Raw genomic sequence first — 1,150,490 nt, forward strand, 5'->3', positions numbered from 1 at the left:
TGAAGTAGACTTCAGACAAGAATGATGGACTATGTAGTATACCTTAGTACGTTTGCACAGTTTTTGGCTCTGAGATTAGGATTACTGACCCTAATGTTTAGGATGACATTTAGCACTTTGCCTGGAAATGAAAATCACTGTTTTTTTTAAAATCCAGGGCCAGTTAAACATCTATTTACTCTGTCTAAGCCGACAGTGTCTTTTTGTATTGGGAAATTTCATTTTCTGAGCACTAGGGTTAGGGGTAGGTTTTTCAGTGAAATCTTGGTTAAATGCATCATGTCAGCAAGCAGAGGAGGTTGGCTGCTCCACATGACAAGAGGAGACAGGTGCCAGGCAGGGCGTCAAGCAGCGACCTCACAGGCTCAAGGTACCCCTGTGAGGGTAAGAGAAGTGCTCATGATGACAAACTCATTCAAGTTTGAGTCAGAACTTTTGGCACCTCCAGTGTGATGACACCAGGCCCAGGACCATCTGAGAACTCAGCCTCTGGTCTGGCTCCAATCACGCTGTGCTTCAGGCACTATATTTCTAACTCTGTGAGCCATCACAGCTGTTGATTTTCCTTTTGGAAGAGTTACACAGAGGGTGTTTACCAGGCAAACCTGAAGGAAAATGTTTACTTAGCAATGAGTCATGGAAAGCGGATACATAAACACAGAAATAAATATTTTCTGTAAAAACAGTCCATACGTTGATTTCATGTTTTAGTCCTACTCTTCCTTTCATTATTAGAAAAAAAAAATCTCTGTTTTCGGGATTCCTCAATCCCATTATAATTATTTTAGAAACTCTAAAGGCAAGACTTCCTTTTCCCTATGGGTGAAGAGGGTGCTGTCAAAGAGGATATTTCTGATGATTGTTGTTCCTACTAATTTTTAAAGCATTGTATCCAATATTCTGACAACTCTGACCTCAAGGATTCTCAAAGCATCTGAATAAATGTGATTAACTGCCTTTATTATTGTTTTAAAATCAAGTTCATACATGTGCTAACACCCTAAAGCAGCCAATCAAAAGTGATGTTCACAAGATATCATATCTAGAGCTACCTATTATATATTCTTATCTATTTTAAGACAGATCCACTTTAAAGTAAGCACCAAATACTCACCTAACACCCACTTAGCAGAAGTGGGCTCTTGCCGTGAGCATAATGTGTACTGCATAAAATTTTAGTGCACAAGATCCTAATTTGTGTTGTTGTAGAAATTCAGTCATTTTCTCAGTGTGAGTGTAGTAAATATGTAATGCATGTATCAAGTGTATAATGCTAACAAATGAAGCTAATGATCACTTTGGCTAGTCCTTAAAACTGAATAGAATACTTATTATGTACATTTTTTCCCTCCTGAATGCAGGCTATTACTGTAAACAATAATGACCACCTTTTTAGCAGTCTGTTATCAGTGTGAGCTACTTAATGAGTACAGATTTACTAATCATGATACATTAAATGGAGCCTGTGATTTCATAGCTTCTAAGAAGATCCAAATAATTCCATTGAAAATCAAAATGTACACCTGATTTTTAAACTCCTGAAATTTGAGGTTTTTAATAAAATCCCCAATAAGGACAGCATGTGAAAGGCAGAGGAAAGTGTTGGATAGGTGCCACTAAACATCCAGGGCTACTACTAACTAATTGAAGAACAATAGTTTACAACCAGAAGTTTAAACAAGGAGTAGTCTGCGTGCATTTCAGAAACTGCTTGGAGTACAGGGCACACTCTTTAACAGAGTGTGCTCCAGCTACAGAACTTAGAGGTGTGCTTATCAGTTTGAAACAGACACCTTTGTAGAGAACTGAATGCACAAATGTTTCTGGTACCTAGCTTATTAGAATCATAATAAAACTAGTCTGTCAGTATTTAATAAGGAGGTGTTTATTTAAAATTCCTATCTTCAAATGCTACAAGTACAAACCAGTGAATCTTCATGAATCTTATGATACAGCTAGTTAAGCATGACTACTATCTTTTATGCCTGAAGTAATGCTGCTGGTGAAATTCAATGGCTTAACATAGGCCACCCCAAAAGAATCAGTACTGGAGCTGATGAGATTAAAAATGGTCCCTTGGCTCTGTTCATGCTTCAGAACTATTTTATGCTTCCCTTGTTTTTTAACAATTTTTTAGCCATGTCTACCTGATAACATGACTTCCTGTACAGCTGCTGCTTGACTTGCAGTGCTCTGTATTCAAATATTCTTCTGGATGAAGAGAGAACAGCAAAATCTCTGCATGAGAGCTCTGTCAGAGAAATATTATATATTTTCTTTAATTTAATATAATTTTTTATTATATTTTTTTAATATTTTTTGTTGTGGTCTAGGACTAAGTTCCATAAACATGGCTTTTTTCTCTTTCATCAGAAACTATAAGTCTCTGAAAGATTTTTTATTCTTTAGTGGTTGAGGGGTGTAGTATGTATCATGGTCAAACTGAAGGAGTTTGCACAACCTTTTATTAAACTGGGAATGCCAAATTTTCAAAAGTACACAGAAGCAAAATATCGTTTTCTTGGGTAAATATTTATTTGGTTTTGAAGAGATATCTTTCAGCTTCTAGTAAAGAAGCACGTTCTGGAAAATACAGTGCTTTGCTCGTATTGATTTATTTCATGACGCCTGAGAACAGATTTGAGAATGACTTGATGCTGTTGACTGAAATAAGTAAGTTGCAATTGGTATTACAAATACTGGTGGAACTCAGAAAAATGAAATAACATTGAGGAATCATAAATGTGCCATTCAGCCAAGGATGGATATTTCTGGAATTGTGTTGAGTGGGGATCGCTTCATTGTAAAGCAAAATGGTTCCTTTTGGAACACTGCCCGGACTTACCTAACTGTATTAACTCCAAGTAGATATTGCTGCATAAATTTCAGGGCAAAAAGAGCAATGGTAGACTAGACAGGCCTCTGAGACAAGTGTTTTAAATAAGAAGTGTTTCACACCACCACCAAATGTGACTTAAGGGAGAAAATTAGATACTAGGATACCACAAGTAAAATTTTTCATAAATAAAAGTTTGATCAGAAGCATTATCTTGTGTGATTTATAGAAAGGAGCAAGATTGTTTTCCCAAAAATGAACATTTCAATGGGTTTTCCAAAACCTGCAAATGCAATTTAAAATATTAGAAATGTTTTGGAATTTGAATGTCTTCTTTTAAAGTAACTTATGATATATTATTGAAAGAGAGCAAAAAGAATATACAGTAAATATGGTTTTCATTTGGGATTTTTTTGTGTTAAATCTGATGGAATATATGACTCAATTGCAAGGTACTGAGGATAGAACTCCCTGCAAAAATCATTATTCTAAAACATACCTTCTAATAATGGAAATCTTTCACACCAATTCCTTCCACAGTTTTCCTCAGGTGATGTTTGAGGTAGTTTTAGTTATCATAAGAAAAACGGTGTTCTAGTTGCACATCATCTATGTCCCACTATATACCCAGGATTCATACAAATAAAAAATGTAAGTTACCCTTGCTTCAGACACTTCCACTGATGCAAAACTACACTTTTTGACTCAGATGCAGGAATAAAAGTCTATGCTTTTCAACACATTTTGGTTTAGTAAGGATTTTAACATGAGTTCTCCTATTTCCCACTTGCTGTCATGGTTCAACCCCATCCAGCCACAAAATACCATGCAGCCACTTGCTCAGTCCCCCACTAGCAGGATCAGGGAAAGAACTGGAAGAGTAAAAGCTGGAAAACTTGTGGGCTGAGATAGAGACAGCTCAGTAGGCAAAGAAATAACTGCACACACTAGCAAAGCAAAGCAAGAAATTCAGTCACCGTTTCTCATGGGCAGGCAGGTGTTCAGCCATCTCCAGGAAAGCCAGGATCCAGCACGTGTAACAGTGACTTGGGAAGACAAAACACCACCCACTCAAACTGCCCTCCCCTTTCCTCCTTCTCTCCCCCAGTTTATATACTGAGTGTGATGCCCTGTGGTCTGGAATATCCCCCTGGTCAGTGAGGTCACCTGTCCTGGCTGTGTCTCCTCCCAGTTTCCCACCAGCAGGGCAGCACAAGAATCAGGAAAGGCCCTGGCTCTGTGTAAGCACTGCTCAGCAGTAACAAAACCATCTCGAATTATCAACCCTGAGTATTGTGTGCATTAACACAAGTCCAAAACACACCCCCACACCAGCCACTGGGAAGGAAATTAACTCTACCCCAGTCAAAACCTGCACCCTTGTCATTTAGAGAAAACAGTTCTATAAAAAGACTGAATATTAAGAGTAAACAAAAAAAAAATTGTTCAGTTCATTTTAGCTATGTTTGGTTTTAACTTTTTTCCCTAATTTCAAATGAAGGCTGGAACACAAAAAAACCAAAAAACAAAACCAAATATTTCTCATTTTTTGTGTATGCATACCTTATTCTTATCTTTTTTGATACCTTATTAATATGAAAGACATAAACTTCCTTCAACCTTTATAAAGTTTAGCTAAGTACCAGATCTGTATTTTTATATCACATTCCACACCTATTGCAAATATGGAAAATTATTCATTTAAATGGTCTTATTAAATATAATATTCTGAAGTTTAGAAAGTACTAGGTGGCTATTTATAGGATTGATTTATTAAACATGTCATACATTTCTATGATACATAGACTGAATCTTTAGCACCTTAATCTAAAATACAAAGGATACATCAAATGGAGAGAACATACTGTATAACTATTCATGTGTGTGAAGACAAATTATTTGTGAAAGTATTTCTTTACGAGAGAGGAGACTGTTCTAAGAATAGAAGCAAAAGGTTTATCAGAGCAGAAGCAAAGGTCTGAATCTGGGAGTTGAAAACTACCATAAAGCTTCTGAGAATTAGAAAAAGTAAAAGATGTGGGGAATGTATTGCATGCAGGGGAAATAAATGTAAGAAGAATGGAGGGACAGGTTGATTTATGTCCTTGATGATCAACAAGCTTGCAAGGTAAGAAACAAATTTAATGAATGATGTAGGACTAACAAAGAGCAAATTCAGATATAGCAGTAACTAATGATAAAACCCTTCTGAAAGAGGAAAAGTTGATATAAGTTGATAAGTGGAAACTGAAGTTAGTGTTCTTTTCAATTGAGTCTCAAACTGAAGATATTCTCCAGCAGCAATCCCTAACTTATGCTTCAGCTTAGCTATAAACTACAGCATTTCTGGCCAATTCGTTTGGTAATCAATAAGTACAAACCACAAATAAGTAAATCCACTGAACTGCAGACATTTTTGGTACTAGCCCCTACTTGCACACTGTATTTTGCCACATACCCACAGGTCATTGACTCAAATATGAGCTTTCATCAAAACCTGGACATTCCAGTCACATTGAAGAATTTCTAAGTATTTTAACATTGCTGAAACATTTCCAAAACCCCACTTTACATTTTAAATAATCTTGTCTAAGACTTATAATACATTCTCCAAGATATAGAAAGGAGTTTTGTTGGTCTCTGGGAATGGAACTCTTCCACCAGCACAGAAAAGGAGGCTTTTCTTCCTGACTGGTAACTCTGTCTGGTTTCACCAAAAGCTTTACATGATGAATTGTCTCATCACCAGTCACACCAATGGCCAGGAGCACAAACCAATGAGAGGAACTCTGTCATATTATTTTCTATGTCAAACAATGCATGCCAGGGTACAATAATAAGATAAAGTGAGAAGTTACACTACTCAGATAACAATTAAATCATATCTCTGCAACTTAGGAAAAAATAAAATAAATTAAAATAAAATAAATTAAGTAAGCAACAAAGTGGTTTGTCAGTGCAGAACAGCTCTACCGACCTCAAAGCTGAGGAGGAGCCAGATGTGGGTTCCAGTGAGACGTCTGGGCCAAGTGACCCTGACCCATGGTACTCCACCAGCAGTAACAGATGAGGGATACTAGAGACTGACTCCCTGCTGCAAGGCACAGAGGAATCTCTCTGCCAGCCTGACCTGTTGTCTAAAGAACTTTGCTGCTTATGGAAGCCTGGATCCAAGGTGTTGCAGGGAGAACAATAAAGTGTGTCCAACACTCTGAATATTATCCCCAGAAGTTTATTCTTGTGGGCAACAATGGGAAAATCTGGAGACTATCCATAGTGACTGCAGAGCTCTAGGGGCCTAGGTGGTGTTCTGAATCCTGAGGCTAAAGGGGAAAGCTGATACTCTATGCCAACAACTCTTTGCAGAGCTGATGCCAGAAACATAGTTTAGTTATTATCCTCCCAGAAAATACTTAAGAATGAGCATCTGCTTATGTTAAAAATCATTTTGTGGCACATGAAGCACAAGAAGGTCATCAGGAGCAGTCAGCTCCCTTGGGGGAAGTCATGACTGACCAACCCGAGAAACTTCAACAATGAAATGTCTTGGTAAATATCAGGAGAGCAGTGGATTTATTTATCTTGGTTTCAGTAAGGAATTTGACACTATCTCCAAGAAGATCCTCATAGAGAGCCTCTTGATGCACAGACTGACTGAGAAAACAATGAGGTGGATTGGAAATTAAATATTAGCGCCTAGAGGGTAGTGTTCAGTGGCACTAAGTCCAGCTGGAGGCCAGAAATTAGCAAGATAGACCAGAGCTCAATCTGGTTCAATATATTCCTAAATTATTTGGGTGAGGGGTCAAAGTGCACTAAAGTGGGAGGAGTAGCTGATATGTCAGAGGATTGTGCTGCCATCCAGAGGGACCTTGACAGACTGGAGAAATGAGCTGAGCTATTGGGAACTTCTTTCTGTTCAACATGGGGAAGTGCAGAGTCCCAAACCTCGAAGAAAAGAACCCATACACCAGTACATGCTGGAGGCCAACCAGCTGAAAAGCAGTTTTGCACTCCTTTTAACTCTCCTGACTGCTACTTTTGATATATCAGAACAAGAGTACCTAGTAAATTTTAGATGTACCAAGTCTGAGACATGTATTGAGTTCTAAATATCATGTGTGGGGCTCTCAAGGACAGTAGCAGAGTCACAGTAGATCTGTAATTATTTGTAATGCAAAATGCCATTATTGTTTAGTATTTGAGAAACAAGCTTGTAGGCTTGAGAAGTGACTTGCAGAATTTCTTCAGAACTATACACACTACTTTCTTCTGTCTTTGCCCTGTCAGCACTCAGTTTTCATGCTTGGATAACCCAAATCTGAATGAGAAGGTCCTTCAATGATCTTGAAAGTATGTCCTGCCAGGCTCTCTCCTGCCTGTTCTCTCTCTGTTGGTAACAAAAGAGCATGAAGACAGTACACAGACAGGAAAAATTCCTGTATCTCTGTTTCTTTGACCTAAGAAAGAGATCTGATATCCTTTGGACCTTGTTCCCACGTCTGAGTAAGTAAATCTTTGTCACTGTGGGCTGTGTCCTCAGTACAGCCCTTGCATATGTAGCATCTGATTACCAAATTTCTCTGCATAAATCTCATTCAGAACCTTCCTTATGATTCATTTCTGCACACTCACAGCTATAAAATTGCTGCAATTATTCAGGGTGGGCTCTAGGATTTCTGGGGACAGGTGTCACCGTTCAACTACCCTCATGCACTCTAGTGGTTACATTGTGAAGAACGTGGGAAAATGTGCCAGTTATTCCAGAACTCAGCACAGACCCACAGACAAATCTTCACTGAAATGCTCTCACTGCCTCTGTGTGCAACCTCCCCCAAGTTTCCAGTTTCAAAAGCCGAATTTTTGATAACTGCTACTTCCAAGAAATTTTTTCACAATCTCCCTCTTCAGTTCAGCTTCGCACTTAACAACTTTCATGTAACTGCAATCTCAGAATTGTAACACATCTACTCTAATTCAGTTTATGGATATGTTTTTCAATGCTTGGTGTAATTTATGTCTTCTTAGAGGCAGCAATCCTCTTTTTTTTCCTTTTTGTTTTTTTTTTATCTAAACTAGGATTTTTACCACAGAACTAAATTATTTTACTATAAGAGAGAAAAAGCACTGTCTTTTTTCTCCTCTTTCCCCTCAGTCTAGCTAGGGTGTCACTTGTGTCTGCCTAGCATGACAACAAATTCATCATACAGCAGGAGTAGCTGCCTTTGTCTGTGTTGTGTCATCAGTTTCTGTTAGAGACATAGAATTATATTCAATTTCCTAACTAAAAGCACCTGGTGCCATTTTAGGTATCCTACAACCTTCAGCTACTGGTCTATAAATATGCAAATCTTTGTAGGTGTTCTGTGTCACAAACAACAGCTCCACGGACATGTCCAAGGCATTTTGTAGCTTTCAAAATATCAATTGATGTGTACATTTAAGGAACAAGATACTGCCCAATGAATCATACTCATGACATGGCAGGAGATCTCACTTATGGAATTTGCCTTTATGGGACCCCTTGAAATCCCTGATTCCTTTTAAGACGTGGTTACACACCACTTCATCTTCAGTAAGACAAAATTTAAAATTACTAGCCTTGCTTTGCTGGTATTAGCATGTAATTCTAAGAAATGTATACCTGACTCCACAGATTATTAATTTATATGTTTACAATATTTTTCATACTGTTTCCTCCTAACTCATTGAATTGAATATGACAGTGACAAGTTGGTACATGTCTTAATCTGCACTTCTTTGCAAAATGCTAGAACCTAAAATTCTAAACATTTCTATTCTTTCAGATATTATTTGCATCAGTATAGCACTTCTAGGAAAAAAAGAACCTATGCACAAAGAAGCAATAATAGAAAACCCCAAATAAACACACAATCTCCCCAATTTCGTATGTAAAGTATGATGTTTTAGTTCTAGTATCCTTCAGTAAAGTTCTTTTTGGAAGGTGAAAATTAAATTGGGAAGTAGGCATGCTTCCCTTGCGCTTAGTAAAGACAAAACCACCCTATTCTGCTACAGGCTAAATACTTTGACTTGTTGGTCATTGATTGCATGTGTACAATATCATTTCAGTACCCCTCAAAATGCCTCTACACTTCACTTGATCTTTTTAATTGCTAAAGTGACCTTCATGTTACTGGTTTATGTACATTATCCACTTGAGCTGGTCTCCTCATTTGAGTTGGTTTTAAACGTAGGGAACATGTTCTCTCTCTCATGCATCTGGCACCTTCAATTCTTAAGTGGGATAAGTTTATTCTTGAAAATAATATGAATATACACAATAATTTGTTAAAGACTTTTTCTTCACTGTATATTTTTTCACTGTTTTGTGAGGTTGTTCAAAGTCACACTGTCTCCCCTTTATTTTTATTGTATTTGTTATATGAAACCAATTTCTGGATAATCAGTAGACTAAAGAGATCTAGTTTTCTATTAACTCTTCCTTGATTTTCAGCCTGTTCTCTTTCCGTGCACAGCCATGACACTCAGCACAAGACAACATGAGCCAAGGCTAATCCAGGCTGCAATTCTGTGACTGACAAATGAACTGATTTTGCACCTGTTGGTCATCATCTTGTTTCATGGCTGAAGAGTTTTGCACTACTTCTGATTCATAGATGCCTGTCAGTCTAAAATATATATTAGCATATTTTTAATCAGATTAACAGAAATTCTAGACTGAACAAGACCTTTATCAGTCATGTCTTTGACTTGCAGATCTTCTTTCAAGGACTAAGAAATATCAAGAATTTCAGCTTTCTCCAAACACCAGCAGATTTTGATGCAAAGGCATTCTCCAGCTTCATGTCATCTAAATATTGCAAAGATCTTTTGTGACCTAGGTAGTAAAAAAAAGCCAATTCCCTTATTTCCATGATAAACCACAGTTATTTAAACAAGAATTACATCTAGATTTAAAGACTACAAAAGTTAGCTTTTGGCATTTTTAAACAAGGCTTTGTCAATCAAGAACTGGCTTAGATGAGAACTCTTCCATGTGAAACAAATCTATGTGTAATAATAATTAACATGTAAATAAATAGTAATAATTTTATAAACCAGGCAGCTGTTTAAATCTTTCCTGGATATCAGTCTTTTAACCATAACTATTCTTATCAGCACTTTCTATCTGCTGTAAGTGTCTAGTGCCTCAGGAACAAAGCATCCATAGTTCTTCCTTGATGTGGGAGCTTTTCCACAGTTATCACCAGCAGGCAATACCCACCAAAGCTCTCACATACAGGCTGAATGAGGGTCCCTGCATGTTGCTTGTAATGTCTGAGTCCATCAGCATGTGTTCTGTTCTTCCTCTCCTGTATGGTCTGGGATGTTGAAGCCCCACTGTGTCCTGTAATACACTTACAGGAGGTAATTTCCAGATTGTCTCTATGAGAGTTTGGTCAATAGCTGCAAGTTCTGACTGCAACCACATACAATGCCTGGAAACCTTTATACTTGAACAAATTCAAGTAACAGTGGATCAGGAAAGAACACTCACTGGTTTTGGAGCTCCATAAGACATCTGAGGGCAATGTATGTGGGTTTTTTACCCACCTCCCTGCACTGCAGAGTTACCTTATATCCTTTCAGCACTTACTGCTGAAGGATGACAATGATGAAATCATATCACTGAGATGCTGGGCCTGGCCAGACTTATAACTAAAATCCAGAAAATAATAGGAGCAAGAAGTACAAAGGGAAAATATTTTGTAGAATATAAGGACCAGATAATAATTTTATTGTCACTTGAGCACTAGGCTTGGCTCTCCCAGCTGTTATCTAGGCCAAAATCTGAACCTGCAGTTTGTGGAATAGACACTTTGTCTTAGTGTAAAGGGGATTGGAGAAATTTGCAGAGCCAAGTATACTTTTTCTATAAAGATCTCTGTAAAGAGCTCTATCCAAGACACAAGGAAATTTTTATCAGGACTAATGTCCCAGATACTATGGGGTGGAGGTTTCCATCAGTGTAATGGAGAGAAATTCCTCTGTCTGCAAGAAAACAGTGAGAGGTGAAGAAATGTGTTTTGAAGGGGAAAGGGGCCTTGTGGGCAGAGGTTTATGGAGAGCTGTGCTGTGGAATGAAAGGAAGACAAAAGTGTGAAAAATACAAGTGGGATGGACTTTGCAGTGTGTACATGAATGGTGTCAGAGGTGTCACTTCTTAGAAGTCACAGCAACACTCCTAGCAACTTTCTTTTGGGACTGTTCAGGGGTCCTTTCATGCACAGCTTCATGTGGTGATTCTGCTCATTATGTACATTTATGTTGATAAGAAAACAGGTACCTAGGTGCTAGGTTATGTGATAAAAGCCTGATCCCTGTACACAGCAAGGCATAAAGGACACCCCCAATCATGTGGGATTATGGATCCTCGGCAGCCTCACCTCAACCAGGCTGCCAGATCTGGCAGTTCCTAACGCTGAGAATCTGCAGCTGATTCTTATTTGTGCAATGATTAACTCAATTTCAGCAACAGGATGCACGAGATCTGCTTTTGGGGATAGTAAGGATGATAGGATAAAGCATTATCACCAATAATGCAAGTAACTAAACATCTCCTAATCTCAGATTTTGATAAAATTTTGTAGAAAAATGACCTCAAACATTAACACTGTATCTTTGAAACCACTGTCAATCTAAGACACTGGTCACTACTGACTGACAAAACAGTGAAACCCAGTAGAGTGTACCCTATAAAGCCATTTAAAATTTTAAACATTGCTGCCCTGCTCCTGTATATAATGTATTGATGGTTTCAAAGTGAATTTACTGAGGCTAAACTATTGTTTCACAAACCTGTAAATGTCTAATGAATCTGGCTTTCAAAAGGTACTGATTGCACTTTCCAAGGCTACAATAAGGTAACAGAAGGAAGCATACGGTCCTGCTTCATCTGTCTTTAAATACCCTGAAATTGTTGTAGGCTGTTGCTTATCTCACCTTGGTCAAAAATAAAGTTGAAGCTTTGAAGCATGACCTGAACTGTGGAGGTGTGCCAGTCTTAGCTAAGTGCCAGCAGCATCCAGCAACTTGGCAAAGAACCTACTAGAAAGTTGAAGAATAGAGGAGTACTGCTTTTTATTATGGCAATACTAATCACAATTGGTAGAAGAACATGATGAGAAAAGCAAAAATTGAGTTAGAAGTTACTATTTTCCAGATTTACTTTCTTCTCCTGAGTTCCCTTTTTCTATCTTTCTATTTTCTCAACCCTGTAAGGGTTTTCAAGGACAGCGGCATCTGGGGCCCGTTTTGAAGGACTGCATGTCAGAGTTAAAGGCATAAATAAAGCAACAATTCTGTCAGATAAGTCCTCAGCTCAGCTAAGGCAGTGGGAAAGCCTCTTGTGGACATCACTGAGTGCTCCAGCATGAGGAAGCAGTTTTGTGGAGCAAACAGACAAGATCATGAGATTACTTATAGTCTGTGATATTAGGCAGTGAAATTTGCTAAAAGCTGACAGTTTCACAAGCTATGAATAAGAAATTCCACTTGCCCACACTGCCACAATATCTGAACAGCCTGTTCTATATATTTCTTCAGTCCTTTGTACTACCAGATGCCATACATATATTATTTTTGAAAAAAATGCATTCTTTTTATAGAGGTGTTTCCCATATTCTGGCAGAGTTAATTGTAACACAGCATTCATCATTTATTTAGAACTTGGTTTAATATGTTTGCATAATTTTTATGCATATTGGTTGCTGATTTTTTTTAAGGTGTGATAAAGTCTGGGAATATTTTCTTTCTTTGTCATGTTAGTTTTAGTACTTTTATTTCCATATGCATGTAGTTAACACAAGATTTAACATATTTTCTTATTCAATGGTTATAACAGACAATGCATGTGTCAGCAGAACTGAAATAAGTTTCTGTGAAAATATCTCATAAAATAATAGCATGATGTGGTAAAAAATATTCAAACAAAATAGGATGAACTTACCAACCTTTTATTTAAATGCTCCACAATGGAAGATCCTGTGGCTTAAGAGATGATGTATTTTTTTAATATTTTCCCTTGACTCATTTAACCAGATTTGTTGCTCTTATAAAATGGTTTAATTTTACTCTTTCTCTGTTGACGTAAATATGCATTTTCTACTATGCTGCCTTAATTGAGTCAATAGAAATTTTATAGATATGTTTTAAGTATCACTCTTTTGCCTTTTGGTGGCTTTTCCTACAAAAGTATTTATTTTCTCATATAACACAGTTTCATAATTTCATATATGTTAATTGCAACTTATCCAATTAATTTCTTGGCAGGAATGTCATTTAGGCTAGCAGGATCCATTTTCTCTTTATATCTGTGCCATTAGTATAGAATTAGCTCAACAAAAACTGTACAGACAACACAAGCATTTGTATAAAAACAGTTACAATTTTCTAACATTTGAATTCATAAACCTATTTCAATGTAATTTTCCCAGAATACTCAAACAAGTATTTATAAATTTAATAGTATAATAAATTTCAGTTTTATAAGGAAGGGAGTTTAATATAAAATATTATACTATTTAGTATCCTATTTATTCATTTGCAGTTAATGATTTGATAAATAATGGAAAAGGAGACTTTTTTTTTATTTGTGTGATTATGTATTTTTCCATTTAAGAAACTGAAATGACAGTATTTATATAATACTGTAAGTTATTTTTAGAGTGAAGACTTTGAAAGCTTTTAATTTGACTCAGTTTAATGTCTTTTGCTTATTTTTTTCCATGATTTTGATGTGCAATCTGAATTCCTATTAAATTCCTACTAAATACAAATTTTACTGAGATCTCATGACTGAACCAACCAATATTTTTAAGAGAATGGAGCCAGGTTCAGTGGTGCCCAGTGACAGAATTAGAGGAAATAGACTGAAACTAAAATAAATAAACTGAATACAAGTACAATAAATAAACTGAAATAAAGTGAAAGACAGGAGGTTTTTGATAGTGAAGGTGATCGAGCCCTGGCACAGATTGACCAAGAAGACTGTGAAAGTTGTAAATACCCAAAGATTTTGGGGTATCAAAAGGCACCTGGACATGACTGTGACCTGCTGTTAGGTAGCCTTGCTTGAGCTGGGTGGTTGGACATGATCTCCAGGGATGCCTTTAAACCCAGCTGTTCTGTGATTCTGTGAGAATGTTCATAGAACATTTTTTCAAGTGAGATGTACCATTCGCTTGGATTTGGAAATCGGTGCCCTCAGCCCCAAATTTTCTTTCTCTAAAATCATCTCTAATGTTTTTCTAAAGAAGACAAACTGAATACAAGTAATTTGTGATGGACAAGTCTAATTTAAGAAGTCATTGTGTCTGCCATCAGTTTTGAGGACAGAAAAGGGTAATGTAAAAGTCAGGTGGTTTCTTCTACCTGCAGAGTGCTGCATCTTTGTTAAAAACTGCATACTGAAAAGATTAAACTAGCACTGATGAAAAAACACCTAATACCAATATGAAGGCAAAACTTCTTGAGTGCCTAGCTTTACTGTCTTTTATTTCTTCTTTTTTTTTTTTCTTCAATGGTAAAGCTCAATGTTTTAATATTTTTTTACATAGTCAAGGAAATTGAAGATTTTTTTGAGGGTATAGGATGCTTCATAAATTCTTGGCTTAAAAATCTATTCTGTGTTTCTTTGAGCAGCTCAGTAAGGAGGGGGCTAGGATGAATTAGTTATGGTCACTTTCTGTCTTTCTGTCCTTCAGCACTTTGCAAACTGAGTAGTTCTTAAAACCATCCATCAGCTGACATATCCCAAATGCCTCAGTGCTCCCAGGTTATCCACTTACCTTACCTTTATTATTCATCACCCTAGCTTTACTGCTTCCTCTTGCTCTATTTCCTTTCCAGAAATTTACTGCTAAAAAGGCAAACATCTTGTTGTAGTATCTTGCCTTTCTCCAAAACATTTAATGATTGCTTCTATATTTCAAAATTTTAAAGAACCATTTACTTATAAGACCTTCTGTTTAGTTGAAATAAATTTCATTTTATCTACTTTGTTTATATCAAGCTCATAGCATTTACATTTTCTGGGTAAAAGTCACTTTTTTTTTTCTTTTTTTACATATTCAAAAACCTTTGAAAGGAATTAAGTTTCCCTCAATCAAAAGTTTTCAGGAAAAAGAATATGATGTGGGGTCCACCATACCTACCCTGGAACTGGAGTCAGACTGTAGAGGTTCAATTCTAACAATTTGTGTATATCTGTTATTTCAGTTCTTGTTATACTAAGGATTGGGTGACACAGCAACCCGTTAAGTTGGCCTTTTCATCCTCATATGAGATGTAAACAAAATGCACTTGAAATAAGAGCAAGACAATTTGAGAAACTAAATAGAAGTTTCAGTGCATGACAGAGGACAGCAGGCTTTTTTTAAGCAATGGGAGGAAGCAATATTTTTAACAGAAGTCTGTATTAATAAAAGGCATTGGAAAAGATGGAATCTCCATCAGCAGGAAGAATGGGAAATATCCACAAGAGGAGAAGCTTGTCATAATCAGAATTTCCTGCTAATAACAGACTCCATAAAAAATAAAAATTTGCACAGAGTAGTATTTCACATGATGTGCTAATATGAAATATTACATCCATAGGTCTAAGGAAAAAAAAGACATATTGCATTAACATGTAGTGGTCCTGTGGAGCTGAGGGAAATGACAGTGACTGAAACCTCTGAATTTATTTTTGTCCAACAACTTGGAACTTAGTCTACCCATACAATATTCTTTCACTCCTTTGGAGCCTTTATACCTTATCAGTCAAGTACATCATTTCACATAAGAGCCATAGTAGTATTAGATCCATTTTTCCCTGGTTATAATGACAAGAATACGTGTTAATTGGTGTTAGAGTTTTGTTAAATTTTCATATAGTGTAAAATGTCAGTAGTGTTCAAACAAACCCATTATTTTAGAAAAATTATCTTCTGTGGTCTCCTATTCTAGATAAAACAGAAGAAACACAGCAGGTTATTTTGGTTTTGTAATGCTTATGTTGAACAATTAGCTGGAATTGTTGATTGCCCCCTTAGAAATAGTCAGGTACAATTATCATATGACAAATTCCTACAGTTGTTTTTATGTAGAATATACCCCCATGGTTTTACATCTTGGATAGAGAAAACCTGTTTTGCTGCCTGCTCTGGTATCACTCCTATTTCAGATTGGAATAGAACATAATCGTGTGCCAGTACTTGATATTGTGATGAGCTTTGGAGCACAGTTGGTGCATGCCTGAAGGGACTGGAAGATGTAGACATGTAGAGTCAAGAGCCAACAAGTCTCTCCATGAAAGTTCTTGTATGGCTGAGGCTTCTAGTACCGTAAAGTACCGTGTACATGAAATTAAGGAAATGTTTTCCAAACCTCTCTTTTGTTACCACTGAAGAACAGTAAATCTTCACTAAATCATCACAAAACCCTATGGCTCTGTCTAGAACCTCTTAAATGGTATAAAAAGGAAAAGTCATATATTCACTGAAATTGTGGTTGTATATTCAAATAACAAGACAGATCAGAATGTCTTGCACAGAAAATCAAGTACAGTAATTTCACGGTTATAAGGAGCACACTTTTGACTAAATTTTTGGTCCGAACCCAGAAGTGTGCCTTATACCCCGGAGCGCCTTATATAGGGACAAAGTTTGGAAATTTGCCAACTCGGAAGTGTGATCCTGCAGCAGCCCTGAACTGAGCCCGCCCAGCCCTGAGTGGCAGTGTTGAATGGGGCCAAGCCTGCCGCAGCCCTGAGCAGGGCCGAGCCCACCCAGCCCCGAGCCAAGCCAGTGAACCCCGCGATAGCGTGATTCCGTTACTCATTTGTTACTTTGTTGCACGTGGATCCTCGGTGCAAAAAAAAAAGTGCACCTTATACGCTGGTGCGCCTTATATATGGACAAAGTTCAGAAATTTGTCGACACCTGGAAGTGTGCCCTATACCCCGGAGTGCCTTATACATGGACAAAGTTCATAAATTTGCCAACACCCGGAAATGTGCCTTATACTCCGGTGCACCTTATACTCATGAAATTACTGTAATTATGTTTATTTGAGGTGGAAAAGGGAAATCTGAAATTCCTTTGAAAATTTCTGTATGCTAAAGATTTTCCTTCTTTCTGTGATAAACTTGGGCCTCCTCAGAGGACACGTTCACCACAAAATAATAGGATATATTGTCTTTACATATATAGAAACACTAATAGAATTGCAGTTACAGAATTACCAAAGAATGAAATAGACTCTTACATTCATCATCACTATCCTGCCTGTGATGTGGTCACCAGAATTGTGAACCAGAACCATTTTTTCTTTATTGTTTCCTATCTCTACATGAATTTCTGTGACAGTAACTACCATAGTGTCTGACTCACCCATGTTTAATAACGGTTATATCAATTATGAGTTTCATAGAAAACCTTGAAAATCAAGAAAATTTTCCGTTTAAAAAACTTTCATTTTTGTAAAATGTATTGTGAACAAAATAATTGTCTATCAAAAACAATTGGCAAGTATTCTTTCCTGAAAATAAATGCTGAAAATGCCAACACATATTAAAAAAAAAAAAAAAAAAAAAAAAAAAAAAGGTTTAAAATAAGTCAATTTTAAAAAGAAAAAGCAAAAAAAAAAATCCCAACCAGGTCTAAGAGGAGGGTTTAGGCTAATTCTCCTTTCCCTTTTGCACAAAGAAAAACTTCTGGTAATAGTTAAATTAATTTCCAGGTTTTTTTATCCTGAATGCTGACCTCAGTAAAAATAACAGTTACTCTTAGCAGCAGTTTCAAGTGGTATTTCCCAGAAGTGAAAGCCTGACAGCCTTAACCAATGACATATGATGCACCTTCCTGAAAGACGTTTGTTTGTTTGCTGCTTGCTTTCAACATTTCACCTCACTGCATCTCTGACAGTTTATGTTGACTTCAGTCCTGCCATGTATTGTCAGAGGAAGACAAACCATTAGAAATAGCAGATAGATTTCTTCCTCAGATAAGAAGAAAAAGAGAAAGATGAAGAAAGAAGAAATGCAGAATTTGAATTTGTATGTTTAATGTTGGACAAGTCTAAATTGCCTTTTTCATGATTTCTGTCATTTCCTTTCAGATAAGGTTGAAGTATTTCCTTTTATTCCGTGCTTCACGTCACTTGTAGACTTTTTCTTTGAAATGATTGGTAGAATCATTTAATACTGCTTAATTTATTTGCTTTGGAAAAAAGAAAATAAAAACAAAAAAACCAAAAAGGAATAAAACACATTTCTTCTACTAAAAAAAAACAAAAGAAAAAGCATTCCAATCTTATACCAATTTATTATGCTTTATTACTTTCCCAGCATTTTAATCTCTGTTATGCTTTATGAAAACTAGCACGTCTCTACATTTCTTTCTGGGTGATTGAGCCAATTACAATCTCTCCACTGACCTCACTTGAGAAACCTGTAGCATTCTTTCCTAGTGATCACTTTTATGGGACAAAGAACATCAATTAAAAATCAAGAGCAGTGGGACAAAATAACAAAATAACAAACACAAACTTTGATTACTAAAGAATTCAAGCTGAAAGGTTTAGAATTTCATGGTCATTTAGAACAGTTTTGGTTCTGTCATAGAACAATTGCTCAGTAAACTCTAAACTGTTTTTCTCTTAATATGGATCACACAATAGGTTAGTTGTGGTTTATTTCCTCTTTCTGTTTCAAAATGACATTTTAAAAAAGATTTGCATATTTTGAAAACAAATGTCATGCTCCCTCTCTGTCACTTTCTCTCTTTTTCTGTCACAATAAATATTTTATAATCACGCAAGATATTATTGTATTGCCTGGTGGATTGTTGTCACTGCTGGAGTTATTCTCATTTGTCCTTATAAACCCTGCTTGCAAAGTCAAAACAGCTGAGAAAAACTCTCATTAATACTGCATCATCTTTAGCAGTTTTAGTATGAAACTAATTTTTAAATTTGATTAAGAATCAATTAACTTATTCACTCACAGAAGGATTGTTCACTTAAAGTGGTTATTTTTGAGCCAATAAGTGAAAGTTCCATTTTCTAGCCTAGGGCTACCATATGTGTCTGGCTGAAGCCAGAAAACAGGACACTTTCTTATGCTTTTTGTTATTCCAAGATTGATAATTCATCCATTTGTGTAAAAAAAAATGGAAAGAAGAAAAATCGGTTTTTATTTTGGGTTGGTCCTACCAAGAAGTGACTTCTGAGAGATCAAAATGGCACCAAGTAATATAATGGTGTTACAGCTCACTAGTATGAATAATAGCATTTTTTAAATGATATTTCCAGAAGGCTAATATTTCAGAAGTACAGTAAATTCACGAATACAAGCCGCACTGAGTATAAGCCGCATCTCTGGGTGTTGGCAAATATTTCGGTTTTTGTACATAGATAAGCCGCACACGAATATAAGCCGCTCTGTCGTTCGCAGCGAGGACCCGCGTGCAATTAGTAACAGAACCGCGGGAGGGCGGGGTTTACTGGCTGAGCTAAGGCTGTGCAGGCTCGGCCCGCTAGGGGCCACTGACGGGGTCAGGTGGCCCAGCACGGTGCTGCCGCTCAGGGCCGGCCACTGCTGCCCCTGGGCTCGGTCACCCCGGGTCGGCGCTGCCCCGCGGTGGCAGGCAGGGACGGAGCTTCCCCCGCTCCTACGGCAGCGGTAGCGGGCGGGGACGGAGCTTTCCCGCGCCCGTGGCGCCGGCGGCGGGCGCGGACAAAGCACCCCGCCTCCTCCCCGAGCCGCGGCAATGGCGGCGCGCACTTCCCTCTCCCCCCCGGGCCGCGGCAATGGCGGCGCGGGGCTCCTGCCAGCTCCCCGAGACGCGGCAATGGCGGCGCGCACCTCCCCCCCCCCCCTCCCCGGGCCGCGGCAACGGCTGCGCAGGGCTCCCGTCGGCTCCCGGAGCCGCGGCAATGGCGGCGCCACCCCCCCCGTCGGCTCCCCGGGCCGCGGCAATGGCGGCGCACCCCCCCCCCCTCCTCCCCTGGGCTGCAGCAGAGGAGGGAAGAAGAGAGCTCTCCCGCCTCTCTCCCCGCCCCCCGTGCTGCCTGCAGGGAGCCAGGGCAACACGGTAACACTGTAACAATTGCGAAATGCCGGCTTTTACTGGCCGGCGCTTGGCTCGGCACTCTGGCTGGCACGTCTGGGGTTGTAAATGTCAGAAAATTATTAATATATTAGCCGCACCCGACTATTAGCCGCACGTCCGGGTTTCCACCAAAATTTTTGTCAAATTGCTGCGGCTTGTATTCGTGAAATTACTGTAATTTCCACAGGAGTATATGTTGTCACATAGTGAACTCTAAAATCCATTACACTAGTGGAAACATACCAGTGATTTCCAAGAGCGGAAGGTCAGCCACAACCCTTCATGATAGTCCCTTAACTAAGTAATGATTTGTGTACATATTCTTCTTGCACATAAAAACTAACAATTTACATTTCTAAATAATAACAGGACTTCTTTTTCCTAGCTTTGTTCCACATCTCCATGTCAAGAAAGTGTCTCCTTTGATCCATACTGAGATTTAATTTGGGATACTATGAAGCATTAAAATCTTCTCTGTACTGTGAAAGCATTATCATTTTTATTTTTTTTAAAACAGGCAAAAAAAGAAAAAAAAAGATAGCATTGTTGTTACTGTAGCCAATTTTCACCTCATCTGTTTCCCTAAAATTTCTCTGATTTATTGAGTAGTTCAAAGACCTCTCATTTTAAGTTACTTTACTTGATGCCTTAGAATGTCTACCTAGAACAGAGGCTAGATAGAGTGAGAGAATAAGGTATATATTTATTAAAGGCCTTCAATAGATAAATGCTGGGCAGTGCAGGAGCCTTGCAGAGGCCACACCCAAGATGGACAATGGTCAATGGACAATGGTCATGAGTTTTTCAGACAGATGTAAGTTTGGTCTATTTGCAGATCAGGGGTTAATTGTCCAATTACAGCTTCAGGTAATGAAGTCATATTTCCCCAGTTTGCTCTTCTCTCCGATTCACTTTTGTTTATACTTTTCAGGGTCTGAGGCCAAGGATGTCCTTGGTTCTCAGGCTTAGAAGGATTGTTTAGTCTGACCAAAATATGAAGAGAGTTTATTAACACTCTATATGGAGTTCAGAGTTATGCACTAATGCAGTGCAGAATATGAAAAATATACAAGCTAAAAGCTTAAGGCATCATTCTCAAATTTTAGGCTTGTAGTAAATCTTCAGAACACCTGCATCCCATGTTTGTGATCTCTTGTCCCTTTAATTCTTTTAATACCAACCACAGGAAAATTATAAAACAGAATGTATCTGTCCTACACTTTAGTAAGTGGGTTACCATGAAACCATAACTAACAAGCTCTTCTGTGATTATATTGATCTATACCAAGCTACTACAAATTAATATGGCCATCAGTTACATAGTCTCAGTCAGTATTATCCAGCAATACATAACAGCAAAACCAAGGAGGTGTAGACTTTTCTATGACAGCAAAACCCAGAAGGTATATTACAGGTTACTACAAACTTATAGTTTGTGCATCAATTTAATCACCAATATAACAACATATATCCTCAAGGGTGTGCAGCAAGGGAAGTTCCCAGAAACAGAGGCTCAACTTTGATAAAAATTTAGTCCTTTTCAAATTGTTCATATAAAATATGGCATAGGGCATCACCAGTTTGAACAATCAATATATGCTGTTAACATTTATTTTACACTTGTTATGACATTTTCTATTCTTTCCCATTTTATATTCTTAGATTATTTTCACCTTTTCAGAAAACAAGTTGTCATTACAATTGCTTGATTTTTCACTTTTTAGTGGTATCTGAAGGTATCTTTGGTTTCTAGGTAACCCAGATGTACTTCAGAGAGGGCAGCTGTACTTTCAAGTTTCTGGCTCTCAGGCCTAGTCCTGGGCTCACAGCTTCCAGCTTAGGAGATAACTTCTCTGTCACTGTTTTTCAGTTTACAGTTCCTTCTGTACACGACATTTGTCCTTCTAACAGGCCAAATGTAAGGCTATTTACATCAATCTTATTTTACATATTTAATGACACCTCCCTGTAAGTACGTCATTGACCTTCAGTTGAACATTTTAATTAGCATTTTTCACTTCCATGACCTTACATGCAACCTTAGCAAATGTTAGCAAAAAGTGCAAAAACCTATTATTTGCAAATGTAGACCCAGATTTGGTTTCTAAACACTATAATTTATGGCTTGATTTTTTCATACTGAAATCTAATTTTTAAAATGAAACATTTCAAAACATATTCTGAGAGTTTTTAATACCTTGTTGTGCAAAAGAGTAGAGTGATTCACTCAGTGTATTCGTTCCTGGTATTTGAAGGGTAGGAGGTTGATTACTTGTTTAATGGATCTTCAATCATTCTGCATAGAAAACTTGAAGACATGTTCAGTTTGTTGCTATATTAATGTCTTTCAAATGTATCTACTGCTTGTTCTGTATACACCTCCTCCTCGTTCCTTTCAACAAAATTCTGGGTAAACAGGAATTGTTGAGTATATGAAGCATGCAACATTTTAAAAATAAAATGTCTTGCACTGGATGAGAGTGAAAAGGTTCCTCAGAGTACCTGAATTATAAGTTTGCTGTATTCTATATTTTCTTATATGTGTATGACAGCTTATAACTTCAAGTTTTGCTGGAACAGTGGCTCATGCCAGTGATTGCTCTATATTCTCCTCTAACATGTGTTCTTATTAAAGAAATATGACAAGTACCAACACAAAATTCTACTCTTCTTTTTCTAATTTGATGACAGGAAAACTAGGTTGAGATTATAGCCACAGCCAGAAAAAAATTGCATTTGGGACAGGGAGAAAAAAGTGTCTGGATCAGTAGCAGGGTTAGGATGAGGGAAAGCCTCTACTTTTAAATGTCTTCACTTTTCAGCAGCTGGGGTTTATGAGGACTGTTTGTACCAGTAATGGTAGCTTGTCTCCAAAGAGGATGAATGGTTGAAATGCTTTTGTTATGAACTGAGGTTTCTCAGAGAAACAAGTTGCCAGAGTACCCATGCCTGAGGATTTTGAATTATCAAGGGAGATGCTGGAATGTCTACTGATGTCAGCTGGTACACCTGCCCCAGGCTCACCTCAAAGACCATGAAGCTGAAGTAGTGTAAATCAGACAAGGAAAGAAGGAAGAAGACACCACAATTAGTGAAGACGAATCAGTCCAGTGAATTAGAAGGAACAAGAACTTGAATTTAGCTCTCATAAGGGAATGATCTTACCATTTTAAGCTATTGCTGACTGGAATTCCTGTCCAGCTTTGACCAGAAATCCTATTCCAGTAGAGAAAACCTATTAGACGTGTCAACCAGACATGCCTGTTGTCAGTGGATTCTCTTTTGAAAAGACAACATAATCTAAATGAGAGACATTTCTGTTTTCAAATATCAATAAGCTTCCTGTACCTTTCCCCCAAACAAAAAGAAGCATGCAAAATTACAGGGAATGAATGCTCAAGATGGCAGTGTGGTTTTCTTTTCTGAAGAATTTTTCCCTTAGTAGTCACAGAGAATGATGTGGAACATATTTCTCACAAAGTCTACCTGATAATTATACTGCATCCATAACAGTACACACAAATGGTATTACATTATTCATGTAAGAAGCACATTTCTTGTCTTGCAGAGTACTAGCATTTATTTAAAAATACTATTATTTCAATTATTTACCTCCTGTTGTTATGCTTCATCCTTATTAGTCCACAGAAATAAATCCAACGACTGTCAGTGACAGTAGCAACACAGCAGCTGAAGAACCAGGAGGTTCATTTTTGATTCAAAAGTATCATGTCAAATCACTGAATCAATGATTTAAAAAAGGGCATGTTTTCATTAATGTCCCTGTTGAACAGAAGGTACCTTGGAACTGAAATTCTCTGGCTAGAATTTGACACAAAGCTGTGAGTAGACATTTCATTCAGGATTTAGGATCACTAACTAACCTTTTTCCTGCTGAGTCTGGCCCTAATCTTGTATTCTAGGGATGACGAAGAAGACTGTTACTCTGCATGTCCTCTCTGAACAAGTCTTCTTACACTCTGTAGCTGCCTAAGAAGTTAATAACATGTTGTGCTCTGTCCCAGAGCTGATGCAGAAATTTAACTCTTGGTCACTTGGATCAGAATCCTATCTGCAGTAATTCAGCATGTTTTAATTGCATTTTATGAACTATTGATCCAGCATGGTATCACTGGGTGTCAAGAAAAAGTGTTCAAACAGAATTAGCCTCTTTATGCTACACATTGGTGGGCTGAGCTAAAGGGATATGTTCTTCTTTTCTATAGTACATTACTTTTCTATAGTACATTTTCACAAGTGGACTTTGCACTGAGATACTTGAGCTAGCACACTGATGGAGAATTTTGAGAGCTTTGATTTCTGCCTGCTATGAACTAAATAATAAGGTCATAACCTGATTCTTACAAATCTCTTTCTTTTCTTAAGAGATGAAAATCCCACATGTTTCCTATCTCATTCATAAAAATATATATTGGAAATTCCCATAAGAATTATCAAAAATATTATTGCACTTGCAAGAAGAAAAAGATAAAGAAAGCAAAACCTAGAAATAGAAGAATCATGAAAGAATAACGAACATTCTCTGATCTTTTGCCTTTTAGAGGTACCTGAGCAGAGGCTAGGCAAGTTAAAATTTTATTTCTGCAGTTCATCCTTGTTTAAATAGAACATGAATTCCAAAATGGCTGAAGATGACAGTGAGACCATAAGATTTGTTATTTTATTATATAGTTAGGGATAATTACTAATTTTGTTCTCTTAAAGTGGATTCTACCCTGGAAAAAGACTAAGAATGGCATATTTGTTGCATCTGCCATGTAACTATGGCTACAACAAATTGCTTTGTTTTATGGGTATGTTTTTAAAAGCTATTTCTATCAATTTAGACAAAAATTTCTGAAAACTGGATGTTTTTAATAAGAGCAGGAAATGCTCTAAATGACAAAGGTTCATCTACATTAGTATTTTGTCTTTCATCAAATGTACTATTTGAAGCAAATCACTTGGTTTTGACACTCATTTTAGTACACATCACAGAGTAGTCACAGAATGGACTATTTGGATTTCCTCGGGATGCAAGTAAATGTCTTCACACACAGAGCAATTCCACTATTCATATCTGCCAAAAGAAGGCTAGAAACAGCAGTAGTAAAACTCTCTGTATTTCTGACAGCATGAATGCCATGTCATTAGCACTAATATTTTGTTATCCAAACAGTTTTATTGGTTGACCCTAATTTTCCTCATTGCCAGGTCAGAAGTAAAGCAGGTATGCAATTTCTTAAGGGACCAGTCTAACTTCAAGGGAGGAACAATTGTGTCTTTTAAATGAATACATGCAAGTTTTAGCTGTGGCCATTTCCCAGTAATACAATTAGAAATGCTGACCAGGTGAGTTTCAGAAATCTGTGTATTTAAATAACAGAGCACTTTGAAATTAATCCCCAGGCTCACTCCAGGGGACTAACCACCTATCATACAAAGAAGCAACACTATTTGCCCCAAAAAAACAAAACCAAACCCACAAGCATAGTGGTGGTGTTATTTTTGCTGCAAGTTATAATTCTTACTTCTGTATTCATTATTCAAATCTGTTTATGTACTGGTCAAATTCCTGAAATGTTCCATGCTGATTATGTGTATAAGAATTTTCTTTTTCTTTTTTGAGGGGTGGAAAAGGGTTGTGCTCTGGGTTTTTTGTTTGTTTTTCTCTTTTTGGTAATTTTTATTTTCCTGATTTTTATTCTGATTGCTCCATGAATATTCTGTTCTCTCTGTTGTTATGAAAATACACCTGAAGTCGCTAGTCACTGCCAAAAGCCGGCACATTATTATTATTAAAAAATACTATTGCTAAGTCCATTATACTGCTGAGTACACATGCATCCATCCTTTTGTACAAACTTTTGTCACTCACGCAGTTTCAGACTAAGCCTAGCTAATCCTATAATGTGTCTTTTAGTGCTAAACCTAACCTTCTCAAGTTGTAAAAATAATAGTGTTTACTTCTTTTGTAGAATGACACTTGAAACAGTTTGTTATCCTTAAGAAATTAGGTTTTCCAAAATACCTGTTTTATTATTACTTACAAGAACTAGAGGTCTGTTTTTCAGTAATCAAATGCTATTCACACAGAACTAACCGACTTTGAAATATTTGACAGAAAGATAACTGTAAGTGTTTGGCCCACTTGACACCTTGCAGTAATTTGGGCTTTTTTTTTCTTTTTTTGAGGTTGCACTTAATCTAACCAGAATTCCCTTTGTGTTTTTCAAAATCAAGAAAGAAACATGGAGAAATCTTTCTTAGGTTTTTTCATTGCTCAGAGAATTAGATTTCCTTCTCAGTAGAAGAGATGCAATAGCAGATTACTAGCACGAATGGAAGAATGTTTGAAGAAAGGCCTTTTCATCAAAATAAATTAGTGGGTTTTGAAAGCTCATGATACTCAACAAGGTTTAAGAAAGCGTCTGAGGCCCAAATCAAAATCCCTATGTCACTTCTAATGAAAGAACTGAGTGAAAACACTGGTGTTTGGCTGATTTTTGCTTTTTTATTATTATTCTGGAGGTGTACACTTCAAATATATTCCATTTTATGAAAATACAGCAATGTTAGTTTTTGTTGGTTTGGGGTTTTTTTTGGGGAGAGCAGGGATAAAAACTAAACAAAAAAAAAAAAAGCTTCAAAACAATACTTTCTTGATAAAGTGTAAGGAAACATAGTTTTCATTCTCTGGCTTGTTCTAAAATATCTAATTTATTTATTGTATTTTTGATCCAGGAATGAAATTTCCATATAAGGAGTAGTAGACCATTGTATCCATTTAGATTGCTATTATTTGTCATTCTGCTCCTTAATATAAGCCATCCATCACTTTAAGGAGAGGAAAAAAAATTGGAAAAAAAATAGACCCTGCAACTGTCCATAATAAGTAATTTCACGGATATAAGCCGCACCTAATTATAAGCTCCATGTCTGGGTGTTGGCAACTTTTCGTTCTTTGCTCATATATGTCTGGGGTTACAATACAGAGTGTAATAAAAGGTATCTATTCTATCACCATCTGTTGAGGGTGGGGGCAGTGATCCTTATCTCAACGGCAGATATTCTGCTAATGGGCCATCCATTGAAACCAGGCGGGGCATTGTTCTTTATCTTTTCACAACCCATCCTTCCTCCAGCCAGTCATTTTCAGCTAATGGCCCATTGAGTCCCACTGTGGGACTGATAAAATTACTACATCCCATTGGAAGTTGCTCCAGCCAGGGGGAAGAGCCCAACATTTCTTACCAAGATAAAAACAGAGGTTTGGGACACTAAGGGAGCCCCTTTCTCCACTGGACTCCAGAGGAAAACCGGATTTCTCCACATCACCACTGGACCTCCAGAGGGAAACTGCACCTTCTACAGGAGCACTGCTTCAACTGAATCACATCTGTCACTGCAGGAGGATGCAGCCAACATTTAATGGGACTGCTACCAACACCCTGCCTGACAGGGTGTCAGGTTGTACTCTGACTTTGTCAGGGTTTGGAGTTTGTTTCTTTGTAGTACTGTATTTCTATTTCAATTTCCCTAGTAAAGAACTGTTATTCCTAATTCCCATATCTTTGCCTGAAAGCCCCTTGATTTCAAAATTATAATAATTTGGAGGGAAGGGGTTTACATTCTCCATTTCAAAGAGAGGTTTCTGCCTTTCTTAGCCAAACTAGGATAATATATAAGTTGCATCTGATTATAAGCTGCACTTCTGGGTTCGGACCAAAATTTTAGTCAAAATGGTGCGGCTTATAATCGTGAAATTACTGTAGAGTATAGCACAGATGAATACCAGACTCTAAACACAAAGGATGCTTAAATTTCCTCTTTCTTTCAGACCTACAGAAATAAATAGGCATAGAATTAGAAACAATTGCACTGTGATGATTTCCTCTGTGTAGCAGGCATTTAAGGTTGATATTGCAACAGTAACTCAAAAGATTTAACTCTAATATGATATTGCTGATATGTTATTGCTTTTTTTAGAAAGAGAAAAATGGCATTGCTTGCTAATAAATATACTTAACAATCACAATAGAAATGGTCAGAGTAAATAAAAATGAGATTATCTTTCAACAGATGTAATAACAGACAAACACATAAAACACAGTTCATTGGAGAAAATTACATTTTCTTCATTGCCAAATCACCTGCAAAACCACAACACGTATTATAAAACAGTTTGTTGGATTTTTTTCCCTGGGAAAATTATGACAGCTACTTCTGCACCAGCTGTTTGATACCTTCCCTTCTTGCAAATTGATTTAAGTACTCATATGGCAAAAGCCTTCCCTTTTCCAAATTTACATATGTAAATGATGAACTTCACATCCTCAAGTGGCATCTCTACTTACTTATTGTTGTCTTTATAGCATCCAGATTGACACAAAAGTGGAGACTCTTCTGCATTTGGTTTTGTCTAAATAAAAAATAAAATATTTTTTTCTGCTTCATAGAGCACAGTAACACATGCTGGCAAAACAGAAATTAGTAGAATAACAGCGACTATGAACTGCTGAGGAATTGCATTGGCTGTGTAATCGTGCATTTGTGTTGGCTACTTAAACATATACACATACATAGATATATATATATAGCTTTATGTACATATTTCACTTTTTTTGGTAGTAACTAAAATTATATATACAGTAATTTCATGATTATAAGTCACACTATTTTGACTAAAATTTTGATCCCAATCCAGAAGTACGGTTTACACTCTGGAGCAGCTAATATATGAACATATATTGGAAATTTCCCAACCCGGAAGTGTGAGCCGCAGTGACGAGCCGAGTTCGCGAATTGAGCACCTATCAGTAAAATCCGTGATTGCACGATTGTTACAAATTGGTTACTCTGTTGCACGGTGGGGGGAGGCGGGCTCCCGCTGGCCCCGCACAGTGGGGGAAAGGCGGGGGATTGGTCTCCACCGGCACTGCAGAGGGAGCAGAAACTGCGAATTGAGCACCTGCCAGGAAAACCCGTGATCGTGTGATTGCTACAAATTGGTTACTTCACTGCAAAACAAAAGTGCGGCTTACAATCCGGTGCAGCTTGTATATGTACAAAGAACAAAATGTTGCTGACATCTGGATGTGCAGCTTACAATCAGGTGTGGCTTATAATCGTGAAATTACTGTAATTCATAAAGGTCTAGCATGAACATAATAATGAGTAGAGACCTCTCTGCAAACAGGGTTCCGTGTAAAGTTCACTTTGGACTGAGGAGGTAAGATTGAGTGATTTCAGGCTAACAACCAGAGTCAACATTCACCAGAACATCCATTGTGATAAACATATCTAGTAGACAATCTAAACTAGCATTAGAGTGATGATGGATAATGCTATGCAACAAAATAATAGAAGTCAAGTTTGGGTAAACCTGTGTCTAAGGTTAGCAAGAAAAAGGAAGATATAAGTAAAGAGTACTGTGTCCAATTTTGGGCACCTCACTAGAAGAGAGGCATTGAGGGGCTGGAGTGAGTCCAGAGAAGGGCAGTGGAGCTGGAGAAGGGTCTGGAGCACAAGTGTGATGAGGAGCAGCTGGGGGAGCTGGGGGTGCTCAGCCTGGGGAAAGGAGGCTCAGGGGTGACCTTATCATACTCTACAACTGCCTGAAAAGAGGCTGTGGAGAGATAAGCCTCTACTTCCAGACAAACAGAGACAGAACAAAGGGAAATGGCCTCATGTTAAGGCAGTGGATGTTTAGGTTGGATATATGGAAAAAATTCTACCCTGAAAGAGTAATTAAGTTTTAGAACAGGCTGCCCATGGTGGTGGTGGAGCAACCATCACTGGAAGTGTTAAAAAATTGAGTAGATGTAACATTGCATGATATGGTTTAGTGAGCATGATGGTATTCAATCAAAAGTTTGACTTGATGATCTTGGCCTTTGCCAGCCTCAATGATTCTATGTGGACAGTTGTGAATTGTTCACATGGCTGTTGTTGCTTGCTCCAAATAAAAAAAATACCAGTCTGCAAAATTACTGTCTTTGTAGTATTCAGGACTTCTGAAGAGTGTGTGTGAACCAATGGAGCAGGAGTCAAAGAGATGGATTATCAGCGAAAATTATGTGTCAATAAAGACAAAAAGAACCCCACAAAAATGCAAACTGAGAACTTTTTAAAATAAATACCATTAGTGGTTTCTTTTTCTTTATGTTAAATTTAACTTTCTGAAGAAGTCTCCAGTAGATATAAAAAGTCAGGGGATGGTTGGGAGATGAGGTTAGCAAGCTAGAGAGTTGGGAGGGTTCAAACAGCTGTAGAAACAACATTGAAAAAAATGATCACAACAATATCAGCATTCTCTTAACATCACAGAGAAAGACTGGTGGGAAGACTTAGACATGCAAATTAGATACATATATTAATTGATGAGGGTTTTCCTTTTATATATGAAAATTAAAATTTTACATACAGTTGCATTAAGGCAGAAACTACTTTTGATGCAGACTGTGAGATTCTCAGTTTTGAGGCCAAAGGTTAAGGTTACCTTGTGTATCCAAGAATGCACACAGGCATGTGTGCTTCCTTAGTGATCCCATACATTCCTTTTGACTCAAATTTAAGAGTTGGAATGCATGCATTAGCATTTACAGCTGACTGGTTGAAATTTACTGAGATAACTCTAATTTTATTTTGTTTAATAACACTTCAGACATACCCAGGTGCAAAAAAATAGTTCCATTACTTTTACATTTGGACATCCTAGTCCAAAACTAAACAAATGAAACAATTAATGAAACAATTGTAATTGGTAGTGTCCTGCAGTACTTGGCATAAAAATCCTCTGACAGTTGTACCAGTCAAAAAGGGTTTGTGGAAGTTGCCATTCATTGCCAGTTAAATATTCTATGACTTGTAAAATATTTTGGAGAGCAGCAGTAGATGTACTGCAGCGCTCACTTACTCACCAGTCCCTTTTGTTCAGGCATGCAGAGAGAAACTTCTCAAATAGAACACACCTAAGGTAAGAGCACACAGAAATACATAGAGTTAATGAGACAGGAAGCTGAGGATTAATATTGTGACCCACTGTAGTGAGAGTGCCATGGAGCTGGGAAAGAATTCCCCTTGAAATGTGCTGAGACTTGGTGATGCTAAACTGCCAACTTTAAGTTCTACCTATTTTTTCCACAATGTATTTCATGTCTATATTTTTCTGCTTGAATCTGTAAGGACCTAGATACACTCTCAGCAACTGTATGTATTTGTGTTTTTTTATTATGCCAGGCTTCAGCCTGCACACCTCACACTGCAACTATAATTTTATCACCGAAACTGAGGCATGTTCAGAGCTATGTGGCATCAAACTAAGCCTTTGATCACCAGGACCTGAATTACAGGGATAAAGATTGCATCAATGTTTTATAGACATCCAGAAAATGAGCTGAAAACAGTATTTTCTTGGAAGATAAATTTCCTTTTCTGATACTCTTTGTTGTTGTTCACTCTAATTCCAACAAAAGCTCTGTAATTTCCCACTCTTCTCTCTAAGCAGAAGCTTCTCCATCTCTCAAAAGCTTAACACATACATTTGGAGCACTTTTGTAAGAAACAAGTAAAAAGAAAAGTAAGTGTCTTTCTGTAGCTGCAAGTTCTTTCTGCCTGATATAAAACTTTTCCAATTTCCAGAATGTCTTTTCCTCCATTTTTAAATTTTGTTGCTAATGCATTTTCCTTAAATTCATCACATTCTGTGTTATGAATTGATTTATGATCTCTTCTACTTTTAATTCTGATTGGTTCAATTCTAAGCAGCACATGATGAAACACATTTAGACAAGTCTGTCCACTATCATAGTATCCTAAACAGGTCAAATGAACTTATGAAGTACTTCCTGATATTTCATCACTTGTCTAGACACTTCTGGTCTCTTCTAGCAGAGCTCTTCTGCTTCATTATTCTCTTCTTTATTTAAAATGGTCTTCCCTGGAATTTTGTGTTTTACTCTTCAAAAAAAAAACCTCAGCACCCCCTACCCCCCCCCCAAAAAAAAAAAATACCCCAAAAACGTTAAAAAAAACCCCACAAACCAACAAACCAAACCAAGAAAACATACAAATATAGACCAAAAAAAAAATCACTTCTATGTTCCATGTTCCCTAAATGAAAATATAAAGTTATGTGCACTACTGGGTAAACAAACAAACAAACAAACAAACAAGAAAACCACTTTGATAAAGTAACTTTGAGATATATAGATGGAATAATGTCAAAGTAGAAAGTATTCTTCACTAAAAAAATGAGAAAAAAAGTATAACTGGAGGAAATATTTACTGCTTCTTTATCAATAACAAGTGGTGAGATAAGAGAACCAGGGTAAGAGTTACCATGTGGGCCTGTGCCTTGTGCCTTCCAGGGGATGTGAGTAAAGGATCTGAAGGAGCAGCTTGTTCTGTTTCTGCTCCCCTCCTGCACAGAATTGCATTTCATCAACAAATGGACAGTCACAAAGACAACTCATTGAAACATCCCAGGGAAATCTGAAGAAGACTTCCACAATGACAGGAATGTGAAGCAGTACAGAAGGAAATGAGGCTCCTGAAAATTACAATAGTAAAAGTAAGGAAGAATTATGAACTGCTCTCCATCACTTTTCTAGAAAGGTTCTTTCTGAGAGTTTCATAGTCGAAGCATTTGTTCATTGCTTTAGCCATTTTTTAAAATACTAGTCGTTTGTGGTTTTTTAAACAATTGTGAGATACCATCCTATATCCCAAAAGGTGATTGAAAACAAACAGAAAATTATAAAATGCAAAGTAGAGATTTAGTAACTATGACAGTTGTAATTATACCACTTTCTCATAAGAAGCTATTATTCCCTCAATTTCTGTTTCAAAACTAATCTCCAGGATCCTTGAGCTGTGCTATTTAAATAGCAAAAATTATGTACTGTATGAAGAATACATATACTTTAGGAGTAAAAATGGAATTATACAAATGGGGCACATGCCCATCAGAATACTCAAATTATTTCCTGACTGAGACTTAGAGGGGTAATTAGGAATGCCTTCATACTGCTTTGTGACCACAAACTGGGATGGAGTGAATTAGTTTGTGCCAGTAAATCTCACAGTGCCAAATGCCCCAGTAACTTCTGGCTATCTTACAGACAGTCATGAGCATGCATGAAAAGTGTTTTGCATATACCCTGCATGTCTGCTGCCTTATTTAAATTGAATTCAGTTCCATTAAATTGAATTAAACACAAATTGCTTACTTTATAACTGCTAATTTCTAGGTTGGCTTAAGAATGGGATGAGATGGAAGAGGATCAGTAGGAGAATAGAAACAGGAGAAAAATAAGAACAATCTACAGGTTTTTACTGTTCAAAAATTTGCTGTTGGGGACTTCTTTTATTGTTCTTTTTCTTGTATCTGACCTGCAAGAAGAAAAGAACATGTTTTATTCAAAGTAATTTCGACAATGCTTTCTTAAAAAGAAATTTATCACAATTATATTTTTCAGGTTGGTGTGAGTTAGAATGCATTTCATTCATCAGAAACAAACCTCAAGGGAATAAATTTGCCCACTTTATTCTTGTTTTAAAGTTGCATTGTTTTGTGTGGTTTTTAGATGTTGCTGATGAGCTTTTTTGGTTTTTTTAAATATTATTCTGGCATGATTTGTACTGTAAAGGCACCCTTAAAAGTAATCTTATATTCTCTCAATTCTTTTTCTTGCACAAAAGGCGTAATTAGCACTCTGTAAACGGGGTGCTTCCAGCCCTGTCACTTATGTGAAGAATGCAGGTGGAGGTAAACAACTCTAACCTCACTGAGGAGTTAGTGCCTCTCTTCACCTGGTTGTTGGACTGCAGGTTGAATAATGAATGTGCTGTGTTTTATTTCTGCTCCAAAAATGGGGTTTGTTACAGGACTCCAAAGGAATTTGAGAGAAACCACATATCTCTGTTACAAGACTTACTAAGTCCATTGATTGCTTAAGTTTGATTTTGTGTATGCTGCTTAAATTTTTTAATATATTGTTGAGTAGAACAGCAATTCATATTGCATATTATACGTGCTCAGTTTGAAAATGTTTTAGTGCTTGCAGGTCTTGTAAAAGGTAACCAATGCACTTGACCTCTGCTTGGCAAAGAAGAAAACAAAAAAATACTTTAATTCAATTATGTTATATTTAGACATTAAGCCAAGAAAAGTATCTCCCAAAAGACAATCTTAATGTCTATGTCCAGGTAGCTCTTGCAGAAAAAATTGCATTAAGAGAGATGCAGTCATTTGAACATTGTCTTAAAGGTTATTCCTGCTGTTTATGGAGTTTCATGGTACCACTGAGTCTTCAAAAACATTCTATTCCCTTGTTAATGTAATTAAACAGCAAAGGGTACGTTTTACCATTTAGGCACTAAGTTTGGAGAACAGGTAAAATTGTTTGCCTGTACTAAAATGTGAGTAGGAGAAGCTCAGGCTATCATGGGTACCAGCCATTTGCAGCTGTCCAACATCTGCTCAAGCCATTCAGCCTGAAACTCCTGCACACTCACGTGGTCTCTTCTAAATGTAAATCTGCATGTAGTTGCAGGTAATTTAAAGAAGCAAGGTTCATTATGACGGATTTCTTGCCCTGGTTTGTCACTAGATCTCAAGAAACTAGGTATTTCTATGTGTCAGAATTAATATTCAGTAGAGACAGAGAGTTTGAGTGTTGCAATTTTCAAATGCTTAAAAGGATATTTGGGCCAAAAATTTTTTTTATTTTCAGCAATATTTAGCTTTTAAAAAGCAAAATTTTATTGCTTATTTCAAAGCAAGCCTCCAAGATCCAAGATAAGAACAGAATTTTCCTCTTTCTTCCTCTGCTTCATATAATTTATGTCAACAAATATTCAATAGTATAAATTGCTTAACTTAGTTCTTTTTGATATAGAAAAAATGTGATAAAAGCTCTTATCACATGGAAAAAACTAAATCAGTATTAGGCAATTGGCATGTGATCAATAATGATGACAAAGATTTTGCAACAATTTATTACTTAGAAAGAATGAGTTGTTCATAAGAAAAAATTTTCTAATGTAAATATTCATATTTACATTCCTAAAAGCAATTCTGGGTATTTTCACATGCTACTTTAAATATGCTTTTTCTATTAGATGGGAAATTTTTTGTAAGAGATAGCATAGATCATGAATACTGTCTTTGTAAACCTGGTTGAAAAGTTGAACAACATTCATGATTTGTTTCCAAAATTTCACATTTATAGAAACAAAGCAATTTGCCAAACTTACTTACTTTTAACACCTACCTTCCAAATTACTCCTGTAGTTGAATCAATCACATTTTTTCTTCTATGGGAAAGCATTATGGAAGAGAAAAAGTCATCAGGATTACAGGAATAAGAGCATTATAAGATAAAATACCATTTTCTAAACTCTGTGGAGGTTTCCAGTAGAATATTTCCTTAGATTAAATTATTTTTAGAAGACAATAATTACTTCTGGAAACCTGGTTACCTATTGTGCATAATGAGCTTTACATTTTTCTGCCCAGTGTACAATCATTAAAGCTTGGGGAGATTTGCTGTTACTTGCTACTCCTGGCACTATAAGGGACCATATAAAGCTATAAAGGACCACATAAATCAAAATATCTTTTAGAATCAGGCCAGTAAATAACAAATTTCTTTTTTGTGTGTATGTATGCTTAAGTAGCTTGTGAGAGAGATGATCAACTGTTAGAAAGTATTACTTTATTGAAGCTAGCTCTGAATTATTTGCCGTATTTATTAAATTTGAGCATGGTTAAAATAACAGCATTTAAAAATTAGGACCAAGTATACACAGTTCTAGAGCTGTCTTCTAATAAATAGAAATTGTTTGCATACAAGATTGTGTGCTCTCTAAGCAACTGAGATTCATATTCATATTCACTCAGATGAGAACAAAAACACCAGACCTTTAAATATGCCACATTAAAAACAAATGCAGTTGACAGCAATTCCTCCTGTAGCTCAGTATGTGAAATTGTGAAGAGTGACAGGGAAATTATCTCTATGGTGAAAAAAATTAAATAAAAATTAAATTACATTAAAAAAAGTAATCCAAGGAAATATTTTTATGAAAATTCTATTAAAAACCAGATCTTTATTCCTCCAATTACATAAAAGTTTTATCTATTTATGTCAGTGCAATTTTGCAATCATTGAAAACAAGTTGTTTAACTAATAAAACAATCAGCCTTTCCAGATGAGATTTATTCAGTAGTTGTCACTTAATCTGCAAATAATACTCCTAGATAGTTATGACATGCAGTGTCCAGTGATACTGAATTACCTCAATAGTGATTTTTGTCTCCAGATCCTTACAGATACTAAATATCTTCTCTTTAAACCTTCTCTCCATTATCAGGGGAATAACACTGTGACTGTGATCATGTACTTTTCAAATTGAAAGATAGCCATTCAACTATTATTTTGTTGTAATTATTAAACATTCTGGTTTAGATAAATATAGATTTGTTTAAAGTGACTCTTTCCAAAGTGTAGTGTGATGCTGAGAATCCAGTAAACTCATGGTCACACTATGACTCGGATGGAACAAGGTAGTGAAGGACAAATAATTTATTTCCAGATTACCTACTCTGACACTAGAACCAGGTGCATTTTATTGACATAAAGAGTCATTACCCATTTGGTGGGTTTAGGGGTTTTTCATTTTGTTTTGGTTTGGGCTTCTTTTGCTTTGGATTTTGTCAGGAGGAAGGTTAATAAACATTGTACAGCCGGGGTTGAAGGGAGTAAAATTCTCAATTAGTTTTACCAAGATTCTGCACCCTGAGTTTAGGTTTCTGGATGAGAGTGCCAGTTATGCTCCTGTATATCTATCCGCTCCTTACTCCTGGTGGAGATCAAATCATGGTTGTCAGTACATCCTAGAGGAAAATATTCATATATATACAGGTGGATACCTGAATAGCCACTTAACCAAATGCCTTTTGGATAAATTGAGTATCTCTTTCACAAAGGCATAAAGACCGAACCCACTTTTAGCCACACCTACATTGATGATACCTAAATTCAATTTCCACATGTGAAAGTGAAAATCACAGATGAAAGGATTCTGTAATCAGATAAACCCTTCCTTATCAGAATACTCGAACATACACAAAGCGTCCTCATCACTATTCTAATGATGGTGCCACTTAGGATGATACTTCAGATTTTAGTGGCATTTACACCATTAAACCCTGCAGAAGCCATTTTAAACAAAATTTCATTTACTACATGTATCTTGAATGTATTATTATGATATAAGTTATTACACTCAACACAAAGCATATTACTTAAAACATTTATCAGTGTGTCATTCACTGTTAAACAGACTTGTGGAAGATTAGTTACAGAACAATCTAAAAGTATTTCAACATGTAAATACTGATTAAATGATCCATGTTTCACACCTGTCATGGGCAATGATCTTTTATTTCCAGTAAGAAATAAGTATTTCTTGTTAGGTTTTAATACATCGTAGCAATTACCTTTATAGTCTAGGTACTTAATTTCCATAGGTATGTTTCATTCAAATGAATTATACTGATTTACATTTAGATAATTTCTTTACTTTGACTGCAATAAAATTTAAATTTCTGCAACCTAAATTCTGTTTTGGCAAGTGATAGTGATCTGATTTTTTTTATCAAGTAATTTTGGATTAAAAAATTACATATTTATGGATAAACAGCTAGTAATATCTCTTCTTCACAGATGTAACTTCAATGCAGGAGATATTTAGTTCTAATTTTTTTTTCAACATTTCAGAGTGAGTACTAGAGAATGTTTTTATTGTACAAATGTATCTGTCACTAATTTTTTTGATGTAAACATGTAATAAATAAATCTTTATTTTAATGTCTAGAAAGAAAATCTTCAATATGAAGTCAAAATCAGGCTCTTTTAAAATTCCCAGAGAAACTGTTTTAAGGCTTGAAAACTTCTACCTAGAAAACAAATGAATTCTGTTCATGTAAATATTGTACATCTGTATGTATAATCCTGAAATAGTAGAAGAGATTATGCAGGTAATTTATGTTAATTTGACTCTTCATTTGCTGTGTATATGAGAAAAGGAAAAAATTTCATTTTAAGAATTTCATAAAGTTATCATAAAGAGTTTTCTTGCCTGTGTTTATAAACAGTTATGAATAACCAAGGTTTTACTTAAAATATGGTTTCAATAGATTTTTAAAAAGTAGATATCCAAATTATCTACTGGCTTTACTTGTAGAAGTTACACAAATAGATTCCTTTCAATATCTAATTAATTTAAGTTTCATATATCATGATGCCCATCTCTGTAATCTTCTGAAAATCTCATTATTTTCAAATTAAGCACAAAAAAAACAAGAGGATTGTTAAGTTTGCAAATATCTGGGGAAAATCTTACTTTGAGATCTTATGTAGTCAATACATGAGTTATGTTTTTAGTAGTAATGCATGTCTATCTTTAAAAATAAAGGAAAAGGGTTCTCACATACATATGTCGATATCTATTTTTAAACATTCAAAGTATTATTCTTTACCATATTCTGAAAATGCCATTCCTGATCAACCTTCCTCAGCCATGAAGCTCTGAAAATCTTGGCAATAATCTGTAGCTGTTTTTGTCAGATATATTGTTTATTTTTCACTTGTTTTGTGCATTGAGAGAATCCATTGTTCATACAAAGGTGTTTTAGGTCTGTTTTGCTTCATTTCACTTCTGCCTTATGAAAATCATAAGCTCATGTGCATGGGCCAGAAGATTATGTAAAATGTAGTCCTGCAAATAATTTAATCTCATGCCCAGTGTTAGAAGAAGATTACCTGAAACTATTATGAATCTTGTGTGTGTGTGTGTGTGTGAGCGAGAGAGAGAGAGAGAGATTGTTTTAATATTCTATTTAAAACTACAGCTAAGTGTTAGTAGACAAAATATGTTAGGATTTTCAAATAATTTTCAGGCTAGTATATGGCAGAAAAGGCTTCTGCTAACATGTAAAATGAAAGGAGATCACCTTGGAATATCTTTTCATTAAGTATCCAATTGCAAACATTTCTAAACCAGAAAATTACAAGTAATATACATATATATTAGAAGAAATATATATTTCTATTTCTACATTTATTAAACAGAATGCATGCCAGTTTTTGCTCTTGAATAACTCATATTTATGCATAAGTCCACTGGATTTTTGAAATTTCTATATTACATATTCTTATTCTAATACAGCTTCAGATAGAGTAGGATATGATACATTTCTTTTCCCTGATGACATACTTCACCCAGATGACCAGGCTCTTCAGGCAATATTTTGTTGCCTGAGTGAAGTTAACACCTTTTCTTATTCACCACTGCAAGAGATTCAGATGCAATACAGACTATATTGGTTATACTTTGCTGACTATATTGACTTTTCCTTCACCATTTTGTGCAAAGCAGAGTTTAATTTCTAAACAGGAATGTCAAACTTTCATTGCAAAATTCTCTGTTTGATAAAAAAGTCATGTGTCGCCTTCCTAATCAACAGGTTATTAATATAAATCTTCTCTATAAATTACGTCTTAACTGTTTATATTTCTACTGGAGTTAACTGTTTTCATAAACCTGTCTGATGTTTTTCTAAAATCTAAATTCCAAAGACATGGATATACTGTCAATATTTTTAATCTGAAATGCCACTTGTATCTTGTTTTAACCACGTTTTTCTCCTTTTTCAGCAAGCTCTTGCAGATTAGCAAGCACTTTGAAAATATCCTATTGCCCTTTGTACTGATCATGGATATGAAATTAAAAAAAAACCTAAACTCCCTCAGTTAGTCATGTAAATTTGGATTCCTAGACATGTCAAGTTGATTTTAGATAATTATGAAAGTTGATCCCACTTGAGTTATTCAAATATGGTTTAACATTTCAAATTATAAAGCATATGTGAAATATAGTTTATTAAAACAAGAGTTATACTGTATCTTTCTTTCTAATTATGCTTTCTCTCAGATAAAAATATGACTGCAAGTTTAAATCACATATTTGCTCTTGGTTTTACAAAGCCATAAGCTTCTGTTTCAAACTTACATCACTTGTCTGTGCTTCCATCCAATTATACTTCTAAAATTAATGCGTAAGGCAGTAGGTTAGTTTTTCACACAGCTCTAACTGATACAGCTCTGAGAATAGGAATAGACTCGATGTTAGGAAGAAATTCTTACTGTGAGGTTGGGGAGGCACTGGAGGCTTTTCCCAGAGAAGCTGTGAACACCTGATTCCTGGAAGTGTTCAAGGCCAGGTTGGATGGGGCTCTGAGCATCCTGGCCTAGTGGAAAGTGTCTCTGTCCATGGCAGGGCAGCTGGAACTAGGTGATCTTTGATTCTATGATTCTATCCCAGGGGAATTGTTTTATAGTCTGTTCAACACTGAACTCATTTGAACAGAAAGTGACACAAGGAGTGAGGGAGCTGAGACTCTCTCAGCTGGATGCCTCCAGCTCTTGCCACATCCAGCAGGTCTGAGTTCATTTGCCTCTGTTTTAAGCATCCTACACAGATGAAAAACACTTTCATCTGTGAAATTCCCTTTCAGGGATGTTCCTAGTCTCTTTCCTCCCAATGACCTCCCTCTGGGAATGAGTCAGTACAATCATAGAATCATTAAGGTTTGAAAACACATCTTGGAACATCAAGTCCAACCATTAATGTAATACCACAGACATTTTCACCACTAAATAATGTTCCTTAGTGCCATATTCAGACATTTTTTGAGCACTTTCAGGAATGGTGACCCAACCACTTCACTGGGCATTCTGTTCCCATGCTTAACTACTCTTTTAGTGAAGAAATTCATCCGAATATCCAGCCTGAATCTCCTGTGGCACTCCTTGAAAACTGTTTGGCTTACTTAGAGTTAGGATATTTGCACATGATTTATAAGATTCACCTTAATGACAAAACCATCCTCCTATCCGCAATACGCTCCTATTGCATTGGCTTTGCTCTAGTTTCTTTGCTATCAACTTATGCAGGGGGCAGAAGGTGGTGCCTTATCACACAATATTCAGCTAGCAAAAGTCAATTATGTCACAATCAAAACAAATGTAAGTGTTGCAACTGAAGACTCAGAAGCACAGAATGGCAGTAAAATTGTTGAGCCCTGTTCTAAAAGGCTACCAACAGGAAAATCTCATTAAACCTCACTGTAGCAAATAGACCTCACTCTTCTGACTATGGCAGCTATAGGTCTCAGAAATTTACTTTCCACTGGGAACTCACAGATGGCTGCTAGCCAGAGTGCCTGTCTTTGTAAGGACAGTGGCAGGTTGTGTTCTGGACAGCTTGAGCCTGAGGTCTCTGGATTAAAAGCTGCTTCAAGACGCTCAGTGGAGAGAATCAGCCATACTTATTAAAGAAAATATTACTGGGACTATTACTATTGGATATATGAAATAATAAAATTGGGCAAGGTCCATAGTAGGAATATTCCCAAAACTAGCATTTCAGGATCTCTCTCCAGTCAAGTTTTCCATATAACTCCTCAGAATATGTTTCCTTCCTAACTTTCAGTCATAAATATGTATCAAGAAAATGAGAGTTAGTAATTTTCAAAATGGCTTTATTTGGTAAATAATATTCCCATATTGGAAAAGAAATAAAATTATTCATTTTTCATAACAAAAGTTGGTGTAAATGGAGATGAGAATGAGTAGTAAAGAATATGGGGCTTGTTTGGCTATTTCAGCTATTGAGCTTTAAGAATGAAAGGTTTCGCATTTTAATTTTCTAAAACCTACCCCCCCATATAAATGTATCAAGTTATGTATGTGCTGCAATGCTGTAATAGTCACTCAACACATCATTAGTTGTCTGACTTCTTTTGGAAACCTGAACAAAAACGGGTCTAGAGGAAAGATTGTGTTGCAGTGAAGAGGGAGGTCAACTGAAAGAGGAACGTCAGACTGGTGAACTCAAGATAACCTTGATAGCACTTGTGTGCCTACTTCATCAAGTACACCACATTGTAGCAGCCAAATTATACAAAATTTTTTAAAATAATGCCAGCTGTAAGAAAGACCTCTCAAGGCAGTGTAAGTTTCCATACACTCATCTCTCAAAACAGTGTCGTTGCTAAGCTCTTCACATATATTACAGAATTTTTGTTTTTGTTCAATCTGCTTAAGGACACAGTGAAGTGTTTTCATCCCTTGATTATATATAAGGTAGAAAAACTGTTAAGAAAGAAAAAAAGGGAGAGAGGAGAGGAGAGGAGAGGAGAGGAGAGGAGAGGAGAGGAGAGGAGAGGAGAGGAGAGGAGAGGAGAGGAGAGGAGAGGAGAGGAGAGGAGAGGAGAGGAGAGGAGAGGAGAGGAGAGGAGAGGAGAGGAGAGGAGAGGAGAGGAGAGGAGAGGAGAGGAGAGGAGAGGAGAGGAGAGGAGAGGAGAGGAGAGGAGAGGAGAGGAGAGGAGAGGAGAGGAGAGGAGAGGAGAGGAGAGGAGATGTTAAATTTAGATGTTGTAGGAAGTGGACAGAAGGTCCAAACTGTACGTCTTGAAAATGCCTTGTGGCCTATCTCCCAGTTAAGGAGATCCTGAAAGTCACATCTTTTTACCTTAATACTCAAAAAAAAAAAAAAAAAAAGTTCTTGCTTTTGAGTTAGGATAAAAGAACTTCAGATTTGATAAATTATAGTTAACACACATCCTCAAGGATGTTTCAGGGTGCGTGATTAGAAATCGGTGGATTTCAATCTTTTTATACTTTCAGTTAAATTCGAGCAATACTGACAGCCACATTCATCACCCTGCAGTGTTAGTCTGCAAATGAAGTACATGGGAATGCTTGTGTTAAAGTTCCAGTGGTAGATGGGCTTACAATTTTGGAGGCCAGAAATCATATGCTTACATTAGTGTGAACTGCCAAATAATCATGCCCTGCTGTTTCCTGCTGCAAAACTTTCAAACAAAATCCAGTTTGCATTCAGGCAGAGCAAACTCAGATATTTGCATCACTTCTACATGGAAGCAACTAGGATAGTGCTTATATACAAATGTCACTAGTAGAACACATTCCCAACATAAAAGAGCCCTTAAATTCCTTATTAAAGAAATGCAAGACTCTTAGGAGTGAACTGTGGCATCCCTGAATATTAAACTTGAAGCTGAAAGGTGTGTGCGTGAAATTTTCCTCCAGGTTTACTGTTAATCGACACTGAGGATTCTGGGCTAATATTTTAGCCATTACACTGTTTTCAAAGGCTATCTCAGATTTTTTTTCTTCCAGAAATATTTTAAATAGATTGAAATCTCAGATTGTTGGAAAGAAATAGAGCAGGTGTTTTTCAAAGGATGCACCAGCAGGAGTTAACTGAAGAAGAATCAGACTTAGGTCCAAGTTTGTCCATCTTGTCTGCTGCCAGTTATTCTGTTGCCTTTCAGTCTTGACATTCTTTTGGACCAATTTAGCATTTGGTTCTGTTATTCTGTCACCTGATTTTTGGCTTTGTCCTCTGTTTCTTTATTTTTTTTCCCTATGCAATCATCTTTGCAAAATTCTGAGCGATCCTTTCTTTTCCTTTCCTGCACTACTCCAATATTTTGACAATATTTGTTTCCTGAGGATTTCTTGATGGTTTCAATATAGCAAGGAAAAAAAGCAGCCTATGTAAACACACCAATAGTCTTGTAAACTGCACCATAAAGCTCCTGCAACAATTGTACAGTTAGAAAACTCAAATGTAGAGCCCTAAGTTTTTCTTCTAAATAATCAAAGGATACAGACACTTAGCGAAAAAATGATGACCACAGAATTTATTTTTGTTGTAGCTTTCTAATTGTGGTCAGAATTCTTAGGTAGAAAAAAAAAAAAAAAAAAAGAGGAAAAGAAAAGATATTATAAATAGAGGAATCCATTATTGATTTGAACTTTCACTTCCCATAAAAATTATCTGCAATAATTACTAGTTCATTGTTGTGAGGTTTTCTCCAAGGTCATTCAAACACTGACCAAAATAATGTACATGTGTGACTACAGAGACACTCTAGTGGAATATCTCATTGCTAACACCATTACTAGATGAATGCCATTTATCTCATATTAAAACCAAGAAAGAGAAAAATATTTTCCAACTTACTCATTTGTTTAATGTAAAGGATCTTATTGTGATTTTATGGGGAAATTTATTAACTGACCTCTACATGGTTCTTGTGGAGAGAGGGTATTACTTACCATCTATATGACTACTACTGTTAATATCTGAGGCTCTTGCAGCCTTAAAAATGCACAGTTCATTCTGCAGATGGTGATAGCTCTACTAACACTTCTATTGTTAGTTTGAAAGTCAAGTGATGATATGTGTAGGCGTATGTGTGGGAGCAGTGCAAAGAATTACAAGGATTTTCTCCCACACTAACGATCCACATGGAAAAGAGGGCCTTATGAAACAATGTTCTGTTCCCCTGGTATTTTTAATCAGTCTGATATTTTGTTAGAATAGCATTTTATTACACAGCTTGTCATTTTTCTATCTATGGACTATCTTTTTAAATTAAAAAAAAATCCTCTACGGTTTTTCTTCACACTTTCATATGTCACGATTTAAAAAAAAAATAAGCTGTGTCAAAGCAGAAAAAATAGCTGGAAAATTAATGATTTATTCTGACATACATGTAATTTACTCCTCTAGCTTTTTTTTCATAATTATTCATTTGTTGGACCTGCTAGTAATAGGAATTTCCTTAAAAGACAGTGCCTGTCAGTTTTGCCATCTCTGCAAATTCAGTGGTGGCTGCAAAAGAGGAAATATATCAGTATTTGATTGTAAACACATCCTTCGTGGTGCAGTCAGATGAGGATAAAGCAGTTGACCTGGATAAGCCAAATACATACTTAGGCTCCAAAGGGCTCCTGTTTGATTCCTACAGCTCATCTAGGACATTTTAACATCCTGTATGGATTTTTACTGTTTCTGGTTAACCATCCAAATTACCTGTTCACTCTCAGGAAAAATAATTTTCTTCCAAGTAGGGCATGAATTGCTTCTGCACCATCCTCGGCTTTTGTTTGTTTGTTTGTTTGCTTGTTTGTGGGGGGTTTTTTGGGAGGTTTTTTGGGTGGGGGGTTTGTGTGATTTTATACACATAGATAAACATGTGCATGAGTATGTACAAATGTATTTATATATGCATACACAAATATTTTTTACATAGGCAAGCATATCTATGCACATTTATATATATGTCTAAATTTTGCATCTTTTTTTGGCTCTTCTTCAGATATTATATAAACTCAGGTAACAGAAAAAATTACTCCATCCAAATCTTTCCCTGTCCTCCTCCTCTACTTCATTCTTCTACTTTTGTTCCTGTGTCCAGACATTTTTTCCTCAATGCTCAGGAAAAAAAAAAACCTTATCTGTGCACTTTGAATAATGAGGGCTCAGAAAATCAGCCTTGGCTAATCTGTAGTATTCTAATTATTTTGTTCTTTTGATGGCAACTGTGATTTTACCTACTGATAAATGTCCGGCAAAAAGTTATGCTCTATTAGAACTAAAAGAAATAATCCAACTACACACCCCCATGTAACGATATCTAGTTTATATTTGTTGAGTCTTTGACTGAAAGGTATAGCCCAAGTCTATTCAAAACAGTCTTTTCCATACCCCTTACTCTGACATGAAACGTGCTTTACTGTTTTATATGGGAATGTATTTTGGTTTTATTTTTTTCTGAAATTAACATTCTGTTATTTAAAAAAAAAAAAAAGCTAGTTTTCCTTACATTGGTATTTCTGTTGGAAAACTTTCTTAAGGAAAGAAATGTATTGTTCATTTAACCACAATCTCAAAAAATGCAGACAAGCTTCAAATTGTCTTTTACTTGAATGGCCAGAACATGAGCAAGGGAGGAATCCTCTCCTGGTGCCCACTTGTTAAGTGGTACAAAGTAACACGGTACTTAAAAATGATGACACACATCTGAATGATTCACTGTATATTGCATATCCACCTCTTTTGTGGATTTGACTGAATCAGGTTTCTGGTGGTATATAGAGATTCTTGGGAATTCTGAATGTGATCTTTCATAAGGGAATTCTTTCATTTATTCTATATACTTTTAAATTCTCCTACTTGTCATATTCAATAGAACTCAATATCTTTGCATTTTCATAATTAATTTACTAAACAATAAAATATATCTATAAGGTTCTATATCTTTTCTGACTGTAAGAATTAAACATAATTTTCGTCTGTTCCTACCAACTATAACTTTTAACTTTGCATTTAAATTTACAGTTTGAGTTTTATTTTACATCATTATTTTTAGTACTAATATTGACTTGGTGCATGGATTTAGGAACGGCTTAGGAGAAAAAAAACTGATAGGAAATAATTTTGGGTAGCAGGTTGATAATGTATACATAATAAAAGATGTGTAGAGGATATGTGGAGAAAAGTTAAAATGTGGTCCTACCTAACAGATTAGAATAATATACAGGCATAGGGTTTGTGGCTTCAAGGGGTTTTAGTTTGGTTTATTGGATTTTTAAAAAATTATAATTGGGAGGGGAGATTTTTATTTTAGGGGTTTTTTATGGGGTTCTTTGTTTGTTTGTGGTTTTTTGTTTGTTTGTGGGATTTTTCTAAATATTATATTGTAAGGAAAGAAATATAGTGGAAAAAACAGTAGAATGAAACCAAAACAAAATAATATTTATAGGTTAAATCTGTATTCAAAAGAGTTTCTAAAGGTGCCCATCCTTCAACAATAGTCATGTCAGTAATGTGAAACCAACCCAATCTGCATGCTTTGACTTTTACTTCACAGTGCTGTATTTTTACAGAGGGTGACCAGAGAATAATAACAATAGTGTTTTCTAATCACTTATGAAGTTTTGATTGACTTTCTCCATTTGCCCCTTTTGTCTGTCTGAAAGTAAAGGCCTTCAGGGAAAGAGGATCAAAGGAGAATGGTGTATGTTCTGAGACGCAGACAAAATGAGAATAATTTTATAATTGTCTTCGATCTCCCAATAGTCCACAACTAAAATGATGTAAATAAAACATTTTAATAAGATTTGAGTTATATTTCAGTGTTAAGATTTAAAGAGAAATAAAAACAAGTAATGAAAATCAAACCAAATAGTTTTAAGAAATGGAAAATGGAAGTCATCTGACAAAAAAGATCAATATTAAGGAATATGATTTCTTAATATATCAGAATCCCCTGACAATTAGCATCTTTATTTCTTATTCACTATACATGTACTTTAGAGATTCTATTGAGATCCTGTCTCCTGGCACTAAGCACTGTGTAAATGCAGAGTGGAAGTGATGAAGGTGAGAGTTTAGTGCTCCACATGTACCTGGCTAGAGAGGTGAGAGATGGAAAACATCATCCCTTTCTGCCACTGGCCAGCTCATCCCAGACTGAAGTGGGAGAGACAGTAAAAAAGACAGTAAAAAAGAAAGGGAAGACCAGGCAATAACCCAGTGGAGACCCAGACATTCTGAAGGGCAAATCTACATCAGGCAATGGTCTGAGACAGATAACATGTCTCAGTACAGAGTAGTAGAGAGGAATATGACTGATATTAGTAAAACTGTTGTTTATCCCTCTGTCTAGCCTAGTGCAAAAGCTAGAATATGAACACTGAAACATAATCCAGACAGAACAGGGGAAATACTGTTGTCTTCTCCTATTTTCCACACAGTGAAACGAGGCTTTCTGAGTGTGGGGACTTGTTAAAGAAGCGTCTGACACCTCTGAAAAAGTTCAACTACAATACATTCAATTGTTCTTATGCCTGAACCTTGAAGTATTTTACCTCTCCACTGGCTTCAGATGTTTGTCACCTTGTCAAAAATCACAGATAAGTAAAAAGTGTATCAAGTTCACCGGATAATTCTTTGTTCTATCTTAGTTTGTCTGAATTATTTCCAGCTAATATCATACCATTTCTGACAAAATTTTTATTGATATGCATTTTTCAACTTATAAGTACAAGGAAATGAGTCCAGAAAGAAATTACAGGATTCAGAAAAATGGCTCAGAAATTCTTGTCACAAGCGTCTGGGCTTTATTTTGTTTTGCCTTGGTGTGATATTCACATGTTCTGCAGACAAAGCAGAACTTATTTTCATCTCCATTCTTGTATTTTATGTTTCTTTGTATCGGCTACAACTGTTACTAGCTGTTCCTTTGTGAAATGAAAGGGAGTTCTAATACAACAACTTGCAGATGATGAAACTTTAAAGGCTTAGAACATCAGTGACAGAATACTGCCCTTGATCACAGTTCATTGAAGTTGTCTGATTTTTGCTTTTTAGAAAAAAAAAAAAATAAAAAAAAAGAAATTTCATTATTGAATTCTCAGTGACTTTTGTGATCTGAGTAAAATTGAGTACTGTTGGTGATCCCGTTGCCTTCATTTTTGCTTTGCAAATGAAAGTCTCATTACATCCTTCTACATTATTCAGTATGATAAGAAAGACAATTTTAATGCTTTCACTACCCCATGACTCTGTGTGTAACCTTTCCAAATCCTGCCCTTGGCTGCAATGCAGAGAAGTAAGCCAAGACCATTGTTTGTATGATTTAATAATTCTGCTACTGACAAATGAGTTTTCTGCTACTGACAAATGAGTTAGACAGAGACTTGGTTATTCTGTGAGAGTTGTTTTGTTTCTACAGTTTTGACAGGAGAAATTTAAAACAACTTATTTTTTTCTGTCAGTTGGGGAAAAGTTGGATCTTTTGATAATAAAAAACGTGGTGTTTACATGATTTAGTAAGGACTGCCTTTTGAGACTTAATGTAGAATGCATTTTGGACATAAAGGTGCAGATGTTCCTAATGCTTTTATTTGGAGTTTGTGTCAGTTTTAAGGATTACTTCGGTGAGAGAAGACCTTAACAAAAAAATTACAACAAATGATTAAAATGTGAGCAGGTCTAAAAGTGCAGTGAGTAGAGTGAGGGTGTGGATAATGAAGCTTAGATTCTTCCAGTATTTGATTTCCAGATGAATTCTGTTTTCATAAGAGATACAGTCAACTTTCATTTCTTTATAATATTTTAATAATTTTTATACTGTATGTCCACATTATAATGCTTTCAGGACATAACTGGTAGCTACTATGACACAATTTGATTTTATTTAAATAACTTTGACCTGTTCAAGATAATCATCAGTCAAAGCAAAGCTTTCATAAATGGTTCCATTTGGATATATTGTGAATAGACTGAAAATATTAGTGTTGCAAATCATAGTCATGCATGTGTATTTGAGTGCTTTGTGCCAATAGTTAGGTATAGAAATATTTATAGCAAGTGGTAAAAAGTAAAAAAAGATATCAAAGATTACTCTTTGATCTTTCTGTCAAATAATATTTACATAGTCTAACAAAGTTCCCAATTTTCATCCAACTTACTGAAAAAGTTAAGTAAGGGAGTTACCCTGGTAAAATACTGGAAAATTCTCCATATACTTGAATGCCCAGACTAATACTTGCTGCTGTAGATATTACATATTTTTCCAATTTATATTTTGCATTAATTCAATTTATGCTTTTAAAAAGCAAATATTTGAAAATGATACAAATTTCCTGTTTATTAATAACACTCTTGGACATCCAAAAAGTCAAGAAGTAAGGTTTGAGAATTTTAACTTGAAATCTATACAAAAATTCATCTAGTTAAGATCCAAGACTCTAAAACATATTCAGGTAATAAGCACAGATCCAACCTTATTCCTTGTGGCATATTAAATTGCAAATCTATCAAACTGCCAACTGTCTCCCAAATTCATAGTAAATTAACTCTCAATGATATGTCCAGCTGCCAGCATAAAGGGCAATTTTTGCAACTGAGATGAGACTTCCAATATATGTTTTTATTTTTTTATGATGCTTATCTTATAGATAAGATTAGCATAATATAGCAAAAACACCTTGCACTGTCAGTTCAGAAGAGAAAATAGGATACTGAGATGCTAAGTGGAAACAGCTCAACAAATTCTGCTAGGAATTAAACAGAAAAAACCTATACTTTTTACTTCCACATATTTTGCAATTTCTTGTGATTTTTTCCTATTCCCCTGAAGTATCCATCCAAGTTTTAACTGAATACGAAAAACAAAAACAAAAACCAAAACCAAACTACTACTACTACTACTACTGCTGCTACTACTACTACTACTACAAGCCCTAACCCTGAGTTTATTTTATAATGAGAAAATAAAATCTAGCTTTAAAACAGTTCTGATGCTTAAAAGAACTATACAAACTTTGACAAGATCAAAGACTTAATTTCTGTCTTCCTTACGCAAGCCAAGGATAATTCTACAAGTGGTAACCAGTACGTACACAGTGTGAGAGAAAAAACAACTCCCTAGTCTCCTAGAGGCTCCTGTGAGATTGTGAATATGATTTTCCTTAGCCATTACATTTTGTCCCACCCACTATCTGAGTTCTCTATGGAATGGAGTATGAGGTCCATTTACTCCCCAGTGTATAATTTTAGATGATTAGTTACCCAGGAAAAATATTCAGAAGTAATCTCAATTGATTTTAGGCAACTGGAGGGAAAATAAAAAGCTAGTAAGACCAGACAGAATATGAGATATTAGCAGATGATATAATCAGGTCATTTTCCACAAGCTTTGGAAATGTTTTTTTGAAGCTAATTTTGATTGTAGGCACCTTTTTTTCCCACAACTCTGGTCTTGCTGAAGTGCAACAGGCACTTTCCTTAATGGCTGACATAAACATGGGTTTTCTGTCTGAATGCAGCAAAAAGCAGACAAACACTGTCTGCCTTATGCTGTGTTCAACACATGCTTGTTCTTTCCTCCCTGAGAAGAGTATAGCTGCATGCAACATTTTCATACTGCCTTGCTTCACATATGTCTTAAAAAGACTATTAATTTTGTACTTTACTACTAATTTCATCTAGCAATGCATTTTAAAAATCTTGGTTGTTTATTTAAATTGTATGTCTACACTTCTGGTGTTGATTAAAACACACCTGTTCTCAAAACAGGCAGAGACCCTCAATTACATTTTTCATTGGTAATGCCTCAGTTAAGCCTCACCAAGCAAGCCTAGAAGGGAGATAATGCTGTATTTTACCTCCTTTTACCAAAGAGGGATAGAAGTATTTTAGCATTAGAAAAAATGGGATTTAAATCCCATTCAAGTAGTGGAATAGTCTTTTAATTACAATGGTAGGGGCAAGGCATTAAATATATTTTAAGATGTACTTTGGCAAAATCAGGGAGAACAATGCATATATTTTAAAAAAGATTGCCTGAAGGTGAGATATTTCTACTGTGTTGTTATCTTGGACTAGTCCTTAACTGGCCTCCATTGCATTCACAAACTATTCAACTTGTTCTTCAGAGTTTTTATTGGTTCCCTTCTGGACAAAGATGGAATCCTCCTATCCTCGATTCATGATGATGCTTTTTGGTTTTTCTTTTTTTTTACTCTTCCTAGGCCTTCACTGTTGACTACATTTATATAAGTTGTGAACAGCTGCTTCTAAAGGGGGTAATTGTCACTAGACTGTTTCCACTCAGCTCACAAATTTGAATTGGAAGCTAATACCAAACTTGTAGAGTTTAGGTGAACTTTTTTCCTCTTCTCATTCTTGTCATAGGTCATCCTTTGTGCATTAAAAATTACCATCCTCTTAGAACATTTACACGTTGGAACGTTTGGGTTTTTACCTTTACAATGACACTTGGGCCTTTTGTAGGTGTGGGAGTTTTGTCTTATATTGGCTATTTAACTTATCTGCTGGTTCTACAATTTAGTTGTACATACTTTAGCTATTTTTATTGCCAAGAATGTTGTATCGAAAATATAATATGAGGTATACAGTAAAAATAAACAAAACACTCAATTTTGAACCTATTGTCTTCCTTCCTTTATTTCTTCTGATTCTGTATTTAGGAACAAAAGCTTTTTTACTTTTCCAAAAAGCTAGTAATATGGCTGAGGATATAAAGGTTCACAGGATGCTGAGAACCCACCATGTTAACATCAACAGCTATTGTATAAAAGCTTTCAATTTAATTTGAAAAGGGACTGCAAAGTGGCTCATATGCTGACATATCCAAATGAATAATTTATTTCTCAGTAGGGGAAAGTATTTCTGTGGTAGGATGCCAACATACTGATATTCACCCAGGAGATCTTTAGCTTAAACAGCAGATATGTTTAGGTAGGTAAAAAATTATTAATGCAGTTGTAGGAGATAGAATCCTAAAAATTCTTCATACTTTATGCATTTACTTCCAATGGAAGAACTAGATAGATTTTTTCAGACCTAAAGACAGTGAATTAAGAGCACTGGAAATTCCATTGTATTCCTCTAGTAAAATCATCATTTTCTTCACAAAATCTTCCATGCTTTCTCCTATTTGCAGTGCCTTGAACGACATAGCCAAACAGTATGATCTCATAACATGTCCAAAATTTGGAATGGAATGGAATGGAATGGAATGGAATGGAATGGAATGGAATAGAATAGAATAGAATAGAATAGAATAGAATAGAATAGAATAGAATAGAATAGAATAGAATAGAATAGAATAGAATAGAATAGAATAGAATACTCAGCTGGAAGGGGCCTACAAGGAACATCTATTCTGTCTAACCACTTCAGGGCTGACCAAAAGTTAATGCATGTTGATAAAGGCATTGCCCAAATGTCTCTTAATCACTATGAACCATGGGGCATCAAACACCCTCACCAGGAAGCCTGTTCCACCATTTGACCACTCTCTTCTTGGTAAAGAAATGCATCCTAATGTCCAGTCTAAACATCGTCTGATGATGCAGCTTTGAACTGTTCCCACATATTCCATCTCTGGAATGCAGGGGGAAGAAATCAGTGTCTCACTCTCCACTTCCTCTCCTCAGGAAGCTTCTTAGTAGGGTGCAATAAAGTACAGTAATTTCACGACCATAAGGCACATCGGACTATAAGGTGCACTTTTTTTGCAGTGAAGCTCTGCCCCCAGCTCCCCCCATGTGGTTGCTGGCCGAGGCCCCACCTCAACCCAGCAGCCATGGGCCCACGGGCCCGCCTGTACCCAGCAGAGGCGGTGCCGCGGGGCCCCAGGCCTGCCTGTACCTGGTGGGGCTGGGGTATGGCCGCCATCCCTCCGTGCCGCCTCTCCGGGGCCGGGGTGTGCCTCTGGAGGGGCTGTCCTGCCTCCACGGGGCTGGAGCGTGCCCACCGCCGCTCCACCCAGTCTCCACCTGGCAGCCGCAGCCCTGCCGGCTCCCCTCGCGGCTCGCAGCTCTCACTTCCAGGTAGGCAAATTTCTGAACTTTGTCCATCATATAAGGCGCACCGGACTAGAAGGCGCACTTCTGGGTTCGGGGGAAAATTTTAGTCAAAAGGGTGCGCCTTATAGTCGTGAAATTACTGTAATCTCTCAGCCTCCTTTTCCCAAACTAGACAACCCAGAAGTCCTTAGCCATGTCTCCTGACACAAGACTTCTATCTTCACTCCCTCCCTTCCTGGCAGGGGAGGATTTTTACATCCATGTTAAGTGATGGGGCCTGGAACTGCACACAACACTCAAGGTGAGGCCACACCAATGCTGAATACAGCAGAATGATCCCCTCTTGTGAGCCAGCTGTCAATCAGCACCCACACATCCCTTTTGCAAACTGGAAAAAAATTAGTTCTTCTTATCTTCTTTAATAAGTTTGTGTCTTCTTAACCTGCATATGTTAAAACTAAGCAAATAAGCTAATTTCTGTTATCTAACATCACTTTTGGTTGATAATTCAAATCTGTTTGTTGTCAGGATAGAAAGTTCAGATGGGGTTTGTATTTAAAGGTTTGTTAGCTTTTTCCCTTCCTGTTGCCAAATAAGTTCCAAATTCACAAAGAAGCCTTATCCGGAATTAGCAGCCTTTGAGGTTTAAAAAAATACTCCATTGCACTGAGGGTAGTATACTGATTACCTTAAGGGAAGATGAAGTATACGTGCACTTTATACAGTACAGTCAGATCATTTTACTAAAAGACATGGTTCTTCAGGTCAGGCATACTAGACTGGGAAAGCTTGGAAAGATATGGAATTGAAACCAGGAAACCTTTCAGAAACTATAAAGCAGTCTGAAATCAAACAATACCTTCATCTTGTCAGATCTTCATATCTCAACTCAAAAATTGCCATACTAAACTGGTCAGAGGGTTCATTTAAAACCACAATGAGCTGAAGCAACACTTTAGAAAAAGAAGGTGGAAATGCTACTGTCCTTCTTGTGTACAACAGTATAATAAAACTTGACTGCATTTTCCCTGGTTTTCATGATTTTATATGCAGCTCTATCATGTGATAGTCCTTTATTTTGTAAACTGGAGAGCTCTTATCTTTTTTGTCTCTTCTCTGTCAAAACCCATTTCACACTTGTTTCTCTTTTCTGTACTGTGTCTAGGTGTACAATATCCTTTCTGATATAGAAGAATAATAAATGCCTGGAGAAGAACTGCGCCAGGAATGTGATGAATGGATTTACACAGAGAGACATATCATAGTGGCTTTTGTTTCTTCCTTTCCTATTAATTTTTGAACATCTATCTGTTATTTTGTAAATCTAAGCATAATTGTTCAAATCTTTCCTGATGTGGATAGGTAGGACCTCTGATTTCATATTACTTTGTTTTAATTACTTCAGGCATTTCATCTCTCACTCAATCACTACTATGATATCTTTCATAAACTTTCATACTGAATTATTGCTCCTACTTCCTTGAAAAACACCATGTCAATTAACTTGGTAACCATCATGCTTTTTTCTCAGATCCCTCAGCGACACGTTGAAATCATCAACTCTGAAGGATCTCTCCATAATTGTAAAAGTAACCATCTTTTCCAGCAGCTTATTTTTCTTCTTTAACTACTAATTAATGACTACAGGAAGACTTTATCCCTTTATCCCTTACCACGGAACCCTCTTTTACAGAGGTGCTTTTTCAAAATTATTTTTGAGAACCAAGTAGATATATCAATAGTTGTCTCTATCTACTTTATCACCTTCTTTATCCAAATTTGCACTATATTTGTGCAGTATAACTACAAAATCTGTGCTGACTTTCTACTACATCATATTTACTCATTTACTCTCTATTATAAGTTCAACAGTTTGTTGAGTGCAGATATAGACTTTCCATTTTACAGTCCTCCAAAGCCCTTTTAAAAAATTTGTATCACATTTGCCATTTTCAACTCCTCCAGTAAAAAGCACATTTTAAGTGATAAATTACACACTATAGTTAACAACTCAGCACTTTCATATTTCATTTTGCTTAGAACTCTATGTGAATACCATCTGGTTCTAGAAGTTTGCTGGTATTCATTTTATTAATTTATTTGAGAACTCTTTTTATTAACATTTCCTATCAGACAGTTCCTGAGCAGCGACTTCTGCTACAATAAACTTTAATGTGTAATGCTCCTAAATTTTGCACAATGAAGTGGTTAATTCATTTTGGTTTTGTCCTATGGCTTCTTTTTACTCAGACATCTTTTATATCAATCTTTGGCCATACAGAATCTTGGAAAACTTCTTGGTTTTGGTATTGGAATTGGTTTGAATACATTATTATAGGGGTTAAATATTTTCTTAGGACAGAATGCTTCTCAAAGTCTCATTTTCCTTGTTTTAGTAAAACACAATTTAGAGTTAAGTTACAGTCACAATATTTGTATCCAGTTTCTTTTGCTTAAATAAGACTTTACATTTTCAAATAGTCTTTCTCAAATTTGTTTAGGCATGACAGCTTTTTGATGTCACTTATAAAAGTTTTTTTTTAAGAAGAACTACACTTTTAGTATAAAATTCTAATACAGTATTTTGAATACAAGAATTTTATTTCACTAGAATTTCATCCTTCTGGCTACTAGTTCTACTTTCTTCAGCTTTACATGCCCACTGTTTTTAACAGGTTCTTGTATTTCATTTTTTTTCCAAATTTTTTACTTCTTTATTCATACGCATACGCTGAATGCATGATGGTAATTTTTCAGGTTAGCTTTTTGCTAATTATTAGTTTCCAAGGCATAAAAGAAAGGTAAAAATGACTATTAGTTCAATAAACACAAAACAAATAAAAGAGAAAAAAAGCTTACAGAAAGCAAAGAACAGACATGTTAGAAAAGACAAACACCCACAAGGATGAAAGCAAAGCAAAAATAGGAGGAGATGAATTGCTCACACACCGTAGTGCCAGCCCACACAGGATGCTGTGTCTCATCAATTCCTCTACTTAGCACTTGTCATGCTGCATCTGGAATGCTGTGCTCAGTTTTGGTCCCCACTATACAAAACAGATGTGGACAGGCTGCAGAGGGTTCAGAGAAGGGCCACAAAGATCCTTGTAACAACATTACACATATTTTCTAATATTCATTCATATATTGCCATTGTGATAGCTTCATTTACATGTTAATTATGTTTTAAAAAAAATATTTACACTTTTCATGTAAATATTGTAATGAATCATTCATCCAGGAAGGGTCCTAGTCTTACTTGTAATTCCATAAATCCAGTAACTGGAACATCGACCAAGAACAAACAGCCATCAATAAAGATTCTCACAAAAGTAATAAGTTAAAAGCAGTAAGCTTCTTCTTTTCCTAGACTTTTTCTGTGACTTTATTTGTCACATTGAGAAGACCATAGGCATTAATATGCATTATGCGCACAAAATTTGGAGACAATGTGAAATAATATTTTAATTTCAACCTAACATAGCTGTAAGATTATGCACTGACGTACTCAGATCCAAAGACTGCTAAACTGAGATTGAAAGTTCCATATTAGCTCTGTGCCCTAGCTCCTACTTAAATATATGTGTGTATATATATAAGAAATGCAATGTATTGTGTGAATATATATATGAAATGCAATGTATTGTGTGAATATGACATCTACAGTGTGTTATCAAATAATTTGGCATTTTCAAAATTAAAAATATTAAACATGAGTTTCACAGGATTTTAGCATTGTTTGTATTGGTACTTCATTATTTAAAAATCTTCAGCAATTTTATTACACTGTACTTTCAAGAGTTAGAAAAAACATCTTTATTTCTGTTTTCCTTATTTTTTCATTATATTATTTTCATTATATTTATTTATTTATTTACTTCAATTACATTATTTTTGCTGGGGTCCATGGTGCAGGACAAAATATTGGACCATGCTGTTTCATATATTGCATACAAAAGAATTTGGATTACTAGTAAGCAAAAGTGAAAAAGTCCAAGTCACCAGTAGTTCATACAGAAGCTGATGCTGGTCTTTATTTCCTCAGGTTTTGTGACACTTGGTTAGCTTCTTCTAACACTTTCATAGTATGATATATTTAACTAACGTAATTTAAATTTTGCACTATTTGAACCTCCTATCTCAAGCATTCAGTCTTTGGAGATTTCTTGCCATTCATGTTTCCAAGGCTGCATCTGTGTCAAAGTTTTCATCATCTAAGAGAAAAACAAGCATCTCTTTTGCAATGCTGCAAAGTGCCTTCAGAGACTGTTCATTAATATCTACAGTTTGTAGCACCTTACAACACCTTACTTTTTCCCTTTCTTTCTAAACACCTACAAAAAATCTAAATGTTCCAAAATATACATTGTCAAATATACATTTTTAAAAGACAATTGCTTTATACATTTGTTTCTGTAAGGTAGACAAATACTTACTTTTTTTTTAAAATGTCATCCCTTTAAAGTATTGCAACTGTACTTGGAGGCAAAGCAAATGTAACACTGCCCCTACAAGACTCTTGAATTTGAAAGAGGGAAGATAAGCTATTTTTAGGGCAGAGAAATTACATTGCACCATGAAATGTACTATTCTGCTTGCTACCTAGTAGGGTGCCTTTGTAAATGCTGATAAAATGTATTTATTCCAAACATTACTGTTAACAGCTCATTGCCTAACTGAAAATAGTTTTCCTCTATTGGTGTCATTCTGCCCAAATTAAATTCAAGAAATTCATCTGATAAATTCGAAGATAGCACTCCAACCACCTAATGCTAAATTGTATATCAAAGCTATAAGTAGTCTGAATCCATAATGTGCAAGCTGTGAATACTTAATAAAATTATTAGAAGTGAGGAAAGCAACTGCCTTTAACTCATCATGTGATAGCTTACTTGCTATTTTTAAAAGCATATTTATGTAATTACCAGCTAATTAGAGCATTCTTCTTAAATCTGAATGGCCATTGACACATAACATTTTTGGTGGCAGCAATAGGAATCCAAAATTGTGCACATTGTTATACTGATTATATTCTTTATTGTATGAAGGAATCTGTTCTGCAATCTAATTCTTTTCAACTAAATTTATCTACTTGTGAATGAAATAGACAAAACCAACCTCATGAATTTTTCATCAGTACGACTAGGTTTTAAAATTTTATTGTTTTCTAAAAATTTTTTTAAAGAAAAAAACTTATTTCATAAAGCCACAGAGTAGTTCCTTCCACTAAAAACTTATAGTTTCATGGCATTTAATGCAGTAATTAACTACAACTGCCTTACCAGGCTATATGATTGAAATGTATCTTATTTTCTTTTTCATAGAATTTATCTGCCAAAAAAATGCTGAACGAAATGGCACATGCTCCAAAGGATGAAGAGTGATAGATTTTCCTGGAAATACATACGGTATATACAAGATATGTTCAAGTCTTAAAAGATAAAAGTGAGTTACAGTTTTGACACTCTGTCATGTCTATGAGACTGAATACTTTGTTAGACTTCTGACAAGCAGAGGAGTCCTTTCTTGAAAATACAAACCAAGATGCTGTTGGCATATCCCATGATTCTAATTTTTATAAGTAACAAATGTCTGGGAATGTGTTCTTTGATCTTCTGTCTTTTTTCTTTTTAATTGTCATTATTACTTATTAATTTTTTCACCATTTTGAAGTGCATGAAATTGGTAAAAACTATGAGACATCATGTTAAATTCGTATGTGCCTCCACAGTTCTGAGATCTTGAAAAATCGTGCAGAGCCACTCAATGAATTTATCGTCTGTAGAATATTTCAGCTTACAATGAAGGAGACAGTGGGTTTGGTCTACAATAAAATGATCTGTTTACTGTATCAACAACACCTCCATTGAACTCTGTAGGACCTAGACCACAGGAAGAATCTCAGATTTCAAATTAGCTGCCTAAAGACAGGAATTTAATGCTGTCTGAAAGACCCTTGGGAATCCAAAAACTTAATGTGACTCTGACTGGTATGACTAAGAAATTGAATTAATTGCACCCTGCTCTGGGGGTTGCTGAACTAGGAAAGGTGTGGAAAAGGGCACCAGACACATGAAATCCACACATGCATGGAAGCACACATAAACACCTTGATTTGAGATCTGTTAAAGGTAAGCTGCGCCTCCCAGCACCACCCTAGAGGCCTTAGATTCTCATGCTCTATTTTGCACATGACACTCCAAAACCATGTGAAACACTTATTGATTTGCTAGTAACTCTGTAATCTCCATGAAAATATCCTGGAAACCGATGGACTGGGAATTTCCCTCCAGACAGAATCACATCACAGGTGTCCGTGCCTGGATGCACATACAGCATGGGTTGATTCCCACTCTGCATTGTAGCACCAAGTTCTCCAAATGTTCTTTCTAATAACTGGTTGAAGAGCTTCTGAGGAATAAATTGTTGGAGAATCTCCTTCATATTAAATATTTATATATTAAAAAAACAAACAAACAAACAAACAAAAAGCACCAAAAAACAAAACCAAAGCAATTCTGTTTTTTAATTCTTCCTGTTATCTAGGGGTTTTTTTTCCAAAACTCAGCAAAGTGACATTAAGGAATATTTTCTCAGTTTTTCAGAAGCCAATAACTACAGTGTTTAAACTCTCTTCAAGTATGTATTTATAGCATGCTAGTAGAAGTCCCTTCAAGTATGTACACCATGCTTTTTCAAGTTTTTTTCTAAACAAAATAGACTGGCTCATTCCTAAGTTGTTGATTTCTCTGTTCTGCACTGGCTGATGCAGGTTCCTGGCTGCATAATTGCAGCTGACAGCAGCTGACCTCTCTGCAGAGTCTGAGCTCTAGAGAGAGAAACCTGAACAGTTTTATGGACCTCATATTGGTTTCTATGTTAAAATGAGAAGTCCATCTTCCATCAATTTGCAGCCAAAATCAGTGCATTAACTAATAATAAACAATTTGAATGGCTAAGGCTCTCAGACAAGTTTGAGAGACTTCCATGAAAGCGTAAAAGATTAAATTTTCTATTTTGAATAATAGATTTATAGAACAAAATTTAAGGTCTGCTTTTAAAACCAGTTGTGAAAACATTTGTGTAATCCTTTCCTACAAGAAGCAGAGGAGAAATGTTTTTGAGGTAATCTGTGAATGGGACAGTCCAGTATTCAGAAAATTCTGCTGTGGAGCAGAAGGTCTCTGTACTACTCAGTAAATGGCAGACAGAATTCCACTGTTCCACTGTTTTTCAGTTATATTTTTCTATTTAGCTACTTAAGAGAGAAACAAATAAGCACAAATCCAAAAGGCAACCAAAATAAAATACTGACTTCATTTCAGTTTTCTAGCTAGGAAAAATTAAAAAAAAGTGGCTTATCCAAATCCATGAAGCTGCACTGCAGATATTTGGACATATCCTGCATGATGTGCAGAAGTGTCTCTGCAACAGTGAGAATTCCTGGAGTCTTTCCTATTTATTGTGCCAACCCTCCTCTAGGACTAATGAGGTGGGATGCAGCAGAGCATGGAATGCTAAGCAGTCTGAGGTATGCATTCATAAGAGAAATACATAGACTTTGCCGCATAAACACAGCTCTGCTTCTAAATAGTGTGTAAACTCCATAAATGAGACTGCTCTGAAGAACTCCATGCAATGCAGAACAGAAGTTACACATATATATTATTTTTGAAATAATAAGACTTCCTGTCTCATGTATTTCTCCGTTTTGGTAAAGTTAGTAGGGATGGGCAAGGGGAGTGTGAGTGTGATATATATCTGGCAGGAATTGAAGCATGAAGAATTAAAAAGGCCTGGCCAAAATCCATGACACAGACCAAATGTACTACAAAGCAGTTAAATCTCATCCTAAAATTTTATTTTCCCTCAATGATGAAAAATATTCTCCCTCACCCTTTTTCTCGTCAGGTCTTTTGATACCATTAGAATTGCTGAAAGGAGCCTTTTCATGTGGTATTTTAGGCTTCTTTGTCTTTTGGGGAAGGTTTGGGATTTGGAGGTTTTGATAGTTTTGTTGTTTTCTTTTTAAACTTACCTTGAAGCCTTTCCTGTATATGTCCATTAACTAAGTCAAAGAGTACCTGGCTTTCAGTGTGAGCTTTGATTGGGATAGCCAGAGCAACAGGGAGCACTGTGCAGCTAGAAAATAGCTTTTAGGCCCTGCTACCTTCATTCATCTCTGTATCCATTGTTAACGTAGATGATCATGCTTAATGCAAACAAGAGGTTTTTTTCAGAGTATGAACTGATCTTCTGCACAAAAAATGCCATTCTTTTGATGACCATTGCCACCAAAAAAAAAAAAGAATAAAATCTCCTATGATTTTATTTTACAGAATAAGTTTGGCAACAGCTTTGCTGTGTGGTAGCTTGCAATGACCTTGGTTCTAATCAAGCTTACAAACTTACAACAGATTTGTGAAAAACACTGAAACATTTTCTAAATGCCCCATGAGTTTGAGTGAATAGAATCATTCAAGATTCCTGCTTAGAAGCTTTCAATCTCAAATTACTCCCTAATTTAGGCTATCACAGGAAAACAATATTTTACTATTCATTGCATTGAATAATCATTAATTAACTGCTCTAAATCACTAATATTTCAGCTAATCCACAAAACAGCTTATTTTGTGTGTGTGCTTTTACTAGAGATGAACTGGGAGTGTCGGTCAAGTTTAAAAAAACCTACAAAGATGAACAAGCTGCAACAACTCCTTATTTTTCATATTTAATATCATGTAGGCAACAGCCTTTTGCAAGATGCTCTCTACTCAAAGATTGACTACAGCCTGAGTACAGCACTATAAGAAACCTGAGAAGGATTGTACCTCTGTTAAAATCCTGCTAAATCTGACACCCTAAAGTAGAATGGCTAGAATCTACATTCTAAGTATATAGTTAAATATTATAGTACTCATTGTTTCAGTATCATTTTATAATATTACCTTTAGCAACATGTGCTAGAAAAAGGAAATAAATTGTAGCATATGAATGGTTCCAAGTCACATTAATCTGGGAATTAAATGGCACACAAATATTCAGATCCAAGAGCACACATTTCTCTGGATGTTTTACTGCTTTCATCTTCCTATGCCTTGAAAGTGTGTTGCTCTTATTAGCCAAGGATCTTACCTTCATCATCTTCTTCCTGAGTATAGTTTTTCATCTCATGACTAGAGGAACTGATCTCTCCTTTTATTAAAAAAAAGAAAAAAAAAAGAAAGAAAAAAAAAGGAAAAAAAAGAGAAAAAAAAAATCATGAGAATCCATCTCTTAAAAGAGACATTTAAAGACTCAATGTACACTTGCTAGGGCAAATTACTTTGTCTCAGTCTGCAACTCTCATTTGAAACATTTTACTGTTTGTTAGAACAGCTGTTGGATAGCATAGGTCAACAGAATTGAAAGGCTCCTTCCTGAAAACACGAATTAAGTTATCAATTAACTTCACACAGAATCATGGAATCCTTGCAAAACACTTCTGAGGACATTGAGTCCAGCCTATGACCAGCCACCAGTCAACTAGACTATGGCTCTGAGGCTACACCCAACCTTTCCTTAAACCCCTCCAAGGACAGGGACCCCATCACCTCCATGGGCACTCCATTCCAGTGTCTAATCACACTTTTTGTGAAGGAATTTTTCCTAATGTCCACCCTAAACCTCTCCTGTCCGGTTGGAGATTGTTGCTGTTTGGGAGTATAAACTGACCCCCACCTGGCTGGAACCTCCTCTCAGGGAGTTGTAGAGGGTGATAAAGTTTCCCTTGAGCTATCTTTTTTCCAGGCTAAATGAATCCAGCCTCTACAGCCACTCCTCATAAGACATGTGTTCAACAATCTCCACCAGCTTCACTTGGACTTGCTCCAGCCCTTCAATATCCTTCCAGAATTCAGGAGCCCAGAACTGGACACAGGATTCCAGATGTGGCCTCATCAGTACTGAGCACAGCAGGGTGAATCACTTCCCTGGTCCTGCTGGCCACACAATTACTGATACAGCCCAGGATACCAAACTTGTTACATGCGGAAGAATAGCGTGTCTTGAAGGAGAAAAAAATAACTAGATGACTATAAGCATGATCAGATTTTTCTTTCAACATTACTTAATTTTTTTTTTAGTTAAACAACAACTACTGTGTTGCAAACAATGAAAATTTTCAACCCAAATTACCCAGGAATTAAGAACTGAATTATATTCTAAATGTGCATACAGACTAAGAATAAAATTTGGAATAGAATACAACTTTGTTCTATTTATTCTGTGATTCTCAGCTGATCCATTAATTTGGCATTTCTCCTCCAGCAGAGTTTCTCCTAACATAAATTCCCAGCTAACAAAAGGTGATTAGAGTGGGCACCATGCCACAGAATCTTCTGCAAGATATGTGCAGTAAATCAAGATGGGTGTCACGGGCTCCCCACTGCACCTATTTTCAGTTGGCAAAGCTGGTCCTGTTTCCTCTAACAAATTACAGCTATGCTAAAACATGATTGAGGACACATCGTCTCAGGCTGCACACCACAGACATTGTCTGTAGTTATGCATCTGGACAGTTGTCTCAATACTTACAGCCCCTGGGAAATGTTAATTTAAAATGCGGTCCTGAAATGGTGAAAATGTTAAATGTGTTGTGGGAAATTATGATCATTTCTACAGATATTGCAATGCATTTTGCAAGGGAGGACATGCCTGGTTAAATAAATGGGAAGGGGATTTGGTAGAATATAATCAGAAAAATACCGTGAAAGTATAATTGTCAAGATCCATGGGGTGGTTTTGTTTTGTTTTGTTTTGTTTTCATTTATCTGAACAATATGGTTGGATGTCATTTGCTAGTTTGATTGTTTCCTGCCATCCCCTAACATTTGAGATGTCATTATTTGCAAAGTATAAATTTAAAACCGTGTCTTTATGCATTACTATATATTTTGGATACATTTCATTAAAGCTACTTAGTCCTTAGTTTATTGTATTCGTGTCATTTTTTATTATATTTCACTGACTGCAAAATTGTTTCGATAGCATAACTTTATTCCAAGTATGCCACAGGTGATACAATCTTTTAAATGTTTGGCCAAATGCTCTGCGGCCATAAGTATTTGGATGTTTTTGCTCAAGCATACTAGACACAAAAACTTCCTTTTACACAGTAGAGGAAATTAGTCTAAGACACTTTCTGAGGTAAGAGATAAATTAGACTATTCAAATGTTCCAGAATTAAAGTAAGTATGGAAATTTAGTAACTCAGGGTCAACTGATCCATTGTTTTATCAGAGAGAAAGAGGGTAAATCATTTGTTAGGAAGAAAAATTAAATGTACATACAGTTGACAAAACTGATAGCGAGATGGATTGTTATTAAAGTGATCCCTTTTAGCCCAATGACATCTTCTAAGGTATTAAATAGTTTAGAACTCCTTCTGAGATCAGGCTGATATAAAATATTCAACATCCCTCCACTTCATGCCAAAAATATTTCACTAAAATTAGATTCAGACATATTTAAAATAATTGGTAATATCAGCTTTGCAGAGGAAGGCAAAAGGGCTGGGAGATTTAATAATACTTTCATTGATCTTTGCATATGAGAGTAATCCTCTTTGGAAATGAGGTTGCTAATGCAGGAATGAGCTTTCCTTTTTTCTGGCTGTACACAGATTAACGATCAAATGCTTCTTCACAAACTATTTCCTGTAAAAAAGAAACTTATGCATTGTATGAGTGAGGTAAAAAGAATCTTATATCTGGTTCAAAAAATCCCAGGTATGTCTGAATACTCAGGGGAATATTTCTATTCCATATACCTTTTTTATTTATTTTTTTTATTGGCAGAGGAAAGTTAGTTCTGACAATGTTGGAATTCAAGAACAGGTAAAAACTGTAATTTCTGAATGAACAAACTATTCTGGAAAAAAACAATTGAAATTTAATCAAAACTTCATTTAAGATAAAATGCCATTGAAAACTTGATATGCTATTTATTTTTTCATTTGATAAACATCTGGGCACTTCCTACATGAATTCATGAAGCTGTCAGAGATTGACATTGGCTTCTTTAGACAATTAAAACTCACGAGATGCTAAGTAGTGTTTGAGTCATCAAACATTCAGTATTTCTTCAAGCAGTATTTCTAAACCTTGCTAAAATGGTGCCTATTTAAAATGTTACATTTGTAAGAGTAAGTGTAATTTATGAACAAACAATACGTCTTGATCTGAGAAATGACATTTCATACACTTGCACAAAGACTTGCAGAAAAGCAATCTCAGAATCCAAATGGCACTATTCAATAATCACAGACTCATAGAACAGTTTGTGCTAAAAGGCAGGTTAAGGATCATTATTCCAACTTCCCTTCCATGGGCAGGGACACCTTCCACTAGACCAGGTTGCTCAAACCCCTGTAACCTGGCCTTGAACATTTCCAGGCATGGGGCATCGACCACTTCTCTGGGCAACCAGTGCCAGTGTCTCACCACCCTTATGAACTAAGATTTCCTTTTTAACATTTAATGTTAACTTGCCCCCTCTCCATTCAGAGCCAATCCCCCTTGTCCTTTCACTTCATGCCCTTCCAAGCAATTCTCTCCAGCGTTTTTGGAAAGTCCCTTGTAAGTGGAAGGCTGCTAAGAAGTCTTCCTGGAGCCTCTTCTTTTCCAGGCTGAAAAATTCCAGCTGTCCCAGACTCACAGGAGAGGTGTTCCCAGATTATCTTCATAGTCTTTCTCTGGATTGCTGCAGTAAGATCACATTTTATGTTGGCAATTCCAGTCATATTAGTCAAACATAGCAAGGGTTCAAAAGGACAGAGTTTGCAGGAGTCCAACTAGATATGTGAATTTCCATGTATTTACTGCACAATTTTTCCCACCTACTGGCAAACACAACATATCAACATATGTATTCTGGAATGGGGTCTAAATAATATTTTAATCTTAACTCCTTGAGAGCTGTAGTTTCCTATCTGTACTTAGACCATTAGTATTTCAGTAGCCTGAATAAAGGAAGAGTGGTAATTTTGGTGTGAAACTTTTGGCTAGGAAAGTGAGATATTGAAATTGAAAGAAAACCAACCAACCAACCAACCAACCAACCAACCAGCCAAGAGAAAAACAAAAACAAAAACAGAAACAGAAACAAAAACAAAAACAAAAAACCCCACCCAAAACTAAACAGCTAAACAAAACATGTATAGAGGTGAAAAGATAAAAATCATCCTCATTTCAGAAGACAGAGACTTCAGAAGAGATGTCGAGATGACCTGATATTTAATCAAAGAAACAAGACTTTGGACTGCGAAAAGTATGAAAGAAAATGTAAGTTCCCACAGAGATTAAGTTCTTATACTGCCTATAGTTTAGTCCTACTGACTCAGATCCTGAAGTTCATTACAGTCATTAAATATATATTTTCTGAACTTCAAACAATTTTAATAGAGTTTAAAGTAACTCTTGGAAAAAATAAAAGGCAACATGAAATTGAAAGAAACAAGCATGGGCTGAAAATATTCCAGCATTGTTCAGCAAAAGCAAAAAATCAATAAAAATAAGGTAAAAATTCCTGAGGCAGAGGAGGGAGGAAAAACAAAAGCGAAAGAAAACCAATGCCTAATGGAGTTAAAGAAAACTAGAGAGTATTTTCAGAGGGAATAAAATCAAATAAAGATTTGGTCCTGTTAGAGAACTAGAAAATTGTAGACCGTAAAACTGAAAGAAGCAAAGCAAATATCTCTCACGTATAGTTGTATGAAAATGTGAGTATACATCTATTGTGATTGACATTATGAATTGAATAAGAAGCTAAGAGTACATATGATGGAAATCACCTTCAGAAAATCTGATAATCTATCCTCTATTCAGATGAAGAAATGGGCTCTGTCCTAAATGAGGCGGTGTTGTTCCAAAATTTATTACAATTTTTATAAAGATATTTAGAATTAATATTAATTCCTTCCAATTTAAATATAGGCAAAAATATTTAATATAATTTGGAAATCTGTGGACTTTTAAAACCTTATTTCATCCTTCATAAAGAATCTGTTCTATAATTTTGGAGTGGGTTTTCTTTGTAACTTTGTGTTAGCTTTTGATATGCTCTGATCAGGTATCTCAAGGACCTTTTAAATTTTGTCATATGTAGTCTTCAGAGACACATGTTAAATAGTTATAGACTTGGGTATTGCCATTTCAAAAATATCAGTAACTCAAAAATGTAGCCAATACAATAAAGATAGTGGCATTATTACAGAAATGTTCCATAGTTTGGCGGGTTTTACCTTTATTAATTGCAGATCTGTACAACTATATGTCAGGGGTTTTTTAATACATATGAAAAATTTTATAAAACAATAAAAAATTTTCAGAAAAGTTTGAAAATAGTGGTTGAAAGACTAAGAATATAAAGCTTGATTTAAGAAAATCAACTTATCCTGACTATTCAAGAGAATATTTGAAGAGGAAAATTACGTCTAATTGTGAGAAAAAAACTCAGTCTTGCTGACAAATGCATAGAAATATCTGGATATTGAAATTAGATTAATTGATCTAGAAAATAAGACTTAATATCTTCTCAGCATGGGCAATTTTCTTTACAACCATGTTATTGGAACATCTGTTAATTATGGCAATTTAGGTTGGCTAAATTAGGTTGGTTTTTTAAACCATATTTTTCCAGTATATACATATATGATGCAGCCCAGCAGTGAAATATTTATCTCAGTTCACCATCAGCAATACGCTTGTCTTTAGCAAATGCACTCGTTTTCTTAATTTTATATTTGCTACATGTAATAAATTACTACAAATAAAGTTGCTTTGTCACTCCCCTCCTCAGCTGGACATGGATAGAAAATATATTGAAAGTGTCATATGCCGAGATAAGGACGGGGAGAGAACACTCACCAGTTACAGGCAAAACAGGCCTGACTTTGAGATATAAAATGAATTTATTACCAACCAAAATCAGAGCAAGATAATGAGAATATAATCCCTTCCCCCCACCTCTCCCTCCTCCCCAGCACTAGCTCCTTTCCCAGCAGTGCTGGGAGATGGGAATGGGGATATGGTCAGCTGTTCCTGCTGCTGCTCAAGGAGAGGAGTCCTTTCCCTGATCAGTCTAGAATCCTTTCCACAGAAGACACTTCTCCCTAAACTTCTCCAAGCATGAATCCTTCCCATGGGCTACAGTTCCTCATGAACATCTCCAGCTCAGATCCCTTCCACAGGGTCACAAGTCCTACCAGGAATCCTGCTCCAGAGTGGGCTCCTCTCTGCACAGGTTTGCAGATCCCTCGGGAGCCTGCTCCAGCCTGAGCTTCCCATGGATTCATAGCCCTCTTTCAGGCATTCAATCCCCTCCACGGGCTGCCGTGGATGTCTGCTTCCCTGTGGACTCCATGGGCTGCAGGGACACAGCTGCACCATGCCCTGCAGGGGAATCTCCCCCTGCTGCCTGGGCCCCTCCTTGGCGACTGACCTTGGTGTCTGCAGAGTTGATTCTCTCACACATTCTCACTCCACTCTTCTCTGCATGACATTACTTCTGTGCAATAGTTTTTTCACCTCCTTAAACACCTTATTGCAGAGGTGTTGCCACCACTTCTGACTGGTCCAGTGTTGGCAGCAGCAGGTTGGTCCATCCTGGATTCACCTGGAATTGGCTTTGTCCAACATAAAGGAAGCTTTTGGCAGCTGCTTACTAAACCCACCCCTGTAGTCCCCCTCCTGCTACCAAACACTTGCCACACAAACCCAATACACACTGAATTTTTGTAAGAATACAACTGATGTTTGGATTAGAAGAAGATAATAGTTTTGCCATTGGCTACCTTGGAAGGCTTTCTCTCCATGAGCAGCATAGGCATGATCTGTGCAGATCATCAACTGGAATTATCCATGCACACTTTATCTCATTTCTTCCTTCTCTGTTCTGGTACCTTTTAAGATTGCAACACTTTATTCTACCCTGTGCTTCAGAATATAATATTTTTATCTTCTCAAAGGCTTTGATTTCCCCTAAATTATCATGGATAGCACTGTTATGTGATAGAGAATTCATTGCCATACAAACAAAGCAGGGCAGAGGTTTGAGGGTAACCTGTCTCAGCTACAGAAGTGACACCCAGGGTGGGCCATGGGGCCAGAGGAAGACTGTAAGATTTAGAGTGGCTGTAAGATTTAGAGTGGCTGGAGAAGGAACAAGGGAAATACAAGGGTAAGGGGATGAAAGAGGTTAGCCGTGTGAACAGTGGCTGGTTACAGTGCTGGAGCAGTCATGCCTGATCTGTCATTTCTTCCATTAAACATTAAAAAATGTCTTCTCCTTCTGACCCTTCAGTCCATCATTTCTTCTTGTTAAACTTCATTTCTTACTGTGAAAGGAGCCAGAGCAGTGCCAGAGCTCACAGGGGCTGTGTGTGATGGGCCACCACTGCAGTGTGTGAGGGTGCAAGATCTAGCTAGTCTCATTCCAAGAGAGGAACATTTCCCAAAATAAATTGAGATAGTTTGTCATCAGTCATTCAGTTTGGTGAAAAACAGTGGATTGTTACGCATAGGTCCTGTATTTTGCTGAATTAGGGCCTGCAAGAGAAATGGCTCATGTTTAAAAAAAAAATGCCCTTGATGGAAATAAGAGACAAGTATTTGTATTGCCTGCATAAGTTATCAGGCATGGTACAGATGGTGAGGGACTTTGCACTGCAGATGGGAATGATTCAGAAGATGATAAAAGTGCTAAATCCAAACCCTTACTCCATCACTGTCTAGGGATAGACATTGTTACAGGAAAGTTTACTTATAAAGTTTACTTTCAGCAAATATGCATACTTGTGGGAGTGAAAGTTAGAGGACAAGAAAATGAAAGCTTTTCCAATGGTAATGGGAATCTTTCTGGTACTAAAATAATAAGTCATACATAGTATACATTTCTTGAGATGCTGTGAAGATGATAATATCAGCAAATGAAACTGCTTTGGGGAGCTGTAGCCTCAGCTAGGTAGTTTAAGAACATCAGGCTGAAACTCTACTCTGATCACTAACATGTAAAATCTCCACAACCTGTACTGTGCTGGACAAATCTGCAAGCTAAACACACAGGTATAATACAGGCATTTCTGTAGCAACAGCTATAGTATGTGAAAGAATCCTCAAAACAGCAAGCAAATTAATACCATCCCTTATCTGCAGTTTATCAACTGTTTGATTTCAATGACAGTTTATATGAAGGAAAACAACCACTCATATTTCATGCCAGGAATGTATCCTAAGAAGGCATACTATTGAAAAAAGCAATACAGCTATTCAGTGTGTCTTTTCTTTTTCAAAAATCATAATAGGATCCTTATATAGAGAAGGAAAATATTGTTCTTTCTCAGGTATTTTTAGGCAAGACATACAGCTGCTCTAACAGAACTAGAAATTCATAGTTACAAAAACTCCTTCCTAAATTAATTTCCTTTTCTAAACTTTTTTTCCCAGATGTATTGTAGTATTACTAAATTTTGGAAAATTAAAATGGCCACTTTGAATAGTAAAGGTGAAAAATAGGCCAAAATAGGTTTCCTTCAGGAGCCTCTAAAAGTCAAGAAGTAAATATGGCAAATTTTTAATAGCACTATACTTTGCATGGGGATAATAGGAGTACATTTTCACTATTTTTCTTGAATTTGGAAACATGATATTTCTTAGAATTTTTTTTTCTGTAATTTAAAATTTCCTTATGTTTTAGTTGATATTTTATTATGTATATAAGTCTATATTCAGAAGAGGAAGTGCATTTAATTTTCTGGAAAAAGGTCTGCAGGTTTTTCTAAATGGTATTTATGCTTAGACCAGGATTTTGCCAAGTTTCTCATGAGGTTAAAGATACAACACTGTGCTGGTTTTGGCTGAGGTAGAATTAATTTTCTTCCCAGGGGCTGGTAAGGGGCTGTGTATTGGATTAGTGCTGAGCACAGGGTTGATAATACTGAGATGTTCTTGTTATTGCTGAACAGATTTTATAGAGATCCAAGGCCTTTTCTGCTTTTTCTGCTGCCACACTGGTGGGGGGGCTGGGAGTGCCTGGGAGGTTGGGAGGAGACACAGCTGGGACAGGGGACCCAAACTGACCACAGGGATATCCCAGACTGTCTGACATCAGGCTCAGTGTACAAAGTGGGGTGAAGAAGGGGGAAGGGGTAATGTTTGGAGTGATGGTGTTTTTCTACCCAGGTAATGTCAGATGTGCTGGAGCCTCGCTCTACCAGGATGGCCAAACCCCTGCCTGCCCTGGGGAAGCAGTGAATGAATTTCTTGTTTTGCTTTGCTAGTGAGCACAGGTTTTACTTTCCCTATTGAACTGCTATTATCTCAACTCACGAGTTTTCCAGCTTTTACCCTTGTGATTCTCTTCCTGATGCTGCTGGAGGGGAGTGAGTGAGCACCTGCCTGGGACTTGGGGTTAAACTGCATTGTTGCATTATGAAGTGCTTCTTACAAAACTTCTGTGCGATTATGGAAAGAAATGTTCTGCAGTCATAGCTATCAGTTCTTCCAGTAGAATATCTCCTAGTATTTTTGGCAAGTAATATTTTCTCTGTCAAGTTGTTTAGAAGTTCTGCTGCACAAATGTCTATTTCTTTCTGGGAAAAAGGAGATATCTCTAAATTTTATTAGCTTCAGCTCATATAATTCATCTCATTTTGAATTATTGAGAAGTGAAAACTAGATATACAAGCAGACAATTAAGATAACAAGTAACATTCAACTACAGCATTCTAGGGACTAACACAAATTGGTTTTTTTCTTAGAAGCAAATTGTCTTCTATTTATGGAGATACTCAGAAATCTCTTAAGACAGGAGTTTACATAATAAAAGTGGCTACTTACAGAGGTTTAAGTGTGTTTACTACCCATATTCAAAGTGCTTTGAAATATCACGTAAAAGCATAGAAAATAGTCCCATGAAATACAGTCACCATTTACAGTACAGGACTATAAAAAAAAGTGGTATGTAAGGTCACTTGTTGGGCAGAAATCTTACAAAGTCTTTGAAACCTTTTGTTTTGGCAGCCTGCCCATGCAGACTCTGTAAAAAGCTTTGCATAGTCAAGACACAGAGAAATTCAAGAATCACATTTTTTCAGAAAGATTTCAAATACCTTTTAGTTTCATGCTTTTGAAACTTAGAGATGGGTATAGGTGAAAGCCAAAGATTAGTTTAGATTCCTACTCTCTTCTTGTGATCCCATGGAAGCCCATGACTGCATAAAGCAAAATGGAGAATGGCTGTTTTGTGTTCCTACCCATGAACACCTTAGGAGAAGGCACTCTGTGGCAGAATTAATGAGCTTGCACAGATCAGTGCCAGGCAGATCTAAGGGATTGCCTCACTGCAGACATTCGAGAACCACTGATAATTCATTGGTGGTTTAGCAGTTGCTTGGAGCCCACTCAGTCAAGGACTTTTCAATGCCTCATGTTCAGCCAGTGTGGGGTAGCATGAGCAGCTGGGGGGAAGGAGCAGGGGCAGGGCAGCCGACCAAACTGGCCAAAGGAATATTCCACACCACAGAACATGATGCCAAATCAATCAGCAGGGGGGATGTTGGCTGGGAGGGGTTGACTGCTGCTGGGGAATAGGGTGAGCATCAATCAGTGCGTGGTGAGCAATTGCGTTGTTCACCACATGCTTTTCAGGGGTTTTATTCCTTTCTCTTTTTTCTTTCCATTACAATTAGAATTTAACATAAAATAATAATAATTATTATATTTTAGTTCATTTCAACTATTAAACTGCTCTGAATTCAAGACATGAGCATTTACTTTTATTTCCATGCAGAACTGGGAATGACTGAGCGGTATCCAGTTGCTGGCTGAAGTTAAACCAACAGTGCCATTGGCCATCTTTGGTACAGGTTCACACCGCCAGGTCATTATCAGCTTTATTGTTTACCTGGTCTTTTTTGTCAAAACTAATTCTTAGCCAGTTTGCCTTGGCTTGTACTGGTAAATTAGGCTATTTGTCCTACTGAGCTTTGCATTCTCACTTCTTGTATTTTTTGTATGGCTTTTTATTTCTTTTTTTCTAATTTATTTATTGTTGAGGTCACTTCAGGTAGCAATGAACCACTTTTCCCATTTTGACATGAGCTGTGAACTAGGTGAGAATGCACACCATTCTATCACCCAGGCTGTTAACAAACAATATTTGGTACAATACTTATCCATGAAGTGGTTGCCATTTGAACACGGAACCAATGATGAAAATAAGCTTTCAACCTGAGAGTTTAGCCAGTTTTGCCCCCATTTATCAGCCTATATTTCACTGAGCTGGCTGTGTGAATGCTAGTGAAGACCATGTTGAAAGCTTATCTGAAGGCCTTTTGGTACAGACTTCTCAGGCAGGGCCTGTGGGGAAAAAGTTTTTTGAGATAATGATGACCTTGACAGCTCACTACTGGAATAGATTTTTTAAAAATTATGCATATGTATCATGAGCAGACCAGCTTCACTGTGGAAAATAAACAGAAAATTCATATAAGGATACTTACAATGAAAAAAATAAATATTTTCAGTATCACAAACTGCACAAGAACCTCCTGTTCATAGTATGCCAAATTACTACCTAAGAAAGAATATACTTGACTATAAAAAGCAAAACTAAAAGCTTTATTATGCTGCTTTTCTTCCAGTAGTGATTCAAAACTAGAATATATGCTGATAATCTGCTGTTAGAAATGTCATCAGTCAAAAACATTCTCAAAGGGTTAAAGACAGCAATTTTACAGCTGTTCTGCAATTCTACAGTCACGAAAGAGGGAGAGAGCAGAACAGAATATATTATTTAAGACATTAGGTGTTAAGTACGTAGCCCACATCTTTTCTCTGTAATCACACTGTATTTTGTGTCTGCTACATGAAAAACACAGTGGCAAATGTACCAAATGTCTTTATATTCCAAGTAGGTAAATGGTCTGCATTGCAAGTGAAAATGAGCGTTCATGCTTCACTTACTACAAAATACTATGCCAGTAGAAAATGAGAGAGGAAATGAAAAAGAAATAAATAATACAGGAAAAAAAAACCCAAAAAAAACCCAACAAAACCACACAGCTTATATTGATGAAATAGTCCTGCTAGTCCAGGTTAACACTATCTTCATGACTGGCAGCAAAATAGAAGCAATCAACTTGTTAAATAGTATTTCATAGTGTTTAACTATTATCAATGAAACTTTCAATTTTCATTTCTAAACAAATTGGGGCCCCTCTTTGGACTACTGCAAACACTACATTTTCATTTAAGGAGTCTGGATACATGGAAATAGGTCCGTTTATCTCAGTTAGGAATTTCTCTCACATACCTTCAGATTGTTTTGTTCTCCCCACCCCCAAAAAAGACATAACTGTTGGACCCAAGCCCAGAATTAATAGGAGACAAAATCTGGGTTAGGTGTTCTTTTTCACTCCCAAAAATTGAATTTTCTATTGTTTCATTAATAATAGAAAGTAGATATAAATAACAGCTACAGGCCATCTTTGCATTATTCTCATTGAAAAATAAATTAATACTTTGCAATAAAACACCTAGTAAGAGTTTTGACATAAATCACTCAAATAGCCTGATGCAAGACAAGAAAGATTACACTGGCTTGAAAAGGCTGGGTAAAGCCTGACATTTTCCCCAAAATGGGGTTTGTGACAGCCAAAGAAAGATAAACCATTAGAGCAAGTAAAAAGGCCTCCACAACATCACATGAGAGCAAATAAAGTCAGGCCATATAAATAGAGAAACTTGTCTGATAAATCTGAAAAAGAAGAAAAACAAAAAAAACAACAAACTACAACAATCAAGTTATAGTCAGACTGAAATTTGATTATGGTATATATCAAGAAAGACTCATATCATAATAGATGTATATAGAACCCAAATCAAAAGCTTGCATGAAACCAAACATAGAAAAAATATAGTATCTCTGACTCTGAAAATCTCTTAAGTTTTTTCTTTTTTTCAATATAGAGAGCAACAAATGAGCTAGGAAACCCAGCAGCTGAAACAGTAAAATGCATTTGTTTATGTTCCAGACTGTCACTGAGAAAACAGAATCTACAAAGCTTATCCTGGATCTACGTGTGTGCAATTCAAGTAGTATCAGAAAATCTTCAGAACTTTTTAGATCTTACAAGGGGATATACAGAATGCAGATAGATTAGAAACTTTGTAATGCACAAGGCATTAGACAAAAACTAATGGGAAACAGTTTTTCTGTCTTCCAAGTGAACATGAAATAAGGCAAGTTCTGAAACGTCATTTTTGCAGTGGTCTGGAAACCATTTGCATTGATTCTACATTAGACTGAGCATCTATTTAGAGTGTCTAAAAGCTTGTAGTGTTTTGATGATTGTCAGAGGCTTTTATAGAAAAATATTTTATCATGTGTTTGATCAATGGATAGGTCCCTCAAATTCACCATTGCAAATAGACATAATTGGCAAATTCAAAACAGAGTTTATAAAATACCCAAGTTGAACTGAACTAAGGAAAATCAGAGCATTTTTTGTGTTTGGGTCACTAGCCTAGGAGTGGGAAGAATTCCTTATCTGCTAGGTTTTCTTCTGTGACCTTGCCAAATTCACTCAGACCAAATCCATGTAAGGCTATAGGTAGAATTTAAGCATCAAAAGTTTAAATTCCCAAAAATTCTGCATATTTGATGGCCAAAGACAGAAGAATTTAACTTAAAACATACCTGAATATTAAAATTATTCCCTTTTATCTCTGGATACACTCCAAAGTGTCTCAGCCTGGAGAACATTTGAACTACAGTAATTTCAAGATTACAAGCCGCACTGACTACAAGCCGCATCGCTGGATATTGGTAAACATTTTGTTCTTTGTCCATAAATTAGCTGCACTCAATTATAAGCCGCTCTGTCGTTCGCAGCGAGGACCCGCGTGCAACAAAGTTGCCAAATAGTAACAGAACCGCGGGATGGCGGGGTTTACTGGCTTGGCTCGGGCCGTGCGGGCTCAGGGCTGCTGACAGGGCTGGGTGGCCGAGCTCGGCGCTGCCGCTTGGTGGGGCCGCTTGGGGGCTGGCCGCCACTACCGCTGGGCTCGCCTGCTTCAGCCCGGCGCTGCGCTGCGGTGGAAGGGGGGCACGGAGCCCACCGGCACCCACGGCGGTGATGGGAGGCAGGGATGGAGCCCCCCTGCTCCCGCGGTGGCAGCAGGCAGGGACGGGAGCCCCCTGCCTCCCCCCGAGCCGCGGGGTCAGCAGGAGGGAGCTGCCCTGCCTTTCCCTCCCGTGCTGCCTGCATGGAGCCCGGCTCCACCTGCAGCACAACAGAGTAACCAATTTGTAACAATCACATAAATGCAGGGTTTTACTGGCAGGTGCTCGACTTGGCAGTTTGCACTGACTCGGTTTGCACTTCTGGGGTTGGAAATGTCAGAAAATTATTCACATATTAGCTGCTCCTGAGGGTAAGCCGCATTTCCGGTGTGGGAGCAAAATTTTGTTCAAAACAGTGCGGCTTGTAATAGTGAAATTACTGTACTTTAGGTACTTAATTTATTTCCTGCTGGAATAAAAAAATGCTAAGGATGACAATACAATCAAAACAGGGGGCTTATGGAGTGTTAGGAACGAGCAATAATGCAATGTGGGAGTTACACAGACTAATGTTGAACAATGATTACATCACATGAACTTCATGTTTGTGCGATATAACCTTTTACTTATGTTATCCATTCAGTAGATAGACACTAGAAGTCAGTACGTGCAATAACATTAAATAGTTAATCTTTGTCTAGGAAAATAAATGAGGTACACATGCTGTACCTCACCTCTCACCTCTGAAGGCAATTAGGAAATTCACACACAGCACAGGAATATGGTCTTGTGTTAGCAGTCTTTATGTCAACACATTACCAGAAATAACATCAAAAGTTAAAGGCATTTCCAAAGAGAAATTGTAGAGAAGCAGGAAGAAAGACTAAATTATCCAATCTGCTTCTGTTCCAGGACCTTGAATCCCCCAATTTTATTTTACCTTCAAAAGGCCTCTGCTGCTTGATCTAGCAAGATCTTAGCATATCTATTAATCAGTGTCAGTTTTTACTGAGAAAACTTATCAATGTGTACCATGAATCATCGTGATCAGAAACTATTCTAACAACCCTCAGCTATTAAGCAAGATTTAAAGCTATATATATACGTGTGTGTATATATAAATATATATCTCACATATATATATCTATATATATATCTATCTCACACATATATAGAGATAGGCATGGAATGTCAAGCAGATCAATGATAATTAATTTGTACAGTCTAGGAAATTATATATATCTACCTCAGGCAATCAAAGATTTCTCTAATAATTGCACTGGAACCTGTTTTTCAAGCAATTAGAATTTAGTTGCCAGCAAACATCTTAGATTAAAAGAAATGGCATTTTAAAATTACATGAATAAAAATTAAATGGAAATTAAGACTACAGTTGTCTAATAGGCAATCAGAAACACAGGAAGATACCAATTCCCAGGACTACTAGAATAAGTTTAGTTCTGTATTTCCCAAGTTTTTTTAGTAATTTGAAGTGATATCATGGGAGTGATCTTGGATGTACTGTTTACCAGGAGTTCCAGTGCCTTCTGTAGGGATTCTGCATGTCCTGTACCTAGGGAGGTGAGTCTATGGAACAGTAAGTTTCTTGTCAATTCCTAGAAGTGTATCAACCGGAGAATGGACACAAAATCTTTTTCATTCTGATATTTTTTGCTGCTAGGGACTCACAATCATAGTAGTAAATGTTGGAAATCTATAATGTGCTGCTATGTTATCAACGGATAATTGAGCTTGAATATTATTTATTGATATTAAACTTGACATTCAAAGGATAAGCCTCAGATATTATGTTAAATACATTGTCCCATAGGATGTCTTGAATATTTTTTTTAATTTAATGTGCTGTTAGTATCAATGCAGCAGACATAAAGTTAAGAAAAAGTCCTAATGAGATTTGGGTGGGTTTAGAAAATTCTCCAGTGTATTTACTATCTTAGAAAAGTGGTCTTCTAAAGCATTTTGATGACTCAAGGGATCATCAACAAAACAGAGTTTCTCTCATATCTTGGTTTCTAAACCATTTCATGTTAGTGCCTGAAGTTAGCATACAATGACTATTTAAGACCCATAAGAATTAAGCAGTATCCTTGACCCCATTTGAAAAAATATATCCCCAGAAAATAGGAGAGATATTAGAAATTATAAGTTAGTCTGAGCTCTAAATGAACTATAGTTTTCTGATGAAAAATCTGACTGACAAAAAAACAGTCAGGTGGTAAGACAAATTGGTTTTCCGAGGCTTTAGTTCCTCTAGATGGCAATTGTTCTGGTGCAGGATTTTATCATGAATTAAATTAATTCTAACATTGGATGGATGCTCTTATAGCTTTTATATTTCTGTAATCCCCAGGTAGGGATTAAAATTTGTATGGAAAAAAGGTAAAACACTATACATATTACAGAAACAAGAAAAGTTATTTCCTGCTTTTAGAACAACTGAAGATTTTACATCATGGTGAACACATGCACATGCCTAACTGCAAGCTCAAAAAAATCAGTCACACACCTAGAAGTTAAGCTGTGAGAAAACATTTCCATTGGTGTAGTGAAGAAAATAAGTAATACACAAAGACTTAAATGTCTTTATAGATAAGATTTAGACGTTTTTATACATATAGATTTTCATTTTCCTGATAAAGATCAAGTAAGAATCCTTCAGTCCCAGCTACTGGTACTACCCCGAGAGCTGCTTATAAAGGACTTAACATAAAGTAATGGTTACACATTCATTATTGCTGTGTATGATTATTCAAAGTAAAGTCCTCAGACTCTTATAGATGTATTTCATTTGTAAACTCCAATTGTCTAATTGCATTTTTGACAAGACAGAAAGTGAAAGAAGGAAATGTAGGAGGATGCATTTGCAGGGATGTGAATAGTAATGGAAGATAAATAATAATTTTTCCATTAAAACCATATACAAAATGAAACTGTAGACCAGGTAAGCCGTTAGACCTTAGATCAGCAATATGAGAGAAACCACAGGGTTTCTTATGAAGTTAAATGAGTTTTTTTTAATGCACATTTCCAGGACATGCTACTTCACAAGAAGGTGTTACAGCTCAGGAAAAGCAATAAATTAATTCAAAAGATGATTACAGTAATTTCATGACTATAAGGCGCCCCCTTTTGACTAAAATTTTGGTCCGAACCCGGAAGTGCGCCTTATAATCTGGATGCACCTTATATATGGACAAAGTTCGGAAATTTGCCAACCCAGAAGTGCGAGTCACAAGCCGAGCCGGGACCCGCGGGAGCTGCGGCCACTGGGTGGGTGAAGCCAGGACGCGGCACGGTCGCCGGCTGGGGGAAAGATGTGTGGCTGCTGGCCGGGGAGAAGTGGCACAGCTGCCAGCCAGGGAGAAGTGGGGAGAAGCAGCACGGTTGTCAGCCAGGGGGATACCGGAACCCACCACGGCTGCTGGTCGGGGGGACACTGCGAAGCGGCGCGGCCGCGTGGTGGGAGCCGAGAGCCACGAGCCATGCCAGCCGGTGTCAGGGGCAGGCAGAAATGCTGGGGCCTGCGGCACGCGGAGGGTGCCTGAGGCTGCATTTAAAGGCTACACCGATCTGTGAAAAATGTTTGCAAATTGAGCACCTGCCAGTAATTTGTTACTTTGTTGCACGCGGCGCAGCTCCTCGCTGCAAAAAAACAAGTGTGCCTTATAATCCTGTGCGCCTTATAGTCGTGAAATTACTGTAATAAATATTTCCTTACAGCCGTAGTTCCTCTGGTCAGTCATAAATTGTTAGAAAGCAAAATTTGTTTCTTTTACTATATTAGCAGAATGACTAGTGTTGGACTCATGTCCCATCTCAGCTGATTCAGAATACCTTTCGCTATAAGTTTAAAAAATAACAGAGTCTCTTAAAATTTTAATTGTGATTTATACAAACCGTCACCAAATCTATAATTTTTCTATTAAATAGATTTCTGACTATAGGCTTTTTTTTTAATAATATGAAAAAATGCAGATATAATCTGTAGATGATCTGAGTTTTGCACCTTAGAAAAAGAAGCTTTTGTTTCTAATGGTTTAGAGGATAAATACTGACTTGTACAGAGTTAATTGCACAACATTCTTGCTGGGGAAAAAACCAGTCTCTTTCAAAATGCCAGTATGACTCTTCCCAAACATGTTCATCAATATAACTCCTCTGAAAGTCAAAAGACTTTTAGGCAGTTTTTGAGAACATAAAAACAACCCACAAGCAAACCAACCAACCAAAAACAACCCAGAAACTATAACTCACATGTTTATGAATCATCTGAAGCATTCTGTTCACCTGTTTTATTTATTTAATTTGTTAACTCTCAGTAAAAAGTATGCCTCAATAGGTGCTAAAATGATCTAGCAGGCTAACACTGACGCTACTTGAGCGCTGATGGAAGAGATTTGTGCCATGAAAAGCTTAAATACCGAATCCCATTTAAAAGTCTGCCTCAGCATAGAAGGAAATAGACCAAGGGGCTGCTGTGATTAGGCGGTTTGAGAGCAATAGTTAACTCAAAATCTGCTCAGGGATCGAAAACAAAACCTAACTACTTATGAAATTAGAATGCAGTTTGGAGAGGTAGGAGATTGTCAGTATTAGTCTCAAGCAGCAAAGTTATAAAAGCTGGTGGAATGTTTTTTTTCAAAAGGTTCATTTTTGAGGACTTTTGTCGCATAATTTAATATTTGGGAAATGGAAGGTTTTAATATTCTACTTAGCTTGATGGAGAATAGGGGCAATAACAAGGAACAGGAAGGAGTATTCTAAGATGAGCACTGCACAAATATCAAACCATCAAATTTCATGGTGCTCTTCATTTGTTTCACATGTGATAAGCAGAAGAATTGACAAGAAAAAATGAAAATTGACAAGAAAAAATGAAGACACCCACAAAACTGCTGCTCAGAGATGCATAGTGGAATTGTTAATATAACACCAAAACCAGAGAGAAATCAGAAAGAAACATTTTCTCAGGAATGTGTGTAATACAATATAAAATTTACTTACTGTGTCACCATAATACTTTTTCTAGGACTCCGTCTCTGAGTTGCCCCCTCAGAATAACTGAGTTTTGTCAAAAACTGCGACAAACAATGAGCTAAATCAAGTCTTTTAAAAACCCTCATTAATTAGGTAAAGCACAACAGCAAGTGCTGAATACTTGTATTGATAATGTTCATACTTTGCTTCTTTACAACTACCTTAGTGTGTAAAAGATATTTATAGCCATAAAAACTAAATCATTTATTGTAAGGGTTGAGGCCCAAGCGATTGCACTGAGTCCTGACAACACCCCAAGAGAGAGTTCCAGGGGGAGCCAGGAGGTGGGGATGGTGTCACTTCCCTTGATTGACTGATGTCTCAACCATTCCTGAAATTGTAACAGGACCAAGCCCCAGAAGTCTGACACCTTCATCATGAAGTGCTCATGTCTTCATGTTCTCTATTGCAACTCCAGTCAGTGCGAGCATACCTCTCTTCATATTCTGCTGACTGGGATTTATGTGCCCTGGTAACCCTTGGTTTTCTTTGGTTTTCTTTGGTTTTGTTTTCTCGGACAAATACATAAAAGCAGCTGTCTCAAGAGCAAGTTATTTTCAATATAGAAATAAGAATATATAATTTAGACTGTTGGTAACATTTTGTGATTTACTCTGTATCCAACCTGACAGTGTTCTCTTAGCTTCATTAGGGAAAGACAAGTTATGCCATTACCTTTCTGAAAACAATATCCCCCTTTGTTTCTTTCTGAGCAGCAAAATGCTTATCTGATGAGAAGGGAAAGGTTAAATGAAGATATTGGTCCTAATTGAGGGTTTAGACAGTCTGGATTCATAACTGGTAATATATCCCCACACAGATAGGGCACACTGCCAACATCTCTTTTGATAGCCTACAGGCTTTCCTCAGTCCAGGGTAGATATTTATTTCCTTCTTCTCATCTTCAAATACTGTCAGTCATATGCATTCCTGGCTATAGACTGGCAGTCTTATGAATCAGATTGACATAACTCAGTTCTGCACCTTCCTTATTAGCCATGAAATCATTGGCCCAGCTGTTTCCAGGTACCGTGTTCAATTATTAGAGGCAGAATGAAAAAATCCAGTATAAATTATTCAAGCTCTTTTTTTTTTTTTTTAAATATATAAAATACTGATTGATTAGCGACAGATCACAGACCCCCTTCACACCTGTATACTGACTCTATCTCCAAACTAAGCTGAGGTAAGCTCTGCATTTCTAAGTAGCCATTTCTTTTTATGAATTATTGACATCCTGTCATATTTAATCATGCTTCAGGGTATCATTTTCACCTCTTACTACTTTCTCTATTGTTCTATTTTTTTCATGTCATTCTCTCTCTTGTTCTTCCATTTTCCTTCCATTTAGTTTTTTTGCTACACACTTTTTCATTAGCTTGAAGAACTTTAAAATTGTATTTCTTTCCCTTTCACATATAGTCTCATTTCCATGTATTGTTTCTTGTTTGCAATAGTCTAGATGGTGACAGAAAACACTGGGATTACATTAATGGCTGAGAGGTATGCTAATATAAAATGTGCAGAGTCCAGTATCTAGATTACTTAATTCCAAAGACAACATTTAAAGAAGGTATTTATTAGAAGATTTGTCTTTATGCTTTCTCTTGTCAATAGCATGATACAGAAATTCTAGGCAAATCATCTTACTGATGCCATGAACTGCCATGTATTTTTCATTAACCAGAAATGGCCTGAATTCAATCATAGTCCTTAAACATGAAATGATCCCACTTAGAAGTCCAGATGGACAGTGCCTGCTGTCTTCATGGAAACACTGCTGCTGGCTGATGCAAATGTTCAGCAAGATTCCTGGACTGGCTTGTGAAAATCTGATATTGCACATTAGATCTTCTTTGCCCAAAGTGTCCCTACTGCAAACACAGAAAACATGGCCCTGCAGGTTATTTGTAGAAATGTCACATATCTTGTTAAAAATACTGGTTTAGACCATGAAGTGCTCTTCAAAATTGTCCTTATTTTCTCACTTCTATTTCTATTTATTCTCTTGGTTTTTGTCTTTTTCTGTTTCTCCAGCAAACCTTCTTTTTGGTTCTTTGTTGTCATATTGTTTCTTTCTCTCATCATCTCCACATTTGAATTTAAATTGTGGGTTTTTTTAAAAAATCACTTCACAGATTTTGAAAAGAATCATATTTTACCATGACATATCACTGTAAACACAGCATTATTTTCTCTCATGTCAACATCTGGCTTTGTCCTTTTTTCCTGAGTCAGCCAGAAAACACAAGCTGGTGAAAAGAGGGGATAAGAAATAAATAAATCTTTGAGCAAAAAACACAGTCATGCTTAGATAGAATTTGCCTAGGTCCTGGGATAAATACCAATGTTATTCTAAATATTTGTATTGTTCTCACAGGAAATATTTCTAAAATTACCAAAAATTTCTAAAATCACCAAATTAAACTTATTGTCATTAATTTTTGCATTACAAAAATTATCTCTCCCTCCCTTTCCCCTTCCCCCTTTTTCCTTTTCTTTTCCCCCCTTCCCCTACTTTTCCCCCTGTTTCTGTCTCTCTTCTCCCCCTTTCTCTTCTTCTCCCCATTGTTCCACATCCAGTTGACTCCATTTTTATACTTTTACCCTTATGCGAAGTTTGCAGTGTTGTTCTGTGAGTAGCAAAGCTTATATACTCACTTTTAATCTGTCATTTCCTTTATCTCTGTGCTAACCTTCCAGTGGGCTAGTTGTGCATCTGATCCAATCGGAGCTCCATACTATTGATGTCTTTCCTTTGTTGTCTTCATGCCCTGTTTGATATCACGACTTCATGGGGAGAGCAACTCCGCTTGAATCTTTGCATTTTTCTGCTGGTGATATTTTGTTAAATGTTGTTCAATGATTTTTGGAATTCCTTTGACTTTGATGATATTCTGAGTACATCCCTCTCCTTGACATAGTTGCTTTTATCAGGAAAGTTCAATTTCTTTTTCACCTAAACTTATCACAAGCTTTTCTTTTGCTGTTCATCTTTTTTCTAATTTTTTTCCTTTTTCTACTTAGTACAGTTGTCAAACATTTAGTCTAAATTGTTGAGGTTTCTGCCAGTTGATCTGTGGCCCTCATATGCTCACTAGTAGCTTGGTCTCTGTGGCCTGCAGCATTTGTCAGTGGGTATGTTTCTGATTCTTTATTCTCTACCTTTGATCGTGTGACTGTGTGCTCACTTGGCAAGCTGGGAAGCTTTTGGGCAAAGTCTGAGGAGAAGTTTTAGTCCTAGAGAATGCATCTCAGAAGTAGAAGAATGAATGAGCAGATTCTGAACTGTTCTAAACAGATTAAGTGCAGGGAAATATGGTGGTGATGATGATGATGATGATTGTGGTGGTGATAGGTAAATAGATAGTAGGAAGGGTAAACAACACCCTAGACCGAGAAACTAATTGTGATAAATATATATATCTAAGAAACAAGAAGAATATTTGATGGGGTTCAGACGGTGGAGATATGGGGAGGAATAAACATGGAATTAAAGTGTAATTCCTGCTCTTGGTATCTTCCCTGCTGCAATGACTGAATTCATTTTGTAGGTTACTGGGCAACAACTTGGCCTCTTCAGTACTAAGAAACCCCCAACCACCAATGATGAAATCTCTTTTCTCATCAGACCAGAGTCACTGGACAAAAGGTTTTTGGATAGTTCCATTCTATTTGCTGCCCAGGAACAGTTTCCACCATGAGTAGTATAAATTTCTGACACAAGAGCCTTGTATAAAACTGACAGGACTCTACCAATTTATTCAATTCCACCTGTAAATTTATACAATTGCACCATATATTAAAAGTATTTTCCCTTTTACCCCCTTTAAAAATGTGAAAATATTCTGCAGCCACCAGTTGCTGTGGAAATAGATTTTTTTTTCTATAGAATTTATACACACAAAATAATATTGTCTTAATGGTTTATCAGGAGCTGCTAGGTGACTACACAGGAGGTTGTAAGTTTTAAGTGCTGTTACACTTCACAGAACCACTGAGTTTTTTTCTCATGGGTTGTGCCTATTAGCCATTATGTATTATTCAGTCTTTCAGTGATTATCTCTCAAGATATCAGAAAAATCCATTTTATCCAGGTGCCAAACCCCCCAACTCCGACTTTTTAAAACAGAACAATCACAATACCTGAATTTTGCCTCTCCTTTTACAGCCTGTGTCATTAAATCAGCTTTCAGAAGTCCCTTCTATTTCACAGTTCTGATGAAGGTCTCATTCTCCTATCTCAGTTTTTCATGCTCTTTGTAGAAAAAAAGTTATGCTAATAATAATTATGCTATTTAGGGTTAGGCAGAGTGGAACCTAAATAATTACAAACCTGAATGACCATCTATCTCAGAACTTAGAGAACAAAATAGGAATCACAGTTTCATAAAGAGATGCTAAAAATAGTCTACAAAAGTACGTGTTTTCCAAAGTTACTGTGCTTTGATTTGAAAGAGGTGTTTAAAGCATTAGGTTACATAAATTACATAACTGCATTAGGGGAACAAATACATAGTGCTACTTTTTCTTTTTAAAACCTGTTTAGCAAAACAGAACAAAAACTATCCAATATAAATAAAACAGTTATCGATGCACCCCATCATGATGGTGTTGGCAATTAGCGCACTTAGAATAGTCTTAATGCTCACCCTGCTCTACAGATAAACACGATGCAATCATGTGCATTTGCTACAGATCAGGTGAGACAACAGAGGTTTTTAGGGGAAGAAATATTCTAGGAGTAGTATGGAAGGGAAAAATCTTCAGCATCAAAGTGCTCAGCAGTTCTCTGAAGAACACACCCCTTTTGTATTCATCGCTCTGCAAGACAAGGTAAACACTGCCTGTGCTCTGCAATCTTGACAGCTAACTGAGACTAGGCACCACAGGAAGGGTACAAACTGTTTAGATGAAGTAGGCCAAGAATTAAACTAAATATTGGTGTTTTATGATGTATATGAGCCTGAATAATTTGTACAGTGCAAGTAAACGAAACAATATGCCACATCCCTTAATCTGAATCTAAACTGTTATGCAGTTGATGGGTCAAAAAGGGAAGAACCAGACAATATTTCTTGAAAATCCAGAACTTAGAAAACAGTGGGAAATTTGCATCAAAGATGCAAGTGCAACTCCAGACATCAGAATATAACGGCACTGTTAATAAGAAGATTTAAGTGGAAAGAATATCTTTAAGAATATGATTGGAGGGTAACTTCTTTTATTTCACCTTTTTAGGTAACTGTTGATTCATTTATCTGTTTGTGTATTTCTTTATTGGTCCTGTACAGAATGTTTTTGGACTGTTTTTCTTCGGTTTTGTAGTATTAGTTTGGGCAGCTGCTTGCAGATGTTTCAACATAAAGGCTGGATGGATTTTGCTTTATGGTCTGGGAGGAAATTGATATTGGTTAGGTAAATCACACTAGTAGTTGTTGGTGTGCAACATCACTGCACAGCCATTCAATTTTAGATTTCTGGACACAAGGTTACTGTATGAATATCTAGTAAAGAGCTGTTATCACAAATGCAGCATTATAACTAAAGGCAGATACTATCATTCCTCTCATCTTTCACTGGCAATGTTCACTCTTTACTTATAGTAGAAGTACATTTAATCTTTCTCAATATGTAAAACTGACATGAGTTCAAATGTTACATCACTGCAACTGAGTAAAACTGCAGCTGTGATAACAGGGTAATCTGCCTTTATTTTTTTTTTCTTAGAATATTTTTTAAAAAGTTTTTGTTTAAATCTCTTTTAAAAGCTGATGGTACAGGTCTTCCAAAAATGAGTTCACGTAATACATACTTATTTTGAGTATAGGCCCAAGTTTGTAAAATATTTTAGCTTCTTAATAGTTATTTATTTTAAATTACAGAGAGAGTTCTCAAATTTAAAACGAAATCAAAACTTTGCATATCACATTGGAAAGATGAAATTAATTTTATTATGACAGAATGACCCAGGAGACACACAGTATGCTAGGTAGCTAGTAATCCAAAAAGAAACTGAATATTTTTACATGCTTCATTAAGCAATTATGACTGATTTATTCTAATTTTTTAAAGGAAGAAAGGAATTTTGGGGAGCAGTGATTATTTAGAATGTATATACTTATGTAAAATAGATGGTTCTATCACTGTGTAAGGTTACTGTTTATAAATCAATAACATTTATTAATTGAATAATCATATTTGCTCTGCCTTTTAGTCTGAAGTTAATTATTTAAGGTCATGGAAAATTTCAAGCCTCATACACTGTTTTTCAAGTGATAGGCGTAACAAGTAAAACAATCAATCTTCTATTTGTTTTTCTTTAACTTTTCCTTTTTCCTTTCTTTTATTTGAATGCCATTTTCTAGTACAGGTAAAAATTAAGTTGTAAGAGAAGAGATATTTTGAAACAAGACAAAAACTAACACTTCTCATATTTAATGCTTAATCATTTCTCAATGGCAATTTGACAGACAGTAGTTTGAGTCTCCAAAATTATTGTTGTCTTATTCATAGCAGATGATCAGTTTGGATTCTTTCTTTCACTGTTGTCCTGAATTTTGAAAATTTGATCTTTTTAATCTAAACTCATTTTTTACAGTTGGTGGGAGATGAGAATGAATTAATGTAGTTTCATTTTCCTTTTTTTTTAAATTGCAAACAATGTTTCTATAATATTTTTAGAGTTATCTGAACAGTTTGCTGAAAAGTGATACCCATTAGTCCTTCCTTTTCTTCCTGCCTGTTTTTTTTTAAACCAGGTTTCCACTAGCTAATAATACAGCCATGTAGTAAATGCAGAAGCCTTTTCACTGATTTTGTACATATACAATTTTTAGAAAAGGTTAGAAAACGTTCCTAATATCTGACAGAAAAGACCAAAAATTATTATCTGCCTTTGCTGGAGAAAAGTAATTTTTAGAGCTAAGTATAAATTCAAGTTTATTTTGTAATGATTTTTGTATTTGCTTCTTGACAGCCTGTTTCTAATTTTGCTGGCACCATTATCATCACTAGCTTTGATTGATGATCATGCTTTGGGAAGACATTTACAATTTATGCAATGTCCCATCAGAGAGTACCTCACTGCCAGAACAAAATTGCTGTAATTTAAGACATATCACTTTCAACAACTAGATAAGGGTTAAGTACGCATAATAAATACTTAGATACCTCCTCATTCACACTATTATAAATACTTTAAACTGTGTTAATTTGACATTTACATTCCACTTGAAAAAGCATGAATCCAGATTGGTACATGACTACAGACTATGCCTAAAAGATTATTCTTTACACTTACAAAAAGTAGTTGTGACTTCTGAATGTCACTAATGGCATCTGAAAAGACTTTACAGAGCTCTTTAAGGGGTCAGGTTAGTCCAACTTCTGTGAAAAGGTGGGAATTCAACTGAAGCCATCCACAGAGTACAAAAAAGGAAAAATAAATAGTGGGGTAAAATGGAGTCTTTTATGGAAGTAAAATAAGGTTTTGAACCAGCAGTATTTGATAAATCACTCAAGTGTGCTCAGAAAATATGACTTTTTTTTTGTTTTTACTTTGATGTAGAGCAAAATAGTATATGAAGGAAAATAAAATGCAATGAAGTATAATGCAGAGGTATAAGATGTAACTGTACCAGGCAGAAAATAAAGAAAAATAACCATTCTACCTGTGAAAAATGAAACATACGTCTTGATTCCGTAGCAGTAAAGTTGGTTGTCATTTGTGAGTAATCTGTAAAAATAAGTGACCAGTGACAGTCAATGAAACAAAAGGAAAAGTCAGACTGGATGGGTAACACTGTTTTAGCTCCTGCTGCCAACCACCACACCCGCAGGAAGAGGGACAGAGCCACAACGGGGACAGTGAGGAAACCTGTGGGGTGAGGTAAAGGCAGTTCAGGGAGAGCAAAAGCTGAGCACACAACAAAGCAAAACAGGGAATCCATTCAGTTCTCAAGTGCAGGCAGGTGTTCAGTCAGTGCCAGGAGAGACAAGCCCCACCGTGGTAATGGGGACTTGGAAGAAAAACACCACACTGTGTCCTTGAAAGGATAGTAGAGATAGTACAGAAGGCAATCTCTCCCCATGAGTTACAGCTGTACTGATTACAGAGAGTGGAAACATCTGTGCCTGCCCAATGAGTTTGGTGTTATAAAAGAGTGGGCTAGCTAGCCACAAGTGGTCTTTGTAGTTAGAATTTAAGATCCAGTCTGCAGTTTGGGATGGAATCTGCTGGCTGTGTTGTGAGCAGGTGAGGGACGTGTGGTTGTGCAAGGGACAGACAAGGTAAGAGGATGTTGTGTGAGGGACAGGGTTAAGCAGCTGGGAAAGGGACAGGTTGGGGTTAGCCAGTCACGTAGAAGGAAATTTGCAGAGGAAAGGAGTCAGAGTTATGTGTGAGAAGCCCATGGAGGAAAGACAAGTAAAGTTTTATTAAAAGACTGGTGTTGATGCCAGCTATGTTCACCTCAACATAATAATTGTAATGTTTCCCCTTCCTCCTTCTTCCCTTTGCACACCAAGCCTGCTGTCATGATCTGGGATGTTCCCTTTGTCACTTGGGGTCACTGCTCCTGTGTCCTCTCCCAGCTCCTTGTGCACCTCCAGCCTCCTCGTTGGTGGTGTGGCACAAGGAGCAGTAGAAGCCTTGCTTCTGTGCAAGCAGTGCCCAGCAAGAACAAAAATATACCTGTTATCAGCACCTTTTTCAGAAAAATCCAATCCACTGCCCCATACTGGACGCTGCAGAAAAAACTCTCCCCTAGTCATAATCAGCACAATATCCACACAAATTACATTAATATTATCATGGTGTGTAAAAGTGGCTTAGACATGCCAGCTGATTCATACTGGAAAGAATACTTTACTGTAAACTGTCAGTTAACATAAACTGGAGAAGTACAAGAGTCTTCAGCATAATTCTAGAAGTTGGTTTAAAATTACTCTGCATGTCTAGAAGAAAATATGACAGTGCTGTCATAATAGAAAAGACAGATGTGGAAGAAAATATAAACTAATAGTAATAGTACAAATTTTTCCGTCATGAGACATCTGCACCTGAAATAGGTTGCTTGGTTCTCATTCTATTTATGGAAAAGTGGTAGGTGAAATTAAAATGCTTTAGGATCATGTGCCATGAATAAAGGCACAGATGATTTCCAGAAAATGAGAAGACTGATATTTATATCACAAAGATAGAGAGGTGCTCATGCAGGTTATGTTTGTGTTAGCTGCTCACTAAAATATATTCCTCCTGATTCAACAAGAGCAGATCAATAGGTAAAATATAGGTTTCTTTGGTTCCTAATGTTTCTGTTGTATGTGATTCATGGAGTTTACATTAGGTAAAACTGGATACTTGGGCCAAATGTCCCTGCATGCATATATTTTCAAGTTACCTCATGAAAAATTACTTAGTAAATGTTTCCTTGAATACACACACTTCCACATATCTGCTTAGGAATCAGTGTCATTTCATCTATTTCATGTGGATGACTAGCACATTATTGCATTTGTGTGCTCTCACCACCTTTACTTTTATAATCCATATAAGAATAACACCTCATTTCTGTTCATTTGCCGCTGCTAACTCGTATTTCAAAATTGTTTTGTATGGTGTCTGCTGCCCCACCCAACTGCCCTTTTCGTTTCTGAATGTCCACAGAAAAGTGTCAGAGCAGAGTGTTCATCCTTTGACTGCAGCAATTATTGCAGAACACTGGATTGCCAGCTCTGTTATACTTCCAGTTTGAAAAGTAAAACTGTGTTTGCTAGTTCTTCCTTTCTAGTGATTTAATTGAAGAACTATTCCAGTTTGTGCAGAAATGTTTGGTGGTGAGGGAGCAGCTCGGGTGCCCTGCCATGAACTGGTCTTTGACATCCTCCCTTCTGATTTTCAGAGCATACATTTATCTTCAAAGTGAGAATGGGGGGAAGCTCCTCTGCCAGGTGAATTTTGCAGCCCATGGCTTATCACTAAGGGGCAAGCCAGATCAGAGCGGGCAAATCTATCTTAGTTAAGCGATGACCAAGGTCTCTGACATGGAGGAGCACTTCCAGGCTTATGAGTGGAAAGCTAGAAGATGCTGAGTGCAGTGTTTGCCCCTTTTAGGACACAAGTACCACTTCAGGTGGTCAGAGTAACTCAAGGGCCTTGTTATTGGCATGAACAGAGTCTGTGTCGTGCTACACAGTGGCTGTATGACCATGGCCCAATGCACAACTTCATGCTCCCTCTGAACAGGAAGCAATATTTGGGTCTCGTGGTGAGATTCCTGTTTAGCTTCTTCACAAGAGAATATTGCAAAAGAGAAAAGCTGCTCTGCAAACACAGTCTACAAATCAAATGCAGAGAATGGGCATGAGGGCATGGATCTCTTCAAAACCATAGTATTGCCTCATTTTAAATTGTTAATGTAGAGATGTCTGTAAAGATATAGAGATTCAGAAAGTACAGGTAAGTCTTAATCTAGTCATTTTAACCTTTTTCATTATACAGTAAAAAAAGGAAATTTAATGTAAATGGAATTTGATATATTGAAAACTCATTGTCTTGAGATATAATTGAGGCCAAGGGCTTACCAAGATTCAGTGAAGGATTAGACAAAAATGTGGATAATAAGATTCACTGTTATTTATTATTTCACATATATTGATTTCCTTTTTTTTTTTTTTTTTAGACAGGATTTACACTTTTAAAATTCTATTAATTGATAGTTATTGTGAAAATTAACCTCTCAGAAGATTATTTCATTCCTGGGCACTTCAGAGTTTGTCTTCTCATTCCTTTTATGATTGACAGACAGAATTTGTGGTTTGGTTATACGTGTAGTGTAGTAAGAGAGTCAATATTCTAATATACACTTTGCTGTGTCAAGATAACTGTGTCAAGTTTTATCAGTACTGAAAATTTTGATTGCAAGCTGAAACTAAGTTTTGAGACATACAGAATAAGATGTGAACTGTACTCTCAATATTCTGAAACAAGTCTCTTTCTTCTTCATCAGCATGCTAACATATAAATTACTCCTGTAGATGAATCAAAAAAAGGATGAAATTGCTGAAGTTTCTACTACTGCAGAGATTGCATTAGCAGGGCATAAATTTCTACCAAATGCTTTTCTGCAGCTTTAAAGAGGCTTTTTTTTTTGTCTGGTATCTCTTGATTTTGTTGCATATAGTTCTCTATCCTGAGAATCCTAGATACTTTCAAGTAAGCTCAATAAAAACTATTCTGCTGAAATAAAACTAAAAATAGTTTTATTTCCACAGATTGGTTTAATCTATGTAAAAAAATTGGGTGTTTAAAGTTGTAATGAAATGGGCTCCAAGAAAAGCAAATTAATATATTTAATGGGTTTAAGTTGGTCATAATTTGGGATTTTTTTCTTCAGATTGATTGGTCAGGCATATTCAGATATAATTCAGTGATAATAATCATAATTCAATGGTATTCTACAAGTGTGCAGTGTCTTGTATTTACCTTTTTTAGCATTTTATTTGTGAATGAAAGAGCCTAACAGTATTAGAATGATGTTCCATCATGATCTATCAAAGGAATGAAGTATAAAGGTTAGAAGGGAAAAAGGTGATACTAAAAATTAAAGAGAACAGGGAGAGAAGCTCTTTTATCTTTATTTTTGGGGATATGAAACAATCAACTAAGGTTTTTTTTTTTCTTTTTTTCCCTGAGTGGAAAAAAAAATTAAAATATCCGGTGGTGTATTTAAAGTGGCAATCTGAAGTGATTTTTTTTCTTGCAGTTGTCATCATGGATGTTCTAGTTTTTAGATTACGATTCTACTGTTTAATTTTTCCTTTAACTCAGAATGTGAGAAGTGGATTGCTCAAAATGTCACAAAACAAAACCTTATTGCGTGATGAAAAACTGGAACACACACTGAACTTACTCATATTAAACAATCATTTACAAATATATCAGCAACTTATGTTAGTTTTTGAGTGTGAATTTAGTAAGTTCCTTAATGTAAAAAATGTGTGATATCAAATGTAGGCTGAAAGATTAAAATTCCTAATTTTGGCTTAAGAAATTGGGAAAGCAGATAAGTTGTGGGGTTGGAGGTTTATTTGTTGGTGGTTTTCAAATTAAATGTTCATAAATCTGAGTAGCCATTCACAGTTATGTCAAAAGTCACATCTGCCTGTACACCCCAACATCAGACAAGATTGTTTTTGCCTGCTATATTAAAACTGTAATATTAAAGACCTCTAAATAACATTCTTTAATTTTCAGGTTAGATTAATAAAGTGTGAACATTGACTCTGGAACTCAACTCTTAATTAATCCTGAATGCAAACTCATTTAATCCAGCTTTTTAAAGGTTGTCCATCTGGTCTAGGCTTTTTAATCAGTGGAAAGAATAGTTCCCTAAAAGGCTGATTATTTCCTTTCTAAAGCAGTTTAAATGAAATACTGACTGGGTTACCTAGGTACTCTTTTAATCCTAAAGAACTTGCCTAGCATCACCCAATAAACATATGACAAAGTAAGGACTTAAATATATTCCCAAAGTTTTAGACTGTTCTTATGCATTTAATTGGATTTTCTTTTAATGCTGCTAGTTGTATATTTGCATACTTAGATACACATATATCTAACTTAAACTTAATTTAGAAAGGATTTTCACCTTTTCTTCCCTTATCCAGTGCATTTGTTTTGCCATACAGAAAAATTAATTTCAAGTTGTTAGGTTTTGCTTGGGGTTCATATTTGGGGCTTTTTTGTGTTGTTTGCTTGTTTTGATGTTGTCTTTGATATTTTTAATTATATAAATGGGAAATTTTCAAATAGGTGCAGGACTAACTATTATATTATTTTGCTTCAAGACTTCATCATTAATTTTAAAAAACTTAATTAAAACTTATGTTTCTGCTATTTGTCCAACTTGAACTAGTGGGTCACAACTTATCCATCCTTAATGAACAAAAAATAAATCAAGCTTTTTGTAATAAAATTTTATTTAGTGAGCAAAACCATATCTGCATTAGAAAATATGCATAGTCATAGGTATGTCTTCAGTAATGATTTCTCAAAAATGAATGAAATGTATGTGATGAGATTTCCTGAAATGGTTCAGTATTTTGTTACCTGTTGTTTGGACTTGTACTTCAATTGCCCTTTTGCCATAGTATTTTTCAGGTAATGCTTTTCCTTGACATAGGGAAAAATTGAATCTTTTAAACTACTCATATTGTTTATTTACATACAGAACCATCATTATATCTTATGCTTTAGGAAAGATATACAAAATCTAAATCCTTTCCCCTAATGATGTATAATCTATGGAAGATTGTCATGCTGTCTGTACTGTAAAGCTACAATTGATTTCTATGAGGGTCATTAGGTGCTTTTGAGACTGTCATACAATAGCTACAATTTCAATGTACTGGATATTTAGTTGACTAAAAGCAAAGTTTTGTATCTCATGTGCTTAATCATTAATTTTATATTATCTTATTTTCATTTATCTACTCCTCTTTCTGTAGGAACTATCATAATGATTAAATGTCCTGAGTAAAGCATGTCAGCTCTTATTATAGGAGAACAATTTGTGGTGAGGGAAATATAATTACAGTGTGTAAGAAAATAAGATAAATTATGCCAATGGACTTAATTAATCAGAAATCTTATTGAATAATTGGTGTTGCCTCTTCTTAATCAAGACACTAATCTGTAAACAGTTTCCACCATCATCACTATCAAAAGGTATCAGACTTTATTATTATTATTTCTGTGTTATGATCACCGTTTTTAAAAAATGAAACAGATGCAATTGTCCCTCTGATGTAATTTTGGTCTACAGTTGAGTAAAAAAGCACAGAATCTGCTAAACAGCATAGCAATAAATGAATCCATCAACAAAAATAACCTGTTTAACTAGAGTTTAGTTTGGCCAAAAACCAAAAAAAAAAAAAAAAAAAGGACAAAAAGAGATGTAAAAAAAGAGTTTGCTGTACCCATCTATAACTCTTTAATTGCTTGTTCCTATTTCATAGGAACGTCTCAGGATCTAACTGCAAAACTGGGGACTTAGACTACTTAAATATTTTGGGAAACTGCTTTCTATCATTCAGGGCTCCTTTATAGTTCTTTTTGTAGCATAATCCATATTTAATTGCAGCACTAAATGTGATGTAGGCTTGTTGGAAGAAGTGCACAGCACAAAGAAACAGAGAAAATTAGTGAGGCAAAATGAATCAGTGTAAAGAGGGAAAAGCTGTGAGATGTCAGAATATGACCATCATATGGCTTCTAGATGAAAACTTAAGAGGAAGGCTAATCTGTAAATGTAATCAACATTACTAATGATGATGATAATAGTAGCAAACAAAAGGATTATCACTGAATGTATAACTGCATTTTTTATATCCTATATAATACATTTTAAAGAAATAAAATACAGGTAATATGAAAGACTTTGGAAGCACATTACCGAAAAATATCATTTAGTTATAAATAAATCTGTATTTCCTGAAGAATTACATAATTATTAGCACCTCTTTTATGCTGAACCATGAAGATTGGATAGCAATCTTTTATTTCTGCAGTTGCATCTGGAAGAAAAAGTAAGGTATTGGAAAACTTCTCAAAGTACACTTGAAAACATGGCTTTGGTACATTCATGTAGGTCTGCATGTATTGAATATACAGAACTTCCTGTTTTGCTCTTTGGTACAATGTTGTGACTTACAGTTGCTAGGGAATAGAGAACTCAAAATCAAAACAAGATTGGCACAGGCTGTTTTGCAAACACATTATTCAGATCTTAGTTTCTGATTTGTCTCTCTTTAATGATTGACAAAGACTTCTTTAAAATGTGGAATGTACTAGCTGTCATATGTACAAACCATTCATTATAGGAAGCATAAAATAAAGAATGCAACTATGTATTTTAATTGTTTAGCCAATGCTATTTGATATGTTGGTTTGTTTTCTGCTGATTTAGTGGTCAAAGAAGAGGAACATATCAAATTGTGCCAGAGAGCATCACACAAAGAATAGTTGTGTCAGCTTGATGAGACTATATCATAGTGATATCAGGTCAAGATATGGATTAGAGTAAAATCAAAAACCTAGCATGTTGCAGAATATCCAGCAAGCAAAAACCACAATGTCTTGAGTTTTATAAAACATGAATTATAGTTTAAATGTACATATCTGAAGTCTAATATGGCTGTTCCTTTCTATGTGACTCTTGTCACTGGTGCAGGAAAAAAAAAGGTCATATAAATGGTAAATAGTTGCAAAGCTGGGAATCCTAATCATTCATTATGGTCTAGATCTGTGCAGGATCTAACAAAAAAATCTCTGAAGAAAGGAACTGTGGCAGTTTAGTCTGGAGAAGAGGAAATGCAACATGGATATGATGCAAACAGGTGTAAAGACAAAAGAAAGAAACCACTGTCCATGAGCCCTCCTGAAAAGGACAAGCAGTAGCAGCCATATTTAAGCCAAGAAAGATTTTGAATATAGCATAACAAAATATTTTTAAGAGTAAGTTAAGCACTTTAATATTCTGGCCAAGGCAGTCCACCAAATTTCTTTCAGAAGCTCCGAACAGAAAATTAGTCAAGTGCCAGATCTGCCCATATGTCACAATGTTTCCTTGATACAGTTCCATAACACAAATTTTGATTTCTATATAATTTTTATGTATTATAAGCTTGAGTTATTTCACCATAGATGGGTATTGATCAAACAAGTAGTTTCTAACCATCTGCAATGTTGGTGGCTGTTACTTGTGACCAGTTTTGGCAAAAGCATAAATGATTGGCTGTCAGAAGGGTAGCACAATGACACATTTTATTCTGCTCTAAATTTGTGTTAGAGTTCCGTTTATCTGACATCCTTCTGTTTACTTAGGCTCAGTAGGTACTAGCTTATTGGAATAAAATTGTACATGATTTCTATGACTAGTAGAGTGTGTGAATAAACAGTAGTACATGTTTCACTGAAGTTCTGTTCAAATTCAGCAGATTGTTGGAACTGACCTTTTTTTCTTCCCTTGCAGAAGGAAATTGTTCAACTAGATTAGAAATGGACTGGCAAATCCTCAAGGTCCAAGTATATATCTGGTATGTGTCTTTGACAGATAACATATTTCTGGCAAGAGAATTGTGAAATATATTGAGTGAGAAGGGACCCAAGTGGTCATGGAGTCCAGCTCCTGGCCCTGCACAGGACATCCCAGGAGTCACACCCTGTGCCCAAGAGCCTGTCCAAACACTTCTTGAACTCAGACTTGGTGCTGTGACCACTGCATTGGGGACCCTGTTCCAGCACCTGCTCCTCATCTGAGTTGAAAAACTTTTCCTGATATCCAGCTGTCGAGGTTTGGAGGATGGATGTTTGCTAACAAAGGCAGGAAGCCTCTGTTTGAAATTGAGCATGTAAATCCCCTCCCTCCAAATCACTATAATTTTGAAATTAAGGGGCTCTCAGGCAAAGATATGGGAATTAGGAATAACAGTTCTTTAGTAGGAAAATTAAAATAGAAATACAGTATTGCAAAGAACAAACACAAAACACTGTCAGAGTCAGAATCCAACCTGACACCCTGTCAGGCAGGGTGTTGGTAGCAGTCCCATTAAATGGTGGCTGCATCCTCCTGGAGAGACAGATGTGGTTCAGCTGAAGTAGTGTTTCTCTAGAATGGTGCAGTTTTCCTCCAAAGGTCCAGTTTTCCTCTGGAATCCAGTGGAAAGAAGGCTGCCTTGGTGTTCCAAATCTCAGATTTTATCTAGGTAGGAAAGGCTTGGCTCCTCCCTCTGGCTGGAGCATCTCCCAATGGGATGATGTAATTTTATCAGTCATGCAGAGGGGCTCAATGGCCAATTAACAGAAGATATCTTCCTGGAGGAAGGATGAGCTTGGAAAACATAAAGAATATTGCCCCATCTGGTTTTAACAGATGCCCCATTAGCAGAGAATATCTCCCACAGAGATAAGGATCACTACCCCACCTGATTTCAGCATACAGAATACATACTTTTGATCACATGTTGTATTGCAAACTAAGAGCCCAACCTCAACCTGCCCTGACACAACTTTAGGCCATTTCCTCGAGTCCTAAGACTTGCCATGAGAGTGACAAGAACAGTACCTGCCCTTCTGCTTCCCCTCGTGAAGATATTGAGGACCACAATGAAGTCTTCCCTTCTCCAGGCTGAACAAGCCAAGTAACCTCAGCCACTCCTCATAAGGAGGACACTGTGCAAAAGGATCCTGTGACAAACAGTAGCAAAAACTTTGCTGAAGTCCAAAATGATCACATCTACTGGTCTTCCTAGATCGCCTAGGTGGGTTACCCTGCTGCAGAAAGAAATCAGGTTCAACAAGCAGGTCTCCCCTCTCATGAAGTTGTGCTGGCTGCAACCAGTGACTGCTTTTTTGGCCTTTTTTGGTAATTATTTATCAGGGAAAACCAGAATGAAATGAAATAAAGACAATTAATAAAATGGGAGTTTTTTCTTAGAGAAGGAGCAAGGACTTTTGTGTTATTTTCTGTATTGAGTGAAAAACTCTCCCAATGTAACACTTGAATTCTGAATAACTCAGCTATTTTAAGTACATTTCTGTCTCCTTAAATTAATTTTAAGCCTTTTTTCAGTCAGTGTCCAGCTTTGAAAGGGGAACTAACTAGCTGCAGGTGCGTTTGGGATGCCAGCACTCATGTAAATGATCTGTCAATATTCTGAGTGAACTTTATGCAGTTGCCAGAACAACAGTGTCCTCTGTGACATCCCCTCCTGTGGTGGGGGCCTGGCAGGCAGAAGACTTTTGGGCCAGTGCAGGCTGCTTGCCTGCTTGGGCAGCCCCCATAGGAGTGCTCTCTGGGTGGTGTCACTGACTGAGTCTAAGGTCTGGTCTGCACGGGGAAAGACACTCAGAAAAATCATTCTGAATTACTTATTTAAGTCATATGACTAATTTGTGCTGAACCTCTGATTGGACTGTCTCATAGAAAACTGTAATGACCTTAATTTGATTTGGCTTGATTTACTTTGGAAGCAATTTGAACTCATTGAATTAAACCCTGGTTAATTTTCATTATAGCTTTCACACAGGGATTTTATGCAGTTTAACTAAACCACCTGTTATTTACTCAGTATGTTAACTGGAATTAACTATCTTGAATTACCTTGTGTAGGAGATATGTAAGTGAAATCAGAAAAAAAGTGGAATTAATTTATTCATTATTTTGGATTCTGATTTCACACATGATCTCCCCACCCCAGCCTAAATGCTTACTTAGAAATAAGTAAAAACTCTTGGGTTGCTTTTGGACTGGCAGCTTTATTAATGGAATTCTTGAGAATTTAAACAATTCAATAAAAAAAGATCCAATTTGGTGAAAATATTGTTTTTGTTTAAGCCTAATTCAGAAATTCCTGTTCTTGAGAAAGTTTGATCTTGTGTTTTAATATGACAGTGATTCTGATACTCTAAGTTTTAATTACTAGGCATGAAAGTAACACAAGTTAATAATAAATTCAGCATATACATGATTTTACTTAATTCTCCCCTCTCCTCCTTATACAGTCATACATCAATCTCTCATCCTTCAGCTTGTGGTTTTCTAGAAACCCTCTTGTTGTTTTTTTCTTCTCATGGTCAAATTTTGTGTGTTTTTTCTCCTTCCAGGACAAACCAGTGCCTGGAATCACACTATCTACTATTGTCTACAAATGGACAATAGGAAAGAAGCTTCCTGGCTCAAGCACCTCCAGAGACTGAAGGATCCAGAGGAGTCAAGGTCATGCATGACCAGGTTTCTGAGGCTTTGATACTTGGCTTTCCTGAAACCTGGAGCTCTGAATCAGTGAAAACTGCTGAAAATGAACTCTAACACAAAAGGCAGAGCTGGCTTTCTAAAACTAATCCTCAGAAGAAGATATGGAATCTGGTTTTAGGTCTCAGATTGCACTTGCAAGTGTGTGTGCATGCTTATGCGTTACCAAACCTATAAAATATTGGCAGGGTAGAGTTATTACACTTTCTACTGGAATATTAGACACCTCTATCATGGATAAATATTTCTCATAAATTATGCTTTCTGCCCAAGTCATTATTTGCATTACCAGCTCATGCTTACAAAGAAAGAGTTTTAAACCCATATACTTATTATAATCTGGGTTACTTTGTGAGTTTTGGGGACTTTTCTTCACTTAAATAAAGCTTTTGTTAAAATGCAAAATTATTGGTCCTGAAACCATGCACAGCAGTTTCTGAAAAGACTTCATGAAATGGAGGAGTTCTGAGGTGTTGTTAACCACAGCAAAGCACTATTATTGTACAATTTATGACTATCACTTTTATGTGAAGTTCTGAATTTAATGCAGAAGATATTAAAATCTATTATGCAGAGGATGACTTAAACACTGGTTTGTGGAAAAATGCCAGGAAGTTTGCACAAGGTATCAATACTCTCCCCTGGCTGTATTTTCACTCATAAGTGCACCCTTAATAATTACCATCTTTCACATCACTCATGGGCTGTTTATAGCAAAAGTTCAACACTGAAAAACCCAGTAATATTATAACCTGTTATAATTATCCTTGCTAGTTAAAACTACACAAGACGCACACATTTGGGCAGCTGATTTCTTTTTGGATTAAAATTTTTGCCAGGAGCTCAGGTTTAGTTTAACAGACAAGACTTCCTCATGCTTGCAGACCTACACCTACACCCTCACTGGTGGAGGGCTGATAAAGATTTTCTGTCACTTGCACTTCCACTCATGAAGGAGAGGAACTTTCACACTTGGTCAATGTAGGAAGCCTTCAACTCCCACAGTGGAAGTTTATTTATGCAGCAAGAAACATAATGTTTATGGATATCCTGGCCAGATGATCTTTTCCAGGGGTTAGAAATAGACAAAGCCATTAAGATTCCTACAGAAAATATAAAAATATATTGATATACAGGAAGTTCCATGGGATCAGGAAGAAGATCTTAAGTAGAAGATACACTATAATGGAATATTGGAGTTAAAGAACATGATGGTGTGACAGTTTTGCTCTTTCTTTTTGGTTTTTTTTTTGGTTTTGTTTGTTTGTTTTTTGGTTGTTTTTTTTTTGGTTTTTTGGGGTTTTTTTTAAGTTAGGCAATTGAAATTAACAGACAGGAAAAATTAAGCTATATTGGCCTCTGGAGTGTTAATTTGTTGAAACACATCTTCCCCATAATTCTATGTGTTTTATTTGACAGAATACAGAGCAGCCAGGCCTATCACACAGAAGAACAGTAGAACTAAGTTGAGGTTTGTGACCCTTTATGGGTCAGGAATATGTCGTATTTTTCTTGACCATTTGTGGTAGGTTGACCCTGGCCAGATGCAACCTGGCACCCACCAAAGCTGCTCTGTCACTCTCTGTCTCAGCTGGATGAGAAGAGAAAATGGAACAATAGATTTGGGGGTCAGCATAAGAACAGGGGGAGATTGCTCTCCATGTACCATCATGGGCAAAACAGACCCAGCTTGGGAAATTAATTTAATTTATCAGGAATAAAATTAGAGTAGGATAATGAGAAATAAACCCAAATCTTAAAAGCACCTTCTTCCCATTCTTTCCTCCCTCCCTCTTTCCCAGGCTTAACTTTATTCCCTATTTGTTTGGTCAGTTCATCATACATTGTTCCTGTCTCTTCTTCCTCCAGGGGAGAAGTCCTCCTGCTCTTCCCCTGCTCCTACCCACCACCAAACTCCAAAACCTTGCCACATCAAGCTAATGCATAATTTTTTATAACACATGGCTGTTTGAAAATGGAAGATACTTTGCTTCTGCATCAGCCTCTGAGCACATTATTGTTAAAGAAAGGAGAGTCCTTCTAGCCTGGGGACCTCAGAGCTGCTCATCATACACTCAGCTATTTGAGTTCCCAGGCTGGGAAATGGATTTGTAAAAAGAGGGAGTTGCATTTTGAAAATAAATCTTACCAGTGTTTCAACTTGAACTCTTTTAATGACTCTCCTTGCCTAGAAAGATGATCTCATGTTTGGTTTTTTGACTACCTCATATTGCCTATTTAAAACAAAATGTGATAGTTTATTATATTATACTGTTTTATATTACATAGGAGAGATCAACAATATAGCAGTTGAACTGGGAAAACTGATCATTACAATGAATTGTGATCTTGAACTGCATTATGATTTTATTTTTAAGAGTTGATGAACATCAAAACACCTAATTTATCTGAAATTATGTATATGTTAATGTACCAAAACATTCATGAGAACATCTGTAACAGCATATCTCTGCTAGGTATATTGTTCTTGATGACTAGCAAATGAAGATTGTAGAGAGTTGAGATGAAAAGGAAAAGTTATGTCTATGATATAACATCCCCTTTCATTAAACCATTCTAAGTGTAATGCTTCTAATTATATTTGCATATTATGACTAAAGAGCAAGATTCAGAAATATGAGTCAGAGAAAGTTCCTGAAGTGAAGAAGTTATTTTGATTTACACCAGCTAAAGTTGGGCCAGAGGTGCAATTTACAAAAATCATTGATTACTTTCATGCTACCATCTTAACTATTGCATATTTTATTGTACTAATACTTCTTACAGTAACTACAGTATTAAATTACAATTTTGACATTAAAATCTACGAAATCTTGCGTATATAAATCAGGAAACTAAAACTGAAAGTTTAACAGAAAGATTTATATACTCACATACTAAATCAGAACTCTGAAATTTAAGATTTTTATATAAGTTTTATTTGCAGCATACATAAATCAGCACAATATACCTGATTCTGAAAGTAAATGTGCATAAATCAAAATTCTGATGGCATATTAATGAATCATGGCAAACAAGTTATACTTAGAAAGTGTTTTTTAATTTGGCAATTTTGAATTTTATTTCAGAGCAGATAGGCTCGCTTGAAGCTGTCCTTTCTCTTCTTCATTTTTGATGTGACAAAGATATCAACTGTGCTCATCATTCAAGAAAAGAAAATAGAAGTCAAAAATTAAAACATCAGACATGGATCAAATGTTTAATACACCTAGGTTTTCAACTAACATAAAATCAAGGATGTGTAGCAACTGGAGGTCAAGTACCTAGTCCAGGTTAATACAGTTAATAAACAGCATACAGATTAAACACTACATAAACATTTTTTTCTTGTGTTTCCTTTTAGCTAGGTAATTTTAAAGGATTTTAAAGGATTAGAAACACCCAGTTAGAAAATGAGATGACTGAGTTTTAGTCAATATTCAGTTCTATGTTTAGTACTTGTTTACTGTTGCCACTCCCAAGCCTTTCCCACAACAAGAGTCAAGGAGCAAACTGTGATAATTTCTCTGTCCACTGAGAAATCGACTTCAGTGCAATCTGTTTTGGTGAAATAATGAACCTGCAGCTAAGTTAGAAGACTGCTTAATTTTTATTTCAGAGATAACATCCTTTAGGAAAACATATGATTGCTTTTATTATAGATTTATACTGACTTACCAGACAGAACAGAACTTGACAATGATCAGGTTGCAGCCTTGTCACTGGGTAGGCTTCTGCTTCATCATCATCTACTCCAAGGACACTTCCCTTCCATGCATTGTTTTAAATTCTTTGCTCTGATCTTCATACATGCATCCTTTGATTCTCAATTTCCCCATCTCAATCCAGTCAAACTTTGCAAGTTAGATAACGCTACAGTCCTGCTTCCTTCTACCATTTTTAAAATTACAATTCACACTTATGTATCACCCAAAATTGTTGAACCCAGTTTAGGATATGAAACAGGAGCTCTATGTTGTTCAAGAAACCTATGTGGGAAAGATCCTGCTCATTGTGATTTTTGGAAGAATTGTGTCCTCATCCATGATGTTGTGAGCATCACAAAAAAAGTTTTGCATTCACCATACCCTGTAAGCATAAGGTTATAGAAAGTGTAACAAAGCTTGTTGCAAGAAATTTCAGTCTCTATGGAAATTTTGCTCACCTTAAAACTACTCAAGACAAATATAGCACCTGAGCCCTGTTTTGAAAATCATGGATTTACTTCAACACTATTTATATACTCTGTGACCGTCAACACATTGTAGTTCTCATAACTGTCACTTCTTATCAGATGTGTTCTTCTGCCCTTTCCACTTCTCTTGCTCTGTTTTCTTCTTACATATGAAGAAATCCAAATCCTACAATATGTACACATCAGTTTCAGTAGAAATTTAAGTAGTTATCAGGTATAAACTGAAGAGGTCTGGGGCAGTTATTTGTAACTCCAAAAATCATTGTTTACAGTGTGAATTAGATACATAATTTTATAAATCTGGTCCTTGGCCCATGGTGCAAAGCAGATACCACATGGTACTTTTTGCAGAGGGATCATATCAACTGTGCATCTGTGTATAAGTGTCACAGAGGTATTTCAGCTTCCTTTTGCCAGCTGACAAATAGAAATCAAACGCAGATGTTGCAGCAGGAAGAGGGAAAGAGAGGGAGAGAAGTCAATTCTCAAGGAATACATGAAGCCAGCCTAACTCTCTGGTGTATGAGATAGAAAAGCAGGCATATGTGTAACTGGGGAATTTTTCCAGACTCATTTAAAAAGATGTGATGAGCTCAATATTGTCAGCAGGAAGTTGAATCCTTCTGTGTATAACATTGGAACTTGCAGCATTGGAGGTGAATTCACAGAACACAGTGAATATGAATAGCTTACACAAGAGATTTTTATCATACATAATTTCTTATTTTCTCTAAACCTTCAAGGTAGAAGGGTATTTCTAAAGAGTAGGGAAAATGTGCAGCATTACATTACTTGTTTTAATTTCTGTTACTCTTCTACCTTTCCACTATATGAAATCAAATTGGAAAACAGCAAAAGAAAACCATTAAAGTGCAGGTTGAGTTCATAAAAGGGTGATTCACCTGTGTTAATGACTACAGACAAACATGTCATGTTTACATGAATATTCATATATATGTAAAATCTGGGAAAAAACCACAGTAGCGTTTTAAATAAATATATTCAACAGGGAGATTCAAGAATTTTGGTGTCTTTTTAAAGTATAAACAATGGAAGATATCTTCATATATTTTTCCCTCCAGGAAGAAAAATAGCAAGTATATTCTAGGTCATATAGTCCTTTATCTTACATGTGGGGGAATCATTCTTTTTACATTGCTGCTTCATATTCAATGCAGCAATACAATTCCTTTTGAGAGTGAGCACAAAGGAAATGAGACAGAGGGGAGACAGGGAGGAAGGCCATAATTTCTTTACTGGGAGCACAGGAGACTGCTGAACTGGCTGACATTTCCTAGGACACCTTAAGTGCCTTCCTACAGCACAAAAAATTATTTCTCTCTTAGTAAGGGGAAAAGTAGTACACACTCATGAAGGAGTGGTGAAAATGTTAAAGCTATATTCTTTGATTTTCATGGTATCTGTGTGTTTGGATCTACTAAATTCCCAACCCTGTTGAACTGCCTTTCACTTCTCAGTGACTCAGAACAAGGTATGTCATGACTACTTGAACTCACCTTTCCTTTGTTAGCAGAAGTTGTGTTACCTCCATGCCACTTCTTGGGAATCCATGTGCAGCCATATATTCCTTTTCCATAGTTAGCCCTTCAACAGTAACTGTGGAATGCTGAAGGATGTTTGGGAAACCATCTCTACAGACCTATTCTGAGAAAAATGTGTCCTTGCTTAAGTTGAAGGCATTGACTGCTGAAATTGAAACACATCTGGTTAATAAGATAAATCTGGTCAAAAGAACAGCTCAACACATGTTCTCTGTAAGCCAAGTCATCATGATAGAAGTTACTATCTTGCAATGGAGAGATAAGTACACAAGAAACATGCAATGCACAGAAGGAAAAAAAAAAGAAAGATAGTTACTGTGCTGTGGGAAATTTGTACATGAGCCATAGGAAAAAAAAACAACCTATTGCTTGAGCCACTTTTTGCCTGAATTTACTGTAAAATTCTAATTGCACTACGCATATTAAATGTCACATCAGATATTAATTTCTTTTCTGAAAAATGTATGTAAACTATTTTTTCCCCAACTATTTCCAAGGTAAGACCAAGGCAAATGGAATAACGTGCATAATCACATAATTACTTGTATCATAACTTTCTTTGGCTTATTTGCTTTCTTTGATAATTCCAACAAAGTAGCTCTTACATTTTGATTAAAATAATGTGAGAATGAGAGAAGCAATGTAAGAGCAGCATGTGCAACACAGTATTATTTTACAAGAGGGTATTACGGACTAGGCTATAGACCACCAATTTAGATCTTTAATATTTCTATCCTAGTGTGATAATAAAGTTTGTTTCTTTGTATAAAATAAATTGAATGGGACTGACACAGTTGCACTTTCTTTTACATAGAAAAATAGCATTCATCATGTTTTTTATGGATATTAACCACAATGAAAATCAAAATGGATGGATGATAAAATTACAATAAGCATAAGATGCATAAGTTTTATGCATATGAATGTTCTTTTCTTGAACTCAGCTGAATTATCAAATGTTTGCTGCAGATCTTAATGCCTTTTGTTAATTTTTTTTTTTTTTTTTTTTTTTTGTGTGTGTGTGGCTTGTATTTTACCCAAGGGATTTTGTCATTTAAAGAAAAAACAAGACCCCAAAATTACCTCACTTCAGTGTGTCTGTCTCTTGCTCTAGGGAGCCCAGCACTGATCACAAATCTCCCAAATCTCCAGATGTGTCTCACCAGGGCTGAGTACAGGACAAGGATCACCTCCCTCAGCCTGCTGAGGATGCGCTGCCTCCCTGGCCACGAGGTGAGTTCCACAGCTCAGACACTCTGCAAGGCCACTGTGACACAGCTCTCAGCCCAGCCCTGCACTCTGCCTCCACTGTCCCCATTTCCTGGGTTCAGACAAGCAGAGAAATTAAAGCAGCATGTTCAGAGCAGTTTGTGTGTTTGTAGAAGTTACAGAAATACTGTAATGAATGGCAGTCTAATGCTAAACAAAGCTTGATGGAGGACAGAGTCTTTTGCAGGATCCAGGCAAGTTCAGTGAAAATCTGGGAGCACCCTGATCCCTGCTGAGAATAAAGCCTGCTACGACAGATGAAACAGCACAGATTCAACAGTGTGTATGGCAATTAGCAGGTGCAGCAAACATCAGCTGGTATTTCAACCAGTCCCCTGTGGCTTCAGATTTGGAAGCAACCAGACAAATCTTATTTGTACATTGGTGTTCTGCTCTTTGGAGCACTAAGTTTGATTTGATATTCTTGTGATGTTTGTACTGTGAAATTATTTTTCCTTTACTCTTGTGAAGAATGGTGGCTCTGATATTTTGTCAAATTTTAGTTATTCTTTTATGAGCATCAAAATATTATGAGATTTAGGCCTCAGGAAATTAAATATGTTTTGAATCTGGCTACTGTGATGAAAATGAATGAAAAATATGGTTCCAAAGAATAGTTATTTACTAAAAGAAAACCAAAGTAGCTGTGTATCTTTCACTGTAATCAGCACGTTATCTAATTAACATATTCCTTTGTTCTTTAGTTTCTGTAATTGTAAAAGCAGACTTAGATGTACAATCAAGCTCTGTAAAATGCACACCACTGTTTATGCCCTGCTTTCTCCATGTGTTTCCCTCCTTTCAACCCCAGTCTCCATACTCCAGTACCATGGCAATTAATATACAGAATAAGACTCAAACCATATTTTTCCTGTATCTCAGTCAAACTCCCTTCTTTCCGGGAAAATATGAAAAAGTGAAAATGTCAAAACAGGTGAAAGACTGTAACCTTCAGGTCAAACCTTGACAAGCTGAGGTGTGGGCCATTGAAGGCCAAACTCAAGGTCCTGCTTCTGGGTCAGCATATGATATCAACACAGACTGGGGAAAAAAGTGGATTTAGAGCAGCCCTGCAGAGAAGGACTTGGGGGATTCTGGCGGGTGAAAAAATATGAATTAGCAGTGTGTGCTGACAGCCCATCCTGCATAAAAAGAAGTGTGGCCAGTGGTCAAGAGAAGTGATTTGCCCCTCTGCTCTGAAAACCCACATCTAGAGTACTGAGTCCAGTCCAGGATCTCCCAGTAAAAGAACATCATTAATCTGTAAGGGGCAGGCCAGAGGAGGGCCACAAAAATGATTAGAGGGCTGGAACCTCTCCTTTGGAGACAAGAAGAGAGAGCTGTGGTTGTTCAGCCCAGAGGAGGCTTTGGGGAGATCTAATGGTGGCCTTTCAATACAGAAAGAGAGCTCATAAGAAAGGTGGAGAGGTTTTTACCAAGGCCTGTAGTAACAGTACAAGAATGAATGGGATTAGACTAAAAAAGGGTGGCTAGAAAGGTATAAGATATAAGGAAGAAGTTTTTTACTGTGAGGGAGGTGAGGCCCTGGCACAGGGTAGAGAAGTTTTCAATGTCCCATCCCTGGAAATGTTCAGAGCCAGGTGGGGCTTTGAGCAACCTGGTCTAGTGGAACGTGTCCATGGCCATGGCAGGGAGGTTGGAACTAAATGGTTTTTAAGGTCCTTTCCAAGCCAAACCATTCTATGATTCAGTGCCACAAGGCTCCAGCTCTTGATTTAGAGGTGGATAGTTACCCTTTACTATGAACAGTGGATTTTGTAGAATGAAAGAGAGATGACCTTGAGAAAAATGGCCTTTGTGTCAGACCAGATATAAAACATCTTAACCTGGAATAAGGCAAGCATGGTTCACAACTGGTCCTGATTCTAGTTGAATTACAAAACACTACAGGTAAATGTCTTAGTGCTCAAGTTATACCTCCTGCATCACTAAAAACCCAAAGAGGTAAAATACAATGTCAAATTTAAGCTAAACATGAAGAAAATAATCTTAACAATAAGAACTTTAAGAGAGTGGAGTGTTCTCTTGGGAAAGTGAAGGAAAGCTTCTCACTTCAGCAATGCACAGGGAAAGGGGTTTTAAATGTTGTTTGATCTGTGATAGAAAGAAATTGGTGAGTCATTACAATGTACTTTGAAGTCCGACAGAAGAAGATTTTTTTTAAATCTATGCCTCCCAGTCAAGTGTTGTAGCTGCCTCACTTCTCAGTCCTTGATGTGGAGATAACCACAAGAATTTTAAGAACTGATTTTTATGTGATGCCAGTTAGCACTAGGATCAGAAACAAAATGTTATGGACAGATGAACAGATTCATGTGGTTTTCCTACCAGCCACCTGAAGGGCCCACCAGGCAGTATAAATTGCTCCATCCCACAGCTGCATTTGACCTCCTTTCTGCAATGAAATTGCCCTGGATATGTCTGTCCTGAATGCAGGAAAAGAGCAGCAAGTCAGGTATATACCAACTACCCACACTGGTTATTTAAATAACGTGGCCCAGAACTGCTGGGGATGAGCACAAACCCGTACAGGGTCCAACCAGAGCTGAGGCATTCAGACTCCACAGCCTCTGCAGCCCCTTCAGGAGTCTCAGGGGGTGGCTCCCTATCCCCTCCCAGGGGAACCCATAATGACAGACTGCAACAAACTGCTGCTCTTCCTGCAAACTCTTGTTCTGGCTTCATGGTAAAATTGTCTCAAGAGTCAGTAAGGAAATTTTTTCCCCCACGTTTTCTTGAAAATAAAAAAAAAAAAAAAAAAAAAAAAAAAAAATTTATTCCTACCTCTTTTGCTGAAATTTGGGGTGACTTGGTGAAGAGAAATAGGCAGTGGTTAAAGAGATTCTCCTGAGAAAAAGAAAATAGATGTAAATTCTGGTTTTAAATGGAATATTTTAGCTACTTCACTTATTGCCACAAGTGTCCATGCTGGTAACGTCAGCACAGTGTGAGAAGTCACACCCTGCTCCTGTGGTGATCAATGCAAGGGTGCCTGGACAGCCCACTTTTGGCAAATTATCTGTTCTGGTGAAAACGTGGGAATGTGAGTAGTGGGGATGTGTGAGTACCTGTGTCTTTGTGTATGTATTGAATACAGAAACCTGTTTTTTAGAATATTCACCCAAAACCAATCATGCTCAAGAAGAAAATGACTGTCAGCTGGATTAAATAGTAAAGGGGGAAATTAAAAAGAGGATTTCTTACAAAGAAGCAGTCACTGGGAATAGTATAAAAGGAGAATGAAAATTCATGGCCAGAGGGAAAGACTTTGCAGCAGAAAGGACAGAAATGAAACCTGATTTGGCAGTGACAGAAGTTGCCCTGGGGCATCACAGCCCCTGCCCAGCCCAGAGGGATGTCCCTGTCCCTGTCCCTGTCCCTGTCCCTGTCCCTGTCCCTGCCATGCTGAGGTGCCCTGACTTGGCAGCAGCTGCTCCCTGCAGGGTAGGGACAGAGGGTGGGACCATTGCAGGTGTGTGCAAGCACCTCTTTGAGCTCCTTCCCATCAGTGTCAGGTTGCTGGGGCTTCCACCTCTCCACAGGAGGAGAATGCAGGCAGGGCAGCCCTCATGCCTGGGGAGGTGGGGGTTACACCCCTGTCTTGGGGTGGTTGTGAACATAATTGCATGTGTGCATATGTGGTATGAAGATCTTGGGACTAGCTACAGAAGAATGTTTAGGATGTTTATTATTATTGTTATCATTATTGGCATTATTGTCAGTATTCTTTTGTTATTTCTTTTGAAAGTGTGTAATATTGCACATTATCTACTGTATTAGATATGACTCTTGGATGTATTGTTTGTTGATTGAAAATTACTTACATGTTGTTCAGAAATCAATAAACTGCTTTGATTCTTTGATTTAATTTAGACTTTGAGAAATGAACACTTCTTCCCTTTGTCTATCAGAAAGCATTCAAAGAATTTCTACTGCCAAAGGAAGACCTGCAAAAAAAACTTGCAAAACCTGCCAGAAGGAGGGTCTGGAGAACCTGCCAGCCACTCAGCCTGACCTCAGTGCCCAGCAAGGTTATGGATCAGATCACCTTGAGTGTGACCACATGGCACATACAGGACAACATAGAGATCAGGCCCAGTCAGCATGGATTGAGGAAAGGCAGGTCCTGCCTCAACAGCCTGATCTCCATTTATGACAAGATGACCTGCCTGGTGAATGAAAGGCTGTGGGTTTTGTCTGCCACAGCATTCTCCTGAAAAATCTGGCAGCCCACAGCTTGGACACACAGCACTCACTGGGATGAGAGCTGCCTGGATGACCAGATCCAGGGTGATGGGAATTTGTGTTGCATCCAGTCAGTGGCCAGTCCCTAGTGGTGGTTCCCAGGGCTCAGTATTGGGTCCAGTGCTGATCAATAACTTTATTGATGGTCTGGATAAGGGGATCAAGTGTACCCTCAGTAAATTCACAGTTGACACACAGTTGGGTGGGAGTGTTGATTTGCTGGACGGTAGGAAGGCTCTGCAGGGGAACCTGGACAGGCTGAAGAGAGAAAACGAGACCAATGGCATGGGGCTCAAGAAGACCAAGTGCTGAGTCCTGCATTTGGTCAAAACAAACCCCTGCAGTGCTACAGGCTGGGGGAAGAGTGACTGGAAAACTGTCAAGAGGAAAAGGAGCTGGGGGTGCTGGTCAGCAGCAGCTGAACATGAGCCAGGTGTGCCCAGGGGCCAGGAAGGCCAATGGCACCTGGCCTGGATCAGCAATGGTGTGGCAGCAGGACCAGGGCAGGGATTGTCCCCCTGTGCTCGGCACTGGTGAGGCCACACCTCAAATCCTGTGTCCAGTTTTGGGCACCTCACTACAAGAGAGGCACTGAGGGGTTGGAGTGAGTCCAGAGAAGGGCAGTGGAGCTGGGGAAGGTTCTGAAGTGTGATGAGGAGCAGCTGGGGGTGCTCAGCCTGCAGAAAAGGAGGCTCAGGGGGACCTTATTGCTCTCTACAACTGCCTCAGGCTGTGCTAGGGGTGGTTCAGGTTGGACATCATGAGGAATTGCATCATGGAAAGGGTTGTTAAGGAAAGGGCTGTTAAACATTGGAATGGGCTGCCCAGGGAGGAGTCACCCTCCCTGGAGGCATTCAAGAAACAACTGGATGTGGCACTTTGTGCCATGGTCTGGTTGACAAGTCCAAAGGTTGGACTCGACGATCTCAAAGGTGTTTCCCAATCTAAATGATTCTGTGATTCTATGGAAAATTGAAGAATGAAAAAAATACTTTCCTAATGGCAGAAATATTAATTTCTATCACATTATTTCTTCTATCAGTCTCACAACATGGTGCTGGGCACATAAGATAATTTTACATTGCTTCTCTTTAAAGGCTTATGAGAAATTTTCATAGGAAATACTGACTTTTGTGAAGGTAAAAACAATTAATCAGATTTTTGCAAAGATACCTTTACCCACAGGCATGTGGTGTTAAAAAACTTCAATATTCTATTTTATGCATTAAGATCAATTCCTTCCTAACTCAAATGCCAAAACTGGAAAATTAATTTAAATTTTGTCCTCACAAAAAAATTAGTCGTTTTTTTTCAAAAAAATTTTTGTAGATTTTTGCAGAGTGAAAGTGTAAATCATAAGACATACAAGAAGATACAAGAGGATACATGAATATACAAGAAGCCTCAGGACAGCTTTCAGTAAGTCTAATTTGGCCCTTATTAAATGAAATCTAGTGTCATTTCATGTCATCCTGTGAAATTTTATGCTAAGACTTTGTATGATAAATTGCAACAATATGAAATCATACATCTAAGGAATTCCACTAGGAAATTCACTTTTCCACTTTCTCTAGCTTTTGACTGTATGTAATGATTTTGGAAGAGTCTTGCTTGCAAATGATATAGGAGAAATGTTTGGAAGACATTTTCATATGAAAGAAAAGAAGAAGGAGCTCAAATGTCCATAGAACTCTGTGTGATATCCCTGCACAAACTGGAAGCACTAGCACATCTTCAGGCAATTGTCTTAGGAGCACCACACTTCCATTGTGGAAATTAGATATTTACTTGCAAATGACTCAGTAAAGGAGGTTTCCATAAAAATCATACTCTGTTAAAAAAAAAAAATCAAACAAAACACCCCCTCCCCCAAAAAAACCCCACCAAAACACCTCAACAAATTTGAAGTATTTATAAAACTTGTGAGAAGTAATCATCAAGGTATTAGTTTGATGACACCTGTATAACTTTCCAATACCTGATGCACTCCACAGTGGATTGAGCTCAAGGTTTATCACCCAAAAATGTGAGCATTTTCTACACCCTTTGTTCAATTTGGTTTTTTTTTGTTTTCCATCTATGAAAAAGTGTATGAAATCTATGAAATAATTTTAAATATTATCAGTTTCTACTGCGCAGCTGAATGTCATCATTCAAACAAACAAGCAAAACAAAAAAGATTAAAAGAAAAGCCACCTCTCTTCATTCAAAGATTCAGTATGCTTATTTTGGAAAGCTGAGGCTTGTTCCACTTCACTAAGAATATTTAATTCACTGAGATTTTTTTTTTCACTGCTTGAAAAGAAAAGAAATAAGATTCATTATTTCATTTTGTGTAAATGTATGTGTTGCAGTACAAATTCTCAAAGAAGCCACTTATATTTTTAGGAAAATATGAACATGGTAAACAGCCAGAACATGCAGAGGCACCAAATTGTAAGGGTCTGATCCTGCCTCAGATTATTCATGATCAGCTCAGTGTGTATTAATCTAACTGCAAAACAAGAATCCAATAAGATATTTGGTGGTTTTAGTAAGCACTCAGCAACTAGAACTGAATAAAATAGTTTTTTTTTTTTCTCCAGGAATTGTTTTATTAAAAACAAACAAACAAAACAATCAAACAAACAAAAACAATGCAAAATGACATTCCATTTTTTTTTATTAGAATATGTAGCTTTATTGAAGTTTTTAAAAGATTAAAGTAGAAATTAACTTTTATTTCCTTTATGGGGTAGAGACATATGTGCACATGTTTTAAATTCACTTCTCTCCCATTTTTTTCATTTTTAGTGCGGTCTCTTTTTATTGTGTATCTTATAATTACGGAATAAATCAGATGGGAAGAGACTTCAAGAGCTTTCTGGTCCAGGCCTGTATTCACAGCATTGTTAGGCGTGAATCAGACTTCTTGGGCTTTTTCTTGAAAGACCAACAAGAATGGTGACAGCCCAAACTCCCTGCACCATGTTTCACTTCTGAACTACTTGGACCAGCCTGGACCTCCAGTGTTTGCTGGCCACTGTTCCTCCTCCTGCTGAGAGATGCTGATGTCCTTGGCCTGGATAGAGGAAGGGGTCCTGCAATGAGCCCAGCTTCCCTGGCACCTCCACAGGCACTCTCCCATCCTGACCATCCTGAGGGTCCCCCTGGGATGATCAAAGTCTGTTTTTCACTGGCAGACCCAAATGGATGCAGGACTCTGGGTGGAGGGATGGTTCCTTCCCTCGGTCTGAGGGTGGGAGTGCTGCTAGTGCAGCCCAGGGAGCTGCCAGGGCACGTCCTGGCTCATGTTCCAGCAGGAACCCCAGACTCTTTCCCACAGAGCAGCTCCCCAGTTTGTAGGTCTTTCACAGAATTCACAGAATGGCTGGGTTTGGAGAGACCTTCAAGTTCATCAAGTCCAACCCATACAACTCTGACACCTCAACTAAACCATGGCACCGAGTGCCACATTCAATCTTCTTTTAAATACATCCAGGGATGGTGACTCCACCACCTCCCTGGGCAAACCATTCCAGTACTTTATCATTCTTTCCGTAAAAACCTTTTCCTAATATCCAACCTGTATCTCCCCTGGTGCAGCTTGAGGCCGTGTCCTCTCCTTCAGTTGGTTGCATCCCTGGGCAACACCTGGAATTCCTGGCTAATTGCACAAGGCCTTTGTGCACTCCTCCCTCTGACTTGGAGTTTTCTCTGAACAGAAATCCTGCCCTTGAATGCATCCACTCTTCCTACTGCTCCCTCCTCTTTGATGCCATCTGCAAATCTGACATGTGTTCTTTATGCCACCATCAAGATTGTTGACAGAATTATTAAGCTGGACAGATCCATTCTTGTTGCACTTTTTAAAAAGTGTTTCTTTAAACAGTAAAGTGAGGGGGAAAAGATTAGATTCCACCCTTATAATGCTTATGGGTTTTTAGCATTTCTTGTTAATTGCTTTTTCTTTCCTTTTTTTTTTTTTAATTTGTAATAATAGGTGAAAAGTAGAATACATGGTAAAAGGGGAAAAAAAAACCTAAAAAGAAACCATCTTGACTTGAAAAATCAAGACTCTTTTTCAAAACATTTACAATATGAAATACAAGTTGATAGAAGAATCTTCCAAAATAAAAGAGATTTTGATTTTTTAAAATAATTTTTAAATTACTATTCTTATTTCTTCCAAAATAACATATATTTCTCCTCTGAAAATTACATTTAAACTACAGAGTTTAAAAAATTGTAGGTTTTTACTTATTCAGTTGATTAAATTGAACAAGGAATCAGCCACATCCAGAAGAACTGGATGCAATTATTCTGAATCAATGATTGTGATAAAGACAGAAAATCATAATCTGACGAATGAAACCCCCTTGATTATTTGTTGGATGGAAATTGGTTACATACTGTACAGATTGGGGGTATGGACCTGTTGTCATTGCCAAAAAAATTAGCACAGAACCAAACAATTAGACAGGCAAGAATGTTACTAAACCTTTTGCAACCAAGGAATGTGCAAGCAATTATTTTATCTCAGTGTGACAAGAGAAAATTACATTTAAACTGTGCTGCCAATAAACATAGCAACCTTCCCTTTTCCAGGATTGGTGCCTCAAGCAAGACCTGAGTGATTCAGACTGGAAAAGTTTCTGAGCATTAAAAAAATTCATTAATCCTGATTATCTGACATCATCCATGATAGATAAAAGCCCTACAAGGATTCTTTAAAACTCTTCTCTGCCAGACCTTTACTTTGAGCTCTGGAATCACAGAACAGGACAGCAGGATACCTGAAAAACACCTGGCCTGGACGTTTGGTGAAAGCAGGGCCGTAGATCAGAATATCTGTGTACCTGGCAAGACAAGTACAAGTATTTCTATGAAGGAGACCACACCAGTTCTCTGTGTAAATTATTCAAATGCTTAATTGTTCTCACCATGAAGATTTATTTTATGTACCTAGACAGAATTTTCCCATGTCCAGAGCCTCTTGTCCCAGGCACCCTTGTGCAGGAAGTAGCTTCTCCTTCTCTGTTGCTGCTTCTGAGGTATTGAAAGGCTATGATTAAATTCCCCCTCCATCTTGAGTTTTCTCTTCCCTAGGCTGGATGGTCCCAACTTTTTCGAACTTTTTCCATATGTGTGCTTCACTCACCTTTGGTGACCCTGGTTTTTATGTCTTTTGAATATAGGGTGGACCAAAACTGAGCACTCTATTTCATGTCTGGCCTAAATAATCACACCTGCTGCACACACTCTTACTGATCCATGCAGCAAACGCAGAGTTTACTGCAAGGGTTCACAGCTGACCCATGTTCAGCTTGCTCCTCACAGCCCTCTAGGTCTTTTCCAAAATATCTACATCCTAGATATCCATCCCCCAGCTGTTACTGCTGCTTGGGATTATTTAAATCCAGGTTTTCATTTCTCTTTGTTAAATATAATTAATTTTATGGTTTGCAGATATTTCAGCATGTCAATATATCCCTTTATGATAGTTCTTCCTTCTGAAATATCTGCTTCTAATCCCAGTTTGGTACCTACTTACCCAGTCACTGAACAGAAGTCAAGACAAGTCACCATTTCCACCTACCCAAAATGGATCAAATGAGAAAATCTAAAGAAAAAATACTCACGATAAAAGCTTTTCCATCAGGAAAATATGAGTAAAATGAATAAATAACAACTATACAATATGTCTGGAGAAACAGGATGAAAGTCTAAGAAGACTGTTTGGAAGGATCGGACAGAATTTTAGAGCTATGCAATCCATTCTTCAAAATTATAATAGTTGATTAATAATACAGAAAATAGAATAAAGTCAAAGTCAACACATAAAACTCGTATTTATATTCAGTTATAACACTGTTATGGCAATTAGCCTACCTCAGAAAAATGTACTTACAGAAAAGCCATTAAATTAAAGGGAATGGCAAATGAAGGTGCCTTGCTTCCTCCAGGTGGTGAAAAATGTCTGTAAAAATGCCTCTGGCCTTGGGTATCACTTAAATGTTGATGAGAGTCAGTTGCATTAAACATGCAAGGCTACCACCCATAACTTTGGTGATGGAAGATGAAGGAATTCACACCAAAGAAAAGCTCTGAGTTCCTGCCTTTGAGCTGGAGAAGTTCACAGTGCCTGGATCAAATGGATGCTGAAGCAGCTGATGCTCAACAGATGTTGTAACTTGTTCTGTTTGGAATCAGGAGCTTCAGCATTGCCCTTGGGGTGCCCCACAGTCAGCACAGCCTTTTGTGGTAATTATTTGTACCTTTATCTTTCAATAAATTGGTTTCTGTGACCTTTATATACCAAGAGTATTGTCTCACTAAAATATGGCAGCTAAGAATATAGTCCAGCATATAGGAATTAGAAGTCTAAAATTTAGATAATCTATTCATACTCAAAAAATCCTTCATCTCTGAAAGATTTTATCTTCCTGCTCAAATGGCTTTAAGAGCACTTTTTTCCCCTTCCAAAAAATAGATAATAATCTCAGAAATATATTTCTCTCTACATAAAAGCTCCAAATTAAAATAATAATAATTGCTTCTCGTGAAACATTCAGAAATAAAAGCTTTTCAGTTTCATAGACACTTGCATCTCTTCACTAAATTTCTGCAGGTGTGTCTGGAGTTTTTGTTTATTTGAACATTTTCTCAAACACCTCTAATACTGTTACTACTATGCTGAAAAATGCATTTGGAATGACAAGTATAGACACAGCCAAATTGTTTATAAATTTTGCTTCTGAAATTCTCTTCATCATACATTTCCATTCACTTACTTGGCATTTAGTTTCCAGTCAGAGAAAACTTTAATAAGATCCATTCACCTAATTTCTCAGTCTGTCGCTGCCTCTCTTATTCTGACCTCTCAGACACACTAAAAATGTTGACAAGAATTTGCTGACTACACAATATAAGTATTAGTCAATTAATTTACCACTAGTACCCATACCACCCAGAATTTACTTCTCAAAATTGCAATTTTTCATTAGGACAGAGTTACTACTTCCAGGTTCTCTCTACACAGGTAACTGAATACCTAGCAATTTTCTATGTTAATGCAAATAAATAGATTTATTTCTAAATGTTGTGTTTTTCAGACAAGTATATTACCCATTGGGACTTGTTTTGGCTGGACATACAGCTGGTCAAACATAATTTCCATTTATTAACTGTACACCAGAATTTATCATGGTAGTGTAAGACAACCCAGGAAAAGAAGAATGCATAGAATTACTTGCCTTAATATCTTTTTTTCTGTTCCCTGACAGGTATTAAGAGAAAAGGGACTCTAGAACCAAGAATACAATGTGGTAAATATCCTATACTAATTGATTTCAAGACTTCATGTTACTGCTGCTCTTCTTTGTAATCAGTAAAGAAAATAACATTTTATGGACAATTATCTCTGGGGGAAATTTTATTATATGATCCAATAAAGAAAGAAAACTACTCCACTACAGAAAATATTGTTTGTTAGTCATCAATAAACATTCTAAAAAACCTTTTCTGTATCTTTAGATTTTCTCATATCGCATCACTAAATTTTTTATCTTCAGAGCAATATATCAGACCGTTATGTTAGCACAGAATGACAGCCATCCTGGGACTTAGGAAACAAAGATTGTGCTCAGCCAAGCCAAAAATATTATTCACATGAAAAAACTCCCAAACCAATGAAGACAAATCCTTGTCTGGAGACAGTGTGTAGTACAACAGCACACTTTGTGATGAGAAAAGACATAGTGCTGTTCCTCTAAAAATTCCTGCTCAGTAGTTGTACAGTCACAAACTATGCTTAAGCTGTCTTTGGTGAAATGAAATGAAGAAACTTAAAGGTTCAAAATGTTCCACAATTTAGTAAGTAAGCCCTTCTGAAAGTATCCACTTGCAGTTAAGCACTGATGACAATTCATCCACAAAGAATGGTGTGATGCCAAGAAAAGGCTGCTCTCAGGGATGTGTCCTTGAGCCCTGAGGAGTCACATGCCAGTGCTGAGTTGCTGGTGTCACAGACAGGGAGGGACACTGAACCATGCTCACATAGTTTTGAGTAAGCAAAACAATTATTTCTATAAAAGTGAAAGAAATTGAAGCACAGGCACAGGGATGGATTTAAAAGTGCAATGTTTCGTTATTTTAACTTTACATTTTATTAGAGAAAATCAGAGTGGCCCATCCTGCCAAGATTTATGTAGAGCCTCATGGCATTTGTAGTTAGCCTAAGCACACAACGTGGAGAAACTTTAATATTTTTGATAACATATCTTTTAGCAACATACAGAGTCTTACTGATGTTATAGATAATGCTGCAACTCAGGAGATCTCTGAGGATTTTCAGATTTTGTGTGTCACAGGTGGGAATGGAAATAAATGAATAATGCAACATTGTTCAGTTGAAAGACTCTGAAGTAATGAGTCAGCTCAATCCAGGAGATGCTGTTCCCCTGGTTCCTCTACAGTGAAAGGAAATGACACTGGAAAATGCACAAGGGCAAAACAAGGAAACAAATGTGCATGACAGGACACAGACCCAAGGGCTTGACAGACTAAGACGGGAAGCTTTGGGCAATGAAGAAGTCTGCACAAGTTTACAGTGATTAACTGTGACAGTGCCTTCACTTCTGGGCTTGGATGTGTTTTTCTGTTGTTGGTTCTTGGGGCATGCCCTGTCTGTGTCTGCTCCCATGGCAGGGACAAAGTCTAGCACCTTGACTCCTCTCTTCACACTCTGTTCTGCAAAGGGAACTCCACTCTTCCTCCAGGCATGAAGTGGCCACAATGTGCTGTCAGGGGGTACTGGGAAGCTCAGGATCCCAGGCTGAGCAGACTCACATATGCCTGATGGAGCTACCTGCACCAGAGGATGGTGCAGCACTGAGACAGGTTACAGGCTCAGTGGTTACAGAAAACAAAACCAAGCTGAGTGCTGTGGGCTGATCATCCCTACAGCCTCATTTCTAACACGTCCACAAGGCACAGTTGTGGCTGAGGCAAACTAGATGTCTGCTGTGCAATTCCTGGCCGTGATCCAGACAAGAGCATGCCCCATTAGGGGCCAAGGATCTCCACAGGCATAGGGGGGAAATGTGCACCAGCTTTGTTTCTCTTTGCTGTATGAGGTCCTCTAATAGTATCTGATGTCTTGGAGAGAGCAAACTACTCACAGAAATTACTTATATATTAGAGCCACAGAGCAGCATGTGGGGCATTGACTTACAGTTGAATTCTGTGCACATGTGTTACTGTGTGTTATCATTCATGTCAGAAAAGAGAAGAACCTCTTTATTTAGGAGTACAACTCCAACCCATGATTCTGATGTAAAGTCTGTTATAGCTCTCAACAGAGCTCATGCTGGGAAGGTGATTATGACTGAGGATTCTTTTTAGGTTGTGAGCCTGTTCCTAAACCATAAATCTAGAACATCCTCATGGAATCTACATAAGCAACATTAACTACAGTGAGCTAAGGAAAGCAAGGCAGCAGGCTCCACAAAAGCCTGAGGAGTCAGCCCTGGAGTCTCATCGTCATAAAGGGATCAGAAAAATAAAGCTCACATCTAGGAATGGAGCCAGAGGAGCTGCTTACTGATCTAGGCAAACACACTGAGATTCAGTGTTTAAGGACCTGATTGTTAAAAATCCAACAGCTTTTACCAGATTGCAAATTTTCAGTTCAATTCCTGCTGCTGAATAATTTGGCACAGTCTTTGAGGACAGTGGGAAATACAAATAAATTATTAAATAAACCCATTGGGAATCTTATACATGCTTCTTTCATAGAATTCTACCCTGAGTCTGGAATCTCAACATTGGCCACTACTGTCACATGCCAAAAATCTCACAGTATTTCCCAAAAGGACAGTGAGGCAGCTCCTCAGCTTAAAAGAGCTTCTTACTCAGAAAGGCAGATGTCTAAGGGTTGTACAGCTTTCCCCAGCAGAGCTAGTGGCAGCAGAGAAAGGTGAAAAAACTTTTTCCTCTCACCATCTGATATTCAAATAGGATCTTCTTTAGTGTTTTACATGGATTGGAGGCTGAGGTATAAGGAAAACTCTGAGAGGCCATTTCCTTTAATACACAAAAAATTTTCAAGTTCCTTTTCCTCACTGACATATCTCTCCTGAAAATATAGCAATTGTGTTCATTTTCATGATAAGACAGAAGCCTGGGAAAATAAACTGATTATTTTACTTTACTCCCTCTTTCTCAATCTCTCTCTCTCTCTCTCTCTCTCTCTCTATCTATAGATACACCCAGTATACTGGCTATACTTTCAAAATATAGAAGTTATTGTACAAGCTTGACATTATACCTATGTCAGCACACTCCATCTTTCAAATCCCAATACAGGAAAAAAAAAACAAAAAACAGTTATTCATGCACTACATTCAGCATTCAGAAGCCAAGAAATTTTTCTTGAAGACAGCCATTATATGGTTCTTCTTTATTCAGTTCTCCAGAGGAAAAGAAAGGCCTATGTGGACAGCAACAATATGTGTTATGCTGTGTTGGAATTTGGAATTCCTTTGTTGTTCTGTATTAAGTGCAACCATGAGGAAAGATGAGGTCAAGAGGAAAAAAATCATGCAGGATTCCACAAGGCCACAGCTTCCACTGGAGTGCTGAAAGCTCGGATTGTCACTTTGAAAAAGCTGTTAGACAAATACACAAAGGGCATTTTAAAATCATTTTAATAATAAAATATATGTCAGAACCATACTGAAAACTAGACTTCAGCTCAGTGAACTGTGTTTTCATGCATTATACAATGCCAATTGCCATGCAAATAGCTATGAAATAGAGCTAAATATAATTTAGGAGTTCTGTGTCTCACCAAGTCAATGTCAGAAAGTACTTGGTGCATTACATTCAGAAAAATATCTTATGACAATTAAAGTGAACAGGTACAGAAAGCCTGGGGAACAGAAGAGACCACTGAAAGTCCGTTTTGAATTATGGGGCAGAGATTGCCTTCAACTCAAAGACTACCTTCAATCTCAAAAAATTCGCTGGGACTGAAGACACACCTGAATCTTTAAGAACTCCTTAGGAATCTAAGGATTGAAGCGCACTGAAGATTTGGAGACACTTTCCCGTAAAAACAAAATACTGAAGCTTATGTTTTTAGGTACAAATCACTTTCTTATCTGGTTAAATGCAATAGAGATTGCATCTTTCATGACAAAAAATAGCTATAGCCTGTTTTTATAGTATGACTTTGCTCCTCAAAGCAGCTGTATCATGATTGTCCTGTCATGCACACTGTCTGTCTGACATTGTGCTTGGACCCTCCTTTAACTTACAGCAACTTCTTGGGGTAAAAGAACCTGCACATGGTGGAGGGACTAATTCATTACCCCTTCAGGTGGCATGAATCTGATGAACCAGCCTGGCTTTGCTGTAGCCCAAGTTTTTCTAAAGATGCCTTTGCCCCTAGAGATGCCTCAATTATCAGTATTTCTACTCTGCACCACTGTCTCTGTCCCACTAAAAAGACAAAAAGAGCAGAGGAACTGTGTCCACTAAGTGTGAAGATGCTGGAAAGGAATCTCTTGTCAGATAGTTCCAGTGATATGAACCTGCCTAATGTCTTCTGCTAGCAAGGAAACCAGTTTGTCCAGGTGCCAAGACTTCTTTTTCAGTTGATTCAAAAAAGCAGAAATTTGTTGCAAGTATTTTATAAAATAGTAAAACAATGCTACCAGTGCAGTGATCACAGAATCACAGAACATGCTGAATTGGAAGGCAGCCATCAGGATCATCCAGTCCAACTCTTGGCCCTGCACAGGGCACTCGTGTTCCCAAGAGCATTCTCCAAATGCTTCCTGAACTCAGGCAGACTTGGTACTGTGACCACTTCCCTGTTCCAGTGCCCAACCACCCTTTGTGTGAAGAACCTTTTTCTAATATCCAAACTAAACCTCCCCTGACACAGCTTCAGGCCATTCCCTCTGTCCTGTCCCTGTCACCACAGAGCAGAGATCAATGCCTGCCCTTTGTCTGCCCCTCACCAGGAAGTTGTGACTGCACTGAGGTCTGCCCTCAGTCTCCTCCAGGCTGAACAAACCCAGTGCCCTCAGCCCCTCCTCACGTGGCTTCACCATCCTATTGTCCTCCAGAGCCTTCACCATCCTCATTGCCCTCCTTTGGATGTTCTCTAACAGCTGTTACAGATGCTCTCTAACATCTTTTCTATATTGTGGTAACCAAAACTGCATACAGGACTCGAGGGGAACCACACCAGTGCAGAGTAGAGTGGGACATGATGTGTTAATAAAAATGATACCTGGGTATATACACATCTTGCAGTTCTTCTCCTGCCTTGAAAGAGAATTCTACAGCACTAACTTTATCTCTAAGTGCACAGTGTTTGCTGATTGTTTTGGGGATTTGCTTTTTGGGGTTTTTTTTGTTTGTTTGGTTGGTTGGTTTTTGGGGTTTTTTTGTTTGCTTGGTTTTTTTTGGGTTTTTTTTTTTAATTATTACATTATCCTCAGAGTTTATCTAAAAGGAGAGAGGCAGAACTAAAGGTCACAACTGAATAGGAAAAAACAAAAGCAACAATACAACTCCTCTCCCTCCTTAATCTCATGGGTCCTGGCAGTCATTAATGGAAAGAACACAATCTTGTCTTTTCAGATGCCTTTAGGTGCAAATCATTAGTCAGGATTGTAGTGAGGTAAGGTGAGTGACCAGGATCTCCTGGCACTCGGCAAAGGCTGATGTGGCACATACCAGCCCTGAAGGGGATTGCAGCTTTGGGCTGGTATTTGGGATATAATGGGCACACAGTGTGTTAGGGAAAAGTGTGCAAGAAGTTCCTGCTTGCCTGTAATTCAGGCAAAATTCAGTCTCAGCTGAATACTGAGTGAAGACAGAAACATTTGCTAAAGCTGCCATGGGAACTCTGGTTTCAGTGTAATGTGTGCTGAGACGAGAGAAATGGATGTTCAACAGGTGCACATGGAGACGAGTGGCTTTTTCAACTTCATAATAAAAAAACTTCATAAGGACAAGTTAAGGACAGGAGTGTGTGTGATCCCAGAAACACTTAGTTCTGATAGAGCAAAAGATATTACATAAAGAAGAAATTTCATATGTTGGAGGTCTTAGGGGAAATGGATCAAAAATACTTAAAGATCACACAGATATGTATTTCAAAGACAAAGTTCAGGTGAAAACAGTCAATTATAGGCTAGAATGACAGAAAGGATGGTGTCAGAAACACCCAACATTTTCAGAATTCAGATGATAAAGATGATGTTAAAAATATTTTGACATACAGGAAGTCTAGACATCATCAATATGATGGTAAAATTATAGAATAGGGTCAGTCCAAATATCTCAATCAGATAACAAGTCATTGAAGAGTCATTGGAGCCCCTTGTACACAAAAAACAAAGAAACAAAGAAATTAAATGCAACAAAACAAGATCTTATGGTATTAGAGGACAGATACATACTGCTGAGTATAGCTTTATTTGTAAGAATAGAATACTGTAAAAATTCAGGGGTTTTTGCGTTTAAAAAACTCAACTAAAATAGCTTACCTGAAAATGTAATTAGATTGTTAAGTGTGGAAATTGTTACAAGAAAAATGAGGATCTGGAAAAAAAAAAACCCAAAGTGTTGAGGAGTGTTCCTGTGTAGTTGTATTTGCAGAGACTTGATCTCCAACTTCAATTGAAAATTTTGCAGTAAAGAAGTATGTATCTTGACCTAAATACAACCTGGAATTATATATGATTTTGACTTCCAACATCCTTAATACCTAATTTTAACTAAGCCATTAGCTGGTGTGACAGTTTCTATCAGACAAAATTGTTTGTTAGGTCTTCATTGCTACATCAGTAGTACATAACAATGAATATTAATGTCACAGATTAATAACTATGAAATTATTTAAATGTAACAATCTTCAAATACCAGATATTACTACTGCAAGCAAAGGGCAAGAGGTATCTCACAGAAAAGTGGGTTGGTAAGTAACAAACCCTGTGGTTTCACCCTCTGATAATACAATAGCTGCACAGCCTGTACTTAAAGAAAGCAAATTCCTTCTCACCTTCTTTTTCTGTGAAGAAAATTAAGCAAAAAAAGTTTGTGCTACTTCTTTCTCTATTCACAGTCAAGTTGAAAATAAGCAGCATTCTAAGAACACCCGGGCAGTGCATGTTTTATTTCTGCTTAGCAGATAAGCTATTCTGTGTGAAACTTTTCACTCTGGAAATTGTTATTGCATTCCGCATATGTCACTCCACAGTTTCAGAGGAAAAGATAAGCTTATCAACTTAGTTTTTATTTTATTGTTTTCACATTAGGATGTCTATATGTCTGCTTCTTCTCTGTAAACATTTTTACTGCATTGAATGAGAAAGGACAGAAGAATAAATAAACTTTTCTCTCCCCTTGAAATCACACTGCTTTTAACCTAAAAGAATCTGGGTGTTTCCACTCTGCCCTGAGCAGCTTTAAAAGTGAAAGTGGAAGGTGAGAACATAAACTGTTACAATAGTTCTCTTAGGAGCTGCCATGCCACAAGTGGATTTGATGGCAATGTGTTTGTCAGACTTCTAGCACTCCTGAAATCCAGCAGCTAAGGACAGTCCTGGGTGAGTGTCCTGAGTGCTGATCACAGCAATTGAACCAGTGAATTGTTTCTAGGCTGACCAAATGGCTGTGAATAGGTTTTATTGCTTAATGAAGAGATTATGTTATTAAATACTCTGGCAAGTTTTATTTTTCTGTTTTTTTTTTTCTTTTCTGAAACACTGTATTCATGTGAATGGCAAATATTAATTTTGTCTGAAAAAATGAGGTAATTGCAAAAGGCCAAGGCCATATCATAATGGCAAATTGAACAATTCTGTTACTACAGATTAGATGCCTGGAAATTATTTGATGTTGAGGAAGAAGCAATATCTTTTTCCTCCTGCCCTCTAGTACAAAGTATTGAATAAAAAATATTTAATTAAGGCTATTCTCCAGGCTACTGAATTGTTTCCATTAAATGTCCACCTCTCCTGACTTCTGCTCATTTTGGGAAATTAATTGAAAGCAATTATATCTTAGAACTGTTTTGTCTTTTTTGTTTAATCAGTCGACTCCTATGCAGGTCTCCTACCTCTTAATGATGATATTTTATCATGTAATCAGTGTGTGAGACGTTCTTTATATTGATATGTACTTCATGCTGTGTCTATTTGTTAGCTTTTTGCAAAGTTAAAGATCATCCTATTTCAATTTGAGCAGACTCTACATAAAGTACAGAAATGTGATGTGAGTATTTTGTAGAAGAACTAGCAGAGGTATTGTTTGTCTATATTTTAAAAGTCCAATTTTAGGTTTTTTTTTGTGTGTGTGTAAATATATACATATATACGTTTATATATACTGTGTGTGCAAGAGGAGAGGAGTTGAGCTGAGTGAGAACATTGTGGTTAACCTCTGTCATCCAGGAGAGGACACAACACACTGGTACTATTTTATGTTTGGAGGGGACTAACACCTACACTAGATCAGGGTGTTGAAAAATGACAGAGATTTTACTTCTAGTTTTAGATACCAATTTTGTCCCACAAAATTGAATAACAACCACATCAGCATTGGACTTTAATATCTTTATGTATTAACATACCATATCTCAAAACCGAGACTCCTTTCACAGAAGGGTCCTTGGAGAAAAGGAATATTTCCCTTGGGAAAGTATTAAGTGTCACATCCGTGAACACACATAGTCTCAAAGACTGCACTGGAATCTCTGACTTGCACATTTAGACTCAAAAGTGCTCTGTAGGTAAGTAATATTCTCAGGCTAATATTTGAATGCTCTAGGTGCTCTAGCAAGCCTTACCTTTACTTATATTATAGCATTTTTTAGTTGTAAGAACTGCAAAAAATCCCTTTTAAAATATAAAACCAAAATGGGTGTTAAAAAATATCAACAAGATTCTAAAGTGCAGCAAGACAAGACAATAGAGCTGGCAGCTGAGAACTGTCAGATATTTTAACTGCCGTGCATAAAAATCACTCAGGTGCAATTCACTAATCTTTACAATGAACTATATCACTAGTTTGTCAAAAATATCCCAGATTTAACACCCTAAAGGATTTAAGGATAGATAACACCAGATGAAGGTTTACTGGAGGCAAACTGAATGTCCATCCCAAGTACAGTAATTTCACAATTATAAGCCGCACCATTTTGACTACAATTTTGGTCCGAGCCAGGAAGTGCAGCTTGTACTCCAAAGCAGCTAATATTTGAACAAAGTTCAGAAATTTCCCAACCTGGAAGTGCGAGGTGCGAGCTGAGCCGAGCTCGCGAATTGAGCACCTGCCAGTAAAACACGCGACTGCGCAATTGGTACAAATTGGTTACTCTGTGCACGGCAGGGGAAGGCGGGCTTCTGCTGGCACCCCAGCACGGGGGAAGGCGGGCCTGGCTCCGTCCCACTGCCACCCCAGCCTGGGGAAAGGTGGGCTTGGACCCGGCCCAGGGGAAGGTGGGCTTGGCCCCGTCCCGCTGCCAGCCCAGCCTTGGGAAAGGCAGGCTTGGCCCCATCCCGCCGCCAGCCCAGCCCGGGGAAAGGTGGGACGGGCTCTGTCCCACCGCCACCCTGGCCCGGGGAAAGGCATGCTTGGATCTCGCCGGCACCACAGGGGGAGTGGAGCTTGTGAATTGAGCACCTGCCAGTAAAACCCGCATCTTGTGATTGTTACAAATTGGTTACTTTGTTGGGCGAGCATCCTCGCTGTGAACGAAAGTGCAGTTTATAATCCAGTGAGGCTTATATATGGACAAAGAACGGAAAATTGCCAACACCCGGTAGTGCAGCTTATAATCAGGTGTGGCTTATAATCGTGAAATTACTGTACAAATATATGCATAAACCATTATAAGATTAATGTTTCCTTTGTGATTCGATGCACATCCCAGATTAACCTTTGCTTAATTTTTGCAGTATATTTAAGTGCATTGCTGAATCAGTGCCTCAAGCAGAGTAATTACATTGATGGCATTGTATCAGCTGGAAGCCTGGAGGTTTGGTTTTTCCCAACACTACCCTTTGAAGTAATTGTACAGGCTTGTTATTGCTAGAGGTACACAGACCCAGTGGATTTCAGGACACAGGGGGTATTTCCCATCCCCATCTAACTGTCCGTATAAAATTCTCTACAGACCAGCTAAGAAAAAAAGTCCCTTCTAGCAGTTTTGATGGACGTGCAGCCTCTAAGAGTAAATTTGGCTGCTGGATCTGGTATCAAATGACTGCATTTGACTGTTACACTGAGACAAACTGAAATCTTTGAAGCTTTCTGCTTCACTTTGAGTGAAGGATGTCTAATACACACTCACACAGAGGACTCTGTGGTGTCTCACCTGCACTACAGCCAGTTGCTGTCCCTAGAGCTGCACATCTGCAGCAGCTGGCCTGGGCCCCACAGTCCCTTCAACCTCATACCTCTCCTGTAGACTGGCACTTGGCATAACCTCACAGCCCTCAGCCAAGCTGACTTGCTGCTTTTCTGTGGTCATGCACACAGATCACTAATACAGAGTGTACATGCATTTAAAACAATTGGAAATGGGATTCAGTGAGAGGATAGGAAAAACTGTGCTGCTAGTAACCTGTGAGTTAACTAACAGTAACTCATTTTAATCTCCTTTTCCTTTTATTTTCTCATATTTGTGCCTCTTGTACCTACTTAGCTCCCTCCCCCAAATAATCCTTAAAACACACCACAAAAGATTTTACAAGATCACAAAATGCTCTTCCATCCTGGATCCCATAGGCAGGAGTCCACTTTAGTTTATACATAGTGGTGAAAAGAGCTTCTTTCACTGATTCATATTTGTAGGTTATAAACCAGCTGTCCTTTTCTTACCAATAATTAGTATTAGGGACAGCTGATTCAGTGTTGTGTAATTTTCACCAATTAGATTTTCACTGATGAGGCTACTAGAAGTCCTCCACCTATCACTGTTCCCCTGGTCCTTGTGGGGTCTCTCTGGTTGATCTGCACAGTCTTTCCTTAGAAAGCCCAGTAGTCATGCTCCTTCCCTGCAGTTTCCTTCACCTTTTCTTCAATTTTAGGCCTGGTGGTGGAAGCACTCCTGTACCACAGGCAAACCTTTGCACTTTCTCTTTTCACCCATGTGTTACCGTCAGGACTATAATTTCTAAAATGTTTTTTGGGGTGATTGGAAGGAGGTGACTTCAGAAGATACCTCCATGCTACTTAAAGGTGAAGATACTACCTAGCTGGTCTTTATGCTCTGCCTTTTGTAGCTGGGGGCATGCTTTGCTCTATCCACTGTATGTATGAGGTGTTTTAGGAACCTGTGTTAGGCAAGAGAGCTAGTAATGCACATGTACACCAGTAAATTATCACCAGAGAAGAGTTCAGTAAAAGATACAATAACTTGAGAAATGCAAATAGTTGTACAATAATAGCACTTTTTGGTCACTGGCCTTGCATAATATCAGTTATTTTGCCTTCTGTCTGACATCAGTTACATTTCCTAAATACCCTAAATCTGGGCATATATATGGTGAGCACCACTTGTGAACTTTGGGAAGGATTTAGGTCAGAGATTAATGTACTTTTGGAAGAAAAGTTATGCTAATCCTTGTGGTATTGTCTATTGATAATATGTTAATCCTTGCAGTATTGTCTGTGGATAATTTAAAGCAGCCAAGAAAAATGAATAAATTTTGCTGTAGGGAGAAGAGCATATAACGACAGCTTCTTTTGTCAGCCGCCAAACTACTGGGCTGATGTTGCAACTGTACAAAACAAAAATTGTTCTCACTGACATAGAATGTGAAGTTTGCTAGTTAAGACAAAGAACCATAGGAGAAGAAAAAAGTCCAGCAAGATGTGGTTTAGTGATATGTTATTCAGTGTGCATGCATGTGTTTAATGCTCTCCAGCAGAGGAGAAAAAACATACATTCTATTTCACTTTTGAGATAGTAGCAGTGCTACCAGAAAAAAAAAAAAAAAAAAAAAAAAGAAGATGCTCTAAGGATTTTTTTCACTGGATAAGATACAACAAAGTACTATTTCTAAAGCTTCCACTTTTAATTCTATAGAGAATTAAATTATATTCTTCTAGACTGTTTTGCCAAGCAATAGAGAATGTGCTGCATAGACATATAAGGGAAAAGCACTGGGTCTGCACTGTTTTCTTTCCCACATTTCCATAAGTAAAACCTTAGAAACTGGGAGCTGTTGGACTACAGGAGAAACCAAATCTACAAAAGAAAACCATGGCTTTTAAGCACTTTTTAAAATACAACCTGAAAGTCACAGACTACAATATTAATGCTATTCCAATGCAATTCTAATGATAACTAATGCTGTGGTGGCTCTTATTGAGTACTCTTTTCCTCTGTAGTTGCTAATATAACAGGAAGATATTTGAGAAACTAAGGCAAGAGAATCACTGTAAGTTTCTGTAATGCAGAGAGCAGCTGAAAGCGACCAAAAAACCACCAGCAATAACACCATCAGATTCTAGAGATGAGGAAGGGTTGACAGTGCAGCATTAAGCTATGTGATAACTATTCTGTCTTGCAATAGTCTTTTGCAGTCGCTAGCATTACAGCACAAAGTTCACCTTCATAAACTTTAAATCTTCATCCACACAAGGGCTAGGATTTCAGCTTCAACCTGAACAGCTTCATAGAGAGACTGTGAGAATCTGACTTGGGCTTACTGAGAACTACTTTAAGTTTTGACAATCTATCCTAGAAGGTTTTTTTTGGTACCAGCTTGTTAGTAGAAAAAAAAAATGCATATTTTGAACATTAACCTGAACTGATAATTCATCCTTTTTTCAGTAGCTTGTGTGTGCACATGTACAAGTTTACCCCAAACTGAGGGGTATTTTTATTATTAATAAATGGTATTAGCACAGTTTTTCCAAGTATGTTTACCTACATTGCATTGTTTTTTAAAACTACATTTACCATTAAATGTAAATAATACTCTTTTTAAAAAACCTGAACTTTAAAAAAGTGAATGATTCCTCCACCTCATAAATCTCTTTGTAACCCAACAAGAAGCAAGGCTTAGATATTTGCTTTAAGAATAAATACAGGATATCTACAGATCCATTTTTTATGGTTGTAATCGAGTCTGATTCAATGTGAAGTAGAAATCTTCCAAGACTTGAGTTGCTCTCAGTGTAATAGTTAAATGCAATTATTTTACATTAGATGCAAGCTTCCAAGTTCTCTCTTAAGAGGCTATATATCTGCCAAATAAAAGCTGCTAAAAGGACCCTTCTCTCTCTGCTGCTGCTCTGTTCTGAGATTCCTAAACAAAGCAATACATGACAAAAGGTTGTCTTGTCAATGTTACACATGTGCACCCAAAAGACAGCAGATTAATTCTTAGAATTCTAGTCAGAAGTCAAAAACAGCTGAAGATCACTTCAGCTTTGAAAGTCATTATGTATGATCTTTCAAGCAACTGTCCGTAGTGAGGAGGTTTTCCTATTCTCAGCCACTACCCCAGCTGATAAAAACAAAAGGAACAATAGCTGGCCTGAACTGCATTCTTTCACACAGAGCCTGCAGTGGAGCTGCTGCTCTGCCACCACTTGTAAACGTAACTTTGAGCGCCATCACAAGTGATCAATGGCACGAATACAGAGTAATAGAAAGAAAGAAGTAGTACAAAACCTCCTCCATTTTACAAAATATAACATTTCTGACTTCCAACATGTATCAGCTAACTCATTTCCAGTTTTCTGCTATTAAAACTCAGTATGCTTCCTTGGAATCTATTAGTAAATCTGGCTTCAGTGGGCCAAAGAGGCTCAGCTGAAAAATTTTCCTGGAATTAGATTTTTGAAACTGTGGGGTATAAGGTATTCTCTTCCCCTTGAATTCCCAGTTTAATTACATTATACTAGGCATGCTGGCAACAGAAAAAGCATCTTTTCAATAAACACTTTTAATCCATACAAAAAAAGAGTAGCTGTGGAGAACTCTGTGGGGCCATAGCCTTTTACATAATCTTTTAAGGTTACTCCTGTTCATTACGAAAAACCACACATGAATAATTAAGGAAAAATGGAAAGATAATCTAACCTTCCTGTATCCTAGCTGAACATACCAGTGCTTTTTGTTGGCGTGTAGTAACCACTGCCTACTGCAATGGATATTTTAGAAATCTGAGTATGTACTTCTGTCATTTGTTGAGTCAGACAGCCAGAATAGATTTTTGAGTTTAGTTTTGACAAAAACTAAACTAACTTCATCAGTTTGTCAGGCAACTATACTTATTCAGTCTTATTTAGGCTGCTTTTCATCAGGAGAGCTCTCTGTGCTTTGCTAAAATGAGAAAGCAAATCGTCAAGTGCAAAAATGAATATGGAAAATCAGATTTTTTTTTTCATCTTTAAGCAGGGGCATTAGACATTAAGACTGGAGTAGGGAAGGTATAGATTATAACATCTCCTATGTACTACCCAGAGTTACTCTTGAGTGCAGGGGACAAGGACCCTTCTTCTCTAAGTGGCAAATTGCTTTAATCGAGGCTCCCCTGAGGCAGACCAGAGCAACTCAGCTTAGCAAATTTATCACTCAGAAGGTGGAATATAGTGCCCCCCCAAACTGTTTCTTTTGCTTACAAAAGGACTAAATTTACAAGACTGTGCTATGAGAAATCTGTGGTATAGAATCTGTTAGAGAAGAGTGGAAGCTGCTGATTCAGGTTAGGTTGAGGTTACAGATCCTTTACAAATGGAGAATGGAAATGTGAATCTGTGGCACCAACAGGCGTCAGCATGACCTGCAACACTTTGGTACCACAAGGGAGGAAGTGACTTTTGGCAGTCATCCTGATGCATTCAAGTTTCCTACAAAATTTCTAGACACATCAGTTTCTGCTTCTGCACCAGCCTGGAAATATGATTCAGCCTTTACAGTTGACGACATGTTCCAGTCTAGTTAATCCTCAATTCATTTTGTACTTGCTAAATTATGTTTTCCCTCTTCAGCCCCTTTGAAGCTCAGTTCAGGAAGATTCTTCCACCTGTTTCTCTTACAAAAGCAGAAAAGGTAGAAAGTGTGTCCTATTTACCTGGCTGTTAAGCTTCATTTGATCACCTCACTGTTAGAGAAAGGAAATCCTTTACATTATATATTAATGGCAGAACACCTAGTGAGGTGAGACATGGGAGTTTTTTTCTATTATTTTCTATTTTTCTTTTTTTTTTTCAGTTTGAATAACTATTTTAGGCCTATATCAAAACCTTTTTGTCCTGACAGATGGACCTGATTTTCCCCAGTTCATAGCAGATTAAATCAGGTGAAAAAATTATTTTACACTCAGTGAGAAGAGTGCTGATTAGATTGAAAGGAGACTTAATCACTTAATTTTTGAAGAGGTATTTCCCTTGATGTAGCACCTGTGGAGGGGGTCTCCTTTCCTCCTATTTTCTCTTTTTAGGCTTCTTCAGATTTTTTCCTCTTCGTTTACTATTAAAGTTTCAAAATCAAGTAATTTGAGATTTTTTTTCCTCTTTGACTGAGCTCGTATTTCATATGAAATGGAAGCTCTTATTTACCTGCACAGTAACTAAGAATTTGCATGGTTTACCCTCACTGAGTGCTACCTTAGGCTTTCTTAAAGCAGCAGGCATTGTACATTTAGTTTTGCCTTTTTTTTTGTCTGAAAGGAGAATAGAATACTTCCTTGACTTAGAGAGATGGATTAAAAATAGGTGCATCTTACTGTGATTCTGAAATAAAAGTCTGCTTTGCTGCAGGATACTAGAATACATGAGACAGCCCTTTCTTATAATAAAAGCTGGCAGCTGAGCTTTCATTACCTAGTCACAAAAAATGACATCTGGTCTGAGACAAAGTCAGACGCATAGATGAAGAGAAGTTAAAAATCACTAGATCAGAGATAAACATTGAGGTAAAACCATGACCAAGAGGTGACAAATGCCAAAGACAAGGGGAGTAAATTTCCCTGCCAAGGGATATAACCCTGAATAACAAAGAATTCAGATCTCTAAGGCCTACAGATAATCTGTTTTCTGCATGAGACTAATCATAAATTTATCTGTGTCAAAATGGATAAAAATATGTGCATCCAGGTCTCAGAGCTCCTGCAGTTACACAGTGGAGCTCTGCAGTGCCCAGGGGTAACTTTCAGGCCAATATTGCTCGAGGCTAAAATGAAATTAGCAGCATGGGCCTGATAGATCTCCTCCTAAAATAAAGTGGAAGCTTTCCATTCACATTTATGAGAGCTAGATTAGGTCTGATATTTATTTCTGAGATCCAGTGCACTGACCATCACTATTGCCCTTTTGGTACAAATCCAATTCATATCAGAGCTTTTAATTTAGTGATGATATGACTCCCAAAGCTACCACGAAAAAAGGGTTTCTACCCTTGCTGTTCTATCCAGCCTCACGGGTCCTAGGTACAAACTTCTTAAAGTAATTCAGACATTAATATTCTGTGTCTTATTTGTCTTTTTCTCTGTCAAATATTGTAGAAATTTATTTTGCAAAGAGGTGTATAATAATCAATTTAAACATTGCACCTCTTAAACTAAATCACACAGTGAGTAATGTGGTTTGAGATAAAATACCAGGGAGGCTGAGGATTAGAGGGAATGATTTTGGATTTAAAAGAAGTACACATTTTAGCATGTTACTGTAAGAATCAGACCACTCAACAATTGCATTTATTGCTGGATTTTTTATCTAATTATGAAAACAAATAAATATTAATAGTTTATGGAGGGAAAAAAGGCTCCTGTTCTTGCCAAATGTTGCAAAAATTATTAATGTTTGTCAGGGATGGTATTGTACAAAGACCCTGTGTGCATCACCTCTATTCATATGAATTAGCATTTTACATACAGTAACAGCCTCTTAACATCTATCCCAATGAATGCTGGAAAGGGAGCAGATTGCAACTCTTGATTTAATGTTTTATTTTAAGGACTAGTTAAACATTTCTAATCTATTTTTAAAACTCATTGGTATTCTCCTCCTCACAATCAGTGAAACAGTATGTTGCTAATGTGGAATGAAGTCCTGTTTTACCTGCAAAAAGATGTTATTGCTTTAAACAGTCTTGGCCAAATCAGCTTCTTAAATCTTAACTGTGCAAGGCAAAAGGCTGAAAGCTAGTTTGTCACTGTCTGCAACAGGTGTGCTACCAGCCAATTTCATTCGTGTTGAGCTGGCATTCAAGAATTATCTGCAATAATGGAAAGAGATTCTTACTTAATTTGTAGTCCAACTAATTGTTTCATGGTTTATGAGCTCAGCATTTCAACAAACAGGAGCAAAGCCAAATTCTGTTCAGAAACTACCTGCTTGAAAATAGATATTGTAAGGGCTTCAACATCCAGTTTTCTGTTTAATTAAAACCAGGACCATTATTTCTAATATCCCAATTAAACTTTTTTCTGCCTGAAAATCTTGGGGTGGAAAAAAGTTGCAAAAATAATGTTTTGAAAACATTAGCAGCTAACTGCAAACCTTAGATTGAAAATGTCTGCTTTCTACAAAGAACTAGAGACAAGGTGATGCCTTCCAGGGGATCAGAAATGAGGAGTTCTTAAAATAAAATTGGGCCAGTTTCATTGACTTATTCACCCAAAGCCTTCAGTGATTGTTTCTAATATCATGTTGAAGTGTCTTTCATCTGCCAGTGTATGCTCTGCTGCATTCAATCACAATAATTCAGGTTGATTCAAATGCAATTGCCAGGTTCAGAACCTGGAACATCCTCTTTAAAGGCATGGTTTTATTTTTCTTTTATTTTTAAATGCCATCCAAACAATGATCAGGGTAGCTATTTCTCTTAAATTCTTGTTCAGAAATGTAAGGACAAACACAGTAATGAAAGGATCAGGAGGTACATATGTGATCAGTACAGAATGATTCACTTTTATCTGCTATAGAAAGAATGAACCTGAAAGAGGTTTATAAATTCCTCTGGAAATGTTAGGCTAACAGGAGGCCAAAGCACAGAAGGAAGAGGATGTGCAGTTATGATTGCCATTTGTAAAAGTCTTTTAGCAAAGCTGATGGCACAAGGGAAAGAGAGAACCTAAAGTGCATAACTGCATTATGTGATTCAGGGTTCACCTCCTGTGGAAAGAGAACATTCCTGATTCAGAATTTCTCCAAAACCCAAGTGAATTAGACTATAAAATATATTAGTGAGGATTACAACACAGGCATGTGTCTCATACTTCCACCAAGTGGAAGCCCTTCAAAAGACAATAAACACAGGTTTATTAAGGGAAATTCTCTTGGGGAAAAAAATTAATGTGGCTTTTTGACAGCTAAACACAAAAAACCATATTTTGATGTTGCAAAGGTGCTTGGGTTAATGACATTTAGAAGGAATATAGCTAATATTATTTTTTAGCTTAGGAAATTGAAACACAAATTATTTGCTTATTTGCATATAAATTACTTTAAAAATTGTTTAACCAAGGCTTTTGGCCCCATCGAATAATGAAACTGAATTAAAGGTTTTGGGTTTTTTTGTTGGTTGGAGGGTTTTTTTAACGTACAGGAAGAAATCTCTGGGGGTTTTGCTCTTGTATTTGTTTCTAGATGACAACTTGGTCTTCATTAGAAGTCTGAAGATTCAATATCAGTAAGACACAAAATGAAGTGAATTATTAACTCAGGTCCTCTATCTCAAGTTATTCCCTTTGATGTTTGTAGCTTTCCACAAGCATGCTTTGTGCTTTAGCCACACAAAAGTGGGTGGGAGAAACTGTGAATTAAAGGCAGACTTCCCTATGAGAGGGTAAGGACCCCTGAATGTGGAGGTGGTCCTTATTAAATAAGCTCAAATTAAGCTCTAAATAACTGAATGCACAAAATTGAATAAATGGGGCTCTCAATTTGCTTTTTTTCTGAGAGTTAGTCAAGGACAATGGTAAATGCCTACATGCATCTGTCTAGGGAGGGTGTAACACCTTTGCTTTTCATTGCTGTATGCCTGTGTACCTACTCAGCAGCGACACAGCAGTCTTGGGCTCTGTGAACATATCTTGACATAGTTTGAGAGGATGTAACATTTCAATTAGATCATGGTTTTATGCTTTAAGTTATTCGCTTCAATCAAACTACTTGTAATTTTGATGTGTGGCTTTCAGAGCATTGATACATGGTGGGAATAATGCACTCAAACAGACATTAATATTAGAAACAACATCCTGTAACAGCTATTATGGCATGGATTTAAAAAGCATTTAGCATCTTTCCCAACCATTATGAAAATTCAGCAATACATTTCCAAGCATAAGACTACTTTCCCGAAATTGAGCAGTTAGTGCTTTGTAGCCTCTTAAGTGAATATTTCTCTATACAGCTCTCTTCCACTTGGTTTCACATCACTTTCTAATCTATTCCCAGTGACTGTGCTTTCTTACTCAAGTAATAGTCTGCATTATTGCATACCAGTGTGTACTAGAGATGTAGAATAGAGCCACAGAGAACCACATAAAATTTCTTCCCAATGCAGTCCTACATCCTTTATCCACAGTAGAATTCCACATTGTCGTGACAAAGACTTCCCTGGGCAGTGGAGCAGTATTGCCCAAATCTCAACTCTTTTAAAAACCAAAAATAAATTTCTAGTAACTTTAATGATCACAAAACTGGGGGAAAAGTAATTTCTCTAAAGGATTCAATAACCTGCATTTTTCATGTTAACTTCTTACTTCTTTGTATTAGTCTCTGCAGTGGAACTGCAGAGATTTTGAAATGGCTCTTTGAAATGCATTTGAAACTATTTTTTATGCTGGTACCTTGCTTGCATATTAAGTTTTAATCTAGGAAATATTTTAGTGTCCTCACCTTGATTAACTGTACCTAATGTCAAGGGAACCCATTAAACTAAACATTGTAGTAATATTTTTCATAAGTTTATCTTAGATAATTGTAAAAGAAACCCCAAAACACTCTTCTTGGACAGAAAGTTCTTTTTACAAATCTACTGTGTGCAAGGATTTTTTAGCATTAGAATTATTTGCCATTTAGTCAATTCTCACTTTTAAAATTAGAGTAGTTTTTTCTGTATGCAGTAATCAAGTCCCTCTCTAACTTAGCACTTAAGACTTTTTTGCTGATACCATCAAAACAGGTATTTCAGATTGTTCGGAATATTCACCAATAACAAGCGAATTTTCTCGATTTGCTCTTTATTTGTGTTCCCAAGGATTTTTCTGTCTTTTTATTTTTGTTTGTTTTAATATTGTTTCCCTGTCCTTGACACTTTCACAATTTTCCAATATGCTACTACCAAAGGAAATACAATGGGTATGGTCTTAATACATTGGAGTTTTTTGTTGTTTTTTTTTTTTCAAATATTAACACTGTACCCTTTCAATTATGCTAAATAGCCTACACAATAAATCCCTCCAAAACTATATCGAGCACTAGAGGGATTAATTCCATTAAACATACTCAAGTAGAACAAGTATTAGTTTTCTACTCATCTGTAATAAAAAAAAAATTGGTTTATGTAGAACTACACACAAACAAGTCAAATGGGCTTATGGAGACATTTAGGTAGAAAACCACATTATTATTATTTCTAATTTGATTTTAAAAATTGACAACACTTCAGCCTCTTCCTCCCGTTGTAATCACCTTCATATAACATGAAGAATAATACTTGAAAGAATTGTTTTAAATTTTGTATTCTCCTTCACTCTCAAGGACCTTTTTCCCCAAAGATAAAAGGATTGATATAAAAGTAAGGTTGTTTGGACTCACTGGAAATAGATTTTCGGTTCCTAATGAAGTCTTGAGACTAAGAAATGGCTAAAAAGAGGTGACTTTTTTTCATTTCTTTCACTTTTGAGATGCCCTGAAAATTTTTGCAAGAACAATGCCTATTAAAAATCAAGTAAAGCAAAATGATGCAAATTACCCTTCATTCATGTACTGGGGACTTTATTATAAGCAAAGAGAACTATTTTTTTCCCAGTTTCACATCCGTCCACCACATTTGCAGAGTCTCCTGAAAATGTGCACGTGCTACAGGCAAAATGTTAACCTTAGAAGGGTGTTGACATAACAAGAGTGAATAAAGCTAATTCTGCAGCAAGCCTAGTACGACACTGATGCACTTTTCTTTCCACCATATAGAAGAAAAAGATGTTGAGAAGATGCCATGAAAACTCTGAATTCAACAAGAAGCATTCCCTCTTCTTCTGTTTTATCAATACTCATTGTATTCACTGGTCAGCAGGAAAGAAAGGAGGTAAAAACAGAGAACAAAACAGGCATATTCTAGCATCAAAGGGAAGCATCTTCCTGATTCTGAGCACTGCTGGGACTTCAGTTCTGCTGCTTAAGATGAGGCTGCAGTGCATTTCCATAGCACTTATTTTTCTTGTCTACAATAATTAATTAAATACAGAAATCCTTCTGGGATTTAATAGAGAAGATTTTAATTTTCAAGAAAGAGATTGTTTAATATTTTGTAATCACAAAGAAGGCATATGAAGAACATTTGGAAGATTCTGTGATTCTGAAAAGAAATGGTAAGATTTTAGTTCTGAAATATTTATTTTCTTTCCCTTTTACAATCTCAGAAATGTTTTGTGTGACTTCTCACACAAACAGTGAAGGTGTATAAACCTTCAAGAGATTCCAAACTGAGGTGAAACAAGAATACTGAAGGACTATATGTTTGCAGCTTGCTGCAGATAGTCCAAATGATTTTTTTAGTGACATGTTCAAAGTCGATATTTGAAAATAAGTTTATTTCAATATGTATGATTAGAATCACAGCCTGCTAAATCTGAAAGTGAGATAGACTTCTTGGACACATATAGAAAGGTACTGTGCTAATTTTATTATTTTTTTTCCTTACTTTTTTTTTTTTAAATTATGCCATTTATTAGGACAAATATGGTTACTTTTGCACAGTGCTCTGTATGACATAAACACCCAATGAGATCCCAGAGATTACTGATCTTGAATAAATTTTAACTTATTTAATTATGTATTGGATTGGCTGTTCTGTCATTATTGTTGTTGTTGTTGTTATTATTCCATTCTATGGGTCTTAATTAATTGATTATATTCTTCACATGTTTTAATAGGTTACATCAAAATCTTCAGCATTCTAGATATGTAGTAATCTTCCTGTCACCCTGTGAGAATGACTGAGCCCTGGAACAGGTTGCTCAAGAGAGGTTGAGGAGTCTCTATCACTGGATATATTCAAAATTCTCTCTGCACTGTCCTGTGGAATCAGCTCTAAGTGTCCTTCCTTGAGCAGGTGGAGAACAAGGTGACCTCCAGGAGCCCATTCTGTACTTAGATTTGCTCAGGAGTAAACTACCAAAGTTTTTTAAACCATTTGGTTTTTTAAAGAGTTCGAGAATTTGAAGTTTATATATTTGACCTGAGGGAATTATGAACGGATAATGCACAATGAAAGAAGTTAAAGTTAGTTGATAGATTTCTCTAGCAGTGCACTTCTTGCTCCCTTACATGCAGAAACTCTGTTGTGAAAAATGGGGAAAGATGAGTAGAGTAGATACAGAATATTATAAAAGATATTATAAAAGGAAGAAGAGAAATCATGAAGGCAAAGTAAATCACAGTAAGAATCTTCACTACCACAAAGCAGCAGAGACACTGTATACCCACAGTAATGTTTTTGTAATAAATCTGGAGTTCCTCAGACTAGGCTAACAAATTTTACAGCTATTATACAATAATAAAGTCATAGAATGGTTTGGGTTGGAAGGAACTTTAAAGATCATCTACCTCCAACCTCGCTGCCATGAGCAGGAACAGCTGTCACTGGAACAGGCTCTGAGCCCCATCCAACCTGGCCTTGAATACTCAATGGTGTTACTAATTCTTGGGTGTAGTGTTGGTCTGGCAGCAATTTCCAGTGAAACAAGAAAGCAAAACACAACACACACAAAAAAAAAAAAAAAAAAAAAAAAAAAAAATTAAAAAAAGAAGGTAGAAATGAGCCTTGGTTAAAGGTTCTGAGGAACCTTTAAGGAAAAGGTTATATTTTTAAGGAAAAGGAGATATTTTAAGGAAAATAACTTAGGAGTGGTTGTTTCCTTTATCAGAAGGGACAGAATAGCCAATGAAAGAGAATACCAAAGTCTAAACTCATGAACTTAGGTTGACTTTAAAGATACAAGGAGAATGCATGTCCAGAAAATTGGCCAATAAAGTAGCATCTATGAATTTCTGTATTCACAAATAAAATTTAAGTGCCCAGTATATGAACAGATGGTCTAAAATTACAGAAATCACAGAATGTGCTGAGCTGGAATTGACCTCACAATGAGCAAATCCATCTCCTGGCCCTGCACAGGACATCCCAAGAGTCACACCCTGTGTCCAAACACTTCTTGAACTCAGGCTTGGTGCTGTGACCACTGTCCTGGGGAGCTGTTCCAGCCACCCCTTGGGAGAAGCACCTTTTCCTGATACCCAACCCAAAGCTCCCTTGACACATCTTCATACCACAAAAATCTACCAGTTAGACTAAAACATGGTCTTAAAGCAAACCTTCTTTGTCCAAGACAGACTTCAAGTTATTTTGGATTTTCAGTAAAATACTTGAGAATGAAAGGACCAGAAAAGAGCATTAATAAGCACACTTCAAAAACATGCTTATGTGCTAAGCAGAAATAATATTTTAAGTACCTGGTGTATTAAACAAATTTTAGTTATTACATTTTTCCCTTTTTTCCACAACCCCCCACATAACTCACATTGCTCCAATAAAAACACACAGAGAAGCAAGAGAAGTATCCTTGCTAGCCTGTCACAATCCACTAACTGCAAGACTTTCTGCATTTTATCTGACAACAATATGCATTCTCTTTCTTTTATTTTGAGCTTTACTAAGTCAAGAGTCTTTTTAGAATAAAAAACATGGAATGGGAAATGTTAGATTCTCAGCATTGTTGGATGTTTATACAATGTGACTTGCAAACCAATACACAACTACTATTTCACAGGGAGGTGGAATGCAGCAGCTGTTTCATTTTTCTGTTTTATCTCCTGTTATGTTTCAGTTATTTCTTTTGTTTTCCAGCAGAAATAGTTTCTAGAAACACATTGTTGATGCATTAGACCAGAATTTTTTCCAATGGAATATATCCTCATCAGATAAATATTCATATGACTCAATAGAAGCCAATTTGTGTTTCCTATATGTACAGCTCAAAAGGAGCTTTCTTAGGAAAAAAATAATATAAGAACTAACAATAGACATCTTAAAGTAAAGGATTTAGATGTAGTTTTAATATTCTCCTCTATCTGCCACAATGGCATGAAGAAAACAATACCAAATATCCCTCTTTTTCCCTTTTTTATTTTTTCATTCAAGGATAGCTGAATAAGGAAATATGAAAAGTTAACTCCAAATTTACAATTCTTTGGGCTACCATGTAAAGACTTACAGAATTTTCCATCTGTCCTAACAGCTGGAGACTTAGTCAGATTCCTGGCAGGAACTGTAATCTTTCCTTTTTAATTTTTTTTTCTTTGGTGGAAGATTGAAGAGGTCCATAATTTACCATGATTGCTTTAAGAAACGATGCTGTGTAATGAAACATTCTGGCATATTATTCTTCAAACATGGAAGGAATGGGAAGTATGGAGGGCTAACTTGGCTTAATGAGAAATAGTATATAATGACAGATCTGAAAATTGCTCCAAGAAATCTTTCAGAAAAACAAAATTATCATATTTTCATGCTAAACATAAATATATATAAGGAAATAACTATATTTCTCTTCTCTCATGCTCATTTATGCCTTGATACAAACAAAAAGCACAGGAATTTAATTAACTCTCGAGCTGGAAGCCAGGCATTTTTTAAGGGGCTGGGGTGGAAGATCAGACCACAGTCAATATTGCATTTCTGAAAAATGAAAATATATCACAACTTTTGATTTTTTATATTGCAAATGTATAATTAACTAAACAAAACTTTCTTTCTGTATTTCCATGAAATTATTTTATGTTTTGTCTCTTTCAATTTAAAGAAGAAAGATGAAAAAGGCCACTTGTGAATGCTTTGATATTTTGTACCTAAAGTTGTATTCCCCTCTTCTGCACTTTGAGTTTCTACAGCCTCTATTCCCTGCAAGAATGTTGGCCATTGTAAAATTGCACCAAATTTATAAAAATATTTTATAAATATTCAGTCCCATGAAGGCAGTCAAATCTTGCATTTTGTAGCTTCTATTCAGCACATATATTTGAGACTATTTTGAACATTAATAATATAAATGTTTTATGGAAATTTTGAGAGAATAGGGGTTCTAACCATTCTCAAAGGAATGATCTGAAGAATAAAGAACCAGAGAAGAATTTTTTTCAGAACTAGACCAACATTGTTTTCAATTTGATAAAATGTCTAAATTATCTATTGCTAGTCAGGATACTTTGTGCTATATATTTCTACTAAATATAATCAAACATACTAATTAAAAATTCAGGTCAGTGAGGGCAAAGTTTAATTGCCTTTCTGCTACAGAATATTTATCTTATATTCACTGAATAATATATTCTATTTTTCTTCCTAAAAGCTTGAGAATGTTATTGATCACATTTAAAAATATACAGCAAATACAGAAGGGATCATAGTCCTTTAGCTGGGAGAAAAGATGACATGACAGACAGGCAGTACTTCTCTATTTTTCCCCTTTTTCCTTTTCCTTTCCTTGCTTAAAAAAGGAGGGAATAAGCTTGTGTGTATACACAAACTGAAGGCATACATATACATACACATACAACCCTAAGAAGAAAATACTTTTATCTTTAGTCCTTATATGATAATATTTTTTAGCAAAGATTGTCTCTTTGTAACTTTTTCTGAAAACTTTCTATAATTTTTTTAAAAATTTTTCTTCCTAATGCATATGAGGAAAAGCCTTCGTATCCCCAGATTGAATACCAGGGATTTAATATCTCCAGTCAGATTGCAGCCTAATTTCATTTAGATTATAATTTCAAGTATCTTTATGAAAAGATGGTGCAGAAATGAAAAAATATACTATATTATAAAGAAAAAAAAAAGTGAAATATTTACTATGTATGAACAAACTTAATGGTGTTTCCCCAAACCAAAACATTTTTCCCTCAATACTCTTTCCTTCTTCTATTAGCAAAAAGAAGCTCACATTTTTTTGTAGAGTATACCAGTAAAATCACTAGGGTACACTGAATAACCAGGGTTTCATGGAACTGAATTTAAGAGGACTAGAGCCATGATTTTTAATCATGCATCAGCTCCCAACACTGAATTGTACAAGGTGTGTATTTATATGTAGTGCCAAACAGACATTTTAATTGGGCTAATTCTTGTTAATTTAAGCAGTCAGAAAAAAACTATTTCTTGTTTACTGTTTCATGTCGCTGACAGGAAGCACAACTGACACTCATTAATTCAATTCTATGTTGTTTTGAAAACCAGTTCAATGTCTAACAGTAGACACAGTAAAAAGAAAAAGCATCTAGTATTTAATTCCATGCATTCTTTTCACTCTTTTCAGACTTTTTTTCAGCCTTTTAACATTAAACCCATATAATTTCATTTCAAGAAGCATTAGAACCAATTGAATGGTTTTGCCCTTGGATATTGGGTGTCCTATAACCTCAAGGATCCAAAGTTTGATTAAAACAACCCCAACTAAATAACAAATACATATCCCCCCCCAAAAGAAAAAAAAAAAAAAAAAACCAAACAAAAACCCACAAAACCAAAACCCAAAGCAAGAAAACCTTTTAAAGAACAGCAGAACAGCTAGCTCTGTAGAGGCTTGCTTTGAAAAAATTTTTCTTGTGTACTTTCATAAAGCTGGGGGAAGATGAGTTGTTGCAGAAGAGCCCAGAGATAACGATTAGACAATCCAGCATGTCAAATTTCACTGTTGAATAAAGATTTATTTACAGTAGTTTAAAAATTGTTAAAATTTATCCATTAAAAACAAAATAAAATAATAAGGCATTACAACAGAGTAATGAATTAAAATAGAAGCAAAGGCCTTCTCTGACAATTTCATATAGATTATAGCAACATATCCACATTTCTTAACATTTACTTAATACCTTACCCCTGAAGTAAAAATTTTAACTTTTCAGTCAAGATAAGTTGTTACTTTCCCTATTTGCAGTCAGATAAATAATAACAAAGGATAAATAATTCAGCAACCAGATATTTTACTGACAATATACAGCTGATTAAAGGTATTACTTCTGTTTGTATACACCATGGACTACAGGTTCTTCTATACCTTTGGTAGCCTAAAATCTTTCGTGAGTAGTTCAGACAAAATCAAGCAAAATAATCAAATTAGCTTTTTGGTATAAACACTTAGCTGGCTGGGTTCACGTAAATGAGGTTACAAACTGCTCCTTCTCCCATCACAGCTGAGGATGATAGGCATATGGAAAGTGTTAAAGACTTTAACTGAAGCAGCTGTTTGCAAAATGAGCACCTGTTGATGGCAAAAGGGTAGGTTCTCACCTTCATTATTTTGAAATGTAGAGAGACATGGCTAAACATTTTCAGTGTGTAATGAAAGCCAGAAATCTTTAACTTCTACATTTGCCTCAAACCTGCAAACAGTGCCACATCTTTTTGACTTCTTGCACAGATTCATGGTGGAATAAAAATATTTAAAAGTAGACTGAGCTATTAATTCTATCACAGGTTTTGTGTTTCATCATGTATTTGAATAATAAGTAATAATGTAGTTTGGGGGAAGCCAAATGCAAAAATATCACCAAACTTGGGATGTCTTTCAGCTTTTTATTCACTCATTCTACAGGGCCCATCCATTTTTGCTGTCCTATCCCATTTTCCTCTGAAGCTGAACTTGCAGCTTTCTGTATTGAAAAGAGATGTTCCAGGTACCTTGTTTCAATCAGGTGACAGTTCTCAGTCCATAAACTCTCCAGTGTAATTTACAGCCCCACAAAGCTAAAAAGGCCAAAGTGAACCCAAAGGAACACTGAAGTATGATGCTGTATGCCTTCTAGATACAAACAGATTGTGCTCCACAGCACGATAACAGGTGATTACAGAAGACAACTTATTGAAAAACTTTCTTCACATAGAAACATAGCACTAGAATTTTCCAGAAGACTCAGGATCTGCTGCCTCCTGCATTCACAGGTAAAGGTCTAAGATTTAGGAGAAAAAAAAAAAAAAAAAAAAAAAAAAAAGCTTCCACTGAATTTTAAACTTAAGACAGTTGTAAATTTCAGTATTTACAGCAAGAGAGCTCTCCTTCTCAGTCTTGGTTAAAACTGCTCAGTGTATACCTAGGATCTCAAACATAGATTTAATGTTCAAGTGATATCAAATTCTATTTAAATAAAATCTTAGAGAGGGCATTATAGGCTTTCTTGTCATAAGGAATAACAGATAAGGAAAGAAGAGACCTGAGGACCTGGATCTGCTTCCATTCCTGGCCTTGCTACCTAACTATCTGATTGACCACTGGTAAAATGCTTAATCATTCTACAAAATGGGATAATCTGTTTTACTACCTGAGAACTAGGAGAAGATAGGTTCTTCCATTCTTTAGGCTTTAAAATATGCCATACTGAAAGAGAATTTTGATTCACAGTAACTGATTTTCTCTGTACAGATGTGTGTGTAGAGAAAAATGCATGCACAAGTGTGTTAAAGCGATGCCTGAAATATATAGCTTATAAAAGAAGAAATTGAACATGAATGTCACAGTAGGCATAGGTAACAATTGGCTTCAAGGCAGAGCCAGGCTTTTTTACACCCCCTATGTTATGTCTGTTACATGATGACCTGTAGCATCCACAAGGGCTGAGATCACGAAAATATATTTAAACATAGAGAACGTTTCTAATTGAATGTGGTCAAGTTATTGTGTCCAACAACATTATTTTTTCAAAGTTTTTTTGCACATTTTTAATGACTACACATCCAAATAATCTCAGTTTTGTGTTTTAGCAGTTTTAAAACAATGGCTGCTCCAAAACCAGACTTCATTTTCTGCTCTTTTGGTTTCAGTGCTAAGCCAGAGGGAAGACTGCCACCTAATGATCTGTAGGTAAGTGCAGGTTACAGCTGGTATCTTTTGGTTCCAAGTTTTTGCATCCTCCACTGCTCGCAGGCATTCAGGGGTGGCCAGTCGCTTTTATGGTTGGTTGTATTTACAAACACAACTGTGGAGCTGCTTGAATTAAAAAACTGAATGGAGAACAGTGATTTGGCTTTCTAACAATAAACAAGCCTGAAAGCATCTCAGCCTGCCTTTGGAAGGTTATTGAGTGCAGCAGTGAGGCAAAGTCATCATGGGGAAAAAACGAAAATCCTGAAGTATCATAGTTTGCTCTGCTAAATTCATGGAGTTAGGCAAGAAAAATATGACAGAAAGGAAGAGCACATAAATGAGGAAAATATTACAATCTAATGGTAGGTTTATAGGGAAAACTTCTTCTCCCATCACAAATCTGAGAATTACTTGGTAGAAAGAAAAGATAAATACTTTCATGGTACATTTGAAAAATTGCATGTAAATTGCAAAGTTGTATTCAGTAGGAGTCTTATTTCAATATATTGAGACATTGCAGGGGGTGTCAGTCACATTAATACATGCCTCGGGTGGTTGAACGTTCCAGCATCCCTTGTCTCCCATTGCACCAGAGGAATGTGTTAATGAGTCCACAGAACATAATCCTGTCATATTTTAATGCTATGTTAATTTAAATGGCTGAGGAAAAAATCCTGGGGCTAGGAAGATCCATAGCATGCTGCCAAATGAAGCCATGCATTTTGTCTTCATCCTCTGGTCACACAGACCTAGTTCTCGTGAGTGAGAAATTTCTAAAGACACCTTGAGGGAGGGGGAGCTTCTGTGTAAGTGCCTTACTCTCAGCTCCGTTGTCCTCAGGGATCAGTGATAATAAGACTGCTCTACTGAGGATTATTTGGGGGTGGATTGAGCATGAATTTTTGGCAACCCTGCTGCTTTGCTTCACAGAAAAGTTGAAGGATTTTTTATATCTCTTCTTTGTGTGTTCTTAGCTAACAATTCCAAGGGAAAAATGAGGAAAAAAGTATTAAAAGGTCTTTGCTGCTCAGCAGTTCAAATACAGCCTTTTAACAAATGTTACAACTCCTCTTTTCAAAATGTAGTTTATTTTAAATATTGCAAGAATGAGAGGACCCATTCTGGCCTCAGCCTTCCCACAGATCTAGGGCAGGCATGACTGCTTAACTGGGCCAAGAATATGCTGTGCTTGCTGAAAACTGATAAGGATTTGGCTGAACCCTTTTCTTATAAGCAGAGATTGCCTACTCAGGGCTTACTTGACATGGAGAATACTTGGTCCTACATTGGTGACATCAAACTCTTTCATTCTTTTGGGTGTACAAGTAAAGATACTGGTGTCATCCCCCAGCCCTCCTCCTATTCAGAATCTCCCAAGAGAGTTGTGAGCAAATTCAGGGAACCATAAGAGGTCTCTGAACAAATTTCAGCTCCATTTTAAATACAGAGAGCTGAACATGGGAGTTTCTGAACAGTAAACAGTATTTTTACAATATATTAAAAAATACCAGAGCAGGATGGATGCAAATCATATTATATGTCCTTAAGGATATACAAGGAAAGTTTCAGCATTCTCAGGACTCCCAAAGTCTACTGGAAATTTAGATATCATAGCAATTTGAAGCTTCAGCAGCCTGAGAAGGGAATAGGCATAAATATATCTACCCTAAATGCAATTAATGGGGAAGACCAAATTGTAAAATTATTGTCACTTTGTCTCAGTTATCATGTCACTTCTGCATTCAATAAATTGGAACAAGACCTTACAAACCATTTTCTGTAATAGACCTTGTACTTATATTTGCCATGATTCCTGTTAACTTTCTTTTTGTCCAGGTGATCTAAGAAATAATTAATAGACATTGCAAGCAGATGACCTGTACCCTCACAATACCTCTGTCTCATAGTCCTGTTTCACCTGTTGTTTCGTGTCAGCTTCTCCCACAAAAAAATCCGTGCAGTTCCTCCTAAGAGTGTCCCTTTCTACCACAAATTGGTGAAAAATCAGATTTAATTAATATGGAGAAAGAATGTGTGTGTGTGTGTGTGTGTGTGTGTGTGTGTATTTGCTTGTTCAGAGTAAGGAGGAAGTCCTAATTTACAAAAATTTCAAATGTGAACTGGGAATTTCCTTAATTTCTTTTCCTCTTTCTAGACTCCTTCTCCTGATGATAAGCACACCTCTTTTCCAAAAAGTCAATTTTTTCTTTGTTTTTTCCTGTTTAAATGAAGACCCTCTCGCCATCTTGTTCCATTTACAGTCAAATTATAATTAACCAAGCTTTTAAAAAAAATCAATTAATGACTAGATAGTTGTAACCACAAGAAAAAAAAAGAGTGTATTTGTAAGAGAAAAGGACATTGATTACAATTCAAAGATATCTTAAGCACTTTCAACCACTGCTTGACAATACAAATGAGCTACAACCTTAGCTTTGATGTCTTTTTGCTTCAGTGTCCATTAAATTGGAATTTTATTGGCAGACTATAGCTTAGTTAAGAATTTACTCATGCTATGTCATGCTGTCCTTTTGGCAAGGAGAGGAATTTAAGGAAAGATTTTTAATTAAGTTCCCCTCCCCCCCTTCTCCCCCTTTTGACTTTAATGGACAAAGGTGACATTCCCCCTAAAAAACTGAGGGGTTTTTTCTTCTATTTAGTTGTATAAACATCTGAAAATATGGCTGCAGGGAAAAATCACAGGTACAAGTGTCAAAAATATTAATTTCAAGTAATAAAACTGCTTCAAAGGTTGCTGCTTCCTTCACAATTAAACAATAGCCACAGATGCCATCAGATGTCATCTTATGGAAGTATCATTCCTTGGTTTTATGTGTAGATTCTTGTAAACCAAGAATTTGGCTTTACCCTTATTTTCTGATACAATCAAGCAGTCTTAATCTTTGAAGCTAAATAAATGTTATTGATGCAAACCAAAGTCCAGTCTGAAAAAGAGGGAAAAGAAAAAATGACTTGATAAATATTCCTATTGTTGAAACTTTGTCTTGAGCAATTGAAAACTGCAGCACCTTGCCACTTAGAAGAGAGAAAGAAATTTAAGCTGGTTATGGGTGATTTAAAAAAAACTAGCCAAAGTGGCATAATCCTGAGGAAAAGTAATAGCTGTTGATTTTTTGATTTGGGAAGTAAGTATAAGACATGCATAAGTCTTTCTTCAGTTCTGGGTCTATTTTCTATCTTCTCTGACATAATTATTTAAGTATTTAAATTACTGATAAAAGTTAAAATAAATTACAAATTTAGAAGAAATAAATTGAAGTCCCCAAGGAATAATCCCATGCAAAACCAGAAACACATAATGATGTAAACCATCAATTATGTGCTTTATCATCCTTGGTCACTGGTAACTAGAAGAAACCAGTGGAACTATATCAAACAGCTTGTTCTTGAAAAGAGAGTGACTTCAGTTGTTTCCCTCCATTTGGAGGTACAGTATTCACAGAAAAAAAAAAAAAAGTGACATTGTTTAACTGAGTTTTACTGATGATCACTGACAGAGCACATTAGATGTTGGAGCACATTTAACCAGTGAGTTTCCTTAGAAACTTTATTATAATTTTCACTTTATTTTCCTTATTAAAGAGATAAATAGGTTCCTTCTATAAGGCTTTGATCATCATGTCATATGTAAGCAGAACATGTAAGAAGGGATGTATTTATGGGTCACAGAAAAGCGCCTTCAGGTTTATTTTTAGAGCTGGTGGCTATTAGTCACAATTCCATAATTGCTTTTCAGGAGTTTAGAGATTTCAGGATATTAGTACTGAATTCCTATTGTGAAAGAATCATTGAGTGTCTGTATAAGGATGCTATTATAAAGCATCACAAAAACTCAAGAATATGTTTTTCTTTTTCCATGTTCCTAGGTATGGAAAAAGCTATTTCTGCAAGTGAGCAGGATTTTTTTAGCAACTCCTTGGAATCCTTGTATTGCATTCACGGCCACAAAGATAAGGTAATTTTTTTTTAATAATAGACGTAAATTTTATTTAAATGCAAACAATTACATGCAAATGCTATTTTAACCATTGAAAAATCACTCTCCTTTTTTTTGGTGCAATGTTGTAATTTCTAAATTTAGAAAATAATTTCTGCTTATTATTTTATATCCTCTTTACATATTAATGACTGGAACAACCTCACACAGGCTTAGGCATCTGTCATATACCTTCTATATCCAAGCTTTTAATCCACTTTCCTGTCTAGTTGAGAGGGTGAAATAGATCCTTCAAAGGTGAGAATCACTTAAGATATCTACACTAGAATGAGCTGAATCATTCTAAAACAGCTTGTTTCTCCCCCATGCCTTCAAAGGTAGTCTGGAGCTCAGGATGATGATGACACTCTGATGATGATGATGAGAGCCTAAAGTTATAGAAAATTAGTTCTGCCCTAATTATCAGAGTTAGCATCACAAATTGCAGTGGCAGAAAAATTGTTTTAATTTGTTACAATACATTGCAAAGTTGTCTCGGTATTGATTCAGACAAATCTTTGAAACCCAATGTAAGTATTCAATTTGTGATCCTCTGACAAAGATTAATGTTTTCACAGTTGCTAATGATAGTCAGATCTCTATTTAAAACCAAGAAGTCTAGCTCAAGAATGTTTTACTTTTTCTCTTAGGGGACTGCCATCAATATATATCTACATATATCTATCTATATATAGCTATATATCTATAGATATAGATGATATATAGATAGATATAAGTATAGATATAGATATAGATTAGATAGATATAGATATATAGATAGATTATATAGATATAGATATAGATGATATAGAGATAGATAGATAGATAGATAGATAGATAGATAGATAGATAGATAGATAGATAGATATAGATAGATAAAGATAAATATAGATAGATATATGCCCTTGTGGAAACACCTGAAACTGTTTCCATTACTGCTGATATCACTAAATCAGATTTTGATTTTTATAGGAGTTGAAGTTTGGTTTGGTGATTGGTTTTCAGGAGCTTTTTGACTTTTTTTCCAATCTTTGTCTGGGGATTTTACTGTAAGTATTTCCATTTTTAAAATTCATAAGTATGCATTCAAACATAAGCCACAGATCTAGAATAACCTTGCAGTTACATATTGGTCATTTATTTCAATGGAATTTTTTAAAGTTAATGTCAAGACACAAAATAAATATGTGAGAGATAGGCCATTGTGGGGAAGAAGTGCAGGGAAGTGAAACAGGAGAGAGGAAACAAATTACCTGAAAACACCCTCTCAATCTACAATCCTTCAATTAACTTTAAATCATTCACTCTTGTTATCTGTCTGTATCAGCAAGAGGATGCCCCTATTACACAGTGTGAAAATGTGTGTGATACAGTGTAAAAGTAGTGACCGGAGATAGTAAAATTATTGGAAATTTATAGAGTGTTCATTGACCCATGAATTCCAAATCCCCATCTCCTAAGGAAATGCATTGCTTATTAACTGCTTGTAAAACCAAACCCTAATCATGCAAGGAGTTATAAAAGAGATATACATACATTCTTCTCTATGTGATTTATACACTATTTTTTTTAATGGGGTATTGCTAGTAAGTGTTTTCAGCTTGGTAGGAATTTTAATTTTCCATAAAATAACTTGATGTAGAAAACATAACAGCAAATAATTCAAAGACATTTTGCTTTTGAACACTAATATTTGAATTTGTCCTTCTACCTGTCAGGTATTCTGTTCAGAACTAAAAATGTGAATTTTCAAAGAGGCTTGGTCTGATTTATGATTTTGCTCGTTTTTTCTCTGTATTTTCCCTATCTTCATAACATGGTTGGCAACAAAGACTGGAATTTCCTAATTATCCTAAAAGATTAGTGTTGAACTAACATTATCAGCTTCTTTTGCAATTTTTGCCTTTTGCTCAGCCTGGGTGTGATCACATTAGGATGTGACAGCAGTGACAGTACCATGACATGCTGGTCTTTGTGTGGAAGCAGATGAAGGTGAGGTTGGGCAGTTATTCCTTCCAGAGCAAAGTTGTGCTTCTCAGTGAAATACTTAATTTTAAATTTTATTCCTCATAAGAGGAACACAGATTCAGTGCATTTGCACAAATCCATGTTACCACATGGTCACTACCAGCAGCAAACCTGGATTTCTGAGGCTCCAAGATGGCAAAGCAGGAAGCAAAGTTACAGCCATTTTATAGTACCCACAAGTCTGATGCTCCAGGCAACTACCTGCCAGCTAACAACTTTGTTTAAGATGCCCTAGCAATTTTGCATCCTCTGCAGTCATATTTATTTTCTGTAACTGCACATGGGCAAATTTAAACAACCGGTTTTTTAGTAGTGAAATAACAGTATACACACAGATATACATCAAAGTAACAAACCTGCTTTGATTCAAGTATCTCAGTAAATCACAGTGGATTCGAGACCTACTGAATTTCAGGGAAGCCTTCCAGAAGTGCCTTTAAAAAATTCTAATGAAACTGTTCTGCATACTACGTGCTGTTAAATATTCAACAATAATAAAATGTACTTTACCTTTATGAAGAGCTATATAAGTATTAAATAACTAAACTTCATTACTATTATATATAATTCAGATAAATTTATAATTTAATTTTACCCTTCTTAGGCAAATTAAAAACAAAAGTGAACAAGCCTTATACTAAAGACTGAGGGATTTGAAAAAGGACTTTGGTTTCCTTGATTTTCTTCACTGATCCCAGTGAAATCACAATTTCCCTACAGCTGTACTATAGAGAGGGAAAAACTAAACAGCTTCTTATGCACTGGTTTTTAAAAGTCACTATACAGAAGGACAATAAAGCCAGTGCTACCTAAATACAACACAAAATTTACAATATTTTTTTAATCTCAAGGCACAATTTTGTTGTCTGTATATTGCATACTTCACAATATGATGATACATTTAGGTCCATGTTATATACATACTGATATCTGCCACTGTGGCCTGCTCTACACTCTGAAAAAGTATTTTCTGGGAGAATACACACAGTTCTGAGCACTCAACAACAGCTGACTCTTTGAAAGAAGATTTGAAGATCCTGATTCTTTGAAAGGAGCTGCCATCGAAACCAAGGGCTGGATGGCTGGAGAGTGACACTTTCCCCAATGCATGTGTTGAAGCAAGAACTTAAACTGACCTCAATATCTGTACTATTAAAAGTGGTGTTTTTTTAATTTTTAAACTTCTGTTTTCAAACATGATGTGTCTGCTTGTTTTTGTTGTTTTGTTTTGAAAAACAGGATTTCCTGTGAGTACTGACATCCAACAGAAAAATATGTTACATTTTGAATACACCTAAATTACATATAGGTAAAATATCTGAATATTTAACTGTACTGTATACCCTGGAGAGTGGGTGTGAATTGTGAGTACCTCATGGACCTCCTCTACTTTTAATCAGCCTAAATTACTCAGAAACATCCTCAAACTGATAAAGTCCAGTTACATGGATGGAAGGGTCTCAAAAAGTGGGGGAGAATGGGTGGCAGGTGCTGAGCCTTTCCCTTAGCAACTGTATTTCACAGGGACTGTCACCAGCACTGCCTGTGAACCCTGTTTGTTCCAGTTTTGTGATATAAAAAGAGCGCAGGAGTGTGTCAACAGGACAGATTTTACACACTGGAAATGAGAGAGCGAGAGCGCGACAGAGAGAGATCTTTCATCTTGTCAATGCCTCTTCATCAACATTCAGATCACATTGCCTTCATTTCAGACCTCGCCACTATCCTCTGCCTTCATTCTTTTCTCTTATTCTGATTCGTGTCTCCTCACTGCTGAAAACAAAACTTTCTCCTGTGCTTTGACAGTTGTCTCTCTTCTGTCACGAAGCGCTGCGCTGTCACTGTGGATCTCACAAGGAGCAGCTTGTTGTCCCGTTAGAAGAAAGAATCCTGGCCCTTGAAAAAAATTGGCATTTTAAGATCAAGCAAGGCAAAACTACACATTGAAATGGAAGTTATGTTTTTTCCAGGTCCCTTGGACAAAGTTATACAGGAGTGTTCTTTTAAATCTTAATAATTGTCGACCCTTCATATTTCATTTTCTGCAGCTTGCTTTCTGTGCTGTCACAGACCTTCTGTAACAATCATGCTAACCTTGTAGCATTTATTTCTGCTGTTTATTTCAAGAGAATATTTAATGTAAAAAATAAAGCCAGAGGATGATAATGTTGGACGTGGGACATTTGAATTTCACGCTATAGGTAACAAAGTTTGACAGAATTGTTCCTAGATCCACATCAGGAACACAGCTGGCACTCTTACTGAGCTCTGTGAGGTCTCAAATTTGTGCTCAAATAAAGTTTTCCTGCAGCTTCATAGCATTTCAGGAGGGTACAGTACTCTCCTACCAAGGCTCTCTTGCTCCTGAGAAGATTCAGGGAGAAACAGAACCCCCACACAGCCATAAGAAAGCCTGTTTACTTTAACCCTTTTGCTGCCAATAATACAATGGTCCTGCCATGCTGCCATCACCCAAAACCACACTTTTAGTCACTCCAGATCTGAAGGGATGTTAGGAAGGTTTCTGTCCTATGAACAGATTTTTTAACCTTCTTTAAATACCAGCAGCTCTGCTAGTAAGGTTACAGGTTGTAGGCCATGAATAAATTGATTTCAAACAAACAAACAAACAAACAAACAAAATATGTAAAAGTGAGGGGGTTTTGTACCATTTTGAAAGGTGTGGTATAATTAATATGCCTTAATATCTTTATTAAAAGCACCTCACAGACAGAAGTGAAATTGAGCCTGAATTTCCTGCTTTTTCAGGATCTCTCATCTTTCTTTCTATTGCATCCATAATGTCTGCTTCCTTATACCTGTAATATGAGCATTGAATAAATTCACTAATTCTTACCAGCAGTTTATGACGTAGATGTAAACACCAATGGAAAATGAAATTTCTCTACAGTAACCCAGGCAAGTGACATTCCTTCTCATTAGTTTCCAAATTCTGTGTTGCATTAAACCTGCACAGTATGCATTAACTCCTTCAATAATGCAAAACCTTCAAATTCCAGCTACCACAAAAGAAAACAAACAAAAAACCAAAACATATCCATGGAGATTCAGCACAAAGACCCAGCTAGCCCAATTTGTCATCTCTAAGGATGACTAGTAAAAGAAAACTAGGCAAAGGGTGAAAGAAACAAATGAAGCAGACTGTCTTTCTCTGGTTTGTCCTTCTGCCTTGGCTGCACACAATTTAGGCATTTTCTGGCTGGGAAGTTGTAGTCAGATTATTGTTTAATACAAAAGAGAGGCCTCTCCAACAAGAATGCACTTAATCTTTCATAACCAATTTATACTTTGGCCTTCACCATGTCCTGAGGCAATGAATGAATTATACAATTTGCTTATTTGTTACGCATCTGTTTTGAAAATGTCATAGCATAATTTCACTGGCTGACTCCTCATTCTTGTGTACTGAAAACATTGGTCCTTACACTAGAACTTTACAGATCTCACATATTTCTCTTTGTATTATCTTTTGAAAACCAAATAGGCCTGCTCTGTTCAGTCATCCTCCATTTCTCTGAGCAAACGTTCTATTTGACTATTCCCTTGTTAGTTACTTTGCTTAATACTAAGTACCAATTAAGATTTTTTTTTGAGGCAGGGTGACCCAATAATGTGCCATATTCCAGAAAAAAGTTCACTATTCTGTGGTATAATGTTTCTTTTCATTTTTGTTTTCATTTCTTGTCCCAATCATTCTTGATGTTTTGATTGATCGTTGGAAATTGTTTAATATTAATCTGACATTTTTGAGAAACTTTGATAGTAATATTGATAGTTTCCTTTGTGGGTACTTCAAGATTTTTGTGAAACTGAAAATACTCAAAACTACGGAAGCAATAATTATTTTAACACCCTTAAATGCAAAAATATCTCATATGTACTAGAAAAATATCTATAAATTGACTATTTTGCTCTATCGACTGGGGCTTTTTTTTCTGCTAATTCCCATCCTACTGAATCATCTGCTGTTACCAATGATGGCAAAATTCATCTTCTAATGAGTTTGAAAATATTTTTTCTCTATGTTGTATGCTGTTAGTGGGTTGATTCTCAACATTTTTGTCAGGGCTGAGTTGCTATAGCTTTACATTTAATTTACTATATTTAATTTCTAACTCTTTGGCTGTGATTTTCAAGTTGGAAAGATGGGGTTTTCAGTCTCTAAAAGACCCTTTACTATTTGTTAGGACCAAGCTAGCCCTTTTACAAGGATCTGATGGGTTCTTTCACCAAGACTGTAACATGAGGTCTTTGAATAGTATTCTGTGTACAAACTAATATTTTACCACTTGGAGTGTATTTTTTTTTAATTCATTTTAACAAACTTCCATTATATTCACATGTTGCCCCTCTTTACAGTGAAACAGTATTTCAGTAAGAGAAGGTGAGATTGTTTTGATATCTATTTGCAGGGATCTGGTGAGATTTGCTTCAGGAATTTGCTACTTCACAATGATTATTATACAGTGGCACTTAAATAATCGGCTCTTTAACTGGTCTTGTGCACTGCTAAAAAGGAAAGAGCTGCTTCTCTTCTTGTGAGTTCTTCGCTTAGTTTTTCCAAAGAGCAACTGTTTATTGTGTCCTAAACTTTAATCACCATGTTCCACCATAATACTCAAGCTGAAGTTCTGTATCACTATCTTTAATTTTTTTCTCACCTTCATAATCTTTCCAATCTCCTTTACAGTCATTGTCCGCATCTTAGATAGGGGGACCATAGTACACCTGCACTGATAAATTCTTTTCACAAGAGAAGAGTTTGGCAATCAAGACCTGTCATACACGTAATAAAGATGTTGATTTTCCCCTCCCCCTTTCCACTGCATGTGCTGTCCCTGCCTGCCCTCAGTAAATTATTCCCACATGTGCAGCCCAGGTCTATACTGTAGAGGTCTACATCTCTCCATGGCATCCAAACAGGAAAATGAAACTACAAAACACATTGACTGCAGATGACTAATCACATTAATAACTGGGACAAACCTATGCAGCTGTTGAATTGATGCATTGGTAAGAACAAAATCAAGTTCCTTGCTGTGCACACGTGCGCGTGTATAGTGGGGAGGCAGAAAATCAACAACATTGAATAATAAACATCTCTTAGGTTAATTAATTTTGACATGTATAGCTTTATATGTAATTGATTCGTGAGCTCTGTGAGGTAGATAATTCACACATCTTTGATTTTAGCAATCTCTTATTCTGCTTCATAACTTTCCAAAGGATATTTTTACCCAGGAACATTAAACCAGTTAAATTTTAGCCTGCTCCTGTCAAAGTGGTTTACGTCTATACAGGCAATTTCTGGATTTGATTTCATTTTTGTCAGTCACGCTCTATGATCAAAGTTTAGTACTTAATGTACGTCAGGATGAAAGTAGCCATAGTTCTTTGGGAACTTGCTCACATGAAACTGCATCTGAGTGAGCACCTTACTGCTCCTGGCAGTCCCATCACTGCCCTGGCCTGCCTGACTCCACATTTTGGTTGCTCGACCTGCACCAAGGCTGCAGAAGTGATTTCAGTGGTGAGGGAGCGAATGCGTCAGCAGATGACTCTGCAGCCAAAGGAACAAAATTTGTCTTTGCACCCACTAATGACACAATGACCACATTCACCCCATCCATGCAAACAGGACCAACACCACATCTCAGCGAGAATGGGCAGGTGCTGCAGACGTGCAGGAGTGCACAGGAACTGTATTTATTACATTGTGCATAATTTCCACATGAACTGATCAGAGGGGGCTGGTGGGGAAGGTCTCTGACACCTGGCCCTGCCACTGCCAGCCATGGCCTGCCCACAGGCAGGCAGGAGGCTGTAGAAATATCCCTCTGCTGCTTAGAAAAGCTTTCAGCAACAGAATGGCTCAGTGGCCAGAGTGGGCTGGGAGTGCGCAGGGCAGGGGAGCAGCACAGCAGGGAGGGAGCAGCAGCCCATGGGAGCTGCTCTCCTGGCACATTTGCCACCTTCTGGCAATTTTTAGAATGAAAAAAGAAAATAAAATCAATAGAAAGAGTATAAGTTTTTCACAAAGCAGCTGGATGACTCAACAAAGTCTTGCTTCTGGTCTTGCTTTTTCCTTTAGGGTTTGGGTGTTAGGTTGTTTGGGTTTTTTTCAGATCAATTTGTCTCTTAATTTTTAACACTTTTCACATTCGTGACTAGCATTTTCTCATGATGAAAAGTGAAAATCCCTGTACTGGCAGCTGTCAGAACTTGGGAGGGGCATTACATGAGAATTGCTTTTGGATGTCTCCAACCCTGCCTTTTTCACCTGCAGCCATCCAGCCCTGGCCACTGCTGGGACACATCACTGCTAAACGATTACTCTGATAACATGGGTCACTCATTCTTATGCAACTTTTTCCAAATAATGCTTGTATTTAAAATCTCCAATTTATGATATTTGGTTAGACAACTGTAGTGCAAGACTGCTGTAACACCTACTGAAGCAATGGGAGTCTTTCTATAGACTTTATAGGAATTGGATTAGATTTATATAACTGAATACTTTAAAACTAAACAGACCCATGAAGGAAAATAATCCCTTATTGCTGCCTTCTGTTCGTTCCTTGGGGGGAAAAAATAAAGCAACTCTGAACTGAAACATACAGAATTTTTTAAATGCATGAATGCACCCCATCATTTCAGTTTTTCTCTTCTTGTGATAGAGTACTGTTTAACTAAACAGATGAGATATATGTTCTAAGCAGCTTATGGATGGGTATTTTTTTCATTTGAGATACTCTAATGAGAGACTAGGGGAACAGCAAGTAACCATTTATTCTACGAAATTAAAAATGGGCAAGAGATTAACATCTAATTACCTTGACATTATCCTTTTCTACATTAGATCAAAGAAATTAAGTTGAAGGACAACAAAGCTAATATATACATATATATATATATACACACACATATATATATTTATGCACATATACATTTTTATGTACATATATTTATATATATGTACATTCTATTCTTTTTAATCATTAAAAACCCATGAAATGCATGTGTTAAAGTAGCAACAAGATAATTAGCTTTTATGCAATGTCACTTTTCATCCATAGGTTCTGAAATTCTTTGTTTAGGCCACCTACAATGGATGAGTACCTGACACAGAAGGTTTGCCCTGGCAGAGCTGGGTACCAGATAGCCTGAGCTGTCCAAAATGCTCTGCACAAAGCTGCAGAATTATTCCCACAAAAATGGTACCAACAAGAAAAGCACTGTAGCATTTGGGACAACACAGCTCAGCAATGAGCACAGCACACTGGTACCTATGGAAAGGTGTATGTGGTTGTGGTGGGTTGATGCTCTCTGGATGCCACCCCCCCACCAAAGCCTCTCCACTGCTCCCCTCCACTGACCTTGGCGTCTGCAGAGCTGTTCCTCTCGCATATTCTCACCCTGCTCTTCTGTGGCTGTGATTACAACTGCACAGTAATTTTTTTTTTTCCTTCTTCTCAGATATGTTATCCCAGAGGTGCTCCCACCACTCCTGATGGGCTCAGCCTTGGCCAGTAGCTGGTCCATCCTGGAGCTGGCTGGCCTTGGCTCTGCTGGGCATGGAGGAAGCTTCCAGCAGCTTCTCTCACAAGCCACCCCTGTAGTTCTTTCCCCTGCTACCAAAATCTGGCCATGCAAACCCAACAGTGACTCAGGAAAAGAAAAATGTAATTGCAATTAAAACTATAAACAAGAATTTTTGTGATTAAATCTCATTATGAGATGGGTATTATTCCCTGACTAGGTATGTACTTGTTAGAGTCAGGCTCTTCTGTAAAGGAAATTGCTTTTGAAATTTTCACATGACACAGAATTAGGGATTATTCTTTTTAAAATATTTTCTTTCTTGAATGCTCCTGCTTAGACTTATGAAAATTATGTAATATGTAAGGTAAAATAGGCAAATTACTCAAAAAATAAAATGTAATCATATATAATCTAAAATATACGAAAATTAAAAATATAAAATATACACAAGAACTCAAGAACTAGGAAGTTAATCACAAAGCAGATTTCAGGTTTTACTTTTTTCTCTCTGAAGCATTGAAGGCTAGTTAGTCTACCAGACGTGGACAAAAAGGGAACTTGTTTATAATAAGATCAATGCAATTGTGTTTAGAAAAGAAGAAAAAAAAGCTAGACAAAATGCTGACCTTTTTTCTTTACTGAAACTATTTAGTAATTAGATTGAGGATGCAGTTTACATGATCAAAGGGTTCAGATGTAGATTTTTACATGAGCAGGGGTTCTGTTTGTTGTTTTTAGTGGGGGAGTGAAGGCATACTTTGGAAATTCTGATTTCATTACTTTTTAAATCTAAAAATCTATGCTTGTTTTCCATGCTGTCAGACTCATATCATGTCATAGTTCTACTGTATATGCACACTCAGCAAGAGAATGTGCAAGTGCTGGTGTTTTGTGTTACCCTGTTTCTCCCACTGCATTTGCTAAAAAGTGGGAAATAAATACACAGATGGAAACAATATTTACTACCTAAAATCCACAGGAAGGCAGCAAGGAATCATGACCTGTCAGTCTTTGGACCCTCTGGACAGATTTGCTGGCAGGGTAAGTGTGAGGCCATGAAGTTTTGTAGAACTCTAGTAGCTCAGGGTATCAGCTCTTGGGAAGTACCCATTCAAGCAGATTGGATTTACCCACCAAGAGCTTTTTGCATGATGTTAACGTTCTCCAGACCCATATACTGTCACCCCTTTCATTTTAGATATGTATTACTTTTAGAAAAGGAAGCTTACTTTGACTGCACTGTTTCACTTTCCCTGATACACATTAAATGTGATGAGCCTTTTAAGACACACACTGAGGTATAAATGAGGATGTGATTTACTCCTCTTCCTTTTCTCAGGGGACACAAGGCATCAAGATCACAAACATGGTTCAGGTCCAAGATACACTACTCATTCACATTAAACATTTCAGCATGCACTTAATGCCATGGAATTAGAGCAATGTTTTCAAAACAGACAAGATTATGCTTTTGTCTTTGGTGAAATATCTTGAAAACACAAGTCATGATGAGGACAAGGGAGATCCCCTTCTATATTATAAAAACCATACTTACATACTTATTAAGGGGAGGATGAAGCCAATTAGAGGTTAGGTATGTGACTAAGAAAAAAAAAAATTTCTTATGCTTGTGTCCATACAACTACATTGCTATTCACAGCAATTCAGTAACTGAGAAATGAACCAAATCTAGTCCCTTTAACCCTGGGATAAATTTAACTCAAGAACACAGGTGGTTGGTATTCTGCACGTGTGAATGGTCTACAGCTTTTCTGTGTTATTCGTCTGATTTCAGCCATTTTAGCAATTCCATTGTATTTTATTCACAGCTTTTGGCTTCCACCCTTTTTCATTTTCCGTTTCTTCTGCCAGACAATTAATCAGCCTCTCTGGGAACTTATACAGGTCCCTAGACCACTGTGTAAGAACACCTAACAAACATTAATACCTTTTTATCTTCACTGCACCCTTATGAATAAGGGCAGTACTAATTCCCATTATACAGAGAGGGAACAAAAGGACAGAGACATTAAATGACTTGTGGAAGAGAACTCTGTAAAGCATCAGGAACTGAAGGCAAATGGTTAGGGTTAGCCCCAGGCACCTCCTTCCTACTCTGCCCTTTGCAGACTATGAGCTGCCTCAAGCATCTGTCGCTCTGTCAAGGCACAAGGAAGACTCTTGGAATTCCCATCATGGAAGCGCCTGTGTCTGTTGTCACATCTCCATGGTGAGAAAGCAGCTCTCCCAAAGGATAATGGTGAGAATCAAAGTTGGGAACCCCTCTGTCTTTCCCTTTCACTCTGTCAAACAGCTAGGACGCATGGGCTTCTAAATCAAGCACCCAAACCTGCTCTCTAAAGTATATGGTATGAGTCATTTAGCTAGCATAAAATGCCCTATACTGATCCACAAAGAGCATCCCAAAAAGTTTTTCATGTCTCTTTTATCTGCCCACGCATATGGATCACTCATCATAGTAGTATCTGAATGTCTGGTTTAACCAGTCACGTTATTTTTTTTGTTTTAACATTGGATTTTGACTACTGGTTGCTGCAGTCACTTCTAGTTTTATCTATCTTTTTATCTGACATGAAGAATGCCATTCTGTGATAAGGCGACATAGGGTGGGGTGGGAGCTGTTGTAGAATTTGTGGAACTTGCTTCCACCCCTCCTGCAACCCACTGCCTCTGCATGGCATGTTATCTGGCTACTGATAATCCTTTATCATGTTCCATAATAAAATCATATTCTCCCACAGGTTGCTTTTTCTTTTCTCACTTCTCTTGTAAGATATTGGGGGTTTAATAACTGTGGCAGTTTGGATTCCTCTCTGTGGCCCTACAAGAAGCCAGGATGGATTAAGAGGTAAGTGAATGTTGCCTAGTCTCTTTGTCCTGATTTTGGAGAGCGTTGTTTACAAATATATAAACATTACTGTAGATGTTTATCTCACATTACTCAGCTATTTCCTGCTCCTCCACACTTTCACCCCATACAATGGGTTGTAAGAGTTCAAAATGCCCCTGATCCAACCCTGCACCTACGTACAGGCAAGTCTGTCTCTTCCCTGTGTGTGTGCACCTGGAGGGTAAATGCAATGGAAGAAGGGGTGCCTACTCCCCTGCACCTTTGTGCAGGAATGGGAACAAATGTATTGAAGGGAGTGTCAGAATTTGAGTTATGTTTTATAGAACATTTGTTTAGTATAATAAACATCTGCAAATGACTATTTATTTCATGAAGTAATTAACATTCCTAATTAGATGCACCTTGCAGCTGCTGTTAATCTTAATTGGCAATAATGCAGTTACATTTTGATACATATCTTCAGAAGAGTTACAGAAGAGAAGGGGGGAAAAAAATAAAGACAAAAATCTGAAGGGAAGGAAATAAAACTGTTCCCACACAGTTCAGAGAGTTCGCACAAAGAAGATCCCATGGCAACAGCGAGGCCCACAGTTTGCCTTATAAAAATCCAAGAATAGATAATGTATCATCTCTCCTAAAACACTTCGCTGGGGAAACCGGAGGGGAAGAGCGGGGAGAAAAAGAAAATAAAGCACGAGAGGTGAAGCGGAGCAGGCTGACCCCCGCGCGTGTTGCGCGTCCGGCGCTCCCCGGCCGTGCCCGCCCTGTCCCGGCAGCGCGGAGCGGAGAGCGGAGCGGAGAGCGGAGCAGAACCGAGCGGAGCGGAGCGGGCCCGGCGCTGCGGAGCGAGGCGGCGCAGGCAGCGGGCGGTGCCGGGGCGGAGGGAGGCACGGAGGGAGGCCCCGCTCCCCAGGAGTTTCTCCAGGATCCCTGGCAGGCCCTGCCGGCGCTCCCCCCGCGGCGGAGCGAGTGCGGCGGTGTCCATCGGGGGGCAGTGCCGGCCCCTTCCCGCCGGCCCGGCGGAGGGCGCGTTCCGCCGAGCGAGCGAGCCCGTCTCGTAGGAACACAGGGATCGTTTATGCACTGCAGTTTCTCTCGCCTCTCTCCCTCCCTCTCTTCCTCTGCTCCCGAGGATATTTTGGGTGGATTGTGGTTATCAATCAAGACCTCCTCTTCTTTGCTGATCACTTGTCATTTTCGCCGGGGATTAGTATCGTTCGGGGCAAGCGGACAACTGATTTTTGTTTTTTCTTTCTTCTTTTCCATTTGGAGAATTTTCCCCCAAACCTCCCCCCCTCCTTTTTTTTTTTTTTTTTTATTTTTTTTTTTTATTTTTTTTTGGCTCTGCGGTGCGGGTGCTCGGACCCGTCAGGCACCCACCCCGGCCCCCCCCCGGAGCGTTTTCCCCACATTCGCCCAGCAGCAGGAGAGGAGCCCCCTCCGGACCGTCGCTCGCCGGATACTTGTGCGGGCAGCCGGGATCCGGCGGCGCGCTGGGCGCGGAGCTGCCCGCGGGCGGCGCGGGGGCCCCCAGGCCGGCCGCCCCCTTCCCCCGCCCCCCCTCGCCGCACCTGGATGGTACCTCCCGCCGGCGACGCGGGCACTTTCTGAACTAGGAAGGAAGGGGCGACTGGGGGGGCGGGGGGGCGCCGAAGTCTGTATGGAATTACCTGCGCCCGCGGCGGAGCTGGCGGCGGTGGATGGATGGGCGCCGCGTCCGCGGCACTCGCGGCCAGCTGAGCCCCAGGAGTAAACACGGGGCTTCTCCGGCCGAGTGCGCAGTGTGGTGACCGGCACTCGCCTCGCTGACTGATCGCACCGGAGGAATATTTCGGGAGACTCCTGTGGGTAAGGTCATTTTATCCAGGCAAAAGCCCGGCATTGCTAAACTTGGTGGCGGGTGACTGAAATGGGCACTTTCGGGATTGCTGCATTACCCTGATGCGAGGGGCTCCAGCCGCTATTGGCAGTTAAGTGGAATAACTGCAGTAGGTCTTCTGGTGAGTGCTTTTTGCGATAAATTAAAAAAAAAAAAAATCCTCCCTCTGTATTTATTCATTCTCTGGATTTGGGAGAGCACTGTAAGAGCAAGGAGTCTTTAATTGTCCCTCTTTATATTTTTTATTTCCCTGGCTGAAGTACATTTGACTGGCAAGGGTATGTGACAGCAAAGAAGCTCTCTGTGATGGAATCTAATTAATATGAGATCGGATCCCATCCTCTGCTTAAATAGATGTTTCCAACTCTGTGCAGCGTTCTGCTGCATTTCATAGCTGCAATGGAGGTAGAGAAAAATCTGCTTTTCAAGTTGTTAAACTTTAAGGTGGTGATCTTTATTGATCGTGGTACAGTGCACTGGTGCTAAAGGGGTTAAATGCCATTGGTAATTTGGGATTACAACTGTTCTTGTAAATCCTTCAAGGAAATTATAAACTGAGGGGCGGTGAGGACAAAATCCCCTCAGCTCCATAGTAGAGAAATAGCATAAATGTCACTAGCCTGAAAATATCTCATCCAGCTGCTCTTACAAAATATCTTTTTTACCCAATAACTTACCTACTGAAACCTCGGACCACGTGTATGGGAGTTGGAAGATGTGCAAACAGAGATGCTATCTTCGGTATTTCATACATACATGCATCTGGCTGAGGGACTGTGTGGGAATTCATTCCTGTTACTTGTGGTGTGAAGCGAGACGAGAGAAAAAGGAAAGATCATCTTCTTAAGAACAGAAGCGGGTGAGGGAAGCACTTCAGCCTTTAAAGATTTAAAGGGATCCGAGCAATGCACATTGGTAATCTCTCTCTGCAAAATCAGTTCTGATAAGAGGGAATGGGGGAAGGTTGAGGGAATCGATAGTGATGACGTTGTGCAGTGCAATGCACTGCAATGCTAAAGTTACATGGTGTGTGCGAAAATATGTACCCTTATGTACTGCTGGTGAGTTCATGCATAATGGATGGAAGAAGATATGCAGATCTGTCTGTAGGAAGATGGATGTATTTGTGCAAAGACGGTGATTATGTAACTTGATTACATCAGTGGCATCAGTCGCCGATAGTGGAATAATATGCTCCTATAGCGTATCGATCACTTGGCTTAACTTTGTAGCGCTCCCGGCAGCGAGGGATGGAGACCTGGGCAGAGGAGGGGAGATCCTTGCTGAGCTCCTGACGAGGGGTTTGCCTCTTGCAGGCTGCCTTTCGCATCAGCGTGCTGCTGGCGGAGTTTCCCCGGGACAGGGAGTTCACAGACGAGGAGGAGGAGGAGGAGGGGAGGCTGCCGAGCGCTGGCTCAGCCACACCCGGGAGAGGCTCCGGGAGCCCCGGCGGTCCCGCGGAGAGCCCCGGCTGCGCGCTCCTTCGCAAGGTCACACCAACCTGGCGCTTGGGTGCGCGGCAGCAGCTGGGCGGAGGAGGAACCAACCCGAAATTCAGATTGATGCTGCTCCTCTCCTCGCTCCCAGCCCGGCGTTGTGCTGACCCCTGTCCCTGCTCCAGGCAGAGCCGTGCCCGGCTGTGCGCGGCGCCCGGCGCTGGCAGCGCTGTGGCTCTCGGCGGGAGCAGGGACTGCTCCCAGCTTTGGCAGGCTGCTGCCTCAGTGTGCTACAGTACTGCGTGACTGACGTGGGAAAAAAGTACTGTCGGACACAACAGCTTCGTACACCTGTTACATTTACAGGGACCGAAATGAACGCATTTCGAGCATCTTACGAGTGAGTGGGTGAAGAGCAAAGGTGTAACAGGAGTCCCATTGGTTTAACTCAGACTTTTTTAGCAAATTGTCCTCAAAGATAGCAGCATCAGGATATGCCTTAATGCCCCTTTTAGAATCCTGAATCATTTTCCCTGTCTGTTCAGGGGAGGAGGGGGAAGAGCACTCCTTGAAGATAGATAAGCTCACAAAGGCACTGCTGTGGGCCCATACCTCTAACACATGCATTTTCTGAAAAATGTAAGCCTGATGAAATCTTAACTCAGCTGAAATGAGTGATCTTATCGTCACTGACCTGTGTCCTTCTCCACTTCACTCTGAATTCATTCTAGCAAAATGTCACTAAAATACTTTTCAGTTAAGAAGAGGTGAGGGCAGAGTGCGTTTTACATCTCTTGATAAACATGATCTTCACATACCTACTAGATTTAATGCACTATCAAACTCACGGTAATTTTACCCTACAGCAGCCTGAAAAATCATTTTTCCTCCTTCCCTGAAAATATCAGTATTTTAAAGTTGGTTCACCATTACTTCATGACTATATTCATATTTCTGGAGGATAGGTCTGGGCAAGCACTGAAAAATCCTGCTAATGCAGTTTAGAGTTTGACATTCATAGAGTATACTGAGTAAATTGGGAAAAAAAGGATATGAAGTTAACTCTGTTTCCATCCTTCAGGGGTCAGAATAACACTATGGCAACTGCTATGCATTGCTACAGCTCTTATAATTTTCAGAAATGTCCATTGCATACTCTCTGCCACACAAAATTGCAGGCATGCTCTTTCCATTGATTCCTTACAGGACCCCTTGTGACACACAGGCTGCATACCTGTCCCACCCATCTTAAAGGAAAGCACAGTTGTCTCCAGAAGGTGTTATAAAACTGGTGCTGTAGAGGAGTAGGCACTGACAGTGTAGGAATGTATCACATGATACATGCAAAGTGGCATGCAGCATCCAAGGATTTGCAAATTCAGGACAATAGAGAATGGTAAGCAGCTAAGTTTTATTTATAGATTAATTTCATTGTTGTAATTAGCAATGCCCACTTGTTAAAAATAGAGGGTTTCAGCTCCAATGCAATATCTCTTCAGTTTGCACTAAATGTAGCTTTTTTGAGAGGAAACTTTCCTTGCTGAAGTAAAGCTGTAAATCACTCGGACAAATGAAGAGGAAATGTGAAGAGAAATATTTACATAAAATATTCCCAGGCTCCAAATCTCAGACCACTGAAAGCAGTGAGAGTTTGGCCACCCACTCCTCACTATTGCTGGAGAGCTGGCTTTTAAAGAAAATAGCAGTGCATGAAGAATAATCTCAGTGCTTTCCTCTGAAAAAGCAGGCTTCTGACTGTCATTGTCATAGAAAACAGTAGACTTGTTTTAGTGCTGATAGGGAAATTTGAAACAGGGCAGATCTTAATGAAACTTTTTACTATTCAGTGATATTCTTGTAATGTATTCAGAATAATTTTTGTGGCCATTATATTGAACCCATGTATTAGGAAAAAAAACAAACAAAAAAGGATAATTAACTGAGGTTTTCCTTCAATGTATTTGCACTTACAGAGAAGTGTTTGGATATACTTCTGTGTTTCATAACAGCTATGATATTTAGTGGCTGGGAATCTTTTTATTTTTATAGTTCACACTGCATGATAATATATGGCAATTGAAACACTGAAGCTCTGATTAATATGATTAAAAACTAGCAACTTATCTAATGGTGCTGAAGTTGTAAAGTTTAATTATAGAAGCACCATTTGCACAGCTATAGGTAGGGCTGTGTCAGAATTTCTATTATAAAGCTCTGTCGTGTTTCCGTCCATGTTGTGTCAGGAGTCCATGAAATAAGAATTCACAGTAGAGACCATAATGCCTGTTTTAGGTCACTGTCATGGCCTGTCAGGTCAGTAACCCATGTGTTTCTCTAAGTCTTTATATCAATGTCTACAGCAGCACCAAAGCAGCCATTATGCTCTATCAATTCAAGTAGATTCTTTTATTTTAAAAAGTAATTAAATATGCAGTGATGGACCACAGTGACTTAGTGACTCATGAGGGGTCATTTAACATATAATTTTTTTTAATGCATTTTCATATAGTTTTCATACTTCTAAAACAAAAACAGATGAAATGCAGCAAATAATGCTTTTTGTGGCAGCTTAAAATTAATTTGCATTTAGGTGAAAACTCTTTTGGGGGAGGGGAGGAGGAAGGAGAAAATAATGAAGATGAAAATTTGTGGGTTTTGAATGTTAATATTCAAGCTTTGCATATTCCCCTGAGGTAGTCACATATGGAACTCCATCCTGCAGAAGGGGAAAATCCTGTGTCATTTGTCAAAGCTCTGTAAGACCAGGGCAAGGAAATCAGATAGTGCTGGTTCTCTTTTTTAACATTGAGTACTCTCTTTTTCTAGGTCTTGCTGTACCTGTGTATTATAGGCACTCCTAGGTCATTTCATGGTGCTAAATAGCACACATATTTGTGCCTCAATAACTGGGTCTGAACAAGTGAACCAAGGGTGTCAGTCAGTCCTACTGCTTTATGTGCTTTAAAGCTTCATGTTTATAGGAACAGCACACAGACATAACCATAATCCTTAAATAGTTGTAGCATCAACTGCAGCATTAACTCACAAAGATTTTTAAATTGGGAATGAAGTAGGAGAAAGGGAAAACATAAAAACATTTAGGTTTTTCCAGTGCAGTAGATATTGTTTCCATTTTATTTTTTACTGCTGGGAATAATTTAGGAAATGCTCAGTGTAGCTTATGGTAAGAAATACAGAAACCTAATTCATGTGTTGAGAAGACCAATACCATCGATACAAATCTATACAATCAGCAGGCAACAAGGAGTAGTGGTGTCAGGAAATTTTCTGTTCTCTGGTCCTTTACAGCTGTCCACAGTGAATAGACCACTGTGAAAGAGGAAGAAGATGGAGACTGCAGAACAGGTTGAAAAGTTTGTACATGTACAGACAATGCTGAAGTATCTTCTCTGTCTTCTGAGATAGAATATATTTCTGTATTCCTCTTGTCTGTTCTTTCCTAGAGATATCCAGATGTTTAAAGTTGTTGCAGTTCTCAAGTCCCACTGCTCTTTCTTTTCTTTCTTTTTTCTTTTTTTCTTTCTTTCTTTTCTTTCTTTTCTATCTTTTCTTTTCTTTCGTTTCTTTCTTTTCTTTCTTTTCTTTCTTTTCTTTTTCTTTCTTTTCTTTCTTTTTTCTTTCTTTTCTTTCTTTCTTTTCTTTTCTTTCTTTTCTTTCTTTTCTTTCTTTTCTTTCTTTTCTTTCTTTTCTTTCTTTCTTTTCTTTCTTTTCTTTTCTTTCTTTCCTTTCTTTCCTTTCTTTCCTTTCTTTCCTTTCCTTCTTTCCTTTCTTTTCTTTCTTTTCTTTCTTTTCTTTTCTTTTCCTTTTTTGGAAGATACTTAAAATCTTCAGTGCAAGGGCCATCAACTTTTTGTTTTCATGCCTGTTTCTAGTCCTGCAATGAGATCCTGATCTCTCAGTTGAGATAACTTGACATCCTTCTCCATAAAATAATAAATTAACTTGTTTTCAGAAGCATGAGAGAAATGATGTTTTCTGTTAGGTGAAAAGACTGAAAAGAAAAGGCCAATAATTTTAGAAAAGACTGATAATTTGCAGAAATCAGACTTTGCTCTAACAGACTAAAAACCTTTGAATTTCCATCAAGGATCCCACAATGCTCTTGCAAGACTGACACCAAGGTAGTGCAATTGCTGTGTAAAGCCTCAATGTCTCAGTTTCCCCTATTAAGTTCACTTAGTAATGTGTGCTTAGAGTGTCAGTAGCAATTTCTTCTCAATCCCAACCAAAAGTTCAGTCTGTTTCAGGGAAAATGAAGTTGTAGTAATGTGCATCCATTGTCATGAGCAGGGAAAGGCTTCTGCTGCTGGTTAGGAGTGGGCTTAACCAGCTCTGACCTGTCTGAGTTCCCAGACCATTTGCCTCTGACTGAGAATTGCTGTGCCTGAATGGTGTCAGGGACCTGCACGTACATTTGTGCCTGCCTGCATCCATTTGACAGTGCACCTTTGCTGGGTTGGACTCTGAGCTCAGATCATATGCCTCAGGGATAATTCCTACACCAAGATCTGTTGGTATGATGGAAGCCTTGGGATAGAGCCACAATGTCTGCACAGGAATATGTTTGGCCAGGATGCTTTTGTGTGGCACTGATCCCTGGCAGCAGTTTTAGCCCTGTGTCTGTCAGGTTGCTGCTCAGTGCACAGAATTTCAGGATGGCAGCAGAGCACAGCTGTTACCATACAGCACCTTGGCATTCTGCATCTTCAACTTTCCTTTAATGCTTTCTGTCTCTTTCCACATTAAAACTTTTTTTTTCCTCTGCCCCTCCCCAAAGTGTTTTGCTCATTATAGAATAACTGGAAATGCATGGCATTTCTTTTGCAATGCAAGTTGTGCATGTGATGGAGATACATATGTTTGTGTACCTCTTTCAATAAGATCTGGGTGTTCAGAATACACGGAGTTTGTTTTATTCGACATCTCTCACAGAACAGACAAGGCCTGTGAACTTTCTCCTAGACATTTTTTTGGTGATCCCATAGCTGGAGGTGGTATGCTTACAGCAATGTTAAATCTGGCTGGCTGATTGGCACTGTCTCTCTGCACCTACATATATTTAGTTATCATAGAATCATAGAATATGCTGAGTTGAAGGAGACCCATCAGGATCATTGAATCCAACTCCTTGACTGTGCACAGGGCACCCCAAGAGTCACACCATGTGCATGAGAACAATGTCCAAACACTTTCTAGTCTCAGACAGGCTTGGTGCTGTGACCACTTCCCTGGGGAGCTGTTCCAGTGCCTGACCACCCTCTGGGTGAAAAAAGTTTTCCTGATATCCAACCTAAAACTCTCTTGACACAAATTAAGGCCATTTCCTTATGAGAGTGAAGAGATTGTCACCTCCACTTCCCCCCACAAGGAAGTTGTGACTGCAGTGATGTCTCCCCTCAGTCTCCTCCTGGCTGAACAGACCAAGTGACCTCAGCCACTTCTCATAAGGTTTCCCCTCCTAGCCCTTGACCATCCTCATAGCCCTACTTTGGATGCTCTCTAACAACTTAATGTATACTTTCAGGGATCATTTCTGTAGCTGGTCACTAGAGGAGAATTATGTGCATGTACACATGCACAGATACAGGTACCTATGTGTATGCCTGTGCACATATGCCTTTACCTGTGCGCTTACTCATATTCCTGAAGGAAGACTGAGAGCAAGCATAAGGAGGAAATACTCTCCTTATTCTTTATGCTAAATGGAGGAAAACAAGAGTCATTCAAACATGATCTGCAAATGCAGCATATTTGAACACAACACAAATGCATTTTGGAATGTCAAACTAGAAGCATATTTTGAAAGGACTGTCAAAGGTCTATATGTTATCAAATGTAATTTTAGAAATCTGCATGGTAGAACTTTGGAAGGTGCAATCTAAATGTTTCCTGTATATCTCTCCTAACAGAAAAAGATATAAAATCTTGTCCATTGTTGTGAAGAAACTCAACCAAGGTATTTTCTCGATTCACAGAAAAAGAAAGCTTTATATGTGTTATAAAAGAAATGTAAAACTTTGTGTTTCTTGTATAACACTTTGAAACTTTTCACTCCCATACTCAGTATGAATAATCCATCTGTCTTAGGTAACTGCTTATCCAGAAACCTATTAAGCAAGAAGAAAACACCAGAAAATGGCAGTCAAAAAAAAAAAATCTTCCATATGAAAAGATTCCCATGTGAAGAAAGAGGTGAAGGTTTTGTTTTTTTCAGAAAAAAGAAGATACAATATGGAAGAACAGGAGATACTGAACAGGCTGCTGTGGAAGAACAGGAATATTGAAGGCTATGGAAAGAAACTTTGGCTTATCTTATGCATTGTTTTCCTGATGACCCATAAAAATTAATTTGGAAAATGTAAAATGAACAAAGGAAAGCACTATTTGAATAGTTCATTCAAATCCTTTGTCTCTTATGGAGAAGGATACAGTGAGGAGAATACTGTAGTAGAATAGGATGGCTTGGAAAAACCAAACTTTTGAAATGTTACATTGTAATAGATATTTGAGTAAGAAGATTACCAGGCTGTGTAACAGATAGAAGGCTCTCACCCTGTGTACCCCAGTTTGGTGTAATCAGTGGATGTATGTGTCTGTGATTTCTGAAATGCTAAAGAATGCTTCTTCCAAAGGATTTGTTACTGCTTCCCTTGAAGGTCTGATGTCTGACTAGATGGACTGTGTGTTCTTGAGACTATAGTTCTTCACTTTCTGTTCATTTTACAAACCCAGCAGTTGTAGTACTGCTGAATAAAGATGTTATTAATGTTGACTGAACAGTCTAATTTTGCTATTTAAGTTCTCATTGCTGAAGTCCTGGTCCAAAACACAGTGATGCACTCTGTAGGGATTGGATCAATCTCCAGCTTTATCATCTAATTTCCTAATTTTTGTTATTTTCTGTGGAAAAAAACCCCTCAAACTGCTATATTTAATAGGTTAACATTGATTACAAAAAGAAAATCTTGTAAACTTTAACAGAATCCAATAAAGCTTGCTATGTTATTGACAGTATAAACAGCCTTATGAATTTCCATCATTAAGAGATATGCAGCCCCCATATTTTGTTCATTTATGGAAAGGAATGTTTAGTTTCTTAAAAGGTTGGTACACCATCCCTGGTCTCTTGTACTTTCAGTTGTTGTGATGAAGAGCTCAGAAAGATCTTTAAAATCAATCACTAGAAATATATGTAGTGTTAGTGTACATCCTGAGCTAGTTCTTTCTAAAAAATGGTCAGGTTAATCAAAATACAGATAGGTTCCAGTCTTTAGTTAGTTTAAGTTATCCTCCTTCATATTGCTTCTCCAGTACTTTATATGTATAACAATGTATAATATATTTATTATATAAATTAATCTATATTCTGTCAAAAGACAGTCACATGGCTCAATGGACAGACTCTCTACTACTACTTATGGTGTTCACTTACAAGGGTCCTTCCTTAATTACTGTTTTGTCTTTATTTTGTCCTTTTTTAATGCTTAAGACTTCCATATTAGCTAATGCAATGTATGTCTTTTATTTCTTTGGTGTCCAAAATCAGGCCCTTTCACTAGTTCCAAATATTGCTTCTCTGTAAAACTTTGCTAAATTTGTCCATACTTCAATTTCTTGTCTCTAAACACTGAAAGACATAAACATGTTCTGCCTTCTTGTGTTTTTAAGTGCTTCATCTATTTATAATATAAGCTCTTTGCTTAATATTTCTGTTTTATTATCTATGAAGTAGGGTTAGAGAAAAAGTTAATGTCAATTTTTCTTCCTGCCTCAGTGGAAATTAAATTTTTTGCCAGCCTTTGGAAATCACAGAAATTATTTCCATTCTTTCAGCCTCCAGAAAAGAAGTAATTTCCATGTTGGTTGGAGGGTGGATTTTTAAATATTTTTTATTTATTTAGCACTTAGATTTTGGGAGGATTGAATCAAAAGGTGCCATTTTAGTAATAAAATTTTAATGAAAACATTTTCTGCTCAGTAGAAAATTAATCAGGGAAGATATTTTCAGAGTACTTAATGCAAGTTCTTAGCAGAACAGGACTCTCAGCTAAGGTCTTTAGATGCTAAATAATACAAATATGAAAATAGTGTTGTGAGTCATACTACTGGGGGTGGCTGGGTCAGCTGCCTGTTTCCTAAATACTAATCAGTCTTTTTAATTTGAGATTGCTTCACTATTAATCTTCTCATTTTTCCCTGTTGCCTGAATTAATTATATATAAAATATGGATGGTCATGATTCAAAGGTAGCTTGTGGTTTTCCTTTCTGCCAGGGTTCAGGTGTAACCCACCTGGTTACCAGAACAAAAACATTAATAGTGATGGAGCTCTCTGGTTTTGATGCTGAACTTCGACTCTGCTTGCTCTTACTCATCAAGTCTTAGTCCAGGGCCGGGATGTCATGGGGAAGGCTGCTGTTGGGCTCAGTGTGTAATGAATTAGATTTGGGAATCTGAAAATCCCAGCAGCGAGGCTCTCTGATGTCCTGCAGCGCATTTGCCTGCGGGCACAGAGCCATCACCTGCTGCCTGCTCGCAGGTACAGCCTGCCTTCAGCAGCTTCCCAAGGGAAAACCGGAGCAGGGCAGCTCCTGCTCCTCTGGGAGATAATCCCAGAGCAGAACGCATCTCGGGTTTCATACATGAAACCTCTGCTGTTCCTTTCAGGTGTTGTGACTGGCACTGCTGAGCCGTGCTCAGTGCCATCCTTTGGGCTGGTCCCAGCTCTGGACCAGGCTGGAGCGCGGAGCTGTGCGGGGATGCCGGCGGTATCCCCATCCCAGCAGGAATGCCCAGCCTGGCGATGTCCCCATCCCAGCAGGACTCCCCAGCCTGGTGGCACTGCCCATCCCAGCAGGGAGTCCACAGCCTGGCGGTATCCCCATCCCAGCAGGACTCCCCTGCCTGGTGGCACTGCCCATCCCAGCAGGGAGTCCACAGCCTGGCGGTATCCCCATCCCAGCAGGAATGCCCAACCTGGCGGTATCCTCATCCCAGCAGGAGTCCCCAGCCTGGTGCCATTGCCCATCCCAGCATGAATGCCCAGCCTGGTGGCATTGCCCATCCCAGCGGGAGTCCCCAGCTTGGTGGCATTGCCCATCCCAGCAGGCATCCCCAGCCTGAGTGCTCCCTGCCTGGCCCTGCCTGTCGCCTGGAGACTTGTGCTTTCCATAGCTTTGTGTAATAGAAGACATTCTTGTCTGCTCTGACGATACTCGTGTGCGCTGATTTGGAATAATATTAAGTGAAGCAAGGGTAAACCGATTTCACACAGAATCTCCTGTCAGAGCTCTGTTTTGTCAAGAATAATGTCAGTGTAACTTCAGTGGAGCTGTTTCATTCGGCTTGCCAGATTGAGTCCAATGTGAACCTTCAACATAGATATTATTGCATTAATTTTAATGAATAAAGATCACAGACTTATTTAATTAACATAGCAAAAACCATTGTCAGCAAGCAAAGAAGTTATATTGCACAGCCACTCTAATGCAATCACAAGAGTATACTTTATGGCTATGAGAATATAATTTTCTTGTTAAAAACCTTTGATGTTTCTTTAAATATATAAAACCACAGGCAATGTGTAAATAAGGCTTCCCAGCCATCTCAATTGCCTCGTGTTAAAATTAATCTTTTAGCTTTAGTTTGTATTCATTTTGATCGGTTTCAGATAACACTGATGTATATATCCAAGCATATATAAAAATATAAGAGGTATGCATATATGTATATTTGTGGATGATACAATTCCTCCAAAGCCATCTTCCCCTGGCCCCTGGAACTTGCTATAATAGATAAGGTATCCTAGATACCAAGGTTGATCCAAATTCCTTAAGAATTTGGTCACTCTCCTAACACTTCGGAAGATAATTGGTTAGAAATTGGTTTATGTAATTGGTCAGTTTACCTTTAGAACTTCTCACTTAGATTGGACGCTGTTCTTTGTATAATCTTTTACTGGTTGTAGTTTGAGTCCTCCCTGAACCTATAAATATGGCTGTCTGCCCTTTGTTCCGAGAGAATCCCTGCTTGACCACCCTTCGCATGAAATAAAGACTCTTGAGGAAATCGTCAAGTAGGCCTCCGGTCTTTCTCAGCTGATTAAATGTGAGTTTTCTGAGAGATAGCTACATGTTAGCACTCTCTGGTCCTGGCAAATACCATCAGGGACTGAAAAAGAAAACCACATATATTAACTTCTGTTATAAAACTTAGGTGTTAATATTGAAAATACAACCCTTATGTCAATTTTCATATGTTATTTTGACCATAATTTTAATTATTTTATTTTATTTTATTTATTATTATTTTATTTGTGTGGTTAAGGGCTGCTTAATCACTAGAGTTTTACTTTTCTTGTGCTTTCCTACCTGGTCCAATAGACAGAGAATGCTCCTTTAGTTTGTTCTTAGGGAATTCGAGAGCACTGTATTGGAGGTTTGCCTACTCCACCAAGACCCACTGTGCAGTCTCACCTGCACATCTGGTTCACATCTTACACATTTTTCCATCCAAGCTCCCTCATGCATTGCCAGGAGCTGGTTCAAAGTTTCTGAAAGTCAAGGAGTCAAGGAGCCACCAGTCACCTGACTGGCAGTGTCTTGTCATGTACAAGACAGGCTGCTGTCTCTGTGCTAGTCCTGAATTCATAACTCAGAGGGAGTCTGTGTTTTGTAATAGGGGAAGCTCTGGGCAATACATCTTGTAGTTTGGCAGGAGCTGCTTGCTGTGTAGATGGCTTTGGATTACTATTGAAGTCATGATTTTAACAGATACTTTGGTGTGTTCAATCCCACTCTGATATAGAGTATGAAAACCATTGCTTGAAAGCTATATACATATGTATATAAGCCAGACTCTGGTTTGTCTAATAATGAAACCTGAATGCAGGAATGCAAATATATAATGTAGCCCAAAGTGTATCAGGCTGTATCTGTGCCACCTGAAATACGTAAATAAGCAAATTTATTGTTTATTTGGCAGGGACTGTGGTTCTACAGTCCTCACTTTTACTGTTATTGTTATTGACCTCTCAGAATGCTCTCAAATAAGCCTTCAACCTTATGCTTTGTTTTGATGAATGAGGATTACTGAATTTTCAACTAGAGACAGTTTACTATAGAATTATTAGCCTGTATTTTTTCTACCAAGATTGGAACAATATTCTTAGCTTAAGAAAACAGTTTTTTTCCTTTATTTTTTCCTTTACTGGAAATTTATACTATAAAGATTATTGCAGGATAGAGGAAAAATACAATAAAAATATTATAGAGTAAGATTGTATTCATAGAATAGCAATTTTTTGCACCTATAAACTTTATATTTTGTTTTGAGTATTATCTATTAAGGCTCTAATTAGAAAGAAAAAAAACAACCCACACAACTTCCCTCTAGAAAAAAGGGAAAGGGCACACCAGAAAGAAAAATAAATTTTTGGGATTAAATTTAGATACCCATTTATTTAAGTCCATAACTTGTTTTAAAGTACAAATTGTCTTTCTGCTTATCTTAGAGGGCAGATAGACCCTCTTACTATTTAAAGTTTATTTTTAAAATAGCTTCACTATGAAGGGGCACAATTTTTGCTCAGTCCTTATCAAAGAACTAAATTATACAAAACATACTGTTGAGCAACACTCACTTTTCTTTAGATGGTCAGAAATAAAGCAGAGAACCATCACTGATCTCAGTATCAAAATAGTATACACTTCTAGGGGTTTCCAAAAAATTTAGTTTATGGGACTCAAAAGTTTCATGAAAGAGTTATGGGAGTTTTACATATGGTTTTAGCAGGAGGCTGTGTTTTGTTGATGTCAGGAATTCTAGCTCACTTTTTCTGTCACATGGTTCGTGTGGTGCATAGCTTTCATGGTGAATACATGCACGAAACAAGAACTTATTTATCAGTTCCCATAAGCAAATGGCTCTGCACACCTCTTTTTTTAGTGAAAACTAAATTTTATTTGAAAACAAGAACATAGAGAAGAAAATATCCTTAAGTAGTCCTGTATTTTATGTGCTGTGATACACAAATAAATCCATGAATTACCTTCAGCAATGTGGAATTTATTTCTCTCTATCAGATGAGATGTTCTAGCTGTCACCGGTCGCTGACAGCGATTGTGACACCCTGCTGCACACAATGCTTGCATTATACAGAAATTCTCTGTTTATGTAGCACGTTGTTCCTGAGATTTCATACCACAGGTGAACAATTAGCTGTACACCTGCCAGTTAGGAGAACTGAGCTCTGCAATTAGATTGTGTGACAGGTTGTGATGACATTCAGCCTCCTTCTAGAGGCAGGCTGAGCTGGCAGTGCCTGGCTGGCAGCGTGCTGGGTGCCCCAGGTGGGTGGGCACAGGGTGTGCAGGCAGTGCACCCAGGAAAGGTGCTTGGAAAGCCGCAGGGGTGGTCAGCAGAGCGCTGCCTTCCCATCCTGTGCACCCCTGTTGTTACCCCACGTCCTGTGCAGCAGCTGACAGGCATGGGGAAGGCTGCTTCCAAGATGGATATTAAAGAAAAGCTATGACTAGTGAAGACGTAGACAAATCCTTGGTGTCAGACCTGGCATGGCTTTGGTTCAATCAATCTTTTCTGTTGCATACATCATCCCTAAGGAGAGATTCCTGCCTCCTTGGCCAATGTCACCTGCCCTGGTGACATCAGCTCCCAAGAGAAGGAGAGCTTGGCTGGGAGGCTGTCCCCCAGCACTGCACTCTGTGGCCAGCTGGCTGTGTGGCAAGGAGGGGGACCAGCTTGTGCTGGTTTTGGCTGCAATACAGTTCATTTTCTACAAGTGGCAGTGAGCAGTTCCTAGTTCCTGATGACCATACCCTCTCAAACAGTTTGCCTGGGACTGCAGTATTTGTCATTTGGCTTTGGGTTCCTTCTCAGCCACCTGTGGTGGACTCCTACTCTTAGTTATTATTATTACAGTTGTTTTTTTTTAATTAAGTTTACAGGGTTATTTTTAGTTTTATTTGTGTGAAATACAGCTCCCCCTGCACTGTAGTTTTTTCAGACACAGAACTGGGAGATATTGTATGTCCTAGGCTATGTGCAGGGATAAGATTAGGGATAGGATGGCATTAGAGGACTGCTCAATACAGACCAAACCAAGGCTGCCACCTTGGTGTTAGAGGCAGTCTAACAATGAACTGCCTTCCCTCACCTGTTGAGTCCAGAAACAGCAGTGAGCTCTCACATGCAGTGTAGATGATCCCTGTGAGGGAGTTTGCTCAGACTGTGCTGCTGGCAGTGCAGACGTGTTGCCTGACTTGGATTCCCAGGAGCAGAATGGGGTGATAGCATTTCTCACCTCCCTGGCGCTCTAAGGGAACAGACACATTAGAGACTGTGAGATGTGAAGATATGGTAAGCTGTGGTGTTTTGTGGTGTGATGAGAGTGCAAAAGGCAGACTCCTGTCTGAGAAGATGGATGAGTTCTCTTCAGTAAAGCTTTGAAACGTGCTGTATCCTTCCTCTGAAATGTGAGCTGGTTGTCACAGGCTCTGCAGTTGTTTCTGGGGATTTTGTTATGCAGATGGTACTTTCTGATTATCACATTTTAAGACTCACGCATGCATAAAAGGGAATAGTGAAATGGAGAGGGGTAATCTAAATGAGTAAGGAAACCATATTTATAAACAGATTTTTTTTTTCCCTGAGATACATTAGCTCACTCTGAGCCTTACACATTGAAACTCTGGCTATATCCAAGTTTATGGATACCTATGCATTTTTTTTTTGTTGCCCTTTGAAAAACCCCAGGAACATGACTGCCATCACTGTCGTGCTGTGAAGAGAGGTCCATGCAGAGCTGAGTACCATTCCCCCTGCCTGTTTCTCTCCATCAGGCTGGTCAGGTGTGTGCCTGCTGCTCTCTGAGTCGGGACTGGGAAGGCAAATGATCTCCAATGCAGGTCCCATTTGGGGCATCACCCTGTAACACATACAGTCTTCATAAGTAAGCTACAAACTTCTTTGTCTTGTATGCTCCTTTCCACAAATTGCCCTGCCAGAAAAGGCCTGGTGAAACAAAGGTTTGGTGAAATAATTCCATTTGACACAACCATACTTTCCATTTGTAGGAGAACTGCACTGCATTCAGCACTCTAGCAGATCATGTTTGTTCAGCAGATTTCAATTAAACGTGTTAGTGCTTTTAGAGGCCAAGCTGGACTTCTTCCAGAGCACACTTTTTATTTTCCACTCCATACACAGCTCCATAAAATGTCTTTGTACAGACAAAATGTGCATCTGCCTATACCCTTAGAAAGCTTTTGTGATTAAATTGTGGAAGAAATTCTTTTACCTTGCCCTGTCTGAATTGGAATAGTGTCTGCTTGTGGGAGGAAGCAGACATTGTGGTTCAGGTCTGGATGTGAATAGGGATTTAAATGTTGGTGGAGGAATTACTATGATTTCTTTCTCTTAAAAGACTGCCCATAATCACCCAGTTTCCATTTCTCTCTGTGTTGTGCATGCTTAGAACCCATGCCATACAGCTTACAAGAGAGAGAAATTGGATTGGGGCAGCTGGGGAGCAGGAGGTAATAACAAAACCATATTGGCAACACTCAACAGTATCCATCAGCTACTGCTTCCTTCTCAGTCTTTCGTAGGCATCGCAATGGAGAAGGGATTTGAAGGAGCAGACAGTGGAGTTCATTGTCTTTTTAGTCTGCTCAAATGATTGAGGAAGGTTATAAAAAGTCACCTCAGGCTTAATTTCATAGTAGCCAATTCTCACAAATTGTCTGTCTGTGGGAAGAGCACAGAGCTTCAGCAATGCCAGGCCACCTGCAGATGTCACTTAAGAAGAATACTGCCCAGTTTTCATTTGACTAGCAAAGCAATTAACTTGCTCGAAATCACAGTGGTTCTGTAAGTTGTTTTTAGTTACAGAAGAATAATTTTTTGCAAAAATCTGTATGAGCCTTTCAGAATTCTGTATCATAAATCACACCCCCATCGGTGGAATCGCAGTTTAGAAAATAGAAAACTATCACTAGTGAGGAGTTAAACATAATTTTATACTACACAGTATTCAGAGTATTTAACATATTTGGGCTTTTGGTTTGATTTTGGACTTGTGACCTCATATTAATAAACAAGTTTTAATTTGAAGGGTTTTTAATTTTTAATGTAGTTTGTGTCATTTTCCTTCATTAATCATCAGAAGGTCACATGGTACCAAATGAAACACCTTATGACATTCTAAATTGAGTAGATCATAATTATTACCTTTATCAGTCAGAAATAATTAATTGAATTGTGAGTATTGCTCATAGATCATGATGTCTGCTTCTGAAAAATGCATTGACCTATAAATTGTCCTTCAGTAGCCATCCCTAGACTAGACAGGAGTTGCCAGAAAAAAAATGTAGAAAGATGTCTTCTGAATGATGTGTGTTTTCACAGTAAAGCTGAGTAAGAAGGCAGCTATTCAAAGCCTCTTTTTAAGGTTTCCTGTTAGATCTTTTTTTAAAAAAGACAGTTTTCTATTTCTAGCATTAATTATCATAAATCACATATGAGATATGTTTAATTTCTTTATTTCTGTCTTGGTATTTCCATGTAAGACAGGATACTGTAGGAAAATAATACAAACCACAATTATTTATAGTTACATTTTCCTAGTGCCACATTACGTAAGTTTTACCCAAATACAGTAAAATTGTTCAGCAGATGATTCCTGAAGCAAGTATTTATTTTTGGAGGTTTATTTTACAACAATTCGTAAAATTTAATTTTCAACTGTTTATCATTTGTTGCTCAGGATATACTCCAGTTTTTAATGTATACACCCAACCTTAGGAATAGAGGACAAGGCCTTATTGTTATGCAATCCCTACTCTTTCTTAAAACAGTTTTCTTTTAGGCTTGTCCTTCTAATCTGGTTTCTGCTTTCAAGGCCAAAATAGTTGCTGGACAGCTCAGATTCAGTGCCCTTTAATTGACATGACTTTTTCTCTGACTCATTTCTGTTTCCTGATGGTATACAGAAAGAAATCATACCTTCTCTGATATTTATTTCAATAAGCAAGCTAAAATATTCTATTCCAATTAGACTTCTGTTATGTGCTTTAACAGCTGCCTTTGCACTTGTGGTCTGAGTTCCTTAGGAGAATACAGAAACCTCTACATGATGCCAGAGGAGGTCTTGCTAGTGCCGTTTGCAGTAGCTCTCCCACACACCTGTCTTCAAATGCAGATGCTAAATGTGCAGCTTTTCAGTAATATGTCATTCTGATTTGTCACTTAAGATATTGTACTTATTGCATGCAGGTTTTCTGACAGCTGTGCTTTGCTGTCAGTCTGTGGCTGCCCCAGCTTGTGATGCTTTGCCACTCTAACTTAAATGTGTATTTAGTGCTGACAATCTACCTAGAATCTGAACAGTTGCAAAAATTACTGCCCTGTCTGCTCTTGTAAGTGTCCTTAACAGTGGGTTTTCTTGTGGCAATGTGAGGAATGGAATTAATTGTTCATAAACTGGCTTAAAAACTCATCCTGGTACCAGAAGTATAGAATGTTTCAGTGCTATTTCATAGCATGTATTATGCAGGATATCATGGTAACTACTAGCATATAGGTGTGCAAGATTGAGCAGGTCATTCTTGCTCATGGAATCTGAGTACACTCACTGGATCACCAGACATAGTGGTATGTGTGAAGCTCAGACCTCATTGAATACATCTTATCTTCCCATAACAAGATGCTATATTTCTCATTGGTTCCTATAGTTATCAGATACTATTTAAAAATCCCCTCCTCTCAACTCTAAAACCATGCCAGAAAATCTGGCATTTTAATGCAAGTCACAAATACAGCTAAGAAAAAAATTATTCTTATTTTTTAATTTCAGACCTACAGAAACTTCACATGGCATATGTTTAGAGATGCAATACTCAGATACTTCATTATTAAAAAGTCAAGAAAGGGAAGAACAATCCACTTGGCATAGGAGGAGTACTAGCCTCCAAAAAAAGGGGATTCTAGGAAAGTCGAGTGATGGTAAAGTGTAGTATCAGCATAATTTTAAGTAATAAACCCCCAGGATTTGTCTAGGTTTAGCTGGAAGTAATGTAAATGAGCCTTTGTAGAGCAATTGTGTGTTTAGAGCAATTGTGTGTTTAGAGCAATTGTAGAGCAAACCCTGTGTTTAACGTCCTAAATACTTTCTTTGTGGTTCTTCAGCCTTATGGCCTCATCACATACAAATTTTTTGTGAAAAAACATTTCAACTTACATGCAATTAAGCTTTACTGAGGACGTAAAATTACAGTATAGCCAGTGTGAAATAGGATCATCAGTGATGGTGACATCTGTCAGACACAAGAATAAAACTACATTATGAACCCCCAGCCCTGATTGTATTGTCTCATTTGCATAACCAGTGTTAAAAAATCCAGTTATGTTAGGCACTTAGCATTTCAGAATGGCCTTTAAGCACAGGGATGAGGCTAGGAGGGGGCACCAGATAATTTTAAATTGTAGGATTAGGATTCCAGAAACCATCTGGATATGCAGCCGTGCCTGCAGGGGTGAACACAGCAGATCCATGGACCACTTCAGTTCCCCCCAAACCATGGCTGTGCCAGGGACAGTGCCAGCAGGGCAGCAGTGGGAATGGCTGCAGGTCCAGCCTTTGTGCTTTCTTCCTGGCTTTATTTCCTTTTGTACTGGTGCACCCAGGGAGTCTGGCTGACTGCAAAAATGCAATATACAGATAGTTTAAAAAGGACTTCAGAGCACCAGCCCCACACCACTTACACACCAGAAGTTCCAAGCTAATAACTCGCAACATCCTATAATTAATTAGAACAAGAAAAGCCCTAGAAATTATGATGTGCCACAGAAAGAGAACAGAGAAATCAAGGGCATTTAGGGTGTCCTAGTATATATATGGTGCAATGGTGAGAGTATGGACATAAAATTCTTTATTAAAGTAAATTAAGAAGTTTAAAAGAAGAAATTGCTAAAGCTATAATATGGGAACAAGTCCCATGTTACATAAAAATGGTATAATTTTTCTTCATTAATGTGTAAGATGGGAAAGGACAGATAGGAAAAAGCAGTCCAGAAACAATATGCTATTAGCTACATCAGACAAGGAGAGCCAAGGTGGGAGCACCTTCACAGGCCCTTCTGTCTCATCACTGGACATGTAGTGAAAATTGCTTTTCTTACTAATCTCAGGTATATTTAATCAGCTAGGTAAAGGTGTATTCATCCTGGCACAAGATGTAATAATTGCCCAAGGAAGCAGCAGGAGGAGGAAGGATTGCTTTGAGGCAGTTGCAGAAGTCTGGAGCAGCTAGCCAGGGGTGAAACAGTATTTCCAGAAGAGCAAGGCTGCTGATTTTTCAGGCTTATGCCTTCTCCCCATCACCTTAGGTAAAATTGTTTGGCATTTGCTAGTAGGAATACACCCACGTCAAATGAGTCTCCTCAGGCACCACCTGAAGAAAAATGACAGGAAAGGAATAGATGCTTGTTAAATTTTATTTTACTTGATTTTACTTTGCACTGCAGAAATTAGTATTGTGCATTTAGTGACGTTAATATGTGAGGTTAATGTATTCACACATTTACACATAATTTTCAATATTTTCAAGGAAAACAGAATACACATTTCTGTATCACTGGAGGAAACAAACTACATGTAGAACACAGGAAATTAGTATGTTTCCCCAAGCAGTAATTTTACAATATTTTCTTTTCCAGTTTCTAAAAAAGAGAAGATTTATATTGGTCCATGAAGTAAAGTTTAAACCACTCTTGTATACAAAAAAAAAAAAGTGAAATGGTATATTTTTGATGAAGTATGATGTTCTTTGTACACGAGAGTCCAAAGAGAATTCATGCACTTTTCTCTCAAATAATTTCTCCAGAATTCATAAAACCAAAAAACACTCTGAAGAACAACTAAAAAAAGCCCCAACAACAACAAAAAAACCCAAACCATCTGGTTTTGTGCTGGGTTAGCCCTGGCTTGATGCCAAAGCTGTTCTGTCACTCCCCTCCTGAGTAGGACAGGGAAGAGAAAATAAAATAAAAGGCACATGGCTTGAGAGATAAGGACAGGGAGAGATCACTCACCAGTTACTGTCATGGGCAAAACAGACTCAACTTGTGAAAATCAATTGGATTTATTACCACGTCAATCAGAGTAGGATGTTGAGGAATAAAACCAAATCTTAGAAAACACCTTTCCCCCATCCCTCTCTTCCTGGGTGCAACGTCATTCCTGATTTCTCTGCCTCCTTCCCTCCAGTGGCACAAGGAGACAGGGAATGGGAGCTGCAGTCTCTTGGCCCTTACTCCTCAAACTCTTATCCTATTCCAGTGTGAGGTTCCTCCGACAAGAGGCAGTCCTCAAAAACCTTCTCCAGTGTGAGTCCTTCCCATGGGTGCAGTTCTTCACAAGCTGCTCCACTGTTCCAAGGGGCACGTTCCTTCAGGAAGAGACTGCTGCAGTGTGGGCTTTTGTCTCCACAGGTCCTGCCAGGAGCCTGCTCCAGCAGGGGCTTCCCAAGGGTCACAGTTTCCCTGGGACATCCACCTGCTCCAGCGTGGGATCCCTCTGTGGGCTGCAGGTGGATGTCTGCTCCATCATGGAGCTCCATGGGCTGCAGGTGGATGTCTGCTCCATCATGGAGCTCCATGGGCACGGCTTCCTCACCGTGTTCTTCCCCACAGGCTGCAGGGAAATCACTGCTCCAGCACCTGGAGCACCTCCTCCTCCTTCTTCACTGGTCATAGTGCCTGCAGGGATGTTACTCTCACGTATTCTCATTCCTCTCTTTGGCTGTTGTTACACAGCATATTTTTCCCTTTTCCTAAATGTGTTATCCCAGAGGTGCTGCTGCTCTCACTGACTGGCTTGGCTTGGCCAGCAGTGGGTCTGTCTGTCTTGTAGCCAGCTGGCTTTGGCTCTGTCAGCCAAGGGGGAAGCTTCTGGCAGCTTGTCAGAGAAGCCACCCCTGTAGCCCCCCCATGACCAAAACCTTGCTCCTTAAACCCATTACATCTGGGTCAGAGTGAGCGTTGCTCTGGGCTGAACGGTAATTGAGCTGAATGTCAGGGAGTGTTCTCAGTTACATGAGCTGCAGTGGGCTCTGTCTGCCTTAGCACTTTGGTTTGAAGCAGTAGCACAATCTTGAAGGAAATCCCTTGGTTGTTCCCACTTCCCACATGTCAGTTCAGTTTCCAGGGCAGCTTTTGTGTGATGTGAAACAGGTGGCCCTGTAGAGCAGAGCACTGTTGGCAGCTCCCTTCCCTCCGCAGCAGCCGAGTTCAGATCCCCGTCAGCCATGTGTGGGTCAAAGCCCCAGCCTGAGCTTCCAACGAGCCTGGAGCTGGTTCCAAGGACAAGATAAAACCTATTCTGAAGTGCAGCCTAGTGCAGAATGCAGAAATCGGGGCTTGCATGCCACATGATTTGATACAACTGTTGTTTTACTCTCTTCGCCAGGAATTAGCTGATAGTGTGGAAGAGGTTTGCTTTGTTTGTTTTTTAGGTTATTTTTAGTTACTGCTGTTAAAAAAGTGGGAAAAACCCAATGATATGAAACCAGAATAAGTGAAGAAAAGGTAATTTATGTGGATACTGATAAATGCATGAAGGGTTTCATATGTGGACCAGTAAAATAAAGTGAATTGAGTTGAAGGCAGAACCACCTTTACCTTTATGGAAGAAACAAGCTTCCTAGTAAAAAATGAAAATGAGTAAATAAGTAAATTTCAACAAGGTACTGCTGTGTGAGCTAATAATTCTTATGTCCTCAGCTGAAGTTTTTTTTTCTAGAGCTGCCATTGCTCCTGTTAAAACAGGAACATCAGCTGTGGGCATGCACATTCCAGCCACCCCATCCAGCCCTGATAGGTTAAAGGAGGTTTCCCCTTCTTCAGATGATCTGTAAATCTGACAACCAAATTTTCTTAAGCAGAATTTGGTTTAGGAATTTGACCCAGTTTTGCAAATAGTTTTAAAAGAGCTGAAATGACACTTTGGCTCAAGAAGAAAAGAAAGAAAAAAAAAAAGCCCTGAAAGTAGGAAGAGGAGATTTACACATTTCATAGCACTATTTTGTCAGGTTTTGTAAGAAATACATTATATAATACAGCCCTTTAATCCATAACAAGATTAAAAGTAATTGTTTTCCCATGTTCTGCTTTCCTCTGAGGCTGGTTCAGTACACATCCCATTGTTTGTGTAGTATTGCATTATTTAGTAAAATCCTCGGATATTGAACAGCTGTTTGTTGGATTTGACCTGCAACGTTGGAGTAATGGCACTACAAAGACAACGTATTTGGCAGCTGTAATTTCTGTACTGCTGAACGATGATATTTGCAATAATATGCTGCTTGCAAAATTGCATCTGCTTTTTTTTGTTTCTGACTGTTTTTGAAGTAGCACCATTTATTAGACCTAAGAAACTTTGGAGAGGTGTGCACCATTATTATAATGACCTTGCATTTATTGCATTATACATTTCATATCCAAATATAAATTTGGAGTTCTAAATTGGTCTGTAGAATTTAAGAACTCGCTGATAGTCAATGCTGTCTTAATTGCAAATGGTGTCTTAATAGTTAAAATACAATGCAGGTGTTAAATTTTACATTTTCTTCTGTAAATGTATATTACATTTTTTTTTCAAATGGCACTTGTCCTTGTTATTTTAATTGCAGTTATTGCAAAGCAGAGTCCAGATGCAGTTACTGTAATTTAATGCTTTATTTGTTGACATAAATTCTGTTCACTGCTTAACTCTGAACTTTTATTTGTGTTTGCATGAGCCAAAAATAAGTAAATTTACCTGTATCATAAACTCTTGATCTTTTTTATATTGTCTTGATATATTGCTTAGCAGTGTCAAGAGTCTTGACACCCAGGTACAATGTATTTCCAAAGAAGAATTTTAACCATGACAACCATTTTAATGACTTAAAGAATGCTAATTCATGGTAATCAAAAAGAAATAGTTTTGTTAAAGAATATTTTATAGAAAAGTAAGGAAAAAATTTAACTCCATGAAAGTCATGTAGAATAAGAGTGAAAGCATATTTGAGTATCATACAAAATATCTGAAATAGTTCTAATGAATAGGGTTTTTTTTGTCTTTTACACAATGACAAATGAAAAATATAGAATCTGTGCTTAACTATTTAAAGCCGTTCAGAGAAATCTGTGTTTGATCAATATTCTTCATGAAGGTTGATTACTATTCATTGTGTTTTGCAATGAGCAATCTAGAAAGAGGTGATGAATCAGTTTGCAGTCCTGGAACAAAAGATAACCCCGTGGCAGTCTGTGCTTAGCCAGCCTGTCTCAGTTATAATTCCTAGTTGACTCTTTTTGATTTTTAGCTGTAACTGAGGGTTATTGTAACTGTTGAGTAGAACAAGGGATTTTGTTGTTGTTCTTACATGTGAAAGAATGATTCAACAGGTTGCCAAGTGCTCTGGCATTCATGCAACAAAGCACATGCTCGAGTCCTTAAATGTCTTCACTCAAGCCTGCAGTTGTTCTTGTTGGTTAGAGTTAAGCAGATGAAGAACATTTTTGCTGGAGATATAAATAAATCATCCTATCATGTTTCTCTGTACATTAGTAAACTGGATTAAGCTTGTTTTATTTACTTTGCTGCCTTAGGGTGAGTTATTTGACAGAATCACTGTAGCTTCTTTGATTTTGATTAATTAAGGACAGGGACATGTTTGGTGGTTCCCTGTTACTATCACAAAACTGAGCAATTAGCTTGCAATATGGGGTCCTGGAGAACTTTATTTTGTTTCAGTTTTCAGATTGGAAAGAGTTTGTAGAAGACTTTCTCAGGCAGCTCTTACTGAAGTTGCATTTTATGTTTAAGGTGGTCTGTTTATGCTCTCAAAAATGATTCAAATATATTATTTTACTAGTTTTATTTTCATTTATATAGCTAATGGGAGATGCAATGCACCTCTCTTAATGATAGATATGAAAATTAGTGGACACTTCAGTTCTGCAAAACCACAAAGTTTATTTCAAATTTTGTTTCCAGGCTTCAAAAAGGTACAATTTTCCGGATTTAATCTGCTATGATTTTTTTCCCTCTCTGCATTGAAATAGCCCCCATTATCCTGTTACTAAAAATCTTTAATGACACCTGCAATTAGTTCTTCTTGCTAGTTTTATCATCTCCTTGCTGCAGTGGTTTGCCACACATTTAAGTCTGACAGATGTAATGTGGGTATCAATGTTTGCTATTGCTTTTTCAATGTACATCTGTCTCTTTCCAGAGATAGTGAGGCAGTGAAACAAGGTAATGGAAAGCAAAACAGGAGATGAGGAAGTGAGGACCATGCTGTGTGTGCCTCCTTCACTCCACTCGACACTGTGAGACAGGAAGGGCTAAGGGCAGACAGTGCTGTGATCTGAGCTGGAAGGAAACCAGGCTCACTCCTCCTCCCACCCATGCACGAGCATCCCAGGAATCCCCGGAGCTCGCTGGGAGCATGACAGATGATGTTGGAAAAGACAGTTTTAATTGAAACAAAAGACAGTGTCTGTTAGATGCATCTATTTATAGATTAGGTAAATATGTTCATCTTTTCATTGCTGTCTTAGAAAAACAGTCAGGATCATTGCTATGAACATACAAATATCAGCTTGGCTTTCATGTGTTGGCTTGGAGCCAGCCCTGTGAGTTTTTAATGATGCTGCCAAGTTTATAAGGTTCTCTCATGTAGCTGAGGTTATTCATGTGGATAAGTGGTTACAGGGTATCTGGTATCTCTGCAAACATCCAAGGCCTTCAAAAGAGCTTTAATGGCAGAACTCACAGACAGTGCCTCCAGTCTGAGTGCTTTAACAGTTACAGGTGTAGCTGATAATATTTGATAATTAATGGCACTTAGTAAATGAGAAATTCCCTTTTTTTCATGCAGAAAGACTATAATATTCAGGTTTTATATTCAGTGAGCTTCTGTTTACCTTTCATCAATGGTAAAAGAAAAATATAAAGACAATAAACAAAAAAAGATAGCTGTTCCCTCCTCCCAGTAATTTTAACTGGGTTGCAAGCATTAGTGCAACAGTATGGCAGAGAGTTTGTGTTTGTTTGTTTGTTTGTTTGCTTTTATTGTAGGCTACGTTCACAAAACAGCTTAATTGAAATTCAGTGCAAGTTAGGTTTCTTTTGTATAGGCCTCAATTGGTCATGCTCAGACTCTGAGGTATCTGAGGATGAGGACAAACTGTTTGTGGAGAGCCTTTCATGGTGGCGGACCTTATGCACTAACAATGCAAATAGTAATACTTGAAGAAAGAGGATGTTTTCGTGTACGTTTTTTCACTAATGTTTTATTACTGGTACTTTGGAAAATAGGAGAATATATTTTTTAAAAATCAAACTCTTAATTGAGATGCTTAAGCATTCAAATATGCTCATTTAAAATTTCAAACAAGAAGATAAAAGGGGTCTTCAAAATTGTCTCCATATTTATTCTACAGCATATATTTACAGTTTTTTAATGAAAATTTATTTCAAATAAAAGAGCAGAACAGTTCAAGATATCTATGCTGCAACAGAAAAATTCTAATAAAATGCACTAAAATATTAATGAACCGTGATGCTTCGTTGTTTCTAAATTACAAAACTACTTAGCAGTTTTTTCTCTCCAGGAATATACATTCTTATCCTCCCTTGTCTACAAGTTCATATAAAATTTGATCAATATTTAGTGACTGATTTAAAATACATACAGGATTTCATGGACAACAAGGGACTTCGACTTAACCTTTCTTTAAAAGATATGAAATTATGTAACTTCTACAAGGTACTGTACAGACAATTCTGAAGTATGCTATCTCATTATATTTTCTTTAATGGTTATTGATGTCTAGATAAACCTCTTTATTATTCCCATACTTGGATATTTATGCTGAGGTTTTCAAAGCATCCAGTGCAAGATTTATGAAAGTTAATGAAAGGCAGGTCCTTCATGACTAGCAGGTTTCCTTTTATGATGTGGTGACACTTGGTGAATGAGGAAGAGACTATGGCTGTTGCCTAACTAAACTTCAGTAAAGCATTTAAAAGTGTCTCCCACAGCATTCTTCTGGAGAAACTGGTTGTTCATGGCTTGGTTATGTTCACTGGGTAAGAAAATAGTTGGATGGCAGATCCCAGAGATTGGTGGAGAATGGAATTGCATCCAACTGGGGTCTTTCCCCAGGGCTCAGCACTGGGGCCACTCCTGTTTAATGTCTTTATCAATGGTCTGGACAAGGGGATCAGGACCACCCTCAGTCACTCTGCAGAGAACCCCACACTGGGCAGGAGTGCTGATCTGCTGGGGGCAGGAAGGCTCTAAAGAGGGATCTGCACAAGGTGGGTTGATGGGCCAAGGCCAGTTGTGTGAGGCTTGGGGAAGAGTGGCTGAAAATGACCTGGAGAGGATGGTCAGCACATGAGCTGGTCAGCATATGAGCATATGCCCGGGGCCAAGAAGGCCAGTGGCATCCTGGCCTGGAACAGTGTGGCCAGCAGCACCAGGGTAGGGACTCTCTTTGTACTCAGCATTCTTGAGACTACACATCAAATCCTAAGGTCAGTTTTTGGCCCTCCTCCACGAGGAAGGCATTGAGGGGCTGGAGTGAGTCCAGAGAATGACAGTGGAGATGGGGAAGGGTTTGGAACAAGGATCTGATGAGGACAACCTGAAGGACTTGGAGGGTGTAGCCTGGAGAAAAGGAGGCTCAGGGGGGACCTTTATCACTCAACTCCCTGAAAGCAGTGTGTAGTGAGGTAGGGGTTGTCTCTTCTCCCACATAACAAGGGAGAGGACAAGAGGAAATGGTCTCAAACTGCACCTGGTGAACTTTAGATTGGGTAATAGGAAATACTTCTTTGTAAGGTTGTCAAGTGTTGGAACAGGCTGTCCAGGGAAGTGGCTGAGACACTTCAAGAGTGTGTTCAAGAGGTGTCTGTATGTGACACTCAGGGACATGATTTAGTGATGGATTTGGCGGTGCTGAGTTAACAATTAGACTCGACTGATCTTAAGTCTTTCCCAACCTAAATGATGCTGTGAAATATTACAGGCTAGAGTTTGTTTTACTGTAAAGGAATCAGATATACCAAGCCAAAGTATCATGACATGGGTGATGCAAAGGTTTGGAAGGAGGGAGATGTGTCTCCTGATAGTGACCTATGCCCTAGAGTGGTACTTCAGCTGGAGCATATGACATGTAGTTTATCAGAATTTAGATATCTTCTGCTGTTCTTTTACCATGATGTACATTTTTGTATAGGCTGTGGGGTCAAAGAGGGTGTCCCACATCTTCCTAGAAAGTGCAGAAAATGAAGCTGGCACTCCTAGGTACTGATGGATATTATATTTATAGAAATAGTATAAGTAAAAGCAGGGATTTGTTCCCCACAGTAGCAAGATAAGACTTTCCTCCAGGTTTCAGGAATTTTAGAAAGAAAAGTGCATTCTCCAAGTACTGTAGTTACACAGATCACATAAAACACGAAATAATACAAAACACTCAGATATTTTTCCCAGTTCTGAGTATCAACAGTTACAGAATGACTTTCAAGAGATGCTTAGGTAAGGTGGGAATTAACCTCTCTCAAATGCAAACATTTCTGGACTGATTTTTTCAGGAGATAATGTAAATTTTATTATTTGCTTACACCTTGTGCATATAGGGGTCGATTTTTGTTGTTTGTTTCCATCTCTCACCATTTTTAATCAGTTTACTGTTTATTTTGGGCTTTCTAATTATTTCCCTTATGAAAAATATGTACTTTTCCATGCCAGAACATGACAATTGCAAATATTGAACTATCTTCTACCAGATAAAACTTCTATTTCAGCATATTTTAACATTTTCCTGTCTACCATACTATGGCTCATTTTGGTTTCAACATATTAAAATGCCCTGCTTGGTGTTTTACATAGGGCAAATATGATTTTTAATGTGGGGACATCAAGCTTTCAGTAAAATTTCTGTAATTTGCTTTAAAGTCTAGGGCTTCATAAAAGTATCAGACCTGACAGTTTGTGGGTGCAGAAGAGCCAGTGGACCACACACTCCTGTGGAGAACAACAGCTCTCCAAGGACAGGGTGCCCGGAGCTTGGTAAACATCTTAGAGTATCCACACAGCTGTCATCCTCACAGACATTAGGGCTTGAATTTATAAACACAAAAAAATTATTACAACTGTAGGTAAAAACTCCACTTTGAGAGCTGGCAGTTTTTTCCCCTCTGTTGATCAGAGAGCTTTTATCAGAAAGGCTTATTTTCATGCAGTTATCTAAAAGAGTTATGGCTAGGGTCCAGAAAAGTTTGTGCTTATCTTTCATTGCATTCTGAATCAAAACTAGCACATATGTGAGGGTAAATGTGGGTATAGATGGACAGTAAAACTAAAATGATATAAAAATCAATATATACACATATTGTTTGCAGAGGCAAGATTGAGGGAGAGGTAAAATCCTTATAAACTCCACTTTAGCACAGAATTGCAAAATGGTTTGTGTTGCAAGGGTACTTCTGGAATTGTCTAGGGCAACCTCTTAGGCAGAGACATCTTAACCTGACTAGGTTACTCAAAGCCCACGCCACCTCACTTCAAGTCATAGAGCATCCACAATTTCTCTGGGCAAACTGTCACTATCTCACCACTCTCACTGTAAAAAAAAAAAAATCATCCTTGCAACCTAAATGTACTCAACTTTTAGTTTAAATTTTTGCCCTTTGTATCTTTTGTTCCAAGAAGCACAGAATGGTTGGGGTTGGAAGGGAGTTCTGGAGGTCATCTAGTCCAAGCTCTTGATAAAGCAGATTCTGCTTCCTTGTGCACTACAGAAAAGTGAATCTTCTGCAAAGGTCTGACCTTTGTGTTTATGTGTGTTTCCTCTGATGACTTTTCTGAGATAATTTTGGCTACTTGTCACTTCTGCTGGCATTAAAGATTCAATACAATTCAGGCAAAGCCACATGGTTCCATTCTAGGCCCCTCAAATTAACTTCAGGGTAAGGTACTGTTACTGCAAAAGGTAATAAGTAAGGGAAGGAAAAAGTAGATTAAAGAGATGAGAAGGAGAGAAACAGGCTGACTTGCATATTCAGGAATGTATCTGCATAGCTGACAATTCAAAAAACCTTATTTCTAGTTTGAATCCAAGAGGTTTTGACCTGAAAATAATTGGTAAGAAAATTATAATCATATCACAATATTGAAATAACTTCTCAGACTAGAGATATCTTTTAAGTTGTGAATTCAAGCAGCTAGTGCCTACTTACACAAAATTAGAAAAAAAAAAATGGTAAACTACATCTCAGCTGGGGATGCTGATAGGAATAGATATTCTCTATTAGATGGCCATCTAATAGATGGCTACACCTTTCTGTACAGAGCTCCAGCATTTGGGTTAAAGGTCACTCATCTGACTCATGCCCTTCATTCTTTTACTTTTCCATTCATTAGTTGACTTATCTTTAAAATATTTAAAGCTCAGCTTCTCTGTTTTCTCTCAATAGGAATAGTAGTCATGTTATCAGTTATTCCCATTTTCAAAGTTTTTTTAAAACCTGAGTTTTAGACTAACTTGCTGGCCAGGGTTCCAGTATTTTCTCACAACATTTACCTTTTATTGAATAAAATACACATTTTGAGTGGAAAAAATTGTCATTGCATCCCCAGGTACTTCCCACAGTGATTTCCATTGACTGGAGTACATGAGCTTGTGAAAACAGAGATGATCGACTGCACTGAGTCAACAACGCACTCATTATACTACCAGATGCTTTTATTTTCACATAGCAAGAAGAGCATTATGGACCACTGCTTTCTTTTTCTCCCAGAAGGATTTTTCAGTGTACTTATAATTCCAGAAATGAATGCTCTATTGCATATTTAAAGAAATTCCTGTCAAGACCTTCAGAAATACAGGCTGTGCTACACAGACACATTCTTTATGAATGTACTGAACTTTCAGCATTTTTGAGGAGGTAATTCTGGGGAAAACCAACAACAGCAACAACGAACAACAGCAGCACCCCCTCCCCACCTTCTTCTCTCATGACAATAATATATTACCTGATTATTGCTTTTTGTAATCCATCATCCCTCATGTCTGACTGCATGAACACGAGTAACAATACCTGAACATCACCCCTGAGAAGTTATTTCTGTGCTTTCTCTGTGTTTACAAACAAAGTGTATTGTTTTCCCTCACACATATGTTATTATCTTTCTCTAAGTACTTGTTGCAAATCGACTGTAATTTATCAAGTGCCTGTAATGGATGTTGCATATTTGGATATAGTTGGATTTCTAAAGGTCATGTTTACTACATCTTTGGGAAACCTATTGTAAAAGTTTATCAAAGCCTTTCAGACCTGTCAATGGGTGTGGGAATATCACCAGATTATAAATGAATTCTCATTATGCTGGTCTAGTCAGCAAATGAGAAATGTAAAAATCCTCTGGTATTTTGTACTTCAGGTTGAAGCTGAAGCAAGAAGCAGAATGAATATGTCCTAAAAAATAGGCTGTGTTCTGCTGAATGATAAAGAGCAAACACATGGATTGAAAAACTATTGTTTAAATAAAGATATAATATTTTCCTTTTTTTCCCTATTCAATCAAAAATTTTGTCGTGTCACACATAAACTTTTAAATATTTACTCATTATTCTTACTATCCTGGATTAAATTCAGCTTTAGTACAAGAAGTGCCATCACATTAAAGTAAGAAAGATGGGGAGAAATATAGATTTCCACATCTGTTAGAGAATTTATAGAAGTCATTAGAGCTGTAATAACATATAATTATACAGTTCTGACTGCAGTCAGAATCAAGACAAGTAAATGCTGGTATGCTAATAGCATTTCAGAAAAAAAAAAAAAAGAATCCTAGTCTTTTATTCCTTTATGCTCATCAAACAGGTCAGACAATCATGGATGGATGCAACAAGAGATGAATGTGTGAAAGGTCCCTTTATGCAGAGTAGCCAAACAACTTCTCTGTGTCACTGTTCAGCTGGGAGTGTGAATGTTTCTAGAATTTGCAAGAAATGGAACCAAATTCAGAATACAAGCATGAAAAGTACTTTTTGGAATGTTTAACCAGGAAGAAGGAAGTGTCACTGCCTTCTTTACCTATAGAAGGGTCTCAGGTTTATGTACACATTCCCACCAAACTGAAGGCATTTTGGTATTACACACTGCTGCGTTGCTTGGAGTGCTTCAGAGTGAGCTTTGAGATTGGCTGCTTGTGAGAGAGGAGAAACTATTTGCAGTTTGTTCTTTCTGCTTGGATCTGAGCTTAATATTGGAGATACACTCATGAAGTTTTGTGAGAACTAAGAACACTAAGAGCAGAGCAGTGATTGCATAGCACCACAGAGAAGGCAAGTATATTTTCATTTCTTTTTCATGCTTCATTTAGTGCTCAAGGCTTTCATTTTGCATATCTCGTTAGTAATCAAGGTGTGCAGACAGGAGGGAAATTATAAATAAATGAAAGGAGGCAAAGAAAGAAAGAATGAAAAGCAAGCATGAAAGAAACTGTCAGTAAGTGAAGTACCAATTGGAACATTGTCACTCTTTGCACTCATATCAGGTATCCTCGAGTTTCAGGCATAATTTGTGTATCTTGTAATGAGAGGGGAGCAGAAAGCAGCAGGCAATTACATTCAATCCTTGGGAATTCCAGCTTCTGCCAGTTAACTGGTATGTAGTATGATTTCTAGGACTGAAAAGCCAACGGGGAAGGATCACAATCAGTCTGCAGCAGCCTTCCATGGCCCTGGGAGGCCCTTTCATTGCCTGGGGAATGACCCAAGTGATGGTGCCTTCATTACTTACAGTAGTGTTGCTAAAAAAACTCATTTTAAATTCACATTGCAATTTTAATACAGAAATATAATACTCTAGCATGACATCATTAGCACTGGATGTTGTCATCAAACACAAATCTCTTCTGGACTGAGCACATCAGACCAGAGAATAGATAAATATTACAGGGACATCATCTTACAGATCACTGCAATATGTTTAATAGTCCTTTGTCTTGTGTTATGTCTCAGAAAGGATCTTTGAAGGTAAAATCCATTTTCCATCTCCATCAAGGTCTTTTGCATTTTTTCATCTGTACTTCAGTTGTGCAGACTGACTCTGGTAAATATTTCTGATTTTTTTGTCATTGATTTTGGAATAAATACACTAAAAAGTATGTATAAAAAGCCACCATATTAAACCTCTTACTGCAATGTTGCATATTTCTAAGATTTTTCAAAACATTAACCTATTGGTGAGAAAATGAAAATAACAATACTTTGGAAGAAACCAATTATCTTGAAGCTTATGTTCCTGCCATGGAAAACTGGTGTAAAAATTCACAAGATAGACACTTCACCTCAGCTGTAGAGAAAGCAAATTTGATAGTAAGAAATCACAGAAGCACAGAACACTGAGTTTGGAGGAGACAAGTGGATGTCAACTGCTGGACCTTTTCTCCAGCAGGGTGAGTTGGAACTATGTCCAGATGGCTTTTTAGTATCTCCAAGCTTGAAGATATCCCCTGGGCAACCTGTGCCAGAGCTTAGTCACCCTCAGAGTGAAGAGTTTCCTGATGTTCAGAGAGAACCTCCTGTGTTTCAGTTTGCTCCTGTTGCATGTTCCTTAAAGAGAGGATGACTCACCCAGACACCAACATTCAGGAGATGTATATGAAGGGTTTCTTCATGCTGTGCTTCAGGCATTCATATATAACTAATGTTTAATGTCCCTTCTGGATAGATAAAAGAGCAGGTACTCTGAAGCAAGTGGCTGAACTTGATCATTCATATCCTGAATGGTTTCCTGCACTGCAGGGTATCCTGAGTAATAATTCCTTAGTGGTACCTCTCGAATTTAATCTCCACTGGATAAAACACTTATGTATTGCTTGCAGCAAGAACAGAAATTATGGGCTTACATATGTGCACCATGGGTAAAACTATTATCATCCTGCCCAGTGTGTAGTATATGGTATATTTTGAACAACATGAGACTATTGTAGGGAAAAATTATCAAGATACACCACAGTTTGATGATTAAACCAATAATCTAGCAGGACAGGGATGTAAATTCAGTCTGTTCTCCAGTTTAAGCACAGATGGGATCAAAGTCTAGTTCTTGCCAGTTTTTAACTGCAGCTTCTGTATTTCAATTTTAAAATCTTACCTTAGTTATTGTCCCTAAATCCAAGAGCAGACTAAGAATAATATCTTCCCCTTACTCCTCTTACCTTATCCTGCATGCAAGGCTTAAGATTCAGAAAGTATCTTCTTACATTCATGAGGAACCTGCTCATTTAAATCAGGCATGCAGACACTGCTAGGCTGGAGGTTGCCAAGTAGGAAACTCTATAAAACTTGGTTTGCAGTGACTATCCTTGTTGGCTGAGCTTTTTATCTTAGTTGGTTCTGCCTTTTGGTATAGCACCATCTAAAGATTATTACCTTCTCTCCAAATACACTGGGCTAAAATCCTTTACAGCTCTTAGCACCTTCCAGCCCTTATCAGCCAGTCTCCAGACAACAGCTCCAAACTCCTGAACAATGCATTTGCCATCAATACAGTGTGTACCTTGCTTAGTCCCTCCTAGATGCAGAGTTTGATAAGACTGGAACAGTGTTCATGAGCTGATCACATACATGTGTATAGAGTCTCTTGTAGGGTCTTATTTCTATTTTATGTTACCTTTATGGCCTTTTGTCAGAGATGACACTGTTATTGATGACATGTTGGTGTAGCTATGTACAAGTGTATATTGGGTCTAGCAAATAATGGAAACACATTCCTTTGTCTACAAATCATCTACAGTATTGCAATGTCAAATTTTAGTGACACCTAATTTTAAATTTAAATTTATGAGATATAATTATTGAGGTTAAGTAACATGTATTGTTATACTAATAAATATTTACTAATAGGATAACTTTTTGAAAAGGTTGAAAAAAGTCTAGTGACCGTCATGATGACTGATAGGTTGCCAGTCAGAGCCCTTCGCTTTCCCTCATTACACACCCTCACTAATATAAAACCTGTTTGAAGCCAGCTAAAAAAAAGGCAACAGGTATGGGATTGAACTCCAGACTTAGATTAGATACTGCATACAAAGCTCTTCTCCAATGAATGTCCCAGTAGAAATGCTGCTAGACCTTTACCGAATCAAGAAATTATGTGGAGCATTGTCCTCTGTGGTCTTCCATACTTATTCATGCTTACATCTTTCTTTGGGCACACTCTCTACCCTTTCCTTGACACTATTTAACATTTGGAAGAGAACATTTTCCTAATGACAAAAATGAAAATTGTCTTACCATCTATTCACAAGATGTAAATTCCATAGAAAATGATGGTATCCTTTTTCTGTATAGACATTGCTTCATGCAACCTATACTTAAGTAAAGGATCTATGCAATCATGAGAAGTAAAAGTGCAAGGTGGAATAAAAAGGTAGAGCTAGTCTTAGTTATTCCTCAGCTATGGAGCCAGCTCTGTGGTCTTCTCATTAATGTCTAGACTGCAAACTAGAGTACTAAAAAAGCTATTTAATTTGTTTTGACTGAAAACAGTTCTTAAAATTATTTAATTTCATCCAAGTTGTTTAAGCACTTTTTAAGCACAAAACATGCTAAGAAAAGCTTCATAATGTTTCAGTTCAGATTAGACAGTAAGGAAACATTTTCTTCTTCTTTAAGTATGGATGTATCAGAGATACAATACGGGGTGGAAACAAAGATCCTGCATTACAAATTTGATCAGATTAATCATGCCTTTTCTGTGAAAATGTTTTAATATAATTAAATGTGAACCAGTTTCAAGCAACTTTGTAGCTATTTGGTTTATGTTAGGTAATAAATAAATGATGGTAATTAATGGAGGACTGAACATTTCAGCACATCCACCTGGGGACTAACAGACTGAAATTAAAAACTCCCCCAGTTTTGTAGGTCAAGGTATATTCAATCAACCCAGTAACAGCCCTGGATATTTTTAAAAAACTGACTGTATAATCCTGGGAAATGATCAGTAATCTCTACGTTGGGAGCATTATCTAACACTTTACAAGCATATAATGCATTTTGTACTTTCAATTGCCTTTGATAAGCACTATTTATGTAGTGTCAAAAGCCAGTCTAGTGCCTTTTTTCCTTCTGATGATCTTGATGTTGTCTTTATTTCTAAGGAGCCATAATGCAATATTTTTTATGGAACTATGAGGATTGTTTTAAGAATGCAAAGTGAAGAATATGCCTAGCTATTATTTAAAAAATGTGCCTGGCCTAGTTTTGGAAACCTGGAAAACAAATACAGATTCTAAATGGGATTTTTTGTAAGGTAGTCTTTGAAGTTACTGTAGAAGTGCTATGGTTTTGAAAGGCTTTTTAAGCTTCAAATAACTAAAAGTACATATATTTAGCACAAAGTGTATCTACATCCTGAAGTTGTGGTTTTTTTTAAAAAAAGAAGTCATGAAAGAGAAACTGATTGGAAACCAAGGTCACATGTCCAATATTTAAATTTGAGTACTATAGAAGTTTCATTAGGATAAAAAAATCTCTTTTTCTGTTGATATTATCTTATTGGATGAATAAGTTTAGCAAAGAAAAGATGGTACTTTCTAGTGTTTATAGGATGGGTAAGGTTCTTGGGGCTTAGAGGAATAGGGACAGAAAGATTCAGTAGGTGGCACTCTTTCCTTTGAATATTTTCAGCACCAAAATTTTAAGTTGCTTTTGAAAGCTGGTGCCTTTTAAAACGACCTTACAATAAAGAGGTGCCCTCAAGTGGTTATTTTAGATTGAATGGGAGGCTTCAGAAAAAATGTGCTTGCCCTAACCAATTATTAGATCAGAAAATTATACTCTATTGACTTCCATTTCTTCAGTTGTGTCAGCTGGTTATCATTCCTTTTCCAAAATCTCGAGAATTGTTGTTCTCCTTGAAACAATGGCATTATCTCTCAACAGTTACTGCAATGAATTTAATAAAATGCAAGTCCTTGTAACCAATTATTATATCAGAAATTATACTCTACTGACTTCCATTTCCTCAGTTGTGTCAGTTGGTTATCATTCCTTTTCCAAAATCTGGAGAATCGTTGTTCTCCTTGAAACAATGGCATTATCTCTCAGTTATTGCAATGAGTTTAAGAAAATGCAGGTCCTTGTTACACTGTAGTTATGATACTATGTATTGGTTGTTTTTTAGGACGACTGAACAATGAGTGGATTACAAAAGCTCAGCATGTTTTTTGTCTGGATAGGACTTGTACAACCTAAATTCACCCCTTCTTGGGGAAAAAAAAAGAAATCGTGTTTTCTTAGGAAAACAGTGTGTTTCCCTCAAAGTAATCACAGTGGTCTGACATTTTAAGAGCTGACAGACGCTTCTCAAAACTAACACAAATTTGGGCCTTTTTCACAGACCTGAACTCTTGGTACACAGTTGTATTTTTATTTAACTAGACATGATGCAAAAGAGAGTATGAGTAGAAACAGAAGATGCTTGGGACTGATCAAAGCAAAGAAGCCTTTAGTGCTGATACATGGGTTCTCAGAAATGAACGCACATTTACACACATACAGCTTTGAAATACTGCCCATTAAGCTTAGTTTTCTCTTGTCTGTTCATCTCAGTTGGTTTTCTTTTCATGTATTTGCTGGTGCTATAAGAAGCAACACACACACAGCTTTCCTGCCCTGGTGCACACTGGGGTAAGGTGTGACCCAGTGGAGTGCTCTAGGAGGAGCCCAGAAAGAGGTCCCAAGGTACATGAAATGTCACTACAAACCGTAATCAAGTTTCCAGCATGGCTCTTGTGTATCTCCCAGTCTAGCTCTTCTGGTAGTTGGTAGCATTCAAAGACTAAATGTGACTGTTGGGTTTATTCATCCATGACAAATCTATTGCAGATTTGCCATTTCATTCCCCTTTGGTGTTCTTGTAGCTTAACTGAATTACAACCCCAATACTAATAGTGCTGAAGTGAGAATGAGGTTTATTATACAGACACTTCCCTTTTACTCCTCTAGGCATTGACATAATTTGTCTATTGAGGAGCACTTTTTCTTTAAAATTCATATTGCAAGATGTCTTCTCATTACTATGATTTTCAGTCTTATGGTTTTATTTCAAGGACAAATGCACACTTTTGTTCAGGCTAATTTTCCAGAGACAATGTGCTTCAAAGTGAGATTTATTCCTTCTCTTATACAATTAGTCTTACTTAACTAAGCTTCCATTTTAAGACCTATTTTCTTTCCTTCATATGAACGTTTAAGTGAAGTGAAGGATTATAGAATTGAATAAATGTAGGAGTTGGGCTAGTCTTTTTTTACTCCTAGCAGAAAATACCCACTATATGGTCTGTGAGGTTCTGAAGGAAAATAGTTGCTTTCATGCTGTAAGAATTCAGTTCAATGTCTTGTAGTGCCTTTTTCTTTTCTCTGTACAAAGTGATTAGATAACATCTTGGCACTGTCTGGGTTATAGAAAAAGTCAAGAATACAACTGGCCAGTTTCTAAGGTCTACTTCACACAATGCTGTGGAGCTTTCTCTGATAGATGATTACATTTTGGATAGAGGTTGGGGTGCTGACCTCGGCCTGATTGGTGGTGCAATCACAGCTGAAATTATTTCCCCTTCTTAAGAAAGGCTAAGTTGGTGTCAAGTTATCTTTATTTTTAATCATTTTTGTTTGAGGGTAAGTAAGAAAACTTAAATTGGACAAGTTGATGTGTTGATTATCACTCATCTGTTATGAGTTTTGAAATACAACAAAGGTGGGCAAAAATATAGATAGCACATTTTTGTTGTTTTGGAAATAAATATTGGCTTTACTTCTGTGCTATGGGTGTTATTGTCCAGTCACTGAATATTCACACAGATGATCTACTCATGTAGGAAAAATTGTTGAATTAAAAAATGGTCCAGTAAGAAATAAGAATCCATATAAAGTTTTGCACCACAGGACACTTTGCTTTCTGTTCTCATAATACTCCTTTTGCTGGCATTCTCAACCTTCAAATCCTTAAGCAGAAAAGCATGAGATATTAGATAAGGCTAAGCAGGTTGCAAGTAACAGCAGTCTAGAATTCTCACAGGTAGTATCACACTTTCCAAGTTAAAATACATTAATATAAAATGTTTAGATTCCAATTTTCAATGCATTAAAAACATGAGGGTGTTTCCTTTACCCCATGATTTTTTAATATATGATAAAAGTATTTTTTCTATCCAGGAGTTTAATAAATAGGACTTAACCAAGATCAGGCATCAAAACATTGTTTATGTTAGGTCTTAAAGAAGATTTCAATACATTGCCTTCAAAACATTGAGTCTTTTGAGTCTGTCTGAAGGAATAGCTGATTTATTATTAAATGCTTTTGTTTGTCACAATAAAAAGAAAGCTGTACTTACCTCAGTCTTTCTGTCTAAATCTTCCTAAGGTTTAAAATTTTAGATTGCTTGGGAATGAAGTAGTGTGTGAAGCATTTCACACTTCTTAAAACTGCCCCCAGTGATATGGAGAAGCTGATTAAAGCCCAGTCTGCTGTTCTTGCATTCACTGTGCGTTCATTTAACACTCAATATTTTACAATCTACCTGCACAGCACCAGAAATGCCAAGAATGTTGAAGAGTTATCTTATGTTAGATTTGACAGAAACTTAGCATTAGCTTCTTCTATTACTCCTGACACCTAAAATGAGCACCTGCTTGACTCTCTTTGATCTGAACAGGTATTCAAGGGTGTGTGTATTTGAACTTAGAGAAAATAGAGAAAGTATCATGAAATGAAGATGTGTTGTGTCAAACATCTGACATATCATGCCACCAGCTGGAAAAAAAAAAGTCTTGGTCCGTGTCTGAGGTATTTTGCTTCACATCAGTCAGATACCAAAGAAAGCAACCTTTCATTTGGAATCAGCAAAGCTCTGTGTCATCACTAAGATCTCCAGGCTCACCAAGGAGCTGATCAACAGTGCAGCCAAGCACTAAGAAGCCCTCTTGAATACTTGGCACCAGACCAGAAGAGACACAGAGCTTGGGGAGTTCCAAGTTGTTGGGGTTTTTTAACTAGAAAAACAAAGCAGCAAAAAGGCCAAATCTGAAAATCAGAATCCAGACTACTGCTTAAACTGCACTAATCCAGATTTTGTTCGTGCTTCAAGTTATCCAAAGAAAACAAATCTGCATGAGAGCTAGCTAAGATTTCCCTTTCTGTAGGAACTAAATATTGTTTAAAACTTAAGAATAGAACTTACTTTAAATTCAGAATTTTCAATACACCTGCATGAAACAGTGAATTATTGTGATTTATATGAATTGAGATATTATACAAGAAGTGCAAACTATTCCAGATGTGATAGGAAAGTGTGCTTAGTATTCTTTTTAATTAATCCTTATAATATCTGAGTATCCTTAGTCATTTGGTTTTGAAGTTAAATGTAGGAATTAGCACACAGAGGTTTCACTTCAGAAAACAGAAATTCAGCTTTTAATTTAGGTCACTTTATCTCTGCTTCCTTCCTGTGTACTCACTTTCAGAAGACTGGAACATAATGTGACTCAGCTTGACTCTCCTGGCAGTACCTCCTCAACAGAGGTTCAGTGTTAAGACATTTGCAGGTCAGAGCTGATGCGCACTGGTGGGGCATGGCAAGCATTAGTGTGTCTATCTGCTGAAAGTCAGAGTTGTTAGTGCTTTGCTTTTTATGAGGATAAGTTCATTCTTATTCTTATTTATCTGTTATTCCAATAATTAACTCATAGTGACACTTCTATTTGCTTAATGGCCCTTTTTTGACCTAATTCTAAGTATTTCTGCAAACATTACCCCTTAGCCTGTGTCCCAGATTAGCATGTAAAAGACCTTCTGCAGCTTTCTGCTTTAACACTTTACCAGTCAAATGATTATTTCTGCGTTTAACTGTTTTTTAGCTGTGAAGTGGGTCAGTGTCATCTGCCAACCTAAACTGGTTATATGCAATCATGCATGCACAAATGCAGATGCATTTCCATGCCTCTGCTTTACCCATGGAGCAAAGCATTTGGACAATAAAATTGATTTGGGAAACTCTGAGAGCATTCTTTTCAGTAGCAGGGATATAAGCAAATATCCAGCATGTCACTTTTCACAGGCATTCTCTTCTTCACTTTCTGACATGTGCCTAAAGGAGTGATCAAGAGACAGGCGTCTCTTTGAGGAGAATAGTAGTAAAATGACATAAGAGAGTAGAGGAGAGAGACATCAGATAATACTTCAAATAGAAGGTGAAAAGCTACACAGACTCCAGCAGAATGAACCAACGTTAGTACACGGTCGTCCTAGATTGAGAAAAAGAAATCTTCAATAGAACAGTGACAGCATGAAGTAACAAAACAGAGTTTGCCAGCTAAAGATTTTACTATTTCTTTTTGGCTTTTCTCAGGGACAGGAGAGAACACTCTCCAGCTTTTCATAACTGAGCCTTTGAATCATAAAGAACGTACCTTAAAAAAAAAAAAAAACCCAACAAAAAAACCAGTAATTTCACGACTATAAGGCGCACCGGATTATAAGGCGCACATCCAGGAGTTGGCAAATTTTGAAACTTTGTAGATTATATAAGGCGCACTGGACTATAAGGCACACTGGTTTTTTTTGCAGCGAGGAGCTGCGCCGCACGCAACAAAATAACGAATTACTGGCAGGAGCTCAATTTGCAAACATTTTTCACAGATCAGTGTAACCTTTAAACGCAGCCCCAGGTGCCCTCCCCGTGCAGCAGGCCCTGGCACTCCTGCCCATCCCCAACACCGGTTGGCACGGCTCACGGCTCCCAGCTCCCACCGTGCAGCCGCGCCACGTCCTGGTGTCCCCCTGTCCGGTGGCCACAGCGGGTCTTGGCGTCCCCCCAACCAGTGGCTGCGCCGTGTCCCCCCAACCGGCAGCCGCGCCGCATCCCAGTGTCCCCCCACCTGGCAGCCGCGGCGAGTCCCAGCTTCCCCCACCTGGTGGCCGCGGCGAGTCCCAGCTTCCCCCACCTGGTGGCCGCGGCTCCCACAGTTCCTGGCTCCCCCCACGTGGCCGCAGCTCCCGCGGGCCCTAGCTTGGCTTGCAGCTTGCACTCCTGGGTTGGCAAATTTCCGAACTTTGTCCATATATAAGGCGCATCTGGGTTATAAAGCGCACTTCCGGGTTTGGACCAAAATTTTAATCAAAAGGGTGTGCCATATAGTCATGAAATTACTGTAGTTAATTTTCTCATTCTGGAAAATAATGTCAACTACATTTGTGTCATTTTATATTTCTTTTTTTCTTGTTATTTTTATTGCCTTTTTTAAAAAAATCTGATTGTAAAGTTGAAACTCATCTTGCCTAAATGCACCAAAACTTTATCAATAAAAGTATGTTCATGCCAGTATGTGTAAAATAATTCAAATTTTTCTAAGCAAAGTTCTGAACATTACTTATCTTTTCTTAATTTTAAAATAATCGAATTATAGTACTTTGTTTTTTCCTTGGGATTTATCTGCTAGGTGATTTTTTATATTTCCTGTGTTTTTTACATATTATCACAAGATCTACTCAGTTACATATTGCATATCACATGGTTTATCTGCTTGTTCCTTTACATCTGGGCAGCAGGGACACAATGTAAAGAATAATACCTGGCCTCAAACACCCTGCTGTAACAATTCATCAAATTTCTGTACAGTACCTGCAGAGTTCTAACAGCTGAGAGTCAAAAGGTTTTATAAAGGTATCCTGGGCTTTTATAGCACTGCCTCTCTTCAGTGACAATTTACTTTCCTAGATCTCACTAGGGTCACACTATTACTCATTGTTATCACTAGTATGTCACCGTTACTCTAAAAACTACACCTCCTATATTTATAAAGCAAATTATATTTTCTACAGGTCTTATTCTTGATTTAGTTTTGCACCATAGTATTCTACATAATTAGTATCTGTGTGTTTGTAGAATGCTGTGTAAACTGTTTTCATTAAGCCTCTCATTTTGAAACCAAAATGGGCTGTGGTTGTCTCAAAATATATTTATTAGAGTGTGCTAATTAAAACACTTGAAATGCAATATTCTGAAGTTTTTTATAGAATAATAGAGTAGCTTGGGTTGGAAGATTATCTGATTCCAAAGCCTGTGCCACGTCAGGGACACTTTCACTAGGCCAGGTTGGTCCAAGCCCCATCCAGTCCGGCCTGGGCTGCAAGGGCACATTGCTGGCTCACATGGAACTTCTTGTCAAGATCAGAAGAAACACGTTAACAAAGAATCCTTATGCAATATTTTAAATTCATTTACTAAAAAAGATAAATTGAAGGTGTGTCTTGACAACCTCCCCCTGCAGAATGTGGATATATCTATGTAACCACAGTGCTGCTAAAGGGTACTTCAAAAACTGCAGTACGAAAATGAGCATCATGAAAAGCATTTAGTTTCAATGAGAAGAAAATTCTAAAACATACAGGCAGCCTTACTTCATCTACTTAAGGTTTATTGTATACTTTCTTTTGTGTTCAATCACTTTTATTCCAGCAGAGAAACTAAGACGTGAGAAAAGCACAGGGAGAAGCTTCTTCACAGTCACTCCTATAGCAATAGTAGCCTGAAATCAGGCTGGAAAAAATGATAACCCTAATTCTTGAGCTATGAACATAAATTAAAGAGGAGATAGGGAGGAAAAGGTATTTTTTGCATCCTTTCTTTTCTTTATACTTAGGACACTCATTTTCGGAAATAGGCACCCAAAGACTATCTTTGAAGAACATTAATTGTAGTTTTTAAGGATATTATAATTTTTAAATAGCCAAGGTATATCTAATTTCTTTTGAGCTCAAAGTACTGCTTGCAGAGGTCTGCAAAAAATTAGTCTCAATTTCTTCATCAACAGTTTGCAGATGGTAGTTTTCTGACAGACTTGATTTGGTGAAGGTACTTCCCTATCACTTTTTGCTGGTAAGTGCTTAAACCTTGTTGGTTTCAGAACGTTTAAAATGCTGGCATAGAAATAGCTGAACTTTTAAGTGTTTCACTGAAACTTATTCCACACCCCTTATTGCCTGGAGGATGTTGTTCAAGTTCAAATTAATTATGCTTTTATGTTAAAATAGCTTCTACTCCTACTCAACTTTCCCCCAAACTGATTTAAAGATAATTTGCATATGAAGATTTTATAGACAATATAGTAAAATTTTCATCCTGGTAAGAGGTTGTATTTATTGATGGTTGTGCTCAACATGTTTGGTATATTCTCTTTGAGTTTATTTTAATATATGTGATAGGTATGCATTGGTGTTTAGTTTTTCAGTTCTTTGTTCTTGTGCAGCTGCAATGGAAGCCCATAATTTTCACACTGAATTTTAGCTTTTCATGCAAAAGTAAAGATGAAGGGTCTAATTGCTTCAGCTCTGTAATTAAGTCTTTCTGGTAGGCATGGATACCTCTTAATTGTAATTAATTGTAAACACACTGATTTATGTTTATTTGTTTGTTTGTTTTTCCTGGTCAGTTAATATATGTAATAAAGAGGAACGGCTTAAAAATATTTAGTTTAGCCAGTATGAAAGGACAAGCAAATAAAAATGTCATTAGAAGATTGATTGAGGAAAATCCATATTTCTGTATGTCTAGCTTTAAGTCTTCACAGCCATTGACTCAGACAAACACTGAATGACAGAAACTAAGGTGTGACTCTTGCAGTCAGCAGCTTTATGGTTATATGCATGTAGCCAACAGTCATGTGTGTTATGGAATGACCATAAATGATTAATAGAGATGAAAAGCTGGGCCATGTGTCTCCTCAGGTTTGTTTCCTCTCCTCTACTTTGAGCAAAAAAGTTCACTGATCAATTTCTCAACATTTTACTCTACTGTGTCTCAGCTCATAAGTCTATCACTGGATCTCCTACTTGTGAGGACTGACCATTTTCCATTTATCTGAAATCCACTGTATACAGAGATAGACATTATGCTTGGACAACATTAATTTTTTATTTCCTTATGTTTAATTAGTTCAATTGTTCAATTCACAATTTAAAGAGTTGGTTTTGTTGGGTTTTTTTCTTAATCTTTATCTGATAGATGAAGTCCATTTGCCAAATTTACTCAGCCACAGCATTTTCCAGTGCACACTATTTTAATATTTCCAGACATATTTGCAGTCTATTTATTGAGCGTTTGGCATGTTCTGATGATGAATCTTTGTCACAAAGCACAGTACCTACCTCTCTCAACTGGATTGCTGACTAGATTAGATACCATGGTGTTGCTATCACGCGAGGGAAAGCAAGACAGCATACATGAGCAGCTTGCAGAGAAGAGGCCATTTATTGACCAAAAACACAGACATTTTATAATGTGGATCACAAAACTCAGACAGAACAGGAAGTTATTGGACAGAATAGGAAAACAACCTCTGTCATGCACTCACAGCACACTTCCGTGCAAAACAACAGGTGTTTAATCTGTGTTTTTCTCTTTCTGCCTGGGAAAGTCTGCAGCCCCAGAGCTGTGTATTCAAAACAACCTGGAAAGATATTAGCTATCTAAGAGAAACAAGAAGTACAGCACTTTTCACAGCCTGAGAAAATCCTGGCTGAAATTTTCCTAGGACACAAACAGTGTCTACACTATGGCACCAATATCAGCCATCCAGAGCAATCCAGGAACTTTCTTTTCTCTTCTACTTAATTCTGTACCAGTCAGCTCTCTGAAGTTTTCTTCCTCTCCTTGAATATCCGTGCCAATTATAGGCAGCAATGCTGATGTTGGTCCTGTCATCCCATGAAGGAGTGATCCCACCAGCCACATCACTACTTATGTTGGTTCGTTTATTTGTGTTCTGTTTTCAATTCAGTTCTTCATACCAAGGTAGCCCTCCTATTAAATGGAGAAAACATCTCTGCTTGGTGAGGGGACACTCCCAGGCACTACTGTGGCTGGTGAAGAGTTTCCTAACTCCTTCCCACCTTGCAAATCAGGTGTTTAATTTGCACCATGAAGGAGGTGGGGTGTGCAATGTGAGCCTGTTCCTGCATAAGTGCTTCTGTGCTGGCTCCTCAAAGTTGCCTTCCTCTTTCCTATTTTACTTTCTCCTCCTCCAGAATTACTCTGACTGCAGCAAGCCCAGCCCTTCTCCCAGGATGCTTACTGGAGGTCTGACATACAAACATGTTAAAAGGCAGAACTGTGTTTGACTTCTGTAGGAAGCAGAACAGAGCATCAGTGCTCCAGTCACCAAACCCCAATGCCTGACTGCAACTGCAGTCAAGTCAATGAAAGATGAGTAGTAGTCTAAAGCAGTTTTGAATCATTGCCATAATTTACTGAGGATCTATAGAAGTAAGAGATGGATGTGGACTCCCCTGCCAGAATCATTCTGGAAAACAGAGCCTTGCAACTTTGAAATGTTGGCCAATTTCCCTTCCCCTAGGTAACTCTTTCCATACTCTGTCAGTGTCCTAGTATTTTTAGCCCTTACATTGACTGCAAATCTCTAGCCATAATATGACATCTGGTCTCTTCATGCTACCCTATATAAGAATCTCTCAAAGCCTATCAGTAGAGAGAAGATTCATGTGTCTGGTTTTTTTATGGCAAATTTAAAAGAGATTTTTGTCAACACTTCTTGCAGCACATTGTTCTTTTTGTCTTTTATTCTTCTGGCTGTTTTTCTTTTCAAACCCTACGCAACTGCCATCCACCTTGACTCTCCCACATGCTTGGCTAGTCCCTTTTTTCTTCTTGGTAATTGTCATTCTGCTAACCCTCAGGGAGAGCTCTGAGATCCCTATCTGCATTTGCTCAACACCTTATTCCCCATCTGGTGTTGTGAATTTCTGTTTATTTTCTGGACTGCTAGCTGGGACAGAAAAGTGTACTTTCACACCCTGAGGAGGCATGGTTTGACTGCTTGACAAATAGCCATCCTAGTAAAGGTTTGGAAACATGGGTGAGTCAAATATGATTGGTTACACACCATGTGATTTCACCGTGCTAAATCATAATTATTGTTAACAGAAATTGCAATAACAACTTCTAAATTGCCCTTGGAAGAACACCCTTCTAGTATCCTGGTCAGCTGAATTTCAGTTACTGTGCTGACCAAGCCAGAGAGATTTGAAAGTCTTGTTCCCAAGGTCTTACAGTGTCAAATGAAACTGGTCATACTGATGGTCATGATCTCCAAATTCCTGAAGGCACTGTTGTGTCAGCTGCTTTGACAGGGCTCACCCTGACATTAACCCCAGCCAAATACTGCCACATACCAGTAGCTTGCTTATCCTCATACAATTATCACTACAGAGACTTACATCTGTAATGTCTCCTAAAGAAATAAAAGTAGCATTAGTAGCCATGCTGCAAACATATGGTGCCTCAGAGCAGCTGGGAAAACATGGTGCTCCAGCTTTCTTGATGGAAAGCACTTTTCCTCTGCCAACTGCATTTTGTAAAACAGTTCAAAGCCTTTTACCAGCTTTCAGGGAGCTGCTTGCCACAGGAAAATGCTTGTGAAAGGAGTGGGCAGCCAGGCACCCAAACAGCAGAAGTCATAAGCTATCTTGCTACCTCTCCCCATCTTCCAGTTTCTACACAGAGTGCTGGGATTATCTGCTGAGAGGAAAAATTACTAAAGGTATTTTGATACAAGTAAGCCCCTTACATCTATAGGATGGCCAATTCAGATCATCAGATTAACTGAGCATTGTCTTTTGAACATGCATTCTCTAGGAATGGTATTGCTAAATCAATGACTTCCTGCAATACACTTCTTTTGCTGTACCCCATTGAAGTTCTGTGTCTTTTTGGCCCACCTTTCTTCTCTCTGGTCAAATCCAGTACTGATCCAGTATCTTGACCAGTCTGTTTTCATACTGCTAATTTCAGATCTAACCCTTGTGCAAATGCAACCCCGTGGTTGGTCCTAAAGATCAACTGATTTACTTTAAGAACTTCCTTACCCTCTCCTCCAAGGGCATTTCTCTACTAAGTTCTATCAAATACTGCATCTGATCTTCAGGATGTGGCACTGTCCGTTCAACTTCTTATTCAGGTTACTGTACTTCTCCTTCAGACTTAGAACCTCAAACTGTAGATCAGCCCAGGTTAGAAAGGCCTCAAAAGTTCATCCAGTCCAACCTTCTGTGGGAAAGAAAGCCTACAAAGACAGGAAGGCTTAAAAAGGGAAAAATATTATCAAGTCCATGTGTAGAAGACATCCTACGGTAGATAGAGAAAATAGGAATTATTGTAAAAATATTTTCTTAGGTCTACTCAGTATAAAAATCTCTGTCATGGAACAGCCACAACACATTTTATTTTCCCAGTGCAGAACATCAGCATCATAGGAGAGCTGCACTCTCAAAGAGTAGAATAACCAGAGGAAATCTGGAATTATATATCCCATTGGAATCTATGTTCTTTGTGTGTCCTTAGTTACTATGGTCCCATTTAGGATGAGGATGCACATTACATATTCTGAGTTATTCCTGAAGAGTTTTCCTTCAAATTAAATTAATATGTCTCACAACAATAAAGTATCATTCTAAAGCATTGCAGTGAGATCAGCTTCTTTAATTAAAAAAAAAAAACTCTCTTCTCTCTCAAAATGTTAAAGAAGGAAAAGAAATAAAGGAAAAATAAATAAAGGAAATAAAATAAAGGAAATAAATAATAAATAAAGGAAATAATAAACAAATGAAAAGGTACAGATACAGGTTCTAAGTAATTCAAGAAAGAAAAGACTTCCTTATTGAAGCAACAAAGATCTGTGACATAACCTAATGGGTAATTTCCAAAAATTATATGAACCATTGAGTCTTCTGCATCTCTTCCTTCAAAATTTTAATAAATATTTAGTATATATTCCATACATCCATAGATGCAGTTTTATTTTCATAAAATGTACTTAAAGTATTTGGTGCATAGAATCTTTATAATATATGCCTTAAAGACCTCTGTAAAACAGACATCCTCCCTGGATAGAAACATTTTAAAAATTTCTTTAATTTATTATTCAAGAATAAAAAGTAAGAGTAATTGAAAGAAAACCTGTCTCAGTGTTTCAGAGCAGTAAATGTTAACAGATGAAGCACTTAAATAAATGACAGAGAGATCCCTGTTAGTACCTGTGGACTAAGGAGCCCATGCTGGAGCAGCTTTGCCGGCAGGGTTTGTGACCTGGCAAGGGACCCACACTGGAGCAGCCCCTTTCTGAAGGATTGTGTCCTGTGTTAGAGCAGTTTTTGAAGAGCTGCAGCCTGTGCGATGGACCCACCTTGGGGCAGTGCCAGAAGAGCTGCCTCCCATTAGTGGAACCCCGTGCTGGAACAGGGAAGAGTTTGAGGAGGAAGGAGCAGCAGAGGCAATGTGTAATGGACTGACCACAGCCCCCATTCCCTTTACCACTGCACTACTGCTTGGAGAAGGAGATAAAGACATGGGAAGTGAAGTTGAGCCCTAGAAGAAAGGAAGTGTTTTTAGTTTTGGCCTTGATTCTCATTATCTTACTCTTATTAATCAGCAATTCATTCTATTAATTTCTCCCAGCTGAGTTTGGCCTATGATGGTGATTGATAAGTAATACCCCAGTCCCTGTATCAACTCACAAGCTTACTGTTGAATTTTCCACTTTGTTTTGTTGGGTATGGTGTGATATTGTGGCTTGGTGGACCCCTGTCAGCCAAGGTTAACTCTCCACACCAGTGAAGAGTGACTTCACAGGAAGCAGGCAAATGTAGGGGGTTTAGATCCCTTTTGTTGCAGACTTCAAGTAATTCACCTTTCAGAGTCAGTCAAAGTGCATATAACTTTTTACAAGGTACCAAACTTTTGCACATCCAGAAAAAGATAGACCATTACTTCAATTCCCACTTTCATTCCCTGTAATGTAAGAGGCGGAACAGAAAATATTATTTGAAACTGCACTTCAAAGTAGTCAGTGTTCAACATACATTTAAGCAAGTATGCTAAGAGAAATGTGTTCATCTATAATAATTTAGAGCTATTGAAATTCTGCAGCTTATCTTACTGTAATACATCAGTGGGATTCCCAATAGAAATAATATTCAGGGTTAATACAGCATAATGAGGAAAAGGTTACTTGATCCAAACTACTAGACATCTCCAGGCAGTTTTCAAAGAAGTTCCCAGTCACACTGTTAATTGCATTCAACCTTACTAAGTTGTCTCCTGATTTCAATCATTTAGTGTTTTTTCTAACTTGAAGTTAATTTCTTTCCTATGTTCTTTAAAACACCTATCAACTAAGTATACTATTGATTCAGTTAAATTGCATTGTCACAAAAAATGAGCCCAAAAAAAGACCTCCAGAATTCTGGGGAATTTCTGATATTGTGCTTTGCAAAACCAGTAGAAAATTTGAATTCAGGTTTTCCATTTTCAAATTTTCTCTGAATTTTAAGAATGATATTTTATCTAGTTGTTATGCTTTTGAACTAAATGGTACTCATGTGGATCTTAATTCAAGGCTAAAAATTAAGCACATGTAGCAAGTATAGCAGATCTGGATGCAGCACAGAAAAGAAGAGAAAAAGCAACTGCCTTAGGTAGATTATAATAAAAATATTAGTGTATAAGAATCATGTCAGAGTAAGGGTCACGACTATGCAGTGATCTTATGTTAAAATAACTTATTTGTCAATAAAACTTGAGTCTTTGAGGAAAAGGAGAATGAACAGCAGATTAATATTTCTCTGAATATTTTGGCCACTGTGGAAAGAATTCTTGACTATTTGCAGACTTATAGTTTGTTTTATAGATTAGTTGCTTTGGGATTCTTCTCATGTAAACATAACAATCACTTATTGGAATAAAAATAGAAAGTTATTTGCTGTGGCATTTGGAAATTTTGGTGATGAATGACATACACTAAAAAGAGGTAATACCTGACTCAAGGAAAGTATGGGGAAATAATTACAGCAATCATGGTTCAGGAAGAAAAATGGCGATCAAAAAATGCCTAATGATTGACAAAGATAGATGAGGCGTACTCTGAATGCTAAATAAAGCTGCAGCAACTGCTTTGGGAATTACCCAGGTATACATAATGGAACAAAAGAGTTTACAGGGTTACCCTTAAGTGCAGCAGAGCAGTGTAGTAACTATGCCAAGACAGACTGGACTGGCACCAACACCAGTCTTTTATTAAAAATTTTACATGCCTTCTTTTGGGCAACTCTGACTCCTTTCCTCATTAGCTGCTCCACACAGTGCTGACTCCTCTCCGCAAGTTTCCTTCTGCACGACTGGCTAACCCCAACCTGTCCCTCACCCTGCCCCCTAACCCTGTCTGTCCCTCACACAGCATCTTCTTACCCTGTCTGTCCGTTGCACAACCACATGTCCCTTACCTGCTCACAGCACAGCCAGCAAACTCCATCCCAAGCTACAGCAGACTATTAACTTACTCTCGACTAGCTAACCCATTCTTTTATAACCTCCAGCCCCATTGCACAGGCAATGTCTCCATTTCTAGGCAATCAGTACAGCTGTAATTCATTGGGAAAAATTGCGTCCTGTACTATCCTTACAAACTATTCTCCTACACGTACAAACTATTCTACAGAGTGGAAGGAATAGGTATCCATGAACCCCAGTGTGACACCCCTCTCCCAAAGGTAAGATGTAATTATGGTGAAGGGGTCCAAAATTAATGGCAAGACTGATGTTTAACAAAGGTTTTGTGTGTGTGAGTGAAGAGTCTGGATCACAAGTGCTGAGAGAACTGGTGTTGTTTAACCTGGACAAAAGGAGTCTCATTGTGGGTCCCTATCACTCTCTTCAGCTACACGAAGGGAAGCAGTAGAAAGGTGGGAAGAGGTCTCGCCTCCCAAGTAACAAGCAAGAGGAAAGAGGACAAGGCCTCAAGTTGAGCCAGGGGAAGTTTGGAGTGGATATTAGGAAAAACGTCTTCATAGAAAATGTTATCAAGCATTGAAAAGAGGCTTCCCAGGGAAGTGGTTGCGTCACCGTTCCTGGAATTATTTAAAAGATGTGTAGATGGGTCACTTAGGGTCATGTTGGTGGTAGATTTGGCAGTGCTGTGTTAACAATTGCACTCTGTGATCATCTAGGCCTTTTCTAACCTAAATGATTCCATATGTATGTGAAAAGGTACCAAAGGCACAGAAGACCGCAGACAGAACAAATGTGGACTTTAAAAAGCACTGATACAATGCTGTCCAAAGGGTTTGTATGATACCTTGCCAGGTATCATATAAAGGATGTTACATACCTAGGATAATTAATGGATGCATATTTCATTCATAGTTCAGAATAAAATCTTTATTGCATTGCAAGTGAAAAGAAATACAGAGTGGCTGATGAAATGTCAGAGGAATGAACATTATGGTTATCATTCACCCTTTATAAGAAGGGCAAGGAAAGCTGCATCTTTCAGCAAGAAAACTTTGTGCTGGAGAATGGGTAAACAAGCATGGTCAGCAACTGAAACACAAGTTAGACCTGATTATATTAACAGCTTAACTCATACTTGGATATGGAGCTCATTTCTGGGTTTCAGGCTTGTCCCCAGTGGGATCACAACTAAGAAAAAAGAAAGTCAGTCTTGGTGTTATTCTTTCATAGGATTAGTATGTTCTAGGATTTGAGTGTAATTTAAGCTTCTTAACCATGCATATGTCTTCAGTAGATTATAAAAACAAAACTGAATTTCCACTGTCATTATAAGCTATTAATTATATATTGCAATTCTTCTCACACAGCAATGGGTATGAGTGAAGTCATCTCTAGAGCAGATTTGTCATAGACTATTCAGAAAAGCAATGCATGGAGAAGGAGAAGTGGGAGGGAAAGAGATAGGTATGTTACAGGGAGAGGAGGTGGTAAAAGAGGTGTAGGAATTTTATATGATCAAGAATAATTAATATAACAAATGAGTCTACATGGGGAGAGGAAGGGAGTGAACTGTTCTGAACAGCACACATTTCAACAGCAAGATGGATTGCAGCATTTCTAACCATAAGAGTTAGATTCAAATGAAAGCAACAGTGATTGGTTTATGGTGTTTTTTTTTTTTTTGTTTGGTTCACTGGGGTTTTGTTTGTTTGATTTATGTAAACAAAACATTAAAGAAATGTTTGAAGGAATAAATGAAGATTTATAGGAACATATAGCTGTAGAGATACAAAAGATAAGCCTAAATTTCATATATCTCCTCTTGGTAGAAAGTTAAGACAAGAAATTGTTGCATAGGAATAAAAATCCCATTAATATCTACATGTAGCTCAAAATTTGTTCTATGATAAAACCAAACACGTCTACTGCTACAGCTGACTGGTTGTGAATAATTCCCTCGTACTTTGGTTTCAGCTGATGGCACCCTGGCAATTCCATGTTTATGAAATCAGATACATAATCATTATTAAAAGATTTTGACATTCATATGCAATCATAAAACATCACTGACTAATATGTTGTTTATTGCAGAAACAGAATAATAGTGGGTTTGGACTGTCATAATGCTATTTGGAGAACAGTTTACTTCTCAGAAAAAAAAAAATAAAATTCCAGTTCTTAAGCTTTTGGGAGGTTCTGAGCGTTCAATGTTAACAGTAGCACTAGTCAAGAGACAGAAGAGCTCAGTACCTGTCAGGATTAAGCCTGGTTTGCATTTCAAAATTCAAGGTTGGACAAGGTTACTTTTTGTTTTTCTTTTCTTTTCCCTGCAACAATAGCGATTAACAATGTAGCACTCTGAAAGTATCTCCAAGAAATATGAATTAATCTGTTCTGCCTCTGTGAAGACTTTCTCTACATGTGTCGTATACTGATAACATTACTCAAGTAATTATCATTATCTCTGAGCAAGTGTTTTCAAACAATTTGATATCTTTTAATAAGGAAAACACAGTGCATTCTTCATAGAAGAGCTGGCAAGATTTCAGGTGATATGGTTACCTAGGAAGAGAACTAGGAGGACAGCAGATGTATTGGCGATTAACCCCCTCCCCCCCCAACAAAAACAAACAAATAAAAAAACCAAACCAAACCAACAAAAAAACCCCAAAAATACAAAAAACCCACAAAAAAACCCAAAACACAAAACAAACAGAAAAAAACCCTACCCAGAAATGGAATGCATAAAAGAATACTGCTCCTGCACAACGTTATTGGTTAATAAACATCATCATGTCTCACAGGGGTGCTGAAGGGCTTTAGCAGTGAGCTGCAGTTACCCACTGGATGTGACTGTAAAACAGTTCACAGAACTGTAAATCACAGTTCACAGAGTGGAACACATCACTGAATTAACAAAATACCTAATTCACTGTATATATGTATAGCACCTTTTTTAGTCTTGTTTACTTCACAAAAGCACTACAACTGTTTAATTACTCCATTTTCACTTTTGGCATAATTTAAGTTCAACGCTCCAGCTGTAAGAATGATTAATGAACCTGCAATTAATTAATGTAATGGTATAAATAATAATGTATAAAACAGTGTGAAACCACCACAGTGCTTTTTACCATGTTCCACAGGTGCCACATTTTCCTGGGAAATGTTTTACATCATTGAGAGTTAAATACAAATTAATTTGTCTTTCTTTGCCTTTTCCTAAGCCAACTAAAAAGTTAGAAGTGCTGTTACAGAACTGTGATTTAGAATGATATAAAGGAGTGCAGCGGTCTACTGATCTCTCTTTTTCTTCAAAACTGTTGACTGGAATAGCTGCAATTTAATTAGAAGAAGAAAATAGTTTAGCTTATTTTACCTGTTTATAATTAGGACACAGTGAAAATGTTATTGTCATTAACAAAAAAACAATGGTTTTGTTTTGTTTTTTTTTTTTTTTGGCAGTTGGAAGTCATCCTGATACATCCAAAATCAAATAACTGATTGTCTTTTTTCAGTCTCTGGGAAGAAAAATATGGTATTGTTTCTATTTCTTCAATTGTTTTCATGGTCTGAACTTTAGGGTGAATCAGAAAAGGTTTTCTTCCAGCACTGTTGCTGCCTAAATAGCAATGGGGTGGGTGGTACCCCAGCAATGCACACATTCCATTTACTTAAGCTTTAAAATTTTGGTTGAGCAAGGAGTTAATTGAAGGATCTCTTTTGTTGTGTGTAATAGCAAATTTGAAAACAAGCCTGTCCATGCCAGCTTTGTCATAGCAAGGAAAATCCATTCCTTCAGTCTGGGTGTCAGCCTGAGAAGCTGCGTGAGTTTCTGGTTTCATCAAACTCTGGTGAGATCTGTAAGGATCCTGTGGTCTTTCCATTGCCTCTGAAAATGTGCTGTGGACTTGGTCCCAGCTGCAAGCAGTACTTGTTTCCCTCAAAAGTGTCCCAGTTCAGATAGGCAGCAGCAGGGAAAGGGAAGCAGCAGTTCACACACGGTTTTACTTTAGATCCTGAAGCACTTCAGTACTGCCTAAATCTTCTGTACAGGCCAACTGCTCATTGTGCCCTCCAAGCAGGTTTCCCCAAAGGGAGGAGGAGAAGTTGCTCTCAGAGAAGAAAACTCTCCTCTCTGGTGCTGGAGCAGAGTAGAAGAAGCAAACTAGTACCCAGTCCTTGTCTGTGCTGCTGTTTACATCTTCTTGTGTCGAATTAAACGTGCAGCAGAGGTACAATGAGCTGTCAGGTTGTTACAGCAGTTGCTGTATCAATTGATCTAGATTAAATGCTCAGCTCACTAATGCCAGTTGATAAATCTCTTCTGAATTTAACCTTCCCACTGCATCTTATGAGACCTGAAATATCCATGACACTGTGCAGGTCTGACTTTGCCTTTCTAAGAGAGGCAGGTCCAGAAGCTGACAGCACTGCAGCATTTACCAGGCTCCATTATGAGCTGACCAGGTTTTCCTGCATAATTTCTTGGAGAATGTGTGGTACTTAATTTTTTATATTTCTGCTGAGGTGTATGTCTTAAATTATGAGAAGGTACTTCAAAAATTACTGTTTCAGTGGGAATTGTGTGCTCTGCTCTCAGTCTATTATGTTAAATAGTATGTTTAGAGACTTTCTGGGCTCCTGCTCTTCTTTCTAAACATCAAAAACCGAGAGGTTTTCAGACAGGTGGGAGGCACTGGGAGAGAATGTAAAGGTTTAGGAAGTGCAATGACTCAGGCTTTTCAGAGGCAGAGGAAGGAAAGAATGCATTTCTTCACCTTTATGAATATTTGCTAGATGAAGAAAATCTGACAGATAATAACAAGCCCTCTCCTTGCTTCTCTTTAGCATATCTCTGTGTAAGATCCCCCTCTCCTAACCATTTTGTATTCAATCCCAGGAATGACTTCAGTAATGAACAAAGGCTGCACCGCTCCTGTCACTGTCTAGTGATCCTTGTCATCCTCCTGCAGCGTGTGCTGAGCTGCCACAGTTTAAGATAGAGCTCTTTATTCTAAATCACTGAAATGAGAGTGATACTGTGCAGCAGGAAAATGGGCAAGAAGAAATTGTTTTAAACAAGCCTTATCTAAGAACTGAGGTTGAAAATCTATCCAGCTGTGTGTTAATATCAGTGTAAGTTAGTGAAGAGTGCAAAAGGCCTGACCTGAAGCCTTATGGTTGGCCTTATCCCCTTTTGTTGTCAATGAGGAGCATGGCAGAATGTGATAACCTTCAGGCTTAGTTTAAAAAAAACAAAACAAAACATTGAAGAATCAGTAAAAATAAGGAGACAATATGTTCTCCTTCAGGGAATAAAGCTGTCTAGAAAACCATCAGTGAATTGTGAACTGACGACTGAGAAAACTCATGATTCCTGACTGACCTGGACTAAAGGCAATTTTTCTAAATTATCTGCTTTAGTCCTTCTTCTTCTCCTCTCCCATCCAGCTCTCACACCCCCAACCAAGTACGTGGAACTGGAAAAAAAAAAAAAGATAAAACAGTCTAAATGTAATTTTAGAGTTCACTGATTTAGCTTCAGTTGCACCTCTGACTCTTGAAATGTTGTGAGGCTCTGAAAGGAGAGAAGAGTATGGAGAGAGTAGACATCATACTCAAAGGGACAGGATTTGTAAAGTCTAAAAGGAAGTCAAACAATGTGTATGAAAATGTGATAATAGCTCTTAAGCTGTAAGGAAAGAAAACTCATTTTCTTTTCAATAAACTTATCTTTAAAGTGTCACCAATAAGTATGTGGATGGTTTCTTACACAGAAAACAGATTTTATATACATAAGAAATGTGTTTTGTGTATATGTGAATTCAATTTCTTCTGTTTCCATTAACCACTGCAGGTCAATGCTTTCAGATTCTATGATCTCATATTTTGAGCTGTAACATGAAACATGCAAAAGAAAATGCTTAGAGCTCATGCACCTCTACCTCGACAAAAATTGATTTTGCTTCCAGAAACTGAGTAAAGTCATAATGCTCTGTATTGCTTTGATCTCTCTGATGCTGCTCATTCTCATATTAAAGGAAAGGAAACACTCTCTAGATTTACTATGTGTTAAAGAACTATGTTTGGAAAGGGTGGGCAATATAAAATATTAAGGAATTGCTGATATTATTTGCATGTTGCTACTGAATATGTTTTCTTAGTTAGTTGCTGTGAAACTTTTATCTCCAGTTTGTCCTAGAGAGTCATATCTGAGAGCCTGGATACAAGTAGTTATAAAATTATTTAGATTATCTTGACAATGAACATCAGCTTTAGTAAGGTTATGCAACAGTTTAAAAAAGTTTGAAAATGCCTATGTTTTTAGTTTTATAGAATCTCCATGCTTTGGAAGATTAATATGTAGTTCAGTAAGTTTGCTTTTTCTTATATACACCATAACCTATGTGAAAGTGCAGATTAGGTTTAATTAGTCTGCATATGCTGCAAAACTGCTCATGTTTATAGAGCATTTTTATTCTGACCTCACCTGGCTTATGGCTGCAGGAATTGAACAGGAATTCCTTGCAGTTGTTCCCCCCAGGAGGTCTTGCATTGCTTGAAGAGATAGGCAAAGACATTTACAATCACACAGAAATCCTGTAATTGTGTAGTGCCAGAAGGAAGGGAAGAAATATGAACAGTATGGTGTATGGAGAAGGAAATAAGGCCAGCTGCAAGTGGTTTTGGGAAGTAAAAAAATAGTAAAGAAGACTAAGAAGCAAAGATTACACAGACTAAGCAGGAACTATGGATGTCAGAAGAGGTTAGAGGAGAAAGAAACTATTCTATAAATAATAAACCACTGATGCTTGCAAGTAATGGAAATGTGGAGTTGTGAATAGTTTCATTAAAGAGCTGTCATATGTACTGGTAAAACTCATGTTGCCATTCCAGTAAATCTCTATTAGAGAAGTCAGCAGCTCTGTACTGCTACCACTGCTGCCTTTTTGACATAAAGTCCACTGACCTGATTATTCAAGGTTAGGATGTTTCTATGTTAACAAAGTCAACCTTTCTTCTTCATTTCACCTAAAACAGAGAAAAAGGAATGTAAATTTTATGTCCCTGAGTCTTTTTAAACAACATTAGGATTTTGTTTTACCATGAATAACTAAAATCTAACACTACTCTAGAATATAGCCAAATGTGCAGTCTTCATTTGTGGCTAGTACCTGTATTCATCATTAAAAAATTATTCTGTTACATGTTTCCAAATTTTTTTTTTGGATAAGAGCTGGCCTTGGTTTTGCAAGTTCCACTGACAGAGGTTTGGAGAACCTCCCCTGCTGGGGTGAGAAGGCCATGTGTTGTGTGGTGTCTAACCTGCCTTCCTGCTCAAGAGCTTTGCAGGGAATATTGCAGGGAACTGGTGGGAGCTGGAAGAGAACTGTGGGGAGGCCAGACAGCTGCAAGTGGTGCTGCTGAAGATGTGTCCTTAAAACACAGAAAAAAATTGGCTTTACTGGATTTCTCAGAGAGCCATAACTCAGCTCTGACAAATGTAGAGAGTATTAAGTTTAAACTAAATTCCACCCATCACACACACTCACCTGCAAGGTAAAGGGACATCACAACACTGTGGGTGTTTTTGTTTCTCAGCTGCTCCATGCTGTTACAGGAGGTGCCATGGAGACGGGTTTTCCAAGGGGACATGAGAGTGGAGGAGGTCTTGGAAAATGATGGATCGTACAAACATGAAGCATAGAATATTAATTTAAAACTCTTGTAGTTGTCTGGAGGAAGAATTTCTCCAGTATTTGTTAGAATTCATGCAGGAGATATTTTTTATTTGCTTTTTGTGCCTGTCAGGGAGAATTGGAGTGAGTACTTTTGTTCTTTCTGATGTTCTTGGTCACAAGAAGAACATCTGCCATGAATAGAAAAAATATTTTTCTTCCTTTGCCTTTGTAAAATTGTTTCATGAAAAATATTTACTTCTGAGGAAAGATGCAAATTGTTCATCATGAATTTAAAAAGAAGCAAAGGCAAACTTTATTTCTCAACAGACAAGGGAAAATAAGATTTTTGGGAAAACTCTGGAAAATATGCGAGTTCTATCACAACACTACATTTTAGTTCTTGTTCTTCTGTCTGATTGTATTGATTCTTATTTTTCACCTTTCTGTATACTCATCTTGTATTGCTGTTTCAAGGTGAGGGATTTACTTTCTGTTGAATGCTATATAGCTTTTCCCAGTGAAGACATTAATTTATTCCACACTAGAGAGACATTGTCTCTTTAATTTTCATTGAAATGTTTTTCTGTGTTATCTACAGTAATCTGAAAGCTGAGTAAAATCAATGTACACAGAAAGTGAAATGATTTATTCAGTGCTTGTTCAATCTTATCAGTCATGTAAAGTTTCTAACATACAAAGCAGATCTATATCTATTTCCTTCTCCTGTTTCCTTTCAAAAACTTTATTCCTATCTCCCTGATACTGTCATTTCATGCCTACAGAATGCAGAAAACACATGTTTTGTGCTGGTTTATATCTTCTGCATTATCACTGAAATATGTGGAATTCTGGAGATACTAAAATTACATAGATAACTTTTATAACAGTGAAGTGTTAGTGAATATTTATAACATGCTTGAAAATAATTCTCAGTGATACAATTTTTGATAGCATGATAATTTCGTGTAATTTCATGATAATTTCATTTTGTCTTTAGCACACCCTCAGTGTTGCAGTCTACTTCTGTATACAAGAGACATGTTCCCAGTTCTGTTCTAGAAATGTGTACACTTCAAAGAATACACATACTAGGACTGACTTACCAGTGCTTATCCACTTGTATAATCTTTACTTGCACAAACAGTCCTGTTGAAGTTAAAACTCCCAGATACAACACAATTACTCACATGCTTTATGGTTGCATGGGTCTTGACAATTGTATTCTGCCCCCAGCTAAAGGTTTGCCTTTGCTTCATCTGATAAAACCTTCTAGCTGAGTGCTTCCTGCTGTGAATATATATTTTGAAAGCTGACAAGTGTATGGCTTAAGAAGTAGAGAGCCAATTATAAACTGCCACACCATTTTTTAATGAAAAAATAAATCTATCTAGTTTTTAATATTATAACTCTCTTTTCAATGCTGTTGAGCTTTGCTGTTACCTCACTTTACAGCATTTGTTCTCAAGGAAGAAATGTCTGATTATAGATTTCTTGTTGATGGTAGGAGAAAGAAGATGTGAACATTTCTAATACCAGTCTTAACAATGACTTTCATTGTTGGGACAAGAACTGAGGTCATGTTTGGCACTTAGCCCCAGACTGTTCTGCAACACTGCTCTGTCCCAGAGTAGACCTTACCAAAGAATTCTGCTCTCAAAACTGGAGGCAACTATTTGCAAAACAGCAGTGCCAAAGCTGAATTTTCTAGTCTCTCAAGGACAATAGTAGGCTGGCTGCATTCTAGGTTGTATTGTGTCATGACTGCTGGGTACCCACTGTACATATACAAACAGTCTGTACAGACAGAATTTGTCTTCCCTATAATGCTAATAATGATAAAACTTGCAAAATGAATGGTGCACTATCTAGTACATTATCTGTCTTGGCTTTGCTATGATAGCTGTCATAAATTGATTTTACATGTCAATAGTGGCTATTAGCTAATTGCATAATTTGGCTTTTGGATGTGCTTCACATGCAGCCTTACATTTAAACAAAGCTGCCAGTTGAAGAAGGAATGACATTTCCATTTTTTGTTCCCCTCCTTTGAATTACTTAACTATATAACCGTATCCTTATCTTCCACTGAATGTAATTAAATGACTCTTAGAAAATTATTAAGTCAAGAAGTCTTTGGAAAAGTTATGCTTGTGAATGAGTGAGTGCATGTGTGTGTGAAGCAGAAAGGGAGTGATGCTGGGAGTGGGGGTGTCTTCGTTTTTATTTGAACAAACTGAGTTAATGAGTGTTTTCCTGAAAATACCCAACTCTACAAAGCATTTCCCCTCAGAGTATTATTGTAATAAGCATTGCCTTTTGCGAGCCTCAATTCTCCATGCTGAATTTCTCTCCATGGTACAGTGGGATTTTTGGCAGGAGCTACAAGGAGCATATGGGATCTCAGTATTAGACAGAGATGTACTGCTGATGGAGAAACCTTTGTGCCCTTACCTTGCAAAGATATGTTGTTATGCATGGGAATTATGTTGGGGTATCTGAACATCATTCCTGGTTTAGTCAATTCCAAAAGAAAAATACAAAAGTATGTCAGTCAAAATGTTGTGGATGCAGAACAATTAAGTAATTTACTATCTATTTATATTCTGTAAAGTCAACTTGTAAAATGTCTGTGGTATTTGCATGACTGTTTGAATCAAATGTGTATTTCTTCACTGTGAAATGAGCATGTACCTCTGCTCACACTCTGCCACAGAAATTTTTGCCGCTCCATGCAAGTGAGCAAAATAGGGCAAATTTATACCAGTAACACTATGACCCAAATACTTGCTAAGCTTGTACATGCCATCTCATTAGATGCAAACTTGCTACTGTGGATTTTTAATATCAGCTGGCTGAAGCATATTTTTAACTATTTAGCCTGTGTATCTGTTTAGCAGGCTGTATAATTACTGCTGTATGTGTCAAGACTATCCTAAGTTGGTAAGATCTTGTTCCCCTACTCCATTTCCCATACAAGAAAAAAAAGAGCAACTCGATGTTACTTCTCTCACACTGGTGCACATTTGCAACAACCTTCCTAAGGTGAAATTGCCAATTTACAAATAAGGGCAGCAGTGAAAAAATTGCACTCCTCTGCTCCGTGTCACATGTAACACTACCACCCTTCTCCTCTCTTTTGTAGTTCTGCTACCAACAAAACTAACTCAGCTTTCTTGGTGTAATAAAGCCCTTCTGAATTATTATGGTTGCAATGTACTTTCTTCTGTAATTTAGAAATGTTTTATTGCTCTAAGCACTTTTTTTTGGAAATAAATTGAGAAATAAATGAAAACCTAGCTACTTATTTTTTTCATGAAGTGTTGATTGTAACAGAAAATTGACTACAACATGGGAAGAAATACTGCATGAGGATAGTTCAACTACATCAGGTCTCATTCACTTGGATTCGTTTAGTATTTGTTAAATTTGAGTCCTTTATAAGTATTGAAAATAATTTGATACAGCTTTTTCTGTCTCATCTGCATTAGACAACTTGTAAAATGTAATTTGCAGAGCACTGTGGCCAGCAGAATTGCTTAAGCAGTCTTAGCATATTTCTTTTTTAATAAAAACCTGCCATGATCATCACCTAAATAGTATTCCTGTCTTTGTAATGGTTGTGAGATTGAACTCTCTTTGGCTTTAAAACTTCAGTAAATGCCATAGGCCTGCAAGAATAAACTGAGAAAGATTATTTACTTTTACTTCATTATTCTCTCTATTTTTTCTTCTTTTAAAGAAGATAGGTGTGGCTACTAAATAGTCCTTCTCAGTTCTTTAAGAAGGAATGGATAGAAAATAATGGAACTTTTAAAATAATGTAATTTTTCATGTTTCTACTAAGAAAAATTAGCATCACATTATAAATCTCAGAATACTAGCATAGTTGATGAGAAGTACAGTAATTTCATGACTATAAGCCGCACCATTTTGACTAAAATTTTGGTCCCAACCCGGAAGTGCGGCTTATAATCAGGTGCAGCTTATATATGGACAAAGAATGAAAAGTTGCTGATTTAGTTTGGAGGACAGGTGTCTGCTGAGAAAGGCAGGAGCTTCTCTTTGAAATGGAGAATGTAAACCCTCTCCCTTCAAATTATTATAATTTTGAAATCAAGGGGCCTTCAGGCAAAGATATGGGAATTAGGAATAACAGTTACTTTCTAGGGAAATTAAAATAGAAATACAGTACTACAAAGAAACAAACTCCAAACTCTGACAAAGTCAGAGTACAACCTGATACCCTGTCAGGCAGGGTGTTGGTAGCAGTCCCATTAAATGGTGGCTGCATCCTCCTGCAGTGACAGATGTGATTCAGTTGAAGCAGTGCTCCTGTAGAAGGTGCAGTTTCCCTCTAAAGGTGCAGTGGTGATGTGGAGAAATCCGGTTTTCCTCTGGAGTCCAGTGGAGAAAGGGGCTCCCTTAGTGTCCCAAAGCCTCTGTTTTTATCTTGGTAAGAAATGTTGGCCTCTTGCCCCTGCCTGGAGCAACTTCCAATGGAATGAAGTAATTTTATGAGTCACACAGTGGGACTCAATGGGCCATTAGCAGAAAATGACTCGCTGGAGGAAGGATGGGCTGTGAAAAGATAAAGAACAATGCCCCACCTGGTTTCAGTGGATGGCCCATTAGCAGAATATCCCCCGCAGAGATAAGGATCACTGCCCCACCCTCAACAGATGGTGACAGAATAGATACCTTTTATCACAGCCTATATTGTAACGTGCGGCTTAGATGTGTCTTATATATGGACAAAGAACGAAAAGTTGCCGACACCCAGAAATGCGGCTTATAATCAGGTGCGACTTATAATCGTGAAATTACTGTAAATGAAAGAAAGTGTTATATTTGGCAGACTGGACTTCTGTATAGGCAGGATGTTAGCTTGTGAATGTGTAGCATGTTGGACAGAGGCACGTGGCACTGGGCAAAGGACTGAAATAATTAAATGCTTGAATCTGTTCCCGATTAAGCTTTTCTCAATGAAATACCAGATAGTTAAATACAGTTGATAAGCCTGCTGCCTCTGACAAGTGTATTCCTTCTGCAGGGATTTGACACTTTTGGTCCATTTCCATTTCACCAGTATTTCATGGAGCAGCATGATTATTGTGCACTAAGTGGTAGGACACATGCTACGAGGGATGTCAATCTGGGAATTGAAAGGTCTGGGGAGTTCAGGAACAATTGTATCTCATAGAAACAAGTTCTAAGTAAGATAGCCAGAAATCGAGAAGACAACTGCTAGCCCAGGGGCTGGGAAGCAGCTCTTCATCCACAAAATTCCACTGGAAACGTGTGTGGTTTATTTCTCTAGGTTAGGAACCAACAAAGTTACTGAAGAATCTCATACTCTATTGACCTTCAAAAATACTCAATCCCCATCAAATGTTTCAGTTTTTTAAAAGTGGGCAGGAAGGTTTAAATATTTCAGCATTATTTTAATGTCTGGGGCAATAGACAGAGAGAGGAGAAAGCAAGTCTTTCTTGTTGAAGATGTGCATTTGTCCCATGTAAATGAAAAGAAAACACTCAAGGAATTTGCTGTATGGCATTCTGTAGATGAATATATTTGTATTGGTGCCTTACTTAGAAGAACATATTGTCCAGGGGTCATCAAGGAGGTGTCATTGGTGAAATGTATCTACTGCTGTACCACAGCAACCTCAGTATACTAAGGACATGGTTTTTTACTATAGTAATTTCACGATTACAAGCCGCACCGTTTTGACTAAAATTTTGCTCCCACTCTGAAAATGCGGCTTACACTCAGGAGCGGCTAATATGTGAAAAATTTTCTGACATTTCCAACCCCAGACGTGGAAACCGAGGTGCCAAGTCGAGCACCTGGCAGTAAAACTCGGCATTTCGCAATTGTTACAAATTGGTTACTCTGTTGCGCTGCAGGTGGAGCTGGCTCCCTGCAGGCAACACAGCGCTGGGAGAGGCGGGAGAGCTTCCTCCTTCAGGCAGCCCAGCCCGGGGGAGAGACGGGGGGCCCCGTGCTGCCATCCCTGGGGCCCGGGGGGAGGCAGGGGGCTCCCGTTCCCGCCTGCCGCTGCCGCGGGAGCGGGGTGGCTCCTTCTCCTCCTGCTGCCACCGCCGTGGGTTGCCGGTGGGCTCCATCTCTGCCTGCCACCGTGGCGCAGTGCTGGGCCGGGGCGAACGAGCCCAGTGGTGGCTGGCCCGAGCAGCCCCACCTAGCGGCAGCGCCAAACTGGGCCACCTGGCCCTGTCGTCAGCCCTGAGTGGGTGGAGCCCTCATGGTCCAAGCCGAGCCAGTAAACCCCTCCATGCTGCGGTTCTGTTGCTACTTGGCAACTTTGTTGCACGCGGGTCCTCGTTGCAAACGACAGAGCGGCTTATGCTCAGGTGCGGCTTATTTATGGACAAAGAACGAAATATTTGCCAACACCCACAGATGCGGCTTATAGTCAGTGCGGCTTGTAATTGTGAAATTACTGTACTTTTAATCTGATGCAGAGGTGTAAAGACATAATGAACTTCTTTGGAAAAGAATAAAAAAGAGAATTAACAAAATCAGATTGCCTAGAAACGATTTATTCTTTGAAATGAGCATCTATTGTTAGTGCAACCATAGAGATTATACTTTAAAAAGACTCGTGTTTCCTCTCTGCATTGCATTTATTTCATTTTATTTTATAATCCTGTGAAAAGAAGCATTTTGAAAAAGTCTATGGAATGCCTTGATTCCAAGTGATCTCCTTTGTTTCTGTTATTAGATTAGATTTCTCCAGTTTCATCCTTTTGCAATAGCCCTTGAAAGAGTATGCAGCTGCTAGTATAAAAGTCAGACATTTTCTATGTTAGGAGATAATTCTCTGCTTTTATGAGAAGATGTGTATCTTTTAAACATTTGAAACCTACTGCCAAGTACAGTTTGTAGTGTGAAGATAAATAATGTCATTAAACTAAAAACAAACTTTTAATGATTGGTGGCTATTCGGTGGGCTTAGCAATTTAACCTAACACTTCCTTAGAAAGATCACCACAGTTACTCAAATTTCTAACCCCAACAATCATTTCAAGACAATGTGGCAGCATTCTTTTATAAAGTGGGTCATTGGTGATTTCCTGAAAGCTTAGCCCAGTAATTTTCATATTCTTTTTATTGCTATGTCGAAGAAGAAATAAAAAATGTGATTTGGGTTGTTACAATGGCATAACATTATTTCAATTTAGCAGGGACTGTCCAGGAATAAGGCATGCTTTGGAGGTCATTCTTAATTCCCTTGAGGACAGTTGCTGTGAGCTGACAGATTTATACTTTGCCAACCCGTTATTTTGCCCTTTGTAGTGGTGAAGGAAGAGATCAAGCAAATTTTGACTACAGTTTTCCTGTTCACTCCAGTTTTTACTGTTTACTGTATTTTTTACTCCTCAGTATCAGCAAGTTAAAGAGATCAGCACTTAGCTCATGTACTTTCTTATTTTACATATACATAGTAAATATTTTCTATCTAGAAATACCCAGAATATATGTATTTTGTAATTTTTAATTGAAGAGATGTTCAATTAATCTTAAAGCACAGGAAAACAGGGAAATACTCAATGCTAAAATGAATAAGTCATAACTGTATATGAACAATTTTACCAAAATTAAAACGTAATCTTTCTGTCATCCTAAAGATGAAAAAAATTCAGCTGTTATTAATTTTCATTTTAATAAACATGAATAGGGAATAAAAAGTTAATAAGTTAATAAGTTAATAAGTTAATAAGTTAAGTTAATAAAAGGAAAAGAAACTTGCTTTTTTATTGTTGTTATTCTAAATGCAAAAATCTTTCCTAAATTCAGGTGAAAAAATGTCAATCAAACATGAATCTAAAAGTTGTGTTCCATTTGTAGCAGAGAAGGTGTACTCAGAATAATGCCTCATGTGAAAGGTAAGGTCAGAGTGCATTCCTGCTGATTCCATAGCACAGCCTGCAAGGAGAGATGCACTGCCATGGATATTCCCTGCAAGGCTCAGCACATCCTTCCCCTTGGGCCCTTCTGTAATTTGATATCTCTTCTTTCCACAAATGCTTACGCACTTCTAGAATCTTAAAACCCATTAGTGTTTAATTACAATTTTGGTGAATTAATTCTCTTGTCCACTCTGCTGTATCACTTAGAATTTATTAAGCTGGTATTAAACATCATAATTTTGTTTATTCTAGAACTTCCTAAAAATATAGATACAATTGTAAATATTCAAACTTTTGTAACTAGTTGATTTGTTCCAAACAGCATTTTAGCAGAATTATTCAGGATTTTCCAAGTTTACCTTCCTAGAAGTCATATGCCCAAACACTGAAGCTTGTGGGAACATGAAAAGATTTTATTACTGTGATCTTTTCTGGTTCAGATTCCTATGTGACTCATTGTTCTTTGCTTAAAAATACGTAATGCTGTTTGACAAATATGTTTTTCTATGAAAATGGAATCTCTAGACAGGTTCTCAGAGAGATCTGTACCTTGTTGATTTTTCCTAAAGTATAAAAATCTAAAGGCATGGTGTCATATCCCTTGTGAACATTAATTATTAAATTTCATGAACTCCTTACAGTCCTTCACAAGGGCTGTGTTTCAGAATATATTCAAATAAACTTTGCTGCTATTTTTCAACCTTTGAAAGTGCATGACACAAATATTTTTGTTCAGGGTGTTTTGTTAATGGTTTGGTTGTTTTAAAATATTTTTCACTCTTCTCCACTCTTTTTCCAAGTCTGCTTTTCATGTTCTGGATAGACTCTGCCCTTATAGAAATCAGCAATTTTTAGGTTTTTTAAAAAATATATATATTAAATAATAAATGTTATGTTATATTTATCTGGAGCAGTATTCATCAACGGACCTATGAGCTAGTGGCTTGAGAGTACATCTTTGGATGAGCTTATGAGCTGTAATGAGTGAAGGAAATATTTAGATTTCCAGAAAAATATTAATATGTACTGTTGATGTGTTCAATGCTTTGATTCTTTATCAGATTCCTGATTTTAGTGAAGGGTAGCAAACCTGGAAAAAAAATGCATTTGAGAACAATTAATTCCTAAAGGTCATCATGACAAGAAAATAAATTATGAATAAGTCCTTGAGTTTTTATATCTGTGCTCTCAGCCAAAGTGAGAGTTTATTCTGGTGGAGTTTATACAGATGATTGTCTTCAGTGACTTTGGTCAGCACTTCAGCTTCTAGGAACAAAACAGGAATTCTCATCTTCTTGGAAACAATTTGCCTTTAAAAAAAGGGCAAGGGAAAACAAGAGAGATCTATTAATCTTAAAACAGGTCTCTTGTTTTTTAGTAAGTTCTTCTGAGTAAGATCCTCAGATTTGGTTTGGGAGTGGTGAGATGATAATTCTTTTCAGTAATCTGGCTCCTTGTCTTGCCTGTTTTGGTAATCAGACTTTGCTGAGTGTAGGATTACAAACTGAAGCCCTTTTGTTTCAGACAATATCACACAAGCATCATCTGTTGTTAGGGAGATAGTCATCCAGGGAACAGTCATTCAAAGATAGCATGATGTCTCTACCAAATTCAAACCCATAAAGACTGTTCTATTGAAAGCAGAATAGTCCCTTCCCATTTTATTTTAAGCTACACTAGCAGCTGCTGTAATACATAAAACAGCTAAATGATTTCAAAACAGCATTAATGAATTTAAATGAGACCTGCAATCTGCTCTTCTTCAGTCAAACTTTCAACTACTTGGGATGAACAGGGACTACAATTTGAAGGATGTCATCCCTGCTATCTAAAAACTCTCATTGGGAATTATATATGTTCAGAAAGAATGGAGAATTAACCCTGTTTAGAAAATTGTAAACCAAATAATTCTCAACCAGCAACAGTCAGAAAAAGGACTTTATTGGTTGTAATACTGATATTTTCCACAGTGGGGAGGCAAAATTATTAGCAAATTGGTGTGGATGATGAACAGAACAGATAATGTGGACATAATTTCAAAGTTTTCATTTAATGTACAGTTTAGAGGAAGAGATGTATGAAATATTTCAGCTAAGGTAAACCCAACAAACAAAATCTTTTGTATTTAGTTTTGAGTATATATTTTTAATAATTCAGTAGGAAATGCATCATTAAAAGATTACTAAATTATTACAGTAAAGTTTTTGTAGCTCATTTTCATTGTAAGTATTGGCATGTACCAATACTTCTTATAAGAGCATCAACTTTAGGTACATGTCACAATTTGTTCCCTGTCTAAATGCATGTTTATATTGAGAGACATGGATTTGATGGATGGACCACTTGGTGAGTAAGGACTTGACTGGATGGCCACACTCAAAGGGTTGTGGTTGGCAGCTTGATGTCCAAGTGACAAGTGGTGATCCTCAGGGGGTCACTACTGGGACCAGAGCTGTTGGACAGTGGGATTGAGGGCACCTTCAGCGAGTTTGCAAAGACACCAAACTGTCTTGTGTAGCCAATGTGCTGAGGGGCAGGGATGCCATCCAGAGGGAGCTCGACACGCTTGAGGGGTGGGGCTGTGCAAACCTGCTGATGTCCAGCAAAGCCGAGTGCAAAGTCCTGCAAATGGGTCATAGCAGCACAAACACATCCCAGGCACAAATACAGGCTGAGCAAAGAATGAATTGAAAGCTTCCCTGAGAAGAAGGACTTGGGGTTGCTGCTTGTTGAGAAACTCAACAGGAGCCATTACTGTGTGCTTGCAGCCCAGAAAGCCAACTGTCCTGGGCTGCATCAAGAAAAAGTGTGACCAGCAGGTCAGATAAGGTGTTTTTATCTCTTTATTTTTACTTTTTAAAGGTAAAAAAAAAACCCAACAAAACAAAACATGACTTTGACAGCATTCTGATTTGGTCTGGTTCATACAACTACAAAATTTCTTTAGGCCACTTATATTGAAAAATACTTGGCCTCATCTACGTACAAAATGAAAATACTGTAGACTAATCAAACTACGATTTAGTTTGTTTACTAAAAGTCTTATTAAGCATGTCCTTAAATTCAACTTTGCTCTCAAATGCATCTTTTAAATTCAGAAACTGTTTCACAAACACTGGTTATTTGGGAGAGCTCTTTTTGCATGTATGGAGTCAGGACCTCTCAGCAAGCTGAAAATGTAATTCTCTTCCAGCGTGACTGTTTTATTTGAAGATAAGTACTTGTTTGTGAACTATAGAGATAGTTCATTGCTGCCTGATATCCCAGGATATTAATCCAGAATTAACAAATGCATTGCCCAGTCTCCTAACTTGCTTTGCTGACGCAAAGCTACACTCAGACATTGCAGTAGGTCGAGTTAGTCAACATGATAAAAGGATGGCATCATGAACTTTGTAAGCAAGTTTAACCAGAGGTTCAATGAGTCCTAGCAGACCTAAGTGATGATGTCTGTAGCTCTGCTACCTACTTTCATCTCTTCTTTCTCTCCCACACCATCTGATGCTTCTTTGAAGATCCCTTGCTTACAGCAAAAGTGAATAGCACACTGACACAGTTCAGGGAAATAAATACATGCTTAGTGCTGGCCCAAAGTCAGGTAGGGGCAAAAGTGGGAGTAGAATGGCTCAGTGGATGTTTTTCAACTGTAGAATCAAACCAGGAAAAAAATTAGGAGTTAAAATCAAGGGAAGATTTATGTTCCTTCAAGGTGTTTGAAAGACAAATACTTAATAAAGTAAACATAAGGGTGTACTACGCTATAATCTTCATGTTGGATCTGACTTGTTTTACTTTAACAAATCAATCTTTTAATCTACTTGTGACAATTGATGTTAAATTTCTTTTGGTGGACACCTGTCAAACTGCTGTAGAGTTTCATTATATTAAGTCAGTCTAAAACTCGAAGAGTCTGAATGGCTCTTCTACCATACCTTCTGTTTCATGCAGTGCTAATTAGCTAAGTGAGGTATTATAACCTGACTTTCCTTCCTTTCACCTTCTCTTTAGAAGTCTATGCAAAGTTTCTTAATTACCACACCACCACATTTATCCCAGTTGTCCTGCCTTGGGAAATGCACTGGAATGCTGACAAAGAAAATACAATATTTAGAATTTCTTAATAAGCACAAAATGCATATACAAGATGATGGGAACCACAGGCAGGGTGTGATGGAGCAAGACAATGTTTTAAGACTCCTGTTTGACTGTTCTGTGTCTGCAGCAGTGCCTCAAGCCTTCAGCTGCTCCTCCTCTGATTCTGCCATGTTTGTCCCTGTGCAGCTAAGAGTTTTTCCTCTCAGCCTTTACAAGTCTTATAGTTCTTTGTGAGGAGGGGGTGTCTTTTTTTCTTCAGTCAAGTGGTATTTTTTTTTAAGTCTGCTTTGGGAACTGCTGTCCTTTGGAGCAGTTCCCTGTACTTCCACATATAGGGTGGAGAAAATCCGTTTTTTTCTCAAATGTGGTTAATACTTTAATTCTTCTAGCTCCTGAGTAGTGCTTCCCATCTCCAGTATAATAGAATATACTGATGTTTCTGTCAGGCTAGTCCTTTACAGCACCCTTGGCAAGTGTTGTCTCAGCTTATGAAGCATGATGGAGGACAGAGTAAAAATAGTGTTAGAAATAAAAACCCTATTGATTCAGTAAATCAAACCTAAACATGGAAATAGATTTTCCTCAGTGCATACACTCTTCTACTGGATTTTTATCAGAAGTAATGAAAAGTTCATGTTTTTATGTAGTTTGAGAAGATTAAGCCTATAGAAGAGTGTAGTGGATTGTAAACTCCCATAATGTTTTGGTGGTGCTCTGAAGAGCCTTAATTAACTCAGGTACAGCTGCCCCATAGACAGGCCTGTGCAGTGCCATGTGTGCAGGCTTGTGGAGGAATTGAGCCACGGGTTCAGGCTGCACTACCTGGCCCTGACAGTGCCCCAAGGGAGGTGCCCAGGGCCTGGGGCTGGGACTGCCCGGTGCCCAGAGCTGCTCCTGGCTGGGGCATGGGGAGCCCTGCAATAGCCCCTGGGGACCTGCAGCCCTCAGGGTGCCCCCAGGGACACTGCTTCACACAATTTGTCTAATGCTTTTAAAGAAAAAATAAATGCAGGTCAGTAAGAGATTTAAAAATTGTTTTAAAGTTACTCAGCCCTGCACAGTCATATATGATCCCCTAGGCATTGTGTCGTAAAGCTGAGAAGGAGGCAGTGAGGATTTCTGTCATAATGCAAGCTGGGGTGGTCTGTTCATCACTGAAACCATAGTTTTGCCGTACATTAGCTACATGATTAACAAGTTCTTGTGAAAAAAAAAAAAAAAAAAAGTGAAAAAGGGTTCTGTTTAAAAAAAATGGTGAGATATTTTCATGTAGGAGGCAGCCTTTTGACTAGTTGCCTGACCTGCAATAAATAAACAATTGAGAACTCTTGATAATTCATATGTAATTAAATTGCTTTCATGAATCTGTGTGGGCATCAGAGTTAATAGCAGTGCTACGAATAAGCTGTCAGCTCTCTTGGTAAGTAGGAGTCATTAAGATCCTCATCTGCCTCTGCACTCTCTGGACAAACCAGTTAGTATTGACAAGCCCTCAAATCAGGACTATTGAAAGGAATATATACTGCCCTGGTAACACTGAACATGCATAGAACTAATAATTGCTTAAAAATTACCTTACTGTTAGGGTTTTTTGTCAGAGTAGACAGCATCTCAATTTCTCTGGGAATTGTCCCCTGCTTATGGTACTATATATTTCACCAAATGTTTTTGATATTCTGTTCTTTAAGTTTGCAAGAAAGACTAAAACTTTTACACAGAATAAAACTAAGGGAATTACCTTGCCCATCCAAATATAAATACCTTTAAAAAAAATTATCTTTGTAGGAAATGAGTGTTTACATATTGTAGACTGAAATATCTTGAAATACTGCATATGCTTATAAGATTTCATATAAAATAAAAATTTCAGAGACTGACAGCAAACACAAAACCCAGAGTATACCAGAGAATGTTAAATACTTATCATGACTTCTACCTTAAAAGCTGAAAATTAATTGATTGGCATGGGACCAAAGCACATTTTAAAAATATTTATATTACAGATTGATGTTCATAGAATCATAGAATGGTTTGGGTTAAAAATACCTTAAAGATAATTCAGTCCCACTCCCCCTACCTCAGGCAAGGACACCTCACACTGGACCAGGATGCTCCAAGCCCATCCAACCTGGCCCACAACAGTTCAGGGATGGGCACTGACAGCTTCTCTGGGTAACCTGTTCCAGTGCTTCACCACTCTTACAGTGAAAAAGTTCAAGTTAGTTGATTGAGACAATAGTCAAAACTCTGTCAGTATCTAATGGCTTGCATATAATAGAGCTAAAAGCTTCTTGGTGAACAGCTAATACTTGTTCCATTAGAGTTGTGCTAATATCCTCCATTGCTCAGGATTTTCTTACTACACTTGTTTTCATTAACTGCTCATTTGCACATAATTACTGACAATGCGTGCACATTAAAATGAAAATAGGTTTCTGTCCTGAATGGACAAACCTCAGTAAAGAATGTCCTGACTCCTTTAGCTGGGGCCCCACTTTATGCAATGACTTCAACTCTTAGGCATCACGAAACAATCAAAATATTTTCCATCATGTAAACAATTAATAAATAATGCTGAGGTAACAACAGGAAGTGTAGAAGTCCATTTGGTATCTGGCCTTCCAGAGTAGTGGCCTTTGTTCATCCGGATGAAACAGTGGGAGACTTTCATTACAGAATTGATTTTGGAAGCTCTAGTTCACAATTCTTCATCACAATAATCTCCTTTAACTAAATGTAAAAAGAAAATAAATTTAAAAAAAGAAGACAGTACTGGAACCCCATAAACTGTTCTACTTCTAGCTTACTTAATGCCTCTTATAGCTCTTATTAATCTCCTGGTGTTATAATCAATGAAGAGTTAATAAGATTTGTGTGTGTGGTACGAAATTCACTGCCTGTGAAATAAATTTACCTTGCATCTGCATCTATTTCTAATCCCTCAATTGATGTGTGGGCACAACACAACTGAGCAACTAAGAGACAGGAGCAGACAGATGACTGTCAGTTCTTGTGGGTCAGAAGTAACCCAAAAATGCTGTGTTCCCAGTGCATTTCTGGAGGCTGGGCTGGCTGCTGTTGGAGAGGGAGTGATCATGTTCTTTCTCAGTGTACATATGGGGAGTATGTACTAGAATCCAAAATCCTGTGTAAATAGTATAAACATCAACTGTTTTTGCATATATTTTAGAATGTACCAAAATTCTTTTATTTCAGACATCATTTTTCAAGGAACTAAAATGTTTTCAGCAATGTTATCCTAATATCAGTTTTGTATTTATGATGTATTGGCATAATAGTAGTCAGTCAATAGCACAGATTCATGGGCAAATACACTTATGCTAAGTTTTGAATTCTGCAGAAACTAGATGCATTTCTAGAGAGCTTTTAAAGCTTCCTGGGGGCTTTCACAATAGGAGCTGATAAAATTTTATGGAATGCTCCACTTTTATGTTTAGAGTATGATGGGAATCATTCTACCCAGTACAACAGGGCAGAAATTAACTGAATAGTTTTGAATGAGCTACCCATAAACATTTGCTGCATTTATTTTACAAGTTAACATTTTGCTCGTCACAAACTGTTCCTTTGAAAGCACACAATGTGTGTATGTGCTATAGAAGTACAGCACATGCCCAGGAAATGGAAGCATTATTTTGTAAGTCTTCTTGATTTGAAGGAGTTGAACCCACATGTCCCAAATGCCTCATCCAATTATTTTGATGACAGCAATCTCTATAATTTCTGAGGAAAACAAGGTGCTGTGCAGCTGTGCATGCTAAATCCAGGGGCCAGGAAAAAGAAGCAAAAGGAGATGAGTTCTGGCTTAATAGTTTTAACATGCTTATAGGAAAAAAGGAGTCCCAGGATTGCAGTATTTTCTCCTGTTGTTTCTGATGTGCATTTCAGCATTTCATCCATTTTAAGAAAAAAGATTTTGAATTAGGGGATTGGAATCCCAAGCCTGATCTACCACAGGTGAGACCAAGTGATTCTCAGTCCCTGAGTATTTGGAATTCCAGCTTTGAAAGATTTCATAAATACTTGTTATAGTGGGAGAAAATATTACTATTTTCCAGAGAAGTTGTTTTTGAGAAGGTTTTTTATTTTTTATCATTATTCTCAAATTAAGATTTTTGAAGTATCTCATAGCTATGAAAATTACTAGCAACATACTGAATACACTGCCATTTAGTTTTTGAGTGGACACTTGTGATACTTAACTTGTGACCTGGATACATGTAAATCTTTACTATTTTCTACTGTTATAGTCTGAAATATTAATTTTGGAACAGCTATTGTTAATTATCAGGATGTTGCAGCTTTAAATTCAGATATGTATTTCATGAGTTCTCATTAGCAATACAGAATTGGTAAACTGGAAGGTCTGCCTCTTCTGAAACCATCAGCTTCCTCTTAGTGTCAAATCATAAAGTGCAGCTATTAATAAACAGTACAATTCAGCAGCTTAAAACTGTAAGTGAATGTAAGGAAGTTAAATGCAGTCATTATTTAGGCCAGCCACATAGTACAGGCTGAGATTACAGCTGGGGCTAAGAAACAGTCATAGATCTGCTATTTTCCACTGAGGCAATCAAAGTTTCTCCTGTGTTGGGATTATTAGGTAACTGGTGCTAGGGCAGTGAAATAGCAACCAGAGTTTGGCTAGGAATTAAAGGCATTGAGATGTGCTTTTCAAAAGCTAGATAAATAAAACAACATGATCAAACTAAAAATGAAGCAGGGCTAAAGAATGCCATCCCAGATGGAATGATGGATCTGGGCAGTTTCAAAGTTCTCTCATTCAGTGCAGCTCAATGCTCTACAATTTTAACAGGAGAAGTTTTAGACCCATTTGCAATCCTTTCTTCCTTTTAAACTTCTACTCTTCTTTGTAATAATAGATCAGGACTTAGGAAACTCTGATGTGATTGTCAACATTGCAGGAAAGCTGACTTACATTGATGGCATGCAGAGCAGAGCAGAAAGAGCTGCTCTGCTATACCCACCACTGCTATAGTTGAGTATCATCAATGAGTGAATTATTTACAAACCAATTAAATGATGATAATCTTTGTAGAAATTGCTCTGCTTTAAATTATGGTGCACAAGGTGTTGTCTCAAAATGCTAAAGATGCCTTATACTTTGTATGCATATTTCTCTTCAGGTCCGTGTTCATATTCAAATGGCAAATTCATCATGTGGACTCTTTGTCAGGCAGTAACTTGCCTGTGAAATCTCATACAGATACTGAATTGCTGCTACTTGTATGTTTTTATATGTGATCTTGCTTATAGTCTTCTGACATCTTAAAAGAATTGTATCATAGATAATTGTTAAAATAGTGAACTTCTAAAGCATTTTATTATTTCTGTAAATATAAAACTGTTAGCAATCTATGCATTTTAAAGGGGAAGCAGCAACTCTTCTCAGGCTATTTATAGTATTAAAATCTGAGAAATTTTCTCCCATTGGAAATGATCAGGTGGACATTGGTGAATAGTTGTTTTGGATTTCAGACCCTTTTGAGGAACAAGGTGTGAGGGTGTGGTGAAGGACTGTCCAACCCCAAGAGTGATGCTGGTGTAGCCTGTGCCCTCACCCATGGGGTTCAGCTCCATAGTTTCTGAACCTGGGGGTTGGTTATGGGTCTGTCAGCAGCCTCTGGCACAGCGGTGGTGAGCCATGGCCAGGGACTCTGGCCAGGAGCAGAAGACACTAGAGAGGGCTGGAGGTGGCACATGTGCAAGGAATCCATGCTTAGATGGACTCCCTGGAGTATTGGCAGCATCCAGGTGGGGCCAGAGGTGGAGCTGGAGCCCAGCACTCCTGCAGAGTCACAGAGGCAGGGACTGACACCCCCAGGATGAGCTGAAAGGGGTCCCAGGCCCAGGGTGGGCTGGGCAGGGACACTCAGGCACAGTACTGATTTCAGGATCTGACAACAGGTTGTCAAAATCTGCTTTGAACAAGTGTAAAGGGCTTGTCAGTTAGTCTGTGTGAGAGAGGGGATAAATGAAACACTTGTTTCTCCCTTTTCACAACTCTAAAGTGCAGAGGGACCTCATATACTAAGAAGTGTAATGTATATTGCAGACAACTTCCCTAACATCTCAAATGGCAGGATAGGGCAAGCATTAAATTAGAAACAGGTCATGTGTAAGGGTCTAAGATTACCTTGTGCTAGCAAAATTGTGTTTCAAGTATCAGCTGTGGAAAACCATTGATGTTGGTGTGATGTAAACTGATAACTTGAGTGATGGTAAGGGGGGGTTATTATCTTGTATATGAACATTCTGTCAGAATATCCACAGTGGAGCTTCATCCTCCACATCCTTCTGTCCTTCTTCATCTTGAGGGAAAATATCTTTCTCATTAGTGACTCAGATGGAAGATACTATTCAGGGAATTTTTGGAAATAAATCATTCTTGTAATGTTTATTGTTAATCAAAATACTTAACTTCTGTCAGTGTCTGAGAAAGAACTTGCTTATTTTATCAAGTAACTATTCAGAAAGCTTTAAGAAGACTGGAGTTTTTTAAAAATGCTTTTATCCTAACATAGGTTCTAAATTAGAGCTCATTTAAGTTACATCTTACAAATTTATTTTTCAAGCATATTATGATGTTATATAACTGCTACTATTCATAAATTAGAAAAATTGAAGAAAAGTATTCATATAGGAAACTAGAGAATCCAGCTGTTCAGCTGTGGGTTTGCTGCAAATGTTTAGTGTTTGGAAACTTTCCATATGCAGAAAAGGAGCTTGAATTCCACAAACTCATAAAGTGAATATACTTAGCACTGACTGGAAAAGGGGTAATATAGCCTCAGTTTTTAAAAAGGGAAATAGAGAAGACTTGGGAAACTATAGGGTGGTCAGTCTCACCTCAGTGCCTGGCAAAATCATGGAGCAGATGCACCTGGAATCTATGCTAAGGCACATGGAAAATAAGGAGGTGATTTCTGACAGCCAACATGGCTTTATTAAGGGCAAATCATGCCTAACAAATTTGAAGGTCTTCTGTGGCAGGTTTGCAGTGGTGGTGAATGGGGAAGAGAAGCTGATGTCCTCTAGCTGGACCTGTGCAAAGCATTTGTCACTGTTCCCCATGATATCCTTGTTTCTAAAGTGGAGAGACATAAACTTGATGGGTGGACCAGTCAGTGAATAAAGAATTATCTGCATGGTCTCACTGAAAGAGTTTGGTCAATGGCTCAAAGTCTGTGGAGACCAGGGATGGGTGGTGTTCCCTGGGGGGTTGGTACTGGGAGCAGCATTTTTTAGCATCTTCGTCAGTGACATGGACATGTCAGCAGCTTTAAGTCTCTTCCAACTCAAACCATTCTGTGAAGTTATGTTTCTGTTATTCTACTGCAGTTGTAAATATTTCAGGAACTCATTTAGTTCCCTGAAAACACAAACATAATTATCCAACAAAATTCTACTTGCAATATTAAAACCTTGTCAGTTTAGGGAGAGGTGGAATTTCATCTTGATACAAGAACAAGGCTACTAACTCTCAAAAAGCAAAGATGCAGAGTGGTCAAGGAGCAACACAAGAGCAGATAAGTGGTGTTAGATATCTCACATCCCAAAATCGTGCCATGAGTTGAGTGACGGTCACCAATGCACACAAGATTTTAAAGGAAGGCCTTTTTCTTTATTTGGAAGGGCAGCATTTCAAAATCACGCTGATATTTGAATTTTTCCTCTTTATCTGACTTTACATATTTAAGACTATAAAAATGGAGAACTGCTTTATTTATCATTTTCTACATCTCCCTTTAGAACTTAAGTAACACAGCAATCATCTTCCAACTATCTTTGTTTAAAGATTGTTGTTGAACTAAACTTTTTGATCAGTGCCTGTAAGTTTGCTGCCAGGTTGCTAAAAAGCTTTTTGTTTGCTGTTCAGAAAAAGAAGTTATGGTTTCAAATTTTTCATGCTCAATTGGCATTATGAGAACACACTTCTTATGTATCCTACCAGATACGTTGGAAACATCGAGTATGTTAGTCCAGTTTGGTTACATTTTTTGTTGAAAAAATCCTTTCCTTAGTTTCAGATTCTTATTTCGTTATGATCATAGTTGTGAACTCTTAAGAGGGGAGCATCTACTTCTAACAGCAATACAAGATTGCTTTAAACTTAGGCTGATGTATTTTTTATCTCAAGTAAAGGCTTCTAGAAATGAGCAGAGGCTTGTGTCCATCCTTTATTACCTTATCCTGATAGCAAATAACTCACTGCCTCACTATCCAGGGATTTTCTTTCCTGCTCTGTTTGCATCAGCACTTCTGACTGACTGAGCCAGCTTGATGAATTATCTGGGACACCCTGCTGACCTGGATCCCAAAAGGTCCTATGAGACCATTGGAAAGAGACTATTATCTCCCTTGTGTATGTCTTTGCCCCATCTGTACTTCCTCTTCTTAGACCCTGCAGTTCCCCACAATATATGTTGGATAGTTTTCAGCTATGTGACTATTTCAGTCAGTGGTTCAGAAGGACAAGGCATTCAACTGTTTCTTCAAAAGAAGTTCCTCAAGCAAATGACATGATAAATTTCAGGTATCTGCAATCTGTTACAATTTATTTGTATCATAATAGAAAAAACACAACCCAGAAATCTTATTCATTACATAGTACAGAAAAAAGCCACTTAATGAAATATTTTAGAAACATGTTAAGCAATCTAAACAGTATGCAAGATAGGAATGTTTGCTAATCTATGTTCCATTCAAATATTATTGTTGACATTACTTCTTTACATAAGACTAAGAAAATAAATATTGAGCCCATATCAGGATTCTTTTTCATTGTAGAATCATTTAAAATTCTTTTGTGTGTTTAAGTGATGCATGTTTCTTAATGGAAACTTTTGGGAAAAGTAAATTATATTTTCATATACATGGATACATGGAATAGTCTTAAATTTCTCCAGATAGATTGCCATGTTTACTATACCTTGTATGATGATGGAGTCAGTAAAAAGTATCTTTAAAGGAAAGCAATAATGAGTATCAGGTTTAATAGGAAAAGTCTAGGAAAAGCCATAATTCAGTTGATTGGAAACCTCTCCAAAGGCTCCACTGAATTCCTATTTACAATGTGCCCTACAGGACTGGTGGCATATTGGCTTTTGGTTATCTCAGTTTAAAACACTGTGCCCATTCCTTCAACCCTTAATGCTGGTTTAGTCATCTCCTTTCCTTTTTTTTTTTTTTTTTTGTCGTGAACCACAACCTGCTTCAACTTAGGAATGCTGCTTAGCATGGATGAACAGGGGTGATTTAGAAAGCAAATGCAGTAGCTTATTGGCTTCCTGTTGCTTTTGATTGATTTCTCATGAGTTCTTCATAATTTGATTGCTGAATCTTTTTGTTTACTGGGACCCTGGAAAGGACTAATTTTATGGACTTTTGTATTTGAAATGGGTATATTTTCTTTTAGCTACCTTTTTAAGAATTGCTAGGGCTGTCTTAGTGTTCTAGGTCAGCTCATGGCAATGAATTGACACATTTATGAAATCACGTTGATTCTAGTTTTAGTTTTTCCTTGTATTTTAGGAATGTAAAGCTTTTTTTTTTTTTTTTTTTTTTTTTCCGATTGTATTCTGGACATACCAAAGTGTCCTATTACTGGACAGACATTTTTGGTTTTTTTCTTATGTATTCAGATGGTTATTCTTTGTAATCTTTTTACTCATTTGTAATTTACCATGACTTTCGTGTCATTAACACACAACAGTCATGAAATATCTTGCAGATTTCAGAGTATGTTACAATATTCTTTTGCTTTTCTCTTTTTCTTTGAAGGTAACACAATAGAGTAAGATAATGCATCAGTTTATAACATATCAAAAAATTCTTCAAACTTGGAACAGCGGTATGGGAAGAAAAATGATTTTGAAATAGTCAACACACATCAGTTAGCATTTATAGGCTAACTGAGAATCAACCCCTTAAAATTATTTTAAGGGCTTGAGTGGATGGAAAATTTCTTACTTCAGTTAAGTTTGATTCAAGTATTGAGAAAGGCCCATGATAAACATAAGTACAATAAGGAAATCAAAATGTTCTTTTCTATTTTTCTGTCTTATCAGCAACTGCCTTACTATAGTTAATTTAATGACTGCTGAACTGTTTTGGGAAGCATGTGTCTATGTGTATGCATTTTCCTCTCTGTGAGTATTTATGACAATTGAAGAAAAAAAGCATTCTTGGCATTTCCCCAAAGAATGTTAGTCTTGATCTACAACTGTATTTCTATTTCTGTCTCAGCTGGAAAATTAGATACTTTCTGATGCAAATGCTATGCTATGGTATTTTTGTGTCAAGCAGTGGCACCTTCTACAGAAAAGAATTTTTGAAAAAGTTATTAGTATGCCCAGTTAAAATTTGTGTGCAATGTATTTATGCAGAAATATTTAACATTTTTTCAGTGCTTTGGTTCACACAAACAAACAACCCACTACTGAAAATTTGAAGTTGTGAATATTGCTTAAAGGTGAAAAAACATTTCATCTTTGGTATTGTAGGAAGAAAAAGCAGCCAAAAATCCCTGGTTCTAACAGACTTTCTTAGTCTACTATTCACCGTTGGAGTGTAGCAGTCTTATACCCAAAGGGTATATAAAACATATTAAAATAGATTCAACTTAAAAAAATAACAATTAAGTTTATAACTGCCATACATTGTCTTGGCTTTTTAGTGGAAGAAACTGAAAATCAGAAAAAAGAACAACTATGAAAACTATTTTTGTAGATGTATATGTAAGCTGTCTATCTAACTATTGCTTAATGAAACACCAGACTTGTTCTACTTGTTAAAATCAGAATTTCTTAATGTTATTTTAAAAAGAAGAAATAAATTACAGTTAAGCAACTAGTAAAATAGTGTCTTCCTTAAAAAATTCATTGCTGAAAGAAGGCTATTTCCAATTCATGAGATATCACACTTGAATAAGTGTTAAGAATTTGACTTCTCAGAATTGTGCATTTTATTTTGTTTTCTAGTTTAAAAGCTACCTTGATATATTACAGTGTCTCGGCCTCAGGCATACTCATTGCACCAGTGAAGGATTTTCTGTTGACTTTGTTGACTTATCGTGAGATTCCCCTTGGGATGTTCCTTTTACACTTTCTTCTGACTTACTTCTTTTGTTTTCACAACCAATTTCACAAGGGTGACATTTTGTAGAATAGTCAATTTCCGAGGCAATCACCCAGAACAAGGGACAAGAGATGTTAAATATCTGTTTTGAATCACTCATATGAATAACCCGAGCCAGATTTTCCAACCGCCCAGACAACCAGCTCCAATACAATGATCTTCACTTCTTTGCATTTTCTTTGGTTGAGTGTTTGATTTTTAAAATGTAGAGAAGACCAGAAATATTCTCCTCCTTCACAAAAGGGAGTGCAAACAGAGGAGAAGGATTGGAAGACTCTGGGGAGAGCCTATGTAAAATCTGATTTGTTGCTTATATTGCTGTAAGGAGGCAGTGGCTGCTGTTGGTAGTCATCCCTCCCTTCTTTTTTCCCTTTAGCAGTAAGTTCTTTCTGGTATTTCCAAAGACAGCAGCAGACTTTACTTTCTAGGGATTTATCACAAGTCATGTAGGCAGCAGCCAGTTTAGCTTATGCCTTTAAGTTAGACCTGAATCTTTGAGAATAAATGCACGTCTTCCAGAGTGACATGTTTAAAATGCAATTCCTGCTATACTACTATAATAATGATTCCCCTTGTTGACTTGACAACTTAAATTAGTGATATATGCATGGACCAAAAGATTTTCATTTACTGAACAGTTTCTTATTGGTATTATTGTATTTACTGAGGCTTTCTTTGATAGAATCAATCTTTATAGCTACTCCATGGCTTCCCTACACAAATATCTATAAATACAAATAAATACATGCATACACATACATATGCAGATATGTGTATATATTTACATTTATTCACAGTGATCAGCAATATTATCTTTCAATGCATGGTCAAAAAGGATGTGTTTGGATATGCTTTCACAGTCAGAACCTATTTACAGGGTTTGTAATTGCACAGTAAGATCCCGTGGTTCTTTGGGCAGTATTTATTAGGCTCACACAGAGCAAGGAGCTGACTCTTGCAAGTATCCTGGAGGCTGAAGATATCAGCTTCAGGATTTCCTGCGGCATCAGTTAGTGGAGTGACTGAGAAATGAGATTTTGATTTCAGAAAGCTTGACTAAGGTCTGCAGTAAAATGTGGCATAACACATGGTGGTATCTACTCACTGTGCCCCTGGAAAATTAACCTTTATTGCTGGTTTCTAAATTTCTGAAGATCTGTATTATTTATAACTGCCAGTGGTCATGCTATTTTGTTAAATTTCAAACTTAACTAAAAATGCTAGCATTACACATAATTTACCTTCAAGCAATCCCATATTTCATATTTAATTTTTAAGTTGCTTAAATTTTCTGAAGTAGCACATGAATGTAGGCCAGTGACAGTCTTACACTGTGATGCAAGAATGCTGAAGCTTGTTAAAACCATGGATGAACAAACACTTGTGTATTTCTCTGTGAGTACAAATATTGTTATAAAAATAAGATATCACAAAATATTGTCAAAATATATTATCTCACTTCCTCATCTTTATTAAATTCATAGTAATGAATGTAGTAGATTTGTGCTTAGTTCTGAAATGCCATGAAAAGTAAAGCTTTAATTTGGATTATATATGAAGTCATCATTTTTTAAGCAATTCTTACCATAATGTTCTTTTTCATACCCTTGCTGTTTCTTATTTCTAACCTGTTCTCTTCCAAGATGAGGACGTTTTAAGATACTTTCAAAAAATGTCTTGGGTACTCAGAAACCTGATTACCAATGAAAGTGCAAAAGATTCATGATCTCTTTAGAAATCAAAGCTTGTACTCTGTGGTGCCTTCTGAGAATTTTTTCAGTTACTGTCCAGTGCTGTGATGAAAAGAGGTGAATATCAAAACCACATTGGTTCAGTCTGGGTCTTAGTTATAATATTAAAGATCCATTGATCCCAGCCCTTTCTCGTCCCCATTAGACGAGAATATTTTTGTGTAAGATACTCTAATGAATATAGATAACACAAATCGGCTGCTGTCTAGTTTGAATAGGCAGATTTGTCCTCCTTTCCTCTTTCTACACTCTGAAATATGAGATATTAGCCCTATCAACCTATCCTGAAGAAAGATGATAATCGTCATGAGTAGATGACACCCTCTCACTTATATGAAGAATTAACAAAATATTTAGTCCCTGCTTTCACCAGAAGCTCATACCAGTTAATACCCAGAGTAAGTAAATAGAAATGCAAGTCTTTTACTCACATGCTGGAGGTGAAGGCCAAAACACTGTCTGTGCTCTGCTTATCTCCATTCTAATTAACATTCACTTCTGATTTAGTGCAGTGAATATATTAGTTTGAACTTGCACGGGAACTCACTCACTTAAAGGAAGTTAAAAGTGTCTCTGCTGGTTACTTTGATGGGCTCTTATTTCCCCCCTTTCTCTGTTCCTAAGAAGATGATCAGATGTGTTTAAAATCAAATGTTCAATTTATTGTGAATCTTCTGCTCAATTTGTGGTATTAATAAATGAGAGCACAGCTAATGAAGATAGGCATTATTTTCTTTTTCATGTTGGTGGGGGGAAAAGGTTGTATGATAAAAAAGGAATAAAGGATGTTTCAGGAGATTTGTTACAAAGTTTTAGCAGGGACCTAGTGAAATTTCAATGTGTAGACAAAGATGTAACTTAAGCTCCGGGGTAAATGTAGCATGTGTATGTGTTTGTTTTATGGTAATTTTAGTTTGAATACTTTTTAAAAGAAAGAATAAAATATTTTTAATTGCTCACAAAAAGTATGTTTAGCTTTTCCACAATGTCAAGTATTATGATTATTTACTTCAAGGTTGTTTCAGCACCGTTCTACAGCCATTGTTTCTGTTATTTTGGTACTCCAGGAAGCAGCCACGGAAGCACAGAAGATGAAAGCTCCTATTCCCAACTTGATTCTCTTGTATGCTACTCTGACTCAGAGCTTGAAGGTTGTAACCAAAAGGGGATCAGGTAAGTAAATCTTTATCTCTCTGGTTACAGTGTGGCTTGGAAAGAAGTGCTTAATGTTTGCAAGGATGTACAAGGATGCTGTTCTGGTGGTTTGGAATACAGCTAAGAGGATGTCAAATTCTGCAGCAAGAAGGGTAGGGGGCTTCTATATATTTTTATTTTTTTATGTGGACTAGATGAAAAAAATCAGATATGTAATGTGAAATGAATATAACTTTTCACCTGCAAAAGGAAAGTTACTCCCAGAACTTTTAAACTTACTTAAAATACTATGTTCAGTCAGTGTTGTTGGGTTACTGGATTTATCTGTTTCAATATATACTTTGGGAAATTAAGATCATAGAATTTAGCTTTAAGCACCAACAAATAGATCAAACAGCTTAAATTTAATAACCATGAAAAGTGAACAGCAAAATGTGGTTTTTTAAAGGGGTACCTAATACATGGTATTAGAGCTTAATTCAGCAAAGAAAAATAATCAGTATTCAGACAGTTGGGTAGTTTTGGATTAATTTTTTTCTCCATCACCCTGAAATTCTAATTTTATTCTCTTTGGCTTTTCACTGGTAATGAAAAAAATAGGATACTACTTCTGAAACATATCTTGCTATATTGCACTAAAGAAAACTAAATCCTTAATGAAAGCCTTAATTCCATGTTGGTGGATTAATGAAAGTCTTATTCCCATGTTGATTGAATTAGTTAATTAGATTTGTTGTTAGTTGCAGGTTTCCTTTTGGCATTGGAGTGTTTTAGGTAGCTTTTGTTGTGCTGTTCCAGAAGTCTGTCTCTGATTTATTTTTGTCTTTTGGTTGTTAGTAGCTGTAGACTGGTGCTTGGGGAGAACACAGCTCTTTATACATTTTTGGCAACATTTTAAATTATACCTTGCATTTTCAATGGATTATATTTGTAACAACAGAATGAAACAGATTATGCCTCCAATATTTTAGTAGCTGGAAATGTTGATGTAGGGAAGGCAAACATGCAGTACTATTACAAAGTAAGGTATTCCTTAACAAAAACTTGAGATTAAAATATATTTGGGGTTTTTTATACTCAAGAAAACTGAAATACACAAACTGTGCAGGGCAAAGGATCTGGTGATAGGTTGATGTGTTTATGGGATGCTGTAGCCTAGATAGATAATGGATATCCTTTGAATGTGTCTGACTGAGATTGTCCTGTTTGAATAAGATTTAATGCTTTTAAGCTTTAAGTCAAGGACCCTTAATGCAAATTTAGTAAAAACCTTATTGATCATCTTAAAGTAAATTTTACAAAGACATCCATTTTTAAGGAGCTAAAAAAATTCCAGGTATCACCTCTTACTTGAAAGTGTCAATGATAACTTATGTTTTCATTTTGTTTGCTGTAATAAAAAGGAAAGACTATAATGGAAATCTTTGGACCATACCTGACTATAATGTGGGGTCTTGATGTTTTTGCATGCTCCTCCTGTGCAAAGTTTCACCAAGGGTACAGTTTGTCATACTTTGTGTGCAAAGAAAAAACATCAGATTTACTGAAATCTCAGATCCTTCTGCCTTTGGCTATGATGCTTTATCATTTTAGATTTGAAGAACTTCTCCAGTGCTAGGTGGAATGTAGTAGTGTGTGATGGTTCTTGGTTTGCTGTTGTTGTTGTTTGGTTTGATTTGGTTTGGTTTTTTTTACCTCTCTTGGCTGCTTAGGAGGGCTATTTTTACAATCTTGAGGTATTTCTACAAAGAAAACCTTATTTAACAGAAGTTTTAACAAACTAAGATTGACTCACGTGTACTGTGAAAATATAAATGGTTTCCTAATGTTAGTGCACCTCATAATTGGAAATAGGGAAAAAAATCAACTTGGGAAGTATAACTTAAGTTTTATGTGAACATGTTAGCCAGAGGCAGGGTGTGGTGAGGGCATGTGAGTTCCCTTGTGAGTGCATTTTGTCTTTGAAATGTCACCATGAAAGCAAAGAAAAAAGGAAAAAGTAGTATTTTTATACTGAAAAGTTGTTATAAATATGGAGTTGTAGTCTCCGCCTTTTTGAAATGTAATACTTTTCTTCCTTCTCTGTTATAAATTACAGGAATGTAATAAATTTAAAGAATTTTACATTAATGTGCTAAATAGTTGTTCTAATTGGGATTTATTCCTCCTAATTCACTTTTGTTGATCCTCTTTCTGATGACCAAACCTAAAACCACAGATCTTGTGTTCTTTCTTTATTAATTTTCTATATTTAATATATATTATATTTTAATATATTTGTTAAATATATACATTATGTTTTTTATGTTTATTTTATATATTCAGCATTTAATATTAAAAAGAGCTCCGTCCTTGAAAATATGTCTTTTCAATACTGTCAAAGTACTTCACCTCTTTTCTATGTTTATTTATCAGGTCTGCTGAAAACATAATGCTTAATAAAAGAATGACTTTGGTTGAGATACATTTTCAACAAGTTATCTGATTTCCAAGAACATGAAAACCTACCTTCAGAAAATAATTTTCTAAAAATCCATAGCAATTCTGACCATCTATTGACTTTCAGGACTGAAGTTATATCAAATAATTAGCTATATGTGAAAACAATTAGACCAATGTGGTAATCTTGGTTTTGTTTATTTGAAAATAAGGTTAAAAACCTTTAAAATAGGAGAAATCATAACTTCATTGGATTTGATCACTGGTCATGAGAGTGGTCCTTATACAAAGTACTTAAATTACCTAAAGGTAGTCTTTGAATCCTTCTACCACTGTCTACTTTGAATCAAATAAATACAATAATATAGGGAAGGAAGGGAACAGTGTTAATTGAATATTTATAGCATTAGCCAGAAAACATACGTTAAATTAGTTTGCTCACAGCTTTTCAACTGTCACTTTATCTTGTATGATTGTCTCTGACAGAAGATACTTTTTTCCCCTCCAGTTAATATTTTAAATAAGTTCTGAACAGTTTCAAGTTACTTTTAAATATATGTTGAATTTCTTTTACATTGAGAGCATGTGATGACTCTACTTATTACATGAGTGTGGATGGGTGAGCAGTTGTAGTTAAAATTCCATTACTAAATACAGATGATGCAAGAAACTTCCTCCTAATCCATATATGCAAAAGACTTATAAGCACACCTTAACTTTTCCTGTCAATTAGAGTTGACCATACAACACCTGCAGGTTTTAGATGTCTTCTCAAGGAATAAAGGATTCTTTGCTGTAAGCTTCCCTGTTCCAACCATTAACTTCTCAGTGGACCTCATGTTCATTAATTGGGTATTCAGGTATTCAGTGGAGTCTCACTGAACCATAGATGCTTCAGAGCCTGCAGCAGTAACTGCAAAGAGGAACTTTCTTTTGTCAAATAATAGATCTCAGATAAGATTTTCTAAATGGGAAGCTGAATCTTGCACCACTTCTCAGCTCCTTTAAATATCTTGCAACCTCTTCCTTCATGAAACAGTTCCTGTCTGATCACAGCAATCTGCTTGATGCAAAGGAAGAATAAATACTTAAAGCCTACATATTTTGATTCGTTCAGCACATGGTTTTACAGGAATTGAGTTTTACAGGAATTGAATTAAACTTCAGAATGTAGAAGATAATGCTTGTTTCTTAGCATAAAACCAAACTACATATAAATTTGTGATGTGCCTAGAAGAAAGGTGTGTAGATTTACTTTTTATTCAGTTAAGTCCTTGATAGTGTTTTGAGAACTTTATGGTAATGCATTTCTAAATGTTTTCCTTTCAGTGATTTTTCCTGAAATTATCCAGTTTCAGAGTTTGAACTAAATTGTTGATTTTTTTTTTTTTTTTTTTAGTCATGTGGTTTTACATTCATGGAAACTTTGATTTCTAAAAGTCTCTTCTTTACGTGTTGAACGGTATTTGATCACTTTCTTGTGCTGAACAGAGTTTTGGCTTATGAATTATTTAATATTTATCAAAGAGGAAATAGGTTAGGAAAGAGAGCCTCATGCTGATGCATATAGACTTTTTTCCCCTATAATATATATGTTAAATGAAATACTTGAACACTGCATTGCCATCTGGTGGTTTTTTCCAAGGATGCTGAATAGACAAAAGAAAGAAAGAAAGGTTTGGGAATCTTTTTTTTTTAACCTAACAAATGTGGTGAAAGGAAAAATGTGTAAAAAAGCATAAAAAGAGATTACATAAAAAATTATGAGCTGATCTGTATATTCAGGCAGTATTATTGTATTTACTTTTTTCATGCTCAGATTGCCTAGTAACAATCTGGCTGCCTTGTATCAGAGAGGTGAGAGTTGCTGTTACTGCCTCTAGTTTTCTGCTTTTCTACAGATTATTTTGCATTATGTGTTAATTAATATTCTGTGTTCAGTTCTGCTATTGTGAATAGAAATTTTATTTTCAAATCAAATTTATTCTATGATTGAATTACTTAACTGGGTTTTTGGGACATGTATGACATCCTTCAAATCATTATGTTGAGATTAAAGTCTACATATGTATTTTGTTGTGTCGCAGAAGATTACTTCTCTTATTTATGTCTAGTATTTTTTTGCCTTAGCTATGGGTGGTTCTTATTGTCGTACTTGGATGAAAGATCCATATTATGAAAATAAGGTAGTAAAGACTTTGACACAGAACTTATTTTTGAATTTTATGGTGTTTTATTCTTGTATGAGTAAAATATTAATTTTCACGAGGTAAAAATTATTCAAGTTTCTCTTTTTTGTCAAAAAGCAGTGGAAGTCTGAGAAACAGACTGGAAATACATAATAAAATCTCAAACAGTTACTCTTTAAGAACTATAAGGTTATATGTTTTTAAATTATGGCCATCCATTTTAGGATGAATTCATTTAGGATTTTTAGGATTCATTGCTCATGAAAGAATAATTATATTTGTTGGATCCCAGGAACCAGGAGATTTTGAGCTTTCTGTGCTTCTAGGCACTGGTTCCTGGGATCCAACATACATTTTAGATAATAACAAATGTGTAAAAGAATATCTCCTAATAAAAAGACAGTTGCTGTTTTTGACTTTTCCAGCTTACAAGGCAAAAACACTTTGTGAAATTGCACGTAATTAAGTGCTGAGGCTTAGCAGAGATCTGGTACCCAGTATTTGAGTATTTGTATTTTTAATTTATTTTTAATAACCCTTCCAGGTGAGATTTGGTGTCCTAATTCTGTAGTACTAAATAAATAGTCCTATTCTTCTTTGTATCTCCCTTTCAGTAATTCCATTCTGTTTTTAATTCTACTTGTGTTTTGGTTGCCTAAGTATTTTCCTTTTGGCTTCTTGTCAAAAGGTAATTAGTTGATGGATGTCATATCGGATCTGGAATGCACTGAATAGTAATAAGAAGGTTCAAAAATAAATTAATATACCTGTTGTTCTTTTTCTTGTATAATTTATAAGCAGAACACTCACATATACTGTACTCCAGGTACTGTGAGCTTGGAGCAAAGCAATTACAGCCTCTAAAGGATATACTCCTTGTAAACCATAGGAGTTTATGTCAATTGATATTAATGGCTCCTAGCTGCTGTTTTCACTCTGTTACAGAATGTTAGTTTCCCATTATTAATTGATGAGACTTGTGGCTTGTTGTGTGGTTATGCAGAACCTGAAATAATATTTAGAGTCTATATCTATTTGATGTACAAGATTAACTTCCATGAGCAATGACTTTTTAAACTGGAACAATCACGACTACTGTTATTATTATGAAAACTTTTTTTCCATCTCTCTGTTTGGTGACAGGAAGAGAAAGTATAGTGAATATCAGTCCTAAGCAAATATGTGTGTACCTTTCTTATTGCGCTGGGGAATGGAATTATTTTTGCATCATGACCTGATTAAGAAGTGAACCTTGCTTCTTTTGAGGATTGTTTCAAAAAACTCATTTTGAATTGGCACATAAATATGCAACCTAGTTTATGGTTGTAGCTGTGGGGCTGAATGGGGAAAATTCTGTGGAATGAGGGAGAATAGACAAAAAGATTACACTGAATATTTACAGTTAAAAACACAATAGGGATAAACAGAAATCCTTGTTTCATTCACAACAATGTGCTTATATTGTGATCTATTCATTCCATATTGATTTTATTAACACTAATATTCTTCAGGTATTTATCCTAGAAATAAAAGATGCTTTCATTTTCTTTTTGCACCTGTTATGTTTTATTTAAAGATGCTTATTCCTCTCCATTTAAATGTGTAGTAGAAATCACTGTTTAATTTTTAATGTTACAACTTCCTCTTCATAGTTGAAGAATTAATTCACTGAATGTATCCACTTTCTTGGATTTTTTCTAATTACTCTGAAAGATATATGTCAGTGGAGGAGAGAGTTTCTTGTTTTCGTACTTGGACATCTCTTTTAATGATAGAAAACCTTCAAAATCAATACAGTAATGGGGTCAGCTGAGATGAATGATTTCTTATGCCTGCTGGGAGGGAGGCCTAGATGATCTAGAGATGCAAAGACTAATGTCTAATGTGTAAAGGCTCTGCCTCCTTCTTCAACACTTACACACTGTCCTGAACTTCTGCTGTCTGTTGGACAGAATTGTGAGGCCTTCTGTGATTAATATAACTCACAGAAAAGTTTTACATCTTCCTATTACTGCATGGCACCAGGATGTCAGAAGAACAATTAGTATCCTTTAGCACCTTATTTAGACATCAAAAGTATCCATATCCCCATCCTGGAACAATTCTGATAAAGCCCTTTACACTAATTTCGGTATAATCCTCAACTTCTTTCTTAGTTTATGAAGGTAAACCTCCACCTCCATTTGATTATTGTAAGGTAGAAACGTGTGACTTGCCATTTGTGAATCAAGAGATACTAGAAGAAAGTAAGAGTGAAGAATAAACTATTAATAAATTTCTGCATATTCAGAAAGTTAGAATTCCTTTAGAATGTGTTTTTGAACCTAGTATATTGGTTTTTTTCTTCTGTTTGCTTATTTATGCCAACAGTATATGGGAAACATTAGATTTTTTAAAAAAGAATAATCTTTTACAATACTGCATATTTGTTTAACAACAGAATATTGTATGTATTGCACTACTATGAAGTAATTTTCAGTATAGAGTTTTCACTTCAAAAATGCTGAATGCTGGAAAGAACACGTTTTGCTAGCTACCTGTGCTTGGCCATGGGCATGGTTTGGCTCCAATGGTCTCTACTCTGCTTTTATAAACTGAGGATGCTATTCAGTATGTCAGATGAACAGCAAATATGAGGATTGTGTACAAGGGATGGCAGGGAGACTACACTGTAAAGAAAGAAATAAAGAAATATAGTTCTGTTCCACAGGAGGATTTGGGCAGTACGGAATGATTGCATCTCAAGCATAAATCCTTTGTGACACATTACTTATTTTGGAGACACTGTGAAAGCAGTAACTGTAACTGGTCCTGTGAGCATTTATGAACAGGATGGCTGGCATTTTAAAAATAGTTATATGACCTTCTCTTGTTTCTAGGATCCATCCTGATATTTTTCAGAGGCCTGGGAGATTGTGAATAATACCAAAGAATGTGAAAGGACTGTCTGTGTTTTGGCAAAGGGTCAATGTTTTAAAGTGTGCAATATATATTAAGAAATGACTAATGATAGGAAAGGAGACAAAACAAAATCTGAAGCCAAAAGGACAGTAATAGATATTCTTACATAGTTTGGTCATTGAGTTTTAGTAGCTGCTTAGGATGACTCTTTTCTTCCACAGTCCCTGTTTTCCCTGGGGAACCATTAGTGATTATTTAACTGATTGACATCTGTTGGCAAATGGCCTAAAAGATTTAAAAGAGCCAGTGACCTTTGATCAAAAATCACTGTTGTGGAAGATTTATTTATTTGAATATTATCCTGTTAATTTTATGTAGAATGATGACTGTGGAAAATAAGAAGGCAAAAACCCCTCAAGGACAAGTAATGGCAAATGTACTCAGTAGTTAAAATTATTAAAATATAAAAATAATAGCCATGAAAAGAAGCTCTGCCCATTAGAATATAATTTGTTATTCTTTAAAAAAAATTGAAATTGATTAAATCTGTCCTATTAAAATACTTCCTGACTTGCTCTTCCTGAAGGCTTGAGTGAAAAAGTGCTATAAGTCCTATATACACAGATATATGGTACCAACTTAACATGAAACGAAGAGGTTGTCCATTAGATTGCAATTCTGAATTCTTCAGACATTCTTGTTCAGACTTGTTTCAGCTGTTATGGCCTTTGCTTCAAAAGCAGGATGCATAACGCCTTGAAAAATTTGTATTTTTAATTTTTTCCCCAAGTATTTTTTTTCAATTATAAGGAGAATTATCAGACTGCAGCAATGGTAAATTACAGGACAGTTATATTAGTTGAGAGGTGAGCGCTCCTGTAATTCATCACCTCACTCTGAAGGCATAACTCTTTTCAAGAAACTGTTGGCTGTACAGATGCAAAGCAGACAATTGTGTTGAAATTATCTGAAAACCCATTTAATGAATTAGCTCATTTCCACAAATTACTCTTTTTCATCCTTGACAAAAAGGAGCAGTTTTTCCTCTCTTGAAAATGGCAACAACACGCATGGCTTGGTCAGATCAAAAGAGAGCAGCCAGCAGTAAAGCTGTTGTTAATGCTATTTTTTAAAAAAGTACAAGGTAGACTTGTCTTAAATTCCAAATTTTCTGCTGAATGTCATTGGTGGTATAACCCAGAGTGAACTCTGAGGCCAAAATAGAGAGACAGGGAAGAATAAAATCCGGATATATGTATATAGAGATATCTGTGCTATGAGGCTCAACTCTCTTCTACGGATCATGGAGCCCATGGAGATGCTGTTGAGCTTTCACACAGGTGATTGTTGTGGAGCAGCACAGCAAAAGAGGAGGGAAAACATGGAACAACAGTGGTAATCTCTTTCTAATCAACAATCTGAGCCAGGTACGAGGAGTCAAGTTGCCATTTCTAGAAGTTACTAATGCACAGCTCATGGGTTCACAAGGGTCAGGGCAGTGTGGAGATAGTCATGCACTGTCTTCCTTCTGATGACAGTGACAGGTTCTTCACATTCTGCAAAAAAAAAATATCCCTTTTTTGTATCACATGTTTATTTTTGCCATTTGGCAGTGTTTAAAATGCATTTTAAATTTTTATTGTTTGAGAGACAAAACAAAATTTTAAACTTTGTGTTTTCCTAGGGAATTGAAGAAGAGTCAGTAACAAGGCATTCTAGTTCAGCAATGAGCATTTTTTTGAAACAATTATTCAGCACAAATATTAGCTGGTAAAAAATTTACAAATACGCACATTTTCATTTTTTTAATGTACTACTTGCTGTGAATTTTTAGCAAAATGGGACTATTAATGGATGAAGTAGGAAGCATAAAATTAGAGAAAGTCTGAAAAAAACCTGTGGCAAACCATATTTGTCAGAAAACATTTTTTTTTATTGTGAGAAGTAGCTCTCATGTCAAGGAGAGAAGGAACAAATTGCTTCTGTTGATTAGGAATGTTAAATATGGGTGGCTTATATTTTTAAAATTGAAATATTTTTTCTCTATACATCTGAAATATATAGCATAAAACCCACGTAAACCCACTATATATTTGGAATATATAACTTGAAACCAAGTTAAAGGTAATATGTAAAATTTGAGGTTAAGGAAAACACTTCTTACTCAAATTTTCAAAGTAAACAGATTTATGACAAACATATTAATAAATTAATACATTTTATTGGTTCACTTGAAATAACCATGTTACTGTTGTCTGAACTTTTTTTCTTATAATTCATAGTTAAATTATTATAAGTCTGTGCAATGAAATAATAAGATGTAGCAAAAACCAATTTGGACAGGGTGTCAATTAACAACCTAAAAATTTATCACTAAGAGCTTGCTCAACAATACACCAAAATTCAAGGTCATTGTCCACAAATTGCACAAAAAAACCCCAAAAATACACACACAAAAAAACAAACTAGTGGACAATTTTCAGGATGTAAGTGACTGAATCCCAGTGTGATTACACTTTTACAATGCCTAGAGAAGCTGATAACCCTCCTTCACAAAAAGACTCCATGAAAAAGCAGACGTCCTTATTATCATCTGATTAGTGTGGTGCTATCTGTAATTCAGGGAAACTGAAAATAAATGAAATTTTATGCATATTTAAGTAAGTGACTGCTTTATTCATTCATGACTGTGTTTCAGTTTGTCACTGCTAAGTACTGCACATGTAATAAACCTTTTCATTTCAAAGTAGCCGATATTCATCCAAGTACAAAGCCAGCGTGTTTTGTGTGTGTTTGGTTTGAAGACAGTTGTGCTACAATGCTGCTGTCATTTCCAGCTCTGCATTTGATGCTGCATGCTCAACATTGCTGGTGAGGATTTTATGCCCAAGTTCTGAATTACTTTTCCTGATAGAGACAGTTACAAATATTAGTAAACTATAGGAAGTCTGGGAAGTGAATTTGACAAGTTGTGCCATGTGGAAAAGGAATCTGGATAGGTTGGGTTCATGGGCTTGGGGCAGTTGTATGAGGTTCAAGAAAGCAAAGTGCCAGGTCCTACACTTGAGTCACAACAACCACGTTGAATGTTACAGGTTGGGGGAAGAGTGACTGGAAACATGCTTGGGGGAAAAAGGAGCTGGGGGTGCTGGTCAGCAGCAGCTGAACATGAGCCAGGTGTGCCCAGGGGCCAGGAAGGCCAATGGCACCTGGCCTGGATCAGCAATGGTGTGGCAGCAGGACCAGGACAGGGATTGTCCCCCTGTGCTCGGCACTGGTGAGGCCACACCTCAAATCCTGTGTCCAGTTTGGGGCACCTCACTACAAGAGAGGCATTGAGGGGTTGGAGTGAGTCCAGAGAAGGGCAGTGGAGCTGGGGAAGGGTCTGGAGCACAAGTGTGATGAGGAGCAGCTGGGGGAGCTGGGGGTGCTCAGCCTGGAGAAAATGAGGCTCAGGGGTACCTTGTTGATCTCTACAACCACCTTAAAGGACGTGTTGACAGGTGGGGGTCAAGCTGCACCAAGGTTCAAGCTGGACATAGGAACAATTTCTTCACTGAAAGGATGGTGAAGCATTGAGATAGGCTGCACAGGGAAGTGGTAGAGTCACCATCTCTGGTGTTCAAGAGACGACTGGACATGGCTTAGTAAAAAGGTTTAATTGACATGATGATGATCAATCCAAGGTTGGACTCAATGTTCTTAGGGCGCTTTTCCAACTTTAATTATTCTAGGAGTTTATGCAGTTTTAAAATATCTGATTCTCTAATTCTTTATTTGCATCAAAGATGTTTTGTTATACTCTGAAAACCTCCCAATTCCTTTATTTTTCTATGTGCTGCTATTAAAAATAATTGAATTTAATTTATATTTTATCAGGTGGATTTAATTAATACGCTCAGTGAAATAGCTCTTTATTTTCTCTCCCATTTGTCTGATCTTAATTTCTATGCCAAATTTAATATGAAGGCCTTAAATCTTGTCTCTTGCTTAGGGGAAAGATCAGGCATCAAGTTCCATCACACTCTAAAGAGTAGAATAATATGTTATGTTATTCTTTGTTCACAGTCTTTCACTGCTTTTAGCAATTCTGAATAACCAGTCACATATGAGAGTAGTTTTTGTTTGCATCTACTTCTGTCAAAGCAAACTTCTTGCCTTTTTCCCCCTTCTTGAAGACCTCTCTTGCTGAGCTTTTTGTGTTTGTGGATTGGTTTTAGATTTTTTTATTTTTTACTGTAGTTAGTTACTTTTGGTATAAGTAGCACAATGCTATATATTTTTTTAAATTTTGGGGTGAAATTATAATACCTGCTGAACAAGTATCTATTTGACTTCTGGTAGCATAATGACATAATCTAAATATGAACAACTAAATTGCCTGTATATATGAAATATAAGCAAATATGGAGGTAAATTCCATTACTGGAATCTACCATTCCAGTAACTGGTGTGGATTTCCTTTGTTACAGTTGTTCATGGAACAATATTGAAGTGCTTTTTGACCACAACTGAAGATGGTTTTTGTATTTATGCGGTTTTGTTGACACAAAGATTTAGTCGTGAACTGAAGATGGCTAAGCCAAGTAATAGTTTTGAATTTTTCACCTTTCTTTTGTAGCATAATTTAAGTTGGAAGAGATCTTTGGATGTCTCAGGTTTAAAGTAGGGTCAGCTCTGACATCAGGCTGGATTGCTCAGGACTTCTTCCATTTGAGTATTTTAAAACCTCCAGGGACAAAGCTTGCACAAATTCTCCGGGCAATTGGCAGACTCTTGCCTTCTGCTAGAGGTCTCAAAATACTCCTTTATAGTTCAGAATTACTTAATCCATGAATTAAAAACAAAGTCTGGTAGACCAAATATCCTATGAAAATTCGAAAAGGAAAAAACAAGACAAAATCAGCTAGTTGATAACAGGTTTGGTTATCTGTAGCAAAATAAGGAAAAATAATTAATCTAAATAAAGTTATTTTTTCTAAAAAAAACTTCGAAAAGGCTTTATAATGAAATCAAAAGAGAAAATTTAATATTCAATTAGTTCAACTTTCTGCATAATTTATTTCCATATGTATGCTTTTCTTTAATCTTTTTTTTTTTTTTCTTTTCCTTAAGGCAATTTACTGCTTCTGTTAAAGGCTAGTGGAGATTAAGTTCCTGATGTGAATATAAACCTGATAGACCCATCCATTTTTTATTTTGTTTACATATAAAGTTATTTAAATTCATTGCAATATCTCCAAAATTTGTTACATGAAATGAAGGGTTTTAAAATAAATTGCAACTCTGATTTCTCTAATATATCAATGGTTAAAGTAAGACCTTTGAAACAAACTGTGTGATTGGTAAGAATTCTATTAAGTGTAGCTAACCCTGTCAATAAAACTACTATCAGAAATCTGTTAAATTGATACATACCAAGCATACTAGAATACATCTTTGAAACAATGAATGACACTAATTATTGAGCAAGAAGCTTAGGTTTTCATTAACTGGCTTGTGGCTTTGTGAAAGAGGGCAATAATACTTGTTATAGTTTGGTCATCAAAAAACAAACAAACAAACAAACAAAACAACTATCAAAAATAATCACAAAATCAAAACTTTTTTTGTGTAGTTTTAATTCATATTGCTCCTTTTAATTGGGATATAGGCACAAAAATTCTAAATCAAAACCCTTTAAGATTTAAGAAGTTCCAGTTTAGTTAATAGCGTTGTCTGTTTCAGATTGGATCAATGGATAATCTGTTTTCATGGTGAACACTAAAACATTTGCAGATGAATCTCCTTGACAACTAACTTTCCAATACCATTTTAGTCTGTAGTTTAAACTTTTTTTGTTTTTAAAGGTGGAAACAGCACTTTTAAAATCTTCCGAACGGGATATTACAGGATCTAATACCTTCCTCAGAACTCTGCTTGGTATCTATCATGCTCAAGGATGAACCCTTCAAACAGTGGTCAGATTATGTACGGTTTCCTTTGTTTCATTTTCTTTTCCTTCTGATGTTGGCATCCAGATGGATTAGTGTCATCTTGGAAGTTAATCACAGGTAATTAAATTGTTTCGTACGCAGCTGAACTCCGAGTCTTAAGGGTTGAACTGCTTCCACTGGAAAAGAAGAAAAAGAGATAAAGGCCTGGCTAGATGTAGGAGAGGAGGCGATTTAATAACAAACAAAATGAAAAAAAACCCCTCAAATTCTGAATTAATTTTGTTTTATGTAACATTCTATTTCTTCAGTTCACAACACAATTATATAGCTCTGTCTGAGGGGATAATAAAATAAAATACAAATATAATTCTAAAGTAGTGTGGTTCATGTTTAACACTGAGACTTCAAACTGTTTTTTAATAGTATTCAATTACTAACTTTCTCTTAGTCTTGGGTGCCTGCAGCTAACATGGGATTATAAAGAGGTGAAGCACTCTGAGATGAAGGGAGAGCTAATTTGTTTAAAACAAAATCTGGATGAGGAGCTTTAAATTTACGTTGCAATGAATTGTAAGTCCTACATAAATTATCAGTGGCATGAATCTCCTTCATGTATGTGAAACATCTACTCAATGAACTAGCTGTAACCGGAGAGAGAGATGAAAGTTCAGCATCAGTCTGTAGAGATCTCAAAACACAATAATTTGGAATCTTCCAGTCAGTTGCATATAATGGTCAAACCCTCCTTATTTGAAGCCAACTATGTTAGTTTATTTCAAATGTTGGTAGAATTGGGAAACATATTAACCCTGAATAAGTAAAATATTTAACTTAAATATTGAATTTAATATAGTTAAGCATGTCAAATATATTCCCACATGAAATATTTTATAAGAAAAATGTTAACTTGCATGAGAATGGTGTATTTATGAAAAATAAAAAAAACCAGAAAACATAAAATTCTCAGTCTTTAGTCTACCAAGATAATTTTATAGCTTTTAACTAAATGAAATCTAATATTCTTTATCTTTTTAAGTGTATTATTTCCTCCTTTCTGGATACTCGCCCTTGTTTCTACCCAACAATCCAATTTGTTGGCGAGTTTGCTCTTTACTTTTGAGCTGTTATATTGAGCTTCTTGCCTTGACAATCTTTGTCAATCTCTGTGAATAGAAATTACTTCCTCTAGAGGCATTTCAAGATCACTGCTCTTGACAATCAGACTCTTCAAAACTACTTAGAATATGTTCAGAACAGATATAAATCTTTTCAGCTTAAAGAAACTCAGTGGGTTTCTGGTGAATCGTACATCACTTTGATCTTTCACGTCAAAAGAAGAAGCAAAATGTCAAATCACTTTATTATAGTCCTTAGGAATCACAGAATCGTAGAATGGGTAAGGTTGGAAAAGACCACATCTGGCCGTCTTGTCTACCTCCCCACTCAAGCAGGGCCATTTCAGAGCAAATGGCACAGGATTGCATTCAGTTGGCTCTTGAATAGCTTCAGTGAGGGAGGCTCCACAATCTCTCTACAGTCACTGCACAGTGAAGAAATTCTTCCTCATATTCAGGTGGAACTTGCTGTGCATCAGTTTCTCCCTGTTGCCTCTTGTCCTATTGCTTGGCACTAATGAGCAGAGGCAGTGTATAAAATTGCCATGCTGCCCCTCAATACCAAGTGAGCATTGGATTAAGGTGCCCATTAAAATGACCCTTGGGGGTCTGGGATCAGGCTTCGCCTCACTGTGGGAACAGCTACAGAGATTACGAGACCTTTTGTCCCCCCCATGTGCTATTGAAGGGTGAATGCAAGCTGCCCTTTTCTTCCAGGTGCTTCATCATATGCTCTGCTAAGGAGAATAAGGAAAAATGCTGTTCTGTTTTTCATTGTGTCTTCAGAACTAAGGACTTTCTGAAAACTTTGCTGGATGACTTTTTATCAGGGAGAGGTATGTGATTAAGGGAGAGAATTTTATTTGGATAGTAAGTAGAAGTTTCAGAAGTCTTTATTTCTTTTCAGTAAGTTCTGCTTTGGTTTTGAGAGCAGCACCTTCTCAGCTTAGTGCTCTTTGTGTCCTCCTTTCTCTTCTTCCTTCCTTTGCCTGCTCTATTTCTTTCCTAGTGTCCATCTGTACCTGTGGCAGCTCAGCTAAGAGCCTCTCCACATCATTTGTCCAAGTCCATGTGCTAACACAATCCTTGATGATGTTATGAAGGCTGGTTGTGAAATACCATTTTAAGATCATGTTCCACTTGGATTTTGGCCCTTTCAGAGCTTTGCCTTAGAGAGCAGGAAAATCTTTTTCTTGCTGGAAACTGGAATTCCAGACAATTGCAGAATGTGCCATGGATCACAGAGGAGAATTACCAAGGCTCTCAAGTTGCTGTTTCTGCTTTGCCTCCCTAGAGAGCTGGTGCAGGTGCAGGTGACAAGGTCCTGAAGCTGTGTGGGCTCCCACAGCAGACAGCAAATGTTTGTCTGCTGGACATTTTCAAGCACATTCCCAACTTGAAGCAGAGGGAAGAAGAAAAGGGAAGCAAGGAGCCTGCAGAATCATGGAATGCTTGCAGCTGGAAGGGACCCTGTCCCCATTAGGGAGAGATGCCTCTGCCCAAATGAAGGTGCAAATGAGAGCACATGGCAACAGGGTATAGATTTCATTTAATATGGATTTAACAAGAAAGGGAAGGTAGAGAGATAAAAATTAATAGAAATGAGGTCTTAGAAAGAGAGAGAGAGAGAGGGAGCAGAAGATAATTGGTTAATTTCAGAAGTTCTTTAAGGTCCTTCTGTTCATTCCGTGATTCTAGAAGATGTGTGGTTGTGTATTTTAATTTGATAGTATTTTTTACAACTACTACTATTTCATCTTCTTCTTGTTCATCTTGCTCTTCTTTGCTACTACCTACTATTCTGTTTTCTTAATCGTAGTCATTCTTTGTTGCTGTATAGGCAGGTGTGACACACAAAAGGTACACTATACCTCAGGAGGCTAACGTGTTTATTACAACAACTGGCTGTCTTTTATACCCTCTACACAGTTCACACTTTCTTCATTGGCCAGAATTAGTCAACATAACAATCATTGGTGGAAAGTTCTCTGCCCCTATTCTTCCCAGGACCTTTCTAAAATACTTTCCACAGCTGTGTTTTCTTTTTCCTAGTTATCTTCTTTTTCTCCTTCTTCTCCTCTTGGTCTCCATGCCAACAGCCTTGCTAAGAGAATACTTCCCAAAACAAGCCTCATTTATTAACCCTCTCTAACCCACAGACCAGCTGTAGGTCATACTATAATTCTTATTTTTCTTATTCTTCTGATTGCTTTTCCTACTCTATTTCTTATTTATTTTTACTCTTACGTCTTCTTAATCTTCTTCTTGTTGTTCTTATAATTCTTATTCTTATTCTTATTCTATTTTTCTTATTTAACACTATTATTTCTTCCTGTTCATCATCTTCTTTTTCTTCTTCGATTACTACATTTGCTACTACTACAATTTCTTGTTATCTTCTTCTTCTTCTTCTTCTTCTACTTCTTCCTCTTCTTGTTCTTGTTCTTCTTCTTCTTCTTCTTTTTCTTCTTCTTCTTCTTCTTCTTCTTCTTCTTCTTCTTCTTCTTCTTTTTCTTCTTATTCTTCTTCTTCTTCCAATTTTTATTATCATTCTTTTTCTTCTTATTATGTACTACCATTTCTTCATCATCTTCTTATTTTTATGTGTGGTTTTTTGTGGTTTTTTTTTCTTGCTACTGCTGTTTCCTAAACACAAGCTCCATTGTAATGGAGAATGGTTTTTGTTGCACTCCTGCTGAGCCTGGAGGGCCGCATCCAGGCAGGGGCAGCCCATGTGGCTCACTCAGGATGCCAGGCAGGTTCCGGGCCAGCCGCCACCTGTGGGGCCCTGCCTGGTGTGGGCAGCAGGCACTGCTTGTCCGGCTGTGGTCACAGGGGCAGGAGGCACTGATTGTCCAGATGTGGTCTCAGGCAGGGGCAGCAGGCACTGATTGTCCGGCTGTGGTCCCAGGGGCAGCAGGCACTGATTGTCCAGCTGTGCTCTCAGGCAGGGGCAGCAGAACAGCCCCTGCAGTGCCCACAGTGCCTGCCCGAGGCAGGATGCGCATTCCTTGGGGGGAGCCGGCTGCTTCTCGAGGGCCTGGGCTCCCGGCTGGGGATCCGAGGGGCCTGCGGGCAGCAGGGGCTGTGCAGGGCAGGGCCCTGGCTCTGTGCCCCTGCTGCCTGCACCTGCTCAGCCAGGGCTGGACGAGCTGCTGCCTTGGCCGAGTCCTGGGGGGCAGCATTGGGGTCCTGCAGCAGTGTGAGTGCCTGGGGTTGACCCAGGTGGTGTGGATGGTGATGCATTCCAGGTTCTCCTGCGACTCCTCTTTGTCACTGCTGCCTCCCCTTTGGAACAGTTCCGGGTCTTCTCTGACTTCCCCTTCGGTCAGCTCCTGGTGAATGGAGTGTTCCTCTTGGGGAAGCACTTTGTCACGGTCATCTTCCTCTTGGGTCAGCTCTTGGATTCCCATATCTGACTGCTGTGACAGCTCTTGGGGTCTCTCACAAATGGACAGATTCCTCCACTTGGGCAGTTCCTGGTCCATGGAGGGTTCCTCCTCTCCCTCCTCCCTGGCCCAGCCCCACTCACCTCACTTAACTGTTCGCTCCCACTGCTCTAGGAGCTCTTCCAGCCCCCACTCAGGGGAGCTGTGGGGGCTGTGCAGGGCAGGGCCCTGGCTCTGTGCCCTGGCTGTGGGGGAAAGAGGTGACTGCCTTGGCACATCAGGGGCTACAAGGCCCTGGCCCCAGGCAGCTGTCCTCTGGCTCCATCCCAGCTCTATCCATCCCCTCTCCCTCCAGGGCTGGCTGTCACCTGGGGCCTCATGCACAGACCCATGGCAGGAGGGAAGTTGGGGTTTGCCTCCTTCATGAGCATCTCTATCATGCTCTGCTGCTGAGGCTCTTAGAGGAGCTGCTTCCTTGTGAGACAGCAGCTCTCCTGGTCTGGGCACACCAGGGCTCTGCGCCCCTTAGATATCCCTTGAGCAGGGTGGGGCTCACGTCCAAAGAGCCTCTGGGCACTACAGTGTCCCACATCAGTGTCCCACATCACCAAGGGCCCTGACACAACAGGCCGGTGTGACAAAGGGCCACACCTGACATCCCTTAAACAGCCAACCCCACTAACTGGCCTGGAGCAGTCCTCAGACTTGTAGCCCCCAGTGTGCCCAGAGCCCTGTGAGGGTTTGGATGCAATCCCACAAGACAGCCCGAGCTCTACTCTGCAGAGCCCTGGCTTTGGAGAGTGGGCTATTTGGGGCACGAGCCATGGATCAGATGGATGCAGCCAAAGGGTTGTGGTGAGTGGCTTTGTTGGACCCGATACAACTTCTAAAATTTTTAAGTCACTTTTGTGATGGGTTTGTTCACCTTTGTTTGCCAAGGTTGGGAGGAGGATTTTCTTCAAAAGACTCCTTCACCAAGGGTTTGCATTTTGATGGATGAAGCCGGATGGGCTTCAATCAACACAAAGAATATTCCTACTCTCAAAGTTTAGCATCTAGAGGCTGGGAATAGCCAGAAGATACAGAGAACATAAATGTACATTAGCAAACATTAGCCCCTGGTGCATTTGGAGACATCAGGTTGGAAACACAGATTTGTGTCACTAGCAAACTGGCTGAAAGCACACTCTGCCCTGCCATCCAGAACGGGCCGAACAGGGCAAGAAGAGCGCTGCCAAGGATGGGCAAAAAGGGGAGCTTTCCTTCAGGAGAGTGGAGCAGGAGAGGTATTCTCCTTCAACCTGTCAAAGACACTGGTGTCAAACTCAGAGATTTTGTTGGTTTTCATACAACAAAAGGTTTCCCCTTCTCTCAATGTTTGCACACTATGCTGCAACTACAAAGAGTTATGTTAATAGCCTCACATCTTTTCATGTAATAATAACCCTAATTAATGCCACCCGTGGGCACTTGGATTTGGTTACCAATGGGCCAGTCCTTCTCCCCCAAGAAAGAAAGATCATAGAATCTTTATTTCCAGGAGGCCAAAACCTATTCACCTGACTTGTGGTAGAATTACCTCCAGAAACTTACATTGATATGGTCCCCTATTTTAAAATAACCTGAACTTTTTTATAGTTTCTCCCAATAACTGATTCTAGCATTGTATTGCCTTTATTAAGCATAGGAAGTGCAGCAGTTAACTGCATTATTCCATAAGGTGCCCTAGAGCCATCAAAATTCAGACACGTTTCTGAGTCACAGTGTCATTCTTGCTCTGGGCAAGGAGGTATCAATTTGCTGTTGGCCTAATTTTACTAGCTTAAAGTTTCCAGTTTCTCCCCTACCTTCTCTTCCTATCTGTTTAGCTTCACTTCTCTGGCCAGAACAGCTCACTGATCCAAGTTTTTGACAGATGGAACAAGGAATGAAGGGAGATGTTGCGTTGCATTAGTCTTGAGGAAGTGCCTTGTTTAGGAGCAGCTGAGCCCTTCAATTTTCATCTCTTTCCTGTAGGAGCTCTGTTGTATTTTGACATTTACGAGTACATATTAGAAACCAACAAACTACAGAGCAGTGATTTTAAATGAGTTTTGCTGGTAGTTCAATTTTTCATGCACACTTTTCATATGTTTACTTAATGTTTTAAGGACATTTTTTAAGTTTTTGATGCCAGCCAGCTTTCCTTCAGTGTCTGCAAAACAAAACAAATCAGTGAAACTGTGGACTGCTTTTTAAAAAAAGAAAAAATTAAATTTCAAATGTCAGAGGTTAGAACTTGACTTCCAGAATTCTCTTTTTGACCATTAAAGTGGATTTTTCTAATTGTTTGTTTCTCTGTACATGGCTACACACCTTTTAATTTATTTTACTGTGTAGTACTGCACATTCCTGATACGCTGACTGAGAACTTTTTGTAAAATTATATAACAGTTCCTGAAATTTTATGGTTCTAGAAGAAATTCTATTATATGACATCACATTTATTTCTGTTCTGTGTAGTCAATGTTGTGCAATCTAGTCTGAAATAGGTTAATAGATCAAAAATAACACAATGGGATAACCTGTGTGATTGATGACGGAGAGGACTGGCAGGGCAGCAGTCAGGCAGACTGCATGGTATATTTGACATTTCTACAAAATCATTGTATTAAATTAATAGCCACATCATTTTCAATCCCATAAAATTTGGCTCCACTTTTAAATTTATGTTATGGTCACAGGGAGGACTAATTTTCTTTTCTGATGTTTGACTTTTATAAATGTATCATAATTCAAAGCCGTGACAGTGTAGTGTTATATTACTAAGGAATGAACTTAAGCAAAGACCTTTTAGCTGATTTCAGGTTTTACAAAATACTTTGAGACAAAATTTAGATATTAAAAGTTATGTGTCACATAGCATTTGGAATCTGGTACTTCTTGATTTAAATATCTCAGATAGAACATGTGTCTCAACTATTTTTGAAGCTTTTCTGCCATGGGAGCTCATATGGTAGAGATGCTGTCAATTACCAGCTAAAGAGTTGACTTGTAGTAATTTTTAAAAATAGATGTGGCAGTCAATTTAGATTTTGTATTCAACAGAGCAGAAAAAGAAAGTATGAAACATGGATTTTTAACTGTAATGGTAAAACTATCCTAAACCAAACAGATGTTGTTATAGTATTGACTTAATTAATGCATTGAGGAAAAAAATCTTGTTCAACTCCATTTTTAACATAATTCAGAATTCTCTTACTTCTCTGTGTGTTATTTCCAGGGTTTGGGGATGTGGACTATTTTTATTCTGGAGATAAATTTCATAGTTTCTAATTTTGAAAAGTTAAGGCAGATAGTGTTGAAACAGATTTTCCTTTATGAATTGTATTAAGCCAGCGTAACACAGTTAAGAAGTCTTCCTATTGACCTAAACACTTTATATTTTGAGAATAGAGTTAAAGATTACTTGGCATAAAGATAGTGATCCTGTCTGAGTGTAACTATTTTTAATACACGTGGCTATAACATGTGAAAATGTTCGTGCACGTTTCAAAATTTTGGTTTTATTTTGACAGAAAAAGTTAAAAATTGCAGAGAAACATGACTGAGGTCTCAGCAGGGGTGGTTTTGTGGAAATTCTTTATTTTTAGTGACGAGAGCATAGGACCAGTTTATACACTGACATTCAGTTCCACAAAAACAAAGAGAAGCTGTTGAAGAGGAGCCCTCTTTACAAGGGAACATGAGAGAACATCTCTATGGACCTTTAACCTTAGAGGCTTCTCAACATTCCCTAAGAAATCTAAGCCTCACTGATGCCAGTACCACAGACTTCCATGAATGATTTGAGGCACCTCCAATATCTAGTCAGTTGATAAAGCTGTCTGATAGTCTTTGAAGACGACATGTTTCTTCTATGATGTATGTGCAGAGCAGAAAACAATCTTTATTCATTTTGTTTTTCATTTTTTCCGGAACAGTAACCCTACTAGAATTTTCTAAAGCATCTAACATCTTTCTCATTGCACTTAACAATGCAGAGTTATCTAAGAAGGTAACATTCTGCTTAGTAATATGATGTAGTATTTAATCTCAGTGTTCCAATGAAAGAAATAGTTTTGTTCTCTTCCTCTGAGCTCCTGACTTCATTGCACTTTGCTTCACATTTCTTTTCCCCAGGCAGAAACGGACCATTAAATATATTTATGTACCTTTGTCCAGCTACAATTCTCAGAGTTTGCTTACTATATTATATTAAAATATTTTCCTTGTTTCTAATTATATAATAACTACATCCATTCCTATTTGCTTGAATTAAGTATGCAAAGTAAAGATCAAAATCGCTGAAAATATCTTATTTTTACCTATCAGTTTTTCAAGGGCTCAGAAGTTAAATTTAATTTATGAAATTCATATTCTTACCTTAAAATTCAACCTTCTTCAAAAGGTTGAGAAATTGAGTTAATATTTTAATTTCTTTGATTACTGAATTACTTTATCTTTGAAGTAAGCATACTTACAAAATTGTCTTTAAAAGCTACATCACAGAATCATAGAATGACTGGATTGGAAGAGACCTTCAAGTTCATCAAGTCCAACCCATACAACTCTAACACCTCAACTAAACCATGGCACCAAGTGCCACATCCATTCTTCTTTTGAACACATCCAGGGATGGTGACTCTACCACCTTCCCGGGCAAACCATTCCAGTACTTTATCACTCTTTCCATAAAAAACCTTTTCCAAATATCCAGCCTAATTTCCCTTGGTGCAGCTTGAGACTGTGTCCTCTCGTTCTGTCAGTGCTGCCTGGAGAAAGAGACCAACCCCACCTGACTACAAACACCTTTCAGGGAGTTGTAGAGAGTGATAAGGTCACTCCTGAGTCTCCTTTTCTCCAGGTTGAAAAACCCCAGCTCCCTCAGCCGTTCCTCACAGGGTTTGTGTTCCCAGCCCCTCCCCAGCCTCGTTGCCTCCTCTGGACGTGCCCAAGTGTCTCCACGTCCTCCCTGAACTGAGGGGCCAGAACTGGACACAGCACTCAAGGTGTGACCTCACCAGTGCTGAGTACAGGGGCAGAATGACCTCCCTGCTCCTGCTGGCCACACCATTCCTGACACAGGCCAGGGGCCATTGGCCTTCTTGGCCACCAGGGCACACTGCTGGCTCATGTCCATCCTGCAGTTGACCAGCATCCCCAGGTCCCTTTCTGCCTGGGCACTGTCCAGCCACATCGTCCCCAGCCTATAACACTGCAGGGGGTTATTGTGGCCAAAATGCAAGACTCAGCACTTGGACTTGCTAAACATCTTACTGGACTCTGCCCATCCATCCAACTGGTCCAGATCTCTCTCCAGAGCCCTCCTACCTTCCAATAGATCAACACATGCTCCCAGCTTAGTTTTGTCTGCAGATTTACTGATGAAAGACTCAATACCCTCATCCATGTCATCAATAAAAATATTGAACAGAACAGGCCCAGCACAGACCCCTGAGGGACACCACTGGTGACAGATTCCCAGCTGGATGCAACACCATTCACCACCCCTCTCTGGGCCCGGCCATCCAGCCAGTTCCTAACCCAGCACAGAGTGCTCCTGTCCAAGTCATGGGCTGCAGCTTTTCCTGGAGTGTGCTGTGGGAGACAGTGTCAAAGGCCTTGCTGGAGTCCAGGTACACAACATCCACAGCCTTTCCCTCATCCACCAGGCGGGTCACCTGGTCATAAAAGGAGATCAGGTTGGTCAAACACGACCTACCCCTCCTAAACCCATCCTGGCTGGGTCTGATACCCTGGCCATCCTATAAGTGCTGTGTGATGACACTGAGTATAAACTGTTCCACAACCTTACCAGGTACTGAGGTCAGGCTAACTGGCCTATAGTTACCAGGATCCTCCTTCCTACCCTTTTTGTGAATGGTGTCACATTTGCCAGCTTCCAGTCATCTGGAACCTCCCCAGTGAGCCAGGACTGCTGATAAATGATGGAGAGTGGCTTTGTAAGCTCATCTGCCAGCTCCCTCATCACCCTGGGGTGGATCCCATCTGGACCCATAGATTTATGAACATCCAAGAGCTCAGCAGTTCTCTGCCTGCCTCCTCCTGGATAACATCCTGCTCCCTGACACAGTTGTCTTGAGGACAAGCTGTCTTCTCCTCATCTGCAGTTACTAAGTTCCCTCCCACATCCAGTAGAGAACAAAGGTTGGTCTTATTCTTCCTTTTGCCGTTAATATATTTGTAAAATATTTTTTTATTATCCTTTACAAAAATTGCCAAATTAATTTTGAACTGAGCTTTGGCCTCACTAATTTTTTTTCCTACATGCCCTAGCAAACCCTTAAATACTTCCTGAGAGATCTAACACTCCTTCCAAAGATGATACATCCTCTCTTTATTCCTAAGTTCTGTCAAAACCTCGTTGCCCATCCAGGCTGGACATTTGCCTTGTTGACTCATCTTTCAGCACACAATAACTGTTCCTGTGCCCTCAAGATCTCTATTTTGAAGCATGCCAGAAATCCTTTGTTTTTAAAGGCAGTTTCCAAGGAACTCTCTGAATAATTCTCCTGAAAAGGCCCAAGTCTGCCCTCTGGAAGTCCAGTGTAAGATGTTCCTCTTCATTTCACCAAATATTGAGAACTCTATAATTTCATAATCACTATGCCCCAAGGGGCCTCCAACCACCACATCTCCCACCAACCCATCTCTATTTGCAGACAACAGGTCTAACATAATCCCTCCCCTGGTGGGCTCACTCGCCAGCTGTGACAAAAAATTTATCATCCACACACTCTAAAAACTTTCTGGACAGCTTTTTTTCAGCTGTGTTAAGTTCCACAACAGATGTCTGGCAAGTTGAAGTCACCTACAAGAACAAGGGCTGGTGATCCTGAAACATTCTCCATCTGTTTATAGAATAAGTTGTCCACATTTTCTTCCTGGTTGGGTGGACGATAACAGACTCCCAGTAGGATGTCAGCCTTGTTAGCCTTTCCCTTAATTCTTACCCATAGGCATTCAACTTCCTTGTCATTAGTTTCAATACCCATGGCATCAAAATCCTCCCTGATATAAAGGACCATGCCTCCAACTCTTCTCCCTTTCCTGTCTCTTCTGAAGAGCTTGTAGCCATCCAGTGCAGCACCCCAGCTGAGTCATCCCACCACATTTCCATGATGGTGACTATATCGTACTTCTGCAGTTGCACCACGGCTTCCAGCTCCTCCTATTTGTTACCCATGTTGTGTGCATTGGTGTACATGCACTTCAGCTGGGCTACTGATTTCACCCCTAACTCAGGCTTACCACCCTTGGGCCTGCTTCCAGACAGCCCAGCCACATCCTCTTCACCCTTCAAATGCTGTTTAAAGCCCTTTCAATGAGTTCCACCAGTTCATGAGCTAAAATCCTTCTGCCCTTAACAGAGAGATGAAGCCCATCCAGTTCCAGCAAGCCAAGTGCCGAAAAAGCTGCCCCATGATCAAAAACCCAAAATTCTGCTGATGATACCAACCCCTGGAGCCACTTGTTGATGTGAGCTATCCTATTCCTTTCATCATTTGTCTCTGCCACCAAAGGGATTGAGAAGAACACTACCCTGTGCTCCTACAATATCAACCACTTGATCCAGTGCCATAAAGTCCCTTGTAATTGCCCTGATGCTCCTCTTTTCAATCTCATCACTGCCAGTCTGGAGTATCAGCAGTGGGTAATAATCAGAGGGCTAGGTCAGCCAAGGGAGTCTCTCAGTACTTCTTTCTATCAATGTCAGTTTTTAAATTCCACATATGAAATAGAAAACAAAATGCCTACAAAAAGCGTATTTTCTTTTTTCAAAAGATTGGTGCTTATAGTTCTCTCTCTGCTTCCAAACACTGTAAGTTTTTTCAGTAGGTTTACAGTCCATTCATATTTCTGTCCCTTTTGCATCTTTGGTATTATATTACCTGATCATATGTATTTTGGCGTATTCTGACAGTAAATGCCCAGTCTTTTCTCACTGCTTTGTGAAGAACAAGGATACCTTTAGTTCAGTCCTGTCCTTTAGAAAGGGGAGCATGTGTTTATATTCCAACACAAATCTTAATGGCATCTCAAGGTAATCAAATTCTGGAAAAAAAAAAAAAAATTTTTGTTTAATTCTACTAAAGTAGGCATTTGCCTTGAAGTTTCCAGAAGAACATACCTATCAGTGGCTGTATACTTACCCATATATATGAATAAAAGCAACAAGATTCTTTTCAATACAAAACATGGAGCATACACTTGAACATTCACAGGCATTTTGTATCTTGCCCAAAGAATTTGGTAGAAGTTAGATCAAAGATAGAAATCAACCTCTGAGCACAGATGTAAATAAAAGAGACAAATACTTGAGGCCACGTAGGGATTAATCAGAGAATCACTTGACACATTATTTTAGTTGGAAGTAAAAAAACCCCATGGTTTATTCAATTTCAACACACTGTCACATCTTTTACAGAAATCTCCTATTCAGTTGTTGAATGCAGGACACCACCACTCTAGTTTCCATTAATTTATTGCAATCTTATTTAATTCTTTAAAATTCTCTTTAGCCAATTTAGCTGCATTGCAAGAGCAATGTTCATTTGAATCAGTCCTGTGGGGATGATTTTTTACAGTTAATTAGGCATTCATTAGCTACTAGCCCATAGAAAGCAGGATGCTTCTTGTTTTAACTGTTAATCAATGGATTAACCCTGTTCTTCCTGTTTAATTTTGTAGACACTGAAAAATTAATGGAAATATCCTTTCAGTCTTCTTGGAAAAATACTTAAGTTCTAAAATAAATGCTGAAGAGGCTATGATAAACATTTTTTTCTCACTGATGTCAAAATAAGTATACAAAAAGTCACAGAATTACAATTTTTTAGATTTTTTTCCTTGACTGTACTGACATTATGGAAATTGAGTTTTACTTTATGTGATGCCTGATTCTACAAGTTGTGGCATTTGATTCCATATTCTGGAATAAGTCAATATTAGCTTACTCTTTCACACAGGTACATTCCCATAAAATAATGGAACACTTTTTCAGCTACACAGATTACTTATATTTCTAAATATACTCAAGTGTCAATAATTTCAGCTCCTATTGCTGGCAATTTTTTTATTTCCAATGTTTTCTTTTCATTCAACACGAAGATTTTTCATATTTATTATGCTATAATGGAAACCAGACTTAGTCTTCTGATTTCTGCTTTCCTTGGAGCTTCAGAGAATTGAAAAGAAAAATAATTGGAGCTTGTTTTAAATGACCAGTCTAGTGTAGATTGATTCTCCTCATTTGCACCAATTTAACAGGGTCTTTCTGACTCTCATAGAATTATTATCTACTGATTACTTGTGAGTCAGACCCTCAGACAAAGGTCTGACATGGCAATGCTAATCGGAAACTAAATTGTCATATTATGTATTTTAATAAGTGCTAGAGACAAGTCAACGAAAATTACTCTGATACAGTGATTCAGTGAAAAAAATAGTCTCAGCTGAATTTGTAGAGTTTTTTAATGAATTAGATTGGCTTGAAATCCAATGGTGTTCAAGCAGCTGTAATTTTAGCATTCCATAGGGCATTTCAAGGGTTTGTCTGAGATTCACAGGAGCAAATGATACAAGACATCGAATATTGAAATGGAATATGCATCTTTTTAATTTAATTTGACAATTCACACCAAGTTCAGCAAGCTACTTATTTTTTCTTTTAGAGGGCTTTTGATGTGAGCATCTAGGTGTTCATAAACATTTACAAAAGCTACATTTCAGTGTCATTTCTGTCCACACATTAATAATAAAAGTAATCTGTGTATCTGTTAGAGTAGTTAGAAAAAAAAAAAAAAAAAGGAAATTCTGTAAAGGATACTGTAATATAAATACTTTCTTAAGCAAAGAAGTCTTGTACTATGACGTTCGTTGTTTCCAACAGATTTAAGTAATGTAAGCTCCCTGTGTAATTCTAGAAACAAAACAATTCTCAGCTCTTTAGTTGATCATGTTTTAGTGAAATAAGATATGCTACAGGAAAAATAAATAACTTTCTTTTTTAACAGTAGAACCAGTCCTTTTTAAAAAGGCTTCCAAAGCTAATGGAAACTGGAAAATTTAATACTGTAGCACCTCTATATGTTATTCATTAAGGCAAAGACTAACTCAAATTTGAAGGAAAAATAAAACACATTTTGCTCCAATCTTTTCATAATTTAGTTTCTTTTTCTGAAGTTGTTATGTATTAAGATTATTCATCTTATTTCAAAGTTCCTCTTCTAGAAATGTGGTTAGTCACACAACTTGTTCCGTATAAGCTGTTCACTAATGTGTGCATCAGATTGAATTTTTTTTCTGTGATAATTAATTCTGATTTTTGTCTTCACAATTGAATCTTCATAACAATTGCAATAAATCCAAGTTGCTCTATACCTGTTAATGTAAAAGATGCTGAAGTCACCTGAGAGTAGCAGAAGAGTTTGCAGAATTCAAAGAATCTGAGAATGAATCAAGACTTTTTATCTCTGGAACTGTTTTTAAGTGGTTTTAGAGATTATTAAAGTTGAACCTGTCACTTTTCTATTTGTCTAAATGAAGGATTGTTTCACAGGAGTGTTTCCTCTCAAGGATTAAAAAAAAAAAAAAAAAAAATTTAAGAGCAACAGGACAGTAAAGCAATTTCTAGGTTTTTTCAGCATAATTGTTTTCACAGGGAATTCCTAGGAACAAATAAAGCAATGTTGTACCTGTTACAAAGCATATTAATGATTTTTGTCAAAATAATACTCTCTTTTTTTAGAATTAGAATTTCTTATTTCCATGCCTACAAATATAAAGCTTTGCAAGAGTAGTAGGGCAATTCAGGACATGGCTGAATATGTTTGAAGGAATTATGTCTTTGGTTTTGTAAGCAAATAGTGTTCATGTTTCAAAGCCAATTTTGTCTTTTTGTCTCCGTGAAAATGAAAGTGTTTGAGGAAAGGAAGGAAACTGAACATTAGAGTAAATACAGTTTAATGTGAGCCTTGTACATGACCTGAAGGTGCCATTTATCCAATACAAGACTAGCAGGACTTACGGTTCCAGCTTTATCTTTTTAATGAGAAAGATCATAAGGGAAGGGAAGGGAAGGGAAGGGAAGGGAAGGGAAGGGAAGGGAAGGGAAGGGAAGGGAAGGGAAGGGAAGGGAAGGGAAGGGAAGGGAAGGGAAGGGAAGGGAAGGGAAGGGAAGGGAAGGGAAGGGAAGGGAAGGGAAGGGAAGGGAAGGGAAGGGAAGGGAAGGGAAGGGAAGGGAAGGGAAGGGAAGGGAAGGGAAGGGAAGGGAAGGGAAGGGAAGGGAAATGTGTGTTAGCAGCTGGAGGATTTCTATTAAGGTAGAGAAGATATAGTGGGCCAGAAAAAAAAATGCACACACCCATGAATACTGAAGGAAACCCCCCCCCAACAGAGTGTATATCTTGTATCAAAGTCATTGAAGAATAATCACTAAATAAGAATATATTAGTTATCAGTATTCTCTTGTCTTTCAGACTGTGAAACAAAACACTAGAATGGAAATATTAGAATTTGCACGAGTATCTATAATTCCTGTAAAGCAAAATTAGATTTTTGGGGCTATGAATGCATAATTAATTATTTGCTTCATTTAACTGATTTATTGTGTTTTTGAGATTAATTTTTGGTGGATGGCGGTGCTGTCAGGTTTAGGATAAAATTAAATATCACAAAGAAAAACTGGAATTTGGATTGTTCTGATTTCCAAATTCTATTCTAGCTGTTATAATTAAAAACATGGTAATCTTAGTTTATTACAAAATTTATAGCAGTTGTCCTTATAAAAATAGGTGATAGATGCACAAAGCATTTTTTATAATTCACATAATTCCTCTTTTACTGTTCCATTGCTTTGATCAAGGGCTCAGTGTGGTCACAATCTTGGTTCTCCTGATTATATCACAATAGTGCACCTGCACTTTCCAAGAGGCTGGTAAGATAAAACTGTGGAAAAATACCTCGAGGATCCTTTTTTTTTAATTTTTGTTTTTCATCATGCTGTATAAATTTTCATCAGGCCACAGTAAAGCACAGTGAAAATGCAATTATAGCAGACAGATATTTCACAAAGTATCCTCAAACTCCTAAGGAACTGCTGGAGGTGCTGCAATTAAAATATTTATACTCTGTGTTCTTATTGGACTCTAGTTTTCTGAGATTTATGAGCTTCAGTAATCGAGAAATAATTTCCTGTAAAAAAGCAATTCTTGGGTTTTTTTTTTTTTCAGCTTTAGAACAAGTAGAACAATGGTGTGATGTTTGGTTACCAGGGAGTCTTTCTGGATCTCAGTACTCACATGAGAGAGGAAAAAGTATAATACAAACAGCTTGTGGCACTACTGTGTTTTGTAGATTTTTGGGGGCAGGTAAAGAGTTTCTTTTTTTTAGGACCCCAGGCCACTCTGAAATCATACAGAAGATTTTCAGATGTGTAACATGATACTCTTTAGATGATTCTCAAGAAAAATGATTATTTTAACTAACAGTGTTGACTTTATGGGTGTTATTCATAGCGTCGTTGGGTAAATTACTTTGTATACACTTTTCTGAGAGTGAAAATATTTCAAATATTTCTAGTTATATTCAATGCAAATAAATACAAAAACTTGGTTTTTTATCATGTTTTAAAATATATTATACTTTTATGTTTAATGAATAGTATAGGAGTAATTTAAAGTTTTAGGTAACTTGAAGGTAGGGGGAAGTAAGAAAATATTTCTTGGAAAAACTGAAATTCACATCCTCTTTAGCATCATCTCAAGTGATGTGTAGCCAATTTGGTGTTGCTACATGGTCCTCATAACCTCTCCTGAGGTTTAGAGAATATATCTTAGGAGTATTGCTCTGCAAACCCTCACTAATGTAAAAGGCTCTCTGTTCTGCCAGGAAAAAGACAATGCATTTTAGCTGTGTTGGAAAATTAATAGCTCAGCAAGATTTGCTTTAAGAAGGTCAAGTATTGTCTAAGATTATACCTCTCATTCTATGAATACATTTTTCCATGGACTGGAAAGCATTCCTATATACGGCCTGATAGCTGAACTAGTTTATAAATAAAGTTACAGCCAATACTTGAAATTCAAAGTTTTAAATACAGTCAGTTCATTCAGGAGATAAACAAGTATGCCCAGAAATACTTCAGGACTATATCACATCTATTCATAACAAACATTATTTTTATACGTGATAACATAATGTAATTTTTAACACTTACTTTTGACTCTTTGTCAGGATCAGTATCAGAATCAGTTTTTAAACCGCTCATTGAGGCTGAATTCAGAATTTGGCAGTCTGAGTAGCTTGAATTGTGTGAGATTTGTGCAGTAGTAAATTAGCAGTTCCTGTCCTTTCAGACCTTGCCACTACAATATAAAATTGACTACCAACATGCAATTAATAAGACTGTTCACTTATATTTTAGGAGCTCTGTTTCAGAGTTCAATGTGTAGTAAGAACAGGCTCAATACAGCAAGTAGAGAGCTTGTGTTACCTAATTAGATTATTCAATCATTTGTTAAAATCAAAGGATATGAAGATATCTTCATCTTTTTTCATCATTTCCCTGAAATCTGGAAAGAAAAATCCCATCACTTTATATTTGCTGGTAAGGTCTCTGAAAACATTTTATATTATGCCCTAGTTGTACATGCATTTAATTAAATCTACCTGTCAGCAGTATGGAAAAGACCTACTTATCGATAAGCGCAGCTAGGATAAAGTTAGAAAATTGATTACAATGCAGACTCTCTCTCTTACTACAATTATTAAATCAAGTCAACATTTTAGCATATTTTCTCTCTTCGTTTTTCCTAGTTTAAATAAAAGTAGCTTGCTTAATCACTGTTTGTCAGATGCAGTAATTAACATTTCATTAAGTACTAATAAATCCAGTAATGACCATGGAGTGGTTTCTTTTTTTTCAAATGTGAAAAAAAAGATTATTGTGGTGTCACCTTTTCCTGTCTTTTCATTCTAATTAGTGTGCTGTCATATTTAATGACAATCAAAGTACATTTACTGATTTTTTTTTTTTTTTTTTTTTTTTATCTAATAGAGCAGAGGCAACAGATTCAGACAACCTTAGAAGTCCTCGAAGGATACTTTTATTTCAATAATAAATTTCTAAATGGAATAATTGAAGAATAACCTCCTCTGGATAAATGTATGAAATTCCAGTAATCACTATGAGACCAGACAAAATTTTGTAGTAAAATATTTGTTTTAATAAAATCTATTAAATTAAAGCCTGAAGGGGAATATTGCATTATCTGATCTTTTATGGTGCAGACTGTAAAACTCCATGTAGTCACTTTCTGCACTCAGTTACATACTTGCATAACAAGAACGTGTTTTTCAGAGTTGTAGTTACTGTTTTTTCATCTCCTGGTTCTGAAGTTTCAGATTTCAATATTTAAGCCTAGACAAGTAGATGTTCAAGTTGTTAGCTTGCTTTTTTGCGTTTTTGTTATTTTTTTTTTTAAGGAAAGAGAAAAGACAAAAGTTAAAATTGCTGATCTTTGAGGAAAAGAAAAAAGAATTAACTAATGAATCAAGGGATGAAGAAAGTATGGTCTTTATCTTTTAATGCTCCACTAGCAAGTTAAAAAGGAATAAAATAATTTAGAAAGTCACAGCACATGAAAACAATAAGGGGTTTAAGTTTGGTTCATTTTCATGAGAAGACACATCTGCAGATCTTGGTGCAGTCTTGTATAAATAGTAGCAGAAAGTTGAAGTAAATTATGTTACTTCTTTACAAATACTTCAGTCAGTAACTAATAAGCTGCTGCTTTTCACATTTGAAAAGCAAAAGCATTGCATTTTAAGTTGGAATAAGTCTACACATAAGTCAATATATGAGGATTTGATTTATTGTGGAGCTGTTAATGGGTCTATTTAGTCTTTTTTTCCCCTTTTTTCTTATAAGAAAAAAAACCCAAACAAAATCAGCCTTCCTGTAAATTCAATAAGGTTTTCATACTTGTCACTTAAGAAATCTAAAAAACCTCCCCTCCTTCCAGTTCTTTACTATCACTTTGTAACCAGTGTACTGTTCAACCCTCTATATCCACAACTCCAAACCACCTCTTTTCATTATGAAATCAATTAAAACTATATATTCAGCAGCTTCTCAAATCCAAATTTTTTAGCAGTAGCAGTTAATTTTTTCAAACAGAGAAAGGGTCAAAATGTTCTAAACACATGTAGGATTACCTTTTAGTCTAATTATTTTAACTTGTACAACCTCCAAATCATGTAGCTGGGTCCAAGACGCTGCTTTAGTGGTTCAAGTTTTATTATTTAAAGATAAATTTTGTCTTCCTTGGTGTTTTCTCTTGATGTGAACACAGCTTTGGGGAACAATGTATGATGCTGAGATACACTGAAATCATTATCTCAACAGAGTTTAACCAATTTAATTTAGCTAAGGAGCTGAAAATTACTGGTTTTAAATCCCCCAAATCCACTGGTGGTTCACAAACCTTTACTGCATGAGAGACAAAGAGAATTGTTTTATTTCTTTGCAATTACTCAAGGTAGTTCTGGAACATTACAGTCCAACCGATTAGGAAGTAATGTCAGTGCACGTATGTTGGGATGTGACCTCTGGAGCCAAATCACATGCATGCTTGTGCCACCAATGAAGAAGGAGGAGTTACAGAAAACAAGTTACTTGCAACGTTCCCTCAAAACTACTGAGCTTTCTGCAGCAGTCACCTGTGCATCAGTTCTCGTTCTCTTCAGCAAGACTAAATTACTTATCTCTCACTCCAATTAGACAACATTGTTTTAGCATGTTTCATGTTTCATTCCAGATTGTGCTTTCCTCCAAGACTTGTATTTTGAGAGAACTGCCGAGAATAGTTTGTGTATCCTTTATCTGAGTCTTTACTATACTACTGGCAGTGCTTGGAAACTTTGGGATATCCTCCATGCTCCCCTTCTGAGGCTCTCTAAAACTTTTAAAATCTGCCATGTGATGATATTTTGGGTTGAGTTAAATTAGATAATGTAACTGAACTTGTTTAATTTATGTACTCTTTTTCATGAAACATGCATTACTTCACTCACAGAGGTTGTAAGGAATTATTTTTATTATACTTCTTGAAGTAACAGGCTGTGAGTGTAGCTGTGGTGCCATAAGAGGACAAAGTAAATAAACAGTAGTTTTTGTGAAAGAATGCAGACTGAATTTTGTTCAGAACTCACTTCTTCAAATAATTGTTATGGTTAAGAACTGATATTTTTACCACCCTTAGCATGTGCTGTAATAGTGCTCTTGGTTAGGTACTAATTACCCTTTTTTTCTAAAATAGAACAACTCGGATTATGATGGTGTTTCAATCAACCTAGAAAGCATAAAATATGCTGCTAAACTATATTCTGGGGCTCCTTTGTTTTGTTTTTGATTTTTGGGGTCTTTTTAGTGGTTTTGGTTGTTTTTTTATTTGTTTTTGTTTTTGTATTTGTTTGTATTTTTGTTTGTTTTGTTTTTTTAACAGAAAACAAAATTATAAGCCCTATGTTCAGCAGAAGTGGTCTGACTCAAAAGTTGCACAAGGTGAAAATTTTTCTGTCAAGAAATGGTATTAAAGATAGTGTGATTCATTTTATGCCTACTATGCCTGAGATTTACCTGCTCAATAAATTGTACATTTATTGTACTCATGAAGGGATTTGAGGGTTACCTGGGCCAAATGATGGTGTTGTTCTTCAAAAACTTTTAGTTTCTTGTGGGTGTTTTGCAGCATGTTTTGTGAAAATTTTCATCTAGAAGATTGCCAGTGCCATAAGGAGGAACAAACCCTGAATGTTTCAAGAAGGTCTGGGAATTTGAGCCTAACTCAGTACCAAATGCATTCATATTATTTCTTAATATATTGTTATAAATACTTTTTTAATTTTTTTTTTTTAATTTTTACTTAAGCTCCTCAAAACTGAACTTGATTTCTTACTTTTCCTGTGATGAGGATTAGGTGGGTTAGGTCAATGAGAAGTAGCTCTCTGAGAATGCAACTCAATGACTGGAGGGATTAACAATATTATCAATAATTTTGTGGATATTTTAAATTGTCTATTAAAATTGTACATATAGTCTAGTAAATTGTAATTTTAATTGTACAAATAGTCTAGTAAAATTGTACAGCTGAATTAATCTATGTCTTCAACAGATTTACCATAGCCAAAAAGAGTTGTTTAACATATGTTATAAATATGTTATAAAGGTTTCTTTTCTAAAGCCTCAATATTTTAGCTAAGGAAGGATGTTTTATGTGTTTCTTAAAATAGAAATCAAAGATTTATTGTTTCATTTTTATTTATGGTGTACCTCAGTTAATAGAATTACACATTTATGAAGATAGTATAATTTAGTAATCAAATGACCTCATAAAAATTTCTTACCCTCCTGTAAGGTCCTATTAACAAACTCAGTGCTTAGTTCACTTACCTCTCTTTTTTTGTGTTAAATGAAGTGTCTATACTTGAAGTGCTGCTGTTTTATTTAAACTGAGGTGTAATTTATTTTTCATTTATGCTGAAGGAGCCTCAATATGGAAGGATTTTCCTAAGTAAAATTTTGTTGTGTACCAGTGTAATTCCTCATCCCACATGAAACTGCCTGTGCTTCCATGAAGCACTATTTAACAATGAATTAACCCCCCTCTAGGAAGTGTAACTGGCAAAGGCAAAGCAATGAAGCACTTCAGTGTACAAAGCCATAGGAGACATGGACACACAACTGTATTTCTTTCAACCTTCTCCTTAGTTGATGAAAAGATGCTTTGCCAAAGTCCCATGCAGCCTGATTTCCATGCTGCCTGATTTCCCTGCTGCCTCAGTCTCCTCTTTGCTCCCTAATTCACACTATTAAATGGCAGAGCCAGAGCAGGGGGGCACTGGGATGGCAGAGTCCCCCAGGCAGGAGCCAGCAGTGTTGGCCCTGGAGCTGGAGGCCAAACAGAGCAGGGACCCTGTCATCTCAGAGAGGGCACAAATAAGAGCTTTTCCTGAAACACACAAACAAAAATCAAGTAGAAGTCACTGACAAGTAAAATTAAAGGAAATAATCAAAACTTTGCAGTCTGAAGCAAATCAATTTTTCTGGCAATTACCTGTACATACTACTATCTGATTTTATAGATATAACTCTTTTTCCCCTATATTTAATTATTTGATCTTGATTCATGAAGGTGAAACTTGCTGTAGGTTGACATATTTAAAATCCTAACACTAAAGTATCTTGTACAAGAGTTTTCTAGAGAAATAAAAAGAGCTGCCATGCATATTAAATGCCTAGCAAGACTTTCAGGCTTAGGGGTTTTTTTGTCTAGGTAGGCAGCGTATAAATTTAGATATTGAGTAGCACAGGGAGCAAGAACAATCATAAATGTTAACGAAATACATGAATACGCTCCATATGGCCTATCTAGAATAAAATAAACACACTATGGGCAGGTATTTTATCACAAATATTGTCTTCACCCAGGAATAGTTTTTTTCAAAACTTATAACTTAGTGTTTGCATTGTAGTTTTACAGCAAAAAAACCACTCAGGTCACAAAAGTGGATGTTTTAGAAATGTTTTCATCTCCTATCAGTAGTCAAATCAAATATAACTGGGATAATTGAATAGAAAAGGTTGCTTATGTAGATTCTGCCTTATATAGATTTTTCTGCTTTTCAGTGTATTGTTCCTTAATAGCTCATTGCTGCCATCATCTATTGAGCTCTTTCGTGTCATAGAAGAATCCCTTGGGACTGGAGCCAGTTCAGGAGAACAATGACAAATGGTGCATTGACTGTGAAAAGCTCCTAGGTAAAATATGAGTTTCATGTCATCCAGTTTAATAACTCTTCAGTTAAACATGTCAGGTATTCTCTTGACCTTTCACAACCTAATTTTGAACATTATATGATGATGTAACATGATAAAAATTGGGACAATACTCTTAGCAGCAGAACTTTCAGATAAATGAGCCTTTTAAGAAAACCCTGAAATAAATAGCTTTCTTCTAGAAATGCTACTGTGAAGTTAACAAATACAAGCACATATGCGATTTCAGATGGATTAAAGAGAATCCAGGAATCTCAATGTAATCCTCACACGAGTATGGTGAAGGCAATTCAGAATGAGTATAAGTCATTTCTAGAGGCTGCCAGAAAGTATGCCAAAAGAATGGAATATTTTAAAACTTTCTTCTGGGTTTCTAGTTTTTATTCCCTTCTCTTGTAGTTGAGATGCTGTATCACTTGTGTATGTTTCCTATTATTCAGTATTTCTATTAACATGTGTGTACATTTGTAATTATTAGTATTAGCTGCCATTTAAGTAAATAGTCTGAATAATTTCACTGCTGTAAACACTGTGTATACAAATGCATATCTGAATTTATTAGCAGGGAAATGAATAATTTAAAATATACAATATAGAAAAATAATTTACAAAATTCTGAAGTTGTGTAACTGAAGAAGTACTAAGATAGGGAGAAGCATAAACTGAAATTTACCTAGTGTGGCATAAAAGTGACTCATACCTCTGCACATACTATTTTTATATCTCCTGATATTAAAAGTGACAAGAATGTTCTCCTGAGGAAATTCTCTTAAACAAAACAAACAACTTCATTGTCAGCCATTTACTAAAAGAGAAGGTGTTAGGGATAGGTTTCCATTTTCTGACATTCTTACTGTCACCTTTTGGTCATTGCTAGAGGAGGGAGAAGATAATTAGAGATGGAGAACTTGTCCTGTGAGGAAAGGCTGAGAGAATTGGTATTATCCAGCTTGGAGAAGAGAAGGCTTCAAGGGGGACCTAATTGTGACCTTCCAGAACCTGAAGGGAGACTGCAAGAAACATGGAGAGAGACTTTTTACAAGAGTGTGTAGTGACAGGACAAGGGGGAATGGCTACAACTGAAACTGAGTTGGTTTCAATGAGATGCTGGGAAGAAATTCTTTACTGTGGGTGTGCTGAGGCATTGGAACAGATTGCCCAGAGAAGTTGTGGGTGTCTCATCCTTGGAAGTGTCCAAGGCCAGGTTGGATGGGACTCTGAGCAGCCTTGTCTAGTGAGAGGTACCCCTGTCCACAGCACAGAGTTTGGAACTAGATGATCTTATGTGTCCCTTCCAACCCAAGCCACTCTAAGATTCTAAGATTCTGTGAACCAGCACTGCTGAGTTGAGAGTCACTATTTATTGCAATAATTGTTGGAATGGATTGAGGAAATCAGTATCTGAGAACCAGCCTGGGATATAAGGAGACTTGGAGCTGATTGCCTCCTCCTTTTGCTGGGCTGCTTGTGTGAATTATGGCATATCTGGCAATCTAAATGCCTTTTTCCAAAGCTGTTTAAACACCTCAAGCTAGTTGTAATTAGCAGTGGCAAAATATCTTTTAGAAGAATGTGTTTTTAATTTCCATTTTTCCCGTGGGTGTTGTGATGTTAGGGATAATGGTGCTGCAAGAAGAAAAGTTTCAGTGTTTAAACTGATGAACCAAAAGTTGAGACCTTTCTTATTTATATACCGTTAAGAGCTTATTTTCTTTTGGTGTCAGTGGTGGAACAGTTTTTCAGGGCTGTAGTCAGGTGCCTAAATATGAGTGTGTAGCTCTGTTTAAGATGCTGTGAGGGATCCAGCTTGGCCTCTAGCTGCTCATGCAAAGCCTTCCTTCACTCCAGCATCACATCTGCCAACCACGTGCAAGTGGGAAATTTGGAGTGTCTAAATGACACTGACCATCTGGTATGATGCATTGGAGAAAAAAAAAAACCCTTTCAAACAAGAGGATAAGTCTGATATTTTCTGAATTATATTGTATTAAAATTTTAACTAGTCTCCAAGTATAAAATAGCTGGTAGAAAAGTTTGCCACTGTATTTATGTAAGGAGCTGGAAAATGTCCAAAATGAGTTACAGGTGGGAATAGGGAAAGGAAAGATAACAGGTAGATAATATCAGGCCATTTGTAAAACTTTGTCTCAAAATAAACAGAAACAAAAATGATCTTCTTAGTACCAGCCATATTTTAGTAAAACAGCATTTTTACATGTAATTTCACAGATTTATATTGCTGTATTTTTCTGGTATCTGAAAGCTTGAATCTCTGGTTAAATGATGGGTGACACAAGGCTAGAGCAAGGCACATTTCAAAAATGTGCTTCTGCAAATTAGAATGAAGATTATTTGTTCTAATTATTTCTATATCTTACAAGTGAAACCAGAAGTTAATCTAAGTACAGATATAATGTTTGAAACTCAGGCTGTATTTCTAGTAGGACTTTTTTGTAGTTTTGTATCACAAAAATGAATACCTAGAAGATGTAACAATTCTGAAATTTTCTATTTTATAAGAGAATCTTGATGCAACTAGTAAAAGAAGGAACAATATTTAGCTTTTCATCTTTCAAGCTACTCATGAGAGAGTCCAGAGGAGGACTACCAAGATGACTAGAAAAATGGAGCCTTTCTATGAAGAAAAGCTGAGAATAGTTAGGATTGTTCAGCCTGGAAAAGAGAAGGCTTTGGGGTGTCTTTAGAGCACCTTCCAGTACCTGAAGGGTGCCTACAAAAAGGATGGAGAGAGACTTTTTAGAAGGGCAGGTAGTCACAAGACAAGGGATGATGGCTTGAAATGAAGGAGGGTGGGTTTAGATTAAATATTAGGAAGAAATTCTTTACTGTGAGGTCTGTGAGGCACTGGAAGAGGCTTTCAGAGAAGATTTGCTATAGGTGTTGTGTCCTTGGAAGTATTCAAGGCCGGGTTGGATGGGATTCCAACAGCCTGATCTAATAAAAGGTGCCCCTGTCCATGGCAGGTCCATTCTATCTATATGGTCTTTAAGGTCCCTTCCAACCCAAACTGTTCTATAATCCTGTGTGTCTATGATTCTGTGTAGCTGTGATGGACGGCAGACACCCACCAAAGCTGCTCTGTCCCTCCACACCCCAGCTGGACAGGGGAGAGAAATGTAACAGAGGGCTTGTGAGTCGACATAAAGACACAGAGATCACTCACCAGCTGCCATCACAGGCAGAACAGACTCAGAGCTTGCCCTCAGTTCATCCCACCTTGCCTCTGCCACTCCTGCCTCTGCAGGGGGAGAAGTCCTGCCACTCTTGACCTGTTCAAGGGCAGGGTATTTCTCAGAGCAGACAGTTCTCCATTTCTCCAGCAGAAACTCCATCAGAGTTTCTTCCCACAGGCTGCAGCTCTTCAAAAACTGCTCCAGTATGTGTCTCCCATGGGTCACAAGTCCTACCAGGAAACCTGGTCCAGTGTGAGCTCCCCACTCTGCAGGGACACAGGTTCTGCCTGGAGCCTGCTCCAGTGTGGACTTCCCACAAGTCCCAGTGTCCTCCAGGCACAACTGCCTGCTCCAGTGTGGGGTCATCCAGGGGCTGCAGTTCCATCTCTGCTTCACTGTGGACCTCCATGGGCTGCAGGGACACAGCTGTCTCACCTGTTCCTCACCTTGGGCTGCAGGGGCACAGCTATCTCACTGTTCCTCACCTTGGGCTGCAGGGGCACAGCTGTCTCACCTGTTCCTCACCTTGGGCTGCAGGGGAGTCTCTGCTGGGATGCCTGGAGCACCTCCTGGCTCTCCTACTCTGACCTTGGTGTCTGCAGGGCTGCTGCTCCCACATGCTCTCACTCCTCTCTTCAGGTGCTGTTGCAGCTTGGCTTTTCCCCCATTCTTTGGCACAGAGGCTCTGCCACAGTGCAGGTGGTGGCAGGTCCCTCTTGGGGCCAGCTTCTCTCTTGGACAGCTTCTGGCAGCTGCTCAGGGAAGCCTCCACTGCAGCCCCCCAGTACCAAACCTTACCATGCAAACCCAGTACAGCAGCCTCTGCAGAGCCTGAGACTAAACCATTCTGTGGTTCTTATGGTTGTACAGTACTCTTACATCAGAACATATTTCCCAATTAATTTACTTAATGATAATTTAAGTGTGTTTCTCTTAATAGTTTTCACTAAAAGTCTACAATCCTGTCATTTACTCTTATACTCATTTTTAGCCTTTTCCTAATTTTCATCAGATACTATCCAGCTACATTATTCTAAATTTGTGCATATTTTTGACTCCCTTAGTGAACTTTTGTTATAAATGAAACACAGGAAAGAAGACAATATTTTCACCTAAGAGCTATGGTCTTTGGAAGAAATTATTCAGAAAAGTATTTCTTTATTACTTTTCTCTATGGATTTAAAGTTCAAATTCAGCACCTTGAATTTAAAACAGAAATATAGAAAACAGTGACATTCTTAAAGCAATGTTATAGGAAGGATTAAAGATGTAAAGGTCTTTGAAAATATGAAGTGCTATAGAAGAGTATTATTGTGAAGGAGAGCAGGTTGACATTAAAGAATAGAGAATAATCCATTACCCTCTACTACTAGTGTCCTTTAACCCAGTTTCTTAATGTTTGGATTTAGATCTTCATAGACAGATTAGAAATAAATAAATATCTGCACAAGTCTAGATCCATGTAACTTACTGGGAAAAGGAATAGTATTAGGTACATGAGCTTCTGCATCCTCTGTTTTCTATTTGCAAATTCCATTGCAAAAAGCAGTAATTGGTTTTATATACACTAACTATGAATTTAAGACACAATAATTACTGAATCTCGGGTATCTCTGTTTAAAAATTGGTAAATAGATAACTAAATTGCATGTAATTGAACATTCATATGAGAAATAACTTTTTCAGAAAACATAATTAATAAAAATTATTTTAAAAAACCCACCTAAAATTAACACTGTACTGTTCAGTTACAATACAAAAACAATCCCACAGGGCATCCTTTATATCCTTTATTTTATATATATATATATTTATATATATGTATTTGTATAGCCTTTAGGAAGAGGCAATCAAAATAAAAAAATCCAGGTATTTAATTACTGTGAAGCTTGCATCACCCTAAATTTGATGCATATTCATGCATATTCATATATCTTGTGATTTCAGATTAAGGTCCGGAAACAGAATCATAGAATTAAAAATATAAAAATAAAAAAAAAAAAAAAAGAAAAAGAAATACTTAATCACTTTCTCTGGCTGGTGGGGTTGTTCTGAGCTTTTTTTTTCTCCTGACGCTCCTATGTTTTGTGTAAAGGGTTTAGGTAGTGGGTAGTAGGCAGTAGTCCTTCTACAGAAGGATAAATTCAAATGAAAACCTTGTTTTCTCTTACTAACAATTTATAACAAATTCTAAAGCATTGATGCCTATGTGACAGAATGTTGATTCTGAGATTTTTTTATTTGCATGCTGCTAATACAGCTTGTGAGATCTAAGTTTCGGCTGACCTGTGTATCTGTATATCTGTGTATATAGACAATTTGGTTTCAAATGTTCCTCTCCTAGAATATGACAGTCAATGCTTAAAAAATTTCCTTGTTGATGTTTTACAGTTTATAGGATCTGTGCTTCTATATTCATTATGCGCACAGTCCCTCTATTTTACTCTGAATCCAATCATCTTCTTTTTCCAAAATGTCAAACTGTGCATCTCCAGAACTCATGAAGGGATAAAATGTAGAATACCTGGGAAGCTTACTATGTAAAACAGAACATAAGAGTGGAACAGCAAATATATGGCTGTCCAAAACTCTACAGCAAGGTATTAAACCAGAAATAATTAGGAAACAAAATATCTTGAATAATTCTACCTTAACTAAATACTTTTGCCGTTAAGGGAAACAATTAGAAAACTAGTGGGAAATGGATTAGTCAATTGTCTTTTGTAATCATATATGTTTAGAAATCCCTATTCGGAGAATTTTTCACTTCCCAGGGTCAAAGAAGTAACTGGAGGATTCTGGCTGGATAGGATGCACATTATCTAAAGTAACTGCACAATATTCATCCCCTATGAAAGGAAACTGCTCTGTAACAAATGGATAAAATTTCAGTTCTACTAGAAATTGACACAAAGGCATTTAAAAATAGAAGGCATGAGTAGAATTTGTTGTTCTTCATTCCAATTAAAAAAGATGAAATTAATTTTCCTACGATAAAGAAGCCCTTCATAAATGATTTATTCATAGCCACCACTTATCCAGCAATAATACTGCCATTATTAAAAGGAATATTGATGAGTTAGATGAAACTCTGCCTACATGAGCAAACAAATGTGATTCATTCCCCTTTTTTTATTACATGTTTTTTATGCAATTTGTGTCAGAGGCTTGTGTATTTCAGGCATGTTTTCATGTTGCATATGTTGTCATATTATTGTACCAAATTATTTTCTCCTTCCATTGTGTTTATTATGTTGCTTGTGACATGAGAGAAAATTATTAGAAATATTTAGGGAAAGGGAAAATTTTCAATAATATGAAAAATAGTGTTTGGAGTCTTGTCTGAAATAAGGTGGTTTGAATATTTTTGATGCTTCAAGAATCTGAGTAAAGGACCTTTTTTATTTTCCTCTTTTTTGTTTGTTTGGTGGGTTTTATTTTTTTTTTGTTGTTGTTGTTTTTGGGCTTCTTCCCCAAAATCTCCTTTTTTCAGCATCTATTGTATCTGTTATATGTGAAACTTAATATTCCAGTATACTATGGAGCCAACACATTTACAGTTACTCCAGTTCCCTTGGGCATTTTTTGAAGTTGGTGACTGAGGAAGCTTTATAACTACTATGTTGTACTGTAGGATTTAAGCACTAAACATATTTTACCTTGAGAACAAATGCTCACTGTAGTTCCTGGTTTCAGAAGCAAATTCTGACCTTGGCTTCTACCAACCTCAGAGGAAGATCAGAGCTGCCCAGACCACAGATTAATGGGTAGATGGGGCTCCAGGCTGGGAGTTTAAGAGGAGAATAAACAAGGATGGAGTAAATGAAGTAAAACAACTACTTTCCTTCTGGATCAGTTGGGCTGGTTACGAGTGAACCATTCATCCATGCTTTGTCTTATTCTGAAGGATGTGTATAGTTAAAATCAATTTCTGGCTTCACTTCTGAGTGTGACCCAGTGGTGGTGTAGCATGTAATGCTTCCCTTAGTCCAGCACTGTCCTCTGGGATCTATCTGCTATTTCTTTTGCCAAAAATTATTGGGTTTTTTATGTCAGTGCTTTACAGTAAGATCTAAAGAGGTACAGGTATTCCATAAATATATATTTACAGAGCAGCCTCTGTAATATCCAGTTAACTTTCTTAGAAGGCAAGCTGAAAAAGTCACAGTTGGCTTGTAACAACGTTTAATGGGAGCTTGAGGAAATAATGAAAAATTTAATGTGAGCATGAATCACTCCAGAGAATACCAATCTGCAATCAGTAATTTTACTGTCAGAACATAGAGATTTCACCAACAGGTACAGTGTAGGCACTAAAATTAGAAAAAAATATTATTCCCTTTGAAAAGACACATCAGACCCATAGATTACTCATGTCTGTATAATACAAAATGTACTTGCAGTTTCTTCAGGGTAATAGAACTGCTGAGTCCATATGGGGGTAGTGCATTTATTCTTACTCAGACATTCTTAATGTTGACTAAATGTTATTTTAGTATATGAATTCCTTTTTAAATCCACAAAATAAAATAATGTAGAATGATTGAAATTCTAAGTTCAAGTAAATTATTGCTGCTGTAGATGTAGATAAGCTGCAGAGCCATAATAATGCAAGGAATGAAATTAGGAGGTCTGGAAAGTCTTCATTGGGAACAGTCTGAATCTCTTTTGTGTGACAGTTCACTATTCCTGATACTCAATACTATTACTTTTTTATTTGGATTTGTAACCTTTAAAAAAAAAAAAAAAAGATAAAAAATGAAGTATGCTTTCAACTTCTGTAATTTTTACACTTATTTGTTGCCTTTTGATGATTTAACTGCACTTAATTTGGAATATAATATAGTTATTTAATAAATTAATAAAATACATTGACATATGATGACATTCATTCTCTCTGGGTGGGTATTTTGTATGACATACCAATATTGTAACCTCTGTATGACTTATCTTAGCCCATTTATGCCAAAAAGCAAACTGGGTTTTTAAAGAAAAGATCCATCTATCCAAACCATTGGACTATTCCCTGTGGTGTCTCTGTGTTGGCTTAGGTCAGCAGAAATTAATATAAATGAAACAGTGGACATTCAAGTGATTACCAAGTGATTAAGATCATGCTAAGTGACAGTTGATATTTATGTGTATTTCTGATTTTATCATTTTTTTAGCAATTTTAGAAACAAACATTACAAGAAATCTTCCTATGTTACAAAATTCTTGTACCAATGATTTGCTGATGTCAGTAGGAGACCTGTTTGAAATTTTGGGTTGAAGACTGAGTCTATAAATTTTGTAAGTGGTGTTCTATGAAAATGTATGCCATTTGAGACAGACAACACTGGAAATTAGAAATTATTTTTTAATAAGAAAATATTTGAGCGTCCCTCCTTAATCTTGATAACTTTTACTGATCTAGGTAGTTCCAGCAAATATCATAGTCTTTGGTTCTCACACTTTTCATTGGTTTCATTCACAAGGAGCTCTAAGGCTAGTGAAAAACTACATATATGCAAAATTGTAGTCTCAGTGGTTTCTATTTTCTTTTTTCTTATTACCCATTCTTCTTGAATTAGGGGAAAGCAGGAGTTGAAAGGAAAAATAGAAAAAAAAAATCAGTTGTGTTCTGAAGTGTGTGATGAAAGAGATCTTGGGATTGACTAATTTGTGAGTGTCTAATTTACATAAAACATTCAAATCATAGGCATTTTATTCAAATAGAGAAGATTTTCAAAACTGTTGTAAATAAGGGTAAAACAGGAATTACTGCAAACTGAGCATTTTCAAGTGGTTTTTCTACTGTTGTAGAAACTAAATGATGATTTATTTGTTTCACTTTGATTCCAAGAAGACAGGAAATGCTGTGTCATATCAGACAAAGCAGTGAAATAAGGAGCCAATGATTATCAGAGAAATTCTAATAATTTAGCTGTGTGACTTGAGTATCCAGTCTTTGGTGGTGTCTGTGAATTACAAATTCCTTTTGTTTTGTCTCTGCGAAAGGTCTTGCTAGATTAAAAATTAAAAAAAAAAATAGAAAAGGAATTATGCTAAAGATATTCACACTGAAAATATGTTGTTTTTATTTCTTTTCAGTGGAATAATATCTGTGCACATATAAACTCCATGGTTCTCTCAAGAGTGGTGGAGGGTGTAATTTAAAACCACTAGGTTTTTCCTTGAACATCTTTTTCCATTCCTTTAGGTCACAGGTCTATAGAATATTCACAAAACCTTCACTATTAGGCTATCTTTTCCAGAAAATTGGTTTCAGTCCTGTTTAACATCTTCAGGACTGTCTTTCCTTAAAGTAAATAAATGTTAACCGCTGAATATTTTCCTGCATGCATTGCTAAATTCCAACCGGGAACCTGAAGTGTGTGCACACGTTTTCTTACTTTTCAGTTACATTAGTACTCCACTTAAAAGGTATGGCTGGCAAGCTCTACCAAGAAATGATGAAGAGCCCTTCAGTACAAGAATGCAAACCTTACTTCCTGAAACTGTATATTCTGAATTAACTTGAGCATATGTTTCAAATCTGTGTAGGTGGCGAGTAGTGAAATTTCCTGTTGACAATTCTATGATTTGGAAAGATGATGATGATGATGATGATGATGATGGTGGTGATGATGATGATTATAATCATTGTTATCATTTGTTACCATTTTTATAATTATTATCTAGGACACTTCAGTAGACATTGACCCAAGAGGTTAAGATCCTAAAAACAGTGTAAAAAAACTGTCTCCTCCAATTAATCTCTCCTTCTCCTTACCTGAAGTCATTATATTTTTTTTCAATATTCCATTGAATAGATGAGTAAAGCTTTTCTTTTGACTATAATGTAAGTTTCATAAGCTATAATTTGGATGTGAAGGTTTTGTAACTTTTCCAGTAGAAGTCTTTTCTTATGGCAAAAAAGGTAGCAACACCAATTTCCCATGAGAGTAGAGACTAAATTAATGAGCATATGGTGCCTTTTGTTTCCACAAAGCAGCTGTAGTTTTACTTTCAGTTTTACAATTATCTTCACATCATTCTTGATTGCTCATTTTACCTTTGCTGTGATCATGTTGGGAATAAAGAAAGCAAGGCCATTTTCATGATGTTGAAAGAGAAGAAAATACAGGTTATTCTGCATTAAAAAAAATGAAAACATTGTCAAATTCATGACTTGTGTTACAACCTTGTAGATGGGAAAAAAACCCACAAATGTTTTCACACAAAAATCTTAACTCAGCATGCCATGATATGCTTATCCATTCATTTTAGGAGGATTGCATAAAATGGTTGAAATAAAAATTGTTACTGTTGCTGGCACATATTTTTGTTTCAGTAAAATTATTAACTTTTTTATTCCTCCTTTCACCTGCTCCAGAAGGGTACAATCATTCTCAGAGACAAATATGAAGAGTTTTAACTCAGAGAAATGCTTAAAAAACCATTTAACTTGCAGTTTACTAAGACCTAAGCTATTTAAATAGATGTTTTAGAATTTACATATCATTAATTGAAAGCAAATCTGTATATATTTGGGTCAAATGAATGGCATTTTTATATTTTTAAAAAATCTGTGTTGGTAATAGGACATTATTAACTTATCAATGGCTTGGTTTTCATGTTAAAGATTGGATTGCCAGAGCATTCTATAAGTGCTCTGGGTAATATCCCTGAAAAACTCTGTAATATGCGAAGTTCTCAAAAAAACCCAAAAAAACAACTAACCGAAAAATAACTAACCAAAACAACCAACCAACCAACAACCAAGCAACCAAACAAACACATAAGGAGGGTCATCTAATTACTTGCAACAGGGATAGTGAGTCAGTATTTCTAGTCCTGAAAAAAATCACAGGTTATTCACAAGGGAAATAAATCTGGATGAGTTTGAGGTTGTTGATGAACTCTTCCAAAAGCAGAGGTTTTCTGCTAAAATCAATATACCTGATAATGTGCTTGCCAACTTTGATGAATAAAAGGTGTAAAAACTAATTTTGTTTATTCTGCAAGTGTGGCAGGACGTTAAATCTAGTGCAAGTGTCTAATTATACTTAAAAAGACAAGAAATTCAGCTTTCCTAACACTAATCTCTAATGAAATACCAAACTAAAGATTAGGAAAATGTACTGAACATAATAGTGTTATTTTAGCACATCTGATAAAGGCAAAACATTGTAAGTGTTGATAGGTCTTTCATGTCCTGTTAAACTGTTAAACTGAAACTTATACCAAATTAAACTCACTTTTAATGACTTTCTTTTAAATTCTTTATGAGGTGAGGATCCTTAGAACATCCTACTGGCTTTGTTGATCTGTTCTGTGTTGTCTCTCCACTGTTGCTATAGGTGTTGCTCCTAACAATTTAATGTCAATTTTGTCTATAAATAAAAAATAATTTTCTAAATATTTTTATTTTTTTCCTTCCTCTCGATGAAAACTGAGACTTTATAATACTATTGGGGAGGGGCTGGGAATGTGTGATTTTCCTGTCACTACAAGAATAAACAGAATCTAACCAGCAAAAAATGTGATCTTTCAGTTAGATAAAAAATGCAACATTATGGTATTTGGACTATTGAAGCAACTGGAATATCTGAGGAGGAAAATAGTGTGAAATAGCTACATATTCTGTTGGATAATTTTGAATTTTTGCATCATAGCAAAATTCTCAAATTTCTAACATATTGAAATAAAAAGAGTTCTGGCGAATTTCCATTCCTTCATGTTCTTTTGAGTAAACAGTTTTGACACTACTTCAATTCCTCTTCTGGCCCATATATCAAATGGTCAAGCTCTGCTGGAAACCTTACTGAAATAACCATCTGCTTTTATACACACTGTGCACTTTAGAAACTTTCTTATTGATATCTTTCACTTGTTTCATACTGTTTCTTCTGGTTTTGTATATTAAGATTTTTTTCCTCCATTGCCTTGATTTTTGCCTCTCCTTTATCTTGGTTCTCTTTTCTTTGGTACACTGCTTAGTATGAATCTACTAGAAAGCATTCCCCTTCCTTTCTTATAATACTACACAATATCTGAATGTTCTTGGTTTTTCACCAAAGCAAGTATTTGTGAGTACCTCTATTATGTGTAACTCCATGTAACTGGGACCCTTGATGGAAACTTTAATAGAGAAGATGAATTACTTTTGCAGTCAATATTAAAAGCTCCTGCATTGTAATTTCACTGCCTATTCTCAGCAGAAATTAAATGAACATGTCACATTATCAAGAAATGGCTGAGCATCAAGGAGTAAGATACAGTTCTGATATCAATAAAATATTTCCTGTGAGGAAGCAACACATTACATGTGGAATGCACAATTGGTAATTCAACTGCCAGGTAATGGTTTTGTTGATTAACTGGGGAAGAACTGGGGAATGTGGGCCAGGGGCAAACTCAGTGTTGTATTGTCCTAAGAGCCTAATCAAAGCAGTTAAAAAATCACTTACAGCCACTAGACTTAATCTGCTACATTCTGTTTTTCAAGATAATTGTTTTGCAGGCAGAGTTGAGCTCTTCAAACTTGCTGCACTGAGGATAAATTACTTCAATAAAAAAGATTCTCTTAAAACTTCTTTTCTATTAAACTACAGAAAGTTATCACTAAGATTCTGACACATTTGAGTGGATGGGTGAATACATGTAATCTAGTAATCCCTGCTTTAATGAACAACAGTAGAATCTGAAGAACCTTCTTTTTGGTACAGATGACTTAAATGCAAAGAATTATATTTAAAAGAACAATAAAATTGTTCACAGCGGTTAATAGTTGTTATCTTACATAATTTAGGTCACTGTATAAAACTTTTCTTTATAGCTAGTGATGGAAAGTATTTATTTTGCTTTACCTTTTGGTTTACCTTTGTCCGTAAGCATAAGTAATTTATGTCTTAAATAGAATCATGTCATGATCAAAATGTTATCTTATTAATGTAGATTAATTAACTAATATAGATGGATCACTCCCTTATGATCACTCCCATATGTTATTTCTCTCACCATACCACACAAATTCAGAATAGTTTTCCCCCACAAAGCAAGGTTACATTTAGTGCATTAGTGCCTCCCTACCTCCCTTTTCTTCCTTTCAGGAGAAAGGGGCAGCAGTGCATGGCCCTGTGGTCAGCCCATAAATAACACACTGCAGTTTAGAAGCCTCAAGGTCTCCCCTTCGACCTGAAGTTCTGGCAGCTAAATCTAAATAAGTCAATATAAGGAGGTAGACATGCCAGAGTGGTAGCATTTGGTGACTGCTGACATTTTCTTTCTGAAGAATGTCGTACTTAACTTTACTGTAGATTATAGTAGCAATATTTATATATAGGAGAAGGAAATAAAAACCAAATCAATAATAAAATATCAGCAAGAAAATGCAAGATTTATTCACTGAAACAAGTACCTGAATACTGTGATGCATTTTGCTGTGGCAGTATCCTTTAAAGATGGCTGAATATTTAACCCTTTTAGGATGCTACCTGTTGGAAGCAAGTAGAGCAATGCATTTTTAAGGGTAACTGATAATTATGAGCTATTTTTTGTGTAAGAACTATGATACAAAACATATCAGACTAGTCAAATCATATGTTTCTTCTCTGTGATTCCATATTGCCAGCTCTGAGCACATTTTACAAAAGTTAACATAATGATGAAAGCAAGGATAAAATTTATATGAAAGTTGGAGGGAAAAAATTCTTAATTGTATTTGGTCACCAAAAGATTTGGGGAGGAAGTCTGAGAAGACTACTGAGAAAAACAAAGATTACTTAATTAGATGTTAAGAAGTATAATCCCAAAATCCCTATCATTCATGGTAATTAGTTGATGATTGCTGGTTTTGACTACAGTAATTTCACGATTACAAGCCGCACCATTTTGACTAAAGTTTTGGTCCGTACCCGGAAGTGCAGCCTGTAATCCGGAGCAGCTGATATATGAACAAGATTCTAAAAGTTGAGAACCCAGGAATGTGAGCCCGCGGCAGCCCCAAGCCAAGCTGGAGCCCGGCCAGCCCCGGAAGAGGTGGGAAACCTGGCAGAGGCGGGGCCAGCGGTGTGGGAAAGCCCGGTGGCACGGGGGAGCCCAGCAGAACTGGGGCCAGCAGCGTTGGGGAGCCCAGCAGAACTGGGGCCAGCAGCATGGGGGAGCCCGGCGGCGCGGGGGCCGGCAGTGCTGGCCAGGGTGAGCAAACGCGGCGGCAGCCATGCAGGTGGTGGGGGGGCGAGCGAGCCCAGCGGCAGCAGCACCGCCTGGTTGGCCCCAAGCGGCCCCACTGAGCAGCAGCGCTGAGCTGGGCCACCCGGCAAATTTGTGAAAGTTGCACACGGATCCTCGCTATGAACGAAAGTGTGGCTAATGATCTGTTGCGGCTTATTTATGGATGAGGACCTAAACGTTGCCGACACCCCAGAAATGCGGTTTATAATCCGTGTGGCTTGTAATCATGAAATTTCTGTACTCTCAAATTGTGATCTTATTTATGTTTTTCAGAAGATTATTTAATGTTTATTAATGTATTTTAATTAGAAATTTTAGGTTTTTGTTTTTGTTTTACTTGTTTGTACCCTATTTGCATGCATGCTTTATAGATCAGTCATGATAGTGATCACAAGAAACTGTTCATAAAAGAACATTCAGAGCTGCCAGATATCTGTCCCTCCCTGGAGTGAATATGGTCACAGCAGAGATTCCCATGAAGCCATGAATTTAGGGATTTCTTTTACATTGATCATTAAGGAGGTTGCTATAAATTCCATTCTCCACTGAAAAAAACTGGTGAAGAAATGATTAGGGAAAATAAAATCTAAATAAATTATATATGAGAGCATATAATGTATATAATGAAATATCTAATATCAGATTCATAGTACTTTTATGTTTTAACACATAATAGAATATTGTAATAATAGAATATGTCACAAGAAATAGAATTTAATAATGTAACACATATTTTCACTGAAATTTAGCAATTTAATACTTCTCTTGTTCAAGCTTAATCATTAAGACTTTCCAGTTGTGTAATTTAGATTTTTTCAAATTGAATACCCTGCATGATGATTAAAGAACTTCCTGATATTTCCATGCCTTGAATTATTTAAGGCAAATATTAAAATCTATGTACTGTAAATATATTTTTTCAATATTCTTTGAGGTCAATAAAAAGATGCTCCTGGACTTTATGAGCTATCTATGGAACTGGATTACATGGTTGAACTCCATTTTTTAAAGTTTCAACAAATAACCTGATTTTTGAAAGAATTCAGTCAAGACACTTTTATATAATTTTATATCCATGTCTATGTCATGACATTCCTTCTTGTTTCAAGGATTATTCCTAGAATTTGTCTCCTAAATTAGGCTTGAGTTACCCCTCTACTACATTGTTTACTTGACAGCTAAGGTGTATTCCAGGAGGCTGTACATTTGTCACCTGCTGCTTGCTCCACATTGGCCACTGGCACCACAGGGCCACCATCTCCTGATTGCATTTGGGCAGCTCAATGTTAGTGTGAACCTGTATCTTGAGAAGTGCAGAAGCCTCTAATGTAATTTCAACCATGAACTAATTTTTCTGAGTAAAAGTCGACAATTTTCTAAAGGTTAAATTCAAGTCTCTTGAACATCAGTGTAGTACATTTCAGTGGGTGCTTGTTCAGAGCCTTCAAAATCAAATGTGGTAAATATAAGCAATAATTTTACTGGTGAAAAGATCTCAATGAAAATAAATTTTCTGTCTTTATTCTTTGTTATAGATATTTGTGAAAGAAATAACATTTTTTATTGATTTCAGTCATTGAAAACAACACCATCTAACCCATGCAAGAAACAGTCATTAAAGATCAATAATGGAAAAAAAGGAAAAAATACCAGGCACTAATGGATCTGCCAACAGTTAAAATATCCAGGCTTTTTGTCACTTCCTTTCCTTTGTCAGTAGTTTTCTGCATCCTGCTTTGATGTACACTGAAATTGAAACTAATATTGACACAGACTTGTACAAAATCTGTGTCTAACATGACTTCTTGATTGTAATTCAAGGTTTGGGATTACCTGCTAAATAAAGTCCTGTGGAGTGTGTTCATTAAACAAGTAGGGATTTCTTTTCCTACAGATTTGCCTGGGTGCTTTTTATTTGGTATGTTTGTTTTTGGTATTTTTAAAACCCAAGTACTTCAATTTCTATTTTTTTCTTAGTTTTCACCATCTGGGTATTGGCAGCTGGCAGTCACTGTTCCAAAAAGTATTTAGCTATGGATCCAAAATATAACAGAGGCCTCTTGGAAGATTTCTAGACTTTAACAAGCCTCCAAGATTTTCTAATACTTCTGAGGGCTATATTTAGGGATGTTTGTCAAAATGTTTACTCTAGTATCTTTACCAACATTGATGAAAATTTAACAAAATGATTGGATATTTCATGGAATTTCACCATCACTATTTCAATACTTAAAGGTATCCCTGGTGTATGCAGCTCCTTACTTAGTTATATTGATGAGAAAATACAACAATTTTGTATCCTTTTATTAAGATATAATGCAACTTTGCAGCCTGAAATTGGCAAGTATAGTTCCTTGTGCCAAATTTTTTTTAAGAGGAAACATGTCTTGTACTTTAGAGCATTTTGACATCTCAGGAAGATTGTGTAGCTGGGCAATGAGGTGTGTGAAAAGGTTGGAGGAAGAAAAATAATAACACTCCTATTTACCAAAGGGAACTCTGTCGGCAATAATCATGAATAAACATCTTGTGTTAGACTCTTCAGCTTGAATTCCAAAATGCAATTTAATTCTTTTTATCTCTGACAAACCATTCATTTAATATCAAGAACAGCTTTAAGTGTGGCTTGTGCAGCTTTTTATCACAAGTAAATGCTGAGAGGACACATATAAATGATATCTGTTGTATTTATTTTTTTGTATGCTGGACATGATGCAAATGTACAGTGTGCTGAGATCAAATGTCTGTGTGCGCCTGAAGAAAGAAAATAAAGCAAACTCTTTAGGTTTTCAAAAATGCATACTGCTTAGGCTGCTTATTTGGGAGATCTAAGTGTTTAAGGGAATTTTTATTCATTTTGTACTAGGAAAGGTGCAAGGACATTGTGCATCTATTGAAAAGGCAATGAGATAATAGTGCTTGAAGTCTTCTCTTAATTCTCAGCATTTATTTGATATCTTATGTTTTCTTCTTTGTTCATCCATGACTCAATTCTCAAACAATCCTGCTGTGGCAGTAATGTACACATCTTTTTTCTCACTGTCTTGGCACAAAGAATATGTGGGAGTTAGCCATGAATATTTACTTCCTAATAGGTTTTGCCCGTATCAGTGAAAAGCATGGTATAATGCTCGAAAAAAATCTCTTTTTTCCCTTTCAGGTTGTCTAAAAAATATTTTAAAGTATTGCTGATTAACCTAAATATTATAATCATATCTTACATATTTCACAGAAAAGCTGAACTTCCTACATTGCTGGATTATTGATGACTCAGAAGTGACAGTTGTTTACTGTCATGTACAGATGAGACCCCAGTTCCCAGCAAACAGGGACCCTAAAAATAGTCTTTAAGAGGTGCCAGGAATCTTCTACCCAGTACAGGGATGCACACATCCCCTTCAGATATGGCTGATATGAATCAACCCTAAGGCTTATCAGTAAGGTAGAGATGCAGTTGTTGTATTGTTGTTTTTTTTTTCTTTTTCAGAAATAGTGAGCTGAGTTTTCTCAGGAAGGTTCTTTTGCAGACATTCCAGAATAGCTTGAAATGAAAATAAAAATGTAAAGAAAATATTCCAGCTATAGAGGCATCATATTTAAAGTGTGTATTTGATATTGTGTACCTTTATTTAAAACCCTATCTTAATCAGGATGTCTCAGGACTGACTTGCTCTGTCCATGTAAGGAGGTGTTTCTGAGTGGTGATATTCAGGGTCATGGCCATCCCAGGAAAGGTTCAAATTTGAAATGGGGCTTGGAGACATGGTTTAGTGGTGAATGCCAATGGTGCTGAGTTAATGGTTGTGCTTGATGATCTTGGAGGTCTCTTCCAACCTTAGTGATTCTATGATTCTGCGATTCTTACTGATCTCTCCTGATTTTGATTTAATCTAGTCCTTCCATCTTCCTATCTGAAGTCTGGGGAGAGAGAATTCTATCCAGAGGCGGAGAATTCCCTGCTCTCAGGATGAAGTAAATCTTTTGTTAGAGCCTCTTTCCTTATGCTACTTGCAGGTCACTTTGGGTACAGATGAATACACGGAAAATACAGACTTGGAAAAAAGGAGTTCCAACAAAAGTGGAAAGATTAAAATCCTGTTAACACAGCAGTAGATCACTCCTTGTAAGGCTTGCATGTGAACTATTACTCCCATATAATAAACGGAACAGAATCTTCAGCCTGAAGATTTTCAGGTTGGATGCCAGATTGAAGAATACAACCAGTGGTGATGATTCCTGCAAATTGTTTCTCTGCTCATGTTGCTCATTTCATGATCTTCCAGTCCAAACCACAATGTTTGCTAATATATTATGTATCAGCAACAGCTTTGATATCTAAGGTCTTAGGCTTGCAAAGGTTCAAGACCTTGCCCTTGTTTGGCTTCAGTTGATGCATATTGCAGCACATTGATGCTTCATGGCCATGAACATTTTTATCAAGTGAAACACTTCTATGAAAAACTTTATGCAGAATATTATTTGGTGAGAAATTTGAAACCCATTTGAAGAAATCTGTTCCATAGATCAGTCTATTATTTTTATTGCACAGAAGGCCAGTGTGGTGGATTTCCCAGTACAAAGACTTGCTGTTCCTCCCTGTTGGATGATAGTGTCTGGCTATCTCATGGTTGCTGTGGACAAACAGATGTGATGAAATAAAAGTGTATCTGCTTCATGGGAACCTTTGATTTGTTTTCTATACAATTTTGATATTGTAGAACTCCTATGGAAAGAATTACTTTTGGGTTTAGATTACAAAAATGTCAGCATTCCATACTTACATATGCAGAAATTCTTTTATTAGGCAGTGTTTCAGGTTATTTTCATTTGGATATAGAATAGGACTTTGTTTAATAAAGTTCCAGAGATGTTTATTAAAAAGGACTATGTAATTACGAGGATGAAGAAACAATAAGAGAGAACCTTTACTGCAGTATTCATAGAGGTTGCTGCTTTCCCTAACTTCTTCTCAGTCAATTTTCTACTTTCCTTCTGTGAATTCCCAGCTTTCAAACTGATTATCCTTTGACTTTGCACTCTCGAATTTTGACACATTTTCCTTACTGTACTCAGCTTGACATCAAAGCTCTCTGCAACTCCTTCATTACCAAGCAGTGATCTTCTTGTGTAAAGTGTAAAGGCATAAACTGATGCTATTTTTCATGGAAAAAAATTAACATTTAATTTTGTTTAACTTAGGAAATAAAAGTTTGAATAATACAGGGAACATTGCTATTTTCAGAAGTATAGATTCTTCCACTTAATTTCTCACAGCCATTTTCTGGACAGGCTTCCTTTACCAGCATGAACACCTGTTAACTGTTACCAGATTTTCCAGTTCGCTAAGAAAGTTCTTGTCCTACTAGTATTAATGTGTGATGGAATAATGAATTACCAATTAAGGGGAAGAGTCCCATCCTTTCCCTTAATTATGGAGGCCAATAACAACTGTGAAAGGCGATAATGGCCAGAGGTACATCTGTGGTGGAATTCAGCTGTAGAAGGCAATTTTGTTTATCAACAAATCCTAGATATTCTGGACCTGGCAGATTAATGCAAGGTGTTTGAAAATAGATCTTCCCAATCTGCTGTGTCCTGTCAGGATAAGTCCCTATTCCAGTGGCTGCTTGGTTTGCAAAAGTTTTGTAGTCTTCTCTGGATCTCTAGGAAAATTTTGCATTCCTGATATACTTTTGAAACTGCTTGCCTTCACTGTCAGCTGCACTGGCCCTACTGATCCCATGATTATGGTCTTATTCTGAGCTATGCATTTGCACTCAGAGATTATTTCTGAGCTTACACCATTACTTTCAGGATGAGAACTATGCCCTTTTACCCCAGAAGCATCCCCATTTGAGTTACAGGGCAGCAGTCAGGATAAAGCACATGATCTTTCTGGGTGTCCTCTCTCACACCTTAAAGTAATGAAAAATCAGCTCTTATACAATGCATGTTAAACAAACAAATAAAGATCCATGTTTCAGCTCAATGAGGTGTCAGTGAGATAAGTTTCCACTTAAGGGTGCTTCACTAGTACAAAATGTGTGGGCAATTCATCCATAATGTGGAAATTTTTTATTTTGTGTTTTAGAGTTTGACATGTGTAACTTTGTAGACTTTTTAAAAAATCAAAATCATCAATGCTTGCTCTGGGTTTGACTTTATATAATTTGATGAATTGAAGAAATATTACTGTGGCTTTTCTATCCACCATTCCTTCACTGCTGATCAGAGAGGCAAGATAACTGCTGTACATATTTTATTCTCACTATTTTATACAGAAATGCTGTGAACATTTCTCAGTCACTGCAGTTCGGAAACTAAGAAGGCATCCTAGGATTTCATCATAAATATTACCTGGGGAAGATAGGGTGATTGTAGTGCTTTTCCTATCTTACTCAATATGTGCAAACGGCTTATAAAATACATTGAGAGATTGGGGGTGAGAAAAGCATTACTTTCCATTTCATTTGGTTCTGGAAAAGCAGAGGAATGTAAGCCAAGTTTTTTCTACTGCCAAGAAAATCCAGTCTACTAATAGTCTTTCTAAGTGCTTAGTGAATTTATCTTGGTGGCACAACTTATTAACTAAGGCCCAGTGCAGTATGAGCTGAAATAGAATAATTGGTAATTCATTGTAAACATGACTAGTTTTATGTCCATTTTTCTTTTCTTCTTGACTGGTGTTTAGTATTTACACTCCAAAGTATTTGGCTGCCTTTCCGTCTTCCAGCTGTGGGGCTTGAGGAATTTCTTTTCCTGAGTGAGGTGTGTGTCCTGTATTTAAAGTTTTCACTCTGAGGTTTGGGAAAAACTCCTCTTTGTTTCAAGCAAAAGCGAAAACAAACAAAAAAGCCCCACAATGGATCTAATTTCAAAATATATCAATCAAGTTTCCAACTCAGGATACCAGACACAGAATGAGACTTTTCAATGATTTCTCATAGAGGATAGCTTGCATGGTGAAAAGTGGAGATAAAGGAATGTGTGTTTAATGTGAAAAGCATTGGGATACTGTGGGGGATTAATCTTGACTGGACACTTGGTGCCCACCAAGATGCTCAATTACTTCCCCTTCTCAATTGGAAAAGGTGAGAAAATATGACAAAAAGCTCATGAATCAAGATAAAGGACTGAATCACTTACCAGTATCTGTCATGAACAGATTTGAAGTAAGAAAATTAGTGGAATTTATTGATAATTAGTAAGACAACAGGATAATAAAAAACAACCTAAAAAACACCTTCCTCCCTCTTTACCTTCTTACCAGGCTCAACTTCACTCTCAATTCCTCCACTCCTGTGCCAGGGCAGTGCAGGTGCCCAGGGAATGAGGGCTGCAGTCAGTTCATCACACAGTGCCACTCTTTCCTCCTACACTGCCCACTCCAGTGTAGTGTCCTTCCCATGGAACAGCATCCTTCACAAACTGCCCCAACAGGAACACTTTGCACAGGGTGAATTCCTTCAGGGAGAGGCTGCTTTAGTGTGGATCCCCCATGGGGTCCCAAGTCCTGTCAGCAAACCTGTTCCAGAGTGGGTTCCTCTTTGCAGGGCCACAGGTACTCCCAGGAAAACTGCTCCAGTGTGCTTCTCCAGGGTCACAGCTTCCTGCAGGGCACATCTGCCTGCTCTGCCCTGGGGCCCTCCACAGGCTCCATGTGGATAATTCCTTCCCTGGGTACTTCTGTGAGCTGCAGGTGGGCATCCTACCCCACCATGGTCTGCAGGGGAATCTCTGCTCCTGGGTGCCTGTAGCACTTCCTTCTTCACTGGGGTCTGCAGGGCTGCTTCTCTCACATATTTTCACATATTTTCTCTTTCCCAGCCACATTTGTGTATGACTTTTTCCCCTTCTTAGATATGTTATCCCATGGGCACTATCAGTGTAGCCCATCAATGTGGCCTTGGGCAGTGGTGGGTCAGTCCTGGAGCTGTGTGGAATGGCTCTGTTGGACATGGGGGAAGGTTTTGGCATCTTCTCACAGAATCCAACTCCGTGGCTCTCCCACTGCCAGAAACTTACCAAGTACACCCCATACATGTACAATGAAAGAATAACCTTCAGAGAAAACCCCCACCCAGCTAGGTTATGCATTTCCCCCTTTCCACCCTCCTGTGTGGCACCAAAGCTTTCTATATGGTGAAGCAGTCTTTCTAGAGGTCAACATTTCTGTTTCCTACATTTTTTTTCTGTTTGAAAGCTAAGAAAAGGTCAGACAAGGAGAAAGAGCTTGTATGGTTTAATGGATGGGTTAAGTATGAACATGATCAAGGTGTTTGGGTTTTAAGGTTTCTCTACGGCAAGGATCAAAGAAAACATGCTATATTTAATTAATAATGCTTACGATGTACTATTTTAATGTCACTACAACCCAGTATTAAAATATTCTTAATAAAGCAAAATGTTTCCCATAATTTAAACATTTTAATGAGGTTTTTCTATTAAACCAAGGTCTTATAGTATCCACTTTCATATGCATAATATTTTCTCTTTTCTCAAGAAATTTATCAGAGCACAACCTTTACAGAAATTTGCTTAAGAAGTACCATTTATTGCATGGTAGTAGAGGATGTCTTTGTGAAATGAATGTGTTCAAGTTGATTCTTTTTCTTGAATGGAATGGAAAATGAAAAGGCTTGCAGACAATATCTAAGATATTAGCTCATCTACAAAGGGTTTTTGAAGTAAGGAGAGTATAGGAAGCAGAAGTAAGTGGTGAAAAATATATTCCTTTGCATCTTCCTGTTTTAAAGGAAACTAAAAACTTGAATTCCCAAAGTGGTACCTGGGTTTTACTGTGTTATGGTTCAGCTGATAAAGTGCATTACTAGTTGTATTTGGGTTTTCTGTTAATTTTCACTGCTCTTTTCTCACAGAGGAACCTGATATATTTTTAAAGCATTAAAAAGAGTTTACAACTAGCTTACCTTCATTCCTTTGTGCATTCCATTATAAGTCACCCTTTAAATAAGGTAGAATGAATCTTTAGTTGGTCTAAATTCACTGTCCTTATTGACTGCAATAAACGTTTACAATTTATATCACTAAATGTCTGGACAGAGAGCTTTCCTTCAGTTGTAAATACAGGATACACACCATAATAATACAAGAGATAGACTGTAAATCCAATCAACACTTCTCTTTACTTGTTCAGAAAGAAATACAATCACGAGTTTAAGAGTACATGGTATAACTTACACTTGAAGTACTTAATGTCCAATGTGTTCTCATAGAAGGCTCAATGATTACAGTTTATTCACTGAAGTAATTGTGAACATGTAATTATTTCTTCCATTACTAATAATTACTTACCCATTTTACTTAGACATAAAAACCAAGACAAAAAAAAATTAAATTAAGGCAGCCTGAAAAAGAGAAAAAAAGTATGTTCTTTAGTTGTGAATTCTAAAATAAAATATACAGAGCCAATGGGCCAAAAAATTGCTTTCCCTAAACAGTTACATAACCCTCATTTCTTATTTTGACTTTCTGTAGAACTCCAGTCAGATGGAAATCTGCATCTTTAGCCTTTTTTTTTCCCCTGGCATTCAGTTTCTTGCCTAGTATCTCATTATGTCTTGCAACATAATGTGTAGAGTGCTGGTTTTTGTATCAGTGATTTTCTCTTGTGAATATTTATACCCTTACCCATGCATAGAATTGCAGCTGTGAAGATGGAACTTTTAAAGGTATCTATATAAACAAAAGAACAAGTCCTACTGAAAACTTTAGCCTTTGAACAGGACTATTACCATCTTGCAATGAATACTATTACAGGAAAAAATAAAGCAGTGCTATAAAAACACTGATTAGAGGGTAGGTTCTCTTGGACAGGGACTCTCTTGGACTATAAAGTTGGGAAAGAAGTTGGGATCCAGGGTCTGTAGTTTATCTAGGTGAGAACATCATTAACTCCTCTTACCTAGGACCCATTTTTCTTGCCTGAAAAGTGTTTGTTTTCAGACTTGATGCTATAGATTGTCTGGTTACTCTCAGAAATAATGGATAATTGAACACCCCAAAAGAAAACATGAGACATATTTACACTGCATTCCCTTCTCTTTTTTTAAGATGAAGGTTTGAGGAAGAGAGAAGTGTCTTTAATACACTAAAATGTTTAGCCTATAACTCTCTCTGCTTTCTGACAAAGTTGTCTTCCAAGTCCTTGTCATAAGAAAAGTGGTAGACTCTCTGGATATATTTACTGGGTCATGCCACAGAGCTGACTGCTTTAATGCAAACAGTAGTGCAACAGAGATCCCTTCTAACCCTCCAACCCCTTCACCTCCTCCCATGGCAATGGGGCATTGAACACTTAAAAAAAAAAATAAAAAATCAGCATTCTCTCTAAAGCTTTCTTCCCAGGAACACCTGAACTGAAGGCAAAGTGTATTAGTTAGTCTGATTTTTGGATAACCTTCTTCCAAGCAATAACTACATAGAGTTTATATATGTATTGACAGTTTAAAGTGAAGTATTTGTCCTGAAAAATTGGACAAATCCTAGACAAACTTTTTTTCCTCTGAAATATTCTGAAACCTGTTAAGTACAGGACTGATTCTGTAAATGTGATAGAGGTACAGCTCTTCAGAGTAAATGAAAAACGGTTATGGGAACATTTTCAAAAGGTTCACAGCAACTTTTCAGCATCATTGCTAACTTAATGAGTATTTTTCAGTATAATTCATACTTAACACCATGGGAGGAATCAATTGTGACAAGCAGGAGGACTAGTTATTGAGATGTCATCAGATTGCTCATAATCACATATTTTCCCTGTGGATTTGTGCTTCAGTTCACACTCTTAAAGTCCATTCACATTTTCATGTAATTAAACATTCGCTGTATACCTGTTTGGAAGGTTGTATTTGATTATACCAGCTATGAGTATTTTAAAATAAACTAGTGTGGTAAACCCAAAAGGTATCCAGATTTGTTGCTATCATCCATTCTTCAAAGTAAATTCTCTTAAGACAGCCTGGTTACTTTTCCCATGCCCCAAATTTTTCTTATTTATTCTTCTTACCTGTTAAAATCTCACAGCTTCAGCAGTTATTTGAATAGTGCCAGCCAAACTGATGCTTAGGTTATGCCTCCCTCTTTGACTGGATTTCTTCTCCAAAGTTAAGGAAGAAATCCTAAATGGGACTACAGCTTTCTCCCTCTTATCTTAGCTTGTTTAGGTCTGGAGGTTTTTTTGTTTTGTTTTGTTTTTTTCGGTTTTTTATTTGTTTGTTTTTTGTTTGCTTGGTTTGGTTGGCTTGTTGGCTTGTTGGTTGGTTTTTTGGTTTTTTGTTGTTTTGGGTTTTTTTCCATTTTTTGGGGGGGGAGGTTGTTGTTTTTTGTTTTTTTTTTTAGTAATTCCTTTTTTTTTTTTAAACATCAGTGAAGTGGTAAAAAGGCATTTTACAAAAAAAAAACCTGTTCAGAGACCAAACACCTTCAGCAGCAGTAAAAATTATAGAAGAAAGAATTGTATAAAACCATTTTGAGGCATCTCATCTCAATGAAGACAGCACTTCTGTGGTTCATTTATCACTAGAAGGTAATAGTTCTCTATCAAATGTTAACTTCCAATGGAGGAAAAGCAGAGAACAAAGAGCAAATGTTCTCAGATTCCAATTTTTAAACTTTTGATTCATTTTCTTTACGGATCACTGTAAGGTCTCAATTATGAAGCCAAATTATGCACTGTCTGACAAATGCATCCAAGCTTGACATCTCTTCTGGTCGGGTTTCCTTTGTGTGTGATGAAATTTCTGCACTTATTCAGACAAACTGAAAACATCACTGTTTGTTAGTGATTTTTAAGCAGAAGACTTTCATACTGAAACTGTGTGTATGTGAATTTAATTGAGGTTTTTGTCAGTTGAGAAAGATATCCTGGCTTGTAAAAATTGAATGTGTCTTGGAAATAATTTTTATCAGATGAAAAACAAAATAAAAAGATGAAGAAAAATAGAATCTAGATAGATTTGTTGAAATTATCCTGCATTCAAATAATTATTTGTAACTTTATCTGTAATAGGTTCTCCCTTTGTTAATCAGTCTTCCATTCCTAAAGAAAACTAGGCAAACATCTTTTTATTCAATACCTTCATTTGTCTCTAACACAGAATTCCTTTCAAAAAAAGAGAGTGATATCTAAATTTAAGGAGTTTTGGCTTAATTTTTCATTGAGGGAGAATAATGGATGGAATTTGATAGGTTTCTTTATAGAAATGAGAAGAGAGTGATCCAGATGAACAGTTTAGGCTATGTTTGCCATGATACAACAGAAATTAAGCTATTTAGAGTTCAACAGAAAATCTGAAATGCCTGTAAATGCCGAATATATTGTCTTCCCATAAAATGGTATTGTGACCCAACAGCATTTACTTTCATTAAAGGTAATATATTTTGTGTTCTGTATTTACTTTTCATAATGTCATACAGAGTCCTAATAAATCGAGGAGTGCCATCGATGCATTTATAATTTTTTATTGTTTAATGTCTTGCTTATTACTGCTATTAATGTGCTCTGGCTTCAATATTTTGTGCTAAGTCAGTAGTATTTTAATTTGCTATTATTTTTCATTTTACAGAAACTCTGGCATCTACCCTGCCCAAATCCTCTTTCCCCGCACATTTTACCAGTTTGGCTTTAGCTCTCATGTGCCATGAAGGAGAAAGTTCCTCTATGTCCAGGTGAACACTTATGGAAAATAAAAGCCATAAACAAACAAACAAAAACCACAACAAGCCAAACAAAAAATACCCAAAAAACAAATCCAAAAAGAAACCAAACAAAAAACCTCCCAACTCCTCCCCCCTAAGAAACAAAAAACACAAAAAACCAAACCACAAACCATTTTAATAAGATTCACCTCTAAAAATAGGTAATTAACTGAGATTCAAAGTCCTAAGCTCTTGCAACAAGCATACCATGAGTTTTAAAAAAGACCTTCCTGAGGGGTGACAGTAGTGCTCTGTGATCTCTGGGACAAAGAGTGTCTTAATATTCAGAACATCTTATTTTATCATTTGTCATGCCTTGGCAGAGAATGGAGTGCCAGGTGTGGGAATTCTCATGCTTTTCCCACTAACAGAAACCCTAAATAATCAGATTGTCTAAGACAGCAAAAACTACTTAGTCTGCTCATTCAGTTCTAGATTTCATCCTTTCAGCAGCTAACAGATTTCTTACAAAACTTCTGACTGACAATGTTCAGCTAAGACACCAGAAGAGTGGACATTTAATGCTAAAGTTATGCAGCTCAAATTTTAGACATTTAAGTTCATTGGTTATTAAAAACTTCAGGCACACAAGCAGCATTAAATCTAAATTCTGTACTTACACATAGTGTTTCTAAGTGCAAATAGATCCTCCTGAGACACAGTCAAGTTGCTTGGTTAGCAAAACCTTTAGTTAACCCTGCATATTTCCATAAATTTCAAGGGGGGAAAAATAAAAATTCCTCAAAGATGTAGATGTTCAATCAATCAAAAATCAGGAAAAACAGGAGTAAAAGTGCTCCTGGAGGCTGTTGGATAAGGCTCTGCTTCCATCCTATTGTAGTAGTGGAAGTGAGGAAACCTGGGAGGTTCCCTCATCTTTGGAAAACTCCCAGGAAAGCAGACCCACAACCTCACCGTTGTAAAAATTGACTTCCTCTTGCATTTGGAATGTGAGAATTTTTTGGTTGTTGCTCCATTCCTTCCCCTGCCCCCAAGAACTAATCTCAATGGATGTTCAAAGGTCTGAGGTGTATTATGGTTTGTCTGCTGGGCTGGTTTGTTGCATGGGCATGCAGAACTGATCTGTCCTTTTGTGAAATTACTGCCACTTCCTGTCAGTCCTAATCATGCATAATATTTGTACTTTTTTTTGTCCTAATGATTACAACTTAGCCTTCTAAATGCTGTCACCCAGGTTATACTATTAGACTCTTCAGAGAGACTAATTAACCTGAGCAATCTGGCATGAAATTCTGGTTTACTCTGTTTTTAAAAACCTTTAATCAGTGAATCACCAAAACAGCTGTTAGAGGGCAATTTTATCCTCATTTATTTTGCAAACTGATTTCTCCTTCACTTGTTGTGTGATGGTGAAAGAGTTAGTTAAAACGAGTATGACACTGACATTTAAATAATTCTGAAGAACTGACAATTAATTATGTATTAAAAAAACCAACAAAAAACATACCAACAAGCAACACTTTCTATTCTGATGGCATTTAATCAGACTTTACTTTTTTTTTTTTAAATCATAAACTTTAAAAGATATGTTGAAATACTGAGACAAATTTCAAGATTGCAAGGTCTCCAAAAATTCCTGTCAGAGATCTGTCAGCACTTTTTTGTGGTATTAAAGAAAAAAAATCCTGTAAAACAAGAGGTATAATTATCATTATTCCTTCATTTTTACTAACTTTTTTTCATAAACAAATTTTATTTTTAGTTGACTGTCTGATTGTCTTGTTGTCATTTAAACAATAAAAGCAACAACAAAACGGGGGTTTTTGTGGCAAAGGAGTACTTTATCCATTATAGTGGATATGATTGTTGTGAGAAGGTATCCTTGCTGCTCATTACATCCTCAGAGGAAAGGGCAGATGGTGACCTGCATTTTAGTATTTCAGAACTGACCAACTGTAATTCTGTATGTATATTTTGCAGAATTAGAGATTTGTTATGCAGAAGTTGAACAGTCAGAGATGAATTTTTGAGTACTGCAGTTTATTTGTTTATTACAGGATATTATTCCAGAATTTAATCAATTTAGCATTCCTGATGGTAAGTTTTGGGATGATCTACACAGCCTCTATAGAGTCATTTTTAATGAATAATCAGGTAATTATTTGTCTACATGTCTATATCACAAATCTATAATGAATCGTGTGGTGGCACCTAATTTTAATAGTAAACCAACGTAGATTAGAACAAAGGTTTTTTTGGAAATAAGTATGGCATCTGCATTACTACAAAATAAATTTATTTCAACTACTATTATTGCAGCGAATAGCAAGTGAAATTATGAAAACCAATGCTTAAAGTCATCATTCTTTCTAATGCACACTGGCATTAATGCAAATATCCATGATGTAGGAGGAAAAATCATGAATATTGGAAGTTCCAAGATGGCTGGAAGTGCGAGCTAGAAAACCAGATTAGCTGTCAGGCAAGCATTTTTATAGAGTGATTGTTTAACCTTGGGAAGAATGATTGTGGTGGGTTCTCTTTTATAACAAAGATGTCTGCGTGGGTTTCAGGCAGCCAAGGTCAACTCACCACAAGGAGTTTTTTCCTCCTAAAAACATTTTCCAGTTTGAATAAAAAACATTTAGAAATTGTCTTATAGCTAGTTTCATGTATGTGCTGTGATATTAATGGACCTTTTTTGTTTCAGGATTTTTGAACTGTTGATAAACACAACATGAAATACACTGACAGATTCAGGTTCTTAAAACTGAAGACAGTACTGCCCAGTATTATGAAACTACATTTATGCATATCTTCCCATTGAATATTTTTAACAATATTAGTTTTTTAAAGATAGAATGAAGATGACATTGTATTGTCTACTCTGCCTGAGATGCACAGAAGGGTTTCAGCTGATCTGATAAAATAGTTACTCTATTTCTGAATTTTCAGTGTGAATATTTCTAATTTTCAGAGAACATTATTTTCTCAATATAGTCTTTTAATCTTTTTTAAAAGTATACTTATATATAAGATCCATATTAAATGCTACCCTGATAGTCTCAGTACTTTTTCAAAGCTCCATGATTATCTTATGGACCTTTGGAAATTAAAGTTTTTATTAGGAGTATTAAGCTTAAAATAAATCTGCTTTTTGCTATTTATTCTGTTAAATTTTCTTATCTGGATTAATTTGATCTGTCTCTCCTTTTTTTTCATCTTAATCCCTGCATTTCTCTGTGTTTCCAAATGCAAGAGACTAAATGCATTGTTAGACTTGGGCTAAGATTTTATTGTCTTCCCTACCACTCCCTTCTTTCTCTCTATCTCAGACAGATTAGAGGTCTCTCTTCTTTTTTTCCTTTTCTTTCCAAATCATTTGACTTCAGGAATTCAGGGTCTGAGATTCAGATAAAATCCTGATGTTTCAAGCTTTTGGTATTTTTCTGTTTCAGCTTTGCTATAGTGTTGCAAAGAACATTAGCAAAAAGTTTCAGTGCTGAATATAGAACATGCAATCAATTTCTGTAAAACAAATAGATATTTTGGAGGAGAAAACTATGAGTAACTGTGGCTCAAATATAGCCCTAAATTTGGGTAACATCTGTGAGCTTGAAACGCAGCCTTTCTACTCTTCCACTCTTATTTATGATTATTTGCTTGATGATTGTGCCAATGGATATGTAATCACAAATTGTGTACCTTTTCTCTGAGCAGAGAATTTAGGTGTCTGAGGAATAGGAATTTATCTATATCATATATAAACAGCCATTTGTCTATTAAGCCTAAAGAATTTTACAAAGTGCTAATCCCAAAGGTGTCTTTCATGCCCGCAGGCAATTGTTTGTGGTTTTTATTTGATGGTTGCAAATAGAAGTCTGTCCATTCAGAGCTCCTGATTATTTCTTTGTCTTTGGGCAAGGACAAAGAAAAATAATTCACTCTTATCATTCCTTTATGATCAGAAATGCAAATTAATTTAAAAATTGAAGTATATTCAAAATTTTCATGGGTTGTAATTACATAGGAATACGGTTAAAAGATCTTTGTGTGAGTGTAAAAACTTTCTCTTAGGCAGATTTTGCACATTGAATCCCGTAGTTCTGAACAGCAAAAAAACCCCTTTAATGTAAGACTATAGAAACATACCAGCAGTGTATGTTAATTGGAAGTCTTTCAATCTCAGTCAACTTTTAGCACGTAGTTGACAAATTGTTTTTTATATATGGGCACTGTTTACATATACTAAACATTCACAGTTTTCTTTTAGTCCTCTGACATTTTGAGTTTATTGATTGGATTGACATTTCTAAAGATGCAGTGGCACTTCCTCAGATATCTAAGAAAATATATGCCTTTGTCACTGCATGCTCCCACGTAAAACCTAAAATTTAGATGGAGATAAACCATAAGTAATATCTTTGGCTGCACAGCACTGTATATAACCTCAGTTTATTTTTTATTGTGAAGTGGCAATATGGCTTATGAAGCACAGCTTGAGCATGGGAGAGAAGTGTGACTGTCTTTGTCTGATGTGCCAGCAGCCTGCTGCCTCTCTCAGGAAAAGCCACCAGACTGGTGGGATCTGTTACTATTTGTAGGATTAACACTCCATGTTAATTCCAGCTGTTGCTCATGCCATTGTGTTCCTGGTAGCCAAAGGGGTCCTTCCTGTGCCCAGCTAGGGCAACTGTGTGTCAATTTGGCATTTTAAAAGTCCTTAAATTATTCAGAAAAATTCTTTCTCTCTCTCTTTGTGTATCAGAAATCCCTTTCCTATGCATTTCTAGGAGTAGAATAGTATGAATACCTGGTACATTGTGGTTTGTATGTAGATGATATGTTGCTTACTGTGATTTAATTATTCATGTTAAAAGTACTCCTGCTTTTCATTTGCTTGTCCAGGACATTTTCTGGCTTTTCCTGCCTAGGAGCATAGTGTGTGCAGTGAGACATAAGGAGGATTCTAGTGAAAACACTTTTCATTCTTTCCCTTTTGCATCAGTCTGGAGGACTGATCTCATCTGGATGGCAAAGAGTGCTGGTATCATCAGCACTGCTGAGCCTTTCTGAGTGCCAGAGGCAGTCTGAGTGACTCAGAGCTGAGACAGTAGGGCTTTTGAGAGCTGCCTCTGGGGCAGAGCCACACGGAGTCTCACAGTCACTGTGCTATCAAACACAACAATAAAGCTTCACAATGCCTGTGTGTGAAAATACCAAACTGAGGGGGGTGCTTTCTCATACTGATAAGAGCTGTGAATGGTGCAAAAGTTCAAACTCACATAGCCGGGTTTGTTTTCCCCATGACTGAAATCATCCTAACAGATTTCAGATCTCTGATTTAATTCCCAAACCTGGCTGTTTCAATGATTCCTTCCAGATCTCCCTGTCTTTATCACAGTTGCCTCCAGCAATAGAGGCGCACCTGCCAACATGAGTCAGAAAAAGTTAGCTAATAAGAAGCGCTCTATATTAATCACCATCTTGCTGACAAGCTTGTGTGTGATGTATGTGTGTGGGCTGCTAGCAGATTAGTACCTTGTGTCAGTATATACATAACACACAAGCTGGGATTTCATTGATATCTGTAAAATTTCTGTTACAGTAAGAAGTCTTTTCAGTGCAGCTTATTGTACCAGACACAGATGTCCTAAACAAAAAACAAGCTAATGAACAAAAAATGCTCTGTTCATCCTTGTATTCTCTTGGTGTCAAGAGATTCTATGTTTTTTACAAACTGTTTTTTGTTTGCTTTTGAAAGCCCTTTTACAGAACAATTGTTAGTCCTCTAAACAGATAATTCAAATTTTCATGTTGGTGTTTAAGCTTTTTTGTTAATTGAAATGTTTAATTCTATGTATTCTGCAAAGTCTTTGGAGTAGGAAATACTTTTTCTTTATTCTCCTCCATAACATTATAATTCACTTAAAAGCAAAAATCCAGAAGTTTCTCTTCCACATTTTTTTCAGAATGGTCTCATAATGTCCTTATGTCCTGCACTTCTATTTCTTTTTATTCAGTCTTTCCTTTCTTCCTTGCCAATAGGCCTTTTGGCTTTATCTCTTCTCTAATGACAGACATTTTTTATTTCTCTGGCTATAATCCTTGCCTGAAATTAAACTCTTACTCATTTTGTAGAAGGGTAAATATGAAAAAGAAAAATCCAGGGACATAGGACAATACTAAATAGCTGCTGAAATTCACTGAGTGCAGAACTCCTACCCTAGTACATCACCAACAGGCAAAATGAATTGCCTTAATCTGGGAAAAGAAATGTGAGATTTCCAAAACTGGAATACAGTGCTGCATTCTGCTGTGTGCAAAGCACCCCAACGTGAAGAAGGTCATCATTGTTCATGCAAGCTCCTCTGTGACAAGATTGTGTTTTTTCTGGTGATCTTGAATTTTAGTTTTGTTATTCTGATTTGGGTAACTTCAGTTTCTTAAAATTCCTCTATTTAAGCTGTGAATTTTATATTTTTTAAATGAAATCCCAGGGTTCACCTTACAGTGTAGCTGAGGAAAACAACGAGGCAGATTCAACTGGTTTTTTAAATGTTATTACATTTAATATCAAAAATACAACAAAAAATTCACTTGGTTTTAAGATATTTCTTTTCGTGCATTTTGGACTATAAAGCTATATAATGGAACTATTCTTATACCTGTATCAAGCATCTACAGTTGCTGGTAAGAACCCTAGAAATATATCAGAGGTCAATATTATTAGTATTTTCCCTCAGTAATTAAAAATAACTCTAAATATATTTTTAATTCGAGGAAATAACAAGAGAGAAAAAAGTGCGACATTCAAACAGACATGAAAGGCCTTTGTTGGAACAAATAGAATACTTAAATTGTTATGGATTATACAATTTTGCTTTGATTTTACAATTTTCTGATGGGATAATATATATATGTTGGGAAAATTGTATTATTGTAGTGCTCTCAAGTGTATGAACTTCATTGTGCTAAGCTCTATATATATTAGAAGAAAAAATAATAATCCTATGTGCAGCTATGCTAGTAGAAATTATCTGCAGAGAAACTAATTCTATTTTAGGTTTATATTGGGGAAAAAGCTTTTGAGAGGACTACATTATGAAGAGAATGGGGGATGTACAGTAGTCCCTTGATGTGGGGAAATGATTTCTAAAGTCAGTTATACCTGTACAGAAGAACTAATGATTTGGCTTGTGGTACAAGAATCAGAGCTCTGGGGATCCCTCGCTGCTGTTGATATTTCATCTGAAGTGATTTCTATACGGGCAGTTATGGGCTGAGATACACTGGCAGAAGAAAATCTGATGGGAGCTCTATTTTAGGGAGCAGCCTATCAAACAAAAATTGTCTCTTACCCTGTACTAAATCGTAGCAAGAGACTCTTTCATTGTGGCCACCTTGGCTGTTTAGTGCAGGTGAGATGATGTCTGACATTGCAGTATATTAACTAACAACATTAAGAAGAAACAAATAGCTTAAGAACATGTTTAGAATGAATTTGATATTCCTCCAAGATATTGATATATGTTCATCTCTCTTCTAAGTTGTCTGTTATCAACCAGGGAAGCACATAAGCAAAATCTCTTTTCAGTGATCAGTAAACTTTAGTTGCCACTTGTCATTTTGCTTCTATTCCCCTTTTTTTTTCAAGTACAGTTAACAGAAGCCTTTCCAGGAATGTTAGTGAGGATGTTCTATGGCAATCTCCTGCAATGGCAGCAGCAGTTCAGCAAAATGTTTGGTGGGCTGCCTCTGCACAAGATGCTTCAAAGATTCATTACTTGTGATAAGCATGTTATTTTATTCCAAGAAATTCATGGCAACAAAAAATATCTCTTTGAACATTTGTGAAGATAAATTTGTCTTTCAGATTTTTATATAAGTAAATAACTCCAAGTAATGTTTGAGATGAAAATGACAAATTCAGAATTTTGATGCGCTCATATGTCAAACTCATGTCATAATGTTATTCCATAATATTTTAAAGAAAATAAAAAACAAACAAAAATCCCCCACCCCAATACTAAACAAACAAACAATAAAACCAATGAAACAAAACAAAACAAAAGGGCTGTTGGAAGGTGTCCCTCACTGTGAACATATATAAAATAAATAAAATAAATAAAACAAAATTTGTTTTTAAATAAGATAAATGTCCTTTTAAAAAGAAATATGATACATTTTCTCTCATTTGTCCATACATTTTCCATTTCAATCATATGTAGCACAGGCATATATTGATTCTGAAACTATGAAAATCAGACTATTAATCTTTTAATGTGTTGTTATTCTATATTTACACTAAATCTAGCATTTCTGCAATTTCTTTTCTCTATTATGATCCTATCCTTTCTCAAATAATCAGTTTACTGTGAAAAAATTCTTTTTCACAGAAACACTGATTACCCTTTGGCCTATGTTTTCAGCATATTCCATTTTCCAATACAGAAAGTATTTCTGAATTTTATAACTGTTCTGAAGAGAAATAGATACTAATTTACAAGAAAGTGTTTGGCTTTTAGATTTACTTTCTAAGGATTAGGAGTTTATTTGTTAGAATAATAAATTTTCTTGACTATTAGTTTGGAATTTAATTATAAATTCCTCTTAAGGTGAGTAGGTCTCCAAAAGGATGGTAAAACGCAAGAATCTATGTATCTCAAGGTATTGTATTCTGAAGAAGAGATTGTCATTAAGTCTGGTACTACAATTATTATATTCAGGGAATGGCTAGATGCCTATTACTCTGTATATAGAATCACAGAATATTTTCCGCTTCGAAGGACCTCAAAGTTCATCCTGATCTACTCCCTGCCGTGGGCAGGGACAGCTTCCACTTGGCCAGGTCTCCCAAATCCCCATCCAACCTGACCTTGAACACTTCAGGGGATGGAGCATCCAGAACTTCCCTGGGCAACTTTAAATTGTAAAATTTTGTCTCCTTTTTTCAAGTAAAGGTTTTCACCTTGTCATAAGAAACTTTGGAATTTATAAGTTATCATGGGAGAGTAAACCAATACTAAGAAAAAAAAATCTGTATGTGTTATATTCAAAATATAACACGTATTTTTGTGTAGATGCATCTGTGTTATGTATGTTTTTGTGGCTTTACATTTATGTAAATATCTCGTGTAATGCCCTATTAAAGATGATCCCATCTTGGCAAGTGAAACATCAAAAATGAAAAAAGAAAAGATCAGGTTTCTTAACCAAACCATTTTTCTTTCCTATTAGATTTTTGTGTAAGCTGCATAAGATTTATCACTTTCTACACTCTTCTTGATGCTGTCAGCTCAGCTACTCCATGGACATCAGGTGTCCTAATCCTGACGTGTGGGCTGGTGTGGTTGTCTGCCATCATGAAAGAATTAATTTGCTTGTCTTCATGATTCCCCTTGACTGTATTTTCCTTAAAGTGGGATGAAGCTCTGTTTCATACTCATGGTGCTGCTCCATAGTCAAGAATTCTTCCTCAAGTTACTGTTTGAATATATAAATTATGTAATCAAAAGAGCAGAATTATTCAGGGACTTGAGTAATTGCATTCTGAAAGACACCTTTAATATTACGTATTTTAACTCTAAATCCCATTTATTAGTCTACTATTTATTGCTTATAAAATATGGTTAGATTGAGCTTTTTTTTTGCCTCCATCTTTTACCACAGAATCCTCTTTTAATGGGCTGTGTTAATCTTCAGATGTAGTATAAAAGGACACAGGTGTAGTGGTTTGCTCTGACTTTAAAGGCTATTCAAAAAACTTTACCAGATAAAATAGGTTTTATGGCATAGTGCAGCTGTGCCTGATATCTCTTATTATTATTTAGTATCATTAACTGATTTAGAATGTTGTTTTATAGACCAACCTCTGTAGGCAAGTTTTGCTTTTCCTGATACTTCATAAAGGAATGCACACATTTTGAACAAATACTTAACAGTGGTTGGAAGCTGAAGGCTGCAGACAGAAAAGCACAGTCTGAAAGAAAAGAAAGACATAGTCCATTAAGAAGATAAGTGATTATAAGTTTCACCTTCAATGGCAGGGTTTCAGATGGAAACCCACCTTTCTCTTGCTTTATACACACCTGAAACTCAGCCTCTGGCATCCTGCTCCGAGTTATTCTTTTCCCCACAGGCCCAGCAACGTTTTGCTGACCTGAGTGTTTATGTTATTAGTCTGCAGCAGGATGCACATATATTAATGTTTGAAAGACCTGTGACTTAGGTGCAGTGTTGTGCCAGTGCTAATCTGCTCTTGGAGGTGGGTGGGAATGGAGGCAGCCCTGGAGCACACAGCTGGCACAGCTGGACCCAGCTGCGCAGAGCCAGGCAAGCATTCCCCTGGCTGTGCTCTGGGTAGGACATTCCTTCAGAGGATAAAGATCCTTCCTTTCCCTGCCTGCTTTTTCTACTGAAATTACTTTATCTTTTTACCTTGTAGGCTTCCTTTCAAAAAGAGCATCCCACAGTTTCTTCCTAGCTCCTGTGGAAGCAATTCAGTGAAGTAAAATACCTCAAAGAAAGCAGAATTTTTCCAATCTCACATGCCCAAGGCTGTTAAGTAAATCTATTATATAACTAGAAGTACAAAGTCCTCTAATTCTTTTAGGGGTGCCTTTGAAAACTACCTCTGGCTTTTACTTTCTGTCATTTAACTGCAACTCTCCAGGAGCAGAGGAAATCCTTTAATAACCTGCACAGCACTAAAGGCCTCTCTCTGTGTGAAGAGTGCTAACTAGTGTATCAAAGATATTACTTATCTTGCTTGAACTGAAATTGTGTGTCAGAGCATAGTTATTAGGAAAAAGAAAATAAAATAGTTTTCTTTCTGATTTTAAGTATTATAGAAATCCAGTTGGTCATTTCAGATGGTCCCTGAAAAAAGCACGGGCAGACAGAAAAACTTATGATTCAGGGCTCTACTTTATGTTCAGTCAACTAAAAGGTACATTATTTAAATGATTACTCACTCCTGTTTTTCCCGTTTCCATAGTCTCCAAATGCAGGTGATTATAAATTCGGGAAATCTATTTTTCATATACAATTAAACTTGCCATAAATAAAAATAAAAAGAAAAAAACCTCCTCACTTTGCATGCAAAAGTATGTTTGGTTTCTGTTATTCTATAAAGGAGTCAGCATTTCTCCTTCCTCCAGTTGTCTTAAAGGAAAATATGTGTAAATATACAGTATACAGTACTTTTTTATATATATATATATATATATATATATATATTTGGGGGTTTTTTTGTTAGTCTAATTCTAATTTTGCACTGTTTCATGTAATAACATTGTCAGAGCTTGAATGTGTAGACCGCTCTTACTGATTGATTCTTTTAAGATCCAAAGAAAAGTTATGGTTTCATGCATTCATAGTTTTATCCTCCATTTCCTGGTTTAAGCAGACATGTTCCAGACGTGGATGCTCTTCATTTTTACTGAGCACCATCCTACCAGACTTTCATTTTGTGTTTATAACGTTCATTGTCATCACATTTTCAAACATGCAAAATTTCAATTTTATTTCTGTTCACAGACCTTGAAAAGAATAATGAAGTAATTAAGGGAACATATGGAGAGATTATTTTTTCTATACTGTGATATAATTCCAACACATTTTCTTCCAGTTGAATAGTCTGTTAGTATAGAAGAAATCTTAACAGTCTTCTTCATCCAATGAAATAGAATGCATATGCAGTTCTGTATTTCTATACCAACCTCACTGAAATACCATAGTGCTTTAAAAAAGCTATTTTCTTTCTACATATGAAAGAAAGATGAGCTGCATTTTAAAGGACTGAATCCATACTGGTGCAAGAGTCATCTATTGACACCAAGTAAAATCCTGCTTAATAAGTATTTATGTATCTTAGAGGATACCTGTGAGAGAAGGAAATAACTTTAGTCCTCTTGCTAATTAAGCACACAAAGACATAAAAAATGACAAAATGCAATTCAGACTTGGGTTTCTGCTAGTGGATCTATTTTTGTATTAATCTAATACATGAAGCTCTGTGTTTTGTGGTTAGTATATCACATCTTTGTATCTATCAAGATCATTTATGATACTTCAAGCAATCTCTTTATTTTTTGGAGTAGACTTTGGAGCTGAATCAGAGTTCAGGACAAAAGACACCTTCTGAAACTACCTTATATTTGATAAAGAACCATGATATAGCAATTTATTTGACTTATTTGTACATGAAATTGCTGTGCCTTGAAGTCTGTTAAACTAAAACCTCTGTTCTATTTAGGTGTCAGTGTCTTGGAACATATGGTTTCATTGTTTTTCTTGAGAATTTCTGAGTATAAGAGGAAGCACCTGGAATAAACCACTTTTGTCACAATAAACTTAAAACTTCAGATAACACAGGGATTTTTCTTTTATAAGCCTATGAGTTTTACCTCCTTTCCTAGCTTGAATAAAACATGATTAAAACTGCAGATCCCTGTTATCCATACTGTTTAGAAAGTATAGAAAGTAACAAATCTTAGAGATTTCTTTCTGTTACAAATTGACATGAAATAGAAACCACTTTAAATTCCAGACTGGTACAGCTTTTAGAAACAAATTTAGCAGCACGTAGCTCCTTTTAGGTGACTGATAGGTGCTTCTTTTTTAATTTCCCTCTTATGGAAGTTATGTAATAAATTCTACTTCATAACTCAGAATGACTGAAAGACTAATTTTAGCTCTGAAGTGTTTTTACATCTAAATTGATAGATAAATTAGATGGATTAATTAATTTCCACCTGGCCAAGGACTATCAGTGTATATAACATATATAACCTCGCTGATGTATAATTTATTAATTTTTCAAACAGTATTCTTTTTTAACTCTTTGAATATCCCTTCAATTTTTAAGTCTTTGAAAAGGCCATTGCAAAGAACAAAAGTTCATCCTGTTAGGAAAATGCTGTTTCTTATATGTTACTGAATCTTCTATCAGTGACACAAACCAGCACAAACCTAAAAAGATGAAAAAACTCAGGATAAATGCAATTTGTTTCTGACAGCTGCATAAATTAGAAAGAAGTTTCCTGACAAATTAACATCATTACACGTTTTCTATATAGCCAAGGTTTTACCTGATTGGAATTAAATGATGTAGGTGAAAACAGAAGAATTACTGACACATGGAGAAATATACATGAATTCCCATTCACTGAATGAGAAATCTTTTATGTTTGGTGAAACATTTTGAAAACATTTAGCTTAAAAGATGTCATTCCCCTGTTCAGAATTTTCCTAAGTCAGAATTAATTCTGAATTTAAAAATAAGTAAATAAAAGACAGTACCTAAGGAAGACCTAGGCTTTTTCCACACACATCAAATCCTGGAATATGCTAAATCATCAGAACGCTTATGAGCCATGCCAAGGATTGTGCTACAAGTCCCAACAATTCTGTCTCTCAGGAATAACTCCTTTAAAGAATAAACATATGTTCTAAAATGTCATATTCTAATGACAAATATATACAAGAGAAATTAACCATAGACAGCTTGGTAAAAATATATGCAAGAGAAATTAACCATAGATGACTTGGTAAAAACCTGAAATAATTCTGGAAAAATTCTCCAGAAGTGAAGTATTGTTCTTCCAATTTCCTCTCTATACTTCCTCATCTTCAGTTATATTTCTTTTAAATTCCTCTGCATTTGAAATTAAGTAAATGAAAAAAATACAAGAGAAATACTGTAAAAATTATTTACCATATATACATTCCAGACTATATTTTGAGAAATAAAATGAATGTTCTAGCAGATAAACAGAATAGAATGCATTATACAGATTTTTTATATAAAACCAAAAACTATGGTCATGTAATTGTAAGGTCCAATGTATGTTTTCTATATAATGTGCCATTTCAGAGTAGTCTTTTATATAATATTTGTATTTTATTTATTGCTTCTTCATTTTGCCCCAATAGTTCCAGCACTTACTGCTGAATAAGACGATAACAGCATTTCTGAATAAATTACTTTTATTTGAGATTCTTACTGAAAACAGCTCAAGTTTATCTGAATCTTCAGTATTTTTTTCTGTTAAGCAAACCTATTTACCTTGGGTTGACAAACTTCATTCTGCTGATCTGTAAAATCTTTTAGGTAAGTTGATTTATAATTAGTGGTCAGTCTGTTAGATTAAAAACCCTGGTTGGTGTGTTTGCATATCTGTGTTTGCACAGCTGATACAGGGCATTTATTTCCATCAGGACAATTTGGAATATTGAAAACTGACCAGTTCTTCTATCCCCAGTCTTCTCTTCTTCATAAATAGGACATTAAAAAATGTGAGCAAACTTTATCTCTTTCAATTTACACATATAAAAGCACCAGCTTGAAATTGCTATAAGATTTATGAGGTTCTGATTATGATTCCTGTAAAGTGTAACTGGCATTATTAGAGGTAGCTGGATTTTTTTTTTTAGTGATGTGTCTTGGTCAACTAATCAAATGGACACATACAGAAGTTAAAAAAAAAAAAAAAAGAGTTGGTTGCAATTTCTTCTTTTCTTTAATCTATCTTCCATCCTCCCCTCACATATTATGCTTTATGATTACTAGTGAACTATTCTTTTGGCCTTCAATCTTGTTTACAAATCATTTGAAGAATATCAGTATAAAATTAATACACTAAATATTAGCAAAATACATCTTTTTTTTTTTTTTTTTTTTTTTTTATTTAACACTATAGGAAATAGAAAATACATGGCCAGATCTTAGTGAGCAGTTATGGATTTCTAGGAATTAGTGGATATTAGTAGGCTCCATGACACCTCATTCCAACCAATACCTTGCACCTTGAAATTTTTTTTGCCACCATATTTTGTGTTCTATTTGTTCTTTAGTTACGAAATTAGGATGTCAAGATCATTAATTTCAATGCAAATGTCTATTTACATCTCAGAGAAACTTTTACTACTTACATGTATCTATGGCCAGTTTTGTGGGATGCTAGGCTGAAAGGACACCCTCAAAAACCCAGCAAGGTGTGAGCTGCATCATGAAATATCTGAATGTCTTTAATGATCTTGGTCTTGTTACTCCATAATTTATCTAATGAAATCAGTGTTTGCAGTGAAATGACTGAAGAAAAAAGTGTCTGTAATTCATTCAAAAAATACGTGGAGATGTATGCATTCATTGTAGGGGTGCATGATCCCTCTGTTAGTTTAAAGATAAAAATGTTATGGCATGTAAGGTGAAGTTTCCAGAACTTTTTTGGAAACACTCCTGAGCTCTTTTATTAGATTACCTTCATTAGTACATTTTTATGAGCACATAACTAACTTCAGGAAATATACTTTGATGAATCTAGTTTTCATATTATGATGAGTTAATGACTTTCTCTTTTAACTGGCTAGGTTAACACCAACACTGCACAGAAGATTACAATGGCATGATAAAATAATTTAGTCTTAAGTATTTAAAATATATTTATCTGAAGTAAGAATAACTATAAAATTAAATAACATAACAAGGTGAACAGAGCATTCCAGAAGACTATTGCATATTCTTAGATTTTTGGAATCTGCATGTACTCTGTAAACATAGCCCTAAACTTCCAAGATTTCCATGCAAAAAATCTATTATGGACTTTTTTGTTCCAGTGGAAAAAAAAAAGGAATGAGAACACATCCATTTATTGGTGACCTTTTCCCCCCTTTTTTCTCTTTTCAGCTGTTAGTCACAAAGTAGAAAGAATTCAGGAAAGAAAAAATCCTTCTGTAGGTAGCTCTTAGTTTTCTCCAAGGAGTTATCTCCATATTTCTGTAATATTTAAAGTACAGATCATGTAGTTCAGCCCTATTTAGCCCCATGGTTTAGGAACACATCTGTTCCTATTGCATCCTTGCAGTTTCTGCAATTCAGGCTTTCCCAGCGTTGCACAAGGGTGTCTCACTGGATGGACTGTATAAGACATGGAACCATTTGTGTCTGCCTTTCTTCCTGGGTCATACTAAGGAAGGAGGACCTGTCTGTAGCATGGCCCTGTTGATTTTTGAAATTAATGAGAATCTGGCCAAGCTGCTTTTGATTCAGATTATACTGGGAATGAAATAAGGGAAAATTCAAGGAAATATAGGTACATTTCTTTTTTTTTAACAGCATTATTATGACATATTTTTTTCTTCCATGAATGAGCTGCAAAGCACATTGTATACCCAATATTCACATTTCTACTTAAAGAGTAGGATTCTCTTTGTGTTTGGAAGTGTTTGCTCTCACAGTAGAGATCTCTTGACAGAGCTGTAAAATTAACTAAACTGCAACTGCTTTCCTAGTTAAGTTTCAAGAAATTCCATGTGTTTCTCCTTTATAGAAAAAATCAACACAATACTCTTGCAAGGGTGTAAAGTTTATTCTCCAGTTTCAGCTGTCATGATCATCAACTTCTTTAAATGGGGGAACTCTTCATGCTTGATTTGTTGATAAGTTTGCAGTACTACTGTACTCTTCATAGCTTTGAGTTGTTCTGTAGAAAATAATCAGATATTTGGGTTGCATTATGAAAGAAAAACTGTGCCCCTCAGGTCCTGAACTCTAAAAATAAAAACTTCCCTTACTGGTTCAGAGAGAAAAGTTCCCTCTCTGCTAGCCCCCAGCCTGACCATTCTGGTTTGGGATGAGCAGTCTTACCTAGACTGGGCTGTTTGAATTCTCTGAAAATCTCCATTGGTAACTTAGAGGCATGGGGAAAAAAAATCACTGTTGCAAGATCAAATATTTTATTTAATTATAATCATTGAAATGTTTGTGTTATGCAGATTGGGAAAAATACTTTTCTGAAAGTGGAAATGTTTCATCCTTATAGCTTAAAATATTTTCCTGTCAATTAAATTTGAAATTGAAGAATTTGGGTTGTTTTATTTAGACAAAGTTGATATGCACATTCGAATTAAGAGTTTGAAATTAGAAAGTAGAGTACAGAATCCAATCCTAAACAAATAAATCCAAATTTTTAGGGTCCATCAAGTTTCCTGGAATAGTCAATGAGTATGATGTAGAATGTCTTAAGTGCTGTATACATTGTTTCATGTTTTTATTATTGATATATTTGATATATATGATGTATATGTTCATTTTAGAGGGGAATATTACTTGAAATATCTTTTCCAAGTCACAGATTATAGAACTGATGTATCAGTTCTGTTCCCTACTGTATGGAAATGCTTAAAGCAATACATTATACCAGCATGCTTTATCTCCAGTGCTTTCAGTACTACTTGCTTTGTGATTTCTTGAAGTATTCATTAATTAAGGAAGCATAATGCAAATCACTGAATTTCAGACTAAGACCCAAGTAGATGAATGTACCTTTAAAAGGAGAAAAGATGCTATTGTTAGAACACTTCTTAGTTTATTTAAATTATTTGCATAGCTGTAATTAAGATATAGTGCACTTCATTTCTGTATTAAAATTAAGTAGAATAAAATTATCACTTTTTAATAACATTCAATTTAATGTCATTAATGAGAATTTAATCACCATGTTTCATATTAGATATAATTAGTTAATGATCTGTAAATCTGTAGGAAACACACCTTAACAATATAAAACTTTACATAATAAACTAATCTATCTAAACCCAAGAAGTAATTAAGATTTCATATGTGCTGTATTTCACTCTCCATGAGAGAAGACACCTGAAGCTCTGATAAAATATACAATATTAAATTTTTCTTGCCCTGCCCAAAGCCCTCTCTAGCATTATTTATGCTTTTATTTTGTATTTCCTACTTAAATTATCTTAAGGGTCTTGTATTTCTTTGCATTTGTTTTGATAACTTGTGGCAGATGAGGAAATAGCATTAGTTGCAGGTTACTCCATTAAAGTACTGCATAGACTGTTCTGGAAGTGTTGGCTTTAGTTTTCTTGGTTTCTTTTTGCATTAAGAATTTTCACCAGAGAATTTATTCTATAAAAATAAATTTTTTCTAAGAATTTTGTGACTTCTGGGTTGAATTTTCTCAGATTCTCTGGGTACAATTTCTGTTCAAAATGAGTGAGAAAGAGCACTTCTATTTAGTTCATTGCTTCAGTACTACCAAAGGATTTCAACTTTGATGGCACTATGAGCTAAGCTACCCTGCAAGTCTGCTGAAGTCCTGTCATACTAACTCTTGGTTTTTCCAGTCTTTAGAGAAAACAAAGCCATGTAAACCCTAAGAAACCAGATGCCCACATTTTATTACTATTTCCTTTTGAAATAAAAAATATTGATTGAAACAATACTGTTTATATGTGGTTTTTAATTTGACCCCTCATGCTCTCATCTTAGTTTATTGAATTGTCATCTCTATAAAGAAGACATTTAAAAACTGTCTGGACATGGTTCTGGGCAATCATCTGTGTGGCCCTGCTTGATCTCCTGAGACACCTTCTGACCTCAGATGTTCTGAGTTTCTCTAATTGCTTTGGTACCCCCTCGTTATGAATGTCGTGCACTATCAGAATTGCAATATGAGATGATCACGTTCTGTCAGATGTCTCTGATTAGATGCTGTGAAGTACCATGTTAAAACTGAGAATCTTGTTTGCTTTTCATAAGATGCACCTGGCCTGGAAGCTGTCCCATCAAAAGGCAGAACAGCCCTTTAGTAAATATATTGCTATTCAGGGCAGACTTTGTACTGGTATTTCATTTTTAACCTCATCTTTACATTCTCATATTCATAGATTTATCTGTATTGGGAAGCTGAAACAGAAATTTAATCTTTGTGCATGTTTTAGTATGTTATAAAATTAGAGATTGTATTACTTAATAAAGATTTAGAGAAATAAAATTCATTCATTGATCTAGCCATGTTAGACAATTTTTAAAATGTGTATTATGTCAAGCCTTGCTTTGAGAGTCTTAGTAATCAAATTCAACATTAGCCTTAAAGGAGAGCATGACTTTCTTGTGCTATAAGTGATAGCTAAATATCCCTGTCATATTTTAAGTAATTCAATATTCTCTATTACAGTAATTTCACGAATACAAGCTGCACCAATTTGACTAAGATTTTGCTCCTAAACTGGAAATGTGGCTAATACTCAGGAGCGGCTAATATGTGAATAATTTTCTGACATTTACAACCTCAGAAGTGCCAACCAGAGTGCCGAGCAGAGCTGTTGCAAAGTCGGCATTTTGTGATTGTTACAAATCGCTACTCTGTTGCACCGTGGGTGGAGCCTGGTTGCCTGCAGGCAGCACGGGGGGCGAGGAGAGAGGCAGGAGAGCTCCCTACCACAGCCCGGGGGAGAGACGGGGGGGCCCCGCGCAGCCACTGCCGCGGCTCGGGGAGGAGAAGGGGGGACCCGGGCCGCCCCTGCCGCAGCTCTGGGAGGCGGCGGGGGGCTCTGTCCCTGCCTGCCACCACAGGGCAGCGCCGGGCCACGGTGACCGAGTCCAGTGGCAGCGGTGGCTGGCCCCCAGTGGCCCCGCCGAGCGGCAGCACCGGGCTGGGCTACCTGGCCCCATTGGCAGCCCCGAGCAGGCCGAGCCTGCACAGCCTTAGCTGAGCCAGTAAACCCCGCCCTGCCACGGTTCTGTTACTATTTGGCAACTTCGTTGCACTCGGGTCCTCGCTGCGAATGACAGAGCGGCTTATACTCGGGTGTGGCTTATTTATGGACAAAAGCCGAAATATTTGCCAACACCCAGAGATGTGGCTTATACTCAGTGTGGCTTGTATTCGTGAATTTAAGTCTTAAGTTTGCTTCTAAATACTGGCTGGTACAGCATGAAGCCACATTTAGGCAGAAAAGAACCATTAATTACTTTAAATTTTTGTCTCAGAATAAATCATGGAGTTTCTCCATTAATGCATTGAAAGAAAAATATTTTTGAATTCATGTAATAGTTTTCCTCTCAAATATTTTATCTGTAACTTCTACATCATAGTAAGTGCAGCTATATGAAACTGAAAATGTACTGCTAACATTTCACTACTTCATAATAATTGAATTGGATGTCTGAATCTTCTCTAGAATTCTATTTATTTTCTACTACATTCCTAAACTAACAAATTTAAATGTTATGCTTTTATAAATGTTGTCTTTGGATTCTCATTCACAAAATGTTCTTTGGTTTCTCCAAGATCCTTCATCACCACCCTCAGAAGTCTTTTATTACAGAACAAAGGTACAGGCAGCAGTTCACTAGAGATTCTTGCTAAGGTGTGTGCAAGATGATTAGCACAGGGAGTGGTCCAGTAAGGGATGCTGATACCCCTGTCCTGGGGCACCCATGGCTGGGAGGGCTGGAGATGTACTGGGATAGTTCTGTTCCTACAGTGGGGACTGCACCAGCTCAGCCCTGCCCTCGGGACCTCACCTATGGGGAGAGAAGTCCAGCTCTCAGCCCCCCCACTCCTCCTGTGCCTGGTTCTTGGGACTCTTGATTTCTAACAGCTGAGAGTTTTCATTCTGTGAGGTCAGGGAACAGCCTGTCCTCAAAGCATGGCTCTAATCAGCAATCACTCAGTGGAGCGTGTGATGATAATCATTCACTCTGATCGTGGATTTGCAACACGAGGTCAGACTTCTCCTCAAGGCTTTTGCGGAGTGCAATTGTATGCATTGATTAGGATAAAACTAGCTTGTGTACTGTAAAATGTTTGAGAAATGCATTTCTCTGGCCTGGAATACATATTCACTTTCTAAAAATTTAAATGGGGGAAATGCAGACACCATCAACTATTACAAATTATATAAATTAAGAAGACTGATTTTTATATAGTTTTTTATTCACATTTCCGGAAAATAAAATTAGAAGTGTTTAGTTCCTAGTGAAGTTTAGCTGGAGGAAGATAAGACAGACATTTATAATTATAAGTGTGAGGAAACCTAGCATAAGATGGCAAACTGGATGACTTTGGTACTTTGATTTTACATTTCATTTGTATTGATGTGATTTTGCCCTTTCAGATGACTTTTTGAGGTCTGAACTTCTCGTTCCTCATGGGAGACGGGGCAGAAGATGTGAGATGTGGTGCTGGGTTTTTCCAAGCCAGAGGAGCACCCAGAGGTTTTAGTGTGAGGTGTTTGGTTTCCAGTATGAGGAAGCATATAAGATGAAATGTGTGAGAATGCACCACAGTATTTGTTGCATATTTTCTGCATAGCAATGCATATAAATTTGTTCAGTGGAAGTTGAGATGTTTCCAGGACATCCAGAATTGCTACCTATACTCTTGGCAGTTCAATGTTCTGCATACTCCAGAGTTGCCTGTTATTTGTTGATTTTTAGCTGCACAATTAAACCTGCAACATGCCTGGGCATCATATTTCACTTCTTCACCAAATAACTTTGAGAAAATCCTAAAAATTAAAAGATGGCCAAATGTTTAAAAAACAGATATTTTAGACTAATTCAAATAGATGTTTTGGTTGCAGATACCATAACATCCCAGCTGCTGATCAGCTGAGGCATATCTCTTGACATAGTGATGAGGATATAATTTCCTACTTTAGTAACTGGTAGCTGCTGGTAAACACCTTCCTTTTGAAGTTGGAATATTTCAGGTTCTAGCTTGAATCTTGTGATTTCGACAAAATAGTCTTCAATTCTGCCTAAAGCAAAAATTTTCAAAAAGAATACATCTCTTCCTTATTCTCATTTTCCTGTTCTGGAAGTTTCAATAGAAGTTAGTCAGAGCTATAAATCACAGGGAAGAGTTCATAGGAAAATAGTGGCACTGTCTAGGTGAAATAGTCTCTCAATAACAGGGTACAGAGTCAGGTGGAGAAGCACACTTGTCTTTTCAGTATTCACAGTTTATGAATATTTCATCTGGGTTTTCTTCATTATTCTTCTGAGGGTCACAAGCCCTCAAGTTCATTAATAGCCAAGTGTCTTTACCAACCTGGTCATTGAATATAATATTTACCTGAGTTAATCAGAAGTTGGTTTAAGACTGTTTATAAGTTATGAGTTAACATAGCAGTCCAAAAAACAAACCAAAATCAAAAACCTCATGTTGAGTTATGTAGAAACAATAAAGTTCAGGTATTTTGTTGTCAGTTTAATTAGGTCCTGCAATGCATTTTTTACCTGGTAGATAATAAATCTTTACTCACTTCGAATTGCAGGCTCAGACTTCTGCCTTTTCTCAATGCCATATCTATTAGACATATTTGTTTATTGCACATTGCCAATTTGGAGTCCTGCAATGTTCATTAAGATATAGGAATCTATCTGGGAAAAAGACTGTAATTTTAGCATTCTTATGAGTTACTCTCTAGGAAGCAGTTTCTGATGTTGGAAATTAAATACTGCTATAGCATGCATTTTAAGTAATCAGATCCATTCAAAAATCTATCTGGAGGATGTTTCTGAGTCATAAAATGCTGATAGCTGACTTTCATTGAAGGTTTCAGCTTAAGTACTGTTAGTCTTTTTTGAAACATCACCTTATATTTAAAAGTATTTTAAAAATAGGAAACTTTGATTTGAAGACTAAAAACTATACTAATCCTTGAGAATCACGTGTAAAATGGAGTCTATTAACTGTGAGGCAGCTTTGTAATGAAAGATTAAGACCAGAAGTAAAAAAGGACACTAATCTTTAGCACTTTCCCTGTGTCAGCCAGGGGAAGTTCCTGTGAAGGAACAGTCTTGTGTAACCTCAACTACTGTATGCCAGGAACATGTTTCCCTTTGCTTAATGTAGATTGAATTCTGATACACAAAACAAATACTTTTCTTTAAAAACAGTACACTTTCTGAGACCATTAGGAAATGTTATCTCACTATTTTATTTCTCCCTATTCAAGTGAATTCCATGGATTTTAAACTTTTTTTTTTCTGCAGTATTCAAGTCAATAACATAGTGCCTTTAAGTAAAAATGTATCTTATATTTTGTTGTGTCTCTGTTAAATTGATGAAAGGGTTGCAAGTGTCCTGGGCATTCTTTGCTGCTACCCCTACTTATTTTCTTCAGTGTTCCATCATAACTGGTATTACAGACAATAACAGTCAAAGCAAAGAGATTTTATTGTTTCCTTTGTGTTGCAAGAGTCTGAAGCTTAGCTCTCAAACTCTGTAGTTCCAAAGAAATATTTGCCTCTAGCCTGGCAGGAAGCTTGCTACTCTGCTTCCTAGTAATAGTCCTAAGTGGTTCATAGTCACTTAAACATAACACCTGTTTAGCATAATAGAAACAGGCAGTGTTAGTATTAGAAGGAAAGTAACATTTGACTTCAGGGAGGTGGCCCTTTCAATTTCTGCATAATAGTGAAATCTCCTGGTTTTCAGAGTGATATCTGAAAATATCTCCTCCTATCTGGTGAATTTTATAACATTTTTAAAAGAAAGCTATCCTTTTAGTGAAACAATTATGACATAATGTTATCTCAGTAACCTGTACTTGCTATGTGTTATTGAAAACTCCCAGTGTATTTTTCCTAGCTGACGATTCTACAGTGTTTAGCCCAGCTACTGTTCACTAGGGGCTTTTGTTTATTTTGGATTTGGGTTGGTTGGTTGTTTTGGTTTTTGGTTTTTTTTTTTCTGTTTGGTTTGGTGTTTTTTGCTTGGTGCTTTTTTGGGTGTTTTTTCTTGGTATTAATATCACGCTCTCCACGGTAGCTGTGACCTTTTCCATAGTGGGTTATGTGTGTTTGGTTTCCATAAAGTTGGTGTCCTTACCCAAAGCCTTGTCCATTCTGTGTGGTGAGATCATTAACCCACAAACACAGTTGCTGTATTGTACTAGCAATACACAGAATTTGCTGAAGCTTGAAAACTTTTGCAAAGCTGTTTGATGCTGGGGAGCCTTAGATTGCATTTTGAGATGCCAGCATATTTGTTCACACTACTTGCCACATCACAGGTTGTTTCCATGAGCTATGCTGTTGTGGAAGCCAGCTGAAAACTTTACATATTTTAATTGCAGAAGGCTTTTCCTAGGTTTGAATCCTAACAGGTTTACAAAGATGTCAAAGCTCAAGACACATCCCGTGAACTTTGTTGTTGAAGTGGTGTCTTATTTTTCAGAAAATTTACGTGTAGAACTTTAAAGGATTATTTACAGTTCATGTGTTACTTTTTGTCTGGTATGTTTTTCCAGATTCAGCTGTGATGCTAATTCTTCTTCAAAGACTTTGTTTAAAACTGAGAAATTGTCTCTCTAACTTGTACATGTTGCAACCTTTTCCTTTTTGTTTTTTGTACATTATCTGTTTCAGAATCCCTTGCTTAATTTGTACGTGCATTAAAATTTAGAAGTTGAATTTTGCAGTCCAATTTCAATATCAAGTAATTCAGAGTTATTGTCAAAAATGCATATATTTCATTAATGTGTTTATCCTTCTACCTTTTCTGGATTGGTCTTTCTAGGATGTCTTTAAAGTGAACTATTTATAAAGTATTGGGCAGATGGGTGAGAATACTTCTGACCATAAATTTTTCTGCTCTATGTACACAGGTTATTGATTGCACATGAACGTTTTATTTTTTCTGGGGTGGAATGATTTTTCAGGCTTCATAACCTTGATATAGTTTACTTTTCAATTAGTTTAGGATAAACTTGAAGCGAAAGAAATCCCTTGAAGGAGAGTGAATTAATAAGTTAGGCAAGAGGTCAAACAAAGTAAATGTCCATGGGCACTTCAGAACCATCCTGGAGAAACAAATATGAACATGCATGGGTGCTTCCACATATTATATAGGCAAAAAAAATAAGAAATCAACCTAGAGCCAACAGTCTGAAATTAAATGGAAGAGAGGAAAGTACAAAGAAAAACATGTGCTGTATTTCTTAGGCTATTAGTGTAGTTGTTCATCATTAGGCAAATATAAGTGTATTTTAAGAAAGTTTTTCATGAAGAAACTTAGCTTTAAGCCTTTGTTCTCATTTCAAAGCCTCTAACAGAGCCTTATTTTTCTCTTCCTTTATAAGTATACTCATTGCCCAAAATATATGCAGTGGATGTTAAAATGACATTTGAAAGCCCTCAGTTTTGTTACCTCTAGTAATTTTGTGTGCTTAAATTTCAAATTATGTTAAATCAATATTGTATGGTTGTAAAGTTTTTCATGCATTATGAATTTCTGAAAATTTAATTTTAAAAAGGGAACAGGAATATGAGTCATTAAAAAAAAATCCAAAGTCCTTAAAAAATCCACCAAGCTAACTAACCAATTCAAAAAACACCAAAACAAACAAAAAACCCAGCAAAGCAAAACAATAGCCAACCAATTCCCAATGAACAAGAACAACCTTAAATATGAAAGTTAGGTGTAAGAGCACTTTGATATTGCACGCACATTAAACTGAAAAACTGATTGAAACTTAGTTACTTTTGAATCTTGGATTCAGTTTAAATCTGCAATATTTGAACCAGTTTTGGAAAAAAAACAAACAATAAAAAACCACAAGCCAGTTTGGAAAATACTGAGTTAAGGGTAGTAATTTCCTGTGAACCTGTCAAGTGGGCATGTTTTCCTTCCTCTAGGGATTTGCCTGTAATTTTTCTGCAAGTTTTACACAGATCTTCACAGATCTGGTGAAACAAAGAAGAATCAGCAATGTTTAGAATCTTCTATGTCAAGTACACTGTCAGAACTTGGTTCTGGCAACCTCTGCTCATATATTGCAGAGCCACATTTTGTGGGTGATTTCTTTATAGTGTGCAGATGTCTTGGTGCTAGTAAGGAATAATCAAATCTATAAATATAATAACAGCCTGAGAAATCCGTAGTAGAACATGTAGTGACTGCAGCTATTTGTAATCCTAGACTAAAAACAAAGAATGAACTCTCATAGTGAAAACAGAAAATTAATTTTAAATCATGTTGATGCTTTTTAATTCACTGATTTTTTTTTCTTTATGTTTTCCAAGGAAAAGTCGAATTCAGATAGACTAATATTAGGATCTCCCCCTCACACGGATTCTGCCCTGTGCCTGTTTTCTCTTCAAATTTTACTGGTTGCCATATAGGTGGCTGCAGATACTTCCATCTGGAGGTGCCAGAGACATGTTCCTTGTTTAGTTATGAACGACTGTGGCTCATTTGTTTCCATGTTGGTCTAGCTTGAAAAATAAAAGTACCAAATACCAGTAACTTTGAGGTTAATGTTTTGTTGCTGAAAACATGTACTGTAGTAAGTTTGTGTACCATCTGTGTCTTTAATTAAAAATAATAAAACCCCACACAATCTAATTTTGAAAAGTCCAGAAAACTTTAATGAAAATACAATTAGACCTGGTTTTGTGTTAGAGCATTATGTGCACTGAAAAATAAAAGAGCTATAGAAAATAGGTACAGAAATCAATCTCTTATGTTTAAAATAGCAAGAAAATGTAAAAAAAAAAAAAAAAAGCCACCTGCTTGCAGCCCAGTTTGTGTGGGGTATTACAAAGTAGATAAGTTGTACATGCTCAAAGTCAAAGAATGGATTAGTGACACAACTAAGAGTAGCTAATAAAGATTCCCTCAAAACTTATTTTTTTAGAATGTCTTTTCTGGGACTCAGAGTAGTGTATTTTTTCAACACTATATAGGTTAAAAGACCTTTTAACATATGTCTGAGAACTGAACCAGCATAAGTCAAAGCCTGATTTAAAAAAAATCAGCATGAAAATAGAAAATTATACATTTTTTTCTTCCTGGAGGTGTGTTTCCACAATGAAATTATGATCAAATATACACTTTATTTTTTTTTTCTTTAGCTTTGCATCGTTTTGAGTAAAGTATTCAAATACTGTGGTTATAATCACAGAAAATAATTTCACAGTAGGAAAATCACTGTAAATTCAGAAAGCTGAAATATTGAAATACTGGAATTATGGCAGACTGAGTACACAAATTCCTGTAATTATGAAATTATTCTGAAGACTAAGATCAAGGACTAGATTTGCAAGAAATTCAAACCTTAGAAAAAATCCCTGGCAATATTTTGTTACCTAGTGTTTAATTGTAAATTGAATTTCTCTTTCTTGTTGCTGATGGCAGGCTACTGGGCAAATTATAAGGAAGGAGCAGCACATGAAAGGATGTGTTTTACCCAGCTAAATGAGCTGCAGTGCTGGTGTTACAGAATTAGTATAGCTATCCTTGATGCAATATGTACACTCTGTTCCATAAAAAATGCCTCACAGATTAAAATATTGATATTTAGTAAATGCATCAAAATGCCAGCAATGAGTGTACAAAAACATATTTTATGTTTAAATCTATGATAAACAAAAGGTCAGTTGGCATAAATTTTGTACCAGATTTATTGCTAACATGCTGTGCTTTTTAAAAAATAAATAGAATGTTCCTATCTTTGAATACAATTTTGCTTGCAAATCCTTTAAAAAAATACTTTATTTTAATGGGCCTTGCAAATCTCAATATAGGGATTTTGACATTTCATCTACTTACTCACATGGAATTTAGAGCTCCTTTAGGATTCCTATAGAAAAAGAAAATTCAAAAGGGCGTGATCCACAATAGCTGTAAAGTTATCAAACTTCAAAAGTCAAACTCTCCCTTCTTTCATTCAGTTTAGACACTGATAATTGGAAAGCTTGTACTGAAAGTTGTGGAAAGCTGTGGAGTACCCATTGATCTGCATTTTGCTCTGTGAAGTGGAAGGACAGAATCACTGATAAATTGTGATTTTTTTTTTTTTTTAAATCAGAGTTCCTAATCTTCATTTCTTGCACGCTATTTTCTTTGTAGATTAGGTGAAAATTCATTCAACCCTCTATAGTTGTATAAAAAATCATATGCAAATCAGATGTGGTATATAAATCATTAAACTGTTGAATTTGTGAGAGAAAAACTGCCAATTTATTTAGCATTCAAACCTCATTAAGTGCTTCTGATAGTGTCATTTGATATTGGAAGCCAAATTGTGAAGTTAAGAATTAAGCAAGGAATTCAGTCAAGAATCACAGACTTCAGTTTTAGCAAAAAAATTGTTTTGCATAAATGTTTTTCTGTATATGCTAGGATCATTCCTTGGATCCAAGATGGAATTTTGTAACCTAAGAGTAAAAAAGACTAAGGAGTTAATTGAGAGTAAGTCACAATATTCCATAATGGTGGTTGCAATGTGGGATCAGGAGATGGTTCGTTGGTCCTTTTTTATTTTTGCCCCCTTCTACTGTGGTTGGTGTGTTAATGTATTTCAAACCCTCATAGCTTTCATATAATTGATATTCCACTAACCAATAGTAAGTAAAATGCAAAGGCTTTTTTGAGATGTTACTGACTTCAGGGACTTCCTTATTTTTTCATCAGAAAATATGGGGAGAACATCTACACTGAGCTGTTTTTATGCCATGTTTTGAAATACCCACCTGTAAGTTGTTTCTATTGTCAGAGGAATTCTTAAGACTAAACAGTTGACACAGGGAGAAGATTTTTTATGTTTTGTGTTATTTTCAAAATAAATGGCATGTATGAAATCATAGAAAGTTGTGTTAATCTCAAGCAAATAGATTTTCTCTTTTCCTCAATACAGTTGGTGAATATAGTAATTGCAACTTGAACAAGTAATAATTAGCAATTCATTCAAAAAACTGGGAAGAAAATCTCTTTCCTGCATAGCAAGATTTTTGAGACACAAAAGAAAAAGGCGTGCATGCTTGATCTTTTCCTTTTAATTATGCTCTTTTCTTTCTATAAATATACTTCTATTGATACTGGTTTAAATTGTGTGTCATGACACTTCTTCAGATCCAGTCCTCCACATTTGCTGTATAATTCATCACCTATGAGGCTAATTATAGAATTCACTATTTTAGCCCTTGTTCTCTTGTGAGGAGAATAAATGTTAACACTCATTGATGCTTGGTCTTACTGAGACCAAGATTCAGACAAATCAGATGGATCACCTTCACAGGTAAAATCTAATTAAAATAATTTTAAATGCTTAAGATATGAAGCAAACATACATAAATTTAAGCCTATTTAGACATGTGCAGACTATCTCATGAAGAATTAAAATTACTTTAGAAGGGCTCCAGTTCATGATTCAACAGAGAGAATTGCAACTGGGCAGTTAATTTAAATAATAAATATCTCATATTTATGAGTAGGAATTGTGGTGCTGATGTGGATGTAAGAGGGAATTTAAGGAAGCAGAGCAGAACTCTCAGGATATTTCACACTTTATTCTCCAGTGTCCTGCCTGTGAAGCTTAGCTGTGTGGTGAGGATGCAAGGAAGTTATTTCTGCCTCTTGACAGGTAACTATCTACCAACTTTAAGTTAACCTGAGAATATTTCTTAGCATTCATTAGATTTTCCCTTAAAACTGATTTTTTGTGCCTTAGTCATTTCAGATGTCTGTTCCTTTCAGATGTGGAAGATTTTCCAGGTGAAATATATAGGATAAGATTGCATATGTGTTGTGCAAGGCATGATTTAATTTAAAACTTTATTTCTTGTACAAAGTAGTACTGAGGTTCTTTTCTGCTTACTATATTATTTAAATGCCTGAAAAACTCAATATCTTTTCCATAGGTAAAATTCAGTATAAAGTTGAAGAGAAAATAGAAGATAAATCTGCACAATCAGGGATTTTTCAGAATCACTTGGTGTTTTTTAGAACTGAACTGCTTTTGAGGTATCACTTTGGGGAAGTTTAAGTCCAGAAAGGACGAGGATGCAAAATTTGAGTTGTTCTCCCCCATAACAGAAATACTGACATCATGATAAGTGAGTATGCAGTCCAGAATAGCACATCTTGTGTATCATTTTTGTTGAACCATTAGTGTTCTAAATATCTAGTGATGAAATAAGAGAGGGGTTCAGGAGTATATTTAAGTGTTCAATTTTTCAAGTATCGTTAAATAATTATTCTTCTAAAATTAATAAACTATGAAATGGAAATTAGTTTTTCTCAAGTCTCCAAAAGTTTTGTATTTTGTTCAGTCGCATCAAAGTGTTTTCAGATGATTTTCTGAGCAAGTTTATGAACTGTCATTACATTTCCTAGGAGAAGTTTTGTTCATTATCACTGGATTTACATGTAAACTACTGTGATGAGATAAGCAGAACATACTCGTACACTTCTGACTTTTTACCCTCCTAATTTAAATGTAGATGTGTTAAATCATTTGCAGTAAAAACAGACTTTAAAAAGAGCACTAGTATTTTCAGGGTATGTAAATGCTGGCTAAATATTTATCTTGCATCAATACGTTTGGTTAGTGTTTCAGTGGAATATACTTAGAGCCAAAAAATTATACGGCTTAAAAATTATTTGGGTTTTTTTTAAATCTTTTTGTACTACCTTAGGATTTAATGGAAATATAAGAACTTTATGAAAATATTTTGAAAACTAGCCAAATGTGTCACTGGATATAAACAAAATACCAGAAAATACCACAAAACGTTGGTATTTTTCCTGAACTTTAGCAATATTATATGCAATTTTCCTTTTAATAATTATGAAAGTAGCTGTAAGACTCATTTATAATTGACATATTTCCATGGAATTTCTGAGATTTTATGTAAGAAAATAGTTATTTTCATAGGTAAGGCACTAACTGATATGTTGGACCTACTTTGCTGACCTCACTGGAGATTTTAATGTTTGTTTGAGATTAAAAAGTGACAGTTGAGTTTTTGAACTTTACTGAAATAATGCTCAAATACTGAAAGAAAACTTTTTTGCTTTATTCATCTGAACAGAACAACAAAAAGCCTGAGCCAGACAAGCAGCAGAGTAAAAATTAGTTTAATGATGAAGAGAAATTCACAAAGTCCACAAGACTTCATCCAGTAAGCTCAAATACACACACACAGTGGAATCCCTGCTTTTTGCTCACTGTGTGCACTAATGGCTTGCAAAGACAGTCATAAAAAAACCCAAAAAACTGCCAAAAAGAAAACAAACCTCTGGATTCATACTGAAGATTTGGTATTTGACGCACAGATTTTTAAAGTGCTATTTTAATTTTTTTGTTATTACATGTTACTGGATTTTGAATTTCATTTTAAAGCAACAATTACTTTTTCTTTTTGACTAATCTCAACAAATTCCACTGATAGTGGAAATAACATTAAAGACCTGTAAACTGAGAAAATAGACCAACAATATCAAATTTTATGAAGTCACCAAGTGCCTTTCTTATTCTGACAGATGGGGAAGATAAGCAAAACTACAGAAAGTCTGAAATTAGAAATTTGATCATTTACATCCCCAATAGGGATTTATAAATTATGGTATCATGATGGTATAAATATGTGGCCACTTTTTCATTCCTCCTAAACCCAAAACAAGTGAGAATAAGGAGTACAGATTTTCCTTCAATTTCATAATCTGAAATGTATTCCAAGGAGAATATAGTGCTATATAATTGGAATTGTCAGTGGGATTTGCAGAATATTAATTACTGCTTTTTAAATTGTTAACTATTAGTGAGTCATAGGACATGTCTATTTAAAATTATTCAAGCTGCAAATATTAAATTAAAAAGTATAGACTGCTAAAATAATGGTGGAGATAGAGAGAAACCTAATTAATTTTCTATGGCAACATAGAATTTACTGGCAATAATGGAAATATCTGGAAATTTCTAAGTTTTTAATAAGTATTTAGGTAAAGCAAAATGCTTATGGCAGGATGATTATGGAATTTAGGTCAGTTTTTGTCACTAATGTTAATACCATGAGAATAAACAGTCTGCTAGACTTGAGGACAATATGCTTTGTGTTTCATAATTTTTACTTTAGCAAAGGAAATAAAATCCGTGGCATTTCTCTTACTCTGCTGAGTACTCCAAATACATAAATAAAGAAGAAAAAAAACTTTATTTCAGGTCTGTGTACCTCCCTGATTCTGAAATGGAGTGATTTAGGTGAAAACAAAGAAATGAAACTTAACATTTTGTCTCTGTGTAAAGCTGATGTGAAGCAAACCTCTTGAGACCATTTAGCTCAGCAGTTATTGATCCAGCGTGCAGCCACGACTGTTCAGATGGATGCACAGGTTTGACAGGTGTGCAAGGGTAATGTACAGAGCAAATACCTAAGGAAAATTAAATTTGCTCTGTAATTAAGGAGGATGTTCTCTCCTCACCTTCTTGATTCTTGGTTTCTGGCACAGGGATTAGTGCTTAACTTCTGCTTCGCCTCAAGGCAGTTTTCACTCATTTGGGACCAAACTGGTGAGCAGATTTCAAGACAAATAACAGGGAAAAGATTCAGATTTACCCCACTTAAAAGTAATCATTCCAGCAGCTGTTTGCTGGAAAAGTCTGGCACGTTACAGGCACTTGAGCCTTGGCAGGGATTTTGTACAGGGTGTCCCTTTGCCTTTCCCACGACTTCACAGCCCAGCTGAAGGTGATGAAGGTGTGAATTTTGGACAGGGCACAGCTGGTGCAGTGGGAGCCCTGGAGTGTGGCCTTGTGGGGCAGGAAGAGGCTTTCCTTGGAGCAGACTAAATCTAGATTCAAGCACCTGAACCAAAGGCAAGTGAAAGGAGGGAACAGACTCTTCTGTGCTGTAGGAGCCTCCTGCCCTAAGTAAAGGGTAGCATCGTGCAGCCAATGTGTTCATATCCTCAACCTCTGTGTACATAATGCCAGTGACAATCTGGTGCATCAACTATCAACACTATTTATAATGAAATCCCATTAATTGCAGTCATTTTGTCCTTGTGCTGTACTTTCCCAGGCCTGATTTCAGCAGTTCTGTGTTTTTGCTGCATTGTCTCCCTGTTCTCTAAAGCAAAGCCCAGCCCATCTCTGTAGGGTTACCATGGAGCTGCTCTCCCACAGGAGGGTAAGGTTGTACCAGAGCCCTGACTTCTTTCCTGTCTCCTGCATCCACTATTACATCCCTCTGAAATGTGACTGGGAGGGGAGGTCTGTGGGTCCTAGGAGAGAGACCACGGTGAGGGGTGGAGTGGTGTGAGGAAATGCATAATCTTTAAGGGAGTGAAAAGCTCAGGAAGTTTTTGACTTGGCCCTTTTCTTGGGGAGTGAATTGGAACAGGTAGATATGGGAGACATCCTTCAAATCCCACTGGAAGGCTGAGAGAGAAATTTGAGCAAAAGGAAGGAAAAGGGTGTAGATGGCTTTCAGGAGTGTGGATCTGGGGGGAGACCCAAGCACACAATGGGGATGAAAGGACTGACCCTGATGGTGGGGGTGGGCAGGGAGCAGTGCCTGGGAGGGGAATGTCAGCAGCATGGCTATTGGAGCTGGTTCTGGGAAATCAGAAATGGGGCATCTGGGCAAGTGAGCATGGATCAAGGAGTCTGAGACAAAACCAGGGGAATGACTGTAGAAGAAAAGGGGAGAAACTACAAAACAGTTTGTCTGGAAAGGTGGTGGTTGAATGAAACATGTAAAGCAAAATGCCTGTGTTCTGAGGCAAGGACTGGAGACTTGAGTGAAAAGTCAGAATAAGTAGAACAAAAACAATCTCTATTTGAAGGCAAATCCACATTTAAGGATTCCTCTGATGTTAAAAAATAGGTGTATTTTTCAAACAATGTCTCACTTTGTAGTTTGGAGGCAGTAAATTGCTACTCTTGTCAGTTTCTCTGTTTCATGTATCTGTCAATAATAATTTTTACTTTAGTCATGATTAATTTGACATATTGTCCAACTATTTGCTATTAAAATCATAGAAATTAAATGTAAAAAATGTACTACAATAACAGATTGAATGCTGATTTAATTAATATTGTAGAAATACAAGAAGTCATCAGGAAGTTCACAGCTTTGGTTCTGCTGCATTTGCATACTTTAAATCTTTAATGAAAGTACTAAATCTGTACAGATCTGAGTGGTCAGTATGGTCTAATTTGAGCTCCTGCATGCAGAAGCAAGAAATATATTAGGAGGAGGCATTTATAAAGTACCTGATTTTAATGATTATGGGAGTAGAAGCTTGCCAATAAATTCCTAAAATAAGCCCTTTATCTAGGGGAAAAAAAAAACCAAAACCCAAAAATCAAAACAAAAAAACCCAAGGAAATACTTACAGATTTTTGGTTTTATATTGGTGATTGATACTGAAAAAGTAGTACCCAAAAAAAAGTATAATAGAGAAGGTTGAATCAAATATTGCCCTGCAGAGCTAGATTTTGTCTCTTTGCCAGAGTTCAATGTGAATAGCTTCTCAGAACAACCATTTTTCTGTGTAATAATGAGTTTTTATTTTCAAGTTTTAAACTTTAGATCTTGAAGTCTGATTAGTAACCAGTGGGAACATATCACTGGAAATATCAAGTGCTTGTTGTAAATTTAGACACCTGAAATTAGCAGACACTTCTAATTTTCTTTCTGTGGTTCTATTTCTCTTCTGTAGAATGGGATAGTGATGAACTTCTCATAATGGTGCAGAAATTAATTTATTGATAGCTATGTAGAGTCAAAAAATGTGATGAGATACTGCAATTTGTTTCCAGAAAATGATTTGAAGGGTCTAACAATGAAGATGAAAGAGGATATTGAGTGATTTGTCATTAAACAAGTACCACCCATTGTAAGATTGAATGCAGCAGGTTTCTAGGGGAAAAAATGATATATTACCATGTCAATAAACATGCATGTGCAAAGGGGTAAGAATATTCGGGACTTAGTCAGATTAGCAATACTCTGGGGTTTTTTTTTAGAGCAGTTGGTTAGTATCTAATAAGTGAATCTTTACTCATACTTTGAGTTCAATGGAGAAAAAAATAATTTCTCCTTTATGCAGGTGCAACTAAGCAGATACAGGTATAAAAGGGAACTGCTCATACCTAATTTATACATCCTGAGTCCATGGGAAACTTGAAGCAAGTTGGTAGTAAAAGGATTTCACACCAAGAGATTTTTATTTATTTTACTTTACTGATTTTAGACACAAGAATTAAACATTCTGTGTTTTAAATAAATAAATAAGACTGCGCTTTGGATGCTGCTCAGGGAAAAAAAGAAATATATATATATATTATGTCTTAGGTTTTTCCATTCTTAATAATTTCTAATTCCAGTTAAGAAAAATAGCTATCTGAGATATAATGATGGAGATCAGTCTCAAATGTCACCAAATGGTAAATGCTTTCATCTTGCTACTGATATATCCAGGAACAAAATCAACTAATCAAGGAAAATACAAGGTAATTGCTCTATTGTTCAGCAGAGCACTTAGATGATCCAAATCCTTCAGCAAAGGAATCAGGTACTAAAGTAACTGGACAAATTCTTCTTCAAATCTTAATCTTGCTGTCTACTGCCCACTCTGACATAATCTTTCAGAGGAGGCTGTTGGTTGTATAGACCTCCCTGCTACAGGAAAGTCAACATTTTCCTTTAAAGTTCTGATAATATATGGAAAAATTTAAATTTTATTATTAATTAATCTAACTCCTACCTGATTAAGAAAAATGTCTCTAAATACTGAAGGTATATATATATTTTCTTTATTTTTATAAAGGCATATGAAAGTGACACTTCACTTTCTTCTTTTTAAAAAGTACAGACAGTGCATTGTTTTTTCAGTAAAATGCTTTGAATTTGTTGAAGTAGGACAAAACAGTTACCTATGTAACTGAAAACATAAAATGTTACTTAAAATAAATCAAATTAATTTATAGGGAAAGATTTTTCTGTCACTATTCATAACACATGAAATTGAGCAAGGTGTGTCAGAAGCAGTACTGATTTTGGGAATTGTTTGTATTCAGCACTGCAATGTTCTGGTTAATTATTTAAGAGAGAAAAGAGGAAGAAGAAATGGACCTAAGAGAATGCTCTTAGCATTCCAATTTCTTCACTGCCTTGAGTGCAAAATAGTAATAAGTAATCTAAGAATTCAAAATTCTATTCCCAAAGTATGCAATTGGTCTGAATCTTCTTTTTCTTGTCCTTACTTCATCCATTCATTTCCTTTTGCCTAGAAATCAAAGACCTGACATGAACTCTTCCTTTCATTTACACAGTCTGTTAGCTTTAAACAATGGCATGACAAGTTTGGGGGATGAGGGTAGAAGAGTCAGTAATATTTGTTGTGATTTTGGCAAGACTTTTGAGGCTGCCTCAACCTGATAGGCGGATGAAGTATGGTTTCAAGGAGTGGGCAGTGAGGTGGACTGAAATCCAGCTGAACATCTGTGCCCAGAGTTTTGTGAAGAGTTGTATGATATTCAAAAAGAGGAAGTTCCAACCCCAGCCACCAGTGCAGACCAGGGGGGGCTAGAAGGCAGCTCACCAAATATTTGATGGGCAGGAATCCAGCGGGAGCCAGACTCTTCTCAGTGGTGCCCGCTGACAAGGCAGATGCCAGTGGGCACAAAATAAAACTCCTGAGATTCCTTGTGGATGCAAAAAGTGGTTTATACTGTGAGGATAAACAGCGGGACAGGTTTCCTGGAGAGGCTGTGTGAGGTCTCCATCCCTGGAGATATTTAAAACCCAGCCCTGGACACGGCCTGGATGTTGCTCTGGGCAAGGGGTTGGGCAAAGCTCTCTGTGGAGTTGCCTCATTGTCTCTGTGAGTCTGTGACATGGACTTCAGATAAGGCTGGTATTGAATCTCTGTGAAAGAGTGATGAGAACTGAGTCAGGATTTTGTCTCTGCCAAAGATGTCCTTCTGCTCTCACCCAGGATGCTTAATTTTCTGTACTTAGGGAAGATTACACCTCTGTGCTTTTTGTTTCCTTGTTTTTCTTGTCATATTCTTGTTGCTTGTCAGAGAAAAGTGGTCACAGATCTTCAAATTACAGGAGGCCTGATGAAATGATCGTGTTTAGAGACCAAATGTTGCTTCAGTGCCAGTTAGTTCATCCCTCTATTGGGCCCTACATGGTGAAGACAATGGATTAAGTTTTTATTTGCCTTTGAGTTGATATATGCACCATGTATGTAAAACTTTTTGAAAAGTGAAGGAAGGTATGCTGTGAATTTTCTTTACTTTCATTATCAAATTAGAAACTTCAGGCACAGAAAAAAATGCTGAAGGGAGAAAAAACCAATATCTCTGTGCATTCACAGTCATGTGTTGAGTGTGAATTTATTTGTATAATGCATTGGGACAGAAACTGAGTGTGCAGGCAAGTGTCTGTGTACAATGTGTACCACTTCTTCATTTTTAAGCAGTTTTCCTGAGAGATTTTCTAAGAATGTTTTGTATTTAAGGAAGGAACAATCAAAAGGTTTCAGACCAGATATTAAAGAGTTAATGGGTTATATTCATTATGTCTTATTTCTAGAAAAACAAACTCAAGGAGAATTTTGCCCAATTATCTGTCATGAATAAGTTGAAAAGCAATCATTATTCTAATCTTCAGTTAAAAACTGCACTCATCTCACTTTGTATTCTTAAAAGGAAATGAGACTATTGTAGATTTAGTTTTTTTAAAGCATTGTTTGGTATGAACTTTGCTTTTTTTCCTCCTATTTTCACTGTTTTTTTCCCTTTACTTGTCAAGAATTGTAAAGAGGAAAACTATTAAAATTACTCATAAATATTAGAAATACCATTTATATTTGGGCTTCAGGAGTAGGAGGTTATCCATTCTGGCCTTGATATCACCTGTTTTTGTACCTGCTGTTGAAATGTCAACATTTACTATCAATTACCTCAAAATCATACTTGCAGTGTTTCTCAATTACTAAAGTAAGAAACAGCAATAGTATTTCAGATAATGAAGGGCTTAAATTGTTAGAAAAATCCACCATAATTGATACTTTCTGGATTCTTGAAAATCATAAGAGGCTAAGGAGCAATAATCAGAAAAGATCAAATGGAATGCATATATGGAGAAAATTCAAGTTATTAACATCTTGCTAGTTTTCTTGTTTGAAAAAGTCAGTAATAAGTTTGTGTTAGAAAAATGGAAAGATGCTAGGAGATTTAGTCTTTCTGCTGTTGCTTAACATTTTGAATTATAGGACACTGCCACTTTTGCAAGTTTGTTTTCTAACTTGCGAAGTGTAAATATTAATAGTTACCTGAAAATTATTCTTTATGAAGTCATTAAAAAAAAATCTTCAGTAATATTTTACTGAAACTTAACATTTATTCCAAGGATAAAGGGGAGACCAAAGGGATTAAAAAAGGAACCATATCTCTCTGAAGTCAATCAGCATTATTCTTATAATTTAGTCATGACCAAAATTTCTTTGTGATTTGTTCATTTTATGCTTAATTAAACTAGAAGTGAATCTGAAATAGAAATTGGAAGTCTGTTGTGATACACAACTATCCTGAGACTCCCCAAGACTCTTTTTCTCTGAGAAATTTATGCTTTCAATATTGTCAGGTGTAATATTCTAATCTGCTTTCAGTGGAAATAGAATGGAGCCCTCATTTTAAAAGATCTCAAAGACCTGCTTTTCCACTCTGTGTATAACCAGGCAGTAATTACTGGAGGGCAGATAAAAAAAGTGTTTCTGTATTGGCATTTAATATTACACTAGGTTTTGTTTGCTTGTTTTTCAAGTTAATAACAAGCATTAGTGCTTACTACAGACTTTCCAACATGATGGAATTGTTTCATACCCTCCACCTTTATTTCTGCAAAGATAACATGAACAAACTTTTGCTGTATATTGTGTGAACACTACCCATTGATGTCAGTTTGTCATCCAGTATAGAAATGCTTGCTTTGCTTGAAATGTGTTCTTCAAGGAAAGAATCTCTCTTGTCCATGACACTTTACTAAAAAACCTGGATGTGCTGTAGCTGTTCTGCATGACAAATTGGTGGTGCATGCTTTGTAAATTGTCTTTCTTATTTGGGCATTACCTTCTTTTTGCATGTTTGTCAGAGTTCCATACCCTCTGACCAGGTTCTTTTTGACATTAAACGTGTGGAGGGATATCTAATTTACCTGTATGAAGACAATTGATGTTCCATGGGATTTCTGATCTGAGGCAGTACAAAATATACTGTATAACACAATACAAATGTAAGTTACACTTAGTGAAATACAGCAATCTATACAGTCCAGTCACAAGTTGTTAATACTCTCACCATCACCATGCTGAGCACCTCCCCTCATCAAGAAGGCAAATGGATTTGTTAAGTCAGCTCAAGCCTCTGGAGCTCTTCAAAATTCCTTTGTTAATTTTTTGGGCTTTATACTCTTTGCTGGGCTAATCAACACCATCTCTTCCTCAGATATTCAATCTCAGCTGTGCTAAATTTGCCAGCTCAGGGAGACATTCCCACTCTTGTAATGAACTCGGGGAGAACCTTTTACAGTGCCTGTTGATGCACTCAGCTGTTGCCAGCTGTTTACCTAAAACAAAGGCTCCCTCTGGTCCCCTTGGGGCTGAGTCAGCTTCTACATAACAGCTTTGGTCAGTCAAACCCTGCATTATTCCCTGGACTCCATGGAATGTCTCCTTGCCCATCTCCTCTATGCCTCCTTCTATTGGAGGGCTTTATTGTTCAGTCATCATGTTTTTTAGAAAAGTGTCTTGGTTGTGAAGATGACAAAGAAGTCGCATAACATTTTTCAGTGGACCTAAATTTCATTCCAGGAACACATTCTTTGGTTTATAAAGTCCAAAACCATCCACCCTCATTAAATAGAGCTGGATTCCTCAGCTTATTTCTATAGTACTCATGTATTTGCCAGATCAACAAGACATTTGAGTTTAAGAACTGAAGTAAAAGGACGTGATATAACAAAAACTTGTGTATCTTGAAAATGAAGCTATAAGTTTTATTGCTTTGTCATGTAAACTTTCTAAATGTCAGTGTATTTTCTTGGTATTTTCAAGAAAACCCCAATAATCCAGAGAAAAGTAGACTGGGTTCTATTTATGTCAGAGCTGTGGAGACAATTTGTAGATCCAGAGCAGTTCTTATATGGCTGTTGCAATTTAAGTGATTTCCCATGTCTCCTCAGCTTTTGCTGCAATGTAACCTTTCTCTTTCTTTCTCTGTTCACAAAGACATGCACAGCCATGCAAGTACATCTATAAAAATAGATGACCCAAAAATCTCTTTACTCTAATTTCTGCTTCAGCTGGTCTTGTGTTTATTGTATGGATTTCAGCTTGATTCATGCATATTATTTGATAAGTAAAAGATTATTTTCAGTAGGTAAAAACCTTTAAAAATATTTGTGAATATTTTTTATTCTTTCCAAGTGACTTTATAGGAAGAGTGACTTAAAGGAAATGCTCATTTCATCGCTTTAAGGCTTCTCTTTTTGGATAAACAGTAAATAATGTACTGTCCATTAAACTGTGCAATAATTACTTGGGAAAACATATTCTGTTAATACGGTTTCTAACTGCAGAACATCACTGTCTGCATCTGTGTGTGCATGTGTATGTGAGCTTTTCCCTCCTCAAGGTTTCTTGCTGTTCTGAAACAATGTAAATGCTCTTTGCTTGTTTTCCAATAAGTTTGGTGATATCGAGCTGTATCAGAATGTCAGTGACTGCTTCTCTTCTCATTCATAAAATCGAAAGTAGGTTGCAACAGATACTCTCAAGAAACAAACTGGATGTGCTAAAAATGCACATGCATGTTCAGAATTCGTCTCCAGTGGTGGGAATGTAGAATATTTCTGAATTATGAGATAAAATTGTTAGCTTATTTCTACTCTGCCATTTTTCCCCCTTCCCTTTTTATTCATTTTCCGATCTTATGTGTCTGCCCAAGTTCCAGAGTTGAGCAGAGAAAAGATAAGATTAAATTATCAACCTTCATTGCTACTGCATGCTTTCTTTTCCTAGTATTTTGCTATGGATAACCAGAACTTTTAACATATGCATTATAAGTTATATATATATAAAACTTACAACATTGGATAACCAAACAAGACACAGTTTGACAAATGATGCCACAATCAAACCATTCATCTTTACCAACAAATCAGATCTAATATAGGGATGTCCCAAGTCAAAGGGTTGGCTGTTAGAATTTGTTGGTTGGACCTGTGGTATAATAATTCCTCTGAAAATAGGATAAATTCTACAATATTTCTATATCAATAGATTCTCTGTGATAAATGTAAAAGAAATGATGAGCAGAAAATCTGTCATCCATGCAGAAACTTTATGAATTTTTTTTATCAGAGTAATAAAAACATTTTCCGTGATATCATATCTTAAATCTATTTTTATGTATCAATGTGCTTAATATTCTTGAATAAAAATTAATTTTGATACCTTGTTATTCATTGGGAAGTAGATCATCCCCTCACACTTGTGAATTATTTATGCTTGTGGTAGTAGAATTTTTAATGTTAGTTTCTCTAATAGTCCCAACAATTGCTTGTGGTTTGAAACTACAACATTTATTCACCTTGTCAAAGGTGGTCTTGAAGCTTTGTCTGTAAATGGAGGATCTAAGCCTGAGTCGCTCAACCTCAGCATTACCATGTTAGAGATCTCAGCCTGGATCATGAGAGCCACAGACTTTACAACACTTTAATTAATTTCTTTTAGGGTTCAGGGAAAATTTCAGCACCTTCTTTTCTTTGGGGCTTTCCTCTAATCTTGCCACAAGGGAGAGTCTGAAAGTCTTAGCTTGAAAGTGAAGTCATGAGAGAAACAAGATTAGAGAACTGTGAAGGGAAAAAAGTGCAGAACTCGAGATGTTTTCATGCAGCACTTCCTGTCAACCTAAGTGGCTGAGAAAAAAATTATTATTAAATTGCTGGGGAGCCTGAGGGCTCATAGGTCAAGCAGACCTCAAGGTATCCTTTCTGTGAAACAGTAACAGATGGAGGGTATCTGTCCTGGAAAGCTGCCAGAATCATAATGATAGTGATGGCAGGGACCTGCTGAGAACAAATACCTTGATAACTGCTTAGGTTTCATAAAAATTGCCATTGATGATGCTCTTTTAGGATTAAAAAAAAAAAAAACCCACACCAAAAAAACCTCCTTTGATGTTGAAATAGAACCAACAAAATCATTTCACCATATCTCTTCCACAAAAGTGTTTATTTGTATTTGTAGAAAATTAATGATAAATCCTTACTATTGGTAAAATAGCTCTAATTCTATCAAATTAAAGCCTCCTAAGCCATTTCTTACTCTATTATAAATATTTTTTCATTAATACTTCCATGCCAATGATCTTCTAGACATAGAACCAAAATGCTAGTAATTTTCAGATAATTTTAAAAAAACTTCCATAAGGTTAAACAATTATTCTGTGTTTAAATGTTGTTTTTCTCTTTTATTTTTGTGACCTTGATCTATCTACTGAACAATAGAATGTAATAATGATCCTAATTCTGCAGATTTTAAAAATAAAAAATACAGTAATTTCACAACTATAAGGTGCACCCTTTTGACTAAAATTTTCCCCCCAACCCGGAAATGCGCCTTATAGTCCAGTGCGCCTTATATGATGGACAAAGTTGCAACATTTGCCACCCCAGAAGTGTGAGCCGCAATGTGGGGGGCGGGAGTGGGCGACCACGGCCGTCAGGAACCGCGCGGGGAGGGAGGGAGCCAGCGCTGGCCCCAGCAGCCGCACGGGGAGAGAGGGATGGGGCGCTGGCCCCAGACACGGCGTGGGGAGAGAAGGAGGCGGCGCCAGTCCAGCGTGAACCACGCGGGGAGAGAGAGAAGCGGCTCCGCCCCGGCCCCGTGCGTACTGGGCAGGTAGAGAGCGGCGATGCCCCGGCCCTGTACGGGCCACGCGGGGAGAGAGCAGAGTGGCACTGGCCCAGACCACCGCGCGGGGAGAGAGGGAAACGCCGCTGCTGGCCTGGCACAAGCTGTGTGGGGAAGGCTGGAGCGGGCAGCCACAGAAGCCGCAAACCGCGACCACCCCGAGCCCCGCTTCGTCAGCCAGCGCCGGGGGTGGGCGGGAGTGCCGAGGCTCACGAAATGGGGAGGGTACCTGGGGCTGCATTTAAAGGCTACGCCAATCTGTGAAAAATGATTGCAAATTGAGCACATGCAAGTAAACTCTCAATGGCGCGATTCTGTTACTAATTCGTTACTTTGTTGCGTGCCGCGCAGCTCCTCACTGCAAAAAAAAAGTGCGCCTTATAGTCCGGTGCGCCTTATATGATCTGCAAAGTTGCTAAATTCCTGGGGGCTGTGCCTTATAGTCCGGTGCACCTTATGGTTGTGAAATTACTGTACATAATATCTCTGTGGCAAAAAGATATAGAATAAAAATTTGAAATAATGAGTTGTGTTAAGCTCAATAACCCTTGTATAGCTTGATTAAAAGAACTCCACTAATAGTGGGGTTTATAAATATGGATTGAAATGGGTGGAGCTAGGCACTGAGTCAGGAAAGAATTTGCATAACAAAGATGCAGCACTCAAAGGGAAATTCCTGTAAACAGCATAGTAAAGTCAGATTTTGAAATATGTTAATTATTTTCTACACTTCATCTGTCCTTTGAAAAATAAGTACTTCATCCTAAATAAGACACCTCCTGGGGGATATGTCTGACCCTTGTAAAAGTGACAATGTGAAAATGCTGTGGATAGCAGCAGTGACCAGGGTGATAACAGTACATGTAATTGTTCTTTTCCCCTTTTATGTGTCAGTAAAACCCAAGATTAGAGGTTTAAACACTTTTACTCCAAGCAAAATTTTTTGTTACCTAATATTTCTGGAAATTTTCTGTATACAGCATATTATTTTATCAGGTAAATTCTCTTCATCGTTAGATTAGAAATCAGTAAAAGTGTTTAGTGTTAGTGTTTTTTTTTAAATTTGGAGTTTTTTTCTGATGTTCCTTTTTTATCTGATTCTGGTATGCTTATTGAAAGTAAATCCTTTCCTTAGACATACAAGTATTCCAATTAGTGAAAAAATAATAAGTATTACATACAGGGTTGTCTTCCTAACTTGATTAATAACAAAGAAGAGTAATTGCAAGAGACTGAGGGAAGGGTGTAATCAAGAACATTTTTTAAACTCTGTGCTGAATTAGTCTGTTTCTTTGTCTTTTGCCTGTAGACTGAGAAAGAGTCCTCCAAGACAATTTTTATCCCAGGTACTTCTGTATTTTTGCTACCTTTAGCCTAGAATTAGCACACCAAAACCTATGAAAATTTCTGTTATTATTTGTGAAATCAAATAATAATACCACCTTTCCCACCCTCTATTTTGTGTATTAGTTATACCGAAAAAAGTTGTTGAAATTAGTTGTACCATACTAAATCACAAATTTTCTGCCCTTCTTTTAATTGTATGTATTTCATTTTTGCATGATGTATCCTCCCCGTTTCTGTTTCCCTCACCTTTTCAGTTTGAGGGAAGACAACTCTTTGGTCTTTGCAATCCAATATTTAAGTGTTGTAGTTTACGGTAATTTATTTACCATTCTTGCTTATGCTGCAAGTCACTTTTGTACTCTGGGATTTTTTGATCACCAAAGTTTAGTCACTGTATAAGGAATTTTTGTCTTTATGGTTAAAAATTTGTTTACTTACTTGCCTGATACTAAACAACTTGAAGTGAATGCAAATTCTGTTAATTTTGTTGGACTTTTCATATCCTTTCATGACAAAAAAGTTACATTCAAAGAATATCAATGGTTTTACTTACCTTGTTTGTCTTTTTTGTCTAGTACTATTCCTTTTCTCTAAGAATAAGAGGTTGGTTGACAGGGCAGATATAATGCATTTCTTCATTATACATCACAAATTTTTTTCCCCCTAAACTTGTGTTAATAGGTAAGAGAAAACAGCAAAACCACCAGTCCTAAGCATAAGGAATGCACAGGAGTGCACTAAGGACATTGCTACTTAGTCAAAATCCACCTGACTATTAAACTTCAAAAATGATGCTGCCACTCTCACAGAGAACAGAGATAAAGAATATTTGGGTTTGCAATTCATAGTCATGCTTCACAGGAAATATTGAAGATATAGGAGATATATATACACGCACACACACATATATATAGAGGATATTCTAACTTCCTAAGCTGGAGAGAGTCTCTCTTCTATGAAAAAGTGAAAAGTCATCTGTAAGAAGGCGTCCACTTGCATACATATTTAATGTTACCCTGCAGAGACCATGGAAACTCCTCTTCACTGGACTGTGATTTTATGGGGAATACTTTAGTGGAACAAAATGCATATCTTTGTGATTTAATCTTCATGAATATGAATACTGAATTACTCTTCAGTACTTCATTATTACAATACCAAGAAATCTTTTCTAACCATGTTGAATACATTAAAAACTAGACCATCAATGAAGAGGTGATGACATTCTGTATTTTTCACATTTAACTATTTTACAGGAATTTATTAATTGTCTCTGTCAGTTGTTAAAATAAGTAAGCAAGATGCCCTCTGCATGTCTATCAGGATGACTGGCCTAATCAGGCTCAGCAAATTCAATGAGTATTTTGCTAAGCTTAATTAAAATTCAGCCCTGCATTTGAGTAAGCCGCAGTGGTTTGGCAGACCTTCAAAGGGCTACACTGCAGCACAACAATAAAAGTGATAAAGGCACACAAGAACAATAAATGTGATGCAAATGTTCCCATTATTCACAAATCAGGTATAATGTTGCTCCTTTAACTATTTTCTGTTTTCTATGGTGATAAAATTCAAATTTTTGCATTTTTCATTTTCAATCTCCGCAAGTGTCATTTTATCCACATACCATTTTATGGTTCTATGTAATTGAAATTAAATAATTCTAATAATTTAAAAACAATATGTAAGTTATTGCCAATACTGAAAGAATTGCATGGTTTTGTTTGGTAAAAATTTCAACAGGACTTTTGCTTTGCAGTGGCAAAACTTCAGACCCTTGGGGGGTAACACCTCAGCTCGACCAGTTACTCCTTCAGGTATATTCTTCATTTACGTTTCTCGACTGTATGACCTCAGGTCTAGGTTTCTCCTAGCATTATGTAAATTGCAGTTCTTCAGCATTAGACATGAAATGAAGCCTTCCCTGCAGGTACTTCAGTTTTGATTTATAAATTAGAATTGTATACCATCACAACTACTTGTTTTCTATTGTCACAAAATCTCTACCATTCCTTACATATGTTAAATATCTTTGGAATGCTTATTTGTCACCCCTCATGAAAAAATGTTAGCTAGACTATAGTATTTCTTCAGAATTAAAATTTCCATTTGAAGAAAAGATGTGTTATGGTCCCTTTGAGTGGCGAGGGCTCTGCATTACAAATAATTCACAGCATACTCCTATGTCTTGTGCATCATGATGGTTCCCTTACCCTTGTCCCATTAACTTTGTATCCTGGTATGGTCCACTGATATTTTAATATTTTGTTTGCATTCTTACCAAACACTACATTGACAGTCAATCTTGGCCATAGATTTTTTTTTTCCTTGAAAACGTCATTACTTGGAAGAGTTATGTAGTTTCCTACCTTCTGCAATAAAGTAAACTAACAACTATGGTAACAGGTTTTATAATGGCAAACAAATCCATTTTTCAAAAACCAGAGAGGCAAAAGAGGAGGAAACAGCAAAAAACTGAAGCAAATAGCGTTTACTGTTGAACAATACAGCTAAAATCTGATTTTGGTCATAGTAAATAAACATTAGGATTATTTAGAATGAAAAATAGTGTTTCAGAAATAAACAATGATGGAAATATCACACAGTGATAAGACATTCCTAGCTAATGATAGATTGTGTACTTTGATGTTCAGTATTTGCTAAAGTTCATTATCTCTGTAGTGGCTTTTACAATCAGAATCATAATTGTTTTTCAAGATAAATAAAAAGAACACTTCGATATATATAAACCATAAGAAAATACACCTAACAATAAGAAAAATTATTTGTCTGAGATTAAAAAATATTCTTTTAAAAATAATTTAACATGCTGCTAGTAATACTACTTTCTCAACTGGATAGAGAATAAAATGGAGTCCTTATTCACATGAACTCCGTAAACTTTGACGAAGCAGTACAAGTCAGCACGATGCTTCTTCCCATGTCCATGGGAGCAGATGACCTATCTGCCATTTTTTCATTTCCCTTTTCTGCAAATCTAATCTGGACTTTATGAAATGAAAACCTTTGCTTTCCTTCAACAGAATTGCAGAGAGCAGATCCTTTACTAGGTAGCCATGCAATTATCAGTCACTGGCCATTTGTCCTTCCTCCATTAAGCCTTTCTGTTGGAGGGATTAAAATGTTTCCAGAACATTTAGGATATTTACAGGTAATGTCAAGAGGAATAAAAGGAAATTGCAGAGCTTATGCTTTGTAAAAATTATTTATTTTTAATTTATTATTGAATTTATTTTAGTATTTTGTTTTGAAGTATAAGAAAGTATCTTTCATATACTAAGAAAGATTACTAAGCATGCAAGGTGCTGAAAGATTGTGAGTACTGCCTACAAACAATGACTGAACATTTAATTCATATTAAAAGTCATTCTTTACAATTCAGTATTTTTTCCACATGTTGTGACTAAGGGTACATAGTTATACAAATAAATGAGAATTCTTTCTGTTTTCCCCAAATTTCCTTGATAGCATGTACAATTAATCACCATAGGTAAAAGGATCACTTTTTTCCATAAAAGCAAAGACTCAGTCAGAGTCTCTTGTAAATGCTTACCTCAGTTCTCTTTGTGCCTTGAGAGAGAAAGTGTGACTAATACAATAAATGTTACAAATGGAACAAAATAATTTAGAATATTATTACAGATCCAATGTACTATTTTTAAACATTTATTTCAGAAAAGTTTGTTATGGCATTAACATAGGTATAAAATAACTTGTAATTTCCTGATTCTCTTAGCATTAAAATACTATTAGGTTGGATGCTCTGCTCAGTCCATAACAAAATGACTTTCAATAAACTTAAATGAAATATACTATGATAATTTTTTTAAAATAATAGGGTTCAAAGACGTTAAAAGAGTATTTAGATAGCTTTGTAGAGTCAGCTTTCACATGCCAGAATATGGAATGTAAAATTCCACAGTAAAAATTCCTTATTTATACAAATATCTCTCTTTCTAAGTGTGGAATTCTCGAGGCTGCCTCAAAGTAGGATTTCTATTAAGTAATTTTAACATCAAGACCCTGCCTTCTACAAGCCAAAAAAGAGACATTTGTGAAATTGAGCAACTGAGTTAGATCTTACCTTTAATACAGATGTAATAAAACAGTCAGGTATATAATATTTAAACTGAGAGACAGTGGCATTTAATCAGACTTTCCTTACCCAAGTCTGTAGCAACATCTACAGAGCATTGCCACTGCACAATTTTCTGGACGATCTTTCTGTATTGATCCTTTCCTTTCTAGAAGCAAGAAAGGCTGTTCAGGTGCTGGTAGCATTCATCAAAACTGCTGTACTAACCACAGAAATTACTCTTTTGTTTCCCTTTTCAGTGCTCAGAATTGCTTTCTCCTCTTTCCTTCCTTCAGTGCTTGCAACAGTTGTTTCCTTGTAAAAATTTTGGGGCTTTTTTTGCCAATCAGATGCTCAGGTTTTCCACAGTAATTATGAAATACAATACATCCAAAGCACTTTACCAGTTTGAGAAACTTTTTCATTGTCTTTATCTGCTTTCATAAAAACATTAGTAGTGATCCTCTCTAACTCTTTAGGGTGCAGTTTTGTCTGGGATTAACACACATAACTTTTTGCAAATTAGGAAGGAAAAACAGCATAGAATTTATGGTTGAATTTTGTATTATTCATAGGTATCATTTTAGCTTTAATTAATCTGAAGAGACCTTATTAGAAAAACTAAATTGGAAACTAAATAAGAAATGGGATGGAATTGAAGATTTGTTTGATAGCATGTCAAGTCTCACCTGACTCAGTGGGCTGGTGTGCAAGTACCTGTGCCAGCATGGGGGAATAAGTGAAATTTTACCTTTGTGTCAGAGCTGTAGGTGTAGGTGTAGATGAACTTTAAACAATAGGGCACCCACCATCAGATATGTCAGATATGACTTTCTGCAAGCAAAATATCACTTGCAGCTGAAATTAATATAAACCAGCATGAGATTTATAATTGCAGATATTACAATACTTGGCATTATTACTATTCACAACAGCTAACAGCTAAACATTCCAGCCTCCACTGCAGTCTGGGAGATGATCAACAGAAAACTGTAATGTAGTAGTTTAATAATAGTTTATACTAGTTGAAGGTTTAAAAAAAAGGTGATAACTGATGCACAGAAGCAGAAATTTGCTCCTACTTGTTTCACTAGCATTTACTGTTAGAACTGTAGTTTTTACTTTGTATTTTGTCATGTTTCTGAAATTGCAAGATTAGTAACAAACTAAACTCAGAACTGGACCAAAAATGATATCAGAAAAGAAAAATTGTGAAAAATTCTGTCAGTCAGGACCATGGATATCTGTTGTTTGTAAAGACTACTGCTACTGCTATTTTCATTGATGTATTTTGAAAATAAAATACGTGGTCTTTTTTGTGTTTGGTATGCAGTTTGTTGGCTTGGGTTTGGGTTTTGGAGGTGTTTTGGGGGGTTTTTTTGTTTGGTTTGGGGTTTTTTTTCTGTTTTATTTTAAGATATACATTTACGTATGGTTAAAGCAGAAAAGTATTCATGGCACTTAGAAGCACAGCAATGGAAAAAGCATCAGACAAAGATAATGAGCAAGGCAGGCTTCAAGCACTTTGAGTATTTCAAGTTCTAAAGTTTACTAAAGTCTACAGCAAGGCTTGAGAGTATCTTTATGCACTTTAGTAAAATCTACAACACCTCCTAAAATTCTGCTTTATATGCAGTACTTCATAACTGCAACAAATTCCCAGGTACAAATAAACATGTTCCCTGTGTGTGTTTGCACACAGCCCCAGTGCTCTGCCAGATTCACCTCTGTGACCCAGCTTAGCAGGACTTAGGGGCAATTTAAAACTCTAAAGGCTGCCTGAGCTGCACCTGCATATTTGTTTATCATCCACCACACAAATATCTCATGGTGTGCATGGGTACCATTCATGTGAACACCATGGTCATGTCTACCTCATGCAGGTTTAATATGGATCATATTGCATGTCCCTTTAGCTGTGCACATTCTACCTTCAGACTCATGACAACTTCCCATTTCTTACTTCTTATTAGAAAGTATTTGTCTACAAGGCGGAATTTGACTAAAGTGTATCTCAATATTTAAGTGTTCAGCAGCTGTAGGCCTAAAAATCAGAGTCATTTGAGGAAACATGTAATCTTATTTTACCCTGGTATCTATAGATTTAATGATTTGATAATGCTGAAATTTATATTAATAATTTTCATTCCAGTTCAGATGATCTCAATATTTAAGTGTTGAGAGGATTGAGTAGGGAAAGGTTTTTACATTGCTTTCTCACTCTTTATCTTGTAGTGTGGAAGGAAGCATAACAGCACTGTGATTGAAAGGGTTTTGACTGACAAAATAGATATTTTTATATATTTTCTTTTTTAAAATTAAAACTTTGGCAGTGACCTACGTATAGCTCATTTCACTTCATGTTATTTTGTTCTATTATTTTGGAAATTACATTTTTCAGAGCACTAAAGGGATGAGAAACGTTTTGCAATTAGATCAGCATGGCTTTAAACTTCACAGCTTTACTGAAACATGTGGGTATGAACAGAAACAAGTTATTTTATGATCTTTGAACTCAAAAATATGTCAAACTGACTAATTTATTTGTTCTTGTGCCTTCTATTTAATGTTATCATGTTATGTCTGTGGACATGAAAAAAATGGTTGGACTGTTAGGCTCTAATTGTATAAATTTTTCCTGGTTCACTTATTTGGGCAAAAAATGTGATCCTGGGAGTATCTGGGTGGCATGAAGTCTGTGGTCCTGTGGATAAGTAGCTAAAGAGTCATAGAAAAATGACTTTGTCTTATTTGTTGGTCATGAAATTTATGATAAATTATTGTTTTGAAAAATGAGGCTGGTTGAAGTGGATTTTGATACATGAGATTAAACTGATGCTAACAGTGATATCTGAAAACAGTATTTGAACATTTATTTTCCAATAGTCTCAAAAACTGATAAGGTGGCATGTATTCTTATATTTCTGAAGCTACTATTTTCTTCTACAGAAGTAAATAAAATTTTTTTCTGAGTGTTAGGCAAGAGGAAATCTGTGCAAGTATTGTTTTCCTGTCCCGCCCACTAAAAAAAAAAAAAAAGTGGCTATAAGATTGTATGATAAGATCCATCAATGGATTTCTTTTTCCAGAAGTGTTATTATTACTATAAAGTTCAAATCCTGAATATCTCCTCAGGTGTAATTGCATCACAAGTCCTTATCTGGCATCTGTCAAGCATAAATGTACCATGTACACATAAATGTACAAGGCACTCTGCAAGTGGATCTCCCTGGTTTAGACCACTAAGTAACCCTTGAACATAAATGTTATGAACCAATCCTTCCAGTCAGTGTTTATCTGATCCTAAATGCTTCTTGGTTGGGAAATACAAAACTCTGTCTTGTGGGAGTGTGAAAATGAGAGAAACTGACTGTTAGTGATTTGCATAAGGCTACATAGTAAATGAGACAAGGCTAGAGCTTCTGAATCTCTTACTATGAAATGATAATACATTGTATTAAATTATTATTATATTAAGTACAATTCTATTTATATATCTATAAAATACCTTCTTAAATTTTAAGTCAGACAAGTCCTTTAGTTGCAGCCTCCTGATGTAACTGGCTTGTGTGTAATTCAAAAATGCCAGGCTCATGAATGTATACTTAACTATATCAAATTAACAACCTTCAAGAAGTGATTACCAGAAATTAATTTAATATTATATCTTAGCTGTAGACTTAAAAATTCACATGAGCGAATATAGATTTATATGTAGAACTTCATATTTTGCTGAGGAAAGTTTTAGGAATAGATCTTTCATCCCCTTTTGCCTTCAAATCTTCACTTAGTATTCTGTTCATACTCAATTTTAATTGCCACGTTATAGTTTGCAAAGATGGTATGCAGCTGTAAAATGCTGCACTTTATTGCAGCAAGAGGAATATTTATCTGAACAGATACATTACTGTTACTGTAAAGAATGGGCCTATTTTACTTTATCAGCAGCTGAGGGGAAGGTTAATGGCCATGATGTATCTTTTACGTTGTCTGTGAAACATGGAGTGCTCTGCACTGTTGAGATTTACAGTGTGGAAGACAAAGCGTGTGCTATTCCAAGCACTCTCTTAACAGCAGACTGTAAACCTGGGAATTAACTTCAAAACCCCCAAATATCTTAAAAAAACATTAAGACTGGAAAAGAAAATAATTTCTTCACATAAATTCATACTTTTAAATCTAAGTGCATGGAAAGCTCTTATAAATTTTCCAGATGTCCTAAGCAAGCAAAGAATGCAGATGACCAGGATGTTTTCAGTATTCATTGTATTTCCATCTGTAGTGCAGCAGGAACAAAATCATACAAAAATTGTTTAATTTCTGTTGGAGAAAGAGTCAGTACCTTCAGAGAGGACATGATCATCCTTTAACCTGCTATTGGGATTTCCAACCTGCTCAGCAAGAAGTGCCAGGTGGCAGCTACGGTCTACATAAATACAGTGATAAGTATCAGGGATAAGGAAAATAGTCAGCTCTTGGGGTTTCCATTTTTTTTTCCTGTAGCTAAAAAACAATAGAATGGCGACACAGCATCCCACTGGGATGAAGTATCCCCATGGCTGCTAGCTGGACTGCTGTAGGATCAATGCAGTTCTGCTAGGACAGACTCTAATGCCATTCAGTATAGGAATAGTTAGGACTAAGTCCATTAAAGGTTTTGTATTCTGTACTTGTGAAAGCTAGGGATAGCACATACAGAGTCTGATCAGTTGGACACAATTGAGAGCTCTTTTTTAGGCAAATGAGATATGCATTGGCCAGGAATAGTTGATCCTGTTAGAGTAGCATCATAAACCACCAAAAAGCCAACTGAGAACAGTCCCAAATTAGGGTGTCTATTAGAACTATCCAGTAAGACAGAAATGCAATGTTTGTTTTATCATTCATTTTTTTTCTAGAGTCTAGATATAACTTCTTTATATGGCTTGAGCTTTCATTTATGTGTCTGACATAATGGGAGGGCTTTCATCCTGCACTTGTACAAAAAGGTATACTCTGCACCTCCTCTATAAAGCTCTTGGGAACTGGAGAAAAAGGGAAGTTTCATTAGGTATGGAAAAGAAGATAAGACAGTAATTTTCCAAACAGTCAATTCAAATGCTTGGAGTTGTCAGTTTTAACCCTTGTTTCCATAGATATCAATATATTTGTACAAATTTAGTAATTTAAATTGAAACTGGTCAAGATGCCAGATATCACATCTCCATCCTCTCAGATGAAGAGACATACCACTGAGAAACAATGCCAAGTTCCTGTTTCTCTGCTGTTTGTAAATTTGCAAGCTGACTCACCTTTAATTTCCAACAGAGGAGTAATACTGATTTCCTCTATAAGACAATTATAATTAATGGTTACAAACATTCCTACAGCTTTGATTTAAAATACAACTTCATTGGATACTGCAAATTGTCATAGTACCAGACTGTGTTCTCTTAGGATTAAAAATATAGATTCCTGGGTCATCTTCTAATTTTATTCTAGGGTCATAGTATTTCTGAACAAGTTCCAATGTAGAAGGAGCATCAGAACGAGAACATACATTGAAGTCCCTCAGGCAATAGTAATGATATTAATTACCAAGTATGAAGTTTCCCAGTTGGACAGAGGACAAGTCAAATATCTCAGAATCATACCTTTATGCTGTGACTTTAAAAAGACACTAGAGACTCTTCTCATGATGTAGCAATCAGAGCATGGCTTTCTTTTTCCATATGATTAGTTCCCATAAAATGGACTTTGTTCCCTGCAGGGGAGAATCTGTCCACGGACTTTCAGCTGTGTTAGCAGACAGTTCATGTGAGTTGTAGAGAGAGTTGGAACCACCACAATGTCTCAGTAAATAATTTGATACATTTTCATGTTTTGAAATGTGAGTTTGTTTGAGAGGTGGAAGGAAGGATATCACCAGGATCCTATTGATATTACTTATTAGAGTTTGTATGTGGAACTCTGACTTTCTATTTCATAGCTAAGAGAATAGAGTTCAACAGATTCACATTATTAAGTTTATTTTATTTATCCATCCATAATTTACACTGAAAGACTTGAATTAAAAACTAGGCTTATCTTGATATAATCTTCCAATGATGATCAATTTTATTTCCTGAAATATGCTGGGTTTTTTATTTTCTTTTAAGCCATTTTGCTCTGGTTAAATTTCCAAGATTCTTCTAACAGATATTACTTTTCAAAATACAGTTAATTATTATAGCTTCAGAGCTTCAGTTTGAGTATTTTTGTGGTGGAATATAGTTCCATGGAAGAAGTAAGTGTTTATCTAGTAAAAAAAAAGATTTTGTTTTTGTTTAGTACTACAGCAACCAGAGAAAATTAATTGTAGCTCTATATAGTAAAGTTATTTTTCCACAAAATGATAGAAGGAAAGATAACTTTCTTCCTTTAGTGAAGTTTTCTCAGTCCACAGGGAAGATAACAGTAATTATTTGTTTCTCTTCCTTCTCATTTATTTCAGATAACCTTCTTAGACTTTCCAAAGTTTTCAAATGAGAACATCCTTCTTTTCTCTATAGTAAAGTGTTAAGAACATTAACAACCTTCCATCTGCAATATTTCGTAGTCTGTCAGACTTAATGCAGACTAAAAAAAAAAAAAAAAAAAGGGATAATAAAATCTTTGTTAGACAGAGCTGTAATAGCCAATATTGCTATAAATGTATATATGTGCTAAAAGTAAGGGTGTAAAAGATAAGGCTTTTTCTTTAATCAAGTAACCAGACACTGGTTTGTTTATCAAATATTTATATATTTTTTTATTTTTTTTTCTCATACACACTGCTAAAAGGAGGAGGTTAGTGTGGGAAGCAGCTGGGAAATTTGGTTGTAGGTGCAAGTCTGATATCCTAACTTATCTGCTCTTCAGCTTTCAGAAAACTTCACACTTCTTGTGTCTCATTTTTGGTAACCAAGGGGATTGGGAAAAAATAATTAACTATGTGTTGGAACCCTAAAGCCTTTGAGTTTTAAAATTTTTGTGCTTTCTGACACTGACCCCCAAAAGAACACTGCTTTTGACTTGAAGCCTTGGAGAAGGCTTCCAAATTTGAGTGATAGAATTAGAATCACTGGTGTGTAGTTGGAATGGAAGTGTGTCATTTCACATGGTGCAGGGTTCTGAATTTGGAGTTTTAGAATATAGTAATAGATATGGGACAAGATGGACATTCTTGGGCGTTGTCTCTTTCTGTCTTCTTGCTGCTTCTTCTTCATAGTTTCAGGCAGTAGTTTTTGGATTGGATAGTTGGTGCTGCACTGCAGGTCACAGGAGTTTGGTTATTGGGTCAAAAGTATAAATAATACAGATGTTAGTTTTTAATGGTATAGTTAGGCTTTAAAAGACCTGTAACCAGCTAGATACACCTGCATTTTCACTCACTTTTAGTTGGTAGCTAGAAGTGTTGCAGAACCTCTGTACTTTAGATAAGATTTAATAAATAACCAAATCTGAACAAGAAATCCGTCTCTCAAGCATTCAGTCTGACCCTGAGCGAAGCAGAAGAAAAAAAGCTAATCACTTTCACTGTGTGCTATGCAGTTAATACTGTGTTCAGAGAAAAACAGAATATTTTGGATTGGAAGGGGCCTTTAAAGGTCACCTATTCCAACCTCCCTGCAATGAGCAGGGATATCTTCAACTAGACCTGTCTGCTCAGAGCCCTGCCTTGAGATGTTACCGGAGATGGGGCATCTTTCATCTACCTCTCTGGGTTGTCTGAACAATCTCTTCCATTGTTTCACTCACTTCCTTTAAAATTATTTCATTCTTATATCTAGTCTGTATCTGTCCTCTTTTAGTTTAAAACCATTACCTCCTTTAAAACAGGTCCAGTTAAATTCTACATTCCCAATTTGACTAACTGGCTCTTCCCATTGTTTTTTTTTATTTTGTGGTAGCCAGAAAATGTCCATTCTTTTTATCAGAAAGAAAATGCATTATTTAAAGGTTCTGCTGTCCATCTTTGTTATTTCTGGCGACATGAAGGTTTTCTTGTCCCCTTCCAACTCAGTATTCTGTGATTCTGTGACATATTCCAATGTATTTACTTCTTCTCTTTCAGGGATCATGTTGTCACAATACTTACTTGAGAGGAAACTTCCTGGAAACTGTTTGGGAGTTTGTTTGTTTGTTTGTTTGAATGTTTCATATTATTTGTTTGTTTTATTGCTAAATTCAGTCTCAGTTTGTTGAAATACTCTCTGATTTTGCTAGGTCTAGTATCCATATAGCTCAAATTGATGGCAGATTTGCCAAACCTTCCTTGCAGAAACTATCTTCCAAGGTATTCCAAGGAGTGCAGTGTCTATGCATTTCTCTCATTCTTGCAGCCAAACTCAGAACATGCCTTTCCAAGATGAGTGATGATACAAGTAAATAATTTAAGACCCCTGCAGCAATGCCAAAGCTGAAAAAATCCTGTTGAAGGCCATTAGCCACCATGACATCCTGGATTCATAAATCATCTGGTTCAGTTTTTAGCTGTTTGGGTTTTTTTTTACACCAACCCTTAAGGAAAGAAGCTGCCACAAAGCAGAACTGTACAAGGTTTAGGTGTGAATGCCCTAAATTCATTCCATGGCTCCCTGTTCCTTCATCTGCTCCACCTGGTAAGGCTGTCTGCAAGCCTGCAGGTGAGAAAACAAGATGTAAGTGAAGAGACACATTTGTGTACTGCTAGCATAATGAAAAGACTAGCTCTTTTTCTTTTTTTTTTTAAAAAAAAAAAAAACAAACCAAAAAACTTCTAAAAGACAATGCAGAATAGAACTTAAATAATAAAAGTTCCCTCTAGAATACCTACTCATTTAAAGAGTACATAATTCCCTTCAAATTAAAGTTCTCATAAGCAAGTAGGTCTGGAACTAAAATATTAATAATGAGACCACTTTTGGCAACAGAACTGCTCACTCTTCAGAAATTAGGTTCCGAACATGGAATTTTGCAATCAAATTAAAGGAATCATGCTACCATTTAAGTTAGATACAAACTTTGCCTCACACTTCTGTGGTATGAATATTTAGGAGCAACAAGATGTCCCTTCCTAACACTGAGAGGTTTTTCCACATCTTGGTGTCCTTCTAAAGGCCTTGTTGTATTCAGGTTCTATTTCGATTTCTCCTTTTACAAAACCTCTCTCAGTGTAATGCTATCAGAGAGAAGAAATTTCAGTCATAAACCTGGGATAAATAATGAGAATTTGCATTCCCAAGGCAGGTTAATTTTTGCTTGTTTGGTTTTTTCCTTGAGAACACATTCTGCAAAATTCACATCCACTAAGCTCTTGGTGCTGTATGTAAATGAAATATACTGATGGTTGGTTTTGGTTGGAGATATATGTGCCACTGAGGGTTTTCACAGAGCAGTATAATAGATCTGAAAGATCCCTAGTTCAAAATATATGGTTATTTATGCTGAAAAATATTCCTAAAACTTCTTACTTTACAAAGTGTATTGACCAAAACCGTAAGATTGTTTTTTCTCAACTGCTAAACTTTTTAATAATGCCAGCAGTCTCATTATTTGAACTGCAATTATGATCACTATGGAAACTCAGATTTGTGACTCAGTTTTTCAGATTCAAAGGGCTTATTTCATCTAATTCAGGTAAATAAAATGAGATTAACATCTCTCTTGAATTATAAAAATGGATTTGTGTTTTTTGTTTGCTATCACAGAAATATCTAGTATTTTTTTTTTACTTTTCTCCTTCAGCTATTTCAGTAACTTAAAATTAAAAAGAAATAACAAAACCTGCCTAATAAAATGCAGATTGTTCTATTGAATGCGAGAAAAACAAAGTCACAATATATTGGTATGCAGACCTTTTTAAAAACACTGAATAAAGGTCAAACTATTTTGAGAGAGATTACTGAGGTAAAAAGTTATTTTTCATATGTTGTGCTTTGTTTCTTCTCTTTGTCTTGTCTCTCCTTCCCTTCCCTCTTCCTAATTCCCATTTGGAAGATAAGAACAAAATAAGATTGTTACACTGTTGCTATTGTTATCACTATGGCAATCCATATCACTATTCAATTTTTCTTTTTTCACAAGTCTGAGACTTAGAATGTGGTGTAAATGCATCATACACAGACTTTTCTGTTTAAAAAAAAATGAATTGTAATATTATTTAGTTTTGTCCTGGTACAATCCCATAATATTATCCATATAGTCTTGTCAAGTGATTTCCTGAACTTCTTTTTTGAGACATTTTTATTCTAGAAGTTATTCATTATGTAATCCAAAACCACTTCCAAAATTAAACCTTCCTAACTATTGTAAGGGTGAGATACTCCTTCTACACCACTTATATCAAAATGTACTGCTTAAAAGCAGAACTTACCTCATCCTAAAAGCACATCAATAGTGCTTCTCTTAAAAAAATAAGTTGAGATACCATTTAAAACTCAATTTCTATGCTTAAGTTTGAATTAAGAAAATGAGAATACAGACCTATCAGTTTTGTGTATTGGAGACATGGGGAAACTGTTTTAAGAAGTTAACAGAAACACACATGGTATGTTCCCAGCAATGGGCAAGCAAACTAGGAAAAGAAATGACAAAGATGATTTAGCATTCACTTTTCTTCATGTCTGGTTTGCTTGGGAGCTTGGGGGAAATGTGAGTGTGCCCAAAGGGTCTCTCATTCCTCCTTTGACCTTAAGGTGCTGCCCCTTCTTTCCCTGTAATTGCATGGCTGTTGAACCAAACAGAAAATCCTGCAACCCCAATAAAACAACATTTCATTAGGTTCAGCTCAGAGAATTGGCAGATTTTAAGGATTTTCTTCTCTGACATCTCTTCATGTCACCCTGAACCTCTAGTGCATTTTTGCTATAATACTTTTAATTAACCCTTTGAAGGAGAAGTATATGAGGACAAAAATTCTGAAACTGATATCAAACTTCTCTCAAAGGTGTCCTCAAGTTCAGTGTGCTGCAACTGCATGTATTTTCTGCTAAACCTATAATACTCCTTTGAAAATTTAATTTAAATTTTGTGGCACTACTTAGAATATGTATAGTAGGCTTCCATTTATCTTGCATTTTTCCTAGGCTTAAATAATTGTGATTATGTAAGAACAAAGATATAGTGATAATGCATCTATTAAATACTGTATTTTTAATCAAACATTGTCTGATTGTTACAGATTTCAGGAATAGAAAACTAAAAGGAGAAAAAATTAATTGACTGAAATGTCCATGCATTGGTTAGTGTGGCTAGAGAATTATTTTAATGTTTTAGTTAACAGATACAATTACTTAAATTTGTTACAGAAACAAGGTCTATTGAAAGAAATGGAGAGGTGGCACAAAGTATTCCCATTGTCAGTCAAGCATCCCTTCCACAAATTTACTAAAACTGTTCCTATTTTTAAGATGCATTCAATACAGAAATGTGCAAAATAACAGGAAAGCGTGCAGGAGAAATTTTATTTTACAAGTTTAAAATCCTATAGTGCAGAAAGATGGATTTTGCTCTTGTTGCTATAGATTATATTAAAAAAAAAAACCCTTAGGTGAATTACTTGCTGAGGAAGAGGCTTGTTTAACTTACTCATAGACCTAGAGCTGCACAGTTACCTACCTTATCCTCAATCTTACATAATATGAGAAGAAATGGAAAGGTATGTTTCATAGTCTATATTCTCTGACAGGAAAAAAAAAGGCATTTTCTCATCTACCTAAAGAAGTTTATTTATTTAGTCTTTCTTTTCATACTGTTTTTAAAGCTTCTTCTTCTTCAGAGAAAGAAAGTTAGACTTTTCCTCTACTATCATGTACAAAATTTAGAATAACATTTTGCAACAGTTTTAATGTGAAGTACATTAATAATTTAACTGTATTTTCTGATTACAGTAGTTTCACGAATACAAGCCGCACGGAGTATAAGCCGCACTTCCGGTGCCTCAACAATGTTGCTGTCTTTGTCAATAGATAAGCCGCACCCCGAATATTAGCCGCACTTTCGTTCGTAGTGAGAATCCGTGCGCAGCTTTCACAAATTGGCCAATTAGCAACAGGATCGCGGCATAGCGGGCTTTACTGGCTCGGGGCGGGGCCAGGCAGGCTCGGCCCATTCATGGTTGCCGACGGGGCCGGCTGGGTGGTGCTGCAGCCACCGCCGGGCTCACTGGCCCCCCTCTCCCGTCAGCACCGCCTCGCTGCCGCGTTTGCTCGCCCTGGCCGGCACTGCAGGCCCCCGCACCGCCGGGCTCCCCCATGCTGCTGGCCCCGATTCTGCTGGGCTTCCCCCGCTGCCAGGCAGCCCCACCCGCCGGCCTTCCTGCTTCTGCCATGCTCCCCTGCACTGCTAGCCCCAGTTCTCCCGGGCTCCCCCGCCCTGCTGGCCCGGGCTCTGCCGCCCCCCTGCCCCGCCCTGCTGGCTCAGGCTCAGCCGCCCGCCCCCCACACTGCTGGCCCCGCCTCTGCCAGGCTTTCCCACCTCTGCCGGGGCCGGCCGGGCTCCAGCTTGGCTTGGGGCTGCCGCGGGCTCTCACTTCCATGTTGGCAGCTTTTAGAATATTGTTCATGTATTAGCCGCCCTTGAATATTAGCCGCACTTCCGGGTTTCCACCAAACTTTTGGTCAAATTGGTGCGGCTTGTATTCGTGAAATTACTGTACTGAAAAAAAATCATCAGAACTGTAAATAGATCCTCAATGTTCAAATGAATACACAGAGACTGTTCTTATAGTGAGCACCAAATTTTCCTGTGATCCTCATTTTTTTAGTGATAAGAGATCTGCACCTTATATGCGCTGATTTCTCCATCAGATCTTAGAGTTGGGTTTTTTTCAGAAGAAAAAAGGGGGAAGGTTTGAAGACTGTTTTGTGTGCTTGGGGCATAAAGAAAGAAATGTAATTTTAGCTAGGGCTTGTGTCCAAGATGCTGACAGCAACTTCCTGTAGCAGAAGGGGATTTGTAGCAATGTGAGTTCATAATTGTATGAGTTGAAACACACAGGCAGGAGTCAGAAAACTTTGAAGTTCAAGCCAATTCCATGCTTAACATTTGCTGAGCTTTTTATCTTCATGCAAAATGATTTTTTACTAATATCTGCTTTTAATCCAAACAGTGACATTATTTTCAAGTGTCACTGCTGCCTCATGAGCTTATTTAAACATGTACTCAGGCAAGGTGAAAATTCCAATGTGCAAAAACATTAGCTAAAATACAAAGTTTTTCAGCAGTCATAGAATTAAGAATGGATGTTAAAGATTATCTAGTTCCAACCTTCCTGCCATGGGCAGGGACAACTTCCACTAGACCAGGCTGCTCAAAGCCTGTCCAACGTGCCTTTGAACAGTGACAGGGATGGGGCTTCTCTGGACAACCTGTGCCAGTGCCTCACCACCCTCACAGCGAAGAATTTCTTCCTGATATTTGATCTATAGCTACCCTCTTTCAATTTGAAGCCATTTCCCCTTGTGCTATCACTGTGTGCCCCTGTAAAAGGCATCTCTGGCTGTCTTGTGGCCCCCTTTAAGCACTGAAAGGTGCTATAAGGTCTCCCTAAAGTCCCCAATTCTGTCAGCATTTCCTCATTGCAGAGATTCTCCATCCCTCTGATCATCTTTGTGGCCTCCTCTGGACTCACTCCAACAGGACCATGTCCCTCCTGTGCTGATAATCCAAGAACTGAATGCACGACTCTGGGTGGGGGTTCAGTACATTGTGATCAAAACCATTTCAACTGCAAACATTCTTCGTGCTCTGAGTTGGAAGAAAAATCTTTGTTTTGCAGTTCAGCCTCACATCTAGATAGCTGAATTCATTGAGATAATTTTCCAGCTTTGCAGTGTAGAGCTATGAAAGGTATTTCCAAGGATTATAGCTGATGAAAGCTTGCAGTTACTTTATCTGAGATCAGGAGACAATTGACAGTACACTATCTAGGTCTTTAATGATTTTCTCAAAATTAATTACTTCCTTTTTAATATAAAAATGTAAGCATGATCATCAATCTGCTATGAAAGAAACAATTCTGTGTCAGGTGCTTAGCTATGGGATGCAAAGTGCATTATACCTTTATTTATTTTGTTTATGATACTTTTATCATGCAAATGTTACACCAATATATTTCTATAAAATATACTCACATTTAAAGCAAGGGTTTTACTTTTCTTCCTTAGCTGTTAAAAAATTTGTTAACGTTCCTTTTCTGGTAGGTGTTCTGTAAAGACAGCATGTTTCGCTGAGCCAGCAGAGATTAGACTAAATGAGAACACACTTGCTATAAATTTAACAGGGTTCATTTTCTAAAGCGACTGCTTTATGCTTCTGCAAATGGAAAGACATAGAGCCACAAACTGAAAACTGAAATAGTGAATGTCTTGATTTAAATCTTCAAAGAAATATTGTTTTTATTAGGTATAGAACAGAGTACAATGATCAAAAAAAGGGGAGGTGATGGAGGATTTTTGTGTTTTGTGCCTTAAGTAAAAAAAATAACTGTTTGATATTTTACCTCTCCACATTTTTCTAAAAGTTGGAGTGCAAATCACTGGATTGTAATATTCTGTAAACTTCTCCATTAGTGATTGTATGAGGCTAAAACATTCTGTGAGTTTCAGTAGTGCGTGTAAAATCTGTTTCTACAGCATGTTTATTCCAGGTTCAATCCATTTCCACTTCAAGTCACTAATAATAATTCTACTGACTGGAAGGCAACAGGATCACTAGGTTGCATATCAATTGCTGTTAGCCCATGAGGTGATTGAGTTTAAAGGCAGGAATAGCTTTTCTAGCAATTGACTTTTAAAATTATCCCAGATAGGTGTGTACTTGAAAGATAAGTACCAAAAAAAAAAACAAAACCCACCTTTCTAAAATGCCAAGAGGACATGCTTGTCAGGGATTTCCAATTTCTAGTTGTGACCACTAGAAATGCATTCATATCTTTTGCTGTTTTGGTTTCAGTGTCAGCTTCCTGGGCTGGGAAGAAGATATTCCAGCTCAGAGCATTGGGTGTGGAAGCAACTGCACTACAGGGTGTGTCAAATAAAACGGCAAATTTGTCTGTGTCCAGAATTTTAATTTTAGAGATATTTCTGAACATGTCTTCATTCTCCCTAAATATCCTATGTCAAGGCTTTTAGGTCACTGAGGCCTCTATAGCTTCTAGCTCCTGAGTGTTTCCATTAGAAAATCTCCTATCTCTGTGAGTTGCACAGTTTTGTGAAATTATGGAAGTGATTATAGTCAATCACTTCTTTTTCTCTGTATCAGTTGCCCCAAATGATATACTGACCTGTATTAAATTGAAATACTCGTGGTCAAACAAAAATAACTGATCTCAGTTCTCTATCTTTGCAACTGACATTTAATCACACGCCATTCCAAGTTTCCTGGACATGGAGAAGATTCAGGTCCCTATTTCCTGTGGAAAGGCTCGTCTCTCTCAGCGCTACCCACAGATTCTGTCTACTCAGCACGGTGCTACTAAATAGAGAGTTCTGGTGTTCTCCCAAATAAACTCATACAACCTAAAACAAGTTAAATTATCATATCATGTCTGTAGAAATAGTGAAGTGGAAGTGCAAACATTTTCCTCAGTCTTTCATATGACTTTTGATGCAGATAATTATGACTCATTTCAATAAATGTTTGGACTTTCATTTGCTTCTGTCTTACTAAACCAGACATTTATGTGATTTTGTTCAGCCTAAGTAGTCCTTTTATTTAAAAGAATGCTGAGAGTTGGATCCTTATTGGCAATGTGCTCTTGGGAATGTACTCTAGGAATTGGGGTACACACTTGAATAGAAGAAGCTATTCCAGAAAATTTAGTGACCTTTACAGGGGAAGATGAACACATTTCTTATGTATAGATTTGAAAACAGGTTAATGATTTCAGTAATTGCTGTGAGAAATATAAAACTTTTCTTAACCTGTGAAAGAAGAAATAGTCTTCTAATATACTGTCTTCCTTGACTCACATTTAGCTAATAATGTTTAGATTCTAAATTGCAACTAAAATTCAACATTGTTTTTCAAAATGGTTCCAAAATTTTTCTTGTCAAATTTGTAACTATTCAAACACTGCAGATTTGTAATACCTGGATCATATACTCTTGAAGTTAATGATGCCTACTTTGTTATTGTGTCTTTGAGCCTTTACTCTGGAAATGTAGCATTCAAAGATGTGCAATAACCAAGAGCTGTTTAACCGATGCTGTATACTTTAATTGAACCGAATATTCCCCTTTCGTTAAATGGATACCAAAGCAAAGTGAAATAACTCAGTGAGTACATGTCATTTTACAGTAGTGCTAAAGCAACAATAAATGTTGCATTATTAAGTCAATGGCCTTATTTTCCCCACGTACTGTACTTTGATTTGTGTATGAAAAATCCAAATCTCCAGTCATGATTTTGTGTTCAGTCTGTGAAGCTAGAAAAAAAGAGTCTAAAGTTCTGGGAAAATGTATATCACCGAGACAAACTGCATAACAGAAGCTCTTTTGCTGTCCACATCAATCTGGGTGGTACATATGGGTGTATACCAAATCCTATATTTATTTATTATAGCATTTAGAAACCAGGAATTTGTGATTTCAAAAGGGCTTCCAAAACACTGTATTTTCTATTTTCTTGAATGAATGAAACTAGCAATTTGCTAAAATCTGTGTACTTCTGCTTTTATAATTAAATCTTTTCCAGTCCACAAGCAGGAAAGGAGTAAATACAATTATTGCATTAGTTAGATATTATTAGGCAAATCTCTGATGTATTATTGACAGTCTATGAGGTCTTCAGAACTTATGAAATCTTAAATTAGTTTTAGTTATTAGAAAAGGTGATGAAGCAAACATTCCATAATATGCTTACAGTCTTTGGGGAGTAGATTCAGCATGAAAGCTTGGATTGGAAACCCTGAAATTACTATTTCATTGAACAACTTTTTTGGGTATGTTTGAACATAAATATCACATTGATTTATATATATCTGCAGTCAAATCTTCTTACATATATATGTCAACGTAAATTTACAGCACAGAGTAGTACCTTCCATTTTAAACTACTGCAGACAGTAAATCTCTCCTTCCTATTTTTTATGGCTCTCATCTTCTGTAAACATGCATATGCACAATTGAACAAGACTGTTGGGTGTCCAGGAACTTTAATGGGCTGTAAGATGTATGAAACTTTAATGAGTCTCTTTGTCATCCTCCTGGGTGTTCGAGCAGGTTCCAAAGTGTTACGTATTCCCACTCCCCAACTCAGTAATGGAACTGTGGGTCTAATGTAATTATATATAATAGACAATGGAAAACCAGAATCACTTCCATGATTAAAACAGAAACACTTCCCAATTCAGGCACCTAATTCGGAATGATAAACTGTGTCCTCTCCCACCCCAAACGTGAAACATCCTTCTAGAGCCTGAGAGAAAGAGCAATAACTTTACAGAAGGTACCTAGAGAGACAGTAACAATTAGAGAGCTCATAAAGCTGTTTTCATTATAAATTTCACTTACTGTTGCTATACACCAATCACTGCCATTTTAAATTTTTAAACTCTGTTGTGAAGAAAATAGAGGTGCATGTCAAGGTGAATTCTTGCCCCTATGGTTTTCACTCTGAAGAAAGATACAAGGGTATATAAAGCAGCAGCTGATTTTTCTATCCAAAATACAGGTCCTAATGTGCGTAAAGGTTTGATCTCATTTTCATTGCAGCAGCAATTTTTTTAAAAAATGAGGAAAAAACTCTCAGAATTAACACCAATAGGTGAATCAATAGCTCAGGTTTTTTTTTTTTTTTATCTGAGAGAACTTTTAGTACAGTGTGACTGAAAACATGTTTGCAAAGTTGTAAACATTTGAGAAAATGGCTTTGCTCAGTGCATGATAATAAACTAATACTTAAAAATAACAGTTTTGTAGCTGAAAATATAGTATAGAATTAGCTTTACCTTCTAGAATTTACTGAATTACAAGAAGGGGGGATAATCAATGTTCTAACTATGTGACACAGTTCTCAGTGATTTGATTTTAGTGTATTCTAAACTGCATTAGCAGTACTACTGTACTACATTAAAAGTTCACCTGAATGTAAATGCAGTGCCTGGAAAGCCACAGACTTCACATTTTGTACATCCACCAGCACCAATTCTCCTCCTTTGGCTGGTGTGGCTTCTCCCCTGATTTTTTCCAGGCAAATGAAAACCTGTGCACGTGAATCTGCTTCAGCATACAAAGACTAGACACAGCTGTCTTTTTCCCAGACTGTTTTCCTTCCACTTTGCAGTAGACAATGTTGCTCTTATGACCTGTTGATGTTCAATTCCATCTCAGAATTAGTTAAAGGGGGACAGTCATTGCTTTGTGGAAATGAATACTTAAGTGGCTTAATGTAGTTATATAGAAATTTCTTCTTTTCTCATGAAACCTGAACCAAAAGTTTCCTTGCAGAACAGCAGAGCTGGAGACTGGGACAGTGCTGGCACACACCATGCTGGGATGTTGTTTTTTTATTTAGTCATCTGCTACTGGCCACTCTGGGAAGGAAACTGGGCCAAGATTGGATGAGATTCCAATCTGACAGAAGCCATTTCTGTGTTCTTTTATACTTTCAGAATATGTGTCAAATACAGTATGAGCAGCTCTTCTGGAAAATATAAGTCCAGAAATATGTCATAAAATTCTGCAACAAAAATATCAATAATTTCTTCCCCCTTTCTGTTTGTTTGTGAACCTTATGCCTATTCAAAATGCTTAACCATTCTGATGCTCAACAATATCTGCAGAACACTGACTGTTAGTAGCAGTTCCTAAATTGCATCTGCTCTTTGTTGCAAGGGTCCATTTGAATAGTATTACTGAAAAGAAGAAAGAGTTAAACCTCTATAAATTGTATTATAATCTTAATTGTAAACTTAATTAAAACAAAAAATAATTTAGCATCTTGAAATGATACCTGTTACTTCCTCTTGAGATTCACTGCAAATCTTCACATATTTTCACTGCAGATATATTAGAAGATATTAAACTGATCTTTCAAACACAAATATTTATTTTAAAATATAGATTTTAATTCCTGTAGGTCCATAGGTTTTTTGTCCTGTCTAAATGCTAGAGAATTCTAATCATTTAAGCAACATGCATTTCATAATACTTATCTCCTAAGAGAAAATCCTGAGGTTTCTCTGAGGAAAGTATTTGTCCCGATTTGTTGGTCTTTACAAATCCCACACAGAGTCCAATAGCAGCCTTGCAATGCCAAGTTGGCAGAGACTGCAGTATTAGCTACAAGAAGGCTTAAGAAAGAGACTGTCAACATTTCCTCCTACAGATCCTAAATAGCTATGGGGCATGAACGGAGCTTTGTGTAAAAATGTGCTCTTGTCCAGCAAGTAAAGAAAATCACTTCTGAATTCATGCTATGGCATATCATGGCAGTGCCTCTACTCCTCTTCACTAGGCTTTTTTCACTCTAGAATTGCAGCAGAATATAGTCTCAGCCTGTTTTAATGTTCATATTTTCAGTCGACTTAAGTGATGTCTTGTAGAAAGACAAGGATTAGCTTTTGAAAGAATAATGTCTCTCTTTCTCTCTCCTTTCCTCTGTCATAAATAAAGAGACAGATAGACTGAAAAAACCACAGGTAGTTAGGAACAGTGAAGTACATTAAGCTTAGAAAGCATTGGATCATGATTCCACTTCATCATTTGATTTTAGGAATAGCTCAAATTCAAAGTCTGTGACATGAACAAAAATGCTGCTGCTTCTGGCATGACAGGCATAAATCCGTGTATCTGTGCTGCTTTCCTTTTTCCATTTAAGCAGTCAGATCTCTTTGTGATGGATGCCTTTGTTTTCTTCCACCTGTCCAGTAGACTGGTTGTTATATATTGCTGTGGAACATCATCTCATTTTAAATAGAATTCAAGATTTTCATCTTTGAAAACAAGCCAGTGTAATTTCACGATGCAAGATTAGACATTCAGGCTTTCCTATGGCAACTCCCAGTAAAAACAGGCATTCACAAGGCATTATTTTGTTAATTTCTTGCAATCTATAAAATAAAACAGCTAGCTGAGAGCAAACAGTTTTTATGAAATGAAATCTCAAGTATTACTTTGGTAGTAACTGAACTGTTAAACAGAGTGTTGAGAACAATTAAACTAGGACTGATTTTTTTTGGCTGTATGCAAAAACATATTTTTGAACAAAAGAAGTGTCCTTCTGCCATGGTATTTCAACTACTGTATAAGCACAAATATTTAATTTCTAGTAGAAAAAAAATTTTTTTCCATTCATACTATAGAGGAAGAACTCTTACAAGTTCTAGCTCAATATAGATGTGCCTATTTTAGGTGCTGATTTGTTCTCACCAAAATATCTAAATTTTGTGTCAGAAAGACCCTTATCTAGGAATCCACCATTTGGATTTTTAACGAGCTAATTTTATGCATGGTTTATGTGCTTCTATGCATTAGAATAAATCACTTTTTTTTCTTTTATTTTCAAAGACTCTTTTGTGAAATGATAGTGATATATTACAGCAAGATGTCTTTTCTGAAATCAAGCTTCTCTTATGAACTTCTGATGTGATATTTCAAAATTAAGGTTTTCTTAGACTGAAAATAGTAAATCAAATCTTTATCTTCTTCATGGAAGGAAAAAGGCCCTGGGGAGACTACTTTTGACCTTTCAAACTCTAAATGCTTACATTTCTTAGGACTTCTGAAGGTAAATAGAAGAAAATAGCATGTCTTGCCCCTCAAAAGAGTACATTTTCCCTCCTCCACAACTCAGCTATTACATTGGCAATTTTCAGCAGGTTTTTTTTTCCATACTCTGGAAATCATTTGGTCTTGGCTCTTTTTACTTTCTGTTCATTTCACTTAGGCTTTCATACTCTTTGACACCTCTTTGTAAAGACATTTCATTAGTCCTTTTTGCATTTAAGATCCATTGGCTGGCGCTGGTATTTATTTTGGAGACTCTGACACCGAATGTCTGAGGCAGGGATACCATTCTGGAATAAGTTATCTGTTTTCAGGTGTCTACATGAATAACCACAGCTCTGCCACATGTTCAAAATTTCATTATCATAAATGGGCACCTGCTAAATTAAATATTTAAAGAGCAATTGCTGTCCTTCTGAAGTGGTCACATTGAGCAGTAAGATTAATCTCTTGCCTCAGACCAATCTCTGTACTGGCTAGGGGCAGGATTTTCACGTGGCCACCTATTGGGGTGCATTTGGGGTGTGTTGGGGTGTCCGAGACCCCCTGGTGCTGCTGTGTGCCACAGCCTGCAGAGATTTGCACCTGTCTGGGTGATGTGAGTGAGGGTTACCTTTCACCTGGCAATTTGTGTATCTGCTTGCTGCTGAACCAGGCTACCGTGCAGGGTTTGCTGGCTACCAGTGCAGTGCTTGGCACACTGCTTAATATTGCTCTCTAATAAATCTGTTTAAAGGTATTTTACTATTTTGAGGTAGAAGCTTCTTTTTTTTTAAACGAGTTTATTCTCCTCTAAGTGAAAGACGTTTGTGACTTTAGAGTTGCATGAGTACTTAAGGGAAGTACATGCTGAAGTATCTGTGAATGTTGGTATTTTACTTTTGCATGGGTTTATAGTCCCAACTTCATTTTCAAACTGAGAGACTGACTTTTTGCCTATTTAGTTTTTCTTTTAGCACAAACATTGAGGTATTTGACTAGATCTAGAATACTTTGTACTTTATTTTGCTCTTTATTTATTTCTAAAGGTAAGATGATAAATTACTAACAAAGCCAAGTAAATAAAACAGCTGTGAACTTTTCTCATGGATGCAGAAAGAAATATCTGATTTTATTTCAGTTAGAATGAAGTCTGGCTGTGTTGTTTGAGTTTATGTAAAGATAAGAACTTCTGTAAATGTTACTTCAAAAGAAATATAAAATTTATAATGTTATCAGATAAATTCACTTTACTTTCTAGGACGTGCATCATCTTGAATTGCTGGATTGCCAATTTCTCTATTGTGTTTTCAGAAATTGCAAAAACATAATTTTATCAGCAGAGATTGTTTCAGTTGCATTTGCTTTCAGTTAATAAGACCATATTATGTGTGGGTTTGTCTGTGTGGGTTTGTCCCCACATCAGATTGTAAATGAAGAATGACAGAGGATAAAAGCCATTTAGTTTTATCATTTTAAAACCAAAATAAAGCTGTCTGATGAACGACAATAAAATATCACACACTGCCAATGTTACTAATTAGTAGGATTTACAGGGTTTGATATATTCAGCAGTATGACTTGTGTTTGTGGCTAAAAATGAATGCTAATGATCTGTGTAGTGTTAAAATACAGATAGTCTATTGTCAAAAACTGTTACAAGTACAAAGACTCTTTTGTGCAAAATCTTGAAGGACGAATAAATACAGCTGTAATTCCAAAATACGTTCTTATCTTCTCACTTATGTGTGCAGAAAACTTGTTCCAAATCAAAGTGTTACTATTTTCATGTGTTCATTTTTTCACATGAGTTTATTGATCAGGTTTAGAAGCTTTTGTACTGATTTTGCATTCTGTTTCGAGAGAGGATGAATGTCAAGTGAAGTCAAGTAAATAAAATAGATGGAAACAGGTGGACATTTGACTTCAATGTTCTTTGAGAATTCTCTGTCTGATTATATCTTGTATTTACTTATTTATCAAACTCAGGTCCAGCTCTTCTACTGAAATTTATATCAATTTCTTCATTTATTTTGCTGGTTAAGAGTTTCATATTCCATTTTTCTGGTAATAACTCCTTAGAAAATTAACCAAGACATTTTATTTTCTCCAAAAGGAAATTAGTCAAGGAATAATTACTTTTGGTGGTTTTTTTGTTTTTTTTTTTTTTTTTTAAACAGTGAACACAAGCATCTTTTTAACTGCTTGTAGTAAACATGCATAAAGTCTATAAATAAAACTATGTATGATAATATAACCATCTTTCCTTTGAGAGAAATAATGCACTTCAATACTTGGTATAGTGCTTCAGCTTTCTAATTTTCTGGAACACAAGTGAGTCATGGGAGACAAGCAAGTGTTAATTCAAAGATACAATTATGTGTCTGATATTTAATCACTCCAAATAAAAACTCCACTTAAGAGGAAAATATAAAGATTTAGGAGAAAGTGATTGCATAGGAAGCTGTTCTGGTAGAAATAGAGAGGAAAATGAGACTTCAAAGGAAGCTTCAAGTTTTGCTCTCCTCAGTATTTATCTCTCAGGCCAAAGAATAAAGGAGAATCAAATGTCATCTGTATTCACCTGTTGCTCAAACAGTCATTATTGGCAAATTTTAAATACATTCACTGGTATTTTAGGACCAAAATATTCTTGAGCTTTGAGATATTCATAAATGTCCAAGAATGATACTTGTCATATGGCAGTCCTTAAGAAAGGATAGCGGTATTCTAAACTTCTCTGAGTCCAGGTTTGTTTGTCTTTAAATTTCATGTAACTTTTGAGGACAATAATTCAAAGACCACTCAAGATGGAAAGAGGAAGAACTGACCAGATCTTATTGCAATGTTGCAATGTTTTGGCGCTGTATTGATTTGGGAGAGTAAATGGTATTCGAGAGACCAGGATTGATAAAAATCGAAGACACGAAAAGTCCAACTGAAGCTGGGAACTTTACTAAAGAATATGATTAATAACTTTTAGAGGGCAATGAGGACAAAATGGCAAGCGTAAAGAAATTTGGGGAAAAATCTATATTGCAGAACTGGAAGACCTTGCATGTAGGAAATCCAATGCAAGCTACAGGAGCCTACATAAGAAACTGAAAGATAAGAGGAGGAAGAAAAGGAACTGACTTGGGAAAGGATTAGGCTTTAGATAGGGTCACAGCTGTAATTTCTACCTGTCAATGAATTTTATACAGCTCCCTAAAAGCTCATTTGTCTATGATAACTTAATGCAGACATATTTCTCTGAAAGGAATAAGGACTTATAAAGTTAGATGACTGAGAATTAGACTATTCTTCCTTCCTCTTGCAGAATTCTCTTGATTTATTGAAACCTTTCACTAAATCAGTAATACAGTAGTTTTCTTTTATTTACTAGAATGAAGCAAAATTAATTTAAAAAAATCTGAATCCTAGAAGATGAAGGAAACAACTTTCTTCAACCTAATTAAATAGCAGTAATTGCACCCTGAGTTAGGGTCTTGTAAGAGTAAAAAGAGAAGATGTTCAGTTAGTGGAAAGACAACAAAACTTAGAAATGGTGTTTAGTAGCAACTGTTACCACTATGAGAAAGACATAAAATAATTTCCTTTGGAAAGAAAGATTAAACAAGACTTGGTTACTTTATCAACTGTGAATATTAATCTTTTATGGAAAGAATACCAATCACCTACTATGCTTGCTATAAATACCAGTACTCCTTCCAGTACATTCTTGGTACTTAGGTATTGCACATGCTTCACTTAGTCCTCTAAAATATGAACTGCATAGTTTTGAAGCTGCAGTTTTTAGACTTCTAATTAAACAATATTCTTTCATCTGTTTTTCTTGGGTAAGCAAAGATTAATCTTTCATTTCAGAGTCAAGTCCACCACCTTCTTAGTTATCTGGTGACAAATTCTCATGTTGCTGGTCATGTCTAAATACAATCAGAATATAATGAAATATTTTGTGATGTGTATAATTTGAAACTAATGTCCTTTTTTAAAAGGTATATTTCTATATGGTTATGTTTTCACTGTAAAATTTATTGATGTTCTTAAGGATAATCAAGATATCTTAATCTGTGAGTGTCATACGAATCTAATAAGCACTGAATCTCATAAGTACTCGTTGGCTGTCTTTTTTAAGATCAATTTGAACCTGGACATGGAGATTATATAAAAAGCATTTTACAAAAAAAAAAAAAAAAAATCCATGTGCTATATGTTGGGAGGAAATGGACATTTTTGAGTGAAATTAAACCAAATATTTTCATTCCTCCCAACTCTTGTGACTCGTCACTTCTTTTATCCTCTCCATTCATTCTAAAGTTAGTGGTTTATATCTGAGTCTCTAGTGATCTGCAGAGGACATTGTGCTTCTGGTCCCACTTTTTAATCTTGGTAAGTACTGTATCCATTCATGGAATCTACTATTTTTTTTTCCCCTGAGGTTTTTGTGATGTTTGCTGCATTCTTTGTCCTCAGAGTTGCAGAACTGGAACACGTAGTACACGAAGAAAGTTTTAAATTACGAGTTTCCCTCACTGCACTATGGCTTCCCCTCTGGTAGGCCAATTACCTGGCTTGGGAAGTTATTGTCCATGCATCCCACAAGTCTCCTGGAATGCCCACAGTTCACTGGGCTGCTTGTCCAGCAGATATTGAGGTGGTTGAAGTCCCCCAGCAGGACGAGACCCTGTAGCTGGAGCAAGAGGGCTTTAACAACAGGCTCCCCTTGGTTGAGCAACCTGCAACAGACTCCAAACACTGATTTCCTTTTGTTGCCTTGGTCTCTGGCCCTACCCATGAGTTTTCAACCTGCTCATGACTATTCCTCAGAATGTGCTTGTGTCTTGATGCAGAGTGAAACTTCAGTATTTCAAGTGGTCTAATATATCTAAAGTCTAAAATGTATCTAGAATAAATGCATAGAAGACAAACTTTTAACACAACATTCATCTGTAAGACTCTCTTCACAGTTTTTGAAAGTGAGAAACTACACGTAGGAGAAGAGAAATCTTTGGAGAACTACGCTTGAGTGCAATAGGGCTTTTATTTTTATATATATAATATTACTTCAACCATTGAGTACAATTCCCTAGGTGCCACAGCCATGGGTCTGTTCCAGCAGCTATGTGGGTACTGACTTTGCTGTCAGTATATGAAGGGATGTAAGCTGATCTCCCTGCTGTCTGCTCAGGTGAGGATAGTGTGTGACTCTGTGAGCAAAGAGGGCACCAGCAAATGCATTTACCTAACAAAATGAATCATTCTCCTTAGAGCAATGGAGCAGAGGAAAATTGCAACATAAACCTTTTTGTAGTCTTGTCCCTAAATACAGGGTTGGACAAATACAGGATTATTGCCACTGCCATGGATATTTTTCATCAGATTTTAAATGTTATCATGATAGCAAGCTATTGACTTTCCTTTCAAATTGTAATATGTGTTAAATTATATATAATTGCTTGGAGTATACAGTAAAGTTATTGCAAGGAGGAATTTGAGCCTTTGGTGATTGCCCAAAAAACCTTTGCTGCTTTTCATTGCAAAGAAGTCTTGCTATCAAACAGATTGCTATGCAATTGAAATATTTCTGAAGGAATTAATTTCATCCATCTTAAAGCCTGCTTATCCAAGAAAGGACTTGACTGCAATAATTTTATAGTTTTGTAGTTACTGATCCTGGCTGTACTGATCCAGAGAGTTGTTGGCTTTCAATTACTTCAGTGGGAGGTAAATGCCCTCATGATTTTAAAGAGCAGGATATTTGCCAAATGTCATAAATATATAAAAGGGTTCTACTGTATCTGTAAGCACAAGTTTTTATTGCCAGCCACTTTACCACCTGAACTATTCAAACATAAAACACGTTCATCCATATAGAAAAATCTCTGATATAGTAAGTGGGAAAAATCTTCAGTGAATTGAATTATTTATAGGTTGGTTGTCCTTTCTAAGCAATTTCCCTCATTTTAGTACCCCAAAATTTTTATGTATATTTTTTTCTTCACATGTTGTTGCTAACAGAGCAACAGGTATATTGCCTAGATACCATTTTGTAGAGTCTGAGGATGCCCAGAACATTGTTAGCTTGGATCCAGACCCATCTGTCAAACACATAGAATACTTCTGTTGCCCTTGAGATTTTATTTAATAATTTACTCGAAATAATATAATTTTCTTTATTGTTAGATTAAGGTCCACTACTTAAAGTTTGGAAATAATATTGGAAATTAAAAAATGTTTTGCCTGAATACGGCTTTCCCAAATATTGTTTAAAGTATCATCCTACCCAGTTAAATGAGCATCTAATAAGAATGATTTACTATTTTCCTTGCATATGAGAATAAATAAAAGATTTAGGGAAAAAAAAAACCAGCATGAAAGGCAATCAAAACTCTTTTAGAAAACAACCCTGTGCCATTCTCACCCCCAAAATTACTATTTTCAGTTTACATGTTTGGGACAAGGGTACCCTGAGTGTACCAGCTCCTCATAAAAATAGTGAGTTAGAAATAACCTTTCTCAGCTTTTCTCTTAGACTCTAAAGAACTTCAGAAGTTGCAGCCACTATTACTCACACCACTGCCTTGTAATAAAGACGAAAATAGTATGCCTTTTGATACTTTTATATTGTTGATTCATTAGCAGGAAATTATATGTTCTGTCTTCAGAATCTTGTGCTAATTACTAAAAAAAAAAAGACAGTTCCCTCAATAGGAATGGCAAAGGTCCAGGGACTTTAAAAGAGTTACTCTTTGATGTCAATGTTCATTGCAAGCAAGTTTAACAGAAACCGGCCTTTGACAAGTTCATTGGCTATACCCTACCTTTGTATCCTATTAAAAATAAATTCCTATATCACACCTTTTTCCTATACGTAGCATAACAGTTCCAACTCCCAAAGTGAAAAAAAAAACAAAACAAAAAAGTAAAAATCAGATATGTCTTCTTAATATTTGACCTGTGATTAATTTTTACTCTTTATCTTCTATATTTTGTATTGAGGGAAATGATGCATTGCTACTACAAATCTAAGTGATTTTAACGTCTATCCTAGAGGTATTACAGGTGTTTCAGCCTGTTTCATTTATTAGAGCATCTTGTATTTATCTCTCAAACATCTTCCTTCAAAAGGGACATATACTGCATTTCTGCATCATATCCAGAATCAATCACTTTGATTAGGGTCTCACTCCACAAACCAAGCTGCTTTTCTTCCATGGCAGCTCCATATGTTTGCTGCAGCTGTTAGAGTTTCCAGGCAGAATGTGACTGTGTTCTGTTCAGAGTTTGTGTCCCTGTCAAAGAGGCAGGAAATTATTCCTCTCTGCTTTGATCTGCCTTGAAGTTGAGTGACTCAAAATCTGCCCTACAGCTAGACTAGGGCTGCCTACAAAAACACACACAAAATTGCATGTGCATTATTTTTTAACAGCCATGAGTGCCACTGTTCCCACAGTGCTGATTGAATATCAGGTCAAAGGAGTTTCATTGCTGGAGAGGTTCCTCCATGGAGTTTTTAGCCAAGTTCCAATGATAGAAGAATACTATCATAGCTATGAGCATGAAATGTATTGATTTAATGATTTTATGGTTTCTAACTCAGGAAAATATTTCTCTTTTGTTAATTATTATTTTTTGTCTTGCACTAAGAGAGTGTGTAAAGCTATGTAATACACTGTACACTGCAGTACAGTACAGTGTTAGTACTACCACAGTACAATGAACACAGTGGAAAAAATGTGCCAATTAGGAGATCCAGCTCTATTTGAAGAAATACTACATATTCCCATGAAGGACACCTTGAAGATCCCTGGCTTACTGTGATGTAATTATATTTAAGATGAAACAGAGAACTCAAGTTACTTAAATGTGTATGTATGAACATGATTAAAACTCCATACCAGTAAGGAAAGATTATTATTTTTTAAATTTTGATTCTGATCACTGGCTAGTCTGACAGCAGTCAACATTGTAAGAACTTTATTCATCCTGAAATAATATGCACTTTTTCAGCATCTAGGCATTGCTGTGTCACTTTGCTTTGCATTTCCTTAGCTGGCTGCAAAAATAAATATGCAATAGATCATTACTTTTTGGTGACAAAAACACAATTTGGCATGCCTTTAATATGCTTTTAATGAAATTTGTAATAGTGCAAGTGTTCTCATGACAAGTGTTTTTAAAAGCCCTGTGAGTTCATAAACTCAGTTTGACAATTAAGGTTTGACACAGATGAATGAATGTAATGTATTCACTTTACTAGAGGTGTGAAAAATTACTTCAATATCAGAATATTTTACTCTTCAGTGATCCTCTATCTTTGTGATTGCAAATTACTGCTTTGGTTTTAGCAACTCAGTAGTTGGAGAGGAAAGTTGTTCCTGATGATACCTAGACACTGCTTCTCTGTGTGTGACACCAGGGTGACTGTAAATAGTTGAGCTGCCACAACACAGAATTTTCCTGTTTTCCACCGAGAAAGAAAAGCAGGAAGCAAATGCAGAATATCAAACACATGCACCATGGCAGCAATGCAGCAACTCTTACTGGAGCTAAGGCTGTTTTCATAAGAAAACTAGCTCGATGAAAAAGCCTTCTCACAGTACAAACTAGTAGCTAGAATTTTTAATTGGTTGATGCAGGTCTTTGTTGGATCCCTTTGTTCCCTCCTTCCCAGAAAATGTAAATTTTGGCTGAGTAGAATAAAAAAAACCCCTTGTCTTTAAACACTTTTCTTTCTTCTGATGTACAGAAAACAGACATCTAATAACAAAAGAATCAAAAGTATCTGGGTTTTGGTTTTCAATTTCCTGACAAAATGCTTAGCCTTTTCACTGGAGGCAGAAATTTTCTGTTCTATTTCAAAGTCAAAATAACTTTTTGTTGTTATAGTAAAAAGGCTTCTTAAAAAGTTTTTCTTAGTTATTGCAAAAAGAATGTTCTTGAACTCCTGGATGGTAAAAGGAAAAGTACATTTATTATATGTATGAATGCCCTGTTCAACTAAGCACTTAACTTGAAGTGTGACTAAAGCCACAGATTTCAGAGAAACTTAAGTGCTGCTCTGAATAAGGTTGTAGAGGGAGAAATTTTAATTATTAAATTAGCAGAGGGACATATTTAACTTTAGTTTTGTTCTCTGCTCCTCACATACCCCTTTCTCTAATCATTAAGTGCTAAAGTGAGGGTTCTTGTTTACGTGTGGAATAGGAGATGAGATAATGGAAACATGCTGAGAGCACCAGGGAGGGGGCAGAAGCCCATCTGGGGAGTCCCAAAGCACTGGTGCCCAGTGGTGCCCTTGGATTTCAGGGGCTCAAGTCCAGTGTGGAGCCCTTGAGTAGTAATTGCAGTCTGGCAGTGTTATGGTATGTGACCAGCTAATACAGTTTCTGGTCCCTCAGGAAGATTAAATACTTGCAGATTTGTACTGCTATAAACCAGTTTGTGTTCCAGATCCAAATGCTGGAATTCTAGCTAAAATTATCTTCCCTCAGTAATTGTGACACAGATGACATTAGGAAAACACAACATAACCACATTAGGTTGTGGCTATTGGCTCAGACCTCAAATGGCAGCACTTTACAGAGCAGACCCCTTCCCTAATTCAGATTGCAAAGCATTTTTAAAGGACATTTTTAGTAGACAGTGTATATTACTTGTTAGCAGAGAATCAAAGTAGCTGTATGATAAATGTTTTCATAAGGTAATTAATGGCTATTTTGTGTAGGAATCATAATCAGGGAGAAACATACTGCAGTGTGTATGAATATTTCAGACACCATCAAAAAAACCTAAATGTTTTCTGGTAATTTTTTGCTAATTAAAAATAAAATTTACCTGTATTTTACTCTGTGTGCTGTTTCTTGTACTGTATGTTTTAATTGTGGTGAGTCAAAGCCTTGTCATAGAATCCAACTAAAGAGAAAAGGTTTTCTGCTAGATTTTCTAAAATGCCAGTAGTCAATGGATGTATATTGAACTCCTATATTTGCATTTCATTAAATGAAAAAGTAAAGTTAATTTAAAGGTAAAGTTATGCTCATCTTCTCTGTGCACAAAGTCAATCAAGCACTCATATCTATTGAACAAAGTGCTCTAGTTGTATTCATTTTAAGCAGTAGGATGTAATTTTGTACTCATTAAGGCTATTTTGAAGCTTTTCAGACCAAAACCAGGGCATGGTTCTGCCCCCCAAACAGTCACTGACTAAGGTGGTTCTTCATTAGGATCAAATATAAAGTGTTTTAATTTCATGTTTCATTGTACACGTCAATCTTTGTAAAAAGTATTGTCCTTTGTAAGGTAATATTTGAATGAAACCAACAAAAAACTAAATTAAGATGGGAACAATGAGGCAGACTGCTTCCAGATTAGACATCATGTGTCCTAGATTCAGGGGTGGTGGTTACCATGAAAACTCCATAGGTCTCAAGCACTTGGATCCTGTATCACTTAGTACTTGGCAGTATTTTTTTTCATGTGTTCAAATGAAATCTCAGCAGCTGTAATGAATCCTTTTCTTTCTGGCAGGGAATTATATGATTCCCTAATATTGACTCAGTTCCCTTGAATATTCAATGCAAAATCATTGGAGATTTCTTAATAGAAGAATTAACATGTACCAAAAAGGAATTGCATCGGGGAGATTATATTTGCTAATAGATTTTTTTTCCTGCTATGCTAAATTATATTCTTTCTCTATAAATCTTTATTAAATGCTGCCAATTCAGCATCTTTAACCTGATTGTTTCTTTTGCATGCCTTGCCTTTGTGATTGGATTACAGTTTGTTGTACTTTACTCTTCATTATCATCTCTCTGGATGTGTAATTATGCATTATTACTTAACATTCAATTTTCTTTGTCCAGTATTTGAGTATAAGGTATTGAGGCAGTAATTTGCAAAAATATTTTCTGCTTCTTCAAGCTCTTTTGAAACACTTCACCTCAGCCTCTGTAACTATGGAAAAAATTAACTGGCATAAATTTTTACGCCCAAATTTCAAACATCTTTTAATATATTCTCAAGGACAGCAAATTAGCACAGGGAAACAAATAGTGATAAAATACACAATATTATATCAAAGGTAAATGACAATTATTTAAATATGCTATTATAGCACATAAAAACCCCAAAAATAAAAATTCCAACTTTAAACTTATAAAACAAATATGTGTGTTTTCTTAATTACTTAGATATAAATCAATAATTTACTCAATTGCTACAGTAGAGCAGCTTAAGCTGTACCTCATAAAGTGAAGAGCTATAAGAAAGATGAGGAACCAAGAGAATGCAAAATGTTTGTGTTAAGAGTTCTCTAAATAGGGATTAGTAATGAATTTTTTCAAGGATAATTTTTCATATTCATCCTTATTGGTGTATGGATTAGTGGCATTACAGGAAGAATGAAAAGTATGCCACAGGGAGCTTTGGTGATATTGAAGAAAACTGGGGCAGTTCATAGCTAATAACAATCCAAAAGCACCTAAGTTAGAGATGGCAGTTCAGGAAACATCTCTCATTGAATCAGTCTCTTCTGGATGACCACACCAAATATTACATACCTCTGGAAAAGTCTGCACTTCTCTTAGTCATTGATAGGGTCTCACTTATAGAACTGTTTCTATTCTGGTTAATTAGAGAAGTTAAGTTAGAGAAGGACACAGTCTCTTCACAAGTAGCCACATGAACAAGGGCAACAGGTACAAGTTGCACTGGGACTGACTATCTCAACATAAGAAATAAATTTTTAGCAGAAACAATCACTGCAGCAACTTCCCAAGAGACACAGAATCATGGAACCCATTATTTGGGTTGGAAGTAGACACTAAATATCACCTAGTTCTAAACCTTCTGCCATGGGAAGGGGCACTTTCCACTAAACCAGGTTACTCAGACTCCCAACCACCCTGGCCTTGAACACTTCTGGGGATGTGTTCCACACATCCACCTTCTCTGTTGCAGTGCATACCTTCGTATATCTAATCTAAACCCAATCTCTTTCAGTTTGAAGCCATTCTGCCTGGTCCTGTCATTATGTGCCCTGGTAAATTGTCTTGCCTCAACTTTCCTGTAAGTTCCCTTCATGAGCTGGAAGACTGCAGCTAGATCACCCCAAAGCCTTTTTTTTTACAGGCATGGCAGAATGTCTATTGCTGCTTTCCACATATGCAGCCAATTACCTTCTAATTATGTACTCTCATATCAAGACAAAACCTATGGGACATGGCAGAAAAAAATTCTCTATTGCTAGACAATTCTCTAAGTCTTTCTCTTCCAGTTTCACCTGAAAGCCATTTTGGCTGAAGAACTGGGCACTGAGCAATGTTTGGACAAACTAGAAGACTGAATCTGATTATCTAGTTGAAGCTCAAATTTCTGATTCATGTGGCATTAAGATGGATGTGTAGCTTTCTCCTTTGCTTTTAATGGATCATTAGTATCTGTTTTAAGATCATTTACTCATGGCTCTGGAATAAAAAGTGTTCATTGCAAGTCAGACAGCTTTAGCAGAAGTACTTGGAACTCCTTTGCACACTTGATCTCAAAATTATGCCGAAAATCAGCTCTGGATTTAAATAACGAAGCTGTAAAGTCTGTTATCTTCAGATAGGACTACAGCAAGCTGGTAACATTTAACAGTTTGCAATTAAACCTGTGAGATTAAGCAGCATCATTATGTCTAGCCTTCTGTATGGACTCCTAATGAGTGACTGTCTGCAAGAAATAAGCAAATACAAATTTGAATATGGATGCTGACTAGGCAAAGCCATTTTGCAAAATGAGAAACAAAATAATTTAATCTTAGGATGCTAACCTTAGAGATAACATCTGTCCTGAAATATTAAAGTGTCGAGAAGATATTAAGGAAGGGTTCATCTTTAACTTTTTCTAGTACAGAGCAACAAAGAGCCTGACAGAAAAAAATTAGACAAACCTCCTCATTTTTTTACAGCCTGTCACTAAAACCATGTATTTGTACAATCACTGATTGGAAAACCCATCTGTACTATCTATGCCTTTGTAGCATTCAATATTGATAGAGCTCTTTGTGACAGACAAGCATGTGTCTTCTCGGAGGTTGTTGTGGCTTGATAAATTCCATCACCCTAGTGTTTCAGTTTGGCTTTTACTTTTCTTTCTTTGTAAACCTGCTGGGTTTCCTGTCATAGTCTACAGCATTGCTGAAGATTAATCTAATCCTAAATTATTTTTCAAAAAACTACTTTAAATCATGTCTGAACTAATATTGTTTCTTTCTTTTTCTTTTTTCTCTTAGTGTTTTCAAAAATGAGAATCATACACATTTCTTCAGGATATGTGTGTGTGTGTGTGTGTGCGTGTGTGTGTGTGTGTGTGTGTGTGTGTATATATATGTGAATGGATGCACCTGAAGAAATACCTATGAACCCCTACATACGTTTAAAGGACCAGGCACTTTTCCTTCCAAGTTACTATTGCTAAGCAACCAATTCCTCCTGCCTGCTGCTCTAATAAAAAGTGTTCCTAACAGAACTGCATGAAATTGTATTTCCCATGAAAAGCCCTTGTGGACAATGTTAGAGGGCTTCAGTCATAGACTTTTTGAGAATTATTAATGGAACATTGCTAGAATTGACACTTTAACAATACTGTGGAGGTATCCCAAACAATAGTTCAACATGTTTGCTTCAGCTGAGTCTTGGTAATTTTAACAATTTTAAAACCTCCTTGGGTGGCTCTCATTTTTATTAGCAGAATCATCTATGGCTTTTTGATACCTTGAATGGGATTGTCTTTATTGTATATAGATATGTCTCAGTTTTTAATACAAACTCAGTGTCCTATTCAAAGACTCACTGCAAAAATAAGATTGTTACAGAAACATATTTCCCTATTTGCCTTGCAATTTAAGGATTTTTCACTCTATTAATTGTTTCAGCTGTTCATGGTCCTTCTCCAAAAAAGACTAATCAATCATCACACAATGCCTGGAGATGTCTCGGAGCTTGGAAACTTCAGACTGACAAAACCAGATGTGTTTAGCAGAACCTCCTTATAAATCTTTCAAATGCTACAGGAAGAGGTAAATAAGTAGTAGAGTGACAAGAGTATGAAAAAGTCCCCCAGTTATTTTTTTAAAAACAGGATCAATACCATCCATCTCAAGAATTTAGACTCAAAATATCAGTTCTTAAACTTTGTCATATCTCTTGGCTTTTTTCTGCACTTAGACCCTACATCCGAAACAATACTTTTGTAAATTCATATTCCTTCAAGTGGTCCAATTACAAACCCTCAGTTATCCCTGCAGTATGTTCTTGGATTCCTTCTGATCTCTCATAAGAGACCTATTTAGTTGTTCAGCTCAGGGTTTGTCAGGTCCTTAGCAGACCTGATCTGCTCAAGTGCTATATTTAAAAATCTTTCTGAGCTTCTGCTGATAGAGCAGTTTCCACACTACATGTTTTCAACTGAATAATCTTTGCATACTAAACTTTTTAAATCAGATGAGTTTTCCTGGTAGCAACTCTTTGTGACAGGTAGATGATAACAACTTACACAGGAAAATGAACACTCTTGCTGTATGAACTGATGTGCCTTGTTCTACCACCACCACTGAGCCCTGCTGTGATGGAGGACAAGCCATTCAGTGACTGTGGGGGAAATATTTAATATCTCCTTTCAGCAGTTGCTCTGTATTTAAAAAGAAAATAAAGATTACTTACACATTTTTGTACATTGTGTTCAGAACTCTGGACCAGAATGTGCTGTACTAGTAGGAGCATTGCATCCCCATCACTGCATGTGAAATGGATTTGCCACCACTGCATGTAGAGAGGAAAGACATTCCTAGTAGCAATTTCAAAGGAAGGTAGTGCATTTATTATGCTTTCAGGGTTTCCATTTGCCTGCTACCCAATGGGTTTCCTAAATGCCACCAGACTGTGATGTCCATGTCATCACCTATTATGTTAAAAAAAAAAAAACTATACATGACATTTTTCATACTTTTAGCTGCAATTCAAAAACTACCTGAATGCTTCTTGGATGAAAATCAGAAAAGCTACTCTAGTGGCAGTAAGTAAATAGGAGGAAAGAAAAGAGAAAAATCACCAGACAGGTGATTTTATAGGCAACGTGCAATAGATTTTTAAGTATGAGCTCATGACAATTATAAAAAATAATTTCAAAGGATGCTTTTTTACTTGTTTTTGTGATTAAAACAAAAATATATATGATTTTTGTGTGTATTAAGTTTTATTTCAACCTAGGAACTTACAATTACAAATTTTACACTATAGTATAGGACAGTACACTACAATAGTTGCAATAGTTGTGTCTGTTTGTGGGAGGGAGGGAAGGGTATCATCCTGAGGCTCTGAGGATGTGTACAGTAATTTAGTTTTTAAGTAACACTTTCAGTACATACAGGTAATCTTCTAACAATTTTGTCCAGTCATTTGCCCCGTATACTCAGCTATATAACATAATATTACTGTTATCAGTGGAAATTATTACCTGCAAGAATAAAAATGTCTTTTGACTTATAAACAGTTTCACCTGCTACTTATTTGTAAGAGGTGCAGTGATAGTTAAGGCTTTGTCCTAAGAAAACATAAAAATCTGTTGCTACAGTGACAGAGAAATGCAGGCATGAAAGAAAAACTTTCACTTTCAATAGCTGAAGAACTTGGTTACTTTTAGGCTAATAGAATTTAAAGGAATTTATTAAGCATTTCAAGTTTATTTAAGCATTTTACAAATTTAAACATTGATACTTATGGAATTTAAATGTTAACTAAAATGTTAACTGGATTTCCAATTAATTAATATGATTCTAATTGGGACTTCCTTAACGTGACTTCCTTAATGCTTCTTTTCATTCAAGTATTTGGTATACAGTAAAGCACAGAATCTCTGTCAAGTCTCCCCATCACTGAAATACCAAATATGGTGCCCTTCAGTTCAGGGAAAATAGCAAAAGCAAACATACTACGCATAAATAATTACACATTTTTTTCTTTCTGAGGATTCTGAGGTTGCTAACTCATGCAGGTTATACATGTTGATTCACCACTGAAGTGCAAAGTGGCAGCTGCTCAGGAGCACAGAGTAGAATTCCCTTTTTTATACTGCCAAGCAGAGAATACTGCAGCCAACTTAAATTGGAAGTGGAATTAGAAAGACGGGAGGTAATAAAGACTCAGGGTGTCTTGGGAATAGCACTTTTAATCCTGTGAAAAGTGTTGTGGGATACTTAGTGACCCACATGCTTAAGGTGTCCATCACTTTCATCACAATTACCTCCATCCAGTTGTTTGAACAGGTTTGGGTTTTTTTTGTAAGCTCAAAAGAAAATCTGTGTCTTTTGTGAATTTAGGTTGCATCTTGGCCTTTCTAGCTGCATAAACCCATGAAATTCATCCAGAAGCTCATGAAATTTATTTTGACTTTGGACATAGAGTCACAATATATAAATTGGTTAGGGTAATGCTGCTTTATGTTTGGAATTACATTGGGACTTGTCTACATTAATGCAATTGTGAAAGTTAACCCAAATTGACTAAAGTCGTGAATTCAGAGCATCATTAATTAAAGTAGATTAGTGGATTCACATCCTGAATAAATTAAATTCAACCAAATGCAAGCCCTCTTTGATTCTGAATGAGAGTGTCCAGGCAGGAGTTTAATATAGTTTAACTAATCAATTTTTAAAGTTAATTCTGATTGATCTTAATGGGTATCCATGAAAATGAGGCATGTGAAGGTGGGTATTTGTATGTGTGGGTGAACTCATACAGAAACTCAAAGAAATATAATCAAATTAACAAAATACAACTTCGTTCATTTACATTTTCCATTTCAGAAAGTATGCTGATTAAAAATTCAAAATTATAGATGTGGCCAAGATAAAAGAGTTCCATGTTTCCAGCAATATTAGGTTTGTAATAATAATTAACTTTTAAGGTCAAACTGTATGTAGGAAAACTTTATGCACTTTTCATGTGGATCAATTTCGTTAAGCCTCTTGATCCCTTTAATGGATATGTCAGTCTACAGAGGCAACATAATTTAATAATTGTCCATACAGAAGACCTTAAAGAAGGTAGTATTGCAGACGATCAAATAAACCAAAAAACACTTTGAACATCCTACACACACTCTTCCCTACACAAAGCACAGCCTGTCCTCAGTTCTGCAGCGACACAAGCTGGGGAAAACCAAAGGGGATAACAACTTGAGGTTTAAGGAGAAAATTTATTGCAAGACTCTTCACAGCTTGTTTATTTTTAATTTCCTATTTAATCTGCAATATGTATTCCCCTTCCATCTTCTATTGCTGAAAAATTTTCTTCATTGTGCAAATTGTAAGTCATTTCCAGCCCAGTTGGAAGGATGCTTGCATTTCCTTGCTATAAATGGTCCTTCATACTAATGTGGTGACATACACAAAATTTGTTATTGCAGTTTCTGCTTTATGAATAATATTAATTATTATTCATGGTAATAATTATCTGTTTGTTCAGAAAACTTCTTCAGCTAAAAAAAAAATTACTGGGGAAGCAAACTTTATATGCTGCACAGTTAAACTAGTCATAATGTGTGGGGTTTAGAGTGGAATGAATGATTTTTATTTTTATAATATTTTCTGCTAATCTTCAATTCATTATTCTTCTCTGAATCAACACCTTGCAGCAATGAAACAACGCACACAATAAATTTATTCTAAATGATTGTAAATTTGAGCAAAAAATACGAGCCATTTAATGTAAAAATGGAATATTGTCATATGCAAATTAATAAACTACTGAAAATAGAGTGTGTGAAAGAAGGAGCATGGATTCTTAGTCAGAATGTTAATATTCTGAACATCTAGATGACTTAATCATTAAAAATAACAGTAATATGTGATGTGGAAAGTTTAATACTCAGTAGTGTGAACAATGGGAAAGGTCAGATATCTAATTACTGAGTTTATCATTGCCTGGAAGGATTTTTAGGAACTGTAATGGTAAAATCTGTTTTTATATTGATTTTATGACTGGTCCCAGTTTTTCTTTCTGTATTTGCCAAGTTCCTCACTGGGTATTAGATCATACTTAGACTTCTTAAGAAAACTGTGATCTCACATTTCAGGGCTAAAATGTCAGATAAAAGTGAGAAATTTTTTAATACTTTCCTTTTTAACAGCATCTGATAGCATACAAATCAATTTCTAGCTTTTAGCCTCTGCAGTACAGTTTCTTTAGAATTATGTTAAATAAACTTTATAAGAGAAATATTAAGCTAAAATTAAACTCAATTTCACCTGTTAGTTTAGAATAGTGAAATTTTAGCCATAGTAGCCTATATATAGTCAATATTATAATAATAATGCTATCTTTCTATAACATTTCTTGAAAATCCAACTCTAAGATTATGTTTCAACTCCGTATATTGTAACAATTACCATCTTCTATCTCTTGAAATAGTGTCTGGGTTGCATCCTGTCCCCATGCAGGCAAGTCTAGATAACATGCAATCTTCCCTCTTTGCCCTGATTTCTGTGGAATGGCCATGGAGACATGTAGGCCAAAATGGTCCACAGCTCTTGAAAGAGTTCAAAATTTTGGGGAAACAGATCTGTATTTTCTGTACAAGTTCAATAAACCCTTCCTGCCTTCAGAAGATAACTTTTGGGTTTTTTTGTCAGACTGTTTCCAAAGCGCTGGGAGACTGGGATCTGTATCTATGGACTGCTTAGGATGATTCAAATCCTTCTTGGAAAAGGTTTGGGGAGTGTTATTTCAGGGAGACAGCTATTATGACAGGAAGTCATAATAGCCTGCATGCTAAGTTTTCAGTCAATAGGAAATATTGAATACAGAGTACAGAGACACATCTTAGTGCCTTCTACTCTTTGAGGGTCTTCAGCAGAGAACTTGTGAATGGGGAGATATCCTGTGTTGTTGAGTTGTCTCTGTTTAGGCACCAATGGAATAGAAATTAGATCTCCATTCTAAACTTAAGTGGGAATTTAGTACTACTTTTCTTTAGACCCCTGTACATCTGAAAGCTTTTTGGTGCATTTCAGTAACCCACACTGTGGGACCCCTGAGCACTACAAGAGGCTGAAACTCATGTCTGCCCCCTCCTTGTTCTGAGCTGAGGGGTCTAATACAGCTGAGATGGGTGATTAAGTTTTCAAAAGGCAAGAATGCAAAGTATGGTGTGCCAAAGCCAAGACACACAAAGACACATGACATCCAAGTTTTAGAGTTATCACATTAGAAGTCAGGTTTGGACACTGCAAATGGATTTTATCCAAAAAGTTTAATACAACCTGGGCTTCAATGCATATTCTAAATGTTCTTATGTGTTGAACTTTTTGGCAAGTGCTTCACTTGAAGAAAAAAAGAGAAAAATAAAATATCTGCAGTATTTTTGATAGTCATTTAATGTGATGTCATTTCATATAAAATATGGGTTTGTGTACAGTGTTCTATCTCATTAAAGAACGGTTAAAACATGGACAGCAGCTATTTATTTTTTGATGCTTTAAGCATATTAGGAAAGGTTAAGCACTTAAAATTATATTGTTTAGTGTGACACAGAAGAATTAGTTTTCTCCTTTGCCCTATTTCCATTTTTGCAAAGAGAAATGAAATGAAAGTTCGTAAGAGAGATTGTATCAAATAGACCAAAATTATATCAAGTCTTGATGGCATATGGAGCCAGAAATTTTCCTAAACATGAAAAATAAGGATTTCTTAGAGGTCACAGAGTACTAGACCACAATGAATACATTGCAGCTAATATCCTATGTGCTTTGATAGGTGAGGACAATGTAATGGCCCCTGTGAGACAATTATTAGGCAAAACCATTTGAAGCAGTTTTGTGGTTGCTCTGTCTTACAAAACAAATTAGACTGCAGCTGCCAAAGGGATTTAGACAATACAAATATCATCACATTTTTGCCTGTTTTTCTCTTTCACTTCTGACAAAAAAGTCTGCAGATGTACTCAGAAATCTGTCCAGTGGTAATTAAATTAGCATGGTAATTGGACTGTAACTTCATTTATTCATGCAAATGAAGACTAATCCATTTTTTTAACCATTTTGTTTGTTTGTTTGTTTTAGCAAATAGAACAACTTATTTAGTGTCAGATTTAGTGGACTTTTTTTTTTCAGGTGCCAGATTTTTCAATAGTTGAGAAAGTTTATTGAAGCTTAAAGGTTATATCATTTTCTATGAACACAAGGTCTTGTCCCTTCAATGAAGTAGCTTATTTAATAAATATATAATAAGCAAGACCAAATATGAGGGTTAATTTGATTTAATATAATTTGGAATGGTCTTGGGGTACTATTTCCTTTTTGCATTTAATATTATTTATCAAGTGAGAAAAGGGGAAAAAGTAGAGAAGATGGTGACCTATTTAAATCTTTAATATCAAGATTAGATGTACATTTTACTAATTTTTAATGTTACATGTTTGGCCTAATTTGACAAGTCATGGGTTTCTGAAGTGACTTCCTCCTTGATATTGTTAGTATCTAATTAGTTGTTGTCTTCTATGAGGATAAATATTGGGTTTTTTTCTCAACTGACATGTATCATGCATACACGCACCTGTACACACACACACACACACACACACACACACACACACATGTATTTCAACTCCAGTTGAATAAAAACAGTTTTTAAATTATGCATTGTCACCCTCAACACCTGAAGGGCAAAAAAGAAAATCTGATCTGTAACATTTTAGGGGTTGTTTGACTGCAGCGTTGTTTTTCACTAAAGTTTGTATTTTGATACACAAATACGCTATAAAATTCAAACGTCTTCAAACTGCAAATACAGTCTTGCACATACAATGCAAACACTTGAACTTGCAAAAATATCAGAAATGGAAGGAAGAACTACAGGGTAAAATTTTTTTGACAAAGTTGAAGAGATTCATGTGTTGTGGGAGAGTAATTCATGCTAAGCATGCTCTATGGTTGGAGAAATGAAGACTGACTTCACCTCAACACCATTGATTGTCAGCTGGAAGGACAGTGTTGATAAAACTTAGGGGATATTAATGTTGAAACAGAGGTGGACATTTAGTCTGAGGTCTGTGATTATCTGTAGTATAAACAAAGATATAGCCTTGCCCTTTTGAAAAGGTCAGGTGCAACATTTCCTAAGATGCTGGGCAAACTTGCAGAGCAAGAAAGGGCAAAGAAGAAAGTATTTAGAGGGAATGTAGAATGCACAACAAGAAATGGCATGTCACCATGGTTAAAATAGGACAAATAGGCATAAACACAGTAATCTGATGATGAGCACTTTTGGTACTCCATGTCTCTAGAAGTGTGAGATGGATTTCCTCTGTCATCCAAAATAGAAGATTGGAATTCTTTTCAGGATTTAATCTTCATGATGCCCCAATCTCAGTGGTATAGGCCACCTGGCAAAGGATAAGAAATTAAGCACACAATGCCTACCTCCAACCCCTGGCTTCCTGCTCATAGGAAGTTCTTTAAGTGCAAATAGGATATGTCACTTTACTATTTGTCAGGGATTTTTGTAATTTTTTAAGTGAAATTATGACTAGACTAAAACCAGGTTAATGTTCCCCCAACATACACACACACTCTCACATCAGTAAATCCCTACTGATCATTCCCATTTTATGTATATTTAAACTGGTACTAAATGAGTGGGAACTGTGAGATTTAGAAACCCCTAAACTGCAGTTTCTGTGAGCAGCAAATGAGCCAGTGCTGTGGTTTAAACTCAGTCAGAACTAAGCCCCAGCCACTCGGGCACTTCCCCCAGTGTGGTGGGGAAGGGAATCGGAAGAGTAAAAGTGAGGAAATGTGGGTTGAGATAAAGACAGTTTAATAGGCAAAGCAAAAGCCATACATGCAAGGAAAGAAAAACGAGGGACTCATTCACCAGTTGTGATGGCCAGGCAGGTGTTCAGCCTTTCCCAGGAAAGCTGGGCTCCATCTCATGTGTGGTGACCTGGGAAGACAAACACCAACACTCTGAATGTCCCCCCATTCCTTTTTCTTCTTGTGTGTATATATAGGCACATGCCTTTTATCACCAGTGAAACGTCTTAATCTCACTGAAAGTCCTATCATATTCCCTCCAGTTCTATCAGGGATTATGGAAAACAAAACAACTGTGGAATTGTAGTACATTTTTTTCTCATTGTAAAGAACTGAGACTGTAAGGTGTGAATTTCTACTATATTTTTTTTTTGGCCTAATTTATTTATTAATGAATCTGGCTTTCTTTTTAATTTTATGAAATTAGAGGAAACCAAATAATTTGTATTCATAATGATGTAATTTCTGTATTTTAAAACTGATCAATCTTGTCTAATAAGGATAGGTACTAGGACAATTCAGTCAATGATTCAGAAAGGTACAGAGCATGCTAGCATGCTGAGTAAGAGAGGAATCCTCAAGCAGTGTCAGAAGGTGACCAGGTGACAGATTTGTTTCCCAGGTGTTGTTGCTGGCACTGCACCACTGCGTCTACCTCGCTCTTTGGAGGCTGTGGCACCACATGCACTCTGCAAGGCACGGGGCAGGAGTGATCAAAAGCTCATATGAATCAAAGTGATTGAAAGAGAGAGGAAGGTTAAATCTGAGCTTAAAGAATCCATTTTACTCCATTTCAGTGTCTGCTGAGAACACCAACTGCCTGCAGCCATACTCTGTTAGGTTAGCTGAGCCCTTTCAGCAGTGCCATGCTCCCAAAAAACTATCAGCAGTGCCTAAAAGCTATCTGTGACCATTATATTAAAATGTACTTTCAGGGGTTTTTTTTTCCCACTGGGAAGAAAAGACAATGAGGATGCTGTGTCTACTTCACTCTACCATGACCTCTAGAACCACAAGCTTTTGTAATAAAAATGTCTTTCCAACAGCCTTATATCTAAAAAACCTATTGCTACTCTAGAAAAACCCAGTGACAACATATGCAATTCAGGATTGCATTTTAAAACATTTTCAGTTTTTTTAGGCATATCAGCGACATAAGAGTTTTGTTTTAACCATATGCATTTTAAAATATGTTGGAAAAGTAAAAATATTTCACTGGATCTTGATTAATAATTGAATGAAGCCCAGAATTTTTCTGTTACCAGTGGGGTTTATTTTTCACTTTTATCCACTATCTTGTAATTCAGCCTTTTTGTTTGTTTGTTTTGTTTTGTTTTGTTTTGTTGGGATTTTTTTGTAAATGTTGTGATAAGATTTCAAATACCTTTTTATTTCTCAATATTTTTTTGAAAATGATAGGTGTCCACAGTAGTCTTTCCATATAAGTAGTTCTGAAAAAGTTTCAGAAAGACAAAAATGTTAAACCTCAGTGTTAGGTCCAGGCCTACACACAATCCTGTGACTGTCCCACATGGGCGTTAGTAATCACAAAATCAATCACTATTGCCCATCAGATTAGAGAAAAATAATGCATCCAAAGATATATTAGAGCAAAGGAAAAGATCATAAAAAACAAAACAAAACAAAATCCTTTTTGACTCACAGAAAACACAAAATGTCAAATGGAAAAGATCATACCATAACCCTTGCACTGAAATTCCCTTCAAAACCAAATCTGCTATTTACTGTATTAGCTTATCATTACTTCCATTCTGCATTCGACATGAAACACAAGTAGCATGACATTAATTTTCTTTTCAGGATGATTCGTATTTTTCTGTCAGGTACCCTAGATTAAGGAATTCACTGTTTTGCTGTGACAGACTCTGATCTGAAGACTTTAAGGTACTAACAAAACATTCTTCATTTTTCCCATCATGAGTTGAAATGAGGTATTAAAGAAAGTGTAAAAGAAAAAAAAAATCCATTTAGTCTCTGTAGTAAATAGCCTTATATGAAATTAAAGGTGGCTGGTAAGTTCATATGCTGTGATTTTTTAATTTGTGTTTCATAAAAGCTTCTACATCTAGGAGTGAAGACTAAAACTAAATACACCGAAATACAAGTGAGTGTAAGCTTTTCATGTATGTGAAAACCCTGCTATTTTTAACATACATGATTTCCTACTGGGCTGTATTTTATGCCGAAATCTTCTGAAAGAGTATGATATCTAAGGAACAAGCTGAGAGTAAAAATTAGTGCAAACCACTGCCAAGAAGGAAAAAAAATCTGATAAGAAAGTTTGGAGTTCTAAAGTGGTCTCTTGGGTCTTGCTTGAATTTTGAAAAATACCTCAGATGCACAAGGAAGATTTCTGAAAACAGTGAAGATATTAGACTCCCAGTAAGAATTCTAAAGAAACCATATTGCAGCAGTGGGAGTTCATGGGCTGGAAATAAGCTAGAAACCTCTATTTAGAGTAGAATTCTTATGAGTAGTAAGACCACAAATATATTTTGTCTCTTTCAAAGGAAATCCAATGAATTTTTAGTGGAAAATACATTCTTCTTTCATAAGTGCCTGTAATACATTTGAAATACCTCTCAGAAAGAACCTCTTGTTAAGACTGATCACATTAATGTCGTATTTAAGGTGCATCTGCAAGAAAAAAGCAAAAAGAGAAAGCAACAAGAAGTGTTGAAATTAGCAGCTTATACTTTTCTATTGCTTTATATTTCTGTTTTCCATTTATGTGAGGTTAAATATGATAATTCAGTGGAACATAGATACGTATCCTGGAGATAGATTTTTTTTAATATCAAAGTTGGAGTAAAATCTAGGAATCCATGATGGAAAGTTTCATGCTTTCTCTTTGAACCATGCTTTCTTCTCTCAACATTCTGAGTATAGTTCTGCCATTTGTCCTCCTTTGTAATCTGAAAGCCATTACCATTTCACAGAAGTTTAATATGTTGGGGAGAACAGTGTTACAAGTCAACAGGGCAATGAAGACATCATTGGTGACAGATATGTAGAAATTTTTCAAGTAAATTTTTTATTGGATGAGAGACACTAGTCATTCAAACAACCATTTTTTATTGAACTTACCCAATTAAAATCACAATTTTTAAGTCCTAAAGATATGAAAATTAGAACTTTTCATTTTCAGAATGAAAGGTTAATTTTACTCCACATCATATATTTAACTTGGCAGCATAGTTACTGCATGCTTGAATAAAGAGAAGTAAAAGGATAATTATTCATGTGAAATATTTTTGAACTCAAGTATCATACAATTATAAATTGCTATTTTGTTGTTGTTGTTGCAGTTTGCAACAGCTGATCTCTGAAAAGCTGAGAAGAGAAAATAATAGGTCAAATTGTTATGAGCAATCTCTGTGGTCAGAATATTATAAAATAACTAACATAATGAAATTTTTTGTCTGCATGAATTTCCATGAAACTTTATTGTGTTTACCAAAAAAAGTCCAAAGTGTTTACCAAAAAAACCACAAGGTTTTGTCTCATCAAGCAGCCTTTGACTTCTCATGGAATCCTCACAATACATTTGCTAGGAAATAAACCTTCCAGAAGAAAACAGAAGACACATACAGTCTGCTCACATTTGAGCAGAGTACATTCCCTACCCAGTATAGAACACACCTGCTTTTGGTGTGCTCTACTCTTGCTTTACCTGCCAAGTCTGAAATACCTGTTGACTCCCCTGCAAGACTGCAGTGGTGGTCTCAGAGAAGTGACTTCACTTAAGTGGTTTTTTGACAAGGTCATAAAAGGAGTCAAAAGTGATTACAGGTATTTGGAAAATACATATTTAAGGAAATAAAAAACAAAAAACAGAACTCTTATCTATATCTGTATCTATATAATCTATAACTGCAATATATATCACTCCCTGAAGTTATCCTCCATTAGTTGTTTGACAGTGACATTCTACAAATTTGAACCATTAGGAGATTTACAAAAAGATGGCAAGTTAAAAAGGAGAATCACATTTTCAGAAAACTTGAGTTGAACTATTCAAAATCATACCAAAACATGAAAATATTAATGTTCAAGAATCTCCTAGAAACAGAAGTGCCTAGTTTCTGTCCCTGATACATCAGTTCCCTTCTCTGCTCTCTATTGACCCCCTTCTAGCTCTTCTTCTGCAGCACAGCTGATCCTTCATTCAGCTCTACAGGTGTTTGCCAGTCCCTGAAATCATTCCCATCCACATATGTATGACAAGATCACTTTTTACCTTCCAAATAATAGCAATGCCTGCTTCTTACCATCATGTTAGAAAGGAAATGTTAGCCAGGAGCTGGGAGCTGGTTCTGTCCTTTTCCTGGATTATGAGCATTTTGAGATACTGTTATTTCCCACTTACTCTCCTTCCATATATCACAATGCAAGATTGCATTTTCTGAGGTGCATCTGAGGACTCTGTTTGGTAGTTTGCTTGATTATAAGGGCGGGTATCAAAACTACTGATTTTGATCATGTAATCATGTGTTCTGCAGCACCCTCCAAAAATATTTATCTCTTGTCATATGAAGAAATAACAATACTAGCTTCACAACATTCCTCTTTAATCACTTTTGCAGCACTTTGTGAATTAAAAACCTTATAAAAGTCTGTCATTTTAATAATTACTGTAAAATACTCTGTAAAATGCTGTTGACACAATTGAAATTGCTCAGTCGTGTCTTGCCACTTATAGCACGGGAAGTTATTGCATTTAAACTTCTGAAAACCAGAGTATGAAATATTAATTCAAGCCACAGATTTATTCTGTGAGACTTGATATATGCATTGACATCTCCTCTCACTGTTAGTATTGCTCAATTACTTATGGTCTTTTCGGCACACTATGGAAATACCCTGATAGCTTCACAATACCCAATAGCTTCACTATTTTCTCCTTCACTGGGCACTGTTGGTACCTCTGAGAGCGTGGGGGTTAGAGAAAACAGTGTTCCTGGGAGTGATACTGGGAGCAAGAAGAGCTTCAAAGGCTCACAAGCTTCCAGCTGATGGCAGCTTCTTCATCTCTTCTTGGGAGTCCAGGCTGTCAGAAAGTGGTAAATTTAACACATAAAAGCTGTAATAATTCAACAGCCTCTGCTAAGGGACAGCATGAACTAGTTGTGATTTCTGGCTTGAAAAACTTATGAAGAAATGTGGAAAATATACAAGGAAATACAAGGAAAAGGCAGTCTAGTTTAGTAACATGTATTATAGATGTTATTACTCAGAGGTGCAATCACACTGATTGATGGGCTTGCTAGAGACAGAATTCAAGAGCTTTTGATGCATTTGGAATAAACATATATTAGGGAACCACATGTGGCCTATTTTGCTTCTGGCTGCTTTAGATATAAGGGTCTTGCCTTGTGGATTGGTATTTTCCATGATTTAGTGAGCCCTGAAAAAAGTATAAATGTGTGTGTGAGTGTGTGTGTGTGTGTGTGTGTGTGTGTGTGCGTGTTTAGAAAACAAAAACCCAAAAGCAAGAGTGTTAATATTAAGCTTGACTAAGCCAAATGCACTCAGGAACAAGACTGATTTTAGAATTTTGTCCTAAAATGGTCATGGATTATGTACTGGACTTACTCATCAGTGTCAGATGAGTGTTCAGATTTAAAAAAGTAGGGATGTTCTCCACAGAGTACTGCTGAAGAAATGTTAAGCAAATTAAACAGAAAATTCATCTTGCCTTGCTATAAACTTTCCATCTCAGAAAGAGATTGTACAGAAAGAATTAGTGGATAACCTTAAGTTCATGGCAGTTTTTTGACGGAGTTGGAGTGTAATAAAAATATTTTCATTTTATTGCTATTATTGTTGCATCATTATACAATGTCTTAAAAAGAGTTTAAGTAAAATCTGGTCATTTTTGTTATGCTTCAATATCTACTATTTTTGTACTATCTTTTTGAAAATCTTCACCAAATATAAATTGATATATATGTTTTGGAAAGCAAATTATTTGAAAGGATCAGATCACTACCAGTGTATACTGTATTTTAAAATAGTTACTCAATACCTTTTTTGGAGAGTGGACCAAATATAGGTGCTGACATTTCCTCAGCACAAAATTAAGTTTGCTCATCATTAACATATAAGAACTGCCACAATATTTCATTGCTTACCTGCCAATTCTGGCAACAGGGCTGCAGAGTAATCTTTATCCAAGACCATCTTGGGGTGGAAAATTTCTCATTTGTCAAAATATATCTTCTCTCAGTTCCACTCTATCTGTCAGCTTGCAGCTGTAGACTTATACACTTATACTTTGAGTTTTGCCCCACAGTTCTGTGCACTTTCTCTCACTTTCTTTCTTTCTTATGAGTAATGTACAAAGAACTATTTTTTGGTGAAGACTGCTTTTTGCTTGTCAAAACACAAACTAGAGTGAGGTCTTTTAGAAGGATACTGATTTTTATAAACACAGTTTACAAAATTCTCCTTCATTTTCGTGACTAAAATCAGGGGCACTGACACTTCTTATCACTATTCTTAGTATATCTGAAAAAACATCCCAACTGTTCCATAAAACCCTATGATTTTTGTCCGAGAAAAAACATCAATACTCCTACATTAAGTGAACTAAGAGAAGTTGTGGAAGAATAAACCAATAATCTTTTATCTCACAAATCTAAAAATTAAAATACCAATTTGCAATAGTGACTTTTACACACAGTCTGTGTGTCTGTCAGCATCTATAAAAATTTCTCCACCAAGTTATCTAGGGACAGGAAGAAAGGGAACAGTATGAAAACCATGCTTTTAAAGAGTAGAATTTAAATAGCTATCCTTAATCTTAGAATTGATTTTTTTTTCAAATGAACACACAGCTCTCTATCTTTCATCCTGTGCTAAAAGAATACACATTCCTTAAAGTTCTTCTCTACTGTATTTGTGGGCTTTATATTTTTTTTCTTTTTTCTTTTGTTGTTGTTTTTGTTGTTGTTGAACTTAATAAAATCTTAATGAGTCTACGCGAAACCAAGATTCTTAGATGTGTGATCCAGACCTTGCAGAATGCAAAAGTCTGCCTTCATCTAAGAAATTCCTTTAACAGGGATTTTATTGAGGTTTCTTTTTTTTTTCTTCAGAGTATCTCAGCAAATGACTATTCCAGCCCCTTGTATCAAATACACGGTTTATGAGTTGGAATGCATAGAAATTCTGATATCAGGAAGAGATGTTCATTTTCCCACAAGCTTTACGGAAAGGCTTCAGTGGGTTAAATCCCCTTGGTTTTCACAGAGTAACAAAATTCATTGCCCATGGTGTAAGAGAAAGAAGCAATAGGAGCAGTTCCTGTCAAAGGAGTTTTCAGATACTCTTTTGGTCATCTGCTGTCATTTCCCTCCCTTGCATCTAGTTCTGTCCCACCAGTCTATATCAGTTGTCTCTTATTTGTCTCCATCTCCTCTCCCAGGTTTTCCAGCACTGTGGCAGAAAATGTATGCATTGCAAGGAACTCCTTCATTCCAAATTTCATCTCTGTCTCAAACCTCAGTATTCTGTGGGGAGATCTGCTTGGTTTGGGTTCACAGCCCCCCTCAGCCTCCAGTCCCCCCATATATTCTACCCAGGCACACAAAAAGAACATATAAATCCTCTGCCAAGCCCCCATAAGCTTCTGTTTGATTCTCCAGGAAGTGTGTTTTCATTATTCTGTTGTCTTTTCTTTTCTCTCCAAGTTAATTAAAGTTAATTGATTAATTGGTACTCTGCTGTAGCAACTACCCAGCTGGAGAAGCCCTAATCTGCAGAGTGATCATATGTGTAGAGCATGTCTAATTTTTCATCTTGTGTGAAAAGGCCAGAACTCTTTAAATTAGCTTTAGCAATGTGTGTTTTCCAGACGAAGCAGTTAAGATAAGAGCACAACATAAGTACTCACAGGTTCTACCCAGCTTTCTGCACCACAGGCACTTGAAATCAGAGGCACAGATGTAGTTTTGTTTCCAGCCAGGCAACTTCAGGAATCTATCTTCTGTTAAAATGTGTTTTTTTATTTCTTGCATTTCATTTTGACACCAGTACACCTGGCAGAATCTCTGGTGCATAAGCAATCTGCACATTTAGGGGGAAAAAACCCCAACTCCCTTTAATAATGTTGTGTCAATGGGAGCTGGGTAATTCGTAAGTCAATGGTGACAATTGAAATTACATGTTTAGAACTGTACTTTCAGTCCTGTTTGCACATAACAATCAAACCTGTTCCACTTAGAAGAGGAATTTGGAGAGTGAATTTGCATAAAACTGGGGCATTTGTTTCAGTTCATGGCATTTGCAAACGTATGTGGAGTCCACTGCTCCAGCGACTCATTCTGGAACATACACATTACCAGTCATCCTTATGTACTATATAAGAAAATTTTAAATTGGTCCAAATAAATCTTAAAAAATGATAAATATGCTGAAAGTGTTGACTTGATTTGAAATCTTTCCTTATCATTTAATTTTGTAATAAATTCCAAAATTTTCCACTCTTCTGATTCAAAAATTTGAAAATACAAATTCCAAGTAATTCCTAGACAAAAAGTAATTTTCTTGCTATTTGCTTTAATTGAGCAATTGAGTTAAGGAAAAATTTTCAAAATATCTTCTGGTCATTGAAGTTTCTGTAGAAAGAAGGATTTACTGTTGTTCAGAAAATGGTAGCAAGATACATATATATTCATGTCTGAATAGTTATTGCAGTATATGTCAGAGGTTTAGGGTAAACCTGAGTTCAACGATTTTCTCTGAAACTGCTCACTTATGCATTTGCTTTCTGTAGAATAACTTGGGTTTGTGCCAAGGGTGAGCTAGAAAATTAATTTCTGAAAGCGTTTTTTTTCCCCTTATTTTCCCAGAAAATGGGGTAGAGTATATGATGTGTCTCTGTAACTTACAGGAATGAGAAATTATGAAAATTGAGGTAAAATGTCAATTTATTATTTATTTTAATAAACTATAGATTCACTTATAGTCTCTAAAATAACAGATTTGTTCCTAAATATTTTTATGTGCATTCAAAGGTGTAGTGTAATACCTAAACTTATCCAATACCTATATAATATCTAATGTATTAGGTAGGTTGTGATATGAAAAGATAACTTCTCTATTAAACACAGACATTTCACTTCACCTTATGCTAATAGAATGGTTTTGTGGTTAAAATTGTTTATTAATAATTTTTCCTCATTTTATTTTAGGATTTTCTCTAAAGCTTAAAAAGAATATTCATATTCAAAGGCATATGTCACATTTGAACAAATAATTAATAGTATAGTAATTTCACGAGTATAAGCCTCACCTGATTATAAGCTGCACTTCCGGGTGTCAGCAACTTTCTGTTCTTTGTCCATGTATAAACCACACTGGATTATAAACCACACTTTCATTCACAGCGAGGATGCTCGCGCAACAAAGTAACCAATTTGTAACAATCATGCGATTGCGGGTTTTACTGGCAGGTGCTCAATTCGCTAGCTCGGCTCGGCCTGTGGCTTGCACTTCGGGATTGGGAAATTTCAGAACTTCTTCCATATATTGGCTGCTCCGGAGTATAAGCCACACTTCCGAGTTGGGACCAAAATTTTAGTCAAAAGAGTGTGGCTTACACTCATGAAATTACTGTACTTTTATCAGATAAGTCCATCAATGGAAAAAAATTGACCTTATCCTTTTCAACAGTGAACATGAATATCAAGGAATTATACTTTTCAAGGCCACTTTCTTTTTAGAAATACTTAGGAACTTACAAAACTTGTCAGGGAAATGCAGTTTTTCTAGCCCAAAGAGCTAAAGGTCAGACCTCATTGTTAACATAAATAAAGCTTCTGGCATCTAAGCAAATAAGATAGATTTGCATACAGATTAAATTTAAAATGATTACAGTTTATTTATTTAAACGAAAGTGATAGCAATTAAAATCCAATACAAAAATACATCAATGAATGAAAAATCAATATTCCTCCTATTTACAGAATCTAATGTGAAAATCATCATTTAGAAAAAAGAGCATATTATCTTAGTAGGAAAGAAATCACTATTGCTTACACATCACCAACAAAATCGGGTGAATCACGTAATTGAAATAAATTATATTTCTTTAAAAAATAACTAAAATATTTCTAAACCTCGACAGCAATAATTCAATATTTACTTAAACAATATCTTCTTCAGTTGTTTGGGTTATATAATTTCATATTCAGATGGACATAGTTGCATTATATTTATTAAGCCTGTACAATTTTATTCAGGTGTATTCTTCACTGGAGACAGAAGAAATCTAATTTCCCTAAACAGCTGTATTAATTGTTGGTGGCTCCTGGAACAAGAAACACAAAAGGGACTTTGAAAAATGTATGTTATTGTCGTTAATTGTTTTGCTAGGTTTTGTAGAGAGCTGTAGCATGTGGAATAATAAATTGAAACGTGATAGATTTGTTATAAATAAGAGCATCAAGATTAATTGATTTGGGAAGATAACGGTTGAAAAAGCACAAATAATAACTTTAGCAGACATCATTGACTTAAAATGATCCATTCTGAAATGGATCCATCATAATCTGTGAACATGAATATCTAAGAAACATACACATATGCCTCAATAATGAGTGTGTGAAGAATGTGGACCCTGCATGCAACTGGCTGGAATTTTTTTTAACATTCATTGTTTGTAATCAGTTGAATGAATGGAAAGTGAATAATCTGTAGTATATGAAGAAAATGAAGAAACAAAGGACAGCAGTGTCTGGCTGTTTTGCTCCACCTCTTTAGAAAGATCAGACCTGGATGGATTTCTTGCAGGGAACATGAACCCCACTCAGTGCTCTGTGTGCTTTATAAGAAGGAGGTAACATTTCATGTAATATTCTGTTCTGTGGGCTGGACCCAAATAATTAGGTGGCATCAAACTCATATGAGAGGCTGCCAATTTGTTGCTGTTCATATGCTAAAAAAACATAAAGCATGGAAGGAATTATTAACAAAAGAAGACTTTCCTTCACTTTCCACCTCATGTGTTATCCCCTGGATGCACCCATCATGGTTGCAATTGGTGGTTAAGTTTTTGTGGACAAAATGTTGACTTAAGAACAAAATCTGCTGGTTTGAGTGATAGAATTAAATAGAACAGCTCCTTGGAGCAATTGTGGATTTCAGTGTAATTCTGTGCAACTACATAAATTTTAAAATTAATGTCATCTCTAAGAGACCATGTCTAATCAATCCCTTAAAAACTCACCAGAGCAACAAAAGATGCCTATGAGGGAGAATAGTATTTTGAATATCTAGCATCAGTTGAAAAATCACTGAATAACTTCTTTCTAGAGTGTCATTATTTCATATTTAATATGTAAATGATGATATAAACCAATGATAAATATTTTATTAAGGCATATTACTTGTTTTGTAGTGCATGTACATAGATGGAATAAAATATTAGGGTTTTTCTACTATAATTTAAATAAAAGAGTTGTGAAGTCACAGACAAAGTCTTTCAACTAGCATTCCCCTATTTAGTGAGTTAATCTTGCATAAGGGCTACTAGGGAGCAATTCTGTAATGTAAATATTTGGCATTATTTTAGACACTCCACAGTGCTTTTTCTGGTCTCCAGTTGCCTGCCCAGAAGGTGAAATACTCCTTCTATGAGCCATGCCTACCAAATACCTCAGGAAATTGGAACAGCATCAAACATGCCTAATCTGTGTGTGAGCAGCTGAATCCCCTCCATCAGATTCAGCCTTGTGTCTGTGATAACAAGATACATACTGTGGCTGCATTATAGGACCATATTTTGCTTATTTTAGGACAATAAAATGCAGGTAAATAATGATCTTTGGTCTCTTGTGTTTCAGGTAAACCTAATTTAAAAGGTCAAAATAATTACTATTTTCTTTCAAAAGTAAGTAGCACTCATTACTACTGAGTAATCATTTTGATCATATTAAACAGTGAATGCAAGACAGAAGAAAGGTTTACAGGAGGAGATTAAATATACATATTCTGAAAAGAATCTTAGACTGAGTAATGAAAAAAATTAAGCCTTTAATTCAAAGACTAGTCAATTTAGGGCTAATTTGAAATGCATATACATTCACTAAAATTAAGATAAGTGGATAGCTGCATTTTTCAGATGAAGTGAAATAGGGTGAGCAAATAATTCTCATTAAAGCTTAGTAACTGGGCACTTTGGAAAACAGCCCAGTATCTAACTATGTTGTAGTCATCTAAGTCTATGCAAAAACATGACCTTCAGATCTCAGGCATCTTTCAACTTATTTTAAATCAATGCAAGGTCCAGCACATTAAATGGGTTCTTAATGCATTTCTATTTGCTTTTTATTTTGAAGTGTGCATTTTTAAAAATTCTTTAAAAACATGAGTATTAATTTTATAACTTAGAAAGTTGTGAGCAAATAACTATCTGGTCCAGAAGGTACACATCCTTAAAGTGTTACTGACTTTAAGGTGGAGGAAAGCTTTCTTTCATGCAATCCAAACAAAGCAGCTCACTGATGCCATGCTGAAAAATGGACTGATTTCCAAATAATGATATGAATCATGATCTGAAATATTTGCTGCACTAACAAGTCTTAGAATCACTCAGAAGAGAACACAGAAATCTCTAACATGACCTTTGCTCAGCCAGGAACTCCAGACAATACTGAATTCAAGTCAGGTCACTTGGGCCATTGTTGTGCCAGGTCTTGGAAAACCTTCAAGAATAAATATTCCACAGCCCCTCTGGATGACCTGAATCATCACTTAATTATCTTCACGGGGAAATTTTTAAACTGAAATGTGGCTGAAATGTCCTCTGTTTCAGTTTATCACTTTAAAATGTGATGTAAAAGAATAAGATTTCATTTCTTTGATGGTTTTATGAATATAGATAATATTTGAAAAGATAGTTTTGTTGTTTGGTTTGGTTTTGGTATTTTATTTATGCATTATCTCTTACATAAAATGTATCTGTTCTCCCACCTTTGACTGACAGGAAAATGAGGTTTAGGTGGAATGAATATCATTTATCGATCATTTTCATCACTGGATTTTTTCAACATCCGCTTCCTACAAAAAATACCCAATGCAAAATTGTCATAGAAACTGAACTTTCCCTGAGATATCTGGGTATGTAAAAAATAGGTGTGTTTTTGTGATATATTTTATTACAATTTTTCCATCAGAAGGACACTTTAATCAATGTATTGTTAAATCTACTGATTTTCTATTTACTTGTCAGAAGGGTAAGCTGGTATGATTTATCCTCCAAAGCACGTGGACGATATTTTGTCTACCAAAGCACAGGATGCACTTGCAAGGTTATTATAATTCAAGTTAAAAAGTGCTGAAACCCACATGATAACCATTTTAACAGAGGAATGTCATCTAGATCTGTAAGTGTTTGAAAAAACTGTATAGTGCATAAGGAAAAAAAACTGTTCCTATCTCAATTAAGAAAGTTATTAGGTTGTAGTTCTATTAAGGAGGTATTTTTATTCCCTCTGAAAAAAAAATTTATGCAGAAAGACATTATTTTAGAAATCATGCATAATATAGCAGAGGGTGACATGAGAGGAAAGTCTGGCTCATATGAAGGAAAGACTAAAGTTTAGGAGAATCTCCTAAGTGTAGAGTGACTGGACGATACTGCCTAATTTTCAGATTTCCTTCCTGTGCTCAGGGGGAGACATTGCCTTCATTATTAAACTTGATCCTGACCATATATATTGATGTAAAATACAGCGTACGTGAAATTCTGTGGCAGAGTTGTTAAGCATTGCAATTCCTGGTGTGTGAAGTAGAAAGGAATCATGATCTCACATTTTACTCTGCAATATTATTGACAGCTACTAAAATAATAATTTAAAAAATAAAAAAAATACCCCAGGCTGCATACCTTATGTTAAGATATAATGGATATAATTATGATTTCTCTAATACCTAGAGAAAGATGCAATAATTGCAATCATCAAAATTCCACAATTTTTTATAGAGCATTATGTTCTAAAATAAACCATCCAATAGACATGGAAATATACAACTAAGCAATTACTTGGCCAAGCACAGGAGAGTTTCGTTCAAAGAAATGGAAGCATGAACAAGATAATCCCTGCTTTAGTCTTGACATGTCATCTCAGATTCTCCACTCTTTGAGCTATTATATTGAGCTAACTTCTGCATGGAAATGGTTAACCTGGGGCATGATTGCGCATTTCACTACAGAAAGGGAGGAAGCAATACAGAAGTCAGTAAGTGTACAATTCAAGCAGCACAGTGAATACAAGGAAAGAGGGAAAGAATACATAAATAAGTGTTGAAAGGTAGGAAATTTGGTGGATGAAAGAAGCTCCTACTTTTTATTTATTTTGTTGGTCAGTCTTTTTTCTTTTTCTTCCTTCACTTCTGAAACTGCTGAGCTCTGACATGAATAACAGTGTGAAAGTAGGAACCCTTAATAAAATTGGACAGTTGATCATGTGTTTGTTAAAAGACAGGAATTTCTGCTGGGATATTGACGTAAAAAAATTAAAGATGAGATACTGAAATAAAATATAACGCATTTTTAGGTGATTATGATGTCAAACAATGCCAGAATTCTTAAGTACAAATCTGACTATTGGTATCCATGTTCTGACTCCTGCAGGATTGCATCAGGCAGAGATGGTGTGTCTTAGGCATACCTAGTTAGACTCTATGGAGTCTTAAAGAAAAACATGCACCAAGCAGGAAAGCAGTAATGTGTAATAATTCCAAAATCTGAAAATCCAGGCAGCAGAAAGGGAATCTTATATCTTGTTTCCTTGCTTTCTTGCCGCAGATGCAAGTTGAAGTGCCTCACAGGACTGTGACACTTCTGCATTTATAATTTGACCATTTTGGCAATAAAGTGGTGAAGATGAGGGAAGAAATTTCTGGCACCATCCTCAGCCCCAAAAGCTCTTGTGCAAAATGCGTAATGCATTAGTGGGTGCCTGCCATGGATACTTTGATTTGTGTTCCATGCAGAGCTTAGCTGGTATCTCTAGAATCATGGCAGACTTACTATGCAATGTATAAAATTTTTGTTACATTCCTAGTTTTCATACCTCTTTTCTACAAATTATATTTCTGTATTTTGACAGTAGGCAGAATATCTGTTGTGGTCCACTTAAAGATCCTCACAATCAATGTTAGAAAATGAAGGATTTTCTTCTAAACATAGCTTCTGTTTGTCTGGGAGGGGGTTTGGCTCACTGAATAGAGTCCTGAACATACCTAAACCATATACTAAGTGTAACAACAGTACATATCTCAAAAGTTCTACAAAGAAGATTTAACATTGTCTAAGGTCAATTCATTTCCTGTCTCTGCTAGAGTGATAAAAATATGAAGAGCTAATGAAGTAAAAAAGTAATTTTCAACTTTCAGAACATACAAAGTAGTTCTTGCAAAAAAAAAAAAACCAAAAAAACAAAAAACCAAAAAAACAAAACCAAAGGAATACTTAATAGCAAAAAAGTTATGACTTCCTTTTACAGTAGTAAATTTGTGGAAAATAAATGCCTGGTTATTTTACAGCAAAACTTTGTGATGTTGATTCTATCAGATTTGTCTGTAACTGCTTTATTATCACAAGTAACTAAAGCAGAATGAAGCACCTGTTCATGAAAAGGAATAACATTTCTCAAAACAAAGTTTTTAAACCCAAGAATAAATTAAAATATTTACAATCAATAGCTCTGAAATACAATGTGGTCTATTAATATGTCCTCTACAATATAAGATGCTGAAAAAGTTATCTGCAGGAATGATGGTTTGCCATGCTCCACTATTTCTAAATTGCTAGAGAAATTTTCTGTATTAAAATAAAGAAAGAAAGACATAATATTAATATATTTTAGCATCCTTAGAATTTCACTGATCTCTCCTTAAAAGTTGGATTATCTGTGTTTGCTTTAATATAGTTAAAGTTAATCGACATTAATAGATATGGCAATGCTTAGCTCAATTAAGATGAACACATCAGAATTGGGAAAAAAAGTATTTTCAGATATGGCTGTTGTTTGGGGATATTTTAACTAATTTTCTGGAATATTTAAAAATTGTTTATATTTCTCTTAAGATAGTAAATAGGATTCTAATGATTTATTAATGTATACAAATAAATGCAACATTTCTTATAATAAACCAGCCTGTTAGCAGAACAGAACTTGCTAGAACTTGCTTCTGCTTCCACAGGACCTTTTTAATACTTTTCGTCATCTCGAATGGTCTTCCAGAAGGTCAAGTAATCCACTTTTGTAATTAGTTATCATCTTATTATCATTAGCTTGTAACTAAGTGTCTGTATCCTGTGTGCAATCTGTGCTGTGCCTGGAGAGTGGAGCCCCCTTTCTCTCCTGTCCCCAGCAGGCAGACAGAGGTGAGGTGCACCACCTGAGGGACAAACCACAGATTGTTTGTTGGAGTTTTTTTGAGTGTGATGAGGAAATAGGAGTTTATTTTTTTTGTATTTGCAGATTTCTGTTTGTTGAAGGTGGGTTTTAAATTAAGCAATACTGCATAGACCAGAGTTCAAAGAACAGTGGCCATTTTCCAACGTGGAAATCCCATCCTGCTCTTTGAGAGTCTGTTTCAAATGGAAAAACTTTCCGATTGAATTATGAAAAAAAGGATTATAAATCTTTGACATGAATTGTTCGTATTCATTTCCCAGAAGTCATTTACCATAAATGCATATTTAAGTGATTGTCGCTTCTTTGTTCCGTTTTTAAGAGTTTTTTAATAAGTTTCCCAGATATTACTAAAATACACCATCACCTGCAACGTCTTCTTGGTTTCTGCTAAGGTGCCTACCTTTGTGCACATATTCTTACACCTTCAAATGAGAATAACGATAATAACAATAATTAATAACAATAAGAACAACAACAATAATAATAATAACAACAGTAATAGCAATAATAATAGTAATAATAATAATAATAATAATAATAAAAGTAGTTTAGTGACTATTGAGGTTTAAAAGGTTGAATTACAGCATGGCAGGCTGCCAATTTCTTACATACAGACAGCAGATACAAATGCATTCACCGGGATTATTCATTCTGAACCATAAGTTACATTTTAGAAAGGAACATTGTAATCTAAATGCTGAAATTATGTTAGAAGTGAGAAATCAAAGAAATGGTATCTAATCTTTTCCTTCATGACACGCTAATCAGTGACTTTTATTAGACACTTAACAGCAAATACTTACAAGTATTAAATATCAGAAATTCTTGTACTGAAAACTGCTGCACTGACAGAACTGAGATGGCTCTAACCTAACCTTCACATTTAATCAGTACATTTCTCTGCTTAATAGTGCTTTTTCTCCTACTGTTAGCTTTGTGATGATGAAAAACACATTTTGGTTTTGTGTCAGTACTGGAAATAGGACTTGCAATCATAAAATCTTTTGCCACTCTGTGCTGTGCAATTGATTGAACAAAAAATTCAGTCTGTCAAGCAACAGTCAATAGCCATTGTGGCAGCTGATTTTGTGCTGATCAAGGCTTCTGGAGTGAAAGCTTGTATTTTCCTGGGAATGCTGATGTCCTCAACTGCCCAGCAAAGTTAAGGCAAGTAGAGTTTAACGTAAGGTAACAATTTTTGTACAATGATGTTTATTATATTATATAATGACATTATGTAATTTTACATATTTATTTATGTGAATCATGAGGGGTATAGAATATAACAGATGATATTAAGGTATGTGTACTACATTCTGTATGGGTAGCAGAAGAGGAAGGGATTACATTTTCTTAGCACTTTACCTTCTCACTTGACCATCATTAAATCCCTTACATTGGATTTCTATACATGATTTCTTTAACTTAATCATTCACTATGTTAGGGTATTATTGGTTGGTTTCTGGGAATTACCTTGTGAGACAACAATGCTACAGCATTGGAAATGCTGTTGGTATAAATCATTGCAGAATAGAATAGCTGCTTTATTAACAGCTTTAAATATAAACTATTTACTTCTAAGGGATAATTCTGGTTTTCAACTGGAGAAAAAACTTGCAAAACTATGTTGGGGAAGCTGAGTTCTGGGATTATCAAACCTAGCACTGCTGAAATGTTTACTTTTTCTTCTGTATTCCATTGAAATGTAAAGCCTCTGAATTGGCAAAGCAACAAACAACCCTTTAAAAAGAAATCTTTAGAGCTAGAAAATAAGCATTGGGATTTTTTTTGTCTCTACTGTGTTGCTTTAAGCACTTTCACGTATCCTGCATAAACCAACTCAAAATCCTTGGTTGGTGTCCATAACATCTAGTCTAGGATGTGTTTTGTGAGACCATGTCCACCAGGCTGTGACTGATATTTCTTAAAGAAAAGGAGCTCAATTGGTTTGGAAAGAGTTTCTACAGACCCATTTATGATGTTCAGCTTGAGCAACCTCAGTGCTAAGCTGGAACTGGTAAATAGAACTGGAAAACTACAGCACACCTGGCAAAGAAACAATGGTCATTTCTTTTGCTGTAGCACGCACTTAGATGTCATGTTGGGTTGTCAGGGCTGAGGAAAAAACATCATTCAGTCTTTACTGAGGATAAAATGTAATACAAATTTCCGTTGAAAATGATCCTTAGCTGAATCAAAACCAGGAAGAGACAATCCAGGTAGCTAAACAGATGGACTTTTCAATTTTATTTTTGAAAGTAATCAAAACAAAGAAACAATAAAGGAGCCATTCTATAATGTAACCTCTTGAAAAAATAAACTTCTTTAGTTTCTGCGTGTCTTCTTTCTTTGCTATTTATTTTGTACTTTTGTTTGTTGTTTACTTTTGGCAGTGCTTCATGTACATATCTACAGGGAAAAAAACTCCTGCTGTGGACTCATCGTATGTTCTTGAAAATTCTCAGTGAGAACAGGGGAAGTAACTTTTTATAATTTTACCCTGTGTTATGCTTCCAGTTTCATTACGATAAAAAAAAAAAAAAAAAAAAAAAAAAAAAAAAAAACCAAAACCAGAAAACCAAACAAACCAAAACATTTCTGCTGTGCCACAGAAAATGGTTGCATGGAGGCAGTACATTGGAGGGCAAAATCAAAGCAAGGAGTGGCAGGCAGAACATGAGAGAAGTGTCACACAAACCTTTCTTCTGGGTGTGCTCACCCAAACACAGGTGGTGGGGATGCAGATTGTTGGTCTGGGGCTGAGCTGGGACTGGGGGGACATTTGGAGGGATATGGTCACTACAGGTCCACTCCTGCTCTGCTGATTAATTAAGGACAATAATTTAACAGGCTTTTGCTTGGAATTAATTGGCATACTCTGAGGATCTAAGTGGAAGAAATAGAAAGAGGAGAACAAGGGAGGAATTATTCCTCTGAAGTGTGAAACCTGCTTGGCTCAGTTTTTAGGATCATCCTGGGTTTGTTCCTGGAGTTGGGTGCTCCTGATAAGGATGGTGGGATAGAGCTGAGCTCTGACTAGTTGCCAACGAATATAATAAACATATTACATAATTGAATTATTGGAATGGAATTTTGTTTTGTTTAATGTAGAAATTCTACAATTAAGTTTAAACTACAAATGCTGAAAAAACATGGTTATGTTACTTATGTCTTGTTATATTCTAGTTTGAACAAGATGGAATTCAAGTAATTGTCTTACCTTTTATTCATTTGGTTTATCATAAGTTTCCACATTTGTGTTTGGATCAAAATTAAAGTCTCAGTTTAAAAAGTCCTTTTATGTATAATTTGCCACTTATGGATAAGTATGTGTTTCACCTAATCGAAGTTGTGCTTCAGTATGTTTGAGGATGGTGTCTTGAGAATGCCAGGTGGTTTGTTTCCATAATACTTTAAATGAATTCAGATTGCCATGATCATTATCATTTAACAGTGACTAAGACATGTATATTTCTATTTTTATGTAAATGAAACAAGCAGCATTACCCTGCATATGTGGGTCTCTCTGGAGACCCTCTGAAGACATAATTTCACTGCCTATAATGAAAAGGTTGCAATGATGGTTTTTTAAATAGGTATTGCTGCTCCTTCAAAGTGTTAAGACAGTAAGGAACAGTATGTCTTGGATTACCATAAATAGGATAAGAGCACATTGAAGTTGTACCTTCAAACACTACCTCCAGAGAAATGCGTCTGGCAACTTTCATAAGTTCCGCAGTAATTTAAAAACATAAACCAGAGAAACAGTAAGGAAAATGAGACATTCGTATCATCTGATTAAAGCTATCTGGTTTTCCTATTTAAAAAATGGGCTCTTTTTCCAAGAGAACAATGGAAAAAGCTGAGGCCTCCTACCCAAAACAGGAAAGTTCACAATAAACTTTTTGTTTGTGTTGAAGTCCAGTTATCAGAATATGCATATTACCTTTCATTCTACTTACTGATTAAATTAAAACACTTAGAGACATAAAAATACTTGTGTATATTTTTAAATATTGGCCTAAATTATCAATCACAGACATGACTATATAATAAAAAAAGAAAGTCATAAATCAGCTCTGTCACATGTCTTGTCAGAATTTAGGACAAAATCTGTTGCAGGAAGCTGGAAGACATTCATAGTTGTTATTTTGGAGCAGTAATATTTTGCCAAAAGGGAAAATGCTTTGCCTCAAATCAGTGTCAAATTTTGCAGCTGAATCCAAAACTTTCTTATGACTAAAGCTTTTTTTTTTCCTCACTTTGTCTCCTGAACTTGGAATTCAGTAGAAAATATAATTAGGATACAAATTCCTCATTAAAGTTCAGAAATTAATTCTAGAACCACACTACCTACTATCATGAAATCGCCAAAGAGTTCCTAATGTCCCATAAGCCAAGCAGAAATGTAGTAAGAATAACTATATTAAAGTTGTACATAAAGTTGTGTGTGTATATATCTCATATATATATATAAATATGTGATATATATATACACACATGTAGATATATATATATATACACACACGTATATATAAACGCAACATATGTATTTTTAAATGTACAGGAATATTTGAAAATGAGACATGCCTAAAGATGGAATTACATACAGTCCCTGAAAAAGAAGCAAACCAAGCAAGGACGATGACACAATAGTAGATGACAAGATACAGGAAGCAACTATGGAGAGATTGGGAAGACATTATAATAGTTTAAATTTGCTACTGGGTAGTATAAAATTTGCAATATCAAGTCAGGAATCACATCTATTTCAGTACCTCAGTTTTGATCCAGTCTGTGGCAACAGAGAAGAAGCAAGGGGCAACCATATTATTTTATTTTTTAGATGTACTCAAATGCTCCATTAGTCAGCCATTAGCCTCTTGATTCATTCTTTAAAGTGTTTTTTCTCCCATGAATTAGGATAAAAGTTTTGAGCCTATGCAAGCTGAGAAAATCATTTGCCTGCATGCACAGAGTTCAGCTATGAGCAAAGTGATAGCATATTCCCTGTTTTGAAATTCTAGTGTGATGATTTCAGTCCTTTGATTCCATTTTTGTTTTGTGACAAGAGCTAAACACTCATTCCTAATTCAGCTTCTTCTTGGCATCCATGATTTCACAGACTTCTGTTGCATGTCTGAGGTTTATAGGTCAGATCTCCTTCAGAAGTGTTTGTATATCTTTGAGAATTCTTTCTGCCCTTCTTCGCTTCTTTTCAAATCTTGTTATCCTTGGACCATAAGTATTTTGGACCATAAGTATTTTACACACTCTTCCTTTCCTTATCATTTTTATATGCCTTGGTTTTATTTTTCACTCTTCAACCTTTTTACTTTTCCCCCTTTAGATAATACTTTCATAGAAGTCTTCATTGTAATTGCAAACCTTTGACTAAGTAATAAGGCTAACAACTGGTATGTACTTACTACCAGTGGTAACTCCTTTTCACTGTTTCCACGGAAAAAAAAAAAATCAGAACTGCTTTCTTCAGAGCGCACAATTTCAATGTGTTCAGTATTGGTTTATCCATGGTACTACAAGTACTATCATGTTGTTATTCTTCTTCTTCACCTTTTGACACTTTCCCCAACACTCTGCTCCTTTAATAGAAAAAATATTCATTTGAGGTTGGGACATGTAAAAATATTCAGTGTTTTTGCTCTGACATTGACATATTTTTACCACAGAACATGGAATATCTTATACCTTTTCCTAGAAAATACTTGTCTACAAAATATTAATCCTCACCAATGGCTACCCTTTTAGGTTTAAATTGTATACTAAAATAGCTGAAGGTTAGTAAGAAATTCTCCTCATTGTAAAGGAAATAGAAAGCAGATATGACCAATCTGGCAGTCCATCTAATTGAGCATTTTCTTTCTGGTGCTGTTGAAGATAGTTCAGATGTTTCAGAGAGCGCTGTAGCAGACATATTTGCAACAACCCATTTGGAGAGTGTATTTCTTTTTATATTTATCAAACTTTACAGCTTGAAACAAGAAGCTTCAATCCTTCATCCTTCAGGTAATTTCCATCTCTCTTCAGGGGCACAAGGTAATCTTTAGCTGACAAGGGCACAAAGCTGCGTTTTAAGGAAGCAGGTTCCTCCATCATTTTCCACACGAGTACACTGCGTCTTTCTCTGATGTATGTGGCCCTGGCCCACGTTAGAGACAGAGTGCTGAGCTAATCACAGGTCTGCTCCAGCACAGCAGATCCTATAAGATAAGAGATGATTCACAACAAGTACAGGATTTCCTGTCAACAGTACATAATTCTATCTGAAAACACATAGTAATGCGTGTCAAAAAAGCCAATTGACTGTACTTGTACTGATTTTATGCTTTATCCCTTTGTAAATATATGTGCTGGTATGAAATTCAGTATATACAATACTGGATTTTATAACCTTGCTTGAAATTGTGCAAATATTCATGGGGTTTTTTTGGGTTTTGGGGGGTTTTTGGGGGGTTTTTTGTTTGTTTGTTTGTTTGTTTTTAATGAGATAAGCAATTTAAATTATTTTTGCAAATATTTTTCTTGTCTCTGTGGAATGGAGAAGACAACTCCAGCAGACTGGAATTTCAGATTTCTGTTACCATTTTTTAATTTTAAAGTACTGGCCTGATAACTGAAAATAGTAAGTGTTCTCTGTCTACAGAATACTTTCAACAACCAAATAAAAGTTGGGACATTTTTATTCCCTACACCATCCTGAGTTAATTTCTGTTCTGTGTTCAATAAATCATTTGGCACCTTCTTGACAACTGAGAATGGGAATGAGGATATCTTTCTAACTCACAGAGGTGGTGTGATAGACTAAAACCACTAATCACACTAAGTGATCATCTGATTAAAGATCTGAGACCAGTGATCATCCTAATCCAGCAGGTTTCTCAGTTAAAATGCTCAACTGTTACTTAGTTAAGGTGCTTCACAAAAAGAGACATTGATTCACTAGAAAAATCAAATATGTATTGAAAGCTTGCATGTTTTAGGGCTTGTATTTTGAATAAGATGCAGAGTTGTTTGAAGTGTTCTCGAGTCATCTGCTGACTTTTAAAATTGTTTTATAGTTTTCATTTTCTTACAGAGTAAAAACCATTAGGTCATTGCATGTAGCTGTCTAGAAGCCATATATCAAGATACCCCTTCAGGAAATACTTTAAATTTTGTCTCACTAGAGGATGACTTGTGGATTGACTAGCACACACTTTTCAAAAAGAATCTAGTTTGGAATTTAGGCCACATGAAAAGAATATGCTATTTTCCATGGAATGTGTGTCAATTACAGGAGTTGAGGGAAGATTTTATTTTTTTTTCACCTTTCACAATGTAGAACACTTCAAAAAGACAAACTAAAAATTTTGAAAAAGGAAAAGATGGCTCACATGGATACCATAGAATTTAATAAAATTTCCAACATGACTGATGAATAAGAGGGAATATATCATGCAGAATACAGTCTTAGCATTAAATGGCAACATGTCTGCATTCAAAACAGCATGAGAAACTTAGGACTATATTTTTAATGGTTTTATTTTTTTAAATTGATTGTCTATCAGTTCAATTTCTCTTACTCGTGAAATAAATATCTCATAACTTCCAAATCTGATACCTTCTGTTTGAATTGAAAAAAAATCAAATAACATGTACCCGAAGAAGTTATTTTGTTCCTATTAAGTTCAACTATTCAGATGTTTATTGTTCTGTATATATATTTAAAAATGTACTATTCTTTAACTCCAAAAAGTATCTTCATGCCTCTTGTAGATTAAATTTGAAGTTTTTATCATTATGAAAGTTTAGAAGACATTTAATGAAGGTTAATGAATGGAGCAGTCCAGTTCTGCACTACTGACCCCTTTTTTAATGCAGTGTGGGTTCACAGAAATGATCAACTTATTTCCACATAGATTTTTCCTCTAATTGACACATGACTTATTTAAAATTTTGAAAATTATCCTAAATATTAGATAATAGGGTACAGTAAATTCACGAATACAAGCCGCATTGAGTATAAGCCGCATCTCTGGGTGTTGGCAAACATTTCGGTTTTTGTCCATAGATAAGCCGCACCCGAATATAAGCCGCTCTGTCGTTCACAGCGAGGACCCGCGTGCAATTAGTAACAGAACCGCGGGAGGGCGGGGTTTACTGGCTGAGCTAAGGCTGTGCAGGCTCGGCCCGCTAGGGGCCGCTGACGGGGCCAGGTGGCCCAGCCCGGTGCTGCCGCTCGGGGCCGGCCGCCGCTGCCACTGAGCTCGGTCACCCCGGGTCGGCGCTGCCCCGCGGTGACAGGCAGGGACGGAGCTTCCCCCGTTCCTACGGCAGCGGCGGCGGGTGGGGACGGAGCTTTCCCACACCCGTGGCGCCGGCAGCGGGCGTGGACAAAGCACCCCGCCTCCGCCCCAAGCCGTGACAATGGCTGCGCGGGGCTCCCGTTGGCTCCCCGAGACGCGGCAATGGCGGCGCGCACTTTCCCCCCACCCCAGGCCGCGGCAATGGCTGCACAGGGCTCCCGTCGGCTGCCTGAGCTGCGGCAATGGTGGCGCCCCCCCCCCCCCCTCCTCCCCGGGCCGCGGCAGAGGAGGGAAGAAGAGAGCTCTCCCGTCTCTCTCCCCGCCCCCCGTGCTGCCTGCAGGGAGCCAGGGCAACACGGTGACACTGCAACAATTGCGAAATGCCGGCTTTTACTGGCAGGTGCTTGGCTCGGCACTCTGGCTGGCACGTCTGGGGTTGTAAATGTCAGAAAATTATTCACAGATTAGCCGCCCCCGAGTATTAGCTGCACTTCCAGGTTTCCACCAAAATTTTTGTCAAATTGCTGCGGCTTGTATTCGTGAAATTTCTGTAATTTGATACAATGCCATTTCTAGATATCATTGCCATATAGACTTAGGTACCCCTGTGAAGGGTAGGACTAGTCTCAAGTAAATAAGGTGTGTCTTTTTTGACCATGCTGTCACTTAACACATCAGTGCTCATATAATTCTGTGATTTTTTTTTTCTGTTATAAAACCCTGTACACTCACTATGTTAATTATTATTATCTTAATTGTACACTCATATAGCATCCTAGCTTTATTTCTGTTTGCTACTTTTCAGAGTTTTCTGTGGTTCCCCTGAAGATGTAAATCTCAGGACTTTGTTTTCTTACACTGAGTGCACAGAAAAAAGCATATTCAACTCGAATAAATGCTCACTGTCTTGCACCAAAAGGTATCCTAACTATCAGACTTACTCAAGTCTTTTTAACCAGCAGTATGCACAGAATATGACATATTATATAAACCCCTTTGCAGGTGAAGACATACAACCAAATTTTGCTTTCACCTGCATGTGTTTAAGGACAGAACATGTGTGTGCATATGATATTACTGTTAAAAAAAGGGTCCCTGATGTGATTTTTTCCCCTGCATAAAGCAGAATAAGCAGCACAGTTTGAGTAAGAAACACACGTCAGATAAAGAAGAAACACACTGGTAGGTAAGGAAATTAAAATTAACTTTTGTCATGTTTCTTCAATCTTAATATTTTTCAGAAGTGCTCACCAGAATGTTGGTGGCTCTTAGCAACTACTGCATCAGAATCTACAGTCAGAAGTGCAATAATGTTTTTTCATGAGAGCATGGTGTTAAAGACACAAACTGTAATTCATTATTTTCTAAAATTTCTGACCTTCTAGCAAATATAACTTCAGTTTCATCCCCAGTGAGACATTTTCAGCATTAGCAGGTCAAATCCTTGTTTGTTTTGAAGTCAGTGATCCTGTGACATATATTTATTTCTCAGTATTATCTAAATTAAAAAAAAAAACAAAACCTCAACTCATAGGCCTGTGTAGATAAATACTGAAATACTTTCCCTGTCTGATCGCCAGAAAGAAATTACTGTAAGAAATTACTGACTTTTAAATAGCTTTATTGACCTTTTATGCCCTGGATCCATTTCTCACAATATCTTCCACAGACCAATTTGTAGATGTGTTAGGATTTAGTTTTTTATTGTTTGCATGATAGTTTTGGGAAGTTATGCACAATGCACTCCTCCTCCTCCTGATTCTTCCTACTTTTATCAGAGCATACAAAATTTTTAAACATTGATGCTATTTTGCTCCTGTTATATTCATTACTGGAACTCTTAATGTGCTTGGAGACTGAAAAACTTCACATAATTGTACTCATCTGTTTTGAGGCTTCTTGTATTTTTGTACATATTTTAGTTCTTTTTCAAGGATTTTCTAGGAACTAAGAGCTCTTCTCTTGTGATTCTTCATGATCAATCATTGTGCTTTCCAGTTTGCCATCTTAGATGAATATATACTGCAATTACAGAAGTTTGTGTGTGGATATACAAATATGGGATTGTATATGCACATTTATACAGACATATGCATATGAACAAATATGTATACACGCTCATATGTGTATGCATAACAGGTATGCATATATGGATATTCATAATGGAATATTTAGGCATATAAGGAGGCACATAGGCTCTAGGTGCCAGAGTGGCTACCTCTATTAAGCTATCCCAAAAAATGATTTCCCTTTGTGCTCTCTCTAAGGACTACAGCTCTTCATGACACTTCCAGAAGTCTAGTGCAGAGTAATATCTGTGCATCACTGTGACAAAGCACATTTTGTCTTCTGCCAATTCAAGTTCATTACATTAGTGCTGATATTCTCTCAGCAGGTGGTCGATGTCAATTATTTTTTTGCTTCTGTGTAATGAAAGCTGCTACATATTCATTTCAATTCTGTTACAGAGCTCTGAAGTTCTGACAAGCTGTGAGCAGTTCTTCAACCAGGTAAACTTACGAACAGCTTCCTACTAGTTGGAATCATCTTGTCCTGACTAACCTGGATTTCTCACAACTTGTCTCTATGTTTGCCTCATACACAGTTGAGGTTGTCCTTTTCCTTTCTCAATTTTTAGAGCTTGTTTCAGAAGACAGGCATCCAAACCCCACTTACCCCCTTGCAACAGCTGTTTCCAAATGTTGGACAAGGTGATTTTATTTTAACAGGTGCATGCGCAAGATAATTTACATTGATCTGAGACTTGGACTATGTCCACAAGTGAAACTTACCTTGCCCTTGTCCAAGCCAGTAAAAAGTCTCTAGTCAGATCAAACTGAGTTCTGTTCCCCTGCAAATAGCAGCCCTTCACTCAAGATTATGCGCCAGTATCAGTCACATGGACACAAAACAACCTAGTCTCAACCCAAGTCTTCTTGAATAAAGTGCTTCTTGACTATACGCTATTCAGATAAAAACAAACAAACAAACAAACAAAAAAAGTAAAAAGCAAAAAGCCAAACCAGAATGTGGTATCACATTAAAAATCTCTCCCAAGTCTTCAGCATCCTGGATTTTGCCATAACTTTGATACATTTTACACACACACACACACACACACACACACACAAATATATATATGTAAAAACCCTAACTCTGAATTTATGGGAAATTTATTTTTAAATTTTCTAGGTATTAAAAAAAATTCTAAAACAATGGGTCTTCTTCCAAAGACTTTGTTTGTCTTATGACTCATTAGAGGGACAGTAACTCATTGAGTAACTCATATTACACTGGCAACTAAATCTATTGAGATACATCCAAGTTGTGCTCATATAAATCTCCCTAAGAACCAACTGGAGCACTCCCTCAACTATGTGCACACACACTGCCAAGCATAACGAAAAGAGGTTGAAAATTTTTATTTTGTGTCTCTCTTGACAATAAGTCATCAGAATTCATTTTTATGACTGAAGACATAAAGAGTTTAGTGGCTGTGGAGCTGCCACTGTTTACCAGACTTGGTTATCTGGACTTGCACAATGCAGTGTGCATTAGGTAGGTAGAAATTTGTTATCAGCAGTATAAAAACGTCTGTCATGCTGTCAAGTTTAATGAGAAGGAAACATGGAAGAAAAGATTGCAATCTAGAAATACAATTAGCTCTCTGAAAAAGAAGTTTGAACCATATAACTTGTTCATTAAAACACAGAATGACTGACTCACACACTGGCTGGGGAAGGAAGGCTCCTCTGGAGATCACCTGATCCAAGCCTCTACTCACAGGAGGGTCAGTAAGAGCAGGGTAGCCAAGAGTGAGTCCAGCTGGGTTTTAATATCTCTAAATATAGGGACTCCATAGATTCTCTAGATAACCTTTCTGGATGTGACCTTCCTCCTCTCAAAGAAGATTTTGCTTACGTTTGAGTCTCATTTTGTGCCCTCTGCCTGAGAAAAGTTTGTCCTCTTTACTCCCCACCAGGGAATATGATCCCTCTGAGCATTCTCTTTTCCAGAATGACGAGTCGCAGTTCTTCTTTTATGCCAGATGCTCCAGTCCTTGAGCCCCTTCATTGGACTCACTCCAATATGCTGACATCTCCTTCATACTGGAGAGCCCAGTGCTGGACCCAGCACTTCAGATTTGTCTTGCCAGAGTAGAGAAAAAGGATCACTTCCCTTGACCTGTTATCAACACTTTTACCCAATGCAGCCCAGGTTACATTCAACCTTCTTGACTGCAAAGGCAATCTGCAGACTGGTGTCCAAATTTGTGTCCACCTGGACACCCAGGACATTCCCTGCCAAACTGCTTTCCAGATGGGGCATGCGCTGGTACTTGGGTTATTCCTCCCCATGGTCAGGACATGGCTTTTACTGTTGCTGATCTCCAAAAGTTTTAATCCATTTCTCCATCCTTTTGAGGTCCTCCTGAATAACAGAACATCAATCTGGTGCATCAAGCACTCTATCAAGTTTTGTATTGTCGGTAAAATCACTGAGGGTTTGCTGTATCCCATCATCTGGATCATTAATTATATTGCCGAACAGTATTGGCACTAGTACAATTACCCGAGGGAAAGTCTGTGTGATGTCATAGAACTGACATTCATTGCTTATGAAAAAGGTTATATTCAGACATCATATTAGAAACAGCTTTCCTGCCATCTTGACTATCGTTAGTTTTCTGAGTTCTCTTTTCATTTAATCTATTTTTGAAAAATCCCTTCTTTATTGATAAAAAAGCAATGTTTAAAAACCAAAGACTAATGATTTTTAAATTGTCATGACATTCATCTTAAACTATGAAAAATTAGAATAATACTGTTAATGCACTTTGTGTTGGAATTTGTTTGGATAAACCTAATTTCAGTTTTCAATACTGAAGTTTTCAATGGATGGTCATCTAAAAGGCACATCATTGTCTAATGATAAAGAGATAAGTTATTAAAGTTTATGTTAGTTTTTTCAGTTCTTAGTGGTCACTCTATTTTTTAGTTCAGAAGATGTTTTTACTTTGCTCAGCTCTTCAAGAAGTTCAATGATGTTTCAGTAATTAAACTTCCTTATTATGCTACCTGCTAGGGCTCTTGCACTAGACTAAAATTCATCTGCTCTCTTCTTGAATGACTTTTATTACTCTTGTTTATGTTGTGCCTTTGGAAATCAAACATTAGCAAAGATTTCCCCATTAGGGGTGACAATTTGTTAGACCATAAGGTGATAAAAACAAAAGGGATGGTAGACATAAAAGGAAGTGTTTGTACATGTGTAAATGCTGCTAATAATCCATCAGAAAATATTTTGGTACCAAGCTTCAAGTAAGCCCTGCTACTTTGATGTTCACGTGAACCTTTCTTTTCCCCTCAGAAACTCTTATTTCATAAGCATGTATTATCCAAATGCACAGTATATTGCTGTTTGCAAAGATCTGCAAACATACTTGAATCAGCATGTAGATAATTAAATAAAAGAATCAGAATTGTTAAGGCCGGAAAAGATCTCAAAGGTCATTAAGTTCAACCATTAACCAGATAATATTTATGTTTCTGTTGGCATCTAAAAGAAGACACCCTCTGACAATCATGCTTCTTCAGAACAAGAGGGCATTCAGGGTAATCAAGTCTAATTCTTTTGGAGTCTGGGATATCAATATCACACCTTCAGCAACTGGCAAAAGTCCACCTTAGTTTTGTTGTCCACCTGCGCTAGAAAATGACACTTCTGTCTTCCTGGCTACTTGCATCCACTTATTTTTGTGTCAGTCTGGTCCTTTAGTTTAAAGAGAATTTTTCACTTTCTGTTCTTTCTTCTTCCCTTTCTTTGAACCCCTCTCCTGCCCACTCCCTGCTTGAAGGAAATATCACAAGCCATTTTTCCTCATTGGTTGTGCAACCTTATCAAGCCACACATTAGTCTTCCAGCCATAGTATTATCCTTCTTCCATTTGATAACTGTTTCTGTCTCATTAATCAATCTACAAGTTCTCCCCTGGAGTGCTCCAGGGGCTCTGCACATAGAAAATGTGCAGACAGAGAAGTACAGACACTCTAGTATCACTGCTAATATCAATTTTTTTTATATTTAAGTTCTTAAAAATACCTGTAGGCCGTTCTGATCTAAGAAGAAAAGGAACAAAGGGAAAGAAGGAAGGAATCAGCTCAAGCTTGTAAATGTCGCTACTATCTTTGTGCAGAATAACTACAGTTTTTAAAAATTTGTAATTAAACGAAGTACCAGATAAAAGCAGCACAGTCTGCTATAGCAACATAGCTCTATTTTCATGGACATTGTACCTACATGTCTTGCTTTTTCCTGTAAATTAAGTGGCAGTCACTCAGCACTTTTTCTGCAAAGTTTGAAAGAAGTTTTCAAAAGACAAAATATTGAAAATTACACTTTAATTCTTAGTTCAGTTCCTTTCCCTCCCTTCTGCCTAAAAACTGGTTTTTATCATCATCTGTGCAATGAGAAAAGCCTGCAGGGCCTGCATAATCATTGTATTTCCAAGTAGTTGTATAGGGTTATTCTTGGGTGATACCTCAGCAATATCATTCAGCAAAGTCAAATGAAAGATCAGTTGTGAAGGATGTATGTAAACAGTTCAGTGTACTGGCTTCATATAGGAAAATATAACGAGCTACTTCCATGACACTGTGTACAGCAATGTTTATCAGGCTCTGATTTCTGGATCAATGGAGGTTCTTAGGTATTCAGAACAAGTGCAGCAAAATGCCATTTTTTCCTGATATGGAAGAAACACAGGAACATTGAAAATGTAAACTACATTCAGTACAGCAGTAATTGAATTTTGTTTTGACATTATTTCATATTATGGATGGATTTTTTTTTTGGTGTTTGTTTGCATGTGTGTGCTTGTGCATGAATATACTATATTTCTGTGTTTGTATGTTTCTATATTTTGACAAGGTATCCTGCAAATCTGAAAAGTGTGAAAAATCAAAGCAGTTGTTCCTAATTATTCCTTCTATCTCTGTCACAGCATGCAAGTGCAGTAATGAAGAAAGTCAAGAACTGTGCATGCCACCAGCAATATCAATGCTGAGGAATTCATGCAGCTTGTCTGAGCCCTCATCATTTCTTTCCAGCAGGTCAAGAACTAGTTCAAAAGTAATGATTCTCTTGAATAGCAGCGAATGTGAGAGGATTCCCTTCCAGGCACTGTGCTCATCCTTGATTTTCCGTTTAGAAAGTTATAGGCATTCCTGCATTCCCAAATTTTTGTGCCAGACTTGAAACACATTGACAGCCATTATGACCAATAATCTTTTCTCATTCATAGGTAGGTCGCAAACAAACTTTACCCCAAAAAACTATTTTCCCCAACTTTAAGAAAGGAACCTATGTTTGCATTTTTTATTGGATTGTGAGCTTGGAAGCAGAAAAATTGAAAAAGTTTATGAGACAAGATTACATCTATAAGACTTAAGAATTCTGGCTGACCCCTTCCCTTTACCCTCAACCTTAAATGACTAAAATACTTTCTCTTGGACTTCTTCACTCTACTCGTGTATTTATATGAAGAATTATATTGAATTATATAAAGGAAATTTATTCAAGTTCTTAGGGGGAAAGGCCACATAATCATGATAGCATTCATTTTTAATTGTAAATATCTTCTTTAATGCTTTTATGTGTAATATCTATTTTCTTCTGTAGATTGAAGTTTGATCCTTCACAATAACTGTGAAGAGATAAAGGATAAGACCATGTAATTTATTCCCTACATTCCTTCACTTACATTTATTGCAGTAGTACTATAAACATTTAGATTTTTCCTTTAACACTGAATTTCTATTTAAAAATATGCAAAATGGAATATTTGAAAATACTGCTATCAAAAATTAAAGCTAACACAGATTCTGGCAAAGATCATCTGTTTCTCAAACAGAGAAGAATGGGAAGGGGAAATATTCCTGCTTCTGAGTTACCCTTTAGATCAGTTCAGCCAAGTCATGCCTCATGCAGTGCTGTCAAGATCAATAAGACTTGTTATAGAGTTACTTGCTGAAGTCACTTTGGATAAATTATTCACCAAGAACTTCACAGATTTTATGGTATTTTAAGACAATGGTTTAACAAATCTCAAAGGCATGTCAATTTAAAGTATTGATCCAAAGCTTGGACTTCCAGCTAATTATACCCAAAGATCACAGGTTGATAAAGTTTTCAAAACCAGGCTAAAAAGTTAGGTGGATTAATTCAAGTGATCTATAACATTCCCTCCTTAGGGTCAAGTTTAAAACTGCGGAAATGTCCTTTACAGCAATGGCAGCACTTTTGGCAGGGAAGTGCATAAAGCCTGAAGAGAAAAGATATGTATATTAGGAGAATTCAGCAAATTTCCTGGAACTTCAGTTCCTTCTCATGTGTTCAGAAATTTATTATCATATTTCCCTGAAGATATAATTTAATTTGAAATAATTCTGTGGTAATTTTAACCTTTTTACATTTTTAACTCTTTTTTTCTTTGGGATTGTATCCTTTTGTGAGTATCAAATACATTTAGAAAAATATACATAGAATATTTATAGTTAATGAAAGAAACACATAACTTTTCATTTCAAATGCAGGAATAAAACCTAATTTTGGCACAGTGAAGCGAAGGACAACATAGCATAGAATATTTAGAAAATGCTTCAAATAAACTGAAAACTACTTTACATCCTTCATTTTTTACTTTGATCTCAGAGAAAATAGCTTCGTTCAGCTTTATTAGTATTTCAAGAGATCTGTGTCCTTTGAAAATATATGTTTAGTGGTCAAAGGTAAAATTTATTGTATAGCAATACAACTATACTGAAATATCCTTGTTAAAGAGAGCCCTCAATAAATGCTACCTTGAAACTAAGCCTGAAAAATGGCTAATCTTAAAGTTGCATTTTTTGTCTAAAACAAGAACGGACCAGCTGTTCTGCCACTGACCACTCTTGACTGAAAACTCTTTTGGGGAAAAGTATGAAAAGTTAGCAGAGGATAAAATAGTTTCTAGATAAAATTAGCTTTTTGCTTAAAGAAAACAGAAGCAAACAGAAGGAGAGTAAACACAATTTTTGTTTCTCTTTTGTTCCATATGCACCAATTACAAACAAATTTAGCTGCTGGTGGCCAGAAACCCCAAGGATCTTGTGGTGTTTGTCTCTAATCGTATAGTAAATATTGTATTGAGGCCTGTTAAACATTGATAAGCTTTTTTTGTACTCTAAGGTCCTCCAAAGATCATTGTTCCTAAATATCATAAAGACCTGGATTAGTTTTATGCATTTTTGTGGTGGTTTAGGTACATCTTAGCTCTCAGTCTTTTTTTTCCAAGGGAGAAAGTCAGCCTAACTGTGTATTAATATTGGTATCATTGTAGTGATTAGTTGTTCAAATATTAAGAAACCAAAACTAATCAGAGTAGTTTTCTGCTGCTCATTCTTCACTATCAAAGGAATTTTGTCAGTCTTTTATGGGAAATATACAAAAATTTGCAGAATTGCATCTTCTTGTATGTGCAAACCTTTGTAAAGAACTTTAATTTTTCTCAACTTGTACAAAACATTGGCTTGGAAATGTTGTTTCTATATTTCCTTTGTTTTTTCTCAGAGCAAGAACCTTCTGTTTTGGTTAAATAGTCATTTCCTAATTGCCACCCCTTTCTGACTTTTTAATATATGGAACAGAACTTAGTATAGGTCTGGTTTTATATATAATTTTTTTTCCTAAGAGATGCTTTTAATGGTAGAAAAAACCCCAAGAATATTATCAAACTACACCCTTGCTTGAATTTTCAGTACCATTTTTTGAGGTTTTGCGCTTTGATTGAGATTGGTCCATACAACCTTTATATATACATAAATAGTATGTGTTTTTATGCCTATTGATACAAATCATCAAAGGATAGACATAGAGATTATTTTCTGGGTGCAAATGGGAGAAGAACAGAATGGCACCACATATTTCTATGTCTGGTGCTTAGAGCATTTCAGTTTCCATCTCCAAAACCAGCAGCTGTTGTTTATACTTCAGTATCTTTCTGATAAAGCTATGCTACTAAATACACAGCAAGTGTGTTCAATATGTCTTTACTCACTCTTCACTTAGATGTGCTGGTATGTAGATGATTCCTGGATTTCTAAAAACAGCTGAGTCCAGGGATATTGTTCTCTGTATCTCAGGATCACAGTTGTTCAAGGCAATTTTCCTAACAAGATAAATATATTTGCTGACATCTGTAAGTGGCTTACTACCAAGTAGGATGTTAGCCTGATTATTCTCTACTGTATAACAGAATAACACAGTTCACTTCAGAGCATAAGATTTCCTGACACAAATTTTCTGTTCTTAACCCTTAATAACACAACCCTCCCCACCCCTCATAATCAACTACCATGAATATTTAATAATACTTGTTCGATCTTTTCCATATCCTTGTCATATTAGGATCAGAGAAATAAACAATTTTTCCAAAGGACACTCATCTGTTCAATTTTCTAAACAAGGGAATGTAATGTAATTTTGGAGCTTTAGATTTTGAGCATTAGAAATATATACAGGGATCTTTTGTGTATGTGTGCTCGAGATCATGGCAATGACAGTTTATTTTATAACACCTAAATATTTTCTGTTGTGAATTTATTAATGTCAATGCTTTAAAGAATTATAATTATATTAAAAAATCACATATTAGGTTTGAAAGCATTTGCTTGAAAACCTACAGGCAGGTATGGCAGGCTGAAAAAAACAAACAAATGACAAGAAACCTGAGTTTTGTTTTTTCTATTTTTAGCTATCTCAGGAGCGTAAGAGGATAAATTAATATTAAGGAGAATTTTAGAAGCAGCCCACTGATTTTATTCTGAGTAGCAAATATCCCTTCTCTTTTCAAAAATCTCATTTCAATTTTTAGTCAAAATAATAAGTTTTTTTGATCATTATATATTTTTTAAGTTCTCTACATAGTTCAGCAAACATTCCCATCATCCTGATGAAGTAGGTCACAGAAGAGTAATGCTGCTATTTTGGCACAGTCTAGTAGAACCCAGAACAAATTAATTGCTTTCAAAATGCTGTGCCAGTAGAGAGTTGTGTAGCTTCCAAATTCTGAGGTTATATAGATAATAATTTGCTTTAAACACGGGTGATAGTAAAGCCAGAAACTCACTTGGAGTCTAATGTCTAAGTTTTTTTTTTGTTGTTGTTTGTTTTGTTTTGGGGTTTTTTGGGGTTTGTTTTTTGGGGTTTGTTTTTTTGCTGTTTTTGGGAGGGTTTTTTGGTTTGTTTTTTTTGAGGGGAGGGTGTTTTTTTGTGAGAGGGTTGTTTGTTCTTTTGTTTTATTTTGGTATTGGCTAGTGTTTTGGTTTTGGTTTTGGTTTTGTTTTGTTTTGTTTTTCTTCTGATTATTGTTTTTTCCTGTGGGTATCTGGATATACCTGACCAAGGATTTTTTTATTTCCTCCAAAATAGGGTATATCATACTTATGTCTAGCTAGGTGCCACAGAAATTAAAATATAACCACTAAATCCCCAAATCTGTGACTTAGAGAATATAATGCCTTGAAAGACTGTACCAGCTCTGGCTGATACAAACTTCTGCTGAAGGACTCGCTGAAATTGGAACATTCATTCCAAAATATTTAGGTTGTGCCTTTGTGAAAGCATGTCTGAAACAGAGGAAACAAACTAAAGCATCACTGGGTGTGCAATGGAATGACCTGTCCTTGGTTTTGCGCTGTCTCTCCTAGTGCTGCAGGTCAAGGCATTCCCATAGAAATAACATTTTCATAATAGCATGGCAAACGTGTTTTGACTGTTCTTTTTATCCCCCTTTCACTGTGACACTCCTTTAAACTCCTCTCTTTTCTTTTCTTTTCTTTTCTTTTCTTTTCTTTTCTTTTCTTTTCTTTTCTTTTCTTTTCTTTTCTTTTCTTTTCTTTTCTTTTCTTTTCTTTTCTTTTCTTTCTTTTCTTTTTTCTCTTTTCTTTTTTCTTTTTTTTTCATCATAAAGCCAATAGTTCTGGAATGAGATGTGTCACTCAGCTTGACAACTATTCACAGGTTTTTTTTATTTCCATCAAATTTCATGTCAAGGCATGTTGCTGAATAAGAACTTAGCTCCAGAAACTGAGCTGCTGCAATAACTCAGTGCTGTTATTGAAATCCTGTTGCTCCTTTTGTCTTCACTGCTATCAGCCCCAAAGTCCTGCTTCATTTCTACCAACTTGACACTGCTGTTAAAATAAATTCCCACTCAGAAAGACAGGAGGTAAAAATAACTTGAGATTACAACAAAGAGCCAGGCAAAGAGCAGAAAACAGTTCTGCATTCACTTGTCATATTCCTATGAAGTTGAAGGAAGAGGGCAGCAGCCTGCCTGTTTTCATGTGACAGTGCTGCATTTTTCTACACTGAGAATACAGAAAGGTCCTTCTCATTCTCATGACCATCTTAAAAAGAAATTAAAAATATATATCTATATTTTTTAACAATGAGCACAAAAATTATTAGACACACTTACCATCTCAATCTTACTGGAATATTTACAGTGAATTTGGGGGCCCATGCTTCCATGTCAAAAGTGCATATAAAAGAAGAGTAGGTATATTTTATAAAGGTAATGAAGCACAAACTGCGCTTCAAAAACTTAAAATATGTAGCTCATATGTGGGCAACTTCATGGTCAGTGACTGAAATAAATTGCTGGTTTGCCTAGAGCTTGTATAATCAGCAAAATTGTGATGGTATTTTCTAAAATGCTTAGATTCAAATTATTTAGGTGGTGATCCATGTGGTTTAAAATATTTTCTGTATTTTAAAAATGAGTATTTGATTGGTTTGCATTAAACTGCCTTTACTACAATGCGTTGCAGTGGTACCAACAAATAGGTCTTGTGCCACTGACATTGTGGGTTAACTTACAAAAAAACAGAGATATAGGCTGCACATTAGACTGTGTCTGTTTCTATCCAATTGTATGAGTGGTTGAACTTTTCAGGTGAAATTTGAAAAATTCAGACATTTGGAACATATTAAGGAGAAAGAAGCATATATGTGGTATTATTTATACTCCACAAATGCAAGTCACAAAAAAGTTCATGTGGATTTAAAGATCTTTTGAGTTTTTTGTGCTATTGTTTTTTCAGTCATCTGAGTTTCTGATGAATAGTTTTTCAATATAAATCTCACACGTGTGGCAATTTTTCCTAATAAGGGTGGCAAAGTGATTTTGTTTCAAGTTTTAAATTCTTTAAATTGAATGGAGTGCTACCTGAACCCAAAATAATAGAATGTGTATTTATAAAAGGAACATCATTCATGAAAAGGGTTTTAGAAATTAGTTGTCTCAAAGTATTTTACTTTTTCTGTAAAATATTTTATCTTGAACTTTAGGAAATGTTTATAGCTTCTAAGATATTTTTTCCCCTCTCTTATTCATGTTGAATACTTCTTATATAGGATTTAATTCTACTGAATCAGGAAACTTGTTGATGAGAGAGGCAAATAGGTACTACTCCACAAAGATGATAGAATCTGTTCCAATTGATTTTTAACCCTATCAATAAATTCCTTTTCTTATATATATGAAAAAACTGAGGTTCCAGAGTCATATTATTTCTTGAAAGCAAGTAAGAGTACAATTTCCATCCTTATTCATAAATAGATCTTTTACTTGGATGCACGCCACAATAACTACAATTGGCATCAGTGGCAGCTGTGCATATGTAACTAAGAACAAAGCTTGACCCTTAATTAAAATAATTTTCTGCAGAAAAAAATACTTATTTATGCTTACTCAGTTTATATTTTAGATGAGCCATTCAGTTTTCTCCCTTCAGTAGCATATCATAAACTGTAAACCTCCAGTAACTTTGTTGGGTATTACTCCATTGCATTGTCAAATTAATTAATATGTATTTATATTATTCTGCAAAGAAACATTCTGTGTTCTAGGCAAGTCTTGCTATTCTGAATGTTTATGAGACAATCCAAGCATCAAGCCCTGTAACCCAATAAATGCATTCTTGACCTTGCTAATGACACATTTCAGGCTTAACAGTAGCTCTGCAAATCCTCAGGAGTGTTTAGGCTTTGTCAGAACTTCTCTTGGCCTGCTCACAGCTATGTTTGACAATATTCTGCTATGAAAACAATATTCTAATGAACTATTTTCTAATGGCTGCTTCCTAATTTGCTTTACTTTTGCTGAGCTTTGTGTAACCAATTAGTGTAACCATAATTTTTGTATAGATAGTACCCCTAAGTAATGGTTTGTGTAGAATGAACTATTTATGTCCATACTATAATGATACAGAGTAATAGAATAAATGTCTGGGAATAATAAATGTGGGGAAAGATCATGAACCTTAGAGAGCATACAGGGATGGGATTATGACAAAGGTGACACCTGGTGATATGAGGACTGCCAGAGCTATAAAAACTCATGAATGGTCAATTCTTATTGATAGAGAAATATTGTCTTCACACCTGTGAAAAAGCAGGTTTTTAGAAGTAACAGGAAAACAGCAAGCGTGTGAGACAGGAAAAATATTTGTTTGCCATACAGGAAACTAAATATATTAGGGACAAATAGACAATGACAAAACCCCAACAAAAATAAAAAACCAAACCAAAGATGAAAAGAAAAGAAAAGAAAAGAAAAGAAAAGAAAAGAAAAGAAAAGAAAAGAAAAGAAAAGAAAAGAAAAGAAAAGAAAAGAAAAGAAAAGAAAAGAAAAGAAAAGAAAAGAAAAGAAAAGAAAAGAAAAGAAAGGGAGAAAAGAAAAGAAAAGAAAAGAAAAGAAAAGAAAAGAAAAGAAAAGAAAAGAAAAGAAAAGAAAAGAAAAGAAAAGAAAAGAAAAGAAAAGAAAAGAAAAGAAAAGAAAAGGAGAAAAGAAAAGAAAAGAAAAGAAAAGAAAAGAAAAGAAAAGAAAAGAAAAGAAAAGAAAAGAAAAGAAAAGAAAAGAAAAGAAAAGAAAAGAAAAGAAAAAAAGAAAAGAAAAGAAAAGAAAAGAAAAGAAAAGAAAAGAAAAAAAGAAAAGAAAAGAAAAGAAAAGAAAAGAAAAGAAAAGAAAAGAAAAGAAAAGAAAAGAAAAGAAAAGAAAAGAAAAGAAAAGAAAAGAAAAGGAGAAAAGAAAAACGAGCAACAACAAAAAGAAAATAAAAGAAAAGAAAAAAAACAAAACCAAAAAGGGGGAAAAACTATGTTAGAAATAGACATTTGACCTGAAGTGAGGAGCAAGAAGCATCAGCATCAGCATGATGCACCTGAGGGATCGACATGGGTTGCTCATGACATGCTACAGTGTCCCATTCCTGCTGTGATGCTGCAGACTCTGAGACCTACAGAAGCTGTGAAGGAGAAAGAATAACCCCACAGAAAGGGCACAAAATCCAAGAAGTTTCTGCATAACAATTATAACAGTATTACTTTTGAGATTTTTCCTCTGAAATAGTTTTCTTTTCTCCTTTTTTCTTCATTTTTTAATAACAGAACTAAATAAATTCATGATACTGTAGGATAGGTGGGTTTTTTCTTTTTGTTGAACTAAGTATTTTGAACGTAACAAATTCACCGTGATGTTTTTCAGCAGAGCATGAGGCCCTATGTTACAGTGTAGATTGTGCCATCTGCTCATGCACTTGGGGAATTCCTGAGTCTCAGAGGTACTCCCCATGTAGAACATTTATTCATTCTATTCACATGTGAATTCTCAACAAGGAATTTGAACAGAATGTAATTTTTCAGTGTCTCAAATAAGAACTTTTTTCTAAGGCATATAAGAAGAACATCCATTCTTTAAGTGCCTGTTCCAAAAGAGCAAATATTAGATGACCTGTAACAAGGAAAGAAAGATGGGCATGTGAAAGATTATGTTCCATGTTCTTCAAAATTAATTATTTGGAAGATCACAGAATATTTTTCCCAGTCAACATCTCTGATGTGAATAGAATTTTCCTAGAACTGTGAAATTTTACAGAGGAACAGAACAATGAGATGACTAACTAAAAAATATTTTCCTGGGGATTTACTGAAAGAAATAATACCTAAAAGACTGTCAGCATTTAACCACCCTCAGCAATGATTTTCTCTTAACTGTTATGTCCTCAAATCCCATTAGTTCCTTTTATCTAACATAACTCAGAAGGTGATCTGTGTTATTCTCCAGTAATGCTGGAAAGGGCTTTTAATAGAAGACTTGGAACATAAAGTAACAAAACAAGCACATGTTTGGATCCTAGTTCTCATTCTTAGAGAAAGATGCAGGTCCCGTGCCTCAGCGCACAATGGGAGTGCGGTAAGAGAAGGGATAACAGAAATAAAGATTTTGGAAGTGCATCCAGCACCTTCAGGAAGCAGGACTACAAGCTGCTAGCTGCAGATGTGTTTGAAAGGAAGTACAGATGTGTGCTTGTGGGAAGCTCCCTTCCCTCTGGGGGTAAAGTGTTTCAGGAGGGATGGGAATGTGTTCAGGGTGCAATGCAAGGGGCAAAGTAAGCCTCATTGTGTCTTTTACCCAAAGTCTTTACACAGGAGCAAAACCATGGTAATAATGCTTGGAAATCACATTCTGTGATTTTTCTTCCTGTATTTGTCTTCATCTTTGGAGCCATGTTTTTGAGGATTGACAGTTATTTACTGAGTTATGAATGACAGCATAACATTTGTGCTGGAGGCATAACATTTTGCTTCTCCAGCAACCTGCATATGTGAAGATCATACATCTACCTTTTCTAGACCAAGCCAATACCCGTAATCCTGCCTTTATTTTCTCCTTTATTTTTCAAAAAAATAGCTACTTGGATTTTAGTGGTTACAAAACAAAAGTTTATGAAATTTATTGTGAAAGATATTTGACTCTTCCATGCTTCCGTGGAAGCTTATTTGTTTCTTGATGCCGTAGTATCTTTAATGGAAAGCACTCTCAAGTGTCATGCAAATAATTGTTCTACATCTTCACAGTATTTCAATCATTACGAATTAAGAAACTTTTTTAACTGTCATTAAAACTTCTTCTTATAAATAAAATATTCATGTAAATTAGGGCATCGCTTTTCCATATTTTTATATATTGATAGATCCTTGTTCTGGTATAACTCTTTATTACTATTGTTGGTAGAATATGTTGGACTGAGTCCAAAACAGTGAAGATAAATAAGTAGAAATGGAAATTAAACTCATAAGGAATATTAAATATTATCATAATCTATTTCCTATTTGCATTTCTGTCCATCCTCCTTCAGTATTTCTAATGAAAGAAAACACATTGAATATCAAGAGCTGAACAAGAACTAAAATTCATTTTAAGAATAAAGAAAGTGACATGAAATTAAGTAGAACTTTTACCATCAACATTATTCATAAGGACCATTTGTTGATTAAACTATCTGTTGTACTCTCAGCATGTCATATCACATCAATCACATGTAAATTTAAATTAAAGTCATATTCCAGAAAATAATAATTGCCAAGTTTCCACGTGTGCCATCTGAGTGCTAAATTTAAGTTTTTACAGTACTTCAGCAGCTGCATGAACCTATGAATAATTCATTAACTGTATGAAATAGTAGATTAGAATCAACCAACTAGTTGCATATTTTAGCTAATGTTTGGAATTGAAGAAATATAGCTAGCCAATTCACCAGATACTTCCTAATGAAAAGCAATTATTTTGTGCAACATTTTGAAAGATCCACTTAAAACTTAATATAAGCTTTAGGCAAATGGGGAGGTATTGAGCTAAAATTCAAAATTGCAAGAAGAAAAAGAATGTAATGAATGATATGTGAAGGAAGAAAAGATCTTCAGCTAGATAATGCACAAATGGCTTGTACATGGCTCCAGGGATTCTTGTTCTTGTATTCTACAGACAACAGGTGATTTTTTAGGCTTGTTCATGTTCACAATTTTTGTGGGTTTTTAGATTGAAGGAATCATGATATACTTTCTATCCATGTCAGAATTTTTTTTTTTTGTAACCAGCTAGCATTAAAGTCCATATTCCTAATTGTCAGAGACAGGCTGGTTCTGGGCTTGCCTGCTTTATGTGGCTGGTAAGCAACAGCAAATGTCTGATGGAAGGAAAGTGAAAATTTTCTTTGTAGGCATTCGGCATTCTTGTTCTCAAACAAGTTGCTGATGCATAAACATCTAATTTTATACACATGGGCTCAAAAGTAATCTATTTTAAAGCCAGGAAAAGGGGTGTAATTTCTATCTAAGGTGTGACTGAAATCACATGATTTTGAAAAATCTTAGAATACCTCAAGTTGGAAGGAGCCCATAGTGATCATCAGTCATTGCAGGACTACTTAAAACTAAACCATGTGACAAAGTGCATTGTCTAGACATCCCTCGAACTGTACCAGGCTTGGTGCCATGACCACTTCCCTGAGGAGTCTGTTCCAGTGAAAAACCTTTTCCTAATATTCATTTTGAACTTCCCCTGACACAGCAAAAATCAAACTCTCTGGGATAAGGATTTCCCGTTTCAGGAAACTGCTGGCTTAGGAAGCTGCCAGGGAAATTTTCTTCTCATCACAGGGGCACGTGTGACTCTTGAATATTTTATTGCACTTTATGTTGACCTCAGTGTGCTGAGTTGGTCCTCTATAAACTGGGAGTTTAAAGAATTAGGTTGTGGAGCTCATGGACATATGTAATTGCAACTGGTTTGTTTTTTTACATAGTTTTCATAATGTGATTCCCTTTTTAATCTGCAAGAGCAGATACCATAACATGTTATGCAAATTTGTGACCTAGACAGCAGCATGACTCTTAAAGGGGAAATAAAAATTAATAACACCATGTCCTGTGTTTGAAAAGAGAAGCCCTATCACTGAGGAACAGTAGGAAGGCTCATTCCTAGATGAGCCCTTGCTGAATTGCTTTGATACATCCTTTCAGATGTAAAGCAGGATGGGAAAGAGTTTGTGATATTGTCTATAACTTGTGTGGGATCTAATGAGTTTTAACTTGCTTTTTTTTTTGTTAACAAAGGTGTTTATTCATTCTTAGAGAAATGTAATTTTTAAATCTAATTTTACTTTTGGAATTATTCATAACAGTCATATCCAGACCTTCACTTCTGGATTGTACTGCTGTCTGCAACTAGTAGAGGAGCACTGTCTAGTTTGGAGGACAGGTGTCTGCTAAGAAAGGCAGGAGCTTCTCTTTGAAATGGAGAATGTAAACCCCCTCTCTCCAAATTATTATAATTTTGAAATCAAGGGGCTCTCAGGCAAAGATATGGGAATTAGGAATAACAGTTCTTTACTAGGGAAATTAAAATAGAAATACAGTACTACAAAGAAACAAACTCCAAACCCTGACAAAGTCAGAGTACAACCTGACACCCTGTCAGGCAGGGTGTTGGTAGCAGTGCCATTAAATGGTGGCTGCATCCTCCTGCAGTGACAGATGTGGCTCAGTTGGAGCAGTGCTCCTGCAGAAGGTGCAGTTTCCCTCCGGAGGTCCAGTGGTGATGTGGAGAAATCCGGTTTTCCTCTGGAGTCCAGTGGAGAAAGGGGCTCCCTTAGTGTCCCAAAACCTCTGTTTTTATCTTGGTAAGAAATGTTGGGCTCTTCCCCCTGGCTGGAGCAACTTCCAATGGGATGCAGTAATTTTATCAGTCCCACAGTGGGACTCAATGGCCATTAGCAGAAAATGACTCCCTGGAGGAAGGATGGATTGTGAAAAGATAAAGAACAATGCCCTGCCTGGTTTCAATGGATGGCCCATTAGCAGAATATCTGCCATTGAGATAAGGATCACTGCCCCCACCCTCAACAGATGGTGATAGAACAGATACCTTTTATCACATCCTGTATTGTAACCCAAGACAAGCACTTATCCAAGCTGCTATGAAGGGGTCAGGTCATGCCAAGTAGAATTTAGGAATTTGTCTAAATTAGGGTATGACACACAAATGTGTTTCCTTGCTTTAAAATTACTGTCTATAGTAGCAATAGTAGTACTAGCAGTAGTAATGATTATGAGAACAATAATAAGAGGGAGGAAGGAAGAAATGAAGGGGCCATGGGGAATGCTACCAGTATAGTAGAAGTAAGATGGTAATAATACAAAATGGTATTACTTTTATTTAGACTAATATCTGGGTCCTTTGGTATAAAATAATTAAGGTGATGCAATACTCTGATAAAGGGAATTATTTAGGAGAGATTAAAGTACTCCAGCATTGTTTTTATTTGTGTTACAACTGCTTATACCTAATATACCAGCGCTTTGCAATGACCACTGCTATAAAGATATCTAAATTAGAAAATTCCTAGTCCAGACAAAACACTCAGAAGAAGTAAGTGAAAATGAAGAGGTAAAATGAAGTAACAGTGCAGTGGGTATTTTAATTAAAAGCAGTGCATGAAGGTTGTGGTTGGTCTGATGAAATGCTAGAACAGTTGGTCTGGCAAAATTTAATTCACTGAAGCTAACAGGAACAACTTTCTACACAGATCCCCTCCTTTGTTAGCCTCTTACATTACTTCAGCTTTTTCCCACCCTGTCAAGAAGATCATTGAATAAAATGTTTAGGGTTTCATAATGCATTACCATTTCTAATTTCATTTTTTGTGTGATTTTTTTTAATGGTGTTATCAAGCACGTACATAGGGAGAGATTTGTTCCATCACTTAAACCTGTTTCTATAGTAATTTAAAAAATCTCTCAGCGTGATATATTTCTTTGCATCTCAAATAATTAGGACAATTGGTCAAATGGCACATTCATGATTCCACAGGGGCATATTGCAATTATGAAAATTCTGCTCTATTAAGGTAATTTGATAGTGACAAAAAGATATAGTATGTATAATTATAATGATGTTTAGCATTTACAATATTCCTTCTACCTCAGGATCTCAAAAAGTTCTTCAAATTCTTCTAGAAGAATTTGTTTTGCATTTGTGGTACATCTGTTGCTACCTCTGTGTTACAGATAGGGAAAATCAATTACAAAAAGTTAAAATATGTGCAAAAGACTAAATATTAAGGCATTGAAAAAGGCTGATTGAAAGAACTAGAAACAAAGTTTTTTGTCTCTACTTTGGTTCACTCTTTCTGATGGATTCAAAGGGCTAGACTGCAAGCTGAGCTGTGTACCTCAGGCATGTACCCGCTAGAGTGTACACACACAGTGTTTGGCTTTAACCCACCTTATACTTGTTTCAAACACATGAATGCAAATTTGCACATCATAATTTAAATCTGGTGGAAAATGGAAGACTCATGGCCTACAGACTTGTCTAAGAGGGGTAACAGCTCAGAACTTCTCTTGGAGCAGCAGCTTCCTTTATACCTCCTCCTCAGGTCTTGTCTGAGTCACAGTTGTATCCACACCCTTCCCAACATATATTTAATGCATAGATCCTCCAATGTAAGGACTTGGAATTATGAAATCATTGGCAATGCTGAGGAAAAACATCACTTCTGACAGATGAAAATTGTAGAAGAACAAATACATTAAACAATTTTGTAATTGAATTTAAAGATTTCACTTTTCAAGTTAAAAATAGCAACAATCAAACAAAAAAAAATTAGACTTCAAATATTTCAGTTAAAACTTTAATTTCTATCTCTAAAACTTATCGCTATATCATCAACATCAAATTTTATGTAGCTCCAAATCCCTCTGGATCTTTCAGATATGATATATCAGGGCAAATGTACTCTACTTTCTGTAATATCATTTCAGTTTCTTCCTAGTAAACATATACTTAAAAAGTTTTTGTTCCATTTTAATAATAATCCATTTTCGAAAATGTATAATCTGTGAACCAAATACAGAAAATTCCCCTGTCATATAGGGTCTATCTAGATGATAGAAAAAGAAACTCCATGAGACTAAAATAAATTAATTGATGTTACAGTCCTCCCCAAGATACACTACATGAGTGACATATAGCTCATCTGGGGATGTGGAGGTAATAAACAATAAATTAATAGTCCTCATAATCCACAAAAATGTTTTGCAGTTATTGGATCTTTAAAAATGTGTAGAAGAATCAGAGAACCAGTATAAAATTATTAGGAAGAAAAGAAGATATTCAATAAAGTTTGGGAAGGTACTATTTTTCATTAGAAATAATAAAGACAGAATAGAAGGATAAAGAAAAATTTCCCATAATAAAAGCAGAAAGTCAAGGATTAATGTCCGTGGACTAAACCACAAGAAGTTCCACCCAAGCAGAGGAAGAACTTCTTTACTTGGAGGATGGCAGAGCACTGGAACAGCTGCCCAGGGAGGTTGTGGAGTTTCCCTCTCTGTAGCCATTCAAAACCCACCTGGATGTTCCTGTGCCACTGCTCCAGGTGACCCTGCCTTGGCTGGGGGCTGGGCTGGATGATCTCCAGAGCTCCCTTCCAAACATAATGGTTCTGTGATTCTGTGATCATAGCAATTGAAGAAAGAAATACTTCCTGAAGCATTTTCATCACTAAATGTGCAATTCAGGGTCACTACGTGTTATCAGGGATTTAGAAAAAAGAATAATCATTGATATAGAATGCAAAACTTTTGAAATGGGTAAAAAAAAGCTACAGGGCTTGTATAAGTCAGACTTTCTCTGATTTTGCAGATTTAAGATGGATCTTTCCTCACAGCTACTTTATGAATGCCTAAAACAGAAAACCTTCCTTCAAATCCATCCTGGAGGTGGGATGAGAAACAATATGTTTTATTGAGCCACTGCCAAGCACCGTGTGCTTTCTGCTACAGCTCTGGGATGGGGAGGAGGGGGGAGAATGAAAAACCTTGGCTTTGCTACGGGGTCAAAAGATGTATTTGTGTCATGTTTTTCCTCTCATTCAAAGACTCAGGATGTAATTATTTGTCACTCTGAACTATCCCTTTGTCCATAAAATAGATATTTATGCAAGGTACTTACAGATAAGTATGGTGCAGAAAAATAATGCATAGATTTCTTCTGTTACTGTCATTTCAAACCTGAGTCTCTTAGTTCAACTCTCTTGTTTCTTTCCAGCTGAACTGTAAAAACATGCCAATGTTGTGATGTGAACAAACAAGGACAAGGAAAACCTGTCTAACATAATTTTACTTGACACCTAAATTATAGTCATGTTGGGTTGAGAAAGTAAAGAATTCAGCAGAAACCAAATGGGCTATTTTTTCTTTAGCGTCAGTACATTCTCTGTTTTCGTTTTCTGCATATCAAAAATATAAAGTGTTCCTTCTGAACTAATGAAAGCTAACTAAAATTTTAGGTCAAAAGTATTTCTTCCTAGAATTACTTTGATCTTACAACTACCTTATTAGGTTAAAAAACCAGTAAATTCTAGTCTATCCTCCTAGTCCTAATGTTTCTATGCTAAATTGTCACTAAATCTGCTTTCATTTATATTTCATGTTAGCTGGAAAGCTCATGCAATTTTTGATTTGTATAAATCGTCTTCAAAACTAAGACAAATTAGTACCTTTTAATTCTATGCAACTAAAATTTTCATTAAATCCAATGCAAAATATTATTTAATGTTTTATGCAATTTTTTGTCTTCGTTTGTAAAAGAAATATAACTGCATAATATTCCATTATTGTAATGATCACTGACCTATCAAGATTACCTATATATCATTTTAATGCATATAGAATATGGCATAGAATGCAAACATACATTTGATGTGAAAAATACATAAGAAAGCTCTGCATTGCTTTCACACTCTTGTGTATGTCAAATGTCATTTCTAGAGATATTCTTTTTTCTCTTATTCTGAGGAGTTGAACTGTTCCAAATTCTGTTTCAAGAACCTTGTCCTCCTGACCATTGAGGCTAAGGCTGACCACTGTTGGCCACAGCAGATTAGAGGGAATGTTGCCACTTCCATGAATGAAGAACAAGGCATTGCCCCAAGAGCCCTAAGGCACAGAGACAACCCACTTTATTTGCCTCTTTGTATCTTTGGCTAACATAATCTCTGTGGACTTCTCTAAAAAAATCTGACTTACTTTTCTAATTGCTCCAAACTCCCTCCATTTCATCAATTTTCCCTGCCTGAAAAGTGCTGATAAAAGGTCCTCATTCTGGCTGACTGGGAAATGAGAAAAAGATGCCGCTTCTACTTTTCTTTCCAATATTAATATTAAAGTTTGAGGGATTTTGAAGAAAATTAAATTTTGAGATGATTAGCTAAACCTGCAACTTTAATTAATCACAGCCTTAATCCATCATAATGCTTATGCATACATCAAGATTTTAGTCATGTGGACATGAGTTCACACGAGTGGGCTTTTTAGAAAATAAAAATGTCTGAGAAAAGTTTAAAATGAGGTTTTGAATTTTCTCATACTTATATAAAATTGTGTAAAGTTGAAACTTCTGCAAAATATAGAAAAATATTCATTTTATTAAAAAAAACCACACAACAAAAAACCCCAACAAATCTAAATTATTCAATCTAAAGAACTAGAAATATGAAAGGAAACTGGGAAATTCTGCTCTGATTATACTTTATTGCCTTACAGTGTACTCACAAAAGAGCCTTGATTTAGTGTCTGATACTTGTTCTTCAGGCGTGTTGTGGAATTCTCATCAAGGCTAGGGTGATATCACCAGGCTGACCAGAGACATGATGAAATTCCTATTTACAAAAAAAATGGTTGTCCCTTGTCTACTGAGAGAAAAATATGCCTTGACTGATACATCACTGTCAATATTTTCGGTCATTATTTATTGCTTTCTGTTTTCTGTGGAAGCCCTTCAGACTCCCTCAGTCCATAAATCATTGGTTATTCTACTTCTTGAAGATACTGGCACAGCATGACACATTCAAAATCTTTTTATGAAAGGTCTGTAGAATATTTACTTGGAAAACAGATATGTCCACATTAATGAGTATCTGTATTACCATTAAGTGCATTGATACCTATTTCAGAGGTTTTTTGTTTTGACTGGTTTGATAAAATACAAGCCATGTGAATCTTTGGATGCTGAATTTTTGATAATTTTTAGTGTTTGGGTTTTTTTTTTTTTTTGCAATATGCAGACAAGTGGTTGAAAGAATTTATTGTGCTTTGGAAAGCTGTAAAATTTCCCAGTCAATCTAGAGGAGGATGAAGCAGTTTGCAAAAGAAGCAGTTAAAGGTAGAAAATGTTCCCATAGGGACTGGCTAATTGACACTGCCCCAACAAGGTGGCTTAGGTAATATGTTTAAATCCTTTACAGACATTTGAGCCTACGAAAGAAGAAAAAAAGAAAAAAAAATGAAAAAGAAGCTTGTGTGGTAAATAAAAGTCCTGGGAAAGGGACAGGTAATAGAGAGTCCACAATATTTAACAGTGAATGATTGATTCTACAAGTCAAAGAGTAATAGTATCTTGTTTTCAGATGGTTTGAGTCTCAATCCTTTGTAAGTAACCTTTTTGAAGAGGACTTTGCAGGCAGCTGGTAAGGCCCAGAAGCCCTCTGTGTCAAGAGTATAAAGATTTCCATTATCTCAGAGCAATTTTTTGCCTCTTAGATGAAAACACCAAAACACTTTTTTTTTTTGTGTTGCAACTATGAAATTCATATAAGTTATCTGATTTGAAGTTTTGTCTCAAAATATCTTGTAAACAGAATAAATTGAATATATATTCACAAGTTGAATAGATGCCTATCAGGTTATCAACAAAATACCTTCCTACCTCACTTTAAAATCATGTGCAATCTCTGTCCAAAGAGCCTTGAACTGTGATCTGCTCGAGCACTTTAGAGTGGCACTGGAGATCACTCTCCTTACTCTTTCATGAGAGCACTCCAGCAAAGAACAGGACTCTTGACCCTTAAGAGAGTGTTCCAATACTTCTGAAATATGTGGGGTGGCACAAAAAGTGCTTAAAAGAATCTCATTTGGGGTGTGTTTTTTTGGTTTGTTTGTTTGTTTTTAATGAGCACTCCCTATATCAGGGTGTCCTGCATTTCTCAAAACGTTAGAGGTTCAGTTTCAGAAAACAAGTGCAACTTCAGAGCCCTGTACAGAACTGTCTGTGCGAACTCTCGTGTTGCAGACTCAGCAGCATACCAAGCACATGGGCTTGCCTCTTTCACAGCATAAAAGTCCTTCTGGACTCCTTAAATACGAATACCCTCCAAATGTGCTCGATCCCACAGAAGTTTATTCTTCTTCTCAGCAGTTTGTCTGTTGCTTAAATCACAACATTAGAGATCTGCCTTATGTTTCTTGTCTTCCCCTTTTTTTACCCCAAATATATCCCCCTTTTCTATATCCACAATAATTTTAGCGACCTTGAAAGATTTTTTTTTTAAGATTTATTGAAGGATTGTTTGTTTGTTTGTTTCAAAACTTGATCAACAAAGAGAGTAATTTAAAAGTGCTAGGCACTGAAAGGAGGTGCTTGGGCTCCCTGGCCATACCTAGTCTGTGCAATGTTTACTATGTTACTATGGGGAAATTGTTTATATGCATAAAGCAGAGTACACCATACTTTCACATATGCTAAAAACCAAACTCCCACTGCAAGGTTCATAATAGAAATCAAGCTGTTCAAAAAAAGTTTCTTTGACAAGATTCAGACATCATTTGCCTGATGTGGATTGGCTTGGAGACAGCATGGGTTCCTAGTGTTTTTTGGAGCAAACCCCTCTTTGGTTGGAATTTCTCACCTTGTTTTTCCTTTATGAATTAGATCTGTTACTTTCTCTGAAGTAAAGTGCTGATGTCACTTTCTGGAAGTACATAGGTTTTGGGATGCCAGACTGTTTTGGGATGGATCCAGTCAGGGTCATGCAGATCTCTGCTTGCCTTGTGGAACCACTGGGAGTTTCTGCTTTTGGAATAATAGATCACCCTGAGATGCCCAGGGTACACAAGGAGAATAATTTACCTTTTGGTATGGTGCAGTGTGCCCTGACAGTATGTCTGGCACCTCTGATAGCCAAGGGAGAGATGAGACAGCAGAGGAAGATGCTGGCTCCTATCCCACCCTTCACATTCACTTCTTGAAAACAGGGAGCAGTGTAGAGACTTTGGGATGAAGAAACATAACTGCCTCCATGCACAGTGCCACTCTGCTCACACCTGTGTTATCTGTTCCTGAGTTTGGCTCTCTTTGCCTGGAGAATGTCACACCCCATGGCTGCAGGACACTCTATCTCAGGGGAATTTACAGTATAGTAATTTCATGACTATAAGGCACACCCTTTTGACTAAAATTTTCCCTTGAACCCGGAAGTGAGCCTTATAGTCCGGTGCGCCTTCTCCGATTTACAAAGTTGTGAAATTTGCCAAACCGGAAGTGTGAGCTGTGAGCCATGGGGAGAGCCAGAAGTGCCACAGCAGCCGGTTGGGGGTGGGCCTGGAGGCCCGCGGCACCGCCCCTGCCAGGTGGAGGCGGGCCAGGGGGCCCGAGGCACCGCCCCTATCGGGTCCAGGCAGTCCCGGGAGCCCATGGCTGCCACGTGAATGTGGGCTAGGGGGCCCGCGGCACCCCCACTCCTGGGTCCAGGCAGTCCCGGGGGCCCATGGCTGCTGGATGAAGGCAGGCCAGGGGGCCCGCGGCACCCCCGCTCCTGGGTCCAGGTATTTCCGGGAGCCCATGGCTTCCACGTGAATGCGGGCTAAGGGGCCCGCGGCATCCGCCTTCCCGGGTCCAGGCAGTCCCAGGAGCCCATGGCTGCCGGGTGAATGCGGGCTAGCGGGCCCAAGGCACCGCCCCTATTGGATCCAGGAAGTCCCGGGAGCCCATGGCTGCCGGGTCCAGGGGAGCCCAGCGGCTTGCGGCACCGCCCCTACCGGGTGGAGGCGGGCCCAGGGGCCAATGGCTGCCAGGTTGAGGTGGGGCCTCGGCCAGCAACCGCGCGGGGTGATCTGGGGGCAGAGCCTCGCTGCAAAACAAAAGTGCTCCTTATAGTCTGGTGCGCCTTATCTGATCTACAACGTTGCGAATTTTGCCGACTCCGGGGTGGGGTGCGCCTTTTAGTCCGGTGTGCCTTATGGTCATGAAATTACTGTAAATTCACAACTATAAGGCGTACCCTTTTGACTAAAATTTTTGCCCAAACCCAGAAGTGCGCCTTATAGTCCAGTGCACCTTATATATGGGCAAAAGTTTGGAAATTTGCCAACCTGGAAGTGTGAGCCATGAGCCACGGGGGGAACCGGCAGGGCCGCAGCTGCCGGGTACAGGCGGGCCCAGGGGCCTGCAGCGCCCCGACAGTCATGCCCCGGCCCCGTGGAGGCGGCACGGAGTGGTGGTGGGCATGCCCCAGCCCTGGGGAGGCGGGGCCAAGTGGCAGCAGGCATAGCTCAGGCCTGGGGAGGTGGCATGGAGCGGCAGTGGGCATAGCCCGACCCCGCCGGGTACAGGCAGGCCCAGGGGCCCATGGCTGCCAGGTTGAGGCAGGGCCTCAGCCAGCAACCATGTGGGGGAAGCTGGGGGTGAATCCTCGCTGCATAAAAAAAGTGCACCTTTTAGTCCAGCGTGCCTTATATAATGTACAAAGTTGCAAAATTTGCCGACTCCCTGAGATGCGCCTTATAGTCTGGTGCGCCATATGGTTGTGAAATTACTGTAACGTTAAAATCCCAAAGTTGACAAATAGGCACTGATGCAGGGTCATTGCATGGTTCTTGAAAAGGCAAAGGCTCAGGTTTTCTAGCCCCTTTTTGTGGTTTCAAAATTCAGTGAATATAATAGACGCTTACCTTTGTTCTACAGGATTCCATTTTTGTACTGAAACACAGGTGCGCTCCGGGGTTTCTCCACTTTCTGACAAATGACTAGGGTTGTTCCCACTAATGGTTAGCTACTGGTCACGTACCACCCTGAATAGATTTCCTTACAGTAATTATAATACTCAGACAAAAAACCCAAAAAAACCCCAGACTTTTAAATTACTGAACAGACTTGGTGAAATGCTGAAGGTAAGATATTGTAGCTATCTGAGAAAATTTTAAGTATGTGCTTGCATTTCTATTTGTAGACTGTTATATTTTTAATGATATATTTATGGCTTGAAGTGAGTAATGTTTTATATACAGGAGAAATAGTTAATTTGCTTAGATGACTCATGCATTAAACCTAACGTCATTGAATTTTACTCCTGCCTGCATTTCCTGGGAAACTAAACTCTCCTATTAAAAATATATCTATATATATACTGAAATGATATCTTGCTGAAGTGTGCAACACAGCTGACACTTTGTTACTTCATCCTGTTAGGAGAAGCACATGGGAAATACTAAGATACAGCAATGGGAACACTTTACATTGACCTCTTTAAAGGAATAAAATCCATTTACTGCATGAAAAAACAGTGCAGAAATGTATTTCTATTGAGTCATTTATGAATCCACTGCAAGTGTTAGATTGCAGTTCCATTTGCACAACTATATACAGAAAATATGGTGCATAGTTTTTGCAGGTAAAGAAGGCTAAATTTGTTGGTCCTACTGCATCACATCTTTAGACTTCCTATTATTTTCCCACATGAGAAATAAGGAAACTGAAATGGATAAAGCCTGGGGCAGACTAAAAGTAATTGTGTAAGAACCCTTTCTTCTTATAAGAACCCCTGAGAGCCACAGTATGAGAGGCATGATACTCACAAGGCTGTGCTAAGCCATTGCCAGAGATATGTCCCACCAAAACAGTTTTTCTGGGCAATATCTCTGTCATCTGGTTTTGATGAAGTATTACATAAATGTTCTGTCACATTCTGGGGCATCTTGTGGGAGACCGTGGCATTTTGGAATGGCTGCTGATATTGTACAGGAATTTAACATCTATAAGGACTGTTCAGATAACAGGTGCTTTGTCTAAGCATAAATGGGACACAAAGCTTTGACCTACTGAAACTAAAGTCTTGGACTCTAGCTCAGGCACATATTGTAAGAGTTCAAAAGTGAAGTCTAAATCCTATATTTTTGTCACTTCTTATGCTCCATACAAATGAGGTAAACAGTTTATAGTGTATTAAAATATGTTGAAATTACAGGCAATAAAATATTTGCCATTTTTTCTGTTGCATGATACTTGCCCCCATTCTTTTCTTAATTCCATACTATTAAGTCTAAATTGTAGAATTCTCTGTTTTCTAGTGTCAAACTTATGCCCTTGTATACATAGTTTTTGGAGACACTGTCCAAAAGCATTACACAAAGGATGCATTATTTAATAGACCAAAGGTCAAAATGTTCATGATTCAATATGCCATAGGTCACTACATTTCCAAATGACTGCATATTTCCTAAATGATGCGTAGTTCTGAAATATATTTAAGGAACTGACAACATATCCTCTAGTTTGGAAAAACACAAAGACTTCAGAAATTCTTTGAATGATGAGTTATGGGGTTTAGGGAGTATATATTTCTTTTCTCATCTCCTTGGTGGGAAAGTAGATTTTCAGATTCTCAATCACTGTTTAGCATTATTTTTGCATTTAATGTGGTCCATGAGGAGTTCTTCTGTGACACTTTTAGGCCATATTTTTATTTGTATTGCAACTCTTAATGACATTTTGATAGGTCCATAATGAGTCAGATTTTTTTGTTATGCCCTATGTATTTTCTTCTTTCAAAAGGATAAATGTGGTTGTCTGGCTGCTCTGACATGATATATTTTAGAAATAAACAGTCCTAACATCCCAGTGAGTTACAGTCCCTTCTCTTCCTTCCCTTTGCCAATACAGAGTCTCATGCTTTGGTTTTGTTTCTCGTTGGTTACTTGCTTGCTTTCGGTATGGGCTACTTGTCATATAAATTTGAGGTTTCAGGACTTGAGAGTAGAAGATATTTAGGTCAGTTTTGGACTAGTGTTTACACAAAGATTATGACTTTTGCTATCATTAAATGACTGATAACCAGGGCTCTTTTTTCTGCCTTTATTTTTTTCCTAAATACTTTTTGAAACTCTTTGTAGACTAGGTGAGGGTCTTGAAGGAAACTGAAAGAAAAAGTTTTATGTGGGATTTTTTTTTTGTATGCAAAAGAAAATGATGTCTTTTTTTAAGATGCATCAAAAAATGTATTCAATCTTTCAGTCACTGTAAATTCTGTGACATATGGTCATTTATTACTAATTTTCAACTGCCGTGTATATCCTGAAGGATTATGAGTTACATTAAACAAATCACTAAGTTATTACATAATCTAAAGATACTTCATGGAATCTATAATTACAGAATTAAAAAAAAAGAAAACAAACCCTAAACTTTCTTCGTTTGTATTGTTATATATATTGTCAATACAGTCCTATTGCATTGAGGTGTGTACAAAACTACTTTGTTTTCAACACACTGTAATAGGATTTTGGATGAAGCAATTGGTATTTTCTAATAGAAATTATTTGCACAAATATGAAAATTATTGGTTTTCATAATGTCCAGGAGTTGTATTGATTCATGACTACCAAGCCAGGTGATCCTTAAGCTTCCTCTGCCTCTTGGGACTAATAATGAATATTCAGTTTTCCGCAGGAAAAATCACAATGCTGTGTTCAAAAGTTATTCCCATTGTAGTTCCATTCCTGCCAGTCCCACCAGGAAGTCTGATTAGTGGACTGGGTAAGCACTGCTGTTTTTCTCCAGTGCCCATGCATGAGATTGATTAAAAAAGCTACTGATCTTTAGTTATGAGCAAACTGAGCTGCTAAACCCACCCAGCACAGCATTCTTATTGTATCTTATTGCATCTTATTTACCTAGTTGTAAGATGAAAAAATATGCAAAGGCACTAAAGGTGCAGCATGAATTGTCTTTAAAGTGCTTTAACAAAGCTTGAAAATTTTCATTATAGCAGTTTTATCAGTCAGTGTCATCACGTAAGAGCATTAAAGTTCCTGTCCGTCATACTCAAGGCTGATGTTCTTTCATCTTGTCACACGTCAGTAATGGTGGTTGACAAGCCCCTGTGTGATGAGGAATCCACATGAAAAACACTGAAAAGGCTGAATAGTGCACCTAGGCTGTGCTGTAGATCACAGTGTCAAAGGCCCAGTCCCCTTCTACAGTGAGGTGAACTCAGCTTGTTGCATGCTACAGAAAGATTGCTGTGGATAAGGATTCTAGCTGAGTGTCAGAGATGATTAATGAGACAGATAAGAGAACATCCTCCTTTTGACACTAAGGAGCAGAGAGAAGAGAATGAAAGAGCGAAGGAAAGCAAAACATTTATGTCTGAAAAATAACGAGGGTCAGCAAAGCTGTGGTCTCAAATTAGAGTTGTGTGTTGGTCCATTTGTCGCTGTAACTTGACCCCTTCTAGCTGATGAAGGACTTTTAAGGGGAGCTGGTTACAGAATGTCCCCTATGGAGAAACAAAAGGATGAATAGCTTTAATGGAAGGAAACACAGTAAGACAAAAGCAGAATGAAGCAAAAATCCAGAACTAGGTGTTTCTCAGAATGAGCTATTTTTTTCTCTGGCTCCGAGATGGCTTTGAGGAGACAGGAAAAGATTAAGGCAAGTATCTTCAGCAAGGCTTTATCGAAAAAAAACCAACCAAACAAAACCAAACCAACATATTAAAGACTAGTAACAGAAACAAGTATTGCTGAAAATAGTTTATAAAATACATAGCAAATTCTAACAGTACAGGGGAGTTCATGACCCACTCCCTCAGCTTCTTGGAGGGGGTGGATCAAAAGAACACAGTCAATATGAATGTCAAAAGTCATGAAGGAGCTTCCTGTTAATGCAGATATACTGTTCATGCTGCAAAAGAAAAAGATCATTCCTCATTCACTGAAGTTATTCAAATGAGTACTTTTGTGATCAGCAGACAATTTGCAGGCAGAAAATTACTTTTTTAGATGCTACAGTTTGTCATAATCAGAACCATTGAGTAATTTGCCATCTGTGTAAAATGTATCAGACCTCATGAGAAACTTGAATGGCAGAGTAAATTAGATGAATTCTCTTGATTTGGGAGTGTGTGGAAATATGTTTATTAAACAGCAAAATTAGTCCTTGAGATGCTGGAATATTTGTACTACAGTGAAGAGGACATTCATATTTTAAAAAATTAAAGTTTTAGAAGGACTTATGTCTCTAAAATATTATAATTTTTATTTATGAAAAAGAGCAAGAAATCAATAGAGTACAAAAAATTTATTTGAAAATATAAAATTTAAAACTTTACTGTTAGTAACTTATGAGTTGGTTAAAACTTGCATTTATCTGTGGTATAGCTCATTTGAGACCTTCACTGGAGTATGTGCAGTACTGCCTAAACAACTTAAAATGAAGATTCTTCTAGAACAGTTTCATTTAAAAATATTGCAAAGAGCTACTGATACTGTAATTGAATCACAGTTGTTTACCGAGCTGGTTTTCTGAGTTTTTTTGAGCATGAGTTCTTTCTGTTCATTAAACAGCAATGTTATATAAGGTTAGATAAGTAACAGCAGATAAGTAACTCATATGAAATAAAAGCAAAAACTTAGTACATTTTGAAATAATATGGTGAAATTCAAACCTGAGATGTCATTTACAAGACAGAAAATGTGAATGTACTGCTTTCACAGCTATAATGATGCATCCTATCAGTGCAAGCTGGTTTATATAAATATAGTTTCAAATAGTTTTCAATTTGGTTTGGTTTATCAAATGGATCTGTATGAAAATACTTTTTGTTACAGACACAAGTAACAGAAAATACTTTCCAGGAGAAAAGAAATGAAGCATTGCTGCTCTTATTTCCACCTAGTTGTTCCAATTAATCTCTGGAAAAGAACAGTTAAAGATTTCTTCAGACTGGCCTCATCTCAGGCTTTTAGACTTCCCACAAAACTCTGCCTGAGGAGGAAAAAAAACCCAATAACAACAACACAACAACAACAACAACAAAAAAAGTAAAAAAAAACCCAAAAAAACCCCCACCAAACATGGAAGAAGTAGATACTTCCACCTGAAACATAACAGGAAAAAACATAGACATACTTTCTCTTTAACATGTTTGGAAAAGAGAAGTATCTTGAAGTTCAAATAGATCTATACTCAAACAGAAAGATTAAGTGGATAAAAAGTGAAGGACATTTACATTTTTTATCTTACATAAGAAACTGCAATTTTCTAGTCAGGTTGTGTAAGGTAAACCCCAGGGCTTCATTTGGCACTATATAGAATTGTTTCAATATGAAGAAAGAGAACATAATACAGAAGGAATACTCATTCTGCAGTGCTCATTACATTAATTCAGAATTTTGTTAAAGAAATGGGATCATTAATACCTAAGTAACAAAATTATTATCACAAGTTCTTCCATGTGGCAGAGACAGCAGCCTCACCTCTTTTCAATGATGTTTTTTACAACAGATTGCACTGTTCTCTTCCTCTTTGTAATAGAATCATTCCCAAACTTTACAGCAATGGAAATATCCTCAATTTTGCCTTTTATTTTTAGAAACTTCTCATTTTCTTAATCATCCCATATATCTTGGTTTAGGAAAGACAATTTTCTTGAAACTTTTATTCTAATATTCCAATTTAATGAAATGCAAATTCTCTAGACCAAAAAGATAATTTTCAATAAGAAAAAGTAGGAAATTAACTTTTATTTTACAATTGTGAGTGTAAAGCCTCTTACAAATTCTTGAAACCTGGGTGAGAGAAGGCCTCTGAGGAGTCAGTTCAAGAGTCCATACCACAAAATGGACTTAATTTGTGTCTTTTACAATAGACTGCTATCATATTTTAGTTTCAGAAAGACTTATCAATTGAGAAACATGAGATAGAAGGGTGATAGGCAGACAGTAATATTCAAATTCTGTGTATTAGGCTCTTCCTTTCCATAGTGATGTCAAGGTGTATCACTGCTATTTCCAGCAGTCTGAAAGAAATCCAAAAAGGACTCATTGTCAAGAGCTTCTGATGGGGAGAGGTGAGGACCAGAAGCATCTGGAGGCAGTTCAGGCAAGAATGGAGTGATAAACATGAAAGGAAAGAGTTTGGATACTGGACCTGGGTGTGAAATTATTCTGGCATATTGACACCTTTACAGTGAAGCAGAAGAACCACTAAATACACAACCAGAAGAGAAAATGTTGTGAATATACCTATGTAAATGTGGATTATTTTCTGGATCATTGAAAATTACTTTTTCACTTCCTATTTCCCACAGCATATTTTTATTTAATTGAAAGATAAAAGGGACAAAATATATAATTAACTAAAATTTATAGACAATCCGAAGTAGAAACAAACCCACTTAAGGGGTCAACAAACCTGGTGAAAATGCCATTAAGAAAGAGCACTGCTCGCGCAGTTTTTTCTTTTTGTTTTTAAAGAAATAAATGAAGACCTTATTTCACCAATAACCACTTATGGAGAAAAGCAACATAGAAAATATGTAAGGAAGAAAGGTGTAAAAAGAGCCAACACATCAAAGAGGGTGCCAAATTCAAAGAGTAAATAAAGCCTATATTTTTTAATACTGAGTGCATTTATCTACTCAAGAAACTTCCTACAAGTGAGATTTGACCAGATATGTGAAGTTCTTTCTTCACTTAATTTCCACTAATGTGTGATGCTGCTTTGTAGCGGGGGAAATGACTGGCACACTTTATGATCTTAACTGGCTGCATTTAAAATGAAACTTATATTTACAGTTTTCATTTTGGAAAATCACTACAGAGAACAAAGAAACGCTAATTGTACTCCCACATATTTTTAATTCTGGAGAAAATCCACTTTCTTGCTTCAAGTCACTCTTTATCCATACCAGAGCATATACTTTGAACTTGGTTTACATGATACCAACTTCCTTATCCAGTTTTTCCAGATGCCTATGATTTTTTATTTAACATCTTTAACTGGATCCTCATGTACATGCTGAGATTTCTATCCAAGGCACAAATTTGCATTTCCTCTCCATCCATACCACAGTTCAGCTGAGAGACTGAGTGCATGTATGGGCTTAGCCCAAAATGAAAACAGAATATGGCTGCAAAGTTCCAAATCCTGTAGCTCAGATGCTATGTCTATAACCTCTTGTAGACTTTGAAAAAGAGGAAAATATTCTTGTGCTTTCATTGCATGAATAATAGATCAAAGGTTTGGGACACAAACACATCACAAAAATATTCCATTATCATTACCAGTATTTATTTTACTTATTTTTATGGGTACATGAGAATTCAAAAATTTGCCTTATTGCACTAGAATAACCCATATTAGAATTTCCCATACTGAGTATGAAGATACCACCTGCCAAGACTACATACCAAGGCTATCTAACTTCTGTTTTGGTTCATGTTAAAGTTTGTTACTGGAGTGATGTATTTCACAAGAGAAAAGGATGTGATCTGATTGTACTCCTTCCTCCTTTTGTTATATTCACTTCTTAGAGGAGAGGTCTTGAAGTACTCTGACCATTTATGGCCTCAAGTAATTTGTATGCATCTCATACTGATTATTGCTTATGTTATAGTCACTGCTGCATATTCTATACTGACCCAGCTCTCTGGATGTTCTCAGGCACGGTGGAGAGATTCTCATTCAAATTAGACACACAATTTCATTTAAATCTGTAGGTTTCAAGTTGAGAACTGAAATTTGCTTAGGATAATTGTGATGGGAAATGGGAAGCTATGCATTCAAATATATTCAAGGTATTTTTCTTTTAATGTGTGAAAAGAAATTGCAGCAACAGAGCAGGAAAACATGTAAAAACTTTAAAATTAACTCAGTGCCTCCTTTCTCACATTTCAGAAAACATGCCCATGGTTTTGCTTCCACTGTCTTTCCCTATTGATTTGTTTAGTAAAAGCATTTTAAAGCTTTGAAATAAAGACATGGTCTGCTGAATTCTGTGATGCTGTGAGGTACTCAGTTTTTCACTTTAATAAAAACCCATGTATTCTCAGGCTTCTGGATGCATATAATTGAATCAATGCTTAAAAGCCAATAGGTTCTTGGATGCTTTCAATTAAATTTAGGGCATGAAAATAGCTTTTTTCTGGCCAATACTCACATATGCTCTTAACACAGCACCAGTAATCTTCTTATATGTGTATGTATAAATCAGGAGTGACTCTAATAGTCTGAAGGGCCATGTACTAGAGAAACACCAGAATGAGACTAGAATCAGAATTCAAAATTCTTTCATGACCGTGACCTAATCAATAATGAATTTGCATTACTTTTGGAAATGTTAAAGTCAGGAAATGGTATCAGACTTTAATTTATTTTAGTAGATGCATGTGAGTTAGTCACAGGGTCCAGAAATCAAGGTAATGTACACCTGGGAGCACTGCTACCAAATGAGATCATCTAAGTGTGGGATGCAAATAGAGCAAAGCTGGTGAGCAACATGTCAGCATGCAGTCTGCAGCCCTGGAGCTTGTTCTTCACATGGGCACAAAATTTCTTCAACCCAGATTTTTATCAAAGCATATTCTGTAGGCAATAAGCAGAGTTAGCCTTGGTATTGATTCAAAACTGGTTCATAAAAGGCAGGTGCCATTCCATTTTGGCCTCTTGAAAATGACTCAAGGTTTTGTCCACAGGAATTGGATTTAATGATCTTTATAGCTACTGACACATCAGTCTTTTCAGAATCCTTTCTGTCTGTATAATTAAATTGAAAGTTGGCACCAGGGAATCTCAGGCTCTGTCAGGTAGTATATGTTTTCCCTGGCCTGGAATGCAAAGACTGTACAGGCAATGAGGTATTATTCTGCTTCAGTGGATTGGAGGAAAAGAAAGAGAGATTGGTAGTAAGCTTTTTTGTCCATGGGTTGGTTCAGTGCTCCATTCACTGGGCTATTGTTATTGAGGGCTCCTGTCCGAGGACTGTTTTCTCTGACATTCTTTATTTGCATCTGTTTGTTTTATACAACATGCTATGTTTTTATGTAAATTGAGATAAAAGAAAGTCTACCTTTTTGTTCTGCAGTGAAATTCCCTCCACTTTCCTCTCTTTGTTGCTGTTGGCAGGTCTAATTTGTCAGCTGTGTGACCATACACCATTTACAGTCCAGCTGCCATGTAGATTTATAACAAGGTTGGCACATTAGAAGACACACAGACTTTTGCTCCTAGAATACTATTTCTCCATCCTAATTTGTCTGTTCTCTTTAATCATTATTTCTTCATTGCATGCATACAAATATATAGGTATATTATGAAGAAATTATTGTTTAGAAATGTGATAACTGCATGGGTAGATTTTAACAAAATAATGTTTGCTTCCAAATATCTTCAAAATAGAGACAAAGAAAACTGAGTGATGGCAATGCAGCTGCTTTTTAAATAATTTTAATGCAAATTTTCACTGAAGGGGAAGAATGTTTTTTACTCTGGTTGAAGAGAATAATTTTTTTCTGATTCATACAAAGTGAAAAGTATTTTCCAAAGAGATAGACTAATAGAGCTGGTGGATAATAATAGAACCGCATTTTGAAGCATTCTTTGCAGTCAAAAAGTTGAAAAGATTGAAGAGAAGAAAACTCATCTATATTTTGAGAAAACAAACTTCATCGCTTCCCTCCAGATTTACAGTCAGGTCATTTCAGGATTGCTACGGAAGCATGGAAATCAAGTCACTAAATATTTATAAGATGTTAACAAGCAATAATTGCAAATAAACATCACGTAGATATTTGTGATGGCAAATCTTACATCCCTAGAATTCGATTTGTAGGCTGTTTTTTGAGAATTTACCAGGCAATAATTTTCTCTTTTGTACATAAAAAATGTGTACAGGAAATTCAAAGTCATCAGGGAAAGCAGTAAAACCTGTCTTTTTTCAGCAGAACACTATTTCTAAAATTATGTATATTATGATGCACACTTGTGCCATCTGCAGCACCTGTTCACTTATTAATTCAACTTCTTTTTAATCCTACAGTGTAGGATTTTTAATGTATTTTGACTGTATTAAGGACCCTGACCATTGACAACAAAGTGGAACCTATAATGGCAAAGGCAGAGCGTTCATTCTGTTCCCTCACAGAGGAGTTAGTGTGAGATGATAAAGAAGGTTATGAATAGCAACAGAAGCTCTAACTCCTCTTGGGAAAATTGCTCCCTCTACTCATGCATTTGAGAGTTTTTAGCCAACTGAAGACTGACTAGAATTTACTGCCTTCCTCTGCCGTATTCCTTCAATTGGAAAGGTCTGGTGGGACCTTCCAAAGCGTGGTAGATCTTGAAGGTGACACCGCACAGAGTGGTGGTCTAGAAATGTGCATCCTCTCAAGCATTTCTGAGTTAGTATTGGTAGAAGAAAATGCTAGAAATTAAGTATTTAATATTTTATGGGCAGGGGAGGAAAGGTAAAAATTCTTCTCTATTAGAATGACTAAAGTGAGTGGCACTGGAAATTGTGTCTCATAAAACTGATAAAATATTGTGATTGTTCTTACTGTTATTTCTTTTATATTTTATTTCTAGATTCAAATAGTTATTCAGATAAAAACTTATGTCAGACAAGTAATTGTTTCTGCTTCCCTGGAGTTGGTCTGAACTACTACATCTAGTCAGTTGTTCAACAACCACTGCTGTTTAAGGCTTCACACTGAGAATTGGCTCTGGTGTGATAAAGCAAAAATCCCACACATTCTTTTTTCAATGCTCTCCTAATTTTTCCCTTTAGAGCAGTCTAAATGTCTTCTTGGTTTTCATTAAGCAGGTCCTTCTTAAAGTAAATAAATAACAATATTTCTTGCTTTGTGGTTACAAGATCGTCCCTTTGTGACCATCAAGAACTTACATGTATGGAAAGGCTTGCAAAAATACTGACATTTTATAGAAGCGAGATTATTTGATTTTTTTTTAAAGGATGTAGAATTTTATCGATCTTAAACACCATCTGAAGACTCTGTTGTATAGTAAAAACGATTACTAGAGTAGCCTTGTTGTAGCATGACATACTGAAAAAGAGAAAAGCTTCAAGACAAGTGGTTCACATTATCTGCTCAAGACGAACACAGTTAAAATATTAAAGACCACAAGAGATATGCCAAACAACTCTCTGCTTTAAATTGCTGTGGTATATGTAATTTTATTTAAAAGGGATTTGTGATTTGAGTTTGTGATTTGCATTATAATAGATGTAATTGTTATAATAACAGAAGTCCAAAATGTGCTGAATATTCACAAAGTTTCATTTTGTCCTTTTGAAGGAATTTTCAGTAAAACGAGTGTCACTTTTAAACTTGTTTGTTGCAGAGGAAGGCATTTGTCTTACATTTACACTTATATTCATCAGACAGAAGTTCTGTTTATGAATATTTAGATGTTCCATTGTCAGGCTATTCCATTATGAATATTTTCAATCTCATAACTCTTCCCATGACAAAGGGAAGAATAAATACTTGAAAACATCTTAATTCACATGCAAAAGACATTTGGAAGGGTGAGTAAGGGGGAAAATTATTTTATGCAGTTACAAATAATAACCAAGAGAGCTGTCTAGAAGAGGAAGAGACTCCTGCTCCTGTTAGCATTGGTCTAAAAAGACTTTTGGAGGCCTGGAGATAGGGGACAAAAAGAAAAGCCTTTTTCCAAGGTGCAATGCATGGTTATCTTTTTATCTGTCAACAGTAGAGCGATGTGTTAAAAGAGAGTGCTGACTTCTTGTTATTTGAAACCTTTTTTCATATCCCTTGGAGGTTCTCACTCTTGTCAAATCACTGCCCTCCTCGCCAGCACAAAAACTTTTAATAGGGGACTGACTGACCATCTGTAAAGCAGTTAAAATATTTTATTCCAGCTGTGAGGAATTTCATATTGTTGTGGTTTCATGATCTGAGATTTAATGCCTTGACATTTTGTAGATGGACCTAACAAACTGATGTGGACAAACAGAAGATAAAAAGGCAAAACCAGGTAGTTAATAAAACAGAATATATGCTGCTACTCGCCAACCAGAGGTAGAAATGTAAACACTGAGGTTGTAGATCTAAAGATGTATATTTAGCCCATACTAGACTTATTAGTCTTTTTTTCCCATATTTTGCCTACAATCTTATTCTGTGTGTGTATATGTGTGTGTATATATGTGTATACATATAAGTATGCATATATGTGTGTGCACAAATTAAATTTTATCCATCTATATTAGCCTTTTACAACTATTTGAAGCAGTCTAACCATCCCAGTATTCTTCAAAGTGTTGCCAAGAGATCCAAAAACCTCAAAAATCTCAATTACTTCATCCTATGGCAGCTGAAGTGAAAGCTATATTGTGTCTTGGTTATTATCTGTAAAAAGGACTCTTAAACCCCCTTTAACCTCCCTGAAGATATTTTAACCATCCCAGAATATGGGATAAGACTTCAAAATGAGACTGTTTTCAGAGCTTTACTTCTTGGAGCTATTAAAAATAAAATCTAAAGCTCAGGAGAGGAAGCATGTTATGATAAAAGAACAGAGGGCTGACATTCAGTGTGATTTTAGGTCTTTCTCCTCAGAGGGTTAGTCATTTTACTGTTAAGCTTAGTGTACTCACACAAGTTCCACACTGAGTCCAGCTACATGAAACACAAACATCTTCTGGCTTGACACTTTTTTTCATGTAAAGTTGGTAGTTAAAATGCTGAGTAAAAGCCACAAGTCTGTACAATCCCTAAGAGTTCCACTAAAATATTGCAGATTTTACAAATAGCACAATACTTGTTCCCCACTCTAATTTTTCAAGGACCATGATATTAGTATGGTAAAGATATATCTCTGTCTGGAGTTTTTTATTGCATTAAGAAGACATGGGAGATTTATGTATGAGGAATTTATCAACATTGTGATGTTACTAATTACTAAAGCAAACTAATGAAGCATTCTGGATGCTGGTAAAATCCTGAGGATATTTTTTTCTCTTCCATGATCCTCTTACAAAGTAAAGAGATTATACAAATAAAAAAATAGATTTGTTTTTAGTGGACTCTTCTAATGCAATCTTTCATCTTTCCTTCTATTTCTGCTTCTGGAAAAATATCCTTCTAAAATCATTAATTTCCCTCAAAGCACATGGTATGCAGCTATACAGCATATTCATAAGAACTTTTTCACAATTGGAGAAGTCTTATAAATTTGAAACTTGCTGTAGGTGGGTAGATTTTGTAAGACATTAGGCACACTCAGTGTCGTGTTCTAACTCAAAATGACATGAAAAATTTATTTAAAGCTCAAGAACCTGTCTAACTTCTGTGACTTAAAACTGTCACCATTGTAAGTCTTAATTAAAACGTGCTGATACTTTACTTGTTCATACTGCAAACCCTCAGCCTATAGAATCATTGAATATTCTCGGCTGAAAGGGACCCTCAAAGATCCCTGAATCCACCTCCTACATGGGACAGCCCCAAAAGTAACACCATGTGATGAAAGTGTTTTCCAAGAATTTCTTGCAATCTGTCAATCTTGGTCATGATCACTCCCCTGGGGAGCCTGTTCCAGTGCCCAGTCACCCTCTGTCTGATTTTTTTAGCCTTAGCTCAGGAAATTAGAAAAACTTTCCAGTTTAAGCCTAAATTGTGACAATGAATGTTTAAGGAACCTTGCTATTGTTTCCTGCAGAGCACTGTTGAGTGTGATGTTTGCAGGAATGCCTTACAGCTCCACGAGCCTGATAAATGTGGCAGGTTGGATGTCGCTGGTCCTTAGTGCTGCAGTTCCAGAGAAACAGTTTTGTCAGAGACTTGACTGCTGTATTTCTTCAGCTATGAGTGGAGTTGATGTAAGCTATGGTAGTCACAGAAATTTGTTGATGAGACTAGAAGAATTTTGTGGGTCCCTTCACTTTAATTCCCAGTCCTCTCTCTCCACAGCTGGGTCAAAAGTTCTCAGTAGGCTAAGAAGATAGCAGGAAAGGAAGACAGAGACTGCAGAAATTATTATTTAATGAGTGTAAGCTTCATAGCCTTCTCCAGGTGTTAATGTGAGTAACACACAAGGTACACCTGAGGTTTATAAGTGATGAAATTTGAATGAAAATCATAAACCAGAAAAATCTGAGTTATTACAGGAAAAAAAAAAAAAAAGAAAACTGAATAAATTTTTTTCAATCATTTTGTGCATGGGTGTTTTGAATTATATCCTTCAATCCTGTGGTCTCAAATTTTATTAGGTCCTCAGAAGAAGCTAATAATTTTCAATACAAGCTGTACTATTTTTTTAGCTCCTAAGACAGCATTTCCTGCTCACAAGTGACTCTCATCCAAAAGTGTTTCCTAATTCAGTATTTTTGGGTTTGCATATTTGCTGCATATCATTGACTTTCAGCTCAAAGCTGTTTCAATTAGCACTTGATATTATGAAGTTTTTAAACTGCTTTCCCTGCAGAGAAACCAAGACAAAGTCCTGCTGTGTTCTGACTTGTTTTGCAATGCAATTTGTTGTACTAACCTAAAACAACTGGTATTGTATTTAATAACTAGCTATAGATGCAGACATATATTTTTTGTTAAAAGTAGCCTGTGTGTTCCCCTCCAAGAGTTTCACTTTTCTTCTGGGTTTTCTCTTGGGGAAGGGAAGCATAATTCAAAATAAATTGTGGGATTCCTCCTTTTGCATGGAAAAATGCAAAACCTTGAGACAGAAATAGATAAAAAGCCAAATTAGCCGTTCTGTTTTAAATTCAGAACATTTTTCTTTAAATTATATTCCCACTTTTCTCATTGCTGTCAGTTATCCTGCACAGTTTAAACTGAGGTCAGAGTTTTGCTTTACCATTCATAAAACATGAGAGGTTCCAGCTGCCTTTCGCATCAGCAAATTGGCTATGCAGGCCCATTAGAAATCAACAGGGCAAAAAAAAAGTAAAACTAGCTTAGTCATTAAACTGAGTGGATAAATGATGATTCTAAATTTGTCACATTCAGAGGAACAATGTCAAATGTCAATAGACACATTTTAGAAGTTGAATCACTACTTTACAACTTGTTTAACTTTGAAAGCAAATTGTATACTGTTTTAAAGACTTCATCTAGTTCAAGGGCTTGTCGGAGTTAAAGAAGCTTAATTGGGTTTCACCATGTTAAACTAAGCTGATACAGAATGTGGGACCTAATTAAGAATGTCCTACATAAGCAGTATCAGATCTCCTTGTATAGTGCCTATCATATCTCGTTTCTCTGGGAAAGAAATACATTGTTATTATTAGTCATCACTTAATCAGCTCTATAGATCTAGCTCAGCTCAGGGATGCTCTGGAGAATTTTCTTTTAGCTTATGAATCACCCAGCTCCTGTTAGCATTGTTCTTTATTTGCATGCTGTCCCCATATGGTGCTGCTGAAAGGTTTTTTTAAGGTTCCACAGGTATAGAGGGCACTATTCAACATCAACAGGCTGTCTTTGTGAGTAAAGATCAGGTTAATAGTAGGAAGAGACAGGGTAAATTTATTTTCCTTCTATTTGACACTGATAGAACTTGAGGTGTAAATAACTTGACCTATATATCAAGCCTTTTCTGTAATTTATCGTAACTGTTATTTAAAGAGACCCAAATCTGGAATTCCCAGAAGCTGAAAAATAACAGATAAACTACTTTAAATACTCAGAAACTCATTTAATTTAAATCAAAACAGATTCCTTAAAACCCTAAACTGAAACAATGTTAGCTAAAGGGCTTTCATAAAGGGATTAATTCAGTGAGAATTAACTAGCTTGAGCCTAGGTGTTAAACTCTAAAACCTCCTGAATGGTTAGGGTGAGCTTAAATACCTGAATTCATCAGTAATACCTTAGTTAAATACCAGCTCCCTGCTGAAGTGCCTTGAAGACACTTCAAAAAGAGAAGTATTTTCTCTTTAATTCTTGTCATAATTAGGTCAGCTTAATTAGAAGAACATTAAATTCTCTGAGAAATAGAAATTTGCCCGATTTTCAAAGGCTGTGAAATTGAAAGTTGTGTCTTTTGAAATTTTGGGTTAAAAGCTTTGAAAGCATAAAATGCAGAAATGTGGTAAGTAAGAATATGAAAAAAGAGACTGCTAGATAAGACTGAGAATATGTGTAAGATGGTAAAGTCAGTTATTCAAGGCTTTATTTGTAAGATATCTTTCAGTGGGTTTCTAGTGTTATGGACACTGGTAAGAGGAAGGTCTTTTAAGCAAAAGTTTGGTACTTCTAATAGGAAGATGAAAAATCCTGCAAAGTTATTATAGATAAGGGAAACAGAAGAAGAATCAATGTGTTGGAAGTAGCAAAGTATTCCAATTTTAAAATACAAAAAAACTTGTAAAACTGTACCTTATTAAATTGTAGAGAAAATGATCTGTCAAAACAAGCAAAAACCAAACAAACAATCCTAAAATTTGTCTGAAACTGAATAGAATAAAATCTTTCCTTTATTAGGAAAAGGTTTTCACACAGGGGTGGCTGGGCACTGAAATGGGCTCCCCAGGGATGTGGTCACAGCATCAAGTCTGATAGAGCTCAAGAAGCTTTTGAATGCTCCCAGGCACATGGGATGACTCTTGAGGATTGTCTTGTGCCAAACCACAAGTTGGAGTTGATGATCCTTGTGGATCCCTTCCTACTCAGGACATCCTATGATGCTGTGTCCTGCAGTGACTTTAGGAGCTGTCATTACATTTTCTGCAATGCCAAGACCTGTGAATTCCAAATATCTGGTATGAATTCTGAAGCATTTATGAAAAGTAAATCTTCGTCATTCTGTAATTATTATTTTCGTTTAATGAGATCTTGTTATAATATTCTTACTTAAACCATTACATGAATTCACCAAAATACTCAAACCAGAGAGTTCTGTACTGCCAATCTATTTCTTTCAAAGCTTTGTGTTCACTAAGATGTTCAACAAATTATTATCAAGCTCATTTATGCCATCAAGTCTGAAGAAGAAAGGCTCCATAAATCCTTAACAGAAGGGTGAAACTTATCTGCATACACATGCAGCGTTCTTTTTGCATTTCCTTGCATTCTTTTCTGAAGCGTGTTTTGTCTGCTTGAATGTGTGTTTGTGCATATATTTATTGAAGGTGTTATATGTTTGGTAGTGGAATTATGAAACACTGCTTCTCTGTTGTGCAATGCAAGCTGTGGTCTTACAAAGTGGAGTAAAATGGAATGGGCCAATGAGCGATCCATTTGAAAAGAGAGAGAGGCGACAACATGCAGGGCTATTCTTGTTCTCTGTGTCAATAATTTTTGCAAGAAAGGACATCAATTGACCAACTTCCAGTCATGATTATCGTACTGCACTGCACCTTTGGTTATGCAAACAAGTGAAATCATAGGATCACCATTTATTTTTCACTCTCACAAAAGAACTGAAATAGGGAAAACTTGTCAAAATCAATACATAAAAGCAAGGTAGCTTATTTATATCAAATATTTATATCAAGTTACTGTACTATACCATCTGTGCTTTCTCACACTTATGAAAACTATAGCTGCAGTCAAGCTTGGTGACATAAAATTTTCATGGAAAAATAACTGTAAAGCTATTATCTCTCACTTCATTGAAATAATTTAATAGGAAATTTAGCTTTACTATAAGCCCACCTTCTCATGTTTAATATGAATTTCATTCTTATAGATATAGAATGATCTGAGGTGAAACAAGTTTGGTGAAACTAAGATCTTAGGCGTAAGTAGCTTTCAAGGACCATAATTAAACCATGAAAAAAAAAAAAAACCAATAAAAAGGTGTAGCAGAATAGTTTGTAAGGATAGTGCAGAAGGCAACCTTCCCCAATGAATTACAGCTGTACTGATTAGCAAGCAGTGGAGACAGCCTTGCCTGCCCAATGAGGATGGGACTTATAAAAGAGTGGGTGAGTTGGGTTGGGGTTAGTTGAAGTTGGAATTTGAGATCTATGGTTTGCTGTAGTTTGGGATGGATGCTGCTGACTGTGCTGTGAGCAGGTAAGGGATGTGTGTCTCTGCAAGAGACAGACGAGGTAAGAAGATGCTGTGTGAGACACAGTGTTGGGCAGCTGGGTGAGGATGGGTTGGGGTTTAGCCAGTCACGCAGAAGAGAGAAAGAAATGTGCAGAGAGAAGGAGTCAGTGCCCTGTGGAGCTGGCTGAAAGAAGTCCTCTGGAAGATGGCATGAAAAGTTTCAATAAAGGACTGGTGGTGTCAGTCCATTCTGTCTTGATGTAATTACTACACAAAGGTATTGTAACTTAAGTGCAGATCAAAATTAGTCTGTTTCAGCATATTGAAAAGTTTGTCTTAAGGTTCCTATAAATACCACTGAAATCTGATGTCATTGAAAAATAGGACTAGAGAAAACAAGCAAATTCTCTCATCTCAAGCCGTGAGACAAAAATATTTCAGTGTTATTATTTGGCAACTTAATTATATTTGATAAAAATTAACTTGATTAGAATTTTACTGTTCATTATTACTATCATAATTTGATGTGAAATTATTACATGTATGAAAATTAAATTGGGTTTTGTATATTTATCCCATAAACTTCAATTTGTTACAGACATGGATCTCTAGAAGTAATAGCAAATAAAATGTTTAAGTTTAGGGATTCTAATCTGGTACATTTTTTTCTGTCACTGTTTAGAATTCCAAACTAAGTCAAGTTCCTTTATTTGTTACTAAATCAAAATTTAGCATTGAAAATCCAGATAAATTTTATTGTATCTTGTGTGGTGAAGACATTCTAGTTTCTTTTGGTGTATTCTTGGCTATTCCAGTTGGACAGTAAGGTAATATTTTTAGTATCGTTCCTTAAATGTCATCTCGAAGTTGAATCTTTCCCAATTAAGTAATATTCTTTTTGTTATAATAATGTGTTCCTTGATTATTTTGACAGGCAAATAAGATCTGGGTAACTTCAGGCTGGATCTTATAATTTAAGTGCTTTCAGCAGTATAGTATCTGTTAAAGGGTCAGATAAAATCCAGTGGAACAGTTTCTGTGCGGAAGACTTTTCATTCCCAATTTCATGTGAAAGACTTTTCATTCCCAGTTTCATGCTGGGAGAAATAATCTAGTCTTACACAATTATAAATATGTGCTTGATTTTGAAAATAGTCATTCAGAGATAGATTTATCAAGTCTCTCAGCAGCTAAATGCTTCTATTTTGGCATATAAATTAGCAGTCTCATTTTCTGGAATGCTGGCAGCTGCCAATTTTCAGTAGAAATCATTGCATAATTTTAAATAAAATTGAGTATTTCTTTCATTGTTTATATCCCCAAACTGAAAGTGTGACCAGTCACTAAATACCTGGTTCTGCAATCCACTGAAATTGAAATAAATTAGGAAATTTATACTGAATTCAGTTGTATGGGAACCTGTTTTTAACAATTTCTGATTACTTTGTTCAGGATGTACATTTGTCTTTTATTTAGATCTCTGCTTTACGGCTGTAACACGGTTTTTGGATCTGGCTTTCACAGTCTAGCTGATCTGTGTAGTTAAAATATATGGTATGTCCTACTCCTGTATTAATGGGGGGATGAATAGCCCCACACTGAAACTTAGAACATCAATAAGAGGGTACTTAATAACTTTTTGTATGTCAAACTTTTTTATCAATGAATTGACATAAGAGTAAATTAACAAACATTAAACAGAATTCTATTCACCTCTTTAATAAGACTTTATAATGTAAAATAAGTTTAATCTATCTGCATCTACAGGAATTTGCCATGACCATCTCCTTTCATAACCCTTCATTATGACTGGCAGCTCCCTGAGCTCACTTTCACCCCTTGTGGGTCAGTCTGGTTGGGCAGTTAAAGGGGTGCCAGGATTCCTGCCAGATGATAAATAGATAAAAGGTAATAAAAGCCATGTGGTGGGGGTGGGAATAATGCCTTGGCTGAATGCCCTGAGACATGGAAATCTGTCAGAAATGTTCAAAGAACATTTGAACAGGCAGAATTCAAATTAAAACTGCAAAACTTTTTTTTTTGCCAAACATGCATGTGCAGATGTACAGTAGGAAATTGCTTTTTTTTGTGTAGCCCAACTCCCATTAGCACTTTCTTGTCAAAGATGCCAGTAGGCCTCCCCCTACATGTAAGAGTAAATATTTCATTTCATCCCATATTCTGTTTATTTCTTTTGCTCATTCTGAAGAGAACTGTGTTAGGACAAAGGTTTCTTTTTTATGTTTTTTTTACAAGGGTATAATTGAATAATATTGGAGAGTAGTGTTGATCTTGGGATTTGTGTACCTGACTAGAGCTAACAAGACAAGGATTTTCTTGCAGACAACTGAAGGGATAAAGGACAGCTTTGTTCCTAAAATTGTATAAAGAGAATCTGTCATATCTTTAAACTGAATTCCATAGGAGCTACTCCACTTTTGACATGATACCTAATAATGGATATTGGTCACTTTGTGTCATTTATATAAGTTCTGTTCATATTTGTCCTTAAAACCCTGCTTCTCACAAAAATGGGACACAGAAATTTGCATTTCAAAGCTAGTCATCAAATTAAAGAAATGGTTCTTGTTTCACTCTTAGTTACAAAATAATAATCCATGCACTGTTTATGGCACTTAAAAACTATTCTGTATTTTTTAATATTTAAAGTTATTAAGACTATGAAATCAGGTGAAACAGAGTTATATTTAGCTTTATGGCAAGCTTCCTGCCAGGATAGAGCTTTCCTCCAGATTTTTCAGTAGAACAAGTACAAAGATTTAATCAGCTATTAGTTTATGTGGATCACTTGTGTTAGTATAGCTTTTGTAATGAAGGTCCTGAGTGTGTAGCACCACTGAAGTGCCCTGGGGTTCTAAGAGATACAGTCCATTCATTCTGCATGTGAGGAGTGTTTTCTTTGATAAAGCTTTAATTAAGAAGGAAAAGGGGGAAAACCCTAGCAATCAAACAAATAAAAAACCAAACAAAATCCCTGTAATGCCAGGTTTTGAATTTTAGTAATGAGTTCCTTTTGTTACAACTAATGGAGGATATTTTTTAGTTCTTCAGTTCATTGACATCTACGTAATAAGTGTTAATATTTTATGATTACGGTAAATCAATAAATTCAAAATAAAACAAATCCATTTCTTTTCGTGTTCAACACCTAATAAAAGGTGTTTGCTGTTGTTTTACTCCAAAAATATGAGGCTCTATGGGAAAACTATAGATAGTGCATGATGATTGTTTGGAATATATAAACATTGCTAAACTTTTTTTAAGGGTTTTTTATAACTTTACCAAAATATTATTAATTAGTTGAACAGTAAAAATTGAAGTTATATTTTAACATTTGTGGCATGAAATGAGTGAACTGTGTCTGCATTTGGGTTTCAGTTCTCAACAGAAGCTGAAGTAAATACCATGCTCTCAGCATGATTTGTCTTGGTGCGCTTATTCTCATTAGATATCTATAATAAGCCTCAGGTATCCACAGATCAATCTGTGTTGAAGATATAATTGTAAACAATTTGTTTTAAGTTAGGAAGCATCAACCAAAATATTTTAATTCACAGACCCTAACAGTATACTACAGGCTGTGTATTTGGGGGTTTATTTTTTAAAATTTTTTTCTCTTATTATTAGCAACAACTTATTCTCACAAAGGAAGGAAAAACTCTACTTATATACAAATGGTGTTTGTCAGGAGTTACTCAGTGGGCCCCCAGCTTTAACAGAACTCAGTGGTGGAACACATTAAGTGATGCATTATCAATTATAATAATTTCACGATTATAAGCCGCACCATTTTGACTAAAGTTTTGGTCCGTACCCCGAAGTGTGGCTTGTACTCCGGAGCGGCTTATATATGAATGATGTTCAGAAATTTTACAACCTGGCAGTGAGAGCCTGCAACAATCCTGAGCTGGAACCCGCACGGCCCCAGCAACAGGGTGGTGCTGCTGATCCGAGCCTGTGATAGTTCTCTGTGTTTTTCGGTGTTTTCAGTCTTGTGCGGCTGTGCTACTCCCCGCCCGCCCGGCTCCCCACCATCCTGCATGGCTGCCTGGCTCTCCGGCTGCCCGGCTCCTCACCTGTGTGGCTCCCTGCCTGCTTGTGCAGCCGCCTGGCTCCCCATCCACCCAGTTGCCTGCCCGCGCGGCTGTGTGGCTTCCCAGCTGAGTGGCTATTTAAAGGCAATGCGGATTCATTGGAAATGCTTGTAAAATGACCACACTATTGTTCGTATCTTTTTCTGCTTGTTACTAAATCTTGAAGGGTACGCTGCCACAGCTATTGTCTATTTTTTTTTTCATTGGAAATAATGTTTCCAAGGTCGGCATCTGCCAGTAAACCCCATGATCCTGCGATTCTGTTACTAATTGGCAACTTTGTGACAGTTCGCTGTGAATGAAAGTGCGACTTATAATCAGGTGCAGCATATATATTGACGAAGACCTAAACGTTGCTGACATCCCGAAGTGCGGCTTATAATTGTGAAATTACTGCGTATTGATTTTTCTGGACATCTTGTTCCAATATTTGGTGAATGGCAGTGAAGAAAGGGTCTTTATTGGATTAATGAGGCACCTGTGACAGGGCAAATTTAAGCTAGTAATTTTGAAAGGTGTCTACAGGACTTCAGCATATAACATAATAAATACTGTACGATGGATGAAAAATTCAGGATTTAAATGTTGCTTTTATCCTCTACTAGAGCTGTGTTTAGAAGTAAGTTTCCAGATACCAGCTTTTTGGATGAATAGGAATATACATGTAAGAATAAAATTTCTGTTGTATTCTAGTCTTTATAGATTTAGATGCTGTTTTGTTTTAAAGTCTTATTCTTGAAAACTGATAATATCTATGACATACTAGGGAGTTAGTGCCAGCTACAATGTCATACTTAGACATTATTATATATATAAAATAAAGAAAAATCCTTTTAAGATGATAAAGTTTTGATGAGCTTAGACCTAATTTTATGATCAACCAATTCAATAGCAATAATGCATATTTCACAAGATAAACAGACCTAGTTAAAAATATTAATCAGAAGAACACTGAAAATTTTAAATTACAGTAATTTCAAGATCATAAGCCGCACCATTTTGACTAAAATTTTGGTCCGAACCCAGAAATGCGGCTTATAATCAGGTGCGGCTTATATATGGACAAAGAATGAAAAGTTGCTGTTTCAGTTTGGAGGACAGGTGTCTGCTGAGAAAGACAGAAGCCTCTCTTTGAAATGGAGAATGTAAACCCCCTCCCTTCAAATTATTAGAATTTTGAATTCAAGGGGCTTTCAGGCAAAAATACGGGAATTAGGAATAACAGTTCTTTTCTAGCTAAATTAAAATAGAAATGCAGTACTACAAAGAAACAAACTCCAAGCCCTGACAAAGTCAGAGTACAACCTGACACCCTGTCAGGCAGGGTGTTGGTAGCAGTCCCATTAAATGGTGGTTGCATCCTCCTGCAGTGACAGATGTGATTCAGTTGGAGCAGTGCTCCTGTACAAGGTGCAGTTTCTCTCTGGAGGTCCAGTAATGATGTGGCGAAGTTCTGCTTTCTCCTGGAGTCCAGATGGAAAAAAGGGCTCCCTTAGTGTCCCAAAACCTCTGTTTTTATCTTGGTAAGAAATGTTGGGCTCTTCCCCCTGGCTGGAGCAACTTCCAATGGGATGCAGTAATTTTATCAGTCCCACAGTGGGACTCAATGGCCATTAGCAGAAAATGACTGGCTGGAGGAAGGATGGGTTGTGAAAAGGTAAAGAACAATGCCCTGCCTGGTTTCAATGGATGGCCCATTAGCAGAATATCTGCTGTTGAGATAAGGATCACCGCCCCCACCCTCAACAGATGGTGATAGAACAGATACCTTTTATCACACTCTGTATTGTAACTTGCGGCTTATAATCAGTGCGGCTTATGTATGGACAAAGAATGAAAAGTTGCTGGCACCTGGAAGTGCGGCTTATAATTGGTGCATCTTACAATCGTGAAATTACTGTATGTTTGTACTTAAAGATTATATAAATGTTGAATTATTTCAATTTGTGTTAGGATTTTTCAATATACTTTCTTAATGTATTATTGTACAATGAACTTCAGGTGTACTTCTGAAACATACCGTGCTCTAACCTCCATTTTTATCTGCCTTGTAGATAAATGTCATCTCAGTATATTTTGGCAGTGATGAAGATTGAATACAAAGAATTTAGAATTTAACATCAAATTTATATTACTCACATTTCCTCAGTTATGATGGTAGGGAGGGGAAGAAATTTTTCTTCTGTTTTGAAAGAGTTTCCCTTAAATTATATTGAGTTAAGGAAACCATGCCTCTGTATCATAGAATCATAGGGAATATAGAATAAAGTGAATCAGAATGGACCCAATAGGGTCATCAAGTCCAACTCCTGGCCCTGTGCAGGACACCCCAAGAGCCCAAACCATGTCGCTGGCCACATTTCTTGAGCTCTGTCAGGCTGGTGCTATGACCATTTCCCTGCTTCCAGGGCCCAACCACCCTTGGGGTGAAAAACCTTCGCAAGGACAGCTGGTAAAATTAGAATGGTGAAGTTGTTGAACAGTCAATATTACAAAACCTACTGAGAATTCAATATAATTACACTTTTCATCATCTTCAACCTTTTCAAAAGCAGGAGGATACAGTGTGTCTATCCTAACATAAGGAGTACATAAATGACTGCTTTCATGACCCCTGCAAGCTCTTGCTTCAGGTATCTCTATAAAAATGCATTGATTTGGTCAATATCTAAATAACTGATATTTGGCTTACAGAGGCTTCCTTTCAGAGAATGATTAATTGTGCAAATTCTCTTATCTGTGTTTGGCATATAAAATATTACCTTATGAAAACAACTCACCAACAAGTACCTAGTATTATTAAACTGAATGTAAAACTGAGTTTAAAAAGCAATTCTTACAAAAATACTGTTTTGATTCTCAATTTGGGGTTTTGGTGGGAATTTTTGTATTTAGTTTTGTTTTTTCTGAGTGGTCTTGTTTTAGCAATAAAGACATAGTAAAGAATAAAACATAAATGGAGAAAAAGGAAAAGTGAGAAATATGAAAAGTTGAGAAAATTGTGAAAGACATTGCTTGGATAGTCAAGCTGTTATAAAATATTCACAAAAGAGGAAGTTGTCTGTTTCATTTGCCATGCCTTATGGTTCATAGTGGTTTCCATCCCTGTGCGATCAAATTGTTTTCTTTAGATGACACAGAGCATCTGATTGAAGAAAAGAAATAAAAGTAGATTTTGGACTGTAATAGAAGAGAACCAGGATTATCTACTTCACTCAGATAACTGCCAGCTGACACTACATGTAATGGCATAGGGTCTGAATCTTGGAACATTGGCTAGAATATTACAAAAAGCAAGATCTGGTGCAGGAAGGGAAAGAATATAGCATTGACAATTTAATAATGTTGTGCTTCTATCCTAAGGAGCTGTAGGTAACTTTTTCTTTATAAGAATAAATAAAAAATATATTGTAACCTTGCATTTTAGCTGATCTTTCTTTTAGGTAGTTAATGATCCTTTAATGATATTACTTTAATAAAATAATATGTGAAATTACTTCTAAGGATGTATTTCATAATTTCATTTTTAATTAGACTGGTTTAGTTACCGATTTTCATATACTCTTTACTAGCATATTTCAATTAAGTGAGTTTTGTGTCCACACACAAAAAAATAGAAATATGCACACATGTTTAATTTTAAAAGCCCTCTACTTTTAGTCAATGAAGTGTGCTTGGGAAGTGAATACTGTATATGCAGATTATTTGCAACTATTGCTAAGGTTGCAGTTTTAATTGTAATTCTTTATCAGACAGATTTATTGGAAGTTCAATTTGCATTTAAAATATTTTAATCTGCTGACATGGACTCAAGTTAGATTCTATTATAGATTATAGTTCCATAAAGTTTCTGTTAATAAACATACTAGTTTAGGGTTTGGATTGTTGTTTTTTTTTGGCTTGGAACTCTTAATTCCTGCTGTATTTTTCTGTTTTGCATGTCTAAAACCTGGATTGACTCCCTGTGTTTCAAACATTATTTGAAAACATTTGTCAGTTTCCAAAGATTTTTTTAGCACATGAAAAATATTTTCTAAAAATAAGTGTGTCAAAAATATTTTTATATTATAAGCATACTACTTTCAATAGGTAAGAGGATTTATTATTAAACTGAAGACTTGGCCATCAGTAACTATGATATGGGATGAACTCACACGTGTGTGCAGGTGGGACTTTGTGCCTGTAAGGTTCTTCTGTTCAGTTTTTTTAAACAATCACTGAATCACTGAGGAAATAAAGTTCTCCATTCTTTCTCTTTTTTTTTTTTATTAATCAATGTATGTGTGTTTTGAAGGAAAATTGCAAGAAAATTGAAAATCAAGGTTTAATTTTCTCAGTCAAGTAATTTTTTTTTTTTTTTTGGACATGTCAGTAGCATGGTCTGTATATCATCTTTCTGGTATCCTGGGGAGGAAGGTCCTGAACCCTTAAAAAATAATAAAGTTGTGACTGATGGATTACTGGTAAGCAGACAGATTTCATATAGGCAGCATTGTCCAGAATTGAAAAGATATGCTATAGTTTTTTGATTTTTTTTTTCCATGTCACAGATTTCTAAAAATATTTTGGAAATTATGATCATAGGAAATCTCTAACTTTGTTACTAAAACAAATATTTTAGTTTTTATTTTCATTGGTACTAATAGCACATTTTAAAAAGAGGCTCAGAAATTAGAACTGAAAAAAACCACAAGTGATTAGCTTATTACTTAAATTTTATTAAATAAAAGAGGCTACAATTTTTTATACACTAATGTTAACCTTAAAAGATAGCTTTTCTCTCTTTTAAAAGGTTAATAATGTTCTTAATTTAACACTAACACGTTTGCTACTCTTTCTTTGGAATATATTATAAGGATGAATTTTGCAATTTCTGTGACTTCAGCTGTATTTAAGGTGCAGTTCTAGCATTAAAATTAGAGCATTGCAATGTAGTCTTGTACTTTCATTTGTTTGAAATTTCTCCTAGAGGTAAGATACAATATGGGCTCTCATTTTGCATTTAGTCTTTTCTCTGGGACAGTATTTGTAAAAGTGTGTAAGGAAAGCTTACATACACTTCTCACTGCATATAAATGCATTTATTAGGAAAAATGATGAATTTCATCTGCTTCATAATATAACATTGCAAATATTGAAAATTTCCATTCAAAGAATCCATTAAAACAAAGACTTTTTTTCTTGAGGGATGAAGGTATACCTCTTTTCTCCATTTATTGTGATTACCATTATTTTCTGAATTTAATACTGAGCAATTTAATCATATTAAAAACATAGTAGAATAGTGTGGTCATATCAAAGCACCAGTCTTAGTCACTTTCTTTTAATTATTTTCAGTAAACTGGACATTCTGGGTTTTCAGTCGGGCATAGTCTACTGTATCCTTTAACCTGCAGGTTTTATTCCTCTTCCTAGCTCAAAGAATCTCGTTCATATCTTCTGGTATTCAGAACATCATAAGATTTGCCAACCTGCCTGTTGAAAGTGTTACCTTCTTTGATTTGATAAGCAGAGGTATACATGTATCAGAGCCTACAGCACTGAGTCTGCCTCTTAAAACAAGCCTGTGAAATTCATGTTTGAAGTTTGGATTTTCTTTCAAGTTTCATAATATGTTGTCACCTTTGCACAACACGGCAAGGAAGAAAATTAATACATAAACTTAGCATGTGCCATGAGGTACTTCGTGTTACTTAATGGGTTATGCAGTCAGACCTAGAGAAGACGTTTGTGCAGCTTTCATTCATAAATCAGATTCCAGCCTAATCCACTTGATCTTGGGCAGGGAAATGCTCAGCCCAAATTTAGCACTGCCCCACGAGACATTTCCACATGAAATATTGAGTTCAGCTTAGGAAGCAAGTCTCCTGCCTGTCTCTGCTCCCAGCACTGCAGGGGCTGAGGGTCCCTGGGCACTTGGGGCTGCAGTCCCAGCCAAGGGGGCTCAGGCTCCTGGCTTGGTGGGCAGGGGCTCCCTGAAGCACTGGGTCACTCCAAAGCTGGCTGCCTCCATCAGGCTCCACGTTGGCAGCACTCACCAAGTTCTCTTGACTACTTATTTCAGGAACAAGAAGTGAAATATCCCTTTTGGTGGGGGTTCAGTGTGAAATTAAAATGTGAATATTTGCATTGTGAACACATTTTCCAGCAAAACCTGCAGAAAACTGCAAACAAAACGTAGTTCAGTGGGGCTTTTACCAAAAAACTTTATTTCTGCCTGCAAAGAAGATTCACTCCTATTTATAAATTACTTTATCGTGAAACTCTTCTTAGGATTTTTTTGATCAATTCATTAAGATTTGAGGAAAATGAAACTATCTTTAATATGGGGATTTGTGTCTGCTATCACTTCCTTAGAATTTGACTTTGTGTGTAATCAATCTATACTTAACCTGGACAAAATGTCAAAGGTAATTCAGTGGATAATGCAAAAGAAAAATATTTTTGGTGTTTACTAAAATTCAGTAAGAGCTTTTTAAGTAAGTCTTCTGTAAAATCTTAAGCATAAAACTAGTCAACATGAAGTTTCTGGGGCAGTAATACTCTAGGTGTGTTTTCCTGTGGTGATATTTTGATCCATAATTTTTTTTTTTTTTGCCTATAAAATGTTGATAGCCTCTCTGTCATGTCCTAGAAATAATTATCTGGGGTTTTTTTGAAGAGAAGTTTGTAGCTATCACTGTATTGAATTCAGATGTTCTGCTCTGTAAGGGAAAATCCTGAATATCAACATAACACACATCAAGGGTATTTAGAAGCTTGTACGTGTTTGGCCATTAATTTTGCTAGAAAGCTCAAGTTCCTCATTTATTCTACTGTTTAAAATACAAGTAAGACATTGATATATTAAATATCCATCTGAATATCTCTGTCTTTTATTAATCTCCTCAGTTTCCTTTGAAAAATTATCCTAAAAGGAACTTTCTGAGAAGTTATTCACACCTACTTGTGGTGTATAATTAATTCTCTTATTTGCCTGTACCTTTAAGTGAAACAAATAAAGCAGGAGGAGGTTTGCTGCCATGTTCATTGTTGTTTCTCTACATGAAACAACAGGGTTTGAGAGACTGGTTATTTTGCTTTATGGAAATGTTTAATGATCCTTTTAAAATTAAGATAGATATCATTTTTTTCTATGTTCAAAAACTCAAAATAATTATAACATTGAAAAATATAACCTTTGCTTTCTCCTTTTCTGAAAGTTATGTCAAATTGGGATTTAAAAACAATCTATTGATTTAAAACCCAAATTTGATCTCATTATCACTTTTCTAATAAATAGAAAATAACATTTCTAATAAAATGTTTAGGAACATTAAGAACACTATGGTTGAGAGCTAAGAAGTAAAACAAGAAATCAAAAATTCTTTAACAAAAGACATTTTTAAAACTTTCCTAACCTGTGTTCATCATTGTCATATTCCCCACTGCCTCTTATCTCCAAACTTGGTGAATGATCAGCCAGGGGTTTTAATTTTAAATTTTAAGAAGTGTTTTTCTTTCCAAGCTGAACACCACTACTCTCACCACATCTGAAACAACAGAACACAGCATGAAATTCTGCCCCAGAAAAAGACAAAAGTGTTGTTAAAACTGTCTGAAAAACTCTTATGCTCTTAGTGACCCAGGAAGGACTAAATCTTACCCAGTTTGAAACTGAGCTCTTCAGAGACAGTTGTTCAAAGTTTTTTTATTTTTCAACACCAGCATTACAGGGTCTTAAGTTAGAAAAAATGATGTGGTGAATAAAATGTTGTGACACAGTAATTTTAGAATGTATATTTGATTTCTTTCCTCTCATATTTTTCTAACAGTGATTTCAGGCTGATATTTCAAGGAACATTTTGTTAATACTGTGTTTTGGAACCAGAAAGCAAAAGCATCCAATTTCAGTTCATGCAACAGTTTTGAAGTCTTCCCAGAATACGTTAGAAACAACAACAACAAAAAAACCAACAAAACCAAAAAACCCACAAAAGACCCAACAACAAAAACAAAAAAAACCAAAACAACAACAAAAAACCCCTCTCAGAACTTAAATCAATGCATTTGGCAACTAATTGAAGCATGCATGTAAAAAATGTGCATGCTGCAAACTTTGTATTTCTTGGAGAGATGTTTTTTTAATTTTCATCATTGAATGCTAGGATTTTGTTTTCCTTGGAGTGCAGATATCTTATGCAGACAACTTTTTGAAGCACTGATTAGCTGACGACAGAAAGAGTTTGGTTTATCCTTTTGTCAGAAAAGCACTGATGATGGGAGAAGGAAACATTTTGCATTAATCCTTAGTGCTAAAGATGGCCACCAAGAAAGCTAACACAAAAATATCTCAGGATTTACAGTCCAAGGAGACTTAACCTTTCAAGACTTCAAAAATTTTGGGCTTTTATGACAATGATCAGTGTCCCAATGATCACAGGCTCATATTTTTAGCCTGTCACGGTTCCTCTGGATGGCATCTCTTCTCTCTAGAGCATTAGCCTCACTACTGAGCTTGGCATCATCCGCAGCCTTCCTGAGTGTGCAGTCACTCCCACTGTCCATTCTCCTGACAAGGAATCATGTTTGAATGCTCGATCACACTTCCCAAGAAGAATTTGATTAATTAACTTTAACCTCCGCTGGTGCAACTTGAGGCCATTCCCTCTCATCCTGCTGGTTGTTATGGGACAAGAGACCAATGCCTTCCTTCCTACCACCTCCTTTCAGGCACTTGTAGAGTGATAAAGTCTCCCTTGAGCTTACTTTTCTCCAGACTAGACAACTCCAGTTCCCTCAGCTACACTTCATAAGACCTGTGCTCCAGAATTTTCACCTGAATGTAGCAGGAAAAGAGGAACAGATGAGCTGGTGATTGATGCAGAGCAATGCCATTTAAAGCTAAGCCCCTGTGACTGCAGCAATTTAAAATTTGGGAAACTATTATTGGTAGTGGAGGAATATAAAAAAGAGTGGTCAGAAATAATTAAATAAGGATTAAAAGCAATGTAGGAAGCCACATTGGCTTTGGCAGTCTAACTGCAGTGTAGAGTTGTCACTTAATATCTAATCCAATAAAACTGATGCAAGTGGGAGTTTACTGTGAAGTTCAATGAATATAAAATAGTTTTATCTAAATCAGTTTAAAATTATAACCTCATTTTCTCTTTCCTTTCTTTAGTGTTCTTTAAACACTATTTTTGTTTTGAAAGCTGAACTGTGTCTCCTTAATAAAGCACCATATTTTTGTGTTTCAAGAGGTCACCTTTGCAATTCATTAGTAGTCAAAAAAAATTGTATGATACATTGTGCTTAATTTATATGGATGGATGCCCAGTATATTCTAAAAACAAAAGGCTTTCTACAAAGAACAGTGCATTCAGCAGGTTTTCATAGTTTGAGAAAACCCATTCAGATGAGAATAAAGATACAAAAGATACAAATCAAATGCTGCATAAACGATCTTTAAAATATGCATCAATTTAGACCCAAGAACATGCATTATGTAATAATATAAAGCTTTATAGAACATACTCCAGTCTAACTTATGTGATTAACTGACAGCTTATTCCCATCTCATATTAGCAAAACACAGATTTAAGCATTTATTGATTCTTTACAGTTGCAGCTGTAGCATGCAGTAAAAATTATATATGATGCTCTCTTTTCAAACATTCTGTCTTGGCAAGAAGCAGCAATCCACTCCATATTTATATTTTATCCATGATAAAAAGTAATCCTTTCTGGGCATGAGAAAGCATATAATTGAGCATGCTTAGGAATCCAAACTAGTGATGTTTAGGAATTAGTTCTTAAGGTTCAGTTCATTATGAAGCCATAAAGAGCAAAGACCAACTGTTACTCCAAATATGTGGTAATACAAAACAGATGTTATAGTACCAGGGAGGACTGTACTTCAAATTTGTTTTAATTACTCTTGAGTGCACCTTCTAATGACAAATCTTGTTTTCTGCTCCTCATTCTGAGTAGAAGCCATACCACCTAGCCACTTTTAAATGCATCATTAGGCTGAAATCTTGCTGGTTCTAAAATCTTGTTAGCCTGTGGCCAAATCAAAGGCCCATGAGTCTTCAAAAAATAAATGTGTGATGAAACAGCTTTTTCATCAGAGAACCAACCATAAGATTTTTCCACCTAAAGTATGTTTTATTCATCCATCTCAAGTTATATAACCTAGAGAAGAAAAAGATTAAAACTGAAAAATACAGAATACCTGTGTGTCGTGCCTAAACTGAGATACTTCCTTGTGTGCTTTTTGACAATTCCTTTCAGACCAATTTATCCCATCTTCCTTGATTGGACTGACTTTGCCTTTCAATGGAGTGCTTGCAACTCAGCCTTGCGCAGGTGTCAGGCTGAGGTTAATTTCATTTTTTAAATTTTTATTTTAAGATATAGGCTTTGCCTATTTCTTCCCTTCTTCATTTGATCCTGTTTTTTTATATTGAACCAGGGTGGTAATATATAAGTACAGTAATTTCACAACCATAAGGTGCACCGGGCTATAAGGCGCATGGTTTTTTTGTAGCAAGGCTCCGCCCCCAGCTCCCCCCGCACAATTGCTGGATGAGGCCCCGCCTCAACCCAACAGCCATTGGCCCCCGGGCCCGCCTGTACCCGGCGGGGCTGGGGCTAGGCCTGCCGCCCCTCTGTGTCCCCTCCCCGGGGCCGGGCTATGCCTGCTGGGGCTCCCCCCTGCCTGCACAGGGCTGGGCTATGCCTGCCGGGGCGCAGCCCTGCCTCCACCTGGCAGCCGTGGCCCTGCCGGCTCCCCACGTGGCTCGCAACTCTCACTTCCGGGTTTGCAAATTTCCGAACTTTGTAGATCATATAAGGCGCACCGGACTATAAGGCGCACTTCCGTGATCAGGGGAAAATTTTAGTCAAAAGGGTGCGCCTTATAGTCGTGAAATTACTGTAAATACATGTATGCAGCATTCATATCATCATGTGCTCAAAGCTATCAATCTGTACAGAAACATTTTAGTCTTTTCCTAGATATTTGAGCTATTTAGATTAAAAATAAAAGGAAACTAGGTCAAGAACATCTAAATTTAAACTGAAATTATATATGCAGCTAATAATGAAAAATGACTGTTGACATCAGTGGAACTGCTATTACTGCTATTGGTAGGGATATTTCTTCCTCTGTCAAGATTAAGGTTACTCTTTCATGGGAGAAAAAATTTTATATAGTAAATTTTCCTAAAAGCTGTAAATATATTGATTTGAGCTAAATGAATTTAAATGTATTTAAACTCCATGACAAATGGAGTTCATTTTTTACAAACCAGAAATGATTTGATGTGAGATGCTGGGTTTTTCACACTGAAGTCACTGACATCCCATAAGCATCATAATTAAATCACTGAATTGTTATGACTCCCTGGCATTGCTATTGGGATCAATAGTGTTTAATATCTTCAGCAACGTTATATTCAGTGGGATTAAGGGCACCCTCAGCCAGCCTGCAGCTGACACTGAGCTGAGTGGAGTGGATGACACCTCTGAGGGACACGATGCCAACCAGAGGGACCTGGGCAAGCTCAAGAAGTGGCCCATGGGAACTTCTTGAGGTTCAACAAGACCTGAACCTGGATCTGGGCAACTCCTGGTGTCCATGCAGGCTGGGGATGAACAGAGTGAGGGCAACCCTGCCGAGAAGGATTTGGGGGTGTTGGCAGGTGAGAGGCTGCACATGAGCCAGCAATGTCCCCTCAAAGCCCAGAAAAACAAATGTGTCCTGAGCTGCAGCAAAATCCCCGTAGGCAGCAGGTGAGGGAGGGGATTCTGCCCCTCTGCTCTGCTCTGCTCTGCTCTGCTCAGACCACACCTGCAGGGCTGCATTCAGCTCTGGGAGGACATGGACCTGTTGGAGTGAATCCAAAGGAGGACACAAAGATGATCAGAGGGCTGAAACATCTCTGCTGTGGAGACAGCCTGATACAGCTGGGATTGTTCAGCCTGGAGAATGCTGCAGAGGAACCACATTGCAGCTTTTCATATTTAAAGGATGCTTAAAAGCGGAGCAACTTTTAGCAAGTCCTAAAGGAGAAGGGATGATGGCTTTAAACCAAAAGAGGTTAGAATTAAACTAGACATAGGGAAGAAGGGGACTTTTTCTATGAGGTTGGCAATACTCTGGAACAAGTTCTCCAAAAAATTAGTACAGTAATTTCACGAATACAAGCCGCACCAATTTGACCAAAATTTTGGTGGAAACCCGGAAGTGCGGCTAATATTCCGGGGCGGCTAATCTATTAACAAAATTCTAAAAGCTGCCAACACGGAAGTGAGAGCCCGCGGCAGCCCCAAGCCAAGCTGGAGCCCGGCCGGCCCCGGCAGAGGTGGGAAAGCCTGGCAGAGGCGGGGCCAGCAGTGTCGGGGGCGGGCGGCAGAGCCTGAGCCAGCAGGGCGGGGGAGCCCGGGAGAACTGGGGCTAGCAGCGCAGGGGAGCATGGCAGAAGCAGGAAGGCCGGCGGGTGGGGCTGCCTGGCAGCGGGGGAAGCCCAGCATAATCGGGGCCAGCAGCGTGGGGGAGCCTGGCGGTGCGGGGGCCTGCAGTGCCGGCCAGGGCGAGGAAACGCGGCGGCGGTGCAGACGGGAGGGGGCGGCCGGCGAGCCCTGCCGGCGGGGCGAGCGAAAGCGGCGCTCGCGAAAGCGCCGCCGCGAGCCGCGAACCGCGAGCCGCGAACGCGCCGCCGCGAGCCGCGAACCGCGAGCCGCGAACGCGCCGCCGCGAGCCGCGAACCGCGAACCGCGAACCGCGAGCCGCGAGCCGCGAGCCGCGAACCGCGAGCCGCGAAAGCGCCGCCGCGAGCCGCGACCCGCGAGCCGCGAAAGCGCCGCCGCGAGCCGCGAGCCGCGAAAGCGCCGCCGCGAACCGCGAGCCGCGAACCGCGAGCCGCGAGCCGCGAGCCGCGAACCGCGAGCCGCGAACCGCGCGCCGCGACCCGCGAGCCGCGAGCCGCGAACCGCGAACCGCGAGCCGCGAGCCGCGAACCGTGAACCGCGAGCCGCGAAAGCGCCGCCGCGAGCCGCGAGCCGCGAGCCGCGAAAGCGCCGCCGCGAGCCGCGAACCGCGAGCCGCGAACCGCGAGCCGCGAACCGCGAGCCGCGAGCCGCGAGCCGCGAGCCGCGAACCGCGAGCCGCGAGCCGCGAGCCGCGAAAGCGCCGCGGGGCGGGCGCGGCGCTCGCGAGGCGCGGCGCGGGGCGAGCGAAAGCGGCAGCGGGGCGAGCGGCGAGCCCGGCGGCGGCAGCCCTGCCAGCCGGGCGAGCGAACGCGGCAGCGGGGCGGTGCTGACGGGAGAGGGGGGCCAGCGAGCCCGGCGGCGGCGGCAGCACCACCCGGCCAGCCCCGCCGAGCCGTGGCGCTGAGCTGGGCCACCCGGCCCCGTCGGCAACCATGAGCGGGCCGAGCCTGCCTGGCCCCGCCCCGAGCCAGTAAAGCCCGCTATGCCGCGATCCTGTTACTAATTGGCCAATTTGTGAAAGCTGCGCACGGATTCTCGCGACGAACGAAAGTGCGGCTAATATTCGGGGTGCGGCTTATCTATTGACAAAGACAGCAACATTGTCGAGGCACCGGGGGTGCGGCTTATAATCCGTGCGGCTTGTATTCGTGAAACTACTGTAAATGCTCCAAGTTCATGTTGGACTGGGCTCTGAGGAACCTGATCTATTTGGGGATTTCCCTTCTCATTGCAGAGGGATTGGACTAGAGATGACCTCTAAACTTCCCTTTCAACACAAAGTATTATATGTTTCTATGATATTTAGAAATGCATGGATGAATAAAAAGTCTTAATAAATTATGAAATTACTCTAAAGTATTATAAAATAGAGCTGATATTTTATTTGATTAATTTATGGTGATATTTGATAAAGTAGATTCAGAGCTAAACTTTTTTTTTAAAGGAAAACATGAGCATAAAAAAATCCCAAATCATTGATAAAAATACTCAGAGTTTCACAATGTCAAATACAAATTTTGCTGATGTAGAAAAATAGTGTTTATATACATTTATATATATATGTATAAAAGCAAATGCAATGAATGTGTTTATGTTTTCTTCTACAACTATTTCAGTTTTATTCTGAAATTGGAATCCAATATATCTTCTATAACTCATTATAAATCAAGAGATGTTTGTTCATCTGTTCACAGCTGTTCACAGCTCTGTGGCTGTTTTCTGAACTGCAACTCCCATGAACCATAGCAATAACATCAAAAACACAGCACTTCTGGTTTTCTCTTCATTCACAGAAAACATTTTCTCTGGAACAGATAAAAAAGAAGTGGAATTATCCTTTGACAAGCATTAATAACTGACTTATTTAATCATACTGTAAAGAAAGGAGATAGAGATTCCAATCATGAAGGTTGCATTGTGTTTAGTTCCTCTGGCTTTCTCAGATATGGATTGATTTCTAGAGAAACCATGCTGAATGAATTTGTAACAGAGGATTGAAACGTGAGACAGCAGATATTACTTCAAGGAATTCACTATTGAAACATATTCTAACAGCTAATATATCAATAGTGTATTACAAGATCACAGTTGTCTTGGGTGGGAGGACAGCAGTTAGCTTTGCTATTTCTAGGTCACAATTGTTCCCATTTATGTAAGTTTGTAACCGCATCCTAGGAGACACCTTGACAGACTGACTTGGCAAACTGCTCCATGGTGTGACCTGTCAGAATCAGCACAGAGCCCGTGGGGCACGAAGAGACAAAGCTGAGGATTTCCACGTGCCATCACTCTGCTGCTTCATGTCCCGTGTTAGAATTAAGTTCCCTTGCGTGACCCCAGCATCTGCAAAGTAAAGCAATTGATTCCTATGATCTCTTAGCAGTATTCCTACATTCCCACACTTGGGAACTTCCCTAAGGATGACTTAAGGAAGTGTTTTGTCCCTGCAGGGGTACCAGGGGACCCAAAATGTAGGAGGAAAAATGTGGAATGAAAAGACACCCTTGATGTCCCTCTCTCCTTCAACTTCTTGAAGAAAAGGTCAGAAATGTGTGGGAATTAATATTTTTTCAACTTAAATATGCCATTTGCCACATAGCAAGGGAAGTATTTCAGTGATAATTGATAGTAAATGAGGAAGTCTATGCATAAATCTTAAACATTCAAGGATATGAATAAAAATTATTTGGAAATATGCCAATTCACATACCAAATCAGGGATGTTCTGTCACTAAATATAAAATTAGATGTTTGCGTTGTACATAAAAGTATCACTGCTTTAACCCTTTCTATTTTTAATGTGTGACAAGTTTATATACTCCCTCCAGCAAGGAGGAATGCATGAGGATTCAACCCAAGAGAGTACATTAATTCCTAGTTTCAGGTCCAGTAAGAAGGAGAAAGAGGAAAATCATAAGGAAGAGAAGGAAGAGGAGGAAGAGGAGGAGGATGAGGATGATGATGCCCCTAGAGAAGACCTGGCATGACTGGAACAAGGCTGCATTTCCAGCAGAGAGCCCCACTCTCCAATCCCTGTAGCAGCAGCCTTCCCTTGCCCAGGCACAAGCAGTGACTGTGCAGCTGATGAACCCCAGCAGATGGAGGTTGCTTTCACCAGCCTATGTCAGTGAAGGGAAATTGTACTGGAATGAAGGCTTAAAATGAAAGGAGATACATAATTAAAAAATTGAGACTCCTTATCATCATGTCATTTTAACCTTGTTCCATTAGCAAAAATAAAATAAGTCACTCAAGACCAACTGTATTTGAAAGCATCTATTTTAAACTTGTTCCAAATTGCCTCTGAGCTTATAATAAACTGAACTGGTTTTTACTGACAGTAATTTCTTTTTACTGTGCTTTCTGTGCTGACATATTGTGATAATCCCTTGTATGTTGAGGTAGAGAACTACACTTAGAGTGCGCTCCAATTGATGATAATGAAAATATATTGAACAAGTTAATAAATATTATTTTTCTCCATTTTGGCTGTTATTCTTATATTCCAAATCATCACAGGCATTTAAAGAGATTGCTGCCCTGCAGACACACCAGAGGCAGCTAAAGGAATTGAATAGTTTCTTGGAGCAGTATGAACATTTCTGCTGCTTTCACACATGGCTCTCAGCAAGAAAAGATACACAGCTTATTAGCAAAGAGACAGAGTTGCTGCTCTTTGTGGTTGGGACCTGGGAGCTCATTGCAATTTCTGTGAAACAGTAAATGTCAGATCTTGGCTTAGTTGTGGCTGTAAGAAATCATTATAAATATTTTCAGGGTGGAAATTCTAGTGGATCTTGTTTATAAACTATGTTTCAAGTCCCTCAAAATTATGCCACAACTGAGAGGTAAAATAGTGCTTTATGTCATGACCCGAGCATTCTCCAACAGCTTCACTGATGAAAACAGCTGCACATCACTTTTCAGAAGCAAGCTGAATACACAGAACTTTTCTCTTAATTTTGACATGGTCTTCAGTGCAGATAAAAATTGTAATGTACTTTGTTCTGTAAGGTGCTTGTAGAGTACCTGTATAATTCAACAAATAAAAAGGCAATAAGATGGGAGATTTAAAGTCAACAGGAGTTATGCCCTCAGCATGGAAGAGGGGGCAGGGTAGTTTGATACTAGAGTTCACATAAATAGGTAATCTTGAAGGACTGTATGACAAGAATTTTATTCAAATTCCTTTTTGAAACACCTACTGTTGCTCAACTTTCCAACAAAAGTTTTCACATAGCCCAGTTGAAAATACCACAAAAAATCGAAAAAAGCAAGCAGTCAAATAAAACCAGAAGGAAAAGAGTTCATTCTATATCCTAAGATGACAGAACATCAGAAGATCCATTGCTCTGTCATTGGATTAAAACAAACTGTTGGATTTCTTTCAAACCACTTTCTAATTTCATTAAAGTAAGTTGTATGTTTTATATTGTTGATGCAGACAGCATCATTAGAGTAGGTAATATAAAATGTCCAAGCCTTTGATGGCATTTTTCTGGTTCCATCTTAAAACTGTTTTTTTAAATCACCTTCTACTTCCATAAGATAAGAGTGGAAGGTGGGCTGTATTTGTGAAAATGAAGGAAGTGAAAGTGACTGAGAAATTCAGTGAAAGTTATCTTCTTCCATAATTTTGATGAAAGTTCCCTGAAATTGTCTGGAGTCTGCTATAAATACATGGAATCTTCCATGCTTTATTTTTAAAATCTTTCCTCTATTTTTTCAAAATTAAAATTCTAAGACTTTGCATGAAAAAAAGTCTTTTTTTAGAAAATGTTTGACTCATGGGACTTCTAAAAATAGTTTCAGTAAGGCAAAATTTGCTATCAGAAGCAACTTAACAAGCAAACATTATCAAGTTTTCCTAACTGTCAGACAGAAGGATAAGTATCTCTTCCTTATTGCTTGTAAAAGGTAGAAAGTTATAAGTCATCTACAGCTGGCTTCGGTGCTTTGGGTGAAACTAAATTTTTAACAACTTTTCTTTCATGAAAAACATAAAATCATATTCTTGCATAACTCAAATCACATGTAAGCTATTCTTCCTGGCACATTTGATCAAAAATCTTGGGATTAGTAACAGCTAGTAAAAAAAAAAAAATCTTCATATTAACAACACAGTTATTTGTCTTTGGAGAGGAAATTTTTTACTTGTCAAATATTTTGCTCAAAGAACAAAAAAAATTCAACAAGATAATATTCAGCTTCTTGGCTAGGGAGAAATATTCAAAATTGTTTAATGTTGTTATTCATAGGAACTAACCATAGCTGATAAAATGTGGAGTAGAGGTGTAGTTTAGCAATGATGTCAATATTTCATTGCATTGGCATAGGTTTTCCACCTTGTTTCAGAGTCAAGAAAAACAGTTTTAGGTATTTATGGTGCCATCATGTGGAGATATCTGAGCATAGAAGAGCTGTATTACAAGAAAGGAAAGATGGGCCCCAAAACAGTGCTGGTAAGTTTGAGCTGTAAACAGGTGCTTGAAATTAAGAAATCCTAGCTCATTTCTGAGTCATACCTCTGATCTGCCTGTGCCCCTTAGGTATCTTCTCATGACAGTCACACAGTCTACCAGAACTTGTGTATTTTACTTTAAAGAAAAAATACCTATGAATTTTTTTCCCCAATAGGAAAGAATATAATTTTGTCTCAGACTAATGTAGATGAAGAAAAACAATAGTTTTTAACAATAGTTAAATAAATATAAATATAAATTCCATATTTTCTTCAAGGTATTAATGATTTTTCCTGGAGACAACAGGGTAGTCCTGGGTTAAAGCTATGAAGAAACTTGCATGCTGAAATGTTTGAAGGTTTGCTGTGAGTGTATTAAAAAGACTAGGTCAAAATTGCAAGTATCCCGGCTTACGTAGATGGAGGGAAACAAGTATGCTTCTTTGTACATAATCTTTAAAAATCAGAAAAATATTTATCTGGTTGTAATTTCAATGTCTTGATTTTTTTTCTATTTTTTCAATGACAAAATTATTTAATTTACCTAGGACGATACTGACCTGGGTCACTTCATTTTTTTGTCCCCTAGATTCAAGATGGAATATTATAATAGATCCTTTTAATTCTGTATAGATTGGCCTGCACAAATGCTGTGATTCATCGTGTGAGCCTATTTATGCTCTTTTATTGTGCTGCACAGGACAAGTTGTTCTTTATCAGCTCTTTTATGAGCATGCCATTGAATACCTCTATGCATGCAGAATGGTACATTGTTTCCTAGACCTTTTTTTCTTTTCTTTCTAAAGAGAAAAGGGAAAAATGAGCCCTGTAAACCTGCAATAGATATTTTCCCCCTTTTCTGCTCAAAGCATTTCATTTTCTTAGTCTTTAGAGAACATAACACACAGTCCTCTGCTGTTTCCAATGAAGAAACCTCTTGGTTGCTACAACTGATGTCTCAAAAGCTGGTTATCAGCTTTCTAGATCTCTGTATGATTTCTTTTTTTTTTAAGATTGTCCTCCCATTTGCAGTCTAGGTTTGAGAATAAGGACTTCTGTTTTTTCAAAGTGTGCCTGCAAGAAATTTATACAAGGAATCTAGATGTGATGGAGGTGTTTTCCTGTAGCACATTTTAATGTTAAAAAGTAACCTCTGACACAGACTAATCCGCCTAAGAAATTAATCTGTATATTTTCTAAGAATGCATTTTATGATTTCACATGATTGTGAAAAGACAGCCCTGTTTTTTTGTCAAATATTTAATTTAACCATTTTGATTTTTAAAGAATGATCAGGTATTTAGTTCATTGATATAGTTTGGCAAATTCAATTATTGAGGTTTAGAACATGGGAAAAATTTTGGTAACTAAACTATGTTATCAGGAGATGAAGATTTATGTAAGAGGATGACAGGCAATAATCTTATCTTTCTGAATTTTTAATAAAGTTTTGATGGAGTGATAGATGGGCCTTAAGTGGACTCTACAGGTATTTCTGTACATTGTACTGCAAATATGTTTTGCAAAAATCTCCAGGCTCTTTTTCTCCAGGGTGTTAATTGTAAAACTTGTAGCCAAAATGCTGAGATAAGAGGTAGTGTAGACGTGACTTTAGAAAATTATTATAGCTTAGGGAAGGGAGGAATTGTATACAGGCAAAAATTAATGCAGTAGATAAATTGTGAGGCAAACTGGCTAAGAAAGTGCAGTTGATCAGGGCGAAAAAGGAAAGTATGTGAAATGAATAAACCCAACTTTGTTTGGGAAGGTAGCAAGTTTTAGTCAGGGCACATCTCAAAATTCCAAACTTGCCAATTTTTTTCCCGATACATATTATTCTTATATAGAAAGAAAAACAAGCATTGAGTCTATTGGGTCTCTGAGAAGTTACACAGAAAAATTATTGCAAAATTACTGCTTAGCCTCTGGCAGTAAGAATTGGGAATCTGGGTGACTGTAATACTTCATTAATCGTAGCACAGACAATTACTGGCCTGTGTGACTTTCTGTTTTGCAGGACTAGCATTCTGGTAAAAACATGGGATTTGAAATGGTTTGTAGTCAGCTGGAGAAGGCATTATAAACATTATGTTTTCTGGCAGTCTGAGACCTGAGGAGGGAAGGCAGTTTCCTTTTGACCTTAATTTATGTGCTAATAAAATTAACTTTGGGCAGACAAATGTTTTGCCTTTCAAATTAGATTTGCATACTCAGATTTGCATTAGCAGCCCAGTTACAAATGCAATGATGAGAAACTCCCAAATATCCAGTCAAATTTCAAACCAAGTCAGTCTCTCTTTCAAGCTACCAAAGAAAGTTTTGGTAGGTTTTTGACACTATCTGGAAACTGAGGAAGATCTTGAAAAAATATACGGAGAAGCAGAGATTCTCTTTTTCAGGAAATTAAAATAATTTCCTGGAAGGTTGCTAATTCTAGATTACATTTATTTTATCAGTGCTTTTAATTATATTTGTGAACAACTGCTTGTGATAAAGCTCATAACCTAAATGGTTTATAAGCCATCAGCTTTACCGAATTTGGATAGACAAATAGAAAAAAATGGGAGACAAAGGTATTAAAAGCAGTTTAAATGTTGTTGTTACATTTTGATATTTATGTCAGGTTAGTATATGCACAGTTGCAGGTGACAGTGGCATGAACGTGTACACAGAGAGGTGGTCAGACCCACAGGGTTGAAAGTCCAAAACATGACAGCAGGACAATAACAAAACAAAACAAAACAAAAAAATAAAGCAAGATATAAAGAGAGCCAAGAAAATGTTAACAAGTCTGGTGAATATGACATGTGACAATGAAGGTAAATTGATTGTGTTATATATGTCAATAAGGTTGACAGACTTTACAGCTAACATATTCCAGACTTTCTCCATTTTGGAGGGGAAGGAAAAGGAAAACAAACCAACCAACCAACCAACCAACCAAACCCTGTCAACTTGTTGAGTAAATAAGCTGAACAAATACCTTTATCAAGAAAGATTTATTGTCCAAGTTAAAATTGTGACTGAGCAGTCTGTCAGAGGCTGCCAGAAAGGTTCATCCCAGTCATACCTAGTGAAAGTAAATTCAGAATTACTGCTGAAGGTTATGGGACTATTCTGGGCTCAGACCAAAAAGAGGTCAGAGATTACAGAAATATATACTGTGATAAGCGGATTTTTTTACAGCACTGATGCTCTTGATAATGGGAAAGTAACAGCAAAATAAAATCACTGTAAAAACCAAGAACTAATGTGGGTTTTTTCACTGCCTTTAAGGCAAATCTAGGGAGAAAATGAAATAGTAATAAATAGGGATGTTTCCAGGATTGTTATTATAATTAATATTGGTTACTTACATGGCACAGTGTGAGTGTATGAGTCTGTTTTCTGACACAGCACAAATTATGTACAACTTGACTTGCAGAAATAAATCATCATAGTGGATAAGAAGAGAGCATCAAGGAGGCCCTTAACCAGTATTATTTTTCAATTGTAAACCAGTCCTTGATAAAATTTGCCAATCCTATTGAGAGTTATAGACTAATTTCTTGCATTACTGGAATTAAGAAGTGCAAAAATAAAATTGATTTTGAAAATATTTTCCATGTTACACAGCATTTCCCAGTACTTTTTTTAACCTTTTCACAGAAATATAATTTAATAGGCATTTCATCCTTGGTTTAGTAATTCCCTAAATAATTATTTTAAAAATTCTCAGGTTTGACAGAGATAGAAAAGGAGTGTTCTATTCTTCTGTCCTATCATAAAAGAGCATTTAATTGTGCTTTTTGAGGTTTTAGCTCTTTTTTGAATATCAAGAGACTGTTACCAAGTTAGAAGTGTCTCTCATATTTGTCATAATAAAAAATATGTATCAAAAGCAATAACAATTTTAAATTATTTTGTAAGACTGTTCATGAATGAAAGGAGTGTGATAAATCATAATCACAGAATTATGATGGTGTCTGCTACAGACCAGAATCTGGAGTGGTCAGCACTGTGCATTCATGCTCATGAAGGCACTATCCCAGCCCTAAATACCTTCAAAATTCCATGGAACAAATTGAAAGAAAGCTATGAGAGAACAATTTTCAGTATGAAGAACTGATGAAGGGCAGAATTTGCTAAGGGCTGCAATGTAAGTTTGTAGTAGTTGGACTATACTGAGTGATCCCAGTGACATCCTTCTGAAAGTAAAAGATCAAAAGTACCTCTGCTCTTCCTTGTACTTGCCATCTAACATAAAATGTGAAGTTTTTATTCTCTGCTCAAACCTTGAGCTTCCTGATTTAATTTTGTATTGTCTCACAGCAAGGGACTAATGGTGAATTTTCCTTATGTGAACGTAGATAATTAGTACAAATCTATCTTCCAATAATCTTGAAAAGATTTTTTTCACCTTTGAGTTTCTTTCTTTATGTTCCAGTAACATCATAATATCAAAATTAGCAAATTAATATACCTAGCATGAAATAAGTCCTCTACTTTGTGTTTACCTCCTGTAGTGAATTCTATTATGAAGCTGTCATTTACTGCCTTGCTGTGGCATAAAGAAACCCTTTCTGACTCAGCAGTATCCAAAGATCCTCTGTTTGTTTCAGGTTTAGCACTGAGTAATGCCTGTCCTAGATCTCACAATAATGTAAACTGGGGAGAAAATAGTTTTGTAATAGGATGCTTCTGAGCACATGCAGAGAGGTTGGTGTTGTTAAAACAATTGAGAGAGGGGAAGATATATTAATGGTTATAATGCAGATGAGAAGTTCAAAAGCGCAGAATAAATGTTTCTTGTGCAGATGTTTGTAGCCTATCCATGGGATTCATGCATCATGATTCTAGCAACACAGCTAGACCTTCACTGCCTGATAGTTCAGTCTTAGTGCTTAAAGACACCTTTTGTGTCAAGTGGGGAATAACATTTGGAAAGATGTTGAGAAACTGTTCATATCTGTAAACACATATAAAAAGGATTGTCCTATATATTGAAAAATTTGTGGTTTTCCCACATACGTGAAGACAATGGAATGTAGATTTAATCCTTATGATAACATATTGTTTTCCAGTCTAATTTTTATTGCTGTGAAGATGCATGTTGTTTGTCTAAAAACACATGCTTGTTCTCATACACAGGAATTTTTTGTATCAAAAAATATCAGTGATCTGGTGTCAAGTTCTATTACACAAGCTGGACTTTAATTTGTGTTGTATTTTCAAAGAGTCTCTTAAAGCAAAATATTGCCAGCTGGAAGTACATTTTAATGTAACTTACCATTCACTCTTGCAGTCATTCTTTTTTATTCCAGATTGGACCTCATAATGTTATACCAACATTATAATTGAAAAATCTAATGGAAACAATTAGCATCAGAAATTCTTCATGCATAATATGTACTTGTGTTGGTACAGATTGTAGCATGACTTCTTAAAGGAGAACAGAACTATATCTTTAACTCTGCCCAAATGTAGGCTTTCAGCAAAGAGGTATGGCAGTGCTTTGGAAAAAAGATCATTTTGAGTAACCAATCCTTCCTATTGTCTTATCCTCATTTCCATCTCCTATCCTACTAAAAACATAATATGTAATTTTCATTCTTCAATAATTTATTTACTTCTGGAAGTTAAGCAAGTAAGCAAAGGCTAAGGTCAGATCTAAAGGAAGATCTAAAGGAACTTTAAAGCTTGACTACATGCCCCCAGCCTAAGCTAGCATTTCTGTTTTTAACTGTGCATCACAGGATCAGAGTCACCTTATGAGTTCATCACTGTAAGCTTTAATTCTAGTCACAAGAGTCACTGAATGATAGAATGAAGCATAAAATGGTTTGGCACCAAAGGAACCTTCAAACATCACCATTGTAACCCCTGCTGTGGGCAGTGACATCTTCCACTCCCCCAGATTGCTCAGGGCTCCTTCCAACCTGCCTTGAACACTTTCAGGGATGATGCATTGACATCTCTGGGCACCCTGTTCCCATTCCCCACCACCTCCTGAGTAAACAGTTTCCTCCTAACATCCAACTCAAATCTCTTCTCCTTCAGTTGAAAGCCATTCCCACTTGTCCTATCACCACATGCCCATGTAGAAAGTCTGTCTCCAGATTTTTTTAGGCCCAACTGCAAGGTTATGAGGTCTGCCTGGAGCCTTCCCTTCTCCAGGCTGAATAACTCCAGCTCCCTGAGCCTGTTTTCGTAGGAGAGATGCTCCAGTCCTCTGATCACCTTTGTGGTCTACCTCTGGATTTGCTCCAAAAGGACCGTGACTTTCCTGAGATGAGGACCCCAGAGCTGGACACAATGCTCCAGATAGGGTCTGACCAGAGCAGAGCAGAGGGGAAAATCCCCTCCCTTGGTCTGCTGCCCAAGTGTTTTTGGATGCAGCCCAGGACACAATTGTCTTTCTTGGCTGCAGTCATTCACTGTTGGCTCATGTCCAGCTTCTCTCCACCCGAACCCCCGAGTCCATCTGCACAGGGTGCTCTCAGTGAGCTGTTCTCCCAGGCTGTACTCATGTCTGGGGTGGCCCCAACTCAGGTGCAGCACTTGGCCTTGTTGAACCTCCTGAGAGTCACCTGGGCCCACCATGGAGCTTGTTCAGGTCCATCTGGATGGCATCCTGTCCTTCTGCTGAGTCAGTTGCACTGCTTATCTTTGTGTCATCTACAAACCTTCTGAGGGAGCTCTCAATCTCACTCTCTGTCATTGAGAAAGACATTAAAGAGCATCCATTCCAAGTGAGAGCCCTTAGAGAAAGCAGTGGTCACTGGCCTCTACCTGGACAAAGAAAGATTGATCACAACTCTCTGGCTGCACCCATCCAGCCAATTCCTCATGCACCAAATAGTCCATCCTTCAAATCCATTTCTCTCCAATTTAGAGATATGGATGTCATGTGGGACCATGTCAAAGGCCTTGAAGAGGTCTGGGTGGATGACATCAGTCAGTCTTTCCTCATCAACTGTTTCAGTCATTCCATCATAGAAAGACTGAAATATCATATACCATTATCCATGAATAAATCATCCTTATAAGAACTCCATCAAGTGTCTTAGCCTGAATTAGTTCTTCCTTGGTTTTCAACTGTACAAAAACACCTGACCAATAATCAGTTGTGCTGCCTGAAGTGGAACACCATTAGTACTGAAAGCAATAATGAGGAACAATTGCTCTGGACGTAATCTGGTCGTAACCTCTGTGCTTCTGCTTTGAGTAACTGCAAAGCACTTCAAGTCAGCATGCTATAGCAGTTATCTGGTGCAGAATAGTGAAAACAAAATTCCAGTGGTCAGTGCTGAGAAGAACAGGTCCAGAAAACAAGAAACAGGCCTGCAAAACTCCTTGTTAGTAGCCTTTTACAGTGAATTTCATTTTCCAGCAAGTGCATTTTGATGAAGAATGCATGATGTATTGATATTAGTATAAAATAGGTTAGAGAGAAGCTTTATCCATAATTTAAGTTACTCTTTTAGAGAAAATGCAGGTAAACTGATGGATTCAGAGAAAAATATCTCTACAGGATGGCAAAGAAATATCTACTGTAGCTACTTACCTGAAATATCTTTTCCCAGTGGCCCAATTAACTTTATAGTGCAGCACTAAGATTCAATTTTTTTGCCATCAGAAAAGGTTTTTGTGCTCTGAATTATACAGTGACCTTGTTTATATCACAAACTCCAAAATAAGGTGACAATTCTATCATGTATTTAATGTTAAAACATTTTAAAGAAGAAACTTGAAGCTGTAGAATAGTGGCTTTTAGATAGAGGCTTTTAGATAATATGCATTGTGTATTGGGTGTCTGAAAAAGTGACTGTGTCACTTTTTTTTAATTCATATATTTTGAGAGAAAGTGAAGAGGCTCTAAAATGCAAATGTAAAATTAATTTGTTTTGCAGTTATCTATTTTTAGAAAGCAGTGCAGCCTCCACAATTACTTCTCTCTAAATGAAATTTAAAAAAATAAAAAAAGAAAAGCCTACCATCTCTATGGAGCACCATGATTTCCAGCTGTGTCATTTGATTTTTGGCAGCAGGATTTCCTGAAAACAGCAAAATAAATCAAAAACTTTTTTTTAAAATTTTTTTTGTGATGGCTAAGTGCTTTAGTAATTGTGTGTGCCTAATTCCTTATCATATTTCAGACCGGAGATTTTTGCTATACTCAAAATCCGTGGCACTTGAATGGGTTGGAAGGAAGACTGGGACAACTGGAAAGTTTCATGAATGACTCATCAGAGAACTGTCTGGCTTCCCTGTTGTGGAACAGCTGGAGGAAATGCACTTTGAGGAAATACACCTTAGAGTACTGTTAGAGTCAAGTGCATCCTTATCTGCCTCAGTGTTAGGTTACTGAACACCAGACTTTGTAGGTGCCTGGGAGTAATGCAAAGCTTCAGCAGACCTAAAACAGGGTGCAAAATTCAAAAACCCTTGGAAAAAATGGCATGGCAAAATTTGCAAATAAGTTATACCCAGAGAACTTTACCTCAGAGAAAGAGAGGATCCAAGTGCCTCTGCAGGTCACAAATAAAATTCAAATTAAATCAAGTGAATAAAATTAACTCTTTCAGCTTATGCTATTTTGCTCCAGAATAATTTTTCTAGGGGAAGCCATGAATGAGACCACTGTGAGAAGTTTAAAGCTGAATTTGTGACTTGGCATGCAAACAGAAAGCTGGATCTGGCAACAGTCAGGTATTTACCAATTAGCTTTTCAGTCCTGTTGGTGGGCTTGCCCAGCAGAGCTATCAGACAAGTAATGATTTTTAAATAACTGGGGCTCTTGGAGATTCAGAACCTAAGATTCAGAACCTGCAATGGCTCTTTTCAGCCATCTTTCCCCACCATTTTTCTCTTTAACCTGCTGCATACTCTGATCTTGCAAATATTTAGGTTGCACTTTTTTGCATTCTACTTGTAATTATCACAATATTTTGTATAATAAATAATTTTATTTTATGACAAACGAACAATAGAAAAGTCACAGAGTTTTTATTGGCTTTAGTGCTTGCATTCAAAGCAGTGCACACTGGAAAAATTTCTGCATTCTATGAGAAAAATACATGTTAGACGGTAAGGTGCCATTGTGAAGATTTTGTTATGCAATCTTGCACAACACCCAGAGAAAAACTATTTGAGGTTTCAACAAATAATATAGGCATGGTAAGTTGTTAAAAGAAACTAAGGTATTTAAAATGACAGTTTGCACAGCATAACTGCACTTAGGATTTATATTCAAGGAGACATTGGTAATTCAACTAGATAAGATTCTGCAAGAATACATTGCTTCAATATAATTTTAAATTATTTTGGCAAACACCATAGGGATTCAACATAAAGGACAGTACAAACCCAATACCACATTTGTGTCATTGAATGATCTTGGTATCCATAAATTGAAACTATAGTCACATTAAAATGTACTTCATAGTAAGTTGATAAAACTAATAAGGTCCTTCTGAAGGAAAAATCCCTTCTGCTATAGGATACAAAAAGATTTTAGAAAATTCCTTGTGTTATTTGTAGCTATTTTATCAGCACTTCACAGGTTTGCTGAACTTATTCACAAAGATCTATTTAATGTCTCTAATTTATGTGAATGTTGTTAATATAAAAACTTGGCTTTTTATCCAGTGTTCCTTCCTTCTTTACTTGAACACAATACCATCCTCTGAAAAATTCTGTAACAGGCTAAAAGATTTAAATATTATTAAATGCTGCATTCGTTTGTTACTTCAAATATGTCAGAACTGATTTTCAAGATATTGTGATAGTTGTTTCCTGGGAAATGTATAACCTGGTGGCTGAGGTGAACTGCAACTGCTCTGGCTTCTTTTGGCTGCCTGCAGCTCCCCCTGGGCTATCCCAGCCCTTCTGTGCACACATGTAACCATCTCAGAACATGCCTCACCCAAGAGAGGGAGAGGTACTTGAGGAAGGCAATATAAAATGCATGACTATTATTACTTTAAATTGAAATAATTTATTTTTTTCTTTTGATTTAAAGAATTGCATGGATATTCTGTGTATTCCAGTAAAAAAAATAAATCATTGGTAACACCTAAGAACTTCTCAGTGTTCACATGATTTTTTTTCTTTTTATGATCAATCTGAAGAAAGATTACAGTAGAAATTATAGTCAGGCCTGTGGAGTTGAGCAGGCACTAGTGCAAAGAAAGCACAGAAGAGCTTAAATGGCCTAGGCACTGCTGAAAGGTTCAGCACATGAACAAGACATAAAGTTTTGTCTGACTTACAAGAAAAAAGAGAAATGAGGCTAATAACAATTTTAAATGCTTATCTAAAAGGCATTTTGAATTTGAAAGTGTCTAAGAGTAGGGTAAATTTCTGAAACATTTATATATTTCTGATATTAAGGTGATGCTAGTACATTAAATCTCTCAGGGAAAATGTTTAATAAGGCATTATTTTCAAATGTTCGTCTGTAATTTGCCTGGTATGTACTTATCTTTTGAAGAGTTGCTACATCATTTGGAGTCTAATTTTAATCACTGAAGGATGAAATGGGAGAATTTTAATCCTGCTTTAAGTGCTCATCTCAATACAGCATTAACTGTAGTGTTGCTACTGATACCTCTGTAATATATCTGACAAAAACAGCTTGGACAAGCTGGATCAATCAATTGCTTCAAACTCTTTTTTTATTTTTTTCCAACCATGTTTTCTTATACTTAATGAGAATCCTGTGCACTTTTCATGGCTTAGGTTAAAATGAAAGTAGAAAATGGGTCATGTTTTAAATATAATAAAAGCATGAAAAAGTAATTAACCAAATGTATGTGTGTCAAACAGCACCAGGGATGTAAAAGGTTAAGTATGAATTGATGTTTTCTATTTAATTACCTTGGGGGTTTTTTGGGGTGGGCAGGGGTAGGATGCTGTGTTGTTCCTTGGTTGATTTTATTTTGTTCTGTTGTTTTGTTTTGTTTTGTTTTATGGGGGTTTTTTTAATTTGTTTTTTTCCTGAGTTTCACAGCAGGGTTTTATTTCTTAAAAACTATTTTCATTCCTTCTTTCTTGTTTTTTTGTTTGCTTGGTTTTTTTTTTTTTTGGTCTGTGCATAGATGTGTTGGTTTTTCTGGCAAGTGTTTTTCTTGATCCTTTTTGAGCAAGGGGGAAAGGAGGTCTTCTTTGAAATGAGGCAGTAAATAGAAGAAAACAGGAAAACTCTGCTAGCTTTAATGTTTGTTTTTACCAGATTAAAAGTATCCATAACACTCTTTGAACTCAGTCATACATATACTTACACTCATGCTTATATAGACACAATGAATATATATGCCAGAGAAAAATTATACAAAATCCTAACTTTCACCTGCAAATTTAATGTGTTTGAAAGCATAACATGGGTTGGTTTTCTTACACAATTCCTTTTTTTGCCTAATGAGGTCTGTAAGACATGTGATAGGTAAATCTGAAGTCTGCTGCACTGAATTTTTCTGAATATGTAATTACATTAAGCTTAGAGAGAAAAAAATAACTCTATTATGAAAGTATGGAAGACTCATGCTGATATAAGGAGTTTTATTGCCGCAACAACAAATGGTTCTCAGGTAGGGATTAATTCCTCTGTATGCTTCCTGACTAAATAATTACTGATGTCTAAGGCATTGAAAGATTTTGAGAGACTCTATGCTGCAAGATGCTGGCTCATTTCTACCTACTCTGACAAAAGCTTCAGAAAATGTGACTTCTCACTGGCACTTGGGGAGGCACACTAATCACATTGTGGGTTTCTGTGAGCCAAGGATACAACAGAGGAAGTTTAGCTTCTGCCTAGCACATTAAAACTGCTAATACCAAAAACCTGTGCCTGCCTTCGTGGGCTTTGCCATATAAAATCTGCCTCACAGCTTCTTACCTGCTTGAAATGGTTGAAGGGAAGGTGAAAAAGCAGTCTGTTTGCTCTCAGTTTTGCTGACATTTGACATCTGAAAAACCCTCAGCGTGTGGGAGTTTTTATTAATTTTAGTCATCAAATTCTTTAATATAAGCTTGAGTGTATGCATTTTAGAATCAAGGTTGTAATATCCAGAGAAGCCCTGCCATGACTACAGCAGTTAGACTAAAGTGGCACTTGCTGACAGCTGTGCTTTCTTCTCTTCCTCTTCTTGATCCAGCATGAGCCAGGTGTGCCCAGGGGGCCAGGAAGGCCAATGGCACCTGGCCTGGATCAGCAATGGTGTGGCAGCAGGACCAGGGCAGGGATTGTCCCCCTGTGCTCGGCACTGGTGAGGCCACACCTCAAATCCTGTGTCCAGTTTTGGGCACCTCACTACAGGAGAGGCATTGAGGGGCTGGAGCAAGTCCAGAGAAGGGAAACAGAGCTGAGGAAGGGTCTGGAACACAAATGTGATGAGGAGCAGCTGGGTGAGCTGGGGGTGCTCAGCCTGGGGAAACTCAGGGCAGATCTCATTGCCCTCTGCCTGAAAGGCAAAGACAGGAATCAGCCTTTTCTCCTGGGGGACTGGAACAAAATGGCTCAAGCTGCACCAGGGGAGGTTCAAGCTGGACATGAGGAAGAATTCCTTCACTGAAAGGGTAGTTAAGCATTGGAATGGACTGCCCAAGAAAGCAATGCAGTCAGTGCCACTGGAGGAGTTCTAGAAAAGGCTGGGTGTGGCACTTACTGCTATGGCCCAATTAGCAAGGTTTACAGAGTCTAGTTGATTGGTCAAGGTTTGGGCTCCATGATCATGGAGGTTTTCCCAGCCTTTAACGATTCTCTGATTTTTCCTTGTCAGGTTCAGTTCTCCCTGAAGGAGGCCTTAGTAAACCCCAAAATGGCAAAGCTAGACTATAAACATTAATAAAAATGTAAATAACTAAGAACAGAAATCAGTAAGGAAAAATGCACTTTCAAGCGAATGAAATTTGGAAAGAAAAATACAAGTGAAAACCGAGTATTTTTTATGTCTTCTGAACTTTAACTACCAGCATAGTACAGTTGAAGTGGTGTCAATCAATATATTCAGGGCAGGTAGCTCAGAGTGCAGCTGCAGAGTGAGCAGGGCAGGGGCATGAGCAAAGAGGTGAAGGTGTCACCCCTGTGCAGGGGTGGTGACTCTTTGCATAACAAATGGCCCAGGACCAGTGACCCAGCCAGGTGAGGGATACCCAGAGACACGGCAGGAGCCACCAGCCCCCAGACTTTCCAGGATTTAGACTGTGAGGGCTCAGAACCTCGGGGTTTCCTTTGTTCCAGGTCCCTCCTCAGAGGCACCCAGCTCGAGCTGTCATTTTGTTCCTGCACCATGATTAAATTGTTGTAAGGATCGAGGTGTCTGATCTGGGAAAACTGGGGCTGAGCTAATAAGGAAACCTTGTCTGACTGGGAGTGTGGTGTGTGTGGCTGTGAAGGGTCCTGGGTCCCAGGTCAGGTGGAGCGAGAATGGCTGTCAGAGGGGCACCTGGATGGTCAGACAGGGAAGGAGTGGAAGTAGACTGGTTTTGGTTTTTTTCTTACATGAATATGGTCATGGCACAGTGCCTCATCCAATATCTAAAATCTCTTTTTAGCATGTAGGGGAAAAAAGCATGATCAGAATTTTTTCAAGAAAAAGATGTTTCAATGATTTGTTTCACTGGATTTTTAAATCAGTGCTGGGGGTTTTAAACATTAGTTGACCTTATCTCTATAGATATTGTCTTACTGCCCTTTGAGAATCCTGACATATATATCTGCAGTACTTGATCTGATATGTGAGAGAAGTGGCACTTTTAATTAATTCCTATAATGCATATGCATCATGCATAGCTTTGTCTTGCACAACTGCATGTTTTCTGTTTTCTTTTTTTTTTTTTTTTTCGACTATTAGATATTCTGGTAAGATATTTTGAATAATTTAGCAGGAGAGAGGTAGTGCTTTTTCAAGATGCATCAGGAAGGGGGAAAGCATATTTTTGACAACTTTTCATCTGAAATTATGAAAATTGAGCTAATAATTCCTGTGTAAAAGTGAAACTGAATACAGATAAAAGCTTGTTTACCTGCACTGTTAATGTTTTTGTTTAATAGCCAAGTAAATACCCCAAGCTGTAAGTGGTCACTTATCTTTAAGTAAAAAAGGTGTTGAAACTGAAGTGACAAATGCTCACTTATGGGACTTTGAATACTCAGAAGACAAAAGTAATTGTGTGCTAAGTGCAGGTAATAAGGAAAAGTTATGAGGTTTTGAGTTTTTTCATCAACTCGCTAAAAACATCATACCTGTAAAATTCAAGTTCTCTATCAAAGGAGAGAAAATATGGTTTGGTATTATCAGTCTTTTGTGATGCCTAATGCTTAATCTGCCATACATTTCATATAATGTAGTTTTGATATTTAATTATTAATATTGCTAATATTGCAATAATCACACATATTGGAGAGCTATTGCTTTGTAAATGCTAGTGCTTTTTTTTGTTTTTTCTTAGTCAACAGTACACCTGATTGGCTCTGAACTGTATGCCATCAAGTGATCAACAGGAGGAATTAATTATATACCAAATTATGTATGGACATGGCTATTTCTGCTGTGCAAAATAGTAAACATCAATGCTTATAAAGATTTTATTTATTTACATTTATGGCTTTGATTGAAAACTCATAAACTAATGATGCTGCAATGACTTCTCTTTGAAAAAACACATAACTTTACTCTTTGAGAAGAGAGTTAGCACACATTTGAAATACTCCTTTTAGTCAATACAAGCACTGCATCACATTTTAAAAAAACATGAAAAAAGTTCTGAACAGGTCTAGCTATCAAAGTGAATATCCAGCTGGAAATTGTAATGGCCTTTAAAAGACTTGATCACAGTGGTGAAATCCCATTTCTGATTTTCACAATAGGTAGCAGGAAACTGCCTATAATGCTTCACTCATTTTATTCAGAATTTAGATTCTGAATCCATTTGACCAAATGACCCCTGGAAAATGGTTAGTGAGAGACATTCAGGTAGTTTCTATGTCTGTCAAACTGTCAATTTTTTTGCTTTTGCCATCCTATAGTTTGCCTTCTAAAAAAAAATTATTATTATTATTATTGTTATTACTACTACTATTACTACTACTGTTAACCTCTAATATTAACCAAAATTACAGGTAACATCATCAGTCTCTATTTCATTACATTGATCTACAACTGGGTGAAATATAAACTCTTCCTGCAAGGGAAGGAGCAAGGTATTGGAATTATCTTTCAGAAACATACAAGTTTAATAGAAAACACTCATTTGTTCTGTTGGAGTTTTTATGCCACTTAGAGTATATTTTGAGTTTTTTGTTGTTTTTTTAAAGTTCAAATATTTTCGCAGTTTTTTCCAAAACCAAAAGACAAAATCCATTATCTTTGTAAGCTTCAGGCTCTATCATCTGAAAGGTTTGGGGAACTGAAAAACCATACAATTATTTAAAATAGCATCTCCTACCTTTGTTTGAGACACATCTGTTCAGGTATTTCTTGCTTAGCAGTGATAACATGGCTGTTGCCCAGCAGTTTAATTAGCACTTGCCTACCTAATCTCTTACAGCAGATATTATTACTGAATTCAGGGACTCTGAAAAATCCCATATCTGACAAAACAGGCTTAATAATGAAAATCACTGTGTTTGTACGTTTTATTTGTCTTGGCAAAAACCCCTACTAGAACACATACATTTTTCACTAGCTAGAAAACATGCAGTTCAGAGTTGCAATCCCTGAGTTGTTCACTCTTCAAAAAACAGAATTGAGCAGGAATTAAAATTGAATGAAAACTGGAGGGGGAGTTGCGGAGAAAGACAAAGTGTACAACAGAGCATCATCTTCTAGACAGATGTTAATTTGTTTCTCACTGGGTGAAACTGATCTACTGTAATGTATCTTTGTGTACATTTTGAAATGTTTTTGAGCAGAATAACTCTGAAGCACTGGGGGTTGATTTGAGCCTTTGGGTTTGTTCAGTTGTCTGATTTCTTCACATAGGCTAGCTTGCTTGGCTCCTGCTTTACAGCTGTGAGAGCTGATTTTTGGTAACTTACACTCTCTGGAGGTGGGAAGGGGGAAGTAATTTTGTGTTTTACTGAAAGGAGGGGAAATATGCTTAGCCAGGGGTGCTCAGAAGCAATGCCATCTTGGTTTTATCTCTTCCTCTCTAGCCCTGCTCTGGTCAGCGGTGTGGGGAAAGGGAGGGTGAAGGACATGGTTAGTGACTACGTGTGGACTACAAAGCTAAAAAGCTGAGGTATGGAGATAGCATTTTATTTCACTGGCAAACTGGGGATTAATGTGTCCTTCCAGCAAAAAGCCCCTTAGCAAACATGGATATGTGCTCTGCTGTACGAGTGCTACCCCTCTGTCTTAGAAATTGTAGGGATTCTTATCCGTGGCTGCACACCAAAATGTTTCTTTGTGTTTTCCCACCAGTGTTACAAGGACCAATCACACTTCATGATCTCCTATATTTGGATAAGCTGGCACCAGTCTGGGCTTCAATTCATCTCTTGAGCTGTAACTTTTATCTTTGTTCATAAACTCCTACTCAGGGAGATGTCCTGTACCACCAGCAGAGATGCAGAGGACAGGAAGGGTGGGTGCTGCTCTTGCAACTCCTTGGTGAGGTCTCTCCTCCCAGGATTCACTGCTCAAGGTCTCCATCTGCAAACATGGGCAATTTAGTCATTACCTAATCATAACTGTTTAACTTCCTCATTCCAGGTTGCCACCTTACTAACCTTTCACTATTGAGTACAGTAAATTCACAAATACAAGCCACACTGAGTGTAAACCACATCTCTGGGTGTTGGCAAATATTTCGTTCTTTGTCCATAAATAAGCCGCATCTGAATATAAGCCGCTCTGTCGTTCGCAGCGAGGACCCGCGTGCAACAAAGTTGCCAAATAGTAACAGAACCGCGGCAGGGCGGGGTTTACTGGCTCAGCTAAGGCTCTGCAGGCTCGGCCTGCTAGGGGCTGCTGATGGGGCCAGGTAGCCCAGCCCAGCGCTGCTGCTCAGCGGGGCCACTGGGGGCCAGCCGCCGCTGCCACTGGGCTCGGTCACCACGGCCCGGCGCTGCCCGTGGTGGCAGGCAGGGACGGAGCCCCCCGCCGCCTCCCAGAGCCACGGTAGTGGCAGCCCGGGTCCCCCGCCGCCTCCCCGAGCTGCGGCGATGGCGGCGCGGGGCCCCCCGTCTCTCCCCCGGGCTGTGGTAGGGAGCTCTCCCGCCTCTCTCCCCGCCCCCCGTGCTGCCTGCAGGCAGCCAGGCTCCACCCGCAGTGCAACAGAGTAGCAATTTGTAACAATCACAAAATGCCGACTTTGCAGCAGCTGGGCTCGGCACTCTGGCTGGCACTTCTGAGGTTGTAAATGTCAGAAAATTATTCACATATTAGCCGCTCCTGAGTATTAGCCGCATTTCCGGTTTAGGAGCAAAATCTCAGTCAAATTGGTGCGGCTTGTATTCGTGAAATTACTGTAGTCAGGAAACCAGGTTTCTGTTGGCCACTTGAATTACATACCTAAAGCATACAGTCTGAATAGTCAGCACCCAAAACCTCAATTTTCCAAATTTTTTTTACAGTGTACAAATTAAATCATCCTAAATAATCATCTTGTGGTAAAATAAAGGAAATAGAATGCTTATATTTTTGTTTCTTTCTTACAAGAGCATCTCTCCAATCTTTGATATTGTTGTATTGAGATTCACTACTTTTATGTCTGTACTTAGCATTAGATGTAAAATGTTAACAATAAATCATAATGATGAAATGGATAATGAAAATTTAATGTAATGGTTCTCTTGGAGCGATCTCAAATTCTGCCAGGTAGCATATACTTGTTTTACTCAAACTGAAGAAAACCTAAAGGAAATACCTGACTATAGTCTAATGCGACCATACTGAATATTGATAAAAATGTTGATAAAGTTTTCTTTGTTTTTAATTAAAATTATTAAATTTGTATTTTTCTTTTGACAATGGTAGACGCATCTGGTAGCAACTTGTAACTTCAGTAGCTGAAGTGATTATTTTCAGTGCTGCTGTTTTGTAATTCTGCCTTTGAAGTGCACTGGTTCCAATATTTTTAATGTACCTTCAAAAAATAAAACATTTTTTGTTACTATAATTTGATGCTACAAAGAGCATTCTTAGTACGACTGGTAATATTCCACATGTTCAAAGGGGAGTGTTTTTTGTACTACAGTGATCCAGATACACATTGATGAGTAAAATAGTTTTCTCTCTCATCATTTCAATTGAGCATAAGAGATGATCATAAGGTGGCTGTAGGGCTTTCCCAAGTTTCCAGTCACAAATAAGAGAAACTAAATTAAACACACTTGCACAAAGAAGAGCAAGTATAAACTGACCACAGATAAATGTACGTAAGGTATAAATTAAATATGGGCTGTGGAATACAAGATACTTTCTAAACAATAAAAAAACAATAAAAGACTGTGATGCAATTTCCAATTTCCAGCAGGAGTTTCAGGAGGAAAAAAAAAAAAAAAAAAGACTTAGCCTAAGAATTATTATAACAATTTCTATTTCCTCCTTTGATAGATCTTGATAGATCTGATAGACAACAAGAATATATTGACTCAGAAGACCAGAAGACCTGGCCCTGTTTTGCCATTAAAAATATTGGATTACTGTATAAAGGAAGAGAAAAAGTGGGCATTTTTAAATTCTTTCACAGTCTGTACCTAGTAGGTGCATTGTATACCTACTGTGTGTTTGGGAGTGGTTTTATTGTGCTAAAACTTGATTAAATTTGTTTGTGCATAATTCACTTTATTTAATATTCAAGTATATATCATATTTTCCTGTGAAAGGTTATTTTCATTAACCTTCGGTATCTCTACATACTCATTTTAGTGAAATGTTTTTTATTATTTTTCTAATAAAAGAATAATGCATTTATATGCAGATTAAATGAACACCCAAGCAGCTGTTGGCAACTCAAGAAATAGATCGAAATACTAACTTATGAAATCTTCAATTCCTTACTTAATTTTGGATGATTTTTCATTACCTTATGTTTACTATGAAACTTTTTTGATTCTAACATTTTAGAATTTAATTTCAACATATTTTATTTACAGTGGTTAATTCTTTTGCCATTACATTATGTAGCCACCTTTTCAATAGGACTTGATTCACAAAGAAGTTAATAATTCTGCATCATTGAATGCCTTGATGGGACCTGATATTCTAATGGTCTTTAAAATATGCTTTCCACAAGATCTGCAGGTTATTTCACACTGGAAACAAAATATCTGTCACATAACATTATGAGTTAGTTCTGAAAACTTTTTTTCTATTTCCTTGTTGAGAGGTTTATTTGTATGATAATAGGAACACTTTTATATTATACTAAAAATTTTCCATAGCAGACTGTTTATTAGCGCCATGGTGCTATGTTGGATATAAGTGGCAAAAATAAAAACAAAACAAAACAACAGAAAAAAAATAACCACGAAACACCACACAAAAAACCCCGCAAACTCCACAAAAAAACCAAACCCAAACCAAACAAACAAAAAAACCACAAAAGAAGTAAAACAAAGGCAAAAGAATACCTTAAATAGAAAGCTGCCAAGTCAAAGATTAATTGAAAACCTTTTAAATTAATTCATTTTTTAGTCAGGCTGAAAATGTGCAATATGCCTGGAAATCAAAGAACAGTAAAAAAATACTATATTTCTAAAATCTTTTTGCCAGAGTGAAACACCCACTCTCTCATGAGTGTTTTGGGCACTTACTAATTTGATCCTTTCTAACAGTTTTGCTATACTTGGCTGCAGTGGAGCGAGTTCTGCTCTTTTTAATACCTTTGTCAGGTGGGCTGTAGTTCATCTGTTCTGTTGTTCTGGCCCCCTCCAGCAATAACAGAACAGGAAAAAATTAACATAACCGAGAAGAGACGTACACCTGACACCTCTGTAATGGACTAGACACACCATTTGAATGTCCTTCTTCCCTGTTCTAATCAGAAACCACACTCCAATACAGACAGGAAAGTGATGAGAGGGAAGGAAAAAGACATTTCATCAGAGACCAAGTGGTCTCTTGTTCATGAAGAACGTTGGAGAAGTCTGTGGAGGATTGTCTCCCGTGGGACATCTCCATCCCATGCTGGCAGGGCAGGACTTGTCTCCCCGAGGAGGAAGCAGCAGGAGATGTGATCAACGCGTGAAGAACTGACCACAACTCCCACTGCCCACCTCCCTGGGCCACTGTGGGGGTGGAGGTAGAGAACTGGGTGTAAAGTTAAATTGGAGAAGGACAAAGAGGTGGGAGGAAGGTATTTTTAAAATGTGGTTTACATCTCATTATCCTACTCTGATTTTGGCAATAAATGAATTTCCCCATGCTGAGGCTGTTTTGCCTTTGCCAGTGTTTGTTGAGCGATGTCTCCCCGTCCTTACCTCAGCTGTAAATTTTGTTGCATTTTCCTTTCCCTGTCCAGCTGAGTTACAGAGCAGCTTTGGTGGGCACCTGGCGTCTGGCTGGGGCTAACCCATCACAGCCTGTGCTGGGAGTTGGGTGACTCCAGACTGAGCATCAAGTCAGGGAACTTCTGTGCAGAAGGGGAGCTTTCCAATGGAAAGGAAAACAGGGAATTTTCGTAGATAGGCAGCTCCAGAGGTTGGTAATGTGGTTTTGTGGAGGAGTGTTCATTTTAAAATCTGGATTTGCTGTGAAAAGCAGTGCTTGACCATTGTGTCATAAATAAAAGATAAAAAAATTCAAGTTTTATTTCAAGTACTGATTTTTTGCTTTATGTTCTATGCTGTTGTGGAGTAACATGAATATAAAATATAATATTTTTCCAAGGAAAAGTGAATATATTTTTGAGTTTAATGTCTTCTTTTCTTGTCTTCTTTTCCAACTTCCATTCCAAAAAGAATTTTTTAATTAAGACTGACCCAATTTTGAAGGCACCCTGATTTCAGTGAATTGAACAGATAATTTTGCTGGTTATCTCTTCTTCTTAAGAAAAAAAAAAAAGAAACAAAAGACCAACAACTGAATAAAAGGTAGTGATAGAGATAGGGTGAGATACTGAATTGCAGAAAACAGAAAAGAAGATTTAGGTTTCTAATTCAACTTTTATGAGGGGGATATAATGCATAAATGGAATAAAATCTGTTTTGAAATGTAGCCTGTCTAAACTGTGGCTACAAGTCTATATAATGTTAGTTTGAACTGTGTGATTGTCATCATTTTGAGAAGGAACATAGGAGGCATTTAGAAGATAAAAGAAAAATCCAGAAGGAATTGGATTATTGCTTGGGTTTTTTTTCTCTCAGAGATAATATTTTTGAAAATAAAATCACTTCTGCTATGAAGATACTGTGTTAACTCTAAAGCAGAGATTCAATCAATGAAGTGTGAAATTGATGATTTTTAATCACTTTCAGCAAAAATCTCGGTGTGTCCTTAACTATGAGTTACTAATAATATTTTTATAACAACAAAAATGTAATATCACTTAGAGTTCATAAGTAATAATCTAAAGCAGACCAAGTTAAATAGGAGACCTGGATTTTAATTTTGATCACTCAATTCCTACAGCAAAGGAAACAGAAAACCAACCTCCTGAGGATGAATCTGGGAGAATTTTAGGATTAATATTTACATAACTTATCCTGTTTATTTCCTTTATTAAATGTGTGAAATAATGCAGCCATGTACCATACATTGAGGTTTAATCACATCAAATTTTACACATACAGTGGATGTGTTTTAATTTTGGTTTTATTTCCTTACCTGCCCCTCTGGGTTAGTGACACATTAAAGAAGGGATTTACAATTGCCATTTAAAGAGGCATATAATTTTACCTTAGATTTTCTTTTTTATGTCTTGCTGCTAGTAGGTCTGTGTATCATGATATGATTTTTTCTAAATAAAAATAATCCACTAGAAAAATGTTGGCCTCAATTTCAAAGGTTAGAGGAAAGAAAAAGAGATTTATGTCAAAATCTTACACATCAAGGTCATTTGTATTAATCAGCCTTCTCTGTAAAGCTATAATCATTTTATTCATGTTGGTAGAATACTTTGTTTGCTATGTTTAAGCTATAAAAAGAATTACAGTAGTTTCACGAATACAAGCCGCACGGATTATAAGCCGCACCCCCGGTGCCTCGACAATGTTGCTGTCTTTGTCAATAGATAAACCGCACCCCGAATATTAGCCGCACTTTCGTTCGTAGCGAGAATCCGTGCGCAGCTTTCACAAATTGGCCAATTAGTAAGAGGATCGCGGCATAGCGGGCTTTACTGGTTCGGGGCGGGGCCAGGAAGGCTCGGCCCGCTCATGGTTGCCGACGGGGCCGGGTGGCCCAGCTCAGCGCCACGGCTCGGCGGGGCTGGCCGGGTGGTGCTGCCGCCGCCGCCGCCGGGCTCGCTGGCCCCCCTCTCCCGTCAGCACCGCCCCGCTGCCGCGTTCGCTCGCCCGGCTGGCAGGGCTGCCGCCGCCGGGCTCGCCGCCCGCCCCGCTGCCGCTTTCGCTCGCCCCGCTGCCGCTTTCGCTCGCCCTGCGCCGCGCCTCGCGAGCGCCGCGCCCGCCCCGCGGCGCTTTCGCGAGCGGCGGCGCTTTCGCGAGCGGCGGCGGCTCGCGGCGGCGGCTCGCGGCGGCAGCTCGCGGCGGCGCTTTCGCGAGCGGCGGCGGCTCGCGGCGGCGGCTCGCGGCGGCGGCTCGCGGCGGCGCTTTCGCGAGCGGCGGCGGCTCGCGGCGGCGCTTTCGCGAGCGGCGCTTTCGCTCGCCGAGCGGCGCTTTCGCGAGCGCTGCTTTCGCTCGCCCCGCCGGCAGGGCTGCCGCCGCCGCCACCAGGCTCACCGGCCGCCCCCTCCCGTCTGCACCGCCGCCGCGTTTCCTCGCCCTGGCCGGCACTGCAGGCCCCCGCACCGCCGGGCTCCCCCACGCTGCTGGCCCCGATTCTGCTGGGCTTCCCCCGCTGCCAGGCAGCCCCACCCGCCGGCCTTCCTGCTTCTGCCATGCTCCCCTGCACTGCTAGCCCCAGTTCTCCCGGGCTCCCCTGCCCTGCTGGCCCGGGCTCTGCCGCCCCCCCTGCCCCGTCCTGCTGGCTCAGGCTCTGCCGCCCGCCCCCACACTGCTGGCCCCGCCTCTGCCAGGCTTTCCCACCTCTGCCGGGGCCGGCCGGGCTCCAGCTTGGCTTGGGGCTGCCGCGGGCTCTCACTTCCGTGTTGGCAGCTTTTAGAATTTTGTTAATAGATTAGCCGCCCCGGAATATTAGCCGCACTTCCGGGTTTCCACCAAAATTTTGGTCAAATTGGTGCGGCTTGTATTCGTGAAATTACTGTAACACTTTTCCTTGGGTGCATTAGTTGCCATTAAAGATCAAGCCTTAGAGGACAGTGGTAATTAAGCTGTTGATGTCCAGTGTAAGAACTGAGTTTACTTACCCTCTGCAACACAGCAGTGCAGCGAACATTCCTCAACTGGAGACAATTTTACTCTCAAAGACAATTTTCCTTTGATATTAAGAAGGCGGTGTTGAGGGGAAGCTTGATAAATACTCTTTCTTACTCTGTTGGCAAACCCAAGCGTGAAATGAGACTCGAGTGTCAAATGAGAGACACGTATGGGTTCTCCTGCTGCTTGGCTAATGTGCTGAGAAATGCCATGTGAACACCATCCTGAGCTGCTGGAGTGGCACTAATTTATTGCTGTAAAATGGGACAATGAATGGCAGCACTCACGGAGCCCCAGGGAAGGTGGGTGAAAAAATGAGTGAGGGGTTTCTGTAACTGCTCTGACTGCTTTGAGAGACTGAGCTCATCTCGGAAGGGGAAGTAGAAGTTATGTGTTACTTGGAGATGCCTACACTGACAGTTGTGAGCTTTGAAGCTTTCCAGGCTGGAAGCTGTGTGGTCTCATTAGCACAGAGCTGCTCCCAACCTGAAGTACAAAACTTAACAGCTTGTGCACCACTGTGCTAATAGTGGGCTGTTTCATGCCCAGTCAGTGTGGGCCAAGTAAAGCAAGCCAACCTTATCCTGCCTTATAAAAATATGTAAGCTGCCTTTTTCTTACTCAGGATGGTAATGAAATAAGGTCAGGTTAAAAAACAACAAGGCAAACCAAAACCAAAATAATCTAAATAAAACAAACACCCCCCCCCCCCGCCAAACAACAAAACAACGCCCCCCCAAAAACAGCAAAAAAAAAAAAAGTTTATGTGTATATTTGTATATGCTGTCTTGTTTTTTAATCCTGGCTTCTTAGAGAGCCCTGCTAGGCTGTTCTCCTGCTGTATCCCTATTGCAGGCAGTTAACCTGGTCTCTAAATACAGCTTGAAGACACTAGAATGACCCAAGTACTTTCATCCAGAGGAATAAAAGCTGTAGGAAGTCCAAGCAAAATAAACAACTTGACTATCACAAGGGAACTTGTATTCAGGCTAAATTTCCTCCCCACTGTTTCAATTGCTCAGAAATTCAGAAGTCAGTGTTGCACTTTTAGGCCCTTCTGTATTTGTTCTGTCTACCAGAAATTGCAGTCCTCTCTAGAAAGAGAGACCTTAAGTTTAATACATCCTGAAACAGTCAGACATGTTCATGAGTGAACTTTGTGTTAGAAAAATTTTAAATTAATATGCATAATTTACCCCAGAAGGGTAAATATGGGGGGATATAAGGGCAAGTATGGGGGGATAATATGAACTGTTGCAGGAATTCACTTGTTTGGTATGGTATTCACATGAAAAAAACTTGACTGCTGAGGAGAACATAACAAAACAAGACTAAACAAAAAGTGATATAAGCACTTATGTTAATGAAAAGCATAGGAAACTTTATTAAATATGTTTTTTTTTATATGTTTTCTCAGCCTTTCAGGATTATCCAGTTTTGGTTCTTTCTCATATTTTTGATGCACTCTATTTTCTACTTCATTACCCTTAATTTTATTTCTCTTAGTTCAGAAAAGATGGAAGTAGTTCCTTTTTATTTCTAATAAAAGAAGTCCCTGGTCTTTTTTCTCCAGTCCATCTGGACATAAACCCACAAATTCATGTTTGACTCTACAGATGATGGTATCTATATCTATTTGTCTACTTCAGTCAGTTCTCCTTTCTTCTGACATAAATCTGATCCTATATTTGTACTTTCCACATGTTGCCTCCCTACAGTATTAGCAGAGGACTGTGACACTAGTGACCCTCAAATTGCACAGCTCCAGATTGTACTCAGATTTCATTCTCATTGGCATTTCTTGTACTGTGCAGCAAAATTCATCATTAATAATTAAATTGTGCATTTAAGTGTGCCTGTATGTGCAGAGAAGGACAGCAAAGGTACATAGAAGGTGAATCAGTTCGAAAATTGAAAAATCCCTGAGGAAGTTTTAAATAATCACAGATCAAAATCTATTTCAGCTCTGTGACATTATCTTGAAAAATATACTAGTGTTTTTCCTACCTCCGTACATTAGAGATAGCAAAAAGACTGTACAGAGATCAAACAGAGTGAAACATCACTCAATAAAAGTTAATCTCAGAGGAATATTTGGGTTATAAGTTGCTCTTACAACCATTTCTAATTTCATTGAATTTCTTTATACAAACATTTATTTCTTCAGTGGATGGCAAGGCACAGTGTGACTTTGCAGCCAGGTTCTTTCAGAAAGGTGCATGTGCAGAGTGGGATTGTGAGCACGAGTGGGTGTGCAAGCAGGGCACCCCTGTGAGTGTGCAAAGAGGCACAGCCCCACTGAGTGAGTGTGCACAGCTCAGTGTGGTGAGCACCAGGGCACTGCTGCAGTGTGGTGTGGAGGGCACAGTGGCAGCAGAGTGTGCAAGGCTCGATTGTGATCATCTGCTGCAGCACTGCAAGGTGTGAGTGTGCAAGGAGTGCTGCAGTGTGAGTGTGCAAGGAGTGCTGCAGGGTGCAAATGTGCAAGGACTGCTGCAGTGTGTGAGTGTGCAGGGCACTGCTGCAGGGGATGAGTGTGCCGGCACTGCTGCAGTGTGTGAGTGTGCAAGGAGTGCTGCAGTGTGAGTGTGCAGGCAATGCTGCAGGGTGTGAATGTGCAGGGCACTGCTGCAGGGGGTGACTGTGCAGGCACTGCTGCAGTGTGTGAGTGTGCAGGGCACTGTTGTGAGTGTTGGATGTAACGGAAAGGCTGCAACGTCCAGGGCTCTGTGCAAGGACTGAGGGAAAAACAAAGTGTCTGTCATCATGGGAGGCAGCCAAAACACTGGCATCAATAATTTATTGTTTAAGGAACCAAGGGATGTCTCCAAATCAATTGTCCTTGTCCTTATGGGGGAATTAAGTTTGTGGGTGTTAGTTGGGAGCACCACACATCTGGTAGGAACAGGTCAAGGAGATTCCTAAAACAGCTGGATGACAGCTTTTTTGGTACTGAACTCAGGGAGCTGACTCAGAGAGGCTCCTTCCGTGACTTGTTGCTTGTTCTCAGAGAAGTTCTTGTGGGAAAGTGGTGAATGGTGACCATCTTGGCCACAGCAACCATCCAGAAAGTAAATCTAAAATCTCAGTTGTCTTGTCTGCACCCATCTTGCTCCCAAAATGGACTAAGCACAGGCTAGTATGGCTGGAAAATCAGCATGTTTTGTCCATGGCAAGCTGCTATCCCAAAACATGTTCTTTCCCATGGTGTGCAAGAAACCAATCCCCCACAGAGTGGAAGTATATGATTTTTTTTTTTTTTCAGTTCTGCACAGAAAGGAGTGCTGGATGGCAAATCCACAAAGCCAGCATCAGGACTATAAATTATTTTCATTATTTGTATATATTAACAAACTAATTATGTGGTTCTCTAATTCATTAATATTCTATCTTTTATTGTTTAAAAGATTACCCACGTATTTTATGAAAATTATTCTGTTTACTCAGTCTTCCTCTTCCCTAGAATGGGTGGGTTTCTTGGATGGGTGACCCAGGAGCCAGTGGTTGTGATGTCCCCATGCCAGAAGTTCCTGTTATCCAGCTGGGGAGCTGAGTTTATGAATGTATTTCTGCCATGTCTTCCCTTTCAGACAACCCTTGGTGTCTCTCATCTTCCCGTTGGTACAGCTTTTGGGTGCTCTATTCCCCATTGGGACAGCTCTTGCTAGGGCAAATCTGAGCCATCTAACCTGATCATGAGTCCCAATGTAAGTGCAGGAAAAAGCAGTTCCACAATCAAATAAACATTCTTATGTCTTTTGTTTAACCAGAATTAAAAATTTGTTTTATAAAATATCAAAAATTTGTCTTTCAATTGAAGAGGACATATTTTTCTGATTTAAAATATTTTCCGTATTTCAATCAAAAAATATTTCTATAGTATTTATAGAATCAGGATGCAATAATGTATTTCAGTATAGCAATGTATTTTGTTTGCTTTATCTAAGGAGTTTTAATTTTGAATGTATTCTAGAATATAGCATAAGTAGAGAAAAGAAAATGCTCTGATGTTTTGATTTTTTCTTTGAAATTCAATGCAGCTAAGCACATCAGTGTGCTTACCTGATCCACAAAGGTACTTGAGGAAGCTTTTTATCTGAATCTCATGGGATTTGGATTCCTAACTCAATTAAATCCTTTCTATTTCTTTAGATTTGCTTCAACCAAAACATTCATACTAAGCTTTAAAGTAAACTTTGGTGAAAGGTGCAAAGTTTTCTTCTCAAACTCAAATAGTAGTGATTTTAATTTCCTTTGTCTAATGGGATTAAAGTACTGAATTATGGTATTACTCTGGTGACCTCTTACTCTTTGGTAAGCTGTCTCAAGTGTGGCAAACATGTGGCATGTGGCATGTAGAAACAGAGGAAATGTCAAAGAGGGGAGCAAAGACTTACAAAATTTAATAACTTTCATAAGCTTTAGCTTCTTGACTTAATATGGACCAAAAAAAGGAAGGAAAATGCCAGATGCTATAATAATATGAGCTCTTCTAAAACAGAAAAAGTGTACAAACAGATTTATAATGACTTTTTTTAATCCTGGAGTGCAGATTTACTACAGCTAATATTTTCTCTTTAAAGTTCAGTTAATATTGTTGTTTCTTGCTAAGTCTTTCATGAAGTTCCTTTTGGCTTAGACTATCATGCTTGTACTTAGTAACATCTGCAGGAAAAGAGAAAACATCATAAAAACATCTTAAATTAAATATCAGTTTTTGTTTTGTAAGAAAATATATCCTTTCTTTAGGCATTTGATGGTAAATTATCCCAGTGTCATACATTAATAGAAGGGTTTTTTTGTGGTTTTGGGAAATGAGAATACTTTCTTTTTGTTCCCAGAGTCTGTTGTATTCTACCTTTGGCAGTAATTAAATAACAGGGAAATGATTTTTTGGAATGAAAGAGGACCTACAAACTGACAATTACTACATTTCTTATATTTGGTCAATACATATTTCCTAATCATTATGGTGGTTGGTGCTGTGTTGTGTGCTGGTTCAGAGTAAGGTTCAGAGTAATGTCAAGAATTTCTTTTCCTTTCATTCATTCACACAGAAAATGTGAAAGGGTTTATGAGACTAAAAAGAAATACAAAAGAGAAGGAAAATGCATCTTTCTCAGAAGTTGGGCACTTGTCCACACGTACACAAAGCAGAGAACCAGTATCTATTATCAGTGTATATTTTTGAAACTTGTTAACGTGTGTAATAACGTAACAGAATAGACTGTTGCAAGGACAGTAATGTTTTAAAGTAAATGTACCACCTGCTGAAGATACATTCTTATGGAGGGGGCAGTTTTGGGGGATTTTCCCCATCTTCAGCCATTATTTGCCCCTGTCTGGTGGCAGCACAGCACAGGTCCTGATCTGGTCTGTGCTATGGAAAATCCCTCCAGTCTCCCAGTAGAGTGATGGTCCTTCCCAGCAATGATGGCCCTTTCCAGCAGTGATGGCCCTTTCCAGCAGTGATGGCCCTTTCCAGCAATGATGACCCTTTCCAGCAATGATGGCCCTTTCCAGCAGTGATGGTCCTTTCCAGCAGTGATGGCGATCTCCAGCAGTGATGGTCATCTCCAGCAGTGATAGCAATCTCCAGCAGTGATGGTCCTTTCCAGCAGTGATGGTAATCCCCAGCAGTGATGGCAATCTCCAGCAGTGATGGTCCTTTCCAGCAGTGATGGTCCTTTCCAGGCCACACCAGGGTGCCCTGAGAACATCACCAGACCACAACCTCTCTGCCCTTCCAGACCTCTCTGCCTTGTGCTCCTTTCCTCCCTCCAGACTCAGCCTTTGGTCCAGCTCTGCTTCACTGACCTGCCCCAAAACATCCATGGGAAGAAGACATTATTCTCTCTTCTAGTGTTTAAATGTTTCTGGGCTGTCTCAAAACTGCTCATGATTACTGAAGCCTTTCTTAGCAGATTACTAATGGCACGATACTTTTGTATTAACATATTGATATAAATATTGACATCATATCCCTGTTCAAGAACAGTGCAATTGCTAGGTCAATTCTTTTTGCATGCAAATGCACATATTAAATCAAATTGAAGCAGTGATACACACTAAAGATTATTTAAAAATTCATCCCAGCTTTGGTAAAATAAATTACTTTGTCATATTGAGTAAAGAAAAACAAAAACTTCCTAGAAGTGCTTTGTACTTTCTAATGCTATATTGCATTCTAGTTTCTATTTAATTGCAGTTTTAAACACAAATAGCTGTCTGACACATATATGGCTTTAAATAAATCCATATTTGCAGTTTCAGTCTAGCGGGACTACTTTTAGGCAAGAAATAGCCATTAAAACCACTAGGAGTTGTATGCAGTTAACATGTGCTTTCACAAAGAACATTGATATTTTAATTCCTAGATCCCAGCTTCCGTATATTATCTTTCTCTTAGTGTTTTAGGAGTGAAAGTAACATGGAACAGAATAATAGGCATAAATATGTGATTTTAAAAAATATGTATATTCCTGGTAGCATCATGTCCTACTTATGCTTAATGATTAAATGGTTAGAACTTTTAATCTTTGACATTTTAAAGTAGAAATGATATTTTGATTCAAAGTCTGTTTGAAGTAAAGTGTTTCTTTGGGTTTCAGCTCTTTCTGAAGCTCTCACTGCAATTCTTTGCATTTCTGCACAGTACTAGTCCCAGAGTCACAATAATACTGTTTAAGAAATTTCCACCAGATAAGTGAAAGCAGTAAGGTGATTGTACTCTCCTATGCACGTTGTCTTTGATTAATTTTAATCCTCTTGAGTTATGACCTGATCTGCTGAATTTTCTTGTATTTACTGCAAGTGGACATATTTATTATGCAGTTCAGCTTATTGCACTTATTGCAGTTCAGCTGATATTCAGCAACTTTGCTGAATTTTTATACTATTTAATATAATATTTAACATTTAATATAAAATTTGATATTAAGTGGTTGAGTTCTTTGTAGAAAAAGTTTAGAGGCATTCAGTGCAGCTGTTGCTCAAGTGCTACTGAAATTCCAACGCGAAAATTATTATGATCTTCCTCATAATCTCCAAAACAAAGTTACTGATGAACAGAATGTATTTTCAGAAGTAGTTTCAATAATTAAGAGATTATGGAAGAGATTAAATAATTTGCCATCTGCAGTGCAACATGATACCCCAGTATGGCCCGGAGATTCTCTTTTGTGGGAATTCTCCTTTCTGATGGAAAAAAAAAAACCACCTTACCCTTGCATGTGCTTGTTCAATTTTTAGAAATTAGTTCAACCTCTGCCCATGGCACTTCTCTTCAGGCTGAGTTACTACTTTGCTTCAGTCACTTTGTTTAGTCATTCCAGAGGTAGGTTTAAGACCAGCATGTGCCAGACTTGACTTCCTCACATATTCATGTTGAGATCCTGTATCTAAACATATACATGTAATTTATCTATATAAGATTATATAAAAAGTTATACATTATATAGAAATTGTGTGATAGTGAGACTGGGTGGATGGGTGGATGTTGTCTTTCAGAATAAATCACAGTATGTTTGGGGAGCAAGGAGGAAAGAAACTTGAACTCTTAAGGTTCAAACAGAACTGCAGGTACACTCTGGTAAGCTACAGAAGGAATACAAAGGATTTGGTGCTAACAGCACTCAAGTTGTGGGTTTGATCCCATTATGGACCACTTAATTAAGAGCAGAACTTGATGATTCTTGTGGGTCCCTTCCAACTCAGACTGTGTTTCTGTGAAAGAAACAGAGGATGTAAAACTGACCTTAAATAAAGTTGCATAGTAAACATAACAAAGAAGAACCAAATAATTTCAGATGGGCACAGAAAATAATGCAGTTTAAGACTTTGGAAATTATTCTAGTAAACAAACTCTTTTGTTTTGTTGCTATTGATTAAATTATACTGCCATCTCTATGCTATAACTATAAATGTACAGAGAGTCCCAAGCTGAAAATGAATAACTAAAAGAAGGTAGCAAACAGAATCACACAGATTTGGGACCTGTGCACCAGGTCTGGCCAAGATGGAGTTATGTTTACTGACAGCAACCTTTATGGTGATGTGTTTTGGATTTGTGACTAAAAAAGTGTTGGCAACACACCAGTGTTTTGACTGTTGCTGAGCAGTGCCTGCACCACAAGACTTCTCTTTTTCCCATTCTATTCCTTAAGGGTGGGGGACAAGGCACTGAAAGGGGGCACTGCTGGCACAGCTCACCCAAATTGGCCAAAGGGATCTTTCACACCAATTAACATCATGATCAGAAATAAAAGCTGGCAGGTTTAGCCTGTTGAGGTTGCCATTGTTCAGGCATTGCGGGGCATTGCTCTGCTTGTGGGGGATAATGAGGGACTGTTTGTGCATCGTTGTGGGCTTTTTCTTTTCACTTATCAAACTACTGTTATCTTGACCAATGAATTTTCTTTTGCTTTTCCTCTTCTTTCTCCTGTTTTGTTCCATGTGTGGCGTAGTGATTAAGAAGATATGTGGGTGCTTGTTGCTGGCCTGGGGTCAATCCAGCAGACCCTGATCAGTCAGTCCAGCCAGGATACATTTAAAGTGTGTGTTTACAGAGCTTCCTAATTTATATAACATGGTAAAATCGAATAGGAGGGTTTGAAAGATGCAAAAGGGACTCAATAAGCAAGAGAAAAACTCTTGGTTTAGAGTTGGAACTTAAAAGTGTGACATTTGCTCCTGCGTTTGTCTGTCTTGAACAGTATTTTTTTTCTCTTAAAATAGCTTTTGTTTAACTTTTTCTACAAAATACTTGTGGTCATTAAAGGATTAGTAATAATTCAGACAAAAAATCTATTTCATTTGACTTAGATTGGTAAAAGAGAGAATGACATAAAAAACTTCCCACCAGATTGACATTAAGCTATTTTCATGCTTATTCTGCTTCGCGACTATAAGGCGCACCCTTTTGACTAAAATTTTCCCCTGAACCCGGAAGTGTGCCTTATGGTCCAGTGTGCCTTATATAATGGACAAAGTTCGGAAATTTGCCAACCCGGAAGTGTGAGCCCGCAACAGTCCCGAGCTGAGCAGAGCCCGCCTGGCGGCGGCATCAGGCCAGTGCCGGGGCCGGAGCGAGCCTGGCGGCATCGGGGCAGCGCCGCCGTGAGCCGCAGCCCCCCCCAGCCGCTGCGGCCCTGGCGCCGTGGGATCCCCGTGACGTGAGGAGGAGGCGGCACCACAGTGCCGCGGAGCCTCGAGGAGGAACGGCACGGTGGCAGCACCGTGCTGCGGGGGACAGGCGGCAGGGTGGAGCCGTGAGGGGGAACAGCATGGCAGCACAACAAAGCCGTGATGGGGAACGTCAAGGCAGGAGCGCTGAGCCGAGCGAGGGAACAGCACAGCGGCTCCGCGGAGCTTCGAGGGGGAAGAGCATGACAGAACCACAGAGCCGCGAGGGGGAACAGCATGGCAGCTGGAGCAGTGCTGGCAGAGAGGCGGAGGGCGAGAGCAGCGCTAGCAGGGAGGCAGGGGACGAGAGCAGCGCTAGCAGGGAGGAGGGGGGCTGGAGCAGCGCTGGTAGAGAGGCGGAGGGTGGCCCGGGCGGCCCCAAGTGCCAGCAGCAGTGCGGGCAGGGAGGCGTTACTACTTCGTGACTTTGTTGTGCGCGGCACGGATCCTCCCTGCAAAAAAAAAAAGTGCGCTTTATAGTCCGGTGTGCCTTATCTGATCTACAAAGTTGTGAAATTTGCCGGTTCCTGGGGCTGCGCCTTATAGTCTGGTGTGCCTTATGGTGGTGAAATTACTGTACTCTGTTTATTGCTTGTGCAGTATTCTGAAGCCAAAAAATACAGCATTTTAAATTAATTCATGGCAAGACATAGATTTATTTTTTCGTTATTCCTCTACTAGCTATGGGCATTTGCCAAAATTCCTCAACTACCACATCTAATATTTTTACAACTTCTCTGGAGATGGGAAAAGTACAATTTTTAGGAACTGACTTCTTTAATAGATGATAATAATGATGATATCCAAAATAATTTTTCTGTTTCTCTGAAATACCATTCAATATCTTTTTCCATTACTGGCACCCTCTCATAACAGCCAGTATGTAGTTTTAGACTAAGGACAAAAGATATGTTTTTAACCTAAACCATAATTTTTACATGAGTTTTCAAGATAACGAAAAATGCCATTTTGAAATGAAAATGCTGTGTCCAACAGAAGTACAGTATAGCAATATGGAAAGCTGTAATAGCAGTCAGTGCAAAAAAAAAAGTAATTGCATATAAAATACCTGATGTGTTCATTTGATAATATTAGTACTAATATTAATTTTTTTTTAAATTATTATTTTTCCAATTTTATACTGGTGGTACTTCTGAAGAACAAAATCTAAGCAGTCTAAGAATAGAACTGACCATGTTCTCTCTCATCTCCATAATGTGTTGTTTCTAAGTTCTGCTTCTTCATTTCTGTCAGAGCTTATTTTTGTATCAAATAAAAGCATATGCAAACCAAAAATAGACAATCTTAGCATGTCTTCATAATGAGAACCCACACTAGAATACCATGTGTTATGTTGGATAGAGTTAATTGGCTCAGGCACTGTAATGAGTATGCTATAAATGAAAAAAATCTTTTTTTTTTTTTTTTTAATTTTAATTCTAGCTAGTCTAAGCAAAAAGCAGAAAGTAACAAGGATGGTAAAGAGAGGTAATCCAGAACAGACTGTGATTTTGATTGTAAAATATTACTGTTAAAATTGTTTTAAAGAAAGGAATCCTGAGTCTTATGCATCAGTCACTGAACCTTTGAAATGCTGTTTTTGAGCAGCCAATTAAGGAAAGCCTGTTTTCTTGACCTGTTACATCTGCTGTTTGCCACCCTGCCCAAAGATCTTACAGCATGTATGCAACATCCTTTGTTTGATTTCTCTACCCATCATATTTACTCTCCCTGCATACTGCCATCTTATTTCTGCATTTCCTAGTGCCCTCCTTGACAATTTTCCAGCTTTAAGAACAAGACCTGGTGCTTTCTCCTTTACATGCCCACTTTTCATAATTTTTGTGATTTATGATATAACTTCTTTGTCAGATTTGCAAATGCCTTATTAAAAAACCCTGACGTAGCTGACAAATAAATAGAAGACACAGGGACAGTGCATTATTTATTTATATAAAATTAAATTAAGAGTAGAATTACAAACACAGGTGAGCAGGAAGAAGTAAATCTGTCATTAATTTTTATTATATTAAATATCATTAAATGAAAAAAAATAGGATAATTTGCTATTTCTTTTACAAATGTTTTAGGAAAACTGTTTTTAACTGTCAGACCTAATTTGTTTAGATGTCTGGAAATCAGATTTTAACCAATGCATTGAGAACACGAAGACTTTTTCTAACCCTGACACCTATATAATAAATTGAAGATTTTAAATGAGACCAGTCTGTAGCAGTAGACCCTGGAGTTATTAGCTTTATATTTTTGTCTTTTTAAGCACTGAACTTTACTTTGAAAATGATCCATATGATACTAAAAATTTAAGGGGGAGGCCTTCTTAGTAATGTTTAACATTCTGTGTTTTGAGTCCTTCCCAGCAGACACAGCCTGCAAGACACTGGTTTATTAAGCAGAATGATCTCATTATTAGGACAGTAATGCAGTGTGGTTGGTTTCATACCCTGAAATCACTCAAGGAAACAAGTGAGAGGATTATATTTGTCCTGGACTCTGTATTGTGCCATTATGAGTAGCAATAACTGGCAGCATATTGAAATAGAGATCAGGGACTACAACCTTTCTTTTGAAGCCAGTTCTGAAATTTCAAAGCTGTTGAATTATTCAAGTATTTTTCAGTTTATAAAAGATGATTGACTGCTAGATGATGCAACGATATAAACATTGAAAAGTACTGAGTGCATTTTTCCTCATAATTGTTTCGAACGTCTGTAATTGAAGGTGTTGATTTTATGTCAGTAGCAACCATAATTAAGAGAGGAAACACCAGATAATTTATTTGGTCAAAGCCCTACTTTTGCACAAAGAAAAAAAAATGTTGTCAAGGTAGAAATGGACACAGTTACAATATGAAACTGAATAGAAATATTCAATCTATTTAATATTTAAAAATCTGAATTAATATTAAACCTTTGTTGTTTTCTGGCCCTGTTTACAAAGCCTGTAACAGATGTTTAACATGTAAATGTGTAACATTTTTAAGGTAGAAATGTCAATATAAAAATCAAAAGAATTCTCTGGGTCTTTTAAAATGTGGGCCTTTTAAAATGTATCTTTATGTTCTTCAAGGAATTTGGAAATTGGGATTTTAATTAGTTTTTGATATCCAAGTTTTTCTAGACTGAAAAATGCATGTGTGCTGTATATATCACATGCAGAGTGTACATAGAAGGTGCTGGTTATGGTGCATGCATGCTACCATCATCTGAGTGTTCACAGTAATATTTTTAAGGACATACAGTCTGTTTTTCTTTTCATTATATGGTTTTAAGCCTCTGTTTATGTTCCTTGGTTACTGTGGAATAGGGAGCATTTTATGCAGAGATTGACAGTTATCTCCTGAAATATCAGCTATCAGAAAACATCACAGAAGGATGTCTGTATCTTATGATGGGAATGATGATCTTCTATTATATCTGACAAAATTGAATTAGCACCTTCACATAGATTAGCACATTGGCTGAGCAGTAGTGTGAGGATTTTCCTAGACGATTTTTAAGGTATTAAGCCTTCCAGCTGTAATAAGGTTAACACAGTTCTAAGTGACTTGAATGTCAGTGTTGGCAGTTTAAGTGGTATAATATTTCTGAAACCAGGAAGAGAAACACTCTCATGTTCACTTCATTCAAAGAGCACTTTAAAAAGAGGACATATGTTTCCTTAAGGTTATCACTGAGTGTAACTGTAATAAAGCACAAAATTACAGAATGGTTGAGGTTGGAAGAGACCTCTGTAGGTCAAAGGATCCACCTAGAAATGGTCTTTTGACACCACATCTCTCTGATTTCTAAATATCTCCAAGAATGGAGAGAGTTCACAAGCTCCTGTGTAAATTTCAGTAACCCTTATAGAAAAAAGACAAAAAAAGGTATTTCCTGGTGTTCAGAAAGAGCTTGCCATGTTTCAATATGTGCCCATTGCTTCTTGTCCTGTTACTGGGCACCAGTGGCTCTTTGCACCCTCCCTTCAGATATTTGTATTCATTACTAAGATCCCCGCTAAGTCTTCTCCAGGCTGAACAGTCTCAGCTCTCAGCCTGTGCTTATAGCAGAGATGCTCCAGTCCCTAAATCAGCTTTATGGTCTTTGTTGGACACTGCAGTCTCTACAGAACACTTTTATTCAGGAGCCCAGAGCTGGACACAGCACCCCAGGTGTGGACTCATTATTTCTGAATCCAAAAAACACCACTGTAGTAGCTGCTGAAAAGAAATTAACTCTCTCCCAGCAGAATCCAGGACAAGTAGATATTCTCTTAAGATATTGGTGGGACATTTTGATGTGATTTGTGCCAAAAAATGAGCAAATAGTTCAGTGAATACACAGATAAACCAGATAAACCTTAGCAGGCTTTTCTAGAATCATAGAATGTGCTGAATTAGAAGGCACCCATCAGATCATGGAGTCCAACTCCTGGTCCTGCACCAAGAGTCACATCATGTGCCTGAGAGCCCTGTCCAGACACTTCTTGAACTCTGCCATCCTTTATACTGTGACCACTTTCCCGGAGAGCCTGTTCCAGTGCCCTGTGTAACCCAATACCCTACTGCTTTAAGAATGGTATATCCCTTTAACCCTGTAACCCCTACAAGACCAATGGATTGACCCCTGCAAAGGGATTGGCCTGAAGCCAAGGCTGACCCCTCCCCTTTCCTGACCCAGAGAAAAACCCTGAGCCCAGGTGTGGGGTCTCTCTTTATCCCCATCTCTCGCTCTGACCACATGGAAGCCTAAGAATAAAGCAGAATACCAACCCTGGGATAAGAGCCTTTAATATCTTATGTTCTACATGAAACAGCATCCCAGGCCAGCTCTGCAAGGTAATTGGGGAGCAGGCAGGCAATAGGGTGCTGTTTCAGTGCCCAACCACTGCCTGAAAAGCAGTTTCCTGATATCCAACCTAAACCTCCACTGACACAGCTTCATGACATTTCCTCAAGTCCTGTCACTGGTCATGAGAGTGAAGAAATTGGGACCTGCTGTTCTGCTTCCCCTCATGAGGATGTTGATAACCCCAGTGAGGTCTCCCCTTGGCCTCTTCTCCAGGTTAAGCCAGACTTCACACAGTGTGAGGTGACCTCACACAGCTTCCCCTCCAGCCCTGTCACCATCCTCATTGCCCTCCTTTGGATGTTCTTTAACAGCTTCATGTCTTTTCTATACCATGACCCCCCGAGCTGCCCCAGCCCTGGAGTGAGGCTGCCCCAGCCCAGAGCAGAGCAGGACAATCCCTCCCTTGCCCTTCTGGCCATGCTGGGCCTGGTGCCCCAGGACACGCTTGGCCCTCCTGGCTGCCAGGGCACTGCTGGCTCAGATTCCCCTTTCCATCCCCAGCACCCCCAGGACCCTTATGAGAAATATCATTCTGAAATAAAGTCAGTGGCATCTACCCTGCTTAATTAATCCTTCATCCAATACAACGAGCTTGAAACATAGTTGCTGTTATTCAGTAATACATTCTCACAGATTCTGCAAGGAATTGGGGGCCGTTAGAACTGAATATCCTGAGAGAGAAGACATAACTTACAGATTAATAATGTAAACCAAAGTGTTCTAGCTAAATTAAGCAGTGAAAAGCAAGATTACAATCTGATGATAAAGTATGATGAAGAAGTTATTACCTGGTAACTTATAAAATGAAATTACTACTGCTTAGAGGTGTCTGTTAATTCATTTTTTGCATTGGGATTTAGAAGCGGAGAGAAATAAAATCAGGTGAGAGAGAATGCTCTTTCAGAGAGGTAAAAATGAAATGATAAAAGACGTAATTGAATTCTGGAATAAATGAGAGTTAGTTTCTTTGGTCCTAAGGGGAAGCTAATAGTCTAGCTTTGTTTCCATTCACTTCAATTTATGCATGAGTACAACTAAGTCTTGTTAGGGCCTTGTAACAACAAGTTACTAATTTTTAGGAACTGCTGTGTAGGAAAATTGGAACAGGGACATATTATTTTCCCTTCCTGGTTACGACCAGTAAATGCAGAAAAGTAAATGCAGTAAATGCAGAAGGAGACAGTCCAGAGATACATGTAATAAGTACCGTGTCATTATCCAGATATAGGACTCAAAAAATCACTAGTGTGTTTTTCTCCCGAGTAACAGATCAAAATGTTGTCTACCTTGCACAGGAGCTGGAATTCTCTGCTAAAGTCAGTATTCAACCAGTTCTAGGATGAAAATGGAACTTTGCAAAAGTTGACTTTCTAGTATGGCTATCTATCTATCTGAGCTCTTTTAAAGTGAATGAAGTATCAAATTCAAAGACAAAATACTTATAAGAGACATAGATACAAATTTTAAGACTAAATAAATTGTCCTTTGGATGTATTGATTGCTTTCTACTGACTGGATTGGGGCGTAGTTAACTAGCTGAGACTGCACACTGAGTTTTTTAATGCATGAACTTAGTCATGAATTTTCATGGCTGAAAATCGTTAAGAAAAAAAGAAATAAACTTTTGTTAAATAAGAAATTGTAGAAAATAGCTCTTTGTCTTTTCTTGTTTTGGTATTCTTAACTAAAAATACAGGGAAGAGGGTGTGAGTTTGGTGGGTTTTTTCACCCTAGGATTTATTTATATTACTGGGTTCAAAATGTCAAATAAATTTAGTTTGGCTTTCTGACAAGCAGTTATTTTGGGACAGCATTGGTAAAGGCTGATGTTATTCAACAGGAAAAAACATGAAAACATTAATGACTATAATTTGTAGTGTAGTTCTTGAAAGTCAGGAGTTCCAACTAAGATCTGTTTAACATGTTCTTGAATAATCCATATATATTACTGATAGCAATTTTCCTGGAAATATTTTTTGTGCATCTGGTGTTATTGTAAAGGCAGTTTCTTTTCCTCCTTCAAATTTATCCCAAACTTTCACATTTTTCAGTTCAGACCACAGTTCCTTGTCCTAATATCTTCTGAGAATTTCACTTACGTGGTAACTCTGAAGATATTTGATTGATACAATTTAGATGGTGACATCCTTTGAACCACATGCCCTCTGTGTTTCACTTCAGTATTTTATAACTGGTCACGCCAGAGTTGCACAAAAGATAAAACACCAGTTGCTCGGTTATTGCTCAGAGATTATCAGCATTTAGCAGTATATGTCCTAATAACTCTGTCCACTGTAGGCAAGTACGTGACATAAACATCATGAAAATTCAGTTAATTTTTCACAGATAAAAAGCATACTGCTGGTCCCTCTATGGACTTTTTTTTTTTTTTTTCAAATATAATACTTTCCCACAATAAAGACTGCTGTGTGAATAGTGCTTTCAAAGCTTTTGACAATCTCTTGTCATTTTCTCTTCTCTTGTAGCTGATGGATGCACTGACTGGTCTGTGGATTACAAGAAATATCAAGTTCTAGTGGGAGAACCTGTTCGTATAAAGTGTGCACTCTTTTATGGATATATTAGAGCTAATTACTCCCTAGCCCAAAGTGCTGGACTTAGTTTGATGTGGTACAAAAGCTCTGGACCTGGAGATTTTGAGGAACCTATAGCTTTTGATGGAACCAGAATGAGCAAAGAAGAAGACTCCATTTGGTTCAGACCAACAGTGATACAAGACAGCGGGCTCTATGCATGTGTTATAAGGTACTATATTTTAATATACTGCATTTTAATTAACCAAATATTAAACAAGGCTCTTAATGATGAGACTTTTGTGCCAAAGAAAATTTTTTCTGACTGTATTATTTTTTCTTCTTCTCCTGGAATTCCCTTCCCTGAAGGCTTTTTAAGCCTGACTAAAAATTGCCATTGAATGTCTTGAACATATTAAATTTGCTTTTGTATACATTTAGTGATTTATAAAAAAATCTAAAATTTATAAGGTGTTTGGGACTGGATGAATAAGTCATCTGTTCCTTTCTCTGATTCTGGTTTCACTCTTGGAATCACTATCCTAGAGTTAATTTTTTTTTAAATTCAGATTTAATTTTATGTGGATTAATGTGATTTAATTTAATTAATGTATTTTCTGTAAAAAAAAATTGCTATTTGATGTTAAGTAGTTGCATCAAGGAACACAGAAGGTGAAATTTCAGCATTTTTACATATATTCTCTAGAATTGCATCTGGCTTAACCTGATGATAGAGGCCAGGTGCCTGATATCTTCCAAAAATATTTAACCTTCTGATTCATCAAGTTCATTACCAGAAACTGGACTGGATTCTGCTTCTGCTTTCTGCAACAGGTCTTCAGCTTCTTTCTGCATTTTTAATATGGTTTACCCTGAGATATTTTTCCAGCCCTTTACAGTGTTCTTCTCTATCTGGATAACTATAAAAGTGGTCTTGCTATTAATACACAATAGAAAGAGTCAAAAGCAAAGTGTAAAGCAACTGAGTGGGTAGAAGAGGAATGCACAATGCAGCTACTACAGTGATGCAAGGAAAATGGGAAAATTGTTTTATCAGCAACTGGAAAGGTTTACTGTCTGCCACACTTTAATTTTTTTTTTTCTTTGGTTTTCTGTCTTGTAGAGGGAGGGGAAGCATAGATTGCTGTCTATATTTTTGCTGAAGGAAATTTTTACTAAATAATGTGTTTGTAAAAAAAAATATTCTTTGAGCTCTTTGCATAACCTGTGAGACATTTTATATCATATTATTTCTCCAATAGCTTACTCAACATGGTTTTTCTGATGATGACAGTTCTCTTTAAAAGAAAAATGCAAAAACCTACAAATTAAGCTCCCTAAGGAGAATCTTTAGTTCTATTTGGATTAAAATTTCTGATAAGCTTGTAATAGTAGCCATGAAAATAAAAACATTTTTGTCAATTATTCCGTAATGCTATTTAAAATACCATAATTAATCTCCTCTGTTTATATAAAGAAAACCGTAATTATCTGATGTTGCAATTTCCAGCAAGCATAGATAAATGCTGAATTTAGCTACTCAGATATACTTTATGTTTATCATCTTAACCTGTATTCACGGGTTTTTTTACATGGATTTTTATTTAATCCAGAGGTAGGTGGGATCATGTTCTAATCTGCTTTGAACTACTATGGTGGTTTGCTGCCAGTCAGAAATTAGACCTACAAATAAACCACTCCTTTGGCAAGAGAGGGACAACGGCAAAGAGTATGAGTTGGGATAACAGTTTACTGAAAGCAAACAGCAGTGGAATAAGAAATGCACAGTAATAGCAGCAATATCATTAACAAATGACAAGGTGCTTTGCACTCAAAAGCTACTCACATCATGACATTGTTGTGTGTGGCCACCAAGACAAAGACAAGATGCTACCGCTACCCATAAGTTGCTCCTGTGGCTTTCCCCACACAAAGATGAGTTGGCAGCTGTTCCTGCGCCCAGCACCATGTGCCTTTTCCCAAAGAAAAGTCAGTGGGAGCTTCCCATAAACAGCTTTCCCCATCCCTAAGTCCAAGACAATGAAAAACAATGATGAACAAACCTCTGAAGGCTAAATTGTTCATGTTGCACTGTGCTGCCCCTCCGTTGCACTGGTTCAGCTCCTCCCAGCTTGTCTGTGCCTCTGTTTTGTTCCTTACAGCTGTTCTCAAACCAGCACTGCCACTTTTGACCATCTGCTCCACTGGGGTGCAGGCTGCTGGTCAGAATCACATCCCAGAGGAATGGGAAGGGGATGGGTGACAGTGGTAGAGGATGGGGTCAGTCCTAGACAGCCCCCGTGCAATGAAGAGAGGGATGTCACATCACAGGACTGCTTGCTATTTATCATATATGGACAGTGAATATAGGTGGATCAGCTGCACTAAGAGTTAATTCAAGTGCAGCTCCCAGAAATTATGTATATGTTACTCACATCTGGTATAATAGTAAATAATAAGTAGATTCTGTCAAAAATTCTGCCTTTAAAGTTTCAAAAATAGCTGAAATAATATTCCTATCAAGAGAACACTTGCTTCATGTATTCTTTTCCTTCCCCACCTGAAAACATCAATTACAGCGTCTCTAGTGGTTGCCCAACATAATATCAGCATATGTCAGTGAAACTGGAGTTCTATAGCTAGGTCTTAGTGAAGATTTATGTGATTTAGAATCATAAAACCATAGTATCTTTTGAGTTGGTAAAGTTCTCCAAGTCGTGGAGTCCAACAAGGAGCACCACATCAGCTAAAACATTGCATTAAGTGCCACATCCAGTTTTTTCATGAACACTTCCAGGGATGGTGACTCCAGTTCCCTGGGCACTCCATTCCAGTGCTTAACCACCCTTTCAGTGATGAAATTATTCCTGATATCAGCCTGAACTTCCCCTGACGCAGCTTGAGGCCATTTCTGGTTGCCTGGGAGAAAAGGCCAGCGCCCACCTTGCTACGACCTCCTTTAGGATTGTTCTAGAGAGTGATAAGGTCTCTCCTGAGCCTCCTCTTCTTTGGACTAAACAATCCCAGTTCACTCTGTGATTCCTCATATGATTCATTCTCTAGACTTTCACCAGAGTCACAACCCTTCCCTGGACATGCTCCAGCCCCTTATTGTGTTTCTTGCAGCGAGGAGCTCAAAACTGGACACAGGATTTGAGGTGTGGCTTCACCTTTGCTGAGCACTGGGGGGCAATCACTGCCCTGGTCCTGCTGGCCACACTGTTGCTGATACAGGCCAGGTGCCATTGGCCTTCCTGGTCACCTGGGCTGTTGTCCTGAACCCCAGATCCTTTCCTGCTTTTGAGCTACTCTTTCCCCATCCTGTAGTACTGCATGGGCCTGTTATGACCAAAGTGCAGGAGACATCATTTCACCTTTTTTAACTTCCTGCAGTTGGCCTCAGACCCACCCAGCCTGTCCCAAACTCTCTGCAGAGCCTTTGCACCATCCAGCACACCAGCATTCCTCCCAAACTCACTGACATCTACAAAATTACTGAGGGGGCACTCATTGTCCTCTTCTACACCATCAATAAAAATATAAACAGAACTGGCTTCTGTAGTGAATGAACCACGGGGAACCCCTCTAGTGATGGCCAACGACTGGATGTAGCACCATGCACCATGACTCTTGGGATCCAGCCATCCAGCCATGATTCATATTTATGAACTTATGTAATGTTTATAAACATTAATTGCTTTGTTTAGCTATAATATTTAGTGGAAAAAAATGGATATGAACAAGTCTTGTTGAGTGCCTAAAAAGAATAGATACAGGCAAATAGAGATAACAGTAAAAGTTTAAATAAAACATTACAGATAATATTATAGATGTAAAACCTTTTCCATATTTAACATATTTAAATTCATTAGGTACTTATTATCTATAAAAATACTGCCTATGATTAATTTAGTGATTTTCAGTTTGAAGAATCAAATTCAGATGACAGCAAGTTTTAAACAGGGAATCACCGCACCTCTATGGAGATTGTTCAAATCTATTTTCATCCCCAGTTGGTAAAAACCTGAGCATCTGCTTCAGTATCCTTAACTCTTTCTAATAGTAACACAGAGTACAGCATTTTAGACAAAGAGCCAGAGACTGAAATAGTGTGAAGTGTATAGAGCTTTTGGAAGGTAGGGAGGGGGAGAGAGGGAAAGAGGGAGGGAAGAAGGAAGGAAGGAAGGAAGGAAGGAAGGAAGGAAGGAAGGAAGGAAGGAAGGAAGGAAGGAAGGAAGGAAGGAAGGAAGGAAGGAAGGAAGGAAGGAAGACAACTAGATTGATGTCTACTCTTTCATTTAGCTTCATTATCCTTCTCATGACCTTGCATGTCTGAAGGTGGAGACTTCAAATATAGAAGTATTGCTAATTAATTTTTAAGATCAGCTTTAATTTTTGCTGTTTAGCTGTGTTTAAAATATCTCTATTCAAATTCACAGCAGTTGTATTTTCTATTTTTATATTTACATGTAGATATACATATGCATCCACACATACAGATACAACATTGTTGAATCACATAACTTCCCTGCCATATAGTTCAGTCAGTATATATTATTTAACCGACAGAAAAAAAATATATTGCTATAGACATATTTTAAATAGCAGAATATTAAGTCTCCAAAAAATTGTCCGTTAAAACTGCTTCCAAATTATCTTTGAAGAGCATCATTATCACAGCATAGAATACCTTTTTCTTTTTACCCCCTCACCATGACTGGAAATGTTTGATTGTTGAATTGATGAAAAAATAGTTCTTTATCTTCATCATCTTAAAATTAATTTTAGGTTTAGATAGAATAAATTTATCTTGCTAGATAGTATGTGATCATCTTCAATTCAAAGTATCAGTTTTCTGTGATTAGTATGTGATCATCTTCCATTCAAAGTATCAGTTTTCTGTGATTTTAAAGATCTAATTCTGTCAAATCATGTCAATTATGGCTTAATGTAACTATTTACTGTTAATTTCTGTACAGTTAGTTAAAATAATCACAGTTATGTGAATGATGCATTGTTATCAACACATAATTATGTCTTTAAATAAACCTGAAATAATTAATGGGAAGTTTAAAATAATACGTGCAATTAATTTTTAGTGAAAACTCCCTTAGTATTTCTTTTCTTTTCTTTTTTTCTTTTCTTTCTTTTCTTTTCTTTTTTTCTTTTCTTTTCTTTTCTTTTCTTTTCTTTTCTTTTCTTTTCTTTTCTTTTCTTTTCTTTTCTTTTCTTTTCTTTTCTTTTCTTTTCTTTTCTTTCTTTTCTTTTCTCTTTTCTGTCATAATTTTAAAAATCTCTTCTGAGGAAACAGAAAACCAACCTCCTGAGGACGAATCTGGGAGAATTTTGGGATTAATATTTACATACATTATCCTGTCTATTTGTTTTATTAAATGTGTGAAAAATACAGGGTAAGGAAGCTAAATGCAAGAGTAGAGAATAATCTGATTTCCTTCCTTCCTTCCTTCCTTCCTTCCTTCCTTCCTTCCTTCCTTCCTTCCTTCCTTCCTTCCTTCCTTCCTTCCTTCCTTCCTTCCTTCCTTCCTTCCTTCCTTCCTTCCTTCCTTCCTTCCTTCCTTCCTTCCTTCCTTCCTTCCTTCCTTCCTTCCTTCCTTCCTTCCTTCCTTTCTTCCTTCCTTTCCTCTCTCTGTCTCTCTCTCACTTTCTGTTTTCTTGCTTTCTTGCTTTCTTTGCCTTGAAGGCCAACCATCCGCAGTAGGAACTTGTTAAATTATCAATTCAATTTAAAGAAAATATATATTTTTTACATATTTCATGCATGCATGATTGTTTAATTAATTTTCAGAAATCTTGAAGACAGAATGTATAAGGAAATCTTTACTGAAGGAAATAGTGAGCAAAGGAAAGAAATAGAATCAATTATTCATAAAGCATATTTCTTCACCATCTTGAATAATGTAAAACATATTTACAAATGGAAATTGCTGTTTCTGGGTACCAGCCATTTTTGAAATCTGTCTTACCCAAGGAGGGCCTTTTATCCCAGCTATATATGCTTATAAATATTTTTATTTCTTTATAGAGTTTTAATAATTATTACCTTAAGAAAAGAATGAGCATTCATATAACAACTACATATCAAATCTCAATTTAACAAAAACTAAAAAAAAACCAAAACAACAACAAACAACCCTCTAAAACAACAAAGACCAAAAAAAAATGGAGAAAGTATCTGAAAATGAAGTCTTAAAACAGTTTGTCTTAGAAGTTCATAAATATGGTGTTCATAAATACCTTGATCTACATGAGATCTTTGGTTATGTTTATGTGTATTACTGACAAAGGAATCTGACAACGGAAGCTTTCTCAAAGGAATACCAAATGAGCTGGCAATACTCAGAAAGAAGGAAGTCTCAGAAGAGCCTGTTATTCCATTAATTCCTTTAGACAGCATCACCATTCATTGTCCTGGTTAAGAAGTGATAGGACACAGCTGCACAGTGGAGACTGTGGAAATGCTACACTAACAGCTGGACTGGAGCATCTTGGAGGTCTTTTCCAACCTTAGCAATCCTATGGTACTAAGAAAACAGCAACTCTGACTGGCTCTTGAAATGGTGTGCAAGTTCAGGAGAAAACATGAGATGAACTTTCCTTGGTCACTGCCTTTGTGGTTATTTGCCTTTTAGAGAGTGCAGGGGGTAACTAACTGTGTCTTCCTGATTCTTACACTCCATTTGTAAACTTGGCTGAGCTTTTTCTGCGGTCTTTTCTTTTTGTGAAGATGGCAACCATCACAAGGAATCTGGCTCTTACTTTCTTATGTTTGCTCCATCTCCTTTTCAAATGCAAGCTTCATAGGCTAGTCAACTATCCATGTGAGTTTTGACTGCAATTTAGGGAGGCTTGGTGAGTAGAAAAAGCCTTCAGGCTAACATTAGGAATTTATACACGTTGGGTAGCTGGAGCTTACATTAAGTGTTCTGTACAGATGGCAAAAGCAGTTGCTCCTAGAAATAAACGGGAGATTTTCTTGAAGTTAATGCTTGTTGAAAGTCAGGAAATTGAAATGTACTCATTCTCCACTCCCCTGTCCTGACACTGCAGGAGGTCAGCTGTCTGACATTAGCATCTTCATTGTACATGATAAACACCTTCCACATTTGTTAGGACAAAACAAAGACCTAATACTGAGGAGATAAGCAGGTGAATGAAGGGTACATCTTCTCATTGTGAAGTTGGTATAGCTTATGCATAAACCATAATTCCAGTGTATGTTTGCTGTTTGCTTGGCTGAGTGAGAATTCAACAATGAGAAACAAGCAAACAAGCATGGTGATGAATAGAAAAAGGAGCAATATGACCCTTACAGTGGGTGGAGTCATGAGTAAGTGAAGAGTGGGCTTGGTGGGATAGAACTGAACAGGTTAGTCCAGCTAATTCTTTTATGTAAGACTTAAAGGATATATAAATTTTTACTGAGGGCAAAATAGCAAATACCTACAGACAGAATAGGAGAAGAATGTTGATATTGGAAAAGAAGAGGAAATTAGTGTATTTGACTGATCAGATAGAATTGTTAATATTGCATTTTAACAGCTCTGAATTTATAGGAGTAGCATAAATAATGTTTGAAGAAAGATTTAAAGAAAAGTCTTTTATGTGATATCCATTTTGTTTTGTTGCTAATGCTTTTGTTGTTGAGATATTTGCTTAAATACAGCAGTGTAACAAATAATAGTTTGACTATTGCTTCCATTGTTTTATTAGAGGTTTTATTAGTTTCTCCTTAAGAACACTTTCAGCAAACTAAGTTTGCCATTTGATTGTCAAGGTTCTTCTGCTCACAACTAAATAATTCTGACCAAAAAATTAACACTTCAGATCTCATTTCAACAAAACAGTAAAATATTACTCTGGTGTTTGGTTTTGCATATGTAATTTAAGAGAAGAAAGTCCTAACAGATAGTCAAGTTATATTATTATACATCGTTCATAGTAAAAAAAACATAGTTTCTATTTTGTTGAAGAGTGGGCAGTATTTTGTCTGTTTTACACTCTGCTTCTAACTTCATCCATCTTAGAAAAAAATACAAAGACTATGCAACAGAATGGAAGTGGCTTTCCAGCTACCTCTCTAGCAAATGCAGAAGGAGAAAATACAGATTAAGTTAATTCCATACAATAGATATTTAAATCAAGGATCGATTGTTTTGTTCACAACGCTACAAAAAAATGGAAGACAAAGGCAAAGAACTAAAATTACTGTCATTCATTTTCAAAACACTGGCTTTTAATTGTTTCAGATTTTTATAGATTTTTTTTGCTTCTTCTCACAGAATTCAAAACAGCAAAGTTGTAATAATGTGGGCCACCTAATTGGTCATTTAAGTTTGCTCGTAGTATCTAATATTGTGCTTTGAATCTGCCCTGCAAGTGTTTACCTCTTTGTATATAAGCTATCTGTGGACATCAAATTCAGTTTAAGCATCTAGGTTCTAAAAAGCTACATGTCAATTGTTTCCTTTTTAAGTCCTCCTCGTTCTCAGGACAGGAAGCAATTTAACTGATGTTAAAATATAGCTAAGATTTGATTCCATTATAGGTGTCTAATGCTGTTTTAGAGGCTCTAGGAGCATTTCCAGGACACTTCCAAGGGAATGACACATTGACACTGGATCTGGAGGAGGCTGAATGTGAGATACGTTTGGCTAAGCCACATGCCACTATTCACCCACTCTAAGGTAAATAAAATGAGCTTTTTTGTGGCTTTTAAGATAAACCATTTTCTAGACTCCATCAGGCAGAATGACAGCTACAGTAGGAGTTTAGATGTAGCGCACAGGTGTATGAATGTAAGTGGATGGCAGAACTGAAATGTCTTTAACTGCATTCCAAACTAAATTAATTTAATTTGTGTGTTTCCACCACATACTTTGAAATGCAGTGGCTGATATGAAAGTCAAGGGACATATCACTGTGCGTAGTGCTATGACATGAGGCCAGCATTTTAAAATATTAAACTTATTTGATGAGTTCGTAATGTAGGAAAGTAATGGAATTGAATTAATTTATGATCATAATCTTTCTGAAATGCAAATCTAAAATGGTGATTGAGGCTCACAAAATTTATCAGACTGACTTAAAAGACATCAGTTCAACAAATAAGTCTTCTAGTAATTAGTTTAACATTTCCAGGGTTTCTGACCAAAAAATATTACAAATCCTTTTTTAGAAAAGGAAACAAAAACAGTAACTGTGAATCTTTAGTCAGACTCCCAGAAGTATCAAATATTAGATGATCTCTGGTGAAGTTTTGCATTACTTTTCCAGAAGGGTTCAATCTGAAAAGGGGATGTGTGCCATGACCCAAAAAGGTTATTAATGCAGTAGAGACTCTGTAGAGAATTTGGATACTGACTGACTGCTTTCTGCTGCACTATGGTAAGAGTAAATAAAGTTGGGAAGAAGGTGCTGCGTTTGCAGGATGTCTTTGGAACAATTCATTAACATCTACTTCTCACAGCAATTTGACTATTTCCCTCAAGCCCAGACTGAGCTAAAGCAGTCCTAGCAGCAGTGAGAAGTTTTTTCCATGGTCCTTGTTATGACCCTTGCTTCTCTCTACTCTTGCTTCACAAAGCAGAGACAAGCACCCAATATTCCCAAAAATGAAGAAGAGGTTGTGTAGTTCCCAGCATAAGGAAGAGTGGAAAGCTGAAGACCTCTGACCATCTGTTTCTCTTTTCCTTCTCTTCAGTCCTCTCCTCTATTAAAAAAAAAAAAAAGAAAAAAGAAAAAAAAAGGCTGGGATATCTTTTTTATCAGGTATAGAAAGAAAGGAGAAATATCTTTATCACAAGTCTTCAAGCTGAGGCTAAATTATTTTTCTGGGGGTTGTTTGTGTGTGCTACGGAAAATTGAGTAAATGTGAGAGGATGTCATGGTGAGAATTTTTTTTTTTTTAAATGGTTGGAGAAATGGAACCCTTATTTTATACCTGTGAGGAAAAGTGTTCAGGAAAATTCAGATGCAAATCAGGTGGAAATTTGGAAACTTGTTATAGTAATAACAAAATCAATGAAGGAGAAAATAGTGGTAAGATTAGCAGCGGAAAATATTAGACAGCAATTAAATAGAATTTAATTAATTAATTAATTAATTTCAGTTTTCCAATACATGTAACAGATTCTTTTATTTTTGGCCATCGGGTAAATAATTTTATAACAATTTTGGCTCCTAGACAAAAAGCACAAGCAGAAAGGGTGTGGAGGGAACTGGAGGAAAAAATACTGGTACTGATGTTAATGAAATATTGCCTTGGAAATGTAGGGCATGAAAGAAGCAAGTTACTTGCTGAGTCTGGCAATGTCAAAATAGCAGGTTTTTCAAAGGATTGCTGATGCACATGATTGAATAGTTCAGTGTAAAGAGAGCAGAGTACTTGGAGAAGTCATGTGAGATCTCAAAGTGACTCCAGATTTGATGTGCTAGAAGTAGTAAAATAACATCTTGTAACACCTAAATAATTTAGATTAAAATATTTCACTTCCTTGTTCTATTATCATGATATCAGAGTTCAGATGTAAGCAAGAGGTAAATAAAGACCCATGCTTGCAAAGACTCCATTTCAGTATTAATTGTTTCTTCAGTTACAATGGTGTCTATAGAATGACTAAAGAGTAACTCTTTTTTTAGTAAATACATCCTAAATTAATAGTAGTCTAAAAAATATAAATTTGTCTTAGATTTTTAATGCCTTCTTTTAAAGCTTACAGGCAGACTTAACAGATAGAACTTATTTGTAACACTGAAAAGAATATTGTTTGGATATTCCCACTATAGAGAAAAACTAATGAAATTTGCTTATTTGGTGCATGTTTAGTGTTACCATCTGTCAAAGTAATATAGTCTGGTGGTGCTAATTAGTCTGGTGATGAGAGTGACCAAACAAATCTTGTGGTATTTAATTGAAAAAGCTGAGAAGATTATGAAAGGTCAAGGATGTCTCTGCAATCTTAATTCAGCCTTTTACTGTGGTAAGCATTATGATGTAGCATTTGAGTGGTAAGTTTGGACTTCATTTAGGAAATTAATCAAAATTAGGCAGTGAGAAGGGTTCCTATTTTCACTTATTGCAAGAGCTAGCTTGTGCATATAGATAACACACCCTAATACACACATACACACACACACATCCATAGGTGCTCAACTATGCTCAGCATACATACAGATTTGAATATGCATATATGTGTATGTGTATGTGTATTTGAAGATACATCTCTTTGTATATAATAATAGAACCACAGGGGTTGGAAGGAACCTTTAAGATTATCTATTTCCAACCCATTGCCATGGGCCAGGGGCATCTTCCACCACACCAGGTTGCTCAGAGCCCCATCCAGCCTGGTCTTGAACACTTCCAGGGATGGGACATCCACAGCTTCTCTGGGCAAACTGTGCCAGCGCCCCAGGATAAAGAATTTATTTCTAAGACCTAAACTAGACCTACCCTTTTTTGGTTTAAAACCACTCCCTTGTCATTTCACTATTTTGAAGCTCCCTTCTAGGAGAGTCCCTTTTAGGAAAGTCTCCTCAGAGTCTACTCATTACCAGGTTAAACTAACAAAACTTTCTGAGCCTATCTATAGGTGCCACAGATCACCTTCATGGCCTTTCTCTGGACCCTCTCTTACCCTCTCTAAACTCTCACATCTTTCTTGTACCAGAGGCCCCAGGCACACATGGATCTGTAGATGCAGGAAATAATAGGATTAATGACTTTCAGGTCCAGATTCACAGGTATTCTCAATCCAGGCATCATGAGTATAATTCTTACATATTTCAAATAGCACCAGTAACCCCCAGCTGTGGTATGTTATTAAATTAAGAACACATATTCAAATATACCCTTGCGGTGGTTGATAATGAGTAATGACACTCACAGGTAGTTTCTCTGTGTGACATTATATCTACTAAAATACCTATTGTTCATGTTATCTTCAGTGCTTTCTAAAGTATGACTATTAATATAGTACTTTACAGGCAAAAGTTTAATCAAATGCATTCAAATTTGTGTGCTCATTATCAGTGTTGCATATTAAAATTAACTTTGCTGGTAACATCTTTGCTTTTGGCTACAGTTTTCTTGTAGTGTTTCCCTGTTTGTGGATCCTTGAAAAAAGGCAAGGCTTAATAAAATTAAATTTATTTCAGCATAACCTTTTATATTGAGGCAAATGAAAAAGAAAAACCCTGATCTCATCTTTTAATGAAAGTATGCTTCCAGAATGCCTTTCCTCTCAATGCTGAGGAAAGAAGGATAAGGTACATAGACCTTCAGGCCTTGTATCTCTTCAGCAGCAGAATACAGCAGATTCTCAGCCTCAGAAACCCTCAGATTTCTCTGCCAGAATGCAGGCAAGGCATATGTGTGATACACTGTCCTGCAGTATGATTCTGCATAATGCTAATAACAAAGGGTAAAAACCAAAAGATGAAGCTTCTAAACCAGCATCTTCACTTAATTTGCTTCAGGACTCCTGGATAGGCAATATTCCAGGAGTGACAGGCATTGGATTTGTTGCTATTCTCAGCTGAACTGGAAAAGAGTATCTTGAGAATGAGCACTTAAACTAATACTGAAAAAGGAAAAAAAAAAAAAAAAAGGCTTTACCTGAGCTACTATTCAGGCTTCAAGGCATCTGAATCTCATTCACTTTGGGAGCAGTTCTTTCCCCAGCAAGCAAGGGCTTGCACTGCTACCAAAGTGAAGAAAATACAAGTACTTATAGAAAACTCTTCCCTCTCTAAGTGTCTGAGTTTTGACTGAGATTCTGACTTAGTCACTGGTGAATGGTGATAACTTCACTGGGACCTGGATTTGCAGTTATCCATTTGTATTAAAAGTTTCAGAACTGCTAAAAATTGCAGAGACACTCTTCTTTCTATCACACTAAAGTCTTTTCACTTGAGGTAAAATTCAAGAGTTTCTGGAAATGTCCTTCATAACCATTTAAATAAACTTGAACGTGAGTGTCCTCACAGCACTCACTGAGTACTCAGCTAAGCAGCTGGAACTCAGGAATTGAGTCTACATTACTTTGCCATGGAGTAAGTAATTTTTTTAGCTGTTCATGCAGTCATTCCAAGTGTCATTTAATGGTCACTTTCATTCAGTCAAGGTTTATTTGAGAGGAGTTAATCTAAGGATGGAATTTTTCAGTTAACTCTGCAGTGAAAAAAACTAGCTCTTTAAGAATTGTTTAGTCTAGGTTTTCAGGTTGGGCAGAAAAAGGAAAAATATTTTCCCTGGGAGATTGCAGCTAAATATTCTAGTTTGAAAGGTGAAAGTTTAATGAAAAACCTGGATAGTGAAGTGATAAAACAGTGTACGAGTTTATAAGGAAATTAAATCTTTTGTATTCAGTTCAAGATATGCAGTAAGTAAAACCAGGACCTGCATACTGAGCAGTAAGATAGGAAGAAAGATGAGATCAGAGAACATTTACTGGGGCTTGCACATCCAGAGCACCAAATCTGAAAAGAATGTGGCTGAGTGGAGGAAAGAATGGGGAAAAAGAAGTGTTCTCATGCTATTTAAAGATAACATTGTAATATAGGCACACAGGGTGGCAGGATTAAGGAACCTTTAATTACTGCATTCCTTTGCATCTAGGTTTTTTACTTCACATTTTTTATTCAGGTATTTAAAATATACAGATTACATGGCAGCAGAGTTATATGATTTTAATTTCAATGGGGTGTGCATACTTACTAAAATTAATATATTATCTCCCACTCGTCTGTCCTATGAATTTTACCCCAGGCTCTGTAGCACGATAGGTAGAAAAGTTATTAATAAATTGTATGGCTTTACTGCTATACAAAATTATATAGAGTCCTTCTGCTTGTTAAAAACATCTCTAAGATGGCAGTGAGATTTAGTAGTGGCACACAACTTTCACATTTTTGGGGTGTTTAGACATTCTTAGTCTCTCAGGTAAGGAATGAGAGAGCCAAGTGTCCCCAGGCAGGCAGAGCTGATGCTGGAGGCGACACTGAGTGTATGTCCAATCTCCCCTCTGCAGAACACTTGCTACTACATGCCAAAATACTCTCTCCCCAAAAAATTTCCTTCATGGCAGCATTGCTTTTATGCTTGGTAAGTGACAGTTCCTTTTTCTGCAAAGGCAATGTTGTATTGATCCATTCACCGCTTGAAGTGAGAAGAAGAATGGCCTCAAACAATGTGAGATCTACTGGACTGTTATGATACTCAGGCAGTAAATACTCCATTTGTGCTCATTGAAATTGCTAATTTTTTCCATTTGGCTCTCAAGTGCTGAAGCCAAAACAGCGTGCAGGCTCTTTATGGGCCTCAGGAACACCCTCTCAAACTCAAGCCTGTTCAATATTCAAGAGGTGTTATGTTAGAACAGTTGTCCGGGCTGAACAATTTTCTACTGCTTTTGAAAAAATATTCAGTTTCTCCACTACAAATAGTTTTCCTTATCATAGCATACTCGTGTTTATTTTTTTGTGGGAACTTTATTTAAGGTGTCATTCTGAAATTGTACAGGTCCCAGAGTTAGACTTGTTGGTTGCAGGAAGCTTTCAATAGGGAGTGAATGAGAACAAGGACTCTGTTAACCTCTCATATTGCTCACCAGAGAGAAAATACCTAGTTGTTAATTAGGGCAATAAACTGACAATATGTGTAATAATGTACAATTTGTTAGAGTGGTACTTTTAAGCTCTGCTTTCCTATTCTTTATGAGAAAATTACCCCTGCACAATTTCAATTCTTGTGGGTGTTTAGCACATGAGGAAAATCAGCAAAGGCCAGATGAAATTAAATCAGCTAAAATAGAAGAGTTTGGATTAATGTGTTTATTGTCAAATTAATATGATTAACAAGATTAATCAGTAAATGCCATTTCTGTGGACATGATATGGTCTGAAGACATGAATTTGCCCAGCTTTAATGACAGTTACATTGTGTCAGTAAAAGAGATAAGATGCAATTGCACACGAGAAAAATATGTTATGACCCAGATTTTTTTGGAAGGCATTCTCAAGCACCAAAAATCAGAGTCCCTCAGTCCCATCAGGGCAGAGCAGGCAAGGCTGGCTGCCAGATGGGATAAGCTGAGCTGGACAGTGGGTTCCTACCGTATTTCATAGGAAAAACTTGACATAAAGTGATTTACACAGGACAGTGGGTGCTGTCTTACGTGGGATGAGGAGGATATCCAACAATGTGTGTCTTCCCTCCACAATGGTGGTAGGGGGAATAAATCTGTGGATGAGGCTCTGTCACAGACTGCAGTGTGATGTTTGTGTATGACACAGAACAGCAGATACTGCACCAAAACCGTAACTCTGGGAACCGACAGAAAATTCTCCTGCCAGTCTCTCTTCTCAAAGACTCGTTTATGGTGGCTTTAAATGAGCAATCTGCTTGTGTTCCAGCCCTTTGCTGCCACTGAGAATCTCATTGACATGCAGTACTTACTTTGACTGTCATTTTTTGCTCTTTGGTGTTTATAAAATGCACCAAAGAAATTTAATTTGAGTGACAGAATAACTGTTATAGGCTCTCAACAGTGAAAAGTGCTAAAGGGGAAGTAATGTTTTTGAGTGAACAGCTACATGATTAATACAGTTTTGAGCATTTTACATGAACCAATATCTAGCTCTTTCTGACTCTTCAATAGTTCTATTTAGAAGACATGTGCAAGTCAAAGTTATGTTTCCTGAAGCACTGTATAACAAATTTGCAGATTGTGCAAGTTATAATGCAGAAATTCTATATCTTTATATAAATATGAATCATATAGTGGATGATATTTCTTTAAAGTGTACAAATAGTTACTGAGAATTGTATAATGAGTTTGATTTTTGGTCAAAGAAAACGATAAAATATTTAATGTAAGGGACTCAATAATTGTCAGATATAAATTGACAAGGAAGTAATTTTTATGTGTTTAGAGTAAATTTGGTGTCACAATATAGATAACAATCACAATCAAATGTGGATGTTTTGTTCATTGTGTACTACACTCACAATTATTGCAGCTTCTTTTTCTATACTCTTGTAAAGTGCATAAAGGGTGTATTTATTTCAGTCATTTCAGCTTCATTAATTGGCAAATTACCACTTCAGTTAAATGTTAAAGGTACATATGCAGAGCATGTGAAAAACTTTATCATCCTAATGAGGTCAGGAACTTTATATGAATTAGTGCATTTAGAAAATAAATGGAACTGGAAATTATGCAAAAAATAATCTCATCTTGTTCAAAATGAGTCAAGCCTTCAAAGATCCCAAATAAATAAGGTTACCATGAGTCACATTATTTATATTTACTTAAAATTTCTGTGTTTACCACTATATCCCAACATACAGTAATTTCACCACTATAAGGTGCACCAGATTATAAGGCGCACCTCCGGGAGTCAGCAAATGTCTCAACTTTGTCCATTATATAAGGCGCACCGGACTATAAGGTGCACTTCCGGGTTCGGGCCAAAATTTTAGTCAAAAGGGTGCGCCTTATAGTAGTGAAATTACTGTAATTTAATTTTAGGTAGCCCTCTGAGGAGCAGAGAGTTAGACTCAATCGTTATGTTTCCATTCCAATTTGAGATAATCCATGGTTCTATGATGACTGTGGAATTTTGATACTATATTATAGACTTGAAGATACATATTTCTCTACAGAGACACTGAAAATTATACCTCCCCTAAAAATGTAAATTTTTACAACTTAGCATGCAGTGTGGGCAGGCATGGTCAGCTTCTGTCAATATGACAAGTGAGCTGTTTGATAAGGATAAATGACTTCACCTGGAGAACTGCTCAACATTTTTAAAAAGTAACAATGTGTTTCCAATTCTCTGTGGTATGTATAAGAAAAGACGAAGAGGGGGATATATGTGTTTAGGATTTTCTCTAGAATATATATATTCTCAACACACAGTGAAATAGGGGCAATTGAAGGTATTCTCTTCTAGTTCATAGTCCATTACTACATTTTGCTATGTAGTACCCTCAGTGAAGAAAGCTTAAGTGGACTGGTGCAGTTAGAGATCACTGCTTTATCTAATTGTAAAAATGTTGAGCTTCAGGAAACCTAAAAACATACTTTAACTAAATCATGCCTTGAAAATAGTTTCAATTTCAGTAAAGAAAAGAAAACAAAAAAATCTGGCTAAACATATATTGTGAAAACCAGTCTGATCACTTATACAATATTGTTTTGAATCCAAGTAAAATGAAGAGTGCAATATATTAAATGTAAAGTGTAGTATAAAAACAGGTATTTAACCTGTATTAGGAGTTCAGTTGAAATATGTGCACCACTACATCAATTATGCCATGCCCAGCAAAGGTGAACTAAATCACATCCAGGATGATATGAGATAAGGTTGAGAACCTTGATAGCCAACAGGCAGAGACAACCCTACTGTGTCAGCCCTGTACATTTGTTTAAATATTTCCATTACAGATCTCTTATTTCTGGAGAAAATATAGAACTACTGGCAGATTTATGCAAGTGAGACATTTGGCAGAAAATAAATTAGATTGCTGTAAACACTGATTTTAATTTTCATAATGTAAACCTATTCCACAGTGTGACCATTTAATCCCCTCATATATGCATTAAAATGTCTAGAACAGAGAATGCTTTGCATGCACAGGATAAGGAACTCTGCCTAGGAATGCAGTGACTGAAAAGGTCTATGTAACCATTTTAAATAATGCTCAGACTTGAACTAATGTTTTATCATCTGTTATCCTAAATATGGGACAGAGGACAGGAACATCAAGTAGGATGGCTCAGTGAAAGGCAGGATGAGGTTTGGTGGCAAGCAAGTTGAGCAATGTGCACTCAGGCTAGAAAAACGGACTGACTTATGGCTAGTATAGTCAGAGCCTTTTACTTATTGGTTTGGGGAATTGTTCATTTGCTCGAACATTTAAACTGGAAAAAATTATCTTTGTAAAATATATGCTACACCTCAAATTGAAGCACTAAAATAATGCATTTCATAGTGTACTTCATATAGGTGGTTAAACTACAGGATTATAGTATGATCTCTTAGATGTAAAAAAACAAAAAAGCAAAAAACAATGGGACCACAGCTTTTATTCCTTAGGATGCACATTAATATTATTATTTGGAAATAGATCCTACCCTAAGAAGGAGCCTAAAATAGTTATCCAGGAATCTCAACAGGAGTCCTTGATAGACCTGAAGAAAATAATGAGCTTAATGATGTAAAATAGTTGGGGGTTGTATTCTTGTGCTAAGTAAGTGTTTGTATCTGACCCACAACCTTACTATTCATTCATGATGATTCATTCTTCACTGTTCTTTTATTCAACTTTTTTTTAATACTGTAGTGAAAGAGGACATGATTTGTGCATGATAACATCTAAATATCCAGTCACACAATATAAAAAAGAAAAAGAATTTATGAACAGCAAAAAACACAAATTCCAAAGAATTCCAGGACCTAAGATATACTTCTTTACATTCTTTGAACAACTATAGGAATTCTAAGGCCAAACATTGTAAATGTTTATCAGATTTTGAATTTATAATCATTTGTCTTGTCGTCTGTTTGTTTGATGGTCACATAACTCAATCTATACATGAAAAGACAAAACTGCATGGGTGATTTTGACAAGATGCTTCACTGAAGTTAAAATGGACATGCAGCCAAGGTGAATTTTTGAAATGAAACAAATAATGTAAATAGGATGAATGAGATTGATTAAATGTGATTTAATCCTAAAATGAACTTTATTTCCTTCTTCTGCGTGAGAGAGTATGTGTGAGGGACAAAAATAATGTGAAACCAATCAATTAATAAATCTTATTAATAAATTTTAATAATAAATGTTATGCGTGTATGTAGATAAAATTGGATTGTGAAGAATATTGCAGATTATTAATTGTATAACTACCAAAACACATTTAAATCTTGGAAAATAAGTAAAGGGGTATATAAGTAGGGAGATCTTATAAGATCATGTTGTCCATAAGTATTTTATTTTTGTCAGAGTATCATTAGAATTCATGACAGTGAAATGTTCAGACAACATTCAAGGGTTTTATGTATTGATCGAGTTTATTGGCTTTGGTCTAGTATTGAATGGACTGCCAGAAAAATTTATTGCTTAGCATACACAAGCAACATGAACATTACCTATTCATCTTGCTAATATAGACAAAGCAAATGTTAATGTCTTGGAGTTAGCAAACTAAAAACTGAGGTGTTTTAGTATATACAGACAGTGCTTGTGTATTTGTGTATGTGCACATAAAAGTCAAGATAACATTGGGCTCTCATGATGCATTAGAAAATAGAACTACTCTCCTTGAGGAATTGTTGCCTACTATTATCATATTTCTCATTCTAAAAGCTCAAAATTGTAGTTGAAAACTTAGATTCAAATGTAAATAATATAGTTTTTAAAAATCACTCTATGCGCTATGTGTACTTGTAGATCCCTTTAAATATGATTTTCATGATTTCCTTGCAAGGTCAGAATGATAAGTTTTCCACACCATTTCCTACTACATTTTTAAAAATTGTGATCAATTGTGTCTCTTTGTTGAAACTGGATTCTTCTGACACAGGAATTAATGACTTAATTTCGATGACAAAAGAAGGGGCACCCATCCAAGTCTGGAGGCATCAGCCACGTGAGTTAGAAGGACAAAAATTAAATCAAATAACACCTTATCCTTTCTCATCCAGAAGAGCTGAACTTCTTCCTTGATACCGAGCTACCCCTCAAAAGATATAAAGCATATATCATGGAAATTAGTGGATAATATATTCTAAGAACAAGCTGTTAATGTTAGGTTTCATTTATCTTGCAGTTACATTAATAAACTGCTGACATGGAGCTGTTTGCAAGAAAAAGATCCTAATCCACTATAGCTAATCCCTGTGGCAGCTGCCGTTACACCAAACACTTGTCTCATAATGGCAGCCTTGATCTCAAGAGCATAGGACGTAAAAAGGAGATAAAGGTGCTTTGTGGTGTTTGGAGAGAACTTTCTTTGTTTCTTTTCCTGTTACGTACTAGGTGTCACTGAAAAAAACCAGGCTCTATCTTGTTCACTCCCTCCCTTCAGGTACTCTTATACATCAGTGAGATCCCTCTGAGACTTCTCTTCTTTGGCTAAAAAGCCCCAGCTCTCTTTGCCTTTCCTTACAGGAGGAGGTGCCCCAGTCTCTAATTTAGGGTCCCTTGCAGCATATCCCTGTCTCTCTTGACCTGGGTAACGCAGAGCTGGACACTACTGCAGGTGTGGCACCACCTCCAGTGCTCCATCTCATGCACTCATGGATAACATTGGCCTGTTTTTCTGCAAGGGCACATTGCTGATCATGTTCAAATTGATGCTCCCTAGGACCCTCAGGTCCTTTGCCCCAAAGCTGCTGGGTGTCTCCCAGCACAATTTCGTACCCAGTGTTGTTCCTTCCCAGGTGCAGGACTTATTCTTGTTGAGCTAGATAATGGACCTGATATGAAAAATATTATTATGATGTGTACTAGATAAAAGACCTGATATGAATAATAAGCTATTCCAACAGATTGCCCATTTCTTAAACAAAATAACTAAAAGTTTATCAGTGATCTATCAACTTACTTATTTTAGTCTGCAGTTTCCTAATATTCTTTTTTTAGAGACTCTGCTTCACTGAGAAGGGCTCAGCTTTTTCCATTCCTCTTCTTTCTCTTTGTCATGAAATCTGAACTCTGTGCCAAAGAATGTAATGAATAACACCCTATTAATCAATAAGGCCTTCCTATGGAAGTACAGTAATTTTGTGATTATAAGCAGCATCTGATTATAAGCCGCATTTCCAGGTGTCGGGAACTTTTTGTTCTTTGTCCATATATAAACTGCACTTGACTATAACCCGCACGTCCAGGTGTCGGCAACTGTCTTGGGTTACAATACAGGATGTGATAAAAGGTATCTGTTCTATCACCATCTGTTGAGGGTGGGGACAGTGATCCTTATCTCAACGGTAGATATTCTGCTAATGGGCCATCCATTGAAACCAGGCAGGGCATTGTTCTTTATCTTTTCACACCCCATCCTTCCTCCAGAGAGTCATTTTCTGCTCATGGCCATTGAGTCCCACTGTGGGACTGATAAAATTACTGCATCCCATTGGAAGGGGCTCCAGCCAGGGGCAAGAGCCCAACATTTCTTACCAAGATAAAAACAGAGGTTTTGGGACACTAAGGGAGCCCCTTTCTCCACTGGACTCCAGAGGAAAACCGGATTTCTCCACATCACCACTGGAGCTCCGGAGGGAAACTGCACCTTGTACAGGAGCACTGCTTCAACTGAATCACATCTGTCACTGCAGGAGGATGCAGCCACCATTTAATGGGACTGCTACCAACACCCTGCCTGACAGGGTGTCAGGTTGTACTCTGACTTTGTCAGGGTTTGGAGTTTGTTTCTTTGTAGTACTGTATTTCTATTTTAATTTCCCTAGTAAAGAACTGTTATTACTAATTCCCATATTTTTGCCCGAAAGCCCCTTGATTCCAAAATTATAATAATTTGGAGGGAGGGGGTTTACATTCTCCATTTCAAAGAGAAGCTCCTGCCTTTCTCAGCAGACACCTGTCCTCCAAACTAAAACAGCAACTTTTCATTCTTTGTCCATATATAAGCCGCACCTGATTATAAGCCACACTTTGGGTTGGGACCAAAATTTTAGTCAAAATGGTGTGGGTTATAATCGTCAAATTACTGTACTTTGAATGTTTTTCCTGTGCTTATCTAACAACTAAGTTTCAAGCTCTCCTCTGTCAGTAACTAAAATCATTACAGAATCACAGGAGGCTTTGAAAAATGAAACAGGACCATTAAATACTTGAAAGCTTGATTATCTGTCTTACAATCATAAAGTCCTGGTGAAATAATGATCTCACTAATAAATCTGCTTGTGCATGATCAGTCTCTGATCTCGAGTCTGTAACATCTCTGATCTTGCTTCTCTAATCTTTGGTCTGTGTTTCTCGATAAGAACATCCAGTACATTGCCATAAAGATTTTTGAAATCTATTTTAAAAGAAGAAAACATGCAAAAAAGAAATTTTGTGCTCAAAAGAACACTAAGAAATTTAGGATTAATTTAAAAGACTTCCGTTTCAGTGGTTCAAGAAAAATAATCTCTAAATTACTTAAACTAATGCTAAGCAAAGGGAATACAAATTGAGGGAAAAAAAAAGTTTTTGAAATTTTTCCTCCACATTATATACAGTAGTGATATTCTTGGTCTATATGAAATTTCTGACTTCTATGATATTACAGCATCTCTTTCTGTGATAAAGCATTTTAGAGTTTACTCATTCAGAAGTTTATAATTGCTAAAATTCTAGAAAATGTTTAAGAAGATAAATGAGGTAAAAATATATTTCAATACCAAGTTTTGACACATACGGTGTTTTTAGACAATCAGCAAATAGTTGACCTTAGTTTTATCAATTGCTGGTTCCAATTCCATGCCAAAAAATTATTGTAATGACTCTTAAAGTATCTTCTAAAACAGGGTGGAAAAGGCAAGAAACTATAATGATTTCTTAATTGTTTCTCTTTATTATTCATGCTTGCCAGTAGATGCTAAAAAATCTGATTATGAATATTTCAACTGATAAAACATTCTTAGCCAAAAGAAAATTAAAGAGAAACATTTATTTTATTAATTATTTTTTTGTGTCAGATTAATAAATTTTAAGCCTTATATTCCCCCTTTGCCTTTACTGTTACAAGAACGAATTGCTTTATTTTCTACCTTTCATTTATCTGTCCCCTTGTTATCGTTTTTCTTTGCCAAAATCTATGTTGTTTTAAATAGAGATTTTCAACACAATTACAAGATGGTATTTATCAAATTTCCATATAACAATTAAATATGAAGATGAAATTCCAATTTTAAAGTTGGATTTGGAAATCAGAGGATGTATCTCTGGTTCAAAATAACTACAAAGAAGTAAGTTGGTGAACCAGCCAAAATACAAGCTGTAAAGAGAGACCATCTTTAAAATGGGGAGAGAGAACAACTTCTAAAATACCTTCTCCTCACAACAACATGACCCAAACCTAAACTATTGGCAATTTTTCTTTTAGTCACATAGAAAAACTATATTTTTTTTTTATCTAGTCCCGTATGGTGTATATTTAAATGCCCTACATCACTTTTGAGATAGTGTTTACAAAGGATTCTAAAGGCAGAGTTATGCTCTTATAATTCCTACTGTAACTTGCAGCTTAGTCATGGATACATAAGTTCTAAACTGGGATTACATAATAGTTGGAAATATGACTCTGAGAGAGGAATATGATATTCAAAGTAAAAATACACTAGTTTTAATTATTAATGTGTGCCCCTGGAAAGTAACAATTTTTAAATTATTTATTACTGCAGCTGAGATTGCAGCTGCATTCAGGCTGTTTTCCATGACACCTTTTCCCAAAATATCTTCAGCTGAGCTGAATCCATTCATGATTTGAGAACTCAAGCTATTCTTTGAGGAAGTGTTTTTCTCACATTGCCTACAATTCTGGATACAGCTTTCAGACAGTGAAGCAGTCAGTTGATGTAATAAGTTCAGTAAGAAATTGTTTTGTCCTGTGGCAAAAGGAAGAGGTTTTATTTAAACTTTACTGCTTGGGTTATTATTCAAGTTTAACTTCTTGGTGCTTTTAAAATAAATCAGTTTGTTAAGATAAATTCTAAAACATTTTGCTCTTCTGTTATTTTCATTTTCATGTTAATGTATTTTCTCCCATTTTTCTTAGTGGTTGTTCTTCAGTAACACAAGTAACCCAAGTAATCTGCTGCTGTGGCAGCTGACATAATTTCCTACTGAGAGTGTTTCATTGATTAGTTTATTTCTGTTTGTATTTTTACCCTATTGGGGAAACAGAGGTTTATAGATGTGATAGTCCTGAGCTGTAATTCTCAGAGAGCTTACATCTGGGTGATTGCAGACAAACCACTTGACCTCAATATGACTCAATTAACCCAGCAGCAAAATTGGGTAAACATCAAAATCTCGTTGAAAAGCAGCTGCTGCAGCATCTAAATTAAATTGTCTGAAATTGCATTGTGACAGCATTGCCATTGGGTCTCTAAAGATCTGAATTTTAATTGTTTTTCAGTCATAACACTACATGAAAATGGCTCTAAAAGACATGCAAATAATGATGTCTCCATAGTTTTGCAATGACATTGCCTGTATGGTCAATGGATGCATTAAGGTAAATTCTATAAAGTCTTTTTTTGCAGTTTTCAGATTTTTTCACAACCATTTACTTGTATGTCTACTTGCAAAAAAGTGTGTATTTCTATGATTTTGGATCAGATAGCAGAAATTTCATCTTTAATTCATCACACAACAACCTTTAGAATTTATTGATCTTGAGGGAAACCTAGAAAAAATAAAGATTAAAAGAAATTTTATGAGGTTTTTGGAAAATGAATGTGTCAATTTTGGGAAATATTCCATGACAGTCTTTTTTTTCCAGTAATGCTGGAGTTCACATTTAGGAAGACATACATTGCCTAGGTGCTCTCTCTCCTGGCACAAGCAGTTGAAATGTTTTGACAGGATTTGAATTAACATATTAAGGATTTTTTTTCATCATAATGAATTTAAATTATGGTTTTTTTTTAATCTATCTATCTATCTATCTATCTATCTATCTATCTATCTATCTATCTATCTATCTATCTATCTTCAGGCTTATCTTTCTCATGAAGTCCCTTTATAGGATGATAGTGAAGTGTGCTATTTCTGGGGTCCTTCATGATCAACTACTTGAAAAATATTGACTGTTAATACTAATCACTTCAGTATTCTCTGTCACTAAAAAAAAAAGACCTTAGCTTACTTGGTAAACCCTAAATATAGGTTTAAATCTGAGCTTGTCCTGCAGGACACCTTATTCAAATGCAATGGCTAATAGCAAGCATACATACTATTTTTTTTTTTATGCTGAACTTTTTAGTCTTCAGTGAAGTCAAACTACTGAATAGCTGAGATGCAAACCTGGAATCCTGGTTTCCATTATTTGCATGCTATTCCTTAGGTGTTGCATCAAGATTTTTATCTCTTAATTATCTTTTATTGTGAATTTCTCATCACAATGAATACACTCATTATTTTTTATCCACATGTAAAGCACACCTCAAGTGCCAATCAGTACAGTAGTGGCTGTATAGACAATACACCTTTAATACCATACTTAGCTATTTTTCAATCCACATGTTGTCTGTCTTTTCTGACCAGGAACCCCATGGAAGGGATGATCTCGTGAGTCATGTACAGAAAATTTTTTTTCATATAATCAAAAAGAGCTTCTGAGTTTATCAGTCAATCATTCTAACTCAATACATTTCCTAAAAGCAATCATGAGGGAAATCTGATGTTTATTTCAGTATGGAAGCAGCTTTATAGAGTAGAATTGCCTCTGTGTGTGAAAAACAATTTTATCATTGTTTACTATCAATGATCTGCTTATGGATATAACAGCAGAGAGATCAAATTCCTCTTAGTGTTTTAATAATTAATTAAAATTTTTCATTTTCAAGATCGAAGAAACAGCATACATCTGTTAGTGTATGTGTTCAATTATTCAATGCTATAATCTATTCCACTATATTTACTATCACTGGGGTAGCCATTGCCAGATGATATTAATAAAATTAAAAATGTACTCCTGATAAGGATTCCTAAAGAGTCTTTATATAAACTTTAAAAAAAGAAGTTAAATATTTGGCATTTGATCTCATGAAAAAAAAAAACTCACTGTGTTTTAGAAAAAAGAAATATCCATATCTTCAATATAATGGGTAAGTAGAAATCTCAGTGGGAATCTTGAAGATGACTTTAGTAATATAAAATACCACAAAATGTACTAAATATAGAATCAATTAACACATATCGTAAATAGGACAAGAGCACAACATGAATGTCAAGTATTTATGCCCTGTGTCTGGCAGACAGTCTAATTACAGTAATTTCACGAATACAAGCCACACTGTTTTGACCAAAATTTTACTCCCATATCGAAAATGCGGCTAATATTCAGGTGTGGCCAATATGTGAATAATTTTCTGACATTTTCAACCATGGGACTGCGAACGAAGTCAGTGCAAACTGCCAAGTCAAGCTCCTGCCAGTAAAACCCTGCATTTACGCGGTTGTTACAAATTGGTTACTCTGTTGCGCAGCGGGTGGAGCTGCTCCATGCAGGCATCACAGGGGGTAGGGAAGGCGGGGCAACTCCCTCCTGCTTGGCCCCGCGGCTCGGAGGAGGCAGGGGCTCTCCCCTGCTTGGCCCCGCGGCTCGGGGGAAGCAGGGGCAGCTCTCTCCGCCTGGCCCCGCGGCTCGGGGTGCTCCCATCCCCGCGTGCCGCCGCTGCAGGAGCAGGCAGGCTACATCCCCGGTGTCCCATCGCCGCAGCAGGTGCCTGCGGGCTCTGTGCCCCCCCTGCTGCCGTGGGGCAGCGCCGGGCTGGGGTGACCGAGCCCAGCGGTGGCGGCGGCTGGCCCTGAGCATCCCCGCCAAGCGGCAGCGCCGAGCTGGGCCACCCAGCCCTGTCGGCAGCACCGAGCCCTCATGGCCCGAGCCGAGCCAGTAAACCCCGCCCTGCCGCGGTTCTGTTACTATTTGGCAACTTTGTTGCATGCGGGTCCTCGCTGCGAACCACAGAGCGGCTTATACTCAGGTGCAGCTTATTTATGGACAAAAAACAAAACGTTTGCCAACACCCGGTGATGTGGCTTATACTCAGTGCGGCTTGTATTCGTGAATTTACTGTAAATAAGAATATGTGGTTCTGAAATGGTGGGGGAAAAAAAAAAAAAAAAAAAAAAGAGGTTTAAGAGGTTTATTTTTGCCTGAGTTAGTTTCTTATATATGGCATCTTATGTGGAGCCAAACCATACAACAGCTCCAAAGGGACACACAATATAGAAAACCAATTCAACTGGGATTTCAATTTCTATGGACACTTCTTATAGCCTCTCACTTTTGATTATTTTTTACTCCTGTGTGACTGAAATTATTGTAAGGAGCCCAGAACTTATCCAGAGTATGACTCTCCTGCATGGAGAATTGCGTGTGAGGGTGCTTGCAGATGGATGTTTCAGTGGATGAAAGATGGAGTAGGAAACAGTTCATTTCCCACCAGTAATAACAGAGCACTTCTTTATACAGCCTGGTTCCTGTCCCTAACTGGGAAAATCACTAGAAGTTACAGCCACAAGTGTATGCTCAGAGAAGAATAATAACAGAAGAAACAGTTTTCATGGAGCACAATACACAAGCTCAAACTTGATGTATATAGTAAATTTGATATATGTACTGATGATTTCTGCAAAGGTAGACAGCAGCCCAGTCTGCAAAGGCAGATGATATTCCATTACTTGGCAGAATATCTTCCAGGAATTATTTGATCCTAACTGTTACTTTCTTCAGTTCCAATGGAAAGATCAGCATGTAGTCCTCAGGATTTTGTAATTATATATATTATATAATTTGCTTATTATTTACAAAAAAGAAACAAAGAAAAAGTATGTAGTGGACCAAAATTATTCATATTTTGTTGCCTATTTTTTAGGCAGTCTGATACAATATAATTCCAAAGTTTATTAATACAAATATATATCCTCTGCAAGTAAGACATCTTTAAGAGCTGCACTGTCCCTATATCCCTGTGGATTAGATAGTTGAATCCCTGCTCTGAGAAGGGCAGTGATATCCAAGCAAAATGTAAAATTCAGGCTGTGCTAGTTAAGTACATGTACCCTTATCTGTGTGCCAAATTTCCCCTGGAAGGAATTCACAAGCCAATGAGGAACAGTAGTAGTTAGGAAAATAATGTGTTTCAACTATCTTTGAGATTTCCTAATGCACCATTCCTTCTGAAATGTCTCCATCTAAAAATAGCAACACTCAAAAAGCTGCTAAAGAGGATATCAGATCCCCAATGTAGACTTTAAAAGACTGAGGATTTTGCTTTATAGGCAGTCTTTTGATTTGGTTTCTTTTTGGGAGTGGAATATGGATTTCATGGTTCAAAATTGTATTCATAGCTCAGCTGCTGTAACACTGAAAAATGCATACTCATGGAAATATTCAGGAAAGGCCAAATAAACCTTACATTTATCTCATCCTGCTTAAACTTATTCAAGTCCCTGAACTCTCAGATGCTTACTCGTTGTTTTACTGAATTTAATATACTCTATATAAATTATCTATGGACATTAATGTCATTTTTATGCTTATAAAATGTCAGTTTCATTCTTTATGTAAAGTATCAAATTAAATTTTGAAAGGTTTCAGAGTGAGTTTTTAATATTGCTCTGCTGACAATGTCAGTCTTATCTCTTTAATGAGGTTTAATAATTCCCTAGCTGTGGTATTTCTCCTTACTATTCTCTGACCAGTTAATAACTGTACATTTTCATATGAAAACATGCTGACTTTTAAAGCCAGAATGAGCAGATAACATTGTATCTACAGGTATAAATTGCTGGTTATTAGGTTAAAGAGCAGGAAATTTAATATAGAAATGTACAGATCTAGTATCTGATCACTTGAAAACTAATCATGAGGCATAAATAACATAAACTAAGTTACAGTACAGGAATTTTGAATATTTGATGAAAATTGTATTTGAAAAGATATTACCAACACTGAAACTTTGTAAAGTGGAGTAGTAGAAAAAGTCTTAAGTTTTCAAAATCCAAGGAATGGATGTAGTGAAATAATGTACATTAAATTCTCACATTCAGATCATCAGTAAAGGTGTCCAGTTTGGACTGGACCCAAATCTTTGCCCTGGGAACACCCCTGGTGACCAACAGGCTGAAGTTGTTGTGTTTCCTGAACCTTCTCTACTGAGCTGTAACTTTTAATTTTTGTTTCATAATCTGCCTGCATATCTGAGCAGCTCAGTAGTTGAGAGTCATGTTCTGATGTTCCTGTAATCCCAGGTTACTGAAATTATTCACCTTCCCTAGAGAGGATATCTGCTGTGGCAAATCATAGAAAAGGTCTTTAAGGTCTTTACACAGGTAAATAAGGTGTACTTGAGTGGACTACTGGCTAATTAGTCTGTTTTGTTTTATTTTTTTTTTTTGATGTTTTGTATTTTGTAGTTTTTGTTTTTGTTTTTGTTTTTTTAATTAATGTAAATATACCGTTTTCCTCAAAGTAATTGCAGTAATACATGGAAAATATATATTTTTAAATCCTTTAAGAGTGTCTGCTTGCAGTCACTAGAGATTGTTTATTATAGTACATTCCGTGTGATTTTGTTTCTGTGTACACAACTGTTACTTTTTTGGGTGGGTTTTATATTGGCATATGGGTTTTTACTCTGTTAGGTTTGACTCTTTTAAGTAACTTTAAGTTCTGCTCAGTTTTAGTATCTGTATTCTTCTGAACAGAATTCAAGAAATAAATATCTGACTGTCAAAATTACACAGTGTACTGTACTATATCTGAAGAAGCATATTTTTTCTTGGCACCATATGTAAGAAATTTGAGTAACAGCTGCTGACAAAGGCAATAACTCTTAAAGTGAGGGCTTTTTACTCTCTGCTCTCAAGGCTATTTTGTTTCATTTCTCTGAAAACAAGAAATTGTACCATCACAGCACTTTCTCCAATGTGATAGAGGAAAGTATTTAAAAATGCATTCCACAGAGATGGGCTGGTTTAGGATGTCTTTGCCACATCTTCTCTGTATTGCCTTTCCCATTTTATAACTATGCTATCAGGAAGTGTAAATCTCTCTGTAACCTATACCTCATGAGATGCTGGCTTAATTGCAACTTAAAGACTCAGACAAATACATCTTTTAATGATTGTTTCTGAAACACAGTGTCTGCCTCATGTTGCAGCTTATCCTGTTCCTATCTACTTAAAATGTGTAAGTGCCTTATGCTCAGCAGCAGCTCTTCATGGATTTATTTTGTAAACTAATATTATTGTAAGGGGTTTCTTTTTCTGTCCTCGGATCTTCAGACAAAAATGCTGTTGGAAATTAGGATATTGTGCACCAGCTTCTCCTGAGTTTCAATTGTAATAAGATTTTTTTTTTTCACCCTGGGGTATTGAAGGTCTCAGAAACACAGTCTGGGAAATATCCTCGAGCAGTAGTGCTGGGTGCTGCTCCATGCTGGCCCCTCTGGGCAGTGTGTGCTGGATAACCCTTCTCGTGGAGCAGCTCCTACTCCCACATAACATCAAGTTATGGCATTCCCAGTGTTGCACAGAGATGACTCAGGAGACTTTATACTCCTGTTTCCAATATTGGTTCTTGTGGGGTGAGCAAAGGAGACCTGGGGTTTAGTCAATGCCTTGTGAAGACACATGGTGTCAAGCTAATTGATTTCTTAAAGAATTTACTCCACCTTTTCTTCCTCCTCAGACAGAAAAGAAATAAAACCCCCCCAAAAAACAGCCCTGCTACTAAATTATGTAGTTAACTGTAAAAAATCCTATTCACTGCAACTGTCTTTAGATCAGAAACTTTTCTGTGCCACTTCAGAGATCACTCATCCCAGAGCTGCCCTTCTTCTCCTATCTTTCTACACTCTCTGCCTACGTTCTCCTTCTCCTTAAGTACAAATGCTTCCAAAAATTTTTGAAATCTTTTTGGGTTTTTCTTTTTGTCAGTGATTTACCTGTGACCAGTTACACTCTAAGCACACTCACCTTTCTTATATTTTCAGTTTTAGGAAAAAAGTGGTAAATTTTCTGAAACAAGAAGTTAAAAAAAAAAAAATTACCTTTTTGTCCTAAACACTCTTCCTTCTCCTTGTAAAAGGTCTATTCTTCTTTTATGTAAGACCTTCAGTCATGTGCTTTCTTCTTGAGTGTTTATACACAACACCTAAAAGAGGGAGGCATTCATTTTGACTGGCGAATTTGATGCTACTAGAATACAAATAATACATCACAATTCTAAGAGTTGAACTACAGGAAAAATATATGGGATTTGTCTTAATTTTCAGTACAAAGGAATTTTATAAGTGTGGGATTAAAACTGATGTTGAGAGAGACAGATTTTGCAAAATCTGTGCTCTGTTACATTTATAGATCTTTACTGTTGGATATCTGTGACCCATTAAAGTGGTCACAGAGGCCAGCCTGCTTAGTAAATAGCAGCTGCATCCAAGTGCTTCAGTTGGCTGGGAAATGAAAGCATCCAAACTCTTGATTCAACCTTTTAGAAATACAGAATGCTGTGTGCCATTCACTCTTCCCTAGGGAGCTGGCCAGATTGTTTGCATGCACTGTAACACCACTACCTCTGGGGACCTAGAGCAGTAACTGTGCTAGTTCTGCTGTGCACTAATGCTGCTTGGCCTCCTTTCCAGGTACTCCTGTGTGCTAATTACAATATAAGATTAAATGAAGTAAAAGTTTCACAGAGAGATAAAATGTATTTGAGATACAACATCAAAGTATGGCTGAGGAGGATCGCTCCATGTCTTTTGGAGTGATTTATTTTGAATGATTCATCAATTAAAATTATTTCTGGGCCTTTTAGTTGTTTATTGTTGTTCTTGTTGTTATCATTATTAATACTATACTAACAGTAATGATGGTAATTTTGAAAAGCACCAAGAATTCTATACAAAAGAAATGTTTTTACTAACTATATACTGTTGCCTACTTGAGAGGTGGCTCTGTACCGTACCTGCAGCTATTTCTCTATCTCAAGACACATCACCTTTGAGCCAGTGTTTTAGAAAGCATTTGAGGACTACTATTTAAAACTTTTGTGATTCTGCATTTATTTGTCTGTTCATCACTTTATATGACAGATTAAAATAGCATTCAGTTTTTGCTATTGCTGTAGTCTAGATAAAAAAAAAACCAAAAAAACCAGAAAGACAAAGTTAAAATGCCAATAATAGTTAGATAAAGAGAAAGCAGGAAACACATCTTTAAAAATTAATTAATTAATTCAAATTCAGAAAAGCAATTTGGCTTCAGCCAGCTCTAGATATAGTCCTGTTACAATCCTTCCTAAATGACCCCCCAATTTTACTCAAACCATTTCATTTGCAATGCTGTTTTATTCTGGTCTTTCTAAAGACAGCTTTTCAGTCATGCTTTTCAGTCATTTTATGGTCTTTTTCTGCCTTTTATTATTAAAAAAAACCTTGGTATTGTACATCAAAGTGATGTTCTTGTCTAGTCTCCAAAAGTGATGTTTAACAAGTAATGCTCCTGCCTATCATGTCATCTTTGTGTTCAGTCTGTAACTTTGCTGAAAATCATGCAACTCATGTCTGATTTTTCAAGCTTACAATATATAATAGCCTATCTAAACCAAAGTCATTTTTTAATATATGAGGGTATTGCTGAGGAGGATAGTATAACTAATAAAATATGATGAGAGAATTAAATGGCAGTAAAAATTAAACCCAAATTTTTAATCATAGCTTTGGGACTCAAAATTACCTTCAGTGCCATTAGGAAGTTAATGATTTGCCCTTGTGGTGCGTTAAACTTGGCTGGCTGCCACATGCCCACCCAACTGATCTCACTTCTCTCTCTATAGGATGGGAGGGGAAATAAGATGAAAAAGCTTGTGGTCAAGATAAAAACTGGGAAATGATTTACCAGTTACCTTCATGGGGAAAACAGACTTAACTAGGAGTGAATTAAGTTTAGGATTGTGAGAAAAAAAAGTCAAAACTAAGAACAGCTTCTCTCAGTCTCCTTCTCCCCAGACCCAACTTTGTTCCTCTTTCTCAAGTCCTCTGTCTCATCTCCACCAGCCAAGTGTGGCACAGGGGGATGGGGAATGAGGGCTGCTCTCAGTTCATAGCAGTTCATCTTCCCCACTCCTTCCTCACACTTTTACCCTGCTCCAGTGTGGGGCCCCTTCCATGGATACAGTTTTTCATGAGGCTACCCAGTGTGGGCTCTTCTGTGGCTCTTCAAGATTTACTCCACATGGCTCTTTTCCACAGGGTACAGATTGCTTCAGTGTAGGTTCCCCATGAAATGCAGCTCCAGAAAACCTACTTCTGTACAGGATCTCCCCAGGCTGCAGCTGCTTCATGGGTTGAGCACCTGCTGCAGCCTGGGGACCTCCTTGGGTGCAGGTGGACACGTCCTGCAGGTGGATATTTGCTCCAACGTGATCCTCCACGAGATGCAAGGAGCCAGCCTGTGACACCATGGCCATCTGTAGGGGATTCTCTGCTCCAGCACCTGGAGAACATCTTCCCCTTCTTCTTCACCATGCTGACAGGCTGCAAGGCTGTTTCTTCCAGTTTTCTCTAAGTCCTCTCCCACAGCAGTTGCACTGTGGTTTTTCTGAAATGCATCCTTAAATAAGCTTTCCTAGGGACATGGCCCACTTGGCTGCTGAGCTCAGCTGTGTCCTGAGGTAGATCTATTGCAGCTGGAGCAGTCTGTCTGAGCTGGTCTCTTCTCCCACCTCTGCAGCCCTCTGCTGCTAACACTTTGCCATACAAATTGAATAAAGCCCTTTATTTTGCTTGGTTCTTCTAATGTACCTGCTCTTCTCCTAATCTCTCTGCTGTTTGACACAGGCTTAGGTTCTGCTATTTAATCTGTCTGTATCTCAGTTTCACTCCTGCTATTTCTCTGATGTTATCACCCTGTTTTTACACATGGCTATGAATAGTTTGTATAAAGATTGAACAAATGGAGGACAAAATCACAAGTATACTACAAATAAAGTAGGAGTAGCTTTGCCTTTCATATATTTTTTCTGGCTCGTTCATCCTTTGGTGTGTTAATTTAGAAATAGGGTTGATTTCTGAGGGTAAATGTTTAGACCTGGATTTAAATCATTTTTGTGATATTTTGTCATATTACTATTTGTGAGGAGTGGGGAAGTAGTTTTTCTGTTTCAGTTCCTCCTCTGCAAAATAGTACTTTTACACTTCACAGATGATGAGGTAAATGTATTACAGAGTGTGAAACACTTGGCTGCCTTTGGCTGAGGTCAGAGGCAAATACCTGAGCAGAAGATGGATGGCATTCTGTGTCAGAAAACTTCTAGTGGCAAAGTGCACCCCACTTAGTTTGGATGGATGGTTACTGAATTATTTTGTGTGCTGTATATGTCCCTATTGGATTGCTGGATTGGTTTCACAGACAGAGATAAATAAATCTGAATTTTCTTGCCTTTTTTTTTTCCCCTTGGTGAGGTTTCCCTTTAAAGAGGGTAGATGGCTCTATGAAAATAAAAAGTGGATTAAAGTGGTTATCAGATATTTGTATGAACACAATACCACTTTACTGGATGTTTGTATTTAGTGAATAAAAAAGGTGGTAATTTTTATAATGGTCAAATAGAGCAGCTGTTTTGAAGTCCAAACTGAATATTTATAAACTCTCTCCATGCCTGATTTAACTGATTTGAGCTTTCAAAGACTAATGTTTCATGGGAAATTGTGCTAGAATTGTAACCCATAATATTCCCATGTTCATAAAACATGCAAACACACATATGGTGCATATAGGGGCATTATCTTCATATAAACTAGATTTTGTTGACAAAAAGAAGATAGATAATTTAACAGATATATAATTTGCTGTCTTCATTGCAGTTTTATAAGAGACACTGTTACAAAAATGGGTATGACATTTGCATTTCTGTTTAATTGCTGTGGAGTGAACATAAAAAGATAAGAGAGCCAAGAGAGCTTATTAAAACTGAAATGAGGGCAAGTGATAAAAGAATGATATTTTAGTGGTGCTGCAGTCAGATCTGACACTTTCCCCACAAAAACAATCTTATTCAGGGATTTTTGGGTGAGGAGAGAGGATATAGGGATTATATAACAACTCTTTTTCTCTTCTGAGCTACACTTGATATACAGCATCTCTCCATGCCTGTATTTTAACTTGAGGGCTCAGTAGCCTTGGGGACACTGAGGAAAGTAATGTGACTTTTTCTCTGCACTGAAGTAGCTTACTTTTTCCTTTTTTCCCTCCACCTTTTGCTTTTCTTTTTATTTTTTTCTTACTTTTTTTTTTTTTTTTCTTTTTACCTTTTCCTTTTCTTTCCTGTGTGGGATTACACCATGTTGCATGTAGGGTGTCCTGAGCCTCTCCATGGCATGCCTCATAGCAACATCTCTGAATTTCAACCCATCCAATGAGATTTAAAAATTGAGAGTAAAGTTTGAAAATATTGAAGCCATGTTTCATAGTCTGAAATGTCAAGCATTGGGAAACACTAGTCTATACTAGGCATGTAAATGTCTTAAGTTCACAATGAAAAGTAAAGTATAATCATATAGCTAACAACTTAGTTATAATGTAAGTACACAGAAAGGCAGAGCTAAAGGTATAGAGTAATCATTTCAGTCGGGGACTTGATACAATTTGTTTTAATAATATAATTAAAGCAATGCTTTTATAAAGAAATTTGTAAAAATTCTCCTGGTTTTAAAACATTAACTATACATAAATGTGCATATGCATTAGGGACTTCCCTTTGCTTTCGAGTATCAAAAACCATCTTGCTGGCTGAAACCACCACTGATATTTTTACTTGAGACTTGAGTCTAGCTGTGCAGGGAGCTAGAGCAGGGAAGTGTCTTGGAGAAACAGGAGGGCTATCCCTCCTCTGGCTGGGCATTTCAGCAGATGGTGGCAAAATTCTGCTTTGTCAACAGAATAAGCCCAGTTCTGCCCAGTGCTCAGCACAGCCTTCAGTCACAAAGTAATGATGAGCTGTCACTGAGCTGCTACAGGAACAGAACTCCATTGCACAGCTTTTCCCCACCAAAAAAGAAATTCAATTCTGTTCTCTGCAGGGAGAGTCATAACTCCTGACATGAAGCTGTATTGCTTGCACAAATATGGAGAAAATCTGTTCAAATAAGTAAAATCTTCCCAATCCAGACTTGCTTTTGTGTCCAGTCTTGCTTCTCTGGAAATGGTAGCTTACGACAAATCTAAAAGGGATGAACATTCCCCTGAAATTCAAGAGTTTCTGGGACTATCTTATAAATAGTCACATAGCCTGAATTATTTCTAAGCCACTATAACTCCTGGATATGGCTTTGCCTTCAAGTACACATCTTGATGGAATAATTGTGTATGTTGATGCTCTGAAGGAAAAATACACACAAACTCACAATTTCTGGAATTAAGTCATCCTATTAGTTTGGTTTAGATCCATGGTATGAGCAGGAATAAGGAACAACCAAATATTTATTTCTACTGAATCTTTATCTTGCTGTCACAGATAAGATTCATGCGCTAATAGCACTTTTAGGTGCAAGGTTGGTTTTGGTTTTTTATGGGTTTTTTTGCATTTCCTGTATTTACTGGGAAAGAATAATATCATTAGCACGTATTGTGAAATATCTGAAAAACTAAAACAACCACACATGAATTCAGGAAATCTATTCTGATACTATTGTCCTATGAGTGTCTTTCACTGTGTGAAGGCAACTGGTTTTATAACTATTTTATTTTCAGATTTATAGACTGGGTTGTTTTCCTGCTAAAGGGATCCTGGAGTAACCCTGATGCTTATCAGAGCTATCGGACATCAAAATTGATGCTCACCTTACGCTGCAGTATATTTGAATATATTTTTGAGTTCTGGCTTTCTACATAAAACTTCCATGTTTCAGATATTTTGACTTTAGGAGAAATGAGCTAATTAATTTTCTGATTCAAATATACATAAAATGTAGAAAACTGCTATTTCTTATTCCACTTTTGATAGCATAGCTTTAGTTTCTGAGGCAATTAACATTTCAATGTACATACATGTATGCATTCAATTGACAATTGTAGTACAGTCATTTGAATTTTGTGACATGCTCAAAAATTATCTATTAAGAAAAGAATTTAACAAAATAACAGAAAAGTTGGTAAATTAATGTGAACCCTTAAAGAAGGTGCAAATAAATTCTTGAGGGCCAAATATTTTGTTGTCAACACATTTTATAATAACAATAATGATATTGTCACTAACACCAATGAGCAGGAAACTGCAACACGTTGAATGGGAAAATCTGCCTTTGTAGATTGAGGACTGTAGGGCTTCTACTATTGTTTTTAAAAGTATCAATATTATCTCATAAAATTCAACCTGCAGACGAAGGAAGCAGAATATAATATAGGGGCTTCAAAGTCATGTTCCTGGAAACATTTGTGTCGCATGAATGTCTTGCACAGTTTAAAAAAACACTTTCCTTGGATATTTTCTTTGGTGTACTAAAATTTGTGCTCTTGAAGACCTCAGTATTTCACTGTTGCTCTTCATGTTTCAGAAATTGGAAACTGAAATATTTATAAGTAATTTTTCTCCTCAAAAAAAAAAAAGGAAAAATTATACAGAAAGGATCAGTATTATGGAGTAGCATTTGCTGATGCACAATTACAATGAAAGATTTCCCATTACAAGCTTTGTTAAAAAACAAACAACTCCTAAGTGGCTCAGAAAAAAAAAAAAGCTTTTCTGATTTTTGTGTGCTTTCAGTCCCTCCTCACAGTACAGTTATTTTGGTGACACTTATAATCACTCCACCCATTTTATCTGACCTTTCTGATAGTATTTTATAATTCTTTTGTTTGTAGTAGCTCCAAAATGGATAGCTTAGGAGATAAATATTTCTGTTCCTTTCTCGAACACCAAAAAGAGAAAAAAAAAAGTTTTGGGAATATTTAGGATTTAAGGAAGTTATATTGGTACATTTTCCATATGTTCATAATTATTTATATACTTATGTAAACAAAATACTTACATAGTGTGGACAAAATCATGCTTGAAATATATTAGAATGGAGGTAAAATGGTAGGTAGAAGGAAATTAAAACTTCAGAGAAAAACCTGATAGAAGAAATGCTGCTGTAAAATTGAAGTTTAAGAAAATAGAAGTATTTCAAATTTTTTAGGAAGATGCAAAAACTGATTAGACATTTTGTGTACATTTGCTTTGGATTATAGAAAGTTTCAGAAAATCATTAGGAAACAGTATTACCAGAATATGAAGCATTCAAAAGCAGTTATGATTACACTCACAAACTGACTGCTCTTGCCACAACATGCTGCGATTTTGAAGTCTTTAGATTAAATAGCAAAGAAAGGACAGTGAATGCTTTATAAAAAAACAGTCTTAGAGAGAAACCTGATGGGATCTTTGCCAGGAGAGTGACTAAATGAGCAGAAGAGAGCATTTATAAAGAGAGGCAAGGAAAGACCCAGCTAGGAAAACAAGGGATACTGGGAAGAAATCTGTAACTTGTCAAGAATGTTACCCTGTAAGGTTTTTGAGAACTGTCTGATGGTCTTTGTTTTAAAATTAATATACTGATACCTTGTCTGCTATTTCACATCTAGTGCCAGGTTAGTCACACTCTTGTTTCCAAAGCTGATTGTGGAAAACACAAAGGCTCAATGAGAAGCAGAGATAGGTAACAAATCCCCATGACCTGTAAGCAGAAAATCACCCAATCACTTGGAGATGCTCCCTCCTGGAAAAGCTTTTAGATTGAAGAGTGTGTGGGGTTTCCTATGGGATTCAGAGATGAAAAGTGTATTTTGTTTATGCAAAAAATATTGCTGAATTATCTTTTGAAGTGATTCTGAGCATGGATCTTATTTAAGGGAAGGACCAGAGGTACAGAGAGACTAATATGCCAGAAGGAAATGGAGTAGAATATAAAAGGCAAGAGGATAGTAGGAGAAGGAGGTTAAATACTGTTCAGTGTACAGATGCTGATGGTAGGTACTCTAGTTTGAACTGTATAATATGTCCCATCTTCTCATTAAATGGCAGTTCATCTCTGTGGGTGTGCTCCCTCCACTGAGCAGGTGTGGGTGCAGGCTGGTGAGCTCTGAGCTGGCCTGGCTGGGGAGCAGGGTAAATGGTCTGAGGAGCAGCAGCTGCTGGGCACTGCAAACCTCATGTGCCAGCAGCTGGGGCAAGCAGTGATCCCAGGCCAGCTCCTGGGATGAGAGGCTAAAGCCAATTGCTGGAGGCACCCACACTGAGTGTTTGTGTGTGTGTATTCCACTAGCTGACTTCAACTTGACCATCTGGAGGGGAGGCACTGGGCTGGGTCAGCCCAGCAGTTCATTATTTCAGCAAGCACTGGGTGTCTGTGTGAGCAGCCCTGAGAGCTCGTGTGTGTGTGCCCACCTGTTGGGTACCTGTGCTCAGCCCAGCTGCTGGATGAACCTGGTGCTCATCCTGCAGCCTCTTCTCATCCCTCTGGCCAGTAGATTCACCTGATTCTAACAGAGACATGAAGAATATAAGCAGGAGTCATGTTGCTGAAAAAATGTCAAGAAAATAGCTATTTAATTCAAGTTGCCCTGAATATTAAAAAAATTGCAAATGGATATTAATTCATCTGTGAAAAAGTGTTTCATCAATACAGGAATTCACAGGTTCTCTTTGTTCTCTCCCCATATGATGAAAAAAAATGTGACTGAAATAGATTGCAGAAACAAAAATAAAAAGAAAATGTGGTACATAAATGACAAACTAGGTTATGTTTTCTACTCATAAATAGATTATATATTCATTCATTCTCTACCTATTGTAAAAACTGGTGGCAGTGTTTTGAGCCAAAGTGTATTTATAAATGGAATTGAACGTTTTTATGCAGCTATTCCTATATTTAGTTAGTGGTGAATTTGTGGGTGAAGCTAGGTGGCAAAGAACAGCAGATGATTAAGCTGGCAGCACCAACCCAGCTGGAAGCTGTGTCCAGCTACAAGCCAGAGTGGAGATTCTGCATTTCTGACAAACGGAGTGGACTTTTCTTTGACTCCACCACCAAGAAAAAGCATGTCTGAGAAATAGGTGTCTGCTACTGTCCCTCCTGCATCTGTGCTAAAAGGTGTTGTATAAAGACTGGCATATAAATGTTGCATTGTAGTCCAACTAAAAATGAAGTGACTTTCAATTATCTGAAATGTATTTAAACTTGTTTGGTTTACCTTTTATGTTTGAGGTATGAATTAAAATGTGTAAAGCAAACTTCATTTTTGTGAAATGAAAATAGTTTACACAAGCACACTTGATTTAGGTGAAATTATTTGAAACTTCTGTGTAGAAATGCTCTCATACATTCATATTGCTGCTGTTCATATAACTTTGGATTTTCATGTCGGGATGTTCTGGGTGATTCAGGCTTCTGAGGAAGACACATAGCAGCAAACTTGAAAACTAAATCAAGAAATGAAAATGTATAACTCTAGTGTCTGGCACCTGCCTGTGCCTTTTCCACACATGCAGTTTGGGCAGCCAGTGCTTCTGAAACCTTTCCATTTGTCACTTCAGAGTTGTTTACCTTGGTGCTAGATAATAATATGGGACAAACAATAGTATAATTTCATATACAGTAATTTCACGATTATAAGCCACACCATTTTGACTAAAATTTTGGTCCGAACCCAAAGTGCGGCTTATAATCAGGTGCGGCTTATATACAGACAAAGAACGAAAAGTTGCTGTTTTAGTTTGGAGGACAGGTATCTGCTGAGAAAGGCAGGAACTTCTCTTTGAAATGGAGAATGTAAACCCCCTCTCTCCAAATTATTATAATTTGGAAATCAAGGGGCTTTCAGGCAAAAATATGGAAATTAGGAATAACAGTTCTTTTCTAAGGAAATCAAAATAGAAATACAGTACTACAAAGAAACAAACTCCAAACCCTGACAGAGTACAACCTGACACCCCGTCAGGCAGGGTGTTGGTAGCAGTCCCATTAAATGGTGGTTGCAGTGACAGATGTGGCTGAGTTGGAGCAGTGCTCCTGTACAAGGTGCAGTTTCCCTCTGGAGGTCCAGTGGTGATGTGGAGAAATCCGGTTTTCCACTGGAGTCCAGTGGAGAAAGGGGCTCCCTTAGTGTCCCAAAACCTCTGTTTTTATCTTGGTAAGAAATGTTGGGCTCTTCCCCCTGGCTGGAGCAACTCCCAATGTGATGCAGTGATTTTATCAGTCCCACAGTGGGACTCAATGGCCATTAGCAGAAAATGACTGGCTGGAGGAAGGATGGGTTGTGAAAAGATAAAGAACAATGCCCTGTCTGGTTTCAATGGATGGCCCATTAGCAGATTATCTGCCATTGAGATAAGGATCACTGTCCCCACCCTCAACAGATGGTGATAGAACAGATACCTTTGATCACACTCTGTATTGTAACATGCGGCTTATAATCAGGTGCGGCTTATGTATGGACAAAAAACCAAAAAGTTGCTGAAACCCAGAAGTGCGGCTTATACTCAGTGCGGCTTATAATCGTGAAATTACTACTTGAAACTTGAATCACTGCTGAATTCTCAAATGCGTTGTGTTGTACTTAGGCTCAGACCCTGGAGATAGAAATGCAACATTAGGAGTGAGTGAAGGTCCACAGGTACTGGTTTTATACTGAGGAAAACATAAATTAATTTATTTGGGAATTCTGTAGAAGAAAGGAAATATTAATTCTTTAGCATGGAGTCACAACTCATGCTTTGAAAGCAAAGCAACAAAGAGTGTGTCCCTCTGGCTGTCCCAGCCTCTTCAATGAAGTATTTCCAAAGATCCTCAAGTAATGTTTACCTAAAATGGTTCACTGAGTTATTTTTTCTTCTCTGTAAAGATGATTATTTTCGACAATTTTTCTTGACTGTATGGACATAAAGATGGTGTTTAGTACATTTAAGGGCAGAAATGCAAACTGGGCAGAAGCTCTGGAGGCTGAACTGAGAATGCTTTCAACACTGGGCAGAGCTGGTAGCACAGGTGGGTGCAAGACCTTGCTCGCCCACATTTGTCTTCAGGAATGCTGCTGATATGAACATCGTGCAAATACTGGTTTATATTGCCTGAGCTTCCCTAACTCTCATCTTCAGCTACAGCCTGAAGGGTATCAGGATCACATTTTAGAGCTTAGAGTGAAATAAAAATATTTATTACATTGTTACAGATCACACTGAGGCAATTTTGGAAACTGTTTTGAGGTAAAGCTGTTCATATGAACACAGTCAAAAATGGTTAAGAGCTAAGTTTTCTGTGTCCTTAAGGTCCTCAAATGAAGGACAAATCCAAATTTTGTTATATCCCTTTAAGTATTGATTTGTTCCTTCAAATTCTACAGCCTTCGGAAATTCAGGACTTGCTCTGAGGTCTTCAGTCATATAAATTTCATAACAATTCCTGCACATTTCTAAATTTCTGCTTTAATAGCAGCAATAGCAGCTTTTCCAAAGACTGACTTTTCTGCAGAAAATTGCTACTTCCTTTTGAGTTCTGGCTCAATCTGCACACAGCAATGCTCTTACTGAGATGTCAAACTACTATCTTCCTTTTAATCCTGTGACTGGTAAGGAAGACTGACTGATATCTGCATTGTTTCTTCTTAAGAAAGTAGGTGTAAAACAAGTATAACTAAAACTGTCAGGGTTGGGTTTTTTTGGGGAGGGTGTCATTTGAATTTTTTGTGGGGAGAGTGGTTTAGTTTTTTGTTTCTAGGATTTATTTAGGTTTTTTAATTCAGAACTGTCATTAAATCCCATTAGAGAATTTTCAGCAGTCTGGAGAAGTGTCATCAGTGTGCTAGGAAACAGCCTTGAACCTAATAAATGTGATGATTTTTTTTTAATGTATTCCCATTTTTACTGGATATATAGTAGTTTCACGAATACAAGCCACACGGATTATAAGCCACACTTCCGGTGCCTCGACAATGTTGCTGTCTTTGTCAATAGATAAGCCGCACCCCGAATATTAGCCGCACTTTCGTTCGTCGCGAGAATCCGTGCGCAGCTTTCACAAATTGGCCAATTAGTAACAGGATCGCGGCATAGCGGGCTTTACTGGCTCGGGGCGGGGCCAAGAAGGCTCGGCCCGCTCATGGTTGCTGACGGGGCCGGCCGGGTGGTGCTGCAGCCGCCGCCGGGCTCACTGGCCCCCCTCTCCCGTCAGCACCGCCCCGCCGCTGCGTTTAGTCGCCCTGCCGGCGGGCCAGCCACTGCCGCCGCTGGCAGGCATGCCGGCCGCCTCGCCGCTGCGTTTACGTACTCGCCCTGCCGGCGGGCCAGCCACTGCCGCCGCTGGCAGGCATGCCGGCCGCCTCGCCGCTGCGTTTACGTACTCACCCTGCCGGCGGGCCAGCCACTGCCGCCGCTGGCAGGCATGCCGGCCGCCTCGCCGCTGCGTTCACGTACTCGCCCTGCCGGCGGGCCAGCTGCTGCCGCCGCTGCCAGGCTCGCCGGCCGCCCCCTCCCGTCTGCACCGCCGCCGCGTTTCCTCGCCCTGACCGGCACTGCAGGCCCCCGCACCGCCGGGCTCCCCCACGCTGCTGGCCCCGATTCTGCTGGGCTTCCCCCGCTGCCAGGCAGCCCCACCCGTCGGCCTTCCTGCTTCTGCCATGCTCCCCTGCACTGCTAGCCCCAGTTCTCCCGGGCTCCCCCGCCCTGCTGGCCCGGGCTCTGCCGCCCCCCCTGCCCCGCCCTGCTGGCTCAGGCTCTGCCGCCCGCCCCCACACTGCTGGCCCCGCCTCTGCCAGGCTTTCCCACCTCTGCCGGGGCCAGCCGGGCTCCAGCTTGGCTTGGGGCTGCCGCGGGCTCTCACTTCTGTGTTGGCAGCTTTTAGAATTTTGTTAATGTATTAGCCGCCCCGGAATATTGGCCGCACTTCCGGGTTTCCACCAAAATTTTGGTCAAATTGGTGCGGCTTGTATTCGTGAAATTACTGTATATGGGAAAGACTTATGGAGAGATTTTCAAGGGAATCTTATTCATGTGCAAATGTCATTCTTCTAATATTTATAACAAATGTTGTAATTGTCAGATATCTCTGTCCATATCTACCATTAATGAGTAATTTTTCTATTCAGAGTTAGCAACAGATAAATATCTAATCGTTCAGAAACAAGACAGATACCTTCCTGGGATATTTTTTATGCATCTGCTCGACAGTTGAACAGAAAATTAGCTTAGCATTTGAGACTGAATGACGGGATCTGTCTTTATCTGAGAACTGTTCGAGTTCTTTAAGCAAGAGAGAAGGGAGAAGCCATTTACCAGCACTGCATTTCAATGTTTTCAGTTTCAGTACTGTAAAAGAAGGCCAGTTGCATTTGCAAAAGGGATGATTTGGTGATAAAGACATTCCAGTATTTGTTGACCTTCTGAGTCATCAGGATGTAGTAACACTCAATTGTTCCTGAACACAGAAGCACAGTTGCTGGAGCAGCTCTGGAATATCATACAATAGACATAATTTTAAGGATCTCTACCTCAAAAAATGTCTGCATTTTTTCTAGTCATTCTCATCCCAACCCTATTTTTTTCTCTCCTTTTTATATAATACTTGGGAAAAGTATATTTTTGTTTAATGGTTCGCCTCCATCCCCTGTGAATGAAAAACCACCCGAGAAAACTGATGTTCCATGAAAAAAATGTATGCAGCTCTGAAGAAAAGGACTTGGGAGTTCTGGTGAAAGCCAGGTTGAACATGAACCAGCAATGTGCCCCTGCAGCAAAAAAAGGTGAATGATGAGCTGTAGTGCATTAGACAAAGTATTGTCAGCACACCAGGGGATGTGGCTTTTCCTCTTTAGTGGTGAGACCACTGGAGTACAGTGTCCAGTTCTGGACTCACTGGTGCAAGAGAAACACGGAGAGAGTCCAGTGAAGAAGTGTGAAGGTGATAAAGGAACTGGAGCGTCTGCTGTGAGCACAGGCTGAGAGAGCTGGGACTCTTTTTCCTGGAGAAGGCACAGGAGAATCTCACTGACAGATAAACATTTCTGAAGGGAGGCTGCCAACAGGATGGAGCCAGGCTCTTTTCAGTGTTGCCTGGTGACAGGACCAGAGGCAATGGGCACAAACTGGAACACAAAATATGCCATTTGAACATCAGGAAACACTTTGCACCATGAGGGCGTCTGAACCCTGGCACAGGTTGCCCAGGAAGGTTGTGGAGTCTCCATCCTTGGCGATATTCAAAAGTGAACATGCTCCTGGGCTAACAGATCTAAGTGGATCCTTGGTCACGGGGGTTGGACAAGGTGACATCCTTGTTTCCTTCTGATCTCAAACATTTTGTGATTCTGTGATTCTATAAATGAAAGAAATGGGAGGAATAATACGACTCTATCAGCTTGTAATTTTAAAAGAACCATTTCTGCTATTCTGGCATATGGTGCTATGGGTATAAAAATTACTCTTCTTCAGGATCATTGGTTCCCAAGAAAAAGCAAGTGCCATCGTGTCCTGGATTATGAGGACATAGTATACCTAGAGGCATTTCATGCTATGGTGTTATCTCCCTACTGCAGTTTGTTGAAAGCTAAAGGGATTTTCATCTGTAAGGGTACACTTTTGCACAGCTCTTCATACTTCTGTTTCCTCTGGGAATATACATTGATCTGCTGCAGCAAAAACATTTAGTATCATTCTGACACATCTCCATTCTACCACTTTATGACTCACTGGCCCAAAATTTCTTCACTAATGATCCTAAGAAGCCTTACTGAAATGAGTAGCTAATTTAGCATTAATTTGTAACTAGCACTAAAATATCAAATGTGCAATTAAATTCAGACTAGTGGCAATCCATATTTTACTCACCCTATATGCCCTGTGCAGTACAATGCTTTTTTGATTTATTGCTATCCTTTTCAACTACCTGTAACATTTTAACCTGCAATCCATAAGTGCTATTCTCTGAATTCCCCATACCATATATTTTAATAAAAAGTTATTTTTTAAATTGAAATTTTCTCATACTAAATAATATGTAGGTATACTATGAATGTGCTTTTAAAATTTTTATATAGTAACTCTCTTGAATCACATACCTCTAGTATAAGTTTTACAATTATTGGAATCCCCAACATTCCCATATCACTGGTTCAAAGACATGTATGTTTAGACATATAGACACATTTTCTCTGTAAGAAATCTTTAACTTCCAATAAAATTATTTAGATTTATATGCATACACTTTAAGAGTACAGACAGAGTTGCATTATAGGAATATTTTTATATACCTGTCCAGTAAGATTATGGATTTTTTTTTTTTTTACGTATATGAAAGGAAACTTTAATGTGAAAGAAAATGTTTGATAGGGAAATTAGTTAATTTTATGCAATTTTGCCTTCCATGTAATTACCAGTACAATTTCATAATTAAGGTTATTGTCATAATTTTGTTTGAGTAATTTGTACTATGAAAGTGAAATTTTATTAAAATGTAGAAATCAATATCAGATTGAAGTTTCACTTTGATTTTTAAAAAGAGAGACATCATAAAGAAAAATCAGTAACATAAAAATTTACACATATGTCCTAGTTTGCCCAGAAAAGAAACTTTAGGGTATTATAAGGGTGTGAAAATTAAATTATCTTTGTAAAGGTTGATTTTTATTTAATTTTTATGGTTCAGGACATCAATAAAAGGCCTTTCACTTGAGTCACTAGCTCCCTCTTACAAAAGGAAAGCATTATTCTGATGCAGTTAGCTTTTGCATTTTGACGTTGTCTTTTGACAGGTGTGGAGTGATGGGGAAACTCAGGATGGCAGTGCGTACCACTCGTGTCAGGAAAAGATAAAATGTGAAGGTTTGGCTTCCAAGGACGGAAACTGGCATTAAAACTAAACAATATTTTCTGGTGCGTCTAACTCAAACCTATTGAAACAAGTATCTTGTGGAGTATTGATATTCAAGCAGTCCTGGAGGCTCGTGTGCACTGGGTTATTTCATAGTATCATGCACATAATTAGATGACCCTTGAGGGAAGAGATCAGTGCTTATGTAATTCAATTGAGGTCAAAAGCAGTTTCCAAACTGGGTTGGCCCCCCAGGGTATGGAAGTAGGAGATAATTTCTAAGGCACAGAGGAAAATTTCCAGCTGGTTTCTGTCCATCTCCCTCCACTTTTCTTCAGGTTTTCCCCATACCTGATGCACTGTCCCAGCACTTGCAGCTCTGTTGGCTCTGGAAGCTTTATGGAAAAGGCAATCTGTGATTCCAGATAACAGAAGCAGCGACTGTGGGAGTCCGCTATTCCAGAGCTTGGGGGAAAAAAAGCAAACCACAAAACCAAATAACAAACAGAACCCAAATCCAATAAAAGGAAACCCTGCATATGAAATTTGTGAACTGCTGTCCTGAATGGATGCTCCAGTGTCCTGCTGGGGCATCATATCCTGCCCCCAAGGGGACCTCAGTGCCCAGGACTAACCCTGGCTGATCCATGGTACCCCAGCCTTCCTCCCTCACCGTGTGCCAAGGTCCCAGGAGTGTCCTCAAAAAACCCTGCTACTATGTAGAGGCTTTTAAAAAAAATGTGTGAAAGTTTAAAAGCTCACAAAGAGCCTTTGGAGCCACAGGCCAAGAGCACGAGTAGATTATCAATAACGAGTTTTTGTTTCTGTCTTGAATGAATTCTTTTCTCTCCAGATTTCAGGCATCCAAATAACTGCAACAGAAGTTACTTGGACTGAAAAAGGACAAAATTGTGTCTGCAAAATCATGAAAAAACTAATTAATGAGTCAACAAAAGTTTGCCCCAGAAATGTGGTGGACCATTTATAGAGAGTAGATGTGGACACAGTGACTAGGTTCACTTACTAAAATTTAAAATAAAAGAGAAAAAAAAAAGATTTTTCTCTGTCTTTCTTTAAATGTCCAGTCCTGAAGGAGTTGGAAATAAAGTTACTTTTCCAACTCAGTCGGAAATAAAGTTATTTTCCAACTTTGTATGATGAGGAGAAACATAAGAGAGATTTCCTGACTTCCTGTTTTCTCTCCAGTTTGTTTACCCTGGTAAACAGCATAATGGCAAAGCACCAGAGTGGACAAGTGACAGGAAGAGTCCCACTTTTCCTTCTGTCATGAATAGCGAGGGTGAGAGAAGCTGCCTGGACAGTACTGAGCTGTAGAAATCCATCACTGAGCTCTCTCTGGTGAGGCTGGAGACTGACAATTACCAGAGGTCTTTTTCTGAGGAAAAAAGCAAAGTTTTGAAAGCATAAACCCATGTAACCCATTTTAGACATGTATTTGTAAAAAAGACATGCTTTAAGGGCTTAATTTTCAAAGCAACTCCTTTAAATGTAAATTGGAATATTGCAAAAGCTAAAGTTTAGAGAAGTTATTCTTGTTCTGGGTCTGTTCTCTTGTCTGTTCCCCCTTTTGTCTACTCTTCTCCTTTTCTCTCTAACAAATTACCTGTCCATTTAACTTTGTTTTATGATAAATTTTATTTAAATTGATTTGTTGTCTTAAATAAAAAATACCAAACAGCATTTATCTTCCTGTTTTGTATTTTGTACTTTTAGATCTCATTATTTTAGCACTTGAAAATCTACTGAATAACAGATGAAAATGAAAACATTTATATGTACAAAAAGTTTCTAGCTAATTTTATACTTGTGAATATTTGTGACTGGTAGATTAGGGAAAAATTAATTTGATAATTTGACACCTCTTCTTATCACCACGTTCAGGAAAAAAACAAAGGCAAACAAGAAAACAAAAGAAACACCCCAAAGATATCATCTGACAAGTGAGCTAAAGCACAGTTAGTTTAGCTAATACCAGTTTTTAAAATCCCTTACACTCATGCCATGGGGGCTTTTTGCTTGTTTCATTTGTTTCTTATCTGGTCCCTCTAGTAAGACACATATGGAAAACTTTCTTACTTCTAGCACAGGAGCATTTTTTACCCTCTGCAGTATGTGCATGCTCCAGAGATCTCCTCTCCCTGATACTTTTTCTGTTGCCCCAGAGGTTTTACATCTGCTATATCACTCATGCTCTAGCTGCAATCAGCAAACTCACCCCCTATTCTTTTTGTTCATGCCTACCTGGGGACTATTTAATTTTCTTTCTCTCTTTCTGTACTGTGAGCCCATTATCTTGGTTTTCTTACCTCATACTCTTTGTGTTGCTCTGCCTTCTGTACCTGCCTCTTTGTTTCATCCCAACAGCCTTGGTTTCTGACACAGAGCATGATATGAGTTAGATTGATAGCACAGTAAGTATTTAGAATTGAAATAAGCAACTCTGTGTCACCAGTGGGCATCTGGAACTGTAGGGGTTTTTTATAATACTTTGAGCTTTTAAAAGAAAATTCTGTTAGGGAATTCAGCTGATAAAAATCTACCCAAATTTTTTCAGTACCTTGTATCTGACAGTTTAGAAAGATCCACTTCAAACAATGAATTTAAACATTCTGAAATATTTCCAAAATGCTTCTGTTATGGAGCAGGAAGCCTTAGCTGCATCTGCTAAAGGATCTGCTGTTGCGATGGAAACTTGGATGTGCCTCAGACAGAATTCTGTCTCTGGCAATTGACATTGCCACTGTTGCAGAACAGAGTTCTTCAGTACATCAAAACATTTATTCATAATTTTTGCAAAATTCACTCCAAATACTGAAGGATGCCTATGCAAAAATTTTACTAACCTTGCTTCTTCAGAGACTGGGAAGACAATAAAATATCCTCCCTTTTTTTTTCACCTGCCATGTCCTTCTAGAAATATTTAAATAATGAGGTTCAGTAACATGAACAAAACAGGATGCTTAAACACACAGGAAGGAATGAAAGAGAATATTTAAATGTGAAAATGTTATAGCCAAACAGCTCCCTATATACTGCTCCCTGTCATCCAATAATAGGACACTCTCATCTACTTAGTTTTCTCTTAAACCTGAGTTTGTTGAATTGTTCAGAATGAGTCTTTCAAGAACAAAGAAAAAGCATTTTACCAATTTGGAAAAAAAGAATTAAAGTAATTTCACAATTATAAGCCACACCATTTTGACTAAAATTTTGGTCCGAACCTGGAAGTGCGGCTTATAATCAGGTGCAGCTAATGTAAGGATGAAGTTCAGAAATTTGCCAACATGGAAGTACGAGCCTGCAGCAGCCCCGAGCCGAGCTAGAGCCCCCCCGGCCCCGGTGGCGAGGCAGTTGTGAGCTGAGCCTGTATGGCCCTGAGCCAAGCCAGTAAACCCCACTATCCCGCGATTCTGTTACTAATTGGCAACTTTGTGAAAGTTGCACGCGGGTCCTCACTGCAAACAAAAGTGCGGTTTATAATCCTGTGTGGTTTATATATGGACAAAGGACAAAACGTTGCCGACACCTGGACGTGGGGCTTATAATCAGGTGCAGTTTATAATCATGAAATTACTGTAAGTGAATTTTTATATTTTCAAGACACACGATAAACAGATAAATAAAATATTTCAAGTAACTACTTAATTGAGAAATAATTTACATTAGTGAAAAAATGTTCTTTAAAATGTGAGTGATTTTCAGTTGCATGTACAGGTAAGAATGGGAATTGGCACTTTACCAAGTTAAATGCAGCAAGAGTGATTCATATTCAGTGGATCCTTTCTTTGATTTGCATAAAGCTTAAACAATTTTATTTGCGTTATACTACCAGATTCTCAAACATGGTAACAAATTATACTTACCTTTTCATTATAAGGAAACAATATTGTGTTTGTTTTCCTCATAAGTCCACAAATTAGACCAACAGCTAAGGATCATTCTGTTCAAAAATTTACATTTCTAAGACTACTCTCTAATTTAAAAGTTACATTTTCTGTAGAAAATTGGATTCTAGATTTCTTCAAATTAAGTTTTCTTATTTTTTATCCTTAAGCATTTATAACCCCACTTATTGAACAGAAAAAGACAACAGATATTAAGAAATTGATCCCTGAGATTCTACCATTTCTGAAATACACAAGTTCACTATAATTAAGCAATCAGCTCAGAGAGGATGAGAATGGTGATAAGGAGGTGAGTGTTTCCTCAGTGCTCTCTGCAGGATCCTCTGTCAGGCCAGGGGTAAAATGCATTTACAGAACAGTAGGAGGGAAATCTTACACCATCACAGTGTGCTCCTGGGGAGTACTCAACTTTATACACTCATTTGCTCCCCACCTGGAATCTCAAATGAAAAAAAAAAAAAAAAATCAAACAGTTTTGTCTTTTTTGCCTGATTGAATCCCATAGTGGAATGTGGAAAGGCAGACAAAGTTCCCTGGTCTCTGGCTGCCTCACTTATCAACATCCGGCAGCAGATGTAGTAACAAGTTTCCAGAGAGAGCACAAGCTCACAAAGTCTGTAGATAACGCAGAACATTTTGTCCTTGGAGCATGGGCATTGAAGGCTGCGGTCAACAATCTGGCAGTGCCTGAGGTTGAAACATCCTTCACTCTAGAATTAATTACAAGATTCTTTTTAATTAACTACTGTAAAATGTTGCCATTCCAGTTTAATGCATGCTCAGCACTGATGAATAGGTGGCTCTAGGTGTGTTGCTTGAGTTCCAATTTATTTGACTTTTCTTTCTATTTTTATTGTGTTACAGAAACTCAACTTACTGTATGAAAGTGTCCATTTCGCTGACGGTGGGTGAAAATGACACTGGACTCTGCTACAATTCAAAGATGAAATATTTTGAAAAAGCTGAACTTAGCAAAAGCAAGGAAATCTCATGTCCTGAAATTGAGGATTTTTTATTTCCATTTAGGGAGCCTGAAATTCTGTGGTATAAGGTAAGGAATGCAAGAGATTTATACCTTCAAATATATATTAAGCAATGCTCTTCTGGTTCTCTTGATCTAAATGTTTTATGAAGCTTGGGTTGTTTTTAATTCTATCAAGAAAAGACAACAGAACCAATAGTAGAAAAAAATGAACTAATTGAGAAATGCAAATGCTTCCTTCAGTGAACTGTGTGAGGTATTTATGTATGCTTTACCTGAATAAACAGCTTCATTTTGTAGGATAAAATTCAGCAAATACTACCAAAACTTCAGTTTCTACATATATACTTAAGGTTATATTTGCAAATATAATTTGTTTTTTATCAATAACTTTATTTCAATATTCTATTTCTAGATCATTACTTAAGGGCCAAGTTCTTGCAAGTAGTGTTGCCTGTGGGCAGTGCAGTAGAATTAATTATGGTATATCAGACTGTACTACCTAAAAAGTACAATTTTGTGGCCTGGAAAGATAGTGTCAAAATTGATGGATAGCATATCTAACATAGAAATGTAGAAATGTAGCCAACTATTTCTTGGATTTTGTATCTGGAATAAAATACTTTTTTAGATTAAGAATGCACCTTTTCCAGGTTGAGAGAGCTTTGAATCTAAGATGGTTTTAGAAAGAGATATATGGCATCCTTATTTCTCCTCATTCTCATCTTCTGTTTCTCTACATTTAATTTTTATTTTAAATTGAATTAAAAAGGAAAAAAAAATCCCCTGCAGCCTGAACTGCTAGTAATATAAAAGTCATAGATTGCAGACATAAGTGTAGTGCTAAATAAGTAAATTAAATACGAGCCACTAAGCAAAAACAGAAAAAAAAACCACCAAAGGATTAACTCCCTTTTTTAGCTAGAGGCATAAATATCAAATCAGGTGATAAAATTAGTTTTAACCAACATCTATATAGACTATATTTTACATATTTAGTTTTTATACATTTATAACTAGCTGGGGTTCTTGCCTAGCCAAATTGACTTTGGGCATCATTGTCCACAGTGGGCCATTTTAAGTGTAAGAGCAAAATCCCTGAAGTTTTATATTCTCTTTAAACAGGAGTGCAAGTCAAAGACGTGGAGATCAAGTATTGTGTTTAAAAAGGACACTCTTGTGATTCGAGAAGTTAGAGAGGACGACATTGGAAATTACACTTGTGAGCTAAAATATGGATTCTTTGTTGTCAGAAGAACCACGGAGTTGACCGTTACAGGTAATTACAGGCTCTTTGTATCTCTTATATTTAAAAAACCCCACCATTGAATAATTTGGTTCAAGTTGTGTGTTTCTGAGTCATAACATTTGCACACAACTTTGCTGTGTGCCTAGATATGGATAGTATGGATGGTTGATGCATTTGATACATTGAAACTGTCCTGAATATTTCACAGTGGTATCTGTAATACATTGACAAGTCTGAGTTTTGTAAAGTTTTGTAAGCTTATGGGTGGTTTGTTAGTTTATTTGTTTGTTTATTTTACTTATTTATTTATTTGAGTGGGAAATGTGGTCAAGAAGCAGGAAAATTCTGAAAACATGACCTCTTACAGAAAGGAAAAAACAAAGTCATTATGTCTATCATCCTCTGTCATGTGATTAAATTACTCGGGATATAAAAATAGCTGTAGCAATAACTCCACAATACAAACTCTAATTGTCTTTGGACGTGAGAACAGCTGTAGCCACAACCCAAATGCAGTAGCTCTGTCCCAGTGAGACATTGCAAGTCTGTGACAGGTGCTTGAGCAGCCCATGATGAAGGACAGGAACATTTTTTCTCTGTTATTCTCTCCCCACTTTCTCTAGCTCATAGTTCCTGATCTGAGTTGTCATGCGCTCTGGTTACCAATTAATATATTTTACATTAGTCTGATTATTTTTTAATCCATTTAGTCTTGGCTTCGAAAACATTTTGAAGTATTAAGTTCCACACAGTAATTATGTAACATTAATAAACTCTATAATTCAGCAAACAGCAATTGCATAAGATGCATTTAATATAAGCTACTTTTAAAGTTACCATATCAATATTTAAAATCCATTATCAATTAAAACAATATATATATACTGTAATAGTAATGTCCACAGCAGCAGAACAATGTGAAGAATGGTTCATTGAATTTTCCATGCCTCACCAGACCTCAACCTCCATTTTACAATTATGTGAAACATACAGCTGAACATACATGTAAGGTAAAAAATGAGCTTTTACAATTATAGGATTATAATGGTAGGCAGGAGTATATAATGAACTCTGTAATGCTGTGTAGTTTCACAGTATATTTCCTAAAACAAGGCAGAATGAGGATTTTCCTGGCAAAACAGAGGTGAATTAGATCCATATGGTTGACAAAGGAGCTTGCATGTATAAGTTCTTGCACCTTCAAAATATCTAGTAAACCCAGAAACGAATCTTCCAGAATGATTATGTAGGTTGCTCTTGATACTTTTTTTTGTATCTAATATATAAATCTGAGGTTTTATAGTCAATTAGGGAATGCAATTTTCCTCTGTTGGATGTGTCTGGAAATCATGTTGTTTATGTTATTTTGGGAGATTCAAGTAATCAATCATATTTATTTAAACTCAATAACCAGGATCTCTTTGTTGTTGTATAGCATTGATTTATTTGGTCAGTACAGATAGGCAATTACTGTTGAGTGATTAACCTCACAGTAACCATCCATATACTCTGTTTGATTGACTCTGATATAAAGAAACCAGAGAAAGATTCAAGTGTGTGATTTATACCAAGAACAATGTGAATTATCTTTTGCAAAATTTGATACCTGGTTTTCAAAAGTACACATTTACTACGTCTTTAAGTGATCCCTTCTGTCCCTTTGGTTGGTACTCTGCTGCACAGCAGTATTTCAACAGGCTCAGACTGACAGAAGAGAGAAAGAAAAAAGCATTGGAACCATATTCATGTTACTATTTGTAGGAATAGTTTAAAAAAATGCAATTCATCACTTGTAGTATAGGTAGGAGTTCAGTATTTAATGTTTAAATAGACAGATTCAGAAAGAGACTTGGCTGATTTTGATGTGTTAAAAATGAATGAATTCATAGGGAGGGAACTATTCAATTTCCACCTCTGCAAACCCCAGCAGATTTAAGGACAACCTCCAAATTAGTAAACTCTTTTAGCAGTACTGTGGGTCTTCATATTCTCTTTATAATATGTGAATAAACAGAACAAGCAGATAGATTTACTCATAGTATTAATTTTTGTTGCACCTGTTCCTCATGACCTCCCTCTCTGGGCAACTGGGGACAGTCACCACCAAAGGATTCCCTTCTTTATCCCACACAATGTGTTTTGTCAGAATTGTTCTCTCCTTCAGGAAACCTGCTGCTCTTACAGACTATTAACTATGGATGTACAGTAGTTTCACGAATACAAGCCGCACGGATTATAAGCCGCACCCCCGGTGCCTCGACAATGTTGCTGTCTTTGTCAATAGATAAGCCGCACCCCGAATATTAGCCGCACTTTCGTTCGTCGCGAGAATCCGTGCGCAGCTTTCACAAATTGGCCAATTAGTAACAGGATCGCGGCATAGCGGGCTTTACTGGCTCGGGGCGGGGCCAGGCAGGCTCGGCCCGCTCATGGTTGCCGACGGGGCCGGGTGGCCCAGCTCAGCGCCACGGCTCGGCGGGGCTGGCCGGGTGGTGCTGCCGCCGCCGCCGGGCTCGCTGGCCCCCCTCTCCCGTCAGCACCGCCCCGCTGCCGCGTTCGCTCGCCCGGCTGGCAGGGCTGCCGCCGCCGGGCTCGCCGCCCGCCCCGCTGCCGCTTTCGCTCGCCCCGCGCCGCGCCTCGCGAGCGCCGCGCCCGCCCCGCGCCGCGCCCGACCCGCGGCGCTTTCGCGGCTCGCGGCTCGCGGTTCGCGGCTCGCGGTTCGCGGCTCGCGGCTCGCGGCTCGCGGCTCGCGGCTCGCGGCTCGCGGCTCGCGGCTCGCGGTTCGCGGCTGGCGGCGGCGCTTTCGCGGCTCGCGGCTCGCGGTTCGCGGCTCGCGGTTCGCGGCTCGCGGTTCGCGGCTCGCGGCTCGCGGTTCGCGGCTCGCGGTTCGCGGCTCGCGGCTCGCGGTTCGCGGCTCGCGGCGGCGCTTTCGCGGTTCGCGGCTCGCGGTTCGCGGCTCGCGGTTCGCGGCTCGCGGCGGCGCTTTCGCGGTTCGCGGCTCGCGGCTCGCGGTTCGCGGCTCGCGGTTCGCGGCTCGCGGTTCGCGGCTCGCGGCTCGCGGTTCGCGGCTCGCGGTTCGCGGCTCGCGGTTCGCGGCTCGCGGCTCGCGGTTCGCGGCTCGCGGCGGCGCTTTCGCGGTTCGCGGCTCGCGGCTCGCGGTTCGCGGCTCGCGGTTCGCGGCTCGCGGTTCGCGGCTCGCGGTTCGCGGCTCGCGGCGGCGCTTTCGCGGTTCGCGGCTCGCGGCTCGCGGCTCGCGGCTCGCGGCTCGCGGCTCGCGGCTCGCGGCTCGCGGTTCGCGGCTCGCGGTTCGCGGCTCGCGGTTCGCGGCTCGCGGTTCGCGGCTCGCGGCGGCGCTTTCGCTCGCCGGGCGGCGCTTTCGCGAGCGGCGCTTTCGCTCGCCCCGCCGGCAGGGCTGCCGCCGCCGCCACCACGCTCGCCGGCCGCCCCCTCCCGTCTGCACCGCCGCCGCGTTTCCTCGCCCTGGCCGGCACTGCAGGCCCCCGCACCGCCGGGCTCCCCCATGCTGCTGGCCCCGATTATGCTGGGCTTCCCCCGCTGCCAGGCAGCCCCACCCGCCGGCCTTCCTGCTTCTGCCATGCTCCCCTGCACTGCTAGCCCCAGTTCTCCCGGGCTCCTCCGCCATGCTGGCTCAGGCTCTGCCGCCTTCCCTGCCCCGCCCTGCTGGCTCAGGCTCTGCCGCCCGCCCCCGACACTGCTGGCCCCGCCTCTGCCAGGCTTTCCCACCTCTGCCGGGGCCGGCCGGGCTCCAGCTTGGCTTGGGGCTGCCGCGGGCTCTCACTTCCGTGTTGGCAGCTTTTAGAATTTTGTTAATAGATTAGCCGCCCCGGAATATTAGCCGCACTTCCGGGTTTCCACCAAAATTTTGGTCAAATTGGTGCGGCTTGTATTCGTGAAATTACTGTAATTATAAACAGGCTCTTTTCAATATTGCTGTTGGATATTCTTGTTATATTATAACCTCCGTGCTTTACACCTTAAATATCTGAGTGTCTCATAGGCATACATGGAATGGCTCCTATTCTGATTTATCATTAAAGTTGAAAAATGGGAAGAAAATTCACATATTTTCAAAAAGACCAAACTCAATAGGTAGTATCCATCTCATCTGAGTATAGTAGCTGAAAGCCCCTAAGCCATGGAAAATATAATTTCCTTTCCTTCTAAAAAATGAGAGAAAAAAATTTGCCCGTTCTTAGCTTAAATTACAAGCACTTAATGCCACCTTGGGTGAATCTTTGTAATACACCTTCACAGTAAGAGCTGTTTCATGGCTCACTTTTTTTTTTGTTTTCTTTTGTTTATTTCTTTGATCTTAATGGAACTTTTTTTTTTTTTCTGAGATAGGACCTAGAATTTCCCTGTTTCTCAAAACAAAAAACATATACTGATTATTTTACCTTGTAACTAATCAAAATATTCACATAAAAAGCATAATTGGTAGGGTTTTTGGTTTGTGGTTATGCAATTACACTTTTCAAAATGTCCTGCAATTACACATTCTAAAATGTCCTGCAATGTACAAAGTCATTTGTAGACTTTTATACTCCAGATTAGCAGGTTTTCTTTTATATGGGAAATTTTAATTAAGGTATACCTGCTGTCTCTGGTATAATTAATTAAGAATGTGTTTAGCATTGGGAAAGAATCCGATTAGAAAAATATAGTTTTAATTCCGTCATGGTGAGCAACATGGGTCAAAAATACTTTGCTTCAGTGATTTGTTTTATTTAAATATTAGGTTTAATAATATTATTTTTCACCTATAGTACCAAGGCATTTGTAAACACTTTCTGCTTTTGAAGGGTTTCCTTCAGGTCAAATAAAGTCCAGCCTGTGTCTGAGAGAGAATATGTCTGTCCTCACTGCAATAACATACAGTTCTCCATCATGAACATCACAAAGCAAACAGACCCCATCATCCTTGCAGTCGGAACATTACTCATTCTGTTTTAGTTTTAAATATTAAAATACTTTTTTCCATTTTGTCAGAAATAAGAAAACCATATACCTTGAGGATAGAATCAGAACTAATCAGTAGGTTTTTAATGCTGAAGCCTTTCCTCAGAGATAACTTTTGTTTTCTTTATTCAATGATTAGACCCTGAGAAGTTCCCTTGGAAACAACTTCTGCTGGAATGAGCACAATTTTAGATTTACTGATTCCAGCATGTTTACAATCAAGCTATAGGAATAATAAATGGTATTTTGTTTTTATTATTTAAATTCAGACAGCTTGGTTTAAAAAATTTTTACAGTAATCTTGAAAGTGACAGTTTACTCTTTTCCATCTTCAACCCATTACTTTTTTAATATTTAGGTTTTTAGGCAAAAAAAAAAATGTAATTTTTCTTATTCAGTTATGCTGTAGTTAACTCTTAGTGCTGCTTGCAGTTTGAGTTATGTTGAATAAGTTTTGTCTCGTTTGCTTTCTGACAGATTTAGTCTTCATCAGCATAATGGGAAATCTTAAGTGACTACATGTATGTATGTATGTATTTTTAGAGCTGGAAAGATCACTGTAAAAAGAAGTGGTATGAAGAAAAAATATGATTAAATTATACATCTAGCCTCACAGCTCAAAAATGTAGATCTTTTATATACAGCTAGCCACCATATATCGTGAATAAAAGAAAAAAAAACAACCTGAAAGGGGCACACAAACACACACAAACACACACAAACACACACACAGACACACACATACTTTGAAGGTTATAGCTTGCTTTAAGTGGACTGTATTTTAAATGTATAAGACAAAATCTTTACCATTTTTTCCCCCCAAAAATTGTCTTCAATTTCTTCCAGGTGTGCTGCTCTTTCTCATTCAAAACCTCCGAATGCAGTGAGGTACTGCCATAAGTATGTTCCTCTCTATTTTTAGCAGGTACAAAGTGAGAAAAGTATTAAAGACCAGAGTTGTTTTCTAAGCATTTAGAGCTTTAGCACAGACTCTGCTTGGTTTCTGAAGTTAATGACAGGTATAAACCATAGTGAATGCACCCATGACTCCTTGATTCAGCTGATCCTAATAATTATCAGAGCTGACGTTCATTCCTTGTTCGTCATTAGTTTAATTCAATTCCAGAACACATTCAGATAGAAGTTCTATTTACCATTACTCTGTGCAAAGACTAATAAAATATAAAGCAAACAATAGATTCATTATGAAAGCAGCCTGTTCAAAATACTAACCTAGCATTTTAAAATGCATAAAATCATGTAGGTTTAGCAAATTTATGGCTGAAGAGTGGGATGATTTTTTTTTTTTGTAAATTAGAAATGAGTGATTTTATTTTACAGTGCAATCAGTTTAATATGCCTGAAAACAAGGGTCTAAATTAATTTCTTGTGTGTATTTGAGTAATAATAATCAAAACATTTTGTTGATGTTCAATAAAATATTCTCTACAAATGTTCATTTAACACATTTATTGTAAATGGGTTTGGAGAGTTATTCAAAATCAGTCTTAAATGAAGACAGCAGTGAGCAAAGCTTTATGTATTTTACTTTAAAGGAAGTGCAGATGATGTCATGTACTCTATGTTCTAAATAGAAGTGATGAATTAGAAAACCAGCTTCAGCAATTTAGCCAAAGAAAGAGTTGCAAAAGTTAAAGGGAGAAAAATTTCAACCTTCCTGCTGGTGACCTTTCGACATTTTGTCCTTTGTCATGAGCTGGTTTGGGGTGCTCACAAAGACCAGTTTTAATTATTTGAGGTTATTCCTATCATAGCTGGGGCAGAGAGAAGAACCTCTAGCTAGTAATTCATGGTAGGTAAAGCAGGGTACTCAAAACATATTTAATAGAACAGACTCGATGGGCTTTAGAAGGAAAATTTTCTCTCCCTAAAATAAAGCTTGACTAATAACTTATTCCCTTTGGGTGATGTGTTTATATTCTCTTCATTCTGGACAATGCCTATTCCATGTAAAAAGGATACTGCACTTTTTTTGTTATTTACCAAAAGTCCTCCAGGATGTGGCCATTTGTTGATGATGTAGTCATGATTTCTGCTGCAGTCCTGTACTCCCTGTGGACTATACAGTGAGAGTAAAAGTCTGGAGCTTGATTAAATAATTGGTAAGAAATTGAAGAAATCTTAGTCCATAATCAAAATGAAGAGTTGCACTTAATAGATTTGATATTATGCAAGAAGTGCAGTGAATTACTGTGCATACTGTTATTAAATTTACAACAATTTTGCTTCTTTCTTTTTGAATGTGATTTTTTTTTGTTCCTGAAGTTGTTGGGTTTTTTTCCAATTTTAACTTTGTAAGTTTAAAGACTAAGGTAAGGTAATAAGTCCAAATAAATTTGGCTTTCTACATCAGGTGAAGGAAAAAAGATAGGGAAATGGCATTTCCAAAATGGGAGTTTGTTTGTGTGAGTCAATTTTCCTTTCTTCATGAGTCATATGAGAATACTGAAATAAAAACAATGTGTGTGGATGTTGTTACCAATATGATTTCTTCAGTTTAGTGTAGTGAGGTTGTTAAGATGAGCTACATTCTACAGAGGGAAAGAATTTTCAGAAAAAAGTTTATCATGTGTTAGTTACTACTAAAGATATAAAAGACATATAAACTTGTAGTTCAATAACATCTCACAAAACTAAATAAATCTGTTGTTAAGGCACCCAAGATGCTTGTTAAACAACCTTTTAAAAAGTAGATAAATTACATTGAATGTTAATGTTTTGCATTATTGCTGCGGAATCAGAAGACTTAATTTTACTTTTACGTTCCCCTAGAGTATGTTAAATCCACCAATACTGTCCTAACTGAGCATTTGTCATTTCCAAAGCTTTTCTTATACTGCTTTAGATAATTTATATGTACAGTGGAGTCTTCCAAGATGGTACTTTAATAAACCAGAGTATAAAATGCCCAGTGCAATAGCATAAGGACCTTGTGTTGCCCCCATCCTAAAAACAATCTATACACATTCTTATAAACAGTCTATACACAATTAGACTAAATGAATATTTAGCTTTAAAATGGAGACCATTTTTCCAATGCTTTCAGTGTCTTTCAAATGGCTTAGGCAGATTCTAAAGTCAGAGCTATTAAGCAAAATTATATTGGTAATACATATGTTCAGAGAGAAATTCCAGACAATACATGTACCTGAAATCATTGCAATAGTTTTTATAAGCAGAAAATTTTTGTTTACAGAAGAAATAAAAGACACCTCATTTTAACTGCAACAATGACATGTGTGTTAACAGAATAGTAGACTCAAAATCATTTAGAAGGTATCTAATATATGTTCCACTATATTAGAAGAGCAACTTCTCTTAAAGAGCATTGACCTCCTCAGAAATATTGTCATCTTCCCTTCAACACCTCCAAAGAAAAATAAAGACCATTTTTAATACTGTTATCTCATAGTATTAATCACCCAAAATATCATAGTATGCAAACAACAGAAAAATAGTGCATATCAAATTTAAGAAACCAGTTTTACTTGGAATTCTATTGCAAGTGTGAATCAAGACTGAAACCTTAGTTTCTCTGAGATTGATGTCCATTTGTCCATTGACTTAAAGAGTCAATATTTCATCTTTTGATTTTCTGGTTGCGAAAGATCAGAACTGATGTTAGTTTTAAAAATTGAAATCAGTTTTTAAAAACTCTAGCTCTGCAAATCTCCTTGATGTTTTATTGATTATTCTGTCATGTAATTTCTTTCAGTTAATGAATTAAATAATTCCCTAAGAGTAATTTAAATATGCCGTCTTCATGCTTTAGTAACAGGCAAAATGCATGTTAGCTACGTAGTGACCCTCCAAAAAAAGATGAACAGATGAACAAGAGGTGAAATCTTTTTTATTTTATTTTTTTAAAAATCAAAATAAGAAGGGAAAACCTGCCCATCTGTTTCTACATGGCTCTAAAGTACAGATTTTAATTCTGAATCTGGCTCAGACTATAGTTCCTCCCAGTTTACTCACTTAGGTAAACAGTTTGTTTCAGTCCTTACTGGAATAAATTTGGGTAAAATACCTACTGACTTAGTGGAAATAATACGGAGCTAAAACTCAGCAGTCAAGAGAAATAACTCTGTACTCTAGTGTACTTTATCTGAAAAGTTTAAAAATTAAAGATATGTTAAAGGGAATCAAAATTACTCAATTAAAATTGTATAATAATTTAACTTATGATGTTTTACTTATCTATTTTAGAGCTTAATATAGGAGAACAATTTCACGAGGGTTTTTTTTTTTTTTTTTTCTGTGTGAATGTGATAACACACAATAATTGTTTGAATATGAAAAACAAATTGGAACCAGCAAGGACATTTTTCCATTTCTTTAATGCAGCTTTTCCTTTTGCTTTGGCGTATTATATTGACATCCAGAACTGGATTCATTTAAAAATATTAGCTATAACTTCATAGAAACATGACTGAGGAGTGATATAAATCAGTGAATTTCCTCCACATTCTTTAAACGAAGTGAAGATGGAAGAACTAGAGTAGAAAGATGCCTGTGAGTTTTCTCCCTTTCTGAATCATTCTGTTTCACCTCACTGCATTCTCCCCATGTTCAACAAGAAGATTATATTTCTCCAGGCACCCGATATGGCAACAAACATTCCCAGCCCTTAATAAGCCCTTTGTGGAGCCACTATTCCCACTGCAAAATTTTACTTAACTTGTGGAAGGTTTATTTATGGTGCATACATGACATGTTGGGTTGTTCGGTTTTTTTTTTCCCTAGAGGTAAGACTCCTCTCACCTAAGTTAAATATTTACACCCACTGGCATATGAGCTGGCTGCTATTCATGGCAATTCCATGGCGTGACTGATATTCTCTTTATGCCAATGTGCTGAACATCAAATGAGTTGAGTTTTACAGAATTCCACTTCCATCTCTTAACTATCCAAGGGCTTACATTGGCAAACTCAAATGTAGATTTATAATATAGGCATCTACATCACAAAAATCCTGCTTTAAAATTTCACAGTTGTTGTGGCTATAACCTCTGGAAATGGCAAGCTGGCTGTACATAATATTTTCTTGCTACAAAACAAGCACAAAAATTCATGTCAGCTTTTCGAAACAGACAAGTACAAATTTGTAGCAGAAATATTATTTTTTTTGAACAAGATGTACAGCTGGGGAAAAGAAACGCAAGCTTTTGGGTGTAAAAGGCTGTCTTTAAATCTCAGGGGCATAATACACCAGTTGGTCTAATAAAATATATTGCTTTTACCTTGATACGTCTAAAGCAACATTACTGTTATTATTTTTCATGGTATTTAAGTTTTCTTAGGATGGAATAAATCACAGCATGCATTTCTTTAAGCTAGCTGCACAGTACAAAATAAGTATAGGGTTTTTTATTAAAATATAGCTATTTTGATAAATTTTGGCAGTTAGAATAAACTGTGCTTCACATGTAACAATGAGTTTACCTATATCATTCTGTGTTTTCTTTGAAAGTGATGATTGTGACTACAAGACAACTGGAAGCTTTCCTTTTATACTTCACTATTCTCAATTCAACACAAACTAAATATAAAGAAAGATGAGACCTCTTTGAGAACAAAGGTTTTGGTTTGAGAGCTGCAGTAAACAGAATGAATGTTGTATTAGAAAGCAAGTGGGTTACGATGCTTCAGTGTAGAGATGGCAAATTTATTTTAAGCTCCTATTTCTGTTCAATGTATCTTCTAACCGGGCATTTTTAATGTTGCTATCAGTAGTCTTTAGTGCTCAGGTGGGTAAAGAACTGAGGAGAGAGGTGATTTTTGTTGTCTTGTCATATAGCTCTGCCAGGAAATCTGGTCTCTTCCACACACATCCAAGTGAGAAGTGCAACTTCTGGCTCCTCCACAGCCCTGATCCTGGCACCAGAGCCCAAGCACCAGCAGCCTTATGGCATCCCATGCTGGACCTCTCCTACCATGCCACTCCCTCTGACTCTGCATTTTCACTGAAAGGTTCCTGTGTTTGTATTTTGGAGTTGGTAATTGTTGCTCAGTTTGTGATTTCAGTGGCCCAAGCCATTCTCTCTCAAAACTTCTTTGCCCAGACTGCTCCATGAAAAAAACAGCGATGCATTTCGGGTCTTGGTGTCACACCCAGGATGTGCAGCAGCAGGAGGTGCCTTTGAGGGGCCCCACTGATTTACCAAAATACTAGTATTGGTCTAATACCGATACTCAACTGTGACGGACAAAAGACTCTCTAACAATTTAAAGTTAGTGTGTGTATGTTTATTCAGCGCTGGGCAGCAGTGTGAGGTAGTCCCCTAATACAAACTGCGAAATTACAGGTGGTCACAGAGTCTATTTATTGACAAAAGGTTCAAACAAACACATATTCATAATACCAGCCCCTCCCATCCCCGCTTCCTATGGTAATTAGCTTGAGTGGCTATTAAGCATGCGTGGTTGGCTTCTTGAATTAAGCTTGGGGTCGTTTTTGCGGGGAGGGGTCTTAAAAGGAGGAAGTAAGACAAGTCTTCCTCACCCTGACCTTTTCTATTAATGACAATACAAATGGCTTTTGGGGCAACTCCAGTTTTGCCAAGAATGAGTTTCTGGTTGCAATTGTTCGTGTTCTTTGGACCTAACTACTAGTTTCATCCTTTCCCATTGCAAGCACAGCTGAGCAACCATAAATTGACAGGCAATCAATTATTTAAGTTTCAGGTAACTATCTCAAGCTCTGCTTTTAACTTTTAACTTTTAACTAAAATCCTAATTTCTTTAAGATTAGTGTTTCACCACTGCCTCCCCACAAACACTGCTCTGGTTGTCCCTGCCCTCCAGCAAACCTCCCACCTGCCCATCCCACCCTGGGCAAAACTCAGGTAGCAGCAGCAGACGAGCCAAGTGTGGGAAGAAAGGCAGCACAAAAAATCCCCTGAGACAGAGGCGGCAGGGACCTCTGCTCCTGCGGGGCCAAAGCGAGCACCTTCCCACCGAGCCACAGCTTCCAGCCCAGCAGCCACCCCTCCATGCAGTGGCAGAGCATGGCTGACATCCTGTTTGGAATTTTCAGGTGTTTTGTTCCTTCAAAACAATTCCATTAGTTTTTTCGGAATTTTTGAGCTAGCTTTCAGAATTCAAAAAGTCACTCATGAATAACTAGGCAAAGGGCAAAAAATGCATTGTGATAAGCTCATTTAAATAGAAATAGGCTCATTCCTTTGTGTGGGTTGCATATGCTTTTTTTATTTTTTTTATTTAATATCTTGATTTTTATGAGTAAATTCAGTTTTCTGAGGAGCTACTCTGACACCACCAGGAAAAAATAAAAATTAAGGCTAGGTGAACTGTTTGTCATTTTCATACAGCTAGCACGGTCTAGAATTTTTGCTTACATTTGAGCAGTACAGTTTATTAGGATGAATGGGGGGGGCAGGAACAGAAATTTAGAAAGAAAAGACTCCTGCAAAATGTGGATAATATGACATTTAGTGGAGATTATGTAATCACAGCAGGAAAAGCATTTATTTTTTCCCTATTCTTGTCCACAAACAAAAAAGCTGTACACTTATTAGGAAACAGTCTGATACATCTATTTCTCTTACTGAGAGAAACTCTAAAGACTCAGGAAAAATGCTTGAAAAATCTAGTCTGGCTTTTGAAAAGTCGAGGACATTTCAAAATGCTTTGCATGTATTCTGTAATGTCTTATTCTAATATATTATAAATGGTAGTTGGCAGATTACATATCATATTTTCAAAAGCTAGTGTCTGTACTTCTCTGCTCTAGATGTCTTCTTGTCTGTGTGGTTCAAAAACATCTTTGTGATCTGTCATAGTAGTTTTGATATGCACATAAAGCTGAGAGAACAAGGATTTATAAACTCCACTCAGAAAGACATACAGGTAGAAGTGCCTGCAGGGGGGTGGGCAGAAAGCATGAAGCACTGAAGGTGTCTTACTTTAGACTATAGTATGTATAAATTGGAATAAAACCTTATAAATACAGGTTCAGGGTCTTGTTTTTTATGTAATAGCTCCTTATGACACATGATAACTGTCATTGTTGTTTTTTTAATGATCTGTCATTTAAAAACAGCAGTTCTTTAAATCTTTACTTTATTAAAAAAAAAAGTAATCCAAACAATATAAATTATGGAGTGGGGGTGTGGACCTTACAGGTCAAATTATAAGACTTTCATAACTTGAAAATTTTATTTCCATTTTTTAATGTATGGCAAAGTCACTCCTCTAAGAAAACATGAGAGCTGATCGGGCTCCCTTATTAAACTGAGTGCTTCAGAGTATCAAAGGGCAGAAAACTTGCATTAACTTGATTAAAAATACTATACAGAGTCAACAGAAAAATGATGAATTTACTTTTGGTATTTTAAAAGGATTTTGTGGGCCGAAAGGAGAGATTTTTTTAATAAGTTAATTGTTGCAGAATGAATAACTACATGTGTGGAAGGTTCTTATAGTTCCTGCTCAGGTATACTATGGAAGAGTAAATAAAATGGGTAGAGTAAGAAATGCAATTCTGATTAAAAAACTGAATTGGAGATGGTTTTAATTCTTGTTTGTTTATGGCAATTGATGACATCTAGCTAAAAATACTGAACTACTGTTAAATTTTCAATATGCATGGGAAAAGGGTATTTATTTTTTAAAGGCCTTTCAGCACTGTCGCCAACTTAGGATGGAAAAAAAAATGTTTTCTTCAATTTCAGCTATTAAAAGAGAAGTTAAGACAGTGATAAACCTGTGGTCTGGAAAGTATTTTGAGAAAAGGAAGAAAAAAATTTGCACTGGATTGGTGGATTGTTATGCTAAAAATTTGAAAGAGGGTGAAAAGTGTACTCATCTACATCTAAGAGACATATGGTGATTTTTTACCCATTCTAATATAAATAACAGTGACATTACTATTAAAATCAGTTTTACCTCTTGTAATTTTAATTATAAATAATCAAGTGTTTTGATTAAACACATACACACACCCATTCATTAAATTTGAATGGAGTTTGCTGACTACCAGTCGGCAGAAAGAAATTTCTTTTAATTTTCCAAAATCTTTGCCAATGGAGAAAAGAGGAGAGGAGAGGAGAGGAGAGGAGAGGAGAGGAGAGGAGAGGAGAGGAGAGGAGAGGAGAGGAGAGGAGAGGAGAGGAGAGGAGAGGAGAGGAGAGGAGAGGAGAGGAGAGGAGAGGAGAGGAGAGGAGAGGAGAGGAGAGGAGAGGAGAGGAGAGGAGAGGAGAGGAGAGGAGAGGAGAGGAGAGGAGAGGAGAGGAGAGGAGAGGAGAGGAGAGGAGAGGAGAGGAGAGGAGAGGAGAGGAGAGGAGAGGAGAGGAGAGGAGAGGAGAGGAGAGGAGAGGAGAGGAGAGGAGAGGAGAGGAGAGGAGAGGAGAGGAGAGGAGATAATGGAACTTTCTGCCCTGGAAGGAAAATACCATTTTGACAAGAGAAAGACAATTTTAAAATCCTGCTATATTTTTAGGAAGTTCTTCTATGAGATAAGAGGCAGACACTTTATGCCTGTAGTAATACACCAACTCTTTTCCCTAAATAAGATGACAGTTTTGCTGGGTGCAGGAGAAGAATAGCTGTGAATTCCAACCAAGGCAGTAGAATAGCTGTTGATAAAGCATTTGTTTAACACAAACATATATTTCTCTCTGCTGTGCAATGGGAGCCTGGGAAGACTGCAACACCCCCTTAAAGATTTGTGGTGTACAGGAAAAAATGAATATGCAAATATACAAGGAGTAAGAGGCTTCCACCAGTAGAGATGGGAAAAAAATACATGTAGAGAAGACAGTGATTTATTTTTTTCTACAGGAAACCCAGTGTAAATGCAGCTATGATTTTTCCTGCTGTGGGAATCTGTACCATTTTTCACAAGATAGTATTGACATGAAAGACTGGTGAGGTAGTCAGAAGTTCTGAATATATTTAAATGAATACAGTTGTATCTGTCATCATGAATGGCTGCTATAATCACAGCTTTTAAAACCCACTGTTGGCTTCAACACTCCATGGTACAATGGAGCTCTTCAGAACTACAATAGTTGTTGACATTCCATTAAAGAAAACAATAGAAGTGGAATGAATATGCTTAGATTTCTTTTTATTCTGTACAATGATTTATAAAAAGAAATAGCAGAGGGAGAGAAAAACAAGACAAACCACTGTGAAAAGTAATTAAAGATGAATAATTGGGGAGGGTAAAATACTGCTATAGTAGAGAGTATTTGTCACTCTTTAAACTATTAAATGGATTTTTAAAAAGTGTGTATCAGTATATCATTACTATTGTCATAGCTATCACACCAAATTTTGTTTCTAATTTCAGTTAAAAATAAGGTTATGTAAGGTTTTTAATTTATCATTTATGTTTAACATAAGATGGCTTAATACAGCAGGCTGTATAAAAACTGTTATACAAGATTTGTTCAGTTTAAACCATAAGAATTTCGATTCTAACTACTGAGAAGTTCAAAGGTGATGGATGTTTAGTTAAATTTTTACATTATATATTTCTGTTTATATTAGTTGGTGATGAATGTACCCTATCTGAACTTCATTGAAATGATGCTTTCATGTAAATTTGCTGCCCAAATTTGTATAGAATGATCCTGTGAAAAACACAGCTGGACATCATTTACTTGTTTAAAAAGTAATGCTTTCCCTCTTCCCTCCAAAGGTAGCTCTCAAAATCATTTTAGAATTTATATGAAATAAGTTGAAGAGCTTTGCCTTTACCTGTCAGCTTTGCCTTTACCTGTCATCATGAAATACTTCAACTGCAGCATGCAGCCTTTTCCTGTTTGAAAACCTTTATAACTATTGTGCTCGTTCCAAGGAATATAGAAAGTGAGAGGCTCCAAATTGCCTTTTAAGCTATAGCCATGTAATCCACTGCATGATGTTCTTCTACTTGCTTAGTTGCTTTTATTCTAGAAATGGCATTATAGCAAAGTAAACAACACTGTCAAATATACAAACCTTTTTTTCTCCCTCCCTAAGGTTATGTTAGCTACCTATACAGACATTAGAGAGATAGCTCTGCTTCTTATGCACAAATGGTAAACAATATTGAAATATAAATGCATGAAGAATATTGAATAGCTTTTTAAAATACTAAATTAATATTTAATATGGATTTATTAGACAAATAATCTGTCACAACCAGTAAGCCCTCCTCCTGCTGCACTGAGCAAAAGCAGAACACCTTAGCTAGAAAAAATTATAAGTAATTTTAAATTTTCTGCAAAATTTAAGGTGAGACTTTTACATCCACATACCAAATTGATTTTAAATAACCTTGATTGCCCTTTGAGACTTGATTCACATGCCTGGAACTTCACGAAGCATTGTTAAACAGGTTAGAGTGCAAGCTGTAAATATTGAAATTGTGAGTCTGAGGCAGCTTGACAACTAGACAAGCATTTAGAATTCTTCTAATCTTTTTTTCATATGTCATCTGTAAGAAAGTAAATGCTTACATTAGAAATCAAACCTTTAAAAATTGCTGTCTATTCCCTAAATTTCTTTCTGGGAGATTTACCTCTGCCTAATACTCCAGGAAAAAATAACTAAAATTATTTAGAATGTCTTTTTTTCAGAGACATGAGCCAAGTCTTAATAGGCAATTAAATAAAAATGCATAAATGAAAAAGAAAAAGTGAGAATTTAGGCTGTGTGGAAGTGAAGAAATTTGGGAAGAGGAAATGTTAGAGAAGGCAGATATTGCAGCAAATGAGGCTCAAAAACTTTTAGTAGTAGTAGTGGGAATTAACTATTAGGATGTGCTGCCTGAAAGATCACAATATTCACAGTCTTTTTTCTGAATATCATAATTTTGTTACTTGTGTAGTAGCTCCATCAAATTATGATTTTTGTGACACTGCAGGAGTCAGTGAAATGTCACCCCTGTCTGGCAGTCATTCTTGGAAAACAGGCTTACCAACAAAATAAATAATAGCACACTCTAAACAGCTACTGCAATAGTGCATTACAAGAGCAGTCATAGACAGGAGCTTTCTGTGTGTGTTCAGACACTTCCAGGTTGGGAGATATTTAAAAATAAAAACACTTTAGTTTCACTATTGATGAATTCAAAGACTAAGAACTCAAAATCTCTCTTAATCTCTCAGCCATCTGTACTAGAGTCACAAAGAAAGGGACAACAATTTATAAATTAACAGGTGTATGTCATTGTGATTCCTGTCATACAATGTCTACATCTCAGAAAATGCTGTTAACAGTCAGCAATAATTGGCACCCTCTTTGGTCATCTGAAAGAAGATGAGACTTGAATGGTCTTGGAGGTTTCACTACCAGCCTCACTATCAGGCAGAGTCCCAAAAGTACATTAGAACACAGGGAGGATGAAGAAACCTCTGTGCTCTAGCTTGTAGATAGAGAATTTGTTTCATGACATCATGATTCTTTGCTACTTAGGATGGGCAACTTCATTTGAAATTAAATGGTCTTTGTCTGGTTTCTAGACATTTTCCAGTTTTGCCTGTGGCTGATATAGAAATGGAAAAGATAACTCTTGAATGACAAATCAAGATGTTTACTGAAGTGTTGCCTACATTCAAATAGGGTTTGTTTTCTGGTCTTTTTTAGTGGGTTTGTTTGTTTGGTTGGTTGGTTGGGTTTTTTTGTTTTGTTTTGTTTTGTTTTGTTTTGTTTGTTTATTTGTTTTTGTTTTTTCCACACAGAAAAGAAGGAAATAGAATTACCTGGATTAGAATTTAATTTAAATGTATTGATCCCTATTTAAGGAGATACCCAAAGTACTCCTAGATGGTGATCTGCCAGAGTTAGACTAAACTGCAGGCATTCATGTTGAGGGACTGTGATATATTCTGCTCAGCTTGTGCAGTGCCAGCTTTAATATTTGTTAAACAGTGATTTTAGCAGCTGAACTTGATAAAATTAAGGATCTTTTCCAACCTAAACAATTCTCTGATACTATGATTCTATCAAAGTAGCTGTGGTATTCTCTGATGTCACTACAAGATCCCTTCAGCCCAGCCATATTTTGCAGCCACATAGTTCAGCAGCTGACAGTAGGTATCAGTGTTAGTGCGTGCACTACTCATAACAATGGCCTGAAAAGAAGGTGATTCTTTGCTCTTTGCTCTTTGAAATTCATCATTGCTCATCAGGATCCCAGACTTCACTTGGTATTTTCTGAATATTTTTCTAACTTCAAATAATATTTTGGAGCTTTAAAATTAAGTTAGTTAGAGACAGTTATCATGAGACCAGTGTGGTTATATATATTTTTGATGGTATTAAACTCATTAAATTCTAAGTATTTTTTGCTTAAATCATAGATAATTATCATCCAATAGCAATTCATAGGGTAAAAATCAGGATTTGCACTCAGAAAGGCAGTATTACTTCAAAACAAACAAACAGAACCCCACCAGCTAACAGCAGAAGTCAGTGCTAGCCTCTACTGCCTATCCCAAAACGTGAAAGGAAAGCAGAAAACTTGCACTCTGCTGTCAGTATCTTGCCCAAATTTCAAGCCATTGCCTTGAAGTTCATGGTTGCACTGCGCTTCTAAAGCTCCTTTCTCATCAAAACTGATGCAAAATTAAACATTGAACTTTGCTCTGAGAGCCAAAATAGACACTGGAATTTTCCATAATGGTCAGATGAAATTTTCCTGTGCTGCTCCCTGCTGGATCTCAGCTGCCCACAGCCCTGAAGGTGAGCTGTACAAAATGCTTTCCAGCAGCACCCACCTGGTAAATTGTTTTTCTGACTAAAGTTTCCAGTTTTTCTAAACCAGGCAACACATCAAACTGGCAGTGAAAACTGCTCAATACATGGCTGCCTGTGACTGTCAAACCTCCTGGAGTGGTGTAGGCAGGTAAGAGCTGCTAATTTCCAGCTAATCTAGATTTTTCTAGTAAGTTGAAGACAGGTTGGATGTGGCAGTGCTGGGATCACTCTTTAGCTTCGTATGCAGTAAAATGCAGAAAATGTTCTCAAACAGATTTTCCAATTTCCTTATTAAAAATAGAGGCATGCAAAACTTTCTGTGCCTGCCTTCCCAGACACAAACTCTTCTGATCACATTCTGAGGGACAGAAAAGTCCTCAGATATTCACTTCAGATTTTGTAATTCCAGTTTGGTTCATAATTTTATTATATGCCTAAGAGCATTTGGACATCAGAGGAATGCATCACTCACACTGAATGATTTATAGATTTTTTTAAGTTGAACTAGCTATTTAAAAAATAAAATGTTTTGAATTAATACTGCTCTGAGCTTCATAATTGCAGACATAGAAAAGGACACCTGTGAAATGTGTAGAGTACAGAATAGGTAGTTGCAATTTCATTTGCCCAATAGGTATTGCCTGGATAATAATGCAGACTAAAGTTCCTTCCTGGATGATCATCTTTCATGGAAAGCTTTCATTAGCTCCTCACTGACCCTCAGACCATTTTAAGAATTACATTCCCTTCCCCTCACACAGCAGTGAAAAGCTGGGACTGTTCTGCTTCCCCAGGAGGCCAAGGCTGAGTGTCAGAAGATGTCTCACTCTGCCATTAGTGCTGCTTTGGAACAAAAAAATACCCATGCAACAGGACTAAACTATCTTTAATTCTGATTTTTCTCCATTTAAACCTTTCCTCTCTGTCTCTTGCTTATCAAGGAACTAGATATCTTACAAAGTGAAAAATAGGCAGGACATTCATAGAACCATGTGTGTATACATAGGTATACACATTATATGAATAAGTAAGAATAATAATAGGTTCAGACCTGAAACATAATTGCTATGAACTGGATTTTTCTCCTAATTTTGACCAAGAATGAAGACTATGTCTTTTCTGATCATCTCTGGTGCTAGTCATTGTCCATCAGGCTCTTGGTTACCATTTTAATTGACAAAATTCTCACCATTAGCATATAAATTATAAATATCCAATTCATTGCAGTGATTCCCTTTGCTAAAGCACTGCTGCCTTGTTTAGAATAACCTCCCAGAAAAATAAGAATTATGAAAATAAAATTGGTTTGCTCCATTCTCTTATTATTTCACTGAAATAAATTTGCATTAATACGATTAGAGGAAAAGAAGGTTGTACATTTGAAAGACCAGAATGTAATAAAACTGGAGTAGGACTCCATTGCCTTGAAAAAGGGACTAATCTTTTTAAAATTTGCTTCACAATACCTACTTAAACAAATAAGCTTTTTAAAACATGGTAGGAGCTGATTAATTAACAAAAATATTACTTTGGAAAGAGACTCTGCAAGAAAATATCCTTAGAATGACAGCCCTATTCTTTCAAAACAGCTTATCTTTTTGCCATTTGCGAGCTTTCAGTTCTTGACCAAAAAAATTTAAAAAGCAAAACAATAGAATGACAGAAGGAAAAAAAAAAGTATATATACAAATTACATTGGGGTAAATTAATTTTCTTCAACACTTCTCTTCCTTAAAGGATAAATATTTCTATTTCTGGTTCCTATGGAAATAAATGCCATTAACTGTGCAAATATGAAGCAGAAGCAACTGCTTAGAGGTAGGAGGGATATTTCCTCTGCATTTGGCATTTAAAACAGGTCTCAGATTGGTAAATCCGTTTTTAGTATGATAGGCTGCAGCTGATATGGAGATATTATCTATTGGTGAAATTGTTTCTGAAAATAATCATTATCATAAAAATGCCAAGAAAGTTTGTTGGGATTTTCATTCTGGGATATATATTTTTTGGTTGTTTTTTTGGTCTTGGTTTGTTCTTTCTTTTTTTTTTTTAATCTTTTTTGAATTTGATCTAATACTTTTATTGAAAAACTATGCAGCATGCTTTCCTAGCAGCTTTTCTAATTTCTTTCTTTGCTATATATATATTAAAGTAATAATGACAGAGACCAAGAAAGGGGGGGAAAGGAGCATGAATTTGTGTATAATTTACCAGTATTCTCAAAGAAGAGAAATGTTTACTGACAAACATAGGATGGCATTAAAGGCCCCTTTGACAAAAGCTTACTCCGTATTACTATTTCACAGGACCTGAGAAATGATGGTTCTTTCTTCCTCGTGAGAGATGGAGGTCAGTACAGAGCTGCCTCTCTGAGAAGAATTGAAAGATAGTGCCTCTCAGATGAATGCACATTAGTGTCAGTATCATACTTCATGGGAGAAAAGTCAATTTTAGGCAGTAGGGCTGTGGTCAAACCTCACTGATACAACAAATTGTGTCCTGATAAACACTGACATTACTACCCAGTATGTGCCAGAATTACAGTCCAAAGCACAGTGAGCCCTAGGCCTAATTGTGATTTTAGATCAGATTTAGCTCAAAGAAGGGGGGAAAAAACTCATAAATTGCTTATTTGGATTAATATCCATGCTCCCATTTCCTGCTTCCTTCATGAGGTGTTTCTGTCCATCAGAAACTCCACTCTCCAATAGACTTCCCTTAGAATATCTTTATATTATTCATGCAAAAGAGTGTTTAAGGGTTTGTATTGATGTGAGACTGTTTTAGTTGGCATTGGAACTGCCTAATGTTTGTCCCTATCAGGTACTTAAAGCATATCTTGATCCCCTCTGGGGAAATATATCTATGGCCCAGCTGAGTAGAAGTCTCTGCTATCACAGTCTGCTGCCAATGGCTGACATCACTTTGGTCTGTTACTGAATTTTAGTTTTTGAGTGCATGATATTTCTATACATTATGTGCTTTCTACAGTAATCTTTTTAAAATTCCTTATTTTTCCTGTCATCCAGTCTCATCTCTTAGTTAATTCAGAACCAAAGGGTACAGTTACATTTATTGTAATGAAAACATGGATATGTGTTCTGCTTTTGAAATGGTAGGAGTGCATAAAGTTGTGAAAGAAGAAATACAACAAAATTAGCTCAACTTTTGCCTTTAAATAAGTAATTTATAGGATAAAAATGGATATATATTAATACTGAATATCTTTATTAAATTAGTAGCTTCCAGAAGTGTAGGTGTGACATGACTTACAGACCCAATATACTCTTTTACAAACCCAAATATAGAATTATTACTAAGATCCTAATTTAGCAATGCTAAAAACATCTTGAAGATTTTGTTTCATCTTTGTAAAGTTTTCCTGGTATATTCATCACTCTAACTTAATAGTGTTTCAAGGAATGTAATTTATTTTTTTTTTTACCTTTTATGAGCACTTTTATTGCTTTCTTAGCAGACAAATATCTTGATTGCTACGTTTTAAGCATAGATAAGAGTATTTGAATAATTCTGAATACTTTGAATTAAAAAATAGGAAAAAATGTCTGGGGAAGCAGTAGTAACAAAATCAGGAGTGATTTAATCTTACAACTGATGCTATTGACCTGGGTACTGCTCTTAGAGCTATAAACAAATAGCATATATAGGAAATTCTGGATTAAATGTATGCAAAACGATGAATAATCAGCTTTCCTTCATGTTCTCTCTCTGCCTGAACACCCAAATTATTTCAAAAAACAGAATTGCAACACTAACTTCCCAACAGATAGCAAACCTAGTGAACAAAACATAGATTTGTAGCCTAAGACATTAATTTTTCACTGAAGTAATAAGAGAGTAGTTACTTTGTGTATTTATGTTTTCTCCTAGACAAATGAAGTAGCTACTGAATTCTGCATCGAAAGAAATGCTGAGAAATTTAAATAGGACACATATTCATACAGAATATGTTTATTATTGGTTGTATATATCATTTAATATTTAAAAGCCCTTTTATCATGTTCTGTAGCTCATGGAAATAAGCTTTCTTCTTATTTTTGGTCTTGGGAAATAGTTTTCAGTTAGAGGGTTCTGGGATTTAATTACAGAACTTTTAAGAAGCTCTTGTTAAAAGTACTAATTCTGCCCTGAAAGAATCCATATCTCCACATTTGGTCTACAGTAGTTACACAAGGAAAAATGAAAGAACTGAATGTCATGACCATGACATTTCCCAAGAATACCTTTCAGTCTTCTCTTACCTTGAGTTCAGGGAATTTTTCCACAGCTCTCTGTAATAATAGTCTTTTTCCAAACTCCATTTCACTTTTTTTTTACAGTTCTATGTACCTTTAAAGCCTCCACAAGATCTTGCAGGAAGGAGTTCAACTCTTGTAATCAAGCATTGTGTGGAAAATGGTATTTTTTGCTTGGTTTGAAACTTTTTTCCGCTTGTAGCTAGAGACTGATTCTGTTCTAAGTTGCATTGCTGAAAACCAGGAACAAAGCTGCTTTAAAAGTTTTAGCAGAGAGGGTTCAAAGAGATGTAATTGTTATACTGTTCAGTATTCTGGTTCTCAAATCTAAAAGCATATTATTTCAAATCCTCCAACTAAATGGTAATGCAAAGGATGCTCAAACTAACGAAAATACTTCATAATTCTCAGAGTTACAAACCAGGTCTCAAAAATTATGCACTCTGAGATTTTAATTTGCTCACGAAGGATGTAAAGTACGACTTTGTTTGGCTGCTTTGGAGGTATTCAATCTCTTAGCATTTATTCCCAGCTTTACTTAGTGTGTTAATTTATTTTACAGCCCCAGAAGTTTAAGCATACAGATAAAATAGTGATCAATTTAAAATACCAGTTGTGTCACCAGTCACCTAGATATACTCCCAGAACCTGAAGTAATCTTGAAAACCCTCAGAAGAAATAAATTTCACAAAAAGCACAGTCAAACACACATAATGTATGTGCTGGTGGTCATACATAGCTTTGTCTCACCTGTTTATAGCCATTGGGCTAGATTAATCTTTGCTGATCATCTGGGCTCTTGCCACAATCAGTGATTCACACAGATGTGTCTGATTCTTGCTTACTTCCTTAGGGCAGACAGCACTCACTTCCCACGGCTGTGCTTGGTGAGATTACATCCATTCAGGGTCAGCAGTCACTCGGGGCTGATGGCAGCTGGGCAGTTGTAGATGACACAAAGAGCAGGCTCAGGGCTGATGTGCTCAGGTGTGCTCAGATTTCTGCTACTCTTTTTCACTCTGACATTTACCTTCATTTTCCTTTTAAAGGAAACACAATTGTACTTTCCTTTTGCTTTTCAGACAATATATCTCTTTTCTTTTTTTCCTGTGTGTTGAGGTCTCTTGCAAGTTCTGCAACATAAATACCAGGCTACAATGTTCCCTATCAGATATGCTGGATTTAAGATACATAATCTTTTTCAAAAATCATCACTTTTTCATCTAGCCCTTTTTCCTTGTTGCCCCCAATCCAGAAATTAGTAGCACAGCTAACTAAATACCAAGTTACTCACAGCAGATTATTCAGGTACCTAAATATCTAAATCCACAAAATACCCTGTCAATTGCTTGCATGTAAGGATTTCACATTATTCATCATCAAATAAAGAAAAATTAAGCACCTTTTATTTTTAAGTAAGTAAAAATGACCAATGCATAGTTTTCATTTGGCGAAAGAGGTCCATTATTTGGTAAAACTGGAACAATTTTTTCTATATGATCAGATTCTTCCACTCTACCCTTACTCTCATCCTTGAATCTATACCAGTGGAAAATAATTGCAGTAACACCCTGGAGAGATGTGGGCCATGCACTTCTCATGTAGAGGTGCCACAGCACACAGGAATTAAAACTTGATCACGTAATTACAAAGACCTTATCGTATAAAATGACGGCTCAGAACATGTTAGACCAGCATTTGAAACTGATCAACAATTTCCTGTGCCACTGTTGTACAGCAAAATTAGGATGAGGAGAATGCTAATAAGAAATACTCCCATCTGGCAATATGTATTTTAACCTCATTAAACACTCAGTGAATAGAGTTAGGCTTATATCTGAAAATTAAACACTGATGCCCATAAAATATGCTACTTGATGCAACTAATATTGGAGAATTTCTGTAATGGAAATTTAAAATCTGTTCTAAATAAATTTAGAGGCAATAGTAAGGGTTTCAAGGACTAAAAATCTGATCTATTTTACCTTTTGACATTGCTAATAAATTTCTTATATTAGTTTTGCTGCTGAATTAATATGGCTGGGATGAGAGAATTGATATTTTCTCGCCAGTTTGAATTGATCATGTTTTCAGACTGCAACACCATATCTCAGTGCTTTCTGGCTACAAAGTTGTAAACAGTATCAAAACATGCAGACTTTTCAGAAACTCAGAAGGTTTGAAAATCAAAGGTGGTGTTAAGAATGGTGCTCAAATTCGTATCTGTCTTCACAATTTTCCTTTGCATGGGATGGAATATTTAATCCATAAAGAAGATGATGGAGGACTGGTATTGAAGACAAGATGGGAGAAGAAAATCAAGTATATATGAAGGTTTCAAAGTATCTTCTTTGTGAACCTTTACATTTACCTTTATCAGCCTTAAAGATTTAGAATTTACCATTATGGACTATCCTTTATTTAAATATAATTCATCCTTTTTTTATGGTTAATATGTAAGAACTTTGATTTTTCGGTAGAATGAAAGAATAGAATTTGGTAGACTAAAGATAGTTGAATAAGAGGGTGAATTTTAGTCATTACTCCTTGATAGTCTGCTGGTGACAATAATATAAACACAAAAAACTTGAATTTATCAATTTATCGGGGTTTCTGTGGTTAACCACTGAAATCCTACTTCATATTTCCATCTTTGTCTTCTGTAAATTTACACCCTGAAACACTGAACAGTGGAAGTCTTTTAGTGGGTTCAATAAAATTGCAAAAACTGAGGTTGGATACCAGGATAAGTGTTTAAAATGTCATCCTTATAAGGAAAACATTGTCTTACAGGTTTTTAGCAACAGTCAATCATTCGCTGAATTCTATTGAACTCTTATGTGCCGAGATCAGTGAACCCATATTTACATATATTTACATATTTTCCTTTCACCCAATAAAGCATAACACATTGTCAGGAAAAATAGATTTTGCGGTGTCTTCTTTGGTCACTCCGTGCAATTCTATTTCAAAACAAAGTGCATATCATCACTCGTCTCCCTGCCACAAAATATTGAGCTTAAGTGTTCCTAACTTGTTCCTAAAGCAATAAAACACCCCCAGCAGAATCCTGTGTAACTCTTCACTGGTTCCCCACACAGAATTCCTTCTGTGTTTCTGTGCAGCATCTCTTTAAACTCACTGTGGCCATTAACATGTAGCAGCTTTCAGCTCCTTGCAATCCAACTTAAGTAGTCCAGAATCCCAAACTCTCCTCTCTGCTTGTATAGGCCCTGATGTGAGATTAATAACATTTCTTAAAGATCTAGCTGCACATTAAAAGGAATAGAGAAGATCTCTTCCCAGTGCTTTTTACTGTTTAAGTGGGTAGGAGGAGCATCTTCTGGCTGAGCTGCAAAGTAGTGAGCAAAGAGTAAGTTTTCAGAATGTAAGAGCCTGCTTAGGCTTTGAATGATGTCAAGATCATCCTCTTTCTCAGATAATTTTATGGAAGTGCAGAAGTAGTTTGGGGTTGAAAGTAATTTCCCAGTATGAAATACAATAAAATAAGATTTGTGGAATACTATTATTCTGTTCAGTATACAATATATTCAATAATTTTAGGCTCCTATGCTAGAATTCTCATTGATTATTCAAATGATGTTATTTTAAGTAGAAGTCAAATGAATTGCAAAGTATTTCCATTGTAATAGTGCTATCTTAAATATAATTTAAATATTTTCCTAATAGTTTATTAATCATTATGATTATAGTTTATGTCTTTTTTTAAAAAAGCTGAAATTTTCAGGTGACTGAAAATAGTATAAAATTAGTAATGCCAAATGGAACTGTATGCAAATTTCAGAGATATTAAGTGAATCCAATATATTATGTAGCAACAAATTTCTATGGATCCATTGTGATGCATGCTTGAAAACATGAGCTGTATTGTCAGTTGGAGATGGGAGTTGTGACTGTTTTTTCATGACACCATCTACAGAAAATTAGTTATTTTTTATAGAGGTCAATATATCTATTCCTGTTCTCACTGAGCATGAAGTCTCCAGTTAGGGTGTGTAATTGGTGTGATGGCTTGAGAAATAACAGCAATAGATCCCTGAGTAACAAAACACTCAGCTCTCCTGCTTATTTCTAAACTGTTTCCATGGCCTCCTGAAACATTATATTGAGTCTTCGGGAGTCATGCTTGAATTTTCTAAGTGGAGTAATTTTTACTGCATCACAGAAATATTTAGCAGCAATTTTTCTAATGATAATTTTCAAATGGTTCATCTATTTTCCCCCTGTGTGTTCATTTGTCCTTACTCTTAATTTCTTGTTCATCTTTCTCACTTAACTCCCACACACGGACAAAGCCCAGTCTGCAGCACCTGAGGCTGATGGTTGTTCCAAATCCTTCACTGGAACTTTCTTTCCTTGTGTTTTTTCACACTCAGAAGAGCGTGAAATGGGCACTGGACATTGTTGCTCCAGTTCTGAGATTCTACATCTGCTCATAAATCCATTTCCATTGTGGGTCAAAGGGGTTCAGATAGGACAGCACCCTTTCACCTATTGTGTCCTCCAAAACAGTCTCTGATGGATCCACCCTGAACCAGACAGAGAACTTCATGTAGTTGATTCAATTAACCACTTAATTTCCTAAATGCATTTACAGTACTTCTTAATGATTTTATGGTAATTAATCTTGACAATGTTTTTTGGAAAACGTGATGAAAGAGACACAACTATCATATTGGTCTTAGACATTTTAGAATATATCTATACTATTACTTTATAAGACACATAAGTAAATTACAAAATTATGGGAGATTCACAGTGAAATGACTAATGATGGACAACAGAAATAGAAACAGAATTAGAGAATTTACTTACTTACAAAATATGTTCATGCATTTATTTAGAAAACTCCTTAGTAAATGTTGTGTTTTTTACTGACAGTGATACTAAATTTCAGGACCAGTATTTTAGTTATGTTGCTGCTGGTTTTGGACCATAAAATTAAATTGTAGTTACTTCTCGAATGGATCTGACAGTGCAGCTATACTTCTTTTCTTAGAAAATGATTCTCAGAAAATTAACTAAAAAAATGGTCCTACCAGCTAAAGTGAGACGTGACTTACTGGAGCAAGCCCAGGGAAGGGATTTAAATTAAGGATCCAAAAAAAGGATCCTTATTATTAAATCAGGATCCTTGAATTAAGGATCCAAAATAAGGATTTTTAGCATCTGACAAATGAGTAGAGGCTGAGACAGCTGGGACCACTCAGCTTGGAGGAGGGCTCAGGGGGTTCTTATACTTGCCCATAAATATGTGATTGAGCAGTAAAGGCAACAGAGACAGATTCTGCTCAGTGGTGCCCAGAGGCAGATGAGAGGCAATAGACACAAACTGAAACACACAAAATTCCATTTAAATATATAAACTAAAAAAAACCAAAACCAAAACAAAAACAAGAACAGGTTGCCCAGAGTTGTTATGGAGTCTCCATGCTCTAAATTCAACTTGAGCAACCTCCTGTCATGGATCCTGCTCCAAGAAAAGACTTGGACCAGGCAATCCCCAGAGATGCCTGCCAGGCTCATACAGACTCTGTATCTGAAAATATATCAGTGAGCAAAGCATGGTAATATGAATAGATGTGGATAGGAATTAATGCCTCTGTTGAATATTGTTCTGTCCCATGATTCTTGCCTCATCCTCAGACTGCTGAGGTCATTGTAAGCAAATACAAAAGGAGGTAGAAAAAACACAAGAATTCTGAGTTTAGGCTATGCCTAAAAGTTTTATATTCCTTTTTCACTTGGTGAATTCCTTGCTGACATTAGTAGCCATATACAGAACAAATAGGATTTCAATGTCATAACAAAAAATAGGTGTCTGACAGATGCATTCAAAAAACGTCAAGTTAAACTTGACTGTTAATATAATAGCTTCCTGAATTTTGGTGATGCCAGTTGGATGAAAGATAAAGTTATGTTAGTGGTGGCTTTTTGAGGCTTCATTGAAATATTCAATCAGCTGAAATGTCTATTGACTGAAGCACCTTTAATTGTGACAATTATTTAGTCAGCTGATACACAGAAAGGAAGTACATGCCTGAAAGAAGTACAGAGATGAGGTTTAATTATTGCCTGATAGATGCTGACAGTCTCTTTTTGCTGCACACTCCTGTGACAGCTCCGTTGGCCAGCTCGCGCGCAAGCAGCTGCTTGTGTGAAAGCCAGCGTTCTGCACACTCACCCTGGGCACTTCTCTTTGGAGCCAGCTCAGACTAACTGAGCTGCTGGTCTGGACCTGTGTTCTGGACAGATTCCAGCAAGGCTTTGCAGTCTGCCAAATGTAATTATCCTCTGTACTTTTAATTGGCTGTGATAATCACTTCCGGTCTTGTGCAGTTCTGTGAACTGTTGTTAATTGCTTCATTTTGTTCCAGAGAATGCTGTATTTCAGTAGAAAATGAAATTATTCTTCCCTCTCTTCCTCTCTTTCCCTCCTCCTCTCTCTCTGGATATACATGTGTGCATATTTATTAACACAATTGGTTCCTCTCATTACAAGTTCCTGCTAAATAGAAACTGTAATGTAGCTTATCAGTTATTTATGACGTGTAGTTTAATAATTTTCAGATTCACTGCTTTCCCAAGTATTTCAAAGAGAATGAAAGAGTAGAAAGTAGAATAGCTGATATCTCAGCTCTCCAGCAGAGGAGGGCATGGAATGTTTCCCTTACACTCAGTGGTAGAAGTACACCATAGCTGTGCCACAGTTACAGCACTTCTGTAGAAAATGCAAATGGTGTGTTTTGTCACCTCTCTATCTCACCAGCCACTTCAAAGTTTTTTAAGCCTCTGCTGAAGCAACTGATATTTAAAAGACACTTAGCAATACTGCAGTAATCTAGGAAACCCATGTACATCTATAGAACACTTTCAGACAGATTATATTTTTAATACAAGATATAATTAAATCAAAATAGCAGTGAGGATGTACATATCAACCACTGATTTGCAGGAGTAAATGTAGGGGAGGCTGGTAGGGAAAAGTAATTTGTAATTTTAAATGAGATTGAAGCTGTATGCCTCCAACAAAAATTAATATACAGAAAATTTACTATATAGCTGGAGCCTGCAGGTCTGTTCTGAAATGTGCCTCTGTTCTTCCTCCCAAATATATATTTCACTCACTGAAACCACATGTCTTGGCTTGAGCTTCTGCATAACCACTCTCAATAGAGTCCCCAAAGTAAGAATACTGATTTTGCTGGAAAAAAACAAAAACAGTCCTGGGTTATTTTTTTTTTTTCTATTCCTCTGAAATAGCATTGACACTGTGAACCTCATTTAATTTGCTTTTTCATTGTTTACCATGACTGAAATCCCAAATGATATTGAGATGCCTTTCAATTCAATCTATACTTACTGAGAGTTGCTTAGACTGAGTTTAATATTAGATGCCTATTGCATTTGAGCATGTGAGCATAAATGGTTGTGGAAAAAAACCTTATCAATCACTATTTTATTTTAAAATAAATGGCATATTTTCCAGTAATCTGATATGCATTTGACAATAACCAAAAGTAGGGGCAAATTATTTTTCTGCCTGCTTGGTAACCTAATCTCATTTATGATTTTGGTTATAGATGTACAGCTAAGGACATCAGAACACTTCAATTCTTCATGAACTTAGAAATTTGCAGATCTTCTCTATTTTGTAAGCATCTTTAATGTGAGCGAAAATATAGAAATAAATGCATAATTTTTCACATTTATGAAGGTTAAATTTAGATTTTTAACATCACCCTATTTCAGCAATAGTTATAAATGTTCCTCACTTTCATATGCAGCATAAGTATGCAAGACAGCTGAACGCTATCTCATTTATGGTGCTAGAAAGAAAATGCCTGGAGCACATTTTGCAATATCAACTAGACTGAAGGGATTACTTGATTTGAAGAGAGATGTTAAAGTTTGCGATGTCCTAGTCATGTCAATGAGAAATAACTTTTAGAGCTGAGCTTCAAAGGTAATAAAAAATATACAGGTTGCCATGCAGTATTAGATATCACTAAATACTGTCCAAGATAACCATGAAGAAGCTGCTAAAATTTTTTTAACTTTAAATTAATGTCAAAAATTGCTCCCTAAATGTTGACTTCTGAACACGCAAGACAATTGCTGTCATTCTATTTTCTACTATTAAATACTCACCTGCAATTCTTCTGAAATGATGTTTTATTGTTCTGTATCAGTGCCCTTCTTGTGGCATGCAATGAAAGTGACGCCTTCCAATGTTGCACAAATGCTGAGTGTAACATTAATAAGCTAATGACCTTTATGTACCTTGCTGATGACATTTGGTGTCAGATTGTTTCCACTTATCTTGGTTAATGGGTAATTCAGATACAGCATGGAGGAAAATGTCATGCTTTGAATACAGTTTGAAGGCTCACTATCTGAATGGGTCTATTCCTCTCTGTCATTGGAATTTATCAAATTTTCAGGTACATGACTTCTCATGACAACTATTTAAAGAGCTCATTAACACTAAATATAGTTGATACATATGAGAAACTCCTCATCCAACAGTTCAGCATCTGTTTATGAATTAGCATATGGAGATATGAGCTGATATTTTAATGAAAATTTCACCTCAGAACCAATTTTCTTCTGAGTTCATTGTGAATATGATTAGGCCTGCTACAGTCTTCTCCCTCTGAGACTGAAGATAAGGCAGAGAAAAAATATTTTTTGCTATAATCCTTCTGTTTAAAAATGATAGGGAGGCACTGATGAATTTAGTGCCATTCACATTCTCTGAACTAGAACTCTCTAAATTATAAAATATCATATAATGTCTTTTTTAAGAAAAAAAAATTCTTTTGAACAAAGAAGGAATTAATCTTTTAAAGAAAGGCATTTTAAGGCATCCACTATAGAAATGGAGAAATGCATCCCATAGTCTTCGGTCCCATGCAAATGATGACTTGGTCATGCACTTTATTCAAGCTTTCTGTAGTAATGAATAAAGGAACGTATCTTCCCCTTTCTGTATGCCAGCTTATATTTGTGGTTTGTAAAATACATTAATGTGACAGACAATCTTTGTCTTTATGTGAGCAACTGCTGAAAGATTTAAACTTTGGATTTAATTCAGCGATATATATTTTATATATATGAAAGATATAGTCATGGATGTATTTTATATATTTGAGGTTTGCTTCTCAAAAACTCTCCCAAGTCTTGGCAATCAGTCACAAAATTTAGCACAGCTTAGTTAATTGATATTAAGAATTTTGAGCTTTGGCTGAACTCTGTAAAATATTCAACAATTTATCTTGTAAAGATGCCTTATTTGAGAATAAGATGTTCTCAGTATTTGCATCTCTATATTCATATCTTAATGATGTAGCTAACATCAGTTGAAATGGAAGTTCCATTATTAAAATACTGGAGGGATCAACCGAGATGCAAGAAGTACTGGAAGACAAATATTGTGTTACTACAGAGGTCCTTTTTTAATGGACAGAATATTAAACTTTTGTGAAACTTTTCTAATTCTGGAGGAAGTAATAAAACATGGACTAGAAAAAGAAAGCGTAAACCATGAGGAGAGTTTATACTTCTTTTGGTTTGTTGTTTTTTTTTTTATTTCTTTCTTTTTCAATTGTTTGATATGCACTAAGTAAGTGTTTGGTTGTGGTAAAGCAGAGGGTGGGCAAAGAACACCTAGAGGTACCATGCCTGACTTACAGAGCTTTGGTGAAGCTGCAACATGTATTGAGTATTAATGAGCTTTGAGAGATGGTTGAAAATCACATTTTTTTTTTTAAATTTGATGAGTTCATATGGAACAATAATTTCATTAGAGAGAGTTTACTTATTTTTCAAATTAAATTCTTGCTGAAAGTAAAGGCCTACCCAAGAATCTATTTCTCATTGAAGTTCTGTCAGACACTGCCAATGAAACCTTTAGAATATCCTAGGATGGCATTTCATACAGTAATCACCAAAAAAACCACACTTTAAATTTTATGGTTTTGTAAACATGACAATTCATTACAAAGACTGCTTATGAGAGAAAATGAAAAAAAAAAAGATTTATAGGAAAATGCTGATGGACATCAAGTTTTCTCTTACAGTGCATAAAGTCTGAATACAGGAAAATAAAGGGGTCCAACCATCTTGGATAAAGTTGGATCAGCACTTTTAAGAAGTAAAAGAAATTATCATAGTCTGTCAGGTAAACTGGAACAAGAAGCAAAGCAATGAGCAATTAAATTATATGAAAATAAAGGCCTGAGGTTTTTTAGCTGAAATTTCTATTAATTATTTATAACAGGACAACCTATGTATTTGAAGGATGGAACACTATTTGTTGTCTGTGCTTTTTAAGTGCTGCTTATGCCCTTGAAATGTGTAGGAAAAAAAGTTTTACTTATTTATTAATGAACAATAGTGATAGAGTAACACATAACTGAGAAGAAATTAGCAAATATTTCTAAACACAAATTGATAGATATAAGTTCTTATGACTTACATGTTTACTTGGTGTATGTTTTCATTTTAGATTTATCTAGAATTGCTATTTGCGGTTTGTGTAAATCTTCCTGAAGAATGTTTCATTGGTGGTTTGTTTAGATGTGAGCTACCTGATCAGAGATGACTGGTCAGCTGGCAACATCAATTTTTCGCTCAGAAACCAGGCTAAGTCATTTGGAAGTTTCATGATCTCTGGAGGTTGAAAAAGCCAATTTCTGCCCATTTTAGCCAATTAAATAAATTGGATATGGGAATATAATAACTGGCATTACAGAATGGTTGTTCATGCTGAAATAAAACAATTCAATGTAATCATACGGATGATTGGTGAAAAAAAGGAGAGGAGTCAGCAAAACTACTATTTTGACTTCTGAAGGGAAGTCTGTTTAAAAGACTGTTTGACAAAGTCCCTTTGGAGGTAGTCCTGAAGACTAGAGGAGTCCAGGAAGGTTGGACATTCCTCAAGATGGAAAATTTCAAGAGGCAGGAGTGTCTGTGTGATGAAAGGTGAGCCGACAGGGAAGATTGGCTTGACTGAACAGAAAGATTTGGCTGGAAACCAACTGGAATTCAGGGAACAAAAGGAAGAGAGTTTGCCACCTTTGGAAGAAGGGGAAGGCCATTTAGGAGAATTACAAGGATGTCAGGTGGCTATGAAGGTATACAATCAGAAAGAGAGAGAGAGACTAACTAGAAGTTAATTTGGCTCTTGTCATAAAGTGCAATAAAAATATTTCTATAAATACATTAACAACCAAAGGAGGGCTAAGAAGAATCCCCATCCTTTAGATGTGGAGTGAAACATAATGCCAAAGGAGAAGAAAGAGGCTGAGGTGTTTAATGCAAGTCCCAATTGACTCACCTGATCTCATTCTATGACAAGGTGATACACTTAGCAGGTAAAGGAGAGGCTGTGGATATTGTTTCCCTGGCTTTAGAAAACCCTTGGACATAATTTCCAGCAGCATTCTGCTGTTCATAACTTGCACAGGTGTCCACTTTCCTATATAAGCACTGACTGGATGGCTGAGCCCAGAAATGGGTGGGAGACAGAGCTACATCCAGCTGGAGATGGACTCCAGTGGCGTTCCCCAGAACTCAGCCCTTGGACCAGTCCTGTTGAATCTCTTTTGATGATCTGGATTAGGAGACCCAGGGCACTCAAGGTCAGTTTGCAGATGACCACAAGCTGGCCAGGAGCACTGATATACTGGAGTGTGGGAAAGCTCTGCAAAGGGATCTGAACAGGTTGGATTGGCAAATTGCAAGCAAATTGCTTGAGTTTCAGTGAGGTCAAATGCTGGATCCTGCACTTGGATTTTAACAATCCCAGACAATGCTCCAGGTTTGGAGGAAGAATAGCTGGAAACGTGCCTGAAGGAAAAGGACTTGTTGGTGCTGGTCAGCAGCAGCTGAACATGAGCCAGGTGTGCCCAGGGGCCCAGGAAGGCCAATGGCACCTGGCCTGGATCAGCAATGGTGTGGCAGCAGGACCAGGGCAGGGATTGTCCCCCTGTGCTCGGCACTGGTGAGGCCACACCTCAAATCCTGTGTCCAGTTATGACTCTCTACAACCACCTGAAAGGAGGTTGTAGCAAGGCAGGGGTCAGTCTCTTCTCCCAGGCTGAAAACAATAGGACAAGAAGAAATGATCTCAGGTTACACCAGGGGAAGTTTATACTGGATAGTAGGAAAAAAAAAAATCTTAGTGGAAAAGGGAGTATCAAGCACTGGAACAGGTTCCCAAGGAACTGATGGAATTACCATCCCTGGAGATATTTAAAAGTCTTGTAGGACATAGGTTCGATGGTGAAGACAGTGTTGCTGGGTTAAATATTGGACTCAATAGTCTTAGTAGCCTTTTCCAAACTTTACAATTTTGTGTGTTTATGAAAATATAAAAACAGAGATAAAGAGCCAGCCCTCTTCCATGAATCTTTTCTAAGATTACCAGAAGTCTGTAAGTAGTCTTGAATGAAGGCATCAAAATTTCTTTCCTTCAGACAGCCTGCATTGTATTAATTTTTAAATATATATTTTCTTTGAGTTTCTAATTGGAATTGGAATTTAGTTGTTGAATTTATGAATGCTTGTCAACTTGGATCCTCTTCATAGCTTACGAAGCCACATTTCTAATAATTCTGTGACATGATGGTCATTTATCATTTTCTTAATCTTTTTATTAAGAGTGGTTGAAAATAAATGTATTTTCAGAAAGGTTTTAGCATATATTGTCTGATCTCTGCTTCTGCCATACAAAGATCACTATACTTTTATCTATTTCAAAAAAGTAATTCCAAATGCCAAATTGCTGTCTTAAAGAAGTCATAGGGGGATATATGATCTGTCATGTTCAGGTCATGAGTTTAAATTCACACAGGTCAATTGCATCTGAAGATCATTATTATCTGTAACTCGCTGAGATAAGAAACTTGTACTACAGTAGTTTTGGTAAATAAATAAAGTTTCCATTACTGTTATTCCACACTTTTCATCTTCTCTGAAGTTATTGCATCCATGTCAGAACCTAAAACTCCTTTAGTTTTGCAGTTCTCTATGCAATCTGTCTTCCTGACCCTTGAGTTCCAGACATCTCTGAATAATGTATGGTTTTGCTTGCTAGACCTCAAACTGAGTTAAATGCCCCTACAGTGCTTTGGATCGATTAGGGGCTGGCATGATCAATGTCACAAGGTAAAGCACAGCCCCTTCCTGATTAATGAGCTTCAGGTCTCATACTTCCTTTGGAGGAGCAAAGTTCAAAGCTGCAAACATTATGCTTATTCGATAGTTACACTTAAAAAAACCCCAGCAAACCAAACAAAGAAAAGAACCCTAACAACCCAAACAAATGAACAGGCAAAAAACTCAACCAAAATGAAGCAAGAAAGCAAAACCCCAACAACGTAAACAAAACCGAAAAATCGTTATGAAAGAACAAATACCTAAAATCCATGATTTTCCCTCTACGTGATATCAATTTTTTAAGTTGTTCAGATGTTGAAGCTATTGGACAATTGTTCTTCAAGTCCCAGTTTGTTGTTCAAACAGAATGCAAATTAAAAACGGAATCATTAAAATTAAAGGAGCTGATTTTGAGCTCATTAAAGAAAAAAAATACTGTTGAAATAAGTAAGGGTAATATCTGGATCTCCTTTTATCATCTGAAAGAAGTTGTCAAGTTACGTACTTAACATATTTCATACAGAGCAAAGTAGCATGATGCGTTTTTGTTATTGCTCTAGTTTGACAACTGGTGATGGAAAGGAAGAACTAACAAATTGAAACAAGACAGAACTGATGTTCATGTATCCTATCAAAACTGATTATTACAAGAGCTCATTAGTGTAAGAATGCATATATTTGTATATATGTATTCGTATATTCTATATAAGTAAAAGTGAGATTTGATAGAGTTCACATACTGTTATTTCTCATAATTCTCTATTTGCCACAAACAAAGAACATAATATTTTTAAAAATTCTTTTTAATTTTATTTTGAAATCCTTATTTTCAAGACCATTGTGTTACAATACCTCAACAGCCTTTTACAGAATGCTAATTATTAGAGATTAATCTTTCTTTGTTTTATGAACTTTGAGTATGACTGTTGTTGAGCATATATTACGATGTCTCATTATTTTGCCCATTTAAATTCCTTTTGAGGGACATAGACATACTTTACATAAATTATAAGTACTTGAAAATAAAATCTTTTTATTTATGGAGTATTACACTTGACAAATGTTTCTGAAAACTGAGGTAGAAAAGATTGTGAAAATATTTTTGTGTGCAAATTCAGAACTGATGGAAGGAGGTATGACTGTTCAGGGTTTTCTTGCTGATCTCCTAAGCACTTAAAAATTGCACAGAAGGCTTTAATGAACAATTAAAGTACACTTCTTTATGTTTTCCTGTTCAAAAGTTGGTTTCTGACAGGTGTTGGGAAGAGGATTGAATATTAAATAAAAAACCAGAAGTGTGGATTCTGTTCAGGAGCCAAATTGAGGATTAGAAGTTAAAAGACCAGCTGTGAAAACAAGCTGTCATAGACATAAAAGTTAATTTATATGTACAGTAAAAAACATTTTAAAGAATGAAATAATTTTCTTAATTTCAACCTTAGATTGATAATAAGTGGAAGTTTTAAGAAATGTCCTCATCGTTTTACTACACTAAGATGTTTCAGCCTGGAAATTGCAAGGAAACATCTGTAATCAGTCATTGGTTTAATATTCAGTTTTCCTTAATACTCAGAGTCTTGTAGGTTAGGTTTCCCATTTTTCTGCCTCCATGCTCTATCCCCAGAGACAGTTTCATACATTATGCAAACTACTCAAAAATTGTGGGGGCAAAATATAAATTGATTCATTAATTATATATCCCACATAACCTCAGTTTAGGAATTGATCAGGTTTGCACAGGTGGACTGTTCCCTAGCTCTTAGCAGCAGACTAGAATTTAGAAAATAGAAAGATCAGTCAAGAATGGTAGCTGGGGTTCTCAGTTAAAATTTCTTTTCCTGCTCTGTTGCTGTGAAATAGGGATGTTTCCCTTGCACATGTGCCTCATGAACCAGCTGTGTGACATCAGCCTTTTGTCAATGGTTCCTCTGCTATATTTATATCTAGGCTGATCATCTTGTGGATATTTTCTCATAGGCTGAATTAAGTGCCTTGGCACTAAATGCAGTTGTGAATTTCAATCTAGTTACAATACAGGTCCTCTCTGAACATGGGTGATTGACCTGCATTTGCCAGCTCTTTGATGCCAATCCCCAAAGGGGTGAATTTGGTCAGAGGTGAGCTAAGTGTACACTCACTTGCTCTTTCTGTGGTTTTGCATGGAAATCTCATGTACTGCATCATACCATGGTAGATTAATTCCCAATATTTCAGATAACCTTCCTGTGCAACACACAAATTTTCCATTATTTCAGACTACTAATATCACACTCTTATGGTACCCCCAGATGACACAAAAAAACCCCCATAGATAATAATAACTTTCATCACTCAGAAGTTGTTTTCTCACGTCTCGATTGCTTAGTTTCATTTCATTAAGTGTAATGAAGTAATTATGTGGTTTTACTCAGTTTACTATTTGAATTCGTGTTCAAAATTATATCACAACTATTAGGAAAAAAAATGAAAAATCATTTACATTTCACTTTGTTGTCAGAATATTAGAATTATTTCATTCTACGTGAAGGAGAAGAACCCTGGAAAGTAAAAATTGTTGGATTCATCTTAGAAAATAATTGTACATGACTATGTTAATATCTTATATTTACATCAAACTAATTGGCATAATATGACAGTAGAGCTCACAGAATAACTATGGACTGTACTTTTCTACTGTTACTTCATTTAAAGTAATTTTTAGATAGCAATTAAGAATTTAATAATAAGGATTCAGAGATATGGATTTATTGAGCTAATTCATTTAACTGTGGGTTGCAGAAGATCCACACTGGGGAAGAGAACTAATCTCTCCCTGTGTATAACAGGGAAGTTTCATACCAAAATGTCATGCAAAGACAAAGTATGCGCCAAAACATTTAAAAAAATAAAATTCTCATTTTATAATTCTATTTTCACAATAGAAGAAGGTCTTGTCCAGACCCCACTTAATATGTGTTTATATAATGAAGAAAAGCTCTTCTTTCCATAAATGTAAGTGGGAAAAAGAACTCTTAATAGCATTATGATTATTACATAAACAATCACAAGGAAATAATACTTCATTGTTAATTATAATAACAATGAGGACATGGAGGGGGAATTACTTTGTGAACGCTTTGTGAGTGTCAAGTGCAAGGTGAATCCTTGATATTGAAGGATAAATGAAAAGACTGTTGATGTACTTTGAAGCCTTTCTTCTCTACTTTCATTTATGATATGATAAAGAGGGGAATTCAACTGAGAAATAAAAAGAGGGAATTTGTATCATCAGAGTAATAGGAGTGGATTATGAATTTTTCACATGCATCTTGAATAGCTTTTTATTTCAGATGGGAAAAAAGGACTAGGCTAATAAAGGTTAAAATGATAGACATTCATTGTCTTGGTTGTAAAAATATAACTTGTCAAGATATAGATAATTTAGATATGATGACTTGAGTAAGAATTATGATTTGGAATTGACATCTGAGAAATGGAGATGGATAGAGATTATTGGTGACAAGAGCAAGACAGCAAGGAGGAATAGTGTGAAAAGACATAGTTTAGGCAACTGAAATTAAATTTACAGGTGGACATCCAGTAAAATATTAATTAAAAGTCAAATGGAGATCTTGGCTTTGGTATCCTGAATGAGGATGTATGACTAACAGGTCACTTCCCAAACTCTTTCATAGCTGAAATACAACACAACTGGGAAGCCACTCTTTCTAAAATAGTCATCTGAAACAGATCAGTGCAAACACTGGATTTGTTTGAGCTCTTTTTCTGCAATAAATATTAGAAGAGTTGTGGTTTTCTACTACAGGTCTGAAGTTGCATGTGGCACATTTTTGGGCAAGAATACAATTCTGGGCTGTGTTGCCGTGTAACAATGGAAAGTGAATTTGTTTTCTGTGGAGAGGTTTCATGAAAGAAATAATTTAAAAGGAAAATACAAAAGCCCAAGGGGATTCTGGTAACCATGGAGAAAATTATGACAGGATTTGAGATCATATTTTTATGTTTGGGATGGACTGAAATAGTGATTTATATGAAGCAAAAAGAAATTTGAGAAAGAATCATTAGCAGAAGAAAGACAAAGGTGGGGGAAAATTTTAGCTTAAGAAAGCTATTAAATCAAAGAAGAAAAATGGGGTACTTTTTTTTTTTTTCGTATAATTTGCAGAGTGTACTAAGGACTTTGTTTTAGTGCTTTCTGGAAAACATATGGAAATTCAGCTAGGGATACCTATTGTAATATTCTGTGCCCATAGTCATTGAAGAGAAAGGACAAAAACCCAAAATGTTCCTGGAGAGGAACCTTGAATGTTTTTTTTTCTTTAGAAAACAAAGGTGGCTTGACCATGTTTGTATGAAATGAAAGGAGACAAAGGGTGATCAACTCTGTGGGAGAATGGTTTGCAGAAAGTCTCTAAATAACACTTCCCGTTGATGTTGTTCAGCTAGATGAAACCAGATTTCTGAGCTAGAAGCAATATTGTCCAACACAGTTGGATATTTATTATGCTCTTAGAGTAAAATGTAATTGAGGAGAGTGAAAACTAAAGGAGAAATGCAGGGAGTAATTTAGATTTGGTGTGATAAGCTGCAATAGGAAAATTAAATCCCTTTTCATGTCAGGAAAGGCTTCTGACCATATCTGGAGGATTTGCAGGTGCTGAGGTGAGGAGAGCCTGGAAACAAATCGTCAACCCAGCACAAACTTAGAGTTGCTTGTGGCAAGACAGAATCCAGCCACCGTATATTTAATTACGGAATGAATATAGATGCCAATTCATTGGGTTACACATTAACAGCATGACACCATCATGGCTAAAACAGCCTCAGAACTCAACATCCCTGGTTCATTCCTGGAACTGCAATCCCCAGATGAAGAACTGCAACCAAGAACTAAGTGATCCATTTGCTGTGGATCAGAGTAAGAGATGTCTCACTGTCTCACTGTCTCTCTATCAGGAGAAGCTGTCAGGGGAAGAACATGAAGCTGTAGGTCCAGGGAGAGGCAGGGAAGCTGGCAAGACCACTCAAATGCTGCAGAAGAGAAGGGGAGAGGAGAGGAGAATGAGCCCTGCAGAGCCAGACTGAGCATCAGCTGGTACCAGGGAGGTGAACACCTTCTCCTGGCAGCCTCTGCACACCAGCAGGACACCTGTGGGCTTGCAGGGCTGGCCAAGAGACCTTGCAGTCCTTTGCAGGTTGAGGTGAACTCAGGAAACTGGGGCTGCTCATCCTAAAGGATCTGGTTGTGCGTACAGTAATCACAGCACTACAATGTTAATACTCATCATGGCTGTGGGCCACTGAGTTTGAGTTATCCTCTGCCAATTGGCATGTCAGAGGTACTCCAATAACAGACTGAAATTTAAGGAAAAGTAATTGACATAACTTCAACCAGTAACTCTGCTTCCATGTTGCTTTCTATGTAAGTTGTTGGAATTAACTGCATATATGCTTCGTGTATAAACATTTTTGTTCCTAAACAGCTATAAACTTTTCTCCCCCAACAACAGCATTAAGAGGTTCTAAAACACAAAAATTGATTGAGGCAGGAATAAACAGATAATTCTCTGTCTCAATGAGAAATAGAATGGAAGAAGGCAAAAACGAGTTCTTTTATTTTTAGCTACAAAACAGAGTAATCCTGTTTATAGGAAAAATAACAGTAATGCTACAAAAAATTGTAGTACCTTATGAACAGAATTGGATGTGGCAGCTGTTAAAAGATATAACAGAATGGATTTAAACTTGAAAAAATTTAATGTGTTGCTAGGAAAGTGTGTGAATTGAATGTAAAGGAATCAAACTCTTTAAAGAGGATAGGTTGTGAGAATGGGAGAAAGGACAGACAAAGCTGAGACTTGGGAAAAACCACCTTTGCCATGAAACAGTGGTGAAAATAAGGAACTTTTTTTCTAGAGTGTGGTCTTAGAAGCTGCAGAAAAATTAGTGTTAAAATCAATTTTCATTAATGTTCTGGTGGCAGATAGGAGGATAACTAAAACAGATGTTGAGGACAAAGAAATATACAGCAAATATGAATCAGAAATTATGATGAAAAGCAGGAAAGGGAAAGAAGTTCAGAGGTTCTGATGGAGATGACTGCCAAACACAATGACAGGTGATGCAAACATGATGTAGTGTGAAGCTGTATGCACAAAGTGGTTTTGAAATTATTTGGCTGCTCCTTGACCTGGGCACACTGCCTTGGTCTCATGGATCTGTCAGGGACATGGTAAGCACCAGGCTATCAGCTTGTCTCAACTGCTTTCTGTTTTCCTTCAAATAAATCATAATAATAATAATTTTAAAATAATCTAAGAAATGTCCTTATGAAATTGGACATTGAAATTGGAAGGATGAGAGTTAATATTTTACTGGTGACCCTAATTTTTCTGGAAACCAATTTGATAAAGTTGATGAGCCCAGAAATCCTGCCTTTGTCTGGCTGTATTACAGTCTAGTCTATAGTACTCAGTTTCTACATAGATATATTTTTGAAAAGTTTGAGTGGAAAGAACATACTTGAATAATTTGTAGGAGGCACATTTAAGTGTACAAAATATGTGACTATCTTCACTGTACAGATATTTTCCAGTCAATTTTCTAGAAAGGACATGAGATTTTGACTAAGCAACACATTTATTCAAGCTACTCCTCCACTCTAATCCACCGATCTTCCAACAGATTCTTAACTCAACAGACCACATTTATTCTGGAAACCACTTCAGAGAACGTATGATTACTGAAATGTTTTTATTCCTGATATGAAAGTTAGACAACAAGACCAATGAATCAGCATGGTAGCTGTTTTATGCATTTTGCATAACAATTTTTCCTCATAAACAGTATGTAATATCAGCATTTTACCAATTATGCCATAATGTTTTATCATAGGCTTTACAATTGCAATAGATAAAAATGGTATGTACAAATTGTTTAAAGAGAGATATTTTGCGGCCTTTTCCATTGCCATTTTTATTGGTTTAACTCTTAGCAATTATTTTAAAAAAAGGAAAAAAAAGTAAATTTGATACATTTACTTTTGTCAGAGTGGACGAAATGTGTGTTAGGGAAAGAGATTGAGTACTTAATCTCCACACAGAGAGAGGAAAGGTTAATGCGAACCAGAAAAACTTTCCCAGGAGCGCAAGAATATAGACAGATAATGGAAGTATTACTGTCTATTTCCTTTGTCCTCTTTTAAAAGTAGATGGAGAAAAAAAAGGACAGACAAATTCTAAGAGTGAGTCTATGTTTCAAGATAAACTGGAAACTTGAAACATATCCAACATATATGGAGAGGATTAGAAAACCACATTTGAGGAAGGCTGAAAATGTTCAGTTCCTGTTCCATACTCCCTGGAAAGTAACTGTGCTAAGGAGCCCCAAGGGCAGGACAAGGTTTACTGAAAGAAAATGACTAAAATATGTGTTAGAAATTCAAATCAGAGACTTCATCTTCAGTTTCTTACATAAACACAAGAGATTTGATGTTCTGGAATAGGTATGCCTCATTCCTTCTTAAATGTTTATATATATGTATATATATATATATACACATATATGTATATATGTGTGTATGCATATATATATATGTACAGTAATTTCACGAATACAAGCCGCACCAATTTGACCAAAATTTTGGTGGAAACCCGGAAGTGCGGCCAATATTCCGGGGCGGCTAATACATTAACAAAATTCTAAAAGCTGCCAACACGGAAGTGAGAGCCCGCGGCAGCCCCAAGCCAAGCTGGAGCCCGGCCGGCCCCGGTAGAGGTGGGAAAGCCTGGCAGAGGCGGGGCCAGCAGTGTGGGGGGCGGGCGGCTGAGCCTGAGCCAGCAGGGCGGGGCAGGGGGGCGGCAGAGCCCGGGCCAGCAGGGCGGGGGAGCCCGGGAGAACTGGGGCTAGCAGTGCAGGGGAGCATGGCAGAAGCAGGAAGGCCGGCGGGTGGGGCTGCCTGGCAGCGGGGGAAGCCCAGCATAATCGGGGCCAGCAGCGTGGGGGAGCCCGGCGGTGCGGGGGCCTGCAGTGCCGGCCAGGGCGAGGAAACGCGGCGGCGGTGCAGACGGGAGGGGGCGGCCGGCGAGCCTGGCAGCGGTGGCAGCCCTGCCGGCCGGGCGAGCGAACGCGGCGCGGGGTGGCCAGCGAGCCCAGCGGTGGCAGCGGCAGCCCGGCGGCCGGGCGAGCGAACGCGGCAGCGGGGCGGTGCTGACGGGAGAGGGGGGCCAGCGAGCCCGGCGGCGGCGGCAGCACCACCCGGCCAACCCCGCCGAGTCGTGGCGCTGAGCTGGGCCACCCGGCCCCGTCAGCAACCATGAGCGGGCTGAGCCTGCCTGGCCCCGCCCCGAGCCAGTAAAGCCCGCTCTGCCGCGATCCTGTTACTAATTGGCCAATTTGTGAAAGCTGCACACGGATTCTCGCGACGAACGAAAGTGCGGCTAATATTCGGGGTGCAGTTTATCTATTGACAAAGACAGCAACATTGTCGAGGCACCGGGGGTGCGGCTTATAATCCGTGCGGCTTGTATTCGTGAAACTACTGTATATATATGTATATATATGTTTGTATGTATGTATATTTGGCAAAATAAGGCAATCAGCTAATATTTTGTCTTCTTTACCGAGGCATCTTAGCCAACAAAGCAGGGCTCTCTCTTTTCATTGCCCAGTCAACTTATTGATAAAAACAGTTCTTAAAAACTAAGAGAAACCCCATAATCCCCAAAAGCTCATCGAATCACAGAAATCCTGAGTTGGAAGGGACTCACAGTGATCATCTCCAACTTCTGGCCCCGCACAACACGACCCCAAGAATGGCACCATACCCAAGAGTATTGAAACATTTCTTGAACTCTGTCAGGCTTGGTGTTGTGATCACTTCCCTGGGGAGCTGCTCCAGTGCCCAGCCAACCTCTGGGGGAAGAACCTTTTTTCTAATATCCAACCAAAACCTCTGCTGACGCAGTTTCAGAGCATTCCCTCAGGTCCCACCACAGGTCACAAAGAGAAGGTGTCAATGTCTTTTCTATACCATGGCCCCCCGAGCTGCCCCAGCCCTGGAGTGAGGCTGCCCCAGCCCAGAGCAGAGCAGGACAATCCCTCCCTTGCCCTTCTGGCCATGCTGGGCCTGGTGCCCCAGGACACGCTTGGCCCTCCTGGCTGCCAGGGCACTGCTGGCTCAGATTCCCCTTTCCATCCCCAGCACCCCCAGGACCCTTTTCACATCACCACTTTCCAGCATCTCCTTTGTATGAACATTCTGATTTGTCCTGTCCCAGATGCAGGATGTGGCACCTGGGAGAGGGCAACCAGGGGTGTTCCTCAAAATCCAGCAATGAACTGTGTTGGGAACAGCAAGGATTTTTGCTCTGGCAGACCCTGGTAGGTTAATATAATGTGGGATTCAAAATCCTCCGTGTTTCATCTGTGGTTGTTTGTTGGAGGTTTTCTCCCCCCCACCACAGGAAAACCAAACTCAAATCAACTTACTTGTCTTTCCAATATTTTTTGCAATTCTGCCTCTTTCTGACTTTCACCAGAAGCACCAAAATGGAAAGGTGAATTTTTCCTGGAAAGCCTGCTAGGATTTGACACATTATGCTTTTGGTGCGAGTCTTTGCTGGGATCTCCCAAATTGTCTCCCATAGGCACACACCCACACTGCACAGGGCAGCACTAAAGCACCCTGCCAGCTCAGGCTTCATCCAGGCTATATATATTGTGGTCTCTTAGAGTATCCTGCTATTGAATAATTCATTATTCAGTTGTGGCACACAGTAAATGTTGTTGTCTTTCAAGATCCTTTTAGTTATTTCTAAGTTATTCCAAGTTATTTCCAAGTCACCTTTAAAAATAATCCCCTAAATAGGGCACGAACCCATATAAATTTCATTTGGATTTCACTCTCCAGCACTAAAGCACTGTGCATTCTCTCAGCAGTCGCATTTGGAATATAAGCATCCTGTCAAAGAGAAAACATCTGCTGGTGGATGAACTATTGTAACCCTGAATGGAGGCTTTAAAGTTACATTTTTAATGTTCTTAAGGCATACTTAAGGCAAGGATACTGTTTTTTTGTAGAAAAATTTCTGTACAATGTTTTGGTAAGCTACTGTATCAAGAATAAAATTTGCAATATATGCAAATTTTTGGTGACTTTTTAATGAGAATGACTGTATCTCTGGATGCCTATTCCTAAATGCACATATAAAAGCAAATTTTCATTAAATCACATTGGAACTCTAGTTACTCAGAAATTTTTCTATCTTATAAAATACTTAGTTTCTTCCATCCTTGGATTTTAAATGTATTGTACTGCCTACTGTCTGAATAACTTATTAAATAATTTGTTAAATAATGAGCCTTGAAAATTCTAAAGGAGTCGTGAGTACTGCAGTCAATGAAAGACTTTATTCTTTGGACTACGAACGAGAAAACCAACTAAATAATGTTACTCCTCAGTTCCCCTGCCCCCTCTTGCATTGCAGAATCAGACATCTGCTCTTGGCTGAGCGCTTTATTAACTCAGTCAGGAAACTGTGAAAAAACTCATCCAGGTTCATAAAGTTTGTAGTTTAGATAGTCTTAAAGATTAGTCTTAAAAGGTACATTCGAATTTTCATTCCATTTTTGCGAAGCTAAGTTTATAGTAAAATTGTAATTGTAATTAGTACAATTACAGTTAAATAGCTGAAGTTAACATTAAGTATAAACATTTATTAATTTTAAAAAATACATATTTTGAAAAGACTTATCATCACTTTTGTGATTTTCCTATGAACTGATGCACAGCAGTTGTCAAGACTCCAGGTTAAAATTGTAGCTGGCTACAGCAATCTTCAGAAGTTGCAGCAAGAAAGGGTTTTTTTTGTGTGCCTCTTACAAATCGTGATTCTTGAGTTGTCAGAGATGATAATTTGCTGAACAGATTCAACTTGAAACTAGTTGTAAACAATCTCTTCTGTAATAATACAGCTTGTAATGAGTATCAAGTCATATTTGCATTTTGGCATAAATTATTTATTGCATATAGTCAATATAACAAAAAATCCAGTCCAAGCTATTCTCTAAATTACAAACTAAGATGATTTGATTTATTTCAAATAAGCTCTCTAAAACAATAATATTTTAGTGATACTTAGTGCTAATAATAGCCAGAGCTAGTGAAAACAAGAATTTGGAATGATTAAGCCAGTGCAAATTATTACATTTTAAAACTTGACGTCTAAAAGTATATTGGAAGACATAACTTTGTGTCAAATACCATCTTTCAGTAGCTTTTGGAAACATTTCAGTTTTGAATTAAGGCTTTCAAATACCTTTTTCTTGTTTAATGTGTTTATTCCTACTCATATTTTCAACGGAACATAGAGTGCATGGAATCCATCCACACATGGTTCAGCAAAAGTATTAAAATTAATTTAAATCAGAATGATTTAAAATGCTGAAATCACTGAGAGCCTGGTACAAGTCTGATGGCAGCCGTGGACAGTCACTGCCACTCAGGTTAGGAGTGTGGTGAAAGGCAAAGTCAGGGCTGCTGGGAAAGTGAGCTGCAGAAATCCTGTTTGACAGCAGAATATTGTACACTGGGGATATTTCAGATGTTTTCCCTTAAAAGTTAGAGGTTTTGCCCTTTTTTACTCATATATGGCTTGTCTTAAACTTGTCTTCATCAGTCCAGTAGTTTAATTTATATATTCAGAAAACTATTTGGGTTTGGGAGCTGATGTTATGTGTGAGTTATAACAGTCATGCCTTCAGTGTAGTGCTTATTGGACAGGCAATCAGTGCCATCTCAAAATATCATACTCGATAAATCTCTCTTTTTTCTTCCTGTTCTACACAATGAACTTGTCAAGACCTGTAAACTCAGAGCAGAATACACTATCAGCTTCAAAATAACTGCTGGATTAACCTCAAGGGTTTAGATGAGATGGAGGGAAGATTTAGGCACTACAGTAAAGTAGTCTCTCTGGAAATACGGGAAAGTGGTTTCAAGTATTATATGCTGGCTTTTAGATCAGTATAATTTATTATTTTGCTGTATATCTGCATAATCTAGTATGCACAAAAAGCTTTAATGAATACAGGTGTGAAAAATTTTCAAAATAACATTAAACCTTTTCCCATTTTTTTCTTAATTTACAAAAATATTATGTTTTCAATGATCTGTGGACATTCATTAACATGTTCTGCAGTTCAAATACATAACAATTAAAGGAGTGGGTTCAGGGGAAATTTTATCTAAAACTATGTTTCACATGTTATTGGGGAATAATTCTTCTATATGTTCCAGCTATCTATCATCTGTATCTCACATTTAAATAGTTGTTATTTATAAACAACTGGTTCTGTTTCTCTTTATCCTGTTATTTTATTGTGCAACAATCTGTGTATATTATTCTCTGCTCTTTTATCTCAAATGAGCTTTTAAATTTGATAATTTTTTAAACAAATTTATATCACCTCAATATTATTACACAATAAACACAGTGAATTAAAAAGATTTATTTTCTTATTATAGTTATATTTCTATTTTAAAAATATTTATTTATTTATTTATTAAGGTTATTTATTATATTTATATGTTTATTTATTATAAGTTTTTGTAAAGATAAGCAAAATTCTATCACAATAAAATTATTTTCTTGCTTTCTGAATACAAAACAGAAAATCGTACATTGATAATCCACTAAGCCTGCACTGAACTAAATGTGTCAAGTAAATGCAATTTTCACAGTAGATTTCTGTATTTAGACTACAGTACCATAGAGGTTTTCATAAATCTCTATGGTTTGTAGGGGTGTGAAGAAGAGACACTGATTTGCTCCACTGCAACATAAATTGCCATTAGTGTTTTAATGCTAAGGTTATTGAACTGTGTCTGAACCTAGAAGTCTGAGACACCATACAGAATTATGCTAAAAACTTCTAAAGCATTTTAACCAAAGGAAACAAAAAAAAAAATTTCTAAATGTCACCTGTTCAAATGCTACACTGATGAGAAAATGCTTAAAATAAGCCTTGAGGAGCTGTGATCTAAAGTAGTCTTCCAACCAATAAACATCAATTCTCACATTACATTGCACATGTTAATGCACATCAGCTGTAAAAGCTGGAAATGGTCACTGATAGAGCTATGGGATCAGAATAGGACTAATTGTAATTACTTATCCTGGTATTTTTATTCAGCTGCATTCATATGTAAACTACACTTTAATTATTTTAATGATAAGGTAAATGCAACAGGAAAAATTTGTGTAAATACAAGTAGGAGGACAACCACAAAGATACTTAGAAGTATGGAGCACCTCTCCCATGAGGAAAAGCTGAGATAATTTGGATTATTCAACCTGGAAAAGAGAAGGTTTAGGGATGACCTGCTTTGGCCTTCCAGTAGCTGCAGGGAGCCTACAAGAAAGGCAAAGACTTTTTGCAAGAACCTGGAGTGGCAGGACAAGGGGAATGTCTTCAGGGTGGAACAGGGTGGGTTTAGTTGAGATATTAGGAATAAATTCTTCACTCCTGTGAAGGAGGTGAGACACTGGCACTGTTTGACCAGAGAGGTTGTGGATGCTTCATCCCTAGAGGAGCTCAGGTTGGATGGGGCTCTGAGTAGTGTGGTCTAGTGAAAAGGTGTCCCTGCCTACAGCAGCAGGCTTGGAAAGAGATGATCTTAAATGTTCCTTCCAACCCAAACCATTCTGTGATTCTATAAAGATATCTGTAGTCACTAAGATATTTTTTCATGTTATTAATATACCAAAAAAAATTTAGACAAACTTATGCAGACTGAAAGTGGTTATGGAGTATTTGGTTTCATCTCAGATATGTACCATCAAGCTGAGAATTCCCATCAAGATAAATGCAGATTTTTCTATTTAAAAAACAAACAAAACCAAAACAAACAAACAAAAAAAAACCAAACAAAAAACCAAGGCCATGATTCACACAAAACTCCATTTACCATATAAATCATGGTAAATCATTTTTTAAATGGACCCACTCCAACACTGATTGTCTGCCAAATGTAATTGTTATATATAATACTCCATTTTACCTTTTTCTTTTTCTTTTTTTTTTTTTTTTCTGTGGAGATACTTTCACAAAAATCACTTGAAAAGGCCCTTAAGTTATCTCTCATAGTATCATTTATCCTCCTTTCTGAATTCCAGGCACAGCATCAGTCTGGAAGTACAACACACTTTCTCCCAAGTCATCCCCTGCATACAAAACATTTTTCCTAAGCTAATTTAGATGACTGTGCTTCTATTTAACACACGTTTCTTCAAGGCTGCATTAATTGCTGGCACTTCCCTACACATAAAAATGGCTTTAGCCTTTGCTGAATCTCTCACTCTGGTCTTATCTATTACACTGCAAATTTTCCCCCAAGCCTGTATCTCACTTAGGCCTCTACCTAAATTCCTACTAGGACTCACCTCTCTTTTATTTTTACATCATGATTTGCTTGCCAATTTCTTGGGTTTTTATACAAAAGAATGACTTCTGGGAATTACATGAAGAATAACGAAATCACAGGGAGCTTTTAATCTATCCTCCAGAAAATTTTGCAAGGACCCTCAAATACTTGGATATAGTACTAATCACAGAGTTGGCTATTTAGAAATAATACTCTTTTAGAAGTCTATCCCTCTGAATATATCATAGCTAATTTAATTTTTTCCCTTTCATATTTAAAATGTATATTTTATTAAGGAAACAAGCCACTAGCATCTGAAATTCTTGTATTAGTATCAATATTTTCAATGCCACATGTTGCCAGAATTTGTAATAAAAGAAATAGCCACCACCATACAACAGCTTTATCTCTATTTTGTTATGTGTCTTTGTGCTTTCCTCCCAAAATTTTGTATGGAAATTAAAGTTATTGGATGTTTTACTTATCTCAAATGAAACAAGTGGCAGTTGATTGCAAAAGAGAATTGAATAACCAACACCCTTGGCTTTACATTAATCTAAACAGCTTGCATTTGCAGTCTTTATTACATGCCATTTGCTAGTACTTAAATTGAATCATACTGTGTGGTTTAATTGCCTAAGGAATTAAATAAGAATATTCTCAGCTTCGCACTATATTTCTGAACTTGTGTAAAAATTGCATCCTTATTATTTATTATTTGAGTACATTTTAGTATACCATGGGTTGTAAATGGGCCAACAATCAGAACAGCATCCTTTGTAGATATGGGTACGTGGCTATGCAAGGCACAGGAAAGAATATAAAACTCAGCATAGAGATAAAATCAATTTTTAATGAGAAGTCAACATTTACAGTGAGTTTTCTGTTATTGTTGTTATTATTAATAAAACTATTTCCTTTTACTTGATGTTCTATTGTATATGCACTGTTGGATGATTTAATGACTCATGAAACTCTTCAAAATGGAAGCAGGGATATTATAACAAAAACGTCTTCAGTAAATCACTAAAACATGGCTCATTTGTGTTTATGGTTAATGTGTTTGTACAACAAGAGCACGGTATCAATATAAATAAAAATACTAAGGTTATAAGGCTTCTATTCTGAAATAAATGTTTCCATAGTTTTAAATCCTCACAATGAAAATCCAGAAAGTTTTATCTACAGAAAAATAGAGAAGATGAAGGTTTTGTTCAATTCTCAGCACCATCATATTTTTTAAAAATCTGACTAAAAGACAGATGTGAAATATAACCTTAGACTTTTAATTTATCAGGTAAGTGAGAGTGCATGGGTGTGTATTTTCACTTTTGTATAAAAATCTGGAGAGCTGCTGGTGGCTTTGCTGAGGTCCTTGGTGCAGGCTGGGCAGAGGAAGGAGCCAAGCCTCAGCCACCAGCACAGCCTGGGGTTGGGGGAAGCAGAGCATCCCCTCTCTCAGGTGGTGGAACTTCCTTGGACCCAGGCAGGGACATTCAGGGATTTATTTCTGCAATGTAGAAAGGCACAAAAGGATGAAGACTGCCACTGCTATTCCAGCTCTGTCTTCTCTAATTATTTGAAGTTTTTAATCGAAAAACCTAAAGCTTTTAGTGTTAATCTAATAAAGCAAAACACTTATGAGTCTAAAATTGGAGGAGCTGGAGAGGAATGGGTGAATGTAATATTTTTTTGGGAGTTTAATGTACTTGGGTCTAGACATTTACTACAACATTTTGTTTATAATTTAAATGTTTCAGTTAAGACAGTAATTATTCTCACCATTATGTTTTTTAATTAAAATGTTTTTGAATTTACTGGTTGTGCCTCATTATAAATGGCTGTATCATTACATTTGTACTAGCACATATAATTAAAAATTATTCTCTCTGTCTTATAAAGAAGTAAACTTCTGTTGCCACTAATTTAGCATTGTTTCCACATGATTTCTGAACCACCAGTTCAGACTGGATGTAGATTAGAAGTCTAACATATACAAAATTGATTTTATGAAATAATAATTTTTAATGCTTCTCTTAATCAGCAGAGAATATTTTATGTAAGAGGGAATAAATGTTATGTCTTGGGGAATAAAGTGGATCTAAGCTCTATTGAAGCATTGAATTCCTGGAAATGTAAGAATTTTTGACTGGAAACAGTACAAAATTTTGTTTGTTTGTTTGTTTGTTTTTAATATCATTTAAATGGGGCTTTGTTTTTTTTAATATGTGGAGAAGATAATTTTATTTCAAGTGTAAAGAAACACAATGAAATCTTCTGCCCTGTATTGTGCAAGAGGTCAGATTATCTTATACAAAGTTCTACTGTCTGGATTTATATTAGAAATATTTTTAGCCTATAAAATTAGCTTTATTAGTTCATTGTTTGAGCATTTATATCAGGGAAGATGAGTCTGGGTTTTATTCTAGGTAAATTTTTTGAAAGGACTGTTGCATTTTGAAACTACCAACTTTTCAATTCTGGAAATTGTGCTAATCAGTGTCCTCCATGTACCTTAGGAACAGAAATGTCATTCCCACTCTCTCTGAAATGCAAAGGCTGCTCCCAGCACTCGTGGGGCTTTGTGGGGGTCGAAGTTGGATTGCAGGGGAGAAAGCAGCAGAACATTAGCAGGGGAGAGATGATACCTGCCAGGGAAGGCAATGCTGCAGATGGCTTTAGAGACCAGAGCAGAGGGACTGAGATCCCTCAATTCCTCTGGGACAAAGCACGCACAGGAGGGGTTGTGTGCTCCCATGGTTGCTGGGCAGATGGCCTTTTGCTTTTTGTGCTAATTATGGCTGTTCTAGATGGGTGCTTTTGTACCTGAGCTGGGGTAATCAAGCCCCACGGTACAAAATACCTGGTCTGCTCCAGACTTCCCTGTGAGAAGGTGTGGAGCCTTGACCAGGCCTGGCTGCTGGAACCTGAGTAGACTTTGCTAGTGCAGAATCAAGAAGGAAACCCCTCAGCTTATCCTTAAGATATCAGCAGGCAGATGGAGCCATAACCATCCCAGGCCATCACCATAGTCTTAGAAAACCTTTCCTACTCTTTCCAGAAATGTCAGTGCAATCACAGCTTGATTGACTTATAACAAGTTTTTTTTCAGGTCGTTAATTTCCTAAAGCCTCCTAAGAAGCTGAGAGGAAGACAAAAGACAAACATATAATTTTTTAATAAGATACTTAGTCAATAAAACTCTATGGGATCTCATACACCACGTCAGCTTGTTTGTCTGACCACCTTTCTGAACTCTGAGTTGAATTAGATTTTTTTTTTTGTTTTTTAAGTCAGGAGATACTTATTTGAAGGTATACAAGATTCAAACCACCTACAGGAAGGGTTACTTCGGTTGGGACATTAGTATTGTGCCTTCTGCAGAGCTGTTAAATATTGCAGACAGTGAAAGTTTCATTTTACATGCAGGGATTTCTTTTTCCACAGCATTTTTTTTCTCATCAGCTTCAATATTCTCAGGGGAAGGGCAAGCTACAAGAGAAAGTTACCTTGTTGGGTATGTAAAATCTGTACATACATGAACAAACCATCTTCCCTCACTATGGGAATAGTTCTTAATCTATCCTTTGGAGATAGACATCACTCAACTCAGTTAGTTATTTTTGTGGGGAGGAGTTTGGGTTTTTTAAAATTTATTTCAGATGGGTAATGAATAATTTATTCTTTCAGCAATTTTTTTGGGCTCAATCAAATAAGTGACATATTTTTTTGAAATACACATTTTAGAGTAAATTAAAATTATAGCAGGCATTTTACATATCAAACCAGACAAAAAACAGAAAATCACTGTACTTAGTGTTTGCACTCTTGTATGCATTTAAACCTTTATAAGCAACTTTGCACCAATTTATACATTTTTCTACTTGTAAATAAGTCTAAGCTGGAGAAGTGAAACTTCTGTTTTAACGTTGTATACTTTAATGTTTACTAGTTTACTTGGAAAGTAATAGTTCCTTTCCTTGCCTCAACACATAAGATAGAGGGAGGTTGTTAGTGTAACTGGGCTTGTCAGCTTTCCTGTCACAACTATTGGTTCTGTTTCAGCAAAATGCTTTCCAGAATTTCCTACCACATCAGCAAAACTTTAGTCTGTTCTTGCTGTGCATTTTCTTCTTATGAGGAAGTGAGAACTCTGATAAAATCTTTATAGTACTAAGGTCTCTATCAAAACTTGCTTTATTCTCTATCCAGTTTCCTTCCTGTCCCCACTCCCATTTCAGTAATAAGTATGTGTGGTTTTACCAAGAAACTTTGGACTGGGTGATCCTTAAGGGCTTTTTCCAACCTTCTTTTGATAGTCTTGAGGAGTCATGGACTATTTTTTGTGACAGCAATCAAACAAAATCAAGGGGCTGAGTCCTGCAATATTTAGAAAAGGTAGATAAGAAACTCTACAAGGACTTCATCTCATCTAACTCTTCTACCAGTGCTAGGATGATAGGATGTTAAGATGGTAGGAGTTCCAGAAGAAAATCAGCTGGTTACACTACTTATTTGCTTAACTTTTATATCTCTGAAGCTGAAGGGCACAAATACTGCATTAAATTTAGGACTTTTTGCTATGGCTTTAGAGTTCTGTGTCAATGTTGTGTTTCATGAGGTTAACAACGCTTTTATTTCACCTGGAGAATGTCTTTATTTCTTTATTATTTAGATATATTACCTGTTCATAGATATGTTTGAAAAACAAAACCAGGACAATATCATATTTCTGTTAACTAATTTCCAGTACTAAAGGCATTCTAATTTCTCTCTGAGTCACATGTATACTGAATATATATGGAAAAAAGGGGGGGTTCCTTTCATTATCCAGCCTTGTTAACATACATATGAAATCACAAATAAATGGGAAATATTAAAACCCCCTACCCTGTTAACACAATTTTGTGTGCTGTAACTTTCTTTGGTGGTGAGAGGCATTAGGGGAAGTATGACACTAAAAATCTGACCAGTTTTGTTTTTGTTTAGGTTTTCTCTTCTGAAATTCGTTGAGTGATTTTTAATGCCTGTAATTACTTTTCACCTAAAAATCTTCTCTACAGACCAGCCATTTTCAGAGTCATTCTAGACCTACCACTGTAATACTGTAAGCTTTTACTGGAGAAAATGCTCTCCTCATGCAGCTCTACAGGCCCGTGGAGCATTGTTGAAACAAGCAAATGTTAAGTGTTAATCTTTATTGGTCTGTGAACTTAATCATGCATAACCAGGAAGAGTTCATTTTTTTTAATTAAATCACCATCCATTCACTACTTATGTTATCCTCAAAGGAATATCAGTGAAAGGGTCAAAATCTGCTGGACCTCTTGCTGTTCATTTAAATTAACACATCTTCTGATCACAGGTGTACATGTTGTGCTAACTTTGAAGATTTCTACATATTAGAAAAATGGGAATTCTTTCTGAATGACAGAATGAGATCAGGATTTCTGGAAAAACTGTTTTTCTGCAGCCTGTGTTTGTGAGTAATGTGCCCATTATTTTATAGCAGCTGACATCTATGAAAATTCTAGAGCAATGAAATGTCTCTTGCAAATTGCTTTTAAAAAATTATACAGGCTAGTTTAATAGTGTCTGAAGAAAAATATATCTTCTTTTATTAGATTGTCTATGGCAGAACTAAATAACTGTTTGAAAACAATCTTGGAGAGGGAAATAAAAGGGAGGACTTTACGTCGGTTCATATACTTATTATATTTATAAAAATCACTCTTTGAGAAACTACAAATTTTTCTTCATTCACATAGCATTTACTTATCCCAGAGGCTTGCCAAACTACATACCAGAGCAAGGATTATTCACGTGCATATGTTCCTCTCAGAAAGGATAATTGAATTTTGTGTTGACTGTTTCCTTTTTGAAAGACATTTTTCAATGGCTTGTAACTTCATAATATGTGCCAACCAGTGTTTTTAAGTTCAGGTAATTTATTATGGTTTCTTTGTTGAAGCTGAGATCACCAGTTTGTGGATTTGGTACCATAAAACAGATTACCGTAATAAAAATCTCAGCAATTGATAGTTTGTTTTCGGAGAACAGAGTCAAGGATACACAAGGGTTCTGTCCAGAAGATCTAAAAAAGAATTTATTGTCATTTTCCATTATTTCACATTGCATTGACACTGTCAGCTAACTGAATGTTAAGGATTCTGCTAAAATCATTGCAACTCTTCAGTCCCCAGGCTAAAAATGACAAATTTGTATATCAACCTCTTTTGCATCTTTAAAGATACCCTAGAAAAAATGACTATGTCATATCTCTGTTGTCTTCAGTCTGTTGTACCTATTTTGAATGTAGGCAAGTAAAACAAGGATCCATATTCATTATTTTAACTTTCCATGCAGCAATGGTTTTGCACTGATTATCCACTGTGTTTTATTGTTAGCAATGCAAAATTTCCTTTCCATTGCTGTTTCTCATTGCTTCATTGTGTAGAGTCACAGGGCTGAGACCCGCAGATGAAATGGGCAGCTGTAATGCAGAGGCATCCCAGGCAGGACATCCTGGAAGCAGAGTGGATCCCACAGGCCTTTTTCCCTGGAGGGCTCTGGGTGACTGAGGGACACCTGGCAGCCCCATGTGGGCTTGCTCTGTGCACAGCTTGGTGCAGCTTGGGATCTATTTTACATCCAGTTGCCTTTTTGGCCATGTTTGCCTTTTTATTGTCAAAATAGTGTTTATTGAGTGCTGCAGAAGAGTTAAGGCAACCCCGCCTGAGCAAGCTAATTCTGCCCCTTTTAATTATTAAAAAATTACAATAGTTTCCCCCATTAATAATTTATTATTTCCTTTTTCTGAGAATGCAGTGTGTGTCTTTACTTTACATATCCCCAGATGTATTTTTACTTCCAGCCTTATTGTATCTAGAATAGAGCGTATTTTCACTGTGCACCACATGGCCAGAGAGAGGCATCTGTGCTTGTCCCATATGTATTTTAACCAATTAATATTTACCCAGGTTGACATCTGCTCTGTTCCACTGAACTAATTGAGATTATATAACATTTTCATCCAAAGGAGTAAGCAAAATAGAGTTTTCTGCTTGCTACATATTCATAAATCCTCATCAAAATTGTATAAAGGGTTATCATCTTCCTTAAAAGTGATGAAAGACAACATTGTCCAGCCAAAATTCACATTAAATTTTTTGGCCATGCTAGCGCATTTGCTGATGGAAAACCAGACAAAGTTCTTCAAAACTTCCTTTCAGTCAATTCTGGTGTTTGGCAGTCTCAATTATGCCTGTAGCCTGAGGCAGTCAAGAGATAAAAACCAACAACTTTAGAGGAGCTTCCAGTTAATAAATTGCAGGTTACCACAGAGGATAAGTTACTAATGAATCCTTTCTAACTGGAATGAAAATAAAAATATAATTGAAAGAATTTGTTGCTGACCTCATTTAAAAGCCCTCCTGTCAGGTACATATTATTGAAACATCTGTTACTTGCCCCAGTAGTTCATTTACACGCCTTTGCTTAAAAGTTGTAATCTTGCCAAATATTTACTTTTGCATTTTACTTGCTAATTAACTGTCATTGCTGTGAATAGTGTATTTAGTATAAAGAGAATTACATATTCTGGTCCTTATTAGTGTGCTTTAAAGCCACACCAAAAATACACTGATACTTGGCTGCTGCTTTGTACTCTTTCAGAAGTAAGTTTGCAGTTTGATTGATTGGTTTCCACCAGCAAAGAGAAGCAGCTGCAGCTCTGAATAAAATTGTGCTAATGAAGATTTCAAAGTGGTGATCAAAAGCAGACTTTGCTCTTTCAATTGTACACTTTTCTGAAGATAAATAATTGTGCTGTTTCAGCAAAATGTGCATATCAAAGCAGCTGAATCATACATTTCAGTGGGAGCTTTAGAGCATGTTCAACACATTATGATGGCTAATCTTTGTCACATTTGCTCTGTCAGTTGCAGAGTAGAAAGTGATTAACTATTTTTAGCACTGATTCATGTAGTCAATCAAGAGTCTGAATATGAAGAATTTTCTATATTTACCCTTAGACAGTTATATTTATATGAATGTGAAGACCCACATGTCTAGATGACTAAGTGTTACCTTCTTCAACAGTTTTGGTAAAACGTACAAATCAAATAACTTTAAGAAGAATTTTGGTCTGCTGGACAGAGGTAACAAAGCTGTGTCAGGGTTTTGGGCACAGTGCCATGGTTTGCCACAGGCTTTCTGACAGATGTCCTGAAATAGTCTGACAGAACTTAATTTTTACCACATTTAGGTACCTAAAGAAAAAGCCATGAACCTTCAGGAATTTCAAGCAAAGGTGAAGTGTTCTAAGCCAAGTTAAACCTCTTTGTATTTCCCCACTTACAGTAATTTCACTATTTTAAGCCACACCATTTTGACTAAAATTTTTCTCCTAACCCAGAAGTGTGGCTTACACTCAGGAGCGGCTAATATGTGAACAAATTTCGGAAATTTCCCAACCCGGAAGTCCGAGCCCACAGCAGCCCTGAGTCAAGCCGGAGCCCGCCCGGCCCTGGGAAATGGGATAGCAGCAGCGGCCGGGTACACCACTCCCCTGCCTCCCAGCGGCAGCGACAAGCGGGGTCGGGCCGCTCCCTGGTGGCCGCCCCGAGCGGGGCCAAGTCAGTAAACCCCATGATCTCACAATTCTGTTACTAATTGGCAACTTTGTGAAAGTTGCACGCGGATCCTCGCTGCGAACGAAAGCGCAGTTTATAAGCCGGTGCGGCTTATATATGAACTAAAACCTAAACGTTGCCGACACCCAGAGCTGCGGCTTATAATCAGGTGCAGCTTGTAATCGTGAAATTACTGTAATTCAGAAGGCAAATTTTAATGGCCATAGTCACTTCTGCCAAACTATTTTCAGACTGCTCAGTCACTGAAGCTACCGACCTCACATCAATTTCTCCACTTTCTGAAACGCATTTCTGTCCCTTCCACACTGTGGGAAATCAAAAATTACCTGGAGCATGCTTTGTCATGCTAAAACTTATCAACGATATAAATAAATTAAAAAACAAAAATCAAATAAAATCCATAGAATTAATATAACCAACTAATCAAAGTATTTTTAAAAATCCTACATGGAGAGAACAGATGAACTGAATTACTTGCAATGATATTTTATATAATTTTTTAGCCTCCTTTTTAAGTTTAAATGAGGACAATCCACTTTTCAGGACATGCAGCAAAGAACTTCTGGCAGAGCTGTTCATGTCTCTTGACAAAAGTTTTTTCTGTTCAGTGGTTATTTATTGCTTTTAGTTATGTGTTTTGTCATTTAATCCAAAATATCTGGACTTAGGCTTGAAGTGATTTTTTTTTTTTATATTAAAATTTTAGTAATAACATATCCATAGTGCAGTATGCCTTTCTTGACCACTTCTGTGTTCAACTTTAAAAGTACGAGTCTCAGTGAGGACACCCTGGGATCCCTCAGACAAAACATACTATTCTAAATGATTCAAAATGCTTCCAAATGTTGACTAAACAACATGACAAATAATATTTTTTATGTTTTGTATCAGTAGAGGGTAATTTAGATGGTATAGAGAAAAATCCTGACCTTTCTAAATGCTTATCAGGCTAGTAATAGGAATTATTATTTCAGCAAATCCTTACTTTTTGCATTTATTATAATGTTCTACATGGTCTTCACAAAAAATTATTAATTTGCTCTTTCATTCTGTCTTCTTTTTGTTTCTCTATGTTATATATCTTTTTTAACTGAGTTACAATTCAGAAAAACTACATTATTAAATCCTTGTTGCACAAAAGTAATCTTCCTGAATTTATGTGAATTATTTTACTCACATAGATAATATTATGACGACAGACAAGAAAAAGGTCAAACTAAGACAAAACTTCAAATTCTTTTACTAGCTGTTAAATTTGCTTCATCTATAATATATTCAAAATCACTATCTTTATTTCCATTCTTTATCAAGGCAGAAATTAAGTGGGAAACTTTCCTTTCATTAGCACTGTAATAAATGCTTAGCCAATTCCATTCTCTATTATTCAGTACCAAGCAATACTTTCCAATAATTCATACTATTTTATGAATTTTCAACAGCAATATAAAAATATTTTTAGATAAAGTATTTCCAGAATATGCTGGAGGAATTTTTTTGGCCCATAAATTTAGGAGATCAGCCTAAATGTTACGACAGTGTCCAGATTTGTGAAATAAATTAATAGTATCTAAGTACTCCAGAAGTTGAAAAGGGGAGATAGGGCAAAGAATAAACAATAATAAGTACTAATTAAAAATGAAATGAGAAAGAAAATTCACTCTCATCTACACCTTCTTCAATTTTCACATAAAACATGTCCGGCTAAAGCAACTCTGTTCTCTTATTTTCTGTACTCAAATCCCATTATTTCTTGCACTTCTCAAAAATCCTAATATTGAGACCTGATTAGTTGTTTTAAGGATGCAAACATAGAAGCATGAACTAAATCAATGACATCTCAAATGTGATTTATCTGATTAATCAAATTAATTTAGATTAATTTTTGATTAATTTATTTGAGGTGTATGCTTAATATGTCAGATTACAATAATATAAGTTGAATTATGATTAGAATAAAATCAGAAAAATAAAATATCAGTGTGACTGCATGTCAGAATTGAGCTTACAATTATCTATTTAGTTATGTGTATATATATATGTAGTTATGTATCAGGTACACATAAATATATACATATATAAATATTTGCTCCTATCTATTGTTTTACATTGCAGCTGTCAATTGAAATCATGCATTGCTCTAAAACAACTCATCATTTAAGCACGTATTTTAGAGGTTTTTTTGTCTTGTAATTCTTACAAGGTTTTCCTGGATTACCTTGTCATTTCACTTACTCTTTGCATTCTCTTCACTGTTGATATAATATTTATCAATGAAGGTTATTAAAAATGGACAAATTACATGCTCTATTTTGAGAGCTATTTAAACAGAAACTCTGTTAAAATCCAGGTTGCTGACAAGTATATTTGCAATCAAAATGCCCACACACCAATTAGTTTGAGGAACCTCTGCAGAGATGAATTAGCAATGCAGGTAATGAGGTAAATGGTTTCCCTAGGGCTCCAGTGAGCACATGGCTCACTGTTGCCATTTATGGCTTATACCTCACATTCTGTTCTGTTGCACTGGAGATTTTTTCCTAAGCACAAGCATGTTCTTAAACTTAGAGATGATCCATCAAGAAAAAGTCTGAGACCCCTGAGGTCAATGTGAGAATCCCTTCTGCCATTGCCCAAGCTCAAAGCTGTGCAACAGGTAGGAACACAAGGGGTTGTTCCCACAAATAATCTTCAGGAGTTATCTATTTAAGCTAATTTTACTCATTGAAAAGTTGCTTCCAATTACTGATTATAAGGATTTCATATGATGGCTTAGTATGGTAAAAGTGAGATGGGTCTTCTGAAATAGATGTGAATTGATGCAATAGTCAAAATTCAGATTTAAAAATAATCTTAGATGACCAAGTATGTCGTTCATTTGACTTTAAAAGCATTTTCTGAGTATGAGAAAGTAAAATTTAAAAAGTATATTCAATGTTAGGCCTGCTTTCCATCCTTATACTTTCTCCATCCAACCACAGCTTTTCCCAAGAAAAAATCTTTTTAAAAAACCCCACCTTAGTGTTGAATTAGAGAATATTTTCATTCTACCTTCTTGTTAAGTTAAAAATATAAAACCTATTTATGTCACTGATTCAGAAACCATTTATTTTCTTTTCTGTTTTCTAAAAAGAGGAGTTTAATACTGTTTTCACCTAAATGTGCTTTAAAGTTTCTTTCTCTTTTATTTATCTTTCCAAATACAGTTAACCTCCAGTTTGTTTGCTAAGATAGATTTTTTAAAAATTGGTTGCAAAATGTCTTGGTGAGAAAATGTTAACATGTCTGGTGCTGTTCATAGGAAAAAATTATTAATACACAGATGAAGTCACTCTACGTGTCCAGTGGAAATTAAATTTTATATATCTTGAATGCCATAATATGTTTGCCTTATTTCTTACAGTGAGAACCCAAAATGCCATTACACAGTCTTCTATAGGAAATAATTCACCTCAGAAATGAAAAATAGTTTTAAAATAAATGGTATATATCAGGTCTGGAAAAAACGTCAGCTGCTGCAATTCCTATTTAAAAAAAAATAGAAAAATTAGAAAAATTACACTGTACATCAGAAAGATTTTTCTTTTAAAGGTCTCCAGCCCAAGGTCCTATTAGCATCCCTCCATTCCCTGCCACTGAACCAAAGGTCTTGATTCCCTGATTTCACCCTAATCTTGAAAGGATTTCTTGACTAATCCCAACTCAGGGAATAAAGGAGAGGTCTGAATAGAATTCTCTCATTTATGGCATGTTCAGTACTAGAGGGTCCACGATTTCATGTCTGTTTTCTGTAAATCTTAGTGCTAATGGTCTGCACAAAATCTACGTGGGAAAAATATAATTGTGGGGCATAAAGTATGAACAGTATAGCACTGCTATATAAAATCTTAGGCTCTTGTGTATCAAAGTGCTTTTGCTCATTCTGTGATCAGAATAAGAGTAGGAGCTGGAAAGTGTTACACACCATCAGCAAGACACTTGACATGGTGCTGGGAACTGCTTTTTTTACTCTCAGAAAATGCGTCATTAGTTAATTCCAGGGTACAAGACAACCTTCATTATTATTTATAGTTTCAGATTTCAGACTGTAGAGATTTCTTTAATTTCCATACCTTATGATTGCAGTTAGAGAAAAGCACCCCATTATCCTCATTATTCCTGAGCAGACAAAGCTGTAGGAATGCTAATGATCAAAAGCAGAAATCTCACCACATGTTGCACAGTACTAATTATATTCTCATTGTCTACATTTCTTTATTTCTTTTCTCATCAGACGTTTTACATTACTAAGATGGTTTTTTCTCCTCTTTTTTTTTTTTTTTAAATAAATGACTTTGTGAATCGTGTCTATGCTGTATTAAACACTTGCTTAAACAGAGCAGCACACAGGCCATAGGAGATAAGAGAAGCTTGCTAGAAAGGAATTGCCACCAAAATGGAGTTACTTCTTAGAGGAATGTCCATAACTACTGACGCGAACATGAAAGTAGTGCTGCAGTTAAGCAGAAGACAGATGGAGGAACCAGGCTTTCCCGTGAAATTTTGGCTTAGCTCACTTCTCATCTCACTTGCTGTTTGCTGCCTTAGCCTGGGATCCACTCCGGCAGCCACTTGCTGAAACCTGGGTTCAGCCGCCCAGCTGTGCCTCAGTTCAGGAGTCTCAGGTGCAGAGATGCTCTGACTGCAAAAGCTGTGTTGGTATGGACACTCCCCTGGGGAAAAGAGAGCAAGAGGTGACTTTTTTCCCTTCTCCTTTGCAAGCTCTAATGAGATGGGATATCTGGGAGAATACAATAGTTAAATTTTTCTGAGTTGAGGCACAAAATACATAGACATCTTTTTTTGAAAGTGTTCCTTAGGTTTTCCTTACAAAAATATTCCAATATTACTACTTCTGCTAGTTATTATTTTCCAACCCAGTTCTCTTACCCTGCTACAAAGAAGGGACTAATGACTAAACACAGACTCTTGCTTTCCACTTCTATATCCAGGGTCCATGCCAAAAGGGTGTAACATCTCTTGTGCAGCTTCCATATGCCACAGTTTAATCCTGATTCAATGTGACAGCAAGATCCTTTTCCTTCTGTCATCTTATTCTGCCTGCTGATGTCACTTTGTATCCCCAGTCCACCTTTCCTCGCAGTTCTGTGAGCTGTGTAGGTACAGAGCACTGCTTGCATCCAGCCCCACAGCTGGAGGAAGGTACAGGTCGTTTCTGCCCATGACAGCGACAGAAGGACATGGTAATGAATTCCAGAGACCATCAAAATTTTTCAGTTAGTTTGTAATGCTGGGTTGTTTTTTATTATTATTATTTTTCATTTTGGCTTTTTTTTTCTTTTTTCTTTTTACAAATCAGCTACTGACAAGTTCTACTGGGCATCCAAGCTGCATGTCTGATATCTTTGGCTGGTGCCAAATTCGTGCTTGTTTCTGGCTGCAGAGCTCATTACCAGACATTTGATAGGAAAAGTGTTTTCCAACAAGGGCTTCATTATAAAATATGTTGTCAGAAAATTCCTAGTTACTGACTCTTTTCTGGCATAAAAACAATAAGGTCAGCATAAGTGCAAGCATAAGAGGACTTTTTTTTTTTTTATTTTTCATAGCTCAAAATTTTATTGACAAATTCCCATTCATGATTTGCATTTATGCATACATGATATGATGACTTAAATAAAGTACAGTGTATATCTCTACATCATTGAGAGAAGACCCCAAGTATGTAAGCAAGCACTTAACTGCATTTGTTCTGAAGGTTTGTTAGGACCCTAGCCTAGGCATGTGACATATCTTGCTTTCCAGTATTACCAAAAGCATCTTGTGTCAACTTGGGTGTATGAATTAAAATTTCTACACCTTAGTCTTTACCTGCAAAGCAACAATTTCATACCTCATGTGTGCAGTAAGGGAATATTGATATTGTGAAGTTCCCTGGTGACAGGGTAACAATATCTGATTCTGATTAAAATATGAACTATTAATCCCTTTTCTGATTCTGGTGGGCTCAAAATGTTGTGATGATAGCTCAGCACTGAGATCCAGCATGGAGAAAATACTGGTGAGTACCCAATGCTGTTACCTTGTTTAAACAGGCAGAACTAAACTTGGGGCTGATAGGAAATTTTGTTTTGTTCTCAGTACACCTCTTGTTATTCCTACATTGTCAATTATTGGAAAGATGATTCTGTTACATTCCGTCTAAGTGTAGAAATCTCTGCTAAACAAAGGGAAAATTCTTGGATCTTTGGATGGTTGGACTAGGTCTGCATTTTTTCATTCAACTGTGTGTGAATGTACACATAATTTTGAGATTTATTTTTTAATTAGGGTTGTAGATTTTTTATACTTCAAAGAGGATTGGTCCCTTCATAGACCTTTGTTTTAATGGAATAATTTTGTGTTGTTTGGTTGTTGCTTTTAATTCCTGGGAAAAATGTGAACAGGACACAGTATATCCCTGAATATAATTAATCTCCTGGTTATGATCCTGCTCAAAATAGAAACATTCTTAAAAATCACAAAAAAAGGGAAAAGAATCTTTGTGGTTTGTTGTGGAATTTATGAGGTGGTTTTTTTTGGGTTTTTTTTTTGGTTTTTTTTTTTTTTTGTTTTTGTGGTTTTGGAGCTTTTTTTCTTTTAAGAAATGAAAGAGCAGCAAGTAATTTTTACAAAGTATTAGGAATGTTTGAGTTTTTTACTTGCTGTTTAACGTTAATAAGTCTTTGTTAGCCTTTGTCCATTTTAAATGAATGATGTGTGAGAGAAGAACATTTCAGGATGGAAATAATGAGCCTGTGCTACCACAGATCTTCCCCCATTGCCCTTCCCTCTTTAAACAGCCTGCAGCATATCTTCAGGAAATTTGTATCTTTTTCTCATTCATTTCCCAGTTTACTCCAAATGCTCACAGGGATGAGAATGTGTTCCTGTGTCTTCTTTTGTCTGTGTCAGTGAGAAGTCATGATTGTACATCTGGTCAGTGTATCAGATCCTGCAGATCAGCAGTGTTCTGTAGTAAAAAATGCTAATACTTTCCTTCTTTGCCTCTATTTCTTATGTCTTTAATGATTAAGTCTACAGTGTGGAAATTATTTTTGTATTATGCCTTGTATACCTTGTGTGGCCTGAATTTAGTTTGGTGGGATTTTTATCTTAGTTTTTTTTTGGTTGGTTTTATTGTTTTTTTTTTGGTTGGGTTTTTGTTTTGTTTTGTTTTGTTTTGTTTTGTTTACTAGAAGAGGAACTTGCCCAAGGAAAGAAAAAAAAAGTTATAATGAAATTTAGATTGTACAGACGAGAGACCTGGGAAAATAATTTCTGAAGTTAGGAACTCATTCTAGCAATTATGTAAATTTTGTATAGTATGGTCATGTTTTATTTAAGTACAGTAATAAGGAAATGACTTGAGCAAACCAGCATCTATTCTATTAGTCTTTCTACTACATAAAATGCTGTTTGTGTCCTTGTAAATTAGTCTTTAACTGCTACTGTGTCACAACCATTCACGTTTAATGCTAATGAATTGATAAGAAATGGGAAGGATAGATGAGCCATTCATTCCACTCTGTTTGCTAAAAGGAAACTGGAAGGCTGAGGAGCAGAAACACTGGCAGTCTTTTAAAGTTTAGTTCTGAAAGCTCTGAACTGTAAATATAATACTGAGTATTTTCTTCTATTTGTGTTTTAGCTTTACTTCCTAGAAAAACAACATTAGAGAGTTAGCAATTATTTTTAACACCCTATACAATTACTTTTTTGGGGTATTTTGATCTCTTGAATGCACATTCATATGTTGTTCTCATCTCAATATAAACATTATCCTAATGAGTTTGTTCCTATAAAACATCAAGCTAGGGGTTTAAGGGCAAAATTTTCTCTTCTGAAGACAATTTTCTAACTTTGAACTTGATATCTAGATAAACGTATTCATTGTTGCCATGGTTATCTATAGGCATAACCAAATTTTCACCAAAATCTATAAAATCAAAGCGTCTGAAAGTATTGTGAGATTCCACTGAGGACATAGCAATGACACTGTTTTATAGGAGAATTTCATGGTTGTTATTTACCAAGAACAATGTATAATTATCATGAGATAAATTAAACCACAACTTGAAAAATTATAGTTCATGCAAAAAAAAACCAACCCAGATATTAATGAATTGGAAAAATTTCACTGTTAGAAAAAAATCCTTCAGTAACATTTCTATTCTCTTTAATTATTCAGGAATCTTTGTTTGGAGCATTTTGCATATACCTCATTAAATCCTAATTCTTTTTCACATGTTTCCAAATAAATTTAGAGACAGTCATCCTGCAGTTAAATTGAAAAAGATTAATTTTAGTGTTTGTGCACAGTAGATATTTGATAAATATAGCATTTGAAGTGGAAAAATTAAATCCATATAAGATATACACTATTCTTACTGTCTTTCCTGTATTCCATCCTGTCTTTCATTTATGACTTGCCTCTACATATAAGACAGACAAATACTTTGGCTTTGTTTTCCATGACTTTTGCATTATGTAAAAACAATTTTATTTTCAGAGACTAAAACATGAAATTGTCAAAAATAGTCTGTTTATTTTATTCTGATTAGTTAGGGGTGAGCACCTTTAAATTTTGTGCCCTGTGATCACAGACCTGAGGATGAGAAGCAGACGTGTTCCAAATATTATTGAATGACAATCCTATTTTCATGCCACTTTAGACTTGTCTCTACTGAGACAAGTTACTTCAAAACATAGAGTACTAAAACATGCTTAAATGCTTTAGGGTTCTGCCCATGAAAAATTGGTCTGAGAGAATGCTCAGAAGAATTTTCATGTACAGGACATGTCAAATTTGCATTGTTCCAGCTGCAAAAAATGTGATAAGTTTAAAAAGTATAAATACATTAAGATAACTCCAAAAGATGAGTCCAAAATCCAGCTATTACACAGGACAAATCGCTCTAATTATAAAAACAGTGTGAACTGTTTATCAATAGTTATAAAATTAAAGGAAAGAAAAATCCAAACCAACAAAAAAGTAAACAAAACTTTTCTTAAAGGAGAGTTACTTAGACAATATGAATTTATGAGTACTCTATTTATTCCACTTAACACATATCGCTTGGGTTTTTTGTTTCATTGGTTTCTTTTTGTTTGTTTGTTTGGTTTTGTTGTTTTTTTTTTTTTAATTTATATTTTTAATTTGCATTTTGTTATCAGTTTTCTTTGGTAATACAGCTTCCTAAGCTGTGCAGCTGCAAAGCAAAGAAGATTAAAAGTTCTAAGAAAATGCAAAATTTGCTCCTCCCCATGAATTACCAGAGTCCTGTAACACACACTGGTCTTACTACCCTGCTAAGGCAGAAATTTGGTTTTGCAGGACACACTCTGTGGGGGTGTGAGCACCTCATATTATTCATGTGAGGTACTTTTTGTCTTATAATTGCTTTAATGAGAATATTAGAGAACATGATGTATAAACATAGTAAATTAAATGTATGCAATGGAATCCATATTCTTCTACTTTCAATCTCAGTCTAAGGAAATCATAAATCCCATTTTTAATGTATCATCAATATATGTGTGATAATAACATTTCCACGTGAGAAATTTTAAATATTGCACTATTGTTCTTATAGGTCCAGGGTGAATTCTTGATTAAAAAAATGGAATAAACATGCTGCATTCAAATACTATGTACAGAATCTTCTTATTATGGTAAAAATCTAATTACTTAAATATCAGAATTTTCATATTTTTTCCTTCTTTAGAAAACATGATATATTCCTTGCCAAAATGTATTTGGTATCAAATTTCATATAAGTGGTATTTGATACAATTAAAATACTGCCTGCTTTAATCTGGGTCGAAGTGTGAAGAAAATATTCTTGATTTTGTTCTTAGTCTTGATTTTCCTGTTAATTTTTAGAAAACTTTCTTATGCAATTTGGGTTGATCCTGTCTATTGTTCTTGCAATTGTCTTTCAACCTGAGAGGGTAAAAGAATTGTTTTCATGGTTTTAATTTTATTATAGTTTCACATGACTGTGTCTCTCCATATTCTTTACCTGTATAGGTTGGTTTTGTGTTTTTTTCATGCAGGAACATGTATGCCATCCCTTTTTCATTTTTTTTGCAGGCTGTCAAAATATAAATGTGAAAAAGCAATCTTCATCTTTCATGGTAACTCGGAGTTTTTAACCTGGTTATCTCATAGGAACAAGGTGTGTCATTAAAATATAGGAACGTTTACTAGTGCTGAGTTAGTAGTGTTTGTAAACTGAAAGGCATTGACATGTTTCTGTGCAAAATATATCCAGGTAATGAAATTGTAATAGAATATCCATGTATTGTATACAGAATAGGACAAAACTCAGTAATGTCTGGTGAATACTCAGATCTGGTAAGCACTGAGAGAAACATTCTGAAAAATACAGTCTGGTCCAAATGGCAATGCTTTTTTATTGCTAGTTATTTCCATGCTGTTTTGTGAGTTGCAGTGTAGGACAATACCACTGAGGAATATTTGATTGTAAAAAGCAAATCAGAAATCTATGCAGATGAGGTCTCTAACCTCTTATTCATCATAGAATTGCCACAGTGTAATAGGTGCAGTTGAGTATGTGTGTGTGAATTTATAACAGCACAATCTTTTTTGAAGTGCAGAGTAATTTATCCTCTAAGACTAATTTAGGAAAATTTTGTGCAAATGCACGCAACAGCTTCCAAGCACTTCTATTGTGACTAAAATTAAACAAAGAAACATTTGTATTGGGAATCCAGTCAAGCTTTTGTCAGTAAACCTGTATTGGGATTAAGACATTGTTTTAGTAAAGGAAAAATCATTTATCTTTTACATATATTTCATTTTTAATTTTAACTTGATTTTGTGTAGCTTTCTCTTTTTCTCTCTTCAACTAAATTTACTTTGGTCAGGTCCAGAAAAGGGCTCCATGGTTGAAGCAGAAAATCGTGATTTGGCTCAATCGATTGGGCCAGAATTTTCATAAAGAATTAAGTATTTACTCTTCTTTCTAATTTAGTTTTATATAGTCTGCATCAAGACATTTGTTCACATACAAATTAAAAAGTTGAAAGGACATAATAACTGAAGTAATATGTCAGCTTCATTCTTCAGCTTTCTTGTCACATTGGCTCGCCAGTCTTTGTGTTGAACTTTTCCAAGTACTATTAAGTCAACTGCAGCATTTTTGTACAAAAATGGTGTCTTAAACTAGTTATACCAAACGATTAATTAATTTTGCTCAATTGTTTAACCACAGTCATCTTCAAAACCTTGGTTTGTTTTTTGTTTGCTTTTTTTTGTTTGTTTGGTTTGGTTTTTGGTGTTTGATGGGGCTTTTTTTTGCTAACTTAATCTTTTATTGGTTATGTTATTTCCTTGGGACAGAGAATCTGACTGGCAAGTGCTTTTCTCAATTCTTATAGGAATTGATTTGCTATGAATACTGCAGGAAAAGAGGAGTTTGTCAATTTAATTTGTTAAAATTTAGAGATAAAAACACACATGATGAATTTTTCATCAAGTAACCTAACTAAAGGAAACTTTCCCATTTAATTATATAACTACAAAGATTTTACAGTTTATCTCTGGCTCTGAATGTGCAATCATTTTATTGGTCCTTTCCAGCCTTCTCAAAACACATAAAGCTGTATTGTCAAAGAGAAGATGGCAATGTCAGCGCCTTGATTGGAATTTCCATTAGTTCATCCAAACAAATGTAAATCAATGTTATTATTTGCTGCACCTGAGTGTATTCCATACCTGCAGCTCATACTGAAAGATAAATATTCTTTTTATCCTGCTGTGCCCTTCAGTCTATTATTCTCATCTGTTATGGTTTCCATATAATTCTTAATATTGATTAAGTCTCCTGGAAGATTCGCTGTTTTAGAAAATATCAACATGAAACTTTTGTTTCTTCTGTTCATCCTGGGATGCATGTCCTGATGTGTCTGTTTCAATGAACATTTTAAGTAGGAAACAGGTGAGACTGGTGAAGTGCTACTATGGAAACTGATTATAAACAAACTGAAACAACCCATGTCTCTCATCACTTTCATGTTGCATAACTACAGAAGTACAGTACTCTTCCACATGGCACATTCAACATTAAATTAATGGTTACTGGATAATAAAGTATAACTCTACATTTAGACAGAAGATATAAATCCATCAGTTCTGACAGCTAAAAATAGGTCTTTAAAATAAAGAAATTTTGAATATATATTTGAGTAATTTTAAAATAATTGACTAATGTCCATGCGGTTCATAAAAACCCATTAAATGCATAATGACATCTGAGGGAAGAGATAACATTTGTTTCCACTTTATATGGATTGCAAATATACTCAGTAGTTTTACATCACATTTAAATAAAAAAATATATTGAGACAGAGTTCGTTTTAAATTCACATATCAGTAGTTTCAGTCCTACTTAAACCAAGCATTTAGAAATCTGTGTGAGAAAAATTCTGCCTGGTAGAATCTTTGCTTATCTGCTTATTCATGTATAAGTATTGGTTCTTGGGGGGAAAAAAAAGAAAATCAAAGACCAATTACCTCCAAATTGCATTTAACCTATTAAGTGTTATTTAGGTTTTCTTAAAATATTATGTTTTACAGTTATCAAATAAGACCTACAATATACATTAAACTATTTGTCAATAGCAATTTCCCCAGGATGGAGGGACAAAACTTTCAGTTTTAACTAAAATTAGTCTCACTGTCTCAGATGCAGAGTTGCTGCTACAACTGATGTCCAGTTATTAACATGACAGGGTTTGGGATCCTGCTGTGCTCCAGCCCACATCAGATGTTCCAGTCACATTGCCTGGAATCCTTCTCATACTCCCACTTTCCTCGTGACTAATATGAATATTGGGCTGTACAACAGCCCCATCTCCTTCCTTTCATGCATGGAACTGCTCACGAACTAAAAGGGAAAACCATAAAGCAGTTATTAGCAGAATTCAACTTGAAAATTGAGAAAATATATGGATTAGATTAAGTGGGGAAAAGATCTAAGGTATGGAGGAACTGAGATTATTTAAATTCTGCTCTGTAGTGATACCATGAGAAAGGAAAATTAGAAAATTTTCTGATTATAAAAACAGTAGTGATTCTGGGACATTTTTTATGCACTCATCATAATTGTGGATTTAGTCCATGATGCCATTACAAAGAGGAGGTGATGCAGCTGTCAGCCTCGTATCCTGTATCTTTGGATACACTGTGTGATTGTATTGCATGTTTGTTTATTTATGGCATCAGAGCTTCAAACATACACAGAATGAAAATCTAAGTGGAAATAGAGAGTCACTCCTGTTGTCCAAAATGTCATGGACTATGCAAAGATACTTTGCAAATTACAAAAAGTAATTTTTTTTTTAGGGCAGAGATGTTTTTTTTTTTGTTTTTGTTTGTTTTTTTTTAATAAATAATATAAAACTATATTTTGTGCTCTTTGATTCCTGAGTGGAAAAGAATACTGTTTTTTGTTTGCTTTATCATTTCACCAGACTTTATATAAATCTTAATACTGTGCTTAATTATTTTAGTTTTATCAGACAGTCTGTACTAGTGTAATGTATTTGCAATCTAAAAGTTAATTAATAGCTTCTTGTCATTGCAAAGAGAAGGTGTAGCACTGTATTTGGATTAATTTTTCTTCACTGATGATTAACACAGAAGCTAGAATGTGGGTAGTCGTTGATACTGCTGTGGGGTTGCATACTCATTATCTCAGCATATTTCCACCAATACCTTAATGAAGGACCCTGCAGGACACACCACACTGCTGGTTTTGGCACACACACTGATTTTTCTAGCTTCAAACTGCAACACTGAATATAATCCAAGTACCACTTCGTCTCCAGGTACCAGTGAATAATATGTGTTATCATACTTTAAATTTTGCCTACTTTTAGGAGCTAATAAATAGTGAAGAACCACCCATCTGATGCTGTCAGTCCCATAGTGTATGCCTACATTCTGAAGATAAACCTTGTTTAAGATGAATTCTTTTGGAAATATACAGATGGAAATTCCCTTGAACTTCCAGCATCTGCAGAAACAGAAAACACAAGTTTTTGTGATTTCAGTCAGTCCACTGGAGTGGAAAATTCCCACTAAATTTTCTTTTTCCACATTTTAACAAAGTGTGCTGAGGTGCAGATCCACCAGATGATTGTCATAATCTGTCACCAATAGGTGAATTTTACGCTGTGAAACAATGTTATTTGAAAACAAACCTTTCTTTTACATTTTCATATGCTCCTTGTGTTTCCATGACTTCATAAACATTATTTCTCACTGGCTAAATAAATATTACACTGATCATAAATTAAGTACATCTTCTTTTCTGTGTAGGAGATCCCTGTCTCTGACATTTTTCCTTTTATGTCCTCAACTGTGCTCCAGTAGGGTTTAGCAGGTTCTAAGGACTAAGGAGGAGACCTCTCAACCTTTGATTTCCTCTCTTCACAACTCCTTTCAGCCTCTTCTGCTCCTCTCTATACTGCAGTAGGTTCTTTAAATTTGAAGTAAAGTTATTTTGACACACCCCAGAAAATGATACGCACCAAAATACACCTGTTGTGTGTGCCATATGTCACTTCTTGGTAACAACTTCGTCAACTGTAGCAGAGAAACACTATTAAACAATGGGATTTTTACCCCATGTATTTCCATTCTGGTCACTCTCAGGTCTTGCAGCTCCTTTCACCTAAATGGAAAATTTTGATGAACTGTGAGCTGCACTTAAGTATCCGGATGGTGTGGTTAACCTCAAGGATGGAGCAGAGAAAGCAGGCAATACTAGCTTTGTTTAATAGCAGCACATCACAGTAAAGTTGATTACAGTTCAACATGGCTGTGGGATTTTATAAATGAAGTAGTAATATAACTTGAAAAGGATGGGGGCTTTTTATGCATTCTTCAGAAAAGATTATCCAGAGATTATATCCTGCAGTACTTGCTGAAGGTTGTTTTATGGTAGACGAGCTGGGGAGCTTTACAACATAGTTTTAATATAGATAAACTACAATTAAAAAATTTACTATGAAAATAGCTCATTATGTGGTAAACTTTTGCCATACAACCACCATCAATTACTAGCATAAAATTTTATTGTTAGCTGCAGCAAGAGAAGAGAGCTGTGTGAGCATGATGTCCTTAGTTTATCATTTCCACTTTTGAAATTAGTCATTCTTTTCCCCTGAATTCCTCAGCAAGACTTCAGCAGGAGAGGATTATAGGAACAAGCTACAGATGCAAAGTTCTGGAGAGAGCTAATAGCATTTATAAAATTCTATTACATAGTTTCTGTAGTAATTTGTTATACTGCAGTGAATTCAGAAATTAAAATTAGAGTTATGTTTTGGTTTGCAAAATGAAGTATAAGTCCATGGAGCAAAGTAACATGCATAAATATATAGACATGCACACATAGTGATTACTTCTTGCTGAATTTCCAATGCACCATCATACTTGAGAGATTTTTCTGTTGCTATCATAACAATTGTTCTAGGCAGGCTCATTATTTTTCTCATTGGCATAGAGATGAGGAAAAAGCAAAACAAATGTAAAATGGTACAAAATTCTTTGGGATCATCACGGGCAAAGTTCTAAAAATGTGTCATGGTAGCTGAATAAAGTCATGACTTGCACCTCCTCTGGTTCCTCTCCAGTACTGCAGATATGCTGTAGATCTGCATACAGATTGTAACAAAGTCCAAATATGATAGGGTCATACATAAAGAAAAATTGGATGCCTAAACTCAGCCCACATGCTCAGGGCTTATTTGAATTTTTTAAATTATGGCATGAATTAATATCCTCTATGTCAGTCTCAGAAAGAGCAGGAGTAGGAGAGTAGGAGTCCTTCAAAAACAAGGCATTTTCTGTCATCTCACTCTCTTTTCTGCCTGCTTATTGTTCACCTTTAATATTTCCACCACTCACTTTAGAGCCATGCAGCTAATTCATTCTTAGGTTTTGTGCTGATGGGGTGTTTATGTTTCTGACTTTTTCTCTTCCCTTGATTGATTCATGGTGAGTGAAATGGTGAAATTATCAACATAATATTTTCCAGAACAATATAAATGAGACTATTATTAATAAAATTGTCCACTGAAAGTAATTTTTTTTTTAAAGTATTTGTCTTCAATTACTAAAAGGTTGGATTTAACTATACTTGCTTATAGGGTGTAAACAAAATAAAAAGCAGCAAAACATATCCCTGAATTTAAAAAAAAATAATCTATATATCTATATCTAATCTATATCTAATCTATATCTATATCTATCTATATCTATATCTATATCTATATCTATATCTATATCTATATCTATATCTATATCTATATCTATATCTATCTATATCTATATCTATATCTATATCTATATCTATATCTATATCTATATCTATATCTATATCTATATCTATATCTATAACATCTATACCTATAACATCTATATCTATATCTATATTTATCTATATCTATATCTATATCTATATCTATATCTATATCTATATCTATATCTATCTATATATCTATCTATATCTATATCTATATCTGTCTTTATCTATATCTATATCTATATCTATCTATATCTAATCTATCTATATCATCTATATCTATATAGATATCAGACACAAATGGCAGATAAAAAGAATATTGTCATTAATGTGTCTCACAGGCAAACATCATTTCCTCTGTCAGTAAAACTGCTGCATAGAATTTCTTCTGTTACTTTTCTAATGATCTTGCAGAGTTACATTTACTCAAGAGCAGCTGTCACTGAAAACCAACCAACAGGACACTGGTACTGCTGAAATACCTGCCCTGTGATGAACGTCACAAGTAGATATCCTGTGTCTCACTCTCTATAATTTTACATTTGGAATCAATAGCTCCAGTCTAAGTGGGGCAGCAAAAGCACCATAGAGGTAGAAATACAATTTAGAAATTACTGGGGTTTTTTTACAGAATTTCCACAAAACTAATACTACAATTTAAAAATACGTCATCTGATTTATTGAGAATGGGTAGGCAATTGCCTACCATTTGGTATGGGAGGCAATTGCCTCTATGAGACATAAACTGACAATTTATATAGGCTTTTAGCAAACTCAATACATGGTTCATGACACAAGCTCCTATCACTGTAAGCAGTGAGAAACAAAATATTAATTTGTCATAGCAGTAAATGTGGGTTGATATCCTTTATGAGAATCTAAAAATAAGATTGATGTTTCTAATACTAATATTGTTCAGTCAAACTCTGAGGGCAATGCTCATGAGTAGAAACAGTTTCAAAATAGGGTCAAAATGCACAAAAAAAAAAAAATATATATATAGTAAAAGTAAGTTTTGGTTTGGTAGGGGAATTTGAGGGATTTACGTAGCCGAAAGAAAGTCCCACAGTGACAGGACCTTTATGGACTACACCTGTTTGGTGCATGTGATGACAGTCAGAAAACATCCTGTTTTGTTTGGGTTGGACAAAAGCTTGCATACCAACCCATCTTTGTACACTCTGTCTAGTCACACACAGTCCTGTGTCTTTACCTGGGCTAGACAACACTGACAGTAGCCTCCCAATAAGTGCAAAATATCTGATTTTTCAAATACTTCAGCAGATGTGTCTTACCTTAGTTCAGGTATCACAAATCGTGGTCAAAGATGGTTTTACACTTTCAGGAGTGTAATAGCAGTGATATTTTACAAAGAGAAAAGATGCCAGTGAATTGACAGTGATTACATTGAGAATTATAGGAAAAAAATAGTTAATAACTCATGTTTTTATGACGACTGGAGCATGCGTAAAATCTGCAGGACTGAATTTAGAACCAGGATGTCCTCTTTTGTCTGTAATCACTTGTTAGACATAATTTGACTTATTGAATGTATTACTCTGCAAGAGGTCTAACTCTGTATATTTGCTTTTATTATTACCATTAAAATAAAATTCCAAATGTAGTAGTGATTTTAGCCTTTTAGAGCACATAGTAGAGAAGGATCTCACTTCCCTTCAAATATGCTTGTTACAACAAACTGATTAAACAAATATCCTGGGATAAGCATAATTACGTTTGTGAACAGAATGGGGTTCACTGGTTTTCAGAGGGACATCAGCTTTCTGTCATTCCTTGTTGTACTGCACTAAATTCCTCTATTGCAAATCAGAAAATAAACCCACTAAGAATTTAAAACAAAGGAAAACATGCATATGTGTATTTTAAGTGTTCCATAACATAATAATACACTTATGCTGGGAATTGGCTCTTTTATACCACTTAAAAATACTTCAAAATCATTAAGTAATTAGTAGAGTACTTACAAAGGGCAATAGTACACGAGCACATTGACAGTATGTTGAGCCACTCAGGGATATTTTGCTTTTCAGCACAAGTATATATTTACTTCAGATTGTATGCTCTGATAAATCCTCCCATTCTTAAAATGAAGCATTTAGTTCCTTATTGGGGTCCATTCATTTCTGAAAATGAGTTATCTTATGTTTGTGTATTTGTAACATCTCCCTAGATTAAGGAAAACTCCTTGCTTTTATTAACATTCATCTTTCATGTGTAGCTTTCTGAGTCAGCCTGTATGGATTGTGGACCCATAATTGGAATGACCTGAGAAAGAAGGACTCTTAGGGGCCAGGTTTCCTTTCTGTTAGCAGAGGTGTTGAAGAAGAAGGCACCTTGCTAACTTTGGGCTTTGCACTGACACTTCTGTTCAGATTCTGATTTGAGCAGCTGGTTCAGGTGTTCCTACACCTAAAAATGGGCCCTAAGCACTGACATCATGATTGAGTGTCCATGCTAAGCACTGACCCTTCTTGTACGGTCAAATGCACACAAGACAAATGGATAGGGCAAGTTTAGAAGAAAAAAAATGTTCTCCATGTCTTGTCCCAAGTGAAAACAGCCCCTGGAAAAATATATTCTGAGTAGGACCAGGGCTTCTTTGGTAATCATGATTTGGTAGCTGGGAGACTTTTTCTGGGGGACCATGAGGCCACAAACTGGTTAATCCTCAATGACTACTGTGGAGATAAATATCTGTGGGTTTCTGACAGAAAATGATAGTTGGTAATGTTTTTAAAAGCTTCTCATTTCTACTTCCATATATGATAGCTAATGAATACACAAGGAGCCCATTTATATTAGACTCCTGATGTTATGAAGATAATAAGGTTTTTTTTATAAGCAAAATGCTGGAAATTTCTAAATATAACTGCCACATGTGATAGTGTGACTTCAGCCTATTACTCTTTAAATTACAGTAATTTCATGATTATAAGCCGCACTGAGTATAAGCCGCACTTCCAGGTTTCAGCAACTTTTTGGTTTTTTGTCCATATATAAGCCGCACCTGATTATAAGCTGCAGTTTACAATACAGAGTGTGATAAAAGGTATCTGTTCTATCACCATCTGTTGAGGCTGGGGGCAGTGATCCTTATCTCAACGGCAGATATTCTGCTAATGGGCCATCCATTGAAACCAGGCAGGGCATTGTTCTTTATCTTTTCACACCCCATCCTTCCTCCAGCCAGTCATTGTCTGCTAATGGCCCATTGAGTCCCACTGTGGGACTGATAAAATTACTGCATCCCATTGGGAGTTGCTCCAGCCAGGGGAAAGAGCCCAACATTTCTTACCAAAATAAAAACAGAGGTTTTGGGACACTAAGGGAGCCCCTTTCTCCACTGGACTCCAGAGGAAAACTGGATTTCTCCACATCACCACTGGACCTCCAGAGGGAAACTGCACCTTCTGCAGGAGCACTGCTCCAACTGAATCACATCTGTCACTGCAGGAGGATGCAGCCACCATTTAATGGGACTGCTACCAACACCCTGCCTGACAGGGTGTCAGGTTGTACGCTGACTTTGTCAGGGTTTGGAGTTTGTTTCTTTGTAGTACTGTATTTCTATTTTAATTTCCCTAGAAAAGAACTGTTATTCCTAATTCCCATATTTTTGCCTGAAACCCCCTTGATTTCCAAATTATAATAATTTGGAGAGAGGGGGTTTACATTCTCCATTTCAAAGAGAAGCTCCTGCCTTTCTCAGCAGACACCTGTCCTCCAAACTAGGACAGCAACTTTTTGTTCTTTGTCCATATATAAGCCGCACCTGATTATAAGCCGCACTTCGGGTTTGGACCAAAATTTTAGTCAAAATGGTGCGGCTTATAATCGTGAAATTACTGTACTCATAATTTCTTAATACTTCAGCATTTCATTGCAGTTTTTACCATATCATTCCAGAGCAGAAGTGTTCAACTGCTTATCCAAAAAGTCATCAAACCCACACCAATGGAACAGCTCTTATTTTTAACCTGTATGAAGAACTTGAAGTACAGGAAGAGAGCTTTATCAGCACTTTTAACACTATTGACTTTGGGAAAAAAAAGAAAGTAAAGTGTCTGTACTCATCTGCATTCCATAAGTCGTTGTGAGTATAGAAATCACCACTTTGGTGATTTTCACGGAGTTCAGATATCATTCTGATTCAACAGAAATCTAAAATATTTGTTGGATATTGAATGTTTATTGGATATTATTCTAAACCACCACTTTTGTGTCATGGCTGTGGAAATACTTGAAGATTTTCCCCTAACTTTTCACTGTAATGGAACAAAAAATGCAAGACGGAAAAACTGAAAATATGAAAAATTATTTTTAATTCTATTCAAGTATTTGGAGCATTGGGTGGTCATTCAAGGGAACTTCCACAAGGTTTTCAATTCAGCTTAGATAACAAGGCATTAAATAGTTATTTGACAAGATAATCTATAACCACTGCATGACACTGAAATTTTAATTTAATTACTCATTTAGACTTTAACATAAATTATTATGCTTTGATGCCAACAATATAGAAATGGAATATATCACATTTAAAAATGTATACTTGTAAGTACAGATAATGTTATATGGGATATGAATATAGTGCATACAATGCATTCCAGATACTTCACAGGAGGTGTATGATTACAGCTGTAAGTATGATAGATAGCAAATGTTAGGTTGTTTTTTGAAAAAATACTCAGGTTTATAAATAATATATGTTCCTTTGCTGATTTTATGAAAACATTACCCTTTGTGAAACCCAAAATATATATTAGAACAGCGTATGGAGAAGAAAAGAATTTTTGAAAATATATTTATACCTTACACAGGGTCTGAAGTTAAATATAGGCTGGGAATCAGTCTGTTCCTTTATTTATCATAGCTGAAAGTCTGAAATTGCTTCAAGAGAAAATGTTAAATAATGAATTTCACAATTTATAGAGCTAACCAACTTTACATCAAATTATTGAAAGTTTCTTCTTTGCAACTGGCATGACATTAAGCAGCAAAGTGATGTGAATGCAAGTGTTTGCAGCAAATACATATATCTTCATCCTGTTTGGTTGAGTACTGAATACCTAAAGGATTTGTGATTAAAAACAACAACAACAACAACAACAACAAACAAAACCCACAAAACAACAACAAAAGAAAAACCCTGCTGATATAATTGCTGACAAACAGCACAACCATTTAAGTCATGTATAATGTATGCGTTATTAACAACTTGGGACCATTGGTAGAGATGGTTTTGAGTTAATTATTAATTCCTTCCTATTGGACTGAGAGAATAAATTTTCAAATTTTATTGCAAAATACAGATTTCTTGCAAAGAAAAATTTACCTATCTGCCTACTTTCTAATATTAAATATATGGATATAATTAATTTTGCAAGTTTTTTCTGTATTTATAAATAATTGTTTGCTTAGAGCTGATTGAATTTTTGGAATAGAAAGGAAAGTATAGAGTTGTTGTTTTTAAATTCTTGCGAGAAAACTCTTACAAGATCTCTGAAGCTTTTTGGTTACCATGACAATGGTTATCAGTTTGTCTTTAATGTAGGTCACAATAGTGTTACAAGTACCTAAATTCAGTCTCCACGGTAAACTTAATAAAAACATAATGCTCTTCTTTTATATATTCTGAATCACTCCAAAACCTGTATTCAAGACAGATTTTGTTAACAAATGTATTTTTAATCTTTAGCAAAGATCAGAGGTGGCTTGCAGCTAATTAGCTGATCAAATTAGTGTGATCTCCATGTAGTATATGATAGCAAATTTCAAAGCAGCAAATAAATTGAAATCAAGATATTTGCTATTGTTTTTATCCCAGCCTGTTGAGTAAATGACAGTATAATTTGTCCTGGCTTTTTGATGAAGACATAATGATCTGAAGAACATCTCATCAAATTAAAAGTACTCAATCTCATCTGTATAACCTTCTTAAGGTTGATACAGTGTGAATGTGATAAGAAATTTGTCTTCTGTCTAAGAGAGGAACTGACCATTCATCTTGGTCAACAGGACACTTCAAGCTGTGTGGCCAGCACCTTCAGGCAGACCTGCTGGAAGCTGCCAGGGTGGCTGATGCTTTCACTCACCTGTGTGCAGCCCAGACTCAGCTCCTGCCCCCAGACATCTATTGCATCATGTACAGTTATGAATATGGAATCCTACCGAACCTGGAACAAGTTCCCTTAGCCCAGGGCATGTTTAATTCCTGTTTATACAGGATGATTTGGGTTCGTTTCTGGGGAATAAACCCTGTAGGAGATTGCTGCTTTAGGGGCTTTACTCTCCTGGCCTTGGGAGGAGCAAGATGCACCTCAGTCTGAGTTACTAGTTCTCAATTGCAAATAACCCCCCACATTTAAATGTCTGAGATACTCCTGTCAGGTTTTTTAATCATTGACATTGTCATAAGAGTTATCTGTACTTAAGGCAGTAGAAAAGAAAATTTTGTCATCAGCCTACCATTAGTTAAGCTGCAACTGGACACATCAGGGGCACTTGGCAACTGAGATGCCATTTTAGGATTATAGCATAGAACTACAGTGTGCTTTTAGCTGACTGAAATAGTGGTTGTTTAATATTTGAATGACCTTTTTCAGGTTCCTGGGGAAGTTCATTGTGATGAATCAGAACACATAATACTTTCAGCATTTATGATTTCAGGCTGGTAGAGGCGTGACTCCATTTGTTGCTCTGTTTATTTCTGATTCATTTCATATATTATTTCAGAATTACAAGAGAGAGAAAGTTCTTTCTTTTCTTCTAAAAGAACTCTTACTCTTTAGGAGCATATTTATTTCATGGGTTGGTGACTCACAGAGGAAATTTGTAAAGAAATGTGTTGAGGCAGCCTTGTAACCCAACTTCAATTCTGTAATCTTTGGAAAGAAAAATTACACTTCAAAAAATTGCTTTGTATCTTTCACAAAGTCAAGAGTTTAGCATAGGCCTTGTTTGGGACTTAATCCAGAGCAGTTGCAGAACTCCAAAATCTCTCTGGTCCTCAGTTCTTCAGAAAATGGGTTATCTGAGTTGCAGCAAACTACATTTGCAAATGTGTTTTTGAATATACATACAAACACATATTTCTACATACATGCATGATCATACGTATTGTGCCGTGGAAAATCTTTACAGATTCCTGCTAAGCCTTCTGACAGAGAGTTCCTGTCCATAGTGACTGCATTTCAAGATCTGTGTCTGATGGTAGAAAACCATGTATGTGTTAGAATTCATGTTTGACCATCTTTCAGAACCAGCCAGTGACCTATTTGTGATAATCCTTCCTTAAGTGTCTGACTTAAAAGCTATTTTGTGTGTGCCTACACATGTCTTTACTGTGATTTCTGGTCTGTGCTTCCCCACTCTTCCAGGGAAATTATGCTACCAGAACAGGTATACTAAAAGCATTGATTTGGTTTGGTTTGGTTTGGTTTGGTTTGGTTTGGTTTGGTCTGAAGTATCATTCATGCTCAGTTAGGGTCTCTTTAAAGCAAAACAGGGATTACATTCAAGCAACAGATCTCCTGAAGTCTACCTAATATATTTTTCTTGTAAAATATATTCTTCTGATTTTTTAGTTTTCTATAAAATTTTTAAAAAATGCTGAAAACACCTGCTCCCAAAACACTCACTGCACATCAGGGAGGAATAGTTGTTGATGTTAATGATTCACAAGTCCTTTCCCTTATATAACCACCTGGTTATTAGTCACAGATGAAAGGATCTGTGGTGTGTGCCCCAAGAATTTTTGTGGATGTGCAGGTGACATTTTCCATCACTGCCATTGCTATGAATATCAATGTTTCTAAGGAATTAGGTATGATGTGGAACAGAAGATTCCTGTTCAGGTCATTAAGAATTTGATCTCCTTTGTTTGTTGTTCTGTTCTTTACTTGCTCTGACTTACTTTTACATTTGCATTTGACATTTCTATCCATAATACCTATGAAATTAAGTTCAAAGTTTTAGTACTGACAAGCAGCACTCTGATAAGCTTCCACATTTCAGAGAAAGGTACAACATTATACAGGAGGTTTTTGCCTTTCCCCACCCCTCACCCCAAGAAGAAAAGACAAAAGTCATAAGTGGCAGTTTTGTCTCTTTTCTCTGAGCAACAGAAGAAAGAAACCTCATATTCAAAATTGTAACCTGTCTACTTAGAAGGAGAGGGCAATCTGATCATATTTGTTGTACCAGAAAGTTGCCTGGAGAGGATTTTTTGTGCCTAGATTAATTGCCTCATGAAGTTAGAGAGATCACATCTTCAGTTACTGCTTAACCTGAAATAGCAAACAAACATGCAAGTTTAAGGTACATCCTTGTGAATGCCGAGAACAAGAAATTATATATGACTAAGGAAAGGTTGCAAGTATAGACAGACTGCAACTGGTTTTAGTTCAAATAAAGTTTTGACTAGTTCCCCTTGCTGCACTCCTAGATGAGACTAGTTCTTTGGATATCGCATGAAGAATTTGAATAAATAACTTACTTGATGTAATTTTATTCTGATGTTCCTGCTGCTCATGAACTTGCTCTTGCTTCCACACCCTTATAATATTTGCTACACATATTTATGAATGATAACTGCATTGACACCAATCATTCTTTGTCCCAGGTGTCTAAGCAAGATAAATAATTTCAAAATACAAATAAGGTTTTATAAGTCATACATTAACTGAGTATATTGTGATAGATAATGCAGAGATTATACATTCTTGTGCAGAAGAATATATATTGTGGAAAAATATGATTTTTTTTGTGTGGAGGTAATAATACATTCAGATATCATTGCCAATTTTTATAAGAATGAATAATTTTCCTGATTATAATTTTATTTGGAGGAAAGTATAGAAGGAGGTAGAAAGCTATAATTAGTTGCAATGTGTCTGCCTATGAATCAATAAATAGTTCAATCATATTTATTATATTTGTTTAATGGCAACTTGGTCCTGTTTCAGAAAACATAAGTGTAAACAAAAGCCCCAGTTTAATTTTGCTGTTGAAAAAACTTATTTCTTTATGTGAAAATTCCTAGGGGACATATATGGTCAATAGCTGTGAAACTTTAAAATGTGTGGAGTTTAATATATTTTGCCGTTTGTCTGGTTCATGAGATAAATAATTTTTTGTATTAAATGCTAAATAGATTTAGGTTTCAAGCTAGAGAGGTATTTTCAGATAGTAATGAGTTGTTTTTCCAAAGGAAAATGAAACGTGTGTTTTCATAAAAACAAAGGATAGAGGATTTTGTAGGAAAGCAGGTGGTGTTCAATATATTCATTAAATGTCTGAAAAAAAGGTGAAGTAGGAGGTGAAACAGATGAAACAATGACACAGGTCACTGTCTGAGGTTATTCAAAGTAATAGAATTATAATTCAGTAAATTGTGGATTTTCTAATTTGATTTGTAAATTCTCTCATTGCATTCTCTTTCTTCTCTTCTGCTTATTTGTTAGGATACTTTGTCATTCCAAATATTATATTTCACCTCTACATGTAGACAACAAGAAAAAAACCATGTTTTTCAATACACGCCTACATCAAAGCATTTTTTTTGCTAGCAGCTTATAATGACACCTCTAAATTATGTGTATTATTTGCCTTTTTATTAATAAATCAAAAGGAAAGAAAACCAAGAAATGCAACTATCTCCTAAGAAATACATTGTTTACCACAGAGTTGGAAAAAGTCTATTACAAATAGCCATTCTTTAGTAGGTGCATCATTAATTCCATAATAGTTTCTTTTTTTTTCCCCCTTCACAAGTAGATAAGTAGATTTTGCATATTTATTGCAGGTTTGGTAGGTTTTTTGCTACTAATTAATTATGTGAACCAAGAACATTTTCCACATGCTTTTCAAACAAGACCCAGCCTAATCTTCATTGTCATTTCACTTCCTTCTTGAGACACAGGATGTTCAAAAAGTATTCATTTTTCTGAAAATCTCCTCTAAGATTTCTCTTCTTTTCTATACTATTCCCCCTCCTCTCCCCCAATACTGCTTCACAAGTTGCTAGCAGCAAAAGCTAAAGTGACTAATTACATTGCAATCTCTGCAGCTGTAGTGTGTTGCAGTGCAGGTGAGGAAAAGTGTTTCTGGAAAAGAGTGGCTCCAGGATCCAGGTCACAAACATGAGTGACCTGACAGAGGAAGAGCACTCGTCCTTGATGGATGTGATGGGAACTTTACCAAAAGCATCCTCCTCTGCCATCCAGCTGAACTTTATGTATGTTGCCTCCAGCAAAATGCAAGTGAATTAATCAGGAGACAGTGGGAAGAAACTTGAGGATTAATGTAATTCTGAAAGGGTCATTAAAAAAGTTCTTAGTGATTCACACAGCATTAAGGAATTATCATGGTCAGAGAGCTGGTGTTTCTAAAACTGGCATACTTCATTCAGCAACAAGGCTATAGGTAAATGCATAAAATTTTTGACTAAAAAAAAAACAAAAAGCAGTTTAAAGGTTTCATTCATAATTTCTGTCAAGATAATTTATTTTAAATTTCTGTTATTAAAATATTCAGAAGAACATGGAATTAGTAACAAAGTTAAATTAATAAATCATAGTTGTTAAAAATACGCTTTCACTCTTGGAATTTGTGGAGTGACAAGACCGTTTCAGGCAAATGCAAGACATCAGATTTTGACCTTTTACCAAACAAGCATTTCTTGTAATTGCAATTGCCTTGGGCTCATGAATGCTGCTATTACATTCATTTTCACAATAATCGTACACGTATTTGAAAAGGTGTGTTGTATATCTTGAATGCTCAACTTGCAATAGTTTGGTATCATTACAGCTAATTAAATCAGATGAGAAAACTGTACTTAATCATGTTAATTACTTGAATGAAGAGATACAGAAATTGGTGGATAAGACCTATAGTGTTTCTTATATTCTCACTTCAAGTACTTTAAGTCCAAACTGTGAGCTTTTTCTTTGTCTTTTTTTTTTTTTTTTAATTTTATATCCTGTATTTTTCAAAGTCCGGGGAAACAGGGATCTCTTGATTTTTTTCCTTCACTTTAATATAGAATTAAGTATTTATTTTTCATTTATTATTCAAGGATTTTTTTTTTCAAAATATCTAAGTCAGTGGTGTCTACCAAATAAAATTTGAATTAAAAAAAACCCCCTTCCATTTCTAGTGAAATAACCAACTTTAGAGGAGCTCCATGATGATGAATTAGTTTGCTCAGTGGACCTGTTAAGTACAGATAAAATAGAAGAACAAACTACACTGTGATTCTGGTCTCAGATTGGACCACATGGCTCAGAGGCAGAGCTTGGTCTCTCTGAACCTGTGGGGAAGTTGTAAGCACTGCTCTTGATTTTAGTGCAAGCTATCTACATCTCTACAGAGCTGTGAGTGCTGAATACAGATACAATTTAAAAATCTGTGAAAATTATTTCTGCTGAGAAGCTCAATGATTGAATGTAAAACACAGAAAAAAAGTACTGAGCAGCAGGGAAATCTTTAAGAAAAACTAATATATTTGGGACATTATTGACATAATTAGTTTAATACCTTATAACCAAATAATTACCAACATAGGAAGGGCAATGTGGGTTTTACACATTATAATTTTCACTTCTCAAAAGCAGGACATTTTCTGATTATAGACAGAAGATAATAGACAGTCTATTATATGTCCATGAATGTCCTACTTTCTTTAGAGGTCAGTGTTATTTGTCTACTTGTTGTTCCAAATTTAGGCATCCCAGAGTTACAGAAAAGTGACATTGTCATTGTTAACCCCATCTGACCATCAACAATTTATTACTTATTTTGAAATAAGTATATAGCCATCCATATATTTTTTCCATATTCAACTCCTGTCTTTTTTCATTTGCATATGTCCAAAACACAACAAGAAATGCACATTAAACCTACTTAAATATCTGGGAGGGATTGGAAATGGAGAAGTTAAAACATATCTGGAGACTATACACACAACAGTTTATGCAGAAGAGTACAAGAGTACAGTCCTCATTAATGAGGTAAAATCATTTTGATAAGTGCATCTTAAGGTTCATTTACAATAATAAAAATTCTAGCATGCATGGAAGTGATCTCAGAATATTGTTCTTAACTTCAAAGTAACATTTTTTGAGACTGATTAATAAAATAAAATCTATTGTATTAAATAATTCTTGATATTAAAAACATATTTTAAATGTTCCTAAGTATGCTCAGCTATTAATAACTTGGCTATCACTTGCAGGCAGTTTTTAGAAAGTCTGTTTTTTCAAAAAATGGCAACACTTGCAGAGAGACTGTCCCTTATTTTCTTTGCAAAAGTTTAGCAGTAAAAACCTGTTTCAGACAAGTTTGGAAGAGTTTCACACTCTTGTGAGTTCCTGTGTCAGAACTCCATCATGAAGCTGTTCTCCCAAGGGCAAAGTAGCCTCCTTCCTCCATCCAAAACATCTTTATCAAAGAAAATAAGCAAGATGAAAAGGAAGATAAAAATTTATTAATATAACAAAAAAATTTTTTTCAAGATTCCTAGAACAAGAGTTGGTAATTTTACCATGTTTGAGCAGGGGTTTTGGACTAGATGACCAGTTCTTTGCAGCCTCACCTAGCTTTGATTCTGATATTTCACACAATAAGTGCACACTTAGAAACTCTATTGGAAACATGCACGTGTGGATGAGGTATTCTGATTAGTATTTGAGTAGGGCACCTGGTACTGAAAAATTTACAGTGACTTCAGTGACTCTTTTCAAAAATATTTATTGCATTCAGCATGCTTTTAATACATTTAAAATATTTTTTTATGAAATATATTTTTAAAAATCTGTCCAGTGTTACACTTGAAAATTTTCTATCATGATTTTTTATATGCTCTTAATTTTTTTTTGCTTTTCCTTGTATTGATTTTTTTTTTTTTTTTTTTTTTTTTATGTTCTCTGGTAAATATGGTTTGGTTTGATTTGAAGCATGTACCAAGGGTAAATCTTCTCCCTTCCCGCCTTTTGCTTTAAAAAATAAGAAAGCAGGAGCAAAAGAGATGTAAATATATCAAGGAAGGTGAACTAACTAACACTCCTTTTGCCTTCCACATCTGCTTCCTAGTATGAGGTCTTCTCCTGGAAAATGACTATGGCATGGCTCCAGAGTTCTTCCACACAAAAAAATTATTTCAATTTCTTGCTTGTTGATTTCTGATAGTTTGAATCTACCCAGTATTTTAAAGACAATTCTACTCTCAGAAAGAAATCTCAGAAAAATGTATCTGGCTTTGCATTTTTTTTTTATTTTAATAATTTATATTTTGGTTGCTATCATAGGTAAAATATATTAATTTCAAATTTATCACAAGTGTGTCTGGCTGAAGAATATCTAACCTGTAGCATATTGATAAACATTTTTGAAATATGAATGAAGTACAAAGATATACATTGTTTTGGGACCCCACCAACATTTGATAAATTCACTTCTATCAGAATAAGTAGCAAAGCAATAACAGGGGGAAAAGCTTCAAGTGCTGAAAATTGCACTTATACACCCAGCAGATAATTTCACTAGAAATGTGTGATGTTGTCATGTTTTCCTCCACTCTTCCTTATGCAAAGTGAATTTGGGAGTGATTTGCTTTGTTTTCTCTTAATTTTTAGCTCTGAATACACATGAGGAATAGTCCTGACAAAGAAAGTACTCTTGAGTTTCCTTTTTTTGGAGTGCTTTTTCATGATCTTTTTTTCTTCCTCTGATGCAGCAGCTTGCTGTCCTGTCTGTGGAGACCTTGAGTACTAATCTTCGTCACCTAAATATTAATAGGACTATTTTTATTACTGAGAATTTAAAAGCATTAAATGGAGATGTCAGACTTTTGGACTGACCATTCCCAGCCAGTGCACTACATAGAAAAGATATGGCTATTACTGCTGGGTAATAACTTTTACTTGCCTTTTTTCTCTCCTTAAAAGACTCAAAAGCCATGTAACAATTGCTACTACACACAGCTGTTCGTGGAAAGAAAATGTGTTCTTTCCTGTCAAAATGAAACATAAGGAAGAAATATTTCTGAGGAGCAATCCTTCAATCAATATGAGTATTTTCTCATGAAAACAAAGTTTTCCTATTCTCTCTGTAATTTTTGTCATCTGCAAAAATTGATACAATTCTGATTTGATCTTTTTCTTTCTCTAGTTCCTGATAAAAACAACTTCATTTCTTACAGGAATGTTACAGATCTATATTTCAAGGTTCCATTCAGGTTTGGGGGTTTTCTTTATCATGTATATATCTCTTTCCACTAGTATGGCATGTAATGTACTTTGAACATTCAGAGAAAAGTCAGGCATATAAACAGTAGCCAGGAATATTTGTATGCAAAATTGATTGTTGCTAACTTCTACACAAACTCTGCATTCCAGATTTCTTATCCATTGGGAAGGGGTTTAGCTTGCTAGAAAATTGCATTTTCCAAAGAAGAAAAAACTTTAAAAGCAAGTCACTTGTTTTATGGGGATTTGGATTCCTGCTCCTAGATTTAGACAAGGATTATGGCAACAAGTGGGATTTACAAAAGCACAGGAATTAAACAAAGGGGATCCATAACAAGTTTCTGAGAATTGACATGACAGTTTGGCTCCCAAATACCTACACCATTTTTGGAAACTGGATGAAGGCTCCTGAACCCCTGGTGCTGGGCTGTAGTAAGTACTGCACAGTGGCATGGAGCTCAAACGCCAGAAGCAGCAAGGATTTGTTAGCAGTGCACCATTCCCTTGCTCACCAGCACACACTACTGAACTTCTGAAGCAGTCCAGACAGTGTCCTTACATGTCCTTTTAATGGGGGTCCTCTGTATGACACTGAATAGTGTCTTGTAGACAAACTCTGAAATAGGTTAGAAAATTCTAGCATATTTAACTAGGCCCTTCACTGGAAAACTTTGGAGTTCGCTTTACAGACAATTAGTATATGCACAACTAGGGTGGATATTTTTATGCACCAAGCATTAAATATGGTTGTGTAATCACCAGCTCTGGTAACATTTCTGCAGACCAAATGTTTATGATGTCTGATCTCTGTTTGTTGCCAAGTAACCGTATGATATGTGCTGATATAACATCTGCCATACCGGGTTTGTAGACAGAGCTTTATTTAAAGCTTGGCACATTAAATGGACAATATGTGTCAGATATTATTGTTCTCAGGCATGTTCTTCTCCCTCTCCTTACATGGACTGTGTAACTTTTTGGTCATTGTGTCCTACGGTAGATCTTGATTTCCTACCACATTATGAACCAGAAAAGGTATGGAAACAAAAACTGCACAGCTGAGACTTCAGACAAGATTTGTGTAGAGATAATGCAAGCCTGAAGTCCTCTGTGTCTGTGCCAGGGTGTCTGCTGTTATAATGGGAGGACCTGTGCATGCAGTATAGAACCAGGCACAACATCTGTATGCTAAACTTTGGAGCTGTGCAGTGCAATTTGCAATGCACCTCCCCCATCCCACCTGCTGCACAGACACTAAGTACTCAGGATATCCAGGGAATTCTCCAGGCTTTCTAAACCTGATTGTCAGGTGCAAATATTTGCTAAAAATTATATAACAAGTGGAGATCTGCTAGAGATATTTTGGTCAAGTCATCTGCTCGAAATAGGATCAGAGAGAGCAGGCTGATGAGAGTTATGTCCAGTTGAGTTTTAAATCTCCAATGATGAAGTCAATAAAGTATCTCTGTGCAAACTCTTCCTGTGAGTGACCACCTGTGAAGAAAATAACATTTTTCTTATGTTCAGGTGGAATTTCCTGCGTTGTTTTTTCCTTTTTCATTGACTCTTATCCTGTGCCTTGCTCTAAGAAAATCATGTTATCTTGACTTCATTCATCATGTTTTTTCAGACATGGACAAGATCCCTTTGAGGGGTCTCTTCCCCAGGTGGAGCAGTCTCAGCTGTCTTGGTTTCCTCTTGTCTGAAACGCTCCGCTCCCTTAGCCACCACTGTGGCCCTTCACTGCCCTTATGCCTGTATGTCAGTATCTCTCTTGTGTTGGAGTGTCCAGAGCCAGGCCCAGCACTCCAGATGTGTCTCATGACAGCTGAGAAAACGGATCACCTTCAACCTGCTGGCCAGGCTCTGCTTGATGCAGCCCAGAGTGCTGCTGGCACACAGTTCTGCCTCATGGCTAGTTTGTGTTCTGTGAATCCAAGGTCCTTCTGTGCCAATCTGATATTCAGCTGCTCAGCTCCAGACCTCTCTTGAAGTTTGGGATTATTGCTCCCCTGAGGCAAGACTTGGTAATTCACCTTGCTGATCTTCATGAGGTTCCTGTCAGAGTCAGAGCATTTCTCCAACCTGTCAAGGTCCCCCTGAGTGGCAGCAACCCTGTTGGTCATCAGCCACTCTTCCCAGTGTTGTGTTCCATTATCCGGATCGCTAAGGAAGTGCTGAGCCAGCACTGATCCTTGTGGTACAGGCTGTCCCAAAAGCTTTGTGCTGCTTGTTGCAGCCCTCCTAGCCCAGCAGTTCACTCAGTTTTCAAGCCATCTCCCTATCCATATACAAAATCCATTGGGTTTGTCAGTGAGACAAACGACTTTCTTAAGTAAGATAAAGAGCATCAGCTTCCGTGTGCAGCTCCACTGAGCCCATCATCTCATCACTGAAGGCTATCAGGTGGACTAAGCACAATTTTACCTTTGTAAATCCATGCTGACTATTCTCAATCATCATCTTGTTCTTAATAATCTTAGTAAAGGTTTTCAGGACTGTTTGTTCCATCATCTTCTTAGGGATCAAGGAAAGGCTGTCCAGCCTATGTGGCCAAGATCCTCCTTCTAGCTTTCATTCAAGATTAGGAGTGATATTTGCTTTCTTACAGTCCAAAATCTCTCCATTTAAAAGCAAAAGCCTTGTCTCAATGGAGTAGGTCAAAAAAGCTGTATAGAAGGACGGAAAAAAACATGCAACCAATGAGAAGTACAAAAAGAAAATAAAAAGTCTTCTCATTATTCATGAAAGTGGATTTTATGAGTTTTCAGGTCACAAGAAATGATAGTATGTCCAAATTCCTGGCAGAACAAAGACAGCTTCGGTAGACTAAATCACTAAAATTACTTGGAGAACAAAGTAATTGTTCTAATCTTACAGGTCTAAGAAAGAAATCGAGCAAAGAGATGAGAGCAGGTCACCTTTTAAATCCGATGATTTTAAAATAGAGAAACAGAATTAAAAGTCTGAATACAAATCCTGAAAGAAAAAAACAATGAAATATGCAAAATCTTAATTGCAAGGCATTTAAATGTCAGTTCACCGGAAGACTTGAAGTGTTCAGGGTGCAAGGGGTCCTCTTCTCTTTACCAGGTCTCCTCAGAGGCTGAGAAATCTTACTTTGAAATGTCAGCATTGCCAGCTGATTTATGTTGGATTTAATTATATATTTTAAAAATTGAGAATCTAGAATTTGTCTTCAATGGGCTAGTGTATATCCAAGAACTATCCACCCTAACTCCAAGAAAAGAAAAGAATAATAAAAGCAAGGTAGGAACAAGTTTGCCAATATTACCATTCAATTCCTAAAATCACTTTTCTACTGATGCTGCCTTCAATGGGGTCCTTTAAATTCAATGGAGTACTTCAATGGGGTAATTTAAATGGCTGAAAAATCTTTCTGGCAGAAGAAGACCTGGAGATGCTGAACATGAACCAGGTGTGCCCAGGGGGCCAGGAAGGACAATGGCACCTGGCCTGGATCAGCAATGGTGTGGTAGCAGGACCAGGGCAGGGATTGTCCCCCTGTGCTTGGCACTGGTGAGGCCACACCTCAAATCCTGTGTCCAGTTTTGGGCACCTCACTACAAAAAACCTGAGGGGCTGAAGAAGGTCCACAAAACAGGGATTGGAACAGGAGGTGCTTAAAAGATCTGTAGATGTGGCACTTTGGGGCACGGTTTGTTGGATTGGACAGCGCTGGGTTAGCAGTTGGACTTGATCTTGAAGGTCTTTTCCAGGTTTCTTTATGATTCAAATTATTCAAAAACACACTCCATTTCCTTGGGTTTGAAATATAAATCTGAGACAGGGAATACAAAGAATAGACTGAAAAAGAGAAAAAAAAAATAAACTATTGCTGAATTTCAGGGGGAAATTTTAATGATTGTGGAAAATATTGAGGACAAGAAAAAATAATAAATACTTAAATTCAATTAAAGGTGTGAAGGTGGGCTGAACAAGAAAATATAGGTATGACTGAATAATTGGACTGTATAAATGAGAGATTCTTGGGGTTATCTAGAAAGAATGGTAGACTAATTGTTTAGAAAATGTACATTTTTTCTAATCACGGAAGATATAACCTTATGATACTTCCATCCCTATATTTTCTGTGTTTTAACCTAGAGATAAAAAGGAAGGAGAACAGGTTAGGGTAACAATGTGAGAAGACAATTTAGGATGATATGCAGAGAAGTTTAAATAGTGTGTTTCAGAATGCTAGCTTGATGATAATGTATTAGTCTCCCTTTTCTTGTAAGTTTGGATAAACCATTATTATTTATATAACTCTGTTTTGCTTCATGAACAGGACATCTTTTCAAGTAGCCTCATTGTTAAGAATATTGTATGTGTTTCTATTTATTTCATACGCCTTATACAAGAGTTATAAACACACCACTTCCCTAAAGACTCTTCTAAACAAAGGCATGAGCGAGCACGAAGATACAGGAGCAGATTCCCTGACAGGTTCTAACTGCAGTGCTGCTGAATGACGTGCCAGTGAGCTGCTTCATTAACCTGAAACATCAGATCGGCTGGTGGAAATGCTCCTTGATGCATCATTTAATTATTTTGTTAGCAAGAAATTTTATTTTCAAGAAATACACTGATAATATACAATCTGAATTTTTGTAGCAACAACATTTCTTTTTATTTCTTTTTTTCCAGATGATCTGTTATCTCTAAGACTCAATTGCAGTGAAAAATTTAACAGACCATACAGATAGACCAGGCTTTAGCATGACATCCTTTTCACAAATCTGCATAGGAAATCTCATTTCCATTATCTTGCTTTAGGAATCAGATTTGTACAAAAACGGTGGTGTAGTCTAGAGAAACTTTAGGAAAGAGAGAAGAAAATAATTTGAATATTTTAGATACTTTAATATTTATAGTTGACTTTTTTTTTGTATTATGCTTATATGGTTTTGGATTTTTTTGTGGGAGGCAGGGAAACCTGTCACTGCAATTAAAAAAAAATATTTTAGAATCAAAACTTTGCTTTATTCCTTCCCTTCTTTATAAGGTCAGTATACAAATCCTTAATCTGCTACACAGAGCAAGAGCCTAATATTTCTCTTAGCATTTAACTACATATACTCTTTCATTCTTTTGTATTTCAAGACTGCATTAACATCTGCTATGGCAGCATTTGATTATTTGTACTTTTTCCATGGAGATGATCTCTGGGAAATGTCACTGTGTATTCAAGAAAACTAACATCTCCTCTGAAGTCATAGGGATAGCACAAGTGTCACATCAGATTCAATTAGAGATGAGCAGATAATGAAAATCCCAACATCTGGCTGCATTTGCTTTTCTCCAGTATTTAGAGTGTTGTTAATCTCAGGGGACTCACAGGCTCAAACATTTTAAAAGGCTTCTTGGAAATATTCTTCCCATCTTTTAGATTTCATTTTAGCAATGTCTTTTCTCAATATGCATCATGAAAACTTTAGCAACCTCTTTATTGAATACAAGTTTATCTGTTTCTGTACTTTCTTTTAGAACGGGCTGGTATTTTATTCAAAGCACTATAAAGGGTTATTCTTGAGAAAAAAATCTTACTGAAAAAATTAAAGATTATAACCAGTTTGGGAAAAATATCGAAAGAAATTGTTAGGTGTCAGATATAAAAAACATTTTCATTTATATGCCCAAAGTAGTAGGGGTGGGGAATTGTTTTGTTGTTTTTGGGGGATTTTAATACGTGGTATGGAGAAGACAATGAGAAAGAAATAAACTGCAAGGAGAGATATTTTTGTCTTGCAATGCAAGATTTATGGGAACATTTCAGAAGATAGAAGCTGATCTTCAGTCAGTCATAGTGGAAACTAAGTCACATTAGACAGCTCATTTACTGTCATATGCCTGTGGCTTCTCACACATATCTTCAGTATCCTTATATGCATCTGCCCTCAGTCTGAACTGCTTGATTCAGCATTCACACAGCGAGGCAGAATGTTCTTACAGGGCTGCTGTGCAATTCATGGCATATGTGACTTTAAATGATGCCCTTGTGAATGAAAACTAATATGAATGTAACTGAGAGTGGAGATTCAAGATTGATAGAAGTCTCAAGCAGGTATAAAGAATTCCCTTTCTTGAGAAAGACTTTGCCATATATTTAGTTTTTAAAAGGCATTGATCTCCCTATTGATAGATCTGAATACACAGGGTTATACCTATGTAAGGAGAAATAAGGAAAAACTAGCATCCCTGATTCGCATTACTTTTTTTGCTCAGGCCACATTTACTCTGAGAAATCTAAGTTATCAGTATCAGTATCCATCTGGACAGTGACTATGTAGATTTATGTTTCAAGATTGCAGCTTCAAGCTGCACATAATGAATTTTATTGCAATCTACTCTAGACTAGTGCTATTGCATTTTCTTTTACAGACATTTCTTTGAAACAAAGAAACCAAAAATAAAAGTATGCATGAGTTTTTCAAGGTACTTCAATTATCAACTGGAACACTGTAGTTTTTCCTTCTATTCCCTTAATTATTTATTATTCCTGAATAAGGCCATCAATGTTAACTTTTAATAAGTGATGGCTTTTCAATGACAGTGCTTTATTTTCAGAGCCCTCTCTGATACTTTAGCATAGCAATCTAAACCCAAATCCACTGTTTTGCTCTAGATTCAAACCTTCTCCACTGATGTTGGCATAAGATAATCATGCTTGATAGTGCATGAATAAATGTTCAGATGAGGTAGTTGGAAGGGTGAATGCACCCCATGCACTTCACAGCCAGTCCCAGGACAGCTCTGAGAGCCTGTGGAGCAGGCAGCAGTGCCAAGCAATGCCACAGAATTACAGGATGGTTTGGGCTGGAAGGGACTTCAGATATCATCTGGTTTCAATCCTTCTGCCATGGACAGGGTCATCTTCCACTAGACCAGGTTGCTCAGGGCCCCATCCAGCCTGGCCTCGAACACTTCCAGAGCTGGGGTATTCACAGATTCCACGGGCAACTTGTTCAGCTTTATAGTCAGTCAGACCTGCTCTGTGTCCTCCTCAGATACCCCTCCCCTGACAGAAGTACCTTGTCTTCACAACTATCTATCTATAAAAAAACTGGCACAACACGTACAGGAGAAAAAGAAGCACAAGCTCAGAAAATTAACAAGAAAATAAATGGGAATAAGGAGTTCTCTTAAGTTCTTAAACACAAACCAAGAGATGGAGTCTTTTTGAACTGTGGGTTGAATTCAAAGAAACAGCACAGACTTCATGAAAAGAACTCCATGTCTCTGATGTCCTTTGATTTCTAAGTGTAGGAATATTTTCCCTTTACATACCAATGAATTCTTCCCCTTTTAATCCTCTGCTAAAGTTACAATATCTTCCAGGGACATGTCAGTCATTTTCCCTAAAAATGGTCTAAGTTCATAAACATAAGAGGTTTAATCTCATTGCATTATCTCAAATCTCAGAAAGATCAAAAGTATTTTCATCCTCAAAACGTAATTTTACTTCAATAAAACATTTGAACCAGAAATAACTCAGACTGGACAAGTAAGGCAACTATTCCTGTGAATTTTTGCCTGGAATGAAATGTCCAGACAATAAACTGGCTTTCTGATTTACACAAAATCACAAAATTCCACAAAACCCTGTCTTCCTCTAAGAAATTTAAACCTTTTGTAGTTATTTTCAGGGGAGAATCCCAGAGCACTTAATAAAACAGACATAAACCTGGATCTTTGGAATTTTAATTTTTCTATTATAAAGCTGATGCATTTTGAGGTAGCCCCATTTTAGTGTCCAGATTAGTGCTATTTTGATACACAGGTTGAATTGAGATTTCCTCATTGTACGTGTTAAAATCTAACAGTTGGCTGGTCTCTCCAAATAACAGCGTTTTGCACAGAGCAAGTGTGTGCACATATCGTGTGGTCACGTTCATCCAAAGCTAAAGCAGCAGCGTAGGAAGAGGAGTATGGAAGTCTGTGGCTGATGTAAAAATATTATCTTCTGGCCAGTTTCCAGCAGGGTGACTGATTGTGGTGGCTCTCACTTTCATTACCGCAAGACAAATTGTTCAATATATTTTAAATGTACATCCAATCTGATAGACATGGAATGTGAATTTAGTCACTTTTTCTCTGAGCAGGATCAATATGTCTGCAGCTGACTGGTCTCTCTGAAGCTGTATATTAATTTCTAATAAATCTTCAAAATTGGTCACTTCACCTTTTTTTTTTACTTTAGTTTACTTCAAGTTTGACACACATTTGTTTTCAAACCATTTATCAATGATGGTTCAGAAGTCAAACATAAGATGAACTGTAAACTTGATTTATGATCAAACTGCTTTCTTTTAAAAGGCACTGACCTATCAATCCCTATTGTTTTTAAAGAGGAATATACCAGTTTTGATTAACTGTGTTGGGATAATGTTCTTGACTCTTAAGTTGGGGGGGGGGGGTATGTTAAGGGGGCATGGATGGTGAAAAACTAAAGAAAAAAGAAATTGAGAAGGAAAGAAAGAAAGAAAAAACCAAGAGGGAGGAGGGGAGAAGTGAAACCATGCATCAGTAGATAATAATATCCAAGAAGTAAGATTCTTGCCAGGAGACTTGAGAATTCCCTCATGCAAGAATAGGAATCTGAGCACTCTGTTCCTCCTGTGTGACAGCTATGTTGATAAGTACTACCTGGTGGGAAGAGGATCTGCTCTTTATATTTTTAAACATATTCAAAAGAATTTTTGTTCTTTTCATACAGTACAGAACAGGAAGTGCTTTGAAATTGTGGATATTTCTGTAGGACAAAAAAATTATTGCCTTCCTGCGTCTATTTATAAAATAAAAGAATAAAAGGTATTTAACTTATTTAAGAGAAAGATGTAGTTGTGAGTTTTACAAATTTTGTTGGGTTCTTGATATTTAGAAAAAGTTTAGGAAGAAAGGATTAAACAGCTCTTGCTGTTCAATTTAGTAGATAATTGTGGGTCAATATATCCATCTGAAAATAATATTGATTTTGAATAGCCTCTCACACAGCCTAGTAAAGAAGTCATAACCTATGATTTTAAGGATATGAAAAAGCTTATAGGAGACACATAGATATGCTCCAGAGTTTCCAAACTAAATGAGGATTGCAGTTACTCTGTGAAGAGTGTACACTTGAGAGGTGTAGAGGCAGATAGAGAAATTCCTGCCTTTGCATCAGTGCACTGGGATTAATATGCCATACAAAGACCTTCAATTTATTTACATACATTTTCATACATTTTCAAGCTAAGAAATTGATCAAATAACAGACAACACAGGTCCTGATTGACTGGGGGAAATTTGAGATCACCTTGGAAAATTTGATATTTTAAGCACATATAGTTATTAAAATTCTTTTCTTTGCCTATATAACTCATATTCACAGTACATCCCTACAGTCTAAAGCTCTGAAATGAAGAGTACCCAGAGATACTTTCACTTTTCTGGACAGGTGAAGAAGTGGCCCTGGGAAATGTGATGCTTGTAGGACAGACATACAACAGTGTGAGCTTGGTAGACATCTAAAGGAATGCAATGCTGGGATGCTTTCCCCAGTTTAGAGCTTTTAGTTTCATTGTCTTACTAAATCTTAACTTTTACTGGCTACAAACATTGGTAACAATCCCTTTAAAATAAGCGTATGACACAATTAACTTCCATTGTAACTTTGTTTTACAAAGTTACCCCTATTGATTAGGGGGTTTTGTACTCCTGGCGATGGGACGGAATGCACTCTCAGCAAAATGGGAGGAATGGGTGACAATGTAGAGAGCAGAGATGCTCCTTCAGGAAGCCTTGAAAAGTTGGAGAAAATCATGGAGTCTAACAAAGGCAAAGGCAATGTCTTGATCAAGAAGTAGAATAATCCTGTGCAGCAGAGCAGAGCCTGGGAATGACTGGGTAGGAAAAAGTTTGCAGGAATGGTCCTGTCAGCCCAGGTGGACAATAAGTTGAGCATGAGTTGGTGAAGTCCAGCAAGGCTCTTGGCAAGAATTTAGGCAGCATGTCCAGTAGGGTGATCCTTCCCAGTCCTGTAGTGTCTGTGAGGCAAGACCTGGGACACAGAAATTTTCAGCTCTTTGCTGTTCAAAAAGACAGATATACTGAACCTAGTGCAGTGTAGGACCACGGGGGGGTTGGCAGCTGGAATACCCGAAGTGGTGAAATCTGCATCCACAGAGAGGTTCCAAATGGGCCTGGATGAGGTCCTGACAGCCTGCTCTAATGGACCTGCTTCCCACTGGAGGTTGGCCCACTCGGTTTCCAGAGGATCCTTCCAGCCTACATGCTCCTGTGATTCTGATACATCAGTTATGTGACTAATTTATTATTTTCAGTAGTATTTTATTTGTTAAATTATGTATTAAATCTCAGAAATTAAACTGAGCACAAATTTTGTAATAAATTCCGTTGAAGGATGATTTATCCCCCCACATCCTGGGCCTATTCTTTTATAAATAGAAAGTTTTTTAGAGACCTGAGATACAGGATCATGAAAGTAATGTTGATCTTCACTTATACTGATAAAAATGCTGGTTTCTAATCTGTTTATTCATTGCATTCAGATTAACTCCACAAGTTACTACATCTTTACTTACAATGAGGGAACTTTGCTCACAGTTTCATAACAGATTTAGAACAACAGTGACTCAGAAGACATTATCTGATGAATAGTAATTGAGTTGAGAATGACAGAACTGCAAAATTAAATTTAAATTCATAGTGGATGTTTAAAAAATGGCAATGTGCTGATGAATTACGAGCCTTTGCAGGGAAGTTAAAAAATGGGAATGACTAATTTTCCAGTTTAAGAAGAAAATATATTTTGAATCCTTTTCCCTTCCACCCACTTTAGCCTTTAAGGGAAAAAAAAATAAAAATTATTTTAAAAAAAGATAAAAAGAATTAACATTGGTGTAAAGAAAAGTAGCAAGCCAGAGATGATGACAAAAAACTTTCAGCTCTCTCCAAAGCCTGTAGTGCAGAATTATTTCCCATAGAGACTAGGAGCTGTAAGAATGAACTGAGAGAAGGTTTATGGACCAAGTACACGTCTTTTATCACTCCACTGAATTTTTATTCATTGTTGGGTCTGATGGGCTAACACCTCTGATACCAACTGAGTGGTTTATGCTTTTATAATATAAAGGACAATCTCTGTAAAGCAGAAACACGAGTTGATAATGGTTCTATTCTGTCATTGTTGCAAAGCTGAAATTAGTGCTGTACCTTGTAAAGAACGTTGATAATTTACTAAAAGACCAGACAAAACGTAGTGAAGAGAATGCAACTAAATTTCTCCTGCTATTCCACTGACAGGAGATGAGTGTGTTTAGTAGATTAAACCCGTACACATATGGGTATGTGTGTGTCAGTAAGAAAAGAAGCATTGATTTTGACAAGTTGAAGGGAACAAATATTCTAGAGCTATATCAAAATGTCAAATGTATTTTAAATCTGCGACAGCCCATAATCTGTGTTAAAAATTGAAGTATGAATTGATGTTGAAAAGCAGAATATCAAAATGTTGCAGGTGACTAAAAAAAGTTGGAAATTTTCCATGAATATTTGCTATCAGTAATAAAAGGGAAAAAAACTATTATTTTTTTTCATATGGCAAATACTCATCTGTCAGACATAGTAAAGAGTACACTTGCTAACAACAATAAAAATAACAATAATCAATGTCACTTCTATGAATTAAGTAGACAATGTTATATTTAGTAGAATATCATGGTTCATATACATGCATGGTTTGAACACACTTCAATAACCTTCAGAAGGCTTTTGACCATTACAAAACTCTTTCTATTCCATTATTGCATAAGTCTACTAATATTATTCCAGAGTAGACCAAAAAGAAAAAGGGAAACCATCATACTAGGAATCTTGACATTATTTTATTGTATCCATTTCTTGGATTTTCAAAACTTAGTCTTTTTCCAGTACTCCACAAAGTTTCAGGATTGGGAATATCTTTTCAAATAAAAATTTCATAAAAGATTCAAAATTGTTTTACAGTAACTTAGCTTATGTTATTTATCTTTTAATGACTATAACTTATGGAAAAGTAATTAAATATCACAGAAAACTATGACATTCTGGATAATATTTACAAAAAGAGAAAATTGCAATGTCAATGCATTTTTGATTTGTTAGGGGGTTTTTTTGGTTGGTTGATTTGGGGAGTTTTTGTTGTTTTTGTTTTGTTGCTTGGTTGTTTGTTGGGGTTTTTTGGGTTTTTTGGTGGGTGTTTAAAGAAATTACATATTTTAAAACAAGAGACTTTAATTTTGGAGCTATATTTACTGTCTAAGCAAAAACATTTACTGAAGGCATCAACATTATTAAAACAAGAGAAAAACCAAAGCCTTTTTGAAATTATAGGTATAAAACCAAGTCAGTCTACCCAATAATAATCAGAACACTACATATGTGCATTTCTTTCTTTTCTAGCACCATTAACAGATAAACCACCAAAGCTTTTACACCCCTTGGAGAGTAAGCTAACTATTCAGGAGACTCAGTTAGGTAAGTAGCAAAACTCTGTTCAATTTGTGCGAAGGAATTTGATGTATTAATGTATGTATGGTAATTATATGGCATGTTGACATTAATAATTTAACTGAAAAGACATTAAACATATGTTGATTCCGTACAGAGATGTATGATATATCATCTACAAGATTGTTGTTTACAATTGATGCTGAATGCTAAGCTTTTGGTTACTGATACTAGGTTTTATCCTGCTGAAAGACAGCAGTTACAAGTGTTGTGGGATTGTAGCAACAAGAGTATCTGAACTTTTCTTTCTAAACTTTCCTTTTTCTGTATGTTTATACATACTTATTGTGGGATTCATTGTGTTTTGTGATCTAAGTTCTGCTCAGTAGACTGTGCTCTGTTGGCTGCTTACAGATTTGCAAAGATCTTCCATAATTACAAAGGTTGTGCTGGGCAAATCATCCAGCAAACAGTAGTGTTATCATAATAGCATCTGATAATTCTGAGTGCATGGATATTTATGTATAGATGAATGAAGAGAAATTGATGCATGAAGAAAGCATTTTGTTTCTCTTTTTCTAGTACAGTGGATGTTGGGTATAATTGATCACTTTAGTATCCTACTGCAGAGGTAATGAAGGCTCCAAAACTGAGTGCATGAGTTACTAGATTTTGCAGGATATAGCAATTTATCTCTTTTGTGGATTGGCAATGAGGGCAACTTGTAAGAAACAAACAGTAGGTCACACTGGAATTATGCCTTGGTGTCAGAACAGTAACCTATTGATAGATTTTCTAGCATGTTGACTACAGGAGAAAATGGAAACCAATCTGGTAGAAGTGAGTCTTGTAGAAAAAATATATATATAAACCTCCCAGAAAAAAATACTGCAAGTAAAGCTCAGTACATTCTGCAACACAACATCAGAAAAAGCAGAAGGCTTGCAAATTAATTCTGACAGTCATTGGCAGAGCATTTTATGGTGATTACCAGCTTATGGCTAATAATGGCCAGAGAATAACTCGTATTTTTTTTTATATTAATAAACTATTATTTTGAATTACTCAGGCTGTACAGATAATTTTCTGATATGCTAATATAAAGGTTTTTTTAGAAACTATTTTATAGAAAAAGAGACATTTAGCACGTGTCTTTCTAGAGTTATTTTCTATTGTTTTGAAGGTATTGCTTCTGATATACTGACTCAGAAAATCTTTCCTGTATGCCAGTCCTAAATGATTTTATGTTGTTTGAACACAAGGCTAGGGAACAGAGAACAAAGTGACTGCACATTTGTTCTTTGACTAATGTTGCTTACTGCGATATTTTCAATGAAAAAAAGAAAAACAAAAACCAAAAGGCAAAACCTTTCTGGGCTTTGATGTTGTCCTGCTAAATATACTGTATGGTGAGACTACTTGCTAAAGGCTTTTTTTTCTATGAGTTTTTTAATTAATCTCAGTTTTGATTTCTCATTGTTCTAAGAAACATATCAAATAGTTTGAAAAGACCTAGGTTTGAAAAAGACACTTTCCAGCAAACTAAATAGCTGTTGGTGAATAGAAAAGAGTTAACTTGAAAATGTCACTTTCAGACACAGATGGGAAAGTCTGACCATAAATTAATGTGAAGTTACAGTACTTAGCCTTGTATCGAGAAGCTCCAAGAATATATTAATTTGTTGTTTAAAAGCCTGTGAAAAACCTGTGAGAACTGGAACCAGTGAAAAAAATTGATAGTTCCCTAACATGAAAACTGTTTTTCCGCTCTTAGATTTAATGCCTTGGTCCTGCTGGAATAACCTTTGAAAGGTCTATGTTTCCCTGAGGAAAACCAGTGTTCATTTCTGGGGGTCAGTTCACACCAGGCAAAAGATGCAGAATATTTTAATGTTGGAATAATGCCAAGGTTCACTTAGCTGTCGAAGCCAGGAGAATCCTGCTCTGCTGAGAGTTGGGGTGGCCACATTTTGTGACCAGTTTAGACACTGCCAGAAATTTTAGTCTTTCAGAATGTATTTGGGATGGTGTGCTTGTCCCTTACTTGGAAAATAAAAGTGTTGGTGGATGCTGGATAAGTGGAATGGGCGGTGTTCCCATTCCCAAAGAAAAGGCAGAGCAAGGAACTGGGAGCTTGGGGCAGTCCAGGATTTCTCTAGCAGGTCACCAGTTGGAGCTGGGGCAGTCCCTACTCTCCTCCCAAATTTCTGTCCTTCTCACCTTGCAGTCCTCCAGTTGGAGCTGGAAATGAAAGAGGTTATGCGTGTCAGGGATGTTCTGGGGCGTCATGCCTACCTTACAGGGATGTGTGTAGCTCCAGGTGCACATGACGCACTGAAAAGTCAGGAGTTCACCTCCAAATCTTCCCCAGCCGGTAGGCCCTGTGGAGTAGTCCTGGGCACAATTTTGAGGAAGACCCCAACAATACCAGAGTATTTCTGTTGATAGAGCTACTGGAATTCAGTTCTTAAACAGAACACCTCCATGCAGTGTCAAAATCAAGATATTAATTTGGCTCCAGCACTGCTGGGTGACAGCCGTATGAGACAGAGTGGCTTCTTCTGTACACAGCAATTAAAACTAATGCCATGGGACCACAAATCTATTGTGTTATCTTGCTTGGCTTCCATAAAACATCAGACCAGGATGTGACTGCAGGAGGGACTTTCTCTGAGAGGTGACTGATGTGGTTTAAGTCAGACTTGCTGAGGCAGAAGGTGAGAAACCAGAGCTGGAGAATGTGCACACCTCAGTCCTGGGACCCACAGGTTGCCGTCACACTCAAGACACCCAGAGTTGCTGGAGGAAAAGGTGTCATGCTATTCAGCTGATATTTGGGAGTGTGTTATGCATGGCTGCAAGTAGCAACTTTAGAGTCACAGGTATTTTGATATCTCATCAGAAAGATCTTTTTATTGCACTGAATAGCAACCAGAAATGCATGAGATAGAAGCACAGGATAAAAATTGAAGGAGAAGTTAATTTCTCAAAGATTTCTCATAAAAAATAGCATGGGAAAGCTAAAGTATGAATTTAAAAAAATCTAGATGAGAAAAGAAAGATTCATTTCTGGACTTTATGTTATTTGTTTGTGACTTCACTTCCAACTTTGCAATCAATTACTTAATCCTGTTACAAGGAAAAAAATGCTTATTACTTTTAAGCTTTTCTCCTGTTAAAAGGACTTTTAGGTAGATATGTGATTACACTATAAACTACTTCTCTGGAAGCAACATCTCCAGATAAAATATAGTGTAAAATACAGTCTTCAAATACTGTGTCCTGCAAAGCTTGGAGCTGAAAGAAGAGGAAGAATGTTTTCAGCTCTGAGTGGTCTGGCAGCAGCACAGGCCAGGGAGAGAAAAGATGACAAAGAACAGGAGGCCAGGGGAGGCAAGGTATGGGAATGAGGAACATAATGACCAAGGAACTGCGTTCCACAATATTCTTATATTCTTCTTACCTTCAACATGCTAACCAAATCAAGTGTACAAATCCCTGGTAACATAAGACCCTTTTGTAATAATGAAAACACAAACCTGAAAACACAAATGTAGACTGTTCAGGAAGGAATTAATTAGCATTGCTCCTTATATATCAGAAATCCTAAAACTTTGGGTAACATTTTTAATTATAGAGTCATGCAGATGTAATATATTTATGACAGAAATTTATCACATCCATTATGTGTAAATTTATTTTAAAAACTATATTCTGGGATTTTTTATTGGCAAGATCTCAGTCTTTTCAGTTTCACCTTTCAGGTTGCAGTTTTTTTCACACCAACATTGTCCAATATCTGCCCCCTCAAGGAAACAAAGAAGACTACTAGCCTGACTCAAAAAAGTCTGATTTTAGTAAGCAGTTGGTTCATGTCATGTCACTAAAGAAGACAAATGTGATTCCACAACAGACAGTAATGGATCTGGATTAAAAATTGCAAAACATGAAATAATTATTTTAAACACCTCTCAAGCTACTTAGCCTCTGTCCTCCCCACTTTTTCAATGTGTCTCCTGGATCTGTACAAGGCTGTAATTTGACATGCCAAAATTAAAAAATAAAGCTATTGTTGAATTATTTTTAGCTAAGTAGGCTTTATGTTAGAGAAGAGAAACGACAACAACGACAAAAAAACCCTAATCAAAAAAGAAAAGCAAACAAACAAAAACAATGAAATATTTCCATCATTACATATATGAATGAACCTAAAAGACAAATTTGTACAGGACCCAAGATACTTTCCCTGAATAAAGTGAATTTTCTTGAATTGCATCCAACCCAAAACATTACTTGTGACCAAATACACAGTCCATACCAGATCTGGTTTTATCTAGGGCATTATTTTGATAAAATTAAATTGACGATCACATAGCGAATTGGGGATTTTTTCTTTCTTAGAATTCTCTGCACAGATTCAAGAAAAAAATTCACTGAACTACTTTTAGTATATTATTTCTAAGGTAGTAAGAGAAAAAAGCTCCCCATCAGGGACAGTAGAATGCTGGTTCATTTATAGCACTGTGTTGTCATAAAAATCTTCCACAGAAATTGACCTTGTTAATGATAAAAGCCATCCTTAACTAGATTAATCAGTAGATGTATAAATAAATTAACTAAAGTGATATGCAGCAACTAGCAATCATTGACTCCTTTCAGGATGGAAATTTAATGGACAGAATATTAAGAATTTTAAGTTTTATTTCTACAGATTGCATGTAAATGCTCTATTAATTCTGCAACACAAATATATTTTCTCATTATATGAAGAATTTCAAGTTTATTTGATTACATCAACTGTCTTTAAACAAAATTGAACTTTTTCTTTTTGATCATGTGTTTCAATTGGACACTTGGTCTTTGATACACTCTATGATCAGATTAAAACAATATGGACAACAGTTTCACATAAGAATAATTAAAACTGTAAAATCAAGATTTGCTTCCCCAATACAATCTGATTTTTGTTCTATTTATCTAAGATCTTGGATTATCCTTTCAAAAAACTTGGGGTGTTTTGAAAAAAATGAAAAAATAAAAAAAAATTAAAAAATGAAAAAATGAAAAGTCTTTTTTCTATTCAAACTATTTATTGGAAAAAGTTAGATTTAAACAAACTAATACTTTAAGAGGTTTTTTTCATTGAAATTTATAACCTCATAGTTCTGAAACATATTGATTTAGCATTATATCAATTCCTGGGTTATACTCACCTAGTGAAACATTAGGAAAAAGCTTTGCTGAAAAACTCACATAGTGAAAGACTTTATTACAGACAGTTCATAAAAAGTGAAATATTTGAAATCTAGTGTAAACAGGTAAAGAATATACATACTATCTGCATATAGAAAACACAACAAGCAAAATTAGAAAAAACCTCAAGCAAACGAACAAAAACAAACAAACAAACAAAACTAAAAGTGTCTTTCACAATTTTTTCCTACCAAGACATAAATTAAAATATAAACCAACCATTCAGGAAAATCTTACACAGGGAAATATTATCTGATTGGGGCAGAAGTTTGCATGTTGCCATTAATTTTGCCATCTTTTTGTCACTGATAATAGGTAGATATGCCAACCTGTTCAAGCCCTGTTATTCTAGGCACTGAGGACCATTATGGGAGAGAGACATGGAAAAATGGAGAGCCTGTGAAGTGTCAGAAGCAGCAATATTAATAACAGCAGCGAGGGTTTTTTAGTCAGTTTAACCAAATTTAGTAAATATAAGTATTATCTTCTGGTTTTTTAGAAATGTGCTGAAGCAGGATCATTTAGTTGGTAAGGAAGAAATTATTTTTAAAAGTTATTTTATTTCTCTGAAGCAGTGCTATTAGGAAGTACAGAATATCAAAATACATGCTTCAGCGTGTATGTACATTTTTTCAGTCAAACCAGACACAACCTGACCAAAATTACATACAGACACTTTTACATGTTCTTCTTTAAAGAGGGAATATAACTTTTGATTTTTTTTCTTGACATTTTCAGCTCAGATTTCAAATTCCAGAGGCAGAAGCATAGCATTAAAGTGGGCTTCCAACAAGGGTCTTGACTTAGGAAAAATAAAAAATCCAGTGAAGGGAGTGATTAGGGAGGTTTTTATCTCTAAAATCTGACTATCCAAAAAAAAAAAAAAAAAAGTGTTTGCAAGATACCCTACACTCCTTTCTTTAAACTTGTAATCTTCAGATTGCATTAATCCACCTATTCTGTAGCTGAGGCTGTCCCTGAAGGGCCTAATATAGTTTACGGAAGAGACAGTAAGTGAGTCAGAAACATTCAACTGCACTAACAAAAAATTTGTGGTTGCAGCTCAGTGACAATGTGTCAACTGATTTTCCTTCCACTCTTTTTCCTAGTTTAATCAAATCCTAAATGGTCAGGGTTAAGGTATTAAACGTAGCATATATATTTTAAAGCCTTTTTTTTTTCTATGTACTTGTGTGTGTCTGAGAATAAATATATATACATATATACCTAATCTCTCCCTTTATTTATTTATTTATTTATTTATTTATGGACAAAATTTGGCATTGCATTTGTTCAAATTTTATCCCACTTTATGAATGCTTGCTCTGGGATGCATTTATATGATTTAATGATGGAAGAGAAAACTTTTTTATTAATGCTATGTTATAATGCACTGAGAAATGTCTGCTCTATAGTGCTATATACCCTACTTATCTGTGTTAAACATCTGAATAGGATTTAATGAAATCAAGTGTCTGTTCAGTACCCCTGCAACTATGTCCATTTGATTCTTTATGTACTGATTAGATATGTGAGAACATTCTATTTCAGATTACTTGTGCAATATAACCAGTTTATTTTGATAATCTGAGAGAAAACTATAAAACCTCAGAATACTTTGCGTATCAGTAAGATAATTCAGAAGATTGGGTTCCTACTTAAGATTTAAACAATCAAAAATTTTATGTTCCTTACTATTGTAATGAAATATACTCAGATACAGCAAAACCTTTGTAGGAATAATCTGTGGCAGATAGTAGGATATAAATTATTCTAACCAAGATCATATTATGCTCACATAGCAAGAAATGCAATTTAGGCCCATATAGTACATTATTTCATGTGAAATTATAGTCCTAAAACTACTTTAATTTTATACATTTGAAACATCAGGAATCATATTGTGCTGTGATAATTTTTTTCTCAGATTTTTTACTTCAAACTATAATGAATGTTTCTGAATTATATGTAGGGACTTCATCACATATGATGCTGAAAAGCAAATAAGTGTTTATCTGCATTTAAAAAAACCCAAACCATCATACAATGGTGCTATGCACAAACAGTAAAATGTTAAACTTCAAATGTCAAACTCAAAGTTCAATGCTGTGTACCATCATTAATAACTATATTTAAATTAACTAACTCCTCCAGAATATCTTGCTATAGGGATACATATCTCTAGTGAGTAGAAAAGTTAATAAATATAAAACTGATCTCAAGAATTACGTATGGTTGAAATGAAAACTAGTAGTTTTTAGTCAGGAATTTACAGTCTTTACAGGAATTAGTCTGTTTTCCAGTTCTAGAATAAATGCTTTCCAGTCTTATTGCTAAAGTCAGCATGTGCTCATGCAGTTTGAAGGAGAAGATTTACATGAAGCTGCATTGAACACTGTCTCTGACATACTGTGGATTTGTATTAACATTTAGTGCTGCACACAGGTTTCATTCTGAAAAATCCATCTAAATCTGCGAGCATTCTTAATAGCAAAAATTATCAGGGATTTGAGAGCTTGTCAGGTCACTAGAAACTAGAAAGGCATTTGAAGGAACACTAAGGGTTAGGGGTGGTAAATGCTTTTGATAAACTGTTATAGTTTAGAATATAGTAGTGTGAACATTTTGAAGCAATCAGCTGATCAAGATCTCGTTTTATATTTGTTAACAGATGTGTAACACTGAGACTCCAGATTGTGCATTCTGAAGTGTAATCCTTGTCTGTTTTCATAGGATATTGTAGGTGAATACACTGGATATATCATCCCAAGATATAATCAACATATACTTGTCATAAATATCCAATTTTTTACCTATGTAATTTTACATATTTAATATCTGAGGAACTTGAAAATAAAAAAAATGATGACAGAAATTCAACTTGATGCTACATATCATAATTGGTGTTAAAAAATGAAAATAATTTCAACAACAGTTTACATATGGCATGTGTTATAAAGATTTATACAGCATTTTTTAGTAATGAATCCATGATGAACTATAGGTCAGTGCACTCCTTTGTTTTGGGATAAGCTCGAGAATATTAGAATACACATGGTTATTAGTTAAAATTTCATATTGACAAAAACGACTGGCAATGTGTTCAGCATTCACGTGCCAGCCATAACTGGTGTCCTGTATCTGTCTGAAAATGCTCTAAAGAGTTATAAGCAAAAGATAACACAGCAGTATTTTCCACAATCTGTCCTCTTTTAATTTTTTATTCTTTAGCCTGAGGTAAAATTCTGACAATGGACTATTTAGGTACTTTTGTTCTCTTCCAAGTTCTTTTGTTCTTTTCTTTACAAGAAAGTAAAATATCACCTGAAACTAAAGGTTTATTGAGTACTTAGTTTTCATGCCAATCTGAAAGTATACACAAATAAAAGACCAAATGCAAAAAACCCCAGGTGTTAGACACTTATCTCGCTGCTCAGAGGTAACTCTTGAACCATGGAGCTAGGGAGTTAAAGAGTTCTTTAACCTTTAAGAGAAGGCATCCAGTTCAGTAAACCCAAAATTTAAATATACAGGCTGTAGGTGTTTGTGAGGCCTTGAGCATTTACCTGGAGCTCTGCACCAAATGTCATCTTCTAATGAATCAGTCATTTCAGCTTCAAGTAGTTATGTGTTAAATTACTAGTGTGATGGTGTAATTTCAGCAACTAGTTTACAAAAACTGAAAATATTGGAAAAGAAATATCCGACAAATGTCATACTTACCATGAAATAAAATGTATCAAGTGACTACTCATGTTCACTACAGAAATAAATGAAGCACATACTTCACTTAACCACATTAGGCTTATTTAGAAAAAAATTATAAAAAGCATTGCAAAATTACTTCTCTGTACACTAATGTAATGAACAGATTGGAGATGTGAGGCTGTAGGGTTATAAGTTTGGTTTCTTTGACAGCTTTCAAACCAATTAATTTGAAGTAATAAATGCTTGTAATTTTTAATCATTCATTCATGGTCAGATTTTCATGAGATGTCTAATAGCATGCATGGTAGATTTCTCCTCATTAATAATCAAAGGAGGACTAGCTTCTTGGTGCTGATTTTATAATAGGTTTAGAGATTGTTACAAAGATACTTATAGGTTTATAGCAGAGAATTTTTGTGGGTTTCTTGTGTGTAGTCTTAATCCCCTATACATTTCCATTAAACAGAGACTTCATCCACCTTAAGTCAAATTAGAGGACTTCTGCTTGGAAAACCTTTTCAATTCTTAATAAAGAAATTCAATACTCATATAAAGTAAGACAACTTAAAAATACAGTAACCAATATATATTTTTTTTAACCTCTGTCAAGGTGCAGCTATTTTCACAGTTGATGCTTTATCATAGCTACAGTATCCAAAGTGTCATTTACAGTCTCTCAGAACTTTGGAAATGTCAGATACTTAAAAAAGCTTATAAATTTAAATATTTTCCATCATGTGATACTCAAAACAGTGAAATTATTCTTCTTTGCAAAAACAAAAGTTACATTTAGAAGAGCAAAATCCAAGAAAAAATACTTTGAAATAGCTGTTAAGGAATGAATGGTATTAAGGGTTTTTTTAGAATGTTCAGAATAATTTACTCACTATAGTGTACACACATGCAAATGTGTTACCAATAATAATAGTTCAACTACTTTAAATCAAAAACTAAAACGAGGACTGAAATGTTATTGTAGTTACTGGAGGGACACGTACAAGGCATAACTCGGTGTATTTGAAAGACTTTTCTGAGAGTGTTGATGACCATTACAATTCATTGACTGCATCTTAGTTTTATGAATAATCACATCTTTTTTCAGAGTTGTTTTATTTTGGGAGCTCTTTATATCAGTCTGACCCTGAGGTAAGGAGGAAAATGGAGGTAGAAAATGGAGTGTGGTTTCCAGGACAGACTGAGCCAGCAGTTCAAGAGGGAAGTGACTATACAGGCTCCTACTTGTACAGCAGAAAGAGAAATTTTGCTACTGTTTACTGCAGTTTCTGGACATTCAAACCCATTAGTTTGGTTTTTTTCTGTTCAAAATTATTCTGACACAGTCACCTTGAAAGAGAAAATTACCAAAAACCACCCCAACATAAAATCCCTTTTAGGGTAAGATGCATAAAACCCATTAAGATGCCTAACTTCTGTTGCTGTCAATACCTTTGTGTTCCTGCTATTTTTATATTATGAAGAGTGTTCCCTTTTCCAGTTGAGACCTCTGTCTCTAATAGGCTCCTGAATTAGTAGAGCCTCTCCAGAGGACACAGTTTCACCTGGCAGCTGTGCTAGCCATTAATGGTGTGATGTTTCATGATTGTTTTAAAGAGGTGAAAATCTGTGCTGCTCTGACACCTGCCTCCTGTCACACTCCTCTTATTTCATCCAGCTTCAGCACTCTTCCTTACAGGGCTGAAAAGCTGTTTAAAGGAAGGAGAACCAATTTAAGCTGGATGACTTTCCATGCTGATGGTGACACGAGTGCAGCAAACCCTCATGCCAATGCGTGGTGAGAGTGGGAATTATTGCCAGGGAGAAAAAGGATGGAAGAAGGTGTTTTGGCTCAAACTGATTATGAAACATCACTCTAAGTCCATACTTGGTCATAGTAAGTTCCCAAAAAATGTCAATATAGATCAAGAGGCACCTGTATGACATAAATCATATCACACCAGAGTGGAACTGCTTTGCAGGTACCTGCATCTTCCCATCAAGGTCACCTTGCCTGGACTTTGGCAAACTGACAACTTCTTCCATTCCCTGTATAGAATTTTGGACTCCTTTTTTCAGACATTTGGAATGAAATGCCTGAACTTGGAGTGTGTGAATGTCTTCTTTCATTATACTTCTATATAACAGGTGAATGAATACCAAATTCCAAAATTATATTAAAATACAGCCTTCAATTTTACATTGAGTCATTGAGCAAGAAGAATTTTATAAGAGGAAACGGAAAAGATGTGGTATATCATAGAAATGTATAGCCCAGGTATTCTAATGTTTTTGCCTTTTTGACTGCTAAATTCATCGAAATGTAGCTCCATTAATTGAGATGTTAATGATTTACCATGACCATGACAAGGACATCATTACTTTGATATTATTTAGAACTATATATGAATCACACTGCTACTTAATTGACTTAATCTGGTATCCAGTTAAAGAAGCTTGAGAACAAAGCAGACATTTAACTGGGATAAAAGAAAAAGGGTATTACTCATATGAACTCTTTAATTAGATATTAATGTTGTTTATCTATTGTTCTTGCTCCATCATCTTTTGTACTCATCAATATGAGTAAAAAGGACATGGGATGATCATTCTTGTTTTTCAGTAGAAGTGCACATGATAGATTAGTGATACTAAGAACAAGACAGCAAATAATTTTTGATGGTCATACTTCCAGCTCAGTAAAATTGAAAAACAATTTTAATTTAGGAAGATAATATTTTCTTTGGTACATTTTCAGTCTATTAATGGTGTCTTGTCAGAAGACTTTCAGGCATTTTTTAGATGTTCCTCTTAGTGGCATGAAAAAGAGAAATCTGCATTTGAAACATTGCTTTGTTATGAAAAAATGCACTGATTTCAATACAACCTGCACAGTAAGGTATTGACTCAACCTTTTCTGTACAATACAGTGAAAAGGTATTGTATAGTTAATGTTAGGATTGAGGGATATATTTTTTTTATTTTTGTCTGACTTCATGTTTCAGGCAATTATCAGTGGAAAATGGTTCCAAATTAATAATTTTAAGAGCAAATCACTTTTGTTTTGAAATTCTTTCCTTTTTCCCTTACACTGGAAACTAGATTTTTCTATGGGAAAATGGAGCTGCTGTGTCTTCATTGCTCACGCCAAATTACCAAAGCCCACCTCTCTGCATTCAGCGAGTCTTTGCATGCCTCCTTTTTCTCAACTCCATCTTCATGTAATTAGAAAATAGAGTTCCAGCCTGAGGCAGACCAAAAGAGAAGAGTGTGCAAGTCAGCATCTCTCCGAGTTTGAGCATCCCCTCTGATGAACTTTGCTTGTCATTTGGAAGTGTTATCTTCATTATGGCACGATGTTATCTTCGTTATGGCATGATGTTATCTTCATCGTGGTGTCACTGCCTGCTCCAGCGCCCACCATGCTGCACTACCCCTGCCCCTATCTCTGGCTTTGCTTTGTGGCAATCTGTTAAAAAGTGTGGGTGTGGACCAGCTCCTCTGAGCTGTCATAATATCCCAAGGCATGAAATGTAATTCATGAGGTTTTGAGCCCTAAATTCAGTATGATTCGTTCCGAATTACCCTAATGGATGAGGAGAAACAAGTGTTGAACTGCCAGTAGCAATTTACGAGCAACCCACGGATGAAATTAAGGACTTCAGTAGTTTGAGATGTCTAAAGAGGGAAGCTGGTGCCTGTATAATTGGTGGTTACTTTGAAGCCACTTAATTTGGGTCTCAAGTGTGACTGACTTGTAGATGAGATGAGTCCCAGTACTTGACCCCAGCAGCATTTCCTGAGCCATGCTTTCAGTGAATGGCAGGTAAAACATTGCTGAAGTTTAAGCTGTGGGGTTTTCTTTGCTTTCCAGAAGGCTCACAGCACGTGTTATCTCTTGCTGTGGCACAGATGTTTTGCAACTCCTTGAACTGTGGTACCACATTTATGATTTAAAGAACAATACAGAATCCTTACTAAATCATCTACTATCATGTTTGTCTATTAAATGTGTAACAGCTTCTTCACAGTTAGTAATGATTAGTTTATTTATTTATGATCAGTAATTTACCAACCCTCAAATGCATTATTTGTCATATAGGCAAATGTGTAGATAAATTTGCCTTGCTTATGAAAATACAACATGATATTATATTTGAATTAAAGCTCTGGGTTTATTTGAGAATTAATTAGGAAACCCAACATAGATAATCATCTAAAAATTATTATCAGCTGTTTCTGCAGTTCATATTTTGCAGTACAGAAATACATGCAACTAGGTTAAAAGAAAAAAAAAATAAAATCTGAGCAAAAAGTAAAGCTTTTTTTTAAAATATTTTTTACAACCTAAACTGGAAAAAAAAAGTGGGACTAGAAAGTCTAAAGAATGAAAAACAAACATACTATGTATCACCAGTTTTATTCTCTAGTAAATTCTATGCATAAAATATTTTTATGAAGTATATAGAAGGATAAACTATTTAAAGCCAGAGTCTACCTTTTTAAAAGTAGCTTTTATAATAGGAAAATCTTTGATTATGGCATCCACATAGAGCCTATGTATATTATAGACACGAATGAGACCAGATTACTGTAGCTGTAGATTTAATAGGCTGTATGGAATAACAATAATTAAAAACCCAAACATTTTCTTATGCAGAGATGAAAATCCACATCCTGCATCATTATTCTCATGGTACTTATCCATAAGTGTGCTTTAAAAGACAAGGAGAAGTTGAGTTTTACCAATTGAGTATTTTCTAAGAGATAAATTTTTTTTTTTAAATTGTTAACTTTTTTTGTTTAAACTTAAACAGAAGAAATACAATAAAAAGACATATTTTTTCCAATAGGTTTCATCCTTCCTCATGCATCTGTGCTACTCAATTCTGTATACTTAAAACATTGATCTAAAGAATATTTATTTTGCTCTAAGCAAAGATTGATGAAGGAAAAGATAAAAAGAATCAATGATTAATGAAGGTCAAGACTTGCAAAGATCTGTGCTGCCTCCTTAAAAACCTAAGATGATAACAGAAATAGGTGGCTTGAGAGAGAATCTCTAATGTGTAGCTAAAGGAAATAACTTGTGTTGCATTAATGTTAGGATTTTTTTCTGTTAATGACTAATCCTGGCAAAAAGTGACTGTCAGAATCTATACATTAATTTTGATTTAAGTAGAAAATGCTATTAAGAATGTGTGAATTATAAATGTTCTTCTTAAAATTTCACTTTTAAAAACAAACTGCTTGGAGTCGTAAGTTAAAGATATCATGAGGTAGAATTCTGGCATATATAAGTAACGATAAAACATTTCAGAAGCATGGTATTGAAAGGCATTATAAGAATTTCTCCAGTCTTAACCTTTTTTTGATTATCTTAAGTCTGTCATCGTCAGTTGTCTTTGCAATTCAAATGCTTTCCAGTACGTAAGATGAGATTCAAGATTGTGTATCTCTTTATGGCCATAAAGGTTTCAGAAGCCTGAGGGCAATTTAGGCCATTCTGTATTGGAAAAACAATATAATTGATTCTTTAAAGACTTAAAAAACACACTCTAAATATTTTATGCTAACTGCATGTAAAATGTACCTTCTCTTCTTCCCAGGCTTCACTGTCTAGATGGCTGTGCTCTTTTCCCTTTGGTAATCTTCCTTGCCTGCTGGAGATAAAGACTTTTACACACAATACTACTACCATCTATTTCCTTCCTATAAATGGCATAGCCATCAAGTTTTTCATGGATTCCAATTGTTTCTTACTTTTCTCTTCAAAAATAGCTAGCTTTCTCTATTTAGACAGTCTCTACCACCTTATCATAAATATTTGTCTTTGACTTTGACAAAAATATTTGTATTATGACTTTCTAGTCTGAGGTCTGCCTTCTTTTACCAATATTATTCTGGAGAGCTATTCTAATGTAACTAATGCAAAGGATTACCTGGAATTCAAACACTGCCTTTTGTAGAGCTATAATACCTGCCAGCAGTGGACTATTCTCCACTTTTCTATCTGAGAAGCATTTTAAAGTATGCAGTTTCCAATTAGTCTATGGTTATACTGCTAGCAGAGGTGGGACAGACACTTCTTGTATCAGTAAAGCAGGAAAGATTTCTGTGAAAGGGCATTCTCTGGAACAGCAGTCTTCACAAGTGGTAGTTCTTGTAATGAAAGGGACTTCCTCTCCTGCTGAAGTTTCACCAAATACCCTGAGAGTAGAAGAGACATTCTCCTTCCCCAGTATCCTCCATAAAAGTGACAGTCGTTGAACAAAATAGAGTCATTATCTCAGAAACATCTTCCTCCTCCCACATCCTTACCTTAACTCAACAGAAATTCAAGAGCTCTGAACATCAAGAACCCTCTTAACACTTGTGCATTTCATACCTGGCAGATATTGCTAAGACAGGTATCATCCTCTTTCAGACCATTTACTAGCGGAATACATTTATTGATGATGGCCAGACAGGGTGTGACTGAACTTATCGAAACTTGATTGGTTCACAGTCCCCACATGAATTTCTATAGGTTTGCTCACCACAAAGGCTGCAAATTTCTTGAGGATATACTTCTATTCTACTCTGTACAGAGTTTGTAGAGCCACATCCAACTAGTCATACCTGGTCATGGCAGTTGCTGCCACAATAGCAATAATTGCTCCGCTCTTTCCTTTGAAAGAGCTTTATATTGCAGTTATTGCCCCTTAGTTCCTCTTTCTTCAGTGCAAACCGTGAACCCTATAAAGGTCTAAACCCTGGGAAGGACATTGTCTTCTTCCTCACAGCTTTACCACTATCTTCCTAGAGGAGAAGAGAAGGAAAGGCACAGAAGAGCAAACTTAATTCCATACAGTAAAAGTGTCACTGAAAATTAAACTGGATAAATAAAAAGTTCTATGCAATCTAGTCAATGCCCTTCTCATTAGAAGGTATTTTACAACTGCCAGGCATCCCACAGGGCTCTACAAAGTTGGAAGCTACCAGCTAGCCTTTGTAGTTTTCATTTGATTGGCATCTCTGGATACTGAAAACTCTCTCAGGTTATGGTGTAATCTCATAATGAGTCCTTGAACTAAAATCCAAATATATGCTTCTTAACATAGCTTTCATTTGGTATTTCAGCATCTTTTCAAAGAATCAGACCATATGTTTGGGTGCATCCACCATCTACCACACTGCCAATTTTAATGGGAAATGAAGTAGAGAAAATCTTTCACATGCAAATGTGCAGTAGAATCTGTAATCTCTGTGATCTGTAATCTCTGAGATTATAGATTTCAAAGACATATTTATTAGTAGTCTGCTCCACACTGATCCCAAATGTTCCTATTATTTACAGGATGAAGCCTCCTTATGTTTAGCAGCACAGAGAACACTACTTTACTTCTAGAAGGGATTAGATGATAAGTAATCTGTCTGGTATGACTGGTACTAAAATGCATTCTATGGAGTTTAGCCCACCTGATTTTTAATGATAATTGTGATGTCCAATATATCATGTCTGGAGTTCTGATCAAATTTCAGTGAACAACCTAAACTTTACAAATAACTGCAGAGGAATTGTGAGTGTCCTTGAAAGGCCTCTAGTCAGACAACTGGCTCTGAGAAAGCTGAAAAATACCTATTGCAATTAGTGCAAGAAATAAGAACTAGATTAGGTGTAGGTGCAACAGGTGTAAACTGAGAGCCTCCAGCAAAATGAAAAATCCAGCCCATTCAAAACCAGTTCAGGCATTAGGAGTTGGAATGCAGGACGCACACAAAATCTCTGCAGGGGTTGAGTTAAAACAAGTAAATACTGGCAAACAGCAGAAAAAGAGGAGGGAATCCTGGAGTGCAGCACAGCCACTTCAATCCATTACAGAATATCATTAGGACAACACATGATGTCCATGCTGTGGTGGAGGAAATAGAAATCCAGACTCTCAGGGGTACTGGATCATGCTACAGGCAGCAGCCAAATGCAGAAAGGAAGGAGGATGTATATTGTTTGTTCGGGCTATGACTGTAACGAAAAGGCAGAAAAAATCTGTTTGTGGAGCCAAGATTACAATAGATATTAAGTGAGAGATTCCTTAATAATATTCAAATTTGCCTGCATAGCTAATACAGATTTCTGTTTCTTAGATGAAAATTGAATGAAATATAAATAAATTCTATTGCAGGACATGTATTAATGTGTAAATTATATTAGACCATGATGGGTATTTAGTTATCCAGTTGTGTTTCTGTTGAATACTTACACTTAAAAGCAGATTTCAATTAGTAAGTATCAGAAAATAAGATGTATGCATAAGAAAATAGAAGAAAAAGAAAGAAAAAAATGGATAAGATAAAGAAAAAGGTGGTCAGCTAGTGCTCTGTTTTTTGAGAATGATTGATAGGACACCCTTCACTTGGTCTTTGAAGCTCTAACATTTCTCTATCTATTTAACTACTGTTTTTCAGTTTTAAGCTTATTACTGTCGCATAAAATTTGTAAGAATGATTGCTCATGACTAAAATCAGCTATGGGGAATGATGTAGATCTTGCCTGAGAGAGCTCTGCACTAGATTTGATGAGAGTGTGCTTGCTTTCTTGTTTCTCTGTACCTCTCTGGACCATGTTGACCATGGCAAATTGCATTTGGTCTGTGATAATCTGTCAAATTCTCTCTGTTGCTCACTTTTTTTTCTGTACTTACTAGCAAAATCTGTGCAATCATCATTCCAAGTAGAGCAGGAATGCCTTTAGAGGCCAGAAGTAGTTCTGAAATTATCATCAGGCAGAGAGGCTGTTCCTGACATTTCAGTGTCCACCCCTGCCCCTTTAGATATATTCATTCACCTACCGATACGCACAAACAGTTCTTAGATAAAGAGAGATTTTGTCAGGCAATTTTTCATGTTGACAAAGCTTTGATAACCTGAGTCCTGGAACTTCCAGAAGCTAATTCTTCATTAAAGTTTTGGTTCAGTTGATTGGAACAGCTGAGATATGTATAAATTATTTTTTTCTTTCCCCAGGAGTCATTTGTGAATCCAACTCATTAACTCACCAGGCAAGGCTTTTACATGGGGTCTAACTGTGTAACCAGTATTTGCTTTGCAGTCCTCACAGAGAGGCAAAGGCTTGGGTTAATTGGAGAAAAGGAATTACTGTCACCTCCCAAGATGGGCCAGGAGCTCTGGACACTTCCACAGTGATCCTGATGGTCTATGGTAGACAAGTGACTTTCTCTTCCCTGCCACACCTCCACTTTCACTGTACCCATTCAGGGCTGTCTCTTCCAGAAAAGTGCAGAAAGAGCCTTTGCAGAGTTACCAATAACTAATCAATTCCTTTCATAGACCTCTTTTAGGTTAATGGTTTCATTAGTTGGGAGCAGTTTCTTCAGTGTCCATGTAACAACTTGTTTTGAAAAATGCTGATGAAAAACTGCCCCACAGGTTGAGGTTTGGTAGCTGCAGTGCACCTATGAGGCACAATGTCAAAGACACGAGAAAATGAGAAACATGGATTCTGCTTATGCCTAAGAGTCTAAATAGAATAGGATAACTGTGATAAAGTCATATTTTTAAAATTAAAATACATATCATAAAAGAGGAGGAAACAAGAAAATAATGGTTAAGTAGTTATTTCCTCTTATGCCTGCAAGTTTTGAAAAATGGGAAATATTTTTCTATTGAAAGCTATGGGAGTTAGTGTTGAGAGTATTGTATTTACTGGTAACACTCTTCCTGCTTCAAACATAAATGAATACATAATAATGGGCTCTTAGCTTTTCTGACATTTTCACAGTATATAAAACCACTGGAGTTCTTTTTCCATTTTTAATTTCTGAAAAGGTTTAGAAAATGCTTTAATAAGTGCAACATTTCAAAGGAATTTTGCATATGTGTGGCTCTTACAGATCACTTTTAAGAGAATACAAGACATGAAAACCGAATATTTAACAACTCACCTCTTTTCCATTAATCACTGAGTTGTCAGGAAAGCACCTTTACAGGGATAAAGGGTTAACATCAGAGTAATAAAGTGCACAAGCATAATGAGAATTCTCAGTTTTTTCAGTGTGATTACTTATTGTGGAATGTCCTCCAACAGTAAAAAGTTATTTTAAAAACACATCTAGAAAATAAGTTTTAATTAAATATTCATAAATTATTTTCATTTTTAACAAATAGCTTTTATGGTTTCTTGTGCATGTCTGTAGGTAAAACATCTATCTTATAGTTCACCCATAATCTATATTTTCTGTGATATTTCATGATTTTCATAGGATGAGGAATGGGTACTTAAAATATGATCTAAGGACAAAAAAAAAAAAAAAGGCAGGGAGGACAATAGCTTTCTATTGACTCACAGTATGTGAAAGATGTGTTCTTCTCTAGGCAGAATAAAAATCTGAGTCAAAGGGAGATAGAAAGCTCACTTATCATGCTGGTGCTGGGGAAAGTTGGGACATGAAGCTCTGTTGGTCATGCAGCATGGAAACACATTAGAGATGCTGTGAGGATACTACTTCCCCATGGAAAAATAAATTACTATTCACTTTTGTCCCCAGCATTTGAAACAGTGGTTCCCCAGATGCACTGACAAAATTCCTTTCCTTATATAAGGGAGACTAAGAGATTTTCTAATTTCTATGTCCCAAAATGTGGGGGTATAAATTACTTTTTTGCACCTACTTGTGCAACAAAGGTAACTCTTTTATGCGGGAGTTCTGGGTTTTCATATTAAATAAAATTTTAAGGTCTTCCATCTTTTTGCAAAATTTTCTCTTCATTGCCTATATAAAACAGTTCGATTTGAAGCACCAATTTCATGTGATATGTGCACAAGGATTTTCTTTAAACTCGTAAGTACTTTCAGGCTGTGTAATGGAAATATTTTAATGAGAACTATACCTAATTCATGATGAAAGAGTAAAAGAAACTAAGTGAAAAACACAGGGAAAGGAATTCCTTTTAGATTTCCCTTAATCTCCTTGTTTCTCTTGCATATCTTAGTTTGCCATCCCCATGGATAAACAGGGCTGATCCTTTTTGGTGTCCCCTCATTTCAATCACCACACACAGGATGGTCACACCTCCATCTGTGCACGTGGGGGTAATGGAGGCATTTTGTTAAAACATTCCAACTCTACCCAGGAGAGTCTACCTGCTGCTGCTCTCACTGAACCTCATGCCAAAATTTCTCTTTTAATAGCAAATACATCCACCTGCTTTGTAAAGGGCCAGATGATCTGTCTGTAGTGTTATCTCTTAGAGTGTCCTGGGGAAGAGAAGTCCAACATGGCCATAAAAGCTGCAGGAACTGCCTGTCATTCTAAAAGGGACAACAAATCACACTGTAATACTGTATTTCAGTTTTTATAGAGGAGCTATGCTTTCAAAGTATTCAACATTTTCATATTGTAAATTATCAGAATCAACAATTGCACTGCGGTCCATTTTTCCTTCAAAAGCATTTAATGTTTTTGTCCCACCTCATTTTCATCTCTTCATATTTGTGTTGGATGGGTAATACTGCCTTCCATGAAGAGTTCGTTGTGTATATGAGCTGCTCAGTAGCAGGGAGAGGTGGATGCTTTCACAATATTGTTCACAGTGTGTTTTTTCATCATCCTGAAGAGATTTTTTTTCTCATCCTATTTCCATTCCTATTGCTTTCTTTGCCTATATGGCTGTTTCTGAAACTGTTCTTTTATTATTTGTTGTATAGTTTGTCTCAGAAAGCTGTTAAACTAGTGACAAGCAATCTATCAACAGGATGGCAGCACAGTGATTTTAAATTTGCATTAGCTGAAAGGTACCAGACTTGCTCACTGCTGAAGCAATTTTGTGACCCAACCATCTTGCATCTCATGCTCTACCTGCAGCCTGGCCTTGTGCCGTGCCTCTTCACTTCTCCAGTATCTAGAGCAATAACCCTTTCTTTCCCACCCTACCAGGAGCTGGGATCAAAGAAGCTAATTTTTTCTTTCCCTATTGATGCAATAAAGTTCTCATCAGCAGCACAAAGGGTGAAATTCTGTGTCTTTTGATGGTTTGGGTAGAATGCAATAACCAGAACAGAGAGAAGCGAAGAAGGGAAACCCAGTGCTGTCACAGGTTATGACAGAATTTTACCTCTGGAGAATCTTCTGCTCTTAAGGACATTAAGGATGAGACAGCCATGGCCTTGGTCACACAATCATTTTCTGGCTTACCTTAGTCCTTTGTGCAGGTAGTTTGATAATAAACAATGCTGAAGCATCGGTGTTGGTGGACAGATGTTTGGGTGGGCATGCAAGTCATGAAACATCTCATTGGTAACTACCTGAGCACACCCAAAACACAGACATGTCCTTGTGCCTTAGTGAGTGTATGTGTGTACCTCAGACTGCCCATAAAAAGTGAAAAAGGACATAAAAATGATCTAGTGGCTGCTGAGGCTTTTCTGCTATTTGCACAGCTGGGCTCTACCCTGTACTGTCCAACCTCCACTAAAGTCCAGGTTTGGAGGCTCTTGCACTTGGCTCTGTCAGAAAGATAAAACTTTGTGATTTACAGCCAACTCACCAAAATCACAAAAAGCAGGTCTCATATTTCTAGGCTATACTTTGGCTTTTTTTCTTTTCACCTGAATTCCATCTCAAGAAAAGCTGCTTTTAAGGTGTCTCTCTTGGGAAATCTGTCTAAAAGCCATGCATTTTTCAGGGCCAGGAGGCAAAATCAAATCTCCTCAGCTAGCCCAGTGGAAAGGCATGGTGCTCAGCCTTATCTTGTGAAAGATTCACAAAGGTGCTTCCAGGGCCTGTATCCTCAGTAATCCATAGTATTTGATCTCTGAAAAGACATTGCAGGACTGGCCTGTGCATTCATGGGATAATCAGGGCACAGAAGTGCCAAGTGATACCACAGTGGTGGTGTTAAATGTCAAATGGGATGAGAGCATGGGTAGCAGCACCTTCATCTACCTGTTGGCAGTGACTGTTATGAGCTTTCCCAGTTTGGGATGACAAAAAAATCAAAAGCTAAATCAAAGGTTGAAAAAACAGAGGAACTCTGTACTTTTCAACCTACTAATTCCTAAATTTAATAAAAAATATGTAAGTATACACTTGAAAATTTATTTCTGGAAGGGAACAGTCAGGTTTCAGGTTTCTCACTGACCTACAGGATATTTGGGTTTTTTTCATATGTGTTTTGTTATGAAGAGGTAAAATACACTCCCCAACACCACCACCCTCAAGTGAAAAGAGAAGATAATTGTAATTGTTAATTTCCTGCTTCAAGACTAACTTCCAGTGGCTTTAAATTAAACTCAGATAAAACTCCTTGAAGCCAGTATTGAGCTGTACTATAAAACGAGCCCCATTTGTAAGGGTTAACTTTCTTCTTGTTATTTGCCTTTTTTTTTTGTTTCTCTGTATACTGAGATACACCAAATTTTTATTTGCAATTAATTTTCAGCATTTTTAGGCTATGAGATGCCTGGAGTTTTTTGGGGTTTTTTTATTTTATCTAACACATTTCTTAAAAAGAGGTAAATATTTAAATTATGTATTTCTATTGCTGCTTATTGGCATAGAATATATTTAGAAGATATGTCATGTTTTTTCAGCTTTTATTCAGAACAGTTGAAAAAAAGAACCTGTTTCCAAACAGGTTCTCTGTGTTCCCATTTGCATAACTTTCTTGTGTGTCTCTTGCTATGCTGTAATAGATTGTCTTTGAACAGCAGTACAAGCATGGCCCCTGTGTGTGTGTGTTGGCTTACAATTCACTTACAATTCACTTAAAATTCACTTACAGTTGCAGTACTGGATGATATCTGACAGGTGCTACCAAGTTGTTCTTGTGTACATTCACAGAGGTAAAGTTATTGTATTTGTAACTAAGAAACAAGTGGTGGCTAGAAGAGAATCACACAAAACTTTTTAAGGAGTTATTCAATTATTGACTTTAAATTATGAACAACTATGCTCCACATTTTTCCATTGTATTTACATTTCTGGAAATTTACTATAGACCCAGACCAAGATCAATGAAGATCAATGAAATAGACATTCAATGCCTTGTCACTGCACACCATTGCTTTATATGAGGGAGATATCATGTTCCATTACGTTCTACAAAACATGAATTTTAAAATGCACACAACAAAACACCTATGATTTAATAAATATCCAGTACTTAGTATTTCTCAAAATACATTTGATTTAAAATCTCGTTTAAAAAAGAAAAAAAAATTTATAAGATTATAATAACAAGTTTTACTTCAAATAAAAGGTTTCAGGAAATACATTGTTTAAGTGTATAACAAGAAAATACAGATTCCTCTAGTAATAGCTGTGTGCTGAAGAAATTTTTACAACAGCAGAGAAGGCTCCTGTGTGCACACAATCCTTAAGTATTTGCTAGCAGTACCAGTGCAGCTAAAAGTCAAAGGGAAAAAAAGAATATGTCGAAGTTATTCATGGGTCAGTGAGTTAATTTTTCAATGGAAATAATAGAACAGATTAAATAAACAACAACAAACCCATTAAAAACAGAATCTACCTAAAGCTGACAGAAACCCACTATTGGGCAGACAGGTTAAATTTTCTACTTTCTCTGTATAATTGCAATTAAAGATTAATTAGGCTTTAACTTCTGCCCAAACAGGTGTAACAACACATATTACAAGCAAGAATTCAAAGCATTGCTCTCAGATACAATTGCTAAGTATGTAAGGTTTATTTTCCTGAGGGTTCTTATTTTCTTGTAAGCTCTTCCCATGCTCTTAATGTATCGAGAGAACTGAAAAATTAATATAAAATCTATGAAGTTAGAATGCATTATTAATGAATCTTTGCCTGCTTGAGTCAGCAGATTTGAAAGCTAAAACAACAATACCTAAATCTATTTTTCAGAATACTTGAAAGTGGTTTCTTTGCACATTTTGAAAGATCGTATTTCTTTAATTTATTGATATTTATGTACTTAAACATGCAAGCATGAGATGGGCACAGTTATATTGCCTGAATAGTATTAACAGAAAGGATAAGTTTCAGTTGTTCAAGGTATAGATATAGGCGAAATGCTTTTGTGTAACCACTTTTTGTGACCAATTGCAGCCTTATTTTCCCCTGTTTTTGAGACTGAATTACTGTCTCTTAGCTAACAGAATTTTTGAAGTTCAAATGTTCTCTTATTGACTGAAAGGTTATATTGTTATTACAGTGTTAATATACTAATATATTAATTTTATAATTTAAACTAGCAAAAAATGGGCTAATTACAAATGCAGTTCAAGTGCAGGCAGAGATGTGAAAATCTGAGCAGATTATGTGATATATTAATTACATGTAAGTATTGCAGCACAATCAGTAATAGACAGGGTAATCTTTGAAGCACACTTGTACATGTGTTCACATTGAAGCTGTAGCCTTTCTAGTATTTATGACTGTATCTTCACTGATGAAAGCAAACTTTTTACCATGTGCCCAAACAAATATCCCTGGACAACTGATGTGTTTCCCCTCAGTAGCAGAGATATAGGCCAGAGGAGTCACTCAGCAGATGACAATCTCTTCAAGCAGCAAAGCCTAAAACAATTTATAGGTACAAATCCACTGTTCTGCACGCAGTGCTGTGGATTTCAACGCACAGATTCTGGCTTCATATGAATACCCTACTGCCGAACTTAGAGAGGAAGAAAGTGTCTGTTAAAATCATCCTTGTGTTTATTCAGGTTATTGGAGCTGGGTAGCGATAAAATAAGATCAATGTCTGCTTGAAAGCACAGCAGCACTGTGCTGCCTTTGCATTTCAGAAAACATGAGATCAATGAATATGTCTACCTGAACATCTAGGAATGCTTAAGACTTTTTTCTCTTGAAAGAACCAAAAGGATTTGGATCTCCCTTTCTCTGGTTCATGCAAGGGGATTGGAAAGAGTTGATAAACTGTAGTATTAAAGTCTGGCAAGAAGGCCAGCAAAACTGAAATAGATTTTATGAGAGTATATCTTTTATGCTATCAAGAAATAGGATGCTAACTCTCAGACAGGAAGAATAAGCATGGTTTGTACTCTGGAAAAAAATCATGAAACTTGAAGAGATATAAAGATAGTAAGTTTCAAATAGAACACACTTCCTTGTTTTGTTGTTCTTTTCTCAGCTCTAGGCCAGATTCTTTAGAATCATGGCATCATTTAGGATGGAAAAAACCACTTCAAGATCACTGAGTCCAAGTGTTACCTGAGCACTGCCAAATCCACCATTAAAACACATCCCCAAGTGCTCCTGGTCCTGCAGGTACCATGTGATGGCACCCAAGATGAGCTCTTCATGATCATCCTGGCCCTGATGTGTGTCTAAGTGTGCCCTGAAACAAAACACAGGATGAGAAAAGAAAAATCTCTGCTTGTTACTCTGATTATACTGTTTAGCTTTCATATTTCGCTATGTCAGTTAGGGTCTGAAATTTTCTTTTGATGGGATTTTGGCTTATAAATTTCACTAATCAATGGAAGTTTTTATTCTTCACTTACATTGACTAGATAATAACATAGTTTTACCACTGAGAATGTCCAATATCTTGACATCTCATAAAGACATGTCTTTGAAGCTTTTTTTTTCTATTTTTTTCAAATTTGAGGTCAAACTCCATTGTACTTTAACATTTTAATGATTATTCATGGTTAATGCTCAAGCATATAAGCTTTTTGTAGTGAGTTTTATGGGACATGCTGTCACTGCAAGGAGGATTGTCTCTTTTTTCTCAGTTCAGAAAAAAATCCAGAAACATTAGCACAGCATAAAAGCCCTGGCTGTCCTGTCTATCTACCTCCTTTTTGTGGCACACAGATTAATGTCACAGATTGGTTTCTGGCCCCCAGGGAAGAGGACAAAGCACTGTTTATTCTTGGTCAGTAACGCACTGCTTTATTGTAAGAAAAACTCAAAGCTCTCTCTCCCAGTTCTTTGCACATGACCTTTTCACCTTCCTTCTTACCAATGTGCTGTGGGCTGTTTCTTCAAAACTCACAAGGATTTTGTATATCTCTTCATCCCTCCTTTGTGCAGCTATTAAGATGTCTCTTCTCCTTTGTGAGTCAAAAACTTTCCAGAGGCAGCAAAGAGCATTTTGAATAATTTCTTACTCTCCATCTGTCTCTGAAAATACCTGTTTCTCTCCATTGCTTATTTAGGTAGTTTGCCCTTAAATTGCAGATCTATTTATCTATCTCATGTTAATAATCTGAAGAGCTACTTCTTTCCAGGATACCTATCCACTCTGAAAAGCCCCATGGTGATGCAGGATGAGGTATAACCTGCACAGAACTCACAGATAGGGGCTACATTTGCCAAAAAGGCTGGGCAGACACCATGTCTCCTCCTTCAGCTGTCCTCCTGAAGGAACACTTAAGCAAAGTGCCAATGGGAAAGGAAACTTAGGAAACCTTGCACCAGGAATCTGAGAACTGAAATTTTGCCCATGTTTACAGCACCTTCATTTGCAGAGCAAGGCAGTAATAGATTCCATCAGGTGCTTAAATATTCAAATTTACCACATCATAGAAGAATTCAGGGATGCCAGATATAGTGCCCAAAGAGCAATATCAGCAACAAAGCATGGGTTTTTCCTTTCAGAAGTGAAATTTTCATAACTAGAACTGTAAAATCTTCAATTCTGTAAAAGCTTTCTGACCAAAAATTTCAATAAAGAAAAAAGAGAAAGCATTTCTTAGCATCCAGAACCCTCTGGAGTACAATAACAATTCCACAGTTTTAAGATACAAGTGGAACTAAATGCAAAATCATGGACAATTTTTATGTTCTCTGAATTAGTCAGAGTATCATAGCATGAGTTAATGAGTTATGTTTTTGTATTCCATAACACCTAATAGAATTTCCATTAAAAGCAATCAAAATTGGAAATTAGTTAAACATTTTGGTTGGTGAGGCCTTTTAAATATTAGCAGTAATATGAATGTTTAGCATTGCCCATACATATCCTTTTCTTTATATTAGAAATCATTTAAGTAAAATCATAAGTGCCAATGTAAGTAAGGATTTCAGTGGCAGTGATGATCATAAATTATACATTTCTTTAAACTTTGCTTCATGTTTTCTTCTGTTAGTCAATCCTATTGATATTTCTACAAAATATGCACTCAGTAACTAAATTAAATTATATACTCAATGTTTGAAATACTACAAACATAAACTTTGTGCTGCTGACCAGGAATCTTTATTCTCACATGTATGGATATATCGAATAGTCAGCCAACAAATATTGTGAAAACTTGCACCTTTATGAACTCTGCACTCTCACTTGCTGTCTTTGTGTGTTTCTGTGTGCATGTATGTTTAAATCTGAAATTTGTGTTGCTCCACAGAGTTTGCTTGTTTTTTATTTTTTAAAGAACAGAACTGAGTACAGTAATTTCACGATTATAAGCCGCACTAAGTATAAGCCGCACTTCCAGGTGCCAGCAACTTTCATTCTTTGTCCATACATAAGCCGCACCTGATTATAATCCGAACGTTACAATAACAGAGTGTGATAAAAGGTATCTGTTCTATCACCATCTGTTGAGGGTGGGGGCAGTGATCCTTATCTCAATGGCAGATAATCCGCTAATGGGCCATCCATTGAAACCAGGCAGGGCATTGTTCTTTTCCTTTTCACAACCCATCCTTCCTCCAGCCAGTCATTTTCTGCTCTTGGCCATTGAGTCCCACTGTGGGACTGATAAAATTACTGCATCCCATTGGAAGTTGCTCCAGCCAGGGGGAAGAGCCCAACATTTCTTACCAAAATAAAAACAGAGGTTTTGGGACACTAAGGGAGCCCCTTTCTCCACTGGACTCCAGAGAAAAACTGGATTTCTCCACATCACCACTGGACCTCCAGAGGGAAACTGCACCTTGTACAGGAGCACTGCTCCAACTGAGCCACATCTGTCACTGCAGGAGGATGCAGCCACCATTTAACGGGACTGCTACCAACACCCTGCCTGATGGGGTGTCAGGTTGTACTCTGACTTTGTCAGGGTTTGGAGTTTGTTTCTTTGTAGTACAGTATTTCTATTTTAATTTCCTTAGTAAAGAACTGTTATTCCTAATTCCCATATTTTTGCCTAAAAGCCCTTTGATTTCAAAATTATAATAATTTGGAGGGAGGGGGTTTGTATTCTCCATTTCAAAGAGAAGCTCCTGCCTTTCTCAGCAGACACCTGTCCTCCAAACTAAAACAGCAACTTTTCATTCTTTGTCCATATATAAGCCGCACCTGATTATAAGCTGCACTTCGGGTTTGCACCAAAATTTTAGTCAAAATGGTGCGGTTTATAATCGTGAAATTACTGTAAACTTTCTAAGCAGTCTAATTACTTGAGAGTCATCTTTATGGGTTAATGTGGTTGCTTCCTTTACAGCTCTGCACTTATTCATCTCATCCTCTCTCCATAAGGCTCTACATCTTCATCTAACCTGTTATTCCCTTCTTGGTGGCTTCATGGCAGCACCTGCTCTTGTAGCACAATGCTTAGGACTCAAGGCAACTTCTGTTCTGCTTCCAACACTAGGGTGGTCTTTCACTTGGTAATATTCTCAGGTTGCCCAAATGTTCTTCCATTCCCCTTGCAGAGATCTCAGAGAACACCAAATGACATTTTCTAGTTTGTCAAAGCAGCTTCAGGAAATCAGTGAAAAAGAATGAGTGAGAGAAACAGTTGCAAAGTGTCTTTATTAGTGTTGTGAAAGGAAAAGCTACATTATTTTTTAGCTGTCAAGTAGGACATACACCTATGGAAAATTACCTTTTGCCAGATGGTTCCTCCTACATTTATATCAAACTAATAGGTCCATAGGGAGACAAGGAAGCTCCTTGCCACCTTCTAAGTGGAAATTATTCACCTGCAGTGATCCATCTCTAAGTCAAGTCAAACCCTTCCCCTCTGACAAGTGGTGAGAATTGCATTTTTATTGCCTGCCATTGGAGGGTGGGGGGGAGAAATAATAAACATGTTTTTGATGAAGTGCTGATAGTACTAGCCAACTATTTTGCAAACAAAGTCAGATACTAAGCACAATGTAACCTGGGCTTTAGATAGTCAATACTTTTATGGCATGTCTAGAAAGCCCTTTCAGAAGAAGCATAATACCACTTCCTCCCCTCTCTAAATGGATTCCAGCATTGGTTACTTGGGTGTCAGCTTATGTCAGCCAGAAATGCAGCCACACGTGGCAGTTTGAGTGAGAAGCTCAAATATCTTTCCTTTCAATCCAGAGTAGATTTTTATCTGTCTGGTGAAGGCTAAGAGCTAAGCAAGTCTCCATCTGCCTGGGAATTCAAAACATTTAAAATATGGGAAAGTGGTGAGATGATCTGAGATGGAGTCATCATTTTTAGACTCTGGAGGAGGATGGGATCCACTGGGCACAAGATTCTCTATTTTCTCATTTGGAATATTACCCTTTTGTGCTGCCCTTTAAATCCGTATTGTTTCCTTTGATTTCTTTTGCAGGTCTTATGCCCCATGGTCATCTATAGCCGGTCCCATCTAGACTTATAGGCTAATCCCCATTTGGCCTATTTCAGAACTTTTCTTCTGTCAGATAAATGCTTCACTTACAAGATGCAAGTTATGAAGAAAGAATTTTCAGCTTTCTTTTGTGGTGTTCTTGCAGCTAGAAAGAACTTCCACAAAGCTATACTAACATTCTCCTTCAAAATCCACCCTAAAACTCTCCTGTGCTGTGATACTGTAATGAAATTTGGAAAAGATATAACTACTGTGAGAAAACTGTTGTTTTTAATGCCATCATCTCATTTTCCCTTGCATTTTGCATCTGCCTATAACAATCTGTTGCCTCGCATATTAATGTATATTTTACATTTAGGAATATCGAGATGAGGGTCAACTGTGAGTGTTGTAATCTGCAAGGATAATAGTCTGTAACATGCCTAAAATTATTAGACATTATAATAATGCCAATTAACATCATTTGTCAGAGCCCAGAGGTTATGATTTCTTCCCCTGAACTTACAGATAAAAGCTAGAAAATACAAAATTATGATTTTAATCAATTAAAAGAGGAAAGCTGTTTATAACATTACAAAGACAGCAACAAGGAAAGCTCATGTCAATTCCTAATTCTTTCATTCTGAAAAGTCTTGTGTGATTGCTGCTTTTAGAAAACTCAAAAAAAAGGTCTATTTTTATTCATAGACGGTAAAATGTCTTTAAAATAGACATGAGTAAGGAGATTGAACCAAACAGAGTCATGAAGATCTATTCATGCTATTTCTACATGCAAACCTAGAGTACCAGGAGTGGCCAAAATGACCCCCTCCCAGGTGAAGGGAAAATAAAAAAAAGTTAAAAATTCTGATGAAGAAATCTTTCATTTAAAAGTAATGCACTGGTTTGCTCATCTAATAGATGGTATATTTTTTAAAGTGTTTGCTCTGTGGCAAAATTAGGAAAATAACTTACTATCTCTGTTTCAGTCCTGTGAGGCAGCATTAATATCCCAAAAACACTTTCAGAGACTCAGGCAGAATATACCAAAATCACCTGCACTCAACCTTTTTTAAACACATATACTTAGCAATAAATTATTTTGATAATTGGAAAATAATTGAAGTTTTTATTATTTTATTATCATTTTCATGGGTATGTAAATTTATTATAACTACATATAGTATATAATTGAATGAATGAATGATGAACGAATTTTGCAAGCCAGCAGTAAGGAAATGTTTCAGTGTGTTTTGAAAGTTCACAATTTAAAGTGATCTACAGGAGACCCTTCAGCTACCTGCTTTTTCAGGCTGCACAGAAATATAAGTGATGTATATAAAATCTTGAGAGGTGTGAATTGCATAGAGAAATTGTGTTTCTTTCTGTTTACATTTATTGAAGATTTTCTAAAGCTTGCCAGCAGAATTTAATGAATATTTAGGGAAAAAAAAAAATACATGAATTAATGTTAAAACACATTAAATACTTAAACAGGTATTTTTCTTGTTACTTCCAAGTTTTCCTTTATAGAGTACGCTGCTTTTCTTTCAAGCAATTATTGCATAATAGAAGCTGTAATGGCTATGCACAGATAACTAATACACATGTTTAGAGAATATCTGTAAAATGTATTAAATCCTCTATATTTTGCTATCAGATCATGTTTATAAAAGTTTTCAATCAAATCAGTAATTCTGGCTTTTCACTGTTAATTAAGCAGCTAGATGTAACAAGCTACTGAAAGACAATATCTAAGAGAAATGATAGTTTAGATAGTCCTAACAGTGTTGGTGAGGCTTTCCATGTGCCTGGGAGGTGCTTGGCCCTCCAAGGAGCAAAGGTTGGAATCTATAATTGTTCTGAAGGCACCAGAGAATGGGCTGTCCCAAACTTCAGGAGTTTACACTTCTACACTCCACACCAGGTGCTTGACACATTTCCCACAGAGAAGAAGACTCCACTTCCAGGCAAATATAATGACCAGTTTTATCTGTTGCTTAAATCCTTACTTTTATTGCATATCAAAAGTTGAATATCAACTGCATATCAACTAGCAGCTCTGGTTAGGAAGAGGAATATAAACCTACTGATACAGACAATCAGCAAGATCTGAAGCAAGTGAAACAAGCAGTAAGAGAATCAGACTCTTTGACAAAACTCACAAAATGAAATGTAGTTTGATAAAAACATGTGGGTTAGAATAATGGCCATATCTGCAAAAGTTAATGTAGTACTACTGGAAAACAATGGGAAATGTTTATGAAATAAAATATTCATACTTGCTATAGTTAAGAGATAATTGGAATTTTAGAGAAGTTGGATTTTTGAAAATGTCTTCCTCTTTAGTCATCAAACCACTCTTTCAAATAAAAGATATAAATAGATATATGGCAGATGATCTCTGATATAACTATTATTTTGGGATCGTCTTTCCATGGAGCACTTGGAGCAGGTTAATATTTACTGGCCAGTAATGAATTTTATTTTTTTTTTCAGAAAAACAACTGTGTATTTCTGAAATATGTCAAAAAGATTAAACACAAAACCTCCAAACTTTTAGTCCTTTTGAAAGATAGGTCAGTCTCATAATAACCACAGTATCTGTGTTTGCATTCATGCTGAAACCATCATCCAGGAATCAAGGCTTCCTTGCATTGCTGGTCCATAAGAAAAGTATTAAGGTTATATCACACTATAACATCCTCTGAAGAAAAAGAGTTTGTCTTAGGATTAGGTAAGAAAACAAGTTACAGTAATTTCACTATTATAAGCTGCACCTGATTATAAACTGCACTTCTGGGTGTCAGCAACTGTCTGGGGTTATGACACAGAGTGTGATAAAAGGTATCTGTTCCATCACCATCTGTTGAGGGTGGGGGCAGTGATCCTTATCTCCGCTGCAGATATTCTGCTAATGGGCCATCCATTGAAACCAGGCAGGGCATTGTTCTTTATCTTTTCATAACCCATCCTTCCTCCAGCCAGTCATTTTCTGCTAATGGCCCATTGAGTCCCAATGTGGGACTGACAAAATTACTTCATCCCACTGGAAGTTGCTCCAGCCAGGGGGAAGAGCCCAACATTTCTTACCAAGATAAAAACAGAGGTTTTGGGACACTAAGGTAGCCCCTTTTCTCCAATGGACCCCAGAGGAAAATCAGATTTCTCCACATCACCACTGGGCCTCCAGAGGGAAACTGCACCTTGTACAGGAGCACTGCTCCAACTGAGCCACATCTGTCACTGCAGGAGGATGCAGCCACCATTTAATGGGACTGCCACCAACACCCTGCCTGACAGGGTATCAGGTTGTACTCTGACTTTGTCAGGGTTTGGAGTTTGTTTCTTTGTAGTACTGCATTTCTAGTTTAATTTCCCTAGAAAAGAACTGTTATTCCTAATTCCCATATTTTTGCCTGAAAGCCCCTTGATTCCAAAATTATAATAATTTGGAGGGAGGGGGTTTACATTCTCCATTTCAAAGAGAAGCTCCTGCCTTTCTCAGCAGACACCTGTCCTCCAAACTAAAACAGCAACTTTTTGTTCTTTGTCCATATATCTGCTGCACCTGATTATAAGCCGCACTTCCGGGTTCGGAACAAAATTTTAGTCAAAATGGTGCAGCTCATAATCGTGAAATTACTGTATATCTCCTCTAAGTCATACAGTCCTCTAATTTCCCTACTCTTGCTTCCCAGAGGAATAACTTTTTCACCTTTGTCATGGAGTATCCTTGGAGATACTCCTGATCCTCTAGGATTCAGAATGTATTTGTCAGTGTTCATGATTATTCTTACATTGAATTCACTGCCTTAAGGAAGTGAAGTCTGAAGCCTATAAAACCTCTACCTCAGCATCCCCAGACCAAGAGCTCAGATGTGGAATGTGAATTTTAGGCTTCTTCCTGGGGCAAAATAAAGAATATTTGTATATAGTCTGGATCTCAGGCACCTAATCTCTCCAGAAGTGACTATTATTGTATGTGAAGGAAAATTTTATTTATTGACTTCTTTCCAATACTCTTCTCAAATGAAAATAACTAACTCAGAAGTAGAGAACTACATGTTACCACACTTTCTCCCTCAGTTTATAAACTCTGTGCTTCTTCAGAAAACAAAAATTGTGCTTTAAAACTAAAAGCCATTACTTAAAGTTTGTCAGGCTGGAAGAAAATAGTTTATCAATTATGCAAGACCAAGAGATTTGCTCTATCCAAAAGCACCTCTCTGGTAACTTTCTTTGCAGTACTGTTTCCATTTCCCCTTCATCACGCAATCCCTGAGGTGATTCTGCAGACTGCAGCCCCACAGTGTGCAACAGAGCACTCTGGTAGTAACATCAAGCGTTTTCTGTTCAGCATATGACTGCTATCAGACAATGATAACACATTTTCCACCTTGCTCACTACTGACAGGTAGAACTGGTGCTCAGTCCCCCAGAGATGGGATGGAGTTCAGGATCAGCTCTTTACTCAGGTGTCCTGTTTTTCAGGACATCCATTGGAATTCCTTTAGCAGCAGTTTCCCACAAAGCAGATCTGGCTTGTTAGGAGAAGAAACCACTAGAAAATTGAGGAAGCCTCAGGACAGATATTAAATTTAGGAATGTTTTATGTGTGGAAATAACCAGAGTAGCAACCAAAGAGTAGTCTCCAAATATCAGAGATTTTTTTTCTTTATTCCATTAAGGACACGCTCCAGGATGTGCCGTTTGTCATCTGTGGAAACAGAGCTGGTGTCACTGATTGTCTGGTTTGAGCCAAACAAGTCCTGTCCCACCATGAACAGGTCAAGAGACTGATTAACCAGCTTACTGACAGTGTCACGTGGCAGTCCTCTGTTCTTGATGGAGTTTATGAAATACTGGGAAAAGAGATCTCCTTTGGAATGGAATGAAAGGAAATTATGTTTGCAGATGTATTCCTTTCTCTTTTTTTTTTTTTTTTTTTTTTTTACTGTAGTATAGTTTCCATCTTCTTTTACACGAAAGTCAATTTATGAGGAAACAGTTTGGAGTATCCAATATATTCCTATTCTTCAAGGAACGTTTTAAATAAGGACTTATATAATATTTTTATTGGGTTGTTTTTTACTATGGAGTTATCTGGTTTTGTAATATTTCAATTAAGAGTTTGAAAATATTTTTTAGAATAGATTCTCAGATAAATACAGATGTGTAAATGATAGAGGTAGAACACTGACTTATTGCCATACATTCATTTTCAGTTAGTAACATCTTTTTATTTCTGTAAAAAAAATCATTTTCATAAATCACAATAAAGTACGATGTAAAATTGTTCACTTATATCAAATTGAAAGTCTCTCTGATAGCAAATTTTACCTATAATATGTGGTTTTTTACATCAGGCTTTACATTGCATGTTAGTTTTATGATTATTTTGAAACTTACTGCCATTTTATGGTATTAGTCATTTAGAAATGAAAATGGAAGAAAATGAAGCATCTTATTGTTAGAAATAACTTTCTTCTGTAAAAGTCAGCAGGTTCCTTTATCTTCCTGTGTTAACACTTTTTTCATTAATTCCATATACTTACACTTAAATATCTTGAACACATAAAATAAAAAAGGATGGTATTTTTCCTTTGAGAGTCACAGAAAATTGTGATTTGTCACATCACAGAAGCATATAATATCAACTCTCTCATCATGAACTGAGTATAATTTAGGCTGCCACAGGAATTATGTGTCTGCTTTTGTATACTTTCTGAGATTAAGCACTTTGAGAGCCCTGATATCTGTCTGCATATACAAAGTTATATTATAGTTGTTTTTCTAGAGATATATTTGTAAGTGCACATACATATATATACACTTTATATAAAAGCACACATATCTACATAATTTTACATATATGTATATACATATGTCTATTTACATAAGCTTGTGTGTATATAAAGATACAAATATTTTAAAATATGCATTAATGGTGGTATAAATCAATAATAATAATAATAATAATAATAATTCTACTACTACTACTACTGCTACTACTGCTGTTGCTCTTATATGATGTATTACTAAATATAAATATAAATATAAATATAAATATAAATATAAATATAAATATAAATATAAATATAAATATAAATATAAATATAAATATAAATATAAATATAAATAATATAAATATAAATATAAATATCTTGTTGGGAAGAAGTCACATGTTTTACCTTCAAAAGTCTTTAAAATGTGTTATAAAAAAGAAAAATCAGTTTAAGAGGAGATTAAGGAAATGTTTTTAAGGCCCATATCTAAGCCTAAAAGAGACATGTGGAAAAAACTAATATTGCCTCCCTAAAAAAGCTGGTAGAAATTCCCATCTGGTATAAATCTGTGCACCGCAGGGACTTCAGTTTACTTTGTCTGCAGCCTGTTTTCCAGTGGGGAGCAAAATTATTTGGCTCCAGTGTAAAAAACTGATTATTGATATCCTAGTTATATTTTACTGTGTCCCTATTGGTATTAGGTTTGCAACAGAAAAATCCAAACCTTCTCTCTAAAATTATGTCTCTTTCTGCTGTCTTCATTCCTAAGATTATATATGTGAGATTAATAGAGGCAAATTCTTTCAATGTGTTCCTTTCTCACAAGGAGTAATATATTGTGTCTTTAACGTAGATAAAGCATAACTACTCAGAAAAGCTGTTTCAGCTGTTGAAATGTCCATAATTTTTATTTATTTCTAAGTAAAATCTCATGCACAATGACTTTTGGGAACACACTGAGAAGATATTTCTTGTCCTTCTTACTCTCTTAATCTCTCAGCAGAGAAGATTAACTGCAATGTAACCTGTGTACTAGAGATTGAAGAGGAGGAAAGCTGCTCCCATTACAAAGCAAAAACATACATTAGGAAAACACTTAAACAACATTACTGGCTGTCAGTATTGTTTTTCTCTAAGTTTGGATGAATACCCCATCTGTTGGCTACAGTACAAGAAGGCTGATTAGGTAATTGTCTTAGACTATCATGATGTCTTAGCTGAAATCAGGATGCAGTTCTTGAAATTGGAGTGAAAAAATACTTTGTGCTTTTGCCAATAAGAACACAAAGCCATCAAGTCCTTCAGCTGTCCTTTGTCAGCTCTTGGGCAAGATATGGCGCATTCCAGCCATAAACTTACTTTTTGGCAGCTGTATATATTTTAAGTTTGGAAGTTTTTATACTTAATGGTCCAAAGATCACTGATGAACATAACATGGTACCATAAAATCAGTGCAAAGCAGCCAATAACTAAGTGTTTGAAATCAGTGTTAGAATATTTATTCTTAGACTGCAGTAAACTGAAACTCTTCTTTCTTTTGCTGTGAACAGGCTTCACTGGGAAAAAAGCTGATCAGGAAACTTAGGAAACAGAGATATTTTGACATTTTGAGGTTAAACTGAAAAGACACTTCCTGGCAGGGAGCACATTTCATGTTCGACAAAGTGTTGCATAAGTACTGACAATTGTCACCTTTTCCCATCCTTTGCAAAGTCAGAATGACTAAAGCTGCTATCATCCACACTGAAGGAACTGTGCTCTCTATTCTGTAATTCAACTAGGCTCAGACTTGTTTACTTTTTTACACCTGTTTAGGAATCCATCAATGATATAAAATACTTCAATAAAATACATCAATGATATAAAAACTTTAGGCATTAAATTGTCTAGTGTGGTCAACATCTTTCATTCAAAACCACTTGGTGGTCCTATAGTTTCTTATATTCTGATACATAATGTCCCAATGTTCTGTTGAAGCACAGCTAGCAAAATTTACTGTTAAATTCACGGGTGCAGCAATGGAAGTGCATTCACAGACGCAGCCCTTATGCTTTTCTAAATGCAGCTTGTACAATCATTGTAAAGTAATGGTGCTGTACTTTGTATCCCATTATGGGTAATTATATTTTATCACTTTCATAAGTTACTGACATAAAAAAAAAAAAAATGCAAAAGCATGGAGGAACACAGAGGGTTTGGTAAATGTGGATATCAACATGGTGATACCTATTTAGTGTGAGCCAAATAACTGGCTTCAATATAGTGTGGTTTTCCTCTAACCACAATCTATGAAGTCAGCTCCGTGGCAGAGCTTGGCTTCAGGACATATGTTGAAATCACTTTAAAGGGCAGTGAGGGCAGAGGAAAACTTCTTGCTTGTGCACTGTTACCCAAGTGCAGCACGCCTGTTCCCAATGATCTCTCATAGAGCACTTTTGCATAAGCAAAATCAGAGAAAAACTTGAGTGAATTTGGCCATGCTATGGTGAGAAACTTTGAACTGCACTTAAAGCAAAATAGGCTGTAACATGGTGAAAAACAAGATCACTGAATACAAATCATCTTACTGCTAACTTCAACAAGGAAAAAAAAAACAGAAGAAGCAGCACAGAACATTCTGTACTTGTCATGATCCCTGATTTGTAAATGTCTCATAGCAGAGTTCTGGCAGATGCTTTGTGTAAGAGTGATTGACTCCAGTGAAGTAGTTAGCCCAGCCCAGCCCTCCTTAGTGATCTGAAACTGCTTCTCCTTTGCTGCAGGCTGGGTTCAAGCTCTTGTAATAAATCATGCTGATGCCTCTCCCTGAGATATACAGGTTGGACAACGGGGTGTCTCTTCACCTCCTGTTGCAGTTCACCAAAGCTGTTAAAATACTCTAAAGAGTAGCTCATTTGTCACATTGGCCTGGTTAGGAAAAATGCTTTACACAGCTGCCTTACTACTATACAAGAAACTCATTGTTTTCTCAGCACTGAAACCTTCTAGGACTCCTGTGAATCAAAAAAAGGATTACTATACATATTCCAAAACCAGGCAATTTATAAAGAAAATATGTTGACATCCTTCTAATCAGCTTGTAAAGTGGAGTATAATTTTTAATTTTCATTTTTTAACTGGATTGATCTTTCCCAGAAATTCCTCAACTGATTGAAATATTCCACATTTCTATGTGTCTAGGTTGTTTTAATACATTTTTGTATACTAATCTATGATGACTGCTTGAGATGTCTGAGATGTAGAGTCCTAGAATCATAGAATAGTTAGGGTTGGAAAACACCTTAGCAATTATCTAGACCTTAACAATTCACAACTTTCCTGCAATGGGCAGGGACATCTTGAACTGTACCAGGTAGTTTTGCTCAAAGACCTGTCCAACCTGGCCTTCAACACTTCCAGAGATGGGGGTAATATTGCTTTATCACAGACTGTGTGAATATCCTTAATTGCTGGTAAATGTTGAGATTTTATATCAATTAGTGTATTTGATGAAAAGGGGAATAGCCACTGAGACATACATGCAATCCAGAAAATCATGCAAGAAACTTATTTATAAATTCATATGACAATCAATATATAAAGTAAAATTAAAAGAAAAAATACATACAAGCATATAATGAATAGTTACAAATGCTAAAATTTTCAGAAATGCCACACAGATGAGATCTCTATTCTAAGATGAATTGGTAGTGGTTTGTTAATTTGGAATCTTACTGGTTACATCCTGATTGACTTGGAATAAATGTGTTTGTTCATGTGCCATTCACATAATATTTCACCTGACTCTGGTTGAGCTGCATTTTTCATTGGAAGAGAATTAATAGTCACAGAAATACTAATTGCTGTTCTTTTTTAGGGGTTTAGATGCAATCTTGTCCATTAAATCTCAGGAGTTAAGGCGTGAGCCCAACAATTTAAAGATGGTCTTCGTTTGGATATGAATATTTTTGTCTACAAAGTGGACAAAAATTAAGAACACCCAAAATATTTTTCACAAGACCACTGTTGAACATAGAGTTGATTGGTAAAACTTATCTATTTTGTCAAATTATCAATCAGCCATTAAAATTCTAAATGTTACTCAAGTTTTCCAGGTAGTGAAAAGGGAAGAACATAAGAAAGATTGGACATCCCGTGGGACAGATGACTCATTCAGGAATTGCACTAAAGCTGATTCTCAGATGAGAGCTGACATTGGGAATGTGTTGACCCTTGAGGATGGTATCTTCACAGACAGCGGAAGCAGTGGGCCATAAATTTCAGGATGGAGAGGACTGATTTTTAATTTAATGGTTTCTGAACAGCTTCTTTGGAAGTCTGAAGAGCCTTGAGTATTTTCTCACACACATAATTCTTAAATGTTTTGTTATCTTTCACACTCATTATAAAAACATCATTTGTGTATTTGCATAGAAGAGGAATGTTCATTTTAGATATAATATTTATCACTTTATGGAAAATTGGAAAAGGGTTGCATCGTGGAAAAGGCATTGGGAATTTACACAAGTTACCCGAAGGAAAAACAAACAAACAAGCAGACAAACAAAAGAGATATGTAAATTGTCACCTTAAAGAGGAAAAGAAAAAAAAAAAAAAAAAGAAAAACAGAAAACCAAACACCAAAAAACCCTCTGCAATGGAATTCTTGCCTTGTACAGCTTATATTTCAGCCTAGGCATTTAAGAATTGATAGTCTGTGAAATAAAAGGTTTGCAATTTACTAGACAATTTATATTTTGTCTGTAACTTTTGCAGGCTCTCACAAACCGTGTAACACTTCTGGAATAGGTGTGTAAAATATTACAGAAACAGTAAAGATTGTATTTTTTTCTACTTTCCCTATTGTATCTTATGTTAGAAATTGCAAGCTATTTTCCAGAGCTGGTATTGACAACAGTACATATAAATGAAACCATAATTTTTTAATTTTTTCCATGCATCTTTTACTGAATACTCTCTCTGCCCCCCCTAAAAGGATCAAAAAATTAAAAGTTTTGCAGTTATAGTTAAAAGCATGATAATATGAATTAGATCTCTCTTAAGAAAAAAAATCTCTTAGTTCTATTATATGATGTATTTTTAAGTTCTGCAAGCAGTAGAGCCTCTCTGTGGTGTCAATATCCTCTAGAAAAAATTCAGCTCTCATTTGTAAAAAATGTTATCTCCTTTTTAATACAGTTTTATTAGCTATAATTGCAGAGATGTATTATTCATTTTCTTCACCAGCAAAAAATTACCAGAAAAGCAATCCAGATTAATTGTCCAGGAGTATTTAAATATTGTTGTAATAAAAACCAGAAGAAAGCTTGCCCATACCTGTTTTTTTTTTTCTATTGGGATACCCAGTTCAGGTTAGCAAGACACAGCCTTAAAGTCAGAGCAAGGTAGGCTAGAGAGGGAGTAAGCAGGGTTCCCACCTTACAGCTTTCAGATTAGTGCTCTCCTCTAAGGAAAACTGGAGAGCCTGATGGCCCTTGTGCTTATTCCTGTGAGCACTTCCATACTATCCCAACTTAAGAAAGGAGTTTGAAGTCATGCTACAGTTGTCCACAGTAAAGAAGTGGTCCCTGAAGTAATATTTATAAACTTTTAATAGTTGCTTATTACTGTCTTTCAGCGCCACCCCATGCTAAGTTGTCTAGAATAATTTAAATTATTTTTACAACCACGTGATACTTTTATGTTTTTGAATATTATTTCAAACAGAACAAGGGTTTAATGTAGGAAAATGAAATATCTCCTAAGCTTTAGGAAAGAACAGCATGTCCCAGGTATGTTCTTGAACGGCACTCTTCACCAGGCACGGGTCAGTATGCGTTCCTTACATAGATGAAAATTTTGTCATTTTGGCTGTATTCTTGCCTTTAATTACTGATGACTATAGCATGTATGACTGTCAGAGTAGGTGGTTTTATTTACCAGTCTTGCTTGTATTCTGTGTAAGTTAATTATTATTCTGACAATACTGCAGCATACTGATTAGTGGTAATAAATGTGCTGGAGAGTTTGGAGTGAAGGTATCTGATAAGAACCATCAAAGTGCTTATTTGTCATCTATTTATTTACTCAACCTAAGTAAAATTAGTTAATTAATTTTTAGAAATGTTAACTCCCCCTTCTCCTTCTGGTTTTCATAACAATTCATTTCGTGTAGTTTCTCAATTCAGCTTGTTTGAAGCAAATTCACTTTATATAAAAGACTGATCTCATTTTGTTAGTGTTGGAAAACCATTTACAGGCAACAGAAAATTGTGCCCAAAATTTATTTTACAGATGAAAGTATCCAACGGTTGTCTGGTTTTGTAAATGTCTTTGTTGATCATGGGTTTAGTTCCATTTCTTTTGGTGGTGTTTTGGTTTTATTTCCTCTTTGGAGAAGAAGCATTCCAGTCAGTGTAGTAATATTGGACAAGTCTGGGCCTTGGACATGTCTAAGTCCCAGACTTGTCCAATATTACTACAAATCAGTAACATCAAATAAATTCCGATCAGTAAAGAACCCATAATCAGTCATGGACCTTATTTCTCTATAACTGACTGAAAGGAGGTTGTATTGAAGTGGGGGGCAGATCTCTTGCACCATGCCTGCAGTGAGGGGAACAGAGGAAACGGCCTCAAGTTGAGACAGGGCAGATTCAAATTAGATATATAAAACTATAAAAATCCCTTTTAGGGTGGTCAGGCATTGGAAAGAGCTGCCTAGGAAGGTGTGGAGTCACCTGGAAGTGTTCCAGAGGTGTCTGGATCTGGTGCTGGGTGATGTGGTTTAAATGTGCATGAGGTAGTGTTGGGTTCACTGTGGGACCCGATGATCTTAAAGGTCCCTTTCAGCCTTTATGATTCTATTAAATGATTCTATGATTCTGTGGTTCTATGATTCTATGAGCTGTGACTACGTTGGTCAGGTTTTCTAAATGTAATATTTTTGAGCTTTGTTACAAGATAGTTCCTCAATTAGTGATATTCAGGTTTTCTGATACTGAATTTTGGCACTTAGACAAGTACATCAATACCTGAAGAGCAGTGAGTACCTAAAGTGGATGATTTATCCCTTCCTGACACTGTTGTAAAGTAGTTGGCTGAATTCCCTAAGGAAATATATTATACCCTTCAGTGACTACTGAGGTGTCCTTGATTGGCCAGATTTGGCACTTAAAAGTCAGGTGCTGTTAGCACTGCATTTCCCATCTGAACAGGCTAGTGCAATTCCCCCAAATTACAGGAAGCCTGCATTATGATACAGCTTCTGTATCAAGTCAGGCATTTATGTAGCAGGATGTAAGCATGATCTACTCAACCAATGCTGTAATCATCCAAAAATCTCTCATGTGGAGAAGAAATTCCTTCAAATGACCTCCTCCTTTGGGAGCAGTAGGACCTTCAGGGTTTGTCCAAGAAACTCTTGGGACCTGCACAGTGACTAGGCAGGGCTTGGTTTAAAAATCCTGTTGCATTAAAGGACATAAGTAACATAAGTAAGGCCATAAGTAACATAAGTAAGGACATAAGTTGTTTTGCCTAATAGCCAATGTTGTTGCTAATTTTGCAGAATAAGTGGTTGAGTACCTTCTTAAAAAGTTGTACTTGCTCTGGCTGGGATGTAGTTAACTTTCCTCATAGCAACCCATATGTTGTTGTTTTGGATTTGTGTCTAAAACAGTGTTGGTTGGTAATGTTTTGGCTCTCACTGAACTGTGCTTGCCCAGCACTGAGGCTTTCTCTTTTTCCCTCTCTGTCTCCTTCCCCGCAAGCAAGCAGGCAGACTGGGAGTGGGTAAGAAGGTGGGAAGGGACACATTCTGAACAGCTGACCCACACTGGTTAAGGGGATATCCAATACAGTATTAATACCATGATCAGCAACAAAAACTAAATTAGAGGAAAACAAAGAGATTTTCATTTTGGTTTCCAAGGTGGCCTTTGCTCAGAACTGGTTTGGTATCAATTTGCTTGTAGGAGGTGGCAAGGGATCTTCTTTGCATTGCTTATTCTTTTTTTTGTTTTCTCGTTCTTTTACTTGAAAAATTGTCTTTATTTGACCCACAACTTTTCTTAGTGTTTTTTTTGTTCCTATTCTCACCCCTATCCCTCTGGAGCAAGGATTGAGTGAGCACTGGTGTAGATGCTTGGCTGCTGGTAGTGTCAACCCAACATAGATCTATTTGGCTCTAGGGATTCAAGATAATGACAGATCTGACCAAAGTGTGCTAGACTGGATTTAAAACTGTTATATGAGTTTTGCTCTGACTTGGAGGGCTGCTACTTTTTATTGCTGGTCACAGTGTTGACTTATTTGCTCCTTCACCTGACCTATTGCTGTTATAATCCAATTTTTTGAAAGATGCCTCTGCCTGAATAAAGGTGCAAATGAGATCATATGTCAAAATACAGGGTGTTTTTTTAACAGTAAATGTGAGGTAAAGAGACATAAAGAAATAGGAAAGGAGGAGGGAGGGGAGAGAGGGCGGGGGGACAGAGATCAAGCAGAAGATAATTACCACCTGGTGGATCCTGGAGCACTGCTTCTCTTCCCATAATCTGCCACAGTGGAAATTTCTGTCTGGATGCATTAACTAGGGACTGTTCACCCCTGCTTCCAGGGCCTTCCAGTTACAAGATCCTCTCTTCTCTGCCTATCTCAGGTTGCTGCTGTGGTAGCTTATGGCAATTCCTTCTGTGGTCTGACAATGTTTAATGCAGCTGAGACCTTTAAGTCTCTTGCAGTTGCTCACTCCCTTTCTTACTGTACATTCAATTCCAGGGATTGTTTGTGACTGCTTTCTGTTTTTGCTGTTCACACTGGTTTTTAGGTTTTTCTCTTCACTTGTAAAACTTTCCCAACTCACAACTTTTTTTCTTCTTTTTGCCTTCCCATTGTCTCCCCTGTCCCACCACAGGGAAGGAGTGAATGAGCAGATATACAAGTAGTGATTAGGTGCTGGCTGGCATCAACCCACTGCACAAGCCAATCCTTTAAACTCAACTGTTATCAAACAAATAGAATTATAAATTGACGCTGTATTCCTTATTTTACACCATATTGATATCAATGAAACCAGTAGGACTTCTCAGTTTTGTATCAGAATATTTTTTTAGTTTCTCCAATACCAATATCAATGAGCAAAACATATTTGTGGCAGTGAGACCATGAGCTGGACCATGAGCTGGACATGGAGCTGGTAGTGCGGCACGGCATAAGGGCAGCCTGCAATGTCCAGAAACAATTCTCAACAATGCTCAGAAGAGAAATAAATTTTTTTTCTACTATTCTTGCTGGTTTATACTTTCTCTGCTTTCACTGCACCCTACACTACAACATCATAAGCGGTTTAAGCCTACAACAAAGAGGAAAGTTAGTTGTAACTGGCTCCAGTTTCTTTACTACATTTCTTTCTGAAAACCTAAAAATACACATTTACCTCTGCTTTTGCAGATGTTTTTAAATACACGTAAATATATTTATCTGTGTATTTATATATAGTCTAGAGATATTTTAATTTATTCTGTAATATTATGAAAAAAATATTCTTAGTTTTCCCTAAGTATTTAAAATAATTGAAATATCTTAAGTTCTTATTCCAAATAACTGAGATGGAAACTGATGATTTTATCAAAAAGAATTGTTCAAAGTGGATTTTATTTGGTTGTTGGTTTTCTTAGGTTTTTTCCCCCTGGTCAATTAAAAGTAGAGTGTAGTTTAAATTGCCTTGGAACCATGCTAAAGCCATTTGCTATATACTATATTGCAAAAAGTAAAAGGGTCATGCAAGGCCAGCCTTTGCTGTAAGAAACATTTGATGTTTGTGCCAAATTTCAGTGGACGATGACACTAACTGGCTTTTCTATTAAAAATCTTTGAAGTAAGAGCAAGTGTCATAGTTTAACCATGGAAAAGGTGCATGAACATGAAATGAACACAGACTGAGCTTTCTTTTCTCCTTCATGTTAGATGATTAAGCACACTGAACTGCAACACTCTTGTAAGTTCTGACCTGGAGAGACTCCTGATTTGACATATGTTTTCCAAAATACATAGATATTAAGAAATTTGTAAAATAAAGTTGAGGGGGGGAAAAAAAGATTCCTTTATTAAGTTTGTATGTGGTTGTGTTTAGTTTCTTCTCAAATAGAAGTATCTTTTTCTCAAAGTGCATTTTGAAATCGTATTTTTTTAATAACACAATTGCAAATACTATTTTTTAAATAAATTAAGCCTTAGAAAATACCACTAGGGAGTAAAGCTACCATCATCTTGTATTCAATGGTAAGTAGCTGCTAGTACATATATAGCTGTGATTTTAATTACAAATAGGAATGACTTCAGGAACAGATTATTTATTTAGGAACAGATCGTCTGAGATCTAAACGGATCTGGCAGGGCAGCAAATAATAGATCTCTTGGTTATGGACAGATCAAGAATGCTATTGGTATCTGTAAGTTTGGGATTAGTAGGTGGAAAGAAGTGCCAGAGTAAACAGGAATCCCTGTTCCTCCCCCTTCTCTCCTGTCATATTCCCTCCAATGCATTTCCACCAACCCACATCTGCTTCATTTCCACACACCCACATTCCCAGATTACTGAAGTCAAACCTGTAAAGGCTTTTCCATCACAGGCAGACCAATGAATTATTTTGCACAGCTGTGACATTGTGTTTCCCATATTTCAGGGATAAGAAAATGAGTGAAAGAATGCACAGCCTTGTTCCCATAACACACTAGGAAAAGAACAATATCAGGAAGCAGGGAATGAGTGCTGTTCTAGAGGCCTGAAGCCTCTAGAACCTCACAGAACCTCCTGTCTAAACAAGAAAACACACAAATGTGGTGAATTATCTTCCCTGGAAATAGAAACCTTCTCTGTTCTAAATAGATATGAAATATTGTTTCTAGAAGTACAGTAATTTCACACATATAAGGTGCACCCTTTTGACTAAAACTTTGGTCCAACCCCAGAAGTGCGCCTTATACCCCAGAGTGCCTTGTATATGGACAAAGTTCGGAAATTTGCCAACCCAGAAGTGTGAGCCGCGAGCTGAGCCGTGAGGCGTGGTGGGCGCAGGAACCGAGCTGTGCCAGCCGGCACCGGGGGCGGGAAGGAGTGCTGGGGCCCGCAGCACGGGGAGGGCGCCTGGGGTAGTGTTTAAAGGCTATGCCAATGTGTGAAAAATGTTTGCAAATTGAGCACCTGCCAGTAAACTCCGCGATAGCGTGATTCCGTTACTAATTCGTTACTTTATTGGGTGTGGATCCTCGCTGCAAAAAAAAAGTGCACCTTATACTCTGGTGCGCCTAATCGTCGTGAAATTACCATAATTAGGTAAAAAAGGTAATCCACCAACACATCCAAGTCATCATCAAAATGCCCTTGGAATTTGCTCAGACCACAATTTTCTGTGAGATTCTTGTCCTAAATATTTTTTAAGAAATTATTCCACTGGACAGTCCAGAAAAATGCTGGGTTCCTTGAAGTAAGAGCTAGAAAGAAGAGCAACACTTTACAATGTGTAGGGAACTGAAAGTGAGCTTCTGTCATGATAAATACCATGATTGACATTGTATGACCATCAGTAGGTTAGTTCATCTTCCTTTGCCTCATTTTTCCTATTAAGAAAACAGCAATGATAATTGACCTGTTTTTGAAAATTTAAAGATTCATTCTTAAAAATTAAAACCATAATAAACACAGAATTAAAATATGGGTGATATTCTGAAAAGCATGATGAGCACAATGATAAACTGAGAACATCAAAGGACCTGAGACAACTCAAGCATTGTTTTTAGGTTCTTGTCTTTGTCATTTCAGGGATTTGTGTATATGCACACATGTGCATATACAAAATCAGCAATTTGCTGTGTAGTTTTAATTCAAAGCATTACTTTATAAAAACGAGAGAAAAAAAAGCAGCAAACTCAACAAAAATAAAAATAGCCAAATGCTATAAAGGTTTATTTTCTGCAACTGCACATACACATCATGAAAATAGCAAATTTTCCATGGCTGTTTGTATTGCATAAGTAATAGTTTATTAAGTATGCATTGGAACATATATATTTATATGATGCAAATATAGTATGGATTTGGTATGAGCTAGTAATTTGCTAAAGTCAAGATATTTGTAGAGGACATGATTTCCTGACAGCTCCAGCTTGTCACCACATTTTCAGTAAGCAATGCAGTGACAAAGTTGGCAGTAGTAAGATCAGCAAGTGTTCTTACACGATAAGAAGTGGCAGTTGCTCACTCTGATCCTTTGAACAAGAAATGCACTGAAAGGATACTGTCAGAATTGGTAGGCTTGAAGTGTGACCTGCCTCAATAGTATTTCCCTAAGGCAAATCTTACTGTAAAGATTGTAAACATTTAAGGCAATGGGGTTTGAGGGAAGTAATACAGGGTTGCAATTCAGGAAATTTTGATTTCTGGTCACTGTGCCCCTGACAGTATGAGCCCTGACACAGGGAGAGTGGTTTGGGTTAAGCTGTACCCCTGTGACATTTCTTTATTTTGGTGGACATCCACTTTACTCAGGGCAAGCATCTGCCAGATTTCCACAGCATGAACTCCTGTGGCAGTAGGGCAGGCACCACTTCCACGAACTGGTGTCTTTTTCAGCTCCAAAAGCCGCTGAAAACCTCCAGTCACTTCTTAGCCAGACTCCATGAGAAGTTATGCTTTTCCCCCGCTTTTCTCAGGAGCCTGGGCTGCACAAATGTACTGACTAGATTTTATGCTTTCATCTTTCTTACTCTGCAAAATGTGTGCAGTAAAACAGGGCATGCGTTAATGTGAGAACTGGTGTAGATGTTTGCACTGTACAACATATATTTACACTTTTGAATTCTCAATTTCTCTGAAAAACTTGATTTCTTACAGGCTTATTATGGCTTTTCTTTTTCACTAGAGAAGAATTTTTTCTTTTACTCTTCCTTAAATCTGATATTACTGAGTTTAAATAATTCAAGGTCAAGAATATCCTACTCTCCTCAAATCTGTATAAATTACAGGTATTTTTTGAATAGATAAATGATATTGCCCCTATTTAGGCCAAAGTTTCTGTCTAAACTTATAAGAATCTTTGAATGAAATATGATAACTCTGGGAACAACAATGTTAATAACTTCAGTTTCTTAGATAGACTTATCTTTTTACTCTGCTCAGAACATCTTTCCTATAATATTATGTGTCTGTAACTTTACAACAACCATAAATCAGAAATATGAGCCATGACACAAGTATTTCTCACCAATTATCATCTTTAGAAATGAATAGATAAAAAAGAAAGTGCTATATTTTTGAATGGTGCCTTAAATTATATGTCCACAGATACCCATTTTTACAGTGAAGGTAATTGCACTAATTCTTTACTCCAGCACACTTCCAAATTAATAGTATATATAATTACCAGGGTAGGGTAGCCTCAAGTTTTATAACAAAATTTATCAATTAAAATCTATTTTGAAAAATATCTTTACATAAAAATGTCAGAGCAGTTATTAGGGAGCTGCAGATTTTGGCTTCCCTTGTTGAAATCTTCCTGCTTTAACATTTCTGACTCATTTCAATGATTTAATATGTCTATAAGATTACAGACTTCTTATGGGAGGAGTGTATCCTAGAGAACTGATAATCTTACCCCAGAAACAGTTAATCATGGATAATTTGCACATACTGTTATTATTTATATTTATTGCTGTGATGATGCATGGAAACAAACAAGAATAGCGCTTGATTGTACCAGACAGAAACAAAGCAAAAAGGGAAAAAAGCAAATCCCAAGAAGGATATGTGCTTTGCATCCAGCAAATTTCAGTCTGGATGAAATACATGCATGGGAAATTAATATTTCACAGAGTGTTGTGTAAGCAGAACTAGAAGAAAATTGACATTAATTCCATTGCTGTAAGTGGGGGAAAGAGGAAAAGGGAGAAGGTAAGAACAGGATGGGAAGGAAAGGAGTCAGAGAGGTGGGATTGGAGCTATGGGGAGCACCCTGGTACCTGACTGGCACAGACAAGCAGAGTCCCTGCCAGCATGTGAGAACAACAGAGGTGTTTCTTGGGTGGCAGGCATCACCCCAGAACAGCTGCCTTCAAAGGTCAGGGCGCTGCCAGCACTGTAATCATCTCCCTTCTTGCAGGTGATGGAAGCATGGCAGGAAAGAATGCAAAAATAAAATACTGTGTGCAGCATTCTCAGCAATCATCTGAACAAATGTGGATTTCTCAAAGTGATCCTCAGCTCAGTCATTGCATGGTGCTCTGTTCCCTCGCCTTGCTTAAGGGATTCACGTCAAATCCATTTTTTCAGTTGTATTTATTGTTTCCTGGCAACCACCCACCTTGGAAAAATAAAACCCTGTGCCATGAGAAAGAATGGAAGGCCATCTCCTACCCCCTCTACCCACCTCTGGCAAAGCTTTTTATGCTTAATTCCATGCACAGTCAGTCTATATCTAAGTTACTTTCCTGAGACAATGGTTATGTAAGTTAGGGGCATGTCAAGTCAGTTTGTTATTTAAATTCTACAAAGCTAATCATATGAATAATTCCGATTTATAAAATTAAAGATGTGAAGTTTTCCTTTCATTTTCTCAGCATGTTCATGCAGATGGCCCTTTTCAGAAGGGAAAATGAAATGAATTTTTAAAAGATTACTTCATACAAATAGCTTTCTCATATAACCTGAGAAAATAGGGGAGAAAATTAATTGAAGCATAAAATGAGCGATGACAGAATATTAAACAATAAACAGATTTTGTGAGTTACTTAAATTTACATATTTTTTTTAAATTATATTCCAACAAAGTGCATAGGGAAAATATACGTAGACATTCATCCAGGAAGTCATCCTGCAGAGTTCATGGGGAGTTCACCTGCATGAGGAAACAAAGTTTTTCACTACAGTTTGTGTATGTTTTTGCTCAGGTGTGTGGAGGGATGGATTTCTCAATCTGTTGTTTCTTTTCCTTTCATTGTAGTCAAATGTTGTGTCTTTCTCACCCTTTGTTATACAGTTTTTGGGCGTAGCTTGCAAGCACACTTGAAGAAAGTTTCAAGAAGGTAAACAAAAAGATGTCAGCAGTGAACCACACCAAAATAAAGATCTTTAGTTCTTTGCTCTCATTTAAAGACAGACTGTAACAAAAGCATAGAGGAGAGCAAATATGTATTAGTTCCCCAGTATATTCTAAACTTTATTAACTTGCACAGCTAGGACTTGAATCCTCAAGTTTACCTTTTTCAGGGAACAAAAAGGGACTAATGCAGCTACAAACAACTAGTATAAATTACAGTAATTTTTGAAGAGGATGATTCACATAACTTCCTGAAATCAGGCAAGGACCACCAAAAGCTTAATGAGCCACCTAGCAGTAGAAAAAAAATGCATAGAATCACAGAATCATTTAGGTTAGAAAAGACCTCCGAGGTCGTCAGGTCCAACCTTTAACCCAGCATTACCAAGTTCACCACTAAACCATGTTCCCAGGTACCACATCTACATGCTTTTTTGAACACTTCCTGGGATCCTGACTCCACCACCTCCCTGGGCAGCCTTTTGTGATGCCTGTCTACCACTTCAATGAAGAAATTTTTCCCAATATCCAGTCTAAACATCCCCTGGTGCTACTTGAGGCCATTTCCCTTCATCCTATCAGTTGGTCCTTGGTGAAGAGACCAGTGTCCCCAACTATCAAAAATTCCTCTCAGGTAACTCTACAGAGCAATAAGGTCTCCCCTGAGCCTCCTTTTCCCCAGGTTTAACACCCCCAGCTCCCTCAGCCACTTCCTTAACTGGCACCAGCCTCAGTGGTGCATCCTTCATGCAGGGATGGACTAATTTAAGCTGGAAAAGGCCTTCTGAGATCAAGTACAACCATAAACATGTTACACCATGGAAACAGCACCTCTGTGAGAGTGTTTGGGTACATGAGTGTCCTGCAGATCCTCCTTGGCAAACTGTCCTGTATGGAACAGCACAGAGAGAGCTGAGATGCAGCTGAGAGCTCAAAGAACCACTGTCTACTAAAAGGACAGAAAGAAACCTTAGAGAAAAGGAAGGATCTTTCTTCCCAGTTTTTCTAAATACCTGAAGTTTTCTTACCCTTCAAAGAGGCAGGCTAATAGTAAGAAGACAGTTTAAACTAGCATGCTATTGGTGCAATGAAGTTTATAATCTATGGCAAAAGATGCTGGATTATATTGACCTAGCAAGGAGAGGAACAGCTGAGGTGGCAGTTTTGATAACAGCTGGTCTCAGTGATTTGCAATGGGATTTAGATGTACAAGTCTATTTCAGCTGGTGTCACAAATACATTGAATTTAAAAAAAAATAAGAAAAGTACTGCAAGACTATGTTTGGAGGCAGGAACAGCAGAAGCTTTTATTTTAAGAGGCTATGTAGACTAATCTTATTTACAGCGGGAAGAAAAACAAAAGTTTACGTCATGTGATATATAAGATCGTGAATCATATAGACTAAAATCTATAGCCTTTTCCAATAGCAGATGGAGAAGAGGTCATTTAAAATGGAAACACAGCAGATTCAAAACAAGAGCCCCTACTTTATATAACGTGTATAGTCTATGGAACTCTGTACTATATAGAGTAGTGCTCAAACAAATAAAATTCTAGGATTTAAGGTTGTATTTATGTAAGACTACTAATAGTCTGTGAGTTTAAAATTAAATAGACTGTTAAGCAAACTATTTCAGGGTACTGAGAGAACAGGAAATTTTCTCCCCAACTTATTTTTTCTTTTCATTTCTAAAATGAAGGCTCCAATTTTCCATTTAAAATTTACTTTTAAAATCTTTTCATATTCTAGTTAGCTACTGGGTCTTTTGTGGCTGCCTGCGTCCAAAAAAAATAAAAACCACCGGAAGTTACACTGAATTCTCATTTTCTTAGTACAATAGAAGAAAGATGTATGTTTATGGTAAAATGGAGAACCACATAAAGGGAGGAATCTTAAAGATGAAGATGAAATTTCCTAGTGATTAAAGACATACATGATTTGTAGTAAGAGGGAACTTGGTGTACTTGGGCAGCTGACAGATGAAGAATGAAGTAAAGCATTCTAAAGAGTCTGATACTGCTTGAATTTGATTTTTGATTTGTTTTTTGTTCTTTTTTTTTTTCCTTGCAAAAGGCAGGGACAAAAAGATATTTCCAGTTTGACCACTGAAATAAATTAGTTGATTCTGACTCATGAGGCCCCACGATTCTCAAGAAAAAATGGAGAAAGAACATCACAACAGAGACTGGAAGCCTAAAGAAAGCAAATTTTAAACTCCAAGGACTGGTATGTTAGACTGTAAGAGGAAATACTAAGTTTTGAAAAAAGGGAGGCTCAGGAGAGTTTTGAATCCCTTAATGACACTATATTGAGGACACATTAATATTTTTCAATGCAAAACATTGGATCAGAATTTTTAAAAGGAACCATCATGACTGAATCACTAACTCTTCAACTACATGAAACTCAAGATTGAAGTAGAAACAAGTTTAGTTTGTTAGAGATGAGCACAGCAGGATGCTCATAAATGTGGACAGAAAATCAGAAAAACACAAAGATTACCACAACTACCAAGAGACAAAAATGATGTTATGGAAACATTTTTTAATTCTAGAAGGACCAAAGCTCTGTTTCTATCACAAATGTGTTTTATTGTTGCAATAGACAGTAATGCAGCTTTTTTCCCTTAAGCTTTGGATGATTTTGGATTTCCGTGTTTGAGCCTGGCTAGGACTAAAACTGATGCATTTTTCTGTTGAAAGAAAATTCAAATTATGCTTCTAGTAGTTGTCTTTTTTCCAACTTGAACTGAAAAATAGTCCCCTTTTATTTTTACTCCAGGTAATGCATAGTGGGAATAATCTGAAAAGCATGAAATCCCTACCTTATGTGGCATAGGAAAAATGTATTCCTCTGGAAGAAAAATATCAAGGCCTGGATTAAGGAGATCAAATTTTAATGTAGTTGAAATTAATTCTTTTTCCAACACACAGCAGTAGTGTAATTGACAGATGATTATATATCAGCCTTTGCCAAGAATATTGCTAAGCACTTTAAGTCTGGCAAACTCTGTGTTACTTTGTGATTGGTAGAAAAATCTATAATTTTCTCTTGGGGTAAGGCCAATCTTTTATCAACTCAAATGTTACACCATGCTCTTTCCTTCACAAAATTCCAGCTGCACACACTGGATGTACTCCTAAAAAGATGGATTTTAATTATTTTTAATAGAATTAAAAACTTATTTATGGAAACAAGCCGACCAAACTTGATTTTCCAACTCTTAACATTTTTGAAGATATTAAGACGATCTTGACTTCACCTCTGGATTTCAACTCACAACTGAGTTATTAAATTAATGATAGCAATTCATTATCAAGGATCTTAGTGAGTCACTGAGCCTCTGGAGCCCTTTCCCCTCTCTGAGTCTGAATCTGAGCAAGTTTCTGCTCGTGCAGCCCAAATACTTACACTCTGAAAAGCTTTTGGTCATATGCTCTTGAGATTATTTTGTTTAGTCTAATGGGATATTTGGGATTATGAAAGCTTTCTAAGAAGTGTGAACCATTATAGATAGCAATTGCTTGAAGAGTATCACACATTACCATATCATGCTTGTACTGTAAGATTATCTATATACATATGTGCACAAAGGAAACTGCTGAAATCAACCTTGTGAGAATTTAGTATATTTAAATAGTCAGTTTTACTGTGTCATTCAAATAACAGGGTAGCACTCTCCTTTCCAGAAGGAGGTAGTGACCATCTCACGCCATAAGGCACATCAGTGGCTTCCTTTATCAACCAAATAATTTTGCAGCGATTTGTATTTAAGAAAGAATCAGTATCAAATCTCATGAATTTGTTACTTAATGCAAATTTAAATAAGTACTCAAACTTTACTGAATACTCATGCCTTTTATTTTTTTTTTCTTTTTTGTCATTGATCTTTTTACCTCTGGGATGATTTTGGTTCAATGAACCAGGAGGAAACAACAATGAAGTGTAGTGGTCTCATTAGTTTGGGCATGGTTTGAGGGTTTTATAAAAGGTAAACATTGTTCACCCTCATATGTACAGGCAGGCTGATGAAGCTTTGGTAGTTTTTATTCAAACCATGGAAAGATATAATTTAAGTCAAGTAATAATTGTGGGCCTTGACCAATTTGACACTGCATGCCTAGAGGGAGTTACATCTAATCTGCTATTGAACAGCTGGGTGCCATCTCATCCTCTGATATCTGAGCTGAAAATGCACTGCTGGTAGATGGACCAATTGCTTCTACTGGAATGAGAAACTGTATACCTGATGCTAACTACAAGGGTATTTTGGGGTTGTAAAAACAAGAAGAGAGAACCATAGAAGGGTACAGTTAGTTACAAAGGAAAATTAAGTGACGGATTATGGCCTCCATTTCTTGCTAACCTGCCTTAGTTACTTTTTACTGATCAAAATAATTACAGTGCAGTTATGCATATATTCAAACACATCATTTCCTGTCTCAATCAAAAGGGAGAGTGGGTAAAGTAAATGAAAAAAAAGTCTCTTTGCTGTGAGTTGCCATCCTTTAGGACAAATAATCCATGTACAGTAATTTCACGAATACAAGCCGCAGCAATTTGACAAAAATTTTGGTGGAAACCCGGAAGTGCGGCTAATAGTCGGGTGCGGCTAATATATTAATAATTTTCTGACATTTACAACCCCAGACGTGCCAGCCAGAGTGCCGAGCCAAGCACCGGCCAGTAAAAGCCGGCATTTCGCAATTGTTACAGTGTTACCGTGTTGCCCTGGCTCCCTGCAGGCAGCACGGGGGGCGGGGAGAGAGGCGGGAGAGCTCTCTTTCCTCCTCTGCTGCAGCCCAGGGGAGGAGGAGGGGGGGGCGCGCCGTCATTGCCGCGGCCCGGGGAGGACGGCGGGGGGGGGGGGGGGCGCCGCCATTGCCGCGGCCCGGGGAGCCAGCGGGAGCCCTGCGCAGCCATTGCCACGGCCCGGGGAGGGGGGAAGAAGTGCGCGCCGCCATTGCCGCGTCTCGGGGAGCCGGCGGGAGCCCCGCGCCGCCATTGCCGCGGCCCGCGGTGGGGCGGGAAGTGCGCGCCGCCATTGCCGCGGCTCGGGGAGGAGGCGGGGTGCTTTGTCCGCGCCCGCCGCCGGCGCCACGGGCGCAGGAAAGCTCCGTCCCCGCCCGCCGCCGCGGGGCAGCGCCGACCCGGGGTGACCGAGCCCAGTGGCAGCGGCGGCGGGCCCCAAGCGGCAGCACCGGGCTGGGCCACCTGGCCCCGTCAGCGACCCCTAGCGGGCCGAGCCTGCACAGCCTTAGCTCAGCCAGTAAACCCCGCCCTGCCGCGGTTCTGTTACTAATTGCACGCGGGTCCTCGCTGCGAACGACAGAGCGGCTTATATTCGTGTGCGGCTTATCTATGGACAAAAACCGAAATATTTGCCAACACCCAGAGATGCGGCTTATAGTCAGTGCAGCTTGTATTCGTGAATTTACTGTACTTCATGTAGAAAAAAATCACAAATGCCTGCATAATGAATTACATTTCTTTGAAAAAGTACTTCTGGAATACTAGTGCAAAAATTCTTCTGAGACAAAATTTGTAAAGCAGTTCATTTTTAACCAAAGGACTGCTTTTCCCAAAGTACACCCACATTCTGATTATGATCAGAAAGTGTATTTGACTGCAGAGAGGCCAGATTCACATGTCATTAAAAGAACAAGCATTAGTAACCTTTTCTTTTCTAGAAATACTGCAAATGCTTAATTAGGATTGAAGTTGTCTCTGGAGTGACAGTACCTTTACATATATCCTAAATGACATTTATTACCAGAACCTCATGCATTCAAATGCAAGAAAATCTGGGGAGCAACCTTAGCTGTGAGCGCTGCAAAGGAAGCTCAGTAATGAATCCTGGCAATGAGGCTCTAATCATTGCTTTCATGGCAATTATGCAGTGTACTGAGCAGGACTTCAACTCACAGAGAAAGATGGACAATGAATACTGAATTTTAACCTGCCTTTTAAGACATTCTAAACTAATTTAATTGGGATCACATAATTACTCAAAAGGCAATCTCAAGTGCATTATCATCCTCCTGTGTCAGCCTTCCATGCCTTGTTATCCTGTTAGAGTGTGTCAAAAAATTGTCACAGGAGACTGAATCTTACAGAGGATAATAACCCTACTGCTGCTTCTTCAAGCCTTAAACCTGAGATTTGAAATAATGAGAGGGCTCTGCTGCTGGGAAGAACCTTTTTTATTTTGGGGGATTTTTTGGGTTTTTTTCTTAATCTAGACCACCCATTTACATCTGTCATAGGGCTTTCAAAACAATATTTTGAACAGTGGAATCTTCATGGCTTTTGTTCACTGATTTATTATGCATTATTTGCAGAGATATCCAACAGTCCCTTGCTTTCTGTGCTATATATATTCCTAATGATCCCTTTCCATCTCAGTAGAAAAGAAAGAACATGGAAATTATAGCTCTTAGGATGGCATCTCATCTGTTTTTTACAGAAAGTTTACAAGTAGAATATATTCTGATTTTTCTTTTCCCTTTAATTTGAATCCACAATGAAGTTTGATAGCATACTGCAGCAATATAAGTCTTGGTGTTACTATTTGTACCATTTGTTACCAAAGATAGAAAAAGGCAAATGAGCATTACCAACTAAATTCCTTGTTTACCTGTTATTCATGCCCACTCCCAAAAGCTTTGAATTCTACCAAAATGAAGGAATCTGATGGAATAGCTAAGACAAATAATTTTCAGACAATGTCTTCCATCAAACTTGGCTTTTATGTGTCAGGAAGCAAGATAATAAAATTCTTCTGCCACTGCCATCAGTATTTGGATTGGGAGCTTAATGATGCACAGGGACATTGTCATTGCCACTCTGTCCTCAAAACTGAATATTAGACTGTCTTTCCTGCATTTCTGTTTACTTGGAAATTATTAATTTCAGTGGCAGCAACTGTAGCCCTTCCTGAACTACTCCCTCCCCCATTTCCAGGGGCCGTAGTTAACCATATTTTATCTCCACAGACACTTTAAATTCTAACTCTACTCCTCAGCTGGAAGTCATTGTGGATTCTTAAATTTTACCTGCAAGTTCATTGCTTTGCATTCTTTTGCCAGCCCATACAAAGTTCTGTAGCATGCATGGTGTGGGATTCTGAAAGGAGAAGCATTCCTCTTCATTTTGCTAATTTTCTGGGTGATGCTTTTAAAATCAGCTGAAAGAGAAATGAGCTATTGCTGACAGCAGGCTTGGGTTGAACAAAAGAGATCAATCTATAGCCAGATCAGACACTGCTGCAAGTGCTCCCAGCAGCATTCATATCTTTTTGCTTGAAGTGCTTCCATTTGGAACTGCTATGCACAGATTTTCTTCCTCTCCACTTTTATCAGCAATGGTGATTTAATGTCAGGTTTTAAGGCCAAGTACATCAGCATAGAGCAATTTTTAAATGAGTGAATTACTCTGTTTCCAAAATTTCTTTTCAGACAGAACACCCTAGGTAATCAGGAACAGTTACAGATCAGGTTTAATGTGGTGACTGGGCATAGCTTTATGACCCATAAGTGAGAGTGGATGCACACTAACAAAGCTAGTTCAGCATATAATAAGCTCAGAGATGAGTGAAGAGCATTGTTGGCACACAGTGCTCCATGTACAACCCAACTGAATCTATCCCTGCTGCACATCCAGAGAAATACCTCCATGTATTTCTGTGACTTGATGTGACAGTGAAAATTGGTAGAATTTAGGGGCAGAATTGTTGGAGTATCAATAAACTGCGAGTCATGATGGTATTTCTGGTGTGGTGAGAAACAATTAGGATCTCCCAAACACAGAAAGGCTCAGAACCCTTCGGAAAGGACACTGGCTTCATGCTATTTGACTTTTTAGGGAAGGGGAAGGAAAATCAGAAAATGTGTCTTCCATGGACTCACTACAGAAATGACCAGAGAAGGTCACTGTAGACAGAACCTGATACCATTGTATAGCTATTTTTTTAACACTCCTGAGCAAATAGGGTTAACTAATCCCATTATCTAGGAAAAAAATAAACATGTCAGTTATGTGACCAATGAAAATTAACTTGCATTGCAATTAAAAAATAAAAACTACTAAATTAAAAAAAAACAAAAAACACCTGGCATCATTACTGGTATTTGTTTCCTGGCCAGTACATAAAGGAAATAATTATTTAATACTTTATAACTTTTTCAATATGTCACTAACACGTGATGACATTTTAATAAACATAAGTTATATGACAGTGACACAGGCAGTCCCATATCCTTACATAAGCAGCAGTAAAAGTTTGGAACTCTTAATATATAAGTACAGTAATTTCACGAATACAAGCCGCACCAATTTGACCAAAATTTTGGTGGAAACCCGGAAGTGCGGCCAATACATTAACAAAATTCTAAAAGCTGCCAACACGGAAGTGAGAGCCCGCGGCAGCCCCAAGCCAAGCTGGAGCCCGGCCGGCCCCGGCAGAGGTGGGAAAGCCTGGCAGAGGCGGGGCCAGCAGTGTGGGGGGTGGGCGGCAGAGCCTGAGCCAGCAGGGCGGGGCAGGGGGGCGGCAGAGCCGGGTCAGTAGGGCGGGGGAGCCTGGGAGAACTGGGGCTAGCAGTGCAGGGGAGCATGGCAGAAGCAGGAAGGCCGGCGGGTGGGGCTGCCTGGCAGCGGGGGAAGCCCAGCAGAATCGGGGCCAGCAGCGTGGGGGAGCCCGGTGGTGCGGGGGCCTGCAGTGCCGGCCAGGGCGAGGAAACGCGGCGGCGGTGCAGACGGGAGGGGGCGGCCGGCGAGCCCGGCGGCGGCGGTGGCAGCCCGCCGGCGGGGCTAGGGAACGCGGCGTGGCCGGTGAGCCGGGCGGCGGCGGGCAGGGCTAGGGAACGCGGCGCGGCCGGCGAGCCGGGCGGCGGCAGCCCACCGGCAGGGCTAGGGAACACGGCAGCGGGGCGGTGCTGATGGGAGAGGGGGGCCAGCGAGCCCGGCGGCGGCGGCAGCACCACCCGGCCCGCCCCGCCGAACCGTGCCGCTGAGCTGGTCCACCCGGCCCCGTCGGCAACCATGAGCGGGCCGAGCCTTCCTGGCCCCGCCCCGAGCCAGTAAAGCCCGCTATGCCGCGATCCTGTTACTAATTGGCCAATTTGTGAAAGCTGCGCACGGATTCTCGCGACGAACGAAAGTGCGGCTAATATTCGGGGTGCGGCTTATCTATTGACAAAGACAGCAACATTGTCAAGGCACCGGAAGTGCGGCTTATAATCCGTGCGGCTTGTATTCGTGAAACTACTGTAGGTACAACATCCTTCAATTTCCTGAAAACTGAAAACTCCTACTTTTGGATTAAATTAGCCATAAAACAAGATAGCTGTATGACAATTATACTATTTCAATAAATTTTTTGCATTTCTTGAAATAATATTTGAAGAAACTGCAAACCAAACCAAATTATACTAGCTTAAAATGTTTTAAAATATTTTTACTTTTTAAGCACATGCACTTTTAAATCTAAGCAGCTTTCCATCGCAAAATGAATTAGGAAATTATTTCATTGTTACAAAAGTTTGGTCACAAACTCCAACAATTACCAAATGAAATATGTCAACAGAAAAGCAAAACTTTAAAAAAAGCTGTTGTCTCCCATCCTCATCTTTTTTCAAACACATTCTAATTAAAATTTGTATTATGGTAAATTAGAATTCATTGCATGTAATCAGCAGAAAAAATTATTTTTCTTTGTTTCTTATTGCTTTGCTTTCTATACTGCTTTGTGTTGCGCATTCATTAAACATATAATAAACTGTATTGATATAAGCATGTGAAAAAATATTTTGGGGTTTCTCTTCAAAGGAGCTTTCTATTTTAACAGGTATAACTCAGTCTCCAATTGTTTCTTAGGTATAATGGTAATAGGAGTAATTATATACTCCTTTATCAACATATTCTTAGTCGTCACTCACAGTTATTTACATGTAAATTCAGAAATGGTATTTTACTTACTGCTAGGTAGCTGAGCAGTGTCACTTGTATAATTTATAACAGCACTAATTAAAATGAATGAGGTTTTTATAATGTTCTTTTTAGTGTTTACTGCATGAAATTTATTAAAATATTCATTCAATGCAATAACAGTAAAATCCTTATTCAAAGTAATAATAGGCATATTTATTTAATTCAATGTTAACTTGCTTTCTGTTAAACTGAATGTAGATTGAAAACTCTTTAATGGCACCATGGTGTTTTTGTTTATCTTCTTAATGTTTTCAAATACTTCTCTGGAGGAGTGTCCTCATAGAATCATAGAATGGTTTGGGTTAGAATGAGGCCTTGGAGATCATCCAGTTCCAACCCCCTGGCAGGGATGATTTCAACTACACCAGATTTCCCAGAGCCCCATCCAATCTGGTCTTGAATTTACCAATTCTGCTTCACCTTCCTGGTTATTCATTCCTAGAACCAAAGCTTTAAAAGGACTTTTTGTGTAATACAGCTTACTGTGTTTCCTCATTTTTTTCTTAGTTGCTTGAGGAAAAGGATGTTGCTGATACAAATTCCAACAACAGTAGATGTCATTGTCTTTAATATTTTTTTGCTAAATGTTATTTTCAAAGTGCTATTGGTTATTTTCTCCTAACTACATAAATGGCTCTTGTCACCTCTTTGCATCTGTCACTAAGGATAATGCATTGCTCTCCTTTATCATAGTCATGACAGGGCAATATCAGCATTCAGTGTTCAAGATTACCAACTCTTCCACCATAACCAAATGTAGAGGACTGTACTTTAATAAATTACTTATCACAAATACTCTAAATATACATTCTTGCTGTGGGACCATTCTATTAGCACAAAGAGTCAAACTAATTAGCAAGAACACTCATGTAAATGAAGTTGTTCATCCTAAAGAACTTTGCATAATGTCCCTATGATTAGCAAAGCAATTAAAATAACAATTCCATGTTATTATTAATCTTTTTAATAAATTCTGTACACTAGACTTAGTTAATTTTTTGAGTCCTAAGTCAAAATATTTCTTTGCATTATATTCAAGATTTGATATTGTTTCTTGGTTATATTATTAGTTTATATATTTTTAATAACTCCAGCCAATTAATTGGAAAATTTTCTATTACTTCTCATATTTAAAAACAAACATTTATAAGAATACTGCCCTAATATGAAAAAGTGGCTACAGAATGGCTGCATCTTTATGACTCATTTGTTCTAGCAGGAGAGAGCATTTGCATTATGAATTTCTACCCAGTGTCTTTTTACAAGAGACAGAAATAGACAGTTCTGAGCGTAAACATGAAGGAATGAAAGTACTTTTCTTATGCTCATTCTCTCACCTACTCACAGATTCATGCACAGGTAACAATGCAATGAATTCAAACCCTTGTTTGCTACTCACTGACCCCAGGGACAAAAAGTTTGAGTCTACAGCTGAAGAGGCAAGTACACCTCTGTACTGTACCTGTAAGGATATGTTTTTCAGGAGAAAACATTTCCACAGTCAAGTAGAAAGATATAAGGTAAGAAGTACCAGCAGCCAGCCTTTCATGAGTTTGCTGAATCCCCTTTCTTTCAGGCCATAAGCCTAACGCACTGATAGCTTTAATTTATCAGCATTTAGAAAATAAAATCTATCTACAGAAAGGAGCTGGTGTAACATTCCTTCCTGCTTTTTCTCATATCCTCTCTTCACACAACCAGTGAGCCCTTCTCAACATGAGAAGGAAAAGCGGATGGTGTTGCACTGAAAGATGCTCCGTGTGGGCAAACAGTGAATCCTTTTGCTTTGGAATATCACAAAGAAACTCAAGGTGGGGGAGACCTGCTGGGAAACAGCTCTGCAGAAAAGCTCCAGAGAGCCCAGTTTCACATGAGCCAGCAGTGGGCCCTGTAACAAATGCAGTCCCAGCACTCTGGGCTGTGTTGGCAGAGGTGGAGCCAGCACATCTCTGGAAATGATCCTTTCCCTTCACTGGGCAACACCAAGTCTGCATCTGGAGTAGCATCCAGCTGCTAAGGAAAAGAGGGAGAGTGCTCTGAGTATAGTAAATATGTCAAGATGGACTGCTATCACCATCAGTCAGTCCTCTGTTAAAATTTTTTCATGCCTTCTCTCAGAGGACTCCTTTCAAGGCAACTCCACACAACTCTGACTCTTTTCCTCTGCAAGGTTCCTTCTGCATGACTGGCTAAACTCAAACCTGTCCCTTACCTGGCCACCTAACCCTTTCTGTCCCTCACACAGCATTATCCTACCTTTGCCTGTCCCTTGCACATACACCTGTCCCTTACCTGCTCACAGCTGGCAGACTCCAACTGCAACTACTTAGTGGCCAGCTAGCCCACTCTTTTATAACACCCATCCTCTCTGGGCAGGCAAGGCTGTTTCTACTCCTCAGTAATCAGCACAGCTGTAATTCATTGGGAAGGATTGCCTTCTGCACTATCCTTACAAATCATCTTCCCACACTGGAGTTCCTGGTAGGACCTCCCAAAGTGGCCTTTGTTCTGCATGCCGTGGAAAGAGAGAGGCTGTGTCCCATTTCATTTCTCCATCACTGTGATGGGCAATTCACACTGGTAAAGCTCATCCAGTATGAAAAGGGAATTTTCTCACGATCTCCTTGTAGCTGTCCTAGTTCCCACTCCACCGAGTGGATGCCCTCTGAAGGACTTTTACAACCAGTGCTATTTCATTCCCTTAATTTCTGTCAAGAAGGGAGGCAAGTCAGCTTTACACAAAATAGCCCAAACCCAAATGCTGAAAGAGTATCCCCATTCTAACTAAACATTAAGATCTACCTTGAGTTCCCTCTGAAAAGCAGTATTAAAAAAGTGTACAGGGTAGCCCATATTTTGCTCTGGTCATTAAGAGCCCTGTACAAGTTCTTCAGCCTTTTCTCTGATCAGTAAATTCCTTTCTTTGCAATACAAATCAATATGACGACTGCTTATCCCAAAAACTTCTTCAAAATGCTTTCTATCTCAGGAATTAGTGCACTGTATTGCTCTCCCTTAACCCATGTCCTTAAAAAGCCAAATGGTTTTCATTTTAAAATGGCCCTATCATCTGAGGGCAGTGGAAAAATGAGCACTGGAAATTTTAGACTCTGAGATACTTCTTCCTTTGCTGACCAAGTTGAAAATTTGTATCATATCATAGTACCTAGCACAACACATCTTTACATTGAATCAATACGGATGTGTTGGATACCGAGGTGTGCTTTGATCTTATTTTCTTTTCCCCAAAGAAAACTTAAACAGGGTATGATATATATCTGTAGTTCTTTTTCAGCTTGCTCTTTAACTTAGATGACATGACATACTGTGATAAGGAACGCTGCTCCAGAAATGTGGGATGGAAAAAGAAAATAGAATAAAATAGCTAATATGAAGATGTTGGGGCTTGCAGTCTAGTTGGGCTTTTTTCTTTTGAAATTGGCTCTTGGAAGGCAAACAAAACCCCTAAACAGTTTTGAATATCATAATTATGCTGGCTGAGCATTTGGGGTGAGAATGTGAGTATCTTTAAGCCTATACTCTGAATTCTTTCTCTCTCTCTCTCTTCACACACTTCTTATTTTAAAAAGTTCTTCTTTTTCTAAACCGACATCTTTGGGCAGTTTTTCGTCTTTGAAAACCCCATTTTTCTATTTACCTAACTCTGCTTTAAAGCAACTTATTCTCCTCTTGTGAATCATCTGCTCCGTATAAACCTCCCAAGGATCCATTTGAATAACCCATGACAGATTAAATCTTGCAGAAGTGCAGATTTTGTAGTGTACAGAAGGTATTTTGGGTGTGGTGCAGAGCACAGGGGAGGTAAGGGGTGGGAGGACATGAGGACAGTGATTGTCCCAGCATCTCTGCTGCTCAGGTGTGAGGGTGACAGGTGAGCTTTGCCTGCTGAACAGCTTGAGGACAGCACTGCTTTACCCCAACAGGAGATGAAAGGAGCTGTGTGCAGCATGACCCTCTTCATTTCACAGGAAGGTCAGTCACAATAACATTTGTTTGCAAGGAGAAAGTTTTAGATTTTTACTTCTACTGCCTGCTCCAGGGAATCCACGCCTAAGGTATTTCTGAGCTCAGATCAAATGTTTCTGTTTCATCTACAAACCTTCCAGTGTTTCCATCCATATTCAGTTTTCCATTACATCTTCCAGTTCCTATATCGCTTAGAGAAGAAAAAAGAACTTTTATAATGTCAATTACTTCCAAAGTCAAAGGTCTTGGCATAAAAAGTTTGCAACAATTTCTCACATTTTTTCAATAAGGAGGAAGGAGGCATACTGCCATTTATAGAAATTTATTGCCAGCATAGTTTTTTTTGCTCCAATGTCTCACCAGATGAGCTATATAATTAAAGGCAAACTCTTCAGATTACCTATTCTTTTTCACTATCTCAGACTTTACAAGCAGGAAACTGCTGAAAAACCTTTATCCTCTTCAGAGATGTCATTACTGCTTCCCAGATTCGTTCCTATTGCGAAATCAACAGAAACTCTAGTGCTACAATTCAAGCTTTTCAGAGGGTGGTAAAATACCACTGGAGAAATGGAACTGTAGAAGATGTCAGCCATCTGTTGTTTAACCCAACCAAAATGTATTTATTGCAATTCTTTCATGAGGACTGTGTCTATAGAAGCCAACACAAGTGCTTTTGTTGGCAGTAGAAGGCATCCTTTAATTGTAATAGGAAGAGGAAACATTCCTCTTTTCCTGATGATACAGAATTTGGAGAAATAGTATCAACAAACCCAGAAACATCCTAAATGAAGAATTCAGCTAACAAACACATTGTACTCTCGTGTGGCTGACAAGATGTTCTAATATGAATCAGTCAGATGTTAAGTTATAAACAGAAGTCTGCAACACATTCTCACTGACTCACTCCATTTCATCCAACATGATGTTGTCAGGAGTAGAGAAAGATGGCAGCAAAATGAAAATCAAATGTGAAAAAGACCTAAATGTGAAAAAGATGCTAAAAAATGCATCTGTCATTATTAAATTTCAAGACTTCAAAGACCTTTGTGCAATTGTCTTTTTTAATTCAGAAAAAAAATTCCAATATTAAGTGATTTATTTATTAAGGTATCAACAACACTTCCAAAACAAGTTAATCACCAAAATGATAGACAGATTTTTCAAGCATGGATTTGACTGATGACAACAATTAGCAGCATAATAACATTTGTTTCGAGTCCAAATTTAAATTGGAGATTCAAGAGGCTGTTGTTCTTTGGAAACCTATCTAAGTACATCACAAGGATTTTTTGATACTTCTAAAGTGAGAAAATTCAGCAGTTCTCATTGTACTGAAAATGAGCCAATATTTTCAAATATGGAAAAGCAGGACACATAGAAATATGTCATAGATTAAAACATTCTTTAAAAATAACCTTACAGAATAGCATTCTTTTAAATGGCATTACGAAAAAACCCAGGTAGATTAGTGCGCAGCTTTTTAGTACACAACTATGCTTAATTTATTCTTCAATTTTTTTTCTCCTTTTGTTTGTATCACCATAGGAACTTTGTTTTTCTCTTTTTGTTTTTGTTTTTCTCTTGTCCCTTTTTATTATTTCATCTGGATAAAGATACATTTTACTTATAGGAAAGTGTGAAAAATTGTTCATTATTATGTTATTAAAAGCGTTGGGAAACAAGACAAATTCTGCCCTGGAAGCTGTATTTCCTACAATAATAATTTTAAGATTAATTTGAGCTTGTGTTATGAAATTCTGTCTCCAATGAATGGACAGAAATATTGCTATTGATGCAAATTGAACCAGGATGTCATCCATGAACTAATTTCCTGCTTAACAGAAAAGCTGATGTAAATATGGAACTTACAACAAGCCCTGCAGAGGAACTAGAGTCAAGAGCTGGGTGAAGAAACAGCAATCTGAGTTTTGATTTTTTTATCAGCATGAAGGGAAGCCAGGGAAACAGGATGCTCTCCAAAGTGGTACCAATAAAAGCTGATTATCCCACACTGTAATGTGTGCACTGTATATGCTGTCAAAATATTTTAAAACTTTGATTCCAGTCTTAGTCCCTTGTCATTAGGAAAGTTCGGTGCTGCCATCATTGTAATTCTCTTTACATTTCTAAAGTGGACCTTTGAACTCTTGGTTAATTGAAACAGCGTGGATTTAATCAGAATCTTTCTGGTTGTGAGAGCAAGTTGGACTCTAGTAACCAAGAGATTTTGTTCATTCTTGCCATAAAACTACCACTAAAATTGCAACTTGTGTCTTCTATATGTTGAGCATCAGTTTTTATCCATTGGAGTGTTTTATTCCTGTGAGCTTTTCTGGAAGAATCATTGAAGAAGTGGGGTGACAGCAGCCTTGTGGTTCTGTCAGTGGTGTGAAGATGAAATCCAACCCACTCCAAGAAAGGGAGAAAAGATAAAACCAGAAGATACTGGAGATGATAGAATGAGTCTCAGGAAAGCAGGTTCATAGATAGCTTGTGTATAAGACAGCAAAATTCCTGGATGCCCATGAGCAGAAGCAACAGACAGAGTAGCAAAGGCATGGGATACACCTGAATCTGTGCTGAATGTTAGGGACATGTGTCCTGTACCTGCCCAGACATGAAATGCAGTAAGGTGATCATAAAGTACTTTTTGTATTTGAATGCACTTAAATGGAGATTGCTCCCAAATTAATTAATATATTTTAAATTTGTTGCATCTACAGGCTGTGTAAAACACCACAAGTGCTTTCATACATAATAAATTGTTCAGTACATTTGTTTAATGTCTCATAAATGTCATTAAGTACCTCTCTCCTTTCATCTGCTTGTTGCTTCATCTTTAGCTATTTGATAGGACAGTGTGTGTAATCCTATATATAAACCCATTATTTTCACTTTCATAACAAAAAATGAAAGCATGAATTTGGTGGTTTTCTTGCGGCAAAAAAAATCTGACAATGAGAGGCAACATTTTCTGTTCTGCTTTGAAGACTGTTTTTTCAACAAGTAAAACTTCCTAGATAGCACATTGCCTATAGTAGAATTTAAGCCTTCCAATGTCTCCACTTAATGTCATCAAATAGGGTACACCTGAATGTGAAAACCATAACACCAAGTTTTATTAATATTTGAAAGAAACTGCTATTAAAAGCAAGAGTATGGTTCAAAAGCCTATCAAATGAACAAAAGTATAATCACACAACCTCTTGATGCTTATTTGATTCTGCTTTGTTTCCATGGTAACTATAAATAGCTAATTGTAGCACTCTTACAAATATTTTTGCCTCTTTCTTCCCTAGCAATGGATGCCAGTTGTTTTATGGAGGGCAAGAGTCTGTGCAGGAAATATTAACAAATTGCTTTATGTTGTTCAGAAGTCCAAGCTGATTTATTTATATAATTAACCTTTATTATAGCTTAATTTATCCTAAGTTAATAATTATAATAAATAGCATTTTGTTGACTAGAAGTATCTAGTGGCTTTCCACAGGACATGACTTTATTATCCATCTTGATTAATACCTTAATTTTTGCTGTGGAAGCTGGAATTGTTCTCACATGAGTGTTTTTTACTGATGATACATAAAACAGGAGAGAGAATTAATATGTGGTAATATTGCTACAAAGAAATAATAAAATTTATATTGAGATATAGTATTTATGGGAAGATTAAAAATTTAGCCTAAAATATCTGCTTGGAAAAAACTGAACAAATACACTTCCAGCAAAATAACACATTTTCAGTTCAAGACATGAAGCAAGTTCTAGCAACATCCTAAAATGTATTCCAGGGACCATAATGATGGCCAGCAGGTGAAGTCAATCTTCCATGTAATGCAGGTGCTCTGGAGGTTTACAAAACTTTATTCTGAACCTGACAGGAATTACTTATATCTCAGCATGGAGCAGTGCAGAACTTGCATTCAGTCTGGGATACTTCTCTAGGACAATGAAACAGATGAGCATCCTGTGATGTTTGCACAAGAAATCCTTACAAATAGCAGCAAATATTTGTACTTGGAATTCATGGTGTGGTTCTGTACGTTTCCTAGCAGAAATGCTTTGTTTCCTCTCACTAGACCCAAGATCAAGATACCTAACTCCAGCAATGCTTATGATTTATATCCTTTACTGAAATCAATACTTCCAAAATAGACCCCACATGGAGCACCTTAAAACTCTACAGGGCTTCAAATTCACCTTTGTCTGTGAAAATGGTTATCCGTTAGCACCATGCAAAACTTTAAACCTGGTGTAGCACAACAGGGGAACTGGAGGGCTGCACAGCCCCTGGAATTCATCCAGATTTGACTCTGCTCCAAAAAGCATGTGCGTCGTATACTAAGATGTTATTTGCAATTCTTTAAGGAGTTCATGACTTTGCATAGTTTCACATGTAGAGTACCAAAATTTGTCAATCTTGTTTGTGGTTTAGAATCTCTCATAATCTGGCTCTCACAGAAGTTCCTCAGCATGCATAAGCAGAACACCCATGAGGAAAAAGTCAAAGAAACAAGAACTGAATGCACACTTTCCAGCAAGTGAGGATTTCAGTTTCACACTGCTTTACTAATGAGAAAGCAGCTAATCACTTTTTTATAAATAATTGTCAAAAGTCATGAGGAAAATAAGAAAAATACCAGTTTTTTGTCACTGAAGCACTTTCTAGTAATTTCCTTAGAAGTAGACTATAAAATATACAGTTCACCCACCAAATGTCACAAGTCCCTAGATTTGCAGCAGCTTTTCTTACCTATGTGAAAATTAGAGGCTATTTCAGAATAAAAAAGGCAACAGTTATATTGAATAAACATCAGCTGCTGAACAGCCACTTCTTTCTAAGGACCACGTGGAGGATGGATCAGCAGAAGCCTTTGGGCTCTTCTTGGATGTCTAATATAAGAGGGAATGCAGAAATTGGAAAGTAATAATGTTCATTCCTTGCAGCTCTTTTGTGTGGCTGTGTGTTCATAAGGAATCTGAAGAAAGGGAGGTGGCTCTCTTTCCAAGGCCTTGACAAGCGTAAAGTCCCACAGAAGCAGAATATCTAGACCACAAACCTGTGGCAGGAACTAACTACTGTCCTTTGTCCATTCCACAAAATACATAGTGCAGCAAAGGGAGAAGGAGATAGGGAGAAGTCTGGGACAAAGGAAAATAAGCTCACCAGATTCCTCATTCACAAGAAGGAAACCTTTATTATGCTGAGGAGAGGATCAGTCTAGCCCTCAGGAAGATGGACAATCATTACAGCAGATGCCAAGAACAATTTTCCTTTATCACTAGACAGTGAATTGTAAAATCATGTTTAAAATTGATTTGGAACAAAACCAGTTCAGCCATTGATTCAAACTTTAATTTACATCTAAGCAGTTGTCTTGCAGCATAATTCATTGAAATTCTGTGAAGACAGAAATGTTTCTCTAAAAAATCCCCTGCCAGGAGTAAACACCATAACTAGTAGCTCTCTGCTGCTTGGGTACCAAAATATGGGTGATAAAAATGTTATAAGAAAAAATCTGAAGATATCTATTTTCCTTTTGGCTTGCCTATTAACCTGGAGGAGAAGTAATGCTTTCCTTTCAGTTTGACTGTAAACAGAAAGGTTTTATATACAGAAAAGATATTCAATACTTCTAACTGATTTCTTGGACTGGTGTTTTTAGTTTAAAAACTCTTTTTGCCAGAGCTATTCAGCATATCCTTCAAGTCCAGCTTAGTAAGCATAGAGTTGTTTATGCATTTAATGGCTGATAGTTAAACCCCCCCAATTTAAGCTTTTACATTACCCAAGTGGAAATTTTTTTAAGCAATTAAGCAATTATTTATAATCACTCCATCTTTTCCTGGTTAATTAATAATTTTTATAATCAATAAAATATTAATTCTATTTAAGGCTAAATTATTGTCTATTCAGCTAATTAATTGTTCTATTCCCAGAACAATACATGCATAGGAGCAGGTAACTTTTTTGGCATTTTCCATATACACAAGAATTTCTTAATATGGTTCTGTTTGAAAGTTATTTAAAAGCATAGCTTAAAGGAATCTCTATCTAAAGTAAAAAATTTCAAAAGAGCCTTTACCAGTTCCCAGAGAGGAGCTGGAGGTCACAGGGCACAGTCATCTGAACTTGAGGTTACAAAGTGATTTTGTGGGTCTGAAGCCACGCATGGACTTTGTTTTAATAGAGGTGAGACTAACAAGGAGGTGGTTAGTGCTATCCATGATAGCAAGAACTTATCAAAATTCTTTGTATAGTTCTCATTTAAAGAGTATAAAAAGGATGTCAGCAGTTGGGAAATTATTTATAAAAGAATTCAAAGAATAATGTAAGGTTGAAAAACCTGTCTTAACCATAAAAGAATAAAAAAAAGTTAATCTATTTAACTAAACAAAAAGAAGGTTAAGAGGTGAATTGTTTGTACTCTGCAGCTGCCCACATGAGGAAAGTATTCTGCTGGTAGAAGGCTCTTTAATCTTGCAGATGAATGCAGAATGAGACCCAGTGGCTGGAATCAGAAGCTTAATAAATTCAAAGTCAAAAATGAGGAAGAATTTTCAGCAATAAAATTTAATTATACTGTGCAAAATATGCTGAAGTTTGTAGCGTATCTTCCACCATTTAAAGTCTTAAGATTAGCTGTGATTTTAAAAATATGTGCTCAAACACCAGCATTATGGGCAAAGTGAAGAAATCAGTGGTTGAAGTTTTTAGAGCAGTTTTGCAGAAAATCAGATTTGGATGATCATAATAAATAAAATACTATGAAACTTTTGAGGCTTATATTCTGTTGTCCTTTCTTATAGTGAACATTATTTTCCTTTACAATTAACCTCTTTTGAAGCCATTGGCATTTCATGTCCAATATGAATAACAGAATCTGGCTCTCAAGAATACTGCTCTGCAACCTCTTTCTGGTTTAGTACCAGTAAGAAAAATAACATTTGAATTTGTAAGACATATATTCCTCATGTGTATTATGATTATGACAGAAATTGTTGTACAGTCTTTAGTGTTAGCTCATTATTTGCTCACTTCCATTGTACCCTGGCACATCTTTGTGCAGGGTAATGAGTGACCTCTGCTCACTGAGAACAAAACCCTTGGTGAAATTTTAAACCTGATTACTCAGGATTACTCAGTCCATGGAAGCATCCTGAGTTCTACTCAGCAAAGCCACTGGAATCTCCTTCTTCCAGGGTAACATTTTGGTTGACCCTGTACTTCAGTGCTACAAGAACTGGATAGTGACACTTTTTCTGGGTCATTTACAGTAGACCTGAACATGATTTCCCAGACTAGGTATTCATCTTCTCCAGATAGGAATGCCACATTTCTGCCTTGATCATATATATAAATAGAATTGCACATACGTGATGAGCTTGTTTTGCTACTTCTTACATACAAAGCATGCATAAAATAAAGAGGGCTCCATAGTGAAGAGGGCTCTGACATATCTGGGGTGATTTATAGCAAGCTCAAAGGAAGTGATTTTAGCATGTTCGTGAAGTTTGCCTTGGTAAATATGTTAGCAAAATTGCAACAGAAAAATTATTCACAATAATTGATAAGTGTTAGACGAGTACAGTAGGCCCAACATATCTTAGAGACTTCTTAGAGAAGTAAATACTCAAATATACACTAACTGAAGGAATGGACAGATGCAACCCTGCTTCTCCTCCCATCCAGGTAAAATAACCCAAACTAGGTGGAAGATGAGTTGAGTCAGAGGACAATATTTATTCTTTACAAGATCTTTTTTTATGCTCTGGTATGTCCTCTTGTAACTGGCTAAACTAAATCCAGTTGATATTACAGTGCACAAAAATTCTCTTGCAGTACATAACTTTACATGTGCAATAATGGCAATTCCACGGACAGGTCATTTTCATCAACTAAACTGCAGCATATTCTGTAGTTAAGTATTTAAAACAGACTCCTGAAAAAGGTTAAATTGAGTCCACAAATTTCACTTAACTGATTAAAATTTTCCATTGAGCAAATGTGATGTTGCCTATTTGTGATAAACAAGATGGTATTCCAAATGCTTACCTTCCACTAAAATAAGAAAATTACATTGTAATTTAGAGGGCAGCTTGCACTCATTTTATGGGACTATTTCCAGAAGGCATAACTAGCAAACTGACACCATGCTTTTGAAATAGCTCATATACTTTCTTGTTAAAAAATGTACTGCACAAATGCCATTAACTTGTCTCTCTGTTTTATACTTGCATTATAATGCTGCTCTATCTAAAGCATGCAATGCAAAAACCAGCACACAGCCCAAGTCATATACAAAGAATATATTCAGGTATTCAGATTATATATTTTATTCTTAATTTAAATAATTATTTTAAATTTTATGTTTACTTAGTATTTCCTTATTTTATTTCCTAAATGCAAAAAAAATAATAATTGTATAAAAATCCAATCCTATTAAACATTTATTGTGCAATTCAGCAATAATATCTTCAGATTTGGATATTATTACATAATTATTTGAAATTATATTAACTCACATTTGAATGTTCCACAGACAAGTAACTGCAGAAATCTACCCATCAAAATCTTGCATACGTTCACAGTAGAAATTGCCCTTCATAATGACTCTTTGGGTGTAAAACTTCTGCCTCTCTAAGGTGGTTCTGAGATGGTCAGTGGTGGTGTGGTTAAACCCCTTTGGGCAGACAAGCACCACACAGCACCTCAGTGGGGTGGAAAGACAGAAGTGAGAAAACTCATGGACTGAGACAGGAAAAACCACATGAGCAAAGCAAAACAAGGAATTCATTCATTCACCACTTCCCATGGGCAGGCAGGGGTTCAGCCACCTGCAGGAAAGCTGGGCTCCATCAATGAAATGGTGGCTTGGAGAGACAAATACCATAACTCTGATAGCTCCCCTTCCTTCCTGACTCCCCGGATTTTATTTCTGGGCACGATCTCTGTATGGTCTGGGATACCCCTGTGGTTGGTTGGGTTTGGCTGTCTCAGCTGTGTCTCCTCCCACATTCTTGTGCACTGCCAGCCGAAAGGGGAATGGTGCAAGAGGCAGAGGAGGTCCTGACACTGTGAGCTCAGCTCAGCAGCTAAACAGCTGAAACAACCCTGTGTTATGAACTCTGATTTCAACACACAAACCACAGCAACTTACGGCTGCTAAAAAGAAAGTCAACCAAAACAGTGAGAAAATATAGTTTTGCCTAAGTTTACAATAATGGAATAATCAAGTTTAGTAGTGCAAATTCTGCAAATACAGTGTCAAATCCAGCTTTTGTAGACACTGGCTCTTTGGTGACAAAATATTTGATTAAAAAAAAAAAATTATGCCATCAAGCAATGAAAGCTACATCATTCAAGTCCATTAATGAAGGCCAGCATATCTGTCATGTACCATTTTCACCTACTTGGAAAGCAGTCTAGATCTAACTTAATATCCACTAGGGAGTCAGGTTGATCTACTTTGCATACATATAAATTTCCAGTTCATATTCCCGTATGGCAGCAAATTCCTGATGTGCTTCTTCTGTGGAGAGGTGGGGAGGTGTGCTGAAAGCTTAGGATTTACACAGTTTTTTCCATTTTGCCACTTTATAGGACAAAACATGGAACAGAACCAGATTTTGAAAGTAATTTTTACTTTCAGTCAATAGACTTTACAGTGAAGTGGCTGCCAGGTTTTTCAGGCATGCAGAGCTTCATCACCTTGATATATTAATGTTTCTCAATATGTTTGGGGTTTTTTTTTTAAATAGGATACTATTTATTTCATGCACTGTGAGCTCTATTTATGGAAAGGAATATTAATCTTTGATAGTTGAATATTTGATACTACAGGAAAAGAACATAAACATTCTTGAGAAACCTCCTCCTCTCTTCCATCCCCCTTCTGCTTCCCTGCTCCACCCCCTCAAACTTGATAGGATTCAGTTTCCTGGTTTTGTCTATCTGAAATTTAAGCATTGCTATATTTTCAGGGGCAAGAGAGGGACATGATCCAATGGAGGTTTACCCCACCTTAGACATGAAAGGTTGCACTTCCCCCAAGAAGCAGGTGTTTACTAATAATATCAGAAAGAAGCTAGAAATTTTTTGAACAAGATACACATTTTTCAAATGGCTGTCAGGCACTGTGAAGAGCACATGGAAAGTCCTGAGCTCCTATACCATCTGTATTTGCCCATGGTGAAATCAGCAGGACAGGAATCTCACCACAACTTCAGTACTGCAGTATCAGGTGCCTGCATCTGAATGAAATTCCTCCCAGCTCTTTTTGGAGCTGGCCAAGTTTCTTACCATGGCTGCCTCAGATTACATCCTGCTGCTGTGTACATCCATGGGATCTTTTCCCTCGCTGTTGCTGGAATGCTCTTTGTTGTCCCACCTCAGAGTTCACTCCACATCCTACCCCTCCAGTTTTTTTATGAGCTGTTGTACATTTGTGTCACTACTGTTGTCCTGCAGCAGGAGACTCGTTGCCCTTTATCGGATGCCAGTGCAGGTAGCAGTGCATTATAAGGATCTGCAGCAAAATAGTATCTTAGCAATTAAAAAGAATTTCAATTTGAATTTGGGAAAAAGGCTTTTCTGTTTTAGAAAATTATATGTTACACTGCAATTGAAATTATTAAAGGGAGCACTTTTTCAGCTTAGGGGCTTTCTCATTATCTTGGATTTTAAGTATGATTGTGGGATTTCCAGCAGAGAGAAGCAGTTGTGAACAACATTTTGCTACAGTTATTTAACTTTTCTCTACATGTGCCATATTCAATGTGTCCATTTTAAAACCAAATGAGGCATCTCTGTCTTCTTTAGAATCCACAGCAAACCTTAGATGTGCCAATTTTAGTGTATGCTCATTTCTGAGGGAATACGGTTGCCTAATTTTTATTACATATTAAAATTAAAATAACAAAAAATAGAATTTTGCATAATAGCAGGAAATACACAGGTGGCTGAAGTATTTTTATAGTTCTTTTGCTTGGCTCTTAAAGCAAAGAAATATACTTAAGAAATAAAGTTTTGAGAAGTGTGTTATATAACAAAACCCACGCAGAAGACAATTTGGGATGGTCAATTCATTAAACTCTGAATATTTTGCCTGCAATCTATTGAAACATTGCCAAACAGTTCTCTCCAGTAGTGGCCATTCATGATACCAGATTGAAAACAAGGTGTCATAAACACAACAAAAATAAAAATAGTTTTTTAAAACCTTCATATGAATCAAGTTCTGCCTCCTACAAAAGGTTAGGCACTACAAGGTGTAGGGGATATTCAGGCCTTCTGTAGGAATAATTGCAATATTTGAAGTAGCACTTAATTGCTACCTCTCACAGGAAGCTTCAGTTTTATTTGAGAGCAGTTATTTTTTCATTACCAGACACATATGTGACTACACATCAGTACCCAGAATTCTCTGCTATACAGTGAAGTCCTTCAAGATCCAAAGAAAGGGATGAAAGTGATCTTAACAAATTAACAGTCTGCAGTGTAAGTATTTTCTTCTGATCTCTTGACCTGGATGTCCTTTGGAGAAAACACAATTAGTGTCCAAAACATGTCAGATGTATTTCATCTTACAAGTGCTAATTTAATTCCACTGACCAAGAGTCAGTTAGCTTTGAGGCTGTGCAAATGTAGACTTTGCAGAAGTTAAAGTAACATCCAGTCTTAGTTATTCCTTTGCTATTAAATTCCCTGGCTCTTGGCATGTTTTCCTTAAGGAAGCACAAGTGTGATTACCTGTAACTCAGGAGAACATCTCTCCTCTCTTGTCATGGAGCAGTGGTTTAGGCCACTTAAAGAATCTTTGTCAAAGGTACTGGTCAAAGCAGATTTTACTATAAATTTTTGAAAGTGTATGTTTAAGAGACAATGGCAAGGTTCACTCTATTACTTACTATAAATGAAACATGCAAAGGAAAATCAAGTTAGAAGCATTTTAAGATGACTCAGATGGAAACCAGGTTTTCCAAAGGGTAAGTGTGCAAAAGGGTTTAACAGCAGGTAATCATTGACTAATAAAACATTTACAAATTGATTTGATAGAGTTTACTACAATTGCAACAGTGATTTAATTCTAGATCAGAGCAACAACATTCATATTGTACTAGCTAGAGGGCATCCTAGCTTTTCTCCACACTCTAAAATACAAAACAGTATTCAGTAACAAGCATAATGCAATGGAAATTAGCAAAGTTGTTATGGGGTGCGGCATCTGATTTAGAGTTTTTGTCACTGTTGGTGACCACACGAATAAGGTGTCCCACCAACACTGATTTCATTCTTCTTCACTCATTCTAAGACATACTATATCTTCTCTGTGTCCCAATGGAGATGTATTAGATCTTTCTACCCATTGTTTCAGGCATGTTCTAGCATTGACATAGGCCATCATGTCTCAGTTGTTTCTTTAGCAATGTAAGATTGATATCGGTGTGGGGTAGGCAGTAAATCTTTATATGATGTGCTGTAAAATTATAACAGTTGGTAGGTTGTGACATGAGCTGAAGAACTAAAGTCACTTCCCACAATTCTGGTAAAGTTACAGATATTTGAGTGATTTCTCATCTCTACAGTGCTGTTTTTGGTAAGGAAACTGAAGTGCCACAAATAGTTCTCATACAGACACATCTATACAGGTACAAGTACAGTTTCAGGAGTTTGTTAGTGATCTATTTCAGAAAGGCATTTTTTTCAGTGTCAAAGACAAATATCTTTTTTTCCCATAAAACACATGCACCAACATTGACAATTTAACATTGCTTTCCATTTTGTGGTTTGTCCTCCCTGTTCTATTGGTTAGAGTATAATACCATAGTGATTTAATCCCCGTGCAATGATTTTCCACACAACCTTCTCTTCTCCAGGCTCAACAGACCCAAATTTCTCCACTTGCTTCATAAAAAAGGTGATTCCATCCTCTTATCAATGTCATGGCCTCCTCTGGATTTACTCCAACAGTTCCATGTCTTTCTTGCACTGGGGACACCAGAATTGTGCACTCTACTCCAGGTGGGGTCTCACAAGAGCAGGATAGAGGGGCAGAATCCCTTCCTTTGTTGTGCTACCTGTGCTGTTTGTGATGGATTTTGTTGGGTTTCTGAGGTGGGAGTGCTCAGATAGAATTACCTTGGATATGGTTTATTTTGATGTAACACCAGCTAACCTCAGGATACCAGCATGGAAGGCCTCCTGTCACTAGCATTTTTACAGGACATTTGCTACTGTCATTGTCCCAAATTTGGCTGCTTTAGAGTCTGATGCTGTTGGGAAACCTGCAGCAAATAATAGTGCTTATTGCTGTTGTTTGAGCTGTTGATCCTTATATACAGTGTAAGTTTTTGCTCTAGGACTTGTACAGTTTTTTCTCCCTATCTTCATATTTTCTCATTCTTTTGTGGTCACTTCTCCCAGTAGCAGTTTTGCTGAGACTAAAAATAATACAGGATAGGATACAGTGGGAACCTGCTACTTATTTAATATTACTTTTTAAAAAATATATATTTTATGACACAAAGTTTTGATTGTGTTCATCCCCGTCCACTGGGATTAAAAGTGGCCTATTATTTTCCACTGTCTCTCCCAGCGAAAGATTGGCAGTTCTTGAGAAAAGGAAAAAAAGATGTGATTTCATAGAATTAGATTGGTAAACTTAGAGCTATCATCCCTATTCACACCATCCTTCAATATTCATATAAATTATGACCTGGATGTTCAAAATCATCTACTTATGTGTTCTTTGTCTGCACTGAGGGGTTACAAAGGTACCTTAAGGGAAAGGTAGGGCTGCTTATACAAAGTTTGACAATATGCAAATGTGTAGGCACTCAAGCTATCTGGTGCTTTTAAATATCAATTTTTCTGATAATAGATCTGTCTCATCCCATATGCATTCAGTACTTCCCTTTGTATCAAAGAGCAAAAAGCCTAAAAATATCTAGGGAGACAATGCATAGGTTTTCCTAACTAAAAGTGACTTAATCCTTAGTCATTTTTCTGGAAGCAATTGTTATAAACCCACTCACATTCCATGCACTAGACCATCAGAGAGAGATCTGCAATACAGTCTAATTTAAATCTTCTGAATGCCAAAACGGTTCTTTGCCCATATTTAGCTCTTGCAAAGTATAAAAAAGTGAGATAACTTTTGTCTCTAATACTTTTTCCCAGAACTATAAATTTTACTATGTCATCTTTACCACCACAATTCAAAAAAAAGCACCACAAAATCTTTACAGAAGACACTCGTATTAGTATTACAGATTCATTATTTTGTACAGCTGAAAAGCAGCTCTTATGTCCTCTCTAGCAATATGTAATTTCAGAATCGTGGCATCTTTATCCTCTGACTTAGCTGGAGAATAACCAACACATTTGAAATATATAATGTTTATGGGATTCATTCATCTAAGTTTTCTTTTTTGTATACTTATATCATAAACTCCATGAGGTCTATCAAGATTTAAGTGTACTACTTAATTGTGACTTCCTTCAAAAAAGAGAAATTTCTCAGTTGAGAACAGTTGCCAGTTCATGTCGGACCCATTTAGACTTCACAGTAGTGTCTCTCAAACTTGTCTGTGGCGAAGTATGAAAGAAAATATTTGGATTATTTCAAAATCAAATCCCTAAAAATCTGGATGGAGATCTCTCTATAAATTGTATTCAATTGACACATACTTACCCCAAATTCCAGAAACTTGTATCTCTTGCCAGCTGTACATCTTCATATCATGTTCCTAAGAAAGATGTTTTGGACAGAATGTTAACTTGCATGTTTATGCCATTTTTACTTAACTTCAAAAATCTTTTCTTGTCATTGAAAATGATGACAGCTTATTATGAAGAAGCTTCTTTTCTGGATCACCAGTGGCTCTTACTTCACTTTAAATGCTAATGTAGTTTGGACAGGATCAGTGCAGACATCTCTCTCAAGTCATTAACCTCTGAGTAAAATGTTCTTTCTTACCTAGTACAGCAATACAGATATTTCAAATGGCATTTATTTCTATTTGTCAAACATACACTTTACCAAATGATGTAAAACAACAGTTATCATTGTTGCAAACTTAATTTATATAAATAAAGGGGATTAATACTTTTTTCATTACTGAGACCAGATGTAATTGTAGATTAGTGTCTCTGAAGTGATGGCCACATTTATGACAACAGACTCCAACTTTTGCCTTTGAAGAACCTTATAAGATTCTCTTATTTCCAAATACAAGACCTGGCCTAAAGCATAGAGCAAAAGGAAGGGTAGAGAAAAAAATAATGAGATCTTCTGAAAAATGTTTCTAAGATTTAGCATGTTCAATATACAGATAAACTAGTTTATCACTGATTACATTACACAATTAATATCAATTTCAAATTTTTAACAGGAGGATGACTTGTTTCTCCAAAGCAAAAACAAAAAAAGCAGATAGCTTTGCATTGATACCATTTTAGTCAACTTGAATGATACCAAGAAAACTGCTATTCATTTTTTCAGTTTTACTGTCATTTTCTTTTTCTCTGTTACTGGTGGAATTTGAGTCTGAGGGCTGAAACAGCCTATTTTTCTCTCCTGTTTTAGAATCAAAAGCTGTTGTATAACTGCCACTACTTGGCAACCTTTGCCTCCTGGCATGCAAAGTTTCTCCTGCAATGTCTCTTGCTTTATTGTCCTGTGAAGTAACACCAGCCAAAACAGTGGGAATTCAAACTTCTCCATGCCATCAGAGAGTACCCACAGGATACTGACAGTCTATTTTAAACTGTTTATAATTATGCACAATTTTAGTTCCTCCAGCACCTGCATGGATTTGTTTCACAAGAATACCATATGCCTTTTCCTGCATTAAATTAGTTTAGGTTTAAGAAGTCTTAATTTTATAAAAGAGAATATACTACAGCCATTACTGGAACACACCATGCCACTCGTCAAGCTGACAACCAATATATCGACAACTATCTATAACTTCCATTGTCCTTGTAAGAATTAGAAAATATTAAAAAGTAAAGAATAATTACCTCCTGTAATCCACCATTCTTGCCAATGTTTTCTAAAGATCTGAAATCTGTTATACTTTTAAATGTCTAAATTTTCCATCCTTGCCCTAGAAGAATATTGCCCATCTCAGAAGAAATGCTAATTTATTTATTTTGTCTCAAAACTCATATGTGTTCTCATGTAGCCTTTTAAACTGATGGCTTTCTTGCTTTTCTGAAGTGCCCTTGTGTCTCCTATGTATCAATTTCACCTTTAACTGGTTTCCATAAGAGATGCTATATCTGTAGTTAACATTCTGTTAAAGTACAAATTTACCAACCTCCATACAATTATACTGTGTTTTATGCTCAAATCAAAGCTGAATAATGAATAGTAAATTCAATAATCAGAAAGGGGATTGGAAAGGACTTCAACTCATAAACAACTTTTGGTTTCCTATTAACATGCAACTTGCTGTCAGGAGTCCTACTTATCTGCTTTGGCTTTTGATCTAAAATGAAAAGCTGTATTTTTGCCGCTGAATGGTTTAATAATACTGACAGTTGAAAGATAGATACAACATACACAATCCTAATGTTTTCCTTCCAGTGTGGGGAATTCTGAGATTTAAGAAGCCGAAAATCACTTTCATACTGGAGTTTATAAACTGAAATCAGAAGCTTGGAGGCAGTGAGTATCTCTACCTTAACAAATAATTTGGTGCAATATCAGCAGTCAAATAGACTGAGCTGGTTTGTGTCGAGCCCAAAATTTTACATCTTTTTACATTTTGGAGTTTTACTTCAGAATAGGTTTGTGCCCATCCCTGTGAGTGCTTGCCACCTCCAGGTGTGTGGCTCAAAGCTGCCCAGAGGGTGCACACATAGGGTTCTCTTTGAAGGGAGTTTAATTCAAGCCTTCTCTGTAAACTTTGCCTGTACATGGTAAATGGATCAAACAGCCTGTAGAACTGCACAGCAGCTCTGAACAGCTCCATGAAATCCACAGGAAGAACTTCTTCATGGGCTGTAGATTAACTGTTCATCAATCCAGTCCTGATCACATTTATTCAGTCTATAGAAAATAACAGAGGACAAGCAGATTTAAATGCTGGCAGGAGACTTTTACAAGCTTTGAGTGCATGGTCAAGCAAGAATCTCCATACCCTATGATACATTGCAAGATTTTCTTAATCGCAGAACGAGCATGGTTTCTGCTTCAGTTTTGATCTCTGTAGCCCTCTATTTGTCCACCATGAAGCCTGGGTGCTGGGCTAAAGGGGACTTTGAACTGACCTAGTATGAGCAATCTCAGCCCCAGCCAATCATGGTAACCTATAAAACAGAAGCTTTTGAAATGTGTGTGCAGATTGCCAGTTGCCACTGAAAGACTCACTATTATTGCAGCTTTTTGTTCAGTCTGGAACTTACCAGAAGTGCAAAAGATTGCAAGAGTTCTGGAACTTTAGTCAAGGCATAAGCACAAAGAAAACAGTACCACTGTCTTCACAGTAAAGGGCTACAGAGTCAGTACAGAGTTCAGAACACCAAATACATAATAAATAAATATAAATATATATATATATGTATATGTACAGTAATTTCACTATTAAAAGCCGCACCTGACTATAAGCCACACTTCGGGTGTCAGCAACTTTTCGTTCTTTGTCCATATATAAACCGCACCGGATTATAAACCACACTATTGTTCACAGCAAGGATCCGTGTGCAACATTCACAAAGTTGCCAATTAGTAACAGAATAGCAGCATCATGGGGTTTACTGGCTCACCGGAGAGCGGTGCCGCTGGCCATTGCCACCAGGGCCAGGGAGCGCCGCTGCTGCCCCGCCACCAGGGCCACGCGGGCTCCGGTTCGGCTCAGGGCTGCTGCGGGCTCGCACTTCCGGGTTGCCAAATTTCTGAACTTCGTACATATATTGGCCGCTCTGGATTATAAACTGCACTTCTGGGTTCAGACCAAAATTTTAGTCAAAATGGTGCAGCTTATAATTGTGAAATTGCTGTACATATCCATACATATATTTATATTGATTTATTATGTATTTGGTGTTCTGAACTCTGTACTGACTCTGTAGCCCTTTACTGTGAAGACAGTGGTACTGTTTTCTTTGTGCTTATGCTTTGTCTGAAGTTCCAGAACTGCCTGGTTTTCTCTTCCAGCATATTCTAGTTCATGTGTCTCCAAAAAAACAAACCAAACCAAACCAAACCAAACAAAAAAAACCAAAAACAAGCAACCAATCAACACCAAAAGCCTCTCTAGTTAATTGTGCAGACCCTACTCCATGGAGAGATAAGTGATGGTGGATTTTGAAGTCTCACTAAAAGAGTATTGAAACAACAGTCTTATTTTTATAAGGAGGAAAGTATTACTGCAATATAAACAGAATAATCAGCTTCAAATTCAACTTTTGAGGAAACTAAGAGGAAATTGTGGATTTTGAACTGAACCTATAAGATAGGTAGGGAAGAATTCACTAACCTCTATGACCTTGCAATTGCAAGGCCACAGGTCTCCCAAACCCATCCCATGAAGCACTTTGGGCAAGTGCAACTGAAATGGCACTTGATGCATTTTTGCTGCTGTTTGAACTGAGCCACAGGCATCATCACCTGTCTTTCCATCATGGAGTGGTCAAATTCTGAGAAGAGCCAAGTGCAAATTGTTATGCACAGATACTTTTATCAGCAAAGTAATACCAGATCCTTCTCTACTTGATTTAATGCTCCTCTGCAGTCAGACAGCAAACGAGCTGAGGTCAAGTGCAGATCACGCAGCAGAAATGTGAGTAAGACATGGATGTGAAAAAGAGCAAAGTGTCACTTAAGTCATCAAAATGGTTTAGCTAGTGATTCAAGAAAGATCATTTCATTTAAGCATGCGCAAGTTTATACTTAGGGCTCTCAATTTTTTCTAAGCATGAACCATGTGAACATAATAACAGAAAAACTATTGCAATAATCACTTATATTAAGACATATTTCAGCTTAAATATTTTTATCCTAAAAATTTTGTATGTAGTATTTAAAGTGAAAGTCTTTGCTGATAATACCATAGAGAATTAAAAAGAAGAACTGGCTATTTAAAATCTCAAATGGAAAACAGAAGCCAGTTTGGCCTAGATCTACAGTACTTCACTCCAATTCCTTTTAATTTATCCCAATTAGCAGGATTTGCATTTTGTGATTTGTTTGTATAGAAACCTTTGTGACTGATCTTGGATTAAAACAGAATCACGGGTCTGAAATCTGAAATGCAACCAATAAAATGGATCATCCCAAGACTTAGTAAGACCAGGGAAGAGGAAACTGAAGTAAATAGAAGGACTGTACTAAATATAGGATAAATATTCTCTTTTGTGATGCAGGGGTACATAAGTAATGCTGTCATTGGAGCAGTAGAAAATAAATAGAAGAAAAATCTCAAATTAATGCTCCAAAATGTTTCCACTATCTAGATTGTAATAAAATCTTATTAAAAGACAGAAAAGCAGGGCAGTTGGAAGAATTGTAATCATTATGATTTCAGATGTAACACAAAAAGTTCAAATAACAACTTGTTTCAGAAGAACTGGTCATTGCATTGGGCATTATAATCAATTTTTTCTGCTTTTTATCTGGATACTGAATAATAGAGGGGAGGATGGAGTAAAAGAAAAGGAACGCTCTGTTCCTTTGCTTTTGGAAATACATCTTGCAACTACCTCTCTTTAAAATCTGGGAGTTTCTAGGTACCTTCATAAGGAAAATGTCCAAAGGCATCCTCTAAAAAGCAGGTGTCTTTTAAAAGTGCACTGGATACATGCAATTATTATACAAAACATGAGTTAGCTATTGCTTTTCTTTTCTTCTGTCATTGCTTAAGTTGTGATAAACATGCAACACTTCTCAATAGGTGCTTTGAAACATTGCACACTGTGATTTCTTCCATAAGTTTATTCAAAATACCCTGGTCATGAATCTAGTTTGTCTTCCTGGGAAAATCAAACAATGTATTCCATATGGAGTTTGTTTATATAAAAGCAGGTAAAAAAGGAAGTTGTACAATTGTTATACATATTTCCCTGATCTTTGTAACAAAATACCCAGCATATAAGAGGTTCAGAAATTAGTATTCTGCTCAAGGCGCACCCACTAGCTTATTTTCTCAACAGTTACACAGCTTGATTATTTTTGATCAGTATCTCCTCATAAATTGTAAAATTTTACCTTATATTTCTTCAGACATTGCAATTTTGTTACTGATATTGAATGTAGAGATTAGGATATCTACATGTGCGTGTCTAGACATGAGCCAGGCTTCTTGCTACCATAGTCAATGCACGTGTAGACAATACAGTACACTCCAATACATTATTCATCTAACGGTTAATTAACCACCAGGACAAACTAGTCATACATACTGGCTTTTTCATGACTCAGGGAAAAAAAAAAAGAAAGAAAATTTAGATGATCAGTGTTCCTTATTCTCTGAAAGGTGAAATGTGTCATGGGAGGACAATTATTCTGTGTTGCCCTTTTGGGGACTGACTAGAAGCTTACCCACAATGGCACATTTCATGCTAAGCATTTTTAGCCATTTTTCCATCAATACATTCTTCTGGGATATTCAGTGGTGCCTTTGGTACTTACACTCAGATGTAAAGAAAACTAAAGAAACATGTTTCATGGCTGAATGGGTTGAGAAAATCTTAAAAAATTTACTTAGATATGGGATCACTTCTTTTAGTTTTGCTAACAAGTCTAAAACTCACATGAGGTCAATATACATACAGCTCAATGTTCCCTTTCAGATACCCAAAATACACATAAGGGCTTGTTGGGCAGACCATCTGAGTCATGATGACCTGTATGGTTTCTTTCCACTCCAAAACATGTATTTTACCCACCTAAAAGCATCTTGGAAAAAGCACTTAGAGACTGAAGTGCAATCCTTATTAGCCGCAAAATCATACCCAGGGAGGAGAGGCTGTGCACCATCTCCTCTTTCTCAAGCACAGATTGAGATATAACTTTCCTGCTCTTCTGTGTATTGATCTTTATGAAAGAAGGCATAGATGTAAGGGATACATTTCAATTATTTGAACATGCTTGTGTGGGTTTAGCTGTTCTTCATCTAAGGCTTACTTATTTGAGAGAGAGACATTAACAAGAAAAAAAGATACACTGAGCATCACAAGATAGCCTATTGGTGAAAAAAAATGCATTTCACTAGCACTTATCATGACATCAATAATGTTCTGAGGTAATGACATGCAAAAATCAATCAGTCAACAGGAATCTAATCCACAGAAATGTAACTTAACAGCCCTGACAAAGTATGCCTAACATGAAAAATAAAAGACAAAATCTTTCCTTTTCTTCTTCATTGCTGGAACTGTGACAGTAATTCATGCAGAGAATTTAAAAGTAATTGTGTTTCCTGGAGGAAACTAGTTTCAATGATTGAAGAAGATTGTTCTAATAAAGTTATTCACCTCTTAATTGAAAAGGACAGCATATGCAGAAGAATTACTGTAAATTACTAGATTTTGTTTTCTCTTGTATTGCACCATTTCTCATGGATTTAAATACAGAGGGGATCGGTCTCTTTTTGTCACTAATACTTCACATGTAGCATGTTTTCAATATTTTTGTTTTTTTATCTGATAATGACAACCACTTTGGTTAGGATATTGTGTTTACATAGAGATCTGAAAATATGTCTATCTGAATATGTATATTAACTTAAAATTCAGCTTCATAAAGCAGTGAGCTATTGATTCAGTGTCTCCAGATAGCTCTCCTTTACAGGTAGCATAAACATCTCATTTGTCTTTAATACACAGTCCTTTTTTATGGAAATTTGTCACAGGCGTTCCCAAATTATACTTGTGATAATGTATTTTGCTCATTTGACCCTCCATTTTTTGCAAAGCATCATCTATGAAAAAAAGTTAATGAATCTTTAATTGACTTATTTCTTATTTCATGTAAGCAAGTACACACATTTTATACTCTCATATAAAGGAGATTTCTGGGTGCTTTTCTATATATTTTCTGCTTAAATTGATTAAAAATTTATTTTTTATTAGGTACCTCAGTGGCAAGCATTAGCTTTAAATCCACTGTGCATGAAGATGTGTACTTTTATTTTTGTCCCTCTGTAACTCCATCCATACCAAAAAATGATGCATTGCAAAAGTGTAGCCATTTTTTCAGACCAATTTTCTTCCATGGAATCACAGAGTCACAGAATATTTTGGGTTTGAAGGGATCTTTAAAGGCCTTCTAGTCAAACCCCCCTGCAATGAGCAAGGACATTCCCAGCTAGATCAGAGCTCTGCACAACCTGGCTTTTAGTGTTTCCAGGGCTGGACCATCTTTCTCTTCTCTGGGCAATCTGTCCCAGTGTTTCAACATCCTCATTGTAAAAAATTTCTTCCTTGTATCTTGGGAGCTTGTTCTGTGCTGTCCTAATAGCTGGTTTGATCGAACTATTGATTTTCTCTCTGTGAGAGAACACTAACTTGCTACAGGATCACCACAGTTATTCCTCTACACTGTATTCAGCTACTGACAGAGAAGCATAGGCAGAACAACATATTGGACTTTCTTGTCCTTTTTTGAACAGATTTTTTTTGCTCTGTTCTATTTAGCAAAAGGGGAAGAAGGGTACAGAGGCACTGCAGCCCTGAACTTTGACCAAGAGCATTATAACAGTTCTTCAGCTCTGATTTGGTTATAATGAAATGTATGGAAATATGCACACAATGGGCAAATAAATAACCCCAGTGGGCTCCTTTTTGCATTCAGATACACTTATGTAAATTGAAATGGATTTAACAGAAGCAAACATCATATATCCATATTAAACCCTTGTAAATGGGATCAGAAACAGCCCCAATTTTCCACTGTTATATGTCAGCAGTTCTCCATAATTTGTTGCAACACTTGGGAGATTTTCAAGAAACACAAGTTCAAACTTAAATATCCCCAGATAATTGACCTTCTTTTCTTTTCAAAATCTGTCCAAAAAGCTCTTTCAACTCCATTTTTACACAGACAAATTCTTTCCTCATGGAATCTGTACTTCAATAAAATAGAAATAATGACAAAATATTTATTTAAGGAATGGTGAACACCACTAAAGCATCAAACAGGTTCAACAAAATTATTAATTTCATTATTTCTTTTTATTTTTTAATAAATGAGGTGTTGTCCATACTCATTGTTTAAAACTCATTAAAAGAAAATGCCTTTTGTGTCGATTATTCACAAATACTAAATAGTCCTAACACTAAATAGACATGCTCAATCTTTTTTTGTCTTTGTACACCAAGGAAATGAACTGAAATGAACTAAAATGAAGCTTCATTATGAAAGATGTCTGAGTGAACAATTAAATTATATTTCAACACTCAATTTAAAAATGTTCCAGAGTCTGACACTGCTTAGTTATCACCTGATATTTTGGATGTTCTTCCTTGTTATTGTTCACTATAGAGATGCTCTCATTGGTTTCATTACTTGGGCAATTAATGGGACTGACTATAAATTACTCAACAAACACTGATAAAATAGAAAAATTTTGAGTCAGTGTGCACTGCAGCTAATATGCATAGCTAAAAATCAGTAACAGGACTTTAAATCCTTTTCTTCATATTCCATTCTGTCACCTTCATTATCTTGAGGTGATAAAGAATGAGGGTTTGAGAATAATGTAAGTAATTTTATATGCAGACTGAAGTGAAATTTTCAGTTCTCTTAGGACACTCTTTCATTGCATAATACACTGATATGAGAAAAGAAAAAAAAAACCCAACAAATTGATTGAATTAATTTTTTTCCCCAACATCTTTCTTTTATCCTTCAACAAAAAAGAAAAAAAAGGCTCACAAAGATCCATCTCATGTTGCATTACAAGGATGTCAGAAATACTGTTTGAACTGCTCAGCTTCATGCAGAGGTTAAAGTCTAACTTTCAACTTGTTCATCATTAACATTTTGACATTCACTTAGCCTGTCGGTTCAGAGAAAGATGAATTCATTAGAGATAGGTAAATAATAAAAAGTTATTTTCTCTCTAAATTAATATAATGATACACTTTCATGATGAATTTTCTAAATCATTTTCAGCTTATACTTTCCTCTCTATGGGTTCAATTATCTCTGTCATAAAAAAGAGCTTTTTCATAGACAACCTTTAGCTATTTTTCATGGCCTAATTTAACTATAAAGCTGTTAACATTACATTTCAAAGATGGTGATAGATTGCCTTTTAACCTATTAGAAATTTTCAGATTAGATGTTCTAATATTCATAGATATAACCTTAAAAATTAGGAAAGAAAACTCTGAAAACATAAATATGGCTCTAACCTTGAAACCTGACTGGGTTTCAGATATGAACCTGTCATGTCCTACCAGAGCTTTGTCACTGCAAGTTCTGTGATGTCTCGAATCGGCTGAGACATGTGAAGGCCAGATTGTTCTGGGACTTTGGTTTGATGCTTCTGTTGTAGCTGATTTTATGTCCAGTTCCCTCAGGTCTTTCAGATAGATTTTTTTCCTTGCTATTTACTTTTCCACTAAAGTTACTCCTTTCATTTGTTTTGAAATGGGGATGGAGCTTGGTTGCTTTGGAAAAAAACCATGCTGGTTTTGCTTTGCCAATTTTGCTCTCAAAAATTGGAGAACATGTTTTAACAAAATAAATAATGACATTCTTACACAATTCACTGAATTTGCTTTTGAGTACTTGAATAATAACATTCATCATAGGGGAACTGAGATGTTTCTGTGATGGAAAAGATTCTCTGAATTAAAAAAAATATTCCTAAGTTCACAGAGATTCACAGAGATATCTTACGCAGACAGCTAAAGAGAACGATCTGTACACCAGCACTAACAGCCAAGACTTTTTCCAGGTGACTCATGCTCGTGAGTCAATGACAATATTACTTCCACCTGTGAACCATTTTCTCAGAGAGCAGAAAAAGAATCTTTTATGAAGTGATAAAAAGGAAAGAGGCAACTTTTTATCTATGCCTGTGAAGACTTCTATTGAGCTAAGACTTTTGTTAGTCAAAAATATATGTTATGATTATCAATTTTACCTGCCTGACATGATCACTGTGTCATAGTCCATCCTACTTGCCTCATTAGATTGGCTTTCATTATGGCACTTGCTTCAGCGCTTAGGGGCAGAATTCTTTGCCTAATTAACCTCTTTATTTGATGCTTTTTTCCTTTGTGAAAGTCTCACTGTGGTATCAATACAAGGCTGCAGGTATCTGGGGTGTAAAGAGCAGTAGCAGTAACCTGGAACTCACTCAGCTGGCAAAGAGGAGCGCAAGGCTCAGCAGCAGCAGCGCCTCCTGCACACAAGAGCTGCAACTCTTACAGATCTTCCCAAAATCAGTCTTAATGAACAGATGGAAAAATGAGGTACCAGGCCACCAAACAGAGTGTAGCTTCCTTGTGATCACCCTTGCTGGATATCAGGACTTGTGGCAGGTGGCCTTGTCCCCCTGACCTCGCAGCAAAGAAACTCAGTACCAGCCAAAGCAGCCTCTTGTGGCTCTGTGAGCAGGCTGCCAGCTGCCTGTCTTCCTCCTGTGACTGAGGAATTGCAGCAATGGACAGTATTATGTGTGATTAAGGGTGTAAATTAAATCCATTAAGGTAATGAGGGCTAGAGTTCAAGATGACAAACTGAAGTATGTCCTTGATTCAGGATTCTTGTAATAAATTTAATTTCACACTGTAAATGTGTCTTCCAGTGAGGTACAGACATATTTATGGTATGTTTTCAAATGTGTTTCTAAAATGAAAATATACTCAGACCACTTAGAATATGCAAATTTTTTCCCATTTAATTTTTTCTTGGAACCACTGTTTCCAAAGCACTATGTGCTGAAATTCACACATGTTTATGAACTGAGCATAGATGGCTTTAATTTCCTGAAATTCTGTACCCCCACTGCCTGCTACTCTTTCCCTTTTAATTTTAGTGCCCTTACCAAAGAAAACTTCCTCTCCTATCTCTTGGTCTAATAATGTAGCTCATTCTCAATCCCTTTATTTGTTTTTTTACTCCTTTCCATTTTTTTCCATCGACAAAACCCTTTGCAATCGCACTGATATCTCTATTTCGAGTTTATTTTCATCTGCTAGTACTTTACTTCTTCTTTTCCCTTTATTTCTTCTCTTGATTTGACTTACCTTCCTACCATACTCTCATTCCCCAGCTAAATCAGTCCTTCTTTTTCTGCTGTTCTTTTCCAGCATTCACAGACCACTCCCAAGCTTCCTTCAGCCAGTCATTTCTTGTTGTCTTGAATAACCATCCCATCCAGTACTGCCTAGTGTCTGGAGTTGGGTGTCACTGAAAGCTCTTTAATAAAATGCCTTGGAATATATTTGTACAACATTGTGTAACCAACCAAGCACAGTATAGAGCTATTTAAACTTAGAACAAGTGCATATAAACATCTTGGTCTGCTGTGAATATCAAGTCAAGGCTCAAGATCATAAGGTAAACAGGAGGAAGAAATTGCAGTCATTCTCCATTATGCTTCTATCACATGTTTTCATCTTGATTAGACTCACAGAATTCACATCTGAATTTTTTTAACAGGGCTTTTTAGCAGGCCACACCATCTAACACCTTGGAATCTGGGTAAAGCCAGTGTTTAGCCTACAAGACCCTGTAGAATGGTTTTAGGAAAGTATTTAAACACCTTTACATGTAGCATGAATACCCAAAGCACCCTTATGTAAGAGCACCTAAAGCTGGACACACAGACACCACTACCTTGTCCTGAACTGCAGAGTGCTCAGCACTTTGGAAAATCAATGCTCTAAGTGGTTCACAGTTAGAATTTAGGAATCATCTTTAAGGTACCATTTTTATATTCTTAACTACAAGGCTTGGAGCAGACCTTTAATGGAAAGTTACACCTATTTTTCTCAGCTCAACAGTCTGAAAGCTGACAAGGTGAGACATGCTTCTATCCCTGAATAAATTGCGACATGTTTACTCTTGGGAAGATTTAGTTGTCAATATCATTCTCTCCTGAAGTGTTGTGCCATTTATAAGGAGTTCATTATAAGGGTGAAAAATAAGGGGAGTTTGTGTCCTGCTCAAATATGGATTTAAGGAACATTAAAAAAAAATATTAAAATCTAAATATTTAACAGTATTCTTTTATGCCTGCTTCAGCTATTACTGAAATAGAACCAAAGTGTGTTTACAGATTCCTGCACTGAACTCTCACACAACTACTGTCACAAATCACATTGCTTTTCAGCAATGGGTCATTTCTAGCACTCAAGAATGGAAAGTTGTTTGGAATGAAATATTGCTGTGAATTCACTACAATTTATTTGTTGCCTTTAATATGCTCTTAGGTGACATCTCTCTTTTTTGGCATTTTACAATGTCTTGCTTGGGTGTTTTTTGCAGTATTACAGTAAAAGGGAAGCAGAGCTTTTTTTTTCCCCAAAGGTTTATTTTTAAAGTATAGAGAGTTTGCACTAAAAATTCAGTTGATGTGCAAGTTTTTTGGAGTTACTATGCATTATAAATTTGGAATCTGCATTTTTTTTTTTTTTTTTTTTTATTTATTTAATGCAACATGTGTGATGAGATTCTTACTGTTTCTAGTGGAGACTTGCAAAGATAGAGAAAGGGAAGGGGAAGCTCAAGAGCTCAACTCTTGATGTAGAACACTTCTTGTCCTCAAGCTCAGCCCAGGATTTGACTGTCATATACTTAAATAGACACTATATATTGCTAAAAGGAAGAAGAACTTATTCCAAACAACAGGCAGTTTTCTTTTCTTTTGGTCATAGTAGCTATAAATCCAAGGCTCTACTTCTCAAATTAAATCAAATAATTTCATCTAGCTAAGAACTCTTATTTATTCTCTCTTAAAATACAGGTCTAGCTGAGGGCTTTACACATCACTGAAATAAAGATCCCTGTCCCACATAAACTTTACAACCATGCAATACCTTTTTTCTTTTCCTGCTGCCAGATTTTAATCTCAGATGCTATTTTCTTCTTAAATTACAATATTGGTTTATACCCCATGGGGTATGAAACAAACACCTTGAGCATGATGAAGGAAACATCATAAACCTTCAATGTATCATTATAACAGTTCCTGAATGAGTTCAGAAAAAGAAATTCTCAACTAGATAATTCAGATATAAAGATGTGAGTTTGTTTGCCCATGCTGGGAATTGAAAGAATCTTCTTGAATCTAAGAAGAATGAAGGCTACAGACAATGTATAAAAAGTTCTGACTGATCAAGGACTATTGGCGAAAATGAACCAGACTTTCCAGTGTTACTGGCTTAGTAGGAAGGAAATAATAACTAAATAAAACTAATAATAACTAATAAAACTAATAACTATTATAAAGATTGTCAACTCCTTTACCAAAAGCAAAGTTGAAATACCCACCTGGAGACTGCGGCAAATATTCTGAGAATTTAGGCTTTTTCAGCTCCAGGATCTTTGTTCAGAATTATTTCTATTATGAAGCTTTGCTACAGAAGATGTCATGGACTTAAAATCCTATACATTGTAGGACCAGATGTCATTGTCAAGACATTGTTGAGCAAACTCTAATTTGAGACTTATGCTTACAGAAATAATGCATAGTACTACTTAAACATAGTGCTTCTACTTAAACATAGTGCTGCTGAAAAACGTTAAAAGGCTGGACATCACCTGCTGATGGCGAGTAAAGAGCAAATCTTCTGGTTTTCTTCACTTCCACATATGTCTTTGCTTTTGCTTTTTTTAATTGCTTTGACACACAAGCTTTTACCATCTTATTTTCTTCCCCTACTGTCTGGCTGATAGGGAAACTCAGGACTTGGTGGCAGCCTAATGTTCAACCAAGGTCAACCCACCACAGCCCTTTTTGGTGCCTGACATGGGGCATGAGGAATTTGATAAAAGGATAGTAATTGGGAGAGGTAACAGGCTAAACATGCACTGAACAATGCTAGAGAGCAGAATGAGGAGTGAAGAATCCTTCTCTGAGGGGGAAAGAGGGGCAGAAATATGTCATGAACTGACCATACCCCCCTATTTGCATTCCCCCTGCACTGCTGCAAGGAGACAGAGAAATCTGGAGTGAAATTGAGCCTGGGAAAAAGGAGAGAATGTGTTACACAGTTTGACTTTATTTCTATTTACCCGACTCTAATTTCAGTGTTGAAGAGTTAATTTCTCTAAACCAAGCCTATTTTTGCCTGTGATGGTAAATGGTGAGTGATCTCCCCACCCTTATCTCAACCCATGAGCCTTCTGTTATATTTTCTCTTTCCTGTCCAGCTGAGGTGGGGAGTGACAGAGAGACTTTGGTGGGCACCTGGAGTCCCGCCAGTGCCACCCTACCACAATGAGTCAAAGGTTCAGCTCATCATTTGTGGTATTATCACTTTCACTCAGACAAACAGCCTTGGCTGGAAGGAAGGGCATTTCTCAGGGCAAAAGTGCCTGTGTTAGAGCATGAACAGACTTGGACTAGCCCAAGAACTGGTATTAGCATTAGTAACTGCATTCAGGGTTGAAGACCTCAAATGCAAACTGCTGACACTCCTGTAACATGTTTAGGACATGATCTGCCATCCCTACACAGCTGTGTCACAGTGGTACCTCCTCCTGCTGGGAAGTGACACCAGGATTCCTGGATTGCATGGAGCAGGCACACCTGCTGCTTTGGGGGCACAGAAAGATTTCTCCTAGTCAGCCTGCTCTCCTCAGTTAATCCAATAGAATGGTGTAAAATGCATTAGTTTGGCTTCTATTAAGGATCTTTTATTAGGTCTCACTATTAGGTAAATATATTAAAAATGGAAGTATATTCAGTTTCTATAACAGATCAAAACAAATCATGAATTGATAGATAAATATTTTGCAGAAAAAAATATATTCCAAGTAACAGAAATCTCAGATGGACACAGAAAGAACAAAGAAAGAATTTAATATCAGAGTAGCCTCAACACAACCATATTTTTATCAGGGAACAAGCTGAAAGAAACCAAGTATCTCAAAGGGGAAAACCAGCTTTGTTTGAAGCATAAACAAGATTTCTGACCCTCTATAAGTTAATTAAATTTCAAGGAAAACAAGCTATAAATGGAATAGATTACTTTTTTTGTTCCTAAATGGTAGGCATATCTGCTCTCAGAAATGGTGTGATGAGACCGGGACAATTTTGTCAGGGCTTTTCATCATCAAAAGGAGGTCGTGGCCTCGCCTGTGTGCTGCTTGCAGTGCCAGTTCTGCAGTAGAGAGAAGCTGATGGTCATTTCATGAAAGTAAATTTCCATTTCTCCAATATGTAAAATTTTAACAGAATCTGGGAGCAAGCATTTCATAAATAAGAACGCATGAATTAATTCACTTACTCACTTATCTGTCTGCTGCCCTTCTGAAATATTTATTGCCTGAATGAGGTGTCTGGGTGAGCTGCATATCAAAGTTATGGGGCATTACAGGTCTCATGACTTCTTCCTGCCTTTGATGGCTCAATAGCTGCCTCTGCAGGGCAGGATCTGAGCTGTAAAAAGGACAGAAAAGCTGCTGACTCACTGTCATGGTTTAACCTCAGCCAGCAGCCAAGCCCTAGGCAGCTGCTGCTGCCTCACTCCACCAGAGAGACTGAGGAAAAAAGCAGAAATGTAAAAGCTAGAAAACTCATGGTTTGAGATAAAGACAGTTTAATATGGAAAGCAAAAGCTGCACGTGCAAGCAAAGCAAAACAAGAAATTAATTCACTGCTTCCCATGGCTGGGCAGGTGTTCCTATCACAGGTAATGGTGACTTGGAAGGACAAACCCCAACACTCCAAACATCCTCCTCTTGCTGCTTCTTCCCTCAGCTTCATTTGCTGAGCATGGCACCATGTGGTCTGGGATATCCCTGTGGTCAGTTTGGGTCCCCTGTCCCAGCTGTGTCTCCCAGGCACTCCCAGCCCTCTCACCAGTGCAGCAGCATGAGAAAGAGAAAAGGCCTTGGCTCTGTGTAAACCCTTCTCAGCAATAATAAAAACATCTCAGTATTTTCAACCCTGTGTTCAGCACTAATCCAATACACAGCCCTTTAGCAGCCCCTGGGAAGAGAATTGACTCTACCCAAGTCAAAACCAGCACACTCACTCCACCCCATTTATAATTAATGACAATGGCATATTATTGCTCCAAGAGCACATTCAAATGGAGTAGGTTGTGATAAAGAAAATGCATCTCTCTGTGAGCTATGCAGGGAACAAGTCAGGTCAGAAATACATTGGAGCAGGTGAGAATTTTCCTTCCTTAAGGCAGGAGGCAAAGGAAAGCTTTTTAGGTCTAAGTTTTGCCAAAGAATCTCTTACCTCAGACTTGAAATTCTGGTGATATGGAAAGCTGCTGGATCTGATTCCCACTTAGTGACTTGTGACTTTTGATGTTGAAGGGTAGGGAATATGCTGTCCCAGGGCTTATGCACTGCCAACAGAAATGTGGCAGTCATCCCGCCCAGCTAACACAGTAAAAATAATAACTACAAAATTGGTGCAACTCTGTTTTCCCTTGTTACATTGGGAAAACAAGAAAAACATAGTTTATACTTTTTAACATATAAATGGCTGAATTCCTGTATGGCATATTTTATGACTAAGAAAACTAAAACAGGGTTTAAAAAAAAAAAACAACTGGAAAATGCTTGAGGCAGAACAAAATCCTCGCAATTTGTTTAATGTGAACTTTCTAAAACTAGCTTGCCTAACAGTTGATGTTGCATCTTCATACAAAAATGGATGACAAAATCCCCAGCTTTCTGTGTCTGCAATTAGTACTAATTCATTGTAGGTGTAATGGAAGTCGGAAAAGTGGAGAAGTTGATTTGGAAATTTTGCTTTCTAATGTTGTGTAGAAATCTTGTCTCATGAAGGAGGAATAATGCATTCTGCAAGGATCAGTAGTGATCTATTGAGACAAACCAGGTTTTTTAGTATGACTGGAAACAGGTAACAAACACATTTCCAGTTCTTTCATTTCCATCTCTTAGTTAAAAGTTACTGTGAATTCTTGATCTTTAGTGGAACTTTTAATCTTAACCTGAAGGTACAAGGGCTGCACATCCTAAGGAAAGGGTGCTGAATTATGGTTGTTGCCTCTATTTGCTGACAGCATGAGAGAATTAAATTCGATGACCTAAGACATTTCTTTCATTATGTTCATTAATTACTCCTGATCAAAATCTTAAGCAATTTTCTCTCCAGTGCTTTCACTCCTTGCTTTCATACAACTTCAGTTGTATCTGAAATCTATGAAGATCTTGAAGGATAGACACATAATCCATTCTTTGTGCAAAATATTTTATGAGATGTATTTGATGCTGTGACCTTATGTTTCAGAGGATTCTGTTTAATTCAATACATTCACATGTAATGTGCTTCTTCTTGTCATCCTAATTTGAATCCCTGTATTTTTAAGATTTCATTATCCTTCTTGAGGACTAGGATAATGTTATCTCTTCTGTCTTCTAAAAATAAAATTATATGAATTCTAATGAAAAAGTTCCTTTTGCCTTCAAAAATATTAGTAGTCAGGACATATAAAACTTCAGAAACTGGTAAACATAAGGTAATACAGACCAAAGGGAAGACCAAGGAAGCAGAAAGGATGACAAACAAAACTACCCAGAACATTCCAGATTAAACATGAAAAATTACATATTCTGAGCATTTGCTCACTTGAAACACCTGTACCCAGCCTCAAATCTAGAAAATCAAATAAATAACTACAAGAAACCAAATTTTATGTGTGAAAAACTTTAAGAAATGTCTTCTGTATGAGACACACAAAAAAACCCCACCCAAAGCCAAACCAAACAAAACTGAAATAAACCCCCGATAATCTCAAACCATCAAAATAAAAGGAATAAGTACCCAGAAACACGGAGAGAGAGAGGTTGTAAGTGTGTGTATGTGTGTGTGTGTATGGGTTTGTTACATTTCCCTTGGCTTTTCTCTACAGTTAATTTCAGCAAAATTTTTTGTCTTTTTTTGGGTTATCATTTTGTGAGGTTTCATCCTATTGGCCCAAAAACAACAAAGCTAAAACCCAACAGATAACTGAGACAAATTTTGATTATGTGTGTTTTTGTGGCCACATAAGCTGAAGTAGAAAATAAGAAATGTGCAGTAATTTATGGACTAAACGTGGAGAGACATTTTTATCTTTGGTGGATTTGCATTAGTGATTTTTTAGGGGAGGAGACAGAGAATTCTAAATTAATCAAAGCCTGGAAAATGTTCTTGTTGGAGACAAGAGCAAAGTGATGTGTAGTCAGTGACACACAGGCAAACAACTGAGTATCAGATTTTTCTTATTTCAATAATTTGAAATGAGTGTTGTTTATAGTTAGATGGACAGCAACAGTGCTGAAGATCTTTGGTTTTAAATTATGCATGCATTTGTTAGAACTCAGTAAACTGTGCATAATCAAATTGTTTGACCTTATACTTGTCTGGTCTTACATCTCTCTGTCACTCTCACTAGGCAACACATAATACAAATGGAAATATAACATGATTTCAAGTCATAGTATTTGTCCCATTAATTCACATCTGCAATAATAAGAATAAATTGTATCCGTGCTGAAAAAGAAAATATTGATCATCTTTAAAAATATGCAGTTATTAGCTTTGTGGCACCCCCATCCCATTAAAAACTTGCTTAGCTGCAGAAATTGTAATTCATAACTGCAAAAAATAAAATTACTTGTAAAGAAGACTATGTTTAGATACACATTAGAATTAAAGATTTATAAGGTATAGATCATAGAAATAAACATTTTCCAACTTGGAATAAACCAAATATTGCATTTTGAGCTGGACTTGTGATGTAGTCAATTCCTAAATTTGATTTTCACCTTTTCATCTACACTGAATTAATCTCATCTCCTAGGAGAAAGACTAATGCTGTAAAGATCATACTAGAAAATATGAGAGTGGCAACATAGAAGATAGAGGTCAAATATGAAGAATTATTACTCCAGCTAATTAATCAGATGCAACTCCTTTTAATTATCCAGAATAAGAAATGTAAAGAATAAAATATCTGTAAATAACTGGGCAAGCCAGTGAGGAAGAAAAAAGCTATTCTTTTTCAGGAACAGGATCTGACTTTATAAACCTAGAGGTGATTAAAATATTGCTTCTTGACATTTTAGTCTTTTTGAGGTTGACAGTGTTGATATGTGTTTTGTTGTAAGTGGCCCTAGCTTGAAGATGCTCACACTGGAGCAGAGCTCAGCTCCTTGAGGGTAAGGTCTCTCCACTGGGAATCTGGATTCAAGTTCTGCTTTCAGCAGTAGGGGTAGTGTATCACTGACATCAATAATATATATCAGTTTGTATCCATTGTCTCACTTGCACTATACTTTATAAATTTATGTTTGAAAATACATAAAAGTTTTAATGCCAGTGTGTTATTTTTAGGCATTTTCCTTTTTTCATTTATGGACCAGCCATGGGAAAATAAGTAAGCATCTGTGAGAGATTAAACTGTGCTCTTTAGTGCTCTCTAAAGCCACACTAAAGCCATCTTACAATCATCTTATATTCTTTTTGGCTTGAAAGCAATAGTAAGATGTTAACAATGTGAAAGGCAGCAGATATAGCTACATATTATATCATAAGAAGCAACAATCAGAAAAAGGGTATGAGATGAAGTACCAGTTTAGAAAGCTGTAATTTTGACTGGTAATTAAACTCAAGTGTTTCATTTTCCCAGTCAGCTCATCAGTGACTCTAGAAAATAAATGATCTGAAATTGAAATCTGTTAGGTGAAACAATAGTAATTAATTACATTTCTCAAGGGACAATATATTCCCAAAGCCTATTTCTGGATAACCTCTTGAACAATAGATACTACAATGTACAGGTGGCAAACTGGGGAGAACAAGAAAAAAAAGATAGCTTAATCTCTGTATTCATGAAGCTTCCAGCATGGCTTACAGTCTACCATCTTTTTCTTAGAAAACACAGAATTAGGAAATTTTTCCTATAACATGACACCAACTTGCTCATGTGAATGTAAGACACTGTTCTAGGGATTTGCTGCAGTATTTCTGCTGTTAATTACATGTACAGAGAAATTGGTAATAAAAAGGACCTAGTGGGTCAGAAAGTAATATTTATTTGCAATGAGGGAATTCTCCCAAGACAGCACCCTATTATGTTTTTCCTCTATATTGGATTTAAGGCTTGAAGTGTTGGGAATTCCCCTTTTGTTCTGGGAAATTAATTGACTCTCCTTTTCCTTTTTTTCTGTCTAATTTTTCTTCTGATTAATTTCCTTCAGTTGCCTCAAGTTATTGTGTTTACTCCCTGCATGACTATAAATCCTTTCTCAGTTTTTGTTTAGCTACTCTACACATATTAAAATTTTAATCTATTCTTGTATGTCAATCCCTTCAGACCTCTTACATGTTTCAGTATTTTCCTCCATAATCCTTCTGCTCTGTGTACTCATTCCAGTTATCAATCATCCAGAGTGAGTGTTGAATTTAAAGCCTCTATTGTCAACCCAGAGATTTTATAGAGTGAAGTAAAGACATCTTCCAAAAGAGAACTAGCAGTTTTGAACTGTTGAGGTAAAATATGAACCAGTTCTTTCCTCCCTGCAGAAAAGGTGCAAAACTGCACTTTTAATGGGTACCTCAATTTGTGTCTTATGATAATGGCCTTAAGAGAAGAAATCAAATGAAGCTTTTCATGATGAGAGACTTGAAAAGCAGACAAGAGATGTTTCACAGGAAGATGGAAGAGAAACAAACATGCTGCCAACAAACACCTCCCAGGACAGGCACCAGAAACAGCCACAATAAGAATTACAGATTTTTGCCTTCAACACTCTATGATAATTTGGATTAATTTTTTCTGGGAAATGGATGAGCTTCTGGTCTGCAGCAGTGGTGGATTTATCTAACTATATCAAGTTGGTTACCAAAGCACCCCAGCTGGCAGGAAAAGACAGGCAGAAGTTTTCTATTTAGGCAAGAAGAGTTCAATATCATCCTTCTGCTCTAGCCCACCACTCAGACTCCAAAGTAGATTTTTTGCTATTTTCAGTAAGCCAGCATGCAAATCCTCTAGAACACAGGGCCCCATGTGAGTGTTCACAATGCCCTGATCGAGCACTAGATAAGGTTGGCCATGAGAAGCAGTATCTCTAATCAAATTACCAGAACTAGCAATGAAACAAATTAACAAACAAATAAACAAAATCTTTAATAAAATACAGAGAATCTTAGTAATTAGTCATGGAACATCAGCATTCTATTCCTCATTAACATATTTTTTTCTGCCTTTGCCATTGGAGATTACTCTTGTCCTATCTTCACCATATGGTCCCTCCCATAAAGATCAGACAAGCTCACATTACCTGAGAATCCATTAACAGCTTTAGGTGTGGGAATAATAAACATTTCTCTAAGAAAGGTCTTCACTACCAGCCTATACCTCCTTAAAAACTTCTTGGTTTGTTATGGAAAAAAGCCCACCCATCACTCCCATATCAAGAATACTATGGTTTCAAATTTTCAATTCCATGAAATTAAAAATTTTAGCAACATAAAAGAATAATAGAATCATTTAGGCAGGAAAATTAAGGAAACCAAGATGATATTAAGGCTCTTCCTAAGTGTCTGAGAATATAATTTTACCTTTAATTACCTCCTAAAAGATTGCGAATTAAGAGAAAAAATTAATATTATTCATATTCTGTTAATTAGGACACTTTTATAGCTAAAAACCAGTGCTAGAACATCATTCACACTTAAAGTATCCAAAGTCATGAAATAGCTTGTAAGGAAGAGTCCCTGGTGTTTCATGCAGATAAGTGTCATAAAAAGATGAAAAAGCAGAGAGTTTGTCTGAAACCTGTTTTAAATCAGTGGCCTTTGGCTAGAATTCAGCAGTTATGAGACAGATTTTCAACACAGGATTCCTAAAGATTTGGTGAGTCCAATACACCAAGATGACACAATTTGTGTGGCACTCAGTGACTGGAAATAATCATACCAACACATGCAGAAGCAGTGTTCCCATCCTCACAAACTGTCTGAAGAGCAAAGACAGTATGGCATAAGCAACAAGACTCAAATCCAAGAATAATAAAACATATTTATAAATAATTCAGTGGACAAGAATATTTCTCTGAATTTCTAAACCAAAACTTTAGTAATAGATCATTAATCCAAATTTCCTACAGGATTTCAAAAAATGAGGCATATCAAAACATCTGAACAGACTTGCAATGTTGGATTTACTGTTTGTTTATTCATTTATGTTTTTCTTTGTATTGTGTTTGTGCCCTGGAATAATTGCACTAGGCAACAGGCAAATACATTGTAGAGTTACTGCTATTTGCCAGGAATGCTTGGATTGTAGTGTAAGACAAGAAGCACACACAGTGACCTTTGTCATTGAGCTGTCTCTTTCTCAGGATACATCACAGATCTGTGAGTAAAAACAGAAAAGTAAAAGGCATAAAAGTAGCACTGAAAGTACAAGGTTGTGTGATTTTAACATTATATGAAGAGCTCTGATGAAGGTAACACTTAAACATATTCTTAGCCACTGGTTAATGGCATTAATATTGTTTTATGAAAATTGGATACAAACACTATAAAAGTATAAGATTCCAAATTTTAAAAATTAATAAAATTCCCTAAAGCAGTTTTTAATCTCATAAGGTCATTGAACTTTAAGTTTAGCCAATTATTGCTTAATCTGTATCTCCATTTACATGAAAATAATACTTAAAATATTCTAATGATCTGAAACATCACTGTACAAATTCAGTGTTTCATTCCTCCTTCATTCTTGAAAGTTCAAAACTGTCTAAAGACAAAATATTTGCCAATATTCTTTAGCTATCCCTTCACATATGTTAATACCATAGGAATTTCAGATGCCACTTAGCAGAGTATCTCAATTAAGAACGCACATAACCTACAGCGTTCTTCTTCCACACCTCACAAAATACAAAATGTTGTATCCCTCATAAGGAAGGCACTTCTTATTCAAAGGAACTTCCCTCGACAAAGAAGAAATTAATTACACTAGGCATATTATTATTTTGAAAAATTATGGAATAATATCACTCAAATTACAGAAAAGGAACAAACTGTGAATGTGACTGCAACTACACAGTCACAAGTATCTATAGAAATTTCCCCTTAATCAAATATTAATAATTTGGACATCAGAACTAGCAGCTTCATGCACAAACTTAATTCAAAATTATGTATAACTTTGCTATGAGAAGTTAATTGGTAAAGTCATATAAATTCCTGTTTTAAAACTGACATATGATCAAAATCCAAACACATAGAAAACTGACGTAAATACAGATTAGTATTGAATCCCAATGATTTACTATCATCATTTGAAAGTTTTTTAACTGTACGTTATTCACAGACTTTGTTAGCCTCCAGTGACATACAGAAGAAAAATCTGACTTTGATGTTTTAGGTGAATAATTTATTTTCTGCTTTTGGTGTCCTCAAACTATTACCTAGGAAAATCGGATTAAAAAAATCAAATGGGATTAGAGGCAGTCTTTGGCAAATGTTGAAGTTGAAGGAGTTCATGTTGTGATGAGAGGAAAGAAAATAATTTTTGTTTTTCTGCTTGATGAAGAGAAGATATTTAGTTTCTTCTATGATTTCTTTTAGGCATCTGGACAGTGCATTAGAACAAATTCACTTGAAAACTGGAACAGGATTAAAGCTTTTTTTAAACTGGGAAACAGAACTAAAACATTTTTTGTTTGGATTTTCTGAGCCTAAGAGGTATCACTGAAAAGAAAATAAAAATAACTGCAAACTAAATTTGCACCTTTATTTTTGTAGTTCTGCACATGTTTTTAAAAAGTATTGTCCTTGTGTTTGTTGAAGAGGAAACATCCTTAAGTTAGCAATCTCACTGCTCAGAAGGGTTGAGTGGAAGGAATTTTCTTGAATCCTACTTTTATATAAACAGACTGATTACTGAGCAATAAAATCCTGCCAAAATGAAACAGATTCATTATGCTCATTTTGCACAGACATTAATGGCCTCAGATGATAAAGAACAAAGGCCAGAGTAAGATCACATGTATGCAACCAGTTTTGTTTGCTAAAATAGGTATTTGTTCATGTATGCAACAGACAATGTGAGAGAAAAGGAAAAAAAATCCCATTTCTGGCGCATGGATAAGAAATCAGATAGAAATTTTTCTGATCAGATAAAACCATAAAATTATCCAAAATTTGCTGCAATTCATTTTGAGCTGCCTGTCCATTTCCAAAGTCAATAGTAGCAAACAAAATCAGTGGTTCACTTTGAATACTCCTTCAGCCTAAATTGACATGAAAATTTGCAAGCCTTTTTTGTATTTTTGCACAATTATAAGACTGGATGAGAAAAATTAAAATCCATCATAATGAAAAATTGCAAACAACAAAAGCAAATGGCAGATTTACTCCTTTAAATCAGAGGAAGTTTTTTTAAGGGAATTTACATTCATTGATTAAAATTTTTCTGAGAAGTCTTTGCTGCTCATATAAAATAGAACAGAAAGTCTTGTAAAGATCATCTTAAAATCCACTATTACTTCAATAAAGATTTTTTTCTCTATTAATTTGGTCATCATTTTTCCTATTGGAATATTTAAAATTCCATTATGGTTCAATATTCAGCTTTGTTTCTAAGAAAGTTTTCATTTTTTTTTTCGTTTTGGTTATAAAATTAGCTTTTTGAAGCATTCCATGTTGCCAGCTCCACATGCCATAGAATATAAAATGAGGCATAGGTCTTGCCCAAAAAATTTAAAGACAAAGTAGATGGGCAATGACCAGAAAGACATGTTAGAGACAATAGTTATAATAAATTTTATTTTCTGATGCTCTTAAAAAGGTTCATATCCAGATGACTATGCTAGTCTAGTATTTTTGTAGTTTCTGTCAGTACTTCAGAACCGAAAGAGAAAGTTGTACAGGCAAAATGAAAGATTAAATTTGAGATGTAATTGGAAAAATGCCAAACATAAATCCTCAATGGAATATTAGGGGGGTTCAAAGAATTGTGGTTTTCTCCTTTTTCTGCACTATGTTTTTGGAAAACTTTCTGGATGGTACATAGAAGGTCTAGAGAAAGGCAGCCACTCTTGGGATGAAGATATTACTCTGGTAGAAAGAACAAGGATTCTTGATTTGGCACCCAAATAAAGCAGAGAGTGGCAGCAGCATGTAAGGAAAATAACAATCTGACCTTTGTGGTTGCATGACTTTTCAGCCCAGGAAGAACAGAGAAGGGATTGTCACAATTGCTGCTCCTCAAAGGCTGTTGACTCAGACAAAAAGTGCTCAAACCAACTATTAAGATTAAATTGGCAGGAAAATGCATTAATACAGTGGTGATATATTGCTGGGGTTTGTATCTGTTCTTTCTTAATTTTGAACTTTACACATACTGAAAATTCTAATAAACCTTTGAAGGCGGTGGCGTTTTCAAATGGCATACTATCACAACCTTGTTTCAAATTATTTTCTCCCTTACTTTACAGCAAAGATTGAAATAGCTATCTCTGTAATTTTCTCTTTTTATATTTTCTCTATTACCACACAGAAAATAAGATGCTTGTTTCTGACACTTTATTTGTTGATTTATAGCATATTCTTCACTCACACAAATACCGTCTTTTAATATATCAGAACACAAAACCTGACATGACATAAAACATAATTGATAACTTGCAAAAATGAAATGACTGAAAAGTGGTAGCCCTATGGGTTGAACCTTTGAGGGACTGAGACATCTGAAAAATGTTAGATTCTGCACTCTAAAGAATATTTCCAGACTGCTTTCCAAGTTCATATTGTTTAACATAGAAATTCAAATAGTCCAGCTTATATACTGAAGGCATGTTGTGAAATCAATAGAATTTAGCCTCAGCAGCAGCTGTAAGATTTGGCCTCTAGACAGTTTAAAAAAAAAAAAAAACCAAGAAAAAATATTCAGGAAAGGCATATATTTTATGGGTAGAAACAGCAATGCTAATTGAATTCTACAAAGAGACTATCATTGAAATGTGAAGAGCCTTTGAGCAAATTTATGGCCACATTATGCCTTCTTTTTGCATCCCATTGTGCTCATCTGGCTCATAACTTGGCTTCAAGAGCCAGATCCTCAGCTGCTATAAATTGGTGTCATTCCACTGAAGACAGAGAAGCTGCACTGATTTATACCAGCTGTGGACCAGGCATGTTCATTCCTTCTATTTTTTCCCACTATTTGAATGAAGGTGTAGCCAGAAAAGCTACTATGGTCTGAACAGCAGATGAATAAACATAGCTGGAAGCATATCCAGTATGGCTATAACATTTCTATTGTTTAAATAAAAAGAGAAGACCCAAACTACAACTGCAAGTCAATTAATTGGACATTCAGAGACCTCCCTCATTCAGAGACCTCCCTCCCTTATTAATCACCCATGATATATACATTCAGCTCAGAATCATTTCAAACTTTATTTTATTTGTAGAAAACCAAATAAAAATGTGAATTTGTTCTAAGCACATTTAGTTCCTGTAAGTTTGGGTTTGCGTTTTTGGTTTAGTTCTTTGTTTTGTTGGGTTCTTTTTCTTTAATAAATGAGTCATCATATAGCTCTCTGAATCTCTGTGTTGATTTTTGGAACTCAAGGTCTTTTGATAGAACTAAATTGCATTAGTCATATTAAAATATGAATGGCATACATTTATGAACACAGTATAACCTTGGGTAATGCACATTGGCTTCTCAAATCAGAGTTCTCAGTTTTATTACTCTCCTTTTCTTTATATCCAGTTTCATATGAATTTAGTGAACAGGATCATCTTAAACTAAAAAATGGAAATTATTATCACTCTTCTTTTTCCTTCATCCTTCCTTCATGATGAGGACTCTAGGACTTAATTAATGTATTTTACAGCCGGACTGTTTAGCATGACTCACACAAAGTTAAGGTTTGTGTATTACACCCAGAGAAAATAGGACAACATTTCCTGATACACTCTCTGCACTCTGACTACACATTCAAAGTTATAGATGTGCTTAGAACAGCAGCTGTTGTCTTCACTTCTTCACAAATTAATCTGTGAGATCTGTTATGCATCAGACTGCCTCTGCCTGGACAGACCCTCAGCATGGTGAAAAGGGCTCCTAATTTCTGGGTGACACATCCCATTCTTTGATACTCAAAATTAAGAAAGCCAAAAGTGTACGTCAGAACACTGAAAAAAAAATGTTTCTGAAGGGCTTTGATTGAAGGTGTCTTGAAATTTCCTGAAGTAACACCCAGTTCTTTGGAATAGTCAAAAGCTGTACTCAAACAGTGAAGTGCCAATTCAGTGACTGGCTTTTTTTTTTTTTTTTTTTAACCTTTAATTTTTATCTATTTTAAATGCATCTTTTTCCATTGGAACAAGTTATATAACAGGACAAATTAAGGGGTTAATTTGAGGCAGGCTGGTACTGGCCCAAATGAAAGGTTCCAATGACACATCACTGGGAGCAGGGGTTCTCTCTTTAAAAGTATGAGGTAGAAAATAAATATGAAAGAAGTTTTTTAAAAAATGAAAAGCATCCCTTTGTGTGGTCTATTGCCTTTAGATAATTAATAATAATAGATTATAAACTATTAGTTGATTTAAATTGATCAGTTAATGAATCATTAATACTTAGGTGGATGTGATTAGTTACTAAATAATTATTAACCCACTAATGATTAATGATGATGATTATTATTGATTATAAATATAAATTCCACTTTTAGTGTCTCTCTAGTAAAATTATTTATCCCTTTCCCTAAATATCCATCCCCACAGCACCTAAAGTGCACATCAATCAAATTACAGGGAAATGAGCTCCTTGTTCTCTTTAAGAATGTATCTAAGTGACTTTACAATTGTTGGGTAAATGGATGGAGCCTTTGGTTTGTCTGTAATATCCATTTGGATACAGTCTCTGTCATTCCTTTTGGATTTTTTTACCAACTCTATGCCAGCAGGACATGATTCTGCTGTTGAGGTAATGTGCTTGTAATAATCTAAAATGCTGCTTTATAACAGACGTGTGGAAATGTCCATTATGTTCTGCATTTAGCTTGCCATTCAAGGAAAAAAAGGCAATTCAACACAGTATGAAATGACAGCTATTAAGAGAGTAACAGATGAGACAGTAAAATGAAGCCTGCTGAATTTTTTTTTCAGGAAAATTCTACAGATTGAGCTTTCCATTATAAAATTCAGAGTTGGAGTAATAAGGTGTAACCTCAGAGTTTTGAACTCATCTGTTATGCAAGGACATTATGAAATTTGAGAAGGGAAAAAAATCCATTTTAGGAATTTGGATGAGACCCCTTTGAAACAGGCCCATAAACTAGATGGTTTAGAATCAATATGGCTGGATCCCAAGAAAATATGTATATGGCAAAAGAACCTTCAACACCAAGTAGTAAAACTAAATTATATCTATGACTACTACATAGTGACATCAAATTTGGATCTGGTTTAACACTGGCTTCACTGAAACTTTTGAATTTTTGCTGTTTACCACTCCATCAGCCTCCAGAAACCCAGAGCCATTGAACCTCTCAACTCCTCTGTGACCATGATGTATTCAGTACCCCTAGAGGAAAAAAGAGGTGCCAGCCTGGAGCACAGATCTGAATTGTACCCATTTCTATATTTGGTCACCTCAGTATTTATTACCATCTGAAGGACTTAAATGCCAAAAACAGACATTTTGCTATCTCCAGCTACACACACTTTACATCTAAAATGAGGCTTTGGCTCATATTTGAGTTCTGTCTAGGGAATCAGAAGCTTCAACGTGGCAAAATCTTGGCCTGTTGTGCAAACCAGGTCCAGGCGTGTTTGCTCAGTGTTCCACAGCCATCAGTGTCTCTGGTACCGCAGGGTGAAGTTTCACCTTATTTCTTGTGTAGAGTCCATGAGGGACAGAAATGTCCATGTCAATGTAAGCAAGCACTGGAGCTCTGAACTCCATCCTGTGGGCTGGATCTCCATCCCCCCAGGCGAGGTCAAAGGCTCATGGCTGAAACTCTTGGGTGTTTCCCCCAGTGCTGCTAAAATCCTGCTTCAAGCTGCACACACAGAGCTATTCAGAGTGTATAGAGTGTGCTCACCCATTGCCATTCTGAAGATGTGCCAGTTCTTTGGTGTATGAAATGGAAAGTGACAGTGGGTTATAAAATTGTGATGGATGATTTAGGTGACTGTATTCAGCTGTAAGCAATAAATGCTGAGCTCAGCAGAAACTACTAAAGGCAAAACTGCAAGTGATTTACTAGCAATTTAAAGCACATGAGATTTGTAATGCATAAGGCCCTCAGGCCCATCACTTCTCTTCAGTAATGGGAAACAATATTTTGGTGAAAAATGGCATGTTTAGTTTCAACTTTTTGCTGCAAAATATATGGGTAGCCTAGTTTTCTTCATTTCTAGGAGTGGTAGCTATTTACATTTTATTCAAACTGCAAGTTTATGCTCAAAAAAGTTGGCAATATTAATATTTCTTGAATGAGTTTTGATATGAAGGAAAATCAATACTTCACAATAACTAAAACAGTGCAGTTTTAAAACTTCTGGTCTAAGTGATTCACATTTCATCTTATGTTCAATAAACTTGCATGAGATTAACTTCATAGTGAGCCACTACAGCTATTCTTTGAAGGGAAAAAATGAAAATGTCATCTATTTCTGCACACATACCAATAGAGTTGAGCAGTTCAAATACTAATTCTCATTTAAGAGGGCAGTGGTGGGTGAAGGGCTGCTGGCATGAAGCTGGATACTGATATCACATATTTGGTGTGACAAACACCATCCAGCTGGGGGCTTATGCTGAAATTTTCCTAATATACCAATTTTTAAGTTCATGAGACAATCTTCAAAATACTGTTCCATTTTGAACGTGAGTGAGCATGTGACAACAGTGCAGTGAATGTCACTGTGGGTTTGGAGGACCAGCAATTCAGGAAAAATCCATGTCTTTGTTTTCCAAGTATGTGTGACCTCAGCTGTGGAAGGCACAATAAGCCTGCCATCTTAAAACAACACAGTCTGAGGCAAAAGGCACTTCCACTCATCAGAGCTATGTCACTTTTCCTTGGGTTATTTTCAACATGGATATCTTATCTTAACTCATGAGTTAGGACCTCTTCACTGTCCAAGGCTTAGAAGGTGAGTTCTGCAAACAAGCAGGTGGTGACCTAATGACTTCAAATCCTCCCCTGGCTAGCAAGGATCTGGAGTCTGGTTTCTCCTATGGTATCAGTAGCTGAGCACCTGTCTGGTGATAATCCAAGATGGAGATGGATGATTTGTTTTGGTTGTCTTGGCTTGTCTGAGTGCTGCCCTAAATGTCTCACCTTCTGTTTACTCCCATGTCAGCTCTGCCTACCACACATCTTGTGTGCACCTCTGCAGAACAGGCTGTTAGTAATAGAATAGCTGTTCAAACATCCCAAATTCCAAAGGTGGTACAGATGTCCTGAAATACTTCTGGATTGGTAAATGAATGAGTGACAATTGTATCAATTCATGTGATTCCTAATGAAGACTAAGGCTCAGAAGTAGCCAATGAAATTATGCTTCTATTTGTTTTTTTCCCAAATCTCTAGTTAAGAATTTCCTTTACTGAAAACTTGAACCTTTTTAAACTTTATTTGTCACAGCAAAACTCTAAAAATTTATCTCTCCAGAAATAAGAGTTACTTGACACTACAAATCCTTAGATTGGCAGCATGAGACAGGAGGAAGGAAGTTAAAGCTATGAACAAGATATTTATGCTTTTATCCTGAATCTATTGAAACCATGATAATACATCTATCATTTCTGTTCTTCCAGTGAAGCTCCTCCTAACTTGGTCAATGGAAAGGATTAAGATGAAAGGAAATTAGTAAAAGCACTTTCTGTCTAGTGGCAGTGTACACACCCACTTAAAATCAAGTATCTATACAAGGAGCTATAACTTCTGAGAGGCAGTTTTCATGTCCTACAATGACTTTTCCCCCATATTGTTCAATTGGAATTAAAAAACATCAAAATCACAAAACTTTCAAGAACTGAAACCTCAAGGTAAATCAGATCAGTCAAAACTTTTCACTATCGTTTCTGAGGGGATCTTTTTCATTTATTTTTCCAGCAAAAGGTTCACCATTTAAAAGGTTGTGTTGGACTTTTTCATTTGGAGTAATTTAAGAGTGGCAAAATGTTTAGATAGTTAAACAAAAAAAAATATTGAATAGTAAGAGAATAAAATTATTTTGGATAGCCTTTCATGGGTACATGAAGTATTTTTGATCGTCAGATTCTGCTTTTACAAAAAGCAGATCGTAATAATCAAGTTTTATGGCAATGGGTGACAAAATTTTACAGGACTTCTAGAGAGAAGGCTGATGTAGAAATGACATGAGATGTGGCTCTTCAGAGGTTAGGGATGTCCAGAAAGGGCAGATTTCACAAATGATATGGAAGAAAATAACAAGAGTTAGGCACATTCATGGCATCAGGAAGAACAAGATCTGGATATGTTCACAATTGCTTTCCTTCTTTCACCCACAAGAAATTGCCATCATTCAAAGTGTTTTTTTCCCATGTGTGAGTGGAGAAAACAAGTGATATTTTTATCAATTTCTTCTGCTTCGGATTTCCTCATTTTTAGAAGTGTCTAAACAGCCAAATCTTTGAAGATGTAAAGCAATTTTCTTTTGACTTCTTTAATGTAATTTCCCCTTTTACTCTCCCCATCATCTAAATTCTGTGGAGCTTTTTTTTTTCCTTTCTTTTTTATTTTTCATTTTTATGAACATGTGTATTTATAACATTTTAAATCAAAAAGATTGCATCCTGCAATATTAGATATCACTATTCTTCAAAATTCATACTTCAATGTTCATAAATAGGAAAGAATTTGCAATTTATGTTCAATAATTGGAGTGGAGCACCTGCTAAAGCAGAATATTAGATTGTTTTATAGAGTGACAAATGATGAGACACTGGTCTACAATGACTTTTAATGTAAATTCATTTCATATTACTGTGGAGTCTCTAGTTGACAGTGCTTGTGCTGACATCTATGAAAAGAATTAGTGTGCTCTAAATCCATGGGTTTTTGCTCTGTATGTTCAGGGGTTTCATGCTTTTAATGAAGACTGTTGAAGCTGTGACCATATAGAATTTGCTTTGAATAAAAATCTTTTCCATACCAGCAGATTTCTTTTTTGTTTCTCCCCATGAGCAATATAGCCACAGCAGTTAGTTACTGTCATCTCACACTCTGGAGCCTGCTGAGAGGTAACAGCCACATTTTTCTTGCCTCTTCCCATGGAATTCTGCCTGAAGTCTTTCTTCCATGGAACACTCTATTACAAGTTGCTCAGAAACAGCAGGGAAGCTGCCAAAAGATGCAGTGCCCAAAGAGGAGGGACCTGTGAGTGTGTGTCTGCTTAAAATGTACCTGGGGTTCAGATGAAACTCTGGCATGTACAGTAACATTTCTGTAAGTGTTTAGACCCAGAGATATTGTGGCAGTTATTTATCATATTAGATCAATCTATTTCAAACTTTCTGTTATAATAATATAAAACCAGAAGAAGATCCAGATGTGATTATAAAGATTTTTTTTAAAGAAGACAACAATGAAGGTAATAAATTTCAAGGAACAGAAAATTTTTAGATCTATTTCCCTCAAATCCCCTATTTGTAGGATAGATATCAAGTTCTGCTTTGAATTTTAGTAATGACAGTAGGACTCAAGACTAATGGTGCCTGTTTTCAGGAATGTTGTCATATGTGAATAGTATTTGAATAAATTTACCTTTCTGGGTGGGATGGGAAGACAGAGGAGGATTAAATGGGTTTGTCTTACATTTTTAACAGTCATTTGAAATGTTTCACACTTTAATAAAGGGCACATTAAATACAGACATACTTATAATCTGAAGATTTATCCTGTAGTCACTGAATGCCAGAACTGTACAAATTAAATATTTCAGAGTAAACTGCATGCAAACAGATTGTTTCTTTCTCTTTGCATGCACAATTTCTATTTGTGTGCACATCTAAGCCTAATATTTTTAAGTTCCTGCCTTTGGTAGCTTTAAAATAGAAGACTTACTGAATTATTTAATTTATTCTTTTGCTGATAATTATGCTTCAATCAGGAAAAAAGAATATTAATAACGTATAGATTTAGACGGACTTTGTGATTGGCAAGGAGAGTCCCCTTTTATTATGAAAATCTGTATTAAGTAAACTCATGCTTAAAATATGAAACTGTATTTCTCACTATTTTCTTAACTTGTACAACTTAAATATGGTTGATGAAGAAGAGTGTGGTGTACTTTATATTACATAATTAATTCTATGTGTTTTGACTACTTGGAATTCTTTTAATTAATCTTATCATCATAAAAATGAACTGTTGCCAAATATTTATAATTTATTGTTTTTGGAAAGACTGTGCTACTTTTAAATACTCAGATATATGGTATGTCTAACATGGTAAATTATGCTTTAAAAATTGTTTTTCACAGCTATGTTCCCACTATATGGACTAAAACCATCATGAAGAATGATGAAAATGCTCATGAATAAGAATTTTTGAGTTGGATTTAAAAATAGGGTTTTTTTCCTCATGGTGCTGGAATTAGCCTGTGATTTTTTTTGTCATGTATACCTAACATTTTTTGGTTTTATGTATAAAGTTCATTTATTCTTAATTAGGCAATGGTCATTAGGCAATGGTCATGAGTGAGACTGAGACCACTCTTGGAAAAATTTTAGAAACAAATGAAAGGATTCTTCCAGAAGTTAAAAATGATTGAATTTGTAAATTTTGATGAAGTCTTAATTACAGAGAATCTCTACTGGGAAAATTCAAAACTGTGAGATACTTGTCCAACCAAACAAAAAAAAATCCCAAACCAGCAACCAAAAAAAACTTTGCTCAACCTAAAGAATCTGAATAAGGCAGTAAAAGCAGCTAAAATTTGAGCAAACACATACACCAGTGTACACTTTTAATCTATTTATATAATTTCGGTCTAACCTTTTCTTGAATGAGTTGAATGCCTGTAATAAGGACCATTACAAGAAAGGACAAAAATGTGATATGGGTTTTCAGTAACTGTGTGGTATTTTTATAATGTTTATTATACCATCACTGAGATGTGGATAGAAATTAACTTTTCCCTCAGTTTGATACTAGATCAATTTAGCTCTTAATTATTCACTTTCTATTGTAACCTGTGATTTTTACCTAATTTATTTTATTTGTGTGAGTGCATCAGAGGAGTGAAATGTTTAAAGGAAATCCATGTTCTTCAGCACAGTGCTGAATCAAAGCTACAATCAGAAATAAAACAAGAGTTCATCTACAGAGTATGTAGACTTTGTCAATGGGAGAGAGTGGCATCCTACCTCTGTGCTTAATTGTGGCTGCTTGAGTTTCACCAGACCCATGGGTTGTGCTCACAGCTCATTGGAATGGGGAAATATCAGCTGCACGTTTGCTTCAGCAAATTACCTCTGTTTATGTGAGATTGTGGGAAAGTTCTGGTATGTCCTTAGTTACTTCTGTGGTTACACTGACAAGTTCTTTGTAAATTTGCTTTGTGATTACGATTTTTCTGATGAATCACAGGGCAGAATTCCCAGTATGGCCCTCCAAGTGCCGGGGATATTTTTCAACCCAGCTTCTGTAATATGAACCAAAGTGCTCTGTATACTAAAAAACAAAAACAAAACCAAAACAAAAACCCCACAAAAACCCAAAAACAAACAAAAAACAAAAACAAACAAAAAACCCCCAAAAAACCAAAAAAACCCCAAAAACATACACATACAAAAAAACAAACACAGAACCCAACAAAAAAAGCCCCAAACAAACAAAAAAACACAACAAAGCAAGACACAAAACACCAAAAAAAGCCAAAACCAACTAAGCAAACCTTTTTTGTAAACTAAAATTCTATCTAGCTCATGTAGTGTGTCTCAATGGTTCACGAGATTTCAACTCTTTTTGTCTATTCTTGTGATATTTAAAAACAATTCTCCTGGCTTTATATAGAATAGAAGTACTAAAACAAAGGTCAAATAATCTCAAGATCCTGAAAGCACAGTCACCTGGATTGAAAATATTCTGGGATGCCATATTATGTTCCAGGCCTAAGGATTCATATTCCATTTTAGTTTTGATACACCACCAAAAAAAATTTTATGGAGTATTTTGTGTTATTGTTGGTAACAGATAAACTTCTGTTTATCTGTTAAAATTTTCCTAGTAATTTTCTGTTAACTAGAAAAATTGTTTCATCTGGGGAGATATTTTGCCCAGAAAAAATCAGCAAGTATCTGCAGAACATTTCTTGCCATGTGGTCTTTACAAATTCTTGGGTTCAGAGAAGTCAAATACAATCCATACAGGCTCCTCCATGATTTTAGACTCTGTAATTCAATGTCCACCCTGCTTTGCATTGGCACAAGATGACAGTGACAATGCAAACATATAAACTATCACAGGTCACTCAGATGACATAGTTCAAGGGAAACTTGAACTCACAGGAGATAGCTTAAGCTGAGCCTAAAGGTCTTGAAGGAATGTAAAGTGTTGGGTTGTGTTTACACATCTCACCCCTTGACATGAATCAAGTATCTGGAGGTGCAATACCTGTCCCTTACTCCTTACTATAAAAATTGCCATTTGCATGAGTGTAGGAAAGGACAATTTAGACATGGGAACTTAAAGGAGTCTGTTCTCACAATAATTAACACAGTTCAACACTTGTGATTTGAATCTGCCAAGGATCAATACTTGGCTCAGAAATGTGTGCACTTTTTAGGGTTGAAATTGAATAACCTTTTTAGGAATAATTAGTGTAACAATGATGTAATGCAGTGTCTCACTTTGGAGAAGCCAACTATGTCTTTTGCACAAAATAATAAGTTGCATTTCCTTTTCAGTTTTCTAATCCTCTTTGAAAAATCTTTCCTTTGTCAGGGTGGGTCATTTCCCAAAATAAAATAAATTAGAGTAAGAAATACTGAAAAACTATTTTTTGAAAAAGTAAGAAAGACATCTCTTGACATCTTCTACCCTTCTTCAGCCAAAATTCATCTGAATTCACAAATTTGCATCTTTCTCTCTTTCTATAACTAGACAATCACTGAAAAAAAATCTGTCAAGGTAAGCTGAAATGTGTAAAAAGCTTTGTGCACATCTGAGGAAGCATGCATCAGCATGGTCTATATAGCATTTTACTGAGAATTCTGTTCTTTGCCATCTCCTGAGTAACTGAGACAAGCACAATCCTAAATGAGAGTCAATGAACCCTGTTTAGGCTGTCTCTGTTTGAAAACGACTCCATAGTGGGTATTTCTGCCTTTTATCCACTCCAGTTTTTTCCATTTGTAAAGAAGTTCCCCTCTCTACCAACAGGATTACAAATTTCACTTTATTTTTATCATCATCCTTGAATAGCTCCAAGCAATTTATATGCATGAACCTTTTAATTGACTTAACATGCCTTTCTTAGGAGGATAGGAATTAGTTATGAAGCATTACTAAATAGGTCAATTCCTACGATGTTACAGTCTCTGGATAGTCCTCCATTTTATGCATAAAAAAGCGAAGGAATTTCTCCCAAAATCTTTAGTGTGTAGAAACCTTATTTTTTCTGTGAAATCAGAAGAAGACAGAATTATTTAAACTGAGTTATTACCCATAGCCCCACAAGTAGATTGTATACAAGCAAGGTACAGAGATTACTGCAAAAGATCCATTGCCCCAACATTTTTATTAGACAGCTGGGAAGAGAATGGGAATACATATTTACTTCATGAGGGCAAATATTCCTACTAAAAGTCTCCCAAAGGGAGTATATTTCAATCTACCAATAAAGGGGATAAATTCTAGAGAATTTTACAGTGAATTAAAACTAATTATATAGTATTTAATCAAAACGCATTTGTCTTGGCTTCTTTCCAAATTATACAACTTTCTTGCTGGTCTTTTGGCTAGGCTCCAGTAAAACATACTGACTATGTTAGAAGTATGAAAACTGTATCCTGCAGGAAGGAAGTGGACCTGGTGGTCTGAAAGATTTTTGCTGTAGCCACTGTGTTTCCATGACTACCTTTAGAATTAGCAGGAAGTGCTCATCCCCTAACATCAGGAATAAAAACCCCTCTTGCAAGGTGTGAGTTGATTTTTTGTTTCTCTCTCTTCACAATTAGCCACTTTCTCCAGCTAAGACTCAATCATCCGTCTTGGGTCTCAAAGGAGCTATTGTCATATTTCTTTCCCCAGTTCACCACTCTTTTTTGGTCTGTGGTCATCACAATGGCATTTGGTGGGGAAGACAGGCAGCACTGGACAGGACTCTATTTGGTAACGTCAGCCAGAAATAGAAGAAGCACATCAGTAATTGTTGTGAGCAGTGAAAATGATTCAGAGACCCATGGAGGAGTGATTGACAAAACCCCCTTGTCCTTAGTCCACATAAACACCCAGATTCCCTCCCCCCACTGTCCACTTACTATAAAAGACTCCAAAGTTTTGCACCTGTGCATAGGAGTTATGTGGATTCAACTCATGCATTTATCTCACAGCAATAGGAGCTTTAAAGGGTTTTATATTTCATTACACTATTACAGCTGTTGAGCTGGGCAGTGGTAATCATGAGGGTTATTTTGCCAGCCATAAACAGATGGAGCATTACTGTGCAAAATGCTGTGGTGCTGTGAGGACAGTAGACAGTAGGTAAAATCCCAGACTAGGATGGGAGTTCCGCTGGCAGCCCAGATAGTTCTTCAGCAGTTGGTTTCTCACAATATTAGCCACCATAAAAGTGTATTAATTGTGTCCAACTGAACAGAAAATATAGACCCAGCCATTTGTATCAGAAAAGTTGTTGTACTATTTAAGAACACTGCAGAATACCTTACGTGGTCTATACAAAAAGAGTATAAAAATACAAAATGTTATCCACAGAAGATGTGAAACTAATAATTTTGTAAAAATAAAAAGATAAAATTTTATGTAATTTGGGGACCCAAATTTTCCCAATGGATTGTGGAAAAAAAGTAAAAACAGTGAAACCAGGGGGGGAAAAATAGGAAGCCCCTTCATGATTGTAGGGAGGCTGGACTTGATTGTTTTGAGAGAGCCCCTCCAACACAAAATATTCTATGAGTCTATGAACTAATAAAATATGGGAGATACATCAGTTGTACAGCATGCAAGTAAGAATGATTTTAATTAGAGGTGAACAGGACAAGTGTTTGTCCTAACTTTTGCATGAATGTTTCCAGTTCTTCATGTCTTCATCTTCTAGCAAATATTTTCTCTAATCAATGAAATGCCATCAGATTACAGTGGTACTATTACAATACAACTCACAAGAGTAATCATGCTTACAGATTGTATTTTAAAAGATGTATTGAAATAGTACCTGAACCATTAAGCAGCACATGAACATCCATGTAAGAACATATACCTATTTCTCTATCATATTTTTCATCTAAATTGTAGGTTAATGACATCCAGTATTCATATAAAACAGAGCAGTGACTAGCACCCATTTTAATTCCACGTATATTTCCATCTCTAATACAATGAATTACCTTACAAAATGTTTTTCCTGATTTTCATCTTTACTGCTTTGCCTTTTTTTCATTTTACCTCTGCCTTTCTGGAACAAAAGCATCCCAAAAGCACTGTGTTTACTACAAGTCAGTAGTGAAAAGAAAAATAAGTAAAAAAGATACCTGGCATTCTATAACTTAAACTGCGAAGATATTCCTACTAGAAGCAGGAAGACTTCTAGAAAAAAAATTAAATTTTTGGTGTGTAATGAGCATGGGAGAGATTATTCTCTTTCCCCATGGAGGTTATGATGCAATGCCCCCAACCTACAAACAGTTATGTAAATGCTAATTTGAAGCATATGAGTCATCTCAGAGTTTACAAAGTGTTAAGCACTTTCCTCATTGCAGAAGTGTAGCCTAGACAAGAGTGATAACAAGGGTGCTTTGCTAAGGTTTCACTTCCAATTTCTTTAAAGCACTTTCCAGTGCCTAGCCATTCTGATTTTATTTATTATTTTCCTAATAAGTTGAAAGTAATATTGCCCTACAGATTATACTGAATTAAACTTGACACCCTTTATAGAAATGCATTAATAAATATTCTCCTTTCTTCACACTTCTTCAAGTAGCCTGCCAAAAATAAATGACCTCTTTGAGGAACAGATGAAGAAATAGTGAACGAAGAAATGAGCAATCACAAATGTAACTAGCAGTGCTTGTTTTCATAGTGACATTTACTGGCCTCCACCAGAAGGAGGTTCCATTGCAATTTAAATCCAATTTGCACAGCGAAACCGTGTTTGTAGACCTACGGTAAGCAATGCATGATACTCTTATAACACCAATGGGGTCCAGAATAAATAAGCCCTGGAACAGAAGCAGTGCAGATGATCCAATACAACAATTTACAGCTGTATTGTCTTCAGGATTTTAGCTATTATTTTCTGAATATTGGATTACTATGGGACATAGTCAGGCCTACCATTCATTCAGCTGATTTTGAAGTGTCTCTGTTGTGGAATCTCATTGACTTGCTGCCTTTTTAGTTGAATTAAACTAAACAGAGGACTAGAGGAGAAATTTCTCTGAGCCCTGGTGACAGGTAAATCGGAACAGCAAGTGACAGTAACTGTCCCAAAGTCTTACAGAACATATGCAATAGAGCTGGAACTACACCTAAATGTCAAGGTCGGTAATTTTTGGGAAAAGATGGTCTCAGCCAGAACAAATTGGCTTCACAGCATTTTGGTAAATCAAACATCTTACATTTATGGCAAGTCAGTAAAGATCACCAAGGTTAGAAAGCCCTGGTCTTGAATATTGATAGCCATGTGGGATGTTTCCTACCTGATCAACAGAGCTGGAAGTGTCAGCTTCCTGTGGGCTACAATTGTCATCTTGGAAGATCCTTCCTGTCCAGCATGACCAGTGTGCAGTCTGGTCTTGGTGCATTCTGGGTCTTGGGATGGTCAACAGAGAGGCAGTCAACAAGCTACAGCTTTGAGAAGCTCAAGCTGGACTTTCAAGGACTGTGTTTCCAGGCAGAAAGATGTAAGACTTTCCAAGATCATTGATATGAAGCTTGCTAGCAGGAAAACCTTGGGATCCCCAACACCAAGTAATTTACTCTCCTTAAAAGAATTTTAAAACTCTGGGAAAATAGGTGGTCAAGGTCCAACGGGGTTGCCAAACTTCTTCCTGCATCACTTGAATTCAGATTCTGCAAGTCCTGGGAGAGATCCCAAAATCTTGTTTAACAGACCAGCCTAGCTTTTGTGACTATCCTGGTCTAACAGCTCTAAGGTGCTGATCTATTAAAATTAAATAAACTAGCACACAGGGAAAAAAATCAATAAAATAAAATGGCAAATTTTTTTGATCAGAAGTTCTGTCTCCTGAAAGTCTCTGCTTTTTATACCACTGTCTAAGTCACAGAAAATTAATTCTGTTGAAGCCAGTGTGTCCAGTCTATGAATTATTCATTTATGAGCAGTTGATAAATAAAACTGTAAAAATCCTATCAAAGATGATTTTATTCCTGTCTAACCTATTTTACAATTTGCCTTTGTAATTTTAAATAATCTATTGGAGCTTTTCATGTTCCCACTTAGTGAAAGGGTGAGCTAGCAGCTCTGGATTTTGTGTCTTTCTTGGTGAAAATCTGTGGGTTTGCAGTTCTTTGCACAAACAAGAGCTCATCTGCAATATCTCCTATGGCAGCAAGATAAGTTTTTTATTCATAAAAATGACATATGAATAACTAATAGCTTTTTAATATAAATACCTCTACAATGAATATAGAAAGCTGAGGGGTTTTTTCTTCCTTCTAAGTCTTCATTTATGCGGAAAATGTCATGTCAACCTTTTTCTTCTGCCTTTTCGACAAATGCTCTTTTCAAACTTAAATTTCATATTCATTCTAATATGTAACATGTGCTAATCATATTAGGAATGATTCATTTTATTCAGAATGGCAAACTGCTGCTCTTAGCTAGTTCCTAGTAATGCCACTCCTAAACTTACAGCAGAAGAATCTTTCTCAAGGATGAAGGAAAGTGACTGTTCTCAGCCAGTTCTCCCACATGTCTTCTGCACTGTTTTGTTTTGTTGACTTTGTTATTTTTCATCATCACATTTCAGAGTAATTTCAGAATATTTAATGATCTCTTGTGTTAAAGACCTGGCAGGTTCCAACCTCCCTAACTTTATGTGTGAAGACAGAGCTGTATTTCCATGTATTTCACAAAGGTGAATTTACATGTTAACAGAGTTCTGATGCCTTGAGAGGCTACCTAGAACAGAGGCTAGGCAGTGTTAAAGGAATAGAGTGGGTATTTATTTATTTAAAGTCTTCAAAAGCTACACCTTGGGCACTACAAGAGCCTGGCTGTGGCTACACCTAAGCTGGATGGTGGGTCATGAATTTTTCACACTATTATAAGTTTTCGTCCATTTACATATTGGGGTTAATTGTTCAATTACAGCTCCAGGATATGAAATCTCCTCTTCCCAGATTGGTCTCCTCAGTTCTCTGTTTATACTTTTTGAGCCTAAAACTGTATTGGTGTCCTTGGTTCTTGGGCTGGAAAAGGATTGTTTTGTCTAACTAAACTGTGAAGAGAACACTTTATATGAAGTTCAGCATTATACATAATGCAGTACAGAATCTGAAAAATTTGACAGCTAAAACTTAAGGCATCAGTTCAGGCTGCCTCTTGCCTGTCCTGAGTGCTGCAGATCAAGGCCTGGAGTTGTCTCCAAGCAGGGAGGTCTTGGAGATTGCAGAACACTTTTAGGATGGGGAGGAGGGATGAAACGAGGCAGGATGGTTGTGGGAACAGGACAACAGGAGTGTTGAGGGCTTTTGTTTTGAGGAGAAGCAGCAATATCCTTCTCTTTCAGCTCAGTCTTTTTTGGAGCCTGGTTTTAGGCTATTGCATTGTCACTGGGCAGGTGCCAGTAGCCCATCCCTGAGTTACCTTATTACTATCATCCAGCTTTCCATGCACATACCCTCAAAGAGGTCAGTCCTAACCTCAAAAGCAATCTTTTTCTGATTCTCAACCACTACTTCCACACAATACTGACCTAAACATTCAGGGTGGAAACAATTTTTAGAAGAATTCCTTATTGCAGTATAAGGGGAAAAAATGAGCAGGACATTGAGAAGTTATTGCTGTTCCTATTGAATTAGCTTTTTCCTCACACTCATCAGGACAGGTATTCATTTTAGAGACTAGCTGAAATGAAATGGAAAAGATACGGGACCAAACACCCTTTGTCAGCCTATTACCTGCCTTTGACACCAGGGAAGTGCTGCCTGCCACCTCAGCCTTGCAAAAAACTTCTCACTTCATCTTTAAATTACCATCTAGAACAAGAATGATTTTGCCTCTTTTCCCTCTGTCTTTTATTATTTTCCTCTGTTTTTTCATGCTTCTTAAATGAACTCATTATTTAGCAATTGAACTTCAGCATCTCACACTAAAAAGTGTTTTAGGACAGCAATTTATGTAAAGTATAGTTTAACATACTTGCTATCCAAAATCTAATGCATTTTAAAAAAATCCTAAAGAGCTCTCTCCAAACTTGACTTTTAACTATCTTTGATTATACTGAGAGATGGAGAAAATAAATGATAACAAGTTGGAAGGAAAGCACTCAATTGGAAAGATCACTTAGCTTCTTCTTCTACCAAATAAATTTACATCTTTTAAATTCTGATATAAATGCATGTTTTCTTGAAAAAACACATTGTTGAACTTCCATCAGAAGGTCTAATTTTTTCTCTTTCTTTTTGTATCCCAGTGCTAATGGAGCTTATTCCTGATCCTATTCTATATGCACATCCTGTTAGAACAGAGAGTAACTGCTAACAAAGGACAGATAGATAACCTTGCTTTCTGTTATTTGCATTGCTGTAGTTAAAGCCTGTCAAAATTTTCATCATAAAATTAAGGTTATTTTCTGGGTCTATTATACCTAGATATTCACCTCTCATGTTATTGAATGGTGCAGGTATAGGTTGCTGGGGTCATAGATCTTTGCTGTGATTCAGTGTGGATGACTGCTTTCTTTCCCACTTTTTGAGTTTGTGGATCAATGATCCTAAATTACCATTACAATGTTTTAAGGTGGAAGGTTTTTTTGCCTCACTAGTTCACCTCAGATGATCCATATGACTTCTTTAAGTATGGATTTAAACTCCATTGAGAGTGTACATTATGCACATACAGGAAACTTGCTGGATATGTGATCATGCAATACTATGTATAATAGTATTAATAGTATATAATAATACTATGCAATGTTAAGGCCATCCATTTTGGACTGTTTTATAAATAATGCTCATTTTCATGTGTGCATTTACAACACATTTTTAAAGCGATGGATGCCATTCAGATGGCAAAGGACTGAAAGTAAACACTCTACTAAGCACTTTCTAAAAATCCATCTATGTTTCATTATCCAGTTGTTTGCAACAGCATTTGCAAATATTTGCCTTGATAAAAATCAAAGCCTGTGGCTGCAATGATATTCTTCAGAGGTGGTGATGGGCTATGCAGTGCAAGGGTTAACACACCCTCTTCTTCTTCCTTAGGCTTGGACTAAACTTCTAGCTCCAAGTGCAAATGGGTTTTGCAGAGTTACTCGGGTCCCTTGTGGGCAGGCATCCCCACTAAAAGCCATCATGCAGCTTGGGGTGGCTGTCAGCCTCAGCTCTGGGGGGCCAGGGTGAGAGGTGGCACACACACCTCTGCAGGGACCTGTGCTAATACAGGCACCAGCCTGCCACCTCTCTCCTTGGACAGTTTGTATCATAAATATTGCACAATGAATATTTGTCTCTGTTCTTGTAACCAGCAGCTGTCGTACCTTATATTTCTATTGTCACTCAAATCCTGCTTTTAGTCCTTGCTTTGAGACCTCCAGAAACTGTTAAAAGCACAAACAACATTGTAGAAAGTGCTCTGTATTCCCAGGGCTTGAATGGAACAAGGTGAAATTTTCCTTCATTTTCTTCTACTTTTTAGAAATGCTCTAACTCCAATGCCTTTCAGAACACTTAGAAAATACAAAAAAACAAAACCCACAAAACCCCAAACAAACAAACAAACAAATAAAAAAGGGAGGAAAATCAAGAACAAAACAAAACAAAACGTACAAGGAGAAATTACAGCATTGGGCATGCAGTAGGAGTAGGATGGGTTGTGTAGATTGTTCAGGAAGTTCACAATGATATAAGTAAAGAGGATTAATATCTTGCTAGCTGACCTCAGGTATTTGGCTTCGGACACAGGAGCCCTAAATCTCTCAGAAGTTTTGCTGGCTGGACCCTGTGCTGTGCAACCATGGAAATTACAACTAAAGGAGAATGAAGATGGACTAGAGAAATGAGGTCCACATGGCTGCTGCACGAAGATAAATCATTTCAGCCTTGCTGCTGTTCAGGCTTTCCATTATTGAAGAGCATCTCCTCCTGACAATAATCTGCAAGAAACCAAAATAATTTGATGACTAATTGTTCTTGAGAAGGAAGTTGTTTTGGGAGAATCACATTTTATGATGTGCAGGACTGCACCTCCTTCAAACACAGATGGGAACGTGAGGCTCTGCCTCTTCCTGCGGTTCCTCCAGTCTGGCCAGGTCATTTTCCCATGAAAGAGCAGCAGCCAACGTGAAGCCAGACCTTGATCAGGTGTTATTTAGCAGCACACCAAACTCTTCCCCCTCTGGCCTGTGAGATACACGAATAGCTGCTCTTAGCAGAGGGGAGTGAAGTTCTCTGGTCTTCACCCACATCAAAACCAGTGAGACAAGAGGTTGGGAGAGTGGGCAGGCTCTGCCATAGAAGAGGAGCTTTCATACAGAGTGAGGACCTAGAAGGTGGAGCGTTGTGGCCCAGGAATGTGTGGCAATAATCCTGCCTTTGGCAAGAAATATATTTTTTCCCTGTGGGAATTCTTCTTGTAACTCAGGTCTTCTGCTCCTCAGGTCAGAAAGCAAGGTACAGCATCAAGAATTAATGCTTGCTCCCATTTATAAACTTTTTTACTTTAAAGTCACATAGCACATATGCAGTGATGGCTGGAATTTTTTTTTTTTATTCCATTGGTGGCATTTGTGCAGCTGCCTTCACCAAGCATGGTCTATCAATCTGCAATTTATTGAGGTATAATCTAAAAAATGCCTGCCCACCTTTCATGTGGAAGGGAAGCCAATCAATAGCAGTGGATTATTCCAGCATGTGTATGGTACAAGAGTATAGCACATTTGTCATTGAGAAGCAAATGGGTTTCTCCATTTGCACCTTTGTGAACCAGAGGGTTTTGTTCTAATAGATTTTGTTTCAGTGTTTTCTAAAGCAAGCACGTATTAACTAAAAGTTAATTTCTTAACACATGTAAGAGAAATAGAAAAACTACATAATGTAACAACTACTGTGTAAAAGCAGAAAGTCTAGTGCTTTTAGGAACAGCATGCATTTCCATTTTTATGCAGTAGAAACATTTGATGTGCTAGGATTTTTAAATAATATAAACAGATACTAGTCCATATGATACTTAATTAAATGGCAAATTGTTTCTAAGTATTTTTTCTGTCCATTGCATTGCACCTTTTTGATTTAATGTAGTATGCATATATATATCACTCGTTTTTTATTCTTTTGTTCAAGTAGAAAAACCCAGTATGAATAAACATCAAATCCCTTTCTGCCATCAGAGGTTTTACTGCAGTAAACTGAAAGTTGGTGCTGATTTTATTCATCTGTTTTATTAGTAATCAGTAGGTTCATTTCATCAGGCCTCCAATTTTCAGTGGCTCTTAATGGCTTTCCTGGTGAAAATTTGAACAGAATAGTGGTGTCACATATTTTAGAACCAAATTGAAGTATTTTGATTTACATAATAGATGTGGCTTATTTCAATTGAATTTATCCTGTTGTGCCACATTGCTTCATGGGAGCAGTAGTTTTTCCCATTCAAATGTTTGCTACACTAGTCTGGGTCTTTTCCAAATGACATTTTCCATCACATGATCTGATCTGACAGAACAGATTAATTCATGAAAATCTTAGAACTGGTGAGGTTTGCAGTGTATGCTGAAGAGAAAGATCACCAGAGGAAGACAGAATGTTTAATTATTTGTTATTTGTAAGCTGGAGTCTCAGTTTCCTTAATAAGAACCCAGGTGTAAGTGACACTGTGCATGTTGCTTTCAAAGGCTCTATTTTTTTTTTTTTAATATTCCATATGCAGCCCATCTCTACAGCATTTTTCAGAATACCTCCTTTCCCAAACAATTCCCTGCAGCCTACTCAGTCTGTGAAAGACTTGTTTATGAAAAACCAGCAAAGGGAGGAAAAGAATAATCAGGCTGACCAATGGAAAATAAACCCAGAATTTATTATTTAGTATATATGTGTGGCTCCAAAGTTGAGAATTTGATGTATGCACTCAAATTACCTAACTATGATACAAACATTGCAGTCCCTCTCTCCAAAGCAGTTAAAGAGCAGCTATTATAAGACATTCCAGTAAAACACATTTTCTAATGCTTTTCATTAAATTCTGTGTCCAAAGATAAATCTGCATGAACAGTTAGGAGCTGAAAGAGCCGCAAGAAGTTGAATTTGTGTTTAACCTGAATTGATAAGGTTGTTCCTTAAGATTGTTGATATTTACATTTAGGTGTGATCTGACATGTTGTTTGCCAAGTTTGGGAAAACAAGTAAGTTATTTACCATTATCTAGAATCCAGAACATCATCTGCTATTCTTTGTACAGAACATATTGTGCAGTGCACCTGGAAGAAGGTACTGGTTGTCATGATTTATGAGCAGAGTTTTTTGACATGGACTGGCACCCACAAGAAGCCAAAGCAAGCCCACTATAGCCTGTTCAGAAAGAAGAAAAAAACAGGAGTTATAAAAAAAAAACTCCATAGCAAGACATTTGAATGCTTTCATCTGCTGGAACATCACTCTTCAGGTTAAAAAAAAAAAAAATAGGCAATTTTTGCAATTGTATCTACAGTTTTCACAAGCAAAATAAAGTGGAAAGGAAGCTGTGCTGTTGTATGCTATTCAAGAAGATCCTCAGCAAGACATGCCTAGCAACAGCTGTATTCTGGCAAGAGAGCCACTGAAGTCCCTCCTTTGAGCCTGCTGCTGCTTTACCTCTGGATTCTGTTTGGGATGGAGAAATGAGGAGTGAGAACTGTAATGGCTTGAAACTGTCTTTCCTAACCAGTAGAGAAATTATTCTAGCTTTGTAGTTTCTTGACACTCCTGGAGCTTATAGGTCCTACTGTATTTCTTACCAGCAATTATTCTTCAGCAGAGGGATCCACATTGAATTTTTTTTTTCTTTTTTTTCCCCTAATATAAACTCTCCAAAATATGAAGGCCTTAAGCAGGAAACCTCTCTGCTTTTCTAGGAGTTTTCCAAAATATGGCTCAGAGCAGGACTCTGAAAAGCTAAAGACACAAGGCCTTTCTGGAGGTCAGTGACTGCTGAGGGGTAATGGTAGCCCCAGGTGTGGGACTTGGGGACTCTTTTCAGGCACAGGACAAGAACATTCAGTCCCTTATGGGAGCCCTTTTGGACTCCTTTGTGAATTGGGAACTTTGGGCTGTCAACTAAAATTGTTTTTTTTACCATGTATCATTAAAATGAAAAAAACACAACACCATAATCAAAGGCAGTGTGGTTTAAAGAGAATCTGGAAACAAAACACTTAATATTAAGATGTGCATGGTATGAACAGATTTAAAGCTCCTAAGACAGAAGTCTGTAAGAGGAAACAAACATGTGAATTCTCACATTTAGAGCCACCTCTTTCTCTTTTATTTTTTTCAATTAGAGATATTTTGTTACCTAGGATGTTTTCTTATGACCTATATCTAAAAACAGTTAAGCTTCTAAAAAATAAATTATCTTTTGATCTCACAGAGAGGGCACAGTAAAAAAAGTGTTCATAAATGCAATTGCTAAAAAAAATAGAAATTATGAGCTTCTAGAAAAGTTAGGCTTGTAAAACAATTGTTGTAGTTTTCCTTTTCATTAGCAATACTTGCTGTACACTTGTGATAGTTGTCTCCCACCCCAGTCTCTACTTCTGAAGAGGAAGGAGTGAAAAATACTTGCTGAACAGCTAATTTATCAGCCTGACATTACCATCTATCAAGAGGAAAGGCCTCCTGTTAGGAAAATCAAGATTATTGGTCCAGGGGTTTTGTTACCTCTTGTGAAATGAGGGCAAGTTTACAATCTACACACCTGAGAGATGTTCTGGACGTTTTGATTCCCAAGTCCCATACATCACTTGTTTTTCTGCAGCTTCTCTGGTGGTTGCTGTCTTCACTGACTCTCTCACAGTCCTGCTGCTAGAGCCCATTCAAAGCAGAAAGGATTTGGGTTTCTTTTCCTTCACAAGCTACGAAAAAACTCACTACAAAATTTTTATACTCACCAGTTAATCTTAGATCTCACCATATACGTTTGAACTCAGCACCTTACAAAGACTCCAGAGACTCCAGTGTCTTAGGGCTGCTTGCAGCAGGAACATGCAGACACCTCCAGGGGTCCTGCTGCTGAGCTGTAAATCGGCAGATGGGAGCCCTGGAAGGCAAAGGGCTTCTCATGGTAATGGATAACCCTGAACAGGTGAATGAGTTCAGCTATGTGATGAACAAGGGCTTAGCAAAAAAAAACCAAAAAATAAAACACAAAAAAAAAACCAAAAAAAAAAAAAAACCCAAGAAAAGTGTAATTAACAAGAATTAGTGTTTTTGTCTTTTTCTTCCCAATTAAAAAAAAAGTCAGAAATTGAAGGAAGGGATTTGTTTAACCTCTCCCCTAAATAGTCATATTTACAAATTCTGTAAAAGTTCAGAAACTACAACCTCTCTGGTCCTATTGAGAACCTCCTGCTGATGTTTTTTTATTGTGAAGGAATGGTAGTGTGTAGTCTAGGTTTACACCATTGTGGCCTAAAGGACATATCCAATTAATGTGATTTAGATTCCAATGCAATCAAAATTTCACTCTGCAGCACAGCAAAATATGGACAGACCTATTAATGAAGAAATATAGGTGTGTAATCATATTCAGCACTTTGTATGATGCTTGCACGATAACACTTAGTGGAATGATTATGTCCAGCCCTCTCAAACTTACATCTGCTGAATTCAAAACAGACAGCATTTGTACATTGTATCTTCATGATTGTATGGATGCAAGATCTGATGACTTGCCAAAAACTTCAATAAACTATTACTCAGTGATGAGATTAGAATTTTACAATTCCCAGGTTGCAGCTATATTACAGAAAATAATATTTGGTTTTGCTTTGCTTTTTTGTTTGTTTGTTTAATTTTCCCTAACTCACTATATGAAGCTGGACATTTACATTATGTTAAGGGAGTACAAGATCTCAAGATGCAAGAATATGTATGGAAACTGGAGGGCAGATAGCAGTAGTTGGTGATTTGTGCATGCAAGGAAGGAATCCAGAGGAATCTCTGCAGTTCACTCTCTTCTAAGAGAATGCTTGCAGATCAAGGGTAGATGACCATATGATCAAGTCACACAGCTGAAAACAATTTGGCAGCTTTTTCTTTGTGTTTTTGGGTTTTGTTTGTTTGTTTGCTTTTTCTCCTTAATCATATTTGCATGAAGGCTTTCAAATACTGTTGAATTGTTTTAGGACTTCTCTGCAAAATGAACAGAGATTCTACTGACCTGCTTGCTGGCCTTGTCAGATGACTTTGGCAAAACAAGTGGGTCATTGATTTGTTTCTGTCAATGCTGATCTGTCACACCTAGGAAGTTACCAGCTCTCACAGCCCTCCAGTCGGAAGACTGATGTTTTGGCAGTGTTTTTTCTCAAATGTGAATGGAAGGAATAGTATCTAATTTCTGCGTGAGAGATTTTGATTGCATCTGTCTTGACCTTTTATAATTTCATTTTGAGACGTTCACATTACAAATAAATGGCATAAGTGTGTAGGTACTGCCTAGGTATTTCCTGTACATAAGTTGTATAAATGGCTTACATTGCACAGGAAAAGAAAGTCCAACATTTCAGTGCACTTAACATTTTCAGCCTTTTGGCCCTCAGTATTACTAGATGTTGAACACAGCTCTCAAACACTTCCCTGACATGTCTTTGAGACATCTTCTAAAAGGAGGTTGCAGAGAATTTTTGATTATTATAGTTGCTGCCAACAAAGAATGGTTGCTGTTCACTGAAGAATCCGTCACATCAAAGGTGAGGAAGGTGCTCTCGTGCTGCATGGTAACTTTTTCAAGTAATGGTGCAAGTGGAATCTCAGCTGACCACAGAAGATGGCATTTCAGCAATCACAAAACATTCTCTGTTTCCTAATTACAACTAGCTCGTTCTCAGCAGGCTGATGTTTTTAATGAGAAGTTATTCACTAGGAATTTCCTTTTTTTTTTTTTTTTTTTTTTTATGTTTGGAAGTTAGACAGTGCCCTCTGCTGGGAACAGGCTCCCCTAGCAGTAGTTTGCAAAGCGCCCCAAATGTTGACAATTTGTGAAAATGAACACAAAATCTGTGTTTTGCTGAAGATATTTGCTGGTTTTAAGGACCCACATCTTGTTGTGGTCCCTTCTTTCATTCTGCTCTACTTGGAAGAATACTGTGCAACTAAAACTGGTATCAGTTTGGATGGCAAAGAGCTTTTGACTAATTAAATTTGAACCCAGTTGGCTTGAGCCGACTGTGTAACTTTTTCACAGTGAGCAGCAGGAACATTTAGTGCCATACATTCCAATTTTTTCAAAAATAAACTTTATACTGTGAGAATATATTCATCAGAAAAAAAAGAGTGATAGAGGAAAATGCAACTGAATTTACTTCTTACGTGTTCTCTTGCATGTCTGTATTGCATTATTTCACAGTTTAAAAATTTATAATTATACTGAGAAGTCAAAAGTGTTATTTTTCTTTTTATCCCTTCTTTAAGTTGTTCGATTTTTCTTTTTGTTGTTTTGAGGGGATGCCAATAAAAATAACAACACTGTGAGTTTCACTTAATAGTTCTATTCTGATGCCTTTGGATGTTTCCAGGGTCCATTAAAAATTACAAACCAAAAAGACCACAACAAACAAATCCAAACCAAAACAAAGCAGTTTACCCAGGATGTAACCTGAATTTACATCGTACAGCAAAGGGGACAGAAACAAATTAATTTCCCTAGTAGTTTAATTGAAAACATTTAGTAAAATTAAAACATTATATTAAAATCTTTCAAAAACAGAATATAAAACTGTAGTAATCCAGCATTTACAGAAAAATTTATACTGATGGTATAGAAAGAATTATATATCCAGTCATGAAACTTTTATGACTTTCAGATCTCTTCTCCAGTTTTTCTCAGCACAGAAAACACATGGAGAGAAACAGTTGCCTAAGGTTAACTGTGAGGGATTTCTATTAATTGATTGACAAGCTGTTTATACCTTAGCTCAAAGATGAAGCAAAACAGCTCTTGTATTTACTATATGTTTCATGTTTCCGACAAATCTGCAGACTTTTAAAAGCAGATTGTCCATGCAGAGCAGCTGCTCAGTGCCAAAACAGAGATTGCCTGTCTGCTCACTTCGAAGGTGAATTTCTAGGGAAAAATGCAGCCCCTCCTACAGCACACACTCACTCTCATCACAGCAGCTCTGGAGCAGAGATCAAGATGTGCTCCCAAAATGCTCTGTCCATCCATAGCACTGCCCTGCAGCCAGCCTTTATTTACATGTGCCTGCAGCTGGAAGCCTCTTTGCTTCACCAAGGGAGCTCTGTGCCTCTGCATGGAGCTGTGAGTGCTGGAGTAACAGAGCCCCTTATTAATGGTCACAGCTGGTCATTAGCTGATCACTGAATCTTCCTGGATGGCCACCTAATGAACATCCCACTGGCTTATTGTGAAGATTGGTCAAGATAGACAGCACAGGTAATTTATAGCTGTAGCCCCAGCATGCTAATGGCCTTCCCTGAGTAACTGCAATCAACACAGTACTACTAAGTGGCATTACATGCTTCCTAATTTATTTCTCTGTTTATTTATTTCTCACTATTTCATGTGAATGGAAACTTCAGATTCTATGCTTAAAGATATGTTTGCATGTTTTATTTAGGGGGAAAACTTTAAGAATTTAATAAGAAAAACTAAGGAAAACAACCTTAATCTTAAAAACTCCTTTAAAGAAAAAAAAAATTTAAAATTGCCCTTATCAGAAAATTTTTATTTTAAAAAACAAAATCTATGCTCATGGTATTCATCTATAAAAGGCTGAGAAGCCCACTCAGAGCAAAAATCATCTCTCAGGGGTAAATGTTAGCTGCAGGAGCCTGGATAGCTTTGATAGTTCAGCACCTGTGGTGTCTAATCTCTGTGAATCATGGATAAATTGGCCAGAAGTTATAGTCTAGCTGTGATCTTGCCAGCTCTTAAAAGCTATAAAGTTTCAACCAAGCCTTGGCTTAATAGGAAAGCTCTGGAAAAAGCCCAAGAAGTGGCAGTGATGCATTAGGTAGTACTCTTCTCTCCAAGTCTGGAAGATAATACCACAGGGGTTGTCCAATTATCACAGAAGCCTGCTTTGGCTTTAGAGATGCAGGTACCTTCTCCCATTTCAAAGAGTGCACAGATTCCACTGTGGCCAAGACATTCATAATACTTCATCTTTTTAATATTTTTAAATTTTTTTTATATTCTTCATATTTTTCATTTTCACAAGTTCAAGTGTCATAATTATGATGCTAAACCAAAACAAAAGCAAACCCCCAAAACCCAACAACCCCACCCACCCCCACCCTCCACTTGGTGTATACCTGCAATGCAACTGCTATAAGAAGCTGGGTTTCTGTGGCAAGGAACCAGGAAATTTATCATGTTTCAATACAGGTTTTCATGCACTTGACCCACCTTAAATGGTGTCCCCATGCTCATCTCATTCCCAGCAAATGACTTCAAGATTGCAAAAATCTTTCCCCCAGTGATTCCAAATTGCAATTCTTGAGCTGTGAAGAGATTTGGAAATTGAGTTTCTGACCATTGCTCCCTGGGGTGTGAAAACAGGAGCTATGTTTGTCTCTAGAAAGAGAATATTTGCCCTCTCATTGAAGATACCCATCTTACATTTGGCAACTTTGCTCCAGAATATGTGAGATTATTATTAAAAATTCTCATTATTCAGACATTCCATTTCACAGTTTTTTATAATGAATGTGTCCCTTCTCTCCATCCTGGTTTCAAGTACTGGAATACTCTTGTCTACTTAGCAGGTATTGCTTGCAAAAGTTATGGCAGCAACCATACCTTCCTGAAATGACAAAAAGAAAATGAGTTCCTAAAGTTCCAAAACAGATAGTGAAAGTAGCAGAGATGGTACTTGCCTTGATGTTGCACATTTGGAACACAAATGTTTGATTCATACCTTGCATAGCATGGATGTGAAAGTTCAAGCCAGACAGGGGAGTCATTTATAAGACATTTATTGAATTACTTATCTTCTTGTTGCACAGAATCCTGCATTTGTTTTCACGCTAAAAAGTAAATATGATATTCAAATATTAATGTTGTGTGTTTGAGAAGGACCAGGTCCTGATCCAAAACACTGTATTTTTGAGGAAATTAATTGAACCCAGATGGACTTATGGCATCTTGGTACAGGTGAAGTAGTGCTAACAATGTTTTTTTCCCAATTTTTTGCCCAGGAGCTGTGGTGAGTCCACTTTAAAGTCCAAAAGAAAAAAAAAACCCTGAAAGTGTCAATAAAATATCAATTTGGTCTCAGAAGTAATATAAGCTCCATGGAAATACTCTCTCCAGGGGAAAAAAGACCTCTGCTTAAATCCCAACATTTCCTTAAGTTACTGTGTAATTATCCCCTAAAAGAATGCACATGGTACTTTAAAGGAGTTGGTGCATGTTGAGACAAATCTCCTTACAGCAGTGAATGGGAGACCTTCAGCTGTGTCTGTCCTCTTGCTTTACCCAGTCTTACCAAAACACAAAAAGTGTGCAAGTTGCCATTTCAACCTGTGTATGTGCTCAAGATAAGGCCCAAAGCCAAGTGATACAAACACAATGTAAGATTCTGTAATGAAAGTAAACAAAGCGAAGACATATTAGGTTTTTAAATTCTCATTATAAAGATTAAATAAGTACAGTAATTTCAAGATTATAAGCCACACCATTTTGACTAAAATTTTGGTCTGAACTCGGAAGTGCGGCTTATAATCAAGTGTGGCTTATATATGGACAAAGAATGAAAAGTTGCTGTTTTAGTTTGGAGGACAGGTGTCTGCTGAGAAAGGCAGGAGCTTCTCTTTGAAATGGAGAATGTAAACCCCCTCCCTCCAAATTATTATAATTTTGGAATCAAGGGGCTTTCAGGCAAAGATATGGGAATTAGGAATAACAGTTCTTTACTAGGGAAATTAAAATAGAAATACAGTACTACAAAGAAACAAACTCCAAACCCTGGCAAAGTCAGAGTACAACCTGACACCCTGTCAGGCAGGGTGTTGGTAGCAGTCCCATTCAATGGTGGCTGCATCCTCCTGCAGTGACAGATGTGATTCAGTTGGAGCAGTGCTCCTGCAGAAGGTGCAGTTTCCCTCCGGATGTCCAGTGGTGATGTGGAGAAATCCGGTTTTCTTCTGGAGTCCAGTGGAGAAAGGGGCTCCCTTAGTGTCCCAAAACCTCTGTTTTTATCTTGGTAAGAAATGTGGGGCTCTTCCCCCTGACTGGAGCAACTTCCAATGGGATGCAGTAATTTTATCAGTCCCACAGTGGGACTCAATGGCCATTAGCAGAAAATGACTGGCTGGAGGAAGGATGGGTTGTGAGAAGATAAAGAACAATGCCTGGTTTCAATGGATGGCCCATTAGCAGAATATCTCCCACGGAGATAAGGATCAATGCCCCCACCCTCAACAGATGGTGATAGAACAGATACCTTTTATCACACCCTGTATTGTAACCCAAGACAGATGCTGACACCCAGAAGTGCAGTTTATAATCAGGTGCATCTTATAATAGTGAAATTACTGCAATCCTGTACATTTATATGAAATTTCTGTTCCTTGCTGCATGTTCTGCTAATGGTTTTTCCCATTCTAATGGTTTATAATGTTCAGAATTAGTTCACATTTGCTTTTTTCAAGTTTCAATGCTTAAAACTTTCCTGCTAAAGTCGTTTAGCAATGAGCACATCTTTCTACCAGATATCCCTTGGGAATAGGACTCTCCAAGAATATACCAGCTTCTTTGCAGAAACCATTACAAGGCTGAACTAACACAGATGTAATTGCACCTAACTTTTATCTTTTTCAGAGAAAACAGAAATATTTTGTTATGTTAGCTCCTTTTGAAAAGACGTAGTCTCTGATATCCCTACCAAACAGAAAACTTTTTGAAAAAAAAAATCCTGTTTTTACATGTAATTTATTTTCATTTTTATTGTATTTATTTTCAGAAAATGTATTGAACCTAGTGTCAAGAAAAGCAGATACTCTTGGAAACTTTCAACAGCTTGGAAACTGAAGAGCTCTTTGAGTATTTTGGTTTTCAAAAAGCAATTGATTTTAGATTTTGAAACAAACATATTTTCTTACATTCTTTGCAACAGGCGGTTCTGCTAATCTAACCTGCAGAGCTTTCTTTGGATACAGTGGAGATGTCAGTCCTTTAATCTACTGGATGAAAGGGGAGAAGTTTATTGAAGATTTGGATGATAGTCGAGTCTGGGAAAGTGATATTAGGTAAAATAAAAAGGTTTTTTTCTCTTTTTCTCTATATTTTTTGATAACTAATGTTGTACTTTTTATCGCAGACTAACTAAGGAGCATATTGGGCCTGATCTTTGTTTTTGCATCATCCATCCTTTTTAACTACATCAGTAGAGAACAGAAAAATGTCCTCCTCAGCCAAATCTGATGCTAGAGACTTACAAAAACAGAATAACTACCAAAAAGAGCTGTAGTGTTGACCAGCTGGAGTTTACCTAGTGACTTTTTCAAAATATGGCAATCTACAAAAACAACCAAGAGGACACCCAGTAAGATGAAATAAAGAAAAACAAACATCTTGAGAAAATCAGATCAGAAAAGTATTTTCAAACATGAAATAAATGGCTAAGTTTTGCTTACTTAAATAAATGGCAAAATTTGACTTCCCTTTTGGAATGCTTTGATTTCTTCATGAAAAAAACTGAGTTTCCTGGGATGTTATCTGGTTTGTGAGAGCCAAGCATCCTGTTATGTGGGCTGCTTATATCTGCTGAAATACTTGTTTTGGAGAGAATCTGGCAATTCATGCCATGTACTTCTACTGCTCCTAAAAGTGCTGCCTAATTTAGAAATTAAGGACAAAAGTGGATTTGTATTGAGAATTACATGCTTGACATAGCATACTAAATCCTATCCAATATGAAGGATCTGCTTGGATCTAAAGAGATTCCTTTTCCATTTATAACTATGTACGTATGAATATCACTGTTTCTATGTACCATAGAAATTAAAACTGAGAAATTCAGGCAAATCTCAGTGTGCATGCTGTGGTTTAACCTCAGCCAGCAAGTTCCCCACAGCCACTCACTCCCTCCCCTTAGGTGGGGAGAATTACCAGAATAAAACTTGTGGGTTGAGATAACAGTTTAATAACTGAGACAAAGTGAGAGATTATAATAATAGCAATAACACTAATTTTAATAGTAAACATATATTATTAATAATAATTATATTGAAAATGAGACATAGAGGAATAAAACCCAAGACAAAGAAATTATGCACAATAGGATCACATTTAGAAAAGCCAGGAGCACCACAGAGACTTTCAAAGTCATCATCCCCAGATATATGCTAAAAGGAAGTGTATGTTACCCCAGTGTACTTCAGGTTTATTCTGTAGAAGTCAAGACCAATACAATAAATGGCATGTGGCAAATAAGATCAGATGTATTTTCTGCTTAAACTTTTCCCAAGTCCTTCAGCCAGTAACTTGGCACTCTGATGACTGACCAAAAAAATGACAAGAAACCTGTTACAACTTTCTTGTTTTGTGGAGGGAGGAGCAGAAAAGCTCATTTCCACTTCATTTGTCAGGCCTGGAATAATTTGTCATTTGCTTTCCTGAGTTCCTGAAACCACTGATGGTCTTCTTAGGAGGGAAAGAAAGTAATGGGAAGACAGGTGGAGTCTTACACAGAAAGTCTTTCATTTATAATCTGTCTGAACTAGTAGCACCTGATATCAGTTCTTCCTACTGTTTGATAAAACATTATCAAATTTTATAATGCTTTCTAGAAATTCTCTATCAGACCATGGCATGAACACATTGTTTCTGAGTGGCATGTTGAAGAGCCTCAGAAAATGGACAAATGTTGTGTTTGGCCCAGACTCTGGTGTGACTCTAAACCCCCAGAGTTACTATGTTCAGTTTTCTCTCTTCTACCATTCCAAGACTTCATGGATCAGGGTCTCCATCAAAGTGTGCAATGATATATTATCCATGTGCATAACATTCTGCTTAAAAAAGACAATGAACTGCAGCTCTCATTAACATTTACAAAGCCAAACCTCCTCATTAGAAGTGAGGAAGAAAAGGGCATGATATAATTAAATTAAGATTGCATCAAACCATAACCAAATTTGAAGCCAGAGTTGTGAGTTGAGAGTTGTAAGTAGCATTATTATGTCATGATTATCTAAAGCTTCACTGTGGTACAAGCAGAACAGCAGCGATGGTTGTTTCTTTCTCAGGGTTCTCAAGGAACATCTCGGGGAACAGGAGGTTTCCATCTCGTTGATCCTTGACTCAGTTGAAGAGGCAGACCTAGGAAATTATTCCTGCTACGTCGAGAATGGGAACGGACGCCGGCATGCCAGTATTCTTCTACACAAAAGGGGTAAATATGCAGCTTTTCTCCATGAAAGGGTGAAATGTAGGGCTGGTCAGTTTGTAGAGATTCCCTCTGATGCAAGCATGAATTTTAGCTTCCTCAGAATTAATAGTCAATGATTATTTTTCCCCAGGAATTTGCACGACTTGCAAAATGAAAGAGAAACAATGTTGTTAATTATGGTTGTCACTGGAAAAAATACAGTAACGCCTTTTAATTAGATATCTGTAAAAGATGCATTTAAATAATTCATCAACTTTAAAATTAATAAAGGCTTGATAGAGAAAAAATAGTAGGAAACCACAGGTGATACAACTGTAATAATTTTCTGCAAGAAAAAATAAATCAAATTTTAGAAATACCAAAAAGAACCCCTTCCACTTCTATCAGAAATGCCACCTAAACCCCATGCCAGGAGGGGTTCCTGCATAGCCTGACATGGACATTCCTTCCAACACTTTTGTTTAACATCAACACTTCTGAAGTGAAGCATGATGACAGAAGGTTCCAAGATCCTTCCTGTTTCCCCTCTCCACTCACATCCCGTGGTTCCAGCCTGCCTGATGGCCGCAGCCATCTCCCACCGAGATGATTACAGGAGGATGGAGAACCTCCTGCAACTCAAAGCTCCCAGATCCACTTTGTCCACTTTGCCTCCCAGAGGGTGCTCCACATGCCTGGGATTGTCACCCCCCACCCTCCTGCAGCTTCCTGTTGACTTTAAAAAGCAAAGAATAAGGAGGAGCAGTGTCTCCATTTTTCTGACATTCCTGTGCTTTTTTTGGACTGTTTGTAAAAGCGAGCAAACCAGGATCTTACTGTGGTGCTAAAGTACTTGTGGCATCTCAATTTATATCAAAGCAGTGATATTTTCCCTAAATTTAGTTTTGTAGCACGCAAAATCTGTCTAAGCTTAGAAGGAAACCATAAATCAAAATAGTGTGACCAATTTATTTAAACATGTTGTTGAGTACTTCCAATTACTGGAATAGAACTTCATTTGTGGCCATTTTTCTGAACTCTTGTCATTGCTTCTCAAAAGATGCAGATGTGAATTACCAGATGTTCTGCTTAGCCTGACATTTGTCATATTTTCTCAAATTTACTGAGATGAGAAATTAACTTATTTAATAACTGAACCTCAACAATATACCAGCTAGTGTTCATGTACTCTGGTTCAGAGATATTTGAACACACAGCAAGAGCATAACCCAAAAAGCCCACTGAAATCCAACAGCTTATTCTAAATAATCAAATTACTTAATGGAATACTGAAATTGAAGAATTTTTAAAGCTGGAATTACTTTAAAAGCAATAGTTATTTAACTGACACCTATGAAGTCACATGCTGATGGTGAGTCCTTATTTTTAATTCCATGCTAGCAGTAGCTCCAAGATTGTAAACTTGTAGTTATTCTCTGTTCTGTGACCACCAGATTTATAATTTAACTTTGTGCATGCATGAATTTTGCAAGAATATTAGTTTTCTTAGAGAGCTCAGTAAGTCAAACATACCACAGTATGTGGCCTCATGATGACATGTTTAAGAGGGAGTAATCTCAATATTTAATTGCCCTTATAAATAGTAGAAGGACACAGATAGTAGAAAAAAGTCCAATTGTTTTTTTCCTCTTTAAGTAAAGCTGAATCTAAAATAGATCTGGAAGCAAAATCTGTTGTGCCCTCAAAAGACAAAAGGTACCAGATACAAGCCTTCTACACATTTTGCATGTTGACAACTGTTTCAGTGAAATGATAAATTAAGCATGACAGATAAAAATTTGAGCTAGTCTCTCAGGTCTCCCAGGAAGAGCAGTTTTGCACTGCTTGCTTAGTCTCCTGTATATCACCATGACAACCTTCGGTTTAGGTTTCCTTGTTTGGATCCATATTTAGCCTCTGCTAGGAATGAGTTAGCTGTTTATTAATTTCTGATTATTTGGTTGACTTAGAACAATTGGGACCTAACAATTAGGTAAATTTGTTTCCTGAACACCAAGACATTTGCAGATGTATTAGTTTTGGCTGGTTTTCTAGTTAATGATCTTTTTTTCCAGCAGTATAACTACAAAGTGATGAATCTGGAATGTTCACTGCATACCTGAAAAAGAAATTATAATCCTTCTTAAATTTTCTGTGTGGAGCATTATCACCAGGATCAGAAGGGACAGCAAAGCAGGAAACTCTGCTGCTGAACAAAGAGAGTTCCTGGAAAAAGAAGTATTTAGGGCTGAATGCTGCAGTGGGCACTCAGGCACAAAGTTTAAGCCTTTCAAACACCCTTGTGAGTGCTGCTTCACCCAGGTCAGTAGAGCCTCTGTACCCCTAAAATCCAGGGGGAGATTTTAGACATCCCTACACTTACACAGGCCCTGAAAGCATAACAAGTCAACAGTCTAAATCTCCCAAAAAAGCCTGGGTACATCTTCCTTGGTACTCCCCCTGGTCAGCCCAGCAGGGACACACTCCCTCCTCCCAGAAACCCCAGGCAGGGTCCATCAGGGATGGTCCCAGCCCAACCCAGAGCCTGGCACAGCCGGGCAGGGAGAAGGGGATTCTGCTCTTCCCCTGCCATGGCACTGGGATGGAAAGCCAGAGCTCTCCTCTCCTGACATGAGCTAATTCCAGGAGGGGAGCAGAGCACGGTGCCCCTGGACTCCACTTGTGCAGGAAAAGTGAAGACAGTTTCAGCTTCCAGCACTGGGAAAAGCTGGGGCCCTGGTACCTCCCTCTAGTGCAAACACCAGAGCTCTGTGTCTCAGGGAGCCCAGCCTTATTTTCTCCTGAACTTCTTTTACTTCCTGACACCAGTGGAGAAAACCTCTGATCTATGTTTTCTGCTGCCAGCTAACCATTTTTAGAGTCTTAAATTTCCTCAGATGCTGTGCATAGGGAGCATTTAACTTGAAGCTAAAGGCAGTAGAGTATTTTAAGTGTGATAATGCCAATGCTGTTTCCTTTTCTCATTCATTCTGACAAAATTTGTAAAAAAGGATAGGAAAAAGAGAACTATCAGAACCCAAAAGATTTAACTTTCATCCCTTTCCTCCACCTTCTGACCAAATTCGTCACCCTTACCATAATCTAGTGATTTTCTCTTTTGTGTGGGGGAAAAAAAAAATCTACTTGTTTTAATCTAAGGTTGATTTTGTTACTTACTGGTGAGAGGTGCCATTGATCATTCAGAGCAGTTACAGGTTAATCTTCAGCCAGGTAGAGGAGCCTTCTAGAAATTAATTCTGAGAGTGGTACTGACAGCAGCTAAGCAGAAATTGATTAATGACAGACCACAGATTGCAGATGATCTAACAGGTGGATCACAGACTACAATTCTATTTTTTTTGGAAGTTTTTTAATTAAAGAAGAAAAGTTTATAGTCTATCAATCTAGTAGATAAAAATGCAATGCTTAAGGAAAAAGAATGCTCTTCTACAATGTTATTTATTGACAACTATGACTTTCATGCAAAATAAAAATCTTCATAATCTTATTTTATCATAGAGTGTGTTGCAAATATGGGTTATTATCTAATTATATGATTATTTTTTGAAAGTCCTCTCTGTATGTCTGCAAGTAGAACTCTACAGCAAAAGTAATCTTAAATTCTATCTTCACATTATTCTTTAAGCTATATAGATATCATTTTAAAAGTTTAATAATATACTGGTGTTTTTCCTGGGACAGACGGCAGAACTAAGGTAACATGTTTTCATGTATTTTTCAAAGTATCTACTTTCCTTTTTTCCCACTGTCATCTACACAGTATTATCATCTAATTTCCTACCCTTAGCCTCTTTTATGGTTTAAGTTAGTTTTTTCTCCGACATGGGTGTTCTCAGTGGGCATATATGAATCTTGTTGACTGTACAGTAATTTCACGAATACAAGCCGCACCAATTTGACCAAAATTTTGGTGGAAACCCGGAAGTGCGGCCAATATTCCGGGGCGGCTAATACATTAACAAAATTCTAAAAGCTGCCAACACGGAAGTGAGAGCCCGCGGCAGCCCCAAGCCAAGCTGGAGCCCGGCCAGCCCCGGCTGAGGTGGGAAAGCCTGGCAGAGGCGGGGCCAGCAGTGTGGGGGGCGGGCGGCAGAGCCTGAGCCAGCAGGGCGGGGCAGGGAGGGCGGCAGAGCCTGAGCCAGCAGGGCGGGGGAGCCCGGGAGAACTGGGGCTAGCAGTGCAGGGGAGCATGGCAGAAGCAGGAAGGCCGGCGGGTGGGGCTGCCTGGCAGCGGGGGAAGCCCAGCAGAATCGGGGCCAGCAGCGTGGGGGAGCCCGGCGGTGCGGGGGCCTGCAGTGCCGGCCAGGGCGAGGAAACGCGGCGGCGGTGCAGACGGGAGGGGGTGGCCGGCGAGCCCGGCGGCGGGGCTAGGGAACGCGGCGCGGCGCGGCCGGCGAGCCCGCCGGCGGGGCTGGGGAACGCGGCGCGGCCGGAGAGCCCGCCGGCGGGGCTAGGGAACGCGGCAGCGGGGCGGTGCTGACGGGAGAGGGGGGCCAGCGAGCCCGGCGGTGGCGGCAGTACCACCCGGCCAGCCCCGCCGAGCCGTGGCGCTGAGCTGGGCCACCCGGCCCCGTCGGCAACCATGAGCGGGCCGAGCCTGCCTGGCCCCGCCCCGAGCCAGTAAAGCCCGCTATGCCGCGATCCTGTTACTAATTGGCCAATTTGTGAAAGCTGCGCACGAACGAAAGTGCGGCTAATATTCGGGGTGCGGCTTATCTATTGACAAAGACAGCAACATTGTCGAGGCACCGGGGGTGCGGCTTATAATCCGTGCGGCTTGTATTCGTGAAACTACTGTAAGTTAATGAGGGGTAGTTAAAATAAGTTTGGGGTTTTTTTCTGTCAAGGAAAAAAAAAAAAGATTTTCACTGAAATAAATTGTTTAGAGAAAGACCTTAAAATTGCCCATGAAAATATGTTTGAAAAATATGCAAGATAATATTTCCTAGATGGAATGAATCTTGAGGAAAACTGCCTTGTTTTAAACTCATTATTTCTTAATGCATAAACATCATATTATTATTTCCTGTACAATATAATAGCAAATTCTGAATAGAATGTAATTCTGAATTATCTTCATATGGTTATTAGTGATAATGGAATTGCTGACAAACACATTCCATTGCGGTGCCATTCACATAATAGTGTAAATCTGGTTTATTACTTACAGACTGGAATGTGTTATATGCATTTTCAATCAGTTGAACACAATTTCACACAGTGGTAGCGATGAGTGACAATTAAGACTTAGAAGAGAAAAGAAACTATTTCTTTCTAACCTCTGTGAAGAAACCTCAGGTGTTATGACTCCTTTTACCAAAAAGCTTCACAATGCTTCTCAATTTCTCAAAGGAAACTCATCATATGAAATATAGAACAATGAGTTATATTTCAACTTCTGCTAGTTGGACCTGAGTACTTACTCAGTCCAGTGAATGTCTGAGTCTCAGTGGAAGCAAAACTGTTGAAGAACTCCAGCCCACTTGGTCAGTTCTGACCTTACACATGTCTATCTTCCACTCTGTAAAGCATTCGGTTTTTATTCTGCACTGCAGGAAAAGCTTTTCCAAGACCCTCATTAGGTTTTAGAATTGGAATTGAAATTGGATTGGATTTGGTGGAAATTGATTTTTTCATTCACCTGTGGCCATTGAAGAAGTCTTCAAGTTATCACTGAGCTCAGCAATGCCAAGGTTCATTCACCCAGGAGGTTCATGGCAAAGGGCCAAAGGTCAAATATCAGTTCCTTTCTTGTCCCAAACTTGACAAAAAGTGACTGACCTTTTACACTCAACCTCATCTAAAATCAGTCAAGGAATAGAATACTGAAGACCTCTACCTGAAGGAAACTCTTCCTGCGATCATTCTTTTAATCAGTCAGGTTTTTCTCATCCTTTAGAAAATTGGACTAAGATAATTCCAGTAAAAAGATTTGTAAGATTACTTAGCACATGCCCAAAATCTAACTTTCCTCTGACAAATCTTAGTTCTGACAACATGCCAAACAAGTTGGTTTGTTTAACAGATTACTTTTTAAAACAACTTTTGAACAGCTTTTATCATAGTTCTTCCGATTATGTAATGTCTACGTGCAAGTCTAACCTTGATTGGCAAGGATGAAAATATTTTAAAATAAAATGTCACAAATTGTTCCCATAATCCATGCATAACTAAATTAATCATTAATGCTATCCTCAGAAAAAAATTGCAAACAGTATGTTTTATGATCTTACATCGTTGCAACTCAGTACTCAATTTTTTCCCCACATTTTTTGCATCCCTTGGTGCTTCTTACATTCACTTGTTTCAGAAGATCTAAACAAAGTAATAGTGTGGGCTTGTCTGATTTCTGTAGTACAATTGACAAGTAGAAGCTCTCCTATTAAGGAAGATTCAGGTCATAAACAGTTCATTAATTTGGGGAAGATAACCAAAGATTACTGCACTTCCACACCATGACACTTTTTTCCTTCAATCTATATCATAAACTGCCTTTAAAATGTGTTGCTATGTATTTAAATGTAGAATTTTTCAGTAACACTGCAGCATCTGTATTTTCCCGACCTTATCCTCTTTTGAGCTAACATACTGTTGGAGATAATGTAATTGCTCTCCTACTGGGAACTGGTATCCTGCACTTCTCAGCAGAAATAAAAATGCCATCGGTAAGAATATACTTCTATTATAATAATTTACTATCTCTCTTCTAATAACACTGGAAATCCAACAGCACCAAGGCTCAGATATGTTTCCTGCCATACTAATGAATAGATTAACAAGATCCCTGCATTGCATTTGCACACATGTATGCTTATGTATATATTGTCCCAAACCTGACTAGTTCTTTTTCATAAGGGAATCAGGAATACATATTATTTATTTTTATAAAAAATAAAGAAGGACAACCAGGCCCCAAGAGTCCTAATAAATAAAATGAAACTACTGCACTGAAAATAATTTTGAAAACAATGACTAAATTTAGTTAGCTTCAGTCAACTCTGCAGATATCCATGGGCACACATGACCCATGCTGGCAGAAAGCATATACTTTGTGCTAAGAAATAATTTCATAATCAAGCTAATGAGTAGCCCAAATCCACTTCTACTGCTGTCAGAAATTCTATTGTCCTACAGTATCAATCAGTAATTATTCACAACACTATCTGTATAGGATATCTGTATGGGATATTCATACATATCCATCCGGGTACCTTTAGCACAACCAGATTTTTTGAACAATTTGAAACAAACAAACAAAAGTCTTAAAAGGTAGAGAATATATTTTATACATACATGTATTGGGTATGTGTAGCCTGTATAATGCTGTAGTTCCATATGCTATACTTTGGGAAGATAATTTGTTTTATAGCTATACTATAACAAATACTGTGCTAAGCATGGGGAAACAAAGAAAGAAAAAAAAAATAAAAAGATAAAAAACCCCATATTTCTTCACTTTAAAACTGGGAGTAAGGGTTTCTTTCTTGCTAACTTAAACTCTACCTACTCTTTATGGCTGGTCTCTGAATTGAGACTCAGAGAAGTAAGTGTTCCTGTGTCAGCCAGTTTCCTTCTTCCTTTAGAAAAAACACACCTATTCCTAACCAAACCTGCATGTTGTAACACAGCAGTCCCTGCTCCCTTTCCAAATTATATTCATTATCTTTATAGTTCCTTTAGTAATTGAAGTCTATGAAAGTATACCTAAACAAACTGAGAACTGCCTCTAACCAAACCCTATCTCTTTGTAAGTTAAATCATCCAAGACAAGCAGAGAATGGAAATCAGTTTAGGCCACAAAGTTGTAAAGATTTATTTATGTGCTAACCTGAAGCTCTGTGAAAAGTCCTGTTGACTTCAGAGGGATTACTTACAGTCCATGAAGTTGAGCAATCTGCGTAAGAGATTGCAAAATTGAAACCTTAGATAGATTGTAATTGGATTTTGAAAAAGGCTCAGAAACTGAATACACAGCTATAAATCACATGTGCTCAAAGAGTTATAAATCACAAAAAAAAAAAGAAATCTAATTCTTTTTCTTAGTAGTTCAGCTGTATGAGGTCTAATTAATGAAAAAAAAAAATTTAAATTTTTACACATCATAAATGTAAAGTCCCTGAAGCATGTCATATAAGTCAAAAGATATGAATCTTTGACAGAACACTTTTATTTACTTTCTTCTTACAACTTCAGTTATGGTAAGTGAATTACCTGTATGACACAGTGAAAGGAAGTTTATCAAATATTAGAGCCAGGTGAAGATCAAAGATATAATCTACAAATGTGTCCAATAATTGGGGAAAAAGAGATATAAAATGAGTACATTTATTACAAGCTATATGTGCTAGATATTTGGAGAGGACATGTACTTTGTTTTAATTAACTGTCTCTTTCACTGAGTTGCTTGGCCAAAGCCTCTTGATAAGGAAAAAAATTGTAGCCATTGGTCAAAATGCTTGTAACAAATCTTGTTTTAAATTGAAGCTATTTATTCAGAAACCAATCTACTACTGCTGCAGCAATCAATGTGTTTTCCTTGGAGTAGAACTGCTCCTGTGCTACTGGAAGACTATTGTTAATTGCCTGTAACTAAATGATTGCTGTGCTTCTGGATGTAACTCTCTGGCACTTGCTCGTTTGTTGTGTTTAACAGAATGCCTGTCGCCCCAAGGGTTAGCCGAGTAATTTTCCTCTACTATTTTCTATATTCAGTCTCAGCTCCTTAAGGAGGGCCAGGTCTGTAATTTGAGCAACACAGCACAGGGGCTAAATAGATTTTAAAAGGTTTGCACTTCTCATATCTTGTTTCTGATGTGGAATTGTGGCGAAATTGAATCTTTTTAGTATGTAGCCACTACAGGAAACTTGAATTTCAGCAGGAAAAACAGATCACACTTCAAAGGGAGTGTAATGCCTGCTGCAGCAACTGTGCCCAAATCACACTGTAAAAGGCAGAATAAAGCAGCAGAAAAAAATGTTATTGTGAAGGTAACCATGGGCTGCAACCTTGCTGCTAGTCTTTAACTTGTCTTTAACAGCCACTGCATCATTGTTGGAACTACTGATACACACATCACCTACACCCTTGGCTCTTACAGAGCATTTGTTAGGAGTGAGCTCTGGTGGGGAGGAACTAGAGCACCTTCCACAATTCACATTGGGAAAAGCATTGGGAAAACAGAAATGTGAAATGGCTTCAGTTACCTGAGGGGCCAAGAGCAGAGGCAGGACTGAGCTTCTGCTTCTTGAATCCAGCTCAGCACAGAGTAACACCATTCCTAAAATCCCCGAGGCATCTCAGAGCCAGCCAGGGGCCTTTTAGGGCACAGCTTAGCATCCTACAGAAACACAAACTCGAGGACTGAAAACAATCAACCACTGTGCCCAGGCCAATCCCCCTGCCTTCCAGGGTGCTGCAGAGATGTGTCTGTCCCCGTTCCAGCACCTTGGGGTGAGCTCAGGCATCTCGTGGGCTGGGTGTAAGGATGCAGCAATCTGCTGGGCTAGCCACTGCCCCTCTGCCTCTGAACCCTGACAAACTGCCCCCAAAACACAGAGTGAACATGTGCTGATAGATGCTGTCCAGCACAGAGAAAAGCACAAGCTGGCTCTGTTAGATCAATAGACCATGAAACTTCCTTTGCAAACAAATCTGTTTAAGAAAGAACCACTTCATCTGTGTACGATCACGATGGCTCAGCAGCAACACATGAAAAGGTAATTGCTAATATGTTTCAGGCTGACTAGAGAATTTTGTTGTTTGCTTTGATGACCTAATTAAGAACAGTTTCATGTGCTTTCAGAGAGATTTTACTGAAGCAAACATGAAGGCATAATTTTACTTTATGGGGAAACATATAACTAAGGGGGACTCTGATGGCAAAAGTGATGCAGTGCATTAGTCTGATTTCATGCACAATGACAGAAGACAGATGAATACCTGCAGTTATTTCTTTCCATTTAATATAAAAATCATTAGTTTAGAGAAAACTTCTGTTTTCCAGTTGTAGAGATTTTCTTTGCCATTAGTGAGTCATAACAGCAGGCACATAAATAGAGTACTTTGCACCTAGCAACCTGAAATATTAAAGCCTTTCTTCTAGTTACCATTGAGCAGCTTCATCACCTGTATTACAAAATGATAAACAGGGTATAGTAAGCCAGTGCAGAGTAATTTTCGTTTCCATTTATATTCTAAAATACTGTATTACTTGTCTATGCAAACCATATTTTGTTGAATGTTTTTCATAACATTTCCCTCACTGGACCAGAAAAGAATTGGGAGTTTGAAATAACCATGTCAGTCTTAAAAATATCTGACACAAAGGAGTTTCCAGCACAGTTTTGGAAAGAATGACATGGAATATAAATGCCTTTTTATTTTATTTTATTACACTTTTAGTGTCTTCTAGAGAGCAATGAAATCTTCTTACAGTTGCCTCATAATAATAAAAAAAGGTGTGTGATTCTCAGTAGGTGCTGTCGAATAAATACGATTGTCAATTTTTCCTCTAACCTTTTATTTCTCTAATTGAATTGTATTTTGCTGGGTTATTAAATCTGCACAACCACACATATACACAAAGAAGGTTACTCCAGGTCCACACTACTTCACTCAGACAAAAGCTGCCCATCAGAAGAGGACACAGTGAAGATAACCCTTGTTCCAGCACAGATTTTTTATGAAGCAAACTATTAGATTTACAAGCTCTGATGTTTTTTTCATTCTTCAAATCTGAGCGATTTGGAAAAGCGTGGAAGGTCTTCAGACTTGCCATCTAGTGACTTAGAATTACAAAATTGTTACCCTCCTTTTTTTGACACTATCAGTTTTCAGTCAACGAGCAAATGAGAGTAACAAAGCTCTGTGAGCTTCCTTCAGACTGGAGGAGGGAAAATTCCATGGTGACATATTCCCTTTGGCCTGAAATGTGGCTCCACTGCTGGTGGTGGACACTTGTGGGGGCCTCAGGAACAGAGCTCCATGGTGATGATCTCAATCCATCCTGTGAGCGCTGAGGACACCAAAGGCTGGGTCTGAATGGAAATGTCACAACAGACAAGCCAACACTGTTTGCTGTGGCTACACAGCAGTTAAGCCTACTGGGGAAAAATTGAGAATAAACTGCAAACATCTGGGAAACTGCTAAAAATATTAACATAAATATAAATGAGATGTGAAGTTATAGGGTTCCTTGGATAATGTGTCTTCACATCTCTCAAGCATTTTGTGAGGATTTTGAATTATTATTTTTATTTTCATTTTGGAAAAAAGAATAAAATACTTAATCTTGTCCAGTTTGCCTACATCCTATTTGTGTATGGAATAGGGGAAGAGCCGGTTTTGCATTATAGTCCTCAGAAAGGAAACATTCACCTTTGCTTATACTCTAAGTCACATTTATCTAGGTAAAGTAAACTCTGATCTATCTACAGAAGGAAAAAAGGAAGAGAGTTATAAAATATATAATATATATGCACATACTCATAGACAAACACACACATCCACAGCAAAATTTATTTTTCAAATTAGCAATTCATATGGTGCATCAGAGGGAAAAAAAAGCTTATTGAAGAATAAAAACCCCATCAATTAGGTATTCATTCAAGGGCTTTATAATGGAATAAATACATAAATAACCCATTATTGATTATCTTATTTTAATGTTTAACAGAAGTGCAAGGTCTGCTGCTAACCTTTCTGTGGTTTGTAATGTGGTTGTTACAGCATTTTGTAATTCTTTGCAGAGCTGATGTACACAGTTGAGCTTGCTGGTGGGCTTGGTGCTATTCTGCTGCTGCTTGTTTGTTTAGTGACTATCTACAAGTGTTACAAGATAGAGATTATGCTCTTCTACAGAAATCATTTTGGAGCTGAAGAACTAGATGGAGGTAAGGCAGCTTCTTAGCACTTTTTCTACCTTCTAAGAATATCTGTCTTTTATTTCTCTCCACCAAGGCCCAAATTTCATTTAAGTTCAAGATGTGTTAACAGCTGCAATTTTAGGTGCTGACTTGAATTCCATTTCTCATGCAGCACATAAGCACAGTCACTGCTGAGCTGATGTATGTGCTGCTCTCTGCAGCTCCAGAAGACATACGTGTCTTTTAGATTTTTATTCCCAACACTGAATGTAAATTGCCAACATCTATGCATTAAAGATTTTCTCTTCCTGTATTGAAAGCCAGCTTTACTTCTCTGTGAGCAAGGGGGTGTTCTCCCTAATTGTATTCAACAAATAGGTAGAGGTTGAAGTGAATCTGAATTTATTGCTTGCTCAAACTGATCAGTTTCAATGAACTATACTGAGTGTTTGGGAATGTACCCAGTAGTTCACTTGCTTGAGTTCATTTATTTAATCACTGGACAGGCTGCAAATGGTCATTAAACTTGCTCTGTGTTTCAAGGACATCCAGCCTAAACAAGAGTAATCCACAATATATGCACAAGCTCTGTCAAATGTTACATACATTTTCATCTTTATCTTTTTAAGGACTGAAGGAAAAGGTTTTCTTTTCCTCTAGCCTTACTAATCAAAACTGTTGTTGAACAGCAAATTGCATTGAGCTGCAGCCTCTGATTAATTAGATTTGGTTTCTTGGGTCGGAGTTTCTGATGTTTTGGGCCACCACTATATCTTTGGTGAGATGACCTTTTTTCCTACAGAAATACTAAAAGTTTTTTTATAGGTCAAGGTAATTCTTCCTGAAGGCAGAAGCCACTGTGATATATTAAAATAAATATGTGCTGATAAACAAATGATGGCTAAATGTGACACCGATAAGGAAAAGAGCAGTTGCAGAATTACAGGTCCTTATATAAGACATCCATAATAAAATCACTAGGGAATGACCCATTTCTGCCTCCCATCTAAAAATGCACAAGGATTCAAAATAGAAAATTCTCAAAACAACAAGCCCAAGAACATCAGAACATTTTGTAACCTTCTACAGGATTTACAAAAAGATGCATTAATGTAGCAGTTCAGTGAGGAAAAAAGTCAGGTTATTCTATTTATTTTACTGAGGAGGAAACTGAGGCCCAGAGGGACTGTGAGTCATGGAGTATTTTGACAGACACCTTTTTTTTCAGAAACTGAGATCCTCTCCTATCCACAAAGCAGCTGGCAGTTTAAATGGGCATGCTTACTTCCATAAGTGATGTGAATTTAATAATAGTCATATTAGAATATGTAGAAATAGACACTTAAAATAATAGTTGTTTAGATAGAAGTAATTTACTTTTTTCTGTCTTAGTACCAATAATTCTTGCTTTTATTGTTGTCATTTATAATTTTCTTTAATAATTCCAATTCATTTGTGGACTTACTCTGCCAGGTGTTACACTCTTGTCTCTCTCTTATCCCAAACATTAGTCACTTGGGAACAGCAATACTTGAATCATGGATTTTAAATATCAAAAAAGTAACCTCTAAAGGATCCTGTTTTGTGATTCAAAAGGAGGAAAACTAACATCCACTCAGTTTATCCTTCTCAGCAAAGGTCATTGTTAAAGAAGGTCAAGCATGGATTCTCCTTAGAAGATCAGTGCAAACACTCATAGCTTGGGCGCTTAACCATAGCAATATAAAAAGAAAAATACTGCTTACAAATTCCTAATGAAAACATGTAGCTTCTACCGTGTTCAATATGCTGGGTAAAACCCATTGTGCTAATTAAGTGACTGCAGCTGCACATTTCACTCTGTCTCTCTCACTTACACTTGTGCAAAAGAAGGAAGATGGAGTGAAAATGTTCCACAGAAGCCCAAGACACAGCTTGTACAGAAATAAATTGCAGACATACACCGAGATCCCTTCCTTTAGCTTAATTTGTTATTGACAGACACCAAATGCTGAACTCTAAAATCCTATTCTAACCTCATCTCCTGCAGTGCAGCAGCAGAGCGCCCACGTTCTATTCATAATTTACACCATGTTCTGTCATACTTCAGGACAGCATGGAGATAAGCAAACATCAAAATATCACAGTCTTTTTTTTTTTATGTGCACTGTATTGTACCCAGAGAGGATTTGAAACACTTTAAAGATGAGGTCCAATTAAAGTTTTCAGTTGAAAATCTATTTTTAAAATTCAATGCTTCATTTCTTTCAGAGAACAAGCCCTTCAGGATGTCAAATCTCATCACAATTCCTTTTTCCTTTCCAAACCTGAGACACATCAGTTTTTCTCAGGCTAACATACGCATTTTTGTGGGAGGCATGGGTAAATTGTGAGAAGTATTTGAAAACAAAGTATTTAACCCTTACAGCTAATGCAACTCAATTTATTACTTTCTGCAGGGATACTTGCAAATGCAATAAGTGATCACAACTGACGATTCCTCATTTCTCTAACTTACAGTGTTGAATTTCCCAATGTTTTTTCTCAGCCTAAGGACAAGACTCTCCTGATTTCTCTCTCTCCTGCAGATACTGCAGCTCAGTCCTGGGAATGTGAATTGAAGCCCACCTTTTATGTTTTCATGGTTGATTCCCTGCCTTCCCTACTAATTTGAAATATCGTAATATTGCTGCTTCTCCTCTCACTCCATTCCTGTGCTTTCCAACCACACCAGCTGGCTCCACACCAGGGAATGACGTGAAGGACACCACAATGTGTCACACAATCCTTCAGTGCAGAGGAGCACAGGGTGCCCCTGTCTAGCCAGGGGACCTCCTGTGAATGTCTGACAGCTCCCTCGGTCCCTGGAGCACAGGGCAAGAGAAACACTCTGACCCTTGGCAAAGCAGGGGCTTTTTTACCTGCAGGTGTTTGGCATGACCTTGCATCTCTGAGCCATAACCCACCACTACCAGTTTGGTGGCCAGAAACTCCCAAATCTGTCTAAGAGGAAAAATCCAGTGCAAGATCTCTCCTCATACACAGTAAAGATGATAGCTTGGAGTGCTGTGGAAACAAAAAAATGTCCTGTACTGTTCTGAAAACAACAACATTTTCACAAATAGATGCTTCAATGGGAACTTCTGAGGGCTAATCTTTGTCAAATGTCAGGTACCCTTTTTAGTTTTGCAGCTTTAAACTTAAAAGCTTATTTTAAAAAGCCTTGTCCATAAAGCACACTTTAGGGACTCAAACGATATTAGTGAAAGGCACTTTTAGAAATGATGATTTCTTCTATTTTATTGTTCATTGAACTCCAACAAAAGAGATTTTATACCATACCATTCTCTATGGAGCATTTTAACAGTTGCTTTTCATGTATTTTTATTTTCCAAGGACCTTCTCTTGCTGCTGTTCCCAGTTTTTAAATTACTTTATGAAAGGAAGTATTGTACTTTAACTGACAGCAAGAAAATGCAAACAACAATTTATAAGTACCTGTGATCAACACATGCCCTGAGTTCTTTCTAGCTTGCACTCTGTGACCTTTGTATCAGAAGAGATATTACTACTGTATAGAAATCACCCCTTTATCTGTATATAAGCTGACTTCCAGGCACCCTAAAATCAGTGGAAATTTTCCCATTATTTTACCTGGAACAACTTTCTCCTTTGTACTGTTCCTGCTCCTCAAATTGTGTGAGGATCAGTCCCCAGGCACGACAGCCACATCAGCCACAGTGAGGGTGCAGAGTCACTTGTCTCAGTAGTGCCAGTTATGATCCTACCTCAGAATGGACTGGATGCTCACAGTGACCAAAATAGCTATTTTTGATTTTTATTTTGCTATTTCATGATCTGAGAGGTTCCAGTGCATATTTGGATGACTGTATGCCAGTTTTAATTTACATTGTGGAAAAATCCAGAAGTCTGTGCATGACAGGCAAAAAGCCATTGGACATGGTCAGCTAGGCATAAGTACTCAAAAACTTCTACTTGTGTTTGTGTTTTAGATTCTAGTTTCAGAGGCAAGACTATATGGTACAGTTAATAGTAGAAACAGTTTGCAGGTATCTGCTGCTACCATTACCGGCGTGGATTTTTAACCTTTTAAATTGATGGAAGTTTTCAGCAAGGAAATAATAAGCAAAAGTGAACACAAGGTTAAAATAAAATTATTAAAAAAAAAAAATAGATAAGAAATTTTACACTGAGGTTGGAAAAACAAGTAGTAAATGAGGACAGAATCTGATCAAATGTGTTGTAAATAGTTTTTTGATTAAATTTACATATATATCCTTTCTTATGTCTTTGCTGAAAAGAAGTCAAGTTTTAGGCTCAAGAAAAAAAAGAAGAGTGTAGGCAACTGCTAGCTAGAAAGTGAGAGCTTTGTTTAAGAGCTGAAATTATGATCTTCACAAGGATGCTTGGAGCCTTTAGGTTCCATCAGCTGTTTCTAAAATATTGGACAGGAACTCATTGTGGTGTCAGTCTTCTTCTCAGCTTTCTCTACCATGGAAACCTTGGTGAATTGAAGAAGCAACTCCCTTACAGGGAAGGTAACTGGGTCCAGGCCTGGGAGTTTCAGCTCTGAAAGAGGGAAAGTGGCTATTTTTATTTGTTTGTTTGTTTGTTTGTTTGTTTGTTTTCCACCAAATTGCTGAAATAAAGCAAAGGGGTCCTAAATAAGAGTAAAATGTGCTGATCTCTCTCAGTTCCAGAAGTGCTGTTTGGATATGGTACATGACATCTATACTGTTTCTTAGCTGGGCTGTTTGCCTTTTCATTAGAGATTAATTTCTGCTTCTTGCTGAGGGAAAGCAAATCAATGCTCAAATTAGGAGACTGATGAAACTGGTTCTTCCTTGTAGTTCTGTTGCACTTGGGAGTCCTTATGTAATCATAATTTTGTCCTTATTATTTAGCTGCAAAAGACTAGCAAGGTTCATGGATGAACCTATGGGAATGCCCAGTTAATATCTTATTAACTGTCCAGGACAAGAGCAGGTAAGAAATATTTCTTAGTGGTTTCCTGGGTTTCATACCAGTGAAACTCTTAAGCAGCAAGGAATGACAAAGCTTTGAGATTCTTCAGGTTTCTGTGTGACTAAGTTATTAACTTTCAAATATAACTTTTACCATTGGTTTAAGCACCACCAAAGCACTTGTGTTAATGATTATGCTATGCAGGTATAGCTAGACTGAAATTACTGCTGAAGTTAGTGACTTTGCAATTACTGAATCTTCCCTGGGGACGCACAAAATAGGTTTGCAATAGCAGTCTCACCACTCATTTATATATTCTTATTGGCTATTGGCAAATTGTGACGATAAGAAATCCTGCTCTATGAATATCAATTTCAAATTCTATTAAAATCACCTTAGAAAAATGCAGCTCTCTTCTTTCTAAACATTATAGGTTACAAAAAGAGATTTTTCTCTTATTTAATTACAATTTTATTGCTGGAAAACTGTTTCTTTTAACTCTTCTTATTTATGCTATTTATTTACATCTGAAATGCAATTCAAACAATAACAACTCAATTTATGTCTCCACTGAATATGGAATTTTCAAGATTCTGTGCGTGAAATGTGCTCATTCGAAGGAAAATTCCGGCTTTTTTGTCTCTTCCTTTTTCAGAGCATCTATTTCTTTTATATATATATATTAAAATATGAAGTATTACCAAGATCATCTTTATATTCCAAACTAAGAGATAGTTATATGTTAGAAATTTCGGATGTAAAGTAGAAAAAAAAAAGAAACTGCCATACAATTCAACATTATTCTCTTGCACAAGAATATGAACTATCATGAGTAATGCTGCATTTAAAAAATACTATGCTATGGAAATAATTGTGTGTGTAGTTCTTAATTTTTATTAACATTAAAAGGACTTGACATTTAAAAAGAATAGAAAATGTTACATGTTACATCAGTAACAGTAACAGTAAATAGTGTGAGGAAAAGTATAAGTATTTTGAAAGACCTAGGATTTGAGCATTTTATTCAACTCAGCATTAAATGATATTTTTTCATTATATTAAGGATAACCTCTATCCCAATGTATATATTAAATGTGGACCCCAAAATAGTGAAGCAAATACAGTTTAAGAAATGCCATCATTTTAAAGCAACTACAGTCTCTGATAAATTTTGAAAGCTTCTCTGTAACCTTTCCTGAACATAGCACGTTTTTCTAAGACAAAAGTTTCTTGTATCAGTTTGACTCCAGCTCCCTGCAGCGTTTGGAAGGATCCAATCTTCTATTTCCAAAGCTGTCCTTGAAATCCTGAAACACTGAGTTAAATCAGTGCATTGCTCCTAACTCCTGTAGGAGTATCTGAGTATTTAGAGGGGAGCAGGTGCTCTGCTGAAGGAGAGCAATCAGCTGTCCAGTTCCCTGTCCATCTGGAAATGGAAGATCTGAGCTGTGGATGCTCAGCTACCTCCAGTGCACTGAATCTGAGGATTTCAGGATGCACAAATATATGAGCTGACTCAAACATCTAGGTCTTAGGGCTTCACTGAAATACAATATTGTGGGATTTCTCCTTGTTTTGATCTCTTAATCTATCCTGTGGTGAAATGTATCATGCCAGATAAAAGTCAGAATTTGTCACTGGCTTGAACATGGCTGATAAGAAGCAAAATTACTCTAGAATGTCATTATTTGTTTGTGTTGTCTTATTTTTCATGCATATATATGATTTTTCTGTCCCCCATTAGCAGAAATATCTTCAATGTTTAATTCTGATAAACCCTCAAAGACCCAAACGGACTTCTTGCAGTGCAACATGGAAATCATCAGAAAACACATACATCTATAATGCAAATTTGATGTTAAATGTGTTTGCTGGTCCCTGTAGAAGTGGAAGTTTTATCTTTCTTTCTGTAGGCACCAGCTTATCATTTCTTCATGTGTAGCTGTTAAGAGAGCATGCATACAGATGAGTTCTTAGATGTCTGATAGCAATTTACTTACCCAAAGATCCCATTTGCATGTGAAAAAGTAGATGCATATAGAGTCTGGGTTTCATTTTATGCTTACACTGAGCCTTTAAGTGACTGCTGCTGAGCACATCCTTGGAATAAGAAGAAGCATTTACAGCTTCATCCCCTAAAAATTTATATCACTTCTGTTGGATTAACATTGTAGAAAGTTGCAGGGAGTATGATGGTGTACTCTGCATTTAGATGAGTGCCAAAAAGGAACGGGTTGTATTAAAGAATCCATGTTCCAATGATGCAGAAGGTGCCTTGGCTGGAATACCGGGGCACTAAGTGAAGTAATCTTTCTGTGTGTGTTATTAATGAAGATGAGATTTGACCCTCTATTTACGCCTAAGGTCTGTCTAAACCTGTGGCTGAGTGTAGCTCTGTGACCACTGCTCACTTACAAATTTCTCACTTTCAACTCCATAGAATGGTTGAAATTATAGGACAGTTTGTAACTCACAGTGTTTTGCCTGGAGTTTTGCAGTGCCAGTTGTTTGGGGCTGACAGAAACATTTGTGGACTGAATGCATCACACATCCAGCACAAGCTGCATTTGTCCTAATTGTGATGAACTAATCCAGAGCTTCTCCATTCCTGATGCCTGCACACATCTCTGAAGATATGCTCTAGGCCCCAGCCATTCTTGGCCCTAAAAATATTAATAAAACTAGGAGGGAAAGATATTTTCCCCATAATACAGAATGATGCAGCTGTAATTAGTGGAGATGCTTGAGCCTCCATGATATGAAAAATGTGTACATTGAATAAATGCATAAGTGAGATATTTGAATATGCAATAAAACAATGTCATAGCACGAATAATTTCTCCTCCAAGTAAGAATGTGACATGTTCCAAACCATCTTAACAGGCAATACTCCACCTTTAAAACAGTTTGAACTCTGCATTATTTCTTATTATTTATCCCTTTGAGAAATTATGCAGTCTCATATTTATTCAAAGACTTTGAACAGAGCAGCACTAATCGCAAGCGTGTACCATGGTCATGACCAATAATGAGGTGACAACAGAATGTTTCATTGCAGCACTAACATTTTGTCAGTTGTAATAATTTCCCTATATATTTGTTGACCTCTTTTGCTGGGTTAACACTGTCTTACTGCAGAAACAAAAACCTGCTGTGTATGTCCTTCTATATCATTCTTGATCCAATGAGTATTATTTTAAGGCATTGTCAAAGGCAGGAGGTGCTGCTCTTTTATTGAAGGACATTTTTTCATAAATACTCCAAAAAAATAATGCAAAATATGAACCATAAAGACTTCTTATTAGTTTCTTTTTTTTGGCTATTGTTTTGGTTGTTGTTTTTTATTTGTTTAGGGTTCTTTCTCTGTGGCTATCACAATCCAATAGATAAAGTCCCCTAAAAGATGTACAGGGCACAAAATGAGTACATGGCCATTTCATGGGTTTAGAAAGGTTAAAAGTAGCAACAGACAACCAAATTTGCTCTGTCATCTTCAAATGTCAATGAGTATGGTGCACATGGTTCCTCAGAAGGGAGAGGACTGTTCAAGATTAGCACTGCTCCATTAGTTTCATTTACACTCTGCATCCTCCCCACAGCTGGCAGGTTTTTCAAAATAATGCTACCAGACTACAAAAAGGTGTAAAATTAAGAAAGAAATATAATATCACTTATGACAGACAGTATTTAGAGTATTCAATCAGATCTCTTTTACAAGCAATTGATATTCTGGGTAGTCTGTTCATAATGTTGTCAAGAGACTTAGAAGGATGTTAACATTTCATTACTCTTGTCATTGATTTTCCTCTGCTTTCTTCACAACAAAAGTCAAAACATGACCTCTTATTCCACTGAATTAGTTCCAGAGCACTTGGCATTATTGACCTCCTGATGAAAATTAATGGTAGCTCTTTTGATTCAGTCTTTTAAGTAGGCACACCAAGCACATTTAAAATACAGGCATGGTTATTTCTCATGTTGAAGTGAAGTAAGACACTGTTAAGTAATGAAATGTGCATTAATGCAACATTAAATTTGCAAATTTAAGTGCATAAAATTCAAGAAACTTAAACTGCATTGTCAGGAGCCGATGCTGGAAAGATTTAAGCTTGGCAATAATTTCAGACCTGGAGAGAGAAGCGTTTTACAAGGAATGCTACATGTACACTTAGAGCATTTTAGTCCCAGGTCCTAAATTTATTGTAAAATTCTGGAAAGACTGAAATGCTGTCACTATGCAGCAGAGACATTTGCATATTATATTACGTATTTCCATGCTCTTCTTTCTCCTTTCATGCTAGAGAAGAATTCAAATTCTTCTCAGTGACTTTTGATTTTTGTGCTCATGAGCTATCATCCTGCAGTTGAGTGGATTGACTTCATCCAGATTCTTATATAAACTGGCTTCTGTCTGTGGATATGAGCCCTCCTTCCTTGCATCTATGTAACTAAGGATAATCTCTACCAGGTAAAACAGGAAAGCTGAATGGAGGCCTATCTGGAGACTGGGTGAAAGCTTTCCATTTTATCTAAACTATTTCCTATTCCTGGAAAATTCTCCCAGAAATAATAACTGGAGAAATATCTGGGAAAACTGCTAGAATAAGGAATAAACTAACTTAATTTCCCTCTTTCCTTAGACAACAAAGACTATGATGCATATCTATCTTATACCAAAGTGGATCCTGACCAGTGGAATCAAGAAACTGGAGAGGAAGAAAGATTTGCTCTTGAGATTCTACCAGATATGCTGGAAAAGCATTATGGATACAAGTTGTTCATACCAGACAGAGATTTGATTCCCACAGGAAGTAAGTAATGTCTTTATTCTCATGTGATATTGAAGAAGAAAATGAGTGACTGCAGTGATTGTTTTAGTCTTTTTTCTCTACCTACCCCTTCAGAATGTCATCTTTCCTCCTATGTCTTAAAGAATGATGAGGATAAGCCACAAAATATTAATGTGCATTTCCCAGATAAAAGGATTATTATTTAGTAATTGTATTGTTTTAATTGAAGGTATGAATTGAAATCTCCAGGAATTCTTTGTTTTCAGTTCCTTAAATTTTGTTTGGAAAGATGTCCATTATTCTAAGTATTACAGAAATTCACACAGGAAGGAAAAAGTTGTGTTTGGACAAAGGCAATTGTTGATTAGTGACTTCTACACCAGAAAAAAAGTATGAATTCTGTCACTGTCCACTGTAGACAAATGTAGAGTGGATCTACATGATCATTCTCAGAGACTGAATAGTAGAATTGATTCCAGGTGGTATGAGTAGATCTTTTTCATGTTTCTCTTACATATTCCAGCATAAGTACAGTAATGTTTTGTCAGTTGTGATATTCATGACTTCAGTGTAAACATATAGACTAAGTTCAATACCTTTAATGAAAGATAAAAGAAAGGCTACTTGGTATAGAGAAAGCACAATACCGAACATCTAACAATCTCATAGATATATTTTTATTCTACAGCAAACTAAACACTAATTTACAGGAGACAACACTGTTTTTATGAATGTGTGTGGTTGGCAGGGGCATGAAAGAAAAACAAAATCTCAGCCTATGAAAAAACCCAGAGTATCAATTGGATACTGAGGTCCTGAAGCACATGGCTTCTGCTCTGTTGTCTAACTGGGTGACTTTGCCTTTTGAAAGGTAAAAATTGTGATGGACATATTTGTTCCAATAGTGACATAGGCAATACAGAGCCACAGCTCATGAACAAACACTCACAATCCATAGCACATGTGGAAATAGATGTTTTAGAGGATCACAGAATGGCTGAGGTTGTAAGGGGACTGTGGAGGCCATAGATCATGTTCTTCCAGGCCAGCCTGGCACATTTGCAATTGATGTTTTTGCATTTCAGTGAGATCTTCTGGGAGCAGGGATTTGCCCCTGTTATTTCTTACCAGTGTATGAGAGCAGACTATTTTCATATATTGTTTTTCTGAGCAATTGTTTTGTTTTGTAGCCTACATTGAAGATGTGGCAAGATGTGTAGACCAAAGCAAGCGACTGATCATTGTCATGACTCCAAGTTACGTGGTAAGAAGAGGTTGGAGCATCTTTGAACTGGAAACAAGGCTTCGAAATATGTTAGTCACGGGAGAAATCAAAGTGATACTGATTGAATGCAGTGAACTACGAGGAGTTATGAACTACCAGGAGGTTGAGGCCCTAAAACATACCATCAAGCTCCTCACTGTCATTAAATGGCATGGACCAAAATGCAACAAGTTGAATTCCAAGTTCTGGAAACGTTTACAGTACGAAATGCCTTTTAAGAGGATCGAACCCATGACAAACGAGCAGGTTTTAGATGTCAGTGAGCAGGGGCCCTTTGGGGAACTGCAGACAGTCTCTGCAATTTCCATGGCTGCTGCCACCTCCACTGCTCTTGCCACTGCCCATCCAGACCTGCGCTCCACCTTCCATAACACATATCATTCACAGATGCGCCAGAAACACTATTATCGAAGCTATGAATACGATGTACCTCCTGCTGGCACCCTGCCACTTACCTCAATAGGTAACCAGCACACCTACTGCAACATCCCCATGACACTTATAAACGGGCAGCGGCCGCAGACAAAAACTAACAGGGAGCAGAACCCCGAAGAGGCTCACACAAACAGTGCCATACTGCCCCTCTTGCCACGGGAGACCAGTATATCAAGTGTCATTTGGTGACCGACACACAAGGGGCTGTCAACCCCCTTGAGTAGGAGCAGAGTCTGCAGTCTGGTGCCTGGAACTACATCCTCGACTGCTGCTGTTAAACATGCATTACAATCGATAACAAACGAGGAAAAACAGGGTCTTGTACATATGTTTTTGCAATTTCTTTGTAGCATCAGTCTTCCTGTTTTACCCATGTCTCTTCCCATTCACATTTTTGACTTTGTTTTATATGTCATTGGAATTTGTATATTTACATTTTTTTTAAATGAAGAGACTGCTGTATAGATAGGAAACTTTTTTGCTTCATTAGTATAGTTTTAGACTTTTTGTTTGTTTGTTTATAACCTCTCTTGGGAATGCTTGGACAAAGCTATGTTGATATCAGAAGCACCATCCATTTTGTTGGCCTGCCTAGCCATGCCTGCTGCAGCTCACCTCTTTCGGAGAGTTTTTGTTCTTAGAAGGACCCCATTGCTCACTGAGAGCTCCAGTTTCATTTCTACTCCCGTAATGTGCACTGCTCCTTCCCTGCCCTTACAAAGACCCCCATTTGGGGTAACACTACAGTCTGATCATCTAACATGTAACTTGGTAGATACCTGTCAAACAAGAGAAAATACTCAATCTGTATCGGTTGCTTCACAGTAGTCACTAGAGTGTGTAGAAACTATAGCCGGTTTGGTTTTTGCTTTTTTTGGGTTTAGTTTTTCTCTTAATTCTTATTTTAAAAATGAGTTGGTTGTATCCCTTTTATAAATATGAAAGCAACCCTATTTTTAACACGTCCTGGAAAAGTATTTATGTGGTTGTGGATTTTATTTTTTAAGCACTCAATTTTTTTTCTTTCTCAACTTTCAAAATCCTGCAAATAATATTTGCAAATGTCAGGCGAGTAAGACAAGTGAGGCAATAGACACTGAAGTGCAGAGTCCTGCTGATATGTACAGTGACGACTTCCAAACCAAAGGGGAATAAAAAAGACAGTATTGTAGATGGTTTGTCACTTTGTATTATAGAAAGTGTTATTTTCAAAAAACAAAGTAAGAGCAAAACATTATTTTCCTGTGGATTTCAGAGTCCCTTGTATTTTAATGTTCCAAAAACTGTATTTGCTTTTAAATGATATATTCAAGATTAAGAAATCTTCTTTCATTTGGTTTTAGCTTGTAACGATAAATAAAATTTTATTAATTTCAACATGATTTCAGTAAGAACTCAGGCAGAAAAAATGACGCGAAATATACCAGAAATATAATTGTTTTCAGAATAAACTTTATTTATACAAAATTAATATTTAAATCAGACCTGGAAGTATTAAAAACAATTTATTCACTTTAATGAATAAATAAATTAGTTTTATTTTTATGTATGATTCTATCTTTGAGGAGTTGCAAATAATGCATGTACCATGGCTGACAGGGAAGAATAAAAGCCCACCTCTGCGTTTACATCCAGACATCTTTGAGACAAATTAAACAAGCACCTTGCTCATGTTTTAAGTAAAAGAAAGACCTTTCTGGTTTTAGAAAGAGAGAGGAGTGGTTCAGCTCTGCAATATATTCAGGCCGAGCCCTCTGCTAGTCCCTGCTGGCAGAAGCAGAGGAGCTGGAGTGGAGTTACTGGTTGCAGCACACTGTCACAGAGCCTAGGGTTTGATTTAGCCTGGCAGAATGGTAACTGGTGTCCTGGCAAACAGACCTTAGAGTCTATTTATGTAGTTAATTAGCTTTAGGCATTTTTGTGGCAGCTGAATGAGATCAGTGAATATGATGATGTTGTGGGGTTTGCCCATCATGATTGTCACAACAAGAAAAGTACAAGTTATAATACTTCGGTCTTTTTAATGAGAAGTGAGTGGAGAAGCTGCAGTTTGGGGGATGTTTGTGGGAGCAATCCAGAACTGACAGTGTGGGAGGAAATGACTGTGCTCCTGTTGTGAAAGTCAAAAAATCTCAGTATCTGCATAAGAAGCTAATAGACCTTCGAGGTGTGAACTGATTTTTAGTTGCTTAAAATGTTTATTTCTCCGAGATTAAGCTCAAGTCCTTTTCTACAATCTGTTCTCTATTGTAGTGTCTCTGGACATGTGCCAAACATCCACAAAATGGAAATTAGGCTGCCAGGTCACATAAAATTTTAAGAGAGCTTTGCACTTCTGCTTTAAGAAAGCTATTATTTATTTGCTCTTACAGACACCTGTCAGGCATTGATGGCATTTTCCTTCATTCATCTGGATGCCTGTCCTGGTTTTCACTGGGCTGAGGTGGGGAGAAGGGGAGGGATTGAGTGAATGGGGTGTGGAGCTTAATTTCCATCTGGGCTTAAACCACAACAGTCCCAAATACCCCAGGATCCTCTGAAAGCAGTGTTGGGGTTTTTTGCCTCTTTACATGCTCTGGTGTAAAGACTGGGATGCAGAATAAATGTAGGATGTAATTATTTGACCACAATCACATTTAAACAATTGGCTTTTCTTAGCCACATGGGAAGTACTTTTCTGTTCTTTTATTTTTAGTGTAGATTTAAGCACTTTGAATAGCATGATTCAGGGATTGACAAATACTATTTGATATTCTCACTACTTTAAGAAAGCTTTTTTCTTATAATGTTTTGTCATAATATTAAATATAAGAAAAACAAACAAAACTAAAAAAAAAAAGAGAAGCAAACACAAAACCTGAAATAATGAAGAAGTTGTCTGTGACTTTAGAAACATTCCTCCTTAGTATTCCTCTTCTGTCAACAGCTCTGTGTGGGGAGCAGTGAAGGAAAGAGTTGTGTGTTCACATGCTTTATGTTTGACAAAAATTCTGTTGGAATGCAAAATAAAATAGAAGCAAACAAACAAACAAACAAAGAAACCAAAACCAACAAAAAGTGTCATTGCCCTAGTGCTTAGGCCCCATCATTTTTGGTGAAGGTGTTTTGGTTTTTGACAATGCAGCCTGAACCGTGCATGCAATAGCCACATATAAGGTTTAGCCATAAGCAAATAGCACTTTATTTTTAAAAAGTTACAGTGTGATGATCAGAAAAACTTACTCTGCCTGGTCAATAACTTTGGGTCTGTATGTGGATTCTATGCACGTGAATTACCCAAGTGTGGTGCTCTGTCTTTATAAGGATCTCTCTAATGGTAGTCTGTGTTTAACAGGACTCTTGTTACACAGCTTGTGTAAATTCAGTATATAGGCTCTCCAGACAGCATATCCAGCTGGACAGAAATGGGAGATTATATAGAATGCAGCTAATTATTTTGAAGGCAAAATGCATTGCTGGGTCAGGTTCTGTTCTCAGTTACCGCGCTATGATTTGAGAGTAAATCTAATAAATCTGAATGAGTGCGAGAATGATTTGTGTGGGAGAAGAAAATTGGAAAAGCAAAGAGAAAAGGAATTCATATTTACAGTGTGTGACAAGCTGAAATCTTGGCTGCAAGGAAAGGAACAGTAAAATGCCTTTTGGATTTTAGTGGGGACCCAGTTCTTACCTGGCAGCCAACATCAAACACTTTCAACACGATCTGGTTCAGAGTTCAATGCTGTTAGGCTTAGATGCAAAGTAAGATCTCTCTATTACTGCACAGCTGTGAAAACAATGTTTATTTTAAATAGTGGGTGATAATCAGTTTCAAAATAGTCAGAAAGCATGTTATACCATCCTGATCAAAATTCACAAATTTGTATTCTGATATTGGGCATTAATGACCCATTTAAATTATAGATAGAATGGTGAGATTTGGGGGAAAGAGGCCTAGTAAACAGGATTTCTTCATTTTTAAACTAAAAAAAAGAAAGAAGGAAAAAAAATCAAGCTAGCAAGCCTAAGAAGAGTTTAATTAAAATCCAAAGGAAGAAACACCACAGTAGTAAAGTAAGCTCAAAAATACAACAATGGCCAATGGAGAATAAAGGGCAAAATACCCACTTGCGTTTTGACTGTAGTGTGGTTTCTTTTGTCATGCAAAGCTCTGTACTCTGGCTGACCTACATCAAACAAGTGGCTTTTTTGGAGGCCATCCAGGGAGATCAACAACACAAATATGTCCCCGTACGTCTAATACACTTCCGAATGATTTTGTACTTGTTGATAGTCTAGCACAGAGAGATTTTTGTTTGTCTCCTACTGTTGTTATAAAGAGGATAGCAAAAATGTCAGCACAAAAAAAATCTCTGTAACAGACTTAGTTTATTAACTAGAGTAACCATATTCCTTTATTCCCACTCTCTATCTAGTTTGTTGTTATTAGAACACTTTTTCTAACCTGGCTGAGAAATAGGTTAAAGTGTCTGGCAACACAAAAAAAAATATGTAAGCAACCTCATAACAATGAGTTTCCTTGTACTATGAGGGTTGCAAATTCCCTTGCTTTTTTATTTTTTTTTTTTAATATAAGCACATCTCTTCACCTCCTAAATAGCCCACTGAGTGGAGGCTGAAGAACACCATTGTATCTTTGATTTCAGATTCACTGAATCTAGCATGGATACTGAGCTGTTGTTTGTGATGTAATGCTGCTGGGCAATTTGCCATTGCCTCTGTCTCTATTCTCCAAGACTTTGGCAGCATCACACTTCACCAAACAGCCTTGAGTGGATATGCCAGAACTCAGAGTTGTCGCCCTGGGGAGCAAAAATGATAAAATTATTTCAAAATGTTTCATCTATTAAGAGTTTTCTTATGCCTTTTTTTTTTTAATTCTGCTTATAACAAAGTTTGACTTTTGCTCTGGACTAATAAGCTCTGGGTGTAGCTTTAGAGTCCACAGGGTTATGAAGTAGTTAAAGAAGAAATTACAAAGGCAGGTCTGATACCTTATGTGGAAAACATGCCAATTCTGAAGCTATTCAGTTTACTGAAAAATGAGTATATTTTTATTGGGGGTTTTTAAAGCAAAGTATTCAACTTGTAATTACAACCAGCATCATCCCAAAAGCTTATTGGCATTCTTAACATAAAATAGCTAATACCTTGAATAACATAATTTCAGAAACATTCAGTAGTCACTTCAAATATTTTTATTTGGGGAGACTAAGGGTTACATGATTCTCTAAGACCTAAGTGTTAAATAAAATTGATTATCTAGTACTGAGCTTATAGAGAGTGCAAACATTTTTTTATTGATCACTAGTATTAGGAAAATAATTTGAAGTAAATTTCAAGAGCTAAGAATTTAAGGGAGGGATTATTGATATCTTTCATAAAGGCATCTCAACCATCAGAATACGTCAAAATTAACAAATTAGAAAAAAATAAAATAGATGTCTTTTTTAACCTTCTCTTTCTCTGTTAATCAAATATTAGCTCCCTCTCTGGCCTCCTCAAAAGTACAAACTCATCCAGGAACAATTAATAGCTACTGAGCCCATACTCTCACACACATTTTGTGACAGATAAAGAAGTACAAGCCAGATCAGCATGTCTACAACTGAGAAGCTCAGCAGAGAGGAAAGTGTGTTCCTGAGCATGGAGGAGGAGGGCACAGGCCCCTTTGGCTGTGTTTAGTCACTCCTGTGTCAGGTGGCTGCAGAGGGAACTGTGGGCTCAAGGTACCACCACTGTCCTACCTGCTGTAGGCAGCACGCAGGGAAGGTGGGCAGCAAGTTGCTACTGATGTCAATGAAAAGAAACGTGAGGACTATCAGATGTAGAGGGTCAGATACCCTATGGCAAAGCTGGAGGAGCAGGAACAGCTGACAGTACTTCCCATTTGCTCCATGTTCAAAGTAAATCCAGCACCGAGTATAGAAAGAGGTCAGTGCCTCTTTGCTTAACTAATTGCTGGGTTAGTGTGCAGTCCACTAAATGACAGCTACAGGAGATTGCCTTCTCAATCAGGTACACCTCAGCACCCTTGCAGAAATTTCCATCCTGTCCTGTATCAGCCCATCCTCTCATATCTGTTTACCTTGCAGACTGAATTGGAAGTACAAGCACTCAAAACTTGGTGTAAGGCCTTGGGTTGGGGTCCACAAAAATTCTTTGCAGAGATGTTTAGGGTGAGTAGATGTCTTCTTTCCTGGGACTTACAGAAGTAAATCTTTGAGCTGAAAAAAGGCTGCTGTATTTTTTGTTCTCATTACACCATTTTTCATATCCACATAGACTGCTCATATGAAACAACATCCTGATACTATTCTGATCTTCTCTGAGGTAAAGTCTTGAAAATGCCAGTTATGGGCTCAGGATATTCCATTAAGCTGCAGTCTGCACATACACACTTGAAAAACTAAAGAAAGAAAAGCAAATTAGCAATGCAATTACTTAATCTTTTTAAACCTGGGTTTAGGCGATTATTTTTCAAGAGAAGATTGTTTTCTTCTGACATTTTGTAGGAAGTTAAGTAAGAGATTTTTCAAAATTTTCTCTCCATTCTTTGCATGACAGGTAAATCATAGATATTTTTAAGAAATCCCATTATTCATTGTAAATTTAAAACACAAGTGGCAATGAAATTACAGACATACAAGTTGTTTGCTAGAGTTAATATTCTGTGGTGAACAGCTCACTGCAGCCCTAATTGAGTTCTTAGGAACGTTTCAGTAGAAAATTTAAACAATTAGTATTATATGTTTACCTTCAGCATCACATTAGAACGCTATACATTTGTCATCTTAAGACCCAGGCAACTTCAAATGGAACAATTATGTAAATACAAAGCAGTGAGGAGAACAGCAACACAACTGTCTCTCCATCTATCTAAGCAAAATAGTTCAGTGGCACCAGGCTGCTTCTTTGAGATCACTAACCTGTGCCTACCTCAGTAAAACACGTGAATCTGCAAACTGTGCAGATACCTGGGACACAATTGTTGCAATAAGCACTCTCAAATCTTAGTTACATCACAAAAAGCACTTTATGCAATTTTATTCCTGTACATAGGTATTTTAGATTGTAACTGTTTAATCACAGAACTGCACAACAAAATAAAAAAATGTAAGGAAATCCTAAAAGTCTGGGTTTTTTCATAGCAAGACATTTCCCATGTGCTGCAAGGAGATGACAGACTTGTAACCAGGCCATTGCTAGGGATGCTGTGACCAGACACATTGCTGGGGTGACACAGGGTTGGGAGAGGTCATTGACCAGGTAGGTTAACACAACTAGCACTCATCTGGTCCTGCTGCCACAGGAAATTACAGATGTCTTTTGCCTGGAAACCCAAATTTAGCAGATACTTCCTTCATCATTTGCTGTCTGAAGCCATTTATATAACCTCTTTAGAGGTACGAAATGTTTTTTTTCTAGTTAATAGGACCTACCTGAATATCTGCCAAATTTCCTATTGCAAATAATGTTTTCAGTACAGTTCATCTCTTATTTTCTCTGATTACCTCTGCATTCTTCTAAACAAAAGAGCTTGTGAATAACTCTCTGCACCACATAGCAAATACCATTCCCACATATTTTTTAATGTCGTTAGTTATTTGAAGAGTGAGAAGCAGCAGCAAAGATGCTATCTGCTTGAAATTACACTAGCCAAGTTGTTCTTTAGGGAATATTGAAGAAAAATTCCCTTCTAGTCATCTTGGGCACCTTACCAGATATACAACTTTCAAGATCCCCTCAGACAGCAATCCAGAGTATAAGGAGTTGGACACAGACTGAGATGCACATACATATAATTTTCAAGAATTTTATCATTCCTTATAGCTCCTTGAATTGTGTTTTTGTTTGTTTGGACTTGCTTTGCTTTGTTCAGATTTGTTTTCATAACAACACATCAGGATTGAGACATCATTGCACTACATGAGTTTATTAGAAAGAACAGAGTGGAAATCCAGAGAACTGAAACTAACTGGCAGCTGTTCAAAGAGCTGCTGGATTTCCTCAGCTCCCACTTCAGTCAGTTCTCCACTTCATAACCAATCCAAAAAAATAGGTATTTTAAGGGAAAATTGTACTTTCAGGTGCCATTATACCTGGAGTCTCAGCACAGTGAGTCTGATTTCTCCTGCTCATTGAGAAATGAGCTTCCTTTGAAAAGCTGAGGTTTCCTCCTCCAGCCTTCTGATTGCTATCTCTTGGGTTTCTAAGGCTCTCCAAAGTCTTGAAAAATAAAATAAAATAAAATAAAATATTTTAAAGTCAAGGTGAATCTAGGGGTCAGTCTATAGACCCAATCTATGAGTCTATAACAAAATCATCATTGGTTGTTTCAAATACTTTAATAGAACACAGACATCTGTCCCTTCTTCATGTAATTCTTATGGTTCTTCTGCCCTAGATACTTATTTGCTCTAATTTATTTTACATGTCCTGTAAAAATATGACCTAAGATATTTTTGTGTTATTCAGAAAACTCATAAATAGTTTATAACATCTTCATCATAAAGGTTTGCAGATTTGTTAATGATACATGTTCAGCATGTTAATAAAGTTAAAGAATGCATCTGCCCAGTGCTGGGCAGTGGTGAAGCAGCACCAATTAGTGAGTGGAGGATGCTAAAAGACAAAATACTAATCTTTGCTTTTACAGTAAAAGGGAGTTAAATTACCTCCCAACAATGTATCTAAATATCCATTGCTGTTTGGAGCCACCTGTGAATTTTGCAAGAAAAGCACACTATTAAATTCTATGTAGTTACTACTTCTGTGCACCGTTTCATAAGTAAATCTTTTTATTAGCATATTGTACATTCTGCACCTTTTTCAGATGACAAGAAAACAAAATTACTAAAAAGATCTTTAACAGGAAGAACATATGTCTAGTTGAAATACTAGGAAAAAAACTTCATCACCTTCCCTTTCATAAAAAAAGCTTCAAAAGTAATACAAATAAAGCAATTTGTCTAGGGGATTTAGTTTCTTTAATTTTGTTTAGTTACTGTACTTATCTCAGAAGGAGCTGACTGTCCATAAGCAGAATGCACAACAAAGTTCAAGGAGTAACAATCCCTTCTTGGGAGCCCTCTTTTCAAAGTTAACACCTGGATAAGCAACTTGATAAAGCACTTTGTTAATAAAGCTCTCAGCTGGTCTTCCACAATCTGAGGAACCAGCAGGGTAGAACTGCTCTGTAGCTCCTACTGAATATATGCACATATGTTGAAGATATAAACGTCTACTTACCATCTTTAGTTTTGCTTTCATGAAATGAAACCAGGAAGGGCCATACTAGGCTTTGGCACCTTTTATCTTAATTTTCTAAGTAGTTGATTAAAGTAAAAAACTATTTATTCTGAAGTCAGCAGAATTAATTGCAGCTGTGTATAACTGGTGCAAAATAAAGAGCAGAATCAGGCCCAGAATTTGTGAACATAAATTTCTGTCTATTCTACAATTTAATTGGAGTTTCAGCATCATTGACTTTTCCAAATGTCCATAATTATTGCCATACAAACCATAAATTAACATATGCATTCTTGTCAAGGTTTTCTTTAAGGCTACGGGTTTGACTATAAACTGGAAAATATGTCTCTTCTTTTACATACTTTAATCATTAAAGTTAAAATTGAAGCACTAAAGTTAAAAAGAAATACATCAACATATATTTATGCCTATTGTATATTAAAGATTTTACGTGAATAAATTAACTCATATTTATTTTTTAAAAAATTAGATGGGTCATAGCTAAAAGGAACTACATTTTTGTAGTAATATTATTGCTGAGAAGCAAGAGAGCAATGATCAAAATGTTACCTAGTTTCAGTGTATGTTACTTTAAAAAGAACATGCTTTATATTATCCTAACTTTAGGAAAATTCACCAAGCCTGGTATAAAAACAATAAAGAGCTTATTGTAATAGCTATAACATATTAAACATTTTTGTATTTTCATCAATTTTATTCTTACAGGAGAAAAGACATCACTCACTAAATATGAATGCTGCACATGTTAGCAATAGAAACATTGATTTTTGTAACTTTGCACTTGCCTTAAGTTTCAACACATATATACGAACACAAATAACACATGAGGTGGGGAGGGGGAAGAGGATTAAGAGAAATAAAACCCACAAGAGTAGGCAAGTTTTACATTATTTAATTAATAACAACACATGAACTTTTTCAATACAATCCTTGTAAAGAGCACATGATGCCATAATTTTGTTAAAGCACAAGGTGTACTTTGTCTAGATTTAAAAAAAAAAAAACAACAACACAACACAAAACCAAACAAAAAAACCATTTTGGTGTGACTTTGATTTAGGTTTAAAAAAAGTTTGGTGTTTAAAAAAATCTTTATTACTTACATATGAATATTTTTGTATGATAATATACGAGAAGATTTTAAAACAAAACAAAAAGACCCACTTGCTTTATAGTGTGCAAATTTTAGAGAAAAGCAAACAGGGTATGTGTCCAGTTTGTAAAACAATGTTCTCCTTTCAAGATTACTCTTTCACTGACTAAATGCAAGGTTATAACAACTTGAAATACTTTTTTTTTTGTGAACTGACAAAGAAAAAATAAAGCAATGTGAATAATTTGCGTATGCAAACTTTTTTTTTTTTTAAGGAGTTGTTGCTGGTAGCAATGCAAATTTAACAGCATGGCAGGGAAAGCTTTGAAGGTACCAGTTCAGTGATTTGACTAGAAGGGCATACTGGGCCAGAGCATACACATTGGATAACCTGGCATGGCTCCCCTGGAGGCTGGAGCTGCTCCAGCTTACACCAGCTGAGAATCTGGCCTCTGCTATTTCCTTTCTTGTTGTTTCCTCTTGTTCTGCTGTTTTATTTCTTAAGGATGCTTATTTATTTCTTTAGGATATATACTATTTTTTCTGTGTACACTTTTTCATTAAAAACTTTAAGGGTTATGGTTATAATCATTGTAAAGCAAGAAGTGCAGTCTCATAACTCTCTGGGGCAAAGAGTTTGTGTGTGGGAGGCGCCTCCGTGTTTGATTTGTTACAGCATTGCTCAAGTTTTGTGACAGTTTAGCTCCGCTGGAACCACAGGGTGACAGGGGAATAGAATAACGTGGTGGGGAATAGAGTAACATGGTAAGGAATAATTTTTAGCAGTCCATGTGTCTGTGTGGTGTGTTTGTGTGAGCATCATGGAAGACCCTGACTGATACAGAAAGTGCAGTGGAAGAGAAGGAGCTCAAGTTGCAGCAATGTTGTCATTGCTAATAAGAAAATGTCAAAAAGGGCATTACTGAAAACCTGGATGCTTTTAGTTTTTTAAGTTTGTTGAATATGACATCATGCCTGGATCAGGACAATTTCCATCCTTGGGTTTCCAAACAGACTGTAAGCTTTGTGACTCTCTTCTAAACTGCAGTGGCATAAATCATTGTCCAAGGCAATGGGTTTATACCCATGTTACACCGCCCAAGTGAAGTGCAATCAGCTTCTTTTTGGCCTTCCTATCAAGACCCTCACCTTCTGAAGTCCTGAAAGATGCAAGAAACACAGAGTTTTTTTCCACTCTTTTAATATTTTTTAAAGCCGTGGTTCTCCTCAGATGCCAGGGGAATTGCTCCAAATTTGAGCCTCTGTAACACGAGAATTTGGGGCCTTGCAATAAGAGACAGGCACCAGTGCACAGCAGCTCTTACAAAGGTCTATTGTATGCCATAGCTAGAGCTTCAGTTGTCAAAAGGGCTGGTGATCTTCTGGCTCCAGAAGCCCAGGCCATAGACCTGTGCCAGGCCTGTGTCTCTGCAGCTCATGAGTATCACAAGACTTTTAAGATGTGACAACTGAATTGGTTTACCTGCAGCAACTCATACTTAAATGCATTTTTAATATTACTGTATTTTGCACCTGCAGTCTGAAGTCAAGATGAACTATATTAAAAAATATTGTTTCTACAGACAGTCACCCTTTTCAACTTTGCTTCATCTACTTCTCATGAGATTTTTATCTTTGCTATACAAAATATTAGTAAGATCATTTGAATAAATGATCATGGTTTCACCAGTATCAACACAATTCATTGGCCTGGTATGGTGGCAGGAAATGCATTTAGCATTTGATTCGACATTATAAGAGTTGTGATTACTCAACTACCAGCATGTGACGTGCACAGAAATATGGTATCCACTGTAAATTCAAAAAATATTTATGTATATTTAGTTACATTTTTTAAATATTGCTATTTAACAGACATTAATAAAAAAAATTGAAGAACATAATTCTCTATTCTTTACTGCATTACTCTGCATTCCTTGCAATTCTTAGACACATGACCAAGACAAATACAAGTGTAAAAATTTTATTAATTGTTGGTATTATCTTCCAAAATCATACATGTGTGAACAGGCTGGGAAGCCACATGGGGCTTCAAGCTTGAAGAGGGACAATCACCAGAAAAATGTAAGTAAACAAGACTATTATTTGAAGAGTGCTGGAGTCTTGGTTTCAAAAAAATTGAAATAAAGAGAAAGAGACAAACAGAAAGAACAAAAGCACCAACAAGCCCTAATATTGATCAAAACATTTAGAGTACCTCTGGGCATCTTTCTAGGATTCCCCTGATGTGTACCACTTAGAGTTATTCTTATAATTAATTGCATTGATTGATTAAATTCAATTTTCCCTCTTTTTATGAGCACTTATTTCCACTTTTTATTTTACCCAGTGTCCTGGGGTCACGTTATGATGTTTTATCCTGGTATCCCCATCATTCCCTCCCAAATTTGTCCAAAACCAGGACACTCAGCCTATATTTTTTTATTTGGGAGTGGGTTTTTTCATATTTATTTTATTTTGCATAGATAATTGAATTTTTTATTTATTGAAAAAATAAGTATTATTTAAGTACTAAGTTTGTGTTATTAGGAACTTAGTGTTCTATCTGTAATTGCAACATAGGTTTATGAACAGACCTGTGAAATGCAGCTATTCATATGCTGTGAGCCTACATGTGAACTGCTGGATCAGGGAGATCTGAATGTCATTTAAGTAATACATACATAACTGAACACTCAATGCTCAGGTATTTACAGTACCCACTGAAGTGCAAATAAAACTGTTGTTTGCAAGGAAAAAGCTCTTTCATTTCAACTGGAGAAATTTAAGAGAAAGTCTTCTGTTAAATAAGAAACATAACAGCCACCCTGATAGTCATATACTATAAAAGGCGATGATGAGAAAAAGAGACATAATGATGCAAGATAGATCTGTAATTGTAGTTTAAGTTTTCAAAATTGCTCCAAAAGGTATGGGAAATACACCCTCACCCCAAATAGACTCATGGATTGTACACAGGTTAGTTTCAAAGGTCGGTGAAAATAAATGCCAAAAGTAAAAATGAACAGTAAATGTATTTTTCTGCAGAAGGGGAACTGCAGTATTGAGAATAATGCAAACAGAGGAGATAAAGCAGTAACATAGAAGAGATGTCCAAATGCATTGTCTAGAGATTGAAAAATAGGCCTCAGAAAATTATCCAGAGATCTTTAAAATGTTTTACTTTCCGGTTGCATGCAGAATGGTTCATACTTTTAAATCAATATGCAAAATAAAAAGTCAAATTGCTATTCTCTGAACGCTGATGAACCTTACCCAGGTCAGCATGTTCTCCCTACTTATACTGCAGGGAAATAAGCACTGAGCAAGGTAAAGCTAGGACAAAGCCTGGGCCCCTTATGATTACTTTATATAGCACTCTCATTTCTGTCTTGAGAAATTAGGTGTTGACTGTCTTCAGATTTAGTATTGGCTGTGGTGGAGACAGCTGTCAGAAGCAACACAGCCCAAATATTTGATGTGGGAATATACTGTGGCTTTTCTGTCAGCAGCACTGGATACACTGCCAACAACAAGCACAAGATTTTTGTTCTCCAGTGAACGTCATCTTGCCAGTAATAGTAGAACCACATCAGACAATGGAAAGGATACAAAAGCATTAAAGGAAGAATATGCCATGAAAGAGGGTGCAAGAAAATGAACTCTTGCCCCTATGCTGGTTGACTTCTCATCCCACATGACAGATAAATTCCTTGTTGCCTCCTCCAGGCCTTTCTCAGTCCTGGTTTCTGGCCCCAAATGAATGAGATCCATAGGCAATGCTGAGCTACAGCATTTGAACACCTCCAGGCAGTAACAGCTCAGTCACCTTTACACTCCCGCTGCAAGCAGTGACTTCTCCAAGTTAACTTCCAAAACCCCCCTAACTGTAACTATTTATTATATGCTCTGCTTGGCCACAGAAAGTTGTGTGGTATCAATACACTTCCTTTGTGTCCTAGGTTTTTGATTTCATATCCTGAACTTTTAATACATCTAAGAGGACATTTTTGTTATGAAAGCTGTTGTAAATAAAGAGAGTTAAACTTTTTTGAATATACAAAGGAGAAGATCTTGTTATGTGGTTGTTTGACCTTGACTGGACAACAGGCGCCCACCCCAGCCACTGTCACTGCCCTCCTCCTCTGGATAGGGGAAAGGATATATAGCAAAAGGCTCATGTGTTGAGATAAGAACAGGGAGAGATCACTCACCATCCCTCCTCCTCCTATGCAGGGGCACAGGGAATGGGGGCTGTAGTCATTTTGTCACACCTTGTCTCTGCAGCTCCTTCCTTCTCAGGGCAGGACTCTTCACACTCATCCTGTTCCAGTCTGGGTTGCCTCCTGCAGGACATAGTCCTCCATGTTCTTCACCATTAGTCCTTCCCATAGGCTACAGCCCTTCACAAACTTCAATGTGGATCCCGTCCTCGGGGTGTAACCCTTCAGGAATAGATTGCTCCAGCAATGGCTCTACAGATCCTGCCAGGAACTTTCTGTAGCACAGGCTTCCTGTGGTGTTACAGCCTCCTTTGAACATCCCCTGCTCTGGAACAGGGTCTTCCATGGGCTTCAGGTGTTTGCCTGCTCCACCGTGGAGCTCCTGGAGCAGGGGCACAGCTGCTGCCCCATGTTCATTATGGGCTGCAGGGGAATCTCTGCTCCGACACCTGGAGCAGCTCTTTCCACTTCTGCTTCACTGACCCTGGGTGCCTGTAGGTCTGTTGCTCAAATATTCTCACTCCTCTCTTCTCTGGCTGCTGTTGCTTGTTGCACATTTTGGATTTTTCCTTCTTTGCTTTGCTATCCTGGTGGCACTGCCACCATCCCTGGTGGGCTCAGCCCTGGCTGGTGGCACATCTCGGGTAGGCAGCTGGCTGTGCCTCGGTCAGACATGGCAGAAGCTTCTGGCAGCTTCTCAGAGGAGTTTCCCCTGTCGTTCCCAAAAGTTAGCCTTTGGCTTCCCTGCTGCCAAAACCTTGCCACACAAACCCAGTAAGAGTGTTGTGAGAGTGTTTGAAACTGTAGGAACACAAGATGCCATGGTTCTAAGGCTGAAATCAGAAGCGCAGCATTTATTCTAATGGTTGGAATGACAGAACATACTCTTCCAAGCAAATAGTTAATTAGCAATTAAGGTAATCAATAGATGCCTGGGGAAAAAAGATCTCCTCTGGTTATTGGCAAGTGAAATACAAAAAAAAATATGGCAGTCTAAACAACATTTGCCAAAAAAATGGAGCATCTTTTAAAGGAACTCTTTCAAGCCATAAAATTTTTTAAAAAATCCTCACAAATTTTAAAAAAATCCTCAAAAAGTGTTTTCATCCATAATGACTTTGTAGAAGTTGCCTCAGTCTCTCTGGTAAATAATTGTAATTTTTAAACTGATTAAATAAATATTTATAATAGAGATTAGAAGGGGTTTCAAGGATTTATTATAGACTCTCTTTGTTGTAAATAGGATGAAATGTCTCTGATCCAGTCTCCTGGGTAAATAACAGATTTTATAACTTTTAATTAAAAATGGGAGAAGTGAGATCATTTTAAACAAATACTAAATGCCATCAAGGATTTGATTCAAAAGTGACAAAAGACATCAGATGTAAAAAAACCAGAAGAATATTCTATCCTTGATTTCTGTTTTCTCATTAAGATAAAATACCAGTTGCTGACAGTTCCCTTCAGAGCTTGTAATGTGGAACTGAGAAATGAGGTCTGGTCTTCAAACTTGCATGGATCACTTTATAAAAACTATCGTGGTTTGAAACTGTCTTAACTTTAAGCAGACAATTTTTAAGATTTGATGTCCAATATGTTTTATACACCATCAGAATCTGGACAACAAGGGATAGAGTTACAAAGATTTCATTTCAATGTGAAAAGGGACAGCTTTGTTCCTGAAGAGATTGCTTTCACAGGTCAGGAGTTTTTCTAACTGTTCATCCCTGTATTAGTCTTGATTTTTAAAAATCCACTCAGAAACAACCAAAAAGCAGTTGATTTTCCTTCTAACTACTACTTGTAGGTCACTTAACCATGTGAGGGAGAGACTTTCATCCTCTTTCCAGAATTATGAATGAATTTAGAGTGGTCATGAATTAATTTCCCCACCCATCCTTAAAGTGTGAAATTGTTTCCTGGGAAATTTTTCTCCCTTGAGAATATTGTTGTCTTGAAATACTTTGTAGGATGTCACTGCTGTGGAAAATAAATTGTAAAGGTGTGAAGTAGAAATGTAAATCTCCTCTATTAGTTATAAAAAAGACATGACACAAAAGAAGTCCAAAAAAGGCTTGGTGCCTTCTTCAGATAGCTCTTTAAGGTGCCACAGAGGAAAAATAAAGCACAGTCCCACAAATACTGCATTAGGAGAAATGTTACTGGCTGTCCAGTCCAGTCCTTACTACAAGTACCCTAAGTACCAACGTGATACATTTCTTAAACTTAAATCCAAGTTGGTTTTTTTATTATAACTCTTAAATTTATTGTTCCAGTCCATAAATTTCTACCGTTCAGAAGACATTATACATTTACCCTGAATATACTGTGCCAATTTTGTTTCTATGCACAATTAATTCTCTTGTTCTTTGCATTTACTCAGAAAATATTGGGTATTTTGTATCATCCATGCATCTTGGCCTTTTTAAAATTAAGATAAACAAAACAAAATAGTCTGGTCTTCCTATAAGTCTCTTCCCCCTCATCATCTATGAAGTTTCTCTATGATGGTTCTGGTGTAGTATGCTGTTGAAGATCTACAAGAAATCTTCCACCAAGGCTTTGCAAAATGTCAGTGATATGTCTATCTCTATTTCGCATGTAGTTTTCCTGTTCAATTTCCTTATTTAAATATTTTTTTAATGAATGTCTAGAATGACTTAGAATTGCCTAATGATGAACTACATGCTCTATACATAATACTCTATACATAAGGGTTTGGGTTCAGTCATTATTTTTAGTGGTTGTTTTTTATATGAAATTGTTATAATCCCTCATCAGCTTCCAGGCTTTAGCTAAGTCTTAAAGTCCTCTGCTGTTTGTGTGTGGTATTCTTAGATTTACTCATTGGTAGTGCATCTCAAAGCTGTAAATCAGAACTTTTCTAACTTAAATCAAGGGCAGGATGCAGAGACTGTCCTCAATACTCATGTAAGACTCTCCTGACTGAAAGATTTGATTTCAGTATAGTCCAACATAATCCTCTTTTTCTGTTATTTTATCAGTTTATCTGTATCATCTAATAATTTCCCATGCATGTTTTGCTGAAATCCTGATTGATAAATGTCACGACCCAATGGTGGTGTTTGGTAAATTCTCACTAGGCAGAAGAAAGACCCCAGACCCCATTTTCAGGGAATTCTTAGGCTTTATTGTACAGTCACCATAACTTTGACAACCAGCCCACTGTTTAGACTGGAAAGACACTGGTTAGCAAGCCCTTAAATTTGTACAATAGATTTCCCCAGGAGTGGAGGCAAACAAACCCTTAATTTTGTACAGTGCACTTCAGTATTCACCTGTTCTGGCTCACAAGTCACAACACACCTCCATAATCCCCAGCTCCCACAACAGTGTTCAGAATGCAATAAGGGGTAAAATATGATACACATGTTTTCCTCAGAAGACAAAGGATGTCAGCAGCCCTTGGATCCCATGTTGGTCCTGTATTCAGCTGTTGCTCCTTCTCTGTTTATTATATTCGGTGCTAAAATTCCAATTGTTTAGCCAAGGGGTACAGTTACCAGCCTTATAAATGTATTAACAAATCTTGGCATTTGACTTAAACTTCATGTGCAAATTTTTAGACTTTGGAATGGATATTTCCAAATTGAAATATCTACAAATTGAGTTTTACTTCAGTCTTATATTTATTAATTCTGCTTGCCTACTGTGTCTCCTATTATTTTGAGGGATAGTTGGCTAATGGCTTTCTCCAATCATACCAGAAAAAAGACAAAACTTTAATTTACATTTGGGTTCGTGCCAACACTGCCTTTAATCTGTGCTATATCCTTACTGTATAGCAGGAGTGGGGGTAGAGATTGGACACTTTTTTTGGTCTTGATTATTTATAAGATTATTTTTATGGTATGAGTTAATCAAAAGGTCTAAATCAGCTTGACTTTTGCTGTTGTTGATATTATCTGACCACAGAGTTTTAAGTTTGTTTTGCAAACATATATGTCATTTTTATATTTCTTAGTTAAATTTTTGTTTATTTTTTATGAGGATGAGATTCTCCCAGTGACTCTTCTGCTTTTCCCTTTACTTTTCCAAATGAATTTTCACAAGGCTTCCTCACTTTGGTCACCTTGAAAGCGGCAAAGGAAATGGTGACTGCCCATTCTTTGGCCCAGGGGCCAACTTGTGCATCGATACAATTAAAACTCTTTGGCATCCAAAAGAGGTACCTTATCCAAATTGTCTATTAGGAACAATCATGCAGACTTGCTTAGGCACTGACTAGGAGAGCCCTTGGTGGCCCAGAGTAAAATCATGCCAGAGACCCTTTTAACAGCATGAGAGTGAGATAATAGAGCACCACAGGCAATGTTTAATTAACTCATGTAGATGAGTCACTGTGCTCCCCAGCTCTTCTTCCACATTTCCTGCAAGCAAGGACAGAAAGTTGTTAATTCTCACAATCTTATCATGATTTTCACATATTTTGGAGTATATCTTAAGGTATAAATACTCTAAAATAGTTTTACTATCCTTTCTAGAAAAAATAAAAGGCTCTTTTTTTTTTTTTTTTTTGGTTGATTGGTTTGGGATTTTCTTTGGTTTTTGGTGGTTTTGTTCTGTTGTTTCAGTTCATTCTTTTTTTGTTTTAATTTGCCAGTGGAGAATGAAAAAATATCTTTTACTACTTGAACACCCGACTAAAGAAAAAATGTCACTTACTACTTGAACACAAGGCTTTCAATAACAGGTGTTCTGAACCCTGATTTTTATTTTCTCCTCATTTCTATATCAGAAGTAGAAAGGTGTTTTGAGTAATTTCCTCTGCATTTCCAACCAGCTATTGACCTAACTTAAAAATAATCTTGAGTGTTTTTCTGGCAAAAACAGAGCTGGAAAATGAATCACCTCACATGCTTCTCAAAGGCTGCAGCAACTTCTGATGTGAAGTACCAAACTGTGAGAAGTCATGGACCAAAGGAAAGCATAAAATGGCAACACAAGTAATATTTGAAACATGTCTTTCATGGGTTTGAGAGAACACACAACTAAAAGAAAAAAAAAAAAGCAAAGCATGAGATTTATTGTGTGTCATTTAAAAAGGAGACTCAGCTAACTCACACGTTGAAACAAAAATCATTTTTAGTAATGCAATATGAGAACAAGAAAGAGAGGGAAAAAGCTGGTACATGTTAATAAATCTTTCACTTTGCATTTGAAACACCAGTCATAAGGTTTTTGGGGGGGTTTTGTTGATTTCTTAGGGTTTTTTTGTTCCATTGAACAAGCTTTTCCAGGACATGATTTAGGCCTCAAACAAATGTTTTTATGGTAGCTCTATTTGAATCTGTTAAAAAGAAGTTTGAGTATCCTCAGTCCTGATCTGGATTAACACACTAATAATTAAGTTTAACAAAAATTTTTTTTAAAAGTGAAGCTATCACTTTTTTTTCTTTTCCTATGAGGCATTTCTCCATAGTGGAATTATTGAGATGCTATCTTGTCCCACTATTAGTAGTAATAACAGCTTTCTAGATAAGTTTTAAAGACAGAATACTAAAGATATTTTCTTTTGATATTAACTCAATTTTCTTAATTTTTAACCTAATTTAATTTTAAATTAATTTTCTATTAATTTTGCTTAATAATTTTATTATTCCACATCTCTCAATCCATGCTGCTACAGTGATTTTATTTTGTTTGTTTGTTTGTTTATTGTGAAACTATTCCTGTAGAATCTTGGATTTTCTTTCTATTTTCATTTGTTGAACTGACCTTGGCTGAATGCTGGGTACCCCCAAGCTGTTCTTTCTCTCCCCCTCCTGAACACAAGGAGAGAAAATTTCATGGAAGGCTTCTGTGTTAAGATAAGGACAGGGAGGGATCAAACCCCCATTACTGTCACTAACAAAAGAGATTTAAGTTGGGGAAATCAGTTTAATTTATTAATTATCAAATCAGAGTAGAATGATGAGAAACACAAACAAATCTATAAACGTGTCTCTATTCCTCACAGGCTCAGCTTCATTCCCAACTTCTCTACCTCCTCTCTCTGAGTACCACAGGGGGGAATTTCTTTCTCTCAAACCTCTCCTGTGCTCCAGGATGGAGTTGTTCCCATGGGAGACAGTTCTCCAAAAGCCTCTCCAGTGAGCCCTTCCCACAGGCTGCAGTTTTTCATGACCTGCTCCAGCGTGGGCTCTCTTGGGGTCACAGCTTCCCTGCCACCAGAGCCTTGCCAGGTACACCCACTACATTCTATTACTGGGATCTGCAATGAGTTCAGCTCATCATTTTCTGGAAAGCTTTCCTGTTTCTCTTCTAAGTTGTCGTTGAGTGTATTTGCCAAGAAAATGGTGCCAGTTTACAGAGGTTCAGTGCTTATATAAGCATTATGTTGAAAGATGATTGCTGTTCTCTAGAAAGCACTGATTATCTAGGTTTAATATCAACCAAATAATCACAGCCAAAGAAATACCAATTAAGGTGCTTTTAACTGAATTTTGACTCTTCAGTACTTCCCTTGTAAAATCTGTGCACGGATGATTCAACATTATTTTGGTTTGCTTCACCCAGGAGAAGCATATTTCATTTATCTTAGTTCCCATATAGGTTAACCCCATACCACTGTTTAGAATTCCTTTTTTGGTTCTTTGTGCCTGTGTGTAATGTCTTTCCACACAGGAGGAAGACCTTTCTGGTTATGGAGTGTACCAATGAAATGCAAATTACCCCAGTGGTCTAAGAGTATCCAGAAATCTGAGGTGAAGGTACCTGACATGTCCTTGCCACCTGCCACAGTATTGAACTAAACTTAAAGAGGGCAAGAAGATGGCACCACAATAAGGATTATTTATGATGTGTTAGGCATTGTTTTAAATCTTTTTATCTTCTGTCAGCTTAAATCAGATTCTTGAGAGGTGTTGGGCCAGAGAACAGGACTGCAAAAGTACCTAAATTAAAATTTTTTCGTTTTTGCTTATGAAACAGAAACATTTCTGTTCCTTATTCAGAGTATTGTCTGTTAAATATGATTAAAAATGTAAGATTTTATTTCTTCTGCTGTTACAGGCAGCTACAGTTGTGTTCAAATACAGGTTTCTCCCCAGAAATAAACAAAATAGCACCAAGTGCAATCTGAGGCAATGATCCAATTTACTGATGCCCTCAGGTTGCATAGGTGCCACGACTGACTCTAAATGAAGGTAATGTGACCACACAGCTGTCACCAAGGGAATAGAGAAATAAGTGGGGTTCCAAAAATATACACAGGGGTACGATTTGAACCAGAGAACCAAGAATGAAGAAGGAGGTTGGAAAAGACTGATTCTGGTGCCTCAAGCTGGGTGGAGAAGGAAAAACAAAAGTATCATTTTGTTAGTATTTCAGTGCTGGTATCACTGCCACCTGTCAAAGCACAGGTGTGTGCTGGGTCCTTATGGAGGCATTTGAGACAGCTCAGGAGAAGTTAATCTCAAAATGCAGACTGACAGTTCAATGCCCAACTTTACAGTGCAGTTACCTGGCAACATTCACAGCCCTTCCTAAGGGTTTATGTTCTTTGCACAGTACAGGAATAAAACCTCATGGTTAAGAAGGAAAATCACAGAAAATAGCACACAGAGTAATGAGCATTTATGCCAGAGGATACAAAACTGGGAGAACAAACATATATAATAAAATGTGCATTTCTCTCAGAGCTAGACACTTCCCTCAGGTCAATATAGATTGTCTGTCCCCAGCAGAAATTTAGCTCCTGAGCTCAGTGTCTATGAAAACTCCTCAAACTCAGACTCCTGCAAGGTTTGTGGTGGCTTTGCTCTTTTCCTCCTCTGTTCCTGCCAAGGGCAATGGGACTGGTTTAAGCATTATCAGGTGAGGGTTTTGGAGGCTGGAAAGATTCCTCCCATTGAAGCCGTTCTACTTCATATACAATAATTAAATATTCAGTAGTCCAAAGGAATAGGGAAAATGACTTTGTAGCCTGTGGATAAACAGCTTGTTTATGAAGAAGATGTCCAAATTCATATACCTCCTCCCTTCATTCCTTTCAGATGTTGCCTAAAGTTTGCAGCTTCAGCCTCTCCAGCAAATTAACTATTAGATTTTCCCAACCAACATGAGACAGCCAAAGGCATTGGGTCTCAGCATGCACTGGGTATTCAGTGGGTATAGTCTTCCTCTTGTTTCGTGGATGGATTTTTTAATATTTTTTTTCAGTGCTCTTTGTTTTGATCACATATTCTTTCATACACTTTTCCAAAACAATTAAGTAGTAACATCAAATTTTATTTTTCTAAGTTAATATAAAAATACTGCTGGGGATTTTTTCCACAGTTTTTTTCTACTTGGAGATTGAAAAAAAAAACCTGGACACAATTTCTTTAAGGATTTGACACGAGATGATTGCTGAGTTTTCAGAAGTCCCTCATGACTTCATTGTAAATCCATACAAGTATGCCTGGATGGGACAGAATATGAGATTAATACCTGAGAAGAGATGCTTAACCATGCAAAGATTTCAGTGAGAGGTGAGTATCCAGAAAATCCCTTAGGTAGGATTTTTGTCTATCAAGAAGCATGTCTGAGAACATGTCTCAAACAGAAGGGATTTCTTACAGCCTTGATTAAAGGTTAGAAAGTCCCTATAGTCCTTCTCTTTTCCTTACAGTACTTTATCCTGCTTTCTTCAATTTAATTTATTTGTTGTTGTGAAGTTTGAAGGTTTTCATAAAAACCTGGCAGACATACTTATTCATTAATTTACTGGCCCTAATGCTGAGAAAAATTCTGTAGTTGTTTAGTCATGAAAAGAAAACTGTGTTGAGACTACCTACCTTTAAGGATGATTCACACCTATTAATAAAAAACTTTTTCCTGTTCTCTCCTTGTCTGCTTTCAATGCCTCAGAATCTCTTGCTAGCCCTTTTCTTTGGATGGAATTAAACAGGTTAGTTTTAATGTTGTTGTCTTTTTCCCTTTCTGTTGCCTTTCCCCAACAGAAGAAAGTAATTTAGAAATATATGACAGGAGTAGTTATGCAAACAAACAAAATAACTGATATATTAAAGTGGGTGAAGTAACTTCATAATAATTTCCAATGCATTGTGAGTCAGATACATATTTTAATGAGCTTTCATTGTTACTGGGTTCAGATACACAGAGAAAATACAACAATTTAAATTTATTGAAGTCTACCATGATACAGATGGCAGGTGCACTAAAGAAGACAGTGGTACAGACTGTGAAAACAGGGCAAAAATTCTTGCTTCTGACTTAACATCTTCAGAAAAACCTTTATTTTTATTATACTTATCTCCTTGTTATTTTGAGAGTGCTGTCCTGATGTTCATGGCAACTACTGCACTAATCCCACAGAGACCTGAAAACTGAGTAAAGTCTGTGTTTAGGCTCAACTTTCTCATGCTAGGCTTTGCATATCTTTTGTACAAAATCTTGTAAACACACTGTGACAAGGCCCTGTGCTATCAAGCAAGCTCAGATCAGACAGATACCTAGCTTGGAAAAGGCATAGTGTTTTCAGAAATGTTTTCTGCCCCAGCACCTTTCAGCTGGAGCTCTCTGGCATCTGCTGGGTACAGAATACATGACATACCTCTCCAAACATGCAGTTTATTGTAGCACCATCATGGTTTACCCCAGCAGCCCTGCAGCCACTTGCCCCTGGTCAAAAGGGGGAGAGAATCAAAAGAGTAAAAGTGAGAAAAACTCACGGGTTGAGATAAAGACAATTTAATTAGTGAACAAAAGCTGTGCACACAAGCAAAGCTGAGAAAAGCAAGGAATTAATTCAGTGCTTCCCATGGTCAGGCAGGTGTGTTCAACCACCCCAGGAAAGCTGGGCTCCATCGTGCAGTGACAGACACCATCACTCTGAACATCCTCCCTTTCCCTCTCCTCTGCTGAGCCACACGTACCAGATGGTTTGGGATGTCCCTGTGGTCAGCTGGGGTCACCTGTCCCTGCTGTGACCCCACCACATCTTGTGCACCCCCAGCCTCCTCACAGGTGGGGTGGGTGAGAAACAGAGGAGGCCTTGACACTGTGCAAACACTGCTCAGCAATAGCCAAAACATCCCTGTGTAATCAGCAATGTTGCCAGCATAAAACAGTCCCATACCAGCTACTATGGAGAAAATTAGCTCTACCAAAGCCAAAATTAGCTCTACCCAAACCAAAATCAGCACAAGCAGACAAATGAAAAGTTCACAAAAAAAATAACCCCCAAGGGAATAAAAGAATATACTCTGATTTGGGCAAATGCAGTACTAACCTAAAGCATTTTGGGCATTAAATGGTCGTTTTGTAACAGTCTGAATGTTGTAAAGATCTCTAAAGCAGTTCTAAGTAACATTATGTATGGGTACATAATTTATTGTTGGTTTGTTCAGCATCCACATTTCCTCTTCTGTCTGAGGTTCTTGCTTCAGCAATAAGGAATATCAATGCGCCTTCTGGAGGTGGGCTTGACATTGGAGTCTACCATCTGGGACAGACAGAGAAATTTCACAACAAAGTGCTTTGAAGGTAATGCATAGGAGACTACTGTCAAGAATCATGTTCATTCTTTTTTCAGCTGGATTATTTTTCATATAACACTGATCTGGCCCTTGTTTACCCCTCCCTATTCCATATCTCCCAGTATCTTCTTTCAGGTAACAAAAAATCCCTTTTGGTAACAAAGGGAGAGTGATTCTCCTGCTACCTTAAAGCATAATCACCTTCATAAGCAATATAAACAAAGACATAAGTCCCTTCTGTGTTCATTCTTGTGATCACATGAATGAGCAGTACATGGTGTTGCTGCGGCATCGTTAATAGAGTGTCTCAAACTAATTTTCCAGCAATTACCAAATTATAACACATACGTGACCTAAGATTTTCAATAATCCCACTTGTTTCAACAGCAAACTTCATGTTCTTACAGTTCAGAAGATTAATTTTAAAATATAATTACTTTTATCAAATTAAGAAAAGTTAATTGATTTAGAATTGGAAACTCTAAATATTAGTAGAATTTTAAATATATCATTATACAATTTTAGAAGTAGTTATGATTATTTAAAACTCGAACCTCTAAAATTCTGAAACGTGAAGTTACCCTAGACAAATAGCTTAATCATTTTCTGTCTGTGTTTATATCTGTTTTCAATAACAATAAAGAACCCAAACTTCAGTTGAGCAATGTAGAAAAATGGAACTAAAACCAGAGTGACTTTAAATATTACTAACACAGCCTATCTCTCAAAATGGTTGCCTTAAATGACATGGAGCACTAGATATTAGCTATTTATGTGCATTTATTCCTTTAAAAAGTAGCGACAAACTAAACCCTCCTTTGCAGCTGTCATTTAGGTTTGCATCCAGAGAGAGGCAGCAGAGTAGGCATTCACATCCTTTTAGTCACTGTAGTAGTCTAGACATGATCCTTACTAGGAAGGTGGCATACATTCACTAAGACAGAACAGGACTCTCAACTTTGATGAGAGCCTAACTCAGAAAAGCAAAGAGTATCATGTTATCACCATCCAGATTAAAACACTATGGTCACAGTTTGGGAGACACAGAACGAGGGCTCTGAGCAGCTTTGTTATGGGCCATGGCAGAAACACTCAAAGGACCCGGAATGGAAAGTCATCTCCAGTAAAAAGCTGTATCCACCACCAACTTTTGGAAACTTCTACCTTTTATTTGCTTGATTCTCACAATCTGTAAGAGAGCTGTAGAGAAATTGCTGTCAGTTTTAACAGAGCAGCTCTTTCTCTGTCAAGAATCAGATGCATCTGTTGTTCCATATATGCAACAATAAAAATTATGTGAAGTGTAAAGCACAGTGGGTCTCATTCTTAACCACATTACTGCTTATGCAGCTATTCAGGGTCCAACACAGCAGGCAGGTAACAGGAAATGTGGTTCAGGTGAAACGTGTATATATTATCATGGACTAAATTTTTATTGTGTCTGCTTATGTTTTTTGGGAGACATTGCTGTTGGATTAGTTGAAATGGAGTATCATGGTCTCTAAAACAGAGCACTCTCTAGTGTGTGTAGGGGGAAGTTGATTGTTATTATTGCTTGGTCATATTTTGGAAAAGCTGTGAATTTTCTTGCAGACAGGATACCTACCAGGTTTACTGTATTTATGTACTCTTCAAATATGCTTTGGGGCCGTGTTCTGGAACAAACCTTACCAGTACTCCTTAAGAAAATGCCAGCATGTTGTGTCACTTGAGGTATTTTCTAGCACATGATTATCAAATGGATTTTCCTGGCACTCTGTGAAAATTCCAGATGCCCTTGCAGAGATGGCACCTGGTACTGAAGACTGTCATAGCCTTTCCTAGAAACTGCCAGCAGCTGGAACTCTGCTGAACTGAGGCTGTGTGCCAAATGTGAGAGGGCTTTTTGGGAACACACCCAACAGTGGGCACACATCAGTACTTTCTTTAATATCTTTGCATATCAGGTTGTATATATATATATGGTTAATATACATGATATACATTGTATCCTTGATATATTTGGATTAAATATAAATTTTTTTAATAAAACATAATTTAGCTTCAATGACAGTAGTTTTTCATTTATATGGTATGGGAACCTCATAGAGAAAGAAAAATCTCCCAAGAATACTGAATGATAATGATGAAGCTGAGACAAAGGTAACATTTCTGGGTTTACTGAGAATAACAGGAGCATTTACATTAGCAACAGAAAAAGTGGTTAAAAGCAAGCTGAGGCACAAATACGTATTGCAAGGAATGGAAAAGCCAACTCCACACCAACCCTTTTTCTGCCCTTCAGTTTGCCTCCTCTGGATTTTTGTCTCCAGGACTTTTGGAAGAATTTGGAGAGAAATAAAGGATAAATATTTTTCATTTCAAATCCTTGGCTAAGGACTTGATTTAAAGAACTTCCAGTAAGGTTGTGTTTAACCCATTGCCTTCTTCCATATGAATCAGAGTGGAAGCACCCAAGTGTGGAAGCTCAGAAACCTGCACAGTTTGCCTCGTGGCCCTTGAAGAAGGCCTCTCCCTGCATGCCAAGGCAGTGCACATCTGCCTAAGGGCTTTGGAGAGGCAGAGACCTGTTTCTGCCACTCCCTGATGTAGGCAGGAGCTGGGAAGAATGGCAAAAACAATACAGTTTTCCCCTACCCTCCTCTCCTCTTTACCACAGTCCTCTTCACTTAGATTTGCATTCATCGTAGGTATAGATAATCTCTTGAAACCTGGTCATCATGAAAATATTAATAACTTGGTCATCATGAAAATGTGCAATCATGTGATACTCATTTTCACAACTTTATTCTTCCTTCTGAAGATAAACCAGATGGGAATAATTATACAGCTTTTGCATGTAAGCACATAGAGTTTACATATAACGCTTTGATAAAGTTAAATATGTTCTCATTTCTAGATCTTGCATACGTAGCTCTTTGGGGCATATATGGGAAGTTTGAAAGCTACCTGCTTTAGTTTCTAGGAACACAGTGAATTTCAGAGGTCCTTTTATTCTAGCCCTTGGGTGTTGTGTAAAAGCTGAGGACCCTGAAGAAAGCCTTGTGTGCATCTCAGCAAGACTGGCAGTCATGGCCTGGCTGTCCCACTGTCCTGCTCTAGAGCCTGCCCCATCTGGGAGTAGAATTTGTTATTTATGACCATTCCTATTCCTTAGGACACCCACAGCATCCAGATGAAACACATGACATGACACTGAGAACATACCCTGGTACCATAGCACTTATCAGCACTTTCTTAGCAGTAACCTGACTTGAAACATTCCAATAGTGCACTTGTAAAGAAAGATTAATGTCTCTGTTGTAGAGAAAGTAAATCAGGATCCTCTTCATTTCAGTGTTTGATAAAGCTGCCTCAGAATTTATTCTTCTAAAGTTTAAATCTGAAAAAACACAAAGGTTCACATCTATTAGTTCCTGAAAAGCACAGGTCTAGTGTCTATAGAAAATCCCTAAACACAGTTGCACCTTACTTTTTTTTTTTCTGCATTAGAGACAAAAACCTGCTTTTCTGGACACTGTAGATATAAAGTTTGATTTTCTTGACTTACATTTATAAAACTACAAACAACACTTCTAATTTGTATTTACAATGGCAATCCAGTACCAACACTTTAACACGTTTGATTTATTTTGATAGCTAAGCTCCTAGCAAATTACAAGTGAATGCAGCAGGTTGTGGAAGAGAAAATGGAAGTTTAAATGGAGGAAGTAGCAAGTATGATTCAGTAGTTGAAAAACAGTAATATTATTTGCTATTTTATTTGAGGTTATGGTCTGTTCAGCATGTCTTACCACAGAGGGGGAAGAAAAAAATTGAGCACAAAACCCTGTGTCTTCATGATAAACCCCATGATACTGTCTCCAGTATTAACTGGTAAATATGCTAATACTTCACATTTCATGATGGACTGTGTCTGGCTACATGACTTGTAAGTCATGTGAAATGCTTTAAAATTAATGCCCTCGAGAGCTGTAAATTTTATGAACTGAAACTGGGCATTTAAAACAACCTTCCAGTGGTTTTTATGAGACTTTTCTATACCTCATTAAAAACTGGTTTGTGCTTTGACTAACACAAATTTTCTTTCCATCTTTTTTTTCCCCCCCCTATTGCAGTACTTAAAAAAATGCCTTCCAAGCTGAAATTATGTATGTGTAGTGATTGCAGTGGTATTTTTTTGCCTTTCACTCTTTTAACAGTTTGCAAGTCTATGAAACTGAAACTTGCCTTACTCACAAATTAGAATATGGCTTTTACTCTTCATTTTATCCAAGTCATTAATTCTCAGAACTAAACAACATTAACTATCACAAACAGTAAACAATTGCTTCTGTGTATTGATTAAACCATAATATGTTACTGTGACCTAAATTAGAGCATTTAAACTCATATCCCCAGTGTAATTTTGGGCTAAACTGCTGAATATCAGCATTTCAAAATCTATTTGAGTGTTAAGGCCCAAGTGATAGATCACAGATGTCTTACCTATTAAGAAAATGCAGCGACACTATATTAAAAACATGTCTCTTGTTAAATACACTTGCAGTTTTCGTGCTCAGGAAATATTTCATTTTTCTTTTCATATATCTCTGTCTCTTGTGACAAAATGATAACATGCTTGTCATCAATCTGTTCTAGGACGTACAGGAAATTGTGAATATACAACAGAGCTTCCTCAGCATTTGACTGAAGTGGAATATTTTGAAATTCAATTAAATTTTAAATCACTAAAAGGCCTTTTCACATTGACATTTTCCATGGTCTGTATTTATTCTGTTTAAGTCATTTCTAATTCATTTTCTCATATTATAATTTTTTTTCAGGCCATATATTATATATCAAACTCAAAGGAAAATCTGCTTTATATATCACACATTTCTTTAATTGCTACCAGTTAGGTGATTTCAACAAAGATTGAGCAGATAGAATAGGTAGCATTAGTTTTTCAACAGTTCACAAAGGAAAAACTTTTGCCTGCTTGAGTACCTCATAATTTTGTCCCAGAGTGTCTTGCTGCCCTTAACCCTTCTGCTGCTAATGAAAGAAGAGGATAACCTCTCTGAATCAGCAAATTCTTCAATAAGAAAGAGATTATTTCCACAGCTGTTCACTTAAAAAGGACTTTATTTCCACACCTGGACATGTTTTTATATCATGTCTGCAATTATCAGTGTTGATATAAGTCTCAAAAATTCCTATTGTAGTCCCAGTAAGCAGAATTCACGATACTTTAATTTTTATAAGCAAACAGGAAAGGAATGTCTTTGCTGAGAAGCAAATTGACTCTTGGGTCTTCAAAACTCAAAGCAGGTGAAAACACATTTGTTTTGTTTTTGTTAATACTTTCCTGAGATCTATTCTCACTGAGCATTGCATCATTGCTTTACTTGGATCAGGAATACTATTTCAAAATGTTTCTCCAATGCCCCTCCCTTACGATGCTTTGGTGCACACGGAGATTTGGTTCAGTGTGCTTGATCTGAATTCCCTTTGGATGGAACTGAACTTCAGCAAACTCTCCAGGTACTCAATGAATAGAAGCTCAGTTCATGGAACCAGACAAGACTTGGCTGGAAACTTCCTTTTCCTCCCCATGCTTGAAATGTGTGTGCCATGGACACGGAGTGCTCAGCACTGTCTGGTCTTCTCACCAGGGCTCTTCACATGCTAAACCTGACTGGGGAACAGAAACATAATCCCCTTTTTTCCTTCTTTGTGCTTACAAAATAAAGTTGTTATGAAATGTAAGTGCCTGAGAAGATGAACCCTGGAAAACTTGGTGTCAATCACTCTATGCTAATGTACATGTAATGAAATGCAAATGTCTGTTTATAAAATTAGTTTCACAAGGAATTGCTTAATGTCTGTTGGTCTGATATTTTTCAGAGATCAAGATTAAAGAAGATATATGCATGTTACTTTTCACTTGAGTGAACAAGATTACACAAAGCTGGTTGGAGAACAGCCATCCTTACCATAGGTTGCATTACTGCAGTTAAGATTGTTTTACAATTGACATTTTTTAGAAAATCATTTCATATTCAGAAAGATGAGTAGGTTTAGCAGATAGGAACAGGAACATACTGACCTCAACTAAATGGGTAAAGGCTCATGGGAGTACTTTTGATGAAGGTTTTATAAAAATGTCAGACAGAATGATTTTACAGACAGCAGACCCCATGAACCCTCATATGATATTTTCAAAAGTACTTGCATGCACTTGTAAGATGATGAATGCACTAATAATGTGAGAGAGGAATAAAGTAGGCTGCAGAAGATCTAGCTGGGTCTCTAAGTTAAAGATCAAAATAATATGTCCTGTTGCTCAGAATTTTTTTTTTAATTTTAAAACTATCCAAATGTCAGAGACAGGATTATGACCTCTTTGAACTTGCTACCATTCTAATATTGGAGTGCTTGCAACTGAAATATTATGGTTCAATTTCAACAGACAAACAGGTAATTCCAGATAAAAACACATACTTTTTTCACTACTCTGTTATTACTTTAAACAAACTTTGGAGGTTAGAATGTCTCCAGAGAGTAATCCATCCAAAAACTATTCAAGAGCTGAAACAGGAGGGATTATTCCCATTCTGAGGATGCCTATCTCTCTAGTTGAAAAAGGAGCATAATGTGTAGTATATAGTCAGTACTTGTTAGATAACCATAGTTCAGTATGAAAATTCCCATTTTCAGTGTCCATTTAAAATTTTTGTAGTGGATGAGAAAATTCCCTTACAGATCTTTCTATCAGTGGTAGGTTCTGCTTTCAAGTCCTAATTCTTTCCTCTTTTTAACTTATTAGGATTGTACAAATGGGTGTTTGAGCAGATTTCTGAGTTCAGGTCAATGCTGTTCACCACTAACCATCAGGTTTTTTTCCTTCCCACATTGTCCTTGTCTAGAATGAGCCCAGACTCCATTAATTAAATAACATTGTCAGTACTGTTTCATAACCTAACTGATTAGAAAGGCTCAGACTAGCTGCCCAGATCTGATGCTCAGATGGGACCAGAGCCAGTGAAGAAACAGGGGTTTGTGGGCCATTGGGTAGCAGTGCTTGTACAATATTGTAACCTCAGGGCATTTCCTGACCTTCATTGCTCTACCAACCTCCTTGCAACACTGTGGGTGCCAGAGAGAAAGTGAAAAGGTAAAATGAGTATAACCACCACTGCCTGGAGCACTCTTAAATCTGCTGCCCCACCTGGAATGTTAAACTGTGATTACCCAGTTTCCATGGGTGGGAATGAGCGTCTCTGTGCTGCTTTAGTACCAGGGTACATTTTTACTCATCACAGAACCAAAGGCAAGGAAATCCTCATGGTTGGCCAGTTGAATTTTCCTGGGTTTGAATTAGGGCTTCACCTAGTCAGTGTATGTAAAAGCTGGTACATCCTTCCCAAAATTACATCACATTTTTTCTGAATGTACACTAATTCTTTTTTTTTTTTTTTCATGGAGAAAATTTGTAAGTAGTTCATTTTATCTAGTCTATCCCTCTTTAAAGCAAGTGTTCAAAACCATTTTGCAAAGCTTTTATTTGAGTTCACACATGAATTCAGATCCTTTCAACTGCTATGTGGCTACATATTGAATATTTATGTCATAATAAAAATCAAAATGTCTTAGATTTTAGAAAAACTTCTTTTATTTTCTTAAACTGAAAGTTCCATTTGAAACAATGGTAGATAGCTAAATTTTATTAATATTTCCAGGGGAATTATGAGTATAATTTCTTCTCGTTGTTGTTTATTTAAAAAAAAAATTAAAATCCATACATGTAGAAAACTCTGAAAACCACATATTTCATTTACAATAGTCACACTGTGCTTGCAAAGGAGAATATTCTTATCTTTATTTCCAGATCACAGAATATTCTGAGTTGGAAGGGAAACACAAAGATCATCAATTCCAAATTTTCTTCCAATTATGTTCTCAATTTTTGTAGAGTGAAATTTGTGTGTTTTGGTTGGACTTCCTTATTTTTTTGAGGGGGATGTTTGATTTGTGTTGGTTTGTTTTTCCTTGAGATCTGCTTAAAATACAGTGAAGTGTTTCTGGGCAATCTCAGCTATATATGAAATAATAAGTCCTGATGTGCCTCAGGTGCAGAATGTTTCTGTGCCCAGCCAGAGCTGTCCAGTGCTCTAAATTTCAGCATTCTTATTAGCTAGAATCCACGGCTGTACCTGAGCAGGATAAATCTGTTCTTGGTGCATTTATTTGAGCTATGCAACATTTCCAGCTTCAGAGTGAAAGGGATTCATGGTAGCTTGAGCTTTATAAATTGTAATAAAAATAAGGTTATGCAACGAGTTTCAAGACATGGGTATTATGAGAATTTTTCATCACCTGGTCTATCCCACCCTCTTGTTTTTTTTTTTTTTTCTTTTAAATGGGGACTCATCTACATAGTTATCCTATCAGGCATCTCACAGCCCAGAGATAATTACATCCAAAACAAACAACAAGCCTTCCTTCTCAGTTTGACTCCTCTCCAGCCTGCTGGCCTCAGCTCTTTAGTTCTTGACACAGCAAATTCTAATCACAAACTTAACTCAGAAGAGCAGCAATTCTTGTTAGTCCCTGCACTCAGTATGACCTATTTAAGATATCATCCTAGCCCTGCTAATCCTGGAAATTCAATCGATAAACCTGGCTCTGCTCTTTCAGGTGCCTGCCCTAACACAACCATTAAATGCAAGTGCAGTGACCTTCCCCAGTCCTGATATCAATCAAATGCCAAATGCCTCTGCTAGCACTGACCTTCATCTTATCTCTGCAGGCTTTGCAGGATCTCTCAGTGGTCAGACTTGATTATAATTCTAAACCAGATTCTGACATTGCTATAAAAACAAGATACTGTAATGACCTTGATTAACTCAGGGAATAATCACAAACTTATATCTCACTTTATTTGTTATTCTCTGGTCATAGCTTCCTTCCAGTGGCAGTATCTGGATTTAAATAAAAAACATGATTTTTACCTCATGCTAGTTTATTCTCATATAGCCAAGCAATCTAGGCAACCCCAGATAAATTCAGTCAGTTTTCCCAAAGACTGACACCAAGTCTGACTCAAAGGTAACACTACCTTTAACAAAGTCAATCAATAACCCTCTGCTGGCATTCACTCCTACTTAGTACAATAAAATACGATAATTCTTCTTCCTACAGCCTAACATCAAACCTATATTTAACATAGTAGTTTAGTAGCTCCATCTAACCAGGAGCAGAACAAAATGTATCTAAAAGCCCAGCTCTGTGTGCCAGTCAGAATTTATACTTCACATGAATTCTCATACTTCAGCTGTCCTAAACACCACTACAGGCCTAAACATAGCCTTAACACAGCAAAGCACTCACCCCTCACAGTCTCAGAATTAATTGTATGCTGAATCTAGCAATTAAGCCAGGAGTTAGTCCTTCAACCTCTGCTATCCTGAGATCTAACTCTGGGCTAAAATAATCCCTTCCTTGCATCTTGCAGGATCAGACCAGTCTTTCTTCCTCTCCCAGGGATGATGTGGACACCCCACAATTCACCTTCCCTGTTCCAAGATTGCTGTCACCATTAGACATTTCCAGTCAGAAGCATGGGACTGTTCCACACCTAACCACAGCCATAATGAAAACCATTCTAATTCATTCTCCTCCTGAATTCTGTGTAAGATATTTGGCCATGTCAGCAACAACTTTTATTGATCTTAGCAGTACCAAGATATACAGCTGTCTCCACTGCTCTAAATTTTACTGCTGCCCTGGCAGTGGTAGCAGGGATCTCCTGACAGTTCCTGGTCTGACAAAGTGTCCTGGCTGGGCTTTTTCAGAGAAGTCACTCACAGTGCTAATGTGCAGTTTAATGTTAATTCTTGAGCCAGTGACACATTCTGCTGTGTACTGTCAGGAAGAGATTAAGACGAGAGTTAGAGGACTGGAGAGCAAGAAGGCACTGGGAGATTTACTGCTCACTCCTGTGAGGCTGGGGTAGGAGTTTTTCACAAGTCAATGTTTTAAGACACTCTTAGGAATTGATGAGTGGTGGCACTGTAATTTCATTAGGGTTAAGACTAGAAGTAACAGGGTTTCACGAACAGAATGTATCTATATCATGACAGATCCACAGAGTTAGGATGTAACTCTTGTCTGCTTATAATGTCTGTCTTTTCTCTTTGCTCTGATGGGCTTCAGGGGGAAAACCAGCTTCCACCCTCATAGGGGCAGCAGTCATAAACACCAGTGTTAATCATAAATTCTATTAAAAATTCTGCAGGATAAAATCCTAGTGTCATCATCAATATCCCCAGTTCTCTATCAGTGCTCAGATTTCATGTTGGTCACAGGCTACAGAAGATCTGGAGGCAAACTGGCATTATAGAATCAAGTAGGTCATTAGAACAAAGACTTGTGCTTTCAGATTTTCAGTTTCAGAAGAGACCCAGGTAGTATTCAAAAAGGCAGGAACCAAGCATATTTAATAGAAATAGTGTCAGCTTTATTTAATGACTCAACAGTAATGTTTGGATTGTCAAATTACAGTCTCACAAATAATCAGTGAACCATTCCTTCCATCAAACACTTACCTTCTCCTTGGTTCCTGCAGAAGTGAAAGAAATGTTGGACTCCACCATTTTATATACAGCAGAATTATTCTTTAACAAGCCACAAGTATTTCTAGTTAGATAAACTTTTCCCCATCAGTTTTCCACTTCTATTGCATTATCTGGAAATTAGAAAACAAACAAACAAAACTCCAAAAAATGAACAATAAAAAAACCTTCCAATTTTTCTTTTTGATGCATAATCAAGAACAAATATCTACACAATTTTCCAATGTACACATAATTGTTTATACATATGTTACACATATGTTTATACATGTTCTTCTGAGCCATCACTAGTTAAAATAATCTCTAATGCTGGTTAACTTGAAGGTTATATAGATATATATTAAAGTTCATTTCCCCCAACCCCTGCTGTCTTAAACAGTAAAGCAAAATCAAGTTCTAACTCATATCTTGCCAGTCTATAGCACCTTGTTTCTTCTTATCCTGTGCTCATCTGCTTGCCAAGCAGGAGGAAAGAGTGGTCATAGATGAGAAAGACAATTACTGGTCTAAGATTGCAATTGTTGTTGTGAGGACTAGCCTAGGTTATATTTTAGGAGGATTTAGGTCACAGAACTGCTTTAAATATTGCAGTAAAATTTGTGTCTTGAATACAATTCAGACAAATGAAGAATAATGAATAAACTGAGTCACACAAGGCTTGTGAGAATGTTCTGGGTTCTGGGGAAAGAAACAAGTATCTTGCAGTTCGGACCAGGATGGGTTCACCTGTCAGCAAATATATTAAAGTTTAAATAAGTAATGTCTAAATAAATAGACATATTTATTTATAGAATTAATGTGCTGTTTAAACCACCTTATATTCTTGTGGCTGAGATGATGAAAATTTACAGAAAATCTTTATGTTTTTTAATAAATTCTGAATGAAGAAAATGTGGCTCAGCTTCAATTCAAGGGTCAAGGCAGGAAAGACTGAATAGCTAAAATTATAGCTATAGTCAGAAAAAGTTTTACATTTAGTAGCGAGGAATAGTATCATCTCTGGCCTAAGGGCAGAGTTTTTGCTTTTTGAGGGAAGCAAGATACAAAACTTGTAGGGTTAGGCTGAGCTGCAGTGATGTAGTTTTAACTTGAGGTGTAGTCCTGAGCAAGAAACAGAAGGCTGTTAGAGCTCAGGAAAGCAAAGAAAGATACTTGGTGCTCAGAGATAGATTACAGTTTGGGAGTTAGGTTTGTGCTTTCCAAATGTGTAGAGGTAAGATCCTGGGTGCCAGCAGGAATTGAGATTATGATTTGTGCTCCTAACTAGTACTGGTGTCACTAGGCCATGATTTTGGTATGGCATGGATCAGTTCTCAAGGTGAAAGCAGCAGCTGATCAGGCACATTAACTTCTATATCCTCTCAAGCAGTTAATACTGGGATCAGAGGCATCAGCAGAAACAAATAGTTCAAAATCTGATTTTCTGGGGTCTGATTGTAACTCATGGAGTTTTGTAGATTATGTTTGAAGTTGCATTGTGGGTTTGGCTGAGGTTAAAGGCAAGAGACCTCAATCTCCTGTTGGGAAGTGCGAGGAAGGACTCGCATGAAGCCTGTTTGAAAGTGCAAAACATTGTGGCACCATTCTGACAGCAGGTAGGATTTACTGCAGCTCTGGAAGTTTCTTGTTGATGCTGATGTTAGATTTGGAGTTAGGACTCAGCAGAACCTGAAATGCCAAGTTTGTTTCTCAAATACCACAGGACAAAAGTGAGGGTTTGTAACGATATATTGCCATCAGCTAAGGGGATAATGAGGTTCTCTGCTGTAGTGGTAATTTGGCTCCAGTGTAGATTGCAGTCACAAGTGCCTACATAGGAAATATCCTAAATTCTAATACTAAAATGAGGATAAGTGACAATAGGAATGTTTAAGGGAGACACATTGGAGCTGCAAGGTTACGACAGTTAATTCAGAGTTAGGAATTTATTTCAGGGGTGCAGGGACTAATGATTGATTTGAATTCTTTGCTAGTCCTGGCTGGGCAAAAGCAATTGTCAGTAAGTTGAATACTTTGTTGTCATTCCAGGGTAATAGCAATCTCTGTGGTGCTTGAGTGGGCATGATTCCACATGTGTATATGTAAAGATCTATATATGTATGAAATATATTTGTATAAAAAATATGTATACATGTATGTAGGTATTCACAGAGTTCAATCTTGACTTGGAACTGCTCAGGAACAATTCTGAACTGAACTACCTGAATAATTGACTATTGTATCTTAATTCCTTACATTCTGGGGCAAAGAAGTAATTTTGAGGCAGTTATTAAGCATGGAAATAGAACTCAAGCCACCAGACTTCCCAGAGCACCGACTTGTTGCTGAACTCAGAAAGCCCTGCCATGTCCCTGAGACACAAACAGATTATACACACTTCAGAAGTCAAACAGGGCTCACCTGGCTCTCATATGAACATGCATGTGCAACTGTGAAGGCAATAAAATTCAGCACTGCCTTTAGCCACAGCTGAAGGGAACAGCAAGAGCATTGCCTTTAGACCCTAACTAAAGCTGTGTTAGTAAATGCATCAAATTGTGTTTGCTTCCAGCCTAGGATAGATCATCCAAACAGGAAAGAGTTAGAAAGATTTCCATTTTTCTAGTAGTCTGATCATTGACTTGTTTGTTGTTTCCTCTCTTCAACATCCATAACATGAATACAAGAGGAAGAGAGGAGCATTTAGCTTAATTATTCCACTGGAAACAACAGTTTGGGGATCCAGAATATAGAAAGTAAGGCCGGGTAAAAGGAGAATTTTAAAATAATTAGTTCAGGATTTAACTTTGTTTCTCACAAAAATAAGGATCAGATAGAGGCATGTAATTACTTCATTGGTTACATTGTTCTCCCTTGTTAACATATAAAACCAATTATGAAAAATGTAGATATTTTAACATAATTACTACATTGATTCATTTTTTTCTTGTTCTTTTTATTTCAAAAGAGCATGGCAGATAAGTTGCTACTATAATCAGTTTGAAGTGAATTCTGTGCTGGTAAATGAGGTCAGACTAATGGTCTTCATAAATGAAGTTTTCAGAAGTAGCGCTAGTTAAAAAAAAATATTACTTCCTCTACTGATTTTTTTTTTAATATAAATTGAAATGCTTCATGTAGTTGCATTTATGGAGAAATGTGACACTGATTCCCTATAAGATTGAGAATATAAATGCCATTTTACTACATTCCTCTATCAGTTGGGTCTAGCATCCAACTTTGGCTATATATTTAAATATATACTCTGCCTATTTTTCATTATTTTCACAGTTGTTAAAGAAAATGTTGCATCATTTAATCTGGTGAAATATGTGATACTTAATAAGGCAGATTTTGTCCAAACAGGGCACCTAACACATGTAATTTCTTAGTCTCTGATTGAAATGGAAACCAAAATATTCATAGGATGACAGAAGCTGAATGCAAAAAAGCTTGTGAAGTGAATTTCTATTATTGCATTTGACACTTCCTATGGTAAACTACATTCCAATCCAATAAATGTATTTGTGAAAAAAGTTCCCAAGTTCTGACTGAAAACCCATTTCCATTAAAATCAGCATAAGCTCTTGCAGGCTATGAAGGGTCCAAGACTTCAGTTATTCTTATACATATTTTTATACCAAGTCAGACACAGGCACACAGGCACAGGGTCCCTGCCTGAGTAAAGTGGACCGTGGTGGCATGGATTTCTGAAATCCTCATTCCTCTGTCCATCCCTACTTATCTCTCCCCCTGAAAATCTACATGTGTTTCTGCGTAGGAGAGGATGGACATGAGCTCATAATCTCACACCAGGCTCAAGAGAAAGAACCACAGCCAGAATGACATACCTACTCTTCTCTTTTTAGCTGCTTTGGACAGCTCTTCTCAGCCCTTTGCCCTCTGTTGAAGGGATCCTCAGGATGAGACACTTTACCCATGGCTTTAGCTCCTAAAAGACTGCAAACCTCATTTCTCATGCCTCTTATTAACTGAACTTAAGAAATTACCTTTTTTTTTTTTTTTTTGTATTTTAGGCAAAACATTTAATTCTTTTAGGAGAAAAAGAAAGATTTAAAGCCTTGTAAATCTTATTTTATGTCATAATTTTGGAGCTGTTAAATAAAATTCATTACTTTTGGTTAGTTTTGTGGGAAGTGTTAATCAGAAAAGCAGTGCAACTATAGAAGCCTTTTCATCACTTATAAGCACTTTCATCACTAAATGTGGACTCCAATCCTATTTAAGTAAAAGACATTTTGGCAGCAGTAGCCATGTGTTGTTTAAAGGGTGTCCATCCTCCCCTATAGTTCTTTATGGCATAAGGAAGTATTTCACTGATAAAATTTATCAGCTGAAACTCACTGTTCTACAGTGTAAAAGTTCATGATTATAACAATTAGCAGGCTCAGAGCTAGTTCCTGTTCTTATATTTCTCTGTAGGAACACAGTTTTCATCTAATAATTAGAATTTCTTTTGTGGTTACATAATGTCACCTGAACACATGGGTACAGTTGAATAAATGATGTCAAGAAATGGACTGAAGTCACACTTAGTTGGATAAAGACAGCCACAGTCCCATTCCAAAGCCTTACAAGCATTTTCTATGTGGCAAACTCTAAGCTTTAGTAACTTCTAGACAAAAGAGATATCAATTACATTTGCCTGAATAATAAAATGTTTTCTGAAGTTGTGTATTTTTCCTGTGCTGAGGAAAAGTGACAGAAAAATCTGTCATAAACATCAGAAAAGAGAAGGAAAAAAAAATAGAGCTAACACATTCTAACACATTAACAAATTGCAGATTGAGAAAATAAAAGCCCTGGATTCCTCCCAGAGTTCCTGCAAGCATTTGTACAGCATGGAGTCTTCACAATCTTTTGAAGTGTTGGTCTCAGAAAACTGACTCTACTCTAGTAAGTGTCACTGCTAATTTTACAGTGAATCCTGAACAACCTGCAGAGTTACTTTGGAACTATGATATCATGGTAGATATTTACATTTTAAAATTTCAGGGGAAAAGTAAGCATCATTACTATGAGGTAGTTCTTGATTTCATGGAATGCATATGAATATATGTGTATACACAAATTTCAGTTAAAGCTATGTGAGATCATGGCAATGTAAATGTGGGGAGACTGTGAAATTAGAGTTAATAATAATGAATATGCCTATCCCATTTGGAAAGATTTGAAAAAAAAGATAGTTCTAAACCACAACACGGGCATGACTGTTCAACAGAAACTTCTGGGCATTTGGATGAACAAAAGCAAATTAAAATGTCTTCATTAAACAGAAAAGAAAAAAAAAAAAAGGAAGGAAAAAATATCACCCACGCTTATATTATTTGCAGAGGCAAACTCTGTTTTCTGTGTCTCGGGTCTTGACTCCAAGGTTCTGAAAACATGAAGAAGAAAAGAAAAATAAAGATATGCTTAGATTATATTATTCTTATTGTTGCTTTCCTAGCACCAGTAGTATTTTCAGTTCTGCCATTCTGTCTTAAGGAAGTAATTGAGAGAAAAGAAATTTTTAAAAATTTAAAGCTTAATTATTTGTGATGGGCTTCAATGGACAAGCGTTTTTGACGTGCTTACAAGACAGGCTATCTGATAGAAATACATAAAACGCATATATAATGAAAGGGATATATGAAATAACAGATGCCATCACAAATATTCATGTTTCATAAAATAAAATAAGTGGAGAGACAATTAGTAAAAATTGGATACAATGTGAAGAGTTTCTTTCTGGAGGAAAATGCAACCATTGGGATCCAAGGCAAGCAAGAAACTTTTATCTTTAGGTGGATAATAACATCCACGCTGTGCTAGTCAGGAAAAAGGATCGAGCATTAAACTTCTATCCTTAATGTCTTAAACTAAAGAGGAAAATTTCTATTGCTAAGGGGGAATGTATCCAATGGATCCCAGAACAGAAAGTAGTTGAGGTTTTGCACTGACAAATACTGCCTCAGGGGAGGAGGCTCTATAGGGTCAGCTGGCTGGTGCTGAGGACACCCATCTGGGGAGCAGGAAGCAGGGAAAATCCCAGCTGATTTTTCCTTAAAAAATCCTTGAGAATACAAAAAAAAAAAAAAAAAAAAAAAAAGTACTGTCATTTTTCTTGCTTACTTGTTCTGAACTTATGCCCTGACCAGATTGCAGCACATGCCCAGCTGTGGGATGTGCATGGTGAGATTCAGAGAGGACTCACCATCAGGGCCACGACTGCCAGTAAGTGCCTGCTGCTTTACTTCATTAGGCAAGAGCAAAAGCAATGCATTCTGGCATTTATAGCCCTCAAAAACATTATTATTGACCACACTGAAGCATATATGAGCTGTCTTGAAAGGAAGCATTTGGGTTTCCCACTATGAATAAAGCACTTGCTCTGATGCTTTTAGAGGAATTAATGAAACCCCTAAATCTCAGAGCAGTTTCCTGATAGAATTAATGAATAGCTGTCAGCACAGCTGGCACTAATTGGCATGCTTCTGGGTACCCTGAAGGAGAAGGAGCCAAGTGGATAATAATCTCATACTTCTTTGATTTATAAATGTTCAGAGTCAGACTGACACTTCATTTCTGGGGCAGTACATTTGTATTTTTGTTTGTGTGCTGATCCTTGTTCTGTGCACATGCAGGGATGATAATGTCTCCAAAATGTCAGTTTTGTGTTTTTCCAGAAAGCCGTGTGGAAGAATTTTAACAAAAATTATTGTGTGGGCAGGAAGGAAAAGGAAAAACCTTCAAGTTGTAAAACGAAAAAGTATCTAACTTGTGTGTGATGCTTACAACCTCAGTTTCATCAATCATCTAGCTATTGTGCTAATTTAAGTGAATCTAGACATCATTGATTCTGCCCAGACTAACTCTCATGAGGTCTCTGGCTTCTAAAGCTTTGCCACAGTCAGAAGTTTCTCACAAGTGAGATTTAAGTGCAGGTTGAATGCTTGACAGGTTATACCTGCCTCAAAGAGAGAAAAGGATCTTTGCACAGGAGTTTTCAGGGGTGAGTGAAAAAGCCTTAAATGGATTTGAAGGGGAAAAGGGGTAAAACCAAACTCACTCAAGATAAGCCTGGGGCCACCACATCAATATTTGAGGGATGGTTTCTGTTGAGGTCCTTTGGTCTGCTGTCTCAGTGGGGCTGGAGATCTGTGACGCAGTAAAGACACAAGAGCTATTGATGTTAGGAATTGTGGAAGTGCCTTAGAAAGATCACACAGGAATTAGGGCAATTAGGCATTCAGAAGGGTGTTGGGGTCAACAGCCCAGCTGAAATCCTCCTACACTGATGCACATGGCAACAAACAGGAGGAACTGGAAACTACTGTGCAACTGGAAAAGGAGCTTTTAGTTGTCATCACAGGATGTGGGGGGATGACTCACACAGCTGGAGGAAGAGGAAGATGAAATATTCTCTAACTGGCTGTGAGAAGTTTCATAATCATTAGCCCTTGTTCTCATGGAGGACTTCAGCTTGCCAGAACTCTGCTGGAAGTACAGTTCAGCAGGGAGGAAATAGTGTAGAAGTTTCCTGGAGTTGTGGAAGATAACTTCCTGATACAGCTGGTGAGGGACCCAGCTAAGGAGAGTGCTCTGCTGGACTTGCTGTTTGTGATTAGAGAGGGGTTGGTGTTTAGTGGACCTCTTGTGATCAAAAATTCTCAATTGTCAGAGAAGTGAGGATGGTCAGCACAACTGCCACCTTGGACTTCTGTAGGGCAGGCTTGTTTTGGAGACTGAGAGTCCTCCAAGGGACAGTCTTTTCGACCTCTTTTGGCTTCAAGGATGCTGGTGCAGCTGGAAGAAGAGCTCACTGAGCCACTTTCTGTCATTTACCACCAGTCATGGATAACCAGGAAGGTTCCAGTTGACCAGAGCTCATGGTCAATGTGATGCCAATCTACAAGAAGGTCTAGGAGAAGGATGCCTGTCAGTCTGACCTCTCTGCCAGGGAAGAACATGGAACAGATTATCCTGAGCTCTATCATGGGTAGGACAATCTGGGGATCAGGCCAAACCAGTATGGGTTTATGGAGGGCAGGTCCTGCTTGACCAACCTGATCTCCTTCTATGACAAGGTTGCTTGTTCACTGGAGGAGGGAAAGGTCATGGATGTTGCCTACCTGGACTTCAGTGAAGCCTTTGACACTATTTCCCACAGCATTCTCCTGGAGGAAACTGGCTGTTAGACTGGATGGATGCTCTGTTTCTAGGTAAAAACTGGCTGTGGGGCCAGGCCCAGAGAGTGGTGAGGAATGGGGTTGCATCCAGCTGGGGCCAGTCACCAGTGGTGTTCCCCAGGGCTCAGTAACATCCCCAGTCCTGTTTCACATCTTTACTGACAATCTGGAAGAGGGGAGCAAAAGTACTCTGAGAATCTTTGCAGGTGACACCAAGGTGATTAGGAGTGTTGATCTGCTGGAGGGTAGAAAGGCTCTAAAGAGGGATCTGAACAGGCTGTGTGGATGCTCCAAAGCCAATTGTATGAGGCTCAAGAAGTCAAAGTTCCAGGTCCTGCCCTTGGATTACAAACAACCCCAGGCAGAGCTACAGGTTGGGGGAAGAGTGGCTGGAAAGGTGCCTGGGGGGAAAAGGAGCTGGGGGTGCTGGTCAGCAGCAGCTGAACATGAACCAGGTGTGCCCAGGGGCCAGGAAGGGCAATGGCACCTGGCCTGGATCAGCAATGGTGGGGCAGCAGGACCAGGGCAGGGATTGTCCCCCTGTGCTCGGCACTGGTGAGGCCACACCTCAAATCCTGTGTCCAGTTTTGGGCACCTCACTACAGGAGAGGCACTGAGGGGTTGGAGCGAGTCCAGAGAAGGGCAGTGGAACTGGGGAAGGGTCTGAAGTGTGATAAGGAGCAGCTGGGGGTGCTCAGCCTGGGGAAAAGGAGGCTCAGGGGGGATCTTGCTGCTCTCTCCAACTGCCTGAAGGGAGGTTCTGATGAGGTGAGGGTCTGTCTCTTCTTCCAGCTAACATGTGACAAGAGCAGAAGAAATGGCCTCTAGTTGCACCAGGAGAGGCTTAGATTGAGAATGGGAGGAAAATTTTCTTCAGGGAAATGCTTGTGTGGCATTGGAACAGACTGCCCAGGGAACTAGTTAAACCCTCAACCCCAGGGTATTTATAAAACATGTACTTGTGGCACCTGGCAACATGTTTTATGGTAGACTAGCAGTTCTGGGTTGCATTCAATGATCTTAGCTAAATTATTCTGTGATTGCATGAGAGGTTATTTATGTTTAGAATTTTCCCAAAATATCTGGTGCATGCATATGCCTTTTGGAGCACCAGTCTTGCCAGAGAATGGTAGCCATGGTTAGAAGACATCAGCTGAAGATGAGACATCATTCTCAGTAACTTTTTTACTTTGCTCACATTAAAATGTTAATGGTTATGTTCTTATATTTAACAGAAATTGACCCAAATGATTATTTAGATCTGCTCTGTTCACAGAAGTTACAGTGGAGGTTGCCATATCCACTCACAGGTTGTCTCAGAAAGCTCAGTATTAGTTGCCATATAGCAGAAAGTGATTCATTTTTAAAATTTATTCAGCACTTCATTTCCACTTGTGGATTTTGGCTGAAGTCCAGAATTGGAGAAAAAATTTGGTAGTAGTATCAGTAACAGCAGCTTCTCCTATACAGAGATGTGTGTTTTCTCTTGATTGTCTAATTTTTGGGACCAATAATAATCTTTTAAAACATTCAAAATTGCAGAGAAATCAAACTTTCCTACAAGAATGTAATTCCTTAAAAATGGAAAATTGAAATGTAAGGGTAATATACTAGCATAATTGAATCAAAAGAAAAGGAGATGCAATTATCTTCTTGGAACAAGGACTTTTTAATTATAATGGTGGCTGCATTAATCAGATGTCACATTAATACCTGTAATAAAACACCTTATGGAGCTTTCTCAGCCTACAGAAAATGTACAGAAAAGAAGAGTGATGAAACCAAATGTTAAAAGGATAAAAATGGCTTGAAGTCTGGATGGATAAAAACGTATAGATAATGTGAATTCAGGGAGATATTTTATTTTTTAATTCCTAGAAGTTAGTGAAAAGAGAAAAAATGTGTATGTTAAAGCAATGTTAGAATCAAATCGTGTCCTTAGACTTCTAAAAGGAATTGTAAGAATTGGTCACTCGTATCCAGTACTGTTAATCCACAAAAGCATCCTATTAATTGCGCCTTATCAGTGGCATGCCCAAGGAGACACCAACTACCTGCAACTGGAAATTGTGTCCAGCTAACTAGATGCAGTAACATTTCCAGGCTGTCTGGATAATGAGAGTGAGAGGTGCTGAGTTTTGCTCCTTTGTGGATGTAAAAATGGTTATATTCCAGGCATGGCTGTCCATTTGTTGCACAGAGTTACTGGCTGTGTGTGAATCCCCTGAATGCAGCCCATACAGGCCACTCCCCAGAGGATGGGCACTGATGCCCTCCTCCTCCTCCTCCTCTGCAGAGGGGAGGCACAGCCTGCTCCTGGGAACGCCAGCTCAGCCCATGCCTCTCTCACCAGCAGCACAAAATACACACTTGTTCAAAAACTTCAGGGGATTTAAGTTGGTGAAATTCAGGCATGTTCTGTAGCCTAATTTTCACCGGGTCTTGTTTCATTTTTGCTCCTGCATAATGCATGAATGGTACATAAGAAAGCAAGATATAATGAAAGCAGCAGCTATAAATAAACATGAAAACTTACTCACATGTTTTCTTAAAGGAAATCAGATAATGGAATCAGACTCTTATGGAAGGTGGATTCTTGTCTTTTCAAGAAGTAGTCTTATGAATATTTTCATGACAATACTTTGAATGTTTCAGTACCTACAGCTACCATGTTTGGAGTACTGAAAAGATATTTTCAAAAGAAATCTGATGCCCTTAACACTACCTCTAACTGCAGCATTACCTGCTGAAAGACAAAGAAAGAGCTTAAGGATTTCAATTCACTTTCATTTTCAATTCTATTTAATTCTGTTCCACTGGATCAAGCCCTATCATTTCATTAGACCATTTCTTGCTTTCTGCTTGAACAAAGCAATGAACTCAAAAATGCTTTTAATCATAATGAACGCTGAACTAGGTTAGGTTCCCTATTCAATTTTCACATATTGGCAACAGATAATTATATCTCAATTTAACATGTTTCTGAAAATGTTCTTGACCGATCCACTAAATTTGATACATGTATATAACAACAAAAAAATTAAGTTCAATGGCTTTAGAAAAGTTTGTTCTGACAATGTTTGCTTAATTACAGCAGCTGTAAAGATGCTTGGGCTTATTTTAGTTGAGCAGATCCTGTGCTATGGTGAATAATGGTTCATTAAAGAAGAGCCTCCTAGGAGAGAAGTTGTCTAAAGCATAATGATTCAGATTAGCTTTTCAAAAGAATTTGGAATAGTCAGAGCCATCTTTGATCTTGTTTAGTACACCAAAATGAGGATTCTGTATATCAAGTCTGCAAGCTTAATCCATGGCAAAGGAAATTGAATAAAATGGATTATTTCCTGTGTGAGGTTATTTGATAGATTTAGTTCTAAATGCTCTCTCTCTGGAATTGTATGAGATCCTGAAAGCTGAGAACACACAAGCAGGAAAATGTGAAAAAAGCTGCCTGGTTAAATCCATCAGCAGCTGACACACTAAGTTGAGTAGATTTTTCAAAGTGGAATAATAAGGCGAGAAAGGAAGTTGCTAATATTTTTTAAAGGGTATGTTTTGATCCAGCTTCAGTTAAAAAGCATAATACAGCACTCATGCTAACCCAACCCCCTGCAGTGCATTCCCCAGGTTGCTGGAGACTAAAATAAGGGATCTGCGCTTCTACCAAACCTTTCTTATGTAATCAAAGTCCAGATAAATCCAAGTTCTTGACCAGTTAGGGATGCAGATATATGATCTCAGGTTGCTCTTCTCTTCAATCTCCTTGTTTTCTTTCTCAAGTCTCATTCTCACCTACACTGGAAGCATTTTAAAATACCTTTCATGGGACATGTCTTTCTTCTGCCAAAGAGTTTTGTACTTATATTTCATTTGTCTTATTTCTTTGGCAAAGTCACAGAACGATTTTTTATTCTTTCATTATGCCTCAAATTTGGCATTTGATCATAAAATCTGGTGATTGGATATCAAATCTGATGATTGAACATCTCTGAAAAATTGAAGATTAGCTGGGGATTTTCCATGATGCAACATTATTTTAAAAGTCCATGTGCATAAATTCTCTAACATGCACTAACTCCTTGGGAAAAAGGGAAAATATATTATAGAAATATTCTTTTAATAACATATCTGCTTAATGATATTTAGTCTGGATGTGCTATACTGAAAATGTTAGTACATTCAAGAATACAAGATTGATCTTAAACTTTATTCCATCACTATGATTTCTTGAAATCCTAGGTATATAAATTCAGATTCAATATATTTGACAACCTACAAAAAGACAATATAATTGTGGCAATTTCTGAAAAGTTAAAAGAGGCCTTTAGTAGGATAATTTAAATTACCTTCATGGAAAGCTAAGGCTTTTTTTTTTTCCTTTAAACACAAAACAATTTGAGGTAAATATACAACCATCTCTAGAAACAAAAAATCGGTTTATAGTTTTTATTCAAAATTTAATACAGCTTTCCTATAAACAGTCATATATATTTAACCACCACAAAACAGTGTTTCCTGATCCTCAGAACAGCCCATATCTTGCGTCTTTCTTTTGATTCAATAGTTTTCTTTAGATTACCACAGTTCTGTGTTTACTCACCATATCATCAACTTTACAGATTTGTTTGCTAGTTACTTCAAGCGACCTCCACATTTTCATTCCAATATCCTTTTTCTCATCACCATGGGAATCACTGTCTTTTTTTATCCTTCAAGAATATTATGTTTTAGAAAAGCTCTCATTCTTGTAATGGAAATTTGCAGGTGAGAACAGCTTCATTCTGTATTCTTAACTTACAGATAATTTTGCTACTTGCAGTGATTTATCATCTCTCTCTGTTCTGTCTCCACTGTAGCCAAAGGTACCATTGCACCTCCTGGAAATGCAGTCACAGTGTCCAACGGAATACTCACTGCAGTTTTAGCACTGGACAAGGGCGAGTCTGCAGTAGCAGCAAAGGGCTCTGCAGCTCTTATAAAAGCTGCTCCATAAGTCTCAGCTGCATCCAAACGTGCAAACTTTAGAGCTACTTTGGGTATGCCTATGTAATTTGCAGCTACTCCACTGCAGGTTCTCCACTGCAGATGTTATTTTGAGAGCCATCTCTGTGTTTTTCTCATTTAGTAGTTTGCATTGATAAGTACTAAGGAAACCAGGGGAAAAATCTAGGAGGAGTATTGGAGTATTAAATTATCTCATTATAGAATTAACATTAAAGAAACAGTGGAAGGACATTAATATCATTTTCAAGGCTTAAAAGAAATTTTGGATTGCCCTGAAGAATAAATAGAAGAAAGAGAAAGTGTATTCCCAGAACAAATTGTTCAGTGCTGGGTTTCCCTCTCCTTCGCACACTCTGGTTGTAGGACCTTGGGGGCACCAATGTCTCAGAGGCCATCACAATAAGGAAACTACGGTAGATTTGGGAAAGATAACTTAATATTTCCTTCCTTTAGGGTCACCTAGACTTTCACATCCATGAACTACAACTGTCAGATGTCATGGTGTTATCACCTCATGGTAATGGTAATTCCTCATGGAGTTGTTAAATACTTGGGGGTTTAACCACAGTTTTTCTGACATGTGAGAGAAGGAGATGAAGAAAGAAGGCAACTATTTGCTAATCAGCTCAATTTATCACCCAGGTTTCTGGTGACACTCAGCTTCTACCTGTACCCAGCAAAGAAAATTGCTCCCACTTTTGTGCCAGGGAAGAAGGCAATGATTGGTTTGGTTTCAAATCTAAGGTGGCTGAAACATTCCTCAGGACACCTCTTTGCTGTGTGCAGGCACACAGTGAAATACAGCTTCTAACTGTGTTAGAAGTACCATAATGCAAATACCAACAGTTTATGACATGGCAGTCAGGTACAGCCTGCCCATAGCAGTAATCATATTTCCCATTCTGTTTCCACAAATCTCCTGTCAAAGCCTTTCAGTCATGAGTATCTGTGGACATAAGTCTTAGTATCAGAACTGTGCTGCATCTCCATTCTTTAGTGTCCATGCTGCTTTCATCTCCTTCCCATCACCATTCATCAGGCACACAGACCTAGGTCTGTAACCTTAAAAACAGAGAACCAAGAAATTTAGGAGGGATACTGTTCAATTTTTTACTTTTTTCTAAGAGATAAACAATTTAGTGCATTAGTGCTCGTGTCAAAATAAAATCCCAGACTCTATGTCATGTGTCAGAGTCCTCATCTTTCCTGCAGAAGGCAAAGTATTTCTTTAAATAAGCAATCTATTTATGATTTACCAGTGTAACTCAAAATTGCTTTTATCTATTTATTCCCTATTTGTTTCCTGGATCTTGCACATTCAGAGAAAAGTTTGAATCTGTGATTCATCAGATTTTCAAAATCTTCTGAGAAAGTACGTTATAGGAAGCTAGTGCAGAACAGAAGTTGTCATGATATGAAAGATATAGCGCTGTTGGGAGTAAGAAAAGCTAAAGACAGAAAACGAAGTAGGAAAAAAAAGTCAGTTTTCAGCAGGGTGAAAGGGTAATGGTGGAGTGTGATCACAGACTTGTAGCGCTGCTGTGGATATCCAAACTAAATATAATGTTATATAAGTTATGACTGTTCCATGAAAAGTAATAAAAATCATTATAAAAGTAAAAAAAAGATGCAAAGATATTAATTAAGAAGATCAATGCTGTATTTGTGTAAATGTCCTGAAGAAGATAAAAACTTATGTAGTTGGTAAATAAGGCAAATAACTTTAAAACTCTTCTCTGTTGTCATTTACACAAATACCAAGTGTCAGACTCTAAACTGATGAAAAGAAATGCTTATTTTAGACAATTTACAGCTAATCTGTAAAATTCATGTGGTGGTTCAAACTGAGCAATATAGACTTCAGTAGAATAAGAACCCTTTATAGTTTTCCATCAATGATCATTTTGCTGAAAAGCAACACTTCAAGCATATTAAAAATTTTCCTATTTGTAGTGATTTTCCCTTTAAGTACAAAGATTTTATGTGTGTTTTCTAAGAGAAATCAAGCAAACTAAAAATAACATTTCTTCACTGTTTAATTCAAACTTTTCCAACTCATTATTATCTGATTTTTATTTTCTTATTTTCTTATTTATTTCTGCATAACTTTATTTCATCTATTTTCCTTTCATTTCAAATCTTGAATAATTGAAAGAACTGGCATGCAAAGATTTATGACAGAGAAAAAAGAAGATATTTTTGGCTAAGTGTTTTGATCCAAAATGTATCACCATATAAGCTTCATAGAATCATAAAATCATAAGATATGCCAAGTTGGAAGGGACCCATCAGGACCATCAGGTTTAGTTCCTGGCCCTGCGCAGGACACACCTGTAATCACCTCATGAGTGTGACAGTCTATTCTTTTAAGACCTTTTTACTTATATTTTGAAAAGTATAGATTAGAAAATGTTTAACACACTTTCAGTTATTCAGGAGATTTTCAAAGTTAAAGGATGCCATTACATGAGGATACAAGCTGTATCCTTACAGTAAAATTTAAATAATTGTTTTATACTACAAAAAAGATGTGCAGTGTGTGGGTTGCATGGATTTTTCAAGCTTTGTGCCAGTTCATCAGGAAGCAGGCACACACTCACTGCAAGGTTTGGAGGTACTTACAGAGCTGGAATTTTTGTTCCCTCTTCAGGGATTGTCACACATTGCTCAGTGATTGACTGTGTCTAATGCTTCATACTTACCTTCCTCTCCCTCCTGTCCCTCCTCTTCATCTTCTTGCGTTGGACTCTGGGACCAAAGCCTGACAATGCAGACTAACATCCTTCACAACAGAAGGATAACAGAATATCTAAGTTCGTGATACTGACCAGACTAAGACACATAGATCTGCAGCCTCTCAACACCAGTGAGAGCAGAGCACACATCCTGTATTGCCCAGACTGTACCTGTGTGTCTGTCTGTCCATGTGTCCATGTGTGTGTTGCTATAAACCACCCAAAAACAGCCATCCACCACATTATGTGTAGCACAGAGGTCTGATGCAGGCCAGCAGATAAAAAGGGGGGTCCCCAGATGGTGACACTGTCACAGAATGTGCAAGGATTTTGGGGGGAGGGCAGGGTGGGCTGGGGGGGTGATCTGGCACTGTGATGGTCTGACCAAGCTCAGGCCATTCAGGCAGCTTCTGGTGGGGAACAGGTGCTGGTCTGGAGTGCTTTGGAGAGGATTAAGGATTAAAGGTTTATGAGGCAGTAGAAGGAGATAGGCTGGAGGAAGGAACAGAGTTCAAGTGGGGCAAGAATTCAATGGGAGGAAGAAGACAGAAGTTTGATATACATGAAAGGACATACACGTATACAAAAATAGAAAATATAGAAATGAATATATGCACACAAATGCATCCATGAGTAGGTGGGAGGGTCATGCTGGGCTGTGTTTTGAACCTTCTGTTTACGATCCTGAGACCTGGAGCACCCACACAATGGCACAGGCTCCTGACAGCAGGGAAATGCCTCTCCCTCATCCTGCTCACATGCCACACTGCTGTACAGGACACTCATCATTAAAGTACTTCCAGCCCCACTGGCATTGTCAGGGACTGATCTTCTTTCCAGATTTGTTACAGAGGAGAAGAGAGGCAAACGTTTCTCCTGTGCCCTCTGAGCACATTTTAGGAGCATGAAAATGTCACATATCCTGTTGATCAAGGTGCCAGGGGAATTCCATACAGTGAGATCCATTCGAGGCTCATTTTATTGGGGATAGGGGGAGGAAAGAGACAAAAAGCCAGACTTTTACAAGAGGCAGAATCTGAGCTGTGATTCTTTGACTTCAGTGATTCTACAGAGACCCTTTTCTACAACAAAAATTTTAAAAAAACAGTGTAAGTTGTTAAGGGAATGATAAATTCTTTTTTCCACTTTCTTGAGTTTTACAGTTCCCAATAATAATTTGCACAATGTTTGGAGTACATTTCATCTTAAAAATGTTGAATTAATTCTTGTTATTTTTCTCTAGAAATATTTTCATGTCATTCCTTCATCTTCAAGAAACTGTCAATTTCTCTGCTTTTCATTAAGAGTCTTATCATGAATTCATAGAAATTATGATGCACAAACATAAGTATAAAATATTAAAACTTTAACACAGTTTTCAGAATGACTTAAAAATATGGGATAGAAATCTTCCTTTAGATTTGAATCATTAGATGCAACAAAGATAAAATATACAATCAAAGATAAAATATTACATTCTTTTATCTTTTCCCCATGACATCCTTCACAATGATATTTCTTGTCCAATGGAAGACTTTAATTTCTTACATTGAATTTTCATCCATAGACTAAAAATATTAGACAGTACTAAAAGAATCTATTGTAAATTTTTCCTGCACTCATTTTGTTTTAAATTGCATTTTTGTTCTAAATCTATCATGTGATCCCCAGGAGCTTTTTGACAGTATCTCATCGGATTTGTCAAAGACTATTCATTTTACCAGTCTATTCTGTCCTATGCAGACTTGCTCCCTATCCTACAACCTTTTCCAGTACTTTGCTGGTAGCATCTGGCATGGGAAAAGCCCTGGGGATTCCACAAATCCTCTTGGGAGTAAAGGCCTTCACACTTAATGAGGTTGTTTGTAAAGTCTACTGAATCTTCTGGACAGGAGGATTTCTTTTGGATTTATCATTCAAATTCCTGTACCACTAAAAAATATTTGTTGGCACATACCAGGGTCTTATATTTGCAGATTCTATTAACAAATCTGGCAGCTTTATGGAGCATGAATTGAGCTGCAGTCTCTTTCATGAAACAAGACACAAATCACACCTCACATCAAGTAGTATAATTTTCATAAATGTTTAATCCACAAGCACAACTGAAAGGATAAAAAGAAGATTTTATTTCATAGTATGTGGCAATGCACAGATACACAGCTGGTGCTTATTCCAGTTAAAGTTTCCCTTAGGCAAGTAAACGTCTGGAAAACCTCAAACATTACCAAAGAACTTTCCCAGACCAAGACATTTAACTTCTTAGATTCAATTTTAAAAACTGATTTTCTACACGGAAGAAGCGCTTTCTCTCTGTAAAATCTCTTTTCACAGTCATGGGAGGTGTTTGAACAGGAATTACAGTTCCCTGTAGAAGAGCCTGTTGACTGACATCCTCTCCTTCATTCCATCTTGTAAATGCTTTTAAATCCCATCTCTGTAAAGTTTTTTCTCCCTTCTATATCATTATTTAAATGAACTCTGACATTTCCAAGTGAAAATCGATGGGAGACTTAGCTGCATTATGGAAGAAATGGTGGAACAAAATGCCTGTCTAATACACTAAGTGCAGTAAGATGTTCTCAAATTGGCAAATTTACCTTTTTACTTCTTCCACTTCATCAGGTTATACCTCTGTTCATGTTATCTATGATTAAAGTGTCTCACTGGTCATAAAGCTGGTTTACTTGTACCACCACAACTGACAGGGGGGATGTGAGGATGCATGAGGATGTAGACGTGTGAATGTGTGAGAAATACATATGCATGTGCGTACAAGAGTACACAGAGATGTGTGTAAATTTATACATATTATATATATATGTAAATATACAAATATGTAAATATGTATACATTTGCAGTAATCAGGATTGCGACAACTTAGGAAATTTGCATAGCAGCAAAGATTACACTGGAAATTCCCTTCAGGGAGAGCCTTTTTGGAACTCAAGCAGAGACAGAAGTTGGTGTCAGAGGAGGAGCATAACCATGAGATAAAAATCCCCGTCCCAGTGGGCACGGCTTCCTCACCCCTCTGCAGCACCATTCTGACACAACTGTGGCATTTCCACTCCCAAAGCTGATTTGCTTTTGGAGCACACATGGTGCAAAGGACTCTGCACCAATGATGAGAGTAAACTCAGGATTTTTTCTAAGGCAGCCACACAACCCTGTGTGTTTCCTTTGCCATCCTAAAGCTTTTTGTGTCATTCAGGCACCAAATACAGTTGAGAGTGAAAGCAAATGTAGGAAAGGAGAGGAGACAAAGAGACAGATCATTTGTCTTCAGGTTTATGTAAAATAATTGGCTGGAGTGAGAGAAAGAAGGCAGTGAGAAGGCTGTTCTATCCACTTTTTCCTCCCAGCAGAGAGGAGCAATGGGGAATGCTTTGGAATGAGAAATCTTTTCTGATGCACAGCTAAGGCACATCTCCATGAATTCAAACAAGCCTTTAGATTGATTATGTGCTGAGAGTAACAAATTATGTTGCAAAGAGAGAAAAAACAATGTTTATTCCAGTGTCCAAAGTAATTTATATCTCCTCAAACAATTTGAGGAGTATCTGATGCTGTCAGAAATATTTTTCAGGACTATTTGTCTTGAACTGAACCTTTCTGTGATTTCAGGCAGCACTTTGAACACAGCACATGTGGCATACAGCTTCATGGCACACCCAGGTCTTTCTTAAACTCTTAATTAAATAGAGTAATTTTTATTTGTTTAGGAAGAAAATAACAACTACATCTGAGCTAAATAGTAGTGAATGCTATTATAATTGTTATCAGCCTGCATTTGTCACTGATTTCATCAGTCTATGTGTTCCCAGAATCAGAGTGTTCCCAGATGTCCATCTGGGAACAGTGCACCAAGTCCAATGATCTTGCCACCCTCCTTCCCTGCTCCTCAGATGGCTTCTATGGGTTTGGCTGAGGGGGAGAAGCTGCCCTGTTTGCTAAACCTTTCCTCCAGAAAATTTAGGGATGCTGGGTCCAAGTGTGTCATAGGGAGGGAAAGAATGAACTTGCCACTGTGATTATGGCAGCAGTGTAGAGCAAGGACTGATAAGAGAGTAGTTCTGAAGTTTCCCCACTTTCAATCCATCTTATCAAATATGTGCATTGCTCTGGGAAAACAAATAAATGCTATTAGCATTCAGGAGAAAAAGGCAATGGGAAGTGAAAGACTCTCACAGTTGCACTCTCATAGCACTGATGAGACCTGTATGCTGAGAAAAACGCTTTCCAGTCCCTGGATGAAAATTGCTATGGACAGAAAAAGATGTGTGGGACAGGAAACAGGGATATGCTCACCTGGAGACATCAAAACTGAAGAAAATAAAACTGTCTTGGATATAGAACTGAAACAGATTATCACAGCTGGAGTGACAAAATGGGGACCTGACAACAGGCTGCAGCAGAAACAGGGCTGACTGGGAGACAGGACAAGCAGTACTGTCAGCTTTTGGCTTCCTGACTTCTCTGAAACACACCCACACATCTGGGATAAGATTTGTTGAGGTGAGGTACAATTTCAGTCACAAATATATTTCAACATTGCTTTGCTCTTTGCTGTGTTACCTAAAAACCATATCTGCTTTTCATTTGCACCTGCAGCTAATAATAACTTTTCAGTGAAAGTAAAGTCTTTCATAACAGCCCCTGTGTTCTGCAAGGAGCTGCACGTACAGGCACAGCCATACCCCAGTGCCCATGAGTCTTCCAGCTTTTACCATTCCAGTTCTCTCACTGATTCTCCTGGTTGGGGATGTCAAAAGATTTTGAGCTCCAGGAAAAGAGAAAAGGAGGAAGTGAATTATGACATTGAAACTGAAGATGCAAGTGACTGGAGCTGGAAAGTTATCTCAATTGTTGTTGTTGCTCCACTGGACCATACCTCTGCAGTTGACCTGGAGATGGCTGGTGGGAGGGCAGACAATATTCTTCTTTGCTGAAATTTCTATCATTTAGCACACACAGTCTGTACAAAGCTGAAATAAAGCTTTTAATTAAACTAGAGAGACCAGCTTCAGGGCAGGCTGTTTCCCTTATGCTTTAGTTAGAAAGATGTCAAAAACGAAAGGTGAGAGAGAGCACAGGCCAGAAAAAGTGACAAAGTGCACTCATTCCTTCTAAAGCTTTGAACTATCCATGGTCTCTTTCCCATTCAATCTACCTGTGGGAAGATTAAGAGAATGTCTTCTGGCTTGATTGCCAAAGGTGCTGTGTACTTGCCACTGCCACTGACTTTTTGTTCTGTTTATCTGGCTTCTTGTAGTAAAGCATCTCAGACTTCTCACAGGAGCAACTCCTTCTCAGCTTCTCTGTGGGATGCTGGAGATCAGCTCCACCTAGGGCAGGAAAGTGAGAACTCTCTGCAGATCTTCAGTGTGGCTGCAAATGCTCACACCTCTTCCATGTGGGAACTACACCAGGAGCAGCACTCCAAGGCACTTCACTTTACCCTTGCCATACCTTTATATAATAAATATTTGTAGCTAGCATTGGCAGCACCTTCTCCTCTTTTTAGTATAGTAGGTAATAGGAAAATGTAAAAGTACTGCTTTTTTCTCTACATTTTCAGCTCTTTGCATTTTTTGTTGTAGCCAAAAACATTGTCATTCTCCATTTGAGAGCATTTTACTAGACTGACAAAACACCAAAGCTGAAATCAGGACTATGTCTACCACTAAATTGCTGGTACTTGTAGTATGTAAAGTGAAACTGTTTGTTTCCCTTTCAAGTAACCTGAAAGGAACAGTTCATTAGTCCCCCTTCAAATAATAAAGAAAATTATTTGCATTTGTTTCCTTTTCAGTGAGAAAAAACGACTGGCTTATTAGCTGTTTGTTCATTTAATGTCATAGAGTGTGCATCAAATTTTAGGAAATTAGTCTGTGTTTAATCTAAAAAAAAAAAAAAATTTAGTACATGCAAAACACAAGCAGTTGATTCTATCAGGGTGACAAGGTACAAATTAACTTAAATCCATTTTTATTCTAGTAATCATGGGGCCCCTCAAAAGCCAAATGGTGGTGGTTTTGCTTGAAGAGGTGGCCTGTTCTGCATGGTAGTCTATCATTTTAAGCAGAGGTGTGGCAGTTTCCTATTGTGCATTAGCATATATATTAGATCCAATCTGTGCACAGTTTTTACATTAACTGGCATTGATTGCAACATGAAAGGGACTAGTAATGTAATGCTACATCCCAGGCCATTATACCAGTGCTTCCTGCTGCTACAGCTTTCCCACTGTAGCATACAAACTTTCCCTATGTAATGGACTTATGTTGCTAAGAGAGATGAAGATCTGGAGATTGATTTGCAATCAGGCTTTAGTGCATGAATTGGTGAACAACTACCACAAAGCTAGAGAGTGAATTTACAGAGCCAGGTCATTTGCACAACTGTTCATTGGAAAATGCAAATTCATGTTAAATTCCTTGCCTTTGAGCAAAAACAACATGTGCTACCCCACAGTATGTTGTGTGAGAGGAGCCTGCCCAGGGCAGTTAGTAGAGATTAATTGTTTGTCTTTAACTTCATAGACTGCAGCATGTTTGTCACATGCCCATATCTCTGCATTACAATTTCTTATATTAATGTAAATAAATTTAAAATGGAGAAGGGAATCATTACCTAGCTGATATAGGTGAATTTACCAGTATCTGAATTGCCTTTAATCATATTGAGCCCATATTTGGTACCCTGAAAAAATTATGAAGAGGTCTGTGATCTAAATTCTGTCCCAAAATAAAACATAATGCAGAAACAGGGTTAGTGGATATTCTATTTCCCCCCAAAAATAGGCAAATGGAGTTGGCATGCTGACACACACAGGAGAGTCTGCTCTTACTAATTTTGCTTTTTAAAAAACTGAATGAAACACAATTTATTTGCTAAGGAAGTTAGCACTTTATATTATCAAGCTTCACCAGTTTTCCCCATACCACTTCTTATGTGAAAGAATTTGTTACCCCACAACAGTCATAACTAGGGAGTAATTAACATCTTTTTTTTTTCCCTATTCCTGTGTTGAGCTGGATCTGGGATAATAGATATAATGAGAGTAATCACAGGGCTGTATTTCAGTCTTGAGAGACCTGCTGACAGCAGAAACTGCCAGGATGGCAACACTGCCAAGCTGCCATGAACTGCCACCAAGCCCAGGGCATAAACAAGGTCTGGGCAGCACCTCCCCTGGGGACACTGCTGCTCCCAGAGATTTTCTTCAAGCCAGACACTTTCCAGAGCTGCAGGGGTGAGCTCTGCTGTGAGAAAATGTAACTGTACCTTCTCTTTTTGCTGCTCTTTGACTTCCCTGAGGAACAGCAGGGAAATAATATTTCCTGGAAACCAAGACAAACAATAATGTAAATGCCATATCTTGAAAACCAGATCATTTACTTAGAATTGGATATACAATAGTAGCACCAGAAAAATAAAAAATAAAAAAAAAAAAACTAAAAAAAAATTTAAAAATTAAAAAAAAAAAGCTATGTAGAAAATAAAGTAACAAACAAACAAGCAAACAACAGTTGCTTGCTAAAAACATGGTTTTCCTTTACATTTCCCTATTTTCCCTCCTGTCCTTGAGCCAAAGAAGACAGTTTTGAAAATCTTTGCTTCAGGTCACAGTGAGTATCATAACAGAGCATAATAAAATGATACCTATATCTGTGCATGTAGGCTTAAATCAGAATTTTGATTTAAATTGGGTATGATTGCATTTTTGTATTAGATTTATCTGTAATTATTTTCTTTCTACAGCTGTACTAGTGCATAGGAAAAAACCACAAATGCCAGTAGAGAGATTCTAATGTTTGAGCAGAAAATTGATGCCTTGAAAGACCACCTTCAGGCATTTCCATTTTCTGGGAGCTTTTTTTTGCATTATATAAAGTGTGACTATTTACAGAACAGGGTGTTCCCATTTTTCTCTGAAATAACAGTGCTCAGACTTGAAAACATTTCAGAACACCTCAGAACTAAGCTTGAAATATGGATACAAGTACCTTCTTTTTTTATTCTTGTTCTATAAAATTAGGGTGATAATGATTTCCATGAGGAAGGTTTTGGCTGTTTTCAGAAAGGTGACAACTTGTTTTGAACTATCACAGTCTTTATTTCTACAGAAAAATTAGACGAAGATAATACATATTTCTTAGCTCTGTATTAGCAATTTCAAAGCAGTTCTGGGCTGGAAATACCTGCTCTGTGTTTAATTTAATTATGTTAGTCAATTAGACAATCTGAAAGAAAAATGTGGATGTCACCAGTCAGGAAAAAGGGGATGTTAGAAAAAGAAGAGTGATAAGGTCATCAGTTCCTGAGAGACAAAAAGAAAAATTGGTAATTATCAACTATGGAACACTGAATTATCAGGAAACAGCTTGGGGAAAACTGCAGTATGCCATAACACTAATATCTCAATTGACTCAATGGCTTTCAGTATCTTTGGAGGTCATACGACTTTCAAAGATATATTTTGTGAATTCCTGCTGCTACAGTGACATCAACAGTTCCACTAAAGTTTTATACAAAGTTCAAGTCAATGAGGTTAAGTTTAGATGAGTTGGTCTTGTATCTAGCATACACTTAAATCAACGAGAAGATTCTCAGACACCAAAACCAGGGTTAATAATTATTACAAAGACATTATTTATTGCTACTATTATTGCTGTCACTACTACTACTATCACTCTTGTTATTCTGTAAATTGTGAGCCAACATTTAGAGAAAAGGGGTCTTTCACTTAAATGGAGTCAAATATTTGGTCTGGAACCTTCACTAAGGTGCTTGAAACCAGCGAAGGTGCTACAAATGCTCCCAATGTGAATTTATTAAACAAAAGATGCCTTACAATTATGAATTCAAGCCCATGGCTATAATTGTTCACAAGTGCTCTCATTTTAGCTAAATAACACTGTATAAAAATTATAAAGGAGAACAATTTGCAAACCTTAAGTAGGTTACCTCCCACAGTATCTCTAAATGCAGGTAAATTAGCATTCCTTTTTTTTTCAAACAGCAAACTGAGGCAGAAGTCATTGAACTTCCGATTTCACAGAGCTATTGGCTCTTTCCACACTTACAGCTCTAGAGGACTCTTCCCCAGGAAGGATTGCAATATTTCACACTGCTTTCATGTCTCCCCAGAACTGCAAACTGTGGAAGGAAGCAGAGCCTGGAGCACCAATCACAGCCATTGTCTTTTCATTACATGAGATCTAGTTATTCAAACCTAGCACAAATTCCCTCTCATGCATGCATCTGGACTAGAAGCAAATGCCATGTTGAGACATTCCATATAACTGCACTCCTCTCCTGTCACAAGACAGCACTTCATTCAGGAATAATGGCAGCTGGAAGCCAGAAAGGAGCACTTGAAACACAGACAAACTGAGTCACTGAGGAGCTATGACTGTTAGCCAACTTCTACATTAGATTAAAATGTACTGAAAACAATGAGGGTTATTTTAAAGTGATTGCTTTCAGTACCAGACTAAGCTTTCTCAAGCTTAAGCTTATGTGATGTTGTTTTCCTTTCATCAATTTACTCAGCTCCCAGGAACTCACTCAGATAAAACCAAAACAACACAAGTTTCAGTTTTGTTGGTTACTCGGGGAATAATGCAAAACTCGGGTCTCTAGAGTGTCCAAAATATTTAAAACTAAAGACTTCAAGCTAAACTAGCTACCACAACATTTAGAAGATACCCTGCAAGATGAATCATCCAATACAGATCTCCTTTACCAGATTTTGCTGATACTTCAAATTTTCCTGGAGGCTAACTTACATATTTTTCTCATAAATCCTCTGCTTTGTTTGTCACCATTGGCAAGTCTCTCATCTCCTGTAGTCATCAGTGTCACAAAGTTGGTGCTTTTTTTTTAACTTCTCCCTTCACTTCTTTCCCCCTTAGTATTGTCATTAAATCCTGCTGTTATTTCTAATATATCTGAGAAATCCAGTCATTCCTCTCTGTCCCTACCAGCAAAACATGTGTTCCCACTACATTTTGCTTCTATGCTGCAGCAGAAACATTTCACTTAATAGTGTTGTCATTAAACCCAGCACATATTCATTCCTCTCAGCAAAGGAGTCTGATCCAAACTTGTCTTTGTTTTTTCTGCCTTGTTCTGCAGCTCAGGCTCTGCTGCCTTCTGTACATTTGACTTTTCAGATGATGTCCATTGCTTTCCTCCCCTCCCAAAAGAATCCTGCATGACTTGTTAAATTGTTGGTGTCATATTTTTCCTGATGTGGTTAATTCTCTATGTCTTCCATTATTTTGGTGGTCTCTCACCTTTTATGAAAGACATAAACTAGTTCCAAGAGACAAAAAAGAAGAAACTGCGATTATGGAGAGGCAAAGTCAATAGGAAGAGGAAGACAAAAGTTTGATATACATACAAGAGTGTACAAATGATAAATATATAAAATACATGCAAGAACATACATACACAAATTTATCCATGAGTGAGAGGGTCATGCTGGGCTGCATTTTGAACCTTCTGTTTACATTCCTGAGACCTGGAGCACCCACACAGTGGCACACGCTCCTGACAGCAAGAAAATGCCTCTCCCTCATCCTGCTCACATGCCACACTGCTGTACAGGACACTCATCATTAAAGTACTTCCAGCCCCACTGGCATTGTCAGGGACTGATCTTTTTTCCAGATTTGTTGCAGAGGAGAAGAGAGGCAAACGTTTCTCCTGTGCCCTCTGAGCACATTTTAGGAGCATGAAAATGTCACATATCCTGTTGATCAAGGAGTCAGGGGAATTCCATACAGTGAGATCCATTGGAGGCTCATTTTATTGGGGATGGGGGGAGGAAAGAGACAAAAGGCCAGACTTTTACAAGAGGCAGAACTCTGAGCTGTGATTCTTTGACTTCAGTGATTCTACAGAGACCCTTTTCTATTACAAAAATAAAAAACCAGTGTAAGTTGTTAAAAGAATGATAAATTCGTTTTTCCACTTTCTTGAGTTTTACAGTTCCCAATAATAATTTGCACAATGTTTGGAGTACATTTCATCTTGAAAATGTTGAATTAATTCTTGTTATTTTTCTCCAGGAACATTTTCATGTCATTCCTTCATCTTCAAGAAAGCTTTCCATTTCTCTGCTTTTCATTAAGAGTCTTATCTGACTCCCATCCAAGTAAATTGAAAAATAGTGCTTGTATTACAAATAAAGGAAGATGTACTTGGATTTCTCCTCTGGGATATTTTTTACTTAATTCTTTCCTTTTTCTTTTGATTTTTTGTCATCTGTGCTCCCTTAGAAGATTTTTAACTCCTCTGTTTAGCTTGTGTCAGTACATAATTTGTTCTCTCTCTATATTGTTCATTTAATTCTCCTTTATTTACTTTAGGTATTTTATTAGTGCTACTTGTCCGAATATGTCCTGTTTCCCTTCTCCTTTCAATCATTCATTTTCCTCTCTCTTTTTATATTTCTTCCACTCTAACAGATATTAGGGAATGCTGGTCATGTAGGAAAAGCATGATGTTTTTGAGTTGAGTCAATAGAGTTGGAAACAATAGAATATGCAGGCCTATGAATAAATCTGTTATGCCTCCAAAGTATTTTTATGAGTAATTTTAAAACTTTTTTCCGAAAGTATGTACCTGTGTGATTTGGTGGTGCTACAAGGGGACAACGAGATTTAAAAAATCTAGTCAGCGTCTCTGAAAAAGGTTGGGGAGAAAACCAGTACAGTGCCAGTGGTTTTTAGGGGTAATGTGTTGTGAGGGCACTGTTCATTTGGATGGTTGGTAAGAACAAACCTGTTCTTACATTTTAACTGTGGCTAAAATGTGTGCTCTGTGCTGGCAGCGTAAATTAAAACCCAACACTGGATATCTTACACAACAGAGTAAGGTAAAGTCACTTGCAGCAATTCCTGAATAAAAAGAAATCACCTTTTGTGCTAATATGTGCAGCCAGAGGAGATTTTCCTGTTTTGCCTCCTACAATTCAGGGCCATATGCAATTGGAAGCTGATTTCAAGCAACTGGAAGTAATGCTCTACTGCTGCACCAAAGGGCAGGATCAAGCCCTTGATATATTTGTCTCCCATTTAACATATTGCTATTCTGAATCTCACAGGTCATTAAATAGGATAACTCTGTGCCATGATTTTAAAAGACATTACAAATACCTTTCATTTCACCAGTTTGAGAGAGATAGAGGACTTTTAGATGTTGATATACCAAATTATGTTTTCTTTTTCTTCTAAATGTTTGAAAGCATCTGGGATTTTTTCTTTTTCTAGATCAGCAGTTGTACTTCTCTCTCAGTTTGGGTAAATGAGATATTTTTTAAGGTAAATGAGATGGTGCCTTAAAGCCTGAGCCAGGTGAGAGGTGAGCAAGGCACCTTTCTACAGGTTCCTTCTACCCTGTGATCTGTGAGAATGTTTGGCAGAAGGAAGAAAGAATAAGAATAAGCCAAGAATATGGGTAAGAGCCACTGAGATATAAAAAGCTTTTTCCCCAAAAAACTGGTTCTGCAAAGGCACCAAATGAAGAGGATGCAAGTTAACACCATTCAGATGTGCAGGCATGGGGCTGTGTCCCATTCATTCAGTCTGAAAATGGGGCTGGCTCACTGTCTACACTTTGGGCTGCAGCAAACCTGGGTCCTTGCTGTTGGCACTGAACTCTATGAATAAATGTGTGTATTCATCAGATTCTATAGCTGCAGGAATTTTTGAAATTATTTGTAACACTCTATACAAGAAAGGTTAGTGATTTTGACTGAATGTGGGAAACTGGAGGGTGATGGGCCTAGTCATTAGGTGTAAAAAACCAGAAACTCTCAACCATGACACAGCATGTCTCAAACCCTAGGGAAAGGAAAAGCTGTGGCACAAGTAAAGCAAAACCAGGAATTAATTTGCTACCTCCCATGGCTGGGCAGGAGTTCAGCCATCCCAGGAGAGCAGAGCCCCATCACACGTGAGGGTGACTTGGGAAGACAAACTCCATCACTTCCAACATCTCCCCCTTCCTTCTTTCCCCGCTTTATATAATGACAATGATGACATCTCATGGTCTGGAATATCCCTTTGGTCAGTTGGGGTCACCTGTCCTGGCTGACCACGTGTTCATCATAAACTACCTAGCTCTCAAGTAGCTTTCTTTCAAGAAATTGTCCCTCTGGAAGATGAGAAGTATCAGAAAGACAGGGTCAAATATGCTGAAACTTAGGAGATGGCCCTCATGAGTCAGCTTCTGAATTATTAATATTTTCAGCTTGCATTTATTGATTTCAAAGAGTGCACCCAAAATATGGCAAGTTCAATGTTTCCTTTAAGAAAAATATCAGCTTTGTAATTTAGCTAGTAAAGAGTCCAACAGGAATGGCAGACCATTGTATCATCCATCTTGAAGTGTTGCACCAGGGCTGTATTGCCAGGGCAAGAGAATTGTAATTTCCCCCGTTTTCCTCTTCCTTTCACTGAGAGTTCTTCCCTTTACGTAATTCATACAGCATTACTCATTATTTCAGCTACTCAGAGTGCTAATGAAGACAGCATAGAGTACTGTAAATACCAACTACTCTCTAGCACAGTTTGCATCAAGGGGCACAGAGAAGGTTGCTATAGCACACTTCCACTCCATTAGCACTGAGGGGAGAATAAGTTCAAAGGCAGCTCTTTGTGTTCCCTACTCACTATTCACTATTCTGTGAATGTTTTTGCAAAAGCTGCTGATCTTGTTTGGTCTCTAAAGTCTATTTGGCTTTTTGCTCTGTTTTGGCAAGTCAGGGGAATATAAAGAAGCTCAAAGCATACAAGTACCAAAATATCTAGCAGGTCATTTCTGAGAAAAGAGCTAAAAGTAAAATTTACGCTGATGGTGAGTTGCAGCCACACCATTTATAATACCTAAAGTGCTCATCTCATTTCTTTTGCTGCAGGATCGCAGATCAGAGAGGCTGAGGTAGATGCAGTGTGAAATTAATGTCATTTATCTGTAAGTGTCATGATAATGTTAAGCTTGATGCCTACATTTTGACGTATTGGGCTATACCACCTAAATTGTTAACATTTCTTTAACCTGCAGTATTAGATTGTTGGAAGAGCTGAAAGTGAATATGGCTATGGAAAGAGAAGTCCTCTTCAGGGATGCAGATGCACACGAAATGATGGAGGCAGTTGTGTAATGACCCCACTCACTCCTATGGACACTTCCAGTAGAGCAGATTATGTCCAAACTTTTTTATTCTGCTCCTTCTTCCTTTTTCCCTTTTGCTTAGAACAGCACACTAGCAGCAAACCTGTACCATGAGCAACTTCTTCCTTCCCTGCTTTCTTTTTTAATACCATTTGATTTGATAATTCCATATTGGGTTCCTTTAGTGCTTTACACTCTTCTATAATGAGCTAATTAAAGATATATGAGATCTCTTTATTGAGGCATATGCAGGCTGTTCTTTTTGCGTTACTTTTTTGTTTCTGCTGTGAGTCAGACCTTTCTTTCCTCCCACAGTCTCCTCTTACTGGGTGGGAGGATGGGTTTTTTTTTGAGATGGAGGTCAGAGAAGGTTATTCTGAATCTCATTCCCCCACTTGTCTTCTAGCACTGAACTGAAAGGTTCCCCATGTTCCCTGGAATTTTTTTGCCTTGTCAAATAAAGTACACACAGCACTTCATTGCTTAGTTCAGCTGCCTTGCTTATGAAAAAAGAGACACCCTCAGCTGCTCTACTGAGCATGAGTCTGCTGTATTTGCTTTCTGGAGGAGCAGAAATGGAATTTCAGCCTCCTGTGCCACAATTGACATCAGTACGAGTTATTTGTTCTTCCTGCAAAGATGTACCATGAGTGTTGTAACTTTCTGCAGGTGTTATCTCCTGTTCACATTAAAAAATCTCACTGGTCAGCTCTGTAGGGAGAGAGTGGCAGATGTTTGTGGCCAGACTTTTAACTTGAAAGCAGAGGTTTTGTACTGTACAGCTACATGAACTCAGTTTTTCCCCTGTGCTGACTAGTATATTCTCTTTAGGTGAACTGAAAACCTTAGGAATCCAGGTTTTTTGAAGCTTCCTGGTGAGATGCAAGGAAAGCTCAGATCTTTTCTGGGATATGAACAGTATGCTGGTGGGTGTCCTTATCAAGTTTCAGACTGAAGGGAAGATCCAAAATTTGTGAAGTGCAACATTTCAATCCACAGTCGGCTGGAGATCAAGCCATGATCTCCATTTGAGTTTTAGTTTTTCTGTGTCTTTTCTGGGTCTGGAGATATTAGAATGGAACGTGCAGCTCAGTTGTGCTGGGGTAGTTTGAAAATTATGTTGAACTCTACCTAAGCAAAGGCAATTGTTCAGTGTGCTCTTGAGCTCAAGCTGCAAGTTGTCAATTCCTGGTGGCACAGTAACTATTATGGTGAGTAGAAGATAGGACAGATAAGTTGGCTAGCACCCTCTCCATAAAAATGGAGATGCAGTGTCTTCCAGAGATGGCTCCTTGGGGGACATGCAACATCTTTTTTGTACACACACTGTCACTAAGACAGGACAAGTCAGGAAATTTGTAACTATCTGTTCTGTTCTTGGAAACTCATTCTGTGAGGAGTAAGAGAACATTTAGATTTGTTCATTTCCCTTCCCTCCACCTCCACTTAAAGCAAGAGGTCCCTCAATCAAATTTCCAAGTTCTTTCTTTGATCAAAGCCACTTGGCAGAGTTATTTAGAAAAGAAAATCTGTATTTGAACAAATATTCTGGTCATCTGTTTAACTCATGCACCACAGAATCTTGCCTTTATCATCAACAGGAAAGTATTGTCACCCATGCACTAGTGTGTGATGAGCAAACTAATCAGCCTATACCTATTTTCTTCCAGTAAAACAAAACAAAACCATTCTCTGTTCCCTACTTTCAGCATTTTATTTGTAGCTGGAACTGTCAATGATTGCAGCTATCCTAAAAACATCTTCCTTATCCATTCCTGAGGCAGCCAGGATGTGTATAGAATCCCCAATACACTTTATATCTCCTCTGCACACCTGCAGAAGGACCTTTTTGCCCCAGTAGCCTGAGTGCTATAATGTCTTTACATATATTGGTAGAATAGCAAGAATTTTATAATGTACCATATCAACGGTTCTGCGATAAGAGAAGGAACGGGAAAATATGAAAAATAGTAGACCTTTACATCTGTTAATACTGGTTTCCTAGGTTACCCTAACCCCTGTTATTACATATGGACAGCCAGAATGGTAGCCAGAGCAGAATTGTGTAAAACCAATAATCCCACTGGGGAAAGAATGTTTTTTTATTTTATCTGTCACAGATCAAAGTCAGGTAATTTTTAAACCTCAGTGTCAGTAAAAATGGCATTGCAAGATACTGCATTTATTACCCTACCATGATTTCCACATAGAAGTTTTAAACTAGTGCAAAATAATTAAATCTGATATTTTGTGGATGAGATTATGCTGAGAGGTAATGTAGTAATTTGTTATTAAGTGACTTGTACATTCCTAGTGTTGATTTTTATTCTGTTACTTAATTTAATCCCCATTTAGTTCCCAGACTGCAACAAAATACAGTACTCTTCTAGTTATGTTTATACACATTATTATGCCTCTGGCATTACACATTCTTATGTCTCTGACATTATGTATAAATCATGTACAGGATTACCTACCTGTTAAAATTTCCCTGCTAAAAAAAAAAAATGGGGCTGAATTATTAATAAAGATGAGAAACCTCCAATTCAGTTTTGCAGCAACTTCAAGGATGCTGTTGCAATGCTGTGACAACTGGGACAGGGTACCCATTAGGTTTTCTCTTCCTAGGGTTAACACATTAAACCAAGCATATAAAAGGATATAAAAAGGATGGAAATGCCTCTGCCTTTCCTCACCTAGAGACAGCTGAGCTAGCTATAAACACAAGTGTATGGCTGTAAAAATAGGATATCTTCAGCAACACACACCTTGAGGAAATCCCAAATTGTGGCAATGAGGTTGTTTCTGGTACTTGAGCTAAGCTAGTATAAAGCTGATGACACTGAAGAATAGACATAAGCTTTTAGGGTTTCTTGATGTAATCATGTTCCCAGGGCTTCACAGGTGGCTTCTGAGTGTTCTTCTGTTATGTTGGAGATTATTTCTTACCCTTTTTTTTTGCCCCTAAAATAAATGAAACATTGGAATTGTGGTTTGTATAAAATATCTAACTCAAAACAGCTAGTTCTATTCCCACTTTATCTTCTTCCTGCTGATATATGAATATAGGTACATATATACTTATATATAAATGCTGATATTATATATATAAAATAAAATCTTTAAAGAGAATCAACCAGTTACACATTTTGGAGACAATGCATCCTTTCCCTGGCCCTTATTTGTAGAACAGAGTGTGCCCAATGTATCTACTGAAATGTTTGCTTCTGACATACAGTGATAACATAGCTGTTCTGAGAAATAGGGGTTTACAGGTCTGATCTGAAATGCATAAAATAATACAGCACCAGATAACTACATCCTTGCTGACTGTAAGAAGTTGTTTCAAGGAGTGACAGCTCTTTAAATTCTGGCCCATCTCTGAAGTTCTCCAGAGAATTGGCTGTTACTGAGATCATATAATATCTCCAGTAAGCAAAAAAAAAACCTGGGTTTTGCTGACCAGCAGGCTGAGTTACAGAGCATACATGCCCAATATGCACACAACCTAAGAGTACCTTCCAGTTAATCCCCAGATTTACCTTTCAAAAAGAAATAAAATAAAGATGATTTTAAATGTTTCCCTGAGGCAAAAGCATTGGACTAACCCATCAACTAGAAACCCTAAGTTTTACCTTAAAGGTCTTTGTGAAACTCAGCTTTTTGCCCTGAAGCTATAAAGAAAGACATCAAGTTTGATTCATCTTCACATTAAGTTATACTAGTATAATTGCATCCCTTCCAGTGGATTTGCATAAATGCAAATCAGGCCCTCTCTATCTTACATGAAAACAATGAGATTTTTCAAGTTCTTTAAGGCATTATCTCTACCCCTTTAATGAGTTAATTATCCTCTCTTACCATTTTAGCCATAAATTGTAGGAAAAAAGAAAGGTGAAATGTGATATGTTATCATTTAGAGTCTCATGTTTCATTTTTCCACCTATATTTATAACTCCTGAGAGTCATCTTAAGGATCAGAGAATAGAAAAAAAAGCTCAGGCAAGTTTCAGAGTCTCTCACGTGAGAATGCAGATTAGCATTTTTTTCAATGCCTTTGCTATAAATACCAATTTTTCTCTTTTTGACAAAGACCCATTTTCACTCAAAATCTTTTTGTGAATCTCAACAGAACTATATGAAATATTTCATTTGCAATGTACAGTAAGAAACAAGCATATTTCACATAACTGAAAGTACTAACAAGGACATTTTGTTCTGTTCTACTGCAGCCAAGCAATTACAGTAATTTCACGAATACAAGCCGCACCAATTTGACTAAGATTTTGCTCCTAAACCGGAAATGCGGCTAATAATCAGGAGCGGCTAATACAACCTCAGAAGTGCCTGCCAGAGTGCTGAGCCGAGCAGCTGCAAAGTCGGCATTTTGCGATTGTTACAAATCGCTACTTTGTTGCACCGCGGGTGGAGCCTGGCTCCCTGTAGGCAGCACGGGGGGCGGGGAGAGAGGCGGGAGAGCTCTCTTTCCTCCTCTGCCACAGCCCAGGGGAGAGACGGGGAGGGGCCCGGCGCCGCCATTGCTGCAGCTTGGGGAGGAGAGGGGGGACCCGGGCCGCCCCTACCGCGGCCCGGGGAGGGTGGGGGAAGCCCGCGCCGCCATTGCTGCGGCCCGGGGAGGGGGGGGGAAGCCGGCGCCGCCATTGCTGTGGCCCGGGGAGCCGACGGGAGCCGCGCGCAGCCATTGCCGCGGCTCGGGGAGCCGACGGGAGCCCCGCGCAGCCATTGCCGCGGCTCGGGGAGCCGACGGGAGCCCCGCGCAGCCATTGCCGCGGCTCGGGGAGCCGACGGGGTGCTTTGTCCCTGCCCGCCGCCGCCGCGGCAGGAGCAGGGAAACTCCGTCCCTGCCCGCCGCCGGCGCCACGGGCGCGGGAAAGCCCCGTCCCCGCCCGCCGCCGCTGCCGTAGGAGCAGGGGAAGCTCCGTCCCTGCCTGCCACCGCGGGGCAGCGCCGACCCGGGATGACCGAGCCCAGGGGCAGCGGCGGCCGGCCCCGAGCGGCAGCACCGGGCTGGACCACCTGGCCCCGTCAGTGGCCCCTAGCGGGCCGAGCCTGCACAGCCTTAGCTCAGCCAGTAAACCCCGCCCTCCCGCGGTTCCGTTACTAATTGCACGCGGGTCCTCGCTGCGAACAACAAAGCGGCTTATATTCGGGTGCGGCTTATCTATGGACAAAAACCGAAATATTTGCCAACACCCAGAGATGCGGCTTATAGTCAGTGCGGCTTGTATTCGTGAATTTACTGTAATTACCAACAGGAGGACTTGACTGCAGAATTCATGAGATGGTGTTGGCACCAGAATCCTTTCAGAGATGGGTTTTCCAGTACCTTGCATTTTATTTTTTTTCACCTTTGATAGTAATATGATGACAGAATCCATCTAGTAAAACCCAATAATGTGATTTCAACAGACACAAACAGGAAGATTTGAGATAAGTCTGAAGAATTTCATCCTACTTATTATCTACAAATTCAGAAACCCTGCTATGTAGAGCTGACATTTCTTTTTTTCCCAGGAAGTTGGGACCCTGAACCTAGGGCTTGCTTCAGCTGCTGCCATGTGCTGGCAGCAATATCATCTTCTTTCGTATTGTGTCCTGAAATGAAAACTCAAAATTTCTTATTCACTTGCTCTTACAATCATGTAAGCCATGCTATTATGTATTTAATAACAAGTATGTGTATTTAAAGTGGATATAAGTTTTGATTTTTAGGTAGAATTTCCATAACCCACTCCTACAGAAGCTCAGACCTTCATGTGCTACAGCTGAGTTTTACAAGGAGTGGATAATCTTATGAGCAATGTTTGCAGTTACGCATAATAAGCTGGATAATCAAAATTCATGTGACAGAGGATAAAGTAAATCACATTGGGTTCAAACAAGAATTTATAAGCCATGGAACATATGGCAAAACATGACCAGGTACATTATGTTATTTTAAATATTGCCTTTTGCTTAAATATCAGTCAGTGATCATTGGAAAAGCATGAAAAAGCATTCATCTGACCAAGCTCATCATTCTGCTCTGAGAACTGAGCTCTCAGCCAGCTTTAATTACACCCTGCTTTGGACAAAATCCAGTGACAGGGTGTAAGAGCAACAATAAAGGTATTTAGGAAAAGACACATAAGAGCAAATTGTTGCAAGGCACATGACTCCTCTAATTCATAGGCATTGTTAGTGTGGGTAACATCATTAAATAGCTTATCACAGTCAAAAACATTCTCTGAAGGCAGATGGCCCACAATTGCATGATTTTATTTAGGTTTTGATTTACATACTGATCTGAAAGGATTTTGTTTTATTTCATTTTACATGAAAATGAAAAAGTTAGTTGCGTTCTTGTACAGATAATTTCATATGCTTAATTATCTCAGTAGGATATGTTTTATTAATGCACATGCTTTGCTTTGAAGATATTTTTATTTGCATTTGTGGCAAGAAGTTTCAGTCTTTCTCCTGCACAATTCCCTGTCCCACCAGCGTCACACTTTGGTTGGAGGTGAAAGGATATTTGGTTTCTTGTTAACTCTAGTATTTCTGAACCAAGTTTGCTGTCAGGGCCTCAGATTCACTAATTGGACTTGATGGCCCTGACCAGCATCACAAGAGTCTTCCTCTCAAGCACCCTCATCCTCTGCCCAGGAGCTTCCTCAGAGAATCACAGAATCACTGGGTTGGAAGAGACCTCCAAGATCATCGAGTCCAACCCATGCCCTAACACCTCATTAAACCATGGCCATAAGTGCCACATCCAATCTTATTTTTAAACACAGCCAGGGATGGTGACTTCACCACCTATCCAGGCAAAGCACTGCAATACTTTATTATTCTTATTATTCTCAGCTCAGGTCTTCCCTGCTCCTTGCCTGAGCAGTGTTCCTGCCAGCCCAGGCCCTTGTCAGCCCCTGACACACCTGCCCTGGTCACCATTCCCAGCACCTCTGTTGAGACTGGGCCGCTGCAGGACGTCCCTGTTCCACTCCCCTGCCACTGCCTGTCCCACCAGTGCTGCATCCTGACAGTCCCTAACACATAGACATTTTTAACAATTAAAATGTTCCACGAGGAAGCTAGAGGGGTGATGACCATTTGTCAAAAAACTCTTCAGGCAGCTCTAGCACTCAATGACAATTGGCTGACAATGAGCTCATTTGTGTTGAAGGAGTTGGGATTTATTCTCTGTTTTTGTAATGCTGATTTGAACCCATCTACTTTGAGAGGTTGTTTTCGTATCAGGATGCAGAATAACTCAATTACAGCTCCTCTCAAACTCAAGAAATACTTGTCTTTAGGCAAAGGGACCCTACAGCCTCCCTGTGAAGGTGGATCTTCCATCTGTCCTTCAGTGACAAGGAATCTGGGTGAGCACTAAATCCCAGAACTGGTCCAATCCTAGAAACAGAACCAGAGCAATGTCTTAGTAACATTGTCTGGTAGTGCCATGGAGTGTCCCTGTGGCCAGGAGAATGTTGGAGATCTCATCTCAGCTTGGGATGGTGACTTCTGAGCCAGAGGAGATGCCCTCATTTTGGGAGCTTACACTTGGTCTTGTGGAATCACACACCCTCTGCCTCCACACAGCCACAAGCTCACTATGTCCTGAAGCAGTGAATATCAAGAAATATTTCTCCTCTAAAATTTGGACAAAACCATCCCATTGCCAAAGATAAATGAGAGAAGGCATTCCTGGTCTCTACAGGATAATGCTGAAGATGGGAAGCATATCTGCAATTCAAATGTTAGAGAAGATGGCCAGCTGTCCTGTTTGATAAGATGATTCCTTTTTTTGCAGTCAGGTGTCCTGTTGTTTTGATGAGTTTTATACAGGCTGCCATTTGTCTTGCATTGTGGCTATAGGATAAATATTTTAAATTGTCCATTTCATAATGCAGATGTGAGGTGTTCCTGATTACCATGAAGAAGCTTACTGAGCAATTTTATTTTAATGTTGGAAAAAATGAGCTGGAAATTATCTTGGCATAATACCAAAATCTATAGAATTAAAAAGCAAGTTGATTAGGTTTTTTGCTTGTATTCAGACTGGGAGTGCTGTAATGAAGGTTTTGCTTTGTTTCATCTGCTCTTTCCTCTGCAAATGGTTTTGAAGAAATGGGCTTTATTTGGTCTCCTGGTCATGTGTTTGTCAGTTTATTATCACTTTCCAGTACAATACAGATAAACCCTAATGCGATAATTTAATGAAATTTTAATTGCTTAACTTTTGTTTTGGTAGCTTTAGACTTAACTAGAGTAGCAATATTTTTGGGAAGTCACTTGGATGTCATTAAACATAAATAAACTCAGCAGTCACAATATAATTAATTTTATTTGAAAAAATGTGTTTGGGACAAACAGAGATTGTGATGAACAAAAGAGATTGTTTCTTCTTGCTTCCCTTAAAGAAAAATAAAAATCAGCAGCTGGTATACCCTGGAGGGTAAGTGAACTTGCTCAGGAAACAAATGGTTCTAGATGCTGCCAAGTGTGGCAAGAGAATAAAATTCTCAGCAAGAAGTAAATCAAGCAGGTCTCAAGGTCAAATTCTTCTGATATCAGAGCAAACTTGTGTGCAGAAAGTCTTTTGACAATCAGCAAGACAGAACTGACATAGAAGTAGAATCATGTTTAGGATACATCTCACTGCTCTTCCAGTTACCTTACCAGTTAGTTTTCTCTGTTCAAGAACCTCATCATTCTAATTTGAGCATAAAAGAAAGTATCTGGCTGGAACTTAAAGCAGCTCTTTGCATGGGAAAGATTTGCATGGACTGATCTCAAAATGCTAGGTTTTAGCACAAAACAAAGTTTTCCCTGCACCAGGAGGATGATGAAAGACCTCTGTCTAAAAAAAAAAAAAAAAAAAAAAAAATTGCAGACATAAGCATACTAATTCTGCATACTGTGCAAGAAGTTTGGGGTGATTTGGTTTATGAAAGTCACTTCTCCCCTAGATGTTGCATCAACTGAAGTTTAGGTATTTTTGAATCAGCTATACACCCTGGCCGAGAAGTATGTTCAGAGTTTTTAACATCTCAGATTCAAACTTTGAGACTGCAAGAGATATGCCACAGAAACCTGGAATAAAGAAAAAACCAAAACTATCTAATATACATTTTTGCTGCCTTTTAACATGACAATCTGGACCCACTATTCCATGGGTCAGGAAGAACAAACACAACAGGTATATGGAGAAAGATAAACAAAATAAAAACTGGAAAAGTAGCATCCTGGTATGGATCATTTTGTTAGAATTGCTGGGAGAACTAGGATAACTTCTCTGTTCAGTCCAACAGCTTTGGACTCAGCCTTTTCAGGTCTGGATTTGGTCAGTATACTGCTGAAGATGTTTCTCCTCCCTGGCTAGGGGATGCTGTCAGCAGGTTTTCCTGCTGAATGCCCAGCTAACCACCTGCAGCCTGAATTGCTGTGCACCCAGCAATATTTGAACCAGCGACATGGATTTATGTGGCTTGTCTCACAAAAACTCAGGCTCTCAGTCCAGATGTAGTTATAAGATTAATTTTTAAAGAAAAAATTACTGTAATAAGTGTACTGGTTTGCCTGCCCTGCCTGCTATAAAATCATAAACCAGTGTACTGGGTTGTAATTCTGTCATTCACATCCTTTGGGAAATCCAGCCACCAATATCATGCAAAATCTGAGATCATCACAAATGTGTCAACTGGGAGATGGTGCAACGAGTCTTGCTGTCAATTGGAAATAATTTCTGACTCAATTGTAATATAGCAATTATATTTCAGTGCACAGCCTAGCATTGTGCCACACCAGTTCCCACCTCCACAGGCAGGGGAGTAATCATTTTGGAGCTCATCCTTTATAACAAACTCCAGGAGGAGGTGTCCCTTGGGATCTCAGCATGCAGGCTGTTGCCACTGTAGTCACACGCCTGCAGGAGTCTGCCCTGCAGCTTTGAGCAGGGAGCTGGGATTAGATATCTGCTGGGGCCCCTTCCAACTTGGACTCACTCTGATTTTGTGAGGCACAGACTGATGTCACGAGCACTCAGTCAGGGCTGAGCTGTACTGCACTGCCCTGGCACCAGTCATCACTGACGGGATCCTTGCCACCAGCTGACTCTTCAGTCACCACCATGCTCTGCTCCACTCTCATTTCTCTTCGAAAAATACTTCTGAGAGCCCACTGACCTTCTGAGGGACTTCACAGATGGGATAACTTATTTTTACTTTGACACTGGGACAACAAAACGTTCCCTGACAAGATCAGTAAAGCTGTGTGTCAGTGGCTGCTGGTATCAAAGCTTGCTCATTCTGTTTCATGAATAGTTCCTCTTGTGCAGCTCTCACTGGTTTTCCTGAGCAGCATGAGTCTGCAGGGCTGGAAAATATAAACCAGAGGAATTTCTCTTGTGCTCCGTGCTTTAGGTCTATTTCATTTTTTCCCACATTTGTGAATAAATACAATAATTTGTTAGGCCCTCATTGTTCATCTTTCAAGTATCCCACAGTGTTATGTGCAGGGCACACAGAGATTTGAGCTGCTTCTCTGAGTCACTCCCACCAGGTGCAAGGCAGTGCAACCCAGGTGCCTCTTCCTGCTCACAGTTCTGATAATCACTACAAACCAGGTCCCCCTACAGCTTGAAAAATGTTAGAAGGGTTGGTTACCTCTGCAACTTCATTCTAATCTAAATCAATAAACATGCTGACCTAAATGACATTTTCCCCCTCCCAGGAGGAAATTTGAGTTGTTCAACAATCCTGCTGTGGCTATATTTCAAGGTTTTGAGATGGCTAGAAAATGCTTTTCACAATAGCCACAAAATAGAAGATAATAATATCTTGGTTTGTGAAATGGGAGAAGAGTTTGATTTTTCTAATTGTGAGATTGAAAAACGAGGATAAAGAAAAATTTTAGAAGACAACAATGATCAACTTTTTGCAAACAAAGCTTGAATTTTCTGCAACGTCACTCAAAGAAAAGCAATTCTTCTTCCGTGAATGCTTCTGAATTAATTAAAAAATTAACTTCTTGGCAAAAAGCTAAAGATTTTATGACTTGCATTAATGACATTAACAACAATACATACAGAAGAAGCTAAAATTTTAAATCTGTTCCCCCATGTTTAAAACCAAAAAAAATGAAGTGCCAAGTGAAGGTTGAAAATAAATATTGAGATATTATTGATGCAGATAAAGGATGAATAGATGTATTCAAATATTTGGATACACTGCATGTACCTTGCAAAAACATGAAAGCACAAACTGAATTTTCATTGGCAGGAGTAAGAACTACTGCATAATTAAAAATGTTGCTTTCACCTATGAATTCTTTATGAAGAGATGAAAAGTTCTGTTTTAGCATTGGAATTATTAATATTGTTATCATAAACCAATATTTTTCAATATTTTTCCTACTAAATATTTTATTTTGCTTTTTCAAAACCTTAGATTTTAAGAAGAGATACACTGTTCAAAGGAACATCAGAAATGAGAAGGCTCAGTCCTACAGCTGCAGAGTATGCAATTGTAACATAGATATATACAGATATATAGATATATGATATAGATATAGATGATAGATATAGATAGATATAGATAGATATAGATTAGATATAGATATAGACAAGATGATATAGATATAGATGATATAGATATAGACAAGATATAGCTATAGAGAGATATAGATATAGATAGATATAGGTATAGATATAGATATAGATATAGATTATATAGATATAGATTAGATATAGATTATATAGATATAGATTATATAGATATAGATTATATAGATATAGATAGATATAGATATAGATATAGATATAGATTATATAGATATAGATATAGATATAGATATAGATAGATATTGATATAGATAGATATGGATAGACAGATAAATAGATAGATGAATATAGATATAGACATATATCTGGACTTTAACAAAGCAAAGATAATTAGTTCATTTAGCCTAAAAATATTTAGTATATTAAACCTATGTATTCCCTATACTTTATCAAGTGCAAAGATATGGAAGTCTGAGAATTTAGGAAGTCATGGTATGAAACAGCTGCAAGCAGTAGTTCTGTTCTGCAGAGGACAATGTGATCTAATTCAGAATGTTTAAAATTATTAGACATGTAATGTTTTTTGGCTCATAAAGAATTTGGAATAATCACAAGGCAAGCACAATTCATTTTTAAATTGGCATGGTTCCTTGTGCCCTTTTTCTGATCCAAGAATAATTTTTACTCCAAGGCTTTCTATGTTATTCCTTTTTTCCTCAAAGTGACACAGTCCCACATCCTCATCAGCTCTAGCTATGAGAACCCTCTTTTCAAGTTGTTTTGCTGTATGTTAAAATTATGTGAAATAATTATTAAAAATTAATAATAAATATGTTAAAATTATTTGTCTCAATAATTTATCTTTTAAAAAATTGAAAGTAAAACCTCTATAAAATATTAAACTTACCTGCTGTAAGCTAAAAGCCATGCTGATAATGCAAACACACAGATACATGAGCAAGGTACAGTTTTACTGTATTAACATTGAATTTAACTTTATTAGTGTCAAATAAAACCTATACTAACAAGTAAAGATCAACACTTAGCCAATTAATGAAAGCCAAGTAAACATCACAGCACAATAAAAGTGAAACATCATAAATTGATGGGAACCTACCAGTTATTTTCAGAGAAAAAGGTCTGTGGGAAATAGTTAAGTAATTAGAAACAATTTATAGAAGACAAGCATTTTAGGGTTCAGTTTCTTTGAAGTCAGGGAATTCAACATTAATTATTTACTGAGCCCCTCACAAACTGAGGAAATGCTGAAACTGGACTGCATGTTTGGGACCTGGCACTGTTGCTCTTAGGGGCTGCTAGAGACCAGTACTGCTCAATTTTTATCTGAAAGAGCTCCTGACCGTTTCCTATGGAGAACCCTGTACACAGGGATACCATAACATTTCCAGAGCTTCCATGCAAAGTGCATTCATCACAGTATTGATTCCTGCCTATGTCTGAAGTGTACCAGAGCACAGACAAACCAAAAAGGAGCTACAGACAGCCAAGAAATCCACATGAACTGCTGCAAGACCCCTTCTGTCTGAAAACTGCAGGGAAGACCCAGAATAATTGTTTTGGCAATGACAGAGGCAGCTCCTTCCTAAATTTTATCTTTCCCAAGGTCATTTATTCCTTACTCATTTATGACTTCCTGTCTGGGCATGTTGTACAATCAAGAGTAATCACAGGGCCCCCAGGAAAAATTAAAACCAGAATGAGATGTCACTGCCAGCAGAGCAGTTTGTCAAGCCTCCAGATGGGTTTTGAGGAGCTCTCGGGAAAGATACTCCAGTAGGGAAAGAAGGTTATTAGCTGAATGAACTAAGTAGCAAAATTCACTTTAAAATGCCATTCTTTTGCCATAAATATCCACCAGAATCCATTTCCTCAATGCTTTTCTCTTATTTCTGTGTGGTCTTTTTGATCTCCAGCCTGCATAAGTCATCCTTTCATCATGAGAAGCAATTCTGAAAGGAAGGGGAAAACAAAGCAAATCTGTGGGACTGTCCCACAGAGAATTCTTCACTGTGAGTAGAGCTTCATGCCTGTGAGGACCATGGAGCTGCCTGTGTCCATTGTGGATTTCTGCCTGCAATCCATGAGTCTCCTGTCAGGGTGCAGCATGGCCAGGGCGGGTAGCAAAGGGTCCCATGGGACAGACCTGGGCAGGGACCTTCCCTGGCAGCCTTGTCCCTCTGGGAGGAGCAGAGCTGAGCCAGGGGTGGTGATGGGGCACACCAAGAACCTCCCACAAACCCGTGCCTACAGGAGTCCAACCCAGGATTTCCCAAAACCACTTTGGGAGCCAACACAAATGACCATATGCTACCCAGAGAGTAGAAATGCATTTGGAGGGGGAAATGAAGCAGGAAGAAAGACACTGTGAGTAACTCTAAGTGCCCTGCTCACTGCCCTGTCCCTGAGTTAATGTCCTTGCAGCAGCAAGAGGACAGTGGGTCAGAAGCTGGCAGGGAGGAGGCTCCCACACCGAACTGTGCACTGCAGCAGCTGAGCCAAGTGAGCCCCAGTGGGGCAGGACTGCCCAAAAGCACTGCTGGGAGCTGGGAGCAGAGACACCTGACACAGCTTGTACAGGCTGATTTACAAATGGAAGAGAGGAAACCTGTCACAAAGAGCCTGTTGCAAAGGGAAAAACATGTGAAGATGCTGCTGTCAGTATTAAGGTAGAGGAGTGATTCACCTGGCAGTATTTCAGATATACTGCTGCTACTTTCATCCCTGGAGAAAGTTTTCTGTATTTCCTGTTAGAACTGAGAGCTTATGAATAGAAATGTGTTGTCTATTAATGTAAGGCAAACAACAAGCATAGTTTAGTGAATTCAGAAACACCATATAGAAGGATCAAGCACGTTATACAGTTATGTTTATATTTTTAATCAGTATCCCAGCTAATTAAACCCACCTCATATTGCTGACTACCATATGTCACAACAGGCTCCTAATAACTTGCTGAAAAACACTGGTTTTTGCTGAAGTCTCCCACAATATCTAAAGAAGCAGGGATGCCATGGCCCAGTGAGCTGTATATCCCCTCTGTGTGAAGGTAGAGGACTGTAGCTGACTGGACTTTGTCAACACGGGGATCAGAGAGTGCAGCCAGACCACACACCACTAGCACATGGCTTTACAATAAAAGAAAGTTCAGTAAATGCCACTGGCCAAGTCATGTCTCTGGGTCTCATCCCTCCTGCCTAAAATACTGAATGGATGCAGAAGTTACAGCCACTGAATTAAGGGCAGAGATTTAATTTTGGCACAGAATAGGCTCATTAAGTATATTTCACCCATCTCTAACATTGTTAATCTTTTTTAAAGTGTTGTGAAATTTGAAGGCACACATAAAAAAATTCTGCTGAAAACATATCCATTAACACAGACCACAATGGCATCTCTAAAGATTTTGCATCATTTCAGCAGTGCTGTTTATCACATGTATATACTAGGCAATTTATTTTTCAGCCATGGATAGTTAAGGGATAATAAAACAGGAGTCATCTTTATAAGGTAACAATCCAGTTGCAGAACCCAAGTGCAGCACCCCCAAGGACATGGCTCTATTTCTATCAATATCATATTAGATAACTGTGAAATGGCATTAATTTCACCTTTCCTTGCTTCTCCCATTGTGCATGGCACTTCCTCGTGCTGAGTTCAGATGCAGAGCTGAGAAACTCAGAAAATTCCCTAGGGGTCAAGGAGTACTGTGTCATCTTGAGAACAGAAGGGTGATATTGCTAATGCTTAATGTTTTCTAAATTGTCAACACTGAACAATGAAAAAGGGGAATAAAAAACTGACTACATTTTGGCAGAATAGCAATAAATTTAAAGATGAAGGAAATTTAGGAAATTATTTTGAGGATCAGAACACAGCTGGTGACCAGAATGAGATGTGTCAAAGAAAGAATGTGAAGAAAGCCACACTGCCAACCTTTGTACAGAAGGGCTGGGAACACTTTCTCAGATTCTTTTTCCATTGTTATGAAGGAGTACATTTGACAGGTTAGATTAAGCAATAGCAACCCAGCAGTCATAATTAGCATCTGTTGATGGTGCTCCCTGGAGACAGTAGCCATTGAAGAGTTTAACCAAGGAGTAGAGGCTTGTGAGGTGCTTCAGAATATCTGTTGGAAACAGGAGAAATGCTGCATCAGCAGCCTCTGTGGTTACCTGATCTTCCTCACTGCTGTGCTTCCCACATGTCCAGCTGATGCTCCCAGAGATGTTTTCCTATCCACACCTGAGCCTTTCAAGTAGACAAGCATGCTACATAATAATGGGGATCTCAGGACTATGTGGATCACAGAACTTTCTGGCAGGATGGATTCAGAAAAAATACCATTTTATTAATCCCATTTAGTACATTTGTTACTGCCATTTAATAATGGGAGTATTTATGATGGTAAATGTTGCAGATACCCATAACCATTGGAATGAAGACCCAGATTCAGACACAGCTATTCCTAGGCAATTGCAGAAAATATACATGCTTGTCTGCTGTACTCAGCTTTACCTCTGTAGGTTGCAAAAACTGTCACCTTAAAACACAGGAGATACCACTGTTAGGAGAGTAGGAGGATGGAATGTTTTGTTACTGTTATGAATGAAGTTCATCAATCCTTTAGTTGAACAGAAAATAAAGGGATGATTTAGAAAATTCCCTCCAGAGTGATTACTGTGTGTCATCAGTTAGAGCAACACACGTTGTCCAGAGCCAAAGGCAGAAGACAAGAAGCTCACCAGCTTCAGGAGATGAGAAGAGGCCATGGACTGATGATGCAACAATTCAGCATTCAGCCAAGACAACCCAACAGGATTACTACAGACACCTTGAGTTTCAATACCATCAGTGCAGATTCTGAAATCTCAGAGGCAGTGTCTCAAAAATCTCTCATTGTCACTTCACTATCTTTATATTTATGTTATTTATTCTATGCACAGCTTTACTCACTGATTTTCTTTTGGTAGTGAAATTACTATAGCTTTCCATCTGATTTTCTCTTTGCTCTCTACAGTGGGTTTCTGCTTTAGAAAATAATGCATCTGTTGCCCCAGTAAAAGTTATGTAATTCACCATTTACTCATACAGTTTTGCTCACTCTTTTATGTTTTCCTGCTCATCAGTATGCATACCATCTGTGCCTCTACTACAATGCTCTGACATGGCCTCCAGACTTAATGGTTTTAGTTTTATTACTTTGCCCTTCAGTCTCATGTTAATAATTTTGCTCACTGTTTTGAAAATTTGCCCTTTCAAACCTTGTTCTTAGCATGTCACCCACAGAGAAATTCAGCCCCCTCACCCCTACATGATATCAACCTCATTGTATGGTATGGCTGGCAATCAGTGGAAATACTGTAATAACAAGAACTAATCATAGCAATTATATTCTAGAGGATACAAATTTATTAATTACAGAAGAAAAGGATAGCATGCAGAAAACACAGGGGAAGAGCTATTACCAGTGAGTATAAATGGAGAAAGGCTTTTAAAATAAACTTGGTCACTTTTTTAATGTAACGATTGAGAGATCTCAGACAGCACCTACAGCTGAGGCATGTGATGCCAGCTGGAAATACATTGTCACAGTTGTGCTAAATCCTCTCAGTCTCTGAAAATGTGTATTGTGAATACTGCTAATCAACCTTCAAATATAAATTCTGCCCAGTTTAGCAAGGGAGATTTTGGAGACTGGGAACTCTTGCAGACAGATTTCATGGAACACTTGGACTCAGAAGGGCTGGACAATATTATTTCGTCAGACCCAGGAATGTTTTGCAGCAAAGCTGGCCACTTTCAGGCTGCAAGAGGAATAAAGGTTTTCTGATTAAGGCACTGAGCAGCAAGATGAAAGTGTAAATCCCAGCTCTACCAGAGGTTGCATGTATACCCCTGGGCAAGTCACATCACCTTTCTGTGATTTATGTCTGCAGCTACAAAAAACAAATCATTATTTTTCCATCCTCAAGCATTTCTGAGTGAGAGCTCCTTTGGAGTTGGACTTTTTCCAACAGTATGTTTGTAAGGACCTATCACAAGAGCATTTTATATAACTGAGACTTCCAGATGTTCTGTGGAATAGACCATTAAGGCTTCTACTTAATGCATAGTATGAAAAAGAAAAACTGCAAATGATCTTTCAATTTTTCTTTTGTAATGTAAGCTAGGAATAACATACACTGGGATATTTGGATTTATAGATGTTGTTATAAAGGCACCAATGAGAGCACAATCATAACTTAATCATTCTGAAAGAATTTACTATCTAAATCTGATTTTGTTTATTGGTATTTTCAAGTTTGTGGAACGTGAAAAAGAAAACAAGAGATGCTTCATTTTGAACTGATAAACACATTAACATTTATTGTGGAAATATCAACAAACTTTGCAAGAATACAGACTGCTTCTTTTGTACCCTATCAGTATTCTTGAAGGAAAGCACAGTGCAGGGTTTCCCTGCAAAGTTATTCTCAACAACAACTGAGTTACTTTGCAATGTTTTATTTCATATTAAATATGGTTATATTTTATTATCTTCTACAAAATCCTCTTCATTGTTTTCATTTAGACAACTAAACCATTTCCATGTTTAAAAAATATATAATTTTAAAAATTTGTCATTTTCATCCAATTCCATCTGTTCAATTTTCATTATCAAAGCTCCAGTGTATTAGTATTTCTTTTCTATCAGAAATAATGAAAACTCATGTTGAAACAGTTGTTATTTGTAAGAAAAGCATTTGCCAACCCAAGGACTTCCGCAAAGATTATTTTAAATTAAAATTTAGTTATTTGTCAGAGCTACAACAGTTGACTATAAGGTAAATAAATTTGACTACAAGGTAAATAAATATATGCATAAAAAATTGTAAGAAACCAATACCAGTGCAACTTTATGGCACTGAAAAGACAGCAAAATCCTAAATTTTCAAATCTCTAAATTAAATTGAGGTTCTATTTCCCAACAGGATGAATGTAGGGAAAATTGTGACACAAGCACCAGGAAAGTAATTTTAAAATCATCACTAATTGCAACAGTTTGGAAATACACATTCTGTGTTTGAAATACACATGGGCCAGTGCCCAGAAATGAAATAATGAAATACTGTTAAAATGTATCCAGATGACAATGACAGGAGAAATTAACAGTAACAACTAAAGTAGTTTTAGAACATTATCCAGCAAAACTCCTTTTCCTTCTTTTTCTTATTCCAGAAGTTACTGTCTGTTCTCTCATGTAAAATTATTTACCTAAATTATGAATCTAGAAGAAACTTTATAAAAATTTACTCATTTAACAGGTTTATAAAGCAGATTTCCAAATGAATTCTTTTCAACCTAGGGAAGACCAAGTATTTTCATCATTTATTGGTGAAACACACAACATGTTCTGTTCTTTTCCAGTATGGATTTTTCCTTTAGGCTCTTCCATGAGCTTTGCTACCTTAGACTTACATATAGAGGCACATGCAGAGATTTTTATTCCAAAAAGTGAGATGATATATTGATTTTGTTCTAGCCATACCTCCCATTTCAACAGCCCCACTGAAACTTAACTTCAGCTTTCATTAAAATTCTGCTTTTGCTGTTGGCTGAAGAACAGAAATCTTGGTCATTTCTTTAAGCTTTTCTCTTACAAATGAATTGAGAATGCTTATTCTGACTGCCAGTGAAATGGAATGGTCTTAGGGCATTTTTGGGACCTAAATATCTGATACAATCAGATGGTTTTCCAATGGGCATGATGAAATACATTATTTTGTTAAAGGTGTATGTGCAAGCAAGCAAGTACCATTCTGTTCTTGAAAGTCAATCTGGATCTGGTCAGGTGAGAAATACATCAGCTTTTGTGGAATAGCAGCCTATATAGCTCAGTCCTACATTATGAACAGCTCTCCCCGGATCCTAAATAACAACAATCCATTTGCTGAGCTCTGCCTGAATTATAGTTGCTTTCAAAAGGACAATAATGTTTGTTGAGTTTTCATTTCTCTCATCTGTGTTTTCCAAAATGACTTCAAGCTGCCAGCATGGTACTCTGCCACTAAATTAAATGAAAGGTTCTCCCTGCGTTTTTAAAGACCTGAACCTTGGAAAATATCAGTCTGGTCTCCCACTCACATGCTCTCATCCTGTTTCCCTCATCCCCATATGCTTCAGGTCAGGCTGGCTCCAGAGAGCAGCCAAACAGGAACGTGTCTCTGGAATGAATGTCTTCATCAGCAGAGGAATGGTCAGCACCTCACGATGCCATGCACAGCAGTCACAAATACCACAGTCCAGATTTCGGTGATGAAATCACACGTTGTCACATACAGCTGGGCCCTTCTAAGTGTAAACAAAGGACTATTAAATGGTCCTGACACTAAAGTTACAATTACAGTAATTTCACGACTATAAGGCGCACCCTTTTGACTAAAATTTTCCCTCAAACCCGGAAATGCGCCTTATAGTCCAGTGCGTCTTATCTGATGTACAAAGTTGCGAAATTTGCCAAACTGGAAGTGTGAGCTGTGAGCCGTGGGGGAAGCCGGAAGTGCCACGGCAGTCAGGTGGAGGCGGGCCTGGGGGCCCATGGCACCGCCCCTACTGGGTGAAGGTGGGCCAGGGGGCCTGCAGCACCGCCCCTCCCAAGTCCAGGCAGTCCCGGGGGCCCATGGCTGCCGGGTTGAGGCGGGGCCTTGTCCAGCAACCGCGCGGGGTGAGCTGGGGGCGGAGCCTCGCTGCAAAAAAAAAGTGCGCCTTATAGTCCGGTGTGCCTTATCTGATCTACAAAGTTGCGAATTTTGCCGACTCCCGGGGGGTGCGCCTTATAGTCCAGTGCCCCTTATGGTCGTGAAATTACTGTAATTCCCGAATGAGGATATACAAATTCTTTGATCTGTAGGACTGACCATACAAATACATCTTTTTCTAAGGGACCTATTTAAGTGATGTTGTTTAGAGCATGGCTCTAGTGGAAAACAGACAATGTGGAAGCCTCCATGATCATTAGTTCTCAAAAATAATTTAAAAAAAACAAAATCAACCAAACAAACAAAAAAACAAACTCAAAAGTGAAAGCACCTAAAACACATAAGAAGGCAAAGATTTTTACAGAAACACAATTTATTTTTATGTAAATGAAAATTCATAAAGCTCAGCCAGACTTCAGTATGTCTTGCTGGTTTTGTTTCTTTAAAATATAAAACACAGTCACTCATCTGATCACAGACATGCAGTGAAGCCTCCTGGAGCCTGTCACTAGAATCAACAGTTTTGGAGGTAAAGCTGTGATTCATCCTTCTTACCATCCTTACTCTTGAAATACAAGAAAAATCAATCTCTGAAGTCTCTTTTTCAGACTTTGCTGCAAAGCCCCTGTCCTTTGCACTGTCACAGTGACACTTCTGGACTGCCCCAGGTGCCAGGTCAGATCTCCTGCTCTGGCTGGGCTCTGTTACCCTCCAACACCAGGAGGCTGAAGTATACCATGGCTCCCCTCTGGAAGCACAAACCAAGATTACAGGTGGAGGAGATGTGAATCCCTTGTCTCTCCTATCCTACAGTGACATCATTATTAGCTGTAACCAGCAGTTTGTCAAATGTCCTCTTATGTTTAGGTAACAAAGTTTTTGGTGTTGGGCGTGTCCTGATGTTGGTGTCCAACAATAACACCAGGCTTCTAATCACCGCAATTTTCCTCATCAAGTCTTCCCAAATTCCAGTGCATTATAGGAAACTGCTCGAATAGCATTAGAAACAATCCCCTGGTCGTCAGATAGTTTTTCCTGTGGGCCCTGTAAGTGCTGATGGTCAGACACCTTGTTAGTTCTTGGTGTGGTTCTAAAACACAAGTTTACTAGTGTTTTCAAAACACTACTAGTTTTGAAATATATTGCAGCTTTCTGCCCAAGGACAAAATAAGGTCATATTAAATGAAATTATCAAAGCTTTATTTTTATATAGCATTCATTTTTCAATAAGAACCTCTCTGACACATTTCTGTTTCTCAGATTGAAAGATACTTTCAACATACATGAGAGCTGCTTCCTCACTGCCAGAGGTGCAGTTCTCTCTACTGGCGTCAGCTGGCTTTTGTTACCTATGAATTTGCTCTCTTCCCCTTGAATGTCATCTGCAGCCTTCTTAATACAGAAATTCCTTTGCTTTCGAAGACTATTTGTGTAACTCAGAATAATTACAAATCCAGCAGTATTCATGAGATCAAATTAGATTTTTAATGATTCTGCCAGGACACCAAAAAATGTGTTTTCTGAAATTATATATTTACTTTCAAGAAGTTTGGTTCGTCATGCTACTTGTTAAACTCATTAACATAATTATGCTGGCACAGAATGCAGTGTTTCAGTACTTGTAACAGTGACTAATAAGGTATGTAATACCTTGATAAACCTTTGAAACACTTAAAATGACTACTAAAAATGAGGTTCCATGCTCATTTTCCCTTTATTTCATGGGATGGGTTTAGTGGGCTTTCTGACTAAATAAAACACAGAATAAATTTGAGAAAATGCTTAAAAAAATAGTTTAGCAAGCATAATCTAAAAGTGTCAGGAAAGGAGTGCAACCTGTATAGCTATGAGAAAAATGGAAAAGAGCAGATATAAGTGTGTCTAACTACATCAGGAGAAGTAGTATAAAACACAAGGAGGAAGTATTTCAAGTTATAAGAGCAATATAATAAGAAGCAGTGACTGAAACTTGAAGAAAGAAAATTAGTTTAGGTTATGCACAAGGAATAAAAATGCTAAAAAACAAGGACAATTAGACAATGGAATATTCTACCAAGAAGGGTAACTGTGAGACTACCATTAGGGATACTCCAGAGTAGACTAGATAAAAAGTGCAGTTTTTATACTGAGAGTAAATCCTGCCCTAGTGCAGAGTGATGGTAACCTTTCCTAAGCTATCATCTAACTGATTGCCACAAAAGAAAAAAAAAGAAAAAAAGTTGAGGTACAGATGAAGGCGTTTGAGTTGAGCTCTGATTTAGCAAGTTTCACAGAATGATTTCCCGAGCTGAATTCCTCCCAGGGATCCTGAAGAGGGAAATGAAGACTGACAAAGCTAAGCGTGGGGACCTGACAGAGGATGTCAGACAGAAATGAGAAGAAACAAAATTCAGAAGAAGCCAATATATCTTCCACAGCCATATGCTGCAGTCATGAGGGTGCCCCACTCCTGCAGACACAGCCCCGTGCACAGACACCAGTTCAGATCCTCAGAGTACATACAGACACACCAAGGTGTGCCCCAGTGTACAGCCCTCCAAAACCCAGAACAACGCCCTCAGCAACACTTCCAAATGTGCATGAATTACTGGATGTGTACTTAGCTAAGGCAAGCTGTAATTCCATTTAATTTCTATTTTTTTAGCCAAAATCACCCTGGCACTAAGCAGAGGGTATTAAGTGCTTTTCTTGGGTGTGGAGTATACAGTAGCTCTATTATGAGCCCATGATAATTCATGAAGAGTTTTACTCCTCATCCTAATCTGTGATCTAATTCGGGATCTAATTTTCTTCTATCCTTATCCCATCTCCCCCTATATCATCATCCAAATAATACACGCTCTCAGAATACCAGAATAGAAATAGAAGTCTATAAATCTTTCAGAGGCATTTATAGAGCTGCTCTGCACTGTGGCATGCATTCAGCTGACAGCTGCTGCATGCCTTTGTGTTCTCATTCATTAGACATTGCTGTCTGGATTACATCGGCATAGTGGAATTCTTTATATCCTAATTATCCTTCTGCTCTTTCACTTGCTTCACAAGGTAGGTGCTTTGTAGGTGTATTAGGAAGAATGTCTGAAGTATTGCTCTGGTTAACCAGTAAAACATCAAATGTTCTGCTGAATCTTCTCACAATTAAAAAAAAAAAAATTCTGAGCAGTAGGTTGGGGTGTGTCAGTTTGTTTAGGGAAGGAATTAATCGTAGGCATTCAGAAGCACAATTAAAGTAAGTGAAATAATAGCCTTCCTTTGACTTCACTATTTAAAGAATTTCAGGTATTTTCTAGAAAAGAAAAAAAAAATTGAGCAAGGTCAACTGGGCAGCATAAAAGGGCTGTGGTCCTATGCTCAGAGAGAAAATAGCATTGTTAGTTTTAACAATGCTGATCTGTCAGCTGTGCCACAAGTTTCAAAAATATTGATGAAAATGTAGCTTTGAGAAGACCACCTCCATTAAATGTAAGTGTTTTGCCTTTACCTAAATATCAAGGATATCACTATGTCATATCTGGTAGCAAATGAGAGTTAGAAAGGATCAGAGATGTGTTGGACAGGAATAGCTGATGCACTGCGTTTTTTAATTTCTCCAATTACTAGTTAAAAATCCTCCTTGGACAAAATGTCTGTTAATGGTATTGAAATAACACAGAATTTCTCAAGTGATGGTTTATTAAAACATACACATGTAATGCCATTTGATTTTTAAAGTTCCAGGTCTGCCTAGGATCTTATAAACAATATATGTTGTGTTTATTAACAAGTAATATAATAATTATGTTTTCAGACTTAAAGAGTTGTGGCTTCTGCAGCAAAGAAAGAGCTGTTCCTCTTTGCTGCATGCCAATGGACACCATTTCCTGCATTGTGTATCTTCAGGGCCTGCTGGCCTCGAGACTGACTGTGATTGTGTCCCAGGGGATGACAAAACAAAGGTGACACAGGGTGTGTAACTCTGGAAGTGGGCTCTCAAATGGAAGAAAGACACTGATATTCTCCCTCAGTACACTGAGCAAAGATTAAAGCTGATGCTTGTTACAGTTTTTGAGTAAAAATGCCACCTGACCTTCTTCTCTCAAAGTCTGCCTTTTGCCTCATTAAGGCTTCATTTAGGTGCTTGGATTAGTTTGTATTTTAAAAAAAAAAAAAGTTTCTAAATTGTGGCAGGGAAGGATGAGGCTGAGCTGCAATTTGTAAATCAACCATTCCCAGGAAATGAGTTTAACTCTGTTGAAATTTGTGTATGTCACATATATACATTTATGTTCATGCTTTCCTGCACCATCTTTATATAGGAGGAGGTGCTGGAGTACTAAGAGTGGCCACTCCTTTCTCACAGCTCAAATCTAAGCTAGATGCACTTTTGTCTCACAAGTGGTACCATTTCCCCATCTTTAAATGCTTACAGACTAGGATATCTCTCCATCACACCACGCAGGCTGGAAGGCAGAGGCCAGTAGGAAGAAAAACCAAAACTCATTAAATATGGTGGGTGAGCAGTGCAGAATCACAGCAGCTCAGGGCACTTCATACTCACAAATGTGATTTAACTGAGAATTTCCAGAAAGGATATGAGACTTGCACATTGGGTGGAAAAGGATTTAGTCATACATGTGGTTAACTGCTGAGTGACAGAATAGGGAAGGCACTCACCACAGCAAACACCTGGGTCTGTACCAGCCTTGTTTGGATACCTTGAGGGGTTTGTTTTTAGCCACTGAAACAGTAGGGTTCAGAGGGGGATGTGCAGACCAGGGAATGGCCAAAGTCAGAACAACGTGGCATGTGCATGACCAATCACATGATGATAGTTGGACTGCATAATCAACAAATTGCTCTGTAAAAAAATGCATTAAGAAATACATGACCAGTGAAAAAAAGGCTAGGTGGTTTTTTTTAAATAGAAACAGAGAATATATTATTAAAAACGAAGAACACCAGTCCCTCTATCTTTTACCAGAATACGGAATCCACCCAGCTTTATAACACCAGAAATGGCTTCTCTTAAGACCTGTGGTTTCTGCAGTGAAAACAAACCATCTTCAGAATGTTAATTCATTGGTTGTAGATTATTTTAGCATTCCCCCTCATGCAGTTGCCAAGCCCTCTGGCCAAAAGCACTGAGACATCAAAGGTCATTTGGGCCAATGATTACTTTTGTCAGCTGGGTAGTTTCTTTCACTCGGTTAATTAATCATGCTCTGCATATTTCTCAGCCTGTCTCAGGGAAACAGTATGTGTCATTATTGGTACTGGGTTTATTAAAGGCACAGCAAAGAAACTAATTTGCAGATAATACAAAATTACAACTACAAAGGATAATATCACAATATTGACATTGTATAATTGACTGATGGAAATATTTTGCTTTTCTTGAAATGCAGATATTACCTAGTGGGGCATACAGAAGGACAAATAAATAAATGTGGGAAGTCAGATAGTTTAAATTCTCCAATCTTGTCAGATTTTAATGGGATTTCCAATAATTTTGCAAAATTGTCCTCTTACTATGGTGTACAGTTGACTTTCTTACTATAACTTAAGATAGGAAAAAAAGATATTTTGAAATATGAAAGAGGGAAAATCCTGAGATATTTAGGATTACAGGCAGAATTATGAAAATTATGACCGAATTTTTGAGATAAATTCACAGAATCTTGTGAGAAAATACACATTTTGGGGCAGATTTAATGTAGCATATTTCAAAATTTGCAATTGCTGTCACAGGCTGTCTATTGTCGATTTCATATTAGGATTCAGTCTAAGCTTAGCTTAGCATTTCTCTACTACTACAAATGCAAAAAGTTTTGGACAGTAAAAAAATAAATAAACACAAATAAATACAGAAAGTAGCTCCTGTCAAAACTTGCATGTTAGATCTAAAAATTGAAAAAGGTCATAAAGGAATGAGGTACTTAAAATCTAACTGGGGATAGTAAGCTCAGGTTTTAACAACTTGTCTTTCCTTCCTTTAACAATGGGGGTCTTTATTTTGGAAGACTGACATAAACTGTATATAGAATAATGCTTGCATTTTGGCAAAGATTGGAAAGATTAAAGGATATCCTTAAGTTTATATTTGAGGGAGAGCTAAAAATCTCATTTCCTATTTTCCTTTCTAGTTCTTTACTTACACAGCTACATTCTCCTTTCCATGGGACAGCACCAGCAGCTTTAGAGTTGTGTTTAGAAATGGGTTTTGCAAAACCAAAGAAAATATTAAAAGATGTGTAGGTAAAATTAATCTATATATGAGAATTTAATTAATAGACATAGGGGAGATGGAAACGTCCACTGTTAAACTTGTTCAGTGTTTCCCACATGGAGCCAATTTTCAGGTGCTTGCAGATTTTTAAAAATTTGATCTATTCTACATAAGGCAAACACACTATTTAACAAATGTTTTAAAAAATGCAGATTTTTATTTGAAATGCTGTGCTGAGGTTTCATACTTGGCAATATAAGGAGGGGTCTTCTCATGAAAATACCTCTGGACTAAAATCAGCTTTTGAAAATAAGAATTACTTAGGTTGTTCAGCCAGAAATAACTTCTCCTCTCAACCCATATGGTTGAGAAGACAGTGAGTGCACAATCCCTGCAGGAAGAGAAGTAGCTTGCAACAAAGGGCAATGAGGATTTGAGAACACCTTTCCTGCAGGGACTGCTCCCAGGGATGCTGGAGGTAGCATGGATAATAAAATTGAAAGTGGAAAGTTTATCCTCTTGTCTCTCAGTCTTTGTGAGAGTGATTTTAAAACCTGCACTTTCTTACCCTAGAAACGTTCTCTTTCCTGTTGAGCACTGTGGCCAAGCCAAATGCAGAATGGCCTCATGCAGGAAGGAGGGAGAAGTCCAACAGAGGAGCAAGGAAGGATCCTGTGGGATGTGAGACTCTGGGGAGCCCTGCTTGAAGAAGGAGGCTGAGCCATCTCAGGAGACAGGACTGGGGGAGGGAAATTTTGAAGGCAGGGGAGAGGTGATGATACCAGAGAGAAACAAGCAGAAGATGACATACCCAGCAGAACATATGCCCAGAGCTTGGAACAGAAAACATGACTCCAGTTTTAGGTTCCTCTGCTATCAGCTGATAACTGTGAAACTCCCTCTAGAGCATCTTGCCCCTAGCTGAGTGTTGCTCTGCTGAGGAGGGAATAACTATTCTATCCAAAATTCTGTCAGCACAGAGGGCCAAGGTCTCTGGAACACAGGCACAGACCGCAGTAGCTGGATGATTGTTTTTCTGTTTTGTTTCTTTCTATAAATCAACAATTTCAGCTCAAGAAGCTTAAAAATGCAAAATATTATTATTAATAATTGGGTGAGAATTATGTATAATTTTTGTTTTCTTTTTCCACTGTTGCAGATATGGTTGTCTTTGTTTACATGTTGCACACAAGTCTACATTTCATTTTTTTCCAAAGGATCCCAACTGCATTAACACCAATAGATAATCCTTTAACTGAATCAGCTATTTTATAGATATATTTATGTATTTATTTATGTGTATTCTGGGTGCATTTTAATGTATTTATATATTATATATTTATATTTTGTGTTTAACAGTGGCCTTGTGTCTTTCTTTACTGCGCATTGGTAATTCTCTGCTATGAAAATAAAGTATTATTAACTTCCTCACAGGGTTTACTATAGCTATCTGCATTAATGCATTTCAGTGTTTGACAGTTATTTTGGTCACATCATCACAGTGGTGGCTGAAATGAGAAGGAACCAAATCTCATTCCACAGAAAGCTCTGAAATTATTTTTATGGAAAATTGCCAGTAATTTTCATTATGTCTTTGACTTGAGCGTTTTGATAATCTATTTCTATGTAATGTACAATGCATTCACAGCAATTGCAAAGATGTATATCCACAGTCAAACTGAACTGGTGGTTTTCTTCTGCAAACACAGCCAGGATGGGTCTGCTTTGCCACAGGGACAGAAGAAACCAGAGGCAGAGGCAAAACTATGGGAGTGGTATCCGAGGAGGGCTGAGAGAAAAAACATTTTAATTCCTGAAAGTGTCAGAATCAAGTGGATTCTGGAGAGGCAGGTGTGCTGCTCCTTCTGCAACCAGAGGCAGGGCAAGAAATGCAGAAATAACTGATACTTCTAAGTGGAGTTTTACTTCTTCACAGCCACATTTACTACCCTACATCCACAAAGTTTCTCACAGTCACAGCAAAATTCAGCTTGTCTTGGCAGGACCTTGACCAGGGCAGAGCAGTAAGTGGGGCACGGTCACTTTGCAATTTTCCTTTTCCCTCCTTTTACTCTGATGTGCTCTGCTGCCTTTTTTCCACATGCTTGAAGCCAGCTCTAGGTACATCACTTACCAAACAATGTTCTCTGTGTGTCATAGTTTGTCAAGTCCTCTGTATTAAAACCTATTCATTTTAAAAGGGAGTTAGCATGCAGCTTTGTTAGTGAATCAACAATTCAAGCTTTTCTCTTGTAATATTACTCATACAACAGGTGTTCCAAATACCTCAGTCCAATTGTTTCATTTAAAAGACAGCAGTAACTGTCAATCAGCTTTCGTTACCTGAAGTGCTTACTTTTAAGCCCTGATAAATATTTTTCCTTCTCTTTCTTGCTTAAAAAGCTCAGTTTGTAACATCATATAAATTGGTTTGTTGTTTTTTCTGTTTTTAAATAATCCAGTTAAAAGCCTTTTTGTCCAGAGATAAATGCTGTTCAAACCCACAGGGATGGCTGTAAAGGAAAAGCTGTCAGAGGTACAAAGAAAACTGTTCATCTACCTTGTATAAAGACATGAAATGGAAAAGTCAAGAGAGAGTAGTAAGGAAAGGTCAAGAAAACTTCAGAGGAGTCAGATTAGAATGAACCAGAGGGAAACGAGGTGGGGTGAGTGAGACTAGGACAACTTTTCAAAGGAGAATGCATGGAGGGTGTCTTCATATGTCTAACAGACACAGTTTTATTCAGATAAGTATCTTTCCTTATGTGTATAGGCCACTGGCTTTTTCCAAGGGTGCCTCTAGCACAGGATATTAATTTTTTTTTCTTCTCAAAGTAACACATTTGGAACAGTGAATTCTGTAGAGACAATAGAACAAAGAATCCTCATCTAAAACTCATTTTAGCATATTTGAGTTTAAATCAGCAAGACTCACAGTTGGGGTAGATAGCAAAATAACACTTCTATCATTCTGGTGAATTTACAGAGATAATTCAAATAGGAGCATTAAAGAAAATGGTGAGCTTGTTTGTTCATGGAGAGGGGAAATGGCAGCCATCATTAAGCAAACACAAAGAAAAAAGGGAGTCAAGCAGTGAGCAGAAAAGGCGTAGCAGGAGTGAGAGGAGAAAAGGCAAAGGATGGAATTATTCAGCAATTCCTCAGGAATATGTTAGATTCAATCTACTTTGAGCTTTAGTCTGCTCATTGACTTCAGTGATAGTCGTATCTAGCTAAGCTCTGGACAAATTAACCATTAGAGTTTCTTTAACAGGTGAATGCCTCCCAGTTAGCTAACAACTTATAATTTACTGGACTTGAAAAATATGTGGCAAGTCAAGAATTTGAGCATCCCCTTCTTCTGTACCTGAAGGAGCAGGAACAATGATGAATTTGCCCAGACATGGCAAATCTTGCGTGGTATGCAACAAAGAAAAGTGGCTACAGCCTCAGTACTTAATACTGGTATGTGGGGAGCAAGAAGAGTTATCAGCTTTCCAGTTATTCCCTCCCTATCAAATTGGTTGTCCATCACTGCCTTGTTAGGAGCACAAATGCTACATGTGGACCCCTTGGGATGTGCTGTGGTGTAGAAATCCCTTGCTGCCATCCTGTCTCATGCATGTTCACTGAGGGCAGGCTTTGCAGCTCAGTCTGTGCAGCATTGGGAGCTGTACCTGCAGCAGGAGCAAGCTTCAGCACTATTTTTGAAGCTTTGCTCAAGACAGATACCTGCAGAGCCTTTCGTGGAGTGTATGCCTAGCACAAATTGAACGCTGCAAGATTTTTACAGCCAGTCTCTGAAGAGTTCTGCCAAGCATGTAAGAACATGGTTTTTGAAAGGCTTTATAAGCTGGGCAAGTCAGTGTAAACAATCAAGCAGAAGCAAGGGCCACCTTCATGTCCTCGAGATTAGTCTCCTGTGAAAACTGAAATCCATTGCCTAAAAAAACAAAGACAATAGTGCTCTTCAAAGAAACAACTGGAGATGCTGTAACTTAGGCAAACCATTTCTTTTTCTAACTTCAGTCTGGAAAACACTATGAAATGTTAACTGCAAGCATTTCTGCTCTCTCTGCAGATAGATAAAAGGAGAGCATGCAGTCACCAAATTATTACAGCATGCTGCTTCCCTTGCCAGTCTGGTGCTAAATTCTACCCAGCATTGTTTACTGAGTGCCACATTGCAAAGAACAGAGAGGAAAACTCTTCCTTGTCCAATTTACTTGCTAGCTTTGTATCTTCAGTGAAAGCCTGATCAAACATAAGCTGCTCCCTGAAGTAGGACACATTTGTTTATTTTCTTTGTCTGTGTGTGTGTGTTATTAAATGTATTCCTTTAATCAATTCACCTGTTTGCTTATCAATTGACAGATATTTCTGTTTTTCTTAAAGAAACATCCAGGTTTTCATGTTACTGCAAGGTCTGTAAGTTCTTTAGTGGGTTGTGTTTTTTTTCTAGAAACAAAGGAATTCCATACTAAATTGGACAAAAGCAAGGGCTTTAGTCCACTGAACCAAGAAGAGCAATTTTATTTAACTGTGTAAGCAGTCTGGCACAAAAGGTAAGTGAAACATGGCCCATCCCGAACTTTAAAGGTTTAACAGGATTTTCATTGCTAATATTGCATTAAAGAAGAGCTCATTTTTCTGTTTGTGGCTCAGGATGCACAAAGTAAACATGTCCCTAGGAGAAAAAATAATATCTTCAGTACAAACTGTGAGTCACAGCTCGCTGGAGAAGAGAACTAGTGAGGGAGCAGTGCCACCTGCGGGCTGCATCCACCTCAACAGGGCTGCTACCACGGTCCTCTCTTTCAAGCACTGTCATGAATAAATAAAGCAGGGTCTCTCAAAAATCTGCCCTATGTATTTGACTACCTGTTGGGGATGCACAGAATAAACTTTGTTCTCCATTATTTCCTCTGCTTATGATCTCTTTCTAGAATGCCCAAAAATCTGGCAGCTTTTCTGAAGAAGGAGAGTACTTTATTTTGGAATTGAAATCTGCAGGGCTGCAATGTGCTCTGAGCATAAGAGGTTTCAATGTTGAAAGGAAAATAGTTCTTTGCATAGTACAGATTTAAACAAAAAATCTTCAGGGTTGAGGAGACTTCAAATGAGCAATGTGTATCCATGATGTCCTACCAGAAGATTAAATGTCCCTGGTAGGTACCAAAGCAACAACTATGAAGAATATTAAATAAACAAAAAGCACACTGGTTTGTTTAATTTACTACCAGATGTTACCAGGGAGCCAGGATTTATATGTGTTCAGAAAGGAGTTAGACCCCTGCACAGATGGGAACAGCTGGTCCTTATATGCTAGGAAAAGGAGTAGTCAGGGGCCATTTTTTAAGGAAATCTCTAAATTTCTGAGCTCCTTTGAGTGAGTTCTTTTGCACTGTTTCCTGTATTTGTTCTCTGTACAGCTGTGATTACTACCAAATTAGATAACCAAGTACAGTGGAATTTCTCCTCACCTGTGCATCCATTACAGTTCTATTTAAAGAAATACCTGAGTGTGCTTGCAGGAACTAATCCTAATACAACACTAAAATCTCAAATACAAAAGAATTAACAAAAAAGGGTAATAAAGGTGTAAACCATTATCAATGTTAAGCAACATAATGGGCTATGCATGGAACTTTCTTCACTGCAACACATCAGAAAAATAAATCTTTTTGCCTTGCTAGATTGTTTCCAAAAACAGACAGCCCGAAATCTTGGCATGCAGGCTGGGAGAAAAGATGCAACAGAAAATATGAGAGAATGAGTAAATGAACCTTGTGACTCTGAACTTATGTTACATAACAATAAAAGGAATTGATAGAAGTGATAACATAAAAAGGCCTATTGTCCCCTTCTTGGGAGAACCCAAATAAGCATTTTCCTACATTTGCCCCAGCTCTTTAAACTCGTGAGGAACCTGTAATTGGCAGAAATTTAGATCCCAGCGAAAGTTGTTGGCTAAGAAATATGTGTTTTCTTTCATTCATTTTATGCCTAAAAGCAAACTCTCGTTGTTACTCATTAAATGGATCAGTACAACTGATGTTAAAAGTGACTCTCTATTTTTCTCTTACTCAGTTCAAGATTTTTCCCTATTATGAGCAGACACAGGCATGTTGCCCATCACCAGTGCTTTGCACTGTCTTTTACTTCTTACTATCACATTTTCCTTTGGCATTTGGAATGGCAGCAGTCCTGAAGTGGTTAGTGAATACCAGATAAGCTGCATGATATTCACATGGTACCAGTTTGAAGCTATTCTTTTCTCCTGCTTTCAAAGGAGTGAGAGACCTGATACTCTCCATTCAAATTGTGTTCATTTAAAGGCTATCATATTCCCCCTGGAGTTCTCATACGACTTCCCATCTTCTCAGACATAATCAGAGGAGACTTACAATGTTAATCTCAGTTCTCTAATCAAAAGGATGCAAATTTTACTGCCCTATCTCAGTTTGACATCAGTAGGGCTACTGATTACCACTAAAGGACAAGGGTTATGCTAAGCTCCCTCTTCCAGGGTAGAAATATTTTATGGCTTTATGCTGCTGGTAAGACACCACTCTATTTCCGTTCCTCATCATCATCATCATCACTGGTAATCATAGAATTATAGAATCATTTTGATTGGAAAAGGTATTTAAGTCCATCGAGTCTAACCATTATCCCAGCACTGCCAAGTCCATCAATAAAAGAGGTACCCAAGTGTCACATCTGCAGATGTCTTGAATATCTCCTACAATGGTAATTCAACCACTTCTCTGGGCAGCTTGTTCCAGCTTTTGACAACCCTTTCCTCCAAGAAAATTTTCGTAATATCTAAAATAAATCTTACCTGGTACAACTTGAGGCCATTTCCCCTGCTCCTGCCATTTTTACTTGGGAGAAGAGAACAACCCCAACACATCACAATTTCCTGTCAGGGAGCTGTAGAGAGTGATGAGGTTTCCCCTAAGCCTCCTTTTCTCCAGGCTAAACATCCCCAGCTGTAAGTTTTTGTATCATCCACACCCAGCTCCCCCAGCTTCTCCTTACTGGACTCCAGACCCCTCCCCAGCTCCACTGCCCTTCTCTGGACTTGCTCCAACCCCTCAGTACCTCTCCTGTAGCGAGGTGCCCAAAACTGGACACAGGATTTGAGGTGTGGCCTCACCAGTGCCGAGCACAGGGGGACAATCCCTGCCCTGGTCCTGCTACCACACCATTGCTGATCCAGGCCAGGTGCCATTGGCCTTCCTGGCCCCTGGGCACACCTGGCTCATGTTCAGCTGCTGATGATCAGCACCCCCAGCTCCTTTTATCCCCAGGCACCTTTCCAGCCACTCATCCCCAAGCCTGAAGTGCTGCCTGGGGCTGTGACTCAAGGGCAGAGTGTAGCAATTGGTCTTGTTGAGCCTCACACAATTTGGACCATCAGCTCAATCTGTCCAGATCCCTCTTTAGAGCCTTCCTACCCTCCAGCAGATCAACCCTCCTGCCCAGTATGTCATTTTCTGCAAACTCTGCAGCTGTCCAAACAATCTACAGACAGTTTCTCCAGGAGAATTCTGTGGGAAATGGTATTAAAGGCAGTAAGTGAAGTCCAGCTAGACAACAGTCACAGCCTCTTTCTCATCCACTGAGTGAATCACCTTGTCATAGGAGCATATCAGTTTGTTGGGTAGAAGCTGCCATTCCTAAAGCCATCCTGGCTGGGCCTGATCCCCTGATCCCCCATTTGTGCCACATAGAGGCACTCAGAATGATCTGCTATGTGCTCTTCCCTGGCACTGAGGTCAGGCTGACAGGTCTGTAGTTCTCTGGGTCCTCCTTACAGTCTTTGCTGTAGATGGACATTTGGTCCCTTCCAGTCAAATGGGATCTCCCTGGTTAGCCAGGACTGGTAAATCATGGAAAGTGTCTGGGTGAGCACTTCCACCAGGTCCCTCAGTACCCCTGAGTGGATCCCATCTGGCCTCATAGACTTGTGTGGGTCTAAGCAGGGGTAGCAGGCCTCTGAACATTTACAGTAATTTCATGACTATAAGGCACACCCTTTTGACTAAAATTTTCCCCCGAACCTGGAAGTGCACCTTATAGTCCGGTGCACCTTATATGATGGACAAAGTTGCGACATTTGCCACCCCGGAAGTGTGAGCCGCAATGGGGGGCGGTGGCGCAGGAGCACCGAGTCGCGAGTGGGGTGGCCGGAGCCCTGGCCGCCGCTCGGGGAGAGAGGGATAGGGCGCTGGCCCTGGACACGGCGCGGGGAGAGAAAGAGGCTGCACCGGTCCAACACGAGCGGCACAGGGAGAGAAGGAGGCGGTGCCAGTTCCGCTCTAGCCGCATGGGGAGAGAGGGAGGCGGTGCCACCCCAGCCCCGTACGTGCTGCATGGGGAGAGAGCGGCACTGCCCTGGCCCCGTATGTGCTGTGCGGGGAGAGAGCGGCGCCACGCCAGCCCAGTGCGTGCCACGCGGGGAGAGAGCCGAGCGGTGCCGGCCCCGCTGGTCCGGCATGAGCCGCGCAGGGAAGGCGGGAGCGGGCGGCCACAGAAGCCACGAGTCGCGGCCACCCTGAGCCAACCCAGACCACGGGCAGCCCCGAGCCACCCCGGACCACCACGAGCCGCGACTGCCCCGAGCCCCGCCTCGCCAGCTGGCGCCACGGGCAGGCGGGAGTGCCGAGGCTCACGGCATGGGAAGTGCGCCTGGGACTGCATTTAAAGGCTACGCCAATCTGTGAAAAATGTTTGCAAATTGAGCACCTGCCAGTGAACCCGCGATGGCACAATTCTGTTACTAATTCATTACTTTGTTGCACGGCGCGCAGCTCCTCGCTGCAAAAAAAAGTGCACCTTATAGTCCAGTGTACCTTATATGATCTACAAAGTTGTGAAATTCATCAACTCCTGGGGGGTGCGCCTTATAGTCCAGTGCGCCTTATGGTCATGAAATTACTGTACTTTTAGATTATGGGCACTTTATTCTCCTCTTCTTCCTTCTCTCCCAGTGCAGGGGGCTCAGCACCCAGTAAACAACTGGTCTTAGTACCACAGAGCAAGGCATGAAGTACCTCAGTCTTTCCCTGTGTTCCTCCCCCTCCACGTATCCAATAAAAATGGGGACTCTTCCTTAGCCCTCCTTTGGTTTCCAATGTATTATTAGAACAGGTTTTATTGTCTTTCACAGCAGTAGCCAGACAATTTCTGGTCGAGGTTTGGTTCTTGTCATTTTCTCCCTGCATGACCTCAAAACATCCTCCTAGTCCTTTTGCACAGCCTGTTTCTTCTTCAAAAAGTCATAAACTCTTCTTTTAGTCCTGAGTTTCAGCCAAATATTTCTGTGTAGCCAGGCCAATTTTGTTCCTCTGTTCATGTTTGACTCAACATTATCATTAGATCACACAGTAGGGGTACAGAATGACCATTTTTATTGCAAAGACTATACATATACATGCCCTTTTCCCTAATTGTTTTATCCCTGCTAGGAATTTAGAAAAATTGAAATTTAATGCAGGGTATGTTTTCTATTGTGAACCACATCCATCTCCTCTGGAAGTGGTAATCAATAAAGATGATGTGCCACATTGCTTGCTGCATATGGATTTGTTAAATTTTTAATGCTCATTTCCGGTTGCTTAAAAAGTAATCCTGTTTTTTTCTGCCTATATGCTGCTTAGGATCATTTCTGCATTTCATGCTGCTGTTTTCACTACTGTTCACATATTCCCTGGATGCTATGAATGGGAACATAGCAACCATTCTGGATAGGATTGCCAGCTGAAAATAGCTAAAACATGGAGATATGCAAGAGATTCAACTATTCAGAAATCAAAGTGGGGGCAGAAATAGATGAACAGTAGTCCTATAGCATTTGATTTAAGTAAAGCTCAGTACTTTACTTTGACCCTTTCAAGATCATAATACCATTACAAGAATTCAGTTTTATACAAAGTTAAATCTCTAATACTAAACTGACAATAAATAAGTGAAGTGTAAGCTCAACTTTTCATTGATGAATTGCAGGTGTTTCAGTGTAGTGCAGAAATAAAAATCTGACATAGAAGCAGGAGCTGTAAATGGATCTTCCATTACCTTCAAGTTGATAAATATGCAGCCAATTTCAGATATGATAAAACCTGCTCTGTGGAGGAGGTTTTCACTTATCTAGTCATCTCATCTGTACTGGGACACACTGACTCTTACCCAAAGTGTTCTTTAGATATACACAATCCGTAGGCTCCTGTTTTAAAGTAAGATTAATAAAAGTGAAGTGCCCTACCACTTAGTCCACTTCAAAATATGAATGCATTGAAAAGTCTGATTACAGAGCAAAGGATGAGGGAACAACAGAGCAATGGAGCTGAACAAATAGCAGTCTTTTTTCCCCATTTAATTTTTAGCTTAAGCTAGAACAAAAAGCAAATCCTATTTCAAACTTCTGAGAGGTTTTTACTGGAACTGAAACTAAATCGGATGCAGTCACAACTGAACTCAAACTGGCCTAGGGCAAATGTATTCATTATGTGGGACCCAGAAGAACAAGAATGTGGTCCCAATATAAGTTTATAAACTCAGTGATGTTCTGGTGATTTTGCTCTGGTCATTCTCTTCTGTCCAATACCTTTCCTTTGGTCCACTTTTTTATGAATTTAATGTAATTCCCTTTTGGTTTATGCAAAATTGTCATATGTGAACTGTATAATAAATATTTTAAAATAATTGAAAATTTACAGAAATTACTTTCCTTCTGCTGCCCTTCCCAGAGAAGCTAACACTTTCAAAAATGACCCTACCCACAAAGATTTGATTTTATTCTCACTATCAGACTACAGATAACATTATGGAATCTGACTCGGAAAACAAGAACATTCAAAAGTTGATTCTGCCCCTTTTGAGCCTTTGCAGCACAAGGTGTCATTCAGGGAAGTTTGGATTGAAAGAAAACCGAATGGATGGAAGCAGCCTACAGTCAGCTGAAAAAGTCCTGCACAGACTTCCCTTGAACCTCCCTGGGAAGGAGTGGAAAAGAGGGGGAAGAGTGAGAAGAATCACACTGAGTGTTCCAGGACAATTTAAGCTGGTTTGAGGCCTGATTTCTATCTTGAAATACTTGCTCCATGCTGTAATTTAGCCAGATACTTTGCCTGAACAAGAAGCAGAACCTGAAATCCAAAAATTTTATATAATCTTCTATGCTGACAGATCCAATATCTCATTCCCACAGTAAAACATATAGAAAAATGCAATTTTGTGTTGTCAAAAAGCTTTGTTTTTAGTCTTTCTGTCAGTCCTCTTAATATGGGCTTGTTTACCAGCATCATTCCTCCTGGACTACCTCTGTAGCGATATCACATATTCTGATTCCATAGTGCCTATTCATCTATAATGCTGTTGAGTCAGTTGCAGACATAGTTGAACATTTGGTAGTTTAAGAAGTGACAATGGGATGTCTTTTCACCACATCCAAATGTTTTCCTAACTATTTTTTTTTTAAATTCCAATCCCCTGTCATTATTACAATTCCATTTTTGCAGCAGAAAATAATATTCTTTAAAATATTTTCTATTATCCACAAATAAATTACCCCATTATCATGTTTAATATGCACTCATTTTGTCAGGGTGTTTGCAGGGTGTGTGTGGATGTGATGTGAATGTATGTTCTTTCTGAAATTTCATCTCAAAGTTAAGGTGAAAATTTGTACTTTGGTTCCAGGCAGGAACGCAGCTGCCTGTTTCCTAAGGGAATTAGGGAACCTAATAATCGGCCCTGCTGGAGCCAAAGTAAAACAGATATTTGGCTTCAACAGCATCAGTATTTTGCTCTCCTAATTCTGGAGACTTATAAGTTATGAAGGACTGAATAAACAGCATTTCACAAGGCATGCTGTGCACACTGGGTTACACAAGTGTGTGATACTCATCAGTAATTACCTGCACCTGCCAGAAACTTGATGCCATCTTTAGGAACAGCACCCATTATGAGTCACTAGAAACTACAACCAGCACAAACATTTTTAAGAACATTCAGAAACACAAAACAATTATCCTTGACATCCATTCTTCTCACATGGATGCAGTGGTACCTCAGGAAACACAAACCTGTACTGACAGAACTCAGGAAAGAAGGTTCTTCAAAAAGTAATTTTTAGGTACCACCAAAGCAATGGTCAATTATTCCCTTTGTAAAGCTTGAAAGTTGAAATATGTAGGGGCTAAAGGATGCAGCTTCACAAAGCCATGATGGTTCACAGGCTGGAAGCTGGACCACTCTGACTCAGAAAGTGTGAACCTTTGTCAGCCACCAAGAGGTTTGAAATGCCCTAAGGAGATGTGCGTAAGGATATGGCCAAACATGAAATCAAATAGGTACAGGGTCAGCAAGGCAGCACTTATAATAACATAGCCTTATTGATACATATCTTTATTGTTAATTTACATATTCCTACACAGGAATTTTTCTGTACTTAGCTTAGTAGGCTTTAATTTATAACTTTTTCTACCTATAATAAACATACATTGCTGATATCTTTCCCTGTCTTCTTTTTCTCTTTGCTTTTTGATTTTTCTCTGTAATTTACTTTATGAAAAGAGTTACCGAGGAATCTGTAAGAAGCCTACATATCAGGTCAACTGGCTAAGGGAAGTCTGGCTATGAAAATGACAGATACCTTACAGACTGTTTACATTTTTTCTCTGGTAGATCAGATATTTGGCAGTAATTCAATGAAGTATAGTGGACCCATAAAACAGAAAAGTTAGAGGGTTTCTAAAAAGGGACACTCATTAAATTTACATAATAATGGTAATTATTATAGTCTATAAAAATAATACAGTCATAATTAATCAATAATGAGATATTCAGGAAATAAAAAATAGTCAGATGATAGAAGAAATGTTAATTTCCTTTACAATTCTCTTCTTACCAAAAAAGAACTAAGCTTGTTCTGACAAGATTGGTTTAATTTACATTCTTTGTTTACTATAATATTTCTTCAAATGCAGTCCAAGATTTTTAGACTTACTAGTGCTGATATCCAGGATCATGGCTAAAATTGATTAAATTAGGTTTTAAGTAAATCATAGCAAATTTCATATATATTATTTTCATTTATAAAAAGTTAATTATTTAGAATGGAAAAAACTATTTTCCAAAGCAACATAATCATGTCAAATGTTCAAATTTCTCAAACTCAGATTGTCTGTGCCCCACTATGATCTCTTATTAGTGTTCCCTGCAGGTGTCACTGAATGTTTCAGTATGTTTTGTATTCTGACACTGATTTTCCCAAAGTGCTTTTCTCATTTGTGCCTGCAATTTAGCAGCCAGCCAGGTGATTGCCTTGTAGGCTGGTCTGACTGCATCCCTTCTAAATGATAAACTGTTTTTAGATGGCTGATAGTTTTTGACATTTCACACTATTCTGAAATGATTGCTTACTGAGTTCCCAAACTTTTCAAGCTATGTACAAATTCTGATTTTTTTAAAAAATAAAAATTTTAGACTTAAAAAGTAGATATGGAACAACATTACCTCAGAGGAAGGAGAGTTTACTAGTATAAGCAGGATGGCTTTGAAGTAATAAAATTATACAGTACCCTAAATAATTGATAAGGAAGACAATAATATAAGACAATAAAATAACTAGTTGTAATTTGCAATAACTCTTCATTAGAAAGTCTGTAAAAAATTATGAGAATTAATCAAATGGAAAATGAATTGAGTACTTAGGAAGCTAATACAAAGCAAAAATTGTCCTGCCTATCTTACAAAATAGATCAAAGTCAGTAACAAGCATAAAATCTGGACAATTGCCTGTGAGAAGTCAAATATTTTAAGGATGCTTGGCAAACAATAGGACCTGAATACTACTATACTTAGTAAAAAAAAATATTAAGATTGGGAAGACAAAGAGTTGTTTTTATCCTTCTGAGAATACAGAATTCCTATTTATTGCTGTAGTAAGCCATCTAAAAACACCAAGGAAGATGAACAGGAGATCAAATGAGATGAATAAACAATTTTTTCTTAAAATATCATATACTACTCCTGGTTTCATTCCAATGTACCTGTGAAATTCTCATTAGCATATGCTAATGAGAATTTCTTGCCAGTCCTCAGTAAAATTAACGGTTTAGAATACATATGTTTGTTTACCTCAAAATTGATTTTACACATCTTCAAATACAGTCAAAAGTTAACACTGCAAATCTTCTGCTTCTTGCTCCCTGTTCCAGTATTTTGGCAAGGTTCTACTGACTTTTTCACCTGCTCAGTTTTCAAAGCATTGCCTAGGGTACAAAACCTGTTTCTCATCAGTTTCACATTTCACATCTGCCACTGAAGACTCTTTAATTGTGTTTCCCAAAAGCAGTGATCCCTTCTCTCCTCTGCCACCTCCTTAATGCATTTTTACTTTCTTTATTACAAGTGCAGCAAAGATCTCTGTACTTTCTCAGTAGGTTACAGATAGCTTACAAGAAAATTAGTGTTTTAAAGGTGGTGTCTTCCTGTCAGGAAACTGGCAAGAGGGCAAGACAGTGGAAGTTAGATCTGGGACATGAGAGCACAATATGTCATTTGCAGAGAGGCTTTGATATGGGTAATAAATGGATGATCAAAAAAAATCCTCAGAAAATTCAGGCAGAGATTTCAAAGACATCCCTCAACCTCCTCCTCTAACCCTTGAACACAAACTAAAGCATCTTCCTGTTCCTCAACAGTTTGTCTGCAGACAGGTGCCATTTGAAAGAGCCTTACCTGAATTACGTAGTAAAATTGTTTTATAAGGCCATGCTATTCTACCCTTCAGATAAACAGCAAACATGTGTAAAGTCAGCTCATTTCTAAATTTTTGAGGGACTCAGCTGGCTACGTGCAAGGGAGCTCCTTCATTCAGAGCAAGACATTAATCAAATTTTCAGATGTAGGTGTATAAAGTGCATGGCTCCAGGTTCACATTGCAGGAGGTAAGTTCTGTCCTGGTTTTATTTAGAGAGATCATCCTGCATCCCTGTTACACAGAGGCAAAACATATATGATGCTCCAATAGGAAAACACAGCCAAATTTACTCTGCTGCTAAAACAGAGCTCTCAGACCTTAAGGAGAGTGAAGAGGACAAGACCTGGTATATCCTCAGCAATTAAAAAAGGTGCAGGGCATGTGCAGCAACCGTGTTCCTGTGAGATCTCATCACAGTGCAGCAGCACATGGTCTGGGCTGCAAAGGTCAAGCTGCAAAGGTCAAAATAAGAACCTCAGCTAATTCCATCATTCCTGCAACATACTATTTATACATTGTATAAATGTATATTTATATAAATGTAATACCATCCAAATTAAATCCAGAATAAAAATTTAGTTCAAAAGCATCATATTAATGTAAAGCTCTATAAAAGTATAACTTTATATGAATTCAATAGTTATAGTTACATAAATGCATTAAATATTCGTACTTTTAAAAAGTAAATGTAAGCATAAAATATATATATACACTCATCTTGAAATGACTGAAACTTCGTAACTTTGTTTTCTACATAATTCTAAAATACTCCATAGGACACTCACTTAATAAGCTGTATTTGAGGTATTTCTCTGTATTAGAAGTAGGCATGACAGAACTATTTCATGTCAGGTTTGTTCATTTGCAGATACAGAATTAAAACAAAAATATTCCTAATTTAGGTATGCAGTTTATTATGTCTTTAATGTATTTTTTGCTTACCATTGGCATTAACATCATTGGAGTAAAAAGAATTATTTCAAGAAGATTATTTTTTTCACAATGAAAAATTCAGGCACTATTTCTTTGCAATTTAAAGAAAATTTTATTTCAAAATTGGTAATTACTATATTTAAAACTAAATATGCTTTTTTAAAAAAAAATTAGTTCTTTGGTTGGCTTATTTTTCTGAAAGACTATTCAGCCCATTTCCTAATATTTCAAGTGGAAGGGAAACACAGACTCCCATGAAATTTAGTGTTTCACTGAAGTACAGGAAACAGCAGTCACAAAATATTGCCTGACAAAAAAAAAAATGAATTCCCATGTGAGAAATTGCACTGCTTGAGTAGAAACCCTGTATTGGTTTAAAACCTGACAGAAAAATACAATCAGTCTCCTTGGAGGAAATCTGTGGTATTTAACAAATTACCCTTCACATCTTGTGTATCTCTGATGGCAGCTGCATCTTCTTTCACCTACTGGATTATACCCAATATTATAGAAGCATATGCAATACAGGGAACTACTGGCTTTATGTATAACTATCAAAACAAAAGTTTTCAAAAGGCTTTCCATTTGGTTGGTTTGGGTTTTTTTTCTACTTCTCCTAGGCTCTTTAGCATCAATGTGTCACAGGAAAGTCTAAAAACTTTCTGTTTATCTGAGTGCCTGTGTGACCTTCAGTGGAATTCCTAGGGAGGGAACCACTGTGACCTGGCCAACATGGGGTGACCTGTAGGGGACCATGGATCAGATCCACAGCTGCACCTTCCCTGTAACCCCCAGAACTGCTGGTGTTCAACTACAGAAACCTGCATTCCCTTCCCTCCTCTCCCCAGGTTATCTCAGACTTCCAGACTGCATACCTTTCTGTGTATTTTCTGCAGCTAATAGTCCCCTCTCTTAATTTCTTATGGAAATCATGGAAATGTAGATGTCATCTCTATGTAGACATTGTAGTTGTGTTTCTCCTGGACATGCAAGTCTTTCAGTTGGAAGCATCAGTTTCCATCCATCATGCTGAGGAGATAACAAATCATACCCATAATAAAGGAGAAGATTCACAAGTGCTTTGGCCCAGCACTAAGCCAGATGGATCATAATATTATGGGGATTATAGAAGATATCAACTGCAAGGAGTGTCCTGTGCATGCACTCTCAGAAGGCTATAGGAAAAGAGAGGGGCTGTAGGAGGTTGACCCTGGCTGGATTTCACTCCCTCACCAAAGCCTCTCAACCACTTCCTTCCACAGCTTGACAGGGGAGAGAAAATATAAAGAAAGGTTCATGGGTTGAGATAAGGACCAGGAGAGATCACTCATCAAATGTCACCATGGGTAAAAACAGGCCAGAATTAGAGATATTAATTAAATTTGTTACTAACAAAACCAGAGCAGGATAATGAGAAGTAAAATAAGATCTTAAAAACCCCTTCCCCCACCTCTCCCTTTTTCTCAGCTCGAGCTCCTTCCCCAGCAGTGCAAGGGGACAGAGAATAGGGGTTATGGTCAGTCCATCACAAGTTGTTCCTGCTGCTGCTCAAGGAGAGGAGTCCTTTCCGTGATCAGCCTGGGTCCCTCCCACAGGAGACAGTTCTGCATAAACTTCTCCAGTATGAGTCCATCTCACAGGCAATAGGTATCCACAAACTGCTGCAGTGTGAGTTAATCTTCCACAGGGTCAGTCCTCCAAGGACAGGCTGGTCCTGAGTGGGTCCCCCACAGGGTCACAAATCTTACCAGGAAACCTGCCCGGAGCCTGTTCCAGCACAGGATCTCAGTGAGTTCACAGTGTCCCCTCAGGCATCCACCTGCTCCAGCAGAGTCTCCTCCATGGGCTGTGGGTGGATCTCTGCATCCCTGTACCCTCCATGGGCTGCAGGGCACAGCTGCCTCACCACAGGCTGCAAGGGAATTTCAGTTCTTGTAATAATTATGTCAAGACTCACTGGACTGACACCATCATCAGTCCTTTATTAAAATTTTTCCATGGCTTCTCATCATTGACTTCTTTCAGGCAACTCTGACCCTTCTCCTCACAGGCAGCTCCACACAGCTCTGACTCCTCCTCTCTGCAAGTTTCCTTCTGCATGACTGGCTAAACCTCAACCTGTTCCTTACCCAGCTGCCTAACCCTGTCTGTCTGCCACACAGCATCTTCTTGCCTTGTCTGTCCTTTGCACAATCACACATCCCTCACTTGCTCACAGCACAGCCAGCAGGCTCCATCCCAAACTGCAGCAGACTCTGGACATCCAACTCCACCTGCAACTAGAACTCACTCTCAGCCAGCTGACCCACTCTTATAACCCCCATCCCTATTGCACAGGCAAGACTGTCTCCACTTCTCAGCAATCAGTACAGCTGCAATTCATTGAGGAAAATTGTCTTCTGTACTATCCCTACAAAGCATCTTCCCACAAGTTCTGGCACCTGGAGCACATCCTGCCCCTCCTTCTCCACTGACCATGGGGTCTGTGCAGGTGTTCCTTTCACATGCTCTCCCTCTTTACTTCTCTTGCCACAATTTTATCTGCAAAATAACCTTTTTTCTCCTTCTCAAATATGTTATCCCAGAGGTGTCCCCACCATTCCTGATGGGCTCAGCCTTGGCCAGCAGCTGGTCCATCCTGGAGCTGGCTGGCCTTGGCTCTGCTGGGCATGGAGGAAGCTTCCAGCAGCTTCTCTCACAAGCCATCCCTATAGCTCCCCTATTACCAATCTGGCAACGAAAACACAATACAGGGGCAAAGACTGCCTTCCCTTTTTTCCTTTTCCTTGGTATAGCCTCAAAATCAGAGCCAAGAGAGGGAAATAGTCTCTACCACCATTGAGTACATGACATGTCGGCTTTTCCAAAACAGATTGAGTAAAGTATTAATCTAACCAAAAAATGGCAGGTTTGGTTGTGTTTGGTTTTCTTCACCAGTGTCAGGAGAGAATCCAGGCTCCAGAACTGCATCACAACCTGCTTGTGCCAGAAGGTAGGACACAGCAGGGTCAAAGATCAAGCCTACACAGGAGCAAAGCAACATAAGAGTGTACTGAAGACCTATTATTTACATTATAGGTCTAAAAGATATTTTGCTTTGAACTAGCTCTTGCCTAGTCCCATGAACTGCATGTCCACAAGCAGCTGAGCTCAACCCCTGCTTGGCTTCCACTGAAGGGAACCCACTCCTGCTCTTCAACACCTTTCCATGGTCAATGGGAGTGACAGAAAACACCTTTCAAAGGTAAACTCCCAATCCAAGTGATGCTGCTAAGGATGGCTGCTCATGCTGTGTAAAGGCACAGAAGCACTCAGATAAAGCCTTTTTTTGAAAACTACTGCATATCCAGTACTATATTGAGAGAAATAAGAGATTTTTGGGCGCAAAGCAAAATTAGTTGTTTCTTGGAATATCACTTCAAAAACTGGAGATATTTTAAACTAGTCTGAGGATGGATTGGGGGTGGATTTTATTTGGGTAGGGTATATATATATATTTATATGAATGAATTTCACATATCTGATTTAATTCTCCTTCAGGCCTAAAAAATACAGGAGATTCGAGTGAAATAATTATGTCTATGTGTTCCCTGACTCAGGCTAATTGGTTTCCAATTTTACTATTGCCGCACATTTTTAAAAATTAATCTTCAGAACAAAACCTAAAAAGATGGTCCTGAATTTTTTCCATTTTTTATTTTTAAATTAAAAAACCTGTGAAGAAAAGAAAACAATATACCTGCATAATCACAAAAGTTGCAACACTATAGTCATTATCTTCCTGTATTTAACTTCGAAGGAAATAAATTTTGCACAAGTTACAATGCTGAAGGGAAAAGAATATGAGCTTGTAAGAACTTTAATTTTAGTTGTGAATTAATATACCTTAAACATCAGTAAACATTTTAATGAAATAGCAGCTGAAGCAGTAGTGCATAAAGTTAATATGCATCAAATGACATGCAGGAGATGATCTGTTGATAGGCTGAACCATTTAGTTTGTATGCATAATTCAAATTATGTTTAGCAATTCATATGTCTCAGTTATAGCCCCTTTTTATTGCCAAGTCACAGATTGTATTTGTTCAAGTATTAATATCACTTTGTTTCATGGCAAAGTTTAAACAATTCAGATGTCAAGCATTTGATCTGCCCATGAGTGCTTCAGAAATGGGGAGAGGACTGGGGATAAATAAATATAGCAAAGATTTTACCAACTACAAAGACAACAGAACAACTTGTCACTTTTTTTTTTTCCTTCAGCTCCTGGAGAGAGGCTTGTACTAAAACTGAGAAGTATTTCAGTTTTCAAGTTGATTACTTGAACATTACTGAGAAATAAATGCCTGCAATTTTAGCTATGAATAACGAGGCTACTGCCTATAGAAAAAGACTTTGAAAGGCCTGAGATATAGAACGTTTGGATGTGGTATGGAAAGAATTTATATTTAGTAATTGAGAAGGAGTCTGACATATTCTGCTGACATATTTGCATTTAATACCCTGGTAGGGGCAAATTGTTTCAATCAGTGCAAAAAATCTTGAGCTTCAGTCCTTTCAGCCCAAGATTTATAACGTGGGCACAAAGTGACTCTGGTCTTTGAGTCTTCAAGAACAGTCAGCAGCAAAAATGGCACAGCAGTGTAGCAGTGACAGATATCACAGAATGATGTGTTCCCATTATATATCTGAGAACATGGATGGATTCATAAACAAGGGGGGTGAAAGCAGAAAAGGAAGAGGCATACATCAGATTATTACACAATCATGCAGTTCTCTGCTAATTGGTGTAAGAAGCACACTGAAGTAAGATATGTATAGAATTTTTCACTAACAATTATTTTTTTGTTTTCAGAAATAAACTGGGCAGTTAAATAGAAAAGAGTACATTCAGATGGACTTTGGAGAGTCAGTATAAAGGTAGTTATTATTGTTTGTGTTAATGTGCCGTGGGAAACTTTATCATCACAGATTTTAAACTAAACAATTTCTCTTATTCTGCAACTTTGTGCCTGGGAGAGGCCAAATTAAGGCAAAATATTGGCTAACTAAGAGAAATATATTGGAGAGAATATCCAATGGAAAATATTTTCTAAGTGTGTCCAAATATTTCATCTGCCATTAGTGAAAGAAAACTCCAATGGTAAAGCTGTATAAAATCCAGAAATTCTGTTCTACAGAGAACTTCAAATTTTTCTTTGTTTTGATTGTAAATCAAACACTGAATTTTTTTACACAATCTGCAGGGGAGCTCAGTTAGGGGAGGAGGGGAAGAATGCTGTCTGTCAACCAAACCTTCATCTTGCTACTTTACACTGATGCTCATCAAAGCCAAATGTAAAATTAAAAACAAAGTGAGACAAGCAATTTGAAAAAAATGCATCTTATTTCAGGGCCTTTAAGAAGGCTATTTGACTATAAAAAATGAACAGATTTCCTTTCAAATAAAATTGCTATCAAATGCACACAATTCCTGAAGCTTTAATATTGATAGAATCACACAGTCTCATAGGATTAGCTCTTCTGACTGAGAAGCTGCATCTAAAGAAAGGTAGCCTCTAGGGGCCTACATATTAGGAAAAAAGAAACCAAACCCCAGTTGAGCCACAAGCCTGTGCTGCCTATAGAAATAGCAGCTTCATGCAGCTGGATTGCTGAATGGGCCCTTTGGAGACATTGGACCGTGTAGCCCTGAAAAATGCATTTGATATACATCATATTTTTGAATATATTCTCCCTCTCTGGAGGCAGGGTATGATTTACATAGTGCTGCAAATTAGGAGTTTAAAAATAAAAAAAAAAAAAGTATTAAGCTTATTTGGAATTCTTTTTGGATACTTTTAGTCACCTGGAATGAAATCCTAGTTATGCTAATTTTGCAGGGAGGCTCGATGATGATTTTTAAGTACTCATTATTTCTTTCACCCCTTAGTGTCTATTTCAGTATTGCAAACTTGCTTTTAGCCTTCTTAGTTATTCAGATTCTCCCCTATGACAAGAAGAGAGTGATTTAATATTGTCAGGATAAGAGTGGAGATCCCAGAGCGTTATATATTTTTTCCTTTGATTACGTGCTCTCATTTCTTGCGATTTTATCCCTTTGTCCTCTTCTATTTGATTTTCTTGCTGAGCATCCATTGTAATAAAGTGCCGTGTTCACTGAAGTTGCAGTGAGCAATTTAAATAATAGCAGGTGTAGATGTGTAGGAATTTTGATTGTAATGCACTGCTGTGAAGAACTCATGCATTTATAGTGCAGTACATTTCTGAAAGCATTATGGCAATAAGCCAATCAGCTCAAATGTGCCAGGGGCAGTGCTGCAAATGTATAGAGTTGATGGAATTCATTTCAGTCACTTATTCTTGAGGTAGGATTAGAGGAAATTTTGATCAGTTCATGCATCTCCAATTTGGCCTGCAGCTTTGAGCTCTGGCTGCAGCAGAGCTCTCAAGCTGAGCACAGATGGGGCTGGATAGTATCTGGGTGAGAAGCTTTCAAAAAAATCAAAATGCTGCAGTGTGTAGGTGTTGGTAACTCACTAGGCAGCATGCTTCCCTCGGGTCTGCTCCTTAAATTCCAGCCTTTCACCATGTTAGAAAATGCCCGTTTGTTACAGGTATTTCCTTTGAAGATAAGAGTTAAGATCGAGCTCCTTATCAACAATAATTGCAAATCTGAATTTTCAATTGGAATTGTTCCTCTCAACAATAATTGAAAACCCTATTGTATGTTCTCCACTACTAGCCTTGGTATTATATCTAGCTTCCAGCTCCAGCAATTCCATTACATTCTGTCTGCTTTTTCCCATTTCATTTTCAAAAGGATCTAAGTTAGGACTGCTGTCAATATAAAACAGCTATGATTCCATTTTGCAGAGAATTAGTTGAGGTTGTTTGTTTTAGAAAAAAAGGGAGAGTTTCTCTGGATACTAATCACAACCAACTGCAAAAGCTCACTTTCATATATACCTGTTGAGAAAATTCAGGACAGTTACTTTGACAGTGTAATCTCTATAATCTCTTCAAGTAATCTCTTATCTTTCAGCTCAACTCAAGCCTCAGTTTTCAAACTACACCTTCAGTTTAGAAGTGCTAGAGGAATTCAATTAAAAGTTCAAGCACTGCAGCTGGGAGCACTTTCAGCATGTTATGCAGGTAAACATAACATGACTTACAACTTATGTACCTTATGAATCACTTGCTCACCCACTGGACACAATGTTGAACAAGAATTTATATGGCATGGTCTGGGGAAAGTAGAAAGGGCCATTTTTTTCAGGTGCTTAACAGCATTTTTTACCTATTGATTTTAACACTACTCTGCAATCCAGGGTAGGTGTCTCAGATCCACTTCTAACACATTTTTCCACTTAGGGAATTCTGTTAAATTCTTCAAACATAAAGGAGGTTTTTACTGAGTTCTCTCACACCATAACTGTGCAAGGAAGCTGGGGAGTGAGTTTGGTGCTCAGAAGCTCCACTGGGGACAGGGGTGGGCGAAGTGGCTCCACGGCTCTGGGAAATGTCAGTCATGCCATGGGCCAAGCTCTGCTCAAGCTGCTTCTCCAGCCTGTACAAAATCAGTGGAGTTGCATGAATGCATGGCATGAATGTATTTCTGCTTCCTGTTGTTTACAGGTTAAATGTGTTGGTCAAGGTATAGTTGAGGAAGTATAGGTGACACTGTAAAGTTACATGCAGGAACATTACTTTAATAAAGTGCTTAGGAATCAAAATGCACCCATTGACACACCATCATCACATCTCAGTAACTCGCCCCCAAAACTAACAAATGTAGACAAGATGATAACTGATGTAATTTTGGTGAAAATATCTGTGATTCACCAAAATTTAATCAAGAGATGTTATCATCCTGAACTTCTTCAAAGAAATACAGAAAAAAGTATTTTCTGTAGTGGTGGAAGTGCATTTTGAAAGATGGGAGATAAAGCAGCCTAACATGCAAATAATATCTGTAGTAGAATATCCCTAGCTATCATATATTACTAAAAAAAAAAACCACATGGGATATCTCAGAAGGCAGAAGCTTAAGATCACTTTTATTCTCTCACAGTTGAGAGATTTTCTCAGTCTTATTGAATTTTTGGTCCCTTTAGTTGCAAGACAAAATGAACACATTAGATTATCTGATAAAAACTCACCTGCATACCCACAGAAGGGCCCAAAGAGACAATGGAGCAGACACCCCAAATAACTCCCTGTGCAGCCAGCTCCAAGCCCACCCCTGCAGCCACAAACCCAGAGTTGCACAGAAGGACATCAGGCAGGGGGGAAATCCCAGTTCAAGACTCAGAGGGAAGGGAATCCTGTCTGGGCCTTGTCCAGGGCTGCCCCAGCAGAACCTCAGTCCCAGGTGTGAAAACTGTCACTGTGAGCCACTGGGGGCAACTCCCTGAGTCATCTTTTGGACTGAGGATGGGTCCTGTCTATGAATGGGACACATCACGGGATGCAGGGGAAGAATCTTATAGGATTGCACAGGATTTCTATGGGATTCTTAAGGGAGGACTCAAAGACGAGAAAAGGGGAAGGATTGGGGGATTTTGAGAGGGTAGAAGGGAGCAAAAGGGTCCATTAACACATACCCAAGGTCTCTTCAGCGCAGTTGTCTGTCCCTGTCTTGCCTAGACCATCACCATCTGCCTCTCAATTCATTAAAGTCCACCTCCAGCAAGGGACATTTCCCCCTGTGTGTGTCCCTGTGTGCCTGCCTGCCTGTGAATCTGTGCTACCAGCAGCTGGAGTGGGGCTGATCCTTGGCAGCTCACATGTGCAGGTGCCCTCAGCTGGGAAGCGAGCAGCCCCACTGCTGGATCCACCTGGTGGGCTGTTCCTGCACTCCCATGGATGCTCTGCAGTTCTGCAGCCAGGCAGGGGAGCAGGGCAGGGCTGGTGGGGCTGCCTGTGCTTGGGGAATGCCCTGGGTGTCTGTCACTGACCTGCACTGCCAGACATCTCTGCCTGTGCCCTGTGCCTGCTGGAAATCGTTTTTCAGCCTTATTATCAGCTGGATCTGGGGACACTGAGTGGCAGCAGCCCTGTCTTCCTCAAGCTGTCAGGTCCAGCATGATAGATTTTATCATTATAAATTTGGAATTTCCAATTCCAAATGCCTCCAACACAATGACCACCAGTTTTAACAAGTCTGAGCAAGTCTGCTGCTTAGCTTCCTGAATGCAGTTCTTTCCTTAGACAGGACAGATTTATTTCTTTTGTCAGAAGAAATGTCTGCTCTGAGAGTTCACTGGTCACCATGAGATTCTCACTTGGTGCTGCCAGCCACAGTGAGGAGATTTAAAATTCCCTGTTAAACTATTCAAATACATGAACACATCTTCATGTACCCTGCCACTTAAGTGTTGGGTCATGAAATGTGACTCAGACAGCTGAGTTACAAATGGAAAAGGTTTTTCAAGTTACAAAGTATAATTTTTAAAACTCCATGTCTAAGAAGTGATTGTTCTTCTAAATTAATAACTAGGCTCATTAATGTAGACTTGCTTAGGTACACAAAATTTATGTGAATGCAAGCTCCTGTTAACTAATATCCGTATGCAAAATATTTTGAAGGAGAAAACTATTAAAACTAAGAAAAAAATAATCAATAGAGATTAAAAACCCTCAGATTTTAAGGCAAACTGCACGTCACAGAACAAAATAGATAAAAATACTGACTTTCATGAAACAGCACTGTAAGTTACTGTAAGATGATTTATATTCATTCCGCAGATTACTGAAAAAAACCCCCATAGATGTTTAAAAACCTTAATTGGCTATTCCAGTCTCAAGAGGGAGAAAAAATAAGCCTGTTATTGAAAAGTCCATGAGCAAGAAAGAGAGGTTTTGATAATGGCAGCATGGATCACAATCATTCTTTCACAGGCTTAAGGTGAATATTGATTAGTGTAATTTCCCTGCCTTTTGGACTGTGCTTTTTTCACACTTCTCTGAGGAGGTTTCAAAACAGTCTTCAGTTGGGCTTTTTCTTCTCATTTCTTAGTATGCATATGAACAGCATCTGCTTTCTTCCCCAGCAATAGCAATGATACATTTCTACTGCCTCAGTTCTAACCAGTTAAATGTGCTGAAAAGCACAGTGTTGCACAATAACAGCAATTCTGCAGAGCAAAATGTTGATGGGAATGACAGGCTGCTGTTAGAGGCAATGATGGGGTAATGGGAAGCCCAGATTCTCTGTGAAAGGAGTTGGTGAGGGTCTCTGGGAAAATATGGAGCAGCAACATCTGTGTTTCACTAAGCTTTCATGAGAGAAAACGTTCTGGATATATTTTATTGCAGGTTTTTGATGAAACTGAGATGACACCATTGAATACATCCAAGATTAGGAATGTTAACATTTCCTTCACCACACTTGGGAGCTGCTTTTGACAGAGTATGGCTTAGCAGACACAGAGAGACCTGCTGTGTAGCAGATTTTGCCAGGCTCTATAGCAGCCATCATATGCTCCTTTAATCTTTCTACCTTCTTTTCTTTTATTTCATTCCATTTTTCCTCTTCTCCAGCAAAATTCCTGATATGTAAAAGCCTGTGTTGTTTGTGAAGAAAAAGGTGTGCTGAAATGATAATGCTTCACTTTAGATGTAAAGTATTCTTCTTGTTGCAAACAAGATTAGCTGTTTTCCTTTCATATTCTCTGCATACTAATTTCAGAGGAACTGCTATGTTATACATGCACTTGGTTCCTTTTTCTTTCTTTGTTTAAGACAGTTCAAATAAGTAAATTAAAATCCACCATAAAGTGAAGCCTATTTTTCTCAAGAAAACAAAATAATGGTCATTGAGACAATGGCATGTGCTGATGATGCAATGAACTGCATTTCATAGATTCAGGGCAATTAGGCACTGAAAACTACCCATCCACAAGCCCATCCACCCACACTGACAGTTTAAGAATAGTCCCACTAGGGAATTTCTAAGTGTTTCAAACAGTCTTTATTTCTAAATTTCACAAGTGTCAAGACCACCTTGAAAAAAGAAAATACAAGAGATACTTCAAATATAACTGAATATAACATGAAATACTACAACCATGAGGCTAAAAAAGTATAAATACAATCTATGCAGAATGTTTAGAACTGAAGCTGGAAAATGTGTTTTAACTGTGATAATTGGCTGTCAGAAAGTGCCAGAGTGATAGGAAAGAAGTATTTATAAAAAATTTCTAGAAGGGGTTCATTGTGCCATTTAAAAATTGATGACAGGATAGTGTAAATGGATCATAGAGGACTATAATTCATAATTTGTATCCTTTCTATTCCAGTAGAAAATCTGTGAGTTGCAGTTCAGGAAAGATGTTGTCCAAATGGGTGTGTAGAGGAGGCTCTAGGGAATATGGGTGATTGAAAGAATCTTGGCAAGAAGCTTTCCACAAAATGTAAGATTAACAGCCTTCAAATATGCAAGGGTCTTCTGCCACAAAATTTGTCCAAGTGGCTGGTGAATAAGTTAAAAAAAAGGGACATTATGCTACAATATAGAAGGGCCAACTCAGATGCCTGGAAAACTTTAGAATTTTAAGGGTAGTGACACAAAAATAGACTGACTGGAGGTGTCATAGACTCCCCATCACTAAAATGTTTAAAGGAAAATTAGACAAGCTCTTGCCATGTATGACATGGTGTACAATTCATCCTGTCAGGACAGGAGGAGATGGATTAAATGATCTCATGAAATCCCTTCCAGCCATATGACTATGTAGAAGAACAGAATATACACCCACTATAATTTATAGCCTGTTTCAGCTTTACTGCTTCTCTTCATATTTTTTTCTTGTCACCTTTACTGTTCTGTAATAAAATAACTGATGGGGAAAGGAGCCCTTTGCTGAATTACTTCTATGGTTTGTATTAAGGAAACATTGAGACCATAGCAGCTGCAAGAATACTGGACTCTTCAGGAGCCAGGCAAAACTAAATAAGCTGTGCCTCCTTCATGCTATCAGTAATTGCTTTACAGGGCTCTATGTTTGTCCCATAAACAAGGTAGAAAATGCTTTAAAATATTTGTCCCAATGTGCAAGATAGTGACAAGGAGGGAAAGACATGGATAACAGAAACATGAATTGCTCAGTGCTGAGAAAAGGAGCGATCTGCAACTTCCCCAATGCATCTGGAGTAAGCAGGGCAAGCAGGTGTGTGTGTGCTTGTCCAGAACAACAACCTAACTGGAAGGAGCAACAACTTCCTTTCAGCTCACATATCTGATGTACTGCCCATAAAAACCAAATCACTGTGAGGGAACAGGGAAAGAAGAGAACTCAGAGAGGAAACTGCAGGCATCGCACTGTGATTTCACCCCAGAGCAGAGCTGGGCTGCAGCTTGGGTGGGCCTCTGGTTACAGGAGGGCACACTTCTAATTGAGCTGCACTCTTAAAGCCTTTTCTCAGCATGATTTTTAGACAAAATAACTTGTTCCAGCTGATGGCCATTAAGTGTCTTAGAGTTCAGCTGTATGATGCACCTGCCTTAATTCAAAGTGTTCAGTAGGTGGTGATAATTTGACCACAGCAAATGTCAGTGGAAGTTTTCTATTCACAACTCAAAATCTCAGAAATTATAGAAAGGACCTGTTGAAAAACAGTTTAAATGTGGCAACTCCTTGAGTGTTGGGACTTTTTTATCAGAATCCACTCAAGTATCATTCTTATATCCCTCGATTTCTGCACAGATTAGCATGTATGGAAATCAGCTAGAAATAATTTATAAATTGCAGGTCATAAAGGCTATGTCAGCCATTTCATCTTGTTTGGGACCAGCTGAAGTTCTCAGCTCAGATGAGCTCAGATCCCATTCACAATAGGATTTTGTTCTCTTTACCTTGTTTGAAAGTCAGTTGATGGAGAAGCAGAATTTCCACCTAATTATTCTAGAATTAGAAATGCAGCACAACTCCTCAACTTTCTGGAAGTTCTTCTTAAAGATCTCCTTCAGCTCTGGTTTTTCAGGACACCAATGTGTACTTGACATGTAGAATACTGAATGGTTGCTGCCTGCTAAGTTGCAGCATTTTGAAGACAGAGCCACATCTATTCTTATATAACCCTGATCTGGTAAAGATAGTATGAGAAAAGAAAAAAAAAAATATTAAACCCCCAATAACAGCAATGTTAAATCCCCACTTGTTCCAGTACTGATTTTTTTGGTAATTTGATCAGTCAACCCTATCTGCTCTGTCCAGTTTCAAAGAGATAAAAAAACTGGATTGTCTATTTCTTTGAAAAACATATTCATTTTATCGGCTAGTTCTTACTTAGAGATAGCAGCTATTAGTTGTGCACTTAAAACTTGGAACTGCAGGCCTGCTCCTAGGGTGAATATAGTTACATGTACTAAACTCTTTTTCTAAATATTTTTACTCTACTTTTGGAAGTTTTACTGATTTTTTTGTTATTTCTCTTAACCCAGCCCCATTAAAAGAATAGGATATGGTTTATCCTGCTACATTTTGCTGTGTATGTGAGTGTGAATATGTGCATGTGTGAGAAGCTGCATTATGGTCTCAGCTGGGATAAGATGGCTGAAGATTTGCCACAGTGAGGGCAACTCCAAAGTTTCACTTTACCAAGTTGTAGTGACTGGCAGTTCAGTGTGTACAGTAATTTCACAGCCACAAGGTGCACCGGACTATAAGGCACACCCCCCGGGAGCTGGCAAATTTCACAACTTTGTAGATCAGATAAGGCGCACAGGACTATATGGCGCACTTTTATTTTGCAGGGAGAAGCCGTGCAACAAAGTAACGAATTACTGGCAGGTGCTCAATTTGCAAACATTTTTCAAAGATCATTGTAGCCTTTAAAAGCAGCCCCAGGCGCCCTCCCTGTGCAGTGGCACTCCCGCCCACCCCCGGCGCCGGTTGGCGCGGCTCATGGCTCCCACCGTGAGGTCACGCTGCGTCCCGGCTTCCCCACAGCTGGCGGCGGCGGTGCTTGTCATCGCTTTTCAGCAGCCGCAGGGGCTTCCCTGCCACCGCTTTTCGGCGGCTGCAGTGGCCGCGCTGCCGCCACCGCCACTTTCCCGCTGCTCCAATGCTGCCGCCGGGCGGGCTCTGCTCAGGGCTGTTGCGGGCTCGCACTTCTCGTTCCCTCCGCGCCCGGGCCAGGGCCGCCCGGCTTCTCGCTCCCCCCACCCCCACTCCTGGAGTGGCGCCACCCGGCTTCTTGTTCAGCCCGCATCCAGGCCCGAGCCGGTGGCAGCTCCCTCCCTCCCCGCGTGGCTCCTACCAACTGTGGCCGCCCGCTCCCACCCCTCCTCGCAACTTGGTGGTCCCGCGGTACCGCCCCCCCATTGCGGCTCTTACTTCCAGGTTTGCAAATTTCACAACTTTGCACATCAGATAAGGCGCACCAGACTATAAGGCACACTTCCGGTTTCGGGGGAAAAATTTAGTCAAAAGGGTGTGCCTTATAGTCGTGAAATTACTGTAACTTGAATCAAGGCTTTTTCTGCAAAGTACAAATCCATGATGCCACCCTAAAGAAGGGATGCTGGGATCAAAAGGAGCCTGGAGGTCTTTGTGTCTCTCCATCCTCTCCAGACACAGCCCAGATGCCCCAACTAGACTGCATGATAAATTTTCAGACAGCTCAGTTTCAGCAAGGTGAAATTCTTCCAGTGTGACACAACAGTGAGTGCTTCTATACAATTAAAAACAGGTTATTTTTTTTCTGAACCTGAAGTGAATGTAATTTCCCTTATATAAAATAAGTAAATAACATAACTACACACAGAAGAAAAAGGCTCTGTGTATCACACATGCTTGCATAACACTTTTGTGGTTATTTACCTACATTTAGGCGTGTTGTGAATATGTAAATGAAGCTGGGCCAATTTCATTACTGATACAAGCAGTGAAATCACTATCAACGCTGTGATTTATATCACCAACAAGAATGATTTGTGGCTTTGGGTAGAGCTAATCAGTTATAGCCCTGTGACCTCATAGAACTTGTAAATTTAGGAATATTTTTGTCAAAGTTCTTCTGACAGTCTCTGTTTGTGTCAGCTATTGAATTTTTCTTATGTGCATTTTCGATTTAAAATACTACACTTCCATAATTTAAAACAATTATTAGGAGTCCTAAGACAATATGTGTGTTCAAATCTCAAGCTGCTCAATACTTTTTTTATATATTTGCTTGCACTGTTCGGGACCTTTTTTCAGTGAATTAAAAACAGATAAATTGCAATGCCCAGAAGGTCCACTGGAGGATTAAGTTCTATCTGAAAAGAGATGAAAGTGACTGACTACCATAATTTCAAGGCAGTATATGAGGCCAATTCAAAACAAGAAAATTAAAGTTGCAGAATTCCACCTTTGGTAGGAAAGTTACTGCTCATTAGGCATTAACAACATTCACAGTCTACCCACAACAGCAAAATGCTGCAAAGTTTAAAGCAAACTATTACAAAAGTTACCATAACAAAGGTTATATACAAAACTTGGAAAAGTAAGATTATAAATAAATGCTTTTCCTTATCTAAAAGAAGCACTCATACAATTGAAAACACAACTTGGTTTTTAAATTATCCTTTCTCAGATCTCTTCAGAGAAAAGGACATGGCAAGGCTACTCTGCCACATGGTGCTTTGTGATTAGGAGCCTGCTGGAGTGGCAGCCCTGACCAGGAGCAATGGGAATCTCTGCTGAGGTGGGTGGGAATGGCTCTTTGTGCAGAACTGCTTCTGCCTGAGACACTCACTGTGGGGACTGCAGGATTAAATTGCTGCAGAGGCTGTTCTCAGTTAAAATGCCTCTAAACACCTTGGAGGGCTGAAAAAAAATGGTGCTGCTTAGGAGACTTGTGTCTGGAATAACAGGATTGAGAACAAACACAGAAAATGCTGAAATATCCTCAGAAGTCATGTCAATATCTGAAAAGTAGTCTTTACTGGTACATTTAGGAACATGAGGAGAAACTCTGTGCTGCACGTGACAGTGCAGAGCTCCCAGTACAGGGCAGAGCCCCCAGCACAGCGCTGCTCAGCATCAAGCAGGGCTGGAGGCTTTTATCTCTGCAGGAGCCCCAGGCAGCTGACAGACAGAGCTCTCACATACTGACAGAGGCTGTGGGAGGATCTTGATCTGCCCTCCTTCTTCTAGTAAAGGCTACATTACCAGGAAGCATCCTTTCATGGCCACTTTTCTTTCCACCCTGCCTCCCTGAGGCTTCCAGTGCTTTGTGCTATCCCTGCTGCCAGCACATCCAGAAAGATCACTCCTTGTGTCACAGCAGTGGCCATGGCCATATGAGGCTATCTGAGCCAGAGTTCATCCCCCAGCACAGGACAGAAAAGGATCTAGCTCAGTGCTTCTCCTGCTCAGCAGAACAATGTGCTGTGGAGCACCCATGGCCAAAGACCAGAGTAGTTTTGATGAATTCTGCGAGCACTATGCACTGTGGAAGGCTGAGGAGCTCACTCTGCATAGCTTCACATCTGCACAGCTGCACAGCTGCACAGCTGCCCGGGTGGCCCCTCCTGCAGCAGCAGCACCTGGGAGAGCAGGCCAGCTGTCCCAGAGGCCAGTGAGGATGCCTGTGTCCTCCTCAGCTTCTGGGGTTTGTTCTTCCTTGCTCTGCAGCTTCTCTGGACTCAACAGATGAATCCTCCCACAGTGACCTTTTTGCTCAGTCTCTGGCTCGTTTTGTGAGTTACAATCTCTCTCCAACTCCTACTCAGCTCCTGGTACATTGTCCCCACACTAAAAACAGACCCTTCCCCACTGCATTCCAGAACCACATCCAACTCTTCTCTCCCATTCTAGCATAGTTTACCAAAGTCTTCAACTTGGTCCCTCCTACAAATGTCTTTTTTATGTCTTGTTTTGTCATTCCTCTTTCTCTGATCTATGAAGAGACTTTTTTTTGCCGGTTCCCTGCAAAAACCTTGATAAATTTATTTTCCCATTCAGATTTCCTACTTACCATTCCCAGGTGCTTCCATTAGAATAGAAAACAGCTGAATGCAACAGTACTGCTGGTGCAAGAGAAATATGATAGATTATAGTTCAAGGTGGTTTTGCAGTGCACATTTTTCATGACAGCTTCAGAAAATTGAGCAGAATAGAGAATTTGTTGAGACATCAAACCTGGGGATGTAAGCAGATACCTCTGAGTCATGAAAACTAGAGTATTTAGTGGCACAATAGACCCGAGATGTCTCAAGGTGACTGTTCAGTGGAAAATACCGGCCTGTGACCAGGGCTCAGCTATTACACTTAATAGGTAGGAGACTGCCAAAAAGTTTCTTCTGCCACTTAGCAGAGAAGTCTGAATGCTTGTGTGAGTATTAATGAATTCTGTGTGGCAATGAAATTTTTTCATTCTGAGGCTGTTGGAGTTCTTTTAGTCCTCACCCAAGATTCATCATCTGCTACATCTGCCATCATCTGCTATTTAAATGTTTGATCATCATGCTTTGTGCTTTTGTGGAAAGAGGTTTCTTTGTCAGGCATCCTTCAAAGCTAACTATTGTGAGCTCACATGCTCATAATACAAAGAGGGAAACACATACATATATTTATGTTACAGACATATCAGGTAAGTTCAAAAGCTTTTGTAAACTCACAGAACATTTACACATGCACAATAAATATTATTCACATGTAGATGATTTTTATAGGTGTGCATATAAATGTGTGTACATATAAAAGGATCAACCTAATACAAAAACTAAGCCTGATCTATTATGGTCTGAATCAATCTGAAATCTGAAAATATCACTTTAGTTACATATTTTTTCTTCTTTTGAATTTTTTGGGCAGTTCTTCATGGTACACAAGCCTACAGAGAGTTATGTGAGCACCAGAATACTGTTCATTTATGGACCACCATATTTTTTGGGATGGGGCTGTGTTTCTTGCTCGGTTAATTTTCCTCGGTGACAGTGTCAAAGCCCATGAGGAGATCCTTAGTGCCATGGCAATACAAATCTCAGTGATATTTATGAATGAATTTGTACACCTGGGAATATTTGGCTACTTCCCAAACAATTTGTGCTTTCCATAAGTTTTATCTGGGTAGGTACCAGCCAACAGAAGTGCCCCTGCTCCCTACCTTAGTGTAAGAGCTGTGATTATCCTTCGCGCAAGGTGGCAGCAAAAGAAAGCTCTTCAAACTCCTTCCTCTCTCCTTGCACACCTCCTCTTAAAGAGAGCAACTCCTTCAACTTTATTAATTGTGCTTTAAAAACCACCTGTTGCTAGGTTAATATATGTCTAAACATGGGGTTACTGATACCTTTTACTTTGGGAACACTAGCACACTTCACTCCTTTTCATTACCAGTATTCCCCTGGGGAAAAGCTAGAAAATTAAATGTAAAAGAAGGAAAACTATGAGACAAATCCCCCTTAAATCACTGATTTTCCCTTTCTCTTTTTTTTTTTTTTTTTTACAATAGGGTAATTTTCCAATGAAGACACAATGACTTCAGGTGAAAAGATCAGGTCCAAGAAAAAACAAAACAAAACAAAAACAAAACAAAAGCAAAACATGAAGATCAATACTTAACTAAGACGTCATCACATTAACTGACAAACTGTGATGGATGTACCAGTGGTGCACCAGGTTTCAGCTTAATTTTGTTTTTCAATAGGAATAAGTAGTCTGGAGAATCTGACTACTGAAATCCCAGTTAGTAGTTATCTAGATGAAATAAAAGTGTGGAGTCCACCCTGCTAGTTCTCCTGACCCTAACCAGCACTTGCTGTTTGCATATTTTTAGAGGCAGTTTTCATTTGCTTGTTGTTTTGGGGAACAGATTTATTTCATTTTCCTGGAGCCCGAAATGTGCTGAATGGAATGTTTTACTGCAAATATTAGAGTTGATGAAGCTACTTTAAGGTTCATTAAGCCTCAAAATACTCCTAACACATCGTCCCCATATGGAAGAAAACCTTGGGCAAATATTTAATCACCTTCATAGATTTGACTCTGTTAAAGTCAACAGAATTAGTAAGAATAGCAGTGACACTGCTTGTTTTGATAAAGCAGGGATTACTCACCTTGAAAGTACAATATAGTAAATACATTCTTTATTCAGAGGTATGGTAAAAGAATAGCCAGTCGACTTTGGATATGAACATTCTCTACAAACTTAAAGCTGTTTTGATGACCATAACCTTATCCCAAAACCACACTGTTTAATAAAAATTACTTCCAGAACTTGAAGAATATTTTATTATGGAATACAAAAATACTATCTATGTAAAAACAATAAGTTAGTTTATTTACAATACTTTACACTATCCTGCTCTGGGACTTCCTTTGCACTGGACTTCTTTTCATTATTTTACACACCTTTATAATTTTACTTATAATTTTGCACAAAGCATTTCCAAAAGCATGTCATCCATGTTCACTGCTCCAATGATGGGCCTGAAGAATAATTCAGCAACCACATTAGCATTAATAGATCTTAGCAAGGAGAGAACAACATTCAGCTTGGCAAATCTGGCTTCATCACCTCTGTGAATGAGTCTGACATGTTCATTTAGAGCTTGCTGTGCTTCCCTCTGCAATCCTTCAATGTACTGTGTACACTGCAGTCCAGGCAGATCTGAAAAGAAAAATAAGTTATTTTGTTTACATATTTTTTGTTTGTGAAACAATATTATTCTTACAGAACAACTCCTAACAGCTCATAGACTGTAATTATCACCCAAGGAAAGAAGCAAATTAAATTGCTATAGGATTTCTTGTATGCAAAGTCAACATGCCAAATTTTATTGGGCAGCTCAAATTGTTATTATATTGGTATTCTGGATATTCAATACTCTTCTTCACAAACCTGAAGCATGATGTTTGTCAACATTCACTTAAGTATTATACAAATTAGCTGATAAAACCTTTGACTGAAGAATGGTCTGCAAAACACCATTACAGTGGGGAAAACTACAAAAATAACTTATTCAGTTTTTCACTTCTATAAAACAGCATTGTTTATATTTAAGGCTTCTTTTGACAACTGTTTCTACTCCAGTTTATAAGTGGCAAGGAGTACTGACTCCAACATGCAACAGGAAGTTTCCCAATGAACCACAGTAAGGATACTGAAAGATAGAAGGTACAGAATTAAGGCTATATATGACCACAGAATCATTTTGTGTGGAAAAGACCTCCAAGATCAGCGAGTCCAACCATTAACCTAACACTGCCAGACCCATCACTAAACCACATTCCTGAGCGACACATCTACGAATTTTTGAACACTTTCAGGGATGGTGATTCAACCACTTCCTTGGGCATCCTGTTCCAAAGCTTGATCACCCTTTCAGAGAAAAAAAATTCCTACCAGAACAATGCCTCTATCTTCTTGTATTAGACCAGCTTCCAAATTTGACTTGTGCAACTAAGCTTCGCCTTAACTAGCGTAACTTTTTCTCTCTTATCTGTGTAGTTACACACGCAGGATGATGAATGCAAACCACCACAATAGGAAGCTAACCATCAATAACTATCAGTTTGGCAGTGGGAGCGCCAGCAGAGCCCTGTCCCACTCTCACAGGGTACTTGGGAAGTGCCATACCCAGCCTGCCAGCTTGCCTTTCAGTGAGTCACCGACGTGACAAGAAGTCCCTTGGTAGAGCTGCATCTATGGAATCTCCACAAAGAGACACGGCAAAAAATCCCTGATCATGAATGCCATACCCAGAGCCACATCAGCCTTTGTCAGTGAAGTCTGAGCCTTCCCTTGCTCTCCGGGGCTGTGGAACAGAGAAACCAGCCAGGAGCCGCTGCTGACTCCCAGCTTGCCCGAACCCACTACCTGGAGTTCGCTTTGGTCGTGGAAAGCATCGCGGAAAGCGCCAGCCCCCAGGACCCAGAGCGAACCGCAGCCTTGCTCCGCGTCCCTCTCCTGCAGCACCCTGGGGAAAGCCCCGTGTGTGCCCCGCAGATACCCCTGGGGATCCAGGCGGGCTCTCCCCGCTGCCCCGCCCGGCCACTCACCCGGGTTGAAGAGCACCGTCCCCTTGAGGTAAGCGTACTCTTTGGTGCTGATGTCCAGGCTCCAGCACTTGGCCAGGAAGCCCTTGATAGCCTGGATCTCGCCGGCCGAGGGCAGGTGCGGGCCGTGGTGCGGCCGGCCCGGTGCCGGTGCCGGTGCCGGTGCCGGTGCCGGTGCCCGCTCGCCCTGCTGCCGGGCGGTGAGGATGCGCTGCAGCATGCTGGGCTCCGCGCTCTCCACCGTCTCCAGGTGCACCCGGTCCTGCGCCAGCCCCAGCAGCAGCAGCGGCGCCCAGCAGCTGCGGACCAGCAGCAGCTGCTCCTCCAGCGGCAGCTCCTGGAAGCAGGGCACGTTCTGCACGAAGCGCAGCGTCTTCACCAGCACGGCCGAGGCCGCCTTGCAAGCCACCTGCGGGCTCCGCAGGGCCACGCGGCGCCGCGACCCGCAGGGGCAGCCCCGGGGCGCGGGGCCGGGCGGCGGCAGCGCCCGCTGCTCGCTGCGCAGGATGCTGTAGAGGATGCTGCTGTGCCGCCGGCCCTCCGCGCAGCAGCGGCAGCCGCGCTCCGCGCACGCCATGGCACCGGCTCGGCGGGCGGGCCCTGCCTCCTGCTCCTGCCCGCAGACTCCTCGCCCTCTGCCCGGCTCCTTAACTTATTTATAGCCGGCGAGGGTGGGTGTGTGTGTGTCTGTGTGTGTGTGTGTGCGTGCAGCCGCAGGCGCTGTACCCGCGGTTCAAAGGGGCAGACACTTTACTGGCTGTAAAAGAGGCGGGAGGGAGGAGGGGAGATGAAAAAAAAAAAAACTCCAAACCCTCCTCCTCCTTCCCTGAGACAGCGATGCCCGGGGGGAGCCGGTGAGCCGGCCGCCTCTGCCCGCAGGCTGCGGCTGATGAGCGCGAATCGTCTCTCCTGGTTCCTCTTTCCGAGCCCCAGCCCGGCTGGTGTTGAGCCGGGATGCTTCGGACAGGGCAGGGCAGGGCAGGGCAGGGCAGCTCCCGCCCCTCTCCCATTTTGCCACCTTAGAGAGCAGCTCCCGACCCCTCCACCCCCGCGGGAGCCCACCGAGAAATGACAACCCTTCCCACTGCCTTCACAAGCACCCGAGAGGTCTGGGGGAGGAGAGAGGACGGAGTGTTGGTGAAGAAAGGAGCGCTGAATCGGTCCAAATAATTAAATTGCCGCCGGAGGGAAAAAAGGTGACACCACTAATGACAGCGAGGACTTTTGTGTGTGCCTGTCCTAAGGAGCGATGCCTTGTGTGCCAAATGAACTCCTCGGTGCTGCCGTGCGGGGAGGGACAATCGGACGTGTCCCTGCCCCAATGGGTGCTCGGTGAGGATTGCAAACAGGGCTCTGCCAGGGTGCCCTGGGGCTGGTGCCGCTGCAGCACCCACTGGCATCCCCCATGGAACCACTCCCATTAATAATTCCCTTGTTCTACCTTCCAACACACGACCCATCTTTCTGATGTCATTTTGTTCCATCCATTTTCATTATCCCTTCAGGCTCTGCTTCTCCATGAATCTCTCAGTTACTTTTCTGTGACCCAAGTCCTCCAAGTGGCAAAGACTCCAAGGCAAGGAAGCCTTCCATCCTTCCAAGCCTTGATGTTTACACAGGAGGGGCAGGGGAATAGTGATTGTCCAAATCTTGAATGAAAAATATGCTGGGCTAAATAAAAGTGGCAGCAGCAGAGCAGAGTAAATAAACACCACAGAAAATAAAGCTATTTCTGCCTGCTGAATACGGGCTAAAACAGAAGCATTTTCTGGTTCATGTGATCTGGAAGAACCTTAACAGTCAGAGAAAGTAACCAGTTTTAAGCAAAATTCTGTACCTTCTCCACCAGCATCTGCTACCAGGAGAAAACTAAATCACCCTTGGAAAGTTGCATTTTCTTTCCATAAAGTTGTGGTTTTTAAATTTTGTTTGTTTGTTGTTTTGGGTAGTTTGGGGTTTTTTGTTGTTGTTTTTGGTTTTTTTTAAAGAAAATACCATTGAGTACTTTGGATTTTGTAGAAACAAATAATTTTGGGGTGGATTTGCCAATTTCTTTTCCCTGTGAAGTCAGTCCTACCCTATCAGCTTAGACAGGAATAGAGTCGTATAGTCTTTTCCCTCTAAGTGTTTCTTCACAATTGGACTCAGAGGAGATGTTATTTTAAAATGGCTTTTACAAATGGCTTTTGCTTTTTCACAGAAAGAGTCTCTATAAAGTTATGTAAAGCACTGATGGGGTACCTGCCTCAAGCAAACCTTTGATTTCCAAATACAAGCTATCCAAAATCTAGATCATCATACTTTTGCTTTTCCCAGTGGAGTGCATTTTCTTTTCTACTGACCCAAGCATGATAAAGCCCTTTATTGTCTTTGCAGTAGAAAAAAAACACTGCTTCAGTGCACCAATTAAGTCATGTCTAAAGTTTGCTGACAGGTCAATAGTTTCACCAAACATCCTTGAAGAAATAAAAGATGCTAGATTTACAAACCAAATGTACCAATACTGAATCTTACCAAAGTTTTCATTTGGATAGTATCACTGGTGATGGGAAAACAGTAATTTATTTGTCTAGAATATTTCTTTGCCATTCTAGGTTGTTTCCTGTTATAGCCATCAGTATTTCCTCAGCATTAGTATTTTAGATGGTTTCTTTCAGCCTTTTTAGTCTTTTTCCTTCTTAGCTTTTTAGGGGAGGGTTTGTTCTCTAACTTCAGAGTTAAGTCTTTCCAATTTTTTAAAAAACAGCATCTCTGCACTTTTAGTTGTCTTCAGTAGCATTTCTCCTATGAGGCTAAGATCAGTAGTCTGACTGTTGAATCTAGATATGTTTTTTTATGAGTTTGTAACTTGAAAAATGTCTATGGGAAAGCACAGTACAGCTGAACTGGAATCATTGCCTTTGCAGATTTGACCTTGGACTACAACTGTGGGAATGTTCTGCTTATTATGGGAGGATGCTGCTTACACAGGACTATAGACAAAGGAAATATTTGTAAATACAACTTTTATACCAAGTCTACAATAGATTTTTTTTTCCCTGATGTAGCAATATTGGTTGGAGGTGTTTAATTTTTCAAGGTATTTATCTTCCAAACAAATCTCAAATGTAGATGCAATTCTTCTGTTATATAATGATTTTGCTGACTCTTCATTTTCCAAACAAACTTATACAAAAAGTATTTTTCTTTGATAATTATAACAAAATGTGTACCCCAACTGGAATCAAAACTTGGTTTGCTGTTCAATGCCAGAAATCACATTGCTGCAATTATAAAGTGTACTTCCTTTTCTGACAAGTGCATATAAACACTCATTTCTCTTATTCTAATTCTTAATGCATTCTGAAATACTTGGAAGTTTATTTTATTCAGGGCAGATCATCTCTTTCACAACTAAAACATTAAGAATAGCCTATAAATATTTATTTGTATTTTTTCATTTTGATATTTAGCAATTTGTGCAGTCTTTATTTAAAAATCTGGATTATGCCTCTCCATAACATTCAAGCTAAATTAACAACAAAGCATTCCATTCACAACCGAAACCAAAATCCCTCACAGAAACCTAACTGTTTGATGGAAAATGCATGAAAATCCTTTTAGAATAAAGTGGAAGTGCCTGGTTTGTGCTGGAAGATCTGATGTTACATGGGTACCACAGAGCTCCTTGTGGTACAGTCATGAATAAATATATTTACAAGCTTCCAGACAAAGGAATACTTGTTTGTATTGTTTGGGGCCTTTGTGGATTGGTTTTGTTTTGGGTTGGTTTTGTGTGTGGTTACAGGGTTTTTTAGCTCAGACAAAGCCTTGGATATGGAGGTGATACAGTGCAGTCTTGGCAGCCTCACTCTCTCATGTTGCTGCTCAGTGTCTCTGTATCACTCATCTGGTAGCACATTTGCTTCTTGGCCAGAGGGCAAGACTTCAGTTTCAGAGCAAGACCAAACAAGCATTTGTTTTTATGCCATCAGTGCTTCAGTGCACCATTAGCTTGAGAAAAGCCTTTTTTCCAGTGTAGAATTTCATCCCAATGTCCTATAAATACACACTATTCCTTTTAGTATAAGTGCTGAAAAATAAAATTTGATTTTAAGATCAGATGCAAAGCAACTCAATTTGGTGATTAGCACAAGTTAACTTTTCACTACAGAAAAACAAAGTTTGATGTGGAATACTCTTATCAGGATATGATAAGCAGTATGTCTTCTGTAAAAATAAATGCCTTATTAAAACAAGTTTTTGGAATTGAAGTAAATTGCTGCTTTTCAGTCTATTTTCATTGTAAATATCCATTTGTTAGACTGACCACCATTCACATTTCCCCTATTTTTTCTGGGGTGTTTTTTGAAATAAGTGGGGGTTAAGGGAAAAGTGGTTCTGCCTATGTGCTGTACCACATACTCCTGATGGCACAATTGTCCTGGATGGGCAGTGGATTCCTTAGGAGGAGCATACTCAGAGCCTGAGCCAAAGATGCTTGAGGTGGGCCCAGCTGAGAGATGTTGGCCAGAATCTCCAGAGCTTTTTCAGCATCTCTAAGGCTGTGATTCGTCAGTGTTTCTGTATCCCACCACCAGCTCACCTAACAGTATGTGCTCGTTCTGGAGCAGGTGGCATTTTTATGGAATTAGCCAGAGTACATAAAAAGGAGTTTATCCCAGGTTCAGGCCTTCCTGCCAGCTGCTTGAAAACAGATTATGTCTAATGTAGTATAAACTGTAATGGTGCAAAATCAGACTTTTAACATATCTTAAAGAACCCAGAACATGCAAAAGAGAATATGTTGTTGTTGTTGTCAGATCAGTTCTTTGTAAAATGTGGCCATGGCAATTTGGATACAGAAATAGAAATTCTGAATTTCAATTTACTCTTATTGGACCATGCACTTCACTGTCGTATTTCCTCTGGCAGATAGCAAATTTAAGGAGGCCTCACATACCTCAGGTCTTCTTTTCTAATACCTATATGATGATTTACCTTAGCTAATGTTAGGTTATTCTGTTAGAGCTAACTAGGCTTTGGGACAAGCAAAGTTAGGGAAACCAAATCTTGTTTCTAACCTGGTAGCGTTTTTGTAACAGCCATTACAAGAAAAGTAGCAGAGAAGTGAGATACCCTGAAATGTGCTTTCCATGCTTTGTTTCTATCAGTGATACTTTTGAAGTTTCTGCCCCACCTGAGAAGTTGGAACATTCTTGATACAGTAGAATTGTGCCTGGGGAGTCAACAAAACACTAACACATCGAGGAAAAAAAACCCATATAGTTTTCTGCTAATTGAACTGAACTGAATTCAGCTAGGGCTAAAATGGGTGCCAGAGCAGGTGGAAAGGTTAGTTCTTACCACCCTTCCAGGAGAGTGGGGGAAGAGCAGGAAATACTGCTGCGAATCAGTATTCCACCACATGGAACTGCCCCCTCAGAAGGTAAAGCCCTAAATCTTGAGAGCAGAAAGTAATAGGTGTTAGGAGAGGGCTTGTAGCAAGCTTTGGTTTTAAATTATCCTTTTAAATATCATGCAAAATTGATCTGTAGTCTTGCTAATAGCACTTGAATAAGAGAATTGTGTTATAAAATACTGGCGTAGAAATAACTTCCAGTTACTTACCTTGAAGAACACACTGCTGATACAGAATAACAGATGGGTAACAGGCAGAAAGCTCAATTAAGTTAGATACTGTTCAAGGTTGTGTCTTAAAGAAGAAAACACATTCTATCTCTACAGAGGCAGGAGGATACTATGTATCAAATGCAGCAATTTTTAAGTTCTGTATTTTACTACAGCTTATTGTCTGAGGCCCCTGAGTTCACAGATACACTTTCATTTGTGACTAATATAATAGGATATTCTGCTAATAAAAATTTACATTCAAATAGGTCTATAATTTGGCATGTATTTTATCTGAATATCAATGTGCAGGTTTTTAAAAATCCATGCATCTTTCTATAGGTTTTAATTCAGACATATTTCATCCAAGTTGGGTATTTAAAAATACTGTGCTCTGGTGAATCAGTGATATAATTTCTCATTAGACAAAGTTTGTTTTATGGTATTAAAACTGTATTTCTTTCTTTTTTACTACATTTCCAATATGAGTTTGAAAGGTATATATTTAATTTAAAACTTCACCTGTAACCTCTATCACAAACACATATGATCTTCAAATAACTTCAGCAGTCCCTTGCATTCTGTGTTTCAATCACCATTCACCAGGTTTCTACATTTTCCACCCATTCTGTAGCTAACAGGGAAATCACTTGGCATTCTGTTCTGCAGGAAGACAAGACAGACTCCATCCTCAGTTTTGTCAAAACAATCACCTGAGCTTACCCTCTCTAAAGAAAGGATTTTTCTAACCGCAATTTTTTCAACACAACTTGTTAGAGATTAGGGAGTGACCCAGCAGTTCTGTTGGTACATTCAGTGTACTTGCAATCACTGATAGCCCCAAGTACAGTGGGAAGTGCTAACATCTTAATCTGTGTGAGCTGCAGCCAGGCTGCATCCTTGGCTGGGCTGCAGCTCAGACTTGGAGGCAGAGGGGGACCCTCAACTCCCCTCTCTGGCTTCCTGAGGGCACTGCTAACACGGAGCTGCTGCTGTCTGAAGTGAACTTCTGCTCAACTCTCTGCCTCAGCAGGGCACCATTCATCTCAGTCTGCAAACTCAGCCCAAGGCATTAAAGCCCACCTGGTTGTTTATCCAGGTTTTTACATTCTTACTGTATCAAATTAGCACTGTGCTACTGCTTTCCCGATTCAGCTTATAACTTCTAGGCTTCTGATACACATTTCCCTATTTAAAATCACAGGAATAATCCCTGTCAATACTCACCCCCTTTGTAATAAGTAAACCATATTTTATCTCATAAATAGCTTTCAAGCTAAAACTTTGAAGGCCTCTTTTCTCTTTAGACCTGTTTCTTAAACATCCTTTGTCATTGCAACACTTTTGCCAGTTTCTGAAATCCTTTGAAGTATGGGCATCTGAACTTCACAGAGGGTTCCACTTGTGCTGCTCTCACCAGTGCCAGGGAAAGAGACACAGGAACTCCCCAGCTCACACTCGTTACTCTATGCTCCTACATTAAAGAATCATTAGTCTTCTGGGATCATTGTTGCATATTGCACTGGGAACTCATGTCAGACTGCTCCTCTTCCGTGACATCTACATAGATTTGACATCATCTTTCAACAACAGAGCTGTCAATTAGCAGAGATGGGATGTATTTCTTGTTTCAATTCTGTATTATAATGTGTTCCATGAGAACAGGTCCAGAAATCCAAGGGGAGAGCTTTTCTGGTCTTCAACTGCTTCTCCTCATCACCATTGATCCTCATCTTCATCCATGAATCCCCACATATCTCTTGAGCTGGAGATGGAAATAATTTCCTCAGTGAGTGTGGTTTGTTCATTGTAATTTTGTAATTTTTCTAAGTCGCTCTTTTCTATTGTGTAGGGCTGATGTTTCACATGGTATGTCATGTCAACCAGAAAAATGCCTTCCCAGAGTTCTAAAGAATGTTTTATCTGAGTAGTTACTTTTGGCTTCACCTAGACAGAGTTGAATATTACAGCACACTACTATAAAAATTTATATAGGCTCCTCATAACTGAAAATTTTCATGTAACATGTTATTTTAGAAAGATGCACACAGTATTTTATGATTAAAAAAAAATGATAAAAAGAAAAAATAGTGAGTTTGAATCTTCTGGTGCTTCTCATGTCTAAAGACTTGAGTGGTAAGAGTTGCATTTTTTGGGTCCACTTCTTGAAACATTCTGAAACCTCTAAATACTGGAGTAGTAACACTGAAATCAATAGCATAAATGTCACTGAAAAACTCAGACAAATCAAGGATCATATGATATTTTAGAGTTATTTGTTCAATAAGGATGTAATAGGGAATCAATTCAGTAATGTTTAGGTTGTTCTGCTTTGAATACTAATCAAGTAATAAAGGAATTACATTGGATGGTGGCAGAGTAGTCGTAAGATGTGACATAGAAAATAAGAATGTAGAGGAAAACTTTAGCTTAGAAAACTGGAAGAAGACATTTTAAAGTAACGAGAAAAAGAAAATAAAAGAAAAAAGAAAAGAAAAGAGAAAAGAAAAGAAAAGAAAAGAAAAGAAAAGAAAAGAAAAGAAAAGAAAAGAAAAGAAAAGAAAAGAAAAGAAAAGAAAAGAAAAGAAAAGAAAAGAAAAGAAAAGAAAAGAAAAGAAAAGAAAAGAAAAGAAAAGAAAAGAAAAGAAAAGAAAAAAGAAAAGAAAAGAAAAAAAGAGAACTGAAAATACAGAAAGGCCTGAAGGGGATGGAGACATTTTAAGAATAGACAGAATTAAGATAGTCTCACAGAAATAGGAAAGATTGATAAATACTTTTTCTTTTATTCAGAGGGAAATCATACTTAACATAGATCTCTCTTTTTAGTGAAATTTCACCAGAATGTGATTATTTAGCTATTTGTTTACTTGCTCTATCATATCTTTCTAGGTTTTGTCTCTGAAAATTTGGGTTCCTTAGAAGACACAGATTGTGAATTCCTTCTTCCGCACTTGTGTTGTTCATTTTGCTTACTGGTATGCACCATGCAGAGGGTCCACCTCAGATAAAAAACCTACAATGTCATCATTGACATTTCTTTATCTCTTTTGTACATCCTGCAACAAGTTTAGTTTAAATCTTCCACTTTTTCACAGTCAAGCTTTCTCTGTACACCTGTAGCACAGCAAATCACATCATTACCTTGTCCTTTTAATGTCAGAACTGCAGTAGCTCTGAGAATTGAAGCTGTTGCTGATTGTAGCTATTAATATTTAAAATGTTCACCAATTATATGAAGGTTAGTTTGAGTAAAACAGTCATGTTTGCTTTTGATTTGAAATATGACTTTTTACTTTTTATCAACTATGTTTTATCCTTGCAATAAAAGTTTCTACATATAGCATAGAAAATTTAATCTGATATTTTATAGCTTCTTTTTACTCTTTCTGAAGCAAAGTTCTTGTTTTCCTTTACCAAACTTGGCAAGGGTTAGTGCTTTACACACACAAATCCCAGAAGTTCCCTGGAACCCTTTTTCTCCCATCAGTCTCCTCCACCTTTAAAACCTTTCTCAGTTCAGGTCTTTCAAGAGTTTCAGTCATGGCCAGCCTGAATCTTTGATGTTATTTTCTAGTAAGGAAAGAGGGCTTAACTTGGAAGCAGGTCAGGCTACAATTAAAAATGTGTAAAGTGAGAGAGAGAAAAATTATCTTACTGTAAAAGAAACTGGCTGAGCGATTTTTTTTCCAAGGTATTGCTTACCAAAGGATATAAAGAGTCTGAGCCACTGCCACAGCAGATATTGAACTCCTGGCGTTCTTCTCTGATCAGTGGAATTACATCAGTGTTAGAGCCTATGTAAAATTGTGGTGCCTTGGACTGTTCAAAGAAAGTCCTCTAAGGTCTTTTCCATCCCACAGAATTAAACAAGAGTAGTTTTATTAAGTCTAGGAGGAGTAGCAATGACACTCCTGGAAATGGAAATTACAGTCAATGTCCAAGTCCTCTAGGCTGTCAGCTGTAACACCTTCATTCTAATGCTTAAATTAAACCTGCAGTGGCATCACATCTTCATTTTGATGAGTAGAGGTATTCTTAATAACTTTGATTTGTTCCCGGTGATAACTACAACTCCTGATGTTATGAAGTAGCAGAAAAGGAAAATCCCATGTGTTCTCAGCATATGGAGCTTGTGCTGTTCTCTGAGATTGCAATTTGGGAAGGATGATACACTATTAAAAGAAAATTAACAATGTTTTCCCAAAACATTTAAAAGCTGAGTTGATGTTGCTGAAACACCATCATTTCCTACCTCTGTTGCTGACACAGCTTGTGTAGAAACAGTTTTAATAAAGTCATTACAGGGTCAATGGAAAATCTCTGTACATATCTGAAGTATTTTGAGTGATTTATGTAAGTCCATGGATATTCATTATGATGATATTCTTTCATGTTCCCATTGACAGGCAGAGCAATGTCACCAGTAATGTTCAAAATAAATTATATCATCATAAAGCTGGACCTTAAATGCAACAGAATTAAATTTAAGGTAACTGTTAAAGTCTGACAATTAAGCAAAGTTAAAGGACATATTTCAAACACTAAATTGCCCTGCTCTGGGTAAGTGTTGTCATTCAGTAGGCTGTGTGACACAGAAACAGTCATATCATCCATAATCCGTGCTGCAAGACAAGGAAGGGAATGCAGCAAGAGAGCCCGTTCTAAATTCTCTCACCTTGCCTGGTTTATAGGTACTTTGTTTCAATACACTGTTTTCAATGCCCTGTGTCTCTGAGCACTTCAGTTTTCTGTATTAGGTGTTCACTGTTGTCTGTAACCATCAAAAGATTCCTCAGTGAGGGTTCATGTACAAACACTCATGATTATCCCCAACAACTGTGCAACTGGACCCAGTGAAAACAAGGAGAGCTCATGGATTTCCTGGTACAGTCTGCTTTTAATTGCCATTTATGTGGAATGATGCTAACTAAGGACTGAGATGTGTGCCATTGTGCCTAGGGTCTCTGACTAATAAAAGAGACTGTCAACAGTTTGGCACAGGGGTTATCACAATTGGCTGAAGAGGATTGAAACATCAAGGACAAGAAACAAAGATGTGAAATTATTTGCCTGAGATTATTCATAATCAAAAACAGAATTGTGAAGAAAATCAGCCAGTTTGTTTAAGACAGCAATAAATTTTCCCCTGGGTTCAATGAGGCCAAGGTTCATCCCACATATTATGGATTCCCCAATTTATCCTCTTTTACACCAGGCCTAGCATACACCTTAATTTTAAAATACTGCAGGCTGTGTTCAATGCAGTGTGTTCATTTTGCTGAAGATATGAAACCAAGGTGGAAACTTGTTTCTCTAACTAGCTGAAACAGATGTTGGCCAATTTCCTCACCAGTGAAGCACTGAGAAACGTGAGCAGTATTCACAAAGGTCTGAATCATGCTGGCTATTCAATATTCTGGGTCAAAGTACCACTTTCAGAGAAAGAGTGGAAACTAATACAAAAGGGAATAGTCAGCATTTCTGGCTACTCTACTAACACTGGGAACTTTTACCTTTTTATCCATCACTGGTGATGTGCCAGAGCCCTTTCCACCCAGTAAATACTCCAGGGTAGAATCAATTTTGCAAAATTTCCCATTTCACTTTGATTAATCTTGCTTCCTAATGTGGTGGTTTTTTATGCAGATATTCATTCTCTAAAGCTTGAGTTTTTCTCTGAAAATGTTTTTGTAGGCCTTACAGGGCTCCTAAGTTCAGGATCCAGTCATATCTGCAGTACTTTTCTCCAAAACATAGAAAATGCTGATACACATCTGCGCCACATTTCCTGAAAGCATTCACTGCTCCTGGGGAGTGGGGCCTGGGGAGAAGAAAAAATGCTCAGAAAAGCTGGATAAGAGGGCCTGTTTTTTCATAGTCTTCTAAAGCCATCAGAGTGGTGTTTTAGTTCTTTGTAATAAATGAGAACAAGCAGGAGGAAGACCAAGTGAAAGAGAATATAATTTTCCTATGTTGAAACCTATCATTATGATGAAATTAAGAATATGATTAATATCCTCAAGGACATTATCTGGGGGAAAAAAGGCAACATTTTGAGACTCCAACTCAATACACATAATTTGCATGCTGTTGTCCTAGATTTGACTGCTAAAAGGTAATGAAAGCTTCAGTGGTTTAATGCAGTAATGAGTAGTGGGTTAATGAAAAGAGAGGCTTTATTTTCCCCATTTAAAGTTGTACCTGCATGAAAGCCCTGCTGTACATCCCATATCTGCTATCAGGGCATGTAACTGCTCAGCCCAGTGATTTTGGTTAGTGAAACACTCCAGCTCCTAACGTGAACTGATGAAAAAAAGGTGTAAAAAATAATGAATCTTGGAGTTGTGTATAGAGAAAACACTGCTCTTTGCTGTAGCAGCTTTACAGTTGTCCAGCTGCCTCATTGCAGACCAAGAGCCAGGCAGAAAGGAATGGAAGCAAGGTGGGTAGAAACAGGCAGAGCAAAATTTGCAGTTTCCCACCATGTAAGGCTGTTAACTAATATGAAAAGCCTCATTTGATACTTAATTATATGCAAGAGTAATGTGATTTTTTAAATTAAAAGGTAAATAAGAATTTAAAAGTCAATGAATTTTAATTTCCATTAAATTCACCCTTGAATGAGTGATTTGTACTGAATACTTTTGTTGACTTTTTTAAGTCAAATGGTTCAGTTGTGATCTAATTTAAATAGTTTTATGGTCATATGAACTTACACTCCTAGCCCTTTATTCTGGTGCTGAGAATTCTGTGTTTAACACAGGGCAATGAAGAAAATCCATTTCAAGGAACAAACCAGCTTTTCCACTTTTCTTTGTTTGTGTCAAGAGAAAATAAGCTATTTCCATAAAATTATATACCAATAAATTTATAGCAATTTTTATACCAGGGATGATATTAAATTTGTTTCAAAAATATGTATTTATCCATATTACCATATAGATGTACTTTACTCACTCTGAAACAATGCAGCTGCTTCTGAAGAACACCATGGCTGGATTAATGAACTGAAAGTTTCGAGATTTGATGACTGCTGAAAAGTTGATTGCTTCCTTAAAACATTCTAATCAACTAAAGAGACCATCACAGAAAACACAGATTCATCTGATCCACGATCAGATTCACATATTTTAATGTAGCCTTCTCTGCCAGCTTTAGTTTTCATTTTCATTTAGCTCATACAAGTGTATAATAGGAATGAAATCAATTTTCCAGTATTTTTTTTAAATGAACAAGTAAAATGCTTGAACCTTGTAACTCAATGTTCAATTTACCAGTCTGAGGATGCTCTAAATCTTTTGGTTAAAAATCTGAGATCACTTAAGCAAGATCACTGTTTCGAAAATTAACTAGATAAGGGAAAAGCAAAACAAAACAACGACCAATAAACAAAATATAAATGTCCAAGAAAATACATTCTTCTAAGAGATGGGAAAAAGCACCAGGATACCATGAGTGACTGAAAAACATGATTCAGACACATAGTTTATCAGAAAGTTGTTCTGAGAGGTTGTGAACTGCTTGATTTGCCCTACAGCTCATTTTATTTTGACTTTGAGAGGCATTCATCACCCATCCATCCATTCTTTTCTCTCTATAGCTACTAGTTTCTTCTATGACTAATACATTTTATGTTTTTGAGCTAGTTTCTACTAAATCCTCTAGTTGTGATGATTTTTTATTCTCCTATTCAGATTCTGTACAGTGTGAAGAGGTCATAGGTGAACCAAATCTTTGTAGTGCTCAGCCAGTAATGGGGGAGAACAGAAGCTTGACCAGGGTTCATAGAAATTGCATCCCACCTTTCCAGGGTCGAGTCAGTCCCTAGTTCTCCCTCTCACATCCTGTGTTTTGCCATGGGTGTTAACACCCTCATAAGAGGACCTAAACCCATGGAGAGTTTTCTCAGTGCTTTAACTCAGTGCTTTAACTTTAAAAAATCTGATTATTTACATGAATTCAAGAAATCTGCCCTGAGCACAATATTTGAAAACTTTGAATTTTGGAGAATGTGCCTTTTTGACTCCAAATTAAAATAAATTGAAAATCTCCCTCTCAGTTCATCTCTTTATCATAACCTTACATTTTAGTCCTGTAATACCTAAATTCAAACCAATTACTCAAATAGATTTGGATACTTAGCTTAGTTTATTCCTGCCTTCTTGGTTGCACTTCTGCTGTCGGGAATTTTCAGTGAAATTAAATGAAATAAAGAAAATCTGCCTTGTTTGTGTCTTTCTGTCCTAGCTTCATGTAGTGAGAAATGGATTGGAATGGCATAAAGAGGCTCAAGCCAAAGGAACTCTCCAGAAGAATTCAAAGAAACATTCTGCAATAATTTACATAATCATTACAATATTGGACCACTCTGTGACTTAGAATTTGGATCACAGAAACACTACCACACGTTCGGTATGAAAAAATCCAAGTGTGCTGATAAACTGGAGACCTAATCAATTCTGGTTTTTCCCCCTCCCTGTACTTGTGTGACACTAGATTGTGTCCAGCCAGGCCTAACTCAAACTATCTCAAAGCAATTTGTCTTGCCATAATATAGGGAATGTTTTGTTTTTGTTTTGTTTTGGTGGGTGTTTGTTGTTGTTTTTATTGTTTTCTTTGTTGGGTTGTGGGTTTTTTTATTCCTTAAATAAAATTTCATCAGCAAACAAAAATGTCTGGGCCATTTTTCAGGTAGGAGGCAGTAATATGTTCCTGTCACTACTGGATAAACACAAATACAGACTGTATCATGCATCACTGCTAAAGCAGGACTACAGTGTTTGTTTCACCTACTTTCTCAAACACCTCAAGTGTTGTCATGGGTAGAGAGACTGTGAATAACCACAGGTTATTTCAGCAAAGATTCTACTACCCATTTTCCACTTTTTAAAAATTTTTTATTATTATCCTCATACTAAATAACAAGCAGGAGAAACCTTTTGTCCAGAAAATGTGTGATAAGGCAGTGCAGATGTGGTTCAACTGTGTCATTTTAAAATAAACAGGAGGCAATTTTTCCTGATGTACAACAGCTGTCTGATATCAGTTCTATTTGTTATCATTGCTATTAGAAGAATGATCTATTAGGACTTCTCTTTCCCCTAGAGAAGCTCAAGTTAAAACTCCAAGGACATCCCCAAATAGACTGTAATAGTTCAGACACTCTTATCAGCAGCACATGATGAAACTGTGCTGGCTTTCTCTTGCTTTTCCTACAAGCCTATGAGACTTTTCTCAAAGCACCAGCAAAGGAAAGGCAAATTCTATGCATATAAGTGCAAAAACAACATTACTAACCTGCATGGTGCTAGCATATATACAGCTGTGGATGACTTTGCACCATTTCTGAGTACCCAGTCTTTCATACCTATTGTCTGCAAGTTATCTGTTGAAATTCCGTTTGTAAAGAACTAGTCCATACCCCACAGAAAGCTGCAGCAGATTCACAGGAGGATGATATGCTTTGTAAGATGCAATGAGCAGCTTGGGGTCTTAGTGATGGGGCTAGAATTATTTAGGATAAATATTCGGTATGGCCCTCCACTTATATTTCAGGGTAGATCATTGAAGTCTTAAACATGCCAAATCCTGCTTTGTTAAGACTATGCCTCTTTTTTACTTTGGAAGATAATAACTGACATTTAGAAGTGTGTCTCCTTTATAATGACATTAAACCCAAATTTATCCACCAGATTAGGATCAGAATTTAAGCAAGAGAGTAGGCACACAAATTCTTATTGTATGTTAGAGCCACCTCTTCTGTTTTTCTGTTCATTGATACTGAATGAACTGTGCATAAAAACACTATTTTTTTTCTGATTACCTTGCACAACATCCTTGTTGACTCATGCCCACTACATCATATTCATTGTTTTTATGAAAAAGTTCTTTGAGAGAATTTTTCAATTCTGCTTTCTTGACATTCACCTTTCTCTATACCCTCTTTTGTGATGGTCGTTGGGCCATGGCAGTGCAGTGCTTGAGAACTGCATCACAGAGCAGACACAGGTAAGGTGAAGGGAAACGTGGTATAGCTCTAACAAGACAACGTTCCAGCACATCATCAATGCTGTTTTCAGACTGCTGTCAGTCTCATGGTTTCAAGCACACCACACAAACCCACTCTGTCACATGCACTCACACTGTGCTGTGCTGTGAAGAGAAAAGAGCAAAGGTCCAGGGATTTTAAGGCTGTTACATTTTCTTTAATGAAAAGCAATCATTCAGAGCAGAGACATTTTGTATTTGAGTATATATACTGATAATTTCTAATATGAATTTACATGGTATTTCACAGAATTGTAGAGGTGCAGGCTGCTGTCTAGAGGAGTTTATTGCATCTGTTGAAGGTGTCCTGTGTTACCCTGAGCTCCATTAGCAGGATTGGAGTTTTGCTTGGATATAGTGCATAGCAGTTCCTGGGTTCCTCTGACTGTCTTTAGCTACATCCATAACATGTAGTGACAGCAGAGACTAGAACCTGGCTTGTAATATTGTAATTTGCATTTCTCCCCAAAACTCAGTAATAAAAAAGGTATCCTGTATTTGCTTATTTATTGTTACTTTTCCTCACTTTGCTTGACTTAGGGATTGTATCAAAATTTCTTTGAGTTTATTTTTCTGAGCTTTCAAGGGGTTATGGGCAGTGCAAAAATGTAATCAGAACAGCCCTGCTTCTTTCTTAGTGTTTGTGCTTTGACTGTCAGGTAAACAAAAATGAAAACCAAAAACATTTATGATTTGGTACACGTAAGTAAAGGGAAAAAGAAAAGCTTGTTTACTAAAAGTTCCATCTGTGACCTTTCAAACCATGATTACATTATTCAGAAAGCAAAGAAAAATGACAAGCCAACTGTTCTTTTCACTACTGAAACACTCTTCCGAAATTATTTCATAATTACAAAATTTGATGAGATACCAAGGACAATAGAAATATAATGTTCCTCCGAGAGGAAGAAAAAAGGCATTGTTTAACAAAAGTGCTTGCAGTGCAATGAAGCAATTCAAGAAACTCACAATACTATGTTAATTTAATTTGCCTCTTGTGCTCCCTTAACAGAACCCTTTATGTGTTTCTGTTTACCACCTGTTTCATCCTTCTGCTCACCATTAGATGCTAAATTATTTCTTCCACATGTTAATGGTTCCCTAGCTAATCACAATCCTAAAGCATGACATAAGAGGTTTTGGCTATTTTTGTTTCTGATGGTTTTTTCACACAAAGAAAATGAAAATTATGGATATACAAACTGAAAGTGTTGTAATTGTTACCTTGATTTTAAATACCCACTTGGCTTAATAATATAAATTGGCACTATTCGTTTCAAATTTTAGATCTAACATATTTCACTATGCTGTAAGAAAAAAGGACCCTGTGATAATATGGGCTTTAACAGCAATAGAAGGTGTGACCTTACAGAGCTCATGTTAGAATTGTGAAGAATTGAAAAGAAATTCTATTTCTATATTAGCACTATATTTAAAAATATTGTCTGGAACATAACAAAATAGGATTATTCTCCTGGTGAATTAAATATTAAGTTTGATTAACTTTGTGTTGCTGTACCATTTAATCCTTGATATTGACCCACTTTTCTCATTAATCATTTGAAAAAGTTATTGCATTGAGACTTATGTCCTTGTTGTTTGGAGAAAAAAAGCCATACTGTTGTAGGCTGTAATTAAAATAAATCGTATTTACTGAAAGTTTTAGCCTCACTGTGTTAACTCCTTACAAGTTTGCAAGGAGGCTTGCAGGCAGCAGCTAATTTTAAGGTGATGGCAAGTCTAAATTAAGGTCATATTCAATGCAAAGATAATGATAGAATTAGATGGAATGCTGGCAGAGCACTGGTGCAGAGTGGTGCAGGTCTCTGCTCATTTCCCAGCTCAGACAGCAGATACTGAGCCTGACCTTGGATAAAACTGTCTGTCTCAGACTCCAATTTTCCTCCTGTGAAACGGGACTAAATATCTTCCTGCTGCAGAGGTCTGTTTTGAAAGGGGTGTTTATTCATGACAGAGAAACATTTACTCAGCGAGGCTTTTATAGATACTTGATAGTTCCAGCAGCTGCAGCACAAGGAGGTGGTGCAGGTTATGAACAGTGTGCCTGGCAAGGAGGGGTTCTACCTGCCAGAACTGCTTGCTCCTGTGCAGCATCTCAGAGCATGGCTGAAATCCAGCTTTGTCATCTTTATGTTAATTCTATTATTTTCTTTCTCTTTTGTTTCATATTTTTCATTTGTATTTGGATGTACTCTCCCTCATGATTTCCTAAATTTGTAAAGATTAAATGAGACTGACCAATACACCCCCATAAAGGAAGAGGGTGCAGAGGAGATGGGCAAGGGGACATGCCGTGGAGCCCAGGGAATAATGCAGGGTTTGACTGACCAAAGCTGTTATGCAGAAGCTGACTCAGCCCCAAGGGGACCAGAGGGAGCCTTTGTTTTAGGTAAACAGCTGTCAACAGCTGAGTGCATCAACAGGCACTGTAAAAGTTTCTCCCTGAGTTCATTACAAGAGTGGGAATGTCTCCCTGAGTCAGCCAGACCAGAATACCTGATTTAACCCAACAGAGTACAAAAACTGAAAAACTAACAACAGAATTTCAAAGAGGACAAAAGGCTTGTTGAATGTTGATGGCTTGAATGCATCTACAATTTCCTGGTGACTGGGGACCCCATTGTCATGGTGGTGAGCATTTTCTAAAGGCTAGTAATGGAAATTACATTGGCATTGTGATTGAACTCCATATTGCAGTTCCTATACATGCATTTGGTTAAGTGCAACTTAAATTGTATTGTACTGTGCAATATATTTTGTATCACTCTGACAAATCAGAAATCCCATGTAGCATAACCTTTGAATAAGCTATATTTCATGTTAAACATTACACCTCCCATGGAATATCTAAAAGAACCTGGTCAGACAGTATTGGACTTTGGTGCTACTTCCCACCCAGTTTCTGAAATATGTAAAAGAGAGTGGTGGCTAAAAAAAGTGTCCAAAAATAAACTTTGAAGTAAGAATTCCTCTGCCTCTTAATAGATGTTAGTCAACAATTTTGATGTCTGAACATAATGGCTTTTTTTAACATGTGTGTTTTCCCTTTGGTTTTCAGTTCCCTAAGCCAAAGTTTTAGCTGCTATGCAGAGTCCATCTTGTGGCAGCTCTGTTCGTTTTTCCTCATGTTTTGCAAAGACAGCATCTTTTAAAAAAACAACTGCAAGAAGATCAGAGATGCTGTTGTTGGCAATAAGAAAGTTGTGGTGGTGTATAAAATGTAAGGGGTTGTAATAATATAGGGCTCTGCTGGTACCATACCATCTTTAAAAGGCTTTCCAAGCAAAGACCTATTATAAAAATTTATTTAAACCTAAATAGTGCCACACTGCAGAGACAGATAGTATTTCAAAATTTATTTCAGACTGTGTTAGTATTTGGTGGTCACCAAAATAATCCCAAATAGGATAAGGATTTGCATTGTATTTAAAAAGAGCATAGAAGAGCAACTATTTACAGCTTTTTGTGAAAACAGTTCATGTATGGACTTCAAAATATAGAAGCATGTCTTTGTGGAGTACACTCCAAACAGGAACTACAGGGTTCATACTAGGTTCTTGACTAAGAACTCTCAAATAGTGTTGAAGAATCATCTCTTACTAAGTATATGCTGCTCTGTCAGTATGGGTCAGAAACTACCCTCAACAGAAAGAAGGCAGGAGGGGATGATGGAAATGCAACTTGTTTCCACTTCACTGACATTAGATATGAGCAGTCTTTTTTGTCAAATATTTCAGACTAATATAGTTTGTTTGCATCTGGGACTTTGAGCTTCATAGTGGGTTTCTAACTCTGATCCCAAACTATGCAATAATGGATAAAGAACCCACATTAATTACGGAAAATTTAGTTGCTGATCTTTACAAACTTTTGGTTTTCATTAGCCTTTCTTTTTAAGCATCACAAGCAAATCTAGGTGGAGTTTATATTTTGACATAGATACATATAAACCATAATGTGCTCAGATGCTTAAGATAACCCTAAAGGTAGCTGACAACGGAGAGCTTCACCAGATCCCTTCCTTCATTGCATTCTTTAGTACAGTAAATTTTCCTCCTATCTGTTTTCTTTCACCAGTAGTTAAGCAGAAGATACCATGGGTCACTGTGATATCCACGGCTTGCATTGGCCATCAGTTGTCAGTGGGACTGAGAAGAGGTTGGACTGAAATATTTTAAGTGGTTATGATAAGAATTTGTGCTGTTTAATATTGGCATACCATGACTGGATGGGACTTGGGGGTATGTTCCCCTTAGACCCTGTGTTTATAGTGTAAACACTGTTCAGTAGAGTTTCTGGAGGGGCCATTGTTCAAAGTCCAAGTCTTCTCTAAGGAAAGACTACATCAAAAATAAATGCTCTCACCAGGTCAGTGCTGTGTGCTTTTGGACTGAGCACTGAACTTAATCCCACACTGTCTTTAGCTCATAATAGTGATCTCAGATTTTTATATCTGTACTTTGCCCTTCATTCTCTTGTGCTCTAGAATTTCTGAGGATTATTACCACTTTTTTCCTCAGAGAGTGACACATGGTTTAAGGTCTGCACTACTGAAAATGTGTACAAATTGCTGAGGGAAATTATTTTTTATTATTATTTTAAAACTTTTTAGTTGATTAAATTAGTAAATACCCCATCTTTTGTAGACTAGAGGTATGTTTTCTAAATTTTTTCTTGGATGTGGTTAGTCTAATGTGGTTGCCCCATTTCGAAGTAATTATGATTAGAAATTAGGAATAATAAATCTGAATTTATTTTGGGGTTTTACAGTGCAAATTCTTATACATAAAAAGAACTTGGCATTATTGGGGCTAAATGGGGTTGCAGAATTTTTTGGCTTTAACTGTGAAATTGTATGCAGATGAAAAAATAATTCTGGGAAGGTGTAGGTCTTGAAATTACACAGGGAATTTCCTAGCATTCAGTATTTTTTTCTTCAGGGGTTGGTCTATTTTTGCTGTGTTTTCTTCACAAAGATACTATAACAGCATGCCTGACCAACCCTGTTGGCTGCAGATGAGTGAAAACTCCAAGTTAATTGCTTCTTTCTGTCAAGGTCAGGAAAATCTTAATTTGGATCCACTGAGGGAGAGAGTTTTTCAACCAACAAGTTCAACCTATTAGAGTGTCCTCAGCCTTACATGACTGAGAGCTCTCAACAGCACACAAGGGCAAGCTGACCTCATCTTTCTTGGGAAAACTTATTGCTAATTTATACTTTTTATCATTTGAGAAGTGCATGTGCACTGCTGCATTGTGAGTTTGATTTTGTCTCTTTCCAAAGCCTGTGTTTGGAATCCCTTTCCTTCTTCAGCAAGCACTCGTGCAAGGTTTTAATGAGGCTTTTGAAAGTTTGAAATATGAATTGTCTTCTGCATGTTCAAACCATGACACTGTGCAATTTTTATATTCTAAATTTTTCCATGGAAAACACAAATTTGATATAATAAAGGTAAGGGAGGACAGAAAAATCATAAAGGAAGTACCAAATCTCCTGAATTGTTAAGAGATACTGGTTTCGTGCAGGTTTACCCTGCAGGCACTCAATAATGGGTCTCTGCTGACACCTTCTACACGATCCACAGGAGGCCTTGCACTGAGGGATTGAGGCAAATTTGATACCCAGAATGAAGCTGTTTGCTGCAGTACAGCCTCATGATGTGTTATTTTTCCTTACTGCTTCAACTCAGATGTTTTTTTTTCTACAAAGCTGTTTACAAATATTTGCATTACCAGTAAGAAAAATTGTGATATTTTAATAAAGCCAATGGTATTTATGAGGGAATAAAGTAATCACATTAATTTTTAATTGATTGGTGTAGTCACAATTTCGTGCAGTGACTTGTAATGAAAACAACCACTTTATTTCTAGTATTTCCTGGGATTTTCTTTTGTAATTCTCCCTGCTGGGTTCATCAGTGTTTGAATGCAGGTGAAGTGAAAAACACAAGCAGTAGTTTCAGTGAGAAAAAACTCATTCAGGAGACAGCTTCAAGGCCTCTCTCTGAAGCTACAGATCAGTCTTGTTTTAAAGGGAATATGTTTTCCTACATGTCTTCAGACTGTTACTTTAAAAATCACCTTTGTCTGAATATTAATTGATGTACTTATTTTCTGGAACCTCTAAGTGACAATGTTCAACTTGCACTCTCACTTTTCTATTTTCTTCATACCACGTACATCAGCTAAAATGTAAATTTTGATTCATTTGCCTTGTTCAGGATACTGTGAATAAATATTTACTATCTTTGGCTTGCTTATCTTCTTTTAAAATCTTGCTTCATTTAATAGTTGATGCTACTTCTTCCCTTCCCATCTTGTTTTGTTGACAGTTTTGCATTCACTAATCTTTCTTTTTAACTTAGGCATCTCTGCCAGTTCAATTTATTGATCACATTTCTTAAGAAACAACTTGTTCTCTGATATCAATGAACAAGCCACCCCTAATAGCTCAGAAACATCCAAAATAGCATATAGGCATAATAAATGTCAAATTTAAAGATTGTATTTGAAATATATTTTTCTATCCTGTGTACATTCTTTCACAATGATTTAGCTGTTTTCTTCTAGTCTTTTGATGTGTGTCTTTGTGTGACACTTTTTTGAAAAATATTCAAGACAGTACTTTACTATCTGCTTCTGCAAATATTAAGCAGAAAATCAAGAGAAGGAAAGTGTAGTAAAACTGAAAATATATCCTCAACCGTGGCTTCCACCATCACAGGTGCTACTGCTAGTGGAAATGCTCTATTTATTTGTCTCAGAGAGCTCACTTCACATCCAATACAGATGAATGAAGAAAGATGGGGAAGAGGGAATTTCACGATTATAAGCCGCACCATTTTGACTAAAATTTTGCTCCCACTCTGGAAATGCTGCTTACACTCAGGAGCGGCTAATATGTGAAAAAATTTCTGAAATTTCCAACCCCGGAAGCGCCAGCCAGGGTGCCGAACCGAGCACCTGCCAGTAAAACCCAGGATTGCGCGACTGTTACAAATTGGTTACTCTGTTGCGTGGCGGGTGGAGGCAGGCTCTATGCTGCTGGCAGTGCAGGCGGGGAGGCGGGGGACTCCCTGCCTCCCTGCCACCGCGGGGCAGTGCCAGGCTGGGGTGAGTGACCCTGGTGGCAGCGGCGGCTGGCCCCGAGCGGCCCTGCTGAGCAGCAACACCGAGCTGGGCCGCCTGGCTCCGTCAGCAGCCCCAAGTGGGCCAAGTCTGCCTGGCCCCGAGCCGAACCAGTAAACCCCGTGATCCTGCGATTCAGTTGGTAATTCGCTACTTTGTTCCATGCAGGTCCTCGCTGCGAACGAGACTGCGGCTTATAATCAAGTGCGGCTTATTATGGACAAAGACCTAAACATTGCCGACACCCAGATGTGCGGCTTTTAATCCTGAAATTACTGTAAAATTAGTCAGTATTTTAGTTCAGCTCAATATCCCTGCAGACTGTCTGCATTGCAGAGTGGATTTGGGTTGTGCAAAGCAGATTCTGGGTGAAGCTAGACTCAGATACTATCCCCAGAAATGTGCCTGGTGCTGTGCTGCTGCCAGTAGGATTGGTTCACCTACCCAGGCTGGAGTGAACCAGATGAAAGCCCCTGGAATGCAGAGAGCATCACTGCTGGATCCCCAGCACTGTTTTATTCTGCTCCCGCTGTGCTGCACTGCAGTGCTTGCTAACGTGGCTGCAGTGTGATTCTGCTCCCACTTGACACAAAGTTGTCCATCTACCCCTCACAAAATTGTTGTAGCAAATCCCAGTAAGAGGCAGATGAGAGACAAAATTCTTTCAAGGGAAGGAAGGGTAAGGCTGCATTTCAACAACAAGAATTGCTCTTTGTGGAGGATGCTCTTGGAACTCTGTTACATAGAGAACTCTTAGAGAAAAGGAAAATGAACTGGATTTCTGAAAGAGATGAATCAGCAGCAGGAGACAACTTTTCAGAAAAGGAGAATTTTATATGTGACCAGGCCAGGGAACAGAAAGAGAATGAACAGAAAAAGAATAAATGGAGGTAGAAACCAGGAAAAACTTTTCCTTCTCTGATATTTTGGTTTTAGAAAGAATAAAGTTTTTTAAGGAAATAGACAGCCATAGGAGGGCATTGCATCTTCCCCTGCATGCAGTTTTTGCCCAGCAGCATCAATCATCATGAGTAGTTTCTTACAAATTTCTTCAATGTGTGTTAAAAATAACTTTCTGTCGAGCAAGATTTTTGAATCAAAGGCTGGGGCAAAAATACCACTTTTACAGACACAGAGTCAGCCTGTGTAGTGAACTTCCAGGCCACAGACATCACATACTCTTGTACAAGTGTCAGTCCCAGAGTCCCTATATATGCTTAAGACCCTCATGACCAAATTCAACATTGAAAGGTTCTCCAGGAATGCCAAGTTGCATCTTACCAGAGGGAAAAAAGCCTCAGTGTTTAATGATAGAAAATCCTGCAAATGTGTAAAATCTTCCCTCTTTCCTGAAAGGACATGATGTGAACTGTCTATGGTATTCCTTTTATGAGAGGGTCTTTCTAAAATAAATTTACTCCTATAGAATTTTCTTTATTTATACCTAATAAGTGATTTCATCAGGTCATCAACTTATGTCTCAGATCCTTTGTCCTTTAATATTGAGGATGTATGTTATATTAAAGTTACTTTTAAATGTTCTTTTCTTCTCACAGACTCAACTAAACACACAGTAGGTAGATAATAGTAAATCCAGTCTAATTTGATGTTAGTGAAAAAAATAATGACATTCTAGTTTGGACTATCATAAACAAAACATCTTCTGCAAGTAAAATTATTTTCCCTAACATGAGAATTCATCTTTTTCAGGTGCCATTTATTTATATAATATCTTGTAACCCATCTTAAAACTTGTTCTATTTTTCCTGAATTTCATCTTCATCCTTCTTTTCTCTTGTATTTTGGTAGCATGCAAGTTTAGGTTCAGCTCAGCAGAGGAAAGCAGCTGCAGCTGCAGCTGTGTTCAAAATTCAAAATAGTATTAAAAGTCTGAGGCACACATTTTAATGTCAGTATTTTCTCTAAATGGATTATTGCCCTAAATTATGTTATTCCTTCAATGATTGATCAACAGACACTAACAGCTTCTTTTTATAAAGGCTTCTTACATGAAATAAATCATGAAAGGGTAAATTGGTATTACAGTACTTTAAAGTAATTCAGTTAAACTTTAGTCATTCAAAACTTTCACATTATTCACTTTATCAGGGTTTAATTTTAAAAGTTAATAGGAAGGTCAGCTCTCAAAGTCACCCTTACACTACCCACACTGTTGCCTCTTTGAAGCTTCTGATCTCCAATGCTGTAAATGTTCTCAGGCGTTCTCAGCTGTCCTATTCATCTTTTTCTATTTCTTATTGATGATGTAGAAATAGCTGATGGATTCAACACCAACTTCTGATTTCTATTTAAATACAAATTTTTCTCTTAACAATTTTTTTTTATTGTATGATGAACACATGTATGATGTTCCAAAAGCCCTTCATGGTGTAGAAAATGGAGAAGTGTGTTTTTGAATTATCTGGGAACTCGTCATTGAACAGGTAGTGCAAGGAAATGAAGGAATACAAATAATGAATTCACAATAAATCCTGTAATTTGATATAACTATGCTTAGAATTCACTCTTTATTAGAACTTTGCCTTTGTGATAGCACTTAATAGTTGAGTTTTTAATTAAAACTGATGGGTTTCTGCTGACTTTTTTTTTACTTTTTATGTAAGCAAACCTAATGTTACTCCCTTTCAAAACTCTTTAAAAAGAGAAAAGTGAAATCTTATCATGAATCTTCATCTTTCTACTGAAGGCAAGAAATATTTTAATTGTGGTCAAGGATTCAAACAAGAATTCTATCTATAGTGAAGACAGCTTTGAAATCCATGCACAACATCTTATATGTTGCTGTACAGTGCAAATGTGTTCCAGAGATCTGTGATGATGTTCACAAAGTGCTACTCCAATAATCTCATACTTCTGGGAATTAAGTTAGTGTCATCTCTTAGCTTTTCTAATGCTGTGGATGTAGTCCTGAAATTTCTGTAATTGGGAACTGCTAAATTACTGCATGAAGAAATGTGTTCAGCATCATACTAAGTCTGTTTTGCAGAATGAGATTCTGGATGACTTCTTCCAAGGCTGCCTGAAAACTTTCTTGGACATCATCCAGTTACTGCAAAAGCATTTCCAGGATTATCAGAGTGAGGAATTTCTCAAATGTTCAGAAAGGCAAAAGCCCCAGGAATGTTTTGGTGCTTCCTGTTTGTGGCACACACACACTTCCCACACAGTGTTCTCAGTGCCAACTAAAAATAAAACAACGTCTGCCTTTGGGTCTCGGGAGTAGGTACTAGTACAGACCTTTGAGATATCTAAAAAGACAGAAACATGTAAATTAGCCTTTTTTTTTAAGTAGAACCAATAATAGAGTTCCTTCCCACTGCATCAAGTTACTTCACATATTATAGAAATGTAGAGACTTAAAAGTTACTGAGATGGAGAACAGCTATGCAGATTGGTGAGCAAATTTAAGGTGACTTCCTAATTATTATTCCTTCCCTTACAGATACAAGTTAAAAAGCAGGGGGAGTAACAGTTCATAAATGACCAGAAAATATTTCATATATGTCTGTCACCAACACATCTCTGTATGGATTGTAGTCAAAATTTATCTACTTTAAATTATTTTTCTGCATAAGCTCACAGAGCTGTCTTGTAGTGTCCAAGTCCTACATAACTTATTGAATTTATGTGCTGCAAGCAGGTTTGGATCATCCACTGCAGAAACTCTAATGTGGAAATGTTGGTAATTTCAGCATTCATCCAGTAAAAATGGTGTCATCTTCTACTTTTTGTACTACATACCAGTGATACAACAGTAATATTCCTGTCCTTTGGTTACAGCTTGGAGTGCTTTTGAAGGGCAGCAGAGGTGAATCAGAATTATTTTCATTTTCATAAAATAATTGAAATAAATACTTGTTAACCTGGTGGGTGTTTGACATAAGAGTGTGACAGTGTAAATGGCAACACTAAAATGACTAGTTTTTATTTTTCAGTGTCTGAATGCTTATTTATTTTAGTGCTGTAAGTGTTTATGTTGTTGATAGGCCATGAATTCATGAAGGTTTTGTCAACAGGATTATGTTGCAGCAATTTATTTTCTTTCAACAAGTAAATAACAAAATAATCCTGCTTTGCCTAGGCCTTAATCAAATATAGGTCTTATATTTTTCTGTGGGAGGCTGCATGCTCTTGCCTTTCAATAGGTTATGTGTGCACTGATGAACTATTTCTGCCAGTAGCACACTCCTTCCAAAGTCACCTGTTCCTACTCATGTTTGCCCCATGCACAATATCAATAAACACTACTTTTCCAGGGAGGTACTAACTTCATGGTGCCTGCCTGATTATTTTGTGTTATATCAGGTACTGCTTGTCATTAAAGACCTTTCTCTGCTGTGGTAGGTTGAAAAAAGTAGATTACTTTCCATTTTATTGATAGGCAATGCTATTTATTTGAGAGAAATAGCGCCTAATTATTTCTTTCCGATGTGTATGCTTGACAAAAAAATCTTTGCAGTCTAGCTAAAGCTAACATAATTTCTTTATTTCAGATGAAATGTATCAGTTTACAAACAAGTTAAGATTTTTTTCTTTATACTGCCATATCACAGCACTAAATTGCTTATATTCTCAACATTGTATATATTTTTTTGTCAGGGTCAGACCTAGTGATGGTGGGGGGAACTAAAATGTAAGTAACAGAGTAGTGATTTCTGCAGGGGTTTTTCTTTGGGTGGTTTTTTTGGAGTTTTTTTAGAGATACTAGAAACAAGATGAAAAATCATAAAAAGATTGAGAATATCTTGTTTGGTATTTGAAAATGAATGCTGAACACTGTTTCAGTAATTAGTATGAAACTAAAATAGTGTCTGAGTTTTAGCTAAAAAAAGTTTTTCTTAAATTTCTTTGTGTAACTTCCTCTGAGAAGGCAACTGAGCCTCTGCTGGACCAAACTTCTTCTGCAGAGGGTGGAAAAAAGAGGTGATAATGTGTGTCATCTATTTAAAATGAAGGGATTGAGTGGGTGTCCTTCAACATGCTGAGGAGGATGACTGGCAAAGCTATGGAGATATCAAAAGGTTCTGTGATTCTACAGCTAAAGTTTCATTGCAAAATAGACTTTCTGTGAAACATAGATGTAGTCCTTGAAAAACCTTTTTTGTAAATTTTCATACAGAATTATGGCTTTGGATAAAATTAGCAGAACAGCATTTTGTGTACTTCACAGAGACTTTGTATGCAATTATTTTTGTATCTCCAGATCACTATTTTTTTTCCAAGCTGCTCACAAAATCTTTATCAATCCTCATCAGTATGTCTGAAGGCTTTTACCAAGCATTAAAAATGTCTATATATATATATGAAAAACTGTACTTTGAAGCTTTCAAAATTTCTCACAGAACCTACCAGAGTCTTACAACAGCATGTTTTCTTCACACACACTGAAAGAGTCTTAGTAAGACCACAAAACTTTTGATTTCCTCTCCCATTCAGCCTTTTCTCAGATCAACATGCTTCTGTGCCAGATCTGTGAGCAGCTGATAAGAACAGCTTGCTCAGGATATAACAAGGAGAGGGGTGAGTAAGGAGAAATAAAACTACATGTATTTTCTATTTTCTAACATGTTGTGGTAAGAAGAATGGATATGTTTTAACCAGGTGGTTCAACTTCATTTCTTTGCTTTTGCAAGACTGACTTATTTGTATCAACTATGAATTTCCTATAAATCTGCAAGTTAATAAAATTCTTTCATAGAAAAACCTCTCTTGTGATTTTTGACACTAGCCTTGCCATAAGTAAAGATCACTAACCTAATGGTTTTACCAAAGTGAAAGCAGAAGTAGAGCTTCAGCACATCTGCATTTTACAATTCCCTCAAAGTAGTGAAGGGCAAAGTCAGCTTTGTTTGGCTTCTCCTGTAGCTGAGATCCTGGGAGCAGCAGGAAACTTTTTATTAGACATTTTAAAGGTGAGTGAAATCACAGTTTGAGCAAGCAGCAGGGCAGCTGCAGGAAGAGCTGGCATCCTATGGAGGGATATTATTGAGCAGCCCTCTGTTCTGAAGGGCAGCAAGAGAAAACTGAGGCTAGACCCAAGAATATATGGATTTGAGGGGGTGGAAACATTTGAGAAGTTGCAGAGCACAAGACAGACAAACCATCAGTTGCAAAAAAAATTTATTCTTGCTACCAACATCTTTTGTCCATTATTTGTTCTCCTATGAATTAAAGATTACATTCTAAGTGGAGCTTACAGCTGTTGTGAGATGTTACTACCTGAAGTATGTAGACTGACAAAATGAAACATTTGCTTGCCCTTAATAATCACACAGTAAACACATGGAAAGTTCATTAAATTAATCTGTTTCCTGTCAAACCTACAATGGAAAATCCCTGAGTGAGGTGAATTAAATAAATATGTTTGCATAAGTCAAACCAGGGCTTTCTGTGATTTTCCTGCGATGTTTATTCAGCAAACAAGCCCAATATCTTTTCTGCATTATCAGTGGCTGAGATGCATCCAGTCTTGAAGTTCACTTTTAAATCTTTCATCACTGTGCAGTGTTCCAGGTTTCTCTGACAGATGAAAGGTGACTTTGGACATATTTTTATGTCTACTTTTTATTCCTTTGCCCGTATGACAGCTTATTTTGATATTGTTGGACGCTGCTGATTTACTTTTTGGGTTTTCAGCCTTTTTTACATTATTTAATCCATAAGGTCATTGGATTCCAAGTTTGTGTGAGAAATTAGGATCTTCAGATAGACACAGTGATAATGGTTTGAATATAGGTTGCCTAATTGGGTGGGAGTGAAAAAGAATGTGAACAGAATTACAATAGTCAGGAAACTGGAATAACTGCTGATCTGGAGGCTCCTCAGAACTCTCCTGAGGTGAGGGGTATCCAGTACAGCTGTGAAAGTCAAGGGCACAGTCAGTACCTAAGTGGGAGGAAAAAAAAAAAACCTTAAAATTTTATTTCTTAATGTCTTATTTCAATTTCTTTTTTTTTCCATTGAAAGCATTCATATTTTGAACTTTGTGATTAAAACCAAAGAACATAAGTGACAAAGAATTATCTCCTTTCTTTTATCCAAAAGTTCTGGTGAATGAAGATATGCATATTTTAATGATCCATGCTAACAATAGCATGACTTCTTGTATAGATGGTATCCTTTCCTTTCTGTCTGTAATAATAATCAAACATTATGGAAGGCATCTTATTTACATTACCATATATGTTATCCAATTTTCATAAAAGTTTGTGTTACATTTTCACTCTGAAAACAGGTGTGAAAAACCTCCACTACTTGAAAGAAATAATGTAAAAATAATATCAATTCCTTTTATTTGCTAATGACACAGTCAATTATGATGTTGGAAAAAAGTCCCAGAGTTTTGACCAGAAAAGATTTTTTGCGGTAGAATAAAATATGGCAGAAAACTCCTGAACAACCTACTCGTCGAGTGATTTTCTGCATAGCTCACAAGTAAATGGCACTACACACGAGTATTTCAAATAAATTGTGTTCCCTTTCTGGCACCTCCTTCTGCACTTCCACATAGGATTTCTTGTAACTTCAGAGAAAATAAGAGAACAGTCTGCCAAAGAAACACTAGAAGTGAGAAGTTCGTGTTGAAGCCTGACAGAGTTCAAGAAGTGTTTGGACACCACTCTCAGGCACATGGTGTGATTCCTGGGGTGTCCCATGCAGGCCCAGGAGTTGAACTTCATGATTCTTGTGGGTCCCTTCCAAAACAGGATATTCTGTGATTCTATTTCTAGATTTATGGAAGTTACAAAGAGGAGAAATTACAAAAGGCAGAGTCTAAAGGAATGGAAAAAAAAAAATAGTTGAACCCTGTTTCTATTTTCAACTAACTTGTTCAAAACCCTAAGCAAAATTGTCAAAAGATGCTGGAGGTATTTGATTAAAAACTGTAAAGATATTGAAATGGAAAATTATGCCATTCCTTTTTTTATATATACAACTTATTGTTCTTTCCCAGTCAAATACATGGGGAAAAAATAATTCTCTGTGATTTAAGCAAACTTTCCAGTGAGATATTTAGTCTCCTCTAAAACTCTTTGAGTGATTTAACTGTGGGATCCAAGCTGGGTCAAATTATTTCCATAGTTGTGGGATTTTCTGGAGTTTTCCAAAGATATTTCAAACCCATGTCAAGAAAAGGATAAGAGATGTTATTAAAAGCATCTTTCTGGGTTTATATCACAAATATAGTTTTGAAGGCCTTCATTATCTATTTTGCTAGTACGGTGTTTGAATGAATTATGGCTGAAAGTGTTATCTATAAAGAATTTCTGCTCTCAAAGCAAAGATGACACAACAGAAAAAGATCCAATTTATTCTCAAAGGGTTGTAAGAACTCAGAACTCCATTTTAAAAAGATCTGATCATGAGATTGTGGCTTCCTATTATATTACTGCTCATCACCTGTGTCAGTGCTGCTGTGTGATGCCCTTTCTTTATTCAGGGCAAACCTTTGATATAGGCTGAACAGTACAACGGGGATGAGCTCACACCTCATGAGGTGAAATTCATCTCAAACCAAAGGTAGACTTAACCAAAGTAATTTAGGCTCCCTTTAGAGAGTCAATGAGGGGACAGAGGCACCCTTTGCCATCCTTCATCTCATCCTCGACTACTGTCCTAGGGAAGAATGATTAACTCAGTCTGGAAAGTTTCCTGATGGGCTACTGTAAGTCATCCATGGGCCTGAGCCCTGAAGCAGTTCTTCAAACTGGTCTGCAGCCTGCAGGATGGATAAATTCCACCAGAACTGTCAAACAACTGGTCTAACGCTCTGTTCACCACCTGTCCCTTCAGTATAGTATTGAAGTGGACAAAGGTGACTTAATGCATTATCTCTGGCACATGAAGTTATTTCCTTATGTCTTCTACCCTGTTCTGTGCCCAAAATGCCTTCATTTCTGTCACATGGCAGTGCAGCCAAACATTTGAGAGGGACTGTCCATCTGCCCAATAAACATGTACTGTCTCATCACGTATTGAAATTCTGTCTCTGGACTCATCTGTTTTCCTTTGTCTTTGTCCAGTTACAATAAGGAAAACAATGTTTTGCCTGTTCACCTTACGGCCAAAGTATTCAGTCTTTGCCTGTGGCCTTTTTTTTCCCTAATACATTAGCAGGAACATTCTGTAAATGTCACAGGACAAGTTCTGATATTTATCAACTCCCCTTTTAAAGATAAGGTTCACACAAGAAGGGCTGGCATATTAGAAAATCTAACTAGAGAAAAAACTCTTCATTCTATAACAGATCAGTACGTTGAGAGATTTAAAGCTTGATAAAGATGCTGCAATCAGTAGAAAATATTTTACATTGTGCAACAGGTCAAAACATGATAACATGTTCCCCTCAGGTCTCAAAATCTAGGTCTTTAGTCTGCTTATTCTTCTGTATTGGAATTGTATTTCTCTAGAAGTGATTAAGATGCCAGAATAATTGAAGTTTAGGATAATCAAGGAGTTTTAGTTGTTATGGAAATAGAAGTAGTCCATATCAGATAAAAGTGGTTGTAGCAGCTTGAAGGAATTTACTGTGAGAAGGAAAGAGAAATGAAAAACAGTGAGCAACCAGGAATATGAGAGAGCAGATACTTAACTGTTATAAATCTTTCTGAGTCAATCACACAATCATGGCTGCACAAGCCTAGAGGAAATTAATGTGAGTCCTGGATTATTATTTTCTTTGTAATTGCTATTTATTATTTCTGTAGTTATTATAGTCCTGACCTTTATGGAAGGAAGATAGACTTTTAAAAACATGGAAATATTAGAGACTTTTAGCTTCATATATTTTGTTTAAGTTTCTGAAGATCCAGAAGGCAACTGGTAAAAAAAGCAATTATTCTAATCTCTGAATTGAGCTCAGATTCCCTGCGAAGAAGGTCAGAAATATCTGATAATCTTTGCTAAGGCTTTAGTGTGTGTTTAATTTCTTTCTTCTAAGAGATAATTTAGCCTGAAGAAGCAGATTTGTGCCTCTTTAAGTCAGTAATTGGCTAATGATCATCTAGACACTGACACTGAGTGCACAGGGGTGCCAAGAACTGGTTTTGTATGGTCCATTTTCAAAGGGAACACATCCCTGCACTTCTGCAAGGACAGGGCAATCATCAGCTCATGGGCTAGCACTCTACCTGGGGAGGTTCTGAGCAATTTCCAGCCTCAGCTTCAGAATGAGACACCTAGAAACCATCCCCCCTTCTCCTGCACACTCAGACCTTTCATGCCCTTGCCCGTGTGTCTCTGAAGTATGTTCTCCCTATTTCATTCCTTCCTTTATTTCATCCTAATAAACCTGTAGAAAGTAAGTTTCTCTGTGCACTGAACCAACAAAAATAGAAGACCTATCCAGCCTCTTATCATTTTTTCCTAGCTATGATCCCAGAGCACGACAGAATTTATGAATGCATCTGAAAGATGGACCTCAGTTTCTACCATCCTTTCTAACCAAAAAACTGAAATATTGATTAAGAGTATAAACCATTTAAGGTTAAAATATGTACTGTAAATCAGACACCAACAGACGACCCCAAACTGGATATATAGCTGAATAAATTTTGGTTTCATGTGACGTCAGTGTGGCCCACTGAGTGAGTTACAGCCTTGTATCCAGTCTGGGACTATCTATTATCTAATAATAATTGATTTTAAATTTCAGGGAGGCAAATTGACTATGTATACTTGCTTGTGTCAGTAGCTAATTTTAGATAGCTAGTCTAATTGAAGATGTTATGCTCCTTTAGCTTGTCAAATAGAAATTCACATTTTCTGATTAATGTGGTTCATTTATATCAGATTCAACTTGACAGGATTGACAGTGTGTAATATAGAACACAAGGATGACAGGGTTCTCCATCTCCTCCATCACATTTCATCATGAATTCTCTAGTCAAGGCTGTGGCTTCAGTTTCTTACCTGAGATATGATAAGATTTGAGAAGTACTGCAGCCAACACAATCTGATCCCACAGCTGGGGATGTGCTTTCAGAAGGGTGACAAGCTAAACTGCTTTCTCATATTTGTAACAATTATACATAACTGGCTTTGTGACATTTGGGAATGATTGAAAAATTACTGAGAAAAACTTGAAGACAAATAGAAAGTCCTTGAAAGAAAGTTGAAAAAACTTTAAATTATGCAAAATAGAAGAAATTATTTTGGAGGGGGGAAGTTTACAAGGAAAGTTATTGCTAACTAACACATCAGCTGTTGGAAGGGGAATGTGTTAGATGGTGAATGTGGAGCAGTATCTAGAACCTGAAAAACATGTCAAGAAATAAAAACATGGCAGCAAATAGAAGAATATCAGTAGTGTTCTTTTAGTAAGATGAAAAAGCAGTAGATAACAGACAAGTGGTCCACAGCTGTGTCCGTGAAGAAGGAATACACATAAGCCCATCCATAGCAAGGGGCTGTGAGTCAGAGATGCAGAGGGTGGTCTGCCAGTCCTGAGCCTCTCACACTCGGGGACACAGGAAGCAAAGGGCAGAATCTCACCAAGACTACAGATGATATAAAAGATGTGGGATTAAGTGAAAAATTTTTGCCTCTATAGGTTAAATGCCTTGCATACATACAGTGAAACTTGAATACCCACTTTGCTGTGCCACAGCAGTGTCCTTTCTAACAGTGCTGCTCATCTCACTGCCTTCCTGATAATTGTGGCAAGAGCTAGGCTTCACCTGCTGGAACAGAGCAATCTGCACAGTCAGTCCTGCCTCTCCTGGACCTTTGGTGCTACCAGAATCCCACCACAGCTGCACAAGTACAGCTCACAGTACCACTCAGGTTGGATGAACCCTTGAAACACATCTGGTCCAATATCCTGCTCAAAAATAGGCTCAACATCAAGTTCAGGTTTTTCGGAGCTTTGCACAATTGGTCTTTGAAGGAAGATCTGTCACCAAGGACAGAGATCTGAAATGTCCGGGTTAAAGCCCCTGTCTCTCTTCTGTTGTAAGAATTCACTTCAAGCCCTTCCCTGTCCCTGCAAAACTGGATGTGCTTCCCCATGCTTACTCAACCCTCCTCATACTGCAGTACAGTAGGAGAGTGAGAACAGAGAAATCAGGAATTACAGTAGTTTCACGAATACAAGCCGCACGGATTATAAGCCGCACCCCCGGTGCCTCGACAATGTTGCTGTCTTTGTCAATAGATAAGCCGCACCCCGAATATTAGCCGCACTTTCGTTCGTCGCTAGAATCCGTGCGCAGCTTTCACAAATTGGCCAATTAGTAACAGGATCGCGGCATAGCGGGCTTTACTGGCTCGGGGCGGGGCCAGGAAGGCTCGGCCCGCTCATGGTTGCCGACGGGGCTGGGTGGCCCAGCTCAGCGCCACGGCTCGGCGGGGCTGGCCGGGTGGTGCTGCCGCCGCCGCCGGGCTCGCTGACCCCCCTCTCCCGTCAGCACCGCCCCGCTGCCGCGTTCGCTCGCCCGGCTGGCAGGGCTGCCGCCGCCGGGCTCGCCGCCCGCCCCGCTGCCGCTTTCGCTCGCCCTGCGCCGCGCCTCGCGAGCGCCGCGCCTCGCGAGCGCCGCGCCCGCCCCGCCCCGCGCCGCTTTCGCGAGCGGCGCTTTCGCTCGCCGAGCGGCGCTTTCGCGAGCGCCGCTTTCGCTCGCCCCGCCGGCAGGGCTGCCGCCGCCGCCACCAGGCTCGCCGGCCGCCCCCTCCCGTCTGCACCGCCGCCGCGTTTCCTCGCCCTGGCCGGCACTGCAGGCCCCCGCACCGCCGGGCTCCCCCACGCTGCTGGCCCCGATTCTGCTGGGCTTCCCCCGCTGCCAGGCAGCCCCACCCGCCGGCCTTCCTGCTTCTGCCATGCTCCCCTGCACTGCTAGCCCCAGTTCTCCCGGGCTCCCCCGCCCTGCTGGCCCGGGCTCTGCCGCCCTCCCTGCCCCGCCCTGCTGGCTCAGGCTCTGCCGCCCGCCCCCCACACTGCTGGCCCCGCCTCTGCCAGGCTTTCCCACCTCTGCCGGGGCCGTCCGGGCTCCAGCTTGGCTTGGGGCTGCCGCGGGCTCTCACTTCCGTGTTGGCAGCTTTTAGAATTTTAATAGATTAGCCGCCCCGGAATATTGGCCGCACTTCCGGGTTTCCACCAAAATTTTGGTCAAATTGGTGCGGCTTGTATTCGTGAAATTACTGTAAATGGATCTCAGTCAAGGTGGAAGCTATATTCAAAAAGTAAAAAGTAGTAGCACTGCTATGGCCACAATGGATCAAAGCAAGGCATAGAGCTAAAGACAAATCTTTTGCTAAAACCAATGATGTCAGGGAAAGCAAATAAACATTGTTATTTCCTGCCAATTAGTATATCATATATATAAAATATGTCCTTCAAAAATCAGAGACTTGTCTGAGATTCCTTATGCATATTCTTGTACTTCCATCTTCGCAGTTTTGCAGTTACAATGTTGTTGTAGCTTAATGATCTAAGGAAATTTTCTGTAGGCATATTACATTAAATAACCCTATTTTTGAAACACAGGAGAGAATCCTGGTGTTTTGTGGCCAGGAAAAATATGACTAATAACTGGAAAAAAAAATCTTGAAGTACACTGAAAACAGATAACTCCTTGAAGGTGAGGGACACCTACACCACATGATTCATGTAATGTGGAGACTGCAGAAGATGTAGGAAGTGGCTGGTGGGGATCAATTTTTTTAAATAAATGAAAGGTTTTTTTGTCTTATCTTTTTTTCCAAATAATAAAATTTACCACCTATTCTCCCCATCCTTAATTTTTAAAGAGAAGTTAAAGAAAAGATGAAAAATATGTAGAACATGTTTGAAAATAATTATTTTCTATTGTATTAATGCAATTTTTCAATGAAAAAAATGTTCACATTCCACACAGATATTTCAGTTAGCTTATTAATGCAAATATTTTTGAATGGTAATGAAGATCTACAGATTACTTAAATGAAATTGGCAACAATTATTTCTTCATAAATACAGCAAAATATTCCCTCTGGTTTTTGTCAGTAATATATGTGACACTACACATAGAACTATAAATATGAATACAAGAAAAATGCAGGTTGTGTGGAGAAACTCAGAGCTGTGTTTTGATGGGTCAAGTACAAGTGGAATCCACTGTTCAGGAATCCACAGAGGAGGAGCAGGATAGGTTTGACATTGTTTTCCACTGTTGCCAAACAAAAGATGCTCCTCTTTTATAAATCCTTGCTAAAAGGGCTTTTTCCAAAGAGCTATGTTTCAGCCTGATCTTAAGAGCACTTCTCCTGTTACCTGCTCTCAGCTTGTCTAATCAGGGTCCTTGTAAGCTTGAGTGGCAAGGCCAATCCAATTTTATTCCTCCATAAAAATATAGCTCAGGTAGAATTATCCCAATGTCATCATTGATGCTACCTTTTCATCAATTTCTGGTTCTTGTTTCTTTTTTGACCACTAAATAAAGTCTGGCATCTCAGTATATATTGTAACTTTTGCACAGATTGCATTTATTTCAGAATTCCTGAGACAACCATGTGTGCAATGATGATATTCCTTCCACAGATACCACTATGGTAGCTGATACAGGTTTGGAGGTGAAGACAATGGAACCAGAAAGTTTATGGCAAGAATAGATCTCTTTCTCTTCATTACATGAGGCATTCTAATCCATGTAATGTTCCTTCTCCAGTGGAGGACTGCAGCAGATTGCCCATTTTTGAGCTCAGTATTAATTATGCTTACTAGTGATTCTGCAGCTGAAGGTCCCATGATAAACTCCTATTTTATTTTTAGGGGTTCATAATTCATCTTTAAAAGCCCACTTTGGACTGAAATATGTCACCACCATCTAACACCGACTTATCTGACCCGGCAGTAATATATGATATATATGGAAGGGAGAAGCTGCACTTTGAATAATTCAAGGTGATTATCTCATGTGCAAAATCATTCTTTTCATGTGCATGTCATCACAATGGCCATATAACTTTGCAGCTAGCATTGACAGGCTGTATCTCATCATAGCATTATGTCAATAAACAGGCTGGGTCCTCTAACCTACTTTTTCTTCCTGATACAATTTGCATAACAAGAAGTTGAATTAGGTATTTTTTTAAGTCAACAGAAAATGTGGGAAAAGCTATATTTATCAGCCTTTGGACATTTCCAGTGCTAGGATACATGGTAGCAAGGTTTTTAATAGGAACCTTAAATTGTATGTCACCAAAGGAAAAATCATCTGCTTCAATTCTTGTATACTGGGGGGTTTGTGTGAATTATGCAGTTATTTGATTTCAGAGCAGAGTTACAGCTTTAGAGGACAGGTGTGTGCATCACAAGGCCTGACACTAATGAATCTTCATCTCAATAAAATCATCGGATTTAGTACTCTTTTTCCAATCTATAAACTCAGCTCAAAACTGAGTATCAACATCTTTCTGCCAAAGAAAACAAGTAAATTATAAATCAATGGAGCCTGTAGCTGTCAAAGTAGAGTCATCAGAATAATGATTAAATTGCCCTTTATAAAAAGGCAATTAAACTTCTACTTAATCCATCTCCATCCCAAGGGATTATGAATTAATTCTCTGTGTACTTTTCCCCCAATCCCAATAGTGATGGGGAGCAGACCAGCTGCTCACTGAGAGCTGGGAGCCATTAACCCAACTTGAGATCTACCAGACTAAGAGATGTAACAGACTCTCCTCATTTTGTTTGTATGCTTATCTGATAGCCTTCCCAAAAACTTATATTGTACACCTGGAAAAGTCCTCCAAAAATGCAAGGATGGAAATATGGATGCATTTATAGCGGTGGAAATTACCACGCTACAGAGATGTAGAGATCTTTTCTCCTCTAGAAAATATTGCAATATAGCTTTGGTTCTCCATTTACTAGCTTCCATTTCACTAAAAATGAGGTAATACTTTTGAATAATTTAAATGCACAACTAAAGTAGTTGCAACACTGCTGTTATGTCTGTCTCTTTCCCACCTTTTCCTCTCATAATCTTCACTTCCATCAATTTTTTTTTTATTAGTGGACAGAAATATTTCAGTGAAAAATGGCAATTTATGTATTTGATGACCATTTGACATTGATTCCCCCTTTTAAAGTGCACTGTGTTATTTGTTCATTGTAGAGCACATTCCAGAGCTTCTCTTCTGCATATCCTTCCTGGGTAATTTGCTTTTCAGACATTCTTTGCTCTAACAAACTAGACCATCAATAATTCTGGATTTTTCATGGGTATAGACTTACAGGATATCTCCATAACTGAGATATGGCACAGAAAACTTCCCAAGCTCTCTGTACCACAGCTCTTGAGACTAGAACACTAATATTTTTAATGTATTCCTGTAGTATCAGCCCTCAAGTAGATGTATTATGAGGAGGACTTCCTAAAGAAAAAATAATGGAAGAAATTTTGCTAATTATTAAGAAACACCAGGGAAGGCAGTAAATATTCCAGCCAAGCACTGTATTTTTAAAATATGTGGACAAAAACTATCTTAAAAGAAGATTCTTTAGGATTCTGCAGTCTTTTGCAGTCATATGCAATACTTATTATTTCATTACTTCTACTTGAACAAGTATGATCCTCATAAAATTTTGTTTAGAATTTAACTTGAAATGGTGCAAAAGTATTGAGGAACATTTAAAGAAAATAATTTTAGCATGTGTGGAACTGAAGATGAAATATTCTTCTTTATGGTGAGATAATTATGCATTGTCAGCAAAATGTGTTTGATTTTTCATAAATGTTTTCATTTAATAAATAATTCCTAACTGCTGTTCAAAATGTAAGTCTAAAAGCATACTGATTAGTACACTCTAATAGCATCTTCCTGAAACTATTCCATTATCTCTTTTTGTAAAGTTCAGATTTAAAAACCTTGTTTATTCCCTACTGTTATTGGATGATAGAACGATGTATAGAATGCAGTTTCAAAAGCTGACAAGATGTTTGAAACAGTACGTTTTTCTCATTAATAAAAATAGTAGATATTCCTCATTAATAAAAATAATTTAAATAATTGCTATCATATTCAAAATTACCAGTGTAAAATATATTCAAAACATATTTTAAAATATTTTAAATTATTCCGAGATCCTGAGTAAACTTAAGAATCACTAATTAATTAACCCCCCAAATCTGAAAGCTATGCCTCATTTACTCACTCTCATTTAAATTTCTGGAAAAAAAATTGTCCTAAACACTGAAGAGGATTGAAAAGTTTCCTTTAAGAGAGTTCACTGTCTCCCTTAGAGACAATACTGCAAACACTTGTGTATTTTGAAGTCGATTTGTGCTTTCCAAAGATGGACTAAGCATATGAAAACTCACTGCTAAAATACAGTTAGAGGTAAAACGAACAGATGTACTGTGACTTTTGTAAGGAACAGCTGATAGTGTCACTATTGCTATAATACAGCCCTCTGATGGTTTCTCTTTTTCTTTTAGATCATTACTACGTGAAAAAACAGCAATAACAAGGAAAGCCACCACTGCCATAAGACAGCTCCTGTTCCTTCAGCAATTCTTACACAGGATGAACAATCACTGCTTGGGTGCTGTGAATATTCTGGCTTAATGAAGCTGATAAGGGGAGAGCAAGAAGCTTCTTTTAGCAGTGCTGGCTGGCTCTTACACGTTTTGCTTTTAGGGAAATTGTCCTCATCTAATGCTGTTCAATGTCACTTTATCAAAGCTCTTATTTGAGGAACTTGTTGAGAAAATTAGAAGTGATGAAGTAGCCCAAGGAGGTAATGCCAGAGTGCACAGGAGATTCTGATGTGAAGCCCTGGCTTCCTAATTGTTATTATGTTTACAAGGACGCCCTCAAAAGAAAAATGAATGCCTTGTTTCACACCTGCTGTAAAAGGTGCTGCAAGTCTGGAGCTTGCTTAAATCATTCTTCCTGCAGCAAACTACAGAATGAAACTCAGGCCATTTAATTTCCAAATACCAGTAATTAAAATGAGTCACACCATCAGAGTTTGGCAGGGCTACAGTTTTCTTTTATTTTTTCATTTTCACATAAATTACAGAGAAGGTCAGATTTGTTGGGGGAGGAGAAGAACCTGCCTGCTTTTGTGCTCGCAGGAGGTTAAAATATGACTTGTTCACAGTGTCCCTCATAGTTCAGGACTTAATGGTCCTTGACGGGGATAACCTAGAAGTTAATTTTACTTTGTGTCCCAAAAGCAGTCATTGTCACTGCAATCCTTCTTGCAGGCTGAAGGATATCTTCACCACCTGACCAGACTTTCAATAGCAATTGATGAGCAGTACCATCAGCCAGAAGCGCTTTCCTAGTGTTTTCTGGCAAAAGACAAAAAGAAAAAGAAAGAATTGTGCTAGTATGCCTTTTCATAAATGTAGTCCTTTTCTGTGCTCCTTACTTTAAATGTGAGATTTTGCTATTTGTAAAAATCAAAGTCAAGTACTGCAAAATGAGAAACTGCTTCCTCTTTGTTTTCCTTCATCTTGTTTGAGGCCTGCCAGGGAGAAGGATGAGTACACAATGGAGATTTACACCCTCATTCCAGATTTTTTATCCAGAGGAAAGGAATATTTGAAGCCAAAGACCAGCACTATCAGGAAGACCTGCTCTCTAACCTCCTGACAGCAAAGTGGCCCATTGAACAAAGTAACCTCAAAATTGAATTGATTTCCTGACTGATAATCTCTAACTAAACCAGTTTGGATCACACATCTTTGAAATGCATACACACATGGTTTCTTATTTGTTTAAAATTTTCCAGGTTCAGGAATTCTATACATGGTAGGCAGAGCTTTGGCAGAAGATCTGCCCTCCAGCCCTGTTTAAAGTCACTCTTCTAAGACCCAAACAAATCTTCTCAAGTCAACAGCTGTAAAAGAATTTTAACATAGGCATAACAGAAAGCTTTCTTTCTTCCCAGACTTCTGCACTAAAACTGAAAAATCTAATGTTTAATTCTGTACTCAGAATTCTGTGCTATAAAGGATTTCCTCAGCTGGAATAAACTATAAAAGCACTGGTTTTAGGACAGCTCTGGAATTGCAGCAGCAGGGCATTTGTCTCTATAAAACTGCACTAAATTATGCCAAGTTATGGCAACAGAAAACTTTGCTGTGTGATGATTTTTTTATGTCATTCCATTAAATTCTGTGGAGATTAGACAGAATCACTTGAATTGTTTGAGTTATATAGAAAACAACCCCTACCCTCAAATTTCTCTAATTGTGAAAGCACTGCTTCAATAGAAACTATGATCCTAATCTTATTTTTCAAAGAAAATGTCTTTAATTTTTTTTTTACCCCAGTGAAGATGTTAACATGATAATCATATTTATTCCTATGAATGCTATTTTCTGTTGGGAAGATTTGCAGAGTATTTGATGGGTTTAGTCATTCTAATGGTTCTTCAAGGACATGTGGCTCCAGAAGCATCCCTGTGGACAAGGCAAGATATTTATTAGGATTGTCAAAATAAAAAGTCATGATGAAAATTTTTTCAATTCTGTTGCTAGAGAAGTCAATCTGACTTCTTTTTCCTAGAAGGACCAGTCTTACCCACTTAAACAAGTCAATAAGGCTGACTTTTGGATTTCAGCAGAGTCCCTGAAAACAGCAGGTCATCTGCACAAAGGGTAAATTGGTGCTGTGGCTGACAGCTCCACCCTACCCATTTGTAGGGGCTGCCAGACCAATCTTAAATTTCCTTTGGCATTTGAAGAGGGGTCCATCCGGCAAATTTTGCACTATAAGAATTGAATGAATGAAAGAATTATGGGTTTTTTTTCAATGTTTAATGCTAAAAATCAATTAGAAACATATCTACAAATGGGTGGAATAATTTCAAATACACTGCATGCTAGAAGTTTTTATCACAGCTGATGTCACTAGAAGTAAAGCTGTATTGTTTTGTATAACTAATAGTAAACATTACAAACACGGTTCAGATTGTTTTCTCTTACAGCAGAAAGTTTAGGTTCATGTAACATCATCTCCTAACTATGATAAAACCTTCTGGCCTTGAAAGATAAGAAAATACATTTCTTGATCCATGTTACCCTTGGTAGCTGATAACATCACTTTATGAGTATTAGTGACTGGAAAGGTGAAAGCAGTTTGTGTGTTCAAGGGGAAATAGGCAACATTTTTTTCCAATTATATGAAAATGGAATCTTCTTTACTCTGATCAGCTGGTATGATGGAGATCAGCCTCTCTCAATAAGCATCAAGTTACTTATCAACCAGCATATGCAGTTAGAACTGGCTTTAATTATGGAAAAGAGTATGCAAACAAAATAATTTATTTTTATGCAAAGCAAATAGTACTTGAATAATCATCCATGAGGAAAATTCCCTTCCCTGACAGTGCTCACATGAGTGAGGATAATTCTGTTTCACAGGCCCTGTCATTGAATTATTTTTCACTGGAGTCATCTCTTGTAGGAGATTACACAAAGAAGCATTTAGCAGTACTAGAAATGATCAAGTATATTCCCTAAGCTGAAATTTCATTGTAATGATAATAACAGACTAAAGGTGAAAAGAAAAAAAAAAAATGCAAAATATTCCCTAAGGATGGATATAAGCACACAGAGACCATTATCATCCTCTTTGACCTCCCCTACTATTTCCAGTTTGGCTGCAGTCAAACATAAATTTCCAATTCAAACACTATTCGTCCTTCTGAACACACAAAACAGAATTAATATCATTATTACAGGATTCACAGAGTAGAATATATTGAGTGTGAAAATGAAGTGTGACCTGGTTTGATCTAAAATAAATACCTCCCGGCTCAGTGCCCCTGCTCGCTGACACAGCCCCCTGCAGCTGTGGGGTTTCATGGCTGTGAGCAGGTTCATGTGTCCAGCACTAACACTGAGCACACTCAGCAGCAGGAACAGCAGCAAGGGTGACTGCAGGGCTGTGAATTCCTCACAGCTCCTTCATTCCTGTGCCAGGATCAGGGCCACCCAGTGCCCCCAGAGCTGCTCTGGGCTCCCTTTCTGCTCCACACAGGTGGCTCGTCCTGTAAGATGGAAGGAACCCATGAGGAGCAGGATGAGAGGTGGGTTTAGCCCCTTACTGCACAACATTTCAAAAGCCATTTAAAATGAAGAAGAAAGAAAATGCTTGCATTTTCCCAGTACATGCTAGAAGCTCCTCAATTTCCCTTCTTTTCTCCATCAGGCTCCTCATTAAAACTTCTGTGTACTTCTGTGATGTCCTGGGAGCTGTCTGCCAGTGAGCATCAGAGCTCCTCTGAAAAAGACTGCTAAAGTGAGGTCACATTGCCATCTTCTCTTAATACTCCTTCAAAAGTTATTTATAGGAAACTAATTGTCTTTGAGATGCCTGTCCCCTGACAAATTTAGATAAAATTGGTCAATGAACTGGATATGATTATAAATTGGCATATGAGGGTATATAGGCATCTACAAAGAAGGTGAGTTCACTTGCAAGCCTTAGGAAACCAAGCTTTAAAAAAAAAAAAAAAAAAAGAGACTATGGAATGATGAACAGAAATGAAGGGGGCATGTTTTTCCTTTTAAAACAAGGCTTAAAAGATTTATTTTTAAAAAAAGAAAGGTATGGGCCAATTATACAACAGAATGAGGAAAATAGAAGAGGCCAACTAAACCTTACTGTTTTGAAGGACAAGAGGGCCCTTTATGAAAACCCAAGGTAATAAACCCAAAATAGAATGTGCTTGAAGTAAATTACTCTGATTTTTAAAAGTCTGCAAGATATAAAGGACAGCATTTGCAATTGCTGTAGCTGAGATGACAATTGCAGTAATTATTCATCTTAATTTGGAGAATAAAATAAGTAGCATGATCCAAAAAGTCAGTCTTTTCACCATGATGTATTATGAGCTCATATTGGTGGTGTTACAGAACAAAACCCTGGAGCTTCACCTGAAGCTGGCTGTGGGCTGAGCCAGCACACAGGTGAGGATGGGGAAAACTGCCCTGCCTTGCTTTGCACATCCTCTCCCTCAGCTGCCACCCTAAGAGAGCAACACTCAATAGTAAATTTTAGGAAACATTATCTCCTTTCTTATTTCCCTTATTTGTAACAACAGGCACACCCTGTTACTCTATCATCAGCTGCATTGCTTAGTAAAGAATTCAAATTATTTTAAATAAACAGCATTTCTCCTTTGCAAGAAAGAACAGCTAGGTTTGACTGCTGAAACCACAAATATTGATTACTCTCAGAATTATAACTCCTTCATTTTATTATGGACAATTTTTGGGTTTTATTATGGATAACATACTCCTGAAGACAGCAGAGAAATCCCATTCAAACCTCCTCTAAGAGAGGTGCATTTGGAAAAGTCATCATAGTATTTTGACTGGCTTCTACAGGGTTCCCATATTTGCACTATGATTGGTATTATCTTATTTCATGCTTCATTTTGACCTTGTTCACCTAGATACCATGAAAACAAGTTTATTATTTCCCCCCTGACAAATACGCTGAGGCCATTACTGAATCAATCACGAGTACTAACAGAACTTCTGCAAAAGAAATTGTCCCTAAAACAAATTGTGATTCTTCAGTATATCGTAGCATTTGCTTTATGCTTCTGCACTGAGCTCTCAGTTTTAGGCAATCTGCTGTTTGTTAGTCTCCTGTGATCGTCTAAACTTCATTGTTTAGTGCCTGAAGGAACAAATAAACTGACCTTTGTATTCCAATCTTCAAATTCATCCAACCTAGGGCGTCCGTAGACACAAATCTAAATGTATTTTAAATTACTTGTGGTGTTACAGGAAAACTTGTTTGAGAAATCTGAAATTGTGTTAAACACCTCAAAAGTCTCAATAATTATTTTTACATTGCAATAAAGCTCACTTTGACATTTTATATGAACAGGGGGGAAATAAAAGGTTATTTTTCCACAGGTTTGAATACTTATAATTGTTGTCTTTTTATGTAATTTTTGCTCCCAATTTCTTTACAAGAACTTAAAACTGTAAAACTGAGGGTTCCTGAAGTAATGCTTCCAATGATTTTAAAAGAGCTACTTTGCTCCTTAGAAAAAGATATAAATTCACCTGCTGGTTAACTTTTATTACCCATCTAATCCCTATCATTTGAAACATCTCAAAATATTTATGTATTAATTCTCACAACATTCTGTGAGCTACAGAGTGCTGTTGTTTTTATTTTACAAGAGCTTCAGGTCATAGAAGTGTGTTTGAAAGCAAGCAACTGAAAGAGCCTCCAAATCACAGGCTAGCTTAGTGCCTTAAATATTTGTATCTCTACAAATTTTGTCCTCTCTTAAGATACATAAAAATCGTGAAGCAGAGCAAACAAAAAATGATTGTATTAATACTCTTACCTATTCAGCTTTGGTATTTCTATTAGTTCTTGTCTGGTTAATCTTGTAAGACGAGGAGATAGTGAAAACAAAATCTTAGCATAAGTGGTAGAATGGGCTAAGTGCATTAACCTTTTATATAAGGTTATATATAACAGTTATTATAAGATTATATATAAGGTTATATATAACTGTTATTTATAACAGTTTAAACAAATGCAAATGTTATTCTGGAGGAATTTCGAGGTCAATAAATAAATAAATTTAAAAGGAAAAGGGAAAGGGAAATGGAAAGGGAAAAGGAAAGGGAAAGGGAAAGGGAAATGGAAAGGGAAAGGGAAAGGGGAAAGACTATGTAACTAATGTAAATTCTCTTCCAGTACTAAGATACTCAGAAGCTGCCATTAACCCACCCACCATAAGATGTGTAGCTATTGACAAGAAGAACACCAATAGAGTGTGTTTGCTTCTTTTAGGATGGAACTGTAGGATTTCTCTGCAGCTCACAAAATCAGCATTGGACTTCACTGTAAGAAACTAAAGAAACTTGTGGTGTAGATAGTCAAGTAATATCTTACTGTTTATTACTTCTATTCATGGAGAGTGTAAGATAAATGTAAGAAATCCAAACATGAATCTGGATTTCAAGTCTCAATCTGATGGATTTCAGCATGGGATCAAAGTCCTCAGCTACCCTAAGGCAGCTTTTCTCACCCCAGCTCCAACATTTCCAACATCAGCAGTGTGCAAAGTTCCAGCTTAAGAATTCATTTTTTCATAAAACTTTAATTATTTTATTATTTGGACTATTTGAATTGTTTTCACTTTTAGGTAAAGCTTTGATTTTAAACATGCAAAATATTCAGGAGCTTCGGACCTTGGAAAAAAGGGAGGCAGTTTCAGTTCTGCCTTTGGTTATACCTCTCAAAAAGACATAGCTAGACAAATAAAAGAAGAAAACAGACCAAAAGCAACAAGCCAAACACAACCAAACAAAAAACTTTAATTCATCACCATATTTTCATCACCAGAGGAAGAGTGGACACGCTGAAAAATTAGCAAGTACACTTTGCTGCTATCCAGCTGTCCACTTACCCTCCCACCTGCCTGTACTGGCCAGCATGGCAATCAGGTTAGAGAAAGGACAAGACAGGACATACAGAGTGTGCCACAGAGGGGACAACACACAGCTGGGAGGGAATAGCAGTGCAGCATGATGCTCAGGGTGCTATCCCAGAGAAAGGCATCCCACTCACACAGTGACATCATGGGCATGTCCGGCACCCTTTGCCTTGGTGGCTCAAGGAAGGAGGCAGATATAGAAATGTGCCTCTTCCTCTGGGTACTGTGCTCTTCCTTGCTTGCTTGTTTCTGTTGTGTGTACCTTGAAAGCAAGGAGTCACTCCACAGACTCTTCCAGAAGGCTGCAGGAAAGACCTTCAGACCCAGAACTACAGTAATTTCACGATTATAAGCCGCACTGAGTATAAGCTGCACTTCCGGAGTGCCAGCAACTTTTCATTCTTTGTCCATATATAAGCTGCACCTGATTATAAGCCACACGTTACAATACAGAGTGTGATAAAAGGTATCTATTCTATCACCATCTGTTGAGGGTGAGGGCAGTGATCCTTATCTCCATGGCAGATATTCTGCTAATGAGCCATCCACTGAAACCAGGCAGGGCATTGTTCTTTATCTTTTCACAACCCATCCTTCCTCCAGCGAGTCATTTTCTGCTCATGGCCATTGAGTCCCACTGTGGCACTGATAAAATTACTGCATCCCATTGGAAGTTGCTCCAGCCAGGGGGAAGAGCCCAACATTTCTTACCAAGATAAAAACAGAGGTTTTGGGACACTAAGGGAGCCCCTTTCTCCACTGGACTCCAGAGGAAAACCGGATTTCTCCACATCACCACTGGAGCTTGCAGGAGGGAACTGCACCTTGTACAGGAGCACTGCTCCAGCTGAGCCACATCTGTCACTGCAGGAGGATGCAGCCACCATGGAATGGGACTGCTACCAACACCCTGCCTGACGGGGTGTCAGGTTGTACTCTGACTGTGCCAGGGTTTGGAGTTTGTTTCTTTGTAGTACTGTATTTCTATTTTAATTTCCCTAGTAAAGAACTGTTATTCCTAATTCCCATATTTTTGCCTGAAAGCCCCTTGATTTCAAAATTATAATAATTTGGAGGGAGGGGGTTTACATTCTCCATTTCAAGGAGAAGCTCCTGCCTTTCTCATCAGACACCTGTCCTCCAAACTAAGACAGCAACTTTTCGTTCTTTGTCCACCTGATTTCTTTGCTGCACCTGATTATAAGCCGCACTTCAGGTCCGGACCAAAATTTTAGTCAAAATGGTGCGGCTTATAATCGTGAAATTACTGTACACTGAAGCATGTTACAGATTTCCATGGGAGGCAAAAGGATGAAGTTAAACAACTTTAAGTTGGTTCACCTTGTCAAATTTCAAAGAAAAAGGGCCAGTGTCAGAAGGTGTATGTGTGTACTACATCTAACTCCTCATAACTGCCAAAGATTTCTTAATACCTTACACAAAGTTAGAGAACATATGTAATATCTTAAGCACTTGAGAGAATGAAAGAACACAGGGTTTTCATTACGTATCTTGTTGTGGAAGCTCACCTGCATATTGCACTTCCAAGCTCTGGTCCCACAAAACTGAGATGACATGAAATCATACTGACCTGTTCCTTTATATCCCTGATAAAAAAAGAAGTCATTCCTAAAGCCCAGCAGTCAAGCCTGCTGCCAAATCCCCTCCAGAAATCTTTCCCAGGCAAATGACTCACAAGAAAATCAGAAAAAATAATAATGAAATGCCAAAAATGTTTCAAATCAGCACGGGTAAAGAATATGTTTCTGGGACAGGATGACCCAACAACCAACCTTATTTATAACTGCATAAATTAGGCTAAATTATGATTATTTGTACTGCCTATTGCTAGGCTCTGCAAACACAGGACTCCAAGAGAGTTCTCATCCCAAAGAGTTTGCTGGCTAAGAGCAATTTATTTCTAAAACACACACACAAAAAAACCAAAACCAAAACCAAAAATAAAAACAAAAAACCCCCCAACCACTACAAGATAGTTTGGTCAAACCTCTGACATTACCATAATTAAATTCATAATTCTCACAAAAGGCACACCAATTTTATTGGTAATTACTTAAGGAGTTTAAAAATATTTTAAAACACTTTGATTTCTAAGGGATAATACTTATTAAATTATTTTCTCCTTAATTTTCTTCTTTTATACATTTATTATATTTTGTAATAGCATGAAGCAAAACAATCTGGACTACCTAGATTTATTTTGTTTTCCTAACAACTTGAGTTGTAATAAGATTGGAGAGCAATGGGTGGAATGTGAACTTTTTTTTTCCTGGAGTTTAAATTAAGATTTCTGTTTTGTTCATTTTACAAAAGTCTATTTATGTTCAGTACAGCTAACACATTACTCAGGAGAGTTGGGTACACATGAGATAGAGCTGTGAGTCTACCACCCTAACAGAGCATTAATCCTACACATACAAGGGATTTGTGTTTTTTCCCACATAATAGTCTGAAAAAAATATTATTCCTGGAGTTTTTTTCATTATTATTTTCATGCCCAGAGGACCAAGCTGGCAAGGGTTTTACAAAAATGTATTTAAGAAAGTTCCTTTCTTGTAAAGATTACAATTTAAGTAGAAAAGAGAGAAACTGTGAGGGGAGGTCTGACAATAGAGATATTACCCAGAGTTTTGCAGAATTTTTATTGTGTTTAATTGCTATATTTATTTGTATCTAATCCCAACAGCAGCTCTATTCTAAAACCAGGAGCAATAATGACTAAATCGTGTATTTGAGATTTCACTGAACACTGAGAAACAACTAAAATGTTTTGTTTGTTTAAAAGGCTGAGTCTTATGGAATAGCATGTGGGACTTGTTGGGGGTGTTTTGTAAATGTCATGTCTCATGGAATTTCTGCTCTTGCAATTTTTGGCCCAGGGAGCACATCCTGCATGGGCCCAATCAGAAATAATAGCTTGGAATTATAACATATGTGGGCCATAGACATAAACACAACATCTCTGAGGCCATGGCATGTCTATCACTGTCATTGGAATTTTAAAAATATTTAAAGAGGAATAACAGACAGATGGCAAACTCACAAAAGCTGTGTTTGACTAGGAAACTATACAGGAAAATTTTAAATATATACCAAACTCTAGAGTCTTGAAGGATGGTTATTTTACCCTTGGTTTGAGTTTTGAATTAAGACATGTCAGGAGCTGAGATCTCACCTGAATCTCTTAGATGAGTCCTAATCAGTTTATAAGTCCTGCCTGTGTTGAGTCCTAAAGGTTTGGATATCCTAGCTGAGATGTTGGTCTCTACAGTGTGTACATGAAGATGTTACCTCCTCTGATCAGGCTGTGGCATAATATCTGTGTCCAGACACAAGGGACTTAGTTGTCATCCTTCAAAAACTTTTTTTTTTTTTAAATATTATTTTAAAGTCCCTTTTACATTCATAGCCTTTTGCCTTCTGGTTGATAGGCATGAACTTCAAATAAAGCACCAGCTCACCTTAACAATATGGCATCACATGGAATTGTCCATTGACGTTTTAGCAGTAGATTGGAAATGCCCAAAGGGTATTCTACAGACAATTTCAATAGGCCAGTAGCACTGTAAAGCTTGGACTGGAAAGTGATTCACTCCCAGATACCCTTACCATACTACACACTGCTGATAAATCAGGCACAAAAGAATTGGTGATTCAAATTAAAACTTCTTTCAAGTCCAAGATACATTTTATCATTGCTGAATCCTGAAGAGAGGTGGTTTAGCTGTGACAAGTCTGCCAGACATTTTTCTGAAACATATGCAATAGTTATAGACTCATACATTCCTGGTTCCATAATGGAAGGAAAGCAGGGAGAAATTCATATTTAGCAGGCTTATACTGCCTCCTGCAAAACAGGATGCACACTAACATGCACACTTAATCATACATTAAGGGAAAACATCTACTGTCAAAGAGATCTCTTCTCACACCTCCCAGGTGAACAGCTAGGGAGCAGACAGGCAGGTGAGCTTCCAGTGAGATTGATGTACCACCAGGATTTACCAGAGATTCCCTGCTCACTTACACTACAAGACCACAGTCTTGACACTGGAAACATCTCAATCCCCAACAGCCTGGCTATTTAGGTCTCATTTAAGTTTCAGTTTTCATTCAAATAGAAGGATTACATAGCTGTAACTGTCCTGTACTCATCCTGATCTACAACACAAGACACTGCATTCAGCACATTGTCTAAGGGAACTCCAGTGTTTTGTACATGGAGCCCTGGATGGAAGGGACCACCAGGAGCCATCTGGCCCAACCTGCTGCTTGAAGGAGGTCTGCTTACAGCAGGTGGCTCTGGGCTGTGTCCTGTTGCACTTTTAAATCTCTCCTGGTTGAACTTTGTTCTGCTGATATCCCAGTTTTAGCCCAACAGTCCAGACAATTTGCAACTCGCCATCCAATCTATAACTCACCAGTTAAAGGATATTGTAGGAGACCCTGACAAAGGTAAGGTAAAGGCAAGGCAAACCTCCACAACTCATCCACGCTGTCAGCCCTCAGAGAAATCAGGTAAATCAGGTATAATCTGCCCTTAGCAAATCCACCTTCATGTTTCATGTGACTGGAAGTAAAAGATATCGGTACCCCAGAGACTGAGGACAGGCTGAGCAGCCTGTGGTTCCCTGCATTTTCTTTCTTTCCCATCATCTTTCCAAGAAATTATTTTCTCTAGAGGATGCAGGGAAACCAAAATTCTGCTAAGCAACAGCATCCAAAGTTCATACTTCCAAAATTCCTGCTTCCTTTCAACTCACCTCTGAGAACACCTGAACCTACTTTTATGAATGCTTATTCACAGGAACATAGAAGCTACTTGAGAGCATGCTCAAAAAAACCCTGTGTTGGACAGTGTCTAGCTGCAAACTGAAAAGTCACTTCAGTGAAGTCCCAGCTACTTCCCTTTCCAGACTCAGATAAACATGTGAAGCAGACTTCAAAATCATTACTTGTTTCCTTTCACCTGGAAGTTTCTTGAGCAAAACTCTTATGCAAAACGGGAATTACACAGATTTCCTCTTCTACCTGAGGAAACCAAAGCTGTATATATAATTTCTATCAGAGTTGTGTCTAGCTTGCTCTTAAAGCACTACATGGAAAGAATTCCCTCCATTTCCTGAAATAATTTGCTTTATTGGTACACAGTTCTCTATTCTTTATTTTCCTCTTTTTTTAATGAAAATTTAACAGTGACTTGTTTTCAGAATGGAGAATACTACACACACTTGTTGGGGATTTCCATACCAGGAATGTCAGAGCCACTTTGATCATCCTGTTACCCTTCTGAGCACACTCCCTGTACTTTGAGCACAGTGTCCAGAGTTGGATACAGCCAAGTTCCCACTATGCTGAACAAAGATGGAACAGTCTTTGACAAGCCTTAAAAACAACAGCCTCATCTATGCATCCTGGTTTGTAGTATGCCTTTTTCACAGCATGGCACTCCTGACTCACACTGAATTTGTCTCCACTGCCATCCCCAGAACATATTTGATGGTCCAGTGCTAGCCAGGAGTTCCTCATGTGAAACATTAATTGTCCCTCTTTCTCTCTGTTTTGTAGAGTTTGGGTTTGGGGTGGTTTTTTTTGTCCTTTGGAATTTTGCGTTGGCTTTTTGGTTGTTTTTTTGGGAGGTGGGAGGGGGATGGGGAGGGGACATATCTCAGGGGTTGTAGGGGATGCCACAGTGTTTGATTTTAAAGGTTATAAATGCAGTTCTTCAAGAGGGATTTCGGCCTGTGGAACCCAGAAGACTGAGATTTCTCTGTACAGCACAGTGGTGAATTATTCACCTGTGTCTCTGTTACTGAAATGTTTCTCCCACAACAGCGTTTTGAAAATAAAATTCACAAAGAATGTGGAGACTCAAAGGCTCTGCTGAGGCATCTGGTGCCCTTTGTGTAGATCACTGTTTCCTGAACCACAAAGACTGGACCTGGTTACCTACTCCTCTAGAGATCAAACATTTCAGTGAAGTCCCCATGTGAGTTGTTTTCAGTTCTAGTCACTAAAAATTTACTAGCACAAAGAAAACTTCCAAGAGTGAAGTTCTGATGAAAACCAGCATTTAGAAGAAAAAATACAGACAAAAAAACCTTCTGGATCCTCTGACATTTCCCTTTGAAAGAGTCACATTTGACTCTCTATGAATTCTAGTAACATATGCTTTGTTGTAATGAACAATGCATGCCTGTTTGTATTTAACTTGAAAGTTAAACTGATTTTGAAGTACTAGGAAGCAAGCAACATCAAATATCCTTAGTTAAATACCTTACTGCAGTGGTCTGAAAGGAATGTGACCCAACTAGGCTTTGTCTGGACTCAAGGATTTATATTGCAATTATAAATCTGTTCCTGTCCATGGTACATGCACACACACACATACACACACTATTTTTGCTACCCAAAAAAATAGTCTGAAAGGCCCTCATTAGCATTTCACAGTAGACTATTTTTTTTAATACAGCTGAAGAAGCTTTTGTCCTAACGAGGGGTACACCTGGATGAGGACATGAACTGTCTCAGAGCAGCTGCCTCTTTCTCAGGTGAGGGGAGAGAAGGGGATAGGCAGGAATTCACCATTCTCTCCTTGGCCTCCAGCACGTTGGCTCCCCACAACAGAGGAGCATAAAGGGTGTTGAATACCCCAGTCTGTCCCTAGATTTGAAGGCAATTGTGTGTTTTATTTTGGTAAATCCCTGGTTGTTGTGAGTTTGGATGCTGTGACAGCAGCTCTGAGGTGCACTGGCACACACGGAGAGCAATGCTGTTCCACATTCCCTGTCCCTCACAGGTTACATCCTTCTGAAGGCACCCCACTGAAATAAAGCATCAGGGTGTTTTTTTTGGGTTGATTTGGAATTTTTTTCTTAAGCCAGGAGCAACAGTGACATGAGAGACTGATTGTGATCTGATTGAATTAAAAGGGTTAGGAACACATGGTGCATGCAAAGACTTCAGCAGCCACAAGCTGAAACTGAGGCAGCATCCCTTGGAAAAAGCATTTACAAAAGACAAAAAGATAATTTAGAAAATGAGGACAGTGAAGAAATATGCTGGTAACCTATGGGCAACCAGCATGAGTGTAAGCAAGTGGCAAGAAGAGCTGAGGAGCACACAGGGCTGGGCAGACACTGCAAGGACGAGAGGTAGCCACAGGAGGAAGAGAAACAGGGGGTGTAGGTGGAGGGCAGAGTTGTCTTATCATTCAGTCATTGAAAGTTCAAAGAAACACCTCAGATTTTACTCTTGACTGGTGTTGAATAAAGCCTCTAAAATTTTTCAAGGGATCCATTGATGTCTTCAGCTAATCGCTAGTTATTGGCAAGAGTATAAACAGTAACACTGAAAGCTGCTGGGAGGCAGGAAGAAGGGAAAAGGGTATCAGTGTTCCACGATGTCTTTGATGTATGCCATTCCAGAAAAAAAATGGAATACTGAACTATGCTGTAAATCCTGCAGCAGCCACAGGAAGCACTCCTGTTACTTCCATTTGACCAACTGATACTGTAGAAGGAGCTAATATTTTTTCTGCTTCCCAAAGTATCATGACAGTACAAAAGTGATTAGACTTGCCAGCCAACTGGCATGATGCTAATGTGAGTTCTCCAACTGTGCAGCTGCTGCCCTGGCACCCTCTGTTCTTTAGATAGCAACAGTTGCATATATTAATTACGCCAGCAGGGAGACAGCAAATTTATGACAATGCTTAGGGGAAAGCTGAATGCACCTGGCATTTACACAGAAGAGCAGAAAAGGAAGCAAACAATGATCTTTCCTTTTTACTGGTAATTTAAACAGTTCCTCTTCTAACTTAGGCACTCTGGCATAGGTTGAGGTGAGTGGAAATGTATTTTTAAGCTAATGCATAGTTTTAATCCTTTCAAATGCTTTAATTACCTCTCCTCCAAGGTCTTTAGCACATGTCACTTGGATAACTCATGCCTGCAGCGTCCTGCTGGCTTGCATCCCTGCGGTGGTGTGAGGATGCTCTGCAGATTCCCGGAGGTGAATCCCGGGCTGTCAGGACCCTCAGGGCAGGAGGCTGATGGATCCTGGCCGCAGGTGGAGATCCCAGTGCTGCAGAGCCCCTGGCAGCTCCCTGAGCCCCATCCTGCCGCTTGAACAAAGCATCACTCCTGCATTGTCTGCTGCAGCAACTCAGCCAAGGAAGACACAAGAAGACAATAGACATACAACCTGATAACCTTGTTAACTTGGTTGAATCACAGCTCTTGACAAGTAGAAGAGTTTAGTGAAGTGGAATAAAAAATATTACAAATATTGCTTGTCAATGACTTTTCAGCTGTGTCTTTGAAAACATAGCCTTTCTTGTGCTTTTATTTAAGATTAAAGCAAGCTCAAGGACACTAAACGACATTAACAAGGTCAGAAATGACTTTAAAAAACCCTTACTACAAATACTAAATAGAGCAGGGAGACTTCTTCATTGTATTCAAATTTCAGCAAGTAAAATGACATAAAAAGATACGGACATGCCATTCCAAAAAATCTCTGTGCAGTAACAATCTACAATGTGCTGTTTCATATTTTATTAGGATCAGGCTGTGGCAGTGCCAGAAATCCTAAATGAAGGACAATGTGTATTAACACTGTCACATTAGCAAGTGAAGAGCAAATTGGTGATCCCAAGCATATCAATCATCCATTTCTCCTCTCAGAAAAAGAGTCTGAGCTTCCCTTCCCACAGCAGTTACCCTGATCTGACTGGCGTCCCACAGCAGGATAGAAGGCAGAAGGCAGCACATCCCACACCATTGCTCCTCCCGGGCTGTGCTTCCTGAGACAGTGGGCACACACATGTGTATTCCAGCTAATTAACAACCAGAATTCCATGAATCCCACTTTTCTTATTCTGTGATTGTTAGTTTTTTTCTCCATTACCTAACCATAGTAATTGCATCTTCCATTTTAAAGCATTCTGCCTTAAAGTTCATTATAAATATTTGAACAAAAAGTTGCATGCAGTGCTCAATAATGTCTACAGAACTAGAAAGAGAGAATGTGTTATCTGTGGTCTTCACTTTCTGCCCTTGCAGGAATCATATATCACACCAGATAGGAATGTCATTTTGCTTCTACCATTTCCCAGAGGCCAGTGAACAGTCATAATGCGAGATGCTGTTTAAGCAAGGGATTTTTTTTTTTTTAATTCAGGGAATTAAAATTAATTAAATTGGTAGCAATTTTAGGCAAGATGAGCAGAAAATCTACACTATATAGTTGGAGGAAACCTTTCAATCCAGATTTGTCTGTCTTTCAGTGTTTCTAAAAGTGGCATTAGTTACTAAAAAATAAACTATTTACTGGGAATCTGCCTAGTGCTAAGTACTCATAAAAATCAGATTGCTTGTCTACATGCCAGAAAATAGATTGAGAGATCTAACTTCAGGCAGCCAGACTTGAAAGGGAAGAATCAATCTTGAGAAAAGTTACTGCTACAGTTGCATCCATGTAATTTTTGGTACTGTCATTATTTTTGCAAAACAAAATGTCTTGATTATCTTAAAGAAGCTATTTTAGGGTCTGCTTCCCTGGAAGAAGGTAGTTGCAGTTATATTGGTAGGCCTGTGGCTTGTTTTTGTTAGAAAAGCAGCACAGTAAAGCCACAAATTTTGTGGAAAAGTAGCTATATTTTTAAAATGTATTTTTGGTGGTAGAAGTATAACTCCCTGGGATCTCCTGCTGACACAACTGCCTTGAAGACTGCAATTATTACTTACTTGCAAGAATGTGTCTGTGTGTGATGTCAGGGCAGGGTCCTCACTGTATTGGATGGGAAGAGCAGGGGAAGCTCCAAATCTCTTTCACACCACCAGAGAGACAGGAGAAACATCCTACATGGAGCTGCTGGGGAGAGAAAAGTGGACTCAGATTTGTCTGATTCTTTGGGGCAAGGGGACATAAAATTTCTGAGTCTTTTTCAGTGTAAAGCTTTTGAAGGCAAAACCAGTGAGAGACTCCAAGTCAGAAATACAATTTAAAAAAAAATAAAAGAGAGAGAGAAATAAAATACGTGCAATAGTACAAAAGAAAAACCACTAAAAGAGTCAGAATGCAACCTGACACCTCAGTAGTTGGGTGGTGGTAGCAGTCCAGATGAAGTGATCTTGTTGAAGTAGTGATCCTGTAGAAAATTTGGGTAGCTCTTGTCCTCTGGAAATCAGTGGGTAAGGACTGCCTTGGTGCTCCAAATCTCAGATATTATCCACGTAGGAAAGGCTTGGCTCCTCCCCCTGGGTGGAGCATCTCCCAATGGTATGATGCAATTTCATCAGTAATGCAGTAGGACTCGGTGGCCCATTAGCAGAAGATATCTCCTGGAGGAAGGATGGGTGTGGAAAAGCTGAAGAACACTGCCCCACCTGGTTTTAACAGATGGCCCATTAGCAGAGAATATCTCCCACAGAGACAAGGCTCACTGCCCCACCTGGTTTCAGCAGATGCTGATAGAATACATCCCCCTGGGCATGTCTTTACATTGTAACCTAGGACATTCAGGACACAGCCTGGGGCTATGGTTCGGAGAGGGCAGGTGGTCACTCCCTTCTCTGTGCTGCTGGCAGCCAGCTGCCCTGGGACAGGGTGGGTGAGTAAGGCTGGGCAGCCTGCTCTGACACCAAAATCTGCTTTAACCAGGAGCCTGGGCCACGTGGTCTTCAGAGCTCCCTTGCATCTTGGTTTATTTTAGGATTGTGCAGTGAGACACCTCTAGAGTAAGGAAGGAATCAGCTTGTTCCCTCTCCTTCCTCTCTCCTCTGTCATGAGCAGGGTGATGTGCAAGAAATTATTTAAGAGTCAGGAGATTATTCCAACTATAAAAGGACAGTTACATAGTAAGCATTTATCTTCACAAGTTTCTCCTCAGTCTCATAAGCTGGGCCTCAATGCTCTTTGTGTCTTTAAAAATCTCATTGTTTAGCAGAGATCTTTTAGTTCTTTTATTAATTTCCTGTGGAATACTCTGAATTTTCTGTGCTGAGTGCATTATTGAAGCCCTCCTTCAAACCACAGAACTTGGGACTACTGAGAAAAAGGCTTTTGGGGGAAGTTTCTTGATTTTATTTTTCAAAGATTACAAAATAACTTAGCAGTTTCTTTTAAACAATAAATACAGCTGCTACAAGTCAACACTATTTCACTAAATCTCCGTGTGCCTCTGAAAAATAATCTTTTGCTGAAAATCAAGAACCCCAGTGACAGTCTTTATCCACCATGGGGTTAAAGTGAGTTCTATGCACTTCACCAGAAAGGATAAAATTTCTGTTCCAGCAAGCTACCTTTTGAATAAGAGAGATGGGATCTATATGAACCCATGCAAACAGCTGCTGAATTTCTGCTACTGGGCTCCAAAACCTAGAATATGAGAATTTTTAGTTCTGCTAATGATGCATCATCATATGAAAGATTAATGTTTGGATAGCTCTAAGTCCCCTGAAACTTCTATTAAGAAAGAATAACTCTTCACTGAGCAGTATTAAATAGAATCAAAATACTTCCACATTTTGGAAAAATCCCACAGAATTAAAAGAAAATAAGTTTATATTTCCAAATAATTCTTTATTAGAACTACAGTGTCTGATGGCATTATAGTGGATATTTTCAAGAACACAGAGAGTATTATTTCTTATCCAGTTCAATATTATTTGTCATCTGTATTTGTTTAACACTAGATGAGGAAAAAAGACTTAATTTCTACCTCCCTTTTTTTAATTAGGGGTACATGTGGTGAAAAAATATACATCTGCATGATTTTTACTAGTTCTCTTTTACTATATTTTCCAATGCTTGCAAGTCCCGTGTGATTTGAGGAGATTGTTGCTTTTCTCCAAGGTGAAACTGAATAAAATAACATTTACTATATCCTCATTTAATGTTTAGTGTTTGCCTTACTATTTATTGTCTTAATGAATTTCAGGTTTAAAAAAAACTAAGTTCTTTTCAGCCTGGAATATTAAGCCTGTAAAAGATTTTGGAAAGAATTTTAGAGTTACTTTACAAATTTGTAAAGTACACAGAAGTCTTCTGCACATTGATATATTCCCTGTGGATTTCAGAAAGGTGCTGAGCACTCACATCTTGTGGGTCTGAAGAGGAATTGTGCAATCTCTTCCTTGATGGCTCAAGACATGCCAGCTGACTTTGTTACCACCTTATCAGGATGCATGTAAATAAAATTCTTGCAGTGAGTAACCACTTGCCTCTTTAAACATACTCAGAGTAAGCTGGCATTTTGTAGTTTCTGCTATAAATTTCTTTACATTATTTTGATTGAAGATAAAATTAAAATTTAAAAAGGCATCTCAGAATTAGCTCAGATTTCACAAAAGAGACTTCCAAGGATTGTAAGAAAATAAAAGCTGCTCTTGGCACTACCAGTGAACTATTTGTTGGTGGCTATGTGCAGTCTTTGGACATAGCTAGAAAATAGCACAGGTCCTTCTGTCCCACTGCAGCAATGCTGCTGGTTCCAAATGTGGAAAGCAAAGCAAATTTGCTTTCTCAATGCAGGAATCTTGATTTATCTCTTTGTTTTGGCATTTTCTTTGTCTTACTAAAATCTGCCTTTGATAGAAGCAGCTTCATCCTGAGGATATATACTATATAGATAAACATATATACATAAGCAGACCTAAGCAGCAGAACAGCTCTCTTGCAGCATCAGCAAGATCTGCTCACTCTGGCCAAGCTTTGAACAATTCACAATTGTTGTGCCTGTTTACAGCCACACAGCAGGTCAGACAGGGCAGCAGAAACAGTCCCTAGAGTGAAGCCATTCCAGCTGGAGACTTGGCACTCACCCTCTGAATGCAGAGTTTCAAGAGTTTATTCCAGATCCAAATTAGAATGCTAATTTAGATACATCCAGTAGACTGGATGAAATGTGGCATCCTTTTACTCTTTCCCAGAAATGAGAGTTGCTAAATTAAAATTTAGACTCCACCACTGGAGGACATGCATTCTTTGCACTGTGAACTCAATTTTTTCCCACCTCTGAAAGTATTTGTCTTGCTACTTGCTTATCCTGTCTAGCAATCCATCAACATGGCAGGAAAAGGATGAAAGCAAACAGATTAAAGCATAGAAAGCTATTTGCAAATCTTCTAGTTAATTGAAGGGCTACTAAGGAGGTTATAAGGATCTCAGTTTGGGCACATGTAGTGGGGCAGTAGCCCATGTTAAGAGGGAAGGAGCAGTGTCTGTCAGCCACTGGAGTTTCACTCTAATGGCTGGGCACTGTGCTTTAAGCTAAGATGCAACTTGAATGACTTAGCAGGAAATAAATTTCTCATGTCCACCACTCTTTTCCTCAGGATCCCCTCACTTGGAGTTGCAGGACACAGCAGAGCACACAAATGCAGGTAAGGGAGCAGCCTCAGCCTGGTGACCCAAGGGGAGTCAGTGTGATCCCACACCACAGCCCACAAAGGTTTGGCCAAGTTCCCATTCCTGCTTATTGTGGTGTGAAAATAATGCCATAGCAAGTAGTATCCATTGATGAAGAAAAAGCTAGACAATTTAATGGTGCTTTTCATTGGCCACACTTGCAGAGACCAGTCTGTGTTTGCTCGTATCCCACTCAGTGTCTCTCACTAGGATAAGGATAAAGCTTGTCACCTCTTCACTTCCGTAAACTTGCATACACTTCCCCATAAAGGAGGTTTTCCAATTAATTTCCCTAAATCCTTAAAAGCAGGTTCTGAAATCTGAGTGGAATTATGCTTGAGGTGAACACCGAGCAAAGGGTGAAAACAACTGAAAGACAAATTGAAACAAAAAAGCCTTAAATTACTATATCAGGTAAAATCCCATTGTCTTGTAACTAATGTGATGTTTGACTGGTAAGGATTATAACTCCATATCACATTGCTCGATAGTTTCTCTTTTCTGAAAAAGCCCAGGACCATAGAATATAGGTTTGTAAATCCATATGGTTTTTAAAGCCACAGAATAAATTATTGGCCTGAAATACCAACTGCATTTTGGGGCTCCTTTGCCTCTCCCCAGATACAGTTATTTAATTAATTTCTAATAAAATACACAAAGGTGGGGAAGATGTCTTTGAATACATAGAGATTCAAGTAATTCCTGGAATATCCCCAAAACTATTTTTTTTATAGCTCAACTGACTTAACAAAATAAAATAAAATAGAAGAAAATAAAATAAAATAATATTAATAAAAAAGAGGTATTAAGTCTAATGAGATTAAACCCAGTGAATTAACATGGGTTTATAATATGGCAAAAATATCCTGTTTTACCCTTCTGTATACAGACAGTATTGTTGTTATTATTATCAAGCAAGTATGTCAAGGGCATGAATGCAGCATAATATCAAAGGGGAAAATTCATATTAAGCATTCAAATTAAAAGGAACTCTTATTAAAAAGGCAAGTGAAGTTGTTTTTCATGCAGAAGTCACTGAGGTTTATCTGGTGCTGTGATGTTGCTGTGCTCAACAGCACGTATTAAGCAATAAAATGTGACAGAGAGTGCAATGCTGAAGGTTAAAATATGACTAAAGGTGCATTATGAGTCACAAGGCTGAGAGAATAGAGATTTCAGTCTGGAGAGCAAGGCAGTCACCTTCCAAAAATGGGCTGCCCAAAGTGACTTATGATTATTGCATAAATGTAGAATACCTGTAATGCTATGGTTAACCATGGATTCTCAGATCCAGGTCACTCTATTACCTGGTTGGAGGTGAGCACTGACAAGGGAGGCAGCTGCCTGCACTGTCAGTAAAGAAGTATGGCCAAGTCCAGATAAATACATTGACCAGGAAGTGTAGGTTTTAGTTGTTAATTTTTTAAAAATTTCCAAACACTTGAAGTCTAACTTGCTGAACTGCTTAACTTAGCTGACAAGCAGGAACCTCATGCTTTGCTCCATAGTTTCAGGTATTACATAAATCATATCATTTTGGAAGGAAAGATAGTTTTAATGTTTAAACAGTAGCTTGGATATATTAATTTCAAGATAAATAATTTAAAAATTCAATTTCTGACCTAAGATATTGAACAAAGCCGAACTTAAAACCTTATTTATTTCAGTTTAATGTAGGAATTATTATAAAACCTCATTTAAAATAGGAAAAAAAAACCTGTTGCGAAATTGCAATCTAAAAGATGGCAGTTAAATTAAACTGTCAGCTGTTACTTACAAAATCAGAGGTATTGTTTTTTTCATTTTGAATGAAGTCTTTTGATGTTCTTCTAAGCTCTAAATTGATACAGAAGTCTAATTAAGACAGTGTCTCCTATGTATTTCAATATTCTGAAGTCCATTTCTTCTCAGTGATGAGTATACATTTCAGAGTATATGAATAATTGTCCTCTCTTTATTTATAGAGTTATCTTTATTCATAAATTGTCAGTGCTTTGTGTTTGCCTACAAGAACTTTGGGCTAATTTAAACCTGAACCAGACTCCTTGAGATAAGATAAAATAAAAGATAAGAAAATGACACCTGCCCCATTCATGAATGGTTCTTCAAAAACAACAGAAGCTTCCAATGGGAAATTTCTACTTGTGATTTAGCAGCTTAAAGAATTATTCTAATACTAAAATATAAAGCAAAGGTTTTGCCAAATGCATAAGGCTGTGAAGGTCAGTTCATGTAAAAAAGCCCCAAAACACCATCTCTAACTGGCTTCATTATTTTGAAGAGTGAAATACATCCCTTGCTACCGAATTAATGGTGGTTTAGTAGAGTCAGAAGCAATGACACATCCTCCCACCATGACAACAGCCACTGAGGTAACCGGTCCCCAGCCTTTGTTCCAGCAACCCAAGGGTGGAAAACTGGTCAGAGGATCAGCAGTGAATTCCCCGAGAGATATTTGCTCTTGCATTACAAAGCTCTTGCTTTAACATTTCTCTAAAACTGTGAATCTCACACAATAATTTAGAACTCTAATTGGCAAAAAAAACCTGTTGATATTTGTCCTTCTCTTCCTGTGATCAATTGACTTTCCCTTTAATTGCTGTATCTCAGCTGAGGTCTGCAATGCACCATTTCTTAGGCTGCTTTGATAAAAATACCTCAGGCTCCTCTTACTCATCTCTCAGGTTAGGAGCTTATTTTGCCTTCCAAAACATGCTATAGGGAATTTATGGTTTTACAGATTAAATGGTGTTAACTAAACATTAATTTAAATTCTTTAACAATAAAAAGAAATAAGAAGAGAGAAATAAAAGCATGAAAATTCAGTGAAGTATTTTCTGTCTTGGCCAGCATTCAGTCTTGAAATTAGGTGTAATTGACAAAATTACATAAATAAAGTTTATGGTTCAGATTCAATAAAATGCTCCCAGGCCTGTGTGCAGATTTCCAGGATTTTTTCTGCCTTTCTTTCAGTGTCTTTATTCTTCTATCCATCTTGCTTCTCATTGCTCTTGTCATTAACAGACATTTTGTGCCAAGAGTTCTCATTACCAGCACAATTTCCCACAGAAAAGTTCAATTTTATAAAGAAGAAAATAGAAAAGGGAAGAAAAAAACCTGTGTAGTTATACAGCAAAGTCTCCTATTCAGCTATACATAATTGTATTCCCAAGATAAATAAAGCACTTTCTTTCCTATATTTTACTTAGCTTTACAATCAAACTTTTTCGAGCTTCTGATGTATCCAGGTATAGGTATGAATGCATGTTGAGTATGTGTGCACATGGAAATGGAAGCAAAGATGAAAAAGAGCTTACTAAATCAGCATGACAAAGACTCTCCAGCTATACCTGAGGACAGTGATCCCTAAAGAAATGAAGAATAAATCTCCTATTAAAAGTGAAAAAGAGAAGTTTTTCTGTGCTGAACTGTGAGACCAGCCATGACATGGCAATGCCTGAAAACAGCAGAAGGAAGCTTGAAACATCAGGCAATTCTTGCCTCTGCAGGGCCTAATTACAGGGCTTTAGAGCATCATCAGACTAGAACTAAATTGGACAAATAGAAACATTGGAAAAGAGCTTGGGAAGACATAACATTGGTGATTTGAGGTCCATAAAGATGTCCATTGCAGAAAAGAGGATGGTGTGATACTTAACATGTGATGAAGAAACCTCTGGATGCCTGCTTGTTGCTTTTATGTAATTTATAGAATGGAACCATTTCAGAAACTCTTTAACTGTCCTTACCTTCTACATGAAACTCTTAAAAGTGTGTGAATGTGCACTGGAAAACAGTTTTATTTTCACAAATGGAGGACGTCTGAGTCATGTGTTTCTAGATTTTATAATGCTCATGAAAAAGAAAGGAATAGTCCTTGCCATTGCAGAAATGTCTTGTGGCATGACAGAAAGATTCAATTGTCGCAACAATTAATTCCTCCCACTTTTTCAATTTTTTAGCCATCTTTTGCTTTGTCAAAGTAGGTTCAAGGGTTGTTATATTGGGTCTTTAAGGCTTTGTGGAATGTAGTTAATTTCCATGTGCTTCCAAAATTCAAACATTCACACTGTGGTTCTTTAAATTGCACACATCACTAGAAAGGTCTTCAAGATCTTCCTGTCTTTACAAACCATACCCACATATTCTGATGAAGAATGGAGTCTGGATATGTACACTGTCTGCCAGTGTCACCATAATCATTATCTTTTTCTATCCCTTTAGAATGCTCCCCTTTTTCCATTCAAATACAATGGTAGTTCTTTTTTAGCATTATTCTAATTATTTTAAGTATTGCCACTTTCGTTATGAACCTTGTCCTATATTCTTTTTCCTTATGCTTTAGAAGTATTAAGACATTCCTTTTTTGGTCACCAACAGCTTGAGCAATCCAGAATACATGATCTGCCCGTTTTAATTATTTAAGCACCCTTTCATTTTTTTGACATTGCCAAAAATAGCAGCAAAGGTTTATCTTTTCTTCCTAATAAAAACACCAAATCAGCAACCAATATCAGCAGAGGTTTATACTTTCCTGTCTATAGAAGCACCAAATATTGCAGTGGCAAGCAGTCACACTAGTGGGAACACTTCAGGCAGACTTCTGTTCAGTATGGAAAAGTGCAGCTGGACAGCCAGGCTTGGGTTTGTTCATTTCATGGACCTACACCAAGGACGTGTGAACGATCTCAAACACTGTTCCCCACTTTGTAAAGATAACTGTTTTCATTCCCTTTCAGAAAACAAGAAGCCTATTAAGCCCTACCTAAGATTAGGTGGCTTGAGACAGAACATAAAATTGAAAAGTAATGTAAGACAAAAGCATCCTTAAGGTCACCTCACGCTGGGTGTCATCTATCTGTATTGCAGTCTTGTAACCTTCCTGTCCAAATATTATTAAATAAAATGCCTCTTATTGTACTTCCATGAAGTCAGGAATCTTCCATTAAGAAGGGTCATCTTAAGGCCACAGCCGTTTGTTATGTTACTTCCACATTGTTCTCCTGCTACCGTGCCCAAAGGGAGGAATAATGTAGACATTGCTAGTGATTGTAGCTACAATTTTATCCAATCAAAACTTGATTGGAGTATTAAATGTATGATAGTTGTGTGAAGGACAGTCTGTACCTTAGGATTTTTTTTAAGAACTGGTAATAGTCAGGCTGTTGAAAAAACAAAAAAAACCAAAAAAACAACAACAACAACAAAAAAGAAGGATTAAAATTAAATGTGTATTTTTCTCCATTGTGCTGCATCTGTTTTCTGTCAGAATGAATCCTGCTGATCTTGGTTTCAAGGTTTCCATTCTGTGTGCTTTTAAACCAAGGTCAAGCAGTAGGCAGCAGAGGGACCTTGAAGGTGTCATTGGCTAGAAATACATAAGCTTTATAGCTACACCACTAATTATTTATCATTCATAGAAAGAAATATAGATGGGCAAAATGATATAGATACTGATACTTCTATAGCTGTACACAAATCAGAATGGCAAAAAACAGAAGCTTAAGATTATTTGGCTGTGCTTGTGAGTATACATGTACATTTATTAGTGAGTGCAAATGTCTGTATGGTGATATGTGTCCAACCTCTGTGTCCAGAATGAAATTGTTTCCTGTATGGTCTAAGATGTCTGAGAAATCTATGAAGGGAAAAATCATTTAACAAAGCTGTCTGCCTAGTATGGTTATATACTACTGCGCATTTTTTCAAGGTGGCTTCTTTTCATTAAAAATAAAGCCCTTGGAATGAGGCCTTACTCCTGAGAAAGCAGATATTTTTTTTAGTGGAAAAAATAGAAGAGATTACTTGAATAAATTGGGGCCTTCTCTCTATTCCTTGTTGTGTTTTTCCTAATTTGTGTTTACCTTGAAGAAGGTACAACATCCTTGTACACATTACTAGTAACTTACGGCTTCTCACCCATTATCTGTTTAACTTGAATTTAAAGATTTTATAGGAATGGTTAGTGTATATTCAGGGAAGACATCTATGGCAGATGTGACTTCTGAAAAGCAGCAGGAGCAGGGCTTTATATTTGTCAGACAGACACCTTGCAGACTGACACATTGGGCCCTCAGGAGACATAAAAACCAAACCCCAAATAACTCATCCCCTGAGTGTCCAAGCGTGGGGGCAGCTTTTCCTCTCCAGCTGTGCCTACACTCCTGGACAGGCAGTCTCTGTTGGGATAATGACCCAACTGTTCTGCTCCCCAGGGCCAGGGAGCTGTGGAGGTGCCCTGAGCCCAGCCCCTGGCTGTGGATCCAGATGTCAAACAGGACCAGGCTGGGCATCCAGGGCCAGGACTGGGACATGCACTCTGCCCCTGTGGGCTGGGTGCTGCCTCAAGCACTGAGTGCTGGCACTTCTAAGCTGTTTCCATTACCAAGACTGCTCACCCAGACCTGCTGATTGCAGCAGTGGATGCTGAGCACATCATAGACACCACAGGAATCTGGGGGGCGATGCCAGAACAGCTCTGCTCTGGCTTGGTGGGTTAATTGCTCATTAGCAGCTGGAGTGCCTTACATAGCCACCAGGACAGTGCCTGACAGTTCACTTTCATCAAGGAATCTGGTTTGCATCCTCCAAGACAAATCTCTGATGTGAGATGCAGTAAGTAGACACAAAAACGCAATCTTGGTTCGAACTAAATGCCACATGTGGTCATTTCATGAATGTGGCATAATGATATACTGCACCTGTATGACTTTCTGCATTTTCTGTAGGCAAAGTATGCAGAAATATTCAGGCTTCACAAATATGAATATTTTTCATAAGAAAAACCCCCAGTGTTTGAAAGAGGACATGAGTTTGATTCACACAGTATATGGCCTTTTTATTCAAATTGCCAAAAAAACACTGAATTTATGTTGACCCAATAAAAAAGTTAGAAGAAAAATTTCTTTAATAAACTTCATTCTCTTTAATGTATGACTGAGAATGTTTCAGTCTATCTATCAAAATCATCACTGATGTTAACAAACTCATATTTCACAGATTTGCCAGGGAACCATGACATTCTCTTACTAGGAAATAAAAATTTAAAAATACCCTGTCTTAATTTGAGGGAAAAAAATAGATATACTCAATTTAGGTCACAGCACAGCACACTGCTTTCCCTTCCTTTATTGCCTTGTCCTCTCCAAACATTTTTGTGAGGTAAAGATCAGCTCTCCAAATTTCTCATTTTATAGAAGCACTACACCTACATTTGCTGACCATTAATGCTGTGTCATGCTTTTACATTTTTAACATTTTTCTCAGTTTCTTCAAGTTCTTCCTCTCAAATGAGAATGACATTTACCCTTCCTTTCCACCCCCTTGATTCCCTGTATTTCCATGATTGCTTCCAATTTTGTCTGCCTTGTTTGCTGCTTGCTTTCTTCCCACTCTTCCAGAGTGGTGGGACACTGATAAGAACAAAAAAAAAGTGTGGTTTTTTTAAAGCCGATAATTGCTGCCTGCATGAAGGTGACAAAGGTTCACAAGAAGCTCAACATGACCAGCAATGTGCACTCACAGCCCAGAAAGGCAAAGGAATCGTGGACTGTCAGGTGCAGTGGGCAGGGCCCAAGGGAGGGGATCCAGCCCCTCTGCTCTGGGGAGACCCTCCTGGAGCAATCCATCCAGCTCTGGCATCCCAGCTCAGGAAGAACACGGACCTCGAAGTGAGTCCTGAGGAAAGCCAAGAAGATGATCAGAGGAGTGGAGCACCTGTCCTGCGAAGATGGGCTGAGAGTTGAGGTTGATCACCTTGGAGAAGAGAAGGTTCCAGGGAGACCTTAGAGCACCTTCCAGTGCCTAAAGGGAGCCTACAAGAGAGAGACAGAAAGGGGGATTTCTTACAAGGACTTGGGGGAATGGTCTTAAGCAGAAGGAGAGTAGATTTAGATTAGGTATTGGGAAGAAATTCTTTACTGTGAGGGTGGTGGGGCACTGGCACAGGTTGCCCAGAGAAGCTGTGGATGTCCCATCCCTGGAAATGTTCCAGGCCAGGTTAGATGGCTCTGTTCTGGTGGAAAGTGTCCTGGCCATGGCAGAAGGGTTGGAAGCAGATGATCTTCAAGGTCCTTTCCAACCCAAAACATTCTGTGATTCTACAATCACTTGACATAGAAACCAGGAAGTTTTGTTTAGAGTTTACTGTCATGAGAACAGGAACTAATGAAAATTTGAGCTTCCACAGAATTAATTGCTTGTAAATTCTGTTGAATTTCTGATGACTAAGGTGATGAGGCATTAAGTCTCCCTGAAATGTTTCCTCTGGGACAGGCATCCACTTTTCTCTGTATATGAAACATCAGATACTTCACATGAACTGGATAATTACTTCAGCCTTTTTTCAAAGTGGGCCTGGAAAGCATTTTCCTTATCGACCCAGTTCCTAATATGTAAAAATATAACAACTGAGATTTCCACAGGGTGGTCAATCTGAAATCTGCAAGCAGATACAGATTTATGGTGGAAGGACTAGGTAAAACCAGGTCTAAAAATTTTTCATTTTTACTTGGGGGGAAGGGAAGGAGTGGAAGGTTGAACTGCTTATGAAATTCAGCATATATTGACAAATTATTTTGATTTCTCTATAGATACATTTCAAGAGAGTACTACATTAATTTGAAAAATTCCACATAGCAGTATTTATGATTTGCAGGGGCCTGACTGAACCCCACACCTTTACCCAGCACTGCTGCTGCTTCAATTCATACACCAAGTCTTGGGCGCCCCAGACTTTGCACACCGAGGGCCAACTGCAGCAGTTTTGCATGAGATTCTTTACAACTGAAAAATAGCTCAAATAGCATGTTTCATCAGAAATGGGTTTTGATAAAAAATGCACTCCACAGGGAGCACATCTAAAACTGAGCTTTCTCCACAGGCACTCTCCTTTTATGCACATACAGCATATGTAATGGAAATGAGCCTCCCAAACTGCTGCTTTTAGGTGGAGAAAATGGGAGGGGAAAATGAGCCCACAAGGCAGTTTTGTTATTCAGAAGGCAAATTGATGTATGCAGGATTTATAATTTTTTTTAACTGATCACTGAACTTGCTAATGTCTTGTACTGCTAACTGGGAGTAGACATATGACATCTGTGTTGCTTTAAATGTGTTGGGAGTTTCTGAATATCAGTTCTTCCATTGTTAATACTGTCAGCAAATTGTTGCTCATGCAAGGTCATCATAATCCTGGATATAAACACCAATACTTCAGACTAATTTGATTTTTTGGGAATAGCACCACTTGGACAACTCTTAAAGTAAGCCTGCAGCCTAACAAGATTTAGTTCACAACAATATCTTTGCTTCTTCATTATTTTTTTTCCCCTGCCAATTAGAGTGAACATATTCCTTTCTTTTGCTGTCTTTCACATCATCCCACAGAGTAGCAGCGTGTCAAGGTTGCTGCATCCTGCAGAGAGAGTGAGAAGTTGATCTATTTCTTGTCAGGAGAAGTGTGGCAGACGGAGGGATCCCAGCAAGCACCAGCACTGGCTGGCTCTTCCAGCTAGGCTTCCTCCTTCCTTTTCCATCCTGGTGACTCCCCTCCTCATGAGGTCCCTTCCTCCCCACGTGCTAAGCACCTCCTTGTTTGTTCTCTTTCTCTACCATTCAATTAAATTATGCTTTTTGATCTAGTGTAAAATTAAATACAATCTGTACTAAATAATTCCTATGTCATAAACCCATTTGTGTGCAGTTTTTTCCCATAAATATTAAAATAAGTAACAGTCTGGTCATTGAAACAGGTGAGGGCCCCTAACATCTAATTTGTGTTTTCATTTCTATTGTGGGAATTGCAATTCCTGAAAAAATTCACTTTATAAAACTACGTTCTGGATTTTTCCCATACAAGAACACCAAAAAATGTTTGAACTACGAACCACAAACTCATCCAGGCTGATGTCTGACTGCTACAGAAAATTACTACATCTGAGTCGAACCAGGGAAAAATTCATATATTTTTAATCCATATTGATTAAATGAATATTTTTCCAGTGACATTTTACATTGCACAGACAATCTGGTCTCTTCAAAGTTCCAAGAAGCACTAATCATAAAGGGGCTCTATGAATCTTTATTAACAATTTACTTTCTCTAGGGTATTTAATTTTGAGTCCTTTAATACTGTGTTTGACATTTCCTTTCCTACAAACTTATTTAATACTGCTCCTAAAAGTGATATTTGGGACTCTGTATTTTTAACTTCTTTTTTTTTTAACTGTGAAATGCAGCTTATTCTCATTATTTGTTTCTGAAAGCCACCTTGGAGTCTACAGACATGAGCTTAGAATCTTCAGAAGTAATTCTCTTCAGTTTCCTAATGTACATTCTTAAGCTTCAGTCTCCCTAGAGAAATACAGTCCTAATGAGCTAAAACACACAAATGAAATTACCTACCATTTGGCATTACCCGTGTCTGGTGTTTAAATGAGGTCATGTGAAATTTTAGCTGTACGAAAATGTCCATTTATATATCAAATAGACAAAAAATCACACCTCCTTTAATTTGTTTCAAATTAATGTTTTTTCAACATGTTGCAAAAATTTTAGTTAAGCAAACAAACCATATTATACCACCCTGTGCTGGTCTTATCAAAAAGGAATTTTGCTTAGCAAATGAGCTTCTGTTTCCTCCTATATTCTAATATAGTGTGGGGATTAAAAATATAGATAGTGAAATGCTCAAAAGGTCTTTCAGTTTTCCTGTATTAAGTTGTGCTGCAACTGTTTTATCCCACCTGGATTTTAGCACAAGTTCATCCCCCTGGTTCACTCTCCAGGTAAGCAACAAGCTGGGCAGGACCCCAAGCCCAGGACCAGGTCCCAAACCAAGAGCCAGGTCGGGACCTAAATCCATCAGCACATCCAAGTGTTGAGGGATCCCCTTCTTCCTCCTGCTCCTTCCTGTGCCTCCCCCCCTCCAAGTTAAAGTGAGACCCCCTTGTTTGCATTTGAAGTGAGGCACTCCAGGGAGCCCCAGCTTGTTCCCCAGGGCAATTCCCAGCTCCCAGTTTATTTATATTCGCTCTCAGTTGCTCTGCTGCACCACACTCTGCAGGGCCTGGGTCCTTGAGGTACAATTATTACTTCTCAACCCTTCAAGCAGAAAATTTCTGGAATTATCATTTATTCCAAGTGCAGATGAGCATCTCTACTTATTTCCTTCCTTTCACACAGTGCAATGTGTCCCTTTTATTACAAATAAATGCAAATATTTATTAGCAATGTGTGCAGCCATTATTACTGTTGTCCTGGTTAATGCTGTCTCTGAGGCAATGGCATATGAAATACTGCTTATGGCATCCCCAAGTGGAAGCAAAACTGTTCTTAAAATGTTCTTTGCAGAGTTAAACACAAAGAGCGAAAATAAATAATGTCAGGTCCTTGCCATGATCTGCCCATTTTAAACTTTTCCATGGCACAAATCATCATTAATGAAGCACTTAACATTACACTCCCGACAGCACAGCATAAAAATTACTGCAGTCACCCAAAGGAGAAGAAGAAACATGGCAGATAACTTCTGGAGGGGAAAGATTTACACTCTTTTGATGAAACTTTATGGGTTGCAGTTTACATTAGAATAAAGCAGGGAAAAATGCTTATCTCTTGAAAGCTTTTGGGGGGAGATATTTGGAAGGAAATTGTGGACGTTTTCCCCAAATGAATGAAGAAATGTCAGAGAGCAAGGTCTCAGCAGTAGTGAAATCTGGTTTGCATCATCAGCTATTTTGGTATAGAATACTGTAGCTGGAGTAATAATAGAGATTTGCAGCATAATAAAGAATAAAGTAAATTCTATTATACAAGTTCCCTTGTTACATAGATTTGGTCACAGTTTGCTCTAAAATAGCTGACAGTAAGCTCAACAGCTGGTATCTAATGCTTAATTTCCTTCCTGTTTATTTGTAAAAGCAGAATATTTTTCTCTTTGTATGAAATTATTCATAGAAAACAGTCTCAAATTTATATGTCTGAAAGGCATGGATCAGCACAAAGGCTCCTGTGATAACAGACAGGACAGTCCAGGGAGAGTGTGTGAGAAGCAAGAGGTTTCACTCACCTCCACTCAGAGCTGTGGCAGGGTTTGTGTGGAGCTGGGATGGAGGCTGAGCAGCTCCTGGTGATGGAGGGGGAATTCCTTGGGCACAAGTTGATCAGTGCTGTAAGAGAAGATCACCCAATCCAGACTGCTCCATGGTGGGAAGTAGTTTTTAAGGCAGGACCTGGCCAAAGGGGAAGAAAAATAACTCTGTAGAGAGTAATTAGCAGTTGTGATCAGAGGACTGAAAAGTATAAGGATGGAGATGTTGTTTAGCAAAACCAAAATGAACAGATTGAAAATTTCAATGCAACATTTCATTTTGCAGAGATTTTGAACAGAACCAGCAGAAGAAAGAGGTAATCTTTAGGTTCCACAATGCATGTAGCTAGAAAGTGAAGATTTGCATGTTATGGTGCCTTGCAGGTGAAAAAAAAAAAAAAAAAAGGCAAAAAAAGCCCAACCAACCAACTAACCAACCAACCAACCAAAAGCCCTATCATTTGTCAACATTTCACACCATTCAGTCCAGTGAACACAGAATTCTGTTTTGAGGAAAACTAAGCAATATATTATATTCAGAGAAGTGTTTTGCTCTCCTGAGCTTATAAAGACGGCATCTAGGTTCTGAAATTCAATTTGTCTGCTTTTCAAGAGGAACATTTACTCTCCCCATTGCAATCAATTCCTATTCAAAATAAGGTGATGATGTTAAACACATATATTTTCTCAGACTTGATGCACTTGATTGAAAATGGGGGATTTTCTCTCTATTTATTAACCAAAGTATTTCTAAATTTTATCCTACTTTAAGTTCTATGCAAGTACATGATCTATTAAAACCCTGTTTGTATTGCTTCACATTTTCTCAGAGATTCACCTCATTCACTAACCTACTTAGCTTATCCTTTGAGAAGAACAGATTGTCTTTGTGAAAGGATCATAACCATCTTAAAGTCTTCTGGGTTCTCTGTGTTCTATACAGTAATTCTCTAGAGTATCACAGACTCTCCCAAATGCTTCTGGGATGAAATAACAAGTAGCAGTAGGAAAAGCAATATAAAATTGTGATGTATTCACATGTTACTAGCCAAGGAAACTGTAAAAGAAAGGTAGCCTAAATTAAATTCCTGTTGATCCTAGATCAATATTTTGCTGTTATATGCACTATGGATTGTTGTAGCTGTCAAGTTTATAATCATTATAACAATATCCCAAACAGGAAATACAGAATTAACTTTGTTCATAAGTTTCTAGAAAATGTATCACTAAAATGCCCCACAAAGGTGAAAGTAATGCTTTTCTTTGACCCATTAATTTTGCTCTCTATCTAGAATGGGTCAAACAATCCTACAGTATAATTTTTTTTTTTTTTAATTAGAATAATTTAGAGGAATTGGTGTGTAATGCACATACCATCTTAACAATTGTGCAACCAGCTTTCAGAAATAACACTATAACTCTGCCTCTGATTTTGTCATGGAATAATATTTTCATTTGACCTATTTTCTTCCAGTATTCCTCATGGTTGCTCTGGGAAACCAAGACAATCCTGAGCTTCTGCTAAGTTGAAATGTGTCCCTGTGGTTATTAATTTTTTTGAAATATAGGGCTAATGCTTTTCAGCACAGAAGTTGAAGACAGGAATTACTGGGTGTGCGATAAACGCTGAATATGACAGACTGCTGGAAATGCGTTCAGTACCATGAGGGGAGAATTTCAAAGGCAAAAATAGGAGTTAAGTGCCTTTGAACATTAATGAGACATTGGTAGATGAGCACCCGTACCCTGATTAACATAATGACAGTGGGAAAGAATAGAAAATAACTTGGTCACTAGGAACCTGTTTCCTATGCAGTCTTCAGTATCTCTTTATAGTGAGATGAGATATTTTAAGGGATCAAATAATTTTTCTCTCTATTTTTCCACAGAGTAAAATCATGCACTTGAATCACCTGTCCAGTTAATCACTGCAGTCTGGTTTGGAGCTGAAAATGCAGGTTATACCTGATGAGTGTGAAACTTGGCTATAAGGAAAGTCCCCTCTAATCTCACTGATTTTCTCTTTCCCATGTTGGAGATAATTTTGATCTTACCTGCTGCTGCATTCAGCATCCACACAGCCCTATTCCAACGTTTGGCATGCTGTGACAAAGGGAGTATCAAAATTGGGCAGTCTGACTGACACTTCTATCACCATGTCACCGTGACTCAGGTGAGCCTTTGATATGGTCAGTGGTTATTCTACATGAATACATATTTCAGGAGCAATATCTGACCAAGCATTCAGTTTTTTCGCTAGGGGCTTGTGGGACAGCCTGTTTTGCCTGAAAAGACAAATACTTTGATTTCTGTCTTTTTCTTCAATTCATGACAGCTTGAGTGCTCTCAGTGAATCTACCACATACCTCACTGTGCACAAAGCAGGACACACAAACAGGGTGCATGGTAACCCCCTGCCTGGAAAGTGCTCAAGGACCAAGCTGTGCCTTCATAGACAGCTCCTGGAAATGTGGCAAATGCCAAAAGCTTTCATGAAATGAGTATTGTCAGGCCCTGAAAGGAGTCAGGGCATTTCTTTGCCTTGCTGCTCTGAAGGTCAGAGATGTTTTCAGTGGGGCTGAAGCAGCACTGGGGCACTGGAGCTGTTTGTCCCGGGGGAGCAGAGGGAGAAGGGCCATGCTGAGACCTTTGGCCAGCAGCAGACTGAGGTCCAGCTCAGAAATCTCCACATGCCATCACAGCCACAGCTGCAGGCAGTGACCAGAAGCTCCACTGCTGCATTGCACTGGCACACAAGGAGGCAAAGCAGAAGGCTGAAGCCTCACCTTTTCCCAGGGCAAACAAATAAAGAAACCAGTAAAAGCTCCTGGTTTGATGGGAGATTTTTATGATGGATGAAACATTATCTTTGTAAGTGCTAAATGACATTTTGAGCCCTTCTGTGGAAAGCATTTTCCATCAGAAATGTTATTGCTGTTTAGTATTTTCCATTTGGTTTCAGGTGCAGTTTATACACAAGTTATCTCTCTCAAGAGAAACAGACATCCATGGCTTACAGTTTGAGCTGGAAAGAGATCATTAACATGGTGACATTTGTGGAATCATTAGCAAAGGTGATAGGTACCCTTGGCAGCCTGGGAAAAGATTTTATACAGTGCAAAAAGGTCCTAAAGGCATTCCTCGTAAAGATCATAAAGACCTTCTGTCCCAGTGACACAAGTCATGCTCTGACTGACAGAACAAGATTTAACACTGGTTCTGTGGAGACTGATTTTCAGTTTAGATCCTTAAAAGCAAGCATATGTTGGCTAGGGAAGCCTAATGAAAGCAGAAATGAAAGCAGGGTGAAAGAGCTGAACACAGAGAAACCTGTCAGAGAGGATGTGCAGCAGTGTGAGCTGGCAGCAGGAGGAGGTGAGACAGCAGCACACAGTGCAGTGGGTACCACACTGCTCACCTCTGCCACCAGCACCTGCAGGAGCTTCTGCTTAGAGATACTGCACCAAAAGCGTGACTTGCTTTGTGTATTAAACCAAAGACAAAAAGATATGTTTAGTACATTCATTGGTAAGCAAAGAAAAGCAAAAGGTCCAGAGAGAATAATCTTTGTGCTTTTTTACTACTGACTTTCCATTATCAATACTGAATGACAGCTCTCGGGCTGCTCAAAAAAACCTGTCTCTAGCTAACCAGTGATAAAATTCACAAAAAAGTTGATGCAACAGAAGCATAATTTCATCTCTCTACAGCAAACTGACTGAGGCAATTACATATGATGTCTTTCTGAAATCCAGCAAACTCCTGTGGATAAATCCCCTCTCTTCCACACTTCAACACTCTTCAGTGTCAGTCTTTGTGCACAGAAAAGGTAATGATTTAGGCAGCAATTTCCAGCAAACTTTTCACATGCCATTCTGTCAGTAATCTTCATCCCAGGATGAAGAAACATTTCCAATGGTTTTGAGGTTTTGGAAGGTCCACTGAGATTTCCAGGGTTAATTACAAAATGAAATATCTACTCACTACTTCAAACATCCATTTTCAACTGGAGAGATATAATTTAATGTCTAGGTATCTGGGTATATGTTATTTAATTTTATTGTTAATTTTATTTTATTTTATTTAGGCCATATGTTTCTAGATTTATAATTTATGGATACACACAGGATAGCTATATCTGGACTTCTTAACACAGTCTTTGCCTCAACACTGAATGCCTGTATTATACCAACAGGTTCCTATTGACACATCAACATTTCCTATTAAATCATCCTTGGTGGGAACCTCAGATGTCCTCCCCAATGTCTTAAGTACCTGGGCAAAAAAATTCCAAGCAATAGCAGGCATTCCAAGAAATGAATGAGGATTCACAGCACAATATTCCTTTACAACTCTCTTGTTTCCAGCACTTCTTCCAGTCTTGCAATAGGATGTCAGATCTGTCCTGCTGTATTTGTGAGCCAGCTCATCTTACTCCCTCCTTTTCCCTCTCTCACCACCTATCTTTTCTCAAGGTTTGGCATCATGGCCTCTTTGGAGATAGTGTTTCTGCCTGCCCTGAGCACAGAGCAAACAGCTCAGTGGCTGAGCAGCTCCCTGTGTGGTTCCCATTCAGAACAGAGAAATCCTGGCTGAGCAGCCAACTCCCTGCACTGCACCAGGCAAGCCCTGTAAAAGTGATGGATACCTGCTTTCCCCAGGCTTTCCCTGAGAAATTCAGCCATGTTTTGGCAACTAGGCATCTATCTGGAAAATCTCCCGAATGCATAAATATTCCTGGGGTTTACTAGTGCTAATGCTCAAGTCCATTCTCTTCCTGTATGTGGTTAACAGTAAAATTTTTCTTTGCAGTGTCCTACCTGTTGTAACAGAGTCAGAGTCACACAGAGCTCTGCTTTGGTAATACCAGCACAGCTGCACGGGCTGACAGAGCTGGGGTTGTGCAGCCTGGAGGAGACAAGGCTCCTGAGAGACCTTGGAGCCCCTTTCAGTACCTTAAAGGGGCTGCAAGAGAGACAAAGAAGGGCTTTTTACACAGCCTGCAGTGACAGGACAAGGGGGGGTGGCTGTAAATGAAAAGAGGTTCAGATTAGATGTTAGGAATAAATGTTTTATAATAAAGTTAATGAGGCAGTTAATGAGGTTGCTCCAAAAAGTGATAGAAGCTCCATCCCTGGAAACATTCAAGGCTTGCTTTGGTGGGGCTCTGAGCACCCTAGTAGAAGGTGTCCCTGCCCATGGCGTGGTTGGGTTAGATGACCTTTAAAGGTTCCTTCTAACCCAAATCATTCCATGATGAAGCAAGCAGTGAGGCAGCCTTCCCAGAGCAAGCACTAGGCAGGGGCAGCAGCAGAGAGGAACTGGATTGACCTGAGGGGCACAGAAAGATGGGATTGCCCAAATGGAATGTGCCCTCCTCTGAGCCTTCAAAATGGAACTAAAGCTCCTTACCTCCTGTCGAGGTAAGGGGATCAAATAGCCACACAAAATGTTCCTACATTGGGAAGGAAAAAATCAACAAGCCTGAAGACCTTGAAGGGCTGCTGGTACATTAGTAGGTGTCAGAGAGATGTTTCTGATTTAGTCTTTGACAGGTTGCTATTTTCTACATTTTGCAAGCAACTAAAACCTAGATAATTATCTATGTCTGTTTCCAAGTTCTTAAAATGCCAGGCAAAGGGATTTTTTTGCAGATTTTCCTCTAGTGTGGATTTTAAAAGCTGATAATGGTAAAACAATGACACCTTGTGGCACAGATGAGCAATCAAACTCTCCCAGCCACAGGTTTAGATAAAGCATTGCCAAGAAATAGATTACATTTCCCATAACTACTTTGAATTATTGATGAGCTAAGTTTTCAGCTACAAGTTTTTGCTTAAATCTTTAATCTAAAATTGTTCTTGATGTTTACAACGTTTGAAAGCATCCTTCTAATGATGGGAGTAATTGAGATGCTTGTTATTCAGGAATATAGCAAACTTCCAAGATAGTTCTGTAACTATTCTTGCAGTGATTTTTTTTTTTTCATTTATCTAACATATTCATGCTGTTAAAAAACACTCTGAGTAATTGTTCATTTTTTCATTGTCCCTGACCTTACTTCAGGCAACCAGTGATTTAAATTGCACTGGCAGGCAGGAGAAATGTTGTGCTGAATTGCTAACAAGAAAGATGAGATCCTGTTGGTTTCATGTAGGTTAAAGGGAAGACTCCAGCTGTCCAGAGTTTTCTCAGCAATGAGTATTTTCTGTTGTAATTATTTTAAATGGCCATAACTGAATGGAGCATATGTGGTGCAATTTTAGAGTTCTTATCAGATTTTAGAAGGTTTGATAATGGTGATTTTATATCAACTCTATTAACTCCACGAGACTGGAGAGTTAATGATTTGAAGGCAGCTCTTCCTTTAATTTGTGGATTTGTTCAAATCAGAAAGCATTAATGACTGAAAGTGGATGAGAATTCCTAGGAACTAAAAAAGACCCCAAGATTGTTACAGCCTTGCAAGTAAAACATTTAAAACTTTATACATTTCACAATTTTTTTCCTGTCTATTCCAAGTACCAGCTTTCAGTACCAGCACTGATTACTGACCAGTGTCTTATTTGACCTCCATTTAGACAAGGTATACTGCAAATTATTGAGATTTTGAATGAATTATGACCTGATTAAGATTTTGAATGAATTATGACCTGATTAAGATGACTGGTGAGCTATTCCTGGTATTACATTATGCATCTAAAACATTATGCCTGTGTTCATGTATTTTACAACTGTCTAAAAATTAAAATCTTTTTATCAGCATAATAACATTGCTGGGACAGCACTACTCAGTTCCAAGGGTATTTTGGGGACAGGAATGAAACCCACAGTGTTATATAAAAAGCATATCATCATCAAAGAAGTGATATACAGGAACAAGGTATATTTGGTGCCTCTGTCATTTGTCACTGGGGAGTTTCAAATCATGACACCCTTTTTGCATCAAGAGGCAGGGGTTTTTTTCCAACCTGATGGCAACAAAATATATGTTTTACACTGGCATAGTGGAAATTACAAAATAAATCTTAAATAGAATTCACCTCAAATGTTAGACAACAAATAAGTCAAATATATCAGCAATGGCACATGACTAACAGTGCACTTACATAAAATGTGGAAATCACTTCTGCTCTTGTAAAGGAGCCTGTACTCACCAATTATTACAAGACCTAATGGTGCATTAAGTGATTTCTGCTGCAGGCAGTGCACACCCAAAAAATCACAGAGCTTCTCTATCGCACATTAAACCAAAAATGCCAGCCTTGTGCTGCCTCGGGGCTGCAGAGCAGGCCTTGGCATGTGCTGGGCTGCATCTCCCATCCTTCAAAGGTCACCTGGCACGGGGCATCCTGCACCTCCTCATCAGCGTGGGGCTGTAGGTGAAGTGATGCTGAGAGATCTCTTGTCTGGTGGGAGTGGTGCTGGTGGTCAGCAGGACAAAGAGGTGACAATTTGCACCTCCCATTTCAGTCCCTGTAAACTCGCTCTGCAGACAGAGACTAAACCAGCTCTCAGTTACACCTGGGCTTTGCCAGCTCTCCCGTTGCTGCAGAAGAGCCAAGGGCAAGTTCCTGACAGCCAGTCCTCTTCTCACCCATTTATTTTTGCCTCTCACGCCACCTGAATCCCAGCTCGCCCAGATGCTGGAATGTCTCTTGCATCCAGCAGTGACACCAAGCTCACAGGTGAGAGAGTTTTTCCCTGATCATTGTGTATGTGTTTTATTGCCATCCTCTCACCTGTGTTCTGTACTCAGTTTACATCAGTCACTGACCTCAGGGACTTTCTCTGGGTTTGCACTCTCAGTAGACATGAGGGAGCACAACTGCCTGTTTTTAAGAGAACATGAGAATGCTGGAAAATGACAGAAAATAACAGTTATTATGCTTATGTACAATAAAATATCCAGACAACTCCAAAAAAAGAGATGTGCTTTTTTACTCCTTGTTATGGTGAGATGGAGATAGAATATCTATGTCCTGATGTGCAGAGAAAATGAGATGTTTTTATTTGCTTGCTGTCTCATCGAGTCATTAAAGTGAGTTGATGAACATTAATTTTTACATGAGAAAAAAAAAACAAAAACAAATGAGTCTTCCTTTCTTCCTTTGTTCTCACCTTCTGTTTGTAAAGTTCAATAAATTAATAAAGACTGCCACTTTCACAGCTCACAAATGAGAATTAACCATCCTGAGTTTGAAGATTGATTTAACCTCTTTTGGCCTTGTTGTGAACTACATCTGTGGCATTTTTAATGTTTTACTATCTTAAACAGAAAAGTAAATAATGAAATCCTGAATCTTCTAAAATCCCTTAAATATATTTTTATTTCCTGTTTCTCAAAAATACCCAAACACCTCTGTTTCTTCTGATCTTTTGCTTCCTTGGGTTATCAATCTGCTTTGCAGCCACTTCAATGCTCAGGGTAGCATTGCTCCACCACATAAACCAGGGGTTCAGGGAGGTCTGATTTTGGGAATACCTGGAAGCTGAAAGCTTCAGACATCAGTAAGACTGTGCTTCATCCCTTCAGAAAGCCTCCAAAATCTGTCTCCCTTGGGAAGTAATGGCATTTTAACATGAGTAACATGTGAACTGCACCTCAGGATGATGCTGCACCCTTCCACCAGCCTCTTACACTTCATTTGCTGCAGCCCCTGCCCCATGTGAAATCCCGACCAAAAACATGAAATATTTCCTCACCATGGGCCGCCTGGCACTAATATCTGACCTAGAATTAAGAAAAGCTCCAGAAAATTACCTGGCAGGTAATCAGATGGCACAGGCTCAGATTTCCCATCTTGAAGTGGAGCAGACATATTGTCCAAAACATAATGAGCATTGTTTGTTTTTTTTCCTCCATTTCTCCACCCTTGCATTCAACCAGTCATTCCTGTTCACAGCCTGCCTGCCCCTCCAGCCCAGCCACTGAGCTTGTGCTGCTCCAGCCCTCCACTGCTGGTGGGGAAATACAAAATACAGTGACTCACTCAGCCCTGGCTGGGCGAAACCAGCAGGAAATGAAAGTGGGAACAAGGATGAAGATATTTAAATGTGGGCTGGGGCAGCTGAGGGAGGTGCCATCTGAACCCCACAGAGCTGCTCTGAAGCAGGGCTGGTTTCCCCGAGTTTGAAACAGCAGCAGAGGAATTTTGCTGGATGTTTTCCTCCTCTCCTTTTCTGCTCTTCGCATCAAAAACTTTTGAAAATGGCTTATACTTGACTTCTTTTCTCAGAACAGTTGTTTCAGACTCTAAGCAGACTCAGAGAGAGAAGAAAATTCTGAGTGTGAACACATCCAATTTCAAATTCTCCTTCTTATTTTTTTCCTACAAAATCCCAAAAATTTCTTTTTTGAATTAGCATGCTGTAATTCTTGAATGACCACACCAGAGGCTAAGACGTGCTCCCATGGCTCTAGCTCTGTGTTCATTTCAACCAACCACTACTCATTTTCAAACTGTTTTTTTTTTTTAGCTTTAATCAAACTTGCACTTTAGTTGATAAATATAGGAGCATGCCCACTACTCTACTTTATGATCTTGTGAATAAGAAAAGGGATATTAAATTCATGCAGCTTTTGGGGAGGACAAGAGACTTGTTTTAAAACTCTGATCTGAGATTAAAGCTCCAGAAGGAAATTGCTCTGAGCTGGATCTTATAATCAGGACATGTCTTAGCCAAAAAAATATTCCTTCTTTAAAACCCTGTTGTGCAATGTATTTCAATTACAGGAGCTTTGGGTTAGCATTACCACTGCACAGGTCAATTTAGCTAACATGTTCCTAAATGTACTATGAACTAAACCTTATCAAAAGAATTTAAAACCAATTGCTTGAATCATGCACTTGTACATTTTTAGCTATGCATCAAGATACAATTTCACTACCCTAAATATAACCACAATATTAAATCAGACTGTTTATGTGAGGAAGATTATTTGCATATTTCCTCAGGATTAGTCATTTGGTTCTTAAATTCAATTGTGGCTGTTGCATGTATTAATGCTAAAATCCTTTAAATATATTTTTCCATTTCTGAGAAGACAAAAACCTCTCCTTCTTAATATCAATACCCTTTGTCCAATGTGTTTACCATACCCAAAAGATCCAGTATAGAAATCCCCCAAAACTGAATAAAACCAAACTGTTCTAAATACTCTGATGAAAAGACTTCTCATTTTGCTTTGCTCAACCTTCAATCTTTCACAGACTAAATCCTCACTAGTTCTTCAGTCATTCATAAAAAGGAAAAGATAAATAACTTTGTTGTTTAGTGATTGTTATTTAGCTTTAGCTCAGTCAGAGCTCAGTCACTTTGTCTTGTGTGCAATGATATGTCTACCATTGCAACAGTGTGCAGACTGAATTAATACTTGACTCAAAGCTCGTCTTTTGATGCAAATTTAGGAATTTTTTTAATCACAGGTGGAGTAAGTGTATAGCAGGTGAAGATTTACTTCAGTGATACCAAATGTAATGAAAAAAAAGCAGAAGAGGTTGAACAAATTAAATCCTGAAACTGGTCACCAGAGAGAAGAGATCAGTGCTTAGGACAGTTTTGTAACCCTCAGATACCAGGCAATTTAATCCCTTTAATTTATCCCAGGCTTGCATGCCTCTATCACTGAAAGTGATGAGAGGGCTCCTGTAGTTTGAGGTGCTGAAGGTGGAGAGCCCCAGGGGGAAACATCTGCTCCTGGAACAGCCAGACACTGCTAGGGGAATTCCTTTACTTTGCATGGAAGGATCAGGGGGAAATTTAAACCTAAACTCTGCATACAACCTGTAAATTCTGACTCCCATTCTTTCTAGGAAAGAAGCTGCACAGAAGGCTTGTGTGGCACCAGGAGAGGTTTCAGATCTTCTAAATTTGCTTAACCCAATCCAGCATCTTTCTGAGTGATTTGATGTCCTGGTAACTCATGGAAAGGCTCCAATTAGGATGAGAAATCAATGCTCCCCGACTCCACTGATGTGGTCAATCAACAGGCACAGCTTGAGTTTCAGCTGACAACTCACACTGAGCTGGTCAGAGTCCATTCACAATGGAATAAAATGCCAACAGGAAATCATTAAGATATCATTTCAATGGAATAAATGCAAAACTAACATAATTCCCACTGCGCCTTCTGCAAGCACAAACACAAAGAGGAATTGTCCAGCTAATTATTTAAGGTGATTACTGAATACCTTTTATTATACTGAATACTGTCAGAGAAAATGCGTCTCTTCTTCTCTAAAAAGCTTTTTACTCAAATAATTCAATAAAAATGTTTAATCTTCAGAGGTTATTTTATTCCCTGCTTGCATACTTGAAGTAGATATAAAATTCAGATCCAGTCTCTCATTTAACTTACAATATTTGTTTCAAAATTCACCTGGGTGCGAATCAAAAGCTATGCAGAAAGTATGCACAGACTTTATTGTACACAGTCTTCCGTGAATAAAAAATCATAAATAAAATATCTGTCATGTTTTCAAGCATTGTTTGAATATCAGTTTCACAACTAGTCCATATAAATTGTAAATTTTGTTGTACATAATGGTAGAGCCTGTATTTTCCCTCCTAAGAGTAAAACAAATTCAAGACTGAAAAGTTCAAGAAGAGATTTTTTACTTAATCTGCATGTGGAGGGGTTCTGATGGCAACTTTTTAAGGTTTTTTCCCCCAACTGTGTTTACTTGGCATGACTTAAATTTTATCACTTGCTTTTACTTTATTTTGAGAGTTTGAGCCTGTTTTAATTCCTGTGGTTAGACACAAAAAATGCTCAGTGGTTATTGTCTGCCTACAATCTTCACCTTACAATGATTTTCTTCTTTAGATTGCAGTCCCTTCTCATTTCTTATAAACCCAAACTGCACTCATAATTAAATTTAATGAAAGCCAGAAAGAATGTGTAGGTCAGATAATTTAAATTCTATCCTTTTCCTTATTGCAATATACTTCTGAAGAATTGTTTAGCAGAATGGAAAGCTGTCAAAGTCCTTTTCCATTCCCATGCCATCTTTTATTTCACTTGTATGAAAAAAACTAATTAACATGTCTGAAATAATTATTTTTAATGAGGAGTTATCTATTCTTTTTTTCATAGAGAGTTCTGGAACAGGAGTATACAATTAAAAGATGACAGTTCAGTGATCCAAAATCTTCTATTTCCCAAGGTGCTACGGATCAGTCCAAATTCCTACTTCTTTCTATAGACACTCTAATAGGTTTTCCATTTCTGGAGAGTTAATTCCACTTTGAAGAAATAAGAAGCTTTCCAAATGACATTTAACATTCATCTAAATATGTCATACTAGATGTATTAGGCCTTTCTTCTGTTAATTTACAGATAAACTGAAAAAGGATAAAAAAAACTGATTCAAATTGGTTCTAATGATGTGCATCAGGAAGACTTCAAAATTAAGCTTAGTCAAAACATGGAAGAATAGTACTAAATATGGCTTCAAAATATTGTTCATAGTATACAGCTTATATAAAATGTATCCAGCTGCAAATAAAAATGCGTCCAGCTACAAATTCAGATCCAGTAGACAAAAGTAAGAACAGCAATTTCTGTATGCTTTCTGACTACAGTGCTGCATACCTATTCTTTTTCCTTAGAGCTCACAGGTGAAAGCCAATAAATTATCTTGTTTCCTTTCTTCTGTATCAATAAGGTATTTGCCAAGGCAAGCAGCAAACATGGCTCCTGGTTTTATTAAAATTCAGAATTACACAACAGAATATCTGCTACCCTTACAAGGCTTGTCACCCAAGGAGCACCAAATTTATGGCCCTTCTTTCAGTCAAAGACACTGAACTTCATTTATCAAGTGCTATGAAATCTCAAAATTCAGTTAGGTCATCCCTCAGTCTGCACAATGAAAGGACAGTGTCGAAAGAGTCTACAGCTTTCTCTGCCTTAAAAGCAAATTCATGTCTTCCTTTTCCAAATGAATCTGGACACAGTGCCTTTCATTTCATTGCCTCCAGACTGTATTGCTACAGCCGTCACTAATGTAGAAACTAAGACAAATACAAAATCTATGCTTTGAGTAAATGTGCTCCTTCAAAGCAGCACACAGCCACAGCAGGCTGTAAGGACCATGTGCTTGCTGGGTTGGGCTCCACAAAATCGAATAGCAGGGTCTCTGGGGTAGCTTGCCTTTAATCAGGACAAGCTGCTCTGAAGCATTTTCATTTGTTTGTTTGTTTGCTTCTCCATGCCCCACTCCCCCAGTCAGCTAAAATCTAGAGGTCTGGTTTTTTCAAATGCATTTGTTTTTCTGTCTCCCACTACAGCAGATGCAAACAATACTACAGCTGTGCTCATGTGGGACACACCAGGGCACCCAGGCCAGAGGGAGTAATTGAGAAGCAGAGAAGTCAGGCATGGTATGTAGTACATGTAAAAGAAACTTGAATAATTCCAAGTGGTTAAAAAAACAATCTCCAGGGCATTCTGCCTAGGAAAAGCTTTCCCATAGAATGGCTGTTCTCTTTTAAGTGTTAGTAAGGAATAAGAAGTGACTGCTAATTCTCTTCTCCATGTTCAAGAGGAAGAGGAAGCCAGTGGCAAAGCTTCCATCTTTCCCTAAGGGTGAGCTGGGAGCCCACTCTTGGGGCTAGGCACACTTATATAATCAAACCATTACTGTCATCCAAAAATCCATTTAAACATTTCAAAAAATACCAATCCCAGAATATAAGGTTTTCTCCTCATAATACTAACATGCTTCACAATTGCATTTCTTTCTTCTTATTTTTAATTCACTCTGCAAAATGAAATTGGAACAGTATTACAAAATTGAAAGTATCTCTTCCTGTCCTAGACAGCTCAGTAGACTCTTGGCACATCTTTTCTTGCTGTAAGTCTCTCTGATATTTGGAATTCACTGTTGGAAAATCTCTAGAGGAAATGCTGAATGGTAATCTGCATTTTAGCCAGAAAGTGGAATCTGTATTTGCAGAATGGCAAGTCACATCAGAACAATTACATTTCTTCATTTCTATTTCCCTCTGTTCTCTTACCATTCTAGAGTAACCACTCCATTTATAAAAGTTAGGATACATCTAGAGCCTCTAGACATTTCCTTCAGCTCTTAGTTTTGTTAAGGAATTACAGTAATTTCACGACTATAAGGCGCACCCTTTTGACTAAAATCTCCCCCCAAAACCGGAAGTGCGCCTTATAGTCCGGTGCGCCTTATCTGATCTACAAAGTTGCGACATTTGCCACCCCGGAAGTGAGAGCCCGTCGGCATCGGGGCCTCCCCCGTGCGGGGCGGGTCCGCCGGCTTCGGGGCCGCCCCCGCGTGGGGCGGACCCGCCGGCTTCGGGGCCTCCCCGCGGGCATCGGGGCCGCCCCCGCGCAGGGCCGTCCCGCCGGCATCGGGGCTGCCCCCGCGCGGGGCGGAACCGCCGGTATCGGGGCCTCCCCACCGGCATCGGGGCCGCCCCCGCGCGGGGCGGACCCGCCGGTATCGGGGCCTCCCCGCCGGCATCGGGGCCGCCCCCGGGGCCACCCCCGCGCGGGGTGGACCCGCCGGCTTCGGGGCCTCCCCACCGGCATCGGGGCCTCCCCCGCACAGGGCCGTCCCGCCGGCATCGGGGCCGCCCCCGCACGGGGCGGACCCGCCGGTATCGGGGCCTCCCCACCGGCATCGGGGCCTCCCCCGCGCAGGGCCGTCCCGCCGGCATCGGGGCCGCCCCCGCGCGGGGCGGACCCGCCGGCTTCGGGGCCGCCCCCGCGCGGGGCGGACCCGCCGGCATCGGGGCCTCCCCGCCGGCATCGGGGCCGCCCCTGCGCGGGGCGGACCCGCCGGCTTCGGGGCCACCCCCTCGCGGGGCCGGCCCGCCGACATTGGGACGGCTCCCTTGCGGGGGGTGTTAAAGCCGCAGGGATCGGATCGGCTGCTGCGCGGGGGGGGCGAAAGCCGCAGGGATCGGATCGGCTGCTGCGCGGGGGGGGGCGAAAGCCGCAGGGATCGGATCGGCTGCTGCGCGGGCGGGGCGAAAGCCCCCGGAATCACGGCGGCCGCCGCGCGGGGGGGGCGAAAGCCCTCGGAATCACGGCGGTCGCCGCGCGGGCGGGGCGAAAGCCCCCGGAAGCACGACGGCCGCCGCGCGGGGGGGGCGAAAGCCCCCGGAATCACCGCGGCCGCCGCGCGGGGGGGGGCGAAAACTGCCGGAAGCACGGCGGCCGCCATGTGGAGAGGGGGAAAACCGCCAGAATCGGAGCGGCTGCCACGCGGGGAGGGGGCAAGCAGCTGGAATCGGGGCAGCGGCGGCACGGGGCAAGCCTGCCGGCATTGGGTCACCCGGAGCGCCAGGGAACTCCCGGAACAGCGGGGCCCTGGGGATGCTGCACGGAGCGGCGGTGGGCATAGCCCGGCCCTGCCGGGTACAGGCAGGCCCGGGAGCCAATGGCTGCCGGATTGAGGCGGGGCCTCGGCCAGCAAGCGTGCGGGAGGAGCTGGGGGCGGAGCCTCGCTGCAAAAAAAAACCCGGTGCGCCTTATAGACCGGTGCGCCTTATCTGATCTACAAAGTTGCAAAATGTGCCGGCTCCCGGGGGGTGCGCCTTATAGTCCGGTGCGCCTTATGGTCGTGAAATTACTGTATGTCTTTAACATTGGTACTCAAGTACAGTAATTTCACGAATACAAGCCGCACCAATTTGACTAAGATTTTGCTCACAAACCAGAAATGCGGCTAATACTCAGGAGCGGCTAATATGTGAATAATTTTCTGACAGTTACAACCTCAGAAGTGCCAGAGTGCCGAGCCGAGCAGCTGCAAAGCCGGCATTTCACGATTGTTACAAATTTTTACTCTGTTGCGCCGCGGGTGGAGCCTGGCTCCCTGCAGGCAACACGGGGGGCGGGGAGAGAGGCAGGAGAGCTCTCTCCTTCCCTCCTCTGCCGCAGCCCGGGGGAGAGACGGGGGGCCCCGTGCCGCCATCGCCGTGGCTCGGGGAGGAGGCGGGGTGCTCCATCCCCGCCCGCCTCTGCCACCGCGGGAGCGGGGGGGGCTCCGTCCCTGCCTGCCACCACGGGGCAGCGCCGGGCCAGGGTGAGCGAGCCCAGTGGCAGCAGCGGCCGGCCCCGAGCAGCCCCGCCAAACAGCAGCGCCGGGCTGGGCTACCTAGCCCCGTCGGCAGCCCCGCGCAGGCCGAGCCTGCACAGCCCCAGCCGAGCCAGTAAACCCCGCCCTGCCGTGGTTCTGTTAGTATTTGGCAACTTTGTTGCATGTGGGTCCTCACTGCGAACGACAGAGCGGCTTATACTCGGGTGCGGCTTATTTATGGACAAAGAACAAAATATTTGCCGACACCCAGAGATGCGGCTTATACTCAGTGCAGCTTGTATTCATGAAATTACTGTAACTGCCTTTCCTTGCAAATTGACATCCTGGATCAAAGCACCCCCTGGGAGTCTCAGGTTTGTCTCTCATTCAACACTTCTGTTCTCTCTCTTCACTCTCTTTCTTATCTAAAAGCAATTTTTTAAGGTCTTCTCCCCTCATGCCTCCTAATCCCTGTGATCTGAACCCATGAGTGTTTTTCCCCAATTTCATTCTCTTTTTATGTTTTTTTCTCTCTGGTCTCTGCCTCCATTCCTGTGGTAGGTGTTGACACAACCCCTGTTCTGTACATTTCACCACACAGCCCCAGTCAGCTCTCCAGGGCTGTTTTCACCAGACACTCTTCTGATCTCTTACTGCTTGTGTTTTACCAAATTTCTGTGCTTCTTTCCCACTTGTCCCTAGACAAGAGTACCACAAACTTTCATACGGTCACCCAGTTCTTCCAGCTCAATGACATTTTTCATCTTATGATATCTCCTTTCTATTCTCTTTCCTTTCTTCTATGATCATAATTGTTGATTTTCCTTGTTTCAGTCATGACTTCTACATCTTCATACACAAATGACTCTGCTTTTGCTGCTCTAGACCACAGCTCTAGATCCTTTCACATCTTTTACCTGACATCACACTTTTTCCAACTTCCCCCTTCATTATTTTTCTTGATAAAAGAACTGTTGATCATGCCAAATAAAAATTACATTTTAACCTTTTGATTCTGTTACACTTTACCTTTTCATGCCCTCATTCTTCTTGTACAATTTTGCCCACCTTTTAAATTTAATCTTCTCTGTTTGTCTCCATGGCGTCATGCCCCCAGTATAATTTCTTTTGCATTTCTTCTGAATTCTTTTTTATCTTTGCATTCACAGTACAAACATGTTTTATTCTTTTCTATCTAAACAACAATTTTAAAAAAACTCTTTAATTCTATTTGGTTTCACAACAACTACATCTTCAGTTGTCCTTTTACCTTAAGCTTATTCTGCATGCCAGTCACAAATGGTGTCCATCAACAGACACAGATGGCTCTTGTCCAGGTTCTCAGCTTCTGCATTCTCAAGCACTACAACATCCTTGACGAATTCAGTCCTGCCTTCCCCACCCTTCTACAAAAATTGTTTTACTATTTCCTTGTTTTGAACGCATCATTCTTCTCTCTTAATTCCTCCACTGCTATCCTGCCTTCATATCATCAAACATGAATAAAAATGAAATGTTACACCTCCTCACAGCCTCACCCTATTCCATCTATCAAAAGCAAGGTAAATAAATACAAAATAATAGCAATAACAAATTATGCATGGAAACACACTACCTACAAGATTGTGAGAACTGAATGCCTCACTGTGAAAAAATCAATCTAACTTGGCACATCTAACAGAAAGCTTCTCTCCCGGTTATAGTCACATCACTGAAATTACTGTTCATAGATTTGGAATAAATTTTCTTTCTTTGTATTGAAGGTTTGCATCTGGTATCTTACATAAACTGAGTAATACTTTGTTCATGACTTACTCCACTGAGGTAATGACTTGCAAAGAAAAGTGCTATTTAACTGGAGCCAAGTTGATACAACTTGCCTATAACAAAACTTGGCTTTTAAATATTATTTTTCAGTTTATATTTGAAAGATAATACCTTTTCTTTTCTTTATTTTGTTTTACTTTTTGTTAAAATATGCCAATCACATCTAACAGCCAAGGATCAGAGGCTGTGTGACTTCATTAGATAGAAGAACACAATTCATGGATTTTCCCCATATGCTTTTGTTCATGTGAGCAGAATAAGGAAACAGATCAGTAGTGAAGATCATTTCACAGTACATGACAATTGGCATGCAAACAGAATGCAATCTCAAACTGGTTTATCCTCTTACAACTGCCTTTGATCTTCAATTGCATATCTGTATATATGAGTGGTTCAATAACCTTTATAGTGTTTGCAATGACACCTAATATCAGATTGATTTTTGCACAAGTACTTTAGAAATATGATGAAATAATTAGTAAATAATCATGTTCCTTACTCTATATAATATATAATATTATTTTATAATATACTATAAAATTATATATTACCTAAAAGGTAATATATTATTTTACAATGGGATGAATCTATAATTTTAATAACTTTAAACTTGATTTAATGAATGTGATTCTATCAGGCACCATTCTGCTTTGCTCCAGTCTTCAAAAGTACACTTTTTAATAGGCTTTCTGTTTTCCACAGGAGTGCTCTGGATTCTATGTTCAGTCTGGAATTTACTTTTTTTTTTTTTTTGCAATATGTCTAACAGAAATAAGGAACTTCACTATCCTTGTTTTAAGGAGCTTATGTTGTTCTAATAGATTCATTTTAGTGGTTTTTCCAATAACTAAACCTCTAATTTCTTATCTAAGTTTAGCTGGTCAAGGCCTGTACTAAAAGTAGGATGAAGGGGAAACAAAGCTCTTCAGAGCTGCTCTGTGTATCACCAGTGAGTCAGTTGTTGAAGGGACCTGTGAAACCCTTGTGCCAAAGGAGAGCACATTACAAGTTGCCTGGACTGAAGGGATGTACCCAAAGGACAAAGTAACAGAAGAAGAAAATAGCAAGATCAGAAGAAAATAAATTAAATTAAGTGCTCATAGATCAAAGTCGCTAAGAGAAGATGATAAAGCAAATTGCATACAAAGAGCTGGTAGCCTCATTGGAGTTAAAACTGTAAACTGGATGCTATGGGTTTGAAATACATTGTTTGAAGCAAAAATTAGTTCTGTGAATTAAAAATAATTAACTAGCTCTCTCTTCTACAAATAAATTTATTTCTACCACTGTACCCGATCCAAGTCTTACATCTGTCTATAATGAACTGTGAAGCTTTATATAAAATGGAATGCTTTAATAGCAATTTGAGTTGCATGCTTTCATGATCTTGAATGTACTTTAGTCAAACACTGGGCTTCTGAAGAGACACTTCGGCCAGCTTTTGCTAAATAGGTCAATTGAACCTTGAGATTAATTGGTTTAGAAGTTCTGGAACTGAAAACATTTAACCTCTCTTAAAATTGATGAGCCTACCTTTCCTAAGCTCTTTCTTTTTTTCTTTTGATATGGTTTCTATGTAGAACTGCATTGGAGTGTATCACCTGTGCTAAAATGGTACTGATCAAATTATTACTAGTTGTTCTTTTTATCCTGTTCTATCCCTACCCTCCAAACAGGATCCATTCTCAGGCAAGGGAATTTGTGTGTAAACATGAACATTGGACAACAAATGAAAATACCAAAGTCAGCTCTGCCAACAATGATTTCATTCTTACAGTCTAGCTCTGATAACACAAAAATTAATTTGTAAAAAGAGGCACTGCATGGCCTGACTGTAATTCTTGTCTTTCCCATTCCCATTGCTTGTTCTTAAGAAAGGTCTCCTACCCCACTTTGTGTTTAGCAAGCAAAGTTCAGTAAAGGAGCAAAGCACCTGGTGGTCAGAGCTGAGTAAGCCAGTCTGGGGGTCTGGAGGAAGGCTGGGGAGTGCCTGGGTGGGCAGCAGCTCCAGCCCCCAGGAGCAGGAGTGAGGCTGGAACACGTCCAGCCCTTTGTGAGACTCAGATGTGGCTGCAGAGGGAAGGAAGAAAACCCCAGGTGGAATTCTACAGCTCTTCATGCTTGAAAAATGCTATGGGTGGAGCTGGGAGATCGCTGTCTTTTAAGTACAGAGACACTCCTTCCATCCAGGGAGTGGCTGGAAATGCTGCCATCGGGCTTGTCTTCACTGGGAAAATTGTGAAACTTCTTTTCTCAGCTCCCCACCATCTCCAGTATGTTTCAAAAACTCAGCTCTGTAAGGGCTTCCTCCACCTTCTCAGGAGTTCCTTGCTTCTCCCACAGGCACTCAGACCATCACCAGCCTGTAAGCCTCCCCATCTCCCTTTGCCCGTGGTTCTCTCCAGATGTTCAGTATCTGATCTGCCATCACACTGGTTGTTCTGGTTTTTAGGGGAGCCAGGATCATCTTCTTTGAGGGAGGATTGTAGGGTCAAGGGGAGTTAGAGAGCACAGGAGCACAGCTTGCAAAACCGCCAAATGCATGGCATTGCATGGCAGGAGGATGGAGGGAAATGCTGGGGCAGTCCTGGAGGGTTTGCCTTGGCAGAAATGCAGGAGCCCTCAGTGACCAGCTTTGTGGAAAGCTAAAGCAGGAGTGTGACATTGTGAAGGACAGCAGCAGAGTTCAGTAATAACCAGATGTTAACAAAATGAGGCACTTTTAATACTGCTAGAGGGGATTTCCACTTCAAGCAAGGTAGTTCATTCAACGTTTGCCCTGAAAGAGATGTAAGAAGGCCTGAGAATGAGCCTCAGGAACATTGTTCCCTTCAGCCCCTAGAAAGCTCGCCTAATGTTCCGAAAAGCCATCCTAATCCTGTCAGCAGAAACGCCTGAGAGACAGTAAGCCAGCTCTTCCCAGCACAGCAGAAGCAGAAGTAATGCTGCAGTGCACAGAATAATTCTGGTTTGACCTAAACTTCTGTTCCTTTGCATGTGAGTCATTTTGTGCTACATATTTCTAAACTGCAAATGCTCTTCAAAGACAGCAATGGTTTTACCCAGCCCAACACAGACTGGGACCAGGTCTCAGTCCATTTTAGCTGATATGGCTCCACCAACTAGAGACCAGCCCTGTCAATTTGGATGCCTATACATTGATTTAAGCCTCTGTCATGCTCCCACTCTATGTAATTAATGCAGATGGAGAAATTCCTGTCCCTTCTGAGCACTGTCCACAGCCATTGTATGAGCCTCTTGGAGAGGGGGTGACTGAACAGTGAGAGGCCAAGCAGACACACACCAGCTGTCCTAGACATACAGGTTGCATTTAGTGAGGTGTGTGGCAAGTTAGTGTCCTTTCATATGTCAATATTGGTTTAAAATCTGAAGTGAGATGTCAGTGCAACATGGTGATTGATGTCTCTAAACTGATAATTATCCTTCCTTAATTTGGGACAAAAAGTGATGCCTCCCAGCCCATACTGTCCATACCAGCAAGATATGTTACAGTTCTGATAATCAAGGTAACAAAACCTGCAGTCCCTTTTACCCCCTCCTGCCCAAGCCATTTACATCCCAGCAGGTCCTATCTCAGAGAGAAATCTGTGGTGGGAAGAAGCTCAGGGAAGGGATAGTCCGAAATAAATCCCCACTGCTTCAATTTTTGAGAGGACAGTAGAAGGGGAATGAGATAAACCTTGGGGTGCTGGGACATCCCAGCTTCCCCAGGGTGAAATACCAGGAATATGCCTGGCTGGAGTTAGCACTGTAGAACTTCATTTATTTCAGTTTTAGATACCTGGCCTTTTAGCCTTCATCTGAACCCAGCAACCAGAGCATGAAATGCTCACTATCACATTCAGCAGAAAGCCCAGTCTTGTACTTTATATCCATTTTTTTTCCTTCCAGTGTTTCTTGGTACAGACAAGAAATCAGAGCCAGCAAGGGGTTAAAACCAAGGACAGCACTCCCAGGTCCCAACCAACTTGACAAACTCCTTTTCCCTCTCTTTTCTCCCTCTTCCAAGGGTTTTTCTTGTCACACTGCACATCCAGCCTTCCTGGAGCTCACAGGTAATGTTCATCTGCCACAGTGATGGGTTCAGACTCTTGGAGGCACAGTCACACCATCCATAAACAATAAAGCTCCCAGCTGCTATAATCGTGCTGTCAGCAATGAGTAATGTGTTCTGCAAAAAAGGCCTAAGGAAGGTGCTAGAGTATGCTGAAGGTGGCTATAAACTATCCTTCTGAGAACAGTTTCTTGACAGTTGGCCAAAATACCAACCAAAGAGTTACTGAAATATTCATCACCATTTTCTTTGCCTTCTTAAATGTTGTTATTCATATTGAAATAGCCATACAGTTATGAGGTATTGTGAGGGCAGAATTCAAACTCTCCTCTCCAACACACATTCCCTGGACACCAGGGCTCCTATCAGCATTTTGGCAAGTTCAAGTCAAGAAATTATGTGACCCTGACTAAAAATTAGTTATTTAAGAGAGCTACTAAAAAATTGGGATCTCTCTCTTTAAACACTTGACCCTGAATTGGAAGAGGAGGAGGGGAGAGAGAGAAGGAGATTATGATAATTGCTTTATTGCATTGATAATATGATAGGTTGCTAACAACCTGAGTCATGGTATTAGCAGCTTAATTGCTATCCAAGTGCTTTCAGCAGGAAACAGGCACACCTAGAGAGGCACCTGCACACAGCAAGATTAGATGTAAATGGAAAAATGACAGGGATATAAATGCACTTTCATGTGAGTATAGTGGAAAGTAAGGAATAGTTTTTTATGTAGAAACTGCCTGAAATCCAAGAGCTGCTTCAGATAATGGGATATGGCTGGTATGTAATTCATGTGAGAAACAGGCACACTACAGGGCTCAGAGTGAAATGGACATTTATATTTAGGCAGAGAAAAGAAAATAACATGTGGGGAAGAAGTGGCTGATGCTGTCTTTCCAGAATAAATCAGCTTCTGCAATGATTTTGACCTTTTTATAAAATAAAATTAGTAATGTCAGTCTGTCAACAGAAAATAAGATTTTTCCTTGAAAGTCAGTATGACTGCAGTAAGTGATTTGCCTGGAAGAAAGCTGCCTGAGAATGAAATGGTTTGTAGCTGATTGATAAATATCAAACATACCCTTCATATGCATGAGCCTGCTTTCTCACATTTAAGATTGGTTGTTCTCCACTGCTGTTCTCTGGGCAGTGCCCCTGGCTCTGGCTGCAGCCCCTGGCACAGCAGCTGTGGGAGGTTTCCACTCAGCTTTGGGCAGAGCTCCTGGCCCCTGCTCTCCAGCTGCCCTCCCTCCTTCCTGCTTCGGTTCTGAGAAAGAGGACATGGTGACCAGGTGCTGCCCACACGTCTGGGGGGGAAATGAAGCTTGGGATTTCTGAGTAAGAGATGATAAAATGCTGTTTTGTTTGTGCAGGACGAGGTCTGTGGAACGGGGAGAGCTGAGTGCAAGAATCGATTGTGTCCTCTGATGAAGGAGTCAGGTCTTTCAGCAAGAGTATTGATTTACACATTCAACTCTGCAAGTTGCTTTCCACTACATCTTTTGCAACTGAAACTCAGTGATGTGAATGTCAATAGGCATGAACAAAAACCTTGTGTTTTGAAAAGCCTGGATCTTCTGTATCTGTAGGATATAAAAACTGTTACATTTCTGTGCTTTTGCTCTCCTCTGGAAGTAATTTTCCAGGTTGTTGGTAATGGATGTTGCATGCAGAATGTATGTGTGAGCCCATGCATCACCATGATTGTTATTTTCCCCTAAAAATAGCTTTTTTTTTTTTTTTGTATTTGTAAATAGCATTTGATCACAGTCTAAAAATATTGCATGCCAGAAATCATCTGTCTTGAATTGCTGAATACTAGTATTTGGGTAGACTGTTATCGCAACAGAGGTACACCCTCTGGATTTAAGCATCACAGGTTCTCATGGCAACTTTTTTTTGTATACCTGCACACTCAGAAAAATATGCTGAGCTATTCCAGTAATCTCTAGAAAAATAGCAGCAATAGAATAAACTGACAGGTTTATCACTTTACATTTGTTTTTGAAATATACATAAAAACCTGTCTTAAATAAAATACATAAATAATTCAGTCGGGGGGGGAAGCACTAAAAGGCCAAAACAACACTGTGGAAAAAATAACATGAAATCATTTTATGAATATATAGTATAAATAAGTACTTATGTTATACTGATGCTCAGAACTTCAACCAATGATGGATTGGCATTGTCAATACATTATGCATTATGAACACTAGGAGTAGATAGTTACCAAACAAGTAACCAACCCTTGCAGCTCTGGTTATTGTTTTGTTTTTGCCTTTTTCAAGACTTGGTGAAATTTTACAAAATAGGACCTTCTATCAGAAATACATCAAGTTCAAATGACTTTGACGTATGATACAACAATCCTAGCAAAACAAGTATTCAGACACAGCGTCAAATGCTCCATTTCAGCTTTTCTTCTGCATTCCAGGGCACTAATCACATTAATCCAATTGACCTTGGAGTAGCCCTTTTTCTTCAACATCTAATTGTCATAACAAAGGTGAATTCTCCTTCCTCTTCTCCCTTTATTACTACTGCTGTCCCCACAGGATCCCTCCACAGCGTCAGGTACCTGGCAAAGGTGGTGTCTGTCTGTGATCACAGGTCCCCAGTGCTCATTGTGAGGGTCCAAGTCACTGCAAAGCACACAGGTTTACACACACACACTCCAGAGGATGCTGTCTGTTTGGAAACAGAGCTTATGCTTCATGAAAAGGGATGGTAACTCTTCAACAGGAAGACACCAATTAAATAATTTGGATTAGTATAGAAAGAGCTGTAAACTGCCTATCCCTGAATGTCTTTAAAAACAAATTATAAAACCTTCTGTGAGGGATGTCCTAAGTAAAGCCCTTAAGGGCAGGGAAGTGAACTGGATGGCATCCTACATTCTGTATTTCTGTGGCTGTGCCATCACTGTGCTTACTTAGCCTCAGGTGAGTGGAAGCTGCACAAGCACAGACCCAGAGGCAGGATGGCAGATGCCAGAGAGAGGAAATTTGAAATGATACATCGAGTATGTTGGGAAGAAATGAACACTGGAGCATGTGGAAGAGTTTCATATGCTCCTGGTCATTTTTCTGTGAAAATTTTTAATGTCTGATGTTCATTAAAAACACTTAAAAGAAAAAAAAATTTACTGGTCCCCAAAAGGAGGTGCACAGCGTGGTAGTACAGGTAGTTTTACTTATTTAATATGTACTGAAAGGTTTTATATAAGTGATGGATGGTAAATGCATTTTTATTGAGCAGGAAGTATCTTTAAAACAAAACCTTAAAAACTGACTTTGAAGAACATAAAAACTTTCTAACATTCAAACACTAAGCATTAATGTGACTATACTGGGAAATATGCAGAGTAGGTGTGCTCATTTCTGAGGAAATCTTCCCACTGGCTATTTGTAAGAAGCGGGTGATGACAATGTCTTTGGCCTTGACAGTCTCCATGTTCCTCTCCCGCGATATCTGCATGCTGATTTGATCCACGTTAGTCATGATCAGCTCCGAGGCCAGGATCTGGGTGGGGGATGCCCTGTTTGCTGTGCTGTCCATGATGTACTGCTTGTACAGTTCCACCAGCTTCTGCTCCAGGTACTCGTTGAGAGCAGAGTCGGAGAGGGGCTGCAGGTGGGGCCCCAGGCTGGCCAGGCGCCAGCACGAGGAGTGGCCCTGGGCTGGCCTGCGGATGGTGTCACTCGTGGGGACAGCCTTCACCGACTCCATGGCCGGAGGAATCTCCGAGGACTCCAAGAAGGGGCCAATGCCGCTGTCACAAGCAAAATCTGATGTCACTGAGCTAATTGGCACCACGTAGTCCCCAGCTATATGCAGATCGTTGTAGTTCTTGCAAATGCTCTTGCAGGAAGGTGGAACCAGGTAGGTGACTTTTTTCGTCAGCTCCTCACAGACCTGCGTAGCTGGAGGTGGCTGTCCTGTGGGCGTTGGGTGCTGGACAGGCTGTGGGAGATTATCCTTCTGCCTTCTGCTGTGCTTGCTACCTCTGGAGCAGGCTGAGGAAATGCACTTGCCAGCAGATCTGCATCTTTGAAGGAGGCTTTTTCCTTGTGCTTCGCCTGTGGAAGAATAACTGATGGGCCTCATTTCATACACCCCTTCATCAGGCAAACTCTTGTAGAGCGCAGGGTTCAGGTCTTCACAAAGGTAGGTGATTCTGTGAAGGTAACCTTCTGACAGCATCCTTCTCCAAGGGAAAGGAACCACCAGCAGACACAAAAATGATAAGAAGTTAATTACAAAAAGTTCATTTTAAACTCACTGAGCTGTGATAACACTCGTCAGTCTGTTACTAGCTGCAAAGAGATGTCTCCAATTTGGACATGAATGAGTGTCTCTGCCTTACTAGGGGACTTGAGCCAGTGACTGAAGTGATCAGCTGTTGTGCTGAATCTCACCAAATCATATCCTGTATGACATAACACATGGCATGTCCAATGCACCCAAAGGCAAGTGAATTGTGGAGAGAAGGACAAGAAGTCTTTTGTTGTGGAATAGCTGCTGCAATAATTTATACTTAAATACATCTAATTTTTGCCCCAGAGTTCTTTAAGAAGCCTGGGGTTTCCCCCTTTTTCTCATATGCTTTTAAGAAGCCAAGGGTTTCCCCCTTTTTCTCATATGATTTGAAGCAACTTTTGTTGTGTGTGGTTTTTCAGCTGCCTCTGAACTATGATGATTTGAGATTCATATTGAGAGTATTACCCCTTCTGTTTCAGACTAATCAACAACTGTAGGTGTGGATCCTTTTTCATTAAAAAATCTCAGACCATGAAATTTGCACTTTACACTTCTGCATTACAATCAGGATAGAACTAATTGTCTCTACCTTTTATACGTGAAAATGTCAGTGGAAAAAGCAAAACTTTTTGGAGGCATGATTCATCTGGCCTGGTTTAGACAGCAAAATCAAAATGAAATTAATTGTGCCCTAGATTTGCTTATCACTCTTCAGTTGCTATAAGAGGATCTTAAGCTAGATCCTAGGTATAGATATCTGCAGGGTGCTTTTAAAGAGACAGATTTCAGTGCAATGCATGGGAAAGTGCACATTTCAGAAGTACTCCAGCTAGCTCTTTCACTGTGGGATTACTGGTGCCACAGCTCTGGAATCAGTTTTCAGTGCATTTCTGCAAAGGCACAGTCGTGTTCCAGCAGTCACTAACTCTCTCCACTCTCTAGCAGGGAGCTCAGCCCCAAAAGCTGCACAGAAATGTTAGTAATTAAAGACGGGAATTTCCGGCATGGATACACATGCTGCACATCAATAAAAAAATGTTCTGCCCAAACTTTAGCAGATCCACCACCAAAAATTATTTTAAATTCACCTCTGTAATTTTTTTTTTCAAAAGATATCAATGATACGATCAATGGGAAAGATGTTCTAAAGAAATGTTTGGTTCTCAGCAAAAGTAGCTTTAAAGTAAATATAAATTGAAATTTAAATTATTAAAATAATTTCTTTCTTTATATACTGCAAATGGTCTTTTCCAAGAGTGAAGGGACTTTCACTTCTTAGTAAAGTTTTCATGTGTCACAGCTGTTAATGCACAATTCTGCACTAATAATTGTTGGCTAAATCCTGTCTAAGCATGTAGACACAGATGTTAGGGAGGAGACAGTGTGAGAAAAGACTTTCCTTGGGGGGAAGGAATCACTTCCACACCATGAAGAAGGTTGAAGAGAAAGTTGAAAATAACCTTCCTTCAGGCAGAAATATTAATGGGAATTAGATGTGTCCAAACACTTGCTTTGGTGACCCTGGATTCTCTTTGTGCTGCCAATTGTGTGAGATTTCCCACAGGCAATAACATTTAATTAAAAGTGACCTATTTACACAGAAGGTGGGAAAATCGTGTTTGGGGCTTGACAGTCCTTGCAGCATGCTGCTGTTGTCTTGCTTTGGCTTTTAGCTGTAATTAAGGTGCCCCCACAGAAATCTTAGCCAAATGCTAGAGCTGCTCAGGTTATCAACTCTCTCTTCTGCTTCTGTTCCCCCCCTTCACAAAGACTGTTCCCTTCTCCCCACCATCCATGGCCCAGATGTCTTTATTGCAAAGTCACCACTGACCGTGGCTGGTTTGAATCTGGAACTGTTATACATTTATTCCTGTGTTATTTTCAATGTGGGTTTGGAGAAATGAGTGGAAATGTAACATATGGCCTGTCCACAGATCAACCAGCATAGGCAAAGGCAGTTGTGTTCAGGTAGCATGTGACACTTTGGTCTTTCCTGGCCCCCAGATGTGAGTTGTTTCTGCCATAAGGTGCTACTTGAGGGAAATGAAACCATTGGTTTCATTTCTTTGCACTGCACTATGTTTATTTTAAGAGTGTTGGAGCACACTGAGACAAGAGTGGAAACAAAAGAATTGGCAAATTCAAAAATATTAGGGTCTCATTGTGCTCAGAGTTGTGTGTTCTGCTGAATGAGTTACACGCTTACCCTCTGAAGCTGGCAAAGGCTGCCAAACTAATCTGGCTCTTCCCAGCTCAGCAAGGAAATCTGACTGAAGTTTTGATAGGCAGTGCTGAGAGCATGAATGCAAAGGGAGGTGCATATATCTGTGGTGTTTCTTGTCCTAATATATACTAATATATACTAATATATATAACTCTAATATATACTTCTGTCAAGTTATTATCCTGTCACTCCAACCGTCAAGTAACTGTGCCACCTTTAATTTTTGCATTTTAAATCTGGTAAGAATTGCAGTTTTAATCCTGTCTTCGTGCCACAGACCACGATTCCAAGGGCACAGACTTTATAGCTAATGTCTTTCAATATTTGGGTTTCATGCTCCTTAAATCCAGATTTCACTTACATCTGCTGGAAAATATTTGCTTAACTTTTTGTTGCACAAGGAAAACCAGTCCTTTTTACAATTTTGATCTGACACGTTTTGCATGTAAGGTGAACAGAATGGATTTTCTTTGTGTTGCTACTGCCCTGGCAATGGAACTGACAACATTCAATCTAAGTTTAGTGGAGATAGAGGAGAAGACTGTCTGGTTTTCTCTGTCTCTTCTATCTGACATAGTCTTTATTAGTCAGACGATCTTTAAAACTCCTATGTTTTGCTCAAAGTTTTTGTTCAGTTCTTCAGCAGAAGAAAACATTGAAGGCAGGATGAATGTTTAAAGTCACATAGAGAATCCAGGCTTATTACCAGTGTGTGGCAGCAAATTTGCTAGGTTGTAATGCTTGTAGACAATGCCAATGTTTGCATAAAGACCTCAGATTACAGTCTGAGAGCAGGAAAACAAAATGGGAGTTCTTGGCTCAGGATAAGCAAAACACTTACAAAAAGCCTGAGAAGGGTGCACAAAGAAATTGTGTCCTGTTCAAAAACTTGAGCAAGATGAAAAGTTGCTATAGAGAACAGAATGAACATGTTGTCACTGGGATCAGAGTTCAGTGGGGAAAGGGATATTCTTCTGCATTGCAACAGGAGGGGATGGAAACTCATAGAAGAGACAAGCTTGTGTTGGATATGTCTGGCTTTCAGATCCCTGACCAGAGCTCTGAATGACATTAAAGTTGTGCTGCTGGGGATTGGAACTTGACTCTTATCACAGGGTATACTTTGAGTTCTAGCTGATTTACTAGATGGGATCCCAGGTGACAGTCTCCCTGTCTCGAGGGAACTCAAATCCTGTGGATCTATCTGTAGTATTTTTTCCCTATTTTTAGAGACATTTTTCCAGTTTGTGGAGATACAGACAGTGAGGTGTGGGATCCACCTCAGATTGCCAGACACACATGCAAGAGCCCTGGCAAGCAGGATAGTCTGTGGAGCAAGCTTACATGTATTGCTGGACCCGTATCTCACCTTCCCCTGGGGCTAGTGTGGAACTGCTCCCAGGAAGCCTTGGTGTAGCCAGTGTGAGGAAACCAGGGCAGTGAAGAAGGCATCATGAGCTGTGCACATGGGTAAGCAGAGACTCTCCTTAATGCCTGAAACCTACAGCTCTTTGGTGTCTGAACCTCCATTGGCTTGGGTACAGGTAATACTGATGACACCAAACTGTGTGGTGGGATGGACACATTTTACAGGGAGACCTGCACAGGATGGAAAGTGTGCAGCAATAGCAGCATCAGATTTAACACAGGCAAGTGGCAGCTCCTGCACTGGGTGACACAACCAAGGAGCCCAGCACAGGACCTGTGTGCCTGGGGAGCCTTGCTGTGACTCCTGGGGCACAACAAGGTGACCCTGAGCCAGCAGGGCAGGGCTGCAGCAATGGGGAAAATCAGATCCTGGGCTGCACCACCGGGGCACGGCTGGCTGAGATAGAGGCTGGATCTTCCCTCTCAGCATTTGTCAGCCTGCCCCTGGAGCATCCAAGTACTGGTTCCAAAAAATTCAAACAAGATGTGGACAGACTGGAGAGGGTCTAGTGGAGGATGGAGAAGACGAACAAAGGGCTGGAAAAGCTGCCTTATGAGGAGAGTTTGAATGAGTTGGGACTCTTCTCCCCCAAGAAAAGAAGACCTGGGGAAGGGGACAGCACATCACAGTATTCCAGTATCTGCACTGCAAAAAAGACAAAGGCTCTCTTCACAAGCAGCAGCATGGAGAAGACAAGTGGCAATGAGCATGAGTTGCATTGGAATAGAATCACAGTATCAAATAGGTTGGAAAAGATCATTAAGTCCAACCCTTAACCCAGTGCTGCCACGTTCACTGCTAAACCATGATCCCAAGTGCCACATCCACACGTTTTTTGAGTACTCGCAGGGAGAAGGGGGAAGAGGTTTCATATCAATGTGAGAAGGAAATTTTTTACAGTGAGAACAATCAATATCTGGAACCTCCCAGGAGACATGGTGAAATGCCCTTCACTGGATATTTTCAAGATGGGATTGGACAAGGTCCTACATAATCTCATCTAGGCTTCCTTTCCCATGAAACGTTAGACCAGATAATATTTCCAGGTCCTTTCTGACTCACGCTGCTCTCTGGCTATAATTCTACAATAGCAGTGGCTGCTGTTTGATGTAGGAGTGGTTCACTTTGCCCACAGCAGAGGAGAAGTTGAATAGCCAGAGGGTGGTTTTGCACAATCACCCAAACACTGCCCACTGCATTTGTCACTTCCTCTCCCTGCTGCTGGTGCTCTGGGAGATCTGGGGTGCACAGAGCTGCAATGAAGCTCTTTAAGAAGTCACCATGAGCCAGACCACTCTTTTCTCCTCCCCACAGCTCTCTTCACTCTGATTTTTTGGTCTTCCCACAGGAGAAAACATAAGCCCTGTTTATCTTCTTTATTCACGTGTCAGTAGTTAAAGAGATGCAGAAAACTTGGAGTACCTCACCCGTGGGGGAATGTGGGATGGCTTGAGGGGAACAAGTAGGTTTGAGAGAATAATAATCCTGTACAGCAAGAGTATGAGGGTATCTTCTGGAAGAACAGGCTAAAGAAAGCAAAGAGGAGACATCTTCCCCAAGAACTCTGCAATCCTGTTAAATGCTCTTGTTAGACAAATGCCTACCAATTTTTGATCACACTAAATGGATGGCAATGAGTTTCATCAGCATTCAGCTTTTTTCATTTAGAAACAAATCCATTCTCAGTTGTATCTTTTAAGTTGGGCTGGGGTCAGGGGACATACTTCCACAAAAATACAATGAAAATTGTATGATGGTAAATACACCTTCTTGAGCCCTCAAAGTTTTCCACCCAAGTTTGTTTTATCAGTTCAAGCTCCTTGAAACTTCATAGAGACCAAGCCTGGCTCATCCTTCTCCACACTTTTCTTCATCATCTATGCCCATACAAAGTTGGTTTAGGACCCCATCAATCTGGTTGGATAGCATTTTACATTTCATGCCCACAGCTGTAAACAACGGCATGAAATCTGAGGCAAGAAAGAACCAGATTCCACATTCATAAACAAGACTCGACTACATAATATTTCTACCCTGTGTTTTAATCATTTTCTTCCTGGAGTGGAAATAATTTTGTGTCTCTAGATGCCTGTGCTAATTTTAATGAGTTTTTAGCTGTTATGACTGAACTACGTGTAGTGCAACATTTTGAATCTAAGCATTTGAAGAAAAAAGACAAGAAATCCATGTGAACTCTTACAGAAGAGAATACACTTTCTAGAAACAAAAAGAATAAATGGCAAAGCAAGAAAGACAGAAAAGGCTGAAGGTGTTTCCCAGAAGGAGTGAAGGAAATGGTTCACAAAAAGGCATTGAGATATTAGTTACATTTGCTGTGGAGCATAAAAAAGGAGAGGAGACGTGCACGTATACCCTTGTGGAGCTGTGAATTTGCAGCAAACAAGGAAATTTGCTGAGAATTGAGAAAATTCAATCATAAAGTTTCTTTGTTTATAATTTTTAACATCAGTGTGTTTTCAGAGAAGTCTCGTCTTTCTTTTTATGAACTTTAAAAAAAATATGATGCCCATATTCATCTATTTTGGTGCCTATCTTTATTTAGATACTAAAATACCCTAGTTGGGAGTATTCCAGTTGGAGAACATTAATTAGATAGTACAGTAACATGCACAGAAATTTCAATAACAATATCTTAATTATGATAAAAGCAACACAGCTAGTAAGACACTTTAAAAATATCCTGAAAAACCTGTTTAGTCTGATTTTATGGAAGTCTTTAGAAGTATCAGAGGAAAATCATTTTTTTGTTTTGAAGTCTCATTGCAACCACAGTTGGTCATGATTGCGAAGATGGCACCTTATAAATATTCTCATCTCTTCTTAAGGCAGCAGAAACTGCCTGTGGACAGAGGCTGAGACTCTGCAAACACATGTGCATTCAAAATTGAAAAAATGCATCCTCATTTTACCAGCTATCAGCTGTGGTGCCACACAAACAGAACCAAGCCATTTTGATAAGCAAAGGTAACATTTTCATACATTTATATAGTGCACAGTATATTTTAGTTCTTACCTCCAAAGATACAGGAGCTGACCAGGTACAGAAAAATTGATGTCTTCTAACTAGTTTGAAGCTTCCTGTGAGTCTGTCCTACCCCAAAATGCAATGTTCTGTTTTTATTTCCTTTTTAATGACACTTCTAAGATAACATCTGTTTTACTTCTAATCCTCTAAGCAAAGATGTATAGAAAGAAAGTCCCTTAGGAGACGAGGGGGTTTTATAACTGACTGAACTGCAACACGCTGAACTTGCTTCCTCTTTTATGTCCAAATTAAACTTCATTGTGAAACTCTGTACCGTTAAAATAGCTGATTGCAACACACTCAGTCCAGGCAGATGGACTGTTGTAAGAAAAAAAGCCCTGGTGAGTCAAACACTCAGAACAATCGTAGAGAAACTGTTCATCCGTTGGCAGCTTACAGTGACATCATTCTCCTTTTAGCTGACACAAGACATCTTGACATGTCTACTGTCATGCCAAATAGGTTGGAAGAGTGAGGTGCCAAAACAAAAATGCATTGCACAGCAGGCTTACTTTGTTGTCTGCAGACCCTTGTACATATAATTTTCCACCAAGCAGTGCAGCACAGCTGCTTTCTCAGGTTTTGCTTAGGCAAACTTGACAGCACTTGTCAGGACAAAAGTTTGACCTGAAAGTTATGCCTCTTCTGTTTTAGCACTCAGTACTATACCCAAGAAATTTGTCTTAGGAGGGGCAGTGGATGAAAATGTCTGAGGCAAGCAGGAATTCATCCTCCAAACATGAGGTGTGTGAACAATGAATACGGCTTTGAGACTGGTGTTGGGAGTATTCCTTAGGGGAAGAAGACACATACCCTTAGAAACATATAACTGGACTGTTTGAATTGATCCCAATAGGACATACAGAATTTGCTTTAAAAGGCATCATTATGCATCCATACCTTGCAATAATAAGAGAAATACATTAGAAAGATATTTCAATTCTCAGCGAATTTTTACTTCCTCATTTAGTACCGTGTGTTTTTCTCAGCAGCCTCCAACTCTGCCAGCCAGAAACAATACTTCTATTAATGTCATTTTCCTAAATATTCACTGTGATGCAACACATAATCGGGACTAATATCAAAGACTTCTTCCAAAGTCATCTTAGACATAGCCAGGAAAAAAGTACAAGTGTCAGTCTGTCCCTACCTACACATTTGTAGCCAATTCATACAAGAGTTTAGCAAGTAATATTGTACCCAGTCATATGCCATTTTAGGATCAACAGCATCTAAACAGCACAAAAACTGGACAACACTGGCAGTTCAATACAAGTCTCATCAGATATCTTGGCTGTAAAAGTTCTGCCTGTGGAAACAAAGCTACTCTCGTAAGGGACCGACTCTCTTATGCTCAACATTAATACTAACATTGTTGTAATTTTTTCTCTGATCTCTCATTGCTACTATGGACCTATCTCAGGTCTTGTCACATTTATACTGGCCCATGTTTTTTCCGTCTTTCCTTACCTGGATGAAATGCATTGAGGGAAGCCAGAAATAAATCTCTGTGAGGTTTTATCTCTTCTGTAGATCCAGAGAGCTCTGTGTTCACAGAAGCTCAATATTTCTAGTTATACTGTTGGGAAAAAACTTTGGTAGTATAAAAAAGCATTTCTGTAAAGGTCTTCAAAGAGTTTCCAAAATATTTGTTTAATAATCTAAATCCATGCAAAATTAGGAAGATACAAACAGACAAATCTCTGAAAGTAAAAGTGCTTCTACTGCCAGAATAGCACAGCTATTTTTACAGAACCACTGTAAAAATCTATCTAGTATCATGGATTTACCTGAGTATGAATTTAAAACTTATCCTCAAGCACCTAGATTTGGATAAAATAAGTGACCCTTTTTTGTCGTGCATGTGGAATGTTTTCAGTTCTCTAGAGGAACTCAAACATTGCCTGCATTTCTGCAGTAGCTTCATGTACCTACGGAAGGGAGATATAAAACTGTAATTTCTTGTCACGGAAATTGCACATTAACATCCTGACAGTCTAAGCTTTCAGGACACCCACTTATTCTAGTGACCTTTACCACATTCACCCCTGACCTTGGAAGAGTTATCCTCAGCTAACACACACTGTCTTATATGAATTTTTGCCATGTGGCTTATAAACTGCTCTGAGTCCAGCAGTCTGAGGGCCAGATCCAGATCTGAATGAGCTGGCTACAACACAGCAGCACCTGACCCCTTTGGCAAAGATCCCACATGTGCTGTGCCTCCCATGCCCAGTGAAACAGATGAGAGAGAGATCAAAGCTTCAGCACCTTAGGGAATCTTTCAGTCAGTTCCTTCATCTGTAAATGTAGCTCAGATTGTCTGAGGCTATGCCAAATTATTTTAGTCAGTATACTTCACCATAGCAAGCCCAATTGCATCAAGATTGGGTATCCCCATCCACTTCCCTTCCTCCACAAAAAAAAAAAACAAAAGAAAAAGAAAAACATTTCAAGTAAACTACTATGCTTCCTTCCCTACCACATTATTCTACTCACAAGGATTTTCCTTGAGGCAATTGCTTTAATTTTGATCCTAAATAGTTATGATGCTTAGTTTTTTATTTCAGTTCAAGGTTTTATCTTCAAGACAAATGTGCCAGTTGTTTGCCCTCACTCTGCTTTGGTTGGCCTCTGCTTGGCCTGGGCCTGTTTGGTCAGAGACTGCAAAGGCAAAAGCTGAAATGTTTATATTCTAGAAATGATAAATTGGGATCTTTTGGTAAGACAATATTCCACAGCTTTTTGTTAAATTTAATAGTAGGAATAAGTGCATAAAATAAATCCATTTTCCTGTACATATACTCAAGCAGGTATGTACACAATAAGCTCTTTCTGGATATCTGGTTAGCTCTATTCATATTTGGTATGGCTATACCTTTAATCACAAATTTTGTTATTTAAAAGGTTAAAGATAGCACCTTAAGATTATGATCTAGTTTATAAGTATTTTGTGCAATAGGACAAAGGGGATATTTTTAAACCTTTTGATCTTTGGAAGGACAGATTTTATGGGAAGGAGATAAGCATGTTATCCAGTACTCCATCATAAAAAACAACCATGAATCTTTTATATTCTTTACAGCAGCTTTCCAGTATATGTGGAAGCTTAGCTTGAGCTGAAAACCTAGTTTTCAATGCATTAATTTCACCAGTATGATCAGTTATTTGAGTAAATCAGCAGTCTTTAAACAGAGAACCTCCCTCATACACAGTTGTCTTTCCTCTCCCTTCATTGTTGTTAATAGAAAACAGATCAGTAGAATTTTCCAGGTAAAATGTGAGGATTCCCATCTCCCAGATGAGTGCCAGGCAAGTCTGGTTTTGAGCTATCTCAGGCCAAAGGGAGTCTTCTGGATTAATTAGTCCAGCCCTTTACCTGTTGTTTGGAAAAAATGTGGTTGTGACATTGTTCTCTTGGTCATGCATTTCCAAGGAGGAAAAAAACCACCATGGATGCAGAGAGTTCTGCAATTCCAGAAAAGGTGAAGGAGTTTTGATGCCCACCCACATTTGCTGTTTCCAGCTGTCCATGGCCAGTGATTGCCCACACAGCAAGGAGAAGTCTGGCTGTCCTTGGCACCCAGAGCCTTAACTGCAGGAACTCAAGGAGCACAGCACCTTCCATGAAGTTACATCCATGAAGTTCTGCACCCAGAGTATGATACTTCAAAATGAAGCAATTGTTTCATCACACAAAAGTGACCACTAAATCTTTTAGTTAAATACAGAGGCATTTGTACTTCAGGTACAAATAGGGTAATAGTAGGAAACATTTGCTGCCTTTCATGCTCCTTCTAGTCCGTTAAATATACAATTTATTCCTTTGTTAAATTTGTTTTCTCCTTTGCAGATCACATAAGTATTTAGTTATATGCAGACATCTCTACAGGTTCAATCTATGTGCAAATCAAGGAAACAAAAGCAAGGTCTTTGACATGAGAAAATTATAAGCAAGAACATTGCACCCTCTGATAAAATCTCCAAGGTCAAGGGGAGTTTGCTTTGGGAAGAGATAACAGTATTGGATACAGCATATTGAAGCTGATCTACATTACATTCCCAGCACTAGCCTTTTGTAGCAACAAGTAGTCAATTAGTGAAGGCTTTTCAGTTCATGTTCTTTTCTTCTCTCACTAATTTACACAAACTAGGAGACTGATTTTGTCACAGTTCAGAAATCTTTCCCTTCAATCTCAACCTCTCTTCATTCATAACTCCTTATTTACCTTTAGTGGTCAAACTGTTCTGCCCAATTCCTTTCTTTTAATGGTCACAAATAATGCACTGATGTATTCTGCACAAAGCACATTATTGTACAAGTGATCCCATCGATGGCAGAGACTATCCTGAGGTTTCCATGCATAACCACATGTATAACCACACATGGGCACATAAGCCTTTAAGCACTGCAGAGCATGAATCAGGAACAGCCTGTAAAGCATCAGGCTGGGCCAGCTGCCCTCTTTCCATTGTCTGTGTCTGGCCAGAAGCCAAAAACTTATCTTTCTTTTTTATTCTCTCTTTTTTTTTTTTCTGTCTCCTAACTTGTACTGTGGTTGGTATGAATGGTTTTAAACCAACAACCAAGAATATCTAAATCTAAATGTACTTTTTAGGACCCTCAAATAGCAACATGCATAAAAGGTGGTCTACAGTGTGCAGATGCATAGAAATAGATTTACTGAAATCCTGATGCACACCACAGATACTGTGCATGGCTTGCTCTGTGCTGCTGACTGAAATATCCCAGGGTCTGATGCATTCAGTCAGCAGCAGAGAGGAGCCTGACTCTCAGCACACTGGGGAGAGTGCAAACCACAACTACTCCTCAAGCAATGAAGCATATTATTCCCCAGCTCACCACCCAGTTCAGCAAAAGGCATTATCAGCACTTATAACTCTCATGTTTGCACCTTCCAGATCTTGTTAGACAGTCTTTCGGGATAGTTTTTATAGCTTCCCAGGATGCACACATTAATTCTGATCCTTTCACGGAATTTGTGTTCTGGTAGCCTCATCACTCTGTTAAAAGTTGATTTTTAGAGAGGAAGTTTAGCAATTACCTTTTTTTGGGAGGGAGAGGGTGATTTTTGCTCAAGATATATCATTACTCTCTAAGTATTTAAATTTTCAAAATATGTCCATATATGCTGAAGATTTGGTGATTTATCTCAGTTTTAGATTTATTTAATGGTTTTCATACATTAAAAACTTCTTTAAATGCCTGAAATTCACATAAATCATTTCAGCAATGTAAAAAAAAAATTATAAACCTGAGTGTGCATAGCAAATAGAAGTGATCAAAATTAGTATTTCAGGTATTACACAAATAAAACAGCTACCCCAAATCCCTGAACCTAAGGCATCTCCTGCATGAACAAAAAAGGGGTTGAGTTCCTGACGATATCAGATCACCTCCTACCACAGGAAACCCCCAGGGATGTTGCATTGCATTCTTGGCTTCATAAGTCTGAAATGATTATTCACACATGCTCACTTAATTAAGTAGAAGCTAATTGCATCCTACCTATCAGATATAAAGGTGTACCACTGGATTACTGATAAAACTAACCAGTAGGTTGGGAAGGAAATATTTTTGCTGCCTCCACCTTTTATTGAAGGAGTCTTGTTACAGATGCAATGCCTAAAGCAGAGATTCCAGCAGCCCACACCATCCTAGGGAGAGGGCAGCAGAGCTGAAGTGCTTTTACCAATTTTGACAGAGCTTGACTTTCTTTTCACAAGAATCTTTTTCTGCTTTCTTGCCTCTGGGTGAACTCATGACTCCCTTCTCAGAAGTTCTTTAGATCTAACAAACTCTAAGCCTCAGCAAATCCCAGCTGATAAGAGGAGGAGCTTGTTCCTTCACCTGGCTCTACCCTTGAGGGTAAGGAAGACTATTCATCTCTGCAGGACAAGTGCACTACAGTATTTGCAGTTTCCTTCCTGGCTTTCTGCCATATTCCCACTGTGGCTAGACACACCCTCTAGGATAAAACAGGATATTTCTAAGGAAGGACTGGTTAATCACACTATAAAAATTTCAAATGTCATTTCCAAGAACAATAGAGCTTGTCTGAAAGACTGCCTACCTGTACAAAATCCTGTCATATGATACATACCCTAATTCCAATGCTTGCATTGGGTCTTTATTAAAAATAAGTCATGTGTCCAGCCACTAATGTACTTCTTGGTTCAGTGACAGCTACTCACTAGTGCTCAGGCTTTACCATCAGGCAAAGAGCTTTTATCTGTAAAACAGGACTGAGCACTAGATGAGTGCTTTTCTTCCTAGGGGTGTATTACTACACGTCTGTGTAACAATAAAATTGAAAGCAGTCAGGCAGCTAAGAAGAGAAATTTTTTTGTTAGTGTATCAAAATACCACCAAAAAAATGCAGAAATCCAAGAAGTGTTACAGCAGTCTGGTTTCTTTAGGTGTATTGGCACATATCTGTAATTTCTAGGTAGAGCCATCCCATGATAATAGGGTGACTTTTGTGGGCTTTTTCCCTCAAGTACTGGCTTTTAATTTTACTCTGATTTCTACATTCCTCACTTCACTTTTTCATCTTTCCAGCAGTCAACTTTTACAGCTATTTTAAATTCTATGTCAGTAATATTCATTTGAAAATTCTGTCTGAAAGTAGCAACAGAATAAGCAATTGATCTGCTGAGTACTTTTAACAAAACAATGATAGAAAACCCTCCTGCACTTTGGTCCATGCAAATCAGAAGCTGTCACTGCCCACGGGGGTTTTTTTTGAGTTAGGTAATCCTGGACAACCATGCCATAAGTAGAGAAAAACAGGAAAAGCAGAGAATGTGAGGGTCTGGAACAAGCGTGGACAAATCACTGGTTCCATCTGCTAAGAATTGATGCTCAGCACAGTCTGCTGCTGCTGAGCATTAGCCAGGGGCATAAGACCAGCCAAAGGAAGTGAGAGGGAGGAATGTTTTAATGGAAAACTTTCTGAAAACCATATTGAAAGCAAAGGGTCACTGAGTTGATTTTTTTGAAAGAGGAGGTTCCTGAAAAGGGGCAGAAAAACAAGAAATTGAGCAATTAGGCACGGAGAACCAGGGAAGCTTTTTTAGATGGAGAGTGCAACCAAGATTTTGCAAGGAAGACTGGTAGGAAAAGGCTATTTAATTACATGAATAAGAGGAAAACAATTTCAGAAAAATTGATCCAGTGTGGTTTCTGAAGAAAAGATGGAACTCAGTGAGTTAATGAAAAGTGTATATTTGGTGTGGTACTTAGGGGATTAATGGAAGATGTATATACATGCTGAGAAGACTGGGACAGAAAAAATACAAAGATTTAGAAATAAGAGAGAGCATTCTAAATTTAAAAATTTAATTTACAAGCCATCAATGTGTCATTGTAGAAAGAAGGCCAATATTATCTTGTTCTGCATTAGGAAGAGGATTGTCTGCAGTTTGAAAGAGCTGATCCTTCCACTCTGCTCCAGCCTTGAAGATAATCAAAATCAAATTGATGCTGTCCTGAGCAATCTGCTCTCACAAACTCATCTTTGAGCAGATATTTGGCCAGAGGATCTTCACAGGTGCCTTCCTGCCTCAGCAGGTCTGTGATCCTAAATAGGAAGGAGGCAGAAAATACACCATTTGCTACAACAGTCAACAAATATTTCTCTGCAAATGTTTGTTGCTACTGCAGCATAAAAGAGCATTGATGTGTGAATGCAATACAATGAAATACACAAATATGTGTGACACTAAGCACAACGACACAACAGACAAAAGCTGGATATAAAACCAGACAAAGAGGTAGCAGAATAACCACAAAGGAGGAAACTAAAGGTAAAGAAAGGGGTTTTTTCTCAAAGCAGCATTTGATATTTGAGAATTGGGGCTATATTGGCAACACTGCCGAAACCCTCTGTTTCCGAACGAGATCTGTAAATATTACATGACTAATTTTCTCAACTGGTAAAATCACTTAATAGCAAGCATGGGTTTACACAATACTTTCAGGGAAACAAGACAATCTTTTGGATTTGATTACACAAAAGGGAAAAAATTCAAGTGACTTCAGTAACCACTAAGCAAAACACCAAAGACAGTGGCCACAGGCAAAACAATTACATTTCCATAGTGAAAGGTATGAATGCTGGCATCAAGAATCTTAAATGAGCAGAGAAATTTCTGAAAATCAATTAGAGGCAGAAAACTTATAGATTGGGACAATATGGATGACTCCTAAGTCAGTATTAAGGAATGTTTGTATCTTTCTGGACATCACAGAAATGTTGAAAAAATGTATGGCTGTAATGTAAAGAAAAATTGGTTATTTCCTTTTTTTTCCCATTAAATTGTTTATCTTTTATTTCGTGTTAGGTAGTTGGCATCTTTAATGACTTGGAAAAGCTATTGGTAAAGGGAAGAATGAGATAAATCATCAAAATTAGAGATGTTTAATATTTATGCATTTCTTTTTTTTACCTCTCATCAAGCTGCACAAGCATCATTATTTCCAACAGAGAAATTGTAACCTAAGAATTATAGTGACTGTGACATATCTGCATCATCATTAATGGCTCAAGAGCCATTCATACTAAGTCACAGAGGGCAAAATAAAATCATAGAAGAGGTCTATAAAATAATTATACATATCACATACAATGATAAGGAGCACTTACAGAACATAATTCACATTTTGCTATGGATTTGGTATTACCAATAAATGGGAAATATTTCACAATATCTTTGACTCACCCATGTGTGATACATGATGCAATCAATTTCCATGGAAATTTGTATCTAGCCTTTTACTAGAAAAGTACTTTGAACTCCATATTATTATACCTCAGCGAAACTCAGGATTAAGGCTGATTCCTGTCAAAGCAGGTTGTCTAGCACCTACAGACTGCAGAGAAAAGTGGGCATATTATTGACAGTGTTCTCTGGTAGTCCTGAGGAACTCTTAAGTACAACTGCTAAGGTCAACATGCATGCTCTCTGATGACTACCCTGAAGGGCTGGGCTTTTTTTTTCACTGAAGTGTTTGAATCCCTTAAGTAATTCCAAAGAAAAGACTGGACTCTGGAGACCATACCTCCACATGTCCCCAGTTACATCCCACAGCTTCTCTGCAGACCCAGCTGTACCTTCAGTGTGAAGCACAAACTCTCCTAAAGAGCAAAGGCTGCTAGGTCACTGCCTTGCTGCCTTTCAGTCATGGTTAAGGAGAGAGCAGAGAGGAAACAATTTTAGCCATTCTGTTGCTGGCTTTGCTGCCAAGCAGTGTGAGCTCTGGGATGAACTGAGCAGGTGTGGCCAGCTCTGAACAGCACGGGATGGGCACTTCCCATTAACTCTGGGGGTTCTTAGCGCAGCCAGGGAAAAGGACAAACTACCAGCACCTTGACTCACAGTCCGGGCAGCTATGGAGGGCAGGGGAGGAGAGGAGAAGCAAAGTTACCCCTTTTGCTGTTTTAAGTGTTAAATTTAATTACTTATGATTTGGACATATCTCTTACATGGTGGAATGCTACTTAACACAATAAACATCAACCTGACATTAGGAACAGTGGGTATCTTTGTAGACCAGGAGGGAAGGAGCTTTGTTCTGTCCTGTGAAAAATGTATTTTTATGAAACCACTTGAGAATTGAGAACTTGTTTTATTTGAAGACCGGAAACAATCATTCTTTTATCTTTTTTCTTTTTTTTTTTTTCCCTTAATGCTCCAGCCCTCAGGCCCACAACCACAGAATGTTATTGGGCTGACCTGTTCAGGTGACATCATGCATGTTTAAAGGCACAAAGGTGAGAAGCAACATTTGGGCCTGTTAAGATTTGAATTCATGAGATAAGACTTAATTTATAACATTTCCTAAGAAAGGGACACTCCACCTTTGAACTGCCTCTGTAGCAGAACATAGCTCAGCTCCTCATTCTTTGCCTTGTGAGGTAAATGAACTGAATTGCTTACAAAAGTGCAGAATGAATTTTCCACAACTGGTGAAATTCCCTATAATCAAGACAGCCTGGGAATTTGAACCAACAAATGAGAGGCAGAGCAACTATGGAATAAGTAGAACACCCACTCACCAGCTGCTCTTTGTGCAGAAGGCCACACCACATTCAAGGAAAGTATCTTCTCACCTTTCTTCCACAACAGCCTCTTCCTCAGTGAGTGATTATGTATCAGATTTCCTTAGGAGGCTGATTGTTTAAAGTTTACCTGATGAGGGCTTTTTACATAGCCAAAAGCTAGTGTGACATTCTTAAATCCTCCCTCTCCTGCCCACAAAGCTCCCAGGAGAAACGTGCTTTGTTAGCTGGAACCTCCTGTTTTACATACACAGTCTCAGCTGTCAAAATGTTTTAAAAGTTAAACCTTCTGCTGATGTGTACAAGGAAATTAGCATTTCAGTCACAGGAGATCTCTGTGTTTTATATCAGACTTCTAATTATTACAAAATTTTAAAGAGGAAGAGGCAAAAAGAAAATAAGAATCAGTCTTTTCGGAGAAAATACAGAAAAAATTCTTTCATTTGGATGTTGTGTCCTCTGATAAGGCATAGCATAACTGAATGTATAGGCAAAAAACAGGTGTTTTCAACCTTAGAAGAGGGTGATGGGGGGATTTTCTAAGTCCCTCCCAACCTAAATTATTTTATGAAAATAATGGCATTGAACTGTGAGAAAGCCACTTACTATTTTACGCTATTGGATGTGTATTGTGATGTTATTTTAACGTATTATCTGGAATTATTATATTATACAGAACTTTATCTCTGTTTTTAATTACATATATATATATATATATAAACATTTAGTCAATCATATGTATTATATGCATTAATTAATGGTAGTGTACCTACCATTTATTTTCAAAGTTCACATCATGTATTTATTGTGAATTAATAGAACTGTATTTCTCTATGTTTTATATGCCTCCAAGATTTCTAATACCCTCAGTTCTCTTCTGTTTTAGCAGACTCACATGCTCCACCACCTGTACAAAATACACCGTGGATGTTGGTCTTTTCTATTCACTCACTGTTTTCATGTTGTTTACAAAAGTACAGCAAACAAAACACTAAGCAAGGATTACAGAAAGAAACTCATTTTTATGTTGAAGTTTTTATCTTGTTTCTTTCTTAAGTAAGCAGCGATACAGCAAAACAAACACACACATCAAACCCATTTTAGGGCATCCACAGGAGACAGGCACATCTCGTTGCCTTCTTAAATTCACTGCAAAAGTTTCCTTTGACTGCAGGGGGAGCAAGAATTTTCCTGAAGTGTTTTTGAAGCATTTAGCTGTGGTGCACTCACTGCGCAGCATCTTGCTCATTAGCTAGATAATTATTTCTCCATAGAACAGAAAGAATAAACTATATACATAGCATATGAAACACTGAGCAGTGTGTTGCCTCAGGCTGACTCCCCGTAGAAACAAATGTATAAAAGAAGCTAATAATTTTTTTGCATTATTATACCAAAGATATAATTTCATACAGAATGAACAGACATATAAATTTATCCTGGAATAACAGGAAACTTATGTTGTTAGAAAGGTAATTTTCCTACTTCTGCAATAAGTAGATGAATTTTACCAGAGCTACACTGATGTTCATCACCTGAATATGTAGTCTTATGATATTATCTATGCCCCTAAAACCTTTTGTCCTAAGATCCTCGATAAGGAGTATATATGGACAATTTTTTTTTGTAGTCATTAGAATCTTATACAACTGCATAGAAGAATCAATGCAGCTTCTAGAAGTTAATTTACTCACAGGGATGACTCAGAAATAAGGCATCTGGAACAGTTTCCACCCCAGCTTAACTCTGCCCCGAAGGAGCTTCTGTTTCTCAGAAGAGTGCTATAACCTGGAAAGAACCAAATGCTAGGAGTAAGCTCTGCTGATAATGGAGCAAGAGCATTATTGCAATTAGAAGTTGATAACAAGGAGCTGCAATATGAAGATTGACATACATTCTGTTAACAAACCACTGATAGCTAGATTGAAATGTCAGAGGGCCTGGAATACGAGGGGATAACATGACTGCAGTGTGCTACAGATGTCAGGAACTCACCTTAGGAAACCTGAGAAGGAAACTATGTTTTGAGGTATATTAAAGAAAAACAGGAAACCATTCAGACAGTATATAAATTCAACATAATTTGTCCATGTATAGAATTCCACAGTAACCTATTGAAATAACCATAGGTGAAAGCAGAGGTGGAGCCATCTTCGAGTTGCAAATATAAGCCTGTAACAAATATCTCCTGCTGGAGAAGTGTCTGTGCTTTAGAATCCAGAATGCAAACCTGACCACTCAGTGTCCTGGTTTTGCTGACAGGTACTGCCAAGAAAAAAAAAAAGGCAGAAGCTTTTTTCCTAAAAATGGAGAGTGAAAATCCCCCCCCTCCCAGTTTACTATAATTTGGAAATTAAGGGGCTCTCAGGCAAAGGTATGGGTTTAGGAATAACAGTTCTTTACTGATACATCTACAAGGCAAAACAAGAACAACATCAGCTATGAAAATCAGCAACAAAACAGAACAAAACTCAGTCCCAGTCATTTTTCCAGTCGCAGACACTCTTCTCCTCTGCACAGACCCGGTGGAGAGCGGGGCGGGCCCCTCGCAGCGGCGGCAGCAGCAGCAGGAGCAGGGAGGTGAAGGTGGAGGTGGCAGGGCCGTGTCCCAGGCGGGAGGAGGGTGAAGGAAGGCTCTCCGCTCACCGTTTGGGTCCCGGTGCTCCGCGGTGGTCTCCGAGGCAGGAGGCTGTAGCAGAGCAGGGTGCCGGGCCAATCTGTCTGCAGAGAAACCTCTCTCCTCGACGTTTGGACCGGCGAGAGTGCCGAGGGAGCAAAAACAACCAATCACCCCAACCCCAAAACCCTGCCAGCAACTGAGCGAGGGAGACAGTCCCCATCCATCCCTTTGTCTTCAGCAATTAAAAACTGGGGGAGCCTCCCGGCAGACTTCCTCAGCATGCTAATGGGAAAAATTCTCCACAAAGAAGAAAGAGTACAGTAATTTCACGAATACAAGCCGCACTGAGTATAAGCTGCATCTCTAGGTGTTGGCAAATATTTCGTTCTTTGTCCATAAATAAGCCGCACCCGAGTATGAGCCGCTCTGTCGTTCGCAGCGAGGACCCGCGTGCAACAAAGTTGCCAAGTAGTAACAGAACCGCAGCAGAGCGGGGTTTACTGGCTCGGCTCGGGCTCTGCAGGCTCGGCCCGCTCGGGGCTGCCGACGGGGCCAGGTGGCCCAGCCCTGCGCTGCCGCTCGGCGGGGCTGCTCAGGGCCGGCCGCCACCTCGCTCGTCCTGGCCCGGCGCTGCCCCGTGGCGGCAGGCAGGGACGGAGCCCCCCCTGCTCCCGCGGTGGCAGAGGCAGGCAGGGACGGAGCACCCCGCCTCCTCCCTGAGCCGCGGCCATGGCGGCACGGGGCCCCCCCGTCTCTCCCCCGGGCTGCGGCAGAGGAGGGAAGGAGAGAGCTCTCCCTCTTCTCTCCCCGCCCCCCGTGCTGCCTGCAGGGAGCCAGGCTCCACCCATGGCGGAACAGAGTAACACTTTGTAACAATTGCGAAATGCCGGCTTTTACTGGCAAGTGCTTGGCTCGGCACCCTGGCTGGCACTTCTGAGGTTGTAAATGTCAAAAAATTATTCATATATTAGCCGCTCCTGAGTATAAGCCGCATTTCCGGTTTGGGAGCAAAATCTTAGTCAAAATGGTGCAGCTTGTATTCGTGAAATTACTGTAAACCTCCCCCAACCCCCAACACTCAGCTTGCCTGCAATGCTCCCTCCTAAATGTTACCTTACGGTCATCCCAGGGAAAGATAACCCTTATCTTCACCTCTACTCCAGCAGCCTGCCCAGCGGGTTTGGCTGTAAATCAGCTGGGTCTGACAAAGGCAGGTGTTAACCCCAGCATTGCCCTGGGTTTCCAGGACTGACACAGGCCTCCTGTCTGCGCTGGATCGGGACAGTATGATCAGCAGTTCATCCTCGCCTTCCAGGACTGGAGCAGGAAGAGCTGAACTGGTCACTGTTTCAGACAAACCTCTTCTTTTTGTGTCATGCTCCTCCACCAGTGCACCAGGAAAATGCAATCTGTAGATTAGCTTTCCTAAGTATCGCTTAAAATATGTGGTGTCAGAAGATGCTCAGAAAGCAAACAAAAAATCATCACATTGTCAAATTCAGTCTTTGAAGATCGGTGCATATATCCACTTTCTCTTTGGATAACTGGGCTTTTTTGTCTCAATGATATCTATTAGATATGTCATGGCTTTCTCATATTTTCCTCAGGATGTTTTTGAGTTTACCTCAAAAACTCAGTTATCCTCCACTACTGAAGAGCCTTTTACTCTTGGGCAGTTTCATTGATGGTTTAGGTATCTTCATCTCTGTGTTTTGCTGGTAGTTTATTTTAGTGAGCACATCTGAGAGTTTCCTCTTTCTAGAGCAAGTTTGTTACTTCTTTCTCCATGAGCACAGCTTTGAGATTCTGCTTTGGCTACCACAGAAAGAAATATATGCAGTATCTCCCAGATTCATTTCAAATCCAATTCAATTCTGAGTACAAACACAGCAAGGCATCTTTTATGAAGCTCAGCAAGACTGGTGTTCATTTCACTGTCCCTAGTGAGGTGCATTTTCCAGCCACCATAGGTTAGGAATATTATTCCTCAATTTAGTATTCCCACTGTAAAGAAAACCACAAGACACTCCTGTCCTCCACTCTAGCAAGAGAGACAAAAGGCAGAGACTACAGGTTGAGATTTACTGGACACAGCAATTTGATAAGCAAATGAAAAGTAAAACAGAATTAATAACAAAAGCATATAAAAAATGGATGATTTACCCACAAAAAGATGCTCACTGACATTCCAAGAGTTCTATCTCATCTATACTCTCCCAATAGGTAAAGTTCTAGGCAGCAGTGAGATGTCCACTAGGTTTTCTCTTCCTAGGGCCAAGCAAACATGTCTCTCTCAGCAGGTGTCTTTACATAATTTATGAGTTCCCCAGAACTCCACCTGCAGGTAACTAACACCATTTTGCCTTCTGGTGTAAGCAGAGCTTAAAGACTCTCCAGAAGACCTCAATGTAGCTGAGCTCTCCCATCAATTTTATGAGCGATACCCTTGTTTTGTGGCGTAAAATTGGAAACATCAATGTATTAAAGTTGTTCTCAAAAGCAGGCAGTACGGTCTAGTCTTTGTGATAATAATGCAGCCATTAACTTCTCCAGAATTTCCTAATAGATGGCTAACATTTGATTTGATGATATGGAGGCTGAAGGTCTGTCAGCAGTTGAGGCAATCTAAGAGGTTGCAGCTGCTGAATATTTCATGCTGTCCCCAGTCTCCTCCACATCATCTCCTACTTATTCTTAACCTTTCCCATGCTCTGCTTTTCCACAAGCTCTGGCACTCATTGCAGCAAGTGAGTCAATTCAGCTTCTTGGCAGAGAACAATCTGCTTTTATTTTGTCTGGGTATGTTTTCTGCCATATTAATGAGATCAGAGGACTCAAGAGAAGATCCAATAAAAACCAGACCCCTTGCACAACAAGCAGAAACTGCATGGCCAGGATCAGGATGGTAGTGGTAAAAATATCATCCTTTAGAATCTGTGTGAGGCTAGATCTACTTACCCAGTGGAATCCTGCATCTGCTAGTTTATTCAGTCCTGTCCTCTCTGAGGGCAACAGGAATGCAGTTACTGATTCCTGGAAAAAGCAGCAGCCAAGGAAAGCAATGCCTTTGGACCTCAGAGAAAGCTGTGCTTTACCTCTGCTCTGTTAAGCACTTGCTACGTGACCATTGGCCTGTAATTTAGCTGTTCTAGGCCCACCTCCATATATGTAAAAAAAATGCCATAGCCATTACATTTGCACAAGAAATTTCACAGAGATAATACATAAAAATCCTTTGATATTCATAGACAAATGTAGTTCCTGGAGGCATCTAATTACCTAGAGTAAACTACTAGATCACTTTATGATAATTGGTACTGAATTCTTAATTCACACAGCATCACAGAATCACTGGGTTGGAAGAGACTTTCAAGATCGAGTCCAGCTGAACCATGGCACCGAGTGCCACATCCAATCTTTTTTTAAACACGTCCAGGGATGGCGACTCCACCATCTCCCTGGGCAAACCATTCCAATACTTTATCACTCTTTCCTTAAAAAACCTTTTCCAAATATCCAACCTTATTTTTCCTTGATGTGGCTTGAGACTGTGTCCTCTCATTCTGTCAGTGCTGCCTGGAGAAAGAGACCAACCCCACCTGACTACAAACACCTTTCAGGGAGTTGTAGTGATAAGGTCACCCCTGAGTCTCTTTTTCTCCAGGGGGAACAACCCCAGCTCCCTCAGCCATTCCTCACAGGGTTTGTGTTCCCAGCCCCTCCCCAGCCTCGTTGCCTCCTCTGGACGTGCTCAAGCGTCTCCGCGTCCTCCCTGAACTAAGGGGCCAGAACTGGACACAGCGCTCAAGGTGTGACCTCACCAGTGCTGAGTACAGGGGCAGAATGACCTCCCTGCTCCTGCTGGCCACACCATTCCTGACACAGGCCAGGAGCCATTGGCCTTCTTGGCCACCAGGGCACACGGCTGGCTCATGTTCAGTCAGCTTTTGACCAGCACCTCCAGGTCCCTTTCTGCCTGGGCACTGTGCAGCCACACTGTCCCCAGCCTATAACACTGCAGGGGGTTATTGTGGCCAAAATGCAGGACTGGGCACTTGAACTTGCTAAACATCCTATTGGACTCTGCCCATCCATCCAACTGTTCCAGATCTCTCTCCAGAGCCCTCCTACCTTCCAATAGATCAACACATGCTCCCAGCTTAGTTTTGTCTGCAGATTTACTGATGAAAGACTCAATACCCTCATCCATGTCATCAATAAAAATATTGAACAGAACAGGCCCAGCACAGACCCCTGAGGGACACTACTGGTGACAGATTCCCAGCTGGATGCAGCACCATTCACCACCCCTCTCTGGGCCCGGCCATCCAGCCAGTTCCTAACCCAGCACAGAGTGCTCCTGTCCAAGCCACGGGCTGCAGCTTTTCCTGGAGTGTGCTGTGGGAGACAGTGTCAAAGGCCTTGCTGGAGTCCAGGTACACAACATCCACAGCCTTTCCCTCATCCACCAGGCGGGTCACCTGGTCATAAAAGGAGATCAGGTTGGTCAAACATGACCTACCCCTCCTAAACCCATCCTGGCTGGGTCTGATACCCTGGCCTTCCTCCAAGTGCTGTGTGATGACACTGAGTATAAACTGTTCCACAACCTTACCAGGCACTGAGATCAGGCTAACTGGCCTATAGTTACCAGGATCCTCCTTCCTACTCTTTTTGGGAATGGGTGTCACATTTGCCAGCTTCCAGTCATCTGGAATCTCCCCAGTGAGCCAGGACTGCTGATAAATAATGGAGAGAGGCTTTGCAAGCTCATCTGCCAGCTCCCTCATCACCCTGGGGTGGATCCCATCTGGACCCATAGATTTATGGACATCCAAGAGCTCAGCAGTTCTCTGACTGCCTCCTCCTGGATAACAGGGGGACCATCCTGCTCCCTGACACCATCTGTCAACCCAGGAGGACAGTTGTCCTGAGGACAAGCTGTCTTCCCACTAAAGACTGAGGCAAAGAAGGCATTGAGCACTTCTGCCTTCTCCTCATCTGCAGTTACTAAATTCCTTCTCACATCCAGTAGAGAACAAACAATTCTTATCTGAGGGTGTTGCACAGTAATTCAGCACGCCATCACCAAACTGAAACAGAAAACCAAAAAGATGGGACATATTTTCTCTGTTAAGTATGTGTTTTCCTTAGTAGAATATATATTTGACAGTATACTTTAATAAAAACTATCCTATAGACATATGGCACCTCCCACTCAAAACTTTATATTCACTTTCATTGTTTTAGTTCTGCACGATGTAAGAGCTCAGGTTTGTGCAGGATTAACAGAATTTAAACCCATTGTAGGAACAGTCTCAGGGTCTTCATGTAGTTCCACTGCTGCTTCTTGGTTTTAATATCTTCACTACATATGAAAACCAGAGTCTGGCGTGTACATCACTAAATTTTCAACTGCCAACTAGGATGTAGAGTCAAAATTATCAAATATCAGTATTTAGAGCAATTTGCCTAATCCTACTATCATATGTAGCAATTTCACACAAGCCTATTTTTGGAAATATCCACTGTGCAGTGAAAAAAAAAAAGATGTGAAAAGATCTCCCTTATGACCAGTAGTTGCCTTGCCTCTGCTAACTTAAGGCTAAAATAAAGTACAGAATGAGCCTATGAGAATTGACCCTATCATCATCTTATGGAGCACTAATTAGATTAGCTCATTTGATTAAAAAAAATAAATAGCAAAATACAGTTGTTATGAAAACAGTAGAAAGCCAACTCATTTTGAGTTGCACTTCAATGCAGTGTACAGTTTCAGGAGTAAATTTTGCAGTAAGTTGCCATAATTTTTTATGGAAGCCAAGTATCCCAGTTAAGGATTTTGCAGCATGGAGTAGCTACTATACCACTAATAGATATTTATATTCTCTGAATTATTCATTTTCATTTCCAAGAACATTTACTTTTATCTATACAAAAAATTCGTGGGTTTTTTTTTTTTTTTTTCTGATTTCCCCATTTTGATTTGAATAATAGGACTTTGAGCAACCTGGTCTAGTGAAAGGTGTCCCTGGTCATTGGAAGGGGAATTATCACTATAGATCTTTGACATCCCTTCCAACCTAAGCCATTGTGTGATTCTATGATTCTTGTAAAGACTCATTAGTTTAATAACTGCTTTTCAAAGGGCTTGGTATTAGCTGTCTTCAAAACGTGAATTTATTTTTATTATTTATTTATTTTATTGTCTACAAGAAAGACAGCAACTGCAACTATGATTACTCAGGCTTTGAACGCTGTGAGAGTGATTCTAAATATAAAATGTCATTCGGGGGACACTATTGTCTAATACCAGGTCAGAAGTAAAACATATCCTGTGAAACATTCATTGCATCACAGCAGTCATGGCTTCACAATAAAACTGTTCTTGCCAAATGGTGACAGGGTACTGCATGTGCCAAAACAAACGTAGGAGACAGAACACAGAACAGTCATTGCAATGGCCCTGCTCTCCTCGGGATGCACGGAAAGGTTCCCTGCACACGGGTGCTGCAGATCTCCAGAAGTGCAGGGCCCTGGCAGCCAAGGTCACGACCTGGCTGTGCCGGCTCCCTGCGTCAGAGCCACGGCGTTTATCCACTTGTGCATGCACAGGCACCCTCGCGCATAGCACTCATCTTCCCAGTAGGCCAAAGGGTGCGTGTGGCAGCGTGACTCGTTACCCTGGTGCCCTGCACACTCTACAACTACACCTGTTCCAGCCCAGCTCCAAACACGTGCCTTCTGTCCCTCCTGGGGAACCCAGGCACCTGACAGCTCTAAGGAAGTGCGGGATTTGACAGCTGAGCCCTCTCTGAGGCACAAGGGAAAGACACCGATCTCTGGCATCCACTCTTTAATTCACACTGTATCACATGCTTGGAGTAGCCTGACACAGTCACATTTTGTCCTTAGCTTGAGTTCAATGAAGAACCAGCCAGGAAGAGCAGAATGTAGCTGCCAATCTCCCTTCACTCTGCTGAGATTAAAGACAAAACTCAAACTGAAACTAAAAAAACACAAACCAAAAGCAAATACTTAGATTTAGGTGCTATTGAAACTATTTCTTTAGGAATTAAATTACAGTAGTTTCACGAATACAAGCCGCACGGATTATAAGCCGCACCCCCGGTGCCTCGACAATGTTGCTGTCTTTGTCAATAGATAAGCCGCACCCCGAATATTAGCCGCACTTTCGTTCGTCGCGAGAATCCGTGCGCAGCTTTCACAAATTGGCCAATTAGTAACAGGATCGCGGCATAGCGGGCTTTACTGGCTCGGGGCGGGGCCAGGCAGGCTCGGCCCGCTCATGGTTGCCGACGGGGCCGGGTGGCCCAGCTCAGCGCCACGGCTCGGCGGGGCTGGCCGGGTGGTGCTGCCGCCGCCGCCGCCGCCGCCGCCGCCGGGCTCGCTGGCCCCCCTCTCCCGTCAGCACCGCCCCGCTGCCGCGTTCGCTCGCCCGGCTGGCAGGGCTGCCGCCGCCGCCGCCGGGCTCGCCGTCCGCCCCGCTGCCGCTTTCGCTCGCCCCGCGCCGCGCCTCGCGAGCGCCGCGCCCGCCCCGCGGCGCTTTCGCGGCTCGCGGTTCGCGGCTCGCGGCGGCGCTTTCGCGGCTCGCGGTTCGCGGTTCGCGGCGGCGCTTTCGCGGTTCGCGGCTCGCGGTTCGCGGCTCGCGGCTCGCGGCTCGCGGCTCGCGGTTCGCGGCTCGCGGTTCGAGGCTCGCGGTTCGCGGCTCGCGGCTCGCGGCGGCGCTTTCGCGGCTCGCGGTTCGCGGTTCGCGGCGGCGCTTTCGCGGCTCGCGGTTCGCGGCTCGCGGTTCGCGGTTCGCGGCTCGCGGTTCGCGGCTCGCGGCTCGCGGTTCGCGGCTCGCGGCTCGCGGTTCGCGGCTCGCGGTTCGCGGCTCGCGGCTCGCGGTTCGCGGCTCGCGGTTCGCGGCTCGCGGCTCGCGGCGGCGCTTTCGCGGCTCGCGATTCGCGGCTCGCGGTTCGCGGTTCGCGGCTCGCGGCGGCGCTTTCGCGGCTCGCGGTTCGCGGCTCGCGGCGGCGCTTTCGCGGCTCGCGGTTCGCGGCTCGCGGCGGCGCTTTCGCGGCTCGCGGTTCGCGGCTCGCGGCGGCGCTTTCGCGGCTCGCGGTTCGCGGCTCGCGGCGGCGCTTTCGCGGCTCGCGGCTCGCGGCGGCGCTTTCGCGGCTCGCGGCTCGCGGCGGCGCTTTCGCGGCTCGCGGTTCGCGGCTCGCGGCGGCGCTTTCGCGGCTCGCGGTTCGCGGCTCGCGGCGGCGCTTTCGCGGCTCGCGGTTCGCGGCTCGCGGCGGCGCTTTCGCGGCTCGCGGTTCGCGGCTCGCGGCGGCGCTTTCGCTCGCCGGGCGGCGCTTTCGCGAGCGCCACTTTCGCTCGCCCCGCTGGCAGGGCTGCCGCCGCCGCCACCACGCTCGCCGGCCGCCCCCTCCCGTCTGCACCGCCGCCGCGTTTCCTCGCCCTGGCCGGCACTGCAGGCCCCCGCACCGCCGGGCTCCCCCATGCTGCTGGCCCCGATTCTGCTGGGCTTCCCCCGCTGCCAGGCAGCCCCACCCGCCAGCCTTCCTGCTTCTGCCATGCTCCCCTGCACTGCTAGCCCCAGTTCTCCCGGGCTCCCCCGCCCTGCTGGCTCAGGCTCTGCCGCCCGCCCCTGACACTGCTGGCCCCGCCTCTGCCAGGCTTTCCCACCTCTGCCGGGGCCGGCCGGGCTCCAGCTTGGCTTGGGGCTGCCGCGGGCTCTCACTTCCGTGTTGGCAGCTTTTAGAATTTTGTTAATAGATTAGCCGCCCCGGAATATTAGCCGCACTTCCGGGTTTCCACCAAAATTTTGGTCAAATTGGTGCGGCTTGTATTCGTGAAATTACTGTATGTTGGTTTTAAAAACGCATCACAAATATTTATGTGCTTAATGAATGTCTTCCAATGTGTCCACTACCTTAAAAATATATTAAAAAAAAAAAGCAGTGGGGCTGTATTCAAAGATGGAAAAACCTTCCGTTTGAGTTCAGTTTACAGAACAAGAGGTCAAAAAGCTGCATGTGGAACAAGAGCATCATTTACAGGAATCTGCATTGCGTGGGCAGTTGAAAATAATCAGCAACTTTATAAATGTTATATTTTGAGGAACTGAACTCAACTTTCTTATAATGAAGTCTTCCAAAATCAATGAGAGCCTTCTTTATTTCTGCCAGGCTGGAAATTGTTATAGCAAGTATATATAAATTCCAAAATCTCTCCTTCTGTCAAGAATAATACATACAAGGCTCCCAACTAGCACTTGAGGTTTATTCCCTTTTTTTTTTCTCTCATATTTTGCAAGTTCTTCATCAGGAGAACAGAACAGCAAACAACTTCAGCTGCATTATGTAGATTTGCCTCGGTGAGATCTGAGACAGAAGCAGAAGAAATTAGTCCACACAGATATCCACACTCCTTCCTTTAAAGGGAGCTAATTCCTTTAAAAGCGTCTCAGCTGAGCGTGGCCTCACACCACCTCACTGTGAAGGTACAGCCAGAGCTCCACCCTTCCTTCCCCCGCAGGCTTCCTTGGGACAGTACCCTCTATTCCTACTCTGCAAATAGTATTGCATAATAAATACTACAAGAAAAAAATGTTCTATTCCAACAGTGAATAGGAATGTGAAGGAAGTGAGAGCACACTGTTGAATGAGCTAGAAAGAATAAACCATTCTCCCTGACTCAATCTTTTCTAGTTCTGGACTAAATTATTCCCCCCTTCTGCCTGTATTTCGTGTCTGTTGAGGGTTAAGGAAATATCACAGGTTATTGTTGTCACCCCTCCTGTTCCTGGTCTATAAATATTCACAGGTGTTGCTAAAGAACATAGAAGGAAAAAGGCACCTCCTGGAGAATTTCTGTGACTCAGTAATCCTTAACACTGCAGTAGTATTTCATGTTCTGCATAAATGTCTGTCATGATATTGCTTCCTCCCTTCTTGGATCTAGAGACCTCAGCCTTTGCTGAAAATTGTCACATCCTATCTTGAGTTAAAATCCACTCAGAACACAATACTGCAGATTTTAAATGAGACAAAAGAAATAACACAAACCCCACACTTTTCCTAGGAATTATACTAATTAATTCAGATTTAACTAAAATCCCATGGGATTAATTCTTTGAATCCCTAATCTACATGGAGATGCTGTAGCCTTACATTAAGTTTTCCTAATAAACTGCAGTTCTTGGCTGTGGCTTTAGAGTAGAAGCTCCCTGTGAGAAGTGAGGGAAGTACAGGGGGGATCTCTGGCAAAGCCAGGAGGGATCATTATGACCTTTTAGTACAAACTCCATGGATCCTTCTCTAAGGGTTGCAGCACGTTCTTGAGCAAGATGATGTCTAAACTATAGCGAGGCTCCAAGAAAAAATACCAGTCTTGGCGAAAAGATTTGAGAATAATAGAAAATCTCTGACAGTATTTAGCAAGTGGTCCAAGTGCTACTTCACTGTCAGACTTGAAAATGTGGATGTGGATCTTAATACAAGGCTGTACTTGTCTCATTTCGGATGTGTAGCTAAGGGCTGCAGTGAAATCCCCTGCTATTACACATGAGCGGTAAGTGCTGTTCACGCCCCATCCAAGGCTCCTCGATGCCAGCTGAAGCATTAACAAACAAAAAAATTAAAGAGCTGGGTGAGGTATCTCGCAAAGCATTCTCAAGTGGCAGCAATCAGATTTTGCTTATCACGGAGCAATCACGGCCAAACAACCCAGGTTTGAACAACTACCAGTAATGTGGAGTAATGGCCAAGGTAAATCTATTTTAATGGTGTCTGTGGGTGCTGGTTTACTGGCACTGTCTGTCACTGGTAATTTTTCAGGCCCTTCATTCCGCATTGTTGGCTTTTGCAATTCCGTCCCGGCTCTTACAACACCAGCGGTTTTTCTTGAACCACAAGTTATCCTAACATGCTCTAAGGAAGAAATACCGAGATTCCATTTTTCTTTAAAGCCAATCAATATCTTTGCATGACGCTCAAAAAGATAAAAGAAGCCGCTTCGGAGAAGTGTCATAAATACGTGTAAGATATCTCGGTCATCCACGATCACTCAGCCTTGCACACTTCCTCGGCAGTACTCGCTCTGAGCGGAAGATTTCCAGCGGACACCCCGGCCTGGCACCTCCCCAGCGGGGAGAGAGCGTGGCGTTGCTTTCCGCTCTCCCCGACAACCGGCGAGACACGTTTCCCTCGGCGGAACGCCGCCTCAAGGCACAAGTGACCCGAGGAGCGGAGCCGGGGCTGGTTCCGGGGCTGGTCCCGGCCTGGCGCCGCCGCCGTCCCGGTCTCTCCCGGGGCTGCCCTCAGGAGCCCGCCGGGCTTTCCCGCCGCCCGCGCGCCGCCGCCGCCTCAGGGCGCAGGGGCGGGGCGACGAGCGGGGGCGTGCCGCGCGCCACGTGTCACGTGACACGCCCTCCTCGCGCCCCCCGCGAGCCGGGCCCCGCCCCCGGCGCTCCGCCCCCGCCGCGCCCCGGGCGCCGATTGGCTGCGGGCTGACAATGCGCGAGGCAGCGCCCCCCGCCCCGCCCCCCCCGCCGGCTTCACCCCGGCAGCCACGCGCCGCCGGCCGCGAGCTGCCCGCGCGGCGCTGGCGCGGCCGTTACGGGAGCGGAGCGGGCGTTGAGGGGGCCCCATGGCCACGAAGCTGGGGCCGCTGGTGGGAGCCATCGATCAGGGCACCAGCTCCACCCGCTTCCTGGTGAGCACAGCGCGGCGATCGGGGCGGCACCGGGGGCAGGCGGCGCCCGCGCGGCCTGAGAGGAGCCGCGGCTTCCGCGCCTTTACTCCCCTCCGTCCCGGCGGGGGCCTCTGCCGTGCCCTTGGGGAAGGGCAGGGGAACGGGCCCGCGCGGGCCGGGCTGCGCTGTCCCGGCTGCAGCCCCCTGTGTCCCGGAGGAGCGGCCCGGGCTGCCGGATCCGCCGCTGTCCGAGGCGTTACCGTGCCGCGGGGAGCGGTCCCGGGGCGAGCCCGGCTCTCGCTGCCGCTCCGGGCACCGCGCGACCCCGCCGCTCCGAGCCGGCCGCGCCCGCAGTCTGCCGGCTGTCTCGCCCCGAATGGAACCAAATGGACAGGGTCCTCAGGCACTGGGGGAATAGATCTGTGCGAGTTCGGTGGCTGTGATTAGCTGGCGTTCATACAATGCGATGACTCCGCTGTGCTCCCCGCTAAAACCTGCCCGGGGCCTGCTGGAGTGACTGCTGCAGTTCCAGCCCTAATGTCAGTGCGTCTGGTGAACTATAGGCTGAGCCTGCACACCTTGTGGAACACCTATTTGTTTAACACTAGAGGAAGATTTAAGGATAGGAGAATTAATATATTAATCATATATTTGACCCTTTAGTTGAAGGATCTAGTTATTTCTAGATGATGCAATAGACTGTAACTAATGTTGTTATGTATAAAACTTACTATGGATACTTCTGGCTTGCAAATCTCTACAAATATACTGTCCCCTAGTCAAGTAGTTAAGTCTTGGTAGTTTGACTTAATTAAAGCTCTATGACAATTTTCTCCATGAAAATGGAATAGAGATAATTACTAGGTATAAAAGTTGTCAAACATGCAAAGTATGAATTGGGAAGCTGAATGTTTGAATGTTTTGGTGGTTTTTTTGGTTTTTTTGGGGTTTTTTTTGCCCCGTGTGAAATGTTCCTTCATTAAGCAGGAGACTAGAATATCTTCTTGACCTATGTTACCATTATTACTCAATATCACGACCTTCATGCGATTGTCAAATGACAAAACACAGCTCTGGGGGTGGAGAGAAACTCCAAACTGGTAAATGACACCAGTGGGCTGTCTTGGATGCCAATCAGGTGTCCTTTTTGGGAATGAACTTGAAGAAGGTCCCTGTAACACATGAAAATAAATTCTATCTGCTTTTATATATGTGCCAAATTAACTTTTTTCTTATCCTAAAAGGATAACACTAGTAGAAGTAAAACTTAAGCTCTTTTTTACAAGTAGTTTTGAAAGTTCCTTTTAGGGGGACTTTCTTACACTATACACATTCATGAATGGCTTTTATGCAGTTGGGGTGTCTACAAGAGGATTCAGATACTTTCTAATTTTTTCAATAAGTATATTCTGTCTGTTACTTTTAAATTCTTCTTATATCCTTCTCAGTGACTCTGAATTGATATCAAAATACAGCATTGTCTTAAACGTGGCAGTGTGATGATGTCATTATGATAATAAAGCTACATGTGCTTCAGCAGATAAGATACATGATCACTGAGTTAAATCGGAACACAGAGGACAGGGAAAGAAGAGGGCAAAATGTGCAGAGATCTGCTTCAACTCACCTCAGTCATTCAGATAACAACACATGTATCTGGCGAATTCCATGCTGGAAGGGGATTGCTGCAGTTGGAAGAGAGATTTTGCCTTGAAATATTTTAAGCCAGAATGTAATGTATTGTTGTCTGTGCCCAAATTATTTCCTTGGCTTTGTTATTCTTTTGCTTTTAACTGTTTTGATTACATTTCTCACTGATCTCTCTATATTTTTTTAAATACAGTGTTTCCAAAAGTTTTTGTCTTCACCAAGTCACAAGTCAAAATCAACTTGCCGCTTCCTTTGCATTTGTGTATTTAGTAGTTCAGTGCAACTGATACCTAATTTTTTAAGTGGAAGCCATATGATTTTGACCAGGTCAAAGAGTTCTTGTGGATGACAAGCTGTCTGGTCCCATGGGGCCAAAGAGTAGTGTCAGCAGTTGAGAGTGTAAATTTACAATTACAGGTGGCAGATTGACCAGAGGTGTCCATAGCAGTCGGTAGCAAGGGCTGATAGCTCATAGTATTTTCATCAACCGCCATGGGGATGGGCTGGGATGTTCTCTCAGAGGGGGGGACCAGCTGACTGAAATTCCAGTAGGAGAAAGGGCCTGCCAGAATATTCATAAAGCTTAACAAAGTTTAGCACTTGAGACAGAATGCTAAGAAGCTGCTTAGTGAAAAAAGACTCACTCCCGCTGGACATCAAGTCGGCTATATGTGAGCAATGCGTTCTTGTGGTGGTGCACATGATGAAAAGTTCAGAAAGTAATTGTTGCCATCTGTGTAGTACTTAGGGGACAGCATCTGTAACACTGTGTCTGATGTTGGACCCTGCAGAGGATGAGAGTTTGAAGAACTGGGTTTCATCCAACCTAAAGAATCCCTGTGCTGCAGGACAGGACCATGGAAGGACCATTTGGGATATCAGGGGCTCTTTCTTCACAAGAGAGACTAAGGGCTGTCCTCAGCTCTCTAACTGCAGTTTGTGAGAATACAGAACCAACTTTTTCTCAGACATGCACAGGAAAAGACAGTGGGCAGTGAACACAAGCTGCAGCAAGTGGAACATCCAGTAGATGTAAAGAAACAATGGTTTCATTATGAGGGCTCTGGACCTGGGGCTGAGATGTGTGGAATTTCCATCTTTGCAGGTACTCAGTGGCTGACTAAGAAAGGCCTGAACAGCCTGGTTTTCAATTTCGGCTTACCTGAGCAACTAGTTAGGCTAGGTGACCTCCTGAGATTCAGAGTAAATTATCCGGTGCACAGACACAAGTTCCGTTTCTCCTGCTCGTGTTAATAAGGAGACTCTATGAGCACAGAGGTTAAAGAAGCACCAGAATCAAGTGCATTTCTGTTACTATCACTGCTTATTTAGCCTTGCCTCTGACACAGCACACATACAGTGGTAGTTCTATGCTGTAGCTTCATCCTCCACATTCTCTTCAGAGGGGAGTCCATTTTACCTCTCTACTGAAGTAACATGACCTTTTAGGAAAGAGAAAAACTTGTTTGTATAACTAGTAAGAAGGGTTAAAATATTGTAAATACAATTTTCCACTTAGCTATTATCACTTAAAATGCAGTGTAGTTTTACTTTTAAATCCCATAATTGTAAGCATCTCCTAGATGATGAGGGACATCTGTTCATCCCAAGCCTTCCAAGAAAGTTAATTTCTAGGAGACTTGTTGAACTTTACTTATTAATGAATTCTGATTGTGCTACTACTAGTTAAATATTAGAGAGGGAATTATTGTTTGTCTCTTATCCTCACTCCAGCTGGGTTGATTTCAATGCAATTTCAGAACTCCAGCTCTGAGCTTGTTTGCCTGCAAAGCCATGGCTCTTCCAGCTTGACAGAAACTCATGAAGATACGGCATAGAATAACAGAAATGGCTTTTCTGCAGGCAGAGCTACATGACAAAGCTTGAGAGACATGAAAAGTTACTTCTAAAATGTGTTTTTATTACTGACTTTTCATCCATGCACCTTCTTGCATCACTTCCATGAGCCTCATATTTCTGTCCATTCCTTCAAAATTGTTACAACTGATTGATAGGAATTCTTTTCCACTCAGATAACAAAACATGAACATAATACACAATAATATGTAATAATATGTGACTGTACCCCTTCATGTGATGTGATGCATTGTATTCAAGACCCTAAAAAAAGCTAGGTTTAAGTGATCAGCCCCTGTCCCTCTCTGCATGTTCACATACAGGACACCTATGTAGGCCTTTCTTCTCTGCAGTCCTGAGGCTCAAGGCTCAAGCTCTAATTCTCTGTTGGGAGTAGAGGGAGGATATTGTTTGTTCCTTTTCTTTAATCTCTCACTAGAGAATTCAGTACATATTTGGTGGCTCTCGCTTTCATCTCTGTTCAAGACAGCTGTTCAAGTCCAAATAACCTGGACAATTCTTCATGACTACTGCTGATAAAATTAGGGCAAAACTGACTTTGGAAAATTAGGACAAAACTGACTTTGGCTTTTTTCCCCCCACACACAACTGAACTGGAATTACAGTAGTTTCACGAATACAAGCCGCACGGATTATAAGCCGCACTTCCGGTGCCTCGACAATGTTGCTGTCTTTGTCAATAGATAAGCCGCACCCCGAATATTAGCCGCACTTTCGTTCGTCGCGAGAATCCGTGCGCAGCTTTCACAAATTGGCCAATTAGTAACAGGATCGCGGCATAGCGGGCTTTACTGGCTCGGGGCGGGGCCAGGAAGGCTCGGCCCGCTCATGGTTGCCGACGGGGCCGGGTGGCCCAGCTCAGCGCCACGGCTCGGCGGGGCTGGCCGGGTGGTGCTGCCGCCGCCGCCGCCAGGCTCGCTGGCCCCCCTCTCCCGTCAGCACCGCCCCGCTGCCGCGTTCCCTAGCCCTGCCGGCGGGCTGCCGCCGCCCGGCTCGCCACCCGCGCCGCGTTCCCTAGCCCTGCTGGCGGGCTGCCGCCGCCGCCGCCCGGCTCGGCGGCCGCGCCGCGCCGCGTTCCCTAGCCCTGCCGGCGGCCTGCCGCCGCCCGGCTCGCTGGCCCCCCTCTCCCGTCAGCACCGCCCCGCTGCCGCGTTACCTAGCCCTGCCGGCGGGCTGCCGCCGCCCGGCTCGCTGGCCGCGCCGCGTTCCCTAGCCCTGCCGGCGGCCTGCCGCCGCCCGGCTCGCTGGCCGCGCCGCGTTCCCTAGCCCTGCCGGCGGGCCAGGCACTGCCGCCGCTGGCAGGCATGCCGGCCGCGTCGCCGCTGCGTTGTTTACGTAGTCGCCCTGCCGGCGGGCCAGGCACTGCCGCCGCTGCCAGGCTCGCCGGCTGCCCCCTCCCATCTGCACCGCCGCCGCGTTTCCTCGCCCTGGCCGGCACTGCATGCCCACGCACCGCCGGGCTCCCCCACGCTGCTGGCCCCGATTATGCTGGGCTTCCCCCGCTGCCAGGCAGCCCCACCCGTCGACCTTCCTGCTTCTGCCATGCTCCCCTGCACTGCTAGCCCCAGTTCTCCCGGGCTCCCCCGCCCTGCTGGCTCAGGCTCTGTCGCCCTCCCTGCCCCGCCCTGCTGGCTCAGGCTCTGCCGCCCGCCCCCCACACTGCTGGCCCCGCCTCTGCCAGGCTTTCCCACCTCTGCCGGGGCCGGCCAGGCTCCACCTTGGCTTGGGGCTGCCGCGGGCTCTCACTTCCGTGTTGGCAGCTTTTAGAATTTTGTTAATAGATTAGCCGCCCCGGAATATTAGCCGCACTTCCGGGTTTCCACCAAAATTTTGGTCAAATTGGTGCGGCTTGTATTCGTGAAATTACTGTAGTTCTTAATGAATATGAATAGATTGAAAGCCTCTAGTCCCAACAAAATACAGAAATACACTTAAAACCTTCAACTTCAGTAGGGATGTATTGAGTTTATCTGAATTATTTGTACTTACTGTCACTTATTTTTCTATCTCTCCACTTTCAAACAATGACTATGTAGGGGAATTTTTTTTTTTTTTTTACAACAGTAGTGATTTTTTTGGAGGGAGTGGGAAAGGAAGGCTTTGAGGTCTGGTTTGTTCTGTTTATTCCCGATGTTATTTATAATTTTGTAGGTTTAAGTTTGGTGACTCCTTCATGTCTGGCATCTTTCCACACACAGTTCTGTTTATCAGAGTAGAAGTCATAGAGGCATGGAATGATTTTGGTCAGAAGGGACCTTAAAGATTACCTAGCTCCAACCCCCACCATTGGCAGGGGCAGCTTCCACTAGACCAGGGTGCACAGGGCACCATCCAACCTGACCTCAAACACGGATTGCTCCCAGTGAAACTTTTTAATCCCTTGCCCTGAATAACAGGGAGTGTCTGCTGCTTTTGTTGAGAATGTCAGAAGCTTGTGGGTTTGTTTGTGATGGATTAGCAAAGTGTGTTTGCTAGTTCTTCTCTATGGACATGAAAAAATCTGTGCATTTGTAGTGTTATTGCTTCAGCTGAAAATCTATTCTTGTCGCAGTTCATTGATGTGTCTGCAAGTCACACGCTCCCCATTCACTTGATGACTTTGTCTAATTGAATCTGTACTTCCTGCTACCAATAGGAATCCTTTGCATTATCTTCTGTTTCAAGAAGTACTGAATGATTAGTGGTGAATGATTACCACATGATATTTAACATTGTTAGTATGTCAGATATATACATACAGGTTAAATAACAAGTCTTCTATCTTTCTGTCTTTACTCTAAAAAGCTAGTAAATGTGAATGTGCTTTTGGCATAAAGGCAATTTCAAGTAAAGAAATCTTACTGTGTACATGTAAAACAACTTCTCCTATTAACTATGTTGTGTAGCATTTTGAGATCCATATCCCATTATGCAAGTTGCTTCCAAATGTGTAGCAGTGATAGAGTATCTCTTGTACTATTGTCTTTTATTAGAATAGATCCATGTCAAGCCTGAGCTGGTAGATGAAACACAGATAAGTAAATAAAGTAAAAATAATTCAGTGGTACTCTTTCCAGCTGATAGAAGAAAAGAATGATCATGTACCTTTTTAAGACTTCTTTTCTGGCCAGTGGAGCTTTCAGTGTTTTCCAGAGTTTGTGTTGTTTTCATCCTTGTCTTGAAAAGTTCTCGAGCGACGTGATCTAATCTCATTGCAGGTCCTGCTTTGAGCAGGAGGTTGTACTAGAGATCTCTCAAGGTCTCTTTCAGCCTGAATTTTTCTGCAATTCTAAATATAAAAGTAGAATGTTTCTAAACTTCCAAGTTTCACTCTAAAGCTACTCTTTAAAGTTCCAAAGTAACTGGAGAATCAGAACTTCATTCCCTCTCTGTCAGAGTTGTTCTAATAGTTTCAGAGTAAAATATACTGTGTAGATGATACCATGGGTTTATGGATTAAAAGCTTTAAGAGAAATTCCTAAAATGTATGGACTGAGAAGAGAGCATTAACAAGTATAGAAGAGATTCAGTTGTATCCTAGAGGGTGGATGGGTATAACTGAATTTTGTTTCTTTAGCATGCATGTGGTTTCTAAATCTGGCTCAGCTCTGCTTGCCTTAAAAAGGTAGGATGGTGTCCTACTGACATGTTCTGCAGTTCACCTGGACCTGCTAGATTTTACTTTCTAGGTCTCAAAACGTTCTTCACACAAAAGATTCTGTGTGGTGCTGGGGAGAAAGAGCCTTTCCCACAGACTGCCTCCATTGCCCAGCCAGGCACTCTGGCTCACTCACTGTACACTTCCCTTCAATGTTTCACTGCAAGTCCCTCGGCTTGGCCTCGGTAGAAATTCCTTTTGGGAACAGGCCACTACTGGTTAATGAGGGTTGTGCATTCTCAAGAACCTCAGCTTGTGATTCCTCAAGAATACCCATTGATAGAGTCCTCGTGATTCTCTGCTCTGCAGGTTTTTATTGTGGTGTATCCAAATTTAAGTTACTTTGCATGCTCTTCTCTTCTTTGATGTGTTGTGTTGCTGCAGTTGCATTCCTATCAGATTGTTCATCAGCTCTGTACCTGTAGTTTGTTTTGAAACAAAATGGGTTTTGCCTGGGTACTTTCTTGTTGTTCAGTTTGGTCCCTTCTATCTTTTATCCCAGATTTTCACTCTTCCTAGAAGTGAGCTAACCCAAGAAAACATGCAGATATCCCCGGCAATAGAATGATACAGCAAGAGCTAAAGAAATGTTGTTATCAACAACAGTGGGTATTTTTCTGAGAGATATTCTAAAATGCATAAGAAGTTTGACTTCTATAACCACCACAAGAAAAATCTGGTTCTTCTACAACTCATCAAGGAAAAAAAAAAACAGTTAAAATTGGCAGAGTGACAGCAAAATTTGCCAAAATAATCTTTGCCTACCTTAATTTTAAAAGTGCATTTGTCTCAATCCTTGTTATATAGATATTGGGATTGATAATAGAAAATTACTATGTGTTGTCACAACACTGCATTTGTTCAAAAGAAAAAAATGTTAATTATTGTCATTTAAACATCTGTGTTCATAGAAAATTTCATTGTGCAATTTATTTGCAGGTTTTTAATGCAGAAACAGCAGAGCTCTTGAGTCACCATCAAGTGGAAATAAAACAAGAATTCCCTAGAGAAGGGTATGATTTTTATTTTTTTGTGTGTGTATAGTTTGGTAGAGTTTAGGTATTTTTATCTGAGTCATTGCAACTGAAGCTGATTAATAATTCTTAGTAGCACAGTAAGTGCTATTAAAGACTGGGCAGAAAAAATGGGATGAAATAGCTCCCACTGGGTGTCCGGAATTTGCCTGAGTTACGGAAACTAAAAGTACTTGGTGTTTGGCTCTGATCACTCATTTACATATTCAACATCTAAACGTTGGAGTTTAAAACTAAAGTTTAAATGAAATTTAACATCTCATTTAAGGCGATAAAGCTGCTGATTTTTACATTTGAAGTGCTTGATGAATCACTTGGTCTTCAGCTTGGTCCATAGAAATATCTTTGTTTGTTCTCTGAGGTTTTGTTTGCTTGCTTGTTCCTAGCTGACCTATAATTTGCTGCCAATGCGCTCTGTATGGAATAAAGCAAAACAAAACTCTTTGTTTGTAGATATGTAAAACATGTTTTGTAGCTCAGCTTGTTTTTCAGACTAGTATTTTTTTTTCTTTTTATGTAATTTTTTATTAACTGATGTTTACTGTTTGTTAAAGATGGGTGGAACAAGATCCAAAGGAAATATTGAACTCTGTCTATGAATGTGTGGAAAAGACCTGTGAGAAAATGAAACAACTGAACATAAACATCAGTAACATAAGAGGTACTTATGGGTAGAGGGCTTTAGCATGCTTATGGTTGAGCAATTCAGATACCATAGTTTTTAAGTTAATAAATAGAAAGGTGGCAGCATGTGCCAGATTGAAACAAAATGTTAAATTTTATTTGAAAGGAGTTTTTCTGTGAGGAATAATGAGAAAATAAGTCCCTTGTGTATATTAGCAATACAGAATCTACAAGGCTTAACCTAGGCTTGTAAAATCACAGAGACAAGTGATGAAGAAATTCTGAAATTTAGTTTAAGACTTTAATTTAGGAAAGCTGTTTTTCCTGTTAGTGTTCTTGCTGTCTCAGTTTGTGGCCAAAAAAGAGAGAGGTATAGAGCATGTAGATTAATCAGAAAAGATGAGTTCTTAGAAGTAATATTTCTAGATTATACCTTGAAAAAGTTGGAAGCTTTTTATTTCCCATTTACTTTCCTCTTCTCCTTACCTGTTCCTCCCTCCTCTCCACCTCTCCGTTCCCTCCCTCACTCCCCCAAAAGGGGAAAACAAACCTTCTGAAAAGGATACTTTCTATTTTGTCCTGAAGCCATTGGAGTCACCAATCAGAGGGAAACAACAGTGGTTTGGGACAAGACAACTGGAGAACCTCTTTATAATGCTATTGGTAACTATGATACTTTCTAAATATGCAATGTCACAATGTGAACATGTTATAGAAAAATGCTTTTGTAGTTTCCTGTGCAGATCTGATTGTGGCCTAGCCTAGTAATTTCTTGGATTTTTTAAGATCTGTGTTGTAAAATGTGTGTTTGTATACACACCAGCACAGTTTAAAAAAGCCTATTCCATAAACTTATTACTTAATAAATCACTTTACTGGTTTTTCAGAAGAAACCCCCAATGTTCTTGAGCGGTTCCTGGCACAAAGTATTCTGACTTGCACCAATCACTTCCTTTGAAATTTTCAGGGTGCTGTTGATGTAACTGTAAAGGAAATTCATGTTAAGTAGGTTTTATGAATACTTATTGATTACTTAAGAAATATTTATTAATACTCAGAGGTTTTTTTAAACTAACCTTAGCTTTTCAGATACTGTCAGCTGAAAAATGACAATTGTCTAGAATTGGTTTTTTAGGTCATATGAAGTGCCAGATAGTTTGGCATGGTACGACTGTAAAACCAGGACTCCTCCATAGTCAAATATATCTAGTTAACAACTTTATCTAAAACCCAGCAATACCCTGATAATTCCAACATAGTCTTGTAGTTGAAAGTTTACATAGGAATAGTAAATAATCAACCTGTTTGTTTTAACCTCTTAATTTAGTCACAGCCATTTGCGGCAAAATAGCATTAGTCACTTGCTTACACTCTGATAAAATATATATCCTATTTGTGGAAAATCCTGTTTGTTTCTCAAATAGTTTGTTCTTCTAAATCAAATGAGTTTATCTAATTTTAAGTTTTAAACAGCACCTTTAAGATATAATGACAATACAATATTCTTTCAACTACATGAAAAGATCAAAATAGAGAGGAATTTAATGGGAAGAGCTTTGGTTTCATAGAAACAAGCTGAACATGTCATTTTTTGTGTATTAAATAACTTGATCAGTTTATTTTATTCATGTTTTTAGTGTGGCTTGACCTGAGAACCCAGTCAACAGTTGAACATCTTCTTAAAAAAGTTCCAGGAAGAAACAAAACTTTTTCTAAGGTAGGAGATATTCCAGAACACTTACATGGTAGCTGCTCCAATGTTTTGGATATGTGTTTAAAATTCCCCAAAACAAAGCAAGTTGTAACTTTTAGTCTCTTGTTAGTTTGTCAAATAATAAAAAATTAGCATAAGACACCAATTTGAGACTAGAAAATTTTTAATTTCCTTAAAATAAATGTTTAACACTCCTTTAATTTCTCACTAGAGAAGTTAAATGAGTAATAGTGAAACCTAATCCTGTGCTATCTAGCCAATATTAAATAAACATTACACAGAAAAATTAAGGTCAAGTAGGAAAAAAACTGGGAAATAGTTTATTGGTATGAAATGCATTATCCATTCTCATACCTTAATATTGAGATTAATTACATCCAATCAGAGAACTAGGAAGATAATTCATAAAGGGCAAATTCATTCTTTTTTTATGATCATATATATAACTATTCAAAAACTAAATAATTGTAAAAAGGTGTCACAATTGTTTGATTGATGTTGTCCTTTACTGGTTGTATAAGTATTATGGTTTTTTATATGTTTTTCTATAGGCAGGAAATGGATGTCAAAAAATCTATAAACTTACTTGATTTTCAAGTTCTAGTAGAATACAAATTTCATCTTTGCTGTGTTGTCCTGCTCATTTTTGTTGTTGTTACTTATTGTCTAGTCATATGGAGATATCCTAGATAAGACAGACCTTCTGCAAACAACTTTTTCCACGTAGGCGATCTTTGAACTGCATTTAGATCAGCTTTGATCTTTGTCCATTATTGCACTGGTTATTTGGTTTTGATGTTTTCAAACTTGTGTGTTGTATGCTTCGTACTTATTTAAATAACAAGTTTGTGTAATTTCTCTGAATTTTGTATTCTTTTTTCCCCCCTTACTTTTGCCATTGTCACGTATAGCTACAGTATTTATGGAAAAGATACATGCATGGTGTTTAAATTGTTTTTTGTATATTTTACAGTTTAAGACTGGTCTTCCACTTAGCACTTACTTTAGCGCAGTGAAACTTCGGTGGCTTTTGGATAATGTGGAAGAGATCAGGAAAGCAGTTGAGGATCATAGAGCTATGTTTGGGACTATTGACTCATGGCTTATATGGGTATGTATTTGAGTTTATTATCACTCTTCTTACAATGAATTTCCATATCATGTAAATCTCCGTGCATGTGATACACGATGCCCACTGATAACACAATGATGTCAATAAAAGCTATGACAGAAATTCCAATAAAGTTCCTTGCAAGATTAACTTTTACTGTCCCTGTACCACTATATTTTTTTTCTAGATGCTTATGTGTAGTTTACAATTATAGTTTGCTGTAAGACTTTGCTCACACTTTCAGAAAAATCTTGGACTTTAGAAAATATTAGGTCTGCCTCTTCAGCTGTTGCAGAAATACCAGAGTTCCTAATCCCAAGGTGAAAACTTTGTGATTTTGAAATTTTTTTCTAATTTGTTGAAGTAAGTCTGTATCTCTCCTTGATGAATGCTGTGATATTTTTGTTCAGAGTTTGACAGGTGGAAAGAATGGAGGCATTCACTGTACAGATGTCACCAATGCCAGTAGAACGATGTTGTTCAACATTCATTCCTTGGAATGGGATCCTGAGCTCTGCAAGTAAGCTCTGTTTTTCAGTAATACGATTATTTAAATAGTTTCTACTGATTGAAAGGTAAGAATCTCTTGTCTAAACTAAGATCAGCAGGTACTGTTCCATTCACTGTTGACATTGATAACTTAGATTCATTGTTCTCCAGGTATCCAATTTACAACTGTCTGGAGTTAACTAAAAGTAGCAGAATTTTGCTGTAGGTGGATACCTGGATCTTGGAAACAATCTAGCTCAGTTGATTAGAGCATGATGATTATAATGCCCAGGTTGTGGGTTCAATCTCTGTATAGGCATTAAGGTCCTTGTGAATATTCCAACTCAGAATATTGTGATTCAATAGTTTCTTCATTACTTAGGCAAATTTGTACAGCAGCTGGACTGATAGTATCTCTATTTGAAATTTGAATTTACTAACCAGTGTATTATTAAGATATTGTTTGAAGAAGCATGAATTTCTATATAAAAGAGTAAGATATGTCCTCAAAGACTGAAATATATGCTGTTTTATTCCAAAATTTAATGTCCACTGTAACAAGAGGAAAAACACATAGCTGTAGATTAAAACCTAGAAACAAAAGTTCTTTTTATAGTTATTTTTTTTCTTTCCAACTTAAACTTATTTAAGAAAATAAATGTGAAATGCTTTCTGATTTAGCACTGACTATAAAGTATACATTATTTTTGTTGTGTTCAGGTTCTTTGATATTCCTATGGAAATACTTCCAACTGTACGGAGCTCCTCTGAAATTTATGGTGTGATGGTATGTTTTCCAGTATTTGTATGAAATTCATCTTGTAAAAATATAACTGTATCCATTTGGATTTGGCAGATTGCTTAGATTAGGACTAATGGCTTTTTCTAGACCAGTATTATATGGTTTGTGATTAGTATGCTGTTATCTACTGTTATATAATATTATAGGAATTCAGTATTTGATTACTTTAATGCAGTACCAATTCTTCTGACACAGTGACATCTAATTAGTGAACTTCAAGATTGGATAAATGGGTTGTGATTTTGCATTCTTTTTCCTGGTAATTTGAGCTATTGTTAAAGAAGAATGCGTGTATTTTGTAGCGAAGACAAGTTACAAGGTAGAGTTCTATTTAAAAGAAAAAAAAAAATCTAACTTCCCTGAAATGTAAATATTTTTGCTAATATGTTAAGGGAAATGCCACTAGAAGTCATTGCTGACATTTATTAATGTGAAGGTTGGATAAGAGTGAGTTATATTAAGCTGAATGAGCAAGGTAAATGGAAAAAGATGCCTGACCACCAGAACAGAATTGCTCATCACTTTAAATGTGAACTTCTGCTTCTCTTCCCCTTTCTTTCCATTTTTTTTTTTTTACTTTTTCTTCCTTTTGCTGGCTGTAGAAAATCTGTCCTAGCTGGGTGAGTAGAGGCTTCCATTAGGCTGACCACCAATATCTTACCCATTTTGCTCAGATGTTGTGCATTTTCATTGGTGTAAGGATTAGAAAAAGTGCACTTTCTAGAATAAATTTGCTGTGTGTTTCCAAATCTGAGATCATACAATTAGAGTTCTTGCAAAAATTATTTCTAAAATGTGATCTCAATGTATGTGTTTGTCTTAATTTCCACGCTGTTGAATATTTCTCTTCATAGTGAGCTAAAAAAGGCAACTACTTGCTAATAAATGCTAGCTATAGCATTTTAAAAATGAGAAAAACTGTCCCTTCTGTCTTAAAATATTAATTCTATGATATCTAAACATCAGATTCATGCAGAGGTTTTTAGTTCATTTATAAACACAGTTATCTTAAATCCTGTTAATTAAAATGAGAACTAAAGAAAAAGAAATTCAGATTGGAAATACACTTGCATGGCTTTACTTGAAATGCATTTTCACAATTGCACAAAAAATTATTTAAAGAAACAAGTAGAAATTGTTAGGAAATAGTTAAATAATTAAATAAAATTTTCAGGATACCCTCACTAAGTTTGCAGATGACACTGTTTGGGCAGAAATGTTGATTTGCTGGAGGGCAGGAAGGGTCTGTGAATGGATCTGGACAGGCTGGAGTGATGGGCAGAGACCAATTCTGTGAGGTTCAACAAGGACAAATGCCAGGTCACAACAACCCCAGGCAGAACTGCAGGCTGGGGGAAGAGTGGCTGGAAAGGTGCCTGGGGGAAGAAGGAGCTGGGGGTGCTGATCAACAGCAGCTGAACATGAGCCAGGTGTGCCCAGGGGCCAGGAAGGCCAATGGCACCTGGCCTGGATCAGCAATAGTGTGGCAGCAGGACCAGGACAGGGATTGTCCCCCTGTGCTTGGCACTGGTGAGGCCACACCTCAAATCCTGTGTCCAGTTTTGGGCACCTCACTACAAGAGAGGCATTGAGGGGCTGGAGTGATTCCAGAGAAGGGCAGTGGAACTGGGGAAGGGTCTGAAGTGTGATGAGGAGCAGCTGGGGGAGCTGGTAAAACTCTTACACACTCTTACACACTCTCTATAACTGCCGGAAAGGAGGTTGTAGCCAGGTGGGGGTTGGCATCTTCTCCAAGGTAACAAATGATAAAACAAGAGCCTTCACAGCTTGTCAGATATTGGAACAGGCTGCCCAGAGAAGTGGTGAAGTCATCATCCCTGAAGGTATTTAAAAGATGTATGAATGAGGCACTTAGTGACATGGGTTACTGGTGGACTTGGCAGTCGTGGGTTAACAGCTGGACATGATAATCTAAGAGGTCTTTTGAATTTAAATGATTTTATGATTCTGTAACAGTAATGTAACTGAAAAACTCTGGTACTTTTCTTTGGAAGAAAGCCTATAGGAGACTTAAAACACTGTATCTTAAAATCAGTCACCTGCCTTTGCTTAGGCTGTCACCACAGCCATGTTATTTTCCCTAATCACTTCATAATTTTGCACTTTTGCATTTTACACTTGGCATTTACTGCACAGATTACACTGAACTGGATTTTCTGTATAGTATTGTTTCAAGAAAATTTATGCTAGGAACTTTTGAGGTCACATAAAGTATATTTGTAAACTTCCTGCTCTCCATTTCTTAGTGATTTAGGCACAAGCTGCATTGAGCTGAAACAAGTGTGCACCTGAACTGAACCATGTTGCTTACGTGACCCTTCTTTGTTTTCCTTTGAGCATTAGAAGTTTAGCTTATTTTTCATTGCCTTCAATTCTAGTCATGGAAAGCTAACACAGTTTTTCTTTCTCTTTTTGTAAAACAGGAATCTGGAGCTTTGACAGGTGTACCAATTTCTGGGGTAAGTCATACTTCAACTTAGATTCTGGCATGAAAACCTGGAACTGCCTAAACATAGCTTCAAGGAAAAAGCTTTAAAGATGAGTGAATCCTACTATGAATTAAGTTTTTAGTTTTTTTACTTCAGGTTACACAGGAAGTAGACTTTTGAAGATGAATCACTATTTGGCTTTTTTACTATTATTAAGGTCTGTGGAAATACAAATGAGAGCTTTAATGCATATGTGTAGTGCTGTTGGAAACTTGGTATCTCTAAGTAACTGAGTAACATTACAAAATGGAAGCAAGCTCTGCTTCGTATATATAAAAGAAGTGTATACATAATCCAGAAATGCTGGGCAAATTCTCAGCTTTCTCCAACATTTATTAAGATAGTAAATTTTAGTTTTTATTTCTTTAAATTGCTCACTCTAAGTAGCACAACACATTTCATTTGCAGTTCCTATGTAGGTTTTTCCTTGCTTTCAATTACCCATGTGCTACTAATAGATCAGAGTTATAGTTAAATATATAATTCCTGTGAGGACATTTGCTAAAGGAAAAAATCTCTCACTTTCAGTGCTTGGGTGACCAGTCTGCTGCTCTTGTTGGGCAAATGTGTTTTCAAGATGGGCAAGCAAAAAACACGTAAGTTATTAGGAAAGATAAACACACTGCTGTGTTTTGAATTTGCTATTATCTAGCAACTGCCAAATTCTTTTGTAGTTAACCTGTAATTACAGATCTACCTTTTGAGTGTGTTGACCCACAAAGTAAACCAAGTCTTGACCCTTATATAAAGCAATGAAGATATTAAAGTTACAGTTGCAGTGCCATTTAAATGGTGACCTAAGGTTAAGCAAATATAGGACAGTGAGTTAGATTGCATAGACTTAAATGACACAGCTTTGCTAGATGGGAAAGCTCCATTTCAGTTGCAGTGCTTGGTTTTGCTTCTATGTCTAACTCAGAGTAGAGAATTTTACGTTTGCTTTTTCCTGTTTCTCAGCCTCTTAGTGTACTTTGTTTAAAATAGCTGATCAGTTAAATCAGGCAACTGAATTAATCTGGTATAATCAAACAATCATTGGAGGAAAAGCTGTCTGCTGAAAAGACTTCCTGTTCCATTTACAACCAGGTGCTTAACTAAGCATGTAGGAATATACACAGTATGGGAGTTTCACAGGTATAATTACTTATTAGTCTGTCTTGTTTTAATTCATTTCTGTTATTGCTTTACTATATCTTTTTCCAAATATAACTGAAGCCTATCTCAGTACTGGTTTAAGCTATTAATTTTGAGGGTTTTGAAAAGGTAAGGAATATTTTTTCTCTAGAATAACTTCTTAGAGTAAATTGGAGTGGTTTGTAGTATTTTGTACTCCTTATATTAAACTATGCTAATGTATGCATGTGTTTGCAAACAAGTGTATGATTTCATCTTCAAATGGGAAACATGCCAATTTTTAGAAATTTTTGAATGGGATATGTCTAAAGAAAACCTTTTTTTGTGACAGGAACAGATTTTCTTAAAATTTCCCCTTTAATATTGTGAAATATTTATTTTATAAAATCACTCTCATAATCAGCTTAAATTGAAGTAGGTAAACACTGCCACCAGAGCGGAATTTACACTTAGTTTTCAGCCATATCTCTCCTTGATCAAGTGTTAGATAAAAAATAGCAAGAGAGGGAGAGAGAGAGAGACATGTGACTAGATTTTTCAGCTTCAGGCTGCATTAAAATCAACATTTTGAGGATAATTTTGTCATCAGTTAATGGCAGAAAAACCTTCAAGGGTCAAAAAGTGGTGTCTTGATTCTTCACAGGGAGCTCATGGGTTGCAGTAACAGGTTATTCTTTAAACATTTTGGTTTTAACTTTGCTTTGCTTTCATACTAGGTACGGAACAGGTTGTTTCTTGCTGTGCAACACAGGTCAGAAGGTCAGTTGCGTTTTTGAGTTGTTTGCCTTTTTGTTTTTTGCAATCAATTTAAATTCTGAAACACAACTGTATGTTAGCCATTTTTGGACTTATGGACAACAATTATATTGCCAGATGTAAGGAAAAGCACATACTGAAATCTGAAAGAATAAAAATAGCATTTTTTTCAAGGTGTTTCTGTAAGACTCCACTTCCTACCTCCTTAAGTTTCCAAACAATTTTTCTTAACAAGTTTCTTGCTCCTCCCTTGTATGTGTTTCTTGTTGTCACCTAGAGAGGATTAAGTGTTGTCTTAAGTTATTTAACTGTGTGGTTTTTTTCCTTGTCTTAGCTGTTTTATTTCTTCCCTTCATTTTCTCTCATTATTTCTTTGTAGTTGGAGTTGAATAAATAGCATAAAACTGTGGCTTCCTTCTCATTTACATCTCCCTCTAAAGACCCCCAATTCTTTTCTCTGTAAGGAAGGTGGGGAGATCTGCAGCAGCTTGTGGAAACAAGAAGTAGCACCAGCAATCTGAATGTTCTGTCCTAAGTGTTTATTTTAGAGTGACTGATAATTTACTTTGTTTAAACTTTGCATGTTTCATTTGAAGGTTTGGTCCCTTGTTTATTATAATCTGAATGTTTTTATTTAAGCATTTTTTGCCTCTGTTCATGCTTTCTTTTCTTTCCCCTTTTCCCATTTAGTCTGTGTTTTCTGAACATGGTCTTATAACCACAATAGCTTACAAAATGGGCAAAGACAAACCTACTTTCTATGCACTAGAGGTAAGTTCAGTAGTTTCTTCCTCTTTGTGATGATACATGTTCTTATTTACTTCTGTTATCTGGTATTTTTATGGTATCTTCAGCTGTGAGGAAATGAAAGCAACTCTGTGTTACGCTTGTGTGCCTGAAGGCTTCCGTGTGGTTTTGGTTATCCCTGTCTCCAATCTATATCATGTAATCTAATAAATTTTTCTTCATTGCATCATTTATACTTTCAGAGCTAGATGGCTAAAACATTTTTTCTGTTACTCAGTCTCTCAAATCTTTAATAAATAGGATAAATAAAAAACCATAAATTTTTTAATACTAAATTGAGTTTTAAAAAAGGGGGGAAGTACTAATGTTTCAGTTATTACCTTGTAACAAAAGGCATAGCTAAGTGTTTTTATTTTGTTCTAATGGATTTTACTTCTAACTTTTAAGAATGTGAATCAAATTTCTGGGGAAAAAAATCTCTAACAATTTAGCATTTTTTCCTTTTTTATTCAGATGCTTACTTGCAGAATTCAGTTTCTCAGTTCTCCAAACAAATCTGAGGGCATCCAAACTCTGTAGAAAATTGTATTTATGCTTAAACTTCAGGATTCATTGGTCTGAAGCACAGATCAACTGAGCACCTATTTGGCACCAAAGCTTTGTTTAGAATGACAAAATTATTATCCTTCCATCTGTGCTGCTTAATGTGCTAAGTATTGTAAAATAATAATTATTCTCAAAACACTTATACTGAATGCTGATATTGAGCTTTTGTAGACAGACTGTGTTTTCCATGTGAAACAAACAACAGGATTTTCTTCACTGTGAGAATAGTTTGTGGCTTATGCTACTTTATTAGGATGTGGGAGGCTGCATTTATTTCCTTTTCCTTCCCTGAGGAAAGTGAATCTTGCATTTGCCATGGCCTAGCAAACTCTGGGATTTTTATTATGTGTGGGTGTGTGAGAGATTTGTTTTATTTTTAACCCGTGTCCTTAAACCAAGAACTGAAACTGGCGAGAATGATTTGAATTCCTCCTTGCTGAACCACCTGCACTTTGCTGCTTCTTCACCTTCAAGTCTTTCATGATACTGTCTGAAAGCATGGCTTCAACAGAAGCTGTTAAGTGTGCTTTGTCCTATATCCAACTAGAATCATCCACATTCTGCTGGTTGAGACACTGCAAGAGACAGAAAATGTGTATTCAGCCTTTTCCTTCAATCAGACTGGTATCTTGCACCTGTAATAGCTAGCTGCTTAGAAAACACTCCTGCCCCTTCTAGCAGTGGCTTTGAATGAAAATACAATGCTACTACTGTTTTACTTGAAGCTTAGTCTACTGAGCTTGGCCTTGGTGTTAGATGGGAGCCATGCCATCTGTCTGTGATATGATGATGCTATTCAGGGCCATTTACTGAGGCAAATTTTGCTGGCAAATGCACAAGTGTTTGTATTTAGACTAGACATAATTAGTCTTGTTTTCTTAAATCAAAACATAAAACTATTAATGTGTCAGGAAAAGAAGTCTGAGGCTACTGAACCTCATAACTGTATATTCAGAATATATAAATTAGAAAGATGAGAAGACCACTTAGGAAATGTCATTGTCACTTCCACTCATAGAAAAAAGCATGCAATATACACCTTTCTACCTGGAGTCTGTGTAACAGGCTGCCCTTTCTATATGGCAGTCTCCAGATGCCAAGAAACTTGGTGGTTTCATTGTGAGCATGCTTGGGAGTGCTTCAAGCTGTGACTGTGAGCCTGCAGGTGGAGACCACAGCGACCTCTCCTCCCCAGGGTTTTTAAAGGCAGCACAAAGCTACCAGTTGTTGTCTCCTAATGGAGTGACTGTTTCCTTCAGGGATCTGTTGCAATAGCTGGGGCTGTTGTTCGTTGGCTGAGGGACAATCTGGGTATTGCTAAGACTTCACAGGAAGTTGGTGAGTATGGATTGTTCAGGTTTTTTTAAGTTTATGTCACAATATCTCTATTGGTGAATGAAAACTCAAAATATTTAAGTAAAGAAAAGCTAGAAGGTGCATGTATTTTGCTGTATTTAAACACAACAGAAATTTACTTTGCATCCATGAGCTCACTATTGTTGATACATGTATTTCACAGAACCTATCAACACAGCCTTGGACAGGCTTTGTCAGCTTTGCTCTGTTGCAATGTGTACTTTTTAGTAGTTTCTCTGGTAAGCAGATATTCAGGAAAATATATATATACTTATAGAGTATCTCCTGGTTTTATACAGTGTTGAACTTTCCAGAGCCAAAAGTATTTAAGTTTGTAGTACAGAAACCAGCATATATTTGATCCTAAACCTACATATTTTTGTCATAAACATGAGAAGCTGAGACCCTGCAAGTGCAAATATTTATGTAGAAGGCTTCATATCCATTGAGTTTGGGATCTCAGTTTGCAAAGTTGCCTCTTTAAGGAGATATGGAGGAGGGTAATCTGGTTTGGTTGAGAATGCAGTAATCAGCATTTGTGTAGCTGATGTTTTCTAATCCAGATGGACTGAAACAAGGTGTTTTGTAACATAAAAACTAGGAACATATCAAAATTTGGAAAAGAAAAAATGTCAGTAGCATGCAAAGGCAAAATTTGAAAGTGATTTAATGAGATTTAGGATTGAAAAGAAATTCATTACATATTTTTAATAAACTGATATCTTATTCAAAGGTGGGAAAATTTAGAATTAAAATTTTATGTAGAACTTCAAAGATTTAGCAAAAACTTAGAGCATCAGTCTGTTTTTCTGAAAGAAAATTTTGAAGATCATACAGAAGAATATAAACTGCTGTCACATCAATTAGCCATTTGTTGAGACTACAGTACCTCTTCACAAGTTTATCAAGACCTTTGGAAGGTTTGAGTTTCAGGATCTTTACCCTTGTCGGTGCTATTAAAGTTACATAGGGATTCATCATCTCTTCTGTTTCACTGAACTTGTCCTTCCTTCTTCCTTCACTCCTTTTTTTAAGCAGAGTCCATATGAAAAAATCATTTTAGAAAGACTTTTTGAAGATATTTTTCTACTTCTTTCCGACTGCTATGCTTCTTTGATCAATGCAAACAAAAGAAATTCGCAAAAGCAGGAAGAAAATGCTCCTTTCTTGTTATAAGAAAGAGCTGTTCATTAGCATTATCTCTTTTGTCATTCTAAATGTCTCAATATAATGTTTAAAATTACAAATATTTTGGTATTGAGGAGTTCATATATCCACAGTTATTCTCATATCAAGAAACCTTCTTTCTAGCTGGCCTTGGGATTAAATACATAAGCTGACAATTTGGAGCTCTAAATCCACTTGAAATTAATGGGAATTTAGTTCTTAATTCCCTTTGGTCTTGATCCAGTTTCACTTGCTTGCCTTGACTTAAATGAAAGTAAAGTGTGACCTTTTGGACTGCTTTGAAGGTTGTATTCTCTACCCACGTGATAGATAACATTTGAAAACCTTACAAAATCTAGGTCAGAATATTGAGTACACAGTTTTGGGTTTCAGTTTTGATTTTTCATTTTGCATTTTACATTTCCCACAACTCCCTATGCTCCATCATCTGTTCATATTGTTGCAAAAGGAAAACTGGTTAACAAGGAGGAGAGTGCCAGCATTAGTTGTATTTTCTAGTTGTATACATGGCTGGATTATGTTTGTAGCTACCTAAGATATCCTGAATATTTTTCATACTTAGATAATAACACTTTTAAGTGCTATGTTTAAGTGTTGGTGCAGTTGTGAAAAGCTAAGTAAGTGTTTTGTGTGTGCATTAGAAAAACTGGCTGCAGATGTGGGAACTTCTTATGGCTGCTACTTTGTGCCAGCATTTTCAGGACTGTACGCACCATACTGGGAACCCAGTGCAAGGGGGTAAGGATCTGACTGAATGCTGCATTTGCAGGGGGATTTAATAATTTTACAAATACCATTCCTTCCAGGTATGTTAAATTCTCCTTTTTATTGCTTTAATGTGTCTGGATACATCATTCTGTGTGGTATTTTCATTGGCTACTGTATTTCTGTTTTATATTAAACCGATTCAAAACAGCAACTGATACAGGGAGGAGAGGAAAGATTAGCTAGCCCAGGTTTTCATCCTCCTCTCCTCTCCTTGTCACCCTGCTAAAAAAAAAAAAAAAAAATCTGAGGTAGCAAGGCAGGAAAAACAATTTCTGGTTTTGAAAGGGTTTTTATGTCACTAAAGTAAAAGAAGAGGTCTGCATTCCTGTAAACTGTCAGGCAAAAAAAAGTTGTTCTAATTAGTGTTTTTGAGTTCAGTTTCAGGCTGTGTAATTCTTTCCCACTTTGCCTCCTTCCCCTTCTATACAGCTTTCTTTCCAGTCTATTGAAAATTCTTTTCTACTCCTTTCTTCCAGACCCTTTCCTGGTAGTTCAGACTCACCCGCCTGGTAATAGTTCAAACAATAGGTTTTCATTTGTCTTTTCTGCTGTTGTGAGCTTGCCTACTGTTGTTGGAATCACAGCATGCCATGGCAGTCATGGAAGCATAACAAATATAATTATAAAATAACTTTCCTAGAGTGGGAAAAGAAGTCTTAAAATCTAACTTGCTCCCAAGGTTTCAAGTAGTTGCATCTTCAGAATTCAGATGCTTCTTGTATGTGTCTTTTTCTTTAAGTAAAAAGAAAAATCTCTGAGTTAGATGTTTTTACAGTTTTTCATATCACAGTGCTTACCTTTAAATGGCTAAAAACTGATCTTTGGAATGGTTAACAATGAAAAGTATCCTTTAATATCTTCGAACTTGCATGTATCCAGCAGTATTTCTATGCTTTTTCTCAGCTGATGAAATAGAATGAAAGGTGGTTATTTGCTCTGCGATTCGGAGTACATTGGTAGAATTCAATTTACTCATGGTTAGATGTAGCATAATTCCCATAACCAAAAAGATACAGAAGCAACTAATGATCAGACTAGATCTGAAAACAATTTCAAACTTTTAAGAACAGCACTGACCCATGTGGGCTTTTCCTTATGAACTGAAAACATTAGAGAATTTAACATTTTAGTAATAATTTATATTATTTTTAAAGCAAAATAAATCTCAAACATACTTTCTTTTTTTTTTTCCTTAAGAACAGGCTAGAATTTGTGGGAGTGTTTGTGTGTGTTTACGGATGATTTATGGCAACTGTATTGATTGGACCTTGAAAGCACCTTGTCAGGAAAATGAGAGGGTTTAGATTAAAGAAAACCTAGCTTTTTAACATTAAAAAGTAGTCTTCATACAATGGAACTGAATGAGATTTGAACTGGAAGACCTAGGTGTGAAGTATAAGTTCATGTCTCATAAAGAGGTGTGTCCTAATTGGTTTTTTTCTCTCTTCAACAGTATCATCTGTGGCCTTACTCAGTTTACAAATAAAAATCACATCGCCTTTGCTGCACTAGAAGCAGTCTGCTTTCAAACACGAGAGGTAAAGGCAAATTAGGTCCTAAATTCATTGTAAATTAGTGTGATAACAGGAACTGTAGCTCTTCAGGAAAAGAGGAGGTATAAAAGATTTAATGAAGATAGTCATATGCTTTATATTGCACTTGGTTGCTATTCTTGTCTTGTTGCTAATGTTGAAAAATTGCTCCTGTGGACTTAGGCTAAAATTGAGTGGTACATTTTTTTGGCGTGGTAATGCTGCTTTTTATCAGCATGTAAAATAAGGTGAACATATTTTGTGATTATTTTGAGAGGCAGGACATAAAATGTTTAAAATGGCAGGGCCAGTCACATAACTACAAAGTTTCATTAGTGTAGGAAACTACACTTTATGGTCTGCTGTGACAGAGATGGCTTATGTTGCTTTTGGTACACAATAACTAAAAGGAGTTAAAGCAAGACAGCAGAGGAGCAAACATACCAAGGGAAGTCTGGCTTCACTTCCTGCCTGTTCCATCCTTCACTGCCTCAGCTGGCATTCAGTAACAGCCAACCAGAATTCTCACAGAGGAAATTAATCCTCCCCAGCCAAATCAAAGGAGTTGATATCAGTATGAGCATTAGATCTTTATATCACCATCTACTCCTCCCTGTGTTTGCAATCCCTGGGTTCTGTGCAAATACAGGAGGAAATGAAATCCCTAGATCTTTCAGGATAACAGTCAAGCCTTAATTTGATTACATGAATTAAAGTGCTGTTATTTAAACAAACTTATTTTTAAAATAGCATCCTGCTCAAACCTTGTAAAATGGGGGAAGCAGTGTGCTGTTTCTGTAGTGACATAGAATAAAGTACTCATTGAAAGATTGACAGAAATTTCACCCAGGCTTCTGCTTTTCAAGCTGTGCTGACAGCCTTCCTTCAGAAGGTTGTGAAGGAAATTGGAAGTGGCATTCTAATTTTCAAATTCTTGTACTAGAAGTCAGAGTAAAGTTACAGGCAACTGAACTGATTTGTTGTCTGCTCCTCTTTCCTTGTCCATCCTCCTATCCATTCCCTCTCATGTGACAGCTCAGTGAACTTTCCAGCAGAAAATTATCCCTTTTTTTGCTGGGCTATTTTTCTGCTGGATTAATGACCTCAGCTGCCTCACAGAGGCATTCAGCAAATGTCAGAATGCAAGGCAGGACATGTGGCTGGGAGAAGGAGAGAGGGGAATAAAGCTGTCAGACTGAGTGAGGGTGAAGTTCATTGTTTGAACAGATCTAACACTTCCCCATACTTTAGTCACTCTGATTTTATCACAATGACAGGAGGGCCTGATCAGGCACTGGATACTCTTAAATGAACAAATTAAGTTCTAGCAACACAGGTAAAATATATGAATGTTTTCTAAAGATGCATAATTAGTCTTCCTTATCAAAAACAAAGTTCTTTCAATTCCAGTGAAAATGGAAGTCTTCAGGAAAACCCTCAAATGTCCCTTTATTGGAGTTCTTGCCTGTTTGTGACATTCACTCCTTCTGAGTACCTTGTTATCCAAAACGCTTCTTCCTTATGCAGACAGATGACACTTTATACATTTTTTATTCCAGAAGGCATTTTGGAAAAAAACAAGCAGTTTTTCAGTTCTAAGAGCTGTACAGTGCTGTCATTAGGAAAAATCTGCATGCTTGGATCCTTGCTCTTCATCCAACCTCAGTACAATAGAGATAGCAGCAGCATGACCATGATTTGTTTTGTTCCTTCATCCCTTTCTGGCTTCTAGTGTTCTTTTCATTATTTTAATCTCTGCTGAGTGCATGCAGATCCAATATGCTCTTACACAGTGATAAACAAACCTAGAGCCCCCAATGGTGCTGAAGTTTTGAATGATAAAAAAGGCAGATAATACCACCTTAGAGAAATGTAGAATTATGTATGTGATATATATAGTATAGTACTGTCAGCAAACTTTGTGCAAGAATCCTGGTTTTCAATTTATTTCTAGTGCACTGAACAGTGCAGGCCCATAGGCAGATGCTACCACCATGAAAACTGGCCTTCCTCTTCATACCTTGTAATTTTTAGCCTTTATTTATCCTGGGCAGATCATTTAGTTCCTTTGAAGATCTTTCTGGTAAGGGATCTTGCTGTCTTACTTTCTGGAAACTGGGACTGTCTCCTGGATAGTTCATCTCCATGTAGTTTTCACTATCTTGCAAACCTACAATTTTTTTGTTCTTTTTTAAATAGCATGTTGACTTTTCCTGGTAAATATTGTATTACTGGGTAGTTTGTGAGCTACAGAACAGGGCAGAATGCATTGTAGTTTTGGTCTTTTTTTGTGGTCTGTGTCACTTTGTCATTTAAAGCTGAGAAAAACACACCTCTTTTTTATTTAAATACACTGAAAAATTACAGAAAGTCATTCTGTACTTGTTAATCCCTAACTTGTCAACAAAAATTGTGCACTAGCCTTACAAAATGTAAATACGACATTTGATTGACTGCTTTTACAAAACCCTAATAAAAACACTATTTTGTATTTAATGGTGATTGTGGGGTAATGTGGTGGTGTTGCCAGCAGCTAAGATTTGAGCGGAGTCTTATGTTTTTAGGAAACCCTCTAAAAAGCATATTGAGAGGTTTCAGTGAATTAAATACTCCATCTTAGTTAATTATCCCTTGCAAACACTTCACTTTTCAGCTAGAGACTGTGCCCGAAAGACAGAAATATAATTTTACAAAAAAACTACACTAACAGTTTATTTTTTCTGTCTTGTTTGATATAAAATTCTCAGTTTTCAACAACTAATTGAAAATATTTGAAAAGTCTGTTCTTTCAAAATATTTCAACATTCTTCAGTTCATACTGAAGAGTCTTCCAGATTGCCAGTTCAAATGTTTTAATTCTTAAATTCTTTAATCCATCATATTAGAGAAAGTATCTAGGCAAAGGATGACCAACTGAAGAACTCCATTTATTATTGCTGCTTCCTTTGTTAGCTTTGATAATTCTCATCAGCTTTTCTTAAAATTCTCCTCAGGCCACATAAGCAGCACATAGGCTACATCTAGAGCACCAAAGGAGAAAGGTGTCCTACACTAAAATTTCTGTAATGAAGAGAATGCACATGCTGTATATTAAACAAAACTGTGGTGTCATTAATGTTTATTTAGCTTTTTAATATATAGGGGATAGGAATGATCTAATTAACCCTTTTCAGCGAATGCTGTAGTGTCAGTGTTTTACACTTGGAGGGCATCAGACCATTTCTGTGCAATTGAATTGTAACATGTATTACTCTTAATTAAGATTCTAGATGCCATGAACAAGGACTGTGGGATTCCACTAAATCAGTTACAAGTAGATGGAGGAATGACCAATAACAAAATCCTCATGCAACTGCAATCAGACATTCTCTGTATTCCAGTAGGTAAGATTAAATTACAGCTGCTGCTTTCTTTTTAATGCTGAAAACAGCATTCGTTTGTAATGTCTGTTGAGAGCAGATTGGGTAGCTTGCTTTGTTGCTGTGTCTTGGTGGATATGTCAGTCTTTAGTTCTGATGTCATCAAGGTGACTTCCATTAAAAATCATTGTGATCTCTGTGTTTTGTTTCAGTAAAGCCATCAATGCCTGAAACAACAGCTTTAGGAGCTGCTATGGCAGCAGGAGCTGCAGAAGGTGTTGGAGTTTGGAGTCTGAATCCTGGAGATTTGACAGCAGTGACATGTGAACGGTTTGAACCACAGATCAACCCAGAGGGTAAAACCTTTTCATGTTATCTGAGTTGCAAACTTGTTTTTTTCACAGATGTTGACAAGACTGGTTTTGGGCACTCTTGGCTTTAAAAAGCCTATATTAATTACTGCTTTTTAGCTAGCTATCTTTCTCATCAGTTCTTAAGTGCTTGTAGAGATGGAAAATATGTGCTTGACATAATTAATCCCTGTGCGAGATAAATGCTTTATGGTCTTTTCAATTATTTCTTAATTTTTCGGTACATATTTTTTCTTACCATTTTGATTATAGTTACTTCTAAAATCCCTACTTCAAGACAGCATTTGAAGGGTTTCTACATAAATATCAATTGCTTAATTTTGCTTAGTTGTAAGTCTTTTTATTGGTGAACATGAATAAAATTTATTTCTTCTTATTGTGCATTACTATAGGGTTTGGGGTGGAGTTTTTTGTGTTCAAAAAAGGAATTTGTATTTCTTTCTCTGTGCAAAGAAGTGATACTGTGCAAAAGAGTGAAAAACTCATATTGGTGTATCTGGTTCTTAAATACTTGTGATTGTATTCCTATGCATTGAGTGGCTTTTCTGATTTCTTAATTTCAGAAAGTGAATATCGCTATGCCAGATGGAAGAAAGCTGTGATGAAGTCTATGGGATGGGAGACATCTGACGCTTCTTCAAATGGTAATCCAGAATTTATTGCAAGTCAGGTAGTATTAATCAGCCAGTTAGCCCAGGTAGCTCATCTTGCTTTTGTTGACCTTTTCTGTTCATACTATCTCTGGATTATTATAGTGTTTTAAAGGTCATTACTTAAATCCTCAGTGGAGACAAAGCAGGAAAATATATAGCTGGGTCTTCCTCCTGAAAAGAGGGCACAAGCAATATCTTGCAGAGCAGCTGCAGGTTTTGCAGAATTGCACTGATTTACAAAGGAAAAAATCTCACCTATAAGATGAGATGCAGCACAATTCTAAGAGCACAGAGACTTTGTAAACTTTCTTATACCATAACCTCATGCTGCAAAGAAGAAAAGTTCCATCCTGTGGTTTTTCTTGCGGAATCTTGCCTTCATTCTATGTAGGAAGGAGAGATTGGTATCCACATCAAAATCTATTTGACCCATAGGGGTAAGAGCAAGGAGTTACCATAAAGTCAAGAATTACACAGACCTATTCTTCACATACAGAAAATATGAAAACACTTCTGAGGGACTGAACAAAATCTTTCTTCTGAAGTAGAGGCTTTCTCATTTTGTCATGTTTGAATTAAATTAAACCTGCAGACTTCTGTGGTCTATAATTTGAATTTTTATTTTTGTACTATTTTGGGATTAGTTTTTAGTCCCGAGTAATAATATAACACATAATTTATGGATCATATCTTAATAGTTTTTCCAATAAAAGAGAAATTAAATTAAAATGAAAATTATTAAGTAAAGAATCCTCAAAATTTAAGCTCTCCCCTCAATCCAAAATCCACAGTTGGAGCCCTCAAGCTGCATGTGGCGACTTTTTCCTTGAAAGCTAAAATTTTCCTTTTACCATCCTATATGTTGGTTTAAATATTTTATTTAACACTGTGGTTTGCAAATAATTCTGTAAAGGCTATTGGAAAGGGAAACAGGTAACTTAACATGAGCAATATGATTCCTTTCAATACAGACCTTTATGATTTAGTACCCTTACATCTAACCTGATGCTTATCTTACTAGGATAAAAAATTCTGACTTGCAGTAAATAAATCTAGTGATTTTATCTTCAGTTTATGTGAAGAGATATGTTTATCAAAACTTACTTTAGTGATTTTCTCGTCTAACACCTGGGGGGAGAATGTTATTTTTCTTAGTTCTTCAGTACTTTAAGGGTAGGTTAGGATTAGAGAATACTAGAACCTAGATAGTGCTGACAGTGGAATTTGGACTTGAACTCTTACAGAGAGAACCTGATTTGAATTATTATGGGGTTTTTGCATAATATTTTTTTAGTTCTTCTGCAAATTTATTAAACTTTTGCTTTTCGTATATATTTAACACATATATTGCAATTTAAATATATATTTCTCTTTTGATTTGCTTGACTGGAAACACCATCCCCTGGATGCCATCAGGTGACATTAGTATCTTCTATAGTCTGCCTATGGTTATTTTTGTTATGAGTAGCATGGTAATGTTAATCGGAGCAAAGTACATCACAGGTTAGTTATTATTTGAATGAGATCACTTTTAAAACTATCTGCACTATTTTAAGTGTTGGGTTTTTTTGTATTCCATCTGTTTGTCTCTAGCAAAAATGACTGATGCTTTTTGTTGTTCATGCACACAAATGTTCGAGAGTGTGAATCAGGCATAATGTACCTAAGGGAACCAGGGGAATGCCGTCTCAATTCCATCCTCATGTGCCATTTAATTTGTAGCTGTTGGATGCACATGAAACCTTGGAGTCTCCCCTCCCTTTGTGCAGACTGCACACAGTTTATAAAAAGGATACAGGTGGGAACAGACTAGCAGACTAATGCATTGCCTGCTTTACAGTGTGCATGGAAGATAGAATAAGGTTCCATCCTTTATCCTTTATTTCTTCTTGCACTATTTTCAATTATTTGGAGGATCTTGTGTAAGTGAAAACTTCTGTCCCTGAAAGGCTTCATGTACCCATTTGATTTTTCTGGAGCCCTTGAAGCTATTGTATTTTTAAGAGTCTTTGTCTACTAAATCTATAAAACACTCTTCTTGTACTTTGCTCTTGATGGAAAAGTGAATTAATTTAGTCTAAAAAGAAGAGACCCTAGAAGGCTTAGCTGCAAAACTGGGAAGGGATTGTGTGCATATGCAATGAAGATGCATCTTCAACCTGTTAATATACAATTTATTTTAAAAGAAAATTCTTAATATAGATGAAAGTGTCAGTTTAACTTATGACAGAAGTAAGACATTTCATAAAGATATTCTCACGGTAAGAAGAGGAAGCTTATTTGATTGTCATTTATTCCTTGTCGCAGAATTTCATTCCAGAGAAAGTATTTTACTGTATAAGCATTACTGCTGCTTAGTAAGCCTATTGGAGGTTGTTTAGTTTTCTTTTTTTGTTTTGGTTTTGGAGAGACAGGCAGGAAGTGTTAATTAAATGGACAATTGAGGACTCTAGCATGCTGCTGCAGTGATGTGTTTGTATTTTGTTTCCACTCATTCAGCCTGAATTAACTATTCAATTGTAATTTTCCTTGCATGGAAGAGATGGTTGCAGCTTGCGGGAGAACTAAAATCAAACTAAAGAAGTGCTAGGGAAAAATCAAAATGAACAAATGGATTGACAGTGATTTACTAACTCTGGAATGTATCTGTGAGTGAGAAAGATCTGTATTATGAAGAATAAAATAAAACCAGCTGTGAATAAGTGGGTAAATTTTTAACAAGCTGAACAAAGTAACATGACCATAAATTCCAGGTCAGGTGCTTCACCACATAGAGGGTACCTAAAATAATATGGAAAATCAATGATAAATGAGCAAATAAGCAAGTTAAATTCTGGGATTGCTTTTTAAAAACAACTAATCAGTAACTTGCATATTAAACTTGCATTGCTGGAACTCATAAGAAAATATTTCTTTTTCTCCCTTCTTGAAGCTTGTCAGTGCCTTTCTGACCCACAATTGGGAAACTTAACTCACTGTGACCTTTAGAACCCATTTTTGACCTTGTTTTCAGGTAACAGTAACTATCGATATGGTTACTGCTACTATGTGTATATACTTGTTATATATAGAAGTATAATTACTTTATATATTAATGTATAGCATTACTATTTACATTATAAGCTTGGGAAGAGAAGTTGTAAGAAACTTCCTGCTCTTTGTTTTAAAAATTATGAGGTCTCCAAAGAACAGCAACAGTGATGTTACTTACAGGTTGTAGTTCTGCCTAGCATTAGTGTAGAACATGAGATACAGAATTTGCATTGTCAGCTGGAGCACGGCTGCCTTACCCCTTAGACACTTGCTCTGGTAAACATCCTTTTATTTTTAAAAGCTAGAACTTGCTGACCAGGCTTTCCTACTAATTCAGTACAGAAACTCCATTTAATTAATTTGGTACATTTTATCTTTTAGTGAAAGACTAACTCCAATGCAGCCATCAGAGTAGTAGGTTTGAGGGCTGGATTTAGGGAGGATTGAATTCATCCTTCATGTGCTGAAACAGCAGTAAGTCTCACATAGCAGCAGTGCTGATGTTGAACACATCTCTGTAGGGCAGGGCCATGATTTTGCAGCTACTGAAATGTGAAGGAAAAATCTGCTGTGCCAGAATAGAGAGCACTAGCATAGCAAAAGCCCATTTACAGAACTGCTAAGCTGCCTTTTCATGTGGCAGGTGATGACTGAACAATACTCTATTTAATTATATAATTTCATAATTTCATCAAAATCAGGCCAATTACTGGTACCTTATGTTATGATCTTCATTCTTCTCTCCTAAAGAGAAATGGATAGTATTATTTCACTATTGAAGCAAGCTGTATATAACAGTTGGAGTTCTTATGGTGAGATTTTTTAAAGTTTTTCACACTTGTTTTGGAAATGGGCATCAGAGAGATTTCAATATATTCCACAACTGTACCTTTTTCTTTTTTTTTTTTTTCCCTTCAGAGAGTGGTTAGGAGTTAACTGAAAATGATCCTATATTTTATTAGACTCAAATTTAAATAAATGCATTTGTGGGCTTAAATTGGCATCTCTCAAGTGAGGTATAGTGGGGATTGGCTATATATGGGGTCTTTTGTGGCATCTGGGGTATAAAGTTCTTTGACTTTATTCTCAGAATGAGACATCAGTGCTGATAGCAAAACTATATTCTCCCTGCTTAAACACCCTGTGGGGGTTCTTTTTAAGATTCTGTTTTTCCTTTTTAGTTTCTTGTGTTGTGATTGGTACTGCCAAATTGCATACTAATTTATATATTCTGCAAGATAGTTGCAATAATATTTTCCCAAATTTCTGAAAGCTGAGTCATATTTAGAATAAAATAAGCTTAAATTACCTTCTTTCAGTTCTTCTACTCGTTAAAAATTTACCCACCTTAATAGTGTGGTTTCTGCTCCCCTGTTGTGCACATCCCACACACTTAAGAGCTGGCTTATCTGGTGTCACTTATCTAATTGATAATTGCAGTAGTTGAAAACAAAAGTTGGTTTTACTGAATTCTTCTTACAGCTCAGCTGTATTATAGAGTGTTACTAATGTTTTAGAATAAATTTTGTGTTCCTAATGCACACATTTTTTATTTAAGGTAAATGAGGCTACTTAGTGGACTCACTGGATGAAGCTGATTTTTTTGTTTCGGTTTGTTTTGTTGTCTGAAGAGATTCCACCACCAACGTGATTATGCTACTTTTGTGGTTCAATCTATTGATGAATCCATCTGTCACCAGTCCTGCGTAACTTCCCGGTGGTGCACTGAAAATTCAGTCTTCAGCCCTTCATTACTCTGTTCCTTTACCCAAATCAGCTCCAAATGCACTGGAAGCCTTTGTGTGGACTATCTCACATCATCCTCTAAAATTTCACAAGCCCTAGCTTTGTCTGAGAACGTGGTATGAAAAAAACCCTGTAATTTCTGAGCTAATGATGGCAGATGTTTAGCTGTCCTTTTCAGGATTTTGGTACTTCATGCAACACACTTCAGAAAGTTAATGATGCACTATGGAACTTTGCAAACATCTTACAATTCTTCCAGCTGCTGTGAATTACTTTTCATATGCCAATTGTTGCCAAAGATGTTTTATTGTAGTTGCCACTAGTCTGACACACCTTCTATGGTACAAACCTTTCAAACACTAGCCCAAGCTGGATTACCATAGCACAATTTGCCACTGGTTTGGCAATGAGGAGTTTGCTGCTATGGTCCACTGAGTATTGCTGAAACATTCAGTTTTAAGGTTAAAAAGTTTGGTTTGGCTCTGACACATGTAGTCGCTTGGCCCATCAGAAGTATTTATGACACTAAATCCTGTAGTTGTACCTTTAGAGAGATGAGAGAAAACAGTGTTTTGGTTAAGGCCATGTTTCATCTTGTGGTTTTGTGCTAGCTTGGAAAGACAAATTTGATGCAGCATGCTATTGACAGGACAGCTGCTTGGTCCTTAGCAACTGATAATTCTTCAAACTACTCTGTACAGTGCCCTTTTCTTGACCAATACTGCCTATATCCTGTCATCCTGCTTAAGTGACTATTTGTTCAACTTTAGAAAGTTGAAGCTAACTTAGCTTTCATTAAAGAGGGTCCATTCCAAACAAAGTATCAGTGCTTTAGTTCTTGATTTCATTTAGTATATCTCAGGGACCAAAATCTCCCTTTCAGTTTCCATGTCCGTAGTTTTAACTGCAAGTTGTTGCAAAATATGCTGGGACAATCCAACACTCTATCTTGGTAGAGTAAGTACTGGCACCTGAAATGGGCCACTGGAATTTACAGACAATGGTGACAACTGAATCCCATCCACTTTGAAATCTTTTGTTTTCCACATGGAAGGAATGAAGTAATAGCCTTATCTTCAGCTTTCCTGTTTGTACCGACAGCATCCCAAATGCCAGCCTTATTGGCTAGGTCAAGGAAAAGGTGTTCTTGTGATGTTGGATCAGTATGGAATGGCAGCAAGGTTAAATGTGGGAACAACACAGAGAATTTCAAAGATGTGTTTAAATGCACTAGGAGTTAAAGGGAGAGGTTTTTTGTGTGCATTTGCTCTTAAAGATTTTTGTCTTTAACAAAGTTTTTCTTTGATTAGAGGCTTAGTTTTTAAAAGGATGTTATATATGTCTGAAGCAATGAATTGCACAGAAGTTCAGGTCTGTACAATATATTTAATATCAAATACATATTAATTGCCTTTTTATTGTCAAGTGCAATGACTTTTGAAAATGTGACTTTTAACTTAGAAGACAGAGAAAGAACATTTTTCGTCCTGTGGTTGCATGTATAACTTCAGCAGAGAGAAGGGATTTTGTACACAAGTGAAAATGTAACAGCATAATTCAAATGCTCTCTCCTGTAAGTACTCACATGTGAAGTGTGACAGCCAAAATTTCTGATGTTTCCAGTTTGTATTGGAGAGATAAAGAGTGAAAAAAGAATATGATCCCATAGAAAAGTTTTCATACTCCTTACCTTTACTCTGAGCTGTTTCTGATCCCACTGTACCCCGAGGAAGAGGAGTGGAGCAGCCTGTGGAGCACAGGGAGTAAGGGCAGAACACACCTCAAACTCTGGACTTCTGAATATGATCTTTGACTCTTGCCAAAACCACTGAAGTGCTGAACCTGGGAACGAATAATGCTGAAGTGTTGCCTTTGCCCATGATAAATGCGGCAGGGGGAAAGCTTGTACCGAACAAGTAGGAGAGGGAATTTTTGCTGCTTTTCTGACTTATCTTTTACTGGGAAACACAATTCTTATTAATTTTTCACTGAGTAAGGATCATTATTTTATTTTCAATTGCTGTTGCAAATGTTTTTTAAGAGTTTCACATCACTGTTAACTTTCTACCAACATAGTTGAAATATATTGTAAACTGCTTGTTGGCGGGGAGGGGACAAACTGTTAAAGTTAGCTTTTTGTGAAGCTGTGATTTTTTTTTTTTTTAATGAATTACCAGTTTATAAATTCTTAATTGAGAAATGCATTAACTTGGTATTAAAGTACCATAAATTAATTGATGTAAGGTGTTGGTGTATTCTTGCACATCATCTTTCAGACACATTGTCACTAATATTTTTATATGAGGTACAAGTGTACTCTGATGTATATAAAGAAGTCAAGCAGCCTCTCTGAGATGTGCTTTAAGTTGCTCAGATGTACAGGTGCAATACATGCAGTTCTGCATTCTGCTTCCGTGATGCAAGGACTCAAGGACTGGATTAAAAAACACATTTCCTCAAGTCCCTCCATGTTCAGGAAAAAGCAGGAAAACACAAGTAAATGGACAGGAAGGAACACGGTTGTAGTACAGGTTTGATGCAAAGATGGGATGGGGTCAATACACCAAACAGGTTTTGGTCTTACACCACAGTCTGGCAATTGCTACAGATTCAAAACCCTTTGTGAGCTGTGGGGATAGATGTTCATGAACTAGCAAACATTGCTGGGGATGGAGCTCGGAGCAGAAGGTGCTTCTCTTATTTTAAGAAAGGAGCATGGATGTATCTGATGGTTACATTTAAGGAAGTGCACCTGATGGGTTCTTATTCTGTCTCTCTGTGGCTTCCAGCTGCCTTCTATGCATCCAGTGCTTCATGATTGTCCAAGGATATGGCCTTCATCCATAGCCTTTACAAATCCTTAGTCTACTGTATGGAAATCAGTTGTGCATATCAGCAACAAAACACACACACCGACACATACGCGGGAAACAAAAATACATTTGAATTTCACATCAGCACACAAACCTGAGGTAACACCTTGTCACTCGATATCAGGCTTCTCTCTCTGCTCATGAGACTCCAGTGTCTTCCTTTCACACGGCAGAATTGCAGCCTTGCCCTTAGCTGCCCTGCACAAGAGCGTACTCAAATTTCATGACTCATCAAGCTGAAATATTATGAGATTAGAATTTTATTAATTTAATCAGTTTCAGAAGCTTATAAATATTTTTTCAGTGAAAGCTAATACAATGTCTGTTACTGGAACTCTGTGCAGTATAAGCAAGCTTCTTAATATCCACGTCAGCATCCAAGCTCTAATCTTTCCATCTAAAGAGCCCTAGATCTGTATCAGCTATTGGAATGCTGCCCCATTGTGAGCTGTAGCTGGGCCTAGTATGCTTGCTGTATGTACATATGTGGTTTTCTAATTAATATATATTGTATAGAACTGTATATTACTGGAATTTATGGAAGTAGTACTTACCAGTCATGGAGATAAAGATGGGCAAATGAGTAGCAGCCCTTTAAAGCTGGGAAGTGGCACAGGAGCATTGCTGGAATGATTTGTCCAGAGAGCCCAGTGCTGCCCTGAGGGATCTCTAAAGGTTGGAGAAATGGGCTGACAGGGCCCTGAGGGAGTTCTGCAAGGGGAAGTGCCAAGTTCTACTCCAGGAGGGGCAAACCGCTGCACTGGGACAGGCCAGGACCCACCCCACTGGGAAGCAGCTCTGCAGGTCCGGTCCAGGGGTTCCTGGTGGACACAAGTTGAACCCTTGTTTCCAGCAGTTGAGCAAAGGCAGCAAACAGCACCTGGGGTTGGGTCAGGCAGAGTCAGCAGCAGGGCAGGGCAGGTGATCCTGCACTCAGCCCTGCTCAGACACACCCGTTGCCCACAGAAGCTGTGGATGCCCCACCCCCAGAAATGTTCAATGTCAGGTTGGATGGGGCTTTGAGTGTATGATCTAGTGGAAAATGTCCCTGCCCAAGGCAGAGCAGCTGGAACTACATCTTTAAGATTCCTACCAGCTCAAAGCATTCCATGACTCTG

The 1,150,490-nt window shown here is 37.6% G+C and overlaps 4 protein-coding genes across 10 annotated transcripts; 2 read left to right on the forward strand and 2 right to left on the reverse strand.

Moving 5' to 3' along the window:
• Positions 1-165,654: 165,654 nt before the first annotated feature.
• Positions 165,655-860,677, forward strand: IL1RAPL1 (interleukin 1 receptor accessory protein like 1). Of its 4 annotated transcripts, none has more exons than XM_033052373.1 (11): positions 165,655-165,935; positions 250,591-250,696; positions 538,691-538,970; positions 590,140-590,326; positions 591,383-591,536; positions 693,852-693,926; positions 829,049-829,181; positions 831,180-831,325; positions 843,071-843,214; positions 852,793-852,963; positions 854,133-860,677. In XM_033052373.1, exons 2-11 carry the CDS (start codon positions 250,615-250,617, stop codon positions 854,849-854,851), a joined length of 2,091 nt encoding a protein of 696 aa, XP_032908264.1. In that variant the 5' UTR covers positions 165,655-165,935; positions 250,591-250,614; the 3' UTR covers positions 854,852-860,677. The 4 variants fall into 4 exon arrangements, with proteins under 4 accessions (XP_032908264.1, XP_032908265.1, XP_032908266.1 ...); XM_033052374.1 differs by lacking the exon at positions 165,655-165,935 and adding an exon at positions 165,942-166,087; XM_033052375.1 differs by lacking the exon at positions 165,655-165,935 and adding an exon at positions 432,383-432,424 and having other exon boundaries at positions 250,630-250,696.
• Positions 860,678-981,763: 121,086 nt separating this feature from the next.
• Positions 981,764-984,462, reverse strand: NR0B1 (nuclear receptor subfamily 0 group B member 1). The gene is made up of 2 exons (XM_033053640.2): positions 983,708-984,462; positions 981,764-982,316 (listed from the first exon to the last, which is right to left on the reverse strand). Exons 1-2 carry the CDS (start codon positions 984,279-984,281, stop codon positions 982,072-982,074), a joined length of 819 nt encoding a protein of 272 aa, XP_032909531.1. The 5' UTR covers positions 984,282-984,462; the 3' UTR covers positions 981,764-982,071.
• A 96,064-nt stretch (positions 984,463-1,080,526) lies between these two features.
• On the reverse strand, positions 1,080,527-1,089,574 carry TASL (TLR adaptor interacting with endolysosomal SLC15A4). Of its 2 annotated transcripts, none has more exons than XM_033084973.1 (2): positions 1,089,379-1,089,574; positions 1,080,527-1,082,635 (listed from the first exon to the last, which is right to left on the reverse strand). In XM_033084973.1, exon 2 carries the CDS (start codon positions 1,082,632-1,082,634, stop codon positions 1,081,759-1,081,761), a length of 876 nt encoding a protein of 291 aa, XP_032940864.1. In that variant the 5' UTR covers position 1,082,635; positions 1,089,379-1,089,574; the 3' UTR covers positions 1,080,527-1,081,758. The 2 variants fall into 2 exon arrangements, with proteins under 2 accessions (XP_032940864.1, XP_032940874.1); XM_033084983.1 differs by having other exon boundaries at positions 1,080,527-1,082,638.
• Positions 1,089,575-1,113,692: 24,118 nt separating this feature from the next.
• GK (glycerol kinase) lies at positions 1,113,693-1,148,737 on the forward strand. Of its 3 annotated transcripts, XM_033052082.2 has the most exons (21): positions 1,113,693-1,113,822; positions 1,121,906-1,121,979; positions 1,122,555-1,122,661; positions 1,123,210-1,123,287; positions 1,124,262-1,124,341; positions 1,125,312-1,125,449; positions 1,125,860-1,125,969; positions 1,126,659-1,126,725; positions 1,127,343-1,127,360; positions 1,129,185-1,129,220; positions 1,129,779-1,129,846; positions 1,131,101-1,131,143; positions 1,131,831-1,131,911; positions 1,133,753-1,133,831; positions 1,135,679-1,135,775; positions 1,137,259-1,137,343; positions 1,140,600-1,140,720; positions 1,140,909-1,141,052; positions 1,141,631-1,141,711; positions 1,143,137-1,143,223; positions 1,146,312-1,148,737. In XM_033052082.2, exons 1-21 carry the CDS (start codon positions 1,113,757-1,113,759, stop codon positions 1,146,317-1,146,319), a joined length of 1,668 nt encoding a protein of 555 aa, XP_032907973.1. In that variant the 5' UTR covers positions 1,113,693-1,113,756; the 3' UTR covers positions 1,146,320-1,148,737. The 3 variants fall into 3 exon arrangements, with proteins under 3 accessions (XP_032907973.1, XP_032907975.1, XP_032907974.1); XM_033052084.2 differs by lacking the exon at positions 1,143,137-1,143,223; XM_033052083.2 differs by lacking the exon at positions 1,127,343-1,127,360.
• The last annotated feature ends 1,753 nt before the right edge of the window (positions 1,148,738-1,150,490 follow it).

Source organism: Catharus ustulatus, chromosome 2, assembly GCF_009819885.2.
Source record: "Catharus ustulatus isolate bCatUst1 chromosome 2, bCatUst1.pri.v2, whole genome shotgun sequence".
Classification (NCBI taxonomy): Eukaryota; Metazoa; Chordata; class Aves; order Passeriformes; family Turdidae; genus Catharus; species Catharus ustulatus.

Excerpts from the sequence above, each read along its gene's own strand:
- TASL (XM_033084973.1), bottom strand. The coding sequence starts at position 1,082,634 with ATGCTGTCAGAAGGTTACCTTCACAGAATCACCTACCTTTGTGAAGAC.
- IL1RAPL1 (XM_033052373.1), top strand. The coding sequence starts at position 250,615 with ATGAAAGCTCCTATTCCCAACTTGATTCTCTTGTATGCTACTCTGACT. Across the intron at positions 590,327-591,382 it reads CTGAAATTCTGTGGTATAAG|GAGTGCAAGTCAAAGACGTG; the intron begins GTAAGGAATGCA and ends CTCTTTAAACAG. Across the intron at positions 591,537-693,851 it reads CACGGAGTTGACCGTTACAG|CACCATTAACAGATAAACCA; the intron begins GTAATTACAGGC and ends TTTCTTTTCTAG.
- GK (XM_033052082.2), top strand. The coding sequence starts at position 1,113,757 with ATGGCCACGAAGCTGGGGCCGCTGGTGGGAGCCATCGATCAGGGCACC. Across the intron at positions 1,131,144-1,131,830 it reads TGTGCAACACAGGTCAGAAG|TCTGTGTTTTCTGAACATGG; the intron begins GTCAGTTGCGTT and ends TTTCCCATTTAG. Across the intron at positions 1,135,776-1,137,258 it reads TGGGAACCCAGTGCAAGGGG|TATCATCTGTGGCCTTACTC; the intron begins GTAAGGATCTGA and ends TCTCTTCAACAG.
- NR0B1 (XM_033053640.2), bottom strand. The coding sequence starts at position 984,281 with ATGGCGTGCGCGGAGCGCGGCTGCCGCTGCTGCGCGGAGGGCCGGCGG. Across the intron at positions 982,317-983,707 it reads GACGGTGCTCTTCAACCCGG|ATCTGCCTGGACTGCAGTGT; the intron begins GTGAGTGGCCGG and ends TTTTCTTTTCAG.